Here is a 1060288-nt window from a genome sequence, read left to right on the forward strand (position 1 = left end):
AACTAATACAATCCTATCCTTTAAGGATTATGCTAACAATGCACCTACAGTACACCTACAGCCTTACCATCTTTCTTCAGAACTTTCTTCAGCACATAGAATGCGGATTTCTAGGATAAATTTGGCGGAAAATTGAAATTTTTGCTCCCACAAAAATGCGGTCCATTACAGCATCAATTACTTTATTTTAAATATTAAATAAAAATTCCTAATATGAAGATAATCACATCAAAAACTATGCAATTGAAAAAGAGAAAACTGATGCGACTACGAGGGTCGTTTGAAAAGTCCGTGCAAAAATAAAAACTACTTAATTTTTTGGGGTAAACCTTTTTTATTTTTCAACATAGTCTCCTTTTAGGCTTATACACTTCGTCCAACGCTGCTCTAGTTTGTTGATCCCTTCCGAATAATAGGATTTGTCCAAGTCTGAAAAATAGCCATTCGTTTCTGCAATCACCTCCTCGTTTCAATAAAATCTTTTTCCCGCCAGCCATTTCTTCATATTGGGGAACAAATAGTAGTCCGAGGGAGCCAAGTCTGGAGAATAGGGGGGATGTGAAACGAGTTGGAACCCTATTTCCATTAATTTTGCGACCACAACTGCTGAGGTGTGAGCTGGTGCGTTGTCGTGATGGAAAAAGACTTTTTTGTGGGCCAATCGTGGGCATTTTTCTTGCAGCTCGGTTTTCAAACGGTCCAATAACGATGAATAATATGCACCTGTAATAGTTTTACCCTTTTCCAGATAGTCGATGAGGATTATTCCTTGCGAATCCCAAAAGACAGTCGCCATAATCTTTCCGGCCGAAGGAACGGTCTTCGCCTTTTTTGGCGCAGATTCCCCCTTGGTAAACCATTGTTTAGATTGTTCTTTGGTCTCAGGAGTATAGTGATGTATCCATGTTTCATCCACAGTGACGAAACGACGCTTTAAGTCCTGCGGATTCTTCTGGAACAGCTGCAAACCGTCCTTGCAACACTTCACACGATTTCGTTTTTGGTCAAGCGTGAGCAATCGCGGCACCCATCTTGCGGATAGCTTTGTCATGTCCAAATGTTGATGCAAAATATTATGTACCCGTTCATTCGAGATGCCCACAGCACTAGCAATCTCACGCACCTTCACTCTTCTGTCATCCATCACCATATCATGGATTTTATCAATGATTTCTGGAGTAGTAACCTCAACGTTCAGCGTCACTTGTGCCCATATGGCCACTCCGAAAATTTTGAAACCACTTACAAACTGTTCTAATCGAAGGTGCAGAGTCACCATAATGTTTATCAAGCTTCTCTTTAGTCTCCTGAGGCGTTTTGCCTTTCATAAAGTAGTGTTTAATCAACACACGAAATTCTTTTTCGTCCATTTTTTGAAAATCCCTCGACTTCTTCGATTCAAACGAATGCCAAACACAAAGAAATAGACCGATCTGGCTGAAACTTGGTGTGTGTTCTTCCAAGAGATGCTACTAACTAAACATAACCTCGATACGCGCCAGTAGTGCTATCTCTCTGACTTTGCACGGACTTTTCAAACAACTCTGGTAGTTAGAAACTAGATTTTTTTTACGTTTCTTTACCTCTAAAAGGCCAAAAAATACTATTAGAAAAAAAATCATCTCGGAAATAACCTCAAGCACATTAAAATGACCTTGCGATACTGAATTTTATCAAAAATATGCTAACAAATAAAAGATGAGTAATTTTTTTAAAAAATGACCAACATCTCTCTCTCTCTATTTCACTGGTTTCCCCCCAAAATTACGTCATAAATAAAGTTAAAAATAAATAAAGGAAATATAAATAGATAAATGGATTTTATTTATTTATTTATTTATTTTAGGACACAGTTCAGAGCGTGTCTATTTTTATGAACTCTTGACACGCAAAGTAGAGCTGTTTATATCTACTGTTCGTCTTAATTCACTTTTCCTTTCTTTAATGTGTATATTTATTCAAATTTATCAGAAGATTTATATACAGACAAGACGAAATGCTAGTGTGAACTATGGTAATGATTTTTCAAACTTAGCATTACCAACAGTAATTACTTAGTTCTGCAGATTGTGTAGGCAACTTATGTCAAAATAAGATTCGCTTGTAAAGTAGTAATTAAATGAAGTTGTAAAATTAAAAAAGTTATAAAAAAAAATAGTGCTTTCACACAATTTTTTGGTTTCCAGAAACTACAATAGAAGAACATCAACCCTTTTAAAGTTAACAATAAATTCATTCATTCAGTAACCACTAGATCATTCATGGAACACTTCTCCATTCACATGAAGAAAACAAACTTACGCAAGCTATAAACAAACAAACAAACAAACAAACAAAAATCGTTTAACACCACAAAATTTGTTCGATCAAATTGGCACTTCCGCTGAATCGATTTTTTTCACCAAAATAAGAAATTTTACTAACGTATTGAGCTCCTATTAAAATTTTAAAGTCTTAATGAGCTCCGTTACACATTTAAAGGATTACTTTAATCACATCTTACAACTCAAAAAACTGCCTCAAAAAATATTTTAAAGGGACTTGTAAAGGAGGTTATTGTGTATACATATATATACATAGAAAATTCTATTCACTAAACTTCCTCGCTGCAGCATATTCAGAGTTACTGAATATATGCTGAAAAGACGCGTATTGATCGAAGTTCGCACAATGAGCAGGCGAATCTGATTGGCCTATTTGAAAATAAAACATTCTTCGTAAAAACTCATCTCTAGATCTCAACTGTTCTAGCGGTAGCCTAGACTCTCAGTTGTTCTAGGTTATCAGGTAAACGCAACCTGTTATGCTCGCAAAGTTCGATTACCGGAAGATCAATAAAGTACAAATGAAACTTGAATAATTTAAAGATTAATTTTAAAAATTTTACTCACATGATGATCTAGCGGAAAGAACAGACTCACCTGGAACAGAAAAATTCAATCAATGTAAAAAATATTGTCAATATCAAATAATACATATCCTATATTAAATGATACTTTGTCTTTTATGAGGCGCGTCAATATCGTGAGTTTATCGGCGCCCGGGACCATTTTTCAGTGCATTGTTGGCCTCTAGATAGTGTTCTCTCGTTACAGACAACACAGTCCAACAACGGCGAGCTGTAAGAAGCTCCTACGAAGAGAAAATCTGAGGGCCAGCAGCTGGATTCGAACACGGGATCTCCGCGTTGGAATTCAGTGTGCTAGTCACTGAGCTTATTGCTTCCGTACATGATATATTTAAATATTAATAATTGTATATACAGTTACTTTTTATCTTTTTACTGCTAATGGTAAATCATCAATTATTTGATCTCAATTTTCCAATCCGTAATCTCATTGCTACCCCCTCTAAAAACTTCACTACAATAAATATTCACTAAGGAAAAGTTTAAAACAATGTAATAGGCCTAATACATGTGATATTTTAATGTTAACATACAGACAGACAAACAGACAACAGAGAACAGCTGTGTGCGTAAGTCCCTGAGGAGATTGTCTGTGATCACATGAAAGTCAAGGATAAAATTATCCTTGCTGTTTTGTTCAAGATGACCTCGAATATTCACAATGTGTACATATATGTATGTGTAAAAAGTAAATAAAACATAACGGGAAAAACTTCTACTTGACACACTGGCCAAGTTTTTCAACAATTACTATACTTTCTGATAATAAGTAATTACTAATTTAATTTTGTTTATTTTATTCTAAGTGAATTATTCTCAGATTTATTAAGGAAGCTGTAGAAAAGGGCTTATATTTTCTCCTAAAAAGTTAAACATGGGGTCCAAAATGGACTAATGATTATTTAGCTAACGTGTGAATTGGGAGTCTTTACACACAAATTAGATCAGATTCGGAGATTAGATATTACAGGTTCCTTTCTCATTCCCGAATTCCCGGGGAATCTCCAAACGTTTTCGTATAATACCTCCGATGGTGTCCAAAGTGCTTAAAAAAACGTCTTAATTCGAGAACTAGCTACAAGGAGACGGATCTCCTTGTCAGGACGCATTGAAATAAAAATTTTCAACTTCCGGTGATTTTCGTTGTTGAGATATTTTGTAAACACATCTGAGGCTAAGTGGTTAGCGTACAGAAATCATGGGTTTGAATACAACTGCCCATCCTAGATTTTTCTCCTCCTACACCGTAGGACTTCTTACGGTTTTGTAACGAAAGAGAAACACTGTAAGGAGGCTGGCCGGAACATTGTACCAAAGCTCTGGGCGCCAATAACCTCAGATGTTTGTGAGTCTTGGGTATTTCCAGTTAAGCGGAAATAAACATCCAAATCCTAGGCTATTTAAGTAACCAAGGCTACTATAAAGTCCAAGGTTTGTACTTAGAATTTGATGCTCCGTGTAACAGTAGAGAAGAACCACTAAGCAGTGGTCTAGGAGGCTGTGTATGTGATTCAGAGAGTAAAAACAGACCATTTCCGGAAATCAACACAGCCAACCAAATACTAGCAACAAAAACCACAAATTTATTACTCATAACTTATTGCCAATAAAGTGGGAACAGCTTGAATGCTATAAACGTTCAGGCAGGCTTGCTGCATCCTTGAATTTGATCTTGCTGTATTATGTTTTGAAATGTATGGTTATAAAATTATAATAATGCTAATAATAATTAGAGAACACTGGCGGTAGGCTGTTACTAGATAGGCGCACTGCACTGAATGTCACAGATTTATAGGCAAATTCGACCTTAACTGGAATAATTGGAGACCCGTCCGGGAATGTATCGAAATACTCAATTAGATGTATCAATAATTTTGAGAATTACCGAAAGTATGAAGAGTTCATCAAAAAGGGAGTTCCAGGATTCAAACAGCGATCTCTAATCAAAAATTGGAGCAAATTTAAGATCTCTTTCCAAGGTTAGGGCATCATTTTCGACTCTCGGCTCTCACGATTCAACGCTGGGCTTTATTCTTCGAAGCATGGCAAAAATTAAATATTAAAGCTGTAAAGCTTTTTAACTAAACATTTTTCAGTATGTTCTCCCTTACAAACCTAATATTTTTATTACTGTTCATTATTTTTGGTGACTGATTCATACTTTACTCGTACAATAGGATGAAAAAATAACTGCCAGTTTCAGTCATGATATATATTTATTATGCCGACCTTACTGGACTAGGGCCTAGGGTTATCTTCAGGGCTGTGGAACATATTTACAGTGTGGTAACAATAATTATATTACAATGAATATGTATAATGTAATGTAATTCACAAAATTATTTACCTAATTTACAATATACTGTTTTACATCATTAGAGGATTGGTGTGTCTTCTGTTTTGTCTGCCCATGGATTGAGTGTGATCGGTTTTCATGTGTTTGGTTGTGAGGAAGTCTCAGTGTTGCCAGTAGTCAAGTATTTTGTAGTAAGTTTGCGTAGTATGTTGTTTAAATTGTTCGTGTCTGTTTTGAAATTTAAACTGTTTTCTGTCTTAGATATGTATATCATTTCTAGCACTTTCCTTTTTTTGATGTGTTGCTTTCTGATTTAAGTATCTTTGTGTTTGTGGAAATCGAAAGTGTGATGATTTTATTATATGTACATATTCATTTTAATATAATTATTGTTAAACAATCTGTAAAATATGTTCCACAGCCCTGAAGATGACCTAGTCCCTAGGTCAAAAGCTCGGCATAATAAAAATATATCCTGACTGAAACTGGCAATAATTTTTACATCCTAATATTTTTACTTATTTTGAGTTCCATGTCAGGCTTGTAAGTACCGGTAATAACATTGTGACCTTAGAAATGAACCTTCCAATACTTGTATTTAAATAAACAAACCCGGTACCATTTGTTGACATATTTCTCTTTACTTATTTTGAGTTCCATGTCAGGCTTGTAAGTACCGGTAATAACATTGTGACCTTAGAAATGAACCTTCCAATACTTGTATTTAAATAAACAAACCCGGTACCATTTGTTGACATATTTCTCTTTACTTATTTTGAGTTCCATGTCAGGCTTGTAAGTACCGGTAATAACATTGTGACCTTAGAAATGAACCTTCCAATACTTGTATTTAAATAAACAAACCCGGTACCATTTGTTGACATATTTCTCTTTACTTATTTTGAGTTCCATGTCAGGCTTGTAAGTACCGGTAATAACATTGTGACCTTAGAAATGAACCTTCCAATACTTGTATTTAAATAAACAAACCCGGTACCATTTGTTGACATATTTCTCTTTACTTATTTTGAGTTCCATGTCAGGCTTGTAAGTACCGGTAATAACATTGTGACCTTAGAAATGAACCTTCCAATACTTGTATTTAAATAAACAAACCCGGTACCATTTGTTGACATATTTCTCTTTACTTATTTTGAGTTCCATGTCAGGCTTGTAAGTACCGGTAATAACATTGTGACCTTAGAAATGAACCTTCCAATACTTGTATTTAAATAAACAAACCCGGTACCATTTGTTGACATATTTCTCTTTACTTATTTTGAGTTCCATGTCAGGCTTGTAAGTACCGGTAATAACATTGTGACCTTAGAAATGAACCTTCCAATACTTGTATTTAAATAAACAAACCCGGTACCATTTGTTGACATATTTCTCTTTACTTATTTTTTGTTCGCAGAAGAGGGAACACAAAAAATGGAACAAAAAATTAAGCAAAAAAATACTTAAATTTATGTTCAACTAAAGGTCATATATTATATAATAATTCCAGCCAACAATTACACATACATTTAAGATATATTTTCTCCAGTTCAGTTACAATTCTTACGTAACAATAAAAAGTAAATAATAGTAACAATATTTGTTACCTTCCCAGTAACTGGGCATCATAAATTTTCAACTTTTACTTTCAACCCTTGTTCAACAGACAGCGAGGTAACCTTCCATAAATAATGGTTACCCGTTTTATTTTTTGTTAATTCCTAACTTCTTCCTACCAGAAGCTTCTGGAAGTTTGGAGACATCAGGTATACAGGACGCCTTCACTTTCAACAGCTATTTCACTTTCAATATATTCCTACTTGGTTTACCCACAAGCTAGATTTAGTGGGTGATAGAAACGTAGTTAAAGTTGGAAATCTCTTCACTGGACTAGTTAATCTATCCCGTCATTATGGCGAGGAAAGCCGGAAACCAATCAGGAATGGAAATGGCCATGATGTGGCGGACAAAAGCAAAGATTTTAACCAGTTAAGCACGTTTGACGTATATACACGGTCAAACCAAAACTCTATTACGGTGCGTTCGACGTGTATACTCATTGTGAAAAATATAAGCTTGCAATTAACTATAAAATCTCGAAATTTTTATTAGTTGGGGATGTTTCCTTTATCTTACCAATAGAACTGCGGTGGGAGCCAGCCAAATGATAAGTGGTTGGTACATGTTTGGTCTCCGCATTAGAGATTGGGGGAATTACGCACACAAATAGAAGCTCTCAACCTTTGTGCAATGCCGTTTTTACCTTAGATAGAGGTTCAGACATGATTTCATTTTGCACAGAATTCAAAGCTCTTTTCTTCCTTGTAAAAGCTCTTGCGTCTCAAGATAACTATGTGCAATGCATACGTGAAGCGGTGCAAGACAGTTTGAATGAGCACAGAATGCTCTTGTAATCTGTAAGCCCCAGAGTGATTGCAGAAAAAGTCGCTTGCAATGACTATTATGACAGTGTAAACTTTTGGTTGTTTTTACCCTGCGTTCGACATGTATACCACGTCATTGTCGTGATTTTAATTCCGCACAATGTGGAGGGGGGGGTTAAAAACTAAATTCCACGCTCAACTGGTTAATCCAGCACTGTGGATCTAACCACATTTAAAAGAAAAGAGGACCCAGTAAAAGTGAGTTAATTTGAGGAAAAACTGGCAAAACGGAAGTTACAGTTCACTGAGAAGAGTTTCCTTATTTTTTTTTTTTTAAAAAAAAAAAAGGGAAATTAATTACGCATACCGTGATAAGAGGAAGTCGTGTGCGTCTTTTCAGCAGACTAATTCCCGTGTTAATGGTATCACAAAATATGTATTTCCTGTGAAAGAAAAAAACTATTTCGCCAAATTTAGCACGATTGCAGTACTTACTTTTAATGAGGATAAGAGAAAGTGAAGATACAGGAGCGTTTTTTTTTCTTTTTTTGGAAGTGAAGAAGTTTTTTAATGATGAAAAGTAAAAGTGACGGACGGACGGACGGACGGACGGATGCTGTTGAGCCCCACTAGAAAGAGAGAGAGGCTATTAACTTGAAGAGAGAGATGTGCTTCTAATGATAACCCACATTCATATCCCCTCCCTCCCACAGGATGGTACCTTACTAGTGCTGTTTCTTTTTTTGAACTGGCTGGAGCGTCTGTGTCTGTCTGTGTGTGTGAGAATTGGTGTGTACTTAGATAGGATGAAATGTTAGTAGAGGAATTAGTGGGGATACACTTTCACTTTAACCCAGTATCCCCCCAACATTATCTGAATCTCTCTGAGAAGTCACCTGAGGAGAAAGAGATCAGTTTTGGTTTTAATATCTCTCTCTTTCACTCACCACAACTGGGTGAAAGTGTTGCAGTTGCATCATATGCACTTTCATCTCTGTAGCATAGTTTTCACTGTATTTTTTTTTTATTTGCTGGTAATGCATAATGTTTTATAATCATTACACAGCAGAAGATCAGAGTAGAAGCAAGATTTACTGTCACCCACAACAAATCATAACAGACTTGAACACTCTCATACTCACACGACCTTATTTCACTATAATTTCACGTGATTAAATTTCCTTAAAACTTGGCATTTGTACTGAAAAAATTTTTGACTTTGTTTTTATTTATTTATTTACCTGTACATATATACATATTTACATCTAGTAAATAAGTTTTTAATTGAGTCAGACGCAGATTGTAGGCTGAATCTTAGTGGATCCAGCGCCACAATCGGGAAGGCATGCTGAGAGGGGCCAGCCAATACTGGAACTCTCTAGAGGTTGGAAGGAAGTTGGTAAAAGGTCGCGGGGCTAACGTCGTTTCAGGCGTCGTGGAGGACTGTCGAGATGGGCTATGTTGTGGATAAGGCTTGTGCTGTGGGATTGGGATGAATGGTTAGGCCTATTATGGAAATTAAGGAAGCCGAGAATGTGTTAGCTCATTGACAAAAGGGATATTGAGGTCCGTATGGAGGGTTAAATTGGATACAAAATAACGGGGCGTTGACGGTATTTCTCTGTTGTGTTTGAGACTTTAATTATAGAAAAGGATACAAACTAAACTAATAATTCCAAAGGACGCTACAACCTAAAGTGTAGAATATCACTGAATGTCGGTTAGCCATTTCATAATCAGATAAAGGTTTTAGAACAATAATCACAATGGCATTTTAGTGGAGAGCAAACTGTAAACCATTTTTCACTTATTGTGAAATCTAAATTTTTCATAATTTGACATGATCACTAAAAATGTGCAGAAAATGTGCAGAAAAATAAAAATAAAGTGAAGAAATATTGTTCAAGATATTTTAACATTAAATTTTGGAAATTCATAACTTAATTAATTATTTCCTCAAAACACTTTGGTGAAACGTAGAACGAAACTATTAACAGTAAACAATAACATTAACAATAATCTAATAGCTGGTAACCTTGAAAAGTGAAACTAAAATTTTTAAAATTAGCAAAAACAACTAATTTTCATTATTATCTAATGTAAATTATTTTTACCTAAATAAATATTGTAATTAAGAGATTTTTCTAAAACAACGTTTGGATACGATGTTCTTTTGTGGTACACTCTTTTGTAAGAATTTCCTACCAAAAACCTTGTACGTAAGAATGTAACGAAATTACCCGATATTTAAATTAAGACTGCGTGACTGAATTTGTATACTGCATGTTGGATCACGCCCTAATCAACGGCCGGCCCATTTTCATGTAAAAATTGAAGGCAATTTGAAAGTAGGAAATGGCATCATAAACTATTGTATATCCTCTGAGGAAAAGGTTTCCAAAACTTAACTGATTTAGGCCTACCTTAGGTTCAAATTAATTCCTTTAGGCAACTGCCTAGAAAGTTACAGATATTGCCCTCCCTAAAAAAAAAAACCTTTTCCGGTGTTTTCTAACACCGGAAGGAACTTTAGAGAGAGAAGGTGGTTTAGGCTTTCCTAAAAAAAAACAAAACCTTTTTGTGTTTAGTGTTGTCTTGCCAAATAAATAAATTTATTAAGAATTACTTTGGGCACTGAATTTCCAAATTTTGAAGGCAATCGACGGACGTTAAATTACGAGGGTCGTTTGAAAAGTCCGTGCAAAGTCAGAGAGATAGTACCACTGGCGCGTATCGAGGTTATGTTTAGTTAGTAGCATCTCTTGGAAGAACACACACGAAGTTTCAGCCAGATCGGTCTATTTCTTTGTGTTTGGCATTCGTTTGAACCGAGGAAGTCGAGTGATTTTCAAAAAATGGACGAAAAAGAATTACGTGTGTTGATTAAACACTACTTTATTAAAGACAAAACGCCTCAGGAGACTAAAGAGAAGCCTGATAAACATTATGGTGACTCTGCACCAGTTTGCAGCTGTTCCAACTCGTTTCACATCCTCCCTATTCTCCAGACTTGGCTCCCTCGGACTACTATTTGTTCCCCAATATGAAGAAATGGCTGGCGGGAAAAAGATTTTATTCAAACGAGGAGGTGATTGCAGAAACGAATGGCTATTTTTCAGACTTGGACAAATCCTATTATTCGGAAGGGATCAACAAACTAGAGCAGCGTTGGACGAAGTGTATAAGCCTAAAAGGAGACTATGTTGAAAAATAAAAAAGGTTTACCCCAAAAAATTAAGTAGTTTTTATTTTTGCACGGACTTTTCAAACGACCCTCGTATATCGTTTTTTTCTTTGCGTCGTAATATTTTTAGAAAATAATAAATTTCCGGTCAATATGGCGCCAGTCACATTTTGGATCCGAGGGTTCCTCCAAGCGGATATCTCTTGAAAACTCAATGTTAACAATTTGGCATGAATACGTTGCTATAACTCTAGAATGTAAGAAAGGCGTGAGAAAATTTACGCATTTTTTCTTTCTCTTAAAATTCAAATAAAAAATTGAATTTCTGATTAAAAAAAAAAGAAATCTATAAAAAATTATGAATTAATATAAAAGGAAAAGTTAGTTAACTAGAAGACGAATGGAATGTCGGACATTCAGCGAGAGTATTCAGTCAGTTTCACTTTTATAAAAGTCTCCCCAGACGGGGCAGCCGTTTCACTATTTATATATACATTTTCACTTTTTTTTTTATGTATATACCAAAAAAAAAAACACAACACTGGTTTACTGGCACAAAACATGTGGTAACACTGCTACAACCTTCCAGAGATAGTAATCCGCACTACCACCGGAACTGAATCTAAACTTACTACCAACATATGGGGTACATGTTTACTACTTAGTTTATTAAACCGAAAAATTCTAAACTGCAATTAAATTGGGGGCGGGAATATCTTTGGCCTTGCCCAAACCTACCTCTACAAAATACTCTGCTGTTCACATGGAGGCGGTACAGCCATACTAAGGTACAAGAACTACATCACCTTCATTCAAACTTACAGACAGACAGACTTACATAAAACAGAATCCTGGACAAAAAAAAAAGTGGTGAATAAAAATGCCACTATGCAACGTTTCCGTCTTCGGCGGAACTCTTATCCTCCTGTCTTCTTCAATCGTGTACTTACGATCGATAATTTGTAATTTCTAGTTATCTTGCAATATTCTGAGTTGGACATAAAGGTTCTTTTATTTATTTATTTTTGTTTCGTTAAAATGAAACCTTCCATTAAATTTTGGTTCTGCCGTATAATTATTTTGATGTTATAGGAAGATAACTATTATTATTATGGATCGATTGCATGAATCGATAAATGTACAAGCGTATATTTGTTGTACAAATTGTGGATTTATTTTTTTTATTCCGTATTTTTGAGTTTTCTGTTATTTCTCACTATTAGCTACTGAAGTTTTATTTAAACAGCGTGGCGTCCAAATATTTTCATCTTTTTATTATTATTACATACCTAGGAGTTTATAATTATGTTATGAGGCCCATTGCCAATTGGGCTATCTTATTCAAACTTATTAGACTTGTCGGCTCTGTTTGTGTTTGTTTAAATATTCAACACAGCTGATTCTACCATAGTACTGTGAAATAAGAACTACTGTAGTTTTAAGACTAATTCTTTAGTTATAAAAGATTATATTGGGCAGAAGATGCCCTTGGATGAACATAGTTTCTGGTACTCCATTTCATAGTTCTGCATCAAACTTGTAGATATTTATTCTAGAAAAGCTGAAACTTACGAGCGAATTACAACTCTTAACACATCTTAAGATGCTGTTATGGTTACAGTTTAATGTATCGTATCGATACCAGGAATAACAAACTGTAATCTTTTCTTCAGTCAACATGGAGACTTCAGGAACTGTGGACTTTCGCTGTGCCAACCAAATGTGGTTTGAGAAAGAAACATAATTGAAAGCGAATTCTCTACAACAAACTGACTAATCTAACTCTGATGATGGCTGCAAATTGAAGCTACAACGTATAAAATTAGCGAAATTAACTGTGTCTCAAATATTCAGGAGATTAAACAAAAAATTTGGAAGTTAAAAAGTGAAAGTCGTGCAGCCAGAATTTTTTAATATTCCTAAAAAAACATATATCTCTGCTCACTAATATGGGAAGTAAACACTTCCTGAAGAAGCTGTAAGTACTCCCCCTAAATAAAGTACACTGCCTTTGGGTATTACCTTGATTTCAGATGGAATCAACCAACCCAGAGGAGGAGAAATCATATTAAAAGACTTTCTAATCCTGACAACACACAGATTTCAAAACTACAGAAGCTGGACAATACTGAATCAGAATGAAAACCGACTAACTGTCAAATGAAACTACCCCACAGGAAGTGGCAAAAAAAGAAAACCTTAAACTAACACTGCCTTTTAAATCCTTCGTAGCGCACGCATGTTTAAATGTATCCCTGATCAGCTGATTTGAGTTTGGTGTAAAGGAAGGAGGTTTCAAGATGTGTGTGTATGTATTATTCAAAATGTTGATGAATCCAATATAAGCTCCATAAGATTCAGTCAGCGAGAGCACTGCATGAATTAAAACATAGCAGGAGCTCAAATTCTCCACAATAAACGCAAAATCAACCCACTGATGATGGATGTAAATGTGAAACCAGTCAGAACATGCATGCTACCACCGGCTGAAGTCAACGATATCGTTTATTAAACCTTACAAACGGATAACAAGCAATTTCACTTTCGCCCACATGCGATCAAAGAAAGTAAATCCATAGAGATTTAGTAATGATTATTCTAAATAATTAAATATGCATATATGTAGCGCGAAATTAAATCTTTTAATGATTAACCACTTCTTTTTTTTTGGGGGGGGGGATGCATAATAATAATGATTAGAGATTTTACTGGAAGAAAGTGAAACTGAATGTGCCTGTAATGAGTAGACTTTTACCATTTCTGTTTGGAAAAGGGGCGGAGCCTCTGCTCAGCTGTTCGAGCCTCCACTACGTCACTTTCTCTCTCTCTCTCTAATCGTTGTAATGGTACACAAATTTATTTCTAAAGAGTTGTTTTTTCTTTTTTTTAAGTTTTACTTTCTTTGGGTTAGTCAGATGTTGTTGTAGCTGTCGAGGAGGAGGGGGGTTGGAGGAGAAGTCCACTTTCTCTTTCACTACAGACCTAATTTCCTCTCTGAACTCTTACCGCGCTGCGGTGGTGGGGGGTAGAGAACTACCACCAGTGGACTACAACACACAATCTCCACTTAAAAAAAAAAGAAATACAAGGAAAACCAAATCACTTTCTTCGAATAGCAACATTAAATATTGTACCCCACCCAATTATCATCACGAGAGACATGTTCAAACATGTTTCGTTTGGTTTTCATAACAGTTTTTTTTTACTTTTCGTACAGATTTTGTAATTTTAGATTTCACCGGATATACCTATCCGTTTTGTGATTTACTGAGTAGGAAAAAGTGGTTTTTATAAATTGGTCTAAACCAGCGTTTCCCAACCTTTTTTGGCTCACCATACCACTTGGTAGTACATCATGCTAAATTGTACTACTTCGCAAAAATGTATTTCATGAAATTTGTTATTCCGAGTGTGTTATTTTACTATTATTATCTTTATTTGTATAAAGATACAATGTATCTGTTACAAAGAAGTTCCAAGTTCATGTTCACTTTATAAACTTTGTAAATTGTAAGATCTTAGTTTTAAAACTTTTTTTTTAAATTAAATTTAATGTTACTTGAATAGAGGTTACTCATTACAATCCAGTCTCTTTAAGCAGATCTTTACAAAGTTATCATTTAAGTTCTGTCACATGATAATTCTATTAAATTTTCTTTATCTTTTATTGATAATGACGTAGTTTTTCCTAAATTTTCTTTATAGAAGGGGTTTGAAATCCACAGTTTTCATTTGGAAAATACTCCATGAAAGACAATTTTAATCCTGTTAAATGTGTTATTATATTTCCTCGTATATCTTGAGACAGACTTACTTTATTACTGTACATTTTAACAAATTTACTGTATATTATTAATTAAAATAATTTTTATGAATTATAGGAAAAAACGTTTCTATGATATTTTTATGCTTTAATTTTTTTAAAAAATTTTATGTCCTTTATTACTGATTACTTTTCGTGTACCACCAACCAGCAAATCACGTACCACAGGTTGGGAAACGCTGGTCTAAACCAATCTTTTTTTGTTTTAATTTAGTTACATTGTAACCGCGTAGGTTGGCAGATCTGTCAGGGACAGCTAGCGCCAGTAGCGGAACCCAACGAAATGATAATAACCTTCTCTCCAGTCTCTAGAGCATGTGCTCAAAAAGCTTATTTTCTTAATATTTCTGTTTTTCCTTATCAATCAGCTTTAGTTTTGTTATTTTATTATTAGTTTACCTTAGTTTATCTTTTGTTATGCAATAGTGCATGGTTTCTCTTTTAGTTTTTCAAGCATGTCTATCTATTGTCTATGCATATCTATTGTAAGTATTTCTATGTATATATATATTTCTGTAAATATCCCTGTACAATAATTGTAAATAGACACTTTATTTAACGTGAGATAGGTAACTGCTTCGAACTCCCCTACTCACCTGAGCTCCCCAAGGAGAAGTATTACAGATCAAAACAGTTTGGTCATAACATAAAATGATCCAACGAATTGATTATCTTGAAAATGGTTCCTAGACTTTTTCTGGCAAACTTCATATTCACCATAATAAACAGATAAATTTATGAGTTTTTCTTTTACACAAAATCGAAAATTTTGAAAAGAAAAGAAATATTTTTTTTCAAAACCGGAGTTTTTGAGAATTTTTCTCAAAAGAAAAATCATGTGTGTGTGTGTTCTCTATAATATTTTATCGATATTAATTCTTTAAGCGAAAAACCCTGATGACCCGAATAGATTCGATACTAATTGAGCAGTGAATGCTGAACATTTTAAATAAGTACGCCAAATTTCCGCTTAATAGCGGAAGAAACTAAGCAACAACACCAAGATCCTTTTTTCTTTTTTTTAAAATATTTTACCTTCCCAATTTTAAGGTATATATTAATAAAAGTTAATTAGAACAGACAACCATTCCAGTAAGCTCCTTGCAGTAAGCTAATGCATTGCTCTTATCAGACAGATATACAGCAGGCGTTACGCTTGAACGTAATGGGTGTAATTCCCCTCCAAACTTCAAGCTCTACTAGAGCTACTAACCTTGTAAATATTCAAACCATACTTTACTTAGCATGAACTTATATAATGATCATTGGTATTTTTTTAGTTAAACGTTTTGTAAGTAGGTAAAAAATTTTTTTAAAGGATTTGAATTCAAAGGGATATTTTAGAATGGACCGGAAGTTTCTTGAAGACAGGAAATCGCATAATTTTGGACGTGTAAAAAGAAAATTTTCAAGAAAACATTCAACTTAAATATGAATAAAGACAAGAAACTGAATAATAAGTAAAATTCTCGCAACACTACTAGACAGTCGCTCAAAGCCGAACTTAAATAGCCAAAAACTACAAACTATTTGATTATACAGCATCAAATGATGGGGATCGACTAAACGTTCTAATTCTTCGGATCCAGTCACTGCAGTCTGCAGTAAAAGTCTTAATACTCGCGTTTTATATTTCTAATCTCATCACCCATAAATGATCTCAAAATCCCTTGCAGAAACTTATTTTCTCAAATTTCATTCTTCCACAACAACTCATCCTTAATACTTTAGAATTCTCTAACGATTTATTCAAGGTTATTTACGATTCTTTTTACGATTTACTGTGCGAGAAAACTGTAAGTAAATCGTACATAACCGATAGAGAACTTAAATTACAGAATTCGTCGTATTTCTGGTTGAGAAATTTTCCTAAAACTCAGGATTTTTCACTTTATGAGATTTGGTGGTGGGGGATTTGGTGGTGGGTAAACCCAGGATTTACCTTTATAAACTTTCCCAGTTACAAAAACACACATTGACTTATAATTTTTAATTGAATAACTGTAGAAGAAAATTCGTTCTAGGGCAGTTCTAGGGAGAAGGGTTAAGGTAGTACTTTCCCTATAAGCGCATTGCTCGATATTGTGTACAATATAATATTGGTTCATTCAGGCGCCACGGTAGCCGAGCGGTTATAGGCTAGATCCGCAAAGCTAATATGTATTGCGGTACTAGTCTTGCCCTTGGATTTTATTTAATGGTTAATATGAGAAATTTATAGTAAAGTTTGTTTGCCAGTCGCCTCCGTCCACTACACCTAATTGGTAGTTAGACGTAAAGCCCGCCTAAAAAAAATAGGCAATGACTTTACTTTACTTTACTAATACTGGTTCATTCAAATATGTTTGAAGTTGGTAGACAAATAAGGAGTAGGGATATTGAAAATTGTTCTTAGAGAAAATCTTTACTCCAGATTTGGTTTTTCTAAAAAAAAAAAGAAAAGGGAACTTCCTGCCAATAAAAGCTTAACTTTTTAAGGGAAATCAAACAGCATGCTTCTCCTGACGTGGCCAGTGAAAGTAAAAGTAGAAGTAGTGAGGAGATACTTATTAAAATGAAGAAGAAGAAGAGTAGAAAGTTTGAAGATGTTACGTAAGATGCCAAGCGTAGAAATACCAACAATAAACCATAAACCTATATTACACTCTTAACACAACTCCTTCCTGTGTCAGTTTGTCTGTACCAATACGGTGTAGTCACAACTCTAGCACTCATTCTGGTCGTTCTCACCATCTTAGACTACTCCCTCTTTCTCTCTCTTAGAGATAATCTCTGTGACGTATTTCAATATTTTATTGAACATTTTATTGCTCTCTGTTCTGTTTTACATTCCATGAGTAAGAGAATGTTCGTGCAGATTTTCAAATTTCTCCTTTTTTACCGGAAGTATCACTTATGAGTGATAAGAAAAAGTGGTTTCGACCAATTGGTCGCAGTGTGAAAGTGAGTACGATTGTTAGTGAGTGTATAGTGCGGCAGCATGACACACACAAAAAACGGAAATAGATATTTCGACTGGGTGCCACCGTTCGATCTGGTAATTCTAGACAGAGTCAGCCAATTGAAAGGTGGTTAAGACGTTAAGGTTTTTCCCTCTAAAGTTTCCATTTTTGAGCAGCCAATAGGAATTAAATACGTAAGCGGAATTACTAATTTGAAGAAAATCAGTAGAGCGGAAGTGTCACTTCATTGAATAAATAAATTCTTTAATTTTCGTAAATTTTGAATGAGTGTTTAACACCAGTCTCTTTTTTGTATTTTTGGTTTTATAATTATTTTAGCTTTTATTTTTATTCATGTTTTTTAGCCTTACAAGATTCTTGCTAACGCTGTTGGCAATGCATTATCAAAAAAGTAAAAACAATTAATTAACTTGCTAATAATGAAGGTTAATTAAAGATTAAATACACGTAATACATTTCTTGAAACAATTCTAAAGATTTATTAACTAGATAAAATTTTACTCGAGGAGTAATACAAAAAATGAAGACTCTCACAACTCTACGAAAACACGACAACAAAAAGTAGAAGAGTAGTTGAAAATGTACTCACGTAATGTGTAGTTAAAGTTTTAACAGTAAAATGTAGTAAATGTGAATGGATATCTGTATGTATGTGGGTATCTCTGTCTGTATATTTATTGTACATATAAATGTGGATGTTAGTCGGTACAATAATGTAGGTATACACAAAGGAGGTAAGATAAAGCGTGACCGAGTTTGTATTTATTTATTTTTAAGAACAATGATGTAAACTTTCTCCTCCAGGTCTACCAAGAAACATACACTCCTGAGAGAGCTTCATGTTAATGAAGAAGACATTCATCTTAAGACTGCGGCCGGCCACAGGAAGGTGAATTAAAGTTGGTTCAAATCTTACTTCTTTCTCTTAGGAAGGGGTGAAAGTATCAAAATTAAATTGAGTTAGGCGTTGAGAAGGATAACTCCTACTAAATTTTTGTTGAAAAAAATGCTGTAGTTCAAATCACTTCTGCAGATGTGTTACTAAGATGAGTTCAATCAACTAAAACCAGAAACAACATGTGCAGTACGGCGATCATACTCAACGCAAGGCGGGTTTTGTCAGAGTAATACGAGGTGAGGCTATTAAATAACGAGACTATTGCTGTAAAACATTTTATTTTAAATTTATACATATTTAGTTATTATCACCTTCAATATACACCCCTCCCCTATCCCTACAACGCTCCATGCGAATTTACCATTATTCGATACAGTGCTGGAAGCGTTTTTTTTTATGAGCTCCTGCATGTCGCGGGCCGCTTTTTCTTTCACAGCCATCAACGGACTGAAATCGTGTTCCTTTTAATGCAAATTTGACTTTGGTGAACAGATAAAAGAACACATGGGGCCAGGTCAGGCGTATAAGGCGTATGGCCTAAAAAACTGGGATGTTTTACTTGGCTAGAAACGTCTTGACCATACAATGCAGTGTAAGCCGGCGCTTTGACTTGATAGAGAACCCATGACTTGTTCTTCCACAAATGGGGTCGTTTTTTTCCTTACTCTTTCACAGAGTTGAGCAAGCACCTCACCGGTAGTAATGTTGATTAATTATAATCGATATTTTCATCTGTTTTAGACGTGGAAGGGGCGACCCGGGCGGTCATCATCTCCGACGTCTTCTCGGCCATCTTGGAAACCACTTCAACCACTCAAAAACTCGCGCACATGATAAACATTCATCGCCATAAACTTCTTTTTATAAAAGATAAGTTTCAGTAGTGGTTTTATCAAGTTTCATGTGAAACTTCACGTCAATTCGTTGCTCTACTACATGTGTAGTATCACATGTTTTCGGCAAAACGAAACTAACACCTCTCTTACACAAACGACGGTTCCGATCAGACAGATTTCTCTGCAATCGAAAGAGAAGGTTTTACGCTGCACAGCTGTCAGTCGTTAGGATTTGGCGCATGCATAGTTCTTCTGTAGCAGCATCAGTCTCGTTATTTAATAGCCACACCTCGTATAGATAAAACAAAACCAAAATGTTTCAACAACTCTCCCATAGGGAAGGGACTAGCTCAGAGATTAGGGATTCCAACGCCGGGGGATCCCAGATTCCAGCTGTTGGCCCTTAGACGTTCTCTTCCTAGGAGCGTCATAAAGCTTAATGTTACGGTGCGATGTGCTGTATGTAACGAGAGGAGGCTGGCAGTACACTGTAAAAAGCTCCGGGCGCCATTTTCTTTTGGGGACCGCCAAGTGCCATTTTTTACAGTTCTACCACCACCCATATTTGGACCGTAAATTAATTAAGTTGCTACTTAACTCCAAGGAGTCCCCGGAAAACTTTTTCCTCTTGCACCAATCACAATTTGAAATTGAGAAAGTTGTGAGATCATTTCACTGCACAATTTTTTTAGGAGAAGGGGAATTTTTAAAACAAAATTAAAATCAGGATGAATTTTTTCGTAGGGTGGGGGTGAGAGGGAGAGAGAGACTGGCTCTAAAGTTCTACTTCCCTTTATATTAAAAGTTAATAACTATAAGGGTTTGGTGGGCAAAGTTGTACATAGTTGGAGCTAACAGCTTTTAGTTAAAGCCGGCGGGCAAGACGACTTCTATACACTTTGTTGGAATTGTTATTTTCTACTTTAACAAACTTCTTTAATTTCTTCTATTTTACATTTTATTCTATTTTTTTAATTTTACCATTTAGCTCTACTTTATTTCTTTTTCTTTTTTTTTAATCGCTTTTGTTCAAAAAGTTTGTAAATTCTTTAAAGAAACAAGATGACTAGAATTGGAGCAAGTCATATAACCTAGGACAATTAGGTATTTCACAAGGTTAGCGTTGCAGAATTCTCGAATGTACGAAGCAGGGATACGGCTTGTAAACCAGAAATATCATGAAAAGCTGAGAGATTGTATATGTAGTGGCGAAAAACTATGAGAATTTATTATAACTTAAATAATTTGAGTAGTTACTTTGTCTAAAACAATAGAAATTATCATAAATTTACTTACAGACTCAATTTTCATAAAGCAGATGCTTACCTGAAATCAGAAAAAAATTAATTAGAATTTTTTTAAATATAATTTTGAGATAAAATTGAATAGTTATAATTTAGTGTAATAAAATCACTTTTTAGGAAAATACTTCTGAGAACCTTCCTTAAAAATCAACTTAATTGTAAAACCAAATTCATTAAAAACTGTAAAGAGTACAAGATAAAAAGTACAAAGTAAAGTAAATGCCTATTTTTTTTCAGGCACGCTTCACATCTAACTACCAAATTAGGTGTCGTGGACGGAGGCGACTAGCAAACTGTACTTTACGAGTACTGTAAATTTCTCATATTAACAATTAAATAGAATCCAAGGGGTTAGACTAGTACCGCAATACATCTTAGCTTTGCGGGTCTAGTCTATAACCTGGTGCCTTAAAAATATAAAGCCAAAAGTTAGGTCGTACTTCTGAATACCCTTTCGATAATATCATTAATTTTAACCATCATAGCCACGTATGTTTATTGTATCCCTATATTGTATTTCGGACTTTCATTCATCTTCAGAGATATAATAAATCAGTTTGATGTAAAGAATTTGGCTTCACTTATGTTTCCAACTCACGACTATAAAACCACCACATCGAACCCAATCACTAACCGGGCACAGTTCAATATTGTTTTATTTATTAATTGCTATATCTATAATAATAATATCCTTTGCAAAATAATTTTATAGTTACAAAACAATAAAGAACATGAAAGAGAAATAAATTAAAATATAACTCTCCAAATTTCACAGATTACACGAAAAAAGAGAAGAAAACAATACAAAACTACTAAGCGATGGGGACAAAAATTTCCAACTTTACAGAGTAATTAATTATTGACATTGATATTGTAGTTAGTTTTCAGCTAACCGGAAGTATCTACAGCACAATGACGCACAGGAAGGAAAGGAAGACGTTGGGACATCTTGAAAAGAATAGAAATAAACAAACAAAAAGCTATACACCATAATATTATGAACAAGCAAATAACTTTAACTCTAATACAGTATTTAAGGTATTCGGTGGACTCAGCTGAGAAAAGCTTACAAAAAAAAACATGAATAATCTACTGAGTAAAGTGGTAGTTGCTGTTAAGGGTTAAGGATCATACTTTACAATTAGGTCACCTGGTGTGGGGCAAAAAAGTTATTGAAATATTTTTGTTGGGGTCGGGCAAGTAAATTATGAACAATTACTATTAGTAATTAATTCAAATTTCCTAAAATTAATTTAGCAAACAGTTTAGTGGAGGAATAATTAGAGGAGAAGCGCATTGCAGATGCAATATTAAATGCAATATATATTAGAGCTAGGAAAAAAACAAACTTATTTTAAACTTTGTTGTGGGTGAACAATGCTGTGAGAGGAGAGGAGTCATGTAAAATTGGAAGAGGGAGCGACAAAGAGAGGGAAGAGGTTGTGATGTGGAAAACGGTCTCTCTCTCCTCTCTCACTGGCTCTCTTTGAGTTTGTGGGAGTGCAGGTCAAAGAGAGATGCGAGAGAATAGTTGTCAGAGAGAGAAAGAGGGAGAGCTAGGTAGTTATGGAGATCTGGTGATGCTGGGTACATGGCCTTGACCCACTAACATTGCCCCGCTAACTCTTCCACACACAAACTTCCTTTCTCCACTCTACGCTAACCAACCTACTCTCTCTTCTCTCTCTATCTATCTCTGCCTCTATCTCTATCTATCTCACCACACGGTTACAAAGCGTACTGACATACTGGAGAGAAAATAAAACCATGGTGGTCGCCAAAACACACTGTATCACCTCTAGTGGTTCAAGGGTGTAGTTTAGTATCAAGTTTACTCTTTTTTCGGAAATAACCCAAATCTGGACTGCATAAACACAGCACTTCTTCTTTATTGGCCTTACGACCCTCGCAAATTAGCCAATCTTTATTGTTCTTTCTTTGAAATAAAGGGTGGTCTGACTGGAAAATGCTCTTTTAAATATGGATGCCTGGAAATTGATTATAATTTTATTAATCTTCATACAGTTACAGTCTGGGTAAATGCTTGTACTTAAGTTGGCCGGAGGTGGGCAGTTCTTCTGTAATATTGCCCTGCACAGCTGATCACTACCGTTCGTGATTCTTTATCATAAGAGCATTGGATGCTAAATGGTGAAGTGAGTAATAATAGTTGAATCTCAGCCAACTCGTGGCACTATAAAGTGCTGCACTTTCTGAATATTCACTGAACCATGGATTTACTGGAATGGAGGATAATTACTATAATTCACTATGTTCTAACAAAGATTTTTCAAACTTCGATTTGAACAAAAAAATGTAATCATTTATTACTAAAATTAACCACGTATATAACTTCTCTTATACTTGTAAGGGATATATGTGTATGTACCGCCGGAGCAAAAACTAGTAAGAGTTAGTAAACAAAAATAAATAAAATGCTCAATAAATCGTGTAATCTTAATAAATATTTTACAATTGTGATTTAATCACAAAGGAAGCCTTCGGCAATCGTCGTGAATTCGCGCAACCGATCGTCCTGGTAACTGACAAGTCCATACATGAAGAATAGAACTCATCTTGGTATTCTGGCAAAATGCAGAGATACTAAAAAGAGCAGTGCGTCCCGCAAAGCTAAGAAGTATTGCGGTACTAGTCTAGCCCTTGGATTTTATTTAATGGTTAATGTGAGAAATTTATAGTAAAGTATGTTTGCTAGTCGCCTCTATCTACGACTCCTTGGTCGTAAAGCTCGCCTGAAAATAAAGACATTAATGGCTACTAATGACAATGTGAGAGGGGTGAGTTGCTCTAGGGAGTAGTTATCGCACTTCTCATTTTCTAACCTCCCTAGAGAACCTAGAGCCAGTTTTTGTCATCACCAAGGGATGCTGCAGGATCTCTCCTTGCATTATTGAGGAGAGTACAACAAATCTAAGAAAGGCCACAGTAGAGAACAGTCCCGCAGCTTTTCTTAAGTGTATAAGAAAGGAGTCACTTTTAAGACTTTCAACTTGTAGATCTTACAACACAAAATCATGAAACATTGTTTGAAACGTCAAGAAGTCTAGAATCACGGAGGATGTTTAAGAATTAGTTACGGCTGGGGATGACCTTAAGACCTAGAAAAAAAAAAAGGCGCGTCAATACAGATCCAATATCAAGGTGATGCTGAATGTTCCTCCCTCTCTTTCTCTCTCATTTTGCGACCTTGATGGAATTGTAAGCGCTGTATTCTCTAACCAGGAGCTCCTCTAATACGGCGAGCTGTAAAACTGGGGTTTATTAGAGCGTTTTACAGAATACGAAAAAGCCTTCTAAAAGTTAAGAGATGTCGGCAAAAGCGGATTCATTTTTCACCATGGCAACGCTTTACTGTCTGTCAGTCAGTCGCGCATCGTTGCTCATATGGTCGGTCATATCTGGCCAATAAAACAACAGCACAACTACCATTAGATGCTGTTGGTAATTACTTTAATCCTAACTGGGGATTTTTAACTTAACATTATTGATCGAAGAAAGAAGTATTGCCAAATTTGCTCAAGCCTTTGTCGGCCTAAAGCCAGTGGCTATCGTCTCGGACAGCTTTGAAACGCCAGAATAAAACATCTTATCGAAATGCACAATATTTTCTCTTACTGTAATTCGTGTATTGAAATTTTGTTGAATTTTAAAGTTTTTTGCGAAAAAGGAAATGAGAAAAACACGTTTTCTTCAAATTTGTAATTTTACTAATAATATATATTGCATTTCCATCCTTCTTAAGAAGTATTTTCCAAAGCTTTTAACGAAAATAATTTCAGTAATTCATTCCTTAATTTAATCTTTTAACATTTCTTTCACTAACGTAACATAGTTTTCACTGATTCAAGCATTTTTCCAGTAAAACTCGATTAAAGGACACTTCTTGGACGGAGGGAGGGGCCGTTTTCCTTCAAAGCGCCATTTTGGGTAAATATGATCTTATCGAATTCATATTATTAGTGAGAATTCAGTTTATTGCTAAAATTCCATGATTAAAAAGCATTCCTTTTTATTTCATAATTGATCAATTTATATCGAGATTTAATCGATAACTGCTCTGACAAATATTTTTTTTTAAATAAGAATAATAAGAACACCCACATCTTTGTTTGGATATGAGAGAACATGGTGACCATATCATTGTGGAATTTCGGTCTGCCATTTTGCCAGATGTCAAGGTCACAGAGAGGGGAGCCGTGTAAATGACCCGGTTCAGCTCTTCTTCCAATTGGCCCAATCAAAAAGGGAAAAACATATTTGTATGTATACTCACACGACATCCTCTCAAGGTTCTCAAAGATTCTAAACTCATTAAAATGGATCTTTTAAACTCGGAATATTAAGATCCATATTAATTCTAAGTCACTCTATAGTTTGTAAAACCGGACATTGCAATGTAATATAATAACCTTATAGAGAAGGTTAACCAAACCAATACAAGGTTTTCTGAAAACCTGGGAAAAGTAGACTATCCACAGGGATACGTACATCCTGTCAAGAAATTCTCTTCAAACTTGATTTTAACAATAAAGTTAAACCTTCCCCACCTCAGTACACCTAAAGATAGGACCTAAAGACAGGATAAATAGAATTAAGCAGGGAAAAGGTTAACCAACTTTTTTTACCCCCCAGAAATGCTGCCCATTTTCTTGGAAAAAGTAACTAAAAAGATTTATTCAGTAAAATATTATTTCCGGTAGTTCGATTTTTGACTAAAAACTGTGGCGTTCCTCTATTAGCACTTAAGCCAAATATTAAATTTTGATTTCCTGTGATTTTTAGAAAAAGTGGTCAAGAATGGATAAACAGACCGCCTCAAACATATGGAGGGCTCTGGGAGCCTCAAAATGGATACTTCCGATGTAAAATCAGAATAGATAATCTGTACGACAACAATGATATCCTCTTACTCAGTAGAGTAAGTAGCCAATACTTGAAAACTTTTTTATTGATTTATTTTATTGACGAATCTTTACTAATAAATCAGATACAATTTTTGATTTAATTCATTGATCAGATTGAAAAATTAAAACCAAGCTAAAATACAAAAATTGTTAACGATGATTTTGCAGGATTAGATCATCCAGTCGATCTAGTTGTGCATCTTTCTTCCCACGGAGTTTGATTAAATATCCATCCGTAGTTCTGATGACCTGCTGATCCTATGGTCGAGTATTATTTTACTGTATTATACTTCAGAGAATTTTAATCATAAATAGTATTAAATTCTGTTAATTAAACAAAAAAAAAATTGAATTACGTAGTAAGTTTTGCTACTTTTTTGTTTACAGTGTAAATAAAAAATCAGATGAGATAATTAAGAATTGATTCTTAGAAAGGGTATGATAATAGTCAAATTACTAGACTAGTGATCATTCACTTAAACTTGGTAGTTTATAGAATTGTGGTCAATTCTTTTGGTTTATTCCAAATACTCCCTCTTCAGGGGGGTAATCTAAATTTTGACCAAAAGCTTGCATTGGTACATTTCTAGGTCCCAAGATGGGAGTCATTGTTTTTCTTTTTTTGTTAAGGTAGATCCAAAAGGGTCGCAGTGGCGTAGACCTTAAGGGTCGCCCTATTAGAATCTTAATCTTAATGTTTTGTTAAGGTATGCAATAAGAAAAATACATTTTTTGCATCCTAGAAGGCCAAGGATCTTCTCGGATAGATGAAATTGACTTCGCCTAATTTTCTTTACAAAAATATTTACCTAATTTACAATATATTGTTTTACATAGCACAGAAAATCATCACACTTTCGGTTTCCACAAACACAAAGATACTTAAATCAGAAAGCAACACACCAAAAAAAGGAAGTGCTAGAAATGATATACACATCTAAGACAGGAAACAGTCTAAATTTCACTAACTGACACGGAACAATTTATAAACAACATATACGCAAACTTACTACAAAAATACTTGACAATTGGCAACACTGACTTCCTTACAACCAAACGCATATCACACACAGACCGATCACACTCAGTCCATGAACAGACAAGACAGAAGACATACCAACTCTCAATGATGTAAAACAGTATACTATTGTAAATTAGGTAAATATTTTTGTAAATTTTCGTTACATTATACATATTCATTGTAATAAAGTTATTTGTAATATAATTGTTAACACACTGTAAATATGTTCCCCAGCCCTGAAGATGACATAGTCCCTAGTTAGAAAGCTCGGCATTATAAAAATATATCATGACTGAAACTGGCATTAATTTTTCATCCTTTATTATTCATGTAAGTCTTTATTAAAAAAATATTTTTTGGTCCAATTAAGTCTAGTTAAATAGTATTCAGTTCACACTAATTTTTATTTCATTGTTTTGTAAACATTGAAAGCACAGAATCCCTATAATGAGTACATTGAAACACTAGATACAGTACATTATCTATCTATCTCCTCGATGAACCCAGCCATTAGCTTCTAAACCCAGTTTTATTCGGTTTACTGCGCACAGAGAGAATACTTTGACTGGGAATCAAAAATTCCTAAGATTCCGAAGGAAATGGACTAACGATTCAGATTAAATAAAAATTATGACCAGATTTCAAAATAGAAAATTCGGAGAGGTGGGGAGGAAATGAGGTCAATAAATTGATCACAGGAAGTAGGAAGTATGGATGACACGTCTGTGGAGCGGAAATAGGAATCTCTAGAATATATATGTGTGTGTAAGGAGATGTTCTACTATGACATTATCTTGTTTTTGTTATCACAAAATGGTGGAAGGTTAGTTGCCAAGGAGCGCCTAACAGATCACTGGTGTCGCACACACTCGTTGTTTCCTAAAACGTCTAACCCAAGGGCGTCTTATAATACCAGGAAGTATTTGCTAAACATACTTGCCTCGCCAAACACAAACATTTACATTGGCAATGCACATAATGAGATATTGAATGGATTGTTGTTCCCTCATCCCGGCTCCTCTTATCCTCAGTTCCTAATTAATAAATAAATCGCAAAATCCTTGGCTATGTAGTTATAATAAATTTAAATCGAATAGTTTCCTAATTTAAGAATATTGAATGATTTTTTTGGTAAATTTGGGACATTAAATTTAGGTTTATAATCAATTTGAGAATATCGTCATTTAAAAATCAATCTAGTTTTACCTACAGCATGCGATGAATTCTCTCAAATTCTATCGTGCAAGGTGAGCTAACGAGTAACACTGACTTGGGATTTCTTTTAGTTAGAAAACAGCTAGAACGAATTTTACGTTTTTTTTTTTTACCCGGACGGGGATGGATGAAACTCCGTATCGATGTCTCGTTAATGGAAGCAATCGACTGTTACAACTAAGCAATAATCGAATGGCAGCCGAAATCTGAAATCAGTGTTTCTCTTCTTAGTTCCAGCCTTTAGCAATTTCTAAGGCGATATGTGTTTTGTGCAAAACCCTTAAACCATAATCCCTGATTTTGCATTAGGTTAGTCGAATTCAGGGTGAACCTGATACACTGAAATGTTGTGCTTTAATTGGGAACCCCATCGATCTACTTTACCCATAAAACTCCATAAAAATGGATTTAGCTGGAAAAAGAGGGATACGCCCTAAATTTAGATACCACTGCCAAAAAAAGGCTTATTGTGAGGAAAAGTCTAGCAGGTGTTACTTCTCCTCTTTACAAAGGACTTAGTTTCCCACCCAGTCGTTTTTGCCAAAAGTAGTTTATCGCCAAACTAACGATTACAACGCAATTTGATCAGAAAAGAAAATAAATTGGTCCTATGATGATCTACAATGCCCTCTTAAGAGACATAAGGCCAGACTGAACCTGCTTGAACTCTCAAGACTTATCCGGTTACGGGCGGAACTTTAGGAGGGGTGGAACTGATTCTGCCGCAAACTGAACTGAGGGAGAGTGAGAAAGATTTGAAAAGTGAGGGAATATGGTACTTAAATTCCAGGCGGAAGTTCCACACCATTTTGCTCTAGGCTAACTCGATCCTTTAATACTTACTTTTTAATATCCATTTTCTTTTTAATTGAAAAATGCCTAGACCCGCAGAAGTTTATAGAATAGACCCGTCCTGGAGGCGCCAAGGTAGCCGAGCGGTTAGAGGCGAGACCAGCGAAGCTAATATGTATTGGGGTACTGGGTTCGATTTCCGGTCTTTAGGCTTTGGATTTTATTTAATGGTTAATAAAAGAAATTTACAGTAAAGCATGTTAGGCGGTTATAGGCTATACCCGCAAAGCTAAGATGTATTGCGGTACTAGTCTAGCCCTTGGATTTTATTAAATGGTTAATATGAGAAATTTACAGTAAAGTATGTTAGGCGGTTATAGGCTAGACCCGCAAAGCTAAGATGTATTGCGGTACTAGTCTAGCCCTTGGATTTTATTAAATGGTTAATATGAGAAATTTATAGTAAAGTATGTTAGGCGGTTATAGACTAGACCCGCAATGCTAATATGTATTGCGGTACTAGTCTAGCCCTTGGATTTTATTAAATGGTTAATATGAGAAATTTACAGTAAAGTATGTTAGGCAGTTATAGGCTAGACCCGCAAAGCTAATATGTATTGCGGTACTAGTATAGGTCTTGGATTTTATTTAATGGTTAATAAAAGAAATTTACAGTAAAGTATGTTTGCGAGTCACCTCCGTCCACGACACCTTATTGGTAGTTGGACGTTAAGCCCCGCCTGAAAAAATAGGCGATTACTTTACTTTACTTTTACTTTTACTCATCCTGGAAACATCCTCCAGTCTGTTAAAAAAAACACAAGATTTGCTTTATTCAGAATTCGCCCAGAGCAGAACCGCTAAACTACCCCCTCCCCTAAACTTAGACAAAGCGTGATAGTAGATATCCTAGACTAGATTCATAACTCTTTACAAAACTATAGTACCTATTATCTTGTTCAGTAAGAGCACTCCACAAAACACGGAAGTGAAAGGGGAGAAAAATTGGACACGGAGAAAATAGCTACGGCCAGGTACAGGAACTTAAAGTAGAGAAAATCTTTAACAATTATAATATATTAGCAGCACTTCCGGGTAAACTACGATATTTGTGATCAGAATTTTGTAGTTGTGGCCTTTGAATGAAGCATGAAACAAACCGAACATTCATTCAAAACGGATATATGTAAATAATTATGTATTATGTAACGGATATAATAAAATTATGTATCAGTGGGTCTACGAACGAAAAACCTTAATTCGAAAAACTGCACAATTCCAATATTTTCTCTAACGAGAGATCAGAGAGAGAGAGAGAGAAAATAAATAAATGAAGAAAATCCAAGTTTTCTTGAGAAGAGAAAATAAAATAAGGAAACCGTTAGAAGGTAATAATCACATAAATAATATGGAATAATGTAAATAAGAAATGAAACTAAGATTTCAACCACGGCCAGAACCTTGGGCGCTCCTAGCGGTATGTCCGGACATTTCTTTTTAAAATAGAACTAAACCTTTTTCTTTTTTTCTATAAGAAAAATGGAGACACTGAAACAGTATTTTATTGGCGGCCGACCCTGAAAACTTAAAAATGTCCTCTCTCCCCCCCTTCCACATATTTACCTGCTAAACTAAATACAAAACTCAGCGCTAATACGGCAGGTCCTTGGTACTGAAAAAAACTGGCCCAGCTCTGACGTTTTGTGTCTGTTTGTCCTTTGCAATATAGGCTAGGCCAATCGCTACCTGTTTCTTGCTTACGTCATTAATATATATACCACGCACTCAATTACGAGAAGAATAATTACGTCAACTGCTATCTAAAGGGGAAATAAATCAGTTTGTGAACACTCACACGACTTTTGCGTACTGTCAAGGTTCTCATTCACGAATTCTCTTTAAACAACAATTTTAAATTTAATTCTTATCAATATTATTATTTATTTTTTAATTTATTTTTTAATTTACTGATTGTATACATTGTGTACAATCAGTAAATATGGAGTGAGTGATGAACTGGTGCGGGAGGAGAGCAGGAGGAGAGAAACTACCCAGCGGTAGCACTCTCTATAGGAGAGAGGAGAATGTATGGAGGTGAATGTGAGGAGTAGAGAGGAGAGATAGGAGAATAATGGCGTTTAGGCCTTCAGACTACAAGGAAGTCGCGGGGCCACTGGCGATTCAGTCGGCGAGGAGTACTAGGGATGTCAGAGGAAGCGAGAGACAGTACAAGAGGATTAGAGCTAGTCGAGAGAGAGTAGTATGGAATTTTTGGTATTTAGTCTTGGCGAGTTGGTCTATAAAGGGAATGTTGAGATCGTGGTGAAGAGTGAGGTTAGTCCACCGTAGAAAGGAGCGTCAGCTATCTGTCGACAGGAGTTTTGACTGAAATGTCTTGTACAGTCCGTATGTTTTGTAGGTTTGGCTGAACCCCACAGCTCTAGTCCTGTAAGTCCACCATAGGTTTGAGGATAGTACTGCATATAAAACGTTTGAGTTCAAAAGGGTAATTTGGAGCGTCGTCCAAGAAGTCTGTAAAGCAGTTTCACACGTTTTGTCATTGCTTGTCTTTTAAGTCTAGTGTGTGGGTTCCACGTGAGTCGTTTGCCTATGTAGAGCCCAAGGTAGCGCACCCAGATCTGTGTACAAGAAAGAGGACAGGTGGGCAGGAGGCCCGCCGGAGAGTAAACGTGGCTTTTCAGTGGGTTCATTTTAATTCGCCATTTCTTTGCCCAGGATTCTATTTTATGTAAGTGTGTCCTGTAACTTTTATGAAGCTGATGAAGGATGTGTACTTGTGGCTAGTATGGCTGTGTCGTCAGTAGATGTACAGAGTAGTATAGAGGGTTGTACAGGTATGTCTGATGTGTATACTGTGTAGAGAACGGGGCCAAGTGTTCTCCTTGGCGGATCAATATTATAAGTTTGTAAAACGTTAACAGGAAATTTACCCCAAAAGTACAACTTAAGATTAATTATTATACGTATAAACCGGAAGTATATTCATACATTACGCAGAACTATAACATTGGCAACATTCTCTCAGAACTTCCCTAACATGCATTTTATTTTTTAAACTCTAATTTGATAATTATAAAAATTGTTGCAAATTCGAATTCTCGTGAGAATTTTTGTTGAATTAAAAAAAAAATCCTAAAAATAGAAAACAAAATCAAATCATTTCAAAATGGCGCCACTCGTCTTCAATGTCACAATTTGTCCCCGTTTCATTCTTTTTATGTCTTTTTATCCATTATATTTGGCAGAACTCCCAACATTTCTTTAGATTCTTCAAGGAAATTACGTTTAAATATGTACAATGTCTTACGTCAAACACTTTTATTTTTTTTTGCGGAACTAGAGCAACTTAAATCGGATAATTTCGACAAAATCTTGATTATGTAAACTGTAAGGATTGCATCACTTCCGTTAATCAATAGTACGAGGAAGTAATTCCCTCTCCTCTGGCTGTAAGGTCCACGAAGGACCTTGGCCTCCTGTATCAACCTTTTCCACTCTCCTCTCACCAAAGCAATTCTCATGTCCTTACTCCCAGACTTCTGTCTTCCTCTACATCATACAGCCACCTAATCCTCGGTATTCCTCTTTTTCTCGCGCCCCTCCCCCTGGGTGTTCATTCATTATTTTCCTCGGATCTTCTATCCTCATTAAATGCTATCTCAATCTTCTCCTCTTAATCCAACCTACTCTAAATCTTGCTCCTGGTACAGTTCGAGGAAATGATTAGTTACACAAAAAAATTAGGATAGAATACTTGGAACTTATTTGTTAAAATATTTGGATGTACGAGGAATGAGAACCTAACAAAAAAATGGAATTTTTGGAAGACGCGAGAAGAATTAGCTCATTTATGAAACACGAAGAGTTTCATTTTCCGTCCATTAGGACATCAATATAAAGGTGTACATGAACATATCGGACATATCGGTTATGGGGCGAGACCTGCAAAGCTAAGATGTATTGCGGTACTAGTCTAGCCCTTGGATTTGATTTAATAGTTAATATGAGAAATTTATAGTAAAGAATGTTTGCTAGTCGCCACGGTAGCCGAGTGGTTATAGGCTAGACCCGCAAAGCTAAGATGTATTGCGGCACTAGTCTAGCCCTTGGATTTTATTTAATAGTTAATATGAGAAATTTATAGTAAAGAATGTTTGCTAGTCGCCACGGTAGCCGAGTGGTTATAGGCTAGACCCGCAAAGCTAAGATGTATTGCGGCACTAGTCTAGCCCTTGGATTTTATTTAATAATTAATATGAGAAATTTATAGTAAAGAATGCTTGCTAGTCGCCACGGTAGCCGAGTGGTTATAAGCTAGACCCGCAAAGCTAAGATGTATTGCGGTACTAGTCTAGCCCTTGGATTTGATTTAATAGTTAATATGAGAAATTTATAGTAAAGAATGCTTGCTAGTCGCCACGGTAGCCGAGTGGTTATAAGCTAGACCCGCAAAGCTAAGATGTATTGCGGCACTAGTCTAGCCCTTGGATTTTATTTAATAGTTAATATGAGAAATTTATAGTAAAGAATGTTTGCTAGTCGCCACGGTAGCCGAGTGGTTATAGGCTAGACCCGCAAAGCTAAGATGTATTGCGGCACTAGTCTAGCCCTTGGATTTTATTTAATAGTTAATATGAGAAATTTATAGTAAAGAATGTTTGCTAGTCGCCACGGTAGCCGAGCGGTTATAGGCTAGACCCGCAAAACAAAGATGTATTGCGGCACTAGTCTAGCCCTTGGATTTTATTTAATAGTTAATATGAGAAATTTATAGTAAAGAATGTTTGCTAGTCGCCACGGTAGCCGAGCGGTTATAGGCTAGACCCGCAAAACAAAGATGTATTGCGGAACTAGTCTAGCCCTTGGATCCTATTTAATAGTTAATGTGAGAAATTTACAGTAAAGTGTGTTTGTTAGTCTCCTCCGTCCACGACACCTAATTCGGTAGTTAGACGTAGTAGTCCTGAAAAAATAAGCAATTACTTTACTTTACTTAATGAAACACGAAGATCCCGGTAAGTTTCTATCTTTCTATGAGCTTCCGGCGATGGAAAGTGTTATTGTCTGTAACGAGAAAACATTGTTCGAAAGCAGGCAGTGCACTGAAAAAAGCTCCAATGTCCTCAGAAATTTAAGCGCCTTAAATTAAAGAAAGAAAGAAATCAGGTGAATATAGAATCGATTTAAATGGCAAAATGATCCAAATTACATGGCAAGCGGATCTCTTTTTAGAAATTCAACAGAGTGAAATGATCAAATTATCGACCGAAATCGATATATTTTTTAAAAGAGAGTCACACAAATTCTGCTCGATTGAAGTTTATTTTTTAAATGTCACTATGCGGTTTTTTATTCAGACGGTATCCTTTAACAAAATAACAATTTGACCCTTTTAAATGAAATATGTAAATAAAAAAAAAAAATATTTAAAAAGTATAGAAAATGGTTGGTAAAAAAGTGAAACTAACAGCGAAATTTGATCATCAACATGGACACTTTCAACTTATCTTGAACACAAATTAAAAAACAAAAAAACGTTTTAACGAGACAATCTGGTTAAAGAAATATCAACCACTTTCTCTTGCCGCTAATAAATTTTATCTAAACTTGGTATAGTTACTGAAAACTTAGTTTTTATTGGATAAGCATTTCTGCATCAGTTAGATGATGGTGGATGATCTGTAGCGATACTAGTGGCTCCAAGTATTCACTAACCAGTTAAGCGCTTTTGACTTGTACGAGTATACACGGTCAAACCAAATCTCTATTCCAGTGCGTTCGACGTGTATATTCGTTGTGAAAAAATATAAAATTGCCACTAACTATAAAAACTCGAAATTTTAATAAAATACAATAAGAATATTATTTGGTGGGGTGTTTCCCTTTATCTTACCAATAGAACTGCCAAGTATTTTGTACGGAGAGGGGGTGGAGGGAGCCAGCCAAATGATAAGTGGTTGGTACATGTTTGGTCTTCGCATTAGAGATTGGGGAATTACGCACACTAATAGAAGCTCTCAACCTTTGTGCAATGCCGTTTTTTACCTTAGATAGAGATTCAGACATGATTTCATTTCGCACAGAATTCAAAGCTCTTTTCCCTTGTAAAAAAGCTCTTGCGTCTCTAGTTAATTAGAGCAATGCATACGTGAAGCCGGTGCAAGATTTTGAATGAGCACAGAATGCTCTGGTAATCTCAAGCCCCCAGAGAGATTGTAGTGACTATTATATTGGTTGTGGTGTTGCAGTGACTATTATAACGTTGTAAACTTTTGGTTGTTTTTGCCGCTGCGTTCGACGTGTATACATACATCATTGTCTGATTTTAATTCCGCACACTGTGGGGGGTTTGACAGAGCATTGTGATGCTGAGCTAGAGTCCCAAACCTAACTCTTTTTTTTTCTTTCTAAAAAACACTTATCTAGGACTCAGGGGACCAACACGAGAAGCTACACTAACGTATTCTGCAGGCGTGATCGTTAAATACCCGGACAATTAAATCACAATAAATAAATTTGAATAGATAATAAAAACTGAAGGTGGAAAGAAAAACACCTGGCCGATTGAATCTTAATCACCAAGGTATCCAATAATATTAGTAGATTGACGTTTGCCAGCCGCCTTTGTTGGCCCCGTGTTTTGGAGGACAAGGTTATCCTGGATGAAGGTCTTACCACATAACAGTTATTATCATTCTCTCTCTTAATCCATTCTCTGCTGGTTTTATATTCTTTAGTTTATTGTGATTTTTAATTTATTATTGTGTTGTTGTGGTAAACAATTTTATTGTGAACTGAAAACGGATTTTAAAAATGGATCTGTGACTTTCGGTTAAATTTAGCAAAAATAAAATAATAAAATCGCCTATCCTTGGATCTGTATGTATACAGATTTATTATATATAAAAAATATTGCCCTCCTCCTTCCGGCAGAAACCTTCCATTAGGGATATATAATATGATTATCCTACCCGCACTTCCTTTTTTTTTTATTTTTTATTTCACTTTGATATCAGTTTATTTTTCATTTGTATTATGTTTGTTTTTGTTTGAAATAAGGATATCTCTATTTAAATAAATAGATTACACAATGTTAATCTATTTAAACACTATTTATAATTAAAATAATCTAATATGTAAAACAAAACTAATTATATTGTAACGATAATATAGGTTGCATGGCGCCAAGGTAGCTGAGCGGTCATAGGCTAGACCCGCAGAGCTAAGATGTATTACGGTACTAGTCCTTGGATTTTATTTAATAGTTAATATGAGAAATTTATAGTGAAGGATGTTAGGCGGTGATAGGCTAGACCCGCAAAGCTAAGGTGTATTGCGGTACTAGTCTAGCCCTTGGATTTTATTTAATGTTTAATATGAGAAATTTATAGTAAAGTATGTTAGGCGGTGATAGGCTAGACCCGCAAAGCTAAGATGTATTGCGGTACTAGTCTAGCCCTTCGATTTTATTTAATGGTTAATATGAGAAATTTATAGTAAAGTATGTTGGGCGGTTATAGGCAAGACCCGCAAAGCTAAGGTGTATTGCGGTACTAGTCTAGCCCCTTGCATTTTATTTAATGGTTAATATGAGAAATTTATAGTAAAGTATGTTGGGCGGTTATAGGCAAGACCCGCAAAGCTAAGGTGTATTGCGGTACTAGTCTAGCCCCTTGCATTTTATTTAATAGTTAGTATGAGAAATTTATAGTAAAGTATGTTGGGCAGTTATAGGCAAGACCCGCAAAGCTAAGATGTATTGCGGTACTAGTCTAGCCCTTGGATTTTATTTAATAGTTAGTATGAGAAATTTATAGTAAAGTATGTTGGGCGGTTATAGGCAAGACCCGCAAAGCTAAGATGTATTGCGGTACTAGTCTAGCCCTTCGATTTTATTTAATGGTTAATATGAGAAATTTATAGTAAAGTATGTTGGGCGGTTATAGGCAAGACCCGCAAAGCTAAGGTGTATTGCGGTACTAGTCTAGCCCCTTGCATTTTATTTAATGGTTAATATGAGAAATTTATAGTAAAGTATGTTGGGCGGTTATAGGCAAGACCCGCAAAGCTAAGGTGTATTGCGGTACTAGTCTAGCCCCTTGCATTTTATTTAATAGTTAGTATGAGAAATTTATAGTAAAGTATGTTGGGCGGTTATAGGCAAGACCCGCAAAGCTAAGATGTATTGCGGTACTAGTCTAGCCCTTCGATTTTATTTAATGGTTAATATGAGAAATTTATAGTAAAGTATGTTGGGCGGTTATAGGCAAGACCCGCAAAGCTAAGGTGTATTGCGGTACTAGTCTAGCCCCTTGCATTTTATTTAATGGTTAATATGAGAAATTTATAGTAAAGTATGTTAGGCGGTTATAGGCAAGACCCGCAAAGCTAAGGTGTATTGCGGTACTAGTCTAGCCCCTTGGATTTTATTTAATAGTTAGTATGAGAAATTTATAGTAAAGTATGTTGGGCGGTTATAGGCAAGACCCGCAAAGCTAAGATGTATTGCGGTACTAGTCTAGCCCTTCGATTTTATTTAATGGTTAATATGAGAAATTTATAGTAAAGTATGTTGGGCGGTTATAGGCAAGACCCGCAAAGCTAAGGTGTATTGCGGTACTAGTCTAGCCCCTTGCATTTTATTTAATGGTTAATATGAGAAATTTATAGTAAAGTATGTTGGGCGGTTATAGGCAAGACCCGCAAAGCTAAGGTGTATTGCGGTACTAGTCTAGCCCCTTGCATTTTATTTAATAGTTAGTATGAGAAATTTATAGTAAAGTATGTTGGGCGGTTATAGGCAAGACCCGCAAAGCTAAGGTGTATTGCGGTACTAGTCTAGCCCCTTGGATTTTATTTAATAGTTAATATGAGAAATTTATAGTAAAGTATGTTTGCTAGTCGCCTCCGTCCACACCTAATTTGGTAGTTGGACGTAAAGCGTGCCTGAAATAAATAGGCACTTTAATTCACAACATTTTCTTTAGGCTCAGAAATTCGGAAATTATTTTGTTGTTTCTCATTAAATGAGATCATATTTCCCTAACATATTGAGCCTAACAGCTAAAGCAAAATAAAAAGTGGAAATAAAAAAAAAATTGATATTTTCCGCGATTTTCCTTATTTATGTTACGTTGACCACATAAACATACCTACACACAACACACAGAGAGAGACCAATTTGGAAAAACAATATTTTTTATTTTCCAACAATGGGAACTTTGAAAAAAGAATATTCAATGAAAAGTATATATTATATATTGTAAACAAAATATATTCAGTTCTGGAGGTCAAGGTGATGGTTTAACTAAAAAATAAATAAAAATAAATTAACCTTTTTCTTTAACCAAACAAAACAATAGTTTATTTATTTATTTATTACAGTTAAGATGGTGAAACCTTGAACTATGAGGCAGGCTACTATGTTTGTGGAGCAGACAATTTCACTACAATGTATTTTTCAAGAAATACATTTTTATAAAAAGGGGGGAAGGAGCAGCTCGAGTGCCTGAAAAAGGTTTTTCTCTGATGGAAACTCAATTCCAAAAGTAAATAATAATTTTAATAAGAAAACTCTTTTTAATTTAAGAAATGGCCAGTAGTTTATCAGTTAGTCATATTGTAACGAACCAATCAGAAATAAATCTCGCACATCACTTTGACCTGACCCGACCAGATGACTCTTTACTAGTAGCTGACCTGACGGACATAAACTCACCGGTGGAAATTCCAATAAATTGTTAAATAATGTAATTGTTTATTAAACAATTAAGAGAAAACTGATGAATTTAAGTTTCAATTTATATTTATATGGATTTGATTAATTCAAATTGAATATTCAATCAATAAAAATCGGGTCATAAATTTAAAATAAAAAACTATTTATATTTTTATATTTTTTAATAAAAAGATCTTCACCCGACACTACTAATCCGACAAATAGGCAATAATCTTTCTCCCTTTAAACAGATTTCATTTTCCGTTTCTTTCTAGCTGAAATTACGAGCTGAAAAAAAAACAGGGATAAAAATTTAGGCCTACAGGTATGATTTTAGAAACCCAAGTGCTTCAACAAACACTCACAAAAGACTGAATAATTTTTTTTTAAAGGAAAATTTATTATATGGAAATTATGGGAAGGAGCTAGGCTCCTTGTGCCATTTCTACTAATTGTACGGAGTTACCAGCCAAGAAATAAATTTGCATCAAAAATTCTGCTTTTGAAGAAAAATACTAGACCGGAAGTGTGAAGTTTTTGAAGGATTTCCTTTTAGCGTTTACTCGGATAAAACAGTTTTCGCAAAAAACTGGTTTCAAGGAAGTATTCCATAAGATCCATTTAATAATAGCCAAATAACTTTTATAATTGTTAAGGCAATTATTATTTATTAAATTTTTCAATTTTTGATGAAATCTGGAGTATCTTATGAAGATAAAGGAATGACGGTGCGCTAAATTTATTTTCTTTTTTACACCCAGAACAGAAAAATAAATGAAAATCGCATTTATTAGATAAATTGAACTAGGTTAGAAACTAGAAACCGACATTGAGTTATTTATAGCATGAACTCAGCAGCTCTGGTTTCCAATTACACTCCTGAGTTCCAGTGACTACCCTCCCCTATAGAAGTGGAGGAAATACTGAGAATACGGCCCCTTCTTCCAGGGAGAGGATAACCAACTACCAGTTGGATTTTGGGGTTGAAATTTACAACAACCAAACCAACATGTTATTGTTTAACTAGTTCGTAAAATAATTACAGATTCCCGGAAAGTTTAAGTTTAGCATTATTAATAAAATAAGGGCTGTTTAAGAAGTAATGAGACCGCATGTGTAGAGCCCTAATCTGGCAGTACTGGGAAACTCTAATCAAGCTTTTCAACTTAGATAAACGTCTGTTCGATTTTAAATGTTTTTCTTGAGGGCCATAGGAATCAAAATTACACAGCAACTTCATGTGATCTAAGTAAAAATAAGGTGTCGTAGACGGAGGCGACTAGCCTAACATACTTTATATAAATATATATAACATACTTTATATAACATACTTTACTATAAATTCCTCATATTAACCATTAAATAAAATCCAAGGCCTAGACTAGTACCGCAATACATCTTAGCTTTGCAGGTCTAGCCTGTAACCGCCTAACATACTTTACTATAAATTTCTCATATTAACTATTACGTAAATAAAATCCAAGGGCTAGACTAGTACCGCAATACATCATAGCATTGCGGGTCTAGTCTATAACCTCCTTACATACTTTACTATAAATTTTTCATATTAACCATTAAATAAAATCCAAGGCCTAGACTAGTACCGCAATACATCTTAGCTTTGCAGGTCTAGCCTGTAACCGCCTAACATACTTTACTATAAATTTCTCATATTAACCATTAAATAAAATCCAAGACCTAGACTAGTACCGCAATTAGCTTTGCAGATCTAGCCTGTAACCAATCAGTTATCGTGGCGTCTAACTTTATGAGGCCTAATTTTAATGTTAAACTTTTAAAGTTTTCCCCTCTTTATTTTACTAAATGCAAGAAAATTTTCTCTGAATACGAAAAAATGGTTTTTCTCCTATGCATCAATCATCAGTAAATACAAATATTATAAATTCGTCGTGATTTGCTCGGAAATAGCTGTAGGAAAAATCATTTTAATAAAATATTAATTTATTCTTCTAGACAATTTCCCAAAATCTAAGCAACGGAACGTGACGTAAAAAGCAAAACAAGTTTATTGTTTTTTAAACACAATCTCCCAAACGCACAAACCAGAGCTACAAATATTTTGTTGGTCGTCAGGAGCGTATAAAACATGCATTTATGGTTAAATCTCAAATTTCTATAAATTTGACAGGAAATGTGCTACTCCCAAGAGATAGTAAAAAATTTCGAAATTCTAGAAATAAACTATAATATCATCTAAAATCATTTTCCAGGTAATACTGAGAACATTTCCATAGAGTGAATATCAACAGTTTCAGAGAAATTTAAATAATTCATGAATACAAAATGGAATTGTACGACGTCACTAGCATAAATACGTTACTTCCTGGAAATTTGATTAAGAGGATTTGATACTGACTGAGGTCATTTGGTCAGGATATGATGTACTGAGGATAAATATGGCGATCTGGGTTGGTTATTCATCTGCTCTACAAAAGGTAACACTTCTAAATTCTCTAGAACGTCCGCAGGCAAAATGGAGATCATGAAAATGCACTCTAGATAGTTTTGTACGGAATGCTGATTCAGGTGATCAAGAAGCTCGGCTCTTTTGCTATCATTTTTCTAGCTCTAGCAGAGTTATTTCGACACAGTTGTTTATTTTGATTTTATTGTTTCTCCATTAGGGATAAAAATAAGAGAATACTTTTAAAATTTGACTTCATTTGCCGCAGAAAGCTGTTTACTTTAGCCAAGTAGAACTTGATCTGGACTTGATCACTTTTAGTTTACAGCTGTCGTTGGCAACGCTTAGTTAATGTACGAAAGGTAACTTTCTCTGCCCTAAGTAATAAATAAATTAAAATTGAAATCAGCAAACGAGTGAATTATAAACGAAAATTATTTATTAGAATCATTAAATTAAAATTTGATTGGAATAACCAAAATGTGATAAATTAGAGAATTATTTTCTTTTTCTCTTTAAGGTTATCGTGATAAAATAAAATTCAAAGATTCTGTGACCTAATATGTTCCCCAGAACGTCGCAAGGGCATTTTTTTCTTAAATTTTAGGCGAGTCAACATCTAAGGAGAGTGGCGTCCGGAGCCTTTTCTACCGGAATCCGGGACAGTGTTCTCTCATACAATGCTGTCCATCACTGACCAATGAGATTTAAAGGTTTCTAAGGAAGCAAAGAAAATCTCCTTTTTTCTCAGTGGTTTTGAAACCGAAACCTTCGACTCATTTGTAGATTTTATTTTGTTTATTTTTGTTATTTTCTGTTAAGGTTTAAGGCGCGTCAACATCTAAGGTTATTGGCGCCCGTAGCTTTTTTTAGTGCACTGCCGGCCTCCGGACAGTGTTCTCTCATTACAGACAACACTGTCCATCACCGGACAGTGAGCTGTAAGAAGCTTGTAGGTAAAGAAAATCTAAATGGATTCGAACATGGTATCTCCGCGACGATTTCTAGGTTTATTCAGTGCACTGGGCGATTGAGTCGCCAAGCTCCCTAGTGTCCTGTTACTACTTTATTAGTTTATTGTATTGGATCTGGCAAACTTTAGCCGGATTTGTTGGTTTTAAAGCCCCGGTATCTCTCATGAGATGAGAGGTGGGCAGGGAACAATGGGCATTTTGGATTGCCTACGTTCCTTCCCCTTTTTGGTGGAACCGCCCTTCTAATACAATCTACAATCTCCGCGAGGAAATCCAATAAGCTAACCGTATAGCTAACCCCTTGCCTTAGATTTTATTTTATTATTATTAGTTCAGACTTCCGGGAGGAATCGAGGGAAGAATCTAGGACAGATTGTGTACTAGCGGGTAGATGAAGTTAGGGGAAAGTTTGGAAGGAAATTTGGTGTTAGAGATTTGGTGTCAGGGATTCTTGACAATCCTCCATGCCAGACAAAATCGCCAGGTACCTATGTGATTGCTTTTGGAAATGATCAAGGCGGTTGTCATTATTAGCAACAGGTCTCATCCCCAGTTTTTTACGTCACATCTCAATTAAGTTTCAAATAGCATAAAAAAAGATCATGAACATTTACATACCTTTATAGACTGATGCAAAAGAACTTCCGCCTGCCGAAGTTTACGCCTCCTTCACTCTGATCGTCTCCTAGCAAAAACATTACGCACTCCGATTAATTTAAAACTAATTCATGTCTTTGATTAAACACTTTAATTAAAGTACAGTTGCTAAAAATGTCTAAATTTTAAACGAACACCCGATTTCAGTTTTTAATTTTTTTCATTTCTCATCTGTAAATAAAGAAAAACCAAAATATTATTGATGTAGTAAAAATTACGTCAATATAGGGTTTTTTTATTGTGCTTATTCCAACACTTCCTCTTATCCATTGCAAGAGGAAGTGATGCAATCATGCAGTTATTAGATTTAGAGTATTTACTACGTAGTTAGATATATGCTTCGAGTACCCCCAAGTGGTTTATACGTAATTGATTTGAATGTGTGAGCTTCTAAAAAAAATCTAAATGCGTGTATTTGTTTTAGATCTATTGTGGGAGTACGACAAAATTTGGGGGAAAAAATCATTAAATCACTTCCGGTTGACTAATCTAGTCAATAGAAATCTTATATAGAGACCAGTTTTTAGCACCCAAGCTATAAAATTTGTACTTCCTATTTTTGATTTACGTTGACCACACACAAACAGGAACTATTGAATTTTTATGCTTTAACTTCCGGTGACGATTTCTTTCATTCTTTTTTTTTGTGTGTTCATTCATGAATGACAATTTATTTTACGTTAGAAATAAAACCTTACGTCTCCAATCATACTATAGGTACACTCTGATCTAAATATTCCTCTCGTCTCTGAAATAGCCCCAATCTCGTTTACACAAAACTCCACTCAAATCTATAGACAGTCCATTACAACCCTCTGATCCACAACACATGTCTGCAACAACACTTCGTTTTAGTCGAGCGGTTAGAGGCGAGACACTTCGTTCAAATCCACATCGCAGGCTAAAGCGGCGGTGGCCACACGACCATCTAAACACATAACGCCAACCTCCTAGGATGATAAACTTGCCAATCTGGCGAACTAATGGCTTCCATCAATGGATGGTCGTCGTTCACTCCATTCACGCCCTTGGCGCACATGCATTTCCGCGTATATGTCTATACGTCATATGTATTTGCTCTATCTTTATCTATCATGTCTTTCGCTTGTTTTATTGGATACAGTTGTAAAATAAATTAACAAATTAAAAAATAAATAAATAAATAAAACATTATACGGAAATCCAGAAACATGTGTCGTAAAGTATGTATGCAAGAAGTTCAGTGAACATCGTGGGGGCTAATTTCGAGAAATTCTCGAAAAAGTGAAAATTACATTTAATAAAAAGTACGTATTTCCTTTAAACTCGAAATTTTGGAAATAAATACATATCTTTTTAATAAAACATAAGCGATAAGATCGTTTTAAACAAATAAACTCGAATAGCACTTAAGTCTTATCACCTACCCCCACTCCTAGAAGTGCCTTTAATCAAATTTACCTGGAAAAGTGTTTTTCTTTAAAAAAAAAAAAATCACGAAATCGCCATCATTTAATACTTTGAAGAAAATAATTCGAACCATTTTTGTGTAAAACTCAAAAAAAAAAATTTAAAAAAAAAAAAAACGTTGAATGGCATATCCGGTTCCGGGACTTTAATATTTATTATCTTAAAGTGTAACCTCTTTTTGGGGGGGGGAAGGGACCCAATCGAAATTCAAATTTACATTTTCTAAAACGCACCTATTTTTTACTCAAACAGCCATTTCCGGTAAAAAATATTTTTCAGGAATTTAACACGATCGCAGGGTTCAGTTAAAACAAAAAATAAGTGATGACAAAATTTAAAAAAATTGAATAAACATTCTGTGATAAGGAATGTTAATGACCTAATAACCACTTTGTGTTACTGATAACAGCTCTCAACAACCAACCAAAACATGTTTGACTTCAATTAAATCTCAATTAATTAACTACGAAAAATTGATATAAATATCAAGCAAATTACAGCTTCATCAGTTCAAATTTACTAATTTACCCAAATAAATAGCATATTTATTCATATTTCCCACAAAATTGGTTCAAGTTTACAACATATCAAGGTCATTTATCTTTTCCCAATAGATTTTTTTTCTGAACAAGGTTAAATTCGCTTGTTATTTTATTTATTTTTAATTACGCAACCAGCACGTTATTTTAGAGGATGCAAGGATACAAAAACAAATCCGAGCTGGAATTCTCCTTATTTCTTATTGCATTTAACCCAGTTGAATAACTTATTTAAGAACGTCAGTAAGTAAGATGCAAGTGGTAGAGCCATAAAATGCATTAAAATTACAATTTAGAGGGTGATCAATTAATAGCTTTTGCACAGGGTGCATCAGCACCTGGAATTGTTTATCTCCGTCACTGATTCCTATTGTGGATCTTCCAGAATAACCATATGTAAGTATATGGATGTTTTCTTGGAGGCAGCGTTCCAGGACAGTGAATGGAGCAGTGAATCTATCTCTTTAACTATATTAAAGAACATGCTATTGTATGGTTGAGGACTCCTATAAGGACTGGGGTGTTTGCCTAAAGGATCAGATTCAAAGCGTATCGGGTAAGTTTCCCTCTCTGAAAAGGCGCTAATTTACAAGATCAAGGATGTGCGTCAAAAAAAGTAACGTCAATTTTTAAGGCAGGCTTCACGTCCAACTACCAAATTAGGTGTCGTGGACGGAGGCGACTAACAAACATACTTTACTATAAATTTCTCATATTAACCATTAAATAAAATCCAAGGTCTAGTCTAGTATCGCAATACATCTTAGCTTTGCGGGTCTTGCCTATAACAGCCTAACATACTTTACTATAAATATCTCTTATTAACCATTAAATAAAATCCAAAGGCTAGACTAGTACCGCAATACATCTTAGCTTTAAGCGTCTAGTCTATAACCACCCAACATACTTTACTATAAATTTCTCTTATTAACCATTAAATAAAATCCAAGGGTTAGACTAGTACCGCAATATATCTTAGCTTTGCGGGTCTAGCCTATAATCGCTCGGCTACCCGTTCACGTACTGCACGTTCCATATAAATATGCCCTAAATGTCCAGAATCTGAGATTCGAGTTAATTAATACTGCTAGAAAAGTTATACGAGATATATTCTATTTGACTATTAGAAGAACAAGTGTGCGCCATCACATAATACAGATTGACGTGCTTCCTTTTACGTGACTGAAAGCGTGCAATATCTTTACAGCTGCCGATGAACTCCTGAACTGTTACCGAAACCATGGCTTCCATTGCGACTGGATTACGCTTGTGAATAAAAAAAGAAAAGAAGACTTTTTTTATATAAATAAGTGAAAGGATGGATACGTTATTTTGATCGTGGCACGGAAATAAGGATAACAACACAACTCTGCATTATTCCTGCTTCAATTTGTTTCAATTCGTGAGCAATATGTTTCTTGATTCCCCCTTTTGAAAATGAAAGTTGTTTCTTTTCCCTCTTTTTTTTTTTGAAACATATTCCCGTCTTATGAGTACAGTCTGGAGTGTATTTTATTTGCGAAAGAAGTGAAACAAGTACCAGGAGAACATTTCTAGTCACTTGATGGTCTTCGTTAAAAGCGAGGATTAGAACAAAAGAGCAGGAAGCGATTGTCGATTGTATTACTGTTCTGAAGTGATTCCCACGATATTTTGCTGCTAATAAATCAGCACTTTCAAAAGATTTTCTTCTTATTTCAGTTAGAGTGGGGAGTCGGGGAGTTAGCTAGCTAGCTGAATGACCGAAAGATCTACTTTTTCTTATTTCGGACATTTATTTTATGCATTTATGAATGTGTAATGGATTCCAACGCGGAAAGCCCGGGTTCGAAACCAGCTGCTGACCCTTAGATTTCTTTGTGTCTGTTTTCTTGTACGTATCTATTATTACTCAAAACCAAAAAATTACAAACCGGTTCAATTTCGATATTTTGAGCACAAATGTCGTCAACATGTAAAGTGGTCCATTATTAGGCTTTCGGACCAAATGAAATCACGTTATTTGGCAGGGTAGGTTTTTGAAATCGACCGAATCCATTTTCTTTAAATTTGCGTACCCTTTGGTTCATTAACTTTTTTTTTTAGGGCGTTCGTGGAATTATTACACTCCCTTTAAAGTGTCAGTTTTAGTATTTGGCCCTAAGACTCATTACATTATATTAAGAAAGATTAAATGAGTTGCTGTATAAAGTTTAAGGTATAAAATAAAGGTTACGAGGGCATTAATTCTATGCCCTTCGCCCCCAACTTCAAGAACACTGAGACATAACTTCCTATCTTATGATACCACAGAATATAAAAATATAACTGATAATCTGATCCACCTGTTATTTATGCTGTCAGAATTGATTGTATAAATGACATAAATTTCAGAATATATTAGATGCCACAGACCAACGTAGAATATTCAATTTAAATTTTTTTATTACGTCATATAAAAGTTGAGGAAAATTAACCAAGAAAATCTAACCAGCAGAAAATTACAGCCAAAGAAACATTGGATTTTTCTTTCAAAAAAGCTAGTAAACGATATTTACAACCATTGGCTCTCCAAAAGTAAAGTAAAGTAATCGCCTATTTTTTCAGGCGGGGTTTAACGTCCAACTACCATTTACTAGGTGTCGTGGACGGAGGCGACTAGCAAACGTACTTTACTATTTCTCATATTAACCATTAAATAAAATCCAAGGCCAAGACCGGGAATCGAACCCAGTACCCTGCTACCGTGGCGCCTGGCTCTCCAAAAGGAGTTATTGTGATCGTATCGGTATTTCCAAATTTGGATTTAATTTAAAGGGAATTTATTATTCCCTCTCCAGTTTGTGTCCAATGTTCAAAACTTGTTTTAAGAAAAATGTTTTCCTACAATCATGCGCAGTAAGTTCACGTTACCGAGTGTTGAAAGTCCTTCTTTGTGCGACAAAAACTCATTTGTCATTTCCGGTCGTTTATCGATATTCAAGTGTTCACGAACGGAAAAAAAAACATGTACCATCTTAGTTTCCTGTTCGAACGCTGTTTCTTTTATGATTACTAATTCAAAGAATAAGTTTTCTAGTCTAGTCTTAAGTCATACCTCCCATCACCAAATTCCTATACCTACTGTGGACAAAGTACGCTACCTTGGATTGTTCCTAGACAAACGGTTGACATGGAATCCCCCCCCCATATTAGACTGGAAGAGAAGAAACTAACCAACGCTACAAACGATCTAAACTCAACCTACAAAACAACCATGGGGAGGGTTTAAGCTATCCCTTAGGCATATTGTCCGATAAGGACCACCTTTAGAAGCTCCAGTCTGCCTTATCCCTTCTTTTTCTTTCTCTCTCGGTTTGCTTCCTCTTTGGGGTTTGCTCCATGGAACGATAATTTGTGAACAGACTCAGGAGAATAGTCGTGTGTTCACTGATCTTGCGCTACAGGAGAGTACCGACCTCTGAGAGAATTCCAAAGAATTCGCAGGTGATAGGGAAGATTGCAACCTTTTCTCCTGGATACCATTTACTCCAGTAGGAACAATAGGAGCCAGAAAAGTAATAACCAATCAACTTCAAACCAATTACTAACCAAAGACTCCAACAATTCAATAAGGTTGCTAAAAATCCCTGGGATAAATTAATTTTCCGTTCCCAGTTTAGGAAAGAATATTCCTAATTAAATATAATTTGCCCATTTGTTTAGGATGGAAAATTGAAGTTGGCAAATTATTGGAATTACCGCGGCAATTTTTTTTCTTCTTTTTCTTCTTTAAGAAGGCAAGAAGAGAGATAGAAATGGCAGTGAAATTAAGAAACACGTGTGCAGATTTGTTAACCAAGTAGTGCTGCCAACTTAACTATAGTAATAAAGAAAAAGAGCATTTGTTGCTGAGTGTTTGTATTTGTTTATTTTTTTACTATTAGCAATTATTTTCTAACCTGTTTACGAAATTCAAACTATTTAAACTACTACGGGCCAGTGAACTGTACAATGAACCCCAGTCTTTCTTAAAGGCGTTTCTGCGTAACAGTCTTAGTTTATAATGGAAGCTAATAACTATTTTTATTATTTTTTTAAATAATCGCTAGCAGTTGGCAACCCTTTTCAGCTAGAGCGATTGATTTTTATTGTAGATAAAATGTTTATTCTATTTGTAGTTCAATATTTTGAACACGATTACGGTTTAAAGAGTGGGAAAGCTAAAACTGATCTCTACGTCATGGTGCCTCTCGGACAACTGAGACGTTATGGGTACTAGAACTTGACCTACAGTTGGGATCAACTTATTCTCATGCCTCTTAATTTTGCTAAGAGGAAGTCAAAAGGAGGCAACATCTCGAGAACTTCTTTGGAGTTAGAAACATAAGGAGCTAAAGAGCGAGATATCTGGCTCGCCTCTCTTCCCAGCACTTCCTTAGCCCAATGCTAATTTTCTTATGGAGGATGGTTGGGCCAGAGGTGACCACTTCGTAAAATGAGCCACCGAGGTACCGGGCCCGCCCCAGGATTACAGTAAATAGCTTTACCAAGTAAACCATAGATGCTGGAAGGTATATGAAACTCCCTGGAAATGTTAGGTGGCCTTGAAAGGATGGGCGGTCAAGACTTTATGGAGTGGTCATCATCAATCTGTCGGCTCCCCCCCCCTATTCCTGGGATTCCTCCAGGGTTCTGACCAGAGTTAGAAGGAAAAAGCTGTAACTAGCCTCTCTGCACATCTAGATAGCGTTGGGAGCGTGGCGTGGGTGTAAAGCTGCCAGCTTCCACTTCCTCGAATTCTATGGGTATCTAGGTATTTCATCATCTGAGAATTGCTAAACCTTTTCTATTTTAGTCACTTTATCTGGGTATTACTAATGAAAATTCCTGACTCATCTATGCGGTTTATTTTCGTACAAACAAGAGTATACGGGCTAGGATAGTTGATGTACAAGATAGCCGACATGTCAACATTCCATTGGCAGCTGATCAACACTACAAAAATGTTACAGAGAAAGCATGCGCTGAAGATAGACTCACACACACACTGGAACTTGGCAACTGGAATGGTGACAGAGTCTTTTTCAGTTTCATTTTTAAACGTTCACCTTGTGACCCATTGGCCGTTGACAACACGTAATAAGAAAGCGTCAGGTTACTAGATTAACAGACCACAGACAGACAATTTAAAATATACATACACACACACTATTATCTACACACGACAGACGCTCGTATCTAGAAGCTGGACTATAAATAAAACTGGTCTTTAGAGAACCGACTGTTCTCCAAGGATTTCGTTCCCTTTCATCCTGGTGGAATACAAAGATCTGGGGGGATAACAGACCAGGTTCTTTTTATTACCAGAAAGATTTGGATGTGGCAAAAATAAAGAGGGGAGAAATCAGATATATTTTTAATAAGTTTGAACATTATTGAACTTGAACAAAATATGGATCTCTGTTCATTATTTTTGGTGACTGAATCGTAGTTTTAATAGGATGAAAAAATAATTGCCATTTCAGTCATTATAAACTTTATAATGCCGAGCTTTCTAACTAGGGACTAGGGTCATGTTCAGGGCTGTGGAACACATTTACAGTGTGTTAACAATTATATTACAAATAACTTTATTACAATGAATATGTATAATGTAACGAAAATTTAAAAAAATATTTACCTAATTTACAATAAACTGTTTTACATCATTACATCATTTTACATCCCAAACACAAAGATGCTTAAATCAGAAACCAACACATCAAAAAAAGGGTAAGTGCTAGAAATGATATATACACATGTAAGACAGGAAACAGTCTAAATTTCAAAACTGACACCAACAATTTTAACAACATATACGCAAACTTACTACAAAAATATTTGACAATTGGCAACACTGACTTCCTTACAACCTAAACATATCACACACAGACCGATCACATTCAGTCTATGAACAGACAAGACAGAAGACACACCGACCCTCTAATGATGTAAAACAGTATATTGTAAATTATGTAAATATTTTTGTAAATTTTCCTTACATTATACATATTCATTTTAATATCATTATTGTTAACACCCAGTAAATATGTTCCACAGCCCTGAAGATGACCTAGTCCCTAGTCCAGAAAGCTCGGCATAATAAAGTTTATAATTGACTGAAACTGGCAATAATTTTTTCATCCTATGGATTTCTGCGATTACAAATCTTATGGTTCAAACCATTTTCTTTTTTTAAATATTTAATATTTTGTTTGCAAAAAACCATAAATCATCAAAATATGTGCCTCTCTCTGTCGCCATGTTGAAAAGAAAAAATTTCTCAAATAAAAAATGTTTTAGACCAACACCTGGGCAAAGAGAAACATTTTGGGGGAAAAAACCGTTGGAGCAACGTTCCTAGGAAAACAAGTCATACTTGCCTAGGCTCAAAGCCAAATATGGGTTTCCATTGGCTAAGGCTATCTTCGCTAATAATTTGTGGGCATTCAGTGCGTTCTTTATTGGTTTAAATATGGAATAAAAAACCCTTAGTAACCAATGGCAATATGGTCAAGGCCCGCAGTAGTGTATCCGTGGCGGTACCCATGTTTATTGTACTTCCTGTATGGTTCCGGAACACTTTCATCCATCACCAGAGATGTAAAGTTTTCGACTTCACTTATGTTTCCGTTTCAACTTTTGCTGACTTTGTAACAACTTAAAGGTAAATCTAAGAAAGGCAATCACCTTGTATATCGGCAATTAACAGTTGAACAAGTAGTCTATTGAACACTTTCTGTTCCTAGAAGTGTTTCCTTGAAATGAAACATGTAAATTACTAGATCGGCCAACTGGAGCAAATTAAATGGCTCCAATTACTCGCTAATAACTCCCCTTACTGGTGTTGGTGGCCGAAATTGGTGGAATTAAATCAATCAGATGTTGGAAAGAGGAAACAAAGACGTTTTGTTTTACATATATATAATATATATATCGATAACAGATCGATTTAAGATCAATCGATTAAAAAAAAACTATAGGAATTGCGGTAAGAGAAAGACATGTATGCGGGATCTAGCTCCAGGGAGTGGTTTACCCCAATCTGTCCGCTCCACGATCCCTGATGTTTTCCAAGGAGTCCCGAGTTGGATAGTACCACTCTTAACTTTTCCTTTTTTGGGATGAATTTTTGAAATAACTGGGGGGAGAGAGCTCTGTAAGAGTTACTAGGGAGATTACCCGGACTGCTAGGTTTGTTTTCCTCCTAAAAATATCTGTCATCCAGAGAACAACCAGCGTGATGTTTGTTGAGAGCCTCAACAATTCTCCAACAGCCTGGAGAGTTACACAGCGAATATAGTACATATACAACTACCTAGAGAAGGGAAGGGATTAGCTACGCGGTTAGCGTATTGGATTACCACGCGGAGGTCCCGGGTTCGAATCCAGCTGCTGTTCCTTAGATTTTCTCTTCCTAGGAGCTTCTTACAGCTCACTGTCCGGTAATGGACAGTGTTGTCTGTAACGAGAGAATACTGTCCGGAGGCCGGCAGTGCACTGGAAAAAGCACCGGGCGCCAATAACCTTAGATGTTGACGCGCCTTAAATCATTTTTTTAAAAAAAAACTTGCGGAGGGCTCTGCAAGAGTTACTATGGAGATTACCTGGACTGCAAGGACCGTTTTCTCCTTTAAAAAAATCTGTCATCCAGAGAACAACCAGCGTGATGTTTGTTGAGAGCCTCAGTTCTCAGAGAAGAATATACAACTACATAGAATCTTCTTGCAGAAGTTTTCTACAAAAGGGTTCTAAGGCAACTTAGGGGTGATTTAGCTCCAGTAAGAAGAAGTTATCCCTAACAATCCGGCTCCCACTTGTCCTCTAAATTCTCCTAGAGATGTTTCATCTTGTCACAGGAAGGAATATCCGGTTGGAAAAAAAAGAGTCTGTGGATTTTTTGTAACTTACGTTTATTTCAATTTAAATTCTGGTTTCAAGATAGTTTTTTTTTCTTTAAAGCGCTTCAACATCTTAGGTCATTGGCAGTATTCTCTCGTAATAGACAAAACTGTCCATCAGCGGACAATGAGCTGTAAGAAGTTCTTAGGAAGAGAAAAACCTGAGGGCCTGCAGCTGGATTCGAACCCGTGGATCTCCGCGACGGTATCCCGGTATACTCTGAGCTAATCCCTTTAATTTAATTATGAACTGCGGTAAGGGAAATTAGAGTGCTTGTTCGCAGCATCCTTTTTTTAGTAGAAAGTATTAATAAGACAATAATATTGATTACTTTGAAGAGATAATAGATTTTTGGATTGATAAGTGTGATAATAGAATTAATGAAAAGCACTAGAAAAAGAAAGGGATGACACAAAATGATTAGTTCTAGCAGATTGATTGGCTGATTGGGTCAAACGTTGGCTGGACTGACAGACAGACAGACAATCCAGTGAAAGTCACAATCGTATTGGTTTTTAGCCGCTGACAATGGGAAGTGTGCCTATCTGTGTGTTGTAATGATGATAGAGCAATGAATCTACCGAAAGAACATCACTTTCAACTTGGGGGGAGATAGTTATTGTGTAGCACTTTCACTAGGGTGGGGGTGGTCAGCTGACCTTTCTCTCGCCTCTTATCGTGTGCACGTGTGTATGTTACCGCCCCCGATCTTATCATTATCTAAACTAGGACACAGTCTTATTTTACTACACATGTTACAATAATACGAGTACACATATTGTAAACAAAAACACACAGATACAAACGGACGGGATGTCAACACAGCAGAGGGACAGTCGGGGGCGGAATCAGTCCAACCACTTCCTCTGTCCAACCATGATTGTACCACACCTTTACTAATCATCATTGATGTTCTTATTATTGAATTATGTTTTATTCATAATAAAACAACAATGAGAAAGTTAGTTCTACGTACATGTACTGAGTGTATGTCCCTGAGTGTGTGTGTGTAGATTTATTTAGAGCGGAACCATCTACAATTAAACTGTTTAAACAATAAAGTGAAACATTTTCTACGCCTCTAAAACTCAAATACAAAGAATAACTTAGTATTTTCACTCACACCACGTGACTGGAAATCATGCTATCGTGAAGATTTTCTACTTTCAATTTCTGCAAGAATTACACGTGTTGAGATCTCGCGATTTCCCGGAAAAGGATTTTCCACGTGTTTCCAGTTCCTACCTCGAGCATAAAGTATGCTGATTGCACCACTTGTAGATCTTGCAGCTGAAAAATCTTGAAACGTGGAAAAATGATGAATGAGTGAGAACACAAGCGTGATAACATGAACGGTACCCATCCATCACCAGCTGTTACAGCAAACATTACAGCCAACCTAGGACGATCGAAGTTACGTAGTTAAATGGTCACACGGGGCTACCGAGTCGCCAGAGTCCGCAAAGGAGGATTAGTCAGTAGAGTACTGGATTTTAGTGGAAAGCTAACTTGCCACAGAGGGAAATACGGGTATTAAGGCCTGTCTGGATGGTGAGGATTGGAGACATAAAATTTCCTGTGGTTCTTAGGATTCAGGATTGGTGGGTTTTGCATTCGGGGTTAGGTTAGTTCGTTTGGTTATTCATTAATGTATAATTGTATCTTCAAGGCAATTTAGAGCGTTTATCAAGTTGTCTATTCAGCTTTTTTTTTTATCTGTTTTTGCAGTCTTTCCCTTTTTATGGTGAGTATGAGGCATCCATGTAAATCTCAGATAAAGGCCAAAATATTATTTTTACTTGATAGGCAATAGATCCGGGAATGTTGTTGAGATGAAGAGGAAAGAGGGTGAACAAACACCAAGAGTGTTTGGAATTTTGCTTCTTTTTGATACCCCATCGGCGAGACCAAGGTTCAAGGATTTGGATATAACTTTTATTCCAAAGATTTATCCTGGAAAAAGTGAAACTTTTAAATGACGTTCTATGGGAGAGATTGGGGTTGAATTTTCCTCTAAACAGGTAAATGAAAATCGTGTCTTTAATATATGGTTTAATAGAACAGCTCTGGCAAGACACATTAGACAAAATATCTGAATTTACCTTATAATTTCCATTATCATACATCCATTATTTAACTGATAGGAGTGGGGAAGAAAACGCGTTTTCCTTTACGAAAAATCAAGGTTTCGAATATCTTTTTTTTTTGCACTTACGTAACCTAGAGGGAGAAAACTCGTTTTTCGCAGTATTTTCAAGGACACAAAATGGTCTGCAAGGTAGATGGGTATATTTTAAGAAAAGAACTACCAAAAGTCAAAAGAGTGGACTTAATTAATTTATATATATCTTGGCTCTGTAGTCACCAGCAATAACGATCTAACACTGGAAATAAAACGAAGGGTGATGTTGAGGAAAAGGAGCTACTTTGGGTTTGAAAAGACGCATTTGAAGATACAAATTAATTTCAAAAAGGACTCTTCAAGTCACTCTTCATAAAACACTAGCCTGGCCCATCCTTACGTATGGTTCTGAAGATACGATTATGTGAAAAAAAAAAAAAAATGAAAACAAGTGTTTGAAAGACATGGTCCAAAAGGCTCTTGGAGAAGACAGTACACCAGATTAGGCGACTGAGGCTGACCCAAATTAAGATGGACGGATGGGGTAAGTGAAGATGCCAGAAAACTGCACCACGAAAGAAAGTAGAAATTGCTGAAACAATGGCGGAAGTGGGTTGAGGACGGCAAGGCTCAGCAATAGTTGTAGTCCCGATTATTAATATTTTAGAACTACTATTGAATTGAATTCTTTTAGGAGAACTCGTTTCAGGATGATCCTAGTGTTAGCGAGTAGACTTCCGCTGTCATTTCAATGTAATGATTGCTGGCATAATGTCTGAAGTACGTTAGAAAACGTAAACAAGTTTTGGAATTCTGAATTTCAAGGAAATTTATTGGTTTAAAATACCAGGTAGTGAAACTCATTTGAGTGTTCACAGCAGACTTTATTTTTAATATTGCGAACTTTACGATACAAGAACTGGCCAATCAAATCCTTTCTAACAAGAGTAAAGTTCAAAAAAAATTGAAAAAAAAAAATGGGCTAAAAGAACACACACACATTAATAAGAAAATAGCGGAAATGCGAACATGGTCATGCGCACAACGTAAAATAGTGGTGGGGTGTGACCTCTATTTCGTTGTTACCTTCAACAGGTAACCTTGTCCGCTCTTGAACATGACTTTGAACTGGAGTATTCTGTTCAAGAACACTGCTGCTATCTAGGGATCCAATCACTTATTTTGGTTTTCATACATATTATATTTATCCTTATTTATATAACTGAATATTTAATAGATTAATAAAAGGAACTGTGCCGTTTAAATGAATATCATCAAAGATTTGTAGTAGGTTTTCATCTTTTTCTTTTTTCACAATACCCAATCCTCAGAATCATACGCAAGCACCGGCCAGGTTAGTGTTTTATAAAGGGTGATCATCGCGATGATCTTAGAGAAAATAAAGAGAACCCTTAAGGCCTTAGAGGAATCATCACTTCCCTATCAGATGATTACGAACAGAATTAAGGAAACAAACAACCTTAAGGAACAGTGTTGCAGCGCCTGTTCTTTCACTAGACTTAAATATTCAATAACCATTAATATTAAAGAGGCGTACAATATACTAGAAAGGGATGGGGATGCTTTAATCTCTTCTTACCTTCTCCCAAGTACTAACTTAAGAAGGATCTTTCTGTGATATGATTTTGTATATAACAAGAGGAAGAATGTTCAGCAAGGCCAATCAGCATTGGTGCTGCACGATTATGGGTACGATTGGTGCTCTTACGTCAAAGGTCAAAAGCTTCTTAGGTGGTGAACTTCACTTCCGGTTTCACCTCCTAAGAATTAAATGTTTGTTTTTTTAACTTATTTTAAAAAATCGCCAAAAATTTTGCTAAATTGCACTTACGGACATTTTATTGTTTATTCTTTACTGAGGATTGTAATTCAACAATCCCAAAATTAAATTTATGTAGGCAGCTAAAGCGAGCTCAGCGAATAAATAATGTATTTGTTAAAAAAAAAAAAAAACAAAGAATAACGGCATTTTTAGTGGTGACATGAACATTAGATAATTATACAAGGAAACAAAAGAACACTATCTTCGCAATATAAAATATATATATATATAAAGAATTCCAAGATTAAAGCAAACAGGATAGACAGTGTTTAAGATAAATATCAAATTGTGCCAACTGAATAAGAAATTTAAAAAAAAAAATTTGTAAAAGACCTCGAAAATGAAAAACTTATCATGGAATCCTCATTAGAAAAAAAGGGAAAAATCGCTGTAGCAACTCCATTAGCGCGATTAATTGTAATTCAAGCCAGTTATTCACTAGTTTATTTTCATTATTCTGTTTACCTTATGCAATAACTTTAGCGTTTAAGTGGATTTTTTTGTATTTAATTTATTCCGTAAAGTAAAGTGAATACTTAAATAGATTATGAAGGGCGTTTTGTAGAGGAAGTTATTTTTACAAATTTGAAAAATCACCAACACGTAGCCAGCTAGGGTTGAGTTTAATGATTAGGCATTTAGCAGGAAGGGCGTGTAGAAACTGTGCTTGCCAGCGTTTTAATTTAAGCATTTTCGTCAAACTACGAATTTGGTCAAAGTTAGGGGCAAAATTAGTGGCAGGGAAAGGTTTAAAGGGTTAAAGCCTAGGTAGGGCTCAGAACAGTAGAAGATGTCCAAAGTATACACCACCGCTAGGGACACTCAATCGTATCCAGGGATTGCATTCACTCCCTGAGGATTCATTCTTACACTCTCTTCACGACCTTACTCTACTCGTCATTCAGTCTAGCCAATTCTTTTAGAAATAGTTTGTATATATTAACGTTCGTCCTTAAGTTAGAGTTAATGCTAGCCATTACTCTCTTAGTCAGTAATATTATCTTTTATTCTATTCAGCCCTTCAGCCTTCCTAATCTGTTTCTATGGTTTGCTAAAATAGTGAATTCAAAGAAAAATTGTCTCCGTGTTTAATAAATAATTTATGTCATTTTAATTGTTTGTTGGCGGCAATTTTGAGTTACGTAACATCTATGAACTATATTCCTTAGACTTGGTGTATCAGCGGTTGAGTGTAGCGAACCAAAGTTGTAACTTGGTCGTAGTGATACAGATAGTACGTTTTATCTGTGTGTGTGTGTGTGTGTGTGTGTGTGTGTGTACATAGTGTGTTCCGAGTGTTATTATTACCGTCAAGTTTTCTTAGAGGTAAGTTTCCTTAAACATGAACTTGGATTGTGGGGGAGTATCGGGAAGGCCACCCGACTAATCCCAATATTCCGCATAAACTTATAAATTCTTAGCTTCTGAAATCTCCTGTTCGTGGCTTTACCCACCGACATCAACCTCATATACAGGTAAACAACCCAAAAAAACTGAACATTACACCGAAATTTCATCTTCAGAATGCCGCTATACTAAAAAACTTATTGAAATATTAGTTACTGATCAACATTATGCATATTCGAAGTTTAGGAAAAATCGTAGGAGGCTTTTCAGGAAATAATCTGCAAAAAAGTGAAAACCTATTCAAGTATAATCCGGTACATCCGGTAGCGGTATTTCCTTCAAACTCTGAATTATGGCAATTCCTTTATGATAATAAGATCCAGGACCAAATTCTAAAAAAATATTTACTTTAGACTGAAATCAGAGAAAATGCCACCGTACTAGTACATTCTCTGCTTCTCTCTAACCATGACAGGAAAAATGCTTGTCGAAACGTCGGGAAACAATAGAAAAGCATGAAAAGATATTCATTTTTAATAAATACAACGGCCTATGCCCAACCCATTTTTAAGAAGATATAATGGTCTATCTTTAGAAGTACCTAGTTTACGCGGTGTAAAAGAGCTTTGCTGGTGATTCATAAATACTTGATGAGTGAATGTTTACTAAAACTTAGTAGATATTGGAACTTAAAGAAATATTCCAAAAGGAATTCGTTAGAGGGGGGGAGATTAATAGCGGAAGATTAATGTTCACATCACTTCCGTAAAATAAATAAATTCTTTCAAGTTTTAAACAGCCATTATGCCCAAAGAAGTTTATTTTAAATATTAGATGGAAACCGGAAATAAGAAAATTATTTTTAAGATAATGATATATACGGAGTTAATGAGCTGGGTGTATATTTACACTTTGTAGCGGTCTAGGGGGAGTCTGTGTGGAACATATTCCAGTCTCCCAGTCGTCCAGGCTGGATGTTTGGATTATAGTACCTTCCTTCTAAAATGGCTGTATCCCTTACAAGGGGAGGAATTGTTCTGTCTATTTTTGGGTACAACACTAATTCCTGCCTAAAGGTTATAGCGCCTAGAAACGTTCTTAGTAACTTGAAATTATTTATTTCTATTTTTATTAATTAACAAATTTTTAGTTCTCTTCTACTAGACAATCTAGTCACTTCCGCCCTTCTTAATCACATTGTCGTAGACTTGCTTGACGTATAAATTAATGGGAAAAAATCGGGAGCCAGTTATTCCTTAAATAGGATCATGGAATCATTAATACTTTATTAATTAATGATTGATAATGGAATAAATACGCCTTCTTCAAGGTTCTAAAGTATTTTAATTACTATTTAAATTCAAAGTAATTGTAATTATTGTTGGAAGGGGAGGAGTAAACAGTACCCTATCTAGAGCCCTTCTGAGCCAATACAGCTACCCAAAGAAGGAACAAATGAACAGGAAGACTATAATTAGATAAAATACGGAAAATGTCGTAATGTTGCAGAAAATCTGTCTTTAAACTTTAAAATTTTAGTTTCAAACGTTATTAAAGTTTATATGGCAAACTTCATGACTCGCTTTCTTGAAGAATAGATTGGAACAGATGCAAGAGAGAAGGGAAAGCTCCCTCTCCCTCCTTCCCCGAGCCAGAACATAAGAAACTCTCTTTCTTCATATAACTTAGACACAGCTTCAAATAGGTACTTTGGTGTTGTTTATTCTGGCCAGACTTTAAATGCAACAAGTCTCATGGATATTTGAGATAACCTTACGATCACCGGAAACAGGGCTGTAAGAAGCTTCTTGGCAATTGAATATCCAAGGACAGCTGAGTTCGAAACCTGGATCTCCAGAGAATCCAGTATACGCTAACTACTTAGCTAAATTCCATTCTTATTTTCAAAAAAAAAAACCTGGGCCAAGAACGTTTTGTGAGTTCTTGCGTTTCCCAATTTTTACTCAAATACTTTCACTTGAAACTACTGCTGATGGTGCCAAAATTTTCGCGGTAATCAGTTTTTTTTTGTTTTCCGCAATATCATCGATGACTGGATGACATCACGAGACTTGCAATACGAGCTTTTGGGCCACCGGAAGTGTATTCATTTTACTGAATGGAAGTTCTAAATAAGAGTAGAATGAACTTAAATCTGTAGCAGAGCTAGCAAAGAAATATGAATGTATTTAAAAGTTATAGCCGAATTAGAATGAATGGAAGAAAATGATTAGAGAAGGATTTCGGTGATTTTAATTTCGGTTAAGCTATAAGGATGGCAGGAATATAGAGTACTGATCCGTCCATTAGTTGGTAAGTTTGTATGTCAATAGTTGTATATTGTAGAGGGATGAATGAGTGAAGCGAATGTATTTAAGAATGGAGAGTGAGTGATATTCTATTGATAAGCACCTAGACGATGCTGGGGCTGTATGGCGGAAGCCGATGCCAAAAAAAAAGGCAAAAAAAAAAAATAGTAATCAAAAATAAAAATCTTCAGTAGTATTAAAACTCACGATACTCAGGAGACCCCAAAATTGAAAATTTGCACGATTACAATACTTTTTCTTGCTAGAATAAGAGAAACCGATTGAAATCGATTAGAGAGCTTTTGTCGCTACTTCTACTTTTGTATGAACGGAACTGTTTTCATTGGTTAAAACATTAGCAATGCTGGCCCACAGCTACAATCATCTTGTACGATTCAATCTTGCTGGTTGGCTGTATCTCGGTAGGAGACTGGATCACCAGGTTATTAATCTAAGGTTTATTTATATTTTTGTTTATACTCAAGTTCAAGAGTGTGCCTACTCTTATACACACGCACTCAAAGGGGACGACACACACGATCAAGAAGATCAAGAAGATGGTGGGGGATGAAGTTAAGGTGGAAGAGTGGGGAGGAGACTATAATGCAGGACACAGGCGTTTAATGACCCAGAGTGTTGCTGCAAGACGTTTCACATAGCACTCACATACACATAGCACAGACACCTATATAAAGTATAAATAAAATACAGCTGTGTTAAATAGTGTGGGAAGGGGTAGGGGGGAATAGAGAGAAGAGAGAGCAAACAGGAGAGCAGCGCACTTCTGGCTCTGGGGTGGGGATAGGGGGGAACAGTGTGTTATTGGGGGAGGAGGAGGAGGAGCGCGGAGTGAGGGGTAGCGCGATGTCTGTACAGCGCACGTGCTGCTACACTTGGCAAAGGAGCTGGTGTGTCCCCCGCTGTACAGACACCAGAGCGGCAATGACGCAATCAGGTTGTTCACCCCGAGGCCAAGGGCATCGCCGCCTTCCACCCACCTCCCGGGTTCCAATATATCCAGTAACTCCGCACCTACAATCCTCGCCGTCTCTCTCTCTCTCTCTTCTTCCACCCTGTCATTTCCACCAAAATCGCTACCAGCGCTCAAACTAAAGCCTTCAGGGACCAGGGGTGGATAAACCGTTAAGAGTAGAGGAGCCCAGGGCATTTACGCTATGGCATTTCACCCCCCCATCAACAAAACTGTCCACCAGTTTGACACAATATCACGTAACAAGTGTATTCAACATTGGGGGGAAGATGATTCTGGTATCCAAAAGATTTACTAATGACTGAGACACTTCTATCCAATAGTGCATCCATAAAACGAACAATCTCAGGTGAAATATCACACGACTTCTTACTACGTCATTGTGAACCTCAAGTTTTAATCATCTTAAGACGCGGTAAGTTTTTTTTGTTTTAATAAAGAAAATGTCCAAATGGTGTTCTGAAGCGAAGAAGAATTAGGCAAAAATAAGGCAGAAGTAAAGAAAATTGCGATAAATACTAAAAAGAGAAATCATATGAAATTGATTATCGAAATGATTCAAAAAGAAAAGAACATTAAAGCAGGAGATATAGAAGAATCCAATCACAAGTGATTTTATAAATAGCTACTTAAAAAATATGCAAAGGGGGGACGAAGTTCTTTAAAGATGGTAAGTTAATAAAAGTCTATAAGCGTATTAAGCGAAAGATGAGGGCGGGTACTTTGAAACATTGAATGAAGGAAAATACTATCGAACAGAGTTTTTTTATTGATACTTATCGATAGAATGATGAATGCTGTGGAATATTCTGGAAAGGGCAAAGCTTAGAAAGTCGTAGGGCTTAGATTGTACTCTGGATTCTGAGATGGCCTTGCTGAGTGATATATGTTGGCCTCTCGTATGTCCTGCATGACTTTCACGTTAATCTTAAGTTTGGACTTTAAAGCCAGAGGAGGTAATGTGCTAAAATAATTTTGTGATAAAATCCTACGCCTAGAACCTGCGAAGCTAATATGTATTGTGGTACTGGGTTCGATTCCCGGTCTTTAGGCCTTGGATTTTATTTTCCTATACCTAGAAGAAAGCAGAAGAGTTTCTGTTAGTAGATCTACAAGAGTTCGGACGGCTGCTGGGTCTGAAGGGCCTAAACCGTGTCTAATCAAATCTATCTAGGGACTAAGGCAAGATAAACGAATAATAATGACTATTTTGTCCATCATGGGTACTAGGTGAGACAATTCACGGTACAGGTAACCCAGAGGATGAAACAAGTGAGCAACGTACCCTTGGGAAGTCCTAGAAAGAGCGGTGGGTCCCACCAGTCCCTGGGAACAACTCACCTCCTCACCAACATTGCCTTCCCGAAACATTCTGAAGGAAGCTCTCATTATTTTTCCCTTGGGGATCCACTTATGATGTCTTCCAAGAGTTTATTCAATCTTTTATTAAATAATAAAACTGTTTTACAATCAATGAGAAAGAAAAAACAGAGACTGGAAATTAGGGATAAAAAAAAAACAGAAATGGGTGACAATAGACCAAATAAAGCAAGATTTGTGCAGCCAGCAATAAATACCTAGCAACATTTACTCTCACACAGTTAAGTGAGAGCGGACTAAAAGAGAGAGAGATTCTGTAACCATGACAACACGCAGTTACCCCACCAACACCAAAAGAGGGGCGGTCGTCACACACTTTGAAATCAACGAAGAGGGAGTACCCTCCAGTTATTAGAGCGGAGGGGAGAAGCTAGAGGGACATGTTCCGAAACTAGGGTCGGCGTACTGGCAAGGTCACCAACCCAAGGTCACTATCATGCTCTCTATTGTTTTCTGTTTATAACTAATTGCCAAATACACCTACACATTCATTCAAATATGAATTAATAAATAATAATTATAATTTTACTAAAAATTAAATATTTAACTATTTAAAATGATCAAATAAGCTTCAATACTGACTCGACTTACAACAATTCCCAAGTCTTTCTTCCGATTCGGAATTATGGTTAAATATTAGTTGGGTCCAAGATAGTCGCCCTCTTTATAAAAGGCATTTTGTAGCCAGCATTAAGTCCTGGAATTCCTATCCAAAATTTGTGCAATCAATAATCCCAAGTTTAGAAAATCAGTACTGCCTTTTGGAGGGGGAAAAAAAAGTGGAACACTAATTTCCGGAGAATCGATATGAGGGAAAGAAGAGATGAGCATATCCTGGCGAGAAAGATGACGTTCATCAGGTTTAAAAGGTTCCGGATATTTGCCTGGCTGATTCAGGAATATACCCTTAAAGGATGTAAGCGAAAGTAAAGAGGTTGGAATTATGTGGATTGAACCTCAATTAAAATAGGCCTATCTCTTTGGAAGGACCGCTTTTCTTAAAAATTTTAAAATTTCACTCATTGAATACAAGTTTTGATAATAATTCAATGCAACTTCCGCCCCCTACTTTTTCCTTTGTAAAATATATTTCTAACGTTCCCATGTATGAATCTATCAACCGTAAAAGTCTATAAAATGAAACTGTACTAAATAAAGATAACAAAAAATTTAGTAAAAATGACAAGTTTCGGGGAAAAGGAGTAAAAGGAAGTCATGTGAGAAAATTGTTTTCCACATATTGGCTAATGAAAATTTACTAATTAAACTAAATTAACAGAAAACTGAAAATACGTTCGTCGTATATTATAAACGGAAATTGATATAATGTTGCAAGTCTCCCTTATCTACTATTTTGTGACTATCAAAGGTGTGTACAGTGGCTGAGTAAGGGACAAAGTTTGTTAAGGGGGCGTAAGCACTTGGTCGAAAGAGAGATGAAGGTCAGGCAAAGGGAATTTACTCAAAAGTTTTAGAAGTTCAGGGAGTTTATATATTAGCTCCAACCGTAGGGAGTTAACTGTTGTCTAGGATACTAACAGTACGGCGCTTCACATAGGCAATGCCCGCAACTCACTCTTAAAATACAGATTTCTCATCACATCTTAGGAGAATTTATTAAAAAAAAGAATTTTCACCGACTGTATAATAAAATAAAGGTCCCAATTACTGGACTCAAAAATAAATAATGAAATAGTTCCCTTTTTTTTATTATTATTATTAACAAGTTGATCCAGCTGATTATGAAGGGACGAATTGCAGGACTTCACGGTATGGGCAGGAAGTAGTTTTCCTGGCTGAGGAACGTCAGGGATTGGACGGGGCATACGGAGTGCGGAAAAGCTCTTTCACTTGGCGGAAAATGATTGGCAACGTTCGTAAAACCGGATATGCCACATGAAGAAGAAGAATAACAAGTGCTGGCAGATGTAAATTATTCAACAAGTGAATTTTGAGCTACTTTATTTAATGATTTCTAGCCTGACTTATCTGCTTGGAGTATCTAGGTTTTTTTTCTAAGAATTTAAACAAACTTCTCGCCAGACTACTTGACAAACGTTCGAAACTTAACGTACATAACAAAAGACTCTTATATCTAATGTTACTGCGACCCATTTGGTCATACGGCATCGAAGTATGGGGATCGACTAAGCGTTCCAACTCACTACGCCTCCAGACATTACAGTCAAAAATACTTCAAAAACTTCTTAACGCTCCGTTCTATGTATCTAACCTCACTATCCATAATGACCTCAAAATTCCTTTCATTACAGATCTTGCTGACACTCGTTTCTTCAAATTTCATTCCTCTACAGCAGCTCATCCTAACCCTCTCATAGATCACCTATCTTCCTCCACATTACCAGGTAATCCTCTAAGGAGATTGAAGAGAAGATGGCCTCGTGATCTTCTCTTATCTTAAGCACGTTACTGGAGTGGCACCACTGGGTGCCTTCTCCAGTCATGATTTCCCGTTATTTCTTTTCCCTTTCACCATATTTGCTTGTTGCAACAACTGTTGCAGTGGTAAATTGCAATAAAAGATTTAAAAAAAAAGAAAGAAAAAAGAATTTAAACTAGGAAAAATATAAATAAATAGTATGATTTGACTAAAATTCTAAATTTTCCTTAAACATTATCCAGATGGTAAAACATCACTTTGTACCAAACTGACGTAAGATACTTAAAGGAAAACCTACACCATCAGTTCTCAAAACGAATTTTAATTTTTCCAGTAAAATTATTCAATTTAAATTTATTGATCCACCTGTGTAATAGTTATTTATTTAACAAGTGTGGAAAGTAGTACTTTTCCTCACACGAGGCAGGGTTTGCACGCACGAGGCGAGTGCAAGTGCAAATTGCCGAGGGTGAGGAAAATACTTTACACTCCAGTTAAATATTATATTTTTTCTGCAACCATTAGGGTTATTAACTAAAAAAAAAAACTAAACAGGAATCACTAGAATCCATTTTAAATTTCTATAAGGTAACACTATAACCTTTTTAACTGTTATAATTAAAAATATCTAATTATTTATTAAAGTATTATTTTTATTTCTATATTCCTTTCCATTTTTATTTTATTTTTTTAATATTCGTTTTTTAATTATTTAGTTACGTTAAATAAGCTTATTAAAGTTTTACAGAAAATATTTAATAACAAAACTTCTTATATCAAGGAAGCACAATAAAGTTTTTCCACTCACTAGTGAGGAAAGTGACACTAATGGGAATTTTTCCCCACTAGTGAGGTAAAGTTAGGCATTACACAGCTGATTTTAATTGAGTAATAAGGACATTCCTACATGGTTGTAGGAAAAGAAAATTTATTTAGCCATTTATCATTATCAATAAATTTTGCAAAAAAGGTAACTCGGGCAGTGGACATTACTTATAAAGCTGGAATTTCAGGCAAATATTTTACCCTTCTTTATTTCAACCCTTCAGGATACTGAAAAGTACATTATCCAGAGATCCAGTCTTTAGAGGGACGTCTACCCCATTATCCTCTCCCAGAAAAACGTGTCTATTGTATAAAGCGTATTTATGGTAATTTAATATATTTTAAATTAGGTTAGGAGAGAGATAATAGAGAAACGTAAGTAAAAAGAAAAAATATCATAAAGAAGAAAAACAAATAAAAATACAATTCAGAGAGAGACAGAGAGATTGAGAGAGAAGGAGATATTGAAAAAGAAACGTACGATTCCGTTTTCAGTTCGCCGACACGTTAAAAAGTAATTTCATAAAAACTGAATAATGAGATTATTTTATTATTTATTTAAAATCATCTTCTTTTGGGGGGGGGGGGGGGTAACTAATTTTCTTGCACTTCTTTGTCAATAAAACAAAGGATGGGAATATAGAAGACATCTAAGAGTTTTGGCCGTGTCGCTTCCGGTCTATTGAACTGTAAAAGCGATGAATTAAGTTTGTGTCTCTCATTTAGGAACTTTTAAAGTTAGACGAACCAATGAAATCATCGTATTAGCTTTTCATAATAATTTTTAAAAAAATCTTAAATACCAAAAAAAAAAAAAAAATGGGAATAGCAAGGACTCAAAATACCTAAAGTGGCTTCCCTAAATTCCTGAATACAGTGACACCTTGAAAAGGCAGCAAAGGGTTCTCTCGGCTGAGTTTCTTAGTATGGCCACACCTGATTGGGGCAATTATGGAGACCGGAACTCTCAGAAATGATCTGGGTGATTCAGGAAGACGGTCAAGACGGCTGTTTTTTCGGGAAGGTACCCCCAATCAATCTATGGCCCAATAAAGAAGATTTTGGGCTGAAGAGATGGATACTTAGGCAATATCCGTCTACCGCATTATATTATGTGACACTTCTCCGGTAAAGGCTGAATGCCCTAATGACCCTTAGTCTAATACATTTCTACGGACCACGGTAGTCTAAAAAACATCTCCATACGGTAGGACACAAATTAACCCTCTAAAATTAAAATATCCTCTAAATATCCTCATATACAGGATGATCCATTTAAAACGCACCAATCGCTAATTGCTTTATAGGAAAGCGGAAATCCAGAAAAACCTATTAGATAAACTATATGTTTCTTTTGGTCTAGTTTTCAAATTTTCCACCCCCCATGCTGTATCTTCTATTTTTGGCGGAGTTACGGCCAAAAACCTGATTGGGGTTTCATAAGGACCACTGGTTTTGACAATGATTTTGAAATTTATATAAAAAAACGGTGAAAAATTACGTTGGCTCCGTTTCGATATCCCTAATATTAGTCGAGATATTTTAGATCAAAGTTACAATTTTATCTATTCGTGAACGGTTTTCAATATTAATTTCCCACCAGAAATTCACGTTTTGGGAGGTCCTCTGACTGCAAAAAATGTTATTTGTGACGCAAAGTTAAAAAAAATAATAATAATTGAAGATGTTAAAACATGTAGTGTAATGTAATGGTTATGGGTGAATCAGGATTAATTTGTTTTATTGTCAAATAAAAGCAACCATCACATCATTTTAATGTACCCAGTATGCAAGACTTCTAGACCTATGATTGCGGTAAGAATATCTTGCCAGGGATGGGCGGGTGTTGGTCTAGTGGCCACGAGCATGGCTTTGTAAGTGGGAGATCCCCAGGTCGAATTCCGCTTATGTAGTCATTCCATCCCGATCAGGTTTTGGGCCGTAACTCCGCCAAAAATGAAGATACAGCATTGGGGGGGTGGAAAATTTGAAAACTAGACCAAAAAAACATATTGTTTACTTCGTGGGTTTTTTCCGGAAGTCTGCTTTCCAAAAAAAGTTATCAGCGATTGGTGCATTTTAAATGGATCACCCTGTATTATTTAGTAAAATAACGAAGTCACCATCAAAATAATACCCACCATTTTCTAGGAAGTATGATGCAAGACATGATGGCAAGAAGTAAAGACAGCAGAAATGGACTTTAAAAGGCGCAATTAATAAATTATGCATTAAAACAAAAAAAAACAAAACAGCCTATATAAATCGATCGATCGAAAAAGGTAGACGAATGAGTCATAGGCTCTGAATTCCCCCATTTGAGTTGCGCCACGTGGACCCCTCTTCAATCTTGTTTTGTTTTATTTTATTTTCCGATTCGCCTAACATTTCCAAAAATAAATGTTTCAATCCCTTCGGAAATAATCTGAAAAGGGAAAAATTTAAATATTGTATAAACTTAGTATTTTTAATAAATCTTTACACTTTGATCATCTTAATAAAATAATGTTGTAGAAAGCGTCACGCTTTCGTATCTTTGACGTCACTTCACTTCTACCCCAAAACCACGTTCTCTGACAAAAAACAAATTTAAGGCTAAATAATGGACAGGCCTAATACACGTTTTGTTCACGTTTAAATGAATCCTTTCGACTGCTTTCGAAAAAAAAAATACGGTAAACGCAAAAAAAGAAAACCTTTCGAAATGTCACACTTCTGGTACACTTTAAAGAATCAATCCGAAATTTTGGTTGGACATATTTCCTCATCATTCGACATAACTAGGTATTTTTCAATATTAAGGATTCAAATAATGAGGGATCGGTCCAGATCTCTTTCTCGCTATTTGAATCCTTAACATTTTACGGTCATTAAAAGCTAATACAAATTCCTAATTTTTCAATATTTTACCAGTTAGTGCAAAATTTAACCAGAGTAGTGTTCCTAGCCGAGATTCGCTACAGGAATAATTCCCGATGATGTTCTTTAGCTTTACCGTAACGTTACGAAAACCCTTGAAAAACATAAAGACCTAGTTCTTGCTAATCGCTCCCTTTTTAGTCAGTATCATACTTTATTGCCGAAATAACATCCTGTACAGTGGACCTTTGACTTTAAAAATTCAACGGAAGCTGTAAGCTCTATGCATTTCCTCTCAATTGTTTAAAACGTATTTAGAAAAATCATTATTTTGGAATGTTCAATTTTGCTTAAATTAAAAAAGAAATCCTTGATTAAATTGCTATTTATTCAAGAATCAATGTCCGATCAGGTAACTGATGCTGGACCACATAATTGAATTTTATCTTTAATTGAATGTGACGCATTTTCTTCTTTTTTTCCTATTTTCTCCCCCTACCTTGTAGCCTTTTTTTACCTCATCCTCTCTTGGTGGGAAATTACCTCTTATATAAAGATTTTTCTTTCAATTTCGTGCTTTTACTGAACGTTAGTTGGCTTCAATATTGCCATAGCATAAGGAGGATGAAATAATTTCAAGCTTTCGATATCTTAGGGGCTTACTGCTTCCGGCAGACGATAATACTTCCGTACCACTTAAGGTGATGCTTAGGGGTTCTGTATAGTTGCAGTTTTTCTGAAAAAAGGCAGCCATTTCTTCCGAAAATCATTTTTAAGAAAACTGAAAATTTTTTACAAACTTAGGAAATCTTAAATAGTGTATTTCCCCTCCTCCAATAACTGGAAAACTATCTGATATGAACGCAAACACGACTTTTCTTACTACAGTGCACAAAGGGATCCTAATTTTTCAATTTTGTTTTTAAGTCTTTTTTTAAATTAAAAAATGTCAATTTGATTAAAGTAAGGTTTCAAAAATCCGACAACCAGCGGAGATTGCCGAAAGAAGACTAGCCAATGGACCTTCAATATTATCAAACAGTAATCGCCACTGAAGTGAAGATCTGCGCAAGTGCAAGAAGCTCTGGGCTTCGTTTATTCATCGTAGAGAGCGCGCAATTCAAAATGTAGCCTTAGGGGAGGTTTTAGCTACTGGATAAAATGAAATATATCTTGAAACTGAATTTTTTAAATTTATAGAGTTCATCTTTTCTGAATAATTGTTTGTTTTTCACATGACTAATCCCGTAGGGAGGAAGTGGATTAGCCTAACTTCTTCAGGGTACTTGGCGTCCCTGCGGGTATCTCAGCCTAACAACATGAACATGAGCAACATATACTATTACTGCAGCCCAATACATTTACACAGTACACATAGGGTATAGTCATCTGTTCAAGGTGGGGGCTTATTAGCTCGGAACTGTTGTGCAGATTGTGACAGGATGAGGAGGAAACGAGGATTGCGTTGCAAACGAGCGGTTGCGCTATGATATCTTTGGAACTTTGAGGCCAAAGGAGATAGTAGAGCAAAAAGAACTAGTAGGGAAAGTCCTCCACCTTCTTAGTAGCGCAGGTTTCGTCTACTAGATCCAAAGGGGAAGGCACAATAAGCCTCTTTTGACTGCGGTGCCGTGGGGCACAGATACCGCCCCGATAATCTGACCTAATCTAATCTAACATGACTAAAATCACTAATTTAAGAAGTCCATTGATGGCTTAACATTAATGACTACATTTTATATTTTTACCCCTTTCTAATAACATCTAGAGAATCTGAAATTATTTATGGTGAATATGAACAGAAAATTTATTGTTTAATAGTAATGCTCATATTGGTTAAGAGAGAGGGGAATGGAGATACCGAGATGCTGCATCAGTGAAGCTGATATAGTCTCTAGATAATTCCCGTGCGTCTCTTTCAAAACCATTACTCTAGTATCTCTCATTCAAGTATACAGTATATCTAGGTAAATGTAGGAGTGTGTGACTGTGTGTTGGAACATCCCTACTCTACAGAGTATTCCAGCTAGTAGAGCGGTGGTAAGGGACAGTGTAAGGGAGGAAAAAAAAAGGGAGAGAAATAGAGAGTACATTGTGTATACAGCGAAAGGGTGGTTTGGAAGCGAAGGGTCGATATTTTCCACTCCATCCCCTAATGCCCACACAACCCTTCACACAGAGAATGGAGCTCTCTGGCACTTGTATAATGGGGAACAAGGTCATTCACCTTGCCAAGTACAGCAGTAGCCATGGCAACTCCCCTTCAATGTTGGCAGGGAGAGAACTGCTCCCAGCTTGGAGGTACTAGCTGAGGTCAATATGTCTGTAGGCGGACGAGTGAGATAGAGAGAGGGTTGTTCTATCCCCACCACAGCGCTAAAAACCTCCCCTTTTCAAAACTGGCGACACTGGCCTTGACCTTGAAACTACCTCAACTAACCCATCCCCACACTTCACTTTACTCCAGGTTTATTCCAGCATTTCTCTCTCTCTTTTGCAGGAGCCTAACCCTACTATCCCGTATATCCCTTCCTTTCCCACCCATTGGATACCACTCTTCTAAATCCAAAGCTCTCTCCCGCAATCCCTTATCAAGTATTTTCATTTCCCAATAATGAATCATTGCATATTATTTTCTGATGAGTTTTTATAATTATGATTCCTAATTATGTGAATAGAATAACTTTAAATAGATTGATAGACTGGAGCTAACTTTGCTGGAACAGAAAGGAAATAAAACCACTTCTATTAATTAAAAAACTAACACTTAATTAGTAATTATACAAAGTAAATCTCCTTAGGGCAACCCCTTTCCAAAGATTCTTCCCTCATTTTCGTGACGTTGATTGTGGCACGAAGAGGAAGAAAGAACAAGAACTTAGAAGATAAAGCTAGTCTAAGATGGTTGCTACTTAATTTTGGGGCAGAAGTGGGATGTCCTAGGTTAGATATTGTGAATTCAGCGAGGAGAGCATTCGACAAAGCCAGCTTTAAACCTGCCAGCTTTATTCCCTGGGATACATCTTCCCCCGTTCATTGTGACCCCTTGGAGAATTTAGTAAGTGGGGTAAATCACACATCATAACATCTTCAGCTCACACACACATTCATGTAAGTCAAGGCTAACGGGCACCCATTTCCAGTGATCTGGAAAGTGGGGTCTTTGGTTCTGAGTGACCGTGCCGGTCACTAATCTGGCCTAATGACTTCTTATAAGGCACGTATAAGTGCAAGAAGTTGCATGCTTTGCTGTTAAATGGTGGGCAATATTCTGGAAACTTACTCTCGCAAGTTTTTAGGTCCCCTAAGTCTCGGAAAAGGGGTTGTACAGGTGCCAAATACTGTTCAAGGATTGGTTAATATTTTCTATCGATGAAAAAAAAAACCAGACCGAAGCCGCCCACTGTTTAAAGTTCAACAATGACGTCAAATCCTTATCGTTTAGCTACCAAAGGCTATATAGCCTTAATAATGGATTAAGGCCTCCTCCATTAACTAACATTTCTAAAAATAACCCTTGAGTATTATATAATCGTTGGCCTCTGAATCATTGAGTACAAAGTGAGAATAACTGTTTATAGATTTAATGAAGTCGTTTATTGCAACACAATTCATTACTAACATTTCGTATTCATCATCGTATACTAAAAGCGAGGCTAGACTATAAGACAATGCTACTACGATCTAAAAGATTTATTGCAGCTTCCTTAATTGCCCAGTGTTTGTGCAGAGAATGTGTTTTTACAATTGTAAATTATCGTGTTACAAGTTATGTTAGGTTAGAGTTAGAGTAACCTAAACCCAATTAATTTTATAATAATTATTTCTCACAGATCTTATCTGTATGATGGTGATTATTAGGGTTCATCTGTATATACTAGAGTTCTTCCTGTAAGGTTGGGATGCCAAGAAACTTGAAAAAGTGGGCTAGTCCAACTAGACTTTAAATACGGGAGTCGTCATTCCAAAAGAACCATTTTATATTTGAAACATTGCTATTTTACTAAGATTATTTTTAAAAGAAACCAGACGAATAGTAGCCTCTAAGGGCTGAATAGGCAAATGACGGCAAATTGATTTCAGGAAGAACAAAAGTCGCCCTCTATAAAAGACTAACCTGGCCGTTGCTTACGTATGGTTCTGAGGATTGGGTATTGTGAAAAAGAAAAAGATGAAAACATTTTTGAAAGAAGAAGATTTCTTCAGCAAAACTACGCCCCAGACCGAAAGGGCACGATTTGGGGGAAAAGAAAGAATCAGAAATTACAGCATCTTCTACAGAAAAGCTTACATTGTTAATACGATCAAACTTGGCCTAAAAGACTCTTGGAGAAGACAGTACACCAGGTTGGACGTTGTAGGCCAGGGGGCCACGTGCGGCTCCCGCCACACTTCCGGAAGGGGCACCTCTTTCACTGGTGGCCAGTAAGAGAAGCACAGGATGCATCCTCAAAGCGCAGCGGGCGCCACTCACGTACAGTACAACTTCCGGTGACACGGGACGCCCGCGTCATGGCTCCGGTAGCAATGTGAAATAATAGCAGAAGTAGGAAGAATGGCAAAGCACTATAACTAAACCGAACATTGACCATCTCACTAACCAAAAAGCAGGCCCATATTTCCCATAGAAATACTGGGCAGTTTGTTGATTTAAATTTACTTGTTCTTTATTTGAAATATTCTATTTGTTCCCGTTTTGTTATTTTACTTTAAAATGAGATATGTGCAGTGTGCATAGAGATTTGTTCTTGTTTTTTTTTTTTATAGTCCAGTCCCCCAACGATCTGAGGCCCCATGTGTAAAAAGTTTAGGGATCCCTGTTGTAGGCTGATCCAAATTAAGATGGACGGATGGAAGGAAGTGAAGACGCCATGAAAACTGCACCACGAAAGAAACCGGAAGAATGCTGCAACAATGGCGGAAGTGGGTTGAGAACGGCAAGGCGCAGTAATTGATGTCGATTAACACTATTATTGAAAAAAAAAAAACTGAATTTTTCCGGGAAGTAGAAATTTTGAAGTCCTCTTACTTGGAGAGAGCAGTAAATTACATAATTTTAAAGAATTATAACCCTTAGGTGTTTATTGTAACAGCTTGTGAAGCCCTTCTAAACACATGTGGGTACTGTTTAAGGCGGAAACTAATGATCGTAAAACTGCAAAGATGCAGTACTTCCTCTAAAGATTGCATTAGGTGATTTTCAATAGTAATAACTTACATAAATCGTGAAAAGAACCGAGGGAAAATATGTGATCAAAATAAAGGAAAAGGTTTCAAATAGGGAGCAATTTGGGCGCGAAAAATATGTGTTGCTTTTTCTGAGGAGGGGGGAATTACTTGCTAGTGTTGCGGACGAGCTCAGATAGTACAGGAAGCAGTTTAGCTAACTGCTCGACAATAGCAGCACCAGTAGCGTCAAAAACTGGGCTGGCCCATATTTAGAGCAAATGTTTCTCTTACAATAAAAGAGAATTCTCTTACTCCAGAGCCCTGAGAGTAAAGCTATTCTCTTCTCATTCTCCAGCCCACATAACATCTCCTAGGGAGGTCACAACCTTGACCGATATTCCCCAGCAACAGTAAAGGCCCTTTTTCCAATCTATTTCCTCTCTCGCTCTTCCTCCAGTTTTTCTTTCCCTCTCCAACCCCACCTTTCTCACGTAAATATCATTCAAGAGAAAAATCTCATCGCTCAGTAGAAAGAGGAAAAAATGAAAATAAACTACCTACTATGTATTTATATTTTTAGTACGTAGAAAATAGGTGGAAATTCTTATGAATTCAAAAGGAGAGAAAATGAATTCTTTTTTACATTAACTTATTTAATTAAATTATAATATTTCAACTTTTAGATCCGTTACACAAGCTTTTAGAGCAAGATGAAAACTTTTCCGCAGTGAATGACTGGATATTCAATTCAAAAAATCTAATGTGACAACTCGCAGGAATTCTTCTTGTACATTTTCCCAAATTACGAAAATATATTCACTTGTTATCAACATTATAAATATTTCGAAACCGAAGATATCACTGAAATAACACTTTGGAGAGAAAACAACCTGCCCTATTTTTTCTTGAAAAAAGGAAAAACGAAAAAACCAGCTACTAGAAAATTGAAAAAAGTGAGAAAATCCATTCAGAAAACCATAGTTTTTGGTGACTAGAAATTATGTCTGAAATTGGCAATAATATTTCTTCCTTTTCCGTGTGGTAGTACGTACATTCTTTTTCAGATGGGCTTTACATCCAACTACCGAATTAGGTTTCGTGGACGGAGGCGACTAGCAAACATACTTCCTATTATTATGATATCTAATTACCGACCTTTAGATTCTCTTGAATTTTTAAATAGAGTAAAGGTAGTATATGCGGAACATTCCTGCTTTCAGGTTACGGACGAAGACCTCATTACTACTTCTATTAGAAGGGATGCCTATTATGTATCGTCGTCGCTGTATAGTTCGGAGATTTTGTCGTCCCCGGTATTATAGGCAGCGATTTTATAAAATGAGAAGTATATAAATTTCTCATATTAACCATTAAATAAAATCCACGGGCTAGACTAGTACCGCAATACATCTTAGCTTTGTGGGTCTAGCCTATAACCGCCAACAGACTTCACAGTAAATTTCTCACATTGACCATTAAAAAAATACAAGTGCTAGACTAGTACCGCAATACACCTTAGCTTTGCAGGTCTAGCCTATAACCTCCTAACATACTTTACTATAAATTTCTCATATTAACCATTAAATAAAATCCAAGTGCTAGACTAGTACCGCAATACACCTTAGCTTTGCAGGTCTAGCCTATAACCTCCAAACATACTTTACTATAAATTTCTCATATTAACCATTAAATAAAATCCAAGTGCTAGACTAGTACCGCAATACATCTTAGCTTTGTGGGTCTAGCCTATAACCGCCAACAGACTTCACAGTAAATTTCTCACATTGACCATTAAAAAAATACTAGTGCTAGACTAGTACCGCAATACACCTTAGCTTTGCAGGTCTAGCCTATAACCTCCTAACATACTTTACTATAAATTTCTCATATTAACCATTAAATAAAATCCAAGTGCTAGACTAGTACCGCAATACACCTTAGCTTTGCAGGTCTAGCCTATAACCTCCAAACATACTTTAAAATAAATTTCTCATATTAACCATTAAATAAAATCCAAGTGCTAGACTAGTACCGCAATACATCTTAGCTTTGTGGGTCTAGCCTATAACCGCCAACAGACTTCACAGTAAATTTCTCACATTGACCATTAAAAAAATACAAGTGCTAGACTAGTACCGCAATACACCTTAGCTTTGCAGGTCTAGCCTATAACCTCCTAACATACTTTATTATAAATTTCTCATATTAACCATTAAATAAAATCCACGGGCTAGACTAGTACCGCAATACATCTTAGCTTTGTGGGTCTAGCCTATAACCGCCAACAGACTTCACAGTAAATTTCTCACATTGACCATTAAAAAAATACAAGTGCTAGACTAGTACCGCAATACACCTTAGCTTTGCAGGTCTAGCCTATAACCTCCAAACATACTTTACTATAAATTTCTCATATTAACCATTAAATAAAATCCAAGTGCTAGACTAGTACCGCAATACATCTTAGCTTTGTGGGTCTAGCCTATAACCGCCAACAGACTTCACAGTAAATTTCTCACATTGACCATTAAAAAAATACAAGTGCTAGACTAGTACCGCAATACACCTTAGCTTTGCAGGTCTAGCCTATAACCTCCTAACATACTTTATTATAAATTTCTCATATTAACCATTAAATAAAATCCAAGTGCTAGACTAGTACCGCAATACACCTTAGCTTTGCAGGTCTAGCCTATAACCTCCAAACATACTTTACTATAAATTTCTCATATTAACCATTAAATAAAATCCAAGTGCTAGACTAGTACCGCAATACATCTTAGCTTTGTGGGTCTAGCCTATAACCGCCAACAGACTTCACAGTAAATTTCTCACATTGACCATTAAAAAAATACAAGTGCTAGACTAGTACCGCAATACACCTTAGCTTTGCAGGTCTAGCCTATAACCTCCTAACATACTTTACTATAAATTTCTCATATTAACCATTAAATCAAATCCAAGTGCTAGACTAGTACCGCAATACACCTTAGCTTTGCAGGTCTAGCCTATAACCTCCTAACATACTTTACTATAAATTTCTCATATTAACCATTAAATAAAATCCAAGTGCTAGACTAGTACCGCAATACATCTTAGCTTTGTGGGTCTAGCCTATAACCGCCAACAGACTTCACAGTAAATTTCTCACATTGACCATTAAAAAAATACAAGTGCTAGACTAGTACCGCAATACACCTTAGCTTTGCAGGTCTAGCCTATAACCTCCAAACATACTTTACTATAAATTTCTCATATTAACCATTAAATAAAATCCAAGTGCTAGACTAGTACCGCAATACATCTTAGCTTTGTGGGTCTAGCCTATAACCGCCAACAGACTTCACAGTAAATTTCTCACATTGACCATTAAAAAAATACAAGTGCTAGACTAGTACCGCAATACACCTTAGCTTTGCAGGTCTAGCCTATAACCTCCTAACATACTTTATTATAAATTTCTCATATTAACCATTAAATAAAATCCACGGGCTAGACTAGTACCGCAATACATCTTAGCTTTGTGGGTCTAGCCTATAACCGCCAACAGACTTCACAGTAAATTTCTCACATTGACCATTAAAAAAATACAAGTGCTAGACTAGTACCGCAATACACCTTAGCTTTGCAGGTCTAGCCTATAACCTCCTAACATACTTTACTATAAATTTCTCATATTAACCATTAAATAAAATCCAAGTGCTAGACTAGTACCGCAATACACCTTAGCTTTGCAGGTCTAGCCTATAACCTCCAAACATACTTTACTATAAATTTCTCATATTAACCATTAAATAAAATCCAAGTGCTAGACTAGTACCGCAATACATCTTAGCTTTGTGGGTCTAGCCTATAACCGCCAACAGACTTCACAGTAAATTTCTCACATTGACCATTAAAAAAATACAAGTGCTAGACTAGTACCGCAATACACCTTAGCTTTGCAGGTCTAGCCTATAACCTCCTAACATACTTTACTATAAATTTCTCATATTAACCATTAAATAAAATCCACGGGCTAGACTAGTACCGCAATACATCTTAGCTTTGTGGGTCTAGCCTATAACCGCCAACAGACTTCACAGTAAATTTCTCACATTGACCATTAAAAAAATCCAAGGGCTAGACTAGTACCGCAATACACCTTAGCTTTGCGGGTCTAGCCTATAACCTCCTAACATACTTTACTATAAATTTCTCATATTAACCATTAAATAAAATCCAAGTGCTAGACTAGTACCGCAATACATCTTAGCTTTGTGGGTCTAGCCTATAACCGCCAACAGACTTCACAGTAAATTTCTCACATTGACCATTAAAAAAATACAAGTGCTAGACTAGTACCGCAATACACCTTAGCTTTGCAGGTCTAGCCTATAACCTCCTAACATACTTTACTATAAATTTCTCATATTAACCATTAAATAAAATCCACGGGCTAGACTAGTACCGCAATACATCTTAGCTTTGCGGGTCTAGCCTATAACCGCCAACAGACTTCACAGTAAATTTCTCACATTGACCATTAAAAAAATACAAGTGCTAGACTAGTACCGCAATACACCTTAGCTTTGCAGGTCTAGCCTATAACCTCCTAACATACTTTACTATAAATTTCTCATATTAACCATTAAATAAAATCCACGGGCTAGACTAGTACCGCAATACACCTTAGCTTTGCAGGTCTAGCCTATAACCTCCTAACATACTGTACTATAAATTTCTCATATTAACCATTAAATAAAATCCACGGGCTAGACTAGTACCGCAATACATCTTAGCTTTGTGGGTCTAGCCTATAACCGCCAACAGACTTCACAGTAAATTTCTCACATTGACCATTAAAAAAATACAAATGTTAGACTAGTACCGCAATACACCTTAGCTTTGCAGGTCTAGCCTATAACCTCCTAACATACTTTACTATAAATTTCTCATATTAACCATTAAATAAAATCCAAGTGCTAGACTAGTACCGCAATACACCTTAGCTTTGCAGGTCTAGCCTGTAACCGCTCCGGCTATCGTGGCGCCTGAACACTTCAGTATCTGAAGTGATGATTGAAGTTGATTTCCACATGGAGCATCACGTGAATTTATGATTTTGAGATTTGCTGTTCACACACACACACACACACACACACACAATCACTTCCATCGGCTGAGCAATTTTCTTTTAAACTCGAAATGTTCGCTAAGTATTTATTCTTCCTTGATAATATACATATAATGCACAGGATTGTAAATCATACCGAAATATTAATTTAGAGGGAACCCTACTAATTCCCATTTAACTGAATTCTGTTTATAAGAATTTCCAAAGAAAAATGTTACCCAGGGAAAACTGAATTTTCTAAAAAAACAATAAGTACAAAACTGATTAGAATTTCATTAATGAACTCACCATGATTGATGCAAGACTCTTGCTTAGGATGATCAACACGAAAAGTTCCTAAACATTAGGAACACTACTTTTATTTATTTATTTATTATATAATATGTATTTATTTATTTATAATACGTCAGCAAGAAAAAAACTTACGCATTACTGGTGTAATTTTGAATACCCGAATTACTTTTTGTACTACGCACAGGTTTAAATATAGCATGTTTTTTATTAATGATATTGAATAAGATCAATTACGCGGAATTTTAACACTCCCGCACTACCTGTGGAAATAACAAATGATATGTATGTCTGGGTCTGAGGTGTGTAATAATAATAATAATAATAATAATAATAATAATAATACTTTATTTTTAAAAAGTATATAAGTACATTAAATTTTTAGTACAAAAGTATAATAGGCATGGCTACATGCAGCCGTCTGCCAGAGTTTACTAATGTTTAAATGAAAATACTCTTTCTCAATAAAACAAAGAAAGCTAGACCTAAAAAGACATGAAATAAAAATGAATAAAGTAAATACATAAAAAGTATAAACATAAAATAATAATAGTGAACTGCTACAGAACAAAAAGAAGAGACCAACATTTATAACAAATTAAATAAGAAAGTACAAAAACGAAAAAAAGTTCAAAATAAAAAATACAAAAAATAAATGAAATGTACATAAAAAGAAATTCTAAGAAGAATCCACAATCCAGATATACCGAACTCTCCAAGCATGACGAGCATAGCGGATCAATGGGCGTGGATTTACTTGGCCGGATAAATAAGCAATAATTTCATCCCTTGCAAGAGTTCGCTTATTGAAATAAAGAACTCGAAATTCCGCCAATAGAGGACACTCACCCAGAAAATGATATATCTCTTCGCGGGTATTGAAGTTACAAAGAGAACACATTTCAAGGTCGGAATCTCTCTCAAGCCAAGGTCTACCATTTAAATATAGTAGCTCTCCCCTCAGCTTAAATAGCCAGCGAAGTTCAGAGTGGCTTAGATTCTCGGAGAAAGAGACCGTAACCTTTTCCCGATGGTCCGAAATCAAGACTCTATACAATAAAAACCGGTCGGATGCTACTGCACGATTTACAGACTCCACCAGACGAGACTTATTAATAGCATCTGGAAGTTGCAGAAGTTGTTTAGGACAATCAGAAGGGTCAACCAAAGAGAAATGAAAATCATATTGGTAACACCTGGAGAGAGTGAGCCAATGTTTAAACCAATAGACCTTATTATTAATAATCTGGAGGGCAACAATTTTAGATAGGCGGTGATCAGGTAAAGAAAGAACTTTAATTAAATATTTTATGTGCAAATGAAGGGTATGGGATTCAAAAGGAGGCAACTCAGTCTCTATGGCTAACATGTATGAAGGTGCTACTAATGGTAAACCATACAACTTCTTTATAAAAAATCTTTGAAATTTTTCTAAGATTTCATAAGATTGAAAGCCCCAAACTTGGGAGCCATAGCAGACTACTGCGCGTGAGACACTCTTAAAAACTTGTATTTTGATATGTATGTCTGGGTCTGAGGTGTGTACTGTTCATGTTAGTGCAAGGGTTGCCAAAGTGGACGATAAAGGTCAGACATGAACGTCAACGTCATCTCTTTCGTCATGGGAAAGGGGGAGGGGTCCTTTTTTAGGATTTCATTGCACACTGGATTGTTATATGTCATCCCTGGTAGTCAATGTTTTTTTTTTCTAGCATTTGAAGGGCTATTTGGTATCCGAATGGTGAAAATCCGAATGAAAATACACTCTTGCAGGTTAAACCAACAGATGGCAAAGAAAGAACAACAAGCCAACATTGGCAAGTGCTTTACTGGGGTTCGAGGTTTCTTGTAGGTTCTCTCTGATGATGTGGAATTGGAATCTAGAGTGCCAAAAAACAAGTTCATCTGTTCATCATCGAGGTAGACGGAATGATGTTAGACTCTTACAATATTACCCACCCACCCATTCAGTATCGTTCTAAGTAGTCTATGATTTCATATAAAAAAAATAATAACAGTATTAAAGTAAATTTAATTATAGTCAAGATGGGGAACATAAATTTTTGAGATGATAAGAATAAGATGTTCTCTTGAGGCATCTCCTTCCAGACTAACAGAATGGATAAAGACGACGGCATATCCCTCTATGATACTTGTAGACTGAAGATAAATCTTCTGATGAAGATGACACAGATGGTGCAAGAAAGAAAATGGAATAGAATTAAGAGGTCTGCGATGGAAATCTTAGGAGAACGAAAAAATCAAGTGCGCAAAGACTTCTATGACGAAGACGTGGCAGAGGATGCTACTAACTCAAAGGAATGCTTCTAAACAAAAAAACATGTTAGTGGTTAACATGAAGAGAGCGAAAGCCAGAATGGTATACCGGAAGATGAAAAGAGAATGGTAGAACGGAGTCTTTTAGAAGGAGCAGGAAGTTCTTTAAAACGGTGGAGCGTATAATAAATGAGAAACGAATCCCTGGAAAGGCCTTTGAAGGAGATCCCAGGAAGTAGAAGATCTGGAAGTCGGCCAAGGATTTGATGAAGATGGGCATGAAGTGAGACACTGGAATAGAAGAGTCACGGTCAGAAATCTGGACTGCTAAAGGCTGTAGCGCCATAGGAATAAGTACCAAAATAAAGATACCAAGAAAGAACCAAGTAATCACTACATTTCTACCAGTTCATGTTGCTGGCGAAATAGTTAAACAAATTTATGCAAAAATCAACATTATCCAGCAGAAAACGATCATCATTCATTCCGAATATCCAAAAACTGATCTTAAGATAGTGGATGAGCATTGCTAAAACCTAAAAGAAGAGTACGTACAAACCCAAATCTGCTGTAATAACCACAAAAACTTGTAACGCCGTCATGACCTCTAGCGGAAAACTCAAAATTGTAAATGTTTCCACGCAAAAAAAGGTTCCAAAATTCGTTTTCACGAATTCTGGTTTTTGACTGAGGAAAAAAGAGAAAATTACATTGAGTTTGCTATATTCGAGGTCTTTCAGAGCTCAATTGGGGTATTACAGTATTGGGTTCAGAACATCATATTTATCCTAGGTCAGCAAAGAGGTGCCCAATGATACAAGGACAAGATCTTTGGTATCCATACAGATGATTGCCCAGATGCCATCTCCTGAGTGGATAATGATCGATCTCTTCTTGCACAAGAATTGGTCAACCTTTTCTTGGTGAATACCAAAAACTGATCTTAAGATAGTGTATGAACATTGCTAAAACCTAAAGAAGAGTACGTGCTAAACCCAAATCTACTGTAATAACCACAAAAACTTGTAACGCCGTCATGACCTCTAGCGGAAAACTCAAAATTGTAAATTTTTCCACGCAAAAAAAGGTTCCAAAATTCGTTTTCACGAATTCTGGTTTTTGACTGAGGAAAAAAGAGAAAATTACATTGAGTTTGCTATATTCGAGGTCTTTCAGAGCTCAATTGGGGTATTACAGTATTGGGTTCAGAACATCATATTTATCCTAGGTCAGCAAAGAGGTGCCCAATGATACAAGGACAAGATCTTTGGTATCCATACAGATGATTGCCCATATGCCATCTCCTGAGTGGATAATGATCGATCTCTTCTTGCACAAGAATTGGTCAACCTTTTCTTGGTGAATACCAAAAACTGATCTTAAGATAGTGTATGAGCATTGCTAAAACCTAAAGAAGAGTACATGCTAAACCCAAATCTACTGTAATAACCACAAAAACTTGTAACGCGGTCATGACCTCTAGCGGAAAACTCAAAATTGTAAATTTTTCCACGCAAAAAAGGTTTCAAAATTCGTTTTCACGAATTCTGGTTTTTGACTAAGGAAAAATGAGAAAATTACATTGAGTTTGCTATATTCGAGGTCTTTCTGAGCTAAATTGGGGTTTTACAGTATTGTGTTCAGAACATCATCTTTATCCTAGGTCAGCAAAGTGGTGCTCAATTATACAAGGAAAAGATCTTTGGTATCCATACAGATGATCTTCAAGATGCCATCTCCTGAGAGGTTAATGCTCCATCTCTTCTTGCACAAGAATTGGCCAACCTTTTCACGGTAAAAACCAAAAACTGATCTTAAGATAGCGGATGAGCATTGCTAAAACCTAAAAAAGAGTACGTGCTAAACCCAAATGTCCTGTAATAACCACAAAACCTTGTAACGCGGTCATGACCTCTAGCGGAAAACTCAAAATTGTAAATTTTTCCACGCAAAAAAGGTTTCAAAATTCGTTTTCACGAATTCTGGTTTTTGACTAAGGAAAAATGAGAAAATTACATTGAGTTTGCTATATTCGAGGTCTTTCTGAGCTGAATTGGGGTTTTACAGTATTGTGTTCAGAACATCATCTTTATCCTAGGTCAGCAAAGTGGTGCTCAATTATACAAGGAAAAGATCTTTGGTATCCATACAGATGATCTTCAAGATGCCATCTCCTGAGAGGTTAATGCTCCATCTCTTCTTGCACAAGAATTGGCCAACCTTTTTTCGGAAATGCAACACTGGTAGAAAACTTTGGTTACTTCCTTTTGAAATGGATCAGCGCTCATGATTTTTCCCTAACCACTTAAAAGAGTCCATTCCCTAATTTAGGTGTACTCTCCCTCAGGAACAAATGTTACAGGAGAACATCGCTTCACCTCGTTAGAATCAAGCATTAACGTCCTTATAGAGAGTTTATTGGCAAGGATAGAAATGTACCATGGCAAAGATAAATAGGAAAAGGACTGTAGAACCAAGAAAGAAGAGTTTTGAACAGGGCCGAAGAAAGGCATAAACTTTGGACATTACAAAGGGAAACCAAAATCAAAGGGCTTATTTGGGCTAAAAACTTTGGCAACCCTTCACTGTGTAGGTTGATTAAAATGTGTTTTTCTCTGTCATGGTGTCGTGTGCATGGTGTACTGAGCTGCAGAACCCGTGGGGGCGCTACTCCCCAGGTGACTGCATGCATCAGTCACCCCTTGCGGGTCCTTCCACTCCAGGAGGGGAAAAACCTGCTGAAACAGAAGAAAAGCTAGTTTAATATCAATAATCTCCATGACATATGCCTAAATTTAAAAAAATATAAAAAGAAAACATGCAAGAATTCACTGACCAACTCGGCTCTACTTGGCTCTGGAAGTTCCGAAGAAGGATATCATAGTGGCCATATCAAAATTTTAATCAAATCATTATAATTCCATTCTATTAAATAAACAATAATAATAATAATAACATGCAAAAGCAATAAATGATGGTTTATGCTCGAATACGCACGGCGATCACGAATCGATTGAATCCTCCCCGTTCGACGTTTTCACGATATCGGAACGTATCATCGACAGAGGCAACAACAAAAAACAAACACATGAATGTAAAAAAAACAAAATGGCATGGAATTATAATTTATTAGAACAATATTCCCCTTAAAAGTATAGAATGCCTCAGTTATTTGTGACACAACAGAACTCAGTGGCATAGAGTACTGTTTAGTCAAAATACGGAGGACATAAGGATATGGACCACTACAATTCCCCTATCCTACCTGGTCAGCTGTCGGATGAGATATATAACCATCTCTTGCGTTATATATCCATTGATGTCTTCTCCATCAACACTGGACACTTGACACAGTTTAAATAGAAATGAACGCAAAAGAAAATTACTACGTTCGACTTTACAGATGGAATTTTGAATAACCGTTTACTTTTTTATGATTTTTACGCACTTATTAAAATATAATTTATTTGATTAGAAAATGGAAAAACCTTTGCAAATACTCCCGGAAAATTAACACTCCCGCACTCCCTGAAAAACAGAAACAAAAAATCATTAAAATACGTTTTAATAAACAATAAATTGATGTAAATTAAAATTCAGGAAATGCAAAAGAAGAATGTACAAATATAACAACATCCAGATTACAAGAATCAACAATAAATTGTAATAAATATCGATATCTGATAATTGAAATTTTTATGGAACGCTTCTGAAGTGTATAGGTACTTGTTATTAACAGAAATATATTTGGCATACAAAATAAATCGATAAAGAAAAAAAAAAATGGTAGGGGTCATAAAGAGGATTAATCCGGAATTTCCGTGAGATGATGGAAGATGATGAGGTATGTGGGGATGAGATGAGTCCCGGGTCTTTTTTTTTTAATTTAATCGATGCAAATTGATTTGAAATCTAATCGATTACCCAAACAAAGTGCAAAAAAAAAACTAATTGAAACATGATAAGGGAATTCCAAAATACTGAACATCTCAAAAATCGTTCTTAACCGACTCCATTTTGTGTAGTAAAGTAATAAAGAACTGAGGATTATCATGAATGGTTCGGCTGGATAGATAGAAGGGAGCATTGAAGATTGTGCGGAGGATTGTAAGATTTGGTAGAAGATTTGAACCCCATAGTTCAACTCCGTAGCTCTCATATTGGTTTAGGTGTTGTTACAGCATAGCCACGCCCTGAAGAAGACAATATATATTTGTCGAAACGTTGGCAAGAAGACGAGTTTGTTTTTTATTTGACCGATTCCTCGCCAATGCTGAATCCTGAATTTAACAATTTACGGTCACGAAACCTACATATATATTCATATGTTTAAGACAAGTTTATTCTCTGGTGATAGTCTTGATCTGTTTTCTTATAGTCTTTTAAGCTGTCTGCATTTATATGTAAACAGTAGCAGGTAAACAGTAGCAGGTATTGGATTTGGTTTTTACCGACCGTTGCTGATGGATGATATTTTGAGGAATATCGAGGTGCGGTCGTAAATAGATACAAATTTTTTTTGCTTTATACCAACGTCTCGGTAATTTTACTACCTTCTTCAAGGTCTGTACAAAAGGAATATTACACTAACATAGATATAAATTGAAAAACATAAAAAAAATATTTAAGAAATTAAAAATAAAAAATGTACAGGGTGTTCATTTTAAGACGGCTCAAATGCATTTCATGCTTAAACGGTTAATCTGAGCCAAAAATGGTAGAGGAAAAATTTGTAGTTCGTCACCTCTAGTGTCAGAATATGTAACTTGATTTTAGATTCCTGGCCGCATACGCGGCTGCCGCGCGACCAAAAGTGAGGATTTGCAGTTGACCCCCAATTTCAAATACACAATTTTAAAGAGTATAAAAAGTTATAAAAGAAACCGGAAACCTCAGTTCGATATCTTTAAAATTAAAGGTGCTAGGCCATTTCAAAATCGGGTATTTTTAATCATATTTCAATTTTTTTAACTTGTTATCAAAGAGAAACAAGAGCACGCGATAGGTCATTTTTATGTATTTCTTCATCCCCTTTCTACTAAAAATATTGCCAAGGCAGTAAAGCTAGTATTTTTCTTAATATCGGGGAAATAAGTCGTTTTCCGAATGATTTTTCTTAGAAAAATCAAATGTTAAGAGCTTTAGATGTTCTCAAGCACACAAAAAATGGCTAAAAATTAATTTTACATCTGTTACAAACAAGAAGGTTTAATAATTATTTGGTAATTTTTGGGGGAGTTGGGTTTAATTACCAAAAACATTGGAAACCTCCTGCCATATATTTGAGTGAACAATATCTTTCATGAAAAGGATCAAACTTATTCCTTAAATTTATGAAATAATGCACTTTACTCAACTTGTGAAGCTAACCCTAAATCTTTTCCAGATATCCACATTTGTAGCATCATTTATGTTGGCCCACTACTCTATCGTAGCATGAGAGTAAACGTTATGAAGAGGGTTCTAAACGTTTTTGAAGTTAAATGAAATTAAAATAAAACTGCAATGTAGTTGCAACTAAGCAACTGCAATGTTTCTCTTCTTATGACCGTTATTATCGACATTCCCCACACACCCAACATAAAAAAGTCCATCAATTTTTATTGTTTTGCTTTTTTTAAAATAATTTTTGTTTTAAACATTCATTTTATAAAGTAGATCCATTAATTATGGTTTTTTTTTCTTACTTTTTTTTCAAAAAAAAAAAGCTTCAGATACCGAAGGAGAAGGAGGAGGAGGAGGAGGTGGAAAAAGAGTGCGAAGGACCAAGAGGAATCATGGAATAGGCGAAGAAGTAGTGGAAGTAGAATTATAGTGAATGCAGAAAGGGGTGAGTGGCCTGGTTAGAGGGGCCCTGACCCCAAAGGGGCGATGCCCCCGCTTGGCGTATTCTATGTGCGAGTGTAGTAGTGTTTCTCTTCTCTTGGTCTCACCGAGCTCAACTCTCTCTCAAAAGTCATTTCTCTATGTACTCTCCCACCCCCCGCCTGGCCGCTACTATTCTATGTTGCAGTCCATATATCCAAAAAACCGCGACAAATACCCTCCTCTCAGCGGGAGAGAGAGAGAGTACGAGAGGAGAAAGAGCACTCTCACGCTTGCTGGAGGCGGCACACACTTCTCCATTGCCGCCTTCACTCACTCCCACTCACTCTCTCTCAAGTTGCTCCTCATTCTATCCCACTCTGGCCGCCCTGCCAGAGATGACTGCTGTGCACACAGACAGCTTCAAATAAAACCCTCATTTCTACTATAGCCCTTACGAGTGGTAGTATCCACTGCTGCTGCTGCTGCTGCTGGCCTTTCCCCATTACCCGCACATAAACATAGAGACATTGCCTGCCTGCCTGCCTGCCTGCGATCTCTCACATCTCTCATTCGCTCGTTCACACTGACACAGCTCTCTCAGTCAGTACACAGGGTTGAACGACCATTCTAACAAATTTCTGTACCATGGAGGTCTTTCACCTGCATTCAAACTGAACTCATCCACACTTCACTGTCCCTCAACTGGCTTCGCTTCTTTCAGCTCTTTAATTCTCGACTACTTTCTCTTACTTTTGGTTGAATTACCATTCATCAGTTTTTTGTTTATATCGCGTCTTCACCGGAAATAAAAAAAGCTACACTAATAAATTGATGCCTAAATCTTATGTACAATATACATAAAAATTACACAGACATTACAGTCAAACAACAGCTTAGTAAACCGTCACGCAACAGTCCACAGGTGGAAGTCATAGATTCAAGAGGCTATAGAATGCTTAAGACGTCTAGGAGGATCTTTAGGCAATGTTCAAGAAAGAGAGGCGACCTACTAAAGGATTTTGATGTGCAGATAAAGCAATGTGGAATCGAGTGGACTCAGATGTTATGTCAGTCAGGGAAGGAACTATTGAGGAACTAATGAATATCTGGACGAAGGGAAATAGGGGCATTGTGCGTAGGATTGTATGGTTTGGATTCTAAGTTGACCTTACACTTCAGCCATCCTAGAAGGGCGTCCACCTTCGCTTAAGTTTACTGTGATGATAAGACGGGAGATTTGGAGCAGATATCAATTTATATAATGTACCAGCTTACGGGCTTCCGGCTTTCATCCCGAAAGTCCAAAACCGGTTTGGTACCAGGATGCTGCTACGAATAAAATTAAGAATATTTTCCAGCACCTAACCTAGCCACAGATCTATTGGGGGTCCCATAAATCCTCCAATATAAAAACCCCCATAGAATCCTGCCAATCAATTTCCTTGGTCAAACCATCCTATTCCAACCACACCTTTCATGACAATCTCAATTAATCCATTCCCGTTTCAGGATCATCCTGATAGTGCGATTTCGGGATACACCCCTTCACCCAGTCAATTCACCTCGACGTCTGGTACGTCTCTAATTCACCTCTCACTCCTATCCAATCCTAGGGAGTTCCAGCGATGGCTGGTTGGTACATTCCGTCAGGTATCTCAGTTATGGCGCTGAGCACATATAACCAGATCTAGACGTTTTCAATCATGTATTTTAGATAAGAATACAAGTTTAAATAATCCAAATATCTTTCAAAAGAAAATAAATAAGCAAAATTAAAAAAAAAAAAACTTTGTGACAAAGATCATTTTGTCATAACGATAAAAGTAAAGAATATGCCCGCATGAATTAAAACAATAATGAAATATAATCCCAACTAAAATAGGGGTCATATCTCTTAGCTTAGGATATAATAATATAAAACGTTATCATCACTATAACAGCTACCAGAATACCTAGCCCAGGAGATACTAAGTTGGCAGTAGCACTTATATCTACCCTAGATCGATAACAATGGCCGAATTACCTGGAACAAGGTTTCCAGGAACAAGGGCGCAGGGAATTGGGACCAAGTTCAAGAGCGTATACAAAAGTATTTAGGGCAAGAAAGTTGTTGGAGGTGAAAGTGGTAACATATTGTTACTGTAATAATAATGTAATGAATATACTTATATATTTTGAATTAACTCCCTAACTACTGGACAATAGGTCGTTTATATTAATGATTACAATATGAACAAAGGGTGACAATATAACAATGAAACAAGTTACAAGTTAATTAGGCATACGTAATGAACATTAAGAAGTATTCTTCAATCCTGCTTTTTTACTAAATATTTATTTCCTTCAATAACATGAGGAAACTTGAGTGTAAACACAATTTTTAACCGGGGAGCTCAAAACTATTTATTCGATAAATTTTCAATTTTGAAAATACTTCACTTCCTGTTACAGCAATAAGTTTTTGTTTTTTAATTTATTTCGTTATTTACAATCTATATAATATAATATTCAATAAGTAAATAGCGAGAATGAAGGATAAATGGATGCGTGAAAGGCAGGATGAAAGAAACTGCCCAGTCGTAGCACTCTCTACAGGATACGATTTTTAGGCCTTCAGACTTCGAGGAAGTCGCGGGGCCCACTGGCGATTCAGTCGGCGAGTATTGTTAGGGATGCCAGAGGAGGCGAGAGACTGACTGTACTAGAGGATTGGAGTGGAGAGAGCAGTATGGAACTTTTGATATTTAGCCTTGGCGAGTTGGTCTATGAAGGGGATGTTGAGGTCGTTGTGAAGAGTGTGGTTAGTCGCCGTAGAAAGGAGCGTCAAATATCTGTCGGCTGGAGTTTTGACTGAAATTTCCTGTACAGTCCGTATGTTTTGTAGGTTTGGCTGAACCCCGCAGCTCTAGTCCTGTAAGTCCACTTAGGTTTAAGGATACTACTGTATATTAAGCGTTTGAGTTCAATGGGTAATTTGGAGCGTCGTCCAAGAAGTCTATAAAGCAGTTTTGCACTTTTCGTTACTGCTTGTCTTTTAAGTCTAGTGTTGGTGGGTTCCACGTGAGTTTTTTGTCTATAAAGAGCCCAAGGTAGCGCACCAGATCTGTGCACAAGGAAGAGGATTACTGTAGAAGAGGACAGGTGGACAGGAGCCCCGCCGGAGAGTAAACGCAATAAGTAAACAGCAATAAGTAGAAAAATAACTCTCAGGAGGAAAGAGATTAGTTCAGTGGTTAGTATAATGGAGATCTCGGGTTCGAAACTAGCTGCTAACCTTAGATTTAAAGCTCACTGTCAAGTGAAGGATAGCGTTTTTTTTTTTTTTGCAACAAAAAATAAAAGCTCTAAGCTCCGGATGCCAAGGATGACCTTACATGTTGACGCGCCTATTTCAATCCTAAAGACATTTCCATTGCTTTGAATCTACCGACTCTCTCTAGTGCGCTGTAGAACCTAGAACGATTGGTTTTTGATTGAATCAAAACTTTGATTACCTGCGCAGAGGGAATATAATTAGCCACTTTATTCCCCTCATCAAAGGAGCTGAAGAGAGGAAATGGGTGTAATTAATTTGGTTTGTAGCCATCGTGGAGGAAAACCACAATGGATTTTTTTTTGTTTTTGTGATGCGCACGCTGTACCACAGGCTTTGTAGTCACACCTAATTCAATCTTATTCCAAGATAAGGAACAGTTTTCAAGAAGTAATGCTGGAAGCCAAAGAGAAAGAAACTTCTTCAGTTAACAGAGATTTGTTTCCGCAAAAATCAGGTAAATCAAGCACTAAGTATAAAGTTGTTAAGTTGACCTAATTCATTAGCAGATCATTAAGCCACTTAAATTTCATAGAAAAATTGATTATTTTCTCCCAGCCGTACAGGATTTCCCTCTTGGTAATTTAGTAACAGAAAATAAAACAAATCGCATTGGTTTATTTCTAAGATGGTATTTTGTTAGGAACGCCCTCTGCTAATTGGCAACAGAGAAATGTACTGTAGGGCGCTGCTCCCTCCCAAACTGTATTTGGCACTATCTCCTATATTGTGCAATTACTTGGACAGATTTATTTACATATTTTCAAAGAATTACTCTTTTAACTTCATTAATTAGGAAAATTTACAGATTTTATAATTTTCTCAGATTTTTATCCTAAATAATTTTCTACGTCATTTCTTTTTAAAAATAAATCTGTTCAGAAGAAAAAATCTAGTGTATGGCAGACTCGCTAGCGATCAAATATTCTTCAGATTAAAGGACTACCTAATTAAGGAAATCCTAGGCCAGTGATGACGAACCTATGACCCGCGGGTTAGACACTGACCCGCGCAAGCTTTTTTACTAATCCACAATTGCTAGGCAACCATTTGTTTGTTTACGCGGGTTGATTTAGATTTTCTAATTGTGTGGATAATATTTATATTCTATCTGTATTTTTTTTAATCACGCATTGACACACATTCGCAATTTAAATGCTATCTACCTTTAGTATAAACCTTTAGTTTCATCATTACAGTTCTAAAACGCAAATGACGACAAATGCTTTTGTAGTATTTGAAATAAAGCAAAAGTGTTTACAAAATATCAAATAAAATGTATAATTTTACTCATATTTTGTTTGTTACAAAAAAAAATCGACAACCCAAAGCAAATAATCATATTTATTAGAGTGAGTCAATTCCAGTGCGTCGTGGAGAGTCTGTTTCGAGTCTCCAGAAATTTGTATTGCGTTGTTTTTGGAGTTTCTTGATGTTGCTACTACATGTCAGGGGCTCCAGGCGGAGCTCGCGTAGAGTAACATCGACCAAATGAATACTTTGTAGAAAAGGAGTTTGTTGGGCAAAGTCATTTTGGAGAAACGTGAGAGAAGAGGAAATAATAGTCGGTATAGCCATTTTCTCGGCGTGGAAATCCTATTGGCTCAGCACTGAACCTTTACCTTTCCATTTTCTTTTTCGCAGAGTTTAAGATTAAAGATAACTCCTGGGAGAGGGCCATAGGGTGTATTCCCTTCTGAAGAAATAAGAGAATTACATATGACTCCAATGTTCCGGAAGTTTGTGGAAAATTAAAACAGGAAATCGTGTGCGGTGTTCACACCAGAATTTTCTTGCGTTTAAAAGGGTTTTTCTTTTAATGGAAATCCTCCGATACCCAATAAAGATGGTGAAAACTTTAAATATGAAAGTTCTACACAAATCTGAATGCTGATTGTTCAGGGACCAAAAACTTAGGAGAGACTAAGAAGGAGTGAATACACAAAATAAAATTAAAACGAAGGAATGATATACTATAAAAAAATAAAATAAACAAATGGAATGAAAAAGAAAAGCAATGACCCCGAAGGGTGACCCCCGACAAGTTAGGCTCGAAACACTCAAGGTCACTCGGTCAAACCATGCAGCCGAATGGGGAATAAGCCTATCTTTAGCCGCTGGATATTCTAATGAGGCTGGATACGAAAAACAAAACAAAAAAACACGTTCTCAAGCTGTCATTGTAACCACAAACTCTAAAATACAGCCATACTTCTGTACTTCTAATAAAAATGTAAAAATTATACAAAAATATAGTAACATGATTTCATTTTATCTTTTTATTTGTTTTTCTTATTGTAAGAGAAAAGATTTTGGCATTTTCTAAAGTAAATTTTCTTTTTATTGATAAAGTGTTCAGTTCACCTATACAGGGTGAACCAGTAAGTATTGTCCATAGGTCTACTGTGTGTAGTACATCTAAAGTGGAGTTCAATGACGTATTGGCCAACTTCATATTTTCCTCTGTTCTTGAGTGACGTCACTTTAAAGTTTTTTTTCTAAAATCATTACTTTTTTTTGCAATAAAAATGTTATTACTCAGAAAGTTTTAGTCCGAATTCGATTCTGAAGACACGGTTAGAAAGACAGATAAATTTTCTAAAAACTGATACCATTTTGAAGGCATAAGTTATTCTCCAAACAGCTTAAATCTTCTTCCGAATACTGGGAAAAATAAAAGTAATCGAAATTTTTGAAGAAAACTCATTAGGCCCTTATGTGATCACATTATCAGACCTAGGTGCTGGCACTTTTTATAAAAGTTTCCTTGTCTAATGTGGGCTTTCCAACTGTATATCATTTTCCAGGATTCCTTTTATCTTTGTAATGAGAAATTACGTTTGTTTTGCAAGAAAACGGTGTTCACTAGCACACCAACAGTGTTACATAGTTTATCAAGTTGTTTATAATTCATTGAAAACTCTTTTAAAGTGACGTCACTCAAGAAAAGTGGAAAATATGAAGTTGGTCAAATACGTCGTTGAACTCCACTTTAGATGTACTACACACCGTAGGCCAATGGACATTACTTACTGGTTCACCCTGAATATGAAGAAAAATAAAATGCAAGCCGTACGAGGGTCGTTTGAAAAGTCCGTGCAAAAATAAAAACTACTTAATTTTTTGGGGTAAACCTTTTTTATTTTTCAACATAGTCTCCTTTTAGGCCTATACACTTCGTCCAACGCTGCTCTAGTTTGTTGATCCCTTCCGAATAATAGGATTTGTCCAAGTTTGAAAAATAGCCATTCGTTTCTGCAATCACCTCCTCGTTTGAATAAAATCTTTTTCCCGCCAGCCATTTCTTCATATTGGGGAACAAATAGTAGTCCAAGGGAGCCAAGTCTGGAGAATAGGGGGGATGTGAAACGAGTTGGAACCCTATTTCCATTAATTTTGCGACCACAACTGCTGAGGTGTGAGCTGGTGCGTTGTCGTGATGGAAAAGGACTTTTTTGTGGGCCAATCGTGGGCGTTTTTCTTGCAGCTTGGTTTTCAAACGGTCCAATAACGATGAATAATATGCACCTGTAATAGTTTTACCCTTTTCCAGATAGTCGATGAGGATTATTCCTTGCGAATCCCAAAAGACAGTCGCCATAATCTTTCCGGCCGCAGGAACGGTCTTCGCCTTTTTTGGCGCAGATTCCCCCTTGGTAACCCATTGTTTAGATTGTTCTTTGGTCTCAGGAGTGTAGTGATGTATCCATGTTTCATGCACAGTGACGAAACGACGCTTAAAGACATGCGGATTCTTCTGGAACAGCTGCAAACCGTCCTTGCAACACTTCACACGATTTCGTTTTTGGTCAAGCATGAGCAATCGCGGCACCCATCTTGAGGATAGCTTTGTCATGTCCAAATGTTGATGCAAAATATTATGTACCCGTTCATTCGAGATGCCCACAGCACTAGCAATCTCACGCACCTTCACTCTTCTGTCATCCATCACCATATCATGGATTTTATCAATGATTTCTGGAGTAGTAACCTCAACAGGGCGTCCAGAACGTTCAGCGTCACTTGTACCCATATGGCCACTCCGAAAATTTTGAAACCACTTATAAACTGTTCTAATCGAAGGTGCAGAGTCACCATAATATTTATCAAGCTTCTCTTTAGTCTCCTGAGGCGTTTTGCCTTTCATAAAATAGTGTTTAATCAACACACGAAATTCTTTTTCGTCCATTTTTTGAAAATCTCTCGACTTCCTCGATTCAAACGAATGCCAAACACAAAGAAATAGACCGATCTGGCTGAAACTTGGTGTGTGTTCTTCCAAGAGATGCTACTAACTAAACATAACCTCGATATGCGCCAGTGGTGCTATCTCTCTGACTTTGCACGGACTTTTCAAACGACCCTTGTATGTAACACCGTACATTATACTGAAATCTAACCTGTCTCTCCACACTGGAAAAATGCTTCAAAAAGGCTTTTTCCCCCACAGAAATGGGGGGAAAAAGTCGATGTATATGTAATGTTAATACACAAAGTTTACTTTAAAGAAAAAGGCTCCGGGAGCCATTTTTCGAGAATTTGGACAATCTATTGAGTAAATAGGTACTTCCGCATTTGGAATTTAAAGTTCGATTTTAGCAAAAACCTTATCATTATTATTTCTATTTATTTAGTAAAAAACTTCAAAATAGTTCTTAGAAATTATTTTTGAGAAGTTTTGTAAAACAGGGAAAGTATCCCTCTTATTTAAACAACAGGTTATTTTATTTTCTCCAAAGCTGGCGGATTTCTACGTATGATATATAAATATATTTCTACAAAAAGAAAAAAAACGAAAGTGAACTAAAATAAAAGTATCCTTCAAAGGCCAATACCCAGTAAGAAGAAATAATAGAAAAAATTCTTCCATATTTAAATATTACAGTTTCAGCTTTATGGACCAATAAAGATTCTTTAATATTGAGTAAAAATTAATGGTAACATAAGTAAACCAGATCAAAAAATAAAATTTTATTTATTTTGGCTGGGGGGATCCAGAAGATTCGAAAACCTGTTTTTGTTTTTGTTTTGTTTTGAGTGTGTGTCAGCGTGTTTTCTGACATTTTTATTGGTCCTCTTTTTTCCCAGCTAATGGGTCCCGAAAAATAAATAAATAAAATTCGAAATGTGCTTAAATTTTTTTTAGGGGGGTACTTCTTTCACGGTTTAAAAAAAAGGGATATTATTAGTTTCTCTTAAGTAATAGAAAGTTAAGAGACTTTGCAGATTTTCAATTTTATTTTTATTTTGAGAAAACCGGAAATGGCCACTTAACTGATACACCACTTCAAGTTTCTCGCAAAATGGCTGCCACAATTTTCTTTAAACTACGAGAGTCGTTTGAAAAGTCCGTGCAAAGTCAGAGAGATAGCACTACTGGCGCGTATCGAGGTTATGTTTAGTTAGTAGCATCTCTTGGAAGAACACACACCAAGTTTCAGCCAGATCGGTCTATTTCTTTGTGTTTGGCATTCGTTTGAATCGAGGAAGTCGAGTGATTTTCAAAAAATAGACGAAAAAGAATTTCGTGTGTTGATTAAACACTACTTTATAAAAGGCAAAACGCCTGAGGAGACTAAAGAGAAGCTTGATAAACATTATGGTGACTCTGCACCTTCGATTAGAACAGTTTATAAGTGGTTTCAAAATTTTCGGAATGGCCATATGGGCACAAGTGACCGCTGAACGTTCTGGACGCCCTGTTGAGGTTACTACTCCAGAAATCATTGATAAAATCCATGATATGGTAATGGATGACAGAAGAGTGAAGGTGCGTGAGATTGCTAGTGCTGTGGGCATCTCGGATGAACGGGTACATAATATTTTGTATCAACATTTGGACATGACAAAGCTATCCACAAGATGGGTGCCGCGATTGCTCACGCTTGACCAAAAACGAAATCGTGTAAGGACGGTTTGCAGCTGTTCCAGAAGAATCCGCAGGACTTTAAGCGTCGTCACTGTGGATGAAACATTGATACATCACTACACTCCTGAGACCAAAGAACAGTCTAAACAATGGGTTACCAAGGGGGAATCTGCGTCAAAAAAGGCGAAGACCGTTCCTTCGGCCGGAAAGATTATGGCGACTGTCTTTTGAGATTCGCAAGGAATAATCCTCATCAACTATCTGGAAAAAGGTAAAACTATTACAGGTGCATATTATTCATCGTTATTGGACCGTTTGAAAACCGAGCTGCAAGAAAAACGCCCACGATTGGCCCACAAAAAAGTCCTTTTCCATCACGACAACGCACCAGCTCACACCTCAGCAGTTGTGGTCGCAAAATTAATGGAAATAGGGTTCCAACTCGTTTCACATCCCCCCTATTCTCCAGACTTGGCTCCCTCGGACTACTATTTGTTCCCCAATATGAAGAAATGGCTGGCGGAAAAAAGATTTTATTCAAACGAGGAGGTGATTGCAGAAACGAATGGCTATTTTTCAGACTTGGACAAATCCTATTATTCGGAAGGGATCAACAAACTAGAGCAGCGTTGGACGAAGTGTATAAGCCTAAAAGGAGACTATGTTGAAAAATAAAAAAGGTTTACCCCAAAAAATTAAGTAGTTTTTATTTTTGCACGGACTTTTCAAACGACCCTCGTACAGTGACTACGAACACATTAAACCCAAAAATTTACTGGATGCAATTTTTTTTTTAAATTTAGGTTAGGCTACAAACTTCTCGCCAGACTACTTGACATACGTTCGAAACTTAACCTACATAACAAAAGACTCTTATATATCTACTGTTATTTGCAACCTATTTGGTTATACAGGGCATCCAAGTACGGGAGATCGACTAAACCGTTCCAACTCACTACGCATCCCAGACTTTACAGTCCAAAAATACTACGAAATACCACTTAACGCTCCTTTCTATGTATCCAGCCTCTATGTATAATTATACATCCTATGTATAATGACCTCAAAATCCCTTTCATTACAGATCTTGCTAACACTCGTTTTCTTAAAATTTCATTCCACTCTACAGCAGCCCATCCTAACCCCTCTCATAGAACACCTATCTCCCTCCACATTACCAGGTAATTCTCTAAGAAGATTGAAGAGAAGATGGCCTCGTGATCTACTCTTATCGTGAGAGCACTGGAGTGACATCACTGGGTGCCTTCTCCACTCCTGATTTTCACGTATTGCAACAATCGTTGCAGTTGTAAATTTCAAAAAAAGATTAGAAAAAAAAGGTTACATTTGTGAGAGGGGTAATAGATAATATGATTCCAAACATTCAGAAGTTTGACGTGAATTTGTGAATCTGAACTTTCAGTAAGAGGAAGTCGTGTGAGTGTCCCACACCGGATGTTATCATTATGAAGAGGTTATATTACAAAAATTTTCGATCACTGAATAGGATTGAAGCAACAGTTTGGTTCTTTGTACTAACCATTTCCATTCTGTTCAAGCCCATGAACGGAAGAGGATATAACAACTATTATTTAAAGGAAAATTCAATTACGTAAGAGAAAATTTAGAAAAAAAAAAAAAAGACCCGTACCATTAAAAGAAAAGTTAAATATAGGAGCAGAAAATACTTCTAAGGTTAAATAACTGAGCAATTGGTAACAGCGAGAGGAGCCGATAAGGCTGGGGGCGGATGGTCGCGCACGGGGAGGTGGTTGGCAGAGTTTGCGGTCAAGGTCGGCCAAGGGACCGGGATTCGTTTAAATCCGGCCGGAATTGCACGATCAGCTAGCTTAGTATGGCAACAGTTCAAATAAAAAAAATTCTTCATTTGCATATTATATATATAGTACGAGTATATAAAACTATGGTAACCCGTTCGCCAAGCATCTTTATTCGATCTAAACGCATTTTTATTCCACTTTCTCTTACAACTATACTAGGGTGAAAGGAAGTACAGCGATTGCGTCACATTTCCGGTCAGAAGTTTTCATAGAAAAGTTCCGTTTTAAAGGTCCCTTGAGTCCAAAAACAGTGATAATCAAAAAGTGTGTCTGTCTGCAGTGAATTCCATTTATATACGAAAAAACAATAAAACGGAAGTGCTGAAAAATTCTGGAAAAATGATTTTCTTAAATTGGTAACATTTATTGTGAATCAAGAGTATTTCTTCAACTATTATATTGCAATTCTTCAACTCATCGTTCACAAAATCGTGCAATAGATTAGGCGAAAACTGTGAACGTTTTATTTCCTTCAACAATAATAATTTAGTAGAGAGAAATTAGCTGTACGGTTAGCGTATTGGATTCCCACGCGGAGATCCTGGGTTCGAATCTAGCTGCTGACCCTTAGATTTTCTCTTCCTAGGAGCTTCTTACAGCTCACTATCCGGAGGCCGGTAGGACCTAAGATGTCGACGCGCCTTAAATCATAAAAAAAAAAGTAATCATAATAATATTTTAGTGCCATAGTATTAAATTTAAGAAAATGCTCTTCAACCGGAAGGATGTTTTAAGACCCACCGGAAACCCGTGATTCTAACTTATAGCTCATTCTCTTTTGTTTTGTTTTGTGTTTTTTTCAGGAAAAATATATATTTCTTTTTTAACGTCCTAAGGCAGTGATGGCGAACTTATGACCCGCGGGTCACACACTGACCCGCGCAAGCTTTTCCACTGACCCACAATTGCTAGGCAACCATTTGTTTGTTTACGCGGGTTGATTTAGATTTTCTAATTGTGCTGGATAATTTATATTCCATCTGTATATTTTTTTTCAATAAAAAAGCAATTTAAATGCTATCTATAACCTTTTTGTTTGATCATTACAGTTCTAAAACGCAAATGACTATAAATGCTTTTATAGTATTTGAAATAAAGCAAAAGTGTTAACAAAATATCAAATAAAATGTATAATTTTACTCATATTTTGTTTGTTAAAAAAATCGACAACCCAAAGCAAATAACCATATTTAGATTTTCCTTCAGATAAAACACACTTTTGTAAGGTTTTGTTGAGTTATATTTGTAGAAAGAGACTTCCATAGCACTTGTTTCGTCCCGTTTTACCAGTTAAGCCAACTGAATTTTAAAGATGTTTAGTTTTGAAAATATTCAATTTAAAATTTTTAAACTTAACTCTTGTGCAAATGGGCATTAGTGACCCCAAGAGCTAGTACTGAAAAAAAAGAACAAAATTTGACCCACGTCTCAAAAAGGTTCGCTATCCCTGTCCTGAGGGAACATCTGCGTCCACATTCACTCTGACACTCACCACTTAAGTACTTAAATGTACTCTAGTATACTCTTAAACAGTGTATACTCTGCACCTACATCACGAAGGCTATATCAGAGGTAATAGAATGACGTTTCAATAGTTTGGTGGTATTCCAATTGGTTGAAACTAACTACGGGAACTCACTACCTTAAAATACGTAAATTGCCATAACAGGAAATAAGAACGTATGTACATACACCAAACTTTAAACATAAATGAAAAATAACTGGAAAAATTACTTTTAAGACAATATTTAAATTTAATTGGTAGTTTAAATTAGTATTAGATAATTAATAGCGTTTATTAATAAAGCTATAATTAACTGCAACTAAAAAAAAAGTTATCAACGTGATTACAGGTGTTTTGTGTGCGTGTGTTAGGATAGAATGACGTGCATTGTTGTTTAGACAAACATAACCTTTATTGTTTGACCTGGCGACCATATTCTCAATGCCAATGACCTTAATACACACTTATAGTTACCCTTTTTTTATGTGTATAATATATATACAGTATATCCACGATATGATGTTAAACAATATTGTGTCATGGTGGGATGGCAAACAAAGCATACAATATCATCACCATAGCAACAGCAAACAAACAAGATAAACATAATATTATTAGGTAACAAAACGGAAAGAAATTCATTTACGCTTGCATAAAATTGTTTTAAATGGGAAAACCTTTTTTTAAAGGAAAAACTGTAAAAAAAAATTTTCATTCGCTCTAAAGGGTACAGAAAAATAAGTGTGGTGTGAACGCTTATACTAGGTCTTTTTCTCAATTTTCTTATAACAACGAACATTTGAGTCGTATTTTAGACTCTGACCAATATTATAACTTTTGTAAAACCATGTATTAGATTAAGACCTAGTTAATATAGGAACTAACCCTTTAAATTATTAAAGTACAAGCTATATGCCTGTATGTTTGCAAAAAATCCTTTTCACTTTCTTTTCACTTTTCACAAATCACTATTTTCCTTTGACGAGGAAAATAGTGAACAATCAATCCTAGGAGTAAAAAGGTACTGCAGATTGACAAATTTCCCATAAAACTCTAAATGTTAAAAACAAATTTAACCCTCCTTATCTATGTACACAAGAGATAGGACCCGTATATTTTCCAAAAAGTGACAAATTTAGAGGGAAACTGTACTTCCTGGAAGTATCAATAAAACAAATTTTCCGGTAAAAGTGATTCAAATAAAAGTATTGAGATTTTAAATCACTACACAAACTACCGATTTAGAAGGCTTTTGTTTAAGAAAGACCAAAATTCTGTCAAAAAACGAAATCTCGAAAATTAAATGGCACTTCCGCTTAGTCGATATTCTTAAAATTCGATATCAATGTCCTAGTTTTTCCAAAAATATAAATCCAATTAATATATATATATTGCAATGAAAGTAACAGTTAAATATTTCTTTAATTCTCATTTTAACTTTTAAAATAATCAATAATGTCGTTTTCCCAGCTCCCTTCTAAGGAGCTTTTCCTAGGAAAACGCTTCACATAAGCGCCATGGATCTGTAGTTTTCCCACCTCCCCTCTAAGGAGCTATTCCTGGGAAAAAGCGCTTCATATAAATCTGTATGATGTGTAACAATAGGCGCATAAAGATTGATGGGAGCTATAATTAAGAAAACTCTATGGAATAAGCATAATAAAATCTTAAGCGACAAACAGCATATTTAACTCGCCATGAACCAGTTGAGAATTGGAACTATGTGAGCTTAATTTAATTTGGAATAAAAAAACGGTATGGTGGGTTTAAGTTCGGAAAAGTTGCCTTTGGCGCAAGTTACTGGAGAAAAACAGCAACATGAAAGAATTGTAGTTTAATTTTCCTAACGTCAGCAAACATTTAAAGTTATTTTCCACCTTATCTGTGTGTCCATTTCTGATATAATGTATTTCCCTTATAATGAACTATAAATTTTCCACATTTTCCCTTACACGTATAAGGAGCATTAAGCTTGCATCAAAGTGAGAGAAAAACCCCCACTTTCCGGCCGGACTTTACACATTTTGAGTTTTTCTCAAAGAAGCTTCTATTGATTGAACAAAGTGGAATGCTAAAAATTAAAGGCAAGATCCAATTTAATTATCCATAAGTCGGAACAGCCTATTTTAACCCGCTCACTCTGCCTCTATAGATCTTAGAAGATATTGCTTTGGAATTACTATGGGGTTTAGGAAATTCCATTACTCAATAAGCCGGAAGTTTGATCGGTTTAAGCATACAAGCATTTCCGGCTTGGTTTATTGAAATTGATTATTTTGTCTTATTACAATTATTACTTCCTGACTGCTTAGTTGGGTGGAAGTTCCTTTTTTGGGGATCTCCGTAGACGGAAGGAAATGTTTTTTAAACTTTTAAACAATGGCGCGGACAGTAGCATTGGCATCAGGGTGAACGATATGGTAAAAGTTTCAGTCAGAATAAATAGTTTTAGTCGGATAAATTTTAGTCATTTAAGTGTACAGCAATTTGAGAGGGGGGGAGAATAGATAATTTATTAAAAAGAGAAAACATTTTCATTTGCAAGGCACAGGAATTAACCGACTTGGCAAGATCCTTATTTCATGTCTCTGGAGGCGTTGAGAAGAACAGGGATTTTGGCATCAGGAGGCGGCTATTTCTTATTTCCGACTCAAACGTCCTTTTTGGATTTGGATTAACAATCATCCTGTTTCTCTTAATTTTTTGGGGGGAGACTTCTTTAGATTACCTAAGAGGGGAAAGGGTGATCCCTGAACTGACAGAACAACCCCTAAGAACTCGTGATTTCTCCTTCATATGGTTGAGCCACTGTCAACGTTGTTGTACGGAGGAAGCAGTATTGGGTTCATCATGGAGGAGTTATTCCCAAAATGTCGACCCTCGAAGTGTCTGGATCATTTGTTACCCAGGAGTTTGAGGAGTATATTTTAGCATCACTATAATTTCTTTTAATTCTTAGGAGAATTCTTCAGAATATCTTGTAGGAATAGTTTATAACTAACTGCCGGCTAGAACCACTCTTCTCCAACCAAGAGAAAGTAAAATGATCAATTTTAAAGCCAATAATAATAAATTAGTGAGTAAATAAGTAATTGACCTAATAAAGCATATGCTATATGTAATGTAGGCCACATAATATAGTTTAGCGTCTAAACACCAGATGTTCTTGTGTATGGACATGCCACTCGGGTGGTACATTGCTTATGTTGCTGTTGATTGCACAGCAACAACAACAACATATGTAACCATGGGGTGGGCGTTGCAGACGGCCTAACTATTCTACCAAAACGGAGATATTAGCATAATAAGGTCCTATGCTAACTTTATATCCTACAGCATATATTCCAACGGAATTTCCTTCCAACGGTTATTCAAATTAATATCCGGCAAATCATACTAAGTAGCCGCTTTTTTTTTTATTGGCGCGAAAATTTACAAGAACTTTTTTTTTACTAATTTTCACAAGGGTTTGGGCCAATTTTCTTAATACTCTGAAAAAATTTTGACTCACACGATTTACAGTAGGGTAAAGTCGGGTGAGATGGCCAATCGGGTGAGATGGCCAACAGCCGAAATTTAACCGAAATGTCGTCCGACGGCGCTGCGTGACCTCTCAAGTGATGAACGTTCATGTCTGACTACAGTGAGTATATTTTGGTCTGCGTCAAAGCGTTATTAATTAACTCAGAGAATAAAAACATTATCGTCTCAACAAAAAATTTTATGATAGTTGCATATTGCGTACTGCAGCGAAGGTATTTGTCGAAATTTTAGTGTTGTTTTCTACATATTAGGAAAGGACTGTATACATTAATGAAACCTAACTTCTAAAACTGTCAAAAAATCCTGAAGATGAATATGAATCCTATAATTGCCGAAGATGAATATGAATCCTATAAGTCCTGAAGATGAATGCTCGACATTATAAAAAAAAATTATGACTGAAATGACTATATAGTCTTTTTGATTCTTAGTCTTCTTAGTTTAATGAATCAGTCACCAAAAAAAAAGATGTAGAATACTCTACAGAGTTATTTCCACGTAATTCCATTCGGCTTCGATCAGCTTTACATAAAATTTTAAGCCCTTACATTTACCCTGAAATGAAAAGTTTCAACCCCTACCAGCATCCCTCTTCAAAATAATCTCAAGAAGAATTTTCCACAACAAGCTATTCATATAAAAAAAAAGAAGGTTTTTAGATAGAGCGTCCTACTCGGTAACTTTTAATACAAAGTTTAGAGGAAAACGTTGGAGTTGGAAAAAAAGAAGAAGTTTCTGGAACGTGAAAATATCCCATTCAGTACAACGAGACTTCCGGTTGTGACGTTTTGCTACTTAAACAACCCTTCCCCCGGACGTCAGAGGCAAAAAAAGGAAAAAAAAAACTAATATTTTCAGTAACAAATATAAAAAATCTGCAACTAGGTTATTAAAACAAAATCTTAATTTTGAGCCCATTGTTTCGGTTTTTAGTAAGTTTCGTGAAAGGCGGAAATGTTTTTGAGCGAATACAGATATTTGGATTTTTTTTTTGCAACAATTTTCCGGGAAAGTTGATTGTATAAGTTGCTAAATAATGGTTCTAGTTAAAAAAATGTTTTAAACCTTCAACAATTTCGCTTATGTAGAGGATGTAGAGGGTGACCCAGTGAAAATGACCACATTTCTTTTTTGAATAACTGTGGTGGTAACACTGCTACAGGGACGAACGCGCGCTCTATGGTTAGTAGAGACCTGGGAGATTCCTGTTATCAACATTTTAGTAATCATGGAACGTTACACTGCAAAAGAACGAGCATTTTGTGTATAAGCGTATTTTCGAGATAAATCGGTTGTGAAAGTTCATAGAGCGTTTCGTAAACAGTTCAAAGTTAAAAGTAATGAATCTGTTCCTACGCGAAAATCGATCCTCAGGTGGGTTGAAAACTTCCGTGAAAGTGGCAAGACGACTGATAAGATTCATCCAGGTGCCAAAAGAACAGTTCGTACACCGGAAAACTTCGGAAAAGTTTGCCAAGCAATAAAAATTAGTCCAACTCGTTCCGCTCGCCGTCACGCAGCTTCTTTAAAGTTATCAAGGGAATCTGTGCGTCGAATTCTAACCTCAGACTTAAACCACCATCCATATAAGTTGATGATCACTCAAGAGTTGAAAGAAACTGATTACCGACAGAGATTACTTTTCGCCGAAAACACGTTAAAGAAATTGGACGATGGTGAGATTGATTTAAATAATCTTTTAATGAGCGATGAAGCTCATTTCGAACTCTCTGAATAAACAAAACTTTCGGTAATGGGCAAGTGGTAATCCCCAATTCATTCCAGAAAAACCGTTACATAGCCAACGAGTTACAGTATGGGCCGGTGTAGCGTCGTGGGGAATTATCGGAACGTATTTTTTTGACGGAACCGTCAATGGAGAGAGGTACAGGGAGATGTTAAACTTGTTCCTCATCCCCCAACTCCGCTGCAAACGTCGTTTGAATCGAACCTGGTTCCTCCAGCAAGACGGGGCAACTTGTCACACCGCCGTTCTTACACTTGCGTTGTCGAAAGAAACGTTTGGAATTCGTTTATTGTCACGTTCTTCAGATTTCGCTTGGCCGCCTCGCTCGCCAGATTTGACGGTTCCAGATTTTTTTTCTATGGGGGTATTTGAAAAGTCGTGTTTATGAAACCAAGCCCCGTGATCTAGAGGATTTAAAATCGAGGATTAGAGCCGAATTCGCAAAAATTTCGGCTTCCATGCTGAAGAAAGTATACAAAAACTTCGTTAAACGATTGGAAGAATGTAAAGCCCAGAACGGTCATCATTTGAAGGATGTAATATTCCATAAATAATCTCCCATGTTTCTACTTTTCAAAGATTTTTTTGTTACTTTTATATCTGTAATACTTTTGCTGTTATTAAAGAAATAAATGCGGTCATTTTCATTGGGTCACCCTTTATAACGTAACATAGTATGCTTTTTCAAATTTCTATGCAATGTTAGCACCATTTTTTTATATTTTTTTCGAACATTGATTGCATTAAAAATTACAAATTAGGAAATAAGATATAATTAGAATGATCAGGTTATTTTGCGTAAAATTTTGTTAAACACCTTGGGAACTCCCAATAAATTATTAACATTATCTTTCCAAACAAGAATATCGTACTGTTAAAAATTAAAAAGAATACTTCAAAATTTTCAAGTAAACAAAACGAAGGAGCTAATTTGATTCAATTAAACAATACATATTGATACCGAGTAAACTCAAATAGAATCAGTCCCTAACCAGAAGACCAGATATACTAACCAGAAATACAAACATTCATGTCTATTATAATCTAACTAACACATACCTGTGTTAAGAGAGCAATGCATTAGCACAACCCGCATTACATACATGTATTACTGGTTGCATAATCTGCTTTAAATGTAAACCATTCAACAGTGAACCCAATTTACCTTTAGGAACTACATTACGAGTATATCAAGTAGGTATGTCTAAATTTACATCATAATATGGCAAGATGGAAATTGAGTGGTATCACTTTGATATTTGATATCCCAAAAATAATAAATCTGTTATGAAACACTCCTCAAGAATTTCTCTTACTAATTTTCTCACGATTGTAAGAAATTATTACTATCAAATTTTCTAAAACTCGCCATTTTAACGGACGTAATAAATTTGTAGTAATATTTTTTATAGCTCCTAAAAATGCCCCTGAGTCTTCTGAGGGGTTGCCTTACAGAGGAGAGATCCTTTTTTTTTTTTTTCTTCCGATAAAAGTAACTTAAGACGGTAATTCGAATCAATGGTGGTTTTGGCGCGGTGGTTTTTCTTTTTTTGGGAGTAAAGAGGCTTGAAGAGATTTCCCTCAAAATTATTAAATATCTATGGTCATTGGGTATACCCAGAAACTTTTTTTTTTTTTTTTTTTTTTTTTTTTTTTTTTTTTTTTTTTTAATGCACTGCCGGCCACCGGAAAGTATTCTCTCGTTATAAACAACACTGTCCCATAACCGGTCTGTGAGGTGTACGAAGCTGTTAAGAAGGGTAAAATCTAAGGGCCAGCTAATCTGGGATTCGAACCCGGGGGATCTTCGCGTTGGAATTCAGTACAGAATAACTACTGTGCCAATTCCTTCCCTTTTGATTTATTTATCAAATTATTTTATTTAATGAGCTTTAAGTAAAAAGTAAAGTAAAGTAATTGCCTCATATTTATAGGCAGGCTTTACGTCCAACTACCAAATTAGGTATCGTGGACGGAGGCGACTAGCAAACATACTTTACTATAAATTTCTCATATTAACTATTAAATAAAATCCAAGGACTAGACTAGTACCGCAAAACTAAGATGTTTTGCGGGTCTAGCCTATAACCGCCTAACATACTTTACTATAAATTTCTCATATTAACCATTAAATAAAATCCAAGGGCTAGACTAGTACCGCAATACATCTTAGCTTTGCGGGTCTAGCCTATCACCGCCTAACATACTTTACTATAAATTTCTCATATTAACCATTAAATAAAATCCAAGGACTAGACTAGTACCGCAAAACTAAGATGTTTTGCGGGTCTAGCCTATAACCGCCTAACATACTTTACTGTAAATTTCTCATATTAACCATTAAATAAAATTCAAAGGCTAGACTAGTACCGCAATACATCTTAGCTTTGCGGGTCTAGCCTATCACCGCCTAACATACTTTACTATAAATTTCTCATATTAACCATTAAATAAAATTCAAAGGCTAGACTAGTACCGCAATACATCTTAGCTTTGCGGGTTTTGCCTCCTAACCGCTCGACTATCGTGGAGCCTTAATGAGCTTTAATTTTACAAGTTGCGTGCGGAACGGTAAACGGAAGTGAAGTCGAAATCTCTAGCCTGAAACCGGTCGAAACCGGAAATACTATAAACATGCGTACTAGGGACGAACAAAATTAAAGATTTTATGTATTTTATGTCTCCGGTAACTTGGGGAAGGAAAAGTCTTCCAGTGGAGGATTAGGAGATCATTTCAATGCACCTCTGCAGTTTTAACAACCTGGATATTGGTAATTAATAATTAAATATGTTTTCAAAATTCTGGATTTAAAAAAAAAAATTATAAGTTACACACCCGAGAGAATTGAAGAAAATCGTGCGTATGTTTGTTCACACATAGATTTATAGACTGAATACGTTTTGTACGTCTGTCTGTAACAGTAGACCTTCAGTATGTATACATAAAGGAGAAGTATCAAGGTCTTCTATATTATAGTAGCATTAGCTTGAGACTTGGGAAGAAGTGTTAAGTGTGGGGGATAGAACGAAGATCTTAACTTGGCTTCCAATATAAGTACGGGGAAGCTACAAAAAAAAAGTTTGTAAGTGTGTGGTGGAGGGGGGGTGGAGCCAATGTTTTTTGGCATTGAGCCCATTTTTCCAGAGAGTTACTTCTCCAGACACAGGACATACACATACACACGAGCACACCAGCAGACACTTTAACCCTCTTACTTAAATACATATATAACACCTTACTCTCTTCAAGATCCTAGCCGTCGCTCTCCTTCTGGATTTCCATATAACATATCTTTAACACACACACACACACACACACACACACAGATCCTTGGCTTCTTCACACTTTACTACATCCTATATTTATAAATGATCAGTTAGAACCGGATGTCGTAGTTCTTACAAACACTACACTTTCTTTACAAGGTGTTACTAATTTACTTACTTTACGATTTATTTATTTTTTTTACTCATTTCCGGTAAAAAATCGAAAATTCGGAAACACTTTCCTTAATATTGTCCTAATATGGCTGATAAGAATATGAATAATTAATATAATTCTATTCAAAAATATAAAGAAAATATTATTTTGAGATTTATTTATAAAGGAATACATAATATTACATGAGTATGTGAAAAACCGGAAACTCAAATGAATTTAATTGGTCCGCAGTGCTGGATAATATCGCTGATTTTTTAATCACGATGTTTTTAGAATTTCTGATCTGTTTCAGAATTTCATTCATCACCAGAGGTTGATTAATAAGCGGAAACGTAGATAAGTTTAAAGAAAATCTTTAGAGCTGTTTTCATGGAAGTGCAACCAAGATAATGGAAAATCGATTTAAAGTTAGTTCCTTTTTTCCATCATAGCCTAGAAAAACCCAAAAGAAAACTCCTGGTCCAATTAACTGGCTTACCATTACATACACTAGCTCACTTCCGTTCTACTCTTTTTAGAGGAGTTCTCCTCCGCAGGGCAATCTTACAGCGGCGATCCCCGGGACTTCTTATGATAGAAAATTTAAAAAACATGAACTACAGTGGTCAAAAAAAGTATTCATTCACTAAGTTTTTTTACTTTATCTACAGAACTTTTGTTTCTAGGATGACGACTTGTTCAGCACTGAAATCGAAGATAGTAACAATGAATTTAATGCTTAAGAATGGCTGCTTTATAATGCCCGGAAACAACTTCTCACCCCTCCACAGTCTCCGTATATAAACCCTATTGAAAATTTATGGTCTTATTTGGAGCGGAAAATTCGAAAATTGAAATGTTCTTCCAGAAAAGAGCTCATAACCAATTTAAAGAAATCATGGGCAGAAATCACGTCTCAAGAGACACTAAACCTGGTGGAATCTATGCCAAGGAGGCTTCAAGCAATAATAAATGCAAAGGGATTGCTTACAAAATATTAGGTCTTTAGTTTTGCCTTAATTATAACATTCAGACTGAGTGTATGAATACTTATTTTGCATACAATAAATTATTTTTCTGCTTTTTAACCAATTCATTATGTTTATAAAAGAAAATGAGAGCATTAAATTCATTGTTACTATCTTCGATTTCAGTGCTGAAGAAATAGTCATCCTAGAAACAAAAGTTCTGTAGATAAAGTAAAAAAAACCTAGTGTATGAATACTTTTTTTGACCACTGTATATCTCCAGACGGGGCAGGTGTTGGTCTTGTGGTCAAGAGAGTGGCTTGTAAGTCGGGAGATCCCCAGTTTGAATCCCGCGTTATAACTACTTTTGATTTTTTATGAAAAAAAAAATTGTTTATAGTAAAATATGAGTTAATGTTCATTATTTTTGGTGACTGATTCATAGTTACAATAGTTTCAGTCATGATATATTTGTATTATGCCGAGCTTTCGATCCAGGGACTAGCTCATCTTCAGGGCTAATTTACAATGTACTATTTCACATCAAAGGGTTGGCGTGTCTTCCGTCTTGTCTGCTCAGTCCTTGACATTCCAACCTTTAATGATGTAAAACAGTACGTTGTCAATTAGCCCAGAAGATGTCCTAGTCCCTAGGTTGAAATCTCAGCATAATAAAAAATATATAATGACTGAAACTAGCAGTTATTTTTTCATCCTATTGTAAAGTATGAGCTTCGCATCCGTCCATGACACCTAATAATAGGTGAATTGAACGTTAAACCCCGTCTGAAGAAATAGGCGAATACTTTACTCTTTACAGTTGTCAACATTACATGAAGAAATACGTGAAATATCAACAACCTAAGGGTGCCACAATAAAGCTTTTAAAATTTTTAAACAATTCCAAGGCTCAACTAGCATTTATTACTAGAAAATTGAATAATTCTCCCAATTAGTTATTGATTAGATATGCACGTGACTAAATGTACCTGTATCCAGTGTGCCAAAATAAACACTATTGGCCAGTTACCTAGTAATAGAGTGGGGAGAAATACAGGAAGTGAATCACGGGAAAACAGATGACTCACCTGACGACATTTAGACCCTGTTTACGCGAATGCGTACGTTTACAAGGACGACGGCATATGAAATTTACATGCGTTGTAAGGCCTGCCAACACTCAGATATTGTTTTCTCGGGTTTTCTTGTCTACTTTTGTTTTTGTTTAGATCTTGCTGTGCAAGGAAAAAAAAAAAGTTGGGCGAAGCTATACTCGGCTTTCACTTTTTCGCAAATTTCGTGAAGAAATTTTCTTAAAAATTGGGCATTTTTCACTTAACCAATTTCTTATAAATTTTTTATGAAAATTTAATAAGAAATAAATATATATAGTTAACCTACATAATGTAATAATAAAGCAGTTAAAGTGGTTAATTTCACAAAAGGCAGCCCGTTACAATGAGGGCTATTTTAAGACATTGATGCCACAATGGAAGCCACAACTTCACTAGCAGATATTATAAACAGTCAGGTAGTTACCGCATCAGTTGAACATCGTCAAAAAAGCCGATCGAATTTAAATCGGATGTCATTTTCTTGTTTACTTCCTTTTACTCTACTCTAGCAAAAAGGAGATAAGGATTCTCAAGAATTGAGATAGTTTTCTTTTTGGGTATCCTGAGAGTCTCCTGAGAATGGTATTTTTTTTTAATTGTTTTTATCGTAATTCAAAAATCGATAAATTTTGCAGAAAGTTCAAATTTATTTTATATTTATTTTAGATGCCAACAAAGGATGCCCACACAATAAGGTTTTTGGTCAAAATCGATAAACTAATCGAAAAAAATCGAGACGAATATACACTCACATAATCACACCATTAAAAAAAAAAAACCAATTATTTCCGTTGCAGAGGACCTTACAGCAGTACGATTTATATCATTGCAAACTTCTTGGATATCGTAACAAAACTAATTTTTTAATCATTCTAAATTTCGATAAAATTAAATACGAAAAAAATTGGTCGATTTAAAAATAAATTAAGTATTAATGACCAACAAAATTCTAAAAATAAAATTTTTTAAAAAATTGAATGGAACAAAATAACATAAAATAAAAATATATATATAAAAACAAGGAAGTTAATTAAGTAGGCAGTGCCATGTTGATAGAGAGAGAGAGAGAGGAAGACTGTTTGTATAGATCGATATGGCGGCGCTTGTTGCGACACAAAGTAATGTCCTTGTTCAGTTTGAAGGATAATAATTATACATGAGGAATATGATGAAGTTAATAGAATTAACATGATCTCAGTGCTCAACAGATCATAGCCGAAAAAAAGAAATATCAAGGTCAAACATATATTTTTTTTTTTTTTTTTAATTTTTTTGAATATATAAAAGCTCTTTGTATACATTGGCACAATATTGGGCAAGGTGAAAAGTTCTTGTCCTTGCTCCGAGATGGCGTTGCTATCAATTTAAAGAAAAAATAAATAAATAACGAGGCCTGTAACGAGAGAAGACTTTCCGCGGCAGAGCACAGAAAGTGATCTCAGATGTTCATGCGTCTTAAATTAAAAATTAATAAATAAATAAATAAAATAAAGGTAATTGGTAAGGTGAGGGCGAAGGGAATCAATTTGTCTTTAAAGGGGGGGAACCAACTGAAAATAGAAATTAAAGAAGTAGCTGGCAGTTGTATTAACAAAGGGTGTTGCGTAGAAATATCGATGCAGTTAGTCTACAGCGGTAGATATCTAATGTTAAACCAAAGGAAGGTTATACCGGTATATTGTATACCTAAGTGTATACAAGCAAAACAACTGGGGTAGAGAACAGCCACTCTACGTCCATACCAGAAGACATCTATTTCCATACGTAGCGTGTGCGCGCGTCTGTGTTATATGTTTCTTATGAGTGTGTCAGTCTGTCCCCTTACTGAAATATGCATGCACTGTGTTTGTTTTAGTCGCAATTGAGTTGAAGTGCTAAGTTCATGGGAGTTCAAATGTTCAGTTGTGTCGCCGTTTTTTACGATAATTTGTGTGCCTTAGAACGTACCAGTCTGTGGGGGAAGGTTATAATGAAAACCATGACAGATAAGTGGGTATTCCAGTCCAAGGTCACAATTGGACTCAATTTAGCCCTTAAATTTTGCCCCTACTCAATTTTGTCATGAAAATTACGCCGCGTCGTTTATAAGCCATTATTTATTTTAATAAATTTTCTCTGTTCGAATAAATTTTTTAAAACTATTTTATGCAAACACGAAATTTATTCAGTAAAAATGACACTTCCGCTTTTGATATAATTCATAATATGTATGTCTTAGTATTAGTGTGGCTCCCACTCTTCATTTTATTACTGTATTAATCTTTATATAAATAATTGCCCAGCTTATAATTCCAAATGTTATATTTATGAGAGGAAAAAGCACAAAAGATAAAAAAGAATCATTAAAAAATAATCAAACAAAACTGATATTACAACAGAGATAGCAAACAACTTAAAACTTTACGGAAAGATGAACGAATTCGAATGTACAGAGACAAAAACTGGTTTAAAGGAAAAATCGCTAGTCCTAGAAGTTACTGAAAGATGGCGGAATGCTAACAAGGAATAGAAGATTCCTAAAAAGCCATTAAGTATTCCTCAAGAGTAAGCAAAGATGAAGAATCCCCCACAATTGAATGGAAGACCCTAACAAATGTTCACCAGAAAGTAAACATTCCTGTACCAGAGCACGTGGCAATTAATAGTTATGTAGATGAGCCAGCCTCTAAGACTACGTATTGAGACAAATTGTGATTGAGAGATTAAAGAATATGAGTTTGTTTTATAGGTATAATCTTATTTTAATATGGTTTTAAAAGAGTGGAGATGTGATATATTTCATAATATGTATGTTTTAGTATTAGTGTGGCTCCCCACTCTTCATTTTATTTCTGTAATAATCTTCATATAAATAAAGTTAGTTAGAGATCAGTAGTGCTCATTGTATGGCCTCCTCAAATAGGACACCGCTCAATCGAGAGTTCTTTAAAATTAAAATTTGTCCTTAAATTTTTTATTCTTATTAGGGATTATCAAACAACAGCTGGCTAAACGGATTTTAATGTTCAAATCCCCAGGGAGTAAGCAGACTCGGCAGGCCTTAAAGGTGGATAGCTGTGGACCCCAGGTGGACAGAGATGCTTGGAGAACGCTGGTTGTTCCAGACTGGGGAACCAAAGCTCAGGATCGGAGGAGGATGGAGAAGCTGTTTGATGAGAAGGCCAGTGCTCGGAACAGGCTGTAGCGCCCAGTTATTGTATTAGGATTGTAAAGCAATGAGTCTGTACATTATATTTGAATGGAACTTTAGAGAGAAGCTTAACCACCCCCTACTTTTCCCGTTACAACTAATAACTTAAGATGCATTTCACTGCGCAAATGTTTCAAATAAAATATTTAAGCATGAGGATAAAGTAATGCGCCTAAAGTATTCGACGGGAGCGAATGCACATACTTTACTACCAAATTTTTCTTCCTGTTTCTAACAAATAAAAAGTAGCAAAACACGCAGCGATTGGGTTTCGAGTTTGGACCCAATTGAAAAAAAATCGCTGATGGCTAACCCATACGACGTCTTAGATGCACTTGGACATATCGGACATATATTAACCGAAAAGAATTTATTGAACAAGTGAGTATTATTTCCGGTTACAGAAACTAAAACGGCACTTTTTCTGTAGTAGTACCATATGACGCTTTGGCAATGGGAAAACTGAGACGGATTTACAGCACGTCCTCCCTGAATACCAAATTTGGCCATTCTGATTTCCGTATATTACCAAGGTCTAGAAGGAAGCTGTGGCTGGAAAACTTGATAAGCTCAAAAAACAAATGAAAGCCGTCGATGGCTGCCTTCAAAATTACAGAGAAATCGGAAAGAAACTTTACTATTCTGCTGCATCCTCGAAATACTGTTATTTCCCCAAACTCATGTTTAGAATTACGTAAGTAATGCCATGTACTAGAACGGAAGAGCTCAATTTCACCCCTCAATTAATGCTTAATACTCAAAATGCTTCCTGGGAAAAATGTTTAAAAAAAAAAGTGGTTAAGCAATATTGAGTAGTACCCACACACCCTGCCCTGCTGGTTATCTTGCTCAAAGTACACGCAAAATCAACTGGTTACGGAGAAGCTGTCGAATTAATCTTAGTCATAAGCCACTACACAGACCTCTTACTTTGAGAATTAAGCCCCGATTGAATCCAGAAGGCTTCATTCCCACCGTTCAGCACGGGATGTAGAACAACTTGGGATTTTGCCAGAGCCTCTATTTGTGTACTAGTGTTGAAGGCTGTTAGTCTAAGATATCCTCAGAAGCTCCAGGATACCTGAAGAAGTCCAAGACTCAGATAAGTACTATAGTGTTACGTTTAGTCCCAAACAATTCCAAATTTGCCCAAAATATATAAATCTTAATGGATACAAATCTTCCACAAGAAAAATTCATGTCACTAACTCACTTTTCCTGCCCAATGAGACCGTCGAAACCAAATAACGCTCACGCAGAACCCCCTCCACCCTTAATTCAATAATAAAACTAATGACGAAATACTTCGTAAACTGTCTAGACATTCCGGAAACTATTAACAACTAAGTAGATGACTCATTGTCTGCACTTTTCATTAGGTTATAATAAAAACTTAGAAAAAAAATGGAACTTTTAATTACTTTTATTATTATTATTTACGTCCCAGTAAACTAATTTCGTATAACCTTGTAAAATGTTTACATTTAATAATTGAACTTATCATCAATTTAATTGCTCTCGTTAATTGGTAACAAAAATTAACGAATTTGGAAGAGTATTACGATAATGGAGTTTTTGAGGCCTTTGAGAACAAAATTTTTGATTTTTAAATCGATCTAAAGTAAAGTAATGCCTATTTTTTCAGGCATGCTTTACATCCAACTACCAAATTAGGTGTCGTGGCAGAGGCGACTAGCAAACATTCTTTACTTATAAATTTCTCATATTAACCATTAAATAAAATCCAAGGGCTATACTAGCAACGCAATACATCTTAGCTTTGCGGGTCTAGCCTATAACCGCTCGGCTACCCGTGGCGCCCTCAAATCGGTCTATATGGTCAAGGAGTACTCAAATTCAGGTAAATAGGCTGAGAACTCAAATTTAACATTTTGTCCAGTTGCTGGTCTGTTTAACTACTGTTAAACTATTTCTATTTATTGAAACTATAGTTCCCTCCATTGTTCGCACGTTAACATCGCCCACGCTTCACTGTCAAAGAAGTGGAGGAAGACTAGACCATGGAAACGGGACTAGTCCCAGGGAACACCTGACAACAGCACATTTCTTCCATTGAGTTTACAATATAGAACTCAATTTAAAAAAAAAAAAAAAACTCTCCTCTTTCCGTCCCACTTTAGTGCAACCTGATATCTTTACCTAGAGGGGAATTGCAGTGGTGTATATAGGTATATGGCCCCACACAAGTAACCTTGTATTGTTACGTAATGAGTAACCACCGTATACTAAGTATTGTTTTACTACTTCACTGTGCAAATACCGACACATATATGCACTTGTACTGCACTTAACAGACTTCTTTCCAACAATTCATGCGTTTATTCGCACTAATTTTACTACAATAATAACAGGATGGGGGCAGAGTGGGGTGGTCTTACTCGGACTTTAAGCGGGGCTTAGCCTTAAAAAAAAAAAGTGAAGAAAATATCCAGCCTGTCCATTCTAAAGAACATGAGAGGGTCTTAACTTTCTAAGTATTGACGCTGTAGTCCATCTACGTAGTATGTTTTTGACGTATTTATTAAGGTTTCTTTTCGAACCACATACGACTTTGCTTAATTCTAATGTTACTTTCTTTAAAAAAAACTGTTGTACATAAATAAGCCTATTCAAAAAATAATAATAAAGAAAATGAAAACAAAAAAGGCCTACATTTAAATTAATAAATTAAAAACCATGTTTAAATACGTTCGAGAATTTGAGGGAATTTCGTAATTTTCAGTTTTTACCGGAAGTATCTATATTTTTGTTATACACGATATAATTACTTTTTACGTCATTAGTCTGTGAGTCTGTCTGTCCAACTGCAGGTATGACAACATAACTCAAAGCTGGGAATCCGCAGTATTAAAACTGCTCCGTAGGATGTATAAAGGATTGATCGTCAAAAATTGCACGAATAAGTGTAATGCTGAAAAACGCCCAACTTTAATAAATTTTTCCCACCTTTTCCTATAAAAGATAAAATTCTCAAATATTCTTTAAAATAAAGAGCATACACTCGTTTAAATAGATTTCGAGAAAAAATGCAGTAAAATTTATTTACGTAAGACGGTGATTGGAATAAACAAAAAAAAATTGTGCATAATTGATTGATTTAATGAATGAGTTCCCCACTCAGTTGTACGCAGAAGTCTTGTAGCCCACTTTTCCAAAAGGAAATTGGGAAAACAGTTTATGGAATAAAGAAGGTTAATAGTTACTAGCAGTAAGAATATATAAGACAGAATTTAAAAAAAAGATAGATTTAAATAAATAGAGGAGGCCGTGGCACAGGCAGATGTAGAGGGCAGTGTACCATTACAAGGCCAGATATACAAACCGCTCTAAACTCTCCCGCCGGAAATATTGTTATACATAATATTGAATATGTAAAGATATATACAGACAGCCATATACATATATTTTTATGTGTGACTTTAAATATTTTCCCTAACTAAGATAAGTAATGAGTTCAGATTAGTGATTCTCTTCTATTCCCTGTAAGAAGTTTTGCAAGCATTTAAGTTACTAGCAGTCCTAACCCTTTAATTTCATCGAATGCCGATGATGCAGTCCATCCTATCCACAATTTAAATCCCGGAATTCACATCTGATCCTTCCAGTCTCACTTGGATATTTGCAAATGGAAAATAAAGGCTAACCAAAATCACTCTACATAAATTTTACCCTCAACAATCTACCGGAACCGTATTCCTATCCTTCCGGCAGATAAAGTGAGATATCCTGGACAATACCCTCTACTCAAATCTCACTATTAGTTGAAATACTTTCCAGGAAAATTTTGGTTAAAGGGGGGTTCTGTGATGCCAAATGACTTTCTTTTTTTCCCTTTGAGTTTTCTATTGAACAGAAGCCCGACAGGTGCAAGCAAAAGTTCAAATAATAAAAACTGCAATTAAGTTTAAAGCTTTGGACAGAAAAAAATTTAAAAAAAAAGTTCAAAATATATTAGATAGACAGATAACCGGATTTCGCAGTTTATAATGGCGCCCAGACGCCACCTGTAGAACTTTAGACTGATTACATCTAGACCAAGATGTACGCAGCAACATCTAATTAAGGAAGTCTTAATCTTTAAAAAGATGAATTAACATTTTAGATTGGTAAATTTTAAAGTGATTAGTTAGCCATGACCAGCTGTGGGAGGTGGTGAAGGGATTGTTAAAGATATCTAGCAGATTAATTCGCGTCCAAGAGCTGGCACAGGTTATACCAGAGAGGAACTCCGTTCCAGTCAATGGACTCTAGGACAGCATTTAACTCATAGCAAACATCGTGTACACACAATAAGTACAAAAGTCTATCCTTTAATTACCATAGCAACATTGTAGTTGATTTCGTCTATCGTAAAGAAGAAAAGATATTGAAATCGTGCAGAGTTTTTACCGAAAATACGAGTGTAAGTATCTTCTAAGTTTTAGGTGTAGATGAGGATGATGTCGATGAGTAAAGACACGAAAAGGAGATTTAAGTAACTGATAATTAATAGGCGGAATATTCGGATTAATTAGGGAGGCTGAAGGGCTGAATGGTATAGAAGATTATTGAATGACGAGTTGAGTAAGGTCGTGAAGAGAGTGTAAGAATGAATCCTCAGGGAGTGAATACAATGGCTGGATGCGATTGAGTGTCCCGAGCGGTGGTGTACTTATAATAGTAGTAGTAATAGCCTATTTTTTTCAGGCTATAACCGCCAAACATACTTTACTATAAATTTCTCATATTAACCATTAAATAAAATCCAAGGGTTAGACTAGTACCGCAATACATCTTAGCTTTGCGGGTCTAGTCTATCACCGCCTAACATACTTTACTATAAATTTCTCATATTAACCATTAAATAAAATCCAAGGGCTAGACTAGTACCGCAATACATCTTAGCTTTGCGGGTCTAGCCTACAACCGCTCGGCTACCGAGGCGCCTTGGCGTCCTTATATACTCCAAGCAGAATCTATTATTCTGAGCCCTACCTAGCTTTAATCCCAAATCCAAAAATTTCAAATTTTTAAAGTTCCTAATTCTATGACACTAAATTTAAATTGATAGTCCTTTTTTTTTTTTTAGAAAGAGTGTATCAAGAAGAAGTGAATATATTGCCGGTAGATAGATTACAACTGTATTTACAAGCTTATTGTATATTTAGTGCGGGGAATGTGTGGAGGGGGGCGCCAGTAGGGAATAAGGCCGCACGATGCCAGCGAGGTCAATGCCAGGTCATGTGACTGGGTGACGTTGCCAGGACTGCCAAGCGCTCCTGCAATATATCTCTGGCCGTAACACCACCATGACAAACACATTTTCAGTGCGTGTCATAATATTTACAATATCAATTTGTAATTCTTCTACGGGACGTTTAAAAAAATTTATTATCCTACTAAACCCTTTAGGCCCTTAATTAATAATAAAAGGGTATTTTTTTTTTTTTTTTTTATTACAAAGTTAATTGCCAAAAGTTTATTTCAAACATTTTATCTTTTTCAAAATGTTTCATTTGTTACGCAATTTTAGAAATAATTCAATCATTTCCGTTTTTTTTTTTACTTCCTTTTACTAATAGATGATTGGTGGAGGTAATTAGTACAACTAGGATTATAAGAAAATCGCGAGAGAAAATTTGGAGCAAAATATTGGTATCTAAAGCAACAATAGCATTAAATCGAAATACAGAAATCGATTTTCCGGAATAAAAGATATCCTTATAAAAAGAAGCAAACGAAAACATATACATATTTTTTTATATCTAAACAAATTTTTTTTACCGAACTCAGCAGGATTTTAAAGCAACGATCTCTAGTGAAGATTAAGATTTCAAAGAATTGGCAAAAAAAAAAAAAAAAAATGCAATGTAAAGAATAAGATGCAGCAATAGGATTTAACAATTATGCAATTTAATAATTTTTATTTCAAACGAAATATGTCGCAATATTTAGTAATTGAACTTGAAAACTTATTTTTTTTTTTCTTTTTTTTTTAACTCGTATTAAATTGATTTCAAAGAAAATATATACACGTACAGGTATACATGTTTTTTTAAAAAAAATGATAATCAATTCAAAAGTATAACATGTTTTTTTAAAAGTTAAGTGATGATTACAAAAAATAAAAAACAAGTGTTCAAAAAATAAAAACAACGAACGTCAGAATCAAAAAAAAAAAAAAGCAACGATCAAAAAAAAAACAAACCTAAGTTAACCTCCAAACCTATCTGCCGACCTTGAACCAGTACATTCACATAAGTATGTTTACAGTATGGTTGACTGTAATGTAAACGCAAACGTTGATATATTTTCTATCTTTTTTTTTTATTATTTATTTTTATATTTATCTCATTTTTGTTTTTTAATTAAAGTTTTTAATTTTATTTTTATTTTTTAAATTTAAAGTTTACTTACTTTAATCAATTTATTTTTAATATTAAAAAAAATTACAGTTTTTAAAATATCAAAATATAGAAACCTTCTTCAAAATTTTGTAAAATATTATTTTCTAATTCATAGACTAAAAATAAAATTTTTTACGAAAAATAAAGGAAACAAGAGAGCAAAAATCAATTATACAGCCTGGAAGTGGTATAAATTGAACTGTTAGAGCCATCTAGGAGTTAGAGCTGGAACTATACTCCCTTATTAACGTAAAAGCAGCGAGTGCGTCATTTTTAGATTTAATCGTAACATTTTGATTCTATTATTTTTATTATTTTTTTTTTAACCTTAACATGTGTAAGATGCATCATTAATTATTAATAATGTTGAAAATTGAATATGTGTAAAACTTGGACCTCTGATTGAAGGCAAGTTGGCATTTAACAGATGTGTGGCATATTCTGGTGGTTTCTAAGCGAAATATCATCTTAAACATTCTTAATTTGGAAAGGGGGGGGGCATTTTTGTTCGCTTAGGTTGAATAAAAGCACAACAGAATATAATTTTTGGATACATTAGACCTAAAAAATGGATATTTCCGTTCTGCCCCCTCCAAAAAAAATGGTGAAACAAAACATAAAACGTCAGAGAAAGTATCAAATCGTCAATCTAGATGTTTCGGGGCGACGTAGAACCCCAGGAAGATACAAAAAAAAAAACTCTTCCAATAACAGTAGTGTTACCAACTAAAAACGGAAGCATGGTAAAACTTAATGACCAAGAATACATTGTAATAATTAAGGAAAATCGTAAAAAAAAAATAATACGACAATTTTATAACCATTGATTGATTTGTACTCACCGATAAATGGGCTAAGCCACCAATCTGAAACAAAAAATTTAAAAAAAATATTATTTTTCTGCAACCATGTAGGAATGTGCTCATTACTCAATTAAAATCAGCTGTGTAATGCCCAACTTCCCACACTAGTGGGGAAAAATTCCCATTAGTGTCACTTTCCACACTAGTGTGTGGAAAAACTTTATTGTGCTTCCTTGATGTTTTTTTTTTTTTTTTTTTTGGCGCATCAACAGCTGAGGTCATTATAGCGCCCGGAACTTTTTCCAGTGCACTGCCGGCCTCCGGACAGTGTTCTCTCGTTACAGACAACACTGTCCATCACCGGACAGTGAGCTGTAAGAAGCTCCTAGGAAGAGAAAATCTAAGGGTCAGCTGCTGGATTCGAACCCGGGACCTCCGCGTGGGAGTACAGTATGCTAACCTCATAGCTAATCCCTTCCCTAAGTTTTGTTATTAACATAAATATTTTCTGTAAAACTTTAATAAGCTTATTTAACGTAACTAAATAATTAAAAAATAAATATTAAAAAAATAAAATAAAAATTGAAAGGAATATAGAAATAAAAATAATATTTTAAAAAAATAATTATTAATTATAACAGTTAAAAAGGTTATAATGTTACCTTATAGAAATTTAAAATGGATTCTAGTGATGCCTGTTTAGAAAACACTCCTCCATCAATAAAAGAAACAGCAGAAAATGTAATAAGTAATGTAAATACGTAAGTAATGTAAATAATTGTAATATAACAATAAATGTTTATAATAAATAAATTACTTTTTGTAGACTGTAAAAATGAAATTTTTAATTTTATTAGTTAATAAATGGTTGCAGAAAAAATATAATATTTAACTCTAGTGTAAAGTATTTTCCTCACACTCGGCAATTTGCACTTGCACTCGCATCGCTTCGCTCGCTCGTGCGTGCAAACCCTGCCTCGCGTGAGGAAAAGTACTACTTTCCACACTTGTTAAATAAATAACTATTTCAAATAATTATTTTCCTAGGCGGATTTCCAAGAACTTCTTGGATATGGTTTTCTTTAAAATTTCCCTACCTAAATGACTATCAATTTCATTTGTATAATTTTCTCAGGAAAAATGTTTTTTTTTTTTTTTTTAATTTTTATTGGAGGATGTTCATTGGGAAATACTATTTTAAGCACCGCCTCTAAAACGCCAGTGTAGTGAAAAATACGGTTTTACTAACGTAATAATTAGCTGAAATGTTGTTTTGGCAACCATGAGTAAAACGTATGTATATTGTTTACAGAAAATTTTCTAAATAAAGGAAAAAAAATCCTTAGTTTTGGAGCAGTATTTCCGGTTAAGATTTTGGTCGCTTATGTACTGTTGGCACCAATGCAGGAACCTCATTCTATCTTCCTTCCCACCCCCCTCCCTACTAGCTAGAGCGCAAAAAACTATTTCCTGTACATACTCCAATTGCCCAAAATTTGGAAACAAACTAACTCGAAACTTCCTCGTAACAGGTGTAGGGCGGATGTTATAAATTAAAAAGTTTCTCTAAATGATTTATGTGCAGTTTAAAGCCTAACATAACTCAGGAATCTTTATTAGTCGTGAAATAAAAAAAAATAAAAAAGATAATTACAAATACTATGAGCATACGTACACGGTGAAGAACCGCTCGCGTCACCCCCCCCCCCAACCTAGAGGAAGGAGTCTATGAAGCGCAGTTCTGTATTGTGCTATGACGTGCAATGCAATGCACCGTGTCATTGGCCGTTAAGATATTTTAACGCAGCACTATGTTTCACTACAATAAGTATATTCTTTAGACACTAAAATATTTTATCCTGCCATAAAAAATTAAATAAAATTGGAAAAAAAAAGTAATCACGAATTATGAACTATAAATATCTGTAATAATCTGTAATAATATTAATAAAAATCTAAGAAGAATCAGAGTTAAGTGCGAATAACGTTGAGATCGGAGAACCGTCAGAATATTTGCAAAAGGATAAGACCTTTGCAAGTGCTATACAATAACAGAAGCAGATATTTTTTTGCGCAGCTGCTTCAACTTCCGCTACTTCCGGTAAAGCTTATTGCCAAGTATTTAAATTGGAAATCAAATTTAAACTCTAGCAATTTTTTCAATTTTTGAGCAATGCTAACAATTGACTTCAATCAATCAATCGATTGCAACAAAATACGCATAAACCAATTAGGGAAGTCCTTTTTGTTTTGTGGACACGATTACAATAAACTTCCTCTTATTAAAGTACCCTAGGGAACTCTTGAATTTATTTTCGTTCTCTTGAAGAGTGTGCTCTGTACACAGGAACTACGTGAGATGAATATGAAATAGAAAGAGGATTAACAAAGAAGAGGAACAAGGAGGAGGAGAAGGATAGCGAAGTTAGAAGTAGTATAAAGGAGGAAGTGAGATAGTAATAGATCTGGAGATATAGTTTTATTTTATTTTTTTGTTAAATTTTCTATCGTAAGTGAGAAGTCCCTGAGGATCGCTGCCTGTAAGATTGGCCCCGTGGAGGGGAACTGGAGGAGAGTTGATGAAAGATGGGTACAATGTCCCATTGGAGGGGCCAATGAACCCCTCCCCCCCATCCCTACACAGAGTGGTGGTATCCGGCCTTGAACCTTTGCACTACCTGCAGGCCAATGCGCTAAAAATGCTTCCTTTATCGAGACCTATATATATTTTCTTCTGTTTATACAACCACTTTTCAAATTCTTTTCCATTTTTCCTGTTCCTGCTTTTATCAATTTTCATTTTTCCGTTATCTCCCTTATCAACAAACTCAAATACCTATAACAGAATTATTTTCCCCAATAAGAATTTAAAGCTCAATTTTTGTCTGATTTGAAAAATAATTTTAATAAGCTCCATCTAAGAAAACAAAAAATTAAAATCTGCATTTAGAGCTTCGTACAAGGAAATTGTTGAAAATGATAGTTTTCCTTCTCCTTAACGAGCACTCAGCACAATTTTCCAATGGAAATGTATAAAAAGAATCGTAGATCTAGCCACTATATGTGTAAATAGAATAGATAAGAATAGTTCTTTGAAAAATTGAAAAAATCTATTCAATAGTGTTCTTCCAGTTAAGAAATTCCCTTCTCCCTTCGGACCCAGAATTTTATCGAAAAAAAAACACTTTAAAGGAATCGAATTATCTGGGTTCAATTACTCAAATAAAAATCGTAGTGTTCAATAAGTAATCAAAATAAAAGAAAATATTAGAGCAATTTTCAAATTAATCTCAAAAAAAAAAAAAAGTGGCAAAATTCAATCAGTAATGTGGTACTTCCGGTTAAGGAATTTGGTTCGATAAGTTATAATCGGATCCTGTGATGGAATCAGATCGATATATAAAGTTCTCAATTTTTTTTTTGGACTCTTATTGCCAATATCAATAATTATTTTTTATTTTTGGCCAAACTAGGGACTGGGACCCTTTCAGAGCTTATGCTATTGATAACTATAATATTTTTTTTTTACATTTTTGACAGCAAAGGCTAGAGTGTCAAAGGGTAAGATATTTTAGGAAACATGTTGAAACATGCTCTTAATATAATTTAAACTTTAAAAGCCATTCTACTATCACTATTATACTTTTGTGGAAGACATACATGTAGTTCTGGTAAAGCCTAACTAAATTCATGTTAGGCGCACCAATTATTTTAAAGAGAACCTCATACGTTCATTCTATTTCTAAATACATATATATTTAGCAACAAATTCTAACATTTAGCAACCCGATCTGACGCACAAACAAAACTGTCGTCTGCCCTACCCCACTATTGGGGAGGCCATATATGATCCTAAACTAGTGCACAAAGTATCATTGCATCTAAATTCACAAAAACTTTTAAATCTTGTCACAAACTTGTCTGGTTTCTTTTACGTCATTTTTTTGCCCTATTCTAGTATTATAAAGAAAGCTAGATTCTGAACACTCAGACAACTTCCTCATTATAATTTTCTCGAGGCCCAAAATTCAAAAACTCCTTATTTTTTTTTTTTTTTTTTTTTTTTTTTTAAATCAATTCTTATTAAAGGAAGTAAAAATTGTACATTACTCCGAAATAACATTTTCTATAAAAAAAATAACTAAAGGCAAAGGGAAGCACTAAAAATCGTTGAACAAGATGACAAAGAGATCAGCGCCCTCTGGCGAGGAGGTCATCAACTTTGTCCACATTATAGTCGCGGTCTCATAGTACCGCATCCACTGATGAGTATTTACTATCTCCAATATACCTTAATGTTACCCAAACTTATTGTATGCAAGTAACTACTTTAATATACAAAATAACTTCCAGGAAGTCCAGCTAGGTAGTAGTTGATTATTATTATGATCATTATTATTATTAGTACATATTTCCAAGAACACAGTTGTGCCAACCAATTTATTTTAAAAAGAAAGAAAAGAAAAATTTTGATAGAAACCTCCTGGCTATGTTGGTAACAATGGAAGGTAATCTACTTGATTCTTCTACTTCTTTGTCACAGAAGTGGGCGAGGGAGTAAGTTGTTGAGGGAAGCACATTGGCACGCGTGGTTGTTGTGCACATATGCGCGGGTGGATGTGAACATAAAGGACAATCTTGGGTAGAGGGGTTACGGACAGGAAATGGACCTTAAGTCCGCGGCCAGTCAACTTCGTGTATATATAAATAAACTTTGCAGGAATTTTTGACCCTTTAGAATTGTACCCCCCCCCCCACCACTGACCAAGCAAATAATATTTAATTACTTTCTCTTACCCTCGTCAAAAAAGAAGTATTGTAATAGTGAAGATTTATTATTTTTCAAAGGAAATACAAAATTTTGAGGTTTACCAATGAACGACAAAGTCTGTATACAGAAAGTTCCACAAATCGCAGTCTACAAAATTTTATCTGTGGTCTGCGGGAGCCACCTTTTTCGAGATTTTTCATTTTTTTGGGGGGAGTTTCCCAAGATAACGGCTATGGTGATTTAATTTAAATAGCTTTAATCTGAAATACAATTTAAGTAAAGTATATAGCCTCATCAGCTTTATAATATTAACCCTTTGCGGAAGTAATATTTTATGGAAAATTATCTCACAGGGGGGGAAGTAGACTAGATACTTTTTCTGTAATCATGACGTCGTTTCAGGTACCCGCAACCCAGCAGATCACACTCTTACGACGAACAAACCAGAACGCAGATGTAGCTGATATATTAGCGTTTAGCGAACTCTAGCTGAGCCCAATTCCAAGAAATCATGCGTTTCATGACGAAAAGGATTTCTAGCACAGAGTTTTTAGAAAACAAAGCCTAGGAAAGTCCCTAGGTACTTCACGGAGTACCTAGGGACTTTCCTAGGCTTCACGGAGTAAGTACTCTTTCCTGGGTAACACGTCTTTGGGAGAGTGTTGCTCACGTTGGAAGAGGATATTACCTTTCGGAAGGCTCCAGTCTATAAAAGAGCACTTCTGAGGGGAAGTTTTCTTCAAATTTCCCAATATTACCAACTCATCTATCCTCTTTAATGATAAACAAGACACAAGATGGTACATTATACTTCCATAGTGTTTTATAAGAAAGCCTAACTACCTTTTTCTATCAAAATAGCTCTTGCTTCAATTTTTTCAATTAAAAAATAAACTGCTCAACATATCAAAATTGAAATTATTGAAATGATCGCAACAATTTACTAATAGAAAATATAGAAATATAGTTTCGAAACCTACTTTTAAAAAAAAAATACATTACCACCTTCACAAGAAAATATTGATCACACAAAATGGCGTCCCCCTTATCAAGAAATCAAACCTAGCATTGTTGTTCTTCAGTTAAGGTAGGCGCATATTCTCTCCTATTTTATTTTATTTTTTTTTTTCAACTACGTAATCGATCGAAATCGATTTGTACTTGACAACGCACCATGTGTATTTATGAATAAAAATGATAAAAGGGGCGATTGTCACGCAAACTCCTCTGTACGTGATTTTTTTTTTTACACAAAATCTCGAAATGTTTAATAATAGATTTAATTCTAAGCAGATAATTGAGTAGATTAATCTGATATAGATAATACTTTATTAAGAAAATAGTACTATTTTTATAGATTTCATTCCACCATCCTCTACAACGCCCCCCCTCAAGACCCACTTACGGGGGTTTAGTACGTCATTTTTCATCAATTGGCTTTCTATAAAAATATTCTAATAACCACATTATGATTCGCCACCACATATCAACAGTGACATATCATTACGTTACTTTAACCTTTTTTTTTTACCAATGTTAATTAGGACTAGGTGAATGAACTTAAAGTAATAAAGAAAATAAGGGATCAATGTTAAAAAAAGGATGCTAGCTCCCCAATACTATTTACAGAATTAGAAGGGATATTGGCTGTTCAGAACTGACTTAAAGAATATGGCTGAACCGTGTATAATGTGTGTAGTACAGACAGACAGACAGGCAGACAGACAGACAGAACTGTCTAAGGGCCTCTAATGGTCCTGAAAGTGACAAGAACTCTCCGGAATTAAAATAAGCCTAAAATAAACGAACTACACCGTTACAGTTCTTACCAATTTGTTGCTGTTAAAGTTTTGAAAGTTTAATGCCTTTAAACTTTAACTTTACAAAATTGTTCCTAGACTATGGTTAGATGCTGAATAGGGGTTACATTGTGGCATCGGGTTGCTTTTCACGGGAATTAAAATTTCCAAAAAAAAATCTGTTAATTTAATGAACTAATTATCTTTCACGTGCTTCTAAAACAGAAAGTATTGCGTATTAAGACTAATTTTACAAATTAAAAGTACACCGGAAATTCACAAAAAATGGTCAGTGCGTGGTAATCTTTTTTTTTTAGTCACAGCGTAACTGCAATCGCAGGATGTGTAAAGTAAGTAAAATAAAGTAATGCCCATTTTTACAGGCAGGCTTTGCATCCAACTACCAAATTAGGTGTCTGTGGCTCTATAAAACGGAGCAAACATACTTTACTATAAATTTCTCATATTAACCATTAAATAATATCCAGGGGCTAGACTAGTACCGCAATACATCTTAGCTTTGTGGGTCTAGCCTATAACCGCCTAACATACTTTACTATAAATTTCTCATGTTAACCATTAAATAAAATCCAAGGGCTAGACTAGTACCGCAATACATCTTAGCTTTGCGGGTCTAGCCTATAACCGCCTAACATACTTTACTATAAATTTCTCATATTAACCATTAAATAAAATCCAAGACCTAGACTAGTACCGCAATACATCTTAGCTTTGCGGGTCTAGCCTATAACCGCCTAACATACTTTACTATAAATTTCTCATATTAACCATTAAATAAAATCCAAGACCTAGACTAGTACCGCAATACATCTTAGCTTTGCGGGTCTAGCCTATCACCACCTAACATACTTTACTATAAATTTCTCATATTAACCATTAAATAAAATCCAAGACCTAGACTAGTACCGCAATACATCTTAGCTTTGCTGGTCTAACCTATAACCGCCTAACATACTTTACTATAAATTTCTCATATTAACCATTAAATAAAATCCAAGGGCTAGACTAGTACCGCAATACATCTTAGCTTTGCTGGTCTAACCTATAACCGCCTAACATACTTTACTATAAATTTCTCATATTAACCATTGAATAAAATCCAAGGGCTAGACTAGTCCCGCAATACATCTTAGCTTTGCGGGTCTAGCCTATAACCTCCGAACATACTTTACTATAAATTTCTCATATTAACCATTAAATAAAATCCAAGGGCTAGACTAGTACCGCAATACATCTTAGCTTTGCGGGTCTAGCCTATAACCGCCTAACATACTTTACTATAAATTTCTCATATTAACCATTAAATAAAATCCAAGACCTAGACTAGTACCGCAATACATCTTAGCTTTGCGGGTCTAGCCTATAACCGCCTAACATACTTTACTATAAATTTCTCATATTAACCATTAAATAAAATCCAAGGGCTAGACTAGTCCCGCAATACTTCTTAGCTTTGCGGGTCTAGCCTATAACCACTCGGCTATCGTGGCGTCAGAAAGTAGTGCAAAGTTGATATTTCTTTTACTAAATAGATTTCCATAAACGGTTGTCCACACATCGCCCGCATCACTGCAGTTATTCAGTTAGTGTTTGTAGGATTACACTCGTAACTGTAGGCAGACTAAGGTCTCTGGGTGAACAGGCTTTTAGATAGTAATGATTAGAAGAGAAACAATACAATATTAGCTAATCAGAAGAACCCGTGAAGTTCGCAGGAAGTCTTGTGAGTGATCACAAAAACAAAAAACAAAAACATTAAGCCTAGTTTCCAGAAGCGACATAAACTAGTAGAGAGTCTAGGAGTCTGTAATAGTTTGGAGGCGGCGCGGTCTGCTAGTAAAAATAATAAAGGAGATAGAGTTCCGCTCTGAAGAGGTCGATTAGGTTGCCTGACCTAGCCAACCTGGACGACTGGAGGCGTTACTATTTTTAGTTCCTCTCCAGAAATAGAACTCAACGGGCCACAACCAACAGTTAGATTTTTACCTCAGCCTCCCTATTTTATTAAGACGTCCCCTTACATAGATCAACACCCTAATCTTTTCGGAGTTCAAAAAAAAATATATATAGTATATAGAAACCTTTCTTACAAATTTTGTCTTTTATCACTTCGAGACTGGAGAAGATCTGATGAGATTTTATTTAGAATGGGATAAATATATTGTGTGGCAATCTTACAAATTTGAAGAAAATTCAAATATTAAAGTCCGCTTAATTCGAGTTGGTGTATGTCTATTTCTAGAGTATTATGGTCAACATAACTCAAAACGAAATATTATCAGTTTTAGTAAGTTCAGATTCTACAATATTTGGTCCAGAAGCTATGATGAGATCTAGAAAAAGTGCCATATTATTGAATCGATAATTCAGTTGTTTTTTTTTTCTTTTTCGTAAATGGTAAAAGGCTCCAACAATATTTTTGAAAACTTGGTACACTTATTGTGTTTCTCAGTTAGTTTACTTCCCAGTTATAAGATGTCAAGTCAAATTTTCAACATTGTGTTTTTAATGAGGTTTTTTTAGAAAAAGAGTTCGCGCATGAGCTGAAGCTCAAAACCGGAAGCTTCCCGTAGGAAGTTCAAACTTTAGATCTTAACCTGTGAGAACCTGACCGTTAACTAGCAAAGCGAATTCGCTAGCCGGAAGTGGCCAGCCTTGTGGGAATCCAAACCTTGCAATCGAAAATCTTCCGCCCAATCGTCAATGCTTCCTGCTGATTATTCATAATGAACTCAATATTCCTTTCCTGACCGACCTAACCTCAATCCGCTATAAGAAATTATGCAACACATTATTAGCAAAATCTATCGCCTCTCTCTTCCCGTAAAGTTGTTGACGATCCCCCTTAGACATCTTAAACGCCAACCGCCTCCAGATTTGCTCCTTATATGAGACTAAAGCTATAAAATATACTCAAAATAGTGGGTAGTTTCTTCCCTCAATTTATTAATATTGTTCAGAACAGCTGTTTTACGAACAGCAAAATTTTGCCGCTGTAATAATAAAATAAATAAAATACTTTTTAAAAAAGGCAAGCAGCAGCAAGACTCCTTTTCCTGAAATTAGGAATAAGAGGAAGTAGAAGCGTCTAAAGAAATCTTTATATACTACGACTATGTGGAAGACATTGTGGTATGTTTCCTTACTGGTAGGATAGAAGAGAGGGTCAAGATGTTAGGAGTTCGACAAAGAGAGAGGGAGAGAGAGAGGTTTCTATGGGAGTGAGCCAGTCGAAGAGGGTATCACCATGGGGACCAGGTCTGTAAGACATTTTGTTTGGGAGGTAAATAGGATGGGCGGAGAACTGAAATATTTTTAGTGCCAGCTAAGGGAGCAAGCAAGGGAACTGTAGACTAGGAAGCAAGAACGAACCTAGTTCCCTAGCTGGCTGGCTGGCTGGGGGGAAGGGGGAACCAGAAAGTTTCTTGTACCCTCATAATGCCAAGACCGAGGGTGAATCACCCTAGTCACGACAACAACTGGGGTAACGCACATCCTTTACTCCAGGCTTCTACACTTGGGGATCTCAACAATGTCTTACAATCTTTCCTTCCCAATTATTTAAACAATATCCAAATATTGTTGGGAACAATAAATTCTATCAATGTTTGTGTTGCACAGGAAGCCGATTTAGAGGAAATGATCTAGAGGCAACACTCAAAAGACTTCGTCTTATCACAGTTTATAAGATTAAATTCTCTTGAAACATAAAATTTATACTAAAGATGTAGATGAACTCAATATTATACATATATTCGTTTTAAAGGTACCTTTTTTTTGGCGTTTATTGTGCTACGATCAGCGCGTTAGCTCTATAAGTAACAATGATACAATAGAGTAATAAATGATAAGGTAACGAGTGGAGAAGTTACCCCCAGTGGTAACACTCCAAAACATTATATGGTTAGTCATTCTCTTCACTTGAGAGAAGATCATGATCATCTTAGCTTTGCGGGTCTAGCCTATAACCGCCTAACATACTTTACTATAAATTCCTCATATTAACCATTAAATAGAATCCAAGGGCTAGACTAGTACCGCAATACATCTTAGCTTTGCGGGTCTAGCCTATAACTGCCTAACAAACATTACTACAAATTCCTCATATTAACCATTAAATAGAATCCAAGGGCTAGACTAGTACCGCAATACATCTTAGCTTTGCGGGTCTTGCAACCACATCTAGACCGGAAATTGAGCTTTTACTCTTGACAGGACTTTCATCCACTATCAGTGATACAATAATCAATTATGTTTCCGGTTTACACTACAATTTTCTGACTCAGGAATACAACAAACATGCTTGCTGCGACGGAGAAAATCAGCTAGACATTTTTTTTCCCGGAAAATTGTGCTTAAGGCAGTTCCGTGGGTGAGATGAGGGTTACAGTTTCCTCCGAAGTACCATTTAAGTACAAAGTACGGCCTTATTTCTTGTTTTAACCATATTAAGTATACAATATGTCAATAAAATTCCAAATATGCGGAAAAACAGTGACCGGAAGTGAACTTTTTTCTGAATATATTTCGTAGATTTTAAAAAATTATATTCGAAAATGGTTCTAATGCTTTTATTTAATTTTTTTTTGTAGATATTGAACCTATTAGGTCAATTATTTTTATTTAGCAACAGGAATTTTAAGGGATTATTTGGGAGGGATGAAGGTACGTTCTCCTCTAACGTGTCGTTGCAGTGTATTGTTCGGCTCTAAACACCTACTAATCAAAATACTCAGTTGGAAGAAAAACAGGAAGTACGATCTGAGCTAGAAAGCTTTTCTAATTTTTCTCGTAATTCTTTAGGCAGTCGTCTAAAGTTTCATTTGAACTTAGAAATAAGATGTGTTAAGCCTGTAAGTTCGGTTTGAAACATGTCCTAAGCAAATATTAAATAGGGGTTCTGGTGGAGATATTTAACCAGATTTGTTTACGTCAATTGAGGTAAGAAAAGTCAGGTGAGTTTTCCGCCCCAAATTATTCGTTTAGGGGATGGGAGAATTTCCGTTAAATGATAAACCAATAGAAAGAAAAAATTTTATATTCCTGAAATAAAATACGTTCTTCCGGTAAAAGGAACATTTCAATGTTTTGTCACTTCCTCTTCCCAGAGTTAGAAAAAGTAATCGCCTTAAATTCTCGTATATTTGATATAAACTTAAATTAAAACAAATAATTGGTGGAAAAATCTATTTTAAAACAAAAGGAAAATCGTTTTTAAACCACATTTTATATTCTAAAGTCAGGCCCTGATGGTGCTGGAACGGTTGCCTGGCAACCTCACCCTAAACGAGGGAAACAACCCTCCTGTATAAAGGAAAAGTCTTCTACAACCGACCAAAACTAACTAACTAACTCTAGCGCTAAGGCTAAAAGAGTCTACTCTACCATAGAATTTTCCGGTTTTTCTTAAATTTTCTAAGAGAATTTTTCTTGTGAAATATAAAAATTATGAATAAAATAATCGTATCTCATGACCGGAAATGAAAAGTATTCCAAATTCTGGTGCAAAATTCAAGTATTCAATTCTTGGAATAGATTGATTTTTTCAAAAGAAATTTTTATCCATAATATAAACTGAGTCTGCGATTTATACAATGACGTAATTAGAAACTTTAAATTTTTAGCGCCCAGTCCAATTTAAGTAACCTTGAATATTAGAATTTTCCGATACAAATAAATATGTAATCTGCATATACAAACTTTAGTGAAAAATGGTCGGGCTAGTTTTGAGGAAATCTTTAAAAAAAAAAAAAGGAAAAATTAAGTCGTACAATTTTCAGAGAAAGAATTTTCATTAAGATTTAGATTTTTAGCTGAGCATTAATTTTATGGTGGGAACTGGAAACAACGTAAAAAACAGTAAATTTAGAATCGAAGCTTCCGCACCACCGTGGCGGAAATAACACCGTTTCCCTTGAAAAAATTTTACGAATAAAAATTATCGATGTACACTATAACAGGAAGAGAACATTTAAATCGGGAAAAACGTTTTCGAGGAAAATCTTTTTAAAAAAAAACTGTTCTGCTAACTGAAACTTCTGGTTAATAGAGTTTTTCCGTTAAGTTATTGCCAAGTTTCACGGCGGAAGTGAAAAGAAATATTTGAATTTTCCAAGATTGAATTGAAGTTTTCACACAAAAACATAAATACAATTAATCAATTTCGCAATGAGTCCGGAAGTCCTCAAAACGTGAATTTCCCCATGAAGACATGTCGCTTATTTTACTAATAATAAATTTTTGGGCCATCTACTTCCGTGAAATTTGACCAATTCTGTGAGCTTACAAAGTTTAAACTTTGGAGATTTCATCCACAACCCCCCCCCTTATTCGTGAACTGCATATTTACGCTTGTTCAAAATAGAACCAGAGTAAAGGAATCATCAAGAGCGGTTCGTTCATGCAATAGAAAGAACCCCTTTGGAGGCGGTAAATAGAAGAGGGGGGCCCCTTAATATCGATTGAGAGAGCTATGACTCACTGTTTCCCCAACATAATGTTGTTTGGTGGCTTTGGGTCTAGGGGGTACTGCCATTCCCTTCTGGTTCCATGTAAATGAGCTAAAATGTGTACGTTTTTTGTTTTTTTTTATGAAGGCATTGGTCGCACACATTTGTGAAGAAGGGAGAAAGGTTATATGTGTGGTTATAGTGACTGCCAGTCTCGCCCAGTTACAATTCCCCTGGTCCTTAATATTCTCCCGTACGGAACAGCCGCTCCCGTCAAGTTACACCCCCTTCACTTCTAAAACTAGAGGGCACCTCCTCCCACATCCGTTTTTAAAACATGCTACCATACTACACCCTTTTATAATTTACCAAACACGATTAACGATAACCAAAGTTCTTAATTCTACTAAAATAATAAATCACATATTTTCTAATGAATTTGAACCCATTTGAGGGGGGGGGGGAATTCATTATCCAACTTCTGCTCCTAGGGGCAGGCTAACAGAGGATACAAGAACAAGCCCCGTATCCGGATAGACGTATTTCTCAATAGCACAACTCTTCTTCATGGCTTAGAAATCGGCAAACGGAGGGTCCAACCTTTGAAGGGTATTTAAACCTCCATAAAAAGCTTTCTAGGATGTAGAGGGTGTTAAGGCTTTTGTAGGGAATGGCCATTTCAACCTCCAGATTCCTAAAGAATTTCTAGGGATTCCTCAGGGAACCTCCTACCACCGAGATTTCTCTGAAATAAATAAGTTTTGGAAAGGTGTATACCTAACTTATAAAACACCTAGTCTTCAATTTGGGGGTCAATTTGGAAGTCTGGGAAAGAGTTTAGCAGGAAGAATAGAAGAATCATTAAGGGGCTTAGTGTCTGACTACTGAATTATCTCTCTTTTACAAGTAGAAAACATCTGGAAAGATGCTGGAGGCGTGGCATGGGAGCCACGGAAGAACAAGTGATCAGGCGCTAAAAGGGAATCTAACCCTCCAAAAATCCTCCTGGAAGGTATATTGGAATGTTTTTACCAATTTGACTATAACCGGGGCCCGCAAAGCTAATCTATATTGTGGTATATTGGGTTGGATTCGGGCGCCACGATAGCCGAGCGGTTATAGGCTAGACCCGCAAAGCTAAGATGTATTGCGGTACTAGTCTAGCCCTTGGATTTTATTTAATGGTTAATATGAGAAATTTATAGTAAAGTATGTTAGGCGGTTATAGGCTAGACCCGCAAAGCTAAGATGTATTGCGGTACTAGTCTAGCCCTTGGATTTTATTTAATGGTTAATATGAGAAATTTATAGTAAAGTATGTTAGGCGGTTATAGGCTAGACCCGCAAAGCTAAGATGTATTGCGGTACTAGTCTAGCCCTTGGATTTTATTTAATGGTTAATATGAGAAATTTATAGTAAAGTATGTTAGGCGGTTATAGGCTAGACCCGCAAAGCTAAGATGTATTGTGGTACTAGTCTAGCCCTTGGATTTTATTTAATGGTTAATATGAGAAATTTATAGTAAAGTATGTTAGGCGGTTATAGGCTAGACCCGCAAAGCTAAGATGTATTGCGGTACTAGTCTAGCCCTTGGATTTTATTTAATGGTTAATATGAGAAATTTATAGTAAAGTATGTTAGGCGGTTATAGGCTAGACCCGCAAAGCTAAGATGTATTGCGGTACTAGTCTAGCCCTTGGATTTTATTTAATGGTTAATATGAGATGTTTTGGCTAATCTGCACGCCCAGGCCAAAAAAAAAAAATATGAGATGTTTATAGTAAAGTATGTTTACTAGTCGCCTCCGTCCATGACACCTAATTTGGTAGTTAGATGTAAAGCCTGCCTTAAAAAATAGGCAATTACTTGACTAATAAAAATATATTACTGTAATAAATTATTTTATTTGATAAAAACACACCAAAAAAAATAAACTAAGAAAAAACAAAAAATTTTGTGCGTCAGTGTTACAAGGTCGCGAATAGGGAAAGCCCTTGGAGTTAGCGAGCACCAATACTGTGTGCGTGAGGTGAGTGAGTATTAGTGGGCGTTGAACAACTGTCTGGCCCTATCGACCCTAGAGGACGGGTTGAACGACCGCCGTGTTTGCCAGGGGGAGGAGAACCACGCAGCAGCCACCCCCGACGAGCTCTGGATACTTGCCGCCTCCCAACCGCCCCTACACTCAGTTCACACAGCCACATACAGACGCACGTACACCAATCAATATAATACGCACACAATTTGTGTAATACCCCGCCGCTGCCTTTTTCATAGTCACGCACAAAAACACAAACCCTTATTTCTCCTCCGTCCTCCCTACCCCCATACCAAAGCGCTTGTTTCTTGCACAAGGCCAAGGGCAGTAGTAGAGAGAATGTTCCCTACCAACCAACTGCGGGGTTGCTTTCCAGCCTGGACACTATATCCCTCAGGCATTGCGCAATCATTCTCACTCACTCTCCCAAAGCACTCGATTTCCTTTTGGGGTCGCTCCCTTCTTTCTTCACCCTTTTTTTTTTTTGTTCCTGCCCCACAATGGTATTCCTCCTGACCCAGCCCAAAAGGGATATATGGATCTTCTAGGTCCTTCTAATTTACAACCATTTCGCAGAAAGCTTCATCGCTTTCTCAACTTTCACTGATATTTTATGCCAATAAAATACCAATGCTATAAAAGATAGAATTTTTCATTTGAGTCAGTTTTTACGTCATTTGTGTCATCACCAATAATGTATTTTTATAACTTAGCATTCTTTGAATAAGAAAACAAAATAATTTTGGAAGAAAAAGTAAGAGAAATAACTCTCTCTCTCTTACAAGGATCAATCTTAAACATTTTCTCACAACTTGGAATTCCAGTAACGTATTGAATCCTCACTAATAATACTAATGCAGGAAAGGAAGTCCCAAGTAACGCTCTCAAGCCTCTCCAGAAACATTTACTTCCTGTTTCTGTACTGCGAGTAGTTCTTGTATCAAATTTAAAGAAACAGAGTGATTTCCGAGAAGCTAGCGGATTATTGAAAAAAAATAAAAAATAAATTCACTGTTTCCGGCCAAACTATCTACTTTACATTAAGAATTTCCACAACTCATTTAACCTTCGTAACAATTATTATAAAAGATAAAAGCTCTCACTTCCTTTCAATCGAACTATTCTGGAAAAATTAACTTAAAAAAAAAAATGTTACGGAACGGAAATAGAAAGTTACAAAAAAAAATAAATAAAATAGCAGTAGTGTTTGTTATGAGCATCTCAAAAAAATGATCTTTCAATAAAATGGTACTTCCGTTTGAGAAATTCTCCCAAAGAGGCCCTCAATTGAATTTTCCTGTGATGTTACTCCAAATGAAAATTTATAGACGACAAGGAAATTGTTGGAACCATTTCAGAGGAAAATCTCAAAATAAAGTCACAAAATTCGCAAAGTAAATTGGTACTTCCGGTTGAAAATTACTTACACACACACACAAACCATTTTCAAAAAAAAAAAAAAAAATACGAAATATAAAAACAATTTTGGAATTTAAGAAAAAAGACATGATAAATATTGGGAAATTAGATGGATTATGAGAAAATAATTTGTAAAATCTGGATTAGGGTGCGGTTGGTGGCCACGTGTTTTACACTAGTAAACCCGCTTCGACTTTGATGCACACTTCCACGTGGCTGCCCTTCAAAATATACATATATTATTATTTATATAATAATATTAGTTTTCTATTTATAGTAGAAGTTTCCCTAAGACGTATAGGGTTTTTTCTAACTATTTTTTACTCCACGTAAAAAAAAGAAAGTCTAGCAAGCGTGCTGCGTTTTCCTATTTGAGTTGTAAACACCGGAAATATGAAATTTTGCAAAAAAAAAAGTGGTTTTTACATATCTGGACTCTCCCTCTCTCTCCTCTCTCTCCCCCACCCTCTCTCACTCCCTCTAACCTCTCCCTCACTCTCTACCCCTCTTACTCTCCCACCCACTCTCTCTCCTTCTCACTCACACTCTCTCTCTCACCCTCTCTCTACCCCTCACACTCTCACTCTCTCACCCCCTCTCTCTCTCTCCCAATCAGACACACACACTCAAGAGTGCTTGAATAAATCATAAACTACAGATCGCAGAAAGTACAGAGTGAATATTCTAAAAAATCTAAATATTTTAAATGAATAAGATTCCTTAATAAGATCGCTGTTGAAGACTAAAATTGTCAATTTTAAGTAAAAACTATTAGTATGTTGTTGATTAATGTTAATCAATATAATGTACATCTATATCTATGTTTAGCCCTGAAGCTGGCAGCCCTAGGATTGCTGAAACGTCGTTTATTAATAAGAGATTTGTTTAACGAAAATTGAGACCAATAAAATTTGTTTATAAAATAATCAAGATAATGTTATAATGAAAAATGTTTTAAAATATGGAGTTATAAAAAGTTAGTAACTGAGTTAGAAACCATAGATTTGAAGTGAGAGGAAGTCGCGTGATTATTTTCAATTTGTTATTTCCGGTAAAAAAATTCAGTTACGAAAACTTAGTAAACTTCACTTTTCCACCAGTTCAGAGAATACGATACTGTTATTACAAACTAGTGCAATCTAGCGTGGCAAAGTTGAACTACACCTGAGTGTAGCAATGATACACAATTACGGCTTGAATCTGGGTCCAGTTTGGTCAAGAGCAAATCATTTCTATCAAAATTAAAAACTAAATAAATAATCTGCGCCTACATTTTATACTAAAACCTAATCGAAAAGTTTTCAGGAGCAATCTTAATCTCATTTCATCTAAACTAAAGATTTGGAAACATATTTACAATTATTTCTATTGATTCTGTAAACTTAGAATTATAACATTGCCTTTGAATACTCCCCCATAAATCTTAAGAAGTGAGAAGTGAAATGTCGGCAGACAGTCCCGGATAATACCATCTTAAAGTCAGATAAGTCATCTTTAAATAATACTACCATTAACCCGAATGTTACCAATCAGTCAACCAATTATAATAATACTAATTTACTTGCTACCTTGATGGAAGTGGTAAGTACTAATTATGATAATAATACAAACAAAAGTACTCTAAAGGCAAATAAACGCCCTAATGAAGAAAATATTGCATATAGCAAGTCTAAAGTACAAGGCTAACTCAGGTAGCTTAAAATATAAAACAGAATACATAAAAAAAAGGCGCTACAAAATAGATTCAAAGTAGGCGATAAAGGTCCTTATATTGTGAATTTAGAGGGTAATAAGGGTAATCTGGGCAAGGTCCATTGTATGGCATCAGGAAAGTGGCAACTAAGACATCTATGACTTGTAAAGATAATATATTGAACATCGAAGTTACTGGTAAAAATCGTATGAAAATGGTAACTAATAGTGCCTAAGCAGCCAACGAATTACTTAACTTGGCTATCCTTAAAGAAAGAGAAATTGCAGCTTACTTAATACGCTCATTAAATATGGAGTCTGTTCTAAAGCAAACGTTGATATGGTTAAAGACATTATTAGAATCTTATAACTTAAGTGTTATTTCATTAATTATTTTTAAATATTACCGTAGGCATTTATTAAAATATAGTTTTAAAAAAACTCCTACTATAGTTAGCATTCACACGACTCTTACTACCAATTGAAGTGCCTAGATTTTCTTCAAACTTAGCATTTATACTAAAAACTTTTAGCAAAAATCGAAATTCCCTGGGACGAATTTTCAAACTAAAATGGTAGACCTCATGTCATAGTTCTAAGTACATTTACTTCCCTAGAAATGTAATTCCTTTTCAATCATAGTTTTGGTTAGATGTTGCGACATTTTATGTTAACCAAGTTACAAGAAAAATAAAATGGAATTATTTTCAAATAGAAGAAAAACAAGTCAAATAATGAAAATCAGTGGAAACCTCCTAGACTACCGATATTGCTAAAAAAAAAAAAAAAATGGTAAAACAGAAAATGTAATTTTATAGAATGGGATTCGGAGTTTACTGATAATCGACTTGGACCACTTTTCTTACAAAGGCTTACGAGGGTCGTTTGAAAAGTCCGTGCAAAGTCAGAGAGATAGCACTACTGGCGCGTATCGAGGTTATGTTTAGTTAGTAGCATCTCTTGGAAGAACACACACCAAGTTTCAGCCAGATCGGTCTATTTCTTTGTGTTTGGCATTCGTTTGAATCGAGGAAGTCGAGTGATTTTCAAAAAATGGACGAAAAAGAATTTCGTGTGTTGATTAAACACTACTTTATGAAAGGCAAAACGCCTCAGGAGACTAAAGAGAAGCTTGATAAACATTATGGTGACTCTGCACCTTCGATTAGAACAGTTTATAAGTGGTTTCAAAATTTTCGGAGTGGCCATATGGGGCACAAGTGACCGCTGAGAACGTTCTGGACGCCCTGTTGAGGTTACTACTCCAGAAATCATTGATAAAATCCATGATATGGTGATGGATGACAGAAGAGTGAAGGTGCGTGAGATTGCTAGTGCTGTGGGCATCTCGAATGAACGGGTACATAATATTTTGCATCAACATTTGGACATGACAAAGCTATCAGCAAGATGGGTGCCGCGATTGCTCACGCTTGACCAAAAACGAAATCGTGTGAAGTGTTGCAAGGACGGTTTGCAGCTGTTCTAGAAGAATCCGCAGGACTTTAAGCGTCGTTTCGTCACTGTGGATGAACATGAAACACTGCACTCCTGAGACCAAAGAACAATCAAAACAATGTGTTACCAAGGGGGGAATCTGCGCCAAAAAAGGCGAAGACCGTTCCTTCGGCCGGAAAGATTATGGCGACTGTCTTTTGGGATTCGCAAGGAATAATCCTCATCGACTATCTGGAAAAGGGTAAAACTATTCCAGGTGCATATTATTCATCGTTATTGGACCGTTTGAAAACCGAGCTGCAAGAAAAACGCCCACGATTGGCCCAGAAAAAAGTCCTTTTCCATCACGACAACGCACCAGCTTACACCTCAGCAGTTGTGGTCGCAAAATTAATGGAAATAGGGTTCCAACTCGTTTCACATCCCCCCTATTCTCCAGACTTGGCTCCCTCGGACTACTATTTGTTCCCCAATATGAAGAAATGGCTGGCGGGAAAAAGATTTTATTCAAACGAGGAGGTGATTGCAGAAACGAATGGCTATTTTTCAGACTTGGACAAATCCTATTATTCGGAAGGGATCAACAAACTAGAGCAGCGTTGGACGAAGTGTATAAGCCTAAAAGGAGACTATGTTGAAAAATAAAAAAGGTTTACCCCAAAAAATTAAGTTGTTTTTATTTTTGCACGGACTTTTCAAACGACCCTCGTACTTCACTTTTATTGAATTATTATTTTCAAACAGATTTTGGGTAATCTGAAAGATTGGTTGTAGTTTACAGCAGCAAGGGTGTTTTTTTTTTCCACAGGTCAAGGGTTAAAGACCAATATCCAGTCAAAAATATTAGTGTGATACCAAAGAAGTTGTTAGATAGTTCGCAAAACGTATAGCTTTCTTTGTGAAAAGCACAATTTTGAAAATGTGACATAATTACAATACTTAGGTGAAAAGTAAAAAGTTTATTACAGAACATAAAGTTGATTACAGAACTGAAATTTGAGAAATTCAAGATCCTAAAAAATGAACACTGTTGAGGGTCTAATCAATGTGTACGATTTATTCACAACATCCAAAATTTCATTCGCAATAATTGAAAAAAAAAAAAAAAAAGTAAATCTTAGTAAGCATGCTGAAAGTAAAAATGCTGCTATCTTCTTAGAGCAATCTATAGTTAAAAATATTTAAACCAAAAATGCATTTCACTGGAATTAATAATAAATTTTTGATTATGTTTAAAGTAACAAGTAAATTAAAAATGCTTTCTTACCTTATCAACTTATCGCCAACTTCCAGGATCTTGAAAAATTCCTAGTCACAGGACACTGCACTCCTGTACGAAAAAACACCTGGAAAAAAAGAAAATATCCTTTATTAATTACGTTTAAAAACAAAGAAGTTTAAAATAAACTTAAATTATGTTCTAAGAACAGTACATAGTAAATCCTAAATTCTGTTTTTCAGGCATAAATCTTCATTAAAAATTAGAAAAATCAAGAAGATTGAAGCAATCCAGAATCATGTTCAGCTCAGTGAAATATGTTTTTGCAAAATTCATTGATGAAAATACGGTGTTCAAGTTTGAATTTAAATCAATTTGAAGAAGAAGAAAGGAGGTAAGAATAGTGCAAATTTCTTTTATTACCTTCGACCTAGGGCATCATCATTGCAACTTAGAATAATTCACAGAAACAGATTGTGATGTACATTTTTTTTTTGAAACTGTACATTGTAATGTGAAGATGTACCCGGTAATTAAAGAAACAATAGAAATCATTTACATAATTAATGAATCTTTTACCAAAGATAAATTGATGAAGATATAATGTTTAAGTAAAATATTTAGTGGTAAGAATTGAAGTCAAATCTAACTAGATATTAAAACTAATTTAGATTTTTAGAGTAGCATGCGTATTTATTCTAAATACTAACTAGTTTCGAATTTTATCTCTATCTTCAAAGTAAAAGTTCCACTTTTATGAAATGAATATGGACCATCCAAGTTAAAAAGTGGCAGAAGCTTGATTTATTGGGTGAAATTAAAATTTTTCAGGCATCAGTAATCCAATAAATCTTTAAAGTTTGATAAAAAATTCAAAACTGGATAACATTCGAACAGAAAAAAATTGGTTTAAATTAGCAATAATTATTTAACTTACAATTTTATGGCTGACGTCTTCAATTAGTAATCTAGTATTCAAAATTTAATCAATCAAACAGCAAATCCACTATTCAAAGTGAAAATAAAGCCAAGTAATGCCAATTTCAATTAGTATTACATCATTTTCAAGTCCTAAAAAAAAGAAAACTGAATTCAGAAATTAAAAGTTACACTTTTCCACCATATTGAATTAGTCTCGGGGGGCCCCAGTTTTCTTAATTGAATATTTCAGAACAAAAATTCTGTTCATCCAATGTTTAAAGAATTGAGAATAGTTGGAACAAAGTAAAATATATATATTTTTCACAAAGTAAAACTATAAATAGACAAATTAATTGAATAAAATCGTATTTAAATAGTCTCTTAATTCTACTCAACGCCATTTTGGGTAATGGCCAGCATCTCAATTTCTTTTCAACATTCTTTTAACATGTAATCCATAATGAAATGTGTTAATTTTACCATAGTTTGATTGCTTATACTCTATTGTACAAATTGTGACATAAATTATTATAAATTACATTAATTTTTCTTAATATATTTGTAAAAAAATGCACTTACAACGAAGATTAGCAGTTCATTTCAAAAAGAACACGCCACACATGACGTCACGCCAACGGGCTACCAAATATCTTTCATTTACTTACTAGATATTAATGTAATTTAATTTTTAAATTGTGAAAATTTAAATATAAATTGTTTCTTTAAAATGTATAATCGTTTTAAATTAATTGTTACAATACTCTTTTCAGAAAGAAAAATGCAAACAATAAAAGTAATAATTAATATAATTTTCGGTGTATTCAGGACTGTTATACTTTGAAGAGATGTCTAGGTTATGCAGCATTTAACTTCTAATTTTGGAATATAACTTTTTACTAGTTGATAACAGTATAATTTTGAGTAAATTTGTGTAAAAATTTATTAATAAAAATATTATCATATTAATGAAGAGTATATTATTTAATTACTTCCTTTATGAGGATTTTAATGACTGAAAGGTAGATATTTTTTCATAAAGGTGAACTAAATAATTAATTCACTTCTTCAGACCAAAAAGAAAACTAAAGTGCCGAAATAATGAAGAAAATCTTGAAAGCCGTCTCTGAAAATTGTAAAAATTCATATTGAATTTTATTATTTTGTTTAGGTCAAGGTCTTTATGTGCTTAAATATATATATATTTTTTTTAGAACTGCTAAATTTATAAAATTCTGACTTATTAGTGATCTAGCTTATGAAGGCAAAATAAAATTGGGAATAAAGCTATGACTAAAAGCATTGGTTTACAATGGATTTAGGAACTTTATAAATTAGAGGTAAGTATTATTTTCGAAAAATAAATTTGCACGAAGATTCAGTGAATTAAGCTCTGTTTTAATGTTATGTTGAAGTACATTTGTTAAATGATATTTTCGATCAGCATGAAATAAAGTCTGACGTAAGCAATTCATACGTCTTTTCTTTAACCCCTTGTTTTACTAATTTACAAAATTATTTCTACATTATGGCTTGGGAAGTGTTATTCACCCAGGTGTATTTAAGCAATAGTTTTGGTGAGGGCATGGCAAACACTAGGAATCAACTTCAGCAATCAAAACATAAGAGTTCATTATGTTGAACAAGATTGTAAAAACTAGAATAGAAGAAATGCACGATTCAAGTAGAACCAAGTTTGGGTAAGTGGTTTAGCTTTTCCTTTATATGTAGGTCAAAGGAAGGTTCGTTTCTTAAGGTACCAAGGGCTAAGCAGGCTACAACTTCAACCATCAATATCTCCGGAACACCCAAACAATTCGTAGACATACTTATCCTAGATGTATCCACATAGCCTTGAATGAAATTCATAAGACTTGATCGCAAAAAAAAAACTTTCTGAATGTCTGAGAAAATTAAAGCACTGAATTTCTCTTGCTCTTTACAAACTCAGCAACACAGATGTAGTGCGATTAGCTCTGTTTGTTAGATTGTGACCAGTTTACCTAGGCTTACCTGGTTATATGATACCTACGATTAGAGCCGTTCCGAAACCTCAAAGTAATAAAAATTGCTGCATTTATTATCAAAATTGAAAAAAAAAAAAAAATCTCGCAGGGCTATTTATGATATACACAGTGTCAGCTAAAACACATAAGTAAGTAAATATTAAACACATGTATTACATTTTACAACTTTGCAAGTTTCTTAGGCAGTCAATTTTTACATGTATTCATAAATGTTTTTCAGTTAAAAACCAAGAAAAGCCCTGAAATCAAGCTTTTCCACAAATAAGAAACATGTATTAGATTCCATTATACAATTTTTTTAACATATGATCCGCATATAAAGTTCTAGAACGTATTATTTGAATGTTCTGCAGGATTTACTGCATTCTTACTCTTTATCTTTCCAGAACTAGCAAATTCAATAACTATACTACTAATGGTCTCAAATTGAAGATGGTGACCTAATTTTTATATCAGTATTAATTTTACACTTCTTTAAATATAAGTATGTTTATTTTAGTCCTTCGTGAATTTTAACTATTTTTTGTTTTATAGAAAAATAAAAAAAAATAAATATTTGGATCATTAGGAACAATTTTACGCTATTTTTTCTCCAAGACATGTCCAAGTTTTTATAATTGTTGAAAAAAATAAATGATTTGTGATTGAATATTTTAACAACCATTAAGCTCACTTTGCTTTTTTAAAGTTAATGTATCTACTCATACATATCAGTGGTATTGTGTTACTCGCGTGCTATTTACACCTTTACATCGAATCTTGAGGCATGATATTTACTTTTCAAAGAGTTGAACAGAGGACTACTTACTCTTCAGGTACTAATCCAATCAATTTAAGGTTATTGGATGATATTTATTACATGCTTACCATATAATCTTGATATTATCAGTAATAGGGGGACTTAGATTTAAGAATAGGGTTTTATACTAGGATCAAACTGCTAGCTGCCGCCCAAAAGATTAGTGGGACAATTGAACAGGTCCAGGACCCTTGCCTCTCAATTAGGTTTCAACATTACTAATGGTTGTTAACCATTAGACAACAGTTATGATTATGCAGCTCAACATTAAACTACGCAAACGTTTTTACATTACCCTGAAGAAGGTAGTAAAATTACCGAAACGTTGGTATAAAGCAACAAAATTTGTTTTTATTTATGACCTCACCTCGATATTCCCCCAAAAATCGTTACTAATGGTGATTGACAGGCAATTAGAATGTTTAATAGTCTGTTTGGAACAAACTGGAGATTTTAAACAATTCCTTCAACCAGGATACCCAATTAATAAACCATGAAAATATATCAATCCTGTGGATAAACACAGATTTCAAAAACTTTTTTTATGGATAATAGTACTTCCTCTATCTAGAAGTAAGAAAAGAACACTTTTGAGTTAACCTCAAATTGAATATTTGAGTGAAAAAAAAGAACTCCAAGCCCAAAATCTCCACGATTCTTTCTCTTTACTACTCTAACTGTAGTAGAGTAGAAAATGATGTCGAATGGATTTTCAAAATCCTGTCGATTCTTAGCAGGTTACAGTTCAGCGCTTCTGCCGTATCCTAAGGCTAAAGAAAACGCTAGGAGCAAAACTTAAGTACAATTCTCTGACTACTTCTTCAACTTAGACTCGTAATTATTTAAAACATACCCATAATGAATAGAATAACGCATAAAAAGTATATATTTAATTGTACTTTTATAAGCCACTGAATAATGAATTCATTCGTTCTTCATTGAATTAATGAATAGAGTAATGTATACAAAGTATATAGTTGTACTTTTTTGAATTAATGAATAGAATAACGTATAAATAGAATATAGTTATACTTTTTTATGCCATTAATATTTATAACTTAATTAATGTTGTTATTCTAGTCGCTAGATCTTTTCAAATGGAAAAGGAAGATCTTCTAGATACGTTGAGGATTAATGTAAAAACTATACTACCATTCAAAATACACTATTTTTTTTGTTTTGTTTTTAATAATTCACATTTAGTAGTTACTACATTCAAATTTGTTTTGTAAATGTGATTTCGGTTAAGAAATATAAATATCTTTACCTTTAGATGTGGAGAATGGCTCCAATACCGAAATTCATAGAATTCTGTTGTTTCCAAATAAAATCATAAGATCTGCAGGTGAACGCACGTTTTTTTTTTTTCATCTGGTGTCAGCCAACAACTCCACTGGGACCTGCCAAACGAAATGAAAGTCCTGTAAAAAATTATTTTGAAATACCCTTAAAGTAGGTTTATCATGAACCCCTACTACTCGCTTTTTGTATAACTTCGATCGGTTAGGGAAAAGCATGAAAACGGAACCGAATTTAAATACATAAATAAAGCCAGATAAATTTCACTGACTAATGTATTTCAACAAGCTAAAACAATGATATTCATCATGACTTTCATTATCTGCAACTGTTGAAAGAGTAAGTTGTTTGTAAATTGAAAAATTCTTTTAATGTCCATGAACAGACAAGACAGAAGACACACCAACCCTGTAATAAGTAAAATATTACTTTGTAAACTAGCCCTGAACTAGTCTCTAGGTCGAAAGCTCGGCATAATAAATATATCATGACTGAAACTGGCAGATATTTTTTCATCCTATTGAAACTATGTATCAGTCACCAAAAATAATGAACAGCAGTTACTTCTTATACTAGTTTCCCAGTGAATGAAATCTACATCAATTCAATAACTTAGGTTTTAAGGAAAAAACATAGGTTCATTTAACTCCAGAGTTAAATTGTTTTATAAAAGAAACAGTACTGAAATCAATTTAGCTCAGAAAAAGCTTATAAAAAAAAGTAACTGAAAAGTAGACATTAAAAGTATTAATATTAGGCAACTTTATTTACCTTGCCCTTCGATATTAGCAGCCTAAATTTGCCTGTTATCACTCAACTTGAAACTTGTGATTTTTAAAAAGGAGTCTGAACACTATTTAAATACAAAAAAAAAAAAGATAAAAAATTTAATAACTAGTTACAATTATCATTTAAACAACCGCCATTAGTTATGAACTAATTACGAAAATCACCACTAGGTACAACAACTAACACATTAAAATTTTAGTTCCAAAAAAGGCCATCATAGGGCGCTAAAAATCAGAATAAACCAAATTTTTTATTAATAATAATTCAGAATTTAAATTATATCCTTGTTTTCTGTTTCTAACATTGCATTACTTACCAAGCGCATATTAGTCATAAGGTTGGCTAGATTTGGAGTTAGAGATTCAGTAACAAGAAAAAAAATACAAAATCTTTCTTACTTTTAATAGGAATTCCTTATTTTCGTTTTCTAACATCGTATTTTAATGCCAAGCGTATATTATATATATTTGGTCGGCTAGATTTAGATGCAGGAATTCAGGAAGAAGGGAAAAATAAAAAATCTTCCTTAAATTTTAGCGGAGTTTCCTTGCTTTCTGTTCCCATCATTGTACTTTAAACCAACCCTGTAGAATATACTGTGGGTCGGTTACTTTAGGATCAAAATGGAAGAAAAAAAACGGAAAAATCCGAAATCTTTCTTAGTTTTACTTGGATTTCCTTCATTCCTGTTTCGAACATTATACCATTAAGTAATGCTTCTCTTGTACAAAATTCGTCGGCTAGTTAGAGATCTAAAGTTCAGAAAAGAAGGAAAAATCAAAATCATTCTTAGTTTTACTGGAATTTCTTTATTTTCGGTTTCGAACGCTGCATTTTTAAGCTTAGCCTATATTATATGCACCAGGTTACCTAGTTATGGATGTAAAGGTTCTGAACTGAGGGAAAAATCCGAAATATTTACTTGAATTTCCTTGCGTTCAATTTCCAACATTGTATCTTTAAGCCAAGTGTATATAATACTCACTAGGTCGACTAGTTTTGGATGTAGAGGTTTTGAAAAGGAGGAAACGTAGCTAATCATTCCTAGTTTTATTGGAATTTCCTTATTTCCGGTGTCTAACATTGTATTTTTATGCCAAGCGTATATCATACATAGTAGTTCAGCTAGTATTGGATGTAGAGGATGAAGAAAAAAAGAAATCATCCATAGTTTTACTTGGATTTCTTTGCGTTCAATTTCTAACATTATACTTTTAAGCCAAGCGTATATTATACACCTTAGGTCAATAAGTTTATAACGTGAAGGCCCAGAAATGTGAGAGAAATAGAAAATCTTCCATAGTAATAATGGAATTTCCTTGTCTCCCGTTTCTAACATTGATCCAGTAAGCTGAGTATAAATAATACTCACTTGGTCGGTTAATTTGAAATTCACTGGCTCAGAAAAAAGGGAAAATTACAAAATCTTTCTTACTATTTTTGGAAGTTCCTTGTTTTCCAATTCTAACGATGTGTTATAAAGACAAGAGTACATTATAATCATTAGGTTGGCTATTTATGAGTGCCCAGGTACCTGAAAAATTGGAAAAATAGGAAATCATACACAGTTTTACTGGAATTTTCTTAATTTCGTTTTCTTACATACTATTTCTAAGCTAAACATTGATTGTACACATTAGTTCAGCTAGTTTTGGATGTAGTAGTTTAAAATAAAATGGAAAATAGGAAATGATGGATAGTTTTAATGGTACATGTTTCATGTTTCTAACGTTCTATTTCTTAGCTAGTTTTCTATACCATTCGGTTGACTAGCTTTGAATGCAGAGCTTCAGAAAAAAGAGAAAAATAGGAAATCATAGTTACTTTTACTAGAATTTCCTAATTTTAAGATTCCATCATTCCACTTCGTAGTCTGCCAAACATTGCAAACATTATATTGACTAGTTTTAAATTTTAAGGTTCTTAAAAGAAAAAAAAAAGAAGGGTAACTTAGTTAGCTTTACTGGAAATTCTTTGATTGTACACATTAGGTAGGCTAGTTTTAGATGTACAGGTTTAAAAAAAAAAGGTAAATTAGGAAATGATGGATAGTTTTAATGGTACACCTTCCCTTTTTCTGTTTCTAACGTTCTATTCCAGGCCTGAATTGTACTCATTAGGTTGGCCAATTTTGGATCTAGAGGTTCACTAAAAATTGGAAAATCATACACAGTTTCACTGGAATTTTCTTAATTTCTGTTTGTAACGTTCTACTTCTAAGCTAAGCATTGGTTGTACACATTAGGACAGCTAGTTTGTGATGTAGAGCTTTAGGATAAATGAGAAAATAGGAAATTATACAAAGTTTCACTGGAATTTCCTTAACTTCTGTATCTATAGTTCTATTTCTTAGGCAGGCCTAAATTGAACATATTAGGTTATCTACTGAGCAGAGGAACAGAAAAATTGGAAAAATAGGAAATCATAAATAGTTTTATAGAGACATGTTTCTTTTTCTGTTTCTAACGTTCTATTTCTTAGCCAGGCATACATTGTACCTTTAGGTAGGCTAGTTTGGGTTGTTTAGATTCTGAAAAGAGGGAAAACCTTCTAAATCTTCCTTAGTTTTACAAGAATTTCCTTGTTTCTGGTTCCTAACTTGAATTCCGGTTGCAAGGGTATGTTATACTCACTAGGCAGTTAATTCTTGATGCAGAGGTTCTAAAATAACAGAAATTCATAGTTAGTAATACTGAAAGTTCTTTTTTCACTGTTTGTATCACTCTACTCCCTTGCCAGGCGTACATGGTACACATTAGGTCAACCAATTGATGCAGAGGTACAGAAAAAAAGAAAAAATAGGAAATCATGGATAGGATACTAGAATTTCCATATTTTCTGTTTTTAACGTTCTATTTCCTAGCCAGGCTACACATTAAGTCGGCTAGTTTTGTATGTAGATTTTAAGAATTACGAGATAAATAGGAGATCATAGGTTCCTTATTCTGTAATTTCTTTATTTACAGTTTCTAACGTTCTATTTCCTAGCCAATCATACATTGTACACATTAGGACGACTAGTTTTGGATTTAGAGTTCTAGAAATAAAATATAAATAGGAAATGATCGTTTCTTCTACTGGAGTTTCCTTAATTTCGGTTTCTAACGTTCTATTTCCTAGCTAGGCATTCATTGTACATACCGGGTAGGCTATTTACGGGCGCCGAACTACAGAAAAAATGGTAAAAATAGGTAATCAAAATTTTCAGAATCTCATATCAAATCAAAGAGTCAAATTTTCCTTACTTTTACTAGAATTACTTTCCTTACTTTTTCTAACACTGTATATTAAAACCAGGCGAATAATATACTTATTAGGTTGGCCAGTTATTGATATAGAGTTTCATAAAAAGTGGAAACTGTCAAATTTTCCTTATTTTTCCTGGAATTTCATCGCATTCTGTTTCTAACATTGTACTCTTATGCCAGGCGAATATTATACTCATTAAGTCGTCCTGTTTTAAATCTGGAGGATCAAAAAGTAGTGGAAAATGCTAATTTTTCTTTGGTTTTTCAGGAATTTCCTTACATTCTGTTTCTAACATTGTATTCTTATGCCAGGCGAATATTATACTCATTGGGTTGGCCAGTTCTGGATTTAGACTTTCACAAAAAAGTGGAAAAAACCAAATCTTCTTTAATTTTACTGGAATTTCTATACTTTCTGTCTCTAAGATTGCATTTCTATGCCAGCCGTATATTATACTCATTGGGTCGTCAACTTTTGGATCTAGCGGTTCAGAAATAAGTGGTAAATGCCAAATCTTTTTTTAATTTTACTAGAATTTTCTTGCTTACGGTTTCTAACATTGCATTCTCTTGCCAGGCGAATATTATACTCATTGGGTCGTCCACTTTTGGGTCTAGAGGTTCAGAAATAAGTGGAAAAAGCCAAATCTTCCTTAGTTTTACTGGGATTTCCATACTTTATGTTTCTAACATTGTATTCTTTTGCCAGGCGAATATTATATCCATTGGGTTGGCCAGTTTTGGATATAGAGGATCACAAAAAAATGGAAAATGCCAAATCTTCCTTAGTTTTATTGGAATTTCCTTGCTTATTGTTTCTAGCATTGTATTCTTATGCCTGGCGAATATTATACTCATTCGGTTGGCCAGTTTTGGATTCAGACGTTCACAAAAAAGTGGAAAAAGCCCAATCTTCCTTAGTTTTATTGGAATTTCCTTGCTTATTGTTTCTAGCATTGTATTCTTATGCCTGGCGAATATTATACTCATTCGGTTGGCCAGTTTTGGATTCAGACGTTCACAAAAAAGTGGAAAAAGCCCAATCTTCCTTAGTTTTATTGGAATTTCCTTGCTTATTGTTTCTAGCATTGTATTCTTATGCCTGGCGAATATTATACTCATTCGGTTGGCCAGTTTTGGATTCAGACGTTCACAAAAAAGTGGAAAAAGCCCAATCTTCCTTAGTTTTATTGGAATTTCCTTGCTTATTGTTTCTAGCATTGTATTCTTATGCCTGGCGAATATTATACTCATTCGGTTGGCCAGTTTTGGATTCAGACGTTCACAAAAAAGTGGAAAAAGCCAAATCTTCCTTAGTTTTACTGGATTTTCCATACTTTCTGTTTCTAACAATGCATTCCTATGCCAGGCGAATATTACTAGGTCGTCCACGTTTGGATCTAGGGGTTCAGAAATAAGTGGAAAACGCCAAATCTTTTTTTAATTTTGCTGGAATTTCCTTGCTTATTGTTTCTAGTATTGTATTCTCATGCCAGGCGAATATTATACTCATTAGGTCGTCCACTTTTGGATCTAAGGGATCAGAAAAAGTAGAAATGCGAATTCCTCTTTGTTTTTCAGGAATTTTCTTAATTTCTGTCTATAAAATTGTTATCTTTTTTCAGATGTATATTATACATTCTAGGCTGGCCACTTTTGGATCTAGAGGACCACAAAAATGTGGAAAATGCCAAATCTTCCTTAGTTTTACTGGAATTTCCATACTTTCTGTCTCTAACATTGTTTTCCTTTACCAGGCGAATATTATACCCATTAGGTTGGTCAGTTTTGGATCTAGAGGACCACAAAAATGTGGAAAATGCCAAATTTTCCTTAGTTTTACTGGAATTTCCATACTTTCCCTTTGTAACATTGTTTTCCTTTACCTGGCGAATATTATACCCATTGGGATGGTCAGTTTTGGATCTAGAGGATCACAAAAAAGTGGAAAAAGCCAAATCTTACTTATTTTTACTGGAATTTCCTTGCTTGCTGTTTCTAACATTATATTCTTATGCCAGGCGAATATTATTCTAATTAGGTCGTCCAGTTTTGGATCTAGAGTTTCAAAAAAAGAGAAATTTTTCAAATCTTCCTTAGTTTTGCTGGGTTTTCCTTGCTTTCTGTTTGTAATTTTGTAACATTGTAATTTTTTTTATTTATTTTATACATTTAGTCTGCTAGTTTTGAGTATAGAAGTTCTGAAAGGAGTGAAATATAAAAATATTTTTCTAGTTTTACTTAGATTTCTTAGTTTCAGGTTTCTAACAATTAATCTTTAATCCGATTGTTTATTATACACCTTAGTTTTGCTAATATTTTTGTGGTGGTTCAGAAAAAGGTCTGGAATAGAAAATCTTCGTTTTTTTACTGGAATTCTTTGCTTTCTGAATCTATCATTCAATTTTTATGCTTAGCCTATATTATTACACGTTAGGTTGGCTAGTTTAGTTTAGTGTTCTCTCGTTACAGACTGACTGTCTATCACCGGACAGTGAGTTGTAAGAAACTCGTTGGAAGAGAAAATCTAATGGTCATCAGCTGGATTCGAACCCGGATCCTCCGCGTCGGAATCCAATACGCTAACCGCAAAGCTAATCCCTTCTCTTGAAATGTATTATTACAAAACTAGTAAAAAAGTTGATTTTTTATTGAAATTCTAATTTGTTAAGGTATGTGATTGTTAAACTTTGTGGGATTTTAATTTTAGCATCCTAGGGTATTTTATTTAAAAATACCACTCTGTGCTTGCGCTAGTTTACAATTGGGCCCCCCTTATGATCTGTGAGCAATTAAACAATTTTATAAACATAAAAGAAATTATGTAAATTCATTGAATGTGGGAAAGTATATTTTGTTTTATTATATTTTATTAAATTTCCTCATTACAGATGTTCCTTCTCTTTTCTTTCAAGTAACCTACCGGTTTTTGCAATTTTAAATATAAGAAATCATAATTGTTCGTTTGAAATATTATTTATATTTGTATAAAATTAGAATTTTCTGCAATAACATTTAGTTGTTGTTGCTGGTTCAATAAAAATATTTTTATAAACTAAAATTAGAAGTCTAGTCATCAATGCTCCACAGTAGAGCGTTTGTAACCTTCTGTCTGTTTCAAACGTGTGAACTTCCAAACACATCTCGCTTAGGCAGCTTTACCTGTTAACAGTAAGTTGCCTATTATTATTTCACTTTATAATATATTGTATTTCAATATTTGAACAAATTAATTATTGGACGTTTTAGACAAATAATGTTGGAATAGAAATGGATTTTTTTATTAGGACCAGGTTCTTTATAAATGTGAAAATCACATTCTGTATTAGTGAACGATGCCTATCCATTCAACCGATTCATGAATTTTTCTTTATCTATGATTAGGTTGTTAGCAGCACCAGTCGGAGATACAGTAATAATTCTGCACACTGCCTTAATCTTTAGCTTGCTAAGTGGTTTACCACTAATATATACTCTCGGTTGTGAATATACATTCTCCTAAGCTATACTTACACATATGAATTGAAGCTAGTTTTAATGTAAGTTCTTGCTTCGTAGATCAAGGTTTTTCCTATTAAAAATGATATGCCGATGATATTTTGCTAAACATAAAATTGTAGCAGATGGAATACTCATTGAAATTACTGTTAGCTAAGTTTTTTCGCATTCTTTGATTACTTAGGTGCTGCGTTAAATAACGTGAGACGAATGTTGGTCACCTTGATGGTGAGGCCATGATCACCTGTAATGCATTAGTCTGGGCAAGAAAGCCTAGTCATTAAGGGAGCAATAATGTCTAGGTCCCACCACTAGTTTGATGGTAATCTCCAATCTTGCCTCTCTTCGTGTGAAAAAGCCATCCTCAAAATCTCAAGAGAAGGCTGTGTTAGGCCGAGATGTGTTGTTGGTTAGTACCAACAACCAATCCCTAGTGGGAGTGTTTGGAATTATTTCTGTTATTTGTTGCTTAGATCCGTTCATTACTCAGTATGATAAGAAAAAAGCAAGGTGAATTAGGAAAACTGTTCTCACACAAGCAACGAAGAATTAGCCAAAAATGTAGGCGAATGGTAGCTTACTATCGTACTATCCAACGTTATTTGAATTCATCATAATCACCAGAAGTAAGTTTGTCTAAAGGGTCACTTAAGTTCCAAAACTTGAGAAATAATATCATCAAATAAATTGTTAAGATCTTTACACATCTTATAACATTGTTATAATTTTAATAAATAGTAGTAACGCATTTGACTATTTATTTTCTTTTTTCCTAGTTCAGTCTTCTCAACTTCGTCACAGTTTTCAACAAACGGGCAGGTGGATTGAGTACGAGACCATTGATAAAGTTTAAATAGAAACACGAAGCAGTCCTTTCAGATGATGATGCAACGTTTCTTGCAATGCATATCACCCCTCGATTCGCTCTGGAGTAACCAGGCATTAGGTATACAGCGATCATTTGTACATCATTGAATGTTGGATGGCTTCTCTCCAATTGTCTGTTTTTGTTTAAGGTTCTGTGTTCCGTTTGGAGTTTAGCGTGACCAGTCAGTCTGTACTTGTACTTAAGCTGCAGCCTTTCAGTCTCGTAAAATCTGATATCTTCACATCCATCCCACTAACCAAGTACAGTTTTGAACCATAAGTGAGTGTGATTCATAGCATTTAAATAAACTTATTAACTTACAATTCAAAGTAACAGCTACTCGCCCAAGGTCAGATCTATCAAGTTGCCTAATGAATTGTGCTTGGTTAAATGAGATTTACCATGGAGATAAAGTCGTTTAACTTTGAGTAGCCGCACAGGGGCTACTCAGAATTTAAGGTAGTGGTAAACACTTTTCACATCATCTAGTAACTGCTTAACTTTGTTCGGTATATAATCACAGAATGTACAGTCTGCAATTCAGTAGATTCACTTAAAATTACGAAACTAACTGAATAAACATCCTTCTACATCGGTAGAACATTTCTTAGCGTGTGGAATAAAATCTGTGCGCGTTTTAAATTTGTCTTAAAACTTCAGAAGGCTCTACTAACTGTACTAATTAGTACTAGAAGAAATGTCAGTTAGAGAGCTACACTATTCGGAATTATATTTTACAAACTCGTAGTATTACTTATTTAATTATTTCAATAGATAGCAGCTTACTATTAAATAGTGCTCTACACTTTACAGTTATCTTGAAGTAAGAGAAATTCTGCTGCGATAGTTTGCCGGACTGTCAGGAGTGAGAAATGGGCATAAAGACGATCTCTCAGGTCGCCACGTAATGGTAGAGATCAAGTGCAAAGCCAATACACATTTATTTTGTAAAAATTAATGGTACTTCATTTAAATATTTTTAATTACTCTTGTTCGGTAAGGAAGCTGGATGTTCTAATGTGTGCCGTTCCTGAAATCCAGAGCAAAAAGCCACTTCTTTACTTTTCATAATTATAACTTTTTTTGGAAGCCTCGCAAAAATAAAAAAAGGTTACTACCAACTGTATTTCTGTTATAGATGGAACAAGAGGTCTGGTGAACAAAATCACAAGTTGTACAATTTTTCTCGCCCTTACTGAGTCTCTTACATCATTTGGATATCACAGCGTATTTGTTTTTGTGCAGCAGTTTTGAAGGTTCCCAGTGCAGACTAGTTCCTAATATATTTTGCAGAGAGAGAGAGAGTGCAACAAAGCGGTCATGGGATAGTCTTCTATTAACGGCTGGAAAAGTCCTGAAGGAGATAGCCAGTCGATATAAACTTCATGGGATAGCTACACCACAAGTATTTCTGTATATTTTACACATCTTTGCAGAATCTATTTTGCGACGATTGCCAGCTGAACGGGTTGAGCGTAAATCCAGATAAATAAATATTTATTATCATATGAGAAATCAAATCTAATGGAAAATGAGGCAAAGAGTCATTGTATGTCATGCAGCTGTACATGAGCATACATTTGTCTTACAAGATCACGCATTGTGACGTGCATTGAAAACAAGTACGTGAATACATTCTGGCACCGAGCCATTCGGTATATTCAACTGAATTGGGATACGTATAAAACATATGAGAATACAAAAAAGCGAAAAGTCTTATAAATGAGAAGAAAGCTGTTAATCTTTTGCAGGACCTGTACACGTGTGAAGACTTTTGAGAATACATTGTGGCAGAAAGCCTTTTAAAGAGAGTATTAAATGCAATTATAGTTGTAATTATGATGGGTCATTGAAAAAAGAAAAAAGTGAATTCATACTGGCTGCGAGTCATACAAGTGTAGTGAATGTAATTATAGCTGTTCTGCATCATGCGATATCCAACTGTAATTACATTCACTACACTTATACGGCTCCAAGACGACGATACAAGCCAAAGAGTGCTGGCCTGATGAAGTGCTCTCTGCCAGGTTTTTTCGGTCTCCTATGTTGCTGCCATCCAGTTCTACACTGCAATGAAATTCATCGTATCCTTGCTCGCCCTGTGTACATCTAACGGACGTTTTACTTTTCTGGAACTGTTAAGCGCCCTTTCAACATTTCTGGGAGAATTGGCACATTAGCTGTGAGGCAATGTGTCGAACCTAAAGCTTTATCACTTTTATTTAAATAATTCAAATGTTTACGAGAATTATAAGGTTTTTTTCAAATACACAGCTCTTAAATTTAGGTTGTAAAGAACATGGTTAGAGCACGCTTGAATTAGTGAAGTTGTAACATTTTAATTACTATTTAGCGTAAACTTTTTCACAGACTTTTTCTAAGGAGGCGCCCAGGTTCTGCTCCCACGAAAACGTATAAACAAAATTATATTTTCAATGTACGCTCGATTAAAAATTTTAATTGTGAGTAGACTAAATACAATTAAGATCTTCCATCTCAGAGACTAGATTAAATAACTTTTCTCCTACATTTAAAGAGAAACTCTAGACTACATGGGTTCACTCCATTGTTCATCATATAATGACGAAAATAAATACACAAAAGTGTGTTTATATTTAGAATGGTGGATCCTGAACCTAGTTTTTTTTAGATGAACAACGATAGCGGGGTGTCTAGGAGCGGTGAGCGAACGCTTATTGTTACAAATACACTTTGGTATTGACATTTTTGGAGTTAATTCGGCAATGTTGTGTTTTAATTGTGGTTTAATCAATATTTCCACTGAGTAGAAACCTAATTATGTTGCAACAATAATTTTAAATGTCTTGGCTTTCATTTAGGGTAACCCTTCAACCCTAAATTGACTTAATAGTTACTAGGAGGCCTCCTGGCATGTGAGAAAATAATGACACTGGAGTTAATTAATATTTTCCCAGAATCTCAGCAATGAAAGTAATAGTTTCAAAATTAAACTTCGACTTCAGCACGTGAATAGTCTTGCATTACTTCTCAAGTTATCGATCTCCCATCATTGAACTCGAAGTTTTTGCAATTTTGCCACAAATGTTAACTCAAACCCAACTGGTTCTTAAGGATTTTTTAATAATCTGTGCTCTCCTCCTTCTTGCTTAAATTAACAGAAATAATTTATATTAATACTAAGAAAGCCTCCATACTAGCAATCCATATTACACATGTTTGATTTAGGCTTCCATGGACTTCCTTTTATTAAAGTGTTAATTACTATAAAAACTCAAAATTTTAACTCTTTGATATTCATATGAATTTATAATATTTGTTATCTAAGAAGAAACCAGTTTATTTAATAGACTTAAATTGCAATTTTTTATAGGTAGATGATCTTAAAAAATAGATTTTTTTGGTGTAGTTTGTGAACTCTGTTCACATTATTCGTCGTCCAGAATATGTGGACAAAAGTTTCTATTTATTCGAAACGGACCTTTGACTGATGTACCGATAAAATTCACACAAAATGATTTATTTAAATATGACATATTTATTTGTAAGAAAGGACAGAGATTAGCTGAATGATTAGTGCACTGGTCTTTCAAGCAGAAATCCTGAGTACAACTGATTCCCCTTATACTTTGGCTGTTTCCAAGATCCTCTTACAATTTAGACCTGTGATGAAAAGGGCTGAAACGAGAAAACACTGTTTGAAGACCGGCGGTGCGCTGAAAAAGGCACTGCGTACTAATGATGCACTTAAAAATAAAGAATAAATTAAAAATTATCTATAGAAGAGCTTTTACAATAGCATATTTCTTCGTTTTAAGCATTTACTCTTGGATAAATATTTTTCATATTTTAAGAATTGTATATACCTATGCATCAAAAAAATATTTTTGACCAATTCTAAATAAGGTGATGTTTCTTTTTATTTAAGGCGCGTCAATGTTATTAGCGCCCAGTGCTTTTTCGGTGACGATCTCCGGACAGTATTCCCTTGTTACAGGTAACACTCCGGAATGTGAGCTGTAAGAAGCTTCCAGGAAGAGAAAATCTAAGGATCAACGATTGGATTCGAACCAGGGATGTCCACGGTTGAATGCAGTATAAGCTAATCCCTTTACAGTGATTATTATTTATTTTTGTATTTACGAGATTCTTGATTTCTTGGATTATTTACTATTTGTACTCACCATTCATTCATTATTTACAAAAAGTATTCATTTTTTATTTATTTATAACAACTATCGAAAATTCCTTCGGCCAAATTGCAAAGGATTAGTAATCCTGTACAAACAAATTAATCTATTCTGAGGATTGTTTCTAGTGATCTCAAGTAAACTTATGAATTTGTATTAAAATATAGCGTACAATTAATCATGATCAGTATTTATTAATCGAGGTATCATGAATTTCCAAGCTTTAACTAACAGAAGAGAGTTGCTGTTTATTAAGTCGCGTTATTACAAATTTTAAACATTAAATTAAGGATTACAAATAACTTGAACATGTCTAACTGTTAATATAGTTTTAAGAGTTGGCCTAATATTTACTTTTCGAAAATCGTATTTCGATGGCTTGTACCCGTTTTAACGTGTGTTTTGTTTCTGATTGGATCAGAAGCGTGTAAGAAAATTTTACTTTTACTCAAACAATTCAGTCAAATCGTACCGAAATGTGATGGACGTATTGTGTAAGGATCTAGTAAACAAATCTCCTTAAATGGAAGAAATCACTAATAAAAAGAACAAGCATTCTAAGAACGGATCCAATCAAAGGTATAATTTATACTTCATGGAACGTGAAGCAGAAACATGCTCTCAAGATGATAGTACCTCTATCGACTCAATAGATTAGCTACATCATATTCCAAAGATAGAGAATATAATTAACTAATCTAAAAAAATTATTAAGGTTAATATAATTGTTTTGCATAAAATGCAAAAGATTTTAATATTTTGTAGAATAGGTAGACATAACTTATCCCTGCCTTTACAAAATGCTGCACCCTGTAACTAGTTCTGATCAATGTTCGTAGTTGTTATTATCTTTGTCTGTTTTTTAGTTTTATAAATTTTTTTTATAATAGTGTGATAATACTATATTACTGGGTGAATTTTATTACTATTACTACTTTATTGTACCGACAAAGTTTTTAAAGATTTTTACCTTACTGTATAAAGCTCCCTTAGTTAATTACTACGTCTTTATGATGTCTGATTAATATACCGACTGGATTTATTACTTGATCCGTAACACCATAACTTAGGTATGTTTGACAGGTTCAATCGGAGCAGTATCTTTGTATAAGGACAGTTTGATGCTGGCCTCCTCAGTGGCTTATCGTTTCTTCCGGTAAATTTTCTTTGTTATAATGAATTGGGCTGGGCTGCTCTCAGTCGCGTCAAGCGGGCCTCCTATTCGTACTGCAATATATCTTGCAATGGATGTGATGGAACCCATAGCTTTGGCGACATCAGCTAGCTCTTGGCACTATCTGCTAATTCTCGAGTCTAGGAAAATACCTTTAATTACAATTAACGCTGACTTTGAATCGATTAATCTGCTACTTTGTTAATGTAATGCAAGAATAGTACTTATAAAATTTAACTTAAAAATAATGCAAGGTTTTAAGCGACGATTTATATGAACAAGTTCATTGGGGAACCAATGGTTCAGAAAGTTTGAAGACCACTGCCTTAAATAATCCATCGCAAGATGGATGGATGGATGTTTCCTCTTTGGTCTTATAAAGCGTTGGACGTGTGCTCCATACATAGAGATAACTCATTAAACCACATCAGTGAGATGTCTACCAGATGCCTTGAAACCCCTCAGCATCTAACTAATGAATCTGTACGAACCACGAAGATGTTATAATTTTTTCACTATAACGTACATTTCTTGTCTGATTTTTTCTTTTTAAAATTTTACGTCAGTTTTATTAAGGAGATAGAAAAAGCGTGGACCGAGTGTAGTAATGTTTGTATGATTTGTTTGTAATGTAAAAGTCAATAATATTCTGAGGCAATCCTTTCCTAGTGCTGCACAATTCTAGCCAATAGATGGATTGGAATGAGGGGCCTGGATGAAATTTCCCAAGAGAGAGAGAGAGTGACTGAGATGGTAGCGCATCACGCGGTGGGTAATGCAAACACCATTCAGGATAAGGTTAAGATTTAGGAAAGAAAACGGTTCAGTATTAGGTTACTTAATTTATTTAGTTTGCTTCTAAATTGTTGTTTACTTATGTACATCTTCTCATTGGAAGACTAACAGTATGGAAATTTGCTGTCAGCTCGCTAAGGATTTAGTCATCTAGTATACGTAATTATTGCATGCTTCATTAGTAAAAACTTCTAAATGTTCGTGTGATGGTGCGTTGCTTGCAACTAGTGATCAATTACTGTTTTCTGATTCTTAAATGTTTGGATTAGGTAGTAAACATCAAAAATACCTATCTTTTTGCACGGAAGCAAAGGTGCCCCAGAATGTCGAGTAGAAAGAAAATATAGCTCCTGTGAATTGAAAATTACTTTATTTTTACGTAAAACTAAGTAAATATTAAAAAACAAAGAAAGCGAAAAATGGTTCATTGGCAGTAATTTAGAGTCTAGGGCTATCATTCCTCCCATATAACAAAGATGCATTTTATCCCTTCCATACATAACTTCCATGCTTAATTTATTTGATAAAAATCTTTTTTCAAATTTTTCATAATTTAATTTAATTTTTCAACTCTATTTCAAAATAGAGTTGAATTTTTACAATGTTTGTTATTACGTGTATTATAGTAAAATGTTTTTTTGTTAGATAGATCATACTGTTTGAGGACTAAGGAAAATGATTATACTCAAGAGTAGACTTAAACAGAACATTTGTGTTATCATGAGTAGCTAACCCAGAAATATGAATCTGGTTTAATATCGTAAAGCAAAGATGAAGGTAAAACACTTCATTTTAAACTTATTTCTATATTCCATCTTGGCTTACTTATTTAATTTTATTAGCTTTTTGTATTAATTTTTTTTTTTATTGGTGTTTCAGGTCTAAGGAAAATGATTATATTCGAGAGTAATATTAAACTTCTGTTTAATATTATCAGGAGTGGCCAACCAAAAAATCTTATGAATCTGGTTCAATATCAAAAAGCAATCAGCAAAGTAAAGATAGAGAAGGTAAAACACTTCTATGTCTTTTGAAAAAAGAGTCACAAATTTCAAAACTTTTTCTTCCCTGACCTTGATCAGTGGTTCTGGGCATCATTTGCAACAAAAAATTCCATATAAACTATGACTCGATTCGGCTCCGTTTTGTAGATATTTTTAATTTTATGTTTTTTCAAGGTACTACTACTTTTTAGCAAACAGTTGTCTATATTTCTCAAACTATTTTATAGCTGCAGCAATTTCAATTAGCTCATTAGAAAGGTTATATTTCATTTTAAATAAGCTAATTTATATTTCAAAATAATAATATTAAGTACTTCAAATTGTGGCCCAAACATAAGAAATAGCAAGTTTCTAATTTTTTCCAAAAACTTTGACTTCATTTTTCTCAAAAACATTTTATATGAAAAAACCGTGCACTATTCAGGAAAAACATCTACATACAATCACCTTTCGAAAGGTACACAATGCATAGGGGTTATTTTAAAAATTGATGCAGAAATCTGTGATTAATTGCAAAAAAGTAGGCCTCAAAACGGCGTCGGCATTATGAAAGGAATTCACCTACCATAATAATACTATATAACTGATCATAATCATCAAATCCAGTACGATTTTTTGCAAACGTGTAACCCAAGATACCACACCAAATTCCTAGGAGATCATAGCAATAATTAGGTTGTGACATATTTTTCTTAGCTAATAGACATTATTTATTGATCATAGATTATTTTTCACAATTTGTGGGATTAGCTCATCTACAACAATTAGATAGCGCAACTGTAATAACTCATATAAAATCTATAATGGCTCGTCATGGTATTCCAGATGTTATTATTACTGATGGAGGTCCTCAATTTACGACTTAATAATTTATATATTTCTCGAAAAAATGGGATTTCAAATATATTGTAACCAGCCCTACTTATGCCCAATAAAATGGCATGGTGGAAAGAGCTATAAAAACTATTAAAAATATTTTGAAAAAAGCTAACCGAAACAATAATGATATGTATTTAGCATTACTACAATACCGAAACACACCAATTCGTGACATACCATCTCCTTCTGAACTACTTATGTCTAGAAGACTTAACGATAACTTACCTGTTTACTCCAATAAACTAACACATCAGATAGTATCTATTGAAGATTCTCTCAAGAAATGGACCTACAAAAAGAAGCTACAAAATAAGTATTACGACACAGGGTCTTGAAGATTACCGGCACTGCAAAATAAACAAAGAGTAATGGTTCAGAAATAGCAAGAGTATCCTGGACAGATAGAATCAAAGGCTGAAACACCAAAATCCTGCAAAGTTCGAATGCAAGAAGGAAGTATGCTCGTACGTAATAGGAGATTTTTGGAAAATACTAAATTTAATAGGAGAAAATATGTTAGAAGAAGAATCTGAGGGAGCCAGAAAAGAGCAAATTGAATCTCAGGGAGTAGAGTTTGAAAAGGAAAAGTTGGGTGAAGAAGAAGCAGTTAAAAATGTAGTGGAGGAACCGAATGAAAGCGAGGATGAATTGGTGGGCGATGTATTTTATCCTCCAGTGGACGCCCTGTTAGATAGCCTCTACCCTGGAAGTCACAGACTCCAAAGAAACAAAAATGGCAGCAAAAGAAGAAATAAAAGGAACTTTTCTCACTCTTTCTAAAATTTGTGTTCAATGTGTTTAAATAAATAAAATGTAAAAAAAAGAAAAAGGAATATGTAAGGGTTACCCATACCCTAGAACATAAAGGGTTACCCCCCACCATACTGTGTACTTAGTGAATATTATACGTATTCAACACAAAAAGCTCTGGTCAAGTAGAGTTATTGTGAGTTCCATGCATCACACCGACCACAATTTCTTAATTTCATGTTCGCAGAAGATCTTTTGCAAATGTATAAAATTTGATTGTCGCATACTCTTAATGAAACTGTAGATTGACATTTCATTTATATATTTGCGTTTTACCTTTAACCTATTTATGATAGCAATGCATCGCTTAGTAAGAAAGTATTTTTACATTCCTATTTATTCTTTATATTCGCAATGCCTAAACTCAAAAATAAATAAGTACTACTCACTTCCATACGAGTGGCTGTTACTACTTATGGCTTTTCTGTTACAGATTGGACATTTTCTCTGCGGATAACATAACATAATGGTTCATTGTTTGCTGTTGAACTGGCCACTTTAAGGACTTCACTGAACAAATGCGTGATGACCATTAGCGTAGATTAGGTGCTCTGATTACAAAGTGATATTAAGTCCGACTTCATTTAACATTGAATGAACCTCAACTTGAGTAAGCAGTCGGTTTCTAAGTACAAGAAGTTTGGACTAATTATTGCGAAATTGTGACCTAGCCCTGTTTCTTCTCTAAAAGAAACAATTGAGGCGTTGCTGTTTCTATTCGTTTTTACTCATTTAATCAATATGTCATACAATTATACTGTTTGCAAGCATAAAGCCAGTGAACAACCTGATTTAGAAAAACTTATGTTATTACACACTGGCGATAAGCCTTATAAATGCAGTGAATGTGATTATTCTTGCAAACAATTTGGAAATTTGAAAAGGCATATGAGAACACATACTGGCGAGAAGCCATACAAATGTAGTGAGTGTAAATACAGTTGTTCGCAAGTTGGAACATTAAAATTGCACATGAGAACACATACTGGTGAAAAGCCTTATGAATGCAATGAATGTAATTATTCTTGCAAAATATCTGGAAATTTGAAAAAGCATATGAGAACACATACTGGCGATAAGCCCTATAAATGCAATGAATGTAATTATTCTTGCAAACAATCCGGACACTTGAAAAGCCATATGAGAACACATACTGGCGATAAGCCTTATAATTGCAATGAATGTAATTATTCTTGCAAAACATCTGGAAATTTCAAAAGACATATGAGAACACACATTGGCGACAAGCCTTATAAATGCAGTCAATGTAATTATTCTTGCCAAATATCTGGAAATTTGAAAAGCCATATGAGAACACATACGGGCGAGAAGCCATATAAATGCAATGAATGTAATTATTCTTGCAAAATATCTGGAAATTTGAAAAAGCATATGAGAACACATACTGGCGAGAAGCCATATAAATGTAGTGAGTGTAAATACAGTTGTTCACAAGCTGGAACATTAAAATTGCACATGAGAACACATACTGGTGAAAAGCCTTATAAGTGTAGTGTTTGCAATTTTAGTTGTTCACTTGCTAAAAATATAAAAGTTCACATGAGAACACATACTGGCGAAAAGCCATATAAATGTAGTGAATGTAACTACAGTTATGGTGATATTGGCCGTTTTAACCTTCATTTAAGAATACACACTGGTGAAAAACCATACAAGTGTAGTGAATGTAAATACAGTTGTTCAGATGTTGCAGCTTTAGCAAAGCATACGAGAATACATACCGGCGAAATGCCATATAAATGCAGTGAGTGTAATGATAGTTTTACTCAAGCTGGACATTTGCGAACACATGTGCAGACACAAACCGGTGAAAAGCCATATAAATGTAACGAATGTGGTTCAAGTTTAGCAAATAAAGCAAATTTGATAGTACATATGAGAATACATACTGGAGAGAAGCCATACAAATGTAGCGAATGTAATTTCAGTAGCGCATATTTTGGAAACTTTCGAAGACATATGAGTATTCATACCAGGGGAAAGCCGTATTAATGTAGTATTGAGTGACAATAATGGTGAATATTGTTTAAATTTTAAGACGTAATAGCTGGTTTGACGGTGACTGCTTGAAGGCTAGGAATAGATCTTTTAGGCTGTTGAATTTATTTAGGAAAACGAATTCCACAATTGTGAAGGTCGCTTATTTAAGAGAAAATCGATTGTACAAAGCTGTATGCAAGAGAAAAGAAATAGAGTTTTTTAAAAATACGGGTGATCAAATCAGTTTAGTTAAAGGTAGTAGCCAATTCTGAAATTAGTGAATGTAAAAGTAAAGCGTATCTGCGTAGTAATGAGATAGCCCCTAGTTGTTGGCGTGATTATTTCATCAGTTTGTATAATCCGGGTTTGGATGCTTTGCCGATTTTATGGGCGGAACCATCAGTGTCAGATCCCAGTCTTGACAGGATGAACTATTGAGCCAGGCCAAAGATAATAAAGCACCAGGAACGGATAGAGTTCCAAGCGAATTTTTGAAAAATTCACCTAAATTATTTCAAGATTACCTATTACACGTATTTAATGAGTACTACAACCGAGGTATTGTTCCGCCGAGTTTTGGCAAGTCCATTGTTTTCTAAATTTTCAAAAAAGGAGATATGCGGTGTCCTAGTAACTACAGAGGTATTATTTTTTTAAATTCAGTTTGTAAGATTTATACGGCTCTATTGCTTTTAAGATTAAATGCTTGGGTGGAAAGTAGGAATCTTTGGAAAGGAATTAATCAGGCTGGTTTTAGAAAAGGTCATTCGGCTATTGATCATATTTTTACGCTTGTTAATATTCTTCTTCTCTAAGGCTCAACAGTCCTTAAAAGGACCAAGGCCTCCACCACTATTCTCTGCCATTCCTCTCTTTCTTGGGCTCTCGCCCTCCACCTTCTTACGCCCATCGCCCGCAGATCCTCCTCCACCTGGTCGACCCATCTATTTGGTGGGCGGCCCCTGGGCCCAGCTTGTTAATATTATGAAGTTAAAATGGAAACAGCGCAAGAAAAAGGTATATGCTTTGTTTGTTGACTTTAAGGCCGCCTTCGATAGTGTTGACCGTAATGCCCTTATGTATAGGCTTACCATACGTCCCGGTTTGAGATCCCTGTCCCGGCGTCCCGGTCAAACTTGAACAACACCGACACCCCGGCCGATCGTTCCCCCTCGCCCATTTATTAATATGTTTTCAGTTCTTAATAATTTTGATTGCATTTCAAATATGAAAAACACAAATTAAGCGAAAAGCAAAACGAAAATGAGCCTCTTCCTCCTCTGCGTCCCGGTTTGGCTCTTCTTAGTTATGGTAAGCCTACTTATATACAAATTATATACTCTAGGTCTTTCTAGTAAGTTTGTAAACGCTATTAAAAGTTTATATTGCAGAACGGAGGCGTCGGTATGGTGCAACGGTGGTCTTTGCTCAAGTTTTGCTACTGAGATGGGAGTCAGACAAGGTGGTCTGTTAAGTCCACTTTGCTTTATTCATACTTGATTTGCCCGGAAGTATTGGTGGAGGACTTATGGTTGGCCAGACTAAAGTAAATACGTTAATGTACGCAGATGACATTGTGCTTTTGGCAGAGGACGCGAAAGTTCTCCAATTGATGATTCAGAGGCTCGGCGAATATGCTGATTATTGGAATCTCCGTATTAATCTTGCAAAAACAAACATCGTCATTTTTTTTAGGAAAATTGGGCGAAGAAACTGTGTGGGAGAAAGATGGACATATAATGGAGAGCCGATTGAGGTTGTGAGAAGTTATAACTATTGTATTTAGGCATTAACCTCAACTCGACTTTAAATTTTAAACTGCATTTAAAGGAGAAATTAGCTGCGGGGAAACGCTGTGTCGGCAGTGTTTGGTATAATTTTATTAAAAATAATTTCATTAGCTTATCCGCCAAATATAAAATTTTTGATGCAGTAATTCGTTCCGTTATCTGTTATGGTTATCAGGTATGGGGGTATGAATTATTTGAAGATGCGGAAAAGCTATAAAGATTTTTTATAAAAAGACTATTTAATCTAACTAGGAATTGTCCAACATACTACCTGCATTGGGAAACGGGACGGAGCACACTCTTCAGTTTTTCCTTGAAGTTTCATTTTTCCTATGTTTTTAATGTTTTACTTACTCACTCGCAGGATCGACTAACTTATATAACCGCGATGGAAGTGGTAAAAAATAAAATTTGCTGGTTTCAAAGTTGGTTGCAGTTAGCAGAGAGGTTTGATGTGTTGGATAACTACCCAGGTAGTACATGGAAACTTCAAACAAATAATTTATTGTCTGTAGTTATAAGTAATGAGCGAGAGGAATTTCTTTTCTTAGCTAAACATGCCCAGTATCATGAGCAATTTTATTCTCTGCAGTTTAATGTGCCCTATATGTTAGGAAATTTAAGCTTAGAATGTAAAATATTGATTTTTAAAATACGCGGAGAAATGTTGAACCTAAATTACAAGCCATGGCTTTACTGGAACAAATTACAAATGCTCAATGTGTAATTTAAATAAAATAGAAAATACATTTCATTTTATTGCCGAATGCCCCATTTTTAATAACTGCAGAACCCGATTTTTTAAAAAAAGATCATTATCACAAGAAGAATTCTTTGTTATGTTAAGGTAATTGGTTGAAATAAAAACAAAATAAATGTATTAATTACATTATATTGATATCATCTAGTTTAAATAAATTTACCTGGATTTTATATTTAAATATTTTGTGTAGACTCTGACAGACGGCCTATGGACCATGTCGTATAGATGTTAGAAATATAATTTCTTTTTTTAATAACAAAGAATCATTCATTCATTGGTGAAAATTGGGATCTCGACGCAATAAGATTGGAAAAAAAGAAAAGAGGACAGCCATATTTAAAGCGACCACCTCCTCGGAGTAATTGCAGGTATATTTTGAGTCCTAATTTGCCCTCAGCAACTCGTTCTGATTTCTGACGTGCTCTTCTCGACTCAGGGCTTTATTCGATTCTCACTCATGTCAGCTAAAGGTACAAATTACACTACTGGTCATTATCTAATCGTATTTATTATCTATCATATCAGAAGTGCAATTTTTTTTTCTTTTGTTAAAAGAAATATCTTTATTTTCAGTGAGTTTTTGCCACACTATAGAGGCATGATGAAGCATGTCTAATTGGTGGCCTTGGTGCACCATCCGGTACATAATCTTAGTAGTACATCTCTGTATGAAGAGGTATTTTTACATTCTTCTTCATTCTTAATATTTACCATGTCTCAACTAAGGAGTAAAAAACTACTCAACGGCATTCGTGAATGATTTCTATCTGTAGCGAAATAAATTTGTTACTACTGCATTTCTATTACAGATTGGAAATGATCTCTGCGGAAAAACTAACTTAGTGAAGCATTGTTTCCAGTTGCGCTGTGCATCTTAAGGACCGTACTATACATATGATAGAGGCTGGCTATTTTCGCAGACTATGTGCTTTACACTCAAGTCAATTGTTAAACCAACAGGCAGCACTGTTTATTTTTGCTGAAGCTTTGCAAATTAGAAATGAAAGCCTTATAGCATAATTGTGATGAGTTTGATTTATTCATCGTAACAGCTGAGACGATCATTAAGGCCTTGCGCTTGCCTCTTCACGAAGTAACTCTTGCTGTTAGTAATCACCTGTTTTCATTTATTTAATCAAGATCACGTACCATTGCAGTGTTTGCCAATATACATCTGAAACAAACTATGATTTGCAAAGAATTATAAGTGTATACACTGGCCATGTAAATGTTATTGTAATTACAGTAGTTCATTTACTAGTCAGTCAAAAAGACATGAGAACACATACTGGTCAAAAGCCATTTAAATTTAGTGAGTGTAATTTCACTTGTTCACATGGTCCTTTGAACAGCCATGAGAATACTTACTGGCACAAAGCCTTACAAATATAACTAGAGAAATTGTCTGTGGCCGCTTACTAGTATGAAGTTGTGCAGATGCTAAAACAAAATACTATTTAGGCCTGTAACTTGTCCTCCTGCCTAGGCGAAGTTGATTCAAGAATCAAAAGATATTATCCAGCATTTCGTACCTAACAATCATTTCAAAAGAAAAAGTAAATCATCAAACCTTAAACCTTTTTTCATAACACAACGCTTTCTTGGAAATAACACGGGAACTGATATTTTTTCCGATAAGTTTGAGTAAATTTCATGATAATTGAACGAGTGCGATTGGAAACAAGGCAAGAGTTAATTATCTAATTAAAATACCTTAAAACATTACATAAATGATATTAATTGGATAATTTTACGAGCACTCAAATGTTGGAATTAAATTTTAAGTACATTATTTCGTTGAATAAGTTAATTAGTAACAAATGTTTGCCAGTCACAAATAGTATTTTGTAATATTTTATAGTTATTTTAATAGTATCATATTTTATATTTCCTTCGTTATCGTTTTGTCCTTCAAGCACACTCTTCACTTTACATTGAAACATTTCAATTAGACACATTCAACATTGTATTGCATACAAAACAAGATAAGGGTAAACAATCTTGTTGGATGTAACAGTTCAGAAGGTTATTCGAAACCATATCATTTCCCTTATCTGTCCGCTAGGCGTGTTAAACTAAAAACTACTTCTCGTGGTAATTGTTCACACAACAAGCTTTAAGAAGTATTTTTAGTTAAAGAAGAAGTTTTTTTGTAGCAGATTAGTGTCAGCGTGGTATTCCAAGGAATTTGGTAATTTCAGGTAATACTTGCATGGTTTTTCAAGTAATTTTAAATGGGGCCGCGTACGATCGTAGAATTCACTAATGCAAAACAGAGCTGCAGAACCGTAAATTTTTAAGAATTTACAATTAAAAAGAAAAAACTAACCCTAGTGGCAAGCCCGTCAGTTGACTATAGGAATCCAAACTCATAATTTTGATATGTATTTTAACTACTGGTCTTATTTATTTCCCTGTCTGTTTCAGGTTGTAGAATTCTGTAAACTTAAAATGTTAATTTGTTACCAATCATTGTTTTCCTAAAATTACATAAATCTTGTTTCTACTCGTTTCAAAATTCTTAGGACATTTTTGCTGTTGTCTTGAAGGTATTACAGTACTCATTATGGTAATTAGCGTTACTTTTTTTTTTTTTTTGTTTTCTTTTTTTGGCATTGGCTTCCGCCATACAGCCAGCATCGTCTAGGTGCTTATCACTAGAATATCACTCACTCTCCATTCTTACCTACAAATACATTCGCTTCACACATTCATCCCTCTACTATATACCGCTATTTACATAAACTACTGCTAATGGATGGAGCAGCACTCTGTGCTCCTGCCATCCTTCTCGCTTAACCAAAATTAAAATCACGTAATCCTTCTCTAAGCATTTTGTTCCATTCATTCTAATTCGGCTATAGCTTCTAAATACATTCATATTTCATTGCTAGCTCTGCTATCGACTTAAGCACATAAATGTTGGTGGAGAATATAATGTCTTCGTAGCGAAATGGTGCATCTAAATACCTGTATATATCGTCAAACATTCGTGTCCTTTCTACCACATAACGTGGACATATCATTATTACATGTTTGAAATCTTCCTCCTCATTGCAATCTACGCAAAGAGGAGAGGACCTTCTGTTGATCCTGTGTAGATACGATCCGCACACCGCGTGGTTCGCTCTCAGCCTGCTTATTGTCGTAACAACCCATACGCGTTACTTACATATTCTGTTTATCTTTTGTATTAATCCAATAGTTCCTCAGACATATTCAAGTGTAAGTTCATCATCTTTTGGCGGGCTTCTAACATTGTCGTAAGACTATTGCATTCGTTGAATAACCCACTAAGTAAAAGAGCCGTAACATGGAAATGTTGTATCACTTCTTAATTTTCCAACCTGTTCTTCTAGTGACTCTGACATAATGTTCCATTATCTGATATCTTTTCAAGTTGGTTTCTTAATTTCCTAGTAAGTGTAATATATTCAATAAATTTACTATTCTACGGATTTTCTGAAGTTCTGAAGTAAGGGTTACTCCCAACATACTAACTATATACTTAGTGAATATTATATGTAATAATAAGTTCTGATCAAGCAGAGTTATTGTGAGTTCCTTGCATCAGATGGCGCAGTCGTAATAAAGGAAAGCTATGTTAAATAGACATCATCAGAGCCATCAAGGAAGAGAAAGAACCAAAGCTCTTGCAAGAGAGAGCCAGGATTGACGAAACAGATTAATGACATAATTGATGAATGTGATAGTTGACAAAGTTTTAGGAATTCAAACAGAAAAGAACCCATGATACCACATGAAATTCCTACGAGACCATGGCAATAATTAGGTTGTGACATATTTTTCTAAATTTGTGGAATTAGCTCATCAACAACAATTAAATAGCGCACCTGTAATAACTCATTCAAAATCTATAATGGCTCGTCATGGTATTCCAGATGTTATTATTACTGATAGAGGTCCTAAATTTACGGCTTATGAATTTAAATACTTCTCGCAAACAAGGGATTTCAAACATATTGTAACCAGCCCTACTTATGCCCAATCAAATGGCATGGTGGAAAGAGCTATACAAACTGTTGAAAACATTTTGAAAAAACCTAACCGAAACAATAATTGTATGCATTTAGCATTACTACAATACCGAAACTCACCAATTGGTGATATGCCATCTCCTTCTGAACTACTAATGTCTAGAAGACTTACCGATAACTTACCTGTATATTCCAATAAACTAACACCTCAGATAGTGAAGTATTGAAGATACTCTCAACAAATTGACATACAAAAAGAAGCTACAAAAGAAGTATTACGACAGAGGGTCACGAAAATTACCGGCACTGCAAAATAAACAAAGAGTAATGGTTCAGAAATAGCAAGAGTGGGATCCTGGACAGATAGAATCAAAGGCTGAAGCACCAAAATCCTGCAAAGTTCGAATGCAAGAAGGAAGTATGCTCGTACGTAATAGGAGATTTTTACGGAAAATACCAAATTTAATAGGAGAAAATATATTAGAAGAAGAATCTGAGGTAGCCAGAAAAGAGCAAATTGAACCTCAGGGAGTAGAGTTTGAAAAGGAAAAGTTGGGAGGAGAAGAAGTTAAAAGTGTAGTGGAAGAACCAAATGAAAGCGAGGATGAATCGGTGGGCGATTTATTTCATCCTCCAGTGGACGCCCGGTTAGACAGCCTCTATCCTGGAAGTCACAGACTCCAAAGAAACAAAAATGGCAGCAAAAGAAGAAATAACAAAAGGAACTTTTTCTCTCTCTCCCTCTCTAAAATTTGTGTTCAATTTGTTTTAATAATTAAAGAAATTTTTCATTCTCTAAGATTTGTGTTAAATGTATTTTAAAAAAATTAATACGTTAAAAAAAGAAAAAGGAAGATGTAAAGGTTACCCCCACCATACTATGTACTTAGTGAATATTATATGTAATAATAAGTTCTGATCAAGTAGACTTATTGTGAGTTCCTTGCATCACACCGACCACAGTTCCTTTATTTCATGTTCGGAGAAGATCTTTTGCAAATGTATAGAATTTGATGAAACTTGCGGTATAGGATTTAATGAAACTGTAGATTAACCATTTATACAGGGTGAACCAGTAAGTATTGTCCATAGACCTACTGTGTGTAGTACATCTAAAGTGGAGTTCAATGACGTATTGGCCAACTTCATATTTTCCTCTGTTCTTGAGTGACGTCACTTTAATTTTTTTCTTCTAAAATCATTACTTTTTTCCAATAAAAATGTTATTACTCAGAAAGTTTTAGTCCGAATTCGATTCTGATGACACAGTTAGAAAGACAGATAAATTTTCTAAAAATTGATACCATTTCGAAGCATAAGTTATTCTCCAAACAGCATCAATCTTCATCCGAATGCTGGAAAAATAGTAGTAATAGAAATTTTTAAGAAAAATCATTCGGCTCTTATGTGACCATTACTTGACCTAGGTTCTGGCACTTTTTATAAAAGTTTCCTTGTTTAATGGACTTTCAAACGGTATATCATTTTCCAGGATTCCTTTTATCTTCGTATGAGAAATTACGTTTGTTCTACAAGAAAACTTGTTCACGAGCACTCAATAGTGTTAGTTTATCAAGTTGTTTAATTCATTGAAAACTCTTTTAGATGGACCAATAGTCAATTTTAAAGTAGGCTGTCTTAGAATAAGAAAGTCAAAGGTTAAAAATTGCGTTTAAAAAAAAATGAGAAAATGTTGGGAAATATTTTAAACAAGTACTATTTTTATTATCGAAGGTTAATTTGCTTATTTTCAAATATGGTACAATAGAAAATTTGTTCTGTTGAAAACTTATTTGTTTTCTCAAATTTTTCAGTTTAGATTTTTTTTTTTTTTTTAGTGCAATAGAATCGAATTCGGATTTAAACTTTCTGAGTAATAACGTTTTTATTGGAAAAAAGTAAGGATTTTAGAAAAAAAATTAAATTGATGTCACTCAAGAACAGAGGAAAATATGAAGTTGGTCAATACGTCATTGAACTCCACTTTAGATGTACTACACACAGTAGGTCTATGGACAATACTTACTGGTTCACCCTGTATACAGGGTGATCCATTTAAAACGCACCAATCGCTAATAACATTTTAGGAAAGCGGAATTTCGAAAAAACCCACGTAAGTAAACTATATGTTTTATTGGGTCTAGTTTTCAAATTTTCCACCCCCGATGCTGTATCTTTATTTTTGGCAGAGTTACGTCCAAAAACAGATTGGGATTTCATAAGGACCACTGGTTTTGACAATGATTATGAAAACTGCATAAAAAACTGTGAAAAATGACGTTGACCCCGTTTCGATATCCCTAATATTAGTTGAGATATTTAAGATCAAAGTTACAATTTTATCTATTCGTGAACGGATTTCAATATTAATTTTCCACCAGAAATACACGTTTTGGGAGGTCCTCTGACTGCAAAAAATGTTATTTGCGACGCAAAGAACAAAATTAATAATAATTGAAGATTTTAAAATATGAAGTGTAATGTAATGGTTATGGGTGAATCAGAACAAATTTGTTTTATCATCAAATAAAAGCAATCATCACATCATTTTAATGTACCCAGTATGCAAGACTTCTTGACCAATGATTTTGGTAAGAATATCTTGCCAGGGAGGGGCGATGTTAGTCAAGTGGTCAAGAACGTGGCTTTGTAAGTCATTCTTATTACTTAAAAAATCATAATACATTTTTTAATAAAGTGTAGTCATACGCGGGATTTGAACTGGGGATCTCCCACTTACAAAGCCACGCTCTTGACCACCAAACCAACACCCTGGCAAGAGATTCTTACCGTAATGTTAGGCCAATAAGTCTTGCCTACTGGGTGCATTAAAATGATGTGATGATTGCTTTTATTTGTTGTTAAAACAATTTTATCCTGATTCACCCATAACCATTACATTTTATTAAATCTTCAATTATTATTATTTTTTTTGTTGTTTGCGTCGCAAATAACATTTTTCGCAGTCAGAGGCCTCCCAAAACGTGTATTTCTGGAGGAAAATTAATATTGAAAACAGTTCACAAATAGATAAAATAGTAACTTTGATCTTAAATATCTCAACAAATGTTAGGGATATCGAAACGGGGTTAACGTCATTTTTCATAGTTTTTTATGTAGTTTTCATAATCATTGTCAAAACCAGTGGTCCTTATAAAACCCGAATCGGGTTTTTGGCCGTAACTCCGCCAAAAATAAAGATACAGCATCCGGGGTGGAAAATTTGAAAACTAGACCAAAAAAAATCATATAGTTTACTTCGTTAGTTTTTTCGAAATCCCGCTTTCCTAAAAAGTTATTAGCGATTGGTGCGATTTAAATGGATCTCCCTGTATACACAGGGTGTTCATTTTAAGACGGCTCAAATGCATTTCATGCTTAAACGGATGATCTAAGTAAAAAATGGTAGTGGAAAAATTTGTTGCCCGTCACCTCTAGTTTCAGAATATGTGACTTGATTTTAGATTCCTGCCTGCATACGCGGCTGACGCGCGACCAAAAGTAAGGGTTCGCAGTCGACCCCCATTTTCATATACACACTTTAAAAGAGCTTAAAAAGTTATGAAAGAAATCGGAAACCGCAATTCGATATCATCAAAATTAAAGGTGCTAGGCCATTTTAAAATCTGGTATTTATTAATCATATTTCAATTTTTTAACTTGTTATCAAAGAGAAAGAAGAGCACGCGATAGGTCATTTTTATGTATTTTTTCATCCTCTTTCTACTAAAAATATTGCCAAGGCAGTAAAGCTAGTATTTTTCTTAATATTGGGAAATAAGTCGTTTTCCGAGTGATTTTTATAAGAAAAATCAAATGTTAAGAGCTTTAGATATTAAAGCATACACAAAATGGCTAAAAGTTAATTTTACATCTGTTACAAACAAGAAGGTTTAATAATTATTTGGTAATTTGGAAGCATGTACTGTGCCTTCAAAGGTGCCTCCTCAGATACAGAGAGCTGTTGATAACCTCCAAGCTAACCTGGCTTGCGAGCCAGAGGAGGCACCTTTGAAGGCACAGTACATGCTGCACAAGTTGAATAAAGAAAGTGCATTATTTGATAAATTAAGCAATAAGTTTGATCCCTTTCATGAAAGATATTGATCACTTAAATATGTGGCAGGAGGTTTCTACATTTTTCGGTAATTTAACGCAACTCTCCCAAAATTACCAAATAATTATTAAACCTTCTTGTTTGTAACAGATGTAAAATTAATTTTTAGCCATTTTCTGTATGCTTGAGAACATGTACAGCACTTAAAATTTGATTTTTCTGAGAAAAATCAATCGGAAAACGACTTATTTCCCGATATTAAGAAAAATACTAGCTTTACTGCCTTGGCAATATTTTTTGTAGAAAGGGGAAGAAAAAATACATAAAAATGACCTATCGCGTGCTCTTCTTTCTCTTTGATAACAAGTTAAAAAATTGAAATTTGATTAATAAATACCAGATTTTGAAATGGCCTAGCATCTTTAACTTTGAAGAAATCGAATTGTGGTTTCCGTTTTCTTTCATAACTTTTTATACTCTTTAAAAGTGTGTGTATGAAAATGGGGATCAAATGCGAACCCTCACATTTGGTGCGGGCAGAAATCTAAAATCAAGTCACATATACTGAAACTAGAGGTGACGCCAACAAATTTTTCCTCTACCATTTTTGGCTCAGATTAACCGTTTAAGCATGAAATGCATTTGAGCCGTCGTAAAATGAACACCCTGTATATTATCCATTATTCTTTTTTTTTTTTTCCGGATTACCTTTAATCTATTAATGAAAGCAATTCATCGCTTAGTAAGAAAGTTTTTTACATTCCTTTTTATTCTTAATCTTCCAAATGCCAAAGCTCCAAAATAAGGTAAGCACTAGTAAGTCACTTCCATAAGAGTGGCTGTTACTACTTATGGCTTTTCTGTTACAGATTGGACATTTTCTCTGCGGATAGCCTAACATAATGGTTCATTGTTTGCTGTTGAACTGGCCATCTTAAGGACTTCACTGAACAAAAGCGTGAAGACCATTAGCGTAGATTAGCTGCTCTGTTAGCAAAGTGATATAAAGTCAGTCTTCATTTAACTTCGGATGAACATGAACTTGAGTAACCAGTCGATTTCTAAACCCAAGACAACAAACTTTAAACTGAACATGAACTTATGAGGTTCGCAGATATTCGCTAGCAAAAAAAAAAAAATTTTGGACTAATCATTGGGAAATTGTGACCCCCACCCCTGTTTGTTCTCTAAAAGAAAGAATTAAGGCGTTGCTGTTTCTGTTCGTTTTTACTCATATAATCACTATGTCACACAATTGCACTGTTTGCAAGCATAAAGCCAGTAAAAAACCTGATTTAGAAAAACATATGCTATTACACACTGGCGATAAGCCTTATAAATGCAATGAATGTAATTATTCTTGCAAACAACTTGGAAATTTAAAAAGCCATATGAGAACACATACTGGCGAGAAGCCATTTAAATGCTGTGAATGTAATTATTCTTGCAAATTATCAGGAAATTTGAAAAGTCATATGAGAACACACACTGACGATAAGCCTTATAAATGCAATGAATGTAATTATTCTTGCAAAATATCTGGAAATTTGAAAATCCATATGAGAACACATACTGGCGAGAAGCCTTATAAATGTAGTAAATGCAACTACAAATGTGTAGATAATAGATCTTTACAAATACACATTAGAACACACACTGGCGAGAAGCCATTTAAATGCTGTGAATGTAATTTCGCTTCTGCATCACCTTTTAGTTTAAAATATCATATGAGAACACATACTGGCGAGGAGCCATATAAATGTAGTGAGTGTAAATACAGAAGTTTTCATGCAAGAAGATTAAAATTGCACATGAGAACACATACTGGTGAAAAGCCATATAAATGTAGTAAATGCAACTTCAAATGTGCATGTAATAGATCTTTAAAAATTCATATGTCAACACATACGGGCGAGAAGCCATTTAAATGCTCTGTATGTAATTATTCTTGCAATCAATCTGGACATTTGGAAAGGCATATGAGAACACACACTGGCGTGAAGCCATATAAATGTAGTGAGTGTAAATACAGTTGTTCAGAAGCTGGAACATTAAAATTGCACATGAGAACACATACTGGTGAAAAGCCATATAAATGTGATGAATGTAATTTCGCTTCTGCATCAACTTCTGATTTAAAAACTCATATGAGGACACATACTGGCGAGAAGCCATATAAATGCTATGCATGTAATTTCGCTTCTGCATCAGCTTCTAATTTAAAATTTCATATGAGAACACACACTGGCGAGAAGCCATATAAATGTAGTGAGTGTAAATACAGTTGTTCACGAGCTGGAAAATTTAAATTGCACATGAGAAGACATACTGGTGAAAAGCCATATAAATGTAGTGAATGTAATTTCGCTTTTGCATCAACATCTGCTTTAAAAATTCATATGAGAACACATACTGGCGAGGAGCCGTATAAATGTAACGAATGTAGTTCAAGTTTAGCAACTAAAAGTAATTTGATAAAACATATGAGAACACATACTGGCGAGAAGCCATATAAATGTAGTGAGTGTAAATACAGTTGTTCACAAGCTGTACATTTGAAAAGCCATATGAGAACACATACTGGTGAAAAACCATATAAATGTAGTGAATGCAATTACGCTTCTGCAACAACTTCTGATTTAAAAAGTCATTTGAGAATACATACTGGAGGGAAGCCATATAAATGCTGTGAATGTAATTTCAGTAGCGCATATCTTGGAAGCTTTCGAAGACACATGAGTATTCATACCAGGTGAAAGCTGTATTAATGTAGTATTGAGTGTCAATTATGTTGATAATGGTGATCTCGACGCAATAAGATGAAAAAAAAGAAATGAGGACAGCCGTATTTAAAGCAACCACCTCCCCGGAGTATTTGCAGGTATATTTTGAGTCCTAATTTGCCCTCAGCAACTCGTTCTGATTTCTGACGTGCTCTTCGACTCAGGCTGTATTCCATTCTCACCCATGTCAGCTAAAGTTACAGATTACACTACTGGTCCTTACCTAGTCATATCAGAAGTGCAATTTTTTTTTTTTTTTTTAAGAAATATCTTTATTTTGAGGCAGTTTTTAAATTAATTCCTTTATATTTTGTGTTTAGGTTTTTCCAAACTTATTCAATTTTTTCGATCCATCTACTCTGAAATGTCGGATTTTACTAAATGTGAATAACATTGTTCTTTATGAATCGTGTATTTAAATAAAATAAAAAACTATTTATAGTTACTATATATTTATAATTTTCCTTGCCTCTTTTTAATAGGTGCGGTTAAAAAAAAAAATCAGCTTAATTCAGGCCACAATCCTTTATTTATCATACATAATACTTTTCAGTAGTACAATTCATACTAATTTTACATTGATTTTGAGTTTATTTAAATAATTTTTTTTGTAGCATTGCTGCCTGCTGAGCAATTAGCGTCCCTCTAACATTTTCTACGTTTCTTAGAGTCTGTTCTTTCTTTCCTAAGTGAAGTGTTGCTCGTGATTAGTCAATCTATAGTACAGATTTTTGCCGGGGGTAATTCACGACTCCTGCATTTCGCATACATATAGTAACGTTTTTGTAGTTTTAAACTTAAGTTAATCCACCTCTTTTGCTATTTAAGGTTATTAACATGTTTCATAAATGTTTTTACATTAATCTGACAACGAGGCTGACATCGTCAGCAGCATCCCTGACTACAATAGGCACTAAAAGGGGCTAGTGTTAGGTCCAATAATTTCTTGCATGCAGGAGTGTAATACTGGGGTTTCACAATCCAATTTGTAATAGGATAGTGTAGAAAATATATGTACGTTTCTACAATTTCTTGCTGCAATGCCATTTAGAACTCCTTAGGAATTTCTAAATTTTTACAAGGATGAAAGATGAGCGTATTTTAAACCGCTAAATGGTTGAAGAATTCGTATTAGGGAATCTCAGAGGTCCGTTAGGAGCTTTCTCTAACGGGTGGAAATTAGATATGTTTAGTATTAGTTCACTGATTTGCAGCCTTCAATTAGTTAGTGTTAATTAGATACCGTAACAGAAGCAAACTACTGCTGAGATAGATTGCCACACTATAGAGACATGATGAAGCCAGTCTGGTTAGAGGCCTTGTTGCACCATCTGGTACTTAATCATTAGTTAGTAGTGCATGAAGAAATATTTTTACATTCTTCTTCATTCTTAATATTTACCATGTCCCTACTAAGGAGTAAAAAACTACTCAACGGCATTTGTGAATGATTTCTATCTGTAGCGAAATAAATTTGTTACTACTGTATTTCTATTACAGATTGGACATGAACTCTGCGGAAAAACTAACTTAGTGTAGCATTGTTTCCAGTTGCGCTGTGCATCTTAAGGACCATACTATACAAAGGATAGAGGCTGGCTATTTACGCAGAATATATGCTTTACGATCAAGTCAATTGTTAAACCAACAGGCAGCAATGTTTATTTTTGCTGAAGCTTTGCAAATTAGAAATGAAAGCCTTATAGTTTAATTGTGATAAGTTTGATTATTTCATCGTAACAGCTGAGACGATCATTAAGGCCCTGCGCTTGCCTCTTCACGAAGTAACTCTTGCTGTTAGTAATCACCTGTTTTCATTTATTTAATCAAGATCACGTACCATTGCAGTGTTTGCCAATATACATCTGAAACAAACTATGATTTGCAAAGAATTGATAAGTGTATACACTGGCCATATAATTTGTGCAATTACAGTACATTTACTAGTCAATTAAAAATACATATGAGAATACATACTGGTCAAAAGCCATATAAATGTAGTGATTGTAATTACACTTGTTCACTTGGTCCTTTAAACATCATTTGAGAATACTTACTGACACAAAGCCTTACAGTTATAAATAGAGAAATTGTCTTTGTGCGCTTAGTGGTAAGTAGTTGTGCAGATGCTAAAACAAAATACTATTTAGGCCTGTAACTTGTCCTCCTGCCTAGGCGAAGTTGATTCAAGAATCAAAAGATATCCAGCATTTCGTACCTAACCATCATTTCAAAAGAAAAAGTAAATCATCAAACCTTAAACCTTTTTTTCATAACACAACGCTTTCTTGGAAATAACACGGGAACTGATATTCTTTCCGATAAGTTTGAGTAAATTTCATGATCATTGAACGAGTGCGATTGAAAACAAGGCAAGAGTTAATTATCTAATTAAAATACCTTAAAACATTGCATAAATGATATTAATTGGATAATTTTACGAGCACTCAAATGTTGGAATTAAATTTTAAGTACATTATTTCGTTGAATAAGTTAATTAGTAACAATTAAATGTTAGCCAGTCACAAATAGTCTTATAGAATCATATTTTATAGTTATCTTAATAGTATATTTTATATTTCAGTCGTTATTCGTTATCGTTTTGTCCTTCGGGCACATTCTTCATTTTACATTGAAACATTTCAATTAGACACATTCAACATTGTATTGCATACAAAACAAGATAAGGGTAAACAATCTTGTTGGATGTAACAGTTCAGAAGGTTATTCGAAACAATATCATTTTGCTTATCTGTCAGCTAAGCATGTTAAACTAAAAACTACTTCTGGTGGTAATTGTTCACACAACAACTTTCAAGAATTAGTTCTTGTTTAAGAAGAAGTTTTTTAGCAGCAGATTAGTGTCAGCATGGTATTCCAAGGAATTTGGTACTTTTAGGTAATACTTGCATGGTTTTTCAAGTAATTTTTTATGGGGCCGCGTACGATCGTAGAATTCACTAATGCAAAACAGTGCTACAGAACCGTAAATTTTTAAGAATTTACAATTAAAAAGAAAAAACTAACTCTAGTGGCACGCCCGTCAATTGACCATAGGAATCCAAACTCATAATTTTGATAGGTATTTTAACTACGCGTCTTATTTATTTCCCTGTCTGTTTCAGGTTGTAGAATTCTGTAAACTTTTATTTAAATCTTTACACCAGATTCTGTGAACTTAAAATGTTAATTTGTAACCAATCATTGTTTTCCAGCTCCCATTTAGATATTTTTTTAAAAAGGAACAAAAACGTACACCATCCAAACAAATGTTTTAAAATTACATAAATCATGTTTCTACTCGTTTCAAAATTCTTAGGACATTTTTGCTGTTGTCTTGAAGGTATTACAGTACTCATTATAGTAATTAGCGTTCATTATAGCTTCACCTCAATATTTTTTTTTTATTATGTAATCTTTCAGGGGAGAACATCTTAGCAATTTTTCCTCCCTGAAACTTAATTTAGTTCAGGAAAGTAGGTGTTATGTTTGATTCAATCCCATTTTTTCTTTAATATATTTTGTACTGTTTGCCCATTGTATTCCGTAACATTATCGGTTTTTTCGTTTTTTGGGACCGTAAACCTGCTGCAGTCATCTCTTAGTGATCATCTCTGCTAATCCAATGATGACTGATATGGAAATGACTTTCTTGTTAATCTTCCTTTTATACTGCTTACATATTTCAAATAATGATTACAATAATTTTTTTCTGTTCCTGAAGCAAGATTTTGCTTGTTGAATGTTTTTATATTTCTGGATTCCTATCTTCTGTTCGCTTGTGCAAAGTATAAACACAGTTTTTATTCAGATCCAAATGATTCACCTTCAGTGTTCGCTGTGGACCGGAAAGTATTTTATAAAGTTCACTTTCCCTCTTGCCTATAGCCAGCCTCATGCTCATTTTCTGATGATGGTTATTATCAGATAATACTTTATTTTTCTAATTTTTTAACTGACAGTAAATTACTGTTAACTATTGGAACATACACATTTAATGAATATTTTTCTTATATTTAATATAAGGTGAACACAAATTTAGTCTTTTCCAGTTCTTTCATATATTGACCACGTTTAACTGCGGTTTTGCGCTCAAATCTATGAACCAATCTATCAATGGTTACAAAAAACACAATTCATTGTTATAACTCTCTTTTATAGTTGACTCAGCGTCTTGAGTGCTATTTAGATTAGTTTCATTTATTCTGTTTCTATTATATTAGCAATCTTTTTTATTTTTTTTAAGATATCATGTGCTTCTGCTTATGAAACATTCCCTGACATTATTTCTTTTCTTTTAAGTGTATTCTTCCATTGCTGTTTCTTCGTTTGTATTAACATTTTCTGTTTTTCTTTTGTATTAATCCAATAGTTCCTCAGACATATTCAAGTGTAAGTTCATCATCTTTTGGCGGGCTTCTAACATTGTCGTAAGACTATTGCATTCGTTGAATAACCCACTAAGTAAAAGAGCCGTAACATGGAAATGTTGTATCACTTCTTAATTTTCCAACCTGTTCTTCTAGTGACTCTGACATAATGTTCCATTATCTGATATCTTTTCAAGTTGGTTTCTTACTTTCCTAGAAAGTGTAATAAATTCAATAAATTTACTCTTCTACGGATTTTCTGAAGTTCTGAAGTAAGGGTTACCCCCAACATACTAACTATATACTTAGTGAATATTATACGTGATCAAGCAGAGTTATTGTGAGTTCCTTGCATCAGATGGCGCAGTCGTAACAAAGGACCATAAACTGTAAGTTAAGTTTTGTGTATTTTATTTAAATAAAATTACAAAATACATAAATATACAATTGAAAATGGCATCTAGTGGCTTGGCACCTATGAATATGTCTGGAAATTAGTCAGCAAATTGGGATTTTTGGAAACAAAAATTTCAGAATTATTTATTGGCTTCTGAGATCAATATAAAAAAGGCGAGGGCACACAATGTGGACAACTCCTTTATTTCATAGGCGATGAAGGCTTACGTTTTTATAATACATTTAACTTAAAGGATGAAGAGCTAAATAAATTATCTTCTTTAATTAAAGCTTTTGATGCGTATTTTAAACAAGTAAATATAATTTTTATTATATAAGTCTGACCGCATAATAATTTTATCTAAGTTAAGAAAAGCTATGTTAAATAGACATCATCAGAGCCATCGAGGTAGAGAAAGAACCAAAGCTCTTGCAAGAGAGCCAGGATTGACGAAACAGATTAATGACATAATTGATGAATGTGATAGTTGTCAAAGTTTCAGGAATTCAAACAGAAAAGAACCCATAATACCACACGAAATTCCTACAAGACCATGGCAAAAATTAGGCTGCGACATATTTTTTCTTAGCTAATAGACATTATTTATTGGACATAGATTATTTTTCTAAATTTGTGGAATTTGCTCATCTACAACAATTAGATAGCGCACCTGTAATAACTCATTCAAAATCTATAATGGCTCGTCATGGTATTCCAGATGTTATTATTACTGATGGAGGTCCTCAATTTACAACTTATGAATTTAAATACTTCTCGAAAAAATGGCATTTCAAACATATTGTAACCAGCCCTATTTATGCCCAATCAAATGGCATGGTGGAAAGAGCTAATAATGGTATGCATTTAGCATTACTACAATACCGAAACTCACCCATTGGTGACATGCCATTTTCTTCTTAACTACTAATGTCTAGAAGACTTACCGATAACTTACCTGTATATTCCAATAAACTATCACCTCAGATAGTACCTATTGAAGATACTCTCAACAAATTGACATGCAAAAAGAAGCAACAAAAGAAATATTACGACAGAGGGTCACGAAGATTACCGGCATTGCAAAATAAACAAAGAATAGCGGTTCAGTGACAACAAGAGTGGGATCCTGGACAGATAGAATCAAAGGCTGAAACAACAAAATCCTGCAAAGTTCGAATGCAAGAAGAAGGAATACGTACGTAATAGGAGATTTTTACGGAAAATACCAAATTTAATAAGAGAAAATATATTAAAAGAAGAATCTGAGGGAGCCAGAAAAGAGCAAATTGAACCTCAGGGAGTAGAGTTTGAAAAGGAAAAGTTGGGAGAAGAAGTTAAAAATGTAGTGGAGGAACCAAATGAAAGCGAGGATGAATCGGTGGACGATGTATTTCATCCTCCAGCATCTATCTCCAGTGGAGGCCCCGTTAGACAGCCTCTACCCTGAAAGTCACAGGGTTACCCCCACTCTAGAAGATCAAGCGTTACTCCCACAATACTAACTATGTACTTAGTGAATATTTTACGTAATAAACAGTTGTGATCAAGTAGAGTTAGTTTGAGTGTCCCTTAGGACAGTTGTATCAGGGTTGATCGTCAAAAACTACACGAAAAAGTGTAACGTTGAAAAAACATCCAACTTTGACCATTTTTTCCTCTTTTTCTATAAAAGTTATAATTTCCAAATTTTCTTTAAAATATAGGGCAAATCCTCCTTTATCACTGTAATTTGTATCTGTAAACTGAAAAATATAGTTGTTTTGACTTTGAAAATTAAAAATGCACATACCGACGTACATACCTATTTTGTTTTGTTTTTGTTTTGGACATCTGATTTAAGTGGAAGTTTGGCGCAACAGAAGGAAGTAAACATTGGTAGGTTTAAGTTCATTGTTCAAATTAACTGATTGGTACTTGACTTTATGCAGTAGTTATGCATTAATAATATGTAATTAATAATTAATCTATTAGTTAATATTAAATGTTAATGTAGTTTTCTTCAATTACATTGTTAATCTAGCTGTTCTCCCTACAATGTTATATATGTGTAATATGAAATACGAGTAGATATGCATATTTTTAGTTGGTTATAAAACTTCTTTACAACAAGTACTCAATGAAAGAGCTACATTAAATTAAAGTTTGAAAATGAATGAATTATAATTACAAGTATTATTATTACTTGTTATTAACTATGCAAGTTTTGCTCACGTATGACGAATTCCAGACTGAATTTTAGTTAGACCAACTCCAATTTTCCCTTTTTCTTTTTAATACGCGAGTGTATTGTTACCGGTGTAACAGCTTCTTTAGAACCAAAAACAATTTTACCGTATGATTGTAATTATTTCACAGTTTTGTCTAATTTATTGTATTTAGTTAGGGTTAGGGAAAATTTAGGATAAAGAAAATTAGTTTAGAAAATTATTCAAGAGAAATGAAGAACATATAGCGGATAAATTATATTGGAAGAGCTCATGGTGAAGAGGTAGCGGAAAAAAAAAACAAGTGACGCGAGGATCATATGGGAGACTGAGACTGACGCGATCTGAGAAAAAGTCGAATTGGTTGATGTAAGTTTTTGGTTGGATCCAAAAAAAAAAAAAATTGGGAAGGAAAGAAATCATCCAGCCAGGATTTCGCCGCATAATTACGGGTGAGAAGAATTCACTGTGTGAAGAATCTCCAGTTCCCGAAGGGTAGCTGAAGGGAACAGTACCTGAGCTTCCCATAAGAAGATGAGAAGAAGTGCAGATTTATATCAAAACCAGGCCTTCGGATTGATGTAAGTGCAGAACGTTTTGTTGGGAAATAGTGGGACTAGTTTTTTTTATTCTACATTTATTGTATTTTTATTTTTTCCTCCTGATTATGAAAGTATTAATTTAATTTTAATTCTAATCACTATCATTTTTATTTGATCATTATAATTCATCATATTTTCTCTTCCTTGTTTTCCCCTTGTTTTTCCTTACTCCCCGTCATCAACTGAGCTTTCCCTTCTCCAGAGGAGTCTGTATTTGTAGAAAGTGCCGTAAAAGGATGTGATGTTTATTCAGAATAAAGATAAATTGCAAGAATAATTTGGAGTTAAAATGAAATGCCTTTTTAATACTAACTATAGTGATGAGATACATCTTTCATTATTCTAACAGAAAAATATTTATTGGTGATAAAAGGCCAGCGCAAGGGAAATTTTGGGTACTTGCTGAATTGTGTACCATTTGGCATTCAATCCACCCTTATACTCAACTTTTAAAACGGGAGGTTTTTGTTCAGGGGATTCTGAATATTCACAATACCTGAACTCCAAAATAAAGAACTACTACTTAAGTCACTTCCATCTGAGTGACTGTTACTACTTATGGCATTTCTGTTACAGATTGGACATTTTCATTGCGGATAACCTAACAAAATGGTTCATTGTTTGCTGTTGAACTGGCCATCTTAAGGACTTCACTGAACAAATGCGTTAAGACCCTTAGCCTAGATTAGGTGCTCTGCTTGCAAAGAGATATTAAGTCAGTCTTCATTTAACATCGGATGAACATGAACTTGAGTTACCAGTCGATTTCTAAACACAAGACAACAAACATTGAACTTAACATGAACTTATAAGGTTTGCGAATACTCGCTAGCAAAAAAAAAAGGTCGGATTAATTATTGCAAAATTGTGACCCCCAGCCCTGTTTCTTCTCTAAAAGAAAGAATTGAGGCGTTGCTGTTTCTATTTGTTTTTACTCATATAATCACTATGTCATACAATTGTACTGTTTGCAAGCATCAAGCCAGTGAAAAACCTGATTTAGAAAAACATATGCTATTACACACTGGTGATAAGCCTTATAAATGCAGTGAATGTAATTTTTCATGCAAAGAATCTGGAAATTTGGAAAGCCATATGAGAACACATACTGGCGAGAAGCCTTATAAATGCAATGAATGTAATTATTCATGCAATACATCTGGAAGTTTGAAAATGCATATGAGAACACATACTGGCGATAAGCCTTATAAATGCAATGAATGTAATTATACTTGCAAATATTCTGGAAATTTAAAATTGCATATGAGAACACACACTGGCCATAAGCCATATAAATGCAATGAATGTAATTATTCTTGCAAACAATCTGGACATTTGAAAAGGCATATGAGAACACATACTGGTGAAAAGCCTTATAAATGCAATGAATGTAATTATTCTTGCAATGCATCTGGAAGTTTGAAAATGCATATGAGAACACACACTGGCGAGAAGCCTAATAAATGCAGTGAATGTAATTATTCCTGCAAAATATCTGGAAATTTGAAAAGGCATATGAGAACACACACGGGCGATAAGCGTTATAAATGCAATGAATGTAATTATTCTTGCAAAGAATCTGGAAATTTGAAACGCCATATGAGAACACATACTGGCGATAAGCCTTATAAATGCAATGAATGTAATTTTTCTTGCAAAATATCTGGCAATTTGAAAAGGCATATGAAAATACATACTGGCGAGAAGCCATATAAATGCTGTGAATGTAATTTCACTTCTGCATCAGCTTCTCATTTAAAATTTCATATGAGAACACACACTGGCGATAAGCATTATAAATGCAATGAATGTAATTATTCTTGCAAACAATCTGGAAATTTGAAAAGCCATATGAGAACACATACTGGCGAGAAGCCATTTAAATGCTGTGAATGTAATTATTCTTGCAAACAATCTGCACATTTGAAAAGGCATATGAGAACTCACACTATCGATAAGCCTTACAAATGCAATGAATGTAATTATTCTTGCAAAGAATCTAGACATTTGAAAAGGCATATGAGAACACACACAGGCGAGAAGCCATATAAATGTAGTGAGTGTAAATACAGTTGTTCACAAGCTGGAAGATTAAAATTGCACATGAGAACACATACTGGCGAGAAACCATTTAAATGCTGTGAATGTAATTATTCTTGCAAACAATCTGAACATTTGAAAAGCCATATGAGAACACATACTGGCGAGAAGCCATTTAAATGCTGTGAATGTAATTTCGCTTCTACATCGGCTTCTCATCTAAAATTGCATATGAGTACACATACTGGCGAGAAGCCATTTAAATGCTGTGACTGTAGTTTCGCTTCTGCATCAGCTTTTAATTTAAAGTTTCATATGAGAACCCACACTAGCGATAAGCCTTATAAATGCATTGAATGTAATTATTCTTGCCATCAATCTGGAAATCTGAAAAGGCATATGAGAACACATACTGGCAAGAAGCCTTTTAAATGCTGTGAATGTAATTTCGCTTCTACGTCAGCTTTTATTTTAAAATTTCATATGAGAACACACACTGGCGAGAAACGATTTAAATGCAATGAATATAATTGTTCTTGCAAACAATCTGGACATTTGAAAAACCGTATGAGAACACACACTGGCGAGAAACCATTTAAATGCTGTGAATGTAATTATTCTTGCAAACAATCTGGACATTTGAAAAGGCATATGAGAACACATACTGGCGAGAAGCCATTTAAGTGCTGTGAATGTAATTTTGCTTCAACAACAGCTTCTCATTTAAAATTACATATGCGAACACATACTGGAGAGAAGCCATTTAAATGCTGTGAATGTGATTTCGCTTCTGCAACAGCTTCTAATTTAAAATCTCATATTAGAACACATACTGGCGAGAAGCCATTTAAATGCTGTGAATGTAATTTCGCTTCTATAACAGCTTCTGATTTAAAATGTCATATGAGAACACACACTGGCGAGAAGCCATATAAATGTAGTGAGTGTAAATGCAGTTTTTCACATGCTGGAACATTAAAATTGCACATGAGAACACACACCGGTGAAAAGCCATATAAATGCAATGAATGTAATTATTCTTGCAAAATACCTAGAAGTTTGAAAAGCCATATGAGAACACATACTGGCGATAAGCCTTATAAATGCAATGAATGTAATTATTCTTGTAAACAATCTGGAAATTTGAAAACGCATATGAGAACACATACTGGCGATAAGCCTTATAAATGCAATGAATGTAATTATTCTTGCAATAGATCTGGGGATTTGAAAAAGCATATGAGAACACACACTGGCGATAAGCCTTATAAATGCAATGAATGTAATTATTCTTGCAAAGTATCTGGAAGTTTGAAAAGGCATATGAGAACACACACTGGCGATAAGCCTTATAAATGTAGTGAATGCAACAACAAATATGCAGATCATGGATCTTTACAAATACACATGAGAACACACACTGGTGAGAAGCCATTTAAATGCTATGAATGTAATTTCGCTACTAAATCAGCTTTCTGTTTAAAATCTCATATGAGAACACACAGTGGCGAGAAGCCTTATAAATGCAATGAATGTAATTATTCTTGTAAACAATCTGGACATTTGAAAAGGCATATGAGAACACATACTGGCGAGAAGCCATTTAAATGCTATGAATGTAATTTCGCTTCTGCAGCAGCTTTTAATTTAAAACTTCATATGAGATCACACACTGGCGAGAAGCCATTTAAATGTAGTGAGTGTAAATACAGTTGTACACACGCTGGAACATTAAAATTGCACATGAGAACACATACTGGTGAAAAGCCTTATAAGTGTAGTGTTTGCAATTTTAGTTGTTCTCTTGCTAGTAATATAAAAGTGCACATGAGAACTCACACTTGTGACAAACCATACAAGTGTAGTGAATGTAACTACAGTTGTTCAGTCGCGTCAGCTTTAACAAAGCATACGAGAATACATATCGGCGAAACGCCCAATAAATGAAGTGAGTGTAATCACAGTTTTTCTGAAGCTGGACATTTGCGAACACATGTGCAAACACTTACTGCCTTAAAGCCTTTTAACTGCAATGAATGTGGTTCAAGTTTTGCAAATAAAGCAAATTTAATAGTACATATGAGAATACAAACCGGAGGGAAGCCATACAAATGTAGCGAATGTAATTTCAGTAGCACATATCTTGGAAACTTTCGAAGACATATGAGTATTCATACCAGGTGAAAGCTGTATTAATGCAGTATTGAGTGTCAATAATTATGAAAATTGTGATTTCTATGCAATAAGATTGAAAGAAAGAAAGGAGGACAGTCGAATTTAAAGGGACCAGCTCCTCGGAGTGTTTGCAGGTATATTTTGAGTCCTAATTTGCCCTCAGCAATGCGTTCTGATTTTTGACGTGCTCTTCTCGGCTCAGGCAGTATTCGATTCTCTCTCATGTCAGCTAAAGTTACAAATTACCTAGTCGTATTTATTATCTATCATATCAGAAGTGCAATTTTTTTTCATTTCTTTTTCTTTTGTTTAATGTAATATCTTTATTTTCAGTCAGTTTTTAAATTCATTCCTTTGCATTTTGTGTTTTTGTTTTTTAAAACATTCAATTTTGTCGATCCATCTACTCTGAAATGACGGATTTTACTAAATGTGAATAACATTGTTCTTTATGAATCGTGTATTTAAATAAAATATTAAACTATTTATAGTGACTATATGTTTATAATTTTCCTTGCCTCTTTTTATACATATAGTAACGTTTTTGTAGTTTTAATCTTAAGTTAATCCACCTTTCTTGCCATTTTAGGGTTATTGATTAGAGTTAATATTCTAATCAAAATACCTCAAAATATTGTTTGAATGATATTAATTGGATAATTTTAAGAGCACTCAAATGTTGGAATTAAATTTTAAGTACATTATTTCGTTGAATAAGTTAATTATTAACAATTAAATGTTCGCCAGTCACAAATAGTCTTTTGGGATTACTGTGACGACGGTGTACCATCGCTGTAAAATGTCAATTGCTGATTGGTTTAAATAATTAAAATGGTGCATTTTCTTGGCCATTAACTATATATGTAATTATTAAGTATATATTTATACCATAATTTGCCTCTACTTCTTTAATTTTGAGAAATGGCCAAAAACAAATATTGAGTTGTCACGTTTAATTTTTGATACCATAACGAACCTAACGTTTGAACTTCCAGCAGCTTCCATCCTAGTAGAAAGTGAACTAATTAATTTAAGTAAAGTTGTCCTAGAATCTGCCAAATTTTGAAGGTCTGTAGTTAAAGAAAAAAAAATTATATAGATCAATTTCTGTGAAGAGATTATCCTAATAACAGAAGCTAAAACTTGGTATATTGTTTTATGACTATTGCCGCTATTGAAGATGATTTTTGGGAGAATTAACTTCATGCTCTTTTTTTCATGTACGTACAAAGGAATGAACTTGCCATTATTATTATTTTGTATTTAAGGCGCGTCAACATCATTATTGGCGCCTGGAGCATTTATCAGTGCATCTATCTGTCTCTCACCGGATAATCAGCTGTAAGAAGTTCCTAGGAAGAGAAAATCAAAAGGCTAGCACCTGGATTCAAACTTTGATCTCCGCGTTGGAATCCAGCATTCGCTTACCACTCAGCTAATTCCTTCTCTAACTTTCTACTATTACTATTATAGTTAGTAGTGATGGTATTAGGTAAAAAAAAAAAATCAATTAGTCTTTTAAGCAGAATATTATCTATGAAGTTTATTATATAACATATATATTTAAAAATTGTTTTGTAAAATGAAAGATTATTATTGTTGTTGCCATAAGATACTTTGTTTTTCTTTATTTTTATTTTTTCGAACGATGTTTTCAAATTCTTGTTAATAACAATAGTAATAATTTTTTTTAAAAATCTTTTATTGGAATGTACCACAGCAACGGTTTTGCAACAAGCAAATACAGTAAACAAATTTTAAAAAAAATCATAAGTGTAGAAGGCACCCATTGGTGTCACTCCAGTAACGTGCTTTGCTTTCACGATAAGAGTAAATCACGAGGCCATCTTCTCTTCAATCTCCTTAGAGGATTACCTAGTAATGTGGAGTTTGTTCTATGAGAGGGTTAGAATGAGTTGCTGCAGAGGAATAAAATTTGAGAAAACGAGTGTTAGCAAGATCTGTAATGAAAGGGATTTTGAGGTCATTATGGATAGTGAGGTTAGATACATAGAACGGAGCGTTAAGAAGTTTTCGAAGAATCTTTTGACTGTAATATCTGGAAGGCTTAGAGAGTTGGAACGCTTAGTCGATCCCCATACTTCGATGCTGTATGACCAAATAGGTCGCAGTAACAGTAGATATAAGAGTCTTTTGTTATGTTGGTTAAGTTGCGAACGTTTGTCAAGTAGTCTGGTGAGAAGTATGTAGCGTCGGTTAGTTTCTTGTCTTTTTAGTCTAGTAAGGGGATTCCATGTCAACCGTTTGTCTAGGTGCAGTCCAAGGTAGCGTACATTGTCCACATTCGAGATGATGGAAGGTAGGATTTTCCGTTTGAGAGTAAATACTATAAATTTTGAGTTAGTAACGTTAGTTTAGATTCTCCATTCGAAAAGCCAGTCCTGTTAAGTGGTTGATGTGTGTTTGTAGAGCTCGTGTAGCGATAAGAGGATCGGTATGAGGAGATAAGATTGCAGTATCGTCAGCAAAGGTGAAAAGGATGGTTTGTGGATGTTGAGGTATGTCTGCTGTATATAAGGAGTAAAGAAGAGGACCTAGGACACTGTCCTGAGGAACACCAGCTCGAGCTAGATGGATATCAGAGTCTGCTGCTCCACAGTTGACTCTGAAATATCGGTTCTTTTAGGTAGGATTTGATGATGAGGTAGTAAGTATGAAGAAGAATCTCCCTCAGCTTAAACAGTAGTCCCTCATGCCACACCCTGTCGAACGCCTGAGCGACGTCAAGGAAAACACTCGGGCAATACTGCTCTCGCTCGAGGGAGGTAGCAATAGTGTCTACAACGCGAAGCACCTGGTGAGAAGTTGAGTGATGTCTCCGAAATCCGAATAGTAATAATTAAAAATTAAATTGCATAAAGTTTTTATCATACAAAATAAATCTTATTTTATCTTATTACGCAAGGTACTTCTACAGCTTTTATATGGAACATTTACTCGGTACAATTCAATTACTAGCAGTTCTGCGCAAAGAGAGAAGCTGACCATTCTCTTACTTAGGGGTACTTAAGAACCCTCTCTTAAGTGACACATAATGCATTATCATAAGTATTAAAAAAATGTAAGCAAAACTACGAATACACAAAAAATTGTCGTGACTGAAAGCACCGTCTTACTAAATAAGATTTTTTAGTTCCTTCCCCCTTCGTAAATTTTTCCATTCAAGTGAACTTATAAAATGTTTATTTTTTTATTTACTTATTGCTTGAACATATAAAAATACACAAGGCACGACAAAATATTTCGAGTTTTGCAGTCAATTATCTTTTTAGTCTAGTGCACTTCTTTATTTATTAGGTAGAAATGTATCAGATTTTAGAGGCCCATTTGGTTACAATGGCGTTTCTTATTAGAAAATAATTACACTATCGCTCAGCTCGGCGAGATGAAGTGTCAGAGTCAATTGACCCTCACTAAAGCAAAGTATCAATATTTTAACAAGCATCTTTCCATATTACAAACCGGGAACAGTTTTCCTATCTAAAAAATCCTTTAATAGCGTTGTAAAGCAACATTAAGATTAAGTAACCTTTATTTTTAAAAAAAGTTTAAAGTAAACCTTGATGTTTTATAACAAGAAAAAGTCGTGTGAGTCCAGATCACACTTATTACAGCTTATTTTTATTGTTAATATACAGAAATTTACCTGAACAGTGCCATTCGTAAGTTGCATAATAACCGCTGATGTTGATCGGTGCCACATATTTAGATATGGAATTCTACTGAGGCTGTCGCGGACACTTGTACAACCACCGCAGCCCCAGCTTTCACTAGATGTTCGTTCATATATCGTCGGAATTATGTTAATAACTTCATTTTCTTCTCGAACGATGAAGGTGTAGATCCGATAACATAGTAATTTTCAGTTCCATCGCTTTAAATATAACGTACTTTTCTGTAAAATGTTTAAAGAAAAAAAATTCTTTCTTAAGATAAGCTTTTAAAGTTTAATAATTGCTTAAAATGTGGCTAGCTTTGCAGTGCTGGATATCTTTGATTTTATCAGACATATACGCATGTTTATTGCGTTATATGGTAATTGTAAAATATATTAATGTATAAAATAATTGTAGTATATTAATACAGATATTTTTTAGAGATAAATTTAATTTAATAAATAAAGTAAATTTTTTTAAAGTTTAAATTTACCTTTGATTAGGAAGTAGTAAAAATTTTGTACTATCATTTTACATAATACTGACTCCATTGTCACACAACTGATATCCAAAACCATATTTATCGGAATAATACACCCACTTACTGATCCAGAAAGATGGCTCGGCAGCTGGATCTGTCATGTCTTCTGTAATAATTATTTGTGGAAAAAAAAAACAATCAATTTTAGTTAATAGTCAAAAAATTCATGGAAAAAAAGTTAACGAACTAAGCACTTACTGCTTGCAAAAAAAGAAAAGAAAAAGGTAAACAAAATTAAGTTTAGGAGATTTTCATTTCCTTCATATTTGGAATTGCTGTATCTTCTGTCTTATTAAAGTAAATCCTGCGAAAATATGTACAATTATAGTTCTCGTTTGTTTCTATAATTGTAATCAATTCCAACTAACTAGCAGCATTTGTACATAATTCCGACTTATTATCAGCATTTTGGAAGGAGATATAAGGTGATGAAGTTTTGCATTTACTTCATATTTCGAATAGCTGTATCTCCTGCCTTATTAATGTAAATCCAGCGAAAATGTGTACGATTTTAGTACTCATTTACCTCTACATTTGTACATAGTTACAACTTCTTAGCAGCATTTGTACATAATTCCAACTTTTTATCTGCATTTTTGAAGGAGATATAAGGTGATGAAGTTTTGCATTTACTTCATATTTCGAATTGGTGTATCTCCTGCCTTATTAATGTAAATCCAGCGAAAATGTGTACAATTATAGTACTCATTTACCTCTACATTTGTACATAATTTCAACTTCTTAGCAGCTTATTTGAAGGAGATATAAGGTGATGAAGTTTTGCATTTACTTCATATTTCGAATAGCTGTATCTCCTGCCTTATTAAAGTAAATACAGCGAAAATGTGTACAATTATAGTACTCATTTACCTCTACATTTGTACATAATTTCAACTTCTTAGCAGCTTATTTGAAGGAGATATAAGGTGATGAAGTTTTGCATTTCCTTCATATTTCGAATTGCTGTATCTCTTGTATATGTTCAAAAAAAAATTTGTTTCCTGCCCAAAATTGAAATAGTGAGTTTCTTTGTTAGGGACTTAGACAAATTTAATCTTTAACATAACGAAATAGATGCAATGACACATAACTCTTATGTTTGGGATTACTATTTAAAATGCATTCTTCATTTTACATTTAAATATTTCAATTAGAAACATTCAACATTGTATTACTTTGAATATTTCACCATTAACTGAGCAAGGTAAGAGTAAGCAATCTTGTTTGATGTAACAGTTCAGAAGGTTATTCGAAGACATGTTAGACTAGCCTGCATTTCTTAACAACTCCTCATCTTACTTGCACTCATTACCCAAACCTTTAGTGTAACCATTTAATTACTTTTAGGTCCTCCTTTGTTTTATGACTGAAACGAGGTCACGCAACGGCTGATATCATTTTGGTTATCTGTCAGCTAAGCATGTTAAACTAAAAACAACTTCTGGTGGTAATTGTTCAAGTTTTAAGTAGTAGTTTTTGTTTGAGAGAAGTTTTTTAGTAGAAGGTTTGTGTCTTCGTGGGATTCCAAGGAATTTGTTACTTTCAGGTAATACTTGCATGGTTTTTCAAGTAGTCTTTTATAGGGCCGCGTAAGATCGTAGAATTAACTAATGCAAATCACTGCTGCAGAACCGTAAATTTTTAAGAATTTACAATTAAAAAGAAAAAACTAACTTTAGTGGCAAGCCCGTCAATTGCCCATAGCAATCAAAACTCATAATTTCGATATGTATTCTATTTCCCTATCTGTCTCAGGTTGTAGAATTCTGTAAACTTTTATTTAAATCTTTACACCAGATTCTGTAAACTTAAAATGTTAATTTGTAACCAATCATTGTTTTCCAGCTCCCATTTAGATTTTTTTTTTAAAGGAACAAAAACGTACACCATCCAAACAAATGTTTTAAAATTACATAAATCTTGTTTCTACTCGTTTCAAAATTCTTAGGACATTTTTGCTGTTGTCTTGAAGGTATTACAGTACTCATTATAGTAATTAGCGTTCATTATAGGTTCATCTCAATAATTGTTTTTTATTATTATATAAACATCTTTCAGGAGAGAACATCTTAGCAATTTTTCCTCCCTGAAACTTAATTTTGTTCAGGAGAGTAGGTGTTATGTTTGATTCAATCCCATTTTTTCTTTAATATATTGCAGATGTTATTATTACTGATGGAGGTCCTCAATTTACGGCTTATGAATTTAAATACTTCTCGAAGAAATGGGATTTCAAACATATTGTAACCAGCCCTACTTATGCCCAATCAAATGGCATGGTGGAAAGAGCTATAGAGACTGTTAAAAATATTTTGAAAAAAGCTAACCGAAACAATAATGATATGTATTTACCATTACTACAATACCAAAACACACCAATTGGTGACATGCCATCTTCTTCTGAACTACTAATGTCTTGAAGACTTAACGATAACTTACCTGTATATTCCAATTTACTAACACCTCAGATAGTACCTATTGAAGATACTCTCAACAAATTGACATACAAAAAGAAGCAACAAAAGAAATATTACGACAGAGGGTCACGAAGATTACCGGCATTGCAAAATAAACAAAGAATAGCGGTTCAGTGACAACAAGAGTGGGTTCCTGGACAGATAGAATCAAAGGCTGAAACACCAATATCCTACAAAGTTCGAATGCAAGAAGGAAGAATGCTCGTATGTAATAGGAGATTTTTACGGAAAATACTAAAAATTAATAGGAGAAAATATATTAGAAGAAGAATCTGAGGGAGCCAGAAAAGAGCAAATTGTATCTCAGGGAGTAGAGTTTGAAAAGGAAAAGTTGGGAGAAGAACTCTATATATTAAATTTGTGTTCAAGTAGTTTAAATAAAGTAATTTTATTCCCTAAGATTTGTGTTAAATACGTTTAAAAAATTAAAATTAAAAAATGCACTTAAAATTAAGTAATGCACTTTACTTAAAATTAAGTAATGCACTTTACTTAAAATTAAGTAATGCACTTTACTTAAAATTAAGTAATGCACTTTACTTAACTTGTGAACCATGTACTGTGCCTTCAAAGGAGCCTTCACTGGCTCGCAAGCCAGGTTAGCCTTGAGGTTATCGACTGTTCTCTGTATCTGAGGAGGCACCTTGAAGGCACAGTACATGCTTCACACGTTAAGTAAAGTGCATTACTTGATAAATTAAGGAATAAGTTTGATCCTTTACATGAAAGACATTGATTACTTAAATATCTGGCAGGAGGTTTCCACTTTTTTTTGGTAATTAAACGCAACTCTCTCAAAATTACCCAATAATTAATAAACCTTCTTGTTTGTAACAGATATAAAATTAATTTTTAGCCATTTTGTATATGCTTGAGAACATCTAAAGCTCTTAACATTTGATTTTTCTTAGAAAAATCACCCGGAAAACTACTTATTTCCCGATATTAAGAAAAATACTAGCTTTACTGCATTGGCAATATTTTTAGTAGAAAGAGGATGAAAAAATACATAAAAATGACCTATCGCGTGCTCTTCTTTCTCTTTGATAACAAGTTAAAAAATTGAAATATGATTAATAAATACCGGATTTTGAAATGGCCTAGCACCTTTAATTTTGAAGATATCGAATTGCGGTTTCCGGTTTCTTTCATAACTTTTTATAATCTTTAAAAGTGTGTATATGAAAATGGGGATCAACTGCGAACCCTCACATTTGGTCGCGCGTCAGCCGCGTAAGCGGGCTGAAATCTAAAATCAAGTCACATATACTGAAACTAGAGGTGACGCCAACAAATTTTTCCTCTACCATTTTTGGCTCAGATTAACCGTTTAAGCATGAAATGCATTTGAGCCGTCTTAAAATGAACACCCTGTATATTATCCATTATTCTTTTTTTTTTTCGTATTACCTTTAATCTATTAATGATAGCAATTCATCGCTTAGTAAGAAAGTTTTTTACATTCCTTTTTATTCTTAATCTTCCAAATGCCAAAGCTCCAAAATAAGGTAAGCACTAGTAAGTCACTTCCATAAGAGTGGCTGTTACTACTTATGGCTTTTCTGTTACAGATTGGACATTTTCATTGCGGATAGCCTAACATAATGGTTCATTGTTGGCTGTTGAACTGGCCATTTTAAGGACTTCACTGAGCAAATGCGTGAAGACCATTAGCGAAGATTAGGGGCTCTGTTTGAAAAGTGATATTAAGTCATTCTTCATTTTACATCGGATGAACATGAACTTGAGTTACCAGTCGATTTCTATACCCAAGGCAATAAACTTTAAACTGAACATGAACTTATGAGGTTCGCAGATATTCGCTAGCAAAAAAAAAGTTTGGACTAATCATTGCGAAATTGTGACCCCCAGCCCTATTTGTTCTCTAAAAGAAAGAATTGAGGCGTTGCTGTTTCTGTTCGTTTTTACTGATTTAATCAATATGTCATACAATTGCCATGTTTGCAAGCATAAAGCTAGTAAAAAAGCTGATTTAGAGAAACATATGCTATTACACGCTGGCTATAAGCCTCATAAATGCAATGAATGTAATTATTCTTGTAAACAATTAAGATATTTGAAAAGGCATATGAGAACACATACTGGCGATAAGCCTTATAAATGCAATGAATGTAATTATTCTTGTAAACAATTTAGATATTTGAAAAGGCATATGAGAACACATACTGGCGATAAGCCTTATAAATGCAGTGAATGTAATTATTCTTGCAAAGAATCTGGAAATTTGAGAAGGCATATGAGAACTCATACTGGCGAGAAGCCATACAAATGTAGTGAGTGTAAATACAGTTGTTCACAAGCTGCAACATTCAAATTCCACATGAGAACACATACTGGTGAAAAGCCTTACAAATGTAGTGAATGTAATTATTCTTGCAAACAATCTGGACAATTGAAAAGGCATATGACAACACACACTGGCGATAAGCCTTATAAATGCAGTGAATGTAATTATTCTTGCAAACATTCTGGAAATTTGAAAAGCCATATGATAACACATACTGACGATAAGCCTTATAAATGCAATGAATGTAATTATTCATGCAAACAATCTGGATATTTGAAAAGACATATGACAACACACACTGGCGATAAGCCTTATAAATGCAGTGAGTGTAATTATTCTTGCAAAATATCTGGCAATTTGAAAAGGCATATGAAAATACATACTGGCGAGAAGCCATATAAATGCTGTGAATGTAATTTCACTTCTGCATCAGCTTCTCATTTAAAATTTCATATGAGAACACACACTGGCGATAAGCATTATAAATGCAATGAATGTAATTATTCTTGCAAACAATCTGGAAATTTGAAAAGCCATATGAGAACACATACTGGTGAAAAGCCTTATAAGTGTAGTGTGTGCAATTTTAGTTGTTCATTTGCTAATAATATAAAAGTTCACATGAGAACACACACTTGTGAAAAACCATACAAGTGTAGTGAATGTAAATACAGTTGTTCAGTCGCGTCAGCTTTAGCAAGGCATACGAGAATACATACCGGCGAAAAGCCACATAAATGCAGTGAGTGTAATCATAGTTTTGCTCTAGCTGCACATTTGCGAAAACATGTGCAAACACATACTGCTCAAAGCCTTTAAGGTGTTTTTGTTTTTTCAAACATTCAATTTGGTCGATCGATCTACACTGTAATGTCGGATTTTACTAAATGTGAATAACATTGTTTTTTATGAATCGTGTATTTAAATAAAATAAAAAACTAATTAAAGTTACTATATAATTATTTACAATTGTTTATAATTTTCCTTGCCTTGTTACAATGTAACAGCTTTTCCATAAGAAAATAATTTTTACAGTATGATTGTAATTATTTCTGGATTTTGTGCGGTTTAGTTAGTGAGAGTCAGGTAAAATCGGGGAGTAAGAAAATAAGCCTAGGAAATTTAAGAGAAATAAAGAATGTGTTAATGGAATTATACATGAGGAGCACATGGTGGTGTGAAGAGGGCAGCGGAAAAAGATAAGCGACGCGAGTAACATATGGGAGAGACTGAGGCGATCGGGAAAAAAATAATACGAGTGGTGAATCGGAGGCTGTACCGTTTTGGTTGAGTCCCAAAACAAATTGGAAGATAAAGAAATCACCCAGGCGGAATTTGGCCGCACAATTCCGGGTGAGAAGGATATTCGGCAAGCGAAGAATCTCTACTTCTCGCAGGGGAGGAGGACGGAATAGCGCCTGAGCTGTGGTGACCTTCTAATAAGAAGACTGAAGAGAGGTGCCGATTGATATCAAAACCAGGGCTGGGGTTGATGTAGGTGAGACAATTTTGTTAAGAGTGGGACTAGTTCTCGTGTTGTATTAATGACAATTTTTTTTCATAACTTTATCAATCAAGTTCACTTCTTATTTCGTTACCCTAAATTTAGCATTAAGTAGTGTTTGTTTTGGTATTTTTTTTGTAAAGAGACTTTTTGGTTTTGTGAACAATAATAAGTATTTTCTTAACCCTGAATCTTTTATTTGAACCTCTCCTAGCAACAACAGCACATGTAGGTATATGGAATTTAAATATTTAGTAGAATATTAGTGTGGCTGCCTGGTTCGAGTATCGGCCTATAGGGTCGCACAACACGGGTTCGCTTACTGGTGAGCGGTTACTAGGTAGCTAATTTTTTTATTCTAATCTGATTTATTTATAAGCATTATTATTTTAATTTTAATTTCAATTATTATTATTATTATTATTAATACTTTGTTGTTATTATTCATTATATCTCCGATTCCTCTTTACTTCCTTTATCTCTCCAAATTGACATGCGAATATCTCGCCTAAAAATGCGGCACAAACGATGAAACTTGGTGAATCGCCGGCACAAACGAAGCCCAAACGAATGGTAAAAAGAAATTTTGAAAAAACTCAAAAATAAAAAGTGGCCATACCAACTTGACATGCGAATATCTCGCTTAATAATGCGGCACAAACGATGAAATTTGGCGAATCAGCGGCACAAACGAGGCCAAAGAGATTGGCAAAAAGAAATTTTGAAAAAAATCAAAAAATAAATAGTTATATCAGTTTTTCGCATATTAAGTTGACACGCGAATATCTCGCTTAATAATGCGGCACAAACGATGAAATTTGGTGAATCGCCGGCACAAACGAAGCCTAAACGAATGGTAAAAAGAAATTTTGAAAAAACTCAAAAATAAAAAGTGGCCATACCAACTTGACATGCGGATATCTTGCGTAATAATGCGGCACAAACGATGAAACTCGGCGAATCACCAGCAGAATCGAGGCCAAAGTGATTGGCAAAAAGAAATTTTGAAAAAATTCAAAAAATGAAAAGTTATCTCAATTTTTCTCATATTTACTTGACACGCTAATATCTCGCTTGGTATGGCGGCACAAACGAAAAAAGCTTTTGATATTACTAAAATAGTTATTTCTAAAGTTGTTGGTAAAGGAAAAATACTATTATTTGCTATAATTGATATGTATTTATGGCTGAAAGGAAACCCATCAGCCGCTGGTGTATGCTGGCAGTTAGTTACTTTTTCTTTAATAACTTCTTTAATATTGCGGCACAAACGATGAAACTTGGCGAATCGCTGGCACAAAACAAACGAGGCCAAAGAGAATGGCAAAAAGAAATTTTGAAAAATCTTAAAGACAAGCGAAATCGCGTGTCCAACTTCCGTCAAGTTGGTACGGCCACTTTAAATCCTTAATAACTATTCAATTTTTGAGCTAAATGGCTGAAATTTGGGGAATGGCCGGCACAAACGAATGGTAAAAAGAAATTTTTAAAAAACTCAAAAAATAAAAAGTGCCCATTCCAACTTGACATGCGAATATCTCGCCTAAAAATGCGGCACAAACGATGAAACTTGGTGAATCGCCGGCACAAACGAGGCCTAAGAGAAAGGCAAAAAGTAATTTTGAAAAAACTCAAAAACTATATAGTTGTATCAATTTGTGTCATATTAACTTGACACACGAATATCTCGCTTGGTATGGCGCAACAAACGAAAAAATCTTTTGATTTTAATAAATTAGTTATTTCTAATGTTGTAGGTAAAAGAAAAGTACTAATATTTGCTGTGTTTGATATGTGTTTTTGATGAAATTCGTAAATAAGTGTTAGTAAGGTAACTTGCCGCTGTGGGGCGCTCAGTGCGAGGAAAAGTTTTCTTTAATATCTTTTTTAATTTTTAAGCTATAAAGCTGAAATTTGGTGAATCGCCGGCACAAACGAATGGTAAAAAGAAATTTTCAAAATATTCAAAAAATAAAAAGTGGCCATACCAACTTGACGCCAAGTTGGTATGGCCACTTTGTTTTGCTAATAACTTCCGTAATTTTGCGGCACAAACGATAAAATTTGGTGAATCGCCGGCACAAACGAATGGTAAAAAGAAATTTTCGAAAAACTCAAAAATAAAAAGTGGCCATACCAACTTGACGTCAAGTTGGTACGGCCACTTTGTTTTGCTAATAACTTCCGTAATTTAGCGGCACAAACGATGAAACTTGGTGAATCGCCGGCACAAACGATGTGCGAAATTTGGTTAAAAAACTCGGTGGTGGCCATACCAACTTGACGGACGCATTCTAATCAAGATTGAAAGAATTCATTTTAAGTACATTATTTCGTTGAATGAGTAAAGTATTAACAATTAAATGTTTGCAAATCACAAATGGTCTTTTGGAATAATGCAACATCAGTTTCAACTAATTAATGGAATTACTGTGACGACGGTGTACCATCGCTGTAAAATGCAACTGATTGCTGATTGGTTTAAATAATTAGATTAGTGCATATTTCTTGACTATTAACTCTATATGTAATTATTAATTATATATTTATCGAGATAATTGGCCTCTACTGCTTTTATTTTGAGAAAATGGCCATAAAGAAACATTGAGTTGTCACGTTTCATTTTTGATACCATAAGGAACCTAACGTTTGAACTTTCCGCAGTTTCCATCCTAGTAGAAAGTGCACTCAGTGAACTAATTAATTTAAGTAAAGTTGTCCTAGAATCTGCCAAATTTTGAATGTCTGCAATAAAAAAAAAAGAAATATAGATCAAGTTCTGTGAAGAGATTTTCCTAATTGCAGAAGCTTAAACTTGGTATATTGTTTTGATTATTGCCGCTATTGAAGATGATTTTTGGGAAAATTAAATTAACTTGCCATTATTATTATAATTTTGTATTTAAGGCGCGTCAACATCATTATTGGCGCCTGGAGCATTTATCAGTGCATCTATCTGTCTCTCACCGGATAATCAAGTTCCTAGGAAGAGAAAATCTAAAGGCTAGCACCTGGATTCAAACTTTGATCTCCGCGTTGGAATCCAGCATTCGCTTACCACTCAGCTAATTCCTTCTCTAACTTTCTACTATTAGTATTATTGTTAGAAGTGATGGTATTAGGTAAAAAAAATCAAATCGCCTTTTAATCAGAACATTATCTATGAAGTTTATTATATAACATATATATTTAAAAATTGTTTTGTAAAATGAAAGATTATTATTGTTGATGCCATAAGATACTTTGTTTTTCTTTATTTTTATTTTTTCGTACGATGTTTTCAAATACTTGATAATAACAATAGTAATAATTAAAAATTAAATTGCATAAAGTTGTTTCCATACAAAATAAATCTATATATACAACAAAAAAATAAAATTAAAAAAAAAATGAAAAAAAATAGTTAATTATAGCCCTTAATTGTTTCTTTCATTTGGGTGACTAATGTATTCAGTTTTTTGTGAGCATAATTTAAACATTCTAACAGTTCGCTCACACAGCCTTGATTGGCTAACGTATTAAATCTATAGGTGCGGAATGTCTTCATTCCGTCTACATACGTTACAGCTGACATCAATGGGCACATTATAATCTTTGTATGATCCGTAAAATTTATCTGGAAAAAAAAATAATAACAATAAGGATAAAAAATAATAATAACATTAATTTAGATTAGTTAGTACTAATAATAATAAAAAAAAAATGTAATCACCCCATTACTTTTAAAAATAGAAATGTATTCAACCTTTTTGCGGATTTTGTATTGATGGCAACAAGGACTATAGCATTTTGAGGAAGGCAATACCCTCAGTAGAGAAGTGGATTACAACTTAGTAAATTTGTTCCTACGAACATCTGCATCCCATCCAAACAAATTTGATATTTCACTAAGGAGGTGTCATCATGAGACGCAACAATACGGTTTTTATTTTTTGCCAGGCTTTCGAAGAGGAAGCTAATGGATTCATGAATCAGTCACCAAAAATAATACTCTACAATAAGATTTTTGTTGAAATTTTCCATCCGGAAGTATTTTAACGAATAGATTTTTTTTTTTTTTGTTTTAATGATTTCTTAAAACGAGCTGCACGAGTTTCCTCAATCTTAGATTACTTATTACGCAAAGTACTTCTACAGCTTTTAAATGAAACATTTACTCGGGACAATTCAACTACTAGCAGTTCTGCGCAAAGAGAGAAGCTGACCATTCTCTTACTTAGGGATACTTAAGAACCCTTTCTTAAGTGACACATAATGCATTATCATAAGTTTTAAAAAAATGTAAGCAAAACTACGAATATACAAAAAATTGTCGTGACTGAAAGCACCGTCTTACTAAATAAGATTTTTCAGTTCCTTCCCCCTTCGTAAATTTTTCCATTCAAGTGAACTTATAAAATGTTTATTTTTTTATTTACTTATTGCTTGAACATATAAAAATACACAAGGCACATCAAAATATTTCGAGTTTTGCAGTCAATTATCTTAGAATTAGTCTAAATTCAAAATGTGGAGAAAAGAAAAAGTTATTGGAGTGTGCACTTCTTTATTTATTAGGTAGAAATGTATCAGATTTTAGAGGCCCATTTGGTTACAATCGCGTTTCTTATTAGAAAATAATTACACCATCGCTCAGCTCGGCGAGATGAAGTGTCAATTGATACATACTTGCTAAAGCCATGTATCAATAGTTTAACGCGCATCTTTCCATATCAAACCGGGAACAGTTTTCCCATCTAAAAAATCCTTTAATAGTGTTGAAAAAGCAACATTAAGATTAAGTAACATTTATTTTTAAAAAAAGTTCAAAGTAAACCTTGGTGTTTTATAACAAGAAAAAGTCGTGTGAGTCCAGATCACATTTATTACAGCTTATTTTTATTGTTAATATACAGAAATTTACCTGAACAGTGCATTTGTCAGTTGCATAATAACCGGTGATGTTGATCGGTGCCACATATTTAGATATGGAATTCTACTGAGGCTGTCGCGGACACTTGTACAATCACCGCAGCCCCAGCTTTCACTAGATGTTCGTTCATGTATCGTCGGAAGTATGTTAATAACTTCATTTTCTTCTCCAACGATGAAGGTGTAGATCCGATAACATAGTAATTTTCAGTTCCATCGCTTTAAATATAACGTACTTTTCTGTAAAATGTTTAAAGAAAAAAAATTCTTTCTTAAGATAAGCTTTTAAAGTTTAATAATTGCTTAAAATGTGGCTAGGTTTGCAGTGCTGGATATCTTTGATTTTATCTGTCATATACGCATGTTTATTGCGTTATATGGTAATTGTAAAATATATTAATGTATAAAATAATTGTAGTATATTAATACAGATAATTTTTAGAGATAAATTTAATTTAATAAATAAAGTAAATTTTTTTAAAGTTTAAATTTACCTTTGATTAGGAAGTAGTAAAACTTTTGTACTATCATTTTACATAATACTGACTCCATTGTCACACAACTGATATCCAAAACCATATTTATCGGAATAATAACGTCCGTCAAGTTGGTATGGCCACCAACGAGTTTTTTAACCAAATTTCGCACATCGTTTGTGCCGCGTTTGTGCCGGCGATTCACCAAGTTTCATCGTTTGTGCCGCTAAATTACGGAAGTTATTAGCAAAACAAAGTGGCCATACCAACTTGACGTCAAGTTAGTATGGCCACCTCTTTATTTTCAACTTTTTAAAATTTTCTCTGCACCAATCGTTTGTGCCGCGTTTGTGCCGGCGATTCACCAAATTTTGTCGTTTGTGCCGCTAAATTACGGAAGTTATTAGCAAAACAAAGTGGCCGTACCAACTTGACGTCAAGTTGGTATGGCCACTTTTTATTTTTGAGTTTTTCGAAAATTTCTTCTTACCATTCGTTTGTGCCGCGTTTGTGCCGGCGATTCACCAAATTTTGTCGTTTGTGCCGCAAAATTACGGAAGTTATTAGCAAAACAAAGTGGCCGTACCAACTTGACGTCAAGTTGGTATGGCCACTTTTTATTTTTAAGTTTTTCGAAAATTTCTTTTTACCATTCGTTTGTGCCGCGTTTGTGCCGGCGATTCACCAAATTTTGTCGTTTGTGCCGCAAAATTACGGAAGTTATTAGCAAAACAAAGTGGCCGTACCAACTTGACGTCAAGTTGGTATGGCCACTTTTTATTTTTTGAGTTTTTTAAAAATTTCTTTTTACCATTCGTTTGTGCCGCGTTTGTGCCGGCGATTTACCAAATTTCAGCATTATAGCTTAAAAATTAAAAAAGATATTAAAGAAAACTTTTCCTCGCACTGAGCGCACCACAGCGGCAACTTACCTCACTAACACTTATTTACGAATTTCATCAAAAAAACATATCAAACACAGCAAATATTAGTACTTTTCTTTTACCTACAACATTAGAAATAACTAATTTATTAAAATCAAAAGATTTTTCGTTTGTGCCGCGTTATTTAGCGAGATATTCGCGTGTCAACTTATTATGAGAAAAATTGACATAACTATTTAATTTTTGAATTTTTTCAAAATTTCTTTTTGCCAATCTCTTTGGCCTCGTTTCTGCTAGAGATTCGCCGAGTTTCATCGTTTGTGCCGCATTATTACGAGAGATATTCGCATGTCAAGTTGGTATGGCCACTCTTTATTTTTGAGTTTTTTCAAAATTTCTTTTTACCATTCTTTTAGGCTTCGTTTGTGCCGGCGATTCACCAAGTTTCATCGTTTGTGCCGCATTTTTAGGCGAGATATTCGCATGTCAATTAATTATGACAAAAATTGATATAACTTTTTATTTTTTGAACTTTTTCAAAAATTTTTTTTGCCAATCTTTTTGGCCTCGTTTGTGCCGCTGATTCGCCAAATTTCATCGTTTGTGCCGCATTATTACGCGAGATATTCGCATGTCAAGTTGGTATGGCCACTTTTTATTTTTGAGTTTTTTCAAAATTTCTTTTTACCATTCTTTTAGGCTTCGTTTGTGCCGTCCTTTCCCAAAATTTCAGCCATTTAGCTCATAAATTGAAAAAGTTATTAAGGATTTAAAGTGGCCATACCAACTTGACGGAAGTTGGACATGCGATTTCGCTTGTCTTTGAGATTTTTCAAAATTTTTTTTTGCCATTCCTTTTGGCCTCGTTTGTGCCGGCGATTCACCAAGTTTCATCGTTTGTGCCGCAATATTAAAGAAGTTATTAAAAAAAACTGTTACTGACATACTGACGCCAGCAGCGCATCTCTACGTCAACTAAAGTAACTAACTGCCAGCATACACCAGCGGTTGATGGGTTGATAATTTATCTATAAATACATATCTATTACAGCAAATAATAGTATTTTTCTTTTACCTACAACTTTACAAATAACTATTTTAGTAATATAAAAAGTTTTTTTCCTTTTTACCGCCGTACCAAGCGAGATATTAGCGTGTCAAGTAAATATGAGAAAAAATAATATAACTTTTCATATTTTGAATTTTTTCAAAATTTCTTTTTGCCAATCTCTTTGGCCTCGTTTGTGCCGCTGATTCGCCAAATTTCATCGTTTGTGCCGCATTATTACGCGAGATATTCGCATGTCAAGTTGGTATGGCCACTTTTTATTTTTGAGTTTTTTCAAAATTTCTTTTTACCATTCTTTTAGGCTTCGTTTGTGCCGGCGATTCACCAAGTTTCATCGTTTGTGCCGCATTTTTAGGCGAGATATTCGCATGTCAATTAATTATGACAAAAATTGATGTAACTTTTTATTTTTTGAACTTTTTCAAAATTTCTTTTTGCCAATCTCTTTGGCCTCGTTTGTGCCGCTGATTCGCCAAATTTCATCGTTTGTGCTGCATTATTACGCGAGATATTCGCATGTCAAGTTGGTATGGCCACTTTTTATTTTTGAGTTTTTTCAAAATTTCTTTTTACCATTCTTTTAGGCTTCGTTTGTGCCGGCGATTCACCAAGTTTCATCGTTTGTGCCGCATTTTTAGGCGAGATATTCGCATGTCAAGTTGGAATGGCCACTTTTTATTTTTTGAGTTTTTTCAAAATTTCTTTTTACCATTCGTTTGTGCCGCGTTTGTGCCGTCCTTTCCCAAAATTTCAGCCATTTAGCTCAAAAATTGAAAAAGTTATTAAGGATTTAAAGTGGCCATACCAACTTGACGGAAGTTGGACATGCGATTTCGCTTGTCTTTGAGATTTTTCAAAATTTTTTTTTGCCATTCCCTTTGGCCTCGTTTGTGCCGGCGATTCACCAGGTTTCATCGTTTGTGCCGCAATATTAAAGAAGTTATTAAAGAAAAACTGTTGCTGACATACTGACGCCAGCAGCGCATCTCTACGTCAACTAAAGTAACTAACTGCCAGCATACACCAGCGGTTGATGGGTTGATAATTTATCTATAAATACATATCTATTACAGCAAATAATAGTATTTTTCTTTTACCTACAACTTTACAAATAACTATTTTAGTAATATAAAAAGTTTTTTTCGTTTTTGCCGCCATACCAAGCGAGATATTAGCGTGTCAAGTAAATATGAGAAAAATTGATATAACTTTTCATATTTTGAATTTTTTCAAAATTTCTTTTTGCCAATCTCTTTGGCCTCGTTTCTGCTAGCGATTCGCTAAATTTCATCGTTTGTGCCGCATTATTACGCGAGATATTCGCATGTCAAGTTGGTATGGCCACTTTTTATTTTTGAGTTTTTTCAAAATTTCTTTTTACCATTCTTTTAGGCTTCGTTTGTGCCGGCGATTCACCAAGTTTCATCGTTTGTGCCGCATTTTTAGGCGAGATATTCGCATGTCAATTAATTATGACAAAAATTGATATAACTTTTTATTTTTTGAACTTTTTCAAAATTTCTTTTTGCCAATCTTTTTGGCCTCGTTAGTGCCGCTGATTCGCCAAATTTCATCGTTTGTGCCGCATTATTACGCGAGATATTCGCATGTCAAGTTGGTATGGCCACTTTTTATTTTTGAGTTTTTTCAAAATTTCTTTTTACCATTCTTTTAGGCTTCGTTTGTGCCGGCGATTCACCAAGTTTCATCGTTTGTGCCGCATTTTTAGGCGAGATATTCGCATGTCAATTAATTATGACAAAAATTGATGTAACTTTTTATTTTTTGAACTTTTTCAAAATTTCTTTTTGCCAATCTCTTTGGCCTCGTTTGTGCCGCTGATTCGCCAAATTTCATCGTTTGTGCTGCATTATTACGCGAGATATTCGCATGTCAAGTTGGTATGGCCACTTTTTATTTTTGAGTTTTTTCAAAATTTCTTTTTACCATTCTTTTAGGCTTCGTTTGTGCCGGCGATTCACCAAGTTTCATCGTTTGTGCCGCATTTTTAGGCGAGATATTCGCATGTCAAGTTGGAATGGCCACTTTTTATTTTTTGAGTTTTTTCAAAATTTCTTTTTACCATTCGTTTGTGCCGCGTTTGTGCCGTCCTTTCCCAAAATTTCAGCCATTTAGCTCAAAAATTGAAAAAGTTATTAAGGATTTAAAGTGGCCATACCAACTTGACGGAAGTTGGACATGCGATTTCGCTTGTCTTTGAGATTTTTCAAAATTTTTTTTTGCCATTCCCTTTGGCCTCGTTTGTGCCGGCGATTCACCAGGTTTCATCGTTTGTGCCGCAATATTAAAGAAGTTATTAAAGAAAAACTGTTGCTGACATACTGACGCCAGCAGCGCATCTCTACGTCAACTAAAGTAACTAACTGCCAGCATACACCAGCGGTTGATGGGTTGATAATTTATCTATAAATACATATCTATTACAGCAAATAATAGTATTTTTCTTTTACCTACAACTTTACAAATAACTATTTTAGTAATATAAAAAGTTTTTTTCGTTTTTGCCGCCATACCAAGCGAGATATTAGCGTGTCAAGTAAATATGAGAAAAATTGATATAACTTTTCATATTTTGAATTTTTTCAAAATTTCTTTTTGCCAATCTCTTTGGCCTCGTTTCTGCTAGCGATTCGCTAAATTTCATCGTTTGTGCCGCATTATTACGCGAGATATTCGCATGTCAAGTTGGTATGGCCACTTTTTATTTTTGAGTTTTTTCAAAATTTCTTTTTACCATTCTTTTAGGCTTCGTTTGTGCCGGCGATTCACCAAGTTTCATCGTTTGTGCCGCTAAATTACGGAAGTTATTAGCAAAACAAAGTGGCCATACCAACTTGACGTCAAGTTAGTATGGCCACCTCTTTATTTTCAACTTTTTAAAATTTTCTCTGCACCAATCGTTTGTGCCGCGTTTGTGCCGGCGATTCACCAAATTTTGTCGTTTGTGCCGCTAAATTACGGAAGTTATTAGCAAAACAAAGTGGCCGTACCAACTTGACGTCAAGTTGGTATGGCCACTTTTTATTTTTGAGTTTTTCGAAAATTTCTTCTTACCATTCGTTTGTGCCGCGTTTGTGCCGGCGATTCACCAAATTTTGTCGTTTGTGCCGCAAAATTACGGAAGTTATTAGCAAAACAAAGTGGCCGTACCAACTTGACGTCAAGTTGGTATGGCCACTTTTTATTTTTAAGTTTTTCGAAAATTTCTTTTTACCATTCGTTTGTGCCGCGTTTGTGCCGGCGATTCACCAAATTTTGTCGTTTGTGCCGCAAAATTACGGAAGTTATTAGCAAAACAAAGTGGCCGTACCAACTTGACGTCAAGTTGGTATGGCCACTTTTTATTTTTTGAGTTTTTTAAAAATTTCTTTTTACCATTCGTTTGTGCCGCGTTTGTGCCGGCGATTTACCAAATTTCAGCATTATAGCTTAAAAATTAAAAAAGATATTAAAGAAAACTTTTCCTCGCACTGAGCGCACCACAGCGGCAACTTACCTCACTAACACTTATTTACGAATTTCATCAAAAAAACATATCAAACACAGCAAATATTAGTACTTTTCTTTTACCTACAACATTAGAAATAACTAATTTATTAAAATCAAAAGATTTTTCGTTTGTGCCGCGTTATTTAGCGAGATATTCGCGTGTCAACTTATTATGAGAAAAATTGACATAACTATTTAATTTTTGAATTTTTTCAAAATTTCTTTTTGCCAATCTCTTTGGCCTCGTTTCTGCTAGAGATTCGCCGAGTTTCATCGTTTGTGCCGCATTATTACGAGAGATATTCGCATGTCAAGTTGGTATGGCCACTCTTTATTTTTGAGTTTTTTCAAAATTTCTTTTTACCATTCTTTTAGGCTTCGTTTGTGCCGGCGATTCACCAAGTTTCATCGTTTGTGCCGCATTTTTAGGCGAGATATTCGCATGTCAATTAATTATGACAAAAATTGATATAACTTTTTATTTTTTGAACTTTTTCAAAAATTTTTTTTGCCAATCTTTTTGGCCTCGTTTGTGCCGCTGATTCGCCAAATTTCATCGTTTGTGCCGCATTATTACGCGAGATATTCGCATGTCAAGTTGGTATGGCCACTTTTTATTTTTGAGTTTTTTCAAAATTTCTTTTTACCATTCTTTTAGGCTTCGTTTGTGCCGTCCTTTCCCAAAATTTCAGCCATTTAGCTCATAAATTGAAAAAGTTATTAAGGATTTAAAGTGGCCATACCAACTTGACGGAAGTTGGACATGCGATTTCGCTTGTCTTTGAGATTTTTCAAAATTTTTTTTTGCCATTCCTTTTGGCCTCGTTTGTGCCGGCGATTCACCAAGTTTCATCGTTTGTGCCGCAATATTAAAGAAGTTATTAAAAAAAACTGTTACTGACATACTGACGCCAGCAGCGCATCTCTACGTCAACTAAAGTAACTAACTGCCAGCATACACCAGCGGTTGATGGGTTGATAATTTATCTATAAATACATATCTATTACAGCAAATAATAGTATTTTTCTTTTACCTACAACTTTACAAATAACTATTTTAGTAATATAAAAAGTTTTTTTCCTTTTTACCGCCGTACCAAGCGAGATATTAGCGTGTCAAGTAAATATGAGAAAAAATAATATAACTTTTCATATTTTGAATTTTTTCAAAATTTCTTTTTGCCAATCTCTTTGGCCTCGTTTGTGCCGCTGATTCGCCAAATTTCATCGTTTGTGCCGCATTATTACGCGAGATATTCGCATGTCAAGTTGGTATGGCCACTTTTTATTTTTGAGTTTTTTCAAAATTTCTTTTTACCATTCTTTTAGGCTTCGTTTGTGCCGGCGATTCACCAAGTTTCATCGTTTGTGCCGCATTTTTAGGCGAGATATTCGCATGTCAATTAATTATGACAAAAATTGATGTAACTTTTTATTTTTTGAACTTTTTCAAAATTTCTTTTTGCCAATCTCTTTGGCCTCGTTTGTGCCGCTGATTCGCCAAATTTCATCGTTTGTGCTGCATTATTACGCGAGATATTCGCATGTCAAGTTGGTATGGCCACTTTTTATTTTTGAGTTTTTTCAAAATTTCTTTTTACCATTCTTTTAGGCTTCGTTTGTGCCGGCGATTCACCAAGTTTCATCGTTTGTGCCGCATTTTTAGGCGAGATATTCGCATGTCAAGTTGGAATGGCCACTTTTTATTTTTTGAGTTTTTTCAAAATTTCTTTTTACCATTCGTTTGTGCCGCGTTTGTGCCGTCCTTTCCCAAAATTTCAGCCATTTAGCTCAAAAATTGAAAAAGTTATTAAGGATTTAAAGTGGCCATACCAACTTGACGGAAGTTGGACATGCGATTTCGCTTGTCTTTGAGATTTTTCAAAATTTTTTTTTGCCATTCCCTTTGGCCTCGTTTGTGCCGGCGATTCACCAGGTTTCATCGTTTGTGCCGCAATATTAAAGAAGTTATTAAAGAAAAACTGTTGCTGACATACTGACGCCAGCAGCGCATCTCTACGTCAACTAAAGTAACTAACTGCCAGCATACACCAGCGGTTGATGGGTTGATAATTTATCTATAAATACATATCTATTACAGCAAATAATAGTATTTTTCTTTTACCTACAACTTTACAAATAACTATTTTAGTAATATAAAAAGTTTTTTTCGTTTTTGCCGCCATACCAAGCGAGATATTAGCGTGTCAAGTAAATATGAGAAAAATTGATATAACTTTTCATATTTTGAATTTTTTCAAAATTTCTTTTTGCCAATCTCTTTGGCCTCGTTTCTGCTAGCGATTCGCTAAATTTCATCGTTTGTGCCGCATTATTACGCGAGATATTCGCATGTCAAGTTGGTATGGCCACTTTTTATTTTTGAGTTTTTTCAAAATTTCTTTTTACCATTCTTTTAGGCTTCGTTTGTGCCGGCGATTCACCAAGTTTCATCGTTTGTGCCGCATTTTTAGGCGAGATATTCGCATGTCAATTAATTATGACAAAAATTGATATAACTTTTTATTTTTTGAACTTTTTCAAAATTTCTTTTTGCTAATCTCTTTGGCCTCGTTTGTGCCGCGGATTCGCCAAATTTCATCGTTTGTGCCGCATTATTAAGCGAGATATTCGCATGTCAAGTTGGTATGGCCACTTTTTATTTTTGAGTTTTTTCAAAATTTCTTTTTACCATTCTTTTAGGCTTCGTTTGTGCCGGCGATTCACCAAGTTTCATCGTTTGTGCCGCATTTTTAGGCGAGATATTCGCATGTCAAGTTGGAATGGCCACTTTTTATTTTTTGAGTTTTTTCAAAATTTCTTTTTACCATTCGTTTGTGCCGCGTTTGTGCCGTCCTTTCCCAAAATTTCAGCCATTTAGCTCAAAAATTGAAAAAGTTATTAAGGATTTAAAGTGGCCATACCAACTTGACGGAAGTTGGACATGCGATTTCGCTTGTCTTTGAGATTTTTCAAAATTTTTTTTTGCCATTCCCTTTGGCCTCGTTAGTGCCGCTGATTCGCCAAATTTCATCGTTTGTGCCGCATTATTACGCGAGATATTCGCATGTCAAGTTGGTATGGCCACTTTTTATTTTTGAGTTTTTTCAAAATTTCCTTTTACCATTCTTTTAAGCTTCGTTTGTGCCGGCGATTCACCAAGTTTCATCGTTTGTGCCGCATTTTTAGGCGAGATATTCGCATGTCAATTAATTATGACAAAAATTGATATAACTTTTTATTTTTTGAACTTTTTCAAAATTTCTTTTTGCCAATCACTTTGGCCTCGTTTCTGCTAGCGATTCGCTAAATTTCATCGTTTGTGCCGCATTATTACGCGAGATATTCGCATGTCAAGTTGGTATGGCCACTTTTTATTTTTGAGTTTTTCAAAATTTCTTTTTACCATTCTTTTAGGCTTCGTTTGTGCCGGCGATTCACCAAGTTTCATCGTTTGTGCCGCATTTTTAGGCGAGATATTCGCATGTCAATTTAATATGACAAAAATTGATATAACTTTTTATTTTTTGAACTTTTTCGAAATTTCTTTTTGCCAATCTCTTTGGCCTCGTTTGTGCCGCTGATTCGCCAAATTTCATCGTTTGTGCCGCATTATTACGCGAGATATTCGCATGTCAAGTTGGTATGGCCACTTTTTATTTTTGAGTTTTTTCAAAATTTCTTTTTACCATTCTTTTAGGCTTCGTTTGTGCCGGCGATTCACCAAGTTTCATCGTTTGTGCCGCAATATTAAAGAAGTTATTAAAGAAAAACTGTTACTGACATACTGACGCCAGCAGCGCATCTCTACGTCAACTAAAGTAACTAACTGCCAGCATACACCAGCGGTTGATGGGTTGATAATTTATCTATAAATACATATCTATTACAGCAAATAATAGTATTTTTCTTTTACCTACAACTTTACAAATAACTATTTTACTAATATAAAAAGTTTTTTTCGTTTTTGCCGCCATACCAAGCGAGATATTAGCGTGTCAAGTAAATATGAGAAAAATTGATATAACTTTTCATATTTTGAATTTTTTCAAAATTTCTTTTTGCCAATCTCTTTGGCCTCGTTTCTGCTAGCGATTCGCTAAATTTCATCGTTTGTGCCGCATTATTACGCGAGATATTCGCATGTCAAGTTGGTATGGCCACTTTTTATTTTTGAGTTTTTTCAAAATTTCTTTTTACCATTCTTTTAGGCTTCGTTTGTGCCGGCGATTCACCAAGTTTCATCGTTTGTGCCGCATTTTTAGGCGAGATATTCGCATGTCAATTAATTATGACAAAAATTGATATAACTTTTTATTTTTTGAACTTTTTCAAAATTTCTTTTTGCTAATCTCTTTGGCCTCGTTTGTGCCGCGGATTCGCCAAATTTCATCGTTTGTGCCGCATTATTAAGCGAGATATTCGCATGTCAAGTTGGTATGGCCACTTTTTATTTTTGAGTTTTTTCAAAATTTCTTTTTACCATTCTTTTAGGCTTCGTTTGTGCCGGCGATTCACCAAGTTTCATCGTTTGTGCCGCATTTTTAGGCGAGATATTCGCATGTCAAGTTGGAATGGCCACTTTTTATTTTTTGAGTTTTTTCAAAATTTCTTTTTACCATTCGTTTGTGCCGCGTTTGTGCCGTCCTTTCCCAAAATTTCAGCCATTTAGCTCAAAAATTGAAAAAGTTATTAAGGATTTAAAGTGGCCATACCAACTTGACGGAAGTTGGACATGCGATTTCGCTTGTCTTTGAGATTTTTCAAAATTTTTTTTTGCCATTCCCTTTGGCCTCGTTTGTGCCGGCGATTCACCAGGTTTCATCGTTTGTGCCGCATTATTACGCGAGATATTCGCATGTCAAGTTGGTATGGCCACTTTTTATTTTTGAGTTTTTTCAAAATTTCTTTTTACCATTCTTTTAGGCTTCGTTTGTGCCGGCGATTCACCAAGTTTCATCGTTTGTGCCGCATTTTTCGGCGAGATATTCGCATGTCAATTTAATATGACAAAAATTGATATAACTTTTTATTTTTTGAACTTTTTCAAAATTTCTTTTTGCCAATCTCTTTGGCCTCGTTTGTGCCGCTGATTCGCCAAATTTCATCGTTTGTGCCGCATTATTACGCGAGATATTCGCATGTCAAGTTGGTATAGCCACTTTTTATTTTTGAGTTTTTTCAAAATTTCTTTTTACCATTCTTTTAGGCTTCGTTTGTACCGGCGATTCACCAAGTTTCATCGTTTGTGCCGCAATATTAAAGAAGTTATTAAAGAAAAACTGTTACTGACATACTGACGCCAGCAGCGCATCTCTACGTCAACTAAAGTAACTAACTGCCAGCATACACCAGCGGTTGATGGGTTGATAATTTATCTATAAATACATATCTATTACAGCAAATAATAGTATTTTTCTTTTACCTACAACTTTACAAATAACTATTTTAGTAATATAAAAAGTTTTTTTCGTTTTTGCCGCCATACCAAGCGAGATATTAGCGTGTCAAGTAAATATGAGAAAAATTGATATAACTTTTCATATTTTGAATTTTTTCAAAATTTCTTTTTGCCAATCTCTTTGGCCTCGTTTCTGCTAGCGATTCGCTAAATTTCATCGTTTGTGCCGCATTATTACGCGAGATATTCGCATGTCAAGTTGGTATGGCCACTTTTTATTTTTGAGTTTTTTCAAAATTTCTTTTTACCATTCTTTTAGGCTTCGTTTGTGCCGGCGATTCACCAAGTTTCATCGTTTGTGCCGCATTTTTAGGCGAGATATTCGCATGTCAATTAATTATGACAAAAATTGATATAACTTTTTATTTTTTGAACTTTTTCAAAATTTCTTTTTGCTAATCTCTTTGGCCTCGTTTGTGCCGCTGATTCGCCAAATTTCATCGTTTGTGCCGCATTATTAAGCGAGATATTCGCATGTCAAGTTGGTATGGCCACTTTTTATTTTTGAGTTTTTTCAAAATTTCTTTTTACCATTCTTTTAGGCTTCGTTTGTGCCGGCGATTCACCAAGTTTCATCGTTTGTGCCGCATTTTTAGGCGAGATATTCGCATGTCAAGTTGGAATGGCCACTTTTTATTTTTTGAGTTTTTTCAAAATTTCTTTTTACCATTCGTTTGTGCCGCGTTTGTGCCGTCCTTTCCCAAAATTTCAGCCATTTAGCTCAAAAATCGAAAAAGTTATTAAGGATTTAAAGTGGCCATACCAACTTGACGGAAGTTGGACATGCGATTTCGCTTGTCTTTGAGATTTTTCAAAATTTTTTTTTGCCATTCCCTTTGGCCTCGTTTGTGCCGGCGATTCACCAGGTTTCATCGTTTGTGCCGCAATATTAAAGAAGTTATTAAAGAAAAACTGTTGCTGACATACTGACGCCAGCAGCGCATCTCTACGTCAACTAAAGTAACTAACTGCCAGCATACACCAGCGGTTGATGGGTTGATAATTTATCTATAAATACATATCTATTACAGCAAATAATAGTATTTTTCTTTTACCTACAACTTTACAAATAACTATTTTAGTAATATAAAATGTTTTTTTCGTTTTTGCCGCCATACCAAGCGAGATATTAGCGTGTCAAGTAAATATGAGAAAAATTGATATAACTTTTCATATTTTGAATTTTTTCAAAATTTCTTTTTGCCAATCTCTTTGGCCTCGTTTCTGCTAGCGATTCGCTAAATTTCATCGTTTGTGCCGCATTATTACGCGAGATATTCGCATATCAAGTTGGTATGGCCACTTTTTATTTTTGAGTTTTTTCAAAATTTCTATTTACCATTGTTTTAGGCTTCGTTTGTGCCAGCGATTCACCAAGTTTCAGCGTTTGTGCCGCAATATTAAAGAAGCTATTAAATAAAAGTTTTGCCCATGTAAGAATTTAAAACCGTCGACTTGCGCGCACTGCTACGGCAAGTAAACTAAGTGCTATCGTATATGAGAAGACGATTGTTTTATATTTAGTCTCCAATACTGCAAATATTTTTATTTTTTCCTCCCTACAACTTTGGAAATAACTATTTTTTATTTTTCAAAAGTTTTTTCGATTTGTGCCGCTATACTAAGCGAAATATTCGCGTGCCACGTTGGTCTTGCGACTTTTTATTTTTTGAATTTTTTTGCTTTTTATTATTTGTTTTTGTCGGCTATTTGCCAAATTTACGCTTTGCTGTTGAAAAGTTAATTTAAAATATGTACTTTAAAAAATAATTTCTTTTACCATCAATTTCTATGTTTCCATTGCCAGATGAAAGTAACTGTATTCCTAACATGATGTGGTCTTTATATTCATTCATTGTTACTTTTTTATCTTTAGAATGCATTCTTGGTTTCCGTAAGAGAAAGTTTTTCTTATGCTCTTTATTCTGAGTAATCACATGCAGATGCAATGAAAATGGTGGAATACTTACTTAGTTACTGCAGGTTACAGTTGAATTTTGAATTAAGAAGTTAAAACCAAATTTGAATATTGTGTTGGTCTTACAGAAGTATTCGAGAGCACAAATTACAATAAATTATCAAATAAATTAGTAAGCAATTATTATTCATTCTTAAATTAAAATTGAATGCACTCCCTTTAATTACTTGTACTAATATAATTTACTAAAAATATGCGTATCTTTACCTATTTTATATTACGTGTATAAAACATTATTTCTGGGAAGAACACTTACATTAATATTGAAGAAAACTATCTTATTTAATATTAACCCAGATTAATTATTACATATTTTTAATGATGGTCTACTACCTAATAAAATAAAGTAAAAAAAAAATTTCGTCGGAGAATGAACTTCAACCGATAATTTTTATTTACAAAATAAATAAAATAAATAATACAAAAACAAAGATTTTTTTCTTTCTCCCGAATGTTGACGAATGGAAGACAATTTTTATTAAGTAACATCATTTTATACATATTCTTCCTAATGTTTTACAAACATTTTGAAAACCAAAAACAATAACAATATCAACTTTTTTAAGAATCTGAGGAAAGAAATAATATTTGTGTGATAAGGTCTTTAAAATAGAAGTGCGACATGTTTTCACATAGGGATTACCAGTTTCTTTAATAATTATGACCTTTATTTAATAACAACATCTCACCAATGTTACCCATCTCCTCTATTGGCCTAATTCTCAAAATTATACATAAGATGGAAGGAAGAAATCCACTATTTATCACAAAATAATAACAAAAGAAAACAGTAAGTAAGATGTTAATTTTTTCTTACAATACAAGGTATTAATATTAATAATTTTTAGAAGATAAAATTAAGCTATACATTCTGCATTCAACATAAAACGCTTTATACAACAACAGTTGATTAAACAAAAACGAACAGCTTATGTACAGTTTCATATCAACAAAAAACTGTCATGCTGTCTAAGAAATATTTATTAAAAGTACACCTATTTTCGCCACCTTGTTGTTATCACATACAAAATTATCAATAATTGACGGTTACACATTAGGGTGAAGGGACTAGTAATTGACTACTTAAGAAAAAATTCGAATTTAAGATAGAATATCTTCCGTTATTTTGGCTCCAAGTGTAGGTTGTAAAATTGTACCGCTCCAGTAGGATGTATTCTATTTTATTAATATTTTAAAAGCAGTAAATTCGATCTTTATGTCAACCAAAAATGACTTTATTTGTAAGTATGTCAATGACCCAGTAATTGACATACCGAATTTTCGGTGGTACCAGTGTTTGACATGGGGTGGGACCAGTAATTGACATACAAGTAAATTCATGAAACGATATAAGGTATGTATTCAAAATCACATTTAGATCTAAATAAATCACCTAAATCACTTTTTCAATTGGATTTACAACAAAAATCGGTCTTATTCATAATTAAGTACAATCAGTTTTGAATAGGCATATTATTTATTTATTTATTATTTATTTTTATCCATCTAAAGATACAAAATCTTGTTGGACAGAGCTCACAGTACATAATTAACAAACAAACTTACACAATTATGAACAAACTTAATAAGTTAATAACTAGTAAACAAAAGAGAAGAAAAAAATAAAATAAAATAATTTCCTTCAAGTGAAAACATAAATTTAGCCTTTGTACATTAACAGACTGAATACTATTTCTCATTTACACTTATGTATGACACAATTATAGATAAATTTGTGGAAGAATTAAATTTAATCAATGAATTAAAATACAATAACAATTACAACAGTAAAATGAAACTAATTTAATAATTAAATAAAAAATGTTATGAGTAAAAGAGAAATACTTAGAAGCAAGGACTAGTAAAGTAAGGTGCTAGATTAAATATAAAAGTGTATTACAGTTACTGGAACAGTGTGCGAAATAGAAATCAGAAACTTACAGAGAAACAGCACTAAATACTACACTTACAAATTTTATGGAAATAATAAAAAGTAATGTAACTTACTGCGTAAAAACGTATTGTAACTCACTTCTAGAGATGAGAATTTTACTAACAAATAAATATATAATATTTTAAACTTGTAATGAAAGAATTTTTAACTTGTTAGCAAGAAATTAAGCTATGCAAGACAGCAAAGTTCAGATAGAACTGACCCTTCTTTCCATTTTTTTCTTTTCTTTTGGGGAAGGATAGAGTGGGTGAGTGGTTAGTAACTATCATTTCCTTAAGAGACATGCGCACTGAAGGGCTTAACAAAATATGTAATAAATAGTTCAACTACTGAAAATTTTGCTAAATTTTTACTTTTAATTATTCATTAAAATGAAACAATAAATATAATATTCAAACTTATTAAAATCAATTCTTTTTTTTCCATATTTAAGTGGAAATCAATTTTGAGTTCCTCTCAGTCAAACTAATTGGTTTTATGAAAATGGCCTGTACATATGTATGTGACCCTTGTGTGTCAAGTGTCTAAACAAAATATCTCCAAAACTAATAAACTAATAACTGCATGCATGTAGTACTGCAGTTTAGCAATCAAAATTCCTCCATCGGAAAAACCCCTATAACGGAAGAATTCATTTCTCTCTTTTTTGAAATTTTATCTAACACCGCTCCAACGACTTTCTTTAAACTTCGCAATACATTAAACTCAAGTTGGTCTACTGCAATCGTTAATCAAATTTTTGTGTGTGTGTTTTTGAAGGTGCTGAAACAAATTTGAGATTCATTGCAAAAAATATGTTAATTGCATTTCTGTTAAAGACAATTTCCATCTATAATAAAGTAACGTTCATTATACGGGACGATATTGACGAATTAACTAATTCTATAAGAACGGTTAAATGAGTTGTTAAATTTTCACGAGTGAGAACATTGCTAAAAACTAAAGTATATTTCCCCAACTTCCAAAGTATACATTAAAAAGTTACAGAACTTTTGGCTGACGCTGTTCACACTAACATTACACTATTGAAAAATCACAGCAATAAATGGGATTAATGAGTATAAATAAATGAGTTCATTAAGTGACAATCCAGCCTTTTTACAAGATTTTAAACTGTTAATAATATTAAAAAGCATTAAATATGTTTTAGAATTACTTACGTGCAAACTTACTTACAAGGAACGAAAGATAAACACATACAAATATTTTTCAATTGACTTTTTTTGGAAATGACAGCATTAGCTTAGTGATTAGCGTATACTGCAAAACGATGCGGAGATCCCGGGTTCGAATCTAGGTATAGGAGATAGTCGTGTGAGTTTCCACAACTGATATTTAGTTATTTAGTGCATACTCCCTCGTGTAGGAGTTAAATAGGTTTTAGAATTACTTACTTACAAAATACTCCCTGCAAAATTTAGCAGGTAGCTGGGAAGGAACCTTGCAGGCCTGTTTTTTTGCATAGGCCTGCTGTAAACTTTCCACAACTGTCCTTAATTCTTAACAACTGCGCACAATTTTTTCAACTGCGCACAATTTTTTGCTCTTCAACTTACCCACGTACATATATTCCTTTCCTTGGCACTACTTTCCTTCTTCCTAACATTTATAATATTGAATCCGACTTGATTTTTATTACTGAACTTCTGTGAGGCCTCACACGACTATTGGTTAAGGACGATTTTAATTCTAAAACCTAACTTTAACTCCTACACGAGGGAGTATGCACTAAATAACTAAATATCAGTTGTGGAAACTCACACGACTATCTCAAAAAACAGAGAACACAAAAAAAGTCATGCTGTAAAATGGTACTTTAGTTTTTAGCAATGTTCTCACTCGTGAAAATTTAACAACTCATTTAACCGTTCTTATAGAATTAGTTAATTCGTCAATATCGTCCCGTATAATGAACGTTACTTTATTATAGATGGAAATTGTCTCTAACAGAAATGCAATTAACATATTTTTTGCAATGAATCTCAAATTTGTTTCAGCACCTTCAAAAACACACACACAAAAATTTGATTAACGATTGCAGTAGACCAACTTGAGTTTAATGTATTGCGAAGTTTAAAGAAAGTCGTTGGAGCGGTGTTAGATAAAATTTCAAAAAAGAGAGAAATGAATTCTTCCGTTATAGGGGTTTTTCCGATGGAGGAATTTTGATTGCTAAACTGCAGTACTACATGCATGCAGTTATTAGTTTATTAGTTTTGGAGATATTTTGTTTAGACACTTGACACACAAGGGTCACATACATATGTACAGGCCATTTTCATAAAACCAATTAGTTTGACTGAGAGGAACTCAAAATTGATTTCCACTTAAATATGGAAAAAAAAGAATTGATTTTAATAAGTTTGAATATTATATTTATTGTTTCATTTTAATGAATAATTAAAAGTAAAAATTTAGCAAAATTTTCAGTAGTTGAACTATTTATTACATATTTTGTTAAGCCCTTCAGTGCGCATGTCTCTTAAGGAAATGATAGTTACTAACCACTCACCCACTCTATCCTTCCCCAAAAGAAAAGAAAAAAATGGAAAGAAGGGTCAGTTCTATCTGAACTTTGCTGTCTTGCATAGCTTAATTTCTTGCTAACAAGTTAAAAATTCTTTCATTACAAGTTTAAAATATTATATATTTATTTGTTAGTAAAATTCTCATCTCTAGAAGTGAGTTACAATACGTTTTTACGCAGTAAGTTACATTACTTTTTATTATTTCCATAAAATTTGTAAGTGTAGTATTTAGTGCTGTTTCTCTGTAAGTTTCTGATTTCTATTTCGCACACTGTTCCAGTAACTGTAATACACTTTTATATTTAATCTAGCACCTTACTTTACTAGTCCTTGCTTCTAAGTATTTCTCTTTTACTCATAACATTTTTTATTTAATTATTAAATTAGTTTCATTTTACTGTTGTAATTGTTATTGTATTTTAATTCATTGATTAAATTTAATTCTTCCACAAATTTATCTATAATTGTGTCATACATAAGTGTAAATGAGAAATAGTATTCAGTCTGTTAATGTACAAAGGCTAAATTTATGTTTTCACTTGAAGGAAATTATTTTATTTTATTTTTTTCTTCTCTTTTGTTTACTAGTTATTAACTTATTAAGTTTGTTCATAATTGTGTAAGTTTGTTTGTTAATTATGTACTGTGAGCTCTGTCCAACAAGATTTTGTATCTTTAGATGGATAAAAATAAATAATAAATAAATAAATAATATGCCTATTCAAAACTGATTGTACTTAATTATGAATAAGACCGATTTTTGTTGTAAATCCAATTGAAAAAGTGATTTAGGTGATTTATTTAGATCTAAATGTGATTTTGAATACATACCTTATATCGTTTCATGAATTTACTTGTATGTCAATTACTGGTCCCACCCCATGTCAAACACTGGTACCACCGAAAATTCGGTATGTCAATTACTGGGTCATTGACATACTTACAAATAAAGTCATTTTTGGTTGACATAAAGATCGAATTTACTGCTTTTAAAATATTAATAAAATAGAATACATCCTACTGGAGCGGTACAATTTTACAACCTACACTTGGAGCCAAAATAACGGAAGATATTCTATCTTAAATTCGAATTTTTTCTTAAGTAGTCAATTACTAGTCCCTTCACCCTAATGTGTAACCGTCAATTATTGATAATTTTGTATGTGATAACAACAAGGTGGCGAAAATAGGTGTACTTTTAATAAATATTTCTTAGACAGCATGACAGTTTTTTGTTGATATGAAACTGTACATAAGCTGTTCGTTTTTGTTTAATCAACTGTTGTTGTATAAAGCGTTTTATGTTGAATGCAGAATGTATAGCTTAATTTTATCTTCTAAAAATTATTAATATTAATACCTTGTATTGTAAGAAAAAATTAACATCTTACTTACTGTTTTCTTTTGTTATTATTTTGTGATAAATAGTGGATTTCTTCCTTCCATCTTATGTATAATTTTGAGAATTAGGCCAATAGAGGAGATGGGTAACATTGGTGAGATGTTGTTATTAAATAAAGGTCATAATTATTAAAGAAACTGGTAATCCCTATGTGAAAACATGTCGCACTTCTATTTTAAAGACCTTATCACACAAATATTATTTCTTTCCTCAGATTCTTAAAAAAGTTGATATTGTTATTGTTTTTGGTTTTCAAAATGTTTGTAAAACATTAGGAAGAATATGTATAAAATGATGTTACTTAATAAAAATTGTCTTCCATTCGTCAACATTCGGGAGAAAGAAAAAAATCTTTGTTTTTGTATTATTTATTTTATTTATTTTGTAAATAAAAATTATCGGTTGAAGTTCATTCTCCGATGAAATTTTTTTTTTACTTTATTTTATTAGGTAGTAGACCATCATTAAAAATATGTAATAATTAATCTGGGTTAATATTAAATAAGATAGTTTTCTTCAATATTAATGTAAGTGTTCTTCCCAGAAATAATGTTTTATACACGTAATATAAAATAGGTAAAGATACGCATATTTTTAGTAAATTATATTAGTACAAGTAATTAAAGGGAGTGCATTCAATTTTAATTTAAGAATGAATAATAATTGCTTACTAATTTATTTGATAATTTATTGTAATTTGTGCTCTCGAATACTTCTGTAAGACCAACACAATATTCAAATTTGGTTTTAACTTCTTAATTCAAAATTCAACTGTAACCTGCAGTAACTAAGTAAGTATTCCACCATTTTCATTGCATCTGCATGTGATTACTCAGAATAAAGAGCATAAGAAAAACTTTCTCTTACGGAAACCAAGAATGCATTCTAAAGATAAAAAAGTAACAATGAATGAATATAAAGACCACATCATGTTAGGAATACAGTTACTTTCATCTGGCAATGGAAACATAGAAATTGATGGTAAAAGAAATTATTTTTTAAAGTACATATTTTAAATTAACTTTTCAACAGCAAAGCGTAAATTTGGCAAATAGCCGACAAAAACAAATAATAAAAAGCAAAAAAATTCAAAAAATAAAAAGTCGCAAGACCAACGTGGCACGCGAATATTTCGCTTAGTATAGCGGCACAAATCGAAAAAACTTTTGAAAAATAAAAAATAGTTATTTCCAAAGTTGTAGGGAGGAAAAAATAAAAATATTTGCAGTATTGGAGACTAAATATAAAACAATCGTCTTCTCATATACGATAGCACTTAGTTTACTTGCCGTAGCAGTGCGCGCAAGTCGACGGTTTTAAATTCTTACATGGGCAAAACTTTTATTTAATAGCTTCTTTAATATTGCGGCACAAACGCTGAAACTTGGTGAATCGCTGGCACAAACGAAGCCTAAAACAATGGTAAATAGAAATTTTGAAAAAACTCAAAAATAAAAAGTGGCCATACCAACTTGATATGCGAATATCTCGCGTAATAATGCGGCACAAACGATGAAATTTAGCGAATCGCTAGCAGAAACGAGGCCAAAGAGATTGGCAAAAAGAAATTTTGAAAAAATTCAAAATATGAAAAGTTATATCAATTTTTCTCATATTTACTTGACACGCTAATATCTCGCTTGGTATGGCGGCAAAAACGAAAAAAACATTTTATATTACTAAAATAGTTATTTGTAAAGTTGTAGGTAAAAGAAAAATACTATTATTTGCTGTAATAGATATGTATTTATAGATAAATTATCAACCCATCAACCGCTGGTGTATGCTGGCAGTTAGTTACTTTAGTTGACTTAGAGATGCGCTGCTAGCGTCAGTATGTCAGTAACAGTTTTTCTTTAATAACTTCTTTAATATTGCGGCACAAACGATGAAACCTGGTGAATCGCCGGCACAAACGAGGCCAAAGGGAATGGCAAAAAAAAATTTTGAAAAATCTCAAAGACAAGCGAAATCGCATGTCCAACTTCCGTCAAGTTGGTATGGCCACTATAAATCCTTAATAACTTTTTCGATTTTTGAGCTAAATGGCTGAAATTTTGGGAAAGGACGGCACAAACGCGGCACAAACGAATGGTAAAAAGAAATTTTGAAAAAACTCAAAAAATAAAAAGTGGCCATTCCAACTTGACATGCGAATATCTCGCCTAAAAATGCGGCACAAACGATGAAACTTGGTGAATCGCCGGCACAAACGAAGCCTAAAAGAATGGTAAAAAGAAATTTTGAAAAAACTCAAAAATAAAAAGTGGCCATACCAACTTGACATGCGAATATCTCGCTTAATAATGCGGCACAAACGATGAAATTTGGCGAATCAGCGGCACAAACGAGGCCAAAGAGATTAGCAAAAAGAAATTTTGAAAAAGTTCAAAAAATAAAAAGTTATATCAATTTTTGTCATAATTAATTGACATGCGAATATCTCGCCTAAAAATGCGGCACAAACGATGAAACTTGGTGAATCGCCGGCACAAACGAAGCCTAAAAGAATGGTAAAAAGAAATTTTGAAAAAACTCAAAAATAAAAAGTGGCCATACCAACTTGACATGCGAATATCTCGCGTAATAATGCGGCACAAACGATGAAATTTGGCGAATCAGCGGCACAAACGAGGCCAAAGAGATTGGCAAAAAGAAATTTTGAAAAAATTCAAAATATGAAAAGTTATATCATTTTTTCTCATATTTACTTGACACGCTAATATCTCGCTTGGTACGGCGGTAAAAAGGAAAAAAACTTTTTATATTACTAAAATAGTTATTTGTAAAGTTGTAGGTAAAAGAAAAATACTATTATTTGCTGTAATAGATATGTATTTATAGATAAATTATCAACCCATCAACCGCTGGTGTATGCTGGCAGTTAGTTACTTTAGTTGACGTAGAGATGCGCTGCTGGCGTCAGTATGTCAGTAACAGTTTTTCTTTAATAACTTCTTTAATATTGCGGCACAAACGATGAAACTTGGTGAATCGCCGGCACAAACGAGGCCAAAAGGAATGGCAAAAAAAAATTTTGAAAAATCTCAAAGACAAGCGAAATCGCATGTCCAACTTCCGTCAAGTTGGTATGGCCACTTTAAATCCTTAATAACTTTTTCAATTTATGAGCTAAATGGCTGAAATTTTGGGAAAGGACGGCACAAACGCGGCACAAACGAATGGTAAAAAGAAATTTTGAAAAAACTCAAAAAATAAAAAGTGGCCATTCCAACTTGACATGCGAATATCTCGCCTAAAAATGCGGCACAAACGATGAAACTTGGTGAATCGCCGGCACAAACGAAGCCTATAAGAATGGTAAAAAGAAATTTTGAAAAAACTCAAAAATAAAAAGTGGCCATACCAACTTGACATGCGAATATCTCGCGTAATAATGCGGCACAAACGATGAAATTTGACGAATCAGCGGCACTAACGAGGCCAAAAAGATTGGCAAAAAGAAATTTTGAAAAAGTTCAAAAAATAAAAAGTTATATCAATTTTTGTCATAATTAATTGACATGCGAATATCTCGCCTAAAAATGCGGCACAAACGATGAAACTTGGTGAATCGCCGGCACAAACGAAGCCTAAAAGAATGGTAAAAAGAAATTTTGAAAAAACCCAAAAATAAAGAGTGGCTATACCAACTTGACATGCGAATATCTCTCGTAATAATGCGGCACAAACGATGAAACTCGGCGAATCTCTAGCAGAAACGAGGCCAAAGAGATTGGCAAAAAGAAATTTTGAAAAAATTCAAAAATTAAATAGTTATGTCAATTTTTCTCATAATAAGTTGACACGCGAATATCTCGCTAAATAACGCGGCACAAACGAAAAATCTTTTGATTTTAATAAATTAGTTATTTCTAATGTTGTAGGTAAAAGAAAAGTACTAATATTTGCTGTGTTTGATATGTTTTTTTGATGAAATTCGTAAATAAGTGTTAGTGAGGTAAGTTGCCGCTGTGGTGCGCTCAGTGCGAGGAAAAGTTTTCTTTAATATCTTTTTTAATTTTTAAGCTATAATGCTGAAATTTGGTAAATCGCCGGCACAAACGCGGCACAAACGAATGGTAAAAAGAAATTTTTAAAAAACTCAAAAAATAAAAAGTGGCCATACCAACTTGACGTCAAGTTGGTACGGCCACTTTGTTTTGCTAATAACTTCCGTAATTTTGCGGCACAAACGACAAAATTTGGTGAATCGCCGGCACAAACGCGGCACAAACGAATGGTAAAAAGAAATTTTCGAAAAACTTAAAAATAAAAAGTGGCCATACCAACTTGACGTCAAGTTGGTACGGCCACTTTGTTTTGCTAATAACTTCCGTAATTTTGCGGCACAAACGACAAAATTTGGTGAATCGCCGGCACAAACGCGGCACAAACGAATGGTAAGAAGAAATTTTCGAAAAACTCAAAAATAAAAAGTGGCCATACCAACTTGACGTCAAGTTGGTACGGCCACTTTGTTTTGCTAATAACTTCCGTAATTTAGCGGCACAAACGACAAAATTTGGTGAATCGCCGGCACAAACGCGGCACAAACGATTGGTGCAGAGAAAATTTTAAAAAGTTGAAAATAAAGAGGTGGCCATACTAACTTGACGTCAAGTTGGTATGGCCACTTTGTTTTGCTAATAACTTCCGTAATTTAGCGGCACAAACGATGAAACTTGGTGAATCGCCGGCACAAACGCGGCACAAACGATGTGCGAAATTTGGTTAAAAAACTCGTTGGTGGCCATACCAACTTGACGGACGTGAATAATACACCCACTTACTGATCCAGACAAATGACTGGGCAGCTGGATCTGTCATGTCTTCTGTAATAATTATTTGAGGAAAAAAAAACAATCAATTTTAGTTAATAGTCAACAAATTAAAAATTCATGGAAAAAAAGTTAACGAACTAAGCACTTACTGCTTGCAAAAAAAAATTTAATGAAACAAAATTAAAGTTTAGGAGTTTTTCATTTCCTTCATATTTGGAATTGCTGTATCTTCTGTCTTATTAAAGTAAATCCTGCGAAAATATGTACAATTATAGTTCTCGTTTGTTTCTACAATTGTAATCAATTCCAACTAACTAGCAGCATTTGTACATAATTCCGACTTTTTATCAGCATTTTGGAAGGAGATATAAGGCAATATAAAGTTTGGGTGTATTGCATTTCCTTCATATTTCGAATTGGTGTATCTCCAGCCTTATTAATGTAAATCCAGCGAAAATGTGTACAATTATAGTACTCATTTACCTCTACATTTGTACATAATTTCAACTTCTTAGCAGCTTATTTGAAGGAGATATAAGGTGATGAAGTTTTGCATTTCCTTCATATTTCGAATTGCTGTATCTCTTGTATATGTTCCAAAAAAAATTTGTTTCCTGCCCAAAATTGAAATAGTGAGTTTCTTTGTTAGGGACTTAGACAAATTTAATCTTTAACTTAACAAAATAGATGCAATGACACATAACTCTTAAGTTTGGGGTTACTATTTAAAATGCATTCTTCATTTTACATTTAAATATTTCAATTAGAAACATTCAACATTGTATTACTTTGAATATTTCACCATTAACTGAGCAAGGTAAGAGTAAGCAATCTTGTTTGATGTAACAGTTCAGAAGGTTATTCGAAGACATGTTAGGCTAGCCTGCATTCCTTAACAACTCCTCTTCTTACTTGCACTCATTACCCAAACCTTTAGACTTAGAGTAACCATTTAATTACTTTTAGGTGCTCCTTTGTTTTATGACCGAAACGAGATCACGCAACGGCTGATATCATTTTGGTTATCTGTCAGCTAAGCATGTTAAACTAAAAACAACTTCTGGTGGTGATTGTTCTAGTTTTAAGAAGTAGTTTTTGTTTGAGAAGAAGTTTTTTAGTAGAAGGTTTGTGTCTTCGTGGGATTCCAAGGAATTTGTTACTTTCAGGTAATACTTGCATGGTTTTTCAAGTAGTCTTTTATAGGGCCGCGTACGATCGTAGAATTAACTAATGCAAATCACTGCTGCAGAACTGTAAATTTTTAAGAATTTACAATTAAAAAGAAAAAACTAACTCTAGTGGCACGCCCGTCAATTGACCATAGCAATCAAAACTCATAATTTCGATATGTATTCTATTTCCCTATCTGTCTCAGGTTGTAGAATTCTGTAAACTTAAAATGTTAATTTGTAACCAATCATTGTTTTCCAGCTCCCATTTAGATTTTTTTTTTTAAGGAACAAAAACGTACACCATCCAAACAAATGTTTTAAAATTACATAAATCTTGTTTCTACTCGTTTCAAAATTCTTAGGACATTTTTGCTGTTGTCTTGAAGGTATTACAGTACTCATTATAGGTTCATCTCAATAATTGTTTTTTATTATTATATAAACATCTTTCAGGGGAGAACATCTTAGCAATTTTTCCTCCCTGAAACTTAATTTTGTTCAGGAGAGTAGGTGTTATGTTTGATTCAATCCCATTTTTTCTTTAATATATTGCAGATGTTATTATTACTGATGGAGGTCCTCAATTTACGGCTTATGAATTTAAATACTTCTCGAAGAAATGGGATTTCAAACATATTGTAACCAGCCCTACTTATGCCCAATCAAATGGCATGGTGGAAAGAGCTATAGAGACTGTTAAAAATATTTTGAAAAAAGCTAACCGAAACAATAATGATATGTATTTACCATTACTACAATACCAAAACACACCAATTGGTGACATGCCATCTTCTTCTGAACTACTAATGTCTTGAAGACTTAACGATAACTTACCTGTATATTCCAATAAACTAACACCTCAGATAGTACCTATTGAAGATACTCTCAACAAATTGACATACAAAAAGAAGCAACAAAAGAAATATTACGACAGAGGGTCACGAAGATGACCGGCATTGCAAAATAAACAAAGAGTAATGGTTCAGAGACAGTAAGAGTGGGATCCTCGACAGATAGAATCAAAGGCTGAAACACCAAAATCCTACAAAGTTCGAATGCAAGAAGGAAGAATGCTCGTACGTAATAGGAGATTTTTACGGAAAATACCAAAATTAATAGGAGAAAATATATTAGAAGAAGAATCTGAGGGAGCCAGAAAAGAGCAAATTGTATCTCAGGGAGTAGAGTTTGAAATGGAAAAGTTGGGAGGAGAAGAAGTTAAAAGTGTAGTGGAAGAACCAAATGAAAGCGAGGATGAATCGGTGGGCGATTTATTTCATCCTCCAGTGGACGCCCGGTTAGACAGCCTCTATCCTGGAAGTCACAGACTCCAAAGAAACAAAAATGGTAGCAAAAGAAGAAATAACAAAAGGAATTTTTTTTTCTTCTATATATTAAATTTGTGTTCAAGTAGTTTAAATAAAGTAATTTTATTCCCTAAGATTTGTGTTAATTATGTTTAAAAAATTAAAATTAAAAAATGCACTTTACTTAATTTGTGAAGCATGTACTGTGCCTTCAAAGGAGCCTTCACTGGCTCGCAAGCCAGGTTAGCCTTGAGGTTATCAACTGTTTTCTGTATCTGAGGAGGCACCTTGAAGGCACAGTACATGCTTCACACGTTAAGTAAAGTGCATTACTTGATAAATTAAGGAATAAGTTTGATCCTTTACATGAAAGATATTGATTACTTAAATTTCTGGCAGGAGGTTTCCACTTTTTTTGGTAATTAAACGCAACTCTCTCAAAATTACCCAATAATTAATAAACCTTCTTGTTTGTAACAGATGTAAAATTAATTTTTAGCCATTTTGTATATGCTTGAGAACATCTAAAGCTCTTAACATTTGATTTTTCTTAGGAAAATCACCCGAAAAACGACTTATTTCCCGATATTAAGAAAAATACTAGCTTTACTGCATTGGCAATATTTTTAGTAGAAAGAGGATGAAAAAATACATAAAAATGACCTACCGCGTGCTCTTCTTTCTCTTTGTTAACAAGTTAAAAAATTGAAATATGATTAATAAATACCAGATTTTGAAATGACCTAGCACCTTTATTTTTGAAGATATCGAATTGCGGTTTCCGGTTTCTTTCATAACTTTTTATACTCTTTAAAACGGTGTATATAAAAATGGGGGTCAACTGCGAACCCTCACATTTGGTCGCGCGTCAGTCGCGTATGCGGGCAGGAATCGAAAATCAAGTCACATATTCTGAAACTAGTGGTGACGGGCAACAAATTTTTCCTCTACCATTTTTGGCTCAGATTAACCGTTTAAGCATGAAATGCATTTGAGCCGTCTTAAAATGAACACCTTGTATATTATCCATTATTATTTTTTTTTCCCCCGTATTACCTTCAATCTATTAATGAAAGCAATTCATCGCTTAGTAAGAAAGTTTTTTACATTCCTTTTTATTCTTAATCTTCCTAATGCCGAAGCTCCAAAATAAGGTAAGCACTAGTAAGTCACTTCCATAAGAGTGGCTGTTACTACTTATGGCTTTTCTGTTACAGATAGGACATTTTCATTGCGGATAGCCTAACATAATAGTTCATTGTTGGCTGTTGAACTGGCCATTTTAAGGACTTCACTGAACAAATGCGTGAAGACCATTAGCGAGGATTAGGGGCTCTGTTTGAAAAGTGATATTAAGTCATTCTTCATTTTACATCGGATGAACATCAACTTGAGTTACCAGTCGACTTCTAAACCCAAGACAACAAACTTTAAACTGAACATGAACTTATGAGGTTCGCAGATATTCGCTGGCAAAAAAAGAAAAAAGTGGACTAATCATTGCGAAATTGTGACCTCCAGCCCTGTTTGTTCTCTAAAAGAAAGAATTAAGGCGTAGCTGTTTCTATTCGTTTTTACTGATTTAATCACTATGTCATACAATTGTCCTGTTTGCAAGCATAAAGCTAGTGAAAAAGCTGATTTAGAGAAACATTTGCTATTACACGCTGGCGATAAGCCTTATAAATGCAGTGAATGTAATTATTCTTGCAAAGAATCTGGAAATTTGAAAAGGCATATGAGAACTCATACTGGCGAGAAGCCATTCAAATGTAGTGAGTGTAAATACAGTTGTTCACACGCTGCAACATTCAAATTGCACATGAGAATACACACTGGCGAGAAGCCTTATAAATGTAGTGAATGCAACTACAAAAGTGCAGATCATAAATCTTTACAAATACACATGAGAACACATACTGGCGAGAAGCCATTTAAATGCAGTGAATGTTATTTCGCTACTACATCAGCTACTAATTTAAAATTTCATATGAGAAAACACACTGGTGAGAAGCCATTTAAATGTAGTGAGTGTAAATACAGTTGTTCACAACCTGGAACATTAATATTGCACATGAGAACACATACTGGCGAGAAGCCTTATAAATGCAATGAATGTAATTATTCTTGCAAACAATCTGGACAATTGAAAAGGCATATGACAACACACACTGGCGATAAGCCTTATAAATGCAGTGAATGTAATTATTCTTGCAAAATATCTGGAGGTTTGAAAAGACATATGATAACACATACTGACGATAAGCCTTATAAATGCAATGAATGTAATTATTCTTGCAAACAATCTGAATATTTGAAAAGACATATGACAACACACACTGGCGATAAGCCTTATAAATGCAGTGAGTGTAATTATTCTTGCAAAGAATCTGAATATTTGAAAAGCCATATGAGAACACATACTGGCGATAAGCCTTATAAATGCAATGAATGTAATTATTCTTGCAATCAATCTGGACATTTGAAAAGCCATATGAGAACACATACTGGCGAGAAGCCATTTAAATGTAGTGAGTGTAAATACAGTTCTTCACAAGCTGGAACATTAAAAATACACATGAGATCACACACTGGCGTGAAGCCATTTAAATGTAGTGAATGTAAATACAGTTGTACACACGCTGGAACATTAAAATTGCACATGAGAACACATACTGGTGAAAAGCCTTATAAGTGTAGTGTTTGCAATTTTAGTTGTTCACTTGCTCAAAGTATAAAAGTTCACATGAGAACACATACTGGTGAAAAACCATACACGTGTAGTGAATGTAAATACAGTTGTTCAGTCGCGTCAGCTTTAGCAAAGCATACGAGAATACATACCGGCGAAAAGCCACATAAATGCAGTGAGTGTTATCATAGTTTTACTCGAGCTGCACATTTGCGAAAACATGTGCTAACACATACTGCTCAAAGCCTTTAAGGTGTTTTTGTTTTTTCAAACATTCAATTTGGTCGATCGATCTACACTGTAATGTCGGATTTTACTAAATGTGAATAACATTGTTCTTTATGAATCGTGTATTTAAATAAAATAAAAAACTATTTAAAGTTACTATATAATTATTTACAATTGTTTATAATTTTCCTTGCCTTGTTACAATGTAACAGCTTTTCCATAAGAAAATAATTTTTACAGTATGATTGTAATTATTTCTGGATTTTGTGCGGTTTAGTTAGTGAGAGTCAGGTAAAATCGGGGAGTAAGAAAATAAGCCTAGGAAATTTAAGAGAAATAAAGAATGTGTTAATGGAATTATACATGAGGAGCACATGGTGGTGTGAAGAGGGCAGCGGAAAAAGATAAGCGACCTGAGTAACATTTGGAAGAGACTGAGGCGATCGGGAAAAAAATAATACGAGTGGTGAATTGGAGGCTGTACCGTTTTGGTTGAGTCCCAAAACAAATTGGAAGATAAAGAAATCACCCAGGCGGAATTTGGCCGCACAATTCTGGGTGAGAAGGATATTCGGCAAGCGAAGAATCTCTACTTCTCGCAGGGGAGGAGGACGGAATAGCGCCTGAGCTGTGGTGACCTTCTAATAAGAAGACTGAAGAGAGGTGCCGATTGATATCAAAACCAGGGCTGGGGTTGATGTAGGTGAGACAATTTTGTTAAGAGTGGGACTAGTTCTCGTGTTGTATTAATGACAATTTTTTTTCATAACTTTATCAATCAAGTTCACTTCTTATTTCGTTACCCTAAATTTAGCATTAAGTAGTGTTTGTTTTGGTATTTTTTTTGTAAAGAGACTTTTTGGTTTTGTGAACAATAATAAGTATTTTCTTAACCCTGAATCTTTTATTTGAACCTCTCCTAGCAACAACAGCACATGTAGGTATATGGAATTTAAATATTTAGTAGAATATTAGTGTGGCTGCCTGGTTCGAGTATCGGCCTATAGGGTCGCACAACACGGGTTCGCTTACTGGTGAGCGGTTACTAGGTAGCTAATTTTTTTATTCTAATCTGATTTATTTATAAGCATTATTATTTTAATTTCAATTATTTTATTTTATTTTTTTGGCGCATCAACAGCTGAGGTTATTAACGCCCGGAGCTTTTTCCAGTGCACTGCCGGCCTCCGGACAGTGTTCTCTCGTTACAGACAACACTGTCCATCACCGGACAGTGAGATGTAAGAAGCTCCTAGGAAGAGAAAATCTAAGGGTCAGCTGCTGGATTCGAACCCGGGACCTCCGCGTGGGAGTCCAGTATGCTAACCTCATAGCTAATCCCTTCCCTAATTTCAATTATTATTATTATTAATACTTTGTTGTTATTATTCATTATATCTCCGATTCCTCTTTACTTCCTTTATCTCCCCTTCCCTCCTTACACTCCCTGTCACCACTGAGCTGGCCTCCTCGTGAGCTGAGGGTGGCGTAACAGCCTCCTTTTAATAGGTACGGTAAAAAAAAAAGAAATAAAAAGAAGCTTAATTCAGGCTTAGTGTTAAGTAGATACCGTAACAGAAGCAAACTGTAGCTGCGATAGATTGGCACACTATAGAGACATGATGAAGCCTGTCTGATTGGAGGCCTTGTTGCACCATCTGGTACTTAATCTTTAGTTAGTAGTGCAGCTCTGTATGAAGAGGTATTTTTACATTCTTTTCATTATTAATATTTACCATGTCCCAACTAAGGTGTATAAAACTATTCAAGTTATTTGTGAATGATTTCCATCTGTAGCGAAATAAATTTGTTTATTGCATTTCTATTACAGATTGGAAATGATCTCTCTCGGTTAAAGTAACTTAGTGTAGCATTGTTTCCAGTTGCGCTGTGCATGTTAAGGACCATACTATACAATGGATAGAGCCTGGCTATTTACGCAGACTATGTGCTTTACAGGCAAGTCAATTGTTAAACCAACAGACAGCACTGTTTATTTTTGCTGAAGCTTTGGAAATTAGACAATGAAAGGCTTATAGAATAATTGTGATGTTTGATTTTTTCATCGTAACAGCTGGGACGATCATTAAGGCTCTGCGCTTGCCTCTTCACGAAGTAAATCTTGCGGTAATCACCTGTTTTCATTTATTTAATCAAGATCACATACCATTGCAGTGTTTGCCAATATACATCTCAAACAAACTATGATTTGCAAAGAATTATAAGTGTATGCCATATAAATGTTAGTGCAATTACTGTAATTCTGTAATGGAACTGATATTTTTCCCGATAAGTTTGAGTAAATTTCATAATTGATCGTGTACGATTGGAAACAAGGCAAGAGTTAATATCTAATCAAATACCATGGAAATATTGCATGAATGATATGATTTGGATAATTTTACGAACACTCAAATGTTAGAATTAAAGAAATAAATAATTAAATTGATAATATTTATCAAATTGATTCTAATCAAGATTGAAAGAATTTATTTTAAGTTCATTATTTCGTTGAATAAGTAAAGTATTAACAATTAAATGTTCGCAAATCACAAATGGTCTTTTGGAATAATATAACATCAGTTTCAACTAATTAATGGAATTACTGTGACGACGGTGTACCATCGCTGTAAAATGCAACTGATTGCTGATTGGTTTAAATAATTAGATTAATGCATATTTCTTGACTATTAACTCTATATGTAATTATTAATTATATATTTATCGAGATAATTGGCCCCTACTGCTTTTATTTTGAGAAAATGGCCATAAAGAAACATTGAGTTGTCACGTTTCATTTTTGATACCATAACGAACCTAACGTTTGAACTTTCAGCAGTTTCCATCCTAGTAGAAAGTGCACTCAGTGTACTAATTAATTTAAGTAAAGTTGACCTAGAATCTGCCAAATTTTGAATGTCTGTAATAAAAAAAAAAAATATAGATCAAGTTCTATGAAGAAATTATCCTAATTACAGAAGCTTAAACTTGGTATATTGTTTTGACTATTGCCGCTATTGAAGATGATTTTTGGGAGAATTAACTTCATACTTTTTTTTCTCAAATACGTACAAAGGAATGAACTTGCCATTATTTATATTTTGTATTTAAGGCGCGTCAACAGCAAGATTATTGGCGCCTGGGGCATTTTTCAGTGCACCAGACAATGTTCTGTCATAATGACAACAATGTCCCTCACCGTACAGTGAGCTGTAAGATGTTCCTAGGAAGAGAAAATCTAAAGGCTAACCCCTGGATTCAAACTTTGATCTCCGCGTTGGAATCCAGCATTCGCTTACCACTCAGCTAATTCCTACTCTAACTTTCTACTATTACTATTATAGTTAGTAGTGATGGTATTAGGTAAAAAAAAAAAATCAATTCGCCTTTTAGGCAGAACATTATCTATGAAGTTTATTACATAACATATACAGGGTGATCCATTTAAAACGCACCAATCGCAAATAACTTTTTAGAAAAGCGGAATTTCAAAAAAACCCACGAAGTAAACTATATGTTTTTTTGGGTCTAGTTTTCAAATTTTCCACCCTCGATGCTGTATCTTTATTTTTGGTGGAGTAACGGGCAAAAACCTAATTGGGGTTTTATAAGGACCACCGGTTTTGACTATGATTATGAAAACTACTTAAAAAACCTGTGAAAAATGACGTTAACCCTGTTTCGATATCCCTAATATTTGTCGAGATATTTAAGATCAAAGTTACTATTTTATCAACTCGTGAACGGTTTTCAATATTAATTTTCCAACAGAAATACACGTTTTGGGAGGTCCTCTGACTGCGAAAAATGTTATTTGTGAGGCAAAGAACAAAAATAATAATAATTGAAAATTTTAATGAATGTAGTGTAGTGTGATGGTTAAGGGTGAATCAGAATAAATATGTTTTATCATCAAATAATAGCAATCATCACATAATGTTAATATACCCCGTACGCAAGACTTCTGATTACGGTAAGAATATCTTGCCAGGGTGTTGGTTTAATGGTCAAGAGCGTGGCTTTGTAAGTGGAAGGTCCCCAGTTCGAATCCCACGTATGACTACATTTTATTTAAAAAATTGTTATGATGTATTAAGTATTGTGAATGACTGCACCCGCGGGATTCGAACTGGGATCTCCCACTTATAAAACCACGCTCATGACACTAGACCAACACCCACTCCTCCCTGGCAAGATATTCTCACCGTAATCATAGGCCAAGAAGTCTTGCATAAGAGATACATTAAAATGATGTGATGATTGCTTATATTTGATAACAAAACAAATTTATCCTGATTCTCCTACAACCATTACATTCTCTACATTCTTTAAAATCTTCAATTATTATTTTTTTTGTTCTTTGCGTCACAAATAACATTTTTCGCAGTCAGAGGACCTCCCAAAACGTGTATTTCTGTTGGAAAATTAATATTGAAAACAGATCACGGAATAGATAAAATAGTAATTTTTGATCTTAAATATCTCGACAAATAGGGATATCGAAACGAAGTTAACAGCATTTTTCACATTTTTTTATATAGTTTTCATAATCATTGTCAAAACCAGTGGTCCTTATGAAACCTCAATTAGGTTTTTGGCCGTAACTCTACCAAAAATAAAGATACAGCACCAGGGTTGAAAAATTTGAAAACATATTTCGAATTGCTGTATCTCCTGCCTCATTAAAGTAAATCCTGCGAAAATGTGTACAATTATAGTACTTATTTGCCTCTACATTTGTACATAATTACAACTTCTTAGCAGCATTTGTACATAATTCCAACTTTTTATCAGCATTTTTGAAGTAGATATAAGGTGATGAAGTTTTGCATTTACTTCATATTTCGAATAGCTGTATCTCCTGCCTTATTAAAGTAAATCCAGCGAAAATGTGTACAATTATAGTACTCATTTACCTCTACATTTGTACATAATTTCAACTTCTTAGCAGCTTATTTGAAGGAGATATAAGGTGATGAAGTTTTGCATTTCCTGCATATTTCGAATTGCTGTATCTCTTGTATATGTTCAAAAAAAAATTTGTTTCCTGCCCAAAATTGAAATAGTGAGTTTCTTTGTTAGGGACTTAGACAAATTTAATCTTTAACATAACGAAATAGATGCAATGACACATAACTCTTATGTTTGGGGTTAATATTTAAATTACATATACTACGTAGAGGAAGTAAGTGCCATCCTTCGTGCTGAATGGTTCAAGTTCAGAGGACTAGTAGCAGGAAATTTTGTTTCATTTTTGGAGGAATAGTCACCTATCAATCACTAGTTTTCAAATTTGTTCTGTCAGTATCATATTTTATATTTCAGTCGTTATTCGTTATCGTTTTGTCGTTCGAGCACATTCTTCATTTTACATTGAAATATTTCAATTAGACACATTCAACATTGTATTACTTTGAATATTTCACCATTAACTGAGCAAGGTAAGAGTAAGCAATCTTGTTTGATGTAACAGTTCAGAAGGTTACTCGAAGACATGTTAGACTAGCCAGTAGTGATGGGCAGAACGAGTCCGTCTTTGGACTCGTTGGATTTGAATCAGTTCCAGGGTTGGAATCGATTCCAACAACTCGTTCACCGATTCCGGTCTCTGTACTTACCCTATGCATTAGTAAAAATGTCACGCAATTTATTAAAAAATATCATTAAATGTTAGCTTTCCCAGTTAATAACAAAACTATATTTCTTTAACACACATTGAGTACTATCCCTAATTTCCAATTGCACTGATAAATATAAAATTAACAACGTAACACAAAAATTAACATAAAAATAGACTAGTCAATTATAAAAATTAAAGCAATGCTGTTTAGTCATTATCTAGCTTGACCACTGGAAGACTGGAGTTAACGTGCTTCAAGAGGATCCAAGGTAGAGAAACGGAAATGGGTAGGAAATTATTCCCATAAAAAAAATTCTAACCCTTCAAGCAAAATGATAATTACTCATAAATAAAGAAATATTTATTTACTAGGACTTGTATATCAAGCTTTAAAAATATTATCTTATTATCTTACGAAAAGAAAAAGCTGTGTGCTTAATCTTTAACATAGCGCTGGACACTCTTATTCTTATCTTCATTGGGTAAGTTTAACCGTGTACATAACCGTGAGACAGTCAAAGTAACACTGAGCCAAAATTTAGTATTACCTAATTGGTTTACTTACTGCAGTATCCCTCCCACTCTATCACCAATTTCACAAACATTCATCGATTGGAAATAATTTTTAGTTAAATATTCGTTTTATTTGAATACAAAAAACATTATAACGCTTTCTTAAGATGATTTTAATTTTTAAAATTTGTTTTTGTCCATTACTCTTATATAATACGAAGAATTTCAAATAAAATATAATATACAAACACAATGATCTAGTATGCAGGTGGAGTCAGTCCTCGTTACCATAGCAATGGAACCGTTAAACAACTCCGGTTCCAGCTCCAGCAATTTCTATTGGCTAGATTCAGTGAACGAAAAAATGGAACGAGTCCGGTTTCAAAAGGATTTAAATCACTCCGGATTCGACTCCACCAACTCCAGTGGATTTAACCAATGAAAATGCTAGAGCTGGGCCGGAGTCGTTTAACGGTTCCGTTGTCATGGAAACTACGACTGACTCCACCTGCACACTAGATCATTCTGTGTTTGTATATTATATTTTATTTGAAATTCTTCGTATTTTATAAGAGTAATGGACAAAAACAAATTTTAAAAATTCAAATCATCTTAAGAAAGCGTTATAATGTTTTTTGTATTCCAATGAAACGAATATTTAACTAAAAAATATTTTCAATCGATGAATGTTTGTGAAATAGGTGATAGAGTGGGAGGGATACTACACTAAGTAAACCAGTTAGGTAATACTAAATTTTGGCCCAGTTTTACTTTGACCGTCTAGCTGACATGTACACGTTCAAGCTTACGCCAATGAAGATGAGAGTAAGAGTGTCCAGCGCTAAGTTTAAGATTAAGCACACAGCTTTTTCTTTTTGTAAAACAATAAGATAATATTTTAAAAGCTTGATATTCAATTCTTAGTTAATAAATATTATGAGTAATTATAATTTTGAAGGGTTAGAATTTTTATGGAATAATTTCCTACCCATTTCCGTTTCTCTACCTTGAATACTCTTGAAGTAAGTTAACTCCAGTCTTCTAGTGGTCAAGCTAGATAATGACAAAACTGCATTGCTTTAATTTATATTTGACTAGCCTATTTTTGTGTTAATATTTGTATTACGTTGTTAATTTTATATTTATCAGAGCAATTGGAAATTAGGGATAGTACTCAATGTGTGTTAAAGAAATATAGTTTTGTTATTAACTGGGAAAGCTAACATTTAATGATATAATAATATAATAAATTGCGTGACATTTGTTCTTATGTTTAATCGTTCCAAACCTTCTGCTGCCTCATTTTCATTTTTATTTGCCTAAATTTTTTGGGGCGGGGCGGAATCACTTTTTTTAAAAATAGGGATTTGAATCAACTCGTTCCACCATCGGACTCGTTCCAATGGAACGAGTCCGCTCAAATAGCCCATCACTACTAGCCAGCATTCCTTAACAACTCCTCTTCTTACTTGCACTCATTACCCAAACCTTTAGAGTAACCATTTAATTACTTTTAGGTCCTCCTTTGTTTTATGACTGAAACGAGGTCACGCAACGGCTGATATCATTTTGGTTATCTGTCAGCTAAGCATGTTAAACTAAAAACAACTTCTGGTGGTAATTGTTCAAGTTTTAAGTAGTAGTTTTTGTTTGAGAAGAAGTTTTTTAGTAGCAGATTTGTGTCTTCGTGGGATTCTAACGAATTTGTTAAAGTTAAAGTTGCCATTTATTAAAAATTATACATATAAATACATAATCATTAAGTCAGCCGAAGCTGTGGCCACAACGAATTTGTTACTTTCAGGTAATTCTAGCATGGTTTTTCAAGTAGTCTTTTATAGGGCCGCCTACGATCGTAACTGATGCAAATTAATTAACTAATGCAAATCACTGCTGCAGAACCGTAAATTTTTAAGATTTTACAATTAAAAAGAAAAAACTAACTTTAGTGGCAAGCCCGTCAATTGACCATAGCAATCAAAACTCATAATTTTGATATGTATTTTATTACCCTGTCTGTTTCAGGTTGTAGAATTCTGTAAACTTAAAATGTTAATTTGTAACCAATCATTGTTTTCCAGCTCCCATTTAGATATTTTTTTAAAAAGGAACAAAAACGTACACCATCCAAACAAATGTTTTAATATTACATAAATCTTGTTTCTACTCGTTTCAAAATTCTTAGGACATTTTTGCTGTTGTCTTGAAGGTATTACAGTACTCATTATAGTAATTAGCGTTCATTATAGGTTCTCTCAATAATATTATATAAACATCTTTCAGGGGAGAACATCTTAGCAATTTTGCCTCCCTGAAACTTAATTTTGTTCAGGAGAGTAGGTGTTATGTTTGATTCAATCCCATTTTTTCTTTAATATATTGCAGATGTTATTATTACACTACTAACTATGTACTTTGTGAATATTATACGTAATAAAAGTTGTGATCAAGTAGAGTTATTGTGTGTTCCTTGCATCATGTTTGCAGAAGATCTTTTGCAAATGTATAGAATTTGATGGTCATATACACTTAATGGAACTGTAGATTGAGATTTCATATATATATATATATTATCCATTATTGTTTTTTTTTTCGCGTTTTACCTTTAACCTATTAATGAAAGCAATGCATCGCTTAGTAAGAAAGTATTTTTACATTCCTTTTTATTCTTTATATTCGCAATGCCTAAACTCAAAAATAAATAAGTACTACTTATGTCACGAGTGGCTATTATTACTTATAGTTTTTCTGTTACAGATTGGACATTTTCTCTGCGGATCACCTAACATAATGGTCCATTGTTTGCTGTTGAACTGGCCATCTTAAGGACTTCACTGAACAAATGCTTGAAGACTATTAGCTTAGATTAGGTGCTCTGTTTGTAAAGTGGTATTAAGTCAGTCTTCATTTAACATCGGATGAACATGAACTTGAGTTACCAGTCCACTTCTAAACCCAAGACAACAAACATTAAACTGAACATGTAGTTATGAGTTTCTCAGATACTCGGTAGCAAAAAAAAAAAAAAAATTTGGACTAATTTTTGCGAAATTGTGACCCCCAGCCCTATTTGTTCTCTAAAAGAAAGAATTGAGACGTTGTTGTTTCTATTCGTTTTTACTATTTTAATCAATATGTCATACAATTGTACTGTTTGCAAGCATAAAGCCAATAAAAAACCAGATTTAGAAAAACATATGCTATTACACAGTGGCGATAAGCCTTATAAATGCAATGAATGTAATTATTCATGCAAAGAATCTGGAAATTTGAAAAGCCATATGAGAACACATACTGGCGAGAAGCCTTATAAATGCAATGAATGTAATTATTCTTGCAAACAATCTGGAAGTTTGAAAATGCATATGAGAACACATACTGGCGATAAGCCTTATAAATGCAATGAATGTAATTATTCTTGCAAATATTCTGGAAATTTAAAATTGCATATGAGAACACACACTGTCGATAAGCCATATAAATGCAATGAATGTAATTATTCTTGCAAACAATCTGGCCATTTGAAAAGGCATATGAGAACACATACTGGTGAAAAGCCATATAAATGTAGTAAATGCAACTACAAATGTGCAGATCATACAACTTTACAAAATCACATGAGAACACACACTGGCGAGAAGCCTTATAAATGCAATGAATGTAATTATTCTTGCAAACAATCTGGAACTTTGAAAAAACATATGAGAACACATACTGCCGATAAGCCTTATAAATGCAGTGAATGTAATTATTCTTGCAACCAATCTGGAGATTTGAAAAGCCATATGAGAACACATACTGGCGAGAAACCATACAAGTGTAGTGAATGTAAATACAGTTGTTCAGTCGCTACAGCTTTAGCAAGGCATACGAGAACACATACTGGCGAGAAGCCATTTAAATGTTGTGAATGTAATTTCGCTTCTGCATCACCTTCTTATTTAAAATATCATATGAGAATACACACTGGCGAGAAGCCATTTAAATGCTGCGAATGTAATTTCACTTCTGCATCACCTTGTAATTTAAAATATCATATGAGAACACACACTTGCGATAAACCTTATAAATGCAATGAATGTAATTATTCTTGCAAAATATCTGGAAATTTGAAAAATCATATGAGAACACACACTGACGATAAGCCTTATAAATGCGATAAGTGTGATTATTCGTGTAAACATTCTGGAAATTTGAAAACCCATATGAGAACACATACTGGCGAGAAGCCTTATAAATGCAATGAATGTAATTATTCTTGCAAACAATCTGAACATTTGAAAAGCCATATGAGAACACATACTGGCGTTAATCCTTATAAATGCAATGAATGTAATTATTCTTGCAAACAATCTGCACATTTGAAAAGCCATATGAGAACACACCATGGCGATAATCCATATAAATGCAATATAACTAATTATTCTTGTAAACAATCTGAAAATTTGAAACTACATATGAAAACACTTACTGGCAAGAAGCCATTTAAATGCTCTGAATGTAATTTCGCCACAACATCAGCTTCTAATTTAAAATTGCACTTGAGAACACATACTGGCGAAAAGCCATTTAAATGCTGTGAATGTAATTTTTCTTCTGCATCAGCTTTTAGTTTAAAATATCATATGAGGACACACACTGGCGAGAAGCCATATAAATGTCCTGAGTGTAAATACAGATGTTCACAAGCTAGAAGATTTAAATTGCACATGAGAACACATTCTGGTGAAAAGCCATATAAATGTAGTGAATGCAACTACAAATGTGCAGTTCCGAAATCTTTACAAATACACATTAAAACACATACTGGCAAGAAGCCATTTAAATGCTCTGAATGTAATTTCGCTACTACATCAGCTTCTAACTTAAAATTGCACATGAGAACACATACTGGCGAGAAGCCATTTAAATGTTGTGAATGTAATTTCGCTACTACATCAGCTTCTAACTTAAAATTGCACATGAGAACACATACTGGCGAGAAGCCATTTAAATGCTGCGAATGTAATTTCGCTTCTGCAACAGCTTCTTATTTAAAATTTCATATGAGAACACACACTGGCGAGAAGCCTTATAAATGTAGTGAGTGTAAATACAGTTGTTCACTAGCTGGAACATTAAAATTGCACATGAGAACACATACTGGTGAAAAGCCATATAAATGTAGTGAATGCAACTACGAAAGTGCAGATCATAAATCTTTACAAATACACATGAGAACACACACTGGCGAGAAGCCTTATAAGTGCAATGAATGTAATTATTCTTGCAAACAATCTGGAGATTTGAAAAGCCATATGAGAACACATACTGGCGAGAAGCCATATAAATGTACTGAGTGTAAATACAGTAGTTCACAATCTGGAACATTAAAATTGCACATGAGAACACATACTGGTGAAAAGCCATATAAATGTAGTGAATGCAACTACAAAAGTTCAGATCATAGATCTTTACAAATACACATGAGAACACACACTGGCGAGAAGCCTTATAAGTGCAATGAATGTAATTATTCTTGCAAACAATCTGGAGATTTGAAAAGCCATATGAGAACACATAGTGGCGAGAAGCCATATAATTGTAGTGAGTGTAAATACAGTTGTTTACAAGCTGGAAGATTAAAATTGCACATGAGAACACATACTGGCGAGAAGCCTTATAAATGCAATGAATGTAATTATTCTTGCAAACAATCTGGACATTTAAAAAGTCATATGAGAAAACATACTGGCGAAAAGCCATATAAATGTAACGAATGTGGTTCAAGTTTTGCAGATAAAGCAAATTTGATAGTACATATGAGAATACATACTGGAGAGAAGCCATACAAATGTAGCGAATGTAATTTCAGTTGCGCATATCTTGGAAACTTTAGAAAACATATGAGTATTCATACCAGGTGAAAGCCGTATGAATTTAGTATTGGGTGTCAATTATGTTGATAATGGTGATCTCGTTGCAATAAGATGGAATAAAAGAAAAGAGGACAGCCATATTTTAAGCGACCACCTCCCCGGAGTATTTGCAGGTATATTTTGAGTCCTAATTTGTCCTCAGCAACTCGTTCTGATTTCTGACGTGCTCTTCTCGACTCAGGCTGTATTCCATTCTCACCCATGTCAGCTAAAGTTACAGATTACACTACTGGTCCTTACCTAGTCGAATTTATTATCTATCTAATCAGAAGTGCAATCTTTTTTTTGTTTTGTTCTTAAAGAAATATCTTTATTTTGAGGCAGTTTTTAAATTCATTTCTTTGCATTTTATGTAATTTTAATTTTAATCCTAATTTTGAGTTATGATTAAAAATTTTAATAGATTAAATTCCGATTCAATTAAAAGTGAATTTAATTTAATCAACTAATTTTGGGCGATTAAATTTTTTAATTTTTTTAAAATTTTAATTATGATCAAAATTAACTTTTGGTTTAAGTCAATTGGATTTTAATTGATTTAATTTTTGGTTTACTCTGCTACTACTAGCATACACTGTAGGCGTTGTGGACGTATACATGACAACAATAAGTGTCCAGCGTATAATTCAATTTGTAATTACTGTAAACAGAAGGGTCATTTTTCAAAATATTGCTCAAATCGCTTAAGTCGAATACACAACATTGAGACTGTTGAAGATGAAGAAACTAATTATTTTATAGCCCATTTAGAAACCAAATCTAATAACGAAGAATGGTCAACTGAAATTAAAATTAACAACAAACATCCAATTGTGGTCAAACTAGACACAGGTGCAATGGCTAATATTTTAAGCCTAAAGGTTTACAAAAGTTTAAATTTAAATAACACAGAAATAGAACAATCTACTGTGAAATTAAGTATATTTTCAGGAGAAAAAATTAACTGTTGTAGGAAAGATCAATTTAACAGTAACACATCATTAAAATTATCATACTTTAGAATTGTTTTGTAATAAAATCAAACTCATTCAATTTTGGGATTGGACGCCTGTAAAAAATTGAACTTGAATAAAAGAATACATACTGTAGAAAAATCTGATGCAGAAAAATTAATAAAATTATATACAGATAGATTTGAAGGTATTGGGTGTTTGAAGAATCATTATCACATTACTTTGGATCCCTATATAGAACCAGTTATACATCCTGCAAGAAAAATACCTCTGCCGCTACATTATAAGTTGAGAGAAAGATTTAACCTACCTTGAAAAAAAACAAAAAAACAGATAATAAAAAAAGTGGAAGAACCAATAGAATGGGTCAATTCGATTGTCTTGGAAAGAAAACCAAATGGAGATATAAGAATTTGTATGGATCCTGAAGATCTGAATCGAGCGGTTCTTAGAGAACATCATCAACTTCCAACAATTGAAGAAATTCCCACCAAACTCGCAGGGTCAACAGTTTTCTCAACAATAGTTGCATCAAAGGGAAGGGATTAGCTATGAGGTTAGCATACTGGACTCCCACGCGGAGGTCCCGGGTTCGAATCCAGCAGCTGACCCTTAGATTTTCTCTTCCTAGGAGCTTCTTACAGCTCACTGTCCGGTGATGGACAGTGTTGTCTGTAACGAGAGAACACTGTCCGGAGGCCGGCAGTGCACTGGAAAAAGCTCCGGGCGCTAATGACCTCAGCTGTTGATGCGCCAAAAAAAAAAAAAAAAAAAAAAAAAAAAAAAAAAAAAAAAAAAAATTGCATCAAGTGGATTCTGGCAATTACCTTTATTAACCCAAAATTTGGTTGCAATAATCAAAGCCTGACATCGCTCAGTGGTTGAAGGGGGTGGGCGGCTTAAAGGACAAAAATCGCGAAGAGAAAAAAAGAAATAAGGAAAGAAATTAATTTTTTAAAAAAACCGACAATTGTTGAGCGCTACGCTGATGATGCAAAATAAATTAGTGTTAACAGCGAACCACCAATTAAAAAAATAATACAGAAAAATAACAAATAAAAAACAATAAAAGTAAATATTTATAAAAAAACGGAATGCACTATTTATTTATAACTAAATTGACATGTATACAAATAAATAAGAAGTGTAAAATGATCTAAAAATGAGGGAGCCAATTGTCTCCTTAAAATAGGGCTAAAAGTAATACAGCTTACTAAACTAAAAAACAGGGCGACTAATTTAAATATTGGCCAATATTAAACAAAAAAATAGTCCCACAGGTGCTGTTTTCGCAGTTTTCCGCTTGCCGTAGGCCAAAATAGCAGCAACTTTCGGTCGTCCACGATGTTGTAGGCATTAACCCTATATCCCCGAGAGGTGGTCTACCTGGGGAACTCCTCCAAGTAGGTGTACTGGCAGGTTAGTTCTGGTTTCGCCTATTTTAAATAAAAAAACTCCGGTAACAACCGTACGTGGCACGTCCGTTTATCTAGAGAGATCCTTCAAGACTCACTGCCGACTATCCCCTCTCTCTCTGTCGCCGCGTCCACCAGTTCCTGTTGCAAAATTTCCCCCAGTGAACTAAGGGGTTTCCGGCCGTTTTTCCAGCCTATTCTTTATATTAACAAAACACAATAAATTTTCTATATTTCCCGAACAATATTCGGGTAATACCTTTAGATGAAGAAAGTTCTAAACTATGTACTTTTAATTCCCCCTTTGGAGGTTGGCGTTATCTTCGACTAGGCATAGTCAATTATGTATCTTGATTTATTCCTCAGTTGTCATCAATTAACCATTAAGAAGTGTTATCAGAGAAAATGTGATTTGGGAATGGAATCAAACTTTTGAAGACGCCCTTAATAAAATAAAACAGCTACTAACACAGACTCCGGTACTACAGTACTATGATGTCAACAAACCATCTAAGATATCGGTAGATAGCTCACAGTTAGGATTAGCCGCTTGTTTACTACAGAATGAACTTCCATGTTGCTTTGCTTCAAAATCTATAAATGATCAACAAAAAGCTTTTGCACAAATAGATAAGGAATGTTTGGCAATTCTCTTTGGTTGTAAAAGATTCGAGCAATATATTTTTGGCAAACAAGTAGAAGTGGAAACCGATCATCGTCCTCTACTAGCCATCTTTAAAAAACCCCTTCATCAATGTCCTGTTCGACTTCAAAGAAAGTTAATAAAACTTCAACGTTATGACATATCGTAAATTTAAAGTATGTTCCAGGGAAACAACTCTATAGAAATAGTGAGGAGAATATTTCGGATGAAGATATCTCAAGTTTTGACAAAACCATGGACACAGAGATAGAAGCACAAATATGTTTGATTACAAAAGACAGACAACCATATAAAAATAATTAAAAAAGAAATAGCAGAAGATCCAGAAATGAGACTTGTAGCTAAAATGATTAGAAATGAAGGGCCTTCTAATATTCAACAAGTACCAGAATATTTGAGAAGGTATTATAAATATTAAGAAGATCTAACCGAAATTGATAACCTATTATATAAATCTGACCGCATAATAATTTCAACTAAATTAAGAAAAGCTATGTTAAATGGACTTCATCAGAGCCACCAAGGAAGAGAAAGAACAAAAGCTCTTGCAAGAGACAGTATTTTCTGGCCAGGATTGACGAAACAGATTAATGACATAATTGATGAATGTGATAGTTGACAAAGTTTCAGGAATTCAAACAGAAAAGAACCCATGATACCACACGAAATTTCTACGAGACCATGGCAATAATTAGGTTGTGACATATTTTTCTTAGCTAATAGACATTATTTATTGGTCATAGATTATTTTTCAAAATTTTTGGAATTAGCTCATCTACAACAATTAGATAGCGCACCTGTAATAACTCATATAAAATCTATAATGGCTCGTCATGGTATTCCGGATGTTATAATTACTGATGGAGGTCCTCAATTTACGGCTTATGAATTTAAATACTTCTCGAAAAAATGGCATTTCAAACATATTGTAACCAGCCCTATTTATGCCCAATCAAATGGCATGGTGGAAAGAGCTATACAAACTGTTAAAAATATTTTGGAAAAAGCTTACCAAAACAGTAATGGTATTTAGCATTACTACAATACCGAAACACACCAATTGGTGATATGCCATCTCCTTCTGAACAACTAATGTCTAGAAGACTTACCGATAACTTACCTGTTTTCTCCAATAAACTAACACCTCAGATAGTACCTATTGAAGATACTCTCAACAAATGGACCTACAAAAAAAAGCTACAAAAAAAGTATTACGACAGAGGGTCACGAAGATTACCGAAGATCTATTGGCTAGATTCAGTGAACGAAAAAATGGACCGAGTCCGGTTTCAAAAGGATTTAAATCACTCCGGATTCAACTCCACCAACTCCACCAACTCCAGTAGATTTAACCAATGAACATGCTGGGATTGGAACCGGAGTTGCTTAATGATTCCAGTTTCATGGTAACCATCCAGTGGTCAAGCTAGATAATGACAAAACTGCATTGCTTTAATTTATATTTGACTAGCCTTTTTTTGTGTTACGTTGTTAATTTTATATTTATCAGAGCAATTGGAAATTAGGGATAGTACTTAATGTGTTGTTAAAGAAATATAGTTTTATTATTTTATTAATTGGGAAAGCTAACAGTTAATGATTTATTTTAATAAATTACGTGACATTTCTTCTTATGTTTACTCGTTCCAAACCATCTGCATTTTAATTAGCCTAAAATTTTTGTGGCGGTGCGGAATCACTTTTTTTTTAAATAGGGATTTCAGTCAACTCGTTCTAATCAAGTAGAGTTATTGTGAGTTCCTGGCATCATACCGACCACAATTCCTTTATTTCATATTCGCAGAAGAGCTTTTGCAAATGTATAGAATTCGACTCTCACATACTCTTAATGAAACCGCAGATAGAGCTTTGTATATATATACAGGGTGTTCAGCATAAGACTACGGTAACTTCGGGAGGCGATTCTGGGCATCATTTGCAACAAAAAATTCCATATAAACTATGGCTCGATTCGGCTCCGTTTTATAGATATTTTTAATTTTATGTTTTTTCAAGGTGTTACTACTTTTTAGCAAAAAGTTGTCTATATTTCTCAAACTATTAAAGCTACAGCTATTTTAATAAGCTCATTAGAAAGAAGGTTAAATTTCCTTTTAAATAAGCTAATTTGTATTCCAAAATAATAATATTAAGTATTTTACTTTGAGGCCCAAACATAAGAAATAACAAGTTTCTAATTTTTTCCAAAAACTTTGACTTCATTTTTCTCAAAAACATTTTATATGAAAAATCCGTGCACTATTCAGGAAAAACATCTACATACGATCACCTTTCGAACGGTATACAATAATTGGGGTTATGTTATAAATTGATGCAGAAATCTGTGATTAATTGCAAAAAAGTAGGCCTCAAAACAACGTCGGCATTATGAAAGGAATTCACCTACCATAAGAATATAACTGATCAGAATCATCAAATCCAGTACGATTTTTTGCAAACGTGTAATTTAATAATTAATTTATTTAAGAACTATATTCAAAAATATAAAATTTACATTGCAAATAATAAAATAAAAAGAAGAAAAATGACTATGATGTTAAATGAGTGTTAGGAACCAATTTCAAAAGAAAGGATTTTCGTTTAACGAGTTTAGATCTGTGTGTTATTCTTTAGTTAATTAAAGAAATATGCTAAATAATGTGAATAAATCATCATTTTGAACTACTCAATAAAATTTTGGAATTAACAGGTTGTAAAGAGCTAATGAATAAGCCGAACACAGGAGATTGTGGAGAGCTAATGAATAAGCCAAAAACATATTACTCCCTCTGATCCCCAAATTAAATAATAGTGGATGGAATACTTCACCGAACCGCCAGTACACCTCCACGATCGTCTTAGCGTTCGGAACACCCTATCAGGAAAACATTTAGAATACTCCCGCCTAGCTTCACCAGAACACATACTGGGGAGAAGCCATTTAAATGTTGTGAATGTAATTTCGCTTCTGCAACAGGTTCTGGTTTAAAATTTCATATGACAACACACACTGGCGATAAGCCTTATAAATGCAATGAATGTAATTATTCTTGCAAATCATCAGGAAATTTGAAAAGTCATATGAGAACACACACTGGCGATAAGCCTTATAAATGCAATGAATGTAATTATTCTTGCAAACAATCTGGCCATTTGAAAAGGCATATGAGAACACATACTGGTGAGAAGCCATTTAAATGCTGTGAATGTAATTTCGCTTCTGCAACAGATTCTGGTTTAAAATTTCATATGAGAACACACACTGGCGAAAAGCCTTATAAATGCAATGAATGTAATTATTCTTGCAAAATATCTGGAGGTTTGAAAAGTCATATGAGAACACACACTGGCGAAAAGCCTTATAAATGCAATGAATGTAATTATTCTTGCAGACAATCTGGACATTTGAAAGACCATATGAGAACACATACTGGCGATAAGCCTTATAAATGCATTGAATGTAATTATTCTTTCAAACAATCTGGACATTTGAAAGACCATATGAGAACACATACTGGCGATAAGCCTTATAAATGCAATGAATGTAATTATTCTTTCAAACAATCTGGACATTTGAAAGACCATATGAGAACACATACTGGCGATAAGCCTTATAAATGCATTGAATGTAATTATTCTTTCAAACAATCTGGACATTTGAAAGACCATATGAGAACACATACTGGCGATAAGCCTTATAAATGCAATGAATGTAATTATTCTGGCAGACAATCTGGACAATTGAAAAGGCATATGATAACACATACTGGTGAGAAGCCATTTAAATGCTGTGAATGTAATTTCGCTTCTGCAACAGATTCTGGTTTAAAATTTCATATGAGAACACACACTGGCGAAAAGCCTTATAAATGCAATGAATGTAATTATTCTTGCAAAATATCTGGAGGTTTGAAAAGTCATATGAGAACACACACTGGCGAAAAGCCTTATAAATGCAATGAATGTAATTATTCTTGCAGACAATCTGGACATTTGAAAGACCATATGAGAACACATACTGGCGATAAGCCTTATAAATGCATTGAATGTAATTATTCTTTCAAACAATCTGGACATTTGAAAGACCATATGAGAACACATACTGGCGATAAGCCTTATAAATGCAATGAATGTAATTATTCTTTCAAACAATCTGGACATTTGAAAGACCATATGAGAACACATACTGGCGATAAGCCTTATAAATGCATTGAATGTAATTATTCTTTCAAACAATCTGGACATTTGAAAGACCATATGAGAACACATACTGGCGATAAGCCTTATAAATGCAATGAATGTAATTATTCTGGCAGACAATCTGGACAATTGAAAAGGCATATGATAACACATACTGGTGAGAAGCCATTTAAATGCTGTGAATGTAATTTTGCTTCTGTATCAGCTTTCAATTTAAAATTTCATATGAGAACACATACTGGCGAGAAGCCATATAAATGTAGTGAGTGTAAATACAGTTGTTCACAAGCTGGGCGATTAAGATCGCATATGAGAACACATATCGGTGAAAAGCCATATAAATGTAACGAATGTGGTTCAAGTTTTAGAAATAAACCAAATTTGATAGTACATATGAGAATACATACTGGAGAGAAGCCATATAAATGTAGCGAGTGTGATTATCGATGTTCACAATCTTCAAGCTTTCAGATACATATGAGGTCACATAGGAGCGAGAAGCCGTATAAGTGTAAATTATGCGATTACAGTAGTACAAATACTGGAGCATTAAAAGTGCATATGCGAGCACATACTGGCAAAAAGCCATACAAATGTAGCGAATGTAATTTCAGTAGCGCATATCTTGGAAGCTTTCGAAGACATATCAGTATTCATACCAGGTGAAAGCCACATTAATGTTGTATTGAGTGTCAATAATGTTGATAATTGTGATCTCGACGCAGAAAGATTGGAAAAAAAGAAAAGATGACATCCGTTTTTAATGCGACCAGCTCCCCGGAGTATTTGCAGGTTTACAGAAGCCATATAAATGTAGTGAGTGTAACTACAGTTATGTTGATATTGTCCTTTTTAAAGTTCATTTAAGAAAACACACTGGTAAAAAACCATACTAGTGTAATGAATGTAAATACAGTTCTTCAGTCGCTACAGCTTTAGCAAAGTATACGAGAATACATACCGGCAAAAGGCCATATAAATGCAGTGAGTGTAATCATAGTTTTACTCGAGCTGGACAATTGCGAAAACATGTGCAAACACATATTGTCTCAAAGCCTTTTAAGTGTAATGAATGTAATTTTAATTGCATCCAATTTGGAAATTTGCGGACACATATGAGAATACATACTGGCGAAAGGCCATATAAATGCAGTGAGTGTAATCATAGTTTTACTCAAGCTGGACATTTGCGAACACATGTGCAAACACAAACCGGTGAAAAGCCATATAAATGTAACGAATGTGGTTCAAGTTTAGCAAATAAAGCAAATTTGACAGTACATATGAGAATACATACTCGAGAGAAGCCATACAAATTTAGCTAATGTAATTTCAGTAGCGTATATCTTGGAAACTTTCGAAGACGTAATGATGTAGTATTGAGTGTCAATAATGTTGAAAATTGTTATCTCGACGCAAGATTGAAAAAAAGAAAAGAGGACAGCTATATTTAAAGCGACCTGCTCTCCGGAGTGTTTGCGGGTATATTTTGAGTCCGGACAGTGCACCGGACAGTGTTCTGTCGTAATAGACAACCCTGACTCTCTCCGAACGGTGAGCTGTAAGAAGATCCTAGGAAGAGAAAATCTAAAGGCTAGCACCTGGAGTCAAACTTTGGTCTCCGCGTTGGAATTCAGCATTCGCTTACCACTCAGCTAATTCCTTCTCTAACTTTCTACTATTACTATTATTGTTAGAAGAGGTTTAGTAGTCGGTTACTTAATTATTTAGGTAACGACTAACTATGAGAAATAATATTTATTCTATTCTCTTTTACTTCTAAATTGTTCTTTACTTACATCTTCTCTTTGTAAGACTAACAGTATGGAAATTTGCTGTCAGCTCGCTAAGGATTTAGACATCTTGTACAGGTAATTCTTGTATGCTTTCTCCACAGCCCCTTTATTAGTAAAAACTTCTAAATGTTCGTGTGATTGTGCTTTGCTTGCAACTAGTGATCAATTACTGTTTTTTGATTCTTAAATGTTTGGATTAGATAGTAAACATCACAAAATACCTACCTTCACGAAAGCAAAGGTGCCCCAGAATGTCGAGTAGAAAGAAAATATAGCTCATGTGAATTGAAAATTACTTTATTTTTACGTAAAACTAAGTAAATATTTAAAAACAAAGGAAGCGAAAAATGGTTCATTGGCAGTAATTTAGAGTCAAGGGCTATCATACCTCCCATATAACAAAGATGCCTTTTATCCCTTCCATACATAACATCATGCTTAATTTATTTGATGAAAATATTTTTTCAAATATTTCATAATTTTATTTTATTTTTCAACTCTATTTTGAAATAGAGTTGAATTTTTACCATGTTTGTAATTACGTGCATGTTCTTGACATCTTAGCTCACTTATTAATTTTATTAGCTTTATGTATTATAGTAAAATTTATATTATTATAATATAGTATTTTTGTTTGATAGATCGAAATGTTTGAGGACTAAGGAAAATGATTATACTCAAGAGTAGACTTAAACAGAACATTTGTGTTATCATGAGTGGCCAACCTAGAAATATTATGAATCTGGTTCAATATCAGAAAGCAATAAGTAAAGTAAAGATGAAGAAGGTAAAACGCTTCATTTTAAACTTAGTTCGATTTTCCATCTTGGCTTACTTATTTAATTTTAATACCTTTTTGTATTATTATTTTTTTTTTTTAATAGTGGTGTTTGAGGTCTAAGGAAAATTATTATATTCGAGAGTAATATTAAACAGAAGTTTAATATTATCAGGAGTAGCCAACCCAGAAATATTATGAATTTGGTTCTGTATCAAAAAGCAATCAGTAAAGCAAAGATAGAGAAGGTGAAACACTTCATTCTAAACTTATTTCTACATTCCATTTTATTGGCCTTCCATGTCTTCTGAAAAAAGAGTCAAATTTCAATACATTCCCTTCACAGAGGCAAAAATCTCATTCTCAATTATATAAAGTGATAAATATAGGGACTTTTACATTTTCTTCATATTTCGAATGGCTGTTTCTCCTGTCCTATTGGTGTAATCTCTTCGAAACTATGTACAATTAATTAGAAGGAGATGTAAGATGATAGGACTCGTTGCCTGTACAATTGTTCTCAATTCCAATTCACTAGCAGCATTTTAGAAAATGTAAGATGATAAAGTTTGAGATTATTGCACATCCTCCATATTTCGAATTGCTGTATCTCCTGTCTTATTAGGAGAAATCCTTCAAAAATATGTTCAGTTATAGTACTGATTTACCTGTAAATTTGTGCATAATTGCAATTTCTTAGCAGCTTATTTGAAGGAGATATAAGGTGATGAAGTTTTGCATTTACTTCATATTTTGAATTGCTGTAAAAAAAAAATTTGTTTACTACCCAAAATTGAAATAGTGAGTTTCTTTGTTAGGGACTTAGACAAATTTAATCTTTAACATAACGAAATAGATGCAATGACACATAACTCTTATGTTTGGGGTTACTATTTAAAATGCATTCCTTAGAGGAAGTAAGTGGCATCCCCCGTGCTGAATGGTTCAAGCTCCGAGGACTAGTAGCAGGAAATTTTGTTTCATTTTTGGAGGAATAGTCACCATTTGATAAATAAATTTGAGTGAGCAATCTTTAACTAGTTTTCAAATTTGTTCTGTCAGTATCATATTTTATATTTCAGTCGTTATTCGTTATCGTTTTGTCGTTCGAGCTTATTCTTCATTTTACATTGAAATATTTCAATTAGAAACATTCAACATTGTATTACTTTGAATATATCACGGTCAACAGAACAAGTTAAGAGTAAACAATCTTGTTTGATGTAACAGTTCTGAAGGTTATTCGAAAACATGTTAGACTAGTCTGCATTCCTTAACAACTCTTCTCACTTGCACCCAAACATTTAGTATAACCGTTTAATAACTTTTAGGTCCCACTTTGTTTCATGATCGAAACGAGGTCATGCAACATGTGATATCATTTCGATTATCTGTCAGCTGAGCATGTTAAACTAAAACCTACTTTTGCTGGTAATTGTTCACACAACAACTTTTAAGTAGTTTTTGTTTAAGAAGTTTTTTAGTAGCAGATTAGTGTCATCGTGGGATTCCAAGGAATTTGTTACTTTCAGGTAATACTTGCATGATTTTTCAAGTAGTCTTTTATGGGGCCGCGTAAGGTCGTAGAATTAACTAATGCAAAACCGTACTGCAGAACCGTAAATTTTTAAGAATATACAATTAAAAAGAAAAAACTAACTCTAGTGGCAAACCCGTCAATTGACCATAAGAATCCAAACTCATAATTTTGAAAGGTATTTTAACTACGCATCTTATTTATTTCCCTGTTTGTTTCAGGTTGTAGAATTCTGTAAACTTAAAATGTTAATTTGTAACCAATCATTGTTTTCCAGCTCCCATTTAGATATTTTTTTTAAAGGAACTAAAACGTACACCATGCAAAGAAATGTTTTAAAATTACATAAATCTTGTTTCTACTCGTTTCAAAATTCTTGGGACATTTTTGCTGTTGTCTTGAAGGTATTGCAGTACTCATTATAGTAATTATCGTTCATGATAGCTTCACCCCAATATATTTTTTTTATTATTATTATGTAAACATCTTTCAGAGGAGAACATCTTAGCAATTTTTCCTCCCTGAAACTTAATTTTGTTCAGGAGAGTAGGTATTTTGTTTGATTCAATCCCATTTTTTCTTTAATATATTTTGTAGTGTATGCCCATTGTATTCCGTAACATTTTTGCTTTTTGGGACCGTAAACCTACTTCAGTCATCTCTTAGTGATCACCTCTGCTATTCCAATGACTGATATGGAAATGACTTTCTTGTTAACCTTCCTTTATACTGCTTACATATTTCAAATAATGTTTACAATAATTTATTTCTATTCCTGAAGCAAGATTTTGCGTGTTGAATGTATTTATATTTCTGGATTCCTATCTTCTATTCGCTTGAGCAAAGTATAAACACGGTTTTTCTTCAGATCCAAATTATTCACCTTCAGCGTTTGTTGTGGACTGCAAAGTATTTTATAAAGTTCACTTTCCGTCTTGCCTATAGCCTCATGCTCATTTTCTGATGATGGTTATCATCAAATAATACTTTATTTTTTCATGTTATTCAATTTTTTTAACTGACAGTAAATACTGTTAAGTATTGGAACATACACCTTTAATGAATATTTTTCTTACAAGTATTTAATATATAGTGAACACAAATTTAGTCTTCTCCTATTCTTTCATATATTAACCACGTTTAACTATTGTTTTATCAGCTTTATTTTAGAATAGAAACCGCTTGTGCTATGTGTCATATGACTAGTTGTGCTCAAATCTATGAACCAATCCATCAATGGTTACAAAAACCACAATTCATTGTTATAATTCTCTTTTATAGTTGACTCAGCGTCTTGAGTGCTATTTAGATTAGTTTCATTTATTCTGTTTCTATTATATTAGCAATCTTTTTCTTTTTTTTTAAGATATCCTGTGCTTCTTCATATGAAACATTCCCGTGACATTATTTCTTTTCATTTAAGTGTATTCTTCCATTGCTTTTTCTTCGTTAACAATGTTAAGTGTATTAACATTTTCTGTTTTTCTTTTGTATTAATCCAATAGTTCCTCAGACATATTCAAGTGTAAATTCATCATCTTGGCGGGCTTCTAACATAGTCGCAAGACTATTGCATTCGTTGGATAACCCACTAAGTAAAAGAGCCGTAACATGGAAATGTTGTATCACTTCTTAATTTTCCAACCAGTTCTTCTAGTGTCTCTGACATAATGTCCATTACTCAACTTCTATTCAATTTGGTTTGCTATTTTCCTAGTCGGTATAATATATTCAATAAATTTACTCTTCTACGGATTTTCTGAAGTTCCGACCTCAATTCCTCTATTTCATATTCGCAGAAGAGCTTTTGCAAATGTACAGAATTGGACTGCCACATACTCTTAATGAAACTCTAGATTGAGACTGATACAGGGTGAACCAGTAAGTATTGTCCCTAGGCCTACTGTGTGTAGTACATCTAAAGTGGAGTTCAATTACGTATTGACCAACTTCATATTTTCCTCTGTTCTTGAATGACGTCACTTTAAAGTTTTTTTTCTAAAATCATTACTTTTTCCAATAAAAATGTTATTACTCAGAAAGTTTTAGTCCGAATTCGATTCTGATGATACGGTTAGATTGACAGATAAATTTTCTAAAAATTGACACCATTTAGAAGCATAAGTTATTCTCCAAACAGCCTCAATCTTCCTCCGAATGCTGGAAACATAAAAGTAATCGAAATTTTTAAGAAAAATCATTCGGCCCTTATATGATCATTATCAAACCTAGGTGCTGGCACTTTTTATAAAAGTTTCCTTCTCTAATGGGCTTTCAAACGGTATATCATTTTCCAGGATTCCTTTATCTTCGTATGAGAAATTACGTTTGTTTTACAAGAAACGAGTGCACGAGCACTCAACAGTGTTAGTTTATAAAGTTGTTTAATTCATTGAAAACTCTTTTAGATGGACCAATAGTCAATTTTAAAGTAGGCTGTTTTAAAATGAGGAAGTCAAAGGTTGAAAATTGCACTAAAAAAAACTCTAAACTCTTTAAAATTTGAGAAAATTTTGAAACCAATCTAACAGATAAGTTTTCAACATAACAAATTTTCTATTGTGCCATATTTGAAACTAAGCAAATTAACCTTCGATAATAAAAATAGTACTTGTTTAAAATATTTCCCAACATTTTCTCAAATTTTTCAGTTTAGAATTTTTTTTTTTTAGTGCAATTTTTAACCTTTGAGGTCTAGTGGTCAAGAGCGTGGCTTTGTAAGTGGGAGATCCCCAGTTCGAATCCCTCGTATGACAACATTTTATTTAAAAAAGTATTATGATGGATTAAGAATTATGAATAACTGCATCTCCACTTACAAAGCCACGCCTTGACCACAGACCAAAACCCGCCCATCCCTGGCTAGATATTCTTACCGTAATCATAGGTCAAGAAGTCTTGCATACGGGATACATTAAAATGCTGTGATGTTACTTTTATTTGATGATAAAACAAATTTATCCTGATTCATTCACAACCATTACATTACACTACATTATTTATAATCTTCAATTATTATTATTTTTGTTCTTTGCGTCACAAATAACATTTTTTACAATCAGAGGACCTCCCAAAACGTGTATTTCTGGTGGAAAATTAATATTGAAAACCGTTCACGAACAGGTAAAATTGTAACTTTGATCTTAAATATCTCAACTAATATTCGGGATATCGAAACGGGGTTAACGTCATTTTCCATAGTTTTTTATGTAGTTTTCATAATCATAGTCAAAACCAGTGGTCCTTATGAAACCCCAATTGGGTTTTTGGCCGTAACTCCGCCAAAAATAAATATACAGCATCGAAGTTGACAAATTTGAAAACTAGACCTAAAAAAAATCCACTTCGTAAGTTTTTATGAAATTCCGCTTTCCTAAAAACTTATTAGCGATTGGTGCGTTTTAAATGGATCACCCTGTATAATGTATAAAATGTAATATTTTATTTTCGCGTTTTACCTTTAACCTATTAATGATAGCGATGCAACGCTTACGAGGGTCGTTTGAAAAGTCCGTGCAAAAATAACAACTACTTAATTTTTTGGGGTAAACCTTTTTTATTTTTCAACATAGTCTCCTTTTAGGCTTATACACTTCATCCAACGCTGCTTTAGTTTGTTGATCCCTTCCGAATAAAAGGATTTGTCCAAGTCTGAAAAATAGCCATTCGTTTCTGCAATCACCTCCTCGTTTGAATAAAATCTTTTTCCCACCAGCCATTTCTTCATATTGGGGAACAAATAGTAGTCCGAGTGAGCCAAATCTGGAGAATAGGGGGGGATGTGAAACGAGTTGGAACCCTATTTCCATTAATTTTGTGACCACAACTGCTGAGGTGTGAACTGGTGCGTTGTCGTGATGGAAAAGGACTTTTTTGTGGGCCAATCGTGGGCGTTTTTCTTGCAGCTCGGTTTTCAAACGGTCCAATAACGATGAATAATATGCACCTGTAATAGTTTAACCCTTTTCCAGATAGTCGATGAGGATTATTTCTTGCGAATCCCAAAAGACAGTCGCCATAATCTTTCCGGTCTTCGCCTTTTTTGGCGCAGATTCCCCCTTGGTAACCCATTGTTTAGATTGTTCTTTCGTCTCAGGAGTGTAGTGATGTATCCATGTTTCATCCACAGTGACGAAACGACGCTTAAAGTCCTGCGGATTCTTCTGGAACAGCTGCAAACCGTCCTTGCAACACTTCACACGATTTCGTTTTTGGTCAAGCGTGAGCAATCGCGGCACCCATCTTGCGGATAGCTTTGTCATATCCAAATGTTGATGCAAAATATTATGTACCCGTTCATTCGAGATGCCCACAGCACTAGCAATCTCACGCACCTTCACTCTTCTGTCATCCATCACCATATCATGGATTTTATCAATGATTTCTGGAGTAGTAACCTCAACAGGGCGTCCAGAACGTTCAGCGTCACTTGTGCCCATATGGCCACTCCGAAAATTTTGAAACCACTTATAAACTGTTCTAATCGAAGGTGCTGAGTCACCATAATGTTTATCAAGCTTCTCTTTAGTCTCCTGAGGCGTTTTGCCTTTCATAAAGTAGGGTTTAATCAACACACGAAATTCTTTTTCATCAATTTTTTGAAAATCACTCGACTTCCTCGATTCAAACGAATGCCAAACACAAAGAAATAGACCGATCTGGCTGAAACTTGGTGTGTGTTCTTCCAAGAGATGCTACTAACTAAACATAACCTCGATACGCGCCAGTAGTGCTATCTCTCTGACTTTGCACGGACATTTCAAACGACCCTCGTATAAGAAAGTATTTTTACATTCCTATTTATTCTTTATATTCGCAATGCCTAAACTCCAAAATAAATAAGTACTACTTATGTCACTTCCATACGAGTGGCTGTTACTACTTATGGCTTTTCTGTTACAGATTGGACATTTTCTCTGCGGATAACATAACATAATGGTTCATTGTTTGCTGTTGAACTGGCCATCTTAAGGACTTCACTGAACAATTGCGTGATGACCATTAACGTAGATAATTTGCTCTGTTTGCAAAGTGATATTAAGTCAGTCTTCATTTAACATCGGATGAACATGAACTTGAGTTACCAGTCGACTTCTAAACCCAAGACAATAAACTTTAAACTGTACATGAACTTATGAGGTTCGCAGATATTCGGTAGCAAAAAAAAAGTTTGAACTAATCATTGCGAAATTGTGATCCCCAGCCCTATTTGTTCTCTATAAGAAACAATTGAGGCGTTGCTGTTTCTGTTCGTTTTTACTCATTTAATCAATATGTCATACAATTATACTGTTTGCAAGCATCAAGCGAGTGAAAAACCTGATTTAGAAAAACATATGCTATTACACACTGGCGATAAGCCTTATAAATGCAATGAATGTAATTATTCTTGCAAACAATCTGGACGTTTGAAAAGGCATATGAGAACACATACTGGCGAGAAGCCATTTAAATGCTGTGAATGTGATTTCGCTACTGAAACAGCTTCTAATTTAAAATTTCATACGAGAACACACACTGGCGACAAGCCATATAAATGCAATGAATGTAATTATTCTTGCAAAATATCTGGAAATTTGAAAAGCCATATGAGAACACATACTGGTGAGAAGCCATTTAAATGCTGTGAATGTAATTTCGCTTCTGCATTAGCTTCTGATTTAAAATTTCATATGAGAACACACACTGGCGAGAAGCCATATAAATGTAGTGAGTGTAAATACAGTTGTTCACAAGCTGGAAGATTAAAATTGCACATGAGAACACATACCGGTGAAAAGCCATATAAATGCAATAAATGTAATTTTTCTTGTACAAAATCTGGAAATTTGAAAAGCCATATGAGAACACATACTGGTGAGAAGCCATTTAAATGCTGTGAATGTAATTTCGCTTCTGCATCAGCTTCTGATTTAAAATTTCATATGAGAACACACACTGGCGAGAAGCCATATAAATGTAGTGAGTGTAAATACAGTTGTTCACAAGCTGGAAGATTAAAATTGCACATGAGAACACATACTGGTGAAAAGCCTTATAAGTGTAGTGTGTGCAATTTTAGTTGTTCACTTGCTCAAAATATAAAAGTTCACATGAGAACACATACTGGCGAAAAGCCATGTAAATGTAGTAAATGCAACTTTAAATGTGCAGATCCTAGTTCTTTACTAATGCATATGAGAACACACACTGGTGAAAAGCCATATAAATGTAGTGAATGTAACTACAGTTCTGTTGATATTGGCCATTTAAAAGTTCATTTAAGAATACACACTGGTGAAAAACCATACAAGTGTAGTGAATGTAAATACAGTTGTTCAGATGTTGCAGCTTTAGCAAGGCATACGAGAATACATACCGGCGAAAGGCCATATAAATGCAATGAGTGTAATCATAGTTTTAGTCAAGCTGGACATTTGCGAAAACATGTGCAAACACATACTGGCGAGAAGCCTTTTAAGTGTATTGAATGTAATTTTAGTTGCATCCAAATTGGAAATTTGCAGAGACATATGAGAACACATACCGGTGAAAAGCCATATAAATGTAACGAATGTGGTTCAAGTTTTAGAAATAAACCAAATTTGATAGTACATATGAGAATACATACTGGAGAGAAGCCATATAAATGTAGTGAGTGTAAATACAGTTGTTCACAAGCTGGAAGATTAAAATTGCACATGAGAACACATACTGGTGAAAAGCCTTATAAGGGTAGTGTGTGAAATTTTAGTTGTTCACTTGCTCAAAATATAAAAGTTCACATGAGAACACATACTGCCGAAAAGCCATGTAAATGTAGTAAATGCAACTTTAAATGTGCAGATCCTAGTTCTTTACTAATGCATATGAGAACACACACTGGAGAGAAGCCATATAAATGTAGCGAGTGTGATTATCGATGTTCACAATCTTCAAGCTTTCAGATACATATGAGGTCACATAGGGGCGAGAAGGCGTATAAGTGTAAATTATGCGATTACAGTACTACAAATGCAGGAACATTAAAATTGCATACGCGAGCACATAGTGGCAAAAATCCATTTAAATGTAATGAATGTAACTACAGTTCTGTTGATGTTGGCCATTTTAATGTTCATTTAAGAATACACATTGGTGAAAAACCATACGTGTAGTGAATGTAAATACAGTTGTTCAGACGTTACAGCTTTAGGAAGGCATACGAGAATACATACCGGCGAAAAGCCAGATAAATGCAATGAGTGTAATCATAGTTTTAGTCAAGCTGGACATTTGCGAAAACATGTGCAAACACATACTGGCCAGAAGCCTTTTAAGTGTAATGAATGTAACTTTAGTTGCATCCAAATTGGAAATTTGCGGAGTCATATGAGAACACATACTGGTGAAAAGCCATATATATGTAACGAATGTGGTTGAAGTTTTGCAACTAAAGCAAATTTGATAGTACATATGAGAATACATACTGGAGAGAAGCCATATAAATGTAACGAGTGTGATTATAGATGTACACAATCTTCAAGCTTTCAGATACATATGAGGTCACATAGGGGCGAGAAGTTGGTGCAGGTGCTAAAACAAAAATCTATTTAAGCCGGTAACTTGTCCTCATTTCTAGCTGAAGTTGATTCCAAAATCAAAGATATTATCCAGCATTTCGTACACCATAATTTCAATAGAAAAAGTAAATTATTATCAAACCTTAAACCTTTTTTCATAACACAACGCTTTTTTGGAAATAACACGGGAGATATTTTTTCTGATAAGTTTGAGTAAATTTCGTGATAATTGAACGAGTGCGATTGAAAAGAAGGAAAGTAAGGCAAATAATCTATTCAAAATATCGTAGAAATATTGCATGAATGGTATGAATTAGATAATTTTATGAATACCTAAATGTTGGAATTAAAGAAATAAATTATTAGATTAATATTTATCAAATTGATTCTAATCAAAATTGAAAGAATTTATTTTAAGTTCATTATTTCGTTGAATAAGTAAAGTATTAACAATTAAAAGTTCGCAAATCACAAATGATCTTTTGGAATAATGTAACATCAGTTTCAACTAATTAATGGAATTACTGTGACGACGGTGTACCATCGCTGTAAAATACAACTGATTGCTGATTGGTTTAAATAATTAGAATAGTGCATATTTCTTGACTATTAACTCTATATGTAATTATTAATTATATATTTATACCGATAATTTGCCCCTACTGCTTTAATTTTGAGAAAATGGCCAAAAAGAAACATTGAGTTGTCACGTTTCATTTTTGATACCATAAGGAACCTAAGTAGTTAAAGAAAAAAAATCTACATAGATCAAGTTTTGTGAAGAGACTATCCTAATAACAGAAGCTAAAACTTGGTATATTGTTTTATGACTATTGCCGCTATCGAAGATGATTTTTGGGAGAATTAACTTCATGCTCTTTTTCTCATGTACGTACAAAGGAATGAACTTGCAATTATTATTATTATTTTGTATTTAAGGCGCGTCAACATCATTATTGGCGCCTGGAGCATTTATCAGTGCACCGGACAGTGTTCTGTCATAATGACAACAATGTCCCTCACCGTACAGTGAGCTGTAAGAAGTTCCTAGGAAGAGAAAATCTAAGGGTTAGCACCTGGATTCAAACTCTGATCTCCGCGTTGGAATCCAGCATTCGCTTACCACTCAGCTAATTCCTTCTCTAACTTTCTACTATTACTATTTTTTTTTTTTTTTTTTTTTTTGGCGCATCGACTGCTTGGCCATTAGCGCCTACTATTACTATTATTGTTAGAAGTGATGGTATTAGGTAAAAAAAAAAAATCAATTCGCCTTATAATCAGAACATTATCTATGAAGTTTATTATATAACATATATATTTAAAAATTGTTTTGTAAAATAAAAGATTATTATTGTTGTTGCCATAAGATATTTTGTCTTTCTTTATTTATTTTTTTTCGTAAGTTGTTTTCAAATACTTGATAATAACAATAGTAATAATTAAAAATTAAATTGAATAAAGTTGTTTCCATACAAAATAAATCTATATATACAACAAAAAAATAAAATTAAAAAAAAAATGAAAAAAAATAGTTAATTATAGCCCTTAATTGTTTCTTTCATTTGGGTGACTAATGTATTCAGTTTTTTGTGAGCATAATTTAAACATTCTAACAGTTCGCTCACACAGCCTTGATTGGCTAACGTATTAAATCTATAGGTGCGGAATGTCTTCATTCCGTCTACATACGTTACAGCTGACATCAATGGGCACATTATAATCTTTGTATGATCCGTAAAATTTATCTGGAAAAAAACAATAAGGTTAAAAATAATCATACTATGAATTACTTTTCGTGTCGATTAGTTAGTACTAATAAAAAAAAACAAAAATGTAATCACGCCCATTTTAAAATTGATTTCTTAATAAATTTTGTATTGATGGCAACAAGGACTATAACATTTTGAGGAAGACAATACCCTCAGTAGAGAAGTGGATTACCACTTAGAAAGTATATTTGTTCCTGCGAACATCTGCATCCCATCCAAACAAATTTAATATTTTACTAAGAAGGTGTCATCTTGAGACGCAACAATATGGTTTTTATTTTTTTTTCCAAGCTTTCGAAGAGGAAGCTAATGGATTCATGAATCAGTCACGAAAAATAATAAACAATACTCTACAATAAAATTTTCGATTGATTGTTGTAATCAATTATCTTTTTAGTCTAAATTCAAAATGTGAAGAAAAGAGAAAGTTATTGAATGTGCACTTCTTCATTTATTAGGTAGAAATGTATCAGATTTTAGAGGCCTATTTTCTTACAATGGCGTTTCTTATTAGAAAATAATTACACCATCGCTCAGCTCGGCGAGATGAAGTGTCAATTGAGTCAATTGATACATACTTGCTAAAGCCAAGTATCAATATTTTAACGCGCATATTTCCATATTACAAACCGGGAACAGTTTTCCCATCTAAAAAATCCTTGAATAGTTTTGTAAAGCAATATTAAGATTAAGAAACATTTATTTTTAAAAAAGTTCAAAGTAAATATTGGTGTTTTATAACAAGAAAAAGTCGTGTGAGTCCAGATTACATTTATTACAGCTTCTTTTTATTGTTAATACACAGAAATTTACCTGAACAGTGCCATTCGTAAGTTGCATAATAACCGCTGATGTTGATCGGTGCCACATATTTAGATATGGAATTCTACTGAGGCTGTCAGACTCTTGTACAATCACCGCAGCCCCAGCTTTTACTAGATGTTCGTTCATATATCGTCGGAAGTATGTTAGTAACTTCATTTTCTTCTCCAACGATGAAGGTGTAGATCCGATAACATAGTAATTTTCAGTTCCATCGCTTTCAATATAATGTACGTTTCTGTAAAATGTTTAAAGAAAAAAAATTCTTTCTTAAGATAAGCTTTTAAAGTTTAATAATTGCTGAAAATGTGGCTAGGTTCGCAGTGCTGGATAATATTTTTGATTTTATCTGTCATTCACGCATGTTTACTGCGTTATGTGGTAATTGTAAAATATATTAATGTATAAAATAATTGTAGTACATTAATACAGATATTTTTTAGAGATATGCCTAAATTTACCTTTGATTAGGAAGTAGTAAAACTTTTGTATTATCATTGTACATAATACCGACTCCATCGTCACACAACTGATATCCAAAACCATATTTATCGGAATAATCCACCCACTTACTGATCCAGACAAATGGCTGGGCAGCTGGATCTGTCATGTCTTCTGTAATAATTATTTGAGGAAAAAATAAAACAATCAATTTTAGTTAATAATCTACAAATTAAAAATTCATGGAAAAAAAGTTAATTAAACAAAACCGATTATCTTCCGGGCTGTACGTTGCGAGTAAATGCAAAAAGGAATATAATGAAAAGAAAAATCGCTGCTAATTTGCAAGTAGACAAATGGAAAATCGTTGGACTTATTTTACGTATTTTCGGAAAATAACAGCATAGTGAATGAAAGTTCATCAGAAGTTTTTGCAAAGAGAAAATAGAGATATTTTAAGACAGCTGACATTTTGCTACTCTCTTGATCTATAAAAACCAGATTAACAAAAAAAAAAAAAAAAAAAAAGAAAAAAGTAGTTATATAACAATTCACTGAAAAACATTATGTGAAAAAATAATGGCCCACTCATTGAAGTATGCTTTGACGGCATTAAAAACTGTTAATAAACTAGTAACTACTCTCGGGATAAAAACTAATTTAAGAAAAACGTCAATAATTCCAAATTTTTCCTTTTTCAGTTTATTTTTACCCATTTGATTTTATATTTTGCGCTCCCTGTTGTCCTAACCAGAGATTTTTGTTTACATTTTGAAAACAATGTGTTTATATGGGGGGAATAGATTCAGCTGCATATCTGGATTATAACATTTTGTTCTAGAGGTGTGATATGTAATTTTGTCTTACCTGCTTCGGCAGATTCTAAGGTTGGTGGTTTGCTCGCTAACAATTCTCTTAATTGAGAAATCAAGAGTACAAGATAAGTTTCGCATTGGCCACCAGTTCGTGAAGAAGCCAACGGTCTACTGCACGAAGCAACTTCACTCTGACGATGTTCTTTGATACGCGTTGGAGCGATGTTGCCTCTCTTTTGATTTTGGATATCATCGTCTGAAAGAAGAATGAAGGCTAATTATTAAAGAATACTTGAAGACAGAAAAAATAATAATAAACCCTATGAAAGACGGCTTCTAGCTTTTCTTAGAGCTACCCAGTGAGTGGTTACATAACTGATACCGACTTCAAGAACTTCTTGACTTTGGTGAAAACGTAGTTGGTTGTTTTATCCAAAGACGTAAGTGACAAGAAACGAAATCGCCTTCTTTGCGAGCACCCTATTAATGAGAAGAGGAAGTTGCATTACTTCACTCATTATTTGAATAATTGATCAAGATTATAAAAATCAATATTTCAATTATTTTTGTTTTTCTATTGCCTCCTTTGACGAATTAACCACAAAATCAAGGATAATCTTCAACGTCAAAACATGCAATTCAGGAATTTTTATATTCAAATTAAATGCAGACATTGGCGATGAAGAAAGCAGGCACGAACTTTTATTATGCTACAACAGATTCCAGTTGCCACGGGTAACCCCAAAATTCGATCTTCCGACTGCTAAGTCATGATTGTATTGTATAATGTGTAACACTCATTCATTCCACTAAAGATATGGATATCCGACGACTAAAATCGTGCTATGTGAAAGATGTGATACAAGAACTTCCTAAACAACCTGTATGAGTTGCTTTACGTAGAAGCTGTCGAGTGATTGCTATTATCATCTTACCCTAGTGGAGGCACAACAAATTTAATTGAGGCAGCAGTTTTAATATATTATCAGTAGTAGGACCTCAAAAAAATGGACATCTTTCCTGTATCCTGGTGTGGCGATTAAAATAGTATACTTACTGTTAACTTCCAACAATGGTCTCCTATTGTTGGATTCTTTAAGCGCATCAAATCTTGGAGCCATTGTGAGACATGAGAGTGGTAACTCTTTCGGACAATATCCTTTCATAAAAGTCATTTCCATCAATTGGCTAACAGTCGGACGGCGTGACGGTTCTGGCAATAACATTTGATGAAGCATACAAGCAGCAGGTTCGCTTAAATTTGGCGGAAGATAATATTCACAACGTTTTATCTTGGCGTAAGTCTCACGGAGTGAATTCGTTTCAAACGGTGGTTTACCAACCAATAAGGTGTACCTGAAAATAAGGTAGGTATATTTTTATGTTCAAAAAGATCAAAAAGATTAAGAAATGGGTCAACTTACATTATACAACCGATTGACCAGACGTCAACTTCGAAACTGTGCCCTTTTTTGGTAAGAATCTCTGGCGCAATATAATTTGGGGTTCCACATAAAGTTCTGTTGAAACACAAATTAAATAAAACTTGTTTATTTAAATAAAGATAAATTTTTAATTTAAACATTCTTATTAATAGAATGCCTTTTGGAGAAGAGATAGGTATATTTCAGATGATCTGATTTTAAGACCAAGCAAAGCTTTAATTAGCGAGACAAGATGCAGTGAGAATTAAGCAAGAGGTGAGGTGCCTTTTTCACTTCACTTTGTAGAACCGATTCACAAACAAATAGTGAAAAAGCCGCGCTGATAATTTAAACTTCATCTAGTGCGCAGTAGCGATATTCTAGAAAAGAATTATGTGCTAAGTTGGTGGTAAAGAGGATAAACCACCCCTTCAGGCTGTCTCGCATCCCCTTTCAAGAGGTATGCGCTTAAACACCCTATCAACAATTATGGTAGATATGAAGTCATACTTACTTCTTACGTTGCCCTGTATATTCAATTTTAGCAGCCAAACCTAAATCACCAATTTTTACTTCAAGATTATCATTTAAAAATAAATTTCCTAATTTGAGATCCCTATGTATTATACGCTTTTCATGTAGATACAATACTCCTTCTAAAATCTGTTTAATATAATATCTAACTTCAGGTTCAGTCAATGCTTTTCTCCGCCTAAAAAATATGCAAACGTAATGGAAAAATTAAAATCTTGAAAGAAAAAAATATCTACGTATGATTTTAAGAGGCAAAAGTTTTGTTGAACATTGCTTGTATCAAAACAATACATTGGCTAGTAAAGTAAACACGTCTTATATTAATATTATTTACAAAACACTGGTTCGATACATGAGAAATACCGCCTGGAGGGTGAAAATCTATGGGAGAATGATATATGTACAGTAGTTGTAATGAAGTAGTTCTTCTTTTGATTAACAGGACGGTATGTATTTAGTAGCTTAAAACCTCAGCGATAACTTTACCAAAGTCTACAATACTTTATATCGCAAAATTAAGTCTGGTATGCTTAATAACAGATTATGCTCCTGCACGAAGAAAATCGCTAAAATCTGTAAATTGTTTCAGGGAGGCTTTACGACTTTACAGTCTGGGTCAATGAATTTAAATGATATACTTTAACATTCGTAACTTTGTTAGATATTGTTATAGCGAATCGAAATAAAAAATTGAACGATTCAAAATTATTGTACTTATAACTTTGTGTAGCGGTATTATCAGCATTAATAGAATAATTAATATACGAGGGGGTACCCAAAAATAACCGGAATTGCGTTGCCGCGCATGGAGCTTATGTAGTACGCATTTCTGCCGCTAGACGTGTATAGCGCAATTCCTTGCCAGTTCAGTCCTGCCTGTGTTGTCTGCCTGGCTTGTTCTGTTCATCTGCAGTGATTGTTTTTACCAGCGCTGTTTTGTTCTTTTTTCGTTTTTTATGATGGCAAGTTTAAGTGAACAACGTGCAGCTCTGAAATTTTGTTTTCTACTCGGCAAAAATGCTGCTGAAAGTGTTTTAATGTTGAAAACAGCTTACAAAGATGACGCTATGGGAAAAACTCAAGTATACGAGTGGTTTACTCGGTTTAAAAATGGCGACATGTCGATTGATGACAAACCTCGTTCTGGACGTCCATCAACTGCCCGAATCGACGAAAATGTTGAAAAAATTCGAGAGCTGGTGTTCACAGACCGTCGACAGACAATTGATCAACTGTTAGAGAGTAGTGAGTTATCTTGGAGCTCGGTTCAGCGAATTTTAACGGAAGATTTGGGGATGAAAAGGGTTGCTGCCAAGTTTGTTCCTCGAGTTCTGACTGACAATCAAAAAGAACATCGAGTTGAAACATGTCGTGCTTTGAAACAACAGCTTGAAACTGATCCAGACTTTCTGTCAAAGGTCATTACTGGTGATGAGTCATGGTGCTATGGTTATGACCCAGAAACAAAGCAACAGTCGAGCCAATGGAAGACGTCATCTTCACCCCGACCAAAAAAATCTCGTCAAGTCAAGTCAAATATCAAAACAATGCTGATTTGCTTTTTTGATGCCAAAGGCGTAGTCCATTCAGAGTTTGTCCTCCCAGGTCAGACCGTCAATCAAACCTTGTATTTGGAAGTTTTGAAAAGATTGCGCAATAGTGTTCGCCAAAAAAGACCCGATTTGTGGCAAACAGGAGACTGGTTCTTCCACCATGACAATGCACCTGCACACACAGCCATCTCTGTTACACAGTTTTTGACTAAAATTCCGCTGCCCCACGCACCTTACTCGCCTGACCTGGCTCCGTGCGACTTTTTCTTATTTCCACGCATGAAAAAGGGCATGAAAGGTCACCGATTTGACAACATTGAAGAGGTCAAGAAAAAAACGAAGAAGGAGCTGTCAGCCATTTCTAAAGATGACTACAAAAAATGTTTCGAACAGTGGAAGCACCGGTGGGACAAATGTATTAGTTGTAATGGAGAGTATTTTGAAGGGGATAAGGTTGTTCTGTAAAAAATTTGTAAATAAATAGCTTTTAAAAAATAATTCCGGTTTTTTTTGGGTACCCCCTCGTAGTTGTACGTAAATGTAAAAAAATACTTCTCAGATTAAATTTCCAAAAAGCTGATGAAAAGTAGTTAGAGTGATGAAACATTATGAAAAGTTTTCAAATATTTTGACTAATTTATTTATGAAACATTGAATTTAAATTAATAAACGTTTGTGTGGACTTTGAAACATATAGGTAAAATGTATTAGTAGATATTTACTTCCATTTATTAAATGTTACTTTGTTTTTAAAAGCAAGTAATTGCTTTATCAATATACATCGTAAACTTCGATCATGCCATGTTAAGTCTCTTGTTAGAATTAAAATAAACCCATTAATTTCAACTTACTTATGCAATTCCATCATAGACCTTTTGCGACATAATTCCAAAATTACATAAACAAAATCCGCATCCTCAAAAAATCTATGAAACTGAACAACATGCTTATGAGAAAGGGATTTATGTATCTCAATTTCTTGACTCATTTTCTCCTTTTGATTATTTTTAGCTAATAATCTTTTTGAAACTATTTTTCCAGCGAAAACTTGCTTGGTATTCGTATCCATTATCTCGTAACATTTTGCAAATCCACCCTTCAAAACATTCAAAAATACATTGTAAACAATCAACTGACTACGGGACAGATTTAAATTAAAAAAAAAAAAATCATATGAAGTATCCAAAAATCAGTAAACTTTTAAATAGTTAACTAATTTACCTTTCCGAAAAATCGTTGCCTCAAATACGAAGTATTAGTTGCAGAATCATAAATTATTTCTGGAATTTGAACTTCTTCAGGACGATTAGTCATTTTTGCACACAAAAATAAAACAGATTTTTCTAAAATAATTATAATTAACACTAAAAAATAAAAGACCGGAATACTTATTTCTCAGAAAATATACTCAAACCCCGGGGAACATAACTAGCTATACTATAAACTACTTTTCTTCGGCAGTGGCGCTGTACAAATTTAAAAGAAATGGAGGGATCTGCAGAATGTACGTTAGCATTTTAGAATTAATCTCAAACAACCAATCATAAGTTGGTATAACGGCGCGCTTGCATATTCAAATTGACCAACATAACAAGTTCAACAAATGTAATAAAAAATATTGATATAATTTTAGTCCGTTGATAAAAAAAAGTAATTGAAATATTTTATTATTAGGTTTAAACTTTATTTTTTATGCAGATTTCTTTAGCTCTTGGTAGCAAATTTTTACTTGAGGGGGGCTTTAAATTTTGAATTGAACTGTTAAGATATGATTATACTACGGATTATCATATTAGAAATAATTCTATAGAACTGTCATATTATGTGTGATACTAAAATATCAATGAGGCGGGTTTGGTGTATAGTTTTAAGGGCGGAATAATACATGGCAGAACCCCACTTCAGGTTCCGGGTGAAGTTACTTTTATTTGCTGATAAAATTAATGGTAAAGCATGACCTTTCCTTATCCGTCCACATTTGTAAGGTACTTTGTCGTAAAACCTGCGTGTAAAAATAAGCGATTACATTACTTTTACTTTATTTTAAAAGTTATGTATATACATATCTGAAATAAAACTAAGAATGTCACAAATTGCTGCTGAGAAGTAGTAACTCCACCTCAAAAGAGGCCCCTGTAATAATGGAGCAGCATATTGTGTTATCTTATAAAATGGTAGTTTTATTTCTGTTCTAAAATACTCTTTAAAGCACGAAACAGGCAAGCATTTACATTCATAAATTTACTTTTCTTGATCATGTTGTTTCCGTTTTTATTGAAGAAATTATCATAGTCAAAATTAATAAATAAATAATAAATTATTTCCCTGAGATTTCATTGATCTGATCAGTTTTACTAATTCACATTACTCTTATTTGATTAGTTTTTATTGCACCTGTTGATATAACCTATGTCATGAAGGTTTTAGTGTGGTTTTACAATTTGCTATTCAGACTTCTGAGACACTTTGAACTATTTGAACTATTTAACTTTAAATTAAGTTGAAAGGTGTAATGTTAAAATTTATATTTGTATATTCATTCTTATTCATAACCATATATTCATGTTTTGTTTTTTGTGAAAGATTACAATACACAGGTAAATTTGAGAATGAACATATTTTAGCAAATTTTTAAAATTATTACATTCTTATTTCATTTTTGTTCTAGATCTTAAAGGCAATTCTATAAATGATGATGAGTAAGTTTAAAATATTTGATACCTTAAAATTCATGGGAAAAAAGGTTTTGAGTTTTAAATTGTAATCTCCATCTCCAAACATCCTAGAGCTCTGGCTCGGGAAATATAGAATGAAGGTCTATCATCGGAAATTCAAGCATATCGTTTACTTCTTAAACAGTACAAGCCTCCCCGCCTTATATTTTAGTCACCATTACCTCCTAAAAGTTAACAAGGACTCCACCTTGATATACGATTATCATGGAACCCTCTAACTCGACTCAAATGAACTGATCTGAATCGCAGATACAGAATATTAAAGAAACTATTGGACAAACGCTCCAACCCGGTTATGTACAACAAACGACTGCCCTGTACCCTACTGGTTCCCATATGGATTTGCAAACTTGAACTATGCGGGAGTGCCAAAGGCACAATACATTACAGTATCCTTACAATCCAGAATCCTACGAATTTAACAGTCAATGCTTCCTTTTAAGTCTCAAACCTCACCATCCATAACGACTTAAAAATTCTTTTCGTTTCCACCAAAGCTAAATTCCCTTATCTGAAATGCTATTGCAAACTATTCTCCCATTCAAATACACTTATCCAAGCCCTCTCAACTCCAACTTTTTCCAAGAACCTCCAAGATGCTTGACATTGCCATTCAGAAATCAAGCCTGGGTGTGCCAAAAGCCTTACGCCAAACCACATACTTTATGCGCATTTCATCTACATATTTTACTTATTGTTCCGTGTGCTGTGTTACAAAATTCTTTAAAAAATTAATTTTCTCAAACATTTTGCAGACAAGAATGGAAAGGACGATGGTTTCCTGATAAAACTGATGAAGGAAGATATAAAAGTAATTTTCCACTTCCTTCAAAGGATGTATCCGATTCTGTAGATTTTCAGTATCTTGAAGAGCCGCCACCTCATGATCATGAATCGTCGATGTTGTCATTAATAAACCCTGATTGTGATAATGGAAAGGTTAGTGAAGTATTTTTTTTTTAAATTTAAGTTGCCCTTTTAGTAATTGTTTACTGTTCTTTCTTCTTATTTTTAAAGGTTAACATTACAATAGATTGGCCTAAAACAGCTGCAAATTACACCTGTTTCTCGTTCATGAGTAAATATTACTGGCCTGATTCAAATTTGCCAGCTGTTGTGCATAAACATTTCATACCGACAGCCTATAAGGTAAATAGGATTTCGTTATCGTAAGTTTTATAACGGATTTGTTTACTTTTGCTATTCATCAGAGTATGAAGTCATTTTATGTCTGATGAGATATGAACTCATATTCAATATACCACAATATTATTATCTCCTGTAATTAGATTTTGTTTTATTTTTCGATATATCTGACGTCTCTCAAGTTTGGAATAGTTTCGAGTTTGTACAATCCGTGAAAGAGTGCTTTTACAGTTTCCCAACTTAGGTGATCCGATACATTTGGGTAATGAAATAACCTTTTCTATTCATGGATAGGACAAAGTGAACTCGGTGACTATAAAGGCGCTAATGGTCTGACTAAAATATTGTAGCTACATTGGTGAAGCCAGAGAGTCCACGATGATGAATACTCTATATGTTTTTTTTTTCTCTTCAGATCGAAACAGGTGCATAACTATAAACGAAACAGTTGCACACTCTTTTAAGGTACAATTCCAGAATGTTGGAGATGATTCAACAAATGATATCAACTTGATGGATGTGGTTTAGTAATTGATGATGGCTCAGCTTATTTTATGACCAGCAAGTTTATTTTATCCCTTTAAAAAACAAACCAACCAAATATAGGATAGAATAAATATGATTTGCATATTTGTTTGTCATTTTGTTTTTGTAAATTGTTCGTTCCTGAACCAATAATACATAACATTTGATGACGATGTACAGTTTTAAAAAGTATAATACCATGAAAGTTAAAGATGATTCAACTTTTAGGAGGTAGAAGAAAATTTACGAGTAAAAACGTGAGAATTGTTGTAGGAGAAAATGATATGGTTGTTTTTTCTATGAGCATAACTTCCTTAAAAATCAAATTCTAATTTCAGATAAATCCAAATCCCAAAAGAAATCTTTTTATTAGAATAATTGTAAATATTGAATTATACAAATTGTAAATTTATCTTTTTATTTATTTCAAGGCGATTCATGTTTGTATGGATCAAGAGATTGAATACTCTTCAGATTTACCTACTTTGTAAGTAAATTTTATAATTGTTCTACTATCCAGTTATAAATTAGGACTGAGTAGGACTTGATTAAATGAAAATTACTTTACTAAAGTAATTAATATTGTAGTGGACCCCATCGGGCAGCTTGGCCACGATACGGCGAATATATATTCTTACCAAGGCAACGATGGATTCATTCACTTGAAGTAATTCCTAAAATTTTAAAATGTTTCTTTATTTATCTTCAATTTTGTTATGCATGGCTTGGATGGTGGTGGTAATTGGTTGTATAAACATACGGTTTGAAGGTTTTAATGCTCTAAATTGTATTACCAAATTTTAAATCGGATTGATTTCCTCGGCTTTTCGTTTGGGATAATTGTTTTACTATTTATTATTGGCAGAAAACTAAGAGGATTCATCGTAATCTATCTTTCTATTTTGCACCTAAAAATTCCAACTAAGGAATGACATATTCTCCAACGTTGCTAATACTTTATGTCTACAAACACAGCATGTTCTTCTAAAGCAGGAAATAACCAATCTTGCCTAAATTTCTGCCTTTATTTTCGTGACTGTGATGTCACGAAGAAGTAGCAAGAAGTCTAATATTTATTCGAATTTTGGGAAAACCTATTAGGGAGCCCTCTAGACTCGCTGTGTGATCCCTCTTATTCTAACGCTTTGATGAAAACGCAGCGGCTGTTCAGACGCGGATATCTCTCCTTAGAGTTTTGGTGTTGGTGAAGAGGTTAATTGAGAATTGTACGCGTCATAAAATCTTAGCCAATTTGGCATAAAGTGCATAACTCGTCATTCTGCTTGTAAGTGGGAGCAGGCTTTGACCCAGACAGACCATACCAATCAAGACTAGATCAATCTGGCCTTGATATGGCCATATGAGCTCATTCTGGCCTTGTCTTTTTTTTTTTGAGCACGATATGCTCAGAAAATAACCCTTCCACCGCGAGTCTAATTAATTTTCTTGCACGTCTGGGGCATATTTGTTTTCAAGAGGCTTCTTAATTTTTTTTTTTCTTTCTAATTCTGGCGAAGCGAAGGTGGATGGATGTGGTTTAGTAATTGATGATGGCTCAGCTGATTTTATGACCAGCAAGTTTATTTTATCCCTTTAAAAAACAAACCAACCAAAAATATGTAAAAGGATTTGCATATTTGTTTATGTCTTTTCATTTACCAGTTCTTTTCTCTCTCTCTCTCTCTCTCTCATGACAAATTCTGGTATTTCTTGTTTTTAATTTTTTAATATCACTTTTCTTTTTTTTTGTATTTGTTTTTAATGACAGCACGGAGCCGTCGTAATGTTATATCATCCATGTGCACATCCTTTTATTGTGGAACAGATCAAGAACCTTGTGAAATCTTGTCTGTATAGGCACATAATTACACCATACAATTTACTTCCACACAAGAGGGTAAGTCAGAATTAAATATTTGGCGAAGGGGTTTTACGGAGTAAAAAAACATTATTTACATAAATATTCATTTTTTTTTCCAGCCAATAGCCTTAGTAACATGGGGATGGTCATTGTTGTTACCGGATATTGATGATGAATTAATTGTGAAATTTATCCGAGAGCATGCATTACATGGACCGGAAGCAATTAGCAAAGACGGCCAATATGATTTTGCATTGAAAGAACCAGCAACCATTGTTTCAACATCAGAGGATACTGGTAGACTTTGTCCAAAATCTTGAAAGCAGAAAATTGTTTACTTTAAAGTTCGTAAATCAGTTAGTAACAAATTCGGATAATTATGTTTAAGTAAATGAAATAAACTAGTAATTTATTCTGAAGTTACCCTTTTACTTAAGAAAGCGGAAGCCATGGATTCTTTTTATTGTGTTTATGAAATAAAACCTTATGAAAAATTGAAATACCAAGATAATGGGGTCCCAAAATTCACGCAATGAGTAATTTTCATAGAAAACACAGGTTTATAATTAAAAATTGTAAATATTTTATTAATTCATAAAGTATAGGGTTTGTATGCGTATCGGGTAAAAGGGCAACCAAGGCTTTGCATTCTTTTGTTGAAATTTTTCATGTCGTGTTTTGTATAAAGGTGGCTGAATTTCGTTGATATAGCGTCCCATTTCCAAGTCGTGGGCTAAATCTTAGACTTCAAAAAAAAAAAAAAACCGTTAAATCGCATCATCTGGGCGGTTAATTCTGATCACGAAAAATTACACGTTGTGAATGCATTTGTTTCTCAGCAATCACTTGTGGATTTTCTGATCCCAAATGCGACAATTTTATCGATTAACCAAGCCATCAAGAAGAAAATGAGCCTCATCGCTAAAGATGATTTTATTAGGAAAAAAAAACAGCATCCACTTACTCCATTCAAAACCATTTCTTAGAGCAGCACTCTAAACGCCAATGTAGATAGTTCCTATTTTTCTTTTTGAACTGAATGAAATTATTCTAGAGAAGTGTTTCAGTTAAAAATGTAAGAAAACTGTGAGTATTATTAAGTTTGAAGAAAATCATAATAGTAGCTATAAATCACTGAATATAGAAAATGAACCCCGTGAAGTCATACTTCCATATACTAGTGATACCAGAACTTAATTTCAAATTTTGAGCTGCCTTTGATTTTTCGTCTTCGCAATATTTTTTTTGTATTCATACTTTGAAAAAGCTTCTTCTTTTTTTAGAATGGATTTAGTAATGATAGAATTTGTTCTATCATTAGTATTGACAAATGCTCGATAATTTAAGTATATAACTAAGGAATAGGGGTTTTTTAATAAACCAAACTGATCAGGCATCAAAATAAAACTTTATTCAATTTAATAAATAGAAACATAATTATTAATGAGAACAGTACTTAGCCAATATCGTGTAAGCCACAATTTAAATAAAGTATCTATATTTAGCAAATTATGCTCTTCACAATTTCTCACAAGGAAGCTTACAGTACAACAAAAATTAAGTGTTTTAAACTATTAAATCAGAAAGTAACAAAGAAATGCATAATACAAAACAAAAAAATATAAATAACAATTAGGAACGCATTCTGCATTTATTACAAAATAGGGAAAAACAATAATAACAAGTTTTGCTTTCTTTTACACGATGAACTGACTAGAATAAATTTTGTATCCTTAAAAAAACCTCGAAATATTTCCAATATTTTTTTTTTTATCAATGTCGTAAGAGTATATATTTCCTTAGCACTTTATTCAGAAGGCCTAACTGGAAATAAACAACAAATAATATAAATTAAATAAGTATAAATATTATAAATAGTTGTATCGCCTTCCAAAAGAAAACCCATTCTCTTAAGTTACTAATCACACCAGTACTGAAAGACTACAAAGAATAGACCACATTTAGCCATACTGCTTTTAATACATCTTTATATTCAATAATTAACCAATATCTGTATATTCAGCTATTTCGAAATAATTTACACAAACTTGTTCACTTTAGAATTTTCGTAAATTTTTCACAATTGGTTTCTTACTGGAAAAACTACTTACAATTATAATCTGCAGCAACTCACCTCAGGTTTAAAGCAAAAAAGGCTGATCATCAATAATATCAGTACCATGAGTATTGTTAGAAAATTCAATATCAATTTCCTTTGAAGTTGCCAAGCTAATAGATCATCATAATATAGAAATCTATTTCTAAATTCTAAATCTAATTCAAATTCAGAAGGGTGCGGAAATAATGAATGATAGAAATCCAGTAAAACTGCTTTGGCTAGTTCGTTATCTTCTAAGAGATTGGGATCTAAATTATCATTTATGCAAATGAATTTTCTGTAAAAAAAATAATTTTCATTATTACATATTTTCAATGTAGTACAATAATTTTATCAATTGAGAATACTAAATTGATAAGATAGTCTTAAGTATCAAGTACTTATCGAAAGTATAATTAAGAATGTGGTGTGAACATACACTACTTTCTCTTCCTAAAATTTTCAAGGTACTAACTTATTATAAGCTCCTTTTATAAGTTTCAAAATAACTTTCCCATAAAAATTATTTTATAGAACCAAACGTCAACCTCCAAACTAAATATTTCTGGTGAACACTTATCTCCTTTAAATTTACTTATTCTAATAAGAGCAGTTAAAGAAGTATAATAGAGATGATACACGATATAGTTCAGGTACAATTTCAATATAATTATGGAACTGAAACAAATCAAACTGAGAACAATTTTTTAAATTCTCTTACTCTTATAGAAAGAGGTACAGATTTTCAATTTTCGAAATTTTACCCGAAATATCCACGGAAGTCTCCTGAGAAGGAAATAAGATTTTTTACATACATAATAATAAAATGTTTTTATTGTCCAAATAATACAATAGTTTTTACTTTATATAAACATTGGAGTACCAGAACCAGTTCTTTTCCTCTGACAAAAATAAGTTAAACTTCTTCATACTTAAAAAAATTTTTCTTTTTATATTTTGGGAAAAAGGACAAAAAACCCAATACAAAAAAATCAAAATAATATAAAATCAAAAATACTTAAAACCAAAAATAATTATAGTCTAATAAATAAATTAAAGAATACTTTTGAATACAGTTTACAGCAAAATGTTTTTAATCCTTTTATGTTTATACACAGTCTGCGTGTCGTACTGACCAATAGTATTAATGAGGCGGTTTTCATGCCCCTCAACTTCATCAATAAATTTTTGAGTTTGGCCGCGCAACACATCGCTAATATACATTAGATCTGTGCGCTCATGTAATATTCTCAATGGCGTATACCTCGGCGCATTTAAGGCAAACCTCAAAAATTTATTTTGCACCCTCTGCAGTTTTAGTATGTTTGTTTTACAAATAAAACTCCAAGATGGAGCTGCATAGAGCAACATTGGCCGAACAATGATCAAGTAAATGAGCAATTTATTGCTAACGCTGAGTTTAGACTCTCTGTTTAACAAGGGAAACAGTGATACTATTAGAGATTTACTTTTTTGGCAAACAGTATTTATATGAGGAGTGAATGTAAGCTTGGTGTCCATAGTAACGCCTAGATAAGTTACTGTCGGGGTCCATTCTATTGTCTGATTATTAATGCTTATGTTATTTTTTATTTCTGGCCTTCTTTTTGTAAATAAAATACTTTTAGTTTTTGCCATATTAACTTTTATTTTCCAGCGATTGAAATATTTCAATATTCTATTTAGAGATTCCGAGAGTCTATTTACAATGGTGTCGGTTCTCCACGAGGAGGCATATAATGCCGTATCGTCTGCGAATAGCGATATTGAAATATTTTCTTTCTGAGGGATATCGTTAATAAATACAATAAAAAGTGTCGGGCCGAGCACCGAGCCCTGAGGTACGCCCGCCGCGAATTTCCTCTTTTCAGACTTGACGTCGGCAATACTAACTTGAAAAGTGCGCTGTTTTAAATAAGATTGTATCATTCTAATGACATATGTCGGAAAATTATACACAATCATTTTATAAAGTAGACCTTGATGCCAAACAGTATCGAACGCTTTTTCGATGTCAATGATTTTTTACAAAGTAGCCTGTCTGTGTAAACATATCTACCGTAACTCCAAAATAAGAGAAAGTTGAACTTTGATATTTATTTGTCCAATTAAAGTAATTTGTGCACATAGCAGATTATAAATTGTCAATTATTGGCACATATCAGGTATTAGAAAAAAAAATATCTACTTTAAATTAGTAAAGGAAAAAAAAATAGAATTAATCAGACTTATTCTTTAAAGAATCATAAAATGGATGGTAGTCACGGTCAATAAACGGTTCCTGTAACTGACTGAACTTAGATCGAGTTATTTCCAATTAGCCGTCATACAATGTTAAAGGTTCAGGACACTCTCGAGGGAGACGCCTTCGTTGGCGAAGTTTGAAGCACATATCACTATTAGACCTGCACAAAAATCCTCTGATATCATTCACAATGAGATCACCCTTTTTTTACCAGGTCTGATAGAACTGAAAATTGGTGGTTAGATGCTCGTAATCTTATTTGATTACGCTAGTTTTATTAGTTTTTATTCTGACAATATTCTGGCTGATGAACATAGCATATTTAGCGACCACAGTTTACCACCGTATAATGCTTAGTCACTTAGCAGTCTTTTTATAAGAAAATTAGGTGAGCAAACTAGTCATAATAGTCAAGATCTCCAAAAAGTGCACATAGCAGATATTGGCTTGGCAATGACGATACGTAATGTTCGGTTAAGAACTGATTTAGATAAAAAATTAATCTGACTGAATTAATTGGTTCGGAGTTAGAACCTCGAACTAAACCAGTTTTTTAAATTACTTCTATTTGAATTTTATTAAATTTTATTTTAACAAATTTAATCTTGATCCTGTAAATATTAATTAAACCAAAATACAAACGTAAAAGTTGTACGTTTTCAAAAAATCCCGCCATACCACACCATTAGACACCTGAGAATAATCTCAGCTGAATGTAACCTCCACCAATTACACACCATTAGTCGTAGTAGTGTGACAGACCAGACAAATTGCAAGTTAGTCAGAACATGTACATTTTAAAGGAATAAAAACCAAAACTCACTTAGAATTTCCTCTAATTGTGTCTAAAGTATTCAACAATGTAGTTATATTGGAATCGATCATATGAAATCCTGTGGCGGCTTCTACTTCGGCTGATTTCAAAATTGTATACTTATATTTAGGTTTTGTACCAAAACGTTCCAATAGTGGTTCCATTATTTTATCACATCTCATCACTAAATCTTTGGTTATTAAAGGCTGAAATAAGAAAAATGGAAAGGTCAAATTAGGTGAACCAACTTTTCTAATATCTTTTTGGATACTCTTCAGTTATCAAAATAAAGATAATACGCTTATGTAAGTAAACTACTTTTTTTCATATTTCTTAAAATTGCTTTCTCCCTCTTCAGATTGTGGGAACTATAGAATCATTGAATAATGATTGAATTGATTAATGATAATTGAATTAATACTAACCAATTGTGAATCCAAATATCTTTCATACTGTGGCTGTTGTATTAGTTTATCCTCTTCGTTTGCACATTTTATCAAATTATTCTCTAAATGAAGTACACTACCTTTTGTTAATGGTAAACTGTATAAATGTGCTAAAATTGTACGTATTTCTCGATCAGACCAAGTTCTAAACGTAAAAAAAAATAAAATATTACATAATCTCAATCTATTGCCAAGTGTCGAATTTTTCTTTAAAAGATTTTATAGACAGATAAAAATAATGTAGTTTGCGGATATTTAAAAATAATATTTACAGTCTAAAGCTTTTTAAATGTTCAATTTACGTTTCAAGCCACTCAGTCAGGATCTACTTTAATATAGACCTATACAGGAGTACTAGGTATTCAATTAAAATTATCAATTACAATGGTTAATGATAAAATACATAAAATGATCTGTAGCATGATTGTGTTAGTCGTTTATGTATGAAAAATTAACCATTTATCAAATCATTCCTAGTTAAAATTTAAAAAATTGCAATATTTTTACGGAAAAAATGTTTTAAAAGAGACTTAAGATGCAAATGGTTTATATGTGAAATATTGCATTTTTCATGTTCGATTTCCAGAGGTTACTTTAGCAATGAACCTTTAGTCCAAATTCACATTGCAAAGAAAGAAAAAATAGCTAGGGCAAAATGTTAACTTGCAGTAGATTTGGCTAATACACTTAAAGTCACGTGAATTTTCTTTAAATTTGGCATTTTGTATCCTTAATGACATTAAATATTTGATAAGTAGAGACAAGTCCCATGTAATGAATGGGTATAAAACTTTAAAAGAAGTCGTCTATATACCATCCCAGTAGTGGCTATAATCTTTTCCCAGAAAAATGGTTGACAATGAAAGTTAAAGAGCTACTTATGAGCAAAATAATGCTAACTTAAAAGAAAAATCACACCAGCTGTTTTAGAGAAAATCACAGGATTCTGAGATTCGACGGTCGCACCTGTATACTTAAATAGATAACAAATTTACTTCTTGCGATTTTTTGACTTATAAGAGATCTCAAAACTAATATTTCCGGTGAAAATTCATTATACGTGATCACAATACTTCCTCTTTTTTACTTAATATAGTCAAAGGAAGTTAAAAAATATATACATATAATTGACTAACCCTGATTGATCGGTATCAAAACGATCAAATATCTCAGACTTAGATACTGTCAAAGATTCACTAATTAAATAATAGTAATATGTGAAAGACATTTGCATATCATCAGCACTTCTGAAACGATGCGATGAAGTTTTAACAAACTCTTCCTGAAATCTACAAAAAAAATTAAAAGTACAAATAAATAAATATATATAATATTCAAATATTTAATAGGTGATTAACAAATAAAATAATAACTTATTTTGCAGATTCTCCATTGTATTTCGATCTATGAGATGTGGCATATGTGCTGGAACTTTTCTAAGCATGTACTTATAATGGCGATTGAATAATTTATTTACATAGAGCAAAGATTCGGCGTATGTATCTAAAGTTTGTCGTAATTCTTCCATTTCAGGATGATATCCATAATGTTCTAAATATGATGGGATTCCTTTGATCTGTTTTTCTCTGCTGCAAATAATTAAACTAATTAATAGGGAAACAAAAATTAAACAAAAAAATATCTGTCCTACTTAGAGAAGGTTATCGTTATTGCAGATTTTTTATTTTATAGAGCCCCGCATGACTGATTACTCTTGGACGAAGCCCGGTCAGTAGAGGCTCCTTTCTGGCATGCCATCCATCCATCCATCAAGCATGGATCGCGATACCTTGATTTTTTTATAATTTTTTTTTTTATTATTATTCTCAAAATAAAGGAGTTTGCCGAATTTTCAATTAACGCCTATTTAATTTTAATGTCTAAGACTGAAGTATTACTTCAGAGTTCTTCCTCTAGTTTTCAACTTAAATTTGGAGAATTTTCTTCTATTTTCCGATTGGTTGGTTGATAGTTTATGGAAATTCTCTATTGGAACTGATTCATGCGTTGTTTGATTGATCGGTCCATAGTAGAGATTCTGAGAATGTGGCAGGCAGTCTCCACCGTCAAAGGAGCAGTCAGTGTTGTTGCAAGGTGCATCACAGGCACCATCGCCTACCCATACCCATGGACAAGTTCCGCTGCAATCGGGCACAGGCCAAGATAAGTATATCTATTTTGGGAGAAAAACAAAAACAATTATTTTACACTTTACATAGTAACGTCTTACTGCTTTTAAGATTTAAAAAAACCCAAAACAAATCACCTTTTGTCCAGTGACTGGAGAAATAAAATCTTCAGGCCATATATCCTGTCCAATTAATAGATCATCATTTAAATATAAAAATTTCTCTGATAATCCCGGGATTCTACAACAAGCAAAAGAAAGTTAACTTATTATCGCACTCTATGCTTTGATTAGAAGCTGCTGTAGCAGGCAAATAGTTATTTTAGAATCAATTTCTCAAAATTCGTTTCGTCTGACGAAAAGCAGTTAGGTATTTGAATAATTTTTGTCTAGGAAACTGTCTTACGGCAATCTGAGGTAGTATTTCGAAAGATTGTACTAAGAAATTTGTTTACGTGCGATCAAACCTGTTTTTTTAATAAGGAACCAACAAAAGAGATTTGAATTTTTTTGCGATTATACTATTCTTTAAAAAAAGATATGACCAAGTACCTGTGAACATGTGTTTCAATTGAAGGACTACTAAACGTTGGTAAATGACTTTTATAAATGAATATATCTTCATGAGTGACCAATCTTATTCGTTTGTTCTCTAAATTTAACCAGTACGGTATTTGTCCATTGGTAACAATGTATATGTACCTGATCCATGGTGCATGTTGTTCTAATGATCTTAAACAATATCGTAACTCCTAGAAGCGAACATAAGACAATTTAAACAAAAAAAAAATCCAATTTGGATAACACACACCTTATTCTTAAAACTATCCTCAGTGTTTTAAGACGAATTTTCTACAAACTAATTAAAAAAATAATGAAAAATCTATTCAGTAATGTTGTATTTCGGTCAGCTGATATTGTTCAAATTTGGAAATTTTGGCCCTTGAGTGAGAGAGAGAGAGGAAAAAAAACCATACCATCCTTCTCTAGACGTGCCTTTATTTGAATTTTGCAGGAATTTGATCATATATACAATTTGTAGGTTAAGATTACAGAAAATCAGAGGTATATCCATAGAACAACTTAAAAAACAGTTCTATAAAGAATTTCGGTTGACTGACTTTCATCAAAACCTTACTGTGGCATCTCTTAAGTAATATCCAAATTTGAACTTCCTGAGATTATTATTTTTTCAAGTTACGTGAATACGTACTTATGTAAAACCTATTTCATAACCCAATTCATTAGGTAAGGAGGATGATTGCATTGCTCATTTGGCCTATTAGCTAACATGACTACTAAAGGTTCTGTCACGTTTAAAAAAAAAAAAAAAAACTAATTCATAACAACCAGAACGTGGAACTAGGATTGAAAACTGTCTCTTAGAAACCGGTCAAATAATTTTCGAGCGAAGTAAAAGCAGATCTGTTAAAATTAAACTAGTACCTCAGAACGTAATAACAGATAACCTAAAAACACTATTTCACAGGAACTCAAAACTTATATTTATGGTGAAAATCAAATTCAAAATCCAAAATTTGCTCGATTGCAAATACACTCTATTAATAGTACTTGGAGAAAGTTAAAAATAAGTGACATTTCTTGAACAACTTGGTCCTTTCAGGTCAGACCCCCTTTTATTTGTTGACATAGAGTAGGGTACGTTCTCAATGACTTGCTTCCTCATTTTTAGTTTGAATTCATCTCTTTAAATGGGTTGATTTAGTAAAGACATTAAATCCTCATAGGAAAAAAAAAAAACTTACTTCTTTGTCATCATATCGAGAAGTTGCAAGATCTGAAGAATATAATATCTCAGGTAACTCTAACATTAGAAACACTTTTGTAATATTCAATTTTATTCCTTCGCTTACTTTCATAATTCTCGAATTAGCATTCTAAAAAGAAACAATTGAGGACACATATATATCGAAAAAAAAAATCGTCAAAACACTAAATTCTCCTTCAATGTAATTTACCTGTAATATATTCCTTGTTTCTCTACCTGAAAAGAACTGTACAACTGCTGCATTGCCGTAAAACCAAATGTGATTCACATTCTTGCCAAACCATTTTGTAATTCTGTCCAATGTAAGCGTTATTTCACCAACAGGCACAACATATACTGTATCATTTTGTGTAAATAGATTTGGTGCTGAATGATCTGTTATATATATATATATAAAAAAAGATAAATACATCACAGATTATTATAGTCCGTAATGCCAAATAAGTTTTGGTTAGAAGGTTGAGCCTAAACATGAAACCCACGCAACCGTCCAAAATGTTGGGCGAAAATCTATCATGTAGAGGTGACAGTTTAACAGAAACTCCTAAATCGTCAACTGCGTTCATCCTCCCACACGATTATACCCAAGGAGGATGATTGATCATTCGGCCTATTTCCTAAAATAACTAAAGTTCTGACACGAAAAACAAACGAATTCGTGTCAACCAGAACGTGGAACTAGGATTGAAAACTGTCTCTTAGAAACCGGTCAAATAATTTTCGAGCGAAGTAAAAGCAGATCTGTTAAAATTAAACTAGAAAAGATTCGAAACTTAAGGTCTACTTAACATCTCGCACTTCAGAACATACTTAAAGATAAACTTTTAGCCACAATATCATTTATTTATATAAACAAAAGTAATAGCTACATTTTATACTGTCTACTCCAACGTCAAGATATCATGAAAATAGAATGGCACGAATTTTCGGATCAACACATCAACAAAGAAAAAAGTTACATATATTAATTTAAATATAATTACTTGATTACTTGCCAATGGTCCAGTAAGATTGTGACATCGATACTTCAGTGTCATTGACAATGATATTCGATATTGTGGAAGCTGCTGTAGGATTCTCCCAGTACATTATCATCCATGTCTTAGAATCAGTGCTATTTACAAATTTACCCGTTACAGTTGCTAGTGATTTAACTTTTCCACTTTTTAAATCCCTATTTACATCAGAAATATATTACACATTGGATAAATGGTTCAGTATTGAGATTTTTTTTTTCTTCTTCTTGAATGGACTATTATCGAGTCCTTAGACATACATATCGCAACAACCCCTATGTCCAAGGAAAACATAAGGCACTCTTTAAAAAGATAAGTGAAGATCTGCCACAATATCATAAAATATGAACTTTAAATCTCCTTGAATATTAGAGAAACTAGGGCTGTCCCGAAAATAATGAACCTAATGCTGGTGAAAAGAGCACAGCAGACACTGAGGCCGTTTCTTCAACCCTCTAACCACAATCAAGACTATCTCTGTTCATTCTACTTGGTGCAACTCAGCGTTTGGTAAAATTGGCTGAGAAATAATTCAGTCTTCTGTTATAATATTGGTTAGTGCAACGTTACGTTTAGGATTTACACTGAAAACTATTTCTATTACGATTTTTCTAAACCTATTGGTTTATCAATTAATTAATGGTAATTAATTTTATCCAAGATGAAACTTGGCTTTAAATAAATAAAGGTGAATAATGCGGTAATTACCTACCTAGTCGCGGTAATATGAGATGGAAGGCACAAAATAAATGGGCATTTTTCCGCAAACTCAATTCGTAATTTTCTTTTAAAATCTCTCAACTTGTTTTGCAATAAAGGATCTGATCCATTGACCCAAGTTATTACAGCATCTATTGGCCCATCTAAACAATACCTGCCGAGAGAAATAAAGTTATAAAACCTTTCGTTTTTTTGATATTACTATTATCCACAAAATAAGCATACCTTACTTTTTAATATGTGGTTCATTTTGAAAATCAAACTGATGAAAATAAACCTGAAATCATTACATGAATGACACACAACCTCTTGAGAATAGGTAATTAATATTTAATTTTCTTTACACGCTAAAAAAAGGTTATAAATAACAAACCTCCCAGATATGGAGAAACAGTATGAAACCACCAATTAAGCATACAAATCTTAAGTATAACCGGTAAGATAATAGATCGTACACATATCTTTGAAAAGATTTCCACCTGTTCATTTTGAACCAGAAATGAAATATAAATCATCTTTGATTGTTTCTTTTTCCTTGTTAATCATGGTTTTTACACTGAATTTAACCATCTAACCACACTACACACTACACAAATTACAACCTTCCCATTAACCCAGTGATCATTACTCGTAATCTCGTACGCTTTCTGCACAGTTTGTTTTGTGTATGGAACTAACTTATCTAGTATAGCGCTACTGTCGCAGCGATGTCTTATCACAGTGGGGCTCCGTCCGAGAAATGTAATCAAGATATGTACATATTCCTTCATTTTCCACAAAAATAATTATCTGTTTCGGTACGATATTAATTAGATTCTAGATGTTCATTTATCCCCTCATTATCCAGGTGTACTTAATCATACTCATCACTTAGTGTTACTCTGTTTGCTTTGTTGTTCTTAATGTCATTTGTTTTTACAAACATTTCCTTCTGTAGCAGATTTCTCTTTTTCTTATAATCAAGTTTAAAATTCCATGTTAAAGAATAGAGCAGCATACCGCGAGAGTAGCCGATGATGTAGTTATATTGAAAACCATCAGAATGGTTCACTCTATTACATTCACTCTTATACATCACTCTATTAAGAGGTGTAAAATACAGCACTGTAATTTTCGAAGCTGTTTACTTTTTAAGCCTATAAATTATTGTGAACATTACAAGAAAAGTTGTGATGGTTGTTTAAAAATTGAAAAAAGCTACAACAAATTTAACATCAATTGATATTAGTTAACCAAGTTTAAGAAGCAAACAAGAAAGGTCAAGATAATGTGAAATCTTTACAATTTCAAAGAACTGTATGTAAGGAGGAACAATTCTTCAATAAATTTGTATTGACAGTGTTACATTTTTAGCTTCAAATCTAAGCTAAGAGATTAAGTTTAATTAAATAGAGGTCCTGACAGTAATAAAAATTGAATGGAGTTGGATCTTACCATGGAACTAAGAGAAAAACTGTCATTTGTGGATGTATACTTTCGAAAATTTGGATACAGGACTGTTATACAGGTAGTTTTATCTATTGTTTTTTACATTGTAAGTATTACAACATGAACTTCTTTTATTTATCATTTATTTTTCCATTTTAATCTAAAAAAATAATGATTTAATTTTTGAAAGTTTAAACTTGCGAATCCAAGTATGTTTAGTCTTCAGCCAGAATCAAGTTTTTTCAAAATAAATAATGTAAGCAATCTATTTTTTTTCAATTCATTTTTTTAAAAAAAAATACAATTTTAACAGAAAATGGTAATATTTTAAGCATGCAAAAATTACATTTCATTTTTTAAACAATCACCCAGTAGAAAATGATCTTATTGTATTCTTTAAAATAACTTACTTATGTTAATAACTCAAAGATTTGAGTAGTATGTACAGTATTACTATAGCTTTTTTTTAAAGGTTGTCAAAAGTTACTCAAGTAACAACTTAATACATAGAAATAAGTGTAACTTGACTAAAACGAGTTTAATACAGTAGTAAAATTGCAATGTGGAAGTAATTCAAGTTCAAATAATTTACTGTCACAATGTTTCATATGCTACGAGTACTTTCTAAATTAACAAAAGACAGATCCGTTTAAAAGATTTAAATATAAATTTTATTTTCAATGTTTTAATATTCCTTCAATTGCTGTGAGGTAGAAATATACATTTATTAAATACCGATTGAGTTTTAATTTGTAGTATTGATTAGAACTCTTTTTAATTCAATATTAACTCTTTATAAACACTTTATTTCAGTAAATAAAGATGATTTTTAGATTAAAACATCCAATACTGGGAGTACTACCTGCAAAACTATTCATCAAATGAAGTTAAAATGGAAAAGACGTTGAGAAAACATCCAATTGATATAGTATACCAACAACTTTCGGTATGAATTAATTACTTACAAAATGTATTATTTAGTTATATAGTATGTAATAAATATGTTTATCACAATGTAATTAATAATATGAAATTTTTCCTTTGTAAAGATAATGTATAGTTTGGTTGAAAAATAAAGAAACAACTTTAATTTAAAAAAATCTATTTATTTGCAAACCTTTTTTTACATAGATTTAGTATTTATATTCTATTATTGTACAGAAAAAAAAAATAACAGTTATTAAACAAGCAAAAAGAAGTGCTAAAAACCGTTAAAAACTAAACAAAGAAAAAATTGGATCAAAAAACGTTAAAAATAAAAAAATAGTTCTGGAAAAATCCGGTAGAGAACGCAAAATATTGAAAAAATTACAAATTAGTTCTAAAAAAATGCGTAAGAGTACGTGAAATATCAAAAAAGTTAATAAAAAAAATTAGTTCTAAAAAAATCCGCCAGAGGGCGCCACTAAACAGGTAAGTTTGGCAGTTTGTTTACATATGTAAACAACTTTGACAGTTAGTAGTTCTAAAAATGACCACCAGATTGCACAGCTGTCACCTCTAGTATATATACGCAAACATAAACAAATTTTCTTCAGTACGACTTGAGTGATGCAGGGGGGTATATCGCTCTCGCTCGTCACTCCAAAAACATCGATATCTTGTCCTCACCTCTCTCATAAAGAATCATGATGGTAGTGTAATGGTTATGAAGATGTTGTCGCTTCGACGGTCGGAAAGCAACTATTCTCCCCACCCTACCCCACCCCCGCGACGAACTTTCTTATATACCCTCTAGAGACCATGTTACCATAGCAACGCGTCCCATCACCATGACAACCATTAAAGATTCAACAAACTGCCGCTAGATCGCTCCCATGCCCTGTTTTACCATGCTTAAGACTCACATGACTTCCAAACATTTAACCATGCTGGCGACTCTCATGACTTTCAAAAATTTAACCATGCTAACGACTCTCACGACATACATACCACCTTGCACTCATATCTAACCATGCTTACGACTCTCATGACTTCCAAACATTTAACCATGCTAACGACTCTCATGACTTAACACATTTAACCTAGCTATAACGACTCTCATGACTTACACACATTTAACCATGCTAACGACTATTATGACCATGCTGGCGACTCTCACGACTTATTTATTATTATCTTGCACTCATATCTAACCATGCTAGCGACTCTCATGACTTCCTCACATTTTACCATGCTGGCAACTCTCACGACTTATTTATTATTATCTTGCACTCACATTTAACCATTCTAACGACTCTCATGACTTCTTCACATTCAACCATGCTGGTGACTCTCACGACTTATTTATTATTATCTTGCACTCACATTTAACCATACTAACGACTCGCATGACTTCTTCACATTCAACCATGCTGATGACTCTCACGACTTATTTATTATTACCATGCACTCACATTAAACTATGGTCTCATGACTTATATATTACGATTTTGTACTCACATTTAACCATGTGGCGACTCTCATGACTTATCTGTAACCACCTTACGCGCACATTTACGCATGCCGGAGACTCTCTAGCCTCATATTGGACTACTCATTCACTTACGTTTTATAGTGTCATTTATATAAATTATATGTGTTATAGTGAACCAAAATCAGTATAAAACAAATAAATAAATTAATGAGAGATTGAATTTTTTAATATACCCCTAATCAGTAAAAAAATTTAGTTAAAAAATATAACTTTTTTTTACAAATTGAACTGATAATATTGAATGATTACAATTAAGAATTGTAAATTGTAAAGACAATGATAATTTAAGAATTATCTAATTATTGAATTTGAAATATTAATTGTATTTGAATAATTGATTAGAACGTGATATCAAAATTATTAAATTTTAGAGAACAACACTCAAATTTATTTAAGTAATTTTAAAATCAGTAAATTTTTTTAACAAAAATTTTGGAATGCAATTCATTCTATCCACAACAAAACGTTTTGCTTTTAAACAATAATTACAATACTTTAAACAATATTTCATTATTACACCTATTTTCGCCATATCTGTAATTCAGTACTTAATTTATGGTCATATCAAATTTACTTTTACGTAATATAAAAATGGAAATAATTAAATGTTTTGTGTGGACTTTTTGACATTGCATATATACACATTGAATATTGTATATTCCTACATAAACATGCGATCTAGCTGCAGAACTGAGAAATAATTATTGCACGTATCAAATTATACAAACTTAAATAATTAATAAATATGACTACCTGAAGAACATATTCACAAAGGAGTGTAGGTAGATCGCTTGTTTGGTTTATTATCGGATGATGCAAATCACCTCATATTTACAATTGTGCTAATGAAAGGACCCTTAAAAATAATGATTTCAGATGAATGCCGAGCTCAAAAAGATCGAAGAAGCCTAAAAATAAAAGCATAAGCTGGGGGAAAAAAATACAACTTTAAAACATCAGTAGATATTCTCAAATTAAATTCATATTTATCAGTATCACAAATGTAAATGTAAAACTGAACCTTTTTTTTTTTCAAGAAAATTCAAAATAATTCTACTTTCAATTATCTTTAAAAAAGGAAAGAAAAAATTAATTAAAATACAATTTTTAATTAACAAATATTACAAGATTTCTTCAAGTTCAACCTTTCTTGTACGAAAGTGGAATCATTATTTATTCCGATTCCATGGGAATGATTAATCATAATAAAAAAAGTTTTAGTTAATGATGTAATAATTTAAACTTACTAAATAATGGATGAGCATACCATTTTCACAAGCCAAGTGGTAGGTTAATTCCCTTGACTTCTTTATTCTCCAGCATTGAATAGATGAGAAGCATCTAAAATTTACCACATACTGCTGGATCTACAGAAGTGATTGTAGAGGTAATCAGTTCACATGAAAGCCGAGCATTAGTGGCCTGTGCAAGCTGACAAAGGGTTAGAAAAGTTTAGATTGAAAGTACTGGAAATTTATATTAAAAAAATGCTACATTAATAATTCTAAAATTTACAATCCAAACTCCCCCCCCTTCAAGACTGCAGTTTGAGCATTTTTTCTTCTTTTTTGTTACAGAAAAATAAGAAGAAGAAAGTTTTTGTTGTGTTAGGATCAACCAGTTTAAGTACGTAGCAACCATATTAAATCATTTCGTATTAAATTTTCTTGATAAAAGTTTAATTTGGTTAAAAATAATTAAGTACTTCAACTTCAACAATGTTCCCATCACGCACAACACTGTACACTTACTGACTGACTAAGAGAGGAAGGTTACACACATGTGTATGTGTGTTATCCAAAATGTTACTAAATCGTAAAAAATTATACAAAAATAATTAAATAGAAAATTAATGAACCTAGTATTTAGTGAAGGATTCTGTACGTTTAGAGTTGTTCTAATACTTTAAAATTCTAATAGTTGGACTTGTGTATCATAGGGTGGAGGGCACCCACAGAATTAGGCTTTTTTTCCTTTGTACTGGGCAATAATTATTTTTAAATGAAATAATGATGAATAAGGGATTCAAATAATATAACAAGTGTAGCATTATTTTAAATAACATGTGATTAGATTTAAATTTAATTCTTTAAAGATCTTAAGTGATAATTTTTTTGCAGGAAAAAGTAAATAATTAAGAATGGAAGACCTGGCAATTGTGTTTGCTAAGCTAGATGAATCCGTTTCTGTTACTAAAAAAGATTTTTGCGATTATATAGAAAAAAATACAAAAGACGTATGGTGTAAACCGAAAAGTATAGAAAATTGGACTAAATGGCTGAAAATGAGAAAATTACAATACGATCACCTAGGTGAGGCTGTTGATCGTAGCCCAGATGAATTGGTAATGAATCGGGAAACGCCCTGGCTGGTGAAACATGAAAAAGCATTGCTAGAAGAAGCGCAAAAGATTAGTTTCTACGATAAATACAGAGGTCATCCTAATTTTTGGATAACTACAGCGGACGCGTGTGGCAAGTCCAATAAAGAAGGGAGTATCATGAAATACACCTATCCAGGAACGATTGACTTTTCAGGGCATAAAACGTCCACCATAGGTTATGGTTATTGTGGACGTCCAATTGATATTATGGCTGAACAATCTCTAACAAGAGATTGTCGAAGTATAAAGGAACTTAACAAGTGGAAAGCAAATCCAAAAGTACAAAAGAAAAAGCTGGATATGAAACAGGAACTAGACAAAATTGAACCATTTACACCTGATATAGACAATCTGGTTGTCCATGGAAAAGGATCCAATGAAACAACTGACGAGAAAGAAAAAGTGGTAACTATGGGTCCGGAGATAATAGTCACCATGGACGAAACTAAAGATAGAAAATGTCCATTCTGGCAATATGACGATGACCCTTATAAAATTAATGAACCAGTCTTGAAAATAGGTAATACTTTCCTTAATCCCTTCAAGAAAAGTGCAGGATTCCTGTGCTATGTTTCTTTATACAGTGATGGCATTGATAAAAATGATGAAAAAACGATTAGAATCGCTAACAAAGGTTCAACAGTTGTACATTATAAATGGAAAAAGATGCAATGTTATAAGAATAATTTCCCATTAAAATTCAGCAATTGTGACCAACCAAGATTTTTCTTTGATAATTCTAATGGTACAATATTACCAGGTAAAAATACAAATTTATTCTTTTTATTTAAATCAGAAACCAATGGAATTTACAAAGAGGTATGGCAGTTAATCTGTAGACCTTCATTGCGTGCAGAACCAATCTTCTTTATACTGTGTGGAGTGTCCACGGATGAACAAGAGCCAATAATTTCTGCTGCATACATAAATCATTATTTAAAAAAATGTAAATTGAATACAACGAGAACGAAATGTACTAAAATTTGCGAGCCAAAAGAGCCAATGAAAGTTTACAAATTTAACGAACTATTTAATGAGGGTGAGAAATTTGAATACAACAATCCAAATTTATACTATCACAGATATGAAGTAAAATTATTAAAATCAATGTATTTTAAAATTAAAAAGCAACCCTGGAACTACAGAATGAAATCATTACATGACGCTGTAAATAGGGTAAAAAATGAGAAAATAAAAAATAAATGTTTAACAGCATTGAAAATAATCTATTATTCATTGCAAAGACCTCCCATACACAGAAATATATCGAACAGTACGTACACAGGTGTATATACTTTACTATGTCAATGTATAAATGATATGGAAATGGTGTTTGTAAATTTGGAAAGTGTATTCAGTTTACAACCGCTGCCCAGAACGGAATTATTATATGAAAAAGATGAGACATTATTACCAGAGCAAGTAGACGCAAATGAAATAAGACAAGAAAAACCTGAAAAAGTATTCAATGATATATTTAAAAATTATTTGAAAAGAAAACAAATTGATACTCTCCAGATTGGTAATATTTCCATTCCATTGGAAAATCAAACATTTAAAGCAGGAGTACTAAATACTATTAAAGAGGAATTCGGAAAAATTACCGACGTAATAAGCTTAAAAGTAAAGCATAATCGAAATGCTCCATCTAACTCAGAGTTAAAATTTAGATCGAAATCCATGTCAAGTGGAAGAATAACTACAGCGACTAAAATGGATGGTGCTGAAAAGAGAACAGGGAGTGTAAAATCGGAACAAGAACGGAACTTACGAGTTTCAAGCATGGAAAATAGAAAACTCAAGAGAAAACCTAGCCAAATTAAAGGTGAACTTAAGAATTCATTAAAAAGAAAGAAATTTATCAATTACATTAAAGCACATCAAAAACAGAAGAAAATAAAAATTGAACCAGACAGTAACAGGAAAAGGCTTAGAAGTATCTTTATTTATCAATGTAAAATCATTCTTTCGAAAACTATTGACGAGATTACAGCATTTTTAGAATCAACGGTAATGTTGGATGATGTTCTAGATGAAAATAATACATTGATTGGCACTCATCCGAAACTGGCTTATTCATACGAACCGGAATAAAGAATTTGTGCATTAATTCAATATTATTTTTCTTTGATTGCAAGTATTAAAGTGTCTGAGAAATAAAAGATATTTGATAAACCACTTTACCATTCGCCATCAAGAATCAAAGTGAGGAGAAAATTCTGGTGAAAAGTCTTGAAGGAGAGGGCATCCAGGCTACACTGAAAACATAGGAGGGAGTTCAATACAATTCGTTCCTGGTCAGGTTGGGTCTATTGTTTTCTTTCCAATAGCTACTATCTTGCATACACTCAATGAATACAATTTACCTAAATTTCTTTAAATGGTCTTCAGAATTGTTTTATCCAAAACGATATTTGAAGTACCTGACTTCAGCTTGCATATTGGTTTTCCTAACAAACGCTAGATCTTACTGGCTGATCACATCTCTTGTTCCAGTTGGTAGATTTACACACATATGATTGGCATGATGGCGACAGGATCCGACTTTTAAAACGTTAAAATCCTAAGGTACCTATGAAATCCTCACACTCAATCAATGTTTCAGTTACACAGTCAACTTATTCGCTCTTTCTTAATGCTTGGTTAAAAGGATCTTCAGACACTACAGCGAAATCGATTGCTTCCACCTATCTAATCAAACCCATTTTTTTTAAATTTCCTTATCTAGAACTTCAAATCTTTATCTGGAAAATTGGAAATGTAACAAAAGTTGGCCTATATGAATGTGGCAAACTTTAACAAAGTGGCACTTATCAGAGAATGAATTCCTAAAACCAACATTAACATCCACTTCAATTTTTCAAAAGCCTTTTACAGGTTTTTGATATTCAGTCTTTTAACTAATTTATTTTGACCATCAATTATTTATCACAGTTATCCACCAAACTTATGATGAAACTCTTTTTTTAGATTTACAAAAGTTAAAAAAGAAGTTCAAAATATAGATGAAAGAACGATACCTTCTGTGAACTAATATTTTAGTCTTTCAAAAATTATTTTTCTACTTACAATTGTTTCTATAAGTTGCAGTAATCGACAATCTTGCTTGTTCACTAATTGCTACTATTATATGTTATCAACTAGTTTTTTATAATTTGAAATATTATAAAAAAGTGTTTACTATTATAAAAGTGTTTAAATTATAAAAGTGTTTAGCAGAATATTCAACTCAATCAGCGGATCTAACACGCACGTTCGACAGTAAGAAGTAGTGATGGGCTATTAGAGCGGACTCGTTCCACTGGAACGAGTCCGATGGTGGAACGAGTTGATTCAAATCCCTATTTTAAAAAAAAGTGATTCCGCCCCGCCCCAAAAAATTGAGGCAAATTAAAATGAAAATAATTAATACTGTAGTCGTTTACACTAAAATAAAACTCACTTAAGGCTACTATGTAGAAGTTCACTGACACATTCCAACTTGTAAGAGGAATCCACACCAAAATACAAAATCTGGCGAGCTTAAATACTGATGCTTGAAGAATAAAATAAGTTCCAAGGTTTTTTTAGAATATCGATTCTAAAATAATATTCATTTTATTATTTTGTTAATTTCTAAACAAAAGTAGGGGTCGATCTAAGACAGGGAGTCGAAGGAAAAATAATTTCGTACCCAATATAGCGAACCTTGCAAAGAAACACCAGGCACACCCATCTCGTTAATTAAAAAGCAATGCTGTAGTTACTTTACTTATTATTTAATATTTTATTTTACATATAGAAAATGCTGTGTGCTTAATCTTTAACTTAGCGGCTGGACGCTCTTTCTCTTATCTTCATTGGCGAAAGTTAAATCGTGTACATGTTATTACGACGATCAAAGTAATACTGAGCTAAAAAATAGTATTACCTAACTGGTTTACTTACTGCTGTATCCCTCCCACTCTATCACCTACTTCACAAACATTCGTCGATTGGAAATGGGTTGTAGTTTAATATTCGTTTCATTTGAAAACAAAAAACATTATAACGCTTTCTCAAGATGTTTTTAATTTTTAAAAATTTGTTTTTGTCCATTACTCTTATAATATACGAAGAATTTCGAATAAAATATAATATACAAACACAGAATGATCTAGAGTGCAGGTGGAGTCAGTCGGCGTTGTCATGGTGATGGAACCGTTTAACGACTCCGGCCCAACACCAGCAATTTCATTGGTTAAATCCACTGGAATTGGTGGAGTCAAATCCGGAGTGATTTAAATCCTTTTGAAACCGGACTCGTTCCATTTTTTCGTTCACTGAATCTAGCCAATAGAAAATGCTGGAGCTGGAACCGGAGTCGTTAAACGGTTCCATCACCATGACAACGCCGACTGACTCCACCTGCATTCTAGATCATTTGTGTTTGTATATTATATTTTATTTAAAATTCTTCGTATTTTACAAGAGTAATGGACAAAAACAAATTTTTAAAACTTAAAAACATCTTGAGAAAGCGTTATAATGTTTTTTGTTTTCAAATGAAACAAATATTTAACTAAAACCTACTTCCAATCGACGAATGTTTGTGAAATAGGTGATAGAGTGGGAGGGATACAGCAGTAAGTAAAGCAGTTAGGTAATACTATTTTTTAGCTCAGTATTACTTTGATCGTCGTCATGACATGTACACGATTTAACTTTCGCCAATGAAGATAAGAGAAAGAGCGTCCAGCCGCTAAGTTAAAGATTTGGCACACAGCTTTTTCTTTTTGTAAAATAATAAGATATTTTAAAAGCTTGATATTAATTCATAGTAAATAAATATTTCTTTCTTTATGAGTAATTATCATTTTGTTTGAAGGGTTATAATTTTTTTTTATGGGAATAATTTCCTACCCATTTGCGTTTTTCTTCTTGAATCAAGTTAACTCCGGTGGTCAAGCTAGATAACGACAAAACTGCAGTTGCTTTAATTTTTATATTTGACTAGCCTATTTTTGTTAATATTTGGTTACGTTGTTAATTTTATATTTATCAGATCAATTGGGAATTAGGGAACTACTTAATGTGTGTTAAAGAAATATAGTTTTGTTATTAACTGGAAAAGCTAACTTTTAATTATTTATTTAATTACAATGCGTGACATTTGTACAAATGCATAGGGTAAGTACAGACTGGAATCAGTGAACGAGTTGTTGGAATCGATTCCAACCCTGGAACTGATTCAAATCCAACGACTCCAAACGCGGACTCGTTCTGCCCATCACTAGTAAGAAGTAGGTATTACATGGTAGGAAGGTTACACTTAGGTTAATTACCAGTGTTGTCTAAATAAAATGAAATATTTAAAAAGTATTTTTAACTAATAATCTTAAGTTTAAAATTTTATTTGTTATCATTTGAATTATATTACATTATTTTAAATATATGATTAATACAAGTTCGCATAGCGATTGAGCACAAGTGTATAAACTAATTTGAAATCAATAGTGATCGAATTTTGTTTTCCTTGTGTACATTTGAATTTTAATAGGCCCATTATTGAGTGAGTAAAGAAAAAAAATGATAATAAAATTGGAGCAAAAAAATAGAGAACGTAGCACAGTTACGTCCAAGGGAAGAAACAGTTATCCTTAACTACTCTCTTAACTGGATAGAAGAAGTTGGAGTGGAATATATCCTCGAGTTTCTTTTCATGCAGAAAAAGTGTTCTTTAAAATATCTACAAAAGGAGCGAGTTGGAATAATGAATTCTGGATTACCGAACCGAGGGGAACCCGCTCTCTTATGGAACGTCCCTTGGGAGCCTAAATGAGAGTGTTCTCATCATCTGCTGTAATATATAAAACACTAGGGTAGAAACAACAAATCTTTGCCATAGAGCAGTATACCGTTTCAATAAAGATTAAAAAAGATAGAAGAGCAGCTCGTCAGCGAACCGTACCACTTCCCCCAGAACTGCCCTAATTTTCAAAATATTCTATTAGAAAAATTATTTAACTATAGCTATGTGAAAAGTAATATAATTTTCGAGAAAATCATAAGAATAATTTTTTAAGAATATAGTTGAAAAAGTTAAAATGTAGGTTTTGACGATGTGCGGCTTTATCATCCAAAGAATGAATCTTACAGTTCACTGTCCATATGGACCAGTGTCTGTAACGAGAGAACACTGTCTGGAGGTCGACAGTGCACTGAAGAAAAAAATCCAGGCGCCAATGTAAAGCACCATAAATAAATAATTAATACCGGAGTTGACGTTTACTGAAAAAACAACCAATACTTTAATACTTTGTTAATGATAAACACAAAAAGAAAAATAATTAACATAAAATACACTTTCACTTCAATTACACTTACGATTCTTCAAATAATAAACCTTGAAAAATAGATAAATCAATAACATTGTAAAATACATTTTAAAGGTGATATTTTCGAAAAATACATTATTATATTTTTTACCATTTACAATAATTACAATACTATGTACTATATTGCCATTAATAAATAAAAGGGTAATTCTTTTTGACTTTACATATGTATTGACAGCTTTATTTTAACGTCATTATTAAATATGGTTGCAATTTCGTGATTTTGATCTCTTTGGAAACAAATGAATAAAAAAGGCATCTTCGTGAAGCATCATTAAAAAGCAAAATGTTATCATATTTACTTGAGAAATATTAACTGAAACTGTTTACATTATTAATATTATTGAAGACAATAATTTCAGGCAGGAATCTGTGGCAAGCCAAATTCATCTACTGCAACTCCATCCTAAAGAAAAAAAGAGGAATAAATAAATTTAGAAGATTTTTTTTTTATAGTAAGAAAAATTTGCCATCATAACTGATATTGAGATTTGATCGAAAACAAAACGTTATGAGAAAAACCTAAAAAATTTAAGATTGTTTTTTAGGATTTGTGCCCACATTCTGAGACGGAAACCTATGATTTTGTTTGAACTTCTTTTTGTTAAAATTGCATTTTAATAGGGATGATTAATAGGGATGAAGTTTTGTAAGTTCCAAAGAAGAAAAGAAAGAAATCATCGCGAAGTTGATCCATAAATTTGCGAAAGTAAAATCAGTTACAACTATTAAGGAATGGTATTAACAGAGTTCAATGAAGCTGACTCAGTCAGTAAGGCAAGAATCGCTACAGGCAATAAATTATATTTTACCATTCAAAAATTACTTCTATTACACTATAATATTATACGTGCGAAACTACTGTTATACAAGTCTATAGACCATTAGACATACCATATGCACGTGAGTCAATGTAACTGTGGGTGTTGTTTTTGGAATGAGCAATCTCTGAATTTGAGGAATATCCTCAAATAAATTTACGGACCGATGAAGAAGGAATATCGGTGTAAGATAACGGATGGAGAGGAATGGCTAGTCTCTAAGAATACCCAGTAGCACTACCGTGGATTGGCGTCTGTCGAGAGAGGCCTAGTTAGTGGTGGATCCATGTTTAACGAATGCAAGAGTATGTCGATGACGTACTAAGGCGGAAAGAATGGAGAAAACTGTTGGAAAGCGTCCAGATGGCAATACCGAGATAGAGAATTTCAGGACATATCCTCTTATGTTTTAGTAAACCTGTTTCGAACGTTTGGTATAATATAATATAATAAAAAGAGTAGTATAATCACTCAAACGAATTTATTACCTAGTGAAAATTACGTGACCCAATTTTTCAAACTGACTTAGAACTAATAAGACAGCTTCAATCTTACACTTACATAAAGCAAATTTATTATTTTTTAAATGAAAATCCAATAAGAATTAAAAAAAAAAAACATTAATCATAGATTGCCTTATTCTTTTGCGGTGTGGTGGAAGGCTCTTTTACAGGTGCCGGCGGTGCTGTAACAGCATCATCCAAATAGGAGGTATCATCGTCCAGCGCAATCTCTTCCCCAAGAGCATCCAGTTCTGCGGCTAGTTCATCTTCATCAATATCCGGTACTCCGTACGAACGACTCAAGGCTTCCTGAACTTCATCATTCATTTCCAACATGTCGCCCATTTCGTCTTGGATATCCTGGTTCATTATAATAAAATTTAAAACGGAAAAATGAGTAAAATCCTTACAGAATGTTGGAAAACACATAAGAATGGAAGAGATGAAAAATGGTCGAATAAAAGAACCATGAATATATCGCCACATAATTCTTAAGTATCGAATGTAAAAGTAAATAGATAAAAAATTATAATAAACAATTTTATCAAAGAATTTCTTAAAATTATTATTAAGATTGATTTTTAATTTAAAATAAGCCCCTCCGGTTACAACCTATTTATTAGTTCGCTTAGTGGATTCCAAAGCATGTGACGTTATTTTTTTTAGTAAAAAATAAAAAAAAAATACGAACAATATAAAAGTTTATGCAATCATCCAGTAACAAACACCCAAAGGTTTTTATTACGACATTCTGAACGATTTCTGGCCATCAAACGCTACAAACATTTAAATAATATTACCGAATTATAATTGCACCAGTTGGATAAAATTATTCGTGGGTAATACCTTTTAATACAGAAGACTTAAGACTTAAAGACCTTAAACATTCTTTGTTCACACTAATAGTTTCGTATTTCCTAAAGCCGTAACTGGAAGTGTAGCACATAACGGCTCTGGAAATGGCTTTGAAATACTTCACAGTTAAGAGTCTACAGGGTACATTAGGGTTAGATAACCAATATTACTCCCTATTTGAACAATTTTCTTGTTACTATCTAATATAGGATTACATTAGAGTGTGAATACTTGCAGAATAGATAACTTTTTGTTAATCTTATGCAAAGAGTTACTTACCTCAATATCATCAATGTTGATTTTTTTGAATTCCTTTTGCATACTTTTAACACCAGCTTTCATGGCGACCACAGTTGATTGAGTGTCCTTAAGTGATTGTACAGCGAAATTTGCCTGTTCCATATTAAAGGCTTGTTGTCTTAAATTGCCTACCTGTTGTTCATACCTGCAAATAGTTATCAATAAATAAACAGATAAAACAATAATAATACCAGGCTTATAAAGGGCTAGGTTTAACATTTAATACATAAATATCTCGAGAAAGAGAGTATATATGCACACATATATCAATAACAAAGAATAGAAATCTTAAAAATATTCAAACGTAAATATTCAATCAACAAATTTATATTTATTTCAGCATTATTGCTAAAACGTTTTCTTACGAGTCAATTGAACGGAAAATTAAAATAATTAATACTTAATGAAGTATACATAGGAAGGTGAAAACAATCCTAACTCCTACACAGCTTCATTCTCTAATTTCAAGAGGATACCTTTGAAGAAACCATACTTTAGACTTTATTATACATCTATACTTTAGACATTAGTGCATGAATGCTAATAAATCGGCACACATATAATTTATTATTGATACTATTCTGTGAATGTGTCTGGCAAACTGAAAATTTTGTTTGTTACTTACATTTAATCAAATGTTGCGTAAAAAGTTTTCTATTATATATTAGGCACTTTTCGAACTTCAACCAATAACGAAATGTACAGTAACCGCAACGCTAGGACTAAAGCTTCATTACAGGATGGGTGGTTAGCCTATAGTAAACTATATGGCTGTTACATTTGTAAAAAACTAAGAAAAGCCAGTCAATTAAAAACCATTTAAAATTCTTTGAGGCCTTTTACACCTCTCTAAGAAAAAAACTATCCAAATAGCATTAAACAATTAGAAACCAAACAATTATAAGACACCTCGAACTTACATTTTTCTTTGTTTTAACACTCTCATAGCTTTTTGTTTAACTGCATTCTTGGCCGGACCTTCACGCATTTTTGCCATCTGATCTTTATATTTCCTAAGTTCTGCATCTAATTTTGTCATTTTCCCTTCAATTGAATCTGCTTTGGTATCAACCTAGGAATGAAGTTAATCAGTGATCACATAATCTCCTACGCATTAACTAATAAAAACTGTACTTCAACCTTATATGAAGAGCCGAGAAATTCAATAAATAACTAAAAATCAAAAGAGAAAAACTACTTACTCCTGAAATAACATCGTTTAAATTTGGTGGTGGTTCAGTAGGTTTTTTCTTACCAAATAATCTATTCATTTTGCTTCTTTTTTTTTTCTAGATGTCACTTACAATTTAATAACATAGAATATACAATTTATCTTCTTAAAAAAACGAATGAATGGAAGCTGAAACCAACAAGCCGATTAACACATAGAAATCATAAAATGACAGCTAGTAACAACCTTCGAACTGTTACAGTTACCATGCAAACTCATCGATGTTACTTTGAAATCTACGCAATATTATGTAATAAAAAAAACGTTTCAAGTTTATTTCTTTAATTAATTAATTATAAAATGGTATTCTTCAAAAAATGTTATTTATATTTTGTTTACTTAATTTTATAAAAGAAATAAACTTATGTTTGAAACACCTATTGCTTTTCCTTTAATCTTTGGGCGCCCCCTCACACAGCGTGAATTATGCCAAAATTAATCACTTGTCAGTTAAGATAAAAAAGGTATGTATTATGTTTTTAAAAACCACATTCAGATCTCTTCACTCAACGGACAAACAAAACTATAAAAGTTATAGTAATACCTTCAAATCGTTTCACAGCCAGAATAAAAAATAGCCTCAGTATGTTGTTGTAATTGAATTACATTGTTAATTATCGCATGGGATTTCAATAAACACATTATTGTTATTAATAGGGTATTTTAGAACAAGGATATTGTACATACCATAAAAAAATAAATTTACTTCAGTGGCAACTGCTTTGACTTAGATCACACCATCTGGAACCAACCAGATTCTTCAAGTCCATAATATATCAAAATTGAAAATGCAAATATAATTTAAAAAAAAAATTAAAAAATCAGAATAAGTTGTTTGTTTATTTTTGATCCTAATCTGTAGAAGTGTTTTGAGTTACTTAGATACTAGCAAACTAGCGCTACTTTTTAGCAAACGCTACTAATCTAGTTCACCTTCTTCTCAATAGATAGCATAAGCATTTACAATTTAACCCACTACCTTCCATAGGCCATATTTGGGGATCGTAGCTTTTGTTAGGTTTTTCTCTTGGCAGTATTGATAGTTGTGATATTGTACCCTTCTATAACGTAAATATAACAGTGTAAACATACATTTAAAGTGAGGTTGGAATAACTAGTGTTTTTTTTAACTAAAAAATCTCATTTTTAAGTTGTCAACACGCAAGGTAGGTGGAAAGAATAATTATGACCGAGTTCACAATTTACAAAAAATATCAACGAATTGTAGTGAAAAGCTTATTCTATGTTTAATATGTGCCCTATATCTTTAACTTTTAAACATAGCTGTTTTCTTCCCAAATGAAGCCTTTTTTAAGAGTTTTGACCTTATATTTTGAGATTCCCATTTGGGGATTATATGGCTGATAGACGTACATTTTTTGCTAATTCTGATGTGTTTTTTCTTCAGCTATGAGTTCAAAACAATTCAAGAGTCAATAGAAAAGGATACCTATTTTCTAGAATAATTGTATGATGAGGGTAGTGATGTTATCGACATCGTGGAGTTACTACCAGATAAAGTAGCTGCTCTAACTGATGACGAGGAGATTGATGAGAATGTCTTAAAATCTACAGTCTCAAAGAACCTACCAGGCGAAATTCACACCAATCTTCTTAAAGAAAGTATCAATGAAGAATTACCTTGCCTGCCTAAAAAAGCTAAAAAAAAAAAAAAAAAAAAAAAAAAAAAGAGTCTGTGAGATCATCTTGGAAGAAAATGAAGTGATTTCTTCAAACTCTTAGAGAATAATAAGGAAAGAGAGGAAAAAAGAAAAAGTTCTTTAAGGAAAATCACCTGTACTGATATTGGAAACCTTGTTATCAGAAGACGTAATACTGTATTATAGTGAAAGAGAGAGCATCTTACGCTGCCAAAATAATCTTCATGCATTCCAGTTTTCTATAGACTGCCTGCGTAAGTTTATTCAATTCCTACTGATAACTAGATACCTTTCTCTTCCACAAGAACAGATGTATTGGTATGAGGATGAACATTTGAAAAAACTTAGGAAATGTAATGTAGGGATACATACCGAATATATGGCCAAATGGCACTCCTAATTTCAATTATTTGACAATTCTTATTGATTTTTTTTAAAACAATATTTTAAATATTGTAAAATATTAATATTTTAAACACTCTTTTATCTTTGTTGATGTAAACATATACTTAATTTATACAAAAATAAAATGTTTTTTTAGAAAGTAATTTTTTATACCTGTAGTTACCGTAATCCCTAAATGGAACTTCTCAAAAAAATAATTTTTTTAATAGAATGAAATGTGAAAACACTATTTATTTAATACTGGAGTTATTAAAAAACTCTATTAAATAAAAAAAATAGTAAAATTTGTCAAAAAAAAAGAGCAGTTAATGGGTTAATGTCTACATTACCTTCTTATGGATATTAATTATTTTATTAAGGAGAATACAAATTTAAATTTAATATCCTTCAAACTATAGCTTAACTATGAATAACGATAAACGCTTATACAATTTTCCGACTGGACTGTTTTAATAAAGCAATAAATGTTCAGCAATTAACTAAGCAAGAAAATAGAAAAAGAATAAAGTAAATTTAAGAAAAGCATTAATCGTTGTTTCTTTGAATTTGAGTCTACGTGATCCAACATTATTTTACGAAGATGTTAATAAGGATTTGGGGCTTGCTAACACTTGGCTGGAATTTTAGTAATATATTTTTGATATAATCAGTAATTATGTCGTAAAAGCTTATCATGAAATTCAGTAATAAAACAATATACTATAAGAAAAAAGGAGTTTATTGTGGTTGAGTTAGAAGGTGAAGCTTCGAACACAGCAGAACTTCATCAGTAAGCATAGTGTAAGTAACTTTTCGTTCTCGAAAGAGTCATGAAGATAAAACTCAAATGGATGCTATGAGTTTATATCAATTCTTTTAAATTTTAGATACTTGCAAGGATTTTAAAGTATCTAATCATTACTGGCAGAAGATATTAGATTTTATGTCAACTTTGCTTTCGTTTTTGAGAAATTCCATGATGACCACGTTAATCTTAGCATCGATTTTATTAAGAAGCTTGATTGAGAAATCAGGTTGATTTCTTCATTATAAACTGTAAATCCTGGCACCCAGCTTAAACGGAGATTTACCTTATCTCGCTGAAGATCAGCATATAATTCCGCACCAAAATGGAATTGACTCGTTAGACATGGTTAGCAGGAACCTCCAATTATAAAACGCTATCTGGAAATCGAAAATCTGCCTGAAGTAGAAGAACGAAGAAATAATTTTGCAATGTATTCAAAATTGTGGGTCCCATAATTCATCTTCAAGTGAACTGATAACGAATTCATTAATCGTAGTTTTGATTAAAACAATTTTATATGTAAAGTTTCTTAACTTGTTAAGGAAATCTTAACGATATTATTTCTGCAGCTTAATATCTAACAGCGGAAGTAAGAAAATATTTTAATTACAACTTCCTCCAGATAGCTCATGCAGTTTTGTAACATATATCTTGTGTAACAAGAAAGAAAAGTCACATCCAGCAGAGTTAATCTTTGTCTAGAAAGTTTTCTTTTCCTACCAATAATTTAATTCAGCTATACAGACTTCCTGGATCTTGTAAATTAACTTTTACAAATAACTTCTCAATGTATCGACTTTTAGGGGGCAATACAGCTTTATATTCAACTTTTTCCAACATGAAACTTTTTGACAGAGTAGACCATAAGTCTGACAACTTTATTCTATTGGTTCTGTTCCTGCCAGCCATTGAAGGGACATAAGCTTCGCCAATATTAGTTTAAACTTCTAAAACCTGTTCTCTATAAGTTAGGACTTATTTATTGTTACTATGGCAATATGATAGCTGTAATAAGGTTTGATAAAATAAAAGAGGCATCCACAACTTCCTTTTACGATTCGATTTCGCTCATTTTACATATTTCCATGTGCCTTGATAGAATTGATTTTTTTGGTAAACTTAGACAAGTAAATAGGAAAATTTTTTTCCTGGCCTGACACGAGAAGTTTCAAATCACGATTCTTTGATTCCAACCTTTGCTCTTCAATTTAACTCCTAGCGCAGCATTCTTATCTGTTTCCAATCGCGTGGTGACGCGTGCATTGCCTACATAATTCTAAATTTCATTCCGTCTGGCATAACCAAAAAGTTTTTATTTTACTACAAAACACACACTAATGCAACAGTTGTTATAGCCGAGTTAGATTACCCCTCATGATTTTTTTTTTTAAATACGTATACGTATTCTACATGTACATCTGTCCCACCTAGAGGTTACCCTTTGGACATGGCAATACGGTAGCAGATTCTCATCTAATTTAGTAATGCCTATTTTTCAGAAGTCAGGTAGAAAATATACTTTGCTATAAAAGTCGGTTTAATATTCGAGTCTAGCCAATCATCTAGAGATTCAAACATCGGCAACTATCACGATGATGTATTTGAAGGGAAATTTCTTTGGCCCGAAGGGTATTTGCAAGCAAAAGAAGAGTTTGCAAACTCTTTGGATGATGGAAAAATCATCACTATTACCTTCATATTGCAGAGAAATTGCAGAAGCCATCTCATTCAAATTTCAGTTTATTTTTTTTAGAGATACCCTTGGATATCTACGTATAATTACTGTACAACTACCTTCCATCTTCAAATCCTCTTCTCCAGTCGTAACTGCACATCATAAGAGCTTTTACTCCTAGAACGGGATCAAGAACGAAGGAACCCCCGTCAAGGTGAATCAAGGTGCACCTTTCTTGCTAGTTATTAAGTCGTATTATTACCTTCGCTCCGAAAGAGCCTTTTACAATATTAATCTACTTTTCCTCAGTCTAATAAATCATTCAAACAGTTTACCTGTTTTTTTTTAATGACCAGAACGCTCACTTGACTGGGTCAAGCCACCTTTTTTTTTTAAGCTTTACTTCAGAAAAACTGAACTGAGAACAGCTTTGGCAGCTTTTAAAGAGGCATTGACACGCCTTTACTGAACCCTTTAAACGCCAATCATTTTTAACCATCCAAAACGAAGATAGACACCTATTTCTTCTTTGAAACTTGAAAATAAGGTTTTTTTTTTTTATCGTTTATTTAGTTGCAATCAACGCATTTTATTGCGTTATAATCCAACAATCGTAACAAAAAACAATATATAACACTCAGAGTGGAGAAGTTACCCAGCGGTAATACTCCAATAACATTTTACTTTCTACAGACTCTCGTCATCAGAGAGGACATCACGAGGACACTATTTTTTAAGACGTCTAGAAGTGTTGTCTAAAAATGTTCTGGAAGATAGATGTTGTACCAATGGATTGTGATGTGATTGAAATGTTGAGATGGAATTTTCTGTATCGTGTTTTCTATGAATTTTATATGAATAGTTTGATTGGTGACGTAGAAAGGAGCGTTTACTATAGAGCGAAGAATTTTAGACTGCAAGGACTCTGGATCCTTTGGAGGTTTGAGCGTTAATAAAAAAAAAGAAAAGTTATTTACAAAAAAATACAATCTATATTTTACAGTTCCAGAAATAACCATGAGCACAGTTTAACAAAAATTTATTCTTAAAATAAATTACCCAGTTTTCCAACAATTTATATTTTGAGTAATAAAATTTGAATGTTCTAGAATAGTAAAGTTAAGTTGAGCTTTACAGGTCTGGGGGATAAAGTTTAAGTTGTTTTGTAAGTAGGGGTGTTAGGGGGACGAGAAGCCGAACGACTTGGACTTAGTACTATTTTAATGGGGAAATCCTGGAAAAGCATTTATCTCTCTCACTTATTCCAGGCCATAACTTCATTTAAGCTTTGGACGATTTGCAAAAGGAGGAATATATATATAAACTAATCACTGCTTTTCAAGTTTTCTCCATCCAAACTAAAACTTAGGAAACTTTTAATACAGCAACGTTAGCTAGCAAAGATAGTCTAGTTTTCGTTTTTTCCTCCTTACCGCTTACTCTTTAAATTCTCTTCACTTTGTTTTTAATTTAAATTCTGAAGTTAAACAACTTATATTCGGTGTAAAAAAAAAATGTTAACACTGGTGTTAAGTTAACACTGAAGGTTAAGTTAACACTGAAGGTTAAAATAAAAGTGGAAAATCCAGTAGAAGAGTTATCCGATTGGTCAAAGATATTTTCCAAGAGAGAAAAAAAAGGTGGTATGAGAGAGCAATGCTAATAAAATGGATCTCTGAACTTTCTCTCTTTTGCTCATTCGTATTTTTTTTTCTATTTTTCTCGCTCGTTGAAAAAAAGAAAAAGATTTTCTTTTGAGTTACTTTATTTTTAAAGAACTTTTAAAGGTTGATTTTAACTTCCCCCCCACCCTTACTGTAGAGCTACTGAAATACTCACATGACTACGATTTAATACAATTCTTGTGGTTCAAATCTTTCAAAAGAGAAGTGCTACTTTACAAAATTGATTTTGATTTTTTTTAAGAGTTTCTCCCAGCTGATTTGATAAATAAGAGATAAATTTGTTGCTAAAAAAAAAATAGTTTGAAAAATTTTCTACAACCTGGTTGAACATTTGCTAAATAAATTTTACCCAACCAAATGCCTCTTCTAAACTTCAGTTCAGAATACATAACATACTTGTAGATTAATAGTTAAATAATTAAATAAAAAAAAAAAACTTACTTCATCTCTTAAGAGGTTCAAGATAATTGGAACCTTTAGAAATCTACTGATAAGATGTGTGGAGTTAATGTCTTAGGGAACTCTCTAACCGTGCCAAACAAAATCTAACAGAGTAAGATTTCATCAGTAAGGTAAATCACTTGGAAGAACAATGCTGTTACACTCGGCGATGACGACAATCTCTCTCTCTCTCTGAAGTAAACTTCTGGGTAAAGGAGAATGAGTTAAAATAGGACTCTGATGGTAAAGAGAAGAGAGAAGATATGGTTCCTCAAACTTATCATGACTTGAAACTTGAAGGAACTTCTCTATTTAGGGTTCTACTTAGAGTACGTCTAAGAAATCCATCTAGATTTTGGGCTAGCTCCTCCTTCTCGTTTAGTCCAAATACTGAATCACATCACCTTGTAGAATGATAAAACAAAAAAGAAGTATTAAAATAATAATTAACAATTAAAAAGATATATAATACAGACGAAATGTGAATTTTTTTTTCACAAAATTTTTACAAAATAAAAAACAAATCAATAAAATAAACAAACATCATAAATGAAAGAAAGAATCGAAAAAATAAAACTGATTCGAAAAGTTAAACCATGTCCAAATCCCCTGAAATTTCTGCCATATTTTTAGTGAGCGTTAATTTGGTAAACATTTTGGTTTTGGCAGCGCAGAGGGGATACCCTTCACATGCAATCTACCAATATATGGCATTCTGAACTTTTTCATACTGGCAATGTAATGTATAAAATTCTCTGGAACACCTTCCAATGATTGGCTGAAATAAATTAAAAATTAACAATCAATCAATTAAAATCTTTTCTACAATTGTCCCGGTGAGAATGAAAGTGGCGTAAGTCCATTTTGAGCAGTTTTGAGTTAAAAAGAGTTTTGTGTTTTGCTCTGTAAAAAAAATGCAGATAATAAAAATAGCTTTATTGTTTTTGTTTTTATTATTATTTACATAGAATCAAAGTTTTTGGTGCATATTAGAATGCAATGGGATTTTAAATTATTTTAGAAAATGTAAAAATGTGCCTTATTTCATTGTCATTCTCAGCATATCTGTCATAAAGTTAAACACAACGGCATTTTAAAACCAATTTTAAGGGTTTTATTCCATAAACTAATGCTTCAAAATGCAGAAGACTCATCAGTCATCACAGAGACTCATTTTACTAGCAGATCTTATTTCAACATAACCGACTACACTATCCACAGAACTGATCACCCTGATGATACTGCCCATAGGGGGCACTGCAATTCTAATAAAGAACTGTCTTCAACACAATCTGATTCCAACTAATCCTACTAATTCTCCCCTCATGCTATTCATATGTACTTATCTATTATCATGTTGTATGTATCAGCTTCACTTATTGCAGAAATATATTCAGTTGTAAAAGTAAATAAAGTAAAAAAAAAATCCAAATTAAAATTTAACTAATAACCCCAACACTAAGGCTTATTTTTAATTTTCAGTTAACTAAAACCATATAACAATTCACTAATTAACACCACACGACAATAAACTTCACCAAGAAAACAGTCATAAAGAAACAAACAATCTGGTGGATTTACGCCACTGTCATTCTCAACAGTATGAGCTTTTGATTAAGTACTAAAACTTTGTGCTTCTCCTGATGGCCAAAAAGTGCACTAAGAACTTGTCACTCTAAACAAAACAGTTGTAGAATACATAGCTGTCGTTACCTTGATTTCAATAAAAAATGGACTTACGCCACTTTCACTCTTACCGGGACAATTCAACCCAACTGTATCCACACACAATATTCTTAACTTACGTTTTTCTATTCTAATAATACTGATAACTTAAAATAACAAATTACCTGGATTTCTGGTTTACTTCAGAAATTTTATCCTCAATCAATGACATCTTGTAAGCTAAATAGTTAGCTGATTGTTGTAAATTGAAATGTTTCAAATGTTCACTATTATCCCAAATGGTGACTGGTTCGCTGGAGTATGCGCAAAAGCAGTGTACCCCTTTGCCTCCTAAGTCTTGTACACAACCATACTGCTTGAAATCATCACTGTAGGAGACGTTCATCGGGAATTTACTTTGGACTATTCGTGGATAATTATTGTATTGTTCCAACAAGTATCTACACATACCTCGAAGCTTAACATTGGACAAAAAAAAAACAGGAATAAATAAATAGGACTTGGAAAAAAAACTCATGCTGCTTAAAAAAAAATATTTAGCAAGCTCTTGCCGGCCATTCTTTCATGTATTTTCTCTAACGGAACATTTGAGTATAATGTACGATTTTGTGTACTACGTATTGTAATGGAGGGTAAAATATGTTGCTGAAATTAGGGTTAGTAGAAAATTTTAAAACAGAAAGTTCTATTGATTGGATTTTTCACTTTTCTAAGATTTTATTTTTCAAAAATGCCTCTTAATATTTTCTCTGAACTTCATACATATGATAACAAGTATTTATTCGAATAATTTTTGAGAAGATTCAATTTTTGGGCATTCTGAGAATAAGATAAAATGTTACAAAAATTTAATACCTCGAGAACTGTCGTCTGAACTGAATAAAAGAGATCGTTTGGGTGTGTTCACGGGGTGTAGGGCGTTTTGGAGTTTCACTGAGCTTTCTGTTACACACACCAACAGCTTCTGGGGCTATTTGTGATCGCCAAGCAGATATTTCTAGTGGAAAAACGAAATCCTCACGACAATAGTCGTATAGGTTATAATAATACCGTTCTATAAAGAATTCTTATAAGAATTAATATCTTAATAAAAATCAATCGTGTAGGATTAAGGTACATTCACCTCCGTAACTTAGTTCATTCCCTTCTTACTTAGAAAACTTATATAAACTATCTTTAGCTATCTACGTGGACACTTGAATCGTCTAAACTTGATCTCTAACTCAAAGAATCTATTCTACATAAACTAATTAATTTTATCAAAATAGAACTTACTTTCAGTTTGCCTAACGGTTCAAAACTGCTTGGCGGTTGTACGTCAAACGGCTTCACTAATTTCTTCCTAGTAAGAGCCAACATCAATATTAGTAGAAAATTAACAGCCATTGGCTCTTTTTCATTCTTTTTCAAAAATTTAAACCAATTGGCAGCTCGTTTTCGTTCTGAAAAAATAAAATAAACAATAAAATTGATAAAGCTATGATGAGTGCAGCTATAAAGCTATGATGAGTGCAGCTATAAAGCTATGATGAGTGCAGCTATGAAGCTATGATGAGTGCAGCTATAAAGCTATGATGAGTGCAGCTATAAAGCTATACTCCTTTAAATAATTCATTCAAAAACATTACTTAAATTATACCTTGCATATCAATCAATTGACAAATCAAACGTCTTACAAAATTTTCCAAAAAATTAAACTCATTTTGTGGATTTGTTTCTAAAATTGGTGGTAAAGATTTTGGATCTACATATTCTGATTTTTGGCTAGCATTATCATCAGTCATTTTTTTTTTTCTATTTCTAAAAAAATGTATTAATTTAATGTAAAATATACAATTTTTATTTTAATTTTTTTACGGGTCTAATATTTCCATAGTAATGGGCTCTATTGCATTACGGTATCGAGGTTTATAATAAGACGATGTAAAAATTATTTTGTCTGAAATACCATGCATTCCAATAATGAAAGATTTAATGAAGTACGTTTGAAAAATTATGAAATTTTATATTGTTTCTTCTTGAATGACCCCAAAAATAATCAATTCCAATTTTTGACCAATTTAAAGAATCAATTGCCATTCTTATTGTTGATTGGTCCATAGTGTAAGAAATTATTTCACTATTAGTCTAATTGTCTCTAACAATTGAAAACATTGATAAATATTTGAAAAAAACAAAAAACAATCAATGACACTTAAATTATTAGCAATAACATCGACTGACAGTTCGAGTTGCTTTAGAAATAAATTATCAAGGTTATTACTAGTGATCACTCATAGATTTTTAATTTTTAAAATTTAAGAAAGACAAGACAAAATCAGATGTTCCTGAAATCGAAGACGTTCAGCATGATCAATGACATTTAAAACAATCAAATTAAATTTGTACGGAAGAAAGTTTAATTTATAAAAATAAAATTCTAATTTGGCTGCGAAAAAAAAAGAAGATTTTGTTTTAATAAAGGAGTTTAATTTGTAAGAAAAGACAAAACCAGATGTTCGTGAAATCGAAGACGTTCAGCATGATCAATGACAAACAATTACATTAAATTTGTATTGAAGAAAGTTTAATTTATAAAAATAAAATTCTAATTTGGCTGCGAAAAAAGGTTTTATTTTAATAAAGGAGTTTAATTTTGATTGAAATCGGATCAATGTCAAAGAAATCTGATGTTCCTGAAATCTGATACGTTCAGCATGATCAATGACAAGCAATTACATTAAATTTGTATAGAAGAAAGTTTAATGCATATAAATAAAATGTTAATTTGGCTGCGAAAAAAAAAGGTTTTATTTTAATAAAGAAGGAGTTTAATTTTTATTGTTGCCGGATCAATGTCAAATGTTGATTTGTTCGGATATTATTTAAAATGAAAGAATAAACTTAATTTTTTTCGTAAATAGAACATTTGGTTGACTTTTTTTTTTGAGAAATAAGCTTTGTATGAAATAAATTTAACGAGAAAATTTTTGTGGGCAATAGCCAGAGAAAAGCGGTTTATGGAGACCAATTTCTTGATTATTTCTTTGCGTAACTTACCATACTATTGGTGGCTTATTGGTTCGCATTGGTTAAACTTTCACTTTGTATATAGTTCGTACGGTTACAACGATCACCTCTTCCTCACCCCTACTACAGATAAAGTAGCTCCAGATAAAGGGCACTAATGGAATTCGAAACGTGAATAAATTGGTTTCTGTCCCTTACAGATAAAAAAAACTTCTCTTCATAAGTTAATTTCTGAAAATTTAATAACTGGTTAGAAGACAGATTTTTCGTAGAATAGATAATGAGTTAATTTGATGGGAAAATAACTTTGAAAACGACTTTCTTGCTTGCACCAGCTAAGTTGTTCCACTTAACTATCTATAACCTGATACCACATCTAGAACCTTTAGAAACAGCTGGGAGAATACACTAGCTTTATTACAGCTGATCTACTGAAGCTTTTCATTAGTTAATATTTTTAAAAACAAAGCTCTCGACTTACGGTGACGCCTGCAAAGAAAAGAAAGATTTAAAAAAATAAAACTAAATATAAATAGAAAAAAAAAAACTCACCTTCACCCACATTATAAATGATGTGAAAATCGAAATTCAATAATGAAGCTCAAATAAAAAAGCACCCAGATTTAAGCATATTTTCAAGGACTTATAATATTCTATGAAAAGTTTGCTAATCCTTTTTGTTCATCTAGTCCAAAGTTTTGGCAAGTCATAGTTTATTAATCCATAATTGAAAGTTTTGCCAAGCTCTCTCTGATGCTACTCTTTACCCTCTTCTTGTCACCAACTCTGGTCGACTTTGTGATTATGAATTCTCTATGATGTGAAAACTCTATACACGCTACTTTATACACATCCTTTTCGAACATACAGATTCTGCGAAAATATAAATTCCAGGCAGATATACATGTATATACATATAAACATACTCGTTCCACTTGATACCATCGTAGCTTTTACTAAAATAAACAGAATCAAGAAGCATTAGTTAGAAATTTAACGTACCTTTTTGCTTTTTGATTTACTTAAGTCAAAGAACCCTCTTACTTAGCACGAGAAAGAGAGAGAGAGAGAGAGAGAGTAAAATCCTTATAAATATCTTGTTCCCCTAGCAACTATTACCTTCCTTTACCCTCAAAGTTTTAATTAGGTACCAAGCGTTTGAAAATCACAACTTTTAAGGAAATTTGAAGGATAACATTGAACTTATTCCATTCAGCGCTTTCTTTTACTTCTCGAGTTTACAACTAATATAGTCATCAAACCGCAAAGCCATATTAATCAATTTTGTGAAATCTGACACAAAAAATTTGTTTTCGATATTAGAGTAAAAAACTTTTAGTCCAGAAATTACCTCCACTATATATCTATAACCAAGATGTATTCAGAGCCGTGGCAGGCAACACGTCCGCTGATCCAAGCATAACGGAGTACATCAAAGACCATGTGAAGAGATGGAGTCGTCAGGCCCGATTTTTGGTCTCACCTACAACAGAAAAAACTTAGCTACGCCAAGCCATCTTGGACAAAGGGACTTAGAAGAGTAAACCGCCAAAAACAGGCGACACTCGACACCATGACTGTGGAAAAAATAAAGAAGTGTGGCGAATCCATTCGACCAATTATTGGAAGTTAAATAGCCAATACAGGTAGACATTCCAAAATCTGGCAACTTAAAATCCGGATTCTTCAGAATTTCCAGCATGAATTTCAGGAGCGTATTTTCAAATTTCCCCGGCACTTAAAAATTCTGATGATCTGTTTTGTTTAGTTTTAACATTTACTTAAATTGAATTAAAATATTCTGTAGAACCATTTGTATGGTATTTTATTTAGTCATTGAAAATAAAATTTCGTTTTCTTTTTACTCAGTGTTTTTTTTCCCCTCTTTAAATGTGGCAATTTTCTATTAAATAGAAACAGCAATTATAAACTTTCAATAATCCGGCATATTCACTCCTCAGTTGCCGGATTTTTGAATGCCTATCTGTAATGGAAAATTAATCGCGGACTGCATGTTGGTCATGCCTAGGCTACCCATTATAACTTTCTAGAAGAACTATTCGCCAAATGTCTGATTATATAAGTAGAGGGAAGAAAATTGGGGTGAAAAAAGTTCATTATTAGATATTCGTCTTTATAAAAAAACTGTACAAAGAGAATAGTTTCATTAAGTTGGGCGTAAATACGAAAGACAGGAACATAAAGCGATGGTTACGTCTCGACAGAGAAGAAAAGTTAATTTCTTCATACTTGGCCCGGAGCCTGTCATTAATTTTTAAGTCTAATTAAACTGACAGGACTGAAAGTGGTGCTCTAACTAAAGGTGCTAAGATTTCCATGTCAAACATATGGATCATACAATTATAATTTCGCCTAAATACAAACTGAGCGAAACGATTTGGTCATAACAACTTAGGATTACAATGACACAGTTTGCCTAATCCACAAAAACAAATGTACCTACTGAGAGAAGTTGATCAGTCCATCAGTGGGTAGAATCTCGTATCTTCTTCAATATTCACTTTTTAAGCAGAAAATCAGTCCAACATCTTTCAATAAGCCTTTCTTTATTTTCCTCTCGTCTACATCTACTTAATTGTAACCTTACAACTACCAGTATTGTCTAAGTTTGCAGGTTATGTTCATTTAGGTTATTTCAATATTTCAAATGTTATCAACAACCACATACCACTTAAAACAAATACTATTATTGACTGTAGTGTAGCATAGTATGCAGCATTTTGGAAAGTTAAATGTACCATTATTATTCTGGCTTTCATCCATAGAGGTGCCCGTTGCAAGACCCAGAAAAACAACCGTAAAGGGTAACTAGTTCTCTTAAAATCTTCTTCAATGACATTTTGCAAACACTCGAATTATCATGCAATGTACAGAAAAAAAGAAAAACACTGTATGACCCATGCTAGTTATGTACTGCATGTCTGTATGAGACATGGTGTGACCATAAATTAATATAATATCCACCTGGTATGCAGTATGAAACACGCAGCTAAACTTTTAACAGAAATAATATTCTGCTATATTCATTATTATATCTCTCCGTAACTATTGTATATGAAATGTTACAATTTATGTCAATTGAAGGGTTCGATACTGTCTATAATTTAACATCAATAAATTCTGTACATTATAAACTGAGATATTTTGAGTCAAAATTTGCATAGAAATAAGGGTCTATACAAATAAATGTCGCATATCTCTGTAACTGTTATATGTATGTGGAATGCTAGGAATTCTGTTAATTGATGGGTTAGATATTGCCTATAATTGAACAAAATTTCATTAAATTCTGTTCATTATAAACAGAATTTGAGACAAAATCAATTATAAGACTGTCCAAAATTAAATGTTATATTTTCCTTAATTATAATTAAATTCTCAAGTGTGAAATGTTAATTTCTTATTCGATGTTTTGCTGTTTTTACAGATAAGCCCAATGTAATTCTACCTTTCTTATATGTGGATTCTTATATTATTTTTTTGATGGAAATTTTGAAGCAATCTTCAGAAATGAATGTTTTCAAATAAATGTAGAAAAAGAAAAGAAAAGTAACCTCTTTATTTATTGCATACAAGCTAGAAAATTGAGCTCTCTAATGGAAATGTTTACTAGAAAATATGGGACAGGCTTTATTAGCAAGGCGAGTTGCAAAGGTACAATAATCCCTGTTGCAGAGTACCACCTAGTAGTAGTGGCCAACTGCCTGTCCAGACAGCTGGGTGTAAAAGGGCTTACCTCGCTGAGCCTACCAACGACCTGTTCAAGCTTCCGCCTGCTAGAGTGTTCGCCCAGTTATGGTTTAATTACTTGTATAACACGACTTTGAAACCTATTACAATTTTCATGGCAATTAAAGAGCTTACATTAAATTATTGATGAAACCGGGTGTAAAATTTTTGGCGACACGATATCCTGAGTTTAGAAGTAAGGTAAATTATAATTCCGTCAACAGATAGTTCATTAATCAATGTTATTTACCAGTTCTTTTGTGTTTTTTTTTTTTTTTTAAACTGCTGCGATTTCCTTTAAAGTTTCTTTCAGCAGGTCTTTCAGCTTTCAACTGAAACATTTTTCTGGGATTATTCACATTACGGGTGTTTTTTTTAAGAGAAAGGGAAAAGCTTCCCAACGTCACTACCTATAAAATATTGGTACGCATCAAATGTGCACGGGGAATTCTGTAGTTGAAGAAAATCAGTGTACCATTTAACTGTTAGGGTTTTTTTCCCCCAGTATTAACCCATTAACTGCCAAATTTTTTTTTTGAGAAATTTTACTATTTTTTCAAAAAATATAGTTTTTTAATAACTCCAGTATTAAATAAATAGTTTTTAAACATTTCGTTTTATTAAAAAAATTAATTTTTTTGAAAAGTCCCATTTGGGGATTATGGCAACTACAGGTACAAAAAATCATTTTTTAAAAAACATTTGATCTTTGTAAAAACTAAGTATATACATCAACAGAGATCATTTTATTATTAAACGAAAGTACCTAAGGGTTTAAAATATTAAGTTTAAAAAAAATTAATAAGAACTGTCAAATTTTTGAAAATAGGAGTGCCATTTTTCCGTACATTCTACATGTATCCCTACATTGCATTTCCTAAGTTTTCCACATCTTCATCCTCGTACCAATATATCTGCTCTTGCGGAAGAGAAAGGTATCCAGTAAGCAGGAGGAATAGAGTAAACTTACAAAGGCAATCTATAGAAAACTGGATTTTATGACTATTATTTTGGCAGCGTCAGAAAAACCTAAATAAAGCCATGATCCCCAAATGGGGTCTATGGCAGGTAATGGGTTAATGAATGAGACTATATATTTTTTAAAAATATTTTTCATTTTTAATTCTAATCCGACTGATTTATAAAATTTATTCAATAATCACCCCAAGGCTAAGAAATTAAAGAATTTCAATTCGTCAATTCCTAAATTCATATAAATTGATCAAACGGGGTCAGTTAATATATTATCGAAATGTGTTCAACAGCATTTCCAATGAGTTTACCTAATCTACATTCATATTAGATCAATTTTTCTTTTCTTTTTATTAGCTTTTCATTCATTTTCAGGTGACAGTTGATTTCGTTCCTGCAAGAAGTCAAATTAAGGAAATCACAAGAGAATAAATGACTTCTCATGTATTAAACACTTCTAATTAACTAAGATATATTGATGGCAATATTGAAGATCAAATGAAGCTCTTTACATTTCAACTTGAAGTCATATCCGAGTAAAGCGGTACAGGTAATAAGTCTACATTAATCACATGAACAAATTGAATTCGAGTAATCAGTTACTCCGCTTAAAGCCAATTTTTGCTGAAATGAAAGGATTTGACTGAAACAAAAGCTCTCATCTGAATTTATCAATGTTTTAATGAACGTAATTTCTTCAAACATAAAAAAAAATTTGAGCCATTTATAGTTACAAGGTAAATCTATATTTTACAATGAAATTTAATTGTACAGAGAAGCCTATACCAAATCCAACTCGAGAACCGATTAAAATAAAGAAATATATTGTAATGAGTAATAAATCTATTTGACTGTAATTTATACACAAAAATTTAAAGTAAATCCTAGAAACCATTTTTCTGAAAATCTAAATAAAAATAGTCAACAATTCATTGGTAAAAGACGTATTTTTGGTTGAGGATTTTTTTTTTTTTTTCCAAACACCATTTTAGAAACACATAACCCTTCTTATCAGTGCACAAAAGATAGGACCGTCAATTTTTCAAAGGGAATCTGCCCATCCTCTTTCCCTAGAAAAATGGTTTGAATAAAAATTATTGATCTACATATATATAACATTGGTATGATGTTAAAAAATACAAATAAAATCGTTTGAACTGTTTTTAAAACCGTTTTTAAAAGTTGAAGTGGTATTTCCGATGAAAGTAATGTACAATAATAGTTACATACTTTAAATAATTTTTTTTCTTTTCACTTTGTTATTGGCCTCTTGAGCTAGCAAATCAGCCATTTACATTCTTCTTTCGAATATTGAATATTTACAGAGTTATCTTGTTGTTTTTTTATGAACTCAAAGAGCTCTGTGTAAATGCTGCCAGAATAGTATTTAAATTGGTGGCAGGTAACGGACATCCAGTCGCTATCACAGCCCTGCAAAATCGTTCTCTTCCTTTAGTATTTGTTAGCACATTCCAGGTTGGCGTCTGGTATTATTCCAGAAGTACAGGAACACTGGTGAGATGTTTCCACCCCAATCCTGGCTGATGGTGCGGCGAATAATTGTGATTAAATCGCATTCTAGTGACTGTGCTAACAAACTTCCTATTGTAGATTGTATATCTGAAAAACCAAGGTCTTTTGGGGATACTAGATTGTATGGATGTGTAGAATTGGGGCCCTTTTCTCGCCTATGACAATTCGTATATCCGCTGCCATACTGTATAGCACTCAGCTTTTGCATAATTTTTAATATCGGAGACTAACGTTGAGTATGGAGATGTATTTTGTAGGTGGCATCCTATAAGTGGTACTTAAGGGAAATATTAAATTTCAACTTTCTGCCATTTTTCTTTTTAAGTTACAATGAATACATACACATGTTTTATATTTGCAGTAAGAGAAAGTCGTGCGAGTGTGCGTGGCAGATTTTTGTTCAAAATAACAACAATAGCAATATTTGCGTGGTTTTTGTTTTAAAATTTGTAACGTTATTGTTTCGTAAAATCATTATTTGTCAAATGGATGCTGTATTGTTCGTAGTATTGTTCGCACATTTATTACAATAGAATTGATTTAACATTCCAATGCGTCCAATATATGCGCTCGCTTTCCCCCCTTCTACACTATGATGGCCATTTTTAGAATGTTTGGTGGCGTCAAGAGGAAGCGTAGAAGGGAGAATGAAGAGGGGATTGGTCGGATTTTGTATTGGTTGTTGCTTTGCTTTGTTTAAAATTTTAAGCACCTCTACTCGGATGTTGTTTTACAATCAAAACGCCCGGTATTGGTGTGTACATATATACTATATGCCACCGGTAGATCCAGTTCGATCTATCGACGAGGTATTGTGAACTATGAACAGGAGGACGGTTCTATTGTGTCCGTTATATTGGTTGTACAAGCCAATGAGCCATGATAGCATAAACTTTAATTTTCAGGGTGATATTTTCCTGTTTTCATCCTGGGAAATTCCTCTCCTCCCAGCCTCTGCTCATAATTATGGGAAAACTGATTTATCATGTTTTTTTTTTACTCCCTCCTTAATTACCATTAGTTTGAATTTTCTTTTGTCTTTTCTCTTTTAACGTCTTTTACTGTGACGTAATTTGGATTATGTGAAAGTAATTTGGATCTTTATGGTTTACACTACTAGTAAAATGGGAAGTATGTTACAATCGTGTCATATGTTTCAAATTAAAATTATAGACCAGCGAGTGTACAGAAATACCAAGTTTAAGAATCATTGAGGTTTGTTTTCAGAACATCTCCAAAAGAAATGAAACCTCTCCTTAGTAATGTGGAACATCCAGGTTCTGTGATACGACCAAGTCGAAATTTCAAGATTCATCTTCCAAAACTGTACTATATTTTGTAGAAAACTCACAAAAACACAAAGAACCGATAAAAAAAACCCACTATTTCCGGCTCAGGAGACCTCAAAAGGTATTTCCACAAATAGGTTATGAAATAGCTGACCTGTTTATCCTGATATTCTGGGCTGATAACTTATCTTAGTAAATCCGCGCCCCCTCCCAAGAAACTGCGGTTCTGGATACTATACTGGCCATTACATGATCGTTTAAAATTCAAAAAATTTACTTATTTGCATTTAATTTGAATGCAAAAATTTTAAACAGTACAAATAAATGCATAGAAAAAGAACTTGTATGTTTGTTATAGTAAAAACGACCATATGTGAATTAACTACCTTCCATTTGACACATGTTTTGTCAAATGAAAGTTTCCGCGATGTTTTGGAGTTGTATGTCCGCATTATATAAATGAAACTAGTCAGTGAAGTGGGTCACTTACTGTAGTAAAACTATTTTCGTAAGTGGATATTTCTTTTTAAATTGACAGCTAAGGTGAATCATGAATTTGAGTGGAAGAGTTTTAAGAATTCTCCCAAGAGTTCAGGTAAATGTTTTAAGTGTAATGTTTACATTCTCTTACTGTGCAAGGACAGGATTGCGATTGCATTGAATTTTGAAAATTAACTTTTGGGTTGTTTAACCTTCGTCAGCAGTAAATGGAATCAAGTCCCAATTTGCTTCTAGCTGTGTTTGTCCAATAAAATGGCCCCAGTCGATTCAAATGGCAAGTAAACATGCCCTATAGCTAAACGGGAATCGGTAACTTACGTCTGGACTAATGGAAGGAATGCTCTTTTCTAGTAGGATGTCTCAGATGCTCTGCTTTCTTGCGCCTTCTTCAGATACTCCTTAAGCGTGAATAGTCTTCATTTCTTGGCCTCTGTGTAGCTCACAGGTATGTCAGGTTGAGGTAAGAGGCCTACCTTCAATGGCTAGAATGTCTTAGGTTTTACCCTGGACTAGTTTTTTTGTAATCGTTTTTTAACGTTTTATCAAAAAATGGTACCTTTAGAGAGAACATGTGCTTTTTTTTTGTACGAATTATCATTTTTAATAAGTTTTTATTAATGTAAATGAAAGTCGTGTGAGTATGAACATGATTAAATAATTTAAATTTATCCACCAGTTATTTCCAGTCAGAGGTCTTTTAGACAAATTACCGATTCCGGATTCTATAATTGGTGAAGTGAGCGCTCCAAAAAATGTTAAGAAGATGGAACCGGAAAAGGAGCCTAAATGTGTGACTGTGTATAGGTAAATATTAATACCTCATATACTTGAACTAATAATAATAAGGGACAATATGCTAAGTTATTAATGTACTGGATTGCTACGCGGAGAACCACACCGGGTTCGAGACCCGCAGCTGGCCATCAGATTGTAATGAACTTTCTACAGCTCACTGTCGAGTAACGGGCAAAGTTGTGGGCAATGAGCGAAGAGCCAGTAGCTTCGGGTGTGAATTATCTCAGACATTAATGCGCCTAAATTAAAAAAATACTACTAATAAATAAATAAATAAAGCACGACAATGAGAAAAGCAGGGAAAATACATGCCTTTGGGGATGGGGCAGACTTTTTCTGGTTTTGTTTTGTATTTTTCCATCTGTTGGCTGTGTTATCCTCAGATTGCAACAGAGAGAAGTTTCAATGTTAATAATAAAAAGATACATACATTAACTAAATGGTTTAATGATTCACAGTCCAGTTTTGGATACTGTTGTTTGTAATAAGAGAACTCTGTCCGGAAGCCGGCAGTGCACTAAATTTTAAAATCACTAAGGTTTATTGACGGCTACATTTTTTTTTTCAGATATGACCCGGAATCTTGCCAGGATCCTTATCTGCAAGAATATGAAATTGATCCTCAAGAGTAAGTAGTAAATAAGTTTATGTAATATCTGATAAAAGAAAAAAATGAAATTGTCCTTCCACATTTTTTTATATTTTTGCCTTTATTTTATTTATACAATATCAGTTTTATCTGAGATGTACTTAAGCAGTGTAATGCGTTCTCAGAAAATTGACTTTGAATAGGGAAAAGTAAGCAACCAAATATTTTTTTTTTGCCCTACTCTACTTCCAAACATCCTGCAGTGTAGAAACCTTGTTAGGCTTATCATACTTATTTGACTTTTAGGTACGGAGGTAATTGTGAGTTTAATTTAAGTTTTTAAACTGCATGAAATCATGCTGATGATTTTTAGAGAAATTTCTGTCACTTTCAGACAGTATGGAAGCATGAAAGCACTCCTTCTTCTTTTTTTTTAAGTAATGTAAAAATATTAATAATATTACGTACTTTTTTTTTCCAGCATAGGTTTGAAAGTGTTGGATCTCCTGTTTTTTATAAAGAACTCCATAGATCCGACCCTAACTTTTAGGAGATCCTGCAGGGAAGGTATTTGTGGAGCCTGTGCTATGAACATCAATGGAACCAACAGACTTGCATGTATCACGTTAGTATATTAGCTCATTAGGATATAAATATCATTCTTAATGATTTGAATCGATTGTTAGCATGAATATTGTCTGGTTATGTTTTGGAAGAAGTATTATTAGATGTAAGAAATGTCAATTACACGCAGAATTTTAAGGGAAACGGAACGTTCCACCAGAATCCACTCTGTAGACATGAATTTCCATGAAAAGAATTCTAAATGTGGAGTTTATCGTTTTTATCGAAAACTGAAAATCTAGTAAACAATCACTCACGTTCTCGTAACTATGGGGTGCTGACTTATTTAAATAACAAATTTCGATCTTCGAAGGAAGTTCAGAAATAATTCTAAAAGTACTTTCGAAAAAAAAACTCAGAAAAGTGACAAATCTAAGAAGTAAAGTGGTGCTTATGGTCTTAAATTTGTCAAAACTCAAAAATGTATAATGTTAAACACTGAAACTAACATCTAACCTTCAGATTCTTTCCAAAAAGAAAATGAAAAAATAAACTTATTTTAATCTTTTACATGATCAGCGTTCTATTACTAACACTTTCTGGCATATGTACTGGAAAATCCAGCACCCAAACTCATTAACTTATTTTGAATAGAAAATGAAACTCACTGATTAGAGTTGCTCTGGTCTGGATTGTGAAAGGGACGAAATGGGACTCCAGGATGTTGTTCCAGCTTTAAAACACATGTGTGAGTATTAAAACTCACTGTGGCAGATAATTAACTCGCTCCAGAGTGAGTAGAATAAACCCGAACTGATACCGAACTGGAGAATATGTTTATAACATTTTAATAGCTCTGACATTTAAATTTCATTGTTGTTTCTTTTAAAAGTCTGTGAAACATTCACACGAATCTCTCTTACTATATATTTCACAAGTTTTATTTCTCAATGGTTTGAACTTTGATTTTGTAGGTTACGAGAAGATTTGTCAAACTTTTAGTCACGATTGGGCGCTCTCATACGGGGGAGATGTATCAAAAACTGAAGTGCTATGCTATGTGAGAGCGGTTATGATCCACGCGTAGGTTATACTTTTTTGTGGTTACTGTAATGGCGGATGTTGCCGCTGCCTCTTTTATTGTTTTGAATATGTAGTTGATGTAAATTATTTGTGCCTTTTTTTTTTGTAATATTGTGGTATAATAATTAATATTAATTAATTTAGATAATCTCTAATATTTTTTGTTTTGCTTTAGTTGTTTCCTTTATGCATAAACATAGGGTTGATGGTGTTGAACCTATGGGTGTTTCTTGTGGCGTGGACAATGTTGTGTTGTTTTATTCTTTTCTATAAATGTAGCAAAGTCAGTTAGTGTACGTGGTGGCTATTCAGTTGTTATAGTTCCACTAATATATTAAGTTATGAGTATACTTTCCCTAGTACACTCTCAGTTTCTTAAGTTGGGTTTGGCATCTTTGAAATATCTGAGAAGAGTTTTGCGGGAAGGGGTGCATAGGACTCCTCATTCTTCCTGAGGCTTCCCGTTGAGAGTCTGAGTATTTACTAGGAGTTGGAAAGGAATATGTCCTTTCTAGAATTCAGTGTCTCTTACAATCGGTAATTAAATCAGGGAGAATGCAGGATGCAGGAGGAGAGAAGTAAGTTGGCACCAAGAGAGTTGTTATCCCTTGTAAACTAAAGCCTGCCACTTTAATTTAAAAATTCTTTTCTAATTCTTAGATAATTGCTTGCAAGATTAGAAAAAAAAAATGCAATTTGGGAACAAGGGAGAAATGAAAAATTTTACTAACGACAAAATAATTTTTCACAGGCAAACTCCGCCAGGTCGTATGATAATATATCCATTACCACATATGTACGTGATTAAGGATCTAGTGGTAGACATGACGCAGTTCTATCGGCAGTACAAGGAGATCGATCCATGGTTGATGAGATGTGCCGAAGATGAGCTCGGAAAACGCCAGCTTCTGCAGAGTATACGGGACAGGGAAAAACTTGTAAGTGAATTTTAATATTACATTATCTTATAACGGTTAGCGAATCGCCTTTTGTACGCTGGTTGTTCCATCCGAAGACTGGGAAACTTAGCCTCAACATTCTCATGTTTAGGCTGGTATGAGACTTCTTGATAAGAAGTAATCCTAAAAGAAATTAAGTCCGGTAATTTGGGGTTTAATGGTGATGATGAGAAGAGGAGCGGCTAGCTTGATTAAGCTCCAAAAAATAGAACTTCTCATTGGGCAGAACCTTTTTGCACTCTAGTGAAATGCCTAGTAAGTACAGCTGACAAACTCCAGGTACACTGGATGACCAGGCAAGGAAGATGGAAACCATTGGTTACCACAAGGCAGGCTAGCTACAGGGAATTACTGTGGATCTCCTTTCGTACTCATGCATTTCGCAGAAGCACCCGCAAAACATGTACGTTACTGCTAGCTGCGGACTTTACAGTACGTATAGTAGTACTGCAACAGGACACTGTACTTCTTGCGCCAAAAACTGTTCTCTAATTTAGTAGACACATTTCTTTAGACTTCTCGAAACTTTTCTTCATTATTAATAATATTTGACTAGGTTAAGGTGTTGCCTTAATGTTTTAGGAGAAGTCACCCCCCGTAAGATTTACCTTTACCTTCTTTGAAAAGTAGAGGGATAATTTGATAGGCGTTAAACCTTTAAGGTGGACACCTCGTTTAGCTAGATTGATAAGGACGGTCCTTGTAGTGTTTTTATTTCATAATGCTTCGAGATCCCATAAGTAGAGCAAAATATTTCTGAATTTGTTTTTGTGAGCTGCAGAAAGTTTAAATCTATATTTCTTCCTACCTGTTGAATAAAAACTAAATATTGTCTTCCGCGTTGTGGAAAAATATTTTTTTAAACGTAAGCTACCTTCTTCCTGCTTGTATGTTCAGAACACGATACCCAGGAATGGGTAGATCTAAGAACAGCTTGTTTATCCACTAAACGTGAATTGTACCCCTAACAATATCGTAAGCATGAGCTTATAATTATGCAAAAGCGCACACTACTATTATAGTAATTTTGACCCACTAAGATCTACGTTAGTGCCGTGAACAGACTTCAACTAAGTAATAGACAATAAGATCGCCAACACGTGAGGGATTCCAATAAGATTTCAATACATAGAAGTGCGTATTATTAAATATATACAATGTACAATTGCAAACATGATGTACGTTTGTCCAGTATATTTCCCACTCACTACTGGGATATCGGAGCCGTGCACTCCAAAGTAATGCATCCTCCTCTGCAAATCAATTCAGCAATTTACAAAGTTTTTAGCAAATATTTTGAAATTACGTTCATCTATACTGAATGAACATTTGATATTCTCACTCTTGCGTAAATTGCTCAAAGTGGGGAAGTGAATCCGCCTCTTGGGTTTCGTAAAACAATTTTCTTAAATAATAATAATAATAGTTGTTATTAAAGGAACTACAGATCGGTAAACTAAAATAGTACTTCTTACAATTTGCTTTCTTAATTTAATAAGTTGTTTGTAGACAGATTATTTCTCTAAGACTAATTTTATTTACGTTCATAAATTTCTTTCGGTAAAAATAAATCCTCTTTTACTCATTATGAAATGACGTCTCTATAATTGAAATTAATGTCTTATACCAAAAGCCTGGGGATAAGAGGAAAAAGGTGATTTTTCTTAATTTTTCATCTAAACCAGTTTGAATTTACGCTAGAAGGAATTTTATACAGAAAGCTTTGGATTTTAACCAAGCGATACTAACACAATTTGTCTTTTAGAATTTAACTTTAAGTAATTTTTTCTTTAAATTTAATTTAATTTACAAGATCTATGGGAGTTACTAGGGGTGTGGGAGAATGGAGAAAACTTAACTTTATTAGCGAAATAAACGCCAAACAAGAATTGTGCAATACAATAGCCACTTGCAGTATAATAGATCAAGTAGAGGGTTGCTAAGCTACGATAAGAAAGTGCCCAGAGGGGTAGTCTACCGTATGGACTATCGAGGAAGAGTCGTTACCATGCTTATCAGCAAATAGCTTGAGGGGAAGTGCCTGTTTTATGATGATGGAGATACGTAGTGGACTCGGCTGGCTGTTGGATACAAAGTTAGTGAAGGATAGAAGCACAAGAAGGTCAAGGTTGAAGATCATTAAGCCGTATATGGCATTTAGATAATTAAGGGGCTAATTTGAAAGTCTTACTCCCTTGAAGAGGATTGACTATTTTCGGTGGTAATTCCCAATTTCACCAATTTAAAGGCTAGCACACTCGGAATTAGATTTATGAATTTTGGTTTTTCTTGAGGCCCAAACGGTTTTCTAACAAATGGAAATAAATGCGAAGATACTAAATGTATTGCAACTTGGAGTAAAGGCAGTTTTTTTTTTATAAGCCTACGCCTTGTATTTGTTAAAGCAATTAATAACACGCATTAAAAATTTCTATGCAATAAAAATCATATTAATTAAAACAGGAACCCAGGCGCCACGGTAGCTGAGCGGTTAGAGGCGAGACCTGCGAAGCTAATGTGTATTGTAGTACTGCGGTTCGATTCCCGGTCTTTTAGGCCTTGGATTTTATTTAATGGTTAACAAAAGAAATTTGTAGTAAAGTATGTTTGCTATCCGCCTCCGTTCACGACACCTAATTGGTAGTTGGACGTAAAGCCCGCCTGAAAAAATAGGCATTACTTTACTACTTCTTTAAAACAGGAACCCCTAATGAGCAACTAACCTCTACTTACTGAGTATTAAAATTATTTACAAATCCGGATGGTATAAATAAAAAAGTTTTCTAACTAAAAACAATTAGCAGTTTAGAGATTAAATGTGTTAAGTACATTTACCGCACATAGATAGCGCGCAAGTACTGTTTTATGTTTTATTTTGTAGAGTAGTTTTCCTCCTGCCAGTTTTAACACAGTTATCACTCACTTGGCTCTTCTACAACTGCAAAAGTTCTGGGCGCATGTACGAGTATGTGTGTTTTTGTATTGTTGCGAGAGAATATCGCGTAAGCGGTTTCCATTTAAATTTATGGCTAAGTTTCCTAAAACAACTTTAGTCCTGGAGTGTAGTTCAAATACGATAACTTTCAAAGCCACTGCTTAGACTACTAAAACAGAGTATACATATATATCTTGTAAGAGAAGATTCTAAGTAGAGGATTAAAGCACATCCTGGTACACATTCTTTTCATCATGATGTGACCCATTTTTTTTTTTTTAGGCTCTAAACTTCCGTCAATTTTTCTTCTTCCTGCTACAAAACTTTGTGTTTGTGTTAAGAAGTAAAATCCCTCGTAAGATGGAAGAAGATGGGCACGAGTTTTTTTAAAAATTTATTCTAAGACTAAGACAAACAGTTGAAACTAACACAACAAACCTGCTTATAAATAGAATTACATATTATTTTGCTAATCATTGCAAAATGTTTGGTTACAAGGTTTGCCTTGACATGGAGTTTTTTTTTTTTTTAATCATATTTATTCTGTTCCAGGATGGAGGCTTTGAGTGTATCCTTTGCGCATGTTGTGCCACATCCTGTCCATCATATTGGTGGCATGGTGGCAGTGAAAAAGAAGATTTCCTAGGACCAGCAGCACTTTTACAGGTAAACAACTGTTTACTCTGAGACATAGCGTGGCAGAATTCATTATGTAGCATACATAACTCTAAAAATTTTTTGTAATCTTACTGTGGTGTAGAGGCATTGTTGTAGACAACTTGGAGTCAAGAGAAGATAATGCCTGGTGAGAATATAAGTACCTGGAACAGCAAGGGTCTGCCACAATAAGCGCCTCTTAGTCTAAGTCACACCCTCAGATTCTCTTCTAATCTAATAGCCATACAAAAACGTGGAAAGAACATTTAATCGCCACTATTTGTTTTTTACAGAGTTCTGTATTCGTTCTTTGCGAGTATTTTTTTTTTTTTTTTTAAAGCAACCTTGGACAAAACTGCTAGTTTCCGCTAATTATGAACAGTAAATAATGTGAGCACTGGTACTTGAGTTAATGGTTGCGGGCTGAACAGTGTTACAGCGGTACTGTTTCCTGTTCTGCCACACTTTACAAGTACTACCTCGCTTTCCGTTTTTTTTTTTTTTTTTTTTTTTTTAGCCGTGTTCAGCCGAGGAGGGCAAGTGCTGCTGTGGGCAACTAGACCACTGTAATGTTGGGTACAATTAAATGTTTAAAAGGGAACCCATGTGCACAGTTGTTGTGTAGTCGTGGTCTCCATTATTAGCTATACAGAGTGAAACACTAGTTTAATGCCGCCATATTTCGTGGGCGAACCGTCTCCCTGAATGACGTCAATTTAAAACTCTATAATTACCTTTAAATATTTTGATGATTGCTTTTATAACAGCAATCATCTTTCCACCTTATATTTTCTGGGCGATTAATTGTTTATTCTATAATTTGTAATATAAATTAAAAAAAGTATTACCTCAACAGCAGATACTGTATTTACTAGGATTATAATATTTGTATGATGGACATATAATTAGTATTAAAAGTATTAAGTTAAATTACAATTTATAATTAAAAAATGTAACCCCTGCTATTATTTGCCGATAAAACTGGTTTCTTTTCAAATAAAACATCATTTTAGTATTAAATGGAACCAGAGATTATAATATATAATCATAAATTAATTTTGATTTATCAGTCGAGAAGTTCCATTTCATTATTGTTTGAATTTATTTATTTTTTAACGTGTTGTGAAAACATTTTGAAAATACTATGCAAGATAAATATTTAATAGCTTCCGAGCGGTTATAGGCGACACCCGCAAAGCTAAGATGTATTGCTGTACTAGTATAGCCCTTGGATTTTATTTAATGGTTAATATGAGAAATTTATAGTAAAGTATGTTAGGCGGTGATAGGCTAGACCCGCAAAGCTAAGATGTATTGCGGTACTAGTCTATATTCCCAATGGTTAATAAAAGAAATTTACTGTAAAGTATGTTAGGCGGTTATAGGCTAGACCCGCAAAGCTAAGATGTATTGCTGTACTAGTATAGCCCTTGGATTTTATTTAATGGTTAATATGAGAAATTTATAGTAAAATATGTTAGGAGGTTATAGACCAGACCCGCAAAGCTAAGATGTATTGCGGTACTAGTCTAGCCCTTGGATTCTATTTAATGTTTAATTCGAGAACCTTTATAGTAAAGTATGTTTGCTAGTCGCCTCCGTCCACGACATCTAATTTGGTACTTGGAGGTAAAGCCTGCCTGAAAAAATAGGCGATTACTTATTTAATAGCTTTGTTGTTGCTAATTTTTTTTCAATTTTTGCATCAATAGAATTAGTTGAAGCTAATCTACCAAGTTAGCTACCATCAAGTTGCATTTTTAAGTTTTTTTCTATAAACAATTATCTGGAAATACCATTTAGAGGTTTTGGTCCACATACCGCTAATCATATACAAAAAGTAATCAAAAGAAAACCCATACTTTACCGCTAAATATTGTACCAGAAGAGGTATTAATTGCAACAGACAACTTAAAATACTGAACAATAATTTTTTTTAAAGTCGCGATACAAATCGATTGAAAAAGTCGATGTTTCATAATAGTTTTACTTAATAAATAATTTTTTTTTTTTTACAGGCTTATCGATGGATAATCGATTCAAGAGATCAAAAACATTGCGAAAGATTGCAAAAAATTAACGATAAATTCAAATTATATAGATGTCACACGATAATGAATTGTGCTAAAGCTTGCCCTAAAGTACGTATTTTTGTTATAGTTTTACTTGCTCACTATACTTATGATGAGGAAGTATTGCATTGGTGCAGTTTTATCTATTTTTTTTTTTTTTTTTTTTGAGTTTACGAGAAAAAAAATGCCCAGGGTAGGAAAAAATGGTTTTGGACGTATGTTAATGTGCAGTATAGTAATCGTATCTCAAAATACCAATAACCTGAAATTATTGAAATATGATTTTTGTTTTGTCTTGTTTTTTTTATTGAGACGAGACACTAATATTTTTGAGAATATCAGTCAATCGGAAGTGCTACCGCTTCACTGAGGGTGCGTTCCACTAAGCGATCACAACGACCAAAACATACCTTCAGGCGTTCCACTTGGCGACCGCGGTCGTTGTGGTCGTGGCGAAAACGTCACTATTTTCGCTCAAGCGAAGCCCACAATGCCCCATCTATAGAGCTGGGTCGAAGTGGGCGTTCAGAAATATGGCGCAATTTTTGAAACAAAATATGGCGACTGAAAAAATTATCTCATGTAAATTAAAGTATTATCTCATGCCAAATAATTGAATGTGTTTCTCGAAAGACTACAAAAAATAAATAAATAAATAATTACTTATCCCTTTACATACTAAATCACTGAATAACACAAAATCATTTACCTGAAATAACTTTTAAATTCTTCATCTGAACAAAGATCAATTACATTGATAGCTAATAATACGTGGCCTAAGTTTTCGCTTTTCATCATTGCGACTTTGTAAAATTGCATTCCACTCTTCGTCGGAACTAGATAAAGAACTTTCTAAAGCATTATTAATAAATATCCAACTGTTGCCACAAAAGACATTTTAATTTTATTTAAACGTAAATTTTATAAATACTCCACTAAAATGTAATATAAAAAATTGAATTATATATATATTTTTAATATAAGTCAACTTTACCAATAATTAATAAAGTTTATCATAACTGCTTATAAACGGGGTTAAAATTAAAAAATAACCTCTTCAAGCTTCTAACTTATTTTCGAGGCCGCCATATGTAATGTTTACATGAACGGTTACGGTTAAAACGCCCACAGTCCATTCCACTTGGGTTTTCGATCGCAACGCTCGCAAGCAAGTGGAACGGGCAAAATCGCGGTCATGAGCGTGGTCGTTGTGGTCGCTTAGTGGAACGTACCCTGAGTAGATTGTTTTGATTTTTTTTTTTTTTTAGTTTTCCCCTCGAAATATAGCTTCCAACTATTTTCTTTATAATACTACGAGGGTCGTTTGAAAAGTCCGTGCAAAAATAAAAACTACTTAATTTTGGGGGGTAAACCTTTTTTATTTTTCAACATAGTCTCCTTTTAGGCTTATACACTTCCTCCAACGCTGCTCTAGTTTGTTGATCCCTTCCGAATAATAGGATTTGTCCAAGTCTGAAAAATAGCCATTCGTTTCTGCAATCACCTCCTCGTTTGAATAAAATCTTTTTCCCGCCAGCCATTTCTTCATATTGGGGAACAAATAGTAGTCCGAGGGAGCCAAGTCTGGTGAATAGGGGGGATGTGAAACGAGTTGGAACCCTATTTCCATTAATTTTGCGACCACAACTGCTGAGGTGTGAGCTGGTGCGTTGTCGTGATGGAAAAGGACTTTTTTGTGGGCCAATCGTGGGCGTTTTTCTTGTAGCTCGGTTTTCAAACGGTCCAATAACGATGAATAATATGCACCTGTAATAGTTTTACCCTTTTCCAGATAGTCGATGAGGATTATTCCTTGCGAATCCCAAAAGACAGTCGCCATAATCTTTCCGGCCGAAGGAACGGTCTTCGCCTTTTTTGGCGCAGATTCCCCCTTGGTAACCCATTGTTTAGATTGTTCTTTGGTCTCAGGAGTGTAGTGATGTATCCATGTTTCATCCACAGTGACGAAACGACGCTTAAAGTCCTGCGGATTCTTCTGGAACAGCTGCAAACCGTCCTTGCAACACTTCACACGATTTCGTTTTTGGTTAAGCGTGAGCAATCGCGGCACCCATCTTGCGGATAGCTTTCATGTCCAAATGTTGATGCAAAATATTATGTACCCATTCATTCGAGATGCCCACAGCACTAGCAATCTCACGCACCTTCACTCTTCTGTCATCCATCACCATATCATGGATTTTATCAATGATTTCTGGAGTAGTAACCTCAACAGGGCGTCCAGAACGTGCGTCACTTGTGCCCATATGGCCACTCCGAAAATTTTGAAACCACTTATAAACTGTTCTAATCGAAGGTGCAGAGTCACCATAATGTTTATCAAGCTTCTCTTTAGTCTCCTGAGACGTTTTGCCTTTCATAAAGTAGTGTTTAATCAACACACGAAATTCTTTTTCGTCCCTTTTTTGAAAATCACTCGACTTCCTCGATTCAAACGAATGCCAAACACAAAGAAATAGACCGATCTGGCTGAAACTTGGTGTGTGTTCTTCCAAGAGATGCTACTAACTAAACATAACCTCGATACGCGCCAGTGGTGCTATCTCTCTGACTTTGCACGGACATTTCAAACGACCCTCGTATTTGCATTTATATGTACTCGTATGTTTTATCTATAAAATTTATTAAAAACTCTTCTTCTCTAATGTGCATTTTAGTAAAATATACGGCGTTACCACCTACACTGTATTAATACGCATTAAAGTTGAAAGAGTAGTCCCAAAATTTGAAGTAAATAATTTGATCGGAATGTCCATTTTACTTTACTGAAGAGGTGAACAGTTTCTATTGACTTTGTTTGTAATAGTTACAACGCTTTTTCTTTCTCCACTTATAAACACACATATTTATTTAAAATTATTTGAGCAGCAATATTATTTGTGTCTAGTTCTAAGGGAGGCCTGATTGTAGGGTTCTAACACGTATATTATTTGATATAATAATAATTGATTATAATAATGCACGTGTAGTATTTGCTGATGAAATATCTGACCAAAATTACTACAGGAATTGCATGTAATAGTTGTTTTCAAAAAACACGAGGAATAACTGACATGTATTGTAACTTTTTCTTAATTTTTATATAGAAATTCTCTATAGTACACGTTTTTTTTACATAAATATGATTCAATCTGTTTCAGGCATTGAATCCAGGCAAAGCAATAGCTCTGTTGAAACTGATGCTGACCGAAAATGTAAAGAAAGATGTACCAGATATTGATAATCCACCACTTGAGGAGGCGGAAGCGGTTAAGAAAACGGCCAAGAAATGAGCATTTATAAGAATAAAAAAAAAAACTAAGCTATTTTTCTTTTGTTACTTTTGTAAACTAATATTTGTTTTGTTTTGTTATTTTGTTATACGCTTTAGCTTCATGTTTTCACTTTGTATAAAATGATTTCATTAAGGTTTCTTACTTCAATGATCACCAAATATATGTAGATAACTTAATGAACATATTAGGTAAGTTTAAATAAAAAAGAACTGTCCAATAAATTGAGAATAATTAAAACTAAAGACATATTGAATATATTAATTATAAATAACATGATTGCTGTTCAAAATTATAAATTATAACCTGCCAACAAAATAGGTTGCAAATTATTTATAAATTTTCTGGATAATTATTGGCTCGTACAGTCATTAATTAGTAATTACAGTTTGGAAGAAAGCAGGAGTCTGTATATAAAGAGAAATCATACTCAAAACGCGGGATGGTATTTCCCGATTTCTACTTAGCCATGAAAATCCTCCTACTGGAGATACCACTTCGCTGAATGGATGCTGCAGTTTTGTTACTTTCTCTGGCTGTACTAAGTTGGAGGAAGTAACGCAGGCAATCTGAAATGCCCATTGTTCCGCGCCCAAGCTTCAAGGCCAATAAATCCGTCGTAAGAGTTTCCGGACAACAGAAAGTTGTAACAGAACACTAGGGAGCACGCTAGTAATCGCTACAGTGCACTGGAATAAACCTAGAAAGTCCTGGTAAAGATTACCACATGCCACAATCTCCGGGAAGGGAAACATTTAACCTACCGAAGACGAGAAATCTAGTTTTAGAATAAACGGGAGTGATTATTACATAAACTGCGGTAAAAATAAAGACGTGTGTGTGTTCACGCTAGCGTAAAAAATAAATAAATAATTTATTAATCGCACCATCATAATTCTATAAAGGAATGAACACTATTAAAACGAAAAAATAAATAATAACATAATTAAAATAAGTCGTGTTTTCACTCTACTCTCGCCAAAAAGTTTAAGCACTACTAATAATTACGTTGTTTTATGCCTTGGAAGCTGTACATTATTTAATCTAATTAAACAGAGTTAATTAATGTACTTAATTAACCATACTACCTCTTTGATCGCTACATATATATTATATATTTCACTTGTAGCTATAGTCCCATTGAAATTAACTCGTTCAAATTTAGGATTTCTAACAAGGAAATATGTTGATATGTTTCCTGTTTAAGTACGTTATTTGAATTTTATTTTATTTAAAGGATTAATATCGAAAAATCGATATCTGTCCTTTTTTTTAAGTAAGACCCATGATGCAGAGATTCACGTACATATTTTGAAATGAAATTGAAATACGTTACATTAGATGTGTGCGTTTAATACTCACGCATTAATGTTTTATTTTAATAATCAAATAGTGTAATGTAATTAACTTTCATTAATGCATCCACTTTCACTGAAATACAGTTTTATGTAATATTGTTTTGTAAGCTTAAACTTGCAATAGCTTAATGTTACTTTCTTCTAAATCCTACTAATCCTAATCTTCAATAATTTCAAAGTTAACTTCAATAAAAGCAATCAGTTTAATACTTATTTACTACATCATATAGTAAAAACATCGGTTAAATGGTGACCGACTTTTATTTTACGAATGAAAAGAAATAAATAGAAAATTATGTTAATTTTTTGCCTTCGGCGAAGAAAAAAAAAAGTTATCTTTCACATTAAAAGTACGAGCTATTGTATTTAAATCAATACATTTTAATAAAAACTAGTTTAGTTAATTTGGTTGATTGTTAACCCAATAAACTTTACAAATTACTCCATTTAGATGTATAAGTTTATCAAAGCAAACGAGAAGATAAAAAAATACTCTTAATATGGTCTACCACCAAAAAATCAAAGATATCGAGAGAATGCCGAATTTTAAATTTCCGTTTTGCAGAAATATCATTTCTTTTAATTAATTATTATAACAAAAAAAAATTCAATTAAATACCACAGCGGTCGGTATCTGCCAGCTAAGAATGAGCAAATCTAATATGGTCAGTTTTTGTTTAATATTTTTTAAATAATATTAAGCAAGACGATATTATGCTTTTTGAAACAAGTGTAATGATTTATATAAATAAACCTTAATGAACAGTGAATTAACTATGCAAAATTTTTATTCCCAACTTCTTAAGTGAAACAAAAACAACATGCAATGGAATAATAATTAATACATGTAACTTAACATAAACCTTAGTTTTAAATTGACTCAATATCTACTTACGGTTCACATCCTATACTTTAAGCATACTTTGGAGCGGGAATAATCACATCCAGAAGAACAACAAGCAGGGTACTGTTGTGATGTGTTGCGAGGTTATGTATTGTTAAGGTTACATTAAGCTGAGTCACTAGTTGTCGCGGCAATCTTGATTGTATTTTGATAATATGATTGTAAATTTGTTTTTATTTATTTGTATCTTGTTCTATACAAAATTTAGATAGAATTTTTGAATATGGTAATAAATTTTAATGTTATACGTTTTTGTTAAGACTATAATTGAAGACAACAACCACTTCTCACACCTCTCTACTACTGCTTTGCAAGCTAAATTGGTGAACACTCCTGTAGTAATTTGAACTAAGTGCCAAAGTGATAATTTGAATCTTGGAGAAATTTACTGGTTCTTAAATTGAAGTCCTTGTTTAGAATGTGAAATAAAATTGAAGGAGAGAAATTTTCTCTCTGTTCTTAAAGTAATCCAAGATAATTTTTACATCCTCTACGTGTGGTTATTTTTAAAGTTAAAACTGATAGCATGAACAAAGTTGACATATTACGGGCAGTAACGTGTTAGCAAAGACCATTTATTAGTTATTAAAACTAATGCCTAAAAAAATGAAACAGACCATTAACCTAGGCTTCCTCGTCCCTTTTTAAAGCTAATTTTTGTAATTTTTAGGGAACTATATGACTAGAAAGGAGCGGGGATATAAAATAAATTTTCCATAGATACATTATCTTCAATATATTTTCTTCTCATTTTTTTTTTGTATTTATATATATATTTTTTTTCCCCACTTTTCTTTCATTTTTTATATTTTACATTCCATTCTCTTATATATAATAGAACTTCTTTTTTTTTTTACATTTATCAAATAGTTTTTTTTATTAATTCAACAACAATATATATATATATATATATACTTGTACAGATTTTATGTATATATTTAATTACTTTATTGACAAAAATAAAGTAAAGATAAAAATTTATTCACTTATTTGTAAAATAAAAAAATTTGTATTGGTACAATAAAGTTAATTTTTGGCGCATTTGTTTATTTTTTTTATACTTATATTAATACTTAATTAATACATAAAAATGAAATAAAAACAAGGCAAATAAAATATTTCCTTTAAATTTTTGAAAAATAACAATTTTTTACAAATTAATTTATTTAATAAACACCTGATCTGTTTTATATTTGGTATTATTTTCTTAATTTTAATTGTTCATTTTGAACTTCGAGTTTTTCTTTGGTTTACTTTTTCTTTTTTTTGTAAATGTAGAAAAATAAATTTTCACTGTGAATAAAAACAGTAAGGACCTTTTATTTAAATTAAATAAATAAATAGAACCCTGTGTTTAAAATGGGTCCTGACTGTTTCCAGAAGTAAGCAATCCAGTAATAGTTATGCTAAAAAACATTGGACTTGGCTGATGCGTAAAACTAATTCATACAAATTTAAGATCATTGAGTTATCTTGTTGACAAAATTAGCATCGAAAATTAAATAAAATGGTACTCGCACGGGGGCCGGGCGAAGTATTGCGAAATAAAGAAGTGTTGATGGATGTGCAACCTCTTTCGAGCGTTGTCACGAAATTGGGGGGAAGAGTGGCTTCGGTGACTTCAGGATATGAATCCTAGAAAATCAAGTAGTTTCAGGCCATAATCGATTAACTCAAGCTAATCGTTTATGGATGTCTTTTTTTGGTAACCATAGCAGGTGTTAACGAGGAGAAAATTACCCAGGAATCTTGCTTGGAATAGAAGTTGGAAGATAACGGTAAATTAGGTACCAACAGAACTTCTGATATAATAAGCAAAGCATTGATTACGTAAAATGGAAGCAAAAGTAATTAAAAATTACTTTTTTTTTTTACGTATGACCTTTATTCCCCAGTCTGTACTGTAGTTAGGAACATCCTGAACAGGAGCAAGTAATAATAACTCGAAGAGTCCATTCAACTAGTGGAAGGTAAAACGCTGAAAATAATGTTAAAGAAGATGAAGGAAGACTTTGAAGGATTGAAAGTATTAAAAAAAGAAAGAAAACGGACGGAAAACAAAAAATTAAATCAATATTTTCTTTCTTACAAGAAGTAAGATACTTTAAACAGGAAGTAAGGATGCAGAGACAGGAAATTGATATTAAAAATGATTAAGTGGACAATGGAAAAGGGGAAAAAAAACTAGCATTGAATACAGAAATTTGGTTACCCTTGCTTCGTTATTTAAATGATAATGCAGTAACCAGCTTTGATCCTCTCACTTAACCACACGATCGCAACTTTGTCCCAATGATACAATTCTGCGATTCCCCCCCCCAAAAAAAATTGGAAAATCGCTTCCCAGGGGCAGAAAAAAATGTAACAAATAATTACTTAAAAAAACATTATTTCACACAATATAAATAAAATCTGTTAATTGACTGAACTTTTATTTTTTTTTTAAATTAAGTTTTGTTTAATGTTTTTCTTTGTATTATTTAATGTAATTAAACTACAATCATAATATGGCATTAATTAATTATAATAATTAGATTTGATTTAAAACAAAAAAGAAAAATAATAAAGAAAATACAAAATAAATATTATTTGTATTAATTTTTTGTATTTTTTTTTTTGTATTCATTTCATATAAAAATCTTGAGCTTTATACATTTTTAATTTAATTTTATATAAACATTTGATAAAAACTAACATTACAAATTAATGAAAATTAATTTGTTAATTACTTAAATTTCATTGGCAATTTCTAGGGGCAATTTTATTTTTATTTTTTTTTAAATTTAACTCTTATAACTATGATAGTTTTTAATTAATATTAATTTTTTTTTATTGGTTAATTAATTTAAACTTATAATTATTTTTACATATTAAGTACACTCAGGTGCAAAACAAAATTACGAAAATATTTCTTTCTTTATTTATTTTTTTAAGGATATCTTCTTCAAATAACTAGCTCTAAATTTATAGTTTTTTCATTTACCATTTCCGAGTTACGTTATCTACTATTTTTAACACCTATATTATCTTTCACTTCCTCTTTTAATAAGGAGAATATTACGATTATATCAATTTCGTTTATTCACAGGAAGGAAGCTGAAATCTTACCATTTATGTTGGGAATGAACTTAATACCAAAAAAGGGTCAAAATCCGTTTTTATTTTTAGGGATCAACCACTTAACTGAATGGAATTTCCAATTATTTAAGATTTTCTCGGAAATTGTAAAGAAAACGGAAGCAAAAGGAGTTGTCAGATGACTTTTATTAGTGCTGGACTAACTTCGAAAAGAAATGAGTTAAAAAATTCCTGTAGTGTTTTACTTATGGAAGTGGGGGTGTCGTTGAAAGAAGTCTAAATTTTCTGATATTTTCCGTTGTATTTGTAACAATATAGCCCCTTAGTAAGGAAACACCTTGGAGAAGCTGGAAAAACTCGGAAGTTTCCCAGATTGTGTTTTCCCAGTGTAAGTATCGTTTCTCTAGATCCCTGATCAAATTCTCTCGCGAGGTAAAGAAGGAAGTTCAGATGAGGAAATGGATTGTAAACAAAGTTGGGTTCAATCACTTCCTGATAAGAGACGCAAAAAGGAGGTTGGTGTATTTTATTTCTTTCCTTCGTCACCAGATAAGCATATCCTTTTTCCTTTGCACCCGAGTGTATCCTCACATTTAATTTAAAAAAAAATTTTTCATCACAAAAAGTAAATAGTTTTTCTCACAGAATTCATTCGCACCCCGCACACAATCTGGGTTCGCATCTTCACACGTAGAACTATTTTTTTTTTTTTTATTCGTTTATATTTTATTTTTTGTATAAAAAAATGAGCAAAGGTTCCTCATTTTTTTTTTTTTTTTTTTTTATAAATTAAAAATATTTTATTTTTTGTATAAATTTAATTTTAAGGGGTTTAATTAGGTTTTGGTTTTAATTTTTAACTTATTTACATTACTTACCCCTCTTCTTTTGCCTTTTGAGGTTTGTTTGTCACATTTGAGGAACAATTACATTTAAATTACTAATTTTTTAAAATATTTTTTAATAATTATATAAATGTTTTTTTTTTTAAATTTTAAAATTTGGAAAAATCACAACCCTATGGAAAGTTAAAAAATAAAAAAAGAGAGAAAAGTTTTTCCTCTTAAAATCGGACAAATTTTCGTTTACAATTAAAAATAAAACAAAATAATGGCCGCCTATAGGGCGGTTAGCGTATGCTAGGCGGAAATTGTAGCCGTGTTGAACGGATCAGCGCTCTGCAGACTGAAATGACGATAGGATAGATAGTCTTGCGTAGCTGGTCCACTGCCAACAATATCTCCACGTATACCAACCTCACGGTGTTTTTTCACCTTTAGATAGCTGAGCACTGAAACTAATACAATAAATACTACAAAGCCTAGACAACAGCCGACGATCAGGCCAAGTCGTCTGGTCAGTATACTGCCCGGAACTCGGCTGCTGGGTTCAGCTTCACCAGTAGTGCCTTCCAAAGTACGTACCTGGGAATCAAACAAAATAAAACTTCGTCAAAAATCTTCTTTTTTTTTTAAAAAAAAATTTATCAATAATTTTTTGAATTTACAAAGCTTACTCTCACTCTGCGAGAGGACAGTACTGTAATCGTGCAGACTTTCTATTTTACCGGAAATTCTACTCAAAATCGGAAAAATTCTAGAGTGAACACTCGCAAGACTTTACAGATTACATTCCCATGGTTCGAACTCAAAAAATATTTTTTTTTTTTTTAAATTCTGAATATTTGAGAGCCACAGAATTCTCTCACTAAACTTACATCAGACTGAAGTGTGGCCTTAAAGAGAGAAAGGAGCCTTACCCCATCTTTAAAAATACTTAAAATATCAAACAACCATTTATCAAGCTAAAGAATCCAGATTTTTCTTACGTAATATTTCCTGTTTTATGCTTCCAATGCAAGCGAAAATGGACTAGCTAAGAAATTTTAATTATTTTATTGAAAAATAAAAATTAATAGATGATTTAGAATGGTATTTCTGTGCGTGGACGGGAGGAGATTTGCTGGTAGTATCCCTTGGTGAGCGGACAAACTATCTTCCAGACTACTTTTCTTGTCTATGTTGTATGCCGCAGTGAACGGATACGAAACTCGCATTTTTAAGGGGATTCTACCAACCTTATGAGCGAATAAGGGGGAATGCTTTTCAGTTGTAGAGTGTTGTGAAAATGGAACTTTTCTAGAAACAAAGTCCTTTTACTAGAGATTGCAAAGATGAAGGGTTCCTAAGAGCTATTTTTTTTGAAAATTTATTTTGTAATTTACAATCTGTACACAATAAGTAAATATGGAGAGAGTGATGAACTGGTGCGGGAGGAGAGCAGGAGGAGAGAAACTACCCAGCGGTAGCACTCTCTATAGGAGAGAGGAGAATGTGAAGAGGAGAGAGTGATGAACTGTTGCGGGAGGAGAGCAGGAGGAGAGAAACTACCCAGCGGTAGCACTCTCTATAGGAGAGAGGAGAATGTGAAGAGGAGAGAGTGATGAACTGTTGCGGGAGGAGAGCAGGAGGAGAGAACCTACCCAGCGGTAGCACTCTCTATAGGAGAGAGGAGAGTGTGAGGAGGAGAGTGATGAACTGGTGCGGGAGGAGAGCAGAAGGAGAGAAGCTACCCAGTGGTACACTCTCTATAGGAGAATGTTAGGAGGAGAATACGAGGAGGAGAGAGGAGAGATAGGAGAATAATGGCGTTTAGGCCTTCAGACTGCGAGGAAGTCGCAGGGCCACTGGCGATTCAGTCGGCGAGAAGTATTAGGGATGTCAGAGGAAGCGAGAGACAGTACAAGAGGATTAGAGCTAGTCGAGAGAGCAGTGTGGAATTTTTGATATTTAGTCACGGCGAGTTGGTCTATAAAGGGAATGTTGAAGAGCCGTTGTGAAGAGTGAGGTTATTCACCGTAGAAAGGAGCGTCAACTATCTGTCGGCAGGAGTTTTGACTGAAATGTCCTGTACAGTCCTTATGTTTTGTAGGTTTTGCTGAACCCCACAGCTCTAATCCTGTAAATCCACATAGGTTTGAGGATAGTGTTCTTATATTAAGCGTTTGAGTTCAGTGGGTGATTTTGGAGCGTTGTCCAAGAAGTCTGTAAAGGAGTTTCGCACGTTTTGTCATTGCTATTTAAATTAGAATTTATTAAAATGAAAAACAAAATTTAATAATTAAGTTATTTAAAAAAAAAAAAGTCCAAAGCTTTAAATGACAATTTTCTAAGAGTTTTTACTAAAAGCGAGCCGAAAAGCTCATTAAAAGGATTTAAAGCAAACACGCCGGGATGGCTGGGTGGGACTTCATCTAATGTATTATTAATGTTGCAGGTCACCGCCTCCAAGCTGCCGCCTCCTCCCAGTCCCGCCGCTCATTTCCCTTCACTTCAATAAACGGCTCTTTAACACAGAATTGGTAAATCTGGTCAACTTTACCACTCACAGCTATAAGATTATAATCTCTTTCTCTCTCCTGCACCACCCCCCTGCCTGAAAATGTTTTATTCATTTTAATATAACCGCGAAATAACCTCATTCACTTTCACCTCAGCTGGAGGTCTTTTTTTTTCTTTTTTTTTTTAACTGTTTCAACCAAGTTTTAGAGAGGACTCATTCAAAGATGGTCCCGTCCTATATCTTTAACTGCTTTATTTAAACAGTCATCATAGTCTTTTCCAAGATGTAGTCGTGTAATTGCATAGAATGGAGGCCCAGGATGAAGCAGTAATAATAATGGTTGAAGATGGCAGGTTGGTAAAGAGGTTTATGAAAAAATATATTACAAAATGCTAAGTAGCAAAAGAAGAGATATACTTCTGAGGGTCTAACTGTAAGGGTCTTATATTGTCCCTTTAAAGGGATTTCTTTTTAACCAGGATTCTGAAGAGGTAGAGGGTTGATATTCATATTGAACATTCCTAGAATAAAAAATTTCTCTCATAAAAATCTTGTTCTGTTCCTAGAGACACTTCATGAAGAGGGTACCTGATGGAATCTAGGCAGCATCAAGCTCTGCTCAAATTCTTCCAGTGGGAGGCAAAGACCTGTCTAGTTTACATTCATGAAAATCGGTTCGCGCGTTTAGGCACTACGTTGTTTACAAAAAAGGTAACAAGAACAATTTCTGAAAATGCCGTTTTTTCCCCATTTTTGGCAACTTTTTTCACGAAATCTATTAGATCTGGGTTGAAGCAAAAATATTACAGTTATAAAGGGGGATTCGCCCTATATTATAGAGAAAATTTGGGAATTTCATCTTTTACAGAAAAAGAGAAAAAAAATTGTCAAAGTTGGGTGTTTTTCAACGGTACGCTTTTTCGTGCAGTTTTTGACGATCAACCCTTATACAACTGTCCTACCGGTCAGTTTTAATTTAAAGCAAGTATTTCAATCATTGCATTCATACTTGTTGCAATCTACTGCAGACTATTTATAGTCTGTGAAATGTCACTGATGCCAGTAACAGGAAATGGGGAATACGCTGAGGAAACAGAGCAGAAGCTGGAAGCTGGAGAAAGCCAAATTATGGTTTGGGAAGGTGGAAGAGATGACAGCGAGGTGTGACGTGGAAGAGAGATTCTCCTGGAGAGACTGGAGGGACATACAAGGAAGTTGTAGAGGACATACACATTTTTTTTCATATAAAGAATTCCAAGTACCCAGTGGGCAACTATGGGTACGTGGGTCAATGTCCACTGTCAATGGATGTCCATTATAACCAAATTGTCTGGATGATTTTTCACATCCATTGAGGGCAAGACAGAAAAGAAAAACATTCCTCGAATTCTGTGAATCCTGAAGCTCAAATTACCATAAATCGATTATGCTGATTTCTTACGGTGTTCTTTTTAATAAAATTAATCAAGTATTTGTTCAGTTCTAAAATTTTGGGATAATACTCGGAAAAAATAAAACCTTTCCTACCAATCTTAAGGCGAGACCTGTTGCTGCATTAATCACTATGTCCAAGACAATATAATCCATCAAACGCATTATTATTATACTCCTAATCAATATCCGATAGACTGAAGAGCTATGTTCAGGGTGAGGAAACCACATGCTATCAGCGCTAGCATAGCAGGCTGAGATCTAAATCCCAGAGGCTGTTTACCCAAGCTCTTATGTGCCCCTACCCATAAACTAACTAAATAGCATACCTTCTAAGTGCGTGCCTTTCATTCCTAGACAATAGCTCCAGCTAAGTAAGGGAATCTCTTCATTGTGTATAACCTTGAAGGGAGGTTAAAGCCTATTTAGTATGCTGTTCTGGACCCTTTAAAATAAATCCTCCCATTAAGAACTTTATCTTAATTGTCTAGGATTCATTATTCTTTTAAATTAGCTATTTAGGTAATAATAAATGTATATATTTTTAAAAAAACGGAAAGACGATTTAAAAAATAAATTTTCATGAAGTTTCGGCAATTATGCGAGCGGAAAATGAACGTTTATTTATTGTTTGTTCACTTTTAAAGCATTTCACTTCCTGTGGGTTTGGCGAAGAAGTGTTACCCACCGTCCATTGCGGATGTGTCCAGAGATCTGGATTTTTCCAGCACACTGCTTGCCTCCAGGCATTGTTTTCTCGTTACTCTACTTCACTATCAATCAATGGACATTGAGCTGTAAGTGAAACTCCCAGGAAGAGGAAATGTATGGGCCAGCAGCAGCTGGCATCTGAACTCAGGATATCCGTTTGGGGCTCTCTCATACTACCAACTGAGCAAAAATTTCCTTTTCTAAGGAAAATCTTTTTCGAATTTTCTTGTAACATTCATACGCTCTTTGCTTTCATGTACATATATGCTGTATCAGTAACTTTCATGGATACATTGTTCTTTTAAGATGCTTTTTAAAACAGTTCTGAGCGATAGGGAATGGTTAAACATTCCTCTTAAGCGCCTTTTTAGGAACAATGGCTGGCCTTGTTATCTTTGAAATTTTAATAGGAATTACATTATGTAAGTAAAAATTCCACCTCTGAAGAAAATCAGTGGAGTGAAATTTCATTAATTAAAAAAAGACATTTAATTTTCATTGGAGGTGTTATGAGACTGTTTATTTATTTTCTCCAGACAGCATTTTCTTCTACACGGCATTGCAAAGAGGATTGATACATTTTACGTAGTAAGTATTCCTGTGAAGGCACTGGAATAACTACTTGTATGGACACCGATTAAATAACACCTAGTACTTCCCGATGACAAAAGAGAGCATGCTATTCGAAAAACAAACTGATCTAAGTGAAGAGCAATGTAATGCAGTTAAAGTGGCACTATCTATTGAGAAAAATAGGTACTTAAAGTACTCCAAGTGACTACTAGGTGGTGTGAAGGTACAATTCTACTTGGCTGGTCCAGAAGATTCTGTAGCATATTGCTAGAGAAGGGAGAGATGGTTCCTGATGATCCAGATTACCCTAGGATATTATAACGAGTACATAAAGGGAGCACCAACGGTCCTAGTTAGCCCAGTCTTGATTATACGAGGTGTGGGTGGCTATTAAATAACGAGATTGATGCTGCTACAGAAGAACTATGCAAATGCTAAATCCTAACGACCGACAGCTGTGCAGCAGCGTAAAGCCTTCTCTTTCGATTGCAGCGTCTCTCACGAGTTTGTAGAGAAATCTGTCTGACCGGAACCGTTGTTTGTGTAAAAAGGTGTTAGTTTCGTTTTGCCGAAAACAAGTGATACTACACATGTAGTAGAGCAACGAATTGCAGTGAAATTTCACATCAAAACTTGGTAAAACCGCTACTGAAACTTATCTTTTATTAAAAGAAGTTTATGGCGATGAATGTTTATCACGTGCGCAAGTTTTTGAGTGGTTCAAGTGGTTTCCAAGATGGCCGAGAAGACGTCGGAGATGATGACCGCTCGGATCGCCCTTCCACGTCCAAAAACGGATGAAAATATCGATTATAATTAATCAACATTACTATCGTGAGGTGCTTACTCAACTCCGCGAATGAGTAAGGAAAAAAACGACCCGATTTGTGGAAGAACAACAAGTCACGGGGTTCTCCATCAAGACAACGCGTCGGCTCACACTGCATTGTCTGGTCAAGACGTTTCTAGCCAAGTACAACTTCCCAGTTTTAGGCCATCCGCCTTATTCGCCTGGCCTCGTGCCCCATGTGACTTTTATCTGTTCCCCAAAGTCAAATCAGCATTAAAAGGAACACGATTTCAGTCCGCTGTGAAGCTGTGAAAGAAAAAGCGGCCCGCGTCATGCAGGATCTGACAGAAAAAGACTTCCAGCACTGTTTCGTACAATGGTAAATTCGCATGGAGCGTTGTAGGGATAGGGGTGGGGTGTATATTGAAGGTGATAATAACTAAATATGTATAAATTTAAAATGAAATGTTTTACAGCAATAGTCTCGTTATTTAATAGCCAAATCTCGTAAACTGATAGTGTAAAGTTCTAGGTAAACTGATATTACTATTGAGAATTTATTCATCTTATTATTTACGAGGGTCGTTTGAAAAATCCGTGCAAAAATAAAAACTACTTAATTTTTTGGGGTAAACCTTTGTTATTTTTCAACATAGTCTCCTTTTAGGCTTATAAACTTCGTCCAACGCTGCTCTAGTTTGTTGATCCCTTCCGAATAATAGGATTTGTCCAAGTCTGAAAAATAGCCATTCGTTTCTGCAATCACCTCCTCGTTTGAATAAAATCTTTTACCCGCCAGCCATTTCTTCATATTGTGGAACAAATAGTAGTCCGAGGGAGCCAAGTCTGGAGAATAGGGGGGATGTGAAACGAGTTGGAACCCTATTTCCATTAATTTTGCGACCACAACTGCTGAGGTGTGAGCTGGTGCGTTGTCGTGATGGAAAAGGACTTTTTTGTGGGCCAATCGTGGGCGTTTTTCTTGCAGCTCGGTTTTCAAACGGTCCAATAACGATGAATAATATGCACCTGTAATAGTTTTACCCTTTTCCAGACAGTCGATGAGGATTATTCCTTGCGAATCCCAAAAGACAGTCGCCATAATCTTTCCGGCCGAAGGAACGGTCTTCGCCTTTTTTGGCGCAGATTCCCCCTTGGTAACCCATTGTTTAGATTGTTCTTTGGTCTCAGGAGTGTAGTGATGTATCCATGTTTCATCCACAATGACGAAACGACGCTTAAAGTCCTGCGGATTCTTCTGGAACAGCTGCAAACCGTCCTTGCAACACTTCACACGATTTCGTTTTTGGTCAAGCGTGAGCAATCGCGGCACCAATCTTGCGGATAGCTTTGTCATGTCCAAATGTTGATGCAAAATATTATGTACCCGTTCATTCGAGATGCCCACAGCACTAGCAATCTCACGCACCTTCACTCTTCTGCCATCCATCACCATATCATGGATTTTATCAATGATTTCTGGAGTAGTAACCTCAACAGGGCGTCCAGAACGTTCAGCGTCACTTGTGCCCATATGGCCACTCCGAAAATTTTGAAACCACTTATAAACTGTTCTAATCGAAGGTGCAGAGTCACCATAATGTTTATCAAGTTTCTCTTTAGTCTCCTGAGGCGTTTTGCCTTTCATAAAGTAATGTTTAATCAACACACGAAATTCTTTTTCGTCCATTTTTTTGAAAATCACTCGACTTCCTCGATTCAAACGAATGCCAAACACAAAGAAATAGACCGATCTGGCTGAAACTTGGTGTGTGTTCTTCCAAGAGATGCTACTAACTAAACATAACCTCGATACGCGCCAGTGGTGCTATCTCTCTGACTTTGCACGGACTTTTCAAACGACCCTCGTATATTGTGCGTTTGTAATATTTATTGTTAAATTGTAAATGATATTAAATAAATCAATCTTACTAAAAATCTAGCCCACTTTCTCAATTCAAACCCAGTTATTAACTAGTTGCAGACTATAATCTTGAAAGTTAAACAATAAACTCCATACCTCTGTACATCGGCTGGTCTGTGAATCCGTCAACTGGGGCAACGACTGCGGCATCAGTTCGGAGGTGTTGCTGATTGCGGGCGGCGGTTGTACCCATTGTCCCAGACCCAGCACACAAACCAAGTACCTTGTGGCTGGGTTTAGGCGACCCAGTTTCACCGATCTTGCACTTCTGTCCAGTAGTTTACCCTCAACCTGCTGGGGGCAACAAGAGTTTTTTTTTTTTTTTTGCATTAAATCATTTATTTATAGCAAATAGTATGTGGAACTGTTGTTGCATCGAGTAAATTCAGTGAAAAAATCAATTCGTTTTAGGGTAGACAAAATTGTAAATAACTGCCCGTAATTTTCAGCCCAGAAGTCACTTCATTTGTCCTCTATAGATGTATAACACTGTGGAGGTTATAAACAGCTGATTGCATAGCCCGCATGTTACCGAGGCTCTCTTGATTGTGTTTTGTAATTAGCACGACAGAGTATAATCTCCACAATTACCTAACACTTTAACCTAACTACCTAACTTTACTTTCAACAGGGCCGCTGAAGAAGGCATGCATCCTACCTGAAATTCTACGCATTTCAAAGTAAATATGACTGCCACAATGCCCCAAAATGAATTCTCCTTAAAAAAACCCTGCTCTTCCACTAAAGTAACCCAGAAATCGTAAGGCTAGGCATCCCTTAACCCCGAACTTTTCTGGAAGAACATTCTAAATAAAAAATTGTAGATCTGCCTGTAATTCTGGATTTTGAGCCGGATCTCTTTAGATTTATGACCTTGAGTATTTAGATTTTTACAAATTTATTACAAAAATTGCGATAAAATGGAAGTCTGTGATGACACACATTTTTTGGCCAAAAGGAAGCATACTCGTGAATAGTTAGGCGCGTTTATAATTATATTTCCTGTAAATTTGGACAAATTCCAAAGAGAAATTCAATTGGAAAGCACAGCTAATACCTTTTTCCATTTGGAGGTTCCTGAATTGATTGAATTCGTTGTCAGAGCTTTAGAGAGATCAGTTTTCTAGGATGTAAGCCAAATTTAAGCTGTGAACTTTAATGCAAGATTTAAAAAACTTTTTCCCATTCATTTCAAAAAGGAATATCCTGTAAGGGTCTTCGTCTAAAGTGGATCAACGGAATGGACACCAAGTAAAATAACCATCTGGATCTCGGAACCGCTTACAAACAATTTACGAAACTCTTAATATTCTTCGTGATACTTACTGAATAATGTGTGTCCAGAGCATGATATGCAACTCTATATCCGTGCAGTCCCGTATGATTACGACTCTGCCAGGATACGACAACAGAATACGGTTGGATATCCTGTATGGCCAGTTTCAAGACTAATGGCGCTGAACAGAATCTGGGTGGCTCTAATTCCAGGAAAAGTAGACCACGTAGTTCTGGCGGTTGTTCACATCGCAGGCCGCCCATGGATACACCAACACCGACCACTTTCTGATGGTCTCTCAGCCATTCCCATAGTTCTTGTTGTTCACAGCCACAGTGTAGTGGATTCTCTGAAAACACAAAAATGTTTTTTTGTATTTTAAACAGAAATTTCAAGTAAAATTTAATCTATGTTTCTCCCTTTACTTCCGTGATAGTCTTGATGTCGAAGAATAGTAGGTACTTTTACTAAGAGATAAGTTTCTAGTTTGGAATGTCTGCTATAAATCTGGACTAATATGGGGGCCCTTTAGGTGTATCGGGTTACCCCTTCATCAACGGGCCCTTCAAGCTGGATGTAGGAGTTACAAAGGTCGAGCACTCCCCTCAAACCATACTGTAGCTCTCCTTTCTAGCACCTCAAGATACATCTCCTAGCGGTAAGTAAATGGACCTACATTGAGCTAAACCTGATTGAACATGCTGGCCTACCCTAGAGGCTTCTTGCTTAGGTAGGCTTCTCAGAACCTAAATAATTTGAGAAATGAAATTAATTAAACTTAATGAAAGAAAACTGAACAAAATTCTTTGTGGAGGAGGGAGAACAAAATAAAAACATCTCCAAAGAACAGTTTTTTATTTGTTTGTGTTTTGCACAAAAACTAATCTTGACGAAGGAACGAATGTTCTCTTATTGTGTTTGTTGGTACAGCACGCTCAATCTAGCAGAAAGAGATCCCTTTAAACATTTAAGGCAAGAATAAGAGATAACTATAACCATTTAGCCGAGAGACTGTGATGGCGTATGAATTGGTTAAAAGAAAAACCAACTCACCGAGTGTTTAGAGGTTCAGGGCAAGAAAAGACCACAAAACCAGTGAATAAAGTTAAAGGGAAAAAGCTTTGAAGAGTGAGAGCGAATGAACTCCTTAGATATGGTACCTAAAGTTCAGCGCAATGTCTCCCCGTAGATTGCGTCTAATAGTGCTTACTATAGCTTGATACAGGTATCCTAGGACTAGCACACATTCTCAAACTCTCTCATATCCACACACACATATACAAACAAAGTTCGTAAAGCTACCATTTCCTGCCCAGCTGTATTGTTATCGCAAACAATAAAATAATGGTGACCCTATTTATTATTAGGATGGCGGTTTTAACTGAGATTAAAGGCGACTATTTCTTGTACGAGGTAAAACTTTACAAATCTAAGTAAAGTTGCTTTTTCTAACTACCAACTATTAACAAGGCCTCAAATACGACTTCCGCCAGCAAGCTTTCAAAGTACGCCCTAGTTTAGACGAGCAAAAACTACGTAACAGTCTCTTTGGCAAAGACAATCAAATGGAAACAGCACTTTATAAAATCAATTGTTGCCCACAAATAGTTCTAAAACTTTTAAAAAGTAAAGGTATTGCCTACAATTTTTAAGGCAGACTTTAGATTAGATTAGATTAAATTAGGGCGGCCTCAAGGCCTACGCCACCGCGACTCCTATGGATCTATTGTGGCTCCCCTCACTCTAAAGCTCTCCCTCCAGACCTGTCCTTTTCACCAGACTCTTAATGCTGGAGTGCGGCTCTTGGATAAAGCACTCAGGCCTTGTTTTTTCCTTCCCCTAGAAGTAACATCCTTAGCCAGACAAGCCCCTCACATTGACACCTACAGAGGCTATCATCTGCCGACCCATGCGATGCATGTGTTTTCTAAGCCTGCAGTGGCCCAGTTATTAGCTAAAATTATCCTTATAGCCCCACGGCCTTGACGGATTAATTCTGCAGTCAGCCTTGGCGAATAGCCTCTAATGAACTCCTTCGCCTGTCTCAGCCCAGTGGTGGCAAGCCACCACTCCTGAGCCCTACTCTGCACCCATAAGTTAATGGCCGCAGACTTAACACATTTCGAAACCCCAAAGCAGGGCTCCGGGCCAACAAAGTGTCCCGCAGAGCCTTCCCGGGCCAATAAGTCTGCCACTTCGTTCCCCTTTTGTCCTGAATGACCAGGTACCCAAACTAGAAAGACCTTATTCTGGTCACTAAAGGTAGACTTTACATCCAATTACCAAATTAGGTGTCGTGGGCGGAGGCGACTAGCAAACATAATTTACTATAAATTTCTCATATTAACCATTAAATACAAACCAAGGGCTAGACTAGTACCGCAATACATCTTAGCTTTGCGGGTCTAGCCTAAACCACCTAACATACCTTACTATATTTCTCATATTAACCATTAAATAAAATACAAGGACTAGTCTAGTACCGCAATACATCTTAGCATTGCGGGTCTAGCCTATAACCGCCTAACATACTTTACTATAAATTTCTTATATTAACCATTAAATACAAACCAAGGGCTAGACTAGTACCGCAATACATCTTAGCTTTGCGGGTCTAGCCTAAACCACCTAACATACCTTACTATATTTCTCATATTAACCATTAAATAAAATACAAGGACTAGTCTAGTACCGCAATACATCTTAGCATTGCGGGTCTAGCCTATAACCGCCTAACATACTTTACTATAAATTTCTCATATTAACCATTAAATACAAACCAAGGGCTAGACTAGTACCGCAATATATCTTAGCTTTGCGGGTCTAGCCTAAACCACCTAACATACCTTACTATATTTCTCATATTAACCATTAAATAAAATACAAGGACTAGTCTAGTACCGCAATACATCTTAGCATTGCGGGTCTAGCCTATAACCGCCTAACATACTTTACTATAAATTTCTCACATTAACCATTAAATAAAATCCAAGACCTAGACTAGTACCGCAATACATCTTAGCTTTGCGGGTCTAGCCTAAACCACCTAACATACCTTACTATATTTCTCATATTAACCATTAAATAAAATACAAGGACTAGTCTAGTACCGCAATACATCTTAGCATTGCGGGTCTAGCCTATAACCGCCTAACATACTTTACTATAAATTTCTCACATTAACCATTAAATAAAATCCAAGACCTAGACTAGTACCGCAATACATCTTAGCTTTGCGGGTCTAGCCTAAACCACCTAACATACCTTACTATATTTCTCATATTAACCATTAAATAAAATACAAGGACTAGTCTAGTACCGCAATACATCTTAGCTTTGCGGGTCTAGCCTAAACCACCTAACATACCTTACTATATTTCTCATATTAACCATTAAATAAAATACAAGGACTAGTCTAGTACCGCAATACATCTTAGCTTTGCGGGTCTAGCCTATAACCGTTCGGCTATCGTAAAAAATGTAATTTTTATTTAAAATAACAAAAACCACTTTGCCTACATCTATTTGACAACATAAGCCATTCTAAACCGGTTGAAAGATAAAATTGTGTAACACATTGTCTAAAGGAAAAATATACAAAAAAGAAAAAGATGGAAAATTTTTTTAAGTAGATTTCACTTCTCACGCTTGCTTGAATATTGATATATTTCAGTGGACGACAAGCCCTCCAGGAAGATACGAGTTTGCAGCCCAGAAGATTAAAGGGCCCGGAAAATAAGTAAATGGATTAAAGTGGGCGTGCCTTTTTTGCTGGACCTATCACTGCTATTCAGTATTTTTTTTTTTTTATAGTTAGTGGAAAAAGGGGAAAACTTATAATATTAATCCAATAAAGAATAAAGGGATTTTCTTTTAGTACTTGGAAGGGACTTGAAGACGCTCACTTGTACTTTTATTATTAAATGGGGAAATAATCTGAGCGTGAAACAGTCGATTTTCTCTGGCTGAAATTTATGAAATTTCATCATTGAATTGTCTTTAATTTAAGACTTAATACTTAGTAAAGAATCAGCAAGTGTTATGTGAGACGGGAACATAAAGTAGAATCCTCTATTACTGATTGATTAATAAACCTCTGATGTTGCATGAAAGTCTGAAACCTGACAGGAATCATGATGGCAACGGATAACATCAACGATGCTTCTTCTTTTCTCTTATTTCTTAATTAAAAAAGTAAAATATTTGCTTGGAGTGTGCTAAATTGGAAATGGCCAATAGAAAAGAAGTTAGTCAAAATGTTAAATCACAAGACATAGACTACTTCGCCAAAGAGCTAACAGAAGGCGCTACAATGTAGTTCCGGTCAAGATTAATCAACCGGAAGCATCATTTTACTGAAATAATTTTTCAGTTTTTTTTTTTAAAATCGTTGTACGTAGGTCTGAAACAGAACCATGACCATGTATTAGAGATTTCCGGGGAAAACGTCATCTTCCTCAATCGGAAGGAAATACTCCCCCCCCCCCGTTGTTCATGTAATAAGAAAAAGTAACTTCAAAAGTAGAGGCTGTAATTAACAAAATACTACGTATCAACTGTATACAACATTTACAGCTGGGATTACTTGCAGAAGGAAGGGTAAAGTGATAAAGAGTGCGGAGGGGGGGGGAGAAGAAATGGGTTTTGATTAACCACTCGCCCCCCCATCGCAAACCAACCCGCTTAAACCAGTTGCCTAAAGTAAAACTAAACAGTGTTGCCTCTCATCAACTGAGCAGTGTTGCCATCTGTTCTTCCTTTAACTTATTTATTTCATTTTATTTTCTTTTCCACACACAAAGTGGAAACTCTTTACTCAGGATTTCCTTTCCTACGCGTTTTATTTTATTTTATTTTTTTGAACTGGGGAAAAACAAATCTAAATATCGAGTGTAACTTTTCACTTTTTATGTTTTCCAAAAAAGAAAAGTCAGCTAACATTAAATAAAAGTTTGAACTTTGTGTATTGACTTTATTCTTCTGCTCGTCATTTTTGGAAAAGTTAAATTACTTGAAAGGAGCTTAGATAATAAGTTTGAATTTGGTAAAGGCCTTTTTTACTTTTTTTTTGGATGAAGTGCGCCGATATTAAATAGAAGAGGAATGGCTTTCCTTTCTTACCTTGCTATCCTTGACTAGTAGAACTGGAAAGCCACGAAATCTGGAACCCTTAAACACTGGGAAGACCATCCCAGGACGGCAGGAGAGTCTCTGTTGTGTTTAGAGGGCAAGTGGTTCCTCTCTTTCCACGGTTTTCCCTGCAGTAACTCTCCAAAAACCGGAGTACTAGGATTTCCCACTTCAGGAAGAGGTGCTTAGCTTCCCTCCGAAGAGCCACTTTGTAGCTGATTAAATAGAAGAGGAACGAAGAGGAGGCTTTCTTTTCTTCCCTTGCTAGCCTTGACTAGTAGAACTGGAAAGCCACGAAATCTGGAGCCCTTAAACTGGGAAGACCATCCCCGAATGACAGGAGAGTCTCTGTTGTGTTTAGAGGGCAAGTGGTTCCCCTCTTTCCACGGTTTTCCCTGCAGCAGTAACTCTCCAAAAACCGGAGTACAAGGATTTCCCACTCCAGGGAGAGGTGCTTATGTTTGCCTCTAACGTGCCATTTTGTAGCGTTACCACTTCTACAAGATAAAAGAAATCAATAATGAACTAAATTCCCAAATTTGTTGCACTTCGGATGACCGGCAGTGCCTTTAAATCAATAGATTTTCCGTACTTTTGGAGTTTGAAGGAAATGGCTGCTGCAATCTTCCTTAAACATCGTACAGCGTTATCAACGTGAACATCTACAACTTCCATCTTGAACATTTCTCGCGGAAAATTTTATTAACAGGAAATACTTAGCTAATAGTCCTTCAGTAATGTAGGGTCCCTGTCCCTTTGTCCCTAGGGTACTTAAATGGGTCGCTAAAATCAATCAATATCATCACGCACACATAAATTAATGTAATTTCAATCACTTCTTTAAAAAATCGTTTATAGGCATCCCCAGTTAAGGATAATTTCAGCGAATTGTACGGTTAGAAACTGTTTAGTATTCTTAAAAAATAAAATATGACTCAAATGTTTGGAACTAGATGGAAATTTGTAAGTTAAAAACTTGAATAAGTAGATGTCGTATGGGTCTGGAGTTTTTACAGTAGGTATTTAAATTTTTTTAATTAATTATTAACAAAACAGAGTAAGCTTACCTTCAGTTCTCAAGCTCCGTATTTGAGTTTCAAGTGGACGGAATGCATTTAGCGGAAGATTCTCCAGATAATTCTTCGATATATCCAAGAGTTTCAGCTTCTTCAGTGGCCTGAACGAATCACTAGCAATCGACGATATCCAATTACCATAAACATATAGTTCAGCTAGATTCTCTAAATGTTTGAACGTTCCTTTGGTAATACGAGAGATTTGATTATAAGAAAGATCTAAAATTTGTAAAGATTTCAAAGAATTTGGAAATTCTTCTAGATCTTTCAAACGATTTCTTGTTAGATTCAACAGGCGTAAATGTGTTAATCCTTTTAGACGTTCCTGTGGTAGGATCTCTAATTCGTTTACACCAACATCAAGTGTTAAAAGATTTGGCAAACTGCGAAAAGCACCCGGTGACACCCTGCTGATACGATTCTGTCCTAAGAATAGATGATGCAATGCTGGAAATGATTCAAAATCTTTACTAGTTACTATGGATAGATTTGTGTTGCATATATGGATTTCTTGTAAAGATGGATACAGTTTCACCGAGGAAATATCATGGATTTGTGTCAACGGATTGCCGGTAAGATTTAGCCAGCTTAGATTTGGTAGATTTTGTTCGGACAATGCTGTTGTTGGTATCTGACGAAAACGATTCGAAGCAAGATCCACTTTTTTTAAAGACTGAGCATGGCTGAAGAAATTTGCCGGCAATGCTGAGATCAGATTCTTGCTAAGATCCACTCGAGAGAGATGCGAAAGATTGGCCACTGCGAATCCAGAAAGGGAGGTCAAAATGTTGTTGCTCAAGTCTAGCTTTCTTAACCGTAGCAGATTGGCCAGTTTGGATATATCTAAGGATGTTATAGAGTTTCTGGATAGAGTCAGCACTTCCAGCGTAGTGACATTGTTTAAAGCCTTATATGGTATATTATGAAAGGAATTATCCTCTAGCTTTAAATCTTTTAGATGTCTTAGATTGTAGAATAATTCCGGATGTAGATCGTTAATTTTATTACTGGACAGATTGATCTCTATAAGTACACGATTATTGTGAAACGTTTTTGGCGGAAGTCTAACGATGGCGTTATTATCCAACGATAAATACTGCAATGATGGTAGCCCTTTTAAAGTTTTCTCGCTAATGTTCGACAAATTATTGCAAGCGACGTTGAAAATCCTCAATCCTGGGATATTTAAATGTACCAGCGAATCAGCGTCCAATTTATTACACTCTAAATTCAATTGGTCCAAATTTGTCAATCCCATAAAAGCACCGTTGTCAATTTTTGCTACAGAACTATTTTTTAGATTTAAAAATTTTATTGGCAAATTATCTTGAAAGATTGCATCATGCAATACCAAGATTTCATTGTCGGACAGGTCGAGTGTTTTCAATTTTTTGAGCGAATTAAAAGCTTTCGGTTCAATATGTCGGATACCATTCGATGAGAGATACAATTCTTCAAGTTCCCTGAGATCGGCAAAAGTTTTCATAGAAATATACTTTAAACGATTGATGCTTAAGTCTAGAAAGGTAAGCGCTTGCATTGGCTCAAAAGTGCCATCATCAATATGGGCAATGCTGTTGTTAGTCAGATAGACACGCTGGATGAGCAATAGATCGCTAAATAAAGCTCTGTCCAATTTGGTCAACTTATTGTGGCCAAGCCACATGATTTGCACGCTTGACTGTCCGCGCAGTGAGTCATTGTGCAAAGTCATCAGGCTGTTCGAGTCCAGCTGGATTGAAACTAATGAATGCGATTCGTGCAAGAATACATCGCCCAACACGGCCAATAGATTGCCTTGCAGATTTACGTGTTGCAATTTCTGCAAAGAATGAAACGAACCTGATTCCACTTTTGTTATGTAATTATTTTGCAGATGCAGTTCTAGTAGATTTGGCAAAGGCTCGAATACGCCGCGTTCAATACTTCCTATACGATTATTTTGCAGTCTGAGCTCTTTTAAATCGTTCAACTTGTTGAACGTTCCCTGTTCAAGACTACCAATCCAATTTCCGTCCAAACTCAATGAGGTTAACGTTCTACTATTATTGAACAAATATTTCGGGATGATTTCAATAAAATTTTCACTGAGATATAACTGATTTAGGTTTAACTGCGTTAGGAATGCATCTTCATCGATTCTTCTAATTGCATTCTGTTGCAGATAAATAACATTTAATAAAATTGAATTACTAAAAGCATCAAAAGGGATCTCCAAAATATTATTCTCCGACAGGAACAGCTCCCTTAGTTCTGGCAGGTTTTCAAATACCCCGCTTATGTAATGGATGTGATTATGTGAAAGATCTATGGTTCTCAGCTCTTTGTTGCTGCTGAAAGTCTCCGCGTCCAGATAGACAATCTTGTTATGGCTGACGTCGATGGAGACCATAGCTTTTAGCGATAGAAACGCTTGTTTATGTACCCCTTCAATCGCGTTATAATACAATGAGAGCGTTTTCACACGTGGCGTTGGACGAAAAGCGTCCTCAGATAAGGATTCAAAATTATTGGAACTTAAATCCAGAAAATGTAAACTCTGTAACTTGGAGTAACCATCGTCAGGAATACTGCTGATCTCATTCCAGGCTAGTCGTATAGAACGTAAATGTTCTAGCCGGCGGAAAGATGCCATTGGGAAAAAGTTCAATTTATTTTCCGAAAGATCTATTTCCGTCAAAGAGCTTTCCAAGCCGGCAAAAGCATATTCAGATATTTTCTGCACTGAATTTCCCTTCATATTCAATTTAGTCAAATGTAGTCCATAAAAGGAATAACTCGGAAGATCGGTGACTTCATTCGATTCTAAGTCTAACGAACGTAGCGCATGGAATTCACTCAAAGCTTTCTGTGGTATGTGCTTCAATCGACCGGAAACAATGCTCAAAGATTCCATGTCTGATTTTATTCCATTTAGAGAGTCTTCTTCCAGTGCGGCTAGATTTGTATGCGAGATCTGCAGATGACGGATACGCGTACCAGCCGGAAAGAACTCCCTAGTCAACGTTGTCACCTGTCTGTCCAAATCGTAAACGCTGAACGACTGTATGGGCGATTTAACAGACGACAGTACCGATTTGAGCACTTGTTCCGTAGCGCCGGGACACTCCAAGAAAAGACCTTCATCGAAATTATAACAAGGACAATGAGGTGAATCCGTTGGACAGACCGGTTCTACGTTGTCGGCTATTGTCGGCGACAGGTGATTAAAGAAACGGAGGAGAAAGAGGATCCAGGAGGCTGCCGGTGGGCCTCTACCCCGCCGTAGCGAACTCATCTCACCGCCATGTCTCACTCACATCAACGCCCCCTGAAACACAGAAACATCAAAATTTCATTTGTTGATCATACTGTCAACAGCCAGGACGTGTACACAGAAAAAAGAGGTAATAATTACAAGAATTAATAAAGCACAAGCACCAAAATTACTACTATTGCTATTAAAACAATGCCATTTATGTCAGTTATAGAGCAGTGTATTCTCTACAATTCGGTATAAAATTCAATAAAATCAATACAGTAGAAAGGGAGAAAAACTGATTTTAAATTTCAACAAGTTTCAAAACCACCAAAATTTAACCTTCTATATCTCGTTAACTATTGCTATTAAAACAATGCCATTTATGTCAGTTATAGAGCAGTGTATTCTCTACAATTCGGTATAAAATTCATTAAAATCTATACAATACAGTAGAAAGGGAGAAAAACTGATTTTAAATTTCAACAAGTTTCAAAACCACCAAAATTTAACCTTCTATATCTCGTTAACTATTGCTATTAAAACAATGCCATTTATGTCAGTTATAGAGCAGTGTATTCTCTACAATTCGGTATAAAATTCATTAAAATCTATACAATACAGTAGAAAGGGAGAAAAACTGATTTGAAATTTCAACTAGTTGCAAAACCGCCAAAATTTAACCTTTTTATATCTCGATAACTATTGCTATTAAAACAATGCCATTTATGTCAGTTAGAGAGCAGTGTATTCTCTACAATTCGGTATAAAATTCATTAAAATCTATACAGTAGAAAGGGAGAAAAAATGGTTTGAAATTTCAACCAGTTCTAAAACCACCAAAATTTAACCTTCTATATCTCGTTTACAATTGCTATTAAAACAATGCCATTTATGTCAGTTAGAGAGCAGTGTATTCTCTACAATTCGGTATAAAATTCATTAAAATCTATACAGTAGAAAGGGAGAAAAAATGGTTTGAAATTTCAACCAGTTCTAAAACCACCAAAATTTAACCTTCTATATCTCGTTTACAATTGCTATTAAAACAATGCCATTTATGTCAGTTATAGAGCAGTGTATTCTCTACAATTCGGTATAAAATTCAAAAAAATCAACACAGTAGAAAGGGAGAAAAACTGATTTGAAATTTCAACTAGTTGCAAAACCGCCAAAATTTAACCTTTTATATCTCGATAACTATTGCTATTAAAACAATGCCATTTATGTCAGTTAGAGAGCAGTGTATCTCTACAATTCGGTATAAAATTCATTAAAATCTGTACAGTAGAAAGGGAGAAAAACTGAATTATAATTTCAACTAGTTGCAAAACCACTAAAATTTAACCTTCTATATCTCGTTAACTATTGCTATTAAAACAATGCCATTTATGTCAGTTATAGAGCAGTGTATTCTCTACAATTCGGTATAAAATTCATTAAAATCTGTACAGTAGAAAGGGAGAAAAACTGAATTATAATTTCAACTAGTTGCAAAACCACTAAAATGTAACCTTCTATATCTCGTTAACTATTGCTATTAAAACAATGCGATTTATGTCAGTTATAGAGTGAATACATCGAAATCATGTTACGTCATCGTAGTTTTTCATCAACTTTTATTAGTAAACACTTTTGAGTTTATTTAGTAGCACTTCCGGTAATTGGGGGATTTTCTCATAATTTTAATTGTTTAATCTGCCTTTATAATAAGGAAGACACGAGATCGTAAATTTTGGAAGATGCGCCTGTCCATCATCTTGTGCTAAAAATTCCCTTAATATTTTATGGAAATAAGAAATTAATATTACGGACCAACATGAGCATAATATGTAAGTATAGAAAATTTAAAGGAAATCCGGTCCCTTACGTAATACTTCCGGTTGGAGAATTTTACTTTTAAACTCTTCCGAGTTTTTGCCACTCATCTTTTATTATAAATAATATAGGATGGTACAGTACACTCAATGGGGTTTTAAAGGGATGAGTCCCCCACCCTTCTCGGCTAGTAGTGCCCTTAATCGAATTTTCTTCAGCCTTAGAGAGCATTAAGGGCCCAGTGAATGTATTAACGTATTTTCTTTGACAGATACAATATTAATAGAAATATTCTTATCAATGTTAAAGAACGTCATTTTACATTTATAATAATAAAAATTCCTTTTATAAAAATTACAGAAACAATTAAATATAAATTAAACTAGGAAAGAAAATTTCATACTTAGACTAATTAGGTTTTATTTAAGTCTGAAGTAGAGAAAAGTATGTGAGAGAAAACTGGTGGGGAGAAATTAGCAGAGAGACATGTTTCAACATGCACACACACACACATATACAACTACTTCGTGACAACAAAAGTTGAAGACGTGTTCACTTAGAAAGTCAGTGGGCGAGGCGGGAGGAGAGATGTTGGAAGATGAGGAAATGGGAGGAGGAAACCTTAACTGAAAACTCATCGTTGTTTTCAAACTTGAGTTGTTTCAACTTGAACGTGTTATTATTTGAACGCCACACAGACAAACAGACAAACAAACTAACCTAGCCTTTCATTACCTTTCTAGAACCTCCAGTTTTTCTCACACAGCCTCACTAATCGTAATTATTATACGGCCCAACATTATTTTAATAAAATTTATTAACTTAATGCTATTATATTTTGTTCTTAATTCATATTTTACTTCATCTCTGAAAACCTAAAGATGGCACATTATAACAATTACTTAAATTCACCGTTTCATATTAATTATTATTTTAACTTTAATTTTATAAAGAGTTGTACTAAGCCATTGCTTTGCAGCAAGAGCGCGCGTGCTAGCTTTCTAAAACTTTGGAAAGGAGAGGGTTTTTCCATAGTGGTGGAGAGGGGGGGGGAAACGTGCGTAGAATTAATTAGCATCATTTCTCTTGTAGGCCACGTATGGTAGATATTTTTCCAGGCTTTGCCTTCCTTTCCAGATAGTGGTGGTAATTTAAGCTCTTTCACTGGATCAACTATATACGTAAAAAGGCAGACAGGGTTTTATTATGTAGGATTTCCCAAACAGATATCAGAACCTCTTTGGGAAAAATTTAAATAACTGTGCGCATAAACCGAAAAAAAAATAGTTTTTCTTTAAAACAAATTTTCTTCGAAGGAAAAAAATTGTTATTAAGGAATAAGGTTTTCTAAAGATTTTGTTAAAACTTTTTGAAATACAAGGTGTGACTATTAAATAACGCGAGACTATTGCTGTAAAACATTTTATTTTAAATTTATACATATTTAGTTGTTATCACCTTCAATATACACCCCTCCCCTATCCCTACAACGCTCCATGCGGATTTACCATTGTTCGAAACAGTGCTGGAAGCCTTTTTCTTTGATCTCCTGCAAGACGCGTGCCGCTTTTTCTTTCACAGCTTCAACGGACTGTGAAATCGTGTTCGTTTTAATGCAGATTTAGGGAACAGATAAAAGTCACATGGGGTCAGGTAAGGCGAATAAGGCGGATGGCCTAAAACTGGGATGTTGTACTTGGCGAGAGAAACGTCTTGACAGACAATGCAGTGTGAGCCGGCGCGTTGTCTTGATGGAGAACCTATGATTTGTTCTTCTATAAATCGGGTCGTTTTTTTCCTTACTCTTAAGCACCTCACCGGTAGTAATGTTGATTAATTATAATCGATATTTTCATCCGTTTTGGACGTGGAAGGGCGACCCGGGGCGGTCATCATCTCCGACGTCTTCTCGGCCATCTTGGAAACTACTTGAACCACTCAAAAAACTTGCGCACGTGATAAACATTCATCGCCATAAACTTCTTTTAATAAAAGATAAGTTTCAGTAGCGGTTTTACCCAGTTTTGATGTGAAATTTCACGACAATTCGTTGCTCTACTACATGTGTAGTATCACATGTTTTCGGCAAAACGAAACTAACACCTCTTTACACAAACGACGGTTCCGGTCAGATAGATTTCTCTACAAACACCTGAGATTTGGCGCATGCATAGTTCTTCTGTAGCAGCATCAGTCCTCGTTATTTAATAGCCACACCTCGTAATAATGTAAATGGCGGAACCCAAATCAATCGTACCCCCCCCCCCCCCAAAAGTTGTTATCGCTGATATAGTTGTCCTTACTACTAATCTCAAACTGCTGTCTCACCAGTTACCTACAGCCTTACAATTGAGTTATATGTAATTGTAACCAAAACTGCGTACAGTTGACTTATTACTACACGTAGATCTGTCCTAAAATGAATTTTACTAGTTATGATAAATAAATCTACTACAAATAAAATTTAAAAAATCCTAGAAGCCGTTCAGTTAAGAAATACTTCCGGTTTACAGAACCCAAAAGAAAACAACAGAAAAATAGCGCTCGAAAGAAATTTACCGGAAGTAATCTACTACAAATAAAATTTGAAAAAAAAATCCTAGAAGCCATTTTTCGAGAAGAATCCATTTCAGTTAAGAAATACTTCCGGTTTGTAGTACCCAAAAGAAAACAACAGAAAAATTGCACTCGACAGAAATCTACCGGAAATATCCTAAATCCAATTTTCTGAAGAAAATGTTTCATATAATTGTTATGTAGAACTAGAGTACGTCAAAGTTCCTTTTACGTCTTCCGGTGGGAAATAAACCCAATAAAAATTTTTGATCTTCCGCTTTTGGATTTACTGTGCTTACATACTTACACGCGCACCCACCAAACTGTAAAGATGTCTTCTTTTTTTTTCTGTACACAGGAAATCTGAAAACGGCCATTTCCTGTCTACTCTCGAAATCTCTTACTGGTAAAGTCAGTACAAGTAAAACAGCGCCCTGAACCTAAGTATTTAAGCTTCAACCATCTAAAAGCAGAGTTTTGGCAGTTTTATTGGTCTTTGACTGAAAAAGACAAAAAGTGTTATTACCCCCACTTAAAAATATTTTGTTGGAAGACAATAATTACACCAACTGTCTTTACTGGCCAATAAGAGAACGAAACTTTGCAAAATTTTCCCCATAACTGACCATACCATCCTAAATATTTAACATTTTATCTACGTTTTATTATTATTGTTTGCAGGAAGTGAGAGAAGGTTATAAAAATAATCATAATTTGTTATATTTCGGTTATAAAAGCGAAAGGGTTAAGTATTTCCGTTAGAGATAGGGGGGGGGGAAAGCCACTTTAGGGCACTGTAGGGCGTGCTATAACATCTCCTCGCCCGAGATGAACATATCCGGTGTGTGGCAATCCAACCCCCGCCCCCGCTAGCGGCCACCACATATGATCACGCACTGTCTCTCATCGCTTCCTCGTGCTCCTTTTTTTGGGCGAGGGGGAAAAACATTCTCCATTAAATCTCCAGAGGGACATTCCGGTCGCACGGATCTCTAACTAGCACAATATAAACCTATCTATTCCTTACACTACTGACAACCTAAACAATAACCTGTACTTTACCACAGTATTACCAACCGAACACAAACAAAATGAAGACACCTTCATTGCAGTGTTGCCAACTAAATGTAAAAAAATCTTTGCCAACTCCAAATATCCTTTTCAATTTCTCTTAATTTTACTTCTGCAAAAGGAGGGAGTTAGCTATCCTCTGATACTACACTACTGGAGTTACAAAACATCCCTGAGTCATTCCTAGAATAGCACTGCTACCTTTTTTTTTTTGCTTTTTGTTAAATCAGTTGAAGAAACACAAAAATATCGAACAAATAGTCCGAACGAAATTGAAACGTAATGTACTTTACGATACGTTTATATTGAAGAAGACATCGAACGATTTGACTAGGGAAAAAACAACAATCGATTGCATTTAACAATGTGTGCTCGATCAGGTTTGCTTAGGTTTAAGAAAATTAAAAAAAAAATCGAACGTTTGTCTGAACGATCTGAACACAACATTTCATTCGCTCAACGTTCAATGGGCTGCTATAAATGTATCTCGGCTTTGTTGATGGCCTCTTAGATCAACGCTTCCGGTACTCTGAGGAAGCACTTTTTTAAGTTTCATGTGAAACCTGTAAATATAACCTACTTATAAACGGAATATTTCATTAACAATTATCATTCCTAATTGTTAAATCTTATAAAAAAAAAACGATAAATATTATGATAAAACTTCTAAATAAAGATTAAAATTAGTGAAAATTGGTAAAAAGTGGGTAAATCGATCCCTCTTCCGATCAAGGTTCTTACTCAAGACAATAGACGGACTCAATCAATGCTTACATCTATAAATATAGCAATAGAGATGAAGCAATTTTAGATGTTGATCAATGTACACCAAAGAGGATGGCAAAAATCTGAAAGAATCCCTCAGTAGAACAATCATACACACCTATTCAACAACAGACAATCAGACGGAAAACTGAAATACAAAAGTATTTTTTCCCAAGAAGAATGGAAAGAAGAAGAAAATCAAAGACTCTGCAATGTCAAACTAGAAGACTATTTCCTTAAGCTGTGATTTGACGAATAAATAAACGTCTGACAACCCTAACTGTGGAAATACCTGTCAACATATTTATCTTGTCTAAAAAATGTGAGAGACAACGAAAGTAACTAGCTGAGCTTTTCTTTTTCAACTAAATCTAATATTTTCTAACAAGCAATCGTCACATTTATTTATTTTTTGTCAAGAAATATGCATTGAAAATGGCTATGAATTTATAAAATAAAAATTATATAATTATATTTATTAATAATTATATAATATAAATATTAAAAGTTTTATGAAGGCGCCATGATAGCTGAGCGGTTATAGGCAAGACCCGCAAAGCTAAGATGTATTGCGGTACTAGTCTAGCCCTTGGTTTGTATTTAATGGTTAATATGAGAAATTTATAGTAAAGTATGTTTGCTAGTCGACTCCGTCCACGACACCTAATTTGGTAGTTGGATGAAAAGCCTGCCTGAAAAAAATAGGCATTACTTAAAAAGTTTTAAGAGAGAAAAAAACTTATTCAAATCTTATTCTGCCCGGAAGTGTCATTTCGGCGTAATATACACTTTTACAATGTGGTCACTGGTAACGAAGATTAATTATGTTTAAAATATGGAGTTAAAAGAAAATGAAGCACGAGAATTGAAGTAATCGTCGTGTGTGTGTGTTCACTTCCGATTCCTTATGTTATCAATTAAACAAAATGGAAATAAGATCAATTACTTAACGTTGCATGACAGGATATACTGCATTGTAATCTACTAACATACATACACACCTGCTCATCGCAATGCATGTATAACCCACGTTGGTGGCCAGGCTTTACCTGACACGAATATCATCAATTTACCTTTTACAGCCATTTACTAAATTGTTTTTTGTTAAAGAAAACCTTTATTCATTGTGTATCCCACCTTATTCCATGAATTCCAATGTAGAAGACAATCCTTTTGACCCTCTTTCTGTCTGGATTTCTTACCTAGAAGCACTTTTTTTTCAGCCAGGTTAACCACAATTTTTTTCCAACTCTTCAAGTTCAAATCCTCGATCCATTCCAGTTAATACTAGATCTCGTTTCTCTGATCTTTATATTCCCTCCCTTCATCCTTTGACAAAAACCTTCCTAATATGCGCTACCACTTTCTGGAACTCCTTACCATTAACTGTTCTCCATACTCCTACCCTTTCCATCTTTAAATCCCTTCTGTTCAATTATCTCCTTTCTACCCAGCTTCCTCCGAAATGAATTCCTTTATTTCCTTAATTTTACTTCTTATTTTTGTAAACACTTACTTATTTTTTATATACATATAAATACAGGCCAAACAATCGGGCCTCCAATTATAAATGTTTTTATTCTAAGGGGACTATAGTCCCAGGAAAAAAAATTTATCTTCTCTCTTTCACTCAATTATTTCTCTTTAGTAGGGAGAATAATTGATATTTCCTGGAGGTGGAGGAGGGGAACACGAATAATTGGAGGAAATTTGACACGATTGCAATGTACCTACTGAGAGGAGTTTCCTAGATCTAGAAGTGGAGTTCTTATCTAATCAAGGTTCAATTCCCTAAATTCACTTCAGTCTCATTTAGTCTCAATTATATTTGTGTAAGATTGTTCTACTGAGGGATTCTTCTAGATTTTTGCCATCCTCTAGATTTACTCTTTGGTGTACACTGATTAATATCTAAAATTGCATCATCTCTTTTGCTAAGCACAGATGTAAGCATTGATTGGGTCCGTCCATTGTCTTGAACAGAGGTCCCCAAACTTTTTACACAGGGGGCCAGGTTCACTGTCCCTCAGACCGTTGGAGGGCCGGACTATAAAACAAACTATTTTAAAGTAAAAAACAAAAAACAAAACGGGAACAAATAGAATATTTCAGAAATAAAGAACAAGTAAATTTAAATCAACAAACTGCCCAGTATCACCAGACTATAACTGTCCGGTTTAGTTATAGTGCTTTGCCTTTCTTCCTACTTCTGGCTGTTATTTTACACTGTTTTCGGAGCTGTGACGAATGCATCCCGCGTCATCGGAAGTAGTAGGCGCTTTGCGGCACCGCCACACATATAGTGCTGCTCCTCTCACTTGACCACCAATGAAAGAGAGATGCCCCATCCGGAAGTGCGGCGGGGGTTTTGAGTAAGAACCTTTATCTAGACGAAAGACGGATCAATTTATCCACTTTTTACCCATTTTCACTAATCGCAATATTCATCCTTTTTTTTAAAAAAAAAAAATTTATAAATTCACTTCCCTAACTAAATTCACAGGAAGAAGAACTCAATGAAAATTACGAGGGTCGTTTGAAAAGTCCGTGCAAAAAAAAAAATCTACTTAATTTTTTGGGGTAAACCTTTTTTATTTTTCAACATCGTCTCCTTTTAGGCTTATACACTTCGTCCAACGCTGCTCTAGTTTGTTGATCCCTTCCGAATAATAGGATTTGTCCAAGTCTGAAAAATAGCCATTCGTTTCTGCAATCACCTCCTCGTTTGAATAAAATCTTTTTGCCGCCAGCCATTTCTTCATATTGGGGAACAAATAGTAGTCCGAGGGAGCCAAGTCTGGAGAATAAGGGGGATGTGAAACGAGTTGGAACCCTATTTCCATTAATTTTGCGACCACAACTGCTGAGGTGTGAGCTGGTGCGTTGTCGTGATGGAAAAGGACTTTTTTGTAGGCCAATCGTGGGCGTTTTTCTTGCAGCTCGGTTTTCAAACGGTCCAATAACGATGAATAATATGCACCTGTAATAGTTTTATCCTTTTCCAGATAGTCGATGAGGATTATTCCTTGCGAATCCCCAAAAACAGTCGCCATAATCTTTCCGGCCGAAGGAACGGTCTTCGCCTTTTTTTGGCGTAGATTCCCCCTTGGTAACCCATTGTTTAGATTGTTCTTTGGTCTCAGGAGTGTAGTGATGTTTCCATGTTTCATCCACAGTGACGAAACGACGCTTAAAGTCCTGCGAATTCTTCCGGAACAGCTGCAAACCGTCCTTACACGATTTCGTTTTTGGTCAAGCATGAACAATCGCGGCACCCATCTTGCGGATAGCTTTGTCATGTCCAAATGTTGATGCAAAATATTATGTACCCGTTCATTCGAGATGCCCACAGCACTAGCAATCTCATGCACCTTCACTCTTCTGTCATCCATCACCATATCATGGATTTTATCAATGATTTCTGGAGTAGTAACCTCAACAGGGCGTCCAGAACGTTCAGCGTCACTTGTGCCCATATGGCCACTCCGAAAATTTTGAAACCACTTATAAACTGTTCTAATCGAAGGTGCAGAGTCACCATAATGTTTATCAAGCTTCTCTTTAGTCTCCTGAGGCGTTTTGCCTTTCATAAAGTAGTGTTTAATCAACATGCGAAATTCTTTTTCGTCCATTTTTTGAAAATCACTCGACTTCCTCGATTCAAACGAATGCCAAACACAAAGAAATAGACCGATCTGGCTTGGTGTGTGTTCTTCCAAGAGATGCTACTAACTAAACATAACCTCGATACGCGCCAGTGGTGCTATCTCTCTGACTTTGTACGGACTTTTCAAACGACCCTCGTAATGCGTAACTTTTAGTTCCTAATACTTCCGCTTCCAATAAATATAGTAACAGAGTTTTTAATACGGGTTAATTGATTTTTGTTTTGTATTAAGAGTATTAATATGGGAAACGATTTAATAAGCACATTGAAACTTTCCACGAACTAAGTTAATACTTAAAGCTTTTTATTTAAAACAAAGTTAACTGATAATTAACAGTTATAAATAAATAAATAAATAAAAAACTCTTTTTAGACATTAACAAAAAATAAAGCAAGCAAAAAAATATTTGCATTTCAATTCAACTTTATAAATAAATATATAAATAAAACAAACATCAGAACTGTTTACAGATCCGCATTTAACTCGCTCAATTATATGTTGCTCCGACCCCGAGTTCAATTAAAACTAAGTTACTAAAGTAGAATTCACTTCGATATTATTTAAAAAAACAGAGTTCAATTCAATTAAATGGAATTTTTTTTTATTCCAGTCAATAATTTTTTATTACTTTTAATTAGAATTATAGTAATTTTTTACTTTTCGCTAGAATCCCCTTTTAATGGTTATATTCATTTTTGGCAACATATGGGCAATTTAATTATTTCCCTGAATGTATTTTTTAAGTATTATTATTGTGAATAACTGGTAAAGGGGATTTAGCTATGCGGATAGCTTATTGGATTCCCACGCTGTGGTCCCGGGTTCGAATCCAGTTCTGCTGACCCTTAGATTTTTTCTCTTTCTAGGAGCTTCCAACAGCTCACTGTCCGGTGATGTGAGACAGTGAGAACACTGTCTGCAGTGCATTCTGAGAAAAGCTCCGGGCGCCAAGCCAATAACCTCAGATAATGGACGCATTCAGCAGACAAAAGCGCTACGGAACTATCCGTTGAATGGCACACTTTTAGCATCGCTCTCACAACATGTTGTGGTAGCGGACGCCATCTTATGGAGCGGAAATTTTCTATGCTACTTCGACGGAGCGGTGATCGCTACTAGCAAAGTACGTGCATTTATAAAAACAAGTTTGCAATTTTTCCAATTTTTTTTGGTAATTAAACGCAACTCTCCCAAAATCTACCAAATAATTATTAAACCTTCTTATTTGAAACAGATGTAAAATTAATTTTTAGACATTTTGTGTATGCTTGAGAACATCTAAAGCTCTTAACATTTGATTTTTCTTAGAAAAATCACTCGGAAAACGACTTATTTCCCGATATTAAGAAAAATACTAGCTTTACTGCTTTGGCAATATTCTTAGTAGAAAGGGGATGAAAAAATACATAAAAATGACCTAACACGTGCTCTTCTTTCTCTTTGATAACAAGTTAAAAAATTGAAATATGATTAATAAATACCAGATTTTGAAATGGCCTAGCACCTTTAATTTTAAAGACGAGTTGTTTTTTATTTGACCGATTCCTCGCCAATCTTAATTCAAAAAAAGGTTATGTTTAGGTTGTATTAGTTGCAGAGTGTTCAGAGAAATAAAGCGCTCCCTTTGGGAGCGATCTGGTAGCGCTCTTGTCTGCTGAATGCGCCCATTGACTCGCCTTAAATAATTTAAAAATAAGAAAAAAAGTAAGTAATGATTATACGTGTAACCAAAATTTAAAATCGGCAAACCGGAAACGCCATTAGATTAATTAAATAAGACTTTTGAACATTTTAGTGATTTTTTTTAATGCTTTTTCACTATGGAATGCATTTCACAAATAAGTAAATAAACTGCACAAACTGCGGTAAAAAGTGCTGTCAGTCTCTTCTAGGGCAGCATCTATTCATTGGCAAAAAACACTGGACAAAGTGCAATCAACTTGAAAGCGGAACTACGCAAAAAAAAGAAAGAAAAAGACATTGACCGACGGGCCGAGGCAGACTTCCTCTTTGTCCAGTAAATGTTCGCAAAAACGGAAACGGACCCATTTCCCTCACTTGTGCATAAAAATCAAACCCTACTCCCGGTTTTTTCTCTAGATTTTGGTTTTTTTGTTCCTTACTTTTTCTCTCTCCAGAAATTCATCCTTTCCATAACATATTTCGATGATGTCCCTTGCTAGGAATACAGTGACTATTTTTTCACTTCCACATCCCTCCAAGAATCCTGCACAAGACACCAAAACTAATAGAGCTTTCCGTGGAAAAAGAAAAACTACCAGCTTTTAGGGTTGATAGCAGCTTTTTTTTTCGCCCCTCCTTTAACCCTATGACCTAGATAAAGGGGGTCTCCTCAGTGTGCCCTTTGCTTAACCCCCCCATAATGTACAGAAATCCTTTAAATCTTTCTCCACACAAAGGTTAGAACCATATCCCTTTTTCTTCCTTCTATCCCCCTACTGTTATGTAATATGTCTATGACAAACCAACCGAATAGTAAATCACCAAAAGCATTCTCCTGCACAGGATATCTCATCCTAAATGAGACTAAAGAGGAAATAAGAAAAAACAAAATTCCAGCAACATCTCGTATTATCCTGGGAAAATATACTGTCTTATTTTCTTTATATTTCTGCAGGATAAAGGAAACCTACATTTTTATTCCCCTAATTTTTCCATATAAAACAATTGAATATAAAATTTTTCAGGATCCCTTAAAGTCGTAGTACATAAATTTAGTTGAATTTCCGTTTTTATATTATTTCTCTTTGGCTTGTGAATATTTAAAGTTTTCTCTATAAAGAAAAAACAGCATACTTTATTATGGATTTCTTATATTAACTATTAAATAAAAAGCTAATCCTAAGTTGGGAATCGAACCCAGACCAAAATAAATCTTAGCTTTGCGGGTCTAGCCTATAACTGCCTAACATACTTTACTATAAATTTCTCATATTAACCATTAAATAAAATCCAAGGGCTAGACTAGTACCGCAGTACACCTTAGCTTTGCGGGTCTTGCCTATAACCGCCTAACATTCTTTACTATAAATTTCTCATATTAACCATTAAATAAAATACAAAACCTAGACTAGTACCGCAATACATTTTAGCTTTGCGGGTCTAGCCTGTAACCGCCTAACATACTTTACTATAAATTTCTCATATTAACCATTAAATAAAATTCAAAGCCTAGACTAGTACCGCAATACATCTTAGCTTTGCGGGTCTTGCCTATAACCGCCTAACATTCTTTACTATAAATTTCTCATATTAACCATTAAATAAAATACAAAACCTAGACTAGTACCGCAATACATCTTAGCTTTGCGGGTCTTGCCTATAACCGCCTACCATACTTTACTATAATAAATTTCTCATATCAACCATTACAACAACCAAATACAAGGCCTAAAGACCGGGAATCGAACCCAGTACCACAATGCAAATTAACTTTTTTTTCTCAGAATTATACTCCACTTAATGCTTGTTCTACAATAAGGGCACATACTCGTACAAACCCCAGGGTGCTCGGCGCGAGAAATCCTGATTAGTGAATTATCTCGTAGAAAAAAAGTATTCTTCAACCTTAATCTCCCCCTCCCCTCAAAAAAGAAAAAACCCTCCAACCAGAGAATGAAGTGTTATAAGGGAAGGGGGTGAAAAAAAGCTGTGTGATCCACTTTCCAGCCCCCAAACCACAGAATTCTCCCAAATCCCCCCAGCTCAGCGGGCAGTAGATTTAAGTACTTAGCATTTCCGGTCTGAATGGGGAACTCTGGCTGGCTAGTGGCCCTGTTTGCGCCAAAACCCTTCTCCACTCCTCCTCAACACCAATTGCCAAACTTTAAACCCTAAAGCTTCCTTCTACCTAGTTTATGCTTTTGTACTGGGGTACCAACCAACATGGTTCCACTTGTGCCATTGCCTCGTTTTTAGCCTGGGGTCTACCCCCCCCCTTAACCACGAAAGCTTTCAGGTCAGAGGAGTCGGAGGAGGAGGAGGAGAAAACCACTACGAAGGCTACGTCCTGCATTTCCACTCGTGTACTTACACTACTACATTCGTATTCATTTGCCTTAAAAATCTCCCGCAGAAACTGGAATTCCCACGTGGCTGAATTTAACCACGCTTAAATGTTCTCATTAACCATGGGTGGAATTAGTGGGTGGGGATTTACGAGGGGGAACCCCACCCAATAAACAGAACCTTTCTCTCTGTTTTCTCTCATGTTGGTACACCGGAAGTAGTCGAGCTCCTTGTTGTTGAGAGCATGATTAGCTTTTGCACACTCATCTTCGTAACAACTAATCAAAATGCATTCGTCTAGTCACACACACATTTACATAAAGTTCTCTTGATTCCCTCAAAAAGAAGCCCACTAATATTGCACTCACGATGAACTTAAAGATGTATTATAGTACTAGTCTAGCCCTTGTGGATTTTGTTTAATGGTTAATATGAGAAATTTATAGTAAAGTATGTTCGCTAGTCGCCTCCGCCAAAGACACCTAACCTAATTGGTAGTTGGACGTTAAGCCTCGACTGAAAAAATAGGCGATTACTTTACTTTTACTTTTATCTTTATTGGAAAGTTTTACAGAAGGCGGTTCTCTTGGCAGTAGTTTTATCGCACCAGAGCAGCATTGGTGGATCTCTTATTTTATATCTTCTTACGATCAGAATATCTACATCCAGATCAAAAGGACGAGTTGGAAAACGTATCACTGTTGAGGAACTCACAGTAAAATTTTAATTAAATAGAGAAATATTAATAACAATTTGTCTACTTCCGGAAAAAAATACGAACGAATAATTTTTCCAGAGAATTTTATAGAAGAGGGAACGCATCTGAGAGGAGACTAAGGAGGAGTAGGGGAGGAAAAAAAGGCAGAGTGATTGCACAATGAGAGAGGGGAGAGATGGAGATGGATGGAGGGGAAGAAACTGAAGACAGGAAAAGAGAGATAAGCATTTCCTCTAATACCATCCTGTAAGATTAGACGGAAGGATATGCCAGCGATGGACAGCCGAAGAGCCCAGAGTAAATATTAAAATTTAAAAGAAAACATACGGTATACCCCATTACATCGCTTCCTTTCCAGTAAATCCTGGCCACATAATGGCTAAGACAAGTTCATACGTTATTCCTGTTTGCCAAGGGGATCAGATAGCCATTAGGTAAATACCTGGTTTAGACCCCTGGGAAATGGGAGAAAATCTCTGAAAATCTTCCCTTCCTCCACCTTTCCCATTTCCTTTTCCTCTTCAGTGTTCTCCTTTCGAATAAATCCAAGAGAAAATAAGTAATTTATTATCTTTCTTGATAAGATTACAATAATTCATGAATGGAAATTCTAATATTATTGTCTGGAAAAAAAAATCTCACTTATCTAGCCTAAACAGTCATCTATTCATGGGACGTAGTTTATACGTAGTGGCTCCAGTTTTGCTATTGGTTATTCTACTGAAGGAAGTGAGAGTGGTGAACTTCCGGAATTAACTATTAAATTTACCCTGCATTATAGATTTATACACCTGTCTTCGGCACTGACTTAGCCCGCAGAAGTTGCACTACTCAGAAGTTCAAGTTCGATTAACTACATGAAGCGGGGCTTAAAGTCCAACTACCAATTAGGTGTCGTGGACGAGGGCGGAAGCTCATACTTTACTACGATATAAACATTTCTTTCTAGCAAATAAAAAGTAGTCATACGTCGGGATTCGAACTGGGGAAGTTACACTTATAAAGCCACGCTCTTGATCACTAGACCAACAACTAACTACTTAGTAGTACATTGTTTCAATCAGGGAAAGTAGATGCCAACAGTTAAAGTAGAAGTTCAATGGAACGAAGATAATATTGGTAAATAAACTTGAAAAAATATCCAAGCTCCGTTGAAGCCAAGAGAGCATCAATAGGGAGGGCATCCTGACGAGTTCCGTTTTACGACATGTAATTGATGATCGACGGATTCCGGACTGATAAAAAAATCTCTATCAGGCGATACAAAGTTGGATTCGAAATGCTAGATAATATCAGAGAACGACATGCTTTTTTTTCTGACTGGTTTATTTTCTTCAGAGACTGAATCTCAGATTGGTGACAGAAATAAATCCCATACCTCTGAACATGGATGAAAATCCGTAACCAAGCAGGATCATAAAAAAACAAAAAAAAAAAAAAAACAGGCACACCATGTCGGTCACTGCCGCTGTTTTTGAGCGTGCTATTCAAGATCAGAGCTTGAAACAGCTGCTTCGTAAGAAGATAATCACTCCATTAGAAGCAAGCTTGCACCTGTTTGAGCATGTATTAACCATCGTGACGTAACATATTATTGATAATTATTGTTATCACCTCCCCACACCCATGAAATCATTATCTACTTAGGTTAACCTTAAGTGTAAAAGTTTTAAGCTCATAACTTTACCCCTTCCAGCTGTGAAAGTTGCAGCGGTACAATTAATTTCCCAGCTGTAAACATAACGTCTAAAAGTTTGAAAGTAAAAAAATGTCCGAGTTTAAGCCAATTAGATTAATACAATAAATAGCAAAAATAATAACTATTTATCTTTTTATCTTTATATGATTTATTATTGCAGAAGTATCCGAGCAAAAAGTGTTCAGTAATGGCGCGCGGGTTGTAGTGGAAAGATTGGAGTAGTACCAGAAGCGGTCGTAAGGGACCGCCGAAGTGGATGGTAGTAATTTCTGCACACAATACGATCTACGTCACCCAAAGTACACAAACTCAGATCCGCCAAGTAGTACATAACCTACGAAGATAAGGAACTACTTGGATCCTTTCCAAATAAGGTTTGCTACATCCATATAGTTCTGGTTTTTTTCTCTTAGAAGAGAGCAAGTTAACAGAGACTTGAGAAGGCCGAAGTCTTAGAAGAAAATGATGTGATTTTTAGAATGTTCAGCTTCAATGCACAGAGATAGATTTCTTTAATAAACTTAAGAGAAATGGTCTCAAGATATCCCGGGTCTGGCGTAATTCGGTGGAAATTCCTTCAAAAACATTGGAGGATTTTATTTAAAAGCCTAAAAGGTAAAGTTATCAAAGGGATTAGAGTGGATTTGTTCATTTACAGAAGGGCGACTAAACCAATGAAACATTGAGGACTGCCGTTAATAATTTTTCTTAAAGAGATGGTTTACATCAGTAAAATTCTAGTCTATAGCCCTTACTGTACATCCAACTACCAAATTAGGTGTCGTGGACGGAGGCGACTAGCAAACATACTTTACTGCAAATTTCTCTTATTAACCATTAAATAAAATCCAAGACCTAGACTAGTACCGCAATACATCTTAACTTTGCGGGTCTAGCCTATAACCACCTAACATACTTTACTATAAATTTCTCATATTAACTATTAAATAAAATCCAAGGGCTAGACTAGTACCGCAATACATCTTAGCTTTGCGGGTCTAGCCTATAACCGCTCGGCTATCGTTGCTCCTTGAGTTTACAGTAAATTCGAGAGTTCGAACTTTGTAAATCGTTAGGAAAAAGTCATGAGAGTGATCACACCAGAAAATATTAGATTGGGGGAGGCCCTTTTTGATCTGTAACCAGCCCTTCAGCCAAGAGTATGAGTTCTAGGGTAAGAAGAAGAAATAACCATTTAAAATTCTAATGTTACGAAAGTAAATGCACATCCAGACATACACTCTCACACATATATCAGCATAGAAAGTTGTTCGCCATCCTGCAAGTGAAAAGAAACAGGAAGTGAAACCCACAGGAAGTAGAAAAAAGCTCCACACACTCGTACTAACTTTTTCAATCGAGCGCCATCTTTAAACAAGTCTTGAACAATATTTGAACTTCCCACCTGATTTGTGTTGGAGCTTCGCTGGAAGCTTTCCTCCACTAGGCTTTTCTCAACTTACATCAACTTTTCCTTCTCTGTTTTTTTTTCCATCAATCTAAGATTTCCCCACCCGCCAACTTTTTCATTTATTTATTTTAACTTCCTCTGATGTATGGAGGAAGTTATGAATATGTAGATTTTTTTTTTTTACATTTTAAGAGTTTGCCGGCAGTATACTTTTTTCGAATTTCCGGTGAGTCGAAAAAAAAAGAAGTTTTGGTAAACAATACGTGTGTATGTATCCAGTGCCACTCAAAAACAAGAAACACACAGAAAGTTTGTATTTCTTATTTCTGTTGGTAACTAACACCAAACTGTTGTAAATAACTGGCATTTCCGGTTTTGAACTCGCTATTGAAAATTTGAGATAAACGCAGTACTTCCTGTTTAAAATAAAAAAATTAGACTCATTTATTTTCAGCTTTTTCTTTGGTTGGAGGGGGGAAATTCTAATTGAAATGTGCAGAATGTATTTTGTTTCTGTCAGGCAACAGGGTTATAAAAGTTTATTGCTTTCTCTCATTTATCGCGTAGCTCTTACAGGTGGCTAAAGACGTTATCAGTTGTAATTAGTCACGTCACGCGATCGCCCAAGCAATCGCAACGGTCTTAATGTTTCCCATTTACAGCTGTCGGGTAATAATAAAAAAAAAAGGAAAAATAAAATATCCCTTTCTGTGCACACTTTGGAGGTGGCGTACGATAGATTGATAAGGAACTTCCGATTTTCTAGTCATCATCAACTCAAGCTAATAACTCCCTGCAGAGAAATGGATTTTGAAAGAGTGTCTTCCGCTTTCTGGCCAATACTATTGGAGTGGTATTCAACTTTATGATAAATACTTATTTATTACTGCTCATGATTCGCAAAACAGATGTTTAATGAAGCCGCAATCTTGGAGGGAAAAACGAATTTACTCTTAGAAGTAGGTATTACGTAACTAAATAATTAATTTTTTTCCTTGCGTTTATTGTGCTACAATCAGCGCTTTGGCGGTGTAAGTAACAGTGATAACCGAGTAACAAACGAGTGGAGAAGTTACCCAGTGCTAACACTCCCAAACATTATATGGTTAGTCACTCTCTTCACTTAAAAGATGTCTTGTCCGGGTTGTCAGGAAGAATTCTAGAAGAAATATTTCGAGCTAGAGGGATTTATATGAGATTGTAGGTTGAAGTGGAGTTTTCTGTATCGTGTTTTAGCAACTTGAGTGACAAAAGGAATGTGTATACGTAGTCCAGGTTGGAGACATAAAATGGAGCGTGTAGTTCGAAGTATTTTAGATTGAAGAGATTGAATCCTTTGAAGATTGGAGCGTTTGGTTGAACCCCACAGCTCTATTCCATACGCCCAAATGGGTTTCAAAATAGAAGTATAAATCAGTCTTTTGTTGTCCAGAGATCTATCGTCTAAGAATCTTTTAAGTAGTCAATAGCGTCTGTTTAGTTCTGTTCTTTTAAATTAAGGTCAGTATGTGTAGTCCAGGTTGGAGACATAAAATGGAGCGTTTACGATAGTTCGAAGTATTTTAGATTGTAGCGATTGAATTCTTTGGAAATTGGAGCGTTTGGTTGAACCCCACAGCTCTATTCCATACGCCCAAATGGGTTTCAAAATAGAAGTATAAATCAGTCTTTTGTTGTCCAGAGGGAGTTTTGATCTATCGTCTAAGAGTCTAAGAGTCTTTTAAGTAGTCGATAGCGTCTGTTTAGTTCTGTTCTTTTAAGTCTAGGGTGGGGGAAATAATTAATTAGAAGAATTCTTTTTAAAATTTAATTATTGCACCTGATTCAGATATTGTGGAAGAAGAAGCTGGAAGCATGAAGAGATGGAGAGATGAAATGACAAGCTTAGATGAAGTCTGCGACTCCCCACATTAGTATGAAGTTGGTAAGAGTTCAATTAAGTCACAGGAGTTTTTTTACCCCCATTCTACTTTTTAAGTGTAGCTAATGAAATTGTAAATCCTTTGCCAAGACCAGGAAGAAGGAGGATGAGGGGGAAAAAAAGAGTGGCGCACATTAAGGAAAACGAGCGAATGGTTTAAATGGTGTGGGTGTGACGAAGGAAGTTGGTTGGATGTGCGCGCGTCCGTCGGACAAGGGAAGTGGAAGATGTCCCAATTTTCAGCGGTCAGAGTATTTCTTCTTTTCCATCAACTCTAGCCGAGAAGGGGAGGGGCTGAATCCTTGAGGCTGCGAAGGGTCACAAGGGCTTTTCCTTTTCATTACTCTCTTCATCTCAGCTAATTTACAGTCTTTAACTTACTTCCGTTCAGCAACCCTTTCCATCTGCCACTTCTTGTATCTGAATTCTCCCCACTGCTTTTCTTTTGCTAATCTTCATCCACTTTACTAGCCACTTCTCAATTATTACTTCATTATGGACAATTCTAGCGGATTAATTTCTTAAAAACGGAAAAAATCCCTTCACTTCAACTTAATATCTTTATCAATAAAAAGTAAAGTAATCGCCTATTTTTTCAGGCGGGGTTTAAAGTTTGTAACTTAAACCAATTTCATAAATGCGTAGAATCTCTTGAACAAGAGAGTTAGTTCTGCATTTAAGATATAGTTATTGTAAAATATAATTGAAATACACGACGATAAATTAAGGCAAAGAGATGGAGGGACTCAATATTACTCCCATCGGGACTCTTTGGTATAAATAAATCTTGACGTAGTAAAGAATTTACTGTTTCCCAAATTTTTACAATTTTTTATTTATTTACTTTGCAACTGTAATAGATACAACAAGCAAAAGTGATGAGGGTAAGGAAATGGCGCAAATACACGTGCATGCATATACGAGGGTCGTTTGAAAAGTCCGTGCAGTCAGAGAGATAGCACCACTGGCGCGTATCAAGGTTATGTTTAGTTAGTAGCATCTCTTGGAAGAACACACACCAAGTTTCAGCCAGATCGGTCTATTTCTTTGTGTTTGGCATTCGTTTGAATCGAGGAAGTCGAGTGATTTTCAAAAAATGGACGAAAAAGAATTTCGTGTGTTGATTAAACACTACTTTATGAAAGGCAAAACGCCTGAGGAGACTAAAGAGAAGCTTGATAAACATTATGGTGACTCTGCACCTTCGATTAGAACAGTTTATAAGTGGTTTCAAAATTTTCGGAGTGGCCATATGGGCACAAGTGACGCTGAACGTTCTGGACTGTTGAGGTTACTACTCCAGAAATCATTGATAAAATCCATGATATAGTGATGGATGACAGAAGAGTGAAGGTGCGTGAGATTGCTAGTGCTGTGGGCATCTCGAATGAACGGGTACATAATATTTTGCATCAACATTTGCACATGACAAAGCTATCCGCAAGATGGGTGCCGCGATTGCTCACGCTTGACCAAAAACGAAATCGTGTGAAGTGTTGCAAGGACGGTTTGCAGCTGTTCCAGAAGAATCCGCAGGACTTTAAGCGTCGTTTCGTCACTGTGCATGAAACATGGATACATCACTACACTCCGGAGACCAAAGAACAATCTAAACAATGGGTTACCAAGGGGGAATCTGCGCCAAAAAAGGCGAAGACCGTTCCTTCGGCCGGAAAGATTATGGCGACTGTCTTTTGGGATTCGCAAGGAATAATTCTCATCGACTATCTGGAAAAGGGTAAAACTATTACAGGTGCATATTATTCATCGTTATTGGACCGTTTGAAAACCGAGCTGCAAGAAAAACGCCCACGATTGGCCTACAAAAAAGTCCTTTTCCATCACGACAACGCACCAGCTCACACCTCAGCAGTTGTGGTCGCAAAATTAATGGAAATAGGGTTCCAACTCGTTTCACATCCCCCCTATTCACCAGACTTGGCTCCCTCGGACTATTTGTTCCCCAATATGAAGAAATGGCTGGCGGAAAAAATTTTTTATTCAAACGAGGAGGTGATTGCAGAAACGAATGGCCAATAGGATTGGACAAATCCTATTATTCGGAAGGGATCAACAAACTAGAGCAGCGTTGGACGAAGTGTATAAGCCTAAAAGGAGACTATGTTGAAAAATAAAAAAGGTTTACCCCAAAAAATTAAGTAGTTTTTATTTTTGCACGGTCTTTTCAAACGACCCTCGTATATGCACTAACATACATGCATGTGCGCCAAGAGGCGTGAGTGGAGTGAACGACGACCATCCCAGTGATGGAAGCCGTTAGTTCCATCAGATTGGCAAACTTACGCAGCAACCATCCTAGGCGATCGGCGATATTTGTTGAGATGATCGCGTGGCCACCGCCGCCGCTTTAGTCTGCGCTGTGGATTTGAAGGAAGTGCTTGTAGTGGACATGTTGTGGATCAGAGGGTTGTAATGACTGTCTATATATTTGAGTGGAGTTTTCTGCAGCGAGATTGGGGGTGTTTCCAGAGACGAGAGGAATATTTAGATTCGAGTATATTGTGTGATTGGAGACATAGAATGGAGCGTTAACCATGGTTCTCTCAGGATTTTAGACTGTAAGGTCTGAAGTAGGTTGATGTTCGTTTTTTTTTTGGCACTTCCGTAGAGTTGTATTCCGTACGTCCATATTAGGGCAAGTAGAACGGTATATAGTGTTCGTTTGTTTGTCAGGGTCAGTTCTGATCGTTTGTCGAATAGCCTTTTCAACATTTTATACCTCAGATTGTGGTCAATTCGTTTGAATCTCGTGTGGGGAATCTTACAATTTAAACCATATTTTTTAAAATTTCTAAAAACAACTTTTCCTTTTTCAGAGGACCAGTAAACTAACTCTGGCGAAAGCTCAAATAAAAAACTTAAAAAGTAAATAAAAAAAATGAATAATAGCGAATAATTCCATTTTACAAGAAATAATGTAACAATGCCCAGGATACATAATTAAAACTTATATAAAAACCAGAACGATACAGCTGTTGCCTAGATCATAAATAGGTAGAACCAGCTGGGCCTGACAGGCTGAGGTCAGATTAATTATCAAATAAAACCGTTTAGATTATTAATAAACTTAATATTTCAGAGTCATTAGTCAAACTTGAATTAACTCACTTTTCTTTCAGACTTTTCCATTTATTGGAAAATGTTTACCAGTTTTATTTATTTATTTTTAATACAGAACGATATAATATATATTATATATTTTCTTAGAACAGGTAATAAACCGCCACACTAGACTTAATAATAGAACAGAACTGAACAACGCTATGGACTACTTAAAAGACTCTTAGTCGATAGATTAAAACTCTCTCTGGACAACTAAAGACTGATTTATACTTCTATTTTGAAACCCATCTGGACGTATGGAATAGAGCTGTGGGGTTCAACCAAACGCTCCAATCTCCAAAGGATTCAATCGCTACTATCTAAAATACTTCGAACTATTTGTAAACGCTCCAACCTGGACTATACACACTGACCTTAACATTCCTTTTGTCACACAAGTCGCTGAAAACAAGATACAGAAAACTCTCCACTTCAGCCTGCAATCTCATATAAATCCCTCTAGCTCAATATCTTTTTTCTAGAACTTTTCCTGATAACCCGGACAAGACGTCTTAAAAGACAATGTGGTCTCGTGATCTCCTCTCAAGTGAAGAGAGTGACTAACCATCTCATATTTGGGAGTGTTACCACTGGGTAACTTCTCCACTCATTTACTTCTACAATTCACTGTTATCAATGTTACTGCTAGCGCTAACGCGCTGATTGTAGCGCAAATAAACGCAAAACAAAAAAAAGTACAGGTAAAGATTGCGATCTCAATTATGTTTGTACAGGAAATATCGGTTTTAAAAGACCCCTGAGATAGAAAAATAGAGGTTTCCGGAAAATGAAGTGAACAAAACTTTTTTTAAAAAAATAATAATATCAGAAAGCGGAAACTTAATGTTTTGACTTTAATTTCAAAATCCCAAAACCGGAAGTACCATTTTTTCTGAATTGATTTTTAAGGATTTTTAAGGATCGCTTTTTAAGAATTTTTTTTTTTTTTTAAATATTGCAAATAAAAGTTTTAAAACATCAAGTTCAAAGAAAAGTAGTTGAAGATGTTTTACAGAAAATATACATAAAAAAAATAAAGGAACTGGAAAATCTAAACAATAGGAATGGCACTTCCGGTGAGTTTGTTTTAATAGCCTTTAAACCGGAAATTACTACCACTTACAAAATGTTCGTAAAAAAAAAATACTTTTTTGGACTCAGGGACCCTTAGCGAATTATGTTATTTCTATTTAAAAAAACTTAAAATTGAAACTTTTTCAAGATCGTAATACTTTGGGTGCGTTCCACTTGGCGACCACAACGACCAAAACATACTTTCAGGCGTTCCACTTGGCGACCGCGGTCGTTGTGGTCGTGGCGAAAACGTCACTAATGATGTCACTATTTTCGCTCACAACGACCACAACGCCCCACCTTAATAGCTGGGTCGAAGTAGGCGTTCAGAGTTGGCGCAATTTTTAAAACAAAATATGGCGACCGAAAAAATTATCTCATGTAAATGAAAGTATTATCTCATGTAAATAATAGAATGTGTTTCTCGAAAGTCTACAAAAAATAAATAAATAAATAATTACTTATCCCTTTAAATACTAAATCACTGAATAACACAAAATCATTTACCTGAAATAACTTTTAAATTATTCATTTGAATAAAGATCAATTACACTGATAGCTAATAATACGTGGCCTAAGTTTTCGCTTTTTATCATTGCGATTTTGTAAAATTACATTCCACTCTAATCGGAACTAGATAAAGAACTCTCTAAAGCATTATTAATAAATATCCAACTGCTGCCACAAAAGACATTTTAATTTTATTTAAACGTAAATTTTATAAATACTCCAAAATGTAATATAAAAAATTGAATTATATATATACTTTTAACATAAGTCGACTTTACCAATAATTAATAAAGTTTATCATAACTGCTTATAAATGGGGTTTAAATTAAAAAATAACCTCTTCAAGCTTCTAACTTATTTCCGAGGCCGCCATATTATGTAATGTTTACATGAACGGTTAAAACGACCACAGTCCGTTCCACTTGGGTTTTCGATCGCAACGCTCACAAGCAAGTGGAACGGCCAAAATCGCGGTCGTGGTCGTGGTCGTGGTCGTGGTCGTTGTGGTCGCCAAGTGGAACGCACCCTTTCTCTTGCCTTAGAGACGTTAAGATAAAGTAAAAAATTATCTTTTAAAAGAAAAAAAATTCGTTTTTGCACTATCTGTGTGTGACGTCCTAACTTTTATGATTAAGGTAGGCCGTGGATAGGAAGTGTAATATTAGTGTCAGTAACAAGTGGCTCCTCCATGGAAAAAGAAAAATGGCCTCTAGTTCCATTAATAAATAAGAAAAAAAAAATGGTTTATATATATACTTTTTTAATGATAGATACTAAAATAACAGATGACAAAAACAGAATTACCTGTTGACTTGCTTATGTTTTTTTTTAAAAAATTTCACAGAGATTTGTTGAAGAGGCTGAGTGGAAAAAATATAGCTCACAAAAAGTTATAATTATTAAATAATTTAACGTAACAGATTTTTTTTTTTTTTTGTACATATATGAGTGTGTAGGGCTTGTGGAAATGACAAAAAAAAAAAAAGAGTAAACAGGAAATCCGGTTTGGTACATTGAGGTGGGAAACTTCTGGTTTTTGGGTAAACAAAAGTGGTAACACTGGCAACATAACTACAGAGTAGTGGAAAAAGGCTAGTTTGTGGGCTATGATAATGTAGCTCTACTCCTCTGTCCGGGCTGAAATATGAGTTGCTACAGCTTTAAAAAAAACAAAAAAACACGGACATCGTAGAGGGATACATGCAGGAGTGTTAGGAAAGTAAATCATTCTCTGCTGCTGACCTGAATAGCGGCTGACTACAAAATGACATTCTCCCCCACCACCATACAGATAGCAAGCATGGTATGGGGGGGAGCTTTAGTGGATGGGTGTGAGGCACTGCCTCCTCGACCCCTAAAACTCAACTACAGCGGTGTGATGTAGAGTGTGCCACTGTCTCTATTCTATCATCACACAAATCACACCTTATTCTAGGGCACTTCATTTTTGTTTTTGGTGGTTTCTGTTAGTCCGTTATCTTTACACCAAAATGCGGAAGTATCTGCCGTGATTCTCTCTCTCAAAGCTTCCTTTTTTTTAAAAAAAAATTACAATCACACAAGTTAGAGGAAATAACAAATTAACTCAAATATTATTTCGATCATTTTAGTCTGATGTACACATCCGGTGCTTGTGCTATGTGCCGCAAATTACAGATAGCAACTTACGTCATGCTAGCAGCCGGAAGTAATTTTAGAGAATCTTCTTTGTTTGTTTGTTTAACCACAAAATATTCGTCATGAAAAGTGTAAAATTTTGTATTATGACGAGTATATTCGTCATGCGTTTTCAGTAGTGACCATCGGCAGTTAATTTTGCAATTTTAGTTATAACTAAAATTAATTCGTAAACTGCAAGAATTTTGGAATATTTTGAGGCCATCTCGAAATAAAAAGAACTAATAGAAGATGAATTAGTCTTCGTAAATGTATCCTTGTCTTTTATTAGTCATCACTGAATCAATAACGAATTCATACATTGTGTTAGGCTAGACCAGGGGATCCCCAAACTTTTTACCCAGGGGGCCAGGTTCACTGTCCCCTCAGACCGTTGGAGGGCCGGACTATAAAACAAAACTATTTTAAAGTAAAAAACAAAAAACAAAACGGGAACAAATAGAATATTTCAGAAATAAAGAACAAGTAAATTTAAATCAACAAACTGCCCAGTATTTCTGTGGGAACTATAGACCACCTGCTTTTTGGCTAATGAGATGGTCCAATGTCCGGTTTAGTTATAGTGCTTTGCCTTTCTTCCTACTTCTGGCTGTTATTTGACCCTGTTTTCGGAGCTGTGACGCGTGCGCCCCGCGTCACCGGAAGTAGTACTGTATATGAGCGAAGCCGCCACATACAGTGCTCCTCTCACTGACTACCAATGAAAGAGAGATGCCCCTTCCGACTAGACTATGCAGTAAGTGGTGCGCCTGGTCATAAAAAACGGGATGAGGATCCTTTTGTTCCCCATTTTTACCTGTATTCAAGAGGTGGAGCTTTTTTGTGGCTTATGTGCGGGGTTCAAGATTTAGCGATCATCCAAATTGCTGAGTCGTGGGCTACTAATCTGCCAAGGATATTTCCCTGTATAATTGTTGGTATTTTATCATCTGGTCAGGGATTCATTTCCATAAATTCCAGTCTGTAATGCTGCCACCTACTCGGGATAATTGCAGCAGTGTGCATTCTTTGCAATTTGGTATTTATGCAAGGACAGAGTATTGAGTGAGCTGTTTAGTGGCGCCAGGTTTTTCCGAGTTTTGTGATTCTTTGTCGGATTTCCTCCGCAACACTTTATCGTTTGAATCCGTATTTCGAGATAATAAGGTAATTTAGAAAATACTTTTGTCCGATCGAAGAAAGTAAATCAGTGTGTAGCAAGCTGTTACCAGGTCAACAAAACAATAGTATATTCGAGTGCAACGAAATTTATTTTTGATGTATTTGGTTCCAATTTATGTTAATATAAATAAATGAATAAATGTACACGAAATAAATAACGGAAAAAAATATAAAAGTCATTTCATTGCAGCAACCCAATTTCATATCAAACATACTCTAGGTTTGACGAATATATTCGTCATCGAATATTTTTGTACGACGCACCTGGGGGCCAGATTTTTCCAACAAGGTCGAAACAATTAACTGGTTAATTATTAAATTTTATAACACCCTTAAAAAGATTGTCGACTTTAAACACATTGCCTTCCTAAAACTACTAGGTACCTCCCTCACAAGAAATTTCTCTGACGCCCAAATTTTAAAGGTATTCTTCAAAACAACAAGGATGTCTTCTTCCTTGAATTATTTTATACCAAGCAAGAAAGGATATGCCGAAAGAAGTGATGAACGAGCGGAAGTGTTTTTTTTTTTTTAATTTTCCAGGGAACACTTAGACTTTACTTTGCGGGGCGGAAGGACACTAACCCATGAGGCGTGATTTCTGTCCTTACAAAGGCTTTAAACTTAATTCAACTTTCTTACTCACTGTCGTCCATATTAAGCCTCGAGTATTGACTTTAGTCAAGGATGGAACCAGTTGACTAACACTTAGTGAGCTGGATGAACATAAACACGAACTAACACAAAGACAGGTGGCCGAAAGAAAGGTGCTTGTCAAATCCTTCTTCCATTGGCTTGCCCCCTTCATAGCGTCACCCGATTTCTCTCACTTCCTTCCCCGCCCCTCTAACTCGGCTCGGGCGGAAGGCCAGCCAGTCTTCTTCACAATCCTCTCCTCCACCTCCCACTCTTCTCTGACTGGAGAAATAACGTTGTTAATCTTAGAAAAGACATGGTTCTATTTTCAATGATGATAATCTTATAATCCATCATTCATTGTCATTTCCATCATCTCTACCCTTCACCACGTCCTAAATGCAGAACATTACTGATCTTCTAAAATAAAAGAATAGTAGGTTGTTTTTAATGCCAGAAAAATATCAAAAAAAAAAAACATGCAGCTTCATAATTTGGATCCCTTTAATTACTTCGGTGATAATTATGATTGCTTTGCCTTAATTAATTCAAAAATACAGCCAGTTCTTCCTAGGCTTGCCAGCACCCTTTTTTGGCATAACCTTTGCCTTTTAAGGCTCCCTACTTAATCTTAAAAAAAAAAAAATCAAAATTTAATTCTTCTGTCTAAATAGTATCATCATCTAATGTGCATCACTTAAAATTTTACATGAGCTTACACAAATAAGCGGTTGATGGCCCCGGAATTTGGAGAATGGTTGCAGTTGTTGCAGAAAACGGAAGGAAGGAGAGCGAGGCTAACAGGAGTGAGAGAGTTTGATGAAGAAGGAGGGGTTACTTAACTCCAGATAAGAGAAGAGGAGAATTCCTTGAGTAGGCGAGGTGATCGCTTAGCTCTCCTAGTATCAAGCCGTTAACGGTTTGACGAACACGCTGCTTTACTGGCTGGCTGGCTGGCAGTTAGCTATAAGGAGTAGTAGCGTGAAGTGATCTGCGAGGATCTGAGAGGTCGACGGAAGTTTGGCTATGGGGTGAAGCAGCACTTGTCTATATACATATAGTCAGTAAGGCAAGAAGTTCAATCTACCTTATGCACACTATAGTTCTCTATAGTTTAGGTGAATAGTATTATAGGTAACTATAATAGTGTGTGTGTATATATAGTTTCTCTAACGTCCTTTATCGCCCACAATAAGGAAGGGAAAGAGGCTGTAACTCTACTAATGAAGACCCCCATTCTCCTATTAACTAGCTCGCCAATCCACCACACAGTCTGGGTGGTTAAAACTTTGTAAATACATAAATAAACTACAAACTATTTTACAATTATAGACATTAGCCATTCTATAGTTTCTCTCAATAAATTTTGCCCATTAATCAAGTACTAATAAATTTGTAGGTAATTAACAAAAGCTACCAAATAGCTTAACACCTGGAAGTATCTAGATGTGCCTTTTTATGGTGAATTTACTACCACTTCAAATTGTAAACAGTTTCAGCAATTAGTAACTAAACAAAATATTGATGTTACGAGCTAGTACTACTAAGAGCAATGGTTGCCAACCTTTCTTTCGCCCCCCCCCGTATCCCTACAGAAATTTCTCTCGAACCTCACACCTCCCAGAAATTTATATTTTGCTCCAGGATAAATATAATAAAAAAAAAAATCAAACACATGGAGTAGTGGAAAGGGAGGGCACCTTTGGACAATTTCAATTTCTCGCCAAATATTTAAAATATTTATGATTGGTAATTTTCTCCATATGTAGTGGTAGACCTGTTGTATAATTGACAGTTTCCCTTCGTTTTCCAATGTTTGGTAAAGTCCAGAATTGAGGAATGGTTATATGTTTTGTAAGGTGGAAGTAAAATGTTTTGTTGCAGCTTTGGAAGTGGTATTGTGAAGTTTGTAGTGGTGTAAGTACCTATTGTTAGAGTCCATATTAACATTTGGAAATCGTATTTTTAAATCTAGTACTTACAAAAGTCTATTTGCTTGCAAAAAAGTGTTGGATATTATATTTTCTTTTATGGAAGGAGAGGGGCACCACATTTCAACATCACCAGTTAAAATGTGCCGCCCTACCGACCTGCAAGTTTGTGACTTTTTTTTTGTGTTTAATCGCAGAGAAGGGGAAAGTGGTCCGAACCTACTACATTAAGAAGCGCAACAAACAGAATATTTTGTTCAAAGTTCCTAAACACATCACTACATCCCATTACAACATCCCGAACTGAGTCATTCTTGATTATAAACGAGTTATTGGCCAGTAAAAACATTCCTGTGGCTCCTCAGCCTCCTTATTCGCCCTGACTTGAGTCCTTGTGACTTTTTTTCTCTTCCCGAAGTTGAAAAATCACCTCAAGGGAATTCATTTTGGGACAGTCAAAAAAACATTCAAACGGCTGTAACCGACCAGCTGAAGGCTATTCCAGTATCGGAGTTCGAGCACTGCTATGAGGAGTGGAAGAAACGTCTCCAGCGCTGTGTGGCTTCAGAAGGAAGTTATTTTGAAGGTGACAATATAGAATTGTAATTCTTTTTGAATAAACATTTTTTAAAAAAAATCACGTCTCATTACTTAATTTACAGACCTCGTATCCAATGATGTGTGAAGAACGGTCTCTTAGCTTAGTAGGGCACCAATTCCAGATAGAGGGCTAGCAGCTTACGAGCCTATAGAGCATGGAAACTTTGGTTTCGGGTCTTAACAGGAATTCAGGAATTTGGACTTAGTTCGTCCAATCTCCCCTGACATTGCCTTCTGTACCTCGCGTTATTTAAACTTACAGGAAAGACTCAGTTTCTCGGAGTTCATATTCTAAATAATTTTATCAACTATCGGAAGTCTTTTATATTTCAAAAATATGGCCGCCCTAGTTCAGCTAACCCACTTCCTTCCGCTGGAATTTATTTGTTCCTTTGTCTTTCTCTCGCACTTCCTCACATTCCAGGCTTCAGCAAGGGTCTATTGTTTAGGCAAATAAGCGAGTTAATTTAAGAGTTAACTAGAATTATGTATTTTATATATGTCAGTAATGGGGTAAAAAAAAAGTGTCGGCAATCCTCAACCATAGACATTCGTGACCGAATTGCCAACTTACAACAGGTTTGCTATATCACATCCTACGTGCTTGCACTACCATAGGAGCTGTAACCCGGCTGTTCACTTTTCTTCGGTAGGAAATAGTAATACCAAGAAGTCAGGACGAGCCTCTAGAAAGATGAGAGCAGAACAGAAATTATATATCGCCTTTTTTTGCAAAGTGAGAGCCAGAGCCAAGAGGTTTGCACTTATCAAGTAAGGAACCGCTGGAGGCGGCAAGTTTAGAGAGAGATCTGTGGAAGTACGAGAGGAAATTGCTACACTTAGTGAGATGTACCACGGAGGCGGCAGTGATGAACGCCCCCACACATACACACACACACAGGGACGATCTAGAAGGAAATCCAGGGCTGTCACTTCCACATCAACCTCCTACTTCTATTTTCCGTTTTCTCCTCCCTCAGGCGCAGCATCCCTTCCTTCCGAATTCTCCCTCCCTACCTCGTTTTCTTTTTTTTAAAACTGTCCTGCCTTTTCCATCAAACTATTGTGTGTAACACGTCATTTCGTTACGTCAATCATCCTTCATTCTTCTCTGTACTTATAATCTTTGGGGTAGGAAAAAAAGAATTCTCCATATTTATTTTTACTCACGTAGTCTCTCTCACACATTCTTCTATTTCTTAAAAGTGGTTTACACATTATCATTTTTCTTTTTGTGCAAGATTTAAAATTCAATTTGAACTCTTTTTTTTTATTTATTAATTTTTTTTTTTACGCTTTATAATGCCATTCAACATCGTGACAGATTTTTATAAGAGATGGTTACACCGGAAATACCTTTTTACACTAAGGTTTCCTGCGAGAAAAGTAAGATTCTTTTTCAAAAGGACTGAGTTAATAAATCTTCATAAATTTACGTCATATTTGAGTAATATCAACACTATTCAGTTTTTAAGCGGCGAAAACATAACCTTAAACGGAAGTCTGCCTCCTAATCTCTAAACAAACCTTGTTCAAAAACGAAAAATGATAAATAAATCTATATGTATTTGTAATTTATAAAATATATAGAATAAAATTTTAAAAGTCATTTTAGCGAAAAACTCATTACGTAACGATGATGTAATAGAAGGACGAATGCCTCGACCAAAGGATGTTCGACTGGCCTTGTATGCTGACGACGTCGCTGTCTATGCTACGTCCTGGAGATTAGACACGTACGAGGGTCGTTTGAAAAGTCCGTGCAAAGTCAGAGAGATAGCACCACTGGCGCGTATCGAGGTTATGTTTAGTTAGTAGCATCTCTTGGAAGAACACACACCAAGTTTCAGTCAGATCGGTCTATTTCTTTGTGTTTGGCATTCGTTTGAATCGAGGAAGTCGAGTGATTTTCAAAAAATGGACGAAAAAGAATTTCGTGTGTTGATTAAACACTACTTTATGAAAGGCAAAACGCCTCAGGAGACTAAAGAGAAGCTTCATAAACATTATGGTGACTCTGCACCTTCGATTAGAACAGTTTATAAGTGGTTTCAAAATTTGTGGAGTGGCCATATGGGCACAAGTGACGCTGAACGTTCTGGACGCCCTGTTGAGGTTACTACTCCAAAAATCATTGATAAAATCCATGATATGGTGATGGATGACAGAAGAGTGAAGGTGCGTGAGATTGCTAGTGCTGTGGGCATCTCGAATGAACGGGTACATAATATTTTCCATCAACATTTGGACATGACAAAGCTATCCGCAAGATGGGTGCCGCGATTGCTCACGCTTGACCAAAAACGAAATCGTGTGAAGTGTTGCAAGGACGGTTTACAGCTGTTCCAGAAGAATCCGCAGGACTTTAAGCGTCGTTTCGTCACTGTGCATGAAACATGGATACATCACTACACTCCTGAGACCAAAGAACAATCTAAACAATGTGTTACCAAGGGGGAATCTGCGCCAAAAAAGGTGAAGACCGTTCCTTCGGCCGGAAAGATTATGGCGACTGTCTTTTGGGATTCGCAAGGAATAATTCTCATCGACTATCTGGAAAAGGGTAAAACTATTACAGGTGCATATTATTCAACATTATTGGACCGTTTGAAAACCGAGCTGCAAGAAAAACGCCCACGATTGGCCTACAAAAAAGTCCTTTTCCATCACGACAACGCACCAGCTCACACCTCAGCAGTTGTGGTCGCAAAATTAATGGAAATAGGGTTCCAACTCGTTTCACATCCCCCCTATTCTCCAGACTTGGCTCCCTCGGACTACTATTTGTTCCCAAATATGAAGAAATGGCTGGCGGGAAAAAGATTTTATTCAAACGAGGAGGTGATTGCAGAAACGAATGGCTGTTTTTCAGATTTCGACAAATCCTATTATTCGGAAGGGATCAACAAACTAGAGCAGCGTTGGACGAAGTGTATAAGCCTAAAAGGAGACTATGTTGAAAAATAAAAAAGGTTTACCCCAAAAAATTAAGTAGTTTTTATTTTTGCACGGACTTTTCAAACGACCCTCGTATAGTCGGCAGGCTTGACTAGGGCCATGTCATGTATGGACCGATTTTTCACGAAGTGGAAAATAAAAATTAACCTTTTAAAAACAGAGGCTATCCTTTTCTTCACTACGTCACAGTTTTTCATCAATTTTCTATTCTTTGGATTAATTTTATTATTTTTATTATTATTATTTTTTTTATTTATTAATTCACACAACACAGAATAACAGTATGCTGCAAATAATTTTGTGAAAAAACAAAAAATAATGTTCATTAATTATTTTACAAAATATGCACGCCTCGAAGCATTTTATGAAAATAATTCCAAATGAATGTGGATAATTTAATAATAATATAATGTGATAATACATTTAAATTATCAAATAATTTATTTCTACAACAGGTGGCAAAATGAAAATATTTCAAAAAATTATTGTTAAATAATATAAACAGGGAAAAGACGAGTAATAAACAAACGGACAAACAAAAATAAGCCAGGGAATATTTGGCGCAAAAAAACACCAGGAAAATAGTGTGATATTAATTGGTAAATTGTTGTAATGTACGAACAACTTCCGTTTTTACACTAAAATCGTATAGTGCATAATAATACATAGAGGAAATTTTTGTAACTATTTTTTTTTGTAGAAAATTTCAAAAATAGAAAGGGTATTTCCGGTAGGGGGATTTTTGAACGCTAGAATGCGCTCTAGTCGCTTTCACCTTTCACTCTTTGCATCTATCTTTCACTCTCTCTCTCACACACATCATAATACAGCAGAACCTGGATTAACCGGGCTGACCTCCGGCTATATCCACCCAGGAAAACTGAAATCCCGGTTAAACCGGAATACACAGTATTACGTAGAACATTTGTACGTTTTAGCACCAAGTTGTCTTAAAGGATTCCGTTGCGTAAGTGAAATAAAAATTCGACCGAAAGAGGGCAAACGAAAGATGTTTTCTGTAGGACGGAACTGATTAACACTGAAGACTAGCTCTTGAGATTAGGCTGCTCCTCTGGGAAGATATAAAATAATGCCGGTAATTATCCACTAAAAAATATTACATATAACCATGAAGTTGAAAATCGAACCATTTACGACACGTAAATCCCCATGGTCTTTTGTAAGACCGTGGTAAATCCCAAGAAATTCAGTACTAATTGCACTATATTTTGTGTTTTTACATACATAAAGAACCCTTCAAGAAAATCAGGTATAAAAGAGCTACTGCCACGCCTACAATTATGTTACATCGGAAGACAAAAAATTTTCCTGTCGCCGATCCAGGTGGTTCTTATGATGACTCAACATGATCCCGGTTAATCCGAACCCCTGGTTAACCAAGGGCCGGTTAATCGAGGTTCTACTGTATAATGAAACAAAAAAAAATAGTTTTAATCGAGCTTCAATAATTCTCCATCTACATAATTTTATTCAAAATTCAAATTAAAAAAAAAGGAACAAGCGCGTAAAACCCACAGACCCAGTGTCACAGACAAATGCACAAACTGACAATGAGAAAGAGAGCACAGGAAATGGTGGTGGCGGTAGAGAGAGAGAGAGAGAGCGTGAGTGAGAGAAAAGGGTTTACAATTTAGATTTCCCTCCAGCCCAAAACAATCGATTGTACAATCAAAGTTGTGCCATTGCTTGATGATTGTGCGCGTACGTTTGGGGGGGGGGGCGCCGTCGGTCTAAACTAGAGCGGTAGAGATAGTCGGTCGGCCCAATGAGAATATTTAGATTTCCCAATTATACTGGTTACCACTTTATATAGAGTTAATAAAGTGTTCTAGAAAGTAATTTGAACTGCTGCGATTTAGTAGAGTTGGCCAAACTAATTTAAATACGAGTCTACGTTAATATCTTTTTTTTTCTTTTATTTTTAGAAGGGCGAATTCTATGTTAATTATTTATTTATTTATTTTGATTACTTCAAAGTTTTTATGTAGATCCAAAAATCTGATTTGATTTTGTGAAAAATGTAATGTAGATACGTTTAAAGGTTTGCCCGGGGTATGCCGCACCGAGCAAAAACTACAGAAATGCAATTTTCTATTTTTTCAATTATTTGTATTTATTTTTTTATACTTATAATTGGGTCAACCCCTTCCTTCTGTACGTCTTTAACGGTAGATACATAAAGTTAAGTAAAGTAATTGACTATTTTTTCAGGCGTGCTTTACATCCAACTACCAAATTAGGTGATGTGGACGGAGGCGACTAACAAACATACTTTACTGCAAATTTCTCATATTAACCATTAAATAAAATCCAAGGGCTAGATTAGTACCGCAATACATCTTAGCTTTGCGGGTCTAGCCTATAACCGCCTAACATACTTTACTATAAATTTCTCATATTAACCATTAAATAAAATCCAAGGGCTAGACTAGTACCACAATACATCTTAGCTTTGCGGGTTCAGCCTATAACCTCTCGGATACCGTGGCGTCTGGAAGATATATAAATAAATAAATACTTCCGTTAGAGGGATTTTGACCGCCAGCTTGCCTCATTGGGTCCAATCTAAAGCTTAAAGTTTCAGCTTCCTGCAGTTTTCAGTTTTTGAGACACAGCCATTTTCTAAAAAACAACTTTTCCCCGAATTCAAAGGGGACCTGAAAGAAAACGCTTTTTTCCGATTGTAAACTCGGAATAGAAAATTTAATGTTGTTGCCAACATTTTCTCTAATTAGTAAGAGAATACTTAATTTTATAAGATGAATTTAATGATTTTATTTGTTGATTAGAAATCACTTAATAGCTTAGGGACTCCTCCAATAGTGGCCCCCTATCGATTATCCTTATCCGGGAATCCTTAGCTGGACTGACAGACCAAATAATGTTGGTCTTTTTCACGACTTAAGGATCGAAACTAAGGAGTGGATGAAAGAGATCGATTGATTCCTTGGTATTTTTAAATTTGTGCGGAGTGGAGGTTGCCAGTCAGTGCAACCGATGACATCACTGTCATCAAACAGCTGTGTAATGTTACCTAGCCCAATGTATTTGGAATAAATTTCAAAGAAATCAGCTGTTTCAATTGATTTAAAGATAAATAACTCAAACTATTATTTTAATCCTCAAAAAAATAATAAAAAAGCTCCAGTAATTGGAAGAAAAAAAATGCACACCTGCATCAGCTAATTAATTGTTATTAATGCAATTTTAAAGTAGTGCAAGGTAATTAATTACCTAAAGTAACTAATTGACTCACCTTGTACCTCCACCCTTTCAGTTCGTCTGTTCGAATGCAGTAATTGTTCAGCACCATTCAGCCAACTGAAATTAATACACTGAATTAACATTTTAATTACAAACTGGGTAATTTTATCTCTCTCTCACTCTCTCTCTCTCTCTAGAAATTAACTTAAATTAATTGAAATATTTTAATTTCAGAATCCTCTAATATACGACGCAGGTGATGAAGATACTTTTAATTGCGTACTTATTCTAAATGGGAAGATTATGTGTGGGTATTTTATCTTTTAATTGCAAAAATAAATCAAAGAAAGCTGAAAACCATAAATTTCAATTTGGTCCCAGCAAGGGATCTGGCTGAAACTTTGAGACCAACAAACTTGTAACCAGAAGCACGTAACTTTCAGCACAAATTTGTACTAATAATGATCAACATTAATTATTTTAAAGATTATTCCAGGGAGAATGAGATAAAGAGACAATACTGGAGAAAGGGTTGAGATGAGTAGGCTTATCTCTCGATGTGAAAATGCAAACTTACTGATTTTTCACTTTTTTACTTTCTCCTAACCAGGTCAATAAAATTAGTCTAAATAACAAATTTGAAGACTTATTCTTTTTTGAGTTGTGCCTCTTTTTCTCCATGAACGTCAACATCAAGACGTGTATTTCCGGAAGTTATGTTGTTCTATCGAGAGAGAGAGAAAACAAAAAAATGATAAAGGAAGGAAACAAGTCGATGTGAATGGAGGTGAGGGCAAAAGCTGCCCATTAGGGACTCCCCCTTTCGGCTAATTGCGGAGCGTTAAGCTGGATATCTTGGGAATTACATGGGAGCGCTCTAGAGTGAGATTTTCAGGGATGTTACTGGAAGCTTAATGGATAAGCCGATTAAGTAAGACCACTCAGACCAGCATAGTCAGTACCAAACAGAACTTCTGAATGATCTAGAACATATGAACTTAAATTTTCGGATTAATAATCTGGATTAGAGAAATGGATTGATTAATTTCAAGAGATCTACGATATTCATCATTTCATTTCTGGAGATCTTCAGCTCATCATCTTTTGGCTTTACACGACATCTGAGTACATGATTTTTGGGTGGAGAGGCCCATCTCCAGTTTCGAATCCCTTCTGCGACTTTCTGCCCGCAGTAGCAGCATAATCGAGGGTTATTCAACCCACCCACCCAGTTATACATTACACTCTCCTAAAATCTAGAGGAGATCTCTGTGCGTGTATTTTATGGACGACGACCTATGTTTGTATAGAGAAGAGAAATGGTTTTGGCTTGAGTGAAGATAATTGTGATGTATGTACTGGAGGCGGCAAGACGAATGCGAGTATAGTATGGTAGAGGCGGTAAATGAGCGATTTATTGCCTTATTACCATTGCTCGGTTTGTTACAGCTAGATGCACGCCTCCGCACGCCCCCAAAACTCGGCCTTCGTCCACCATATCATACATGTACATTACTATCATGGTGGCACTGTACTTCCCCTTACTCTCCAGACACCGCTCAACCCCCCCCCCCACACACACAAACTCTGACGTAATAAAGACATAAATGTTTTGCGCTAGTGACGTAACATTATTCAATTCATCTTGCTAATAATTAACTGCCAATACGAATTTCAACCAACTCTTACAGTAAAACAGGATAATGATGCAATCATGCAGGATCTCGATTTTCTTTTAATTTTAACCAGATAGGATTCAAAGTTTCCCTAAGATAAAGAAAATGGGTTTTTTTTAAAATATAGTCTGTTTTAGATTTTTCCAACCACCTTAATTGGTAGAGGAAAACAGATTTTCTATTGAACTTGTCAAAAACAATAGAAGTAACTTCAAATACATCAAAACTCTTTATTAATTTTCGTGTTCCTTTTTTTAGTTAAAAATGTTTATTAAATTTCTTACTCTAATCTTTGGATCAGACAGGTGGGTATCCTTGAATCTTTCTATAATCTGTTTATAATTATTTCTTGCCTTCATGTACAATGTTTTTATCGTGGTAGAATTTGATCTCCGATACATTTTTAGTAAACTAAACAGATATTCACGCGCCCCAGAACACTGCGCGTCGTACCAGCTTTGTTTGTAATTATTTTTCTGTGGATACACTAACTTATTTTTATAAGCAAAATTAACCATCATTTCTGTGAGATTCTCTAATTCTAACACATGACAATCTTTAGACTCGTAATCACTGTAAGCCCGTTTCTATTTCTTTCTTAAATTTATCTGTATGTTTATTACACCATTTCAATTTTGGGTAATAAAAGCATATCTTCTTTAATATTAATACTCAATGACAACCTTAACACTATAGGTAAATGATCTGAGAAGTGTTGTTGGCAGACTTCAAAGTCGGACAAATGAGGTAAAATGTCGGCGGATACAGCACCAAAATCTATTACTGTAGACCCTTGGGCACCAATAAAACTATATTCTCCATAATAATCACCATTAGTCCGTCCATTTAATATGATTAAATTGAAATCAGCAAAAATTGAAAGTAATTGCTTACCATGAGAATTAAGATTGCATTTTTACACATAATCAGTTAGTATCTACAGTTAAATAGTCTGGAATGACTTGTAAATTAGCAACCCCTCCCATTAAAATCGCCTATCAGTAAGTATTGAAAAGTGTTGTGCTTATTAATTAAATCATACAGTGACTGAAAGTCTTCAAGCCAGCAGTTACAGTTTAAGTAAACCGGAACAATATAAAAAACATTATTTAATCTATTATTAACCTCAATCAGCGTATGATTAGAAAAACTCACAAATTTACAGAAATTACGGCGAATCAATTCTTTCTTTACGCCCATTACTGAACCACCACTTGCCCTTCCGAAGCCTGCACTCCTAACCGCAGGAGAAAACACCAATTCATAATCAGAATGAATATCTTTAAATTTATCAAAAATGCTTTCTTCAGTTAAAAAAGTTTCGAATAATAAAAATATCTCGTAATTTTTTAAATAATTATTAAATTCCAAATTATAAAGTTTACTTTTTAAACCTGATATATTAAATGCAATAATACTAAAAATCTCAGTACATTTACTTATCTTACAAAACTCCCTTTTTGCTGGACCTTGATGAAGAAGCCGAGTCACTTCGGGGACGAAAAAATCCACGATGCTTCCCCGAATCCTTCGGGGACGGTAGTAATTGCTGATTAATTATAATCGACATTTTCATCCGTTTTGGACGTGGAAGGGCGACCCCGGGTGGTCATCATCTCCGACGTCTTCTCGGCCGTCTTGGAAACGCTTGAACCACTCAAAAAACTCGCGCACGTGTTTAACATTGATCACCATAAACTTCTTTTAATAAAAGATAAGTTTCAGTAGCGGTTTTATCAAGTTTTGATGTGAAATTTCACAACAATTCGTTGCTCTACTACATGTGTAGTATCACATGTTTTCGGCAAAACGAAACTAACACCTTTTTACACAAACGACGGTTCCGGTCAGACAGATTTCTCTACAAACACGTGAGACACGCTGCAGTCCGAAAGAGAAGGCTTTACGCTGCACAGCTGACGGTCGTTCCGGATTTTGCGTATGCATAGTATTTCTGTAGCAGAATCAGTCTCGTTATTTAATAGCCACATCTCGTAATGAATCAGTGTAGACTGACAAGAATTTTAAATTGGATCTGCATTAATTAATATAGAGATTTGGACCAAAAAATCTGAGAATTCTGAATACAGATTGAAAATTCATTCAAAACTCCAAAATCTAAAAAAAACACTTTTCAGTAAGTTTTTCCCAAATAGAGAAACTGTCAACACCCTCCTTAGTGATGTAATGGCTGACAGGGAAGAAATATCTAAGTTTTTTTTTAAAGAAAAAGGAAAATTAAAAAGAAGATGGCCTACTGCCAACTTGGAGCAGTATAAGGGGGAAAAAATGAAAAGAATTTTCAAGCCTTACTATCAATTTTCCTCTGCTTCGAATAGATACCAAATGTACTTGAAATAATCTTTGAATTATATTACTTGGTACTTGTATATTTTATCCCTCCCTCTTAGGGAAAGAAGTTTTTCTTTAAAGAAAAACCAGGGAAGATTATTGAGTGGAACCTCATAATGGCCAGTTGTAAATGACAGCCTCCTCACCCCCCCTCCCACAGGTGGAAGACAAAAAAGGAAATTACAAAAATCTGTCGTGACTTTCATCAGATGAGTTTAATATTTTAACGTTTACAAGGAAGCGGTTGAAGGAGGGAGTGTGACGTAACAGCTCCCCTAAACAACCAGTAGATAAAGTTTTTCAAAACTGCTATTTTCTCTGATAGTCTGGAACTTTAAAATTTTCTTCTCTTAAAAGAGCTACCTGGCCTCTGGGTTTCCATTACTCGAAACTTGGTACTAATTTAAGAAAGAAAATGCGAGTTCTGAAAATATTAAAAGATATTCTCCTTGGTGTAAAATTTAGTAGAAAAAGAGGGAAAAAACAAATTTGCATAATAAGATTATTGCATAACGAACCTGGACAGGGTTCCAAGATGGCGTGGATAGACAGAGTACATTTTTTTTAAAACTACTTCTTACCTTTCCATTAAAGTAGAAGAAGGAAATCAGCAAAGAAATAATTATAAGCAGCAGAAGTACCGAAGAAGCATGGTAGATAATGATCCATTAAACGGGATGCAGAGATCTCGAGATCTCCCTAGAGTGAGCAGGAACATCTTAACAGTTCTCTCTCTCCAAGTGTAATTGAATTACACATAATAGCTGTAATTAAAATTCACTTCTTTAACTTTGCATTTATTACCGTTTCACACTTCCGCTTCGCAGTTCCTTATTAGTGTTTATTATTACATCGATTTGGCGGGAGATGGTGGAGGGGGGAAATTAAGAGTTTAGATTCTTCTCATTGTAACAAATTACATTACTTTAAAACTATCAAAACAAAACTTCAACAGTTCGTAACCTCTTCCATCTTGAAATAACCAGCAGGCCAGGGGCTGTAGGTTAATCATCTTAATTTAGGAAGACGTTTCCTCAACCATCGGGGGCCCCTTCTAACCTAGTTTAAGGATCTCTTCACTTCGTAAATAGATCCAACATCTTTTTAAGTATATATCTAAAGTGTTTGTATTGTTCTCCAGTATTGGGCATTGAGATGTTAGTACGGTGCTCTTGGTTATAATATTATTAAAGACGTTCTGGAACGAAAAATAGTTGCTCTATTCATAGTGCATTCAAATTCCTTTGAAGCTAACATACTGCAATATCTATTCCAAGTTTAATTTTATTGCGCCAGAACGTTGTAGGGGAGAATGAAACGGCCAAACGCCCTGGTAAGGTAAAACTCCATTTCTGGGGCATTTGGTTCTCCTTTTTGTGGAAGAAGGCAATGGTTTTCTCAGCGAGTAGTAGGAGGAAGAAATCGATCGAGGAACAGGCGAAGAAGATATATTTAAGGAACTATAATCGTCACAAATCTGAGGCGTGCCTCGATCTCGAATAAAGACTAATTCCGCCAACGGATGGATTTCCCCTTACACAGCATTTTCAATTCACTGGGAATCTGAAGAAGTTCATGAGAACGTGATGGTTATTGACAGATGCGAGGAAAACACAACTCTTAACTTTAAGAAAGATTCAGATTCGTACCTTGGGGTATCAGATACCAAGAGCTGATGAAATCACTGTAATGAGATATGGCTAAAGCCAAAAAAAAAAGTAGAAGAGAAAGGTCGGTACTGGTACTTCTTTTGCAGGAGCCAATCAGATAGCGGAATTTCTCCTCCACCACTCCTCCGCCCATGGCTAGCACCAATACAATACAAAACAGCGTTTCTCCCCCCACCACCGTTTTTCACTTGTATTGCGATCTTGTGAATTCAGAAGATTCAGTGAAGATCACTTGTGTGTGGATGCTTTACCAGTGAACTAGAGTCGTTAAATGGAATGCTTAGCGGCCGAAATGAGAATCTTGATGAACTATCCGAGAAGAGTTTTGCAAAGAAAATACGCCATTTTCCGCAATATTCGTAATTGAAGAGAAATATACGTCACATTGATTTATCAATCAAAATCCCAACCGGAAGTTCATTTCGGAAGCAATAATTGTTATTAATAGTAAGAGAAATTTCAACTAAATTGACGGTCTAATTTATTCCAAATTATGGACATAGTCTCAATTTATTATAATAATAAATATGGGCATATAATTAAATTATAAATTGAAATGGATGTTGCAATGGAATTATTTTGATTGGTTGGTGAGTAGGTGAGACGGTAAGTTAAGATTGGCCTAGGATGGAATAATTGGGCCTAGCGAGGCAACAGAGAGAGACTGCGTATGCGAATCAGTGGGACAGGTACTAGAAAATAGAAAAGGAACAACGCTGGTATTCATTGGAGACGAGTAGAGAAGGCAATAAAGCCTTCCTGGAGGATGAGGGCGGAGACCAGCGCGGGCTTACTCGTTTAGCATAGCAATTAGGGATAGTTGCCTTGCTCTGTAGGGGATGGTTAGTTCACTGTAGAGTGAACAAGGGGGCGGTGGTTAGAACTCGGACCATGATACTCTGCCGTCCCTGGGTGATGCTTATACGTACAACAAAAGGTACACGATTACCTTGCCCTAGTGTACACTGGAGCGCTAGTGTAGTAGCTGAGCCCTTATTGCCCACTCCCTGGCTACTCTATTGTGTGATTTGAATATCAATCCCCTCGCTGGGACCTATTTTCCAATATCAAGGGCAACCAGGGGAGTCTAGTCTAGTCCAATAAAATAAAAAAAAAAATCCTAAATTGAGGATTAGTCTTTTCGTTATATAGATACTATTTATTTAACATATAAAACGTGGCCCTTATTTACCTCAAACTCTATTTATACAGTAAAGTAAATAAACCCAACAAAAGGAACAACTTTTTCGTTTATTTACATTTTTTATGTATTCAGTTCAAGTTTTAACTTTGTTTTATTTTTTTTTTTTGGTTTTAATTTAAATTCTAAAATTTAGATACTATTTTTCCCTCTGGCCATTAAAGTGAACGATTTTTAGTATTGGGCGCGGAGTTTTCTTATTTCTCGTCGTTGCCATGACAAGAGAAACAGTAGACTAGGCGGATAGATTCCATAGGGATCTCAAGGAACACTTGCAGCTGTGAACAAACCTGCGGCCTCCTCTATTCCCCTACGACTGTCCCACAACTGCTTCATTCCAAACGATCTATAAATTTACAAAATATTTTACAACTTCTTTGTACTCCTTCTATTGTTAGATGATAGTCTACAAAGACCATTTTTCAATCAGAGTCAAGGTTAGACTTCTTACACGATAACCTAGGCCCCGACATTTTCTTGCCATAAAGATTTGCGCTTCTAACAAAGACCTTAAAAAAAAGGAATAGGAGGAAAAAATAATTGCCAGTTTTCAGTCGTGATACATTTATTCTGCCGAGCTTTCCACCTAGGGACTAGGTCCATCTTAAGGGCTAGTTTACAAAGTAATATTTTTACATTACAGGGTTGGTGTGTCTTCTGTCTTGTCTGCTCATGGAAATGGCAATTATTTTTTCATCCTATTGAAACTATGAATCAGTCACCAAAAATAATGAACAACAAAGTTAAGGAAGTTTTCAGCTTTTCCTAAATCAGGCTGCACATTAAGTGTACCGCAGCTGTGAAAAAAACTACATCATCTCTTGTTTGGGATTGCAGGTACTTTCTGATGCAGTTCCTTCCTGCAACTAAAATGTGTTTTCCCCTTTCTTTGATCTATAATCATCTCAAAGATCTAATGTTTGGTGCCAGCAGAAAAACATTACATTTTCAAGTCCTAGATAATGGATAAATCCCAGAATCAGAAGGGGGTTTTTTAAGGAGAGTATTTCTTTTCAACTTTTCGTCCTGGTGAAACACAATTTACGAACTTTGGACACGATTACAGCACTTCCAGCAGGAAGTGACTCAGGGTAAGGGTGAAAAATTAAAAAATCTTATAAAACTGTAGCAATGATTAAATAAAAATAGAAATGCTAAGCCAGGTATTTAGCTTCCTCCACGGCCAAGTTCAGGAGAGGTTTTAGCTTACCCAGGAGTTTAGAAAGCTCTTGTAAACTAAGTTCTTCACTTAGATGACTCCGTCCAGATGATGTCCTTCAATCTCTTAAGTTGCTTCCCCATAACTTTCCTTATTTTCTCTTCTCTCTTCTACAGTAAGAAGAAAATCATCGCTGACGCGAGAAAGAGTTGCCATAATGAATCCAAACTCTAACAACAACTCACTCCTCGGTCCATTATTTTTGCCACCTCTCTTAAAGAAATGGAAAACCAGAGTCAACTAAGTTAATAATTCATATTCAACCCACCTCAAATTTGTTTTTGTTTTTCAATGACATTAAAAAGAAAAACTTTTCGACGTGAAAATATTTATAGACCCCCCTGAAGGGAAAATCCATTTTACTATAATATTAATAATAATTCCATTTCAGTATAAAATAAAACAATTATTTTATAATTATTATTTTAAATAACTCCTTAACACATTTAGCCCTAAAATAACAAAAAATCTTCCCCTGCCCAGAACTAACTTAAAATTATAATAAAACTTTCTTAATAAGTTTTAATCGATTCTAGTTCATTGTTTCGATTATAATTAAAAGTTGGTTAACCAGGAATTAGAATACGGCATGATCTTAAAGCCATTATAATCCAATTCTAACTTGGTTTAAGCAAGTTGTTGTAGATACTTGAGCACTAAGAAATACATATATTATAAAGCGCTTTAATTTAATACTAGCGGAAGTTAATATGATGGAATTTTCCTCAAAATCGTGATTTAGAAACTCATTTAACCTTCCTCCTGGAAAGGTTATAATACCTCAAATTACGCTATAATGGTACTTCTGAGGAAAGCCTACTACCTTGATCGAATTTTCCGGGGAAAAATGCTATACACTAATGTTATAAGCCAAAAAATTTCAAAAGAAATCTTTAGGGAAAATCCGAGAAAATCTCTGAAAAATGTGAACAATATATTCCAGTGGTACTTCCGTTTAAAGGAGTTTTTGACCGCTAGGTTGCAGACAAGTTCCCTGGTAAGGTATGTTTAATTTCAGCTTCCGGTGATGTTTAGATCTTGGGTTATATTGTTCATACACGTTCAGACTCACAGACAAACTTAAAATCAGATATGAAAACATCTACATAATCACCATACTTCCACTTATTGCCAAGTAAGAGAAAGGAATGGGTAATTTATTTATTAGAAAGGTAGAATAAGATGTAGTAAAGTAAAGTAAACAAGTAAAGTAATCGCCTATTTTTTCAGGCGGGGCTAACTACCAATTAGGTGTCGTGGACAGAAGCGACTAGCAAACACACTTTACTGTAAATTTCTCATATTAACCATTAAATGGCCTAGACTAGTACCGCAATACATCTTAGCTTTGCGGGTCTAGCCTATAACCGACTAGCAAACATACTTTACTATAAATTTCTCATATTAACCATTAAATAAAATCCAAGGGCTAGACTAGTACCGCAATACATCTTAGCTTTGCGGGTCTAGCCTATAACCTAACATACTTTACTATAAATTTCTCATATTAACCATTAAATAAAATCCAAGGGCTAGACTAGTACCGCAATACATCTTAGCTTTGCGGGTCTAGCCTATAACCCTTAACATACTTTACTATAAATTTCTCATATTAACCGTTAAATAAAATCCAAGGGGCTAGACTAGTACCGCAATACATCTTAGCTTTGCGGGTCTAGCCTATAACCGACTAGCAAACATACTTTTCTATAAATTTCTCATATTAACTATTAAATAAAATCCAAGGCCTAAGACCGGGTATCGAACCCAGTACTATAATGCATATTAGCTTTACAGGTCTCGCCACTAACCGCTCGGCTACCGTGGAGCCTGGGTAATGTATTAATTAGGAAGGTAGAATATGATGTATCGATACTTGAATGTGCCGAGAATGGTGGAGTAGGATGTTAGGAAGTTAAGTAAATTCGCTCTGGAAACAGGATAATACTACAGTACTGACAACAAAACAAAACAAAAAAGATGTACATATATTTATATATTAAAATCTCGCATCCCCTTTCTTTCAGATTATATAAATAATAAAATATCTATTACAGAAGTTTAAATTCTCAGCATTAGAGAATGATGTTGATATTTAATGCCAAGTTTGGAAACTAAACTCCCGAGGGAACCTTACAGAGGACGCATATTCTTTGCAGAGAGAGACAGAGTGAGAAAGAAATGGAATGGAGGGAAACAGTAGATAACGCGGGTATTATACGTTATTTATTTTCCAAGCTACTTAACTCTGCTGCAAAATATTCCCGCGTTTTTTGGAAAGCGGTATTTAGTGTAAAAGAGATTTGGGATAATTTGGGAAAGTTTTTTTTTACTACAAACATTTAGCTTTTAGCATTTTCTTTTCCTGTTTAGATGTCCTGTCCCCCCCCCCACAGATCATAGAATATAAATTTTCTTCTGAGAAAAAATAAAATGTTTTCAACACTTACATGATTTTTTCCCGCCCACAATTCTGAACGCTGTACAGTTTTTTTCAAATTCTAAATGCAAAATTTGTATAAATACTAACATATTAGTTACAGTTTTTACAGCCGTACATTACAATGAAAAGCTGTTAGAGAAAAGGCTATCCACCTAAAAACTGTCCTAAAACTAACTTTACTGACCTATTTGATTTTAAGTTATAAAACTACAACTACAACCACAGAAATAATAAAATCAGGGAAGGTTTAGATCTCGGGCTACAATCCAACGGAGATGCATTGATGATTGTGTCATCAAAAACTACAGACTATACTTATAGTTAGCTTAAGCGAAAATTATCCATCCAGGAATTAACAAAGAAAATTTGGATAGTACCAATATGAGCCTCAAAAGCTTGGCTCAAGTTAGTTGCCGAGTACCAGCTTTTCAAATGCGGCCTTATCCAGTCTCGCCAATTTGCGCTGGCTGTGGTGAGTCCCCAATGAGACTGTGCGGCACTTTGTAGAGGTGTGCCCCCCCGTTTATTCTAAAACTAGATTTCTCGTCTTCGGGGAGGTCAAATGTCTCCCTACCCGGAGATTGTAGCATCTAGTAATCTTTACCAGAACTTTCTAGGTTTATTCCAGTGCCCTGGGCGATTGAGTCGCCATGCTTCCTAGTGTCCTGTTGCTACATTATTAGTTAATTGTATTGGCATCTGGCAACCTTTAGCCGGATTTGTTGTTCTAAAGCCCCGGTATCCCCGGAACCATTTTGTGCGGCAATTTAAAAAAGCGCATATAATAAAAAAAAAAAAAAAGACAATACAATAACAGTGTGAATATTCAACCAAATTTTGTTCCTACTTAAACGCAATGACTCGATCCTACAGCATACCACTTGTACTACATACAATACAACAGAACACAATGAAAAAACTACCCTAAAATCAAGTCAAATCATTAGATCGTGAAGACAGAATTTAGCTGATTACTGTGGTTTCCCTTTTCCATTCAAATGGAAAATAACAAAATTTAAATAGGATTAAAAAATAATTGCAATTTCAGTCGTGATACATTTATTATGCCGACCTAGGGACTAGATCATCTTCAGGGCTAGTTTACAAAGTAATATTTTTACATTACAGAGTTGGTGTGTCTTCTGTCTTGTCTGTTCATGGACTCTCATCACCATCAGCATATCCATATGTTCCTGCAATCGGTTTCTTTGTTTCGTTTTAATTTTTGGGCGCGCAAATATTTTTCATGTGCGCTATGTTTAAAATTTATGTGCGCGCGCACAGCTTAGAGGGAACGTTGCGCTGTGAGACACAAATCTGAACGTAACGTTTATTCTTTCGCTTTTTTGGTACTTTGTTACCACAAAACACCAATTTTTTTAGACTTTGCCGGACACTGGGATCCTTAAAAAACGAATACTTTTGATGAAAGCTTAATTTTTTGAAGATTAGACTTGATCGCAATACTTCCTAGTGAGAGAGAGAGAGAGAGAGAGAGAGAACCAAAAAACCATTACAAAGCATAAAGGAGGCGAACTTAAATTTGTTATAATTTAATAGGAACAAAATGGTGGATGGTTTTGGTACTCTGTAAGAAACCATTTTCCCAAATGATAATAACTCGAGCAGTTGGTAATAACATTTAGTCTCAAGTTGATATGGTGGTGGTAGGGGGTGCCGTTATATCCACTTGAGGAGCTGTAGGGCGGAGTACTTCTCTAAGTTATGTGAGCAGTAACTTTACTTTAAGTGGGAGGACTCTTAAATAGTGTGTGCTTGTGTTTTTGTGCTAGTGTGTGTATGTGAAAACCGGAAAGACAGAGAAAGGATAATAGAACAGGTGAATAAATTCAGCGTCTGAATTGTATTAGGGACAAGAAAATGGGGTACCACCCAACTAGACAAGCACATAGCATGTGAGAAAAGTTAATACCAGTGAGAGGGCGGAAAAAACCCCAGTGAAAAAGGGGATTACCAGAGAGAAAAGAAAGAGTATTTATAGATATAATTTGGGCTCTTTAAAGAGCAGGAGTTCTGGGTAGAAAGACCTGGAGGATGAGTGTTCTCCCTGTGGGAGCTTTGGACGATAAGGGGGCTGCTAACTGCCCTACTGTACTCCCATTACTGGGCCCCACCACCTACCACCGGTACCATCCGGAGACACTACGGGCTTCTCTGCAAGGGTTAGCCAGCCGCACAATGTAACTGACAGTCTCGTACTCAGAGGGTTCCTTCTTTTATCTTGATGCAGTTCTTCAGCCAACCGGACTTATTTTATTTAAAACGAATAAGTTCAGGAAAAAGAAATGACTGATGTGGATTTTCACACATTTTGTCTTACAAATGTTTAAGTAAATTAACTATTCTTGTAGGTGCCACAGTAGCCGAGCGGTTATAGGCTAGACCCGTAAAGCTAAGATGTATTCCGGTACTAGTCTGGCCCTTGTATTTTATTTAATGGTTAATATGAGGAATTTTCAAAAAAAGTATGTTAGGCGGTTATAGGCTAGACCCGCAAAGCTAAGATGTGTTGCGGTACTAGTCTAGCCCTTGGAATTTATTTAATGGTTAATATGAGAAATTTATAGTAAAGTATGTTAGGCGGTTATAGGCTAGACTCGCAAAGCTAAGATGTATTGCGGTACTAGTATAGCCCTTGGATTTTATTTAATGGTTAATATGAGAAATTTATAGTAAAGTATGTTAGGCGGTTATAGGCTAGACCCGCACAGCTAAGATGTATTGCGGTACTAGTCTAGCCCTTGGATTTTATTTAATGGTTAATATGAGAAATTTATAGTTAAGTATGTTTGCTAGTCGCCTCCGTCCACTACACCTAATTTGGTAGTTGGATGCAAAGCCCGCCAGAAAAAATAGACACTACTTTACTTTTAACTATTCTTGAAACTCTTGAGTTTTTACAAAATAGATAGACAGTAGGTACTGCAAACAGTTCCTTGTTCACGCTCATCTCCGAAAGGGGTTCCAAAGCGTTGGTTACAAATCTAGCCAATGGAAGCTGAAGGATCAAAAAAGAACCGCCTACTAGTAAACATGGCGGTCTCAAGTCTCTCATATTGCTTTGAACGCAAATGAGGGATGAAATTTAATTTTTTACAGGAAGTGCCAATCTCAGGCATGTAGGCGCCACAAATCTCTACAAACTGGCGCTTAGTTTCATCCGGCTCAAAATTAGGCAGCACAGAACGGTGATTCGAGTAATGTTGCAAATATTAAATACACGTGAACAACCAAACCAGCATGTCCATTTAGAACCTGCACTGGCAGCGGATTCAGCCTCCTTGGCCGAATGACAGTCAACACAAAAACTTCCAGCTACTCCGATTTAAAATCCGCAGATCTAACCCAGTTCTGTTAAGTAGTTAGGATTCAGTGATACCAGGCGAAGAGTCATTTTAACCAACAAATCCTCTTCCCGCGCTGTCACATCAGCATACTTGTTTCGCTGTAAACCCTGAATGCCCAGGAGATAAGGGTTGAAAAGACGAAAAATAAGATCTCAGAAGGATTTGTACGATAAGTTGGCGGTACGTGACTAATGGTAAGATTCAGTAGGGAGTCGTTAACAATGGAATGTTCACTAAGGAGCTTCTTGAAAGAGCAGAGCCATTGAAGAATCACGTAAGCGCGTATGATTAAGCTTATTATTACCAGAGACTGGGGCTCCAATATCAGAATGGAATGTATTTGAAGTGAATTCAACAATCTCTGGGTTGTGTATGAGTGAGACTGTTGTCTGAAGAAGAAGAAGTTTAGAAGGGCGTAAACCTACTTGCTTTTAGCCTAGAGTACTAAATGGAGTATCGGTGTCAAGACATGATGCTTTCATGTTGAAGCAATTTGGCGAATTGGCCTAACAACAAGAGGAGGCGGTCAGTCAGTATCCGGAGACCTGCAGAGAGGCGAGAATCCTAACTCATTTTGTGTGCGCGCGCGTGTGTGTATGTATGTTAGAAAAGACAAGAAGACATGGGAAACACACAGTGTAGTGGAGGTCCAGAGTTTAGCTAAGAGACACGAGAGAACTGTTACGACAGCTACATTCAAACAGGAGTCCAAAAGAGAAGAGAATTACAAGAACTGAGAAGAAAGGACTTAGAAACTTAGATGTTAAGTTTGAGAAGAGGGCGGTTGTTGAAAGCGGCGGGCAGAGAGGGAGAGGAAGTTAGGATAGTAGCTTTGGCCAATAGTTGTGGCCCTAGCACACTTCCGACTGACAGACTAGCAGATAAGGCTGACTGAGTGCTATACTAGAAGAACAGGAGCGGTGAGGAGCCCAAGAATCAGCGCCAAAAGACGCGACGCGTCCCTCTCTGCTCTCTAAGTGACTGGCGCCTCAAAAAGCTCAACTTCGGCCCCCCCTCGCCTCACCAATAACTCCTTGATTCCCTGTGAAAAAGGAAAGAGAGTGAACATCCTACCTTTAGCCCGGAGGCTAGTAGTTTACCGTACAAAAGAGGAGACTGACTCCTATCTCTCCATCCTTTATCACTCCTTACAATGTGGTTGTTCTTAGTGTGCGCCTGAGACAGAGAGAGAGAACCACTGTTCATTTGTCTGTTTCCCGTTCTCTTACAAACCAACTTCCTCTTCTTTTAACTTCCGTACCCTTTCACAGTTGTACCAAGTAAATATCCAGGAAGCTACTAAACCTAATTAGCAATTGGGACATTTTTACTTTTTCTTTCGATAAAGCTTTGCAATCGTGCCAAATTTGGAATTTTTACTTGAGTATTTAATTCTTATAATAAATATTATACAGGAAATGAAGCCGTTCATGCCCGTTTGGACGTAAGCTAAACCCACTTACACCCCAGGAAATACTTAAGTAACATTTAACATTTTAATTAAAACTTTCAGATGTTGATGAAAATAAATGAGGGCCGTATTCAAGAAAATTCCGGAAACAGATTTGGAAAAATCCATTTATAAAACATAGCACTTTCGATTGGCTAATAATCTCTAAAAGTTTATTTATTGCCGCATTTCTGTGACAGTTTTCATATTCAAGGGACCCGGAAAAAAGTCTACAGATCGCAAAATCTATTCTTTACGCAAGAAGGCAATTTAATTCACAACACTTTCGGTTGATGGATTTTTTAAAACGCAATATGAAAAATCATTTTATTTTTATTTATTAATTGAACCCACAGAAATAGCAGAGCATGCCACGTTTACTTTCCGGCGGGGCCACCTGTCCACCTGTCCTCTACAACAGCAAACCTCTTCCTTGTACAGATCTGGGTGCGCTACCTTGGGCTCTACATAGACAAACGACTCACGTGGAACCCGCACACTAGACTTAAAAGACCAAGCAATGACAAAACGTGCGAAACTACTTTACAGGACTACTTGGACGACGCTCTAAATTGCCCATTGAACTCAAACGTTTAATATACAGCACTATTCTCAAACCTATGGTGGACTTACAGGACTAGAGCTGTGGGGTTCAGCCAAACCTACAAACATATGGACTGTACAGGACATTTCAGTCAAAACTACTGCCGACAGATAGCTGACGCTCCATTTCTACGGTGACTAACCTCACCCTTCACACCGACCTCAACATTCCCTTCATAGACCAACTCGCCGAGACTAAATATCAAAAATTCCACACTGCTCTCTCGACTAGCTCTAATCCTCTTGTACTGTCTCTCGCTTCCTCTGACTTCCCTAATACTTCTCGCCGACTGAATCGCCAGTGGCCCTGCGACTTCCTCGCAGTCTGAAGGCCTAAACGCCATTATTCTTCTATTTCTCCTCTCTCCTCCTCGTATTCTCCTCCTAACATTCTCCTACAGAGAGTACTGGGTAGCTTCTCTCCTCCTGCTCTCCTCCCGCACCAGTTCATCTCATTCACCTCCTATTTACTTATTGTATATATTTATACAGATTGAAAATTACAAAATAAATTTAAAAAAAAAAATTGTTATTAAAAATATTATTATTATTATTATTATTTCTTTTTAAAAGACTGTACAATGAACATTCCCTAAAATCCAAATTATTTCTTTTAAGCCGGAAATAACATTTTAAGACTCGTAACTGACGGCGAGCTAAGGCTGAGAGAGAAAAAGAGAGCGCCACCGCCTAATGGATATCGCGCGGCTGTTCTACGAGAGTTCTGTTCTGCTCTGATTATTTTATGAGCATGGTTAAATAATTCAGCTTTTTTTCTCTCCCTTTCCCCTCCCACCCTCCCACCACAGTTTAGGAAAACGAGTGAAAAAGGGCTTTTCCTCAAAGAGTTTTCGATTTTCCCAGCTTTTAAAATGTGTTTTGTGTGTGAGTTTTCTCATTTTTATGAATATTTTAGTTAGTCAGAAAAGCATCGACGAGGGGTACTTTTAAATGTCGAGGCAGAAAACATAACTATATATATAATATATATATATATATATATATATATATATATATATACGAGAGCACGCGTGGGTGAATATACGTATGTGTGATGAATAAGAAATGATGTTTAACCAAAAAAAATTACAAAAGATATTTCAATTTTTTTTCCTTTTTCTTATTAAATAAGTTTAAAAGATTTGTAACCGCGCAGATTTAATTTGAAACTTAAATTTGAATATGTATTTAAAAATGGATCCCATAAAATGGTTACTGTGTTCACAAGTCTGTATTTCCTGTATTCACTGTTTCGCGATAAAAAAGAAAAAAGAAAAAGAAAAATCACAAAAAAAGGCTCTAATTCGATATAATGTTTTCAAAATCGATTAACCAAATGAATCATTTAACAGAATCGATTCTTCCGAAATCCCACCTCTCCCCACCAAAAAGAGTTAAGAATAATTCTGAGAAAAGGGAGATGGCTAGATTTCCCACCAAGTACCATTTTCCTGTAAAATCTAAGGTCCTCTTCTCATGCGCACAGTTAAAGGAATCTTAAATGTATATAGCTAGAATCGAGTTTGAAGGTAATTACTGGTAATTACTCAATAGGCTCATTTCCTTGAAATTGGCTCCTGAGGCATTTCCTTGTACACCGCATATTCACTACATACACACAAACACATAGATTACACGGCCAAAAAACATGGACTACAGACTTTACTACCACAAAGCACCTATATTATGTCTGAAAAACCAACTAGGATGTCGGGAAATGCAAAGAAGACTGAAAGAAAACCAGACTAACGCAGGAAGACATACAAGTTCATACAGACAGTACAAGACAGGAAACAAAATATGGAATATTTTAAATTGAACTACAAACTGACGCAAGAACGGATAAGAGATGGAATACGTAACTAAACCCTATTTGCACCGGTTAAATAATATCATTGACGACAACAGCTGCTCCTTAGCTTGAATTCGTTCAACTTTCAAATTTTTGTATCTTACTTCATAATGTTCAGATTTCAATGAATTCTTCACAGAATAATAGAGAAAAGTTTGCTCTATAACTGGTATAAATTGCAATGTTCTAGTGATTATAGTTCAAGAGATATACGAGGGGGTACCCAAAAATAACCGGAATTGCGTTGCCGCGCATGGAGCTTATGTAGTACGCATTTCTGCCGCTAGACGTGTATAGCGCAATTCCTTGCCAGTTCAGTCCTGCCTGTGTTGTCTGCCTGGCTTGTTCTGTTCATCTGCAGTGATTGTTTTTACCAGCGCTGTTTTGTTCTTTTTTCGTTTTTTATGATGGCAAGTTTAAGTGAACAACGTGCAGCTCTGAAATTTTGTTTTCTACTCGGCAAAAATGCTGCTGAAAGTGTTTTAATGTTGAAAACAGCTTACAAAGATGACGTTATGGGAAAAACTCAAGTATACGAGTGGTTTACTCGGTTTAAAAATGGCGACATGTCGATTGATGACAAACCTCGTTCTGGACGTCCATCAACTGCCCGAATCGACGAAAATGTTGAAAAAATTCGAGAGCTGGTGTTCACAGACCGTCGACAGACAATTGATCAACTGTCAGAGAGTAGTGGGTTATCTTGGAGCTCGGTTCAGCGAATTTTAACGGAAGATTTGGGGATGAAAAGGGTTGCTGCCAAGTTTGTTCCTCGAGTTCTGACTGACAATCAAAAAGAACATCGAGTTGAAACATGTCGTGCTTTGAAACAACAGCTTGAAACTGATCCAGACTTTCTGTCAAAGGTGAGTCATGGTGCTATGGTTATGACCCAGAAACAAAGCAACAGTCGAGCCAATGGAAGACGTCATCTTCACCCCGACCAAAAAAATGTCGTCAAGTCAAGTCAAACATCAAAACAATGCTGATTTGCTTTTCTGATGCCAAAGGCGTAGTCCATTCAGAGTTTGTCCCCCCAGGTCAGACCGTCAATCAAACCTTGTATTTGGAAGTTTTGAAAAGATTGCGCAATAGTGTTCGCCAAAAAAGACCCGATTTGTGGCAAACAGGAGACTGGTTCTACCACCACGACAATGCACCTGCACACACAGCCATCTCTGTTACACAGTTTTTGGCTAAAAATGGCATGGTTCCGCTGCCCCACGCACCTTACTCGCCTGACCTGGCTCCGTGCGACTTTTTCTTATTTCCACGCATGAAAAAGGGCATGAAAGGTCACCGATTTGACAACATTGAAGAGGTCAAGAAAAAAAAACGAAGAAGGAGCTGTCAGCCATTTCTAAAGATGACTACAAAAAAATGTTTCGAACAGTGGAAGCACCGGTGGGACAAATGTATTAGTTGTAATGGAGAGTATTTTGAAGGGGATAAGGTTGTTCTGTAAAAAATTTTTAAATAAATAGCTTTTAAAAAATAATTCCGGTTTTTTTTGGGTACCCCCTCGTATATAAGGTTAAATTTTTGATGTTTTTGAATTCGTTCAAATTTCAAACCTTTATATCACTGTTCGTATTCATTAGATTTCAATGAATTCTTTATCGAATTGTAGAGAAAAGTTAGCTCTATAACTGGTATAAATCGCAATGTTTTAGTGATAATAGTTAATAAGATATGGAAGGTTAAATTTCGGAGGTTTTCACAGAAAATAGAAAATTAATGAGTTAGAACTTAGTAAATAGCAGCAAAGTCGTGCGAGTGTTCAACACCAAATTTTTCCAATTTCTTTAATAATAAAATAACCATGGTAACAGTTATAACAAAAAAAAAATGAAAAAACGTTTGTCACAAAAATATCATTTCAAGAGATAACCCACATATTTACATGACATAAAGAAGGTTATAAGCCTGTTAGAACATGATAACCTGATCCATCGATCAAAATTCTATTCCTCCCACCATTTTTTTCATCAATCATTTTTCTCCCACTTTTCATACAGTTTGATATCAAGTAATTGGAAAATAAATTAACCACAATCAGTCAAGTGCTTGCATTTATCGATTACTTTCTGTTATTAAACCGGAAGTATTTCAAAATAGTGTTGCCCTTTTTTTACTTTTTACCGGAAATATTCAATTTAAAAGTATTTTGAACGAAAAATTCCTTTATCCCTTAAATAACCCTTTTGAATTGAACTTAAAAAAATATACAGATAATTACGTGAATTAATGTAATAGAAAAGTATGAGGCTGTATGTAAGTACCACTTTTTCCTGGAATCAGGGGGACCTAAAAACCGGATGCTATCTTCACCAATTTAGTGCTGAAAATAAAATAGAAAAAAAAAAATCTTATAAAAAGTTGAAGAAGATTTAAACTGAAACTAACAGCCTCCTAGATAAGATATAAATAAGTTTTTCAACCGAGGATGCATCAGCGGTTTCTGCTAAAAGGGTGAGGTTAGCCAGCCCCCCTCCACTACTTTGCGGGAACTAGAGATGTGAATACTGTTGTATAGTATGTGTGTGTTGTGACATCCAAACGCATGCGTGGTGTCGAGGCGGTGAAGATGTCCCAAAGAGGAAGTAAGACGACGCGGCGATGTCCCCCACCACCCAAAAACCCTTGTATAGACATGTATTTTCCTGTACGTAGTTAAGTCAACGTGAACTTTTTTCTTATTTCCTTAAAAAGTCACTTTTCTGTTGAGCCTGGTTTTTCCTCCTCCTCCTCCCCCTTCTTCACCCTTTTAACCATTATAAAGGAAAGATAGAGGGGAAAAAAAAGTACTTGGCGCTTTTATATATAAAGCCCGCGCGCGGGGGAACACCATCACACTGTGTTCCCCCACCCCCCAACCATCTGATACAAAGCACTTACGTTCACACGCGTTAAGAGAATTTACATCTCACATTATCACTTACGCAAAAAAGAAAAAAACGCTACAATCCTCAAGTTTACCTCACGTACCACAAAATGCCAAAAATGAATTTTCCCGGAGAAATTACTCAAATAACAAATTTTTCCTCATAAGTCTACATAAGTTAAGAGAAAATTATAGGACGCATTTTAGAGAGAGAGAAAAAAACATAGGAAAGTGGAAATTCGGTACTTCCGGATGTATAAGTGGCACTACCGGTTTTGGAAGTTTCTAAAACTGAGAATTTTAGATCCCCATCGCTGTAAAGCACGCAGAGCCTTACACTATACTAACAGAGAAGAATAACCAACCCTCCTTCAAGTATCTATCAAACATACGAGATCAAGTAGACTAAAGTAAAGTAATGCCTATTTTTTCAGGCACGCTTTACATCCAACTACCAAATTAGGTGTCGTAAACGGAGGTGACTAGCAAACTGTACTTTACTATAAATTTCTCATATTAAGCATTAAATAAAATCCAAGGGCTAGACTAGTACCGCAATACATCTTAGCTGTGCGGGTCTAGCCTATAACCGCCTAACATACTTTACTATAAATTTCTCATATTAACCATTAAATAAAATCCAAGGGCTAGACTAGTACCGCAATACATCTTAACTTTGCGGGTCTAGCCTATAACCGCCTAACATACTTTACTATTAATTTCTCATATTAACCATTAAACAAAATCCAAGGGCTAGACTAGTACCGCAATACATCTTAGCTGTGCGGGTCTAGCCTATATCCGCCTAACATTACTATTAATTTCTCATATTAACCATTAAATAAAATCCAAGGGCTAGACTAGTACCACAATACATCTTAGCTTTGCGAGTCTAGCCTATAACCGCCTAACATACTTTACTATAAATTTCTCATATTAACCATTAAATAAAATCCAAGGGCTAGACTAGTACCGCAATACATCTTAGCTTTGCGAGTCTAGCCTAACATACTTTACTATAAATTTCTCATATTAACCATTAAATAGAACCAAAGGGCTATACTAGCACCGCAATACATCTTAGCTTTGCGGGTCTTACCTATAACCGCTCGGCTGTCGTGGCGCAGATAGGCACCAGTTAAATAAAGGCTACCCTTGGACTTAAAAAGATACAATTTCAATAGTTGTGGGGATGGGAATTGATATGTGGATGGAATTTAAGTCCTGAAAAGTTCAGGTTGAAAAGTGCTGAAAATTGCTTGCACTAAAGTTGGTTCCCATGGTAACAATTCTAATAAATTTAATGCGAACGTTAGGGCCCCCCATTTTCACACATGTTTGATCCTTTGTGTGTATGTGAGTGGAAACCATTGCCAACTTGATAATCATAACAAAAGAGATCGCTCCGTCTGAACATACTCTATCCGCTTCCGAAAAACTCCCCCTGGGAATACCTTTGTAAAAACTGGCCGTGGTAAAAGCTTACTTTTTTTAAACTGCTTCCCCCCCCCCAGGTATTGCTGATGTTAATTTCTTTTCTTGTGAAAAAAGCTTCTGCGTGAAAAAGTTTAGAATAAATCTACTGACAATAGTTTCTCTCATCTATTTCTCTCCAGCGAATATTTGCTATGTTAGAATTGAATACGAACAAGACCCCCATACTCCTTAGAGTGTACTTTACGACGAGTTTAACAGAAAGGATTTGAATGGATAAAGGATACGAGCCCATGGATGACTTTAATAGCATTTAACACACATAATTTTGTGTCCCCTACCCTCACTTTTTCAACGCCATTAACATACTTTTAAAACCTGCCTAGGCGAAACCTTCTACGCTGAACAAGAATCTCCCCTCAACCTAAAGTTTCGAAACACAAAAAATACCAATTCAATTGTTTTCAAAAAAAAAAAACCTTATTACACTTTTCTGAATCAACCAAATTCCCTCACCAAAAGCGTAACTTGGAAAATACTGTCCCCATTGTATTCTCTCTACATTGGCCGTTCAACAAAAACTTTTCTTTGTCATTTTTATTAGCTGTAATTTTCATAAATTAACTGGAAAATTTTTCAACAGATCCAACTAATAATTCAGTACGCACAAAAAGAAAACCAAGGTTTATTATCATTATTCTTATTATTATTACTATTATTATTACTATTATTTTTTTTTATCATTTAAGGCGCGTCAACATCTAATGTTATTGGCGCCCCGAGTTTTTTTCAGTGCACTGCCAGCCTCCAGACAGTGTTCTCTCGTTACAATGCCCATCACTGGACAGTGAGCTGTAAGAAGCTCCTAGGAAGAGAAAATCTAAGGGTCAGCAGCTGGATTCGAACCCGGGACCTCCACGTGGGAGTCCAGTACGCTTACCGCATAGCTAATCCCTTCCCTTACTCTTATTATTATTATCTGGGCTGATGTACTCAGCAAAGAAAAGTACCGTAAGCGGTTGGCTGTGGTGCACAAAAAAGGGTGCACTTAGAACCGCTAGTGCGTGTAGAACGGTGTCTGAACCGACGGCTTTAGTGGTGGCTGGAGTTACACCTATAGATGCCCTCTCGCTCAAGCCAGAAGGTTGATCTACCTGCAGAAGAGTGTCCTGGTGGAAAAACGTGGCTAAGGCACAAGCAAGAGAGAGTTCGTTAAACGGGGCTTGGCGCGAACGCTGATACTCGGTGGTCGATGGACAGCTAGTTTCATCGGAGATCATGCCGCTTGGGCAGATAGGAGACATGGCGAGGTAGACTACTACTCGTACCTAACCCAAGTTCCTAACCGGCCATGGTTACTTTTGCTCATATCTTGGCAAAATGGGTAAGGTAGCCGCACAAGATTGTATTTTCGGGGAGTCTGCTTACGATGATGCGTGTCATACGTTCTTCGAATGTGAAAGATGGACGGAGGAAAAAGCGAGTCTGCAGGAAAGAACTGGTCCGCTTTCACCGCACAACATTAGTGGATACTATGCTGGTTAGCCTAGGACCTATGGGAGGAAGTTTCCTATTTTGTTCTTCTTGGTCTGTGCTAAGAACCAAGAAGAAGGAGCTAGACCGACGATAAGATCTACGGCCCAGACAATTTGCAAATTTAGATAGTTGCATTCAATACGAGGCACCAACCCTGAAGTAATGCTTATGGCGGTTCCGGGGAGGATGTTATGTCTGAAGAGGAGGGGGTTTTTTTTTTAGTGGGTGGAGCCCCACAGACGCAATCTTAATCTGGATGATGCCTGTGGCATTTTTACCCCTTGAAAAAAAAATTATTACTGTTATTATTTTTTTTAAATGATTTAAGGCGCGTCAACATCTAAGGTTATTGGCGCCAGGAGCTTTATTCAGAGCACTGCCGGCCTCCGGACTGTGTTCTCTCGTTACAGACAACACTGTCCATCACCGGACAGTGAGCTGTAAGAAGCTCCTAGGAAGAGAAAATCTAAGGGTCAGCAGCTGGATTCGAACCCGGGACCTCCGCGTGGGAGTCCTGTACGCTAACCGCATAGCTTATCCCTTCCCTTATTACTACTATTATTATTATTACTATTATTATAATTATTATTATTATTATTTACTAGACATGATGTGCTGCAATTTCTATTTGAATATCTAGAGAATTGATGACAACAAAGACCGACCGGAAATTGATTGGGTGAAATGATTTCATTTGCTCATCATCCCTTCCCCACTCTTTCATTACTTTATTAGGCCCAGATATTTAGATAGTCCAATGCGCTTCCGATCTGAGGGAACTAAATACTGTGTGAAAAGCTAGCGGAAACAGGATATCACAGTTGAAGTCACGGAGAGAGGGTGTTTCCTATTAGAGTTTAAACTTTTGATCCACGATAATTGGGTCCATGTTATTGGAGCCTGTACGGACCGTGGGCTTTTACTTCATCCACGTCCACCACGCCAATCATGGATTTCCTCTGCTAACTAGGACAATCAACGGTGACCGAATCACATACGCTCACTGTTGATCACTCACTCTCTCTCTTCCCCCCCCCCCCACTCCCACCGGCTGGTAAACTTGATTGTACCACCGCCGTTAGATGTTATTTTTGTACATCCACAATGATATTACCAGCCCAGAGCCGGAAACTAGGACTTGTCTCGGGACATTCTCGTTGCTCGAAAACAGTACGGGAAATGTTTTCCCAAATGAGTTAATCTTCACAAAACAACTGGAATCAATTCACTACTACATAAGTTCATCCATATTAACACTGTCACACATGTTACCCTTTTTAAACGATTTAGCTCCTAAATATTATAAAGGCGGGTTGAATATGGTTGCTAATTCCGGTAGTTTCATGGAAGTAACACCACCTCTTTACTGAATGGATTATTTACTTCTTTGAGATTTACCAAAAAATAGCTTTTAACTATTTTCGCTAGATTTTCTATTCTTGTTACACTAGTGTGTTAAAATTTCCCTAATGAAAAGTATGTTCACACCAGATTTTATTTGTATTAGAAAATTGGAAAAGCCATTGGACTAATATTGGGAAAGGTACAGTCTGTGGACTGCATTGTATTTGCGACGAAATAATCCAATATCTGTCTACTAGATACGTACTTCTACTTCATCGATTAAATATTTTGATGGCATTTGCTGTAGATCGTCACCATTTTGAATGGTTTTTATATAATTGAAAAAATAAAAATGCCTCTGATAAAGGAACAGAAGAATTAACTCATAGTTTTCATATCCCTGGGGGGGTGGGGGTGGCGGGAGACATAAAAACAAGAATTTCCGGAGAACACCTCAATTTTGAAAACTTTGATTGCATTACTTCCTTCCATAAACAAGGAATCATCAACTGGTGTAAAAGTGGGATACTTCCGGATTTGGAAGTTTTTAAAACTGAGACTTTGACACCCCCATCGCTGTAAAGCACGCAGAGCCTTACACTATACTGAAATTGAACATAAAAGAGCAGAATATCCAACCCTTCTTCAAGAGTACCCTTACCGCATTGTTCTGCAAAAATCTATCAAATATAGGATCAACTGGACTAAAGTAAAGTAATGCCTATTTTTTCAGGCACGCTTTACATCCAACTACCAAATTAGGTGTTGTGGACGGAGGCGACTAGCAAACATACTTTACTGTAAATGTCTCATATTAACCATTAAATAAAATCCAAAGCCTAGACTAGTACCGCAATACATCTTAGCTTTGCGGGTCTAGCCTATAACCGCCTAACATACTTTACTATAAATACCTCATATTAACCATTAAATAAAATTAAAAACCTAGACTAGTACCGCAATACATCCTAGCTTTACGGGTCTAGCCTATAACCGCTCGGAAATATCACGGATATTTCTCTAGCTTTACCTCTAGCTTACGATTCACAAATTGGAAATTATAATCACAACTCCTGGAAATCATATGTTGCAGTTATCTACGGAATGCAGCAGGTTTGTGTGGCTTCGATTCGTGTTTCCGTAGCAACATCACAGCCGGTGTTGCTTGATTAATGGCAGATATGTGATATAGATAGATGAACTAAGAAAACATCATTAATTTTCTCCACTTCCGCTACTTCTCCCTCCCCCCTACATTAAACAACGATAATCCTGATTTACGATCTAAAATTTGTCTAGCACATTAATAAAATAATTAACGTCTGTCAATTATTGGTAGAATCGTACTTACTTCCGTACTATTTTATGAACTGTAGGCTCTGATGAAATAATTCAATATACTGTTAGGCTTGTGTACCGCGGGAACCGCGTGACAATTTTGTATTTTTCTTTTTTTGTAAACAACGTAGCGCCTAAATGCGTGAATTGATTTTCATGAAAGAGGTATCATTCGATTTGGAATTTCACGCTTTTTGCGGGGGGTCTAGACGCTGTTCATTCTGTGGGAGAGGGGTTAGCCCCACATATTATAACGAAAATTATAACTAATAATATAAATCTATTCATCTTTTTTATTAGTACTAATCGCCTATTTTTACAGTTGGGCTTAACATCTAAGTACCAAATTAAGTGTCGTGGACGGAGGCGACTAGCAAACATACTATACTATAAATTTCTCATATTAACCATTAAATAAAATCCAAGGGCTAGACTAATACCGCAATACATCTTAGCTTTGCAGGACTAGCCTGTAACCGATTAGCAAACATACTGTAACAAAGTTGACCTAGGCGAGAAGAAAGGCCTAGATTGTTCTAGGGATTGAGCGACCAAAGTCGGTAACATGCCGCCACTGTGTGAACAAAAGGCCGGTCTCTATCTGAGCCGAAAAAGAAAGGCCTAGATTGTTCTAGGGGTTGAGCGACCAAAGTCGGTAACAGGCCGACACTGTGTAAACAAAAGGCCGGTCTCTACCTGAGCCAGGGGAGAAAGGGCTAGATTGTTGTAGGAGTTTAGTGACCGTAGCCTGTAACGAACCTGTGTAAAAGCCAGCTAAGAGAAAGGCTCCAGTTGGGGTGGTGGCAGTATGTGTTTTCCCAGCCAGTGATTGACAGGTAGGAGTGAGACAGACAATTGGAGGAGTCGGCCCCAGTTGGGGTGGTGGCATCATGTGTTTTCCTCAGCCAATGAGCGGCCGGTGGGCGTTAGACAGACGGAGTGGGGCAGTCGCAGTTAAAGGGAGGCAGACACAGCTGGAGAAGTCAGTTTTTAGTCAAGTTTTGAGTTAGTCTTTGAGAGACAGTTTTGGAGAGACTTTGGAAGGAACAGTTTGAGAGAGTCAGTGTTGCGGAGTGCTTCAGTGTTAGCTAGTTGGGCAGTTAGTCGGTTAGTGAGTAGAGCTGTGATAGTGCAGCTGAGACTAGTGCAATTCGGTACAGTGTGGACCAGCGGTCAGTCGTGGAACAGTTTTGTGGCGTTACGAAGTGAGTAAGTAACAGTAAACTGTTGTGACTGTTGTAAATGGTGACTGTAATGAATAGCGTTAGTTGATAGTAAATGTTAATGTGAGTAATGTTAATGTGTTAATAAATCAGGTTATTACTTACAAATTTAGCGAGTTTTATTATTTATCAAACCCACATACAATTTAAATTAACTAGTGGCAGGCACTAGTTGACCTGTGAAGTTTTTAGTAAAAGGACAAAAACTTTACAATACTTTATTATAAATTTCTCGTATTAACCATTAAATAAAATCCAAGGCCAAGACCGCAAATCGAACCCAGTATCACAATGCATATTAGCTTTGCAGGTCTCGCCTAAATCTTTTTTATTATTCATTACTCTTTTTTTTAATTAGTTTTTCATAACTACTGTTTAGTAAATTATTTTGATTGATCAGAAAATGTTTAAGAAATAAATTGATATATAGTTTAATTAGTTCAACATACGTTACAGTTCAATGGATATCCAATTTACAAAGTTACAGTTGGTTTAAACAATAATTCAAAAATGATAGTGGAGTATACTCCTGATATGATATGATTTAAACACGCACTCACTAGCCCAACTCACATGACCGACTGCCCTACACAGACAGACTGCGACTCAAGGTACAAAGTACCTTGTTGTTGTTTGATGATAAACCACAACATCCAAATTTTTTAATGAATTTACTTAACATACCGCCCACCAAAATTTGGAACTTTTGAAGAACTATGAAGATAATAATATGAGATGTGATGTGATGTGATGAGAAGTTGCGTGATGATGTGGATGGTGGTCTGGATATGATGTAGAAATTGATTAAGGCATGTTCTCATTCAGTTGAGGTAGAGGTGCTAGCTTAGTTACAGGGCGCTTATAGACTCCTTGAGCTGTCTTCACAGTAGCTACTCGAACGATACCATCAGGGCCAGGATGAATACTGATAACTCGAGCAAGGGGCCACTGTAATGGCCAGGTGTGTAAATCTTTTAGGAGGACCATGTCACCAACCTTTAAATTGGTTGTTGTAGTAATCCACTTGGTACGTTGTTGTAGCGTTTGGAGGTACTCTTTCTGCCAACGATTCCAAAAATGTTGTACTCGCTCTCTCAGATATTGCCAACGAGTTAAGTGATTAAGAGGTACGTCTGTTAACGTGGCTTCAGGAAGAGCAGTGAGTGGCGCTCCGATAAGAAAGTGCCCCGGAGTGAGAGGTTGAAGATCTTGAGGGTCTGTAGACAGAGGTTGAAGTGGCCGTGAGTTTAATATAGCTTCGATTTTTATGAAGATGTTGTTCAACTCTTGGGATGAAAATGTAGAACTGCCAATAAGTTTGCGAAGCAGAGTTTTGGTAGACTTGACTCCTGCCTCCCAGATTCCCCCAAAATGAGGTGCTTGAGGAGGATTAAATAGCCATGTGATGTGATGATGATTGATGTGATCAAGAATGCATGCTTGAGTAGTTTCTGAGTCATGCCAGGCAGCTACTTCAGCTAGATAGTTAGCAGCGCCAACAAAGTTCTTTCCACAGTCGGAGAGCATTTTAACAGGTTTGCCCCTCCTTGCAATAAAACGATCTAGAGCATCAATGAAAGCTTCAGTGGATAGTGAATGCACCAATTCAAGATGAACTGCTTTTGTAGATAAGCATACAAGTAGACATAAATACACCTTCACCAGCGGTGACTTTCGTCGAGGCGTCTCCTTGCATAGAAATGGTCCAGCAAAGTCTACTCCTGTTTGATAGAAAGCTCTGACTGAAGACAGCCGCTCGGGAGGTAGATCGCCCATAAGTGGTGCTCGGTTTGATTTGGTCATTTTATGGCAGATGATGCATGTTCGTTTCCGTTGTTTCACCAAACTCCGTCCAGCAGGAATCCAATATTGTTGTTGAATAGCAGCAAGAAGAGTTGCAGGTCCGGCGTGTGCATGTTCTATATGAAAATAATCTATCAAAATGTTAGTGAATTGAGAACGTCTTGGAAGTAAAATTGGATGTTTGGATTCAATAGGTAAGGAAGAATGGCGTAAGCGACCGCCCACCCTAAGAATACCAGTTTGATCGACAAATACATTAAGACTTAACATTAATGGAGTCGGATTAAGGTGATCATTGAACGCTTCCGGATAGTAATGATGTTGTAAAAGTTTGATACATTTGATGTTGGCAGCGTCAAATTCTAAAGCAGTGATAGGACCCTTAGGTCTGATGTGATCGGAAAACTTTGATTTTGGTACAAATCTGAGGGCGTAAGCTAAAGAATTGACCAGACGACGGTATTTAGAAAATCTTTCAGTCCAGTTGATGAAATCCGATGCGTGAAAAGTAACAGTTAACGTTACATGAGAGGATTTGATTTCAGGTATGTTTTCAGACGAGATACTAGTTTCATTTGAGGGCCATAAGGTCTCAGGTTGGATCAACCACGGGGGGCCCGCCCACCATAAGGGATGATTCAATAACTGGGTTGGTAGCAAACCTCTTGAGCAGCAGTCTGCAGGATTTTCATGGGAAGAAATATGCTTCCAGCATTTAATCTCGGTTAGTTTGCTGATGCGAACTACGCGATGTGCAACAAAGGTCTTCAATGTGTGTGCTGGAATTTGAAACCAGCTAAGCACAGTAGCTGAATCGGTGAAAAACCAAGTAGATTCGATTCGGAGGTGTTTAATGAATTTGGCAATAGATGTGTACAATGAAGCAAGCAATAATGCACCACAAAGTTCCAAGCGGGGAATTGTCATGGGCTTTAGTGGAGCCAATTTAGATTTAGATTTAAGGAGGAAAACTTTCCTCTTCGAATTCACGATGGAGACTATGTATAGTACAGCACCATAGCCTCGTTCCGAAGCATCACAAAAGCCAACAATGGAACATGGTGCCTGTGTATCGTCCAACATAAGGTAGCGTGGGATACGAACTTGTTGAAGGTTAGGTATATCTTGAAGAAAATTCTCCCAAGTGTGCAAGATAGCAGTTGGCAAATTCTCATCCCAACCAATTCCTAATTTCCAAGTCTCTTGTAGAAGTATTTTAGCGATAAACACAGATGGGGACACGTAACCTAGAGGATCATAAATACGTGCTATTGTGGATAATATCATTCGTTTGGTAGGAGGTAAAGCAGACATATGTATCTTGTATGAGAAGACATCTTGTATTGGATCCCATTGCAACCCCAAAAGTTTAACAGTTGGTTCTTCCATTTCGCTAAAGGATATTGGCATTACCTTACATTGATCAGGCCTAGGTTTGATAACGTCTGAACTGTTGCTCGTCCATTTGCTCAACTGAAAACCTCCTTTTGATAATAGGGCAATTAATTGCTCTTTAATAGATATTATCCCGTCAATAGTGGAAGCACCCGTGACTATGTCGTCAACATAGGTGTCATGGGTAAGAGCCTTAGTGGCTAGAGGAAAAGGTATACCTTCATCAGTCACAAGCTGTTGAATGACCCGTAAAGCCAAGAAGGGAGATGATTAGAGTCCATAGGTAACTGTGGTTAACTCGAATTCTTCAATGGGGTGATCAGAAGAAAAGCGCCACAAAATATGTTGATAGACTCTATCATCAACGGATATAAGTATCTGACGATACATCTTAACGATATCTGCAGTAATCACGAATCGATGTTTTCGAAAATTCAAAATGATGTCACTGATATCCGTTTGTAGTTTGGGGCCTGCACCCAGATAATCATTTAGTGATCCAAAAGTTGTTCTGCAAGAACCGTCAAAAACAACACGCAATTTCGATTCACCGTTTACAATCTTCGAAACCCCATGATGAGGTATTACGCATTTTGCGGGTCTGTTAGTTGTTACCATGTGCCCCAGGTCAAGATATTCTTGCAGAAATGAATGATACTGATGGGAAAGAGCGGAATCGCGTGCAAGTTTAAACTCCACATTGCGTAATCTGTGTAAAGCACACAAATGTGTTGGGCCTAGATAATTAGGTACGGAGAGAAATGGCAATGAAACGACATAACGCCCATCAGGCATTCGAGAATGAGTAGCTTTGAAATGATCTTCGCAAAATTGATCGTCGGGTGATAAAGTGGGCTGCTCAGTTTTGATGGTCTCGATTTCCCAAAATCTTTCCATAAGGGAATAAACATCTGAAGAAGTAATAAAGAATGATGATGTAGATTGAGAACAGGAAAGCTCCGTGCATTTACCCATAATAATTTGACCAAAGATGGTACTAAGTAGTTTTGGTTCCTTTTGATTAAAATTAAACTCACAGGGAGGTGAAGAACAGTCTAAGATCTGTAAGAAAAGATCCGCTCCGAGAAGAAAATCAATAGGACCTGGGTTCCAGAAGTCAGGATCCGCTAAATTCAGATGAATGTAGCGTTTCCATATTGATGGGGGTAACTTTTGATGGGGTAATTGTTGTGTAATGATTGGGATAACAACAGCCTCTGTGTGGAGGTCAGGTGATACGGAGCAAAGTGATCGTAATGTACACATTACCTTCTTGGTTGGTGTTAATAACGTGGATTGACCAATTCCAGATACAGATATGTTAAGGTGAATAGAGGGTAATTGTAACATGGAAGCGCATGATTCTGTTATAAAAGAGTATTGACTACCGCAATCTATAACTACTCTTATCGGATGGAAAACACCATTAACGTCACAAATTTGAACAATTGCTGTGCCCAAAAGCACTTCCGGGGTATGGTTAGCAGAAATGGCAGAGAATGCTACATTTGTAGCGGATGGTTCCTCCTTATTAGTAGAAGGTAACTGAGAAGTTGGCTGAGTAATGGATGGCATACTAGGTATGGATGGCTGTAAATGTAAGGTGGTATGATGACGTCCTCCACATATCCCTTTTAAAAGTTAAATCCCTTTTGCCCCTTTCTGTAATGTCTTTGGCGTTTACCTTCTTTCGCACAAATTTGGCTAGGTCATCGCAAGTGGGAAATTCATCTGCAGCAGCCAATTCGAATGACTCTCTTGTGCTTTCATCCAAGCAGCGAAGAGCTAGTTCAAACATAATGTACTTTGACGAATTAGGAATTTTAATTTTTTCGAAGGAAGTGACATTTTCAATGACAACCTGCATAAAGTGTTGCAATGACGCTGCTGTAGCTTTACCTGTGAGAGGTTTAAAATTCAGTATCTGGTCAAGGTAGAATGCTGCGAGTTTTCTCTTATTGTCATAATGTTGAAGCAATGCTGACCAGGCTTGTTCGTAGCCTACCTCAGAAACTGGTACATGTTTAATGACAGAAAGGGCAGAACCCTGTAAGTTAGCAAGAAGAAAGTGATATTTCTCAACAGCTGTCAACGAAGTTTCATCATGGACCATGGAACTGAAAGTATCTCTAAATAAGGGCCAATCTTGCAACTTGCCAGAAAATACTGGTATTGTGATATGAGGAAGTCGTGATCGAATAGAAATACACTGAGATAAGTCTAACAGTGAATTCTGAATTGAAGTGGTAGGCCTGGGTTGATATGAGGCGCAATGAATTTCAAAAATAGCCCCGGCTTCATAATAAAAGTCTTTGGTAGCCCTAAGAATTGTCGATTCTCGTTTAGACGGAAATTCCGATTCTGCATCCTTTGCCAAATAAAGTGACTTAATTTCAGCCCATTCATTCATAAATTTTTCATAAGTTACATCAAGTGATCTAAACATTCCTTTAAATAACGAAATTGCTGTGGAATCAGTGCTAATTCGGCGGCCAGTCTCACAAATTGACTTAATATCATCAGCTAGCGAAAAGGCCTTGTCTTTATGCAGGGTAATTTTTTGATCTAATGACAGCTTGAGAAGTTCCGTCATGTTTAAAAATGTGAAATAAAATGAGATATAACGGAATAAGAAAAGATAGATATTAAGGGAAAAGGAAAGTTACAGAATTCAGAAGATTAGAGCAAAATCAGAAAGCTAGAAAAATAATACAAATAACATAAAATATGCATGAATTAATAACTAATGTAAACGTCTATAAATAGAGACAACAAGATAATATTACATATAATTCTAACTTAACATAGGCTTTGATTCAAGATAAACACAAAGAATTATGAAAATAAACACAAATTAAATAAATCAGAAATGATTACATTGAATAAATGAGAGCTTAATAGATATTGATAGTTAATATTGAAATGCAGTTTGTAAATATGAAAATACAATAATTAATTACTCTTCTATTTAGGATTATACCTAAATTTTATTGCCACACTTCGTAAAGCAACACACTTTAAAAATTAACGGAAGCGATAGCTCTATGACGCTTTAACTTACGGCAAAAATCAGAACTAACGACAGCGTACTCCTAAACTCGAGACCGCATGGTTAGTTATTTCTATAATTTAAAGATTATTTGGATGAAATGACGAATTTAGTTTTATTTTAATTTTTCAAGTGTGTTAAGAAACTATAGCTGGTTTTTTTTTGAAAATATTAATCAGTAATTCACAGTAACAGCAAAATGAATAATATAATATAATGGTTTTGATTGAAAATACAATTATTTTTAGTTATTTAGGCATTATAGCCTGATTGAGACAAACACTGTTTAATCTGAATGTTCTATAATAGATGTGGACTGTATATCTGTAGATCGTTAGTTCAAAATCCGGCCCGGATGGGACCAGAAAATGTTTAGTAAATTATTTTGATTGATCAGAAAATGTTTAAGAAATAAATTGATATATAGTTTAATTAGTTCAACATACGTTACAGTTCAATGGATATCCAATTTACAAAGTTACAGTTGGTTTAAACAATAATTCAAAAATGATAGTGGAGTATACTCCTGATATGATATGATTTAAACACGCACTCACTAGCCCAACTCACATGACCGACTGCCCTACACAGACAGACTGCGACTCAAGGTACAAAGTACCTTGTTGTTGTTTGATGATAAACCACAACATCCAAATTTTTTAATGAATTTACTTAACAACTACCTTTATTTCCGGTAGCGAATTTTTTTTTCAATCCTTTAGGATTGAGCAATCTACAAACAATAAAGTCTTGATTGACGTATTAAAAAATTGGGGCTTTCAGTACGTTCTACGCACGTGCGTAGTTCTTCACTTTGAGGGTTCAAAGGCTAGCCCTTCCCCCTAACTCCGGAAGTTGATAATGGGATGAGGCCTGCTTTAATATGTTCAGGCGGGAAATGAGAAATATAGTCCTCTTACTGATTTATTGTATCATTTGTTCCAAGACAGAAATCTTGTAATTCTATTGAAAACGGAAATATACCGTCCTATATTTAAGGTTACATTATATGAGAGGCAGAGGCTGCGCAAAACTCAGGTTGCTCGTGTAAAAAAAAAGAAAAAAGAAATCTCAAAAATTATTATATTTCCGGTAATAACTGAAAAGTCGAAAATCTCCAGGAAGAACACAAAGAGATTTTGGGTTATACTTCAGATGAAGTGAGTTGAGTGACTATAGAAGTAGCAGTGACTTTGACAGACTAAAACAGAAAGGAAACGCTAGGAATGTCGCCCCGCCAAATTGTCAGCCATGATGAATGGCGCAAAGTGATACGATCGGTTTGTGTGGATGGGAGGTGAAGGGGCAAAGGCAAAACTCTAGGCAATAACTCTTGACAGCTAGCCGAACTCCGTTTTCTGTCTTACAAACTGTCTCAAACTACCCAATTACCTAAACAGCATGAATTTATGCTGTGTAAATGTAAAGCAAACGGAGAGAACTTTGTGGTTACTCCATATATGGTAACTGAAGTAGAATTGATGTAAATAAAGATAGCGCAAAGATAAAAGACAACACCTGCTTAATTAATGCATTTAAAACTAAGTATAACTTAGTTACACTTTATACAGTTAACTATAATAATTACTTGAGAAACGATAAGTTATGGTGACGATATGAAATGATGATGCTGAATAAAAGGCGTGGGGGGGGTCGGATGATGTTAGCAGCACTCGTAAAATGGATGATGTTAGATTGTGATTGCAAGTTTGATGCCTAGATTCATTGTAGGAAGTTCTCCATAATCCTGTAGCAGATTAATTAGGTCATAAGGAATGAAGGAGATAAAACAGCTCATTGGCGACAAAAGAAAAGAGGAACTATTGTTTCGCTGCTTAGACAGGAAACGACGTCTAGGAAACAGTCGCAGGCTCCAATCAATAACTATATTCAGACTTCAATTAAATTCTACTATGTCGGTCTCCCAATAGCCCTAAAAAGTACACTAATAAAAGCTAAAAGACGAAAGATTTCGGCGTTTATAGAGAAAGGCCGGAGCTAATCATTTAGTTAGAGAGGAATTCAGCTGGGGGTGATTAGCGTACTGGATCCCAATGTGGAAAGCTCGGGTTCGAATTCAGCTACTTCTTACAGTTCACTGTCCAGTAATGGACAGTAATGTTTGTAGGAAGAGAACAGTGAACGCAGACCTGCAATGCACTGGAAAAAGCCGCGGGCGCCAATGACGTCAGATATTGATGTGCCACAAATTAGAGATATCAAAAAAACAAATCAGCTTGCATTTTCTTCTTCGACTTCGCCATCCTTGCTTTTTTGGGCCTTGGAAAGGTTGAAGTGTTCCACTCTTCATGCTCTGGCGCTTGGTGTCTGGGTCGTACTCAAACACCCAAGACTCGTCACCAATAATGGACACGTTCCAGAAAATAATGGGTCACTTTCAATTGAATCCAAAAAGTCAAGGCACATTTCCTTCCTGATGTTCTTCTGGTCTTGCGAAAGGCTTTTTTTTTTGGAACCATTTTTGCGCAGATTTTTCTCATCCCCAATTCATTGGTCAAAATTTGATGAACGGTGGTGTGAGTCAAATTTAACTCTTTCCCGATCATTCTGACTGTCTGACCGACGATCTGAACGCACAAGATCTCGGATTCTGTCGACATTTTCATCGGTTCTTGAAGATGAAGGCCTTCCGCTTCGTGGTTCATCTTCAATCGACTCTCTTCCTTCTAAAAATGCCTCTTAAACCATCGAAAAACCTGTGGTCTTGACAGAACACTATCTCCGTAGACCTGCTGAAGTTTAGCAAGAGTTTCCGTTGCACTGTGCCCAAGTCTGAAGGAAAACCAGATAGCACACCGTTGCTCGAAATTGATCTCACTCATTTTTAGAACACAATAGAAAAAATTGTTTCACAAAAACAATCGCTACGCACAACCGAATGACTCGAGCGAGCTCAAACTCGTACTGAAGGCGGATCACATGTTCCTCTGGCGCCCCTCCAAGCCCAGCGCCTCCAGTGTTGCTAGATCAAACGCAACGTCGCCAGTCTTGTTACTTAATTTACAGACCTCGTATATATATATATATAAAGCTAAAGTTTAAAGTTTTACAGGAGGGGAAGAAACACCTGAGCGGAAGTTTGAGACTTTTGAACATTGTTTTTAAGTTTTTCAAAAGGAAAAGTATCTTTTCTTTGAAATTCTTGTTTACAAAAATGTGTGTGTTTAAGGTGGGGTTCAAAACGTCACACGTCCTTCAAAACACCTTTTATTGTAGTGAAGTAAAAGAATGTGCAAGAAAAGGGAACAGGGCAAGATTAAGGAGGTAAACTTAGCCAACTACTTGCTCGGCTTTTCGTTTTTGTTTTTTATTAAACTCAGTCTGCACTACAGATCAACACAGGAACATGCAAAACATATACACATCTACTTGCAGCAACAGTTTGTGTCTGGGTCTACTACCATCAAGGCCGGAACCAAGAACGAGCAAAAACTTTGAACAGCTAACTCACGGGCACTGTTTTGTAAAATGGGTAATATACTCTAAACAAGATAAAAGACAAGCCGACGGAGGTATAACAAAACCACAATCGTCTCCTCAACTTAACCCACGGGTATATATATGCAGAACAAGAAGACCTGGATAGGCGGCACTGAATCTAGTGAGTTTGGGTCAATTTAGCTTATCTTGCTGTACTAAAGGGCTTTTCTTATTCAGTCCGCTACTCTAGAGAGGGTTTTTACTGCTGGGTTTTTTATCAGAGAGTCCATGCATATGTAAAAGAAATTATTGTGGACATCATGTCCGGGAAATCTTATGGTTGATTTGCACTTGTAATTTTCCTATTTTTCCACTTTTACGATGCTCAGTTTCCCTAAGAGATTATTATCTACTGCTTCCATTAACTTTTGCACCAGAAATAAGGGAAATTCCTAGGGAAATGAAACCAATTATTTGAGGAAAACCTTTTTCTCTCTCTCTCTCTCTCTCTGAAGGAGAAAAATTCTCCCTCGATTTCCTCTTACAGCTTTTCTCAAAGAATTATCTCACTAATTATTCACATCTGCTCCAGATTCCTGCTCTATATCGAAAGGCTATATGAGGAGCTGGAGTAGCAAACCGGACTTGGGTTAGCCCTTAGATAGGAAAATCTTAGTTTCGACAAGACCTTTAAAGTTGTTATTCCAGAAAGAAAAAAAAAGAGTGGCTAGGACAGGACATGGACTGCCAATATCAGGAAACTCTGCGAGATACACTGACCAGCTTCAAGGTAGGGGAAGAAGTGGGAGGTGGGGACTAGAAACCTAGGTTTGACATCTTGATAAGGCGAGTATTAGTACAACAGAGAGAGAGACAAGAGCAATTCGGATGATCCTACATCTCTTGATGGGCTCCTGAAGACTATGGATAGCCTGTTTGACAGAAAGTAGAGGAAGCGGCGTTGCATGTGCAAGTAGCAAAGCTCAGGGTTCGTCCCTAGAGGAAAGAAAAATCTAATGCCTCCATATTTCCTTTAAGAGCATCTTAACAGATTACCAAAGACAATTACACGCCCACATACCACTTCCATCGTCCACCATTAAGACTTTTTAGGCTTTATATTCTTGATGAAACAATGGTTTAGAATTTTTTTACTATTTTTTCCTCCGTAGGTATTTCATAAAGAATCAACTTATGCAATAAATATCTGTACTACAAAAATTAATGTAATTTTTAACTTAACTGTTTTATCCCGACAAAATTCTTCATTCAAATAAAGATTAGGCACCTCATACTTGAAATAAAACATATTCTGCAATCATTCATAATCCATAGTTGATGGTTCACCGTAATATAAATCTTCAAAATAATTTGTTTTTGTTTTTCCATATTTTCATTCTTTATTAAATACCTACAGGGGAAAAATTAGTGAAAAAATTCTAGAGTACATTTTTAACACCAATATAAAGCCTAAAAAGTCTTAATGGCGGACGATAGAAGTGGTATGTGGGCGTGTAATTGAGCGTGGTTTATCCCTACCTACGTTTCTATTGGCCAGTATACACGCCCACTTGGCTCTTCTTCCATCCGCCATTAGGATTTTTAATGCTCAATAATTCTGTTAAAACAATGGTTTAGAATTTTTTTACTATTTTTTCCTCCGTAGGTATTTCATAAAGAATCAACTTATGCAATAAAAATTTGTACTACAAAAATTAATGTAATTTTTAACTTAACTGTTTTATCCCGACAAAATTCTTCAGTTGAATCAAAATTAGGAACATCATAATTAAAATAAAACATATTCTGTAATCATTCATAAACCGTAATTTAAATCTTAAAAATTTCCCTTTAATGATGGTAAATCTTACAATACCTAGTTAACTCCAACAGACCGAATTGTAAGAGGTTCCCTAACTTCTAGGTCTACAGCGCACTAGTTGAGCCGTGATGGTTTAGTCTTTGCTGTTTCCTGGGAAATACGATTTCCGTTTTACATGATCAAAAAGGCCATACAGAGATTATTACTCCAAGATCGTTGAGCTGACATACAGATCTAGAGAAGAACGTCTAAGTAAACGCAGGCTATAGGATAAAATTAATCATGAAAAAGTGCAGAAGTCGTTATTAGATGACATATAGTACAGCAAAGAAGTCATCCGCAATAATTGCATAACATTTTTATTAAAACTTACGAGTTTTAATATTAGTTTCAGAATAGACATATTGTTGTGCAGAAATAAGATAAATAATATATATATATTTTTTTTAATTTAAAAATAAAACGAAAAAGGGGAAAAACTGAAACTAAGTTAAAAATAATAGCATTGTCAGTTCTACCAACCCTTAATGATATACCTAAAAAAAAAAAAATCGTACAAAAAAGAAAGATATATATATATATGAACATTGTTTAAACTATATGCATCATTAAAAGTTATGTTCTGCTGCAGCAATAGACTAAGTTGAGAGAGAAGTTTTATTTTTAGAAATGGTGGCGGCAATATTGTTCCAACTATTCACAAAGGATTTTTTTTTATCAGTAACAGTTGGTAGAACTGGTATACGTATTATATGTATTAGTACAGCTAGCCTCATTTCTTATATATTCAAGTTTTATTTTTAAAACACGTTATTATTCTTACTGAGACAAATAGAGTTCTGAAACTCAAATTCAAAACGTGTTATTTCCTCTGCAGTTTATGTTAAAAAATAAAATCTATAATTGCATAAATAAATGGAAATGAATGGCTATTTTCTAGAGTTGAATATATAGGGTCGCTAGAGCTAGCTCATAGACAAATAGCGTAAAATAAATCAAAATGAAAAACACAAATTTAATTTCTAGTTTAGATGCGGCCAACGGAAACGACTCGAAATTCGATTTAACTTATTTAATTGATTCTTTTTTTTTCGACCTTTTCCTAAAAACAGTACCAAGAATTTCCTTTAGTCAACTAATTGCCTATAAATAGTTCTAAATTTTAATTTTTTTTGGAAACATTATTTCCGTAGGAATTCTAGTACTAAAAGCATCGCTGGGCGAGGAAGGTGCTTGGGTTTGCCTCTTGTAAGTCCCATTTAAGTATTAGGTAAGCACTTAAGATCTATAAAATATTAAAAAGGATTAAACGGAAATAATGTAAGGGCGTGACGACAACATCTGTGGCCACTGGCGCCTGGAGCTTTTTTTTTTTCATCGTATTGTTAAGACAGTGTTCTCTCGTTGTAAACGTGCTTCTAGGAAGAGAAAAATCTTAAGGTACAGCAGCTGGAATCCAAATAATAATAATTTCTATTATTATTATTAGGAGCTTGGAGCAAGAGATTGGGAGAATCACACCCGAAAATATAGTTGAGATTATGCTCTCTTACAGAGATGGCTGGACCGGGTGGCTACCTATCCAAATAATAATAATAATAATAATAATAATAATAATAATAATAATAATAATAACAAGGGAAGGGATTAGCTATGAGGTTAGCATACTGGACTCCTATGCGGAGTTCCCGGGTTCGAATCCAGCAGCTGACCCTTACATTTTCTCTTGCTAGGAGCTTCTTACAGCTCAATGTCCGGTGATGGACAGTGTTGTCTGTAACGAGAGAACACTGTCCGGAGGCCGGCAGTGCACTGAAAAAGAAGCTTCGGGCGCCAATAACCTTAGATGTTGACGCGCCTTAAATCATTAAAAAATAAATAAATAATAATAATTATTATTATTATTACTATTTACAACCCTTCTGAGTAAACCGGAAGATAGCACGGCGAGGTCGACTACTACCTCACCCAGTTTCTTACAGGAAACGGGTGTTTCACCTCGTACCTGTGTAAGATGGGGAAAAGTTGAAGACACATCATGTATCTTCAAGAGACTCTGACCTCGATGATGCCCTTTACACATCCTTTCTGTGTGATAGATGGGTGCCGGAGAGGAAGGGCAAGCTTGGAGCAAGAGTTCGGGAGTATCACGCCCGAAAATATAGTAGGGATAATGTCCTCCTCCCATAGAGACTGCTGGAGCAGGAAGGCGGCGGACCTTTGTCAGGGCAATATAGAAAAGAAACGAACAGGAGCTGGACTTCCGTCTGCTCCTGTCCTTCTAGAGAGGTGAATGAAGGCCGGTTGGAGCTACATATTATGAGGCACCACCCTGAAGTGTCACGTAAGTGGTTCCAGGGTGGGTTCCTGTAGGGGAGATGGGTTTTTAGTGGGTGAGAGTCCCACATTGTCCCACGATGATGCATAATGCATTTTTCCCCCTCCATAAACAAATTACTATTATTATTTTCCGGTGCATCGACAACTAGATCATCGGCGCCGTCTCGTCTACAAAAACCTCTACAGCTGGTATAGCATCTCCTCTTCCCTCGCTCCATTGTTTACGGCTTCCACTACGTTATTGTTATTTTGGGAATTTAAATTTCCGTAAAGGAGTATTATTTTTCAGTATACATTACATTTAAACCAATGTATTTTTCATGACTTATTATTACGTATTTTGTTTTAATTGGAAAAATTTAAATTTGGGTTAATGTTTAAAATTTTGTTTAAAACGCAATTATTGTTTCTTTTTTACTTTTTTTTTAATGCATTGTAGGTTTGTGCTAAAATTTAATATCGCGTTACACTGCAATGCAGTCATGTTACACACTGTTATATTGTATATACACTACGAGCATATATGTACATGTACGTTAACCTCTGCACTTCTTTTTTTAACCTCCACTTTAATTTAATTATTTAATATAATTATTTATATTTAATTACATCGACTCCAATTCGCTGAAATGCTTTTATTTATTTTTTTGTTTTTTACCATTAAACTTGGACAAAGTGAAAACATAATGCTAATAACCAGTTAAGGGTGGAATTTAGTTTTAAAAAACTCCACCACAGTGTGCGGAATTAAAATCAGACAATGACGTGGTATACACGTCGAACGCAGGGCAAAAACAACCGTACGAGTAAGTTTACAACGTCATGATAGTCACTGCAAGCGACTTTTTCTGCAATCTCTCTGGGGCTTAAGATTACAGACAGAGCATTCTGTGCTCAATCAAAAATCTTGCACCGCTTCACGTATGCATTGCTCCTAGTTAACTAGGGACGCAAGAGCTTTTTGAATTCTGTGCAAAATGAAATCATGCTCGTACAGGAGGTCTGAATCTCTATAATTAAGGTAAAAATGGGCATTGCACAAGGGTTGAGAGCTTCAAATTGTGTGCGTAATTCCCCCAATCTCTAATGCGGAGACCAAACATGTACCAACCACTCATCATTTGGCGGGCTCCCTCCAACCCCCTCCGTATAAAATACTTGGCAGTTCTATTGGTTATTTTTTTTTTTTTTTTGGCATTGGCTTCCGCCATACAGCCAGCATCGTCTAGGTGCTTATCACTAGAATATCACTCACTCTCCATTCTTACCTACAAATACATTCGCTTCACACATTCATCATTCTACTATATACTGCTATTTACATAAACTACTGCTAATGGATGGAGCAGCACTCTGTGCTCCTGCCATCCTTATAGCTTAACCAAAATTAAAATCACGTAATCCTTCTCTAAGCATTTTCTTCCATTCATTCTAATTCGGCTATAGCTTTTAAATACATTCATATTTCATTGCTAGCTCTGCTATCGACTTAAGTACATAAATGTTGGTGGAGAATATAATGTCTTCGTAGCGAAATGGTGCATCTAAATACCTGTATATATCGTCAAACATTCGTTTTCTTTCTACCACATAACGTGGACATATCATTATTACATGTTAGAAATCCTCCTCCTCATTGCAATCTACGCAAAGAGGAGAGGACCTTTTGTTGATCCTGTGTAGATACGATCCGCACACCGCGTGGTTCGCTCTCAGCCTGCTTATTGTCGTAATTGGTTAAGATAAAGTTAAGTTTAGATTTAAGTCTCAAATATTTTCAAATTGACACCAAATAAATTGAAAACTCGAAATCTATTCAAAGTGAACTTTTCCAACAAAATCTAATACGTAAAAACCTATTTTCATCCCAGCCTGTAAAATTTAACCAAGTCAGAACATTGTGATGACAAGGAGAGAGCGAATGAAGCTGAATAATAATCTTCAGTTTATATATATTAGGTTCCTGCCAACAGTGTAACCCAGAAATTGGCGAAGGAAACACGGTCTGTTGGTGGGTGTTGATTAATTTTGTGGTCTGAAACAAGACACCGGAAGTGGTGGTTAAGATATGAAGGTAGGTACTGGGGTTTGTGTGCTTGGGCTACTAAATCATGAGACACATCATGTTCACTAGCTCTCAAGTGTTTGTTCACTGTACTGGCGGGAGGTGGAGGGAAGGAATTGTCAATATTAATTACCCCACTAAAACGGAACTTCAACACATGAGCAACTTGAAAATTATACGACAAAGAAAAATGGAAGGAAATCAATTTTCAAATAAAGAGTTTTCATGGAAAACTAACTTGAGGAAAAAGGAAAAAATGATGTGAACTCTTACGTCAACATTTTGGAGAGAAAACCTTGATCTTTTACTGTAACCTTAATTTGGGGAGAGAGGAGACCTAGGAGCGAGAGATCTTATCCAGCATCACTTGCGAGAGGCAGAATAGACCTTCTAAGCAGCAATGCACTCTCCCCTCCCCACAAAACCCCATTAAGCCCACTCTGAAGGCAACAATTTCCCTATTTCCCATTCTTTTATCTTCCCACAAGGAGATCAACCAAAACTTATTATTTTCCGGTGAGAATACAATATCCCGAAAGTATGGAATGATTGTAACATTATATCCAGAAAAAAAAAACCATCCAGAGAAAATAAAGGAAACATTTCTCAAAGCCAATAAAAATGTTCATCTTTCAACTTGCTAGCGAAATAATGATAACGGATAACCCTACAGCGGTTTTTCTCAGGAGATCAACTTCAATGATGGATACTAAGCTACTGTCTGATTGGTGTATTCCCATGGCTTCAAAACTGACGTAAACTAGCACAATAATCTAAGGATCATAATAAAATTGGATTGTCGAATAAACGTGTTAAGTTTATTGTTGTAAAAATGAACTTTTGATAGAGTCGGATTCAACTGTTGGAAAAGAAAAGTCTTCGACCTTTTAACGGATTTTGGTGAATAAAAGCAAAGTTAGTACTGAAACGGAAAAATATTGTAAAAAATATTTCCTTTTGTCACACCGACGTTTCGGTAAATTTATTACCTTCTTCAGGGTATTATAAACTTTGTCTTCAAAGGAACCTTCTCTGGCTCGCAAGCCAGGTTAGCCAGGAGTTATCAACTGCTCTCCGTATCTGAGCAGGACCTTTGAAGGCACAGTACATGCTTCACAAGTTGAGTAAAGTGCATTATTTGTGATAAATTAAGGAATAAGTTTGATCCTTTAAATGAAAGATATTAATCACTTAAGTATGTGGCAGGTGGTTTCCATTTTTTTTTTTGGTAATTAAACGCAACTCTCCCAAAATTACCAAATAATTATTAAACCTTCTTGTTTGTAACAGATGTAAAATTATTTTTTTAGCCACTTTGTGTATGCTTGAGAACATCTAAAGCTCTTAACATTTGATTTTTCTTAGAAAAATCTCTCGGAAAACGACTTATTTCCCGATATTAAGAAAAATACCAGCTTTACTACCTTGGCAATATTTTTAGTAGAAAGGGGATGAAAAAATACATAAAAATGACCTATTGCGTGCTCTTCTTTCTCTTTGATAACAAGTTAAAAAAAATTGAAATATGATTAATAAATATCCAGATTTTGAAATGTCCTAGCACCTTTAATTTTGAAGATATCGAATTGAGGTTTCTGGTTTCTTTTATAACTTTTTATACTATTTAAAACTGTGTATATGAAAATGGGGGTCAGCTGCAAACGCTCACTTTTGGTCGCGCGTCAGCCGCGTATGCGGGCAGAAATCTAAAATCAAGTCACATATTCTGAAACTAGAGGTGACGGGCAACAAATTTTTCCTCTACCATTTTTTTGCTCAGATTAACCGTTTCAAGCATGAAATGCATTTGAGCCGTCTTAAAATGAACACCCTGTATACGTACACGAACCTAATATATGAGAAAAGCATTATTTCAGTATTAGTGCTGACAAAGACTGGAAGGTCGAAACGTCCAATAAATCGATTAAAAAAATATCGAGATAACAATTTTACATGACTTTAAGTTACTACCATTTACGTAAATAAATTACCTTGTAGTTAAAATTGTTCAAAAAATATTATTTCCATTTTACACATATTCAGTTTAGCAAAATACTATATAGTTGATGAAAGGATCCCCATTTTGAGGTCTCCGAAATCGGAAGAAAGTAGTTTTTAAGTCGTAGTCGTAGTAGTTTTCTTTTTTTATTGTCTGTCTACTTCCGCCGTAACAAAAAAAAAAATAAATAAAATATGCAGGAAGTTAGGATATGATATTTAACATAGGTGTCGAAAAGGTGGTCAAAATAGGCATTTTGCTCAAAATCGGTTCAACCGGGAAGTATCATTTTATCGTAGGTAAAATAGAAGTTGCCGGTTTTTTAGGATTTCTTCGAACATTGTCAAATGATTACTAAGACTTAAATCTGTAAATAATTTCCCTGGAAATGCGATTAATGATTCTTCTGATGGAAGAGATCTCTTCCAAAGTGATAAGCATTAAATTTGACGGTGTTTGAAGTAAGTTTGTGAGTTCGAACTTTGGGAATAATAGTTAGAGCAAGTCATGAGAGTGTCCATTTTGTTTACAAGAAAAAGATAATTAAAATTTGAATTTTTCCCAAATAATTCCAAAATAGAGCTGGATGATGTTAGAAATGAATTGAGTTCGTGTTTTAGAAACGTGAAAACATGATTTTAGAATGTAAGGTTGGAAAAAAATCAGTGGTTACATGCTCAGAAAATTTAGAAGGGAAACTTGGAAAAACCTGTACTTCCACTAGCTCTACAGGATATTTGCTGGTGATTGCAAGTTTGGGACTGTACAAGATGGATTGGAAGTGATTGTTGATCATTGTATGGACCCGGCACTAATAGGAACTAGCAGTTTGGTTCTTAGATAGGGGAGGAGGACAGAGGCTGGGCTCGTCATGTAGGGCAGAGGGAGAGAGTGTCCTGTCAGTTAAAGGACGTGTCCACGATTAATCAGCCGTCCGTAGGGGTTGGGCCACATGCTCTTCAGAGAGGGAAGGATGAAGCAAGACATCGGAGGGGTAACATCCTGGATAGGTAGGATGTAGAGAGTCCCTACACCCCTCTCTTTGCCAACCAGAATGTCGTCCCATTTTAAATCAATGTCACTACTCATTACACCCACATTTATCAAGTACCTCCTGGTCGCAAAGGAAGGGGAGGAACAAAGTACTCGAAAGGTCAAATAGAAAAAAGGAAGAAACGTCTAAGAGGTGACTACATCACACCACTGGGCTTCTTCTACAGATATAACCATTTAAAATTAACTTCCGGCCTTATGAAATACAAAGGAAAGGGGGAGAAAGAGGTTGAGAAATCTGACGCAAGATTTTAAGAACGTCTCAGAAGTCAGCAGGTAGCCAGGGCGCTCTAACTCAGTCTCAGCGTGAAAATTACCAGGAAAACCCCTTAAAGCCAATTTTCCTCTAAATTTATGTGCGGATTTTCGCTTTTCTTTTAAGTATCCGCCGGAAATATTTATTTTGAGGTCTCCGGATTATGGAAAGTATTTTTCTTCCCAGATTGGCCTCCGTGCGCATCCACCACTACTAAATAAAAATAATATTAATAGTAAATAGTCCGGTGATGGACAGTGTTGTCTGTAACGAGAGAACACTGTCCGGAGGTCGGCAGTGCACTGAAAAAAGCTCCGGGCGCCAATAACCAATAACCTTAGATGTTGACGCGCCTTAATCCGTTAAAATATATATATATATATATATATATATATATATAGTAAATCTGTTACGTAGACAACAGAGCATGATCTCACAATAAGATTTTGGTGAAAAACGGTTAATCCGGAAGTACCGCTTTCCGCGATCAATTTTTAGCCCCTTTTTTGATCGACAGTTTCCTTTAACCAGTTAAGCGTGTTTGACGTGTATACACGTCAAACCAAATCCTCTATTACGGTGCGTTCGACGTGTATACTCGTGGAAAATATAAAATTGCCATTAACTATAAAAATACGTGATTTTAATAAAATACAATAAGCAATATTATTTGGTGGGGTGTTTCCCTTTATCTTACCAATAGAACTGCCAAGTATTTTATACGGAGAGGGTTGGTGGGAGTCAGCCAAATGATAAGTGGTTGGTACATGTTTGGTCTCCGCATTAGAGATTGGGGAATTACGCACACAAAAATAGAAGCTCTCAACCCTTGTGCAATGCCCGTTTTTTACCTTTTAGTTAGAGATTCAGACCTCTCAGTACGAGCATGATTTCATTTTGCACAGAATTCAAAAAGCTCTTTTTCTTCCTTGTAAAAGCTCTTGGCGTCCCTACTTAACTGGGAGCAATGTGTACGTGAAGCGGTGCTAGATTTTTGAATGAGCACAGAGAATGCTCTGTCTGTAATCTCAGGCCCCAGAGAGATTGCAGAAAAAGTCGCTAGCAGTGACTATTATGACGTTGTAAACTTTTGGTTGTTTTGCCCTGCGTTCGTCGTGTATACCACGTCATTGTCGTGATTTTAATTCAGCACACTGTGGGGGGGGGGGGGTTAAAACTAAATTCTAAATTCCACGCTTAACTGGTTATTAAACTAGTGTCCTCTGGTTGCAAACACTTAGAACTATTAATTTTATTAGGAGCAATATCGATCAAAATTGAATTTAAAAAAATATATAAATATATAGCACGATTAGCAATACTTTTTCTTATTCGTAGCAAATGACGAGTTAAATAAAGACGTGTGAATTAAAAAAAAAAAAAAAAAAAAAAAAGGCAGGAATTATATATACGCAAAATCAGTTTAGCCACTTTAACAGATGTAAATTTCCTTCACTTCTCCACAAAAAAAAAGAAAAAGAAAAAGTAATACCATACCCTTCCCTCTCCACAGTATCATCGACTGAAAGTGGGAAAACCTGAATAAAACACACACACACACACACACACACACACACACACACACACACATATACACAGAGGGAAAGCTACTTTAATAATAATAGGTATGAGTTTTCTAAACAGATTTTCCCTGTTGCAAAACAATATTGTGTGAGTTAGTAACACGTATAAGTAGGGGTTCAGGGGTATAGTCCGGAAGGTACGATAATAGAAAATAAAAAAAGGAAGTAAAGGGGTGAGTCCTAAAGGACCCCCACAGAGAGAGAGGGGGTCAATGGTTTTTGGCAAGTGGCCAAAATTTTGTAGGAAAGGGAAACGGAAGGAAAACAAAAGTTTTATTTAAAAAAAAAAAACAAAAAAAAACCGGAAACATAGTCATTATCTCTTTATGTAAGTGTATGTATCTGTGTGGGACATCCCCGAAAATTCGCACTCATGGCCAAAACTTGTCTGGCAATCCCTCCCTCTCACCCTCTAATCGTTGCTTTAAATTTATTCCAACACCCCTCTCCACCTCAGCAGCCATCGACCATGTACTTGTATTACACGTACTGTAATCATACCCTGTATTACAGGGTACAAATGAATATAATATAAAAAAAAGAATATTCTAAAAAAAAATCTCCCTCGTATATTTGTAAAGTAATCCGCATAAATATTTTATGTATTATTATGTATTCTGTTTTTTAGTTCATGTATTTATTAAAGCAAATTTACACTAATAAAAAAAAAGAGAGTATTACAGTATGGTATTAATTGAACTGTGACCCCTGCACGTGAGTACTAACAACAACAACAGTACCTTAATACTGACACTAAAATTGTAATTTACACTTTTTTTTTTTTTTTTTTTTCTTTGAGGGGGAAAAATTAATACCAACGAACTAAGCGCCAGAGCATGGAGTGGCACCACATCAACCACTCCAAGGCCCAAAAAAGCAAGGATGGCGAAGTCGAAGATCAAATGCATGCTGATTTGTTTTTTCCGATATCCACGGAATCGTCCACAAAGAGTTTCTACCTCAAGGTCAAACGGTCAAATCAACACGAGAGGTTCTTGTAAAAAAAACTTTGAAAAAGGGGTCATTCGTGTGGAGACCAAACATCCAAGAACAAGTGGGTGTTGCATCTCACGATAATGCTCCTTGTCACACAGCAATTTCAATAAACCAGAGTTTTTGGCCAGTTAAAAACGATTCCTGTGGTTCCTCACAGCCTCCATTTATTCGCCTGACTTGAGTCCCGAAGTTGGGAAAATCACCTCAAGGGAACTAATTTTGGGACAGACGGAAAACATTCAAACGGCTGTTACCGACCGACCAGCTGAAGGCTATTCCAGTATCGGAGTTCAAGCACTGCTATGAGGAGTGGAAGAAACATCCCCAGCGCTGTGTGGCTTCAGAAAGAAGTTATTTTGAAGGTGACAATATAGAATTGTAATTTTTTTTTGAATAAAATGTTTTTTTAAAAATCAGTCTCATTACTTAATTTACAGAACTCGTAAATAGCTGTTTTTCAGTACTCTTTCGGTTTCCGGACAGTGTTCTATGTAAAAAGCTCACATGAAGAGAAAAATAGCTGCTGACCAGCTGGATTCAAACCACGGGATCTCCTAGAAAGCACTTGGTAATGTTCACATATTTACATCCTTCTAGTTGTTTCGAAAGTAAATATACAATTTTCAACAATTCAAAATTACAAAGAATTTTGTAGTTGGTGTTAAATTTATACCGGATTAAAACTGTTTCCGGTAGGACAGTTGTATAAGGGTTGATCGTCAAAAAAGTGCACGACAAAGCGTAACGTTGAAAAACACCCCAACTTTAAAAAATGTTTTCCCAATGAAATTCCCAAAATTTTCTATAAAATGTAGGGCAAATCCTTGTTTATAACTGTAATTTTTTTGCAACAACATACATTAAATAGTTTTAAATAAATTATTTTAAAGCTCTAATTAATTATTGCAAAACGGCCTGGCAGTACAGGTATTTCCTAGTTCAAGAGTATAATTATTAATCTTTAATGTCGTAATCCCTATACATTAGTATTTCATTACTTTTATTTATAAATGTAGTATTTATTTTATCTTACAATTTATATGCAAATTATTAATTGCTTTATTTTTGTTATAAATGCCAGCTCCCTCTGATGGTTTATAAAACCAAGAGTATTATCTTTATGTTGTCAGTGATTGTTTTGTTTTTTTATTTCTTTCCAATTTGGCTTAATACGAGGGTCGTTTGAAAAGTCCGTGCAAAAATAAAAACTACTTAATTTTTTGGGGTAAACCTTTTTTATTTTTCAACATAGTCTCCTTTTAGGCTTATACACTTCGTCCAACGCTGTTCTAGTTTGTTGATCCCTTCCGAATAATAGGATTTGTCCAAGTCTGAAAAATAGCCATTCGTTTCTGCAATCACCTCCTCGTTTGAATAAAATCTTTTACCCGCCAGCCATTTCTTCATATTTGGGAACAAATAGTAGTCCGAGGGAGCCAAGTCTGGAGAATAGGGGGGATGTGAAACGAGTTGGAACCCTATTTCCATTAATTTTGCGACCACAACTGCTGAAGTGTGAGCTGGTGCGTTGTCGTGATGGAAAAGGACTTTTTTGTGGGCCAATCGTGGGCGTTTTTCTTGCAGCTCGGTTTTCAAACGGTCCAATAACGATGAATAATATGCACCTGTAATAGTTTTACCCATTTCCAGATAGTCGATGAGGATTATTCCTTGCGAATCCCAAAAGACAGTCGCCATAATCTTTCCGGCCGAAGGAACGGTCTTCGCCTTTTTTGGCGCAGATTCCCCCTTAGTAACCCATTGTTTAGATTGTTCTTTGACCTCAGGAGTGTAGTGATGTATCCATGTTTCATCCACAGTGACGAAACGACGCTTAAAGTTCTGCGGATTCTTCTGGAACAGCTGCAAACCGTCCTTGCAACACTTCACACGATTTCGTTTTTGGTCAAGCGTGAGCAATCGCGGCACCCATCTTGCGAATAGCTTTGTCATGTACAAATGTTGGATGCAAAATATTATGTACCCGTTCATTCGAGATGCCCTCAGCACTAGCAATCTCACGCACCTTCACTCTTCTGTCATCCATCACCATATCATGGATTTTATCAATGATTTCTGGAGTAGTAACCTCAACAGGGCGTCCAGAACGTTCAGCGGTCACTTGTGCCCATATGGCCACTCCGAAAATTTTGAAACCACTTATAAACTGTTCTAATCGAAGGTGCAGAGTCACCATAATGTTTATCAAGCTTCTCTTTAGTCTCCTGAGGCGTTTTGCCTTTCATAAAGTAGTGTTTAATCAACACACGAAATTCTTTTTCGTCAATTTTTTGAAAATCACTCGACTTCCTCGATTCAAACGAATGCCAAACACAAAGAAATAGACCGATCTGGCTGAAACTTGGTGTGTGTTCTTCCAAGAGATGCTACTAACTAAACTGTAGAGATATTACTACAGGATGTACACGGAGGAGAGGTCGAAACTTCGGGAGATGAATCAGCAGCTCAAATGGAACAAAAAATATTCTATTCACTTTGGCCAGATTCTCAATAGTGCCCAAGATATTTGCTTTTTTTTTTTTTTAACTTTTCCGTCGATATTCGCGTTTTTCCACCATAAAAACGGCCATAACTTTTCTACCCTTTATCCAACAACAAGTCTGCTTATTCCGAAACGAAAGAGCATTATATTTCCTATAAATCTGCTCTTAATCCAGAGCCTCAAAACGTTTCTTATAAACAATGAAATTTTTACTTTAATGTCTAAAAATTTCGTGCTCAATGATTTTTGTTAAAATTTTCAACTGTATTTTTCCAATGGTTAATGAATCAAGGAATCACATAATTTCAGAAAAAGTTGCGCATTTATTGAGCTTCAAGACCATATAGATTTTTTTTTTGTTTTTAATAAAAGAAAATACTTCCGTTGGTGTGATTTTGGCCAAAACTGTATTTCCGCCCATACTTATTAGTGGGAGGTTAAGGGGGAAATTCAAATTTTATCAATTACGATTGAATTACATTGGTTATATTTGAAAATATCAAAATATCCTTTCAGCTATTTCCGTTCAGTATGCCAAAAACATACGTTTTGTCGCCTGTTTTGCAGCAGTTAGCTCTAGAAATTAATTAAAATTAATTTCATTGTAGAAATGGTGGCATTGCGTTCCATGCCGCCGTATAAAATGCAAGTCTGTATTTATTGTATAGCTATAGATACATATACACGATATACATATACGCTATAATCCTATTTACAGTAAATCCATGCAGACTCACACAACAGCAACACATATATAAGCACATTCAACAATATCCGATTCTAGTAAATCCATACAAGCCTGTAACAATATTCTAACAAGATGTAGTAATTCTGCTATTCTTTGTTTTCAATAATAATAAGAATACATTAATCTTTTGAATCAACGTAATGCAAACTTTATATTAATAGTATTATAACAATCATAAAACATCCATTTAAATATAATATAGTGAGAAAATACACAAGAGATTTCCTCCTCTTACTTGGATTTAATCAAGGAAATATTTAAAAAGTAAATTTTCTCAAAAATTTCTGAAAACGCATATAATTCGTTTATATTTTATGAGCAATGATACTCACTCGTTGCCAACAAGTAGGGATAAGGAAAAGTCGTGCGGGTCTGCTCTAAAGATTTGGTTTTAAAATAATATTCAGGCGGGGCTTTACGTCCAACTACCAAATTAGGTGTCGTGGACGGAGGCGACTAGCAAACATACTTTACTGTAAATTTCTCATATTAACCATTAAATAAAATCCAAGACCTATACTAGTACCGCAATACATCTTAGCTTTGCGGGTCTAGCCTATAGCCGCCTAACATACTTTGCTATAAATTTCTCATATTAACCATTAAATAAAATCCAAGACCTATACTAGTACCGCAATACATCTTAGCTTTGCGGGTCTAGCCTATAACCACCTAACATACTTTGCTATAAATTTCTCATATTAACCATTAAATAAAATCCAAGACCTATACTAGTACCGCAATACATCTTAGCTTTGCGGGTCTAGCCTATAACCGCCTAACATACTTTGCTATAAATTTCTCATATTAACCATTAAATAAAATCCAAGACCTATACTAGTACCGCAATACATCTTAGCTTTGCGGGTCTAGCCTATAACCACCTAACATACTTTGCTATAAATTTCTCATATTAACCATTAAATAAAATCCAAGACCTATACTAGTACCGCAATACATCTTAGCTTTGCGGGTCTAGCCTATAACCACCTAACATACTTTGCTATAAATTTCTCATGTTAACCATTAAATAAAATACAAGGGCTAGACTAGTACCGCAATACATCTTAGCTTTGCGGGTCTAGCCTATAACCGCCTAACATACTTTACTATAAATTTCTCATGTTAACCATTAAATAAAATCCAAGACCTATACTAGTACCGCAATACATCTTAGCTTTGCGGGTCTAGCCTATAACCGCCTAACATACTTTACTATAAATTTCTCATGTTAACCATTAAATAAAATACAAGGGCTAGACTAGTACCGCAATACATCTTAGCTTTGCGGGTCTAGCCTATAACCGCCTAACATACTTTACTATAAATTTCTCATGTTAACCATTAAATAAAATACAAGGGCTAGACTAGTACCGCAATACATCTTAGCTTTGCGGGTCTAGCCTATAACCGCCTAACATACTTTACTATAAATTTCTCATATTAACCATTAAATAAAATCCAAGGGCTAGACTAGTACCGCAAATTATCTTAGCTTTGCGGGTCTAGCCTATAACCAACTAACATACTTTGCTATAAATTTCTCATATTAACCATTAAATAAAATCCAAGACCTATACTAGTACCACAATACATCTTAGCTTTGCGGGTCTAGCCTATAACCGCCTAACATACTTTACTATAAATTTCTCATGTTAACCATTAAATAAAATCCAAGGCCTATACTAGTACCACAATACATCTTAGCTTTGCGGGTCTAGCCTATAACCGCCTAACATACTTTGCTATAAATTTCTCATATTAACCATTAAATAAAATCCAAGACCTATACTAGTACCGCAATACATCTTAGCTTTGCGGGTCTAGCCTATAACCACCTAACATACTTTGCTATAAATTTCTCATATTAACCATTAAATAAAATCCAAGACCTATACTAGTACCGCAATACATCTTAGCTTTGCGGGTCTAGCCTATAACCGCCTAACATACTTTGCTATAAATTTCTCATATTAACCATTAAATAAAATCCAAGACCTATACTAGTACCGCAATACATCTTAGCTTTGCGGGTCTAGCCTATAACCACCTAACATACTTTGCTATAAATTTCTCATATTAACCATTAAATAAAATCCAAGACCTATACTAGTACCGCAATACATCTTAGCTTTGCGGGTCTAGCCTATAACCACCTAACATACTTTGCTATAAATTTCTCATATTAACCATTAAATAAAATCCAAGACCTATACTAGTACCGCAATACATCTTAGCTTTGCGGGTCTAGCCTATAACCACCTAACATACTTTGCTATAAATTTCTCATATTAACCATTAAATAAAATCCAAGACCTATACTAGTACCGCAATACATCTTAGCTTTGCGGGTCTAGCCTATAACCACCTAACATACTTTGCTATAAATTTCTCATATTAACCATTAAATAAAATCCAAGACCTATACTAGTACCGCAATACATCTTAGCTTTGCGGGTCTAGCCTATAACCACCTAACATACTTTGCTATAAATTTCTCATATTAACCATTAAATAAAATCCAAGACCTATACTAGTACCGCAATACATCTTAGCTTTGCGGGTCTAGCCTATAACCGCCTAACATACTTTACTATAAATTTCTCATGTTAACCATTAAATAAAATACAAGGGCTAGACTAGTACCGCAATACATCTTAGCTTTGCGGGTCTAGCCTATAACCGCCTAACATACTTTACTATAAATTTCTCATATTAACCATTAAATAAAATCCAAGGGCTAGACTAGTACCGCAATACATCTTAGCTTTGCGGGTCTAGCCTATAACCACCTAACATACTTTGCTATAAATTTCTCATGTTAACCATTAAATAAAATCCAAGGCCTATACTAGTACCACAATACATCTTAGCTTTGCGGGTCTAGCCTATAACCGCCTAACATACTTTACTATAAATTTCTCATGTTAACCATTAAATAAAATCCAAGGCCTATACTAGTACCACAATACATCTTAGCTTTGCGGGTCTAGCCTATAACCACCTAACATACTTTGCTATAAATTTCTCATATTAACCATTAAATAAAATCCAAGACCTATACTAGTACCACAATACATCTTAGCTTTGCGGGTCTAGCCTATAACCGCCTAACATACTTTACTATAAATTTCTCATGTTAACCATTAAATAAAATCCAAGGCCTATACTAGTACCGCAAATTATCTTAGCTTTGCGGGTCTAGCCTATAACCACCTAACATACTTTGCTATAAATTTCTCATATTAACCATTAAATAAAATCCAAGACCTATACTAGTACCACAATACATCTTAGCTTTGCGGGTCTAGCCTATAACCGCCTAACATACTTTACTATAAATTTCTCATGTTAACCATTAAATAAAATCCAAGGCCTATACTAGTACCACAATACATCTTAGCTTTGCGGGTCTAGCCTATAACCGCCTAACATACTTTACTATAAATTTCTCATGTTAACCATTAAATAAAATCCAAGGCCTATACTAGTACCACAATACATCTTAGCTTTGCGGGTCTAGCCTATAACCACCTAACATACTTTACTATAAATTTCTCATGTTAACCATTAAATAAAATACAAGGGCTAGACTAGTACCGCAATACATCTTAGCTTTGCGGGTCTAGCCTATAACCGCCTAACATACTTTACTATAAATTTCTCATATTAACCATTAAATAAAATCCAAGGGCTAGACTAGTACCGCAATTTATCTTAGCTTTGCGGGTCTAGCCTATAACCACCTAACATACTTTGCTATAAATTTCTCATATTTACTATTAAATAAAATCCAAGACCTATACTAGTACCGCAATACATCTTAGCTTTGCGGGTCTAGCCTATAACCGCCTAACATACTTTACTATAAATTTCTCATGTTAACCATTAAATAAAATACAAGGGCTAGACGAGTACCGCAATACATCTTAGCTTTGCGGGTCTAGCCTATAACCGCTCGGCTTCCGTGGCGCCCTCTTTTAAAATAGTATAAAGAACATATACCTATAATTCTATAATTACAATAATATAATAATTTATTAGGAATATAATGGACAAATTATCCTTTTTTTTTAATAAATAAAAATCACAGTTACCAATTTAATTTTCTTTGAATTGGAAAAACAAGGGGGTTACAGGAAATTATATTTAGTAAAAAAAAAAATAAAGCACGATCCGTACCGGATATTTAATTAAAATTAATCCCAAATAATGACGAACGAAACAAAGCAAAAAACAAATTGAAAATTCTACCCTTAATGACGTTCATTAACGCGCAGCTTCCTTCCCCACCCCCACCATAGCTGCTAATTATTCTGATTTTTCGTAATCTACCATCTGGATTACGTCATTATTAGCAACTGATTTTATTTTTATTATTTTAAAATACTTTTTTTTTTCTTCTTTTTTTAATTCAAGGGAAAATATTAACATTTTTGGCCTTTTTTTTGGTTTAAATTATTAATTATTAATACTTTTTTATTTATGAGAAAATTACGGAAAATGGCACTTTAGATGCCCTTTAGGGCCCTTTATCGAATTTCCCAAAACTAATGTTTCAAATTAAAGTTTTAGATCTAAATACTTACGATTAATACAAAAAGTCAAAGAAATTCGTTAAAGCCTCTTTTTAGAAAATCTAAAAAGAAAATAATTGGCAAATCTATACAGGAAGTGCAGCGATAAATATTGACCTAAACCTTATTGTGGCATCCGGTACCTAAGCGAAATTTCTAATTCCAACTTTCATTTATACTTACGAGTATATACGGGGTGTTCAGCATAAGACTACGGTAACTTCGGGAGGCGATTCTGGGCATCATTTGCAACAAAAAATTCCATATAAACTATGGCTCGATTCGGCGGCACCGTTTTATAGATATTTTTAATTTTATGTTTTTTCAAGGTATTACTACATTTTAGCAAAAAGTTGCCTATATTTCTCAAACTATTAAAGCTAAAGCAATTTTAATTAGCTCATTAGAAAGAAGGTTAAATTTCCTTTTAAATAAGCTAATAAATCTGCGTTTTATTGCTACTTTATTTTTTACTCTCGCTTTATTAAATAATAATTGTTAAAAACTAAAATGGTTACTTTTCTTTTTGTTCCTTCTTCAGAAAATTGACATTTGAGTAAGTTAGTAGTGAAAAGTCGGTGACACAAAATCCCAGTTTTCTGCATTTACACCCCTCTGTTCGGGGGTAGGGTGTTATTAAAAACCAAAACAGTCCATATGGTCTTGAAGCCTCAATAAATGCGCAACTTTTTCTGAGAGATTGGGTGACTCCTTGATTCCTTAATTATTAAATAAATATAGTTAATAATTTTAACAAAAATCATCGAGAATAAATTTTTTAGACATTAAAGTAAAAAATTTCATTGTTTATAAGAAACGTTTTGAGGCTCTGTATTGAGCAGACTTTGCAGGAAATTTAATACTCTTTCGTTTGGAATAAGCAGATTTGTTGTAGGATAAAGGGTAGAAAAGTTACGGCCGTTTTTATAGTGGAAAAACGGAAATAACGATGGAAAAGATAAAAATGCAAAATATCTTGGACACTATTGAGAATCGGGCCAAAGTGAAGAGAATACTTTTTGTTGCATTTGAGCTGCTGAATCACCTCCAGAAGTTTCGCGATCTCTCCTCTGCATACACCCTGTAGATAAATTATAATAATAAAAATAGTAATAAAAATGAACGTAAAAAATAATAAATCAATTTTGTAAATTAATATTATTTCAAAATAAAACTTTATATATGAAGTAATATATGTTATTTAAAAAAAAAAAAACTTAATTTCGTACTTTGGGGACACCAAAACTCCTAAATCTGTGCGGTTATAAAACCTTCCCTTACAAATAGAAAAGGAGAAAAACAATAGACCGGAAGTAATGCAGCGAACTAACGAATGACGCCAATATTATCGATTTTATCAAGTAGCTAATAAAGTTACCATTTTTCCATTTTCAATTTTTCCCCTTAGAAGAAAATTTATTCCAATAAAAAGAAAGAAATAACTTCAGAATGAATAAAAATCTATTCCAGAAAAAGTTAGTGAATGCTATTCTCTTATTCTCTAAAAAAAAAAAAAAAAAAAAAAAAAAAAACAATAACAATACATAACGGAAGTAATAATTTAATATTGCGGATATTCAATTTGACATACTGGCTATCAATAGAATATAAAACTAAGAACGAAGATTTATAGATAAAAAAAAAAAAAGAACTAAAAATAAAGTCCGTTCATACATTTATTTATTTATAATAAAGTTACCAACAGAGATACACCATGTTTATGTACGTAAAACTTTATCAATTTATTTTAATAAATCTATTTGCGTTTATCTGTCAGTCCGGTATTACTCGAGTTTATTTATTACACTTTACTGTCACAGATCCTGTATTGAATAGGAAAGTTATGGATACCTAGAAAGGGTGGGGACATCTTAAGATAGGGTTTAAAATTATTAAAAAAATTATTACCTATTATTTTTTAAATTAAAACAAAAAAACTCTCGTACAAATTTGGTGACCCTCATTTGACTAATTCATTTATTTGACTTTAAATGGGCCACACAGTAGTCGAGAGGTAGGCAAGACCCGCAAAGCAGAGATGTATTGCAGTACTAGTCTAGCCCTTGGATTACATATACAGTAATGTACGTTATAGCTAATTGCTTGCTCCTGCTAATTGACCCTGAAGCCCGTTTGCAAAATATAATACATTATCGTTAATTTTGTACCGTCACAGCACCTAATAATCTGAATAATTATTGACAGAAAAATTAATTATATTTTAATATACGAGATGTGGCTATTAAATAACGAGACTATTGCTGTAAAACATTTTATTTTACATTTAAACATATTTAGTTATTATCACCTTCAAAATACACCCCTCCCCTATCCCTACAACGCTCCATGCGAATTTACCATTGTTCAAAACAGTGCTGGAAGTCTTTTTCTGGTGAGTTCTTGCATGACGCGTGCTGCTTTTTCTTTCACAGTTTCAACGGACTGAAATCGTGTTTCTTTTAATGCAGATTTGACTTTGGGGAACAGATCTAAAGTCATATGGGGCCAGGTCAGGCTAATAACTGGGATGTTGTACTTGGCTAGAAACGTCTTGCGACAGACAATGCAGTGTGAGCCGGCGTGTTGTCTTGATGATGGAGAACCCCGTGAATTGTTCTTCCACAAATCGGGTCGTTTTTTTACTTACTCTATGACGGAGTTGAGCAAGCTCCTCACGGTAGTAACTGCTGATTAATTATAATCGGATATTTTCATCCATTTTGGATGTGGAAGGGCAACCCGGGCGATCATCTCCGACGTCTTCTCGGCCATCTTGGAAAAACGCTTGAACCACTCAAAAAACTCGCGCACGTAAATATCATTCATCACCATAAACTTCTTTTAATAACAGATAAGTTTCAGTAGCGGTTTTACCAAGTTTTGATGTGAAATTTCACGACAATTCGTTGCTCTACTACATGTGTAGTATCACATGTTTTCGGCAAAACGAAACTAACACCTCTTACACAAAAGGACGGTTTCGGTCTGACAGATTTCTCTACAAACACGTGAGAGACGCTGCAATCGAAAGAGAAGGCTTTACGCTGCACAGCTATCGGTTGTTAGGATTTGGCGCATGCATAGTTCTTGTGTAGCAGCATCAGTCTCGTTATTTAATAGCCACACCTGGTAGTAAAGGAACTACAACGCAAAAATATTATATTACTCTTTTTTTCAAGCCCAATTTCTACCAATATTTCGTGGGTGTGGTTGATCAATGAATACGTAAAAGAGACCAGAGATTTCAGAGTTACGAGATTACCAATTTGGTAAACTTAACGCCCTCTAATATGGGTCGGGGGGTCGACGACTTGACTATCCCGGTGGCCGAAGACCCAACCAACAGCAGTTCCGGCGGAAATCACTGCTGCCATCCGCAGACTTTGTAAAGCTTTTGAGCTGGGTAAATTAACTTATGGGTGTGGAGGTCAAGTGTAGTGGTTTTACCGCAGACTTGCTTTGTGGTGGGAAGGTTAAACATCTGACAGTTTCAAACAATACCACAAAACCATAGACCAAAAATCGAATGAATTAAAATATCGATGTTTCTACCTCTACAGTTTATATTCTCCCTAAGAGTTTTTCTTCAAAAGATTATCCAATCTTTCAAGAACTGTCGCTTGACGATTCTATCCTTCCCAATTTTCTGGCGATTATACTAAATAAAAAAAATAGGTACAGAACCCATTGTTTTTTTGTGGCAATAGTCGAAAAGTTTTCAACCAAAATAGTAATAATTTTTGTTAAAAAAGTAATAAATTCCAGAAACATTTTCACGACAAAAAAAAACTTCATTTATTATTCAGAAGGACATTTAAATGAAGCTGACTTGATAACTTTATCCGCGACTTCCTCCACCGGGCTGCTTGCCTGGATAAGAGGATGACCGTTGTAGGTATCAGGTGCGTGGATGTTCCAGCATAACAATGATGTCCTAAATCTTCTCTGGATGGGATTCTAGTTTTTATTTTGGGAGGGGGAAGTGAGAGAGAGAGAGAGAGAAAAAGGAAAACACTAACATGCAAACTGGATTAACATAATTTAAAAAAAAATATGAAAGAGGGGATTTTAATTTTAAATGTACTACGCATATAAAAGAAATATCTATTTAAATAAATAAATACATTCCGTTCCCATTTTAATTCCCTTTATTCCTCGCCAAGAGCTCTGTAGTAGTGGAATCGCTTTGATGCTACAGAACATGCGTCAATAATTTGCGAGCAAAATCAAGGAAGCGGAAGTTTCAATTCGTCCACATTCAAAGCTACCGGATGTTTACTTCTTTATACACGTAATAACTACATTCTAATTAAAAAGTTTTTTAAAAAAAAAGGTTTACTCACCAACTGAATTCACCAGTTAAGCCCTGCAACAGATAAAAAAATGCATTATTGATAAAAATTGCATCTGGTGTGAATATTTACACGACCTGCTCTTATTATTTTCTTTCACTTTTTTCTTATTTTTTCAGGCGAGCTTGACATCCAACTACCGAGTTAGGTGCCGCGGATGGAGGCGACTAGCAAACATACTTTACTATAAATTTCTCATATTAACCATTAAATAAAATCCAAGGGCTAGACTAGTACCGCAATACATCTTAGCTTTGCGGGTCTAGCCTATAACCGCCTAACATACTTCATTACAAATGTCTCATATCAACCATTAAATAAAATCCAAGGGCTAGACTAGTACCGCAATACATCTTAGCTTTGCGGGTCTAGCCTATAACCCCCTAACATACTTTACTATAAATTTCTCATATTAACCATTAAATAAAATCCAAAGGGCTAGACTAGTACCGCAATACATCTTAGCTTTGCGGGTCTAGCCTATAACCCCCTAACATACTTTACTATAAATTTCTCATATTAACCATTAAATAAAATCCAAAGGGCTAGACTAGTACCGCAATACATCTTAGCTTTGCGGGTCTAGCCTATAACCCCCTAACATACTTTACTATAAATTTCTCATATTAACCATTAAATAAAATCCAAAGGGCTAGACTAGTACCGCAATACATCTTAGCTTTGCGGGTCTAGCCTATAACCCCCTAACATACTTTACTATAAATTTCTCATATTAACCATTAAATAAAATCCAAAGGGCTAGACTAGTACCGCAATACATCTTAGCTTTGCGGGTCTAGCCTATAACCTCTTCGGCTATCGTGGCACCTTAAATTTTTATTTTTTTAAGTGCACTACTGAACATAGATTAGTATCCGGCAGATCTACTCTTTTTTTTAACTTTGTTATTTAAAAAAAACACGCAAGACTACAAAAACCATTTTCTTACTTAGTCAGTAGACGAAGAGGAAATAACTAAAATGAACTGTACTCTTATGGTACAAGAAGATCCATCTGGATGTTTAAATATTTACACAGTTCCGGCGAATGCTCTACATTTGCCAAGCTACATTTGCTCCAATTAGCGGGATATGCACAACGCATTAGTGCATTACCACACGGTCTGCCTACGGTTTTAAACACACATTGCATCCTAAATATTACGGTATTAAATTATTAAAAAGAATATAAAGATCTTATTATAATGTAGCAATTTAATGCAAGTAGGTGTAAAGTACCTATATAATATATAAAATAAAAAAATAAAAATTTACTTAATGTAAAGTGCAAAGAAATTGTTCCAGGTAGTATAATCTTCCGCCCCAAAACACCTAGCAAAATGGCTGCAATATAGTTCCGTATTAACGGTGTTGCTGTTACGTATTAAACATTTCTTCTAATGGTCAAAGGGGTTTCCTCTTTTTTTTTTTCTCTCAATTTTGAGGAAAATAAAACAAACTGAGGAAGTCGTAATTTCAAATTTATGTAGCTCAGATGCTAATAGAGGAAAGGCTACGATAAAAGTTTTAGTCAAAATCGGTCCACCGGAAAGAGACGAATTTTACACACACAAAAGAAAATTGTATTTAAATATTGCGAGAAACTGTTTTTCCAGAAAAGAATTTGTTATCACTTCCGGTCATAAATTTAGTTTCAAATTGACAGCTGACAAGATAGTAAAATAAACAGTAATGGTACTTTTGAGACTTTTCTGAGGTCTGGAACTTTTCTTTGTAACATTTTTTGCAGGAAAATTAGGGCATTTCCCGGTGAAAAGGGGGAGCCGCGCGGTTAGAGTTTTAGAATGAAGTTATTTAGATGAAAACTTTTGTAGATTCCATTTTACCAATGCAAAAAGAAAAACCTGCAGAGTTTGGCAAAATGGAACGAGCTTTAAAGAAAAGGTAAGATGACGTGTGTTTTATCTATGATCTAAATACTAATGTGTGTGTTTAATAAGGTTGTGATGTAAGCTTATGAAAGGTGAACTTCAGCTGAACTTAAAACCAGGCTTAAGCAGACAGCCTGGAGACTGTAAGAGATGAACGGAAAGAATAATAGTCTAACCTTACTGGAAGTCCTTAATGTCATACAAAAACCTCTGCTCACAGCCTCTTTTTAATAGCATACACTCTCTCTCAACTTACGTACTCACACGCCCCGCACACGTGACCTATGATGGCCCCCCATTTCCGGTGCACATATTTAGGCTTACAAATTACGGTGAGGCATTAGGCTTTTTAGGCACTCGAGAGTATACCATAATGCCCGAAATATTTCTTCTATCTCCTCACATCCACTTAACTCACGACTTCTTAATAAATAATAAATCTCCCTTTATAGAGGGCACAATTTTGTAACTGACAAAATAAGGACTTGATCAAGTGACTTATAAAGAAGTTAACGCTCCAAAACATCCGTAATGCACACTCGCATGACTTTTTCTTGCAGCAAGTTTACGTGGATCCTATAATTTATACTAAAAATTAGTTTAACAACAATATTATACCATAAGTAATGATCTTTTCTAATTTAATCTGATGCTATCTTAAACGGTAAAATTACTGCGCACATATTGATATTATCCATCGATTTTTTGTTTGTTTTTGTTTCTGACCAATTTCGAATTCTCAGCCATCATCAGAGATTAATCCAACAGTTTAGGGAATGTTTCTATCATACGATATTTCCGGTTATAATACGAAATATAAAATTTGACGTAATCGCAACATTTCCTGTTTTATACTTCATGTAGTAAAGAGGAAGCAATACTTGTAGAGCGGGGTTTTATAAGCGGAATACAACTAAGAAATTCTTACGAGCTATTTCATTGAATTGTATAGGATGACCGCCTAGCGATAATTAAATACGTAATAATTCCGAAATTAAAAAAAACAAAAAAATGGCCGTACCGGATGTATAAATAGCTAACCCTTATTTTTATTTATTTATTAATTTTTTAATGATTTAAGGCGCGACAATATCTAAGGTTATTGGCGCCCGGAGCTTTTTTCAGTGTACTGACGGCCTTCTGACAGCCAAGACTGTCCATCACCGGACAGTGAGCTGTAAGAACCTCCTAGGAAGAGAAAATCTAAGGGGTCAGCAGCTGGATTCGAAACCAGGACCTCCGCGTAGGAGACCAGTGCGCTAACCGCACAGCTAATCCCTTCCCTGAACCCTTAGTATTATTATTTTTTCTTTTTCGTGCACCCTTGTACACAAATAAAGAATGTCTTTGTTCAAAATTCTTTTTTCACAAATTGATCTTAACGGTTCTCTTGAGAGAGACATCAACGCTTCCTCCCTCGATATAGTTTTATAATTAAGTAGGGGTTTAAAGAAAAAGATCAAAACTTTTGATAAAAATTCTTGCAAATTTCCAATAAGTGAACATCGCGTTCTACATTCTTCTTAGGTAAAAATAGTTTTGCACTAGTCTCGAACTAGAAACTAATATCGGATATCCTAAAAACTGCGAGTTCCTAGTTTAAAGGAAGCTCTACTAGAGGAAAGATGGGCCAACAAGAAGTATTTCAACAACAGATTATACAAAAGTTATTTAAGAAGTTTTGGATCCCTTAACTCCAGTGGTTATACAACAAACTACCAAAGATATTGAGGCCTCTCTTTCTACTCACTGGTTGTGACGGGGGCGGGGGAAAGGTTATACTTAAAAAGATGTGTGGTAGGTAGGGACAGGTGCACCGGATATTGGGATACCCCTAAAAGACCTCAAATCTTCAAGAAGTTATCTACGTATAACACCACCATAATGTACGTATACCAACACACTCCTTGTTCCAGCAGGAACTACCAAAAACTTGGCGCCTGGGAACATGTTTCTAACAAGGAATATATATACTCTCCTGTTCAGAAAATGAAGGGAACTTCTATTAACTTTTTTTAAAGTTATCTTTCGCGTGAAAGCTCTAAAGGAAGTGCTTTGTGTGTAAATTATCCAAAAGTTTTTTTTTTAGCTTTAAGCTTCACAGTTTGGAAACCACTGGCAAAACGCTTTTTCGTGGGAGGGAGGGGTGGAAGACAAAACCCGCACGGAATCTACTCACCACCTGGATAAAACCATCTGGCATCATCAGGGTTATCCAGATCTACCAAGATGCTGTTGCATTAATTACAGTACGAAAAAAACTAAATTCATGCAGGTTTTTTTACCAAAGTATTAAAGTATCTTAACCCTTTCGCGCCTAACGGGACACATATGTACGTCCCAAGCAAATTTAAAAAAAATTCTTTTGGGACAGAAACGCTTCTCCGGCTAATGGGAGACTTTCCCGGACCAGTCCTGCCAATATTTTTGAAGGTATTTTCATTCACAGAACATAGATGGCACTAGCGTTACAGTGACCATTCGTACTGTTTTTGGCAGGACAGTACTGTTTTTCATTTATTTGTATTGTTATTCAATGAAATTTAAATTATACTCAAATTTAATTTTTGAATGTAAAAATATGGTATAAATGTATAATACGAGGGTCGTTTGAAAAGTCCGTGCAAAGTCAGAGAGATAGCACCACTGGCGCGTATCGAGGTAATGTTTAGTTAGCAGCATCTCTTGGAAAAACACACACCAAGTTTCAGCCAGGTCGGTCTATTTCTTTGTGTTTGGCATTCGTTTGAATCGAGGAAGTTGAGTGATTTTCAAAAAATGGACGAAAAAGAATTTCGTGTGTTGATTAAACACTACTTTATGAAAGGCAAAACGCCTCAGGAGACTAAAGAGAAGCTTGATAAACATTATGGTGACTCTGCACCTTCGATTAGAACAGTTTATAAGTGGTTTCAAAATTTTCGGAGTGGCCATATGGGCACAAGTGACGCTGAACGTTCTGGACGCCCTGTTGAGGTTACTACTCCAGAAATCATTGATAAAATCCATGATATGGTGATGGATGACAGAAGAGTGAAGGTGCGTGAGATTGCTAGTGCTGTGGGCATCTCGAATGAACGGGTACATAATATTTTGCATCAACATTTGGACATGACAAAGCTATCCGCAAGATGGGTGCCGCGATTGCTCACGCTTGACCAAAAACGAAATCGTGTGAAGTGTTGCAAAGACGGTTTGCAGCTGTTCCAGAAGAATCCGCAGGACTTTAAGCGTCGTTTCGTCACTGTGGATGAAACATGGATACATCACTACACTCCTGTGACCAAAGAACAATCTAAACAATGGGTTACCAAGGGGGAATCGTTCCTTCGGCCGGAAAGATTATGGCGACTGTCTTTTGGGATTCGCAAGGAATAATCCGCATCGACTATCTGGAAAAGGGTAAAACTATTACAGGTGCATATTATTCATCGTTATTGGACCGTTTGAAAACCGAGCTGCAAGAAAAACGCCCACGATTGGCCCATAAAAAAGTCCTTTTCCATCACGACAACGCACCAGCTCACACCTCAGCTGGTAACCCAGACTTGGCTCCCTCGGACTTCTATTTGTTCCCCAATATGAAGAAATGGCTGGCGGGAAAAAGATTTTATTCAAACGAGGAGGTGATTGCAGAAACGAATGGCTATTTTTCAGACTTGGACAAATCCTATTATTCGGAAGGGATCAACAAACTAGAGCAGCGTTGGATGAAGTGTGTAAGCCTAAAAGGAGACTATGTTGAAAAATAAAAAAGGTTTACCCCAAAAAATTAAGTAGTTTTTATTTTTGCACGGACTTTTCAAACGACCCTCGTAATTAACTTCGCAAATAATCGTTTAGAAAATTTTTTTTCTGTGTACATTAACTTTGGACGAACCTTTAGCGTAAAACACAACCTGTTTTACCGATAGAGTAGACTAGTCGACTAGTGTAAAACATCGATCGCTAAACGTCATATACAAACTAATAACTAAACTAACCTATACTGTTGTTCATTCTTTTTGGTGACTGATTCATAGTTTCAATAGGATGAAAAAGTAATTGCCATTTCAGTCGTGATACATTTATTCTGCCGAGCTTTCGGCCTATAGGGACTAGGTCCATCTTCAGGGCTAGTTTAGAAAGTAATACTATTACATTTCAGTGTTAGTGTGTCTTCTGTCAGTCCATGAACAGACAAGACAGAAGACACACTAACCCTATTCTAACCTATACGGTCATTATATGGCCATTGTTTTGTAATAGCCGATCTCGTGTTAATAAACGTATTAATATTTTTTATAGTTTTTTTTCTGCTCCTTGTCCTGTTTTTTGATACAAAAATAATGGTCACCGTAACTACCGTACATATAACGCAATTTCCGCGTTTTTTGAAGTGTTGTAGCAGCTCATAACCATACTGTACGAACGTAAATAGTTTAGTTTTGGAAAATACCGCCTATTTTCGATTAAAATTTTGATTGATCCATAAATCTATGGATCAGATAAGTTACTCTCGAAGCGGATTACCTCTAATAAACTGGTTTTTATGACTAGAATAAATCATTGGTTTTTCTTTACAAAATTACTCATTGAAGACTACTGGGGACATATGTGTCCTGATGGATAAAAGGACTGATGGGGACATATAATGTCCCGATCCTAAATCAGTGTTTAAAATTTTCCTAAAAATATACCATCTTAGTTTTAGCATTCTAGTCTGCACTACTCATAGGTTTATGCTACCAAAATTGTTTTGTTGTTAAAAGAAAAAACTCGTCGCGAAAGGGTTAACTTCATTAATACTTATGTAGATGAAGTTTATTTTAATAAAAATTCTTTCCTACAGAATCCTGAGCATAGTAATATAGCTGGCTGAGTTTCAAAACTAATTTAAATTGTCCTCAAACTGGAATATAGGAGGAGAAGAAAGGTATATTGTGAAGCAGAAAACCATCTTCCGGTTTTTGGTGTGTGTGTGTGAAGGGCAGGGGTAAACCGGAAGTAGAGAAATCCCACTAAACCACAACTTGAGTTGTCCCAATTTTTAGAACAAAACATCGTACAGCCGGAAATCCTCATTCATACCAGTTTGGTAAGTGGAGGGAAATAAGAACAAGAGACGCGAATCTCATAAACAAAAAAAAAAAGTGCTTTTTGCTTTATTTTCCACGAGAATACTGGACCCCACAGCCACGATATACGTATTTTTTAAAACAAGGCTCTAAAACCAAACCACTAGTCCACATTTTAACACCATTTTTGGTGGGTTTGGTTTGAGCGTATTTCTGTGCAAATAAAGGGATGGCGGAGGAAAAGGGAAGAAAGTTGTGCGCGCGTGAGTGTGCGGGGGAGGTGTTGTTCCCGCACTAAAGGGGGGGAAACCTCTGGGAGAATTTCCTCAGCTTACCCCAGGAGGAGGAACAATACAAAAGGTGTGTCGGTGTGCGGGTTATAATTCCTTGAAAATGAAATTCCACAGGAGACTACATACACGTGCACACAGAACAAAAAGGAAGTCTTTTTAGCGATAGACGGAAGTGTGGGATAGGATTGGGATAGACAACGCGAGTGGAGTTTAGCCTAGGGTAGGGGGTAGCACAAGAGCGATGAAGAAGGGATTAATTTATCCCAAGAGGGAGGGAAAACTCTTTTCTCTTCGGGTGTGGAGGTAAAGTGTTGTAGTGCGGGTGAATGCACAACACCAGCGCAGCATTCACCATCAGTCTTTATCTAGGACTATTTCCTCTTTGGTGAACGCGTTTTCCTGGCTTGTAGGAGAGTAATGGCGTACACACCGGGACGAACTTGGTGGTGGTGGTGGCAACCGTCTCCTTGAACGGAAGCGTCAAAGTTCCTACGCGCTCCACCACTCAACATCCGGCGGGCGGGGGCCCTGACTGACTGCACCCCAACCCTTGTGAATCCTACCTTGAACCAGCCAGCCAGCCAGCCAGCCAGCCAGCCCCTACAGTCTACAAACTTTCCCCCAAACCCTTGGCTTTCTTCATGGGTTCAGAGTTGAATACTCCCCCACCCATCTCTTCCCTGTTTTACTAATTACAAACTTGGGGAAACAGTTCTCTCAGTGTGTGTGTGTGTGTGTGTTGAGATTGTCTAAAGAGAGAGACAGAGACTTGGAGGTCCACGTGAGCAAGGTCCTTTCGTACTTTAGTAAAGTGGGAATTCCAGGTAGACGGACTTTACCCAAGCCTGGGTAGAGTTGACTTTAAAACAGGTAAGGAGACTTCTGCACTCTGGCCAAATGAGGAACTACGATAGCGCCTAACTGCAAGTCCTCTAAAAAGACGTGCACACGAAGACACACACGAAGTCACACTCTTCCGCTTTCACTTCTTACCCCCCAAACAACTTCACTCGTATTCCTCCTCATCCACATCTCCTCACACAGACCCCTCCACCCTCTCTTTGTCTTACCGCCGTCACATCCCCGACGTTACTCTTTGAATATATTACGTATGCAGGAAGGGCTTCCTTCTCCACGAACCTCACTCACTCCAGAGAGGGCCTCAGTATTCCCTTGGCAATATTCTCCCTTGCACACGTCCTGGACGCCGCCAACGTCCCTCCACCCTATTCATACCTTATATTAAGTAAAACCTTCAACTCCCCATTATTCAAACTCCCACACAAATCAACCAACTCCACACATCATTTTATCCATTATCTAGGTCAGTAATAAAATTCTGGAATAATTTTACTATCATTCAAAATAAAAACATTAAATATATTATTATTGCCATTACGGCCATTATTCTAGACGTATTCAACATCAAAATTGTTTGTGCGGGAATCAGCGCGTTAGCGCTATAAGTAACAGTGATAACCGAGTAACAAATGATAAGGTAACGAGTGGAGAAGTTACCTAATGGTAACACATTAGACGGTTAGTCACTCTCTTCACTTGAGAGATCACGAGGCCACTATCTTTTAAGGAGTCTTTTCCGGGTTGTCAGGAAGAGTTCTAGAAAAAAGATTTTGAGCTAGAGGATTCTCTATGAGATTACAGGCTGAAGTTGGAGTTTTCTGTATCTTGTTTTCAGCAACTTGGGTGACAAAAGGTATGTTAAGGTCAGTGTGTATTTGTCAGGTTGGCTGTAGCGATTGAATCCTACGGAGATTGGAACGTTTGGTTGAACCCCACAGCTCTATTCCTGTACGCTCAGATGGGTTTTAAAATAGTAGTATAAATCAGTATTTTGTTGTCCAGAGTGAGTTTTGATCTATCGTCTAAGAGTAACAACAGAATAAAGGTTATACTTTACTGCCAACCTTTATTCCGTTTGTAAACTAATGTTTTTAAATACTAAGGGTATCAGAGAAGTACGCGGCCGAAAATATGATTTTTATTTCCTCTTAAAGATCTCTGGATAAGAAAATGCGGCTTAAACATCGAAAAAGAAAAAAAAGTTGCTGAATCAAATTGCGTAGGGACCATCAGCGAACGAGAGTACAATGTTTGGAACTAAATCGGGTAAACCGGAAATGCAAATCTGGATTTGCTCGAATCCATGTTTTTTTTTTTTTTTTTTGAAGTCTTACAATTATCTGGAAAACATTAATAAGTAGTAAGTAATCGCCTATTTTTTTCAGGCGGGGCTTAACGTCCAACTACCATTTACTAGGTGTCGTGGACGGAGGCGACTAGCAAACATACTTTAATATTTCTTATTAAACCATTAAATAAAATTCAAGGCCTAAAGACCGGGAATCGAACCCAGTACCAAAATGCATATTAGCTTTGCAGGTCTCGCCTCTTAACCTCGGATAACCGTGGCGTCTGGAATACATTATTATCTCTTAGGATATTCTTTTAAAAATTGATATAATTTTTATTTGCAGCATTTCCTGAGAAAGATTTGATGCGAATAATGTGGTCCATTCATTCAGTCGACTAGTTTTTTTTTTATTAGAAAATTTAGTCCCTCAACAATAAATTCAGTCTCAGGACTGCCCAAAATACAAAAACAGTAAAGCCTAGACCACCTTCTTTCCCCCCAAAAACGGCTCTAATTAAAATTTTACCAGAATTATATTTGGAATAAAAGATTTAGATCTACTTACATTAAGATTACAATGATTAGAAAAGCGGGGCAGGGCCTTTGCCCTGCAAGAAGCTTATTGTGCTCCTCTCCTTTTTGGATCTGAAGACGAAACCTCCCCTACTAAAGAGGTTGAGGGACTTTCCCTACAAGTTCTTTTTGCGCTACTATCTCCTTTGGTCTCAAAGTACCAAAGATATCGTAGCGCAGCCGCTCGATTGCAATGCAATCGAACAACAGGTGAGATGCCGTTTCCTCCACTTCCTGACACAATCTGCACAACACAGTTCCTGGCTAATAAGCCCCCACCTTTGTACAGAACTGCTTCCTGAAGCCTACCATGCCCTGCGTGAATAGGCCTGCGTTTCAGAGAATTCTTATTTTCCCACCCAAGCCCAGGAATCTCTCTTCAGCTCTTCGTTTACACCAGCCAAGGCGAGCAATATAGTCTTGCTGTGTTCAAACCTCCACGACACATCACCCAGTTCTTTTCATGCTCTCTCTCGCTAGATCCAGTCTCTGACAGTCGCACGAAGTGACACGGAGTTAGTACAGTAAGTTTGAAGAAATCGGAACTGTTTTCGAGTATATCTTGACAGAAATTCGATGTCTCGTCTAAGTAGTACTTCCGGTAAATCAAATTTCAAAAATAAAAACCTTTTGCAATGGTTTCCTCTACAGACCGTTAAGCGAAATATTAAATTTTCTACTATTCCAAACTTTTGAATAACAGTGGAAACACGAGAGATCCAGAAAAAGGAGCGACAGACAGACAGACAGACAACTTTAACTTCAACGACCTCAAAACCGGGTATTTCCGGTGAAGACACAAAAACAGGAAATCAGCACGATTACCAATACTTACTTCCTCTTACCGCAGTAAGTAAGGAAGAGTGAATATGCTTCACAGGATTAATTAAAGTAAAAAAAAGATGATATTCACAAAGTGTTAGAGAAATAAAAAGATACAGCTCCCCCAGAGGTACTTTGGATGATTAAAAATAACGTCACATCTCGGTGCGTGGAGTGGGGAAGGGAAGAAATTTAATAAAAAATGAATATAATTACTTTTTTTTTCTAGGTGGCAGTGGTAGAACATAAAGAACGGAGTACCGGAAGCGGAGAATGGTCAAGAAACAGAGAGAAAGAAGAATTAGTGGAGACATCAATTAAGAAAAAGCAAGATATGAAAAATAAACACGCAAGAGAAATATATTTAAACAAAATTAGGTTGAATTATGAGTAGAGAAGAGGGGCTGCTTTCTGACTTATTTTACTGACAGACAGACTGACAACCACAAAACACTCGCTGACAGAGATACAAACCTCACGGACACTCTTTTTGGCTAATGTCACTTCAGAATCTCTCTCTCTCCTCTCTCTCTCACTCACACACACCAAAGCAAAAGACAATTTCTCTGGCAACCCCCTCCCAACCGACTAAACCACCATCATCCAACACTTTATCTCATTAAATTATCACAACTACATAAGTCATCTTTACAACGTCATAACTCTAGTTTATATTACAAAAAAGCTGTATTAAAAGTAATTACACTTTATATACGATTTATTATATTACATTATACAGTCGACTCTCAATAAATCGAAATCCAAGGGACTACAAGAAAAATTCGAATTATCGAGACTTCGAATTATCAAGAAGGGGGGAAAAAAAATCGAATTATTGAGTTTTTATTATGTATATATGTATGCTACGTAAGTAACAGTGATAACCGAGTAATAAATGATAAGGTAACGAGTGGAGAAGTTTCAGCAGTGGTAACACTCCCAAATATTAGATGGTTAGACACTCTCTTCACTGGAGAAGAGAGATGGAGATCACGAGGCCAGACTGTCCTTTAAGACGTCTTGTCCGGGTTATCAGGAAGAGTTCTAGAAGAAAGATTTTGAGCTAGAGGGATTTATATGAGATTGCAGGCTGAAGTGGAGAGTTTTCTGTATCTTGTTTTCAGCGACTTGTGTGACAAAAAAGAATGTTAAGGTCAGGTTGCGAGACATAAAATGGGAGAGTGGACAATATAGTTCGAATTATTTTAGATTGAAGAGATTGAATCCTTTAGAGATTTGTGCGTTTTGTTGAACCCCACAGATGGGTTTCAAAATAGAAGTATAAATCAGTCTTTTGTTGTCCAGAGAGATAGTTTTGATCTATCGTCTTAAGAGTCTTTTAAGTAGTCGATAGCGTCTGTTTTGTTCTGTTCTTTTAAGTCTAGTGTGGAGGGTTCCGAGAAAGTCTTCTGTCTAAGTAAAACCCAAGGTAGCGGGCAACGCTATCACTACTGGTAGAGGTGTTAGGTTATAGAAGACTGGAGAAGGAGTAATGCGACGAAGAGTGAAGGTGATGTTTTGCGACTTAAATTTAAAAAAAAAAATAATAATAATAATATACAATAACTGCATGGTTATATTATGGTTAACTTCAATTTTTCTTTGAGGAAAATTGCCAATCAATAAAGCAAAAATCAACCGCCAACTTAACTGAAAACATTTACTGTAACCTTAACTGTTACTGACTGTTAAAAAAAAATGTCTAAATAATCTATCACAGACTAAAAATCTCATTCATTGACGTGTTAACTGCCAATGAGATTGAAAATTCAAAGGGCTAAAAAAAAGTGTTCCCTAATTCTGCGATTTTTTTTGTTTTCTATTTTTATCTTGATTCTCACAGACTCACATGTGTACTCACTCACACGCGCAAACCTGATTAGTAAAATCACTTTTTCGCCCTTGGGGGACCGCATTAGGGTGAAAAATCAAAATTGAAAATCCGCACAATTCATGTGACAAAAATTTGAAAATTAGATTACACTTAATTCATTAATTATAATAATAATAAAAAAAACAAATAGTTACAATTATAAAGTGTAAGGAAGTGTGTAAAATAATTTCATTTATTAAATTATTATTATCTAGGTCAGAGTGCAAGCAAGCGGAGAGAAAGGAACGACAGGAGAGAAAGAGAAAATACCAACATTTGCAACCATCACAAAGCCTCATACGCGCGCATGTACAAACATGTAGATGCATGCTCGTACAGGTGCTAGCCTAGTGCGTCGGCGTGTGTTCGCCCACTGTATGTCTTAGAGTAGGCAATAATTTCCAGTTGACAGAACAGTTTTGTAATATCATTAACTATACCAAGAATATTAATATTATGTGTGTATGTGTATATTATATAATATACAATTTCACAGCATGTTAACGTACAATGTAAACAATAAGTAGAAATTAAACAATTCACAGAACACAAATAAAGTGAAGTTTAAAGGAAAGGCTTAATTTCATTTTACATTCCTAAGTAAATAAAGTTGAAATTAAAATATCTTGTTCTAGAGAGAGATACTAGATTTTCTCTTACTATAAATTATCACATTTATTCAGTGAATAAGACACATCGATTTTGAGATGACATCGAATTCATGTTTTATTTCTTACTGCAGTTCTCAAGATTGCGGTACACTAAAAGAAGTAGATAGATAGATTAATGTTCTGTATTTAGTGTTTAAATAGGGCAGCTACTGTTGGAAATGGCAGCGTGGGATTTTCTGCATGCGGAATTTATCCATACAATCCGCAAAAAAATTCCAGAACATGCTTATACCATTTCTGACAATATGAAAGAAAATTTGAATGCCACACAAGAAGTTAACGCACCTCTGGCAATAGCTTCAACAAGCAGCAGCGGTGCCATCACTTCTTTTGAAGAACTTAGTCCGATCCCCAGACTTCAAGAAACCCAAGCAAAGTCGAAGGAAAAAACAAACTGCTGAAGTCCTTACGACGGTGGAGAAACGGATAGCATTAAGAAGAAAGGCTTCTCTGCCGACAAAAAAAAAGGGGGGGAAAAGTACAGCAGAAAAAGAAAAGGAAAGACAGTTAATCTTATGCATCCTCCGCTCCCGATAATTTGGTAATGACCAGTGGTGAGAGTGAAATTGAAGAGGAGGACGATGATTCTTCCCCTCAGTGTGTAATGAGAATATTTTGCAGTTTACCTAATATTAAATTTGTAATTTTTTCTTTCTCTTAAGATATTGTTGCATCTTCCCCCGCATCAACTGGCATCTTCCCCATATGATGGGGGAAGATGCCAGTTTTGACAAATTTCATTCAAATGCATTTTTAATGGTTTTGCAATTAATCTAATGTACTAATATATATATGAAATTAAAGAGTAAAAAACAACCTGGACGTTGATACATTTGATGTTGTTTTTCGATAACCCAGTTTCCTACAAAACGGAAATAAGTGTTGTGTGGCATCTTCCCCCCAGTTACCTTACACATTACAGGGGTTCTGTGCTATAATTTTTCAATACAATGAAATCAAAATCAATATAAACTGCGTGCAATACGTAAACTTAATTAAACTAATTTATATATACAAGTATATTAAACTAAAATTTAATAATAGAAAATAATAATTATTCGTTAAAGCAAAATGATCTTATTTGTAATGCTTCTATTGTAAACAAATATATTCTATTTAGATGGTCCTTATTTTTAATACATAGAGATTTATTAAGAGCATTTCCGTTGACAAACTCTGATAGATGGTGGCGCCTAATTGGTTGATAAATGGGACATTCTATTAACAGGTGTTCTAGAGTTTCGTACTTATTCAAATTACATATAGTGCAGACAGATTGCGTATCAATAGAGTGGTAGCCTTCACTTTTAAACCAGACTTTTATATACTTTTAAACCAGACTAAAAGAAGTATATACCCTTAAGCGTCACGCAAAATATCTCGATAACATACAGAGAAAAGTCTTAATATTAGAATCCCTGAAGTGCAACTGTGGTTGAGGAATTATCTAACCGCATTGCATTCACCTGAACAGGAAATAAGTGAGTGATCCAGGTGGAAAAAAAATGTCCAGAAATGAGGTAAAGGACAAGTAATGCAGAGCTTGTAACAAGTTCACCTACAGACAGTGCGTGTCGTGCAAAACGGAAACAGAAATCGAAATCTCTAGACTGAACTAATTAATATACCTCTGAAGATGAATGAAAACTCGAAACCGGAACAATGATGTAATAAACACGCACGCTATGATGGATAAAAAAAAAAAACTTCAATGATATCATAGAACTGCGGATCAATTTTGGGCCATCTGATATGTATTATAGCAGCTGCAGGAAACCGGAAACGGGTATATATTTTTTTTTAAAAAAAAATCGAAGTTATGGAACCCAAAACCGCTATTTCCGGTGAAAAAACTATAAAACAGGAAATCTGCACAATTACCAATAAGTAGAGTATAATGAATGTAAAGAAAAAAAAATATATATATATTTACCTACACAAACAATTATTCTGACAGTTGAAAATTGAACAACAAAAGATGTAATGGCGGACATTAAATGACGTCATCACTGTTTCCATTATCTCCCCAGCTAGCCACACGATCTCGTCATACTAACGGCCATGTTGAATATTCATCGCATCCATGTTAATGAATTTACAATTACATTTTGGCTTAACATATTAATCAAAGGATTTCTAGCTACGGGCGGAAGGGGGTGGGTGGATTAATGAATGAATTTAACTGGGTTAATTAGGCAAATGTAAACAAATATGGCTGGACCAATAATAATAATAACATTAGCGGTAGAGAACGTTTTGCGGGTAGTTTGTAGTGAGTATCTAAAGTGTAAGAAAGCCGGAAGCGTTTGGGAGGAAATATTTTTATTATTTTTTTTCGTTGAATTGCCCAAGAATTTTATTGGAACTATAAAATACTCCGCCTTGCCCCAGAGATGATGATGGTGTTGATTACAATGAATTTTTCTTGTTTGGTAACAAATAACGCAATGACAAACTGACAAATTATTTTCTTGATACCCTAGGTCAGGGGTCGGCAAACCGCAGCTCGCGAGCCGCATGCGGCTCATTTATCCAAATGTTATGGCTCTTCAGCCTAACATAGGTTAGAAATTGAATAGAATTATATTAAAATACAGTACGAAATATATAGGACTGCCGGCATTTTCATTCAAACACAGGTTTAGTTATTATTTATTTGTTTATTTACTTTGCAATATATGAAAATAAATGTATAAAACATTTAAATGTTATTGAATATCATAAAATAATAATTTGTGAATACAAATTGATCTACAGAGTTCTTTACACTATCATCCTTGCGGCTCTTGGTAAGATTTATTAAAGTTATTTAAGGAGAAATGGCACTCTACTTGAAATAGGTTGCCGACCCCTGGACTAGGGAAAAATATTACGTAGAAATAGATAAATTGGAATAAAGGACAATTTAAAAAGGATCATTCGTTTTTCGGGTATTAATGAGGGTTCTTTTAAAAATGTGTCCTCCTCATTACAAACATGTAGAACTACAAAACTATTAATTAAAACATGTTTCCGGAAATTCCTTCTTAAAGCAAGGGGAGCAATGTGAGATCAGTTTCCTTTAAAGTATCAATAAGTATAATGTATATTACAAAAAAACTGTCCGGAAGGAACAGTTGTATAAGGGATGACCGACAAAAAAGGGTACGAAAAAGTGTAACGTTCAAAAACACCCCAACTTTGACAATTGTTTTTCTCTTTTCTCTATAAAAGATAAAATTCCCTAATTTTCTTTATAAGTAAAGTAATCGCCTATTTTTTTTTTCAGGCGAGGCTTAACGTCCTCAACTACCATTTACTAGGTGTCATGGACGGAGGCGAATAGCAAATATACTTTACTGTAAATTTCACATGTTAACCATTAAATAAAATCCAAGGGCCTAGACTAGTACCGCAATACATCTTAGCTTTGTGGGTCTAGCCTATAACCGCCTAACATACTTTACTATAAATTTCTCATATTAACCATTAAATAAAATCCAAGGACTAGACTAGTACCGCAATACATCTTAGCTTTGCGGGTCTAGCCTATAACTTCCTAACATACTTTACTATAAATTTCTCATATTAACTATTAAATAAAATCCAAGGGCTAGACTAGTACCGCAATACATCTTTGCTTTGTGGGTCTAGCCTATAACCGCCTAACATACTTTACTATAAATTTCTCATATTAACCATTAAATAAAATCCAAGAGCTAGACTAGTACCGCAATACATCTTAGCTTTGAGGGTCTAGCCTTTAATCGCCAAACATACTTTACTATAAATTTCTCATATTAACCATTAAATAAAATCCGAGGGCCTAGACTAGTACCGCAATACATCTTAGCTTTGCGGGTCTAGCCTTTAATCGCCAAACATACTTTACTATAAATTTCTCATATTAACCATTAAATAAAATCCAAGGGCTAGACTAGTACCGCAATACATCTTAGCTTTGAGGGTCTAGCGTATAACCGCCTAACATACTTTACTATAAATTTCTCATATAAACCATTAAGACCAAGACCGGAGAATCGAACCCAGTACCACAATACATACGTATTAGCTTTGTAGGACTCACCTCATAACCCGCTCGGCTACCGTGGCGCCTTTAATTTTCTTTTTATAATATAGGGCCAGATCCTCCTTTATAACTGTAATTTTTTTGCAAAAACCCAGATCAAATGGATTGTATATGTGCAAATGTACATTACCACTGGAATATTCAAGGAAATACAGTTTTAAGAAAATAAGCCTTACATAAAAGGGGCTAACTCCTCTCCCATTTGATGTACAGCGTCGAGACCCCCAAAAGGCACATCCTACATGAAATTCTGAATCGAATGACACCTCATTCATGAAAATCGGTTCACGCGTTTAGGCGCTACGTTGTTTACAAAAAAGGTAAGAACAAGAACATTTTCTGAAAATGCCGTTTTTGCCCGTTTTCTCCAAATCTATTTAATCTTTGTTGTTACAAAAAAAATTACAGTTATAAAGCAGGGTTTGCCCTACATTATAAAGAAAATTTGGGAATTTTATCTTTTATAGAAAAAGAGGAAAAAATGGTCAAAGTTGGGTGTTTTTCAACGTTACGCTTTTTCTTGCAGTTTTTGATGATCACCCTCAGGATAATTTTAAAAATAAATCCTTAATAAATATTATTTCCTGTGGCTGTTGTTAGAGGAAGTTGAAATTACAAGCCGTTAACCATTTATTGGTTAAAAAGAATTAATATACGATATATACACTATTTCCTGTAATAGTAATATTACGCGTAAAACAGGAAATGATACAAAATCAGATTTATAGGACTATGGATACAGCTCATTACTGCCAACTGATCTCATATATCTCCCTGTAAAGTACTTTAAATAAGACATATTAAGGTGCTCTGTCTTCCTGCCAACAATATTACTAATTTTTTTTTGTGGGAGGGGGGGGGGGGAGAAAAATGTCTAATTTTAAATCTTTTGAAATTGACTTTCTGTGCGAGATCATTTCTAACTTCAAGCCAGCTGGCTGGCAAACATTTTGTATCATTCATTTGCTTTGGTCATTCATGCAAAATTTATAGATATAGTTACTTCCTTCTGGTCAACAATCTTTCTACAGTCTACGTCCTTTTCTTTGGACACACCATTAATCTATTGCGGATATATTAGAGATGCATTTCTTGGACGTACGATTAGCTGGCCCATAACGTGTAATAAACAAGTTTTATTTATTTTGAAATAATTAAAAATAATCAATTTGAGGCATAACTTTTTTTTAATTTAAATTATTGCGGGGAGCTTTCGACCTACGGAATAGACCATCTTCAGGGCTTACATTTATGAAAGTTGGTAACATTGTGTCCGGCTAGGGGAAAGGGAGGGATACCTTCCTCTTCAATCTATATCTCAATAACTATTTTAACTAAAACATTGCTATTTATACTAGATATAGAGCAAAGATTTCTCTACAATTTGGTAAAGAATTCATTGAAATCTAATGAATACGAAAGGAGATGTAAAGGTTTGAAATTTGAACGTATTTGAAAACCTACAAACTTTAATCTTCTATATCTCAGTAACTATTATCATTAAAACATCGCTTTTTATACCACTTATAGAGCAAATATTTCTCTACAATTTGGTAAAGAATTCATTGAAATCTAATGAATACGAAAGGAGATGTAAAGGTTTGAAATTTGAACGTATTTGAAAACCTACAAACTTTAATCTTCTATATCTCAGTAACTATTATCATTAAAACATCGCTTTTTATACCACTTATAGAGCAAAGATTTCTCTACAATTCGGTGAAGAATTCATTAAAATTTGAACAGTAGGAACCGAGATGTTTACGTTTTAAATTTTAACGAAATACAAAACCTCCAAAATTTAACCTTCCATATCTCATTATTATCACTAAAACATCGCGATTTATACCACTTATAGAGCAAAGATTTCTCTACAATTCGGTGAAGAATTCATTAAAATTTGAATAATAGGAAGAGAGATATAAACGATTGAAATTTGAACGAATTTGAAAACCACAAAAATTCAACCTCCACCTATCGCCCATTTTTCGGTTACAATATCCTTTACATTGCTTAAAGGTTGGTTGGTGTCTTTGGTCTTCCGACAGTTTGTACGTACTAGAGTGGTTGATTTCAAAAATGTACTTAATATGTTCTAAAGTTGTGGAAGAGTTGCCCTATACTTTTCACGTTTAGTGGACGACCCAATTTCCGTTCCCTCCTCTCCCGACAAAATTCTGTTCGAAAATTTGGAAACATTTTGCTATACTTCCGGTTATTACGAGCGAAATGGGGAAATTGTATATAGACGTTGATAGAAAATGGTTTTTTCACTGGGTGGGAGGGGGTGTGTGTGTGTGGAAGTAAATATAGCAAGAAGAGTGGATGTGAGGGAAATAGGTAAAGGTTTTCCAAAACCATTTTCTCTTGTTTACGAGCTCTTGTAGTGTAGGTGGAGGAGGAGGTTTGTTGGTTTGGTGGCCATCTTATGAAGTGTGTTTGCACATTCTCTTTCTCTCTCTCTCTCTCTCTCTTTCACACCGCCACTCCCTATCTACACCATCCACTAACCTACTTGGCTCTACTTCTTCTACAAGAGTGGGTAACATTGCAGCCAACCGGAACTCATCAGCCTTATAATTCCCTCATTTCTCGTACACTCTTTTCCTCGGTCTGGTACTCTCAATTCCAGTGAGAACTGATTCAGCGGTTTTCATGTTAAGAGTGCTGATGGTACTATTGTTGTTACCTTTTCAGGCAAATTCAGCCTTCAAACATTCGCTAGGTAAACTACATACGTACATCTCGGTTTTTAGAGCATTATCATTCTTGTAAATATTGCAACTTTGTTATCACATCGCTAACTAAGTTAATTGGTTTAAGTTTGGAAAATTGGGTTCACAATCGTTTGTACTGCTGATTTTTGGGCTCTGACTATTGATTTTGTTGACCACTCGTTTGTTTACCCAATCTCTATTCTCTATTCTTTAATTATTTTATCACCAACTTTACTCGCAGCTTCAAGAGATCATTTTTATAGGGGTAACTTTTGTAAGTAGCATCAAATAATCAACTATCCTTCGATAGTTTAAAAAAAAAATAAAACTGTGGCTGTGTCATGGACACGGCCGTGTGTTGTATGTGAATACGTTTACGTAACGGGTTATATTTTTTATAATATAATAATAATATATTATTAAGCAGCGGTAAGTGTTTTTCTTTTGATAGCTTCAATGAGCGCAGAAACCATAGACGATCACACACATCACAATTATGTCCGAATGGATTGTTGACAAACGTCGTAGTGAAACGTGCACTAGCTGCTGCCCAATGTGTCTTCATAATCGACGATCGAACACAATCTATGCCTATACAGTCCGTTGTCGATGTAGAAGCGATTTCATCATCCACTGCAGATGTACTGACACCGCTCGGCCGCATTCATTCTTTTACGTTCCCGGCACAACTTGACTCGGTCATATGGTGTTTTATTATTACCATTCGATTGTTCTTGAGAAGCCCTTTCCAACCGTATTTGGTTTTGCCTTTTCGACGCTTATAGGCCGACATCTTATACATTTTTGATAATATTTTTGTTTATTCTAACACCTTATTATATTCACTGTCACCATTTTACACTAATGTTTTATATACAATCGATAGATTGTGACGACAGCTGACGATTAAAACTTAAACGAACATCGTAGCTTCTCTCTGAGTCAAAAGTTATACTAATTGCAAATCTCGATACACAGCAAAATGATCTCAAAATTGCGGCGCTTCCCCCTCCACCGCGCGCGATGCGTCACAGTCCTCGCTTATCGTAATGAATTCTTTGATCCTTTCAGCTATCCAGTGGTCTAATTTAATTTTGGATGTAGACGACAGATTCGAAACTATAATGCCAAACTGTGTCCCCCGATTTTGTTATCATTAGGTTTTTTTTTGGATTGTCTCCATATGGTAGCAAATTTAAAGACGTATTCACGTCAAAAAATCGGCACTTCCTGTACTCGAAAAACTGTGTGGCTCATCTTAAACCCAAATATGATAAATTTTCCGCCCAATACCACTTGTTGATCTCCCAACTTGTCATGCATTAAAATAATAAATACAAGATTGGCAAGAAAGCTCTACATGCATATATGTTCAATTTGTACGATTATTAATGAACATGCCAACATATGTATGTATGTATGTAGGTTTATGTTTGTACAGAAACCTATTTAGTACAAATTAGAGACCTAAACTTTGCCAATCAAATTAGTCATACAAACCCTCCGACCGTAATAGTAATAAAGCCAGTCATAATTGTATAAACGGAATTATTAAACCGGATGTAAGCTATAACACATACGAGTATACGAGCCCATGCACGTACGCACTGTACTGCAACGTCACAACATTATGTACATAATCGAATATAGAATCATGTAGGGGTTAGGTATCGATTAAATATGTAAATACGTGTGCAATCGTTCGAGTGTAATAATAGTCTCCTCCTCTTCCTCCTCTCTTGGCTGCATAAACTTCCTCTCCCACTCGCAACATTCTTTAATCTACTCTGTAATCTGTACAATACAGATAAAAACTATTTTCTTCTCATATTTAAATGTTTCTATTTTATTTCATTCCTCGTAACGGAAGTGGCTGTATTGCAATCGCTTTTTCACCGGAAACGATAAGAAAGAAATTGAGGTCCCTTACTTAAAAGTTTGTTCACTTCCTCTTCCTAGTGAGGCTCCCTGGAAAGTGCTGGCTAATAGGCAACACTGTCCAGTGATGGGAAATGTCTACACAAGGAAAGAATACTCTCCGGAAACGGATATTGCACTGAAAAAAGTTTCGGGCACTAATTATAAAAAAAAATTTTTTTTGTAGAATCTCGGTCTACGAGAAATATATTATTACAGTACAACCTCGATTAACCGGCCCTCTGTTAACCGGGGATTCGGATTAACCGGGATCATGTTGAGTCATCATAAGGGCACCTCAGATCGGCGCCAAAAACAGAAGTTAATTTTCGGTGGCGATATACGAAAATGTTTTGCCTTCCGATGTAATATAATTGTAGGCGTGGCAGCAACTCTTTTATACCTGATTTTCTTGAAGGGTCATTATGTATGAATGTAAGTAAAAACCCAAAATATGGTGCAATTAGTACTGAATTTCTTGGGATTTACCACGGTCTTACAAAAGTCCATGGGATTTACGTGTCGTAAATGGTTGATTTTCTCCAACTTCACGGTTATATGTAATATTCTTAGTGGATAATTACCGGCATTATTTTAATCTTCCCAGAGAGTAGCCTAATCTCAAGCTAGTCTTCAGAGTTAATCAGTTCGTCCTACAGAAAACATCTATCGTTACGAATTTTTATTTCACTTACGCAATGGAATCCGTTAAGAAAACTGGTGCTAAAACGTACAAATGTACTATGTAAAATTGTGTATTCCGGTTTAACCGGGATTTCAGTTATCCGGGGTGGGTATAGCCGGAGCTCAGCCCGGTTAATCGAGGTTGTACTGTATTTTCAATTTGAAGGATGATTTGGTGAATTTTGGTGAAGCTAGAAAGCCAAGAATCCAACAGGCAGGTGCCTATTTTTGGGAGAGTATGGCATCTAGGCAACTTGAAGTCTACCTTGAAGGATTATGTGAGGGAAACTACGCAATATGGGATTTACTAGAATGAATATGGAGAATATATTTGTTCGGCCAGGAACTAGCCAATAACCCGGGGCTAGTTGGCAGGTGGAATGGAGTGGTCTCCCAGGAGTCCTTTAGGACATGAACACCTATCTAAACCAGTCCACACCTAGACACATAACAAAGGCCGACAACTAGTTTCACTAACCAACAACTAACTCAACTGTCTACAGTTGGTAGAACTGTTACATTTCCTCAGGGGAATCAGAGAGTTGCGGAAGACTGTAAATGCCACCTCCTCCTCCACCTCCACCACCACACGCCACACCCCCAGAGCTATCAAATATCCGCACACAACACTAGGCTCTACCTAGGCTCCAGCCGTACTGGGCCTGTTTAACCTATCCCAAACTACTAAATGGCCTAATTTCAATTTCCTCAGACGTTGTAAACACGCGCCATCTTGTGGAAATGTTCTGCTCCATTCCAATACTACACATTATAATAAACTTCTCCATATCGTAGTACACTAATAAAGAAAATTAAACTGAATTCGCCATTAATTTACATACGTATAAAGTAATAATTAAGAAAGAGCACGTCAACTTTGTAAATTTGGCATTATTGCAATATTTCTTCTAATTAGAAGTAAGAGATGATACTAAAAAATAAAACTAATACTTCAATAGCTTGAAAAATAAAAAATAAATGATAAAGTCCCCAAGGTAGGGTTAATGATTTGAGGACCAAAAGAACTAAAGTAGATGGAAATAAAAGGAGAGTTAGTAGGGATGGAAACGCGATAACACAAAGTCAACAAGACTGAAATGGAGACTGGACAAGCTGGACTGGGCTGGTGAAGAGTCACAGTTAAAGAGGAGATAGATATAACATTACAATCTGCCGTCAGGTTGCCATTAGCAACGATGAATGGAGGATATCCTCTGGATGCTGGCAGATATCCTCCACCCAATAATCTTCCCTCTCTCTAGGCCCCCACCCCAAATTAGATAGAGCTGACCCTCCGCCAGATAGAGGAAGACCAGTGTCTACAAAATAGTCCGGAAGGAAGAAGTTTATTCAATTAGTCTCATGCTCCTAAAACTAAACAACTTCCATCTCTATTTATGGTATTCACTTAGTCGTCGTAGATAAAAACATCTTCAAGTACTCTTCACCTGAAGTACTGACTTCATTTCTAGATGATCTCTTTAATAATAAAAAAAAAATACTTCTTTACTTTTCCTCAATTATTTCGGAAAACAGTTCCTAGATTTCATTTAAAGTTACCAAACTCCTACTTATTTCATTTTCACCTTTTTCTAGAGAGAGAGAGAAGTAAGAAAACAAACACTAAGGGTACTTAAAGGAGAGTTGATGGTAGGCTCATTTTGAGTAGGTATATCATTTTAGAGAGGGAATGGTAAAAGCCAGTGAGACTGAGATGGAAAGAATGGGAAAAGAGAGAATGCCCAAGAAAGCAATGGATGGTCATCCAGGTTGTAGAAGATTGAGGGGCAGGCCTAAAATGAGATGGTTGGAGGATGTGGAGAAGGATGTCCGCAGACTAGGTATTAGAAGATGGCGAGTTAAGGCGAGTAAAGACAGAGAGGTGTGGAAGGAGATTGTCGAGGAAGCCAAGGGTCTCCAACGCCCGTAGCGCTATTTATTATAAATAATATCATTTTAGAAAGTACCGATTTTGAGTTTGCTGATTTTGGGTGGGTTTTTTATGGTGAGCATATCTCAAAACCAAGAAATGGCGGAAGTTTTCAACTTTTGGTAGGTATTTCAAAATGTGATTAAAGGATTATTCCAATTTTTTTTTTAAATTCTCAAAAATGATTCCAACGATTCTCTGTAAACGATAAACCATCGTTGCGAACTCATTGATCTGAAACCTTTAACCACGAAATTACGATTTATGGTGGGGGGCACTTCAGGGAATTACAGGATAGGTAACCTCTTTACTCAATCGGTTGTCTGTTCCCTTTCCTTGAAAAATTCGTCATATTCCTGGGTACAGGCTTCCCTGACATAGGTTAAATTTTGTGTATGTAAGGGTCAGTGGGGACTAGACGTGTTTGCAGACTATGGTGGTGAGAACTGCTACTGGCTGGCCACGGGGCCAGTTGTTTTTCGGAGGAAAGAAGACATTATGTTGCTGAAGGTGAACATCGGCCATGGCTGGTCCTGTGGTGAGTTATTGTAGCCCAGTAATAAACTTTAATCGCGGTGTTTGTCGAGCCCCAGAGCTGGTCGACTCAGCGGTTGCGGGGACTGCATTGGTGTTTTGAATGTGTGGATATGTCACTTATTGATGTGCTCAGAGGCACTTATTTGTGATGTGTTAGAGTCAACTTTAGATATATAATTTTTATGATAATATTCAAGTGGGTCTTTTTAGGTAATAAGTACGGGAAGAATTATTGGGAATAATTTAATTTTGTTTATTTGTTAATAATTTGTTTTTGTCATTTTGAATTTAAATAAATACTGTGGCCAAATACTATAAACTAGAACTGAGTTGTAATTGAGTGACCACTTCCTGTTTCCTCTGTGCACCATACAGTGTACAGTTTTACAAACAATTACAATTCTATATTGTCACCTTCAAAATAACTTCCTTCTAAAGCCACACAGCGCTGGAGACGTTTCTTCCACTCCTCATAACAGTGTTCGAACTCCGACACTGGAATAGCCTTCAGCTGGTCGGTTACAGCCGTTTGAATGTTTTTTGACTGTCCCAAAATGAGTTCCCTTGAGGTGATTTTTCAAGTTCGGGAAAAGAAAAAAGTCACAAGTCAGGCGAATAAGGAGGCTGAGGAGGAATGTTTTTATTGGCCAAAAACTCGTTTATTGAAATTCATCAAGAACAAGTGGGTGTTGCATCACGATAATGCTCCTTGTCACACAGCAAAAATCACCTGAAGGGAACTCATTTTGGGACAGTCGAAAGCATTCAAACGGCTGTAAACGACCAGCTGAAGGCTATTCCAGTATCAGAGTTCGAGCACTGCTATGAAGAGTGGAAGAAACGTCTCCAGCGCTGTGTGGCTTCAGAAGGAAGTTATTTTGAAGGTGACAATATAGAATTGTAATTCTTTTCGAATCGAAAAAATTTAAAGAAAAATCAGTCTCATTACTTAATTTACAGATCTCGTATAATGTTTACCTTAAGGCTCGCCCAACATCTGAGGGAGCCGGAGAATTTTTCTCAGTTCTGACCATCATCGGACAGTCAGCTGTAAGAAGCTTCTAGGAACAGAAAATCTAAGGACTAGCCACTGGTTTCGAATCTGGGATATCCGGCGTGGCAATGAGCACACTAGTTATTGAGTTAATCCATTTTTCTAAAGAAACTTCTTTGCTTCGGCATTACTTAAATACTCAAATTGGAAACTGGATAATGTTGACAATAAATTAGGTATGATTCAAATGTTCGGGATGAGAAAATTTGAGAACAGGAATACGTAAAAGGAAATGGCGAAAGTACCATTTTTTTTATTTCTTTTTCCTTTTTTTTTAAGGACATGTTGTCCTTAGTATCCCCACATGTTAGGATAAACATTGCCGTAGTACCTGTGGGTATGTACGGATGTTTGTTTTAGTCACAGCCTTCTAGTTATTAATTTGAAGATTTAATTAGAAGCAGTGCCTTCTCCAAACCGCCCACTCGGTCACCTCACTCCCCTCTCCAACCGGTAGTATCCCGGATTTCACTCAGGGGTTTATATAAACACATCATCTCCATATATTCTGTTATCTATCCAGGGAAATATAACCCGACTCTATTCTATTGTTGTTTCTCTGGTAAATCCAATTACCATTTGGATAGAAATATGAGTGGACAAAAAGCGGTAAGGTCCTTCCAGTAAAGTATATATACATACATACTCATGCATAAGGATGGGTTTGTTGGATATCAGTTAGCATCAATCCCCCCCATCTTACCCAGGAATGGTTCAGTATCTCACAAATTACGTCAGGCTTCTCGTTTTTTTTTTACATGTTATTATGATTATTCTATTACCTCTTCTGTGATAATGATTTTTTACAAATTAACTCTTTGTATATACCCTGGCGCTGAAGGAACTACTGGGGTTGGCTCCGCTTCATTTGTTATTCAGGCGGAGGCAAGGGCCAGTGCGTACAGAATGGCGTGCAATGGAGGCGTATCAGCTCCTTCATTGGCCATATGAGTATTTCAGATAAGGTCGACCCTGGGCCGGTTATTGAGATGGCAGGGGACAGTATCTGTCCTAAATACAGGCTCGAGACTCCATTTCAGGTGTGTATTAAACCGAGGACTGAATGGAGGGTGAACTGGATGGACCAGTATCGGATGGGGGGCATTTGGTTTACCGATGACTCCAAGATGGATTATGGGACTGGGTCTGGAGTGTATGGGGTTAAACCCGAGCTACTCATAGAGAGATCTCTTGAGAGATACGCCACAGTATCTCCAGGCCAAGGTTTTTGCTTTTTAAAATATGTGCTGAGGAAAACCTGCGGATGGAACCTAGAAATAGGGAGATTTGCAACTTTTCGGACAGCCAGGCTGCACTGTAGGCTTTCGTATCCTTCCAGAATGACCTCTTCCCTGGTTTGGGAATGCAGGAAGGCCCTAGAACTACTAGCACGGCACAACAAAGTTCGGTTGGAATTGGGGCCGGGTCATGTGGGTATTGAAGGGAATGAAAAAGCTGATCATCTGGCCAGAAATGGAGCTAACACTCCTTTCACCGGTCCGAAGACTGTCCTGGGGATCACCAGGGTTCGTGCGGCTCTCAGAGACTGGATCTGGAGAGAGAGAGAGCACGAAAAGAACTGGGTGATGTGTCCTGGGGTTAAACACAGCAAGACCATGAAGCCTTAGCTGTGTAAGCAAGGAACCAAAGAGACCCTGTGCTTGGGTAGAAATCAGATTACTCTCATTACAGGCCTATTCACACGGGGCATGGTAGGTTCAGGAAGCATCTGCACAAGGTGAAGCTTATTAGCTCGGAACGTGCAGATTATGTCAGGAAGAGGAGGAAACGGCCTCTCATCACCTGTTGTTCGATTGCGCTATGAAACCTTTGGAACGCTGAGGCCGAAGGAGATAGTAGCGCAAAAAGAACTAGTAGGGAAAGTCCTCAACCTCTTTAGGAGGGGAGGGTTCGCTTACTACAACTAAGAAGGGGCTGGCACAATAAGTCTTTTGTGGCTGCGGTGCCGTGGGGCCTAGGTCCCGTCCCATCTATTATCTTATCTTACCCTTCGAAAAATCGTCAAAAACATGGGGGGGGGGGTTAGAAATCAGCCAATAGGAAGAGTACCTACCATTCATTTAGAGTCAAGACGATTCTCTGTTGGAGGAGGAAGGCTTCTGGAAGTGGTCATTCCAATCTGCCAATGGGGAGGTTTAATACACTAGAATAAACTTTAAAAGCCCAAACTCAAGTACCAGAAAGTACCAAACCCAAAGCGTTCTAAAATAATTCAACGAATAAGTTTTGAACGAAATATATTATATATTTAATACATTTTCGGCCAGTTCTCTAGAAAATAAATTTAATGTTAAATACAGTTCTAAAAACTAAATAACGGGAGTTAAAGTTAAATACGATTTTAAAGTCAAGGTTTGAATAAAATATATGTAGACTATAACTTGAACTTAGTTCTTCATAGTAAGAGAAAGATTCCTTTATAAAAATCAAAACTCTCCGGATTGCAATACATCCTATTATAAAATGTAAGAGTAAGAAAAACCGAAAAAAATATAAGAATTAAAACCCATGGAAATTCACTAGCGCTCCTAGCGGTAACAATATTAACCTAAACATCTCTTCAGAGTTTTAAAGAATTTTAAAGTCAAAATTTGATTTCAAAAATTATGAATCAATCTAAAGAATTGAATATGAACATAAACTAAAGAAATAACGAATATTATCGAATCAAAAATTTATGCAATTTCATTCACTTAAAAAAACCATGAAACGATTCATATTTTTTACATATAAATCTAAGTAGCCTTCAATCGAAGTAAAAATTAATTAATTTACTCATATGTTAGCCGTTCATTAAACTATTCATACTGAACATTTCAATGTAAACTTTATAATTAACATTCGTAATCTCAATGAAATCCTACCTTTTTATCATCCATGACTTGTGTAGAACAAGGCAAAACTTATTTCACTAATTTTAGCAATAAATCACAACATTTATGCAATAAAACTTTATAAAACACACAGAAAATAACTTGAAGATAATTATTATCAAGATGTTTCACTTTAAAAAAACTAGTAAACATTAATAAAAAATCAAAGAAACTAGAAGGTGAAAAAAACTTAACGAGAAATAAATATGGCCGCCAGCAAACTGAGCACATCAAGGAGTTTTAAAAGCAATGTGACCAACTTAACTTATTTAATTCAATTAAATATCCCCTGAAGTAGTAATAGAAATGCACTGACACAAACATTTTAGTTCGTAGAACAGACTTGGTGTGGCGCTATTTTTTCTCTATTTCTACGTAGAATGTTCCTTTATATCTAATTTTCAGGGAAGGTAATTCATTCTCAGTAAAGTAAGGTTATATTTTTATTATTTCTTACAGAATATTTATTTATTTACTTAATCTTTTCTTACTAGTTTTGTTTTCTGGCTATTTCTTTTTCAAAAAATTATTAAGAATCTAGAATCTAAAAACACAATGTAAATACTCTCAAGACCTTTTTTTAGAGCAATTTATTTTATGAAATTTTTATGAAATCAACAAGAACACATTTGACATTAATATTTAAACGTGGAATTATGAAAAATGGTTACAAATCTGGGGGAAAAAATATTTTGAACACACTATACTTCTTATTTTAATGATTGAGATTCTTAACTTTTTTCAAATTCAGTATTTTTAAAAAATATTCAATTCTTACTTAGTAAAGTAATTGCCTATTTTTTTCAGGCAGGCTTTACGTCCAACTGCCAAATTAGGTGTCGTGGACGGAGGCGACTAGTAAACATACTTTACTGTAAATTTCTCATATTAACCATTAAATAAAATCCAAGGCCTAAGACCGGGAATCGAATCCAGTTACCACAATACATATTAGCTGTACAGGTCTCGCCTCTAACCGCTCGGCTACCGTGACTGCTTTATTCAATTCTTACTAACATTGCCAGATTGTAAAACTACCTCATTATTCTGAAACATCATTTCAAAACGACCCCTATTACCTCCATCGAATGCTCTAAAAACGATTATTCCTTCCGTAATTATTCAAAATAAAAATTACAAAAATATATTATAGATATTTAAGGGGAAGATTTTGTTTTGAGAATTTTCTAACGATGTTTATTTTATTGTATACGCTCATTTTAAGGAAAATTCAATTAATGACACTCCTTGGAGAAGGGACCTTCTAGAGTTCTATTTGCAAATAATGTACGGTTCTGATTCCTGTAGATTATACTCGTAAATTTGGATTAAATCCATTGTTAATACCACGAGTTAGGAAGGAAATACCAAAACTAACGGAAGTTTCACAATTCAACAACGGATTTTTCACGTTTCTGTTCACTAAACTTTGAATTTATATCAAAAGTTATTTTCTAAATATAATTTTTTGGGAGAAACAACTCGAGGTCTGAAGGAAGAGGAAGTCCTGTGAGTGTTCATGCCAGAGCTTTTTTTAAAAAAGAGGATATATGTCTCTGTTGGCACGTTACATATTTATATGTAAATATAAATGCATATGTGGTCAGCAGGGTCTGTTGAAGAAAGAGGAAGATATAGGCTGTAAAGGTTGAAGACGGAAGTAAGCCGAGGTTTTTTCTTCCAACATTGTGACGTAGTAGTTTATACAGTCAACGCTCAACATCCTTTTTAGGAGGGTAGCAGTCTACCTTCTTGGTCTGTTTGGGGGGGGAAGGGGAAGGATAAATTCCTCAGGGGATTCTGGAAACCCGCTGACAGAGGTATTCTGGAGATCCCAGTGGTATTGATGGCTGGGACTAGGGGGGAAAGCAATTCTCCCCTAGGAGATCGTATCTCTTGCTGGACAACCTGAACATGTAATGCTTCCTCCCCGCCGGGCCCTTAAAGGTTGACATGCCATTGGAAAACTTATTTTCATTTTAGACATGGTAATAGAGTTTTCTTAAAAACTGAATGTTTTTCCTTTAAAAAAAAGTAATGGTTGCCATCAATATTATACATATTAATTAAAATAAAATTAATATGGGGCTAAAGTCAATATTCCCTGCGAAGATTCGAGCTGGATCATTGCCCCCAAACCAAAATTTATGTTAATGTTGAAGAACGAGAAAAAAAAACCCTCTCCTGAAAATTAACATTACCAAAAAAAAACCCTTAGTCAAAGAGCTTGCTTAGTATTGGAGGGATAATATACCATAACAAGTTTCTGGGTAGTTTCTTTCAATTTGGATGAGTCTTCTTCAGAATCTGATTCAGAACAGTGATAAGGTACACTGGCTTTCCTGACTACAGTCCCTATCAGGACTTTCCTAGAGAATCTGGGAGAATGGTTTCATTAACTAGAGATGGAGGGTACCATGAATGATTGGATCCAAAGATCTATTTTGGCCATAATTACACACTAACACTCTCATGATTGTCTTTTACAATAATTATTCACTAACATTCTAAAACATAAATATTTCTTTTACGGTGCCACGATAGCTAGTCGGTTAGAGACTAGACCCACAAAGCTAAGATGTATTGCGGTACTAGTCTAGCCCTTGGATTTTATTTAATAGTAAATATGAGAAATTTATAGTAAAGTATGTTAGGCGGTTATAGGCTAGACCCGCAAAGCTAAGATGTATTGCGGTAATAGTGTAGCCCTTGGATTTTATTTAATAGTTAATATGAGAAATTTATAGTAAACTACGAGTATGTTAGGCAGTTATAGGCTAGACCCGCAAAGCTAAGATGTATTGCGATACTAGTCTAGCCCTTGGATTTTATTTAATGGTTAATATGAGAAATTTATAGTAAAGTATGTTAGGCGGTTATAGGCTAGACCCGCAAAGCTAAGATGTATTGCGGTAATAGTGTAGCCCTTGGATTTTATTTAATAGTTAATATGAGAAATTTATAGTAAACTACGAGTATGTTAGGCAGTTATAGGCTAGACCCGCAAAGCTAAGATGTATTGCGGTACTAGTCTAGCCCTTGGATTTTATTTAATAGTTAATATGAGAAATTTATAGTAAACTACGAGTATGTTAGGCAGTTATAGGCTAGACCCGCAAAGCTAAGATGTATTGCGGTACTAGTCTAGCCCTTGGATTTTATTTAATGGTTAATATGAGAAATTTATAGTAAAGTATGTTAGGCGGTTATAGGCTAGACCCGCAAAGCTAAGATGTATTGCGGTACTAGTCTAGCCCTTGGATTTTATTTAATGGTTAATATGAGAAATTTATAGTAAAGTATGTTAGGCGGTTATAGGCTAGACCCGCAAAGCTAAGATGTATTGCGGTACTAGTCTAGCCCTTGGATTTTATTTAATGGTTAATATGAGGAATTTACAGTAAAGTATGTTTGCTAGTCGCCTCCGTCCGCTACACCTAATTTGGCAGTTGGATGTAAGGCTGGCCTTTACAAAAAAATAGGCAATTACTTTTACTTTTTTCTTTTATGTTTTTATTACAATATATTTTTTTTTTTTTTAATTTTTATTTTTTGGCATTGGCTTCCGCCATACAGCCAGCATCGTCTAGGTGCTTATCACTAGAATATCACTCACTCTCCATTCTTACTTATAAATACATTCGCTTCACACATTCATCCCTCTACTATATACCGCTATTTACATAAACTACTGCTAATGGATGGAGCAGCACTCTGTGCTCCTACCATCCTTCTACGAGCTTAACCAAAATTAAAATCACGTAATCCTTCTCTAAGCATTTTCTTCCATTCATACTAATTCGGCTATCGCTTTTAAATACATTCATATTTCATTGCTAGCTCTGCTATCGACTTAAGCACATAAATGTTGGTGGAGAATATAATGTCTTCGTAGCGAAATGGTGCATCTAAATACCTGTATATATCGTCAAACATGCGTTTCCTTTCTACCACATAACGTGGACATATCATTATTACATGTTTGAAATCCTCCTCCTCATTGCAATCTACGCAAAGAGGAGAGGACCTTTTGTTGATCCTGTGTAGATACGATCCGCACACCGCGTGGTTCGCTCTCAGCCTGCTTATTGTCGTAACAACCCATTTATTAGTGACAGTTCCCTTAAACCATGGGGCAATATATTTCAGTCATACAAAATCTTAAAAAATATTAAAATAGTTGGTAATCTCCACTGAAGGGTACCAATGCAGGAACGCTTACCCCCCCCCCAACCTCTCCAAAGAAAACTGCCCTAAAAAAGAAACTTAACTGGAAAAACTGATAAAAGAAAAAGTTATAACTTAATGTGCATGTAATATTTAGGAAAAATTTTCAGAAAAGCGCCATTTTCACCCAATCTAATCGTTGGTCATGAAATCTCCTTCAGAATATCCTGGGCATCTTTACATTGCCAAACCCCTCCCCCCAAGAAGGAAACGACATTTACATTTATAGCAACATTTATTTTAAGGAAAATCTTGCCAACTTCTTATCATATTATATTTTCTTGTTTTAATTAAATCACACCTGCCAAAAAGTTGATAAATAAGATTTTGGATGAGAGAGAGAGAGAATATATATTTATCATAAATGGATGGTATCCAAGGTTAAACGAGGTGGATGTACATAGTACCGGCATATATGGATTAGATTTAAGGTTTACAACGGGGGCTGTGGAGGTTGGATAATATATTTTCTAGTTAAAACTGGGTTTGAAAAGCGACCGAACACATATCACTCACTAGATAAATCGCTTCAACCGTCCTGCATCGTTCGTCCCGTTTCCGGTTGCCACCAGTACTTCATCTTCCCAGTATGGGGCAAATAAATCTCCTCTCTAACCAGAAAACTTTATCAGACAAATTACCTACAACTTTCTTTCACTTCACATACTGCTTTAAATTAATTTTTTTAAAAAAAAAAATAAGGGGGGAAAAACGGATGTGAACTTTTTCTCTAACTTTCGCTCCCTTCTTAGCTTTATATAAAATTAACAGCTGTTTATAAATTAAATAAACTGGTATTCTGATTATTTTAAACAGTTACAGAGTCTGGAAACTTGATCTGCTTAACGGACGGATTAAGGCATCCATTCTAGCCAAAATCTGAATCCCATACATAGGACTAAGTACGGTAACCGGAGGATTATATTTAGACCGTCAGATTCATGTGGAATCCCCAAACCAGACTTAAAAGGACAAGATGCTAGAAATAAAATGTATTATAACATTTACTTGGGGCTAGTTTTTGTACCTACACTCCTTTTTCATAAATTACTGCCAACATTTTGCTGGGCATAATTGAGCAAAAAAAAATTACTGAGAAAAAGCTTCTTAGTCCAGTGGGCTTGATTCTTTGTCTAATTCCAAAATTTTGGTTAGGCAATTTTTCACTTAAAACTTGTATTTGCTTCAGTACCGTATAAAGTAAAAATAGACCAAAGAATTCACTTTGAGACCCTTTTGGAAGCACATAGATCTTTCAGCCCTAATGGATAGGAACTTTAGTTGGACTATATATTAGTTCTTGGTACTTTGTTAAGTCTAAAAGCAGATCAAGTTGTAAGGAATGTAACATCTAATAAAAAAGCTCCCTTGTATAAGTACGGTTTAAAAGCATAGTAAATATAGTCGTTCTAGAACACATGCTTTACATCTTTATGATTCGTATACATATATATACAGACATCACTAGGTAAAGACAAGCGGCAATGGAGTTGAAGAAGAAGAGGTTATAACAACCAAATGAGATAAGTCACTTCTAATCTTAACACAGTTGACGTCATAAAGATGACGATTGTGGCGCAGCTACTAGATTAGAGAATGTGCGGTAGGAGCGGGGTTTGTGATACTCCATTTGTGTAGAGTTGTCTAAAGCAATAGAAGTTTGCAATAGAAGCAAACATTTCCAAAAGGAGCGCTTCAGTAGCAGCGGAAGTCACGTCAAAGCCATTATATAAACTCCATGGATTATATAGTATGGCGGCAAAACGGGAAACGCAATCTAGCATTACTAAACAGTAAGACTTAAAAGCTTATTTGTATTTCCCGAAAAGGAATTAATTATTAAAACATGGATTAAACATCAGTTCATTTCTAGCTCTCACAACGGAAAATGTATGTCTCTATTTACGGCTTAAAATGAAATAATTTTTTGGTAAACTCAATGGAAGGATACGATATACGTCAACAATTTTCAGAAATGAAAATCTGAATAGATTAAACTTTCTGCCAGAATTCGCCATTAAATCTTAAAAGTGGGTTGCTCCAATTTTGGAACAAACTTCAGTCCAGATGCTCATAAAATGTCCTCCCTCACATGTCCTCCTCTGACAAGAGACTATGAAGAGTGCACACCAATAACTTGCAAGATACCGCTTAGAGAAGACGGAAGATAAGAACACTGGAAGAAGCTTACTAGGCCCGACTTCCTGTAGCCTGCCCTCAGGATCTGTCATGCCTCCCATCCCACTCTGTGGACATCTGCGCAATGTTGGGACACAGTAAATGACCTTTAAGATAAAAATCAGTCCATCCAGGAATGGTCCAGAAGACCTACGAGGAGTGGCTATTAAATAACGAGACTATTGCTGTAAAACATTTTATTTTAAATTTAAATATATTTAGTTATTATCACCTTCAATATACACCCCTCCCCTATCCCTACAACACTCCATGCGAATTTACCATTGTTCGAAACCGTGCTGGAAGTCTTTTTCTGTCAGCTCCTGCATGACGCGTGCCGCTTTTTCTTTCACAGCTTCACAACGGACTGAAAAACGTGTTCCTTTTAATGCAGATTTGATTTTAGGGAACAGATAAAAGTCAGGATGGGGCCAGGTCAGGCCTAAAACTGGGATGTTGTACTTGGCTAGAAATGTCTTGACCAGACAATGCAGTGTGAGCCGGCGCGTTGTCTTGATGGAGAACCCCGTGACTTGTTCTTCCACAAATCGGGTCGTTTTTTCCTTACTCTTTCACAGAGTTGAGCAAGCACCTCACGGTAGTAATGTTGATTAATTACAAATCGATATTTTCATCCGTTTTAGACGTGGAAAGGCGACCTGGACGCTCATCATCTTCGACGTCTTCTCGGCCATCTTGGAAACCACTTGAACCACTCAAAAAACTCGCGCACGTGATACAACATTCATCGCCATAAACTTCTTTTAATAAAAGATAAAAGTTTCAGTAGCGGTTTTATCAAGTTTATGTTGTGAAATTTCACGACAATTCGTTGCTCTACTACATGTGTAGTATCATGTTTTCGGCAAAACGAAACTAACACCTCTTACACAAACGGACGGTTCCGGTCAGACAGATTTCTTTACAAAAACACGTGAGACGCTGCAATCGAAAGAGAAGGCTTTACTCTACACAGCTGTTGCGCTTTAAGATTTGGCGCATGCATAATTTTTCTATAGCAGCATCAGTCTCGTTATTTAATAGCCACACTTCGTATTTGACGTTCTTGTCAGGATCTTAGACAGCAGGTTTAAACTTGAATTATTAATTATTAATGGATTATTCATTATAAATTAATTATAAATGGATTAATTAAATAAATTAATCGGGATTACTGGTCCGTTGCCAGTAGTTACGCCAGCGAACGGACGACCAGCCGCCTGTAGGATAGAAAGAACAAGTGCAGTGAGGTGTAGAATTGAATTTATCTTTTCTAAACTGTGATGCTGGGAGGAAGGAAGTGATGGCCTAGTAGTAGATGACTGGGATCGACATCTAGCAAATCGATAAGCGAGAGTTTGTGCGACAGCAATTTAAACACACACAAACTGTGCACATACACACGGCTGCTTCATCTTGGCTGTATATGTGGTAGCTGGGTTATTCACATTAACTGAGAATGAGTAAAAACTTTTATTATTAATCAAGAATGATGTATCCGGTTCAGAGGCTACTGCCACAGACATTCCCACATCCGGTTTAAGTACCAAACTTACAACAAACTACTTATTTTTAGCAGAAAGAGATCAATTTACTAACTATTCCTTTAACAGGAAATATTACTTTCTTTAGAAAAAATGAAATTGAATTTCCTCCGGATGTGTAGCATAATTTGTTAGAAAATATTTTGCGAAGCTCGCGTGACCTCTCCCCCCACCAATTTCCGTTGATATAACTCAATTATTCGAAAACTTTATACCATCATTATATTTACTTCCTTGTTACGACTCTCTTGCGCACGAAGCAGTGATGACGTGCAAGTAAATGGTGCAGGTCAGATTGTGTGAGATTGAAGCAGGTGAACATTCGCAAGTTATAAGAAAGGTTTGGCAGAAAAAGTAGTAAAAGTAAAGTAATCGCCTATTTTTTCAGACGGGGCTTAACGTCCAACTACCATTACTACCATTGTCGTAGATGGAGGCGACTAGCAAACGTACTTTACAGTTTCTCATATTAACCATTAAATAAAATCCAAGGCTCAAGTCTGGGAATCGAACCCACTAAACCAACAATACATCTCAGTATTGCGGGTCTCGAGGTTTTGCAGAATGTCAGATAATTGGAATTATTATCAAAATTATGGCCATTATTTTTCTAAAATACAGAACAAGATACACATTTCTAGAGAACTAACTATACTTTAGAGCAGGGGTCGCCAAACGTTTTTGTGATCATGGACCCCCCTATATGATTTTTCGAAATCTCCATCGACACCCCCCGTAAAAGTAATTTTCAGTTAATTAAAAATAAAACTATCTATTAGGTACTGTGTTTTGTGCATTTATTTTATAATTTTAAACATAAAACCAATAGTTTTATGAAAAATATCTTTTTTTTAAATATCCTTTTATTGAGATTTACACCTGTACCTACAGGGTACAATAAGTAAATGTGATGAATGTATAAATAAATAGCGTGGCAGACGTGAATGACGGTCATCGAGAGATGGCCACCATTATTCACCCAGTTGGGCACGGGGTCAAAGGCGCCTCAGCCGTCTTCGAGGAGGATTGGAGGATAGCGTAGTTGAAGATAAGTTTGCAGCTAAAGGGTTGGGGGATGAAATGAGAGTTTTTGATGAAAATTTTTATATCGAATTTTGGCAAGTTCGGAGATGAGTGGAATTTGGAGATCCGAATGGATTGTTATGGGTTGCTAACATAGAATGGAGCGTCTACTATGCGGCGAAGTATTTTGGATTGGAGTGTTTGCACAGTCTATTGATGTTGGATTTTTTAGCTGTTCCGTAAAGTTCCGAGTCCGTAAGTCCTATATTGGTGGTGAGAAGAGCTGTATAGAGTCGTCGTTTGTTCTGTAGTGAGAGTTTTGAGCGTTTGTCAAGTAGAAAAATATCTTAATGTTGAAATTTAAATACCTTAATATTTATAAGTAATTATAAATAAGTAAAGTAACTATAGTACTGTTTCTTAATTAATGAGATGGTTGCGCCTGATGTTTCTTTGCAAGGTTCGGTATATTGGGTTCGAAATTGTTTTTCCTTCGACACCCCTACTTTTGTGTAAATAGACCCCTGGGGGGTCTATATAGACCACACTTTGGCGACCTCTGCTTCAGAGGCTGGACAACATCACCTACTCGATAGAAAACTCTTGATGACAGCTGAAACCTTAACTCCCACGGGGACATGCTACCCTCTAAAACTTTTGAAATGCAACAGCAAACTGCCCCGGCAAAAATTAAGATATTTTATTTCTTCTTGCAAAGCTGAAATTTTGATTGTAGCTTTTCCCCTATGATCTTATTATTGATCATCATTAGCTATGATTTGCTATTTTGATTAAATTGAACTAGTATAAGTTGAGTTTTACAATTATTTTAAAGAAGACCCTCTGAAATGGGCTAAAATTTCCCGACTTTTTTAAAGAGAAAAGGGACCAAAATTTTCCCATCTCATTAGGAAAATCTTCCCTCTCCTATTTGACTCCCCCTAAACCCCTTTTCTCTATCTATCTAGCCATTCATTTTCACACAGTTTAAATTATTTTAATGTCACATTTTCTCCAGGCTTTTTCCTTTTTCCTTTTTTTTTTTTAAATGTTTCATTTTCTCCAGCAGACAGCGCTGGCTGGCGGAGTTGTGTAACAAATGACACTTGGGAACAAATGCGTGCACACCGGAAGGAAAACTGTCCTCTGATATTGTACACTAATATTTTACCACACCGCGCGCGCAAACTCTAGCGCGGATAAAAAATATAAATTTCCCGAGGGAAGATTATAATCTTTATTTCATGGACGCGGAGTTTTTTTTTTGGAGGGGAGGAGGGGGTGTGGAGTTTTTGTTATCTCTTAAATCTCTTAGTTTTTCCACTAAAATGAAAATACTAAGATATATTAAATATCTTTTTTTCAGGAAAATTAATTATGAAAATAAACATCTGGTGGAAAAAAAATACTCTCATGGTTTTTCCTCTTAATTTATAAGTAAAAGTCGCCCTAAAATCTGCTCAGTGAAAAGCATAAGTAACTTTTGTGGACATTGAACGTCAGTGACGGATATTAATGGGTGATATGAATCTCAAGATTAATGCTATAATTAGAAAGAAAAAAGGGAAAGTGGCGAATCATGAGCTACCTGTCAATGGGATTCAATTTTCCGCTGGATTCTATGTTTCAGGGGGGTCCTCAGAGAGAGATGAGCAACAGTGAGACTCCTCTAAAGTGCCACACCTGAACTATGTACAGTTCCGATCAACAATACGTTACAAAAAATAATAAAAAAATTCAGACTAATTTATAAAAAGTAAAAGTAAAGTAATCGCCTATTTTTTCTGGCGGGGCTTAACGTCCAACTACTAACTTAGGTGTCTTTGACGGAGGCGACTAGCAAACATATTTTACTATGAATTTCTCATATTAACCATTGGGAATATAGACTAGTACCGCAATACATCTTAGCTTTGCGGGTCTAGCCTATAACCGCCAAACATACTTTACTATAAATTTCTCATATTAACCATTAAATAAAATCCAAGGGCTAGACTAGTACCGCAATACATCTTAGCTTTGCGGGTCTAGCCTATAATCGCCTAACATACTTTACTATAAATTTCTCATATTAACCATTAAATAAAATCCAAGGGCTAGACTAGTACCGCAATACATCTTAGCTTTGCGGGTCTAGCCTATAATCGCCTAACATACTTTACTATAAATTTCTCATATTAACCATTAAATAAAATCCAAGGGCTAGACTAGTACCGCAATACATCTTAGCTTTGTGGGTCTAGCCTATAACCGCCTAACATACTTTACTATAAATTTCTTTTATTAACCATTAAATAAAATCCCAGGCCTAAGACCGGGAATCGAACCAGTACCACAATACATATTAGCTTTACAGGTCTCGCCTCTAACCGCTCGGCTACCGTGGCGCCTGACTAATTTATAATACTCAAAGGCAAAAGTATGCCAACTTCGAAACTCTTAGAGAGCCATTTAAATGCACTGGGGATTCCCTCCCCAGAACAGTTCCTTCTCCTGTAGAAAGATTCTTTCTATTCCAACTGGCCAGCCTCTTCAAATTTCTTTACCCGTTAGCCTATAACCGTCGGCCGCCAAACAACCTATAGGCATACTATTTTTACAGCACGCCATCTTCTTATGATTATTTCGAGAGGATAGAGCTGGCAAAATGGTTGTTCTAAAATAATACATAGGGGGAAACCTCACGAACTGTGTTTGTGTAACATAGGAAAGGATTACAAGTTCCACATTGATCATGGAAGTGCCCATCTATAGAGGAAGTCAGCTTTTGTTGCTAAAACTTTGTTCGTATGTTCGTAACGTTATTATGGTTTATTGAAATAAATATTCAGGCCCTCTCTCCAAATTGTTTGCCTATCTGACAGGAAGGAGCACGTAAAAATTAATAATCAGCTAGAGAGAACTCTAGTTAGCTATCAAGAATTTTTCTTGAAAATTATTTAAACATAAATATTACAATTGTTGCATTTCATAAATTTGGAGGCACAAAATTTCTATTTTACTCAGTGAACGTATGAAAAAAAACAAAATCCCTTTCACAAATGTATTAAATCTCTCCATGTTGGATGGTTCCCCCCCGTACCACAGGAGGAAATTCATTTTGAAAATTCCTTTACATGGTACAGGAAGAAGAAGCAGTTTTATAATACGTCCCCATTTCCTCTTGGGCAGAAAGAGAATATATAATGCATCATATAATTTATTTACTTCCGAGTATTTATTTTGCTAGCACTTTCATATACTTTTCCTTTTTTTTTTTTTTACTGAGATCACAAGAAATGGAAGAAATCCTTGTATACTAAATACCCTCGAGATTTCCCTCTTACCGGAGATTAAGTTATAAAATTTTCTGGAAACTTATGAGTACCATTTTCACAGAAAAAGAAAATTGATTTGAATTATTATTGTATATAATCCAATTTAATGGAACCATTTTTTAGAATAATCGCTAAAAACTAAGGAGTATATTCAATGAAGTGGCACTTCATCAGGTATTTCTGGTTGCTGTTTTGAAGGGGTTGGGACCTGGATAACTTTAAGCAACAAGTTTCTAAAACCCTAGGATATTAAGAAAGCATAGCTTAGATTTCTAATTTGCTGGCTCTAATAAATTATTCCAACAATTAGCATTAAACTTATTGCTTACTAACAAGCACACTTTCATTTTTTTTTTAAAAAAAATAGCTGCTTTTTCGAGATACAAAAATAATTAGAAGATTTCGAGATCACGCTAACATGAGTGCATAACTTACAGATTTGATGGCAGTGATGTAAATGGTTAAAGATTTGTTTAACTGGTCACATTTACGTACCTGGAACAAATAATTACAAGTATAATCAATGGTAGGCCTAACTAAGTATTTAGCTTAAGATAAACTAACTTTAATGTTAGTAGAAAACTGATCAATTTGAAATTATAGTAGTAAAGTAATTGCCTATTTTTCAAGGCATGCTTTACCTCCAGCTACCAAATTAGGTGTCGTATATAGAGGCGACTAGCCAACATAATTTACTATAAATTTCTCATATTAACCATTAAATAAAATCCAAGGGCTAGACTAGTACCGCAATACATCTTAGCTTTGCGGGTCTAGCCTATCACCGCCTAACATACTTTACTATAAATTTCTCATATTAAACATTAAATAAAATCCAAGGGCTAGACTAGTACCGCAATACATCTTAGCTTTGCGGGTCTAGCCTATCACCGCCTAACATACTTTACTATAAATTTCTCATATTAACCATTAAATAAAATCCAAGGGCTAGACTAGTACATCTTAGCTTTGCGGTTCTAGCCTATAACCGCTCGGCTATCGTGGCACCTTGTTTTAATTACAATAGTTATAGTGAAAGAAATGAGTGTTACTTAGACCAGATTTTTAGTTTCGCCTACTCCTGAGTCCTAAAAAAGTGGTAATTTATGTTTTCGTGTACTTGTGAATTAAGTATGATAACTAAAATTCTAATTTTACTGCAAAAAAAAAATATTTTGACTAAACTTGAGAACTGGAGAATGAATATGATGCACACCAAATTGAATTACAATAAATCTGCAAAGTATTGTTAAGTAAAAATGCAAAGTTTAAAAGAAATCTAGTAAAGTATTAGTAGGAAGTCGGGTGAGTGGTTCACCCTCGCAAGGGATCTCGCCATGATGAGTTTACAGCTCATCATTTTCGAAAGATTTAATATCTGGAAGTAGAAAAGACTTTAATGGGGGGGAGGTTCTTAACGCTGTCTTTAACTTGCTCCCCCCTCCGGCTGGAATTATCACATTCAATAAGGGAAATTAAGCGGAAATATTGAGTTAGTCGAACATCTGTGAAATGCGTATTATAGAGTGAGAGAGAGATTAAGGATGAAGATCCCAGAGTGACGGGAAAAGGCAGAAAGCCGGCTGACAGCAGTGAATTAAGAAACCGGAAATTTGGTGAAATGGAATTGGAGATAGGATGTTTGTTGAATACGTGAATAAAACAGGAAGTGACAGCGACTAAAACCTTGCAATGTGAAGCAAGCAAGAGGATCAGGGCTGTCTTGTCGAGGGTGGAGTCTTTTCTCTCTCTGGCGCGCGCGCCCCACTCCTCAACTCCATTGAGTTGAGCCAAAAGCGGAATGACTTACTAGATCAAGTTTTCCAGTATTCAATTCCCCCCCAAAACCAAGCAGACAATCTTCAATTTGATGAATAAAATTATCTTACACACACATACACAACAAGGTTTACCACAACCCCGTGTATGGTTGATTCATTCCCCATTTCCGGCACGAATCACTTGAACCCCCCCGTCCACAAAGGCCAACAGGTGTTCAAACGGGTTTAACTTCTAAACTATACACATATAACTTTGTACAAATATTTGTATTAATGTTTAACGTGGTATTTATTCTGCACACAAATGTACGATAATTATGGATAATTGAGAATCAATGAAAATCAAAACAAATTTAAATGATCATTTAATGGTGTCCATTTTTCGTAAAAAAATCGCTGAAACGATGGGGAATGGATTTTCTGTTAAAACATGACATTCTGATTGCACTAAAATAGAATAGATTAAATTAGGGTGTCCATGAAGGCCTACTCCACTGCGACCCTTTTGGATATATTGTGGCTCCCCAGCTTTAGAGCTCGCCCTCCAGACCTGTCCTTTTAATCAGACTCTTAATGCTGGAGAGTAAAGCTCCTCAGGCCTTGGTTTTCACCTCTTCGAGAAGTAACATCCTTAGCTCAGACGAGCCCTTCACACTGACACAACACGTGCAGTGCCAGTTTCCTCTCCTCTTCCTGACAGAAACTACAAAGGCTAGCCATCTGCCAGGCCCATGCGATGCATGTGTTTTCTGCAGCCTGCAGTGGCCCAGTTAATACGAGGGTCGTTTGAAAAGTCCGTGCAAAGTCAGAGAGATAGCACTACTGGCGCGTATCGAGGTTATGTTTAGTTAGTAGCATCTCTCGGAAGAACACACACCAAGTTTCAGCCAGATCGGTCTATTTCTTTGTGTTTGGCATTCGTTTGAATCGAGGAAGTCGAGTGATTTTCAAAAAATGGACGAAAAAGAATTTCGTGTGTTGATTAAACACTACTTTATGAAAGGCAAAACGCCTCAGGAGACTAAAGAGAAGCTTGATAAACATTATGGTGACTCTGCACCTTCGATTAGAACAGTTTATAAGTGGTTTCAAAATTTTTGGAGTGGCCATATGGGCACAAGTGACGCTGAACGTTCTGGACGCCCTGTTGAGGTTACTACTCCAGAAATCATTGATAAAATCCATGATATGGTGATGGATGACAGAAGAGTGAAGGTGCGTGAGATTGTTAGTGCTGTGGGCATCTCGAATGAACGGGTATATAATATTTTGCATCAACAAAAAAGTCCTTTTCCATCACGACAACGCACCAGCTCACACCTCAGCAGTTGTGGTCGCAAAATTAATGGAAATAGGGTTCCAACTCGTTTCACATCCCCCCTATTCTCCAGACTTCGCTCCCTCGGACTACTATTTGTTCCCCAATATGAAGAAATGGCTGCCGGGAAAAAGATTTTATTCAAACAAGGAGGTGATTGCAGAAACGAATGGCTATTTTTCAGACTTGGACAAATCCTATTATTCGGAAGGGATCAACAAACTAGAGCAGCGTTGGACGAAGTGTATAAGCCTAAAAGGAAACTATGTTGAAAAATAAAAAAGGTTTACCCCAAAAAATTAAGTAGTTTTTATTTTTGCATGGACTTTTCAAGCGACCCTCGTAAGCCTACAATTATCCTTACAGCCCCACGCGGGCCTTGACGGATTAATTCTGCACTCAGCCTCGGCGAATAGTCCCTAATGAACTCCTTCGCCTGTCTCTGCCCAGTGGTGTTGGGCCACCACTCCTGAGACCTATTCTGCACCCCATAAGTTAATGGCCGCAGACTTAACACACTTCTGATTGCACTATCAGTGAGGATATTAAGCTCCAGGAATCCACAACAGTCTGATAAGTCTCCTGGGGCGATGGTTTGGTGAACGGTGACCTCGTAGAACAGCGGTTCTCAACCTGCGAGTTGCGACCTCGGCGGGGGTCGAACGACCAAAACACAGGGGTCGCCTAAAACCATCTGAGAATACATATTTCCGATGGCTTTAGCCGCTGAGAAGCCGCGCTACCGTCTGCAGCGGCGCTATTCAGCTGGAACGCACGCCGTTATGGCCGATAATGTTATTTATTGGAATTAGTAATAAATGTTTCTCAATATATAATTAAATATTGTTTTTGTGATTAATCACTATGTTTAAATTATGTTTGATCTGTAGCAAAATTACAGTTATGAAATAGTCACCAAAATTATTCTTTGGTTTGGGGTCACCGCAACATGAGGAACTGTATTGCGGGGTCACGGCATCAGAAAGGTTGAGAACCACTGTCGTAGAAGAAGAAGAAAAAGAAAAAGCTTTTACCCCTTTTCATTTCCCGTAATACAGTTTGGAATGCCGATATTTCATCAATAGTAAAACGGAAGTAGTTAATTTATAAGGAAGCAGGAGGGAGGGAAAAAATGGAACGAAAACTTTTCACTTAATACAAACTTCCCAACAATGTCAACTTTTCATCCTCCCATTTTCCAGCCAGAGTTGAAAGAGAGGGAATAGAAAAGAAAACCAAAAATTCCCGCCAAGAAATTGAATGAAAAAACCTGCCCCTACCAGTGCAGCCTAAACTTGATTATTGCTCCATTAAGTTCAACACAATCATGACTTTTCAAGCCCCTCATTCTGTATATATACATATTCTTCCTTCCAGGATTTTATGAGTTCAGAAGAGTTTTCTTCATTCTTCAACTTCTTTTTTTTTTGTAGTACAACGTTAATAATTTTAGATTTTCCAACTCCAAGGACCCAGTCTGGATCTCTCCTCTGTTCCTACTACTCTAGGAGCAAATCTCTTCCTCAACTGCCATAACTTAATGAGTATAAAATATAAAAATGTCATCCTCCCAAATCCTCAACTTCTATTCTAACTGACTTCACAATACGAAAGGACTCTTCCCCTGTTCCATCATTTTTTTTTTCATTTTCCATTTCTGCTTTTCCTGGCTGTATTATTTGGTAAAAGAAAAGTTTTTTTTCTTATCCAGTTTATCCTTTCTTTCTATCACAATGGTAAGAAGCGACTGTGTACCTTGGCAAGAATAACTTAAATTATCCAGACTGTTTTTTTTTTTTTGGTCACTCCCTTGCAACATTATCATGACTCTCTGGAAGGCGATAGGCGATAACCCCTTGGATATTCCCTGTTAAAAATATTAATAATAATAGATTAGAAAATTACAGAAACTGGATTAAGAATTGAATCCCAGACTGGATAATATTTTTGGAACAAATATTTTGTAGATCACATTGGCCAGCCAAAAAAGGCTTTTAGTCTCTGAGATGAGTTTCCTATGTATGGGGGAATGGAAAGCCTAGAAGAGTCGCTAGTCCACAAAAGTGTTATATACGTATCATGCTAACCACAACCTTACTCTCGCTTAAAACAATAAACATTGAGAAGATTTTTTTTTTGGTCTCCTGTTTTGCATGGACTCAAGCATAGCTATCTTGAAATACTAGAGTGGTGGGCAAATATAGGAATGGGAAGACCAAGATTAAAATGGGATGATGAAGTGAGGAAGGCATGCCCAAAAAAAGGAGTGATCTGGGGAAGAAAAAAAATTGATACAGGACGAGCACAATAGGGTCAAGCTTACTGAAAATCAGATCACATTGGCCGCCAGAGTCTGTGAATAAGTCTAATAAATTCTAAATGATGTTAATGAAAATTTACTGCATTAATTTTTTTTTTTTTTTATTTCATTAAGTTATCTACAAACTGTATATGCATATATAAAATAAGTAAATCTGGAAGTACTAAGATTAATTGGTACGAGGAGAGAAACTACTCAGTGGTAGCACTCTCTACGGGTGATAATGATCTTTAGGTCTTCAGACCTCAAGGAAGTCGCGGAGCCACTGGCGATTCAGTCGGCGAGAAGTATTAGGATGTCAGAGGAAGCGAGAGACAGTACAAGAGGATTGGAGCAAGTGGAGAGAACTGCATTAAAATTAATTACGACAAAAAGATATTCATTGTTATAAGATTCGCCAAAACACATAGACTTTTACGAACATTTCCACATTGTCTGAAATCCCAAGCTTAGGAATGTTAGGTACTAGCGGATTTGTGTACCTTTTGTCTTTTAATCAACCCTTATTACTTAACTTTATTTTGATAAGGAGACAGTAAAGTGTCCCAACACCTGCTGTTTACATAGTTACCTGGTGCTATCGATTTGAAATATCTAATTTGAACCATTTTGCGATTATATTAATAAAATTATCTAACTTAAACTACTCCAAAGAAAGCCAAGAACAAAAACAATTAAATAAAAGCGGAGTCTGTGACTGAAATCCTGTCCAGGAATGGAACTACTTAAGATTCTAACAATAAAATAACAAGCCGAGACAACCTGAGCTCCTCTACAATCAAGCTGTTCCGCCCGAATATCATAAAATCTGATTTACTCACCAAGCACACCCAAAATAATCCGTTAAGACGTGAATTAGGATTAGAAAAAAATATGTATTATGGTACTGGGTTAGATTCCCGGTCTAGAGGCCTTGGATTTTATTTAATAGTTAATATGAGAACTTGTAGTAAAGTATGTTTGTTAGTCGCCTCCGTCCACATCACCTAATTGGTAATGTTGGACGTTAAGTAAATAGGCAATTAATTTACTTTACTTTAGGATAAGAAAAAAATAATAATTGTAAAAGTTTGATGGAAATTCCAGCAATAGAGCATCCCTCAGCAAGTGTTCAAAAGGATAAAAGCTGAACTTAAAAGGAAGGAAGTTGTGTATTCAAGTGTCAAATTGACCGTAAACTTGTCGAGATGAACAGTAGATTTAGCAGGCATAGTTGAAAAGAAGTCGTCTATCTTTGTAAAGCGGGGGGTTTAAGAATAGCCTCCCCCCCAAAGATCGTTCTAACTTCGTGCTAAAACATCGAGATATTAATGTGAGAAGCAAAAAGGGGTGAGGAGATTAATTCGAGTAACAGAGCGCAAACCGGAACTACCAAAGACGAATAACTAGCCACTAGAATCACAGTTGGACAGTTATGGCACTAAGGAAGGAAAGCGCTACCAACTAAACCCCCCCTGGAGCGCACTCGGCCAGTCCATGCTATGAATATCATTGTAAAGAGGAACTGGGTTACAACTACTACCACGGTCAGCACGCAAAGACAAGATCCCCTGTGGAAGTGTGTAGTTTAGCAAAGCAAGACTACAAAGTCTCATTGTTCCATAATCTGTCCTGGGCACAATTGCTTAACGCTCGGCCGCTGTACCCCTCCTGTACTTAGTGCCGTTCCGGAAACTGTAGAGTACTCGGACTGCAGTTAAAGGTTCCTCATTTTCCTCTGCCCATTTTCTTAACTTACCAGTTACTTAGTGATTAGACATTAGGACAATTCCTAGATATCTCATAGTTTCTTCAACTAAACTCCACTATGACTTCACTAGAACAAGAGAGACAGGGTGGAAATGCTAGCTTAATCAAAATAACAACAAATCTAAACTCTCACATGACTTCCGGTTTAAACGAGTTTTGAGCTCATCATAACTTTTACATTTTTCTGAATTTTAACATATTTAATAATAACTGAACATTATGTACGTAATAAATATGAACATTATACCGAAATGATACTTTAGGGATGAAAAACTTATCGCTATCCTATGCTGAGTGCCAGCTTACACGAGTTATGGGAAGGCGGGCAAACTGGACTATAAACTTTTTAAGTGCCAAGAGCCAGAAATCAAGTTCTTCAAGTCCTGCTTTCGCAGAAACTCTAAGGCCTGCTGGCATAAAAAACGTTGGCCAAAGACAAGCAAGCAAAGGAGTTCATTAGAGGACCCTCGACATCTTTAATCGGACGAACAGCTCTAAGGTGAGTCTGCTCTGACTGGGCACTGCAAGAGGCCCATAAGTTTTATGAATATGCTGGGGTTTGGTCTTAGTGGGTTTCACTTGACTGAGGAAGAGGCATCTCTCCACGTTCTCTCTGCTCTTGCGAGGGTATGAGGTTCCCTCAATTAATTAATGCTTACGATTTCCCTAATCGGACGAACAGCTCTAAGGTGAGTCTGCTCTGACTGAGCCCTGCGGAGACCTAGAAGTCTCATGAATATGCTGGGGTTTGGTCTTAGTGGGTTTTACTTGACTGAGGAAGAGGCATCTCTCCAAGTTCTCTCTGCTCTTGCGAGGGTATGAGGTTCCCTCAATTAATTAATGGTTGTGGTTATGTTTTCTTTCTCTCTCGTTTATGGTTAACCCGGTGAAAAGCTGCATTTTTCAGAAAAAGACCCAATCAGAGTATTTTCGCTTACTAACTACTACGAGATGGTAACATCACCAGCAAAATAACAGAGAAATAAATAGACTGTTTTTCTGTTCGTTTTTTCCCCCCTCTCGTCAGATGCCCAAGACTTGGTGAGTCTGTTTTCTAAAGGAACAAGTCCGCTTTACAAGATAACAATCTACTGGCTCGAGAAGTACCCAAGATGCGTGACCCATACCAGCTTCACTTCTTTAAACGGGTATATCTTTCTTTACAGCTTTTAACCATCTTATTCCACTACAATGTGAACAAACAGAAAATAATAAGAAAGGAGCAATCCTGAAGGAACCATCCTGAAGGAAGAAGCGTCCCTGTACAACTCCCTCCCTCCCCCTACAATAAAAATAACCAGGGTTTCCTGAGCCGTTTGTTCACTTACATCAGTTATAAATGGAATTTTAAATGCTTATATCCCAGTAGTAGAATCTTCTCCTCCCAATGCAAGCAACAAAATAGGATATTTCTTCCTTTTTTTTTTTTTTAATACTCCTTTTATTTATTTATTTATTATTTTTCCACAGGGGGAAAACTAAGAACTACTTAGCAGTAATATCCTGGGGGAAATAGAATAAAGGAAAACTGAATCTGCTTTCCTTTATTTATTCGTAATGAATGGTGGTGACGATATTTTTTATGGCCGTTGAGGAAGAGGAAATACAGCGTTCTCAATTTTTTTTTTTTTTTTTTTTTAATCGGAGTCTTCACCAGAAATACACTTTTGTTTTCTCCTCATTCAGTTCCGGTCCAATCACTTCGCTCTTTACAACCAGCTGAACTTTTTCTTGACAGAAATGATTTCAAAAGTTGAAAATCAATGTAGGTGTTCAATAAATTTCAGTACATACGCACTAAGGGACAACCCTGGTCACTCCGGGATTCCGGCTAACGAACTTGCTGATGAAACAGCAAAGGTAGGAGATGCGATGATAACAAGTGACTCCTCAGCCCATTATCCCTGTATCCTATCGACCTGTTGTAGAACAGAGGTAGAGCAGTGGATTTTTAAAGGAACATCGGAAACGGTGGAGATCCCGGAGCTGACCGCCGTCAGGCTAAAGGAAATTCTTGGCCTGTCAAAAAACGGCTATAGTTGGTTTTAGCAGGTCCCGGATCCGCCAGATGGTTCAGGTTGGTTGAGTGGACATGCGAATTTAGCGGATTTATCTTTTCAAATGCGGCCTTATCCAGTCGCCAATTTGTGCTGGCTGTGGTGAGTCCAATGCGACACTTTGTAGAGGTGTGCTCCGTTTATTCTAAAACTAGATTTCTCGTCTTCGGGGAGATCAAATGTCTCCCTACCGGAGAGTGTGGCATCTGGTAATCTTTACCAGAACTTTCTAGGTTTTTTCAGTGCACTGTAGCGAATGAGTCGCCATGCTCCCTAGGTTGTCCTGTTCCTACTTTATTAGTTTATTGTATTGGCATTTGGCAAACTTTAGCCGGATTTGTTGTTTTAAAGCCCCGGTATCCCTGATGAGATGAGGGGTGGGCGGGGAACAATGGGAACTATTTTGGATTGCCTGCGTTCCTTCCCCTTTTTTGGTCGAACCGCCCTTCTAATACAATCTACAAATCTACAAAGGACAACCTTTAGATTAGACAACTTTGATCACGAATAATTGTTTCAACTTTTAGCGCCCTCTGAAAATATAACTACCGTGGCAGTCGTCCCTTTCGCTCGTCCTTAACACGTTCTGAACAAAGTACATTTGTATAACGCGCTGCTGAAACCGTTTTGGAGTTGTGGGCTCGGAACTGTGAGGTACAACAAAGAAGTCCAACATCTGCTGACTCCAAACATTATTATCCAAAAATTCTTCTCTGGATACAGGAAATTTGACTCCCGCCTCCTCCGCTGATGCTCTGTTTTTTGGAGCTTTATGATACAAAAGCATATTATAATACGAGGTGTGTTCAAAAAGTAACGGGAATTTTCGTTTTTTGAAAAAAATCTTTATTTATTCATCTACATTAATATTGTCGCCTTCAAAGTAGTCCCCTTCGCATACAATACACTTGTGCCAGCGCTTTTTCCAATCCTCGAAACACTTCTGAAACTCGATCTTTGTGATAGCTTTCAGCTCTTTCAGCGATTCGCTTTTAATGTCATCTATGCTTGTAAAACGACGGCCTTTTAATGTTCTCTTTATGTTTGGAAATAGAAAAAAGTCACATGGAGCCATGTCTGGCGAATATGGAGGCTGGGGCATCGTTAAAGTTTTGTTTTTGGCCAAAAATTCACGAACAAGCAATGAAGTGTGAGCAGGTGCATTATCGTGGTGCAAAATCCATGAATTGTTTTGCCACAAATCCGGGCGTTTTTTTCGGATTGCTTCACGCAAACGGCGTTGAACTTGTAGGTAGTACTCCTTATTGATTGTTTGACCTTGTGGCAAGAATTCATGTTGCACTATGCCATTAAAATCGAAGAACACAGTGAGCATAACCTTCACATTCGACCGCACTTGTCGAGCCTTTTTCGATCTTGGCGATCCAGAATGCCTCCACTGGGACGATTGAGCCTTAGTTTCGACATCATATCCGTAAACCCATGTTTCGTCACCTGTTATAACACGTTTCAGTAGATCCGCATCGTTGTCGACTTCATTGAGTGACTCTTGAGCAACTTCCATTCTCCGCTGTTTTTGTTCGAAATTCAACAATTTTGGAACAAATTTTGCTGCCACACGTTTCATACCCAAAACATCCGAAAAAATTTCATGGCATGAGCCAATTGATATGGCAACATCATCAGCGACTTCTCTGTTTGTGATTCGGCGATCGTTCATAACCATTTCTTTCACTTTTTTCACGTTTTCATCGGTTGTTGATGTGCTTGGACGTCCAGGTCGTTCGTCATCTTCAACGTTTTCGCGGCCATCTTGGAAACGCTTATACCACTCGTAAATCCTTGTTTTACTCATAGCAGACTCACCATATGCCTTTATTAACATTTCACACACTTTATTTCATTTTTTACGCAAAATTTAATACAAATTCTTTGATCCATTTTTTTTAACAAACAAAAATCGCCAAGCTCGAAAAACACGTCTAACCTTAACGGCTGCCACTTAAGAAGTAAACAATGAATATTACCGAAAATTTTATCGTACTTCAGGGGCATGTGTACCAACATAATAAAAAAAAAAATTTACAATCAGACTCTCCAAACCCGCGAAATTTAAAAATTCCCGTTACTTTTTGAACACACCTCGTATAGTGAAGCTACTGAAATGGTATAATATTGAAATAAATAAAAATACCAAAAAATTTTTTTTAGACGAATTCTAGTTTCAAGAAGAATTTAATAATTACGTTAACGCTGGGTGTGAGTGGTCACATCGCATATTTTTTACAAAGATCAAAACCCCCATCTTTTCATCAAAATGACCAACAGCTTTTTTTGAAGAATAATTCTGGGTGGGGGTCATTACAAATATCTTTTATTAAAGTCAACCTAAATTTAGTAGAAATCCCTAGTTTGTAGAAAAGAACTGATTGCGAATAAGTTAATACCAGATTTTTTGTTTTTTTGTTTTAATGAATATTTTATTTCATTAATCAACATCCGGCAACCACAAGTTTCCTTGACAATTCTATCTAAAATAAAGCGAAAAACGGAAGTAAGGTAGGAAAAAAAAGGAATAGCAAGAGAAAGATTGAGAGAGAGGGCTGGCTGCTAAAGCGCAAGAGAAGACAGGAAGGAACACACTTACTGTGGACAGACAATTCGAGATGATTCACTTCCTTTATTTCAGGAAAAACAAAAACAAATTGTGTTGAAATGAAAAACTGTATAGAGATGAGAGAGAAAGAAAACATAGCACAGCTGTGGCATCCACTGACTGGAAAATTGTATTCCAACAGTCTTGCTACCGCTTCACTCACTGGCCAAAAGAGCTGCTGCTCTCAAGGAAATTTTCTTTGTGAAAAATCTTTTAAGAAATTGCTACCCTATTTTATCAAGGAAAAGTGAAAACAATGATTACATAAATTTATTTTATTTTTGGAACGCAAGTTTATAAGGAAAAAATTGTTTGTACAATTCTGGAAGTATTTTGGAGGACTATGCTGAGATGATGCGTGCAGAGGGCACCAGAGGGTTTGTACTTGATTACCGGCTTCCACAGCATGATGGAAACTAACATTAGTACCATAATACCATCTAGCAAGGCGTTGGTAACTCGCTTCCTGGAGAACTGGGCAGTTACCCTGTGTTATAAGCAGTCAGGGCACTGCCGACTCAGACGGCACCTAAGAAAGCTCGGCTGGAAGGCTATAGCACCTGTATACTCTGTGAGATGATGGGGGGTTAACTTCAATACATTAACTGCGAAGATTCAAGGAAGACTTCGTTACCTGGAGTGTTACCAGGGGATGGAGGACTCCCTAAAACTCTCGTAAGATGCTGATCTTTCTTAGATGACTTGGACTAGAGGGGCTGTTCGGTTTCGGTTAGTGCAATTAAGGAAAGCACAATACATCTTAAAGGTCACAATGCATTTGTAAATTCCGTAAAATTAATTAAATAAACTTAGGATTCAAGATTGACGGGGAATCGGTCAAATAAAAAACAAACTCGTCTTCTTGCCAACGTTTCGACAAATGTATTGTCCTCTTCAGGGCGTGGCTATGCGGGTTGGTTGAGTTACAGAAACTAAGTTTGAGATACTTAGTGACTACTAAGTTGGTTGTGTTACTTAGTTTCTGTAACTCAACCAACCCGCATAGCCACGCCCTGAAGAGGACAATATATTTGTCGAAACGTTGGCAAGAAGACGAGTTTGTTTTTTATTTGACCGATTCCTCGCCAATCTTGAATCTTAAGTTTAACAATTTACGGTCACGAAACCAAATCATTAATTAAATAATAACGTAGGATAGCCTTTATTCCCTTAGGACATGTTTCCCCTTCATTTCCAAAAAAATACAAGTTTAGATTTATTCATATTAATAAAAAGGGTCCATTTCTCTCACGTATTATCCGTTCCCTGTAAAACCATAACTTTAGAAACTATTATTCCTGTGGAATATACACAGACCGGAAGTTTAATGTGGTAATTAGGGAAAACCTAGCCAATCCATTGTTCCTGATCTTGGTTGGATCTCTAAATAATCAATTTACGGAGTGGTACGAGTATCACTATGTTGGATCCCCAGACTAGATTCTTCAAAAAGTACAGGCTCCCAAGTATTGTAGCCCGTTTTGGATCTGGAAAAGTGTAAATCAAGAGGAAAATATCAAGAAAAAAGAGAAAAATGTGATAGCACAATGATAGTTTTTCAATGATTTTTAGAAGTGTACTGCAGATAATAGAATGTCCAAGTGATCTTTTAGTAGATATCGAAGGCAGACAACGAAGACCTTATAGCTGTCAAGGTACACTTATCTTCAAGAAAAGAAGAAGAGACCAGAAAAACAGAAGAAAAGATTTAATAGAAGACCCCCCAAAGATATATTGGAAAAGATAAGGCTGGGATTTTTCCCACCATTATGTCGGCCAGCTGGAAGCTATTGGTAAATTTTAAACGTCAATATGTCGGTTTTGTCCTAGCCTGAAAAAAAAAAAAAAAAGGTTAATCCTTTAATGGCATAGAAACAAAAAAGTAAAGAAATATTTAAGGAAATGCGGAATAAAAGGTTTGTAAGATGTTGCAAGAGGCATTATTCCTAATTTTCCAAAACGTACAATCGTTCATAGTTTAATCTTTAAAAAAACGAAGTACCTGATAATGCTGGAGTTAATAAGTTTAAGACAGGAAGAATGCCTTAAAGACAGGAATATAGAGTATTGTATGTATAGTTAGTTACAGACTCAGTACTGCGAGAAATGAGGCCACCAGATCTCTTAATAATGATCAATCTATGATTATATTTTATTTCGTTGTTACGGCTTTATTTTTTGAGTACTTATTCATATTTCAAGTGCAACAGTAAAGCACCCAAACACCCAAAGCACCCACCAACTTATACAACTTTACAAACCATCAATGTCCATTGTAAAATATAAAAAAAATAAAGAAGAGAGAATGAAAATTAAGTCAACCAAAATATTTTGAAAGTTTAGGCTAATTAAGCTCAGCATAACTTCATCAAGCATAAAGCAGAAATGTGAAAAAGCAACAGAAATATTTACAAGTTTCAGTGTAGCTTAACTTGATTTAGCCCCAATAATAATTAAAGACAATCCTATCTGAATCACCCAAAAAGCAGCATCAATGAAATGCACCAAAAAAAAAGATTTCCAATTATTATTACTCCAGTAAACAATTTCAGAATTCTACATCCTAAAATTTAAATAAATAGGTCCCACAATTTCGTAATGATCTATTTTAAAAGATGCCTTTATTACCCAAAAATTACTCAAAAAACAAGATTTGAATTATTTCTGGTTCCAATACATTAATGAAATACCAAAATTTTTGTAGAAGTATTAAATCTGTTATTTATACGTCTAATTAGTTCTAAATAAATAGACAAATAAAATTTAAATCAAACATACCATATTGAAGAAAGTAATCCTCATTTTCCAGGTTAATTATAGATTTTCAATAATCATTAATTTCAAATACACCAAACTATTTTGAAAAAAATTTTTTAAGAATTTACAGCTATATTAAAAAATTTAACACAAATTAGTAGTACACATTTTTCAATAAAATTACATTAACACCTTAAAAAAATTCACACACTTACTTAAAAAAATGATTTCAGCTAAGACCTCATAAAGAAGGTGACGTCACATTCAAAGTGATTCAAGTCAACTAGCTGTACAAAAGTAATAAAATATAAATTATAAATAAATAAATGAAATTAAATAATAATAATAATGATTAAATAAATAAAATATAAGATTTTATTGAATAAATTAATTAAAATGTTTTAAAAAAATATTTATTTGAATGTAAGACATTATAATCTATTTCCTATTGGTCCAGTCTATACGTGAAGCTGTGGAGTGAAGACATTAACTTAGAATGTAAGTACTCGTAAAATTAATCTTAAATTTTTTTTAGATAAATTAAAGATATAAACTATAATTTTAATCACAAACTAATAAAAAAAACTATAAACTTAAAATTGGTACAAAGTTTACTGTATTCTACGATGGATTTTACTAGGAAAATGTTTAACAAAACTTGATCATTGAAGATTTCTATTCTCAAATATGGCGTAGCCTAAAGTTAAAAAGCTTTTTTGATTGATTTTGTGTAGGATTCTTATGTTCAAAAGTGAAATTTATTAACACTTTTAATCACCAATTACTTTAAATGATTCTATTCTTAAAGAAAAGGTAAAGTTTAAATATAAAATATTAAAATGGTCTAAAATTTGATTCACCTTTATTCTCATTATGGCAGCCATGTTACTTCAGTGACTTATTACTTAATAATTAATTGTTACAATATTTAAAAACTTACCTGGATTTTGCATATTTTATTTCCAAATCTCATAATTATTAAACAATCCTCTTATTTGGAGGATATTTAAGTTTTCTTCTTTGCGCTATTACTAATAATTCATTTGCACTTAAAGAAAAAGTTAAGATGATTTTAACCTATTTTCTTTAAACTTAATTTGTGAAAATTCCATTTAAAATGGCAAAGTTTTAGTTGTAGAAAGATTAGTTGAATTTGAAATCATTTTCTGAAAGTGAATTGCAATAAAAATGGATTAAGATGGAGCCATTCTTATTTAAAACTTTATTTAACATACCTTATTTCTGAATGTTCTTTATGGAATTCTCTTTCTTAATTGAGAACTTGCTTTTAGAATGTTCTTTTTGGTCAATGTTCTCTCGTCATCTTCATTTTTTTAATAGTTCTTCTGTTCTCTGCAGGTTTACTTCGGTTCGTGAACTCAATTTTTTGTGTGCTGAGTGGTGTTCTTTTAAGTGCAGTGAAAAAAAGATACATCTGCCTGGGATGCAGTTTTCTTTTGTTTCTAATCTTGCAGAAATGAAATTAGGTAAGCTGAAATTAATATTTTATTTCTAAATTTAAATAATGTTTTAAGTAATAAAATTTGTCACAAGTAAAATTGACAGTTCTATTTTTGTTGATTTGAAAACTAGAACTTAGTGAAATTGTAGCCTTGAATCTTTTATAGAAGAAAATTAAGTTAATTCTTTCGCACACATTTTCCAAAAGTGAAATTTATTGGTGTTTATTAAAGTTTTCTTTAGAGTAAAAATTGAGGTTCGAGATTTAGCTTACTGTTTGGATGACTGATCTATGAAACTTCATTTGAATCAAGATTAGATTAAACACTTTTTCCTTAATTTTTGTGCATGCAAAACATACCTTAAATGTTGTAAACCACATTTCCTTCAGCGTTGATTTGAAGCACTTTTCACTTTGTTGCCATTGTTCTTAATTTTCTTAGTTTCTTCTTAGTTTTTACAATGTTATTTTAAATCCAAATTGCCAATGGTTGAAACATTAAACATATAAATTGGTGTAATAGCGCGCTCACATTTCGCTTGTATTCCAATCATAACCTCACACTTGTTATACACAAAAAGTACTATTACAAAGTAAGGTTAGTTTTAGACATGGACGCGGTTATAAACATGTGAGAAGTACTCAATTTACATTAGTTTGAATTCAGAGAAAACTTAATTTGAAAACTAAAACAAAGGTTTTGTTTTTTTCTATTCTCGGATTTTCTAGAAACCAAAATAGAAAGCCTTGCTATGACTTGCTACATAAGTTCTCTTAAATATGAAATTAAACTAATTTATGTTATAATATTAACTGACACTACATTTTTTTGGTTTACCAAGTAAGTTTTGTGCATTATGATGTTTGGGGAATATTGAGGTGCGTTCAATAAATTTACAAAAACAAATTTCTTTCTTCATACCAACTTATTCGGGTAAGTATATTACCTTCTTCAGGGTATTGTAAAATTTATGGAGTTTAATGTTAATCTATATCATTATAATTGTGCTTAAGCATCTCAAGGAAGCTTTAATGCTAGGTGGATTTAGAAACAAAGTAAGGAGCATTAGCGTTCTAGATTGAAATGTTTGGATTCCTGTAGATATTGGAAGCTTTGGCTGAGCCCCTAAGTTCTATTCCATTCGTCCAAACAGCTTTGTTGTTTAGTGAAAGTTTCGATCGTTTATCAAGCTTGCATCGTCCAAATTGTGGGGGGGGGATCCCCTTTGCACTTTCAGTTGAAAAAGATGCACAGATGTTTTAATGTTAGTTACTGTTTTGTGAGAAATGGGAGAAGTAAGAGTTAGGATCTTGAAAATTGTAAGAGAAAGTCATTTAAATGTTCACATTAGACTCTCTTTTTCATTTTCTCTTACTAAAATACAGATCACTGAAACACCAGACTCTATATTCGGGGGGGGATACCAAATTTCGAGTAAAGAACCGGGTCAAGTACCCGAAATTACTTTCGTTCGAATCTTTATCTCCTTTTCTTTTTTTTTTCTTTTTTTTGGGGGGGGGGCTATCACTAGAAGTATAGCGTTTTTATGACCAAATGCTTTTACCGTCCATTGTTGGCACTCTCCATCTTCTATTCGTTACTTTTTCTTTGTCTTCAAAATAAGTTTGTATCTAATCTTAGCGCACCCAGAATTCGTGGGGAGTAAGGGTTGAGAAGTAAATGCATTACTTCTCCTTTCTAATACTATTCTTTCATTTGAGTATTCAGCATCATCACTATCTTAATGAGAGAGTCTTTTGAGAGATTATGATTACAGAATAATAATTTTGGCAACATCATCTTTCTATTTTATTTTCTAATTTTATTTATTAAAAATATACAGGGTGAACCAGTAAGTAATATCCATAGGCCTACTGTGTGTAGTACATCTAAAGTGGAGTTCAATGACGTATTGGCCAACTTCATATTTTCCTCTGTTTTTGAGTGACGTCACTTTAAAGTTTTTTTCTAAAATCATTACTTTTTTCCAATAAAAATGTTATTACTCAGAAAGTTTTAATCCGAATTCGATTCTGATGACACGGTTAGAAAGACAGATAAATTTTCTAAAAATTGATACCATTTCCAAGCATAAGTTATTCTCCAAACAACCTCAATCTTCCTCCTGGATACTGGGAAAAATAAAAGTAATCGAAATTTTTTGAAGAAAACTCATTAGGCTCTTACGTGATCAATATCAGACCTAGGTGCTGGAACTTTTTATAAAAGTTTCCTTGTCTAATGTGGGCTTTCAAACGGTATATCATTTTCCAGGATTCCTTTTATCTTTGTATGAGAAATTACGTTTGTTTTACAAGAAAACGTGTTCACGAGCACTCAACAGTGTTAGTTTACCAAGTTGTGTTTAATTCATTGAAAACTCTTTTTAGATGGACCAGTTGTCAATTTTTAAAGTAGGCTGTCTTAAAATAAGGAAGTCAAAGGTTACAAATTGCACTTCTGATCTCTCTCTGAAATATTTGAGAAAATGTTTAGAAAATATTTTAAACAAGTACTATTTTTATAATCGCAGTTTAATTTGCTTAGTTTCAAATAGGGTACAATAGAAAAAATTTTGAAAAACCAAGTCTAACAGATAAGGGAAGTTTATTTATAAGATACCTAGTTGTGTTGGTTAGGATTATCTGTTGGTTGAAAGGGTAGTTAAGGCTTATTCACATTCTTATATTTTTCAACAGTGCAGTTATGTGTGAAATTGTAATTTGGAGTAAATACAAACTATATGAATTTTTGTTTAAGTACTTGTTTAAAATATTTCCTAACATTTTCTCAAATATTTCAGTGAGATCAGAAGTAAATGTTTAATGTGCAATTTGTAACCTTTGACTTCCTTATTTCAAGACAATCTACTTTGAAATTGACCAGTGTCCATCTAAAAAGAGTTTTCAATGAATTAAACAACTTGATAACTAACACTCTTGAGTGCTCGTGAACACCGTTTTCTTACAAAAACAAAAGTAATTTCTCGGGCGAAGATAAAAGGAATCCTGGAAAATGATATACCGATTGAAAGCCCACATTAAACAAGGAAACTTTTATAAAAAGTGGCCAGCACCTAGGTCTGATCAATGATCACGTAAGGGCCTAATGAGTTTTCTTCAAAAATTTTCTATTACTTTTATTTTTCCCAGCATCCGGATGAATATTGAGGCTGTTTGGAAAATAATTAAAGCTTCAAAATGGTGTCAATTTTTTTAGAAAATCTATCGTGTCTTTCTAACCGTGTCATCAGAATTGAATTCGGACTAAAACTTTCTGAGTAATAACAGTTTTATTGGAAAAAAGTAATGATTTTAGGGAAAAAAATTAAAGTGACGTCATTCAAGAACAGTGGAAACTATGAAGTTGGCCAATACGTCATTGAAAAGTCCACTTTAGATGTACTACACACAGTAGGCCTATGGACATTAGTTACTGGTTCACCCTGTGTAGCCAACTTATGTGGGACTTAATTTCCAGATTTTGATGATTCAGGCCAATTTCCCGAATAGAATTTATCTATTTTCTCGTAAACGTCTACAATTTTTTCTTAACTTTTTACTGCGATTACAGTCCCATAATAAATATATAGCTTTTGCTAAAAATATATTTTAGAATAATAGTAAACGGATGTCGTGTGAGTTCAGATTTTTCAGATTTTCTTTTGGTTTATTTACAAAAAAAAAAGAAAAGAAAATTCTCTAAAATAAAAGATTACCTTGGACTCGTTCACAAAGTATGAGTAATGTTCCAAATATAACTGGAATTTACTTGCAGTAAGTCTTGACGTACGACTGACGCATGGAAATAAAAACACGTTTTACTATCATACAGACAAAACAAAAAGACTTTTGGACCCCCGCTTTGGAAGAACGACGACTGAAGTGGTATGTCGCCATTAAATTTTATTACCAAACATTAGATTTCACGACTTGTACACGCTCGCCGTACGAGATTAATCCCAGCTACCAGAATACAATCCGGAAGTTACGTTGGTTTTTTTTTTTTTTTACTTTGTCAATTTTATTGTTGACTGCGTATTAATATGAGTGCTTTCTGAAGCAGAACATAAAGATTACTTCCGGTAATTTTTTTTTTAATCGACAATTTTCCAGAACAACGTCTCCATTTCCTCAAATCTTTTTGTAGGGAAGGGATTAGCTATGAGGTTAGCATACTGGACTCCCACGCGGAGGTACCGGGTTCGAATCCAGCAGCTGACCCTTAGATTTTCTCTTCCTAGGAGCTTCTTACAGCTCACTGTCCGGTGATGGACAGTGTTGTCTGTAACGAGAGAACGCTGTCCGGAGGCCGGCAGTGCACTGGAAAAAGCTCCGGGCGCTAATGACCTCAGCTGTTGATGCGCCAAAAAAAAAAAATCTTTTTGTTCTTTGACTTTACATTTCTCTAATAAATGAGAGTAGGTATTTGTGATGTAGCAGCAGGGCCGGATTTAGATTAAAAGAGGCCCTAGGCTATTCCACTTATTAGGCCCTTTCACCTCCCATTTTTAAGTTTGTAAATTTAAAATAGTACATTGGTACTGTTTTTAGAATAGTGTAATTTTAATTTTGCTAACAATTTGAATGTAGGCCCCTCTTGATCTTGAGGCCCTAGGCCAGAGGTCGGCAACCCGCGGCTCGCAAGCCGCGTGCGGCTCTTTTATCCAAATTTGGTGGCTCTTCAGCCTGTCCAAAATAAATTGTATATTTCAATTTTATTGAAACAAATGAAAATTTCATTTATTAAAGTAAAGATATTTTTTCAAAAAGAATTTTAAATGTGATTGGTTTGAAATTGAATAGAATTATATTAAAATACGGTACGTAATGTATAGGACTGCCGCCATTTTCATTCAAACACAGGTTTAGTTATTATTTATTTGTTTATTTACTTTGCAATATGTGAAAATAAATATATAAAACATTTAAATGTTATTGAATATCATAAAATAATAATTTGTGAATACAAATGATCTACAGAATTGTTGACGCTATCATCCTTGCGGCTCTTGGTAAAATTTACTAAAATTATTTAAGGAGAAATGGCTCTCTACTTAAAATAGGTTGCCGACCCCTGCTCTAGGCTATTCCACTTATGAGGCCATTTCACCTCCCATTTTTAAGTTTATGTAAATTACATTCAGAGATAATAAAATACATCACTACTGTGATATATATCAATATGTTAAATGAAACATGTTGTTATTGGTACTGTATTTAGAATAGTGTAATTTTAATTTTGCTTACAATTTGAATGTAGGCCCCTCTTGATCTTAAGGCCCTAGGCTGAAGCCTAGTTAGCCTATAGGAAAATCCGGCCCTGTACGTATAGCAGGTTTTAGGATTTTGATTTTCATTGACAATATCGGTTGTGGAGGGTCCCCTGAATATGAAAAACTGTTTTTTTTTGTTTTTTTTACAAACTGGTTTCCCTCTCTTTCCTCTTGCTATACATTTACCCAAAACAATTTCCTAGTTTTCACAGGCTTTTCTTGACAATAAGACTTACGATTTTTTTTTTTTTTGCATTGGCTTTCGCCTTACAGCCAGCATCGTCTAGGTGCTTATCACTAGAATATCACTCACTCTCCATTCTTACTTATAAATACATTCGCTTCACACATTCATCCCTCTACTATATACAACTATGTACATACAAACTTACAACTAATGGATGGATCAGTACTCTATATTCCTGCCATCCTTGTAGCTTAACCGAAATTAAAATCACCGTAATCCTTCTCTAATCATTTTCTTCCATTCATTCTAATCAGCTATAACTTTTAAATACATTCATAATTCTTAGCTAGCTCCGCTACAGATTTAAGCACATAGATGTTGCTGGAGAATATTATGTCTTCGTAGCGAAATGGTGCATCTAAAATACCTGTATAAGTCAACAAACATTTGTTTCCCTTCTACTGTACATAACGTGGGCATACCATTATTATATGCTAGAAATCCTCCTCCTCATCGCAATCTACGCAAAGAGGAGAGAGGACCTTTTAGTTGATCCTGTGAAAATACGATCCACGCACATCGTGTGGTTCGCTCTCTCAGTCTGCTTATTGTCGTAACAACCCATTTATTAGTGACAGTTCCCCTTAAACCATGGTTGTCTAGGGTAACTGATCTGCCATAGTTTTATAGAATCTCCCATTATTACCATTACTGTAATCTGTCTGCCATTTTTGTAGTGCTGCTTTTGCAATTATACACTTGATATCGGTGTGTGGTAATTTATAATTAGCCATTTCCCTACAACTTTTTCTTTTAACTTAGTATACTAGTTTCATATTTGTAATTGAATACATTTTATTAAAGAAAAAAAAAAAATCAGTAAAATTCTGGGCTACCTTGTGGCGCCTACTGGTTCTAGTCTTACTATCTTCAAAACGCATAAATCTTTTGCCTTAAAAATTTAGTAGATGAACTTAAATTCTGCCTGAAAAAAAAACAGGCATTACTTTATTTTACATAATTTTCTTTTACTATGACGTATTTTTCTTTATGTGACGTATCCCTATTCTTATTTCCATCTCTTTACCTGTCCATACTTATAACAGGATGCTCATATCAAGATTTTCTCTTTCACACTATGTCTTTAGAGCATGTCAGAACATGTTACCAATTTGAAAACTCAATTTTTCCCGATTTGGTAAAAAAAATATATATATAAAAAACAACAGCTTTGTAATTCGATCTTGTCACTTGAGATTGTAATCACGTTTGTTATTGCTACGTGTTATTTTTTCTGAGGGGTGTGGGTTAAATTCAATATATTTCCATTTCCTGTATCATCACTGTAGAATGTAATGCTTGAAGAGAATTATATTTATTGTTCTTTTGCCTTGAAGAGAGCCTTAAAAAGAGAAATGGAACAATGTACCTTAGAGTATTCCTCGTTGCACAGAATTCAGTATTACGAAAATGTTGTTTTCTATATATATATATATATAGGGTAACCTTAGTGAAGAGTTAGCTACACAACTACTACCAAGTGGAGTGGCTACAGCTGAACAGTAGTTTTTTGGTTCGTTAGGTACTTCGTTAGGAAGGCTGTGTGGCTCTGTCAATACGGGCTGTGTGACAACACTAGTCTAATTTACTCACGCCGCCAACACTAAGACTGGTCGGTTCCTCTTTCAACTCTTTTTATAAAGCAACGCCAAGCTCGTCGTTTCCTGTCAACTGAATTCCCTTTTCTTTTGGACTTCCGCAAACTCATTCTAGATTTTTTTTTTTTTTTAACTCATTGTACTTCTTTAAAACTTTGAAAGTGATAAAAGACAAAGGGGAGGGGAGAATGAAACTTGAAAATGGTTGCCTATTTTTTCTCATTGAACTTTATTCTATTATTCTGCTCCATTTAATTGCCTTTTATTTAATTTGCTTTCAATATTGTTCGAAGTTCTTTCATGATCGTAGTTTAGAAAGGGCATGCCTTTCTTGATTAAGTTTACTCAAGATCAGAATTATTTTAGAGTAAATTAATGACTAGCATTTAATGTCTTTGTAACCGAAATATCCGCTAGATAGCATAGGCTGTACTGGTTAGCCATATTTTATTACCACTTTAAAAGCTGGAGAAGTCTTCACTGATTCATCTGGACTCCATGGGACTGTTAATGGTCTATTCTATAATACAGGGGACCCCAAAGTAAGGCCCGCGGGCCACATGCGGCCCCCTGAGGACATTTATACGGCCTTTGCCGCACTTCCGGCAAGGGCATCTCTTTCATTGGTGGTGGTCAGTGAGAGGAGCACTATATGTGGCGGTGCCGCAAAGCGCTACTTCCGATGACGCGGGATGCACGCGTCACAGCTCCGAAAACAGTGTAAAATAACAGCCAGAAATAGGAAGAAAGGCAAAGCACTATAACTAAACCCGGACATTGACCATCTCATTAGCCAAAAGCAGGCCCATAGTTCCCACAGAAATACTGGGCAGTTTGTTGATTTAAATTTACTTGTTCTTTATTTGAAATATTCTATTTGTTCCCGTTTTGTTTTTTGTTTTTTAACTTTAAAATAGATTGTTTTATAGTCCGGCCCTCCAACGGTCTGAGGGACTCCATACAGACCTTAATATCCCTTTTTGTCAATCACCTAAAACATTCCCGGCTTCCTTAATTTCCATAATAGGCCTAACCAAACATCCTAATGCCACAGCACAAGCCTTATCCATAATAACCCATCCTGACAGTCCTCCACGACGCCTGAAATGACGTTGGCCCCGCGATCTTTTAACTCAATCCTTTTTTTTTTTTTTAACCTACGCCGGTCTTCAGCTTTGCGGCCACTAGACCACGCGCAACCCAATAGAGCATCGCTGCCCGGCTATATTGATCAAGGTCTTTAGCCGACAACCGAGCGTCTGCCAAAGCAGAACACTCCTCGAGGTGCTCGACATCCATTTCGTCTTGTCTGCATAGTGGGCAAATGGGGGTGTCAAACACACCAATTCTATGCAGATGCTTAGGAAGGTAGTCATGCCCGGTTGCCAATCGAAAACATGCAACTGCCACGTCTCTCCTAGTGTCAGGTGCCATAACTCCACGTCAGGTGGGATGTTATGGTTAAGTAAACCTTCCCTACTGCAGCCTGGGAGTTTTTTTTTAACTCAATCCTAACCTTTCTTACAACCTCCAGAGAGTTCCAGCATTGGCTGGCCCCTCTCAGCATGCCTCCCCTCGATTGTGGCGCTGGATCCATCACGATAACAATCTGGTTATCCAGGTTGTAAATAAATAAATAAATAATAAGAATAATAATAATAATAAAATTTCTCTATTTACTCTCCTTTCTTTGCATCTCAATTGAAGTTTTTTGTTTAATCTTTGTATAGCTGAGGAAAGAGCTTTTATAATAAATAATGACAGTTAAAATAATGACGACAGATGAAACAGAAAAATTATCAATAAGTATGACGTTTAAGAGTGCGAACAAGTTTGTGTGTCTAAGTTAGGGCAGTACTTTAGTGGTGGGGATGGAGTGATGGTAGAGGGAGAATCTCTGGCATTTCTCTGAGCTTAGAGGGTCTTTTTTTCTTTCTGTTGTCTTACTACTTGCATAACACAAGAAGACTGAAACGCCTGATCCTAGTTAGGAGTGGACAAAGTTTCAGCACGTTGCCTGAAGATATTTTTCTCCCTCCCTAATACACACACACACACACACACACACACCAGGACTTAGGACCACCCGTCTGCGAGCGAATCATTATCTCAATGGCTTTGATAAATAGACGAGCCCCCCTTTACTCTCGGCCCCTGTAACCCGTTATAATGGCACTTGATGCTTTGACCTATATACTCGTATATATGTATATATATAGGTAGATATATATATATATCTACCTCAAGTAAATGAGTGGCTTCATTTTTTATTTTATCTTATTCATTTTTTTTTTTTTAATAAATATTGTTTTACTTCCTTTTACTCGTAAACGGAAGTAAAGCGATCATGTTAAATTTTCGATGTAGTATTTACGTAGCGGAAGTAAAAGTTGTGAGGTCCTGAGTACACGATTCCCCCCTCTCCTGCGCATTATCTGAACAAAAAAAATACAAAAATTCGTTTTCGGTGATTCTGAAATAAAAGGTCAAAATCCTTTGACCTGGTACTAATTTACTTCCCTAAGTTCAGGGACTTTATAGCGTTAGTAAAAACGGTTTTAGATTGGCTACAACCATCACAAGAGTGGTCTTCTACTTTTGTACTATCTCCTGAAGGTCCCTAGAACTTGGCATTCCCTCAAGATGGCCAATCCATCTTAGACGATCTTAATTTTTATGAATCTTGCTACTAAATCTAATTCTCCGCAAAATTCTGGAAGTTCCAGATCGCTTTTCCTCTTCCAAAAACCATTCATTTTCACCGGCCATGCATCTTAAGAGGGGGGGATTTCTTTCTCTCGGATATCCTTCAAACATTTTTTTTACACTCTTACAGATCGTGTAGTTCTGTAAATGAGAATATTAGTTTTACTGGTGATTCCCAGGTATTTTAATCGTTGAAGTCGAGGCGCCACTATAGCCGAGCGGTTATAGGCTAGACCCGTAAAGCTAAGATGTAATTTGGTAGTTAGATGTAAAGCCCACCTGAAATAATAGGCAAATACTTTACTTACTATTACTTACTTAATCGTTGAAGTCTTCTGAAGGTAGAAAAGTTCAACTAGATAGAGGCTCCTTCCTCCTGGACTTTTCCAGAAGACTTCAGATACACTGTTTTATCTTCATTAACCTTCAGCCTAATATATGTCGTAGCCCTGCATACAAACTGCTGGAACGCTCCAGTGCAGCCATTGGCTCTAGCAGTCAAAACAAAATCGTCCGTAAACGCTTAATGTTGCGCCATTCTGTTGAAAATTATCTAATTAGGATTTGTATGGATGGCGCGGATTGCAGCCTCCAAGGCTACATTAAAAAAGGAAGCGATGAGTAAAAATAATGAGAACCTCCCTAGAGTATACATCATTCATTTGCTTTCTTCCATACACACGATTGTGATAATTTCCCCTTAAGTAGGGTAAGAGAAAGGAAAAAACAAAATGGGGAGAATATTGAATATCATGAAAGAGGACCAACAACTCTTCGTTTACCGTCAGTGGACAACCATGTGTTAACATTATTGACCACCTGGAGCGTGATGAGAACAATAAAGCCGCACACAGCATGGAGGGAGATATTAACATTATCCGATTGTCATAAACAGTTGTCCAGAATTCACCGGAAATGGGTTGGCCAGTTCTCAGGCTAGTATGGACTTTTCGAATCGTGATGATGGGTGCTGCAGTGTTCAGCGGGGGGGGGGGGGTTGATGACACACTGTTTACACAAAACTAACCACCAAACTGCGTGTCCATCCAACTAGGTACACTGGACATACATACACACAATACCCTGGATTCATACCAAACCAGTATACATCGAGGTCTCTACAATATAGAGCACAGAATACAAGGAGGGGGGAGTAGAAGGATTCATGATGCAACCTGGACATACATGAAACGATGCGGCCACCAGTTCATAGGTCCAACACTGTAGCCCATGGGTTTATTATAGCTACTAGGCTTTATTAGAAGTAGCTTCATTATACAATGGGGATGTCCACAGCAGCCGAGATTGTCATGTAACTACTGCAGGCTATCGTTTCTCTATTTCCGGCTGCAATACTGTAGTTGCAACAGCGCTGAACGCTACGAACTCCTGAACTTTTGAATTATATTTAATTCAATATGAGGGCCACGCTAGCCGAGCGGTTATAGGCTAGACCCGCAAAGCTAAGATGTATTGCGGTTCTAGTCTAGCCCTTGGATTTTATTTAATGGTTAATATGAGAAATTTATAGTAAAGTATGTTAGGCGGTTATAGGCTAGACCCGCAAAGCTAAGATGTATTGCGGTACTAGTCTAACCCTTGGATTTTATTTAATGGTTAATATGAGAAATTTATAGTAAAGTATGTTAGGCGGTTATAGGCTAGACCCGCAAAGCTAAGATGTATTGCGGTACTAGTCTAGCCCTTGGATTTTATTTAATGGTTGATATGAGACATTTGTAATGAAGTATGTTAGGGGGTTATAGGCTAGACCCGCAAAGCTAAGATGTATTGCGGTACTAGTCTAGCCCTTGGATTTTATTTAATGGTTGGTATGAGACATTTGTAATGAAGTATGTTAGGGGGTTATAGGTTAGACCCGCAAAGCTAAGATGTATTGCGGTACTAGTCTAGCCCTTGGATTTAATGGTTAATATGAGAAATTTATAGTAAAGTATGTTAGGCGGTGATAGGCTAGACCCGCAAAGCTAAGATGTATTGCGGTACTAGTCTAGTCCTTGGATTTTATTTAATGGTTAATATGAGAAATTTATAGTAAAGTATGTTAGGCGGTTATAGGCTAGACCCGCAAAGCTAACATGTATTGCGGTACTAGTCTAGCCCTTGGATTTTATTTAATAGCTATGAGAAATTTACAGTAAACTATGTTAGGCGGTTATAGGCTAGACCCGCAAAGCTAAGATGTATTGCGGTACTAGTCTAGCCCTTGGATTTTATTTAATGGTTAATATGAGAAATTTACAGTAAAGTATGTTTGTTAGTCGCCTCCGTCCACGACTACTCGAATATTCGGGAAAAATATTTCCAGTGAATTATAGGTTTATGTGTTTGTAATCACTGTACACAGTTTACAGGAAATGGTAGCATCCGTTTGCAGGCAAAAATCTTGCGCGAAAAAGAGGAAGGCACTTTTGAGGAAGGCCTAACCACTTTCTCACTTACGAAAGTGTCTTTAATCGAATTTTCCAAAGAAAATGATTCAAGGGTTGGGGATTGAGTAGTTAGCGTACTGGACTTAAGGGTAGATTAGTTCTCTTCCTAGGAGCTTCTTACAGCTCACAGTTTGCTCTGTGAGAACACTTTTGCCGGTAGTGCACTAAAAAAAACAAACCTCTAATGTCCTCCGATGTAGTCGCATCTTAAATTTAAAAAAAGTTAAGATAACATAAGATGGGGCTGGGTACAATCCTTTCAAATCATGCAGCAAATAGAAAGCTTGTTGCATAGTTTAAAGCTCAGCTTCATTTCTCTTTTTTCTTTTTTTTTTTGTTCTTTAAATTATTCATAAAAGAACAATCTTAAGAAAGGGCGAACCAAGACGAGAAAAGATATGGAAACTCAAGAATGAAAACATAAGAACAGATAAATAAATAATATTTCTCAAAGTGTCTTCAAGAAAAATCACAAGGGAAATTAGCGACTTCACTGGTGCTACAATTTCCTCTGTTTTTCTTTTTTGTTGCATTTTCCTTCTGGGTAAAAAGAGAGAGAGGATTGAAACGGGAAATCACAACCTTATTTAAAAAGATTTAATCATTTTTTGTGTATTTAATGATGAGCTGCATACAGTCTCTTGGTTTTAGTACCTATCTATAATTAATATAGACATTACGATAAGTGCAGTTTGGGGGGAGGGGGGGAGAAGGGTGAATCTTAAAAATTACTCTATCCTAAATAAGGATTTATAATATCGAGGAAATGTTAAGTAATTCGGAAGAAATCCCTAGAGAAGTAAGGTAAACATTAATTTTTATTCGTTCTTATGGTTAATATGAAACTGTTATTCCTCTGTGTGTGTGTGTGTGAAAAAAAGGTAGGGGAATTAGCTGAGTGGGTAGCGTACTGGATTCAAGCTCTTCTTTCTAAATTCAAGCATTTCTTTAATTCTAGAATTTCCCTAAATCGTATTAATCGTGGAACAATGTTGCAAATATACAAATTGTTGATTCACGATTTGCAGTAAAGTTTAAAGGAAAATCGCAGGAACCATTTTACGAGAAAATCTTAAAAATACGGAAAACTCTATCCGGGTACAGTAGCATTTCCGGTCGGCCAATTTTCTAGTCAAATTTCAAAAAATTCCATTCCGTATTTTGATTCTTATTTATTATTAAGTACAGATGGTAATACAGTACAATAAACTGTAATGAAACTTTAGAAGAAAAGCCTAACCTTAATTTTCTGACTGAAGTCAAATTTTCTGGGAAAAAAACGTTTCCTAGATAAGAGGATTTGCAAAGTGTTTAGCGTGTACTGGCTTTTCACGCGGATATCCTTTGGTCTTATATTTCAGCTGCTAGACCTTAGAGTTTTTCACTTCCTGGGAGTTTCTGGCAGCCCCCCCTCTCTCTCTCTGTCTACTGATAAGATAAGATAAGATTCTAATAGGGTGGCCCTTAAGGCCTACGCCACTGCGACCCCTTTGGATCTATTGTGACTCTCACCACTCTAAAACTCACCCTACAGACCTGTCCTTTTAATCAGACTCTTAATGCTGGAGAACGACTCCTGGTGTAAAGCTCTCAGGCCTTGGTTTTCCCCTCCCCCCCGAGAAGTAACATCCTTAGGCTGGAAACATAGTTGAGCGGTGAGCAAAGCGGCGATGATAGCTGCTTCAAATCAAAGAGACCGACTTGCAGCTAGCATAGGTGACGGTTCAGTCGCGTTAATCCAGTTCCATTTCTTTCCCAACACAAATCGGTTGTGATGTAAGAAGATCCTTTTGATCCCATAGAGGTTTATTTAAAAAAAAACTACACCAATAAATGCGCAATATCCATTTTAACCTTGAAAATAGATCGCGATAAGAGCGAAGAAATCAAACATGTCACAACACGTTGCTCTACTCTCTCTCTTGGTAGCGTCGCTCTATCTTCGCTTTGCTCCCCACGGTTAACTTGTGTTTGTTTTCACCGTTTTACTCTTCGCTATCATCGCCACCTTGCTCGCCGCTCCACTATGTTTCCAGCCTTAGCCAAGACAAACCCCTCACACTGACACAACACGTGTAGTGCTTATTTCCTCCTCCTCCTCCTGACAGAACCTACAAAGGCTATCCATCTGCCAGGCTCATGCGATGCATGTGTTTTCTGAGCCTGCAGTGGCCTGGTTAATAGGCCTACAATTATCCTTATATAACCCCACACGGCCTTGACGGATAAATTCTGCAGTCAGCCTGTCCACTGTGAGATGCACTAAAAAAAGACATCAGGTGCCACCAGATCTCAGATAAGGTTGCTTTTTAAATTGAAGAAAAAAAGCCTAAATTAATAATTAAATTTTCATCAGTAATAAAACGTTTTATGGTCCCCCTGAATATGAACAAATCTTCCTACTTCCGTCACACATATTTGTAAAACTTTCACCTATAAAAGGGACCTCAAAAAATCGTATTTCCTGTGTTGAAACAAAATCAGAAAAATTGTGCATACTTCCTCTAACAGGTAGTTGAGTAAAAAAATATTATATTACCACAAATAAATTAAATTTGCGTAGTAAATAAAATATAAGGATTTGATAAACAATAATTACATAGAATATTGTATTATTATAAATTAATTATATTAATCAATAAAATTATTAAAATTTTACAATAATAACCATGTTTAAATAAATAATGCAGAACACGTAGCCCCAAACACGTTCTCAATTCTCAACCAAACACACTAGCACACTCTAGCAGTGTCCAACAAAACTAATTCAGTTAATAGAATACGTGAGCGCTGTTTACATATTCTTGTTTTCTTTTTTCTGCGCTTGCGCATTTAGACCAATCCTTGGGTGGGGGGGAGAGAACTTATTAACAAATATTTTTGTAATATAATAATCTAACCTTGCCTGTTCTTAAAAAAAAAAAAAAATTAATTATGAAGTGAAAAACTATTTCCCATTGTCTTTTCTTTTTTTTTTCATAATTTTGTATTCAATTTTGTTTACTCCGTGTTGATTGCTAGGGGGGGGGATTAGTTGAATTTTTCATTCCCATCTAAAAGTTATTTTACAAGTCTGAGGAAAAGTTTCTGAAACAAAAATTACTAAGCCTGCTTCTCGTAGTTTTTGTCTCCTGAGATAGTCAACTATTTAAAGTGGATTTTTTTTTTTTAGTAATTTCAATTACTGAATCTGAAACCTTATTGGATAGAAAAACCACCATTCATGGAATTCGAACACGTTTTTAATGAATGGAAAATATGTTTTAATTTTTTTTTTTTTTTTAATTAAATTTTAATGCCAATAATTCAGCTAAATATGAAATCATAACATAAAAATTGTACAGATATGAAATTCATTATCGTGTGGTGAGAACATACATACATTCATGGGAAAGAATAAATAAACAAAAATAACAATAATAAAAAATAGGAGGTATCTTTTTGAAAAAAAAAAAAAGTATACTCGTACGCGCATGTATGAACATGAGCACGTCTGTTTTATACATGTTTACACTTGCACACAATGGCGCGCGCTCTTCTCCAACATAATGTATTTATTTCTGTGTATTGGTAAGAGCGTTTTTTGTAACCATCTCACTCTCTCTTTCAGGTTTAGGTACACCTGGATAAAAAAAAAAAAAAAACCTTGTTCACTATATATTCTTTTCACCTTGTACTCGTACTACAGCGCTGCAATGCTGGAAACTGGTAGCAACTTCATTGTCGGAACAAGTTTCCATCTATACAATGGAAACGATACACAACAATACGTACCCCCTCCCACCACTTCCAGTTTCAATGTACAGGCGCTTCATACCCAATATTCTATTTGAGTTTCCTTCTACTCGTATTCAATTTCTCTTAGTGGTGGCAAAAGGGAGAGTATTTTGATTGTGACAAATTTACGAATTAAGGGGGGGGGGACTTCTAAATGGGTATTTCCGGTAGTAGATCAAAATCAAAAATTCGCATCGTTTCCTTTTTTTGCTCCACGATTTACATCAAATTAAAAATTTTAGTTACTCACCGAAATCCAAAAAAAAAAAAAAAAATTGAATTAAATACCTTATCAAATATTCTAATCTTTGATCAAAGTAGACACGACTTAAAAATCATTTAATCAATCAACTCCACTCAACGTTTTTGAAAATTTGAACCACAAGACATACTTTAACAACGTAAATTTAAAGTATCTTTGATTTTATCTATCGTAACGCGCGTAAATCTGACCGATTTTGTACTTTCATCCATCATTAGAGGTATTAATCAGTGTTGAGCGATACGGTAACGTAAGTGAAGTCGAAATCTCTACACTAAACTGATTGGGTTAGGTTAGATTAGATTTCCTCTGACGGTGGATGAATATCCGAAGCAAATCAGGGATAATAATAATAATAATAGTAATAATGAGGGAAGGGATTAGCTATGCGGTTAGCTTACTGGACTCCCACGCGGAGGTCCCGGGTTCGAATCCAGCTGCTGACCCTTAGATTTTCTCTTTCTAGAAGCATCTTACAGCTCAATGTCCGGTGATGGTACGGTGTTGTCTGTAACGAGAGAACACTGTCCGGAGGCCGGCAGTGCACTGAAAAGAGCTCCGGGTGCCAATAACCTTAGATGTTGATGCGCCTTAAATCATTAAAAACAAAAAAAAATAAAAAGACGTGTTTATTTTAAAAGGTCAGGAACTCAAAGGACAATAGAATTTTGATAATTATTATCAGCAAGAGTGTTTTATTGTAATATTCCAATCAAATATCTTTTTATTATCAAAAATTTAAATTTAAAAAAACACCTAGAAGCAAACGGTTGTCATGGAATCCCCCCAGACTAGACTGGAAAAGACTAGAAACTAACCAAAGCTACAAAACTTCTCGCCAGACTACTCGACAAACGATCTAAACTTAACCTAACTAACAAAAGACTCTTTATATCTACTGTTACTGCGACCTACTTGGTCACACGGCATCGAAGTAAGGGGGATCGACTAAGCGTTCCCAACTCACTACGCCTCCAGGCATTACAGTCCAAAAATACTTCAAAAACTTCTTAACGCTCCGTTCTATGTATCTAACCTCACACTATCCATAATGACCTTAAAATCCCTTTCATTACAGATATTGCTAACACTCGTTTTCTCAAATTCATCATTCCTCTACAGCAGCTCATCCTAACCCCCTCTCATAGAACACCTATCTTCCTCCCACATTACACCAGGTAATCCTCTAAGGAGGATTGAAGAGAAGATGGCCTCTCGTGATCTACTCTTATCGTGAGAGCAATACACGTTACTGGAGTGACACCACTGGGTGCCTTCTACACTCGTATATTTTCACGTATTTTTTTATCAGGTACCATATTTGCTTGTTGCAACTACCGTTGCAGTTGTAAATTCCAATAAAAGATTTAAAAAAAAAATTATTTAAACTAAATTGCGAAAAAATAAAATTGTTTGAATATTTAAACATGATTTTTGTTTTTTGTATTTTTATTTTTTGAGCCAACAGTTTGTCTAATGGTCGTTTAAATCAACAAATTTTCTGTTTTTAAAATAATAAAAAGCTTCTTTTTTTCCCCCTTGAGCTTTCCCTGGGTATAAAAAGTTCCTATTTTATTACAAACTTTGTAAGCTAAAAACAGTGTTAAATTCAAATTATCTCCAGGGTTAGGCAAGGCGGGGCGGGGGCGGAAATACGGACTGAAGGAAGTTTGGAACAATAAACTCTAAGAACCGTGAAACATGAAATTTTTCATGAAAATTTATTATTTTTCAAAATATTTTCCATATAGTAAATAAAGTTTTGACATTTTTACTATGTTGGGAGTTTATTTTTAAATGTAAAATAATGTTTTGTTAAAAGTAACAGTTGTAAATTGAGTGAGTAGGTAGTAAGTTAATGTAGTGAGAGTGAATTTTCTATTTGAACATAAATCTTATGCTTTATAACCTTCTGAGCTTTAAAGGGAAATCGCGAGTTCTCTGGTGAAGGTGGTATGGAAGAGCCATCTTGCGGTGAGATCCATACTACAAGAGATATTTAATAAATTTTGCTCAGAACTAAAATAATTACGTCGTATAATCTGTAAAGTAAAGTAATCGCCAATTTTTTCAGGGCGGGGCTCAACGTCCAACTACTAATTTAGGTGTCGTGGACGGGGGGGGGCGGAAGCTCATACTTCACTATAAACTATTTTTTCTAAAATATTATTACGCGGGATTCGAACTGGGGGATCTCTCCTCACTTACAAAGCCACGCTCTTGACCACTACACCCAACACCGGAGAACAGCGGAACTGCACACCACACAATCAGAGGGCAAACGATGGGCTATCTTGAGAGAGACAATGTGCTGCCAAAGAACCTGCCTCGGAGCGTAGCGGTGGCCTGTTTTCGTTTGGTCAATGGACATAATTACCTGCAGGCACGCTTATTTAAGATCGGGGTAGTTGAAAACCCGAACTGTGTGCTTTGCGGGAACGGGCACATGACAGGAGACCATATTTTTGAGTGCGAAGCCTTGTCCCATTTGACTGCGACTACTGACGAGCTCTCTTCAAGAGCGAAAATATATTGGGCTGCGAGACATCTAATGGCCGAGCGCCAATGATGTATGGCATTACAAAAAAAACTACATCCAACACCCGCCCCTGTAAAAAAATATAAAAAATACGAATTCCAAAAAAAAATCAGTTTAATCTTCTGGGTTCTCTATGGAGACCGTACCAGAGATTAAGCTGATAAGAACAGATACTACACTTTTAACTTAGCCAAAAGGCCCGAGAAGCGATATCTGGATAAGAATAAGATGTCGTTGATAGTGTAGAGGACATTCAAAGGCTAGACAAAGTGATTGTGAAAGGTTTATTCAGTTAAGCTTGTTTGACGTGGATACACGGTGCGTTCGACGTGTATACTCGTTGTGAAAAATATAAAATTGCCATTAACTAAAAAAACTTGAAATTTTAATAAAATACAATAAGAATATTATTTGGTGGGATGTTTCCTTTATCTTACCAATAGAACTGCGGTGAGAGTCTGCCAAATGATAAGTGGTTGGTACATGTTTGGTCTCCGCATTAGAGATTGGGGAATTATGCACACAAATAGAATATGCTCTCAACCCTTGTGCAATGCCGTTTTTTTACCTTAGATAGAGCTTCAGACCTCAGCACGAGCATGATTTCATTTTGCACAGAATTCAAAGCTCTTTTCTTCCTTGTAAAAGCTCTTGGCGTCCCTAGTTAACTAGTGCAATGCATACGTGAAGCGGTGCAAGATTTTGAATGAGAGCACAGAATGCTCTGCTGTAATCTCAAATCCCTAAGAGAGATTGCAGAAAAAGTCGCTTGCACAGTGACTATTATGATTATTGTAAACTTATGGTTGTTTTGCCCCCTGCGTTCGACGTGTATACCACGTCATTGTCTGATTTTAATTCCGCACACTGTGGTGGAGTTTTTTAAAACTAAATTCCACCCTTAACTGGTTAAAGGGGTTAAATCTTGAACAGTAATATTATCTTTAATTCCATTCAGCCCTTCAGCCTTCCTAATCAAATCTATTTATCCGCCTAAAAATTAACAGTCTGTGGTCTTATATTTTTTTGTGAATGTACAGATTTGAACTCAGTCAGTCCTTTAGTTTTGACGTCACCTTGATGAGGATGTACAAAACTGTAACTTAAAGAAGAATTTTGTTCGACTATTTTGTTCGACCTATCAATAAAGCTTAGGAAAATAGAACAATAACGGAGGAAAATGACAGACGTATAGAATACCATAGTGAGCAAAATAAGAAAAAAAACTGTGGAAACTACATACATGAATAGAATGGAAAAGTTTGTTTTTCTTGTATTTTCTCTGTTATAAAACTTCCTTTGTAAAAGAAAAAGTTGGATGATACAAAAATAACTAAAATGAGACTTTAGGAAAATTTCACGTGAACAAAAAGAAAACCTCGTACACATATTACATACGTATATCCGACTGATCATATCCGGCTCGGGAAAAACTACCAATGTTACAGAATTTCCATTGAAAAATGGGTGTGGGGGGGGAAATGAAGTTTTATTACAATGAAAAAGTTTTTCTTTTCTCCTTTACTTATAACCAAAGGAAAGTTTCATGCTCATAATGAAAGAAAACTATAAATTGTGAAAAATCGGGTCGATTATTTGAAAATATATATAATTATTGGACATGGAATCCCCATACTAGACTGAAAAGACTAGGAACTAACCAACGCTACAAACTTCTCGCCAGACTACTTTGAAACGTTCGAAACTTAACCTACGAAGGTCGTTTGAAAAGTCCGTGCAAAGTCAGAGAGATAGCACCACTGGCGCGTATCGTGGTTATGTTTAGTTAGTAGCATCTCTTGGAAGAACACACACCAAGTTTCAGCCAGATCGGTCTATTTCTTTGTGTTTGGCATTCGTTTGAATCGAGGAAGTCGAGTGATTTTCAAAAAATGGACGAAAAAGAATTTCGTGTGTTGATTAAACACTACTTTATGAAAGGCAAAACGCCTCAGGAGACTAAAGAGAAGCTTGATAAACATTATGGTGACTATGCACCTTCGATTAGAACAGTTTATAAGTGGTTTCAAAATTTTCGGAGTGGCCATATGGGCACAAGTGACCGCTGAACGTTCTGGACGCCCTGTTGAGGTTACTACTCCAGAAATCATTGATAAAATTCATGATATGGTGATGGATGACAGAAGAGTGAAGGTGCGTGAGATTGCTAGTGCTGTGGGCATCTCAAATGAACGGGTACATAATATTTTACATCAACATTTGGACATGACAAAGCTATCCGCAAGATGGGTGCCGCGATTGCTCACGCTTGACCAAAAACGAAATCGTGTGAAGTGTTGCAAGGACGGTTTGCAGCTGTTCCAGAAGAATCCGCAGGACTTTAAGCGTCGTTTCGTCACTGTGGATGAAACATGGATACATCACTACACTATTGAGACCAAAGAACAATCTAAACAATGGGTTACCAAGGGGGGAATCTGCGCCAAAAAAGGCGAAGACTGTTCCTTCGGCCGGAAAGATTATGGCGACTGTCTTTTGGGATTCGCAAGGAATAATCCTCATCGACTATCTGGAAAAGGGTAAAACTATTACAGGTGGATATTATTCATCGTTATTGGACCGTTTGAAAACCGAGCTGCAAGAAAAAACGCCCACGATTGGCCCACAAAAAAGTCCTTTTCCATCACGACAACGCACCAGCTCACACCTCAGCAGTTGTGGTCGCAAAATTAATGGAAATAGGGTTCCAACTCGTTTCACATCCCCCCTATTCTCCAGACTTGGCTCCCTCGGACTACTATTCGTTCCCCAATATGAAGAAATGGCTGGCGGGAAAAAGATTTTATTCAAACGAGGAGGTGATTGCAGAAACGAATGGCTATTTTTCAGACTTGGACAAATCCTATTATTCGGAAGGGATCAACAAACTAGAGCAGCGTTGGTCGAAGTGTATAAGCCTAAAAGGAGAATATGTTGAAAAATAAAAAAGGTTTACCCCAAAAAATTAAGTAGTTTTTATTTTTGCACGGACTTTTCAAACGACCCTCGTACATAGCAAAAGACTCTTATATCTACTGTTACTGCGACCTATTTGATCATACGGCGTCGAAGTATGGGGATCGACTAAGCGTTCTAACTCACTACGCCTCCAGGCATTACAGTCCAAAAATTCTTCGAAAACTTCTTAACGCTCTGTGTATCTAACCTCACCAACCCATAATGACCTCAAAATCCGTTTCACTCAAAGAAGTTGCATAAACTCGTTTCCCTCAAATTTCATTCCTCTACTGCAGCTCATCCTAACCCTCTCATAGAACACCTATCTTCCTCCATATTACCAGGTAATCCTCTAAGGAGATTGAAGAGAAGATGGCCTCGTGATCTTCTCTTATCGTGAGAGCAGAGCACGTTACTGGAGTGGCACCACTGGGTGCCTTCAGTTCCCCAATAGATTTTCTTCTATTTCTTTTTTCTTTTACCATACTTGCTTGTTGCATTGGTAAATTCCAATAAAAGATTAAAATATATATATATATCGTATATTATTATTATATAAGTATATAATTTGAAAGTGAGGAAAAATATTTTTCTTGCGTGAAAATTCACTTGACTTTCTATTACTAGAATTTAGATGATTATTTTTTTACTTGGAACTTGGAATTTGTACTAAAAAAGGTAGTTGAGTGTGATACCGTTGAAGGAAACGAGGGTATAAATAACATAACAAATAATGTTAATGTTATTTATGTTGATTATTATGACTAACTTCGTTTAAAGCAAAACTTGTTTAATTAATTTTGATTTCTATGCAAAATGTTCTCTCTGGAATCTTTTTAATGAATTAAAGTGGGGCCTTGTTTTTCCGCTAAGGCGGCAAACGAGTTACTGGATAGCAATCTTCTTGCGTCCAGGTATGAGATATTCTTCTCGCCCATTAATTGCTTTAGAGTTTTCTCTTTCTTATATTGGGGACACATATTCACGTTAGTTGCCAAATGGCTAGCACTGCCGCAATTCACACACTTAGGTGTGTTATCTTTACATTGAGATGCTTCATGATTCTCCCCACATTTCCCACATCTTACATTCCCTTTACATTGGTCTTTAAAGTGACCAAATCGTAAACACTGTTTACATTGTATAACATTTTGAACGTAATTGTGCACTTCGCATCTTACGTAATGTATATACATGTATTGTGGTAACTGCTGTCCCCTAACCGAGAACAAAACCGACCGAGTGGGAACGAATTTTGTTTCTTTCGTATCCCTGTCTATCACCTTTCGCTTTAATCTTCTGATTTCTATTAGCTGGTATTCAGCCCCTAATGGGCCCCTCATAACCTCCTTTATCTCCTCTTCTGTCAGATCCGTGTCTACATCCCTAATTACTCCCCTTCTCTGCAATAAATATCTGGGTATGTATACTCGGAACCCCTTTTCCTTTAGAATTGCGGAACTCACTAATCTGTTGGCCGCTACCCCATTGTTCATCTCAACTCTCATTCTATTTACGCCGAGCTTTTTAATTCCGTCGATACTTTTGGCAATGTCTATGTGTTTTTCGTATAATAGTTTCCCAACTGACATTGGGTGCACCCTCGAAAGCCCCTTTTTGTCCTTGTTAGTGCTTTCCACTATAACATAAAAGGGTCCTAAATCCGTACTTTGATATGCCATATTTGTGTATCCATTTGTACTTTTGTTCGCCTTGGTGTAAATTTGTTCATCACTTACCTTGTTTGCTTCTTGGTTGGTGCTTACCTCAGTCAGTTCCATAGCTACCTTCACATCCGGTTGGCGCAACATGCTTCTAGTGGTAGGGACCGATCCACTCTCCGTCCCTTTACGCTTTCCAGCCACGTTCACCACCTTCTTAGCTGACTTAGTAGGCATATTTGAGATTTTTATTAATATTTTTGAATTTTCAAAAAACGCTTTGTTATAGTTGCTAGTGTTTCCACAGTAATAATAAGATATTATTGAATCCCAGAGTTCCATCCCTTTTTTTTTTATCAAGAATCAATCATCTTGTTTTTATTTTTCCAGACAGTGCGGGAGTGTTAACGCCGCGGAAAATGTTTGTTTAATGGTCCTATGTTTCTTTCTTAAACAAAGAAAATTTTAACCAGTGCGCAAAAATAAAAAAATAATTCGGTTTTCCAAATTTTGTGAAAAGAAAATTTCCTGCTGCATGAGTCTTCTTTTTAAATTTAAAAAAAGTTTATTTTTAAATTGTGTCCAGTGTTTTTGTGAGAAGAAAAAATTAGAGACTGGAATCTCTGACAGCCAAACATCATGCATTTGTAACTGCAACAACGGATTGTCATAGCCCCGGCCCCATAACAATGTCAAGGTAAGGAGGGGAAATTGTAGTTGGCCATATTTATGACGGTTATGTGCCCGATATGGTATGACACTAATGTTTGCCCATAAATCACGTTATACCTCTATGTGGTACGTGATTGAGCCGAACATTCCAATCACTCATGTTTGAATAATTAATTTTTTTGCTTTCGTAATGTGTAATTCCATTTAATTTTTTGTTCTTTCTTAGGTTCACTAGTTGAATAATGTACCAATGTACAATTCACCAGGTAGCGTACAATGTTTCTTCATATTCTGTCTAATTTTCGGGTTAACTTGCCCTCAAACTACCGAATTAGCTATTGAGGTCGCAAGGGTATTTTACTATACTTTTTTTTTCACTTTAACAAATAAAATACAGTACCTAGATCGGGGGAATCGAACCCACTAAACCAACAATACATCTAAGCATTACGGGCCTTGCCTACAACCGCTCGGCTACCGTGACACCTAGCCACTTTTAATCTTAAAAAAAGTTTTGTAATGAATTGGGATTTTAGTTTTAAATTTTTATACTCACCTCCTTAGAAAATTGGTTAAAAAAATGGGCTATCAAACTGAACGAAACAAAATCTCAAAATATTACCTTCACTCTTCGACGCATCACTCTTCCTCCTGTCTTTTACAATTTTATTCCTTTACTAGTAGTCAACGTAGTCCGCTACCTTGGGTTTTACCTTGGCAGAAGACTTACATGGAACCCTCATACTCGACTTAAGAGAACAGAATTCAACAGACGCTTCCGACAACTGAAAAGACTACTCGACAACAGATCAAAACTCACTCTGGACAACAAAAGACTTATATATTAAAGCCAGTCTGGGCTTATGGCATCAAACTGTGGGGTTCAATCAAACGCTCAAATCAGCAAAGGATCCAGTCCTTGGCAGTCTAAGATTCTTCGCTCTACAGTTAAACGCTCCTTTCTACGTCACCAATCAAACCCAGACTTGAACATTCCTTTCGTGCAACACAAGTTGCAAAAACACGATACAGAAAATTCCATCTTAACATTCAAACACATCACAATCCACTTGTACAACATCTATCTTCAGATAACACTTCCAGACATCTTAAAAGACAGTGGCCACGCGATCTCCTCTCTGATGAAGAAAGTCAGTAGAATTTAGAATGTTTTTTGGAGTGTTACCGCTGGGTAACTTCTCCACTCTGATATGTGTGATATGTTGGGTTATTGTTACCCTTGGTGCTTATAACGCAAAACGCGTTGATTGTAACTAAATAAATGAATAAAAAAAATAAATTTAAAGATCAAAACTCACTCTAGACAGCAAAAGACTTAATTTATACTTCTATTTTGAAACCCATCTGTGGGCGTATGGAATAGAGCTGTGGGGTTCAACTAAACGCTCCAATCTACAAAGGATTCAATCTCTTCAATCTAAAATACTTCGAACTAATTGAAAACGCTCCAACCTGGACTGTACCACACTGACATTAACATTTCTTTTGTCACCCAAGTCGCTGAAAACACGATTCAGAAAACTCTCCACTTCAGCCTGCAATCTCATATAAATCCCTCTAGCTAAAAATCTTTCTTCAAGAACTCTTCCTGACAACCCGGGCAAGACGTCTTAAAAGACAGTGTGGCCTCGTGATCTCCTCTCTAGTGAAGAGAGTGGACTAACCATATAATGTTTTGGAGTGTTACCACTGGGGGTAACTTCTCCACTCGTTACTTATTTGTTACTCGGTTATCATTGTTACTTTTAGCGCTGACGCGCTGATTGTAGCACAATAAACGCAAAACAAAAAAATTATTATTAAAAATATTTATTTTTTATAATTAAACGGAATTATCACAATAACAAATACATATTTATATGGCCATTATAATATCCTTCTTCGAAACTTCAGTCCAAGTAGAGTAGAGGGGGTAAGCGAATAATTTTAAATATGTGTTTTGCGTGTTTCAATATTTATGAAAAATAATAGCATGTACGAAAATATAGCAACAGCAGGAGCTCTATTGTATCTAAACCATATTGTTGTGTATATAATTAATTAATTATGGAAGCCTGTTTTTAATTAGCCAATAAACAGGAAAGCTGTATATTTTTAAAAAATATAATGCTGAAACTGAATTTCAATATCACATTAACCGAAGACTTCAATCGATATTAGCACACGAAGTAAGTGAAAACAAAGGAAACAAAAAACCTTCCAACCCCGAGATATTAATTAATTGCCACTAGAATCGATGTATAATCGATATCGATGTCCAAAAAAAAGTGGTTTTTTTTTTTTATATAGAAAATGATTTAAGTGTGTTTGTGTGGATACGTACGTGAACACTGTAAATCAAAAATGTAAATTTGCAGGAAGTTATAACCTTACATTTTATTTGAGTACTCCCATATGACCCAGACAGGAAATTAACGAAGGAAAGCCCTAAACCGGAAGTACCATTTTGCAGACTAGTTTTTTTAACTTTTGAGGGGGGGGGGGAATTTCCACGGAAATAAACGCATCGATTTTTTTTTTTTTTTTTTTTTAACTTCCGATCAGATCTAAATCTTTTGTTTGAAACATTTTTCAAGGAAAATTTACATTTAGGGCTTTTTTTGGGGGGTGGGTGGGGGGTGGGAAATGGGTAAAACAGGAAATGGAGAATTATTGTTCTAAAATAAAATTTTGAAGAAATGGGGCGGCAAAAATTCAGAGATTTTTAAGAAAATTGCTCAACCGGAAGTTGTAATTTTTACTCTTTACGTAATGGATTTTTCACTATTTTGATTTGCTCGTCACTCGTCGTTAGTGGCATTTCCGTTTTAGCTGGTTTTGGCCCCCCCCCCAAAAAAAAATTTCTTTTTCCGGGCTTTTTATGGTGACAATTCGAAAATTTAAAATACGAACTTTTTTGTGACTTTTTCCCTTTTTGGAGTTATCTTGACTCACAGACATAATGTACAGCCAGAACCATTCACAAAAATCATTTTGCTGAATTTAAAACATCTTAAAACCGGTATTTTTAAGGTGGAAACCAGTATTTCCGGTTGAAATCATTAAAGGGGTCACATTCTTTCTGCGAACAAATATCTGAAAGTGACTCATCAATAACCTAATCTGTACAGTTAAAAAGAAAAATCCTCCACTTGTTAAGGAATCAAAATAAATAAACCATTATCATACTGATGAGGATCTGCTTCGATAGAAACGTCACCAAATAACAATAAATGACGTGTTTTTTTAACGTCATCAATCTTCAAATAAATAAAGTACCCTCATTATAGCTAGACTAGAGATAAGTCCACATTTAATAGAGTTCCCAATAGGCCAGACTATCGTATCTCTAGCGATTGCAATTTAGATCTATATGCAAGCCGGTGATAGATGAAAGATTCTGCCAACGTTATCTGTTTAGCTAACAGGCTATACTGTATTATTAATGACGTCACTAGTTTTATCAATGACATTATCACTGTTAAGTTTATTCCTTGCTTCTACTTATTATTACTTAATCAAGGAAAATTATTTCTCAAATTACAGGTCCAGGGGAAAAAGGTTTTTATTAATTTATTTTTCCCGAATAGAATCTTGAATTTTTCTCGACAATGACTTCGTGGATTTTCTTTAAATTATGAAAAGAAAATTACTCTCATTAATAGCAGTTTTCTTGTTCACCTGTTGGACCTCCATTTTTTATATTTTTCAATTCTGTTTTTTTTTGAAGATGAAATAGTTACAAGAGAGTTGACGGTTAGCCAGATGCCTACGAAATCCACGAAAGGAAGATAGCAACCTCTAACTAGTTAGAGGTAACTCTTCCTGTGTTAGTTAGACTCAGGAATTTACTCGGTCTTCAGAGCATCTGCGCAAAGTATGACGTCAGAGTTTTTCTTCCATGAACGAGCATTTCATCTTTGAATGAATGAATGAATAAATATTTATTTCTATAAATATTATATGCATAAAATAAATACAGAAGTATAATGTATAATACATTTTAACCTTCTCATCTAGTGAAGAAAGAGAAAGGTTAGGTGAGGAGGATGGGAATGCAGGGATAAAAAGGAGAGGAAAAACCTGCAGCTAGTGTAGAGAGTTAGAGGAGTATCTGTTTTATTCTTTTGTGTCCTGTAGGTTATAGAAGGATCTGTAGGAGGCTATGTCGCGGCAGTGTGGATTAAGATGACAGTCTAGAGTGGGTAAAGGAGTTTTAGCAGACGATTTTTGGATATAGGAGTGTACCGGGGGATAATGGACGCAGTCTCCGTGGAGTGTGTCAAATCTAGGGCGTCGTGGAGCGAGTCTGTTGCGAGTCTCCAGAAATTTGTTCTTGTGTTGTCCTGGAGTTTCTCTTGATGTTACCAACTACAAGTCCAGGGCTCCAAGTCGGAGCAAGCGTAGAGCAATGTCGGCCTAATGACCACTTTGTTTTTAAAGGAGGAATTTGTTGGTCACAGTCATTTTGCAGTCACATGAGAACATTTCATCTTTTTTCTTGAACAGAAATCCTGTCTTAGATTATCCGTTGCTAAGTATTTAGAATGATGTTTGTGTTTCCTCATCAAGAGGTTAAGTTTCTTGCGAAACTTCAGTGAATAAAATTTATTTTGGGCCATCACCCACACTGCACCTGCATCTTGCTCAACATCTTGCTCAACTTAACATGGCATTTTGAAACTGTTCCCAAGACCACTCCTGGGTTAAACGATCTTGTCGTCTCATATACAGACACTCTCCTGGCACTAGGACTAAGTCCTTATTCTGGCTATCAGTTCTCTTCAGAACTTGAGCACACTAGATAGGCTATAAGGCCACTTAGCTGTCCTAGAAGTTGGGGGGGGCCTTGACTAATCAAATCTTGTGAACTTAGTAGAACTTTTTAAAGTAATGTTTAGTGTTTAATTATTGCTTGAGTGCCTTTCTGCTGTGGCTCCCACCTTGATATCTACCACAGCCACTGCAGAAATCACCCATTTGATATTTAATTACTTAATAAAGAATTTTTAAGCTAACATCCAACAAAATAATATAGGATCACTTTAGCCGCTATACTTATCCAGAACAAATTATTTCAAGTGAATTTTGGATCCCTGGAGAATGTAATGCTTAGTTTCCAAGCCCTCTGAGTGTGTGGGCGGGGGGAGAGAGGTAACCGAATTAAAATTAAGCCATTTGTAATTGAAATGAATGCAGAGCATGAATAAATAAGCGGGACATATCAGTATTCCCTTTTAGCGATAAGGACAAATGGGGGACAAAGTACGAGACAGTCAGATTTAGAATTTATCCTTTATTCTAAAACACTTTAATTAACTGTAAGCTAAATAATATACTTTGTATGTAAGCATACATTAAGTTAGAAATTAGGTAAAAGTGAAATTCACTTGTGTATATGTAACTAAGTCACATACATGTGCATGGGTTAACATAAAGAGAGGACTGGGTATATATACTGGGTGTGTACGCATACCAAATAAACCCTTAGCTATTCTTACGCACAAAGACATACCTATACAATCTCAAATTGTAGCCGCTCTCTGGAAGCTGCGAGAGAAGCGTGAAAATGCGGTTACTTTGTAGCTTACTCGCATAACAAGCTCTGATAGCTCTCCTTCTTCCCCCACCGCCACTCTTATTACTTGGTTTACTAAACTGGCAATGTGACGTTGTGTTAAATTTAAATTACATGACTAGCTTTAACTGGCGCTGAGTTTATTTATTTTAGAAGAAGGGTGGACGAGCAGGTGGGAGGGGCGGTTTTGAAACGGAAGTGGGATAAAGTAAACAATGTAGCGAAGTAAAGTGCGTAATTCCTCTTAATTGAACTATACTAATTTTCTAAGGGCATTATTGCATCAGCTAGTTACTTTCAAGACTATCCGAGCGACTTCTATTGTACAGGTAGAAGGATTTCTATGGTAGGAAGTAGTGATTTGCCAGATTTTTGCACTGGAAATGCTTGTTAATTTATAATAAGGGAAGGGATTAGGTGAGTGTTTTAGGGTATTTTGGGGATTGCGGTTAGCGTATTGGATTCCCATGCGGAGGTCCCGGGTTTCAAATCCAGCTGTTGACCCTTAGATTTTTTCTTTTAGGAGCTTCTTACAGCTCACTGTCCGGTGATGGACCGTGTTGTCTGTAACGAGAGAACACTGTCCGGAGGTTGGCAGTTCACTGAAAAAAAGCTCCGGGCGCCAATAACCTCGCAATGATGTTGACGCACCTTAAATCATTAAAAAATAAATAAATAAAAATAATAAAGATATTAAGTAATACCTACAACAAAATAAGAAATATAATAATAGGGAGGTAAGACATTTATCTTAGTGGTTATAGGGTGATAGTGGTCTAGGCGAAGGGAAGTTAGTATTTTTTGTAAAGTGCCATTTCTTGGTGCCTAAGCCCTTTTTTGATGTATAGGAAATAGTTTACTTCGCCTAGAGTTTAAGAAGGAGTAAAAGATTTGCAGAGATAGACTCTGGACCAGTCTTTGTACGAAGAACTGTTAAGGGGGGAACTATAACCGTCACAGATCTCTGAGACGTGTACCTCTCGGACCTTGAATGAACATAAATTCCGAAAAAACTGATAGGTTTCCACATATGATGGGGACATTGTCGACACAGAGACACAACTAAAGTTGTTGGATTAAGAACGGCGATGAGAGATTAAGAAAACACAAATACATTTCCTAAACTGGCTTCCTGTGCCCACTAGTCAAGGAAGATTCCTGAACTAGGGGGGGGGGTGTAATTATCCAGTTTTGGCGAAGAATATGCCATCCTTAGAATCCTGGGTTTTATTCGTTATCTAGGACTTTTCTTTTTTTTGCAAAAAGAACCCAATTTTCATGAACGTTTCCAAAATAAATAAATATGCAATTCAGCACAATATGACTACCATAGTTCAAAGAGAAAATTGAAAATTGTAAACTTTATAAACAATTTTCTCTCAAATAATATACTTATAAAAGGCAGGGATGCTGACGTGGCAGAGAGGGGAGATGTGGGAAAGAAGGGAGTTGATAGAGCGACTTACGCCAACTCAATATTATATTTATAATGAGTGTGTTTGTGACAATCTTAATTATTAATTATGAATAGCTTTGGTGTGGGGGGGGGCGTCAGTGTTTCCGGGTGAAATTAATGGCGGCAATGTATGTAGGAGCAAGTTTCCCTCTATTTGCTAACCAAGGCGCTGGTTGTTTGAAGAACAGTCTTCTTAATTTGTTTAGAGCTGCGATATTTGAGACGCTTTACAAACAACAAACAAAGCTCAACTTCAGCTGGTTTATTTCTTGCGTGTTTACTTTCGTATGCTGTAGAATGTAGAGTTACTAAGCAACAAAAGCAATCTTCATTAAAAAGCATTCAGATCCTTCTATCCTTTCAATTCCCAAAAAAAAAAAGACATCATCTTTCATTCTGTTTACACCTATGAAATTGCTTCTTTGATGTTTTCAGTATGGCTTCCGGCAAAAAAAAATTAATAAAGGTGACCAGAAGTATTTCATTTAAGCTCTTCCCTCATTAAAACTGTCCCGGAAAGAAGGGTTAATATTCCAAAAATGCATGAAAAAGTGTAACGTTAGATTAGATTAGACTAGGGCGGCCTCAAGGCCTACGCCACTGCGACCCCCTTTGGATCTATTGTGGCTCCCCTAATTCTAAAGCTCGCCCCTCCAGACTCTTAATGCTGGAGAGCGACTCTTGGTAAAGCTCACAGGCCTTGGTTTTTTCCTCCCCGAGAAGTAACATCCTTAGCCCAGACAAGCCCCTCGCACTGGCACAACACGTGCAGTGCCGTTTCCTCCTCTTCCTGACAGAACCAACAGAGGCTATCATCTGCCAGGCCCATGGGATGCATGTGTTTTCTGAGCCTGCAGTGGCCCAGTTAATAGGCCTACAATCATCCTTATAGCCCCACACGGCCTTGACGGATTAATTCTACAGTCGGCCTCGGCGAATAGCTTTTAATAAACTCCTTCGCCTGTCTCTGCCCAGTAGTGGCAAGCCTACTCTCTGCACCCATAAGTTTAATGGTCGCAGTCTTAACACACTTCGGAATCTCAAAACAGGGCTCTGCGGGCCAACGAAGTGTCCCGTAGAGCCTTCCCAGGCCAATAAATCTGCCGCTTCGTGTAACGTTGAAAAACACCCAACTTTGACAATGTTTGTCTCTTTTTCTATCAAAGATAAAATTTCTTTAAAATATAGGGAAATTCATCGTTTATAACTGCAATTTTTTTTTTGCAACAACGAATTTCGATAAAATTTGGCTGGATGATTGGGCTCCCCAACATTAACATAAAAATATTTCACATGCTCTTACACCCAGTAGTGGGAGATTTCAAATTCTCGACGCTTCAACCGATTTTCATGAGTGAATTTACAAGAACTCGTATATTTTATTTTGATGTGGTTGCCCGCGTTAAATGATTACTCATATGGACCACAAGGGGGATGGTGAAGTGGAGGTAATTTTTAGCCTTTCTTCACTTAATCCTCAAGCCAACCCAACCTCCTCGTGGTGTGGTCTGGGCATCTCGCCTACTTCAATATCCAGAGTGAATCCCGTGGGGAAAGTTCGGGTTTGTTTTTTGCGAATACCATTAACTTTGACTAACCTAACAATCTTAAAAGATTCTTTGGAATTAAGGCGAGATGACTAAAAGGGCTCTGGCGTCTAGGGGAGGGGGGAAGAGTAGCAAAAAATCGATCTCCACAATTTCCTATATTTTATCCTGGTATCTCCCGCGATGGATATTAAGGAAGAAAGAAGTGGATACTAACACTGAGAGCTTGGAGAAAATAAATCTTGAGATCGACTGGTCGAAAGAAGTGTATAAAAATTAATGTTAGCATTGATGGAAAAGATCGAAGAAACAAGAAAAACTGAAGAAGTGGAATAATACATTAAAGTGGACTTGAGGAAGCTGACTAACAGAAGCTGAAGGCTGAAAGAGAAGAGCTGAAGGACTTGGAGGTAAAGACACTTTAGGACTTATTTAGTTGTAATTATCCCTTATTGCCTTCAATGCAAATCACAAAGTAATAATAGTTATTGGAAAAATGCATAAATCAGAGCAGTGCTTATCAGATTTAAACATAATTCTGTTTCTATTGTTACAGGAAGCGCAGAAGTGTTAAAATCCCCGGGTGTGCGGGAGTGTTAATATCCCCGGAGTGTTAAAATCCCCGAGAGTGCTTGCATCGGGAGTGCTTGATTACCCTTTATTAAGTTGAAGTGATTACTTTTAACCTGTGCGTTCAAAAATGAAAAATAAAAAAAATTACTCCGGTTATTTTCAAAATTCCGTTACAAGACAGTAAATACGTCACAGTTTCATTTCCGTTAAGATCTTTTAAACTGTGTCCAGTGTCCAGTGTTGACGAGCTGTAGAAGACATCGATGGATAAGTACCTGCAAGTGATTGGTGCATATCCCAGCCGACAGCTTAATCAGGTAGGGCGAGGAATTAACTATGTGGTCCATATTTATGACTCTCAACTCTTTTAAGTGTCATTCCTCGCAATGGCTCACCACTCATGCGACAAATCTATCCTTTAAAACAATTACTTTATCTACAATAATTATAGTTCCAATTTTGTTGCTTGCATGAAAATAAAAAATGGCACTAGTCATTTTAGAAAAATAAACGGAATTATAATTATTTAAGCAATGATATGGCCAATTGTTAATATCCTTCTTCGGAACTTCCAGTCCAAGTATAGCAGACCAGGTCAGTCTACTTTGCAGGTTTTTTTTTATTTTATCTTTTATATATTTCGAAATGTATGCATACGACTTAATTGGGATTTTATTTTCAGCAGATTTGGGGGACGTTTTAGTCTGTAAGAATTTAAAATGTAATCAAACAGTTCATGTTCGTATTCAACTTCGATTCTAATTTCTATTGTTGGCGTTGTTCTCCAATTCTGCTGCTGTTTCGCCAAGTGTGGTTCTTTTGTCAATTCTAGTTTGTGTTCTATCATCTCCTCTTTTATTCACAGGGTTCATTTTGTATTTACTGTCTTTTGTCCATCGTTCGGTTAAGTGCCCATTGATTGATCAAGTCCATTTTCTCGAAACCTTTCTTCCTGAACGCAATCTACAGAAATAAGCGACCTACTTTCCACCATTCCTGCCAGTTGGCCATTACCCTATCCAAAAACTAGATGATCGTATTCCCTTGATGGTATTCTGTCCCACCTCTGAACATAGCAGGTAATGCATCTCTCCATAGTTACAGAGATTAGCTACTAAGCCTATTTAATAGGGGATGAATAACCTAGCTGGAATACGATATTAAAGGCAGGATGGTGTTTTTGGGGGGGGGGCTAAAATCTGAGCTCTACCTTTACGAGGTGCCCCCCCGGACAACTGCTCCTCGGAGCAGGCTAACAGAGCCAGTAACCATTCCCTCAAGGAAGCCTGAGTGGTCATTTTGTAAGAGACTCAGGTCAAAGCAATCCAATAGAAAGTGAAGTAATGTCGGGTAGTTAATACTGGACAGATTTAAATTGGTTATCGCCTCCATTGGACTCAAGAAAGCTGCGCAAATCTGACTGTGCGCACCATTCCAGAGACTTTAAGGCTCCCGCCAGAAACCAGACCGCACTGAAGTAGCTAGGAGTTCTACTTTCTTTCTTTTTAAATATTAAATACTGTAGTTTTCCAGTATTGGATATTGTTTCGCTCTTCTCCAGTAAATCCATCGCAGTTATCCACCTTCCAAAACCTGGCAATGTCCATTATTGTTTTTTAAACAATAATTTCTTGCATAAATTTGACTAAGGTTACTTAATATTCAGCTAGCGTTTAAGTAATTCTTGAAACTGATGCACAAATTGGAATCGTCGGTGACTACGAGTTGTTAATGGCGGAAAGAGAGAAAGAGGGTGAGAGAGAGCTGGATAGAGAGGAAATTCTAGTTAAGCGCTTTTCAAACTTTAACGGAAGGCAGTAGAAATCTCCATTCCCGCTAACATTACTTTAAAATTAGTTTTAACCAGATCAGCGAGTTATCTAAACTTGATTCATTCTTATAATCGACTTTATGACCAAAATCTAAACCGGATATGATATGTTTCCTGTTGGAGAAGATTTATTTTGAACACTCCCATGACTATAGTATCTCGCTGCAATTATAGACGCTCTATTTCAGCGTTTCCCAATCTTTTTTGGCTCGCTTACCACTTGGTATCATGCTAAATTGTACCACTCCGTAAAAATGTTTGTATTTCATTGTTTGAAATTTGTTATTCCGAGTGGGTTATTTTACTATTATTATCTTTATTTGTATGGAGATACAATGTATCTGTTATAAAGGAGTTCCAAGTTCATGTTCACTTTATAAACTTTGTAAGTGTAAGATCTTAGATTTAAAACTTTTTTTTAAATAATTAAAAATTGCGTACATATTTTTCTCTTCAAGATTATTATATTTGTGCCCAAAAATCTTCTAAATTAATTTCTTTTAAGCATTTAACTTACTGTAAGTACCAATTAAATTTAATGTTGCTCGGATAGAGCTTACTCATTACAATACAGTCTCTTTAAGCAGATTTTTGCATAGTTAACATTTAAGTTCTGACTGGAATTAGAACAGTTATTTTAGTTATTATGTCAGCTGCCAATTTATTTTAGTTTATGTATTTTATTTACTTTTTAGTATTTAGCACAGAACCCCTGTAATGTGTTAATACACAAAATACAGAATTTTTCTATTCTATTCTATTCTATTGATTTAAGTTCTGTCACATGATTTAATTCTATTAAATTTTCTTTATCTTTTATTGATAATGATGTAGCTTTTCCTAAATTTTCTTTATAGAAGGAGGGTTTGAAATCCAATTATCATTTGTGTTTTCGGGTTTTGGGGAAATACTCCATGAAAGACAATTTTAATCCTGTTAAATGTGCTATTATATTTTCTCGTATATCTTTAGACAGACTAACCTTATTACTGTACATATTGTAAAGTTTTTGTCCTTTTACTAAAAACTTTAACAACTACAACTAATGCCTGCCACTAGTTACTTTAAATAATATGTGGGTTTGATTAAATAATAAACCTCGCTAAAGTTGTAAGTAATAACCCGATTTATTAACACATTACCTTTACTAACATTAACATTTACTAGCAACTAACGCTATTCATTACACTTACCATTTACAACAGTCACAACAGTTTACTGTTACTTACTCACTATGTAGCGCCACAAAACTGTTCCACGACTGACCACTGGTCCGCACTGCCCCGAATTGCGCTAGACTCAACCGCACTAACAAAGCTCTACTCACTAACTGACTAACTGCCCGACTAGCTAACTTTGAAGCACTCCGCAACACTGACTCTCTCAAAAACTGTCACTTCCAAAGCGTCTCTCCAAACTAACTTTCCAAGACTGACTCAAAACTCACTCAAAGACTTCACTAAAAACTCTGTCTAAAAACTTGATTAAAACTGACTTCTCCAGCTGTGTCTGCCTCCTTTTAACTGCTACTGCCCCACTCCGTCTGTGTCACGCCCACCGGCCGGTCACTGGCTGAGGAAAACACATACTGCCACCACCCCAACTGGGGCCGCCCTCCTCCAACCTTCTGTCACACTCCAACTCCGCCTGTCTTGCTCCCACCTGCCGCTCATTGGCTGGAAAACACATACTGCCACCACCCCAACTAGGGCCGCCTCCTCCAATTCTCTGTCTCTCCAACTCCGTCTGTCTCACTCTCACCTGTCAATCACTGGCTGGGAAAACACATACTGCCACCACCCCAACTGGAGCCTTTCTCTTTGCTGGCTTTTACACAGCGGTGGTCCGTTACAGGCTACGGCCACTAAACTCCTTGAACAATCTAGCCCCTTTCCTTTCAGTTCAGGTAAAGACCGGCCCTTTTGTCTACACAGTGGTGGCCTATTACCGACTTTGATCGCTTAACCCCTAGAACAATCTAGGCCTTTCTTTTCCAGTTCAGGTAGAGACCGGCCCTTTTGTCTACACAGTGGTGGCCTGTTACCGACTTTGGTTGCTCAACCCCTAGAACAATCTAGGCCTTTCTTTTCTCCTCAGGTATAGACCGGCCCTTTTGTTTACACAGTGGCGGTCTATTACCGACATTGGTCGCTCAATCCCCAGCACAATCTAGGCCTTTCATCTCTGCCCAGGTCAACTTCGTTACAATATTAACAACTTTACTGTATAATATTATTAATTAAAATAATTTTTATTCATTATACAGGAAAAAACGTTTATATTTATATGCTTTAATTTTTTATGCCCGCCATTATTGATTATTTTTCGCGTACCACCAACCAGCAACTCGCGTACCACAGGTTGGAAAACGCTGCTCTAGAACATTTTTTTAAACTACGAATTTGAAAAGATAAATATTCTTTACTAACGATTAAGTTTATTGGGACATCCGGTACATGCAACATTAGAATTGTTAGCAAACACATTTACATCTCCTTAATAATACAAGGAAATGATACTTTAGACGGAAATCTACCCAACCCCCTCACTCCCCTTAATAGAATTTTTCCTGAAAAATAGTTTCATAGAAATGTTTTTTAAAATACTGAAAAATATGTTCATACAATTTAAAGGAAGTTGGGTGTTATGAAGTGTGGATTTCTAAGTGGGAGATCTCCAGTTCGAATTCTGGGTGTAGTAACTTCTTATTTGTAAGAAAAAAAATTTTTTGTAATAAAGTATGTGCATCCGCACCTGTCCACGACTCCTAAATTGGAAGTTAGATATGCTAAGCCCTGGAAAAAAAAGTAGACGATTACTTTACTTTATTTTATAAATTTTAAAATGCAGTAATTTTAAGTAATAATTTTTTTAAAAAAAGTAAAACGAATCCATTTTATAAAATAGCACTTCCGGTTATGAATTTCCGTTAAATTCTTAATTCTAGCAACTTATTACCTTCTTTATAATATATACAAACTTATGACCATGCGGTCATCAATAACACTTTAGAAAGGAGCTTAGCCATCGTAAGCTTAAAGACTTACTTTCGGTCGAAAGATTTGGATCGATAAGTCATAGTCAGATCCCAAATTGAAGTTAGCAAAGTTTTAGCTTCACATTTAGTCAATTTTTTTGAAAATCGAAAAAACTTAGTATCGATAATAAAGTTCGATAGGGGTAAAATTTAAGTAACTTATACCCCATATCTTGAAGATAAAAGAACCATTTTTTTTGTTTAGCTTTTTATTAGCAAAGGAAAAAAGCTCTAAAAAGTTTGGTTAATTAAGTTACAAAAAGAAGAAGTGAATAAAATGTAAGTTATGAATAAAAATAATGATAATTCAAAGGGATAAGAAAAAAAGAGAGAAACATGAACGCAGGAACTTTCATTAATTAAGGGTTCATCTTCCAATTAACAAGACCTTTGAAAAATGGGGAATAGCGGGGTGTTGGGGGATGATTGTAAGAGGGGGAAGGAACTTCATTGAAATTATCTCCGGGTGTTCCTTGTTCGGCGGACAGACAAGGAACTATCACCCCAATACCTCTGGAAGCAAATTTGCAGCGATATATAAAAAAAAAAACAGGATATGGTGTACCGTGCATTAATGATTAAATCAGGTACTGATGGTGCGAATTCTGGGACAAGGATCGGAACGTCGAATAGAACTTTAATAATGACAGGCGCCACAATGGACAAGCGGTTATAGGCTAGACCCGCAAAGCTAAGATGTATTGCGGTACTAGTCTAGCCCTTGGATTTTATTTAATGGTTAATATGAGAAATTTATAGTAAAGTATGTTAGGCGGTTATAAGGCTAGACCCGCAAAGCTAAGATGTATTGCGGTACTAGTCTAGCCCTTAGATTTTATTTAATGGTTAATATGAGAAATTTATAGTAAAGTATTTAGGCGGTTATAGGCTAGACCCGCAAAGCTAAGATGTATTGCGGTACTAGTCTAGCCCTTGGATTTTATTTAATGGTTAATATGAGAAATTTATAGTGAAGTATGTTAGGCGGTTATAAGCTAGACCCGCAAAGCTAAGATGTATTGCGGTACTAGTCTAGCCCTTGGATTTTATTTAATGGTTAATATGAGAAATTTATAGTAAAGTATGTTTGCTAGTTGCCTCCGTCCACGACACCTGATTTTGTAGTTAGATGTAAAGCGTGCCTGAATACTCCAGAATTATCAGTTTTCAAAAAAAATTATTACGTGTTTCTTTTTGTAAAATTTTTCACACGTTTTTCTTAAGGAAGTATTTTAATACCGCATGCAGGTGACATTATACAGGGTGACTGAAGATTTAAAGGGAAGTAAAACGCAAAGCCTACGGGCATTATTCTTCTAAGATAAGGTGATATAATACTATCGGGTAGTTCAGGCATTTTCTTGGTTCCAACCGTGGGGTTATTTTGGTAATAGGTTGTAAGAAAAAGACACCCCATGAATAAGGGTGAGTTTTGGATAGGCCCTGTTATCAGGTAGTACCCAGTGTGAAAGAGGATCTCTGAGGAGGCGTCCATGGGAGGAGGGAGTAGATATAAATCGTGATGACATCTCCGCTCAGTATTCCTGGAAGAGAGAAATTGTGTATACATGCACGGAGGGGTTGAAAGTAGCGTACTGTGGAGCTATTGTGGGGGGTGTATAAATGCAAAGTGGTGGGGGATGAAATGCTAGGCAGTGGTGGGGGGTAGTGGCCATCTTAAGGGCGCCCAACAACTCCAAAAAAAGAAACACACTTGTGATTTAAACACATTTTCTGTCCTCAAGTGCTCACAATTCTTCTTCCACATTGTTCTAAACAATGAAATCATCACTATGACGTGCTGAGTGTGTGAGGGGGGAGATCTCTCAAAGGAACACTTCTTCACCAAGACTGACTACGTACAGGAAACACGAAAGATATGACGTCAATTTGAGATAAAAGGAACTCCTCCACATACGCGCACACACCCTTGCAGATCCCTTAAGTCCCTCATTAAGGTGCCCTTCCTCTAAATGATCCCTTGAACCCTTTAACTGAACACAAAGACAGTCAAGTCCCTCTTTTTCTCTTTTTTAAGCTCTACATTCATTCATATTTTACAGCTAACTTTCCTTCTTCATTAGCACAGCTCCTCTTTAAACTTTTTCCTCAAAAAAATATTATAAAATGAAGCGAAAGAATTTAAAAAAAGAAAAAGAATCAAAGATTTTATTACTTCAAAACAAAGCCTCCTTAATTAAGTCCCTTTTCTTGAAATGCTAATTAATGTAAATTGCTTTAATCGTTACATTTTTTGTCTTGTCTGGAAACTTCTGTAAGGATGAAATCTGATTTGTACACTGACTCGACTTTTTCTTACAAAACTTCTTCAGTTGTAACTTATACATCTTTTTCAAATGACAGTTTTAACTTTTAAAATATAAGTTACGAATTTCTTGATGCATTCAGGAAGTTTAAAGATAATATCCAGATAATCCCAAAAAAATAAAGCAATTAAAATCTTTGTACAATGACGTGGAAACCAGTTAAACGTGGAATTTAGCTTTAAAACGCCCCCCCCCCCAACAGTGTGCGGAATTAAAATCACGGCAATGACGTGTATACACGTCGAACGCAGGGGGCAAAACAACACAAAAGTTCACAACGTCATAATAGTCACTGCAAGTGACTTTTTCTGCAATCTCTCTCTGGGGCTTGAGATTACAGCAGAGCATTCTATGCTCATTCAAAAATCTTGCAGCGCTTCACGTATGCATTGCTCCTAGTTAACTAGGGATGCAAGAACTTTTTTACAAGGAAGAAAAGAGATTTTTGAATTCTGTTCAAAATGAAATCATGTCTGAACCTCTATCTAAGGTAAAAACGGCATTGCACAAGGGTTGAGAGCTTCTATTTGTGTGCATAATTCCCAATGAATTTATAGGTTTCGTGTCCGTAAATTATTCAATTAAGGATTCAAAATTGGCGAGGAATCGGTCTAAATGAAAAAAAACAATTCGTCTTTTTGCCAACGTTTCGACAAATATTATTGTCTTCTTCAGGACCTGGATATTACAAATACAAAAATACAAACAATTTAGAGAATCAGTAACATAGAACATCAGTAATTATCTATTTATTTTTATTTTTTATATTACTGATTTTTACTGATTTTCTATGTTACTGATTCTCTAAATTGTTTGTATTTTTGTATTTTGTAATATCCAGGTCCTGAAGAAAACAATATATATTTGTCGAAACGTTGGCAAAAAAAGACGAGTTGTTGTTTTTATTTGGACCGATTCCTCGCCAATTTTGAATCCTTAATTGTAATTCCCCAATCTCTAATGCGGAGACCAAACATGTACCAACCACTTATCATTTGGCTGGCTCCCTCCACCTCCCTCCGTATAAAATACTTGGCAGTTCTATTGGTAAGATAAAGGAAACATCCCACCAAATAATATTCTTATTATATTTTTATTAAAATTTCGAGTTTTTTGTAGTTAATGGCAATTTTATATTTTTCACAACGAGTATACACGTCGATCGCACCGTAATAGAGATTTGATTTGACGTGTGAGATTTGATTTGACGTATATACACGTCAAACACGCTTAACTGGTTAAAAAATCGGCATATTTGCAACATATTTAGCCTCCCAATTAGTTTATAAGTGATATGACCAAACTTTATACTGAAATAGTACTTTACAGGGTTAGCCTAACCTGTTTCTTCGGCAGAAATGTGTCTGTGAATGTAAGAAAAGTGTGGGTGTGTTAGTGTTAGTGAAATTGTGTGAGAAGCAAAACAAGAAGTGGATTAAACTTCTCTTCAAAGTTAAGAATAATTTGAGAGCAATTACCGCCGTAATTAACTTTTTCATATTAATTAAATGAATAAGAAAATAGAAATAGGAAATAAGGAAATCGGTAAGGGAAAATTCATTAGAATGTTTCACACCAGACATCTAAACAAATAAAATGTATCTACAAATGGGATTCGATTTGGAGATCTTCCACTTACAAGTCCGCGCTTATAACCACAACACATTCACTAGCCTTATCTGTGAAAGTATGTGAGCTTTTCAAAAAGACAGAATTTTTTTTTATTTATTTTTCTTTTTAAATACTATTAACTGTACACTAGTTTTTACTTTGTAAAATGTTTTTAGTTAGGTGTCAAAATATAGTCGACAGAGTTCAAAATGGATGGTAGGGGATGAAGGCCGAAGAAGAAGTTTGATAATTCAATATTAAGTCCAAGTGAATTTCATTTGGAGTGAGGCCCCCACCCGCTACCTACTGACCATGCCCACCCAAACTAGTTCTTGTAGTTGGCAGGTTCTTGTAGTTTTGTTTTAGTGGCCAAGTAAAGCTACCCTCCGCTAGGCCCAGTTAACTAAGTGACGAGCCATCACGATTTCAGCGAAGTTTACCGAACATACTCGCCCGGAAACCAGGAATGAGAGTAACAGAGAAATAGATAGACAGAGACAGAGAGCGGAAACTTCTGGCCAAACTTTTTAGCAAAATATAATTAAAGTCCTTGGCTAAGAAATGTTCAAGAAAACTAACAGATAACAAAGAATTCCTCAGGAGTTTCTAACCAAACGGGAAATCTGATGGAACAGAATCCTTCCAGAGTTCTTAATCCAACAGCTGATGCCCTACGCCAGCGTTGCCCAACCTTTTTTTGGGCTCTCCTACCTTTTGGTAGTACATATATAATGCTAAATTGAACAATTGTTACCTCTAACTGTTAATCTCTAGAACATTGCAGTTAGTATCACTTATACACCTAACATTTATCAACATTTCGGTACAGAAATCATTGAAGTTTGATAAAGGCGAAAAGAAATATAAACGTTACAAATTTTGTAGGAATTTGAAAACCTCGAAAAATTAACCTTCTATATCTCATTAACTATTATAGCTAGAAAAATGCAATTTGTACCTGCTATACAGAAAACTTTTCTCTACATTTCGATGAAGAAATCATTGAAATCTGATAAACAGGACAGGAGGTATAAGGGTTTGAAATTTTGAACGAATATGAAAACCTTCAAATTTTAACCTTCCACATAACAATAACTATTCGCACTAGAACATTGCAAATATATCCCAATTATAGAGCTAACTTTTCTCTACAATTCGATGAAGAAATCATTGAAATCTGATAAACAGGACAGGAGATATAAGGGTTTGAATTTTTGAACGAATATGAAAACCTTCAAATTTTAACCTTCCACATAACAATAACTATTCGCACTGGAACATTGTAAATATATCCCAATTATAGAGCTATCTTTTCTCTACAATTCGATAAAGGTTTCATTGAATTCCAAACAGTACGAAATGAGATATTAGCGTTTGAAATTTGAACTCTTATCAAAACATAGATGGAAAACATCGAAAATTTAACCTTCTCTATTTCATTAACTATTATAGCTAGAAAAATGCAATTTCTACCTGTTATACAGAAAACGTTTCTCTACATTTCGATGAAGAAATAATTGAAATCTGATAAACAGGACAGGAGATATAAGGGTTTGAAATTTTGAACTAATATGAAAACCTTCAAATTTTAACCTTCCACATAACAATAACTATTCGCACTGGAACATTGCAAATATATCTCAATTATAGAGCTATCTTTTCTCTACAATTCGATGAAGATTTCATTGAATTCCAAACAGTACGAAAAGAGATAAAGGCGTTTGAATTTTGAATGCTTTTCAAAACAGAGATGGAAAACATCGAAAATTTAACCTTCTATATCTCATTAACTATTATAGCTAGAAAAATGCAATTTCCACCTGTTATACAGAAAACGTTTCTCTACATTTCGATGAAGAAATAATTGAAATCTGATAAACAGGACAGGAGATATAAGGGTTTGAAATTTTGAACTAATATGAAAACCTTCAAATTTTAACCTTCCACATAACAATAACTATTAGCACTGGAACATTGCAAATATATCCCAATTATAGAGCTATCTTTTCTCTACAATTCGATGAAGATTTCATTGAATTCCAAACAGTACGAAAAGAGATAAAGGCGTTTGAATTTTGAATACTTTTCAAAACATAGATGGAAAACCTCTAAAATTTAACCTTCTATATCTCATTAACTATTATAGCTAGAAAAATGCAATTTGTACCTGATATACGGAATAGTTTTCTCTACATTTCGATGAAGAAATAATTGAAATCTGATAAACAGGACAGGAGATGTAAGGGTTTGAAATTTTGAACTAATATGAAAACCTTCAAATTTTAACCTTCCACATAACAATAACTATTAGCACTGGAACATTGCAAATATATCCCAATTATAGAGCTATCTTTTCTCTACAATTCGATAAAGATTTCATTGAATTCCAAACAGTACGAAAAGAGATAAAGGCGTTTGAATTTTGAATACTTTTCAAAACATAGATGGAAAACATCGAAAATTTAACCTTCTATATCTCATTAACTATTATAGCTAGAAAAATGCAATTTGTACCTGATATACGGAATAGTTTTCTCTACATTTCGATGAAGAAATAATTGAAATCTGATAAACAGGACAGGAGATATAAGGGTTTGAAATTTTGAACTAATATGAAAACCTTCAAATTTTAACCTTCCACATAACAATAACTATTCGCACTGGAACATTGCAAATATATCCCAATTATAGAGCTATCTTTTCTCTACAATTCGATAAAGATTTCATTGAATTCCAAACAGTACGAAAAGAGATATAAACTTTTGAATTTTGAATGCTTTTCAAAACTTCCTTTCCTAATGCCGACGCTGTTTTGGGGCCTACTTTTTTGCAATTAATTTCAGATTTCTGCATAAATTTTTAAAATAACCCCTATGCATTGTATACCATTCGAAAGGTGATTGTATGTAGATGTTTTTCCTGAATAGTGCACGGTTTTTTCTTATAAAATGTTTTTGAGAAAAATGAAGTCCAAGTTTTTGGAAAAAATTAGAAACTTAATATTTCTTCTGTTTGGGCCACAATTTGAAATACTTTATATTATTATTTTGAAATATAAATTAGCTTATTTAAAAGGAAATTTAACCTACTTTCTAATGAGCTAATTAAAATTGCTGCAGCTATAATAGTTTGAGAAATATAGACATCTTTTTGCTAAAAAGTAGTAATACCTTGAAAAAACATAAAATTAAAAATATTTACAAAACAGAGCCGAATCTAGCCATAGTTTATATAGAATTTTTTGTTGCAAATGATGCCCAGAATCGCCTCCCGAAGTTACCGTAGTCTTATGCTGAACACCCTGTAGAGCTAACAGTACGAAATGAGATATAAACGTTTGAAAACTGCCTGGTCTTAGGTCACAAAAAGCATAATGCATTCCAGCAGCATTCCTTCTAATGATGTCAATTAGTTTGAACATGAGATTGTGATTGTTTAGCAAAGTTACACGTGGCGATTAAATTATTATTAAATTGTAAGATGCGCTCAGAAATGATATGAAGCGGAATAAATGTAGGCCTGGCGGACTGAGTTGAGGAAGTGATGTCGCATAGAGTTATCTTGATATCTTAGTTCAGGATCCAATTTTAATTCTTAGAAGTAGGAAATGGCGGCCTTTCGCCATCTTCTACGACAGGCTTTCTTACACCATAGACAGGGCTAGCACTACACTATTAGTGGCAAACAATAGGATGTTTATATTAATGATGATGTTATAAGCAAAGCAGGTGGGGATAAGATGGAGTCTAAACTTCAATTCAATTCATAGGACTAGCTACTTCCATTAAATTGACTGTAAGCCTCTCCAAGGAAATGGGCTGCAAACGTTAATCGAACTTTGCAAATCAAGAAAAAAATTTGGAAAAACAAGAATTAATTTTCAATGAACTAAACCAACCACCACATAAGAGGAAATTATGAAAAATAATAATTAATTGACGGCGTTATTCCTGTAAAAACCGAATTGTGAACGAGTTCCTTAACAGGAAGTTGCTAAAGTTGTCCTGTTCAACGATCTTGTTCTCTGGCTAAACTCAGCATCTCCTTTGCCCAGTGAGGTCTCAATTAAAACGGCCAATTCGCCGCCAAGAAAAAACAAACATAATAATTATAATAATAAAGAAAAGATGTTGGGTAAACATCCGTCCCTCCCCCATTCAAGAAGAAAAGACTTGACTTCCGGTGAAATCAATATTTCCTGAAGATTGGGAAGAAACCTGACTTAATAACCCCAAGAAGTTTACACAAACATTAAGAATGATGGAAAAACACTTCAATCAATTAGCGGAATGTCCCTTTTTAATAAGGCAAATTTAGGTCTTAGATTTTTTTTTTGCAAAGAAGCGCTTTAATTAATGGTGCTTAGCATGCTTCTTTACACGATGTTTTTAGCAGACTTTACTTTATACTTTACATAAAAAGGTGAACCCCCTCCCCCCACCCAGACCAAATTTACCCGTCCATGCGCTGCATGTCTATTAAACATGAAGCAAAATTTTGTATTCACGTCACTAGGCAGTAGCTAAACAAAAAGGTAAAAACATTAAATTCAATTATCAATTAAGACTATGGAGGGGGAAGCGGAGAGCAGTTAAGCCTGCTAGCTCTGCCATGTAGCCTGGTGTACTTAGCCTTAGTTAAAGTGCTTTTCCTAACAATTTTCTGCCGCTGTCGGTACTAAAATTTATTTTTTTCTTTACAAAAGCATTTTGTTTTTCTCTTTTTATTCGCTAAAAGTTCTTAAAATTAAATTAAACATAATACTCGTTACTTTCTGTCACTCCCGGAAGTACAAGAATGAAATACGATCGTACAGATTTGGAGATTACGCGAAGCAGCTGAGGAATCCACTCCAACAGCCTGGCACTACCGGTTTTAGCTGATTTGTCCAATAGCTCATTATCCACAGGTGGTACCTATTCGTAATATCAATTTTGAATAGTTTCCGCTTTTCTGTTTTTGAGTTATGTTGCTCTACCCCCCCACACACACACACAAATTTGTAATAACACACAATTTTTATCGTAGTGGATTTCCACTCAGAGATCACGAATTCGAACGCAGCTACTGGTTCTCAGAATTTCTCTACTTTTATGAGCTTTAAAAATAGCTCACTGTCCAGTGATTTATCAGTATTGTCTGCAACGAGAGAACACAATCTTGAGGCCAGTTAGTGCACAGAAAAAATCTCTGGATACCTTAAATAAAAAAAAAAACACTTTTACGGAGATAACTCAAAATTAAACACCTCCTTTCTTCTTTACCTCTCTCATCCCCCCTTCTTAAGCCTTCCAACAATCCCTATACAGCGCCTAAAGCGGCGACTTCCTCGGCGTTAGGCTTTCAATAATTAAATACCTCATTTTGGGGAGACTGTGGTGATTCCTGAAACGCCATAGATGGACACAATATTTAATAGAAGATCTGCTCTGTTAAGTCGTCAATTTCTAATAAGTAATAATCAGTCAAAGAACGTGCCGGGTATGAGCTTGAGGGGGATTTTCCTTGCTTTTCAAATTATAAATTAATAATTTTTTTTTTACATCCAACTAACAAATTAGGTGACCGTAGGCAGAGGCGACTAACAAACCTACTTTACTGTAAATTTCTCATATTAACCATTAAATAAAATCCAAGGGCTAGACTAGTACCGCAATACATCTTAGCTTTGCGGGTCTAGCCTATAACCGCCAAACATACTTTACTATAAATTTCTCATATTAACCATTAAATAAAACCCAAGGCCTAGACTAGTACCGCAATACATCTTAGCTTTGCGGGTCTAGCCTATAACCGCCAAACATACTTTACTATAAATTTCTCATATTAACCATTAAATAAAATACAAGAGCTATACTAGTACCGCAATACATCTTAGCTTTGCGGGTCTAGCCTATAACCGACTAGCAAACATACTTTACTATAAATTTCTCATATTAACCATTAAATAAAACCCAAGGGCTAGACTAGTACCGCAATACATCTTAGCTTTGCGGGTCTAGCCTATAACCGCCAAACATACTTTACTATAAATTTCTCATATTAACCATTAAATAAAACCCAAGGCCTAGACTAGTACCGCAATACATCTTAGCTTTGCGGGTCTAACCTATAACCGCCAAACATACTTTACTATAAATTTCTCATATTAACCATTAAATAAAACCCAAGGCCTAGACTAGTACCGCAATACATCTTAGCTTTGCGGGTCTAGCCTATAACCGCCAAACATACTTTACTATAAATTTCTCATATTAACCATTAAATAAAACCCAAGGGCTAGACTAGTACCGCAATACATCTTAGCTTTGCGGGTCTAGCCTATAACCGCCAAACATACTTTACTATAAATTTCTCATATTAACCATTAAATAAAACCCAAGGCCTAGACTAGTACCGCATAACATCTTAGCTTTGCGGGTCTAACCTATAACCGCCAAACATACTTTACTATAAATTTCTCATATTAACCATTAAATAAAATACAAGAGCTATACTAGTACCGCAATACATCTTAGCTTTGCGGGTCTAGCCTATAACCGACTAGCAAACATACTTTACTATAAATTTCTCATATTAACCATTAAATAAAACCCAAGGGCTAGACTAGTACCGCAATACATCTTAGCTTTGCGGGTCTAGCCTATAACCGCCAAACATACTTTACTATAAATTTCTCATATTAACCATTAAATAAAACCCAAGGCCTAGACTAGTACCGCAATACATCTTAGCTTTGCGGGTCTAACCTATAACCGCCAAACATACTTTACTATAAATTTCTCATATTAACCATTAAATAAAACCCAAGGCCTAGACTAGTACCGCAATACATCTTAGCTTTGCGGGTCTAGCCTATAACCGACTAGCAAACATACTTTACTATAAATTTCTCATATTAACCATTAAATAAAATCCAAGGGCTAGACTAGTACCGCAATACATCTTAGCTTTGCGGGTCTTGCCTATAACCGCCTAACATACTTTACTATAAATTTCTCATATTAACCATTAAATAAAACCCAAGGCCTAGACTAGTACCGCAATACATCTTAGCTTTGCGGGTCTAGCCTATAACCGACTAGCAAACATACTTTACTATAAATTTCTCATATTAACCATTAAATAAAATCTAAGCGCTAGACTAGCACCGCAATACATCTTAGCTTTGCGAGGCTAGCATATAACCGACTAGCAAACATACTTAACTGTAAATTTCTCATATTAACCATTAAATAAAATCCAAGGGCTAGTCTAGTACCGCAATACATCTTAGCTTTGCGGGTTTAGCCTATAACCGCCTAACATACTTTACTATAAATTTCTCATATTAACCATTAAATAAAATCCAAGGGCTAGACTAGTACCGCAATACATCTTAGCTTTGCGGGTCTTGCCTATAACCGCTCGGCTATATTATATGTGTATAATTAATAATAGAAAATATCAAGTTTTTATTGGTTACTCAAACTTCTAACCTTACCACTGTTAATTCTAGAGAAATTTAACAAATTCAGTGGTTTCAGTGAATGAAATTTTAGAGAATAAGTGGGAGAAAGATGGTAGCTTCCTATTGGTGTATGGAAAAGCCTTGCTCAAAGTAGAGTTTGGCTAAGCCTCTAAGGACGACAATTTGGAGGTTGAAGCAAATGAAATACTCAGAGCAGTTCTATTGTTGTAGTCAATGTGACGGTTCTGTCAGAAGTAGTCAGTCTTTGGGAGAAGTACTGCTTAAACAAGAAGAGAGAGATAGAGATATTCTACTAAGAAGAGGAGGATTGTTACAAGTTACTATAGCTACTATGAAGATGTAGCAGTCTCAAGTAGCTTCTAAGCCACAAGTACTTTACACTTAATGAGATGAAGTTTTCTTCTTGGAATTCGGTTTTCCTTTAATATTCACAAGTATATGGAATTAAATTAAGTCCACTTCTATGACAGGAGTTATGCAGGATTGCTAATAAAGTGCCTTACAAGTGTTATGTACGGTCCTATTATGGAAGGCTGTATTTATGTTGCAACATTCTGAGTTTGAGGAAAAGTTCCACAACCAGGATTTTTACCGGATTTTCTCGAAAATGGTTTTTATCATTTTATTTAAACGTAAAATTTTATTAATATCTGATAATTAGAAGGCGAGATATTTATAGGTTTAAATTTTCGGGTAGTTGCAAATATGGAAATTTTTAACACTCAATATCTCGAAAACTAATGCTATAAAAAGGTTAAAATTTTGGTTCTAGAAAGACAAATATTAGAGCACATATTTGATCCGTATCGATCTATAACACTTGTTTGAATAAGTCGTTTCCGGGCAGTTCTAAGGAGGAGGGTTGGGTGCAGACTTCACTCTGTAGTGACGGAAAACGTTCTGCAAACCAACGATAATAACAATAGGATGAAAAATTAATGCCATTTTTCAGTCATGACAAAACATTATTATGCCGAGCTTTCGACCTAGGGACTAGGTCATTCTTCAGGGCGAATTAACAAAGTTTACAATGTTTTACATCTTTGGTTGGTGGGTCTTCTTTTTTTTTTTTTTTGTGATTTAAGGCGCGTCAACATCTAAGGTTATTGGCGCCCGGAGCTTTTTTCAGTGCACTGCCGGCCTCCGGACAGTGTTCTCTCGTTACAAACAACACTGTCCATCACCGGACAGTGAGCTGTAAGAAGCTCCTAGGAAGAAAAAATCTAAGGGTCAGCAGCTGGATTCGAACCCGGGACCTCCGCGTGGGAGTCCAGTATGCTAACCTCATAGCTAATCCCTTCCCTGTGGGTCTTCTTGTCTTCTGTGTTCATGGACTGAACGCAGACCGATCACATTCAGTCCATCAACACAGAAGACAAGAAGACCCACCAACCAATGATGTAAAACATTGTAAATTAGCCCTGAAGATGACCTAGTTAGTCCCCTAGGTCGAAAGCTCGGCAGAATAAATGTATCACGACTGAAATGGCAATTAATTTTTCATCCAATTGAAACTATGAATCAGTCACCAAAAATAATGAACAGTTGATAACAAATAAAATTTATTAAGAAATAATTTAGAAATGGGGATCGACTAAGCGTTCCAACTCACTACGCCTCCAGACATTACAGTCAAAAATCTTCTTAACGCTCCATACTAAGTATTCTAACCTCACTATTCATAATGATCTCAAAATCCCTTTCGTAGAAAGATCTTGCTAAAACTCGCTTTCCTCAAATTTCATTCCACTCTACAGCAGCTCATCCTAACCCTCTCATCGAACAACTATCTTCTTCTTCCGGCAATACCCAGGAGATCCTCCAAGAAGATTGAAGAGAAGATGGCCACAGCGATCTACTGTCGTCATAAGTGCATAAGTATGTCCAAGATAATGGAGTGACACTGCTGGGTGCCTTCTCCGATCGTATATTTTCACGTGATTTTCTTTTTTAATCATGTACCACATTTACTTGTTGCAACAATCTTGTTGCAGTTGTAAATTTCAATAAAAGATTTAAAAAATATATAATAATAATGAATATATAGGCTTCGTGACCGTAAATTATTAAAATATGGATTCAAGATTGGCGAGGAATCGGTCAAATAAAAACTACAACTTGTCTTTTTGCCAACTTTTCGACAAATATATTGTCCTTTTCTCAAAAACATTTTATATGAAAAAACCGTGCACTATTCAGGAAAAACATCTACATACGATCACCTTTCGAACGGTATACAATAATTGGGGTTATGTTAAAAATTGATGCAGAAATTTGTGATTAACTGCAAAAAAGTAGGCCTCAAAACAGCGTCGGCATCATGAAAGGAATTCACCTACCATAAGAATATAACTGATCAGAATCATAAAATCCAGTACGACTTTTTGCAAACGTGTAATTTAATAATTAATTTATTTAAGAACTATATTCAAAAATATATAATTTACATTATAAATAATAAAATAATATAAAAAGAAGAAATTGGTGTAAGATGTTAAATGAGCGTTAGGTACCTATTCCAAAAGAAAGGATTTTCGTTTAACGAGTTTAGGACTGTGTGCTATTCTTTAGTTAATTTACAAATATGCTAAATAAATTGAATAAAACAGATTTTTTTGAACTACTCAACAAACTTTTGGAACTAGGCGGTTGTGGAGAGCTTATAAGTAATCAAGAACTTACTTATCGTTCTAATCCCCGAGTTAAAAAATGTTTTATCCTAATACGACTTATAAAAATAAATAAATGCAACAAGAAGAAAAGCCAGTTTAAAGTCTACAGTTTCATTAGATATTTAGTTCCGTTTTGCTATCATTATGCCAACATATGGGAATAGTGGAGAAGCTAGCTAAACATCATACACCAAGTTCTTCTTTTTATATTATTTTATTATTTATAATGTAAATTATATATTTTTGAATATAGTTCTTAAATAAATAAATTATTAAATTACACGTTTGCAAAAAGTCGTACTGGATTTTATGATTCTGATCAGTTATATTCTTATGGTAGGTGAATTCCTTTCATGATGCTGACGCTGTTTTGAGGCCTACTTTTTTGCAGTTAATCACAAATTTCTGCATCAATTTTTAAAATAACCCCAATTATTGTATACCGTTCGAAAGGTGATCGTATGTAGATGTTTTTCCTGAATAGTGCACGGTTTTTTCATATAAAATGTTTTTGAGAAAAATGAAGTCAAAGTTTTTGGAAAAAAATTATAAACTTGCTATTTCTTATGTTTGGGCCACAAAGTGAAATACTTGATATTATTATTTTGAAATATAAATTAGCTTATTTAAAAGGAAATTTAACCTTCTTTCCAATGAGCTTATTGAAATTGCTGCAGCTATAATAGTTTGAGAAATATAGACAAATGTTTGCTAAAAAGTAGTAGTACCTTGAAAAAACATAAAATTAAAAATATCTACAAAACGGAGCCGAATCGAGCCATAGTTTATATGGAATTTTTTGTTGCAAATGATGCCTAGAATCGCCTCCCGAAGTTACCGTAGTCTTATGCTGAACACCCTGTATAATCATTTTACCAAGAAACTTGAAACTAAAGGGCCAAAGGGAAGGGGGCAGACTTCCCTAAAAAAGGGCCCAGTCTAGTGACTGTCTCATTTATTAGAAATCATTTTCCAGAAAACTTCATTTAGCGATGCTTTTTTAAAGTACATTTAGTCTAAAGTCTCGTGAAAATTGAAATTGCGCAAAGTGCGGTGAATGAAAAGTCATGTATAGCAGATTTTCCAGGAGATTTTTACAAACTAAATGGTGAGGGCGAGGAAATTGAAAATATAGCCATAGAAGGTATGGAAGAAAATCGGAACTCAACCTAAAACTTTTCCCCTTTTTTTCACCCAATAAATGCTAATTGTGGAGACCGGAAAGAGTAGGGAAAGTCCTTGCTGGCCGGTCACCCTCCACTCCTCAGTTTTGTGCAGCCTCCAATGTTGCTATTTCCGTTCTCCTATTACGATTATTATTATTGTTGAAAGCTTCCGGTGTCTCTTCAGGATTGTCTCTGGTTTTTATCTTGTTTTGTTTTAAATTGGGAAGTTCCCGTTGGGGAAACCCATTAAAGATGGGACGAACTTATTTCTGACAGAACTTTTTAATATTCCAGCCTTGACTGCCGCCTCCAGTCGCCGCCTCTTCAACCTTTCCCCACTCTGTCTCACCGTTACTTCTCCTTTATTTTATTTTTTTTCTCCTAGTAACATTAAGAAATAGTTTTCGTCTCTGGTCTCTATCATGTTTATTTATTTTTATTTTGTATTTTAAAATAAATTGTGACGGAATAAGTAGACTTCCTCGGGTATCAATAATGACGAAAAAGCATTCCTTAGGCACCATATTTTATTCGTATTTACTTCCTTCACTACTAACCCTCCTCACATTCCTACCTAAGAAAAGGAAATTAGTTCATAATCCTAATTAAATTATTTTCTATTACTCCTACTAGTAAGAAGGGGTCACCGGAAATATATCTTTTTTGTAAGGTAAACGTATTTTTTCTTTTAAACCATTTTTCCCGAAAATATGATCAAGAGCCGTTCTGGAAGATAAGGGTTGATTAGATTCTTTCAAAAATTGATAAGAATTAATTGTGACCACCAAAATTGTTCAGAATTTGATGACTAAATTTTTTGAGTTAAAAATTTGAAAACAGTTATAAGGGAAAGGTCCAAAAAAAAGGGGGTTCAAGCCGGGAATTTGGGGGGGAAAAAATTTAGGAATTTTATCTTTTGTAGAAAAAAGAGAAATAAATGTCCAAATTAGGATGTTTTTTTTCAACAGTAAGGCCTTTTTCGTATTGTTCCTGAAACAAATCTGATATTGAGAGAAACTTTTCAGCTGAGAATTACTTGTAAGAGCCGAGAGAAATTAGGAGAAAAGTAATCTAATAAAAAAAATTGGAGAAATAGACTAATTTAGACTTTTATGTATTAATGAAATAATTCAAATGGGTCTAAACCTTATCGATTCTTTTTTTTTCTTTTAATAAATCCCCCCCCCCCTCCGAACGCTTAAATACAAATTATCTGCTTCCAACCAGGCGAGGATTAAAATTAATCCTCTATATCAATCTGAGCGAAATAAATGCGAAATATAAAATTAGAAAAAAAGAAAAACAAGCATGAATTTTATCGCGTGAATAAATAAATCAATTTTCCGGGATAAATTCATGAGAAAACTGGGTAGATGGGAAAAGTGGGAGAAAAAAAATTAGATAATCTATTTATAGATATTATAATTAAAAAATTAATTATTTTACTTTTTCTCACTCTAACGGCTGATGCCAAATTGTGGTTAGGGTCAGCAGCGCTGGTTAATATCTTTTATATATTTACTTGTATCCTTCAGCGGGTTTCGGACTTTCATCCAACATCAGAGGGAGATTAGAGAAATTTCGTGTAGAGATTTCGACTTCATTTACGTCACCGTCTCGCACTACAGTTGCTGGACTCGGCGATGTAGTCGACTAGCAAACATACTTTACTATAAATTTCTCATATTAACCATTAAATAAAATCCAAGACCTAGACTAGTACCGCAATACATCTTAGCTTTGCGGGTCTAGCCTATCACCGCCTAACATACTTTACTGTAAATTTCTCATATTAACCATTAAATAAAATCCAAGGGCTAGACTAGTACCGCAATACATCTTAGCTTTGCAGGTCTAGCCTATAACCGCCTAACATACTTTACTATAAATTTCTCATATTAACCATTAAATAAAATCCAAGGCCTAGACTAGTACCGCAATACATCTTAGCTTTGCGGGTCTAGCCTATAACCGCATGACGTACTTTACTATAAATTTCACATATTAACCATTAAATAAAATCCAAGGCCTAGACTAGTACCGCAATACATCTTAGCTTTGATTTGGGTCTAGCCTGTAACCGCTCTACTATCGTGGCGCCTAGTGTCTTCCACTATGTTGGCTTTGTAAACTGTTAGTTGAAAATTAATAGGTACTAGTTCTGTAGGTTAAGTATCCTTCTAAATTGTCTTTAAGGGTAACTATCACCTTTTGTGAAAATAATAAAAATTAAATATGTAAAAAAAATATTTTAAATTTTTTTCTTCCCACATCAAATAGTTTCAACAAAAATTTTATAACAAAAGTTGTAATATGAGAATGTCTTGCAAGTGTTCCATTACAGGTATATAATTTTTTTTTTTTTTTTATTTTCTCTTCTCGAAACCGGAAGTGTTGCGATTGTGTAGATTTTTCCACTTTTGAGTTTGCACCAGAAATGAGATGAGATGAAATGAGATCTTTTAATATGGTCAACTCTAACTTGAAAATTTGGAAAATCTTATATTGTTAAAGATAGTTTTAGTGGCTCCATGAAGATGATGGTCAAAAACTTAGCCAACCGGAAATGATGATTTTTTTTCTGGCATAGATCTCTAAAAAATTTTTTTCCTTACCCGCTTTCATTTCTATACTAATTTGAAGAAGAATCTATAAATTGAATTTGATACATTTTAAATGGAAAATTTTAAAAGAAATATCAAATATATATTTTATATATCCCTCGATACACTGTATTGATGTATTGATAACTAAAATAGATGATTAAAAATCGCTCTAAATTAAGAAATAAATTGCCAAATATTCTTTCAACTTTTATTCCTAACTTTCCATCTCAAGTAGAAAAGTTTTCCTTCACCAACTTGTACACTTAATGCCAGCCAATGTTCTTTCATTACCTTAATGGAGGCCAATAGGAAAGTGTTTTTCCAACAGCTTTTCTCCAACGATAGCAAGGCAAAAGTAATTACTTGCTAATTATTGAAATGGAAATGATGTGAAACTGATTGGAATAATAGTGAACTGATGTTTTTTTACAGTATTGATGTGGATATATTTGGATTTTCTTCTTCTACTTTTTTACCGGAAGTAATCGTTTTTCATGGCGCTCAATATAAGAGTTTTGGCTAGTGCTGCACGAGAAACGAGACAAATCTCGATCTCGGTCTCGGTACCGAGACCGAGACCGAGACATGATATATATCTCGTCGAGAAATCTCGGTCTCGTCTCGGTTTTTCAAATATTAATTTTTAGCTACAAAATTATAAAATTGTGTTCTTTATTAATAAATAATTATTAGGGGTATTGAATTAATTATTAAAAGATACGATTTTATTATATATGTTCAATATTACTACATCTATTTGACTTCGAATTACATAAGTAAAGTAAACAAAGTAAAGTAATCGCCTATTTTTTCAGGCGGGGCTTTACGTCCAACTACCAATTAGGTGTCGCGGACGGAGGCGACTAGCAAACATATTTTACTATAAATTTCTCGTATTAAACATTAAATAAAATCCAAGGCCTAAGACCTGGAATCGAACCCAGTACCATAATACACATTAGCTTCGCAGGTCTCGCACCGCTCGGCTGCCACGGCCCCCTTCGAATTACATAATTTTTACATAAATTCACTAAATTTCACTATTCATATCATTCATTCATTCAATTTCATAAATTTCACTATTAATAATCTAATACTTTGAACTTTGATATTATTTGAATTATATTTTAGAATTTTAGAATTAATGAATTTGAAAAAAAAGACTATCTATGCACCTAAAAAATATTGCCACAAATTTTCGTTTTTAAGATACACTTTGCCCCAGCATTGATACATAAAAGAGCTTTTACTGAGTCAGAAGTTAGAGAAGATCTTCTATTGGTCATTATCATCGCAGCTTGCGAAAATAATCTTTCCGATGGCAGTGAAGTTGCACAGATACTAAAAATATCTTTCACCATTCTTGACAAATTTTTGAAGGAATTCTCAAGTGTTTTCCACCATTCTAAAATCTCAACGTCTACTGGTGCTTGGTCTAATTTGGTGTAATTAATTATTTCTGTCATCCATGCTTCGGTGATATTTGCTGATTTTTGAGCAAATGGTGCAAAAATATTGATGCAGTCGTCGTCGTCGTCAAAAGGTGAATCATCAGATTCTTTATCTTCACCAACAGCCATAACTAATGGAGCGGGAAGTTTGTTGGGAGGTGTATTTTTTATTTCACGAATCGACTTGTTATAGCAGGCAGATATGTTATTTGGGTCTTTCATTTGGCGCGTTTTTAACATTTTTTTGAAATTATATAAAGATATATAACAGTAATAGTAATATATGATGCATTGAAGTGTAAGTAGTTGTCTTCTTTTACACACATTTTCATTACCAATATATAAATTAAAATAATTATTAGAAAATAATAACATTTTTTGAAAAGATTATTAATAGCAAACCGCTTTTAATACTTAAACAAAAATTCAAAAAACCGAGACCGAGATATCTCGACGAGACCGAGACTTGAGCGACCGAGACCGAGATCGAGATTGCATAAAGTCTCGCCTCGTCTCGGTCTCGTGCAGCACTAGTTTTGGCGGGAGAGAAATGTTCTCTCTTCCTTACTCTTTTATTTGACCTTATCATTTTAAATTGTCGTTTTTGTTTTCTTTCTGTCAACCTGATGGTTGTGAAAAAATGGATGTCAATTGAATTTAGTAAGAATGCCAAGTCTGTAGAAAACTTTTTTATAATCTTGATGGATCTTTATCATGTATTGCTTTCTGCTGAAGCGGTTTTAGGTTAGGTTCCCTTAATGTTGATTAATTCCCTTTGTAAATATAAATAAATATATTTTTTTTAAATAAATATTGATATAAAACAACTGCATACATAAAACACTGACGATAGAATAAATTTTGAACTAAATAGAATATCTTAGTACATTTCTAAAAAAAAAAAAATTCTACTTTTTACGACAGACATACAAACAGTGTTACAGAGAGTGCCTTGATGTAAACAACAATAGAATTGTTGATTTTGTTTGCACACACACAAATACGATAGAAACAGCCCTAAAGCACTATAGCATTTCAATTTGTGAAATTGTTCGCTTAACCAGAAGTCGCTGGTTATTGTTTTTGGTTTTTTTCCTATGTTTTATTTTGGGATTTGGTTGTTATATTTATTTATATTGCCGGTAATAATAAACTCAAATGCTCCCTAGATTTTCTATGACCACAATTTTTACGTAAATAATTAATATCATTTTGAATGAAAAAAAATAAATCGTGGAAAAAAAATTTATTCTTTAAAGTAGCACTTCCGCTCAACTGATTTCCTTAAAATTTCGAATTTCCCTTAAAAAGTGAGTTTAGTATAAAAGTACTATATCCGCCCATTACGCTCGAATGGCACTTTAAAAAAGAATCTTCACGCTACTCTCTCCCTCTCTCTTCCTCCGAAAAATGCCCTTATAAAGGGCACTTCCCTTTACCGAAATTTTTGGTACAGACGAAAGTTATAAACCTAAATAATTTCAATAAACACAGGAAGTTTAAAATAAGATCACTGGAGAAAAATCTATAAAAGTATAAAAAAATATATTCAGCAAAGCGGAATTTCCGGTTGGCAGAGTTTTTCCAGAATGATAATTTTTTTTTTCTGTTTTTCTAAAAATATCAAGAAATTTAAGTCGTTCATCATTAAGGCAGTGTATTTCCCAGTCAAGTACTCGTATTATATCCGTTGAAAGATTTTATTATAAAAAAAAAAAAAATCTTCTTACCTTTTAAACAGCTATTCTGACAGACTTTTTTGTTTCCGATCTGAAACAAATTAAAACAAATTATTCACTCTATAGTTCTATGTTACGAAAGATACAGGATATGGTAGGAAGTCATGGTACACGAAATCTTACTTCCCTTAACAATATTGTAATTATAAAAAAAAAAGAAAAAAAAAGTTAATTCAAAATTAATATATTTGGAAGTTTGAAGAAGATCGCTTGGAAGGAGGATTTTTCCGGCATTTTCTTTTACATTTTTCTTTCAAACTTTTCCTAGCAACATTTTCTTTTATTCCGTCCGTCGTCATAGAATTAGTTTATTGATAGTTTCCGGAATAGCTTTATGGTCACGTTATCATCGGAAGTGTTATTTTCGTTACGATATGCAGTCTCTATTATTATTATTATTTTTTGTTTTTTTGTTTTGGCATTGGCTTCCGCCATACAGCCAGGATCATCGTCTAGGTGCTTATCACTAGAATATCACTCACTCTCCATTCTTACTTATAAATACATTCGCTTCACACATTCATCCCTCTACTATATACAACTATGTACATACAAACTTACAACTAATGGATGGATCAGTACTCTATATTCCTGCCATCCTTATAGCTTAACCGAAATTAAAATCACCGTAATCCTTCTCTAATCATTTTCTTCCATTCATTCTAATCGGCTATAACTTTTAAATACATTCATATTTCTTAGCTAGCTCTGCTACAGATTTAAGCACATAGATGGAGGTGGAGAATATTATGTCTTCGTAGCCGAAATGGTGCATCTAAATACCTGTATATGTCGTCAAACATTCGTTTCCTTTCTACTGTACATAACGTGGAAACATCATTATTATATGTTTGAAATCCTCCTCCTCATTGCAATCTACGCAGAGGAGGACCTTTTGTTGATCCTGTGTAGATACGATCCACACACCACGTGGTTCGCTCTCAGCCTGTTTATTGTCGTAACAACCCATTTATTAGTGACAGTTCCCTTAAACCATGGTTTTCTGGGTAACTGATCTGCCATAGTTTTATAGAATCTCCCTTTATTATCAATACTGTAATCTGTCTGGCCATTTTTGTAGTGCTGCTTTTGCAATTATACACTTGATATCGGTGTGTGGTAATTTATAATTAGCCATTTCCCCACTATTGGTGGCTTCCTTTGCAAGTTTATCAACAATTTCATTTTCTTTTATACCACACAATGACCCCTTACCCACAAAAAATTAATGCAGACCCCCTTCTCTTTAAAAATGGCAATAATTTCTACAATCTCTGCAATAATTCTATTATTGAAAAGAAATGCCCAAATGCCCAAATGCACAAGTGCTAAGTTTAAGGAAAAAATACAGTACTTTGTTTTGTGGTTTAACTGGGAATTCTGCACAGCAAGCTTTATTTTACAATCTATTGGTGTCCAGCACTAAGAGGCCAATCTAATTGCAGCATCCATTCCCTAGTGATGTAACAATTCACGCAGATTCTCTAGGGACGCACCACTGTTACGCCACCCTCTACAAATACAAACACCTCTGGAGAAGGCAAGCTCAGTGGAGACGGGGGGGGGGGGTAAGGAGAAATGAGAAAACAAGGAAGAGGAAATTGCGTGTGTTAGCAATAGGAAGTGGTTATTCCCAAACTGAACAAATAACGATAATAGTGATTAGAATTAAAATTAAAACAATACTTTGATAATAAGGGAAAAAAACAGCTTCTCCGTTAGCAAATCTGTGTAGTGCGCCCCTGCTGGCCGCTACTCTAACCAGATAGCTACTTCATTAAATAATTAAATCTATTGTCCATGTGAAATGTTGCTAGGGGTTTAAATAAAGATTCAGGGTTATGAAAATATTACTGATCACAACAAAAAAAAGTCTTTTTACAAAAAATACAGTATCGTAAACCCTGCTAACTACTGAAAAATACAAAACTTGATTAATAGGTAATGAAATAATTGTCCTCAATAGAACCAGAAAACTAGTCTCACTCTTAACTATATTTTCTACACTTACAGTCAATCCCAGGCCTGGTTTTGCTTCAATCTACACTTCTTCCCTAGTCTTCTTATGGGAAGCTCACCACCAGTCAGGTACTATTCCTTCTAGCTACCCTTTGGAGAAGTAGAGGTTCTCCGCTCAATGAATCCTCTCCCTGAGGCAAATCCCGCCTAGGTAATTTCTTTTCACTCCAATTTGTTTTGGCTCCAACCAGCTCCGTACAACAACCAATTTTTCAACCCGTATTTTTTTTGAGTTCGCGTCCGTTTTTCAATCTCCCATATGTTGCTCGCGTCGATTGTCTTTTTTTTCCTGCTGCCCTCTTCACACAGCCATGTGCTCTTCAAGTATAATTTTATCCACTTGCTTCATTTCTCTTAATTAAATTTCCTAGATTTATTTTCTTAATCCCCGATTTTACCTAACTCCAACTAACTGATCTGGACAAAATCTAGAAATAATTACAATCATACCATCAAAATTGGTTTCGTTTGGAAAAGCTGTTACATCGTAACACCACACACACACAGAGCCGGAAGTTTGGGAATAACCACTTCTTATTGCTAACACACGCCATGCCCCCCCAATTCCCCTGACGCTTTCCAGATGACTCTTCTCCAGATTAAGGAAAACAGGTTCTGCAAAGAAATAGAGAGAAGCCGATAATCTGGATCGGATTGTAGACCCTTTTCCGTAGCAGCGCTCTTTCTAAAGATGTACCAAAGATGGAACCCCTCCCAAAAAAAAAGTTGGAAGACCTCCTTTTTGACCGATATAAACCCTACCACTCAGCCAGAATGGAAGAAACTTCACAGAAGGTGGTGCCATCCGATTTGGATGACCTCTCCCACTTTTTATGGTACAATAAAGCTTTAAAGTGAAGTCTCCTAGAAGTGCGCTTCATTGAATTTTCCTGGATTCCTGCTAGCAAGCAATGATTCACTGGGCTGAGACAGGCGAAGGAGTTCATCAGAGGCTATTCGCCAAGGCTGACCGCAGAATTAATCCGTCAAGGCCGTGTGGGGCTATAAGGATAATTGTAGGCCTATTAACTGGCCATTGCAGGCTCAGAAAACACACATGCATCGCGCATGGGCCTGGCAGATGGATAGCCTCTGTAGGTTCTGCCAGAAAGAAGAGGAAACGGGTACTGCACGTGTTGTGTCAGTGTGAGGGACTTGTCCTGGCTAAGGATGTTACTTCTCGGGGAGGAAAAAAACCAAGGCCTGAGAGCTTTACACCAGGAGTCACTCTCCAGAATTAAGAGTCTGATTAAGCCGACGGGTCTGGAGGGTGAGCTCTAAAGTCGGGGAGCCACAATAGATCCATAAGTGTCGCGGTGGTGCAGGCCTTGGAATAGAATTTAATCTATTCTATTCTGTTCTAGCAAGCAATGGGTATGACAAGTCTAATGAACATCGCAAGAATGATTTATTTTTTTTGGCACTGGTCTTCGCCATACAGCCAGTATCATCTAGGTGCTTACTAACCTCATTCGAACACATTCTCTCAATAAATTACAGTCACCCTAATCACTGAAACTAGAAGCTATGTACAACCACACAAGCACGACCATTTCTACGTCTATACACTATTTACACTGTACACTATACACGTGGGTAGGCCCATTATCACTAGAATATCACTCACACTCCATTCTTACTTATAAATACATTCGCTTCACACATTCAACCCTCTACTATATACAACTATTTACATACAAACTTACAACTAATGGATGGATCAGTACCTCTATATTCCTGCCATCCTTATAGCTTAACCGAAATTAAAATCACCGTAATCCTTCTCTAATCATTTTCTTGCATTCATTCTAATCGGCTATAACTTTTAAATACACTCATATTTCTTAGCTAGCTCTGCTACAGATTTAAGCACATAGATGTTGGTGGAGAACATATTACGTTGCAAATGTTATCTACGAAAAAGTACTCAATTCATTAACTAAAGTACTTCCGTTTAAGGTAATTTGATCTAAGCTAAGTTCCTGTTCAAGTCTTCCCTTGAACTTCCTGAGCTTGAGTGTTCAAACACTCATAAGACCATTTTCTAATAAAATCACACATTTTCCAACTCAACGGACCCCTCCCCCCAAAAAAAGGCCAATAATTTGGGCCCAAAAAAAACAACACAATTTCATGAATTCGACACCAACACTACCTGGTGGTGAAAAAAAGAAAACGAATGAAACAGTTTCAGAAAAGTCTGGTTTAAAAGAGAATAGGGTTGTTAGTTAGTTAATGTGATGGTTTTGTTGTTTGCTGAATTTTCCAATTGGTCTAATTGTAGTCTACTGGTTTCCTCTTCAGAATATTTTCTAGTTTTTTTTCATCGTAAACTTTTCATAATTTTTCTCTAAGTTTAAGTAGAAAATATCAGTTATTGTGTAGATTTTTCTATTTTTAAGATTTCGGTGGACACAATAAGTATGAAAAGTGAGTTGCGTGTATTTTAACCGGAAGACAGCATTCCTGTTTACTCAATCCATTTTTCAATTTCCTCTAAAACGGTGCTAAAGATGATTTTTTAAACTTAAATTACAGGAAAAAAAAAGGCATTTTAAAGAGAATTTACTCAATTAGAGAAAATTTGAACTATAAGCGATTTTTCTGTCTCCAATGGACTTAATTGCATTTTGTAAATACCACCTGGTAACGATTTTATTTTATTTTTTTTATTTATTTAGTAATTTTCAATCTGTATACAGTTGTATACAATAAGTAAATATGGAGAGAGTGATGAACTGGTGCGGGAGGAGAGCAGGAGGAGAGAAACTACCCAGCGGTAGCACTCTCTATAGGAGAGAGGAGAATGTGAGGAGGAGAGTGTGATGAAGTGGTGCGGGAGGAGAGCAGGAGGAGAGAAACTACCCAGCGGTAGCACTCTCTATAGGAGAGAGGAGAATGTGAGGAGGAGAGTGTGATGAACTGGTGCGGGAGGAGAGCAGGAGGAGAGAAACTACCCTGCGGTAGCACTCTCTATAGGAGAGAGGAGAATGTGAGGAGGAGAATGTGATGAAGTGTTGAGGGAGGAGAGGTGGAGGAGAGAAACTACCAGCGGTAGCACTCTCTATAGGAGAGAGGAGAATTTGAGGAGGAGAGAGTGATGAACTGGTGCGGGAGGAGAGCAGGAGGAGAGAAACTACCCAGCGGTTAGCACTCTCTATAGGAGAGAGGAGAATGTGAGGAGGAGAGTGTGATGAAGTGGTGAGGGAGGAGAGCAGGAGGAGAGAAACTACCCAGCGGTTAGCACTCTCTATAGGAGAGAGGAGAATGTGAGGAGGAGAGTGTGATGAAGTGGTGAGGGAGGAGAGCAGGAGGAGAGAAACTACCCAGCGGTTAGCACTCTCTATAGGAGAGAGGAGAATGTGAGGAGGAGAGTGTGATGAAGTGGTGCCGGAGGAGAGCAGGAGGAGAGAAACTACCCAGCGGTAGCACTCTCTATAGGAGAGAGGAGAATGTGAGGAGTATACGAGGAGGAGTGAGGAGAGATAGGAGAATAATGGCGATTAGGCCTTCAGACTACAAGGAAGTCGCAGGGCCACTGGCGATTCAGTCGGCGATTCAATTTTTCAATTTACATCGGCGAAAATACAAAATCTAAAATAGGCTTAGATTCTGAAATCTGCTTCTTTTTTTTACACACACTTAGAATGCATTTTAAATAAATATTAGGAAAATAGCAACAATAGAAAATCGTAGATATCCCCAAAATATTGTCGAATGAGTTGATTAAAAGAAAATGGTCTTGGGTTAAAAATTTGAAAATATTTTTCCAGAAATAAGATCCCAATTTTAATTTAGCTAATTTTGATTTAGAATGCATAATAAATTTGAATTGTAGATTATTTAATAAAATTTGTGATAAATTGCAATATAATTTTAGAAAACAGAATTTTGGTATTAATGCTGGAAACTCCTCTACTGGTAGACAAGTACAAGGATCTGAGCTATGATTTAGCAGAAAATAATTATATGAACAATGAATACTCTCTAGATCAGATCTCCTTGGATTATGAAATCGAGAGGCGAACTTATGTGTCTTGATTAGGGATTTTTTTCTTTAGAGATGGTGAAGGTTCCCTCTGTTCTTTGTACGATATGTCCTTGCCAAAGAATAGTTATCATTTTCTCGCAACAATTCCACTAACGGTCTTTTGAACCCAGTGTATGTATTCATGTTCAAAGAATGATTTTTTTTTTATTGTATTTTTTTTTTTTGAAATAAAAGGCTTTATTTTTTATTATTATTAAGGCGCCACGGTAGCCGAGCGGTTTTAGGCTAGACCCGCAAAGCGAAGATGTATTGCGGTACTAGTCTAGCTCTTGGATTCTATTTAATGGTTAATATGAGAAATTTATAGTAAGTATGTTAGGCGGTTATAGACTAGACCCGCAAAGCTAAGATGTATTGAGGTACTAGTCTAGCCCTTGGATTTTATTTAATGGTCAATATGAGAAATTTATAGTAAAGTATGTTTGGCGGTTATAGGCTAGACCCGCAAAGCTAAGATGTATTGCGGTACTAGTCTAGCCCTTGGATTTTATTTAATGGTTAATATGAGAAATTTATAGTAAAGTATGTTAGGCGGTTATAGGCTAGACCCGCAAAGCTAAGATGTTTTGCGGTACTAGTCTGGCCCTTGGATTTTATTTAATGGTTAATATGAGAAATTTATAGTGAAGTATGTTTGCTAGTCGGCTTCGTCCACACCTAATTTGGTAGTTGGACGTAAAGCCTGCCTGAAAAAAAAAATTATTATTATTATTATTATCATAACAAAATTTAAAATCTGCCCAATACCATCTAATAGTGAAGATGAATAATGGAGAATAAAAATAGAGATACGAGTAATAGCGGATTGGTTGCTAGGTGGCTTCTTGATCAAGCATTTACTGTCAGCTTTATTCTGTATCAGGTAACGTTTAATTAATACACGGCAGCGTAAAGTTAATTTTTGTTGAATGAGCTTTTAAGTATATATATATACATATATCAGCAGCAAAGTATACTTCATCAGCAGGCCGCGGCCCCCCCCCCACTCACAGCAGCAATGAGCATGATGCGCATTCACCCAGCATCCCCGTGCTCTGGGGGTACATTTTAACGAGAGAGCCCACTCAGACGTACTTATTCCTTTTCATAAGTGGAATTTGTGTGGGTGTAGGTCCTCAGCCTAAATTAATGTTTAATCCTTGCGTCCATAATACCCTATGAAGGGTACATACATCCACTTCCGCTCCCTAGTTCACGCAATCCACTGGTATTAGTGTGGACGGATATACAGACCGAGAGAGAGAGAGAGACAGAGATATCCACACACGAAAACAAATCCAATTTCCACCTAACAACTTTAGCCATTACTGTTAATTTTGTTTATTAATAAGTTAACATACGCCCTTGAATTACTTTAAAACTGACTATATAATAAACCACTGGTAGCGCTTTTCAGCTTTTCCAACATATTTTTTTTTATAAAAGTAAAATTTAATTGGATTTTCAAACGTTAAACCACCAGGTTTTCCCTCTTTCCTGGCTTTTAATCTTTCGTCATTTGTACGGGAAGGAAACCAACACATTGACCTTGTTAATTTGCACGAGAATTGGGTAGCTTTTTGTATTCATCATGCGAATTCATGGAATCCTCTACTATCTCCCTTGATTTGCTTAATAAAACTAAACATATCTGTCAGTATCTAACATTAGTGACGCAGATAAATATTAAAATAATTGTTATCAGTACAAACTCAATTTAGATAAATCTTTTTTTTTTTGGAGGAGGGGTCTCTATCGTTGGCTTAATCTTCCGGGGCTCTTCATTTAAAGGGTTAGGTAAAATCTGGCAGGAGGATGAGCAAGTTCTGGTAGCGGTCTAGGATTTAATCCTTTAAACATGGAAATTTTGGTTGATTATAAGAACCATATAAATTTTGAAGTTACGAATTTGAACTGAATGTAAGGGCTGGAACTTTGGGAAAACTAAGTTAAGTAGCAAGGGGAAGCCGTGTTTTTCTTTTTGGTTTTAAGTCCAAAGGATAAGACTTGACCTAATAAATAAAGTTTTTTTAGCTTGCCGAATTTACCTAGTGAACTGGAGGACGGTTGTTGATGCAGTGGTTAAAAAAACGAGAACTTGTAACGCCCTCAGTTCGAATCCCAAGTGTAACTACTTTACATTAAAACTGTCCGGTAGAACTGCTGTATAAACGTTGATCGTCAAAAAGTGCACGAAAAAGCGTAATGTTGGAAAAAAAAAACGCCCAACTTTAACAATTTTTTTTCTCTTTTACTACAAAAGATAAAATTCCCAAATTTTCTGTATAATATAGGGCTAATCCACCTTGATAGCTGTAATTTTTTCGCAACAACCCAGATCTAATAGAATTTAAGAAAAATGTAGGCAAAAAATTGGAAAAATTCGGTATTTTCAGAAATTGTTCTTGACGTTTTTGTAAAGAACGTAGCGCCTAAACGCATGGACCGATTTTCATGATGAGGTGTCATTCGATACAGAATTCTGTGTAGATCTCGACGCTGCATTATTTTTGAAGACGAGTTAGCACCATGTCTGTAACTCCCATCATTTAGCTTAATATTAAGTTGAGAGAAAAAAAAATGTTCATAGTAAAATATTTGGTTTCCAGACTTTTTCCATGTCCACTAACTAGTTAGTTGAACGTTAAGTCCCGCCCCTGAAAATTAAGTGATTACTTAACAATACTTTTAGTGAAATTGGCAATAAAATGTATAAGTTTCATTTATTTATGTATTTTCTTAACTAAAGTGAAAACTTTTCTATACAAAATTTTTCCTAAGCTTTATGTTGAAAGGATGGGAAAAAAAATCTTTTACCTACACTCATAGAAAATTGATATATTCAAAGGCACTTTTCCTTGCGAGAAAAGATTTTCTATCACTCAGTAGATAGACTGAGATGGAGGTGGTGAGGTGGTTACTTGATTCGTAAATTCAAAGTAGAATCTTTCTTTACTGCGCATGTATCCATCAGCATAATGGTTGCCAGCAATTTTACGAATCTCCATTATCCATTCTGCCATTAATTGTACTTAGTGATCACAGTGTAATAAAAGATAAACAGTAAAGAGAGAGAGGGAGTTAAAGCACCACCGGAACTTGCACCACCGGTAGTTCTTACAGGATACCTCCAATACGACAAACATGGCGAAAAGTAATTTAATTGGTTATATATTCTTTTTTAGGCGTTTGTTTTTGTGAAAACAAAGCGGGGTACATCTGTTCACATAAAATGTATTTATTTACTCTATTGTTGTATATAAAAAATATATACGTATATGGGAACAAAAGATAGGTAATTAATAGAAAGGGATTAGGGTCGTAAAAAAGGGCCCTTGAGTAGCCCTGAGCACGCTCCAGTTTTCTGGTATTTAATGACTCCAGGTTAGCTGGAATACTAGATTAATAAAAAGGCTATTGAAATGTTTCCAATGGGGGTGGCGGAGAGGCTATAAACCTACCTAGTCATGAAAAAACAAAGCAAAAAACAAAATGGCTTCGGCCACAATACCAGGACATCATAATTATTGTTGAAGTACTGAATGGGTTGGATTTTTTTACCCCCATATTAAATAAAAGAAAAGAAAAAAGGATGAAAAGGAAGAAAAGATGTTTTACGAGGATGCTGTGCTGGACCTGAAAGCTTGTAAAAATTTCGTTTAGTAGGATATGACCCAGGAGAGGCATAATAATCCGTGGCCAAGATGAATGTTTTCAGTGAAGGGAATAAAAAAGCGAAAAGAGGGGAAAATGAGAAAAAGTCCAGTTATTTTTTTTGCACTTTTTCCTTCTTAACCGGTAGTAAATCGGAAGGACCCATCATGAGACGGGAAGTTAGTTGGTTTCGCTCCTAATTACTGTCCTCCAGCCCTGAAGATGACCTAGTCCCTGGGTCTGAAAGCACTGCTAATAAATTAATAAAAAACTATGACTGAAATTGGCAATAATCTTTCTCCAGATACCAAAAATCTATAAACAATTACCTTATTTAATTAACCTGAAACGTTTAAATAGGATGAAAAATTAATGCCATTTTCAGTCATGATAAACTTTATTATGCCGAGCTTTCGACCTAGGGTGACTAGGTCATCTTCAGGGCTGTGGAACACTTTCCACTTGTGTGGCACTTTTTCTCCTTACATAGCACAGAAAATCATTACACTTTCGATTTCCACAAACACAAAGATACTTAAATCAGAAACCAACACACCAAAAAAAGGGAAGTGCTAAAAATGATATACATATCTAAGACAGAAAATAGTCTAAATGTTTTTTTTTGCCTTTTTTGTTGGCATTGGCTTCCGCCATACAGCCAGCATCGTCTAGGTGCTTATCACTAGAATATCACTCACTCTCCATTCTTACTTATAAATACATTCGCTTCACACATTCATCACTCTACTATATCCAACCATTTACATACAAACTTACAACTAATGGCTGGATCAGTACTCTATATTCCTGCCATCCTTATAGCGTAACCAAAATTAAAATCACGTTACTCTAATCATTTTCTTCCATTCATTCTAATCGACTATAACTTTTAAATACATTCATATTTCTTTGCTAGCTCTGCTACAGATTTAAGCACAGTTGCTGGAGAATATTATGTCTTCATAGCGAAATGGAGCATCTATCGTAAATACCTGTATATGTCAAGTCTAAATTTCAAAACTAACACCAACAATTTAAACAACATATACGCCAACTTACTACAAAAATACTTGACAATTGGCAACACTGACTTCCTCACAACCAAACACATAAAACCGATCACACTCAGTCCATGAACAGACTAGACAGAAGACACTCCTAACCCTTTAATGATGTAAAATTTTACATTGTCAATTAGCCCTGAAGATGACGTAGTCCAGGGGTCGGCAATCTATTTCAAGTAGAGAGCCATTTCTTCTTAAATAATTTTAATAAATCTTACCAAGAGCCGCAAGGATGATAGTGTAAACAAACTCTGAAGATCATTTGTATTCACAAATTATTATTTTATGATTTCAATAACATTTAAATGTTTTAAAACTGTCCGGTAGGACATTGGTAAAAGCGTTGATCGTCAAAAACTGCACGAAAAAGCGTAACGTTGAAAAACACCCAACTTTGACAATTTTATATATTTATTTTCACATATTCAAAGTAAATAAACAAATAAATAAAACTAAACCTGAGTTTGAATGAAAATGGTCCAAAGTCCTATATATTTCGTACTGTATTTTAATATAATTCTATTCAATTTCAAACCAATCACATTTAAAATTCTTTTTGAAAAAATATCTTTACTTTAATAAATGAACTTTTCATTTGTTTCAATAAAATTGAAATATACAATTTATTTTGGACAGGCTGAAGAGCCACAAAATTTGGATAAAAGAGCCGCATGCGGCCTGACCGAGTCCCTTTAGGTCGAAAGCTCGGCTATAATAAAAATATATCATGACTAAAACTGGCGGTTATTATATTTCATCCTACTGAAAACTATGAATGAGTCACCAAAAATTTACTCAAACTGTACTAACTACACTGACTACCGGTTTTTCCAGGCTTCTGCACATGTGCACTTCTCCATTGCTTGATAGTCTTATGCCAGAAGTTGTCTAAGAATCAAGTTGATTAGTCATTTTGAACTCAACATTTAGAAATGTTCTTTCTAGTCAACAAAATTCGCCTTTGTTTTCTGTTGCATTAGCGAGTGACTATTTAAATTTAATAATTCTCTAGTGAGTGTTTTTGTTCCTAATAAAATATTTACTTTTCTATAAATATTAGAGAAAGAAGACTTCCGCCATTTCAGGGAAATAGATTTTTAAATATATAATACAGGAAATGGGGTGTTTTTATATTTTTTTTTATATATACACATATATGGGAGTGAGCGAAATGAATTAAAATAATATTTCATTTATAGTGAGCATGGTGAACTTCCTGGAACTAGCTGGAGGCGAACGAACCTCTAACGTAAATCGGGATCACAATCTAGTTTTCTGGAGGATGTGAAACTAGGGCACCATCCATATCTCATACACCGGAGGCCACTGTAAGGTAGACCTCTATCTCTCTCACTGCACTCCGGAGGCGGCAGTACGATGTTCAGAATAAGATATGCTATCGATTGTGATATTAAAGTTATACGCATGTTTAACCACACTATACGCAATCATTTCCTCTATATTTGTTCACACGTTACTCGATTATCGATTTAGAATTGGGGAAAAAAGGAGAACGATACTTTCTCTGTTTTTGCTTGAAATTTGGGGGGGGGGACCGGAATGGGACTTTCCAGGAAGTCTGGCGAGTGTGTCCGAATTGCTATTTTGAGTTTTCACCGGAAATAATGGGAAAGCGATAAAAGTGAAATAGTACTTCCGGGTTGACGCAACCAAGTGAAAAGTAAATATAGATCGCTATTTTTAAATAAAAACAAATTTAAATAACTTACAATGGCGGATAAAGTAAATTTAATTTCTAAATATAGAACGAATAGCTCTCGTACGCACGAATTGGCCATTTCCGTTCACTCACACCTCTACACACTTACGCTAAATTAAACCAGAATAGGAAATTTAATTTAATAAACGATTATCGAAGTAACATACCTCCATTGTGGAGGAGGGGTAGCCGTGAGTGTGTTTTCGTCTGTGTGAGAGAGAGTGTGTGTGTGTGTGTGTGTGTGTGTGTGTGTGTGTGTGTTTTTTTTTTTTTTTTTTTTTTTGCCTACCAACAGTAGCCCTGCTGATAGGGAGTTTATTTACAGTATCGCATAACATGTACCACTGTTTGTACAACATGTTATTATATACAATGCAATCCATAATTAAATACTAAACTATACATACATAATAGTAATAATAAACTATATATACCTAATAATAATAATAATAATAATAATAATAATAATAATAATATTAATAACTAACTATTTATACATAATAATAATAATAATATACAATAAAATATATATACATAATAATAAACTACATATACATAATAATGCAGAATTATATCTACAAGTTCTAATATACATACATGCAATAAATAAAACTCTTTACAATATATAAATACACCCCAAATAAACAATATTTAATACAGACTAATATACAATATATTTATAATACACACTAGTATACAATATATATACATTTATAATACCTAACGCTATTTACAACATTTATACATATTATAATATTTTTTATATACATAACATAATACGTACTATTTCCATCAAAAATTTCATTCAGTCTAGTCAAAAAATGTCTATCGATATTGAATGTATAAATTTGTCAAATGTTGGTAACTTTTCTCTTGATAGGAGTAAAGATCTCTCGATGGGCCAGTTGTGTCCTGTTGTCGTAACGTCTTGTATTAGTTGATGTCTGTACCGGTCCAGAAGCGGGCAGTCATATATTAAGTGGGTCCAAGTTTGTTCTGTAGTATTGTCGCAAGGGCAGCTGCTGTCGTCAATTATATGAAATCTGCGCAAGTAGTGTCTAGTTCGTCCATGTCCAGTCAGTACTTGCGTTAGTTTGTAGTTAATTTTAAGATGTCCCAGTTGTTTCCGGTCTTGTATCGTCGGTATGAACTTGTGTGTCTCCCTGCCCTTAGTCGTGTTCTGCCAGTCTTCCTCCCATTTCTCCACACCTAACGCTTTCAGTTTGTTTTTCAGATAAGCTTTAGGTGCTTTGTGGTAGTAAGACTGTAGTTCATGTTGCGTTGTCGCTTCTTTAGCCAGAGTGTCAGCTAACTCATTGCCTAAAGTCCCGACGTGTGCTTTTGTCCATTGTATTTTGAGTGTGTTATTTGTGGTGAGAATTGTCTGTCTGATCTGTTCTATAAGTGGCCAATGTATGTCTCTGTTTTTAATACTGTCTATTGTAATCTTGCTGTCAGTCTTGATTATAGCAGTGCAGTCTGGCTCTTGCATTCTGTGCTCCAGAAACCATTCCACCGCTTTGAGCACCGCTAGCTGTTCGGCTTGGTTGTTACTACAGTTAGCACCCAGGCGGTATTTAAAAGTTTCTAGGAGATCCAATTTGCTGAATACCACAACTGCACAGCCTACTCCGTCCGATGTCTTACTTCCGTCAGTGTAAATTTCGTAATTATAGTCCCTCCCATCGATGCTGTCAATGTCTAGTTCGTGTACCGGGTGTAACCATTCCGAGAAGTCAGTTGGTTGTTCATAGTCTTCCTCACTGTCGTGTCCAATTTTTGATGTCTTGTACATCTTTATTATCTCGTCAACTTTGGTCAGGATGGGAAGAATGTTGGCCACTACTATTGCCGCATCATAGGAGATCGTTCTAAATCCCTTTATTATTCGAAGTGCCATCAGTCGTTGAACTCTCTTCAATTTAGTTTGATTGAACTTCTTTCTCAATGCTTTCCCCCATGCAGGTGCTGCGTATGTAAGAATAGGTTCAATGGCTGCCAAGTAAATGGTTCTGAGAGCTTCACTGCCGAGTCCCCAATAAACTTTGGCTGATCTAGATAGAACGTTGATAATTTGAAGACTCTTTTGGCATGCTATATCCACATGTCTGTCAAAATTGTATCTCCAGTCAAATGTCACTCCTAGATACTTCAACTCTTTGACAAGTTCTATTTTGTCCCCATCCAAATATAAATTCAGTCCTTCCTGTTCACCCTTCCGCTTGAAAAAGAGAGCTTTCGTTTTGTTGTGGTTGAATAGGATCTTGTTTTCTCTAGCCCATCTATTAACAATTTGCAGTGTTTCATTGCAAACAGCTTCCAGCTCCAACTTTGTTTTGGAAGACGCCATCAGTAGTAGATCATCCGCAAATGCGAGTATCCGTATTTCTGGTGGAAAAGTTCTCTTCAAGAGAGAATCGAACATAATGTTCCAGAAGCCCGGCCCACAAGCTGATCCCTGAGGACATCCTTTTGTCACTGACTTCGTGCATTGATACTGGTTTATTGATATAGTTGCCTTTCGGTCTGAGAAGTATGATCGTGCTAACTGATACAGATTTTTTGGGCAATTAAAAGATTTCAATTGGTATAGAATTGATGGCCACCATGCTGCATCAAAAGCGCCTTCAACGTCCATTGAAATTAGGATTACTTTCCTTCTTTTCTGCAAGTTTTCTTCAATGTACTTAGTCACATCAACCACAGCATCAGTCGTTCCCTTCTGAGGTGTAAAACCCATTTGCCGCTCACTAAGGCAATGGTTAACTCTAAGGTGGTGCATAATTCTGTCGATTAGAAGTCTTTCTAATACCTTTCCGCCAAATGGTAGCAAGCTTATCGGCCTGTACTTTCCTACTTCTTCCGAATTTTCTCGACCAGGTTTAACGAGCAAAATGACCATAGATTGCTTCCATTCCGATGGGAAATAACCTCTTTTCAGACATTCGTTGTACAAACCCACTATAAATCTTGGGAACTTTTCAAAAACTTTCAACATTATTTCTTTTGTTATACCATCGACTCCAGGTGTTTTCCTCGATGCGAATTTATGTATAACCCTTCTTACTTCATCCGATGAGAATTCTGGATCATTCTCGGTTGATATTGTCCCTATTTCTTCTCTGATGGCTGCATGAAAACTGTCCTCTATTTCTACGTCATCGACTGGGAAAATTTTGTCCATAATAGTTTCCATTGTTTCTTGGAAATTCGTTGTGAAACTTCCATCACTCTTTCTAATAGTAGACATGATGAGTTTATTTCTTAACTTTCCAGAAGATAGTTTATACACCAAGTTCCAAGGGTTTCCTCCACTGGATGAGCTGCAGTACGCCTTCCACGACTCTAACTTGGCTAGTGAAATCAATTCTCCATATTTCTTCTTACTTTCATAATATTCTTTCTTTGCCTGTTCACAATTTGATCCTCTTCTTTTCATTTTTTGATAAACTCGCCTTTTTTTGTTAACCTCTTTCCTTGTATTTGTTAGTTCTTCGTTCCACCAGCAGACCTGCCGAGTACTGTTTCCTCTCTTTGTACCGACAATCGGAATACTTCTATTGCAGGTTTTTTCTAATGCTTTATTAAATTTTGAATAAAAATAAGTAAATTGTTGAGTACTCGACACTTCTCTCGCAAGCAGGCTGTCCAATTGTTCGGTTGAAGGAACAGAATCGAGTCTCGTATTCAAACACTTGCGTTTAAACTCTTCCTCAAGAGCCTCTTCAAATCTCTTCCAGTCGGCCTTCTCTATTCTATACCGTTTGACATTGAGAGTGTCATGCATATTTACTTGATCGCCCCTTCTTATGTCAAATCTTATATAACAATGATCTGACAAGCTTTCTTCGTCCAGTAGTAAGTTTTTCCAGTTGTGTACGAAAGGACTCATTTTAATAGAAGAAATAGTCAAGTCTATATTACTGTTTCCGTTTAAGCTGTGGAAGGTGGGAAGCCCGTCATCCACATTGTGCACAATCATGGAGTTTGCAGCCTGAAATGATTCCAGAGTTCTTCCTCTTTCGTTTGTTACCTTGTCGAACCAGGATTTTGCTCTGCAGTTGCTATCCATACAGATTATATAGCTGCTATTCTTAAATCTGTCTAATCTATGTTTCAAATCATTTAGTTCTTGGTTGATATCACAGTTAAGATCAAGGTACATACTTGCTAAAAAGTAACTATGGCCATTTCCATTATGAATCTCAACCATCACAGCATCTTCATCGCTGAGTTCACTCAACAGAACAACATCTAACATGGGATCAGTGACAATCACAGCCGCTCTCTTCCTCCCCTCACCTTTCTGATAGGTCCTGTAGCTCCTAGAAACTCCTGCCACCTTATTAGAGATACAGTAAGGTTCCTGAATGAGGATTATATCATACTTTTCTCTAGTTAACAGCTCACACAATTTATCCGTAGCCTTCCTAGATCTCATCAAGTTAATTTGCAAACACCTAATGTTTTCCTTATATACTCTTTTGTTTATGTTTGTCTTAGGTTTAATTACCATAATCTATATTTTGTTTTACTCTATTGACTATCATTAAATAAACAGGACAATTTCTACTAAGAGAGGAATGATTTGTATCGTGCTTTTTATCCGACTTACAATTTTTATTGTAGTTGAGACAGTTACTGCACTGTTCTTTTATCCGCGGGCAATCCTGTATCCTGTGTTCATCGGCACACACTGGGCAAGCTAGCCTATTTTTGCATTCTTCGTTATGTCTAGTTAGTGAGTTGCAATGAAAACACCTAAATATTGACACATAGTCCATTGCCCGACACAGATTCCACATTACTTTGATACCATGAAACAAAAAATATTTTCTTAAAGAAGGATTTACTTCCAGAATTAAATTTCTAATATTTCTGCGTTTATTTAGAAATATCTTCTTTGGTATTATGTCATTTTTATTGGTAACTATTTCCGTATTTTGCTTGCCTATAATTTCTGATGCGTTTTCCAACGTAACCTCCTCTGGAAGGTTGTAAACAATCATTCTAGGCCACTTTTTGTTGCCTATGTAGGCTTTTAAATCATTTTTGCACTTTGAATTAATTTCTTTAGTTATTTTTTCCATGTCCTGCTTATTGCTTGATTCAATTAAAACCTTTCCATCTTTAATTTTTTTTAAATGTCTTATACTTAAGCCAAGATTGACTGGGTCTATGTTTTCTTTAATTATTTGTTTTGTTTGCTCACTAGTCATTGTTTTATTTGGTTCTATTATTGTTTTAAAAGTACTTACTATTTCTTTTTCTTTATCCTTGCATGCTGTTATTTCAGCAAAAGTAGGCTTGTAGACTTGTTTACACTCAACTACACTTACTTTTTGTTTAAGCATTCTAACTTCTTTTTTCAACTCGTTGTAAATAGTATTTAGATCATTTATGGAACTTAACACTAATTGTTTCGTTTCTTTACTTACACTCCCTCGAAGTTTTGTCACTTCACGAATATTAACAAGAGCACTATTAAACCTTGCATCTACACCGTCCGCCATCTTTTTTTCCTTTCTCCTGTGTGTGTGTGTGTGTGTGTGTGTAAGCATCATAATGATCCTGTGGGTTAGTTAGAGGATAAACTTTGTAATTTCATCCACCAGGGAGCGTGTGTTCTAGGGATAGAATCTTAAATACTAATTTGCTTTCAAATACGCATGCATATACGTACTGGGTATAATTGTAACCCAGGATTCTAATATTGTTTCATATTCACGTCAACATGTTCATACTGAAATATTAAAACCAATTGTACCTGATATTAAACTGTATTGTTCTTCGGTCTTTCACAACTAATTTTATTTCTTTTTTTTAGGAATTCATTAAATTAATTATTATGCGTATATATGAATGTATTCATGTATTCGTATGTATTTATTAAATAATATAATTACATTATCAAACATATCGTTCACAAATATATTCGCATAACTACCAAATTAGGTGTCGTGGACGGAGGCAACTAGCAAACATACTTTACTGTAAATTTCTCATATTAACCATTAAATAAAATCCAAGGGCTAGACTAGTATCGCAATACATCTTAGCTTTGCGGGTCTAGCCTATAACTGCCTAACATACTTTACTATAAATTTCTCATATTAACCATTAAATAAAATCCAAGGGCTAGACTAGTACCGCAATACATCTTAGCTTTGCGGGTCTAGCCTATAACCTCCTAACATACTTTACTATAAATTTCTCATATTAACCATTAAATAAAATCCAAGGGCTAGACTAGTACCGCAATACATCTTAGCTTTGCGGGTCTAGCCTATAACCGCCTAACATACTTTACTATAAATTTCTCATATTAACTATTAAATAAAATCTAAGGGCTTTACTAGTACCTCAATACATCTTAGCTTTGCAGGTCTAGCCTATAACCGCTCTGCTATCGTGGCAGCACAAACTCCAAATGTTTGAAACATATTTTAAACTTCTTTCCAGTATTCTACAGTTGGTAAAGTGTACATTACACTGAAATGTAACCTGACAGTTATAGCCTATTCTAATCCATCCCAGAAAACTGCCCTAAAATAGAAATTTTAAATTAAAATTCACATTTCCTTAAATTATTATAAGAATTTTTTGGGAATTAAAAACGTTTTGATATCTCGAAAACTGCCCGCAAAAGTCGAATGCTGGAAAACAACAACCTTTGAGCATTTTTTCCTCCTCTTTTTCTAAAAAAAAAATAAGATGAAATGCCCAAAATTTTATAAGTGTAATTTTTCGCGTTCAAAACAGATCAAATTAAATTTCGAGAAAAACAGAACTACAAATTCACAATTTGGTACATCAAGGATTCATGAAAGTAGTGGGAGCCGTTTTTTTTTTTAGTGGGATTATCTAAAAATCGATTTAGTAAAATCGTAATTCACGTCAATCGAATTTGTAAAAGGAAACTAATTAGTGGGAATTGACGAGTTCGGACTTACTGCGATTCATCATAATTGAGTTTAAGTAGATACGAACTCAAGTACACATTCTCTCTTTGTGGAAGCTCAAAAATGGTTTGTTTCCGGTGTCAACTCTCTAAAATCTACACAATTACAGCATTTTGTGACTGGTTTTAAGAGAAGGCAACTTTTATATTCCATTGTTAGATCTAAAGAGAGCAGAAACTTCATTGCAATGAAACTAGGCCTCATGGTACAATCATCGGATTGATTGTTTGAGGTAATGCGTGAAATTAGCATAAAAAAATAATTCTCCCCCCACCACCCAACAACTACAATTGAATAAAAAACAAATATGGCGGCGAGAAAGGAATCAGCTGTTTTTAAAAGCACAGCTGTTGTATTTTTTATAACCTTTCCTCTTGTTATAACTTATTTCCTCTTAGTCGGAACTTTCACAGAGTAGACTTTTTGAAAGTAACACTTCCTCGCATCCAACCAAACACATTTTCTTGCTTTGAATAGAAAAAAAGAAAAGATTATTTTCCAGCCGGAAAAGTTCTTTTTTATTTCTCTCAGTTTTAGTGTGAGAGTAAAAGAAAAATTCTAAGTTTACGATTAAGTTTTCTTCGCGTGCAAGAGTTCACAGTTTCCGAAAGCCTCAGTGTGCGTTTAGCAGAAATAGTGTTGTAGCGTAGTGTGGACAATAAATGTATAGTGCATATATAGTGCAATCTCCAGAGAATTTTAATTTTTATTAAAATTTTTTTTACTAACTTCGTATTTCCATTAAATTTTACATTTTCTTATTTCCAGACAGCTATACAACAATTTTATTGCTTTCAAGATTTAAAAGTTTTCCACTCACATGGGCTTTCACTTCGTGCAATTCTCTAAGTACAAACTTATACATTTTTTTTGCAAACTCTCAAGTTTTAAAACAAATCCAACTCTTACTTTAATATTGTCTACAATATAAAACTGCACATTACGATAAAATGAATCTCTAAGAGGAATCTAATACCCTAACCCCATTCGCCCTTAAAATGCCTTAAAGAAAAATCTAAGAAAAATTATTTATTTATTGTTTTTGGTTATTTTCTGATTATCAATTTTAGGGGGGGCTTGGTAAAAGCAAAATACTGTTATTGGCAACTATTTTTGGGTTTCTGGTGTCTCAATTTACCAATATATTGATGAAAAAAAATAAAGCCTTTTTCAACATTCAATTAGTTTAAGGAATAGCGCAGCCTCTTTCGCTTCTCTCTTCTCCAGGATTTCCACGAGGTAACAGTGACTCTCTTTCAATTGCTTTCACGAGGTAACAGTGACTCTCTTTCAATTGCTTTCACGAGGTAACAGTGACTCTCTTTCAATTGCTTTCACGAGGTAACAGTGACTCTCTTTCACTTCTCTCTTCTCCATAACTTCCACGAGGTAACAGTGACTCTTTTTCCACTTCTCTTTTCTCCATGACTTCCACGAGGTAAGAGTGACTCTCTTTCAATGACTTTCACGAGGTATCAGTGTCTCTCTTTCACTTCTCTCTTCTACAAACTTCCACGAGGTAACAGTGACTCTCTTTCACTTCTCTCTTCTCCATGACTTCCACGAGATAACAGTGACTCTCTTCCACTACTTTCTTTTTCGTGACTCCCAGGAGATAAGGATAACTTCATAACATCAGTATTACAATAAACATGCGTGCTATGATGGATAAAATAAAAGATTAAGTTATACTGTTATTCACACAACTGTACATTATTCCGTAAATTGGTAAATTAGAGACATGCTTACAGTTCCCTAAATAAAGAAGTGCATACAATTTTCCAAGCTGAACAATTAAGAGATTTTCGTAATGATTCAACTTGAAGTTAGTGTGTGTGTGTGTCTGTGTGTAGCTCGCCAATAATGTCCCTGGAAAATGGTGAAAACTGGTAGTGGATTTTTCTTGGAAAAAAAAGAAGAAATAGGTCAGTGAATATACAAAGGGGAACTTGAGACAAACTCATTTAACAGTGTTAAAAGGGTTAATGTGACGTCAATTGACGCATGTTTCCACATGTTTTAACTTTGCTTCATTTATTTAGCTTTTTTGTTCTGTAAATGTTTTTCGGTTTATTTGTAATGTCAAGTAAAGGCAATCAGTCGTGATGAATTTAGCATAAAATCAATATGATGAATAAAAATTCATCTGTGGTGTGTCCACTTCTTTATTAATACGCACAATTCTCGCTGATTACGGACTTCCGGGCATTCTAACTGCTTCTTTTTTTAAGGCGGATATACGTACAAAATATTCTTCGCTTGATAGGTTAATTGCTTAATAATTGAGGCTAATTTCTTGATGGACCCTTCGATATTGCTTTCTTCCTACTGAGTCGTCCTTACATATGGCAGCCAAGTTAAGTCTAGATCATTCAGTAAAAGGAGGTAACGGCCTCTCACATGCTGTTCGATTGTGTTGCAATCGAGCGGTTGCGCTATGAAACCTTTGGAACTTTGAGACCAAAGGAGATGGTAGCGCAAAAAGCACTAGTAGGGGAAGTCTTCAACCTCTTTAGTAGGAGAGGTTTCGTCTACTAGATCCGAAAAGGGGTGGGCACAGTAAGCTTCTTGTGACTGCGGTGCCGTGGGGCGTAGGTCCCGTTTCTTTTCTAATCTTAATCTTAAGACTAGGTCTTCTTTTTTTGGCTTTCGCCAAAGGAGTACAACATCTTTCTAGGTGTCCTTTCTCACATTTTCCAGCAAGATGTTGGGTAGCTTTGCCTTTGAACGGATTCTCCACTCACTAGCGTGGACAGCCTTGTAGCATTCATTCTTCCGGATGAGCTCTGTGGCCAGTAGGAACAGAGTTGTCAGTGAGATGCTGTGGCGTATTTCACAGAGCTCTCTCACAGGTATCTGGCTGGTTACCTCATACTGGGCATTGTGGTTTAAGGAGACATCCTACAAAGTGGGGCTCGATCCTTTCTGTAGTGTTATAAGACAAAAGGAAGAAACTTCTTATGGATTTTTAGGGCATAAGGAGGCTAAGCTTAGGCTCTTGGGCAGGAACTGGTTGTCGATAGAAGAGCTTTAAAGTTGTAGCTCTATTTATTCATGGTTAAGACCACGGAACTTGATTTTCATCTTAGATTCAGCCTGCTGCTGTAATTCCTCGAAACTATCAGTTACAAAGGGAATTCTCATTGGATCACCAAAACAGCCCAAATTAACAGATATTCTAGAATAGAAACTTAGCAATCTACCATCCTTTTGTGACACCATCACAGACACAGAAATAACAGGATAAACCTGGAGAGCGGCTACCACCTGCCAATCCTCTTTTAAGTTCCTCATCGGACCAACTTCCTGTCTTCCAGTGTATGTAGTAGCTCAGAAATAGTCCATCAACTCAGTTTCGAGTATTTGACACGTTTACACTACTTCCTCGTACTTTAAAAAGAAATATGCGAAACAGGAAAAGGAAAACTCCTCAAGATAAACATTAATTCAAGTGAGGAAAGCAATGTAAACATCATAAAGTATGCAAAATATGTTTGTATGTGATACGTGCCCACGTCTAAGTGCTGATATGGCCTGCAGGCCATGCAAATAGGTTTGCTTATGTCCAATCCATACTGAACAACCAACCCCACAGGCCATATCTCTGCCTATGTACATAGTACCCGACTATGTTCTGCCAACCGAATAATTCGCCAAATATTATGACTTTGGAAATACCGCCTTGAATGGAAATTTTCCATCATTTACCTTAAATGATGTACACTTGTGGATTTATTTTGGATTAGTCGATTTCTTTATTAATTTTTTTAAAGGAATTTTCTTCTAGTTTTTAAGAAAAGAAATTTGGAAAATGTGAAAATTATGAATTTTAAGTTTCACCGGAAATACGAGAAGAAAACTAAAGACTAATTATTGTCGCTCACATTTGAAGCATTGATGGGAAAAATTAAGTTGGAAAACTCAAACGATTTAGTCCGGGAAAATTCTAGGAGCCTTGTTCGAGAGAAAAAAAAAATCTTAAACCTGATTTAGGAAATTGCTCCTTTCTGTTCTGATTTTTTTGTGAAAAGCTTATTGTCAGTTCCGATAGTGGCTCCAAAACCATTTATCCATTTTTGAACTTTCGGCTAGATAGACTGACATACACATACATTTAAACTATTCGTAAAGGTCCTCTGCTCTTTGCGTAGATTGCAATTAGGAGGAGGATTTCAAACATATAATAATGATATGTCCACGTTATGTACAGTAGAAAGGAAACGAATGTTTGACGACTTATGACAGGGATTTAGATGCACCATTTCGCTACGAAGACATAATATTCTCCAGCAACATCTATGTGCTTTAAATCTGTAGCAGAGCTATAGAAATCCAGTCTCTTCATCCTATTGATTTCACTAATGAATGGTTTCTTCCTTGCAGTTCTACTTTAGCAGCCCGCTGCATATAGTCGATTTCGGATGTCTATGGCGTAACAAGGGTCCCTGAAGTTGACGCGAGGCTTTCCAAGAGTTGGTGGATTGTTGAAAACTTGCCGCACCAGATTGCGCGTTCCTCTCACAGAAACTTTTCTCGGCCTCCCAGAACGTCTTGCGTTATCAGTAGAATTTGTCTTAAACTTTCTAATTATATCCTGGACGGTCGTATGAGATAATGTAAGTTCCCCCCCCCCCCTATATGGCGATAACTAAACCCTTGCTGAAGTAGCGCCACAATTTTATCTTTTTATTTATCTATAATAAATAAAGCTTAAATTCATAACCATCAGCTGTATGTATACTTATTTTGCATACAATAAATTATTTTTCTGTTTTTTAACCAATTCTTTATGTTTATAAAAGAAAATGAGAGCATTAAATTCATTGTTACTATCTTCGATTTCAGTGCTGAAGAAATAGTCATCCTAGAAACAAAAGTTCAGTAGATAAAGTGAAAAAACTTGGTGTATGAATTTGATCCACTGTATGTCGTAAAGATTGAATACGTGGTTGATCTCTGTCCTGAAATTTTGAATTATTATCTTTTTTTAAAAAGTATTAACGTAATTCATGATCACCGTTCTAAACCCAAGAAATCTTTCAAGGAAAAAGAACTAGAGCTAGTGTAACTCGGGCTAGTGTTCACGTTAGTTTTTTTGACAATTTCTCGACTGTGTTACACTCAAACCTGTTTTTGTGCGGTGGATAGGGACCGCATAAAAGAAAACGCATTAAAAAAAATCACATAAAACTTCAAGAGTAACCTACAAGAAATAGTTTTCGAAACAATATTAATTTTTTTTTTTTTTTATGCGGTGAATAGGGACCGCATAAAAAAAATCTCACTTATAAAATAACTCATAATCTTAACTAGCAATTGCTTTTTTAAACGAAATAGCTTGGCAGCTACTTCGAATCTCGCAAAACCTTTTGGAGCCTGATTTAGAAAGAACATATGCGAACATTGTTAAATATTTTATTTACATATACGAGGGTCGTTTGAAAAGTCCGTGCAAAGTCAGAGAGATAGCACTACTGGCGCGTATCGAGGTTATGTTTAGTTAGTAGCATCTCTTGGAAGAACACACACCAAGCCAGATCGGTCTATTTCTTTGTGTTTGGCATTCGTTTGAATCGAGGAAGTCGAGTGATTTTCAAAAAATGGACGAAAAAGAATTTCGTGTGTTGATTAAACACTACTTTATGAAAGTAGTTCGATTAGAACAGTTTATAAGTGGTTTCAAAATTTTCGGAGTGGCCATATGGGCACAAGTGACGCTGAACGTTCTGGGCGTCCTGTTGTTGAGGTTACTACTCCAGAAATCTTTGATAAAATCCATGATATGGTGATGGATGACAGAAGAGTGAAGGTGCGTGAGATTGCTAGTGCTGTGGGCATCTCGAATGAACGGGTACATAATATTTTGCATCAACATTTGGACATGACAAAGCTATTCGCAAGATGGGTGCCGCGATTGCTCACGCTTGACCAAAAACGAAATAGTGTGAAGTGTTGCAAGGACGGTTTGCAGCTGTTCCAGAAGAATCCGCAGGACTTTAAGCGTCGTTTCGTCACTGTGGATGAAACATGGATACATCACTACACTCCTGAGACCAAAGAACAATATAAACAATGGGTTACCAAGGGGGAATCTGCGCCAAAAAAGGCGAAGACCGTTCCTTCGGCCGGAAAGATTATGGCGACTGTCTTTTGGGATTCGCAAGGAATAATCCTCATCGACTATCTGGAAAAGAGTAAAACTATTACAGGTGCATATTATTCATCGTTATTGGACCGTTTGAAAACCGAACTGCAAGAAAAACGCCCACGATTGGCCCTCAAAAAAGTCCTTTTCCATCACGACAACGCACCAGCTCACACCTCAGCAGTTGTGGTCGCAAAATTAATGGAAATAGGGTTCCAACTCGTTTCACATCCCCCCTATTCTCCAGACTTGGCTCCCACGGACTACTATTTGTTCCCCAATATGAAGAAATGGCTGGCGGGAAAAAGATATTATTCAAACGAGGAGGTGATTGCAGAAACGAATGGCTATTTTTCAGACTTGGACAAATCCTATTATTCGGAAGGGATCAACAAACTAGAGCAGCGTTGGACGAAGGGTATAAGCCTAAAAGGAGACTATGTTGAAAAATAAAAAAGGTTTACCCCAAAAAATTAAGTAGTTTTTATTTTTGCACGGACTTTTCAAACGACCCTCGTATATTTTTTTTACACATACAAAACTTTTTGCATTGCTACCCAAAAATTCAATCGCAATATTGTATTGCACATTTTATTCGTTGTCATTGAAATTATTGTCAGTTCAATAATTAAATTATGAGATCGCACAAAAAGAAACGCACAAATAAAAACGCACAAATAAAAAATCGCATAAAAAAGGACCGCATAAAAACAGGTTTGAGTTACTTGAAAGTTATGTAGTTGTAAATTTACTCAATTTAAAACAAGCTGCTTACCTTTGCTGAAGTAATTGAAAATTAGAGCCATTACAAGCAAAAAATCTTATAATTGAAATTTCAAATTCAAACACCAACAGCTCTTGGATTACTAGCAGTAAGGAGGTTATATTGGTTGATGGGTCTATAGAAATATCTTTCTAATCTATAGAAATATTAGTGTATTTAAAAGTTATAGCCGATTAGAATGAATGGAAGAAAATGATTAGAGAAGGATTACGGTGATTTTAATTTCGGTTAAGCTATAAGGATGGCAGGAATATTGAGTACTGATCCATCCATTAGTTGTAGTATATGTAAATAGTTCGATATAGTAGAGGGATGAATGTGTGAAGGGAATGTATTTATAAGTAAGAATGGAGAGTGAGTGATATTCTAGTGATAAGCACCTAGACGATGCTGGCTGTATGGCGGAAGTCAATGCCCAAAAAAAGGGGAAAAAACTATTCGTAAAAATCCCATTTTTGGAATAATGATCTTCAAAACGGGTACTTCCGGGAAAATCTCAATTTTGAAAGTTTGGTATCGATCGCAGCAATATTTCCTTTTATTAAATAATTAAATAAATAAAAAGCAAGTATTTAACATTAATCGTGAACATCTCATTTAAATATATCTATTGAATTAAAATTTTAAACTCATCAGCAACAAGTCTTAGCATTAATTAACACACTATTACCGCAAAGCAACACGTAATTGGTTGAAATTTTAACAAAATGAAATTTGATTGACTAATTGGACAGCCAATAAGGTTACCTAATACATTTCTTCCCTATAACCTGCAACCAAATTGGCTGAGACGTCTATACTGTAGGAGTAGGAGGAGCTGAACTTTCCACCCTTTCACTCCCGGCTAAATGAGCAAATTGGCAGACATGTTGCTGGAATAATGGTTGAACTTAGGTAATTGTAAAGCTAAACTAACTTTAGCTGATAGTTTATTAATGGTAGAATTAACATGGCGGTTACTCTCACCATAGTTTGAAGACTGTTGTTTCATTTTACCACCACCATCACCTCCTGTCTCCTCTCCTAAAACAGTATGACTATAGTGGGGATTATACTGTTTGGTTTATAATACAACAGTTTACACGTGCTACAACATTTCTATGAAAACTAAATCCAGAAACTGGATGCCGCCATGTTTTGAATACACCTTGAGGCGAGTTTAATGCTATTTCATCTTGTCGTATTATCTATCTGATAATACGCTATATCTCTTCATTCTGTAAATCTCTAATTATGTAACCATGGTTACTCAAGATATTTGTAATCATAATACCATTTTCTTCCAGATTATTGCAGAATACTATAATGGATCTGGGAAACTGATGAATGGAAACTCCAAAATTAGGCCCCTACTTCAGGCAGACTCCATTCATAATGTGAGAGCCTAACTGGACCAATCTCAAATCTTTTTTTCCCAAACGGAAGTCAAGATATTTGAATATAGTTTGAAAAAATTAAAAATTTAAAGTAAAATCAGTTTAGTAGACCCGTCCCTAGTATAAGTAAATAGTAGTGTGTGTGTTTGTTTAGTAAAGTACAGTATAAAGGATGCCGGGTCATGTGGGGGGATTAAGGGGAATGAGACAACTGATCGACTGGCCAGGAATGGAGCCAGCACTCCTTTCATTGTCCTGGAGATCACCAAGGGTTCTGCTCGTGCGGCTCTTAGAGATTTGATCTGGAGAGAGCTCGAGAAGAGCTGGGTGATGTGTCCTGGGATATAGCAAGACTAGAGCTAGCCTTGGCTGTGTAAGCAAAGAGCCAAAGAGACCCTGTATTTGGGTAGGAATCAGATTAATTCTGATTACAGGCCTATTCATAGGGCACGGTAGGTTCAGGAAGCATCCCGTACAAGGTGGGGGGTCTTATTAGCTCGGAACTGCTGTGCAGACTGTGTCAGGAAGAGGAGGAAACGGTCTCTCACCTGTTGTTCGATTGCGTTGCACTATCGATTGGTTGCGCTATGAAATCTATGGCTCTTTGATACCAAAAGGAGATTGTAGCGCAAAAAGAACAAGTAGAGAAAGTCTTCATACTGTTTAGTAGGGGGAGGTTTCAATTATTAGTCCCAAAAAGAGGAAGACACAATAAGACTCTAGTGGCTTCAGTGCCGTGGGGCCTAGGTCCCGTCCCGTTTTCTAACCTTAATCTTAATCTTAAAGTTTAGTAACAGTAACTTTTGTTATCAAAAAATACTCAAATGCCTCTTTTTTTTTACTGGATACAATTTCCTAACTTTTTTTGAGATTTCATGAAAAATGGTGGTAACGATTTCCTGTGAACTTTATCTACAACGGTTCTAAAACAGGAAATACTCATTTACTGAATGGAGAATATTTTTTTTTATTTGAAAATACCTCTTTGGATTTCCTTTAGAGTTCAAATCTAGGGAAAAGGTTTTTATTTGAATATCATCTTTTTATTTTTGTCTGATTCATTATTACGTATTTATAATAATAATTTGTAATGATCTTTCTTTCTTTTGGAGTAATGAATCAATCTTTTATTGTAGATTGTTGGACGAGATTCCCAAACGACCAATCATTCTCATTGAAGTGGAATTCAATTCCCTATCAAGAAAGCAACGAAAAACAGGCGGACTAAAATAAGATAATTATGTTCCTTCCTTTTAAAATGTTCTTCCGAGAGAAGTCTTAGTAAGGGAAATTCGTGTTTGTTCGCTCCAAAATTTATTTTCCCACGAAAAAAAAACCCTGAAAATCTGCGAGATAAAAACGCTTTTCTTCGCACGAGCGGTTAAAATATTACATGTATGTACATGATGAAAATTAAAAAACTTTACAAATTAACGTACGTGCGTAGTACGCCTGCGCAACATGGTTTAACGCAGAGTACGGGTGCGGGGAGGGGGACACATAACTCTTTATAACAGGTCCCGGGGAATGGTATAAAAGTGAGAGGGGGTCTGTGTGTATGTCATCAGCCAGGGTCATGTTGGTTTTATACAGGGACCATGTCATGGGGGGTGGAGAAGTGTTAGGACAAGGGAGGGGTCCAGTTCACCGGGACGGCTGTAGGCTTTTGTTCACAACACCCCGAGCCCTAATAAGTAATTTATCTTTTGTATTTACTAGAGTGTGTTGGTAGCCCTGTCCTGCTTTGCTACTATTGTACGGTATTGTGTTCCTTGTTGTTGTTGTTGGTTTGTTAGTTAGTTGGTTGTTGTAAGAAGTATATTCATGTCAACTGGTAACACCAATTACTGTGGATGCTGTTCACCAACTTGATGAGAAATCAAGTCCAAACTCTTCCGCCAGGATCTTGGCTGTTTGCCTCACTTAGTTTCTTCGTCAGCCTCTTTTGAAATGAGAGTAGTGGTTAAAAAATGCTAAAAAAATTATGCTTCATTACACAGATCCTATCTACAGCTACTTCTATTTCCTGTTTTCTGTAAAGAACAGTTATTTATTTATTTATTTTTTTTTACTCGTGTAAAAAAAAATCTGGGAGTAAATACTCACAAGTCTGTGAACAGGTATTGGACCTGTTCTTACAATTGAAGAGCTTGGTGCAAAAAGGAGTTATCTACATTTTTTTCAGAAAATGTGTTTAGTAGCGCCCCCTATTGTATGTTCAATTCTACATCTTTTGGTGCATTAACGACTCTTTATGCAGACTCGTTTATTATTACTTATTCTCTAACCTAGGTTAGATTTGGAGCAAAAATGAGTTTGGCTACTGCAGATAACTTTCTTTTGCTCCAAACAGAAAAGATGACGCAATCAATCAAACAAACATTTTTATATTAGGTTTATTTAATGTTTATATTAGGTAGATATTATTATTTTTCTATTTGACAGGCATAATAATATATCTAACATTCACTTCGACAAGACACAAAATGCCACTTAAAAGCTCAAAAACAAGAAATCTGTGGACTAAAGTACTTAATATGTACTCAAGTTTTACTGAAAATTATGATTTTGGTGCAAAAAAGAGTTAGCTGCAAAATAACTTTTGCTTATAGCAAGCTTAAAAAATGCCCTAGAAAGTTCAAATTGAGCCCCAAAAATGACCCCTTCACAATATCCTTAACTAATCCTTACAGCAGACACAACATAAGGAATTCATCTTAAAGCATATTTAGTTTTTTTGTCCCTACTAAAAATTTTAAAAAACTGTAGATAACTCCTTTTTGCACCAAGCTCTTCAATTACTCTCGGAAGTTCTAACTCACAAATTTTCCTCAAACACAATTCTGATCACTTTACCCACTCCTTTTCACAGTATTACTCAAAAGCGATTTTCAGGAAGTGCTCTAACGAATCTAAAATAAATCTAAAACTTCAACTAGAAAACAATATTCTCGCAAAATTTGGATTAAAAGCATTTCCGGGCAGTGTAGATCCCTTTTGTAAAGTTCTACTTACTGTAATGTCCAGTACTGAAAAGAGTGTTGCCAAAATTGAGTTTTTAAGAAAAAAGTTTCTAAACCGGAAGTAGACATTTGTTCAATGGTTTGTTAATTTTCTATGGCTCCTAAACTTTCCTCTGAACTAAGTATATGCGTACAGTCAAAAGAAGAAAATGATTATAACTTTTTATCGTATTTCCAGAAAAATTCGTCCCGGGTTTAATTCTCCAGCAGGGGTTGTATTCTCTGTAAGATTACATTTCAGTGTAATGGAGTTTGTAGAGTATTGGATGAGTTAGAACTTTAAAACTAGAGCAGGTCGTGTGAGTGGTCACAATAGATTGTCAACGTCTGAGTCGCATGCTTCCGTTTACTGATAAAAATCAATGAAAATAAATTTAAATTTAATGCGATGTATCAGCTGATATCTCTATCACATATATAAAATGTAGCCCCAGACATTCTAAGGAGGATAAATATAGATTGCTTTGCTATAAAATATATATAAATGCAGATATGCATGTCGTAAAAAGAAGGAAGTTGTAAGCAGATGCTATGCATACTAAAACAAGCATACATGTTGGAAGTTTAGCATGGAGTGAGGGGGGGGAGGAAAGCAGGCAGCCATCCCGCACAGTGCAGCCAACCTCCACCCATCAACAATATATATTCCCATAGAAGTATTCAAGTTTTGGTGATGAAAAGGTTTATATGGGGAAGAGTTTTGGGCTAACCTGTTACACCCCACTCCTACTGCCCACAGCATGATGAAAGTTGTGCAGCATAATTTAATGCTGTTTTCTAGTTGTAACCAAACGATAATGGCCATGCTTAGTTATTTATTTACTTTTACACTATCAAACTGCAAGACGTACAATGGACCAACTTTGGTGCGTCGGCCCAATAATTTTGGCGTCAGTTACTGGGGGAGATCGTTACTGAGATATGTGAACTTGATGCTTTAAAGTTAAAAGTTTAACCAAACTTCCTTTGATTGTATTACTTTGGTAACAATTACTGTTTTGAGCCCACCGTTATGAATATGCAAAGAAGGCCGATTGGTAGCGAGGCGGTTATTCCCTGGACTGCAGACTGGAAGCGCTTATCTCTGACTCCAGGTTTTCCTAAAATTACTCCAGCGATGGAATAAGGCCACTTATTTCTTGTTCAGCCGATGCTAATTTGCTTTATTTTGATATTCAATTCTACCAATAGTTAGTTGAACTAGGCGTTACGATAGCCGAGAGGTTATAGGCTAGACCCGCAAAGCTAAGGTGTATTGCGGTACTAGTCTAGGCCTTGGATTTTATTTAATGTTTAATATGAGAAATTTATAGCAAAGTATGTTAGGCGGTTATAGGCTAGACCCGCGAAGCTAAGATGTATTGCGGTACTAGTCTAGCCCTTGTATTTTATTTAATGGTTAATATGAGAACTTTATAGTAAAGTATGTTTGCTAATCGCCTCTGTTCGCGACGAAGAAAAACCATTAAAAAAAAAAACCAAGGCCTAGACCTGGAATCGAACCCAGTACACAATACCTTTGCTTGCCTCGCTTCTGTCGTGGGTAGCCCACTTCTCTCTGCGTAATTACAATTAATGAGCGGCCTTATTAAATTGAAAAATTAATAGAAATTTATAAACGGTTAAGCGGAAGGAAGTTTACGTAAAGGAAATGGGAATAAAAAAACTGGAGAAGCCCACGCTAGGTCGGAATGGCTAAAAATGGTAAAGGCGGTGGCTAAGGTCCGCCCAGGGTAAGTATGTAGCTAGGTTAGACGGAAGTGCCACGGAATGAAATTTTATGCTTTGTAGCGTTTTTTTGTCCAAACGAAATGGTTGCTAAGAAAACTTGTCTTGCGGAACGTTTCACACAATAACAACTTACTTTTTTGTTTTTTTTTTTTTGCTTTTTTTTTTATAAATAATTTTAGCAATTGTGTCTAAGTAAAGTGATGAAGAGCAATTGTTAAGGAATAAAGTGTAATTTTTATAAATTGGCCTACCTTAACTCATTCAACCAAACTTACCTACGAGCACACAAACGATCAGCAATCTTTTTTTTGTTTTTTTACGAACGCTCACAAAACAACCAGTCAATTTATTATTTTTCAACCCCAAACCTACGGCCACCTAGTAGCCACAGGAATACTGTGGGTTATTTTTCAAACGCTCTTACAAAGCGTCCAAATATAACCCACGGCGATGGAGTAAAAAGGGCTTCCTTCATAGTAGACCATAACTCGCACCATTCTCGCCACTGTTCCCCCGCTGTGCGGATTTGTTCTCCTGCTGAGTTTTCAGCTTAACCTCTCCAACCAATTGGTAGCCCACAGTTTTTTTTTTTGGGTATGGGAAGATAACTTCCATACCCACTGGAATACGTACGTACATGTGTGTGTGTGTGTGTGTATGTGTGTGTGTGTGGCCAGTCCATCCTAGCCCTACTCACTCATTGTGGGCAGAAGAGGAGTTGCAGGGATTTTCATTCTAGGGCTGGCTCCCCCCTCCACCACCAACCAATACCTTTCTAGGGCTGCTTGAGCATTGACTCATTGCGGTCAAACTGATTTGTAGCATGCTACTTGCCTTTTACGCACGCGCATACCACCTACACTTCATCACTACAACTACCTAGCACATACAAACACCCACACGATCACGAACACCTTATGGCCAACCATTACCCACCCACACACATCCTAACTTCATGACCAGCCACATTTTATGATGACTAATCATTAAATTTTCTTGATTAGTAATTAATAACCAAGCATATATATTATATTTGATGGGAAACCAACAACAAAACCAAAACCAAAATTTATCACTTAACTTGGACATCTTGTTACATATTTTGTACAACTTGGATTATATATCATATTGATGACGCTAAAATTATGCTAATTTCCGTTATGGATTTCAACCCACAGGTTTTGATAAATTGGTAACTAATCGACCCTTAGCATTTTCATTCCTTGCCGCTACTACAGCGTCACTGTCCAGTGATTGGTTATTATATCGTATTAATTAGGGAATAACAAAAACAAAAAAACAGTTAAAAACAATTTCGTGATTTTTTTATTTCTTAAAATTCTCAAAATTACAAAAATTATGAGATTCAAAAGTAAAGTAAAGTAATTGCCTATTATTTCAGGCCGGCTTTACATCCAACTAACCAATTAGGTGTCGTGGACGGAGGCGACTTGCAAACATACTTTACTATAAATTTCTTATATAAACCATTAAATAAAATCCAAGGGCTAGACTAGCACCGCAATACATCTTAGCTTTGCGGGTCTAGTCTATCACCGCCTAACATACTTTACTATAAATTTCTCATATTAAACATTAAATAAAATCCAAGGGCTAGACTAGCACCGCAATACATCTTAGCTTTGCGGGTCTAGCCTATAACCGCCTAACATACTTTGCTATAAATTTCTCATATTAAACATTAAATAAAATCCAAGGGCTAGACTAGCACCGCAATACATCTTAGCTTTGCGGGTCTAGCCTATAACCGCCTAACATACTTTACTATAAATTTCTCATATTAAACATTAAATAAAATCCAAGGGCTAGACTAGTACCGCAATACATCTTAGCTTTGCGGGTCTAGCCTATAACCGCTCGGCCATCGTGGCGCCTGAGATTCAAAATTACAAAGCATATTAAAGTTTTATCATTATAGCAACCCTTATCGGTTTATCATCCATTATCAGAATTAGATTAATATCAGTTTAGTTTAACCGAATTCACTTGTTTCCGTCTTATATTCTACCTGCCTACCTTCTGATTCTCTGATCGGAGTGCTCCGATCGATAAAGTCTAAGATATTATCTAGTAATGTGGACCTAACCACACTTAGGATAAATCTGGGTAATTTTTTTCTTTTTTTTAGGAGCGTAATTGAGGTCATTAACGCCCGGTGCTTTTTTCAGCACACTTCCGGCCTCCGAAAAATGAGCTGAAGAACCTACTTGGAAAATCTAAGCACTTGCATTAGAACCCAGAATCTTCTTGTTGGAATCTAGTACACTGAGCTAATCCCCACCCTAATTTTGTAGCAACTGGAAGTAGGATTTATTTTGGAGTTGGAGGGATGTCAAGATTATTTGAGAAATATTAAAAGAAAGAGAGATTTTGTTTTGTGAATGTACAAGAGAATGGTTGCCATGGCAATAAAAAGTCGAATCTCCCTGCCACCCCTCCCACCATAAAACCCTGGCCCCATCCCCGTTTTGTTTAGTTATTCAGCATGTCGTGCCAACTGAATGCTAATAACATTTGTAATCAGGGACATGCAAAAATTGGATTCCGTGATTGAATTATAACCAGTAAATCATCTTTTATGTTAATTTATAATAAATATTAACGAGTGCGAATAATAAATTCATTTTCGCAAGAGGGGGCCGCTTATAATCTGACCGGAAAAGTTACACGATTTGCTCCTAGTACGATTTTCGAGTTTTAACTTGTATAAACGAATTTTTTTTTTCCAAAATTTAGAATGTGAAATACATATTTAACTTTTCTCTTCTCAGAAAACCATAAAACGAATTTACTTGTAAATAGGTACATCCTGTAAAATGTACAATCTTTGAAAGTGTACCGCCTAACAAACATACTTTACTATAAATTTCTCATATTAACCATTAAATAAAATCCTAGGGCTAGACTAGTACCGCAATAAATCTTAGCTTTGCGGGTCTAGTCTATAACCGCCTAACATACTTTACTATAAATTTCTCATATTAACCATTAAATAAAATCCAAGGGCTAGACTAGTACCGCAATACATCTTAGCTTTGCGGATCTAGCCTATAACCGCCTAACACACTTTACTGTAAAATTCTTTTATTAACCTTTAAATAAAATGCAAGGCCTATGACCGGGAATCGAACCCAGTACCACAATGCATATTAGCTTTGCAGAACTCGCCTCTTAACCGCTCGGCTACCGAGGCGAGGAATAAATGTATGTGTAATGTCAGTATAATTGTAAGGAAATTAATTACTTAACCGGAACTCTGGCTGTTTTAAGAATACTTCTCCCACCCTTTTCTGCGCGCAGAAGAACCAGTACGTGTTCTATCATGTAGATCTAACCAGCACACACAAAGCAAAGGAGGATGAGGGAGTTAATTTAAGACTGTGTGCCGGAGCTGATAAACTGGTCATCATCACATAACCTCAGAGGAAGTGAATACTCCTGTATGTTTAGTAAATCCCTCTTCCTTCCAGAATAATCCTTCTTTTGCTTCCATTCTTTATGCCCACCCTGTTTTTTTCTCTTGTGCAGAGAATGAAAAAACCCTTAATGGAAGGGGCGTGTTTAATCCTTTCCACGAAGAAGAAGAGCTTTTGGTTTCCTCTTTTAACCATCAGAGCACTCTCCCTTCTTCTGGGTTAGATCTGTCTGATGTTCGACTAGTTTGGACCTGATGTAGAAAAGGGAGTGCACAAAAAAACAAAGGAAAAAAAGAAAACCAATGAGAGCGCAAAAACAAGGCAATTCTCCAGGAACTATCTGTGTAGTTTAAGCCCATCTAAAACCCTACAGTTTAAGCCCTCGGGGTTAATTGTGCGTGTTGGAAAAGCATTTTTCTTTTTCTTTCTTTTCTTTTTTTTTATTATTATTACCATGAAACTGATTGCTAATTGATCCTGATAGAATTTAAAAACATCACGTTTCACGAATTAATGATTTCTTTCATATATATAAGATTGTTTCATTTATACGATATTAATATTTCAGGTCATTCGCGGTATACCTGTTTAAACTTGGATATCTACAACGAACACAAGGTGCATTGAATTAAGTAGGGTATCAAGGGATTGCTAGAAAGATTTATGGTATTGTAGGATGGGGACTTCAGGGACTATGCCCTTAGGGGGGGTTTAATATAATTGTAACGACCCCACGCGGTGATCCCGGGTTCGGCGTCCTGGTCCCGGTTTTTTTTGTAGACTCGTTCCCAGTAGCCACTCTTCCAGAGCGTGGAACTAGCACTGATCACCCGTTCCTGGCCCAATGCAACCCTCTCAACCAATGTAAAAGTAAAGTAAAGTAATCGCCTATTTTTTTCAGACGGGGCTTAACGTCCAACTACCAATTAGGTGTCCGTGGACAGAGGCGACTAGCAAACATACATTACTATAAATTTCTCATATTAACCATTAAATAAAATCCTAGGGCTAGACTAGTACCGCAATACAACTTAGCTTTGCGGGTCTAGCCTACAACCGCCTAACATACTTTACTATAAATTTCTCATATTAACCATTAAATAAAATCCTAGGGCTAGACTAGTACCGCAATACATCTTAGCTTTGCGGGTCTAGCCTATAGCCGCATAACATACTTTACTATAAATTTCTCATATTAACCATTAAATAAAATCTAAGGGCTAGACTAGTACCGCAATACATCTTAGCTTTGCGGGTCTAGCCTATAGCCGCCTAACATACTTTACTATAAATTTCTCATATTAACCATTAAATAAAATCCTAGGGCTAGACTAGTACCGCAATACATCTTAGCTTTGCGGGTCTAGCCTATAGCCGCCTAACATACTTTACTATAAATTTCTCATATTAACCATTAAATAAAATCTAAGGGCTAGACTAGTACCGCAATACATCTTAGCTTTGCGGGTCTAGCCTATAATCGCCCAGCTATTGGGGCGCCCAAACCTCTCAACCAATGTTTTTCTACATATTCTGAAGATCAGGATGACCCGTCTAAATTAAGAGAAACTGGAATGAGTTCTAGATGGGGGTATCATCCTTATCCACACGCTCCAGGAAAGCCCAAGAAATAGCCGGAAGTGAGAGATAACAGATTATTTCTTTCTGGTGCCCTTTTCGCCTTATTTCAACACCTGTTCAACATCAATTATCTGAAACATTAAGTAAGCCGTGAGTGCACTAGAAATGATTCTGGGCGCCGTTGATCTCACATGTTACCGTGCCTTAAACTTGAAAAAACTAACATTTATATTAATAACGCTAAAAAAAAATTCAGGAAAAAGGAAGTCTTGAGAGTATCACATCTGACTTTTACAATCAAGCTACTGCCGCCTACTTCTACTTTCATAACTCTCAGATAACACTTTGATATTGATTTTCCCAGCAGAACTATGATGGCGAGATGCCAGAACTTCTGTACTATTTTTCTCTCCCTGTCACGTGAGAAAGGGCCCTTATAAATATTTATGTGTTCCGCTGGTATTTATAGAATAATTTATTTAATTTACTCTGGCCCTAAAATATTAGCTATACACACCTAAAGATGTCCCTAAAATAAAAAACACTTTAGTCACGTTGACCCTTTTCGTTAGGGTTAATTAATAAAATAATAAGTGGAGTAAAGCAGCATTTTCTCTCACCGCAGGAAGTCTAGACCAATCAACTGTTACGTAATGCTTGACGTCATTATGTCTTTAGAAATTCTTTAAAATCAATACTTCCTGAGAAAAAGTTTAAATCCAAACTGATAGAAAGACCTATATCCTAGATGGAATGAAGAACCTCATTGGCGATTGTCTTGAAACTTAACCAGTTAAACGTGGAATTTAGTTTTATCCCCCGCCTATCCAGAGTGCGGAATTAAAATCACGATAATGACGTGGTATACAGGTCGAACGCAGGGCAAAAAAACAACCAAAAGTTTACAATAGTCGTAATAGTCACTGCAAGCGACATTTTTTCTGCAATCTCTCTGGGGCTTGAGCATCACAGAGCATTTTCTGTGCTCATTCAAAATCTTGCACCGCTTCACGTATGCTAGGGACGCAAGAGATTTTTTATAAGGAAGAAAAGAGTTTTTTGAATTCTGTGTAAAATGAAATCATGCTCGTACTTAGTTCTGAACCTCTATCTAAGGTAAAAACGGGGCATTGCACAAGGGTTGAGAGCTTCTATTTGTGTGCGTAATTCCCCAATCTCTCGTAATGCGGAGACCAAAAACATGTACCAACCAGTTATCATTTGACTGACTCCCACCAACCCTCTCCGTATAAAATACTTGGCAGTTCTATTGGTAAGATAAAGGAAACATCCCACCAAATAATATTCTTATTGTATTTTATTAAAAATTTCGAGTTTTTATAGTTAATGGCAATTTAATATTTTTCACAACGAGTATACACGTCGAACGCACCGTAATAGAGAAACTCCGTAAAGCCTTTATGCACACAGGCTCACTTCCGGTGGACTGTACTTTTAGATATCTGGTCTAAATTTTTTTTACCATTTTTATATTATTAGTACAGTCAGTCAGAGCGGTTATAGGCTAGACCCGCAAAGCTAATATGTATTGCGGTACTAGTCTAGCCCTTGGATTTTATTTAATGGTTAATATGAGAAATTTATAGTAAAGTATGTTAGGCGGTTATCGGCTAGACCCGCAAAGCTGAGATGTATTGCGGTACTAGTCTAGCCCTTGGATTTTATTTAATGGTTAATAAGAGAAATTTATAGTAAAGTAAGTTTGCTAGTCGCCTCCGTCCACGACACCTAATTGGTAGTTGGACGTTAAGCCCCGCCTGAAAAAATAGGCGATTACTTTACTATTAATACTATTAGTAGTACAGTCAGATTGTCTAGTAAAGATTGTTACTTTGAAGAAAAACATTTAGAACTGTAGAAGATAGTCCTGCTTGCGTTCGTTTAAACTTGATTTTATTTTAATATAAAACTATAACACCCAATCGTTACAGAAAGTTACATATGTAATTTGTAATAGCCGTCCAATTAAATAATTTAAACTAACTCAATTAGTAGATAATTAGTTGTAATTGGTAATTTAAAAAAAATAACTTAAATTGACAATGTAATTACTGAGACATCATTTAAACTGAATTTAAGTGAAGAGTTAAAAGTTTATGGTTTTTTTTTCTGTTAATAGCCAATTACAGCTTCTGTTTTATTAACCACGTTTTTTTTTTAGGTTTACGTACTAATTTTAGGTTTGGCTTATTTCTTAAGGTTTTGTCAAACGCTGATTATCTACAAACACTTCGTATTTTTTTATTATTATTTTTGGTTAACTGGTCAACTTTTTGCACGTTTTTCCAAATAAAAGTTTAGCATCGCAATCGAGTCTTATTTTCGAAATTAAGATTTCAAGGTTTTCCGAGAGAAAAAAAGGAAAAACCTCTAGAACAGGAGGAGATGTTCCTTTGGCAAACCACTGTGGGAAACACGAGTGGCACTAAATTCCCAAATTTGATGATTTTCAGGCCAACCGGAAATGCAGTTTTTTCTGTAAAGATTCTTTCAGTATTTTTAAGTTTTCCCTTGAATAACAGGTTTCATTTAAACTTTATGATAGTGATCCAAATAATTTGATTCTTGATTCTTGCAAATTTTAGTATCCCATTTCAATTTACCTGTAACAAAGTTGAGAATTATAATTGGTTGAAATTACAAAATCTTGCAAGATTTTACAATGTAAATTTAGTATGTATTAGTTTAATTAAGGAAAGCTCACAATCTGTAACTTCAATTACAATTCGATGTGAAGTGGAAAAGCGGTGAAACAGGAAATATGACGCCATAGAAACGTGGCTGGTGAAATGAGGCAGCTTACGAATGGAAAATTTCTATGAATTAGTAACTCTGTTCTCGTTTCTTAATGAATCTTTTAATATTTAACTTTTAATCTTTTTTACGCTTCTATTTTTTTGCAGTCTTAATTATTTACATTAATTTAAAATTACAAAAGAAAAAATATTCTATGTTTAATTTTTTTAATTAATCCAAGCGTAAAATGAAGAAAACAAAACTGGAAATTAACTGTAATTTTCACTTCCTGCAATAGAGCGGATGTAGCTGCTATCTTCGTTCGCATTAGTTTTTCCTCATCATGACTATGGTGTTATCACAATGAACAGTTGGGGACCAGTAAAAAAGAAGGCTTTACGTCCAACTACCAAATCAGGTGTCGTGAACGGAGGCGACTAACAAACATACTTTACTGTAAATTTCTCATATTAACCATTAAATAAAATCCAAGAGCTAGATTAGTTCCGCAATACATCTTAGCTTTGCGGGTCTAGCCTATAACCGCCTACATACTTTACTGTAAATTTCTCATATTAACCATTAAATAAAATCCAAGAGCTAGATTAGTTCCGCAATACATCTTAGCTTTGCGGGTCTAGCCTATAACCGCCTACATACTTTACTGTAAATTTCTCATATTAACCATTAAATAAAATCCAAGAGCTAGATTAGTTCCGCAATACATCTTAGCTTTGCGGGTCTAGCCTATAACCGCCTACATACTTTACTGTAAATTTCTCATATTAACCATTAAATAAAATCCAAGGCCTAGACTAGTACCGCAATACATCTTAGCTTTGCGGATCTAGCCTATAACCGCCTACATACTTTACTGTAAATTTCTCATATTAACCATTAAATAAAATCCAAGGGCTAGAATAGTCCCGCAATACATCTTAGCTTTGCGGGTCTAGCCTATAACCGCCTACATACTTTACTGTAAATTTCTCATATTAACCATTAAATAAAATCCAAGGGCTAGATTAGTCCCGCAATACATCTTAGCTTTGCGGATCTAGCCTATAACCGCCTACATACTTTACTGTAAATTTCTCATATTAACCATTAAATAAAATCCAAGGCCTAGACTAGTACCGCAATACATCTTAGCTTCGCGGATCTAGCCTATAACCGCCTACATACTTTACTGTAAATTTCTCATATTAACCATTAAATAAAATCCAAGGGCTAGATTAGTCCCGCAATACATCTTAGCTTTGCGGATCTAGCCTATAACCGCCTACATACTTTACTGTAAATTTCTCATATTAACCATTAAATAAAATCCAAGGCCTAGACTAGTACCGCAATACATCTTAGCTTCGCGGATCTAGCCTATAACCGCCTACATACTTTACTGTAAATTTCTCATATTAACCATTAAATAAAATCCAAGGGCTAGATTAGTCCCGCAATACATCTTAGCTTTGCGGGTCTAGCCTATAACCGCTCATCTATCGTGGCGCCTAGTAGGGGTTAGGTTGTTTCCACTCTAATGGAGGGGAGAGTATGCACTCAATAACTTAGATCTAGTGGCCGTTCTGGGGTTCACCGCTTTTTCTACGCCCTTGGAGAGGTCAGAGCTAGGCAGAGCCTCAGCATGCGAGTCCATCCTCTTCCCAAGTCTCTGTAAATAAGAAAGCGAATCGCTGCAGATCAAAACGGATGAATAAGAGAGAGTGTAAGTGGTGTGGTTATGTAAGAATTTTGTGAATAATTAAACTCCATCAACTTTAAACTTCATTGAAGTGATAAAGATTTGCCGCAGTGATTGTGGTAGCCTAGGATAGGCAAGTAAATCGCTGAAAGAGAAAGTACAACCCTTTTGTGCTTATGCGGAACCCCTCTATTGGGGGAAAATTGTAGTTTTCTTTTGGGAAATATATCTGTATTAGGGAGGTGGTGGTAGGAATATGTGTTGGTATGGCCCTGGTGTAAGTGGCTAGTGGCCACTATGGGTGGGCGAGTCGCAAGCCCCTCGGTAAGCCCTCCTCAGACATACATACTGGCACGCCAACAGAGAGAAAGAGATAAAACCAGAACCCTGGCGGTGCCCTTATTGGCTTTTATCTGGACCTACCAAACATTGTGTTACTTATATTGTGCCCTAGCCCCCCCATCATTACCGCTTCTTTATCTATCTCTCCGATTCTCCCTGTATCCTCTCGCTGGCCAAATTGTCTCCTCCTTAAAGGATTTTCTTATTTTATTTCTCGTATTATTTACTTTCTCTTACAGACGCTAGAGAAAAGCGAGTATCAATTTTGGGAAATTGAGTTTTTTCCCCGGAAAATTATATTTTATCAGGCTCTTCCAGTAATGGAGTGAGTGAGAAAGCAGCTTCGGTTTTTCATTCAAATTTGCGATCACTCTTCTAAACACTTTGAAATTTCCTTAACCCTTCTTAGAAAGTACTACAATCGTGTAAAAAAAAGTAAGTAATGCATCTTAGCCTTGCGGGTCTAGCCTATAACCGCCTAACATACTTTACTATAAATTTCTCATATTAACCATTAAATAAAATCCAAGGCCTAGACTAGTACCGCAATACATCTTAGCTTTGCGGGTCTAGCCTATAACCGCCTAACATACTTTACTATAAATTTCTCATATTAACCATATTCTCATATTTTGAGGTCCACCGAGGGCGAAAGAGTGATTTTTAAAAGTGGTTCTGTGAGGCTATCCTTCTGTCTGAGTTTATAAATCCAGTGCGATTCAAAAACCAAAAATTTCTTGTCTAACTTGTTATTTCGCTAAGGTACACATATCCCACTTTTAAAGAAGCTCCTGACGAAAGGCACTCGGAAAATTAGAGATACAATAAAGACATTGATGTCCAAAAAAAAAAATATACTTTTTCCTGTTGCCGGTTATAAGCGGAAGTAAAAAATTTTAAATTCACTTAAATTAAGTCCTTTAGGATGCTTTTTGATGTCCATCCTGTCCGTGTACAACCATCTGACAAGAGAATTTTCACGGTAGCTTGGTTTTGACATCACCATCGTGGTGATTGTGGTGTGAAGGTGGAAAGCAACATAATCCAACCGTGTCATGAGCGAACTAAATTAATGTCACCTTGCATTCTCACATACTGGGCACGCCACTAGCCTGTCACACAAACACCCTAGTCTTACTGTTACAGACAAGTTAGTCTACGTGCTCGGCCCTATAATGCTATTCAGCTCCATAGATCGCCTGCATTTGCAACCTGATGCATCTCCTACTGTTGCATTTATTAATTTAATTTTCGTACAAAAATAATATGTATTGTTAACTCTTTGAGCCCTAGTTGCACAGAATTTCTTTTATTATAAACAAATGGAAATAAACATTCATTTCGATTATCTTACATACGTAATCATCCCTCTCAAATAATCATCACTCTCAAAATACGAAAAAAAGAAAAGAAAAAATTAATACCATTTCAATAGTCCTTTTTTAGTGTGGGACACTGGTATTGTATAATACCACTATGCAACTAATGCTTTATATGATGTTCATTCAAACACAACTTTTTGACCAAAACAAAGCGGAACTTTGCAGACAGCACAGCCACTGTCCTTCAGCGCACTGTTCCTTGAAATGTTTAAGTTCCATGTTTTGACCCAATTTTTTATAAACAATATATGAATTAACAACAGCTGCATCCAAATAATAGAACAGTATGCGGTGCCACCATTTTTTACTATCGGTCAAGTTTATAATAAATATAAAAATTATTTCACTTATTTACGCATTTACCATTGGTGCATATCACTGCCAACTGAATGAAAAACTTTAAATAACATATTAAGCTGTAGGTATGAATAACTTCAACTTTTCGAGGTGGGTTAAAATATATCCCACCATGCAGCAACAGCTAAGCAAAAGGTGGGACAGTTTTTAACCCACCTAGCCGCAAAGAGTTAACACTCAAGTGACTTCCTATTTGCCACAGTCTACGTGATTTTTTTGTTCCTCAAACATGGTATTTGTACTAAAAAGTTAGTTAATTAAAAAAAAAAAGTCTGTAACCATCAAGATATTAAGTTCCCAAAAATCAGTCTATTTACTCAAATCCGGGAACATTCCAACGACTTGTACTCTCAGGGGAAGAAGATATCAAAATGGTTGTGTGTTTCCGTTGAAAGGTCACGTTTACAATGGTTGCTTTATTTATAAGGATTAAGTGAAGGTATAGGTGTTTGAGTGTGCGAGCTGGGGTAACGTAAGTGGCCCTTATGGGCATCTTAAGATCATCTGTACTAATCAAATGGCCAACTCTCCCTTCTCTCTCAATCTCTGTCTCTGTTTCTTTTCCTTTGGCTCAATAAATTGGCCCAGCATCATTACTGGTTAATGATAATTACCGGCAGTTTCCTCAGCGCTGTTAAGTTCCTATTTCCGCCATAAACCAATGCCACCTATATCTCGAGACTGAGATTAATGATTCATAACTCTCTGGCTACGTACACGACACGCGGTATACACACACACACACACACCCATCAAGTTTGCAAATTATCATCTGAAAACTGTTTTAAACTTTGAATTATCAGCACAACATATTAGGGCAACACAGATATTTGGATAGTTGAGAAGGTGAGGGTTTTAGACAAGGGTTTTCACAACGACAGCGTATAAAAGTAGGTCTAAAGGTACTATTTCCGCCTGGCCAAAGTTTTCTATTTCCGGTCTAGAGTTTGGATCTTATAGGTACAGAAATTCTTTAATTTTGTTGCTCCGGAACGTTATTGTCTCTGTCATAATCCCACGAGAAATTTTACAGCCTCCTTCTCTTTTAGTTCCCAATTTATAGGCCATCAACTCAAAGGACCATGTACCCCCCCCCCCCCAAATTGAATTAGACGCTATTTTCCGAGAAAAATTTAGTCACCTTTAAATCTCTTAAATCTTCCTCTTTATTTCTAAGATGGAAGTCTTAGAAAAAATGGGGGAAAAAAACAACTAAATGCAATAAAATAACTAATCAAAAAAAGGGATGAAATTAAATAATACATAAATTTGAATTGTTTTTGTTTTGGAAGCTGTGGGACTGCACGTGTCATCCCAGCTCGAGTGGTCTTAGGAAAGTGAAAACAAAAATCGATAAAGGGCGCTAATGTCCAAGGCAATCGATGCGCTCCCCCAAAAAAGAAAGAAAGAAAACCGTAATCAATATCATATGCATCGAATCGTACATAAAACTAGGTAATAAATTTACTAAATTGAAAATTATTTATTGGTAATAATTACACAACATCTCGCATGCTGTTGACGTGGAAATTATAATGGAAAATTTGAATAGATTAATTAAACCTTCTCTTTATGTAGACATTTGATTAATACTAGATTGCCCCAGCTGAGAGCTAATAATTTTCTTTGGATAAATATTAACAAATATTCTACTTTTTAGCTTCTTTTTTTTGGCCAGGTTTTTCTTAACCCTCGATTTTCCTGGAAACTTGCTATTAGGCTAATTAAATCTACCTATTTCCTTTTCAATCAGTTTTTTCTTTTTCCAGAAAAATGTTGGGGGTGGTGGAAACTTTTAAAAGATAGAAATTTTTGATTTGATTTCCTCTACGTAACTCCAGTATATTGTGCTAATTTGTTTGAACTCAAGACACCCTCACAAAACACACAGTTCCGAAGGGGGGGAAAAGTCAAAGTCACAAAGTCCTCCTGTGGCAGATTAAAAAAAAAAAAAGAGAAAATGGAAATTGAAAAATATTTTAAAATCCGTGATTTTTGTGATCAATTTCATGAAAATGATTTTCACTCTGGAATTGATTGATTCCAGGTGCCAAGTTTTAATTCTATTTTCACACCAATACTCTTTCCTTTCTCTTTTTTCTTTTTTTCCACCCAATGACAGGTGATTTCCATTTCAAGTTCAAATATAACATAAAGAACTAGGAGGTGGGGCCGAGGGCGGGGTAGTGAATCAATCGGTTAAATCCGTCCACTGTAAACACTCAGTCAATCTCACACTCACTTTTTTCTCCAAACACAAACATAGCACTTTAACCAACAAATCAATAAACCAAATCAAACATAACCAATTTAACGTTCTCCAATCAATTTAATAAAATCGCAATAGCGGCGGTGTTAAAAGAAATCGCTGAAAATGAGTTTGTACAAACTTTTCTTTTTTCTTTTTTAAATTTTCTCCACATCTAGACCCTGAAATAGCAAGCCGTGCACTCCAATCACACCTCAATCTTCTCGAGCCTTGGCTGCAAAAGTGGAGAATCAAAGCGGATGAATTGAAATCTAAATACATAGTATTCACTGTAAACAAGAAAACTCTTCCTCCTCTCTCCTTCCACAATACGTCTATACCAATTTCTAACCAAGTACGATATCTCGGACTTCATCTTGACAAACGACTAACATGGAACCCTCACACGAAACTCAAACGAACTGACCTCAATCTGAGGTATAAAATGTTGAAAAGACTACTAGACAGACGTTCAAAACTGACCCTGAGGAACAAACGAACACTATATATACCGCTCTACTTGCCCCAACATGGACATACCGGAATACAGCTCTACGGAAGCGCCAAAAAATCAAACATCAACCGACTTCAGACCTTACAGTCTCAAATTCTCAGAACATTAGTTAACGCTCCCTTCTACGTCTCCAATCATACTATACACTCTGATCTCAATATTCCTCTCGTCTCTGAAATAGCACAATCTCGTTACACAAAACTCCACTCAAATCTGCACAGTCACTACAACCCTCTGATCCACAACACTTCCTTCTAATCCTCAACGCAGACTAAAGCGGCGGTGGCCACACGACCATCTCAACACATAACGCCGACCTCCTAGGATGGTTGCTGTGTAAGCTTACCAATCTGGCGAACTAACGGCTTCCATCACTCATCACGTCGTTCACTCCAATCACGCCTTTGGCGCACATGCATGTGTATTTGCGCCATCCCTTATCTCTCATCTCTTTTGCTTATTTACTGAATACAGTTGCAAAATAAATAAATAAATAAAAAAAATTAAAATTGAACTGAAATTTACATAACTTAGAATAAGAGTAAAAGTTTATTTAAATTAAATAATTTTGAGATCTCCTTTGAATTTGATTATTGTCCTATGAACATACTCGTGTACAGAGTTAGAGACCTAATAAGTAGGTACTTGTATAGGTTACCTGTACCTACAGGTTATATTATTCTCCCTCACCTTGTATATACATTATATTTAGAAGGTAGAATATTGGGCTACTTAGAGGTTATATAGGTCTGTTTAGAACAAATATTTAGCTTGGTTAAGTGTCAAGATGGTGGGCCCCCCCCCCATTCTGAAAGGGTCAATACTTCACCGTCCAAACTGTAACTACTGACCCTCCAAGTATCATCAACTCCTCGCCCGCACAACTAAAACTAAACACTCGACAAACAATAGACCTACTGCAGAAAGGCGCTTGTTATGCCTCATAAATATGCTTATATATATATATAAACAGAATTTAACTTAATTCTGTTAAATTTGAATACATATTGTAGGCCAAATTTCTCAAATAAATTTCCATGCGTAGTTCTCGGATTGGAAGACCATCTGCTGCCATTAAAAGGGGTCTCATTGAAATTTAAGTTCCAGGTTCTCACGTTGGTGTCCCACGAGAAGATATATTTAATTTAGAATAAAATATTTCATTGGTAATAATAATTACTGTAAACTTAACGAAATATTCTGAAATTTATGCCATCTGTCCTCCACATTCAGATCTTGTTCAATCTATTCGCTTCATACAACATCCGAGCTCTCTAGAGCAGTGATTCTCAACCTCTTTTTTTTTTTTTTTTGTCGCGGCGGCACAATTTTAACAATTTCAAAATTTGGCGGTACACCAGCAATAAGATAACATAAAAAGTATTTTACTTATCCCATAATACACTGTGAAAAACAGTTTATGTTTATTTTCAATAAAAAATAAAATAATATTGTACTGCAAAAAACAACTGTGTCCCGAATGCTAGGAAGAGATGGCCATCCTTATAAACAAAACTCAATGCATAATTTTCAACAGTTTTAGAGGTTAGGATTCATTAATGTATATTGTATTTACCTAATATGTAGAAAACAACAACTTTTGGGATATTTTTTTTGAGTTCCGATGATGGATACTACAAACACACAGGCGCCACAGTAGCCGAGAGGTTTTAACCTATAGGCTAGACCCGCAAAGCTAAGATGTATTTCGGTACTAGTCTAGCCCTTAGATTTTATTTAATAGTTAATATGAGAAATTTATAGTAAACTAAGTTAGGCGGTTATAGGCTAGACCCGCAAAGCTAAGATGTATTGCGGCACTAGTCTAGCCCTTGGATTTTATTTAATGTGTTAATATGAGGAATTTATAGTAAAGTATGTTAGGCGGGTATAGGCAAGGCCCGCAAAGCTAAGATGTATTGCGGTACTAGTCTAGCCCTTCGATTTTATTGAATGGTTAATATGAGAAATTTATAGTAAAGTATGTTAGGCGGTTATAGGCTAGACCCGCAAAGCTAAGATGTATTGCGGTACTAGTCTAGCCCTTCGATTTTATTGAATGGTTAATATGAGAAATTTATAGTAAAGTATGTTAGGCGGTTATAGGCTAGACCCGCAAAGCTAAGATGTATTGTGGTACTAGTCTAGCCCTTCGATTTTATTTAATTGTTAATATGAGAAATTTATAGTAAAGTATGTTAGGCGGTTATAGGCTAGACCCGCAAAGCAAAGATGTATTGCGGCACTAGTCTAGCCCTTCGATTTTATTTAATGGTTAATATGAGAAATTTATAGTAAAGTATGTTAGGCGGTTATAGGCTAGACCCGCAATGCTAAGATGTATTGCGGTACTAGTCTAGGCCTTGGATTTTATTTAATGGTTAATATGAGAAATTTATAGTAAAGTATGTTAGGCGGTTATAGGCTAGACTCGCAAAGCTAAGATGTATTGCGGTACCAGTCTAGCCCTTCGATTTTATTTAATTGTTAATATGAGAAATTTATAGTAAAGTATGTTAGGCGGTTATAGGCTAGACCCGCAAAGCTAAGATGTATTGCGGTACTAGTCTAGGCCTTGGATTTTATTTAATGGTTAATATGAGAAATTTATAGTAAAGTATGTTTGGTGGTTATAGGCTAGACCCGCAAAGCTAAGATGTATTGCGGTACTAGTCTAGCCCTTAGATTTTATTTAATGGTTAATATGAGAAATTTATAGTAAAGTATGTTTGGTGGTTATAGGCTAGACCCGCAAAGCTAAGATGTATTGCGGTACTAGTCTAGGCCTTGGATTTTATTTAATGGTTAATATGAGAAATTTATAGTAAAGTATGTTTGCTATTCGCCTCCGTCCACCACACCAAATTGGTAGTTGGACGTTAAGCCCCGCCTGAAAAAATACGCAATTACTTTATTTTACTACTACAAACTCACAAGACCTACCAACTTGTACGTACTGAGAGGCCCTCAGAACGGATACTACTGGCGGTAACCCAAAACTCTAAAATCTTCATGATTACTGCTCTTAGCGTAGGAGGAAATGAAAATGATACTAATCCAGGCGATAAACTGAAAGTTCCGGTGGGGGATTTGTTTAGATTGCTGAATACGTACCAGTGGTAGAACCCAAACCCATTATAAAGCTTGAGCTTTCTGCTATCGTTCTTCCTGTTAACTCCCACTCAAGTTCATTTGAAAGACAATGGGTGCGCTAAAGATAAAGAAGAAGGAAATAAAGTTTTCTAAACATCTGCTCTAAAATAAAAAGAAGAACAGCTAAGTGTAACTCACGTTTGTAGAGTTGTTTGTGAGTTCGTCTCTTGCAATGGCTCTGGTTTACGAATTGTTAGCTCTGGAGAAGTCAATAAGAGATTAGTACTTATATAAGTTATATGAAACATTAAGAAGGGATAACGCTTGGAGTGAGTGGAGGAAGTCTAAAGTGGGAGCTAGCAAAAAGAAGTGTGGAGAGAGGTGGGTTAGTTTGGGTGGATTGGGCGGGATACTAATAGTGTCCAGGACTTGGGTTTGTTGTTGGTGCTGGGGAGGTAAAGTATCTTCTAAAGCCAGCAAGTACCTTCAACTTGGTTCAAAGTAACACCGAAGAAACAAAGTAAAAGGGGCTGGAGAATAAAGTTCCTCACAAACTAATACTCTGGCACTTCAGCAGGAGAAGCAGAGTTCCCCCTTTAACTCTTGTAGTTAGCAGCACTATATAGGAGGGCGCCCAGACTAGGTCGCACGAGCTGAAGAAGTCTTTGATAGAGCAGCAGCTCCTTCCCAAAAGGTCTGTACGTGCATGTGTGTGCCTCTTGTCTGTGAATGGGCGTAGCTTCTTCCCCTTCTAAGCAGGAATACTTAGTTATGTCTTTGTGGAGGATACGTGACTTGATATCTTTCCACTATATTAGCAGCCACCCCCCCCCTTCGCCCGCCACGACCACTAGAAAAATCCAAATGTTCTTAAGCTCCTAAGAGTAAGGAAGAAAAAAGAAAAGATGGCCCCCTAAGTTAACAATGTATGTTTACGGCTGTAAACCATAAATTTTGGCTACCTCCCACCAATAGTAAAGTAAATTAACAATTTACTTGGCCAGCCAGTTTTGTACTTTGCAGAGAGTTTCTATTTAAAATCCCCATTTCCGACTTATTCCTTAAAATTATTAATTTCTCCTATTGTCACATGTCCCCCTGTAAACTTTAATCGAGAAGGCAATGAAAAATCATTGCATGAGAAAGCGGAAATTGATTTGAGAAATTGGCTTGGAAGGGATAGAAACACTAAAATATGTTAAATACTTAAAAGGATGGTATCGCCTGGAATACTGCAAAAAATTCTCTCGTTGCAAACAACACTGTCCATCACCAAAGCTGTAAGAAGCTCCCTTGAAAGAAAAAAGTCTTACGGCCAGCAGTTGGCTTCAAACCCAGGATCTCTGCATTGAAATCCTGGTACATAATACGAGTTCCAAGCGACACAAAACGTTCGAAAATCTACCTAGATCATGATAACGATCCTTTTATCGACCGAAGATCTTAAAATTCTAATAGGGCGGCCCTGAAGGCCTACGCCACTGCGAACCCCTTTGGATCTATTGTGGCTTTAGAGCTCGTCCTCCAGACCTGTCCTTTTGATCAGAGTCTTAATTCTGGATAGCGACTCTTGGTGTAAAGCTCCCAGGCCTTGGTTTCTCCTCCCCGAGAGGTAACACCCTTAGCCCCAGACAAGCCCCTCACACTGACACAACACGTGCAGTGGCCGTTTCCTCTTCTTCCTTGCAGAACCTATAAAAGGCTATCATCTGTCAGGCCCATGTGTTTTCTGAGCCTGCAGTGGCCCAGTTAATAAGCCTACAATTATCCTTATAGCCCCACACGGCCTTGACGGATTAAATCTGCAGTCAGCTTTATCGACAGAAAAAGCAATATGTAATCAAGTTAAAAATCTAAGGTACTAACCATGAATATAAACACAATAATGATTTTTTACTTAATTACTTTGTTTAATTGAACCTATTTTGAACACTTTGAGCCCCCTCCCCCGTAATAAAGGAACACATGGATTACTTATCCGGCGCGGCCATTTTGAATTAAATTAAGCTGCATCTCAGCGAATGGAGATTTTAGCAAATCCAGCTGGCTTTAGCCTTTAATGTACAACTTGTTGAATTAATTGAGTCCCAGCTAGCTAGCTGACATGTTCTCTGCCAGCTCAGCTAGAGTAATCACGCTGATCTTCGCTTGTATGCTGTAATGATCAATAAATACGCGGAATTGTCAACAGCAGAAATGAAGTTAATAAAAATTAAGAAGATTATTTTGTAAGAGCAGATACAAAAGATTTATTTGCGGTGTAAATTCTGTTTCAAACCACGTTTTGTTGGAGCGGATCTTAGATTCTTTTGGTTATTCTTAAAGTGATTTTGATTTTTGGGCGGGGCAAGTGATTGAGATTTTTCCTCCAATCAAGGGTAAATCATGAACAAATCACGTGTTCAATATTAATAATGTTTAAGTAAGTAACCAAAAGAAAAGCTACATTTTTTTTAAATATAAAAATTGTCAATTTCCAGAAAATTTAATTAGGAAAACTGCTTGTAAAGCCTTATCAGTGTACCTTGTATTTTTCAGTTGAAAAATATAACCTTCTTTTACGGTAGCAATAATCTAGGGCTTGTTCTGAAGACTTTTATTTTGAAGGGAGATTTCTACAAGACAAATGGAGCATTTAGTCAAGATTTACCCTCTTGAACCCCCCCTCATTCCAGAAAGTTGACACTGGAACACAGCCCAAATACTTATACCCTCTCTTGCCTTGCTGCGAACAAGAGGGATCATCCCTACCAACTTGCAAGCCCTCACTAAATGGGCCTATAAAGCTGCCTGCGGTAAAAAGTAAACAACGACAAAATAGGGGGGAAAAAAACTGCCTCCCATGTTGACAAATTATTGCTTAAAACAGTTTTGTCGCATAAAGTCGGTTTTAGTAGGTTGTTACAACAGCCGCTGGAGCGCATCATAAACTCCAATCACACCCGCTCCAGAAAGATCTTCAGTGAACATCCACTACTTTCATCTTTTACTTCAAATTCTCAAGGTTTTTTTTTAAAAAAATATTTAACTGCGAATTTTAAGCTCCTACACGGAGATCACAGGTTCGAATCCAGCTGCTGGCCCTTACATTTTTTTTATTTTAATTTTTACAGGAGCTCTACAGTTTTCTGTAACCTTGTCCAGAGGCCGTCATTTACACTGTAAAAAGCTACGGGGCACCAATAACCAACCTCAAATGATGTTGCTTAAATGCTTAAATAATTTTTTTAACCGAATAGAAGCGCCTTAACTTCTAAAAATGAGAAGAATATAAAATTAAGACTTAATTTGATTCAGGAGACCAATCATATTATCAAATATTAACCCAAAATTACTCACATTCTCGCCACAGTAAAGGTTAGGATTCCTTAAATTTCGTTTGCTGTTATTGTTAAAATAATCAATCATATCGTATATTTGATTATATCTGCAAATCAAACATGGGCCAGCTCACCGAATAGCTTTATTATACATAGTGATGCATAGTTCAGTTCTTTTTAATGCAGTCTTATCATCACTTTTATTTTTCATCATTTGATCAATGTTTTTACATTTATTTAGCTAATTTGAAATTTACAAAAGAGATATCTTGACATTGAATACGATTAATTTGCATGAAGAAACTGAATGGGTTGGTAGAAGTGATGTGAAATATTATGGTTGTGGTATATTGAATAACGAGTTTGGTTGTTAGAACTGGAAAGCGACTGTGACTAAATATAATTTACTAAACTGCATACAGACCGACAGACATACTGGACACACTGTAGTCTGTCTGCCTAAATTCACGTCATTAAAAAGCATAAATCTAATAGAGTTTCCACTTTTGGTTGCGCTTCTCTTGGCATTTCGGCATCAGACATGCCATCCCGTTAAATTCGTGGCTGGAGCAATTATAATTAATGAATATGCTGCCAAATTATGTACGCATGAAGTCAGTAAACGGTTCGTCATGATATTGATATACACACACACACACACACGACTCTGCTATACCAATTGTGCACATGGGTACACCGGATATCTGGCTAGAATTTTATTGTTCAAGCAATTTTGAGCTTCAAAATTTAATGAACAAAATAATACTAATAGAGTAACGGATATCTTAAGAAATTTAATTATAAGATCGCTAAGAAAGATCATGTCTACCGAAGGAAATCCGGTTTTCAATTATACCACTTCCTTTTTACGTAATTAAATTTTCGTAAAACTCAAAGTGGGCTCGAATCTGGGTCTAGGCCTTGGATTTTATTTAATGGTTAATAAAAGAAATTTGCAGTAAAGTATGTTTGCTAGTCGCCTCCGTCCACGACACCTAATTTGGTAGTTGGCAATTTCTTTAATTGAAAAAAATAACAAAATACTGAACATACAAAGTGATACATAAAATTTGGAAAACCCTAAATTGGAACAATTAACATATGTGTGAATCAGCTGTTACTTATCAACGCCCAATACAATCTTAACCTTCCCAATTAGGTAACCTTCCTCTCTTACACAAATCTAAATTTAGCATATTGTCTAGATAAATACTAATTGGCCTAAACCGTTGAACCGATCCATTGTTAAGTCCCATAAGGAAAGCTATACAGGTGAAATAGGTTAATTGGTTAGTGGAAAATGTTAGCACAATCAAAGTTCAATTATGTTCAGCAAAAACTGTTCTTCGACTTTAAAAAACGGGGGTATAAATTTTGACTATAATTAGGAACATTTTGACGGATGTATCTTGCCGAATTTCACAGCAAATTGGGCAGACGCTAGTAGAGCGTTATTATTAATAATAATTTTTGAATTGGCTCCACATATCTGGATTTCACTTTTAACTTTTGGACATAGGGTTTTCATTTTCAACAAATTAATGGTTTTCTTTTTTTTAAAGATTGTAACTGGAAAATGGGTGATAGATGGCAGGAGCTGGAGCATTATTAGACATCTGGAGTGACCGTTGGACTGCCGCCATTGTGACCGTACTGTTCACCGTTAGAAACATTTTCTTGGAAAATACAGATTCCTTCCTTTCCGTACGCTCGGTTCTGGCCAGTGCCTTGGATATCGATATCGCCACTTGTAAGTCATTACCTTGTATTTTCTTAGTATTATTTTGTATATGAGTTTTCTCTTATTTTATTGTAAGATTTCTCTAGTTTAGATATTAAAATTTTTCTGTTATTTTGAGGTATTGTTCGTTTCTTTAAATACAGTTATCTTATTCAGAATTTTATTCAGTTCCCTGTCGCCCTGAGTGATTGCCTACTGGACCTTCCTTCCTCTTAGGTTTGAGCTAGTTTGGGGCTATCGTCTCGGATAGCTGTGGCTATCTGGCGCCCGTAAAAGATACCATCCCTAAGGGTACGTTTACAACGGAGCTGTGAGTATAGATGATAGCAGAGATGATAACTGATAGAGTAAAATATAATCGCTGATTAGTGTGCACAACGGAGCTGTGATACATGCAACATGTCCGAGTAGTGAAGAAGAGTTTTCATGTTCACCAGCAACGAAATGGTATATTTTAAAGAAAAAACGCTTTAGAAAATATCATGTACATACCATAAATAAAAAAACGAAGTACTTTGGGCGAATTTCACTATTTATATCAGGAACTTAGAAATTATCCGGATCGTTTTTTTGAATATGTGAGGATGGGTCCAACCACATTTGACTAAATTTTAGAAAAAATAAGGTCAAAATTAAGAAAACGTAGGAAAAATTGTCATGGAAATCCTATAACTATAGAAGAAAAACTAGTGATAACTCTGAGGTAAGGTTATATTGAGGAAAAACAAATAAATACGCATGAAAATAAATGTAAGCACGATTTAAAAAACAAAATATTGTTTAAAAGTAAATAATAAAATAATAACCAAAAATAATGAGTAAAGACAGCACTAATTAATTTTTCTACCTCCATTTTGAAGCTCCGATACTGGAGTTCAGCTAGCAGAAAAATGAAAAATTCAATTCTATCATCTATGCTCGTTTATAGCAGCGCGTATGTGTCACTAGTCGAAGCTTCGTTGTGCACGCTCACATAAGAATGTACTAGGTTATTCTATAAGCGCTGATGCATCACTGCTATCATCTCCGCTATCATCTATGCTCACAGCTCCGTTGTGAACGTACCCTAAGAGAAACAGAAAGGGAACTCTACCTCTCCCCTACACAAGTTGATTCCTCGACTTCCTATATCCGGTGAACAAAAATAACTCCATAACCAACCAATAAAGAGTCTCTATTGTGATATAAACAACCAAATATTAACACATTATAACTTTATTGTACCAAAATTTATTTTAGTTAATCATTGTTTGGTTTACAAGGTTTTAGAACAGATCTAAGAGTGATTTAAAGCTGTTGTCACTCTCATATTTTCTTATATTTATATCTTCGATGTTTCCAACTTATGACATTCCTTCTGTAACCTTTAATTCATTCCTTCATCTTGATTTTCTTTTAGATAAGTTTTCTTCTTCTGATAATAATCAATAACTTCTCAATTCAGTTCCTTCCGCCCGCATTCTTCCTTCCTTTAGAGCCTGTCTTGTTGTTGTCCATTCTAATCTCTCTCTGTTTACTTTGATTGTTACTTTTTAATGATTCTATTGCTTTTTAAGGAAATTCTAGATCTTTTTTTATTTTATTTTTTTTAAAGCGGCATTTCAATAAATTTTCCCCAAAAAGATCTACAATTTTCTTCCCGTATAAGTTCTCAACAATTACTTGGTCCCTTTTTTTTTCTTTTACGTCATTTTGGTTTCTTTTGAAAGATTTCATTGTCATTAACACCGCATTAAACCCTAATTTATACTCTTACCATAATAGCGACAGTACGTGATTCATTGTTACGTCAACAAGTTTGCAAATTATTATTACAAAAAAATTTTCGTTCTTTGTCCTAAAGTTTATACTATTATTTTCCAGTTAGTTATGCACAAAAACGAAAAGAAAATACCTTTTTTCGGTATAAAGTTTGCTTTTGTGATAGTTATAATAATAATACTCATTTTTCAATTTTTTCATAAATTTTAATTGATTTAAATATTTTTAAAAGTATCCGTGTTATTTGTGCTTGTGGGATAGCAGAGCGGATTCTAAACACTATATTCAACGGTCATGGCCTGTAAGAACAGAATTGTGTGTCGGAAAACAGAACGTCAAATTTGAGCCGATTGTTGAAGCGGAAAAAGTGTTAATGCCGCCTTTGCACATTAAGTTAGGGTTGATGAAACAATTTGTTAAAAAACTGGATGAAACTTCAGAAGCTTTTGGATACTTAAAAAAATTTTTTCCGAAGTTATCGGAAGCAAAGGTTAAAGCTGGGGTTTTTGTTGGTCCGCAAATAAGACAGATTTTCGCCGATGAAAAATTTCCAACGTTGCTGAATCGTACTCAAAAAGCAAGTTGGAACAGTTTTAAAGCAGTAGTTTCTGGATTTTTAGGAAATAATAAAGCTGAAAACTACGAAAAGTTGGTTGAGGATATGCTTACAAATTTTAAGGCCATGGGCTGCAGGATGTCATTAAAAGTACATATGCTGCATGCTCATTTGGATAAATTTAAAAACAATATGGGAGCCTATTCCGAAGAGCAAGGAGAACGTTTCCATCAGGACATCATGAATTTTGAACAACGCTATCAAGGCCAATACAATGAAAACATGATGGGCGACTATATTTGGGGTTTATTGAGAGAAAGTAGCTGTGAACATAAAAGAAAAAGTAAAAATGTGCACTTTTAAGTTATTTTCTACTTTTCTGTAAGCTAATTTGATAGTAAAACTTAATAAAAATAATAAACATTTTTATTTCAATAGTTTTATTTTCAATCAAAAATTAAAATCCGAGATTTTTGAAAATTTCGTTCAATCAGTCTTCTAAGCACAAAAGCAAAGTTTTTCATGCTATATATTTTTTTTCCGTCTTATTACGACCTAAACTACCGAAATTTAATGCTTTGCAATCAAAGTCTAATAATTATCAACAAGATGTGTTCGTTTATCTTCATCAGTTTTCTGTAAAACATTGTGACCTACAATGAATGACCTTTTACCTTGAGGTCGACCATAACATTTGGAATTATAAAATGGACAATTGTTTTTGTTCTGAGATAATCCACCTGTTTTGCACCACCTGTTAGACCATTGTTTATCTTTATACTTTGTTCACACTCCATATTTGACTGTAGTCAAGACTGAATATCTTCCTTTCTCTCTTTACATAATCTTCTATATATTTCTCTCTTTATTTAATCACCTGTTTTCCTAATTTTATTAATTTTGAATGATTTCATCTAAAGATTTGTTTACTATTTATAGAGAATAATAATAATTAATCTAATTGATAAATAAAATAAGTTCGTTTATTGATAACAAATTTCATTTTCATTCAATTAAAAGATATAAGTTCTTTAAAAAATTATTTAAATATATTTATCAATGGTTTACTTTTATTACAGTCCAATTTATAATATTTGTTGTAGATGTTTTTCTCTTGCTTCTTAATTCAAAATAAAACTCAGCAAAAATCTCAATTTTTTTTTTAATTAAATTAAATAATATTGATTTTCAGATTAAATACTGGTATGCTGCCTGCAAAACTGTTTATCAATAGAAGCCCAAGTGAAAAAAGACGTATTATACGAGTATTTACTCAACAAACTAAAAAAAAAATGTTTGAAATCAAGTAATAAAACCAGTGCTATGTAATTAATATAATATAAAAATATGCTATTTAAAAAAAAAATTCACTTAAAAGTTGCATGTTATATATTTTTTTAAAAATGTATCATTTGAAAGGTGAATAAAGAAAAAGGTATAAATTTTAAAAAAGTTTATTTTCCTTTTTCCCTCATCAAAAAAATTAAAAAATAATAAATATAAAAATAACTGGGAAATGAATAAATAACTTCCAAAAAAATAAAACCATAAAAACCTGTAAAAAAAAACAAGATCTCAGAAATTGACACTTTTTTAGTAGATGCTGCTGCTACCTGGTAGTAATTTGTTGTACTTAACACCCAACTTTTTATGTTTTATTGTTTTTTTCTCTTTTAATTAGTATAATAAACTTTTTTATTAATTAAAAAAATTACTGTTAGGTGGTATTATATATTTATTAATGTATTATACTAGAATTATTGTATAATAAATTTTATTTGATTGAAAAAAAAAGAATAAATGAACTTTGCTTCGCTTGTGGGCATCTTGGCATAATGTCTATATAGGTAAGTTAAATTCGCAGGGTGGGGGGGTGGGGCGTTTAATTTCTTATTTCTAACGCCTTCGCATCGTTAGTTAACACTCTCATGACCAGTAAATATTAAGGTTGCGGACGTTGCAACCAATATATTACAATATAATATATTTAATTATTATTATGATGTTATTTTTGTTAGTATATGTAATGTATTTCAGCGTGGTATATTATTTCAATGCTTTTATTTTATTAATCAAATTTTTAATATAATTTTATATTTCTCGACTTCTTTACTGGTTTTTCTAATTTATTATTATTGTCGAATTTATTATTCCAGTCAACATGTAGACTAGGTATACAAGGAAGAGATTATTGTTTTACTCTCTTTGCATTGGTTTATAGAAATTGACAGTAATTGTTTTGTTAAGAAAAAATAAAGAAACCTCCCCCCCTTTTAGTGTGCACTCTAAGAGCTCTTAGAGTGGAATGAACAATTTTTCTTTTATTACATCTATATATAGAAGTTTAGTAGGTGCTGCTATCTGGTAGTCCAATTTTGAAACTAATTAATTTTTGTCATTTTTTTTAAGTAAGTGCTGCTATCTGGTAGTCCAATTTTGAAACTAATTATTTTTGTTATTGTCAAGTAAGTGCTACTATCTGGTGGTCATTTTTAGAAATAATTATTTTTAATATCAAGTAGGTGCTGTTATCTGGTGGTCACTTTTTGAACTTATTTTTTAATTTTTGATATTTTAAATCATTTTTTTTGAAAATTATCACAAATACACTGTTAAATAGATAAATAAATATAGACTTTTTTAAAAAATCATTAAGTTCTTTATTCTGCAACCTTTTTCATTATACATTTTTTCTTTTTACATGAAACTTAGTACTTTCAAGTATAAATGTGTACAATTAACTTAGATTATAGAACAAAAATACATAATATAAATCTTATAATAATATTAATTGTAATATTATTACATTAATAATAATAATACAATGCAATAACATTAAAAATACATAATATATCTTTATATTTCATTCTTTTAATAACTGATTCATGATTCAAGTTGCATATTTGTATAATTCCATTAGATAGAGTTTTTCAACGTCCTTATTTTTATCTGAAAAACAACATTATTCAATTAATTTTTGTTTTTCTTTTTAATTACGCCTGTTTTAGGAAGTTTTCATTTTAAAGGTATTATAAATTGAAGTATGCTTATTTGAAGATATTTTTTTCTAGTAATGTGAAAGAAATAAATTAATTTAATTTAGTTCAATATTTAAATATTAATTTTAATATTTAAATAATAATGAAAAAATATGTAGAAATTGCATGTCAAAGATTTGACGCCCAGGAACGTCTAGGAGGACGTTTGGAATTATTCAAGGAGACAGACGACAGCCCAAAGAATACTGACGTGCAGGTAAGGTGTTCTAGATTTTAGTGGGCTGAGATTATGTCAGCCAGAAAAAAAGGAATATTTAAGTCATTATGAATGGCTTCGTTGGGTACATAGCAGGGAGCAAAATTACAGTAAGAGAAAGATTCATAAGAGTAAATCTCCCACCTGAGGTTTTCCCATTATGAAATGTAACTTTTTCTTTTTCACTGCTAGACTACTCCCTTTTTTCTCATTAAAAATTTTATTACGTTTAAATGAAAAAAGAAAAAACAGAAGAGAAAAGTTTTTTAAACAAATAAATAATGCTATTATTATCATCATCATCAACATTTTCATGACGCACAAACATGGTGGGAAAAAAAAGGAATCCAGGACAAAGTTTTCCCTTTAAAATAGAATTAATAATACCAAATAAAAGAAGAAACTAAAAGATGGATAAACATCTTCCCTTCCTCAAAATAACGGAAATGACATCACTCTTGGGATAAAATTCAAGTTGGAACTCCCATTTTAAAGCTCGCTTTAAAATTTTAAATATATATATATATATATATATATATATGTATACCCAATCCTCTGAAATGTACAGTCTCTGCATGTTTTCAGACAAGTAACCCAATTAGATAGAAAGCTGTAACCAGTAGATGAAGAGAGGACGTTAAGAACTCCTCCCGCAGAAGAGAAAGATGGGCGGAACTAGAAGATTGTAGAAGCGAATAAAAGGCTCAGAGAAAGGACACATTGCGAACATACAGACACACACAATGTGTATATAACTAGCTAGCAGGATGTGTGTGCTTGGCCAGCATCCAAACTGGTCCAGATGCATTTACAAATTACCGCTATCACTTTGATAGTTAACATCACTTTGTGTGTCCATGTGTGGTTGGCTCGCTTGTAAGCATGTAGAATATATATACACTAAATTTATACCATAGTCTACCATCATAAATGCAATATATATATGTTTATGTAAAAAATTTATTGTTATTTTTTGTACATTTTATCTGTGGTAGCCACAGAATGTATCTCGCGCATACTAAAGTCTCATCTAGAAAAAAAACCAGGGTCTGAAAACACTCCCAGCACAGGATTATCCTAGTATTTTTGTGTTCGTGCAAAAGATAACCAAGTTCTGGCAAACAGTTCTGACCCAGAAAATAATAATAACTACATGAACTCCAGCTCTGGGAGAAATGGAACTCTACATTATAACTACTGCAATTAGTAGGCGAAGATAAGGTCTCTTTTAGGCTTTAATTTTTTTGTAGTTTAGAGAAATGGTATTCTTGCTAGACTGAGGTAACCTAAGGGCCGATATTTAACACAACTTTCTCTTATTTATGCAAGTAAATTTCTCTTGAAAATTACAATTAGTACTGAAAAGTAGGGCATCTGAATATTATACAGTTATTTGTTTAAGCATATAATTTTTTTTTTTTTTTTAAATCTTTTATTGTAATTTACCACTGCAACGGTTGTTGCAACAAGCAAATATGGTAAAAGAAAAAAGAAATAACAGGAAATCATGAGTGGAGAAGGGACCCAGTGGTGTCACTCCAGTAACGGGCTTTGCTCTCACGGTAAGAGTAGATCACGAGGCCATCTTCTCTTCAATCACCTTAGAGGATTACCTGGTAATGTGGAGGAATTTAGGTGTTCTATGAGAGGGTTAGGACGAGCTGCTGTAGAGGAATGAAATTTAAAGAAACGAGTGTTAGCAAGATCTGTAATGAAAGGAATTTTGAGGTCATTATGGATAGTGAGGTTAGATACATAGAACGGAGCGTTAAGAAGTTTTCGAAGTATTTTTGACTGTAATGCCTGGAGGCGTAGTGAGTTGGAACGCTTAGTCGATCCCCATACTTCGATGCCGTATGACCAAATGGTCGCAGTAACATTAGATATGAGAGTCTTTTGTTATGTAGGTTAAGTTTCGAACGTTTGTCAAGTAGTCTGGCGAGAAGTTTGTAGCGTTGATTAGTTTCTTGTCTTTTCGAGTCCCGTATGGGGATTCCATGTCAACCGTTTGTCTTGGTGCAGTCCAAGGTAGCGTACTTTGTCTACAGTTGGTATAGGAGTTTGGTTCAAGATGATGGTAGGTAGGATTTTCCGTCTTGAGGGTAAATACTATAAACTTAGACTTCGTAACGTTGGTTTTGATTCTCCATTTGAAAAGCCAGTCCTGTAAGTGGTTGATGTGTGTTTGTAGAGTTCGTGTAGCGATAAGAGGATAAGAGGCATATAATTTAAAATAATAATTAACACTGAATATAAACATTTTTGCCAACCCGAGGAATAACATTTTACGAGGTGTGACTATTAAATAACGAGACTGATGCTGCTACAGAAGAACTATGCATGCGCCAAATCCTAACGACCTAACAGCTGTGCAGCGTAAAGCCTTCTCTTTCCATTGTAGCGTCTCTCACGTGATTGTACAGAAATCTGTCTGACCGGAACCGTCGTTTGTGTAAAGAGGTGTTAGTTTCGTTTTGCCGAAAACATGATACTACTACACTAAATTTCACATCAACTTGGTGAAAACCGCTACTGAAACTTATCTTTTATTAAAAGAAGTATATGACGATAAACTTTTATCACGTGCGCAAGTTTTTGAGTGATTCAAGCGTTTCCAAGCTGGCCGAGAAGACATCGGAGATGATGAGCGCCCAGGTCGCCCTTTCACGTCCAAAACGGATGAAAATATCGATTATAATTAATCAACATTTCTACCGGTGAGGTGCTTGCTGAACTCCATGAAAGAGTAAGGAAAAACCGACCCTGATTTGTGGAAGAAATGGAAAAAAGCTAAGAAAACGGCTAAGTCCGGTGAAAAACTTGAAACCGAAAAAAAGAAAAAAAAAAGAAAGATAAAATAATATTTCCAGATCAATATTTTTCTTTCTGCCAAAACTATTTTACACTGATTATGGGGGAGCGGTGGTGGAAGGAAGGAGAGAAATGTTGGCAAGAATTTGCATCACGAACTCTGCAAGAAACAGGTAAACAGGAGCAGCCACAACAAAACACACTAATCTAATGCAGCATCCCGCACTGCGCACTCTCTCTCTGAGCTTTTGTATCATCAAGAGTTGATGATGTCTTTTATTATAATGATGTGAAAGCCGCCAACTAAAGATCTAGGCCACAGAGCTGCCGACTTGGTATTCACTTTGTAAGTTCGTTACTGATGAAGGTTGTTCAAATCAAAAGGAAGAGAAACATACAATGCTCCACACACGGACGCACGACATGTGTGCTGCTGCGCGTAAGTACGGCTTGGGAGAGGGGGTGACGGTGGAGAGGTATAGATCCTGTAAGTTAGTAAAACGGGACGGAGATCCCTAATTCACAATGAGTTAATTGTCAATTAAGGAACTCCTTCTGCTACAGTACAACTGGGCAATAGTGTCCCCGATTCTATTATATACAAAGGATAGATTTTGGTCTAGGTTAAAGGATATAAATCGGTCCCTCAGAAGTTGTGCGTACTTACGCGCACCCAGAACACACGGTACCAATTTCAGAGCTGACGCCATGAACGTGTACAACAACCTGAAGAAAACAAATGTCACGACATTTTCTCATCGCAGAAGTTTCATTTTCTTGAAACTGTATTAAAAAGCACAAAATACTGAAACTCAAAACATGTTCACTAAAATCATTCTGTTTTAAAGAACATTCAGGTTAAAACTCCCCTCAACAACCCTTAAAAATCAATATGCCCCAAGAAACACCTTCATATTGTAAGGCGTCACGATAGTAGAGCGGTTATGGGCTAGACCCGCAAAGCTAAGATGAATTCGGTACTAGTCTAGGCCTTAGGATTTTCTTTAATAGTTAATATGAGAAATTTACAGTAAAGTATGTTAGGCGGTTATAGTCTAGACCCGCAAAGCTGAGATATATTGCGGTATTAGTCTAGTCCTTGGATTTTATTTAATAGTTAATATGAGAAATTTATATTAAATTAAGTTAGGCGGTTATAGGCTAGACCCGCAAAGCTAAGATGTATTCCGGTACTAGTCTAGCCCTCGGATTTTATTTAATGTTTAATATGAGAAATTTGTAGTAAATATGTTAGGCGGTTATAGGCTAGACCCGCAAAGCTAAGATGTATTGCGGTACTAGTCTAGCTCTCGGATTTTATTTAATGTTTAATATGAGAAATTTGTAGTAAATATGTTAGGCGGTTATAGTCTAGACCCGCAAAGCTGAGATATATTGCGGTATTAGTCTAGTCCTTGGATTTTATTTAATAGTTAATATGAGAAATTTATATTAAATTAAGTTAGGCGGTTATAGGCTAGACCCGCAAAGCTAAGATGTATTGCGGTACTAGTCTAGCCCTCGGATTTTATTTAATGTTTAATATGAGAAATTTGTAGTAAATATGTTAGGCGGTTATAGGCTAGACCCGCAAAGCTAAGATGTATTGCGGTACTAGTCTAGCTCTCGGATTTTATTTAATGTTTAATATGAGAAATTTGTAGTAAATATGTTAGGCGGTTATAGGCTAGACCCGCCAAGCTAAAATGTATTGCGGTACTAGTCTAGCCCTTGGATTTTATTTAATGGTTAATATGAGAAATCTGCAGCAAAGTAGGTTTGCTAGTCGCCTCCGTCCACGACATCTAATTTGGTAGTTGGATGTAAAGCCTGCCTGAACAAATAGGCAGTACTTTACTTTACAACTTCTTATTGTAGAATGAAACTACTAACTACTAAGCACAGTTTCGATTTTGATACGGTGGATACATACAATCAAACAAATACCAATTCGTAAAAGCCACTTTTCTTCTGACTCAGGGGACCTACGATCGTATATTTCCGGTAAAAATCGGAAATCTGCACGATTACAATAGCTTCTTTTATTATGGCGTAGGAAGAGGAAGTACATGAGTCCTACGTGCCAGTTCTGTGCACTAATTACTCAGTTAATCCCTTCCCTATTTTAATAAAACAGCATAAAGGAGTAATTATTACTAGATATTTAGTAATTAAAAGCCAAAGTAAAGCACATGACGCTCTGAGCTTTACACGTAAGTATATACATATATGTGAATAAAATAATGAAGTCTTTTGAAGATGTGTACATAGTTACCTTTACTAAAATCATGAACAAGGATCTCTTTGTGTATGTAAGTCTCTGGTTGCTTCGTGCTTAACTTTAACTTTAAAGTGGACTTAATAAGCACTTCAAAAGAGTCACGCTAGTATAAAGACGTATTTATTAAGCGTTACAGGTACTTAGTGGTTTGTGTAAGTTTACAAGACTTCAAATACAATATAAAGTATTCAAGAGGAATGCAAAAGTTCTAAGGTATCATGTGTAATTAAAGATCGAATCAAAGTATAAGTTGCAAAATTAATTATTAGGGTTAATTAGAAAGATTCGTTCGAACTGGCGGTGCAGCTGATTTCCTCTACCTCGGTTCCTTTCTTTCCTTTTTGGAGGGAGAGGGTAAAAGAAAAACCTTTTTATAACAGCGTATCATTTACTACCTTCATTATTATCTAAATTCATGTATGTATATATTGTAGAATATAAGGCGAACTTTAGTCTTTAGGAGGGCAAGGCCAACAGAAAAAGCGAGTCGAACTGCCTAAGGGTCTCCAGAGAAAACCCTATCAGTCTTCGGTGTCAGTAACCGACAACAGCTTCCTAAAGTTTCCATAACATGGCTGTCGTTCTACCACGAAGCTCATCACTCAAAATCTATTGTGGTAAATTTATTCTGAATATTCATAGTAATTAAAGAAACAAAAGATGTAAAGTAAAGCCTATTTTTTCGGGCAGGCTTTACGTCCAACTACCAAATTAGGTGTCGTGGACGGTGGCGACTAACAAACATACTTTACTATAAATTTCTCATATTAACTATTAAATAAAATCCAAGGGGTTAGACTAGTACCGCAATACATCTTAGCTTTGCGGGTCTAGCCTTCAACCGCCTAACATATTTTACTATAAATTCCTCATATTAAACATTAAATAAAATCCAAGGGGTTAGACTAGTACCGCAATACATCTTAGCTTTGCGGGTCTAGCCTTCAACCGCCTAACATATTTTACTATAAATTCCTCATATTAAACATTAAATAAAATCCAAGGGCTAGACTAGTACTGCAATACATCTTAGCTTTGCGGGTCTAGCCTACAACCGCCTAACATACTTTACTATAAATTTCTCATATTAAACATTAAATAAAATCCAAGGGCTAGACTAGTACCGCAATACATCTTAGCTTTGCGGGTCTAGCCTACAACCGCCTAACATACTTTACTATAAATTTCTCATATTAACTATTAAATAAAATCCAAGGGCTAGACTAGTACCGCAATACATCTTAGCTTTGCGGGTCTAGCCTACAACCGCCTAACATACTTTACTATAAATTTCTCATATTAACTATTAAATAAAATCCAAGGGGTTAGACTAGTACCGCAATACATCTTAGCTTTGCGGGTCTAGCCTTCAACCGCCTAACATATTTTACTATAAATTCCTCATATTAAACATTAAATAAAATCCAAGGGGTTAGTCTAGTACCGCAATACATCTTAGCTTTGCGGGTCTAGCCTATAACCGACTAGCAAACATACTTTACTATAAATTTCTCATATTAACTATTAAATAAAATCCAAGGGCTAGACTAGTACCGCAATACATCTTAGCTTTGCGGGTTTAGCCTATAATTACTCACATTAACCATTAAATAAAATACAAGGGCTAGACTAGTACCTCAATACATCTTAGCTTTACGGGTCTTGCCTATAACCGCTCGGCTATCGTGGCCCCTTGTATCCATAGAATAATCAGTTGGTGTAGTGGGAAGGTTAAAATCAACGATACAATCCAGCCTACGGACCTACATTTAATGTAAAATTGAAAACTTATTAAATTAATCATACCCAGCCCAATGATTAAACGTGGTATTAATCATTGATTGAATTTTGAAATTATTATTTAGTATAATTAATAAGCGATAGCAGAAAACAATATTTCCCCTTTTGAGGATTTAATTTTTGGGTTATTTTTTGGACATGGAACCAGAAAACTCGTCGCTCAAAAAGCCGGCCGACTAAATACTGTACAATCTACACCAAAAAAGAAGATAAATTAAGAAAAGTGTCCCTCCTTTTTGGCAGCCAATCTTGTGGCATGGTGTTGCTGGCATGGGTCGCCGCGAGTCCCCTTTATGCCAAACTCACTCTCTCTAAAAACTTCCCATGTATATGTGGTTTTTGTATTGGCCATATTCCAATGTTAGGCCTCATTTGTTCCAAATGTAAACAAATATGTCAACTCAAGTTTACTTGCTTTTAATATAAATTTGTTGTGATTAGAATTACTTTTTATTAAAAAAATAAAATTAAATTTCGAATTCCCCCCCTCCCCAAAATAAAAAATAAAAAAAAAGTTAACAAATCTTCTTTTGAAATACTGAAATGACGTTTTACAGGGATGCCAACTCCTATCCATTCCTACAAAAATGTCGTAGAAAAAGAGAAAAGTTAAGGAAGGGATTAGCTTATTGGTTTGTGTGTTGGAGATCCTGGAAAATATTTGTAGCCTAAAATTTGTCGTGACCCCAATAATTTCCTTCTTAATAAAAGTAAGTAAAACATTTGTTGTCTAGACTGTTTTTTTTTTTTTTTTTTGTCTATCACAGCAATTTACGGTGGGAAAATTTTTGTTGAAACTATTTTTTGGGACACCCAGGAGTTAGAAGAGGTTGCTGCAGAATATGGAAGGGATTCTGCAAAAGATGGGCGACAGGCAGTGGCCAGAGCTGGACTGTCTCTGATCAAGGAGGCCAAGGGCCTGCAATGGACTGTAGCGCCGAAGGAAGAAGAAGAAGATTTTGGGTGGTAAAAAGGGCTTAAAAAGATTACAAAACTTATTAAGTAAGCTTAGCAAGTTCCGTTTATACGATTTCTGCTTTTTTACAAATTAGAAATGTACTTGAATATTAATTCTGAATAATATTTCGCCACTCATTAACTTAAATACAATAGTGGGGGGAGCTTAATGTAGATCTTCCCCCAGACCTGCCTTAAAAAGGTATTTTCCAGGGGAAGTAAAAGTTACAGATCCACATGTGGGCGGTTGAGCGGAACGCAGTTTCCAGAAAATTGTTACAACCTCTTTTGGGAAAATGAAAGAAGAAAACTTGGGAAATATCATTTACATGTCAAAAGATATTTTCATAATGTATAATTTACTATGGGGAGAAAAACTTCCAGTAGTATGGTGGAAAAAACCCCCTCCTGGAATTCCTTGGCAAGAAGAACATGTCAGTTTTATTGGGCGACGTCCCGCCAACACCCTCCCTTCGACCCGTACAGTATATTGAGTAGGTACCCTCCTCAGAGCTGGCTACAAAGTAACGTACAGTTGTTAGTGGGGTCTGTAACTGTCGGTCTGTCAGTACATGTGCAAGTGGATCATACGAAGTATTAGACGGCTACATTTCCGCCTTCTAGTCCCGGCTCAAGTGAAGATATTGTAGCTATGAAGTGCTGCGAGATTTTCTACTGATATTTCCCCTTTTTTTTCTTCCCTATCCTGGGAAATGTTAGTGTCTATTTCCGCTTTCAACACCATTTTTTTTTTTGTAACATGAAAACCATAATATATATTTTTACTCGTATTGTCATCGCAAATATCTTTTCATATTCGTTACATTATACGAACCATATTTACCACCTCATTTCCATTTATGTCAATCACTAGGTGCCATATTTGCCATAAATAGTAAAAAAAAAAAGAAAATCGCATTTTTTTCGTTTTTTTTTATAAAACTAATGCCAAAGGCAAATTTTCCTTAAACCATGGCTTAATTCATGAATACAGGATATGCCTTGTACGTCATCATGTATTTCTTGGCTAAGAGAATCCTTTTAATTTCGGACGAAATTATAGTAAACAAAATCTCCCTCTACCGGTGCCAGACCTCAGATTCAGACCTCAGCACCACCAGGTAATGAAAGAACTCGTCACTAGGGAAGAAGGAGCAATGGGGAGCTGGGGGATAAAGTTCTCCCCGCAGGCAACTCACCCTTTCCCATCAAGCTTCCCACAAATCTTCTGTAATTAGTCAAGATATAAGAAGGTTCAAATTTGATTGGTTTAGAAGCCAACATCAAACTGGACATAAAGCTTATAGAAAGCTTATTCAAGCTTCCAACCGCAAGCGCTGCTGAAGAGTTTTGTTCAGAGTACGAGATATCTGGAACAAGCATCCTGTCCATTCGAGTGCTATTCCCGCTGTTCTGCAGGGACTCTAAAACTCTCCCTAAAGAGAATAAACTCCTCCTGTACAAGGTAGTGGTTAGAGCCATGTTACTTTATGCTTGTCCCTCCTGGAGTTTGGGCATGTCGATCCAATATCGACTCGCTGCAGATCCTGCAAAATAAATTCCTCAGACTGGTCACAACTTCCCCCCCGTTACAGACCGTATTATAGACTTCTTACACTCTAACACCAACATGGACTACGTAGAACACTACATCAAGTACCTCGCTGCTGGTTTCTTCAGTAAGTGTGAATCCAAGTCACAACCACCTTTGCAGTCTAATTGGGGACTATAGTTTGGACACGGTGCACAGGCACACAGAAGAGTTAAGGACTCCCTGAAGTGAAACTTTCCTTAGAGGCTGAGGGTTTTTCATCGTTTTTCCCCCTTCATTATTTACTTTTATACTTTTGTAACAATTTATGTAATTAGCTGGAGGTTATAGTATTTATACTGGCACTCCTATGTACATATGTATATACTTTCAATTATTAAATAAATTTGTATCTATCTCGTATCTATCTATCTAAGCTTCCTAATTAGTGGCCTAAACCCTACACACACAAGTAGGACTACTGCATTTATTTAAAATATTTCCAGGTAACATGGTCTATACAGGTGGTTCAAGGAGAGAGGCGAAGTAAGGCTCCTCCCTAAAGTCACGTTTTGGATATTGTACGGTTGTAATACCATAATACTTTATTACGAAATAAAACCTTGCGTCTTGCGTTGGTAGTTGTGAAAATGATTTAATTATAAATTTCAGTCAAATCGTATTAATCAGTTTGATTTAAAATCAGAGATGTAGGGAGATTGGAAAAAATGTGGGGAAATGTCTAAGAGACAAGTTCTCCCCATAGGACGGAAAGCACAGAAGAGGAAATGTCCACCCCCGCCGCAGGAGCTGAGAAGTACTCCCCTAAAAGGGTTAGAAAGTAGCTTTATTGGATTACTAATGGAGAAGCTGTTCGATATAACAGGATAAGCTGGAGGAATCACCTATAGCTTTCCTTCAGGAGATGGTTTTGTTCATTCTACCACCAACAGCTGAATTTACAGCTCCCAGAGCTGGAAGACTTACTAACAAACATTCGCACTCACACAGAGGTAACTGAATGACTGAATTTTGTGGTATCGAGTCTCATAGTTCTTTTTTAAGGATTTCGATTTTTTTTAATTTCATTATTGTAATCATTGTAATTCTAGACATGGCGGAGCTAATTCAAGGCTATTAGAAAAAAAAAGAGTAAAGTAATGCCTATTTGTTCAGGCAGGCTTTACATCCAACTACCAAATTAGGTGTCGTGGACTGAGGCGACTAGCAAACACACTTTACTATAAATTTCTCATATTAACCATTAAATAAAATTCAAGGGCTAGACTAGTAATATACATCTTAGCTTTGCGGGTCTAGCCTATAACCACCTAACATACTTTACTATAAATTTCTCACATTAACCATTAAATAAAACCTAAGAGCTATACTAGTACCACAATACATCTTAGCTTTGCGGATCTAGCCTATAACCGCCTTAACATACTTTACTATAAATTTCTCATATTAACCATTAAATAAAATCCAAGGGCTAGACTAGTACCGCAATACACCTTAGCTTTGCGGGTCTTGCCTATAACCGCCTAACATACTTTACTATAAATTTCTCATATTAACATTAAATAAAATCTAAGAGCTATACTAGTACCGCAATACATCTTAGCTTTGCGGGTCTAATCTATAACCGCTCGTCTACCGTGGCGCCTTCAAGGCTATTTTATAAGAAGCTTGAAGATGGGCCCAGTTTTTAAAATTTTTTGTATTACAAAGCTGACTAGGTGCTAAACAAGGACTTCGATAAGCCCTTCTGCAGAGAGCTTTGGCCCGCTTAGTATCAGGCAATGGTCTGGACGGTACTCCAGAGGAAGTCATAGGAAGTTTGGAGATGGTTCTAGCGCCGTTGTGGTCATAGACCACAAGTTGGCAAATGTTTTTACTATTTTTGCGCACCAGAGTGCTCTCTGTTGGCGGCGGCAATGCTAATTGCCACCCTCCACCTCTCTCTTCCTCTAATGTTTTTCCTATGTTTGTAAAACAAGAACCAAATGGCCGTTGTTAACAAGCCGGGCATTCCACAGTTATTCCACAATGGGGGCGTGTCTTTTTTCTGTACTTGGTTTTTTTTTTATCCCTCCTTTTCTATGTCAGGAAAAGCAGAGAGGAAAAAAACAAAGAAAAATCGTCCTACAAAGGGCCAAACTAATTCAATATATCTTCACAACATTGTTCCTACAGAGTCCACTCCCCAATTAACAAATTCCAATTAAGTAAAACAAATTTACCATTTTTTTCTCTCTGTAAGTTACATTCTCAAAATATTTTTAATTTTGTTCCCTAATTATATTTGGTAAGTGGCAGTATTCCGATTGATTTTTCACCAGAAATTTCGTTTTAAGGTTCCCCGAGTCCGGATAAAAGATTGGTCCTGTAGGAGTGTCCCTTATCTTTATCGTTTTGTGGAGTGTCAGCATAATTCAAAAGCGAACAACTAATAAGAGGGAATTTTGTATTATTAGATATTTAGTAAATATATTTCCAAATATTAGCTTTTAGATGAAAGCAGAACATTTATTCGGAGCATTTCCTTGTAAAATTCCAATAAGGGCCGTTTTGAGTGAGTGCTGGAGAGGGAGAATTCCCCCTCTAAAGGTCATTTCAGTATAATCTAACGCTTCAACTTCTGTACAAATATTATTATTCAGTACTTAAATGATATTCCATAAATCACACTGGCTAAAAGGGTTGTTACAATATCAATTTTTCATAAACTGGATCGATATAGGGGAGAAGTCCTCCCGACAAAACAATCTCCACTGGGACTACAACTGGGTTATTGATATACTCGCAGGCTATCTCAGCCTAACAAGCATTCATACTCACATACATACACAAACACAGAGTTAGTCTTCAGCTAAGGAATATCATTAATCATTGGCCGAGCCGTTTGTCTGCTTATCCAGTTTATGCTAGGCCGTGCTTACAACCATGAAATGCTGCTTTCCTAGTAAGCTTAAACGGATTGACTGTCATTCCAAAAACAGTTTTCAAGTAATTTTCGCCTAATTTCATGAATTGTAATGCGCCCCACCAATGAAAAACAATACTATTCCGGAATACAGTGTTATTATATTTTTTTTTTTTGTCGTTAGACAGACGATGGGATAAACACTATGCCAGCAACTTAATCAAATGCGATAAGCACATTGATGAAGGGTGAAAGAAAGCAGCTATCAAATCTATGGGGTTTAGATTAGGGACATTGCAGGGATATCTAGGATTTCAAAGTTGTTAAAACCAAGAATACTGCCAGGTCTAAACTTCACTTCCAAGGCAGTGCCTTGAGGTGAATTTGGATCCTAGTAGGGAACTTCCCTCTTTCTGTGCTCAGAATTACTGTAATCGATTTTTCCTCGGAAAATTTTCCAAAATAAACTAGGTGATATCTAAAAAGTAAAGTAAAGTAATGCCTATTTATTTCAGGCACGCTTTACATCCAACTACCAATTAGGTGTCGTGGATGGAGGTGACTAGCAATCATACTTTACTATAAATTTCTCTTATTAACCATTAAATAAAATCCAAGGGCTAGACTAGTACCGCAATACATCTTAGCTTTGCGGGTCTAGCCTATAACCGCCTAACATACTTTACTGTAAATTTCTCATATTAACCATTAAATAGAATCCAAGGGCTAGACTAGTACCGCAATACATCTTAGCTTTGCAGGTCTAGCCTATAACCACCTAACATACTTTACTGTAAATTTCTCATATTAACCATTAAATAAAATCCAAGGGCTAGACTAGTACCGCAATACATCTTAGCTTTGCGGGTCTAGCCTATAACCGCCTAACATACTTTACTGTAAATTTCTCATATTAACCATTAAATAGAATCCAAGGGCTAGACTAGTACCGCAATACATCTTAGCTTTGCGGGTCTAGCCTATAACCACCTAACATACTTTACTGTAAATTTCTCATATTAACCATTAAATAAAATCCAAGGGCTAGACTAGTACCGCAATACATCTTAGCTTTGCGGGTCTAGCCTATAACCGCCTAACATACTTTACTGTAAATTTCTCATATTAACCATTAAATAGAATCCAAGGGCTAGACTAGTACCGCAATACATCTTAGCTTTGCAGGTCTAGCCTATAACCACCTAACATACTTTACTGTAAATTTCTCATATTAACCATTAAATAAAATCCAAGGGCTAGACTAGTACCGCAATACATCTTAGCTTTGCGGGTCTAGCCTATAACCGCCTAACATACTTTACTGTAAATTTCTCATATTAACCATTAAATAGAATCCAAGGGCTAGACTAGTACCTCAATACATCTTAACTTTGCGGGTCTTGCGTAAAACCGCTCGGCTATCGTGGCGCCTCGACTGATATCTAAACGTGAGTCATACATTTACCAATTTAGAGAAAATTGAACGAGGCGTTTACGAAAAAAAAAACGCAAAAAGGTGAGAAAGGTTTATGCATAGATTGGCCTAAAATGTATCCAATTAAAAAGCAAATCAGGATTTTACCGGAACTATACAGGTGTGTAATTTAAACCATTTAGCAAGGAAAAATATATTATACCAACATAGAAAATATAAATGGGAAATATTTAAACAACAAAAAAGGCTAATCAAAATGGAAAACTGGAAGAAAAACTGGGAGAAAATTCGTTTAAAACGGCCGGAAGTGAGAGACCCTGAGGACTTGTTTATTCTGTTTGGCCCAAAGAGGTGCTGTAATCCTGTTTTCTATTTCTTTTCTTGTTTACTATTATTACTGTATTAGGGAACATTTTGTCCTGCTTTCACACTATCCTGTGGGTCGAAATACTTCCTTTTCCACACTTTTGCTCATCCTCTAATAGTACTCGTTTTTCTTTCTGCACTTTTCTCTTCTGGAGATTTCTTTTTAAACTAATTCGCTCGAGATTTTTTTATATTTTCATTATCTTCTTTTTTGGCTGCGATTTATGATGGGGCTGCAAGCTCCTTTTTTTTCCAGCTTTGCTTGCTTTTACTCAAGTATTAGACGATCCCCAAGATTGGATGGAGGTTGCCTAGTCTAAACATCGCGTTCTAAGGGGGGTCCATCGTGACATTACAGTAGTTTATTTTTAAATATCCAACAACGTTGAAGTCCAATAATTGTTGTCCCTTGAGATCCAATAATCCTCTCTTTCTGAGTTCTTCTTGAGAGAGAGAGAGAGTGATGAAGTTGTCAAGGACTCGTTGTCTAGCCTTCTATTGAAGCTCAAGGAGGCCAGTGTCCATCTGCGCGAGCTTAGAAAGATAGGCTTATTATATGTGCCGGTCACCATGCTGTAATTCACCATAGCAGTTTTTCTTGGTAAATCTAAGGCCATGGTCTGTGCCTTAGGCTCCTGAGCCTGCGGAACTAATTTCTCGTTTCCAGTGTGAGCTATAACATCACGCTCAAATAGTCTAGCGGTAGATCCCAAAAGAAGAGCAGGTGAAGGCCATGTAATTCACTACACTGTGTTCCAATAAAACTGTAGGAGCCGCAGGAAGTCTATTCAGTAAACTGGCACTTCCGGTATACCCGGATTTTGACCTTATTGAGATAGGAACCTGACCGAAATCTCAAATTTGAAATTTTTATTGACTTTCTTCAGTTTTGATTAATTTTTAATAGTTATATTTTCACACAAACACACACAAAGAGGAAGACCAATTTGTAAAAAAACAACACTTTTTCGGATATAGGGGCACTTTTTAGGTTAGGACATTTCCTGTGGAAAATCAAAACCGAAAATTTTCTACTTCCGAGTAGATTGAGCAGAATGTGGAGGTGCATAATCTTTTCATTGATTTTAAAATGGCTTATGACCGAGTGATTCGTAAGGGTCTATTTAAATGTATGAGAGAACTTGGTTTTCCGAAGAAACTAATTAGACTGGTGGCTATGTGCTTGGGAGGAAGTTGGCGGAATAGCCATGGTCCAAGGCAAAACTATTCTAGGGAATCTGAGATCAACAAGGGCCTCAGGCAAGGAAAGCGATATTCTTGGAAATGGAAGCAAAAGAGTTTGGATTGGAGGTTAACTGTCAGAAAACCAAATATTTGGTTGTAACAAGAAAGAGAATGATATTTCGGAACCTACGGGTGGGGGAATGTACCTTTGAAGGAGTAAGGAATTTCAAATATTTGGGTTCAGTGTTAACCTCTAAAAAAACGATGAAACAGAAGATATTGCTGCAAGAATGGCTGCTGGAAATAGTTGCTTGTGGGGCTCTTCAAACGGTGTTTAGAGAGAGTAGCCAAAAATAAGGTTTTTTAAGTCAGCGCTGAGGCCGAAAAGTCACCTATGGGTCGGAAACGTGGGTTTTGTCCCGAGCAGATGAGCAAAGCATACGCAGGTAGGGAAAGGAAAATATTAAGGAGAACCTGCGAGGACAGAGAAAGGCTTCACAGAAACAGGACGAACCAAGAAGTGGCTGAACTGTTGCAGGTGAGCCTGATATTGTGTATTGCATAAAAGGCAGGGAAGACTGCGATGGTTGGGACACATACACCGAATGGAGGATATAAAGGCTCCAAAGGGGGGCATCCTTGCGGGAGAAGGCCTCGAGGCAGACCACGGCTGAGATGGCTGAAGGACGTGGAGGATGATGTTGAGGCGGTCGGCCCTGCAAGGTTGGAGAAAAGACTGCGAGAGACCGTGAACGGTGGAGAACTGTTGTGGCTGAGGTCCAGGCCCTCCATGGGTTGTGATGATCAGGGTGAGTGAGTAGATTGAGAAAAAGTAAAAAAAAGTGAAAATCTTATCCGAATAAGTAGGAATAATAATGAAATTTAACGCAGCAAAAAAACCCCCAAGATTTTTTAAAAAGAAATATTCTTTACAAAAGATATGAAATTATTTTCCTTTCCTTTAATATGAAAACCTCATAAAGAAAAATTAAATTAAATACAATAAAAATAAGAAAAGCGAAGTAAGCAGTGTAAAAAATATAAGATATAATAATAATAACAATAAAAAAGAACCTCGTTTAATTTTAAAGATATGTTTTGTTTTTTTTAACTTATTTAATTTACAGGAAGTTACGACTTTAGAGATGTGTAGGCGTGAAAAAAAGGTATCCGGAATAAAGGAAGATGTTTGTGCGTAAGGTAAAGTGCCTAAAATAAAATAAAAATAGAAATAACAAAAGATGGAAGGAGAAGCGACAATTTTATTTTATTGTCAGATTTCTTAACAATATGTTTTGTATATTCAGTGGAAGCTGTGAAGAAAAAGAGAGAATAAAATGGAAACGAAGGATAAAAGAATGGGGAGGGGGTAAATATGGCCGAAATAAAGCCAAGTGGTATGGGAAGCCCATTTGCCAGAGTCGCTCTGGTGTCCCAGAAATGAACAACTAAAAAAGGGTGCTAACAATTCTAAAGTAATTTATAAAAATAAAATATAAAATATATAAATAAAAAAAAAGAAAAAGTATCTGCATATTTGGCTATAAAATCTATGCTTTGAATACAAATAAATTTTATATTCATGTAAAGAACATTTTATTTTTTCGTATCTTTTAATTTTTTTGAAAAAAGAGGACCTCGTTCCCTTTACCGGCAACTTTTACAATTTAAGTGGACGGAGCCTATCTTTAAGGTGTCCTACGTCCTATTGTGGTGGGAGAATGAGGGTGACGAGCCCAGTACTAAGTGAGCTCTGAGGTTTTAGCACTAATGATTCTTCAAGTCTGAAATTATTGGCCTTCATTGAATATCAAGGTTGGAAGAAAGATGAATCGATTGACTAAATCATTTTTCTGCTCGTGGGGAATTTTTTTTTCTTTATCTCGTCTTAATCAGACAGAGAATACGTCCCGTTTTGACCCGGGTATGTCTCGTTGTGAAGGTGCGGTCATTGTGTCCCGGTTAGTGTATCATTTCATTCCCAATTAAGTAAAGTAAAGTAATCGCCTATTTTTTCAAGCGGGGCTTAACGACCAACTACCAATTAGGGATCGTGGGCGGAGGCACCTAGCAAACGTACTTTACTATAAAACTTCTCATATTAACCATTAAATAAAATCCAAGGCCTAGACCAGAGTTCCCCAAACTTTTTTGTGTCGTAGACCCCTTGCCATGTTTTTCCGTGTTGGGTAGACCCCCTACTTACCTGATATTGATTTCCTGTAAATTTCTAACTGTAGTGAAGTTTAGTGTTAAAAACTTAAAGTAAAAACACATGTTAATTTATACATTTATTAATTGAATTTAAATTAAAACTACTCAAAATAAAATTTTGTATCTGTTATGTAAAATGTACGTAACATTGAATAAACATAAAATAAACTATAAATAAAATAACATAAGCAATAAGTCAATATTTTTAGTGAGAAGGATGAACCTGATGCTTTAATAATAAATTATCAACATTTGGCGTCAATTTTGTAAGGGTTAATCTTAAATCTCCTCGGCTAATGATGTCCAGCCTGTTTCTTTTTTTCGTTAGGAGATTGATAACAGCGCTGAATATGTTTTGATATTATAAGATAGTATGATGTAAGTAAATAGGTTCTATCAGTGTATGTGTTGAGATCCACTATCGTGGACCCCCATTTTCATTTCATGGACCCCCAAATTTTTTTTGCGCTGAGGTAGACCCCTTGCAGGTTGTCATAGACCCCTAGGGGTCGATATAGACCACTTTGGGAATCACTGGCCTAGACAGAAGAATCGAAACCACTAACCAGCAATACATCTTAGCTTTGCGGGTCTTGCCTAACATACTTTACTATAAATTTCTCATATTAACCATTAAATAAAATCCAAGGGCTAGACTAGTACTGCAATACATCTTAGCTTTGCGGGTCTAGCCTATAACCGCCTAACATACTTTACTATAAATTTCTCATATTAACCATTAAATAATATCCAAGGGCTAAGACCGAGAGTCGAACCACGTACCACAATGCATATTAGCTTCGCAGGTCTCACCTATCGGCTACCGTGGCGTCTCATTTCATCCCCATTTATTTAGGGGGGAAAAAATTAAAAACTCTGAACTTGAAGCGAGTTTAAAACAAAAAAATTGATGAAATATAAATTATAATTATTTTTCAGCCAGTGGAACCGCTGATATGAGGTACCACCTTGCAAAATCTCAAATTTCAAAATATATTACCTGGATAAAGGAGATGAAATGGGATAGAATTTAAGAAATAGATTTATTGCCGAAGAAAAGAGTAACAATGCGAACCGGGATTCGACAATGGACCATTTTTCTTTACCCTTCTTCACCGCAAATCATGTGTGAGTAAGAAAACTGCCGAGGTCCGGAAGTAACCTTTTATAGAAGTAGCAGTCGTTATAGTTCAGCTGTCCTAGGTATACCAGTGTGTTTTATCCTATAGGATAATAAGAATGAAACTTGTGAATACTAAATGCTATGTAAATACATCCATACCTAGAGAAGAAGCAAGGGTAGGTATTGCTTGGCAGGCTATATTACACAAGGTAGAAGGGAGTTTATTTTGGGTTAGCTGATCCTAGACAGGCATCAAGGATGACTATATAACCCAGGGCACAAAGTAACCCAGGCCTTTACCACCATCCTCCACTTCCTCTATGGGAAAATTCCCTCTCTGTTTACCCAGACTACTGTATTTTCACTAGCGACTCCATCTTTACCAACACCCGCACACAATCTACGCTTCTATCTTCAAACATAGCCTTGCTCTCTCCCTCTCTCTCTTCTCTCTTCTCTTGAATAACTTACATAGTCCTTCCAACAAAAGAATATTATAAGAACTCAATCCCCCTAAGGGTATCTTGCAATTTACACGGATTTGCCCTTCAGAATTTTCGTTTTTTTTTTTTTTTTATCAAAGAGAAGTGATAGAATAAAAATGAGGTGGAGGGGGAAATCTGGGTTTGAACACTCACACGACTTCGAATAGAAAATATCAGAAAAATGAAAAATACATTCAATAATGACAGGCGCCGCGATAGCCGAGCGGTTATAGGCTAGACCCGCAAAGCTAAGATGTATTGCGGTACTAGTCTAGCCCTTGGATTTTATTTAATAGTTAATATGAGAATTTTATAGTAAAGTATGTTAGGCGGTTATAGGCTAGACCCGCAATGCTAAGATGTATTGTTGGTTAGTGGGTTCGATTCCCCCGGTCTAGGCCTTGGATTTTATTTCATGGTTAATATGAGAATTTTATAGTAATGTATGTTTGCTAGGCGCCACGATAGCCGAGCGGTTAGAGACAATCGTGCACGTCACTTAAATGGTGCTTTACAGGGAATCGTAATCACTCTCCTTCCTCCGCCATGAGTGCATAGAATGAAGTACTAAGGACTTAGTGCTTAGACAAAGTCTACAGGGAGATCCACTAGAAGTACCCTTCTTCACTATGCAGGGACTTACAAAACTTCGAACAAAAAGTAACTCCTTAAAGACCTCCTACTCTCACCTAATTAACATAATAACAAAAAAAAACTGACTGTAATTAACGCTGAGAAATTTATTACGTTCTTAATTAAATATTCTCTTTTTATTTCGTCATAAAAAAAAAGAATCTGGAGTATAACTCACACGATATTCTGGAGCCTCTACTCTCCAGGAACTAATTAATAGAATTTTTTTCAAACAAAGAATTTTTAAAACATTTTATTACTACTAACTGCAGGGTACGATCCTACTTTTTGGATGACTGACCAATCCAAGAAACGAAAAATGTCGCTAATTTCGGTCTTACGCCTCCTTTGATTCTATTTGGGGAAGAGGAAGCATCGCGGTTTCAATATTCCGATTTCGAGTAAGGGTTTTGAGGCCCTCTTGTGTGTTTTTTTTAAAATTAGTCTGTAAAAAAAAAAGTAAAGTAATTGCCTATTTTTTCAGGCGGGGCTTAACGTCCAACTACCAATTAGGGATCGTGGACGGAGGCGACTAGCAAACATACTTTACTATAAATTTCTCATATTAAACATTAAACAGAATCCAAGGGCTAGACTAGTACTGCAATACATCTTAGCTTTGCGGGTCTAGCCTATAACCGCCTAATATACTTTACTGTAAATTTCTTTTATTAACCATTAAAAAAATGCAAGGCCTAAGACCGGGAATCGAACCCAGTACCACAATACATATTAGCTTCGCAGGTCAGTGAGTCTGTATATTTGTCTGTCTGCTGAGTGTTGTGCAGAATAACCAAATAAAAGCTTATCGTCAGATACTGTTTTCATTACGCTGGCGTTTGTTCTTTGCCAGTCGGACGGCTATGTCCACCATTATATTCCACTGTAGTGTTTGTCTAACCAGGAGACTACACTTGCCCGATTAAGTGCAAGTTGGAAACACGAGTGACGTCAAAATCTCTACACCTACTGATGGATGAAAGTACTAAAGACCGGTCAGAGATACAATAAACATGGCTGCTATGAGGGGACTATGCGGACTGTGGACCTAACCACAATTGGCTTCAGCAGTTGGCCCTTCTGTTGTCACCGCAATATTCCTGAGTCCTACGTCCTATAGGTGTCAACAGCCCTGATCTCCTGACTTGCTAGATCGACAGAACACTGTTAACACTGCAGTTGGAGCCAACCATTGGCAACCAACCACTGCATGTTGAATAGACACATCTGCATGATAGACTTATCTCCTCCACTGCGGTCAATAATATGCCCCCAACAAAATCTATAAAAAAATGGAATTACGCTCGACCCTATTCTGCTCAAATACCCCCCATAACCCCCAATACGGCAATAAGCAGCTTAACCAGTATCTTTTCCATTTCCTCTTCCGCTAAGCATAATCTCCATCTACTCAGTTCCACTTGACAGAAACGGAACAAAGCAAGCAGTTAAAGGGAGCTAAGTCGAAAAAGAAGAGAGAGAGAGAGAGAGAGAGAGGCCTGGAAGTTGGGAGAAGAAATAAAGAGTAAGACGTGACTTTCTAGAATCGAGGAAAGGGTTGGAAGGGCTGGCTGCCATCATCAGCCCTGTACACTTCTTCACCTTTCCCCCAGATGGGTCTTAAAAAAAAAAAAGTGAAACTTCTTTCAATGGCCATTACATTTTTTAATATATTTTCCACGATTAAGTAAGCCCTTTAGTACTACTTTCTCCATCCCCTTCAGGATGAGAGTAATATAAAGAACTTAGAGGGAAAAGTGCGACGACATCGAAGATGTAGTTGACTCAAATCTTTAAATTATTGCCAAGCAATTTCCACGTTTTCCACTTTGTCTTTAATTTAATATTATCATCGTTCTCTTCCAGGTGATTAGCATAATGTCTTCTCCCTTTCTAGAACATCTGTCACCTTCCCTTATTCCGGAGAAAGAGGAAGGCTTGTGATCGCGTCTAAGTTGGAAATAAAGAGTTTTTACCGGAAATACCTATATTGAGGTATTTATCTGTAAAATCGCACTTCCGGTAGGAGGATTTTGCTGTAACTTAGGGATCTAAAGCGACAAAAGTATCAAAATGGACTAACAAGTTCAAACTTTTGTATTTCCGGTGGAAGTTTGAAAATTTTCCTTTAGAAAGCAACAAAAAAAAATTACGAGAAAACTACAAATTAAAAGTTACCCATAATTCAATAAATGAGAAAATAATAAAACCTCTAAATTACAAGAAAAAGAAAAAGAACCTGATAACCAACTACTGAGAAAATTGGAAAAAAGAAAACTCTCTATATCCAAGAGAAAAATAACGGACATGAATTGAACAAGGAAAGAAAAAGAGGGGCCAGTGAAACTTGAAAAGCAGTGTGTGACATTCTCCTGCCAAATTTCCTGAACCAAATTGGCACTGTGTCACTTCCTTAACCTGTCAGCTGAGGTAATTTTCTAAAAAACAGAAACCGACATTTCGTTCTGCCATCTTTGGACTTTCTCATTTTTTCCGCTTATATTTTCTTTTTTCAAGTTTATTATTAACACGAAAATAACCAATGATGGAAAATATTATTTATACAGACAGAAAATGAAATAGCTAATAAATAACAAACATTAAATACGAGAATTAGTAAAAATGAAGAAAATTATACGAATTTAAATTTTGAAAACGACTTTAAAATTACTTGTTATATTTTGGTGGGATATACGACTTTTTACTTCCTGTTACTAGTAGGAGTCCTGGGGATCACCAAGGATGCAGAGTTCGTGCGACTATACGAGAGACTGGATCTGGAGAGAGCATGAAAAGAACTGGGTGATGTGTCCTGGGGTTTAAACACAGCAAGACTATATTGCTTGCCTTGGCTGGTGTAAACAAAGAACCGAAGAGACTCTGTGCTTGGGTAGGAAAATCAGATTACTCTGAAACGCAGGCCTATTCACAGGGAATGATGAGTTCAGGAAGCATCTATGGGGGCTTATTAGCCCGGAACTGTTATGCAGATTGTGTCAGGAAGAGGAGAGACGGCCTTCTCAGATTGCGCTGCATTCGAGCGGTTGCGCTATGAAACCTTTGGATCTTTGAGACTAAAGGAGATAGTAGCGCAAAAAGAACTAGTATGGAAAGTCCTCAACCTCTTTAGTAGGGGAGGTTTCGTCTACTAGATCCTAAAAAGGAGTAGGGCACAATAAGCTTCTTGTGGTGCCGTAGGGGCATTGGTCGAGTCTCACTAAGTTAATCTTAATCTTATGGTGGGATATACGACTTTTAACTTCCTGTTACTAACAGGAAGTACAGCGATCGTGAGAAATGTTCAAAATGAATTTTACACCGGAAATATTCATTTTGAGTTCCTCTTTGTGTGGGGGGGCTATTAGAAAATGGACTGTGTCTAAATGAATTTTCTCTAAGAAACAAAAAAAAAAGAAACCGGAAGCTGAAACATAAGATTTTGATTAAGTCCGAACTAGGAACTCAATTTGTAAATTAGCAATCAAACTGCGTCTTCTGGAAATGGCAATTTACAGAATGGATTTATTAATTTTCCTGAGTTTTTCCCATGACGCACATTGGTACTCATATTGGACTATAACTTTTATGGATGTAATTTTCTTAAAGAAAATTCAATTAAAATCACTTCTTAGAGAAAGCGAGTAAAGGAAGGTTTCCCTCTAAAAGGACCATTGCAGTGTAAAGTACAGTATTTGTAGCTTAGGTGATTCAAAGGATGGTTAAAAGTGTAACTAATTTACTGAAAAACTATCCCCCCAAACCGGAAATGAATGGATTTTTCACTCCGATGAGGTTTTCCTCCAAAAAGGAAGTATTATTTAATGTTGGTGTGTTCCTTGTATCGACATGTCCACTTCGGTGGACGAATTGTGCCGTGGGCAGCCACTATCAAGTATCTTGGGGGTATTACTGGATCGTGGGCTGACCTTTACCTCCCACATAAAGGATAGAGTCAATGAAGGGTAAGGCAGCCATTCGAGTGCCATTCCCGCTGTTCTGAAACTGTCCCTAAGAGAATAAACTCCTCCAGTACAAGGTAGTGGTTAGGCCCATGTTAATTTTATGTCCTTGTCCCTCCTTTGAGTTTGGACATGTCGATCCAATATCGCCTCGCTGCAGATCCTGCAAAATAAATTCCTCAGACTGGTCACAACTCCCCCCCCCCCGCTACAGACCGTATTATAGACTTCTTACACTCTAACACCAACATGGACTATGTAGAACACTACATCAAGTACCTCGCTGCTGGTTTCTTCAGTAAGTGTGAATCAAGTCACAACCACCTCTGCAAACTAATTAGAGGACTATAGTTTGGACACGGTGCACAGGCACACAGGAGAGTTAGGGACTCCCTGAAGTAAAACTTTCCTTGGAGGCTGAGGGTTTTTCATTGTTTTTCCCCTCATTATTTACTTTTATATTTTTGTAACAATGTATGTAATTAGCTGGAGGTTATAGTATTTGTACTGGCACTCCAATGTACGTATATACTTTCAACTATTAAATAAATTTTATCTATCTATCGGGTTTATTTTGAGGTTTAAAAAAATATAAAATTAAAAAAAAAATGTAAAGCTTTGTTACAAACTTCACAGTTCGAGAACAAGAGAAATAGTGTCGTACACTATGTCAGAGAAGACAGTGGAAATATATAATCTTTTTTCTTTTATTTTCCAGCCTTTTTTTTCTGGAAATGGGACAATTAGTTGTGTCAGATCTGTTTTTTAAAACTCCTTCCTCCAGTTTTATGTGCTTTGCTCTCCCAGTAATTGTATAGAACTGTCCCTCTCTACTAACAATTTAAACATGTCACCAATTCAGTTACCTAGAAAAGAATGCTTGGCCCCCGTTATTACTAGCACGTATAAATTTCACTGTCTTTTTTTTTTCTGTACGTATAAAATACATATTTTTGAAAGTGTCTCCCAGACAGCGCTGCTACCAACTGGGAAAATGCTAGCCACTTCAACTGCCTCCTAGCTAGGGGAAAAAGTTAGCTTTTGCTTTTGCTAATATATTTCTCTAGAGTTTCCTCCTTTACAAGAGAAAAGTTCTCGGCTAAGTTTTTTTCTCTTTTTCTGGAAAACTCCTTTTTTTTCTTGTTCTTTCTATCTTTTTGTTCAAGTTTTTCTTTTTAAAGGGTAAATTGTTTCCTTTAACTTTTCTTTTCTAAGAATTCTAGTTTTTATTTTTAAAGTACGAGTCAATTTTCCTAGGCGTAATTTTCCGGAAGGTGAAAGCGATTGTTAAATATGGTAACACCCAAAAAAAAGAAAAGTCCAGTAAAATTAGTTAATGGATTTTGATCCAAATTTGTATTATATTAGGTAGGTACGTGTATTTATTATATTAAGTATTATATTGAGATGTAGTCAAGTTAGTGTTATTTTTTTCAATTCAGCTTAATGGAGTGCATTGTTAAAAGTGTCAGAGTGTAAAGGAATGTCACTTTATAAGATACACTTACAACACACTAACGGGCGGAAGTAGGAGGTTATACACCCGGGCCACTAACTGACATACGGCCGCGAAAACCCAACAAAACCACAGTATGGCCACACATACGTATATAAAAGCCCTGTCAACAACAACAACACACATAACAAAAACAAGCAGCAATGTGACTTGTCACTCTCGTCACTCGGGTGCCACATTAACACAGATGTAGGTAGCTGTGTTCCCTCTTCACATACTATAACATTGTCACAGACAAACCCCTGGGTACAGTTTTTACCTTTTGGGGGGGGGGGTAGAAAACAAGACAAGGCCGTCAAGTTAAGAGTATAAAGACGGACGGGTGGCTGTTCAACTTGTGTGAAGTTCACTGAAATGTTTACGCGACAGACTCTTGTCATCACTGTACAACTCAACAACTCTTATCTCTCATGTTCTGAATTGGACTTACAAAATCTTTTTTTTCTTTATTTATTTAGTAATTTACAATCTGTATAATGAGTAAATAGGAGGTAAATATGATGAACTGGTGCGGGAAGAGCAGTAGAGGAGAGAGAGCACTCTCTACAGGATAATAACATAATGATGTTTATGGTCTTCAGCCTACAAGAAAGTCGTGTGGCCAATGGCGATTCAGTCGTCAAGGAGTATTAGGGATGTCAGAGGAAGCGAGAGACAGTACAAGAGGATTAGACCAACTAGAGAGAGCAGTATGGAATTTTTGGTGAATAGTCTTGGCTAATTGTTGTACGAATGGGGAGGTTGAGGTCGTTGTGAAGAGTGAGGTTAGTCACCGTAGAAAGGAGCGTCAACTATCTGTCGGCAGGAGTTTTGACTGAATTGTCCTGTACAGTCCGTATGTTTTGTAGGTTTGGCTGAACTCCACAGCTCTAGTCCTTATGTTCCCATAGGTTACTCACAAATTGAACTGCAAATATATACGCAAGAAGTGACTTCTTGGAAGACGCTCCAAATCACCCTTTTGAATTCAATCGCTTAATATACAGTACTATTCTCAAACCTATGTGGACTTACGGACTAGAGCTGTGGGGTTCAGTCAAACCTACAAAAAAATACGGACTGTACAAGACATTTCAGTCAAAACTCCTCCGACAGATAGCTGACGCTCCATTTCTACGGTGACTAACCTCACTCTTCACAACGACCTCAATATTCCCTTTATAGACCAACTCGCTAAGACTAAATATCGAAAATTCCATACTGCTCTCTCTACTAACTCAAATCCTCTTGTACAGTCTCTCGCCTCCTCTGACATCCCTAACAATACTCCTCGTCGACTGAATCGCCAGTGGCCCCGCGACTTCCTTACTGTCTGACGAACTAAATCTCTCCTCTCTCCTCTCTCATCTAGAGAGTGCTACCGTTGGGTAGCTTCTCTCATCCTGCTCTCATCATCTTATTTACCTCCAATTTACTTATTGTATATATTTATACAGATTGTAAATTACAAAATAAATAAATAAAAATGTATATATATATGCAAGTGGTGACCCAATATTACGGCAGTAATTAAATCTAAAAATGGGTAATTTTGATTCAATAGCATTTAGTCGTCCTTAATTAAATACAGAAATATTTTGGGCATCATAATCTCTCAACAACAGTAGAAAATGTTCAATTCCAACAGTTAATTCAACGCCCACTTAAAATCCTAGAAATTAAACATAATATAGAACAAAAAATAACGTCACAGCTCTTGAAAGTCGTCATAAAAGAATTATGGATTAACATGAGAGTACAGTTAACGTAAAATTTGTAAATAAACTCCTTGGAGCCATCTTTGCAAGAACATTCACGTAGAAAAATCAATTCAATTCAGGAATTTTCCAGGCAGTCAGGGGGGGGCTTCTCATTCTCTGCTGGTTTTCTCTCTTTTCAAACACACCCAGGCACACAAATTTTACTAAAAATTTAGAAGTGGGAGGCTCCAAATTGGGTATTTCCGTCCAGATTTTGAAAATTTTGGCGCGATCAGAACCTTTCCTTAAATTTGTTAGGGAGGAAGTACTCAAAAAATTTCAGTGTATTGACTACCTCTCTCTTAGAACATTAGTGAGCAATTAATTTTAATATTTCCAAAAAAATAAGTAAATACCGCAAAAAGGAAATGAAATATACGATGGTTTTCCCCAGTAGAGTGCACTGCCTGTCTCTCTCTCAAATAAAACGCCCACGGAAATGAACTGAGTGTGTTGACTTTGTATTGACTTGCAATAACCTAATTAGGTTCCCTGGGATTCTCGGACAGAAAGTCCCCTAGCAACCGCAATCCCTGGAGTGTTTTTTGGTCTGTAAGGATGTCCTCATTAGATCTATCATCTTTCTTTTTACACGGCCGAACATACTTTTCGTCTAGCACTTGAATGGACGCTCTACTTTCCAAGGTCTTTTGATTCAAGGAGTTCTTCCAATGGTGCACAATGTTACATGTCAAGTCTGCAATCGGACAAAGTCTACCTTCTACTCATCAGAAGATCCAGTGGCTTTAAAAACCACTTTTGTTAGGCTATTAAAATCTCAGTTGCTTTGTTTTTATATACCATAACTGAAGCTATTATTTATTTATGATTTAAACTTTATTAGAGTTGGCTATTACAAGTGACAATGCTAGTTTAAAAAAAAAAAAAAAAAGCGACCGGCTTATTGGTGCAATTCAGTCTTTAACGAGCTATATAGCCAATAAACTTTCGAGCTATATGGTTATCTCTTATCATTGCATCCATTCTAAAATCATCCAGAATTTTAACTACATCATGTCAACAACTTCAAAAAAAGGTTAATAACCAACTGCAATTAAGTTAATGTTGGTTAAAGTAATCAGGTTTTTTATTATCTCTAACCGGAACTAGATTTGAGAATTAGTTCTAATCAGTAGTTTTTTACGAAATAGTTCTCTTTTTATACCTACTTTCAGCAAAGGGCTTTTTTAAAAAAAAGAAGTTCTGAACAGAGTACTACAGTTAGATAGAAGGGCTTGCTTGCGTGGCTTGGAAGAACTAGTTCTACAATGTAATGAGTGAGAAGTGTGCCAAAAAATTTAGGAACCACTGCTCTAGGTATTTCTTATTAAACTGCACCTAATGTACGGTTAGGTCTGCCTAGGTTAGAATCCTTTTGTCAGAGAATAGGGATCTTTAGAGATGCTGTAAGGGTGTTATGTTGAGATGGCAGCTACTTTACTCCGCTGGAAGAGATTTGCCGATACTGATATTACGGTTCTTCACGGATAGCCAGGCTGCAATTAATGAGCTCTGGCCTCTCCAAGTAAGAACCAAATCTCGGTCAATTCTTAGCCATTCTGCTCTCAATTTGTTGGGAACTTTGAATACTGTTTCGGTCTGCTTGGTTCCCTCTGGTCATTCCGGGATTCCAGGTAACGAACTTGCTGATGAAACAGCAAAGGAAGGAGCTGCGTTAATAACAAGTGACTCCTCAGCTCATTATCGCCTATATCCTATCGACTTGTTGTAGAACAGAGGTGGAGCAGTGGATTTTTGAAGGAACGTCTCGGAAACGGTGGAGATCCTGGAGCTGGCTGCCGTCAGGCTAAAGAGAAATTCTTGGCCTGTCAAAAACACAGTTATAGTTGGTTTTAGTAGGTCCCGGATCCGGCCAGTTGGTGCAGGTGTTGAGTGGGCATGCGAATTTAGTGTACCCACTTTTTCAAATGTGGCCTTATCCAGTCGCCAATTTGTGCTGGCTGTGGTTAGTCCAATGAGACTGTGCAGCACTTTGTAGAGGTGTGCCCCGTTTATTCTAAAACTAGATTTCCCATCTTCGGGGGAGGTTAAATGTTTCCCTACAGGAGATTGTAGCATCCGGTAATCTTTACCAGCACTTTCTAGGTTTATTCCAGTGCACTGTAGCGATTGAGTCGCCATGCTCTCTAGTATCCTGTTGCTACTTTATTAGTTTATTGTATTGGCATCTGGCAACCTTTAGCTGGATTTGTTGTTTTAAAGTCCCGGTATCTTTGATGAGATGAGGGTTGGGCGGGGAACAATGGGAACCATTTTGGATTGCCTGCGTACCTTCCTCTTTTTTGGTGGAACCGCCCTTCTAATACAATCTACAGACTACAATCAAGGGTGTTATGACATCACGCTTTCTTTAGCATTAACTTTATGAAAATTACAATAATTACGTCACACAATTTCGAGCTAGACTTTTATTTTTTTTAATTAAAAATAAAAAACTGTAAAGTTTTTTTTAGAAACCTAAAAAAAAAGCAACAAATTAAATCAAGACTTTGGGAAATTACTCAGACATTCAATCCGTCCGGGCTGAGGTCACATACCCAGACATACCCAGACAACTAATCCCAGCACCCACTGGCGTACCCACGCATACCAAATTGTGGGGGAGATACAGCTTCGCAGTGCTGCAGAAAAACCTGTTGAATTTTTTAAAAGTTTAAGATAATTTACCTACGTATGCCGCCTCTCTCCCACCCACCGCCACTCAGGTTGGTCTCTAATGCAAGCAACACCCCCCACTGACGTACTTCCTCTCCTAACTTGAACTGAACTGAACCCCTTTACAAACTCTATTACATACATATCCGATTAGAAAGTTTGCTTGCTCTGGCCTGGGTTGGCTAACTCTCTGCGCTACATTAAGAAAACATTCATGTTCATGGTAACTTATTAAAACAAGTCCAGCTGGAAAACCTGATTAATTGTAAACCTTCTCTCTAGTAAACCTTTTTGCACAGTGAGAGGGAAACTCTAATTAATTTCAGTTATTACCGCTAGGCGGCACCCGCTAGTGGGCGAAAGGACTTACCAAGTGCTTTCAAACTGCGGGTTCTGTTTGTCGTGAGAGCCGATTAAAAGGTTTACATTAGGTACATATTACATAAACCTCAAAGGGCTATCTTTCCAAGGAAGATGTGCAGGTTGGGCAACATATCTCTTCAAAGCCACAAATGATTTAAATTAAGGTTAGAAGAAAAAAGAAAAAAAAAAAAAGAATCTTGGCAGGGAATATGCTATTAAAATATGTGCTAAAGGAAAACCTGTAGATGGAACCTAGTAATAGGGAGATTCGTATCTTTTCGGACAGCCAGGCTGCGCACTGAAGGCTCTTGTATCCTTCAGAATGACCTCTTCCCTGGTTTGGGAATGCAGGAAGGCCCTAGAACTACTGACGCGGCACAACAAAGTTCGGCTAGAATGGGTGGCCGGGTCATGTGGGTATTGAAGGGAAGATTGGATTGACATTTTTCACGAAACCTATTGTCGCGTCGACAGTTCTCAACGTACTGACCTCGAACCGGTCTCGTTGCGGAGGGGAGGAATCAGGCTACACGGCATTGTAGCCAACCTGTCGAAAAAAAATCTCTCCCGCCGTGAGAGCCTCAGTACACTTACTTTCTGGACATGCCTCGTATGTTCATAATGTAGACTACATTCTGCACTAAGAAATTCTAGCTCCAAGGCAAAACTTACTCTCCTTAATCTGTATATAAAATGAATCTATCAATTATATCATTCCAAACCTAATTTCCTAGTGTTAAAATTGGACAGAGTTTATGTTAGATTCAATTCTGTAGTTGTTGACCAGTAAGTGAACAGAGTTTATCTAGAAGAGCGAATCTCACTATATACAAAGCCATCTTAACACCCCAGCGGTGCTATAAAATAATCGTAAATCCAGACTTTAACATCAGCAGAAGATAATTCTCTGCAGTGGACCATTTTCGGAGTGATGAAGTAGCTTATTAGGAGCACTAGTTATTGTGGGGAAGATTACGCTGGCTGGACCACCTTTACACAGGATGTAGAAACAAATGGGAGCGCAGGAAAACGTTTGAGGGTGGACCAAGTGGGAGGTGGTTATGAGAAGATCTGGAAGAAGACAGGAGATAGGGTGAAACATGATGACTCACTCTCTAGTGAAGACCAAGGTAAGATCCAAGGCAGATGCGTGGAAAGAAAGATGAAGAATGATGTCCTGGAGCTCCAGGTCGGATCAATACCTAGAGTAGCAAAGAGTACGAGCGCAGTACTTCCACTAACTACGGATAAGAAAAAAAAAAAAGAACTTCGTAATACAGTGATTGCAAACAATTATAAATCGCAGGTTCCCTTGGGGCAGGCAACACCTCTAGGTTGAGAGGTTTCTTTTGTCTAGAGAGAAAAGCCTCCAACGCTCGGGAAACCAGAGCCCTTCAAGATGAAAGTATTAGTGGAAGGAAGTCGACAAATTTGAAGACGAGACATCCCTGTGCTCTGTACAAGGCATCGAATGACAACAAAGCTGTTGTTTTTCCTTGTTCTTTTTTTATTTCTGCCTTTTCTCTCTCTTCATCCACTAGCTTTTGTTTTCCATCATCGAATTTCCAAAGCTTCCCGTCGCTTCCATTCTCGTCCCGACTTTAAAGATAAAGGGGAAAAAAACAAACAAACAAATAAAGAAAGAGCAGAAGAAAATTTTGCGTCATTTAAAACTTTATTCTTATCTTGTTTTCATCTTTTAACTTTATTTCTTTTTTATTTATTTTTTACATTTCTTTCCACCCAAAAAAGGAAGTCATAAATTTTGGGCAGTTTTCTTGAAATTATGTCAGCAGTTTATGGGTTCTAAGTTAGATTTATTTTATTTTTTTTAACTTTCTCAACTAAGTAAGAAGAAGTGCTGTAATTGTGCCAATTTCCGATTTTGATTTTACACCGGAAACGTCCTCTGAGTAAGAAAATGTAGTTTTATTAATTTTTTTTTTATATTTGAAATATAAATCCGCAAAAAAAAAGCGCATTGATGAAAATTTACAACCATTCTTCGGTGCGTCATCATTTCGAGAATAATGAATGGAATAATCATGCTGATTTCTCCCTTAAAATCCGATATGTTTATGAATCAACATTGACTAAAATGATAATCGTCTGATTCATTAATCAATTTGGTGATTGATTCATTAATCAAAAAAGAAGAAAGCTCCAATTATGAAAGCAAAGGAATTATTGGATATAACAAAATTATGTCGAAACTAGCAATAATCTTTTTTTACCTTGTTTTATGTTATTTTTTGTAAGTATTGTTATGACTTCAACCAGACGCCACGGTAGCCGAGCGGTTATAGGCTCGACCCGCAAAGCTAAGATGTATTGCTGTACTAGTCTAACGGATTTTATTTATTGGTTAATATGAGAAATTTATAGTAAAGTATGTTAGGTGGTTATAGGCTAGACCCGCAAAGCAAAGATGTATTGCTGTACTAGTCTAACGGATTTTATTTATTGGTTAATATGAGAAATTTATAGTAAAGTATGTTAGGTGGTTATAGGCTAGACCCGCAAAGCTAAGATGTATTGCTGTACTAGTCTAGCCCTTGGATTTTATTTAATGGTTAATGTGAGAAATTTATAGTAAAGTATGTTAGGTGGTTATAGGCTAGACCCGCAAAGCTAAGATGTATTGCGGTACTAGTCTATGCCTTGGATTTTATTTTATGGTTAATATGAGAAATTTATAGTAAAGTATGTTTGGCGGTTATAGGCTAGACCCGCAAAGCTAGGATGTATTGCTGTACTAGGCTAGCCCTTGGATTTCATTTAATGGTTAATATGAGAAATTTACAGTAAAATATGTTTGCTAGTCGCCTCCGTCCACGACACCTAATTTGGTAGTTGGACGTAAAGCCTACTTGCAAAAATAGGCAATTACTTTACTTTACCCATTTTGAAGTCATTGTTGTCATTTTTAATATTTGCCATTGCAAATTGTCATTAATGACGTAATTTTTAGAATAAATAAAAGTAATTGCATTTTTTTTTTTTCGATAATAGACCCCAATAGTTTGTTCTTTGTTCGTACACATTGCATACATGTTCATCTATCGCTTTTATCTAGCCATTATCTTCCAGGGAACTTTATTTCAAGCAGGGTTCTTAGGGGATGCCCTTCAGTATACTGTACGATTACATTGTGATAGTGAAATCTCGTGCTAAAAGACGTATTAGTTGGCCGGATGTATGTGAATGTAATATACAAAGTTAGTTAGAATTTTGCGTGACTGTCTTGATGCTCACCATAGGGTTTCATTTGTTTTTGGATATAAAAGTATGACAGGGGGGAGGGGGTGAGAATCATTTTTCCAGATTTCTAAAGCGGAAGTGGAGGCAGCACTGACGTTGCACTACCTTCATTCAGTACCATTAAGATACATTGAAGAACTTATATCTTGATGGTAGATAGTTAGTTTCTTTAGAATTCGTGGTAAACAATAACACGCCCATTGGGTTCGCGGGACATTGTTCACTTTAGTTTGAGAGAGGCCCGTGGAGGAGTGAGAGAGAAAGATACAGAGGGCAGCAGCTACCATTGCGGACCAATGAAGCGGCAGATACAAAACTTGTTCCTACAGGCAACAGTAACCATTCCAAATGTTAGCAACTTGCTGATAAGGTCTGATCGCCCACCATTTTCAGTCTGGTCTACCTCCACCACAATCACCATCGTGTATTGTTTATACATCCTATACATGATGTATCTGGTCTCTAGTCGGCCATACATTTATATACTATATCACGCCACAGCCAACCATAGAAATATATATTATATACTTATCAAACCACAGTCGGCGATACAGTTTGTTGCTGTACTAAGCACAAACAATAGTCTGACTATCGTCTATATATAAATAATTTATCATTGCTTCTAAAACCATACACACATCTACAAAAAGTTCTCATTACAAAAAATTACACGACCATTCTCAAGTTTACACCTTACTCATTTTCTTCAATACAAAATTTGAATATGCCAAAACTTATTTAAATCTAATATGACAACTTCACAGAGCAGCCTACTTCCTCTTCCGTTAAAAAAAGTTCCCTAGAAAAATATTTTCTTTTTGTTTTTTTATTAAAAAAGTTCAAGATTTGTGAGAATGCAATTTTATATCCGGTAGTTAGGAGGAAATTGACGAGGACTAGTAGCGAAGTATTCGAACAGGGAAAGAAATTATACAATTCAAAGTAAATAGCACTAGATTGGAGTCAATACCTGAATGACCCTTGAACCCCAGAAGGTTGCCCTTAACAGCAATTATTTCTGAATACTCTCTAGGGATAACTTGGCTAAACAATTACTGAGTTAAAAGTAAATTACTAAAATCCCAATGTTCTTCATTCTCTCAGCCAGCCCAACAATTACTTCCGGTTTCAAAAAATGTAAGTACATATACATAGTTAGCAAACATAGAGATGAATTAGGGGATAGCGCATTCCAGTTGGAAGATATAACCTGTGTAATTATAATCTCACTCACAAACTGAGCATATCCCCACTTTGAAGAGTGTACATTCCTGTAAACCATAGTATACTACTGAGAGGCCCCTAGGCTTGGTATTTCCCGTAATACGTGATCTTAAACTAGGGCGAAAGATTTGAATAATTTAGGCCGGTCGTTACTTAATACTCTGGCGCCTTTTCAATTTTACTTTCAATTCTTGACGAGCTAACATACAAAAATTTTAAATTTATATGTTTCTTACTTAAAAAATATTCTATAAAAGTACCCAACTTTTTAGGGACAACCCAAATACATCCTTCGAAGGAATGCCCTAAAACGAACATCTCTGTAGAACAGATCAAATTAAAAGAAAATCGTAGGATCGATTATCAGGGGAGAGGGAAACTTGGAAAAGCGAAAATCCATAAAGGAAACTAGTATACGAGGTTTGGTTATTAAATAACGAGACTGATGCTGCTACAAAAGAACTATGCATGCGCCAAATCCTAACGATCGACAGCTTTGCAGCGTAAAGCCTTCTCTTTTAATAGCAACGTCTCACGTGTTTGTAGAGAAATCTGTCTGACCGGAACCGTCGTTTGTGTAAGAGGTGTTAGTTTCGTTTTGCCGAAAACATGTGATACTACACATGTAGTAGAGCAACGATTTGTTGTGAAATTTCACGTGAAACTTGGTAAAACCGCTACTGAAACTTATCTGATATTAAAAGTAGTTTATGGCGATGAATGTTTATCACGTGCGCAAGTTTTTGAGTGGTTCAAGTGGTTTCCAAGATGGCCGAGAATGAAAATATCGATTATAATTAATCAACATTACTACCGTGAGGTGCTTGCTCAACTCTGTGAAAGAGTAAGGGAAAAAACGACCCCGATTCGTGGAAGATCAAGTCATGGGTTCTCCTCCATCAAGACAACTAGCGCCGGCTCACACTGCATTGTCTGTCAAGACGTTTCAAGCCAAGTACAACATCCCAGTTTTAGGCCAAACGCCTTTTTCGCCTGACCTGGCCCCATATGACTTTAGATCTGTTCCCCAAAGTCAAATCTACATTAAAAGGAACACGATTTCAGTCCGTTGATGGCTGTGAAAGAAAAAGCGACACGCGACATGCAGGAGCTCATAGAAAAAGACTTCCAGCGCTGTTTCGAACAATGGTAAATTCGCATGGAGCGTTGTAAGGGTAGGGGAGTGGTGTATATTGAAGGTGATAATAACTAAATATGTATAAATTTAAAATAAAATGTTTTATAGCAATAGTCTCGTTATTTAATAGCCACACCTCGTACTTCCGGAATGGTAGCGGAATTTCCTCAAAACGTAGACTTCTTTTTTTAGCAACACATTCAACCGGTATTTATTATCTGCAGGGTGCAGTACCGTACAATATACTGAAATAGTATTTTAGAGGAATGCCGATCAACTCCCATTTCTCCAGAAGTGTCTGTAATCGATTTTTTTTTTTTGTAAAATATTTCAAATAGAGGTTAGGGAGCACCATGCATACAATGTAAAAGTATCAACTTCCGCTATAAATAATTTTGATCAGTAAGTTACCGGTTAGGTTTTTTTTGATGAGACTAAATCTAATATTAAATTTTCAGCAGTAGATTTTGAAATATTTAATTCGTACAAAGTACAGACTATCTTCTTAAAAAATGAAAATAAAATAAAAAAACGCTTTTTTCGGACTTCGCGTATCTAAAAAACTAAATATCTCTGGTGAATAATCGATATAAAAAATTTAAAAAGATTTAATTAATTTACAAAATTACATTAACAACATTTAATTGTAAGTAATAAGAGAATGAATGAATACAGAATATTTTAAAATGTACTCACAAATTTACAGCAGGTCCATACATGAATACATCAATCAGATAACTCAAGACTACCTGTGTACAAAAAAAAAAACAAAAATAGTCAAAACTTACTAATGATAAAAGTATAAAAAGTATACAAAAAAGTAGAAACAAATAATGAACAACAGTACAAAAATTTAGGTCTACTATAACCGCAAGACATTCATGTATTGCGTGACAATTATCTTTTTATTTTTCGGGGCGCTTGAAGGTTAAACTGTTACTTCATCAACTTTCTTGAACTGTTACAATTTTCTTTCACTAAGAAAGACAAATACTGCAACAAAATCTAGTTAAATTGTATTAAAGATATTTTTAACAAAATAAAAAAAATAATCAAGATATAATTAAGAAAAAAGAAATGTAATGAAAAAAAAGAAGGCATTCTTTTGTTAAAGTACCTGTTCAGCAAAGTTTTTAAAAAGAACTTCAAGAACAAAGAACAAAGCTATCTAAGGAGCACACAAAAAAATTAAGGCAAAGTTCAGCCAGACAATGAGCGAAGAAGTTAACAGTGTTCAGCAATACAGGTACAAGTAGTGGGATTAAGTAGAGTCTGTATGTACAGGGTTTCAGGAAAGTTAGGTCTTACAGGAGCTTGTTTGCTTAGATGCTGTAATTAGCTCCCTTTGCACCAGTTTTTTTCATTTCATTCTTGCCTTTTATTCCTATTTCTTAAGGCTTTTTCTTTATCATTATTCTTTCTTCAAGTTTATTCTTTAGTCCTGTACAAATACTGGAGTATTGACCCCCTTCTTTTCTTTTTATATTGCTGGAATTATAGAAACATGGAATTTTTCCAATTAGCTGAAAATTTTTTCCCTCTCACCAATAGTTTAAAATTTAGAAGGAGAAAAATCTGAATACTAACACTACCACACAATTTACGTAATTGAATTTGCCTGAACTTTAGAAATTTTGAAAATGTGGTTAGATCCCATAGTGCTGAATAATATCGTTGATTAGAATCAGCGAGTGTAGTAAAGTAATACCTATTTTTTCAGGTGGGCTTTACGACCAACTACCAAATTAGGTGTCATTAACAAACATACTTTACTATAAATTTCTCATATTAACCATTAAATAAAATACAAGGCCTAGACTAGTACCGCAATACATCTTAGCTTTGCGGGTCTAGCCTATCACCGCCTAACATACTTTACTATAAATTTCTCATATTAACCATTAAATAAAATCCAAGGGCTAGACTAGTACCACAATACATCTTAGCTTTGCGGGTCTACCCTATAACCGCCTAAAATACTTTACTATAAATTTCTCATATTAACCAATAAAGGTATAGACTGGGAATATAGCCTAGTACCGCAACACATCTTAGCATTGCGGGTCTAGCCTATAACCGCCAAACATACTTTACTATAAACTCATAATAAACTAGTAAAAAAAAAAATCCAAGAGCTATACTAGTACCGCAATACATCTTAGCTTTGCGGGTCTAGCCTATAACCGCCTAACATACTTTACTATAAATTTCTCATATTAACTATTAAATAAAATCCAAGGGCTAGACTAGTACCACAATACATCTTAGCTTTGCGGGTCTAGCCTATAACCGACTAGCAAACATACTTTACTATAAATTTCTCATATTAACCATTAAATAAAATCCAAGGGCTAGACTAGTACCGCAACACATCTTAGCATTGCGGGTCTAGCCTATAACCGCCAAACATACTTTACTATAAACTCATAATAAACTAGTAAAAAAAAAAATCCAAGAGCTATACTAGTACCGCAATACATCTTAGCTTTGCGGGTCTAGCAAACATACTTTACTATAAATTTCTCAAATTAAACCATTGAATGAAATCTAAGAGCTATACTAGTACCGCAATACATCTTAGCTTTGCGGGTCTAGCCTATTACCGCCTAACACACTTTAATGGGTATCGAACCCACAATACCGCAATACATCTTAGCTTTGCGGGGCTAGCCTATCACCGCCTAACATACTTTAGTGTAAATTTCTATTATTAACCATTAAATAAAATCTAAGGCCCAAGACCGGGAATCGAACCCAGTACCACAATGCGCCTCAGCGAGTGTACTGTGGAGTCAGAAAAATAAGTAAAGTCGTACTGTTCTCCTGTGATAATGGATGATAATCTGACGTCGATCTAGGATAGAATCAACCATAAAAAAAAAATGTTCATTTAAAATGGTGTACAAAATGTTCAGTTCTGGATTTTATAAGGAAAACAGCATGGATTGCAGCAGGCTGCTATATTTTCCAACCGTCTATTAAATGGGATTTCCTGTTTTAAATTATGGGCTAATTAATTATACAAAAAGCTTTAAGCACTCAAGACCAGTTACCGCTAGGATGTGTGTCTTCTGTGTGGTTACTGCTTTGGACTTCACTAAGTCCTGAATAACTTATTTCTCTACCCCCCCCCCCCCCAAAAAGCTTCTAGTGGCCTTAGTAAATAAATATCTAGCTTAATATAAAGGATTTTGCAGATCAAAGTTGGTAACGATAGCCAATTACTGACGCAGGCACCTCAAAAGTTATATTTTTGTAGAAATCTTGAAAAATTGAAAGTTCGACATTGAACTTAACACTTTTTTTTTTGAAGTCCAAGACATTTAATGAATTATTACTGGCGAAATAATTGACTAGCATTCTTGATTTAAAGTAAATAAATGGAGTACATATGTGTTTAATGTAAATAAAAAAGCTAGGCGATCTCTACATTTAGAAGGATAATACTTTTTCTTATTTCCGTCTATACAGAAACCCGGCAGTGATTGAGGAAGTATGCTGTAGAATGGTATATTATACTCCGTTGCTAAAGAAACAGTTTTCTGAACTAGTGATATGGATGAGGTTTAAAGGGAACACAATCACACACACAGAAGAACTTCTGCTAGATTGCTCTCTACATCAGCCGGCTGCGACTTCTATTGGCTGGGCTAGACGGCGGAAGAAAGGTCCCCTCCTCCTGCTCCTCCTCCTCCTACAGGCCAGAGGAAAGACTTGCTGCTGCCTGCCAAATAGATAGAGAGTTTACAGGCAGGATATTTATTTGTCAGCCTCCTAACTCCACCATAGACTACGCTTCTCCCTCCACCCAAAAAAAAAAGGCACCCAGTGCACCATAGTTCGAGTAAAAGATTTATAAATCTAGAAATGGTATTTATACTTTGGGAATAACCAAAGAAAAAAAGGGATTGGAGGAAGGAAGTTCTACGAAGTAAGGAACCTTCTATCTCTTTCTTCTCCTTTCTAGTTTCTTCTGTTTGGACTTGAACACGTTTAGTCTATTTCCGGTAGTATCTAATTTCCCTTAAAGTCATAGTGCCACTTTTTTTCCCCCTAAGTAGAAGTTCTCTTCCTAGCTCTTTCCTAGATACATCGTAACTGAAAATTTATTCGACTTCAAAAAATGTTCTAACGCCAAAAGTGGACGGCCCTCTGCACGCTTAACACCACATATACTGGAAACATATGTTAGCTTCATTTTTGCAAAATTTACGAAATTCAGAGCTTATCAAAATATGTATTTCCGATGGATGTTCAAAATAGAAAAACTACTCGACTTCTACTTCCTTTTATAAAGAATAAAAAAGAGATTAAAAAATTTTAAGCGTCTATATTGTAAAAATCCAAAATCAAATGTAATTCAAATAGAAATCTATCAAGATCGATGTAAAGTAGTTACTACGTAGTAAATAGATAGATTAATGTATTCCGAGATAAACTTTCTTAAAAAGGAAGTTGAAGATCATTAATGGTCTGAAAGGATCGTTGAAAGCCAGACAGGATCATTTAGTTGGTGGTGGGGAGATCTAAAAGATTTTTGATTGGTTGCATTTAGCAATTTAATTTTTTTTTTTTTTGTAAGTGTGAAGTAAAAATGAAGATGAAGATTAGGATGTTTCAAAAAAAATGTTGACTTTTAAATTTTAAAGAGCGCCGGGCGGAAATGCAAAGTTCATTTAAAGACAAAAAAGTTTCGTCCATATTAGAGCAAAATCGATTAATATTTAGAGGTCGCTACAGTTGATCAAAAGATTTTTGTTTTGCTTGATTGATAGTAAATCGATTTCAAATTATTATAACAATAAATGCAAAATATTCCCTAATTTAGAAGTTTAAGTATCCAAAATTATTTGTTTTTTAAATTCTGTTCGAAACACATGAAAAATAAATTGACTTTAACGTTAATTAATCGAATTTTTTCAAAAATGTATATTTTTTTTTTAAATACAGCTTCTCTAATTATTCATAACTTTGAAAGTAAAATGGCCATTAAAATGATTCCAACTGCAACGTCTTTATAGCAAATTATATTTAAATAAACTTTGTACAATTACATGTTTTGCTGATAATTTGAAAAGATACAAAACATTTAATACAGATTTTTTATAAAAAAAAAAAAAGCTAAACCAAAATTATTTTGATCGATGGTAGCGACCTCTAAATATTAATCGATTTTGCTCTACTACGGACGAAACTTTTTGCTTTTAAATGAACATTGAGTTTCCGCCCGGCGCTCTTTAAAATTTAAAAGACAACATTTTTTAAAACACCCTAATGAAGATGGTAATATTAGTACGCTGTCCAATAAGTACTCTGGTCTTTATTAAATACAGTCAACCCTCCTATAACGCGGTACTTTCAGAACGCGGTTTCCATATAACGCGGAGCTGAAATTGCGACAGCCCTCCTATAACGCGGTACTCTTACAGCACGGTTTCCGTTCAATAACGTCCCATCAGTTCTTTCCGTGCACCCAATGAATGATTTTAACTGGACATGTTTATATAAACTGTAACCGCGTAGGTTGGCAGATCTGTCAGGGACAGCTAGCGCCAGTAGCGGAACCCAACGAAATGATAATAACCTTCTCTCCAGTCTCTAGAGCATGTGCTCAAAAAGCTTATTTTCTTAATATTTCTGTTTTTCCTTATCAATCAGCTTTAGTTTTGTTATTTTATTATTAGTTTACCTTAGTTTATCTTTTGTTATGCAATCGTGCATGGTTTCTCTTTTAGTTTTTCAAGCATGTCTATCTAGCATTACTCTTCTGCTTGTATATATCAATTGCTTTGCTATTATCTATGCGATTGTAAGTATTTCTATGTATATATATATATATATATATTTCTGTAAATATCCCTGTACAATAATTGTAAATAGACACTTTATTTAACGTAAGATAGGTAACTGCTTCGACCTCCCCTACTCACCTGAGCTCCCCAAGGAGAAGTATTACAGATCAAAACAGTTTGGTCATAAAACATTCAAGCTTATCTCTTAGCCGTTTACGACATCGGTTTCAGTCGTCTCAGAGCTCTTTCACAGTACGTTTCGTTGGTGACCAATTCTTTCTAAAATTTTGTTGCTGGCACTGTTCTAGCGACAGCGAAGAAGCGCAAAATCGCTCCGTGGCACTCAAACGGTTTATAATTGGACAACATGAAGAATATTACTTCATACTGTAAGTAACAACCCTTTACAGAAAATATTTTTAAAAAAAACTTCTTATATCAAGGAAGCACAATAAAGTTTTTTCACTCACTAGTGAGGAAAGTGACACTAATGGGAATTTTTCCCCACTAGTGAGGTAAAGTTGGGCATTACACAGCTGATTTTAATTGAGTAATGAGAACATTCCTACATGGTTGCAGAAAAAAGTAATTTTTAACCCTAGATTTGCATGATGTCAAACACAAAAGAAACAAGGAATGGATTAAAAAGAAAGTTTATATCATTTCCTTCTATGAACTCTTCAATTCAATAAAAATAATTTATAATTTATCTTGTCTTTTGTATTTATTGGTCTCCATATACACGGTACGAATGATGTGATTTGAACTAATTCTGAGTTTCTTATAGCGCGGTTTCCGTACAACGCGGTAGACCGTTTCCATACAACGCGATACGAATTAGCCTGGTTTGTACAGTTAAATCCGAGTTTCTTATAGCGCGGTTTCCATATAACGCGGTACGCACTCACCGCGTTATAGGAAGGGTTGACTGTACTCTGATCATCGAGAACTCTTTGTAGGGCTTTATTAGTTGCAAGAAAATGGGCCCAGCAAACAAAGTACAATGATCTCAGTGCCAAGATCATTTGCTAGCGTTGCTCATGTTTTGTACGGGAATTGCTTGACTTATCAAGAGTCCAGGAAGCAGATGTCAAATATTGCGTATCACTCCACAAGAATAAATAGAATGGATCATATCCTGGACATTCAACAAATACAAATCCTGCACGGGAGTGTCCCCAGAGAAAGGAGAACAACTGATATAGTTTTGGATATATTTTTCTGGATGAGAGAATGCATTTAACATTGTTTAGATTCTTTAAGGCAACATCTTCTATGACAAAGAATGTCCGTGGTCTAATTCTATAGAAAGCAACGCACAAGAAATTCCGGAAGCTTGGCTGCTGGAGCCATCGAGGTGGATCAAGAAACCGAAGAAGGAGGAGGAGTTCTTCAGGTGAGAATCACGCTGGAACTTTCTCTGGAATTATTAAATTCTCCGGAAGTTTACCCCCTCTTCAGCTAATTTTCATAGATTTAGACAAAAAAAATAAATAAATAAACTGAAATTCCAGCAGATTCTCATGACGAAACATAAAGTTTAACAAGTGCGTCAATATTATAATGCGAGAAAAATTTTTTAAGAAGTTATAACCAAGAAGTTATAATCTTGAAGAAACTGCTGCTGGAAGTAGTTTGTAACATAACTTTTAAGTAGGAGACGAACAATGTAGTTGTAGTTAGTACTACTGTGGTAACTTATATTCTCTGCTGTAGCTACAAAACATTTTAATTGTCTTTCTGCGCACTCTACTGGAAATGAATGAAATTACCGCTTATTTCCTTAGTTTTTCCCCCCTGTCCTATAAGAGCGTTTCTTATAATTTTCTTTATCAGTACGTTTATTACAGTTTTCTTCTTTTATTGTTAATAAATGTTTTCTTTTGTACATCTTGAAATGGTTGAGTCAGTTTCTGGAATTAAAGTAACCATTGTGACTTAAGTCAGGGTTAAAGCTATGCCTAGAAGTCTATTCAGGCTAATCTTCCATGTGGAGGGAACCTATTTTCGAATCCTTTATTTAAATATAAATCTAGTACGAACACTCGCATGACTTTTTCTAACTAATCGATCCGAACAGTGCTTAATATTAGAACCAAATTGAGAACTAAAATTTTTAAATCTGAGGTGGAAATTGGCGGTCGTGAAAATATAGTCTTACCGCCGGTAACATGCCGAATGTTACCTAAGATGTACTCAGATTTTCCGCTAATTGGAAAATAGGATCTACGAGTGGAAATCCAGCATGCTTCCCTATTCCTGCTACAGGACCTGGACTTCATTTAAGAGAGGCTGCCATTCTTCTAGGCTAGGGAAGAGGGAGAGATCCCTTTCGGTTCCACTCTCTCTCTCTCTTAGGGACGGTATCTTTTACGGGCGCCAGATAGCCTAGGATATCAGAGACGATACTCCTAACCAGCCCTAAAACATAAATACTCTTAAGGACGCCTCTGAGGGGATAGCTGAAGCCTAAGAGGAGGAAGGAAGGTCCGGTAGTTAATCACTCAGGGCGAAAAGGGAACTGAATAAAATCCTCTCTTGTGCTATAATTGAACATAAGAATAACTGTATTTAAAGAAACGAACATAAACTCAACATAACAGACAAATTGTATTATCTGATCTAGAGAAATAAAGAATGGAAAATATACCAAAAATAATAGACAAAATATATTCAATATATTTACATATACAAAATAATAATAAGGCAAAATACAAGGTAGTGACTAATGCAAGTAATAAAAGTGGCGATATCGATATTCAAGGCACTGGCCAGGGGCGAGCGTACGAAAAGGAATGAATCTGTTTTCAAATGAATGTTTTCAGCGGTAAACAGTACGTCACAATGGCGGCAGTCCAACGGTCACTCCAAATTTGTAATAATGCTGCAGCTCCTGCCATTATGACCATTTACAATTATACCGAACCTTAAATCTTTTGTATACGTTACGAACCTTAAGTCATTTCCCGTTTTACCGTTCATCACTTATCATTGTTTTATAAATAATAATTTTTGCCTGCCATATTATAGTGCATTTTCTTTTCTTTTCTTTTTTTAATTTAGAACATTTTTCCGCAAAATGTTTATTTAAGTAGGAGTTCTGAGAGAAGTATGACGTTAAATGTTACTGTAAAGACGTTGGTCATCACCGGGATATGGAGTTGCACACGTTTTTACGGATTTTCAGAAATTTACCTTGGCTTATTTGAAAGGATTTTCTCCTGAACCTGGGAAAAACTTTCCTAAGAAATATTGATCTTAGTGGGAGCTCTCTGACATCATACTTCCATCAACTGCTATTTAATTATAACCTGCAGTAAAAAAGAAAACGGCAAATGTTTATTCCCTATTTTTCATGTAATTTCTCAGGACCGGCAATACTTTCTCTTTACAGCAATAAGGAAAACTCTGGAAAGAAAATGTTAGCATTTAGGAAATAGCTCCAAACAAAGTTAAATATTTATTTGGCCCTTTTATATATATATATATGGTAGGACCTTTACAAGAACCTTTACCTAAAGTGGATAAAAGCGTGCCCTTTTAAGAAAAAAATATTTTGTCGAATTTCCTCTTGTCCAGCCAGGACTTGAGTATTTGTACACTGAACACACTTAACTGTCACAACGTATATGTGCTCGATTTACTCAAGGTAGCACTATCTCCGCGACCTGGCTATACAACTTAACTGGACCATCCAGGATGTTCACTATTTGATAAACCTTTTTTTTTTGGAAGGATTGCTTCTCGAATATTTATGGGTGACAACTAAAATGATTTTTCCTCTTATTCCTTGTAAGAGCATCATTCCAGAAAAATTAGAATGGATTAGAGTGAATTATAATACTAGTGAGGATAGGGGTCACGTGTCTTGACTAACAGAGGCTAGCGGAATGGTCCAGTCCAAAGCTCTAAAACAGTGGTTCCCAACCTGTGGTCTGCGGATCACCATTGGTTTGTAAGAATTAAAATATGGTCCGCGAAACATGTAACATTTTAAAATAATAATATATTTATTTGAGATGCGGCCGCGTGTGCGACGACGGCGCGGTGAGTGCGACGTCGAGCGCCCAAAAACAAGTCCAGGAGTCGATTAAAAGCAAATGATGATGTGGGTGTCGCTTTGAGTAAGCTCATCAATCCCGGGATTACCCCCATCTTGTTAAGAAAATGCAAGCTCAAAAAGCACATTAATATAACAACTGAAAACATAATCACAATGCTAATTGAAGTTTATTTATAAAGTAGTTTACTGTGATATTGAACCTGTGGGTCCCTGCTAACAGCAAAAATATTAAAATGGTCCCTGGTCATAAAAAGGTTGGAACCTCTGGTCTAAAAGCTGTAGATGGAGAAATGAATCTTGAAACAAGTGTGTACGGGAGGATTCCAATTTCTTGAAACATTAAGATTAGAACATAGGGCGGATCTTACAGCAGCCAGAAGATATTGCCCAGGCGACCCCTTGTAGTTCTAGAAGGAGAAACCTATCCTTTAATCGCCTTTGCGTATCCGTTTATGAATCTCAGTGAATGATTGTTCACTCTGAACAATCTTCTTACGTATGATCAGAACTGAAGAGACGCTGATGTTAGATAAGAAACAGATTACTCTAGGGACTACCCACTTTTCAGGACAAGATATATTCAAGAAAACATCTTCCCAGGATGGTGATCTTTAAGCCGAGACCTTCAGAATGCAGATGCTCATATCCTGGTTTGGTTGAGTTGCAATCCCGAACTTGTGATATGAGATGATTGGCTACTTACAAAAATCACATCTCAACAAAATTAGTTTTAGTTTTCTGTCCTCTCTGAGCATGCAAAGGGAACGAGTATGCTGATATGGCACAGAAAGAAACTTCATAAGTCACAATGGCTTCTCAAACATGTTATCCTCATATCCTACTGGCCTTGAAGAACGAAAGTGGAGCAGTGGAATCTTACAGAATACTGGAAGTGAAACAGATCTCACACTGATGACCGAAAGGGCTAAGAATGCTAGTGGCCTGGACTAGGGCGATCCTGTTTATTTCAATCTATCTTAATAAAGACAAGTTGGAAAGATCCTAAAACTTATAAGAAGGTGGGATTTATCTACTACACTATCTAGTAGCTGCGTTGCCATGGGGATCAGAACTCGCACGTTACCTCAATAATAAACACATAGTTGATGTAGATCAATATCTAAGTATCAATAAATCTAAAAATAAAAATGAAACATCTGAAAAGAAAAGATTAATGAAAATTGAAGCTAATTTAATGTTCAATTCGAGAAAACTCTAATAAGGAAATCGATACTAAAAAAAAAATAATAAACATCAAGAAGGCACAGTAACAGATTTCCCTTCCCCCCCACTTCCTTCCTAGATTCCATTAAATTATGCAAAAGCAACGCCAAAACTTATCCAGAAAAAGGGACAACCATTCCACTTTTGAAGCAGTGAAATCTAATTATAACAGTAAAGAAGGAAACAATCGCGTATCCAGGATTAACGTCTCAGAATTTATTACAGGACAAGAAGGGATATTGAAACTTCAAATACAAAATACTGTAGAGCTTATAATATAGGATTAATGATGCTTATAAAATCCTATTGGGAATAAAATGAAATGATTTATTCCTTTAATATTCTATTTTTTTACTTTTCTCTTAACCAGTTAAGGGGGGAATTTAGTTTAAAAAAAAAACACCCACAGTGTGCGGAATTAAAATCACGACAATGACGTGAATACACGTGTCGAACGCAGCAGGGCAAAACAACCAAAAGTTGTACAACGTCATAATAGTCACAGCAAGCGACTTTTTCTGCAATCTCTGGGGCTTGAGATTACAGAGAAGCATTCTGTGCTCATTCAAAAATCTTGCACCGCTTCACGTATGCATTGCTCTAGTTAACTAGGGACGCAAGAGCTTTTTTACAAGGAAGAAAAGAGCTTTTTGAATTCTGTGCAAAATGAAATCATGCTCGTACTGGAGGTCTGAATCTCAATATTAAGGTAAAAACGGCATTGCACAAGAATTAAGAGCTTCTATTTGTGTGCGTAATTCCCCACTCTCTAATGCGGAGACCAAACATGTACCAACCACTTATCATTTGGCTAGCTTCCTCCACCGTCCCTCCGTATAAAATACTTGCCAGTTCTATTGGTAAGATAAAGGGAAACATCCCACCAAATAATATTCTTATTGTATTTTATTAAAATTTCAAGTTTTTATAGTTAATGACAATTTTATATTTTTCACAACGTGTATACCACGTCTAACGCACCGTAATTGAGATTTAGTTTGACCGTGTACTTAACTGGTTATGCTGGATAAGAAGGAAATACATCTGTATGATTCGATTTAAAGTTATCACAGGAAGAATCAGTTTAGTGGTCCTAATCACGATGTTAAGAAGAAGTGGTTATTACAGATTGGTGAATGTGTATGCACGTGTGTACAAAGTTTTGAACATGCGTATGATTCGCATATTTCGAAATATGCTACCGCTTCCTCCTCATAAACAGGAAGTAGTAAGGGAATTGCTGGATTCCTGGGTTCGAATCCAGCTGCTGGCCCTTAGATTTTTCTCTCCCCGGAAGCTTCTTACTGCTGCTCACTGTCCGGTCTGTAACGAGAGAACAATGCCCAGCGACGGGAAGTGCACTTAAAAAAGCTCAGGGGCACCAATAATCTCAGATGTTGAAGCGCATTAATTAAAAAAAAAAAACAGGAAGTAAACAAATATTTTTAGCTTTTTAGAGACAAATGTAGAGCTAATTTATTAATTTTAGAGCTAATTCATTAATTTTCAGCTCTTTTCATGACTAAAACAAAAATCAAAAAACCCCAGAGATTCCCTCGATCTCTCTCTCTCTCACTGATTCTCTCTTTCCACCACACCTCGCTTCATCGTCCTTACTACATTCCCCCCCCCCAACTCACGGTAGCAGAATACAACCAGCGCTACTTCATTCTGCAAGCTCTATGATGTGAACATTACACCCCGAGAATAAACACACGGCAGAATAATTAAATTCTAGCAAAACATCAAAGAGAATTTAAGATCAGACACATTTTGCCCGCCCCACACTGCGCCAGCTCACTACGCAAGCTCCTATATAAACGTACCCTCCTCATCCCTCTTTCAATCCTATCTTTGCACCCTACTGGAAAAACACTTTTCTAAATAATGGAAAAACCAGTGTAAACAGAAAAAATCATCAAATTTTCTAATAACTTAATGAAAAATTTGAGTTTTAGAAGAAATAGAGAAACCCAATGAAACTCTGTCGTAGTATCATTCCTATAAAAATGACTCACTCAGGCGCCACGATAGCCGAGCGGTTATAGGCTAGACCCGCAAAGCTAAGATGTATTGCGGTACTAGTCCAGCCCTTGGATTTTATTTATTGGTTAATATGAGAAATTTATAGTAAATATGTTAGGCGGTTATAGGCTAGACCCGCAAAGCTAAGATGTATTGCGGTACTAGTCTAGCCCTTGGATTTTATTTAATGGTTAATATGAGAAATTTATAGTAAAGTATGTTTGCTAGTCGCCTCCGTCCACGATACCTAATTTGGTAGTTGGATGTAAAGCCTGCCTGCAAAATATAGGCTATTAATTTTTTAACTTGAGTAAGAAGAGAAACTTCCTCTAAGTGCCATTCCAGTGTTCAGTACGGCGATACCATCTATAAAATGTTAAAACTATTTCAAAGTTAACTGATGTTCAAAATCTGAAAAGAATTAGCCGAATTATGGAATAAGATTACAATAAGCAAACGATTATTTCGGGAATCGATTTAACAGTAAGCAAGCGATTATTTATTTTCTAGAATCGATTTATTCTTTTAGACTTTGTTTACATACTACATACATGTAGAAATATTAAATTTATTTAAGCAATTTTATTTATTCAGGAGGGGTTAAACAAGGTTTTCTAAACTTCCTTTTTAGATATTTTAAGGTTTTACTACTTCTAAGTATTTGACTATTAAACTTCTAACCAAACCTCCAAGAAGAAAGAAAATCAATACACCGCAAATGCAATTTCAAAGAAAAGCTTTTTCTGTAATTTACTATGAATTTGCCAAACGGAAGCTGATCTAATGGCGTACTTAAGCTTAAATGTCAGTTTGGCTTGTAATTATTTCTGAATTAATAGTTTGGTTCAGAGGGAATGCGTCGCATCCTATCAACATTATTATTAAATTGACCTTTTTATTATGCAATACTAAGTTACGAAACAATTCAATTATATTTGTAAATTATGATAAGAAAAAGTCATGTGAGTGTCCATACGAGATTCTTTTCATGAGGAAATGAAGTAAAACTGTCGAATATTGGCGAAAACTATTCGAAAACGATCTTAACTTATTAACTAATTTCTTGAAAATTGAAAATATTTAAAAAATAATAATAATTTGTTAGCATTATTTCTCAATATCTATCTACTAAGATTAATATTCTTTCTAAAATAACAAAGAAAAGTTAATAAAATATGAGAAAATAATGAAAGATGAAGTAAAATAAGAGAAAGGTATTAAGCACCATTGTTACTACACTTTGGCCCAGCCCATAACTGCTTTTCATTGGAAGGGGCGTGACAAAACTAGAGGTGGGCATGACCCGCCCACAGTCTGCCACCTTACTGCGCTGTGATTGGTTAATGCTTCAAAATCAATGAAATAATTAATTTAAAATTTTTTTACTAACATTTCTCCCATAGGTATTTGATTTACTATCGATTTAAGCAAGAAAAACAATTTCCCTTAAAAAATACGATAAATAATATTTCTTTTTGGAAAAATAGTTACTGTTTCACTCAATTATCGTTAACAGAAACAAAAAAAAGTCCGGATTTTCGGTTGTTTAGTCGTGAAATAGATAAATGAGAAATAGGCAAGTAAGACGCCATTAAGTAGGCGTTAAGCTTACATTACAGTCCAGTCGGTGGAGAACTCTAGTGGCAATTTCTGTAAACAGAAATGCAGCTACTACAGCTGGGCTATTTCTTGATTTTCTCCTCAGTATTTTTTAGGTTTATAAATTGAATTTGCTCGGAAGGTTTTTCTATTTTCAGTTCAGGAAATAGTACCTTAATCATCTTGGTAACTCACAAGACTTTTATAGGTCAACCTTACACTCATATATAACCATGTTGGAAACTCACAAGACTTAACTAGGACTATCTTACACTCGATGACTCACTAGACTTATATATATCTTACACTCACATCTAACCATGTTGATGACTTATATAGGTCAACCTTACACTCACATTTAATCATGCTGGTAACTCTCAAGACTTATATAGAACCATCTTACACTCACTTTTAACCAAGTTGACCACTCACAAGACTTATACAGGACTAAGTAGTAGGGAAATGGGGGTTCTGGCGCACATAAAATGTGCACCTTTTTTGTGCAAGATAGCCGCCATCTGCACTCCGCCCAACCCTACCCCCACCCAACCTTATTGAATAATCATCGAATTCGACGACGGTTCAAGCCACCCCCCTCCTTATTGACCAATCAAAAATTCGGCGAGGCTGTAGCATAACCCCACCCTCACACAATCATCTAGTTCGACGAGGCACGGCGCACCTAAAATTTTGTACTCATACACACTCGGTTTTATTCAGTAGTATTCTATAGTTTTCTTGTGTACAGATCCATTAGTTGAGAAGATATTGAGAATTGAAATTTTTTTGGGTCATGGTTTTGCTGTGAAATGGGCTCTTATCAATCCCACTGTAAACAACAGATTATTCGTATGAAATTTTGTGCTCTTACACACTCTGTTTTACTGAGTAGTATGCTATAGTTTTCTTGAGTACAGATCCATTACTTGAGAAGATATTGAGAGTTGAAATTTTTTTGAGTCATGGTTTTGCTGAGAAATTGGGCTCTTATCATTCCCACTGTACACAACAGATTATTCGTATGAAATTTTGTGCTCTTACACACTCTGTTTTACTCAGTAGTATTCTATAGTTTTCTTGAGTACAGATCCATTAGTTGAGAAGATATTGAGAGTTGAAAATTTGTTGGGTCATGGTTTTGCTGTGAAATTGGGCTCTTATAATTCCCACTGTAAACAAGAGATTATTCGTATGAAATTTTGTGCTCTTACACACTCTGTTTTACTGAGTAATATGCTATAGTTTTCTTGTGTACAGATCCATTACTTGAGAAGATATTGAGAGTTGAAATTTTTTTGGGTCATGGTTTTGCTGAGAAATTGGGCTCTCCCACTGTAAACAACAGATTATTCGTATGAAATTTTGTGCCTTACACACTCTGTTTTACTGAGTAGTATGCTATAGTTTTCTTGTGTACAGATCCATTAGTTGAGAAGATATTGAGAGTTGAAATTTTTTTGGGTCATGGTTTTGCTGTGAAATTGGGCTCTTATCAATCCCACTGTAAACCACAGATTATTCGTATGAAATTTTGTTCTCTTACACACTCGGTTTTACTAAGTAGTATGCTATAGTTATCTTGTGTACAGATCCATTACTTGAGAAGATATTGAGAGTTGAAATTTTTTTGGGTCATGGTTTTGCTGAGAAATTGGGCTCTCCCACTGTAAACAACAGATTATTCGTATGAAATTTTGTGCTCTTACACACTCGGTTTTACTGAGTAGTATGCTATAGTTATCTTGTGTACAGATCCATTACTTGAGAAGATATTGAGAGTTGAAATTTTTTTGGGTCATGGTTTTACTGAGAAATTGGGCTCTCCCACTGTAAACAACAGATTATTCGTATGAAATTTTGTTCTCTTACACACTCGGTTTTACTAAGTAGTATGCTATAGTTTTCTTGTGTACAGATCCATTACTTGAGAAGATATTGAGAGTTGAAATTTTTTTGGGTCATGGTTTTGCTGAGAAATTGGGCTCTCCCACTGTAAACAACAGATTATTCGTATGAAATTTTGTGCTCTTACACACTCGGTTTTACTGAGTAGTATGCTATAGTTTTCTTGTGTACAGATCCATTAGTTGAGAAGATATTGAGAGTTGAAATTTTTTTGGGTCATGGTTTTGCTGTGAAATTGGGCTCTTATCAATCCCACTGTAAACCACAGATTATTCGTATGAAATTTTGTTCTCTTACACACTCGGTTTTACTGAGTAGTATGCTATAGTTTTCTTGTGTACAGATCCATTACTTGAGAAGATATTGAGAGTAGAAATTTTTTTGGGTCATGGTTTTGCTGAGAAATTGGGCTCTTATCAATCCCACTGTAAACCACAGATTATTCGTATGAAATTTTGTGCTCTTACACACTCGGTTTTACTGAGTAGTATGCTATAGTTTTCTTGTGTACAGATCCATTAGTTGAGAAGATATTGAGAGTTGAAATTTTTGGGGTCATGGTTTTACTGTGAAATTGGGCTCTTATCATTCCCACTGTACACAACAGATTATTCGTATGAAATTTTGTGCTCTTACACACTCTGTTTTACTCAGTAGTATTCTATAGTTTTCTTGAGTGCAGATCCATTAGTTGAGAAGATATTGAAAGTTGAAATTTTTTTGGGTCATGGTTTTGCTGTGAAATTGGGCTCTTATCAATCCCACTGTGAACAACAGATTATTCGTATGAAATTTTGTGCTCTTACAAACTCTGTTTTACTCAGTAGTATTCTATAGTTTTCTTGAGTGCAGATCCATTAGTTGAGAAGATATTGAAAGTTGAAATTTTTTTGGGTCATGGTTTTGCTGTGAAATTGGGCTCTTATCAATCCCACTGTGAACAACAGATTATTCGTATGAAATTTTGTACCCTTACACACTCGGTTTTACTAAGTAGTATGCTATAGTTTTCTTGTGTACAGATCCATTAGTTGAGAAGATATTGAGAGTTGAAATTTTTTTGGGTCATGGTTTTACTGTGAAATTGGGCTCTTATCATTCCCACTGTACACAACAGATTATTCGTATGAAATTTTGTACTCTTACACACTCTGTTTTACTCAGTAGTATTCTATAGTTTTCTTGAGTGCAGATCCATTAGTTGAGAAGATATTGAGAGTTGAAATTTTGTTGGGTGATAGTTTTGCTGTGAAATTGGGCTCTTATCAATCCCACTGTAAACAACAGATTATTCGTATGAAATTTTGTGCTCTTACACACTCTGTTTTACTGAGTAGTATGCTATAGTTTTCTTGTGTACAGATCCATTAGTTGAGAAGATATTGAGAGTTGAAATTTTTTTGGGTCATGGTTTTACTGTGAAATTGGGCTCTTATCATTCCCACTGTACACAACAGATTATTCGTATGAAATTTTGTACTCTTACACACTCTGTTTTACTCAGTAGTATTCTATAGTTTTCTTGAGTGCAGATCCATTAGTTGAGAAGATATTGAGAGTTGAAATTTTGTTGGGTGATAGTTTTGCTGTGAAATTGGGCTCTTATCAATCCCACTGTAAACAACAGATTATTCGTATGAAATTTTGTGCTCTTACACACTCTGTTTTACTGAGTAGTATGCTATAGTTTTCTTGTGTACAGATCCATTACTTGAGAAGATATTGAGAGTTGAAATTTTTTTGGGTCATGGTTTTGCTGCGAAATTGGGCTATTATCATTCCCACTGTAAACAACAAATTATTCGTATGAAATTTTGTACTCTTACACACTCGGTTTTACTCAGTAATATTCTATAGTTTTCTTGTGTACAGATCCATTACTTGAGAAGATATTGAGAGTTGAAATTATTTTGGGTCATGGTTTTGCTGTGAAATTGGGCTCTTATCAATCCCACTGTAAACAACAGATTATTCGTATGAAATTTTGTGCTCTTACACACTCGGTTTTACTCAGTAGTATTCTATAGTTTTCTTGTGTACAGATCCATTACTTGAGAAGATATTGAGAGTTGAAATTTTTTTGGGTCATGGTTTTGGTGTGAAATTGGGCTCTTATCAATCCCACGGTAAACAACAGATTATTCGTATGAAATTTTGTGCTCTTACACACTCGCTTTTACTGAGTAGTATGCTATAGTTTTCTTGTGTACAGATCCATTACTTGAGAAGATATTGAGAGTTGAAATTTTTTTGGGTCATGCTTTTGGTGTGAAATTGGGCTCTTATCAATCCCACGGTAAACAACAGATTATTCGTATGAAATTTTGTGCTCTTACACACTCGGTTTTACTGAGTAGTATGCTATAGTTTTCTTGTGTACAGATCCATTACTTGAGAAGATATTGAGAGTTGAAATTTTTTTGGGTCATGGTTTTGGTGTGAAATTGGGCTCTTATCAATCCCACGGTAAACAACAGATTATTCGTATGAAATTTTGTACTCTTACACACTCTGTTTTACTCAGTAGTATTCTATAGTTTTCTTGAGTGCAGATCCATTAGTTGAGAAGATATTGAGAGTTGAAATTTTGTTGGGTGATAGTTTTGCTGTGAAATTGGGCTCTTATCAATCCCACTGTAAACAACAGATTATTCGTATGAAATTTTGTGCTCTTACACACTCTGTTTTACTGAGTAGTATGCTATAGTTTTCTTGTGTACAGATCCATTAGTTGAGAAGATATTGAGAGTTGAAATTTTTTTGGGTCATGGTTTTACTGTGAAATTGGGCTCTTATCATTCCCACTGTACACAACAGATTATTCGTATGAAATTTTGTACTCTTACACACTCTGTTTTACTCAGTAGTATTCTATAGTTTTCTTGAGTGCAGATCCATTAGTTGAGAAGATATTGAGAGTTGAAATTTTGTTGGGTGATAGTTTTGCTGTGAAATTGGGCTCTTATCAATCCCACTGTAAACAACAGATTATTCGTATGAAATTTTGTGCTCTTACACACTCTGTTTTACTGAGTAGTATGCTATAGTTTTCTTGTGTACAGATCCATTACTTGAGAAGATATTGAGAGTTGAAATTTTTTTGGGTCATGGTTTTGCTGCGAAATTGGGCTATTATCATTCCCACTGTAAACAACAAATTATTCGTATGAAATTTTGTACTCTTACACACTCGGTTTTACTCAGTAATATTCTATAGTTTTCTTGTGTACAGATCCATTACTTGAGAAGATATTGAGAGTTGAAATTATTTTGGGTCATGGTTTTGCTGTGAAATTGGGCTCTTATCAATCCCACTGTAAACAACAGATTATTCGTATGAAATTTTGTGCTCTTACACACTCGGTTTTACTCAGTAGTATTCTATAGTTTTCTTGTGTACAGATCCATTACTTGAGAAGATATTGAGAGTTGAAATTTTTTTGGGTCATGGTTTTGGTGTGAAATTGGGCTCTTATCAATCCCACGGTAAACAACAGATTATTCGTATGAAATTTTGTGCTCTTACACACTCGCTTTTACTGAGTAGTATGCTATAGTTTTCTTGTGTACAGATCCATTACTTGAGAAGATATTGAGAGTTGAAATTTTTTTGGGTCATGCTTTTGGTGTGAAATTGGGCTCTTATCAATCCCACGGTAAACAACAGATTATTCGTATGAAATTTTGTGCTCTTACACACTCGGTTTTACTGAGTAGTATGCTATAGTTTTCTTGTGTACAGATCCATTACTTGAGAAGATATTGAGAGTTGAAATTTTTTTGGGTCATGGTTTTGGTGTGAAATTGGGCTCTTATCAATCCCACGGTAAACAACAGATTATTCGTATGAAATTTTGTGCTCTTACACACTCGGTTTTACTGAGTAGTATTCTATAGTTTTCTTGTGTACAGATCCATTACTTGAGAAGATATTGAGAGTTGAAATTTTTTTGGGTCATGGTTTTGGTGTGAAATTGGGCTCTTATCAATCCCACTGTGAACAACAGATTATTCGTATGAAATTTTGTACCCTTACACACTCGGTTTTACTAAGTAGTATGCTATAGTTTTCTTGTGTACAGATCCATTAGTTGAGAAGATATTGAGAGTTGAAATTTTTTTGGGTCATGGTTTTACTGTGAAATTGGGCTCTTATCATTCCCACTGTACACAACAGATTATTCGTATGAAATTTTGTACTCTTACACACTCTGTTTTACTGAGTAGTATGCTATAGTTTTCTTGTGTACAGATCCATTAGTTGAGAAGATATTGAGAGTTGAAATTTTTTTGGGTCATGGTTTTACTGTGAAATTGGGCTCTTATCATTCCCACTGTACACAACAGATTATTCGTATGAAATTTTGTACTCTTACACACTCTGTTTTACTCAGTAGTATTCTATAGTTTTCTTGAGTGCAGATCCATTAGTTGAGAAGATATTGAGAGTTGAAATTTTGTTGGGTGATAGTTTTGCTGTGAAATTGGGCTCTTATAATTCCCACTGTAAACAAGAGATTATTCGTATGAAATTTTGTGCTCTTACACACTCTGTTTTACTGAGTAGTATGCTATAGTTTTCTTGTGTACAGATCCATTACTTGAGAAGATATTGAGAGTTGAAATTTTTTTGGGTCATGGTTTTGCTGCGAAATTGGGCTATTATCATTCCCACTGTAAACAACAGATTATTCGTATGAAATTTTGTACTCTTACACACTCGGTTTTACTCAGTAGTATTCTATAGTTTTCTTGTGTACAGATCCATTACTTGAGAAGATATTGAGAGTTGAAATTATTTTGGGTCATGGTTTTGCTGTGAAATTGGGCTCTTATCAATCCCACTGTAAACAACAGATTATTCGTATGAAATTTTGTGCTCTTAAACACTCTGTTTTACTGAGTAGTATGCTATAGTTTTCTTGTGTACAGATCCATTAGTTGAGAAGATATTGAGAGTTGAAATTTTTTTGGGTCATAGTTTTGCTGTGAAATTGGGCTCTTATCAATCCCACTGTAAACAACAGATTATTCGTATGAAATTTTGTGCTCTTACACACTCTGTTTTACTGAGTAGTATGCTATAGTTTTCTTGAGTACAGATCCATTACTTGAGAAGATATTGAGAGTTGAAATTTTTTTGGGTCATGGTTTTGCTGTGAAATTGGGCTCTTATCAATCCCACTGTAAACAACAGATTATTCGTAAGAAATTTTGTGCTCTTACACACTCGGTTTTACTGAGTAGTAAGCTATAGTTTTCTTGTGTACAGATCCATTAGTTGAGAAGATATTGAGAGTTGAAATTTATTTGGGTCATGGTTTTGCTGTGAAATTGGGCTCTTATCAATCCTACTGTAAACAACAGATTATTCGTATGAAATTTTGTACTCTTACACACTCGGTTTTACTGAGTAGTATGCTATAGTTTTCTTGTGTACAGATCCATTAGTTGAGAAGATATTGAGAGTTGAAATTTTTTTGGGTCATCGTTTTACTGTGAAATTGGGCTCTTATCAATCCTACTGTAAACAACAGATTATTCGTATGAAATTTTGTACTCTTACACACTCGGTTTTACTGAGTAGTATGCTATAGTTTTCTTGTGTACAGATCCATTAGTTGAGAAGATATTGAGAGTTGAAATTTTTTTGGGTCATGGTTTTACTGTGAAATTGGGCTCTTATCATTCCCACTGTACACAACAGATTATTCGTATGAAATTTTGTGCTCTTACACACTCTGTTTTACTGAGTAGTATGCTATAGTTTTCTTGTGTACAGATCCATTACTTGAGAAGATATTGAGAGTTGAAATTTTTTTGGGTCATGGTTTTTGTGTGAAATTGGGCTCTTATCAATCCCACGGTAAACAACAGATTATTCGTATGAAATTTTGTGCTCTTACACACTCGGTTTTACTGAGTAGTATGCTATAGTTTTCTTGTGTACAGATCCATTACTTGAGAAGATATTGAGAGTTGAAATTTTTTTGGGTCATGGTTTTGGTGTGAAATTGGGCTCTTATCAATCCCACGGTAAACAACAGATTATTCGTATGAAATTTTGTGCTCTTGCGCACTCTGTTTTACTGAGTAGTATGCTATAGTTTTCTTGTGTACAGATCCATTACTTGAGAAGATATTGAGAGTTGAAATTTTTTTGGGTCATGGTTTTGCTGTGAAATGGGGCCCTTATAACTCCCACGGTAAACACCAGATTATTCGTATGAAATTTTGTGCTCTTACACACTCTGTTTTACTGAGTAGTATGCTATAGTTTTCTTGAGTACAGATCCATTACTTGAGAAGATATTGAGAGTTGAAATTTTTTTGGGTCATGGTTTTGCTGTGAAATTGGGCTCTTATCATTCCCACTGTAAACAACAGATTATTCGTATGAAATTTTGTGCTCTTGCGCACTCTGTTTTACTGAGTAGTATGCTATAGTTTTCTTGTGTACAGATCCATTACTTGAAAAGATATTGAGAGTTGAAATTTTTTTGGGTCATGGTTTTGCTGTGAAATTGGGCTCTTATAATTCCCACTGTAAACAAGAGATTATTCGTATGAAATTTTGTGCTGTTACACACTCTGTTTTACTGAGTAGTATGCTATAGTTTTCTTGAGTACTGATCCATTAGTTGAGAAGTTATTGAGAGTTGACATTTTTTGGGGTCTTGGTTTTGCTGTGAAATTGGGCCCTTATAATTCCCACAGTATACAACAGATTATTCGTATGAAAGCCCCATTTCACAGCAGCCATCTTGCACATTTTTGGTGCGCCGTGCCTCGTCAAACTAGATGATTGTGTGAGGGTGGGGTTATGCTACAGCCTCGCCGAATTCGATGATTGGTCAATAAGAAGGGGGAGTGGCTTGAACCCTCGTCGAATTCGATGATTATTCAATAAGGATGGGTGGGGGTACGCTTGGGCGGAGTGGAGATGGCGGCCATCTTGCACAAAAAAGGTGCACATTTTAGGTGCGCCAGAACCCCCATTTCCCTACTACTCATGGTTGCAACCCACTAGACTTATATAGGCCTATTTTAAACTCATATTTAACCATGTTTACGACTAACTAGATTTTCCAAAAGATTTTAGATTGTAGTGTCTGTAGGCGTTTGGAGTTAGAGGGCTTGGTTGAGCCCCACACTTTTTGCTCCGTATGTCCAAATGGGTCTTAACAGTGTCTTTGTAGATTGCCAGCTTGTGATGGAAGACAAGTTAGGATCTGTGGTCAAGTAGTCTAGCAAGTAGCTTGTAGCGTCTGTTCACGTCTTGTCGTTTCAGTCGAGTATGAGGGCTCCAGTTGAGTCTCTTGTCAAAGTTCAGTTCTATGTATCGTACTACGTCAGCTGGAGGAATCGTTAGACACCGTTCAGTTGAACTGGTGGACACACCGAATTTCGTAATGCATGATTACTCATCATTAAATTATTATCATGATGAATCATGATTAAAATTAAATTTTGGTTTAATGCAATTAAACTCTCCATCTCTGATTACGAGAATTAAAGTCAGAGCGATCTTATTCTACTGGATAGAAATAGCAGTTACAGAAATGTATTGTTTAAATGGTGGCTGAACTAAGATAGGCTCTAGCTCATCAGAGATTTCTACGAAATATGTGATGTTTTTAACCTTAATCTATATTTTGGTTTAAGAGCAATGTCGATAATAGTAAATAGCCACATAAAAAGGCTTTAGACTAGATAAATTAGAATTAAGTCCGGGTCAATAGCCGCGGTCAGTCTACTGGTGGTCCGTTAAGGATATGTGACATCACCACAGTACCGGAAATAAATGAAGATACATGGATATAGAGATCTCAACCTACTTCCGGTTTTCTTAACGTTTCGTATTTTTTATGAAATAAATTCTTTTATTATCTCTTTAGATAATATGTAGTTAGTAGATTTTGTACTAGGTACACACTAGAACATTAGAATTAAATGGAACAAACGTTGCAGTTTTTCCAGAGGCTTTTCAAAGCCTTAATTTTTCTAAGAGAATGTTTGCAATAAGAAATAATAGAGCTCTGTGTACGGCAAATAAATTGCTGTATGAAATTAGTTAAGAAAGGAAGTAATAAATAAAGAATTTCGCTTATCTACAAAAGTAAGGAATTAGATTTAGTAACAATAGATTAGTCCACTACAGGTGGACTTAAAAGTAATCTACGTACATTTGTTACAATCTGTAATACAAATGAGCTGTTCCTTTCTGGTGATGTATTTTTGTAAGTTCGCTTAATTTACTTAAGAGCTAATACTATCGATTTGCTTATATACTTCCGTTCTTATTTTGGACCATACTTCCTCGTCTTCTTTTCTTTTTTTCTTTGTCCGCTGATTTAAGATTTATTTTTGTTTCCACTCCAATTTAGCTTGCTTTACAAGTGTATTTTTCTTCTTTTATTTTATATCCATATCCTTTTATACTGAATGAAATGGTTAGGAAAATTAAATAGAATTGTGAAAATATTTGTACATCACTGGGAAATATACGAGTAGTTTTCTTAGTTTCCTTAATATGGTAATGCACTTTGTGGACAAAAAAAAATCTAGAAATTAGAAAAAGTAATAAAGCTCTAGTCACAGGAAAATGTTCTATAAGCGGAATAGTTATTTATTTAACAAGTGTGGAAAGTAGTACTTTTTCTCACACGAGGCACGCACGAGCGAGCGAATCGAGGCGAGTGTAAGTGCAAATTGCCGAGTGTGAGGAAAATACTTTACACTCGTGTTAAATATTATATTTTTTCTGCAACCATTAGGGTTATTAACTAAAAAAAAAAAACTAAACAGGAATCACTAGAATCCATTTTAAATTTCTATAAGGTAACACTATAACCTTTTTAACTGTTATAATTAAAAATATCTAATTATTTATTAAAGTATTATTTTTATTTCTATATTCCTTTCAATTTTTATTTTATTCTTTTAATATTCGTTTTTTAATTATTTAGTTACGTTAAATATGCTTATTAAAGTTTTACAGAAAATATTTAATAACAAAACTTCTTATATCAAGGAAGCACAATAAAAGTTTTTCACTCACTAGTGAGGAAAGTGATTTTTCCCCACTAGTGTGGAAAAGTTGGGCATTACACAGCTGATTTTAATTGAGTAATGAGAACCTTCCTACATGGTTGCAGAAAAACAATTTTTTCTACATCCTCTCCATCACACGTGAAAGAAGGTATTGTAATCGTACAGATTTCTGTTTTCTATTTTTCACGGGAAATATGCGTTTCCCCCACTTACTTGGTATAAGAGAAGATAAAAAGAAAATTCTGGTTATAAATGTTTTTGGATGCGGAAGTACTGGGGAGTATCTTGGTTAGCAAAGAGGAATTAAGTTCGACTTCATTACTGTACCCACTATTATATACACACACACGCACACATTTATACATAACATATATGTGTATAGAGATAAGAGGCTAGGCCTAAAACACATTTACATATTTTAAATAACCGTTGGACTAACCGGTTATAGTCTTTGTAATAGTGTGATAAGACTGCGAATGTATGGATGTGCTGAAACAGGAATATTGTTACGTGTGTAGTAGATTGGCGTGGTTTCCGCTCACTAAAAGCTGTGAACTAACGCACAAACCCAAGGGGAGTAGAGATGTCTTCAATTTTGAGACCCACCACAAGCCGAGTCATTCTCAACCCCGCCAGGAGCATGCCCCGCACTTCAAAACCTAATCTAATAAACCTTGGTTCTTGTGTCCCCCACCCCAAACTGTTTGGGACGACCCTAACTTTCTCACATCTCCTAGCTAAACCCGATCTGATAGCTGATTTCTTTATGTTTTGCTTTAATCCTAAGTCGAGGGATGATAATTAATTCCAGTCTAGTCAGAGGCAGGCTAGGTAATCTACTGCAGACTATTCAGTATAATGAACTCAACTCAAGATTTATGGGGTACTGTTTTGAGATCAAATCGAGATTTTGCAGCCAGTGTAAAGTCTTTCTCTAGCTGGGTTCCCTGGAAGTTTGGGTTATAGAAGTAATTATGTTAAAGTGAAGTAATGTCTATTATTTCAGGCGGCTTTACGTTCAACTACCAAATTAGGTGTCGAGGACGGAGGCGACAAGCAAACATACTTTACTATAAATTCTCATATTAACCATTAAATAAAATCCAAGGGCTAGACTAGTACCGCAATACATCTTAGCTTTGCGGGTCTAGCCTATAAACGCCTAACATACTTTACTATAAATTTCTCACATTAACCATTAAATAAAATCCAAGGGCTAGACTCGTACCGCTATACATCTTAGCTTTGCGGATCTAGCCTATAACCGCCTAACTTACTTTAGGGTAATCTTCTCATATTAACCATTAAATATAATCCAAGGGCTAGACTAGTACCGCAATACATCTTAGCTTTGCGGGTCTAGCCTATAACTTCCTAACATACTTTACTATAAATTTCTCATATTAACCATTAAATAAAATCCATAGGTTACACTAGTACCGCAATACATCTTAGCTTTGCGGGTCTAGCCTATAAACGCTCGGCTACCCGTGGCGCCCGTGTAATTATGTAGTTAGCCCTGTTTCGCCAAGGTAAGTGACCCTTAAGTTTTTCAAGAAATCTGAGTCCTTTTGTGTAATTGTACTTTTGTTGTGCACTGTACATTGTACAGGAAGTTGTGAGAAAAGTAGATGGAAATCTGGAGCCAGAGGCAGGCAATAAAAAAGTTCTTTTCATTAAGTACTTGCCTAAATTTACGGCAATATAACTTTGTCAAGGCCAAATGGCCTTTCGAATGATCATAATAGGGCAGTAGGAAATACAAGAATCTCAAGAAGGGTCAGGAGAACCCTCCTGCGGATAACTTGTGTAGGTTTTTGGCCCGGAAGAAGTGGGATCGGCAGCACTGCGGGTGTTGCGTCAAATGCGTAGAGCTTGTATGGGCTCAGCGGTCGGCTTTCACAGTTTACCGAGAGAGGGAGAGACTTGTTACTGGACTCCTAATTAAACAGAACTGGGGGGGAGGTACCCTAAATAGTGGGGCGGCCCATAATGGGCTCCTTTCGCGGTGCACTTACGCTTTATGGCCACCCTATTTAACCTAATCTAATTTAATCTTACTACTCTAGGGAAATTGAAATAGCTTGACCTAAAGGTTTTTTTTATTTATTCTATCCTTCTCTCTTTCATAACCTCTAATAAAAGGAAGTATTGTAATCATGCAGATTTTGAATTTCCTGTTATTACCGGAAATAAAACGTTTTAAGGATCTCTGTGTGTGTAAAAAAAAAAAAATGAAAAAGATTTTTACTAATTATTTTGTACGCACATATGTATCACCAAAACCGGTTAATCGTTAAACTAGAATATGCACTTTAATCCTTAACCTTATGAGGGTACCTTAACCTCATTTTTTTTTTGCCCACAGAATAGCCTCAAAATTAATTTCTTGGGATATAGTTTTTGAATAAAATCTAATAACCCACGTTAAGTCTTGAGTAAATGTAGATTTTTTAAGTTGAACCGTTCTAGTCATTTTAGAGAATTTTAAAAATGGAATCTAGGGTAGACCTATTTTGAACAGAGACTAATTTCTAAGAAAAACCCTTTTATCGATATTATAAAACGTTTATTTCCGGTGGGAACTAAAAATTAGAATGCTGTACGATTGCAATACTTTCTCTTACCAGTGCTGAAAGTTATTATCGTGGTTATTAAGGATCTAGAATTACTTACTTCCTAGATAGAGAAGGGTTAATGTCATTGTTATCCCATAAAAAAATATATATAAACAAAATACTAAAGTAACTTCCGTTACCGAAATAAAATCAAGAATACAGCGAGGTGTTGGAAAAAAAAGTGTTTATGGTTTTAAACATACGTTTAATCGTGAAGTTTTAATACTAACATAATGTCTGTCTCTATGGCAAACTAGAGGGAAGCGCAACCCCACCATAATTACGTGACTAATACTTGATCCTAGAGCTTAGCTTTTAGTTCTAGAGTAATAAGCAGCATATGGACACCATGGCAACCATGTTCACATGTAGACGTCATAAAAAGGATGAAATAGTCGGTGGCCATTAAACTGACCACCAACCACTATAAAAGGTTGTTTCTTAATACTGATTCTGCGCATGTGCAGCTGTGGTATTAATATGTTTTCTAGTAAAGTTTATGATTTTGCTAAGGTCAGATGTCGCGGGTTGTTAAATAGTTTAAAATATTTAGCTGCTCGTCTTTAAATATGTGGTGGACAAGGTATAGAGTTAGGTCACTGCAGACTGGGAGTACATGCAAGAGGAGGATAATTAGATGAAGAGGGAACAGTAGTAGTAGTAAAGTATTTGCCTATTTTTTCAGGCAGGCTTTACATCCAACTACCAAATTAGGTGACGTGGACGGAGCATACCTTACTATAAATTCCTTACATTAACCATTAAATAAAATCTAAGAGCTATACTAGTACCGCAATACATCTTAGCTTTGCGGGTGTAGCCTATAACCAACTAACATACTTTACTATAAATTTCTCATATTAACCATTAAATAAAATCCAAGGCCTAGACTAGTACCGCAATACATCTTAGCTTTGCGGGTCTAGTCTATCACCGCCTAACATACTTTACTATAAATTTCTCATATTAACCATTAAATAAAATCCAAGGGCTAGACTAGTACCGCAATACATCTTAGCTTTGCGGGTGTAGCCTATAACCAACTAACATACTTTACTATAAATTTCTCATATTAACCATTAAATAAAATCCAAGGCCTAGACTAGTACCGCAATACATCTTAGCTTTGCGGGTCTAGTCTATCACCGCCTAACATACTTTACTATAAATTCCTTACATTAACCATTAAATAAAATCTAAGAGCTATACTAGTACCGCAATACATCTTAGCTTTGCGGGTGTAGCCTATAACCAACTAACATACTTTACTATAAATTTCTCATATTAACCATTAAATAAAATCCAAGGCCTAGACTAGTACCGCAATACATCTTAGCTTTGCGGGTCTAGTCTATCACCGCCTAACATACTTTACTATAAATTTCTCATATTAACCATTAAATAAAATCCAAGGGCTAGACTAGTACCGCAATACATCTTAGCTTTGCGGGTGTAGCCTATAACCAACTAACATACTTTACTATAAATTTCTCATATTAACCATTAAATAAAATCCAAGGCCTAGCGTAGTACCGCAATACATCTTAGCTTCGCAGGTCTCGCCTCAAACCGCTCGGCTACCGTGGCGCCCTAGAGGAAACAGTAGTGGACGTGCGAACGGCTGATTTCGCTCAGGATTCAGACCCTTCAGAGTAGTAACCCTCAAGCTTCCACACTGGCCCAGGAGTTCCTCCCAGTAGTTTCCTACAGACCCTGGAGTCCCACAACTTTCAGGCCATGCACCTTAGAATCTAATCTACTCTAATGTCCGTCATATTGTGAAGAGAAAAAAAAGAAACCATTGCTTCTATTTCCGTTCTAAACCGGAATACAAGTGAATCATAGAAAAGATCTCCCTTCAACAACTTTTTAGAAATTAAATTTATGTATAAGCAAAAAAAATTTACAAGCTTCGTATTTTTTTTCTTTTGTTCGACAGAAGCAAGAATAATGCTCGCTGGCGGGACAATGTAATGAGAGCGTCATCTCACTTCAGCACAGCTTCCAGACTAAAGAGGGGGCTTTTTTCTTCACTCGCCCCTTCTTCACTCTAAATTAATTATCTCGTACAGTGAACCATGTCAAATTAATGGCACCGTAATAGAGCAGAGTTTAAGTCAATTAGCCATTAAATTTATTAAATAAAAGCCCCGTCATTTTATTGTTTATTAATTAAAGTAAAAAAGTACTGACTTTATCTTATCGCAATTTACTTAATTACAATTAAGTACTAAAAAGTACTTAACTTCAATATTATACATGTCTATTTTGAAGGTACGATTTTTGGAATAAGCGCTAAAAAACTACAGTACAACTGACAATACAGGGCAATAGCACCTTTCTCAGAACATTGAATGGCAGACTGTAAATCGAGAAGGATTTCAGCCCTTTCGCAGCCCTATTGGGTAGGTTACTTCTAAAGTCACATTTCAGTGAAATATGTATAGTTAAATAATTTAAATAATGTTAATAATAAGGTGCCACGATGGCCGAGCGGTTATAGGCAAGACCCGCAAAGCTAAGATGTATTGCGGTACTAGTCTAGCCCTTGGATTTTATTTAATAGTTAATATGAGGAATTTATAGTAAAGTATGTTAGGCGGTTATAGGCTAGACCCGCAAAGCTAATATGTATTGCGGTACTTGTCTAACCCCTTGGATTTTATTTAATAGTTAATATGAGAAGATTACCGTAAAGTAAGTTAGGCGGTTATAGGCTAGACCCGCAAAGCTAAGATGTATAGCGGTACGAGTCTAGCCCTTGGATTTTATTTAATGGTTAATGTGAGAAATTTATTGTAAAGTATGTTAGGCGGTTATAGGATAGACCCGCTAAGCTAAGATGTATTGCGGTACTAGTCTAGCTCTTGGATTTTATTTAATGGTTAAAATGAGAAATTTATAGTAAAGTATGTTTGCTAGTCGCCTCCGTCCACGACACCTAATTTGGTAGTTGGATGTAAAGCCTGCCTTAAAAGATAGGCATTACTTTACTTTATTTAGAATTCTGAGCTTAAAAGAAATCCATAAATTGAAACGTTAAGAATTGTACGAAGAGAAATTCGGATTGCGCGTTAACGTCAGATATTTTTTTCTCACTGATTAGCCATAACTAAGTCCTAATTCTTAATTCAATTTATTAAAATAAAGTTCAAGGATACCGCAAATAAGAGCTTCTTGATTTACACAATAATACTGTAACCACGGCCTAGAAGTTACAGTTAAAGATAGAGCAGGGTTATATAAATCAAGGAGTTTACCCTAAAGGGATAACTTACAAAAACAATTAACTTATGAAAACCCAACTAGAAACAATCAGGCGGTCCAGATAGAACAAAAGTGGTTCTAAACAAGGGGTGGGCGGGCACCTTGAGGTGGTTGGTGATACACAAGGGGTTTAGAGTCCACCAAGTGGAGGAGAATGGTCTGCTGAAGGAGAAGAAGAAGAAGTTGTAACTGGTTTCTCAGATGTGCCAGATTGTTTTTGTGTCGTTGGGATGGTTTACAATAACCAAAGGGCCTTAACCACAAAGGGTGAAAACGACCACTGAACTTGCTTCTGTTCAGTACAAGCAATAGCACCGGTCAGAGGCAAGAATATAGAGCGCTCTGATGAATGGGAGTAGAAACCAAAGAAAATCTTACCCTATCCCAGATATTTCTCCCCCACTACAATCCCAGAAACAAACTGTCCCAGAAATCCCACAAAGAAGTCTAAACGAAGTGATACATAGCCATCACAGTACTGTGACCACAAATACAAAAAAAAAAAAAGAACAGCTGACCATAGTCAAGGAAATCGCGAGTTAAATTTAATTACCCAAAAGGAAGTACTGCGATCGCGCCGATATTCAGACCACCGGAAGTACCACTTCATTGAATTGAGTTTCCCCCTTGGATTGGAATTTTCACGAAAGAGAGTGATCTAATTAAATAGATGCAGATCCGTGACTCATTAAAATGAAATATTTTTTAAAAGTAAAAGTTCTATGAAAAACCATTCTGGAAAAATAACTGTTTCCTCAAAGCCGTAACTCCGCCAAAAATGTAGATACAGCATCGTGGGTGGAAAATTTTGAAAACTTTGAAAGAAATGTCATTATTCTGCATAGTACATAGTACGCCTCATCAACTCATCAAAAGAAACCTATAAGATCTGGGTTGGTGCAAAAAAATTACAGTCATAAACAAGGATTCGCCCTAAAATTTAAAGAAAATTTGAGAATTTTATCTTTTATAGAAAAAGAGAAAAAAATTGTCAAAGTTGGGTGTTTTTCAACATTACGCTTTTTCGTGCAGTTTTTGACGATCAACCCTTATACAACTGTCCTACCGGACATTTTTAATAAGACGATGAACTTTGTGGTTATTACAATTACTCTAGAATTTCGAGCCGATAATATCTTGCATCCGAAAGCAATGCAATTTTCGTCATACAAATTGTGGCTATTAAATAACCGAGACTATTACTGTAAAACATTTTATTTTAAATTTATACATATTTAGTTATTATCACCTTTAATATTCACCCCTCCCCTATCCCTACAACGCTCCATGCGAATTTACCATTGTTCGAAACAGTGCTGGAAGTCTTTTTCTGTCAGCTCCTGTATGACGCGTGCTGCTTTTTCTTTCACAGTTATCAACGGACTGAAATCGTGTTCCTTTTAATGCTGATTTGATTTTGAGGAACCAGATAAAAATCACATGGGGCCGCCAGGTCAGGCGAATAAGGCGGATGGCCTAAAAAACTGGGTTGTTGTACTTGGCTAGAAACGTCTTGGCCAGACAATGCAGAGTGAGCCGGCGCGTTGTCTTGATGGAGAACCCGCGTGACTTGTTCTTCCACAAATCGGGGTCGTTTTTTTCCTTACTCATTCACGGAGTTGAGCAAGCACCTCACCGGTAGTAATGTTGATCAATTATAATCGATATTTTCATCCGTTTTGGACGTGAAAGGGCGACGTGGGCGGTCATCATCTCCGACGTCTTCTAGGCCATCTAGGAACCGCTTGAACCACTCGAAAACTAGCGCACGTGATAAATATTCATCGCCATAAACTTCTTTTAATAAAAGATAAGTTTCAGTAGCGGTTTTACCATGTAACATGTGAAATTTCACGACAATTCGTTGCTCTACTACATGTGTAGTATCACATGTTTTCGGAAAAACGAAACTAACACCTCTTTACACAAACGACGGTTCTGGTCAGACAGATTTCTCTACAAACACGACGGGACGCTGCAATCGAAAGAGAAGGCTTTACGCTGCTGTACAGCTGTCGGTCGTTAGGATTTGGAGCATGCATAGTTCTTCTGTAGCAGCATCAGTCTCGTTATTTAATAGCCACATCTCGTATTATAGTTGTAGTAGAGAAGATATAGAATTGTTCCAATTATTTAATATCAAATCATTTTATTAATGGCCAAAAATCAATAAATTAGTTTATCCTATCAAATGGAATAGTTAATAAAATGCGGGAATTCACGTTTTAATTAATTAAAGAGGAAAAGGAAGCGTTTTAAGCTAATTATCCTTCAGTTGTGTCCAATAATTAATGCACCAGTAATGGGGAAATACGAGTATAAATTAATTTAATTAATGCAATATATTGATAAGTTTTTACGGTTACTGCAGACATGGTGCTAAACATCGACTAGAATTATTTAAATTCTAGTCGATGTTTATGTCCAATTTAGTTTTGCTATTATTAAAATTACAAAGGGAAAAAAGTAAAAATAAAAATTTAATAAAATAAAAATAAATCAATAAAAAATTATGTAAAATTGATTATTGATCTGTAGGATAATTATTTATTTTAATTTATAATTGAACATATAATTGAACCGCTCATCAGATACAGAGAGCAGTTGATAACCTCCTGGCTAACCTGGCTTGCGAACCAGAGGCGGCACCTTTGAAGGCACAGTACATGCTTCACAAGTTGAGTAAAGTGCATTATTTGATAAATTAAGGAATAAGTTTGATCCTTTACATGAAAGAAAAATCACTCGGAAAACTACTTATTTCCCGATATTAAGAGAAATACTAGCTTTACTGCCTTGGCAATATTTTTAGTAGAAAGGGGATGAAAAAATACATAAAAATGACCTATCGCGTGCTCTTCTTTCTCATTGATAACAGGTTAAAAAAATTGAAATATGAATAATAAATAACAGATTTTGAAATGGCCTAGCACCCTTAATTTTAAAGATGTCGAATTGCGGTTTCCGGTTTCTTTCATAACTTTTTATACTCTTTAAAAGTGTGTATATGAAAATGGGGGTCAACTGCGAACCCTCACTTTTGGTCGCGCGTCAGCCGCATAGGCGAGCAGGAATCTAAAATCAAGTCACATATTCTGAAACTAGAGGTGACGGACAACAAATTTTTCCTCTACCATTTTTTGCTCAGATTAACCGTTTAAGCTTGAATTGCATTTGAGCCGTCCTAAAATGAACACCCTGTATATATTTTTTTGTATATCCTTTGTATAAATAAAGGCTTTATTATTATTATTATTATTATTGAAATTAAAATATTTGTATAAAATTCAAGATAACATTTCCTTAATTCTCTTTGTTAGTTCGGGAGGAAATTTGTTTCCGTTAAACTAGGGATTAGTGTCTACAGATTAGTAGGCATCGTATCCAAACTGGTTGTAATAGTGGACATGAAAGAGAATCCTTCCAAAACGGAAGCCATGATTTTCTCCCGAAATGAAGGCGTCTACCTACTAGAACTAAACAACCGGAAATCTTAAGAGGGGCACAGTCGCGGCTTGATCACCAACTAGAAATGCGCCTAAAGTCAAGCACTTCGTGCATTGCTCTAGAAGACAACCTACCCATAAGACCTCTTTGGCTTCAACATACTGACTAAATGACTATAAAGTCTTCAGAAAACAGTGAAACCTTGGTTTACCAAGAATACTCAAGTTTACAGTGACTTCGACATTCTAGACATTATACTCACATGATTAAACAAAATAGACAAAGTGCTTTCTTGGACCACACTCACGTGACTTCATAGAAAATCTTAAAATACTGTGAAATTTGTTTAGCCTCCTGGTACTTCAGGGTGACCGACTTTGACTTCAAAAACTTATTGAGGCATTCTCTGTTTAGAACTTTGGCTAAATATCAGAGTTGAACTTCCGGCGATGTTTCGTTTTTAGTCGACGTTAACACACACACACACAGACAAAGAGAGAGACAGAGAGACATACACACATGCCGCGATTTTCTACTTCTTCTGCCTCCAAGGGGACGTGAAAACGAATACTTTCTGTTAAAACGATTTCCTTCCTAGGAGGAAACAGCTTCAATATTCCTAGAGGAGATCCTAGGGAGAGAGAGAGAGAGAGACAGGAGAAATGCGCCATTTATTTTACGATTTCATGTTTATTCCTCCATTGAGTTAGATAGGAATACAAACAATCCTAAGAGAAGCTTGTCAGTGTACCATGGAAAGAGGCAAGGAGCCGAGAGAGATAGCTCTATCAATTTTCAAATAAGTTTATTGGAGTGCGCACTCCCCAGAGACCGATCTTACCCCACTTCCGTACAACTTCTCCCAACCCTTCCTGTGCGATGGGCATGTAACTATATAAGAATATACTTTTGTTTATTTTCTATTTACCCGCTTACCAACGTGTATTATTCCCTTCTTATAGAGTGTGCAAGATGCTGATATCTCCCGCTGATCCCCACTCAACTTCCTTCCAAGGAAATACTATCGAGAGTATTGTGTGATATTATTATTTCCGGTTAAGAAAAAGTTATTGTGATCGCTTCAAGTTTTGGATATATCGTGTTTTTTCCCCCAGGAAATAAGAGTTTTGATGGTGTACTAAATACGAAAAAAATGGGGTTTCCGGACAGTGTGAGTCACTGAGAAACAGTCGATTTATGGATTCGATTGTTCCCTCCTCAAAATATTAGTAAAACACCCTCAGGTCTTTCTGCCGCAACTACAATTTCCATAGTAACGGGTAACTGCAATTCTCAAGGTACCACAACATAGCATTTCTTCAAAATTCAGATTTCAGAAATGTATTCTTTACTAACACAATCCAGTTGATAAACCGTAGATTGCACTGAAATGAACCTTTAATGGGCATTAAGACCAAAGGAGATGGTCCTGAGGAATAATTGCTGATAATAGACAATACTCTAACTAACTAAAAGACATGGCTGACTGCAGAATTAATCCGTCAAGACCATGTGGGGCTATAAGGATGATTGTAGACCTATTAACTGGGCCACTGCAGGCTCAGAAAACACATGCATCGTATGAGCCTGGCAGGTGAGATAGCCTCTGTAGGTTCTGTCAGGAAGAGGAGGAGGAAACGGTACTGCACGTGTTGTGTCAGTGTCAGGGGCTTGTCTGGGGCTAAGGATGTTACTTCTCGGGGGAGGAAAAACCAAGGCCTGTGGGCTTTACAGGCTTTACCCAAGAGTCGCTTTCCAGACTTAAGAGACTGATTAAAAGGACAGGTCTGGAGGGCGATCTCTAGAGAAGGGGAGCCACAATAGATCCAAAGGGGTCTTAGTGGCGTAGGCCTCCCTAGTTTAATCTTTTTATCACGATGTGATTTCTCATATTTTGAATCTGTAATATCGCAAAAATAACCAAACGTAAAATTAATTAACACGAAAATAGAGGGGTGACTTAGACCCAGGAATAGTTCATCGTCGTGGATGCTGGTAATAACGCTTGTCAAACAGAATTAAGTCAGAACAAATCGCTGGAAGTTAATGGAACTTTTATAATGGACGGGTGAGAAACGACAACGAGGCAACAAAATGGGATGGATTCCAGTTGATAAATAAAGCCCAGGGACGAATTAATATGCATAATAATTAGGGAATGATCGGGAATGCTGGGGAAGGATGGAGAGGGATGAAAGGGGGAGAGTAAGAGAGAGAGAGAGAGTGCGAATGAGAGGCGTGGCTGACCCAAGCGTTTCACAAAGATAATAGCAGAATGGTTAAGGCCCTTTGCCCTGCTATTTTAATCACGCCCTTTTACTTAACAACCAACAGCACCACAGTTTTGTTGTTAACCACCCTCAAAACGGGCACATTAATTCGCAGGTTCCTTGTGCTGGAGTGGCTGGAGGAGGTGGGTGTCTCTCCCTCCAAAAACTTTTCCAGTTAAAAGGGAACATAAAGGTTTAAACCAGTTGGTTAGGGCGAACCCCTTACTTACTAAACTATAGAAACCAGTTTAACACCTCGTTCAATGGGGAATCTAAGAAAGTAGGGCGAGGGGGAACTTGGAGAATGCCTCTTGGCCCTTGGTAGTTACAAGGAGAAGGGGCGGCGGAGGCAGTGGCGTGATCTTGTTGTTGTCGGCTAGTCAAGGAAGTCCCTGTGACTCTTGATTGGGTGTAAATGTTATTGGGGGGTGGGCAGGGCCCAGGACAGAGCGATTGGCTAGGAGACCATTTGGCCATGTTTGCCAAACTGAAGGTGATTTCAACTTTAGACCAAATTTGGATTAACTGTCATCGTAGTTGACATCTCGTCATCTTCGTCTTCTTCTTCATCTACTAAGACAACACAAACAACTGTCACCCATTCTACCCAGAATTATTATAGTATAGTAGAATGTTTAGTAATTAGAATTACAGTTTGATGACTGATTGAAGTACCAATGATTCTCCTATAAATACGGACTGAGTTTTCATTTAAATAAAGCTTTCTTCCCCCATTTTTCGCGGAAAATCCCTGCATAGATTTTCTTTTAACTACGAACAGCATCAAGGGCAAAAAAAAATATTCTGATCATGCCTAGTTTTACTAAATTAAAAACGAAAAATTGATTTTGAGAAAATGATCTAAAGTATGTTAGGCGGTTATAGGCTAGACCCGCAAAGCTAAGATGTATTGTGGTACTAGTCTAGCCCTTGTATTTTATTTAATGGTTAATATGAGAAATTTATAGTAAAGTATGTTAGGTGGTTATAGGCTAGACCCGCAAAGCTAATAGTATTGTGGTACTAGTCTAGCCCTTGTATTTTATTTAATGGTTAATATGAGAAATTTGCAGTAAAGTATGTTAGGAGGTTATAGGCTAGACCCGCAAAGCTAATATGTATTGTGGTACTAGTCTAGCCCTTGTATTTTATTTAATGGTTAATATGAGAAATTTGCAGTCAAGTATGTTAGGCGGTTATAGGCTAGACCCGCAAAGCTAAGATGTATTGTGGTACTAGTCTAACCCTTGTATTTTATTTAATGGTTAATATGAGAAATTTATAGTAAAGTATGTTAGGCGGTTATAGGCTAGACCCGCAAAGCTAATATGTATTGCGGTACTAGTCTAGCCCTTGTATTTTATTTAATGGTTAATATGAGAAATTTATAGTAAAGTATGTTAGGTGGTTATAGGCTAGACCCGCAAAGCTAAGATGTATTGCGGTGCTAGTCTAACCCTTGGATTTTATTTAATGGTTAATATGAGAAATTTATAGTAAAGTATGTTTGCTAGTCGCCTCCGTCCACGAAACCTAATTGGTAGTTGGATGTAAAGCCCCGCCTGAAAAAATAGGCAATTACTTTACTTTACTTTACTAGAGAACCATTCAGATTTGATGGAAAACACACTCCTGATTGGTCAATTTAAGAACTGGCTTAGTAAACCCTATCTTAGAACCACGAGTATTGTTGTAAGATGTAGTCTTGTGAGTGGGCGTACCAGATTTTTGACAATGTTGAGGTAGCAATTTCTTCATTAATACTATAAAAATAAAATAAAAAACTTTTTAATTTTCTCTTAGATCTAATTAGACAGACCCTGAAGGCGACCTTAAAGGCGTACCGCCTCCGTTAGAAGATCGTTAACGAACGTCACAAGGAATTGGAATACTTGGCGTGGACCACAATAGAGCAAAGTTATGCTGGTCGCTGGGGCATAAATAGCGCAGAAAGTTAACCAGAATCCTTTGGCCAATTTGTTGATCTATTGATGCTTACATCTGTATGTAAAATATAATAAGCCAAACAACTCTAGTGCTTCTATTTACATGTTCATTTGAAAGAGGAAATAGCCTTTGTTGACCTTTTAAAAATTAAAATATACTGGTTGACCTGGAGCGATAAATTTTGTAGGCCTCGTAGCGACCTCGGATGAGCGAAGAGGCTAATTGCAGAATGCTTCCAGCAGTGGGATAAGGAGGAGGGATTCATGAGGAGTGAACGTCGCTTTTGCTCCTGTTAATTCCCACCACGGTGCTCGCGCCATGTTTTCAAGAGCAATAAGGTTACTTTATACGGTTTTCTGGATGGACGGAATTGACGATCTGAATCAGAAGAAAGCTGAGACATCAGCAAAAAAAAGATTGGATGATGCATTAGATCAGCGTTTCCCAACCTGTGGTACGCGAGTTGCTGGTTGGTAGTACACGAAAAATAATCAATAATGGCGGAGATTAAATATTAAATCATAAAAATATCATAGAAACCTTTTTTTCCTATATAATACATAAAAATTATTTTAATTAATAATATTATACAGTAAGGTTGTTAATATGTACAGTAATAAGGTTAGTCTGTCTCAAGATATATGAGAAAATATAATAGCACATTTAACAGGATTAAAATTGTCTTTCACGGAGTATTTCCCCAAAACCCGAAAACACAAATGATAATTGGATTTCAAACCCCCCTTCTATAAAGAAAATTTAATAGAATTATCATGTGACAGAACTTAAATGATAACTATATAAAGATCTGTTTAAAGAGGCTGTAATGAGTAAGCTCTATCCAAGCAACATTAAATTTAATTGGTACTTACAGGTAGTTGATTGCTTAAAAGAAATTAATTTAGAAGATTTGGGCACAATCCTAAAGAAGAATTTTGTAAGTTAATTAATAATTTTGAAGAGAAAAATATGAACGCAATTTTTAATTATTTAAAGGAAAGTTTTAAAACTACGATCTTATACTTTACTAAGTTTATAAAGTGAACATGAACTTGAACTCCTTTGCAACAGATACAAATGAAGATATTAATAATAAAATAACACACTTGGAACAACAATTTCCATGAAAGACAATCATTTTTACGAAGTGGTACAATTTAGCATGATGTACTACCAAGTGGTACGGTGAGCCAATAAAGATTAGGAAACGCTGCATTAGACGATTGTGGATTGTTGATTGTTGTAAACTGTTTAAAACAGAGGACCTTCTAAAAATACTTCCTTCCGGAGTAAAACGGCCCTCAGAAGGACCAGTAAGGTAGAATTTTGAGGAACGAGAAGTCAGGCGGGAAGGCAGGATTGCGTTCTTAGTGCTTATAGAAATTGGACTAGATCCCGAAATTAGACCCCAAAAAACCGAGAAAAAAAATGCCCTAAGTTGTTAATTAAAGTCGAAAATTAATTTCAAATGATAGAAAGACATTGTAAATCTAGCCGACTGATAACTGTTCCCTACTGTTCCCTAGTAGAATACTTAAAATGGAATCCTTGGATCTGGTCCAATGGAAAATGGTGTTCGATTTTCTTTAGCTTTCCTTTGCCATTCTATTTGTTCTAATTTATAAACATTATTTTGTTAGGAAAAGAGGAGAAGAAAACCGGGGGGAAATGCGGGCGAGAGAGAGCGGAAGCAGATCCATGACCTGATTTCTAACTGCTGACGTAATGGGTATTCTTTAGGGCGAGAACAGCTGAATGAATTGCCACGGCAGCCTGGATCTCTAAACTAAGTCTATCACCATGTTTTTTAATTTAAAAACTTTTAATATGAAAATCATAAAAGAAAATATAATATGAAAATTGGGAAAATGTTGAAAAGAAAACTCAATCTTTATCTTTTATATATAAAGCAGAAACGTTTGCTTCGCGACGTGGTTATCAATAAACCATCCACGCTTATCCAAAGATTTACCATTATTCGGGACGGAAACTCCAGGCTATCCGTTCAGTTTACTATCCGCTTATCCACCTGGGTGATCTTTTATTACTTAAGAAGAAGAAATATTGTTTACGTTTTAAATTTTTGGAAATAGATTTTTTTAACCGGAAGGAAGGATTAGAGGAAAATATTGAAATTTTCATTATAGTTTATTATTTATAGAAGACAGTGCGCTCTCGCGGACTGTTTGGTCAAGACAATTCCGGAAGTTTATTACCCCCAATAAACCATATTATGACCGATTCACTGTAGTAATTAGTAATCGACTAAAATTATATGCAAATTCAATTTTTATTTTTTTGAAATTTACAACAGCCAAGTTATTAGGGGAGAGGGGGGCACCTTTGAACAGTTTGAAATTCTCGCCAAATATTTAAAACATTTATGATTGGTAAATTTCTCCATATGTTGTGGTAATTTGTTGTTTTATAATCGACAGAGTCTTCCCTTCGTTTTCCAATGTTTGGTAAAGTCCTGAATTGAGGAATGGTTATATTTTCTGTAAGGTGGAAGTAAAATTTTTTGTTGCAGCTTTGGGAGTGGTATTGTGAAGATTGTAGTGGACAAGGTGTAAGTACCTATTGTTAGAGTCCATATTAACATTTGGAATTCGTATTTTTAAATCTAGTATTTACAAAAAGTCTATTTGCACAAAAAGTGTTGGATATTATATTTTCTTTTATGGAAGGAGAGGGTGCACATTTCAACATCACCAGCTAAAATGTGCCGCCCCACCGACCTGCAAGTTTGTGACTTTTTTTTTTGTGTTTAATCGCAGAGAAGGGGAAAGTGGTCCGAACCTACTACATTAAGAAGCGCAACAAACCCGAATATTTTGTTCCTAAACTTCCAAAACCCATCACACACTTCGGGTACAACATCCCCGAACTGAGTCATTCTTGATTTTTTGAACTAGATTTCAGTGGTTTAAAAGAGAAAGTAATGTAGTAGTCGAGAGAAATAACTGATAGAAGGTAGATTCAGAGTAAAGTAATATCATTTTTCTGCAACCATGTAGGAATGTTCTCATTACTCAATTAAAATCAGCTGTGTAATGCCCAACTTTCCCTCACTAGTGAGTGAAAAAACTTTATTGTGCTTCCTTGATATAAGAAGTTTTGTTATTAAATATTTTCTGTAAAACTTTAATAAGCTTATTTAACGTAACTAAATAATTAAAAAACGAATATTAACAAAATAAAATAAAAATTGAAGGAATATAGAAATAAAAATAATATTTTAATAAATAATTAGATATTTTTAATTATAACAGCTAAAAAGGTTATAGTGTTACCTTATAGATATTTAAAATGGATTCTAGTGATTCCTGTTTAGTTTTTTTTTAAGTTAATAACCCTAATGGTTGCAGAAAAAATATAATATTTAACTCGAGTGTAAAGTATTTTCCTCACACTCGGCAATTAGCACTTACACTCGCCTCGATTCGCTCGCTCGTGCGTGCCTCGTGTGAGGAAAAGTACTACTTTCCACACTTGTTAAATAAATAACTATTCTTTCTAGTTTATATTGTGTTCAAAGGTACCCCGCCAGTGGGGCAGATATTAACATTAGACACATTTTTAAATTAAAAAAATATAGATATGTATGTAAAGTACCAACTGTTTATTGATATAGATCTGTTAAGAAGACTTGAAAGTTGTAGAAAACAAAATAAAAAGGTTCAATAATACGATTCTGTGCGCACTCTGTAAACAGAAAATGTAAATTCTGTTCAAATGTGCCCCGCTCTCCCTTATAACAGCTGGTATTAGAAACCAAAATTCTCCAAAAGTAACCTTTTAATTACTGACCTACATTGGCGAGGAAATCGCGCGCGGCTAGTGCTGCTTTAATCGTTGAAATAGGATTGTTTGGGGGAAAAATTTAAGAGATGATAGCTGAACTGGGGGTGACCAGAGAGATGAGAAAGAAACTGGTTGGAGGAGCGACGATGATATGGAGTTCTTTGATGAATGGACAATTAAGATGAGGAGACTTATATCCGTACGTTAATTATCCTGCCAAGAATTTTGGATTGGAAATTTAAATGGAATTATTTAAAAATATATATATTTATTTTACACTCACTTAATCAGAGAAACGTAAATGAAAATCAGGTGTACCAACTTCTGAACATACCTGCAAACAGAATTAAACAAAAATTTAATTAATTAATATTATACATGGGATATTTGTAAAAAAGCAATGGTTCAGTAATTAAACATTCCATTGAAAATAATTCCATGCAATATCTAGCAAATTTCCATATTTACAAATAATAATATCAATCTTGGAAACCGCAAATCTGGTTAACCTATTTACCATAAAATGTTAAATTATATTAAGTTTCTTTTATATGTATATATGTATTTTCTCTTTCCTTAGAGGACTAGCCACTTTTTCAGGTATCCCTAACATTCCAGCCAACAGTACGAACTGGATACCCACATTATAGTGAGGCACCCACAGGGAATTTCAGGGTTGACCCTCTCTTCCCACAGAGAATATAATATATATACACTTTATTTAAGAAATTCCTGCTCCGGGAGAGAGAGAGAGAAAAAAAAAAAGGTTACATATTTCATACTCAAAACAGAAGGCGCCACGGTAGCCGAGCGGTTACAGGCTAGACCCGCAAAGCTAAGATGTATTGCGGTACTAGTCTAGCCCTTGTGGATTTTATTTAATGGTTAATATGAGAAATTTATAGTAAAGTATGTTTGGTGGTTATAGGCTAGACCCGCAAAGCTAAGATGTATTGCGGTACTAGTCTTGCCCTTGGATTTTATTTAATGGTTAATATGAGAAATTTATTGTAAAGTATGTTTGCTGGTCGCTTTCGTCTACGACACCTAATTTGGTAGTTGGACGTAAAGCCCGCCTGAAAAAATAGGCGATTACTACTTATAACAGAAGTTAGAAACGTACAATCTACCGAAACAGAACTTCAGAGAAAGGCTTGACTGTCACCCTCTCCCTTTAAACCCTTCTGAAATCAAGTACAGTACAACCTCGATTAACCGGCCCTCGGTTAACTAGGGATTCGGATTAACCGGGATCATGTTGAGTCATCATAAGAACACCTGGATCGATGCCGACACAAAAGTTAATTTTCGGTGGCGACAGGAAAATTTTTACAGTCTTCCGATGTAACATAATTGTAGGCGTGGCAGCAACTCTTTTATACCTGATTTTCTTGAAGGGTCATTATGTGTGTATGTATGTATGTAAAAACCCAAAATATGGTGCAATTAGTACTGAATTTCTTGGGATTTACCACGGTCTTACAAAAGATTTGACGTGTCGTAAATGGTTGATTTTCTCAAACTTCACGGTTATATTTAACATTTTTTAGTGGATAATTACCGGCATTATTTTAATCTTCCCAGAGAGCAGCCTAATCTCAAGCTAGTCTTCAGTGTTCCGTCCTACAGAAAACATCTTTCGTTTGCCCCCTTTCGGTCGAATTTTTATTTCACTTACGCAATGGAATCCGTTAAGAAAAAACTGGTGCTAAACGTAAACGTATTTGTTTATCTATCGAAGATAAAATCCACCTCATCGAAATTTCCAAAAAAGGATTGCCGTCTAAGGAGTTGATCTCTGGAACGAATGTAATACTGTGTACTCGGATTAGCAGGGATCATGTTGAGTCATCATAAGAACACCTGCCGTCTAAGATAGGAGTTGATCTCTGGGACCTGTACTCCGGTTTAACCGGGATTTCAGTTTTCCAGGGTGGGTATAGCCGGAGGTCAGCCCGGTTAATCGAGGCTCTACTGTAGCCTGAAATTGTTTTTTGTTTCAAATCAAATCAAAGAAAATTTGGTTAGATTCACTGGACAATACAGCTGATTTTAACCATCGTAGCAAGCATGATTATTTTATTCAATAAATCATCCATCAGATTAGTTTAGTGTAAAGAATTCTACTTCAACTGAGATTGAAGTGAAACCAGTCAGGGATTCAATTAAAAAAAAAATGAGTCCCTACGGCGAATACAAAATCAGGGAGCACTTTTTATTTATTTGTGAAGTATATCTTTTACAGGAAAAGAGAACAAAAAAATTGGAGAATATGAAAGATTACAGGGCACATTATGAGAATGAGGCAGAGAATTGCACAGTGACTGAGTTGAAGCGCGAAGTTGAATCATGGAATTGGGGGGGATGTGGCGCTCCTCCAATCTATGAGGCGGAAGTAAAACTGATGCTGAAGTCGTAGGGGGGGAAAAATCAGTATTAATGGCCGGAAAACCCCCAACCAGTCTCTGCATAGAATTAAGTCTCTTTCCGTTATTATAGGAGGAATAACATTTTTATTAGCATCCAGACAAGTCCGTGTATGATGCAATAAAACTGCATAGCTATTAGAAACTCCCAGCTATTTACTTCTGTAAGCCACTTGAAATCGCTCTTCTTTTTAATGGCCACTTTTGTTAACAGTCGGATGATAGTTGAATAAAAAAGATCGCATAAACAAGGTTCAAATCGAAATCCCTAACCATATCCTGCGTTTGCCTTCCTCTCAAGTGCTATTTCAGTGCGATGTACAATATTACAATTGTAAACTGAAGGTTTACGTCAGAGATTTTTTTTTTTTCTTTCTACGTTGAGAACCCTGGCACTTCCGCTGAAAATTCAATTCCGGAAATCTGACAAGTTCGTATCCATCACCATTTTCAATATTGGAGAAAGTAAACATTTGTATCTTTCTAATAAATTAGACTTTAGAAGTGTAATCCATCATTTCTAAATTAAAAGCCCGAGAGAGATTTGAATGAAGATTAAATAGAGAATAAATAAATCTGTGAAGAAGGAATCGATCACTTCCGCCGAAGGAACAGATAGGAAAGTAAATCCTGGGTTTAATATCTAGGCCTTAGTCCGCTGCTAGTGGCAAATTAATTGCTATTGATTACTTATCAGTTGATTCAGATGAAACAATGGCGAATTTAAATATGGTTTAATATTAATAGATTGGGTTCTATTTATATTTCTAGATAAAGCTTTAATTGGAAGTCTGTGATGGTACAAAGCTTTGGGAACATTTTCTGGTGGGTTTCACGCTTACGGTTTACCAGAAGAGCCGACCTTTCTTAAGCTTTCTTTCAAATAGAGAGGAAATTAGCAAACCTAGCCTGGATACGAGCGTCCTTCGATCTGTTTGTGACAGAAATATTACAAAACGTTTTTAAAAAAAATATGGTACTGCCGCATTTTCACGTGAAAAAGTGAAGAAAAAAATCATTGATCTCAATATTATAATTGTTTACTTGATTTTTCCATGCGTTTATTTGTGCTGGCGGGATAAGTAACAATGATAACAATAGAGGAATAAATGATAAGGTAACGAGTGGAGAAGTTACCCAGTGGTAACACAGACGGTTAGTCACTCTCTTGAGAGGAGATCACGAGGCCAGACTGCCTTGTAAGACGTCTTGCCCTCCTGGGTTGTCAGGAAGAGTTCTTGAAGAAAAATTTTGAGCTAGAGGATTTATATGAGATTGCAGGCTGAAGTGGAATTTTCTGTATCTTGTTATTTTGGCGACTTGTGTGACAAAAGGAATGTTAAGGTCAGTGTGTTAGTTTTCTGCAACTTCGGTGACAAAAAGGAAAGTTAAGGTCAGAGTGTATAGTCCAGGTTGGAAGGCGTCACGGTAGCCGAGCGGTTAAAGGAGAGACCTGCAAAGCTAAGATGGATTAATAGGATGGAAAAATAATTGCCATTTCAGTCTTGATAGATTTATTCTGCCGAGCTTTCCACCTAGGGACTAGGTCATCTTCAGGGCTAGTTTACAAAGTAATATTTTACATTACAGGGTTGGTGTGTCTTTTGGAAGTCCATGAACAGACAAGAGTCCATGAACAGACAAGACAGAAGACACACCAACCCTGTAATGTAGTAAAATAATACTTTGTAAACTAGCCCTGAAGATGACCTAGTCCCTAGGTCGAAAGCTCGGCAGAATAAATGTATCACGACTGAAATGGCAATTATTTTTTCATCCTATTGTAACTATGAATCAGTCACCAAAAAGAATGAACAACAACTAATATGGATTGTGGTACTGGGTTCGATTCCCAGTCTTTAGACCTTGGATTTTATTTAATGGTTAATAAAAGAAATTTACAGTAAAGTATGTTTGCTAGTAGCCTCCGTACACGACACCTAATTCGTAGTTGGACGTAAAGCCCCGCCAGAAAAAAATAGGCAATTACTTTACTTTTACTTTTTTAGTCCAGGTTGGAGACATAAAATGGAGCGTTTACAATATAGTTCGAAGTATTTTAGATTGAAGAGACTGAATCCTTTGGAGATTGGAGCCGTTTGGTTGAACCCCACAGCACTATTCCATACGCCCATAGATGGGTTTTAAAATAGAAGTATAAATCAGTCTTTTGTTGTCCAGAGAGAGTTTTGATCTATCGTCTAAGAGTCATTTTAAGTAGTCGATAATAATTGTTTACTAAAATAAAATTATTCTATTGGAGGAAGTGACGACGTCACAGAACCCCGGAAAACCCCGCTAAAATCAATATTCTCTGAAAATAAGTTTATATAAAATAAGGTGCGTCAACATTTGAGAGCTCATTGGCGCCAAAAGCTTTTGCCTAGAAAGAGGAAATCTAAGCGCCATCAGCTGGATTCAAATCGGGAATCTCTGTGTGTGAATCAATCCAGTACGCTTATCTCTTCCCTGTATTTGTAGTGCAGGATTATATATCAACTACATCCATGAAAATACAAATTTAAATGTCAGAGAAAAATATCACTTTGACGAACCGAAATTCATTTTTTTTCTTTAATCAAATCTCATGAAGTTGAAAAAAAGGGTTTTTTAAAAACAAACTACCTGCCAAATACATCAGAATTGTTACATAAAAACGTCATTATCCGTGATGACGCAATACAAACATATTTGAAAACTCATTGTTATTTGATCCGCTTAAAAAGATATTGGATTATAAACAATTCTTTTCCCCTGTTTTTTTGTACAGCAGTTTTTTTTTTTTTCTCTTTTTCTTTTTCCTTTGGTGGTAACACAATGTAATGGAAAAACAAGAAAAGCAAGATACAAGCAGGAAAATTCTGTTTTGTTAAGTTACAACAACCGGGCGGGCCCTTGTAGGTCGTTGAAGAACCGGGGGGAGTTCTTGTCTGACCCAGGTGTGCCAAAACATTCTTATATTTCCGGTCCTTTTCTTCCCTTTCTTCTGTCATATCCTTTCCTTTACTAAGTCTTTCTTCCTTACGAAATTTATTTTTCCTTTTCTTATCTGTTTTGTAACTTTTTCTCCAGCATCCGGAAGTATTACAATCGATTAACATTCCCCCCCCCAACAAAAAAATTATATTAACACATTTACGCAAGCTAAATATAAAAATTAATAAAAATATTACAACGAGTGTCTAAAATAAAGGAGAAAGAGACAAAACTTTCTAAAAATGATTTTTTTTTTGTACTCAGGATACCCCAAAATGTCTACTTCCGTTGCGAAATCCAAATCGAAATCTTTACGATGAAAACTAAGAATGATATATCACATATTACTTCCTGTATTTCAACTCTTCTGTTTTAGGAATAATAATTATAAAAATAATAAAATTGTATTATTATTTCCAGTACGTTTAGCTTTTAAGTCAAGCTTTTCCAGTAAAAAGTAATCGCCTATTTTTTCAGGCGGGGCATAACGTCCAACTACCAATTAGGTAGGTCGTGGACGGAGCCGACTAGCAAACGTACTTTACTATTTCTCATTTAACCATTTAATAAAATCCAAGGGCTAAACTAGTACCGCAATACATCTTAGCTTTGCGGGTCTAGCCTATAACCGCCAAACATACTTTACTATAAATTTCTCATATTAACCATTAAATAAAATCCAAGGGCTAGACTAGTACCGCAATACATCTTAGCTTTGCGGGTCTAGCCTATAACCGCCTAACATACTTTACTGTAAATTTCTCATATTAACCATTAAATAAAATACAAGGGCTAGACTAGTACCGCAATACATCTTAGCTTTGCGGGTCTAGCCTATAACCACCTAACATACTTTACTATAAATTTCTCATATTAACCATTAAATAAAATCCAAGGGCTAGACTAGTACCGCAATACATCTTAGCTTTGCGGGTCTAGCCTATAACCGCCTAACATACTTTACAGTAAATTTCTCATATTAACCATTAAATAAAATACAAGGGCTAGACTAGTACCGCAATACATCTAGCTTTGCGGGTCTAGCCTATAACCGAAACTAGCGAATAGACTTTACTATAAAGTTATTATATTAACCATTAAATAAAATCTAAGGCCAAGACCGGAAATCGAACCCAGTACCACACAATGCAATAGCTTTGCAGGTCTCGCCTCTTAACCGCTCGGCAACCGTGGCGCCTAGCTTTTCCAGTAAGTTTAGCTTTTAAGTAGAGCTTTTACAGTAAGTTTAAAAAAAAAGCAGAAATTTTATTATTAACAGACAGTAAATAATCTAGATTGAAATGTTTGATAAAACATTTATAATAATTCGGTCTCACATTATATGGGTTTATCACTTTCAAGGCATGGGCGGAAAGCGGTTACATGTGACAGACAGACAGACAGACTTTTATGTACGCTATAAAAACATATGATATGAAAATCATATGTTTTGATGGTGATGCTCTCATACATGCATTTTCTCTGCATGAATGCTTTCTTTAAAGCTATCTTTTATTTCTAAAAATAAAAATAAAAATAAAAAAGATAAATTTTGTTCGTCTGGAAATAATTTCCCCTCTTTTATTACAGGAAAAGAAAAATAACAAATATAGTGCGAAGTTTTTCTCAATATTTTCTAATTTACAGGATTTACAGGTTTTTACAGGATTCGAACTCCTGGCTAGGTGTAAGAGAGGACGTTTATCTCTAGCTATTCGCCCAATCTTACTGCGCCATCTCTACCAGGCTGAGCTGCCAGTCGAAAAGTCGTCAGCTGTTTTTACGAAATATATTTTATGAAAGAAAATAATAAATAGATAATAATTTCATTAATTAATAAAATACAAATAAAAATAATTGTGCCCGCACTTCAACAATTTGCGCGCCCATCGTGGGCTAATAATAAAATAAAAGTATATTAGAATTGAATACTTGAAAAACATAAAAGAACCTAAAAATGGTACTTTCCAACTAAAGTACTGAATGAGTATCAGAGTAAGATCTACACACACTATAAATAGCCGCAGAATTACCGATGATATCTCTGGAAGTTGGTTAAACAGCTATGAAGTAGACCTATAAATGAGAAACCATTTTACCTATCATCGTAGGGCGCTAGCACCACTTACTAAATTGCCCATAAGGGCCCAAGTACCTAGTACGCTAGTACTTCGGCTAGTTCCTATAACAACGCCTTATAACTTTCCCTTACTACTTCATGTTATAGTTATATAACCAGTTATCGGGTTATATGGAAGAAAAAAAAAAAGTTATCATACTGTAAAACTATATTATTTCGCTTATCTTATTGGTCCAGTCCGATCGATAATATTTACATTATCTGAATCGTTGTATTGATGGAACAATAAGCCTCTTTGGTTACAGAGGGCAGTTGGAAAGAGGGACCCACCTCCAGCGATCCTATATCAATAATAACAATCCCTTGTATTATATACACTGTACGAAAAGGGTTCAGATTACTGTTTTAGATAATTATTAATTATAAATTATCAGGAAGTAAAATAAGAATGGAAAGATAATAAGATAACGAATAACCACAAAACAATAAGTAGCAAGAAAGGGATTACCTCTGTGGTTAGAGTATTGGATTCCCTCCCGGGGATTCCGGTTTCTAGCCCTTAGATTTCCTCTTCAAAAGGAGTCTTCCTCTAGCTCCGGTGATCAACAGTAGTTTCCGTAACGACAGAACACTGTCCAGAAGAGTTGGGTGGAAAAACTTCGGGCGCCAATAACGTCGTAGGGTACAAAAGCATGTAGAAGGCACTGATAGTTTTTTCAGTGCCAAACAATGTTCTTTCGTATATATACTGCTTTCTGCTGCTGATCGATCGATAGCTATCGAATTCTTTTCAGCTAACTTTTTTAATAAAAAGCCTTCCCATCTGACGTTTTCAATTATTTATTGTCTACGATTTAATTAAGCTCTTCTACAGTTACCCTATTGTAAATTATTTTCTTATTTAATATTTAAAGATTTGTTAAGAACATTACTTCTGGCATTCTGTTACTCTCCGTAAGATGAATAAAGCTTTATTTACAATATATACGTAAATGGAGACACAGGAGGATCAGTTTAAGCTTTTAAGCTCCTACCATTACAGTATAATTGTTATTAGCATATTAAGTCTATAACAGAGCTTTCATCACCCTTTTGAGTCTGCAATCAGTGCCAAAATAATACTTAAAAAATTGTTTAAACCAAAAGTATAAAAAACAAATTAATCAATTAAACATTGCCCATTTAGTTTATTGAGAGTGGAAAAAAACCTAGGAAATTAATCAGTCCTGCCAACCGAAGTGCTGTTAGTATAGCCCTACTTCTATTACGAAGGAGAATAGAACGATTGAGTGGGCAGTGCAGCCAACTGAAACCATTAGAACACCTTTTGCCCTCCTCATTTTCAAGCCCCATGGGACATTCTTGATTCTTGATGGTGGAAATGTAAATTGGCAAAACTGGGTACTACGCAAGTTTATCGATCAAGAGTGATTTGTAGATAGATGGTTGAAATAGTGTCGGCGATGTGATGGATGCGTTTCATGTTTTGGCAAGCCAATCATAAGATCGCACCAAATACTTTTGATCATAAAATTGGATTTTTTTTTTTACTTTTTTTATGGCATTGGCTTCCGCCATACAGCCAGCATCGTCTAGGTGCTTATCACTAGAATATCACTCACTCTCCATTCTTACTTATAAATACATTCGCTTCACACATTCATCCCTCTACTACAACTATTTACATACAAACTTACAATTAATGGATGGATCCAGTACACTATATTCCTGCCATCTTTTTAGCTTGACCGAAATTAAAATCACCGTAATCCTTCTCTAATCATTTTCTTCCATTCATTCTAATCGGCTAGTAACTTTTAAATACACTCATATTTCTTAGCTAACTCCGCTATAAAAAGCACATAGATGTTGCTGGAGAATATTATGTCTTCGTAGCGAAATGGTGCATCTAAAATACCTGTCATAAGTCGTCAAACATTCGTTTTCCCTTCTACTGTACATAACGTGGACATATCATTATTATATGTTTGAAATCCTCCTCCTCATTGCAATCTACGCAAAGAGGAGAGAGGACCTTTTTGTTGATCCTGTGAAGATACGATCCACGCACATCGTGTGGTTCGCTCTCTCAGTCTGCTTATTGTCGTAACAACCCATTTATTCAGTGACAGTTCCCTTAAACCATGGTTGTCTAGCGTGACTGATCTGCCATAGTTTTGTAGAATCCTCCCTTTATTACCATTAACTCTAAAATTGGATTACTTTTCTTTTTTTAAAAATTGATTTGTGGACCAAGTTTTTTGATTTAGGAAAGACTTGGTGGTCGCAATGGTGGATCGAGGATTCTCGGTAGTTCAGGCATTTGCTGAAGCGTCTTATCTTCACGCGTATGTCTGCCTTATAACAGTCTGAATTTAAAAGAAATTTTTGGAACTTCTCGTAGAAACCACAAGGAATATTGCGTTCAAAATCCATTTTCTCCTTAAACTCCATCTAATGAAGTCAACCTTCAGCTTTTGTCACGCCAAATTCCAATCAACAAAAATCCATCAATATCACTGAGAGAGAGCGTGCGAGAGAGAATCCTCTCACTTACGCCAACAAAGCAAACATGGAGCCTAAATAAATCATCAAACCCACAAAGTAAATATGAGCAGGCAAAACAAACAATAGGCGACAAGAATAATACATTATTTCAAACTGTAACAGCGCATGCGCTAGATAAAAATAAATAAAAAAGGTTAAGAATTCTTTTCTTTATTTATTTTCCTTTTTTTTCAGTATATATTTATTTTTCGGAAAAGCGGACAATATATTCTATATATAGTAAGTTATTGTTTACAAAACAGATGTGCTCTTTTTTTTTTTTGGCGGGCGCGGGAAAACCGAGTGAGAGGCGCGGGAGATGGGCTGGCCCAGCACAGTGTTGCCACCATCACCTCCAACCATATTGTTGTGGAAGGACAGTACCCCCCCCCCCCCCAACTAGGGTGGTTTTGTATTGTACGTATTTACTGAATGGTGACTTCACCAAAACTCAATGTTATTTATTCATCTCTACAATTCAACTCGTTCCACCCCATGTTATATATATATAGCAAGTGGTGCCATCTGTTATCTTGAACAAGTCACTAAATGTATATTTACTTTAACTAGGTCAAATTGTTGTATAGGTTCTCTGGGTGCCATTTTTTAAAATATATATTTCCTTAACAATGACCCTCTACTATAATACTACGTTAAAGAAAGTATTTCGGTCAATTCTTGGCCATACTGCTCTCAATTTGTTGGGAGCCTTTGAATACTGTTTCGGTTGCTTGGTCCCTTCTGGTCACTCCGGGATTCCGGGTAACGAACTTGCTGATGAAACAGCAAAGGAAGGAGCTGCGTTGATAACAAGTGACTCCTCAGCCCATTATCGCCTGTATCCAATCGAGCTGTTGTAGAACAGAGCAGTGGAGCAGTGGATTTTTGAAGGAACATCGGAAACGGGTGGAGATCCCGGAGCTGACTGCCGTCAAGCTAAGGAAATTCTTGGCCTGTCAAAACCGGTCCCGGGATCCCAGCCAGTTGGTTCAGGTGTTGTGAGTGGACATGCGAATTTAGCGTACCATCTTTTCAAATGTGGCCTTACCCAGTCTCGCCAATTTGCTGCTGGCTGTGGTGAGTCCAATACGGCAATTATAGAGGTGTGTCCAGTATATAATAAAACTAGATTTCTCGTTCTTCGGAAGGTCAAATGACTCCCTACCCGGAGATTGTAGCATCTGGTAATCTTTACCAGAACTTTCTTGGTTTATTCCAGTGCATTGTAGCGATTGGGTCGCCATGCTGCCTATTGTCCTGTCACTACTTTATTAGTTTATTGTATTGGCATCTGGCAAACTTTAGCCGGATTTGTTGTTCTAAAGCCCCGGTATCTCTGATGAGATGAGGGTTGGGAGGGGAACAATGGGAACCATTTTGGATTGCCTGCGTTCCTTCCCCTTTTTGATGGAACCGCCCTTCTAATACAATCAATCAATCTATTGCAGTTGTGTTTAATTTTCAATATCGATTTTTTCCCCCCCGGAAAATATCCCCTGAGGTCCCCTGAGCTCGAAAAAGTGGTCTTTAAAAATTGGGTTTGTATTTTGGGCGTCTGTTCGTCTACGGAGTTTGTCGTCAACATAACTCAAAAATAAAAAATAACTAAAAGTTCAAAATTTAATATTTAGTATTTTTCTAGGAAAATAATAAAAGAAAAATTTATTCAATTTCGAAAGTTATAGAAAAGCTAGAAAAGTCATTTTCTAAATAGGGACAATAATAATAATAATTTGGCGTACTAGACTCCCACGCGGAGGTCCCGGGTTCGAATCCATGCTGCTGACCCTTAGATTTTCTCTTCCCTAAGATTCTCTCTTCTTACAGCTCACTGTCCGGTGATGGACAGTGTTGCCTGTAACGAGAGAACACTGTCCGGAGGCCGGCAGTGCACTCAAAAAAGCCAATAACCATAGATGTTGACGCGCCTTAAATCATTAAAAAAATAATAATAATAAATAATTATTTGATTAAATTAATGGACGTTCATTTTTTTTACAAAAAACAAAAAAATCTCTGGCATTAAACCGAGTCCAGAAAATAGAGTAGGATAATTTAAAGTGAAAATTATAATTAAACATAATCCTACTGATTTTATAAAATAAAAGCAGGTGTACAAAAAAAGGCAGCAGCTACAAGAGAGAAGGGCTTAACTATACCCTTAGTACCCTTGGAGAAGAAGGGGCAAAGTAATATTGGGCCGTTGAAAATGTGGCTCCACGAAAGGGCACTCTACCCTTTTTTGGGGGGCGGAGGACATTCCAATTACAGGTAAATCCCCCCTAGCACAGTTACGGGCTGAATGTCTCTCCACTTAGTGAACGAAACACAATGGACTGTTCCCATAGTCCCTCGTTATTATTATTACCATCATCATTCAAGTTATTATTCTTCGACTAGTATTCATAAAATGGAGTTATTAAAACTAATAAATTCATACACACAATGTTAATCGATAAATAACTATAAAAGCACCAATAATAGAGCGTACTATTTATAATCGATTAATGCAATATAACCCAAATATAGTGGAATTTCACAATTATCTTTCAAAGAGTTTCAAAGTGAGTTCATAATCTGTATGCTTGTGTGGACCACACTCAACTTCTTCATGGTACTTAAAACCTACAGGCTCAGAAGTTCTGAAACTTATTTAATACTCAATAACTTTATTAAGTTAGTAAAAAGATACATCAAACTGAAATGGCACTTAAGAGAGAGATAGAGGCGCCTACGCCACCATTCCCCACTAGAACTGCCATAAAATACCAATTTTCCGAGGAAAGTTCCATACTGGAACCATATCCGGTAAAACAGTCTACTTCCGCTTGAGCAATTTTATATAAACTCTTGATTCGGATTCACTGAATCCTCACAAGTAATTCACAGGGTGTTCATTTTAAGACGGCTCAAATGCATTTCATGCTTAAACGGTTGATCTGAGCAAAAAATGGTAGAGGAAAAAATTTGTTGCCCGTCGCCTCTAGTTTCAGAATATGTGACTTGATTTTAGATTCCTGCCCGCATACGCGGCTGACGCATTCAGGCTAACCTGGCTAGCGAGCCAGAGGAGGCACCTTTGAAGGCACAGTACATGCTTCACAAGTTGAGTAAAGTGCATTATTTGATAAATTAAGGAATAAGTTTGATCCTTTACATGAAAGATATTGATCACTTAAATATGTGGCAGGAGGTTTCCAATTTTTTTTTTGGTAATTAAACGCAACTCTCCCAAAATTACCGAATAATTATTAAACCTTCTTGTTTGTAACAGATGTAAAATTAATTTTTAGCCATTTTGTGTATGCTTGAGAACATCTAAAGCTCTTAACATTTCATTTTTCTTAGAAAAATCACTCGGAAAACTACTTATTTCCCGATATTAAGAAAAATTCTAGCTTTACTGCCTTGGCAATATTTTCAGTAGAAAGGGGATGAAAAAATACATAAAAATGACCTATCACGTGCTCTTCTTTCTCTTTGATAACAAGTTAAAAAATTGAAATATGATTAATAAATACCAGATTTTGAAATGGCCTAGCACCTTTAATTTTAAAGATATCGAATTGAGGTTTCCGGTTTCTTTCATAACTTTTTATACTCTTTAAAACTGTGTATATGAAAATGGGGGTCAGCTGCAAACGCTCACTTTTGGTCGCGCGTCAGCCGCGTATGCGGGCAGGGATCTAAAAATCAAGTCACATATTCTGAAACTAGAGGTGACGGGCAACAAATTTTTCCTCTACCATTTTTTGGCTCAGATTAACCCTTTAAGCATGAAATGCATTTGAGCTGTCTTAAAATGAACACCCTGTATAAGCGGTACTTTACCCTAAAAAATGATACTTAAAAGGAAAAGTCCACCCTTCTTTCCCCAGAAGTGCCATTAGCCCACAAATTTTCCTGATCAAAATTAGCCCAATCAAAATTGCCGTTTAACAAGAGTTTACGATCGAGTATAAAAAATTGATTGTTCTTAGACAAAATCAATGGATCCACTTTCAAGAAAATCTTCAATAAGAGAAAAAATGGGGAAATTCAATAAGTCCTGTGGGGGAAAACCTGAACTACGTGAGTGAAAATCACTCAGCTGTCCCCCCCTCCCACGTTTCCTTTTGTTAAATAATTCCACATAAATATAATGAAACCAATAAATGGTACAGAATCTCCATCACAACTTGATAAGACATCTTCTTTTTATATTTATCTCAAAGTTATGGTCCATTGTTAACATTGTTAACGGGGTGGAAAAAAAGAAGATAATTTAAGATTTAATACGAGTATGGTTTAGATATATATATTTTCCTCATTTTCTTCTTTTTCCTCACAAAATGATGAGTTTTTCTTTTTTCGGTTTCTTTATTGAATGTTCACATCCTTTTGAAAAGTATCCTTGGGTAGAAGTTCGAAGGCAGTCGGTCCAGGGGTGGTGGAGGTATAGCATATGTCAAGGACAGTATATGTGTGGGGGGCGGTGTCCTCCGCGAACCCTCTATGCCAAATACGCACCCCCAACACCCTTAGGCAGACGCACACACTCATCGAGGGGCTTCTCTTACTTCAACATATCGAAATTAGTTTCTCTTCTACAAGAGATTCCAATTCTTCCAGTTCTTTTCATTCCTCCAGTTCTCTACTAATACGCACATACACTGAACAATCTCCTTATACGTATACACTCTTTATGAAGAAGTGCAATTATAGAAGAGCTTTCAAAGAAATGTTTCATTGAATTGCTCGTATAATAAGAAACTATACGAAAAGAAAACAGTTAATATAACCTCTTTCTATTATCGGAAGTCAATTTATTTAGTGGGTCACGCAATTGTGTGTGTTTTTAAAGGAAATGTGTTTAGAAACCTCCAGTTTTTTTTTCAGAAAATGGGAAAAATGGTACGTGACCCTACAAAGAGAAAAGAATTATTGGTAAAAATTACATACCAGGAAGTGCTTATTGCTTTTTTCGTAAAGAAATGTATTACGATCGCGTAGATTTGTTTTTGTTTTTTATTATGAATTATCACCGGAAATCCCTGTTTACTACGTAAATATAATATATATATATATATATATATCAAAAATGTGGTTTAAGTCGGCATTGCTGGATAATACTTTGATTTTATACGTCGTATCTCGCATATTTCTTGCATCCATATCCGGTTTCGCACTTTCATCCATGATCAGAGGTACTTTAATACGTTTAGTGTACAGATTCCTCGACTTCACTTCCGTTACTGTCTCGCACTACACTAAACTGATTAAACGACGGATAAAACCAAAGAAATATAATTAAAGACCGGAAATCAACTAGAACCTGACATTCACCAAAACTCCATTGGGCGATTCAGACAAGTGTCTCAGGCAACTCCATGATATCATAATGGTTTCCATGGCCGCCTTGAGTCAACATGCCCCACATGAACTCTGGCTATATCCCCCCCCCGCGACAGGTAGACTAAATGTTCAAGGTGACAGACCATCATCCACAGGCATGAGTGTGACTCATGACAGTAATGCTTGGTGCATTTAATTATCTAACCAGCTATACAACAGAATAATGTTGCATAACAACATAATCTACTCTAATCTATAGATCTAATTTCCATTAGAGGTGGTGGGGGAATTTGGATGAGAATATTAAGCATAAATAATTATTCAGCAATCTCTTCATTATTATGGAATAATAATTAAAAAATAATAGTAATAATCACGAGTTTATTTAAAATTAATTTAATAAAATGGCACATCCGGTATAACCCTTTATTTTAATTTGGAAATTTAGTTCCACATTTAATTTTCATTATTATTATTATTCTATAGAAGGCAGGACAGAACAATTAACAGTAATGACACTTCGGAGGAAATCCTAACCACACACTTTTCCAGGCCCGAAATTTTCCTGAAAAACTGAAAATGAAAAATAAGCTACAAAATTACGTGTGCAAAACCAATGAAAACCTAAATTTTGAACCGTTTTATGGCTTAACTGAGAGAAGCTGATAATAACCGTTTTACGAAAAGCTATTAGTCATTGCTTCCTGTTAAGTAAAATTTGATGAATCGTTCCTTCCATGACGTAACATGTTAGACCATTTTTCCTTTCCTGTAGAGTAGAACAACTCCCCCCCTATTTCACTCTATACAGCCTAGTAGTTTCCGGTTTTGTCTGTAGTCTGGTCGGGTATTTGTTGGAATGATTCAGGAACTATACGAACAAGGGAAGTTGAACAAGTCAGTAGACTGTACAGAAAGCGGAAGTGGATATATCCATGACCTAGTAAAACATCTGCTGGCCGCTGACAATTCGCTATCCAACTCAGACATGATTTATAAATACATGGGCATCCTTCTACAGAACAGATCTTCTATATATATACCCAGTTTTGATCGCTAGATTTCCCTCGAACAAGGGCACTCACCAAGTATTTAAGAGATCCTAATGAATCTGATGGTAAGGTAGAAAATCAACTTCGCAAAATAAGTTTTATGAAAACATCGCCAGATGTTCTGTGTGAAGAAGGGCTGGCAGAAGTCAGGGATAACCATTCTCTCACGGGGTCTCACCCTTTCTCCGCAACGCTCTCTTTAGCTGTTCTAAGAGGAAGCACAGTTTTCGTCTCTTCTTCTTCTTCTTCTTGCTTGGCACTACACTACAGTCCATGAAGGACCTTGGCCCCTTTAATAATCTTGTGCCATTCATCCCTCTCTTGGGCCACTCTTCTCCATCTTCTCACGCTTAAATCTCTCAAATCCTGCTCAACACTGTCCAGCCATCTCACCCGAGGCCTCCCTCTCCTTCTAGCCCCTTCTGGATGTCCAGGTAAGAGTTTCTTGGCTATTCTTTCCTCCACCCCATTCGTTCCAAGTGACCCAACCATCTAATTCTTCCTTGCTTGATAAGGCCAACTAGGTCCTGATCAGCATAAAGATCTATGACTTCCTTGTTGGTCCTTATCCTCCATCTGTCGCCCCTTCCTGAATGGGGCCATATATTCTTCTTAAAATTTTTCTCTCCCAAACATTAAGAAAGCGTTCATCCTCCTTAGCAAGAGCTCACGTTTCTCACTTCCGTACGTCACAATAGGTATCAAAATCGTCTTATAAACATGAAATTTGACTTCTCTCGATAGGGTTCTAAAGCGCAACACTTTCAGTAAGTTTCTCTTTATAAAAAACAAAAGTTGGGAGTAAACACGTCTTAAAGTGGGATAGAGCTTACTAATCATCGGGAGGGTTAGGGTGCCATTCCTCACACGTTCCTTCACAGTAAAACGTCCCTATTACTACAACACATACTATCCAACAATCATACAGACACGAAATTTGAATGGTCCACCATTTTTCTGCCTTTTGAAGAACTCAAAACTTGTGACCTCACAACTCAATATCATAGATTTAACCCAAAATTGGCACTTCTTCCTGTTGCAAGCAAGAGAAACTCGAGTGAAACGTCTACAATACAGAAGACCATCAGAGACAATCAACCTGTTTCTCACATTAGAGATTTACTTTGAATATTTGATAGCAACTTCATGAATTTACATTACCTACTCACTGATAATGTATTGCAGCCAAAGTGTTTGGAGCTGTTCTCGTATTGTATTAATGGAAGTGGGATTTAAAGTGTAATTTAGCGAATGGAAATGAAAGAAAAGTAATATCATTCCAATGGCATTGACATGTCACAAGATGATGTCACATCTAAGGCTATGTGACGTATGTGCTTGGAAGGTGGTAAAGCTTTTGTAAGATTAAACTTTACTAAAGTAAAAGCTCCACGGTTAGAAAACTTACAAAAAGGCTTTTCTTGTCCACATATATTTTCCAATCTTCTAAATTTCAAAGTTATTCTAACGATACATTAGCCTAAATTATAAAATAGTGTTAAAATTAAACACTTGACTTTCATTTTACTTCAAATTTAACTGACAAAATTTAATAAGACCATCTGGGTGGTACCCGGTCACTCGGGGATCCCCGATAACACAGACGCTGACATGGCAACCAGAAAGGCTGCACACATGGAGATAACCATGGGAAGGACCTTGCCAAACGGACGTGGCAAAGGAAATTAAAAGCTACATTCATGAATCCTGGCAGAATGAGTGGCCCTTGGTGACGAACAATAAGCTTAGGAAAATAAAAACTGTCGTCAAAGCCTGGGACTCTTCATCGCGGGATAACCGCAGGCAAGAAGTAATAGTCACTCGCCTAAGGATCGGCCATTCCCGGCTAACCCACGGTTACCTCATGTGTCAGGATACCCCTCCCACATGCAGTTCATGTAATGAACCCTTGACTGTGCAACATATACGTACTTGTGGAATGTTCTGAGTATGATCAATGAAGACAACGTCAGAATGTTCCGAACTCACTAGAAGAAGCCTTAGCAAATGACCAGAAGAAAATAGATAATGTAATAAAGTTTTTAAAGGAAATTAAATTATTTAATAATATATAAGAAAATAAATTAATATATAAAAATCTTATTAAATTAATATTTAATAATTTATAGTGTGAATGAGTTAACTTTAAGTGTATAGCTTTAAGAATGGGGTTCCGTAAGTGTGGTTGTTTTAGTAAAAGGTTGTGTATAAAGTTGGCATACGCACTGCCTCAGAATATAAAGGGCATAATAACCACCTAGGTTCATTGCCTTAAAAAAAAAAAAAGACCATAAAAGTGCACTTAACAAACAAAAAAATACCCCTCAAGTAAGATGTACTGCCTCAAGACTGATGACTGAGCGGTAGGACCACAATAAGACTCAAGAGATTGAACTGGCGTAGACGTTGAATTCCTACATAGTCTTCTTAAAGAAATGTGTAATAAAGACTACCTACAAAACGGACTTTTGTCTTTATTGGTAGCTGACACCAAACAACATTGTTATAACAACAAGTTTATCCAAAAACTGTTTTTAAGTTCACCAATGATGTAGTTATTGATGAGCAAAGAGTCTGCTGCATTGATGACCTAAACCTGATGACAATGGTTGTGGACATTGTTGTGATTTCAAGCTTGAAGCTTGAAGTCTTAACGTTTTGTAAGGAATAGAAAACACTCAGCAGGATTAACCAAGTGTAATGGGAGACGAAAAGATAAGAAAAAGTCGAAATTTCCACACTAAACCAATTAATCTACCTCTGATAATGGATGAAGATCCTAAACCGGTCACCGGATACAATAAAAATGACGCATAAAATCAAATACAACCAGCAGCACTACGGGGACCTAAACTCATTTTCAAAGATTTTTTTGTTTAACCATCTTTGTAAAAATTTAAAATTCTCCGTCTTGTTGCAGAATCTAATTTATTCCAATTCTCTCCCAGTTCCCGAGGGCATATACCTTCTCTATTATTTACAGGGACCTTATTGTACGTGTTTGTACTCGGAGAATTTCAAAACAATAAGGGAATAAGCAAAAAAATGTTACTTAGAAGGTTTCTGATTCATGCTATGAATATTTATCTTTTTTATATTCTTTTCTTTTTATTAAAATAATTAAAAGTAATAAGAGAAAATAATTAAATAAATAATAATTTAATAAAAAAAGGAAATAAACAAGAAAATGTTAAAATTAGCCAATGAAATATGTGCAAAATAGCATTCGTTTGAGTATTTCAAATATTTAGGAAAGTATTTTGTAAATTAATTTTCATAAATACTCACTTAATTAACATAATTCTCAATGGGAATCCAGGGAATAAATTTTACTATCCTCTGGAAGCGTATTAAACGAATTGTATAAAGGAAATTGCAAGCAGCTTTCCAGAAAATAAAAAAAAAAGTGAGGAATTCCTTTAAGCAAAAAAACTGCAAACCCAGTCGACCAAAATACTTCGATATTACCCAAAAAGTAAGCATTCGTCAAAGTTTGAGCTTTGTGATTTTTCGTTTTTAGAGTTTAAAGTGTTTTCTCTCTCTCTTTCTCTCTCTCGCAGTGACATCATAAAACTTAAATTGATCTTAAATACTCAATTATGGAAATTGCCCATAATCGCAGCATTTCCTGTTAGCGATGTTAAAAGGAAGTGAAAAAGATCGTTTAAGGAAGTACTAGAGCCATCACTAGAGTGATTGTTTCGTGCTGATTGAAAGAAGTAGAGCGGCTTTCTGCCCCGTAGCGTGACTCTCATCTATTGTCGGACTGATGGCCGGAAGCTCGCCTTAATGGATATTACGTTTGATTTCCGTTGTCCTGAACGTTAAACTAGTAATTGCTTAATATGGTTTGGTTTATTTCCAATACACATTATTTATTTGTAAAAATTTTTGTGTTTTTAATTAAACTTTTAGCATTTCCGAACTTTTCGGGAAAAATAATGTCTGAACGAAGATATTTAATAATGGAAGATAAGGAAGGCTTTTGAGGTAAAACTTTAGCCATGGATGGTGAAACTTCAGAGTTGTGTGAATGAAGAAGAACCAATCTTACGGCTGGTGAAAGAATAATGTGGAAGGGCAGAGGACAGAGACGGATCGGTGAATCCTAGCTTGAGAAGTCAAGACAATTCTAGGGCGGTGGCCCTTTATAGTTACTATGACAAACGACATTGGGCAGAATACCTCAAGAAGGGTAACGAATGATTCCGCTGTTGGTTTCTCAGAAAGCCAGAAAGTATTGTCCAATTGAAGAGCTTGGTGCAAAAAAGGAGTTATCTACATTTTTTTCAGAAAATGTGTTTAATGGCGCCCCCTATTGTATGTTCAATTCTACATCTTTTGGTGCGTAAACGAGTCTTTATGCAGACTCGTCTATTATTACTTATTCTCTAACCTAGGCTAGATTTGTAGCAAAAATGAGTTTGGCTACTGCAGATAACTTTCTTTTGCTCCAAACAGAAAAGCTGACGCAATCAATCAAACAAAAAATTTTTATATTAGGTTTATTTAATGTTTATATTAGGTAGATATTATTATTTTTCTTTTTGACAAGCATAATAATATTCGCTTCGACAAGACACAAAATGCCACTTAAAAGCTCAAAAACAAGAAATCTGTTGACTAAAGTACTTAATATTTACTCAAGTTCAACTGAAAATTATGATTTTGGTGCAAAAAAAAGAGTTAGCTGCACTTTTGCTTATAGCAAGCTTAAAAAAATGCCCTAGAAAGTTCAAATTGAGCCCCAAATGACCCCATCACAATATATTAACTAATCCTTACAGCAGACACAACATAAGGAATACATCTTAAAGCATATTTTCTGTTTGTCCCTACTAAAAATTTTAAAAAACTGTAGATAACTCCTTTTTGCACCAAGCTCTTCAATTACTTGCTGTAATGTCTGAAACTGTCAGCGATTGTCAATAAATTGTCATTACGAAGGAATAATGATTTTCGAAGCTGAAACTTTCAGTCTTTGTCTAAGAATAGTGATTGTTTGTTCATATTTGTGAGAGAGAAATTTGAATTTTTTACGCACTCGGTCCAGTTGACACTACGCTCCTGTGAGCCAAATCTGGAACTAGGTGTTTGGTTCTGTATTAGTTCTGCAATCCTTATAAATAATTTAGAAGATGAACTCCAACTTTAAAAGGAAAATGTAACTAGAAAACTAACCCAAATTGAAATACCACTAAAAAGGCCAAAGAAACAAAAAAAAAAAAGGGTAGTTGCACCAGAAAATTAAAAAGAAATTTCCCTCGGACGAAAAATATTTCCCTTAAATTATTGCGAGTTAGTACAGAACAGAATGCATAGCATTATAATATATCTTTTCCTTTGTCCAGATTCAATCATTTTATTCTTGCTCGGCCAGGGAGAAAGACAGTCCTGGTAACAATCAAGCAACCATGATAGCAAAGAGGATCAAGGTTTAGTAGTCCGTCCAAGGAGAGGTCATAATAGCGACCCTTCCCCACTGCGTGTCCTCTCTAGAAGGGCTAGAAGATCAATGTAACTTTCCATGAATAGTATAGGGATGAATCCTTGAATTGGTTGGTCCCACTCCTCTAGCCCATTACTTACCAAGGAAGATTGGAAATACTGAGTCCTTCAAACTGATCAGCCTTATTTAACCCATGTCAGCCTAAATTATTATTATTCATGTTTGATTGGAATCTTCGATTTTTTTGTAGAATAGAAACAGAATTTCTATTAAATTATCGATATTATCAGCGGAAAATTTGCTGGAATTTCTGGAACTTCTAAAAGGGAACTAGAAAATATTCTCGATGTTCTAACTTAGACGTTCTGTTTTGAAACTGCGAATTTCGAAACGTATTACAATCTTGTCTAGATTGAAGAGTCACTAATTAGAAGCATGGGAACCAATTTTGACGAAATGAATAATCAAATCTATTGGGTAAAGAGGTATTTCCGGTCGAGAAAACTTCCTTTTAACTTTATTTTTAGCAACCCCATTTAAATAGGACTTTTAGGCGGAATCATATTGGAATATTTAAAAAAAAGTACTTAAACAAAAATTCATATAAGTGAGTCTCGGTTATCCGTCACCCTTTTCTCCGTCTATTCCAATTAACCGTCCCTCTCCTCAGTATTTAAAAATGAAAAATAAAACCAAAAAATTATTTTAAAAAGAAAACTTTCTTTTGAGATTTTTCCCTTTGTCTTTTAGGTACATACTCGTGTCCATCATTCGACAGTTTGAAGGGTTTTTTTCCCTAAAAAGATCAACCACAAACAAAAGCGCCCACAAATAACCGATTAGATGTCATTGTATTCATTGATTTTAATACACAATAGAATGAATTGAATAATGAACGACAACTGACCTTAAATGCTTAAGCGTATAAACGTACAAAATATGTATACCAGTTAATACAAAGTTTTATACACGTTAAACTAAAGAATCTGGAAATTTTCCTGTTTTTTTTCCATTATCCGTCTATTCGACTATCCGTCACGTGTCCGGTCCCGATCATGATGGATAACCGAGACCCCACTGTACCTAGTTTGTATTTACTCCAAATTACAATTTCGCACACAAATACACTGTTGAAAAATATAAGAATTTGAATAAGCCTTAACAACCCTTTCAACCAACAGATAATCCTAACCAATACAACTAGGTATCTTATAAATAAACTTCCCTGATCTGTTAGACTTGGTTTTTCAAAATTTTCTATTGTACCCTATTTGAAACTAAGTTAATTAACCTTCGATTATAAAAATAGTACTTGTTTAAAATATTTTCTAAACATTTTCTCAAATATTTCAGAGAGAGATCAGAAGTGCAATTTGTAACCTTTGACTTCCTTATTTTAAGACAGCCTATTTTAAAAATTGACAACTGGTCCATCTAAAAAGAGTTTTCAATGAATTAAACACAACTTGATAAACTAACACTGTTGAGTGCTCGTGAACACGTTTTCTTGCAAAAACAAACGTAATTTCTCATTACGAAGATAAAAGGAATCCTGGAAAATGATATACCGATTGAAAGCCCACATTAAACAAGGAAACTTTTATAAAAAGTGGCCAGCACCTAGGTCTGATCAATGATCACGTAAGGGCCTAATGAGTTTTCTTCAAAAATTTTCTATTACTTTTATTTTTCCCAGCATCCGGATGAATATTGAGGCTGTTTGGAAAATAATTAAAGCTTCAAAATGGTGTCAATTTTTTTAGAAAATCTATCGTGTCTTTCTAACCGTGTTATCAGAATACAGAATTCGGACTAAAACTTTCTGAGTAATAACATTTTTATTGGAAAAAGTAATGATTTTTAGAAAAAAAAAATTAAAATGACGTCACTCAAGAACCGTGGAAAATATGAAGTTGGTCAATACGTCATTGAACTCCACTGTAGATGTACTACACACAGTAGGCCTATGGACATTACTTACTGGTTCACCCTGTATATAAATAAATGAAAATTTAATAAATAATAATATAATAAATAAATAACTGAAAATACGTAGGAGGCCACAAGATAGATAGTTCCGGTAAAAAAATCAAAATAGAATTTCCCTACGATTACAATACTTTACTCTTGGAGAGGAAATAGAAAATATTGTGCATAAAAAATGACAAAAAAATAAAAATATTGCGTATCACTTGAATCATCTAAGTGAACTAAGCGGAAAAAAATAGAAAAAGCAGAATAGATGGGAGGTGGTAGAGGAAAGAACCAGCATGAACATGCATGAATTGTACGCACCGTCAAACAACCAGGTGCAGGCGCGGAAGAGTTAGGTTAAAATATAGGAGGAGAACAGAGATACGTAGTTGTAAAGTCACGGCAAGCTGGGTCACATACAGACAAACAGGCTTGGGGGCTGTACCGCCCGAACGGACGAGAGCCGCCTCAACCCAAAGAGAGAGAGGATGTGAACTGTCTGTCTGTATTGTGATAAGGTGTGTCCCGGATCTAATGGGCCGAGAAATAGAGACGTTCATTTAGCGCCCCACTCTGTGACGGACGCACATCTACCGGAAGTGGTACGGCCATTTACTTCCATCCGCTCTTCATACGTCCCATTTTTACATACAGTATATACATATCAGTCCTATACATATACCGTCAGTCCTACCTACAGTACACGTCCTCATCGGGTCAGTTATAATCCCTAAAGTGAGAGTCCAGTTTTATATCCCCCAGTCATGCTCCAGGGGCATATTACCCATGAATGTGCAAGGCACTTTAAATTCTCATTATATTTAAGTAATTTTGGGAAAAAATTAGTTAATATTCATTTCTTTACGTTCAAAAAATTTGAAAATAATCTCCACCCATTACAATTAGAATAGATATTATTTTTAACTAGAGTTCAAAGGCAACCGTTTCCCCAAAAAAGGGCAAAGTTCAACGGCATTGTATTGATTTTCATTACCATTTTCGAACAATCCAAAAAAATAAATACAGAAGAGGGCTACTTGCGGTTCAAACATTTTGACCAATAAGAATCCACTACTACAACAAGCTTCCACTTTTTGAAACTCCAGTAAACAAACACATACTCCCGATTTCCAGAGCAGCGTCCTCAAAACGGCTATTTCCGCCAAAAACCAGATTTGGAAAATTTTATGACCATTTTTCCTCGGCTAGTAAAAATATTATTAATTATTTAGCGTCATAATCAGGCTAAGAAGTATGTCAGTATGTATACAGGGTGAACCAATAAGTATTGTCCATAGGCCTACTGTGTGTAGTACATCTAAAGTGGATCTAAAGGAGTTCAATGATGTATTTGCCAACTTCATATTTTCCACGGTTCTTGTGTGACGTCACTTTAATTTTTTTTCCCTAAAATCATTAATTTTCTGCAATAAAAATGTTATTACTCAGAAAGTTTTAGTCCGAATTCGATTCTGATAATACGGTTAGAAAGGCAGATAAATTTTTCTAAAAACTGATAACATTTCGAAGCATAAGTTATTCTCCAAACAGCCACAATCTTCCTCCGAATACTGGGAAAATAAAAGTAATCGAAATTTTTGAAGAAAACTCATTAGGCCCTTACGTGATCATTATCCGATCTAGGTGCTGGCCACTTTTTATAAAAGTTTCCTTGTCTAAAGTGGGCTTTCAAACGGTATATCATTTTCCAGGATTCATTTTATCTTCGTATGAGAAATTACGTTTGTTTTACAAGAAAACGTGCTCACGAGGGGCTAACACTCAAGAGTGTTAGTTATCAAGTTGTTTAATTCATTGAAAATTCTTTTAGATGGACCAGAGTCCATTTTTAACTAGATTGTCTTAAAATAAGGAAGCCAAGGGTTACAAATTGCACTTAAAAAGAAAAAGAAGAGAAAAAAAAAAATTTCTGATCTCTCTGAAATATTTGAGAAAATCTTAGGTTAGGTTATACATATATACATTAGCAAACCGATAGCTGTATAAGGAGTAAGGATTAATGTACAAAATCCATATAATGTGAGCCCGACGAAGACATTCTCACCCATAATGGGGATGATGGTTATGCTTGCCAGGACTCTTGGGGAGAAGGGGGATAGATCTCCTTGCAAACAATTTAACGTTCCAGCCTGTTTAGAAGCAGTAATGGTTTGGAAACCTGAAACTTCCTGTTAAATATGGGGGTTTTATGTATCATATATCCAGTGTTCTATATATATATATAATGTTCATGTTTTGCGATTTTATATCATCAAAATTTCTTATTTACCAAATATGTACTGTACGTGTTAAAGAGAAAATCTAACCAGCAAAAGCAGCTACAAATCTAACGTGTAACAACCTAACCTCTTTCTCTAAATATTATTCCCAAGATAACTATCTATGAACTTTTAAAACGTAAAACTGTAAACAGAGAAAACCCTACCCAAACCCCGCCAAGAGAAAAGCACTAAAATGAATTTTCTTTCAAACATGAGTAGCCAATCCAGGTACGAGAAAAGGAGGAAATCGATACGATCAGTCCCGAGAAAATGGGGAAAAAAAATCATGAAAGACGTACTTCCGGTGGAGGATTGTTCTTTCAACTGGGATTTTTTTTTTTTAATTCAATTAACCCTTAAATAATTCAATTAATACTGGAAAAGGAATTTAAAGAAAAGCCTTTCCTCCCACCCCTCTCAAAGAGGTGCCCCTCCATAATCGAGTTTTTTACCAAGGAAAATGTTCCAAATGAAAGTTATGGAACTTGGGCGTGTCCAATACTTATAATTGGTTTAAAGGGAAAACTAATCGAAAATGTGGTTAGCTTTGTGGATAATATCATGGACTTTTCTTTTCCTTTTGTTATAAACTCAGCATATTCCCGGGGAACATTCGACAGGATCGCAATACCACCTCTTCCTAGTGAAAGAGGAACTAAAAAAATATGATTACTCTTCCAATGCCTTGCAGTAGATATTGGATCTGTTCATTCCATAATCAGACATATGGTCAGGTTGCACTTCAATGGCAGCAAATATAAGTGAAGTAGCCACCAGGCTAACCGATCTGCAAGCATCCCTCTTCCTGAAGGGCTAAGAGAAAGGGCAGATTGAGAGAAACGCCTCTCCTCCTCTCCACTTACCAGATACTTAACAGATACTCATGGTCCTGCAGAACAAAACCGTACCAATACACTGTGTACTCCACAGTGTACAGTCCCAATGAAACCTTCCATACAGAGACCTAGGCCCTTTCAGTTTTCAGCCCTTTAGCTAAGATGACTAACCTTAACTTGGAAAAAAAAATATTAAAGCTGTTAAGGGGGGGAAAAATCAATAAAGAAATCTGGAGGGGGAATTATTTTTGGTATCTCTCTTTAAAGCTTGAGAAGATATTGTAATTGGGCCGATATTTGATTTGGAGATTAACCGGAGATATCAGTCTTGAGGTCCTCCGAGTCGAACTTAAGAACAGTTGTGGAATTAGCTTCAAACTCCAGCAAATACAGCAGTACTTTAAACCCTACTAAAACATATCTAAGAAATAAGTAGTAAAGTAAAAAGTAGAGGAATTTCCCTCTTTTTTCAGGAAGAATTTTCATCCAACTATCGAATTAGGTGCAGTGGACGGAGGTGACTAGCAATCATACTTTATTAAAATTTCTCATATTAACTATTAAATCCAAGGGCTAGACTAGTACCGCAATACATCTTAGCTTTGCGGGTCTAGCCTATAACCGCCTAACATACTTTACTATAAATTTCTCATATTAACCATTAAATAAAATCCAAGGGCTAGACTAGTACCGCAATACATCTTAGCTTTGCGGGTCTAGCCTATAACCGCCTAACATACTTTACTATAAATTTCTCATATTAACCATTAAATAAAATCCAAAAGCTAGACTAGTACCGCAATACATCTTAGCTTTGCGGGTCTAGCCTATAACCGCCTAACATACTTTACTATAAATTTCTCATATTAACCATTAAATAAAATCCAAGGGCTAGACTACTACCGCAATACAGCTTAGCTTTGAGGGTCTAGCCTATAACCGCCTAACATACTTTACTATAAATTTCTCATATTAACCATTAAATAAAATCCAAGGGCTAGACTAGTACCGAAATACATCTTAGCTTTGCGGGTCTAGCCTATAACCGCCTAACATACTTTACTATAAATTTCTCATATTAACCATTAAATAAAATCCAAGGGCTAGACTACTACCGCAATACAGCTTAGCTTTGAGGGTCTAGCCTATCACCGCCTAACATACTTTACTATAAATTTCTCATATTAACCATTAAATAAAATCTAAGGGCTATTACTAGTACCGCAATACATCTTAGCTTTGCGGGTCTAGCCTATAGCCGCTCGGCTATCGTGGCTTTATACCTAAACGGGTCTTTAGAGGGAACCCATGTCCACTTCCATAGCAGAGATCCACTTCAATCTAATTAATCTACCAAAAAAAAATTCTCAAACAAAAAATTTGATGACCAAAATGAGTCACAATGAAAGATACAAAAATTCCATAAATATTTTTTTGGTACCATCTTTTTAGGGAAATTGCAAAAAAATATAACAGAACTTCCGCTTTTGGGATTTTGTAATTTCTCCGGACTTCCGGCTTTTAAGTAAGTTTTTTTTGGGGGGGGATATTTTGCTGAAACACACATACACGCACACACAAAAGAAGGCCATATTCCGCATCCCAATTTTATGGGTGACTCATGGGATTTTTTTGGATAAAAGGTCTTTCCGAATAATTGCATGAATCGCGGAATAAGTAGTGAGAGATGGTAAAAAATGAATAATAATGATATTTAAATAAGCTGTGATAAAAGATGAGGGTGGGATTGCCGTTATTTTCAGAGAGAACGAAAGATTTAAGTAGATTAAGTCTGCAATCTGTCTTAGAAGGTCCAGGAAATAAACAATTTGCTAGTTGACATTCTCGGCTCGTGCTCCGCCCCTCCCTCCCACTACCAGCCATCACTGCCTCCATTATCTCATTTATCAATTCAGTCTATTTTCTGTTTTCTACCGTTTTGAAGGCCCCCTTTTTTCACCCAATTACCGTCTAAAAGACGTTTTTCTTCTTTAGAGCAGTTCTTTAACATAATAGCACTTTTCAACTGATCAGCCAAATTCAGGAAAATTAATGTGAAAATTCTCACGATTTTCTTCTTAGATATTAGTTTTAACACGCAAATTTTGTTGGTTGCTAGTAGAGGAAGGAAACAGCCAGAAGAGGGACATGGTAGGGAGCCCAACTTGACTCTTGCGTCTAATCGATTTATAAAGAATGTAAAGCTGAAGGATTTCTTTGGAGATCGTCAATTGGAGCTGGAAAGATCTCAAAGGAACCATGTAGAGCTGATAACGAGGAGACGTAACAGGGGCTCAATATGAAGATAATTCATTGGGCTTTGAGCCAACAGTTATGGAATATCATCTAGTATCAGAAATAAGTACTTCCGCAGCCGAAGATTAAAGAGAAGTAAACAAATGAAAAACATAAAGATGTACTCACATTAAGACAATGTCGTCAAGAAAAAGAGCCAACTTACCTGCAACAAAAAATTAGATATATATATATATATATAATTGGCACAATAAGTCTTCTGTGGCTGCGGTGCCTTGGGGTATAGGTCCCGTCCCAACTAATATATATAATTATTTAGAAAAAAAATAAATAAGTAATTAAACAAAATGCAAGCACCTGTACAAGGTGGGGGCTTACTAGCCATAATCCGTGGTGCAGATTGTGTCAGGAAGAGGAGGAGGAAACGGCCTCTCTCACCTGCTTTTCGGTTGTATTGCAATCGAGTGGTTGTGCTATCATACCAAAGGAGGTAGTAGCGTAAAAAAGAACTAGTAGGGAAAGTCCCTCAACCTCTTTAAGAGGTTTCGTCTACTAGATCCAAAGGATGTAACCGAAAAATGGGCGATAGATGGCAGGAAGTGCAGCATTATAACAAATTTGGAGTGACCCTTGAACTGCAACAGCGAGATACTGTTTACCGCTAACATTTTTAAAAATAACAGATTCATTTCCATCCCGTACGCTCGGCCTGACCAGTGCCTTGGATATCGTTATCGTCACTGAGAGTCTTTTATTTTCTTATTATTTTTTTGTATTTAGAATAGTTATTCTTTTTATTGTATGCTTTTCGTTCTACCTTGCTTTAGTTTAGAACGTAACTACAATTGTTCTGGAATAAATCTCTCAATCTTTTTTTTTTTTTTTGGCATTTGCTTCCGCCATACAGCCAGCATCTAGACGGTGCTTATCACTAGAATATCACTCACTCTCCATTCTTACTTATAAATACATTCGCTTCACACATTCATCACTCTATCATATACAACTATTTACATACAAACTTACAACTAATGGATGGATCAGTACTCTCTATATTCCTGCCATCCTTATAGCGTAACCAAAATTAAAATCACCGTAATCATTCTCTAATCATTTTCTTCCATTCATTCTAATCGACTATAACTTTTAAATACACTTCATATTTCTTTGCTAGCTTTGCTACAGATTTAAGCACATATAATGTCTTCGTAGCGAAATGGTGCATCTAAATACCTGTATACGAGGGTCGTTTGAAAAGTCCGTGCAAAGTCAGAGAGATAGCACTACTGGCGCGTATCGAGGTTATGTTTAGTTAGTAGCATCTCTTGGAAGAACACACACCAAGTTTCAGCCAGATCGGTCTATTTCTTTGTGTTTGGCATTCGTTTGAATCGAGGAAGTCGAGTGATTTTCAAATCGTGTGAAGTGTTGCAAGGACGGTTTGCAGCTGTTCCAGAAGAATCCGCAGGACTTTAAGCGTCGTTTCGTCACTGTAGATGAAACATGGATACATCACTACACTCCTGAGACCAAAGAACAATCTAAACAATGGGTTACCAAGGGGGAAATCTGCGCCAAAAAAAGGCGAAGACCGTTCCTTCAGCCGGAAAGATTATGGCGACTGTCTTTTGGGATTCGCAAGGAATAATCCTCATCGACTATCTGGAAAAGGGTAAAACTATTACAGGTGCATATTATTCATCGTTATTGGACCGTTTGAAAACCGAGCTGCAAGAAAAACGCCCACGATTGGCCCACAAAAAAGTCCTTTTCCATCACGACAACGCACCAGCTCACACCTCAGCAGTTGTGGTCGCAAAATTAATGGAAATAGGGTTCCAACTCGTTTCACATCCCCCCTATTCTCCAGACTTGGCTCCCTCGGACTACTATTTGTTCCCCAATATGAAGAAATGGCTGGCGGGAAAAAGATTTCATTCAAACGAGGAGGTGATTGCAGAAACGAATGGCTATTTTTCAAACTTGGACAAATCCTATTATACGGAAGGGATCAACAAACTAGAGCAGCGTTGGACGAAGGGTATAAGCCTAAAAAGAGACTATGTTGAAAAATAAAAAATGTTTACCCCAAAAAATTAAGTAGTTTTTATTTTTGCACGGACTTTTCAAACGACCCTCGTATATCGTCAAACATTCGTTTCCTTTATACCACATAACGTGGACATATCATTATTACATGTTTGAAATCCTCCTCCTCTACGCAAAGAGGAGAGGACCTTTTGTTGATCCTGTGTAGATATGATCCGTACACAGCGCGTGGTTCGCTCTCAGCCTGCTTATTGTCGTAACAACTCACTCAATCTTTTATGTATCAATCTTTCCTTAAATAAAGGTATTCTTTTGTTTGTCCAATTATAGCACAAGAGAGGATCTTGTTTTGCTTCCTGTCGCCCCGGGTGATTGTCTACAGGACCCTCCCTCATCTCTTTAGATTGAGCTGTCCCGCCAGAAGCGGGAAAAATATCTTACAGGTATTTTTCTGTTTTGGGGCTGATTAGGGATATCGTTTTTCTGATAGCTCCGGTTATCTGGCGCCCGTAAGGGCACCCTCTCCCTCTCCCCCCCTAACCGGTCACAAGGGGATGGCACAATAAGCCTCTTTTGGCTGCGGTGCCGCGGGGCATTGGGTCCCTCACGCTTTCTTTTCTATTTTCTATTCTAGGGGTGGGTAGATTTTCCTCTCAGCAGAAAGTACGGATTTGATTACCTGGCACCAATTTATTGATTGGATGTTTCATTTTTCTAGCGTTTTTTTTTTATTTAAATGGTTGCTACATTTTCTTTGAACTAAAAAACATAGATCTATAATTTTAATTGTAACTAAGGCGCTTATTCAGAAGGGAAGGATGAAAAATAGTTTCAAATTCTAAATTTGAAAGATTTTTACAAAACTAGAAACTAGAAACTAGATCTTTCTTTAGTGATTAATTTAATAAGACCAACTGTGACGTATTTTGTGTGTACAATATATATATAAATGACGCAATAATGCTGATATAGCAGGATATGCGTGTTATGAACACATCTTCAGGCTCGTACGCACTCAAGTCTTGTCAGTGTGTTTCTGCTATATAAATCTAGGCCCCCCCCTCCACCTTAACATTACCGCCTCCACCCTTGAGAGCGCCACTGCTTTCTTAATATAAACCACTCTCTCTTTTTCTGGTAGGTTCTAATAAGTTACCACACAGAGGTTTTTCCTCATCTCTGCAGCCAATATAAAACTTTCCATGTTTTTTTTTCCTTAGTTCATGTTTTTCCCCCTTTCTGCACCCAATGAAAATCGTAGTATACCATAACGAGCCATGGAGTTTGGGTTAACTTTAAACAATTTTTCCTCTAGTTTTTCTTGTTATAATAGTAAATTGTTTCCAGGTTTTCTCATGTAGCCTCTCTTGATTGTTGCCATTATCTTATCTTTTTCCTTCTAGAGCTTTTCATTTTATCATTTTAAGTTCCTGATAGATATATATATATACATGAGCCGCAATCACATATATAAAATTTTTCTCCATTTACTGTCTCTCTCTCTATCTACTACTAGAACAATCTCATCATTTATTTCATCAAACACAAACGAGCGCTTTCATGATCATGCGATCATTAACTGATAAACGAAAGAAACGAAACAAAACTGTTTTGATAATCATGTCTTTCTAGATAGAAAGCCATAGATATTTATCAGCTGGAACACTATTAATGTTCTAGTAGCTTTTGAATGGAGCTATTCACTAAGAAACTATTTCTAGTTATTTGTACGTACTTAGTTCTTTCTTCTTTTTTTTCAAGACACTTATCTATTAATCTTTATTTTCTCTAACTACCCCCCGACCAAAAAAAAAAAAAAAAGCGGAAGTACTGGGAACGTGTCAAATAATTTGACCGGAAATTTATTTTTGAGGAGCCCTGAATACGAAACAAAATCTGTAAAATTCGAATTATTTTTGCTTATATATACAGGGTAAACCAGTAAGTATTGATTGTCCATAAGCCTACTGTGTGTAGTAAATCTAAAGTGGAGTTCAATGACGTATTGGCCAACTTCATATTTTCCACGGTTCTTGTGTGACGTCACTTTAAATTTTTTCTAAAATCATTACTTTTTTGCAATAAAAATTGTTATTACTCAGAAAGTTTTAGTCCAAATTCGAATCTGATGACACAGTTAGAAAGACAGATAGATTTTTCTAAAAATTGATACCATTTCAAAGCATAAATTATTCTCCAAACAGCCTCAATCTTCCACCGGATGCTGGAAAAATAAAAGTAATCGAAATTTTTGAAGAAAACTCATTAGGCCCTTATGTGATCATTATCAGACCTAGGTGCTGGCACTTTATATAAAAGTTACCTTGTCTAATGTGAGCTTTCAAACGGTGAATCATTTTCCAGGATTCCTTTTATCTTCGTAAGGGAAATTACGTTTGTTTTGCAAGAAAACGGTGTTCACGAGCACTCAACAGTGTTAGTTTATCAAGTTGTTTAATTCATTGAAAACTCTTTTAGATGGATCAGTAGTCAATTTTTAAAGTAGATTTTCTTAAAAAAAGCAAGATAAAGGTTACAAATTGCGCTTAAAAAATAAAATAAATAAGTAAAAAATAACGTGATGAACTGGTGCGGTAGGAGAGCAGGAGGAGAGATACTACCCAGCGGTAGCACTCTCTATAGGAGAGAGGAAAGATAAGAGAATAATGACGTTTAGTTCTTCAGACTACAAGGAAGTCGCGGGGCCACTGGCGATTTAGAGGAGGCGAGAGACAGTAGAAGAGGATTAGAGCTAGTCGAGAGAGTAGTATAGAATTTTCGGTATTTAGTCTTAGCGAGTTGGTCTATGAAGGGAATGTTGAGGTCGGTGTTAAGTCTTTGGGAAGGTGTGAGATCGCGGTGGAGGTCTTTAGGATTTTAAATTGATTTTGTCTTGTGAGGTTTCGAATCATTATTCTCAATATTCTTCTCATGAGAAGAATTTCAAATAAAAGCGCATGTCCCAAATTAGACGATTTAATGACATCCATTCAAATCACTTTATCTTATTTTCTCGAGGATCTAAAAATTTCAAAACTTTTTTCTTTTGAATAAAAATCTTTGACTTTTTTACTGTTTTAACAGGTCAGAGATGTAGATTAATAAGTTTGTTGCAGAACCTTTCGACTTCATCACGCACTCTGGCTCTATAACGACTTCATCATGCACTACACTTATTCTGGCTCTATAATCTAAGACATTTAAATGACCGTCATAGGAGGACATTTTCCAGAACTTCTCTCTCTTTTTGTTTCTGTTCGATGTTCCATCAGGATGTTGCGTACAACAAACCATTGTAGACAAAATTTAAAAAAACTTCCATTATAGCCCGCATCGTAATATGAAATTATAAAATTTGAATTATTGTTGACAAAGAAAACATCCAGCAGCATCCGGCTATACCTCCAGCCGCAGATGCAACATTCGTTGAATATTCATTCATTACATTTTAACGTCAAAATATGAAACAATTCCTCCATGATAGGCAGTAATACTGAAAAACAACATTGTCAACACCAATATAATGATATGCCCATGGTACAAACTCTCTATTCAATTTTCCAACTACAAAACATTAGAGTCATATTTAACTCTCACCAAAATTTAACGTTTTGTAACCGTACAATAACCTTTAAATGTAACCTTGTCGGGAGCATACCTCCCCCATCCAGAACTGTTCTAAAACTTTTTTTTCCCCCCCCCCAGAAAAAACGATTGAGTTAAACCTCTATGTGTATTATATAGAAATCAAGATTACAGAAAAGCCTAGGAGCCTTTTTCCAGAAAAAGTGATTGAGTAAAGAAGGACTTCCGATTATGGAATTACCTTCAAATTTAATTTTACCCTCACATTTAATAGCCCTTAACAAGTGCACAAGAGGTTGGGCTGTATATTAGAGAAATAACCCTTTCTGTAAAGTGGTATTACCTGTTGGACTAGAACCTTATCGTGACATCTGACGTCTATAAAAAATATCAAATTAGGAGCCTTTTTCCAGAAAAAGTGATTGAGCTAAATCTCTATGTGTATGTACGATTTCGAAATACAACATACAATTCATGAAAATCGATTCACGCATCGACAATTTCATACGATTGCAATAAAGTCCTAATGCTATTCATCCTTCCAAATTTTAACAAAATCGTGAAAAGATTTTCAGGGTCATTATTATCATTAGTTTTAGAAGGGGGGGACCACAAATATATGAGGCTAACTCCCCACCTCCATTAAATGCACACCCTTGTAACCCATCAAAAAGGCACATCTAAATGAAATTTTGAATCGATACCTCATTCTTGAAAATCGGTTCACGTATTTAGGACTCTACTCGGTAGCAAACAACTTTTGAAAATGTCATTTTTTTCCCCCACTTTTGGCATCGTTTTTCCAAAAATGTAATATTCGTTGTTGCAAAAAAAAAAAATATATAGTCATAAATTTGGGAAATTTATCTTTTGTATGAAATGTGGGGAAAATCGTCAAACTTGGATGTTTTTCATTGATACGCTTTTTCGTGCAGTTCATGACGATCATTCCTTAAAACACAGATCGATATAGTGAAAACTATTCGCAATCAGAAGCTACCACTCGTTGACTAAAGACATACTTCAAGTTGAGGAATTTTCTTCAAACTAGGAGTTTTTAGCAACACATTTAACTCTCCTTAATAGTACACAAGATGACAGAACCGTAACTTTAGAGTAGAGGTCGCCAAAGTAGTCTATATAGACCCCTGGAGTTTTTCTTTTTAGATTATGTAGATGGAAATCCAAATACTATTTCTGGTCGAGGGCTCTTTTCTATATTTTCAATCGAATCTGTTTATTTTAGAAAACATAGGTTTTTTATTAATCTTTTAAACGGTTTTTGACTAGGACTTAAGAGTGCTCAGTAAGGGTTGTAGAAGTACACGCCATTCTAACCTAAAAGTGCTATATTTATAATGAAAACTTACTAATTTCCTAATTACTTCTTAATTACTAGAGGAAGGATTTTAAAGTTTCCCTCTAGCAGAACGGGCTCCGGCAAGTTGGCGGGTGGAAGAAGGATCCTTACTAGCTAGCTGGGAGCCGCGCAGTGGGTGCGGCTGGAGATGGTGAAGAGTGTGCCGTTATTTTTATCATAATCCCATTAGGGTTAAGGGCATCAGCGTATGTTTCCACTATGCCGCAGATATCTGGAGCCACAGCCATAGTTATGTGTGTTTGTTGGGGGGAGGTTTTGTGGAATCCAAGTTAGTTTACCACATCTGTTCCTCTTTACGTAGTTCTCCCATCCGGGGGGGATATCCCCCCTTCTGTATATCATGTAATTTCACTTAGGTGGTATTAGCTCCATGTTTGTCTGGCCATAAGGCTACGTGCGTATCTTTCCAGATTCTTTGCCATAATATAGCTGGAGATCATCTACTGTACTTGACTTTTGATTCAGCTTTTCTGCGCTGAATTATAATGATGTTCAGAGAAGAAGTAATGCAATCGTGCCCAGGAAGTAGCTTTTTTTGGAGGTCCCTTGAATACGAGAATTACTCTCCGTTACTCCTACTAACCAGAGAGGATATTGTAATCGTGCGAAGTTTCGATTTTACGATCTCTCCGGAAGTATCCGTGCTACGGCTTCTGAGTGCGAATAGTTTTCACTATATCGATCTGTGTTTTAAGGAATGATCGTCAAGAACTGCACGAAAAAGCGTATCATTGAAAAACATCTAAGTTTGACGATTTTCCCCACATTTCATACAAAAGATAAATTTCCCAAATTTTCTTTAAAATAAAGGGCATACCCTAATTTATGACTATATATATATATTTTTTTTTTGCAACAACGAATATTACATTTTTGGAAAAACGATGCCAAAAGTGGAGGAAAAAAATGACATTTTCAAAAGTTGTTGCTACCGAGTAGAGTCCTAAATACGTGAACCGATTTTCAAGAATGAGGTATCGATTCAAAATTTCATTTAGATGTGCCTTTTTGAGGGCTTTCAAGGGTGTGCATTTATTGGAGGTGGGGAGTAAGCCTCACATATTTGTGTTCCCCCCCTTCTAAAACTAATATTAATAATGACCCTGTAAATCTTTACACGATTTTGATAAAATTTGGAAGGATGAATAGCATTAGGACTTTATTGCAATCGTATGAAATTATCGATGCGTGAATCGATTTTCATGAATTGTATATTGTATTTCAAAATCGTACATACACATAGAGATTTAGCTCAATCACTTTTTCTGGAAAAAGGCTCCTAATTTGATATTTTTTATAGACGTCAGATGTCACGATAAGGTTCTAGTCCAACAGGTGATACCACTGTACGGAAAGGGTTATTTCTCTAATATACGGTCCAACCTCTTGTGCACTTGTTAAGGGCTATTAAATGTGAGGCTAAAATTAAATTTGAAGGTAATTCCATAACCGGAAGTCCTTCTTTACTCAATCACTTATTCTGGAAAAAAAAAAAAAAGTTTTAGAACAGTTCTGGATGGGGGAGGCATGCTCCAGACAAGGTTACATTTAAAGGTTATTGTACGGTTACAAAACGTTAAATTTTGGTGAGAGTTAAATATGACTCTAATGTTTTGTAGTTGGAAAATTGAATAGAGTTTGTACCATGGGCATATCATTATATTGGTGTTGACAATGTTGTTTTTCAGTATTACTGCCTATCATGGTGGAATTGTTTCATATTTTGACGTTAAAATGTAATGAATGAATATTCAACGAATGTTGCATCTGCGGCTGGAGGTATAGCCGGATGCTGCTGGATGTTTTCTTTGTCAACAATAATTCAAATTTTATAATTTCATATTACGATGCGGGCTATAATGGAAGTTTTTTGTCACCCAAAAACCTCTCTTACGTACTTAGGAAAGGAACCACCAAAAACTAAACTTCCTGTGAAAACTTGATCTTAAAATCGGGACGATTGCAATACTTCCCCTTAATCAAGAGGTAAGAGAATAAATTAAAAACAACTAAGTGATTTTCATGGTAATGTTTTTGGTAAAAGATAATTTAAAGTTTTGTAAAAGAGAAGAGAGGGTAAGAAAAGTTCTGAAGTGGCGGAAGTAGAAGTCGCTACAGCTGGGGGCGTGGCGACGGTTTGCTTCCTGTCCCCCCCCTCGCGATTTAGTTTCCCAAACAAAAGGAAGTCTTTGAATTAATTTTCAATTATTTAAATAATTTTCCCCAAAATACTCCAGAAAAGTGAAAAGTTCAGGTAAATGTAAACTGGGGCTTGTTAAAACTTGCTGGGGATTAGTTAACATATTACACACAAAAAGCGCCAGCTTTATGTAAAGTTATCAAGCTAAATAAATGGTCAAATAGAAGTCTTGGAAAGATCGCAATGGAAAAAGCTCAAGAATAAATAAAAGCTCACAAACTTTATGAACTTTTATCTTAATAAAGTTTATCTGCTTACCAATTCCTTTTAGTAAATACTAAGTAAATTTTTAAATTTAACAGTTTAAGATATAATCAGCTTTAAGCAGATAAGCCCACCCTTTATGACTTTAGGGCGGGTTCACCTAATAAAATCTTCAAATCAACTAAATATTGTAGAAATTGTGATGAGTTTAAATTTCGAATATCAAGAGTTTACTGGGAAAACACGTTAAAAAAAATAAAGTAATTGCCTTATTTTTCAGGCAGGCTTTACATCCAACTAACAAATTAAATGTCCGTGTACGGAGGCGACTAGCAAACATACTTTACTATAAATTTCTCTTATTAACCATTAAATAAAATGCAAGGGCTATACTAGTACCGCAATACATCTTAGCTTTGCGGGTCTAGCCTATTATCACCAAACATACTTTACTATAAATTTCTCATATTAACCATTAAATAAAATCCAAGGGCTAGACTAGTACATCTTAGCTTTGCGGGTCTAGTCTATAACCGCTCCGGCTACCGTGGCACCTTCAAAAAGTTATCTTCCAGATTCCTCTTAGTCAGAAAAAAAACACTTTTAGGGAATGTATAGAAGGTATGTATATGAACGAAAATCGTCCATTTTGAGTGCACTCACACGACGTCCTCTAACTAGAAACTTACGAGGTTATTATTTCTTTTTCCAAACTTCGAATTTGAAAATACATTCTACAAATAACATTATCCGGGAAAAGCACCACTACAAAAGGAAGCCGCAAAGACCATCTCATTTCATGGAAATCATTCTAATAACAATTTTCACGAAAGGAAAAAAAAAAAGAAGAGGAAAGTCAAACGAAGGAAACTGAACTCCCCAGTATTTGGGTATAGATACTTTTTAAAAGTTTCCAAACCCCCACTGATTTCCTTGGGAAAAATTTAGTGGAAATTAATTTGTTCAATAAAGTTAAATATTTTCCTATTGATGTTGAACTTAGTGCCAGGTTCCGCGAAGAAAATTCTCCCTTTTTCTTCACCCGTATTTTTTTTAGTTTACACAAATTTTTCTTGAGCGTTTTTCCTTACTCACTTTATTAATACTTTTTTCCCACTTGAAAAAAAAAAAAACTTTTACATTAATTATAAGAAATTTTTTTTAAAAATTGACCAAACCCATTAAAATATTTTTATTAATGGTAAATGATTTGTATGAAAGGTGTGTTTCTTAAAAATTGGATGTTAATTTTGTTTGAAAGAAAGATCAAGGTGCTTCTTATTTCTTGAATTTTTTTTTTTTAAAGATGCTGTGTTAAACCGAGCAAACATTTTTATATACCATCTTTCTACTCTTCGGCTCATCAAAAATTAATTTTGTATGAATAAATTATTTTTTGAAAATAATAATTCAGTTAACGAAAGGTTTGAACGACGTTGGTAAAACACTTAAAAAAAAAAACCAAGATCGCTCTAGGGCAGGGGTCGGCAACCTATTCTAAGTAGAGAGCCATTTCTTCTTAAATAATTTTAATAAATCTTACCAAGAGCCGCAAGGATGATAGTGTAAAGAACTCTGTAGATCATTTGTATTCACAAATTATTATTTTATGATATTTAATAACATTTAAATGTTTTATATATTTATTTTCACATATTACTAAGTAAATAAACAAATAAATAATAAGTAAACCAATATTTGAATGAAAATGGCGGCAGTCTTAATAATTACGTACTTTATTTTAATATAATTCTATTCAATTTCAAACCAATCAAATTTAAAATTCTTTTTGAAAAAATATCTTTACTTTAATAAATGAAATTCTCATTTTATCCAATAAAATTAAAATATATAATTTATTTTGGACGGGCTGAAGAGCCATACAATTTGGATAAAAGAGCCGCATGCGGCTCGCGAGCCGTGGGTTGCCGACCCCTGCTCTAGGGTATTGCAGAAACACCTGGATGTTTAAAAAATAAAAATAAATAAATAATAAATAATCCATTCAATGAAATGGACTTCCGGATAAGTGACAGATCGCAAAATTCCAGTCGCTTCCTATAGTGGGAAAGATGTAAACTTGCAGCTTCCTGCTATTTTTATTTATTTATTTATTTTATCTCTCATACAGATACAGTTTTTTTTTTTTTTTTTAATTTAGGATACTACTCACAGAACGGCTATTTACGAGGAAGAAACAAAGATTTCCGTAACAATAATAAGAGAAATAAAATAAGAATAAATAAATGAAAATAGGTTCTTAGTTTCTGATTTAGTTTTGGAATAGGTTTCGAATCCAAATTGGATGTTGAATAATTTACAATTAAATAGAGAACAACAGCTGACAACCATTGCTGGTTTATTACAGAGATATACGAGGGTCGTTTGAAAAGTCCGTCCAAAAATAAAAACTACTTAATTTTTTGGGGTAAACCTTTTTTATTTTTCAACATAGTCTCCTTTTAGGCTTATACACTTCGTCCAACGCTGCTCTAGTTTGCTGATCCCTTCCGAATAATAGGATTTGTCCAAGTCTGAAAAATAGCCATTCGTTTCTGCAATCACCTCCTCGTTTGAATAAAATCTTTTTCCCGCCAGCCATTTCTTCATATTAGGGAACAAATAGTAGTCCGAGGGAGCCAAGTCTGGAGAATAGAGGGGGGATGTGAAACGAGTTGGAACCCTATTTCCATTAATTTTGCGACCACAACTGCTGAGGTGTGAGCTGGTGCGTTGTCGTGATGGAAAAGGACTTTTTTGTGGGCCAATCGTGGGCGTTTTTCTTGCAGCTCGGATTTCAAACGGTCCAATAACGATATGCACCTGTAATAGTTTTACCCTTTTCCAGATAGTCGATGAGGATTATTCCATGCGAATCCCAAAAGACAGTCGCCATAATCTTTCCGGCCGAAGGAACGGTCTTCGCCTTTTTTGGCGCAGACTCCCCCTTGGTAACCCATTGTTTAGATTGTTCTTTGGTCTCAGGAGTGTAGTGATGTATCCATGTTTCATCCACAGTGACGAAACGACGCTTAAAGTCCTGCGGATTCTTCTGGAACAGCTGCAAACCGTCCTTGCAACACTACACACGATTTCGTTTTTGGTCAAGCGTGAGCAATCGCGGCACCCATCTTGCGGATAGCTTTGTCATGTCCAAATGTTGATGCAAAATATTATGTACCCGTTCATTCGAGATGCCCACAGCACTAGCAATCTCACGCACCTTCACTCTTCTGTCATCCATCACCATATCATGGATTTTATCAATGATTTCTGGAGTAGTAACCTCAACAGGGCGTCCAGAACGTTCAGCGTCACTTGTGCCCATATGGCCACTCCGAAAATATTGAAACCACTTATAAACTGTTCTAATCGGAGGTGCAGAGTCACCATAATGTTTATCAAGCTTCTCTTTAGTCTCCTGAGGCGTTTTGCCTTTCATAAAGTAGTGTTTAATCAACACACGAAATTCTTTTTCGTCCATTTTTTGAAAATCACTCGACTTCCTCGATTCAAACGAATGCCAAACACAAAGAAATAGACCGATCTGGCTGAAACTTGGTGTGTGTTCTTCCAAGAGATGCTACTAACTAAACATAACCACAGTAGTGCTATCTCTCTGACTTTGCACGGACTTTTTAAACGACCCTCGTAGACAAGTCTACCTAGATAATAATCATGTCTGGATGTTGACAGCTAATATCAATATTAATTTTACATACGAGTATTTGTTATTAATGATATGCTAGCTTACTTCCTTACTTCTATTTATTGTTTCATATTTAATTAGAGATCTCAGTAATAATTGAACGATATCGATAAATTATTATTTTCCCTTTTAATTGGCTAGAAAAGTATTGTTTTAAATTTTCAGTTTGCAACGGAAATACAGCCGAACCTCTCAATAACGGACACTGGCGGGGGAAAGCAAAGTGGCCGCTGTTTGGAGGTGGTCGTTAGAAGGAGGTAGGCAAGTTTCTTAATGAAAAAATAGGTTTTTTTTCCAAACATCTATTTAAAAATTGTTTATTATTAATAGATTTAAAAAACGTGCATAATTGCATAATTATTTAGCTATATGATACGCATCAAATTTTTCTTAATTATCCAAAAAATTGATCAAAAAACTACATTTTATTGACTTAATTAATAATTTTTATAATAATCATCACATTTATTCGTAACAATAATAATTTACGGTAAAATTATCATCATACTATCATCTATTATTAGAAAAATAGAACAAACCTTTCGGCTTTGTTGACGATGGCTCGATTTGGTTTTTGCAAAATCTTCCAACACATTTATTTTCTCCTCTAGAGTTAAAACACTTTCATTTGAGAGACATATCCAGCAAAAAATAATATTGTTCGTCCAAAGTAATATTGAAAAATGATTAAAATGGTACAAGATGTATGGAGCTTATGTAGGAAACTTTAGGAAAAACCAGAAAAAAAACAAAAACTTGAGAGGGGGATAATTATTTTTTATCACCGCGTCAAACGAACTTTTAATAATAAGGTGGTCGTTAGTGGGAGGTGAAACATATAGTAATCCGTTCCCCAAAATCAATGTCCGCGGTCGTTATGAAGAGTGTCCGTTAGACGGGAGGTTCTTTTATATAGAAAGTGTATAGGGGTAAAACGGGGAAATCCAAAAAGCTGTCCGTAAATGGAGGTGGTCGCTAGTGAAAGTGTCCTTTATAGGAGGCTCCTCTTTAAGAATTGACTTTGGACAGGAAGAAGAGAAATGTTAACAGACTCTTTTGCAACAAAGAAAGGGATAAAAAAAGAAAGTCTCTGAACTGATATGCTAATACGTCAATCCGGGAGCAATTTTTTTGGACCATATCCGTCACTTTGTTATGTTGGCGCTTGAGTTATCATTAAGCAATCATCAAATTCCACAGAACATAGTCTAAAAAGCTGATTTTTACAGTTTTAGATTATCTAGAACTCGCATTTCTGTTAGAAATTCAATTCTCAAAAAATTCACTTCCGCTTACAGGCAATCTGAAGAAGTAAAAAATCAATTTAGGGAGTAGAACGTGGACGTAAGTGGTGAGTTTGGTGAGAGGAATATCTGAGTAGAGTTGGCGAGCGCCAGACAGCAGCACCAGTGTTGCTGTAAACAGTAAAAGCTTTCCAATTGAATTTCAAACTTCAGAGGAAGAAGAGTACACAGGCGGAACTCATTAAAAGTACAAACAGGAACTACTGGATTCCAGGCTAGACTCCACCTCCACCTCCAAACCCCTTCTGGAACACCTCCACACAAACGTGCTCTCGCCTACAAGCTAGATCTAGTCCAAAACTGTAAATTAATTTCCAAGTGGACCATTTTTGTTCTTGTAGGTATGCTAACATTATAGGCATCCCCTATTAGGGCTTCCGTTTCCACGATTTTCAATTCCAAACTCATTGCAGCTGGACCATACCAGGAGTTCGTTTAATTGCCTTTAGAGCATTTAACCAAAGAACCATCTAGCCCTTCATTGTAATGCGTAAAATTAAATCAAATTGTTTACGATTAATATGAACACCTTCACGAGTTGTTTTTAATTAGTTTTAACAGGATAATGGATTTGCGAACTCATTGAGTAACGGAAGTGCGTAATGTCCGATCTTAAAAAAAAACAAAACAAAAAAACACGACTTCCTCTTGCAGCAATTTTCATTGATAAAAAAAAAAAGTGTACTAGTTATGTGTACGACAATAACATGAGCGATAGTGTTCATGGATCCTGAAGGCCAAAAATGGTCTGTTGAATTTAAACTTTAAAATCTATCAAAATAGCGAACATAGCTCACTCTGTAACTTATGTAACTTGTCTCAAACGGAAGGCTCTTTCCATTTCATTGCTGTCAGTCCCAGATTAAAATATTTTAATCAAGAGATACGAGTATTGCCGAAAGATGATTTAGTAAAATATTTAAATGGAGTCTATAGCTGGAATTCAGTCATCAATTATTGTAAAATTGCCACGAAATTACAACAAAGTGTATTAAAAATTTAGTAGCTAAAATTCGAGTGGTTCATTATTTAATATATACCTACTATTACTATTTATTTTACTTATTTTTATTAATTAATTAATTTATTTATTTATTTTAAGTTATTAATTTATTTTTTCTACGTAAGCATACAAATTTTCGATTTTTCTTTTGCTTATTTTAAATATCATTATTAATTTATTCGTTTTTGTTAATTTTGTTTAAATTGTTTATTTCTATCTTATTGTATTGTTTTTGTATCTTATCAGTGATGTAACAAATCTATTTGTTTAATCTATGCAATGTATGAGATGACCAATCCCCTGATGGTCGTTGACTAGGAGGCTGTCTTTATTGTAATAAATGCCATTATTATTATTATTATTTCTATCGTCTTTTAAAAATTCCATAAATATGGATAAACCATTGCTAAATATCCAACATAACCAGTTTTCCATAATTTATATCTCTATGTTTATGCCAAATACTCACTAGCAAACTTTCTGTCAATCATGCATTCCTTCGATTAAATACATTCATATCAACTTAAACTCATACCAAATATACTTGCATCCCAATAAATATCTTCATTCTAATCACAGCCACATTCTAACACAACTGAAATAACGAGTTGGGGGTGGAGTACTCGATATTCCTAGTACCCCTAATTCCTAATCCTAAATTACAATGATGTACACTATTTACACAACATTCAAACTCACATTCATTCAGTGCCGGGTTAGCCAATCCCGGCTCAGACCCACCCCACCAAAAGATAGTGGCTCCCGATATTAAGATAGTGCAGGAAGACTTCCTACAGGACCAAAAGTTGCTACCCCTGGCCGGTATTGGTCCCCCCCCCTTACACTCAATCGTATCAAATATCTATTTATTTAATCTATGCAATGTATGAGATTACTGACTCCCCGATGGACGTTCATCACGGGGTAGTCTTTAATGAAATAAATACTATTATTAACCTTCTTTGCCGAAAAGAATGGGAAAAATGGATCAGCAACTTCATCCAAGGATATTGGAGTCCCCCCTACACAATGGCTTGCAGTGATTTTGCGGAAGTATTCGAGTTTGAAGGACAAGTTATTAGTTAGAATTTTGTAGAAAGTATAAGAGAAAATGCTGTGATTGGTCATTGATAGATTTTTATTGCTTTAGTCGAGCCTAAAATTGGATCAAGAACTGCGAGCCATCAAACTGTTTACAGAGAAAGTGTGTCTTAGTAAACATTTTATTTCTAATTACAACTCGAAGAACGAAGCTGTTATTCGTAAATGTTCAGACGATGACTCATTTTAATGAACGAACTAAAAAAAAAAATAACATCAATAAATAAATAAAAAATAACAAGCCGTAGGATATTGTAAACTTTTATACAGTAATCAAAGTGTAATTTTTAGCGATGTTATTTGGTAGTATTGAATTTATGGGCGCCGTTGAACTTGTTGTTAGTATATAGACGGAGATCGGTGAAGCTGGGGAAGCAATTAAAAGTGTATGAACAACACCTAGGAGTGGAGGACCAGCTGGCCGCCGCCGGCCGCTGACGATGAAGGAGTCTGCGAGCCAGAGAGAGAGAGACGCAGACGGAGTGCGTGGTGGGAGAGAAGGTCGTTATCTCCAACACCAGAATAGTTCTCTGTGCTATTTATATGGGAGGGAGGCGCACCCCTTTGGACCGAATGGAGCCCTCCCTCCCTTGTATTCGCACCGCGGCTGATAATGAAAACCAGCACTTTGAAACAGCCTGTGTGTGCAGTGTATCCAGCATCCAGATAAGATTTTATCATTTTTTTCTAACTAAACGTAAGAGAAACTACTGTGTAATCATACAGATTTCTGAATCTCAGATTTTTACCGGAAGTAAATGTTTTCTTGAAGACAAACCGATGTAAGTTCGTCCGTCTGTTACCAGTCCCTCCCTTTCCCTTGAAACCCTCTCTCTCTACGTAAGAAGCGATGAGGATACTCGTACTCCTACATTGATTGGGACTGAATGTGAACTACAATACGATGTATTTCCTTTTACGGTTTTTCTTCTGTTCCTGCTCTTTAGAAATCAACACCCGCAATTTTTTTTCAGTTAAAATATGCGGGACGTGATTGTTTTAGGAGTGGATGAAATTCACGAATGATGTTTTCATAGATTACTATCGCGATTCCTGATGTACCCGTCTGTTTCCAGGTCTATCTCCTTGAAGGATATTCCCTCTGCTTCTCTCCAGTCATACTGGGTAATTTTCTCTCTCTTTTACAGTCGTAACTAATAACAATAATAGTGTTTATTCAGGAACTTAAAAGCTTACAAAAAACAAAATATTTATCCTAACTATTAGCAAAAGTAACATTTCTTTAATTCAAAAGAAAGCGCACTTCGAGCATGGACTTAGTCCGTCTTACGACTTGACTCTAATTTATTTATTAACCATACTAAATTTACAAATATATGAATAAATATATTATAAAACATTTGCTAAACTTCGGAACTAAACATATTTTAATATTATAACAATTTTTTTTTTTTTAATCTTTTATTGTAACTTACCACTGCAACAGTTGTTGCAACAAGCAAATATGGTAAAAGAAAAAAGAAATAGAAGAAAATCATTAGTGGAGAAGGCACCCAGTGGTGCCACTCCAGTAATGTGCTTTGCTCTCATGATAAGAGTAGATCACGAGACCATCTTCTCTTCAATCTCCTTAGAGGATTACCTGGTAATGTGGAGGAAGATAGGTGTTCTAAGAGAGGGGGTTAGGATGAGCTGCTGTAGAGGAATGAAATTTGAAGAAACGAGTGTTAGCAAGATCCGTAATGAAAGGGATTTTTGAAGTCATTATGGATAGTGAGGTTAGATGCAATAGAACGAAGCGTTAAGAAGTTTTCTGAAGTATTTTTGGACTGTAATTCCTGGAGGCGTAGAGAGTTGGAACGGTTTAGTCGATCCCCCATACTTCGATGCCACGTATGACCAAATAGATCGCAGTAACAGTAGATATACGAGGGTCGTTTGAAAAGTTATGTTTAGTTAGTAGCATCTCTTGGAAGAACACACACCAAGTTTCAGCCAGATGGGTCTATTTCTTTGTGTTTGGCATTCGTTTGAATCGAGGAAGTCGAGTGATTTTCAAAAAATGGACGAAAAAGAATTTCGTGTGTTGATTAAACACTACTTTATGAAAGGCAAAACGCCTCAGGAGACTAAAGAGAAGCTTGATAAACATTATGGTGACTCTGCACCTTCGATTAGAACAGTTTATAAGTGGTTTCAAAATTTTCGGAGTGGCCATATGGGCACAAGTGACGCTGAACGTTCTGGACGCCCTATTGAGGTTACTACTCCAGAAATCATTGATAAAATCCATGATATGGTGATGGATGACAGAAGAGTGAAGGTGCGTGAGATTGCTAGTGCTGTGGGCATCTCGAATGAACGGGTACATAATATTTTACATCAACATTTGGACATGACAAAGCTATCCGCAAGATGGGTGCCGCGATTGCTCACGCTTGACCAAAAACGAAATCGTGTGAAGTGTTGCAAGGACGGTTTGCAGCTGTTCCAGAAGAATCCGCAGGACTTTACACGCACAAGATTATGGCGGCTGTCTTTTGGGATTCGCAAGGAATAATCCTCATCGACTATCTGGAAAAGGGTAAAACTATTACAGGTGCATATTATTCATCGTTATTGGACCGTTTGAAAACCGAGCTGCAAGAAAAACGCCCACGATTGGCCCACAAAAAAGTCCTTTTCCATCACGACAACACACCAGCTCACACCTCAGCAGTTGTGGTCGCAAAATTAATGGAAATAGGGTTCCAACTCGTTTCACATCCCCCCCTATTCTCCAGACTTGGCTCCCTCGGACTACTATTTGTTCCCCAATATGAAGAAATGGCTGGCGGGAAAAAGATTTTATTCAAACGAGGAGGTGATTGCAGAAACGAATGGCTATTTTTCAGACTTGGACAAATCCTATTAATCGGAAGGGATCAACAAACTAGAGCAGCGTTGGACGAAGTGTATAAGCCTAAAAGGAGACTATGTTGAAAAATAAAAAAGGTTTACCCCAAAAAATTAAATAGTTTTTATTTTTGCACGGACTTTTCAAACGACCCTCGTATTTGCATGTATTCAAGTGTGACCTATTCACGATTATTGTAACCCGCTTCGTCACTTCCGGTTTTATCCGCTGGCGCATAGCGCCCCGCCTAACGCTACGCTTTGGGGTGTTAACGTTCACGCGCTGACAAAACTTCATACTGTTTTGATCATGAATATATCCGTTTTCCCCTAAATTCAAAACTCTAATTCTTTGTAAATACAAATGGTATTTAGCGCTATTTGCTTTCCGTATCAGTTTATCTCTAAATTCTGATTTTATTGTTAACATCAATTCATTATTAGATTATTTGATTTTATTACAGTCGTAACTATTTCTTACAGAAGTAAAAGCTGTTCTACCACCACAGCGACTCTTTATTTTCAAGTTCTCCATAAAGTTTTCAAGATATTCGAACGTCACACTGTTTTCCGAAACTTTTCTCTTATCTCTTAGGGATTATTGATTTCCATGGGGATCTGGGAGAGTAGTGACTTAAGGATTCCTTAACCTAGTAGGGCAAAGTAGGGTGGGATGGCCACCATTTTATTTGGAGGGTGCCTGCAAATTTTCGGTAAGGGCCTAGGCTTACTTTATTATTATTTTTGGAAACCTCATACGCTCACAAACATAAGATGAGGAAAAAATTTCAGAAAAAATGCTAAGAGAAACATTTTTTTATTCTTACAAAAAAAAAATAGCAATTGGCCATCTATCCCCCCCCCCTGGGTTGGGTGAGTTGGCCAATGTAACTTGGGAGAGATGGCCACATATTGTAAATGAAATTGCGCTAGTAAAACTTAAAAATAACAGAAAAAAATGAATTATTTACTTATTATTCTTCTTTTTGAATGCGCTTTTACTACAATTTTGGCAAGTGTATGAAATAGAAGAGCAATTTTCGTGGAACCACTTCCGGCATATTATGCATTCCAACCAATCTTCTTTTTCTGCTCTTGTTCTAGCTTTCCCCATATCCTGTACATTCAGTTTCATCGATTTCTAAAATGGCATCACTTTCCTCTTCAAATTCGATTCCTGTTTCGTCCTTTTCATCGGAACTTGGGGAAGGTGAGCGTTTTCTTTTTTCGGACAATCCTTTCTTTCAGAATTGTCTCTTTGGGGATGGTATTTCTTTTTGGTTTGGATTTCTTTGCAACTCTGTTTTTCACAACAGCAATGTGCTCGAGAGAAGTTAATAAAGTGACAACAGACTTGGCTCGTTTTCTTGCAGAGACGACAGTTTGGGTGAGGGGTTACTACGATCTCAAATTTTCTTCAGTATAATTTCCGCCGAGTTAATTAATAACGCTTTGACGCAGACCAAAATGAACTCACTGTGGTCAGACATGAAGGTTCATCACTGGAGAGGTCACGCAGCGCCGTCGGACGACATTTCGGTTAAATTTCGGCTGTTGGCCGTCTCTACCGATTGGCCATCTCACCCGACTTTACCCTATATCCTTTTATTACAACAGACCTGTAAAATAATAAAGCTGACGAGCTTTTTCGTACAAATTCTTGGTTTTCAAGAAAATTTAAGTATGTAAATTTGAACTTTTCTTAAACACATTTCAGGGCATCAAATGTTCTCATTTTCTGGTGGAAAAAAGCGGAGACAATGTCTAACAGCATACAAGAAACAGCAGGCGAACATAATATAAATGGTGAGAAAGTTTAAAGAAGGACCATGAGGTGTCGAGGAAGGATAATGAAATCTGAAGTGAATTGCAGCCGTAGGAAAACAGTGCTAAAAGAGAGGAGAAAAAAAAGTGAGAGAGAGAGAGAAAGCTGAACAGGGTCGCAGTCGTCGCAGGTCGCAGTCGACCACATACACAGTAAATGTACCTTCAGAGACGGGGTCGATATCCCCCCCACAGAAAGATCTTACTACGAAAGAGAAAGGAAAAGTTTTGCGAGCTTACAACTTCCATTCTAGTAAATCGCCAAAAGCTTCCACTTTCATTCTGCACCTTCACCATAACAGCTGCTACCCATACTCTTTGGCTCCTCCTCTAAAAGCTCTTTCGCCTTATTTTAAGTTTGTTTTGATAAATATTGCCACAAATAGCCGTGATTTTGAAAAAAGGAATCTGATTTGATTTTTTTTCTAACACCAAAGTAAAATTTACTTTTTATAACCTTCTCTGAAACCTTTTCTAGGCTTCAAATACTGCCTTTAAGCTTAAGAATCCATATTACGAAGAAACATCTTTATTATTAAGTAAGCCAATGAAATGGGAATTCATAAACTTATCAAAAGTAGGGAAAAACCCAAAAATTGAACGAATCTCTAATACTGATCGACATTAAAACACACACAAAGAATGAATGGTCTCTAAGACGAATCTCTCAGGCAACCCTTTGGATTAGCACAGGCATGGGAGAGCCACCGCAAAAGAAGGCTGGAGTAATTGCTAGGAGGTGGGAAAAGGATGTACTCTCCCCAGAGGAGAGGGATGTTTAGGAAGTGGGTTATCCCAATCTGTTAGTACCTGGAGTTTCTATAAAAAGTACTAGGCACCGAGAATCTGCTTCATGATCCTTAGATAACCTGGGTAGTTATCAGGGTTTCGAGATGAACACTCTTAATATAAACTTCCCCAATTCATTTTTCAGTTTTCTATGTCTTAATCTGTGTGGAAGTTCAGCTGGTTACTTATGCTGGAGAGGCGTTTCCTTCCCGAAGCTTGCCCGTATAATAGAATAGAATATTAGATGGGACGGGACCTAGGCCCCACGGCACCGCAGCAACAAAAGACTTATTGTGCCAACCCCTTCTTAGTTCTAGTGAGCGAACCCTCCTCTGCTAACGACTCCAAATGTTTCAAAGCAATCGAACAAGTGAGAGGCCGTTTCCCTCCACTTCCTAACAAAATCTGCACAACAGTTCCCGAGCAGATAAGCCTCCCACCTTGTACAGGTGCTTCCTGAACCTACCGTGCCCCGTGTGAATAGGCCTGTAAAATCAGAGTAATCTGATTTCCACCCAAACAAAGGGTCTCTTTGGTTCTTTGCTTACATAGCCAAGCCAAGCAATAGTCTTGCTGTGTTCAAACCCCCAGGACACATCACCCAATTCTTTTCCGTTCTCCCTTCAGATCCAATCTCTGAAAGCCGCACGAACCGAACCCCTGGTGATCCCCAGGATAAGCTCCAGGCCAATGAAAGGAGTGTTAGCTCCATTCCTGGCCAGATGATCAGCTTTCTCATTCCCTTCAATCCTCCACATGACCCAGCACCCATTCTACCGAGAACTGTTGTACCGAGGCAATAGTTCTAGGGCCTTCCTGCAGTCCCAAACCAGGGAAGAGGTCATTCTGAATGATACAAGAGCCTTCAGTGCAGCCTGGCTGTCCGAAAAGATACGAATCTCCCTGTATCTAGGTTCCATCAGCAGGTTTTTCTCAGCACATATTTTAATCGCAAAAAAGACTGTTAATTAGTTATACCCGTATAAGAGGATCATATCTTTACCATTACAGCGTACAGCAGGGAGAAAGAGGATCAACAGCGGTCACCCGATCTACGTATGTCCGGTTGAAGTTGGATTTCCCATTACAGGAATCACCCTTCATCCAACGCGATTTTTGAACTTCACAGACCAGCCTTGGATGTAAATAATTTCATCCCCTGATCCTGAATCCGCTAATAATGGAGTTCTTATTTCTTGTACTTGTCCGCTGATCAATGTTATTGTTCGACCTTCAAACAACGATGTAAACGCTTTCTTATATCTAGGAACAGGAAGTATGATAGTAAATATCAAATTATCCAGATTTTGGTTTCACCGGAAATACAAAATTTGATCCTAAAAAAGGAAATTTGGTGTCTAAACGTTCTGTGTGTGTGTGTGTAGATGTGAATATTTTACATTTAAAGAGAAAAATCTTTTCAAGCTCAATTTTTCGTGAAAATACGACACCAGAACCCTTATAATTTTATCTTAATTAATAACTGGTTCCCTGGAAATTTATCTTTCAAGAGTTTTTCTCATGGAATTGAAACATTGTGAGACGTCCCTTCAGTGAAGCCATGCCATTGTATAGACTAAAAACTCCTGCACAATTATTAAGATGTTAAACAAAAGATGAATGGTTTCTTAGATTCTGTGAGTGGAGAATTTTCAGAAAGTTATTTAAGTCTTTTGTGAACATAAAATATTGAGAAAATTGTTACCGAATAAAATTCGGAAACAAAAATTGGTAACCATTTTAATTTCAAATAATTTTAAATAATTGGATTTAATGACAAGTGCATGCCAAGAATACATTTATGTGTACGTATTGATATGTACAATAGAGTATAATAGAGTAAAGTTGGACTTAGGTTTGTCGGCGAAGATGTAAACACAGCGGCGCGTGGGGGGGTGCGCGGAGCTCGCGAGAGAGATAGTGTGAGTGAAGTAGCGCTTGAGAGAAGTGGTGCACTGGATTCCCTTTTTATCGGCTTGCCGGATGTGATTTTCTAATTTTTTTCGTATTAGGAAAATTGGGAAAATTCCGTAAAGTGAGTGCGTTACTAGTGGCATAGGACAGCCCTCTGGTAAGGTTTCCCATCGAGGGGATTACGCTCTACGGAAGAAACAACGGAAAGGGAAGAAGGAAAAGCACAGGAAAATCTTCATGTGGGATCCCGAAGAAAGAAGACGGCGCTTCGGAACACTGTAAATAGTCCTTTACTCTATTAAAGAAAAAAAAAGCCAGGCTTGGGGTGAGTTTTCTGTTATTTTGAACATTTAAATAAGATAATTTCCCGTGTAGGAGAAGGGTTCTTACAGGCTATTTATAGTTACAGAATTTTATTTCTTTTGTTTTATTCTGTATCATTTTTCCTAGTTTGATTTATTGTGTTGTTGTATATAATTTTTTTTATATTAGGCTTTTCTTTTAGAAAAGTAGTTTCTTTTATTATTTGTAATTTCTTTTCATTTTAATTGGTTGAAAAGTTTCAGGAAGCTTCCGGTTGTGTTTTTTTTTCCTTAAGAAAGGTTTTTTTTTCCAATGATAAATAACAGTTTTCATGTAAATACGTTTTTTTTGTAAATATGCTTTTTTTTTATTTAGGGAGTAAGATTGTTGTGTCCAGATAGATTATTAAATACCTAGTTACGTAATTAGCGTAACGTTCGAACTGAACCGGTAAACAGAGCTGCATTTGTCATTATTTTTGTTTTTTTATGCTTAATAGTTTTTTTTGTTATTATACGTATTACTTACTCCCACTTGCCTTTTTGTTTGTTTTTTTTTACCTTCGTCCCCTTACCCCGTGGATATCGCCGTTTGCTGCGGAAGTCTATTTTAAAACGGCGTGGCGCCCAAGCACCACATATACACCTATATGTTTTCTTTTTTTTGTTGATCTTATTTTACTTTTCTTGGTTTATATTTTTTTGTGTGTGTCTACACCTCGGCCCACCCCCGTCTCCACGGAAGCTACGCCGGGGCAACGGAGTGTAGGGTAACAGATGAATGAGGTGAATCAGGTGCCGAAGGCATTTATATATATAATAAGGGAGCTGGAAATTTTGTTGGAATATTTAAAGTTAATAAATATAAGACCAAATATCAAACAGAAATAATTTCTAAAATATAAAAAATATCTATATTTAGTGGAAGTATAAATATAAAATATCCCCCCAAATAGTGAAACTATTTATAGAGTCTACCTCTCTAGACACCACTGGATTTCCGTCTCTTGGAAAGAAAAAAAAAAAAAAAGAAAAGGAAGTTAATAAATACATAATCTGAAGATGTATCCAATACTGAGCGAAGTAAAATAAATAATATATGGACAAGAAATAAATAAAAATAAAGTTTATACCTTGAAGGATGATGTAATATTTATTTATTTTAGAACTTTTTTTTTGTTTTTTGCTGACATATGTCCTACGTCACAATTTTGGAAAAAAAATCATTGACGTCATTGAGACAAGATACGACGTACAGTTAGAGAGGGAAGTGGAAGTTTTCACTATTTTTTTGCTTTTTTTTTTTTTTGAATGCGTAATAATCGATTATGTGGACATAGTTTTGGCGGGATGAGAAATGAGAGCTGATATAGAAAAGATTAAGAAGAACTGACGCGGTATAGAGTTGTACAGAGCTGAGAGGCGCCTTGTTTAATGTCATATCAAGCAAAAGCATTGACATAACGCGTCATAGGAAAAATATATAGTGCAAGGGACATGATTAAACATGAGTGGTAACTTGGCAACTGGCAAGTGTTTGTGAGTGTCAAATGAATGGGTGGGGGGAGGACATCCGCGTAGTAGAGAGCAGTATTGCCAACATAAAGTTACTTATTCACTGCCTCCTATATAGGAGTATATGACGACGTCCTTTCCACACTGAGATCTACAACACTGTGCGCGCATCCAAGCCAAGCGTGGGGCCCGATCTATCTCACTCTCTTTCTTTCTCTCACCCCCCTCCGACACTAATATACACATATACCCACAGACATACATACACACACACACACACACAGACCCACACGCACATGCACATACATACTTATACATTATTCACCCTCCAATCATATACGAAGACATCCTTTTTACTACAACCGGGCCGTGTATATGGGGGGGGGGCCGCTCCCGGCAGTTTCATTTATATTTAAACCAAAATACCCATATTCACATACGCAGAAAAAAAAAAAAAAATAATGTACCAAGTGCCAATGTAATTTTACTTGTCCATTACATTCCAAAATAATCTTAGCTATCTGTGACATCGTCGCATTCCATTTAATTTTAAAGCCTTATTTTGTTATTTGGAGAGGGGGGAGGATTTTAACTTGTTTTAATAATCATTAATTTGAATCTAAATATATAGATTTCGTGGCCGTAAATTATTAGACTAAGGATTCAAGATTGGCGAGGAATCGGTCCAAATAAAAACAACAACTCGTCTTTTTGCCAACGTTTCTACAAATATATTGTCTTCTTCAGGGCCTGGATATTACAAAATACAAAAATACCAAAAACGCGGGTTGGTTGAGTTACAGAAAACTAAGAGCCAGAACTGGAGAACAGGTATACGTCGTACAGGTCGTATACTCGTATATACAGATATAGCGGGACTTACACGGGAATTTTGGTAATGACAATGGGAATTTGGTAATGACCACGTAAGTTTCAATAATTATAAAGAATTTATTTGATTTTACTTTTTTTTAATTCAATTTATTTATTTTTATTCTCTAAATTGTTTGTATTTTTGTATTTGTAATATCCAGGCCCTGAAGAAGGCAATATATATTTGTCGAAACGTTGGCAAAAAGACGAGTTGTTGTTTTATTTGACCGATTCCTCGCCAATTTTGAATCCTTAATTAATTTGAATTATTATTCCCAGTTTTATTTTTTCTTAGGAGTGAGTTCAGGGAAGCTGGTATGCTAATTTCCTGGAATAATAAGGGAAGAAAAATGACATATTCAAAGCCCATCCTTGACTTCCCTACATGGACCAAGATTAAGGCCAGGAAGACTTCATTTCTCCTTATTGTACAATCCTGTCCTAGTAAAGGCAATTTGGCAACTACAAGAAATAAACCTGTAGAACCCATTTACAGTAAGACTGAGCCAACATAATGATGTCGTCCTTTTTCGCCCGATTGCAGGCGACCCTCTTAGATATTTTCAAGTACTCAAAAGTGCACCTTATCAACCTTGGGCTAGAATTACAGGCAGCCAGAACACTAAAAAAGTAACTAATGTCAATGAAACCAACATGGACTATGTAGAAAACTACATCAAGCGCCTCGCTACTGGTTTCTTCAGTAAGTGTGAATCAAGTCACAACCACCTCTGCAGACGAATAGGTGACTATAATGTGGACACGGTGCACAGGCACAGGAGAGTTAGGGGCTCCCTGAATTGAAATCTTTCTTATAAGCTGGAGGTTTTTCATTGTTTTTCCCCTTAGTATATAATTTAATTTCATTTCATTGTTCATTGTTTGTATAATTTATGCCTGAAGGTTATAGTACTTAACTGGCACTCCAATGTATGTATATATGCATGTATTTGTATGTGAAATAAATTTTTATCTTATCTTAACCTTAATGTTAACGAATACCAGGATTCTAACTAAAGGAGACAAACGACTACTGGGAATGAAAGAGAAGCAGGATCAACCAGAAATCAAATTAACTTTTTTAAGGAACAGAAAGCTACAGAGGAGGAGGTTAAGCGGCGGAGATGGGTGGAGGTGAAGAGAGGTAAACCATCCATCAGGAGATTTAACTGAAAAAAAAAAAGGATGTTCATTCAAGAAGATCTTAATAACCTGGATGTTGTTTGAAGGGTATTGGAAGTGAGGTGGTTGCGGAAGAATCAGGAAGAAGAAAGGAGAGTAAGAGGAGAGGGGAGGATAAGGAACCCTTGAAGGTTCTGTGTGATGGGAAATTCAAAAGAAAAACTACATGACTTTATGCGCCATGTTTCAGAGATGGTTCGCGGAAAATATTTTTCCATTTTTTTCCTCCACGGTGATAAACAAAACAGGAAAAGTGTACTGAACAATGCCCAAGAACCCTTCGCAGAAACCTAATTTAATTTTATTACCTTATTAAACTGAGAAAACGAACAATAGCAAAATATTGTGCATTTGATTAATTCATTTCACAAAAGAGTGCTCTAAAATTTAAAATTGAAAAAAAGCAATAATAACAATGTTATTTAATATGGGTTGTTGCAAAAAAATATTAGAGTTATAAAGGAGGTTTTTCCCAACATTTTAAAGAAAATTTGGGAATTTTATCTTTTATAATAAAAGAGTGCGCCACGGTAGTTTTTTTTTTTTTAATCTTTTATTGTAATTTACCACTGCAACAGTTGTTGCAAAAATATGCGGGACGTGATTGTTTTAGGAGTGGATGAAATTCACGAATGATGTTTTCATAGATTACTATCGCGATTCCTGATGTACCCGTCTGTTTCCAGGTCTATCTCCTTGAAGGATATTCCCTCTGCTTCTCTCCAGTCATACTGGGTAATTTTCTCTCTCTTTTACAGTCGTAACTAATAACAATAATAGTGTTTATTCAGGAACTTAATAGCATACAAAAAACAAAATATTTATCCTAACTATAAGCAAAAGTAACATTTCTTTAATTCAAAAGAAAGCGCACTTCGAGCATGGACTTAGTCCGTCTTACGACTTGACTCTAATTTATTTATTAACCATACTAAATTTACAAATATATGAATAAATATATTATAAAACATTTGCTAAACTTCGGAACTAAACATATTTTAATATTATAACAATTTTTTTTTTTTTAATCTTTTATTGTAACTTACCACTGCAACAGTTGTTGCAACAAGCAAATATGGTAAAAGAAAAAAGAAATAGAAGAAAATCATGAGTGGAGAAGGCACCCAGTAACGTGCTTTGCTCTCACGATAAGAGAAGATCACGAGGCCATCTTCTCTTCAATCTCCTTAGAGGATTACCTGGTAATATGGAGGAAGATAGGTGTTCTATGAGAGGGTTAGGAAGAGCTGCTGTAGAGTGGAATGCAATTTGAAGAAACGAGTGTTAGCAAGATCTGTAATGAAAGGGGAATTTGAGGTCATTATGGGATAGTGTGAGGTTAGATACATAGAACGGAGCTTTTAAGAAGTTTTCCAAGTATTTTTGGACTGTAATGCCTGGAGGCGTAGTGAGTTGGAACGCTTAGACGATCCCCATACTTCAATGCCGTATGACCAAATGGGTCGCAGTAACATTAGAGTCTTTTGTTATCTAGGTTAAGTTTCGATCGTTTGTCAAGTAGTCTGGCGGGAAGTTTGTAGCGCTGGTTAGTTTCTTGTCTTTTCAGTCTAGTATGGGGATTCCATGTCAACCGTTTGTCTAGTAGCGTACTTTGTCCACAGTTAGTACAGGAGTTTGGTTCAAGATGAAGGGAGGTAGGATTTTCCATCTGAGAGTAAATACTATAAACTATAACGTTGGTTTTGATTCTCCATTTGAAAAGCCAGTCCTGTAAGTGGTTGATATGTGTTTGTAGAGCTCGTGTAGCGATAAGAGGATCGGAATGTGGAGATAAAATTGCAGTATCGTCAGCAAAGGTAGAAAGAATGGTATTTGGATGATTTAATGGTTAACAAAAAAAAAAAAAAAATACAGTAAAGTATGTTTGCTAGTCGCCTCCGTCCACGGCACCTAATTTGGTAGTTGAACGTTAAGCCCCGCCTGAAATAATAGGCGATTACTTTAGTTTTTTTTTTTACTTTTACAGAAAAAGAGAAAAAAAAAATTGTCAAAGTTGGGTGTTTTTTAAACGTTACAGCTTTTTCGGGCAGTTTTTGACGATCAACCCTTTTACAACTGTTCTACCGGAAACAGATTTAATTTGTAGTTATTTCCTCCCTTTTAGCAAACGTTATTGCTAACCAGTAATATTGTTTAATTAATAAATAAATTATTATTATTTTTTAAAACTAACCATTAAAGATTTGATATCCAAAAAAAATTATTATTTTTTTTTTAATTTTCAGACCTACGAGGAAGTAATGTCTGTCCAAAATAAACAACCATTCCATATACATCATGACAGGAAATGTGAAGACGGACAGAATGAAGTAGCGAGCAGGAAAGTTTGTCGCCAACTGTAATTTCCGCCGATTGTCGTCAACACGTCATACTCTATTTTTGCTTTAATCTTTAACAAACAATTTTTCTTAAACTTTATAAATAAAGAAAAAAAAAAAAGAAGTTAATATTTAATACAAAGTTTTTAGTATCCCATAATTGAAAAAATATATATCTATCCCTAAATTTAAAATGCACAACTTAAATCTCTTTCTTTCCCAACTAAAAGAAAAAATAGTTATTAAATAAAATAAATCGAAAGTTTCAAATAACTGATTATCGATTTACGAAAAAGAGAGAAAGAGACAGAAAAAAGATGTCTGTCAGTATGTTCGTAAAAGAATTCAATATTACGGAAGTTTGAAGAAAAAAAAAAAATATTCTCTCGATATAAATATCATAAAATCTCGAAATTTGGTCAAGAAATTTTTTATAAGTTGAATGTCACAAAAAAAGAAGTGGAGATAAGAAAATAAAAAAATAAAAGTTCGAGTCTAAGAAAGCCAATACTTTGAGAAATACTTTAAAAGAGAAGTTAGTCGCAGAGTGACCTATCTATGTCACACTATGTTCAAAGTTTGAACTTTTTTTTTTAACTTAACTCTCCCCCCCCCACAAACACACAAAGCTCCCTCCCCTCCCACACCAAATTGAAAAGACGTCTTTCTATTTTTTTTCCCCCCTTGTCTTTTGTTCGCTTTTGAAAGGTAGACAGAGAATGGTTCTATTGTCGCCATGGTACTGGATATTGATCACCTGTTTTCTCAATTGATTTATGGATTTTTTTTTCTTTTTCTCAATGAAAGCTTCAGTCACCGGAAATTATTGAACAGTATCCTATTCTGTATTAAAATATGTTTCTAAAAAGTGGATGAATATTTGAAGAAAATTTTATAGAATCATGAAAATTTGAATACATTCTTTTTAAATAGAAATTTAATGAATTTACCCATTTACCTTTGAACTTAGTAAGCGCATGGCACATAGGTAGATCTTTAATAATAATAATAAATATAGGGAAGGGATTAACTATGCGGTTAGCATACTGGACTCCCACGCGGAGGTCCTGGATTCGAATCCAGCTGCTGACCCTTAGATTTTTCTCTTCCTAGGAGCTTCTTACAGCTCAATGTCCCAGTGTGTCTGTAACGACAGAACACTGTAAGGAGGCCGGCAGTGCACTGGAAAAAAAAAAGCTCCGGGCGCCAATAACCTTAGATGTTGACGCGCCTAAAAATCATTTAAAAAAAATAAGGATAATAATTATTTTATCTATGGAGGGGGAAATGGTGCATCTAAATACCTGTATATATCGTCAAACATTCGTTTCCTTTCTACCACATAACGTGGACATATCATTATTACATGTTTGAAATCTTCCTCCTCATTGCAATCTACGCAAAGAGGAGAGGACCTTCTGTTGATCCTGTGTAGATACGATCCGCACACCGCGTGGTTCGCTCTCAGCCTGCTTATTGTCGTAACAACCCATTTATTAGTGACAGTTCCCTTAAACCATGGTTGTCTCGGTAACTGATCTGCCATAGTTTTATAGAATCTACCTTTATCACCATTATTGTAATCTGTCTGCCATTTTTGTAGTGCTGCTTTTGCAATTATACCCTTGATATCGGTGTGTGGTAATTTATAATTAGCCATTTCCCCACTATTGGTGGCTTCCTTTGCAAGTGTATCAACAATTTCATTCTCTTTTATACCACAATGACCTCTTACCCACAAAAAATTAATGCAGACTCCCTTCTCTTTAAAGATGGCAATAGTTTCTACAATCTCTGCGATAATGTGATTCATTCCTGCAGACTGGTTGTGTATATGTGATAATTTACACAACGCACTCTGGCTGTCACTAATAATGGTATATTTTTTCTCCGACAACGAATAAATATATTTTAAAGCCGTTAAAATAGCAATTAGCTCCGCTGTATAGATGGACGCCTCATCTTCTAATTTAATTATCGTAAAATAGTTCCGAACCGGATCATACACAGCACTTCCGACTTTATTATTGATTTTGGACCCATCTGTAAATAAACGATATGAGCCCGGATAATGGGAAGAAATGTAATCTTCGAAGGCCGCGGTTCTCATCTTTTCCGGTACCTTTATCAAGTCGAAGGAAGTGTTAACACTTAATTCGCTCAATAAAAGTAGAGGGAAAATGCGGGTTCTGGCGCACTTTTTTTGTCGTCGAACTGGACGAGCACTTAGACCACGCCCCTACCCCCACCCCTCCCCTTTTTGACCAATCATCGAACTCGACGACCACTTAGGCCACGCCCCCTACCCCCACCCCTCCCCTTTTTGACCAATCATCGAACTCGACGAGGGCTTTTGACCACGCCCCCTACCCCCACCCCTTCCCTTTTTGACCAATCATCGAGTTCGACGACACCACCTTTACCCCCACTCCTTCCCCCACCCTTATTAATTGACCAATCAGCGAATTCGACGACACCTCATTACCCCCACCCTAGCCCTACTCCTATCACATGACACCTACCTTTACCCCCACCACCTCTAGGTCGTCGTATTCGTTGGCCTCTTAAGCTCCTCCTACAAGATGGCGGCTCTCCTAACAGCTGTAGTACACAAGATGGCCGACCTCGTACCAGCTGATGACCACAAGATGGCGGACCTCATACCTCCACCCCCCTCGCCCATTGATAGACAGGAGGGGATTTTTTTTTTTTAATTATTTTTACTTACCTGGGATTCGATCCTACAACCTTCGTACTGGTAGACACGTCATCTGCACCAGTCGGCCACAGTGGTAGTCTCGCTTACTCTAGTTTTGAATGTTCTCTTATGTTTTAACTTGGAATTATTTTTTAAAAAATCTAACCCCCCTCACCAAGAATTTTTTTTTTTATTTAAATTACCCCCACTATCACAAAAATATTGAAAAATTAAAATGGATAACCTCACTTTAGGTAATAGAAAAAACTATTTACTTACCCCCTCCACCTGGACTGCTTCCGCTGCTGATGACGCGACCTACACTCACTGAAAACTAAACCCGAACTGACACTTGGACTGCGATACTAGCATTAACCCCCCACCACAATTACGTCACACTCTAACTAGCCAATAGAATTGCATCTTTTTTTCCAAATGATTACCTCTCTGGACAGGTCTCTGTAGCAAGCCCCCCCCCCTTTCCCTTCCACATCTTTTATCATACCTGTTAATTTATATATATGCCAACATAGCTGAACATGCTCCAACAAGTCTGGACATGTAGCCAGCTGTTTAAACAGGCAAGTAAAAATAATGATGACACATACCATTGTCATATCCTCAACGAGCACAAACATGCTCCAACAAGTCTGGACATGTAGCCAGCTGCCTCTTTCGCTTTAACCGTTTTTTTTTTTGTTATTATGAAGTTAAAAGTAAATTGAACTTTGAACTTTCATATATCTTATTATTATTTCCGTTTACCAACTATACAAACCTGTATGAACATATCATCGGTGTAGTCTCAATATGTGTGATTACCTGAACATGCTCCAACAAGTCCGGACATGTAGCCAGCTGCCTCATTCGCTTTAACCGTTTTTTTTTTGTTATGTGTGATTACCTGAACATGCTCCAACAAGTCTGGACATGTAGCTAGCTGCCTCTTTCGCTTTAACCGTTTTTTTTTTTTTTTGTTATTATGAAGTTAAAAGTAAATTGAACTTTGAACTTTCATATATCTTATTATTATTTCCGTTTACCAACTATACAAACCTGTATGAACATGCTCCAACAAGTCTGGACATGTAGCCAGCTGCCTCATTCGCTTTAACCGTTTTTTTGTTATGTGTGATTACCTGAACATGCTCCAACAAGTCCGGACATGTAGCCAGCTGCCTCATTCGCTTTAACCGTTTTTTGTTATTATGAAGTTAAAAGTAAATTGAACTTTGAACTTATTAATAAAATATAAATAAGTTTTAATTAACTTTTCTTTATTTATAAGTGTATAAAGTAAAAATAAGAATGAACAAACATTAATTAAAACATTTTATTTTTATTTAACGGAAGTATACAAGTAAAATAATAACATTTATTTCACAGTATAAATTTTATTTAAATTCTATGTCATATCTTCCATTATTAAAGCCTTTGTACATTATTAACAGTTTTTTCTTTGATTGTTGGTAATCTTCCACCATTTCATCAGTTATCACTGCCGCAAATCTGCGTGGAAGGAAGATCCTCGTTGGGTAGTCCATTGTCGGGCCAATATAATGTAAATGGGCAACGATGGCATCTCCAAATTTAGTGTTGATTCTTTCGAATTGCTTCACTTCGTATGAGTATCCGGTTCTTAGATCTGATAATTTGCCAATGCCCACAGACCTTGTATTCACATCATTCAAAAAGCTTGCCAACTTAGACATCTGAAAGAAGAATATTATATGAAAGTATCACATCATTATCAAAATATTGTTTCAATAAAAAAAAAGTATTATTACTTACCTTTGAAGTATGAAGTTAACCTCTCGAGCTGTGGGCAACGAATGACGAATTACCTTACAAGCTTCACTACTCTACCGTTACGGATGTCCCCCCCCCCACTCTATGACGTCACTTATAGTTAGCCAATAGAATTGCGTGCTTGTCTTCCCTCTCTCTCTCTTGCAAGTGTCTTTCTCTCTAAGGTGAATCATACCTCCCACCTTTGATGCAGGACTCAACCTGTCCGTTAACTTCATATATGTTTCTTAGAAAAAACAATATTTTTAAAACTGAACTTTGCCCTTATTAGCTTTTATTGCTTTATAAATAATAAAACTTTGAATGTTTTGGAGACTTAAAAACTTACTTTTTAAAAAATGTTAACACGCTTGCACAACATGTTTGAACAGGCACTTAATAACTTACTTTTTAAAAAAAATGTTAACACGCTTGCACAACATGTTTGAACAGGCAAGTAAAAATAATGATGACTCATACCATTGTCATATCCTCAACGAGCACAAACATGCTCCAACAAGTCTGGACATGTAGCCAGCTGCCTCTTTCGCTTTAACCGTTTTTTTTTTTGTTATTATGAAGTTAAAAGTAAATTGAACTTTGAACTTTTTAATAAAATATAAATGTTTTAATTTACTTTTCTTTATTTATCACATAATTTGTATATGGCTTAATATTGCTCAACTTGCATGTCTGAGCTTGCCCTGTTTGAATTGGTCAGTAACTAACTGATGTCTCCCACCCTTGGGCATGACGTCACTTATTGTTAGCCAATAGCATTTCGTGTTTTTATGAAAATGTATTAATTTTCAAATTATCTTCAAGAGAAAAAAAAGTTAAATTACCTGTAAAAAATATAAGTAAATCTATCTTCGTATTATTTATATTCTTATTTGTTTTTTATTTTTAGTATCTATATTGTATATCAAATATGTATATGTAATTGTTTGTGCAATATATATAACTTGATATATTTTGAAATATCGGAGCTCCGAACGCTAAGGAGTCAAGATTAAAAATGAACTATATTGTGCCTAGCAAGAGATTAACATGCCTGCACATGCCAGGCAAAACATGCAAGCGCAGGTCTGATAAGTTTTGTGTCTGTGCTCCACTAAAAAAAGGCCTGCTCTGACATGCCGTTTTCAGACTTTTCTTTTTAAATATCATTATTCTTTTTAATAATTTATTTTATTTCATTATAATGTATTTATTCAAATATTTTATTATTTTATTTTCATGTTATTCATTTTTTTTTTTCAATGTATATTTTTTTTATATAAATTATTTTATTTTATTATTTATTATTTTATTATCATTAGCAAGAAAACAGGGGAAGAAAAAATGAAATAAAAATTTTCTAAATGCAATTTTTTTTTATTATTAAAAAAAAAAGAAATTAGAGATATTCACAATTTTTTTTTTAATATAATCATTTACATTATCAGTTTAACCATTACTTATATACAAACATCTTTTATACAAATACAATACATATATTAAAATTAAATTTTTCTTAATACATTTGAAATTAATATCCAATGTGAAAGAGCATATACATGAAAATGGGTACACATCGTCGGAGTCTTGTTATGAAGAAGACACTGAGTGCCATCGTTTAATGGTCTTAATTGAGAAATTTGAGGGCAATCGAATTCTTCTAGGTTGATTACGTTTCCACAATAATGATTTAAAAATTGTTTTTTCTGGAGTCCTTTTACAAAGATTTTGTTGTAATGGGTAAGATGTTTGTGTAGAATAGCATCTAATTCCACATAGTCCACCTCTCCTTCTTCCCATTTAATTTGATGAAAATTTCTAGTTAACCATGAATTTACTCGGTAACTGAATGCATTTAATGACAGATTTTCTGGCGGTTTAAACAACCAGTGTCCACTTGAAAGATTCTCCATGTCTAAAATAGACAATTCTTTCACGATATACAGTTTTGAGTTGTCTATGAGGCACTGCATGTCTACGACACACGCACCCGACGAGGTCATGATTGCAATTGATACAACTGAATGAAATTTTTAATCGAACTGGCTTGTCTTAACATGTCCCAACGTGCACAAACATGATATTGCAATTGATACTTCTGAATGAAATTTATAAGTAACTGGCTTGTCTTAACATGCCCCAACGTGCACAGACATGGAATTTATTACATTTTCCTCTAAATAATTAAAATATTTTTTTTTTTATAAACTTAATTTTTCTTTCTTTTTTTTTTTTAACTAAATTATTTTTTTTAAAAATTTTATAACAGAAATCTTGCACTAAAAGTATTATTTAAAAAAAATATATATATCTTCCAATTTTACATAATTTCTTTCATTTTTTTTTTTTTATATATATCACATAAAAATAAAAATAACTTAAATAAAAATAAAATTAAAATAACACTTAAAAGAATTCCAAATCATATCGGCGATTTTTTATTCCTTTATAGAGCAAAGCTATTTTTCTGTTTGTAACATCATAATCGTCGATAATTTCTTTCGTAAACATATCGGTGAATCTATTTGGCAGGAAAACTATATTTGGTTCGTCCTCAAACTGTGTAGGTCCAACATACGATCTGATGTGTGCTATTATGGCTTTTCCATATTTAGTGTTAATCTTATCAAATTTAACTATTTCATAGCTAACTCCTACGCGAAGGTCGGCAAGCCTACCAATCTGTGAGGAGCTTTGGTTAGCATCGTTGAGGTACGCTGCCAAAGTCGACATCTGAAGGGAATTTTGAAAAAAGTACATATGTAATTAGAAAAATAATATTTTAATTCAATCACTGTGAAGTGTATAAAGATTTATGTAAGTATAAAATAGTAGTATAAATACTTACTTTTAAGTATTGATAAAATTTAATTTAATCCGCCTGGGTCGAGTTCTAGAGAAGAAATGATGTTGAATCCTTTATCCTATACCCCCACTACCAGTCACAAAGCCGACATGTCAGTGCAAGTCTAATAACTAGTTCAAAATTCAATTGCTAATACAGTTGTGCATAAACATGTTTACACCTGCATAGACCTGATTAGCTTCAGTAATCATTTAATGCATGGGTTTTGTAAATTGTACGGAATACAAAAGTAATGATAGTAGTTTTAAGCACTCATTGTACATAATTTATTTTGTCTCTCAATTAAGATTACAAAGTAGAATATAAATATAATTACCATTAAAACTTGAAGTTGCTCAAAGAATAAAATAATGTTATTATCCAGAATATGGTCAAATATTATGGAATTTTGTACAGATTCTTAAGATTTAGCAATAAATGCAAGTGCTTATCATCGTCGTTGAAGGTTAATACTACTTTTTTCATGTCTCACCAGATTTTATTATAGGTGCTTGGAAAAAATTATGATAATAATCGGTATTGACAAATTGAATTTCACAATATATTATTTTTTATGAAAGACTTGCTTCTTTTTTCATCTCATTTTGCTTGGAGTAATCAATGACAATATAAAATGTTACAAATTAATTTGGTGAAAAGGATCTAAGAACTGTGAGCTAGCCTGTCTTTGAATTTGAACTATACATGACAACATAAAATATTCCCAGTACTACACAGAAGTACTTAATTATAATCTGTAACGTAATATTATATAAGAAAAAGTTTTTAAAAGAGGGTAGGCATGAATGAATACATAACTCAAAAGGTAGCGTACTATTTTTTCATATCTTAGGAAAAAAACTGTCACTAAATATTTTCTTCTTCTTTTTTCTGGTGTTCGTGTCGTTTATGGCGAATGAAGAAGGCTGGATGAGATCTAGCAGTTGTTGCCTAAAGGTTGGAAATGATTCACTCTTAAGAGGACTCCATCGAACTTTTTGATTGTCCATCCACTTTCCTTAAGTGAGGATTCCTCCATTTCGGAAATCATCTTATCAAAGCCTTCTCTTAGAGACTTTTCAATAGAGGAGTCTTTGCAAATTATCTTGTTTTTTGTCTTGAATGCGCAATTAGTTGTTTCCTCTTTCATATTTTCAAATGTAGCCTCCAAAACCAAATTATATTTTATTGCGGTTTTATCGCCATCCATGGCACTTTCAATCAGTCGATGCAATGTTTCTTGCTTACCTGCTAGAAACTCCATTACATCAACTTCTCCAGAGCACGGTATGAAGAAGGTTCTCAGAGTTCCACCAAACGACGATTCCACTTCGTATAATTGTCCTTGTGCGGCGTCCAATCGTGCTTTTTTGGTTAAGTTGGCCGGCGCTTTCTGTCCACAGCTACGAATGTGACAGTTTAAAGTTTTCTTAGTAGAATAAAACTCGCCGCATGCCACACATTGGAAACGAGTCTGACGCTTCAGACATGTTTTTTCATGGCGTTTATTGGAAAATGCTCTTGAAAATATTTTATTGCAATGGCTGCATTCAAAAGACATAATGATAGAATTATTTGAACAAAGTTTAAAAATTAAGAAACAAATCTGTAACAAATTGTATGCTCAACTTAAGAATGTATGAATGCTGTAGCTTAGTAGATATAATTGCGGTTCTTGAAATCAAAGGGTTTAAGTGTACAAGTGTCTAACGAATTAACAGCTTGCGCACAGTCATAGAACTAATAAAAAATGCATACTTCGCAACACTTTTATCGTGCAAGGGATTAAAATCGATATTAGCGTTTCTGTCGGCAAAAAAATAATAAATAAATCTAAGATCTGAACTGGTGGTAACATGCATGTTATAGCCCCCCCCCCCACTAACTTAGGTTAGGTTATGATAGTGTAAGTTGCGTTTGATTAGGTTGGATTAGGTTAGGTTAGGTTAGGTTAGGGTTAGGCTAAATTATCGAATTTACAATTAAATACAATTTAGTACTGTTAAATTCGATTAGGTTGGGTTAGGTTAGGTTAGGTTAGGGTTAGTCTAAGTTATCGAATTTAATACAATTTACAATTAAATAGGCTAAATTCGATAACTTAGACTAACCCTAACCTAACCTAACCTAACCCAACCTAATCGAATTTAACAGTACTAAATTGTATTTAATTGTAAATTCGATAATTTAGCCTAACCCTAACCTAACCTAACCTAACCTAATCCAACCTAATCAAACGCAACTTACACTATCATAACCTAACCTAAGTTAGTGGGGGGGGGGGGCTATAACATGCATGTTACCACCAGTTCAGATCTTAGATTTATTTATTATTTTTTTGCCGACAGAAACGCTAATATCGATTTTAATCCCTTGCACGATAAAAGTGTTGCGAAGTATGCATTTTTTATTAGTTCTATGACTGTGCGCAAGCTGTTAATTCGTTAGACACTTGTACACTTAAACCCTTTGATTTCAAGAACCGCAATTATATCTACTAAGCTACAGCATTCATACATTCTTAAGTTGAGCATACAATTTGTTACAGATTTGTTTCTTAATTTTTAAACTTTGTTCAAATAATTCTATCATTATGTCTTTTGAATGCAGCCATTGCAATAAAATATTTTCAAGAGCATTTTCCAATAAACGCCATGAAAAAACATGTCTGAAGCGTCAGACTCGTTTCCAATGTGTGGCATGCGGCGAGTTTTATTCTACTAAGAAAACTTTAAACTGTCACATTCGTAGCTGTGGACAGAAAGCGCCGGCCAACTTAACCAAAAAAGCACGATTGGACGCCGCACAAGGACAATTATACGAAGTGGAATCGTCGTTTGGTGGAACTCTGAGAACCTTCTTCATACCGTGCTCTGGAGAAGTTGATGTAATGGAGTTTCTAGCAGGTAAGCAAGAAACATTGCATCGACTGATTGAAAGTGCCATGGATGGCGATAAAACCGCAATAAAATATAATTTGGTTTTGGAGGCTACATTTGAAAATATGAAAGAGGAAACAACTAATTGCGCATTCAAGACAAAAAACAAGATAATTTGCAAAGACTCCTCTATTGAAAAGTCTCTAAGAGAAGGCTTTGATAAGATGATTTCCGAAATGGAGGAATCCTCACTTAAGGAAAGTGGATGGACAATCAAAAAGTTCGATGGAGTCCTCTTAAGAGTGAATCATTTCCAACCTTTAGGCAACAACTGCTAGATCTCATCCAGCCTTCTTCATTCGCCATAAACGACACGAACACCAGAAAAAAGAAGAAGAAAATATTTAGTGACAGTTTTTTTCCTAAGATATGAAAAAATAGTACGCTACCTTTTGAGTTATGTATTCATTCATGCCTACCCTCTTTTAAAAACTTTTTCTTATATAATATTACGTTACAGATTATAATTAAGTACTTCTGTGTAGTACTGGGAATATTTTATGTTGTCATGTATAGTTCAAATTCAAAGACAGGCTAGCTCACAGTTCTTAGATCCTTTTCACCAAATTAATTTGTAACATTTTATATTGTCATTGATTACTCCAAGCAAAATGAGATGAAAAAAGAAGCAAGTCTTTCATAAAAAATAATATATTGTGAAATTCAATTTGTCAATACCGATTATTATCATAATTTTTTCCAAGCACCTATAATAAAATCTGGTGAGACATGAAAAAAGTAGTATTAACCTTCAACGACGATGATAAGCACTTGCATTTATTGCTAAATCTTAAGAATCTGTACAAAATTCCATAATATTTGACCATATTCTGGATAATAACATTATTTTATTCTTTGAGCAACTTCAAGTTTTAATGGTAATTATATTTATATTCTACTTTGTAATCTTAATTGAGAGACAAAATAAATTATGTACAATGAGTGCTTAAAACTACTATCATTACTTTTGTATTCCGTACAATTTACAAAACCCATGCATTAAATGATTACTGAAGCTAATCAGGTCTATGCAGGTGTAAACATGTTTATGCACAACTGTATTAGCAATTGAATTTTGAACTAGTTATTAGACTTGCACTGACATGTCGGCTTTGTGACTGGTAGTGGGGGTATAGGATAAAGGATTCAACATCATTTCTTCTCTAGAACTCGACCCAGGCGGATTAAATTAAATTTTATCAATACTTAAAAGTAAGTATTTATACTACTATTTTATACTTACATAAATCTTTATACACTTCACAGTGATTGAATTAAAATATTATTTTTCTAATTACATATGTACTTTTTTCAAAATTCCCTTCAGATGTCGACTTTGGCAGCGTACCTCAACGATGCTAACCAAAGCTCCTCACAGATTGGTAGGCTTGCCGACCTTCGCGTAGGAGTTAGCTATGAAATAGTTAAATTTGATAAGATTAACACTAAATATGGAAAAGCCATAATAGCACACATCAGATCGTATGTTGGACCTACACAGTTTGAGGACGAACCAAATATAGTTTTCCTGCCAAATAGATTCACCGATATGTTTACGAAAGAAATTATCGACGATTATGATGTTACAAACAGAAAAATAGCTTTGCTCTATAAAGGAATAAAAAATCGCCGATATGATTTGGAATTCTTTTAAGTGTTATTTTAATTTTATTTTTATTTAAGTTATTTTTATTTTTATGTGATATATATAAAAAAAAAAAATGAAAGAAATTATGTAAAATTGGAAGATATATATATTTTTTTTAAATAATACTTTTAGTGCAAGATTTCTGTTATAAAATTTTTAAAAAAAATAATTTAGTTAAAAAAAAAAAAGAAAGAAAAATTAAGTTTATAAAAAAAAAAATATTTTAATTATTTAGAGGAAAATGTAATAAATTCCATGTCTGTGCACGTTGGGGCATGTTAAGACAAGCCAGTTACTTATAAATTTCATTCAGAAGTATCAATTGCAATATCATGTTTGTGCACGTTGGGACATGTTAAGACAAGCCAGTTCGATTAAAAATTTCATTCAGTTGTATCAATTGCAATCATGACCTCGTCGGGTGCGTGTGTCGTAGACATGCAGTGCCTCATAGACAACTCAAAACTGTATATCGTGAAAGAATTGTCTATTTTAGACATGGAGAATCTTTCAAGTGGACACTGGTTGTTTAAACCGCCAGAAAATCTGTCATTAAATGCATTCAGTTACCGAGTAAATTCATGGTTAACTAGAAATTTTCATCAAATTAAATGGGAAGAAGGAGAGGTGGACTATGTGGAATTAGATGCTATTCTACACAAACATCTTACCCATTACAACAAAATCTTTGTAAAAGGACTCCAGAAAAAACAATTTTTAAATCATTATTGTGGAAACGTAATCAACCTAGAAGAATTCGATTGCCCTCAAATTTCTCAATTAAGACCATTAAACGATGGCACTCAGTGTCTTCTTCATAACAAGACTCCGACGATGTGTACCCATTTTCATGTATATGCTCTTTCACATTGGATATTAATTTCAAATGTATTAAGAAAAATTTAATTTTAATATATGTATTGTATTTGTATAAAAGATGTTTGTATATAAGTAATGGTTAAACTGATAATGTAAATGATTATATTAAAAAAAAAATTGTGAATATCTCTAATTTCTTTTTTTTTTAATAATAAAAAAAAATTGCATTTAGAAAATTTTTATTTCATTTTTTCTTCCCCTGTTTTCTTGCTAATGATAATAAAATAATAAATAATAAAATAAAATAATTTATATAAAAAAAATATACATTGAAAAAAAAAAATGAATAACATGAAAATAAAATAATAAAATATTTGAATAAATACATTATAATGAAATAAAATAAATTATTAAAAAGAATAATGATATTTAAAAAGAAAAGTCTGAAAACGGCATGTCAGAGCAGGCCTTTTTTTAGTGGAGCACAGACACAAAACTTATCAGACCTGCGCTTGCATGTTTTGCCTGGCATGTGCAGGCATGTTAATCTCTTGCTAGGCACAATATAGTTCATTTTTAATCTTGACTCCTTAGCGTTCGGAGCTCCGATATTTCAAAATATATCAAGTTATATATATTGCACAAACAATTACATATACATATTTGATATACAATATAGATACTAAAAATAAAAAACAAATAAGAATATAAATAATACGAAGATAGATTTACTTATATTTTTTACAGGTAATTTAACTTTTTTTTCTCTTGAAGATAATTTGAAAATTAATACATTTTCATAAAAACACGAAATGCTATTGGCTAACAATAAGTGACGTCATGCCCAAGGGTGGGAGACATCAGTTAGTTACTGACCAATTCAAACAGGGCAAGCTCAGACATGCAAGTTGAGCAATATTAAGCCATATACAAATTATGTGATAAATAAAGAAAAGTAAATTAAAACATTTATATTTTATTAAAAAGTTCAAAGTTCAATTTACTTTTAACTTCATAATAACAAAAAAAAAAACGGTTAAAGCGAAAGAGGCAGCTGGCTACATGTCCAGACTTGTTGGAGCATGTTTGTGCTCGTTGAGGATATGACAATGGTATGAGTCATCATTATTTTTACTTGCCTGTTCAAACATGTTGTGCAAGCGTGTTAACATTTTTTTTAAAAAGTAAGTTATTAAGTGCCTGTTCAAACATGTTGTGCAAGCGTGTTAACATTTTTTAAAAAGTAAGTTTTTAAGTCTCCAAAACATTCAAAGTTTTATTATTTATAAAGCAATAAAAGCTAATAAGGGCAAAGTTCAGTTTTAAAAATATTGTTTTTTCTAAGAAACATATATGAAGTTAACGGACAGGTTGAGTCCTGCATCAAAGGTGGGAGGTATGATTCACCTTAGAGAGAAAGACACTTGCAAGAGAGAGAGAGGGAAGACAAGCACGCAATTCTATTGGCTAACTATAAGTGACGTCATAGAGTGGGGGGGGGGGACATCCGTAACGGTAGAGTAGTGAAGCTTGTAAGGTAATTCGTCATTCGTTGCCCACAGCTCGAGAGGTTAACTTCATACTTCAAAGGTAAGTAATAATACTTTTTTTTTATTGAAACAATATTTTGATAATGATGTGATACTTTCATATAATATTCTTCTTTCAGATGTCTAAGTTGGCAAGCTTTTTGAATGATGTGAATACAAGGTCTGTGGGCATTGGCAAATTATCAGATCTAAGAACCGGATACTCATACGAAGTGAAGCAATTCGAAAGAATCAACACTAAATTTGGAGATGCCATCGTTGCCCATTTACATTATATTGGCCCGACAATGGACTACCCAACGAGGATCTTCCTTCCACGCAGATTTGCGGCAGTGATAACTGATGAAATGGTGGAAGATTACCAACAATCAAAGAAAAAACTGTTAATAATGTACAAAGGCTTTAATAATGGAAGATATGACATAGAATTTAAATAAAATTTATACTGTGAAATAAATGTTATTATTTTACTTGTATACTTCCGTTAAATAAAAATAAAATGTTTTAATTAATGTTTGTTCATTCTTATTTTTACTTTATACACTTATAAATAAAGAAAAGTTAATTAAAACTTATTTATATTTTATTAATAAGTTCAAAGTTCAATTTACTTTTAACTTCATAATAACAAAAAACGGTTAAAGCGAATGAGGCAGCTGGCTACATGTCCGGACTTGTTGGAGCATGTTCAGGTAATCACACATAACAAAAAAACGGTTAAAGCGAATGAGGCAGCTGGCTACATGTCCAGACTTGTTGGAGCATGTTCATACAGGTTTGTATAGTTGGTAAACGGAAATAATAATAAGATATATGAAAGTTCAAAGTTCAATTTACTTTTAACTTCATAATAACAAAAAAAAAAAAAAACGGTTAAAGCGAAAGAGGCAGCTAGCTACATGTCCAGACTTGTTGGAGCATGTTCAGGTAATCACACATAACAAAAAAAAAACGGTTAAAGCGAATGAGGCAGCTGGCTACATGTCCGGACTTGTTGGAGCATGTTCAGGTAATCACACATATTGAGACTACACCGATGATATGTTCATACAGGTTTGTATAGTTGGTAAACGGAAATAATAATAAGATATATGAAAGTTCAAAGTTCAATTTACTTTTAACTTCATAATAACAAAAAAAAAAAAACGGTTAAAGCGAAAGAGGCAGCTGGCTACATGTCCAGACTTGTTGGAGCATGTTTGTGCTCGTTGAGGATATGACAATGGTATGTGTCATCATTATTTTTACTTGCCTGTTTAAACAGCTGGCTACATGTCCAGACTTGTTGGAGCATGTTCAGCTATGTTGGCATATATATAAATTAACAGGTATGATAAAAGATGTGGAAGGGAAAGGGGGGGGGGCTTGCTACAGAGACCTGTCCAGAGAGGTAATCATTTGGAAAAAAAGATGCAATTCTATTGGCTAGTTAGAGTGTGACGTAATTGTGGTGGGGGGTTAATGCTAGTATCGCAGTCCAAGTGTCAGTTCGGGTTTAGTTTTCAGTGAGTGTAGGTCGCGTCATCAGCAGCGGAAGCAGTCCAGGTGGAGGGGGTAAGTAAATAGTTTTTTCTATTACCTAAAGTGAGGTTATCCATTTTAATTTTTCAATATTTTTGTGATAGTGGGGGTAATTTAAATAAAAAAAAAAATTCTTGGTGAGGGGGGTTAGATTTTTTAAAAAATAATTCCAAGTTAAAACATAAGAGAACATTCAAAACTAGAGTAAGCGAGACTACCACTGTGGCCGACTGGTGCAGATGACGTGTCTACCAGTACGAAGGTTGTAGGATCGAATCCCAGGTAAGTAAAAATAATTAAAAAAAAAAAATCCCCTCCTGTCTATCAATGGGCGAGGGGGGTGGAGGTATGAGGTCCGCCATCTTGTGGTCATCAGCTGGTACGAGGTCGGCCATCTTGTGTACTACAGCTGTTAGGAGAGCCGCCATCTTGTAGGAGGAGCTTAAGAGGCCAACGAATACGACGACCTAGAGGTGGTGGGGGTAAAGGTAGGTGTCATGTGATAGGAGTAGGGCTAGGGTGGGGGTAATGAGGTGTCGTCGAATTCGCTGATTGGTCAATTAATAAGGGTGGGGGAAGGAGTGGGGGTAAAGGTGGTGTCGTCGAACTCGATGATTGGTCAAAAAGGGAAGGGGTGGGGGTAGGGGGCGTGGTCAAAAGCCCTCGTCGAGTTCGATGATTGGTCAAAAAGGGGAGGGGTGGGGGTAGGGGGCGTGGCCTAAGTGGTCGTCGAGTTTGATGATTGGTCAAAAAGGGGAGGGGTGGGGGTAGGGGCGTGGTCTAAGTGCTCGTCCAGTTCGACGACAAAAAAAGTGCGCCAGAACCCGCATTTTCCCTCTACTAATAAATGTTCGTATTTTAAGTTGTACACATCTAACTTATTATTAGAATATACCTTATCTCTAAAGGTAGAGATTCTAATAAAACTTTCTGTGTAAATGGGGCCTTTCTTTTTTGTCCAATATTTGTGAGTGAGGACTTCGGTATTTAATTGGCTTATTTTGTTATAAATTATTCGGTTCGTGGCTAATTTTTTTAAGACATATCGATCGGACAGTACTTCTATTCTATAAGCGAGCGGTAATTCGCCAGCCTCTGCGTACATTACGTCCACAGGTGTGCTGTTCAAGAATCCGAGACACAATCTGATACATTTAGTAGGTATATATTAAATAATGAACCACTCGAATTTTAGCTACTAAATTTTTAATACACTTTGTTGTAATTTCGTGGCAATCTTACAATAATTGATGACTGTAATCCAGCTATAGACTCCATTTAGATATTTTACTAAATCATCTTTCGGCAATATCTCTTGATTAACACATGTTATTCTGGGACAGTTAGCTGTCATAGCTGTAGATTTTTAATTTTCATTTAAAAAAATTGTTTTTACTACAAATAACCTGCTGAGGAGTCGGTTAGTCTTCTCTCGCTAAAGTCTACCGCCTTAATTATAATGGACCGTCTTATCACGAAATAAGAAGTAAATACGCAAGTAAAATTAAAAAAAAAAAAAAAAAAAAAAAAAAAAAATTTGTGCCAATCTGCCATTTTACTGAATTTCTAGCGATTTTTCCTTTGCCCAAAAAATATAGTTTCAAAGAAAAATTTTTGATTGCATCAACAGCGATCAAAGAAATTCCACACCGATTACAGTACTTCCCCTTATTATGAGAGAGAGAGCATAATCCCTACAATGTTCCCGGATTCTACCGATCTCTAACTCTAGGCTCTCCCTCTCCGGCACCCATCTATCACACAGAAAGAATGTGTGATAGACGTCATCGAGATCAGAGTCTCCGAAGATACATGACAAGTCTTCAACTTTCCCCCATCTTATACAGGTACGAGGTGAAACACCCGTGCCCTGTAAGAAACTTGGTGAGGTAGTAGTCGACCTCGCCATGCTCTCTTCCGGCCCACTCAGAAGGATTGCCAATGAGCCGTGCAGTCCATCTGCCATTACAACAAAGTGTATTAAAAATTTAGTAGCTAAAATTCGAGTGGTTCATTATTTAATATATACCTACTATTACTATTTATTTTACTTATTTTTATTAATTAATTAAAAATTTATTTAAGCAAAATACTATAACAAAATCTCATGTAGGAAAAGCGGAAATGCTTTTATGAATTTTCGTAATCAAGTTTTCATCTGAAATATTTGAAAATTGGTATTTTAGCATTTTTAATCAAACAAAAAAGTTTTTGAATTTTGTCGATCAGCATGATGGATTGACTCAATTTATTTTAAACGGCCTTATATATATATATATATATATATATATATATTTTAATGAACTTACAGAGAGGGGCCTCTGAGATCAATTTCAAAAGTACCAAACATATGAAAATTGCTTTTAAATATAGTTAATTAAAAATCTGTACAGCAGTTTAAAAGGTATTTTTATTTAAAAGATTTTATTTTCACATTAATATACCTCTTCGAAAACCTTCTGGCAACACTGTCTGAAATATTTCCCTTTTATTTTTGATCACTAACAATTTGTTATTAATTTTGAACTGGCCAAGAAAAGCTTTTGTTAAATTCCAATCTGTGTCACGGACAAAGGTAAACTTTATTAAAATGTTTCATTAAGATACGAATTTTAATTAAAATTTCTGATTTCCATCGGTTCTTTTTCCAGGAGGAATGCTGGGAAACAAACAGGATGATGATGATTAAAGAGAACCTATTGCAAAAAAAAAGAAAAAAAAAAACCATTACTTGCAGCGAACTTGCTAAAAAAAAAAGCTCATAGTTGGGTCATCATCACCAAAAAGCTCATCACTAGTTTGGGTTTGAGGTGAAGACTCCAACCAAAAAGTTTTAGACAGATTTCAGACACCTAGTTTCGAGACCAATTAACGATGTGACTTGTAGGCTTGAACAGCTATACCTCAAAGAAAACTACACGGGCCTTATAGATGATCCTTATCCCAAGAAATAGCCATCAGGTCAGTTAAAGAAAACTACACGGGCCTTATAGATGATCCTTATCCCAAGAAATAGCCATCAGCTCAGTTAAAGAAAACTCCACGGGCCTTATATATGATCCTTATCCCAGGAAATAGCCATCAGGTCAGTTAAAGAAAACTCCACGGGCCTTATATATGATCCTTATCCCAAGAAATAGCCATCAGGTCAGTTAAAAAAAACTCCACGGGCCTTATATGATCCTTATCCCAAGAAATAGCCATCGGGTCAGTTAAAGAAAACTCCACGGCCCTTATATATGATCCTTATCCCAAGAAATAGCCATCAGGTCAGTTAAAAAAAACTCCACGGGCCTTATATGATCCTTATCCCAAGAAATAGCCATCGGGTCAGTTAAAGAAAACTCCACGGCCCTTATATATGATCCTTATCCCAAGAAATAGCCATCAGGTAAGTTAAAGAAAACTCCACGGGCCTTATATATGATCCTTATCCCAGGAAATAGCCATCGGGTAAGTTAAAGAAAACTCCACGGCCCTTATATATGATCCTTATCCCAGGAAATAGCCATCGGGTAAGTTAAAGAAAACTCCACGGCCCTTATATATGATTCTTATCCCAAGAAATAGCCATCAGGTCAGTTAAAGAAAACTCCACGGCCCTTATATATGATCCTTATCCCAGGAAATAGCCATCGGGTAAGTTAAAGAAAACTCCACGGGCCTTATATATGATCCTTATCCCAGGAAATAGCCATCGGGTAAGTTAAAGAAAACTCCACGGGCCTTATATATGATCCTTATCCCAGGAAATAGCCATCGGGTCAGTTAAAGAAAACTCCACGGGCCTTATATATGATCCTTATCCCAAGAAATAGCCATCGGGTCAGTTAAAGAAAACTCCACGGGCCTTATATATGATCCTTATCCCAGGAAATAGCCATCAGGTCAGTTAAAGAAAACTCCACGGGCCTTATATATGATCCTTATCCCAGGAAATAGCCACCGGATTTTCGCCACCTGGTTTGATAGATAGCCCACAGTACTATAGTGTTCCGCAACCTAAATTCCCAATTCCATATTCAATTCCATCAGGCACGCTTCCAAAAAAAAGTTGTCACTTCAAAAAATCAGTTTCAAAAAATTTAAGAGACATATTTTTTTTTACACAGCTTCACGTGGAAGTCAATCAAGCTGTTTTACCAAAAAAGAATATGTTACAACCTTGCTGAAATATCTTATTTCAGCTAAACGTCTATTTCTGAATTAAAACACCAAAATTTAGACTTCATGTGATTTCCGTTCTTTGACATGTGCTGTTCAAACAACTAACATACAAACAGAGCACCTTTTAAAATCCCCACTTTTTTGGACTATGGTTTATTTCCGGTAAAAAAATCGTAACATCGATTTTTCTTACACTTCCTTTGCAACAACTCAAATCACTTATTGTAAACAAAAAAAAAAAGAAGCAAATAATGAACTCGAAAAGTTTCCACTGATATAAACTTTTAGCCAGTCAATTGTTCATATCGATCTATTTTATTGTGAAATATCTCTAGCTAGAATATTTATCTTAAAATAACTGGGAATGGCATTTCTCTTTTAAATACATAGATCAAAGACATCGGATGGCATTGCTGGCGTACAATAGACAGACATTCCGCAGATTTGTCATTCCTTTGCTCCTCGCATCTTTCACGAATAGTTGGTCTTTTAAGAGAAAATATTTTAGTAACTACTAAAATTATAAAATTTAATTTTAATTAATTCTAAATATATCGATTCAAAACCAGGTACTTAGACAGACATGACTTACTACTATCTTCAGAGCATTAATGAATAAAGCACAGCCATTAAAAATATTTCTCTAAAAATAAAAACGATTTAAATAAACGTTATAAAAGGTAAGAAAATTCGTTCAGAAATGTGGAAACTTCCGGTTTAGGATTTAGCTTCGTACTTAGCATTGGCCAGACATATAATTCTTAAAATTATGATGGTGATAGCATTTCAATTTTAAAGAGAAGTCCGCTTCAAAGTATCCCCAATCAAATTGTCCGAGAAAAATTCTTTCAATTAAATTGAAGGGCTTCCGGTTGACCCCATTTAAATAAAACGTCATCGTCTTCTATAGGGCACCTAAATTGAAATATCAAATTTGAAACTTTCCACAAGTTTTTCTTTAATTATGATGGATACAGACATCCAATAAAGACTGGAATTCTACCCGGAAAAATGGATAAAATGGGATAGGTGTCTTCAAACAAGAAATTTCCTAGTAAAACTTACAATTAATGAAAAAAAAAATCTGCACGATTACAATACATCTCTCAGTAGAGTGAGAGAAAGTAAAAAAAAAAGAACAAAAAAAGTAATAAAAAGTAAAGCGAATCCAAAAAAAAATAGAACATCTTTGATCTCATTGTCAACGAAAGCTTTGCAAAATTTATTGATGACATCAATGTAAATTAGATGTTTTTTTTGGAACATGGCTTCTAGCTATATTTAGTCAATATTGGGACGGACATGTTCAAGAGGACATTTCAGGCCACTTGGTGAAAGTGGTCTTGCACTTCTCCAGAAACCGAAAAAAAAAGACATGGTGTCATCAACATGAATAATAATTTTTTTTAAAAAGTCTCTTAAGGGCCAGGATATTGAAAATTCTTCCCTCTTGTGGTCCTGGACATGAGAACCTATTTCTCAGAAGGATTTTTTTCCTTTTTCACCATCATTTTTTTCATGTCAAGGAGCATTTTAAAATCATTGCAAGAAATTCTTAATTTGACAATAATCTTAACTATAAATGTGAAATTAATTGGAAAGCAAAAGTAAAGTAAAGTAATTGCCTATTATTTTAGATGAACTACACAAATTAGGTGTCCGTGGACGAAGGCGACTAGCAAACATACTTCACTATAAATTTCTCATATTAACTATTAAATAAAATCCAAGAGCTAGACTAGTAACGCAATACATCTTAGCTTTGCGGGTCTAGCCTATCACCGCCTAACATACTTTACTATAAATTTCTCATATTAACCATTAAATAAAATCCAAGGGCTAGACTAGTACCGCAATACATCATAGCTTTGCGGGTCTAGCCTATCACCGCCTAACATACTTTACTATAAATTTCTCATATTAACCATTAAATAAAATCCAAGGGCTAGACTAGTACCGCAATACATCATAGCTTTGCGGGTCTAGCCTATCACCGCCTAACATACTTTACTATAAATTTCTCATATTAACCATTAAATAAAATCCAAGGGCTAGACTACTACCGCAATACATCTTAGCTTTGCGGGTCTAGCCTATAACCGCCTAACATACTTTGCTATAAATTTCTCATATTAACCATTAAATAAAATCCAAGGGCTAGACTAGTACCGCAATACATCTTAGCTTTGCGGGTCTAGTCTCTTACCGCCTAACATACTTTACTATAAATTTCTCATATTAACCATTAAATAAAATCCAAGGTCTAGACTAGTACCGCAATACATCTTAGCTTTGCGGGCCTAGCCTACAACCGCCTAACATACTTTACTATAAATTTCTCATATTAACTATTAAATAAAATCCAAGGGCCTAGACTAGTACCGCAATACATCTTAGCTTTGCGGGTCTAGTCTATAACCGCCTAACATACTTTACTATAAATTTCTCATATTAACCATTAAATAAAATCCAAGGCCTAGACTAGTACCGCAATACATCTTAGCTTTGCGGGTCTAGCCTATCACCGCCTAACATACTTTACTATAAATTCTCTCACATTAACCATTAAATAAAATCCAAGGGCTAGACTAGTACCGCAATACATCTTAGCTTTGCGGGTCTAGCCTATAACCGCTCGGCTATCGTGGCGCCTTTCACAGAGGCAATATCCATAACCAATGAAGGTCTCCTGATGTGCGATTATAGCTAGTTGAAAAGAAAATTAATATTTGAATACCCCCACACTAGACTTAAAAGAACGGAACTAAACAGACGCTATCGACTACTTAAAAGACTCTTAGACGATAGATCAAAACTCTCTCTGGACAACAAAAGACTGATTTATACATCTATTTTGGAACCCATCGTTCCTAAAACGCAAAAAAAAAATATACTTGAATATTAATTGAATGTTCCTAAAATTTGAGCTTGGAAAAAATTGCTTCAGTGGAAGGGCTAGAATAAATAGAGGGGAAATAGGGAAGACAAACGTGCCCGACTAACGAGGCACCTACAATTATTATTTATTGCATAAGCCCAAATTTTCTTCAAACTTCGAACATTTAAATCAAATTCTTTTAGTTCTTAACAACTCAAAAGAATCTAAACACTCCCTAACTCTAAATACTTAATCGGGTTTTCTTTCAACAAAAAAAAATGTTTCGAGTTTAAGTTGTACATTTATTATACATCATTAAACATTATACAAAGTTCGAGAAAAATCGCTCAGGAGCCATTTGCGAGAAAATCTTGAAAATATGGAAAAATATTTTCAGTAAAGTGGCACTTCCCCGGTGGACTATTTGGACGAAAAAAACATATCCTGGCTACCGCTGTAGGCGTTTAATTGAAATATCAACTGTGAACTTTCTGCGTTTTTTTTTTTTAAATTTTTGGCATGGTTCTGGCTGCGGATAGACTGAGTAGTCTCTTGTAGGATGAAGAAGGAACGGCAGAGCACGTATTGTGATATAGTGCAAAGGGTTGGATAGCACCGAAGTTCGGCTCTTTGGAGAAGCAAAACTCACGCTTCATCATACTCTGCGCAGAAGACTCTCTGCAGATTCCAAAATCTAACACCCGCTCCCCCCCCCTTAGGAGGAGATTACTCCAACTAGTGGGTTAAATGAAAATCCTGTAGGACACGACAGCTAAGGGTTTTCTAGCAAACTCCCCAAGGAATATCCATTTTTTTAAAAACGCCTCAAAAAAAAAAACCCTTTCTGATAAATCTAACTCAGTATAAGATTTTACATGTGGCAAAATAATATTTGGAAATTCAGAGGATGTTAATTAAGATTTCCCTCTAAAATACTTCATCCTTACTCATAAACGTTTCTGTGCTTAGCAAAAGGATTGAATGCAACTAAAACATTAAATAAATCTTCCAACTTTAAAGTACAGTAGCTCAAATAACTTTGGAACTTCATAAAGTAAAAATAGTGAAAGTGTTAACATTAGTTATATATAATATATATACGAATAGAAACCCGAACGATCGGAGAAAATAGAATAAATACAATTTTCCTTTTTATGTTGCCTATAATTTCATCAAGTGGAAAATTCTGTTATAGAAAAATATCAAATTGATTTTGGGATGAGAGTTTTTCCATTGAAAATACATCCAGCGAATTTTTCTGCTCCCGTCGTTTTCAATTGGTTTCCCCTCATTGATCAATTCGGCCGGAAAATGAACTATAATAATACCAGCTTTATTAATTTTTTTTTTTTTTTTTCTGCAAAAGTACAAATATAGTTCAAACGTTTGTTTAAAAAGGAGAAAAATTACTATTGGCTGAACAAAATGTTTTATTTTTTGCCCCACATAAACACTTCTAATTGATATTTCCGTTCAGTTCAGAAAATATTATTTTAAGATTCTTAACTATCTCCTTAACAAAAACTTACAGTTTTAAAAGTTAAGTATAAGGGTTGATTAAACGCCAAAAGGTACACAAATCAGCTAGTACCCAACATTTCATTCATGCTTAGTTCATATAATTTAGGTAATTTTGCTGCATTAACTTTTCCTTCACATTTTTTAGAATTTATTAGATATCACAGACCCTTATGCTGGCCATATTTATCTACAAAATATTTGTTCAAGTAGCACTGTAGATTGACTTTAATATCTATTAATATTAATCTATAATAATCAAACTATTAATTACAGGTTAAAAAATTCAAAAACTTTTTGAAAAAATGCTTACATCAACATACATCAATGATTTTGGTTATTTTATTTTATTTATTTTTTTAAATCGTCTGTTTAAGTTCATTCTTCGATTAAAGTAATTGTTATTTTATGTAGTAGCCAAACGTTTATAATTAAAGGTAATTATTATCTGGCTTTATCGCAAATAATATGGTTTTCTTCAATTACATTCTCAATCTAGGTGTTCTTCCCACAATGTTGTATACATGTAATATAAAATAAATGAGATATGCATACGTTTAGGACATCTAATTATTCCAGTATTTTACTATAAGTAAAATTAGGGGGTTTAAATTAAATTACAATTGAGAAATGAATAAATAATGTTGAATAATCTACTTGTTATTAACTGTGTGTTATTTGTGCTCACGAATATTTCGGTAAGACGAATTCAAGACTGAAATATTCTTTTAAATCCGTGATTCAAATTTAAACAGTAGCCGACTCTAACTTTGTCTTTTTCTACTTTTGCATATATCGTATATATGTGACATCTCAGAATAAAGGGCAAATTAAAGCTAAATCCGAAGAATAATTCGGAATAGAGTTAAAATAAAGTACCTATTTAAAAACGGATATAATATACATCTTATCATAATTATAACAAAATAATATTATGAATGAACTGGCCAGCATAAGGGTCTGTGATATCTAATAAATTCTAAAAAATGTGAAGGAAAAGTTAATGCAGCAAAATTACTTAAATTATATGAACTAAGCATGAATGAAATGTTGGGTACTAGCTGATTTGTGTACCTTTTGGCGTTTAATCAACCCTTATACTTAACTTTTAAAACTGTAAGTTTTTGTTAAGGAGATTTTTGTACCTTTTGGATAGATTTTCATTTTTGTCTATTTTGCGAAGTTACATATCTGCTTTACAGATTTGTTTAAAATTTGGAATAAGCAATTCTATCATTATAACCTGAAAAGGTGTTAAGTCGGAACTGTAACTACCACTGGAGAGATCTTTATAAAGAATGATTATAGTTGCCATCCTCAATAACAATTTTTTTTGAGAAAGCGTTTTGAATAAAATAGGAAGGTATTTGTACGTAACTAGCAAAATTAAACTGCGATTTCAGTACTTCCTTTTAAGAGGAGTAAGAAAAACAAACTGCGAATACAGTACTTCTCCCAAAAAGGCAAAGAGGCAAAGATTTTGAATCGAACGACAATTCATTGATGTAAATCGGTTCACCCATTGATAATTTTAACAGTTGCAAGACTTCCTCTTAGTAGGTGTAAGAGCATGATGGCACTTCACTGCCACGTAGAGGACCTTTAATCACTTCTTCGTGCTAAATTTTATCAAAATCGGACTAAGCGTTATGGAAATATTGGTAATAATAGTTTTAGAATGGGCTTTACTTGAGTGGGGCAAACTCCCCTCCTTATGAGGCGTAGCGTCGAGACTTTTAAAATGCAAATCTGTACAAAATTTCGATTCGAATGACACTTTATTCATGAAAATCAGTTCACGTGTCGATAATTTGAAACGATTGCTATACTTCCCCTTAACAAGTGTAAGATTAGATCGTCGCTTTAATGTTATGTAGGGGAGCCCTAACCCTATCATCCTACCAAATTTTATCAAAATCGGGCCAAGATTTACAGAGTAATTAGTAATAATAATTTTGGAGGGGGCTTACATAAAGGGGGCTAACTCCTCTCCCATTCGATGTACAGCGACGAGACCCCCAAAAGGCACATCTACATAAAATTCCGAATCGAATGACACCTCATTCATGAAAATCGGTTCACGCGTTTAGGCGCTACGCAGTTTACAAAAAAGGTAACAACAACAACAACAACAACAACAACAACAACAACAACAACAAGAACAAGAACAACAACAATTTTTGAAAATGCCGTTTTTGCACATTTTTGGCAACTTTTTTCTCAAAATCTATCAGATCTAGGTTGTTGCAAAAAAATTACAGTTATAAAGGAGGGTTTGCCCTACATTATAAAGAAAATTTGGGAATTTTATCTTTTATAGAAAAAGAGAAAAAAATTGTCAAAGTTGGGTGTTTTTCAACGTTACGCTTTTTCCTGCAGTTTTTGATGATCAACCCTTATACAACTGTCCTACCGGACAGTTTTAATATAGATATTTTCTTTAATTATTTCCGGCCTATTCTTTGATAGGCAAATCAAGTAATTGAACCTCAATTTTTTTAAAAAAATCTTTTATTGGAATTTACAACTGCAACGGTAGTTGCAACAAGCAAATATGGTACCTGATAAAAACAAATATCACGTGAAAATATACGAGTGTAGAAGGCACCCAGTGGTGTCACTCCAGTAACGTGTTTTGCTCTCACGATAAGAGTAGATCACGAGGGCCATCTTCTCTTCAATCTCCTTAGAGGATTACCTGGTAATGTGGGGAGGAAGATAGGTTTTCTATGAGAGGGGGTTAGGATGAGTGCTGTAGAGGAATGATGAATTTGAGAAAACTAGTGTTAGCAAGATCTGTAATGAAAGGGATTTTGAGTTTCATTATGGATAGTGTGAGGTTAGATACATAGAACGGAACGTTAAAAAGTTTTCGTAGTATTTTTGGACTGTAATGTCTGGAGGCGTAGTGACGGTTTAATCGATCTCCATACTTCGATGCAGTATGACCAAATAGGTCGCAGTAACAATAGGTATAAGAGTGTTTTGTTTTCTAGGTTGAGTTTAGCTCGTTCGTCAAGAAGTCTGGCGAGAAGTTTTGTAGCGTTTGGTTAGTTTCTTGTCTTTTCCAGTCTAGTATGGGGGGATTCCATGTCAACCGTTTGCCTAGGTACAGTCCAAGGTAGCGTACTTTGTCCACAGTTGGTGCAGGAGTTTGGTTCAAGAGGATGGGAGGTAAGATTTTCAAATTTTAAGAATAATATTTTATCACTTAAAAATTTTTGTTTCCGGATAGTGAAAGCCGTGTGACTGTTTCCTGGAAAAAAAGGAGCGTAAAAATGCCAACGATATATTCAGCCGACGGTGGCAGACTGTGATGACTCGGATAAATAGATCATTTATCATTGAGGTGAGCCGGAAGCAACAGATGTCGGCTAAACCGCTCTAAACAGATAATCTTCCGCTTTGCACTGCTGCCATGAACTTTATAGTTTTTTTTTTATTATTAGCCTTTCTTATAAATTCAGCTCTTTTTTCTTTTTAAAGGCACTTTCTCAATTTTTCTCTGAAGTGAGGTAAATAAGGTACATTTGTTGTTGATCTCTTCAGCTTCAGGGACCTTTCAGTAAGAAGTTGCGAATCACTAACTTACCGAAATTAGCTACGCATTACTGAGTAGTTTTAGAAAGATAACAAAACAAGTTTTTTATTTTTTGCCTTTTTTTTGGCATTGGCTTCCGCCATACAGCCAGCATCGTCTAGGCGCTTATCACTAGAATATCACTCACTCTCCATTCTTACTTATAAATACATTCGCTTCACACATTCATCCCACTACTATATACAACTATTTACATAAACTACAGCTAATGGATGGATCAGTACTCTATATTCCTGCCATCCTTATAGCTTAACCGAAATTAAAATCACCGTAATCCTTCTCTAATCATTTTCTTCCATTCATTCTAATCGGTTATAACTTTTAAATACACTCATATTTCTTAGCTAGCTCTGCTACAGATTTAAGCACATGGATATTGGTGGGAGAATATTATATCTTCGTAGCGAAATGGTGCATCTAAATACCCTGTATATGTCGTCAAACATTCGTTTCATTTCTACCACATAACGTGGACATATTTGAAATCCTCCTTCTCATTGCAATCTACGCAAAGAGGAGAGAAGACCTTTTTGCTGATTCTGTAAAGATACGATCCACACACAGCGTGGTTCGCTCTCTCAGCCTGCTTATTGTCGTAACAACCCATTTATTAGTGACAGTTCCCTTACAAACCATGGTTGTCTAGGTAACTGATCTGCCATAGTTTTATAGAATCTCCCTTTATTACCATTACTATAATCTGTCTGCCATTTTTTGTAGTGCTGCTTTTGCAATTATACACTTGATATCGGTGTGTGGTAATTTATAATTAGCCATTTCCGCCACTTGCTTTCTTTGCAAGTTTATCAACAATTTCATTCTCTTTTATACCACACAATGACCTCATTACCCACAAAAAATTAATGCAGACCCCACTCTTCTCTTTAAAAATGGCTATAATTTCTACTAATCTCTGCGATAATATGATTCATTCCTGCAGACTGCGTTGTGTATATGTGATAATATACACAACGCACTCTGGTTGTCACTAATAATGGTATATTTTTTTCTCTGACAACGAATAAATATAATATTTTAAAGCCGTTAAAATAGCAATTAGCTCCGCTGTATAGATGGACGCCTCATCTTCTAATTGGCATTGGCTTACAAGTTGCAAGTTGCATTGTTTTAATTAACGGAAATATGTTAAATTTATTTTTGTTTTTGTTACTAATTAAGTTAAATTATTTAGGCGATCTGATGGATAAGACTTCAGGAACAGGAAGTGGATGCTGGATAGGATAGACCATTAGAACTGAGGACAACCAATAAAAACTCCTGAGCAATATTGCCCCAGTTTAAAGATGGCTGTAAGCATAGTGGGGATACAGAGGAAGCCTAATTTCGAAAATTAAACTCAGAATAGGCTACAGGAAGTGAAAAACTATTCCTTCTTCCTCTAGCAACCCAAATTAAATACCCTAGAACATATTTATGGTAATTAGATAATTAAGGTGTAGAAGATAAAATTAAAACGAACCAAGTAAAAGTAGAAAATAGAGAAAAAGTTGGGAAAATCTCGAAGTAAAAAAGGAAAAATAGATTTCAAAAAGAAATAATGGGAGAAAGGTAAAGGAGTAGTTGGACTTCCTGGCCCCTCCACCCAACCGGAGGTAACTCCCGCGCTTTAATTACAACTCTGGAGATGAAGGAGTGAAACTGAAATTAGAGAAAATGTATTCAAACACCCAGATACTGGACTTTTCTTTTTTTTCTTTTGCCCTTGAATGGAAACCAGAAGGAGTTTTCCTTCATTTTTCTACTTCTTTTTTTTATTTTTATTATTTATTTGAAAAACTTTCTTTATTCATTTTCATTTTAACATTTTTCTTCTTTATTTTCCTTTAAAAAAATTTTAATTTTTTGAAATATAATTACAGAGGGATAAGGCCATCCCTGGAGCTGATTGTAAGCTTTTGCATTGTAGGATATCCGGTAGCATAAGATTCGTTCTGAATACTAAAACTAAATTTAGTATTCTGTAAAATATTCGCATGACTAGACACAGAGATAGAAGATAGACTGCGGAGGAGAGAAAATAGCCCAGATGCCTAGAGATTCATCTACTGTGATGAATGCTACTTTAGAGATAAATTTAAAGATAGCAGGTTTCCCCCTTAGAAATCATTTTGGGAATAGAAAATTGTTAAAATGGCAAAGAGTCAGAAGGAAGGAGGAAATTTGGTTGTACGCTTCACAGGCTACTAAATTCCCTAAATTCCCAAAGAAATCCAGAAACTTCTTCTTCTTCCAGTGGCGACGACACGATCCTGAAAGGACCCTGGTCCTTCTCAATGATCCGACGCCACTCATCCCTCTTTCTTGCTATTGCTCGCCATCTCCTCACTTCCATCCAACTCAGATCTTCTTCCACATCGACCTCCAGGGGTCTGCCGTACTGCATGCGACTGGAGAATTTCTCTCTCTGCCCCTCCAATCATACCACCAAAAACCCAGCCGCCTTAGCCTATCCTTTTTTTTTAAGGAAGGTCTTTGAGCTTTTTATCATCATTTCTACACGGATCCTCCACTGCCCAGCTTCATTTACAGGACCATAAATATTCTCCTGAACATTTTTCTTTCCCACAATCATAGACTTTAGATTAGGCTACAAGAAGTAAAACTATTCCCTTTTGTAATAGTCGATATGTAACCACTGATCAGATGATCCTCTTATAAATGATGAACATTGTCTTCCCAGACTACGCCCTGAATCCCAAAACTTTTTAGGATTTATAGCCTGCGGCTAATCTGGCGTAAACAGAAATCCAGAGCAAAAAATAATAATTAAATCCGATCACATTACTTCCGCGTTACAAGTAGATGATCAATAATCACCAGAAAACAGTTTTTAAAACAAAAATCGATAAATCGATAGTTAAATCGATTCGGCATCTCCTATTAATGGATTAAGAAATAAAATTTAGAACAGAGACTTTTAACAATATTTAAAACAAAATATTACAAATTTATAAGATACATTTACGAGTTTTATTTCCGCTTATGCAGACCGACAGAGAGACACACAAACTGACAAATCACTTTGTCTTTTGAAGAGAAGCTCAAAACTCATGTAGAGGAACAACTACGTCTAACTATCTCGCGAATTACCAGCAGAGAGATAAAAGCAGCAGTGGTAGGACGTCACCTGAGTAGAGTAGAGAATTTTGCGATTATAAAGTGAACTAATTTAATTGGATGGGCCAAGTTTAATTACATGGCAGCAGTTCGTATTGAACTGGCCGGACACATGCACATACCTGTATGGTCACTGCCTACTAAATATCTAATTACAATGTTCATCATTAAGGTAATTCTCACACAAGATGGCGTTACATTTTTCATTAGTAATTTGCTTTTCTGATCGTAACGCACCAATAGAAAGGAATTATTTAGAACACGCCCAGTAATGGTAAACTTTTACTTCCTCCAAAAAAAAACAGGAAACAATTCGTTAATTTTTCATGCGCAGTAGAAGGCCTGGGGCATCCAATCTTATCTTTGTAATCGGACAGACAAGCAGAAATGTTCTTTTCATTTCTTCCTGTTGAAACTGGCATGCCTCAAGGTTTCTATTTTGTCTTCCGTTTCTCCCTCCTCAACTTATTCTCGCCCTTCCACTCAAGCAATTTTCTCCAAGCTCAAATTTTAGGTACATTGAATTAATATTCAAAAATTAACTTTCTTTTCAACTAGCTATAATCGCACATCAGGAGACCTTCATTGGTTACGGATATTGCCTCTGTGAAAGTCGCCACGATAGCCGGGCGGTTATAGGCTAGACCCGCAAAGCTAAGATGTATTGCGGTACTAGTCTAGCCTTTGGATTTTATTTTTTAATGGTTAATTTGAGAAATTTATAGTAAAGTATGTTAGGCGGTTATAGGCTAGACCCGCAAAGCTAAGATGTGTTGCGGTACTAGTCTAGCCTTTGGATTTTATTTTTTAATGGTTAATTTGAGAAATTTATAGTAAAGTATGTTAGGCGGTTATAGGCTAGACCCGCAAAGCTAAGATGTATTGCGGTACTAGTCTAGCCTTTGGATTTTATTTTTTAATGGTTAATTTGAGAAATTTATAGTAAAGTATGTTAGGCGGTTATAGGCTAGACCCGCAAAGCTAAGATGTATTGCGGTACTAGTCTAGCCTTTGGATTTTATTTTTTAATGGTTAATTTGAGAAATTTATAGTAAAGTATGTTAGGCGGTTATAGGCTAGACCCGCAAAGCTAAGATGTATTGCGGTACTAGTCTAGCCTTTGGATTTTATTTTTTAATGGTTAATATGAGAAATTTATAGTAAAGTATGTTAGGCGGTTATAGGCTAGACCCGCAAAACTATGATGTATTGCGGTACTAGTCTAACCCTTGGATTTTATTTAATGGTTAATATGAGAAATTTATAGTAAAGTATGTTAGGCGGTTATAGGCTAGACCCGCAAAGCTAAGATGTATTGCGGTACTAGTCTAGCCCTTGGATTTTATTTAATGGTTAATATGAGAAAATAGTAAAGTATGTTAGGCGGTATTATAGGCTAGACCCGCAAAACTAAGATGTATTGCGGTACTAGTCTAGCCCTTGCATTTTATTTAATAGTAAATATGAGAAATTTATAGTAAAGTATGTTTGTTAGACGTTTCCATTCACGACACCTAATTTGGTAGTTGGACGTACAGCCTGCCTGAACAAATAGGCAATTACTTTACAGTTTTTTAAATTATGCTGACCACTGACAATGTCCGGCGATTATTAAAAATAGAGAATCCACACGATCGCAAATAGAGCACGAAAAAGGGGAAGTTATATTGTAAAACACGTTTAATAAATAGTAGAACCCAATAAAATGTTTTGTTTTCTTATTTAATTACTAAGCGTATTTAGCAGAAACTAATTACGAATGTAATAAATTTCTCCTCTCCTCATGGAAAGTGCTCATAAAAAAAGAAAAACCCTAATTAATAATTTTCCATTTTATTATTAATTACAAAACCATAAGCTGGCCACTTCATCACCGCCTCTGAATATTTGAAAGAGAAATTTATATTCACTTAATATATTCACATTATTTATACAAAGAGTGGGGATGGAAACAATGATGAGGGTGGGTGGGGGTTAACGGAGTGAAAAGTGGCCATAATATGGCTGAAATTTAAATTAAAATTGTGTTTGTTCGTAAATGCGTAACGCGTAACAAACAATAAACACTTCAAAAAAAGAAAAAGTATAATTAAATCCCGTTTTTAATTGGGCAATTAGCCTTGGAATGAATTTCCCAAAGTATCAAAACAAAGAACAAAATTGCTGAAATAATTTTCAAGCTGGAAAAAGAAAAATTTGAAATGAAATGTATGACTTTCGACCTAGTCGAATGATATATAGCCGGAAGTTTACGAACAAGTCTCTCTTGCTTTAGCCACGCTTTGAAATTTTTGGTAAAATATGATTTAATATTCTTTGAGATTAAGGGAAAATTTTGTATAATATGAATGAAAGTAGGAGGAAGCGAGTTGGTGGAGGCACAGTAGCCCCCTCCCTCCCAAAGAAACAGAGAAATACAGGAAGCGCTGTGTCTGTAGGAGCGTGTGCTTGTTGACGTTTGATAACTGGGGCAGGAAGTAAAAAGATTGAGGCATTACTTTGGCCAAACTGGATTACGCTCTCTGCCTTTATACTACCGTCGAGTTCTTTATGTGGCACAGATTCCCAAAGCCTTTTCTCCTCTCACCCACTAACCAAAAACTCCTGTCTTCTACTGTACTCTCTAGATCCCTAACGCTTTCTCTCCCTAGTAAATCTCCGGCACAGCTGCCCTTACCAAGGGAACTACAGAACGATACTAGAGGAGTAAAGTTTTAATGAAATACTTCGGAAAATTTAAAGTCCCGGGTGTGTGTGTGTGTGTGCTGTTGTCTCCCACCCCCCACGAACCAAGGATGAAGTGAGAAAATTCAGGAACTGTCTGCTTTTTTGCTCCACTTTGTCTGGCACGATTGGCTGCTGGTCTTACACAAAAATCGTGTTAAAATTATACTGGTAAACAAGAAGTAATAATTTTTCCGACTGTTTAAAATTTTCAAAAATCATGTTTTCATTAAAATATTCTCCTTTTTTTTCAATTTCCCTTACACATCCCTGGGGAAAATCGACCTCAAAGCCTTTTTCAATGCAATTTTGGCCGACCAAAATAGGTAACAATCCTACGCTGTAAATAAATAAAACAAAATCCTTGTTTCAAAACTAGGCTCGAAACTATAAATATCCGGTGAGAGAGAGAGAGAGAGAGAAAGAGATGGCAAAGGATGTACAGCATCGAGTCGCAACAAAAAAAAGAAAAAAAGAAAAGACAATCTACATAAATTTTCCAATCGAATGATACTTCATTTATCAAAAATCGATTCACGCGTCGATAATTTGAAAAACTCTTACTTTTATAGGATGAAACTTTAATGTTACGTAAGAAACCTTTAACCTGTACTTGCTGTCAATCTTTATCAAAATGGGGCTAAATTATTAAGTACTGTGTTATTAAGTAATAATAACAGTTATTTAGAGAGGGCCTTACATAAATGGGGGGCTAACTCCTCTCCCGTAAGATGTACGACGTTGAGACCCTCCCCCCCCAAAAAAAGGTACATCTACAAAAAATTCCAAATCGTATGACATCTCAATCAAGAAAATCGGTACGCGCGTTGAGGCGCTATGTTGTTTACGAAAAGTAAATTAGATTTACGATAAGGTAAGATAAGGTGCGTTATCTTGGACTTTTTCTCGACAAGCGCCTAAATTGGAACCCCCACCATACTCGACTCAAGCGACAGGAACTTTACTGATGTTGTCGAATGACCAAAAGACTCCTCGACAAAACGCTCCAAATTGTGTATTACCAAGAAAAAGAAACTCTAGACAGCTCTACTAGCCTCAATCTGGTCATAGGGAATAGGGAACTGTACGATACTGCAAAGCGTTACCAATCTCAACCGCATCCAATCCCTCCTTCAATCGAAAATCTTACGTACAATCCTTAACGCTCCTTTCTACGCAAGCAATCCACCACCATCCTCACTGACCTAAAAATCCCTTCTTTTGTCCTTGACCTAGCCAAATCCCCCGTTACACCAAATTTCATTCCAAATTTTCCCAACACTTCAATCCGCTCATCATATACAACTTGTCCCAGTCTACTCTTCCCTCGAATCCTCGCCGAAGACTGAAGCGTCGATAGCCTCGCGATCACCTGAGGCCATCCTTCGAATTCACTTCAACGGCATCCTGTGTTAGTCGGACTCAAGATGGTTATCTTTGGATGGCCCTCATTCAAATCTTTCAAGCCACTTTTATTTATGTATTGTAAACAATCTGATTCACTTATTACCAATAGGCAAAATTTTAAATTAAATAAAGAGAGTTAAAACAAAAAAAGATTTACGATGTTGCTGAAAATTATTCTCATAAACCAGAATTTACTTTATTTTAAAGAAAATTTGGAATTTTTTTTAAAAAAAAATAGTTCAAGTTAGACGTATTTCAACAAAGTTGCCATTAAAATGAATCTAGACTATTTTTAAAGTGTGCAACATTATTTGTAGCGCATGCTGAAGTAGAGCGATGCAGAACCACACTAAAAACCTGGGTTTTTTTTCCAGGAACCACGAAATCTGAAAACGGATATTTCTGGTTAATTGCTTGATACCGGAAATTAACCCATGAACAGTCCTTGCGTAGTAAAAGAAAGTAATTAGATAAATAGTTCCTGTCTAGTACGTTTTGGAAACTACGATCTATATTGGCGATGTTTCAATAAAAGTTGGCCAACTTGAAACTAGATTCTAGGTAAATACAACCGGACAGAACGCCAAACTTCGTTTTATTCGAAACTAAAGTACAAAGTTCTGCAATTGAAGAGAGGGATGGATGAACAAGGAGGTGAGGACCTTTTCACTTAGTGCTAGTGATTGAATTTACAACCGCTTTATAGCGGATCAATTATTGGACGGAGTTCAATGAGGTCGAAGTTCGGCGAGAGAGAAAACTAGACGAGATCCAATATCTATCAAAATCTAAACAGAAACTTCGACAATATTAATATCGAATAATTCACTTCATCCTGATTACGTAGTCATTTAATTTGATCATCATTAACTTATTATTGTATTACTAATACTACAAGAATCTGTGATCAACTGGGGTTTAAGTAACAAGTTAGTTTGAGATCAAGGGATTGGATGAAACAGTTTCACTAACTTTCATTGTCTTCTGTTAAAGTTTTAAAGGGAAGTACTACGGCGCAATCGTGTCACAAGAATTTGAGAATTACAGGAAGTGAAAGTGGAATAAACAGTTCACAGTGGTGCATTAATAAATAATATCGTTGAATTTTTATACGCCGTTGAACGGATGTTTTATTCAGTTTAGGGGTATTACGAGATTTCGGCTTCACTTCTGCCTTCATCATCTTGCACTATTCTTGTTGGATGTGTGTGTAAGGGAGGTTACATAGTGTGTACGTACGTGTGTTATCTAAAATGGTGATGAATCGTAAAATATTTTTGTAAAAATTAATGAAACCAAAGAAGACATTTGGACGTCTTAAAAAAAAGAATAGAAATATACAAACAGAGTTTCTGTTTCAAACGAAGACGTTTCCCAAATTATCTCCCGAGAGGGAGGGCTACCATTAGATCCAGATCACTGGTGTAAGAATGCTGGGTGGGTAATTAGTGGATCAGTGGGCTAAAGGATCATTCCCATGCCAGATCCTGTATCCGTTTTTATTATAAAGAAAGTTTAAATATGTAGCTACCTTTTTGGTGGTATCGGCCCTTTTAATTCAATCTAATCTAATCTAAATATGTAGCGGAAAATTTTGGAGGAAATGGCACAATCTGATGTACTACTTTACTGAAATAAGTTTTCCAAATTTTCTAGGTCTTTTACCCCTCCCAAAAAAAAAGCTCCAAAGATTTTCTCTGAAAAACGTATCTTTCAAATCGATAAATTTTTATTTCAACAATTTCCCGAGTGAAAATTCATTTTAGGGGCGCGGCGAGTAGGACTGTGAAGGTAGGTTAAAACAAAGGAAAAAATATGTCGCAAAAATTTGGAAAATTAAAGAAAATTTATTAGAAATATTTCCTTTAAAGTGTTCAATTTTAATCTTTTTCTCAGTTTTCTATAAGTAAAACCATAAAAATCTAAATTTAGACGAAAGATTTATCGCTGAAGTTAGGCTGTAGCGTATACATAAAATTTGATTGACTTGACTTTATAAAAGTTTAAAAATTAGGATACAAATTCCCTTTCATTAACGACCTTACTAAAACTCGTTTCTTAAAATTTTCATTCCTTTACAGCAGCTAATCCTAATCCTTTAAACTGAACACTTATCTTCTTCCACATTACCAGGTAATCCTCCAAGGAGATTGAAGAGAAAGATGGCCCCGCGATCTACTCTCCTTATAAGAGCAGTACGAGGGTCGTTTGAAAAGTCCGTGCAAAGTCAGAGAGATAGCACCACTGGCGCGTATCGAGGTTATGTTTAGTTAGCATCTCTTGGAAGATCACACACCAAGTTTCAGCCAGATCGGTCTATTTCTTTGTGTTTGGCATTCGTTTGAATCGAGGAAGTCGAGTGATTATCAAAAAATGGACGAAAAAGAATTTCGTGTGTTGATTAAACACTACTTTATGAAAGGCAAAACGCCTCAGGAGACTAAAGAGAAGCTTGATAAACATTATGGTGACTCTGCACCTTCGATTAGAACAGTTTATAAGTGGTTTCAAAATTTTCGGAGTGGCCATATGGGCACAAGTGACGCTGAACGTTCTGGACGCCCTGTTCAGGTTACTACTCCAGAAATCATTGATAAAATCCATGATATGGTGATGGATGACAGAAGAGTGAAGGTGCGTGAGATTGCTAGTGCTGTGGGCATCTCGAATGAACGGGTACATAATATTTTGCATCAACATTTGGACATGACAAAGCTATCCGCAAGATGGGTGCCGCGATTGCTCACGCTTGACCAAAAACGAAATCGTGTGAAGTGTTGCAAGGACGGTTTGCAGCTGTTCCAGAAGAATCTGCAGGACTTTAAGCGTCGTTTCGTCACTGTGGATGAAACATGGATACATCACTACACTCCTGAGACCAAAGAACAATATAAACAATGGGTTACCAAGGGGGAATCTGCGCCAAAAAAGGCGAAGACCTTTCCTTCGGCCGGAAAGATTATGGCGACTGTCTTTTGGGATTCGCAAGGAATAATTCTCATCGACTATCTGGAAAAGGGTAAAACTATTACAGGTGCATCGTTATTGGACCGTTTGAAAACCGAGCTGCAAGAAAAACACCCACGATTGGCCCACAAAAAAGTCCTTTTCCATCACGACAACGCACCAGCTCACACCTCAGCAGTTGTGGTCGCAAAATTAATGGAAATAGGGTTCCAACTCGTTTCACATCCCCCCTATTCTCTAGACTTGGTTCCCTCGGACTACTATTTGTTCCCCAATATGAAGAAATGGCTGGCGGGAAAAAGATTTTATTTAAACGAGGAGGTGATTGCAGAAACGAATGGCTATTTTTCAGACTTGGACAAATCCTATTATTCGGAAGGGATCAACAAACTAGAGCAGCGTTGGACGAAGTGTATAAGCCTAAAAGGAGACTATGTTGAAAAATAAAAAAGGTTTACCCCCAAAAATTAAGCAGTTTTTATTTTTGCACGGACTTTTCAAACGACCCTCGTATAGTGCATCTATTCACGTTAATGGAGTGTCGCCACTGGGTGCCTTCTCCTATCTCTTCATTCATGACATTATATTACATCAGATTGTTGCAACAAGCAAATTTCAATAAAAGATTTTGAAAAACAAAAACAAAATTATTAATTTGTTTATAAATTACTTATTTTATGGAACTAATTTGTAAGTAATCTCTAAGTAAAGTAATTTTTTCAGGCGGTGTTTAACGTCTAACTACGAATTATGTATCGTGGACAGGGGCGTAAGTCCTGCGAGTATTCAAATCAGATCCTTTTTTTTAGTAACTATACTTCACCGGAAGGAGAAACTAATGAAAAATATGAAATTTGTGGAGAAAAAGGCGAAAACCTCTGGAAAACATCACAACCAATCGAAAGTTATTACAGCAGGAATAGGGTAGCTTTTCACTGGTTAACTCAAAACAGACAGACGGAAGTGCTTGCGGTATAAGGAGGGGGAGGGGGAGGGTGGCCCTGGAGAAAGATTGAATTACAGCCTCCAGTTCTGAAGCCAAAGTGGACAGACACAGAAGGAAATGCTGTCGTCATGCTGTGGGATACAGCGCAGAATCAAACTGAAGAGAAGAATGAAGACGTCCGCATTTCTCTTGCGGGAGCCAAAGAGAAAAATAGTTACCATCCTTGTCTAAAGGAAAGAGGAAACAGAATGACGTTGGGGCTCCAACCAAAATACACACAGACGTCGACTTCTTATTGGTACAGTTTTTTCCCAATTTTTTCTTTTCACATTAAAGCAAAAGGAAAAACAAAAAACTTGTTCTACCTTAGTTTTATTTTAAAACAATTAAAACTGGGTAAAAAAATCAAACATTGACTTTTTACTATGCTACTTGGTTTAACAATATTTTAACTAAAAACAAAAAAGGTTTTGAGGAAACACGTCATTATTACGTTTTTACGAAAAACAAGACGGTTTCTTCTAACTGGGAATTTCAGGAATCAAATCCACCCCCCCCACATTACAGGGGGTAACACACTGGGTAAGTCTTTTCTGACTGAAGATTTTTTTTTTTTACTTCATTTTCGTATCTTTTTGAGGTTTTACAAAGTGTGGTAGGCGACTTCATGGCGGATGTTTTGAGCTCATGTTTGAGATCTACCCCTCTCGTTATTAGATTAGATTAGATTAGACTAGGGCGGCCTCAGGGCCTACGCCACTGCGACCCCTTTGGGTCTATTGTGGCTCCCCTAACTTTAAAGCTCACCCTCCAGACCTGTCCTTTTAATTAGACTCTTAATGCTGGAGAGTGACTTTTGGGTAAAGCTCACAGGGCTTGGTGTTTCCTCCCCGAGAAGTAACATCCTTAGCCCGGACAAGCCCCTCGCACTGACACAATACGTGCACAGAGTGCCGTTTCCTCCTCTTCCTGAACCTATAGAGGCTATCATCTGCCAGGCCCATGCGATGCATGTGTTTTCTGAGCCTGCAGTGGCCCAGTTAATAGGCCTACAATCATCCTTATAGCCCCACGCGGGCCTTGACGGATTAATTCTGCAGTCAGCCTCGGCGAATAGCCCTTTAATAAACTCCTTCGCCTGTCTCTGCCCAGTGGTGGCAAGCCACCACTCCTGAGACCTACTCTGCACCCATAAGTTAATGGTCGCAGTCTTAACACACTTCGGAACCCCAAAACAGGGCTCCGGGGCCAACGAAGTATCCCGCACAGCCTTCCCGGGCCAATAAATCTGCCGCTTCGTTACCCTTATGTCCTGAATGACCAGGTACCCAGACCAGAAAGACCTTATTTTGGTCACTAATCTCCTTCAGGGCACCCAAACAGTCCCAAACCAGTTTTGAGTTAACCTGATAGGAACTAATTGCCCGTAGAGCAGCCTGACTATCTGCTAAAATTACGACCTTAGAATTAATAATTCCTCGCCCTCTCGTTATACGTATCCCATTTATTTGTTTTCATCACTTTTCATTGTTCTAATTTCCAGTTTACCTCACCTTCTACTTCCGCCCTTTTTTTGTAACAGATCTCAAGTATGGAAACGTTATTTTAAAAGAAGGAAACACACACACACACACACACACACACACACACAGATAAGAAAAACGCATCTTTCTTACTGCACACCAATCAAAGCCCCCCCCTAATCGTCGGCCTTGAATCCAAGAGATACATAATGCAAAGATAAGACAATAAATTTCTTGGCTGAATTCAAGGATTGTGTCAAGAATACAAAATTTTCCAGGTCGCTAAAGCGGGGAGGAGACCCTCACTTAATGATGATCACACATAAGGGTCTAATGAGTTTTCTTCAAAAATTTCGATTACTTTTATTTTCCTCCAGCATCCAGGAGGAAGATTGAGGATGTTTGGAGAATAACTTATGCTTCGAAATGGCGTCAATTTCTAGAAAAATCTATCTGTCTTTCCCAACCGTATCATCAGAATCGAATTCGGACTAAAACTTTCTGAGTAATAAACAATTTTATATTGCAGAAAAAGTAATGATTTTAGAAAAAAAAATTCAAAGTGACGTCACACTCAAGAACAGAGGAAAATATGAAGTTGGCCAATACGTCATTGAACTCCACTTTAGAAGTATGTACTACACACAGTAGGCCTATGGACAATACTTACTAGTTCACCCTGTATATATAAATAAATAAAGAATTTATTTTCTTTTTTTCAGTCGAACACACCTCTACTTGGCGGCTCTTTTAACTTTCCCGCATTTCTGGTTCCCGCCAAACTTCTGTAGCCTCGCATTCTATAACCTTCGTTGTGTTTCCATTTCTGTTCCTTCCAGGCTACCAGTACAACTCGTTCATTGGCAAGAAGAAGGAGCAACAACCTCCTTCCTGTATCCCTTTACATTAAACATACTTCTATTCAGCATCAGTTTCTCTCCATCTTCATCTGCACGGGGTTATCTCGGATGTCTTTTGTTTGCCCTCTTTATGGCCCTGGCCCTTCCCGGCCTTGACCCCTGAATAAGGTGTCCAGCCTTGTCGAGGTGGTGGGGCTTACTCACTAAGGGCACTAGAGATTAACCCTCTTTAAAACTTTCGCGTTTTCCGCTTCTAGGTGTAGGTGTCTTCGTACGCCTACAGCTTTTTTTTTAAAAAAAAATACAATTTTTATAAAAGCTGGAGTCTAGCCTAAATTACACTACTCATTCATCCGATACACACAAAATACAAACAAACCACAAATAAATAAATTACTTCTAATATACAAACAAAAGTATGACTTTAATTAGTTATCAATTATCGATATAATAGTCGATATACCGTTCTTAATGTTGAGTAGTTTTACAGCCAACGTTGGATTTCTTTAGTTGAGATTTTAATTGTTTTACGCTTACACAATTTAAGAGGAAATCTAACCGGTCTAAATAATAACAAATATCAGGCAGGTAAAATTTACGAGTATATTTGGTTCTAAGATTACTGAAGAATTTACAATTCATTCAGAAAGTAGAGCGACGGTGTCACGCAAATTTTCTGATCAAAGCTTATTAGTTAGTTTCAGGATTGAGGACTTAAGAATAAACTACTCAGGAGTTCGATGAGTAGTTTAGAGTTTAACAAGAGCTTAACTGTTTATAAATCCCTAATTAGAGTTTTTTTTTAATGTTATACCTTCAACCATGCAAAAAAAAAAAAAAAAAAAATAAGAAACCACATACCCTAATCCAAAGAAACTGGATAGATCAAGTTCTTACATACCTGAAACAGAAAAGGAGATTATTTAAAATGAAATTTTAAAATTTATTTTTACGCGAATTTAGAAACAACTGGTTTGAACCCTCACCAATTCTCTTTCATCATACGTACATCATTGTTCGTTTGTTCGTTTTTTTGTAACCTTGAATTTGGTCCAAAAATATGGTTTCGAAATAGTTTCAAACTTGGAAGTAATATGCAGTCTGGCTTTAAAGCGATATTTTGCCTAATGATATACTCAGAATTATTATTTACTTTTATTTTTATTTAACAATATCCATTACCAGACAGTAATGGGAGCAATAAGAAGCTCCTACGAAGAGGAAATCCAAAGGCCAGCATCCGTATCCGGGGATCTCTATGTAGCTAACCAATAAGCTAACCACGCAATCAGCTGATTCCTTCCAAATCATATTTTATTAGTAAATATTTTTTCAATAAAGGAAAACTTAGCTACACGCTGGACTCGAACTGGAAATCTCCTTAAGACCGAACTTAATATCCGGTACCCGCTTCTTTATATGTAAAGTGGAAAGCGGAAGCTTTCTTTTTTTAACGTATAGTTTTTCTTTACCGGAAGCTGATTATTGTTGAAGTTTCAGCGATTTTTCTCTTATGATTTATGAGGACCACAAACCCCATAGACAGAGATATAAACCCTCATACGTACAGAAAACCATTTTTGGGGGGAGGGGCAACTCAAAATGGGCGTTTTCCACGAAAAAAAAGAAAAAGGCACAAACACTAGTATAGTAAGAAGAAATAAGTGTCAGAATGTAGATGTCAGAATGGATTTAGTTCTGCTCAACACGGTCAATTTCTGGTGGGCCTTCATGGAAGTTGTCATTTCCGTTGACAAGTAGGGAACGTTTAGGGTTTTAATATCATAGTCTATCGTAGAAGTTTCTCCTTGGAGTCAGCCGCCAGGTCTTTGCTAGTAAGAAGTTCGCAAATACTCCAAAGTAACGGAAATGTGATATTTCCTGGTTTTTTTTTTTGAAAAAATAATACTCCAAGGTCTTTTCAAGTATTTCCGCTTTTATTCTAATCCAAATAAGGACTAAATCTTAAACATGTCATATACACTGTTTCAGATTAAAAGTGATTAGGGAAGATAGATGACCAAGTGGGCCGTACATAATGTTATTAATCAAGCCAATAATTGAACACAATTATTGTGTAAATTGAAATATGTTTCCATTTGCTAATTGGGCATGCCAATTGAACAGTTAATTAACCACAAGATATGGGGGGAAGGGGGTATTCTAATTCTCTAAAATTGTTTATTTAAATCATATTTTATTAGTAAATATTTTTTCAATAAAGGAAAACGTAGCTACACGCTGGACTCGAACTGGAAATCTCCTCAGGACCGAACTTAATATCCGGTACCCGCTTCTTTATACGTAAAGTGGAAAGCGGAAGCTTTCTTTTTTTAAAGTACAGTTTTTCTTTACCGGAAGCTGATTATTGTTGAAGTTTCAGCGATTTTTCTCTTATGATTTATGAGGACCACAAACCCCATAGACAGAGATATAAACCCTCATACATACAGAAAACCATTTTGGGGAGGGGCACCTCAAAATGGGCGTTTTCCACGAAAAAAAAGAAAAGGCACAAACACTAGTATAGTAAGAAGAAATAAGTGTCAGAATGTAGATGTCAGAATGGATTTAGTTCTGCTCAACACGGTCAATTTCTGGTGGGCCTTCATGGAAGTTATCATTTCCGTTGACTAGTAGGGAACGTTTAGGGTTTTAATATCATAGTCTATCGTAGAAGTTTCTCCTTGGAGTCAGCCGCCAGGTCTTTGCTAGTAAGAAGTTCGCAAATACTCCAAAGTAACGGAAATGTGATATTTCCTGTTTTTTTTTGTTTTTTTGAAAAAATAATACTCCAAGGTCTTTTCAAGTATTTCCGCTTTTATTCTAATCCAAATAAGGACTAAATCTTAAACATGTTATATACACTGTTTCAGATTAAAAGTTATTAGGGAAGACAGATGACCAAGTGGGCGGTACATAATGTTATTAATCAAGCCAATAATTGAACACAATTATTGTGTAAATTGAAATATGTTTCCATTTGCTAATTGGGCATGCCAATTGAACAGTTAATTAACCACAAGATATGGGTGGAAGGGGGTATTCTAATTCTCTAAAATTGTTTATTTAATATTATAAAACGATAGTTGAATTACTAATTACTCTGCAACATTGTTAGCCAACTATTTAATTAAGTTATAATTTCAGAGGTCAAAGTACACCAAGTGTTAAAACCAATAGTTTTAGAATTTCGAGAAAAAAGAGTGCGAACACACTCATTCGACTTTCATTGGCTAGTTATTATTCTCAAGACAATTTGTTTTCAATACATTTATAGTATAGTAGAAAGTAAAGTAATGCCTATTTTTTCAGGCAGGCATTACCTCCAACTGCCCAATTAGGTGTCGTGGACGGAGGCGACTAGCAAACAAACTTTACTATAAATTTCTCATATTAAACATTAAATAAAATCTAAGAGTTAGACTAGGGGAATCGAACCAACTATACCAACAATACATCTTAGCTTTGCGGGTCTAGCCTATCAACGCCTAAAAAACTTTACTATAAATTTCTCATATTAACCATTAAATAAATTCCAAGGGCTAGACTAGTACCGCAATACTTCTTAGCTTTGCGGGTCTAGCCTATCAACGCCTAACAAACTTTACTAAAAATTTCTCATATTAAACATTAAATAAAATCCAAGGGCTAGACTAGTACCGCAATACATCTTAGCTTTGCGGGTCTAGCCTATCAACGCCTAACAAACTTTACTATAAATTTCTCATATTAACCATTAAATAAATTCCAAGGGCTAGACTAGTACCGCAATACTTCTTAGCTTTGCGGGTCTAGCCTATCAACGCCTAACAAACTTTACTAAAAATTTCTCATATTAAACATTAAATAAAATCCAAGGGCTAGACTAGTACCGCAATACTTCTTAGCTTTGTGGGTCTAGCCTATAACCGCCTAACAAACATACTTTACTATAAATTTCTCAAATTAACCATTAAATAAAATCCAAGACCTAGACTAGTACCGCAATACATCTTAGCTTTGCGGGTCTAGCCTATAACCGCTCGGCTATAGTGTTAAGGACAAAATTATGTCAGTATTCGCACCAGGTTCCTGAAAAAAATCATTCAATGAGGAAAATTAAAGGAAGAACCTGTAAACTATGGTTTAGTTATTGAATTTGTCATAAACATTCCTGTGAAAGTGAGAAGATACCACCTAACAAACCCAACTTGGGAAAAAAAATTCTGCAAAGGATTCTAGAATAAAACAGATCCCTTTTCTTCCCCCTTTAAAGGATAAACTTTAAAAAAAGGGAAACTAATATACTTATTTACTGAATAAAATATAAAAGACAAGATGGAAATCAAGTGATGATGAAGTGAAGTTATTCTTCAAAAGCAACAAAGTAACCTCTAATGAACTTCTTTCCACCTTGTCTGGAACAAAGTTAGCGCTGAAACTTTGAAACGGACTTATTTGTTTCAACTTAACTAGAGATGAAAAAAAAACCAACTTATTTTTATTAAATTTGCCACCTTTTTTTTCGTGGTTATTAAATTTATATAAAAGTTTGGTTCTGTACTTGATGAAGTTACGATATTTTAATGGTAAGGCTCGATAACTTGAAATAAGGTAAATTTAATAACGAAGCAACGAATAAAAAACTTGACTGTGGATACTAATACGACTTCAACTTCCGTCCTTTACCGGAAATAATCGTTTTGAATTGCGATAAGACGGAAATTGTTTTTTTTTTACTAATTTGGTTAAAAAATTGGTTAAAATACAATTTCTACCAAGTGACGTCCTGATTACAGTACTTCCTGTTTTTTAAGCCAGAAAGAGGAAGTTAAAGATGAACCTCACCTCCACCTCCAGAGCGAGGAACAATTACGCAGAAGGAGGGGGGAAAGGAGAGAAAATTGGTGGAAGGAGTACAGTATTAACAGCAGCAATAGTTACAAATATAGTTTGTCTGTCTGTCTGACAACAATAGTTCTACTCGATACAAAGGATGTTGCTACACTTGGGCTAACATATAAACGATGATGCCTATATGCGGCATGTACTTAATGCAATATTTACCTGCCTTGATTGTTACAACATTAACTGTTGTTTATTTTACATATTCTATTCATCTTCTAAACATACTGACAGGCAGACATACGTGCATGTATTCTCCTCTTAGCAAACATACGCCGCCTGCAGACGTTAGGCCTACAGCATATCCAGGGCAAATGCATTTCATTTCTCCACATATACAAGAAGACATAATGTAACAAGTACCTTTGCATCTGTATCGACTTTGATTAAATAATAAACAATGAAATAGTTTGTGACACTACAAAAGCAAATTCTAGCAATTAATTAAGTGAATTTACAATATAAACTTTTATGAGGAAATGGTGTAATTTTAAGAGGAAATACCTGTTCTGAGTATACCGGAAACCCGTGAAAAAAGTCTTCACAAATCCGTGTACATCCGTGTAATTACAGCCTCATCACTAACACAGAATAAACATATTGATACGAGTAAAACACTTAAATACCGGAAATTGCGAAATTGGAAAAAATAAAAAAATTGCCGGGCGGAAGTATCACTTTGGTGTAAAATATTTAACGTTTTCATTTAATGATTATATTTTATATTCTTTTGTAATTTAAGGAGTGTCAACATCTTCCGATCTCCGTACACTGCTGTCTTGTAACCGACGACAATGTCCACTGGATTCAAACTCGAGATCTCCGGCGTGGGAGTCCAGTAACTCAGCTAATCCCTTTATTTTTCATGATGCCTTTCGAAAATGGTTTCCATTGGTTTTTTTTCCCCCCTTTAACTATGATATCCACTCCTGTAGGAAAATTATTTTAAATATTCGTACAGGTGATTTTATCCAAGCGGTGGGAGGTATTATTCATGCTTCTCAGTGTGGAGGAAAACACCTACGATATCTGAAGTCCCTTAGGACCCAAGCAAGAGGAAAACCAAGCGCAAGGGAACTAGGATGAAAATCCAGCCTGAATTACCAGCTGTCTGGACCAGATCGAACAATAACCTTAAAGAGAAACAGCTCCACTCCACCGCGTCAATCACCATCTGTCAGCTAGGGTCTCCATTCATTCGCAGGTACTTCGTAACATTGTACTTCGTTATCTTTATTGTTAACAAATTTCTCTCTCTCTCTCTCTCTCTCTCTCTTTGGCCAGAAATTAAAGCAAAAATCTTTCGTCTCCGGTGAATGTAGTCTGACGTAATGCTGCACTAGAATCGAGACAAAACTCGGACTCATCTCGGTTTTTCAAATATTAATTTTTAGCTACAAAATTATAAAATTGTGTTCTTTATTAATAAATAATCATTACAGGTATTGAATTAATTATTAAAAGATACGATTTTGTTATATATATATTCAATAATACTACGAGATCTATTTCTACGAATTACATAATTTTTTATAACCTAAATTTCACTATCATTATTCTAATACTTTAAACGTTAATATTGTTTGAATTATATTTTAGAATGCGGGAAGTTTGTTGGGAGGTGTATTTTTTATTTCCGGAATCGACTTGTTGTAGGAGGCAGATATGTTACTTGGGTCTTTCATTTGGCGCGTTTTTAACATCTTTTTCAAATTATATAAAGATATATAACAGTAATAGTAACATATGATGCATTGAAGTGTAAGTAGTTGTCTTCTTTTACGGACATTTTTTTTTCTTTATATCAATATCAATAAATAAATTAAAATAATTATTAGAAAATAATAATAATTTTTGAAAAGATTATTAATAGCAAACCGCTTTTAATACTGTAACAAAAATTCAAAAAATCGAGACCGAGATATCTCGACGAGACCGAGACCGAGACCGAGATTTGCATAAAGTCTCGATCTCGTGCGTCATTAGTCTGTCGCCGGTCATTGGTAGCACGAGGGTCGTTTGAAAAGTCCGTGCAAAGTCAGTGAGATAGCACCACTGGCGCGTATCGAGGTTATGTTTAGTTAGTAGCATCTCTTGGAAGAACACACACCAAGTTTCAGCCAGATCGGTCTATTTCTTTGTGTTTGGCATTCGTTTGAATCGAGGAAGTTGAGTGATTTTCAAAAAATGGACGAAAAAGAATTTCGTGTGTTGATTAAACACTACTTTATGAAAGGCAAAGCGCCTCAGGAGACTAAAGAGAAGCTTGATAAACATTATGGTGACTCTGCACCTTCGATTAGAACAGTTTATAAGTGGTTTCAAAATTTTCGGAGTGGCCATATGGGCACAAGTGACGCTGAACGTTCTGGACGCCCTGTTCAGGTTACTACTCCAGAAATCATTGATAAAATCCATGATATGGTGATGGATGACAGAAGAGTGAAGGTGCGTGAGATTGCTAGTGCTGTGGGCATCTCGAATGAACGGCTACATAATATTTTGCATCAACATTTGGACATGACAAAGCTATCCGCAAGATGGGTGCCGCGATTGCTCACGCTTGACCAAAAACGAAATCGTGTGAAGTGTTGCAAGGACGGTTTGCAGCTGTTCCAGAAGAATCCGCAGGACTTTAAGCGTCGTTTCGTCACTGTGGATGAAACATGGATACATCACCATACTCCTGAGACCAGAGAACAATCTAAACAATGGGTTACCAAGGGGGAATCTGCGCCAAAAAATGGCGAAGACCGTTCCTTCGGCCGGAAAGATTATGGCGACTGTCTTTTTGGGATTCGCAAGGAATAATCCTCATCGACTATCTGGAAAAGGGTAAAACTATTACAGGTGCATATTATTCATCGTTATTGGACCGTTTGAAAACCAAGCTGCAAGAAAAACGCCCACGATTGGCCCACAAAAATGTCCTTTTCCAACACGACAACGCACCAGCTCACACCTCAGCAGTTGTGGTAGCCAAATTAATGGAAATAGGGTTCCAACTCGTTTCACATCCCCTCTATTCTCCAGACTCCCTCGGACTACTATTTGTTCCCCAATATGAAGAAATGGCTGGCGGGAAAAAGATTTCATTCAAACGAGGAGGTGATTGCAGGAAACGAATGGCTATTTTTCAGACTTGGACAAATCCTATTATTCGGAAGGGATCAACAAACTAGAGCAGCGTTGGACGAAGTGTATAAGCCTAAAAGGAGACTATGTTGAAAAATAAAAAAGGTTTACCCCAAAAAATTAAGTGGTTTTTATTTTTGCACGGACTTTTCAAACGACCCTCGTATTATTAATAAATTAAACAACCAATGTGAAATAATTAGCCAAAAGAAATCAAAGCGGAAGTGCGACCTTTCAGAAAGGTGTTTTCTTACGTAAGTGGATAGAGACTTATAAGAGAACAAATCGTATGTTAAGATTCTGTCTGTCGGTTCTATTTGCATTTTTATCCCAGGGAATAAACATGAAATTCAACAAGTTTTATTACTAATTAAAATTTCAAGAAAAATTTCATTACTTCAAACCTGCGGTAAGGAAAAGTCACCTGAGATGCTAAAATACCATATTAAAATAAATAAATAACCATATTAAATACTCCATTAATATTCCATTAAAACCTTGCGCCATGTTGGAAAAACTCCCTTAATATGATAGTAACATAGTTACGTCCAATTAATTCGAACACTAAATTAATTGAATCATTTGGTCCCCCGGACACACATGATTTTCATTAATTTTCCACACACACACACACACACCGGAACAGTATGTTTCCATAACCACGTTTTGAAATTAATACTTGGAAAAGTTAAATCAAATTTTGCTATTAACTATTTGCTGGTCGTATACGAGTATTAAGGTTTGTTTTGGCCGAAACATTATCAGTATTTGTCATAAAATTATTGTTATTTATCAGGATGAAACGGTGAAAACGGAATTTACTGGGTTGCCCATCGTCTAGCAGAAACTAATAGGATTTTTCCAGGTTTTTTTTTTCATTAAAATTTCCATTTTCAATACGATTTTTCTAAAATAAAATTCTATGTTAGCCATGCTTACTGTTGTAAGATGGTTTAATAGCATAAGAAAGATGGATAAAACTTTTAAAAAAATAACTAATTGGGTATTTCGAAATGAAAATTCACAACCGGAATTCAAATCGCGGAAACGTGTTTTAATCGACTTTAAAAAAAAGTCAGTTTTAGTAAAAAAAAAAAAAAAAACCCTAACAGCTGACAATATATCAAAGCTATTTTACAGGGTTACTATTTACACTAAAACGGTCTCTAACGGAACAATCGAGAATGATGTAGTAATATGCAAGTCCGGATATACGATGGTGTTGCTCCCTAGTGACGTCTCATTAATCTGACAGGCCACCAATACGTTCATTAAGTTTCGTTGATTAATTAATAGTTTTTAGTGCACAATTTTGGGCGCAGAGAATGGGGGGTTGCAAGGGAATTGCGTATTTATTGGGTTTCGTTTTGTAAGTACAGTTTCATACAAGGGGGGAAAAATATATATATGCAACCCAGGGTGGTTTGTCATATTAACGGAAATAGAAGAGGGTTTCCCCGCTATCTACAATGGAGTGACACCACTAACTCTCAACGGTGTTTAGGACACAGCCCTTATCTACCCCCCTAACTATTGCCACTTCAATTTATTGATAACTAGGCCCAAAAACAAGTATGCATTTTTCTTTTTTCAACTTATCCACCAACACACTGCGCCCCGCTTTTTTTTTTATTTTATTTTTATTTATCGCGGTAAACATGAGCCCCCGCCATTTTTCTTATCATTTCCCGCACATACTAAGCTGACGTTAGGGGGAAAAAAATTTCTTATGTGCTTAAAACACAACTGCTTACTCTAGGTTTTCTTCTTTTATTTTTTCCTCGCCAAGCGGAAAATTTATTTTCATATATATTTCTTTTTATCAGATTAGTGTGAAAATAGAATATTTCCTTTTACAGGAAAAAAAAAAATTAACTGAAAAGCTGCGCTTAAGGCAAGGATTTTGTTTTTTGTATTTTTCTAGAATGAAAATATTTTAATTTTTGTCAAATTTTCTTTTACACCAGCAAAATGTACAATTTAAGGTCCCATTGAGTGAGTGGAAATTTTAACTACCTACATGAAGGCACCGCCCTGCTGTTCTTTACTCCTGTAAAATTTACTTTACTTTTCATGGGGGCAACTGACCTTAGAGGAAGTCTAAGGCTGAAAACATAGTGGAGCGGCGAGCAAAGCGGCGATGATAATTGCTTCAAATCAAAGAGCCAGCAAAGAGTCGCATGCATATAGTGACCGAGTTTAGTTGCGATTTTTCCTTTCGACGAGACATGATAGAGGAATTATTTCTATACGAGAATTCTACCTTGAAAAGTTTGGTATTTAGAGGAGCTTAGTAGCAGGAGCTGCAGTGTTCATCATATAAACAGGACTAGACATATACTTGGTGAATTCCATCACTTGTACCAAACAACTTCGGGGGGAGCATCTTGGCAAGATTCATTCGTATTTTCGAATGTCTATTTCAACATTTGATCACATACCAGCCAGTGTTGAAGGCATGGAATAGGACGAATTTCAATGTTAACCCCATTAATCCTGTCCCATTTCTTATCCAACACAAATCGGTTGTGATGTAGAAGATCCTTTAGGTCTCTCAAGAGGTTTCTTTAAAAAAAAAAACTACACCAATAAATGCAGCAATATCCCATCTTAACCTTGAAAATTGAGCGCGATAAGAGCGAAGAAATCCAACATGTCACAACGCTTTGCTCTACTCTCTATAGATAGTGTTGCTCTATCTTCGCTTTGCTCCCCCCACTATGCGCGGTCCCATACGGTTAACTTGTGCTTGATTTCGCCGCTTTGCTCTTCGCTATCATCGCCACTTTGCTCGCCGCTCCACTATGTTTCCAGAGTGGAGTTAAGAGTGTTGACCCAGATTTTAAGGGAAGTTCCGGAATTGGGGATAAGCAATTAATTTTAATTAATAACTGCATTTAAATTGCATAAAAAAAAGAAGCCCTTCTAAAGGAGGGTGTGCCCTATATTATAAAGAAAATTTGGAAATTTTAATTTTCATAGAAAAAGAATTAAAAAAAAAAATTGTCAAAGTTGGGCGTTTTTGGTACGTAACGCTTTATCGTGCAGTTTTTAGCGATCTCTGTCCCTATTGGACAGTTTTAATTGGATACAATTTACCTAGTTAATTAAATGCATGTTATTTCAAAAATGAACTTAAACAACAAAATTTAATGAAAACATAAACAAACAGAACATTAGTTTAAAGAAAAAAACAAGGGGAAATTGTAATTTAAACAGTTCATTGAAAATTAAACCCTGCTCTGATGGTTTTTGTTTGCAATCGACAACAGTTCGTTTTAAAATTAAAGTCCTTATCTGCCGTAGAGTATGAGCTTAAATTACGCATGTATGGACCCTTTACGGTGGTGGGGGGTGTACTTCAAATGGTAATGATCGGGATGCTGGAATTTTGGGTAAAAACTAATGAGAGAACCAAATTTACTGGTGAGAGCTTAATGTGCGTTTGAGTGTGTGTGTATGTCAGTGAGAGCTTTTCGTCGTTGTAGAATGGGCCGGATGTTGATTGCATATCGAGTATCAAAAACAAGAGCAGCAATTGCGGTCACCCAGTTTTGTCTATCCCCTCTCTACAAAGAGGAAAATTCATGGAAATTCTCATATTATAGATCGGACGGGCACACAGTTGTTCCCCCCCAAAAAAACCTCTCCAAAATTTACAAATGAATTTTGCTAATTAAACGTCCTGTTCATTGTTAAAATGTTTAAACATATAAACTAAGCCATTTTCATTTTCTTTTATATAATTCACTTCCTCTTACTCTGCTAAGAGGAGGTACTGTAATCGTGCAGATGTTCTGTTTTAAGTGTTCACCGGAAATAAGCCGTTATGTCCTCAAAGTCCGGAAAGGAAGTTTTTACTAAATTGTCTTTCTTCCGTATGGAGGGTGATCCATTTAAAATGCACCAATCGCTAATAACTTTTTTAGGAAAGCGGAATTTCTAAAAATAAAACCCACGAAGTAAACTATATGTTTTCTTTTTCCGTCTAGTTTTTAAATTTTCCACCCCCGATGCTGTATCTTCATTTTTGGCGGAGTTACAGCCAAAAACCTGGTCGGGGTTTCACATAAAGACCACTGGTTTTGACCAATGATTATGAAAACTACATAAAAAATTGTGAAAAATGACGTTGTCCCCGTTTCGTTATCCCTAATATTAGTCGAGACATTTGAGATCAAAGTTACAATTTTATCTATTCGTGAACGGTTTTCAATATTGATTTTCCACCAGAAATACACGTTTCGGGGGAGGTCCTCTGAGTGAAAAAAATGTTATTTGTGACGCAAAGAGCAAAAATAATAATAATTTAAGATGTTAAAACATGTAGTGTAATGTAATGGTCGTGGGAGAATCAGGATAAATTTGTGTTTTATCATCAAATAAAAGCAATGCTCACATCATTTTAATGTACCCAGTATGCAAGACTTCTTGACCTATGATTACGGTAAAAATATCTTGCCAGGGTCTAGTGATCAAGAGCGTGGCTTTGTATGTGGGAGATCCCCAGTTCGAATCCCTCGTATGACTACCTTTTATTAAAAAAAGTATTATGATGTATTAAGTATTATGAATGAATATATAAGCGTCACAAATAACATTTTTTCGCAGTCAGAGGACCTCCCAAAACGTGTATTTCTGGTGGAAAATCAATATTCAAAATTGTAACTTTGATCTTAAATATCTCGACTAATATTATGGATATCGAAACGGAGTCAACGTCTTTTATCACAATTTTCGATGTAGTTTTCATAATCATTGTCAAAACCAGTGGTCCTAAAGAAACCTCAATCAGGTTTTTGGCCGTAACTCTGCCAAAAATGAAGATACAGCATCGGGAGTGAAAAGTTTGAAAACTAGACCAAAAAAAAAAAAAACATATAGTTTACTTCGTGGGTTTTTCCGAAATTCTGCTTTCCTAAAAAGTTATTAAAGATTGGTGCGTTTTAAATGGATCACTCTGCATACAAGACGTATACCATTACTCAAAAAAAAAAAAAAATTGCCAGGAAATCCTCATTTCATACTTTAGCTTAGGTCCCCCCCTAACACCGGAAGCCACAATAATATTTTGGTCAAAACATCCGGTCAAAACCAGAAGTATTCACTTAACTGAATATATATATATACTCGTATATTTTTTTTTTTTTTCATTTCTTACAAGATTTTCACGTAAATTGCACCTGATTGCAAACACATTAAAACTTTTACAAAAGGAAACATTTTTAGCCCGGAATACTGGGATTAATTGTACTTCTAAACGAGAGAAACAATGGATAGATTAGATACGACGTTCTCAATTGATAAGAATTTAATATAAAACTACCAACGTTTGTGAGTTTGTAGAAAATTTGTGAGTTTTTTTACTAAAAGAACTTTATTTAGAGCGCTAAAAATGGTTATAAAAAATCTGATAGAAACAAATTAAATAATAATAATGATGATAATAATACTCGTAATAATAAAAATAATTAACTCTGCTTTAAAATTATTTTCTCTTTGCTTTGTTGCCATTCCATTTCTATTAAAACCCAGTTTATTATATTATATTCACTTTAGAAAATGAGTATTATACAACTTTAACATTTTCCTTTTTTCCATTGTGTTTTCATTTCTTTATCTTCTTTTTCCTTCAATTTTTCTTGTACAGACTAAGCAATTTAAGATGCAGTATTTGGAGAAATTATTTATTTATTTAAAAATTATTTTGCTAAATTTACTTGACAATATATATTATGAGGAAATGTCATCGCGCAGACTGTATATATTTAAGACTTCTCTTCTTCTTAAGAATGACGAGTAGAGTAAGGTCGTGAAGAGAGTGTAAGAATGAATCCTCAGGGAGTGAATGCAATGTCTGGATGTGACTGAGTGTCCCGAGCGGTGGTCTGGCGTCCTTATACGAGGGTCGTTTGAAAAGTCAGTGCAAAAATAAAAACTACTTAATTTTTTGGGGTAAACCTTTTTTATTTTTCAACATAGTCTCCTTTTAGGCTTATACACTTCGTCCAACGCTGCTCTAGTTTGTTGATCCCTTCCGAATAATAGGATTTGTCCAAGTCTGAAAAATAGCCATTCATTTCTGCAATCACCTCCTCGTTTGAATAAAATCTTTTTCTCGTCAGCCATTTCTTCATATTGGGGAACAAATAGTAGTCCGAGGGAGCCAAGTCTGGAGAATAGGGGGGATGTGAAACGAGTTGGAACCCTATTTCCATTAATTTTGCGACCACAACTGCTGAGGTGTGAGCTGGTGCGTTGTCGTGATGGAAAAGGACTTTTTTGAGGGGCCAATCGTGAGCGTTTTTCTTGCAGCTCGGTTTTCAAACGGTCCAATAACGATGAATAATATTCACCTGTAATAGTTTTACCCTTTTCCAGATAGTCGATGAGGATTATTCCTTGCGAATCCCAAAAGACAGTCGCCATAATCTTTCCGGCCGAAGGAACGGTCTTCGCCTTTTTTTGGCGCAGATTCCCCCTTGGTAACCCATTGTTTAGATTGTTCTTTGGTCTCAGGAGTGTAGTAGATGTATCCATGTTTCATCCACAGTGACGAAACGACGCTTAAAGTCCTGCAGATTCTTCTGGAACAGCTGCAAACCGTCCTTGCAACACTTCACACGATTTCGTTTTTGGTCAAGCGTGAGCAATCGCGGCACCCATCTTGCGGATAGCTTTGTCATGTCCAAATGTTGATGCAAAATATTATGTACCCGTTCATTCAAGATGCCCACAGCACTAGCAATCTCACGCACCTTCACTCTTCTGTCATCCATCACCATATCATGGATTTTATCAATGATTTCTGGAGTAGTAACCTGAACAGGGCGTCCAGAACGTTCAGCGTCACTTGTGCCCATATGGCCACTCCGAAAATTTTGAAACCACTTATAAACTGTTCTAATCGAAGGTGCAGAGTCACCATAATCTTTATCAAGCTTCTCTTTAGTCTCCTGAGGCGTTTTGCCTTTCATAAAGTAGTGTTTAATCAACACACGAAATTCTTTTTCGTCCATTTTTTGAAAATCACTCGACTTCCTCGATTCAAACGAATGCCAAACACAAAGAAATAGACCGATCTGGCTGAAACTTGGTGTGTGTTCTTCCAAGAGATGCTACTAACTAAACATAACCTCGATCGCGCCAGTGGTGCTATCTCTCTGACTTTGCACGGACTTTTCAAACGACCATCGTATTATGAGGAAATGTCATCGCGCAGACTGTATATATTTAAGACTTCTCTTCTTCTTAAGAATGACAAGTAGAGTAAGCTCGTGAAGAGAGTGTAAGAATGAATCCTCAGGGAGTGAATACAATGGCTGGATGTGATTGAGTGTCCCGTGCGGTGGTCTGGCGTCCTTATATACTCTAGATATAAACTATTTCTAAAAGAATTAGCTGAAATGAATGACGAGTAGAGTAAGGTCGTGAAGAGAGTGTAAGAAAGAATCCTCAGTGAGTGAATGCAATGCCTTGGATGCGATTGAGTGTCCCGAGCGGTGGTCTGGTGTCCTTATATACCCTGAAGCTTGTTCTGGGCCCTACCAAGCTTCAACACTTAACAGCTAACTATTCACATCCACCTTTTTTTTGCCAATTTTGAAATTTCCAACTTCCGGGACACTAGTTATGTTTCCATTACAAGTTAAAAAAAGGAGAAATCGCAAGGAATTCAAATTTTATATTACGCTTAAGTGTCTCCACAGGATTAGATAATACGTCCGCCGGAAATGACATTTTGTAGAAATTACTATAAAGACATATTGCCCTACAGAACAACTGTTTGCACAATTGTTTGGACTGTTTACACGGTTACGTAGTATTAATAATTTTAGTGACGTCATTCTTCAATATGGGGGGGGCTAACTGTTCTCTTAAGGTCACCAGCAACGTCATTAATTCTAAAGCGATCATCTAAATGCAAACTAAGTTCGAAATTATGAGAATAAGTTTACAATTACTCAAAAATAAGGGTACAAGATTTGTTGAGTTATGGCCTGAATTGTATGTAGTATTTTCTCTTAAATTTTGTTATATAGGGAAAAACTCAAAATGGAGAAATTCTTCAAAAAAAAAATAATACCTCAAAGGGAAGGAAAACATACAATACGACTGGAAAAACCATATTACAACTGCGTTGCAGCGTATTTTCTTACAATTTCTTGTAAGTTCTCTCCCACACACTCACGCGCTGAAACTCTCCCTTTTTTAGCCCTTTGTTCTCATATTTTTATGAAAGCTGTTTTTTATATGACTTTTGTAAAGTTATACGTACAGCTCCTTCCGCCCAAGTTCAGGACTTCTTCCGTCTTTGCTTTGCTTTCTTTTACTTCAGCCTTTTCAGTAGCTTTATTAAGTTGTGCATATTTTAAAAGTACATTTCATTTGACATTGTTTTAAAGTTCTAGACTTTGGAATGAAACGGGTATTCTAGGGGTTTCGTCACAATATATCTTGAAAACGGATGTACCCAATTGTAATAAGGCAATCAAAAAAAAAACCGGAAATACCATATTTACGTTCAAAATATATCCTTTTCATTCTCAAGTGATTTCTCCAAAAATCATTTTCCAATATTGGAAAAATAAATCGGTGATCATAAAATGAGCTCATTTGTGTATTTTTGACTTAAATCAATCGCTTTAAATAACTTCGAGCACTAAACTCACTTTACGACAATAAACTCGAATACGCTTATTATAGATGAGTTTAGCACAATTTTAGAGCTGCACAATTTTGTGTAAACAGCTTGCACTTTGTTTACAAATGAAACATACATAGGCTGTTTACTTTCTCGACGGAAGTAAACAAGGGTGTGAAAGTTAAACATAATGAATTATTAGTCAGCTGTTTATTGTACAATGCATGATGGGAAATTGGCGGGATGAATTCAGAGGGTGTACTACGATAGTAGTGGTAGTGAAGCGGACAATAAAAAAACTGGGAGGAAATTCCTTTTCAGTCCCTTTTAATTAGAGGAATTCTATCAATTGGACACTTGATTGGAAAGGAATTCCAACCCGAGGGCATCCATTTTGGTCGAACAGCCTTGGGTAAACGGACTGGGAATGCGCCAATAAATTAACAGTAATTAAACAAAAAGAAAAACAACGTGCCATTCCAGTAATGGGTACCGATTTACAATGATAGCAATTTTTAATAGTGAAATTGTCGCGTGAATGGTGACGCCATAATTTTATTATAATTTATTATTAAATACAAGGTGTGGCTATTAAATAACGAGACTGATGCTGCTACAGAAGAACTATGCTACGCCAAATCCGTAACGACCGATAGCTGTGAAGGCGTAAGGCCTTCTCTTTCGATTGTGCAGCGTCTCACGTGTTGGTAGAGAAATCTGCCTGACCGGAAACGTCGTTTGTGTTCAAGAGGTGTTAGTTTCGTTTTGCCGCAAAACGTGATACTATACATATAGTAGAGTAACGAATTGTCGTGAAATTGCATATGAAACTTGGTGAAACCGCTACTGAAACTTTTGAGTGGTTCAAGCGTTTTTCCAAGATGGCAGAGAAGACGACGGAGATGTTGACCGCCCTTCCACGTCCAAAAACGGATGAAAATATCGATTATAATTAATCAACATTACTACCAGTGAGGTGCTTGCTCAACTCCGTGAAAGAGTAAGTAAAAAAACGACCCGATTTGTGGAAGGACAAGTCACGCAGGTTCTCGATCAAGACAACGCGCCGGCTCACACTGCATTGTCTGGTCAAGACGTTTTCCTAGCATCCCAGTTTTAGGCCATCCGCCTTATTCGCCTGACCTGGCCGCCCCATGTGACTTTTATCTGTTCCCCCAAAGTCAAATCTGCATTAAAAGGAACACGATTTCAGTCCGTTGAAGCTGTGAAAGAAAAAGCGGCACGCGTCATGCAGGGGAGCTCACAGAAAAAGACTTCCAGCACTGTTTCGAACAATGGTAAATTCGCATGGAGCGTTGTAGGGATAGGGGAGTGGTGTATATTGAAGGTGATAATAACCAAAATATGTATAAATTTAAAATAAAATGTTTTATAGCAATAGTCTCGTTATTTAATAGCCACACTAAAATAATGGTATTGGTTTTCGACCGTTGTTATTAGATTATCCAAGGGAAATCATTGAGTTGCAGTCAATAAATATTGTGAACAATATTTCTTTCTTTAAACACCGACGTTTCGGTAAATATATTTACCTTCTTCACGGTCGGTCTCGTGTTCTTGTGTGCGCGTGCGCGTGATGAAAATTAGAGCGTGGTCCAATAGAAACATTCCAATTAAACCGCTTTACGCAATATTACTAACAAACTGTCAAACCATTTCAACTAAACAAGAAAGAATTTAATTGGTGCTTACATTGGTAATAAAAACAAAAGACCAATGGAACAAAGTAATAAAAGACCAAACTAAAGAGCATATTAAAGGCTAATGGAGGGGAAAAAGCTTATTCTAAAGTTGCAACTAGAAACTTGTAAGCTTGAAGATAGAAAATTAGAAGGTAGTTTGTGGGTTTTGCTGGTTTAGCTTTTTCCACAGTTGAGCCTAGCTTAACTAATAAATGCTGAAAACTGGGTCTCACAAGGCCAATTCAGCAGTTGACTAAGATGCAGCTACTGCAAATCTATGAACTATACTTTACTGGCCGTAGAACTTAGTTTAGTTCAGACTGACGCTTGAAATTTTAACCATTTTAAAACTAATTAATTTCCTACTAAAAAAGCTTGGAATCCACATTAATGATTATCTTTTAATCCGTTCCAAATTAAATCCAGACAGTAATTAGTATTGTATTTTCTAGCATTCCAGTAAAAACTTTAATCCTATTTTGAAATACAAAAAGTCACTGAAACGTACATTATATTATAATGGAAAAGAAACATTAAAAGAAAGCCTACTCAATCCCCTCTTCCAGAAGTATCCTTACGGGAATTTTCAAGGGATAATGTGCCCAAAGAAAACTTAGATCAAAAGGAATCTGATAAGAGGGGATGAGTGGAAATACTCCAACATACCTAGGCTCCACCCTAACCTGGCAAGGTGCTGAATGTGGAAGCCAGAAAAGGTTCCGCGAGCCGACCCAGCGAGAGGAGCACAAAATAATGAGAAAGGCGCTAATGACCTCTGCAGTCGATGCGCCAAATAAAAGAAAAGAACAGGAAAATATCATCTTTAAATCTATTTAAGAGGCAGTGAGTGACCTGTGCGACCATCTCAACACAGAACGCCAATGTACTAGGATGGTTGCCAAATCCTGAGGGAACTAACGGCTTCCATCCATCATTGGATTCCACTCACGCCTCTTGGTGCACATGGATGTACATGGCCAGTAAAAACATTCCTGTGGCTCCTCACAGCCTCCTTATTCGCCTGACTTGAGTCTCCTTGTGACTTTTTTCTCTTCCCGAAGTTGAAAAAAATCACCTCAAGGGAACTCATTTTGGGACAGTCAAAAAACATTCAAACGGCTGTAACCGACCAGCTGAAGGCTATTCCAGTGTCGGAGTTCGAGCACTGCTATGAGGAGTGGAAGAAACGTCTCCAGCGCTGTGTGGCTTCAGAAGAAAGTCATTTTGAAGGTGACAATATAGAATTGTAATTCTTTTTGAATAAAACAATCAGTCTCATTACTTAATTTACAGACCTCGTATATACGTGCATGAGTATTTGCGTTGTTCTTATTCTCCATCTATTTTGCTTGTTGTACATAGATAACAGTTGAAAAATTTGTAAACAAAAAACAAAAATCTAATATTTTAGAGTAGTAAATAATCAATGCAGTGAAGTAGTTCAGAGAATTCAGAGGACTCAAAACGGATATTACAGCTGAATAAGCTCGGCATCAAAAACAAAATTAACATGATCGTAATACTTTCTGGAATAAGAGGAACTAAAAAAAAAAATCGATAATCGACTTCCTGTAACCTGTTTTTTCGTACAGAGAAAGCAGATAACGATGTTCAATTAAATCGATTAATGCGATTATTGTTAAAAAGAAAAAAAAAGAAGGAAGTCACTACATAAAAGGTTACTTTATTTATTACTTGTATTTAGTGACAATTGCCGTTAGATTGGTAACACTGAGAGATGGGGGCGAAAAGTCGGGAGTGGGCAAGAGAAAGGCCAAAAAAAAAAGGGGGAAGAGCAGGAACAGTTTATTGAAAAAGAAGGATGGTTTAGATAAATCTTACAAAAGGTACAGGATATTGGGAAAAAGGTTAACTCCCATGGCTTGCGAAATAGCCAACGTTAAAAGTGGTTTTTCTCCTCTGAATGGCCCCGAATGAAAGCGCCACTTTAAGCTCTCTTTGGAAAAGCTTCAAAATTTCGGTGTGTGGTGGAAAAAGTTATAAAAAAAAAAAAAAACAGAAAAGCAGGTATGAAATTCTTAAGGTCCTTAAACTTAAAACGTTTCCTTCAAATTTGGTATTTTCAAATACAAAACTAGACTTAGGATGGAAGGATAGAGAAACAGTTTCTTTAACTCAACCAACCCGCAGAGCCACGCCCTGAAGGGGACAATATATATTTGTCGAAACGTTGGCAAAAAGACGAGTTGTTTTTTATTTGACCGATTCCTCGCAAATCTTCCATCCTAAGTTCAACAATTTGCGGTCACGAAAACTATATATTCATAAAACTAGACATTAATCTGCAATCCCTTTCCAGAAAAAAAAAATGCCCTTAATACAACTTTTCTGGAATAATATTTAAATGAAAAATAGTAGAACCACGTGTGGGCAACGGAATAAACCTAAAGAAAATCGATATTGTTATAGAAACCTCCAAGAATTGACGACATATACAGGTAATTAGATGCACCATTTCGCTACGGAGACATAATATTCTCCCACCAACATCTATGTGCTTAAATCTGTAGCAGAGCTAGCTAAGAAATATGAATGTATTTAAAAGTTATAGCCGATTAGAATGAATGGAAGAAAATGATTAGAGAAGGATTACGGTGATTTTAATTTTGGTTACGCTATAAGGATGGCAGGAATATAGAGTACTGATCCATCCATTAGTTGTAAGTTTGTATGTAAATAGTAGAGGGATGAATGTGTGAAGCGAATGTATTTATAAGTAAGAATGGAGAGTGAGTGATATTCTAGTGATAAGCACCTAGACGATGCTGCCTGTGTGGCAAAAGCCAATGCCATAAAAAAGGCAAAAAAAAACCTCTAAGAAGTGAAAGATAGATAGATAAATAAACCTTTATTATAAAGATTGTACAAAAAATACAGACGAGAAGTGCCAATGCACAATACATTATAACCTACATAACAATGCTGTGTGGAAAGCTTAAGATTTGAAGGATAAGAATGCAGGGAAAAAGGAAGGAAAAACCTGCAGCTAGTGTAGAATGTTGGAGAAGTAGGTGTTTCGATTCTTTTGTGCCTTTAGGGACAAGAAGGAGATCGTAGGAGGCTACGTCGCTGCAGAGTGGGTTAGGATGATAGTCTAGGATGGAAAGGAGTTCGAGAAACGAGACGATGTTAGATATATGAGTGTACGGTACAGGGATAATGGATGTAGTCTCCGTGGATTGAGTCAATTCTAGTGCGTCGTGGAAAGTCTGTCGCAAGGCTGTGGAATTTGTTCTGAGTTGTCCTAGAGTTTATTGATGTTACTAACGCAGGCTCCAGGCGGAGCAGGCATAGACCACTTTGTTGTAAAGGAGGAGTTTGTTGGTCACAGTCATCTTGGGAGTCACGTGAGAGTAAAGGAAAATAAATAGTCTTACTAGTCCAGTTTGCCTGCGTTTACTTTGTCCTGAAAGTCAATTTGTTGTCCCAAAGTTAAGGCCTAAGTACTTAACGTGGGTAGACTCACGGGATTATTATGAGAAGTGAAAAGAAAACAGCCTGCAAAATTGGTACATCTGGGGTTGATGTAATTCCGTCAGGTTCATCATGGAAATGTTCACCGAAATTTCAACTCTAAGCTTCCTGTGTGGAAACTAACAATTTTCTTTTAGATTCTAGTGGACTTTAAAACGGATTTTTCCGATGAAAACTTACCCAGTAAGAGGAAGTGCAGATTTTCTTTTCTTTTCTTTTTTGGAATCTTTCACCGGAAAAGAGTGGATTATATAAACTAATCTGAATGTGAGAAATTTAATAAATTTAAGAGAAAGTGAAAAAAAACTGTTCTAAGAAAGAGAAAGTAGTGTGAATTTTTCACGCTAGATTTCCACTTTAATATATTTTGAACATGCATAAATGAAAATGGAAAATTATAACTATTTCCCAGTAGAATTTAGCTACTATACTCCCTGTGGAAATATAGTAATTGTTAAAAAACTTGGTCATGCACAAGTATGATTTGTTGGGCGCCAAATGGTGTTGGGTGGGGGTAAGGAGGAGGAGTGAACTCTTTGTTAACGTGGTGGTGAAAACTAAAAAAAAAGAAAATAGCTTTTCCGTGCCAGCAGTTTTCATTTGAAACCAGATCAAGTCTTAAATTACTCTTACAAAAGGTATAAGTAGAGTGAGATATACTCGTACATATATACAGGCAGGACGGTACCTTCAAAATCCTCTTACATTCTCTTTCTCTCTCGCACACATAATATCGTCATTGTTATAACGTCATCCGCACACAGCTCATTGTCATCAGCAGACGATATGGTATATGGTTTCTCTTAAGCAGAGGTTAATATACTTAAGAACCATTACAATACTTAATGTTGAAAAGGTAGAATCATTTTTCTTTTACTTCCGCTTTTTCGCACTCAAGAAAGCAGCTATTTCCGGCCTAAAATCAATTTGAAGTATTAATAATTATTATTTTTTTTAGTGACTTCCTTTGCCACACATTTAGAATATTACGAACTCTACAAAACTTATTCGATTAAATGGCTCTTTGAGTCTTCAAATTTGGGACTTAAGTTTTAAGACTTTAATTTTAGAGAAAAACTCAAAAAAAAAGCCTATTTTTTTGGAAAAGTGTTTTAAGTAGAAGTTACAGGGGAAAACCCCCCTGAAAACTCAAATTTTGATTGAGTAAAATGATATTTACAGAATGCTAATTTTGTTATAAAGATTATTATTGGGTTAAATTGGTCTTTGGACTGAAAGCATCGTCATATAGGTTGATTTGGCGGAGCCCCCTCCCCCATATTGGTTTGTAAAGAGTTTTCCTGTGTGACGTAAGGATGGATTTGCACTGCACGTGTTGTATCAGTGTGAGGGGCTCGTCTGGGCTAAGGATGTTACTTCTCGGGGAGGTGAATACCAAGGCCTGAGGAGCTTTACTCTCCAGCATTAAGAGTCTGATTAAAAGGACAGGTCTGGAGGGTGAGCTTTGGAGAGAGGGGAGCCAGAATAGACCCAAAGGGGTCGCAATGGCGTAGTAGGCCTTGAGGCCGCCCTAGTCTAATCTAATCTAAGGATGGATTTAAATCCAAGGAGTATTCTGTGCTGTCTGTAATGTCCATTAAGTTCCTAAGTTCATTTCAGTTTTTTTTGTGTGTGTGTGAGGGTTCCCCTAAATTAAGACGTCTGACTAAGGCTGGAAACATTGTGGAGCAGCGAGTAAAGCGGCGATGATTGTTGATACAAATCAGAGAGCGCGTGGAGCAGCGAGCAAAAAGTCGCATGCACACAGTGACCAAGTTAAGTCGCGTTTCTCCTATCGACGAGACATGATGGAGGAATTATTTCTATAAGAAAATTCTTCCTTGAAAAGTTTGGTATTTACAGCAGCTTAGGAAGCAGGAGGCTGCAGTGTTCCTTGATAAAAACAGGACTAGACATGAACTTTGGTGAATTCCATCACTTTGTACTCCAACAACTTCGGGAGCATCCTAGCAAGTTTCAAGCGTATTTTCGAAAGTCTATTTCAACATTTGATTACATACTAGCGAGTGTTGAAAGCATGTTAATCAAGAAAAGAACGAATTTCAATGTTATCCTGTCCCATTTCTTATCCAACACAAATCGGTTGTGATGTAGAAGATCCTTTTGGTCCCACAGTGGTTTCTTTAAAAAAAACTACACCAATGAATGCAGCAATATCCCATTTTAACCTTTGAAAATTGAGCGCGATAAAAGCGAAGAAATCAAACATGTCACAACACGTTGCTCTACTCTCTCTCTTGGTAGCGTCGCTCTATCTTCGCTTTGCTCCCCACGGTTAACTTGCGTTTGTTTTCACCGCTTTACTCTTCGCTATCATCGCCACTTTGCTCGTAGCTCCACTATGTTTCCAGCCTTAAGTAGAACCCTAAAAGTACCAAACTTTAGTGCAGAAGTGGGTGAATATCACGGTTAGTTTTGATGTACTGTACGAGGGGGTACCCAAAAAAAACCGGAATTATTTTTTAAAAGCTATTTATTTACATATTTTTTACAGAACAACCTTATCCCCTTCAAAATACTCTCCATTACAACTAATACATTTGTTCCACCGGTGCTTCCACTGTTCGAAACATTTTTTGTAGTCATCTTTAGAAATGGCTGACAGCTCCTTCTTCGTTTTTTTCTTGACCTCTTCAATGTTGTCAAATCGGTGACCTTTCATGCCCTTTTTCATGCGTGGAAATAAGAAAAAGTCGCACGGAGCCAGGTCAGGCGAGTAAGGTGCGTGGGGCAGCGGAACCATGCCATTTTTAGCCAAAAACTGTGTAACAGAGATGGCTGTGTGTGCAGGTGCATTGTCGTGGTGGAAGAACCAGTCTCCTGTTTGCCACAAATCGGGTCTTTTTTGGCGAACACTATTGCGCAATCTTTTCAAAACTTCCAAATACAAGGTTTGATTGACGGTCTGACCTGGGGGGACAAACTCTGAATGGACTACGCCTTTGGCATCAAAAAAGCAAATCAGCATTGTTTTGATGTTTGACTTGACTTGACGACATTTTTAAACCGAGTAAACCACTCGTATACTTGGAGTTTTTCCCATAGCGTCATCTTTGTAAGCTGTTTTCAACATTAAAACACTTTCAGCAGCATTTTTGCCGAGTAGAAAACAAAATTTCAGAGCTGCACGTTGTTCACTTAAACTTGCCATCATAAAAAACGAAAAAAGAACAAAACAGCGCTGGTAAAAACAATCACTGCAGATGAACAGAACAAGCCAGGCAGGACTGAACTGGCAAGGAATTGCGCTATACACGTCTAGCGGCAGAAATGCGTACTACATAAGCTCCATGCGCAGCAACGCAATTGCGGTTATTTTTGGGTACCCCCTCGTATAAGGTAGACAAGGGCTTGTTTCTTTAACATAGCCAAGATGTTCTTCTTCAATGTTGGAAGACATAAGTAGAGGATCTGTTAAAAATGGCAGCATTTTGTGATTTAAGGGGCGGAAGATGGACAAACAATTTCAAAACAGGGGAAAGACGTGCGAATATGTTCACAGCTGACTCTTTTTTCGGGTTATGACGTCATTATATGACGTTATAAACCATCACTTCAAAAAAAAAAAAGACATACTTTACACACTTTGATAGCTATGCAAATTAAAAGTCGCAAAAATAATAAAATAGGGAGACCTTAAAAATGTTTTAAAGTCCTACCTTTTTTACAGCTCTAACTTGACGTCTCTTCAGCACCCACTCCGGCAGCTGTAATTAAAAATAAGATGTAAATTAGACGCTTATTATCATTTTCATAATTAAGGGTTAGATGGGTGAATAATTTATAATTAAAAATAAATTTAAGGTTTATTTCTATGCTCTTTCCCTTTAAAATGGCAGTGATCATTAGGGCCGGTTAATTTTAGTTTTTAAAAACAGCTTTTAAAAGTATTTTTAAGCCCGGTTTATTTCTAAAAATAATCTAAAAACATTGTTTTAAACTAATCATGTTTTATTTGTTTACAGTGTTCACACTAAGTGGCTGTAAGAAAAGAGCTCTAGTCTAATTTATTTTTGAACAAAGATTACTGTGGCAGTGACAAATAGTGGTTAAAATAGAGATGTACGTTGATATTCTGTACAACTTATTTCTATCGTTTCAGCTTCTAAATGTTAACTTTTTTTTTTTTTTAATCATTTATTTAGTACAATAAACGCATTTTGCGTTATAAGCAACAATGATAACAATAAGCAACATTCACACATAACAGAGTGGAGAAGTTACCCAACGGTAACATTCCAAAAAACATTCTAAATTCTACTGACTCTCTTCATCAGAGAGAAGATCGCGAGGCCACTGTCTTTTAAGACCGTCCTAGAAGTGTTGTCTGGAAATGTTCTTGAAGATAGATGTTGTACCAGTGGATTGTGATGAGATTGAAGGTTAAGATGGAATTTCCTGTAACGTGTTTTCAGCAACTTGTGTTGCACGAAAGGAATGTTCAAGTCTGTGTGCCATGGTTTGATTGGTGACGAGTAGAAAGGAGCGTCCAACTATAGGGCGAAGAATTTTAGACTGCAAGGCCCTGGATCCTTTGGAGAGATTTGAGCGTTTGGTTGAACCTGTTACCGACTAAAATTCGGGTAACAAAATTTAGTTATAATTTTAATTTTAAATAATTTAATCTATAAAGCAAATGCAAGCCTAGCATTAGCAAAACGTAGTTTTTTATGCAGAAAACAATAGAATAGAGTGAAGGTGTACTTCGGACTGCTGACGAAGGGAAAAAAAAGCAGAGCGGCGCATAGTTGAGAGGAGTGAGGGACAGTGTGAGAGTGTGAGAGCTAGCGTGCGGTGTGAAGGACCGGATTTTCCTGTTCTCTACGGCTAGGCCGGATTAGTATTCCTAATTTTTCCTTATTAGGAAATTAGGAAAAATTGTGTAGCGGGTGAGTTACCAGTGGTAGTAGTAGTGCCGTGGTAATATACCCCTGAGCAGGGATTGTACGCTACAAAATAAAAAGGGTGAAAAGGGAAGAAGAAAGTGCGAGGAGGACTGTGCTGGAAAAAGCTCTGGAACAGCATCGTGGGGATCCCGAAGAAAGAAGACAGCGGTCACCTCCGTAAATATCACTCTATGAATTACTAACTGAAAAAGAACAACAACCAGGCCTGGGGTAAGTCCCGTTTTGATTCAAACTGTTTCCCGGAGAAGCGTCTGCTGACAGGCTCTGTTTGGACAATCAAAGAACTTTACCTTTTCTTTTAGTAGTTACTAGTTTTATTATTTTGATTCTTTCTTTTGTTGCATGTAATTAATTTGTCTTTGTGGTATTAAGGTTTTCATTTTGAAAAGTATTTCTAGTATTTTTGTGTTAACATTCAGCTTTTATATAAGTTCTAGTTTTTTTTTCTGTGTAAGGAAGCTTCCGTAATTAAGGTAATTAGCGTAACGTTCAAACTTGAACAAGTAAACTAGGTTGCATTTGCTGTTATTTCTGTTTCGTGTGCTTAATAGTTTTTAATATACGCATTATAAACTCCTACTTGCCTTTTCTTTGATTTTCTTCCTGCTCCCCCTTCCCCCGTAGGTTTCGCCGTTTACTACGGAAGTTCATGTTAAAACGGCGTGGCGCCCAAATATAACGCAGGTATACGTATATATATATTTCCAATTGTTATACACTTTATTTTATTTTCTTTTATTTATTTATCTCTGATGCCTACACCTCGGCCCACCCCGTCTCCACTGAAGCTACGCCGGGGTAGCGGAAGTTGAGCGTAACAAACCCCAAACAGTTCGATGCCATAAGCCAAGACTGGCTTTAATATTCTAAATCAGTGGTTGCCAAACTTTTTTGACCCATCGACCCCTTTTTGTAGTCAAAACATGCCCATGGACTCCTTTTTATGGTCAAAACTTGCCCACGGACCCCCAAGTGAAAAAGCTACATAAATGCATAGTCTAAAAATTATAAATTTAAAAAAGCATTTTGTTGATAAAGTATTTATTGAAATTATAAATTTTGTTTAAAGTAAAATTAAAAAAAATTAATAATTTGGATGAACGTGATGAGATGTTATGAGTGTATTTATATCCGGCTCAATGTGTGTGAGTAGCGACCGCAAATCCCCACGAGTAATCTTTGGTTCAGGTCTGCATGAAGAGCCGTTAAGAGTTCGACAGTGAGCAAGCAAATCTTCATCTCTACTTTGCAATTTCGAAAGATTTGGAAACTGAGAACGTTCTCCACTTCCCAAGTTTTGTTTTTACGGAAAACGTTTTTCAAAACGAACACAAATATAACGCTTTTAGTTTTAATTAAATTTAATTGGTCACCTTGTTAGTCTCTAATTTCCATAATAATAAAAATGGATCACAGTTTTATTATTTTATATTGAACCTTGCGCGGACCCCCCTGACGTTGTTCAGGGACCCCCAAATCAATTTTAATTTTCCACGGACCTCCTGAATGATACCGGGGACCCCTGGGGGTTCGTAGGGACCACTTTGGGAACCACTGTTCTAAATGTTGACTTTTTTTTCCAAAATTTGTGTTTTTTTTTATTTTAATCAATCAAAAAGTTTGTGCAATCAATTCATCAAAGCAGAATTTATGGCAATTTGTGCTAATACGAGTAAGATTCTACCACAGTTTAGGGGGAGTTCCATAAAAAAAAAAAGCCACAAGACGTAATTCTACACCGGAACTCTATAGTACAAGCATTTCCTGTGAAGACTGCAATTTAGAAGCACTTAAATCGCTTTCAAAAGATGTACGCAAATAAAGGCACTAATTTAAAATAAATAAATAAAGATACTAAATTTAAAGCCACGAGCTGGAGGAGAGAGCCGAACAGCAGATACAACAATGGGTGCAGCGAACGTGTACAGAAGAAGGTGCTGCGGGGGGCAGGGGTCAGACTGCCTGGACCAATGGGGACGGCTTATTTTCCCGTCCACTGATTGGGAAAATGCTTTATTACCCTGGTCCGTGAGTCAGTTACAGGGTAATCTCCCCCGAAAAAAAGGCCGACCAGTGAAGGATAGGAGAAGTTTAGAAGGATCACCGCAAAAGGAGTCATCGCATGCGACCAAGAGCAAGGCAACCTACCTCCCCCGGCCTACAGAACCTTTTAAAGTAATTTACTTAATGTACGTACGTACCAGGCGTGCCCCTAGCAACTAGCTTCCTGTAGCTTGAACAGGGAAAGAGCACAGGGTTTTTCTTACTTAGGAGAAAAAAGGCAAGATGAAAATCTTGTGGAAGAAATCTAAGGTAAACACGCGCACATGATTGTCTCCCTTACTGCAATTTAAGTAATTAAACTTTTTTTCTTGAATACTAGAATCCCAGATTCGAATCCCCACCAGCTGCAGACTCTTAGAATTTCTCTCTTTCTAGAAACTTTCTTACAGTTCACCTGTGCCCAGTTATGAACATTGTTGTCGGTAACTAGAGAGTACACGATCAAAAAAAAAAAAAAAACCTCTGGGCGCTAATGTCCTCAGATGTTGAAGCGCCTTAAATTTTAAAAAAATTAAACAAAAATGGCCTGAAACTTTAAAGAAAATGTGTTTACACTTCAGCAACTACTAAAGCTTGGGCATTTTCTTAAATATTTATTAATCCTAAATTTCGAGGGAGAAGTTATTTTGTAGATAAAAGTTTGGTACAACCAAATTGCAACGCTACCTCAGTGGACAGGAACAATACGTAACAACAAAGGACTTAATATATATATACAACAATTCCTTTTAGGGCACTCCCACCACTACCGACAGCCTGAGGGTCATGTCCCTTTCCTCTTTCCCTAAAATTCAACTAGGATTTCAGTAAAATTGAAATTTCCCTTGAAAATTCAACCAAAACTAGTAAAGATACGATTTTGTCACAATTTATAATATTAGCAGGTAAAATTACTTAGTCAAAGTTTCAACTGGAGAAGTTCTGAACTAAGTTTCACTTGGTTAAGTTATGCACCTAAAAGGGTTGCCATAGTGAGTGGAGACTGATGCCTTTGCTGTGTAGTTATGCCCCTTTTTGACTGTAAAGGGAGCGTCTGTGCCTGTTTTTTGGGTATATAGCCCCAATATCCTTCGTCCAACTTAACTCTGCCTAAAAGCCTAGAACTTTACTCGTTACTTCAGTTTTTCTTACTTCAATCTTTGTCATCAAATATGATTTTTAAGAGACATACATTTTTTTTATATCTTATTTATACTCAAAAAGAATTTTTTTTTTTTTTGCGTTTATTTATGCTACAATCAGCGTGTTAGGGCTATAAGTAACAATGATACAATAGAGTAGTAAATGATAAGGTAACGAGTGGAGAAGTTACCCAGTGGTAACACTCCAAAACATTAGACTGTTAGTCCACTCTCTTCACTTGAGAGGAGATCATGAGGCCATTGTCTTTTAAGGCGTCTTGCCCGGATTGTCAGGAAAAGTTCTAGAAGAAAGATTTTGAGCTAGAGAATTTATATGAGATTGCAAGTTAAAGTGGAGTTTTCTGTATCTTGTTTCAGCAACTTGGGTGACAAAAGGAATGTTAAGGTCAATGTGTATAGTCCAGGTTGGAGAGTTTACAATTAGTTCGAAGTTAGATTGAAGAAATTGAATCCTTTGTAGATTGGAGCGTGTAGTTGAACCCCACAGCTCTATTCCATACGCTCGCAGATGGGTTTCAAAATAGAAGTATAAATTAGTCTTTTGTTGTCCAGAGAGAGTTTAGATCTATCGTCTAAGAGTCTTTTAAGTAGTCGATAGCGTCTGTTTAGTTCTGTCCTTTTAAGTCTAGTGTGGGGGTTCTAAGAAAGTCTTCGGTCTAAGTAAAGCCCAAGACCTAATATTATTTAATTAGTTAATAAGTACTTGAATTATACTGAAATGGGACCTTAGAGAAAACCACAACTACCCTTCGCCGCCCTAAATGCACTTCATCAAATTTTCCCGTTATCTTTTTTCTTTCTTTTTTTTTTTTTAATTTTTAAGTTGTAGAACTAATTATGAGCTATAAGTATACCTAGGCGCCACGGTAGCCGGGCGGTTAAGAGGCGAGACCCGCAAAGCTAAGGTGTATTGCGCTACTAGTCTAGGCCTTGGATTTTATTTAGTGGTTAATATGAGAAATTTATAGTAAAGTATGTTTGGCGGTTATAGGCTAGACCCCCAAAGCTAATATGTATTGCGGTACTAGTCTAACCCTTGAATTTTATTTAATGTTTAATATGAGAAATTTATAGTAAAGTATGTTTGGCGGTTATAGGCTAGACCCGCAAAGCTAAGATGTATTGCGGTACTAGTCTAGCCCTTGGATTTTATTTAATGGTTAATATGAGAAATTTATAGTAAAGTATGTTAGGCAGATATAGGCTAGACCCGCAAAGCTAAGATGTATTGTTGGTTTAGTGGGTTCGATTCCCTGTCTAGCTCTTAGATTTTATTTAAAGTTTAATATGAGAAATTTACAGTAAAGTATGTTTGGTAGTCGCCACCGTCCACGACACCTAATTTGGTAGTTGGATGTAAAACCTGCCTGAAAAAATAGGCAATTACTTTACTTTACTACAAGTATACCTGATTTAAAGACTGTCGGGTATCTAAATCAAGTATTAAATTTGAACTTCCTGAAGATAGTTAGTTTTTTACGTCACTCTAACTACATACTACACAGACAGACAAAGTGACAGACTGACAGACAAATTTCTACTAACCACTTTTCTTTTTCACTTTTCTTTTTCAACTCCGGCAACCACAAAACGATATATTTACGATATTTCTAAAACTTGGCCTCATCGTAACATGATCTTAGACAAGATTAAAGAGCTAGTAATAAAGGTCAAAAAGTCAGTGTAGGGCTGCTGAAAAACCATTTCAAGGAGGAACCATTTTCAGCTATAAATTTCCTGAATACGTTCTTAGCTTCCAGTAGAGGGACGTTATTTCATTAATGGGTGGGGGTGGGGATGGCACTAATATATATCCCTTACTAATGTACGGAAGGGAATGTTCTGCCCTTTCTACGCTGGACCAACAGATCGCTCCCCTTTTGGATTTAACATAAAACTAATGGAACCCCTTGTTAGTGGGTAGTAAGCTAAGGGTGCTTTTTCTTTGTAGTTGTTCACCACTTCCGTCTAAATAATATTGATGAATTATTATCTACTTTTTCGATATTCGTTAGACCTGTTAACGAGAAAATCGATTTGAAAAAAAGTCGCACTTCCCGTCGATAGATTACTACCAAAACCAAAGTAACTGAAGCCCGGAAGTAGAACCAAAATACAGAAAACCAAGATAAAATTGCATAAAATCCAAGATAAACTAATTCTATAACTTAAATAAACGTAGCCATCATAAAGAATTGACAACTAATAAAGGCTTATCTCAATTTTCTATATTTGCCTCCATTACACTTCCTTCCTGTTATAAAAAAAAAAAGGGAGGAAAAAAACCTGTTTCCGGAACAGGAAACAAAAACAATAGTCCTGGGTAAAAAAAAATCATTCCATCCTGTTAGTGACGTCATTTAGCTTGCAACATGACTTCATATGGCGGCAGCACACGTCATACTGATAGTATGTTTTTTATAATATATAAACTTGCATTTATATAGTTACACATCTACAACTTTTTTTTCGCCCTCTTATTAACTCAACGTCTTTATCTTTCTTCCTTTGCGCTCTAATCTTTACAGTCTAACATTGCAATCAAACTGCAGTGTATGCAGTTTTATGAGAGTAAGACGAACATTAATTATCTTTTTTTTTTATAATTATTTTGTCTGCCATTAATAATTTAAATCATAAAAATTTTATGGCATTGCAAATTAAAAAGGTAGTCAAAAATGGTAAATACATCTATCGATATTGTCATCATCTCTAACTGGAAACGATTTATTGTAGGATTCAGAATTCACTGGAAAATCCCTAATTTGAGCTTTTCTCCAGCAAAATTTTATTTTTCTTTATTGATTTATTGGAAGGAATGAACTAATCTATGTGCTTAAATCTGTAGCAAAGCTAGCTAAGAAATATGAATGTATTTAAAAGTTATAGCCGATTAGGGAGTTGCACGCTAGCAGTTGTTGTGAACACTTGAAATCTGTTGCTCTGCATATTTCTGTTCTTTTTTAATGGTTTTTGGTGTGATTTGAACGCAGTTTTTTTTCGTATTGGTGTATTAAACTATTGTGTGTACTTTGGAGAATTTTGGAGGAGGAATATTTAGTAATAAGTGTGGAAAAATTAAAAGTTAAATTTGAAATAGATAAGTGTTGTTAACTTTTGTGCTAAAGTTCAGCCTATAGTTGAGAGAAGAGAACTGTGTTCATGAGAAGAGAAGAGATATAAGTCAAGGTTATTTATTGCTCTATGAACATTTACATGTTTATTATTGCTTTTTAGTTTTCCGTTTAGATTTGTATCAAGAAATTGAATTAAGACCGTTTAATAATTTAAAATATAAATGAAAGTATTTAGTGGTAAATTCAAGAATAGAAGAATATAGATTTTTATATAATTAGTTCAATGCTGATTATATGTTTTGATTACTGGTTATGAGTGATGGAGCGATAAAAAGTGTAAGTGAAAGTAAAACAAGCGTTGAACGTTTTAGTAAAAGAAGAAGAAGTAATAGCTCTCCAGAAGAAATAGATAGTAAAAAAAATGCCGCGCTCATTGGATGTTGTAGACGATAAGTTGTTAAATAGAATAAGTGAAATGCTTGATTCAAAATTGGCAACATTTAAGAATGACTTTAAAGTCATAGAAGAAAAATTAGAAATAATTATAAGTGATAATAAAAATTTGAAAGCGGAAATTGTGCATTTGAAAGAGGAAAATAAGGAGATTAAAAGAAATCTCGAATTTCTGTTAAGGAAGACGAAATCTAAAAACTTAATAATAGGCGGTTTGGAGGAGATCAGTGTTACAGAAAATAAAATTACGGCAGTGCAGGATTTTTTAAATAGAGCATTAGGTGTAAATGATTTGATGATTGATAGAATATTGCCCATTGGACGAAATAAGAGCATTTTGGTTGAGTTTTTGAAAATTTCTGATGTACAACTGGTATTACGGAACGCAAAGAAACTAAGAGGGACTGGAATATGGATCAACAGGGATCTGTCTTATCAGGATAGGCAAAAAAGGAAAAACTTACTGGAAGTGAAGAAAAGGATATTGGATAAGGATAAGGAGGCTAAGGTGTTGGTGAGAAATCATTTTTTGATTTATCAAGATAGAAAATTTTTTTGGGATGATGTAGAGGGAGTTATTGCCAGGGAACAGGACCTACAGCTCTTAAAAAACTTTTTGGAGAAGAAGGAGGGAAATCTGGGTTAGAAAATGAAGCCAACCTTGCTGAAGTTAGTAAGCATTGTAGAGAAACAAGTTTTTGCTGTCGTGAGTATGTTTGTTCTATCTTGAGTTACAATGTGGCTGGTTTAAAAAATAAGGAGGATCAACCAGAATTTTTTAATTTTGTAAAAGGGTATGATTTATTTTTTCTTTATGAAACATTTATTGAAGACAAAGATTTTTTTAGGTTCGAAAAGTATTTTAGTAGGTATAAATTAAGCTGGATAGGAGCTAAAAGAGATAATAAATTCGGGAGAGCTAAACAAGGTTGCTTGTATGGGATTAGAATCAACTGTGAAATATCCAAATTATTTGATTTTATTATTTTAGACGGTTTTAGTGCAGTGCGTTTTAAGATTGATACGGAAGAAACCTATATTTTACCTGCATATATTAGTGGAGATAAGTGGAATGATGAATTTGAGCGTTTAGCTAATTTTTTGCATAAAATTTCTGTTAATGTTATTTTGTTAGGGGATTTCAATGTTAGAGTGGCTGATTTGCAGTCTATACCGGCAGATCTTGTAGATGGTAGACTAGGATTAAGCATAGATAGGAAATCAAAAGATATTGTAATAAACAATAAAGGTAAAATGTTTGTAGGTATGTGCGATGAATGTAATTTAATTATATTAAATGGTAGGACGCCAAGTGACCCAGATGGGGAGTTTACATTTATTGGTGGACCTGGGAATTCTGTAAATGATTTATGTTGTGTATCTTATGATTTAGCTGGATTAGTCAGTGATTTCTGTGTGGTACCGCAATTGTTTTCGGACCACATGCCGCTTCATTTGTCTCTCAGTTTGAATACAGATTTTAGAAAGAATACACTTTTACCGCTTCTCCCTAAATTAACTTGGACCGTATCTGATGACAAACATTTTGGTAACAAACTGCAAAAAATTGTTAATTGTAATAATAATATCCCATTAAATACACAAGAAGCAATAGATGTATTTATTAAAATGATTAGAGATGCATCCACTTTGGGTAATTGTAAACAAAGAGCTGTTAATAATGGAAGAACAAAACAAAAATGGTACGATATGGAATGTAAACAATTAAGAAATAAATGTTTTAGGCTTTTACATCTGTTTAGAAAAAGTGGGTTAGGGTTTATCAAAAACAAGTATACTATTTGTAATCGAGAATACAAGTTTATATGTAAAAATAAAAAGAGAGAATATTTTTTGGCATTGAATGAGCAATTGAAGAAGGTTCAGAATTCTAAAGATTTTTGGTCAGTTATTAAAGAATTGAGAAATAAGAATTTTATCTGTTCACCCGCAATTAAAAATAAGGAATGGATAGAGCATTTTAGCAGTTTGTTAAATCCTGCAGGTCATTCGAATTTAATAAGTTTTGCAGCGCCTTTAACAGTGGTAGCGGTCTTGGATAAAGAATTCAGTTATAAGGAGTTTTTAAAAGTAATAAATAAGGTAAAGATTGGAAAAGCGCCCGGTCTTGATCGCGTTCCTTTTGAATTTTATAAGTATAGTACACAACATTTTTTGGAGAAATTACTGAATTTGTTCAATTACATTTATGAATCGTCAGATGTGCCGGCGAGTTTTTCGCGATCAATTATTTTTCCATTACTTAAAAAAGGAGATGTAAATGTTGCTGGGAATTACAGAGGGATTTCTTTTTTGGACTGCATTTCTAAATTATTTACTGGTTTGCTTTTGCAGAGGTTAGAAGCATGGGTAACTGAAAATAATGTTTTGCTGGAATACCAAGCTGGATTTAGAAAAGGATATTCCACAGTGGACAACATTTTTAATCTTCTTAACATTATTAAATTGAAAACTAGAAATAAAGGGGAAAAATTATACTGTTGTTTTATTGATTTTAAGTCGGCGTTTGACTCTCCAAGTAGAAATAATATCTTTTATAAATTACATACAATGGGGGTGTCTACTAAATTCATAAATGAGGTACAAGGTTTGTATAAACAGACCGAGGTCTGTGTGTGGACTCCGGTAGGCATTACGAGAAGCTTTCCAACGAAAATGGGTTTGAAACAGGGATGCTTGTTATCACCACTGTTGTTCTCGTTATATATAAATGATATACATGAGGCCCTAGAAGGTGGCATTCGTATTGCGGGTATAAATATTAGATGTTTATTATACGCCGATGATATTGTTATAATGGCTGATCACCCCTCCATACTTCAAAGAATGTTAAATAATTTGTCTCGGTATTGTGATTGCTGGAATTTATCAGTGAACCTTACCAAGTCGAAAATAATGGTTTTCAGAAATGGTGGGAGGTTAGCGCGAAATGAACATTGATCATATCTTGGAGAAAATCTAGAAATAGTAAATGACTATAAGTATCTGGGGATTCGAGTGTCGCCAAGGCTTTCTTTTAGACAGCATTTCTTAGAAAAAGTATCTACTGCTAAATTTGGAATAAATTCGACCTATAGCAGCTTATTGAAAAATTATGGTGTCCCCATATCAGCGAAATTGGAAGTTTTCAACGCTGTTTCAAGAGCAGTTATTTGTTATGCTGCGCAAGTTTGGGGTTTTAGGCGGTTTGTTTCTATTGAAAGAGTATTCACCTTTTTCATCAAAAAAATATTCTCTCTTCCACGAAATTCGCCGGACTATATAATATATTTGGAAACAGGGGCTAGTCCGTTATATATCTTTACTTTATCTCTGCATATCAACTATATTCATAAAGTATTGTCATTAGATAATTCCAGGTTGACCAAGTTACTTGCTCAAGAAATCATTAATAAAAAACTGTTTTGGCACGAGAATTTTATAAATTTATGCAAAAAATATGATTGTGAAGTAAATTATAGAGATTCACCTAATATAGTTAATTTATTAGATAAAATTAAACATGAATTTAAATGCAGTTTATTGTCAAAAGCAAATCGTTCTGTTTATCTTAGTATATATAAGGATTTGTCATTGAGTTTACAAAATCCTTATATAGCAGATGATAACAATTTTATTTTAATGAAAAATGTTTTTAAGGTAAGAGGTCAGCTCTTAGGACTGAATTTTAGAATTGGGAGAAGTGAGCAAGAGCATTTATGCAGTTTGTGCAATCTGGGTCAAGTGGAAGATGTCTACCACTACATTGCCGTTTGTCCTGTTTTAAGGGAGTTCAGAATTAAATGTTTTGGGACAAAACAATTAGGTGAACCCCAATTTTTAGAGTATTTGAATGGTAAGGACTGGGCACAGCTTAATATGTATTGTATATGCGCAGGTAGATATAGGAAGTTTATGATAGAACAGTTTAATTTTTAGTTTCTTCTCTTAAATTTTATGTATTTTTGTTTTATTTTATTTTTTGTTTTTTTTGTATCAAATTGGAATTTTAGTTAGGTGCTTCTCTGCTGATGGACCAAGTCCATGCATTTGTGTTATATATTGTAATTTTTCTTCATTACGTTTATTGTAAATTGGAAATATACACCTTATTATTATTATTATTATTATAGCCGATTAGAATGAATGGAAGAAAATGATTAGAGAAGGATTACGGTGATTTTAATTTCGGTTAAGCTATAAGGATGGCAGGAATATAGAGTACTGATCCATCCATTAGTTGTAAGTTTGTATGTAAATAGTAGAGGGATGAATGTGTGAAGCGAATGTATTTATAAGTAAGAATGGAGAGTGAGTGATATTCTAGTGATAAGCACCTAGACGATGCTGGCTGTATGGCAGAAGTCAATGCCATAAAAAAAGGCACAAAAAAATCCAATTTTATCACCAAAATTTTTATTAGATACCAAAACGCATCCATCATCAATTTCATCCAGCTGTGAACAAAACACTCTTGATCGATAAACTTGCGTGGTACCCAGTTTTGACAATTTACATTTCCACAATCAAGAATCAAAAATGTCCCACGGGGCTTGAAAATGAGGAGGGTAAAAGGTGTTCTAATGGTTTCAGTTGGCTGCACTGCCCACTCAATCGTTCTATTCTGGAATAGATTGGAAAATCAGAAAGAACCACCTTGAATTGATGGAATAGTTTGGATAACCAGACATAGTTGCCCAAATAAAGAAAGGAGTTTGAGTTGGTTTGGGTCACGTGGAGAGGATGGATGCCTGCGGGAAGGGTGCCACGAAAATTGTTAAAAGAAAAACCCCACCTTGAATTAATAGAATTGTTTGGAGAACCAGACATACATAGTCGCCCAAATAAAGAAAGGAGAGTTTGAGACAGATGGTTTGCAATACGTGGAGAGGATGCCTGCGGAAAGGGTGCCCCGAAAATTGTTAAAAGAAAATCCCAGGAGGTAGAAGATGGCTGGATGATGTGGAAGAAGACCTTCGTCTGGGTTAGAGTTAGAAGATGGCAGCGCCTTAAGGCCGTAGTCCGCGACGAATGGGGAAAAAACTTGTCGAGGAGGTCGAGGTCCTACTTTAAGGACTGTCGAAGCAGATAGTAAGTAAGTAAAGCTCTAAAATGTTTATGGATTGAGGTAAGAGGAAGTCATGAGAGTTACCACATAAGATTTCCTTATTTAATCATTAATCATTGTATTAAAAAATTTCTAGCATAAGAATTAAGTCTAATTGTACGAAGAAAATTTATTACAGGAGTCCTTAAATAAAGATAAATGAGACAATTATCTGAATTAAGATGATCACATTTTCGTCGAGAGAGCAGGAAAATATAAGAGATTTTCTCCTCAAAGTGAGAGAGAAATTTTAATTTTTTTTTAAAGGAGAAAATGAGAAAATTTTCTCTTCTCTGGAGAATAGTTATGGAGAATAGGTTGACACTAGTAGATGTCGCAATGCGGTCATCAACCAGAAATGCTACCCCTACTTCTGGGGCTAAATAGGGAAGAAGTACATTTCTGGTGGCGTGGATTAGCTTAATGGTTAAATAATGGTTCACCTTTTTTTTCTTTTTGTAATCACCATAATTACAACCAGAAAAGGTTAAGCTGGGCTGGGTGGAGGAGGGAGGGACAATTTTCTGGTGAAACTGGAAATTTTTTGGGAAGGGGGATAAAGCAGCATAATTTTCTTTTCTTTGTCTCATGTATTTTAATTGTAGTCTTTGTTTCTTATTAATTAAGCAGCCCCATTATAACATGGGAATTGCAATGGTAATTTTGGCGATAAGTTAACACCTATCCGTGGATAGGACAAGAGGTTGGAGGATCGCATCGTATCCGTTTTCTTTTCTTTTTTTTTTGCGCCCATAAAAATTCTCTTCATTTCTAAACGCCCTTTTAAATATTAAACTGCCGTTATAACCTTTGAAAAATAATTATTATTTATTTAACATCACCTTTTTTCTTAACCCTTTGAAAGAAGCACCGTTATAATGGTACAGATTTCCGCTTTTTTTACCGGAAGAAATACGTGAAATGCGCTAAAAAACACGTGATTAAAAAAAGGAAAACCACCTTTTTCAATCTAAAGCGTCAGCGCTATAAGTAACAGTGATAACCAAGTAACAAATAAGTAAATGAGTGGAGAAGTTACCCAGTGGTAACACTCCAAAACATTATATGGTTAGTCACTCTCTTCACTTGAGAGGAGATCCCGAGGCCAGACTGTCTTTTAAGACGTCTTGTCCGGGTTGTCCGGAAGAGTTCTAGAAGAAAGATTTTGAGCTAGAGGGATTTATATGAGATTGCAGGCTGAAGTGGAGTTTTCTGTATCGTGTTTTCAGCGACTTGTGCGACAAAAGGAATGTTAAGGTCAGTGTGTATGGTGAGGTAGGAGACATAAAATGGAGCGTGTACAATAGTTCGAAGTATTTTAGATTGTAGCGATTGAATCCTTTGGAGATTGGAACGTTTTGTTGAACCCCACAGATCTATTCCGTACGCCCAGGTGGGTTTCAAAATAGAAGTATAAATTAGTTTTTGTTGTCCAGAGAGAGTTTTGATCTATCGTCTAAGAGTCTGTTAAGTAGTCGATAGCGCCTGTTTAGTTCTGTTCTTTTAAGTCTAGTGTGGAGGGTTCCGAGAAAGTCTTTTGTCTAAGTAAAGCCCAAGGTAGCAGTCAACGTTTACTACTGGTAGAGGTGTTAGGTTATAGAAGACTGGAGGAAGAGTAATGCGACGAAGAGTGAAGGTGATATTTTGCGACTTATGTATTTTGCCTTTGGCGAAATAGCTTTATAGCTAAAGGAATTTAAAACGGAAAATTTCAGTAAAAAATTTGAATATCTTATATTTGTAACGATTTTAATACGTCACTTTATTGGGGGGGGGATGTGTGATGGTTATGAAGCATGGGTTTGTAAGTAAAAGATCCTCGGTTCGAATGACGTTTGTGCAGCTGCTTTTTATTTATTGGGTGAATAAAAAGGTTAATAGTAAAGTATGAACTTCCGCTTTCAGCCACGACACCTTAGTGGACGGATTGATTAGATGAACTTGTCTAAACCTCACTCGATTATCTCGTACAGTACTTTTCGATTTTTTTAATTATTATTATTTTTCTCAATTTAAGGCGCGTCAACACTGAGTTTATTGGTACCCGAAGCATTTTTTTCAGACAGTGTTCTCTCGTTATAGATCACACAGCCCATCACCGGACGTTAAGCTGTAAAGAAGCTGGATTTGATTCCGGTATTTCCGGTAATCCCTTAGCTAAACTTGAGCGGAGGTGCCACTTTATTAAATGATTTTTTTCTTTTAGAAGTTTTTACTGTGCGGTTAAAGGAAGTCTTGCGAGTGTAAGCAACAGATTTGTATCGTTATTATGATGTCATAACTGATAATTACGTGTTTGCGCCTACTAGATATGTGACTTTAACAACAACATGTAAGGAAAAAATATCCAGCATGCTGGTACAGAGCCCTCAATTACTTGGCAACGCTATAGATCCATCATATCTGTTCTATATAACGAAATGACTGGACAGACAGCGAGGGGAGGGGGATGAGTGATTCATTTAATATAGTTGAGTGTAGCAGAGAAAGAGGCACACGGGCTGCCAGCACACGTGGTCTGTGACGTGTACTCCACGTGGGGGAGTTACAAGGCCTCGGCCAATCTTTCACTTCAGACTGTCTCGCTTCTCCTTTAACTAAACTCTAACCCACTTAAACCTTTTATCCCTCAATTAAATTTGAATTATACTTAATTAATCTTATCATGAAAGCACTTCTTTAAGTCAATAGATTTAAAACAAAAATTAAAATTCTAGAGCCACTTGTCGATGAAAACTTGTTAACTTTTTATTTAATATTATGTTGGTTAACATGATGGTTTATTTAGTCAATTAATCTTGGTAGCACTGATCACCAATACGGATGAGATCTTTTACTTTCTATCCCTGGGTAAAAGGAAGCATTTAAAGTCCCCTTGCGTACAAAACAAGTAGAAGAAGAATAAGAAACATTTTATTTAATAGTTGAAGGTACATACAAATGTACGAGTACATAAGGAGTTCCAGTACAAATACTATAACCTCCAGCTAATTACATAAATTGTTACAGATTATAAAAGTAAATAGTGAGGGGAAAAACAATGAAAAACCCTTAGCCTCCAAGGAAAGTTTCACTTCAGGGAGTCCTTAACACTCCTGTGTGCCTGTGCACCGTGTCCAAACTATAGTCCTCTATTAGTCTGCATAGGTGGTTGTGACTTGATTCGCACTTACTGAAGAAACCAGTAGCGAGGTACTTGATGTAGTGTTCTACATAGTCCATGTTGGTGTTAGAGTGTAAGAAGTCTATAATACGGTCTATAGCGGGGGGAAAGTTGTGACCAGTCTGAGGAATTTATTTTGCAGGATATCTGCAGCGAGTCGATATTGGATCGACATGACCAAACTCCAGGAGGGACAAGCATAAAGTAACACGGGCCTAACCACTACCTTGTACAGGAGGAGTTTGTTCCCTGGGGACAGTTTAGAGTCCCTGCAGAACAGCGGGAATAGTACTCGAATGGCTGCCTTACCCTTCATTGACTCTATCCTTTATGTGGGAGGTAAAGGTCAGCCCACGATCTAGTAATGACTGGACTTGATAGAAAGATACTTGATAGTAGCAGCCAACGGCACAATCCATCCATAGGACATGTCGATATAAAAAACAAGTGTTTTTTTTAGAAAAAGATCGGGTAGATCATACTTTTATTTTAGTACACAGCCGGCCTTCAGAAGTGTTCTCTCATTACAGACAACACCATGACCTATAGGAAACTCCTAGAAACAGAAAAATCTCAGGGGACAGCAGCTGAGTATTCGAACCTGGGACCTTCGCGCGCATATCCAGTTCGCTAATCATTGAGATAACCCCTTCCCTGGATATAAGTTTTAAAATCCAGAATTCCAAAAAATACCTCCCAAGCCCCGGAAATTTGAGCCTAAAAGGAAATCGTGTGAGTGTTCTTCCAGAGAATTTTCCTCCTTCCTGTCTACACAACAGTTCCTTGCACTAAATTTTATCACACGGAATAGGTAATATATCAGGCCTGTCTGTATGTGGGATACATTCACCTGTAGATGATCTTAAATCACAACAGCACATACTCGCACACACATATATGTGTGTCTCCGCTCCAAATATACTACAATATCTACATATGTGAGTTCATAGGATATACCTCCATTCCATGTATCATATACACAAATACATATCTCATTTCACACTTTAACCTCTCAAACCGGATATAAATGCATTATATATTAATATGATTTATATATCAATTTCTCTAGTTACCACACAGCCATATGTTACTATAACTGTAGATGGCAGTGGTTTCAGGTTAGACTGTAGGTACCATATTGTATTTCTTGTACCAAGCTTATATATACGAGGTATTAAGTTTATCTAACTAGAATACAAAAAAATTATAAATTTAAAATTTCTACTTGGATTTAATTAAGTTCTTTTTCATGTGAAAGGAAGTACTGCAAGCGTGCAGATTTTCTATTTAGAGTTCGTGCCGGAAATAGAACGTTCTAAGAATTCCTGTGCGGAAAAAGAGTAAACTGCTATAAATTTTTTAAAGATATTTTTAATTTGTATTCCTGAAGTATGTATTAAACTGTTTTTTATTTTTTGCTTTTTTTTATGGCATTGACTTCCGCCATACAGCCAGCATCGTCTAGGTGCTTATCACTAGAATATCACTCACTCTCCATTCTTACTTATAAATACATTCGCTTCACACATTCATCCCTCTACTATTTACGTACAAACTTACAACTAATGGATGGATCAGTACTCTATATTCCTGCCATCCTTATAGCTTAACCGAAATTAAAATCACCGTAATCCTTCTCTAATCATTTTCGTCCATTCATTCTAATCGACTATAACTTTTAAATACACTTCATATTTCTTTGCTAGCTCTGGTACAGATTTAAGCACATAGATGTTGTTGCTGGAGAATATTATGTCTTCGTGGCGAAATAGTGCATCAAAATACCTGTATATGTCGTCAAACATTCGTTTCCTTTCTAGTACATAACGTGGACATATCATTATTGACCTGCGAAGCTAATATATATTGTGTTCATATATGGGTTCAATTCCCAGTCTTAGGCCTTGGATTTTATTTAACGGTTAATAAAAGAAATTTACAGTAAAGTATGTTAGGCGGTTAAGAGGCTAGACCCACAAAGTTAAGATGTATTGTTGGTTTAGTAGGTTCGATTCCCCTGGTCTAGACCTTTATTGGTTAATATGAAAAATTTATAGTAAAGTATGTTTGGCGGTTATAGGCTAGACTCGCAAAGCTAAAATGTATTGTTGGTTTGTGAGTACGATTCCCTGGTCTAGGTCTTAGATTTTTTTTTTTTTTTATTTTTATTTTTTGGCATTGGCTTCCGCCATACAGCCAGCATCGTCTAGGTGCTTATCACTAGAATATCACTCACTCTCCATTCTTACTTATAGATACATTCGCTTCACACATTCATCATTCTACTATATCCCGCTATTTACATAAACTACTGCTAATGGATGGAGCAGCACTCTGTGCTCCTACCATCCTTCTACGAGCTTAACCAAAATTAAAATCACGTAATCCTTCTCTAAGCATTTTCTTCCATTCATACTAATTCGGCTATCGCTTTTAAATACATTCATATTTCATTGCTAGCTCTGCTATCGACTTAAGCACATAAATGTTGGTGGAGAATATAATGTCTTCGTAGCGAAATGGTGCATCTAAATACCTGTATATATCGTCAAACATGCGTTTCCTTTCTACCACATAACGTGGACATATCATTATTACATGTTTGAAATCCTCCTCCTCATTGCAATCTACGCAAAGAGGAGAGGACCTTTTGTTGATCCTGTGTAGATACGATCCGCACACCGCATGGTTCGCTCTCAGCCTGCTTATTGTCGTAACAACCCATTTATTAGTGACAGTTCCCTTAAACCATGGGTGTCTAGGTAACTGATCTGCCATAGTTTTATAGAATCTACCTTTATCACCATTATTGTAATCTGTCTGCCATTTTTGTAGTGCTGCTTTTGCAATTATACCCTTGATATCGGTGTGTGGTAATTTATAATTAGCCATTTCCCCACTATTGGTGGCTTCCTTTGCAAGTGTATCAACAATTTCATTCTCTTTTATACCACAATGACCCCTTACCCACAAAAAATTAATGCAGACTCCCTTCTCTTTACAAATGGCAATAGTTTCTACAATCTCTGCGATAATGTGATTCATTCCTGCAGACTGGTTGTGTATATGTGATAATTTACACAACGCACTCTGGCTGTCACTAATAATGGTATATTTTTTCTCCGACAACGAATAAATATATTTTAAAGCCGTTAAAATAGCAATTAGCTCCGCTGTATAGATGGATGCCTCATCTTCTAATTTAATTATCGTAAAATAGTTCCGAACCGGATCATACACAGCACTTCCGACTTTATTATTGATTTTGGACCCATCTGTAAATAAACGATATGAGCCCGGATAATGGGAAGAAATGTAATCTTCGAAGGCCGCGGTTCTCCTCTTTTCCGGTACCTTTATCAAGTCGAAGGAAGTGTTAACACTTAATTCGCTCAATAAATGTTCGTATTTTAAGTTGTACACATCTAACTTATTATTAGAATATACCTTATCTCTAAAGGTAGAGATTCAAATAAAACTTTCTGTGTAAATGGGGCCTTTCTTTTTTGTCCAATATTTGTGAGTGAGGACTTCGGTATTTAATTGGCTTATTTTATTATAAATTATTCGGTTCGTGGCTAATTTTTTTAAGACATATCGATCGGACAGTAATTCTATTCTATAAGCGAGCGGTAATTCGCCAGCCTCTGCGTACATTACGTCCACAGGTGTGCTGAACAAGAATCCGAGACACAATCTGATACATTTATTTTGTAGTACGTGAAGGGGTCGCATAACATACTTGCAGGCCTGACCATACAGAAAACACCCGTAATCCAGTACCGCTCTTATTGTGGCCCTGTAGAACATTAGGGACACCTCCGGGTCCGCCCCCCACTTCCTATGGGAAAAGGCTCGTAATGTCTTAGATTTTATTTAATGGTTAATATGAGAAATTTATAGTAAAGTATGTTTGCTAGTCGCCTCCGTCCAAGACACCTAATTCGGTAGTTGGACGTTAAGCCCCGCCTGAAAAAATAGGCGATTACTACTACGTGGACATATCATTATTATATTGTCCTGGAATCCTCCACCTCATTGCAATCTGCGCAAAGAGGAGAGAGAGGACCTTTTTGTTGATCCTGTGAAGTGTACGATCCGCACACAGCGTGGTTCGCTCTCAGCCTGCTTATTGTCGTAACAACCCATTTATTAAACAGTTAATTTTATGATAAATTTCTCCATTTTCGTATTTAAGAAGGTACACACTTCCGGCAAAAACCGGAAACAAAAAAAAATGCGTACTTTCTCCCAAAATAAAGAAAAATAAAAAAAACTTTATTGAGTTAGGCTTTCTGCCAAGTACCTAGGAAAAATACTAGTGTTTCCGGTTTGTTTGTTGTTTGTTAGTGTCACCTTATTTTTTTTCTAGCCACATGGATTTTTTCTAAGTAATTTTTCTTATCCAGTATTTTCTTGTGGATATGTCAAAGAGATTGGTAGTCAATCAGGGGAAAACTGCAACGGAATGAATGAAAAACCTCTCGAGTAGTATGTGTGTGTATGTATCTTGGGCAGAAATATACATATATATGTATGTATATTGGACGGGGATTTATTGTCGGGCCGGAAATTCCCATGAGTTTTCCATACCTCAAGCTGCCTCAAAAGCCTGGCCAGCTTTTCCACTGGTTTTTCTTCTTTTCCCCCAAATATTTACATATATTTCACTTTCGTTTTTCCTTTTTCTAGTTTATCCATCCTTTGCTATCCAATATACACCACTCTAGTTTACACCTGTCCGCGCTTCATTTTCATATATTATATTTATTTCACATATTTATTTATATGATTAATATAATCAACAATTAAGTTTACCCCTTCCCCTCAAACTCAAACGCTTGAATAAAATAGATTAGATTAAATTAGGGCGGCTTCAAGGCCTACGCCACTGCGACCCCTTTGGAACTATTGTGGCTCCCCGACTTTAGTGCTCGCCCTCCAGACCCGTCCGTTTAATCAGACTCTTAATTCTGGAGAGTGGCTCCTGGTGTCAGGAAAACCTCAGGCCTTGGTTTTCCCTCCCCGAGAAGTAACATCCTTAGCCCGGACAAGCCCCTCACACTGACACAATACGTGCAGAGAGTGCCGTTTCCTCCTCTTCCTGACAGAACCTACAGAGTCTATCATCATCTGCCAGGCCCATGCAATGCATGTGTTTACTGAGCCTGCAGTGGCCCAGTTAATAGGCCTACAATCATCCTTATAAGCCCCACGCGGGCCTTGACGGATTAATTCTGCAGTCAGCCTCGGCGAATAGCCCTTTAATAAACTCCTTCGCCTGTCTCTGCCCAGTGGTGGCAAACGCTTGAATACTAAATAGAGTAATTACCGAAGTTCAAACTAAAAGTTATAAAACTTGTGACGTAGGAGCTGTTTTTGAGAAAATTTAAAAAAAAAAAACTGCGGAAGTCGATTCAGGCTGATTTTGTGGCAAAGTTATTGTCGCGAAACAGACGCACGTACAGACAAATTTGTGGAAAAAAAACCACATTTTTTTGCAATCAGTGTTTATCTATTAAAAAGAATAATTCATTGTTAAAACTCGGAATAGTAAGTATGACGCAATAGTTTCCCTTACGTAAGAGAAAATGAAATAAAAAAACGCCTCAACCCCTACTAAATAAACCCTTCACTAAACGAATGGTCCTACTAATAGAATCAGAAACCCCCATTATATGAAACCCAATCGGGGGGGGGGGGGGAATGGGTCATAAAATTGGAAAAAGGAAAATTTTCTAAGAAAGGAAATAACTTTTCTTTTTTTTGGTATCAAAATCTATTTTTCGTATATAACTTTAACCTTTTCATTGACAACAGTATGAAAAGGCAATTTCCTGTATTTATACGTTACATTTCTATTTTAAATAGTAAGTCCTTTATATTAAGGAAACAAAGAAAATAGGAAATAAAATTGCTAGTATTGGAAATAATATAGTGATTTGGGGAAAACCCTTTTTTCTTTTCCTGAAGGACTGAACAAAGAAATCAATAAAATAAATTCTGGAGTTGAAACCCATTTTCAGTTTACTACTTTAAGGCACATTTTCTTCCGGTTCTCTATTCTTATTCTTTAAATTACGAAAAATCAATTATTAATCCCAAAGGAAGAAAGAATATTGTCAAGGCATAATTTTTTTGTATTTATTCCCCAAGCTTTGGATGTTCTATGGACTAGGAGATCTTTAGAGGTACTCTCAGATGTATAGATTTAGAATTGTACTTTATAAGGGGAGGGGGCCTTTGAGCATTTCTATACCAAAATGAGTAATCTACCACTGATGGTGGATGAAACTACGAAACCGTTTTAGGCATACATTAAACAAGCATGCTAGGACGCAAAAAAAAAGGAGAAAAAATCAAAGATATATTATTTTTCAGGCACGCTTTACATCCGATTACAAAAATTAGGTGTCGTGGACGGAGGCGACTAGCAAATATACTTTACTATAAATTTCTTTTATTAATCATTAAATAAAATCCAAGGGCTAGACTAGTACCGCAATACATCTTAGCTTTGCGGGTCTAGCCTATAACCGCCTAACATACTTTACTATAAATTTCTCATATTAACCATTAAATAAAATCCAAGGGCTGGACTAGTACCGCAATACATCTTAGCTTTGCGGGTCTAGCCTATAACCGCTCGGCTACCCGTGGTGCCTAAATCAAAGATATACCAAGAAGAAGACTGAAATGTTCTGAAAATAAAACGGGCAGCAGATAAATAATAGAATAGATTACGGATACTTATGATTTGGTAGATATTTACTTCTGAAAAAGGGACAAGAGCCAATCTGGGCCAATGTCCTGCGTCAAAAGTGGCCCATCTTAGAATTTTTTGCACCAAACTCTGTTATATTAGTTTTTACATTTGACGTAATCAGTTTAAAAACTATTCTTCACTAAATCGATTAACATGTAACTTGGTAAAAACTAAGTCTAAAATTAAATCTACTCCCTGTGGTCTGCAGAATATTATTTTTTTAATGAATAAACTAACTTTAGAATAATAAAGAGGGAATAAAGAGGGGCAGAGATAAATAATAATAATTTAAAAATAAGATGTAAAAGAAAGAGAATGTTGAACAGTTTCAAAAATTCGCAGACATTAACCGAGGGGCCATGGACCAGATTGCTGTATCAGCAAAACACCATATTTTCCTGCACAAGCTTTATGGTATGGAAAAGTTGGAAATCTGTCAAGCGTTAATATGATCACTTACATACAGAGGAGTTTTTCCTCATTAGATACGCACAAATGCACACGGGTATAGGTACACGTTCACTTCCCATATTCTTTTAATAATTTAATTTTTTTTATTAAAAAAAACGCATTACGGAAGGGGGGAAAACTGCAAAAACTATTCTGTAAAGTGGTATTTCCGGTTTAATGATTTAAACTAAAAAACTTTATTGCAGCATCCTCTGTTTGGTACCTAAGCGAAATATCAAAGTTGAACTTTCTATTTTTTTTTTTTTTTTTTTTTTTAGATACGTGCTGAATACGTGTACTTCCGGTAAAATTGAAAATCTGCACGATTACAACTTCCGTTTCTAGTAGAGTAAGAGAGATAGAGAGAGGAGAACAAAACGGAAATTGGTCACCGTACAAATATGTATATTCTTGCCAAAGTAGTAGATTGTTAAGGCTACATCCACCGTTCTAAAGTTCAACTTTAGTCAATGAAAAGTCATTAACTTGACTAATCTAAATCAACTAGCTATTGATGATATCACTAGAGTTAGTGTATACTTAAACGCAACACACAGCTGTACGGCTGTAATTCTAATTGACTATCTTGATTAATCAAATATGTATGATCTTTTTCAATGTAATTCTAAAGATATTTATCAAACGTTGACTTTTTACTGAAATTTATTCAACTTTATTGTAGATATACAATAGGAAAAACACTTTAAAGAGTGTGAGAATGACATCACAGATCTCTTCCTTCAAAATAGACTTTCGCATAAAAGAATTTCAAAGAAAAGCTACGTCTTTAACGCATGAGCAGACGGTAACCGGAAGCTAAAAAGCTGCCACTTCCGGACAGCCGCTTTTCCCTCGCATTTAGAATTTAATCCTTTTTTTTAATATTTAATGTGATGATAAAAGCCACACATTACACACAGATGAGGAAGGATTGGTTATAGGCTGCAACTGTCCTGTGGAAAAAGAATTGAAAAAAGGTCACGGAGGATTAAAAAAAAAAAAAAATGAAGGTTATGTGAAGCTCTTTGGAGGATTTAAAAGCTTCGGAAGAGTAAGTTCTTCAAGGAAGTAATGAGGTGGTGTAAAGTTGGGACTGCATAAAGATGTGTATGACTGGGTGATGCCAAGAGTCCCTGAAGAACTCTGGAGATAAAATTTGTATTTCTGGTGAAAACTTAGAATTTATGGAAAATTAAATGAGCGTGGCTTTGTAAGTGGGAGATCCCCAGTTTGAATCACGAGTATGACTACTTTTTATTTGATAGAAAAAAAAATTGTTTATAGTAAAAAGTATGAGTTTCCGCCCCCCGTTCCGCCCCCGACACCTAATTGGTAGTTGGACGTTAAGCTCCGCCTAAACAAAAAATGGGCGATTATTTTTACTTACTCCATTAAATATTTAAGTTTGTTAAAAAAAAACCTGATATTACTATAGATAGGACAGAATAATGGAACCGTTTTTGGATGTCACCTTAAAACGTGTATTTCCGGAAGATTTGTCACGATCACCATACTTCCGGGAGTAAATGTACTATCAATTGCTCAAAATATATATATACGAGGGGGTACCCAAAAATAACCGGAATTGCGTTGCCGCGCATGGAGCTTATGTAGTACGCATTTCTGCCGCTAGACGTGTATAGCGCAATTCCTTGCCAGTTCACTCCTGCCTGTGTTGTCTGCCTGGCTTGTTCTGTTCATCTGCAGTGATTGTTTTTACCAGCGCTGTTTTGTTCTTTTTTCGTTTTTTATGATGGCAAGTTTAAGTGAACAACGTGCAGCTCTGAAATTTTGTTTTCTACTCGGCAAAAATGCTGCTGAAAGTGTTTTAATGTTGAAAACAGCTTACAAAGATGACGCTATGGGAAAAGCTCAAGTATACGAGTGGTTTACTCGGTTTAAAAATGGCGACATGTCGATTGATGACAAACCTCGTTCTGGAGGTCCATCAACTGCCCGAATCGACGAAAATGTTGAAAAAATTCGAGAGCTGGTGTTCACAGACCGTCGACAGACAATTGATCAACTGTCAGAGAGTAGTGGGTTATCTTGGAGCTCGGTTCAGCGAATTTTAACGGAAGATTTGGGGATGAAAAGGGTTGCTGCCAAGTTTGTTCCTCGAGTTCTGACTGACAATCAAAAAGAACATCGAGTTGAAACATGTCGTGCTTTGAAACAACAGCTTGAAACTGATCCAGACTTTCTGTCAAAGGTCATTACTGGTGATGAGTCATGGTGCTATGGTTATGACCCAGAAACAAAGCAACAGTCGAGCCAATGGAAGACGTCATCTTCACCCCGACCAAAAAAATGTCGTCAAGTCAAGTCAAACATCAAAACAATGCTGATTTGCTTTTTTGATGCCAAAGGCGTAGTCCATTCAGAGTTTGTCCCCCCAGGTCAGACCGTCAATCAAACCTTGTATTTGGAAGTTTTGAAAAGATTGCGCAATAGTGTTCGCCAAAAAAGACCCGATTTGTGGCAAACAGGAGACTGGTTCTTCCACCACGACAATGCACCTGCACACACAGCCATCTCTGTTACACAGTTTTTGGCTAAAAATGGCATGGTTCCGCTGCCCCACGCACCTTACTCGCCTGACCTGGCTCCGTGCGACTTTTTCTTATTTCCACGCATGAAAAAGGGCATGAAAGGTCACCGATTTGTCAACATTGAAGAGGTCAAGAAAAAAACGAAGAAGGAGCTGTCAGCCATTTCTAAAGATGACTACAAAAAATGTTTCGAACAGTGGAAGCACCGGTGGGACAAATGTATTAGTTGTAATGGAGAGTATTTTTAAGGGGATAAGGTTGTTCTGTAAAAAATTTGTAAATAAATAGCTTTTAAAAAATAATTCCGGTTTTTTTTGGGTACCCCCTCGTATATATATATTTCAGTAGTTAATCTTGGGGGCCATAAAGATTTATGCGTAGCTCTAAATGCTACTTTAAGATTTTTATTAGCTCTATTGAGCTGCTATAATAGAAAATGGATAAAACCTAAGTACGTACTCTTCGCTTTTCCAAAAATCAGAAAAGTTTTTCTATCTTTTTTCCCTCCAAAACTTTTCACGTGTAACTGACACATTAAATAAAGGTCCAGTATGTCCAATAAACTCTGTGTAGCTGTCCAATCCCAAACAATATTGGATTCAGATATTTACCAGGAAAATCTCGAATGCTTTAACGATGGACGGGAAATTTTTTTTTTTTTATTTTTCTCCATTTTGTTGATTAAAACCGCAAATAATAAAAAAGAGAGAAAAACCACTTTGCAAAATTAATTTTTTTTTTTTGCAATGAAAAAAAAATGTAATTTTATGCAAAATTAAAAATCGCTGATTTGCGTTGAGATTTGAAATTTTAAATTGTGTTGGTGTGCTTGTACATTACACTTAAACGGCACCTTAGAGCTGAAATAGGCAAAACAGGAAACACAATGAGACCGCCACAGTTTCAAGCTCGAAACTAAACACATGTTTTTCTCTCATTCTAACAAAAAAAAAAAAAGAAAAACTCCAAGTTTTTCATTTTCCAGGAATATTTCTTTCAAAAGCCACTTCTGAGAGAAAGGAGCTGATGGTTAGGTTTTACCTCTTAAAGTATCACCACAGTCATTTCCTGTTGTGTATTGTTCACGGAAAGTTAAGCATGTTGCTGGGAAAAAAATTAAAAAAAATCTACTTTGCGTAAGCGAAGACAAATGCCAACAGATAACATTCACCTTACATAGACAAACTTGTCCCCCACTACTCACACACAACGGAGAAATACTGACCTCCACACTAGTACGCTACCTAGGACTGTATTTAGACAGTCGACTTACTAGACTGAAAAGACAAGAACTCAATAGACGATACGGACAACCACGAAGACTGCTAAGGGCGGAGATCAGCCATGTGAACGTACAGAACCAACTGACTCTATACAAGACACTACTAAGACCCATCTGGACCTATGGAGCTGAGCTGTGCGGCTCTGCGAAACCTTCCAACATCCAAAGAATCCAATCCTTTCAATCTAAAGTCCTTCGGCATTTTGTCAACGCTCCGTTATTGTCTACCTAATTTAACCCTCCATAAAGATCTTAATATCCTATTTTGTCAATCACCTAATACATTCTCGGCTTTCTTAATTTCCATAATAGGCCTAACCATACATCCTAATGCCAGAGCACAAGCCTTATCCACAACAACCCATCCTGACAGTCCTGCACGACACCTGAAACGACGTTGGCCCCGCGACCTTTTACCTATTTCCTAAACTTCCTTCCAACCTCTAGAGAGTTCCAGCATTGGCTGGCCCCACTCAACATGCCTTCCCGATTGTGGCGCTGGATCCTCGGATTCAGCCTACAATCTGTGCATAACTAAATGAAGATCACATTTACTTGATGTATATGTATATGCACAGGCTGTAAATAAATAAAATAAAATAAAAACCTGCATAAAATTTCTCGAACGGAAGTTACACGCGTTTACTCAATGGATTGTTCACGTTTTCGATTTTTTACGCATGCGCATAAAAGACTTCATGTACAACATGTTTACACTCGAAAAAAAGAAATTGGACAGACCTGTAAGGTTACAATTTGATTAGAGATATAGTGAGCGGGTACAGCAGTCCAGGGAATTGTTTTATACAGTAAGCTGAAATGATACCCGAGACATTTTACACCATCTGTAACAGACTGACAGACAAGAACTGAGATACGTACACTGTGGGGGGGGGGGGACTATTGGCAAGATTAGGGGGCCCCCCCACCCAGCTCTCTCAGTCTCTTATAGACCATTCTACGTGACCGGAACTAGCTCTGTCTCCCTCTAAAGACTGGCTAGTTTACGCCGCTGGATAGAATTGCAAGCTTTTTCTTTCGTAAAGCCCCCCTCCCCTTCGTTCCACCCACCCCTCACCCCAGTATTAGCTCTCTTTATCATTTTATTGTACTCGTATCGTATTACACGTAGGACATAAGGTCGTATGAGATATCACAAATTACACTCACTCAAACAGTATTACGACCCACTTAAGGTTCACTTATTGTACCAAATTATTAAACAATAGTCAAGGAAATGTCACAGATAAAAATAAACCTTAATATACGAAGTGAGTAATTTTAAATTTTAACTCACTAACTCATCAATATAAGAACTATTACTGTTCATCATTTTTGGTGACTGATTCATTGTTTCAATAGGATGGAAAAAATAACTGCCAATTTCAGTTCATATTTTAAATTTTCCCACCTTCACTCAATAGAACCTTGGTTAGAAAATTGGCGTATAAAAATTAACCCAACTAAGTCTAAATGCATAGTCTTCACACTCAAACGTCAAACTCCACCACCTGTCTTCTTACATCATACACCTATCCCTCCAGCCGGACCATGTGCGGCACCTTGGAATGTACCAAGACAAGAGACTTACCTGGAACCCCCATACGAGACTTAAACGTACCGAACAAAATAAACGATACAAAACTTCTAGCCAGACTACTCGACAAACGCTCAAAACTCTCACTACAGAACAAACGACGACTCTATTAGGTTTTACCTCTTAAAGTACCACCACAGTCATTTCCTGTTGTGTATTGTTCACGGAAAGTTAAGCATGTTGCTGGGGGGAAAAAAAAAAAATCTACTTTGCGTAAACGTAGACAAATGCCAACAGATAACATTCACCTTACGTAGACAAACTTGTCCCCCACTACTCACACGTACAGAGGAGTTTTTCCTCATTAGATACGCACAAATGCACACGGGTATAGATACACGTTCACTTCCCATATTCTTTTAATAATTTAATTTTTTTTATTAAAAAAAACGCATTACGGAAGGGGGGAAAACTGCAAATACTATTCTGTAAAGTGGTATTTCCGGTTTAATGATTTAAACTAAAAAACTTTATCTTCTCACCACCAATATGGGACTTACGGACTCGGAACTTTACGGAACAGCTAAAAAAATCCAACATCAATAGACTGTGCAAAAACACTCCAATCCAAAATACTCCGCGCCGCATAGTAGACGCTCCATTCTTTATTTGCAACCACACAATACATACAGATCTCCAAATTCCACTCGATCTCCGAACTTGCCAAAATTCGATACAAAAAATTTTCACCAAAAACTCTCATTTCATCCCCCAACCCTTTAGCTGCAAACTTGTCTTCAACTACGCTACCCTCCAATCCTCGAAGACGGCTGAGGCGCCGTTGGCCCCGTGACCAACTGGGTGACTAATGCATCACTGGATGACCGTCATTCACGTCTGCCACGCTATTTATATACATTTATCCCATTTAATTATTGTACCCTGTAGGTACAGGTGTAAATTTCAATGTAAATTGCTTTAAAAAAAAAAACTGACACGAACAATTTACACACAACATATACGCCAACTTCCTACAAAAATACAAAATACTTGACAATTGGCAACACTGACTTTCCTCACATCCAAACACACATCACACACAGACCGATCACACTCAGTCCCATGAGCAGACAAAACAGAAGACACACCAATCCTCTAATGATGTAAAACAGTATATTGTAAATTAGGTAAATAATTTTTTAAATTATGTTACATTATACATATTCATTGTAATATAATTATTGTTAACACACTGTAAATATGTTCCACAGCCCTGAAGATGACCTAGTCCCTATAGGTCGAAAGCTCGGCTATAATAAAAATATATCATGACTGAAAATGGCAGTTATTTTTTCATCCAATTATAAGAACTATACAGTACAAGCTCGATTAACCGGGCTGACTTCCGGCTATAGCCGCCCCGGAAAACTGAAATCCCGGTTAAACCGAATGCACACAGTATTACATAGTAATACACTCCTGTTTCCTCCCAGAGATCAACTCCTATCTTAGGCGGCAATCATTTTTTTTTTTTTTTTAATTTTCCATTTTTTTGCCGTCCAACTTTTTGAAAAATACTTTCCAAGTGTTGTTTGCTTTATTTTTTATCAAACGACCACTCTCTGATGAGTGTACGCAATTTAAAAAGTACAACTTTTTCACTGGTTGGAATGTCCTTATCGTAAATCAATGCAGCAACTGAATTCGAAGCTGCATCCAGGGATATTCCTGGGTGATCCATATAACCGTGAAGTTGAAGTTGAAGAAAATCAACCATTTACGACACATAAATCCCATGGACTTATGACCCTTCAAGAAATACAGGTATAAGAGAGTTGCTGCCACGCCTACAATTATTTTACATCGGAAGACAAAAAAATTTTCCTGTCGCCACCGAAAATTAACTTTTGTTTCGACGCCGATCAAGATGTTCTTATGATGACTCAACATGATCCCGGTTAACCCGAATCCTGGTTAACCGAGGGCCAGTTAATCGAGGTTGTATTTTCTTTTAAAATTTTCATAAAATTTCCACAATAATTCTAATAACTTTTAAAACTACTTTCAACTCATTTTCAACCCCCCCATCAAGAGAGTTCATGAAAAGCGACAAGTTTGCTAAGAAAAGCTCAACACATGGATTTCCACATTTATATATAAACCATGAAAATTGAAAATTGTTTTCCCCTAATACAAAATTGAGAGAGAGAAAAAGAAAAAGTTTGGTACCAAAATGGTTACTAGTAAAGGGTTAAAGATTTTCACGGAAAAAAAAATGGTACTTTAATTTTCTTTAAAGTTCCTAGACTTGGCTTATAACTTTTATTTCTATAAAAAAAAAATTTTCCTCTCCCAGGAAAATTCCATTAAAGGGCTAAGCTGAGCGGGGGGGGCAGAGCTTTTAAGATTTTCCTTTAAAGGGCCACTTTGTACTTAAACGAATAAAAGTTTCTCGATTATTTTCTTCTTTTTTTTTTTAGATTATTTAATGTGTTGTGGAAATCCCAGAAAATCTTTAAAGGAATATTCCTTTAAAGATTTTCTGGGATTTTGTTTTAGATTTCCCAAAAAAAAATTCTAAAGATCAATAACTTTTATTTGGAAAAATTTTCTATGAAAATTTTATCAAAAAGATTTCTAGGAGTTACGGCTTAGAGTACCATTTCTGTATATTGTACTATCTTACCACTAGTCTAATATCTATAGAGACATATGTATATAGAACTAATTTTCCACTATTAATTATTTTTGGTGACTGAATCATAGTTTCAATAGTGTTTGGGCGCACAGTGGCCGCACTAGCGTTCACCCACACCCTTTCAAGAAGCCCGCGGGTGCTACAGGTAGACTTATCCGTGACTAAGGTGTGTCAGCAAGGTGTTCAACTTTGTGTTAGACGGTAATTTTTTTCCTCTGTAAACGAAAGAGTAAACGAACCTTTTATTATTAATAATTTAGACTATTCTTTAGTGTGTTTAAACGGAACTATTGAATTCTGTTATATAGTTAGGGCCTAAACTGATATTACCTAAACGAACTCTTTTTCTACTTTTCTATTTTTATGTATCCTTATTTTCTAAACAATAATTTTTTTTATATTAACATATTACGATTTTGTATTCGACACCATTGGGTCCATGCAATCTCTCTATCAACAAATAGGATGAAAAATTAATGCCAGTTTCAGTCATGATAAACTTTGTTATGCCGAGCTTTCGACCTAGGGTGACTAGGTCCATCTTCAGGGCTGGTGGAACATATTTTACAGTGTGTTAACCAATTATAATTATACAATTATTATATTACCAATACAATTGTAATATAATAATTGTTAACATACTGTAAAATATGTTCCACAGCCCTGAAGATGATCCTAGTCCCTATAGGTCGAAAGCTCGGCATAATAAAGAAGGCATATTAAAGAACTTTTCATCCATTACCGAATTTTCCTTAATAATAAAAAAAGGAGATAGAATCGTACAAAACACTGAAATTTCACTTTAGACTGAAATCTACCCAACATTTCTCCTTTCTAAGTGGACTTAATGGAATTTCCCTGTAATAACTTCAAACAAAAGTTGCAGGACTAGTTGGGTGAAATTGAAAACACTAAGTTAGAAGAAAATCTTGAGGACAATTTTCATGAAAATCTCATTAAAGTAAAAAGAGTCCACACTGATACTTCAGTTTAAAAAGAAAAACTTGAAATTTCAGCTAAAGTAATAAAAGAAATTTCGTGGGGAAATCTGAGAGATGAAAACAAGAAAAGCGATAATTAATGGAAAAGGCAATGGAAAATTGTTTGGAGTAATGGAATGCCAATAGAAGAGGAGAAAAGGGAATGCGAGGTGATTGGAAAAGTCACTTTATGGTCACTATAGTGTACGACATATGGACTATTTTTTTAAGAAATCATTTTTTGATTTTAAATCAGTCAACCTCACGTGTTTCCGGAAAATTTAAAACATCGCCAATACACTCCTAAGCAAGTGCGAAAAATTGAATTTAAAGAAAAATTTCCCCCCTTCCACCCCCCCCAAACCTTGTGAAAACTTAAAGAAAAAAAAATATATCACTAGAACTGTCTTAACATTATTCAACATTAAAAAAATGGAAATCCTCTACATTCTACATTACTCTAAGGAAATGTACTACGCGAGGAAAAAAAGAAAAAAGAAAAATATATATATATAAATAAAAATAAGGAGAAAATATGGAACTATAAATCAATGCAACTTGTCTCGGGCGGCCCTTCTACTTTTTTTTTGCGCCCCTTCCCAAGTAAGAAATATTAGTGAGAAAGGACTGGATGTATAGTAGTACATTTTTTTTGTATTTCTAGAAGTAGTGTGGTAGCCCTGTACAGTGTCGGTCCACTGTGAATGGCGAGGCGGCAAGTTATTTTACACTTTTCTAGTGCTTACATACACCCTGGAAGCAGCCTGTCGCAGCTACATGTATATGTGTGTGTGTATTTGTGTGGTCTACCCAGAAAAGCGTACCCAGAGTTTTCTTTCATTCCACTCCAAGAACATCGCTATAATATATATATATATATTCTGAAAGGAAAAGTATAGTTCTCTGCCGTTATACAGGATGGAGAAAACAGCATTTTCACGAAGGGAATAAAGGGAAGGATGGATAGAAAGCAGAATGGAAATAGCCAAGACCGGATCGGACATTTTCCAGGATCCTACCACAGAACACTTTCTCCCAGGATAGTCTTGGAGTGCAGCGTACACACATATATATATTGTTCTCTGCGTGACTAGAATTTTTTTTTTTTTTAAGGCTTATTTCACTCCAGAGCGCGGTAAGAGGAAGTCGCCAGGATAAAATTTATTTAGTTTTGAAAATCAGCTTAGTTATGGTATCTTCAGCAAGCGAGAAAATAGATGGAAATTGACTCAGACGACTTTCTCTTAAATTTTAATTTTAGAAAAAAAACATGAATTCTCTCTAATTAAAACAGTTTCCGGTAAGACAGTTGTACAAGGAATAGAATAGAATAAATATTTATTATAATAAATATATGCATAAAATAAATATAGAAGTGTAAATGTATTATCTAGTGAAGAAAGACAAAGTTAAGATGAGCAGGATAGGAATGCACGGAAAAAAGGAGAGGAAAAACCTGCAGCTAGTGTAGAGAGTTAGAGGAGTATCTGTTTTTGTCTTCTGTGTCCTGTATATTGTAGAAGGATCTGAAGGAGGCTATATCGCGGCGTTAGAGTGGATAGTGAAGGCAGACTAAGATGGAAAGGAGTTTGAGCAGACGATTTTCGGATACAGGAGTGTACCGGGGGATAATAGGACGCAGTCTCATGGAATAAGACGATTTTAGTGCGTCGAGAATAGTCTGTCGCAAGGCTGTGAAATTTGTACTGTTTTTTCTGGAGTTTCCTGTCGTTACAACCAGAGATCCACAGTGTTGTCCATAGGAATGTTATTCCCATGGGAATCCCATCCCATGGGAAACGTCCCATGGGATGGGATGGGATGGGACAGCACACATTTGTATTTCCCATGGTAGTGGTTACTTGATATTGTAAAATAAATTTAGGCTGAAATTTGCAGTTGCGTAAGTGCAACAAAATTGATAGGAAATTGATAGTGTGCTGAATGAGCAGAGCGACTCAGAAATAGAATGAGAGTGTCAGAATGATACTGAATTGTCATACTTAGATTATACTTTTGAGTGTTAAAGTTAATAAATTTAGTCGTTTTGCATGTCTCTTTGTACATGTAGTCCTATTTAGTAGACACTAAACGTAAACTTTCATAAATTTAATAATTTTATTTGAACTGTATTCCATTATTAATATTATAATGGGAATCCCATGGGATGGGATGGGACAGGCATAAATTGCAATGGGATGGGATGGGATGGGACAGAAAAATATGTCCCATGGACAAGCCTGGAGATCCAGACTCCAGGCGGAGCAGGTGTAGAGCAATGTCGGCCTAATGACCACTTTGTTTTTAAAGGAGGAGTTTGTTAGTCACAGTCATTTTGGAGTCACATGAGAGAAAAGGAAATAATAGTCTTACTAGTCCAGTTTGCCTGCGTTTACTTTGGTCCTGAACGTGAAATAGTGAAAGTCACTTTGTTGTCTAAAGTTAGCCCCTAAGTACTTAACGTGGGTAGACCATGGAATGAGATTGTACAAAGGGTTGATCGACAAAAAACTGCACGAAAAAGCGTAACGTTGAAAAAACACCTAAATTTGACAAATTATTTTCTCCTTTTTCTATAAAAGATAAAATTCCCAAATTTTCTTTAAAATATAGGGCAAATCCTTCTTTATAACTGTGATTTTTCTCAACAACCCAGATCAAATAGTAGATCTCGAGAAAAAAGTTGCTGAATATGAGCAAAAACGGCATTTTCAGAAATTGTTCTTTTCTTGTTCTTGTTTTTCTTCTTCTTGTAAACAACGTTGGGTGGGACATGTGCAGAGGATGGAGAGTGAGAGAGCCCCACGAAGAGCGCTGGAGGGTCACCCTGGAGGGAGTAGACCGAGAGGGAGACCTAGGCTGCGTTGGATGTGTGATGAGGAAGAGGATCTCTCCGGGAGCTGAATGTAAGACAGTGGAGAACGAAGGCTTTGGATAGAGGGGCTTGGGGTCAGATACTGGCGGAGGCCAAGGTCCTACACAGGCCGTAGTGCCACAGTTGAGCTGAGTTGAGTTGAGCTGATAAACAACGTAGCGCCTAAACACGTGAACCGATATTCAACAAATAATATAAAAGTGATTAACCGGAAACGTCACTTGAGCAGGAAGTATCTTCAGCACTCTCCCTAAAATTTAGCCCACTTTTTGAGTAGTTAGTATCAAATTTAAAGAAATTTGTTGCAGTGTTATTCAAGAAAATCTTGGAAAATTGAAAGAAATTACCGCAAAAAATTTGTAGTTCCGGTTATACTCCTACTTTCTAAACTTATATAAACAATCACACTAACATCAGCAACAGTTTGTAGAATCGTACATAAAATATTAAGATAAAACTTGTAGAGTGAAGCCTATATAGAAAATCGTCAGTACCACTGTGTAAAGAGTTTCACAAGAAAAACAAAAAAATGCAATAAGTTCTTCCGGGTTAAAGGACTTTTCATTCACTTCCGAATTTTCCTTAATAGTAAAAAAAAGGTGATAGAATCGTATAAAACACTGAAATTTCACTTTAGACTGAAATCTACCCAACATTTCTCCTTTCTAAGTGGACTTAATGGAATTTCCCTGTAATAACTTCAAACAAAAGTTGCAGGACTAGTTGGGTGAAATTGAAAACACTAAGTTAAAAGAAAATCTTGAGGACAATTTTCATGAAAATCTCATTAAAGTAAAACGAGTCCAAACAGAAAAGTGGTATACTTCAGTTTAAAAAGAAAAGAAAAAATTTAACTTGAAATTTCAGCTAAAGTAATAAAGAAATTACGTGGGGAAATCTGAGAGATGAAAACAAGAAAAGCGATAATTAATGGAAAAAGCAATGGAAAATTGTTTGGTGTAATGGAATGCCAATAGAAGAGGAGAAAAGGAAGGGAATGCGAGGAGATTGGAAAAAGGAACCTGGCGGAACTCACCATTACTGGAGCGGAGGTTTCCTTACTGGGGAGCAGCGGGGGAGTTAAGATCCACCCACCGTTGGTTGTGAGAACATGAGACAAATGATCTTGGGTTTTTTTTGGGGGGGGCTGGTAATACCCACACACGTGGTACTAGGAAGGCCATCCAGATATATTCTCCAGGAGTAGCCAGTCGATGACTTTAAATGTGATACCCAATACTGGTAACATGAGCTATTTACTGCCAGTAAAGATCATCTCAACTGTGAAGCTTAAAGTGACCCTTTTTAAAAGGCTGGAGGAAAATAGAATTTTCTTTTTTGTTTCCTCTACCCCCCCGTACTCTACAATCCCACGCTTTTCACTATTTTTCACAAAATATCGGTGAAAATGGACTCCTACCCCTCTCTTTCGCCAACTTCTGTTTTTTTTTCCTTTTTATCACCAGAGGGAAAAAAATAAAAGTATTGAGTACGTACTCAATTTTCAGCATTGAGTATTCTCTGGAAAAGTACGCTTTTTAAGCCCCTTTGAGAAGTACAAATACGTAGTTTTTTAGAAAATTATATAGTGTAACTTATTTGCCTCTAATCACCAAAAAAAAAAGAAGTAGAAAAGAAAATTAGGAGGGAAATCTGTCAGAAAAAGGAAAGCAAGAAAAGCGATAATTAATGGAAGGTAATGGAAAATTGTTCGAAGTAATGGAATGCCAAAAGAGAAGGACTTCCTGTTTAGCTGAAATTCCAAGTTTTACAGTGTGATTTCTCAACCTAAATTAGCCTCTAACTCAAATGAATTTTTCTCATACTACAGTAAGTAAAATTTCTACAAAATAAAAATTAAATTTTAAAGTCCCCTAAGTACGAAACAAGTCCATCTGTTTGTCTGTGAAAAACTAAAAAAAAAAAATCACAAAAATTATTAGAGGAAAATTTTTGGATGGTAATCTGCGATCCGAATATCTACGGGGGTATCGATTTGCTTTTCGATTTCTACACAAGAAACAAGATTTATTCTCAACTGCATTCTTTTCATTCAATATGGAACATATATACACAACATACGAGGTGTGGCTATTAAATAACGAGACTGATGATGCTACAGAAAAACTATGCATGACCTAACGACCGACAGCTGTGCAGCGTAAAGCCTTCTCTTTCGATTGTGCAGCGTCTCACGTGTTTGTAGAGAAATCTGCCTGACCGGAACCGTCGTTTTTTTTTTTGTAAGAGGTGTTAGTTTCGTTTTGCCGCAAAACGTGATACTACACATGTAGTAGAGCAACGAATTGACGTGAAATTTCACATCAAAACTTGGTAAAACCGCTACTAAAACTTATCTTTTATTAAAAGAAGTTTATGGCGATGAATGTTGTATCACGTGCGCAAATTTTTTGAGTGGTTCAAGCGTTTCCAAGATGGCCGCGAGAAGATGTCGGAGATGATGACCGCCCAGGTGGCAAAACGGATAAAAATATCGATTATAATTAATCAACATTACTACCGGTGAGGTGCTTGCTCAACTCCATGAGAGAGTAAGTAAAAAAAAAAACGACCCGATTTGTGGAAGAACAAGTCACGCGGGTTCTCCATCAAGACAACGCGCTGGCTCACACTGCATTGTCTGTCGCAAGACGTTTCCTAGCCAAGTACAACATCATCCCAGTTTCTAGGCCATCCGCCTTATTCGCCTTACCTGGCCCCATGTGACTTTAATCTGTTTCCCCCAATGTCAAATCTGCGTAAAAAGGAACACCATTTCAGCAGTCCGTTGAAGCTGTGAAAGAAAAAGTGGCACGCGTCATGCAGGAGCTCACCTGAAAAAGATTTCCAACACTGTTTCGAACAATGGTAAATTCTCCATGGAGCGTTGTAGGGATAGAGGAGGGGTGATAATAACTAAATATGTATAAATTTAAAATAAAATGTTTTACAGCAATAGTCTCGTTATTTAATAGCCACACCTCGTATATTAAAACTGTCCGGTAGGACAGTTGTATAAGGGTTGATCATCAAAAACTGCACGAAAAAGCGTAACGTTGAAAAACACCCAACTTTGACAATTTTTTTCTCTTTTTCTATAAAAGATAAAATTCCCAAATTTTCTTTAAATTATAGGGCTAGTCCTCCTTTATAACTGTAATTTTTTTGTCAAAACCCAGATTTAATATATTACGAGAAAAAAGTTACTGAAAATGAGCAAAAACGGCATTTTCAAAATTCAAAAATTGGTCTTGTTCTTGTTGTTGTTGTTGTTGTTGTTCTTCTTGTTGTTACCTTTTTTGTAAACAACGTAGCGCCTAAACGCGTGAACCGATTTTCATGAATGAGGTGTCATTCGTTTCGGAATTTTATGTAGATGTGCCTTTTGGGGGTCTCGACGCTGTACATCAAATGGGGGAGGAGTTAGCCCCATATATGTGAGGCCCCTTCTCAAAATTATTATTACTAATAACTCTGAAAATGTTAACCCGATTTTAATAAAATTTGGCAGGATGAAAGGTTTAGGGCACTCCTACGTAACATTTAAACGACGTTCTGTTCTTACCCTTATTAGGGGGAAGTATGGTAATCGTTTCAAATTATCGAAACGTGAACCGATTTTCATGAATGAAGTGTCATTCGAATCGAAATTTTGTACAGATTTGCACTTTAAAAGTCTCGTCGCTATGACTCATAAGGAGGGGAGTTTGCCCCACCCAAGTAAGGCCTTTTCTAATACTATTATTACCAATATTTCTATTACGCTTAGTTCGATTTGGATAAAATTTACCACGAAGAAGTGGTTAAAGCTCCTCTACGTGGCTGTGAAGTGCCACCATGCTCTTACACCTACTAAGAGGAAGTACTGCAATCGTTAAAATTATCAATGAGTGAACCTATTTACATCAATGAATTCGATTCAAAATATTTGCCTTTTAGGGTGAAGTACTGTAATCGCAGTTTATTTTTCTTACTCCTCTTAAAAGGAAGTACTGAAATCGCTTTTTAATTTTGCTATTTACGTACAAATACCTTCCTATTTTATTCAAAACGCTTTCTCTAAAAAATTGTTATTGAGGATGGTTTGGGGCACCGCAACTATAATCATTCTTTAAAAAGATCGCTCCAGTGGTAGTTACGGTTCGGACTTAACACCTTTTTAGGTTATAATGGTAGAATTTATTATTCCAAATTTAAATAAAATCTGTAAAGCAGATATGTAACTTTGCAAAACAGACAAAAAGAAAAATCTATCCAAAAAGTCCAAAAATCTCCTTAACAAAAACTTACAGTTTAAAATGTTAAGTATAAGGGTTGATTAAACGCCAAAAGGTACACAAATCAGCAAGTACCCAACATTTCATTAATAATTCATTAATATTTAAGTAATTTTACTGCATTAAATTTCATTTTTTTTTTTTTGAATTTATTAGAGGTCACAGACCCTTATGCTGGCCAGTTCATTCATAATTTTTTTTTTTTATTGATTTAAATCGCGTCAACATCTGAGGTTATTGGCGCCGGAGTTTTTTTCAGTGCACTGCCGGCCTCCGGACAGTGTTCTCTCGTTACAGACAACACTGTCCATTCTGTAAATCTTAGCCCGATTTTGAAATAATTTGGTAGGATGATAGAGTTAGGGCTCCCCTACGTTAAGGGAAAGTATAGCAATCGTTTCAAATTATCGACACGAGAACCGATTGTCATGAATGAAGTGTCATTCGAATTGAAATTTTTTACAGATTTGCACTTTAAAAGTCTGAACGCTGTGCCTCATAAAGAGGGGAGTTTGCCCCACCCAAGTAAGGCCCTTTCTAAAACTATTATTACCAATATTTCTGTAACGCTTTGTCCGATTTTGATAAAATTTAGCACGAATAAGTGGTTAAAGCTCCTCTACGTTGCTGATGCTCTTGCACCTACTAAGAGGAAGTACTGCAATCGTTAAAATTATCAATGGGTGAACCTATTTACATTAATGAATAGTCGTTCGATTCAAAATCTTTGCCTTTTAGGGAGAAGTACTGTAATCGCAGTTTATTTTTCTTACTCCTCTTAAGAGGAAGTACTGAAATCGCAGTTTAATTTTGCTTTTTACGTACAAATACCTTCCTATTTTATTCAAAACGCTTTCTCAAAAAAATTGTTATTGAGGATGGCAACTATAATCATTCTTTAAAAAGATCTCTCCAATGGTAGTTACGGTTCCGACTTAACACCTTATCAGGTTATAATGATAGAATTGCTTATTCTAAATTTTAAAAAAATCTGTGAAGCAGATAAGTAACTTTGTAAAATAGACAAAAATGAAAATCTATCCAAAAGGTACAAAAATCTCTTTAACAAAAACTTACAGTTTAAATTGTTAAGTATAAGGGTTGATTAAACGCCAAAAGGTACACAAATCAGCTAGTACCCAACATTTCATTCATGCTTAGCTGATATAATTTAAGTAATTTTGCTGCATTAACTTTTTCTTCACATTTTTTTAGAAATTATTAGATGTCACAGACCCTTATGCTGGCCAGATCATAATATTATTTTGTTATAATTATGATAAAATGTATATTATGTTTTCGTTTTTAAATAGGTACTTTATTTTAACTCCATTTCAAATTATTCTTCAAATTTCTCTTTAATATGCCCTTTATTCTTAGTAGTCACATATACATTCATGTTAAAGTAGAGAAAAACAAAGTTAGAGTCAGCTACTGTTTAAATTTGAATCACGGATTTAACAGAATATTTCAGTCTTGAATTCGTCTTACCGAAATATTCGTGAGCACAAATAACACACAGTTAATAACAAGTAGATTATTCAACAATAATTATTCATTTCTCAATTGTAATTTAATTTAGGCCCCCTAATTTTACTTATAGTAAAATACTGGAATAATTAGCTGTCCTAAAAATATGCATATCTTATTTATTTTATATTACATATATTCAACATTGTGAGAAGAACAGCTACATTGAGAGTGTAATTGAAGAAAACTATATTATTTGCGATAAAGCCAGGTAATTATTACCTATTATTATAAACGTTTGACTACTACATAAAATAACAATTACTTTAATCGAAGAATGAACTTAAACCGACGATTTAAAAAAATAAATAAAATAAAATAAATAAATAAAATAAACAAAATCATTGATGTATGTTGATATAAGCATTTTTTAAAAAAAGGTTTTGAATTTTTTAGCCTCATAATTTTTTTTTATTTTTTATAACGTTTTTCTTTTTCACCTGTAATTAATAGTTTGATTATTATAAATAACTAGATATAACAGTCAATCTACAGTGCTACTTGAACAAATATTTTGTAGATGAAAAGGGCCAGCATAAGGGTCTGTGACATCTAATAATTTCTAAAAAAATGTGAAGAAAAAGTTAATGCAGCAAAATTACTTAAATTATATCAGCTAAGCATGAATGAAATGTTGGGTACTAGCTGATTTGTGTACCTTTTGGCGTTTAATCAACCCTTATACTTAACAATTTAAACTGTAAGTTTTTGTTAAAGAGATTATTAATGAAATGTTGGGTACTAGCTGATTTGTGTACCTTTTGGCGTTTAATCAACCCTTATACTTAACATTTTAAACTGTAAGTTTTTGTTAAGGAGATAATACTATGCAGTATTATGATAACCGATATTGGGCCCCCTCAAACTCTAGTTGTTTGTTTTTAGTTTTGATGTGTTTAATAACAGCACAATCTTCGAACAACTTTTATTGCGGAAAAAATGTGATTTAAGTCCGCAGTGATTTGGGTAAAATTAACAACATTAAAAATATTCTTTTATGCAGTACACAAGAAATAGAACCGTAAAGTTCACACAAATAGCACTTTAGAGAGAATAACGATCGCGATACGTAGTAAGAGAAAGTAAAAAATAAATTATCAGCTGAACCTATTTTGAGAATCATTCTTTTAGAGAATTATTGTAGCAACTTTTTAAACATTCCAAGTTTCGAGAATTAATTAATTACGTCAGAGAAGGGCTACAGAGTTTCACAGCTGATTTATCATGTATGTTGTACGAGGAATGACGAAAGGTCTACTTCCGGTGACCAAAAAAAAAAGACACCAGAAGTAGATATTTAGGAAATTTTAACACCTACGATACTTTCTGTGTCAGCAGTTACAGAATATTTAAAAAAAAAAAATGGATTACCCTATGAGTGACACAGTATGCATGAACTCAACATGGACTTGCATTGAGTGAGCCGGTGAAAGAGAACATGAATCATGGAATCAAATGGTATTGGTGGATTGAATTGGAAATGAAATTTCTGTAAGGTAGCGAAGGGATATTTGGGGTAAGCAATGTATATATACAGAGCCTTCTGCCCTTCTCTATCCTACCTAAACTTTGCTCTTTCACCATCAGCTCGACTAAACCACGACCTCACCAAGCACTGGAGAACTTCTGGGATATCTTTGCTACCTTTTGCTACAAAATCAGAATCAATAAACTCTCTCTTTTCTGTGATTTTTTTTCCCCTGCTCCTGAAGTATTGCGGAAGTGACAAAATGGAGTTGTCGCCGGAAGTACATGTACTTGTGGTTCACTAAACCAGGAAGCGAATCTGATGTAAACAAAACATCGCAATATAAATTCATGGTAATAATAGTTTCATATAACAGTTGCAGACCAACTCGAGTATTAAATGAGCTAATAAACTTTAAAGCAAATTGTTGGGAGGAATTTTGCAAGACTTCCGCAAGAAACATTAAAAATCCATTTTTTTTGTTAAACAGGATTTCCGGTTGGCTGATTTTATTTAAAAAAAAAAACTAAATTCTATTATTTCTAAGATGTCCACATCTAGAACTACTGGCGCGGCACAACAAAGTTCGTTTGGAATGGGTCATGTGGGTATTGATGGGAATGAGAATGGCTGATCATCTGGCCAGGAATAGAGCTGACTCTCCTTTCATCGGTGCGGAGCCTGTCCTGGGGATCACCAGAGGATGTGTCCTGGGGTTAAACACAGCAAGACCATGATGCCTTGGCTGTGTAAGCAAAGAACCAAATAGACCCTGTGTTTGGACAGAAATCAGATTACTCTGATTACAGGCCTATTCAAGCGGGGCACGGTAGGCTCAGGAAGCAGTTCTGTACAAGGTGGGGGCTTATTAGCTCGGAACTGTTGTGCAGATTGTGGTCAGGAAGAGGAGGAAACGGCCTCTCTCACCTTTGGTTCGATTGCGTTGCAATCGAGCGGCTGCGTTATGATATCTTTGGCACTTTGAGACCAAAGAGATTGTAGCGCAGAAGGGACTGGTAGGGGAAAGTTCTCAACATTTTTTTAGAAGGGGAGGTTTCACATATCAGACTCAAAAGGGGAAGGCACAATAAGCCTCTTGTGGCTGCGATACCGTGGGTCCTAGATCCAGTCCCTTTTCTAATCTTAATCTTCAATATCAATTAATCTGTCATGGACTGAGTCAATAGAAACCCCTGTTTTCAATATTAAATTTTTGTTTTGTTTTTTTACTTTATTTGTTAAGTTAGACCAGCGCTAGACACGCTATAAATAACAATGACAATAACGGACATCAAACTAACTAATTGAGGGGAGAAGCTACCCAGTGATAACACTCCCTAAGTCATCTCCAGGATTAGCTACTCTCTTCATAAGAGAGAAAATCGCGAGGCCACAGGCTGATTTTAATCGTCTGGGAGGATGATCTGGATGGTGATGAGATGATAAATGGCGGACAAGAGGATTCGAATGAGAGTGCAAGTTCTGATGAAAACTTTTATAGCGAGCTCGTGTAACCTGGACCTAGGTCTGTGTGTGGATAGTTAGATTTGAGACGTAAAATATGGGGCCGTTAATGATAGTGCGGAGAATTTTAGACTGAAGCGATTGAATTCGTTGAAGATTGGAGCGTTTCGTTGAGCCCCACAGTTCAATACCAGTACGTCCAGTAGGGTTTTAGTGTAGAATCGTAAATCAGTCGTTTGTTATTTAGTGAAAGTTTTGAACGTTGGTTAGTCTTTTAAGTAGTCGATAAGGCCTGTTAACTTCAGTTCGTTTAAGTCGTGTGTGCGGGTTCCAAGTCAGTCTTTTGTCTAAATAAAGCCCAAGATAAAGGACACAACATTGGCAGGAGGAATTGGAATTGAGTCATAGTAGATCTGAGGAAGAGTGATGCGGCGGATATTAACATTTAGAAAAAAAAGAAAAAAAAGTAGGTACAAGTGAGATTCGAACTAGTAATCTTCCACCAACAAAACTCCACACTTCATAAACACCACACCAACACCAGCCCAAACTAGGAAACTAAATAGAAGACGAAATTAGTGCATGTACTTTGCAACTGTTGTACCAAAAAAAAATACATACACAAGCAAGGGGGGAGTGGAATAAGGGTTTGTAAATAGAGAAAGTTTAATTTGTGGTGGAAAAAGGGTTTTAGCTTTCGTTATGGGGGGCGGGAGCGAGAGGGCTGATTAGTTTTCCTCCTAGTCTGGGATGTTTGACCAGCAATGAAAAGAGGAAATACGGTTTTTGTGGTAACGAGATGCTTTTTATGGCATATCCTGTCCAATAGTCTGTGATTGTGGGCATGGCCGTCTAAACCGATAAAATATTGAATGACAAACTTTTTATTTTAAAATTACAAAACCAAAATTAAATATTCTTTTAATTTTATTAAAAAGTTAATTAAACATTTAGTAATGAATTAATTTTATACTGAATACAGACTAGCTAATATTTTAGAAAAAAACGAAAAACAAACAAAACAAAATTAATAAACTCCTAAATTAATTATATAGATAACAAAACAGCGCCATTATAATTCACGGTAATTTAAATTATAAACAACTTGGTAATAACTTGGTACAGGAACAAACATGCGCGAATAAACATGGCTGCCATCTCCAGTACTGACAGAGAATTAAACTAAAAAAAAAAGTTTAAAAATAAATTTTTTTTGTATTCCTTCATAAATTATTATCACTTCTCCTACTCCTCTAAGCGGAAGTCGAATTTTTCTAAAAAGGACTTCACGTTCAGATCAACCTGTTTATTTACTGAATGATTAAATTGGTGCCGCCGGGTCATTTGGAGATTGAAGGGAATGAGAAAGCTGGCCAGGAATGGATCTAAAACTCTTTACATCGGAGCCGGGAGCCTGTCTTAGGGGTTCACCAGGGGTGCAGTTCGTGCGGCTCTCAGAGATTTGATCTGGAGAGATGGCACGAAAAGAACTGGGTGATGTGTCCTGGGGGGTTTGAACACAGCAAGACCATATTGCTTGCCTTGGCTGTCTAAACGAAGAGCCAAATAGAGGCTCTGTGCTTGGGTAGGAAAATCAGATTACTCTGACCGCAGGCCTGTCCTCATGCAGGGCATGGTAGGCTTCAGGAAGCAGTTCTGTACAAGGTGGGGGCTTATTAGCCAGGAACTGATGTGCAGATTGTGTCTGGATGAGGAGGAAATGACCTCTCACCTGTTGTTTCTTTTGTGTTGCAATCGAGCGTTTGCTCTATGAAACCTTTGGAACGCTGAGGACCAAAGGAGATAGTAGCGCAAAAAGAACTAGTAGAGAAAGTCCTCAACCTCTTTAGAAGGGGTGGGGGGTTCGCTTACTAGATCTAAGAAGGGGGCTGACACAATAAGCCTCTTGTGGCTGCTGTGCCGTGGGGATCATTCTACTGAATTATCAAAAAAGACTACTCGAAAATTAACTTCTTAATTGTCTTTAACGAAGAAAAAAAGAGACTCTACACAGTCCTATTATCACCCAATCTGGACTTAAAGACTTGGAACTCTGTACGGTACAGGCTAAGCTGAAGTTCGAATCGTGAGAAGTGATATTAAAAGTAGAGTGAATAGATAAGGTGAAAAAATTTTAAGTCAGCCCAGTAGCGTGAACAGATAGATAGCTCTTAAATAGAAGCATGTTTTTTCCTGTTCAATTTCCCCCCCGCCCAAACAAAAGATTATGCTCCAATGGACTATCATAGGTAGGGAAATTCCCAACATCAAATAGCATTTATAAGAAAAACGACTTTGATTTCCCACCCTTCACCAGCCCCCACCACCAAGCATTCTCTAAAAATGTTACCTTGTCACAAACGGATAAAAAAAAGAAGTATTACGAGTATTTTTTTTCATAACATGAGAAAGTACAAAGAGAAATATTCCACATTTGTATTATAAATTTTTGTTTATATCGTTACAAAAAGTAGGGGAAAAAAATAGAAAAATAAACCCAATATTTCCCCAACTGTTTGCATATTTCCCCCCCAGCCAATGAAACACGCATACCAGTGCCCATATCTTGTACATTATACATGGATGAACATTTAGCACGTGGGGAAATTTTCTGTTTACAGTTGGTATTACTGATAATTTTTTTTATTTGTTCACTAGAGAAGTTTATCGACAAAAAATATATTTATATAACATTTTATGTTCTTTGATTTTATTTTTCGATTTCATTCGATTTGATTTATAAATTAAATTTAAATTTAAAATATCTTAGGCTTTACGTCGTCAAAAGACTAACTTGGAATTTTCTACGTAACTTGTAACTTAAACTTCTCAACAGACGCTTCCGACAACTGAAAAGACTAGTCGGCAACAGATCAAAACACACTCTGGACAACAAAAGACTTAATATATGTAAGTATATTAAAGCCAGTCTGGGCTAATGGCCAATCAAACTTTGGAGGTTCAACCAAACGCTCAAAACCTTCAAAGGATCCAGTCCTTGCAGTCTAAAATATGTTACTTCGCTCTATAGTTTGACGCTCCTTTCTACGTCACCCAATCAAAAACCATGGCACACAGACTTGCAACATTCCTTTCGTGCAACACAAGTGGCTGAAACACGATACAGAAAATTCCAACTTAAAATACAATCTTATCACAATCCATTGGTACAACATCTATCTTGCAGAACATTTCCAAACTTCACTTCTAGACGTCTTAAAAGACAGTTGCCTCGTGATCTCCTCTTTGATGAAGAGAGTCAGTAGATAATGAAATGTTATTGGAGTGTTATCGCTGGGTAGCTTCTCCACTACGTTCATTGTATATTACTATCCTTGATATTATGAATGAATGAATGATCTTTATTTAACATTTAAGTATATACATATGTACATAAGGAGTTCCAGTATAATACTATAACCTCCAAAATATCTATTGTTACAAAATAAAATAAAAAAAAGTACAAGTAAATAATGAGGGGGAAAAACAATGAAAAACCCTCAGCCTCCAAGGAAAGTTCTACCTCAGGGAGTACTTAACTCTCCTGTGCCTGTGCACCGTGTCCAAACTATAGTCCCCTATTTGCCTGCAAAGGTGGTTGTGACTTGGTTCACACTTACTGAAGAAACCAGTAGCGAGGTACTTAATCTAGGGTTCTACATAGTCCATGTTGGTGTTACAGAGTGTAAGTCTATAATACGGTCTGTAGCGGAGGGAAGTTGTGACCAGTCTGAGGAATTTATTTTGCAGGATCTGCAGCGAGGCGATATTGGCTCGATATGTCCAAACTCAAAGGAGGGACAAGGACATAAAAGTAACATGGGCCTAACCACCACCTTGTACAGCAGATCCTTGATATTACTTACATCGCAATAAATGCGTTGATTGTAACTAATTGCAAGCGATTACAAACTAAAAAGTCCATTAAGGGCTCTGGAAAAACTACCCAATAAGGCGTTTTTCCTATGTAAACATACGTGATCACTTATTCAATGCTATAGAGTCAAACTGCGTGCTGTTAAATTCTAGAATTTAAAGGAAAATTCTTCAACCAAAATTAACTTTGCTAACGGAGAAAAAATATACCATTATTAGTGACAGCCAGAGTGCGTTGTGTAAATTATCACATATACACAACCAGTCTGCAGGAATGAATCACATTATCGCAGAGATTGTAGAAACTATTGCCATTTTTAAAGAGAAGGGAGTCTGCATTAATTTTTTGTGGGTAAGAGGACATTGTGGTATAAAAGAGAATGAAATTGTTGATACACTTGCAAAGGAAGCCACCAATAGTGGGGAAATGGCTAATTATAAATTACCACGCACCGATATCAAGGGTATAATTGCAAAAGCAGCACTACAAAAATGGCAGACAGATTACAATAATGGTGATAAAGGTAGATTCTATAAAACTATGGCAGATCAGTTACCTAGACAACCATGGTTTAAGGGAACTGTCACTAATAAATGGGTTGTTACGACAATAAGCAGGCTGAGAGCGAACCACGCGGTGTGCGGATCGTATCTACACAGGATCAACAAAAGGTCCTCTCCTCTTTGCGTAGATTGCAATGAGGAGGAAGATTTCAAACATGTAATAATGATATGTCCACGTTATGTGGTGGAAAGGAAACGAATGTTTGACGATATATACAGGTATTTAGATGCACCATTTCGCTACGAAGACATTATATTCTCCACCAACAGTTATGTGCTTAAGTCGATAGCAGAGCTAGCAATGAAATATGAATGTATTTAGAAGCTATAGCCGAATTAGAATGAATGGAACAAAATGCTTAGAGAAGGATTACGTGATTTTAATTTTGGTTAAGCTCGTAGAAGGATGGCAGGAGCACAGAGTGCTGCTCCATCCATTAGCAGTAGTTTATGTAAATAGTTGTATATAGTAGAGGAATGAATGTGTGAAGCGAATGTATTTATAAGTAAGAATGGAGAGTAAGTGATATTCTAGTGATAAGCACCTAGACGATGCTGGCTGTATGGCGGAAGCCAATGCCAAAAAAAGAAAACAAAAAAAAAAAAACTTTGCTAAGAAAATTCGATTTAGTGCAGTTTTCTTCGCAGAAAGATTAAGGCTACTCTGTAAGCTGTATTTCTGGATGATAATATGAATTTCCGGGGGATTTCGTTTCGGATTGCTAAAAATGGAGGGTAGAAGATTTTGGTCTTGAAACAAATAATTCCGAGAAAAATTTACCAAAAAGTCAAAAAATTCAACACGATTTTACCTCACACGAGTACTTCCACTGCTTTGCGGATGTGCAAAAAAGAAGTTCTATTTTGTTTTTAGCTGTTATAAAAGTAAAGTACTTTGGTTGCCATCAGTATCTACATTTACACCCAACAACGTAGTGTTAGCTTTTACATTCTATCTGTGGAAGACCACCCTCTCATCCACTCCATCGTTTTTATCACCTAACCAATTTTATTACAGGTGAACGGACTCACATAAATAAAAGTACTGCTGATATACAATATATACATATATATATCTGTATAGAACATATATAATGATTCACATGGGAACGACCCTATCTCGTACTTGTCAACAGTCAACTATTACTGCCAACTGCCAGCTATTATCAACAGTGCGAATAATATCCTGTTTAACAGCCCTTTCAGTCATATAAAGACGCTGTACTTATCCCACTAAAGTTTCCCCTTCCTCTCAAGGTCGGTTACTATTCATCAAAAGTTCTGGTATGAACACAAAAAAAAAAAAATCAATTTTTCTAATTCATTAACATTTATAATTCCAGGAAAATGCTTCTTAAGGTATTTTAGGGAAAGAGTTGAGGTTTTTGGTGTCTCCTGTCGGCAGATTAGCCATTGTTATGGTGTTACGGATAAAACGACCAGTCCTGACGTTCCCTTGGACCCTTACTACTGCGTTGGACGACAGTCTCAAGATATACGAACGGAAGATATTAAGGAAAATTATTACGATCCAGTTTATGACAATGAGAAACTGATAGTTGCGAGAGAATTCGAAAGAACTGCAAGCTCTATGAGTTTAGTACAAAGACGTCTTTGCGTGACGCACTTCTTTGTAAGAGTCCGGACGAATGGAGTGGCTGGGTCATGTGGAAAGAATGGCTGAAGGACAGAATGCCGCGCAGATTACTGTTTGGCCAAAGAAGATACCACGTAGGCATTGGCTCCAGGTGGTTGAGGAAGACCAAAAGACCGTTGGAGTAGATGATTGGAAAGGAAAAGCAAGAGATAGGAATATCTGGAGTGACACTATTAGAGAAGCCAATGCCCACACCGGAGGCTGTAGAGCTACAAGAAGAAGAAGGAGGAGGAGGAGAAAAAACAGCTACATACACGAGAATTTGGTTAATTTGGACATGTTTGTACATGTTGTTTCATGTGAATCTGATTGTATTAAGATTAGCTGGTGTGATGGTATTGGTTTTCAATCGTTATTATTAGATTATCCCAGGGAAATCATTGCGTTGCGGTCAATAAATATTGTAAGAAAATTTCTTTTCACACCGACGTTTCGGTAAATTTATTTACCTTCTTCAGGGTAATGATGATATAGCTCAAACATTAAACTTCACAAATTTTATAATACCCTGAAGAAGGTAATAAATTTACCGAAACGTCGGTGTGACAAAAGGAAATTTGTTTACAATATTTACTGACCACACCTCCGTAGGATAATTATCTGGTATATTTTAAATATATGTACTTCCTTTTTGTTCTAATTTCCGCGTCTGTCGCTATTTCATTTAAAACAAAGTGAGATAAACAACCTACGCCATAAAATTATTAAACAGCGTTTATATAAACTAGTGACATCACAGCGAACCGCCATGACTACCCATGCACATATTACTCCCGCCAGAATCCTCTACTTTTGCACACGGCCTCCTAAATGCAATTATATGAGTATACATAAATATAAAGTGCCACCACCACTGCCGTTTTCCCCAACCCAGTGGACTGGTTATGGATATGCTCTTATCTACAGAATTAATAGCAAAAATTGAATGGATTTTTCCTTTTTGTACATTTTTATTTTTTCTAAAAATTTTCTTTCTAGTCAACGTAGTCCGCTACCTTGGGCTTTACCTCGACAAAAGACTTACACAGAATCCTCATGCACGACTTGAAGAGAACAGAACTCAAACAGACGCTTCTGCAAAACTGTAAAGACGACTCGACAACAGATCAAAACTCACTCTGAACAACTGAAGACTTAATATATGTAAGTATATTAAAGCCAGTCTGGGCTAATAATAGCCAATCGAACTGTTTGGGGTTCAACCAAACGCTCAAATCTCTCCAAAGGATCCAGGGCCTTGCAGTCTAAAATTCTTCGCCCTATAGTTTGACGCTCCTTTCTACTCGTCACCAATCCAAATCATTCGCACAGACTTGAACATTCCTTTCGTGCAACACAAGTAGCTGAAAAAACGATACAGAAAATTCCAACTTAACATTTCAATCTCATCACAATCCATTGGTCTATCATGCAGAACATTTCCAGACTACACTTCTAGACGTCTTAAAAGGCATTACGGCCTTACGATCTCCGCTGTGATGACGAGAGTCAGTAGATAGTGAAATATTGTTGGATGATTACTACTAAGTAACTTCTCCTCTCAGATCATTGAATATTATCATCATTGCTATTACTTATATCGAAATAGATGCGTTGTTTGTAACTATTGTAAATAAATGATGAAAAAAAATCATTTCAGTCCCTCTTTTTGTCTTTAATCTCTGAATATCACTTATTTTGGGTTGATAAATAAATCTCGTGATTATTTAAAAGCGGAACTGTTTTAGGAAATGACGTGTAAATTTTGCATCTTGTATCCTTAAAGAGAGATCAGGTATAGTTCCAGGAAACGGGATTGGCAGTAAGTGCCTTTTTTTTTTTTTTGTATAATGTACGGTTCCATCTCTTGTGCTCCGTCAAGAGGGTTACTAAAATTTGGACTTTACAGGAAGATTTCCTAACTAGGAAGGGAACAATGGAATGTTCCCTTTGTTCATAGATTTCCTATGAAACAGCCCACAGTACTTTGAGAGGAGAGGATGGGTTAGGCTTTCCTGTAAGATTAAATTTCAGGGTAATGTACGCTTTTATGAACTGTATAATGTTTGCTAAAATTAAGTATGGTACAAAATTTTGGGAGTTCAAAGAAACTTTTTGAGCTGTAGCAAGAGATAGGTCACACCAGATTTCTTCTCAGTTTCTTGGACCTCGAACCTTGTAAACTTAATATGGGGAATTTGTCACGATTGTCATATATATCCTCTTAGTTCAACGAAGAGAGAGAGTAGAAACAAAATACTTTTATATAGGTTCGTTAGAGATGAATAAGAGGAAGAAGCTGGCTGATTGCGAGGGAGGACCCACACTGTGCCTATCTGGGAGAGATCTTTTATCCAGTCCAATTCCCTGGATGGGCTTGATTTCTAACAGAACTTTTTTTTCCTTTTTTTTTGCAATGGTCGTCCAACACGCGGCGACAAATGGCGGCGGAACTTGGATCTGATCCAGATTTATTCAACTATGTTCTAGATCAAACGAACTTATTTAGATTAGTATAAACACTGGGTAGTGTATTATTTTAGATATTAGCCGGAAATGACGTGCGTTTATGTGACGCCTTTAGACGTTAAACTTGGCAGTAAAATTCCATATAAACCGGAAGTTATATAATTTTTTTTTTTTAATTTAAAGAAGTAATAATTGAAAAGATAAAAGAAAGGGAAGAAAGTGATTTGGCATGATGAACCCCCGTGCTGTGTGGTCCAAGTGTTTCATTGGAGGATCAAGAACAGGATTTTCCCACTCCTTCCTTGAAGGAGTAACCCTTTATGGTTCGAAAATGTTTGGGACGAGAGAAGCGCAAAGGCTGCAAGCTTTGGAAATGGATTTTGTTTAAAGGAGAAGTTGTCGGTCGCTTTTCAAGGACTCAGCGGGTGATAAACTCGGCCATAAGATGAAATCGTTAAGGTGGGCCCAAGCGTGGTGCACACCATTGAGAAGTGCACATCTCAGAAGAATGGGGCAAGAGAGAGAGAGATGGCCGAAGAAGCTTTTTAGACTATGTCCCAGAAGAGAGACGGAGAAGAGGCCGCCCAAGAGGGAGTTGGTTGCAGGGGGTTGAGGAGGCAATGGCAGCAAGAGACCTACCAGAGAGTGATTGGGAGGATAGAGGGTACCCATTTTGTTGGGGTTCGCCATGGGACCCAAGGTTGTTAAAAGCCGAAAATAATAGAAATGCGTTTTTAAAACTTCAGTTCACTTAGAAACCCGACAACTATAATATGAGGAGGTCGTGTTTTGTTTTTGGACACTTTTTCAGTACACTGCCCTTCACCGAACAGTGCGCTCTCGTTCACAGACAACACTGTCCTACACCGAACAGTAAGCCGGTAAAGAAGCTCCTCTGAAAAGAAAAATCTAAGAGTCAATAGCCTGTATTCGAAAGAGCAGAACTAAATAGACGCTATCGACTACTTAAAAGACTCTTAGACGATAGATCAAAACTCTCTCTGGACAACCAAAGACTTGAATTATACTGCTATTTTGGAACCCATCTGGGCGTATGGAATAGAGCTGTGGAGTTCAACCAAACGCTTCAATCTCCAAAGGATTCAATCTCTTCAATCTAAAATACTTCGAACTATTGTACACGCTCCATTTTATGTCCTCAACCTGACCTTAACATACCTTTTGTCACACATGTTGCTAAAACACGATACAGAAAACTCCACTTCAACCCGCAATCTCATATAAATCCTCCAGTCAAAAATCTTTCTTCCAGAACTCTTCCTGATAACCTGGAACAAGACGCCTTAAAAGACAGTCTGGCCTCGCGCTCTCCTCTCTAGTGAAGAGAACGACTAATAGCCTAATGTTTTGGAGTGTTACCACTGGGTAACTTCCCCTGTAATTCATAGTTCTGTTATCACTGTTACTTATAGCGCCAACGCCCAGATTGTAGCACAAATAGACGCCAACAAAACACAAAAGATATTATGTTGGTTAAAGCTAAAACAGGAAAGGACAGGTTGTTGCAGCACCCTCCTAGATGAAGTTGTTCCCCCCCTCTCTTTCTCACCCACACACACAATGATTCCCAAAAATCCTAAAAATCCTTCCAGCCCAAGTGCTGTAAATCCGTGCCCATGATGAATAGAAAAAACACTTTTACCATAAAACCAAAACCCAGTTTTGGCTTTATGTAAAAATAAATCCGTTTTCACACCAGTGTATTGTTGGTTTAGCATACATCCAAAAAAAAAAAGGGGGGGAAATGGTTCCTACAATAACAGACACACGTACAAACGGAACACCACTTGCTCTTAATATAAATTCTATTGGTTCGAACACTTTTTTGAACTCTGAATTGTTTAAAACATAAAACTTCCGGAAATAGTACGATTTGTAAAGCGTCAGAGTGCACTAAAAAGATACTTTAAAAGGATATCCGCCCTTACAGATGGTAAAAAGAAATCTCCTTCCGTGATTTGTGTAACAGATAATGGTCTATTGTTATTTCCGGATTGGAATCCTAGCTAATTAATTTTAAAGGCGATGTAGGACGACTCTTGGAATCTAGTTGGACATTCTAAACTGAGCTAGGACAGGGGTCGGCAACCCGCGGCTCGCGAGCCGCATGTGGCTCTTTTATCCAAATTTTGTGGCTCTTCTGCCGGTCCAAAATAAATTGTATATTTCAATTTTATTGAAACAAATGAAAATTTCATTTATTAAAGTATAGTTATTTATTTAACAAGTGTGGAAAATACTTGACACTAGAGTTAAATATTATATTTTTTCTGCAACCATTTATTAACTAATAAAATTAAAAATTTCATTTTTACAGTCTACAAAAAGTAATTTATTTATTATAAACATTTATTGTTATATTACAATTATTTACATTACTTACGTATTTACATTACTTATTGCATTTTCTGCTGTTTCTTTTATTGATGGAGGAGTGTTTTCTAAACAGGCATCACTAGAATCCATTTTAAATTTCTATAAGGTAACACTATAACCTTTTTAACTGTTATAATCAAAAATAGCTAATTATTTATTAAAGTATTATTTTTATTTCTATATTCCTTTCCATTTTTATTTTATTTTTTTAATATTCGTTTTTTAATTATTTAGTTACGTTAAATAAGCTTATTAAATTTTTACAGAAAATATTTATGTTAATAACAAAACTTCTTATATCAAGGAAGCACAATAAAGTTTTTCCACTCACTTGTGCGGAAAGTGACACTAATGGGAATTTCCCCCCACTAGTGTGGGAAGTTGGGCATTATACAGCTGATTTTAATTGAGTAATGAGAACTTCCCTACATGGTTGCAGAAAAAAGATATTTTTCCAAAAAGAATTTTAAATTGAGATTTGGTTTGAAATTGAATAGAATTATATTAGAATACAGTATGTAATATAAAGGACTGTCGCCATTTTCATTCAAACACAGGTTTAGTTATTATTTATTTGTTTATTTACTTTGCAATATGTGAAAATAAATATATAAAACATTTAAATGTTATTGAATATAATAAAATAATAATCTGCGAATACAAATGATCTACAGAATTTTTTACATTATCATCCTTGCGGCTCTTGGTAAGATTTATTAAAATTATTTAAGGAGAAATGGCTCTCTGCTTAAAATAGGTTGCCGACCCCTGAGCTAGGATATGACACGGCCCACTGGCGAAGCCTGACGGCTGTTCAAAGCAGCAGATACGTACTTTTCTGACTGCGGCTTTTGGGACTATTAAGTACGGAAAGATAGGTTACCAGCTTGCGCAAAGAAAATCAAGCTCGAAAGTTCACATGGAAGATGAACAGCGGCCTACCTAAGACAATGATTTGGTTGCACCTCCATTGTCCACCTTATTAATTACTTAATTTGGAACAGAATAACTAAAATCTTCCTAACATTCTTTCATTCAAAAAAAGAAGATAACCAAGAAAAAGCTACTTTTCCAATTCGATCAACTTGATCTTCCAGCTAGAAGTTAGATAGTTATTTTCAGTACATTGTCTCTGTTAAGGATATCTCGAACAACCAGCCAACCCAACTGCACCATATATACACTCACACATATATATATATAGTGTTCACGGTTGAACAAATCACAGAACCACAAAGTATTGTAATTCAGACCTAACGTATCTGGGAGGAAGTGCCTCTGGATGGAAGTTAGCGGAAATATACAACAACTTAGTGAGTAAGTATGTAGTTTAAAGGGGAGGATTTTGTACTACAGGAAAAGGGAATATAGAAGGACTTAGTAGCAAGAAATTCCAGCAAGTTGGAAGATAGTAGGGATCCCTAAAGGGAGAAAGGGAATTGAGCAATTTCATTGCTAGAGCTAAAGCTGAAAGTGCAAGTTTATTCTACCAGGGCCTTAGCTACTAAGCCAAGCGTGAAAAACCTTTTTTACTCTTTAACCAGATCGCAGGCCACTCAAGAGGATTTCAAAACGGAAGAGGAAACTCGATATCAAACATTTATGAAGATGAGTCTAAGAGAAAATAGTAAAATATTGACATAAAATATATTTAGAAAAATGATAAAGAAACTGATTCTTCAGAAATCCATATTCCATATTAACCAACTTGCAATGAAGACTTCAAATGCATTTCATGAAATCACATATGATTCTAGAGCAGATAACCTAGATGGACCACACTATAATACCATGTAGATATCTACAGGTAAAACGCCATTGAAAGTAATGCCAAGCCGAGCGTATGAATAATTTATTAAACACCCCAAATATAAGCTGCCCAGATCAGAAGAAGCGTTTTCTTCGACAACAACAATAGATGGGGACTGCCAGCAAGATTAAGGAGCTCTGCAGTAAATTTGCTGTTATCAAGTGTAATTTCGGTTTTTTTCCCCGCAAGCTGTTTTTGATGTTACTTAAGAATTAGCAAAGAAGAGAAATCTGTGATCAAGAAATTATTTGAGCTTTGACATTCGTATTTTGATGGAGGATAAAATAATTTAAGATAATTGAGAAGAAAAGTTAACATCGATTATTAATTTGGTAATCATTAGAGCTGAATATACAGGGTGATCCATTTAAAACGCACCAATCGCTAATAACTTTTTAGGAAAGCGGAAATACGAAAAACCCCGTTAAATAAACTATATGTTTTTTTGGTCTAGTTTTTAAATTTTCCACGACTGATGCTGTATCTTCATTTTTGGCGCAGTTACAGCCAAAAAACTGATCGGGGGTTTCACATAAAGACCACTGGTTTTCACAATAATTGTGAAAACTACATAAAAAATTGTGAAAAATGACGTTGACCCCGTTTCGATCTCCCTAATATTTGTCGAGATATTTGAGATAAAAGTTACAATTTTATCTATTCGTGAACGGTTTTCAATATTAATTTTAGAGGGGAGGTCCTCTGACTGCAAAAAATATTATTTGTGATGCAAAGAACATAAAAATAATAATAATTGAAGATTTAAAAAAAATGTGCAATGTAATGGTTGTGGGTGAATCAGGGATAAATTTGTTTTATCATCAAATAAAAGCAACCGTCACATCATTTTAATGCACTCAGTATGCAAGACTTCTTGATCTATGATTACGGTAAGAATCTCTTGCTAAGGATGGGCGGGTGTTGGTCTAGGTGGTCAAGAGCATGGCTTTGTAAGTGGGTGATCCCCAAAACCAGTGGTCCTTATGAATCCCCCCAATTAGGTTTTGGGCCGTAACTCGGCCAAAAATGAATATACAGCATCGGGGGTGGAAAATTTGAAAACTAGAACGAATAGAAACCTGTAGTTTACTTCGTGGGTTTTTTGGAAATTCCGCTTTCCTAAAAAGTTATTAGCGATTGGTGCGTTTTAAATGGATCACACTCTGTATAAATTTTTGTGCAGAAAAGTTAATTTAAATAAAAATTGACCAGATTTTAACCATTTCGATAAAAAAAATAAAAATAAATCAAAGAAAATTAATTTGTTATTTTATCGACATCACATATCGATTCACGTATGATGTTTTGTGGCGTGCGAGTAGGTAATAACGTTAAAGCTGCAGTCTTATCTCTGTTTCCGATTAAATGTTTCCCTTCTTTTTTATTGCTCTTTGTATTTATTCTTATCACAAATACAATCGGAAAATTATTTTTCCTACACATGGGACATGCCCAACAAATATTATTTTTGTGTTATCTTCAAAAAATAAAAGAATAAACCTAAAAATAAACAGAATTTTTACTTTATTATTGGAGAATAAGGGAAGTTGAGGACCTTTTACTGCCTTAATTAGAATAATATAAACTCTCTCCCTCTTACCCTACAAACCTCCTCACTCTCTCGCTCTAAAGCCCACGCTGTCTCTTTCCTTTCCCCCCACCTTTGTTTTTTAACCATCCACTCTTTTCAATATCCTCCTTTCGTACGAACAATCTAATCAAACATGTACGCCAACTTCCTTTAAAAAAAAAAACACTTAAAAAAAACATTCTGACAATTGGCAACACTGATCTGTTCACAAACCCTTTACGGTTAACAATGTAATAGAAATTATAATTGGTAATTAGTATAAGGTAAATTATTTTTTGCAAACTATTTTTTTTTATATACAGGGTGATCCATTTAAAACGCACCAATCGCTAATAACTTTTTAGGAAAGCGGAATTCCGAAAAAAAAACCACGAAGTAAACTATATGTTTTCTTTTTTTTGGTCTAGTCTCCAAATTTTCCACCCCCGATGCTGTATCTTCATTTTTGGCGGAGTTACGGGCAAAAACCCGATCGAGGTTTCATAAGGACCACTGGTTTTGACAATGATTATGAAAACTACATAAAAAAACTGTGAAAAATGACGTTAACCCCGTAGTTTCGATATCCCAAATATTAGTCGAGATATTTAAGATCAAAGTTAAAATTTTCTCTATTCGAGAACGGTTTTCGATATTAATTTTCCACCAGAAATACTCGTTTTGGGGGAGGTCCTCTGATTACACTTTATTAAAAAAAAATATTATGACTTTTTAAGTAATAAGAATCACTGCATACGCGGCATTCGAACTGGGGATCTCCCACTTACAAAGCCACGCTCTTGACCACTAGACCAACACCCGCCCATCTCTGCCCTTGATATTCTTACCGTCGTAATAGGTCAAGAAGTCCTGCATATGGGGTGCATTAAAATGATGTGATGGTTGCTTTTATTTGATGATAAAACAAATTTATTCAGACTCACCCACAACCATTACATTACTCTACATTCTTTAAAATGTTTAATTATTATTATTTTTATGTTCTTTGCGTCACCAATAACATTTTTCGCAGTCAGAGGACCTCCCAAAACTGGTGTATTTCTGGTGGAAAATTAATATTCAAAATTGTAACTTTGATCTTAAATATCTCGACTAATATTAGGGATATCGAAACGGGGTCAACATCATTTTTCACAATTTTTTATGTAGTTTTCATAATCATTGTTAAAACCAGTGGTCCTTATGTTACCCCGATAACTCCGCCAAAAATAAAGATACAACATCTGGGGTGGAAAATTTGAAAACTAGACCCAAAAAAAACATACAGTTTACTTCGTGGGTTTTTTCGAAATTTCGCTTTCCTAAAAACTTGTTAGTGATTGGGGCGTTTTAAATGGATCACCCTGTTATATACGTACGAGGGCCATTCAATAAGTAACGAGACAAATTACTACTGCTCAAAAACCGCTAAATTGATCCGTATGAAACTTTCAGGACATAAAGTTGGCAACCTTGCGATGACATCTGATCAGCTGTTCAATTATATTTTGTAAACATAACCTTAAATTTACTCAGTTAACGATGGCGAGTCCGCTCGAGAATTGCACCGTGGAAGAACAACGTGCCGTGATCAGATTTTTAGTCGCGGAAGGTGAGAAAGGTAGTAAAATCCACTAAAGAATGTTAAAAGTGTACGGAGACAATTGTTTGAATCGTTCAAACGTTTACAAATGGGTAGAACAGTTTCAAAGTGGCCGTACAAAAGTTTCTGACGAGCAACGCAGTGGACGACCGATCGAAGTTGGGACTTCCTCTCTCGAATCTCGGATTGACGCGTTAATTCGGGAAAATAGGCGTATCACCGTTGAAATGATAAGTGAAAAAGTAAACGCGAGTGTTGGAACTGTCCATAACATTATTCACAACAAGCTGCAGTACAAGAAAACCTGTGCGAGATGGGTGCCCAGACAACTCACGGACGCTCACAAAGAAACCCGGCTTCAAATCAGTCAACAGTTGAAAAATCGATATTCGACTGAAGGAGAAGGTTTTTTCAAAAGAATTGTAACGTGCGATGAAACATGGATCCACCACTATGAGCTAGAGTCAAAACGACAGAGCCTTGAGTGGGAGCATACGACTTCTCCATTCGGAAAAAAATTCAGGACCCAGCCATCTGCCGGTAAAGTCATGCTTACAGTATTCTGGGATTTTCAGGGGCCAATTTATTGTGATTTTCTTGAAGGCCAAAGAACAATCAACAGCCAGTACTACAGTGACATGCTGGAAAACAAGATAAGACCTGCAATTCGAACTAAACGTCGTGGGCTCTTGACTGAAGGCGTGATTTTGCTTCATGACAACGCCCGTCCACATACGGCACAGCTGACGAAAGAAAAACTTCAGAAACTGGGATGGGAGATCCTTCCACATCCCCCCTACAGCCCCGACCTCGCCCCATCAGACTTCCATCTGTTTGGGCCCCTTAAAGATGGTCTACGAGGGATACATTTTCGATCCAATGAAGAGGTAAAAAATCAGGTGTAAAAGTGGCTTAGAGATCAACCCAAAGAATTTTATGCCAAGGGCATTTACAAATTAGGAGAAGGATGGGACAAGTGTATAAGTGTTGCTGGGGACTATGTTGAAAAGTAACCAAAGTTTTGTACTGATTCAATAAACCGTTTTTGAGCAATAATAATTTGTCTCGTTACTTATTGAATGACCCTCGTATATATCAAATCAATGTAACACTGTAATCCTGTTTCTATAAAAACATATGTTCCACAACCCTGAACATGACGTAGTCCCTAAGTCAGCAAATATATAAATTTAGTATAAAAAAAAGGAGGTCGTGTGAGTGTTCTTTATAGATTTTTACGTTTTATGGTAAAATAAAAACTGACTGTTTAAAACTAATTGAGACAATATTTTTTTTAATTTCCCCCCTTCACCAGCTACCCGCTCTGCCTGTAAACCCCCCCCCCCAAAAAAAAACAAATCCCAGACCAATAATCATTTCCGTTTGATGGCCCACCAGTAGCCATATAACCATAAAATAACCATCACGGAAAAATATGGCTAAACGATTGGACGATATTTAATAGGCCCGAGTCCAATCCCAGATCGTCTATTAAAATGCCTAACTCCCTAGCCAGTTTATCGTTTGCGAAATATAATTGGATTAAAACTAACTCAACCAAACTCTTATTGGTTGACTGATTTAATTTTTTTTTTTTTTTTTTTTCAAGGGAAAGAGGTATTCAAATTGACCATTTATTTATTCAAAAATAATAGCTTTTATTTTAAAAATTGTGGGTCCGATTTTCATGGACTTATTAACAATTTTATTAAAAACAACTTTGTCGTCATTCAGATACAGGATATAATCCCTACTATTCTTCAAATTTATGGAGGTACAATTAAAAAAAATCCCTAAAAATCCAAATATAATAGTAGTTTTTACACCGGAAATTTATTAAATAGGAAGTCCTTGTTTGAAGATCATTTTCTAGTAAAAATTGTTATAACTGCAGCAAGATTTCGATTAAATGATCTGAATAAAATCGGAACCAATCACAATATACTTTTCAACCTAACAACCAGTGAAGTATAAAAACTGTTTTAATAAATACAATTATTAATAACTACGTTGCAATTTTGTGGAACAAAAATTTGTTTCCTGTTCCAAGGGAATTCCCTTTTGTTCTTGAACTAGCCTACACCCCCTTATTATTATAACTAAAATTTCATTCCAAATTGTCCAAAAAAAAAAACCACTTCAACCGGTTCATACTCAACCTCTTGCCGAAGACTTAAGCGTAGATGATGGCCTCATGGTCAACTGTACGAGGTGTGGCTATTAAATAACGCGAGACTGATGCTGCTGCTACAGAAGAGCTATGCATGTGCCAAATCCGTAACGACCGACAGCTGTGCAGCAGCGTAAAGCCTTCTCATTCGATTGTGCAGCGTCTCTCACGTGTTTGTAGAGAAATCTATCTGACCGGAACAGTCGTTTGTGTAAGAGGTGTTAGTTTCGTTTTGCCGAAAACATGATACTACACATGTAGTAGAGCAACGAATTGTCGTGAAATTTCACATCAGAAGTTGATATACCCGCTACTGAAACTTCTTTTATTAAAAGAAGTTTATGGCGATCAATGTTGTATCACGTGCGCGAGTTTTTGAGTGGTTCAAGCGTTTCCAAGATGGCCGCGAGAAGACGTCGGAGATGATGACCGCCCGGGTCGCCCTTTCACATCCAAAACGGATGAAAATATCGATTATAATAGGATAAAAAATTATTGCCATTTCAGTCGTGATAAATTTATTCTGCCGAGCTTTCTGGACTAGGGACTAGGTCATCTTCAGGGCCAATTGACAATGCAATATTTCACATCATTAAAGGGTTGGTGTGTCTTCTGTCTTGTCTGTTCAAGACAGAAGACAAAACCAACCCTGTAATGTAAAAATATTACTTTATAAACCAGCCCAGAAGATTGACCTAGTCCCTAGGTCGAAAGCTCGGCAGAATAAAGTTTATAATGACTGAAATGGCAATTATTTTTTCATCCTATTGAAACTATGAATCAGTCACCAAAAAGAATGAACAACAATCGATTATAATTTAATCAACATTACTACCAATATTCAATATTGTATCGTATGCAATATTTCGTAGTATCCTGTTTTAGCCGTAACTTGATGGTCACCATTAGTTTGGCCCACAATAAGTTTATTTTGTTGCATGTGCTGTTTTTATAGACACTAACTTGTTGCCAGAAGGAAGTTGTAAATTGAAAGAAAAAAATGGAGGCTCTTAAAAGGGATATTTCCGGTGAAAATTTGAAATTGAAAATCTAAAATTTGGAGGAGTAATCCTGCCATCCTCTTTTTTTACTTCTTGCCGAATCCAGAATCCCTTCCTCCTTATAGACCGTCTTTAGATCCTAACTTTGCGCGTAACATAACCTCGTTTAACATGCTCCACCTATCAAAATAAACTACCCAAATTAGAATTTTAGCCACAAGAGAATATCGTCTGATATTTCGCTGATTTCACTTGCGCTAAATGTATGCAATAGATAGCCTGATATGTTCACATTCTAACAATTTAGGTACTATTCAAACATCACTAGTCCAATGCTAGCGGAAACGAGGTCTCGTTCAGTAAATAGAACTCTACTGAGTTTAGAATGGCTAATTAAACAAAACCTAAATTCAGTATAAACACAGAGTTCAAATTTAATGTTATTCCTTTTGCTACATACAGACAAACAGCAAACAACTAAGACACACTATTCTAAAAGGTAAATAGTTTTCTCTCTTTGACCATACCAAATATTGTATTTGAAATACACTTTCGCAAATGTTTATTATTTTAAGGAGTGTCAAAAGCAGAATTTTATAGAATTGGTCGCATAAAATTTAATGGCCTATTTGAAAATAATAATAATAATGTGGAATAAATAACTGAAGTATTATTAAATCTAATCAAAAATTTATTAGATATAATATACGTATACGCCATTTTGCTCAAAAAAAAGAAGTTCAATAAAATTTGCAACGGGAAATTATAAGCTCAACTAGATAATTAGATTTTAAAAGAAAGTCTAGTGAAACCCCAAAAAAAGAACATGTATTTCCGTTTTTACGTAAAAAATAGAAGTGTCATACTTCCGGTTACACGAGTAAAAAAAAAGGTGTGTGAGCAAGCTTTCTATTGATATTTAGAGAAAACTGAAAGTATATCAGCCACAAATATCTTTCTAATTAGAGTAGCATCAAAATTATTTAATAATATTCCAAAAAAAAGAACGTGTATTTCCGTTTTTACGTAAAAAATAGAAATGTCATACTTCCTGTTACACGAGTAAAAAAAAAAAAAAGGTGTGTGAGCAAGCTTTCTATTGATATTTAGAGAAAACTGAAAGTATATCAGCCACAAATATCTTTCTAATTAGAGTAGCATCAAAATTATTTAATAATATTCCAAAAAAAAGAACGTGTATTTCCGTTTTTACGTAAAAAATAGGTGTCATACTTCCGGTTACACGATTAAAAAAAAAGGTGTGTGAGCAAGCTTTCTATTGATATTTAGAGAAAACTGAAAGTATATCAGCCACAAATATCTTTCTAATTAGAGTAGCATCAAAATTATTTAATAATATTCCAAAAAAAGAACATGTATTTCCGTTTTTACGTAAAAAAATAGAAGTGTCATACTTCCGGTTACACGAGTAAAAAAAATAAGGTTTGTGAGCAAGCTTTCTATTGATATTTAGAGAAAACTGAAAGTATATCGGCCACAAATATCTTTCTAATTACGAGTAGCATCAAAATTATTATTAATAATATTCGGCCTTCCTTCTTTCACGTCCATCAATCATTCTTAGAACCAACATCACGTCGGCCGAGTATCCACATCTCTGGAGCTGGTTTTTGTGATGGTGGGTGGGGGGGTTTCGCAGTGGACGTTGACTACGTGATTCCCTATTAATCACGTTTTAATTTGTTTACAAGTGAAAGTGTCAGTAAAAATTTCACCCTTTCCCAAGTTATTATTTTAAAAAAAAAATTCTTTAATCTTTTGATTTTTTTAAAAATACTTTAATATTATCTAAAATTGAATAATCTTGTAAGATTATTGACTATCTTATACTATAATTATTCCATGTAAACCTTTTCTATGTACATAATTTTGGATTTTCTTAAATCTAAGAATTACAGCAAGACACGAAACTGTACATTATTCTAAAATAGTACTTTAAAGTACACGTAGATTTAAAAATAGTATTAATTTAAATTTTAATTGAATTAATTAATTTAAAAAAAAATTATATATATTTCAAATTGACTTGCCTTCTTGATTGCTTGCAAAACAAATTATGCAATCACCATGAGATTTTATAAAAAATTACAGTCAATAAAAAAATTATTTGAATACTAGAATGGCACTCAAAATCACTATGTTATGTAAAATGTAATAAAAATTAATAAAAAAACGAAATTTACACAATCACGAAAAAATAAATGACTTATTATTTATTTAAAATGTTTAAAAATAGTTCATTAAATAAGATTATTTTAAAATAAAAATAGCCTAAAATTTAAAAATAAAAAAAAAAAACACGATGCACGTATTGTAAAATATTAACGCAAAAAAATGTTTATGTGTCCGTCCGTAATAGATCGGCGACGATGTTGACAGCAGCACGAGCACAGTAGCTACTGGGGTTTTAGTAAAGACCGGCCGGGGTTGTTAGCGGAGAATTGTTTCAGGCAATCTCTCACCAGAGTGCTGCTGGTGGTGTGCTGTGTGTACTTTTTTTTGAAGAAAGCAAGAGTGCGCATGCTCCAAACATTAACCCCCCAAATGCTCTCTGCTGGGACCACACAGACACACACACACACACACATGTAGAGAGCATTGCTGACGTTATGTACTCTAGAGAGCCGATTTTTTTTTTTCGCGCTTCTTGTCTAGAGCGCCCACCCCCCTCCCACAGAGACTTTCTCTACCCCTTCCCCCTACCATGTACGTGTCAAATTTTCACCGGAAGTAGATGTTTTAGAGTACGCTGAACAACACTAAAAAAGGCGATGTTTTTAACGCACGATGTGTATGCTAAAAAGATATCTGAAATATTAATCGTTGAAAGCTCCATGTTTGCTAATAGAATGAGTCACAAAAGTCTCAGTGATTTTTTTTTTTTTTAGGTTATTTGGCACCCGGAGCTTTTTTCACTGCACTGCCGGCCTCTGGACAGTGTTCTCTCGTTACAGACAACACTGTCCATCACTGGGACAGTGATATCTGTAAGAAGCTCCTAGGAAGAGAAAATCTAAGGGTCAGCTGCTGGATTCAAACATGGACCTCCGCGTAGGAGTCCAGTACGCTAACCGCATAGCTAATCCCTTCCCTAAGTCTCAGTGTTAATTCTGGGGGGGGGGAAGGAGGCAGTATTTACTGGAGTTTTAGCAGAATGAGTTGATTTCCTAGAAAGACTTCATTCTAACTATCAAATCTTCTACAAAATTCCCCACAATTTAATCTAGAAAGACATTATTCTAGAAAGGCGGAAAACTAATAAATGGATTTGAATCCGGAAGTACATGATTTCTTGATTGCTAACTGTTTAAGTAAAAAATCCATGGATTTATAATTTTGTACTTTTGTGGGGGGGAACCTGACATTTTCCAAAATTAAAGCAGTTTTTTAAAAATTACCTTATATATATATTTTTTTTTTTCTGGTTAACCGCTTCATCGTTTGGCTTCATAATTTTCTTGTCTGAAAAATAAAAAAGATTATTGTTATTGCATGATTTTTTGTTTTATTAATGTATTTATTTATTTATTAAAATGTTTTCATTAAAACAAAATAATTCCATTTCAGTAAAATGTAAGAATCTACGTGCATTATATCACAAAAAAAAGGGGGGGAAATATCTAGAAAACAAAAATCTTAGAAAATTCTAAGAGTACCGGAAACGACACATTACTAGATGGATTTTTCACTTTTCTTAGCCTTTTTTTTTTTACGAAAATGCCACTTAAATTTTCTCCAAACTTTGTTCATAGATCAAAAGTTTTTATTTAAATGTTTTTTCAGGTGGAAAATTAATTTAGGGCATTTCATGGTGAAAGTTAAAGGAAACTCGAGAATTACTGTAAGTACAATTTGGAGGAACTATACTGGAACCATTGATTATGATTATTTCAACGAAATTTTGATGGCGGAAGTTAGAAAATTATGAAAGAAAGCGAGGAATAAAGGAAGAGGTGAAAAGTGAGTGAATGAAAAGCTTCAGAAGGTCGTTTAGAGCTTGAGGAAAATTTTTCTTTTAAAAAAAGGAAACCGTTTACTCAGCTAAACCTCTTTTCCGGCTGGATCTTCCTTCAACTTCTATGCTATATATATTTCATCGCCCCCAAAACAGGAACCCAAGCCGGTGAGAGAAGAAAATTTTTTTTTATTATTAAATATGATTTTCACTCGACTCACACCAGTTTTTCCGCCGGTTAGCTGCAGGTAAGACTTTCCCATCTATCTTTTCCGCGGAACACTGGGTTTTACTATCTCCCTTATCCACCTCCTTTAACTGTTAACACCTTTTAATATCTACCCAGGGAACTTATCTCTTTCCATTTCTCTCCCTTTTTTTGTCGGAGACCGCCTTCTTTTACTTTTCTTTCCTCTTTTAGTACATCAGGGAAGAAGATTAGGTAAACAGTACAGGAAGGCAGATAAGATTTCTAAATGAATATGATTTGAGATCAAGTATTCACAGTCTTCTTTCTATTTTTTGTTTATTACCAGAAAGTGAATGGAGGAAGTGATGTGAAGAACCGGAAGCTACGTAATGAACTCTACATGACTTTTACTACAATTCTCGACGTTTTCTCGATTATCCAGAATCAGATAAGAAAACTTGAATTTAAAAAACTGTGGCTGTGTCATGGACACGGCCGTGTGTTGCGAACGGGTTATAATTTTTATATAAAATATTTTTATTTATGTATTTAGGATGAAACAATGTGTCTTCATAATCGACGATTGAACACAGTCTATGCCTATACAGTCCGATGTCGATGTAGAAGCGATTTCCATCATCCACTTGCATAATTTCAACCGCCCCAGCTGCAGATGTACTGACACCGCTCGGTTGATCCGCTCGGCCGCATTCATTCTTTTATGTTACCGGTACAGCTTGACTCGGTCATACGGTGAATTATTATTACCATTCGATTGTTCTTGAAAAGCCCTTTCCAACCGTATACGATCTCTGTATTTGGTTTTGGCTTTTCCGACGCGTATAGGCCGACATTATATATTTTTGATATTATTTTTTTATTCTAACACCTTATTATATTCACTGTCGCTATTTTACACTAATGTTTTATATACAATCGATAGATTGTGACGACAGCTGACGATTAAAACTTAAACGAACATCGTAAACTTCACCGAGTCAAAAGTTATACTAATTGCAAATCTCGATACTCAGCAAAATGATCTCAAAATGGCGGCGCTTCTCCCTCCACCGCGCGCGATGCGTCACAGTCCTCGCTTATCGTAATGAATTCTTTGATCCTTTCAGCTATCCAGTGGACTAATTTAATTTTGGATGTAGACGATAGATTCGAAACTATAATGCCAAACTGAATCTCCCGATTTTGTTATTATTAGGTTTTTTTTTTGGATTGCCTCCATATGATAGCAAATTTAAAGACGTATTCACGTCAAAAATATATCTATATAATAAATTAATATAATAGCAGTTAAATTCTAAAATTAAACAAAATTAATATAGTTATCTCTGTACTTTATTTATTGAAGTTTATATATTATGTGTGTGAAAATTTAGTTTGAAGTTATCTAGTTACCCTTGTCGTACCAACTAGATATTGTAAATTTTAGCAAAAGGGGTGCCGCTGCTCATTTATACCGGTTTGTTGTGTGTACAGTGTTGGTAACACTGTATAATAAGTAAGAACGAAAGGATAGGTTAGGTTTGTGGTTATAAAGTAGAACTTTGTTCTAGCATTCAATGTTTATACCTTCTTGGGAAACATTTCTAGTTCCCGTTGTGGTAGCAATGTTATAACCTACCACCCAGCCTAAAAGTGACTCAAGTGTACTTAGAAGATTGAGTGTTAGGGTAGTAGTTGTCTAAATACCGCAAACAAGGTGGTTTGGAATACTTTAGGTGTTAACTTTGATTTGGTGAAATTTATGATGTACGTAAGTTGGATTATTTTTTGTTCTGATAATGCAACAAATAAAATACTGTTTTTTCTATCTTTTGCGATCTAAATCTCAAAACCGGAAGAAGGTACATTTATTTTCATTTATTTTTTAAAGATTTTGGGTTGAAGCTCTCCCCCACCCAAGTTCTCTCCCCGTCACAAGTTACCCCACAAAAAAGCTTGTTTAATATAAAAAAAAAATATTAAAAAATATTTTATTGGTAAATAAAATTCCAATTTTGTCAAAAATCAGTAAACCGCAACAAGTCTTTGTTAATAGTACGTTTTTTGCGTCCTTTTTAGATGCCTTTCCTAAAATGGTTCCAAATATTTGTCTACAAATCTACTTATTTAGATCTATTCCATTAATTTAAAATTTTAAAAAATTGGGAAAACTTTATTATTGTAATTAAAACTTTTCTCTAAAAGTACCGTTTAATAAAGTGGTTTTACAACTAGTTGAAATTTCAAACCACTTTTTCTCCCTTTCTACTGTACAGATTTTAATGAATTTTATACCGAATTGTAGAGAATACACTGCTCTATAATTGATATAAATGGCATTGTTTTAGTAGCAATAGTAAGCGAGATATAGAAGGTTAAATTTTGGTGGTTTTGCAACTAGTTGAAATTTCAAACCACTTTTTCTCTCTTTCTACTGTACAGATTTTAGTGAATTTTATACCGAATTGTAGAGAATACACTGCTCTATAATTGATATAAATGGCATTGTTTTAGTAGCAATAGTAAGCGAGATATAGAAGGTTAAATTTTGGTGGTTTTGCAACTAGTTGAAATTTCAAACCACTTTTTCTCTCTTTCTACTGTACAGATTTTAGTGAATTTTATACCGAATTGTAGAGAATACACTGCTCTATAATTGATATAAATGGCATTGTTTTAGTAGCAATAGTAAGCGAGATATAGAAGGTTAAATTTGGGTGGTTTTACAACTAGTTGAAATTTCAAACCACTTTTTCTCCCTTTCTACTGTACAGATTTTAATGAATTTTATACCGAATTGTAGAGAATACACTGCTCTATAACTGACATAGATCGCATTGTTTTAATAGCAATAGTTAATGAGATATGGAAGCTTAAATTTTGGTGGTTTTACAACTAGTTGAAATTACGATTCACGACTTTAACTCAACAATCAAAATGGCTCTACCGGAAGTGTCTTATTAATAAAACCCACTTCACGTAATAAAAACTGTATCTAAATATGCGCATTACTACGCGACCTTTGGGGAAATTCCAAGTCATGCTGGTCGCGTCTGAGGTACACGTGATATATGTGTCTCAATATGCTGCGCCTTGCCTTACAACTGGATGTCTATATGAAAGTAAATGTGTTTACAGGGGTGGGGGTGAAGTAAAGGAGGTAAATCTCGCATTTTGAAGACATCTGCATGGGTGTAGATGCGTGGGTCTGTGGGAGAGTGAGAGAGATAGAGAAGGAAAACGGAAAGCGCTCCAGTTCTACGAACATAAAGACGCTGGAGTAATATTACTTGGTAGTGGGTTGGCGTCTCCAATTCGTGGTAACAGTATGTATTCCAGGACCTTAATTAACGCTAAAGAACAACCTGTATATGGAGATCAAGAGCATCTATTATCACCCTTGATATATTGCGCACCGTCTTTCCAGATTCCCACTAGGATGCAAATTAAGACGATGGTCTATTATTTAATTAAGTTTCATAGTGTTGTTCTGGATTTCTTAGTAATAATTCCAAGATTAAAAATAAAATCTAGTTCAAATACCAAAAATTACGTTTGGGTGCTGTGCAGGTGTTAATATTCATTAAGATTTAAGGACAAAGGGTTTCTTAACTAGATTCACCGCAAGGTGGATTGTAGCTGGAGGGGGTGGCAAAATTAATTTAGGGTATCATTTGGGGGAATGAAGTTATTGCTCCTTGGGGAACGGTTTTATCGGCAAACCCTGATGTTATTGGGTATATCTCGGGCTAATCTCTCTCTCTCTTACACCTGCTGCTCACAAAAGGATGTATCACGTTCATTGAGCAAATTTTCGAAAATATTTATCCGGAAATGAAAGGTTTTTCTCAACACGAAAGGAAAGCAAAACAGCACATTACATGGAAGTGCTTACCTTACAGGAAAAGTGTATCATCCCCGGAAGTGCCTTAAAAACAAATTCTCCTAGAAGAATTATTAATGGAAAACTTCTAGAACTCAAAGAATTAATTAATTCTTCCGGTTAGAAGCTACCCGCAATTAAGAAAATTGTCAGGATCAATGGCAGACGTACGCCTACACAATTTTAACTTTTTCTTACTTTGTGGTCCACAAAACGAATATTTCCGCTAATAATCGATTTGTCACGAAGTGGTAAGAGGAAGTAGGAAATCGCTAAAATCTGAACAAATTTTGTTCAGAATAATGGTGTCACTTCCTGTAGTTTGATTTTTCTATTTGTTTGGACTTCTTCAAAACGTATCGAATTCCTATTAGTTTTTTAGAGGTACTCAAGACGGTCTAGGTGTGTATTAGTGTAGTGGTTATTAAGAGCTGGTTTTGACTAAGAAGATCGCCAGTTCGAATCCCGCGTGTAGCTACTTTTTATTTGTTCAAAAAATAAAAAAGTTAATAGTGAAGTATGTACTTCCGCCCCCGTCCAAAAAGCACCTAAATTGATAGTTTTTTGTTAGGCCCTGTCTAAAAAACAAAAAAAAAACAGACGAATACTTCACTTATACTCTAAGACGCACATTTTGACTTGAATGACTTTAAAGAGATGCTCAACGTAATCTCATTTCCTGTATTTAGAAACGTATTCCTTGGAAAATGAATAATCTATAGAATTATAGTAAGATTCAAAGAAATATGTACAAACCGGAACTGAAATTATCAGAAAAAAAAATAAAAATTTAAAAATCTACTTAGTGTAGTAGCATTTCCGGTTATGAGACTTTGACCGCTAAAACTTTCCCTCAAGACCAATACGATACATAAATGAAATATCACGATTTACGTTTTTTGTTCATACTATACAAAGGGCCTCCAAAAATTTATTTCCGCTAAAAAAACTCGATAACTATAATTTGACGCGACCTTTACTTCCTTTTTACTAGAAATAAGATACTTTAAAAAAAATAAAAAAATAATCACGGTCGCTTCAATTTAAACAGTAAATTAAACAAAAATGAAATACATACACGTAATACCTTTTCATAGTTGTGACATTATAATTTGAAAATGGTAGTTGCTATGGTAATAAAACAACTAGGTGTGGTTATAAAAAAAACAGGTAAGGTTACATTTAGGTTCAATTAAATTATTACATTGTCATCATTATTTTCTAACCTAAATTACATCTAGCAATAGCGTGGTATTTCTGTCTGACCTTTGACTTTTCGGAAATGAATTAAATTAATTTGAAAGTTCTTTCTCTAAATTTGGTAACTATTTAATTTTTTATCAATGGAAAAGCTAATTAACAAGATACTGTTAACTTTTCTATTTTGAATTTTCACAAGGAAATTAAAGTTTTTCTCAGGTTTTCTGAGTACGAATCAAAGAAAGACGTATGTATATGGTTTATACCTAATTAATGTGAAATGCAATTAGTGGAAAATGGATTTAAATTAATATACAGTGACTCCCATTAATATTGGGACAGTACATACAGAAGTTAAAAATTGACGAAAATTAAAAGTGGCACCCATTTATTCAAATTTTTATAAATTCATTTCATTTTATAATTACTATTAATTAAATAAAAACTATTTAAATAAGTACATAAAAATGTTTTGGTAGATTAAAAAAAATATATATTATAATAAGAGCAAATTCTACCTCTCATAAATATTAGGACACTATTATAATTTATAGTTTGTCCAAGGTTTTGCCCGAATATTTATACAATTTGTAAATATATACCTTAAGCATATATTCAATATGAAATTAATAATTAAATTAGTTTATATAAATCAAGCCAGGTATAACATGTCGCGCAAAAATACAAATACAACGATTGAACAAAGAAATATTATAATTTCTTTGCACAAAGACAATAAAAAGTGTTAGAGAGACAGAAAAACTGATCGGACCTAAAACATCTACTGCGTGGAACATCATTCAGCGTTACCAAAAAGAAAAAAGAATTGTTTCAATCCCACAAAAAGGCCGTCCTCGACTGCTCTCTGAGAGAGAGCAGCGTTATATATTAAAAGAATTAAAAAAGATCACCGACTTGGTGCTCCAAAACTTCTATGTGAAATTTTTGACATGTTCAGAGAGCAAAAAAGGAGCAGAAACAGTTCGGAGAGTGCTAAGAAAACTCGACTATCATGGTAGAGTAGCCTGGAAGAATCCTTTTGTCAGTAAGATAAATCGTGTTAAGAGAGTGAAATTAGCCGAAAAATATTTCAATGTAAATAGTGACTTTTGGAATGATCTACTCTAGCGATGAATCAAAATTTAATGTTTTCCAGTCAGATGGAAGGGTTATGGTCTGGAGGAAAGCGAATGCTGAACTCGAAAAGAAGAATTTACAGCCAACTTTAAAGGGTTTTAAAGCTGCACCTCCGGGTGGAGGTGGGTCAGTTCTGGTTTGGGGCTGGATGTCCGCATCAGGATTTGGAGAATTAGTGTTTATTGATGGAATGATGCACAAAATGGTTTATAGTAATATATTAAAATATAATTTGAAAAAAGTGCCCAAACATTTGGTATTTTAGGGTCTTCTAAATTCTACCAAGATAACAACCCCAAACCTACGGCTTGAGTGATACGTCAGTGACTGTTATATAATTGCCCAAAAGTATTCCAAACCTCTCCGCAGTCACCAGATCTTAATCCCATTGAACATTTATGGCAATATTTAGCCAGTGCTTTAAGAAAAACGAATAATATCTAACAAAAATGAATTAAAACTATGTTTCCTGGAAAAAAACACCACCTGAATTAACCAAAAACTTGTTTCACCTATGCTTGATCGTTTGAGGGCTGTTGTAAGTCAAAAAGCAATTATTAAATTATTACCAACCAATTATTAAATAGTAGGAGATTTTAAATATTGAACATTTAAACTCTAGCACTTCTGGTGTCCCAATATTTTTGAGAGCCTTATTTTACACTTTTTCAAAAAGTGCTACCTAACAGTTTGGAATTTCATCGATTTATACTTATACGAGGTGTGTTCAAAAAGTAACGGGAATTTTCGTTTTTTGAAAAAAATATTTATTTATTCATCTACATTAATATTGTCTCCTTCAAAGTAGTCCCCTTCGCATACAATACACTTGTGCCAGCGCTTTTTCCAATCCTCGAAACACTTCTGAAACTCGATCTTTGTGATAGCTTTCAGCTCTTTCAGCGATTCGCTTTTAATGTCATCTATGCTTGTAAAACGACGGCCTTTTAATGTTCTCTTTATGTTTGGAAATAGAAAAAAGTCACATGGAGCCATGTCTGGCGAATATGGAGGCTGGGGCATCGTTAAAGTTTTGTTTTTGGCCAAAAATTCACGAACAAACAATGAAGTGTGAGCAGGTGCATTATCGTGGTGCAAAATCCATGAATTGTTTTGCCACAAATCCGGGCGTTTTTTTCGGATTGCTTCACGCAAACGGCGTTGAACTTGTAGGTAGTACTCCTTATTGATTGTTTGACCTTGTGGCAAGAATTCATGATGCACTATGCCATTAAAATCGAAGAACACAGTGAGCATAACCTTCACATTCGACCGCACTTGTCGAGCCTTTTTCGGTCTTGGCGATCCAGAATGCCTCCACTGGGACGATTGAGCCTTAGTTTCGACATCATATCCGTAAACCCAAGTTTCGTCACCTGTTATAACACGTTTCAGTAGATCCGCATCGTTGTCGACTTCATTGAGTGACTCTTGAGCAACTTCCATTCTCCGCTGTTTTTGTTCGAAATTCAACAATTTTGGAACAAATTTTGCTGCCACACGTTTCATACCCAAAACATCCGAAAAAATTTCATGGCATGAGCCAATTGATATGGCAACATCATCAGCGACTTCTCTGATTGTGATTCGGCGATCGTTCATAACCATTTCTTTCACTTTTTTCACGTTTTCATCGGTTGTTGATGTGCTTGGATGTCCAGGTCGTTCGTCATCTTCAACGTTTTCGCGGCCATCTTGGAAACGCTTATACCACTCGTAAATCCTTGTTTTACTCATAGCAGACTCACCATATGCCTTTATTAACATTTCACACACTTTATTTCATTTTTTACGCAAAATTTAATGCAAATTCTTTGATCCATTTTTTTTAACAAACAAAAATCGCCAAGCTCGAAAAACACGTCTAACCTTAACGGCTGCCACTTAAGAAGTAAACAATGAATATTACTGAAAATATTATCGTACTTCAGGGGCATGTGTACCAACATAATAAAAAAAAAAATTTTACAATCAGACTCTCCAAACCCGCGAAATTTAAAAATTCCCGTTACTTTTTGAACACACCTCGTATATAATTTCCACAGATGTTGCTAATGTAATTTCAAAAAAAAAAAAATTCCAAACTTTTGTATGTTGTTTTCATTTTCCTTTTAAATCATTTTGTAATAGGTGTCCCAATATTAATGGGAGTCACTGTAGAATTAGTTTTAGCAAGTCATAACATTTTCGTTCATCTGTAATAACCAATGTGATTGGTTAGAAGTTATACTACATGTGTTCTCGCAAACTCACTCCGTCTAGCGAGTTAATTACTGGACAATTCACTCAACTCTGCTTGAACCCACAACTCGCGTAACTATCAACGTTTTGGACTGTTATTTAACTCAATCTCTGATTATATCGTTGCTAACTCACACGACCTTTCCAGCATAAAACAGGATGTAAAACTTTACACAAATGAATTTTGCACTTTTTCTTTCTTAGATATTTTCTTAAAAAAATGAATGACCTTCAATTTTCCCTTAAATTTTGTTTTTGTAGATTTTCATTAGGTAGCGTCAAAGTAAACCGCACTCACGTCGGAACTGATCAGAGTTCAGGCCATCAAATAAGAAACATAAGGGTCCAAGAAAACCGGAGAGTGCTGAACAAGAGGCCACCTGAGTTGAAGGTATTTGGGAAAAGTCACATAGGGCGCAATAACCCTATCAACATATAAATAAATTAAATAAATATTTGAAAAAAAAGTTGGGTATAAGACAAGACATTGTTCGCGGAACTTCACAAGAAAAAAAAAAAGCCAATTTGGGAATATAGCCAACGCAAGTAACAGACGACGAGAATCATTAAGGCCAGTTTGAGTAATAAGCTACGAGTCCTGGGTCAAAGGTGGCTCAAGGTACTCTCTCTGTTGATGGACGGAGAGAGGAAAATATCGGCCACGAACAACATGGAATTGTTGGGTTGAAGGATGCACATGAAACGAGTGGAATTATAAAGAGTAACACACACAGCTTTTAATAAGTAAATATGTACTTGCGATGAACACAACAGATTTCTAACGATCGCAAACTTCCTCCTTAATAAGGCTAAGAGAAGAAATAAACTCTAATCACCAATCAAAAACTCACAAAAGAGATTTAGAAAAATTTACTGGCAATCGATTCACCTAGTCCCATGAAAATGAATTGCAAATGGAAAACACATACCATTTCTGGTACAATTTAATTGGATATATTGTGTTTTAGTTTGAAATGCTGTTACTATTACGGTTGGACATGTACAGGCATCCCAACCTGCCCGTATGATATCATTAATTAGGCTCTGTTATAAACTATTAATTAGTGTAACTCTATCGACAGATTTCGCACTTAATGCAAAATGGAAGTATGAACATGGAATGGACATTAAATTTTACACAATAATTGTAACCAGATTAGAGATATACGTTTCAATGAATGACTCAGTCTATTTGCAGATGAATGGCAAAGAGAAAACCAGAAATATAAGATATAAGGCAGACGATCATTGAAAAAAAAGCTTACAAGTGCTGCTTGGTCATTTGGCTTTCACCAAGAAGAATGGCAAAAAGAAAGGGTTAAGCTTTCCGAACTATTGAAGACTACGGGAAAATAGTAGCAGCAAAGCTGCTTACCAGTATTGTAACAGAAGAGCTTCCGCACTAAATGAAGTGCTTATACAAAGGCCAAGTAGTAGAAATAAACCCTAAATGTAGAAGGAAAGGCAATAGCTTCTCAGCAGATATCATTTTTTTGTTTAGACAAAAAAATCTTTAATAATGAATTTTTACTCACGTCAGTAAACGGAAGTTAAAAAAAAAACAAAATCTGGCTTAACACACACATAACTGTTTCTTGCTAGATTCTCTTCAAACTAAGAATATTTCTCGCACTAAATTCTTTGTAACAAAGTACAGTTTAAGGCATGATTCTGTTTTTTTAACTACTTTTTAACAATATTCTTCTTTTTCTAGGTACACTGTGACGATGAATATGGGGCAAATTTCCTATCTAATTTTAACAAAGAACAACTCAGATTCACTCAAAGTAATCAATACTAATGAATAGATTTCATTAAAATCATCAATAACAAATAGCAAACAGAAATATCAGAAAAGGTTATAATGAAATTTAGTTCATCAAGTATGGCCGAGAGGGCACTGCGGGCACTGTGGAACATGGAGAGCAGTCTAGTGTTTACTCAAGGAAGATTCAAGTAGATTGTTTACCAAAGTTTCTGTTTGATCTGATTGTAATAATGTTTACCTAAAACTTTCGATTTTGTATTATCCTCTTTGTAAATGGATAATGTTTATAAAAGTTTTCGCTATTTTTTTACCTTGATGTTTATTGAAAAAGAGGGATTACTGAGATTGTGCCCAATTTTTTTTTTGCGCCGTAATTAAAACTGTCCGGTAGGACAGTTGTATAAGGGTTGATCGTCAAAAACTGCACGAAAAAGCGTAACGTTTGAAAAAAAACACCCAACATTGACAATTTTTTTCTCTTTTTCTATAAAAGATAAAATTCCCAAATTTTCTTTATAATGTAGGGCAAATCCTCGTTTATAACTGAAATTTTTTTTTTTTGTAACAACCCAGTTCTAATAGTTTTCGAGAAAAATACATTGCTGAAAATGGGCAAAAACCGGCATTTACAGAAAAGGTTCTTGTTCTTGTTGTTACCTTTTTTGTAAACAGCGTAGCGCCTAAATGCGTGAACCGATTTTCATGAATGTGGTGTCATTCGATTCGGAATTTTATGTAGGATGTACCTACATAGTTTCGGCGCTGTATATGCAATTGGAGAGGAGTTAGCCCCATGTACGTAAGGCCCCCCCCCCTCTATAACTAGTATTACCACCAATAACTATGTAAATGTTATCTCGATTTTGATAAAATTTGGCAGAGTGAAAGGGATAGGGCTCTCCTACCTAAAAATTAAAGCGACGTTCTGCTCTTACACCTAATAAGGGGAAGTTTTGCAATCTTTATTCTCAGGGACTGCTGAGTTTAAAAAAAAATAAAACAATAATTTAAAAAAAATTTGATTGTACGCTTAGCCAGAGGATGTGAAGTTCCGATTGTCGGGTTTTCTGCAAGAAGTGAGTTTCCCTTAGTATAAACTAAGGGCTTTCGACTAATTTTCATAAAAACTACTTTTCGATGAAAATTCGATATCAAAAATTGTGAAACGATCACAATACTTCCTCTATACAGTGACAGGAGAAAGTAAAATTTTTTTTTTTTAATCCCAGCTGGGGGTGAGCTTTTAAAAAGTGAATTTTACCTGTTTAAAAAAAAGGTACCTGACTTTTTTTAAGTATTTTTGAAGCAAATTGTGCCAAACACATCTGGACACTGAGTACATATTATAATAGATGGTAACAATAAATTTAACGCCAGTATCTTGAAGGGGGGCCCCTGGACAATTGGCAGCAGCCTCTCTATTGAAAACGCAAGCAATAATCTTTTCTCTTTCTCTCACACAGTTCTTTGTTTTTATTCTTCCCGTTTTTAATGAGTCAGTCAACACTGTTTCCAGTTCAGCTTACAAAATGAAAACTTTTTCCACAGAAAGAGGGGGGGCGAAACAAACTTTTTAAATTAATAGGTATTTTTTGATTACTTCCGTTTACAGCTTCATTAGAATGAGAGGAAATGAGTATGAACTGATTAATTTTTTTAAAACAGAAAGTCGAACGCGAAGTTATTTTTATCGTTCAGATTTTTTATGTTAAAAAAAAAATATCTAGTGTAATTAAAAGTTTTGTGTAAAAACTATTATTTCAAACTTCAAACTATGATTTCAATATGGGTGAGTGGTTTCACCGCTTTTTTTTCTAAAATAAAATAAAATGTCTAATAACAAAGCTAAACAAATTTGAGAAATGAAGACAAAAAGGAAACGCAAGAGAAAATTATTTCAAGCTTTCATTACCTTCTGAGGAACGACTTGGAAGAAGTAAGAACACTTGTAGGAGCAATGGTATCAAGCTAGAACGTCTGGATAGTGTTTTCAAGAAAATTAAATTAAATTTTCTTAATGTACACTCTCGGAACGTTGGGAAAAACTAAGTACTGGAAAAAGGCAAGTCAGTTTTTCATTTTAATTGACTATTTATTTTAATAAAACTTATTTCCCCTGGCCCCAGCTTCTGCCTTAGTAAAGTTCTACGAGATAAGTAATTTTTTTTTTCCTTTGTTTACTTTATTTTCTCCATCTCAAAACTAAAACTACGATTAAATATACAAAAATTAACTTTTCAGCAATCGCAAAATAATGGGCCTCAATATTAAACTGAATTTAGGGGAAGGACGTACAAAATTTCAATCACTTTTCTGTATTAAACGGAAAGTAATAAATACCAGTTAATATTTAAAATGATAAGTAGAGGAATTAGGAGGTGGCGTCAGAGAGTGGTTGGACCCCAATCTGCAGGGATTTCCCTGGGAGATCCTGGATGCATATCAAGAGTAGATTATCCTCACTTAATGCACGGTTATCCTTTTAACTTGAGAGGACGACAAGAAAATTTTTCCTGGAATTAGGAAAATCTAAGAGGTTTCCTGTGATCTGTGGGAAGCATCCTTAGTAAGTTTGAAGATCGTTAGGGACGTGCAGTTGATTGGAGTGCCTGGCTAGTTAGTTGTTGACAGGTTTCCTAATGGGAAATGGGATAGGAGCTAATGTACGCTCTTGCCGGGACTAAAGTAACTACAACCGGGACAGATTCTCAAACTTTTGGAATATTCACACAACATTTCTACTCAGAGATCACCCAAAGAAGCTGTAGTCTGGAACGTGATAGCAAAGGGCAGATTCTGTGTGTGCAGATGAAGCAAACTCAGATACATCTTCCTAACTGATTGCGATGCCCACCTAGCCAAGGAAGGATTTAGATACTCGGGAAGTAACGAGATGTGCTGATAGAAGGATATGCTGTCCATAAAACCATCTCATATTCTGAGATTTAAGAGATATCTTAAGACTGAAGGTGATGTAGAGTTCCATCTAACACTCCAGTAAGGCTGGAAACATAGTGGAGTGGTGAGCAAAGCGGCAATGATAGCGAAGAGCAAAGCGGCGAAAACAAACACTCTCTATAGATAGTGTTGCTCTATCTTCGCTTTGCTCTCCACTATGCGCGGTCCCATACGGTTAACTTGAGTTTGATTTCGCCGCTTTGCTCTTCGCTATCATCGCCGCTTTGCTCACCGCTCCACTATGTTTCCAGCCTAAGGGAGCAGGATTGTTCTTGAAGGCCGTAGTACAACATTGTACCCCATTAAAAAAAAAAGAAGGGAGAGGTTCTATGACAGCTGTGACGTCACGCTTCCTTTAACGGCATCTCTTAACTACACGAACAAGCAATGAACAAGCAACAAACAATAACGTTGAAATCAACGATCTTTTTTTAGAAAAAAAAAATAACTGCCTTAAGAGGAAGTCAGTCGTGAGGGTGTACATTCCAGATTTTTTAAAAATTGGACTTCTAACTGCAAGACATAATATAATAAACTAGAGCTCTAAGGTATCAATAATACTAGGTAGTAACATTCATTTGATAATCTTTAAAGGAAGTTAAGATAATACAGGAAGTTAAAATGTGTAATTCGATTAAGTTACTGAAATCACAAACTCTCAGATGTGAGAATTAGCGGAAGTAGAACTCTCTCTCTCTCTCTCTCTCTCTCTCTCTCTCTCTCTCACTCACACACACACACGCACCACACACACAAAACTTAAAACACTCACAAAACCTTAAATTATGGAAATGGGTTATATAAAGTGAAAATTGAAGTGACATTTCTGTAATGTTTTTACTTGATAGCCTAAATTCATCCACGTTTAAATTGTAATGTGCAGGATAAGAGAAGGATGGTACTATTATTGTGTCTTCTGGCAGCCTCTCTCCCTCTATCTCACTCACACGATCTCACTGTATCTCATCTTCTTTCTCTCTCCCAGTGCATCACTACCGACTAACTGTTCTTCCAAAGGTATTCTGCGGAGCAATGAGGATAGGTTTTCTCCCTTAACTTTCATTCAAGTGTACTTCGTAGATTTAGACTCAAGACAGTAATAATTAAATAAGTTTTAAAATTTCAGAGCTTGAAAAAATGTTTAAGTTGAAATTTTCAGATTTAGAGTAAAGTGTAAGTCATTAAATCAAGAATGGGCTTAAGCAAGGAGACGTCTTGTCTATTTTACATTATTCAATACAGTACATTATTCAACACCGCCTTGGAGAAAGTGCTAAGAGACTCTGCCATAGAAAGATATGAGCATATATTTAAGAAATGAGGAACTTAGGTCGGAGAACGGCCCACAAGATTCATTTCAGGCTATTGAACGAGTGTAATTAACGTTGAACTCCGCAAAAACAAAATATATGGCATGATACACGTAAAAATGATGCAAGCTTCGAGGTAATGGACTCTACTTGTTTGAGAAAGTAGATGGTTTCGTTTACTTAGTTAGGCTTTTACACAAATTCTTCTAACAACCTACCCAAGGAAAGTGATCAGAGAATACAGTCTGCAAACATGTACTGCAAAGGAATTTCAAATCGAAAATAATTGATAAAAGTACAAAGATGCAGCTGCACAAAAAGCAGGTTAAACTAGTCTTAACATAAGGATCCGAATGCTGTGCGGTCAATAAAAAAGATGAAAAGAAATTCAAGTTTGAATGGAGGAGGATTTTCGGGCCGATCAAGGAAGGAGACACTAGGAGAATAATAGAGAAACACTACAAGTTATTTAAAGAAGTGCCGATGGAAGAAGCGTAGATATAAATAAATATGTTAAGATGGGCTGGCCATTTAATTAGGATACAGGACCCTGCTACCGCTAAGAAGGTTATGCAGTATAATCTTTGTCTAATACGTGGTTTCAAACCAGGAAACATACGTCGTAGCGATTATAATGTCCTAAGAAAAGTGAGGAAAGGAAACTGACCTAAGAATGACTAGAGAATGAAGCCTTGAGACTTGCAGCACCCCCTCTCTGAAAATCGCCATAATCCTAGAAATAATAAAAAAAGGACCAAGAAAAATGATTTCGTCTGCAATTATTCCTCGAAAATGAGTACCAAAAAGGAATGGAGCAGTCAATCCAACCACACTGCGATGGCATAGCACCCATATGATTCAAATACTCTAGAGAGAATTGAGACTAAAGTGATTGGACCGAGATCCATTACACTGGTACCCTCAAAAAGACGCTTCCTAGCTAAAATTCATGAACGTTCAGTTTAACCTCTACAGGAAAAACACACCAAGAAATTGATCTCCTCCCCGATAGAAACATGATAATACCACACAATCTTCAGTTTCAGTCAGTCAGTCACAGTTCCTTTGCTCGATAGAACTTTTTGAATTTCAAAGGCAAGAGCATTAACTATTTTGTAATAAGAAAACTAAAGTTAATATTCAAGTTTTTCGTAAAATAGAAACAAAGTTTAAATAGGAGAAAGCTCTTACTTGAAAGTAATGAGAAAACAGATTATATATTTAAATAACTATTTCAGTAAGATAAAAACATGTTTTTTTCTTTAACTTTCCTGACAAATAACCAGTAAAATTATAGCTAGCAATTTTGCATAATATTTTATGTAATAAAAATGTAAAAGTATAGGTGAAAACTGTTAATTTCAACTGAAAAAAAACTGTCACCCTAACGTTAATACACAGAAAAAGTAACAGCAAAAAAATAGGCCCAGATTTTTTTAAATTGAACGTAGTTCCCAATACCGATGCCTAGATAGGGCTCCCGTAGCAAGAACATATGTTATTTCAATTGTAATTAATTGATAAAAGTCCGCACTTTACGGTTCTGGTGGGGCAAGGAGATAACAATTCACCTTACAGCAAAGTAATGGCCGACTGATGTGTTATAGGTTAGTTTATCTTAAGAACTTATAATTTACGAAGTTAATTTCTAAGTTGTGCTTAAGAATATTGTGGTATTCATCGTTAATTATTCGTTCGTTAAATTAAAGTGTACAACATCAAAACTAAATTTTGTAAGATTTTTCCAATTATTACAAAGCACATGTATTATTTCCCAACACCAACAATCTTTATACTTAATAACCTAAATGCTTCCTTTTGCAGTAATTAAAAACAAAAAATTATAAAATTTAAGCTATACAAATTCTGAATAATGTATATAATTTTTAAGGAAGCATTTAAGTTTTTAAATTAATGGCCGCAGAAGCTCTTACCTTGTGATTCAAATCACCATCAATCTTCTGTTTCAGCCTCCTGATTCCTCTAGCACAGGACACAATCACCAAAACACACGATAACGCACAGCAGTACACGCACCTGAAATTCAAAGAGTGATATTTAATGAAATGTTCATTACTCAAGGGTTAAAGGAAATTTACAGGTAAGAGACTTGTTAATTTGAGATATAACAATTGCATGATCTCTCTGCTTGCCCTAATCGTTATTTTTATTAATTTATTTTTTAATTAAAACTTCAAAATGTACAATAAATGGAAGATATAAGTCCTCAGTTAGTTTTAAATACGTAGACTGATTCAAATGATGATTAAATTTTTTCAGAAATTCTTCCAGAATTAAAAGTTTAAAGTAAAAGAGCTCTGAAAATTCAGACTAGCTTTTAAATTCTCATGCCATTTATGTTGATAAAGCAATTTAAAAAGAAGCATATCACTTAAGTAAACTAATTCACCTTCAAAAATTTGGAATTGAAACTTTTTTAAACTAGCAAAAAGTTAAAATTATCAAATATTCTTAAGAACAACTTAATGAAATTAGCATTTCATAGATTTATAAACTTGGATCTTGTCCATTCAATATTTAAAATTGTTAAAATCCAAACTAATCTTATTTTAAAATAAACCTAATTATAATTTTTTTAAACTAAAATTTAACAAAGTTAGCTATAGACTAAATAGCTATTAAACTGAAATCAGATTTTTAACACATCAATTAAAATCTTATATTTTTTTAAAAAATTATTTATTAATCATGTAAAATGTATTAAATTTACCTCAATTTGACTAAAAATAACTAAAAAATACAAAAACTGGCCACATTTAAGGTGGATTACATAATTAAAATTCCAAAAGTTGCTAGGAAGAAAAATTGAATATTGCACAATATTCATTTTTTTTTTTATAATTTCAAAAATTTCCTATCCAACTTATAAATTTCGGTAAATCTAAATCATATTTTCATTAAAGTAACAATAAAAATGCTAAAATAGAACGATTATATATAGATTTCATAGTTTAAATTGATTTAGTGACGTCACACTGAATTTTGGATTCACTTTCAAAATGAACTAAATCATTTTTTCAAACTTTTAAGTGCCTACAATATATACATTATAATGTTCAGCTACTTACTTTTTATTAAATTTGAACATTTCATCATGTATAATTAAGAAATAGATAATAGAATAACTTAATTTAAATCACTGACCAGCCTAACGCCATTATTGAATAAGAAGCTTAACTTTAATTTCTCATTAACAAACTAATCTTATCATTTAACTTGAAAAATCTTTTACAGTCTTAATTGTTAATCATTATTTTAAGTAATTATCATGTATTTTCTGTAATTTTCTTTAAATTTAAGGTTTAAATTTGCAAATTAATTGTACTTACTCACGGAATTGAAGCTGGTGGATCATCTCGGGGCATAGACTAACTTGATTCATCCCAGTATCCAAAGGAACTTACAATCCTCTATTTTGTATATTATGAAATAATTATTTAATTTTGGATAAAACTGTTGTTTGGCACTTAAATTTAAATGAAATTAACAATTAAAAAGGGATTGTATTGTTTTTAATTAACAAATTGAAAAAAAAAAATGATGGCAGTAAAAAATAAAAATTGTCTGGAATTAAAATTAAAAATTTATTTTAATAAATAATTATTTATGTTATTTATTATTACAATTTATATTATTTATTATAAAAATTTTAAATGTTTTTATTTGTTAAATATTAAATGGGGCATTATTTTTGCAGCTACTGCCACTAGAGTGCTCTGAACGTTTTTTAAAGAGGCTGCCATATTTGAATTTCTCATATAAGGTAAGTTAAATTTATTGCAATATTATTATGTTAAATATTCAGAAATTGTATGACATTAATTTAGGAGTATTACAATTTAATTGAATACCATCATTGAAAATAGAAAAGAAAATTATTTTCGTTGGTAAGCAGAATTTATTATAATTTTCTTTTTTTAATATTTATACTTGGACTTTTTTAAAAAATATATATAATAAATGATGAAATAATAAGAAGAGATTTCTCTTGAAATTGTGCTTTAAATTCACAAACTTTGATGTCAGAAATATTTTCTGACATCAAAGCAGTAAAATTTTCATAATTATCAAAACGAATTAATCAAAATTAAATTAGATGAAATTTATTTGCAATCGTAGACCAAGAATATGTCCTCAATATTTAAATTACTGCTGTAAAACCAATAAATAAAGTTAATAAAAATCAAGAGTTTAAAGCTAAAATGTGTTTGTTTTTTTTCTAATTTAAGGCCTGTAAACAGGTTATTGCTGCCTCGAGCTTTTTTCAGTTCAGTGCTGGCCCCATGGACAGTGTTCTCTCGTTGCACGCATCGCTATCCTTTACCGGACATTGGACTGTGATAATATCCTAGGAAAATCAAATCTAAAAGGGCTGTCAGCCAATTCAGGACCCCTAGATCTCTGCCTGGGAATTAAAATTTGGTACTATATTATTTTATTATTTTGCGAACTATTTGGCGTTCTGAGGAACCAATACTATTGGGTACCTCTGCTTACTTGGAAATTTAATGTAAATGTAATTACAATGTAATTAGCCTTCATTTAGGCAATATTTATATGTATTTGACCCTTAGGGGCCGAAGTAATTTCAAGTAATGAAAAAACAAAGTTCAACGTTTGCAATATGTGTTGCAATAACAAACACGTAAACAACTATTTGCAATAAAATTACATGTGAAATTGCTATAAAATTGAACATGTAATATTAGCAACAGTAAGTCTTCTTTTTTAACCATCGAATTCATGCAAACTTCACCAGTAATCCGATTTCTGGAGTACACTGTATTGAACAGATAAATATTTTTAATTGTCAAACCCACTTGTTACGATTCCCTGATATTAATACTTAATTTATCATGGAAGTTGCATAGAAATATCAATTTGAATAGAAAATAGCAGCTCCAGCGAAATTTACTAGTCCGAGATAGCTATGTGTGTAAAGTGGCTCATGTATTTCAGGTACCCTCATCTTTTCATAATAAATATGCTAATATTTTTGTTTTAATATCCTTTTGTTCAGTAATCCCCATCTCATTCTCTAACGAGTAGGTTTTGCTGCATTATCCTGATTTAAATACTGAACCTACTTCTACAAGAACATTCCCATAATAAGTGTTCGCTTACAAATGCTAATAAATAATTCTCATTATTAACTAGCTAACATACTCTTCTTTGCAATTGATTATTAATTTTATTAATTCAAGTTTAGATTAGCTTTTTAGATTCACAAGTGTGCTTTTGAGATTTAATTTAATTTCTAGATTCGTTTAGGAAGTGCTAATTAATTTATTTTAATTTTGTTAAAGGTATAATGATGTTCTGCCACCTTCAAGATTTGTGGTGTACGTATATCTGGAACTAGTATATCCTGTTCCAGCCTTTCGTAACTTCTCAGATATTTAAATATTCCTTGGATAATGACATCACGGTCAGTGATGAGAGGTGTGTGTCCTCCATATACAACAAGAATGACACCATCAAATTTCAGACCCAGCTTCTTAAGATGCCATCGGCGTCAACAATGTCTTGTGAGGAAACCTGTCAGCTTTAAAACGTCTGGTAATTATCTCCCAGAAATTTTTCCGTTTTGTTGGCTATTTTGTAAATATGTGTAATTGTCATAGTAACTAAATCGTAAGATCACAGGAAGATAGATTTTGATATGTTGCCAACAGAAGATGATTTAATTAAGGTTTTGATCAAAATCGGAAGCATCCATTTTACTAAATCAATTTCCTAGTTTCTTTTAAAATCTTCTCGATAACGATTCCTGCGATTTTCTTTAAGCTTAATGAACTAGTCTCATATATTTGCCTGAATCCCTGAATTTTATTTGAAATATTATTCCAGGATAATTTGATAAAGGGCAGTTCTGGAAGAGAAAGGTAATTAGATATCTATTGAAATTGCCATTTAATTTTTTTTTACTTTTTCATTATTTTCCACCCTAATTTGAAAACACAACCTTATTACATTGAGTAGTAGCGTAATCATTCTTCCAGTGGCAGGATCCACATTTTCTCAGGGGATGTCCCTTACCCTTCAGCCTACAGCTATCTCCCTATTATACAACCAAATGGAAATGGTTTTCCATCCTTCAAGGAAGACTTTTATAGGTGTTCCAAATAATTTATCTTACCTTTGGTTTGCAGTCACAGTTCGAACAGTCTTAAACCTCAACGTCTGCGTATTCTATCTTCCTTTGATATACCCATTGAAAGAGGAAATAGAAAGATAAAGGAAGCGAGGAGAACTAAATTAGACTGGGGAAAAATAAGCGCAGTGTAATAGTTTTTTTTCAAACAGAAAGTAAATTACAGGTTTTACTTAAGTCTTCTGTTATTAAAGTAGGCATTGCTATTGGGCAGATTTTTTAGAAATTTAGTTGTAGCGGGAAATATCCTTATTGAGGTCTCCTCAAAAATGTTTTTTTTTTTTTAAAAAAAAATTAGTCTGTGAGTGTTTGAAACTCGAAAACGAAAAAAAATGCAGAGAATTTAAATTTTACATTTTTCTTAGATTATTCTGAACTCGATGTTTCGGCTGTTTGAGAAATTTTCGGAAAACGATTTTCTTTAATTTTGTGGTTACTGCATACGAGGGGGTACCCAAAAAAAACCGGAATTATTTTTTAAAAGCTATTTATTTACAAATTTTTTACAGAACAACCTTATCCCCTTCAAAATACTCTCCATTACAACTAATACATTTGTCCCACCGGTGCTTCCACTGTTCGAAACATTTTTTGTAGTCATCTTTAGAAATGGCTGACAGCTCCTTCTTCGTTTTTTTCTTGACCTCTTCAATGTTGTCAAATCGGTGACCTTTCATGCCCTTTTTCATGCGTGGAAATAAGAAAAAGTCGCACGGAGCCAGGTCAGGCGAGTAAGGTGCGTGGGGCAGCGGAACCATGCCATTTTTAGCCAAAAACTGTGTAACAGAGATGGCTGTGTGTGCAGGTGCATTGTCGTGGTGGAAGAACCAGTCTCCTGTTTGCCACAAATCGGGTCTTTTTTGGCGAACACTATTGCACAATCTTTTCAAAACTTCCAAATACAAGGTTTGATTGACAGTCTGACCTGGGGGGACAAACTCTGAATGGACTACGCCTTTGGCATCAAAAAAGCAAATCAGCATTGTTTTGATGTTTGACTTGACTTGACGACATTTTTTTGGTCGGGGTGAAGATGACGTCTTCCATTGGTTCGACTGTTGCTTTGTTTCTGGGTCATAACCATAGCACCATGACTCATCACCAATAATGACCTTTGACAGAAAGTCTGGATCAGTTTCAAGCTGTTGTTTCAAAGCACGACATGTTTCAACTCGATGTTCTTTTTGATTGTCAGTCAGAACTCGAGGAACAAACTTGGCAGCAACCCTTTCCATCCCCAAATCTTCCGTTAAAATTCGCTGAACCGAGCTCCAAGATAACCCACTACTCTCTGACAGTTGATCAATTGTCTGTCGACGGTCTGTGAACACCAGCTCTCGAATTTTTTCAACATTTTCGTCGATTCGGGCAGTTGATGGACGTCCAGAACGAGGTTTGTCATCAATCGACATGTCGCCATTTTTAAACCGAGTAAACCACTCGTATACTTGAGCTTTTCCCATAGCGTCATCTTTGTAAGCTGTTTTCAACATTAAAACACTTTCAGCAGCATTTTTGCCGAGTAGAAAACAAAATTTCAGAGCTGCACGTTGTTCACTTAAACTTGCCATCATAAAAAACGAAAAAAGAACAAAACAGCGCTGGTAAAAACAATCACTGCAGATGAACAGAACAAGCCAGGCAGACAACACAGGCAGGACTGAACTGGCAAGGAATTGCGCTATACACGTCTAGCGGCAGAAATGCGTACTACATAAGCTCCATGCGCGGCAACGCAATTCCGGTTATTTTTGGGTACCCCCTCGTATAAGTAGCTGTATGATTTTTTAATTGTAATATTTTGCCTGAAAAAAAAGTTAAGAACCCTAGCGGAAGACGGCCTCTCTTTAAGGTGTCAACTCATGCATATATATATTATTGATTTAAGGCGCGTTAACATCTCAAGTTATTGGCGTTCGTAGCTTTTTTCAGTGCACTGCCGGCCTCCGGGCAGTGTTCCCTCGTTAGAGACAACACTGTCCATCACCGGGCAGTGCTCCTAGGAAGAGAAAATCTGAAAGGTCAGCAGCTGGATTCGAACCCGGGACCTCCGCGTGGAAATCCAATACGCTAACCGCATAGCTAATCCCTTCCCTAACTCATGTATATTGTACGGAATTACCACTTGGATAGTATACCGAATGAAATAAGTATTGATAAAAAAATCAAATCTGTTATTATGTTGAGACGATTGCCTCAAGACTTAGGGCCTACCTAGGTCACATATGGATCCTAACTCACCCGATAGAAAACCTTAACCTTCAAACAGCAATCTTTACACAGGTTCTCCTTTTAAATCTTCCAGTCTCGGTACCATATCTTTTCAGACCCGTTTAAGACTAATTTATAAAGTCTTATGCCGAATCAAATCCAGTCCAAAGACCCTCCCTCAATTTGCGGGCGATCTTTGCGGTTACATATATGGGGGTACGCACTCACTCCAGTCTCTATACACTGTTAACATTGCGTGGCTAGCCAATTTCTTAGAATAATAGATAATATTATATAATCGCAATACTTTTCTTAACTAGTTGGAAAAAGTAAAAAACAAAAATAGAAATAAATAATACAATCCCTAGAGCGGCATTAAATTTACATAATGTTAGGTACGACTTACCTAAAGGGTATATTAAGATATTAGGAAAGCCCTTAGTTCTTTTTAGAAAAAGAAAAACAAAAAAAAACTATTCTAGAGATTTGCATAGCCATGGCGGCGAAGGAAGACAAAGGAAGGTTGTGCAGAGCCCTGCCCCCCCCCCACCGACAATTTGATGAGAGAGACAGGTTATGGCTGGAGAAGGTCAGTGGTCCTTGTGAAGTTGTATATATTTGCATTTATATTCAACGACCAACGGAAAATATTCTTCTTTAGAGTTTTCTTATTATTTTTTTCTTATTACTTTTTATATTCTCTGCTTTCTATATCTCCCGGTTGTCCTATGTCCATTTTTATTTAAAGTACAAGATGGGAAGTTGAGGTTGAGTTTTCAGTTTTTCCCCCCTTACTCTTTCTAGGTAATGAAATTAATCATGAAAAATTTTCGAAATTGAATTGTCGCTGTTTATATCCATTTTTATGCCCCCCTGAGTCTGATAAAGTGATTTTTTTAGAAAGGGATTTGTGTGTACCTGTTTACAAACTACCTTAAAATTGAAAAATGGCTGGGTATAATTGAATCGGACATGTGTATATTTAGTCTTATAGGGAGCCTGGAATTTCCTAAAAGTTTTCTTTGTTTTTCTTTAATTTACATCGATTTTTTTTTTGTTTTACGTTCACTCCATTCTCAAACCACCGTTTGTTCAGATTCTTTATTGTGCCACAGGTAATGAAATTACCTGAACTAGGTTCTATAAAGAAGTTCTAGAAAGAGCTAGAAGACGTCCTCAAGAGAGTTCATTGATGAAAAAAAAATCCATTTTAAAAACTTGAAATTTCCACAGTCTTCCCCCTCACACTAAAAAGAGAGATTTACAATGATAATTAAAAAAAAAAAAAAAAAAAATTGGTACTAAAAAATTTAGCTTGGAGGCGCCGGGCATCGATCCCGGTACCTCTCGCATGCTAAGCGAGCGCTCTACCATCTGAGCTACGCCCCCTGTGATATTTTAGAAAATAATAATTTTGAAACATAACATTTAAAGATGTATGTATTAAGAACGGAAAGTAGAACAGTTACTTAATACACTGGTAACTCATTAGGGAGTGGTACCAGTCTAATCTGTATGTCGGGACTAGTATACTCTGAGCGCCTGGCTTAGTGTACAAAAAAAAAAGTAATCTTAAGAAAGTTGGGATACTATTGTTCACGCAACTCCTAACGTCCTCTCGATCATCCTGGCACAAGCTTTTTTGGAACCACTGTCGTAAATACAAGCAGATCTACCATCTGTGAGCGAATAAAACAATTAATAATACATTATTGGATTATTTACATAACCCAATTATTACGAAACAACAGTACGCCCAAATGGTACGTTAGAGGAAAGCCACCCTACCCATCCCATTTTCTCTGAACTGCCATTAATCAAATTTCCCTGGGAAAATTTTTGAATTTTTGACCACCATGAGCTTAATGTGAGAAAAACAGTTACGAGAAAATAGTTGAAGCCATGTTTTAAAAAAATCTCAAAAAAATGATTACAAAATAAGTTAGTTACTTTACAGCATTGCTCAGGTAGAGAGAGGTAGCTCTAGTTGTGTTGATGATAAACGCAATCAATACGGCCAGGCAATAATGCAAATGCAAATTGAGTGCACTAGCAATGTTGATATTATTTAGATGGACTCATATTGTATGCCTTTACTTGCCCCTCATCGTATCCAATATATGTATATACAGTATTTCATCATTTGTGCGTACAATGCCTAAGTCAAACGCAATCAACCTTCAATTACGTTTACCGTTTTAAGGTAGGCTTACTGCTGAATTTAGGTATTTGTGTTTAGTAACATACACATTGAACAAATTCTTATAATAAATAGTACCGAACATGTTAACCATCATCAATACTGGTTTGCATTCAAGTAAATATCTGGTGTAGCAGACTCTCAGCAGATCTTCTGAACCCATAGTTGTAACAATATTCAGCCTTTTTTTTTCAACAAAACATACGAGGTATGTAAATTAAGTAATGAGACTGATTTTTTTAAAAAATTTTATTCAAAAAGAATTACAATTCTATATTGTCACCTTCAAAATAACTTCCTTCTGTAGCCACACAGCGCTGGAGACGTATCATCCACTCCTCATAGCAGTGCTCGAACTCCGATACTGGAATAGCCTTCAGCTGGTCGGTTACAGCCGACTGTCCCTTCAGGTGATTTCTGGAACGTGTCATTACTGGTGACGAGTCTTGGGTGTTTGAGTACTACCCAAAGAAACCAAGCGCCAGAGCATGGAGTGGCACACTTCAACCTCTCCAAGGCCGCCCAAAAAAGCAAGGATGGCGAAGTCAAAGATCAAATGCATGCTGATTTGTTTTTTCGATATACACGGAATCGTCCACAAAGAGTTTCTACCTCAAGGTCAAACGGTCAAATCCAACACTTTTACCGAGAGGTTCTTGGAAAAAAACTTCGAAAAAGGGTCATTCGTGTGAGACCAAACATCAAGAACAAGTGGGTCCAAGATAATGCTCCTTGTCACACAGCAATTTCAATAAACCAGAGTTTTTGGCCAGTAAAAACATTCCTGTGGCTCCTGGGGCCTCCTTATTCGCCTGACTTGAGTCCTTGTTACTTTTTTCTCTTCCCGAAGTTGAAAAATCACCTCAAGGGAACTCATTTTGGGACAGTAGAAAACATTCAAACAGCTGTAACCGACCAGCTGAAGGCTATTCCAGTATCGGAGTTCGAGCACTGCTATGAGGAGTGGAAGAAACGTCTCCAGCGCTGTGTGGCTTCAGAAGGAAGTTATTTTGAAGGTGACAATATAGAATTGTAATTTTTTTTTAATAAAAAAAATTTAAAAAAAAATCAGTCTCATTACTTAATCTACAGACCTCGCATTTATAATAAAGTAATTACCTTTATTTTTTTTTCAGGTGGAGCTTAACTACTACAATTAGATGGCAATATGTTCAATTCACAGTCACGATTTAAAGGTTGTAAGATGTTACAGTTCCAAGAAATGGCAATTAACAACCAGGGCACCTTCTTAACAACTTTCACGATGTAAGTTTTAAGCACAAACTGGTTAAGTCCTTAGTTTAAAAATTGCAGCTAGATAAGTTTTCAAGTATAAGACTCTGACTCCTATTCTCCAGTTTTTAACTTAAAAATTTTCTTCTCGTTTATAACATTTGAATCATATTGAATTTTTACTAACACTTTATTTTTTTCGCCGTACGTCGCCCTGAAATTGTATTCACACAGAATTAACTAATTCAAAAAGTTGTAAAAAGTGGCTGTGAAAGATTTATATGGTTTAAAGCTAGGTAATTTTCAAAATTTTGCTCAATTGGTAAAATTTCAGCCCTCCATAAGAATGGCCTTAACGCCCTAAGAGGCACTGAACTTTATATCCTTGTCCGAAGAGCCCCATCCTTGTTCAAAATAAAGCGCAAATATTTTAAAGATTCTCTTTTTTAAATTATGATTTATTTTGGCAAATTTCCCACCGCCAAGTAGAGACTATTATAATATCTACTTCTTTTACCTGGAGGATGTTGCGAATGGTAATCAGTAGAAGCAAAAATTATTTTATTATTTAATTTTGATCAAGAAAAAGAATACCAATAAATTGCAGTTTAAAGAGCAAGTTTTTATGATAATCAAGAATCATTTCAAAACGTATTATTACGGAGATGAGTAGAGGATCGAGATAGGCAAGAGAAGTGCCCACTGTATTGTGGGAAAACGATGAACGATTAATATGATATAAAAAAGGGACTAGAATGAAGGAAGGATGAGCAACTCTCGTTAAATGGAATGATGTGAAGATAAAGGCTGGAAGTTAGGAATAGAAAGGCAAAAAAAAAAAAAAAAAATGGGGAGAGCATGTCAGAGAGATAGTTGAAGAAAAGGGATGATTTCTTTAGAAGACCCGGGCCCTGTAGTACCCGGCTAGTTCTGGACTGTGCAAGAGAGCTGTCAGTGGCAAGACTCGCCAATGGATGTTGTCTACTGGTTCACTCAATAACACTACCCATCATCCCAGCTAAAGTAAAGTCAATTTAACAATGGGTACCACACCATTATACTTGTCATACTTACACTAACCCATTATTTTTTTTTTTTGTATTTTTAGAACATAACCTGTCCATTATACTGGGACCTTTTCCCATCTAATTGCTGGTAAATGTTAATCATGTCAGAATTTCCATATTGAGTTATTTAAAACCTGGAAATGGACGCTTCATATAGTTCTCGTAAAAATAAAATTTAAGAAAAGTTTAGTGTGTAAACTCATCTGACTTTCCCACCACTACGTACAAAAAAGGGTTCAATCTTCGAATTTTTGAGACATATTTAATTATTTGTTTATTTTATGTAGTATTAAATTAATTACTTCGCCATAAAATGACATAAATGCCAATAAACGAATTTTTTTCCTGTTTAAAAAGAATGCTGCAGTAACACATGTAGAGAGAGAGAGAGATATGAATTTGCAAAAAGTTAAAGACAAAACCATCTAAACTATTTCCAAGAAAATCTCAAACAAGTGAAAAATTTATTAATTAAAGTGTTATTCAGTTGAGAAATTTTATTCGAACTGGTTAATTTAGCAACTCAGAAATTCTAAAATACAATACAACCTCGATTAACCGGGATTCGGATTCTGAAATTTTCGGTGGCGACAGGAACATTTTTAGTCTTTCGATGTAACATAATTGTAGGCGTGGCAGCAACTCTTTTATTCCTGATTTTCTTGAAGGGTCATTATGTATGTATGTATGCAAAAACCTAAAATATGGTGCAATTAGTACTGAATTTCTTGGGATTTACCACGGAGTTGATCTCTGGGCTGAAACGGCTTTTTAATTTACAGATTTTCACATAATCATCTTACTGATGAGTCTACTTATGCACCCATGTAATACATACATACTTATATACATAGTATGTACATTCATAGGTACAAATGTACTATGTAATACTGCGTATTCGGTTTAACCGGGATTTCAGTTTTCCTGGGTGGGTATAGCCGGAGGTCAGTCCGGTTAATCGAGGTTGTACTGTACCAACCTTTTCCTCTTGTAGCAGAACTCTCGATGAACCAAACATGATCCAGTCGAAAGCTGAGATCAAGGAAAGATGGATTTGATCTCTCTACGGAGATCAGAGTTAAGAAAGCACACAAGTTTGATACTAAGTTTGGGGGGGGTTTAGGCAACATCGTTAGCGTAAAATTTTGCCACTTCGGGAGCCTCCTCCTGGAAGAAACTAGTCTTAAAGGAGGACTTGAATAGAAAGTAACAAAGAAGACCCATGGTTTCTTTGAACGTAGAAGTTGTAGAAAACTGCTGTGCAGTCCTTAAAAAAAAAGACGATGTTCTTCTAGCGGGCAAGGCGATTCTGATAAAAAGCCATCAACTCTACAGAATCTTCTAACAAATTCTCCTAACAGCAGATTCGTTTGCAAAAGTTGTTTGCGGGGCGTTTTTAGAGACTGCTCTCTGGTAAATGCGTTATCTTAAGGCTAGTGTTACATTGAAGGGACTATTCTCAGAGATTGATAAGGGTTCACCAACTCTGAGAAGCTTAAGAATGCCGTTATTATAGGGATTCCATCCACCTGATGGCTTTCACCCTTTGAACCGGGAGTGCCTTCTCTTAATGAAAGCACAGAAGTTTTTGCTAGATCGGTAGTTCCTTTGCTTATTGCCTTGATTGTGGGGGGGGGGCTACCTGTTGGGCCCAGGTTGGATATGGTATTCCAATGGAGGTAATCAGCACTGCCATTTCATGCCAGAAGATCGCAAGGATGATGGCTATCGTCATCTTAACATATCAAGCTCGTCGTTCTTCTTTTGACCGTTTTGGGCACAGTTCCTATTAGTAGTGCTCAGGTTTCGTTTTCGGTATACAATCCAAACGGGAAATCAAAAACCTGCACGGCCGCAATCCTTCCTCTTATGCAAGGTAAGAAAAAGTAAATAATTCATACGAATAGAGGCATACTTTTTTTTTTTTTTGTTTACACAAACGACTCTTCATTTCAGTGTAATTTCAGTTTTCTTCAGAACAAAGAGATCTTCTTAAATTACACGATTTTCTTTAGCCGCCAAGATGAATGGCTTGGAAATAGGAAACTTGAGTTTTCTTTTCTAGCCGGACAACCGGAATAGGTTTTCTTTTCATTTATCCTGTAGTTTCTTTCTTCTACGTTTCCATTTCTTACGGCGGCCTCTTTCCTTGCTTTTTAAAAACAGTTTCCACTCTTTCTACTAACTCTTTTTGCTTTCATTCGATGTAAAAAAGAAAAGAAATAGTCATTTCTTAGAAACTGGAAAATAAGTATTTTCAGGGAAAAAGAAAATAAAGTTTTCCTTCAATGATCTATATGGAAAGAGTAGACAAACCTTCAGTTACTAAACCTTCTTTATTTTCAAACAAAAACAGCCAATAGAATTATTTTTTCCTAACAACCTATTATTGCTATTTTCCACATCATTAGCTTGGTAGAAGATACATTCGGACAAGTTTCTCTGTCTGTGCATTTATTATTCTCCCATTCTCCTGTAAAGTTTTATTTAAAATATTTTTATTCCAGTTTTCGCCCGAAATGTTTAATTATCCTGGTATTTGAAGAAACTATTCAAATAAATGAAATAAACAAACACGGTTTCATGGAAAATAGGAAGATTAAAAATATTGACTATTACAAATAGATATTATAGATCCACCTAGATTTTAGAAACGAAAAAGAACTACAGAATAACTGTAAATCCAGCCAAAATCCAAATCCTGGCTTAATTCCTCCCCCATAAAAAAAAGAGAGAAAAAAAAAATTAACGTGTGTCTGGCTGTGTCATGGACACGGCCGTGTGTTGTACGTGAATACGTTTACGTAGCGGGTTATACTTTTTATATAAAATACTCCTTAACAAAAACTTACAGTTTAAAATGTTAAGTATAAGGGTTGATTAAACGCCAAAATGCACACAAATCAGCGAGTACCCAACATTTCGTTAATAGTTAAGTAATATTTAAGTAATTTTACTGCATTAACTTTTTATTGAATTTATTAGATGTCACAGACCCTTATGTTGGCCACTTCATTCATAATATTTTTTTATTATAATTATGATTAAATGAGTGATGAATTATTCTGAGTAGTCACATATACATGCATGTTAAAGTAGAAAAAAACAAAGTTAGAGTCGGCCACTTTTTAAATTTCAACTCGAACTCCCCTCCCAAATATGCACAGCGTCGAGACCTCTAAAATGCAAATCTATATAAAATTTTGAATAATATGACACTTCATTCATGAAAATCGGTTCACGCGTTGATAATTTGAAACGATTGCTATACTTCCCCTTAACAAGTGTAAGAGCAGGCCGTCGCTTTATTGTTACAAAGGGGAGCCTTAACCCTAACATCCTACCAAATTTTATCAAAATCAGGCCAAGATTTACAGAGTAATTAGTAATAATAATTTTGGAAGGGGCCTTAGATAAAGGGGGCTAACTCCTCTCTCATTCGATGTACAGCGTCGAGACCCCCAAAAGGCACATCTACATAAAATTCCGAATTGAATGACACCTCATTCATGAAAATCGGTTCGCGCGTTTAGGCGCTACGCAGTTTACAAAAAAGGTAACAACAAGAAGAAGAACAACAATTTTTGAAAATGTTGTTTTTGCGCAATTTTCACATTTCTTTTCTCGAAAACTAATAAATCTATGTTATTAAGAAAAAATTACAGTTATAAAGGAGGATTTGCACTATATTTTAAAGAAAATTTGGGAATTTTATCTTTTATAGAAAAAGAGAAAAAAAATGCCAAAGTTGTGTGTTTTTCAGCGTTACGCTTTTTCATGCAGTTTTTGACGATCAACCCTTATACAACTGTCCTACCGGACAGTTTTAATTTTTATTTATTTATTTAAGATGAAATCAAGGAAACAAATCGACGATCGAACACAATCTATGCCTATACAGTCCGTTGTCCATGTAGAAGCGATTTCATCATCCACTTGCATAATTTCAACCGCCCCAGCTGCAGATGTACTGACACAGTCGTTGATCCGCTCGGCCGCATTCATTCTTTTACGTTCCCGGCACAGATTGACTTGGTCATATGGTGTTTTATTATTACCATTCGATTGTTCTTGAGAAGCCCTTTCCAACCGTATATGATCTCTGTATTTGGTTTTGGCTTTTCGACGCGTATAGGCCGACATTATATATTTTTGATATTTTTTTATTCTAACACCTTATTATATTCGTTGTCACCATTTTACACTAATGTTTTATATGCAATCGATAGATTGTGACGACAGCTGACGATTAAAACTTAAACGAACATCGTAGCTTCCCCGAGTCAAAAGTTATACTAATTGCTAATCTCGTATCGCAGCAAAATGATCTCAAAATGGCGGCGCTTTCCCCTCCACCACGCGCGATGTGTCACAGTCCTCGCTTATCGTAATGAATTCTTTGATCCTTTGGCTATCCAGTGGTCTAATTTAATTTTGGATGTAGACGATAGATTCGAAACTATAATGCCAAACTGTATCCCCCGATTTTGGTATCATTAGGTTTTTAGGATTGCCACCATATGATTCAAATTTAAAGACGTATTCACGTCAAAAAAAATTTTAAGTTGGTGTATTTCAACGTTACACTTTTTCGTGCAGTTTTTTGACGATCAACCCTTATACAACTGTCCTACTGGACAGTTTTAATTCTCAAATATGTAACTTATACATTTTCTTTCGACTTTGAATTTATTAATATTTTTGGTACACTATCATAGTTTGTACATAGTGTACATTACACAGAAATGACCATTTAGGCAGAAGCATTCTTCTGAGATAAAGCGTTTTAACGCTGGCACCCAGTAATAAAATTATCAATACTGATTATTGTTTATCGTTTGATATTAAATTCGCTGGATGAGGACAAAGCGTACCGTGTGGTTATACGCTACCTCCACCAAACAGTTCCTATTGAACTGATAAAAGAAGAACTCACCGAACTTGGACACTCAGTGAGAAACGTTACTCCCGTAGTGCATCCAGTTAATAAACAAACACTGCCCCTCTTTTTCATTGACCTCGAGCCAAGAAATAATAATACAGACATTTTCGAGATTGAGGTCCTGTGCCACACACGTGTCAAAATTGAGGAACCACACAAACAACGGTCTATTGTTCAGTGCAAACGGTGCCAAGAGTACGGCCACACACGAAGTTACTGTCAGCACAAGTTCCGATGTGTAAAATGTGCAGGAGATCATCCCTCGCAAAGCTGCCTTAAACCTCGCACCTCTCCTCCAACTTGCGCACTGTGCAATGGAAACCATGTTGCGAGCTGGAAAGGATGCTCCGTTCATAAAGAGCTGCAGAAAGCTAAAAGAACTACAGTTCCGGTCTACATGCATCCTTCTGCAGCTCGCATCACCAGTCAGCCTCCACCACCACCGCTCCAGTCAACAAGCTTTCCGCCACTGCCAACCAATAGAAGCATCCCCAGAGTCAACAATAAGGTATCTTTCGCCCAGATGGTGGCCGGGCCGCCACCGCCTCAGCCTCTCCCTCCACCTCCCGCCAATACTTCTTCAGGCGATATTGCCAGTGTCCTCAACTCCTTCCTCAATGACTTTAAATCCCTCATCACTCCCTTAATCTCTCTCCTCACGACAGTAGTGAATACCCTTCTTCCTAAACTGGCTCCCTAATGCCCTCAACCCAACAATCCATCACCTTACTCCTTTGGAACGCTAACGGACTATACAACCGAAGACAGGAACTAGACATACTCCTACACGACAAACGAATTGACATTGCTCTCATCACTGAAACCCACTTCACTGATCGAACACATTTCTCCATCGCTGATTATGTACTCTACAAAACAAATCACCCTGACGGAACAGCTCACGGCGGATCTGCTATCCTCATTCGTAAATCCCTATCCCACTTCTTAATACCTTATTCCTCAGCTCCTCATCTACAGACAACCGTTATCTCTTTAAATGCGGAACCATTCCTCTATACAATAGCTGCCGTGTATTGTCCTCCAAACCACACAATCAATCCTAACGACTTCCTTTCCTTCCTGTCCTCCCTTGGTCCTAGATTCATCTGCGGTGGTGATTACAACGCGAAACATCCTGCCTGGGGAAGTCGGCTGGCCAATCCCCGGGGCCGCTCCTTCCACAACATCCTCTCCCAAACCAGCTTCTCTTACATCTCTCCCTCTCAACCAACATACTGGCCTAGCTCTCCACAGAAACGTCCAGACCTCTTAGATTTCTTCATCTGCTCCCGCATAACATCCTTATCTCCTGACGTTTTTACTCTAAATGACTTGTCCTCTGACCATAGCCCTGTTATTCTCTCCCTCGACGTTCACCCCAAAATTGTTGCCCCTAGACCTACACTCATTACCGGACCAATTGACTGGGACTTTTTCAGAGAACAACTTGAACAAAGACTAGACTTGAAAGTACCACTCAAAACAGCCGAACAACTGGACGACAATGTATATCACCTTACCAGTAGCATTCAGGAAAGCATCTGGCATGCTACAATTGATACCAGACGCAGAACTTTGGCTTCACACTACAATCTACCTTTCTACATAAGACAACTGATTACACAGAAAAGGCGCGCCAGAGCCTTATGGCAACACACTAGATACCCATCTCACAAACGACTTCTTAACCAACTTACTAGAGATCTGACAAAAACTTTACGCATTTATTATAACACACAGTACGCTACTTACACTGAATCGCTTTCAACGCATGACAACTCACTGTGGACAGCTACGAAAAGAATACTAAAATACAAACACACTTCACACCCACTCAGGCGAACTGACGGCTCATGGGCGAAGTCAGATGAAGAAAAAGCTGAGCACCTGGCGCTGCACCTCTCCTCGGTATTCTCACCGCACCCTGACATACAAGACCCACAACACACAGAACAAGTCCTCAACGAACTAGACATACCTCTTCCTCTTTCACTACCTCCCAAACCCTTCACTCCATCTGAAATCAAATCCATCATCCACACCCTTCCCAGGAAAAAAAGTCCTGGGTATGATCTGATCACAGCTAACATTCTCCATCGACTCCCAAGAAAAGCAATAGTCTTCATTACTTCACTCTACAATGCAGTCCTACGAACCACACACTTCCCTATCCTTTGGAAATTTTCCTCTATACGCATGATCCTTAAACCCAAAAAACCAGCACACGATCCCGCCTCCTTCCGTCCCATCAGTCTCCTCCCAGTTCTTGGGAAAATGCTAGAGAAGCTACTCCTACTTCGCCTGCAAAGTAGCCTTACTCCTAATCCTTCAATTCCTTCTATTATTCCCGATCATCAATTTGGATTCCGAAATTTTCATTCCACCATCCACCAAGCACATCGCGTTGTAGACACCATTGCTACCTCTCTTGAGCTTAAGCAGTACTGTCCAGGAGTCTTCCTGGATGTGTCTCAAGCCTTTGATAGAGTGTGGCATGAAGGACTTTTGCTGAAGCTCAAGAATGTCCTTCCCAGTACCTACTACCTTATCCTAAAATCCTACCTATCAGATCGCTTCTTCCAAACTGTCCAAGGCATTTCCTATTCCACTATCTATCCGATCCTAGCTGGAGTCCCGCAAGGAAGTATCCTTGGCCCCCTATTATACACTGTCTACACGGCTGACCTTCCTCTTCATCCAAATACGAGCATCTACACCTTTGCAGACGATACTGCTATCCTCTCCCATAACACCGATCCGGTTATAGCCACTAGATCCCTCCAGGCTCATCTTAATATCCTCGAACCCTGGTTCCGCAAATGGAGAATAAAGGTAAACGGAAATAAATCCCGCTGCATATCCTTCACTCTCAACAGAAAAATACTCCCTCCATTATACCTGAATCACACTCCTATTCCTGTAGCGGATACCGTTCGTTATCTGGGAATATACCTTGACAAGCGACTCACATGGAATCCACATACTAGACTCAAACGACTTGAACTAAACCAGAGGTTTCGAATGCTCAAAAGACTACTTGACAAACGGTCTAAACTGACTCTGACAAACAAGAAACGACTATACACAGCCCTACTCGCTCCCATCTGGACTTACGGACTTGAACTGTACGGAACTGCTAAGCGTTCGAACCTCAACAGAATCCAAACCCTCCAGTCAAAAATCCTTCGAACCATCACTGATGCACCCTTCTACGTGAGCAACCATACTATCCACACCGACCTGCGAATCCCATTTGTTTCTGACCTTGCCCAGTCCCGCTACATCAAATTCCACTCCAAACTTTACCATCATCAGAACCCCTTAATCAGCAACCTGTCCTGCACTAACCTCCCGTCAAATCCTCCTCGCAGACTGAAGCGCCGGTGGCCTCGGGATCACCTGGTCGAAAGATAAACAAAGCCATCCTTCGTATTCCACTCATTCGGTATTTACATTAACCGACTTATGATGGTCATCGTTGGATGGCCCTCATTCACGCAATTCCAGTGATTTTATTTTATTTACTTTTTTATATATTATTTTACTTTGTTTTTTTTTTTACTTTATATTTTATTTTATTTTATATGTTACAGTTATGTACCTTACGATATCTTATTTGCTTGTTGCGTTTTGAATTACGCAGTTGTGAATTTAAAAATAAAGGGATAAAATAAAAAATATTAAATTCGATGTTAATCACGGTAAAAAAAAAGAAAACATCTTTTCAAAAAAAAATCGATAATTGTGGGGGCACTATAAAGTTTAGGAAGAACATTTAACGTAACTCAAACTTTTATTAGTTTTCACTTTTGCCCTGAAGATGGAAATAAATATTACCGAAACGTTTACACGAATGTAAGATGCAGTTTTCCTTGGGGAGGCAAATAGTTAATATTGCATATAAGACCATATTAATGTTGGTTATCATCTATGGGAGGAAATATTTGGCCCTGTAAGACAGGATGAAATATTTTGAGAATGAAGTCCAAAAAAAGAGCTTTATGGTGGAACAGGACCTTGTGGGAATGGTGAAACGTGGGAGGTTGCGGTGGCTGGATCATCTGGAAACAGAACTGGATACGAGGAAGTTGTTGACTGGCCATCCAGGAGAAGAAAGAAGTAGAGGAAGAGGAAGAAAATCTTAAGACAAACCCTCGGAATTTTAATTCGGGCAAATATGCTAATACCCTATTTTGAATTTGAATAGCTTTTTTTTTAGTAAACATCCAAAGTTTAAAAAAGAAAAAATATTAAGATCATAAATTGTGTTAAAAGAAAAGTTAAGATCGTACCGGAAGTCTCTTCAAAAGCGCTTCATTAATATAATTCCTTTTGTGTACGACTTTGCCATTATTGCCATTTGCTAAGTGAATTATTGTAAACTGTAAAGACCTGCTATAAATACTTTAAAACTAAGTTTGACTTTGACAAGACTTTAAATGGTATTCTAATTAAGTATACTTTGTGGTTTCACACATGGAAGTATTCTATTGTATAGAAAAGTTTTGGTATGTTACAAAAGAGACATTTCTAATTTATTTCTTCAAGCTGCGTCAGATGTTCCCTTAGTTAGAATTAATTATTCACAAGAAAAGGGACTAAATAAAGCATTGCCTAGTTACTTTACACCCCTCCACCTTGAAAAAAATGCAGTTGTATTTTTTTTTAATAAGAACACAGGAAGTACGAAATGGAGTATGACGTCTCCTTATTGTGACTGAGTCATCTTAGAAAAGTTGTTGGCTGGCGTCACTGCAAGTTGCTGCGAAATATCGAAGACAAAAAAACTCTGTAACGTGGCACTTGTGACGAAATATTTCTTTTATCATTTAAACTTGCTTCAATTTTTTTCCTCCCCTCAACTTTTTGAGATATTTTTTTTGCACAGAAAAGGGATTAGGTCAGTAGTTAGCGTAATGTAAGGGATTGGGTGGATTATTATCAGAAAAGACCCAAGAACTTGGCTGCTTTCTAGAACAGCATTAATAACAAAAATGAAACATTTATTTCTCTGATCCAGCATCCTAAAGAACTAACGTTCCCAATAATCCCGATTATTTTGATCCCACATCATTTTGATCAACTTCTGTAAATCAATCTTCACTGATGGACAAAATTAACGCACCACCCTAATTTTTTTTAATTTCCAATTTGTGCAAATTTTGGACTTTCAAAATATTGTTGGCTGAAAAAATAAGCCATTTGTAACTACGACCATCTGAAGAATTTAGGCCTATTCTCACCTCATTTGTAAAGAGAACTCTCTTCCAGTTGTCTTAAGCCCAACTCACATGTTCACGTGCAAACTGAAGCCTGGTCATTTTGTGAACTGTGGTAAGGAGAGGGCCACGAGCAGGATGTCGGGCTCTAAGGTTACTTTCATTAAGTCTTCTTCTAACAGTCCTGCTGGAGATGGAAACATTTCGGACTTGCCTTATGAGACTTTTTATCTCATTTCCCGTTATACTCCTGTTTCGCAAAGCTAGGTGCCGGATGTACCTATCGTCTCTCTCTCTCTCTCTGCTGTACATCTCTTCTTGAATGACCTCTTGTCTCCCTAAATCGCTTTAGACAAGTGATGTACGTCAAAAACAAAAGCGGTAGATAATTTATTTAATTTTAACTAAACAAAAACTGAGTGGTGCGCTAATTTTGTCCATCAGTATAGTTGAAGTAACAGATTCTTTTGGAAAGAAATTAAAAATTGCAGACAACCACACTAAGATTATGATTGCTTTAGACGGGCGACTCCACCAGATAGGGGAAGGAACGCAGACAATCCAAAATGGTTCCCATTGTTCCCCACCCACCCTTCATCTAATAAGAGATACCGGGGCTTTAGAACAACAAATCCGGCTAAAGGTTATACCAGATGCTTATATAATAAACTAATAAAGTAGTAACAGGACACTAGGGAGCATGGCGACTCAATCGCTACAGTGCACTGGAATAAACCTATAAAGTTCTGGTAAAGATTACCAGATTCTACAATCTCTGGGTAGGGAGTTATTTGACCTTCCGAAGACGAGAAATCTAGTTTTAGAATAAACGGGACACACCTCTACAAAATGCTGCACATTTGAAAAGATGGTACGCTAAATTCGCATGTCCACTCACCAGCTGAACCAACTGGCGGATCCGGGACCTGCTAAAACCGTGTTAGACAACCACACTAGTAAACTTGATAAAAGAATTTCGCGCACAATTGTTCTTATCTGTTTAAGATGCTTAAAATAAAGTATGTTTAATGTTAATGCTATTATGCAATTCAGCATAATTGAGATAATGTTCTCTCGTTTCAGGACTTCACTTCCTACAGCAGACAGTGAACTGAAGTGGATCTTAGAAAGATGGAGTACTAAAGGTAAGCCTTTTTCTTAATTACACGTCCAGTGTTTAATTTTAAACTAATTAAAAACACACAATTACTTATAAACATTATTATTTTCAACAAATCGGTCGGCTGTAAATAGTTGATGTATTACTTCCGTGTAATTTTTGCTCGGATAGTTCATTACTGATGGCATTTTGTATAGATCGTACTGCATACGAGGCGGATAGTTCAATATTGATTTGTCCAGATGTCGCATTGCTTTTACAATTTTTGACGCTAAATTCTGATCAGATATTAAATATGAGATTGGCATTGCAGTGTTTGGTTTAGTTTGCCCCATTGAAAATGGTTTCTCGCTAGTGACATATCTAAAAATTGGTTCTTCCAATTTTTCTGGTGAAGTTATGTGCTTACGTTCCGGCCGGCTAGGAACATCTGCTGAGAAATTTTGTCGTCTATCAAAATCAATTACATTGCGTTGATATTGAAATGGTGTAATGTTCAAATTTCTTACAACAGAATTGAGCACCGTTTTTGGTTGAAAATAACTTTTGTACAGATTATCCAGGTTATCCATAGTTTCTTTTTGTAAAAGGTTATCCTTTGATAGTGATAGTAAATCTTTTGGTGTGATATAAATTTTTCGCCCAAATTCCTGATTCATTTGTGATGTATTCATAAATGGAGGTAATGTCTGAGGACAGAAAAATTGTAAGTGTTGATTTAAATCGGTTTCGGGGCCATTAGTGGTTCTCGTAGGATTAGTTTCTAGGATTTGCTCGTCAGATTTATTCTTAAGTTGTAATAAATTTCTTAAAGAATTGTTATCGTTCAGCCAGCCGTTTGTTTTAATTTCATTCATCTGCTCATGTGGTGTGGATAATGTTAGAGGTAATGATTTTGATGAATCATTATTTATTATGGTTGATAAAGTATTCGTATGATTCAATACCTCGAATCTATTCCATGGATTATTCTCTTTAACTTTATTATTATAATTACTATTACAATCATTCACTTTATTTTTGTCTTGTCTAGACTTGGTAAACCATAACCGTGGTTTTCTTCTATTTATCATTGCCCGTTTATGAAACAAAATATCACCATCTTGGACAATATCATCGATTAGTTCATTAAAATGTTTCGAATTAATTGCATTAATCGATTTCTTTTCATTAGTATGATGTTCATTTAACCAAGAATTAATTCTATCGATTTGGTATAACATTGACGTGTTTTGTTGTAAACTATCGAAATAGTTTTCAGTCATTTGTCCTTTGGAAGTTGTTTTGTAGTATTGCCTTGTATGGTGTCCATATTTTGGATATATTTTAGAACTATAAAAGAATGTTTGTTTCTTTGATCTTGGTAAGATGTCCTTGTAGATAAATTCACTAGCACTTAGTGCACTCAAAACTGCGTTCATCAGTAAACCAAATCTGTGTAGATAATAGATAAATTATTAAAATAGATAAAAGAGGAGGGCCGCTTTGAGCGTTAAATGCATTTCATTTTTCATCTAAGAATTATTCATTTCAATTAAGCTGGACCCTTTTGCTCACTACATGTATTTAAAGTAATTAATAGCATATTTAAATTATGATTATGCAATGCAGAGTCAACGTCTAATTGTTTTTTGGGTTTTTTATATCAATTTTTGCTTTAACAGAATTTGTTAAATGTAATCTCACATTGTTGGACTAACATCAAATCAGTGGCTACATTTATTTTTCGTTATAAATCACACTAGTTCAAAATTTAGACGGGAGATGATGTTCACATTTTTAGTAGGGACGGACATTCGCGTGGGGTTAGAGATTATCCGCTAACTACTGTTTAGTTTATTAACTAAAAAAATAATAAGAAGAAAATTCACGTTTTTGTTACTAAGTAACAGTAGAGGTATCAAATTCACAGACAATATAAAATCCTAGACTTTTTTTTTTTTTATAATACATGTAAGATTTCTGTCAACAGTACTCTTTAAAAAAAATAAAACTGTGGCTGTATCATGGACACGGCCGTGTGTTGTAACGTGAATACGTTTACGTAACGGGTTATAGTTTTTATATAAAATATTTTTATTTATGTACTTAGGATGAAATCAAGGAAACAAATCGACGATCGGTCACAATCTATACAAAGTCCGTTGTCGATGTAGAAGCGATTTCCATCATCCACTTGCATAATTTCAAACGCCCCAGCTACAGATGTACTAAAACTATCGTTGATCCGCTCGGCCGCATTCATTCTTTTATGTTCCCGATGACACAGCTTGACTCGGTCATATGGTGTTTTATTATTACCATTCGATTGTTCTTGAGAAGCACTTTCCAACCGTATACGATCTCTTGGCATTTGTTTTTGGCTTTACGACGCGTATAAGCCGACATTATATATTTTTGATAATTTTTTTTTTTTTATTCTAACACCTTATTATATTCACTGTCACTATTTTACACTAATATTTTATATACAATCGATAGATTGTGACGACAGCTGACGATTAAAACTTAAACGAACATCGTAGCTTCTCCGAGTCAAAAGTTATACTAATTGCAAATCTCGATACGCAGCAAAATGATCTCAAAATGGTGGCGCTTCCCCCTCCACCGCGCGCGATGCGTCACAGTACTCGCTTATTGTAATGAATTCTTTGATCCTTTAGCTATCCAGCAATCTAATTTAATTTTGGATGTAGACGATAGATTCGAAACTATAATGCCAAACTGTATCCCCCGATTTTGTTATCATTAGGTTTTTTGGATTGCCCCCATATGATAGCAAATTTAAAGACGTATTCACGTCAAAATTCCTTTGACTCATTGAAAATGTAACGCGACTCAATAATGGGGTCGAGACCCCAAAGGCTTGCGGCTTTGATCGCTAAGACTAGAACCCAATCACATTTTTAAATTCAAGTCACTTATGGCTCAGTGTCGCGATAAAATGACGACGGACAGTTTTGGCTAATCTATAGAATAGCGCCCCGGGGGCGTGGCCTGTTTATGTTTAGGGGGTGGGAAGTACAGCGCACCTACCGGGGAAAAGTTAAACTACTTCCCGCCAATGAACTGTTTCGGATTGTGCGAATTTCGTAACGCTTATGTTTCGCACGCATGCGCAGTACACTTACTGCCTAGCATCTGCTTCCTGTTTAATGTATTAATAGTTCCCGCGAGTGCTCTGTGTGTGACCTGAGGTGCCGTTTTTTTTGTAACTTTATGAGTATGAGCGTTTTAAATTTGCAGTTTTTTTAAAAATTAAAGCATGAGTGTAGTGTGAATGAGGTTGGAGTAATGAATGTTATAAAATTTTGTATGGATGTTGGTTTGATCAGTAGGAGATATGTATGTCCGAAGTGTGGATGTGAAATGAAAATAGTTAAAAAAAATAGTGTGATTGATAAGTATGTTTGGAGGTGCCGAGGCTATTCGACCCCGCCAAGTATACCCTCCTCACGAAAAGGACTCCACAGAATAAGGTAAGTTTCTTTTGTGTTGTTCTGTGTAATTATTGTAATGAATCTTGTGACACAAATTAAAAAATTGAGGGTGATTAGGTAGGTTAGGAGAAGGGAAGAAAAAAATCAGGGGGTGTGGGGGGCGAAGCCCCCCATTAAGAAATAAAGAAATAATTCGAAGTGATTCTGATTCGCTGTTACCATATAACCCGCTAGATTTAAGTGTAAATATAAAATAAAGAAATAGTTTTATATTTATATTTGAATATGGCGGGTTCTATAGTAACAGCGAATCAGAATCACTTCGAATTAGGCCACGCCTCTGGGGTGCTATTCTAAAGATTTACCACAGGGTCATTCCATGTCAAATCAACACAAAAAAAGACCATTTTTGACCTCACCATCTCGGATTTTCTTGAAATTTGGCACATGTGTACTATTGGTATAGACTTGGAAAAATATGAAATTTTACTGTGATATGTCAACTGGTTTATGAGTTACAGGGCTGTAAAGTTGCCAAAAATGGGCTGAAAAACAGGGAACCCCGTGTTTTTGAATTACTGTAGATGCTTTCCTAATTGAGCTACAGACTTGGGATTGGTGTCATTTTATAGCATATATAATGCCCTTTCCTGTGATATGCGACACCATATGGGTTAGGATAAATAAAGCTTGTTAAATTTAAATTTAAAATTTAAATTTTAAATTTTTTAAAAAGTACATATTTTAAAATTTTAAAATTAATTCTATAAATAGCTAGTAGTGTTATGAATCACTGGGCAAAATATTAATTTGGGACGACAATGGCTTCATTGTTAAAAAAATTTAAGACTAAAGCTCCTTTTCATGGAAAATATATTTTAATAAAATTAAAGTAATAAATAAATTGAAAATAGTAATAATGAATCAATGAATCATAATTAATAATTATTAAGATTTAAAATATTGATTTTGAAATCATTTTTAGAATTAATAATTATGATTACAGTAATTATTCATATTAATTATAATATATTATTTTAATGAAATTATGCAGTTAATCAAATTATACAAAAATAATTCAATTCAATATCTTTGTTCAAGAACAGTCTTCTTTGGCTGAGATAACAGCCTCTTTAAGTTGGTTTAAGTCGGCAAAGGGCCTTGTGATGGCGTAGGGGGTTCGGTAAAGAGACTGGCAGCTCGTGCCAGTTTGCAACGACCCTATGGAAATCAAATCCAAACTTCACTACAACTTTTTGAGTGGGCAGTAGAAAACATCACCAACATAGACTTTGCATATTCAACCCAGGAAGACTATGTTGAATCTGAGTGTTTTTTAAAAAATCGGTTTGCTCAAGCATTGGCTATTAAAGGAACACAGCAATACCATGCTTTCATTCCCAGAAGTAAATCCAAAATATTGGTTAAAAACTTTTCTATGAACTCAGAAGCTTGCGAAATGGAAGTTTCAAAATTCCCTGATAATCTAAAATTAGCCGCCATATCAGGTTGTATATCAGTGTAGTCTATAAAGAAACTGGTGGCTTGGCTTGGATATGTTTTAGAGAAAAATGAAGAACTTGATGAAGTAAAAGTAACTTTTCCTCATCCAGCTGGACCCTCTAAATCATCTCGCATCCAAGAAATGCCGATATTCTTTGGGTCTCAGTAGTGGATGTTTTGATAAAAATTGATCCTGTGACTCTGACTGCAAGAACTTACATATGTCCTACTAGAAAGTGATGCATGACAAACAAATGACGCCTTTTCAAGCTTAAAATATTAAAGAGATCCTATTACTTAACAGTATGTTTTACTTTGGACTTATTAGTGGAATTATTATTAGCATTATTGTATTAACATGAATTGAGAGTTGAATTAATCGGATTGGAGCGTTAGTCTTAAATTTTTTTAACAATGAAGCCATTGTCGTCCCAAATTAATATTTTGCCCAGTGATTCATAACACTACTAGCTATTCATAGAATTAATTTTAAAATTTTAAAATATGTACTTTTTAAAAAATTTAAAATTTAAATTTTAAATTTAAATTTAACAAACTTTATTTATCCTAACCCATATGGTGTCGCATATCACAGGAAAGGGCATTATATATGCTATAAAATGACACCAATCCCAAGTCTGTAGCTCAATTAGGAAAGCATCTACAGTAATTCAAAAACACGGGGTTCCCTGTTTTTCAGCCCATTTTTGGCAACTTTACAGCCCTGTAACTTATAAACCAGTTGACATATCACCGTAAAATTTCATATTTTTCCAAGTCTATACCAATAGTACACATGTGCCAAATTTCAAGAAAATCCGAGATGGTGAGGTTCAGACCCCGTGTTGATTTGACATGGAATGACCCCACAGTTTTTTGTTGAACTGAACATACGAAGGCCTATCGCTATTTTAACTGTTTTTTTTTAGAAAGAGAGAACCATGTTCTGATTTATTCTTCTTCTTCTTCTTCTTGAGGTGCTTGTTTATTTGAACTAGTTTGAGAGAGGTGGTCGCGTGATGTGGAGGAGATGAAGTTTTTTCTCGGATCGCCTAAGCTTAAAAATAACAAAAAACTGTAATACTTACACAATATACATGGAAGTCACCAAAACGTATAAACAATAAATTCCAATTCTTTTGAAAAATATTTGACTGCAAATTGAATTACAGTAAATTCCGAACATTTAAAATTCAAAGTAAAATTAACAAAAAGAAATGGAAGATGATAAGCTATCTTTCTCGTTTCATTAAAAACAACATTTTCATTTTTAAAAAGAAAAATTGGTTCAGTTAATTCTGAACTAGATTAAATTTTAAATAATTAAAAAACGCTAATTGTTAATTTTGTATATTATATTTTAATTATATTAATATATTTCATATTGAGTAAAAATATTGTTACTAAGACTACAGCAATTCATATGTAAGAGTCATACCTGTACATATATTGTTTTTTTTTTTTTTTTTTTTTTTTGCGCATCAACAGCTGAGGTTATTAGCGCCCGGAGCTTTTTCCAGTGTACTGCCAGCCTCCGGACAGTGTTCTCTCGTTACAGACAACATTGTCCATTACCGGACAGTGAGCTGTAAGAAGCTCCTAGGAAGAGAAAATATATTGTTCATTTAATATGGATTACAAAATTATAGCGTCAATGTATTATGTTAGTCACAATATTAATCAAAATGAATTTGGATTTTTGTAGACTATCCTAAAAAAGAAATATCCCTCCCTGAAAAGGGAGTTTCATTGAAGAGAAAATGTATGGAAATTGAAAACAGGAAATTAATATAATTAGTCGACAAAATAACCCAATGATGTGGAAGCCTGCGGGTGGCCGATCAAGAGTAACGGAACGCCAAGGAATACTTGGGGAAAAAAAACGAACGGTATTGAAGAGATTATGACCAAAAGAGAGGACTATCTGAGGATGATGCTTTTGGGATAAGTTATGCTTAGAAAAGAGCTACATTAACTCTGTACGTGACGTTCACGTTTATTTGTCAATCTGTAGGATACACTAAGGCTCTTCCTTAATTTTATCGCCTCACAATTGTTGAATAAAGTAATCGCCTGTTCTTTTCTTGACTATCCCAATTATCGAATTAGGTAAAAAAAACCTTTTAACTAAGATTTTATAATTTCGTTAGTTTAATTTATGCTTCTATTATTATTTATGTTTCAAGATTGTGGATGTATAGGCTAGATTTTAAATGATCTTTGTTTTAAATGCTAAATACAGTTAAGTTTTTAAAATTTTTACACTTAATATTGCAATAATTACACTAAAATATTGAAATACATTAATTGGGGGACGGTCCTTACAGTATTAAGATAGTAATAAAAAATATATATATATTTTGGGATCTTCACTCTTAAGTATTATTGTAATTGTGGCAATAATTTCATTGATTACTTGAAGTCTTCTCCAGATGGGTTTCGTGTGCTCCCTGCTACACTTTATGGAGAAAAAGTACAATAATTTAAAGAAATATGCATTAAATAAAATATTTTTTTAAAAATTGTTAAAGAGTAGTTCATTTGGCTGTTCAGGCAGATTTTTGGTATCAATATATACAGGGTGTTCAGCATAAGACTACGGTAACTTCGGGAGGCGATTCTGGGCATCATTTGCAACAAAAAATTCCATATAAACTGTGGCTCGATTCGGCTCCGTTTTGTAGACACTCGTATTTTTAATTTTATGTTTTTTCATGGTACTACTACTTTTTAGCAAAAAGTTGTCTATATTTCTCAAATTATTAAAGCTACAGCTATTTAAATAAGCTCATTAGAAAGAAGGTTAAATTTCCTTTAATATAAGCTAATTTGTATTCCAAAATAATAATATTAAGTATTTTACTTTGTGGCCCAAACATAAGAAATAGCAAATTTCTAATTTTTTTCCAAAAACTTTGACTTCATTTTTCTCAAAAACATTTTATATGAAAAAACCGTGCACTATTCAGGAAAAACATCTACATACGATCACCTTTCGAACGGTGTACAATAATTGGGGTTTTGTTAAAAATTGACGCAGAAATCTGTGATTAATTGCAAAAAAGTAGGCCTCAAAACAGCGTCGGCATTATGAAAGGAATTCACCTACCATAAGAATATAACTGATCAGAATCATCAAATCCAGTACGATTTTTTGCAAACGTGTTATTTAATAATTAATTAATTTAAGAACTATATTCAAAAATATAAAATTTACATTATAAATAATAAAATAAAATAAAAAGAAGAGAAATGAATATGATGTTAAATGAGTGTTAGGTACCAATTTCGAAAGAAAGGATTTTCGTTTAACGAGTTTAGATCTGTGTGTTATTCTTTAGTTAATTAAAGAAATATGCCAAATAACGTGAATAAATCATCATTTTGAACTACTCAATAAAATTTTGGAATTAACAGGTTGTGAAGAGCTAATGAATAAGCCAAGAACTTATTACTCGCTCTGATCCCCAAATTAAATAATAGTGGATGGAATACTTCACCGGACCGCCTGTACACCTCCAAGATCGGCTTAGCGTTCGGATCACCCTATCAGGAAAACATCTAGAATCCACTATTCCCATCTACGAAACCGTAGATGTATAACATGTCGCGATATTCAATATTCGAATACGCTGGCATAATGATAGCAAAATGACAACTAAATATCTAATGAAAATGTAGACTTTAAACTATCTTTTCTTCTTGTTGTATTTATTTGTTTTGATAAGCCGTATTAGGATAAAACATATCAGTTTTTAACTTTGAGATTAGAGAGATAAGTAAGTTCCTTTCTTAATGCCGACGCTGTTTTGAGGCCTACTTTTTTGCAATTAATCACAGATTTCTGCATCAATTTTTAACATAACCCCAATTATTGTATACCGTTCGAAAGGTGATCGTATGTAGATGTTTTTCCTGAATAGTGCACGGTTTTTTCATATAAAATGTTTTTGAGAAAAATGAAGTCAAACTTTTAGGAAAAAATTAGAAACTCGCTATTTCTTATGTTTGGGCCACAAAGTAAAATACTTAATATTATTATTTTGGAATACAAATTAGCTTATTTAAAAGGAAATTTAACCTTCTTTCTAATGAGCTTATTAAAATAGCTGTAGCTTTAATAGTTTGAGAAATATAGACAACTTTTTGCTAAAAAGTAGTAACACCTTGAAAAAACATAAAATTAAAAATATCTATAAAACGGAGCCGAATCGAGCCATAGTTTATATGGAATTTTTTGTTGCAAATGATGCCCAGAATCGCCTCCCAAAGTTACCGTAGTCTTATGCTGAACACCCTGTATATTAGAATATAATCTAGTATCGATATCTGTAAAGTTTCTATTAATACCCATTTTCTATGCATCAAATCCTCACTATTTCATCATCTGCTTTCATTCATAACAGCTCAACACAATTTAGGAGATTAAGCTCATCATAAGCTCTGAATTCTTGTAGTAAATAAATTCAAGGCTTATTGTTTGAAATTAAACTACTGAATAAATCGGTATCAATTTATTTTGAATTGAATAGAATAAAGTCTTAACAAAGAATCTAAACATCATACATATATCTATATATATATATATATATGAAATAGTAGAACTATTGTTTACCAGTTTGCCGCACCAGGTGAGCATCATTCCAAGAGTAATATATATGTTAAACAGTTCAACAGCAGATAGCGTAGAAAGCTGTAAACGTCACCACATTAAATGGTGGTATCACTGTTGGTTGACACATTTTATTTACGCATAAATTTGAATAGTTATTCATTCGTAGGCTAAATTTTCATATCAGAGTCTCTTTGCATCCATAGTTCTGAAGATTTTCTTATAAATAAATTTTATTTTAACAGTAAAACAAATTTATATTTGTCGATTAGTAAAGCTAAAATTAATGTTTATTTCCGCTAGAATTGGGTGGCTAGGATGCGTTGGCCTCTTCCCAAGATCGTAATCTTTCTTTAAAACAAAAAAAATTGCTCAAACTCTCGAAGCAGCTTCAAGAAGTTATATATGAAGAGCAGGGCTACATGATTTTATAATATAATATCGGATGTAAATATCGAAGGAGGCTATAATAAGAAGTTGTGTTTAGAAACTGGTTCCGTTAAAAATGGAGTAAGTCCAGCACAGAGTTTTGGTTTTTTTACTTTCTTTACTTAGTGTTAATTGAGAACTCTTCCCTCTACCAGATCTATGGCTACAAGGCTGTTTAACAGGCAAGTATCCATCAGCTCTGTGCGGTGTATATTAAAAGTTATATGCGAGGTGCTGACCGCTGAACATCTTCCCTCTGTCAGGGACATCTTCTAAACGCAATTTCAGCAAGGTCTTTCAAAGTTCTCATCCTGTATAGAAAACGCTTGAAAAAAGTGGACCACCATTTCCCAGTTGACTGTGTGTGTGGTATAACTCACGGCTTCAATTAGCCGGATCGTGTTAGGACTAATCTGAGATTTTATATTTCGGTAAGTTACTTCGTCTTTCGCCCAGCCAATGTTAGATTTAATTACCGTTTCGCTGCCGATATAAGGGCTTTTCTTCCACGAAAAGCTGGACAGCTTTACAAGCATTAAGTCCAACGAAGTATGTCCAAGGCCAGTGATACGACTTTTTAGAAATCCTATCAAGAATTCTTTAGCCTAAATATGGTTTGTTCTCAACTGAGTAACGGATTGTACAATCTTATTGCAAAGGGATTCGGCTCTTAAGGCAAAAACAAAAACGCAAAGGCTATATATTTTACCTAGGAGCCCCTTCACTAAATTACTGAGATTGTAGTGGCGAGGACTTCTTGGCCAATCCTCATAGAATCTTATCTTCATTCTAAATTGTCATTTATAATTCTAGAAACTGTACAATGTTAGAAGTATCGTGTTTTACCAGCTCGAAGTTTGAGGGACATTTAGTTACATTCATGTGAAAGATTTTAATAAAACAATCATCCAACTAGTTTGAGTTAGGCAATCATTAGGCACTTATTGCAATATAAAATTAAGTGAATCAATTGATTTAAATAATAAATTTGCCGAAAAAGGTTACATGCCATAAATTTTGAAAAAAATTCTTCATATAATTTAATGTTTTATTTGTTACTCACGCAAGGAATGTATTGCGTTCGTGTTTTCATAGTAATAGGGATAAGGGTTAAATTTAATAATAAACGGGAGTATCAAACATCGATGTCAAGACTTATATTTAATGAATTAAAACAATTTCCTACAATTTTGAATGTCTTTTATTTTAAAACAATATCCTAAATTTCAGGTGGACAATCAAATTAAAAAGCTTGGCGATCTAAGACTTAATATATATCCAGGTAAACTTAAGTTTCAATTAGGATTCTACATAATCACTTTTTCAATTAGATAGTTTAGATAGTACATATTCTCATGTTTTCAAAATAACTTAGGCAACAATAATAAAATTAAGTATTAATAATACCGTAATTATTTTAAGCTTGAGGCTCCTGGACGACTCTAAGACAGAAGAAGCGTTGGAAGGCTCCCACAGGTGTTGGGAATGATATCTCAGTAAGCAGTCTTCCACACAGAACTACATCAATTTTGTGATGCTGGGTTTAATTTTTGGTATCATTAATTCCATTTCTGAATTCGTAATTTACTTAGAACAACAAGCGGTTCTACAGGTTAGTAACAATTCAATCGAAGTTAATTCAAAGTAGAGTGAAATTACCTCACTTTCTGATAAATAAATACGCAGAGTCTGGTGCCGGGTCATTCAGGATAATGAGACAGAGATTTTCTTTGTCCAGGAGGGGTTTCCACGTTAGCCTTAGAGAGTAACAAGCTATTTAGGTCATTAGCAAAATGCCACATAGTGCTGCGAATTAAGTGAGAACACAAATGGGTGTTGTAATGATAGATATAACCCGAGGCTGGTGAGAAAAGGTCCTGACCAGGCTACTACACACTGAGTGAAAAAAATCTATGGTCAATGGTTAGCCAGCATAGGTTTGTTAAAAAGAAGAACGACCACTACATGTAATTAGTACCTGTTTCCTGCTAGTATGAAAGTCGGAAATGATTAAAACTTCGGCCCTTTCAAAAATAAATAACTAACTAGCTTTTAACCCTTGATTCTCTCTTTAGTGTCTAAAGCCTGAAGAGAGAACACAATTTTTTTTATCTATTTTCAGGATCAAGGGTTCAACTCTTTAGTCAACCTTCGGGCTCACAGCTGCCTTATACTATTAAAAAAAAAAAAATCTGGAATTGCGGATAGTCCAATGAGATTTCAGGTCAATTTAATATTGTATTTGCCTGGAAGATACTTTCACGGTATTTTGTCCATCGTCAAAAGAACACAAATCAATCATTGCTTTAAATGAAAAATACTAAATAAATGTGGAATTAACACGAAGTAACGCACAAAACTTTGTTTTTATTACATTACAAACTTATTTAGATGAACGACCGAAAAGTAAATTACGTTAAATTCACAGTTATAATCTGTACATGTTAATTCTACTATCACTCAAGTTGGATGCTTTGAAATATGAATCGCTCTGCAACATAGCGGTAAGATTAGTAACTATATTCGTAAATTAAATCACAAAACTTGTTAATGTGAATGCCCCTGCCATCTAGCGGATGTTTTGGAAACTAGTTCTGAAGGAACGATGGAATGATTAGTTTTTATCACCTTTTTTTTGTGTGTGTAACAATTATTTGTTTTACGTGATTATAAATTTATTACAATACTTATACTAATAAAATATTTTTAAGATAAAAGAAAAATTCTAGATGTGGTAATTGTTTAATATTAATACTCAAGTGCTTCTGTTTTTTCAACTACTAAAATTTATTTTTTAACGTCGGTTCTTGCTAATAGTAGTTTTAAGAAATGTGTGTCTCTCTCTTTTCTCTTGTAAAAATCTATTTCCAAATAAAAGATATCAAACTAAAATAAAGCGACTTAATCAGAGCTGTACCTCTTACATTTTCCTTAAGCTTGGAATTTTATTACATATTTATTTATTATTAAAATTAAACGGTTTGCAAGAAGCGTACATTACACTAAAATGAAATTATAAAGTGAAGTTTATCTTCCTTAGGACTGTCCTAAAATTATTTTCGTAGGAAAAAAAACAAAAAACAAATCTACTGTAACATGTATTTAAGAAACGTGAAAAATTCTTTCAGTAATGTGATATTTTAAGAATTTTGCTCAAACCATGAAATTTAGCTGTGAATATTATCTTCATTATTATGCCAGTGATAGGGTACATGATAATGAAATGGCTCTCTAGAGAGAAACACGGATTCAACTCCTGTAAAAGTGCCCATAATAAACTTTTTCTGGAAAGATGATTTTAAAACAAAAAATGGTGAGTCTACTGAATTTAATTTTTGTTCTTTGTTTCTTCTTTCTTGGCCTTATGGTTATTGCAAATCAGCCATCATTCATTGGTCTGTCTTGAGTTTAAATTTATTAAAGACCACTCTCACAGAAAAATAAGTGAAAATTCCAATCGGTAGATTGGTGTTTACGCTAAAATTTTCTTTGAAATTGTAAATTTCAGCAAGATTTAACTTTCCTTTACAATATTTACAGTAGATGGGATCGTAATTAGAATTCAAAGGGCATTTAAAAGCGAAGTTTTCCTCATGAATTGTCCTAGAAAAATGTACAAGTAAATGTGGTAAGTCTAGTTGAGTTCTAATAATCACTTTTTCAAACTCAGAGGACTCTGCAAAGCGGATATTTCTGTGAAGATTCTAAAATCGAAAATTTGAAAGGTTCGTAATACCTTCTATTACCTAGTTTTAGTAAAAGGAAGTAAGAATATCTGTAACGGAACTGAAGGAGAAAGTCTAACCATCGCCTTCCTTAAATCTCATATCGAATTTTCCTAGCCAATTGTTCCTTGAGTACCATGTATACCATGTAAGTTTAAAGATAAATTTTGGATCTATTTTCCACCTAAATGAAATAATCTAACCTCGAACCTAGAACCTAGCCAGTCTCTTATAGCGTATAAGAGACGGATTTAAAAAAATATATAGTGTATAAACTTTATACTATTAATTTAACTAAGTTTATAAATTCGTTACCATTTTTATTATTGACCAACACCATCAATTTTTGTTTAAAATTATATTTATTGATTATATATGCACAAACTACATTGTTTTTTACTGTCAAGATGGGTTTCTTCGCCAGAAGATGGTACGGACAAGATTTCATCAGTCGAGATTTTGGTTTTTAAAATTGTCAACCGTTTTCTTCCACAAAATCATGTTTATTCATCATGATGGTTTTATTATCATCTATCAGTTCACCTTTATGTTCATTGATGATTTTTTTTTTAATAAAATTATTTGTTTAAAGTGAATGTGGTTGATTTTTAATTCTTACAGCAATCACTACTTTCTCTTGTGGGATGAGTTGTTTTATCTGTTGGCTGATTCATAGAATAATAACTTTTGTTCATATTGTTGAATGAAATTGTCTTGAATGTGTACTTAACCAATGTTTACTCAGATTATGTTTACTACTTCGTGCGTCACTATCACTATTACTGTTAACGTCTCATTGTTCCTTGTGAATCCATTCTTTTTAATGTAGTATTTTCAGTGCTATCAAACATTTTTACCATCATTTGTTTAAAAAGTGGAATCCAGTTTATCACTGCATTCAATTGGCGTATAACCAAAGAATGGTTGTTGTTCAGAGCCAATAGCCGACGTTGAAGATTGATTGTTAGAAGTTCCAGAGATTTTAAAATTTTCTCTTGGTTGACGTTGATGTACTGTAAATATAGATTCATAGCTCTGTTTTTCTTTTGGTGTTAATGATTGCAAAATCATTTCACCTTCTGTTTCACTTCCTGCAGAACATGTTAAAGTTTGAATTGCACTATTATTTCTATTTGATTGTTTCATGATTATCTCATTATCAACATCAATTTCACTTCTAACAGTATTGTACTGAGTTTGTTCTTCAATCAAATTATTAAAACTATTTGTTAATACGGACTTCTTACTGTTATATCTTCTTAGAAAGCTGTCAAATTGGAATGTTTTAAAATTTTGACATTCTACATTCAATTTTATATCTGATTGTTTCTTGATTTTACCATTTTCATTGTTCAAAAAATATTTAGTTTCTGTTAAAGCATTGTTACCAGAAATATTTACAATTTTAATTATTTCCTCGTTAGTTTGTTTCTGAACTATGTAGTTATTGATTGTTGGCACTATGTTTTCATTTCGTATAAAAATGTTTGAATCATAGGTTTTTTCACTAGGTGAAGAGAAATTGGTCGAATTAACTGGATTCACGTTTTCTACTTGTTCTGAATTCTTATCGTCAGAACAGTCTGACCGAGAAAGACCATGATGCAACTGTACCTTTCCTTCATTATTGACTAATTCCTTACTTTCTTTACTATTTGATTTTCTAAAATTTTCAGAGAAGATTCTTTTATTTTCAGATATTTTCATAGAAGGTTTTTGAAAATTTGTTGAAAATACTGAATTTGTTTCACTATAATCATTTCCAATACTGTCATTAGGTTCACTATGATCTGTATTTATATAAATTGGTGTAATCGCATGCTGTGAAATATTTGAAATAGTTTTACTATCTTTTCTGTTTATTTGAGAATTATTCTCAGTAGTTGTATCGTAGGATTGTGGTATTTCAATCCTAGAATTTCTTATTTCATCCTTTACTTTATCTTTACTATTAAATCTTAAGAAGTTCTCCATATTCACACTAGTATCTGTAAGACTATTTATACGCTTTAAACAGTAGGCTATTTCATTTTTATTATTGATTCTGTTCATACATTGAGTTTTGTCGACTTTCTTTGTGTTTTTATTATTCCAAAATATATTTTTATTAAAATGTAATTTATTATCTTTGTTTTGATATAAACTTCTACTTATTGGTTGAATTAATGGACATGCGTAAGTTGCCGATAATTTTCTCTTAGTTTTTAACCTGTCATGTGTGCATATGTTTGAATGTTTTCTAGAAATATTGTTTTTCGAACAGAATGAATTTTCTACTAATAGATTTTTCCTTTTCAATTTGTACTCATACACCGCATTACCTACACTTTTACTACAAATTAAACGTTTTTTACTCCCTATCAGATTATTCTGTTGGGCAAAATCATCGAATTGTATTTTAAAAGTTGGCACTTTACAATTTAAATTAAATGAATTTTTATTTGCTAATTTATAGCGACTGAATTGTAATTCTGTTTGTTTAATAATTTGTTCTAAATCCGCGATTTCTACTAATTTATTGTTTGTAAATTTATTTCTTTGTTTGTACTGATTTTCACTTGGGGAAATGATGATTTTTTGACGAGCTTGATTTTTCTCAAGTGTGCCCCAGTCTATAGTATACATTGGATAAAAAAAAACTTTTTTAGCCAATCTTTTAACGTTCTTATTCTCATCAAATTTGCTTCTAGATGATGGAATATTTGACTCAGTGGTTGTTGACGCATCTTGTCTCATGAGATTACTACTTGATGTTGATTTATCCAGTCTCATCTTGATTTCATCAGTTTGAGTTAGTTTTTGAATTTCCGCGCCAGCATCTCCGGTTTCTCCCAGAAATGAATTCGTATTCTTTTTGGGTTTTTGTACTTTCTCTAGTGAATCCATTGAAGTTGGTTTTTTTGTAATAGATGCCAGAGGATTCATATCAAGGACACTCAGTTCTCGTTTCAGTACATCTGTTTCATATTCAGCTGTTTCTGCGCTTTCATTGACTAAACACACATTTTCCAGTAGAGGTTCTTGTTGCATGGGAGCGCTTACTTTTGCTGGTGCTAACAAATTTGGATATTTAGATGGAACTGCAGGCTCAGTTAGTGGTAAACTTTCTTCTAGTTCTTGAATAATGCTTGTTTTTTTAGCTGGATTAACTGAATGAGATGATTTTTTGAATTCTCCTTTCCCTTCACTTTGTTTCGGTAATTCTGCTTCTTCCTTTATTACACCCTTTACCAACTGCGTACCTTTTAATTTCTCACGTGCTTCATCCTCTTCATCTTCTTCGGACAGTTCTTTAAGAAGACTTGATTTATTTGTTTTCTTTGTGTTGTGTTTGCCTTTACGTTGGTTAATCAATAATTTATCCATAGTTCTTTTCATAAACTCTTCTACCATTGGATGTAAATCAAATGCAATACTCCTTTTTTTGTCCAAATAGTTTAATTGTAATTTGAAACATTTTCTACTGTAATTCCCTTTCATCTTTCTTCTCTGTTTATTGATGCCTCTACTGTCGCCATTTAGAGTCCTTTTTTGTTTTCTATTCTCTACTTCCAGAGATTTTACGTTGTAATTATTTAGGGTAGTTTTATACGATTTAGTGTGTTTTTTATATGGCAATTTAAGCAAAGATCTGTAAACATGTTTTTGTTCATGTGGTTGTAAGTTCTTTGATTTTATATCTTTAAATTTTACTAGTAAATCTTTTATCGAATCCTGTTTATAAAGGTAAGGGAAATCTATTTGTGAAAGAAAACTGTAATTATTAGCTGTCCAGAGGTTGTTTTCTTTGTTACTAAAGGAAATTGTGGCTGAATTGAATAATTTTTCAATCTTATTAAAAAACATTCGATTTTATTTTTTCTTTTCTATTGCTCTCATATTTTCAAAATATAAAATTTAGAGTAGCGTAGTGTGTTGCGAGTTTTGCGACATCTTTACTTTTTTCTACAGCAATTGAACAATATTTTAATTTCTTCATTTTAAATTGCTAAAAAAAAATAGTTCAAAAATTTGTTTGTTATCTTATTATAAGCAAATAAAATTGTGGTGCAGCACAAAAGCGAAAGATGCTGATTCGAGAAATGGGTTTAAATACCCTAAATTTATTTAGGCGCGGCTACATCTGAGGTTTTCGCGGCCCGGAACTTTTTTCAGTTTACTGCCAGCTAAGGACAGTGTTCACTCGTTACTGTCTATCACTGAGCTGTAAGAAGCTCCTGGAAAGAGAAAATCTAAGGGCCAGCAGCTGGATTCGAACCCGGCATCTCGCCGGTGGAATCCCCAGTATACGCTAACCACTGAGGTAATCTGTTTCCTTATTACCTTCCCTTAGTGCAGTCAAATGGATTCCATTCAGCGGGCTAAAAGATAATTAAATAAATGGTACGGACTTAAATTGATATCACTCTAAACTAAACAGACACAACTAACTAACCCTGTACGATACTTTACTTAAAAACCTATCTAGGCATATGGATTCGAGCTATAGGGCTCTACTAAACGCAACAATATCTCTCGAATCTAATACTTTGAATCAAAAGTCCTCCGCGGTATTACTCTTCTGCCACACAGATTTCCATAAAGTATTCTCTTGGGTGCTCCATAGTTATTCTTTGCCGGTGCTCCAAAACAAGAAACTTAGAGAACGTTCTTATACCTATGTCTCAAAGGACATTTTTTGGGCACCCGAGTACTTATAATTAGTTTAGTTTACTTTAGATTACTGAATGATAAATTATGATCAAATACTTACCAAATTTTATAAAATTAAAAAAAAATAATAGAATTTGAAACTTTTTAACAGGTTATATATAAAATTAAGTAGTCTTCAAAATAATTTTTTTTTTTTTACTACAAATATGCACATGATAAATTTTGTCATAGAAACTGTATGAACAATTTGATTAATATCGCTAATTTATAATTCGAAACTCGCATGTTTTTGATGTTTCTGGCCGATTTTGGATTTTAATCTATTATTGGAGGTTCGTTCATCAGATTGGTGAAGAGAATTTGACTTTAATTATGTTTCTGTCATACACAATATACTTGTTGATTCAGTAGCAAGAATATAATACGAAAATTAAGAAGAATTCAAGAACGGTGTAATTTTCTCAGATATCTAGGGTAGCTTTAGTGGCTACCAAGTTCTACAAGGTTAATTCAAGGCAATGTGAGACTTCCTTGATATTCTGGTGAGTATTTAGGGAAAGGTTTGGAAAGAAAAAAAAGAAACGACTTAACATGTGCTGAGTAAAAGTAGTGTATGGCTAAATGTTTGTCGCATTAAAGAAGAAAAACTCGGCCTTCAAGTTTTTCAAGTTCCTCTCCAGAATCGAAATTTAATCAAACAGTCATCACTGGAACTAAGGATGACAACAGATATCCAGAATATCCGACTGCTTGCCCATTCGCACAGAATTAGAATTGTAATTCTAATTTTTTGCAGGCAACAGTAAGATGTTAGATCCATGATTCTATATAGATGGAGGAGAGTAAAGCCAATTAATTCCATCTTAGAGCTGGAATTTCTTAAAGTACACATACTGTCCAGGGAGTTTCAACCCCTAAATCCCCTTTCGGGATGCGCCTATACTTGTACGTTACTCGTTGAATGATACGCACTTTTGGTCTCAAATTTAGTATTTTTTTGGTAAAGGTAAAAATTTTCGGGTTACTTAGGGCCTATCTTCGTTATCTTCGCAATAACATTTATTTTATATATTATAACACAAATTTACACCGTACAAGTTGAAACAGAGATATTTATTTCACTGTATAATATAAATTAATGTTTATTATAGTTATATTAAACTTAATAAAATCATTAAAGAGGTATTATGCCAAAAACATATGGCTTAGATAATAGTTACAACTCTCAAATGTTTTGTTCTTCCTTTTGTTTCTATTTAATTGTATTTACTACTTTAAGGTGCTTTCCATTTTACCAGCTGTATCATTATACAGTGGCGCCCAAAAGTATTTGCACAAGTGAATTATTTCCTATTTCTAAATGAGTACACGAAATAGGATCCCAAAACTTTTATCATTATAATCTTTAGTTCAAATTATGTACATTTAATAACAAAACGAGATAAAACATTATCATGTAAATGAATAATTCAGAAAATAAAAAAAATTGACAGTTCAAAAATATTTGCACAACAAATTTATTTTGCAAATAAGATGTCAGAATTTTAATTTTAGTACTTAGTATGAAGTTCCTTGGCTTCAATTAAGGCCTGAAGTCTTCTAAAGATTGAACAAACCATGTTTTGTAAGATTGGAATCAAGTTTTTCTCATTCTTCGAGTAAAACCTCAACCAGACGGTCCCTTGTTCGTAATGGCGTGTTTGCGCACCTTCTGCTCCAGAATACTCCACACATTTCAATTAGGTTTCAGTCAGGGGATTGTGGGGAGTGTATGCAGTCTTATGGGAACGTTCTGCAGTAGCCACGCTTTTGTTTTCTTAGCTGAATGTTTTGGATCATTAGCCTTTTGAAAGATTAAGCAGTTTTGTGTGCCCAAATTCTCAGCTCTGCTCTTTAAGTTGTCGCGCAATATACTCACATAGCCATCTGCTGTCGTATTGCCATGAATCTATACCACTTTGCCGACTTCGCTGCACGCCACACATCCCCATACCATAACATGCACTCTACCATATTTGACAGTTGGTCTAACATGCAATATTTTCAGTTCTTGATTTGGCCTTTGCCAAGTGTGTTTCTTACCATCGCTTCCAAAAACATTAAACTTGCTTTCATCACTAAGTAGTACATTTGCCAAAATTCTATAGGCATGTTTAACAGGTTTTGGCGAATTCGAGCCTCTTCCTCCGGTTGAGTTCTTTATGAATGGTTTGCTCCTAGGAACGCTCCCTTATAAATCAGCTTGATTAAGCACTCTTTTTACAGTAGTAACGCTTACACTCTTTTGAGAAGTCGTTTCCACCTTTTCAACCAATTGCCAAGCACTCGATGATGGATTTATTGTTGCCTTATGGATAATGTTCCGACATTCTCTTGCCGTTACAATTTTTGGTCGACCTTTTCTTGGTTTATTTAAGCATTTCCCCATTTCCTCGTATCCTTTAATTACGTACTGCACTATGGGAAAGCACAATTCAAAATTTTTCCGATTTCCTGGAAGGTTTTCACCATATTTCTTTTAAAAAAACGATTTTTCTCAGGTTGTGAGGGATAATTCGGCTGTTTTGATGCCATGCTCTATTAAGACTGGTACATAATATAAACAAATGACAATGGAAAATGAAAAATGACAAATAACAACTTTAAATTTGACTTTTCTAATGAATATAATTAAAATTAGTCAATATGAACATATTCATTCTAGGTTGTGCAAATACTTTTGAACGGTCAAATTTTTTTAGTTTGTGAATTACTAATTTACATGTTAATGTTTTTTCTCTTTTTGTTATTAAATGTACATAATTTGAACTAAAGATTATAATGATAAAAGTTTTGGGATAGTATTTCGTGTACTCATTTAGAAATAGGAAATAATTCACTTGTGCAAATACTTTTGGGCGCCACTGTACTAACTAGTTAATGTAGCTTTTAAGAAAATACATTAAAAACCGTTTGTACGGAATAATCACATGTTAGTTACACAGTAAACTATGTTATAACATAGACATGGGACCAAAAACATTTTTTAGTAGACTAAAGATGGACTCAAGAGTAGCCACGAAACGATTTACCTTACAAAAACAATTTTACTAAATTTGAGATAAAAGAAGGGCTTATTATTCATCAACTAGTCCATAAAAACTATATTACCAAATAATTTAATTAAATTTAAAAATCTAACAAAAACATTTTGAATTTTCCTGGCCATCTGTTTTAGATAGAATTCGTTTTTTAGAACTTCTACTATCAAGTATTGCTTGTTCTGATGTAGATTCCATCTTTTTTATTACTAAATCCACAAGCATTTCGATGGATGCTGATACATTAGATCCAGTAGCTGCACTTGTTTCAAAATAAGGTAACCTAAAACAGAGAAGAATGGATAAAATTAATTTTTTATTACGGAAGTCAAAAGTGTATATTCTGAAAAGATACGTTTATGTGAAATTCTATAATATTTAAAAGATCAATTACCCATATCTTGCAGCTGTACCGTCTGCATCTTCTTCGCTTACCACTCTTTCCAGGGGCAGATCTGATTTGTTACCGCAGAGTATAATGTCAGGATTATCACAGTATGCATATAACTGTAAGTTGATAATTGTTAAATTTTTTTAAAACAATATAAATTGGAAATGTACGTTTTGGTCATACGAGTGTTCCTGAGCACTAGTTCGCAAGAAGTTAAAATTTTATATTTCGTTTTTGGGACTCCCAAAGGAATAGTCAGAAAATTAGTAACCAAGTTCTACAATTGAAAGAATCTCATTAAATAACGGAAATGGTTGTCAATGACTTTCGAGAAAATGGTGGAAAACTGGAAAAACAAAACCTCTTCAGGAATTAGTCATGAACTCTGGTCACCGCTATTTCTTTATTCAAAGATCTTTAGCAATACATTTAATCGTGGTTATACTGAGTAGAATATGTCTTTACAATACTCAGTCGTGGATTAAAGAGAGTTATGTTAACCTACCCCTGCCTCACGATTACCTTTAAATGAAGATTCTTGGAAAACGGTTTTTTAAAAAAGTTTTAGTTATAAATGATTGCAAACAGTGTACCAATTTAAAATAATAATAATAATTGTCTCTAATTAAGAAATACTATAAAAATTCTTATAGTGAGGTTGAGGGACCATATTATCGCGACCCCTTTGGCACCTCGTGGAAACACCAAATTTGAACCGTAACGGGAATTAGATATCGGATTAAACATTCTGAGATTTTCCTTTGATATACATATTAGTAAGGCAACAAAAATTAAAACACTATTACTTTGTCAATTATATTTGAAAAAAAAATAATATTAAGAGAAATTTGTGCGTTTTATAAACCAGTTTTCGTAAGCATATTAAAAAAAGAAAAGAAATTCACCCTTAATTGTTCAAGCCAGTATCGAATGTCCAAAAATGATTGTTCATCAGTTAAATCAAACATTACAATAAATCCCATTGATTCTCTGTAATAAGCTGTGGTTAAACTTCGAAATCTTAAAAAAAAAAAAAAATTGTGTTACTAAAATGATCAAGTAATTTTTTTTTTAGGACAGTTGCATTGTTTTAAAAATAACAAATAACCTTTCTTGTCCAGCAGTATCCCAGATTTGTAAACAAAGGCGTCGATTTTGTCCATGAATTTTATAAATCTAAAATTTAATTCTATTAGAAAAACAGTCACGGCATTAAAAAATTTATATTTTGCGAAATCTTACCAATTTCTTTACAGCAAAATCAATTCCCACAGTTGAATAAAATCTTGTATCAAATGTACCATTAGTGAATTGATTTAGAAAACTTGTTTTGCCAACTCCAGAGTTTCCAATACAAAGAAACTTGATTAAATAATCAAAATCACCGTCCATAAATAAAAGCGAGATCTAATTCACTCAAAGAAATTCAAATCAAATAAATTACAATCACTTCATGCAAACTAAGATTTAGCTAATCAAAAGTTTTGAAGATAAGCTGTATCTTTATTCTTAATTTCACATAAACAAAATGGGTACTTACAAGTCATTTAAATATAGAAGAATGTTTTTTTTCTTAATCATTAGTAAAATATATAAACATAAAGGCACTCCCTAAATTGAAAAATAATAGTATAAATTCCTTTCCTAATGAGCAAAGTAGGCAGTAAATTCATTGATGTGTTCAAATAACCTATTCATTGGTAACAATTAAATACATTTTGGTTAAATAAGGAAATAATACAATGACACAGTCTATAACTTGGCAGAAGTCCCCACTAAATACGCGTGAGTTGGTTTATGTTCATAAAGATAAGGTTTGTGCAGGAAATACTTTTACTGATAATTCCATAGAGGTTTTTGTGTGAAATTAATGGAATTTTTTTTTTTCTTCTATTTTCTGCAATTTAACGATTAACTGAACTCCTTAGCATTGTTTACGCATTTCGTTAATGTTTATTAAAACGTCACTAAATTTTCTATTATTTTCCTTCGTTTTTTCATCAGTTTAAAATCTGCTTATGACTAATTAGACTTTTGTTGGCGTTATCTGCTGAAAATCTATCTTATTATCACTTATTTAATTCATATTTAATAAAAGTAGCTGATAATGAATTAGTTTTCAAGGCCAAATGTACTCCTATTTTAATCTGTAACAATATAAAACTCCAGTTACTCATGTTATAATTAATTTAATTTTTAGATGACAAAGAGAAAAGTTGCTCCCGATGGAATAATCATCTTCAAATATGACTATACTGAAAATAGATCTTACATAATTGATGAACACTCCTTACAATAGGCTATGGATTAAAATGATGTATGGTTTTCACAGAAAAAAGTACTAGCTGTTTGAGCTTTAAACTGAAAAAATGTTACATTAAGATCTTTCAACTCTAGCGAGTTAAACTTCTTTGAGATATTTTTTGTTTTAAAATAAGCCCCGTTTAGTTTTTAAGAATTTTGTGCATTGTTAACAGCGTAATCTGCAGTATTATTTTAGAAAATCCTTACTTTCAATTTACTAGTATTTTACTCCTATACATTTGCTATAAAAAGTTGCGCTAGGTAAAAAATTATATAAACACTTATAACAAGTATTATGAATATTTAAACTAATCGAATGAATGGAGTTGAAACGTTTTATTGGATTTGAGTTAATAAATAAAAAAAAATTGATAGAAGGTTAGGTATCTGTGGATAGGTTACAATCTCTTACTTTAGTTGACATTTTGTGAAATAGGCTTGACAAAATTGTGTGAATGCTAGTTGCTATACGAATCAATAAAAAGTTTCAGTTGTTTTAATTGACCGCTTTGCGTACTCACACATAGTTTTTGAAACATACATAGGTAATTCAAGTGAAATTTTTACTAATCCAGAAAAAAGTTATTTTACATTTTCTCATTTTATTTTTAAAATAACTTAATCCTTTAGTGATTCACCAAGAAGTTTGGAGGTGAAAGATTGTTGTCTTCATTTTTGAGCTTTCTATAAAAAATTAAAAACATTATGGCTATAGAAGATGAAAATATTTTCCTGTTCATTCCAAATATCATTGGATATGGCAGAATTATATTGGCAATAATTTCTTTTTATTTTATGCCAACAAATTATGTAATCGCTGGCATTTGTTACATTGTAAGCGGATTGCTGGATGCTTTTGATGGTCATGCAGCAAGACATTTCAATCAAAGCACTAAATTTGGAGCTATGTTAGACCAATTGACAGATCGTTGTGGTACAATGTGTTTATGTGTAACTCTTAGCTATTTCTATCCGAAATATATGTTTCTATTTCAATTGTCAATGGTCATTGATATAGCTTGTCACTGGATATTTCTTCATTCATCATTGTTGAGGGGTAAATCCAGTCATAAATTCCACGATTTGAACGATAATTCCATCATGGCTATTTACTATACTAAAACAGTATTATTTTTGTTTTGCGCTTGTAATGAATTGTTCTATGCTTCGTTGTACCTACTACATTTTACACAAGGTCCTCTTATATTTAACGTAGGATTGTTCAAAGCAATCGCATATACCACAGCACCAGTGGCATTCCTCAAGACATTAATTTCGCTAGTTCATGGATATGTGGCATCAATTAATATTGCTGCAGTTGATAGAACGGAAAGGCAAGCAGCGAAAAAAAGTAATTAAATTTCATTGGGTCTATAAAACTTATTAAAAACTACCCAATTAAATTCAACTTTGCGTTTGCCTTTCCTAAAAGAAGTGTTTAAACTAACAATATCGAAATATTGGTTAATTATTCAATGTTTTATTAACCCCAGCCGTGTTCGTATCTATCAAAGAAAACAAAAACATGGGCATTTTATATTTATTTAATTAATTTACATTCCAGAAAGAATCTAGTATTTCTTGGATTTCAATTTTTCCGTAGTTATTTTAGGATTTCATTAATGCGGGCTTCATTTTTTCTTTTTATCAAAGATAAATCTTAATTGTAACTTGCATGCTATATAGACGCATTCCCGATAATTTTCCAAGAAATTTACACTACAATTTTTGACTGTTTAAACAAGTAATAATAAATATAAGAAACCCTGTTTTGATGTAAAAGTACTTTAAGGTGTTGACATTGTCTGTTTTAGAATTAAATGTTGATAATATTGCTAGTCATCTAATATAATTATGAGTTAAATGAAGTGTAAGAATTTTTTTTATACCAATAGAACTTAGAATTTTTTAAATTTAAAAAGCAAATGATTATGTTCTAGTCAGAAAAAAAAATTTGAAAAATATGAAATTAAAGTATTGTATGTCCTACCCAATGTCTTCCGTATAGTTTGAAATTCCTTTAGTTTCAATCAGTTTTAAGAACGTTGATTGAAAAATAAATGTTTATGCTATAAAACAGATTGTTTCATTTGTCTTGGAGTTTACACTTTAATTACGAGTATATAACCCTTGCATACGTGCATAACATAATTTCATTTTACTATTTATTTTTATCTATATTTATATATAATTTTTCCATTGAGAGTTTATTTGGTCGGTTTGAATATTTTGGTGGTTTCTACATAATTTAATCTCGCGTCTGGTTTTCAGAATCATTACAAAACGGTATTATAATATTTTTATAAATTTTAACATCTTTTGGAGAAAGAAGCCACCGAAGAATCCTTAAGTCTGCACATACTAATTTTTCAAACTTGCAGGAAGGTCAATTGTTCATCAAGAGAACTACCTGTTCTAGCTTGCCACAAATTATAAAGGACTCGTTGAGTTGACCGTAGAGAGTTTAGAAGAAGAAATATGCATTTAGTAAATGTGGTTAGTCTTAAAGTGACTTCAAGAGTGGGGCAGCTGATCACTGGCAGTCCTTCGAGTTATTTACCAATATTGAAGAGTAAGAGGTTTGCTGGCGATAGATAGCAGATGGGATAAAGCATTTAAGGTATTTAAAGGAGCATTCGAAGGGAATGCAAATATTCAAAATTTGAACTAAACACTTGAGTGTATAGCCGTAAATTAGTGTGCATTGTTTGCTTTTATTATATTCGTAGATCTGTGAATGGGCATCACGATCTTCTAGCCAAATTTACAGGAACGGAGTGGGTAGAGAGTTTCCTTGAATTAAGGGATTGTAGTAGGGAGAAAAGGAATTATTATTATTATTATTTACTGTTGTATATAATGGACAAAAACGGATCGTTGTGGATGTTTTGGTTGGAAATATACAAATGCAAAATTGGTGATTCAGCTAAGGGTTTTGGATTGGATTTTTTTTTAAGTCGATAATAGTTGTAGCGTTTGATAGAGCCCCACATTTCTGTCCCGTCGGTCAATTAAGGTTTTATTATATTACTGTAGATAAGAACTTGGGAAGTTTATAGAATAAAAATTTAGAGCAGTTTTGTATCGTCGGGCTGGAGGATCCTATCACTTGTATTTTGATATTGATTCCAAGTCTTCTGCTCTGATAGAGTGTCAAGAAGCTGTTTTGGTGGTATCTCACTCCAACTGCAGCAAGAGGGACGGAAGTAAACAAAATCTGTCCACTTTTCTAAATGCCAACTTTTGTTTTTTTTTTTACTCACGAGGTTTTTTGTTTTTTTTGTGAAACCCTAAATGGAAAAATCTAGAAAATTGCAGTATTTCTCTTGAAAGGGATAAGATCAAGATTTAATTGATTTTATCGATTTATTTGAGCAGTATGAAGAATTTGCGAACTTGCCAGTTTTAAGTTTTCATTGGCATTTTGAGTCCCTCTAAGCACGGAAAATATAAGAGAGCAGCATAACTTAAAAACTGAAAATCGCCAAATGTTCGTTATTTAGAATTGATACCACCATGCTTAATTATAATCGGGCAATATCAGGTAACCGGGATTGCCTCTTTACTTATCGATTTTCAGTTTTTGAGGATTTTCTTTAAAAATACCTGCACTTTTTTTAAAAAAGTACAGGTATTTAAGTACGCTTTTGAACTTTTTAATTATAAATCGTAACTTGTTTAGCCAGACTTCACTAGATCTAAATTGCTTCAATTTTCTTTGACCTGCAGTTCCAAGTAATTTAAGTTTAGACAATTTGATGCATTAGGAAAGTCAGATAATGGACAAAAAATGAATTAGCAAGATGGAATTGATCAGGTATAAAATATAAATATAATCTTTTTTATTAATAAGTTTATTTGATATATAAAAAAATAATTTTGTACAAGTATTTTATAATAATGGTAATATTACTAATATGTGGGAATAAATTTCCACTTAAAATAGTTACAAAGCAATTAGTTGTTTCTTGGACGAAGGTGCTAACTGAATCACTGGCTGTCGAAGCGGAAAGGTTTGTTGTGATGGCGGAGCGCTGACTATAACAGATTTTCTCACTGGTACATTCTCTACTTCATCGCCGAATTGGTCCGAATCATTTGGTTCAGCGGGTGACATTTTAATGGTTATCTTTTCACCTGGATGTGTATTTCTAGCGTGACGAAGTAAATTATCTTTACGACTGAATTTGGTTGAACATAAACTGCATTCGTATACCATCACTTCTGTAAACAGCAAAATATAAATAACTCTCCTACAGTTTTACTACGTTTCTCGAGGTGATAACTATAAGAACATTTTAACACGCACTGCGAACTATCCCAGAAAAATCAACTGAAAACTTTTTGTCTATTCACGAAGTACAAGTAAAATCGAAAAAAATCATAGAAAAATCCACTCACTAAAGTGGTACTTCTGATTTTTTAAACTTTCCATAAAGTAAGAATTGTGGAGGAAAAAACCTTTTTGATTTTACAATTTAAAATACAGGGAACCGTACATAATACGGTTCGTCTGAAAGAAAGAAACTCATCCCCTAAACCAAGAGTCTTCTTCATGAATTCGACAAAAATTCCTTAAATAATATTACAGAAAATCGTTACGAGCCATTTTTTTAAAAACCTCAAAAAGTGAAACTTCACGAAGTAAAGTGGAGATTCTTGATTGTGAAATTTTCTTCACACTCTGAATTTTAGCAACTAATTTTTTTCTTTCTTTAATAAAATCGCCACAGGTGCAAGCATTATACTGTAATGATACTATGGAGGGAGTCTAACCTTTCGCAGAGGGATAGAATTTTCAGAGAAAAATGTTTTAATTAAAAACGTTTTAGATGTATAGTACCATAACGTACAATTTTTATAAATAGTTTGACTACATTATTATTATCAAACGCATTTCAAATTAGATTTTCATTTTTAAGGTATGCAGACCACACAACACTAAAAACCACAAGGAAACTCAACATTTCTTGTTCCGACATAAAACTACAATTCAATAATCATTGCTGCATCCTATTAAAAGCATTGAAAACATCCTGAGCTTTCTCATCTAAAGAAATTTTAAAAAAATAAAACTGTCAACTTACTCTCGTGTTGTTTTTCATGTCTGGTGAGTTCGTATTTCTTTTTAAAAGCACAATTACATACAGAACATTCATACGGTCGAAACCCAGAATGTATGACATAATGGGCGTTTAAATTAAATTTTCTAGGAAATGATTTACCACAATGTTCGCAAACAAAATTTGATACACCTGCAATTCAAATTTAAAAAATTGAAGTTTATAATAGTATGTTTCCATTACTAATACACTAGGTGAAAAAATAAATCTCACCAGAATGTTTAGATAGATGTCTTTTATAATCATATTCAGTAATATAACCTTTTTTACACTGATTACATTTGAAAGGTCTGTCAGGATCGTGGATGCGCATGTGAACTTTCAAAGAGCTCGTACCACTTAGCACCTTCTTACAGACTGAGCAACATTGTTTTCCTATAACTCCTTCTGTTAAAAACAAAAAAAAATCCAGATAAAATACAATATAATAAATGAAGTGCATGTCAATAGTGTTCTTTTATCATTGTCCTACATCGTAGCTTCCTTACTATTCCGAATTTTTTAAACTTTTATATTTTTTATAACATTATACAAATTATTACGTACTTCATTGTACTGAACAACACTTTAAAAGAAGTGCACCTCTACTACCCTTCACAAACTACTATTCAAACACTTACCTTCGCTATGAACTTTTTCATGTCGTTTTAATTTGTCTTTTTGTTTGTACGCTTTATTACAGGAACTGCATTTGAATGGATATTCACCTAAAAACAATGAGACATTGTTAAAAAAAAAAAAAAAAAAAAAAAAAAAGAAGGACATTTCATTCTTTAACACAGAAGTAATAAAAGAGAAAATCTTACCGCTATGTGTCAAAAGATGGTACAGTAGATGTGAATTTGTTACAAATCTTTTAGGGCATAATTTACATTGAAGAGGCCTTTTTCCTGTACTACAATATTCGTGGTACGCACTCTGTCTTTTCCATTTAAATTTATGTTTACAGATAGTACACAAATAAATTGATGGCTTTTCTGTAACATTTCATTTGTTTTGTGTACGTTTGTCTGTTAAAATATGTAGGAACAATTAAAAAGAATAAATTAAGAATCATTACTTTTTTAAAAATTATTTATAAAGAAAAGGTTTTTGTAAAGGTTTTCTACATAATTTACCTTGTATGATTTTTATATGATTTCCTAAAACGAATTTCTTTCGCTTAAGCTTTTTATGTTCTTGAATTAATTCAAAATTTGTTTCATTCCTGCAGTCTTCGTTATTTTTACTTTTGTCAGATGACAGCATATCATTTTCTTCCAGATGTGGTAAAGATGGTTCTTCATTCATTATTAATAAACTGAAAAATCTTCACAAGATTCAATTTAATTTCTGTTTAAATGCAAAAGAACTTTACTTCACAAGAGGAATATCTCTCATCTTTGTAATTATTTGCTGTTGACAAACTTAAAATTCATCTTATTCTAACACTATATTTCAGGTACATTTTCCCATTTTACTTTGTGAAACCTTAAAATAACCTCTCCAGTTGTTAGAGTTTATCTAACCTGCTCTGTTACGCTGATGGTGGCGTGGATTGTGGATTCAAAAGTTTTTACTGGTTCTCTCAAAAAAGTCATTTTTGCGAGATATTTGATTTTTAAGACTTCTTATTCATATTCGAGAACAATGAAAACCTTACAATAATTTGTAGTTAGAAGGAACTGTTATTATTTTAAAGGTAAAAAAATATTCATAATGGAATTATTAAATGATCAAGGTCTAAGGATTGACGGAAGAAGAGCTAATGAATTGAGACTTATAAGATGTAAATTAGGTATTTATAGTCATACTGATGGAAGTGCCTATTTGGAACAAGGAAATACAAAAGTTATAGCCGCTGTTTATGGTCCACGTGAAGTATGTTTTTTTTAACTATATATTCAATTCACTTAGCGTTTTTGCTACATTATCAATTTAAAATGATGCTTAACTGTTTTAATTAAATTCCTTTATTTTAGATGCGAAGTTCTCGTAAATCCAAAATACTTCATGATTCTGCTTATCTTAACTGCCAATACAGTATGACAGCATTCAGCACAACAGAAAGAAGAAATCGAAATAGAGGGGATAAGAAAACTACCGAAATGACTATCAATTTACATCAAGCTTTATCATCAGTGATTCGTTTGGAACTTATGGCAAGATCAGAGATTAATGTTTATGTTGAGGTAGAGTATTTGAGTTTTTTGTAAATTGTCTTCGATTATTGTTCCATTGTTAGTTTGAATTATATTTCCTATCACTTGATCGTATAAGTAATTACGGTCAACTCTGAAGTTTGAAGTATACGTGCTATTTCCTCAGATATCTTGGCGTCCCAGAAGATATTCCGTTAAGAAGGTGATGTCTGGTGATTAGGGCAGGTATCCAGTTAAAAAAGTAGGTGCACTTCATGCTTGTTGTATATGTACAAAGGTAGTAAGTAAGAGAAGTAGTGGGGATCACTACTAGACATGTAAGTCAGTTAATAAAGGTATGTTAACTGGTGAACTACTTATTAATGAACCTGCCCAATATACGTTTTCAATTCACTTAATTCTGTCACAGAAAACACCAGGGGCGACTTAGCACCAAACATTGTGCAAAAACCAGCCTAGAAAAGGTATTGTATTCTTAACCAGCGTCTTACAACTCTTGCCTTCTTCGATTAGGGTCCTTTCGGTTGATCTTCAGCAGAGAAACCGAATAACTAATCAAATCAAATATTACCCGAACAGCTACTGACCGATTTATTTTACTTATTAGCTCACTAAACTAAATTTTGCTTACTAAACGATATTAAAAGATAACTTGAAAAAAATGCACATACAAAATACTCATTACATATAAAAAACAAAGAGATGTATAAAACATCTCTGGGGGTCTCCTACAGTGGGTGGGACATTTTCTTCCCTATGCTGAGTAGATTCAGACAAAAGGTGAGGAAATTGCCTCTTATCTTTTTGATTGCTTTACAATTGCTAGTTTGTGGCCGCGGACCTAGAAGTCTGAGACCAGAGTAGCAAGTATGGCAGAAAAAGACTAGCTGGAAAACCTTAGAACTTGTTAAAGTAGCGACTAAAATGGTTTAAATTTTTCAGGTTCTTCAGGCTGATGGTGGAAATTACAGTGCTGCAGTGAATGCTGCAACCTTGGCATTGATTGATGCTGGCATACCTCTAAGAGAATATGTAATTGCGTGCACCGCATCACTGGCCAATGGAAACGTACCAATGGTTGATATCAGTCATTTAGAAGAAAATATTGGTGGACCTACACTTACTGTAGCCATGCTACCTCTCTCTAAACAAGTAAGATTTGAATAAGTAAATTTTTAACAAAATTCATAACTGCTGACCTAACAGAAATTCCTCATCATAAAACATCTCTTAATTTTCAGATCGCTTTGATGGAAATGTCTCAACGATTCCATGTAAACTTTTTGGAAGATGTACTCAAACAGGCACAAAAAGGATGCGAAGATATCTATAATATTTTGGATACAGCTGTTAGGCTTTACCTGACGGAAATTGGTAAACCTAATTCTTATGGGCAAGAATAAATAAAATAAAAACGATTTTATGTAAGCTAATACTTGGCTGTTTTTCTTTTTTGGAATTGAATTTTAAAAGCAGTATTAATTTCTTTAAGATCTTTTACAGATCTTAAACAATTTTTTTTTACTTTAAAAATTTAATATTTTTATAATATTTAACCTTGAGAAGAGAAGAAAAAAAAGGGCAATTAGGATTGGAAACTGTGTTACTTTTTTTATTGCTAGTTTGTTTTATCAAATGAAAATTTAATTGAGACATCTTGTATCGTTAAAGAAAATTTAGCGATTTACTCTTTAATTTTTCGTGCTGAGGTGTTTCGACATGTTAAGTAAACCTCATCAACCAACCTACTAACTTAAAGAATATATTCTTCTTCGAGAAGAAATTAAAATAGTTCTTACCTAGATTTTACTATTTTATTTTCTCTTGCTAATGGAATACTGCGATCAAGTGAAATATTCTATATCTAGTATTCACCGAAACTGTTCCATTTTGAGGTCGCCAGAAACAGAAAAAGTGGTTTTTAAAAAAAAGGAACGTAAGGAATAGATTGTGTGAGATGGTTTGTGTACGGTCAGCATTTGTTCAAAGCCATCATTCGGCATCGACAATAATCTGTTGGATAAAATCAGCCAATTGAAAAGTGCCACTTTACTGAATCTGTTTTTCAGTTAACTAGGATTTTTTTTTCAAAAAATGCTCAAATGTTTTTGCTACAGACATTATACCTTAAAATACTGTAACATCTACTAGTCTTGGATCTTGAATTAGATATGGATGAGTTAGTTGTCTTCAGACCAAGGAAATGAAGTTGTTGAGGAATGCTGCTGAAAACACTGGTACCCAAAAGTTTATTCAACCAACATTTCAGGTACCCGTCCAAGTAAAGATAGAAATAACGAGACACCGTGGAACCATTTCTTCCAGGGAAAATAGCGATGTCATCCTTCAGCAGCTACAGGCTTGTCTTTGAAGATGTTCTTGCATATAAATCTTAATAATAGTAAAGATTCACTTTATATATATGTATATCTGAACGTTCGTGTACTTCCGTACTTGTTAATTGATGACCTACTAGTTTGTGGTGAGTTCGCGAAGTCCTCCTCTACAGTCCCTAACTGAGTTCGGGTAATACAGGTTTGATAATTGTGTAGTTGTACTTTTAAATGGCGTTTAGTGTTGCTCAAATTTTGTATGCGGCGGAGAAATTAAAAAAAAAACAAAAAATGATGTGATGACTCTTAACAGCTTTCTCTTAAGATTCTTGCTCATAAATATTTGTCAAACTCGGAATTTAAAAAAATATTCCATTGTTTCTTATATTGCAGTTACTTAGTTAAGCTTCCTCAGAACGCCTAAATTTTCCAGTAAAAAATTATACAAATAAATGAAAAAGGTCAAGTACACATAGTATACGCAAAGTTTATTGAAGACCAATGGAGTTATGTTCCAAGATAATCTCACTACAATATTTAAGATACAGTCGGATCTTCTGGTAAGATGAAATCGAGATATCAATTTTCAACCTCCTGATATTTGGTTCGAGATTTTTTTCGGATACAGAGTACCTCAAAATGTGGATTCATCCTTTTAAATCTAACCTTACCATTCACATCCCTTTTGTAACCGACCTAATAAAGTCTCGCTACTGCAACTTTCACAGCCTCCTTGCTCACCATCCTAATCCTCTCGTCCAACAACTCTCCTCTCTCCTCACCTTCCAGACAATCCTCCTCGTCGCTTGAAGCGGAGGTGGCCTAGGGACCTACTGATATGAGTGCAATCTACTGAGAAAGAGTTCCATCAATGGGTGGTTAATCTTACACGACTTTCATGTGAATTTAACTAGTTTCATCAAATTTACTTTATGCAACATTTGTTGTAGGTGTAAATATGACAAATAAAGTGAAGGAAAAAAATCCTTTTAAATTTCTATTTCGAAATGTTTTTCTGAAATCATGAGTTGGAAGAACATTGTGAAGTTAAGATCTACTGTAATCTATCTTCCGACATTATTCAACTTATGTAGGTAAATGCTTTTTGAATTTAAAATAATAGAATAAATTATATACATAAATCTTTCTGGAGATTAAACACCTTTGGGAACAATGAGCAATGGGCCAGATGGTTACATAATCCCTTCTGATATCCTAAAGAGCTTATGATTTTTACGAGATCAGAAATCAGTCCATCTTTTTGGATAATTAATTAGGTTTACAGCTTCCTGACTAGTGACGGGCTCTATTATCTTTAGATTTCAGAGCAGGGTGTGATTTTTTGAAAAAATATAAAGTCTAATCCAGAAAAAATACAGAGCCTCCTAAAAGATCTCTGTTGTGGGAGAACACTGCCCGAAGGTCGGCAAATGGCCCTGGAGAAAGGTTTCAAATAAAACTGTATCACCTAAATTGAAGTGTAATGAGTACTTGGATAATAAATAATCAAGGTAGGTAGTAACCATTATCAGCTGTTGAGTTATTGCTTGTACGTGCCCATTTTTTACAAACCGGTTTTTCAGACTCGTCAAAGAAAACTCGAAATAAAGCATTAGTGTATGATCCCAATACCTATCAGATCATTATTTTGCACTAAATACATGCAATAGATTCGGATAGAAAGGTAAAAAATAATTAAAAAACAACAAGTACACTCTAAATATAAAACCCACTGAAAGAAAAACTTTATTCAGTAGATTATATAAACAAAAGTACATAAAAATAAAATAAAAGATTTATCGCTTCCTTCGCAACTGGAGCGTATTCCTTCTGATCCAGGCAGCTCTTCTGGAACCACCAATGGTTTGTGAGTACCTGTGACCCTTTCCAAGACCTCTGGATTTTCTACCGGCTGATGTTTTGCCACGCATTTCTCTATGTTTATGCACAGCATCGCAAATCCAATTTATTTTTGCATCACGTCTTACTGCCTATAATAAATGAAATTAATAACAGATCAATATTAGAGACCAATATATTTCTTTCAAAAGAAGGCAGCTTTAGAAGGAATGGTTCTACAGAAATTACCTTGTGGGCAGGATCTACGGTGATTACTTCATAATATTTGTAAGTGGAATCTTGAGCGACCCAATAAGAGTTCAATACTCTCAATCCTCCACATTTTCTCCCAACTCGATCCTGAAAAAATAGATGTATTTATATACGTGTATAGTTGATTAAGTCATTTCCTGAAAAGGCTTCTGTCTGCATATACCTAAGTTTCTTCCCCGGGACTTCGATAGAATCACGAAGAGATAGCAAGGATAAGTATTAAATGTTTCAAAATTGGGAAGCTTGCTACCTAAATTTGGACCGTTGTGGGAAGCCATGGGGCACCTGCATTAAGTAATGAAAATGAAACGTACCATTCAATGCTTAACCACATCTCTGTAGTTCAAGGCACATCTCGTAGCGATCCCATCAGTTATCTATTTCAGCAGGCCGAGTTCTCAAGGGTTTCGAATTTTTGTGGATTAAAAGCATACGCAAACATGTTATGTTTCTAATATAATGTTTAAAAAATTAGTATTAAGCCTATTTTGTTTCTATGCGCGGAATATGGGTAGGCGATAATACTTAATAGCACAAAACCTAAAGATCATTTACTCACTTTAAGGACTTTTTGATAATTAAATGAAACGGAAATATTTTTGCATGTCAAAACTAACATGTAGTAATGGCAATATTGAATCAGACATTACAAGATAACACAAATTTTCGATAAAATTTCGAGATCTAAAACTTCCTACAAAAGCCCCTTCATTATGGTGAACCTATACTGAATCAATTTCCATTGTTTCTACTTGAAAGCACATTTTTCTTTAATTTTAATACTTTACAAACACCAGTAGTGATTAATCATCCTTTTATGAAAAATTGTGGAACTACAATATGCATATAGAAGCATACGTACTTCTGCCATGGCTTGTAGGTTCCTAGTTGGTTTCAACTGGTTTACTCCATGACTTTTGGGCTTTCCATAAGTAGCTCCTTTGGGCACTGGCCTCTTTCTGCCTCCACGGCGAATTCTGATACGGAAAATTGCGTATCCTGTCAACCAAATGTTCGGAAGTTTAGAGAAGCATGATTACCACATTTCGAAGTAATTCAAAAGCTCTTAGACTTTTTACTTAAAACAAAAATGTATTGTACTAAATATCAATAAATAACATTTAAAGGTAAAAAGAGACTAGTGAATTAGTGTATAATCAAAGTTCAACACATGCATTTTAGTTACCTTGCTTATTTCTGTATCCCATTCTTCTAGCTTTGTCAGGGCGAGATGACCGTGGGACCCGGTGCATCTTCGTCATTTGACGATATTGCCATACACGTATTCGAAGCAAATACCTTAGAGCATCACTCTGTTTTTTTCTGTACAGCTCTTGCACATATTTGTAAGCCCCCATTTTCTGTAAAGGCCTGCAAACAAAGTTTAACAGTTGCACTTCTATAAAAATAAATTAATTCAACGATTAACCTAAAAACTGTTTGTAAGTTGTCATATGTAAAATATTCAATCTTACTAAAAATATGTTACATCCAGTAAAATTAAATGTTTACGAAAAAGCCTAACCTATGTAAGCCGTATGAATAGCCTGGGTAGACTTTCAATTTTTAATCAAGTTAAAACTATTTAATTTATGCGAACAGCACATAAATCAGATTGAAACAAAATCAGATTAAAATAAAGTATAAATCTTATTGCAATAATTAAGATTAAAATGGATTTAAAAACATGACACCAACCTCAACCTAACTCAAAGAGCGGAACTACACCATAGAAAAAGACGTATGCAATTATGGCACACTTGATCCTAAATTTTCCCTATTTTAAAACAAAAACGGCATTCACTATATTTGAAATATTGCATATACCACTAAATAATTCGTATCTTAATGATAAGCGTAAATAATTAATTACTTTTTAATAAGATTCTCTATTATTTTTCATATGATACAACCAAAATGAATTATTTACACAAATATGGTAGAGGGGGATTCAAATTATGAATTTTCGAACGTCTATCAATTTTCTGTTCCTTTCTCTAATTTTTACAAGTAGATTTACAATATCGCTCATATCAGCAAAATAGTCAATAATTAAGTAATTAAATGGTGCAGTGAATCACTGAATCATGGCTTTCAATCTTAAAACTTGATAAGGTAATTTCAAAATTGCCAGTTTGATGCTATAAATTTTTTATTTATTTTAATATCGCCAAAATGATACTATCAATAGTTTAATTTTCCAGATTTTTGAAAGAAATGTACATCCATTGATCACACCATTGTGTGACAAGACTTCAAAACAGTTAGGAACAGAATACTACAATGTTTATCTAATTTTTGGATTATATTGTATCTTTATTTCTACATTTGGATGAATTGTCAACAAAGAGAAAAAAAACAACTTTCACAGGCAAGTAATATATTTGTTTTACTGATTCAAGTCTAGAACTAAATGGGAATGACAAAGAATAGAATAGCTTAAGATTACAACTGATGTTTATAATAACCATGATCATTAATTAGAATGTAAGAAAGATCCCGTTCAAATTTTTTCTTTCTCGACTCAGTTCTCTCTTGGCAAATTAATTTTAGAGAATTTTCATATTTCTTTTAGTTCGAACTAATCCTGTATTAAAAACGAATTTCAAGAAACAGATCAGCCTTTTTATTGGCATAAAATGTACTTTAGCAAGCTTCTTATTTGTTAGAGATTCAGAGAACCTTTGCGTATTGTATTTCAGGGATTTTTTACCATTTTAAATTCTAGTCCGAGAGATAGAGTTTGGTGAAGTTATAATTAGCTGCTACAAATGGGTGAGTGGAAGGATTTTACAGATAGGGAGACTGCATGTTCTTGTACCTATTTTCGTTGAGGCCAATCTTGTCAATCTCTTCAATATGAAGCCATGTGTGCAGAATATTGAAATACTACATATTTTGAACGGTGAGCGGTAACAGAATCGGTATTTGGGTAATAGATAACAACTGCAAACCTAGAATTTACAGTGTTGATTTGTTTCAAAATATCTGCCGGTAAATGACGTATAGAAAAGGGAAACGCCTGCAGGAAATTTATAATAGGTACATCTATTCACTAGAAAACCCCGGTGATAATATAAAATTTAGAATCGAAGGATCAGATAATGATAATAGGTGCTGAATATAATTGGGCTTACGAGCAAGTCTTCTTGTCTGAACCGATAGAAGGCCTCAGCCTTCTCTGAAGCTATTCTAGTGTAAATGACGAGCGCTCTGGTAGGATGAAACAATCTAGAAATGCATTTTAATTCAAAAGTACTGGCGCCATTGTATATCCAATAAACAACATTTAAATGCAATGCGGATCCAATTTATCACAACGAATAAAAATAAGTCATATCAATGAGCATATAAAATAAAAAAAGAAATCATAATAATTAAAGAGAAAGAAAAAATTGCATTTTCTAGTGATATTTTATTATAGAAGAATTAAAATAACTTGAATAATTAATTTTTATTTAAAAAAAAAAGTTTATTATATAAAACAAATCTTTTCAAGATTACTGTCACTAAGGCAACCAATTATTCTGGCGCTGGTTCACTTGTCTTTTCATATTTCTGTAGTTGAGTTCGTAATTCCTTCACTTGTTCATTTTTCTTGGCAATCATCATTTTCATATTGTTATATGCGGCTGTTTGATTGAATTTTCTTTCTAGTTCCTGAACACAAAAGAAACAATAAGTTCCTTACTCAAAATCTAAATTCAATCATTTTTTTGTTTTTACAAACAATTTCAATTTATTGTTAATAATATACATACTTTTTCCGCAAGAGACAGTTGCGACTGAACTGACAGATATTCTTGTCGCATTGAATCCAATTCGAGTCTTAATTGTTCTGTCAATACTTTTTCATATTCACCAAGAAGTTGTTCTGAATCGTTTTTCTGAAATAGAATGTTAATTAAGAGATGATTTTATTTTATCTTTATTTTTTATAAGTAGGTATTTAGTTAGAATATTATTCTGTTATTACTTACACTATGCAAATCAGAACTGTAAATTACACTTAAATCATATCTTACAGGGAAATTTCAGTTAAACGAGAGCTTATTACTAAGGAAAAATTAAATAAAAATAATAATTTGACTTACAGAATCAGTTTCTACTTCAGAATTTTTGTTAGTGAGAGATAAATTTTCGGTTTCATTTTTCAATTCAGTCATTTCTTCTTCTTTTGCTTTTAATAATAAGGCCATTTTTTCCTTTTCTTCTATTAATTGATTTAACTGTTTTGAAAAAATAGAACAATAATTTATTTCACTTAGGGGGGAAAAATTGAGAGTAAACATTATTTATAAATAATATTTTCGTATGTAAATATAAGTAAATGAAACTTACCTTTGATTCATATTCAACTGTTTGTTTTTCTAATCTCATATTTTCATCTTTTAATCTTTCAATTTCAATTTTCAATAATTCAAACGAGCCTGAACTATTGTCGGCCAATGGTTCAAGTCTATGCGGATTCGGCTGGCTTTTATTTTCATTTTCTTCCATTATTTTCACTTTTTCTAGAAGTTCCCTGTAGAAAAAGGGCGAATGATTAATGTTATAGTGAAAAGTATAGGAAATGAAGAATTTGTTACAAATGGATCCATAAACAGATTCCGTTGAACTGTGGAATTTGGTTAGTTGGTTTTGAAGAATCTATCTATGTAAGTGCACCACAAAGAAAGAACTGACTAGTCACTTTTACGGGATCTTGACATCCATAGAGTTGAACTATGCTAACAATGCGAGCATCACATTACTCTGACAAACCTTAATCATTTCATCAGCCCTTAAATAATTTCTCGCATTTAGGGTGCCTGCAGGCAAAATTCGTCACCTCTAAATCTCACATTAATAGTTAAAATAAATTTTACACTTTTCCAGAGCATTACATTTTAAATTTGACCTTCTTTTTTTTAATGTAGATCAAAACAATGAAGAAGAAATAAGATTGGTTAGAAGTTCTTCATAGTTTGAGAATTACTCTTGCTTTTTTTATTCAATTTTTATACTGAAAAAGTAGATAGGTTGGCGAAATTAGGCGCATCTCTCTCTCCTTTATTGACTAGGAAACTTATGAATGACATACAACTGTCTAGCTTCCAGGAATGGACATTTTCATATCAATTTTAGATGAGCATGATTAGGATATCGGAGGTTGAAAATGCTGATTAGGGGTCCGGATATGGCTGTGGAAAGTTAATTCTATGTTTTCAACCGACATCTCTAAAATCCAGGCCGGATCACACACTAGGCGATGTGGATTAATTTTTACAGAATAGTTCTCTTTATAAAGCTGTTTGGTATGGTTTATGAGATAGAGAAAGAAACTCCCATTCATTTCTAGATAGATTGTCTTGGGTTTGAAGAAGTTAAGTTCAGGATCTTTGGTCGAAAGATCTTGACGGTGAAAGATCTTAGACTTATCCCCCAAAAGGTAAATTGTCTGATTTATTCAAATGCTCTGAAGAAGTGGCTAGAACATCGCCCCTAATGGGGAACCATACCATTGAAGAGTACAAATTTATTTTTGGTCCTTTTATATTTATGGATAAAATAAATCAATTAAAATAAACCTGTTCTGTACATCCGATAGATCTACTTTCATTCGAAGATGCCATTTCTCCGCTTGTGACAGAAGTTGTGTGAACAGAAGTACATTAATATGAGATACGTCCATTAATTCACCTGCCACTTCCCCACTAACTACGTCTTTCATGTTGTTAATTAGTTCTTCAACTTCATCTTTGGTGTATGTGTCTTCTAATAGTCTAAATTTTATGACAAATATATAACAATTAACTCAACATTGAAATACTTTATAAAATACTTATTTAGAAAGATTAGATTCTCCAGTGTTAACTAAATTTAGAATTTGCCAGGCACGCACACACATTGCCAACGGCTGTCTCTAAAAATATGATCGAGATTTTCAAAATTCTTAGTTTTTATTTGCACTCCAGAAGATCTATCTTTTAAGTAATAAACTTATGAACGAATATACCTTGAATCTATAACATCTTGAAACGTCATATCTATAAATTTAAGATTCTGCCCTCTTTGATGTCTTGCAAATTTGATATAACTTCGAATGATACCCTGATGTTGTTCATTTAAACCTAAAGTCTCCTGCAATCAATTAATTTCTTTGTTAAATTATATCTTTATTTCATTATACGCATTTTATACTATAGGGTGCAAAAAAAGGAACATTTTGGATATTTGAGAATTAATTATTTGTTCTCTTTAGTGATTTAAAATGGAAAAGTTTGAATTAGAAATGTAAACCTGATTTGTACGTTTCTCTTTGTTAATTGATTTCTTTGGTTGAAAAATATTCTCTCTATCAGTACTCTAAACGCTACAATAGTTTTACTTCTGAAGAGTTTGTTCAGATTTATTTGGAACTAATTGGAAGAATGGTCATAGTTATCGATACAGTGAGTTTTCGAGACATGCCTCCTCAAGTGCAAGTTCTGAGAGTAAGGAAACACTGCAGCGATACTTGGGATCACAATAATATGCATAGACCAGAGAGGAAAAAAAAAACGAAGTTTAAGGTTCTAAGAGTTTCACAGCATACGCTTCGAAATAGACTTTGAACGGCCGAGTTCTGGTATGAAAATAAATGCACATGAAGTTAGTTTAACGAATCTAGTTTGAGTTTTCAAGACCTGCGTTTGGTTGCAGCTTCACATACAACATTGCGAGATTCTAGTTTGCTCTTCAACTTTCTATTTGAATATAGTGATGAAGTAACTTTATCTTTTGAGATGACAAGTAGTCTGAAATCACTTCTTTCCCGTTGGCGCATTGGATTGGCAATATCTCAAAATCAAATTGCTCCTTTGTGTTACACACTTTTGCAGCTTCCCCTATTTTAATTGTGGTTAAATAAAATACTTTTCTTTTAGCAAACACTACATTAAACAGCATTCTGTAACAGTGCTTGATTCAATCATACTTACCATTTTCTTTTAAAAGATGATGAAATAATTGGGAAAAAACAAAAAATCAATTATGTTACCTCCTCTAGTAAGTCACACAAAATCGTATTAAATAATTAGCAAATGATATTTTTTAAAAATATACGTAAAACCACTGACTTTAATATGTACTCATTTTATGAAGGTACTAGTTAAATATTTCTAAGCTTCTGCACTGTTAATGATAGTCTCCATAACAACGGCCCTGAAAAGAAATTATAAATGCGCCAACACGGTTTTTTAATCAATATTTATGAATTTAATAATTAGTGTTAATTTATAGAACGATTTCGAATGATTTTTATCGAAAGAAATTGATTTAACATGAATAAAAATATACTTATACATAATAGTTTTGATTTTAGACCGCCTACTGTTAAGAGCACTTTTGCCTGCTTATTGTTAAAGTGCCGTCTTTATGTTTGTTTTGCTTTTTATTCTTAAAAATAACTACATAAGATTACGAGGTTCGAAATGACATTGAAAAATCACATGAATATATTTAACTACAATTACGGAAGCTTGACGCTCAGACCTTTAGAAAACTCCAAGAAATAAGTTAAAACAAAAGTTATACGAGTTAAAATGTTAAGTTCGAAAGGACGACTATTTAATTTTATGCAGAATTTAGGCAATAACTGGAATTTAACTCAACTCGGCAACAAATGGACTTATAAATATTATGCTGATTTTTAGACTAAGTAATGTAATGAAATGGTATTATAGAGTAAAATTAACATCTCCTTCAAGTCCGCCCAACAAAATTTTTGATCCTGCCTAATCATTTTGCAAGAATGCAAGAAAACATGGACAGTATTTAATTTATTTCAGTAATTTTTTTTTTAAATAACCAAGAATTCACTTCATATAATAATTAATTTTCAAACAAAATGAATACTTACTTTCAACATAATTTTGATAGAATGATTGAATTCCACGATTTTCGGGATATTGCTTTCAATAAAATCGTTGAATAATGGTTCATCATCTACGTTTTTTCCTTTTGTTTTCAGAATTTTCTTCCATCCTCAGAAGTAATTTCGTTCGTTTCGTGAACAGCACTTGACATCCACCTACAAAATTTCTTTCCACTTTTCTACACACTTTTAAGTGTCGAATGGTTCCAAGCAACGTTTTTTAAATATGTATACTCCTACAATCATGTAGATTCTCATTTTTGCTTGCATTCATTTTCATGGAAAAATTAGATTTGGAATAATGCTGGAGAAAGGGAAGGCGATTTCATTGTAAGAGGTCGAATAAACAACAATTTTATGTAAGAATTTAGTTAATTATTTTTTTGGGAATGTCTGCAAATCTTCAAGCAATACATCATTTCTCATAAACATGTAAATGTCGACTTTAGAACATTTCTTCAAAATGAGACAGCCAGAGATTGTCAAAACAAAGTGGGTTTCTCATTACAATAAAACTTTCTGGATAATTAATTATTAATTTATTAATATCTCCTGAGATGTTACGAGTTAATTATTTAAGAGTTAACCGATCCGTTCCTTCTGAAGAAAACTACATCAAACTATTTGATCCAGAGCACTTCTTTTTTGAAGAGTTTAGTTTGATAACTCTACATTCAAAGCGTGATAAAGCATTCCAAAATAGTTTGAACGGTAACGTTTAGATTAGTGTACATATTTGCATGGAAATGATTAGGATTTGAATGCAAACGGAAAAAAATATTTAAAAAATAAGAGCTTCAGGCACTTGAGTTGATTTTTAAAAAGGAAGGAGTAAGTAAGAAATCGGCCAGAAGAGGATGTCCTAAACTGGATGCAATTTTGATCAAAGCAGCCTCTAAGACAAAAGAAAAAAAAAATGAATTCCGAATGAATACAGAAAGGCAATCGGTTAACATTAACATAATTAATCACTGCAATGTAACTACATAAATTATTTTCTTTCAAAGGGGAGAATCCTTAATGTACATACGCTTCTTATTGTTAATTATAGACGCTTAGGGGCACATTAAAGAGTAACGGCTTGGTTTTAATATCACACATATTTATTTATAACATATTAACAAACAATTATGATCAAACATTTACATTTTTAAGAAGGACTATTTTCAGCAAAAATTATAATAAACTAATATTTAGGGGCAGGTGATTCTAGTTTTTTGTAATCCACATTCGGCGAGTAAAACTGCAAATAGATTAAATATTTTTTTAAAAAAGCACTTAAAGTGACTCTAATACAATATACTTTACTCTGTTCACAGTTACCTTGTACTGCTTTTCGGTATATTCATTCCATGGTTGTTGATCTCCTCGCTTATTCCATGACACTTCAGGATTACGAAATCCTAAGCGGCCCAAATAAAATATTGAACCAACACATCCCACTCCGACACAAACGAAGAGGGGAATTAGCTGGAAAGAAAATTCTCGTCTTAATAATTATAATGTGCAGCCGTTTTAAATCGCATAAATTATGAAATAAGTAGACAAACAAAATTTTTAATGTCGAAAGGAACACTTACTGCTGTGTGTTTTTTGAGACTAGCGAATGAAAGACCCTGCATTATCAGCTAATTCTCTGAATTAAGTTTGCCTTTAAGTATGATAAATATGAATTACGAAGTACGAACAGCCTGGATGAAAAATAAAAGCTGGTCTTCACTGCTGATTTCGAGCACTTGATTTAACTAACAAGTAGGCGAAAAGTATAAACATCTAATATTTCCCTTGTAAAATGTAAGCTGTTTTTGAGACTTTTTGATTTATAAAAGCAAATAGGAATTTTTAAAAAAAGGAACATAGAAGAAAAAAAAATCGGGAAAAATATTTTTCTCTAGCTTTATTTGAAAAGTTTTTAATCTCTAAAATAGTTTTTAACAAAGTATGAAAGAATATTTTTCTCTAAATCTGATAGAAGAATTTTTTAAATTAAGTAAAGAAATTCAATATTTAATTATTTCTATACAAAATTTTCAGCTGTTCTGTAGGGTTACCTCACTGAGTATTGTTTATTGGTTGTTGAGAATTAGAACAAAACGTCAAGGTTATGTTTGGAACTTGCATTTTCAGTAAAACATTCGTGTTAATTCAGTGAAAAAATGCCTTCAATTGATGTTCCTGTTGTTCCTGTAGTTGTGGAAAAGGAAGAAGGACCACCGCCTGCAGCAAAACCAATTGTAGGGATTATATATCCACCTCCAGAAGTGAGAAGTATCCTTTCATAAAAAAAAAAAAAATTAACTACGTTACAGATCACATAGAACAGTATCTTGTTACACTATTTGTTACTTAACATTTTAAAATTATGTTTGACTGTTGCTCTTTGTTTTTTCTTTAATTTACGTTACATAGATATCGTTGATAAGACTGCAAGTTTTGTTGCACGTAACGGACCAGAATTTGAATCGCGCATTCGGCAGAATGAATTGGGAAATCCAAAATTCAATTTCCTCAATGTTGGAGATCCCTATCATGCGTATTATCAACACAAAGTTAAAGATTTTAAGGAAGGCAAAGGTTATTATGTCTCATTTTTTTTTTTTTTTTTGATAGAATTGGTTTAATAACCCAATGTTATTAATGGATGCAATATCCAATGTTCTTATTAGGCTCGGAACCTGCTGCCCCGGCTCCGGCGGCTGCACAGCCAAAAGCTGTAACTTCCGCTACACAGTTGAAGCAACAAGAAATTTTGAAACAAATTGCTGAACCATTTGTTCCGAAAGATCCTCCGTCTGATTTTGAATTTTTGGCCGATCCACCTTCAATTTCAGCTTTGGATTTGTGAGTATTATTCGATACTTTATATATGTACATATGTACATATTCTTGGATACAGTAGTAAATTTATTGATATTAATCTATTGTCCATAAGGTATAAAGCTACAAAGCGGAAATATGGTTTCAAATACTGCGAACTACTATATTTAACATTTCAAAATACAATACGTATCTTTATTTAATTAAACTGCAGCTCTAAATTATGTGATTAATAAATTGTGTGAAGATTAAATAATTTAGGGATCATTCATGGCTTTAAATTTAGAAACTTCAGTTATGACGGCTTTCTTTGTAGTTTTCAATTAGCCCTACCAATGTCACCACAGAACTAATTCGGAAGAGAACCCTCTTTTGTCAATTTAAGATTTAAATTACAAACGAATTACTGTAAATTCTTTAAGAGCTTGTCCGCAAAATTTTCAGTTACTATTCTAAAGGAAGTGGGTAATGTCCACAAACCTCGTACTGGAAAACAGTGGTCTACTTTTAATGAAGAAATAAAGAAAAGAGAGTTTGAAAAATATTTGATTTTATTGCATAACATTAGTCATTAAACATATCAGGAGGAAAACCAACTGTAGAGATTTTCTTTATTAGGTAATTGATTCATACTTGATGGCGTGTTTAAAATCTCTTGGTTTTACGTTTTTATTAATCGATTTAATCGAATAAATAGGGTACTTCATGGGCGAAAACGAAGTCTAATCTTAAAGTAAAAAAAAAGTAAATAAATTAATTTACTTTTTTTTTGTTTAAAATATATATATATATCTCCTTAACAAAAACTTACAGTTTTAAAAGTTAAGTATAAGGGTTGATTAAACGCCAAAAGGTACACAAATCAGCAGTTCCCAACATTTCATTAATACTTCATTGATATAATTTAAGTAATTTTACTGCATTAACTTTTCCTTCACATTTTTTAGAATTTATTAGATGTCACAGACCCTTATGCTGGCCATTTTCGTCTACAAAATATTTACTCAAGTAGCACACCATTTAACTTAGATTGACTGTAATATCTATTTATCTATAATAATCAAACTATTAATCACAGGTGAAAAAGAAAACGTTATAAAAAATATAAAAAAAATAAGAGGCTAAAAAATTCATAAACTTTTTTTACATCAATAATTTTATGCATTTATTTTTATTTTTAAATAAAAATCATTGGTTTAAGTTCATTCTTCGATTAAAGTAATTGTTATTTTATGTTGTAGTCAAACGTTTGTAATAATAAGTAATAAATAATCTGGCTTTATCGCAAATAATATAGTTTTCTTCAATTACATTCTCAATCTAGGTGTTCTTCCCACAATGTTATATATATGTAATATAAAATAAAGAAAATAAAGATATGCATATTTTTAGGACAGCTAATTATTCCAGTATTTTACCATAAGTAAAATTAGGGGGACTAAATTAAATTACAATTGAGAAATGAGTAAATATTGTTGAATAATCTACTTGTTATTAAATGTATGTTATTTGTGCTCACGAATATTTCGGTAAGACGAATTTAAGACTGAAATATTGTTTTGAATCCTCCGTGATTGAAATTTAAAAAGTGGCCGACTCTAACTTTGTTTTTTTCTACTTTAACATGCATGTATATGTGACTACTCAGAATAATTCATCACTCATTTTATCATAATTATAATAAAAAAATATTATGAATGAACTGGCCAGCATAAGGGTCTGTGACATCTAATAAATTCTAAAAAATGTGAAGGAAAAGTTAATGCAGTAAAATTACTTAAATTATATCAATGAAGTATTAATGAAATGTTGGGAACTGCTGATTTGTGTACCTTTTGGCGTTTAATCAACCCTTATACTTAACTTTTAAAACTGTAAGTTTTTGTTAAGGAGATTTTTGTACCTTTTGGATAGATTTTCCTTTTTGTCTATTTGCAAAGTTACGTCTGCTTTACAGATTTTTTAAAATTTGGAATAAGGTATTCTATCATTATAACCTGATAAGGTGTTAAATCGGAACCGTAACTACCACTGGAGAGATCTTTTTAAAGAATGATTATAGTTACGGTCCCCAAACCATCCTCAATAACCATTTTTTTGAGAAAGCGTTTTGAATAAAATAGGAAGGTATTTGTACGTAAATAGCAAAATTAAACTGCGATTTCAGTACTTCCTTTTAAGAGGAGCAAGAAAAATAAACTGCGATTACAGTACTTCTCCCTAAAAGGCAAAGATTTTGAATCGAACGACAATTCATTGATGTAAATCGGTTCACTCATTGATAATTTTAACGATTGCAGTACTTCCTCTTAGTAGGTGTAAGAGCATGATGGCACTTCACAGCCACATAGAGGAGCTTTAATCACTTCTTCGTGCTAAATTTTATCAAAATCGGACTAAGCTTTGTAGAAATATTGGTAATAATAGTTTCAGAAAGGGCCTTATTTGGGTGGGGCGAACTCCCCTCCTTATGAGGCATAGCGTCGAGACTTTTAAAGTACAAATCTGTACAAAATTTCGATTCGAATGACACTTCATTCATGAAAATCGGTTCACGTGTCGATAATTTGAAACGATTGCTATACTTCCCCTTAACAAGTGTAAGAGCAGATCGTCGCTTTATTGTTAGGTAGGGGAGCCCTAACCCTATCATCCTACCAAATTTTATCAAAATCGGGCCAAGATTTACAGAGTAATTAGTAATAATAATTTTGGAGGGGGCCTTACATAAAGGGGGCTAACTCCTCTCCCATTCAATGTACAGGGCCGAGACCCCCAAAAGGCACATCTACATAAAATTCCGAATCGAATGACACCTCATTCATGAAAATCGGTTCACGCGTTTAGGCGCTACGTTGTTTACAAAAAAGGTAACAACAACAAGAAGAAGAAGAAGAACAACAAGAACAAGAACAACAACAATTTTTGAAAAAGCCGTTTTTGCTCATTTTCAGCAACTTTTTTCTCAAAACCTATTAGATCTGGGTTGTTGCAAAAAATTACAGTCATAAAGGAGGATTTGCCCTTTATTTTAAAGAAAATTTGGGAATTTTATCTTTTATAGAAAAAGAGAAAAAAATTGTCAAAGTTGGGTGTTTTTCAACGTTACGCTTTTTCGTGCAGTTTTTGACCATCAACCCTTATACAACTGTCCTACCGGACAGTTTTAATATATATATATATATATATATTCTTTTAATTTTTACAGAGACATTGTGAAGCTGACAGCTCAGTTTGTAGCCAGAAACGGACGACAGTTTTTGACAAATTTGATGAATCGAGAACAGAGAAACTATCAGTTTGATTTCTTAAGACCACAGCACTCATTGTTTCAGTATTTTACTAAATTGCTTGAACAGTATACTAAGGTATTGTGATTTTACTTAAATATTGTGACATAAATTCGGTTCAGAAACATGGTTGATTTTTTAAATTTATTTATTCATTTATTTTATTATTTAGGTGCTAATTCCACCAAAGGATATGATGTCTCGTTTAAAAGATGAATGCCACAGTGTTGCTGGTGTTTTAGAGCAGGTCAGATATCGTGCTGATTGGCTCAGATATCAAGAAATGCAGAAACGGAAGGAAGAACAAGCATTAGAAAAAGAAAGAGGTAAAAAGAAGAGGCTACTTATTTTAGAATTCAATAACTGCAGAATTAAATTTGATTATCCCTGAAACTAAAAGTAAGCAACAAATGAAAGTAAGCATTGGAGAGATAAGTTGGCAATGTTAGGTAGTGGTAATCTCAGATTGCAGGTTCTGGCTCTTCTTAGAACTTTCCTGGAGAATCCAAGAACTTACTAGGTGATAGGTAGATCCACAATCCCCGTAACCCTCTAATATGAGGGAGCGTTCTCTGAAAATCTTGGGAAGACGATGGGGAACCGCTTTTCCTCGTTCTTCTCTAGAGAGTCTGGGCAATTATCAGGTGTCGTAGGAGAACCCTCCTACATTCTTATGTTACTCAGATATCTTAATTTGGAGCGGTTGCTCCAGGATCTGTAAGAAGCTTTACCTAGCACACTGTTGGACCTGTACCTGCAGGAACTTTTTCTTCTCACCCAAAATAAGCAACTGTAGTTTTTGTTTTTTTCAGAATTAATAAATAATTATTGTGAAAATTAATTATTTTTGCCCTCTTACTTTAGTTGCATACGCTCAAATAGACTGGCATGACTTTGTTGTGGTTGAGACTGTTGATTACATGCCAGGCGAGATTGGCAATTTTCCGCCACCTACTACGCCAGATGAAGTCGGTGCCAGAGTACTTATGCAGGTATGTTTTTTGAATAATATTGATTAGACTGCTTATTATAACTAAATTTAAACAACTGACTTAAATCAGCGTCCCTTAATATGATTGATAATAATTATGGTAGAAATATAAGAATATAATAATAGTATAAATATAATGGTAGAATATAATAAATATATTCATATATTCTTGCATATGCCTTTGGTTTTTTCAAGGTATAAAGTAGTATCCACACCAAATTCTTTTACCATATAAACTAACTGTGTATACCAGTTATATTTATCAGTTTTGAAAGGTTTAATTTTCTTTTTGCTTCAAATGACTTACTTTAGAAAGTCTTTCACTCCAGAAGGTTTCACAAAACAGTTAAGGGTTATTTTTAAGATCTTTGATTTATAATGAGACGGTACAATTCCAAGCGGAAAAAGTAAAGAGTTTTATCTGCTGAGATAAAAAAAGGTTGAAAATGGAAGTATAACAGTAACTCAGGCTCCACCCTACCTTGTTAAGCAAGGTGTAGTGTATGGAAGCTATGGGTCTGCACGTGTCATCCCAGCTCGTGTAGTATATGGAAATAAGAAGAACCTTGATAGTGGGCGCTAATGACCAAGAAGTTGATGCGCCGAAAAAAAAAAAACAGTAACTCCAATTATATTCAGGAAGGGTCTGAAACGTTATTATACTCGTAGATAAAAAAAAGAATTAAGAATAAAGAAAATGGCTATGATACACTCCACAGAACATACCCATATCAGTCTATGAACGCATCATGATATAATCATAATCACCAGTTTTCAGATGTAGAAAGAAGGATAGTAAATGCAACGTTTTAATAAAAAATTTATTACAGATTGAATAACAGTATAATAACTTGTAGCATTTTTGGTGTCCATTAGATAATAATATTATAATAATAAAATGATAATATAATAATTAGATAATAATATTAAGTCTTTTTTTTTTTTTTAACTTTTCGTTATTTGCATCTCCTTCCATCTTTGCAAATTTATTGTCTGTGATAGTGATAAAATAAAATAATTTCATTGATCAGTAAATGAATTTTGTTAGCAATCTAATACTTCCGTAGGAAAGGATCCTGGATACAAATGAGGAGAATGGTCAGATGCAGGTCGGCAGCGACAACGAAGGCGATAAGGGAGATAGCGATGTGGAAGAACCGCCACCAGTGGTTGAAAAAGGAGGTGCTTCAGATAATACTCAGGTATGCTGTATCGAGATTTACGCTGTTTAATGTTCGCTAAACTTTCGTTTTTTTAATTAATTAATGATTACATCAATTTTAAATTATAATATTTTTCTTTATTTTCTCGTAAAGAAAGATTGCATTTTGAAGCCCAGCCGATTCATTTTAGATAGACCGCATAAATAGCTGACTTCTAGCCTTAAGTCTAGTCAATAATAACATACTTTCAAATCAGACATTAAGTAATACTGTGTATTAACAAGTTGTTAACGGAAACTCTTGTGTAAAACATTTCTAGCATTTTGTAATCAGCACGATTACAATACTTCCTTTTTTAGGAGGAATGAGCAAAAGTAAAAAAATGCTATAATTTCCCAAGTTTCAACGATAAAAAAGAAATATAAGATATATTTGTATTTTTTAAAAAGTGTTTTTGTCTTTTTAAAAATGATCGAGTACATTTTTAATTTTTATCGAATATTTTAAAAAACAAAAAAAAGGTTCAAGATATGGAAGAAGAGTCCAGCAGTGACAGTGAAACTGAAGAAGGAGAGAAATCTGGAGCTGGTGCCCAAATAATGCCACCTGGAACTATGGCACCACCTTCCAAAACTGTTGAAACGTCTTCCTTGGCCAATGCAGTGTCGGCAAACAAATCAATGCAACCTCCATTACCACCAGTTCCTGATAAAGTTATTGTAAAGAAAGGATACAATCCTAAACAAGGTAAGCTTTGTTAAACAAAATTATTAAATAATTTAAAAGATAATTATAATCTATAATTTATGACATAATCTTTATTGTTCACAGCTGCAAAGAATCTTAAATCAGGTGATAATTACTTGATTTCACCGTTGACAAGTGAAAAGATTCCAGCGAATAAGGTGCAAGAACATATGCGTATCGGATTGTTAGATCCACGATGGGTAGAGCAGCGAGATAAACATATACAAGATAGAATCAATCAGGAAACTGTGTATGCTGGAGGTATTAATAGTTTTTCAAACTTTAACTATATTTTAGGTACTAGAATAACTTAGAACAATATTATTTATTGAATCGCATGACTATGTATTGCGTTAATATGTTTTGACAAAATATTTAATGAAAAACTATTTTCTCAGAATACTACTTTTTTTTCTTTTTTTTTAAACTTTAAACGATTTTAAACTTGACGCGGGGACTTCGCCTTAAAAAAAAAATATAAACGACAAGTTTTATTCGGATTTCTGCAAACCCGTAATTTTAGAATTAAATCTTAATATATTGTAAAAGTGTCGGAGAATCGTATACTATGCTAGAATGAACTTAAGAATGAATCGTAACCTTACCATATTTTTAGCAAGCTCCTAAAATGAAATTTCTAGGAAAGTGCGTGAAATAAAAGGTATTGCATACAATTACATTCCAAATTTTTAAAAACAATCGTTGATGTGATGTTTATAGATTAAAATTTCAAATAATGAAGCTGCACTTCATTTCTCCATACTTGAAAATTATAAGGCCCTCACTACTGTATTAATTAAAAGGAAATTTGTTATTTAGAATTATAGTTTATGTGGAAACACGTCCAGATTTTTACTATATTTTTCTAATGTGAAATTTTATTTACATTATCTCTAATTTTGACCAGGTTCGGCAATTGAGGCCAGCTTGAAGCAGCTAGCTGAACGTCGTACTGATATCTTCGGTGTGGGCGATGAAGAAACCGCTATTGGTAAAAAGATTGGTGAAGAGGATAAAAAGAAAGATGACAAGGTAGGCATTTTTTTTTACTTGTTAAATGTCAATCTATCGTGATGGCTAAAGTGTAGAGAAATAAAATAATGTACTGAGCATTATCATGTTTGTAGGTCACTTGGGATGGTCATACGTCTAGTGTGGAAGCAGCTACTAGGGCCGCTCGTGCCAACATTACTATCGAGGAACAGATTCACCAGATACACAAAGTGAAAGGACTGTTGCCGGATGAAGAAAAGGAGAAGATCGGGCCAAAGCCAGTGGCTCGTCCTGGCGGTGTAAATCAACAACAAGTTCAACCGCCAGCCCAGCCACCTCCTCTTCCACCTCCAAAACCTCCAGCACCGCCTCTACCACCAGTGGCAGCTGCGCCGTTGCCCCCACCTCCTGGAATTATGGCACCGCCTCCTCCGCAGCCTCCAATCATGATGGTGCCAGCACCAATTCGTCCACCTCTTATGGGTAATTTAATTAGCTCGGCAATTTTAATTATTTATTTTGGTGACACCCAAGCAAGACCCTAGCCTCGAAAGGAACAGTTTCCACTCTGGAAAATGGGTGCCACAAATTTTCTTTTTCTTCCAACATCCATCAATTTCCTTCTTCTTTCAGGTCGCTGATCCTGTAGCTTCTTTTTTTCCAGTCTAATGATGTGCCTTATCCACTTTAATTTACTTCCTTTTATTTCTCTAACCACATTTGGAGAATAATTCAGATTCCAATTCTCTCAGTTCTTTGATCCGAAATTCTACGAAAGATCTTCATTTCCGAAAGAATATGAAGTAGATTTTACAACTAACCAGGACACCAGCAGCCTCAGGACTGAAGACCGTTTAATAAAATCCATAACTATGAGACAAAGAGAGAAGCAAAAAGAATCCTAATTCGTCTGTGTTACATTTATCATTTGTACAGTCTCCGAAACTGTTCATGATTTTGAAATGGAATAATTTACAGATAACTGTGTGAATGTTCCTTGTTAAAATAATTTCGTATAATTATTAGTATGACTTAGTACATAAAGTTGGAGTTCCCATGTCTATTGCTTTGGAATAATAGCTCTTTTTTTTTCTTCTTCTATTCTTAGTACCACCGGGAGCATTTCCCGTTGTGGCAGCCACACCATCTCCGTTCATGGCTCCTCCAGGAACTGCTCCTATGCCGCCACAACCTCCTCAGCCTCCGGCCGCCGCTTCTGTATGTTCCGAATCTACTGCTTTATTTAATTATTTATTTAGTAGGAAATTATTTCTGATTTTTTAATATTTTTAAAATGAATAGGTGAGCAATCTATTAAAACATGTTGCAAATGCTGCTGAAGCAGCCGAAGAAGAGCCAGTTCCTAAGAAACAGAAAACCGAGGATACTCTTATACCGGAAGTGCAATTCCTTACACAGAATAAGGTATTTTACTTTATCTCATTAAAAAAACGTTAATTTATTTCACAAATTACATAATTTAAAGGTAATTTATCATTTCCTTCCTTTTCTTTTAAAGGGTCCGGTAACCTTCAAAGTATTAGTGCCAGTGATGGCCGACAAACCTGAATGGAAGTTGAACGGTCAAGCGTTGACTTTGACACTTCCCTACACGGATACTGTGGCCACGCTGAAAGCAAGAATTCAAGACGCTATTGGTATGCCACCTGCAAAACAGAAATTACAAGCTGAGGTGAATTTTATAACAATTTCTGTATTGTTATTTTATTTAAACGCCATGTGAGGTATATTTCGTTCTTTATACCAGGTTCTTTTCCCCGTTGGCAATAAGGTTTTTGCAGAACGTTAGCCTTAGCCAAAACGTTTGGTTCCAGGGATTTCTGTCCCTCACAGATCTCATTATCTCATTATCATTTTAGTTCATCTTCCATGGTCACGATTTTTTGAGCGGAGCCTTCCCCGTGGTCTACGTTTTTTTTTTTTGGGATGCTCTTGAAATAGTGGTTTCGGTCAGCGGATGCCATTCGCTAAAGATGCCTGAATCAGTGTGATTTCTGCGTCTTTTTGATTCAGTATAATACTCTTCTTTTTTTTTCCTGGATTGGCCAATATATTGTTTTTAAAACCTTCCTGCCACAAGTGTCAGTTTCATTTTATCTAGCCGTGTACTACATCGGTTTTATTCGCTTTTATTTATTTAAAAAAATAATCATGTTTGTATTTATTTTGTTTTAGGGAATGTTCTTCAAAGATTCCAACTCCCTCGCCTACTACAATCTGACATCAAACTCGCTGGTACAACTTCAACTTAAAGAAAGAGGAGGCCGTAAAAAATAATTATTTCTTTTTCTCTCTATTAATTTATGGTCAGCATCAATTTGACAGAATTTCCTTCTAATATAGATGTTTTTTTGTTTTTTGTTTTTAAATGTAAATTGAGTATTATACAATATAACAAAATAATATTCAAAATTTTACTGTTATCGAACGCAGCGTAATGATTCAATAATAGTTAGAAAATTAATTGAATAATTATGTGGAAATACAATTGGAGAAAATGGAAAAATCTACATGGTAATTCCTCTGTTACTTTCTCTTAATCTTCGTTATTGGAAGTATTGCAGTGTCACAGATTTTTTTTTATTATTCTTAGTTTTCACCGTTATTATACATTTTAAAGATCCAAGAATTAGAGAAAATCAATGCACACTTATAAATTGGTCTTCTTGTGAGTAAAAATCCACTATTATCCAAGATCCACCAGTAGTTCCACTTTACTAAATTTATTATTTTTGTTCTCTGATAATCTTTCTTATTCTTCGAATGTTCTCCTACAAACATTTAAGATCTATAATTTTATTTTTGAAATAATTTCCAGGAAATAGGGAATTAAGGGTACTTCATGGAGAGTGAGATGGTTGGGCTTCCTTCCTGAAAAAGTTTTTCATGAAAATTCATTCAATTATTTTTAAGAATTCTGTTCTTAAGAAAGGAAAGAAGCTAAGCAAGAACTACTCTAATGTGCCGTTTGAGTATATTGGTTTATATTAGGTCTTAAACTAGTTTGGTTTAAAATATAATCAGTGAACAGTGATTATATGATGTTGTGTGGTTATAGAAAAGATGTGACGTCTCTCTTCCTACAGTATGTATAAACCACCAACAATGTAATAATTGATGGTTAAGCCTCAGTTTTCTCCCAAAAATCCGATTTCAGTTTCTCTTTTCTTGCTGTCTTAAGTTTGGGTTTTGTCGATTTCCTTTGTGTTGCTCAAATTTCAGCTAGGATTTATTCTCCTTTATATTCGCTTGAATCTTTTCTCACTAGTTGATATTCTAGCACACCAATGTTGCCCGTTTCTCTATACAGTGACATTGAGGATGGGGTAGCAATTCTATTTAACTGTAATTTTTTTGATAAACAATTTCATGCGACAAGTGTCTAACTGATTGTACTGAAGAGCCTTTATGTGATCACTTGTCAAACGGAAACTAAATCGAAATACACCACTCAGTCTCCCACAGAGAATTATCTTTTTCGCAAACCTACTTCTTCGAGACAAAAAGAAAAGCAGGGCCCTCTGTTTTTTGAGAGTTAGGTTTCTCAAAAATGTTCCCCCTTTTTTCATTATTTGCTTTATAAATAGAAAATTGCATTTTTCAGTAGATTTTGACACTGGTGCCTTTTGCTAAGGTAAGAATTCAGTTTTATTTCATTTCGTTGTAGTTTCATGTATTTTGACTATTTGTGGTAGAATGAGACACTCCTAATCCGCCAGGTATTTTACTAGTCTTGCTAGAAGAACAGTTTCTACAATTCTCTTTAAACAGTTACGTCTAGAGACACTGTATACCCCGACTTTGTCTTTTTTCAATTGCGTCAATCAGTGAAGATGGATGAACAACCAAACCTAGTCAAAGTAAATAACTAACGCATTAGGCGTATTAAATCATTGATGTCCAATTTAAGACTGTTTTGGAATTACCACAACCAGTATTAAGGAAACTAGACGTCCAAGAGCGGGGATGTAATACTAAGTTCTCTCTAATGAAAAAGCGAGGACTTTTGGATCAATTAGGTAGTTGGAAAAGCTTGTAGAAAAATAAGAAAATTAAACGATTACTACACATTGAAAAAACATTTAGTTAACAAAATATATATATTTCATTTATAAAAATTATTATTTACGATTAGTAAGTAAAGTAATCGCTTATTTTTTCAGGCGGAGCTTAGCGACTAACTACCGATTTGGTTTCGTAGACGGGAAATTATTAAAAATTATTTTAATTATCAAACAAATTATTTAATTATTTTCACATACATATTAGCATCGCATATTTTTCTATAAAAACGATTTGGCTTTATTTCTTCTAATTTGTAAATAAATAATCAATGTTGAAACCAACATCCATAAGCAGCTGGAGATAAATCCTAAATAGACTTCACGATTCGTTAGATCCCACCCTCTTATACTTAGACTTCTTAGCGATTGGGTGGAAAAGGTACATGGTGCAATCCAGGATAATAGTTTTATTGAAGGATGCATTCCTTCTAATGGCCACAACATACCTGTAACAAACAAAATTTGAAAAATTAAAACGAAACTTGAGTAGGATTTACTGTAATCTTGCAATTTTAATAAGAAATTAATATGGAACCTAAATTCTAAATATGAAGAAAAACGGTTTACCGGAATTAACGCTTTACGAATTTTCTTTTCAGTTTTATGGATTTTTTAAGCTGCGTCCTTAAATGAATGTGAAGGTAAGCTCTCGTTTTAGTGTTTCAAATTCGAGTATTGTTTAATCCTTGGCGCTGCGGCCCTAAAAGAGCCTGGATCTCTTCCACAATCCGACTTCACTCTTCTTTCTCTTGGGCGTGTTTTATCCATATTCTCCCACTCTTGCACAAATCCCAGCCAACTGAATCGGGGATGTTAATTTCTATGGCTCCCTCCCGCTTTCTCTTCCAACAGCTTTTTTGGAATCGTCCCGAATGCCCGAGCCATCACAACGAGTTTTCCCTAACATAGAAAACTCAAGTCTTGTTCACAATTTGATGAAACCCAACATTATTCCTTATCCTCCAGCATACCAAATATTCTTCTAAGTATCTTCTTTTCCCATATATTTAGCATTCTCTCTATGTATGCAGTTTCATAAGTTACAAATCTTATCATTGTCTTATAAATAAGGACCTTCGCCCTGTTTGTCGGGCCTCTAAACTTCAGCTGTTTCTGAAGTGCGAAACAGAACTTGTTCCGGAGCTACTCTGGCTACTCTTGCTGACTGTCCTTAAATTCTTAGAATCTAAACCATACTTTTACTTCCATTCTTCTAGAAACTTGTTCTCATGTACACAGTCTTATCAACATTTATTTGAAACCCCAATTTTTCAATGTTTGTAAGTGTGAAATGTGTGGCTAAACGTCCAAGTTAGAAAAATATTAGTCTACCGAAGTGGACCATCGCTTTTATCAATTTTATTACATAACTCTGGAAAAATAATGTATGGTAAGTATTAATATCAGATTTCTTATGCTGATTTTAGTAAACATCATTAGTATGAAAGAGTGAGAGATTGTGTTAGAAAAAAAAAAATTGTAGCACAATTTTTGAAACTCGGGGAACCACAAAACTTTTAAATTCAGTGGAAACACTAGTTTTGTAAATTTGACACAATTAAAATTTCACTATCATTTTCATGACAGCTGCAAACTTACCACTAATAAATAAAGTGACCGTAAAGCTTCCAGTAACCACGCCTGATATTCCGAGGAATGAATTCAAGTTTGTAGATAATAAGAACGCTGAAATGAAATAAAAAAAGTAATGAAATTTCTTCTTATAAGTTCACAAATATTGAATTATAGAATAGAAAATCTTAATATGGTCTAGTCTGTGACATAAGGATAATAGCTTTTCGATCACACCCAGGTCTACACATGATTACTAAACTAAAGCCAAAGCTCATCGCGAAACGATGGATATCTCAGCTTAGAATCTACAGCAAATATTGGCGTACCTTCCTTTTTGGTCCCTAGGTGCTGATAAATGCCCGTTACTGTTCAGTTCTTCCGTTCTGTTCCAATTTTGAAGAGGGTTACCATTGTTATTTCTCTATTTAAATAATTCTTAGATATGGCAGGAGGAAAATAAAAATTATTTTATTTGTTTTCTAGGACTTGCTCTTCTTAATTTGTAAGTTTTACTTGGTTTAATAACTGTTTTCATGAATTGATGCCTTTGTCATTAAATGAATTCTAATCTTATTTTATAGACCAATGTTTGGCATGTAAATTAATCATGTATATATAATTGTAGAATAGAAAAATTCAGCAGCCAATTGATCTTGAAAAGATATTGTCTTTAATTGAAAACGAAAATAGATACTCTAATGGAATCTCCGTTTTTCTTCATGTTCAGCTTTAAAAGAACTACTCGAAATCTCTCAGTAAGGGCGCTGAGGATAAATTTACGCGTAATTTCCTAAAAACTGATTCGTAAATATAATTTTATTTTTTTCTATCAAGAAATAGTTAAATGTTATTTATACAATAATTAAATGTATGGTGGAAAATAATATATTCTTCCTTGCTACGGTCTGACCAGATATATAACCGCTCTATATATTCTATATTATCTTCTATATCCGCTATATCTTCTGCTTTTAACTATTTCCCTTCTATTAAAGACAAATTAGCTGCCTTAGAATTAAGTGACAATCTTAGCTCTATCTAACAAATTTATCATCACAGCTTATCATATAGTTATAACACTTACATGTAGCAATTCCAGCTAAACCTTGCAATATTATTAGAATTGTAGAATAAAAAGGATTTTCCAAAGGAAATTGCAAAATCCAATACATTATTACCATGGAACAAAATGTCTGCAATAATTGTATGCCAACTCGTAGAATTAAATGTGCTGCTAACACTTCGATCACTGTAGTGCCTGTAGGCAAATTTCTTATTAAATAAAATATAGGAAATTAATTATTTAAAATATTTAGACAATAATTATATTTAAATTAAATACCTGCAACTAGACTGCGGCTAGTGGCTCCTAAATTTTTCTCTTCAACGATTACATATCCATAAAGTAATGGCATGCCAAACATTAATCTATAAAATTAGATTAGAAGTCATTTAAGTAACTAACTGCATCAATTCATCAAAACAATAATTAAATCTAGTAAAACTTACAAAGAAATAAGACCAGGAGCTAGAAACTCTTTAACATTAGGGTTAGTATTTCCGTATATTGGTTCTTCAAACTGTAAACATAAAATAAATAAATAAGTGCTCCTAAGAATACGTAGCTACTTGTGGACAATGTCACTCTTCCAAAATTCGTACACGTTCGATCTAAAGAAGTAGTTGATGTATCCAAATGTGGAGGTTTAGTGAACACAAAGACAAACTCTAGTTCATTATAATATAGCACAGTCTGAACAGTCACCTACATTATATGCTTAAACGTAATAGACACGTTAGGGAGCCATACAGATATTTTTAACGTTGCTGTGGATTTGGCTTATAGCTAATCCCGTCACAATCTACTTGAGGAAGATTCTAGTAGAAACGGGATGGGCAAACTAGATATCTTACGCTATATTTTCTGTTGCAGCTAAAAATAGGGAGCAAGAGATACAGCGTTGTAACTGGAAAATCTACTCAGTAAAATAGCACTTGCGGTCAGCGGTTTAGCTTCTAATTTGGAATTTCGTAAATATAGAATAATTCCTATTAATACACTTTCCTATTAATTAAATCACAATTCCACTAAAGCAATGGTAGTCAATCTGGTCCCTACCGCCGCCCACTAGTGTGCGTTCCAGCTTTCATGGTGAGCGGTTGGGGTTTAAAAAAATCTAACCGGTAAAATGGCAACTTCTATTGACTGATCTTATCAAAAACTTTGCTGTCTGATCTCCAAGTAATATATAAACTAAATACAAAATATTATTTTGTGATTTTTTATTGTTTTTTTAGTAAAGGTGGATAAATAATTCCAGTCAGACTAATAGATAAATACACAGACCAATTTTCAAAAGTTTTTAAGAACCTAAAAGTGACCTTCGGTTAAAACTAGAAACACAAGTCTGCACGATTGCATTACTACTTTTTATTACAGAACTATGATGACTCAGCCATGTTGAACGAATGTACCATACACCGAGTACTAAGAAAAAGTTATTAGGCATTCGATAAGATTAGACAAAGTGCTCAACGACAGAAAGCTTTGTCAGAAAAAGGACAGTGTCAGAAGAAAGCGCCATAAAGGAGGAAATTGAGAGAATGGCACTCTCTTGAATTAGTTCAGCTCTTTCAAACAAATTCAATTCAAGCATGTAATAAAAATAGCAAAAATAATCAAGATAACATGCTATGAAAACCTTTATAGGAAGATCTGTGAACTTAGTTGGATATCCACACGCTTGATATATATCTGTAGCCATTTCCAAATAACTATCTCTTAGTTTCCTTTCTATTATACCGTGTATAATTTTATCTGCAAGAAATTTCAGTTTAATCTAATAATTATTTGAAAAGTATTACATTGTTTTAAAGCAAACCAACAACTTTCTAGGTTAAAACGTTGGTGTTTAACCAGGTGTTTTAACTTGTGTTGGACTTATTTATTACTGAAATAAGAACTACATATTTGTAGGATTCAGTTGCTTATAAGGACATGGTGAGGCAGTTGACAATAGAAAAAGTATATGTTCTAGCGAAAAAAAGTAGTTAGGTGACATTTTTTGCTTACAGCTTTACAGATTTTGTAAGTGCTTTGACTATACTTTGTTTAAAATTGGCAAAGCTTTAAGATCGGGAAAAGAAAAGTAAAGGTAGGTCAATATGCTGTCACCCACAGATCTCCAATTGGTTTTGGATTGTTACGAGAGTTATAGGGTTATACGTGTGTATTTTGATTTTAGTTATGTACATCATCTTACAAGCCAATATGATTGAAGTTTTAATAAATGTCGAACACAAGAGAATAACTGATATGAACAAGCCGGCCTTCTTGTGGAAATCCTCATTACAAGAAATATTCCATTAACCACTTATTCTTGAATAACATTGCTGCTCACTATCTGGTTCTGGGAGGAGTATTTCTTACAAAAAATTAACCAGGTAAGAATAGAAGGTTTAAATAATAAGGAGCTAAGGATTCCGATAAACATGGAATCAGGAACGCTGATGTGTTTCACGGACGGATCCAGAACAAGAAAACAACAGTTCTTGTGGGAGTTTAGACGGAAAGCAGGAACATCGAGGTAAGTCTACTTATGGCATTCTGGCTACTCTTTCTTTCAAGCATGTCTCGGCGATTCTTTAATAGCATTTAATATGTTTAAGAATATTCAGAAATCTCAGGTTTATTAGTGTTCTGAATATCTTCAGACAGTCAGACCTGTTTTGAAAGCTTAGTTAATGCTTTAAGAACTTAACCTATCATTGGCCCAGAGTTGGTGATAGCAATTTCTGAGAAATTTTGGATAATTAAATCAAAGTGATCAGGGAAGTTAATGAAGTGCATAAAATATGGAGCCTACTTTCAACAGCAGTTTGAAGTATTTGTAATAATTCATGAACTTTCTTCTGAATTGATCAAGTAAGGGTAGAATCGATCTAAGAAACATCGTAACGTTGAATAACGACTACGATATTTTACTAACATACAATGGGAAACTTTGTAAATGTCAATAAGTTTCTTCTTCTTCTTCAGTTATTTTTTAAAATAGTTTAAATGCTTACTAAATAACAAAATTAACAGTTTAAAATTTACTAGAAGAATCCAAAAAGATAATTATAGAACTATTTTCCACAACAACAGTATCTTTTATAAAAGGTTCTTCAATTCTTGCTGATAGGGCATCAGTGAAATCTTGGACGAAATGTAGCACTCCCCAGAGATGGTTGTTTTTTGCAAAGTCAATAGCTGTTGAAACTTCCTTATGGTCTACCTAATGAAATATATTTTTCATTTAATTCAAATTCAACTTCATTATTTATGTTCTATAAAATTAAAAAAATACTTACTAAAGTAAAAGTTTTCTGTGTCAAGCGATGTAAATAATTACAACTGAGATTATTCAGACTACAAATTTCTGGTTGAAATTTATAATTCCCACAGGACGATAGATCCTGGTTTACTACCGCTAAAGAGAATCCTTCGGGTTCTCCACCGTTTGCGTAGTAAAATAGTAGTATAGATATAAAGGGCAACCCAAATGTAAAAATTGCAATCCTAAAAAAATATTCTAGTACTTAAAAATCTTTACATTCCTGTTATGAGTTTTATCAAAAAAAAATTTAAAATTTGAATTTTCCCGCCCTACGGCAGTGATTTTTAATGTACATATGTGTACTTTCCTTATCTGTAACCTTCCAGTTTGTTTGGGTGTTGCACGGGACAACTCAAAGTGGATTCCACTTTAATTAAATTTTAAGGTAAACTCACATACAATAACGTTAAAACTCAATTTATGAATTTATTTCGTATAGCGAGAGATTAAACTCGAATAGATTTCTACAATTAAAATTGAAACTTCAATCATGATCTATTGTAGGAAAAACACTCACGATAAATTTCTCCACATGTATGTTACATTTTTTTTAAATTCCGCAGCAAATCTGGGAACCGCAAAGGTTTCTTTAGTGAGCGCCAATGAAGAGAAGATTAATTGTTTGCAATGAATAGGTGCAGTGGTATTTTCCTGAAACAAACAAAAAAAAAAACACACCCTCAGTAGACTTACTTTTCTAAAGTTCTCTAAGTTCTAAAACATAGGATTATATTTAATTCTAACATTTAACTGTTTGAAAACATTTCACTGATCAATTACACTAATTTTCAAGGGAAGCCTACTGTTGTAAATTGCCATAAAATTAAGTTTTCATGATACTGTAATTGAAAGTTATATGCAGTGTGTACGCAATGCGTATACAGTGCGCAGAAAATCTTTATAAAGTTAACTTCCATTCAGTAAATGGTACTTCCGGTTAAGAAATTTCTTCACATCGGATTTTAAAATAGAAAAAATATATAAAATTGAAAGGACACCTTAGAGGAAAGCCTAATCGATTCATGAAATAAGTAATTCTTGTCAAACAGAACTATTTTGTTGCGACTCGGGTTTCCACAATTTCTGAAAACTCTAAATTGAAAATCTGCCTCCAAATATACCAATAGATTACTCTGGAGACTATCTCTAGCATTTCTAGTAAAAATAAACAATTTTATTAAGTGCTTTTTTATTTATTTATTTTTTTTTTTACCATATTATTTTAAGAGATATTAAAAATTTATTGGAACATTTACCTCACAAATCTGCTGCTGACTTATTGATAAAAATGCATCATCTAAAAATTGTGTATTGCATTCTTCCATTAATAGTTGTGGTGACTTTTCGCAAAGCAATACGCCTTCTCGCAATAGACCTACCTGAAGAAGAATAGACAAGAGTTGTTAGCAAGTCCTGTGCAGGAAGGAAGTAGTGGAGATATTTCTTCACGAGCCCCAGGCAAACTCTAGTCAATTTCATACCCCATACCCTAAACGTTCACATTAAATATTTTATGAACTACATTTTTCTTGCAAAGATTATTTTTTTTAGTAACATGGAGTTGGTGTCTATGGTGGAATCCGGTTAAGGCGTATTGCTGCGAAGAAAATGGCCAGCTAATTTCGATTTTGGCAAAGGTAAGTTATGAATATTTTCCCTATTAAATCAGTTAATTGAATTAGCTAATGGAAAAGGTATGGCTAAGTTATTACTGATCACAACTTTTTTAAGCATTGATATAAACAAAAGACAAATGAGCTGTTTTTTTATTCATTTCATTTAATTTTCAACTTACAGATTCCTGCAAACAAGTTACTTATACAATAAATGTTTTAAAGCGCATTGTAGATAGATCCACTTCGACTTCTTTTCGGATTACATTATTTACTTGCCGGGTAAGTGTGACTCATACAATTTATATATATTAGAACTAAAATTTCACTTACGGTATGCGTATGTTTAGTCTCCTCTAAGTAGTGCGTGGTAATTAGCACTGTCTTACTTCCATCTTCGCACCAATTTACAAGAAACTGCCAAATCCTGTAAAATTCCGCCCGGTTTTCTGTACTTTTGTTTAAGCGGACAATAAAACACCATACAATATATAAACACACAATTTTTGCAAACTGGAACCCGTTATCCAGCAGCCTCTTTTGTTTATTATTGTTTTATTTCCATTCATGAAGGCTAGAGACCATTCGGTAAGCATAGGCAATTAATATGATTAATATAATGGATTAATAAAATAAATTACTATGAAAACAAATAAGTAGATTTTTTTATGACTCTTGACGCCCTCGTCTAATCAGATTATGAACTAAATAAATTTTCTTCGTATAAACATTTTTAACTTTAAGCAGTCTAAAAATAATTCGAGGTCATAGTATCAAAATGATAAACTTCATATATAATGAGATTATTCCTCTTTTTGTTTCAATCATGTATAATTTATTACGTACTATACGAAGTTTTCTACCTGTGCCTGAGAATTGGGTCGAGCCCTACAGTTGGTTCGTCCAAAATTAGCAGTTCTGGGTCGTGGATCAAAGCGACTGCCATAGAGACTCGTCTTTTTTGACCTCCGCTTTAGAAAAATAAAAATTTTTGTATTAATTATATTATGTCTGATGGTAAAATTTTAAAAAATACAATGAAAATTTATTTTCAACAATTAAGCAATTTTAAGATAGATTCTAGGGCATAATACAAAATTAATCAGTTGTTTATTTGATCAATTTCATTGTTTATATGTTAATTTTCCGTTGTTAATTATGAATGACTTCTTACACGCAGATAATAAAGCTTATCAGAAAGGAATTGCCAAAGACTGATGTTGCCAAGTTTGATGATATATTTGCTACTCAAAGAAAATCTACGCCTTATTCCTAAATCACAAAAAAAACTTCATCTAAGGAACTCAGGATTTATTATGGAGAAAACCCCTTAGTCTAGAAGGTAAGGTATCTTATATTTTTTTACACCAAGGTTGAAACCTGGAGAAATTCATGCAATTAATTTGTACTTGTGGGCTACTACAGTCTCAATAAATTATTGGAAGACAAATGTCTTTAAGGTGTTATATGAATAAACAGTCAGTGGTTGTGGTATTAATGGAAATCCTAGGCTAGAAGTGGACAGAAAAATCTATTAATGGCTACATTTACTGGTATTCCATTAATTTTGATTGCCAATTAGTTGATTTAAATCTGAGGAAACACAAGGGTCAGACAGTGCATGTAACCTATAGGTTTTGTCCGAAAAAAAAAACGATTTACTGCGTCAATGCATAGTCTAGAACTCAGCTGTTTCAGAAAGGAAACTTTCTATTATTTTGTCTTGGAGCCCCTCACCAAACTTCTGTTTAATAATAATAATAATAAAACAGGATTAGAATAGGTGATCTATGTAGTTGGTGTCTCCAGAGACCCTTTAGAGGTTGACTCACCAAACCCTAGGAATTTTATTCTATATAATTATTGGTGAATGATAAAAAAGTATAAAAGTAAACGTTTCTATATAATTTGTATATTTTTCAGGTTATGTAATATATGCTTGAATATTTGTTGATTGCAAGGTTTGTGAATAAAAGTTGTCAATCTCAATATAATCTTATTGATGTGAACATATTTCACTTACAGATCTTACAATCAACAAGCTCAGCAACTACATATCTTGAATAAAAGATAAATATATCAAAACTTAGATATTTGTACTTTTAAATTCATTGCCGAACCTCTCAAATAATTTTAAATATTATTTCTGATTGCTGATTAACATCAAAACATTTAATCTAAACCAAACTCATTTTCTTGCATCAAAAGACTAATAAGTAGGGTTTGCTCCTCGAGCTGCTATCCATATCGTTTCTTAAAAAACCCTCAGTACCAGAAATTTTTCTATTCCAGAGCCTTTATTTAAGCAATAAATGAACCAACAAAAGTCAGGCGTTAAACTACTGCATCACATTCAACAGGGACAGCCCTAAAAATTAGAAAATCTTTTATATCAAGTCAAATAGAAACAAATTACCTTAATTCTGGTATGAATTTTTGCCTATTAGGTAGATCCAGAACCTCGAACATTAAGTCCATTCTCAATTGCATCTCCGTATGTGTCATTCCATACAGTGTACCAAAATAGCACAATAATTCTTCAACAGTCAGTTGTTCATGTAGACCGACTTTCTAGTAGGAAAGTGAAAATAGAATTAATGTGTGTGTGAATTGATTGGATAATATTAAAAGCCTTAATTTACCTGTGGCATGAATCCCATATTTTTCTTGGATTTTACCGCCAGCTCTATGGTTCCACTATTAAATCCGACAAGACCTACTACGGAATTCAGTAATGTTGTTTTACCACACCCACTGGAACCCAGCAGGCCAAAACTAAAGAGTAGAAACATGATGACTAGTTTAATGCACAATGAATTGTTAGACGTCTATAGTAAGTTCAAACTGATGGTTATTATTGTTCTGGACGTGTACTTCCTTGCGAGATACGAGTATAATCATCCTCTTCTCCGATAAATGAGATTAAGGGAGAGGTTTGCACTTTAGCTGAATGAATTAGATAAATGATTTTTGATTGAAAAATTGTTAACTGATGGAAGAAGCTGCTTTTTATCAGAAGATCCATAAAAAAACAAAGAAATACTGAGAACGGAATGGGTTCTTCAATATAAAGAGGCAGTAGTGGTGAAGCTGTGGAAATGTGGTGGGCGGAAACTGTTCAAGCTTTTAACAAAACTTTATAATCAGGATTTAGGAGGAGAGGATATATCTGAAGACTGGTTGTGTATCTCATTTACATCGACTATCCACAAAGGGTGATAAAAATGGCATTGGTAATAACCAAGATACACATGTGATAGATGGCTTGTATTTATTGCGCTGAAAAGAAGATAGTATTCATAGATTTGGAAGAAGCACACTACTCTGTAGCCAGTTGTGGACGTCATTAGAATGACTTGAAGTGGTAACTTACTTAGACTACTTAATTGGTGACCAGAGCAGAGAAATGGATGTGAACCCATTCCGTTCTCAGTATTTCTTTGTTTTTTTATGGATCTTCTGATAAAAAGCAGCTTCTTCCATCAGTTAACAATTTTTCAATCAAAAATCATTTATCTAATTCCTATAATATACCAGCTAAAGTGCAAACCTCTCCCTTAATCTCATTTATCGGAATTTCTAAGCCTCTCAGACAAAAATGTGCGATTTCAGCCACACTTTTAAAAATATATATTACAGAAATGGGCGTGTCCTTGGACATTAGTATGATCAGCTAACTTTGTTTGCAGATGATCAAGTAGTAATGACTCAGCAGAGAGTTGGGTCCAGTAGGTTAAACAACTCTCTAGGTTTATACAAAACACTAGGGAGACGTGGCCTCTTATTTCCTAATGTGCTACTGATCGTATTTTACGATACGGTAATTTAATCCAGCTTTTTTTTCAGCAGGACGATTCTTTTCCTTGCACCAGTATTCTCTGTGGTGGCGAAGCGTGGACAAGTATCAGTGGGTATTTATTGCCTGCATTCCTTTCCTAACGGAAACCTGCGTTTCACATTCTAACCACATCTACGCAAAATTCATGTTTATAAAATTGTTAGAGAAAGGTGACTTTAAGGTAAAACTTCGGGAAAAACATGATGTGGGGTGGAAAAGGGGTAAGATATTGTGTTAAGTAAACAACCAAGACTTTGAAACAGTTTAAATAATTCTTTAGTACTATTACACGTGAAAATGCAATCTGTGAAGAGACTGTAGTCCAAAGAGTTTTGCAAAACCAGAAGATAGCCGAGCGGTAGAGTCGAGTACCTCAAATCTAGTATTGTTGTAGTTCTGTAATTGATTCCCTGTCAAGGCCTTGGATTTTATTTAATTATTGATTTGAAAAATTGATAGCAAAATACGTTTGCTAGTTGCCTCCGTCCACGACATCTAATTTGGTATTTGGACTTAAAGCCCCCATGAAAAAATAGGCATGAATTTTCTTTAAAAAAAAGAAAGAAAGAAAAACAAAAAATGAAATAATTTGCGAGTAATTAAAGAAAAGATAAATTGAAGATAAATTTTCGTTATAATTAATTCATCTTGGTCGAAATATTCTTGAATTTTCCGGTAAAAGTGGATATGAACTACAATAAAAAAAAAAATCAAGGTTGCCAACATTCATTATGCATTCATAAGATTAATTAAGATAATTTAAAGTAGAAAACATTAATTTACATAGTTCCTTGAGGAATGTGCATATTGAGTCCCTTCAGGACGTAGTTCTTGGAGTCGTAGGTCTGGTAAACTTCTCGGATTGTTACAGCTGTCCTATTGTTGTCCATTGTTTTATTTTATGGTTTGCTTCTGTATACTTATTAGCCAATCAGAATTTAATCATTCATTAATGTAGATTCTGTAAATATAGCTCGTATGAAGTCAGTAATGTACAATAATTATTATTTAAATTAAAAACTATCTAGCGTAAACGTTCATGCGCTTTTCTCTCACTAAAATTCTATTGGTTCTAACATAACATTTTCTTCAAATTCCAAATTTTTATAATCGTACATTACACTTGAATTCTTCAATTCTTACACCGTTAACCAATTTCGATGGCAATTTGTTTGATCCCATTGGAATAAACAAATAATATATTAAAGTTTAAACTGTCTGCGAGTTTTCGTCCTTGACTTAGTGACTTCCCTGAACTAGTGAAGTGGACTGGCCCTTTTCTTTAAGGATCTTCAGGCGACTCTACAAGTGTCCTAGTCTAACAACACCCAGAAAGTTAACAATGATATTCCTAACATTCACATAATATATTTAGGGAATGCATTTAGTTAGTTGTTTGCAACTTTTAGTGGTTTAGCGAACCTATAGGCAAACTTGAGCTCACCCAAACATAGTATGATAGTATAATAATATAATAGCATAAAATTTGTAATAAAAAGATCACTTACAGGGATAAAGGGATCATTTAGGATAAAATAGCTAAAAACTAGAGAAATCTATTCAGTAAATGACACTTCTGTTCATCAAATTTTCTAAAATTTTGTTACATATTTAATCCTTGTTAATATTTACTTGGTAATAAGTCCGTATATTTCACTGTAAAAGTACATCAGATGATAACCCATCACCCTCCGTGGACATATATACATCAATTTCTAAAAACTATCTTTTTTTTTTTTTTTGTCTCAAAGGAGATCTCAAAACGAATATTTTGTGAATAATCAGAATCGAAAATTTAATAAAATCGCTTTTACTAGTAAAGTAAGACAAAGCAGAAACCTGGCTGAGTTCTCGCACAACTTACTGCGATTCAAACAGACCTGGAATTTTTTTTTTTCTGCTTTGCCAACACCATATAAGAAGAAGTATCGTGATCCTAGTCACAGTGCACATTGGTTGAGTGCAAGGAGTTATACCCTGCGAATTTCTAATTTCCTATACAGTACGAGTTGTGAGCGAAAGCACTGAACGAGGAGCTGTGGCCATTTTAGTCATTATTTCTGTGAGGTAGCCGTGAGTCTAAAAGCATTGTTACTCAAAGCCGGAAGCTGGCGAAGGAAAACTGGCTCAGGGCGGAGAATCCATGTGAGATCCAACTACTGCCTTATCTAGTTCCATGCTGGTACAGAGTGACATGGGTATTTTATTCTATTTCCTTTCATCACATTGGAAGAATTGGCTTCGCTACTGTTCTCGGGCAACATCCGAGATGGATCTTTTAAAGTCATTTGTCACTGAAATCTTTTCTCAGCTTTAAAGAACATCCTTTTAACATCAGTTTTCATTAAGATAATCTTATTCATGCGCTTTTCTCTCACTAAAATTCTATTGGTTCTAACATAACATTTTCTTCAAATTCCAGATTTTTTATTAAAGCTGTATGAAAACTAAAACCAAATCATTCAAGAGATTCATACTTCCCTTTTTTAGCTATACCTTAAAGCAAATCTCAGGGTTTCCGGACAAGCGAATTAATCAAAATTAATTGTTACCTTGAGGAACTTAACTTGAATTTCAATTTCTGCAGTTTTTCGCTAGTTTTGGTAATAATATTGGGTAAAGAAAGACACTCAAGAAAAGTTTGTAAAAGTTACTTTTTCTTGCCGAAATATCTCCAGCGAATATTCAAAATTTAATAACTGAACGATTGCAATAATTACTTTTAAAAGGAAGTTGAAAAAAATTAAAAAATCATAGGATTTTTATTTAAAAATAACTTATCCATCAAAAAACTTCAGACGATTAAATGTTTTACACTGTGAAATAATAACAGTAAATCCAACTTAATAATACTTACCTCGGGGCGATCTTTTTCCGAAATGGAGCGCACGTAAGTACTGTTTTTCTTCTGCAGCCTGTTGAAATTTCCTCTCTTGTTACAGTATGTTAAAGCTCCGCCCTCTAAGGTCATCAGAAAGTCTTCGTTCCTAAGTCTCTTTTTCATTCAGTGTGCTGAGATAAATTCATGGTCAGTGGTTTAATTCTTCCAATTTTTATTACTTATTTGAATAATTAAATTTAGACTGAATATTTTCATGAAAATATTATGCTACAAAAAATTCATTATTTTGTCTTCTTGTTCTATTTTAAATTATAAAAAAAAAATAATACTAATTACCGTCTTTAATTAATTAAATAATTACTTTTTAGGCTAATGATTCTATGAGGTTCTTAGACGGCTCAAAGAAAAAAAAAAAAAAAAGAGGGGAGGAAGACGGTGGAGATGTAAGGCTGTAATCCGAGGATACTATCTCAGTAAGTCTAAGAAAACTATCTGAAGTTTCTCAGAAATCTAGTTCCAATACCTTTTTGCTCTTGTTCTCTTTTCACATCTGAAGTCTTCAAATTTTTTTTGGCAGCCCTTGCCTCATAAAAACTTGGAAGAGCATTCCTACACCGACTGAATTCACTCGATCAAAATGTATAGTTCAAGCAATTTATTTTTCAGATACCTTGCCTTTATTGTTGCCTAGCTTAGACAGTGTGAATGCCAGTAATTTTTGTAGGAGCCTTCGAGGGTATACAAAAAAAATGTTTAGACAGCTTTGTCTTGTATAGCTTCCAAGAGGTTTTGTTTGGGTCTGTGAGTCTATAGCCGAAATAGATATGAATTTTGCTGCGCAGCTAATTATGCTGCCTAATTTTGAGCAGCGTTTTTTTTGGAGGGGGCGGTGGGTGGGAGGAGTGCTAGCAGTGCTTAAATGCTGCTCTTTTTTTCATTATTTACCACCCTCAGTTTCTCGCTGTACCTACAGAGTGTTCTTCTATCAGCACATTATTATTTATTATGGGCTCAGTATCTCAGCAGATCACCCATATCACTACGCCAGTAAAGTAGTGCACGTTCATTGTCTCATAAGTTTAAGAAAATTATAAATTCATTAATTGCGTTATTAAAAAAAATGAACAACTCATCTCGAATTGTTGAAGTACATAATGTAACCTTCGTAAAATTCTGTCCTAAAAAAAAAAAATAATAATCGCGGATCCATTTTAACATTTTTCTAGACTGTAATATTTGGCTTTAAAATCTACAAAAAAAAAAAGTCAGGTACGAAATTTTTCTGTGGAAGTCGTCTTTTATAGTCTCAATTAACTTTATCATCTCATGTACCGTGCTCTGAATCCAGATTGCCCAGCTTAGATTATCTTGATTTCTTCAATCTAGAACTATAACCTTCAATAGACCAATTTTTATCCCAGCTTGCAAATTATAGAATAAGAGCAGTGTAACTGTTATTGGGCCTATAACTGTTGAGGCTATAATATCTCTATAAAAGATCTAATTTGGGGCAAGATGATCTGTCTGATATTCTGATTATCGATCGGTTTAAAGATTGTCATTAAATTAAAATTTACGGTTTTCAATTTATTTATTTTACAATTTTAATTTTTATTTTTATTATGTGGCTCGACTGTAACTTAACAATCAATTATTTTTTAAAAGTCAATTTTCTATTAAGGGCACTTTTTGGAAGAAACGGTTAGGGTAAGCTACATTACTAAAGTGCTGCTTCAGTGGTAATGTACAAGGGTCCATTTCATTAGAAAGGTTTAAATCGATGGCGAAAATTCCGTCTTTGAAAGAACAGAAATATCATTTGGTGGGGGGGGGGAGGTGTACTTGAGATTGGTTTCTTAGATGTTCTTTTAAGTTCGTATTTACGTTTCATGAACGTAGACATAATGCTTTTATTTGAATATTCTTCTAAGAGATTTCGTTAAGGCAGTTCGTGGTGCATAGAAGTAAAATTCCATTGGATATTAATTACAGATTTGCAAACTGTACAAAGTGAGTAAGAATTGATTATGTTTTGAAATTATGAGTGAAAGTTTATGATCAAAATTTTGGAAAAGTAAAAGAAGATCGAGTGACTTCATATACCTGGCTTTTAAATGCTACTTAATCTTTGTTCCTAGTAGTTTTTTTTCTTTTCTTTGCATGTAAACGTTTTTAGTTGGCCAAGGTTTTTAAAATATATCAAATTAAAAACAAAAATTAAGCACAATAACCTCATTTTATTTAATCTTTTGAGGAATTTATTAGAATAATATATAAAATAAGTGTTGAAATCAAATACAGAAAAATACATTAGCTATTGAACGATAATTGGTAAAAAAGGTTTAGCTTTATTTATTTTAAAATAAAAGTATATAATCAGGGTAAATACAATGATGCAGGAACTACTTGGGATAAATCCTAAGTAGACATCTTTTTTCGTCACATCCCATCCTTTTACAATTACATTTCTTAATGATAGAGTTGTATAGGTGTTCGGTGTAATCCAGGTTAGAAATCTGATTGAGTAATGAATACCTTCAAGTGGCCAAGAGATACCTGCAAAATAAGTAAAAGTATTAAGTTAAATGAGCAAGATGTTTGCAGGATAGGGAGTAGATACCATGGCAAACTTTATTTAAACTTATTTTAAATAAAGTATTTTTCCAGAGATTTTTGGCTAAAAGTATCATGTCACGATTTTTTTTCATTTTTTGAGATTTCCTTAAAAACTTCAACGATTTTTCTTAAAATTGGTATCCTGATTGCACACACATACAAGTTTTGTTCTTTATTTATAAAATTTTATCTAGAAATATTATGTCAAGAGGGTTTAGATCATGTAAATTACATGATCAGTTATCTAAATATAATAAGAATAAAAGTTGTTGGTGGAAGGGTCTAAATCACATTAAACATTCAAGAATCGTGTATTGGCCACAAATTTCTCAAATTGCAGCTATGGCTATAAAATCTTTATTTAAGGTAGGGCTTTAATTTAATTAACTCATTATTATTCAATAGGATGAAAAAATTAATGCCAGTTTCAGTCATTTCAAACTTTATTATGCCGAGCTTTCGACCCAGGGACTAGGTCATCTTCAGGGCTAATTTAAAATATACTGTTTTACATCATTAGAGGGTTGGTGTGTCTTCTGTCTTGTCTGTTCATGGACTGTGAAATATGAGTCGAAAGCTTGGCATAATAAAGTTTATAATGACTGAAACTGGCATTAATTTTTCATCCTATTGAAACTATGATTCAGTCACCAAAAATAATGAATAGTAATAACAAATTTAAATAGGATGAAAAATTAATGCCGGTTTAATAACAGTTGATGACCTAGTCAGTCCCTAGGTCGAAAGCTAGGCATAATAAAGTTTGTAATGACTGAAACTGGCATTAATTTTTTCATCCAATTGAAACTATGATTCAGTCACCAAAAATAATGAATAGTAATAACAAATTTAAATAGGATGAAAAATTAATGCCGGTTTAATAACAGTTGATGACCTAGTCAGTCCCTAGGTCGAAAGCTCGGCATAATAAATTTTATAATGACTGAAACTGGCATTAATTTTTTCATCCAATTGAAACTATGATTCAGTCACCAAAAATAATGAATAGTAATAACAAATTTAAATAGGATGAAAAATTAATGCCGGTTTAATAACAGTTGATGACCTAGTCAGTCCCTAGGTCGAAAGCTCGGCATAATAAATTTTATAATGACTGAAACTGGCATTAATTTTTTCATCCAATTGAAACTATGATCCAGTCACCAAAAATAATGAATAGTAATAACAAATTTAAATAGGATGAAAAATTAATGCCGGTTTAATAACAGTTGATGACCTAGTCAGTCCCTAGGTCGAAAGCTCGGCATAATAAAGTTTATAATGACTGAAACTGGCATTAATTTTTCATCCAATTGAAACTATGATCCAGTCACCAAAAATAATGAATAGTAATAACAAATTTAAATAGGATGAAAAATTAATGCCGGTTTAATAACAGTTGATGACCTAGTCAGTCCCTAGGTCGAAAGCTCGGCATAATAAATTTTATAATGACTGAAACTGGCATTAATTTTTCATCCTATTGAAACTATGATTCAGTCACCAAAAATAATGAATAGTAATAACAAATTTAAATAGGATGAAAAATTAATGCCGGTTTAATAACAGTTGATGACCTAGTCAGTCCCTAGGTCGAAAGCTCGGCATAATAAATTTTATAATGACTGAAACTGGCATTAATTTTTTCATCCAATTGAAACTATGATCCAGTCACCAAAAATAATGAACAGTAACTCATTATTATTATTATTTCTTAATCAAATTATGCGATCAAAATTCGCATAACTAACACAACATACTAAACAGTGAACAGTTTAGTAAACTGTGGCAAGTGACAAGTACCATATCAATGCCATGTTTTAGATAAAAGTTCATTCAGCTAATGAAAGAAATAACTAATAATCGAGCCTTCGATACATCTAATTATTATGATAAACCTATATCGAAATATAGTTACATTCAGTAAATACGAGGGGGTACCCAAAAATAACCGGAATTGCGTTGCCGCGCATGGAGCTTATGTAGTACGCATTTCTGCCGCTAGACGTGTATAGCGCAATTCCTTGCCAGTTCAATCCTGCCTGTGTTGTCTGCCTGGCTTGTTCTGTTCATCTGCAGTGATTGTTTTTACCAGCGCTGTTTTGTTCTTTTTTCGTTTTTTATGATGACAAGTTTAAGTGAACAACGTGCAGCTCTGAAATTTTGTTTTCTACTCGGCAAAAATGCTGCTGAAAGTGTTTTAATGTTGAAAACAGCTTACAAAGATGACGCTATGGGAAAAACTCAAGTATACGAGTGGTTTACTCGGTTTAAAAATGGCGACATGTCGATTGATGACAAACCTCGTTCTGGACGTCCATCAACTGCCCGAATCGGCGAAAATGTTGAAAAAATTCGAGAGCTGGTGTTCACAGACCGTCGACAGACAATTGATCAACTGTCAGAGAGTAGTGGGTTATCTTGGAGCTCGGTTCAGCGAATTTTAACGGAAGATTTGGGGATGAAAAGGGTTGCTGCCATGTTTGTTCCTCGAGTTCTGACTGACAATCAAAAAGAACATCGAGTTGAAACATGTCGTGCTTTGAAACAACAGCTTGAAACTGATCCAGACTTTCTGTCAAAGGTCATTACTGGTGATGAGTCATGGTGCTATGGTTATGACCCAGAAACAAAGCAACAGTCGAGCCAATGGAAGACGTCATCTTCACCCCGACCAAAAAAATGTCGTCAAGTCAAGTCAAACATCAAAACAATGCTGATTTGCTTTTTTGATGCCAAAGGCGTAGTCCATTCAGAGTTTGTCCCCCCAGGTCAGACCGTCAATCAAACCTTGTATTTGGAAGTTTTGAAAAGATTGCGCAATAGTGTTCGCCAAAAAAGACCCGATTTGTGGCAAACAGGAGACTGGTTCTTCCACCACGACAATGCACCTGCACACACAGCCATCTCTGTTACACAGTTTTTGGCTAAAAATGGCATGGTTCCGCTGCCCCACGCACCTTACTCGCCTGACCTGGCTCCGTGCGACTTTTTCTTATTTCCACGCATGAAAAAGGGCATGAAAGGTCACCGATTTGACAACATTGAAGAGGTCAAGAAAAAAACGAAGAAGGAGCTGTCAGCCATTTCTAAAGATGACTACAAAAAATGTTTCGAACAGTGGAAGCACCGGTGGGACAAATGTATTAGTTGTAATGGAGAGTATTTTAAAGGGGATAAGGTTGTTCTGTAAAAAATTTGTAAATAAATAGCTTTTAAAAAATAATTCCGGTTTTTTTTGGGTACCCCCTCGTATATGTATTTATTTATGATTTTTTAAAAGTTGGGACTAAAAATACAAATTATAATAATGGTATAGCTTGACAACACTTGGTTATCAGGATACCATTTTATTAGTTAGCACTCACCTCCAAGCATTAAAATACTGAGAACTAACATCATACACGTGGCTGCTGCAGTATGCATATTAGGGGACATTAAAGAGATTGCAAAAGCTGTAAAATAAAGAAAAAAAAATCATTTTTATCCATTCAATTGCAATGAGTATGCAGCAAATATTATAACATTTTTACAAAAAAAAATTCTATGTAATATAAATGAATACTCACATACAGCTATTCCAGCAAGACCATTTATTAATAACAGTATTGTACAGACAAAAGGATTCTCCAAAGGAAATTGCAAAATCCAATACGACGTTATCATAGAAGTACATAGTTGTCCTAACAGGATAGATATGTGAATTACCAAATGTGCGGCCAACACTTCAAACACACTGATTCCTGTATTAGCAAATTTTTGATAGAATTCATGTTAAAGGTCAATAAAAGATAGTGGATAATAGGTGCGGAAAATGTCTCAAACCTAAAGAAACTAGTTCAATTGAGTAGACCGCCCACCCCCAAAATATCTGATGTGTAAACTCACACAACTTTTTCCAACTCACTCACAAATTGAAGATTGAAGAATCTCCGACCGTTTGAGTTGTATTAATTGCTTATTACTTCAGAAGGAATCTATCCCCCTACTCTCAGAATAAAACCCTTAATCAAATTATCGAAAAAAATGTTTCCAGTAAAGTGGAATTTTGTAAAAGTTTAAATGTCGTTTGTGAGTGTATCTTAAAATTTAAACGAGTTATAGGGAGCCACATAAAGGGGAAAGAACACGCGGAATTTAGGAGCATGGCCGCTGGAAAGCAGTGGGCAACGCTGCTAGAAAACAGTATACCTGCTGGCCTCCCAAGAGAAGAGTCTGTCGTGCTCTTCAGGGGAACTACAGGGCATGATTACCTGCAAGCACATCTCCACAAAATAGGTATTAGGGACTCGCCGATTTGCCCATTGTGCAACAACGGCGTAATGATTTTTAAGCAATTGGACGAGTGGCCGTCATTACAGGGCATGAATGCGCCATATGAAAAATATTGGGCTGCCAGACAAAAAATGGCTTAACGCCTCTGTCACAGGATAGGGGGAGGGGAGGAATTGAAAATTTTATTCGGTAAACTGACACTTTCGTTCAGCCAATTTCATCTAATTTTAAAATTCAGTCTCAAATTGTATTCTAATTTTATGCAGGTGGCAAGCAGAACGTTAGGTTCATAGCGATGGACTGTTTTGTCAGTGAGAACCGTCCGATTATAGTACAATTTGCACTAATAAAATTCAAGCTCATAATTAAGATACGATATTCATATTTTTATGAATATAAAAAGCGTAAATACATATTTTTGCGAACTTCTGATGGAAAATTGTGGTTATCTACATGCCCAACCGTTCATACGATCTTATTATGTGCTGTACAGTTTCTGGCTCCCGATAACACATCTATCATCCTGCATTCCAGGTACTTTTAGTTACATACCTCTGTTTTTCTGATGCTGGAAATTAAGACTATATTTCAGAAATGTCATAAAATCTGCAAACTAATCTCCACAGATGATCAAAGCATTCAACGCGTTTCGGTCGATAAACGATAGTCTCAGGTTATGTAAGTGCCGGCCTTGTAGTTACAAGCTTTTCTAGACTTCGTTCCTATACGAATCTGAGCCATATACCTCTCTTCGTTCGCCTTCGAACGCACTTAAATGCTCAGATGTGAATTTAGAATCTGCCTCTCACCCGGCTTTTGTGCCCAAAGATTCCTCGGCGCAATCTTTAAGTATCTGTGTAATTGTATAATTTGTAGATGATATATTTTGTACTAATTATTTTTTACTTTCCTTGACAAGTCTCATTAAAACTGTCCTAACTAGTTGTATAAGGGTTTATCGTCGAAAATTGCACGAAAAAGCGTAACTTCAAATACACACAACTTAGACAATTCTTTTCTTCTTTTTCTATAAAAGATAAAATTCCCAAATTTTCTTTGTATTGTAGGGCAAATCCTCCTTTATAATAAATAGTACACTTGTTTTATTCTCTCGAACATTTCTTTTGCTTCCATTGGATTTCTCCAGTAGCTGTAATGTTCTTGCGTATTGCTGTCAGTTTCGTTAAGGTGACCGTTTTGCCCCTCCTTATTCTCCTTAAGCTCCTACTTATTAGTCTTTTTAATAATAATAGCCTAAATTAGAAGTCATTTTGGCAATTCCATGGTCTTTTTCTCTGAATCAATTCGGCATAATCTTCTAGGAATAACTTATTTCTCGGATCAACAAGTTGCTTGCATATTATAGCCAAATCTTGGGCGGCCTTCGCAGAATCTTCAGACCTTCTGTTAGACCAGGGACCCTAGAAATGGAGAACCTAGGTTTGTGAATCGCGTAGTTATGTATTGGTGTAGTATTGGTTAGTTTTAATAAGTATGTGCCGTTGTATTTTTGTCTTCTACAATAAAACAGGCATAAATCTGGAAACATTCTAATCCCAATATACAGAGGAACAACTCATATTTAAAAAAAAAATAAAATAACATATTTCTGAAAGAAAATAATAAAATAAATCGAAACTCATGAACGTTTTTTTAAACAAAAAAGAAACTAACCTGAAATTATGCTACGACTTGTTGCTCCGGAAGTTTTGTCATCCACAAGTAGCGCACTAAAAACTAATGGCGCTGCAATGATTACTCTATAAAATGATTTTACAAAAAAAAAAATTATGTTACTTTAAATTTCAAGGTTTTTCACTATTTTCTGTAATTGTTGGGCGAAAAATAAAAAAGAACAGGAGAAGAAGGAAAACCTAGTTTGGACACTCACAGGACTTTCAGAGCTATTTAAGGAATTCAATTTTCGTGAATCTTGAACTTTGTTTTAAAAAGATAATTGACATCAAAATTATTGATGTTCACTTTAATAAAAGGATATTGTCAAAGAAATCCCGTCAAAAGTCAATGTTTCTTTCTTAAAAGATAGTTAAAAACAAAAGTGTTAAGTAGCGCAAACAAACGTAATTTTGTCAACTGACTAAAAAGTGTACAGCCGGTAGACTGATACTCTAACAATGCAGAAACATCGATTAAACATTTCATATTCATAAATATTACCCACGTTTTAGAACACTAAGTATGATTCAAAATATCATATATGGATATTTTGATTTTAAGATTGAGATTGATACGTGCGGTTTAAAATGACCAAGACGCTGGAGCTAATTTTTAAAAACCACAAAATGTGTATTTCCAGAAAAATGTGAATTCTGCACGTTCGCAACATTTCCTACTGCAAAATATTTAAAAAAGAAGATAAATAATATATGATTTTTTTTATCTCTCTCCCTTAAATATTCAATTTCATCATTCCAGAGTTTCTTACAAATTAGTTTTTTTTCCTTGGACTTCGCAATTTAAGTTTTGTTCAGATTTAATTCCAGGCAAGTTGTACTTACGCGCTAATCACTCCCGGTGCAGCAAGTTCTTGAAAATTAATATTTGATGATCCATATATTGGTTTTTCAAACTGAAAAACGAAGTAAATAAAACCAAATTAGATAAAAATCAGAAAATTCATTAATATTATAGAAATATAAACTAACCTTAAAAGGTAGTTTAGTTAATTCAACTCCATAACCACAGGCGATATATATTTCATGGACCATTTCTAAATAAGTGTCAATTAGTTTATTCCTTAATAATGGGTATGTCATTTTAACTGTAATTCAATAAATTTGAACTTCAGTTTACTGATAATTGAAAAAAAAAGTACTAATTTTCATTAAACAAAAAAATTATTTACCGGAATAATCCAAATAGATTGTAATGAAACTCTTGTCTACAATGTCGCTGTCCTGTATAGTGAATTCATTTAATCTTGCTGAAAGAGCACTAGAGAAATCTGGAGCAAAATATAGGATTCCCCAGTTTTTCTTGCCTTTAATATAGTCAGTAGCTGTTGCAACTTCCTTGAAGTCTACCTGGTAATTTTTGTTTCCGGTTTTATTATTAGCTTTTCAAAAATCTGGTGAAAAATATTTTTGCGGAACAATTAGAAATAGCAACTTAGACCCCATTTGGTTTTTACTTGGGGTATAATAACAACGATCTTCCTAGATATATTACGTATCTAGTAGACCTTATAACCAATTTAAGATACTAGAAGAGTTTTAGGGAGGGTATGTCCTCCTCCAATACCTGGTAGGTAACTTGCAGGGCAACTAAATCTCTTGAATACTATCAGCGAAGTCAGTTGGGACTAGTTTCGCATTACCTAAAACTCCTCACAGAACTTGCAAGTGTTTTCAAATACCGGGCTCAGATTGATCAGATATTATATAAGTCGAAAATGCCCGATAAGGTCCGAAACTTGATTTTGATCGAGACAAGCCACGATCCTCTACCGGTTAGTTTTCCAGACATGTCTTCGCTTCCAGAAGTTCGATACACAGCGAACTTCTGTTCATGTCTTCTTCATTACTGAGCTCCTCCTAGAGAGATCTGTTACGCTGAAGAGTTGAATCCCTGATATTGATGACGTTAAAGCACAAGGCTTAAATTACGGCATGGCTACCGGAAGAAATACAAATAAATGGATTTGCGAATATTTTCAATCTAGTTTAACTTGAACGCATTTTTCTGTTGTATGACCGTTCGCCTTGATTTTTTTTTTGTGGGGCCCGAGTACATTGTTCTTGGACCATGTACTACACCAGCAATTCCCTCCCTCAGAGGATCATAAGGAGCAAGTTCTTGTTTGCTAGAAAGTGCTCCACTTTTTCTGGATACCTTTCTTCGAAGCTTCTTAAGCTGTTATCTCTGAATCATTCCATATCTAGGAAAGTTCAAGAGAGGTTGTTAGTAATCAGAGATTACCAATATCTGAGCCCATTGTTTATTTCTCTCTGATTGATTTCCAATTTCTTAGAGGCCCATTTTCAATTTAGGGAGATCAAAGTCCAAGGCACTTTTATGATGGAAATGAAGACTGAGGAATTCCTCTCTAAAGTGACTCTAGTACATGGAGGAGGACAGAAAGAATATGAACGCGAAGTAGAAGAAGGATTGCGGAAGGAAGAGTAAGAGGAAGCTGTTTTTTGAAGTCAGTCCTGCAAAGAAAGGAGAATAAAAATTAAATACTTACTAGAGAAATTTCTTTTCCCCTCAAATGATGTAAATAATTACAACTAAGATAATTCAAGTCACATTTGTTAGAATGATAACTAAAGTTCCCACAGGAAATTAGCTCTTCGTTGACCACAGCCAGGGTAAGTCCTCCTGGTTCTTGTCCGTAGGAGTAAAAAAATAGCAGAATGCATAAAGATGGAAGTACAGACACAAATAATGATATTCTAAACAAAGAAAATAAAAACAAATAATAGATCAGAATGTATTATAACGTAGTAAAAATAGTATTTAAAATATTATTACATATTAGTAAAAAATTGAAGTCTGAAGAAAATTCGTAATGAGATATTAGGTGTCAAAATGAACCAGGAAGTTTTATCTTACAGGAATGATTAAGAAAATCTGCTCAGCTGATGTTGGAAATGATGATGATCAAAAATTGATTAGATGATTAGAATGTTCCCCAAGAAACTGCAACTGCAAAGAGGTTCTGAGTTGCCTGAGGATGTAAAGAGAGAGTAACGTAGGGTCGGTAATAGGTTAGCCTTTTACAGAGATCTACAGAGGTAAGTTCAAATTCATGAAAGCAGGCTGGAAAAACACAATTTTCACAGCCTTGGAGTACTAAAAAAAATGTCGAAATTTTGCACTTCAAAACACTAAATACAGTTTTTTCTTCTGAGATTTGCATTGAGGAAAATTCGCTCGAGATTTAGGTATTAGATTTATTTGCTCCTAGAATTATTTCTGATTAAGCATTTCGATCCCGAACTTCATTCGATTTTTGAACTTCTTAATATTTTATTTTTTCAACTTAAACCGCGATTATGATATTCTTATAGTCTATTAACAAAATACAACTTCCCATCTGCCGTATAAGTTTTACGTCTTTCAGGCTAAACTAAGATAAATTCTTTCATGATTCAAATCTCATTCCAACTAATTTTTAAACTTAATTTTATAAAAAATAAAGTGAAAAACTACTAACGAGAAATTTCTCCATAAATATAATAAATTCTTCCTTACTTCCGCTGCAAATCTGGACGTGTTCAAAATCTCTTCATTAAACGCTATTGGGGAGTAAGTTAATGCTTTATGTTCTATGCTTAATGATCTATGAGCTGGAGCAATGGTATTTTCCTGGAAAAAAAAAATAGCACACTTATACGACTGTCTCTTACCCTAACTCAAATAAAATACGGATCGTATGGATCGTGCTTATTTGGTTTATAAGGGATTAGAAAGTTCTATCACATCTCCCTGTAGTTTGACAGACGCCACCATACCCCACATTCTTGAAATTAACGTTGTAAATTCTTCAGAATCTCAAATCCACATTTTCTAGGAAAATATTTCAAATAAAAGAATGAGGGAAGGGATTAGCTATGCGGTTAGCTTATTGGTTTCCCACGTGGTGGTCCCGGGTTCGAATCCAACTGTTGACTTTTAGATTTTCTCTTCCTAGAAGCTTCTTACAGCTCACTGTCCGGTGATGGACAGTACTATAAAAAGCTACGGGCGCCCATAACCTCAGAGTGATATTTTCTTTTATTTCCAATTATGAAAGTAAAAACACGAAAATAAATGAAAGTTACACAAAACTAATTCTCATGTTTTACTTATTAGGATGGTTACGAAAATTCTGCTGATTTCAGTTAGTTTGGTTTCAAATTGTGTAACTAAACTTATACTCATTCAAATAAATCGAATAGACAAATAAATTCCGTCAATTTATCCATGTTTGTAAAACTTGCCAGCTCCAGTCACATATAATGTTTGGTGATGTGTTTCTTAAAGTATCAAACTTCCATTACTGAGCTTCGAGCGGCCTGCCCACATCTCCACATCGAAATTTCTTGAACTACTGTCCAGTACTCTCGCTAGCACTATTTATTTAAGCATTAATCAAAAAATAAAAACTGTTTTCTTGAAATAGGATTATTGTGAACTTTTTGACGGAATTAGATGTAAAGCACCTTTCCTATGTTCATTTCAATCTATTGCACCCTCAGTTCTGATAGAGCTGTACGTTGTTGATCTGTCACTTTAGAGGAGTTATGGTTGTACTTCCCCAAGGACCTTCACCCCAAATAATTAATTTCCCTGGGAATACTTTTAAAAATGAAGTTGATAAAAGATTTTTTTTTATTTACCTCACAATTTTGATGTTGGCATAATTTTAAAAATGCATCTTCCAAATAATGTGCGTTATGTTCTTCCATTAACAGTCGTGGATCCTTTTCACAAAGCAAAACTCCTTCTCGCATCAGGCCAACCTAAAATCAAAAGAAACTATAATAAAGGAAATGTGAGGGTATTTTGAAAAAAGAAAATTATCTTTTCCGTTTTTTAACATTCATTATTCATGATGGGTATTTTTGTAAGATTAGTAATATTAGAACTAGGACTCACTGTGTGTGTCAAGGTAGATTCCTCAATGTAGTGTGTGGTGAGGATCACAGTCTTATTTCCATCGACACACCAACTTCCAAGAAATTCCCAGATCCTGCAAGAAAGAATTAATAAAATGAAATCTTTAATAGATATTTTTTATTTTATCCGTCATAGCACGCATGATATTGTATCCTGACCGAGCATCATCCAGATATGCATGAAAAATTGATGTGTAGAGAGTATTTGACTTCTTAATAAGTTTCCGTCTCGTTAAAGTTATTTAAAGTAATTCCGTATCAAACAGACACAGCCTAGCAAACAACTGGAATATTCCAGTAAGCTGTATGTTCTTTACTGTTCTAATGTTTCCTTTTTAAGATTTTTATTTTAATTTGTAAATGGTTAGAAGCCCATATTCATCATTCTTTTATTTAACAATTATTATTTTCCAGTAATAACGAACTAAGCACTAAGAAAACGTAAGAGTTTCTGCATAAATTCGCGCGTCCCCCTAAAAAAATGCTATTTTAGCATTTTACAATTCTAAAACGTTACACTTGCACAAAACACATAAACCCTAAAACAAGTACTTGGTTTTATTAATTTTATTTAATTATTTTAAAATCTAGGATTCATTAACCTTTTGAATAACACACCATGTAACCTCCCTCACTCAGTCAACCAGCGAAATGCGAGACGGAAACGTGTGCGATGTCAAATTATTACATCGAACTAATTAATCTACCTATGATAATATTTAAAAGGTCAGGGATACAATTAACAAGCACACTACAACGGATAAAATCATCAATATTATCCAGCACTGTCGACTTAACTACATTTTAAATGGAGATCTTAATAGACAAGATATTCTTCTCATTCGTTTAGAAACTTCATTAGTCATGGTGTATTTAGCGAAAACTAATGCCGTTAAAACAAAAGAAAAAAGGCGAAGAAATTTTAAACAAGAAGAAGGTAATAGTACAGTTTGCATTAATATTTTGCTACTTCACTAATAAGTATTGTTAAAATCTAACGTAGAACTCTGTTTATCATCACTTAAAACGCAAAACTTTCAAGAAGAAAGTGGGCTAGCCACATCTTCAGGGGTTTTAACGTACCTGTGTGAATTTCAGTCTACTACGTGACATTTTTGTCAAGAGATGCAGCGAAGTTATCTGGCTATCATTTACAAATGTATTTTTATGTTAAATGTTCATTTATGACAGAAGAATACCTATCATGTCATGTCACGAGTAGCTCTGTAACTAATCTTGTTAGACAGAAGCATTCATTTCCTCACACTGATCAGTCTAAATCAGAACGTAGTAAAAAAACCATCAATATCATTGTTATCATTGTTATATAATGGGTACGCAAATGTTTTATAGATACATCCAAAAAAATTGGATGTACACATTCATTCGACATTATCTCACTATAGTTTTCAAGTTCCTTAATTTTTTTTTCATTCTGCACATTTTCAAAACTTTTTTTCAAGAGGCTGCACGTTGACTTGCATTATTTGTTTACAGTGGTCTGTTGACAAATAATAGCGGTCTAATAGCAGTTTAACTTCATTTAGCAGAGCACAAATTATAATTGAAACCCTTAAAAGTTGGATCATTCATAGGAAAGACAAGAAATATGCATACCTACGTCTGAGAATTGGGTCGAGTCCTACAGTTGGTTCGTCCAGCATTAATAATTCTGGATCGTGGATTAATGCGATTGCCAGCGAAACACGTCTCTTTTGTCCGCCACTTGTAAATGGAAAAAAAAAAAAATCTTATTTTCAGTAGAATATAATAAGTATGTAATTATAATAAACAGTTTTATCTCCAAATTGAAAACTTTTGGCACCTGACAAATCTTATAGGTTAAGGAAGTGTTTTGTAGCTTTTCCAAAATTTTGAATCTATATATATACTCACTCTCTTTATCCTGACTATATTATACATTAGGGTTTCAAATTTTATGAACTATCGTGTAGAGGCTCCGCAAAAAAAAAATAATGTTTTGGCTACTGAGTAGAGAGTGCAAACCACAGTATAAAAACTTCTTTTTTGGCACTGTTGACCACAAAACGGATGTTTCCTACAAAAATCTGATTTAGAAAAATTCAAACGATCCCGGTGAGTACATCCTCAGACCAGTAAATAGAAGAGTAATAATTTCAATATATGTTACAATGGTTTTAAGAAGTTAGCACTCCGAACTAAGGTGTCTACGGTGACAGGATATTGCACTTAGATTCTACCTAGGTACCATTCTAGGCGCTACAATGGTTCTTCTAGATAACTCCTGATAAGTAACCAAATTCTACCCAAACTGAACCTGATTCAGATCTTTTCAGGTTGCGCTTACCCTCGGACTTTAGTGTGCCTTTGGTCTCAGAGGTTTTTTTCAGAAAATTGCCCTATTATGGCCATCTTCTTTCTCATCTCTGAAGAGCTTAGCATACTTTTATTTTATTTTTTTCTTCCCATTGATATAAATAGTAAATGATTTCAATTACCTTAATTCAGGTGGGAATTTATTTTTATCAGGTAGTTCTAATAGGTCGAACATTAATTCCAATCTGCTTTGCCTATCCTCTTTTGACATACCATACATTGTCGCAAAATAATTCAGTAATTCTTCAACGGTTAATTGATCATGTAAACATACTACCTGCGAAAGAAAGTCAATTTTAATGAAATGGTCATTAGTTTTTTTTATTATTTAATACAAAATAATCACATGAGATTTATGTTATAGTACCTGAGGCATAAATCCAACTTTATTTTTATGTTTAGCGGCCAGCTCTACCGTTCCTTTGTTCAATCCGACTAATCCTATTATGACATTTAGTATGGTTGATTTGCCGCAACCGCTGGAACCCAGAAGTCCATAACTAAAAATTAATAAACTTGTGTTAAATTTCTGATTGCTTTCTTCCAATTTCGAAAATTTATTAAATGTTTTGAGAAATAAGTGTTTAATTAAAAACCAAAAATGTAATCTTTTTGTGTTAATCGATATAGTGTAATTGTTAATATATTTTCATTTTTACGTTTTTAAAGGGTAAAAAGTGTGGAGCGATCACTGAAGAGGCTCTCCCCTCTCTACAATAAATGTTGTAGAAATATATATGTATTTGTTTATTTTAAGGAGTGTCTGTATCTGAGTGAGGTCATTGGTGATTCTGAAGTGTTCTTTCGTTACAGACAATATGCTGTAAGAAGCAATTGGAAGATGAAATCTAAAGGCCACTAGTTAAATCCGAACCCGGCATCTCCATTTGGTAATCCAGTAAGTACGCTAACTGTAATAATTACAATATTATCAGCGAAAGAACTCTAGAATTTTTTTAAACACTTCTCCTTTACTAATTACACCCTATCGTCCAATTTTTCTTCCACTCTCGTTTCTCTCTTAACTCCAGTGAGCTGGATAGCTGAAGTCGAGGGGCCTCAACTTGACTTTTCCTATACTTTTGAGTTGCTATAATATCTTTTTCTAGTCGCCAGTGTAATAATTCAACTGTTATCACCGAAAGAACTCTAGATTTTTTTTTATCATATAGCTTAATTGAATTAATATTATGCAGTTACAATATCCTAACCACTCAGTTAATACCTTCCTGAATTTTTCTTGAAACTTAAATTTGTGCGAATAAAACTCTGGAAAACACAAAAGGGCCACATCCCCTCAACTTGATTTTCTTAAAATTTATTACTATGACAGTTAATTAATGATCCGGTAAGACACTTTCCAGTGAAAAGCTATCTATGCTATCTCTCTCTCTCTCCCAAAAATGTTTTAAAAAACTTTTTTCCAGAAAAATGCTTCTAATAAAATTTTAATAGCACTACTATAAATAATGTAATGGTTTCTATAAACTAGATTATAATAATCACTGGGAAACTTACATTGTTCCTTGTGGGACTTGCATATTCAATCCCTTGAGGATGTAGTTTTTGTAATCGTAGGTCTTATAAGCACCTTGAATCGTCACTGCGGATTTATTAGTCTCCATTGTATTTATCTTTACAGACAGTCTGCTTCTTTGCAAGATTCTATTATCTGTATTGAGGTTCAGGTTATAATTAGATAAACATCTTGTGTTCTTCAAAATTAAGTAAATTAAAATCACAAATTAAATAATCAAATAGTACAGATAGGTTATCCATCACATTTGGTGCGATTACAGTCATCCCTCGCTACTTCGCTGTTTATTTATCGCGGCCTCAGTACATCGCGGATTGTTCAAAAATTCAAAATTGAGGAATTATGGCGCGAAAGTTGCCCGCACGCCAGCAGAAGGCAGGAAGTGCCCACACAATCAAAATCCACGTCCAAAAAGAGTTCTAAAAACATATTTACAGTATGTACACTTCAGTTACATCTACGTATGTTACACACAAATGTATCATATTAATATCATTTATACATTACTTTATGTATGTTATTTATACTATTAATATTTTATTTACTCGTTTGAAACTATTCTTTAATGTTCTAACGATAACATACGCACTTATATGGTTTCATGTACACTTATTGATATTATAAATACAATCATTGTCAAAACCAGTGGTCCTTAAAAAAATCCAAACCGGTTTTTAGCCGTAACTCCGCCAAAAATGAAGATACAGCATCGGGGGTGGAAAATTTGAAAACTAGACCCAAAAAAAAAAACATATAGTTTACTTCGTGGGTTTTTTCGAAATTCCGCTTTCCTAAAAAGTTATTTGCGATTGGTGCGTTTTAAATGGATCACCCTGTATATAATGTTGATCAATCTAGTTTTATCAACAAAACTTTGAAAAATTTACCAGGTAAAACTAAAAATTGATTATTAAAACTACTCACAGAAAATCAACCGTTCCAGTCGTCCATCAGGTCATACATAGAAGTTCTGATTTCTTCTTTGATCAAGATGATGTTTCTCCAGTGCTGCCTATTAAACCAGGCTCCGCCTTCCAAGGTTGCTAGAATATTTATCTTCCATTGCAAAGTTCAATCATTCAGGAATGAAATATGTTAGTATTTTGAAATATGTATCAATAATTTACTGCGATGTAAAAAAACAAAAAATTGGAAATTTAATGAAAAAGTTATTTTATTTATTTATTTATTTATTTATTTTTTTTTGAAAAGGTTCCAAACAATGAGTTTCATTATTCGAACGTTTTCTTGGTTTGGAAGAATATTTATACAGAAGTAGATATTTTTTTTGCGAATAAATTAAATGCACACTTCATAATCTGATAACAATCTTATTCTTTTGCATTAAATCCCAATAAATAATGTCTTCCATGCTTTTTATTCGCTAAATTTATTATTGCAGATATTAGGGGTTTTCGCTGCAGTTCCTCCAAGGACTATTACGTATTAATTGATAAACATCTTTTTCCCCTTTTTATTTATTTATTTATTATTATTACTGTTTATATATTTTTTTTTATTCGTTTTTATTTTATCATTTTTCTTTTCATGTACCTTGTGCTTAGACTTATTTTACACCATAGCCAAAAATCACCCTACTTTACTGAGCTAGCGGCACTTCTGTACCTTCTCGTACCTTCGTAGCAGTTTTGACGCTCAACAACAACGAGCCGCTCGAAGGCTGCTTTAAAGAGAGAAATATATCTTTTTTTGATTTATTATTTGCTAAGGGATCCAATCTCAAGTTAAACAGTTGTACTAGCTAGCTACATTTTTGTAAACAAGTTTAATCTGCTATCGACAATAATATCGTGAACAAAAAAAACTCTAAAATATCATTTTAAACAGCGTGATTTAATAAATCAACTAATTGTTCAATAATAAAAATTTCAATCGTAATTTCAGTAATGTAATAAAAGAATTGTTCATTGTTTTTGGTGACTGATTCGTAAATCCAGAAGGAACGAAAGAATAATACCAAATCTAGTCATAATTTGTTTTTTCACGACCTAGGGCTAGGTCATCTTCATAGATGTGGAACATATTTTACAGTAGAGTTATAATAATTGTGTTATAATTAATTTGTACAAAGTAAATTTACAAAAATTATTTTGGTAATTTAGTCCATTAGCAGTCAGGGCAGAAGACACACTAACTTGACAATGTAAAAATATTTTCAATAAGGTAAATAATTTTTGTAAATTTACTTTGTACAAATTAATTATAACACAATTGTTACTAACTTTACTTTAAAGTATGCTCCACATCTATGAAGATGACCTAGCCCTAGGTCGTGAAAAAACAAATTATGACTAGATTTGGTATTCTGGTAATAAAATAAGTCGCTTAATGTTAATTTTTATTTGCTGCATAATCACAATGTTAAAAGTTTTTTTTAAAAAATCTAAACGTCGTTTTATTGTGATATTGAACCTTGTGGTACCGGCTAACAATAAAAATATTAAAATAGTCCCTGTTCGGCCATGAAAAGGTTGAGAACCACTGATGTAGATAAAAATAAAGTAATAAATTTTAAAGAAGCAGCAAGCATAGTTCCTGAATCCTTGAATAGTAGGACCTAAAAAAGTTGCAGAACTTGTTATAAAGGAAGTGGAAGAAATATTACAATTCATTAATTGTTAAAAACACTTCCACGCGATGGGAACTTAGTTAAGAAAAATTAATAAATAATATAAATAAAAAAAATCTAAAGAAAATTCATTGTTTTTAATTTAATAAAATTTTAATCACTTTCTCTTACTGTACAGATCTGTAGTAAGAGAAGCTCTTTATAATCATGCAGACTTGAGATTATTTTCCGGAAGTATCCGTTTTTTGGTCGCCTGGTTACAAAAAAATATTAGTTTTTACAAATTGGTCTGCCCTGTCTTTGTAAGTGAACAAAATATCTCAAGAACTGAAGTATATCAATATACAGTCGACTCTCGATAATTCGAAACTCGATAATTCGAACTCTACAGCTGATAACTTCGGTAAATCGAAAAAATGCAGTATATTTTGATACGCTCGATAATTCGAACGATGCCGCTTCCCCTCTTTATAATTCGAATTTTCCCTAGTAATGTTTACTTCTCATTTTCCGCTTATTGTCCATTTCCTGCGTAATGTTTCCCTTCTCTCAGTCCAGTTTAACATTCCAATTCTCTTTCCTAGTTTGTCACGTTGGGAAGTACATCTCCCTTACTGTGTCCGACGAAAAAACATTATCGCGGCCATGGAAAGTGGTTCGAAAAGAAAAAGATATCGCCAAAACTTTCAATATTCCACCATCAACGCTTTCTACAATTCTAAGTCACTGACTAAGTCAAGCCACATTGTAACAAAAAACTGTTCTTCATTTTTTTAATTAGCTACATGTGTATATTATTATTTATTGAAATGTTAATACATATGTAATTTTTTTGTTCTTTTTTGTCGTTTTCATTATTTTTACTTTTTTACTTGAGGCTGTATATGTCTAAAACTTAGGTAAGCTCATACGTATTTTCAATATACGTATGTACATATATACATAATAAAAACTCTTAATAATTCGAATTTTTTTCCCCTTCTTGATAATTCAAACTTCTTGATAATTCGAAGTCTCGATAGTTCGAATTTTTCTTGTAGTCCCTTGGATTTCGATTTATCGAGAGTCGACTGTACTTATACGAGTATAGTATATTTATATATTTTATATTTCTTACATTATTTATGCTAAGATCTCACCAGGGAACCCTTCTACAACTTAGCGGGAAAAAAAACCCATCCCGAAAGTAGTAGGGAGTAAAAATAATTTTCCACTATTTTGAGATTTTCTTTTAACAATTTTCTGTAAATTTGGTACGTATCTAGTTCTCACGTTGATCTACAACGTTTATTACAAACGAAAAAAAATTCAATTACATACACTTCTGTGGAAGTGGTGGGTGGGAGGATCCCCTCTAAACGACCATTTCGATATAATATATTGTCCTGTGGCTTACAAGTTATAAAAGGAGGATAAATATATTATTAAAACTCCATCCTTGAAGAAAATTTCATAATCTGAATTATCAATTTATTGCATGAACTTTAGACGTCTCTTTGTTTTCCTCTAAATTGTATTTTGTGTAATACGCATTTCGTAATCTAGATTATGTTAGTAATTGTAAGATATGTTCTACATTTCGCTGTTTGAAAAAGTTTGTATGTTGAAATCTCGAGAACCATGTATGAGTGTTGTTTACACCACCAAAATCGAATATTTACATCGCAAAATTTTATAAAATGTAACCTGAAATTAAACTAATAAGTTTAGGTTCGAATAAAAGGCTTAAATTAAGTATAAATAAATTCAATTATTATTATTATACAAATAATTTATTGAAAATAAAACAAAAATAAATTATTTACAAAAACAGAATTAACAAATAAGTAGCTATTTATATATTTTTCGATAAAAACGATTTGGCTTTATTTCTTTTAACATAAATATAAGTAATAAATGTGAAGACAACAATCCATGAGCAGCTGGAAATAAATCCTAAATAGACATCGCGATTCGTCATATCCCATCCTCTTATACTTAGACTTCTTAGCGATTGTGTGGAAAAGGTGTTTGGTGCAAACCAGGATAATACTTTTATTGCAGGATGCATACCTTCCGTTGGCCACATCATACCTGAAATTGTAATGAATACATTTTGGTTAAGGAAAATAAATACTAAAAATGATAGAATTAAGTTAGTTTTTTTTAATCGATTGTAAAAAGTTCACAAGATGTCACAACAACTTATTGGAAATTTAATATTTCGGATTTTTTATAAGCGAAAATGGTCTCGTTCATAAGAGAGGCTATGAAACATGTGATTGTAATATATTAGCTTCCCAAAAATGGCTACCTTCAGCCGGCGGCAACTCTATGGGAGGCCCTAGTCACTTAAAGAACAAAATTAGAACAAAAAAAAAGCACAAAATGGTGATTGAAAATTTATCTTCTTTAATTTCTCTTGCTTAGAATCGGTTGAAGGAAGTAAAATTTTTGATTTCTTATTTTCATCCGAAGTATACGTTTTGAGGTACCTTTACTAAAAAAAAAAGAAAGGTTTCTGAAAATGTTCTCTCTCACTCTTCCTGTACGTGGATGAAAATTTAAAAAAATCACTGGAAGCTGAATTCGATTAGGCTTCATCAGGATATCCTACTTGTAACTTAGTGATCTATAGATTGCCAACCATGTACATATCATTTTACTGAAATTCGTAAATTATTTTCCATTCTAAACAATACTTTTAACAATATCCATTAAAAAAATACCACGAAAACTGTTTTAAAAACAGTTAACAGATATTGTTAAAAGTATTGTTTAGAATGGAAAATAATTTACGAATTTCAGTAAAATGATATGTACACGGTTGGCAATCTATAGATCACTAAGTTACAAGTAGGATATCCTGATGAAGCCTAATCGAATTCAGCTTCCTTCCATAGATTTTTTTTCTATTGCAAAATAATAATAATAATAATTTAATTATTGTTGTAAATTTGCTTTTTATGAGGAAATGAAGTAGAAAAAGCCACTCTAAAAGTATTCGAAGGTTTTATAGCATAAAAACTATAATGGCTGCATACTATAGTTTTTGTGTGGGAGTCTGTTGAAGTGCGTTACTTTTCATTCTTTTGTTGTTTGGTGATGGATTAATAAATCTAGGAAGAAAGATTAGTGCCAATTTTATAATCGTAATTTGTTATTTTTAGTAATGCCGAGCTTTTATCAAAGGGACTAGGGGGTGCGTTCCACTTGGCGACCACAACGACCAAAACATACTTTCAGGCGTTCCACTTGGCGACCGCGGTCGTTGTGGTCGTGGCGAAAACGTCACTAATGACGTCACTATTTTCGCCCACACAACGACCACAACGCCCCATCTATAAAGCTGGGTCGAAGTGGGCGTTCAGAGTTGGCGCAATTTTTAAAACAAAATATGGCGACCGAAAAAATTATCTCATGTAAATGAAAGTATTATTTCATGTAAATAATAGAATGTGTTTCTCGAAAGTCGACAAAAAATAAATAAATAAATAATTACTTATCCCTTTACATACTAAATCACTGAATAACAAAATCATTTACCTGAAATAACTTTTAAATTCTTCATTTGAATAAAGATCAATTACTCTGATAGCTAATAATACGTGGCCTAAGTTTTCGCTTTTTATCATTGCGATTTTGTAAAATTGCATTCCATTCTAATCGGAACTAGATAAAGAACTTTCTAAAGCATTATTAATAAATATCCAACTGTTGCCACAAAAGACATTTTAATTTTATTTAAACGTAAATTTTATAAATACTCCACTAAAATGTAATATAAAAAATTGAATTATATATATTCTTTTAATATAAGTCAACTTTACCAATAATTAATAAAGTTTATTATAACTGCTTTTAAATGGGGTTTAAATTAATAAATAACCTCTTCAAGCTTCTAACTTATTTTCGAGGCCGCCATATGTAATGTTTACATGAACGGTTAAAACGCCCACAGTCCGTTCCACTTGGGTTTTCGATCGCAACGCCCACAAGCAAGTGGAACGGGCAAAATCGCGGTCGTGAGCGTGGTCGTTGTGGTCGCCAAGTGGAACGCACCCTAGGTCATCTTCAGGGCTTACATTTTTGAAAATTCGTATTATGTTTTATTCATTGCAATTTAATGTTTCTTTTTTCCTGACTGTTGCTTCTTCTGGTACTTCCAACAGTCCAGCATACTTCCTAACTTGAGTGCTTCAACTATCAGGACAGAATACACACCACCGTTGAGGCAAACACGAATAATGTAAAACATATGATATTCATTAATCGAACAAAAGTAAATAGAATAAGCCGCCCTAAAATTATACAAAGATCCTGTAAGGTGCATTGTAGTATTTTAATTTTAAATTAGTTTGCATACTAATACATGAATATGTACCTCCTAGCATCAAACTTCCCATTACACAACCAGTACAAAGACTTGCTACGACGGGCACAGAGTTAAACGAGGTAGACAGAGTGAAAGCTGTAAAAGAATTTTCCTTTTATTTATTTATTTATTTTTTAAACAAAATTATAAAGGTAATATTGAAATAATGATACTTACAAACAGCGGTACCAGCAAGTCCTACAAGTATCAGTAGCACCGTGGAGAGAAATGGTTTCACTAAAGGAAATTGCAAAATCCAATACATCATAATCATACAGCTGAATATCTGGAATAGTTGTACGACAATGTGCCCAAGTATATGTCCGGCCAGTACTTCGAATACTGTGGTGCCTGTAAAAATTAGTTATTTCATGAAAAATAGGTTAAATACCTTGTATAATGAAAAATATATTCAGTTTATTATTTCTAACCTGCAACTATACTACGACTCATGGCGCCAGAATTTTTCTCTTCTATAACCACAATGCTATATGATAATGGCATTGCAAATATTAATCTGTAAAAAAATTCATCATAATCCATATTTGTTACATTATAATAATAAAAAAAATAAATCAATACGGTACTTTTCCGTTAGCCGGGCGCAAATGTCGCCAATTGTGAACCAAACGCGAGCCAAGTTAACGGAAAAAAGTCGAAAACGTTCAACTATAAACAAATATTAATTAATAGTAAGCAAAACAAGTTCAACTGTAAACAAATATTAATGAATTTTAAAGAAAACAGTTTTACCCAATACTGTTTTTCGCTTGCGCCTGGCTAACGGAAAAGTACCAAAAATACTATTAAAAGCTAAAACTAAAATTACATTTTTTCAATAATAACAGAATTTATAAAGTGGCAACAAGACACGTCTGTAATAAGTAAAGGAATCGTTCTAAGTTTGAATCATGTAAATAATGCCCAAAAAAATACTATAATGGCAGCTTTGATGTTGAGTTGAACTTTTTCATACTCCTGGGGTTGTTAAGAGAAAATATTGCAATATGACTTCGCTGGAAGTACAAGTTCCTGGGACGAGAGTCCCAGAGTCCGAATGGGATTTCGAGGAGGTTAAAAATTCGAGTAGATCAGAACGTACCCCCTTCCCAAGGTAATGCAGCCCACGCCTGTCTCTAATAGGAAGAACTTCTACGTTTTATGAAGTCAAGAATTTTTTCATCAGTTGTTTTAATAATATACTTTATTCATGAATAGAAACCACTGTTTAACACTTTACTCAAACCTCCATAGTTTTTTAATGAAGAACTTACATAATAATTAAAGCTGGTGAAACAAATTCTTGAAAACTGGGATTAGCATTTCCATATATTGGTTTTTCAAACTGTAAACATAAATATACACTCAAATTAAGGATTGTAAAAGATTCTTAGAAACATATTGAAGGATGCAATGATGGTAATCATGCGATTTACCAAGTTTAAGCTAGGTGGGATTTTTCAGTTGCGTATTTCTATCAATACTGCTTTCTCTCTAGAAATGAGGCGATAGTTATTAAAACCATTCACTTCTTGGTTTCTGCGGGAAATGGAATGTCCAATACCTCGAGTAATGGATAGCACTTCGTGCAATGTCCCACATCAAAGCAATGATATTTAAATAATAAAGTCCTCTGTAAAGGTCCTGAAGTTAAGCCTGATCCAGAAAAATGTTTAAAAAATAGGCTTCATCTCTTAGGAAGAAATTTCTGTTACAATAAAACTTACGAGAAATTTAGCAAGCAACAGAACAGGATGGACCTTAAACTAATAGGTCAGTGATACTAATTTACTACAGAGCTAAAAGATAGTGCTTTAAAATTAGAATTAACTTGCAATTATCACCTTTACAGGTAAATTTATAAATTCCTCAGGATATCCACAGGCACGATATATCTCTTTGCCCATTTCAGTGTAACTATCTCTTAGTTTGCGTCTCAACAGCTCATAAATAATTTTATCTAAAAATGCCAATAAAACTTCGATTATTCTGATAACTAATTATTTCTAATAACAATTCTATTTATTGAGTTTAAAATGTACTTGACGAATCCATATAGGCTGCAATGGTGCTGTTGCTCACTATTTCAGGGTCCGTTATCGAAGGTTCATTTAGTCTGGTTGAGAGAGCGTTAGTGAAATCCGGTGAAAAATGCAGCACTCCCCAGATGTCTGTATCTTTAATGTGCCCAATAGCAGTTTCAACTTCTTTAAATTCTACCTGGTAATTTATTTCTAGTTAGTACTAACTTTACAGTGATTTTCGACAATGATGGAAGTGTTCGATGTGTTAAATTTTGGTAGTTCAGATTTTTTACCAGTTGAACATGTGTTGTCTGCCCTTCACCCTCACTTCCGCTTAACTCAAAAATGAATAATAGCAAGAAAGCTCTCATCTTGGTTTCAACGAGAAAGCGAACAGTTTGGGCAAAGAAGATTCCATACAGACTCTTTTCGTTCCCTTCTACACGACGAACGAAATTTGTAAGTCATGAATAAAGTTTTTTAAAAACATTTCCTGACTTTTGACGAAAAAAGGAGCCGAAGCTGTATTCTACGTTTATGTAATTATGATCATAAGTATTAAATTTAATCTCTCATTAAGCTAAAGTAAGTATTAATTTATATTTCACTTAACACCATCTCGACCTGCAACACGATTTTGACTTGAACATGTTTTGATATCAAGATAGGATCTTCACGCTATGTTTTCGTTTAAATAGTTTTCTATCTATTTTAGGAACAAATGATATTATAAAAACATCACACTTACTGTATAAATTTGTTTTTTCCTCAAATGATGTAAATAATTACAACTGAGATAATTCAAGTCGCATATATGCGGTTGATGGCTGTAGTTTCGGCAGGAAATTATATCGTTGTTTATCACTCCCAAAGAAAGTAAGTCTGGTTCTCTTCCATTTCCGTAATAAAACAGCAGAATACAAGCTATTGGAAGCCCAAAAACAAATAATGCAACTCTAGGAAAAAAATAAAAAGTTTACGTTAATAAGTTTGGTTATACATTTATTAAATTTATTGAGTACGAAAAAGATATGCTTGAATAGCTAATAAACTGCCATCGTTTTGTACTTAAGTTTATAAGGCAAAGTTTGAATTGAATCGCAGATTTTGTAAGTTTACAACAATGTAATTTTCAAACATTCCGATTAGAAAAGAATAGAACTGTAATATTCAACGATTAGCACCATTCATCAATAACTTTTTTATTAAAATCTTTTATTGAAATTTGCGACTGCAACTGTTCTTGCAACAAGCAAAAGTGATATAACATAATGTCGTGAATGAAGATTGGTGAAGTGGCGACACTCCATTAACGAGAATAGATTTTGACTGCTCTTATAAGGAGAGTAAACAGCTGGGCCATCTTTTCTTTAATCTCTCTGAAGGATTACCAAGCGTTCAATTAAAGGATGAGGATGAGCTGCTGTAAAGGAATGAAAGTTTAAGAAACGAGTTTTAATAAGGTCGTTAACGAAAGGGATCTTGAGTTCATTATGAATGGCGAGGTTAAAAAAATATAGAATAGAGCGTTAAGTAGTTTTCGTAGTATTTTTGATTGTACAGTCTGAATGCGTAAAGAATTGGAACGTTTAGTCGATCCCCATACTACGATACCGTATGACCAAATAGGTCGCAGTAACAACAGGTGTAAGAGTCTTTTGTTTTGTAGGTTGAGTTTCGAACGTTTGTCAAGTAGTCTGGCAAAAAGTTTGTAGCGTTGGTTAGTTTCTTGTCTTTTCGAGTCCAGTATGGGGAGTCCCATGTCAACCGTTTTCCTAGATGCAGTCCAAGGTAGCGTCCACTTTGTCCACAGTTGGTATAGGAGTTTGGTTCAAGATAATGGGAGGTAGAATTTTTCGTCTTAGAGTAAATACTATATATATTTTGATTTCTTAACGTTAGTTTTGATTCGCCATTTGATAAGCCAGTCCTGTACGTGAATGATGTGCGTTTGAAGAGTTCGTGTAGCGATAAGAGGATCGGAATGAGGAGAGAAGATAGCAGTATCGTCAGCAAAGGTGAACAGAATGGTATTTGGATATCCATCTAGCCAGAGCTGGTGTTCCTCAGGGCAGTGTCCTAGGTCCTCTTCTTTACACCTTATTTGCAGCAGATATACCTCATCAATAACTAAATTTAAAATAATAGTAATAACAACCGACTTCTTAAATTTTGCAAAATTTAAACTCATAATATTATAAACGATACATTTATATATATAGTAAAGTAAAGTAAAAGTAATCGCCTATTTTTTCAGGCGGGGCTTAACGTCCAACTACCAATTAGGTGTCGTGGACGGAGGCGACTAGCAAACATACTTTACAGTAAATTTCTTTTATTAACCATTAAATAAAATCCAAGGCCTAAAGACCGGGAATCGAACCCATTACCACAATACATATTAGCTTCGCAGGTCTCGCCTCTAACCGCTCGGCTACCGTGGCGCCTTTACATTTATATATATATATATATATATATATAAAAAGTTCATTATACTTACGAGAAATTTCTCCATAAAAAAGTTAAATTTTTTTTAAATTCTGCTAGAAATCTCGCCTTAGTGAATGTTTCGTTATTAATCGTCAATGGCGAGAAGGTTAATTCTTTACTTTTAACTGGAGCAAGGATATTTTCCTATCAGCAATAACATACAAAAAAGATATTATCATTTTTTTACAAATTATGGTTCGTTTACATTTTTTCTAGAGAATTATAAAACTAATTAGTTTCGTTAGTAGAAAACATTTTCTTAAGTAAATCTTTCTTGAATTATTTCATTCTGAAATACTAGATTCTATCTATTTCATATTTACCTCACATATCTGCTGTTTACTTAATTTTAAAAACGCCTCCTCTAAAGAAAGAGTGTTGCATTCTTCCATGAGAACATATGGAGACTTTTCACTTATCATAACACCCTCTCGCATCAGCCCTACCTGGAGCAGAAAAAAAAGTGGTTTTTAATAAGAGAAGTGTTAAGGAGGAAGTAAGACCAGCGTTTTCTTCTGAATCCTAATAACTCTCCTTAAAATATTATTTTATTCTGCAAAAGTATTGGAAGCCGAAAACCCACACTAATTCCTTCACAAATATTTATGTGCGATATTTACAGAAACACAAAGCAGGCATTTCTTCGCAGAGGGATATATTTCAGCAGTATTCGCAGCCATCTCATCATTAGTAAGTACTCAAAGTACTGTTAACACTCATAGACTTCCTCTTACTGCTTTTTACGTATTGTAAGTTTTCACCAAACTTACGATTTGTAATAAAAATATATTTAGTTGATCAACCAGCTTAACTTCACCTCTCTTAGAACCCAATTGAAATAAAGTTTAAAATTTAAAAAACAAAAAACCAAATAAATAATGCTCTTACACATTTTTATAATGTTAAAAACCACATCAACTACTTTGTTGGTACTTCTATTACGTGGATTTTAAGTTACAATAATTTGCAAGGAAAGTTCAGTCTAAGAATGAACTCTCCTCAAAAAAAGCAAGCCTATGTGATTAATGGTATAATTGGAAGGTGTACTGAAAACGGTAATACTTTACTTCTAATTTTGACTTCAAATTATGTAACTATTGCCTTGATCTACACAGCTAAATTGATTTATAAATTCAATTTTTAATAAATGAATCCATTTTAATAAGAATTTTTTATAGCTCACATCAAGTGAATTTGTTTTAAAAAATTAACTGATTATTATTATGGAAATAAGATGTAAGAGGTTAATTTGAACATAATGTAACCATGTAATTTTCAATTATGTTATTTATTACCAGATTTGAAATTAGAAAAATAAAAACAGTCTCTAATTACAAGAAATCGCTGAACATTAGTGTTTTGGAAATTAAAGTATTTATTTTCAATATGCAGCGTCTATATCTAAGGCCAAAGGCGCTCGGAGCCTTCTCAGGTACTGCCAGCTTGTGGAAAGCGTTCTTTTGCTACAGGCAGCACGATCTTCATTGGGAAACGAGATGCAAAGGATTCTAGAAGTACGATACCTAAGGGCGGTTAAGCCTGAAGTGGATCCCGGTACTCCAGACATAATAGTTCATCGTGCTACTAACTCCTTCCATTTTTATTATTATTCCCTTGCATCGTTATATGCTATAATCATTAACACCTATTATTATCCCTAAAATTTCTATATTACAAACAGAATTCTACTAACGGTATGCGCCTGTTTAGTCTCCTCAATGTAATGCGTTGTAATTATCACAGTCCTATCTCCATTTTCACACCAATTGACAAGGAACTCCCAGATCCTGCAATATTTCACATGGAAAGGCTATCAATATTTGAAAAATCTTAATCATTTATTTGTCCAAATTTTAGAAATGTACATATCCAGACCTCCAATCATTTTTTGCAGAGAATTATAAGAGCTAGCAGCGATTAACTGTGATAATAAATATAACTGGCCAAACAATTATCAGATGTTTTAACGCAGTTGCATTGGATCACATAATTAATAATAAGTAAGCAAGTGTGCCGTGTGACAGAGCTTTGTTATATGAGACAAAATTACACCAAGCTGTTGAATGAATTATACTTGATGGATTAAAATCCGTTACTGTTTAGAATTAAAGAAAAAAACGTGCAACGAACTGACAATCAATCAATTATTAGTCCTTTTTTAGAAATTTACAATTTATGGAGGGAAAGCGCACAAACAGTAAATAAGTTGTACAGTAATATCTGTTAGGCATAAGTAGCAGGAGGAAAACCACCCATTGATAGCTTCGAGTAAAGTAGAAAATAAAATAATTTTGTATTTAATTTTTCAACACAAAAATAAATTTAGACATACCTGTGTCTAAGGATTGGATCCACACCTACAGTTGGTTCGTCCAACATCAACAATTCTGGATCATGGATCAATGCAATTGCCAGCGAAACTCGTCTTTGTTGACCCCCACTTGAAAATAATCATAATGAAATTATTCATTATTAATCAAAAATAATCTACAACATTTGCAGATGTGATTAGGTATTTGACAGTACATTAGAATGACCACTCAATTTATTTTTAAGTAATTTTTAGGCAGCAAACCATAATTTTAATATAGTTTGATAATACACATCATTTTATCGGGCTAAAATCATTAAAAAAATGGTCATTGTAGATATGTACTATTCACTATCAGAGATTGATTTATTAGTTCGATGTAAAGGATTCGGCTTTTACTTATTAATTTCTGTTTCATGCTACACTTGCTGATACCAATGATAATGGATGAAAATCCGAAACCTGCCATAAATTATTTTTTAAAAAACAAGCGGCTATAACGGTTAAATAATCTATGAAACATTTATCTTAGCTGAGAAACAACTCAAAAACTTCTTTTGTATTATTTTTTCCAAATTACAATTAATGTTTAATTTAAAATTTTAAATAACTAGTGTACTGAAAAAACAATGGGATGACCTTTTATTTTACTGTTCGCTTCGAATTTTTTCTCAGTTGTGGTATTGTATTAAATTCAAAAAGGCCGCCATAAATCTGCCATTACAGACGTGAGGATAACCTCTCAATAGAATATAACCTCTAGCCCCTACCCAGCACAGAATCAGCACGTTCCTTTACAACGCAGTATGTCTCGCAACAAAGTAACGATATTTTTTGCCTTAAGTTTAGAATTATTAAAGAAAACAATCATTTCTTAAGATATAAGCAGCAATTGAAATTCAAATTAAACAAAATGTGGTTTGCTTCATACTTTATTTTTTAAATGCATTCTTATGTTTCAGTAAATCACTAATCAATAACGAAATTTGTTATACTTAAACTGAATCAGTTTTTCTACTTACTCAATTTGATGACATATTTAAACTAAAAGAGGGATTAATATATATACAGCATTAGTCAAAGTAATTCAGGCTTAATTCTTTTTAACATTTAATATGCTTAACGAGTTTAACAAAGAAAATACCTTGTACTGATTATTTTAACTGGATCTTCCAATTTAAATCAAATATTTTTGTTCTAACTTTTCTTAGGAATAGAAGATACATCACTTGACATAGTACGCAAACTTTTTCTGCGTAACAGATCCCGTTTATCAATGTCAATAAAAGGGTAGCACACTTAAGTAAATTTTCATTTAAATTTGCTCCTAATACTATGTAGTAGAACAACTAACTGCCTTGCATTACTCACGATGTTCTGGATAAAATCTCAGTAGACTACCTTTAAAAATTTATTGCATTAATACCCAATAGAAGGCTTTTCTATAATGAATAAGATACGCCGAGTCCACTGCAACTAAGTCTAATTTGTAACTTATGCATTAATCGCAAATATAAACTTGGTAAGTAAAATGGACATCTACTATTTTCGAAATCAAGTTGTGCACATTTCCTTACACATATCTTCTTATAGAATTATTTGTGTCAACAAATCATTATTTTTCCGTGCTTTCAATGTTTTAAATCCTAGTTTCTCGATCTACTTTCAAAATAACAGTTATTTAAGAGTTTCTTTTGAAGAATTCTTATTATAAAATACATATTTTGGTGTCACTTCCTATAAATTTAAACCACTTTACAACCTTCTTGTTATCAGTCAATTTCTTGTTACTACGCATGTCCATATTCTTCCCATGTGCAGTTTGCAGTTATATCAATTCTTGCATTGCTCTGATGGACCATTCAAACAAATTAATCTTCTTCCAATTTCTTGCTTCTAACTATATTAAAAATGAAGTCTGACATATCTGACCGATCACAAATCAATAACTTCGAATCTAATTGGAGATTGTTTTGTACACTTCCATCTAATACTAGGTATGTAACTTGTTTGAATGTAATTTCTCTCTGTGCATTATCTAGGGCTGTCAAAAAAAAATCACAAACTGATCTTAAGGCTTAACATTCAAGTTTTAGAATTTCTATTTATTATTTTCAGGGTAAAAGTTTTGATATTTTCAATGAAAGCTAATAAGGATGGACTAATAATGTTTTAAACATAAAATGAACACCCAACTTTGTTAGTAACAAAAAAAAAGAAGACAAATTTCAGTCACATGCAAAAGCAATACAAAATTCTTGGTAAGTGCCTTTAAAAATAAATAAATAAATAGACTACTTGTTTGACTAAAAGCTCTATTTGTCGATTTGCATGAAATTTTGGTTAAAACCACTAGAAATAATGCCTCACATTGAATCCTAGTTTACTACGGTACTATTGCAACAAGGTCGTGGACCATTCGTACTACCGTAGGTGCCCATTAAAGCACAACGTACCATTCTTTAATTATTGACTGGTTCGATAACTTTCTGGTATTATTTACTGTGCTCAGGCGGAAAAAGGAGTGTAGCTGCTTGAAAATTCACAAAGAACACGACTTGTTTCTTAATCAAGGCTTCTGACACAGATTTCTTGTAGCCTCTTTGATTACGGTGACTTAACTCGTGAATTTTTTCCCCGGAACAACTAAACTAGTACGTGCAGTTGTTTTGTTGGGATAAACAGAGATACTTCTCTGCTTTCAATTTTAGTGGAAACATGTTTTTTTTTTGCCTTAGCTACGAAATAATATAAATTTAAAACAGATAAAAATTTACGTGCTATTAGGCATTAGAGAGGACTTATAAAAAACCTCCTGTAGAATAGGTAGGACATCTAGATTAGTTGTTCATGAAATTTCGGCTGTAACCACTACGAATAATCAATGCGTATCAACTCACAGTAATAATGGCATTTTAAGATTGCTAATAAAAAAAAATTGTGGTTGAATTGTTGTGGTCTATTAACAATTATAGAATAGAATAGAAAAGAAATTTATTATTCTGGGACAATTGTCCCCTAAGAATAAATACAGGAACAAATAGAGGCCTTAACAGTTTGGCCTGTGATTATACAGAAATTAAATAAATAAATATTTACAAAAGTGAAAATATAATAAGTGAAAATGAAAGTAAAAATAAAATAATAAAACAGCAGAAATTAAGGAAATAAATTAAAACAATTAGAATTTCGGAGGAAGCTGAATAGAAAGTAGATAACTGAATAGACGGGATTTAAAGATAGATAGGGTAGGAGCATGGCGGACAGATGAAGGCAAGGAGTTCCAGAGAGAGGTAGCCCGTATGAGGAAGGACTTGTCAAAGGATGAGGTACGGTGAGAGGGAATATAGAGATCAGATGAGCGAGATCTAGTGTTACGGGAATGGATGGAGGATTTAAACTTAAGGAGTTGAAAAATATAGGAATGCCTTTGAGACTGGATGACTTGAAAAAGGAAAGAAGCCAAAAGATATTGGCGGCGATAGACAGGAAAAAGCCACTTCAACTCATCGTAGCAGTGCGAAATGCGAGAGTCTCTGGAAATGCTGAAAATAAATCTTATGAAGCAGTTCATGAGGCGCTTAAGCTTAGCTTCAATATCACCAGAAAGACCGCCATACACTAAACAACCATAGTCGAAATGGGGGAATATAAGAGAGGAAACTAGGAGTTGCCGGGTCTTAATTGGAAAAAGGTGACGGGAACTATTAAACTGCTTAAGGATATGGATGGAACGACGAGAGATTTGGGAAACATGGTTTTTCCAGGATAGGTTTTGATCGAAAGTGATACCAAGGTTTTTCACAGAGGAACAATATTTTATTGGGGTATTGTAAAGGAAAAGATTAGGAAGAGGAGCCAATGATTTAAGGAGTGGGTTGGAGCCAATAACTATAGCTTTGGTCTTTTCTACATTCAGGGTAAGCTTATTGTTCGTGGCCCATGCTGAGATATTATTGAGGTCTTCTTGAAGTTTAAATACAGCTTCAAACAAATCCGACGGGGAAAAGGATAGGTAAATCTGAAAATCATCAGCATAGAGGTGATACTGGGAATGAGAGATGGAAAGAGGAAGGTCATTGATGTAAATTGAGAAGAGGGTGGGAGATAGGGAAGAACCTTGAGGTACACCGCGTGACAAAGGAAGAAGTGAAGAAGGATTACTATCGGGAGTGACAACGAATTGGGAACGATTAGACAGGAAGGATTGGAACCAACGGAGGGTGCTATTGGAAAAAGAGAGGGATTGTAGTTTAGATAGCAGGATATGATGGTATCAAAGGCTTTGGAGAAGTCTAGGAGTATAAGGTTGGTAAGTTTTTGGTCGTCAATATCCGTCTGCAAGTCATGGGTAATTTTCAAGAGTGCAGATTGAGTGGAATAAGAAAGACGAAAGCCAGATTGGAGTGAAAGATGATGATGTTTCGTGCTCATGATCGCATAATGCATGGAAAAAGATAATAAAAATATATAAACCTTAATTCGGGAATGCATTTATTTCTATCTGGTAGGTCCAATACATCGAACATTAGGTCCATTCTGCATTTCGTTTTGTTTCTTGACATTCCGTACAATGTTGCAAAGTAGTTGAATAACTCCTCTATTGTCAACTGTTCATATAAACAAACTGCCTGAAAAGGAGGGAAATTTAAGTAATTTAAAAAATATATGAAATGTTTAATCAGATTTCAAACCAAATCAAAACATACTTGAGGCATGAATCCAACTTTACTTTTTGATTTTACCGCTAGATCTACAGTTCCACTATCCAATCCGACAAGACCTACTATGGAATTTAGTAATGTTGATTTACCACATCCACTGGAACCTAGTAATCCATAACTAAAAAAAAATAATTTATTTCAAATGGGATTAATTCAAGCAAACTGTTAAAAATGGATAAGATGAAGCTTTCTTCCTTAATCTTACAGATAGCAGCAAGTAAGTTTTTAATTATGTATTAATGTCTTTATTAGTTCCTCTGATTTTAACCAATTATTTCTTTTAGCTTCTAACAGCTTCTTTAGGTATTCTCTGGCAAAAGCAAGCCGCTTTTTGCAGTTCGTTTCGAAAATTGCAATAAAATAATTTCAATTTATACTATGCCACAGTAGATGTCTATTGCAGATCAAGAGCGTTCTAATATTATTGCTTTAAATTACAAAGTATAGCATTGAATGCTAAAAAAAAATTCCATTAGATTTTTTTCTTTAATTACCCAGAAGTAATAATATAAGAAAGAAAACTTTTACAAATCACGAAAGAAAAAAAAGTAAACAAGGTTGGTTACTTTTATTATTCTCATTTAACTGATA

The 1060288-nt window shown here is 35.1% G+C and overlaps 30 protein-coding genes, 7 long non-coding RNA genes, 2 other non-coding genes and 1 pseudogene across 88 annotated transcripts in view; 17 read left to right on the plus strand and 23 right to left on the minus strand.

Moving 5' to 3' along the window:
- Positions 1–82760: 82760 nt before the first annotated feature.
- LOC141448102 (uncharacterized) lies at positions 82761–142631 on the minus strand. Its single transcript, XR_012454851.1, has 4 exons — positions 142498–142631; positions 141609–141687; positions 120733–120756; positions 82761–84692 (listed from the first exon to the last, which is right to left on the minus strand). It is a non-coding gene; the product is annotated as an uncharacterized lncRNA (long non-coding RNA).
- Positions 142632–153596: 10965 nt separating this feature from the next.
- LOC141448093 (uncharacterized) lies at positions 153597–167823 on the plus strand. 3 transcript variants are annotated; one of them, XR_012454845.1, is made up of 8 exons: positions 153597–153811; positions 154915–155084; positions 155155–155285; positions 158983–161303; positions 161790–161921; positions 162024–162154; positions 164271–167149; positions 167230–167823. XR_012454845.1 is itself a non-coding variant. In XM_074116169.1 (7 exons), the coding sequence occupies exon 7, from the start codon at positions 164579–164581 to the stop codon at positions 165848–165850; it is 1272 nt and encodes a 423-aa protein (XP_073972270.1). In that variant the 5' UTR covers positions 153597–153811; positions 154915–155084; positions 155155–155285; positions 158983–161303; positions 161790–161921; positions 162024–162154; positions 164271–164578; the 3' UTR covers positions 165851–167823. The 3 variants fall into 3 exon arrangements, 1 of the variants encoding a protein (XP_073972270.1); XM_074116169.1 differs by having other exon boundaries at positions 164271–167823; XR_012454846.1 differs by lacking the exons at positions 158983–161303; positions 161790–161921; positions 162024–162154; positions 164271–167149; positions 167230–167823 and adding an exon at positions 156145–157472 and having other exon boundaries at positions 153653–153811.
- Positions 167824–169355: 1532 nt separating this feature from the next.
- Positions 169356–179674, plus strand: LOC141448091 (uncharacterized). The gene is made up of 2 exons (XM_074116163.1): positions 169356–169496; positions 177316–179674. The coding sequence occupies exon 2, from the start codon at positions 177691–177693 to the stop codon at positions 179200–179202; it is 1512 nt and encodes a 503-aa protein (XP_073972264.1). The 5' UTR covers positions 169356–169496; positions 177316–177690; the 3' UTR covers positions 179203–179674.
- LOC141448099 (uncharacterized) lies at positions 179474–181346 on the minus strand. Its single transcript, XR_012454848.1, has 2 exons — positions 181207–181346; positions 179474–181104 (listed from the first exon to the last, which is right to left on the minus strand). It is a non-coding gene; the product is annotated as an uncharacterized lncRNA (long non-coding RNA).
- Positions 181347–181983: 637 nt separating this feature from the next.
- LOC141448084 (uncharacterized) lies at positions 181984–191503 on the plus strand. Its single transcript, XM_074116148.1, has 2 exons — positions 181984–182128; positions 187379–191503. The coding sequence occupies exon 2, from the start codon at positions 187751–187753 to the stop codon at positions 190787–190789; it is 3039 nt and encodes a 1012-aa protein (XP_073972249.1). The 5' UTR covers positions 181984–182128; positions 187379–187750; the 3' UTR covers positions 190790–191503.
- Positions 191504–192609: 1106 nt separating this feature from the next.
- Positions 192610–196456, minus strand: LOC141448101 (uncharacterized). The gene is made up of 3 exons (XR_012454850.1): positions 195434–196456; positions 195188–195341; positions 192610–194933 (listed from the first exon to the last, which is right to left on the minus strand). It is a non-coding gene; the product is annotated as an uncharacterized lncRNA (long non-coding RNA).
- Positions 196457–196482: 26 nt separating this feature from the next.
- Positions 196483–200971, plus strand: LOC141448094 (uncharacterized). Of its 2 annotated transcripts, none has more exons than XM_074116170.1 (2): positions 196483–196781; positions 199284–200971. In XM_074116170.1, exon 2 carries the CDS (start codon positions 199655–199657, stop codon positions 200837–200839), a length of 1185 nt encoding a protein of 394 aa, XP_073972271.1. In that variant the 5' UTR covers positions 196483–196781; positions 199284–199654; the 3' UTR covers positions 200840–200971. The 2 variants fall into 2 exon arrangements, with proteins under 2 accessions (XP_073972271.1, XP_073972272.1); XM_074116171.1 differs by lacking the exon at positions 196483–196781 and adding an exon at positions 198165–199220.
- Positions 200972–230698: 29727 nt separating this feature from the next.
- Positions 230699–268184, plus strand: LOC141448092 (uncharacterized). 6 transcript variants are annotated; one of them, XR_012454843.1, is made up of 4 exons: positions 230699–231647; positions 232209–234114; positions 234178–237582; positions 237712–238144. XR_012454843.1 is itself a non-coding variant. In XM_074116165.1 (4 exons), exon 4 carries the CDS (start codon positions 264548–264550, stop codon positions 265997–265999), a length of 1452 nt encoding a protein of 483 aa, XP_073972266.1. In that variant the 5' UTR covers positions 231319–231647; positions 234178–234414; positions 257601–257746; positions 264177–264547; the 3' UTR covers positions 266000–268184. The 6 variants fall into 6 exon arrangements, 4 of the variants coding, with proteins under 4 accessions (XP_073972266.1, XP_073972268.1, XP_073972269.1 ...); XR_012454844.1 differs by having other exon boundaries at positions 237764–238144; XM_074116165.1 differs by lacking the exons at positions 232209–234114; positions 237712–238144 and adding exons at positions 257601–257746; positions 264177–268184 and having other exon boundaries at positions 231319–231647; positions 234178–234414.
- On the plus strand, positions 243450–256391 carry LOC141447888 (uncharacterized). The gene is made up of 4 exons (XM_074115795.1): positions 243450–243817; positions 244771–247915; positions 248500–248791; positions 253829–256391. The coding sequence occupies exons 2-4, from the start codon at positions 245148–245150 to the stop codon at positions 255827–255829; spliced, it is 5061 nt and encodes a 1686-aa protein (XP_073971896.1). The 5' UTR covers positions 243450–243817; positions 244771–245147; the 3' UTR covers positions 255830–256391.
- On the plus strand, positions 266039–268184 carry LOC141448097 (uncharacterized; annotated as a pseudogene).
- A 51-nt stretch (positions 268185–268235) lies between these two features.
- polo (Serine/threonine-protein kinase polo) lies at positions 268236–275700 on the minus strand. The gene is made up of 9 exons (XM_074116162.1): positions 275398–275700; positions 275028–275272; positions 272604–272801; positions 272090–272185; positions 271723–272021; positions 270718–270921; positions 269871–270024; positions 269401–269647; positions 268236–268563 (listed from the first exon to the last, which is right to left on the minus strand). The coding sequence occupies exons 1-9, from the start codon at positions 275488–275490 to the stop codon at positions 268351–268353; spliced, it is 1749 nt and encodes a 582-aa protein (XP_073972263.1). The 5' UTR covers positions 275491–275700; the 3' UTR covers positions 268236–268350.
- An 879-nt stretch (positions 275701–276579) lies between these two features.
- LOC141448095 (uncharacterized) lies at positions 276580–280862 on the plus strand. Its single transcript, XM_074116172.1, has 8 exons — positions 276580–276773; positions 276845–276875; positions 277667–277850; positions 277929–278060; positions 279014–279069; positions 279171–279249; positions 280351–280479; positions 280563–280862. The coding sequence occupies exons 1-8, from the start codon at positions 276689–276691 to the stop codon at positions 280761–280763; spliced, it is 897 nt and encodes a 298-aa protein (XP_073972273.1). The 5' UTR covers positions 276580–276688; the 3' UTR covers positions 280764–280862.
- Positions 280863–281832: 970 nt separating this feature from the next.
- Gnptab (N-acetylglucosamine-1-phosphate transferase subunits alpha and beta) lies at positions 281833–292344 on the minus strand. Of its 6 annotated transcripts, none has more exons than XM_074116150.1 (15): positions 292073–292344; positions 291930–291976; positions 291692–291853; positions 290959–291137; positions 290154–290338; positions 289941–290072; positions 288727–288926; positions 288313–288415; positions 287945–288219; positions 287420–287632; positions 287183–287335; positions 286026–286191; positions 285610–285806; positions 282578–282839; positions 281833–282267 (listed from the first exon to the last, which is right to left on the minus strand). In XM_074116150.1, exons 1-15 carry the CDS (start codon positions 292184–292186, stop codon positions 282217–282219), a joined length of 2439 nt encoding a protein of 812 aa, XP_073972251.1. In that variant the 5' UTR covers positions 292187–292344; the 3' UTR covers positions 281833–282216. The 6 variants fall into 6 exon arrangements, with proteins under 6 accessions (XP_073972251.1, XP_073972250.1, XP_073972253.1 ...); XM_074116149.1 differs by having other exon boundaries at positions 287420–287635; XM_074116152.1 differs by having other exon boundaries at positions 287420–287635; positions 290959–291077; positions 292073–292337.
- LOC141448100 (uncharacterized) lies at positions 287215–289532 on the plus strand. The gene is made up of 3 exons (XR_012454849.1): positions 287215–287353; positions 287431–287541; positions 287739–289532. It is a non-coding gene; the product is annotated as an uncharacterized lncRNA (long non-coding RNA).
- A 1868-nt stretch (positions 292345–294212) lies between the features above and the next one.
- LOC141448098 (uncharacterized) lies at positions 294213–301258 on the minus strand. Its single transcript, XR_012454847.1, has 3 exons — positions 301056–301258; positions 296851–297034; positions 294213–296511 (listed from the first exon to the last, which is right to left on the minus strand). It is a non-coding gene; the product is annotated as an uncharacterized lncRNA (long non-coding RNA).
- On the plus strand, positions 296908–300159 carry LOC141448088 (MYCBP-associated protein-like). 2 transcript variants are annotated; one of them, XM_074116161.1, is made up of 2 exons: positions 296908–297044; positions 297724–300159. In XM_074116161.1, exon 2 carries the CDS (start codon positions 297744–297746, stop codon positions 300078–300080), a length of 2337 nt encoding a protein of 778 aa, XP_073972262.1. In that variant the 5' UTR covers positions 296908–297044; positions 297724–297743; the 3' UTR covers positions 300081–300159. The 2 variants fall into 2 exon arrangements, with proteins under 2 accessions (XP_073972262.1, XP_073972261.1); XM_074116160.1 differs by lacking the exon at positions 296908–297044 and adding an exon at positions 297108–297229.
- Positions 301259–304251: 2993 nt separating the features above from the next.
- Positions 304252–308264, minus strand: Vps60 (vacuolar protein sorting 60). Its single transcript, XM_074116174.1, has 5 exons — positions 308024–308264; positions 307742–307893; positions 306801–306966; positions 305799–306026; positions 304252–304748 (listed from the first exon to the last, which is right to left on the minus strand). Exons 1-5 carry the CDS (start codon positions 308090–308092, stop codon positions 304701–304703), a joined length of 663 nt encoding a protein of 220 aa, XP_073972275.1. The 5' UTR covers positions 308093–308264; the 3' UTR covers positions 304252–304700.
- A 6911-nt stretch (positions 308265–315175) lies between these two features.
- Positions 315176–318300, minus strand: LOC141447742 (uncharacterized). 2 transcript variants are annotated; one of them, XM_074115536.1, is made up of 5 exons: positions 318032–318300; positions 317668–317834; positions 317248–317408; positions 316557–316832; positions 315176–315484 (listed from the first exon to the last, which is right to left on the minus strand). In XM_074115536.1, exons 1-5 carry the CDS (start codon positions 318174–318176, stop codon positions 315346–315348), a joined length of 888 nt encoding a protein of 295 aa, XP_073971637.1. In that variant the 5' UTR covers positions 318177–318300; the 3' UTR covers positions 315176–315345. The 2 variants fall into 2 exon arrangements, with proteins under 2 accessions (XP_073971637.1, XP_073971638.1); XM_074115537.1 differs by lacking the exon at positions 317248–317408 and having other exon boundaries at positions 316557–316849; positions 318032–318263.
- A 71-nt stretch (positions 318301–318371) lies between these two features.
- On the plus strand, positions 318372–319297 carry LOC141447758 (uncharacterized). Its single transcript, XR_012454563.1, has 2 exons — positions 318372–318495; positions 318695–319297. It is a non-coding gene; the product is annotated as an uncharacterized lncRNA (long non-coding RNA).
- A 134-nt stretch (positions 319298–319431) lies between these two features.
- On the minus strand, positions 319432–929568 carry LOC141447722 (uncharacterized). Of its 14 annotated transcripts, XM_074115488.1 has the most exons (15): positions 923052–923192; positions 912309–912372; positions 845661–845708; positions 676919–676971; positions 580040–580079; positions 463342–463364; positions 401828–401892; positions 361978–365296; positions 355831–356129; positions 354601–354798; positions 342647–347157; positions 320753–320884; positions 319964–320274; positions 319708–319890; positions 319432–319632 (listed from the first exon to the last, which is right to left on the minus strand). In XM_074115488.1, the coding sequence occupies exons 8-11, from the start codon at positions 365261–365263 to the stop codon at positions 346873–346875; spliced, it is 4068 nt and encodes a 1355-aa protein (XP_073971589.1). In that variant the 5' UTR covers positions 365264–365296; positions 401828–401892; positions 463342–463364; positions 580040–580079; positions 676919–676971; positions 845661–845708; positions 912309–912372; positions 923052–923192; the 3' UTR covers positions 319432–319632; positions 319708–319890; positions 319964–320274; positions 320753–320884; positions 342647–346872. The 14 variants fall into 14 exon arrangements, with proteins under 14 accessions (XP_073971589.1, XP_073971584.1, XP_073971587.1 ...); XM_074115483.1 differs by lacking the exon at positions 319964–320274; XM_074115486.1 differs by having other exon boundaries at positions 319432–319890.
- Positions 321864–341865, plus strand: LOC141447740 (succinate dehydrogenase [ubiquinone] iron-sulfur subunit-like). 2 transcript variants are annotated; one of them, XM_074115531.1, is made up of 9 exons: positions 321864–322226; positions 324499–324673; positions 328123–328250; positions 328810–328869; positions 329312–329455; positions 331229–331415; positions 334924–335037; positions 337047–337169; positions 340262–341865. In XM_074115531.1, the coding sequence occupies exons 3-9, from the start codon at positions 328210–328212 to the stop codon at positions 340391–340393; spliced, it is 801 nt and encodes a 266-aa protein (XP_073971632.1). In that variant the 5' UTR covers positions 321864–322226; positions 324499–324673; positions 328123–328209; the 3' UTR covers positions 340394–341865. The 2 variants fall into 2 exon arrangements, with proteins under 2 accessions (XP_073971632.1, XP_073971631.1); XM_074115530.1 differs by lacking the exons at positions 321864–322226; positions 324499–324673 and adding an exon at positions 326500–327540.
- On the minus strand, positions 430173–434141 carry LOC141447889 (uncharacterized). The gene is made up of 2 exons (XM_074115796.1): positions 433836–434141; positions 430173–432800 (listed from the first exon to the last, which is right to left on the minus strand). Exons 1-2 carry the CDS (start codon positions 434139–434141, stop codon positions 430173–430175), a joined length of 2934 nt encoding a protein of 977 aa, XP_073971897.1.
- On the minus strand, positions 539704–539903 carry LOC141448285 (U2 spliceosomal RNA). Its single transcript, XR_012454933.1, has one exon. It is a non-coding gene; the product is annotated as a U2 spliceosomal RNA (small nuclear RNA).
- Positions 785426–787785, minus strand: LOC141448103 (uncharacterized). The gene is made up of 2 exons (XM_074116175.1): positions 785914–787785; positions 785426–785798 (listed from the first exon to the last, which is right to left on the minus strand). Exon 1 carries the CDS (start codon positions 787469–787471, stop codon positions 786848–786850), a length of 624 nt encoding a protein of 207 aa, XP_073972276.1. The 5' UTR covers positions 787472–787785; the 3' UTR covers positions 785426–785798; positions 785914–786847.
- On the plus strand, positions 787785–790547 carry LOC141448105 (uncharacterized). The gene is made up of 2 exons (XM_074116176.1): positions 787785–790061; positions 790177–790547. Exon 1 carries the CDS (start codon positions 788504–788506, stop codon positions 789125–789127), a length of 624 nt encoding a protein of 207 aa, XP_073972277.1. The 5' UTR covers positions 787785–788503; the 3' UTR covers positions 789128–790061; positions 790177–790547.
- A 7686-nt stretch (positions 929569–937254) lies between the features above and the next one.
- On the minus strand, positions 937255–937327 carry TRNAA-AGC (transfer RNA alanine (anticodon AGC)). The gene has a single exon. It is a non-coding gene; the product is annotated as a tRNA-Ala (tRNA).
- Positions 937328–951770: 14443 nt separating this feature from the next.
- Positions 951771–958026, minus strand: LOC141447732 (uncharacterized). The gene is made up of 2 exons (XM_074115516.1): positions 957751–958026; positions 951771–953153 (listed from the first exon to the last, which is right to left on the minus strand). The coding sequence occupies exons 1-2, from the start codon at positions 957846–957848 to the stop codon at positions 951806–951808; spliced, it is 1446 nt and encodes a 481-aa protein (XP_073971617.1). The 5' UTR covers positions 957849–958026; the 3' UTR covers positions 951771–951805.
- A 7980-nt stretch (positions 958027–966006) lies between these two features.
- On the minus strand, positions 966007–970316 carry LOC141447723 (uncharacterized). Its single transcript, XM_074115498.1, has 2 exons — positions 970182–970316; positions 966007–969416 (listed from the first exon to the last, which is right to left on the minus strand). The coding sequence occupies exon 2, from the start codon at positions 969272–969274 to the stop codon at positions 966296–966298; it is 2979 nt and encodes a 992-aa protein (XP_073971599.1). The 5' UTR covers positions 969275–969416; positions 970182–970316; the 3' UTR covers positions 966007–966295.
- A 314-nt stretch (positions 970317–970630) lies between these two features.
- Positions 970631–975233, minus strand: LOC141447748 (ras-related protein Rab-27A-like). Of its 3 annotated transcripts, none has more exons than XM_074115546.1 (6): positions 975093–975233; positions 974795–974959; positions 974661–974728; positions 974458–974572; positions 973556–973668; positions 970631–973444 (listed from the first exon to the last, which is right to left on the minus strand). In XM_074115546.1, the coding sequence occupies exons 2-6, from the start codon at positions 974942–974944 to the stop codon at positions 973258–973260; spliced, it is 633 nt and encodes a 210-aa protein (XP_073971647.1). In that variant the 5' UTR covers positions 974945–974959; positions 975093–975233; the 3' UTR covers positions 970631–973257. The 3 variants fall into 3 exon arrangements, with proteins under 3 accessions (XP_073971647.1, XP_073971648.1, XP_073971649.1); XM_074115547.1 differs by having other exon boundaries at positions 974795–974967; XM_074115548.1 differs by having other exon boundaries at positions 974795–974889; positions 975093–975232.
- Positions 975234–976225: 992 nt separating this feature from the next.
- Pis (phosphatidylinositol synthase) lies at positions 976226–977933 on the plus strand. The gene is made up of 2 exons (XM_074115545.1): positions 976226–976401; positions 976487–977933. Exon 2 carries the CDS (start codon positions 976562–976564, stop codon positions 977213–977215), a length of 654 nt encoding a protein of 217 aa, XP_073971646.1. The 5' UTR covers positions 976226–976401; positions 976487–976561; the 3' UTR covers positions 977216–977933.
- Positions 977934–979688: 1755 nt separating this feature from the next.
- Positions 979689–982446, minus strand: LOC141447739 (uncharacterized). The gene is made up of 6 exons (XM_074115529.1): positions 982098–982446; positions 981786–981956; positions 981600–981686; positions 981193–981366; positions 980944–981111; positions 979689–980080 (listed from the first exon to the last, which is right to left on the minus strand). Exons 1-6 carry the CDS (start codon positions 982267–982269, stop codon positions 979803–979805), a joined length of 1050 nt encoding a protein of 349 aa, XP_073971630.1. The 5' UTR covers positions 982270–982446; the 3' UTR covers positions 979689–979802.
- Positions 982447–982456: 10 nt separating this feature from the next.
- Ski6 (exosome complex component Ski6) lies at positions 982457–984553 on the plus strand. The gene is made up of 4 exons (XM_074115540.1): positions 982457–982839; positions 982941–983150; positions 984063–984272; positions 984362–984553. The coding sequence occupies exons 1-4, from the start codon at positions 982678–982680 to the stop codon at positions 984521–984523; spliced, it is 744 nt and encodes a 247-aa protein (XP_073971641.1). The 5' UTR covers positions 982457–982677; the 3' UTR covers positions 984524–984553.
- A 2610-nt stretch (positions 984554–987163) lies between these two features.
- Positions 987164–989417, minus strand: RpL15 (ribosomal protein L15). 3 transcript variants are annotated; one of them, XM_074115543.1, is made up of 5 exons: positions 989264–989417; positions 988752–988936; positions 988428–988564; positions 987542–987652; positions 987164–987444 (listed from the first exon to the last, which is right to left on the minus strand). In XM_074115543.1, exons 2-5 carry the CDS (start codon positions 988921–988923, stop codon positions 987250–987252), a joined length of 615 nt encoding a protein of 204 aa, XP_073971644.1. In that variant the 5' UTR covers positions 988924–988936; positions 989264–989417; the 3' UTR covers positions 987164–987249. The 3 variants fall into 3 exon arrangements, with proteins under 3 accessions (XP_073971644.1, XP_073971645.1, XP_073971642.1); XM_074115544.1 differs by having other exon boundaries at positions 989091–989289; XM_074115541.1 differs by lacking the exon at positions 989264–989417 and having other exon boundaries at positions 988752–988955.
- A 1583-nt stretch (positions 989418–991000) lies between these two features.
- Positions 991001–995586, minus strand: LOC141447741 (leucine zipper transcription factor-like protein 1). Of its 3 annotated transcripts, none has more exons than XM_074115532.1 (7): positions 995448–995586; positions 993564–993688; positions 993136–993330; positions 991907–992090; positions 991660–991794; positions 991327–991452; positions 991001–991225 (listed from the first exon to the last, which is right to left on the minus strand). In XM_074115532.1, exons 1-7 carry the CDS (start codon positions 995454–995456, stop codon positions 991088–991090), a joined length of 912 nt encoding a protein of 303 aa, XP_073971633.1. In that variant the 5' UTR covers positions 995457–995586; the 3' UTR covers positions 991001–991087. The 3 variants fall into 3 exon arrangements, with proteins under 3 accessions (XP_073971633.1, XP_073971635.1, XP_073971636.1); XM_074115534.1 differs by lacking the exon at positions 995448–995586 and adding an exon at positions 994528–994936; XM_074115535.1 differs by lacking the exon at positions 995448–995586 and adding an exon at positions 994234–994456.
- Positions 995587–996543: 957 nt separating this feature from the next.
- Positions 996544–997217, minus strand: ND-MLRQ (NADH dehydrogenase (ubiquinone) MLRQ subunit). The gene is made up of 3 exons (XM_074115556.1): positions 997043–997217; positions 996786–996932; positions 996544–996705 (listed from the first exon to the last, which is right to left on the minus strand). Exons 1-3 carry the CDS (start codon positions 997082–997084, stop codon positions 996649–996651), a joined length of 246 nt encoding a protein of 81 aa, XP_073971657.1. The 5' UTR covers positions 997085–997217; the 3' UTR covers positions 996544–996648.
- Positions 997218–997511: 294 nt separating this feature from the next.
- Sf3a1 (splicing factor 3a subunit 1) lies at positions 997512–1040565 on the plus strand. Of its 3 annotated transcripts, XR_012454542.1 has the most exons (20): positions 997512–997730; positions 997872–998036; positions 998129–998303; positions 1001488–1001647; positions 1001742–1001895; positions 1002434–1002561; positions 1003628–1003762; positions 1004245–1004470; positions 1004555–1004731; positions 1005378–1005502; positions 1005598–1005946; positions 1006572–1006681; positions 1006766–1006888; positions 1006983–1007156; positions 1007660–1007790; positions 1014199–1015887; positions 1017054–1017139; positions 1017300–1017397; positions 1018296–1018457; positions 1040481–1040565. XR_012454542.1 is itself a non-coding variant. In XM_074115501.1 (16 exons), the coding sequence occupies exons 1-15, from the start codon at positions 997619–997621 to the stop codon at positions 1007759–1007761; spliced, it is 2415 nt and encodes an 804-aa protein (XP_073971602.1). In that variant the 5' UTR covers positions 997512–997618; the 3' UTR covers positions 1007762–1007790; positions 1009648–1009789. The 3 variants fall into 3 exon arrangements, 2 of the variants coding, with proteins under 2 accessions (XP_073971602.1, XP_073971600.1); XM_074115501.1 differs by lacking the exons at positions 1014199–1015887; positions 1017054–1017139; positions 1017300–1017397; positions 1018296–1018457; positions 1040481–1040565 and adding an exon at positions 1009648–1009789; XM_074115499.1 differs by lacking the exons at positions 1014199–1015887; positions 1017054–1017139; positions 1017300–1017397; positions 1018296–1018457; positions 1040481–1040565 and having other exon boundaries at positions 1007660–1008141.
- LOC141447729 (ABC transporter G family member 23-like) lies at positions 1009704–1023912 on the minus strand. Of its 4 annotated transcripts, XR_012454543.1 has the most exons (17): positions 1023811–1023912; positions 1021737–1021914; positions 1019758–1019890; positions 1019532–1019686; positions 1017979–1018086; positions 1017449–1017542; positions 1016759–1016881; positions 1016020–1016153; positions 1015477–1015684; positions 1015223–1015400; positions 1013826–1013941; positions 1012633–1012703; positions 1012466–1012551; positions 1012208–1012381; positions 1011148–1011234; positions 1010116–1010920; positions 1009855–1009994 (listed from the first exon to the last, which is right to left on the minus strand). XR_012454543.1 is itself a non-coding variant. In XM_074115510.1 (16 exons), exons 2-16 carry the CDS (start codon positions 1021841–1021843, stop codon positions 1009768–1009770), a joined length of 2001 nt encoding a protein of 666 aa, XP_073971611.1. In that variant the 5' UTR covers positions 1021844–1021914; positions 1023811–1023912; the 3' UTR covers positions 1009704–1009767. The 4 variants fall into 4 exon arrangements, 3 of the variants coding, with proteins under 3 accessions (XP_073971611.1, XP_073971612.1, XP_073971613.1); XM_074115510.1 differs by lacking the exon at positions 1010116–1010920 and having other exon boundaries at positions 1009704–1009994; XM_074115512.1 differs by having other exon boundaries at positions 1009860–1010920.
- LOC141447727 (ABC transporter G family member 23-like) lies at positions 1026013–1041626 on the minus strand. Of its 3 annotated transcripts, none has more exons than XM_074115505.1 (16): positions 1041432–1041626; positions 1041186–1041339; positions 1040035–1040167; positions 1039790–1039944; positions 1038927–1039034; positions 1037290–1037383; positions 1037031–1037153; positions 1035866–1036017; positions 1034894–1035101; positions 1033553–1033730; positions 1033353–1033468; positions 1033206–1033276; positions 1032361–1032446; positions 1029981–1030094; positions 1029780–1029866; positions 1026013–1026351 (listed from the first exon to the last, which is right to left on the minus strand). In XM_074115505.1, the coding sequence occupies exons 2-16, from the start codon at positions 1041290–1041292 to the stop codon at positions 1026110–1026112; spliced, it is 1974 nt and encodes a 657-aa protein (XP_073971606.1). In that variant the 5' UTR covers positions 1041293–1041339; positions 1041432–1041626; the 3' UTR covers positions 1026013–1026109. The 3 variants fall into 3 exon arrangements, with proteins under 3 accessions (XP_073971606.1, XP_073971605.1, XP_073971607.1); XM_074115504.1 differs by having other exon boundaries at positions 1029981–1030154; XM_074115506.1 differs by lacking the exons at positions 1026013–1026351; positions 1029780–1029866; positions 1029981–1030094 and adding an exon at positions 1031972–1032107.
- A 3917-nt stretch (positions 1041627–1045543) lies between these two features.
- Positions 1045544–1060288, minus strand: part of LOC141447728 (ABC transporter G family member 23-like) — a 25784-nt gene continuing 11039 nt past the window's right edge. For both annotated transcript variants that reach the window (XM_074115508.1, XM_074115507.1), the window contains exons 3-16: positions 1059683–1059815; positions 1059450–1059604; positions 1054995–1055102; positions 1054356–1054449; positions 1052986–1053108; positions 1052673–1052806; positions 1050921–1051128; positions 1050191–1050368; positions 1049993–1050108; positions 1049423–1049493; positions 1048580–1048665; positions 1048326–1048499; positions 1048158–1048244; positions 1045544–1045867 (exon numbers count right to left, since the gene is read on the minus strand). In XM_074115508.1, coding sequence (XP_073971609.1) covers positions 1045629–1045867; positions 1048158–1048244; positions 1048326–1048499; positions 1048580–1048665; positions 1049423–1049493; positions 1049993–1050108; positions 1050191–1050368; positions 1050921–1051128; positions 1052673–1052806; positions 1052986–1053108; positions 1054356–1054449; positions 1054995–1055102; positions 1059450–1059604; positions 1059683–1059815 — 1906 coding nt within the window. In that variant the 3' untranslated portion in view covers positions 1045544–1045628. The remainder of the gene's footprint in view (positions 1045868–1048157; positions 1048245–1048325; positions 1048500–1048579; positions 1048666–1049422; positions 1049494–1049992; positions 1050109–1050190; positions 1050369–1050920; positions 1051129–1052672; positions 1052807–1052985; positions 1053109–1054355; positions 1054450–1054994; positions 1055103–1059449; positions 1059605–1059682; positions 1059816–1060288) is intronic.
- The window catches only part of LOC141447755 (uncharacterized), a 19166-nt gene continuing 14041 nt past the window's right edge, over positions 1055164–1060288 (plus strand). The window contains exons 1-7 of one of the 7 annotated variants that reach the window (XR_012454549.1): positions 1055166–1055794; positions 1055936–1056055; positions 1056185–1056495; positions 1056795–1056970; positions 1057092–1057234; positions 1059725–1059914; positions 1059982–1060254. This is a non-coding gene — a long non-coding RNA (uncharacterized lncRNA). Of the gene's footprint in view, positions 1055795–1055935; positions 1056056–1056184; positions 1056496–1056794; positions 1056971–1057091; positions 1057235–1059724; positions 1059915–1059981; positions 1060255–1060288 lie in introns of all 7 variants that reach the window. The other 6 variants (XR_012454550.1, XR_012454553.1, XR_012454551.1 and 3 more) reach the window with 6 other exon arrangements.

This window comes from Rhodnius prolixus, unplaced genomic scaffold (assembly GCF_049639745.1).
Source record: "Rhodnius prolixus isolate KJV_2025 unplaced genomic scaffold, Rpr scaffold_13, whole genome shotgun sequence".
Taxonomy (NCBI): Eukaryota; Metazoa; Arthropoda; class Insecta; order Hemiptera; family Reduviidae; genus Rhodnius; species Rhodnius prolixus.

Bases quoted from the DNA above. Each gene is read 5' to 3' on its own strand.
- LOC141447722 (XM_074115490.1), bottom strand. From the start codon at position 365,263: ATGAGTTCGCTACGGCGGGGTAGAGGCCCACCGGCAGCCTCCTGGATC. The intron at 356,130-361,977 runs GTAAGCTTACTC...TTGTGTTTTCAG, and splicing joins ACGGAGCTTGAGAACTGAAG to AGAATCCACTACACTGTGGC. The intron at 354,799-355,830 runs GTAAGTATCACG...TGTTGCCCCCAG, and splicing joins CTCTGGACACACATTATTCA to CAGGTTGAGGGTAAACTACT.
- LOC141447732 (XM_074115516.1), bottom strand. From the start codon at position 957,848: ATGTTCGGAATTTACTGTAATTCAATTTGCAGTCAAATATTTTTCAAA. The intron at 953,154-957,750 runs GTAAGTATTACA...TTATCTACACAG, and splicing joins GTGACTTCCATGTATATTGT to ATTTGGTTTACTGATGAACG.
- ND-MLRQ (XM_074115556.1), bottom strand. From the start codon at position 997,084: ATGCAGGGTCTTTCATTCGCTAGTCTCAAAAAACACACAGCA. The intron at 996,933-997,042 runs GTAAGTGTTCCT...TTTTCTTTCCAG, and splicing joins GTCTCAAAAAACACACAGCA to CTAATTCCCCTCTTCGTTTG. The intron at 996,706-996,785 runs GTAACTGTGAAC...ATCTATTTGCAG, and splicing joins ATACCGAAAAGCAGTACAAG to TTTTACTCGCCGAATGTGGA.
- polo (XM_074116162.1), bottom strand. From the start codon at position 275,490: ATGACTAATCGTCCTGAAGAAGTTCAAATTCCAGAAATAATTTATGAT. The intron at 272,802-275,027 runs GTAAGTTGAAAT...CATATTTTTTAG, and splicing joins TCTATGATGGAATTGCATAA to GCGGAGAAAAGCATTGACTG. The intron at 272,022-272,089 runs GTAAGTTGACCC...CCTTATTTTCAG, and splicing joins TGGTCAATCGGTTGTATAAT to GTACACCTTATTGGTTGGTA.
- Vps60 (XM_074116174.1), bottom strand. From the start codon at position 308,092: ATGAATAGATTATTTGGTAAGAAAAAACCTACTGAACCACCACCAAAT. The intron at 306,967-307,741 runs GTAAGTTCGAGG...AACTATTTGCAG, and splicing joins GTGTTAAAACAAAGAAAAAT to GTATGAACAACAGGTAGGCA. The intron at 306,027-306,800 runs GTAAGTAACTCT...ATAATGAACCAG, and splicing joins TCAACATTGATGATATTGAG to GATATCCAAGACGAAATGGG.
- LOC141447727 (XM_074115504.1), bottom strand. From the start codon at position 1,041,292: ATGGAGACTAATAAATCCGCAGTGACGATTCAAGGTGCTTATAAGACC. The intron at 1,037,154-1,037,289 runs GTGAGTCCTAGT...TTTTGATTTTAG, and splicing joins AATCTACCTTGACACACACA to GTTGGCCTGATGCGAGAAGG. The intron at 1,035,102-1,035,865 runs GTTAGTAGTTTT...TTCTTTGTTTAG, and splicing joins TATTTATGGAGAAATTTCTC to AATATCATTATTTGTGTCTG.
- LOC141447889 (XM_074115796.1), bottom strand. From the start codon at position 434,141: ATGCCATCCATTACTCAGCCAACTTCTCAGTTACCTTCTACTAATAAG. The intron at 432,801-433,835 runs GTAATGTGTACA...GTCATTCAACAG, and splicing joins TATTAACACCAACCAAGAAG to CTTGTGACTGATGAAGGTAT.
- LOC141448084 (XM_074116148.1), top strand. From the start codon at position 187,751: ATGTCATACAATTGTACTGTTTGCAAGCATCAAGCCAGTGAAAAACCT.
- LOC141447739 (XM_074115529.1), bottom strand. From the start codon at position 982,269: ATGAATGAAGAACCATCTTTACCACATCTGGAAGAAAATGATATGCTG. The intron at 981,687-981,785 runs GTAAGATTTTCT...CATTGTTTTTAG, and splicing joins CCATCTTTTGACACATAGCG to GTGAATATCCATTCAAATGC. The intron at 981,112-981,192 runs GTGAGATTTATT...TTTGAATTGCAG, and splicing joins ACATCTATCTAAACATTCTG to GTGTATCAAATTTTGTTTGC.
- LOC141448092 (XM_074116165.1), top strand. From the start codon at position 264,548: ATGTCATACAATTATACTGTTTGCAAGCATCAAGCGAGTGAAAAACCT.
- LOC141447888 (XM_074115795.1), top strand. From the start codon at position 245,148: ATGTCATACAATTGTACTGTTTGCAAGCATAAAGCCAATAAAAAACCA. The intron at 247,916-248,499 runs GTGAAAGCCGTA...TGCTACTACTAG, and splicing joins CATATGAGTATTCATACCAG to CATACACTGTAGGCGTTGTG. The intron at 248,792-253,828 runs GTTTACAAAAGT...TCGTCTTAGCGT, and splicing joins CTAATATTTTAAGCCTAAAG to TCGGAACACCCTATCAGGAA.
- LOC141448091 (XM_074116163.1), top strand. From the start codon at position 177,691: ATGTCACACAATTGCACTGTTTGCAAGCATAAAGCCAGTAAAAAACCT.
- Sf3a1 (XM_074115501.1), top strand. From the start codon at position 997,619: ATGCCTTCAATTGATGTTCCTGTTGTTCCTGTAGTTGTGGAAAAGGAA. The intron at 998,037-998,128 runs GTTATTATGTCT...TGTTCTTATTAG, and splicing joins AGATTTTAAGGAAGGCAAAG to GCTCGGAACCTGCTGCCCCG. The intron at 1,004,471-1,004,554 runs GTAAGCTTTGTT...TATTGTTCACAG, and splicing joins AGGATACAATCCTAAACAAG to CTGCAAAGAATCTTAAATCA.
- LOC141447740 (XM_074115530.1), top strand. From the start codon at position 327,496: ATGAATTTGAGTGGAAGAGTTTTAAGAATTCTCCCAAGAGTTCAG. The intron at 328,870-329,311 runs GTAAGTAGTAAA...TTTTTTTTCCAG, and splicing joins TATGAAATTGATCCTCAAGA to CATAGGTTTGAAAGTGTTGG. The intron at 331,416-334,923 runs GTAAGTGAATTT...ATTCTGTTCCAG, and splicing joins TACGGGACAGGGAAAAACTT to GATGGAGGCTTTGAGTGTAT.
- LOC141448103 (XM_074116175.1), bottom strand. From the start codon at position 787,471: ATGTCTTTTGAATGCAGCCATTGCAATAAAATATTTTCAAGAGCATTT.
- LOC141447748 (XM_074115546.1), bottom strand. From the start codon at position 974,944: ATGGACGGTGATTTTGATTATTTAATCAAGTTTCTTTGTATTGGAAAC. The intron at 974,729-974,794 runs GTAAGATTTCGC...ATTAAATTTTAG, and splicing joins ATTTTGCTGTAAAGAAATTG to ATTTATAAAATTCATGGACA. The intron at 974,573-974,660 runs GTTATTTGTTAT...TTTTTTTTTAAG, and splicing joins GATACTGCTGGACAAGAAAG to ATTTCGAAGTTTAACCACAG.
- LOC141447741 (XM_074115532.1), bottom strand. The intron at 993,331-993,563 runs GTATATTCGTTC...CATAAAATTTAG, and splicing joins CAAGATGTTATAGATTCAAG to ACTATTAGAAGACACATACA. The intron at 991,453-991,659 runs GTAAGTCAAATT...ATTCTATTTCAG, and splicing joins CTGAAGTAGAAACTGATTCT to AAAAACGATTCAGAACAACT.
- LOC141448095 (XM_074116172.1), top strand. From the start codon at position 276,689: ATGTTAAAATTTATATTTGTATATTCATTCTTATTCATAACCATATAT. The intron at 276,876-277,666 runs GTAAGTTTAAAA...AACATTTTGCAG, and splicing joins AATTCTATAAATGATGATGA to ACAAGAATGGAAAGGACGAT. The intron at 277,851-277,928 runs GTTAGTGAAGTA...TTATTTTTAAAG, and splicing joins CTGATTGTGATAATGGAAAG to GTTAACATTACAATAGATTG.
- LOC141447729 (XM_074115510.1), bottom strand. From the start codon at position 1,021,843: ATGGACAACAATAGGACAGCTGTAACAATCCGAGAAGTTTACCAGACC. The intron at 1,016,882-1,017,448 runs GTAAGTGAAATT...ATTCTTCTTCAG, and splicing joins AGACTAAACATACGCATACC to GTAGGTCTATTGCGAGAAGG. The intron at 1,012,552-1,012,632 runs GTAAGTTTTACT...CTAATTTTATAG, and splicing joins GCTCCTGGTCTTATTTCTTT to ATTAATGTTTGGCATGCCAT.
- Gnptab (XM_074116149.1), bottom strand. From the start codon at position 292,186: ATGAACAGGTGGAAATCTTTTCAAAGATATGTGTACGATCTATTATCT. The intron at 290,073-290,153 runs GTAAATTACATT...GTTTCTTTTTAG, and splicing joins AAACAAGGAATATATTACAG to AATGCTAATTCGAGAATTAT. The intron at 282,268-282,577 runs GTGAGTTGCTGC...GTTTATTTCCAG, and splicing joins TTTTTTGCTTTAAACCTGAG to TTAGGCCTTCTGAATAAAGT.
- Pis (XM_074115545.1), top strand. From the start codon at position 976,562: ATGGCTATAGAAGATGAAAATATTTTCCTGTTCATTCCAAATATCATT.
- RpL15 (XM_074115543.1), bottom strand. From the start codon at position 988,923: ATGGGGGCTTACAAATATGTGCAAGAGCTGTACAGAAAAAAACAGAGT. The intron at 988,565-988,751 runs GTAACTAAAATG...TTTGGTTGACAG, and splicing joins GGGATACAGAAATAAGCAAG to GATACGCAATTTTCCGTATC. The intron at 987,653-988,427 runs GTACGTATGCTT...CTATTTTTTCAG, and splicing joins ACCTACAAGCCATGGCAGAA to GATCGAGTTGGGAGAAAATG.
- LOC141447723 (XM_074115498.1), bottom strand. From the start codon at position 969,274: ATGTTTTTTAATAAGATTGAAAAATTATTCAATTCAGCCACAATTTCC.
- Ski6 (XM_074115540.1), top strand. From the start codon at position 982,678: ATGGAATTATTAAATGATCAAGGTCTAAGGATTGACGGAAGAAGAGCT. The intron at 982,840-982,940 runs GTATGTTTTTTT...CCTTTATTTTAG, and splicing joins CTGTTTATGGTCCACGTGAA to ATGCGAAGTTCTCGTAAATC. The intron at 983,151-984,062 runs GTAGAGTATTTG...TAAATTTTTCAG, and splicing joins AGATTAATGTTTATGTTGAG to GTTCTTCAGGCTGATGGTGG.
- LOC141448105 (XM_074116176.1), top strand. From the start codon at position 788,504: ATGTCTTTTGAATGCAGCCATTGCAATAAAATATTTTCAAGAGCATTT.
- LOC141448094 (XM_074116170.1), top strand. From the start codon at position 199,655: ATGTCATACAATTGCCATGTTTGCAAGCATAAAGCTAGTAAAAAAGCT.
- LOC141448088 (XM_074116161.1), top strand. From the start codon at position 297,744: ATGGAAGACCTGGCAATTGTGTTTGCTAAGCTAGATGAATCCGTTTCT.
- LOC141447742 (XM_074115536.1), bottom strand. From the start codon at position 318,176: ATGACTGATGATAATGCTAGCCAAAAATCAGAATATGTAGATCCAAAA. The intron at 317,409-317,667 runs GTAAGTTCTATT...TATTGTCGTGAG, and splicing joins AACCGTTAGGCAAACTGAAA to GATTTCGTTTTTCCACTAGA. The intron at 316,833-317,247 runs GTATTAAATTTT...AGGTATGTGTAG, and splicing joins TTCAGACGACAGTTCTCGAG to ATACTTGTTGGAACAATACA.
- LOC141448093 (XM_074116169.1), top strand. From the start codon at position 164,579: ATGTCATACAATTATACTGTTTGCAAGCATAAAGCCAGTGAACAACCT.